This window comes from Homo sapiens, chromosome 1 (assembly GCF_000001405.40).
Source record: "Homo sapiens chromosome 1, GRCh38.p14 Primary Assembly".
Lineage (NCBI taxonomy): Eukaryota > Metazoa > Chordata > Mammalia > Primates > Hominidae > Homo > Homo sapiens.
In genome coordinates, this window is record NC_000001.11 from 67,298,335 (window position 1) to 68,415,358 (window position 1,117,024).

General features: G+C 41.1%; 6 protein-coding genes, 7 long non-coding RNA genes, 1 other non-coding gene and 11 pseudogenes across 51 annotated transcripts, besides 57 other annotated features; 13 read left to right on the forward strand and 12 right to left on the reverse strand.

Moving 5' to 3' along the window:
- Window positions 8,762-8,861: an enhancer, noted in NCBI's record as "active region_1173". NCBI's record gives its function as "activates an Ori minimal core promoter by ATAC-STARR-seq in GM12878 lymphoblastoid cells {active_cell/tissue: GM12878}" and the evidence as "EXISTENCE:reporter gene assay evidence [ECO:0000049][PMID:35858748]".
- Window positions 8,892-8,941: an enhancer, noted in NCBI's record as "active region_1174". NCBI's record gives its function as "activates an Ori minimal core promoter by ATAC-STARR-seq in GM12878 lymphoblastoid cells {active_cell/tissue: GM12878}" and the evidence as "EXISTENCE:reporter gene assay evidence [ECO:0000049][PMID:35858748]".
- Window positions 9,030-100,390, forward strand: IL12RB2 (interleukin 12 receptor subunit beta 2). Of its 20 annotated transcripts, none has more exons than NR_047584.1 (17): window positions 9,030-9,633; window positions 21,999-22,110; window positions 23,268-23,555; window positions 28,401-28,515; window positions 29,866-30,050; window positions 31,253-31,395; window positions 32,326-32,476; window positions 40,290-40,369; window positions 52,536-52,755; window positions 69,491-69,691; window positions 74,102-74,200; window positions 74,291-74,449; window positions 81,652-81,789; window positions 88,245-88,335; window positions 88,781-88,873; window positions 91,695-91,794; window positions 97,213-98,566. NR_047584.1 is itself a non-coding variant. In XM_005270827.3 (17 exons), the coding sequence occupies exons 3-17, from the start codon at window positions 22,035-22,037 to the stop codon at window positions 97,753-97,755; spliced, it is 2,589 nt and encodes an 862-aa protein (XP_005270884.1). In that variant the 5' UTR covers window positions 9,030-9,633; window positions 15,579-15,666; window positions 22,003-22,034; the 3' UTR covers window positions 97,756-100,390. The 20 variants fall into 20 exon arrangements, 18 of the variants coding, with proteins under 18 accessions (XP_005270884.1, XP_011539686.1, XP_005270885.1 ...); XM_005270827.3 differs by lacking the exon at window positions 88,781-88,873 and adding an exon at window positions 15,579-15,666 and having other exon boundaries at window positions 22,003-22,110; window positions 97,213-100,390; NM_001374259.2 differs by lacking the exon at window positions 88,781-88,873 and adding an exon at window positions 15,579-15,666 and having other exon boundaries at window positions 9,539-9,633; window positions 97,213-100,390.
- Window positions 9,402-9,591: a silencer, noted in NCBI's record as "silent region_979". NCBI's record gives its function as "represses an Ori minimal core promoter by ATAC-STARR-seq in GM12878 lymphoblastoid cells {active_cell/tissue: GM12878}" and the evidence as "EXISTENCE:reporter gene assay evidence [ECO:0000049][PMID:35858748]".
- Window positions 19,683-19,732: a silencer, noted in NCBI's record as "silent region_980". NCBI's record gives its function as "represses an Ori minimal core promoter by ATAC-STARR-seq in GM12878 lymphoblastoid cells {active_cell/tissue: GM12878}" and the evidence as "EXISTENCE:reporter gene assay evidence [ECO:0000049][PMID:35858748]".
- Window positions 20,522-21,023: an enhancer, noted in NCBI's record as "NANOG hESC enhancer chr1:67784539-67785040 (GRCh37/hg19 assembly coordinates)". NCBI's record gives its function as "activates a minimal SCP1, AML or CMV promoter by ChIP-STARR-seq in naive H9 embryonic stem cells {active_cell/tissue: H9 hESC(naive)}" and the evidence as "EXISTENCE:reporter gene assay evidence [ECO:0000049][PMID:30033119]".
- Window positions 40,572-40,651: an enhancer, noted in NCBI's record as "active region_1175". NCBI's record gives its function as "activates an Ori minimal core promoter by ATAC-STARR-seq in GM12878 lymphoblastoid cells {active_cell/tissue: GM12878}" and the evidence as "EXISTENCE:reporter gene assay evidence [ECO:0000049][PMID:35858748]".
- Window positions 43,775-43,864: an enhancer, noted in NCBI's record as "active region_1176". NCBI's record gives its function as "activates an Ori minimal core promoter by ATAC-STARR-seq in GM12878 lymphoblastoid cells {active_cell/tissue: GM12878}" and the evidence as "EXISTENCE:reporter gene assay evidence [ECO:0000049][PMID:35858748]".
- Window positions 44,005-44,094: an enhancer, noted in NCBI's record as "active region_1177". NCBI's record gives its function as "activates an Ori minimal core promoter by ATAC-STARR-seq in GM12878 lymphoblastoid cells {active_cell/tissue: GM12878}" and the evidence as "EXISTENCE:reporter gene assay evidence [ECO:0000049][PMID:35858748]".
- On the reverse strand, window positions 109,476-132,068 carry SERBP1 (SERPINE1 mRNA binding protein 1). Of its 4 annotated transcripts, none has more exons than NM_015640.4 (8): window positions 131,654-132,068; window positions 127,801-127,951; window positions 126,749-126,889; window positions 126,554-126,625; window positions 125,866-125,943; window positions 121,675-121,852; window positions 116,832-117,005; window positions 109,476-114,929 (listed from the first exon to the last, which is right to left on the reverse strand). In NM_015640.4, exons 1-8 carry the CDS (start codon window positions 131,964-131,966, stop codon window positions 114,873-114,875), a joined length of 1,164 nt encoding a protein of 387 aa, NP_056455.3. In that variant the 5' UTR covers window positions 131,967-132,068; the 3' UTR covers window positions 109,476-114,872. The 4 variants fall into 4 exon arrangements, with proteins under 4 accessions (NP_056455.3, NP_001018078.1, NP_001018079.1 ...); NM_001018068.2 differs by having other exon boundaries at window positions 125,866-125,988; NM_001018069.2 differs by having other exon boundaries at window positions 126,554-126,643.
- RNU6-387P (RNA, U6 small nuclear 387, pseudogene) lies at window positions 118,880-118,984 on the forward strand (annotated as a pseudogene).
- Window positions 130,605-131,241: an enhancer, noted in NCBI's record as "NANOG-H3K27ac-H3K4me1 hESC enhancer chr1:67894622-67895258 (GRCh37/hg19 assembly coordinates)". NCBI's record gives its function as "activates a minimal SCP1, AML or CMV promoter by ChIP-STARR-seq in naive H9 embryonic stem cells {active_cell/tissue: H9 hESC(naive)}" and the evidence as "EXISTENCE:reporter gene assay evidence [ECO:0000049][PMID:30033119]".
- Window positions 131,877-132,512: an enhancer, noted in NCBI's record as "NANOG-H3K27ac-H3K4me1 hESC enhancer chr1:67895894-67896529 (GRCh37/hg19 assembly coordinates)". NCBI's record gives its function as "activates a minimal SCP1, AML or CMV promoter by ChIP-STARR-seq in naive H9 embryonic stem cells {active_cell/tissue: H9 hESC(naive)}" and the evidence as "EXISTENCE:reporter gene assay evidence [ECO:0000049][PMID:30033119]".
- Window positions 131,950-132,219: an enhancer, noted in NCBI's record as "active region_1178". NCBI's record gives its function as "activates an Ori minimal core promoter by ATAC-STARR-seq in GM12878 lymphoblastoid cells {active_cell/tissue: GM12878}" and the evidence as "EXISTENCE:reporter gene assay evidence [ECO:0000049][PMID:35858748]".
- Window positions 132,430-132,509: an enhancer, noted in NCBI's record as "active region_1179". NCBI's record gives its function as "activates an Ori minimal core promoter by ATAC-STARR-seq in GM12878 lymphoblastoid cells {active_cell/tissue: GM12878}" and the evidence as "EXISTENCE:reporter gene assay evidence [ECO:0000049][PMID:35858748]".
- Window positions 132,540-132,719: an enhancer, noted in NCBI's record as "active region_1180". NCBI's record gives its function as "activates an Ori minimal core promoter by ATAC-STARR-seq in GM12878 lymphoblastoid cells {active_cell/tissue: GM12878}" and the evidence as "EXISTENCE:reporter gene assay evidence [ECO:0000049][PMID:35858748]".
- Window positions 160,277-161,200: an enhancer, noted in NCBI's record as "OCT4-NANOG hESC enhancer chr1:67924294-67925217 (GRCh37/hg19 assembly coordinates)". NCBI's record gives its function as "activates a minimal SCP1, AML or CMV promoter by ChIP-STARR-seq in naive and primed H9 embryonic stem cells {active_cell/tissue: H9 hESC(naive and primed)}" and the evidence as "EXISTENCE:reporter gene assay evidence [ECO:0000049][PMID:30033119]".
- Window positions 162,878-163,378: an enhancer, noted in NCBI's record as "H3K4me1 hESC enhancer chr1:67926895-67927395 (GRCh37/hg19 assembly coordinates)". NCBI's record gives its function as "activates a minimal SCP1, AML or CMV promoter by ChIP-STARR-seq in primed H9 embryonic stem cells {active_cell/tissue: H9 hESC(primed)}" and the evidence as "EXISTENCE:reporter gene assay evidence [ECO:0000049][PMID:30033119]".
- Window positions 175,259-175,459: a silencer, noted in NCBI's record as "peak278 fragment used in MPRA reporter construct". NCBI's record gives its function as "represses an SCP1 promoter by STARR-seq MPRAs in K562 erythroleukemia cells {active_cell/tissue: K562}" and the evidence as "EXISTENCE:reporter gene assay evidence [ECO:0000049][PMID:32103011]".
- Window positions 179,405-179,587: a silencer, noted in NCBI's record as "fragment chr1:67943422-67943604 (GRCh37/hg19 assembly coordinates)". NCBI's record gives its function as "represses an EF-1alpha promoter that drives an FKBP-Casp9 reporter gene in an ReSE screen in HepG2 liver carcinoma cells and phorbol 12-myristate 13-acetate-treated (for megakaryocytic differentiation) K562 erythroleukemia cells {active_cell/tissue: HepG2 | K562(+PMA)}" and the evidence as "EXISTENCE:reporter gene assay evidence [ECO:0000049][PMID:32094911]".
- Window positions 181,120-181,259: a silencer, noted in NCBI's record as "fragment chr1:67945137-67945276 (GRCh37/hg19 assembly coordinates)". NCBI's record gives its function as "represses an EF-1alpha promoter that drives an FKBP-Casp9 reporter gene in an ReSE screen in HepG2 liver carcinoma cells {active_cell/tissue: HepG2}" and the evidence as "EXISTENCE:reporter gene assay evidence [ECO:0000049][PMID:32094911]".
- Window positions 201,952-202,455: an enhancer, noted in NCBI's record as "OCT4-NANOG hESC enhancer chr1:67965969-67966472 (GRCh37/hg19 assembly coordinates)". NCBI's record gives its function as "activates a minimal SCP1, AML or CMV promoter by ChIP-STARR-seq in primed H9 embryonic stem cells {active_cell/tissue: H9 hESC(primed)}" and the evidence as "EXISTENCE:reporter gene assay evidence [ECO:0000049][PMID:30033119]".
- Window positions 216,720-217,361: an enhancer, noted in NCBI's record as "OCT4-NANOG-H3K27ac hESC enhancer chr1:67980737-67981378 (GRCh37/hg19 assembly coordinates)". NCBI's record gives its function as "activates a minimal SCP1, AML or CMV promoter by ChIP-STARR-seq in primed H9 embryonic stem cells {active_cell/tissue: H9 hESC(primed)}" and the evidence as "EXISTENCE:reporter gene assay evidence [ECO:0000049][PMID:30033119]".
- Window positions 217,362-218,001: an enhancer, noted in NCBI's record as "OCT4-NANOG-H3K27ac hESC enhancer chr1:67981379-67982018 (GRCh37/hg19 assembly coordinates)". NCBI's record gives its function as "activates a minimal SCP1, AML or CMV promoter by ChIP-STARR-seq in naive and primed H9 embryonic stem cells {active_cell/tissue: H9 hESC(naive and primed)}" and the evidence as "EXISTENCE:reporter gene assay evidence [ECO:0000049][PMID:30033119]".
- Window positions 224,030-233,996, forward strand: LINC01702 (long intergenic non-protein coding RNA 1702). 7 transcript variants are annotated; one of them, NR_199725.1, is made up of 5 exons: window positions 224,030-224,064; window positions 229,044-229,103; window positions 231,285-231,415; window positions 231,981-232,044; window positions 233,772-233,996. It is a non-coding gene; the product is annotated as a long intergenic non-protein coding RNA 1702 (long non-coding RNA). The 7 variants fall into 7 exon arrangements; NR_199724.1 differs by having other exon boundaries at window positions 231,319-231,415; NR_199723.1 differs by lacking the exon at window positions 231,981-232,044 and having other exon boundaries at window positions 231,319-231,415.
- Window positions 234,892-235,186: a silencer, noted in NCBI's record as "tiled region #10397; HepG2 Repressive DNase matched - State 5:Enh". NCBI's record gives its function as "represses a minimal TATA promoter and a strong SV40 promoter by Sharpr-MPRA in HepG2 cells {active_cell/tissue: HepG2}" and the evidence as "EXISTENCE:reporter gene assay evidence [ECO:0000049][PMID:27701403]".
- Window positions 237,152-237,446: an enhancer, noted in NCBI's record as "tiled region #12925; K562 Activating DNase matched - State 8:EnhW". NCBI's record gives its function as "activates a minimal TATA promoter and a strong SV40 promoter by Sharpr-MPRA in K562 cells {active_cell/tissue: K562}" and the evidence as "EXISTENCE:reporter gene assay evidence [ECO:0000049][PMID:27701403]".
- Window positions 241,001-241,183: a silencer, noted in NCBI's record as "fragment chr1:68005018-68005200 (GRCh37/hg19 assembly coordinates)". NCBI's record gives its function as "represses an EF-1alpha promoter that drives an FKBP-Casp9 reporter gene in an ReSE screen in K562 erythroleukemia cells {active_cell/tissue: K562}" and the evidence as "EXISTENCE:reporter gene assay evidence [ECO:0000049][PMID:32094911]".
- Window positions 242,793-242,899, forward strand: RNU6-1031P (RNA, U6 small nuclear 1031, pseudogene; annotated as a pseudogene).
- LOC105378780 (uncharacterized) lies at window positions 263,714-292,063 on the forward strand. Its single transcript, XR_947474.4, has 4 exons — window positions 263,714-263,825; window positions 276,738-276,865; window positions 281,490-281,553; window positions 291,914-292,063. It is a non-coding gene; the product is annotated as an uncharacterized LOC105378780 (long non-coding RNA).
- Window positions 319,593-319,807: a silencer, noted in NCBI's record as "fragment chr1:68083610-68083824 (GRCh37/hg19 assembly coordinates)". NCBI's record gives its function as "represses an EF-1alpha promoter that drives an FKBP-Casp9 reporter gene in an ReSE screen in phorbol 12-myristate 13-acetate-treated (for megakaryocytic differentiation) K562 erythroleukemia cells {active_cell/tissue: K562(+PMA)}" and the evidence as "EXISTENCE:reporter gene assay evidence [ECO:0000049][PMID:32094911]".
- On the forward strand, window positions 320,752-328,537 carry LOC124904197 (uncharacterized). Its single transcript, XR_007066160.1, has 2 exons — window positions 320,752-321,331; window positions 328,305-328,537. It is a non-coding gene; the product is annotated as an uncharacterized LOC124904197 (long non-coding RNA).
- Window positions 340,915-341,416: an enhancer, noted in NCBI's record as "NANOG hESC enhancer chr1:68104932-68105433 (GRCh37/hg19 assembly coordinates)". NCBI's record gives its function as "activates a minimal SCP1, AML or CMV promoter by ChIP-STARR-seq in naive H9 embryonic stem cells {active_cell/tissue: H9 hESC(naive)}" and the evidence as "EXISTENCE:reporter gene assay evidence [ECO:0000049][PMID:30033119]".
- Window positions 344,379-362,718, reverse strand: HNRNPCP9 (heterogeneous nuclear ribonucleoprotein C pseudogene 9; annotated as a pseudogene).
- RN7SL392P (RNA, 7SL, cytoplasmic 392, pseudogene) lies at window positions 358,497-358,795 on the reverse strand (annotated as a pseudogene).
- Window positions 361,752-362,046: a silencer, noted in NCBI's record as "tiled region #12613; HepG2 Repressive non-DNase unmatched - State 23:Low". NCBI's record gives its function as "represses a minimal TATA promoter and a strong SV40 promoter by Sharpr-MPRA in HepG2 cells {active_cell/tissue: HepG2}" and the evidence as "EXISTENCE:reporter gene assay evidence [ECO:0000049][PMID:27701403]".
- Window positions 384,276-384,768: a transcriptional cis regulatory region, noted in NCBI's record as "candidate enhancer chr1.6815 targeted for multiplex CRISPR interference". NCBI's record gives its function as "positively regulates GADD45A gene expression in K562 cells {active_cell/tissue: K562}" and the evidence as "EXISTENCE:mutant phenotype evidence [ECO:0000015][PMID:30612741]".
- Window positions 386,531-386,710: a silencer, noted in NCBI's record as "silent region_981". NCBI's record gives its function as "represses an Ori minimal core promoter by ATAC-STARR-seq in GM12878 lymphoblastoid cells {active_cell/tissue: GM12878}" and the evidence as "EXISTENCE:reporter gene assay evidence [ECO:0000049][PMID:35858748]".
- Window positions 386,721-386,780: a silencer, noted in NCBI's record as "silent region_982". NCBI's record gives its function as "represses an Ori minimal core promoter by ATAC-STARR-seq in GM12878 lymphoblastoid cells {active_cell/tissue: GM12878}" and the evidence as "EXISTENCE:reporter gene assay evidence [ECO:0000049][PMID:35858748]".
- On the forward strand, window positions 386,867-390,000 carry GADD45A (growth arrest and DNA damage inducible alpha). Of its 3 annotated transcripts, NM_001924.4 has the most exons (4): window positions 386,867-387,204; window positions 387,691-387,792; window positions 388,016-388,253; window positions 389,327-390,000. In NM_001924.4, the coding sequence occupies exons 1-4, from the start codon at window positions 387,161-387,163 to the stop codon at window positions 389,438-389,440; spliced, it is 498 nt and encodes a 165-aa protein (NP_001915.1). In that variant the 5' UTR covers window positions 386,867-387,160; the 3' UTR covers window positions 389,441-390,000. The 3 variants fall into 3 exon arrangements, with proteins under 3 accessions (NP_001915.1, NP_001186671.1, NP_001186670.1); NM_001199742.2 differs by lacking the exon at window positions 388,016-388,253; NM_001199741.2 differs by lacking the exon at window positions 387,691-387,792.
- Window positions 386,971-387,130: a silencer, noted in NCBI's record as "silent region_983". NCBI's record gives its function as "represses an Ori minimal core promoter by ATAC-STARR-seq in GM12878 lymphoblastoid cells {active_cell/tissue: GM12878}" and the evidence as "EXISTENCE:reporter gene assay evidence [ECO:0000049][PMID:35858748]".
- Window positions 387,601-387,730: a silencer, noted in NCBI's record as "silent region_984". NCBI's record gives its function as "represses an Ori minimal core promoter by ATAC-STARR-seq in GM12878 lymphoblastoid cells {active_cell/tissue: GM12878}" and the evidence as "EXISTENCE:reporter gene assay evidence [ECO:0000049][PMID:35858748]".
- Window positions 387,801-387,940: a silencer, noted in NCBI's record as "silent region_985". NCBI's record gives its function as "represses an Ori minimal core promoter by ATAC-STARR-seq in GM12878 lymphoblastoid cells {active_cell/tissue: GM12878}" and the evidence as "EXISTENCE:reporter gene assay evidence [ECO:0000049][PMID:35858748]".
- Window positions 387,801-389,037: a biological region, named in NCBI's record as "P300/CBP strongly-dependent group 1 enhancer GRCh37_chr1:68151855-68153054".
- Window positions 387,838-389,037: an enhancer, noted in NCBI's record as "P300/CBP strongly-dependent group 1 enhancer chr1:68151855-68153054 (GRCh37/hg19 assembly coordinates)". NCBI's record gives its function as "activates an origin of replication core promoter dependent on BRD2, BRD4, P300/CBP, MED14 and CDK7 cofactors, with strong dependence on P300/CBP, by STARR-seq in HCT116 cells {active_cell/tissue: HCT116}" and the evidence as "EXISTENCE:reporter gene assay evidence [ECO:0000049][PMID:35650434]".
- Window positions 388,041-388,090: an enhancer, noted in NCBI's record as "active region_1181". NCBI's record gives its function as "activates an Ori minimal core promoter by ATAC-STARR-seq in GM12878 lymphoblastoid cells {active_cell/tissue: GM12878}" and the evidence as "EXISTENCE:reporter gene assay evidence [ECO:0000049][PMID:35858748]".
- Window positions 388,121-388,560: an enhancer, noted in NCBI's record as "active region_1182". NCBI's record gives its function as "activates an Ori minimal core promoter by ATAC-STARR-seq in GM12878 lymphoblastoid cells {active_cell/tissue: GM12878}" and the evidence as "EXISTENCE:reporter gene assay evidence [ECO:0000049][PMID:35858748]".
- Window positions 388,296-388,797: an enhancer, noted in NCBI's record as "H3K27ac hESC enhancer chr1:68152313-68152814 (GRCh37/hg19 assembly coordinates)". NCBI's record gives its function as "activates a minimal SCP1, AML or CMV promoter by ChIP-STARR-seq in naive H9 embryonic stem cells {active_cell/tissue: H9 hESC(naive)}" and the evidence as "EXISTENCE:reporter gene assay evidence [ECO:0000049][PMID:30033119]".
- Window positions 391,292-391,586: a silencer, noted in NCBI's record as "tiled region #15496; HepG2 Repressive non-DNase unmatched - State 18:Pol2". NCBI's record gives its function as "represses a minimal TATA promoter and a strong SV40 promoter by Sharpr-MPRA in HepG2 cells {active_cell/tissue: HepG2}" and the evidence as "EXISTENCE:reporter gene assay evidence [ECO:0000049][PMID:27701403]".
- On the reverse strand, window positions 403,141-535,133 carry GNG12 (G protein subunit gamma 12). Of its 4 annotated transcripts, none has more exons than XM_047425406.1 (5): window positions 535,010-535,133; window positions 479,124-479,173; window positions 442,442-442,542; window positions 409,260-409,378; window positions 403,141-407,242 (listed from the first exon to the last, which is right to left on the reverse strand). In XM_047425406.1, the coding sequence occupies exons 4-5, from the start codon at window positions 409,350-409,352 to the stop codon at window positions 407,117-407,119; spliced, it is 219 nt and encodes a 72-aa protein (XP_047281362.1). In that variant the 5' UTR covers window positions 409,353-409,378; window positions 442,442-442,542; window positions 479,124-479,173; window positions 535,010-535,133; the 3' UTR covers window positions 403,141-407,116. The 4 variants fall into 4 exon arrangements, with proteins under 4 accessions (XP_047281362.1, XP_047281371.1, NP_061329.3 ...); XM_047425415.1 differs by lacking the exon at window positions 442,442-442,542 and adding an exon at window positions 469,393-469,422; NM_018841.6 differs by lacking the exon at window positions 442,442-442,542.
- Window positions 409,989-410,489: an enhancer, noted in NCBI's record as "H3K4me1 hESC enhancer chr1:68174006-68174506 (GRCh37/hg19 assembly coordinates)". NCBI's record gives its function as "activates a minimal SCP1, AML or CMV promoter by ChIP-STARR-seq in naive H9 embryonic stem cells {active_cell/tissue: H9 hESC(naive)}" and the evidence as "EXISTENCE:reporter gene assay evidence [ECO:0000049][PMID:30033119]".
- Window positions 415,072-415,366: a silencer, noted in NCBI's record as "tiled region #6234; K562 Repressive DNase unmatched - State 5:Enh". NCBI's record gives its function as "represses a minimal TATA promoter and a strong SV40 promoter by Sharpr-MPRA in K562 cells {active_cell/tissue: K562}" and the evidence as "EXISTENCE:reporter gene assay evidence [ECO:0000049][PMID:27701403]".
- Window positions 435,716-435,835: a silencer, noted in NCBI's record as "silent region_986". NCBI's record gives its function as "represses an Ori minimal core promoter by ATAC-STARR-seq in GM12878 lymphoblastoid cells {active_cell/tissue: GM12878}" and the evidence as "EXISTENCE:reporter gene assay evidence [ECO:0000049][PMID:35858748]".
- Window positions 437,812-437,891: an enhancer, noted in NCBI's record as "active region_1183". NCBI's record gives its function as "activates an Ori minimal core promoter by ATAC-STARR-seq in GM12878 lymphoblastoid cells {active_cell/tissue: GM12878}" and the evidence as "EXISTENCE:reporter gene assay evidence [ECO:0000049][PMID:35858748]".
- Window positions 447,577-448,398: an enhancer, noted in NCBI's record as "OCT4-NANOG hESC enhancer chr1:68211594-68212415 (GRCh37/hg19 assembly coordinates)". NCBI's record gives its function as "activates a minimal SCP1, AML or CMV promoter by ChIP-STARR-seq in primed H9 embryonic stem cells {active_cell/tissue: H9 hESC(primed)}" and the evidence as "EXISTENCE:reporter gene assay evidence [ECO:0000049][PMID:30033119]".
- On the forward strand, window positions 456,414-485,135 carry LOC105378781 (uncharacterized). Its single transcript, XR_007066163.1, has 4 exons — window positions 456,414-456,939; window positions 475,833-475,894; window positions 481,245-481,351; window positions 485,061-485,135. It is a non-coding gene; the product is annotated as an uncharacterized LOC105378781 (long non-coding RNA).
- RNU7-80P (RNA, U7 small nuclear 80 pseudogene) lies at window positions 474,266-474,318 on the reverse strand (annotated as a pseudogene).
- Window positions 495,292-495,586: a silencer, noted in NCBI's record as "tiled region #6160; HepG2 Repressive non-DNase unmatched - State 22:ReprW". NCBI's record gives its function as "represses a minimal TATA promoter and a strong SV40 promoter by Sharpr-MPRA in HepG2 cells {active_cell/tissue: HepG2}" and the evidence as "EXISTENCE:reporter gene assay evidence [ECO:0000049][PMID:27701403]".
- Window positions 520,732-521,026: an enhancer, noted in NCBI's record as "tiled region #9183; K562 Activating non-DNase unmatched - State 20:ReprD". NCBI's record gives its function as "activates a minimal TATA promoter and a strong SV40 promoter by Sharpr-MPRA in K562 cells {active_cell/tissue: K562}" and the evidence as "EXISTENCE:reporter gene assay evidence [ECO:0000049][PMID:27701403]".
- Window positions 533,954-904,653, forward strand: GNG12-AS1 (GNG12, DIRAS3 and WLS antisense RNA 1). The gene is made up of 10 exons (NR_040077.1): window positions 533,954-534,102; window positions 736,313-736,429; window positions 773,466-773,539; window positions 800,309-800,502; window positions 801,395-801,458; window positions 802,364-802,440; window positions 819,117-819,398; window positions 822,791-822,907; window positions 839,963-840,116; window positions 903,635-904,653. It is a non-coding gene; the product is annotated as a GNG12, DIRAS3 and WLS antisense RNA 1 (long non-coding RNA).
- On the forward strand, window positions 655,817-680,044 carry LOC124900403 (uncharacterized). 2 transcript variants are annotated; one of them, XR_007066162.1, is made up of 3 exons: window positions 655,817-657,450; window positions 657,727-657,928; window positions 677,047-680,044. It is a non-coding gene; the product is annotated as an uncharacterized LOC124900403 (long non-coding RNA). The 2 variants fall into 2 exon arrangements; XR_007066161.1 differs by having other exon boundaries at window positions 657,822-657,928.
- LOC100133029 (sirtuin 5 pseudogene) lies at window positions 744,969-745,939 on the forward strand (annotated as a pseudogene).
- DIRAS3 (DIRAS family GTPase 3) lies at window positions 747,628-752,293 on the reverse strand. Its single transcript, NM_004675.5, has 2 exons — window positions 752,214-752,293; window positions 747,628-749,028 (listed from the first exon to the last, which is right to left on the reverse strand). The coding sequence occupies exon 2, from the start codon at window positions 748,961-748,963 to the stop codon at window positions 748,274-748,276; it is 690 nt and encodes a 229-aa protein (NP_004666.1). The 5' UTR covers window positions 748,964-749,028; window positions 752,214-752,293; the 3' UTR covers window positions 747,628-748,273.
- Window positions 751,026-751,411, reverse strand: ARL5AP3 (ARL5A pseudogene 3; annotated as a pseudogene).
- WLS (Wnt ligand secretion mediator) lies at window positions 800,125-934,212 on the reverse strand. 4 transcript variants are annotated; one of them, NM_001002292.4, is made up of 12 exons: window positions 933,860-934,189; window positions 895,621-895,887; window positions 860,789-860,913; window positions 856,765-856,926; window positions 855,183-855,319; window positions 851,854-852,022; window positions 850,229-850,326; window positions 849,802-849,865; window positions 847,535-847,678; window positions 846,235-846,318; window positions 839,446-839,599; window positions 800,125-800,419 (listed from the first exon to the last, which is right to left on the reverse strand). In NM_001002292.4, exons 1-12 carry the CDS (start codon window positions 933,963-933,965, stop codon window positions 800,298-800,300), a joined length of 1,632 nt encoding a protein of 543 aa, NP_001002292.3. In that variant the 5' UTR covers window positions 933,966-934,189; the 3' UTR covers window positions 800,125-800,297. The 4 variants fall into 4 exon arrangements, with proteins under 4 accessions (NP_001002292.3, XP_011540493.1, NP_001180263.1 ...); XM_011542191.3 differs by having other exon boundaries at window positions 895,621-895,893; NM_024911.7 differs by lacking the exon at window positions 800,125-800,419 and adding an exon at window positions 827,026-828,001 and having other exon boundaries at window positions 895,621-895,893.
- Window positions 818,332-818,626: a silencer, noted in NCBI's record as "tiled region #5584; HepG2 Repressive non-DNase unmatched - State 4:PromP". NCBI's record gives its function as "represses a minimal TATA promoter and a strong SV40 promoter by Sharpr-MPRA in HepG2 cells {active_cell/tissue: HepG2}" and the evidence as "EXISTENCE:reporter gene assay evidence [ECO:0000049][PMID:27701403]".
- Window positions 849,391-850,590: an enhancer, noted in NCBI's record as "BRD4-independent group 4 enhancer chr1:68613408-68614607 (GRCh37/hg19 assembly coordinates)". NCBI's record gives its function as "activates an origin of replication core promoter dependent on BRD2, P300/CBP, MED14 and CDK7 cofactors, and independent of BRD4, by STARR-seq in HCT116 cells {active_cell/tissue: HCT116}" and the evidence as "EXISTENCE:reporter gene assay evidence [ECO:0000049][PMID:35650434]".
- Window positions 863,223-864,895, reverse strand: CTBP2P8 (CTBP2 pseudogene 8; annotated as a pseudogene).
- Window positions 863,511-864,087: an enhancer, noted in NCBI's record as "H3K4me1 hESC enhancer chr1:68627528-68628104 (GRCh37/hg19 assembly coordinates)". NCBI's record gives its function as "activates a minimal SCP1, AML or CMV promoter by ChIP-STARR-seq in primed H9 embryonic stem cells {active_cell/tissue: H9 hESC(primed)}" and the evidence as "EXISTENCE:reporter gene assay evidence [ECO:0000049][PMID:30033119]".
- Window positions 885,184-885,276, reverse strand: MIR1262 (microRNA 1262). The gene has a single exon (NR_031664.1). It is a non-coding gene; the product is annotated as a microRNA 1262 (primary transcript).
- Window positions 901,310-901,811: an enhancer, noted in NCBI's record as "NANOG hESC enhancer chr1:68665327-68665828 (GRCh37/hg19 assembly coordinates)". NCBI's record gives its function as "activates a minimal SCP1, AML or CMV promoter by ChIP-STARR-seq in naive H9 embryonic stem cells {active_cell/tissue: H9 hESC(naive)}" and the evidence as "EXISTENCE:reporter gene assay evidence [ECO:0000049][PMID:30033119]".
- RPS7P4 (ribosomal protein S7 pseudogene 4) lies at window positions 944,099-944,765 on the reverse strand (annotated as a pseudogene).
- Window positions 978,007-978,634: an enhancer, noted in NCBI's record as "OCT4-NANOG hESC enhancer chr1:68742024-68742651 (GRCh37/hg19 assembly coordinates)". NCBI's record gives its function as "activates a minimal SCP1, AML or CMV promoter by ChIP-STARR-seq in naive and primed H9 embryonic stem cells {active_cell/tissue: H9 hESC(naive and primed)}" and the evidence as "EXISTENCE:reporter gene assay evidence [ECO:0000049][PMID:30033119]".
- Window positions 979,716-980,300: an enhancer, noted in NCBI's record as "NANOG hESC enhancer chr1:68743733-68744317 (GRCh37/hg19 assembly coordinates)". NCBI's record gives its function as "activates a minimal SCP1, AML or CMV promoter by ChIP-STARR-seq in primed H9 embryonic stem cells {active_cell/tissue: H9 hESC(primed)}" and the evidence as "EXISTENCE:reporter gene assay evidence [ECO:0000049][PMID:30033119]".
- Window positions 984,034-984,286, forward strand: COX6B1P7 (cytochrome c oxidase subunit 6B1 pseudogene 7; annotated as a pseudogene).
- Window positions 991,952-992,453: an enhancer, noted in NCBI's record as "H3K4me1 hESC enhancer chr1:68755969-68756470 (GRCh37/hg19 assembly coordinates)". NCBI's record gives its function as "activates a minimal SCP1, AML or CMV promoter by ChIP-STARR-seq in primed H9 embryonic stem cells {active_cell/tissue: H9 hESC(primed)}" and the evidence as "EXISTENCE:reporter gene assay evidence [ECO:0000049][PMID:30033119]".
- Window positions 994,917-1,007,234, forward strand: LOC105378782 (uncharacterized). The gene is made up of 3 exons (XR_947476.3): window positions 994,917-995,129; window positions 1,002,260-1,002,340; window positions 1,005,288-1,007,234. It is a non-coding gene; the product is annotated as an uncharacterized LOC105378782 (long non-coding RNA).
- Window positions 995,264-996,142: an enhancer, noted in NCBI's record as "OCT4-NANOG-H3K27ac-H3K4me1 hESC enhancer chr1:68759281-68760159 (GRCh37/hg19 assembly coordinates)". NCBI's record gives its function as "activates a minimal SCP1, AML or CMV promoter by ChIP-STARR-seq in naive H9 embryonic stem cells {active_cell/tissue: H9 hESC(naive)}" and the evidence as "EXISTENCE:reporter gene assay evidence [ECO:0000049][PMID:30033119]".
- Window positions 996,143-997,021: an enhancer, noted in NCBI's record as "OCT4-NANOG-H3K27ac-H3K4me1 hESC enhancer chr1:68760160-68761038 (GRCh37/hg19 assembly coordinates)". NCBI's record gives its function as "activates a minimal SCP1, AML or CMV promoter by ChIP-STARR-seq in naive H9 embryonic stem cells {active_cell/tissue: H9 hESC(naive)}" and the evidence as "EXISTENCE:reporter gene assay evidence [ECO:0000049][PMID:30033119]".
- Window positions 997,022-997,900: an enhancer, noted in NCBI's record as "H3K4me1 hESC enhancer chr1:68761039-68761917 (GRCh37/hg19 assembly coordinates)". NCBI's record gives its function as "activates a minimal SCP1, AML or CMV promoter by ChIP-STARR-seq in primed H9 embryonic stem cells {active_cell/tissue: H9 hESC(primed)}" and the evidence as "EXISTENCE:reporter gene assay evidence [ECO:0000049][PMID:30033119]".
- ELOCP18 (elongin C pseudogene 18) lies at window positions 1,076,988-1,077,328 on the reverse strand (annotated as a pseudogene).
- Window positions 1,085,726-1,086,925: an enhancer, noted in NCBI's record as "P300/CBP strongly-dependent group 1 enhancer chr1:68849743-68850942 (GRCh37/hg19 assembly coordinates)". NCBI's record gives its function as "activates an origin of replication core promoter dependent on BRD2, BRD4, P300/CBP, MED14 and CDK7 cofactors, with strong dependence on P300/CBP, by STARR-seq in HCT116 cells {active_cell/tissue: HCT116}" and the evidence as "EXISTENCE:reporter gene assay evidence [ECO:0000049][PMID:35650434]".

Sequence of the window (1,117,024 nt, forward strand, 5' to 3'; positions counted from 1 at the left end):
TCCATCTCAAATAAGGAAAGAAAATTCATTGTAGTGATGGTTGCACAACTGTGAAACTATTGCAAAAATGGTCTCGGTATAGTTTTAATGTGTATTTCTATTATTAATAGTGAAGTTGAACATCTTTTCATATATTTATTAGCCTTTCAGGTTTCTCCGCCTATGAATTGTCTATTTTTATCAATTACTTATTTCCTATTCATTTTCTTTTCTTTATCAATGTACAGGAGTTCTTTGTGCATTTTAGCTTCACTGAGATGCTTTACAGATTGGCAAAAATTAGAAAGTTCATGTGGCAGGCAGAAAAAAAATGACCTCCCAAAGAGATCTACATCCTAATCCCCAGAGTCTGTGAATATGTTAGGTTACATGACAAAAGAGAATTAAGGCTGCAGATGGGATTAAGGTTGTTAGTGAGTTGACTTCAAGATTGAGAGGTTATTCAGGTGAGCCCAATGTAGTCACAAGCATTCTTGTACTATGGAAGAAGGAGTGAGAAGAAAGAGTGTTAGAGTAATAGGAGGTGAGAAGGATTTGACTGGCTATTGCTGTGTTTGCAAATGGAAGGAAGCCATCATAAGCCAGAGTGCCAGTAGCTGTAGCAGCTAGGAAAGGCAAGAAAAAGAATTCTCTCCTAGAGGCACCAGAAGAGAATGCAGCCCTGCCAACACGTTGGTTTTTAGCTCAACCATACCCATTTCAAACTTCAGACCTTCAGAACTGTAAAAGTTTGTATTGTTGTAAGCCAGTAAGTTTTTTTGTTTTTTTGTTTGTTTGTTTGTTTTGAGATGGAGTCTCGCTCTGTCACCCAGGCTAGAGTGCAGTGGCGCGATCTTGGCTCACTGCAAGCTCCGCCTCCTGGGTTCACACCATTCTCCTGCCTCAGCCTCCCAAGTAGCTGGGACTACAGGTGCCCACCACCACGCCCAGCTAATTTTTTGTATTTTTAGTAGAGACGGGGTTTCACCATGTTAGCCAGGATGGCCTCGATCTCCTGACCTCGTGATCCGCCCACCTCGGCCTCCCAAAGTGCTGGAATTACAGGCGTGAGCCGCTGCACCCGGCCATAAGCCAGTAAGTTTGTAGTAATTTGTTGCAAAGCAACAGGAAACAAATAAAGTTGGATAAGACAAAATTCTGGAAAGGATGTGGGCAAACATATTTTTATGTGGTACTCATATGAATGCCAACTGGCACAGCCAATTTTGGAGAGCAATGTGGTAGTACTTAGTACAATTGAGTGGGTGCATCTCTTATGACCCAGCACTTCTGTTTCTGGATACACACCTCATAGAAACACCCAGATATGCACACAAGGGACATACATTAGGATGTTCTTTTATCAAGGTATTATTTGTGGTAGCAAGGAATTGGAGGCAACCTAGAAGCCCATCAATATGAGCATGGCCATGTAAATGTGGCTTATGCTGGTGATGGAATGCTATGCAGCAGGCTGAAAGAATGAAGCTACTTGTAGCAACATGGATTGACTATAAAAACATAATGTTGATGGAGAAAAAACTTAAAAGCAGTATTAAATCTATAACATACTACCATTTATTTAAAATTTTAAAGCATATAGCAATGTATTTTATCACAGATCCATATGTATGTAAATAAACACAAGGGATGTGAATTGGGAAGATATTTATAAATAAGAGTGTCAATGGAGTAGAAAGAAGAATAGCATTGAGATGAATGATAAATGAAGGGAAAAGAAAATAAGATAAAACAAAAAATTAAAAGGGGATGTGGATTTAAAAAGACAATTGCGTACTGTGAACTCCGTATACTGACAATTTTACTCAACCCAATTCTGTACATCTAGGGCAGGGCGCGGCAACTTTTCTTTAAAGGGCCAGATAACAAATATCTTAGGCTTTGCAGGTCATGCAACATTCACAATCTCAAGGGTTCAGTAGAAAAAAGCTACTAGATGGGCAAAGAAGCACAAATAATAAGACTCATAACTAGGAGAAAAGTCAGCAATAGAAACAGACCCAGAAACAACAGAGATAACAGAAATAGCAGACAAGGATTTTACAACTATTATAAAAATCTCAAGGATTTAAAGAGAAAAACTAATAATAAGAGAAACTGAAACTATAAAAAATAAATGGAATTTCCAGAGCTGAAAAATACTTTAATATCTTACTTATGTAAAAAACTAATTGGATGGATTTCACAGATTTGACACTGCAGAAGAAAAAGCAATGAACTTGGAGATATAGCAATCAGCAAACTGAAGCAGAGAAAAAAAGGACTGAAAAAAAAGTGAATAGAGCCTCAGTGACCTGTAGCACAGTATCAAACACACCAAAATTGTGTAATTAGAATCTAGCGATGGTAGGCAGAAGAAACAACTGAAGAAATAAATCTGAAAAGTTTTCCAAATTTGGCAAAAACTACAAAACCACAGATCCAAGAAGCTCAATAAATACTAAGCAGAATAAACACAAAGGAAACCACACCAAGGCACATCATAATATAATAGTTGAAAGTCCATTATAAGGAGATCTGAAAGGCATTAAGAGAAAAAAAATTACAGGAATGCAAGATTAGACTTAACACTGACTTCTCAACAGAAACGATGCAAGCCAGAAAACTATGAAATAATATGTTTAATATGCTGGGAGGAGGAGAAGTAAACCTAGAATTTTACATACAGTAAAAAAAATTCTTCAAAAATGAAGGCAAAATAAAACAATTTTTAAGAACACAAAAGCTAAGAAAGTTTGTCAAGAGCAGACCTGTCCTATAGGAAATATTAAAATAAGTTCTTTAGGCTGAAGGGAAATGATACCGGCTGGAAACTTTGATCTATACAAAGGAATAAATAGCACTTGCAATTGTAAATATATGAGGAAATATAGAAAATTTTGGGTTTTATATTTTTTAATTTTTTAAAAGATAACTAAGTAAAGCAAAAATAGTAATAATGTATCATGGGGCTTAAAACATAAATGAAAGTAAAATGTACAATCAAATAGTACAAAAGATATAAGGATAGAAGCATACTGTTGTAAAGTTTTTGTATTATACATAAACTGGCCTACTATTTGAAGGTAGACTGTGATAGATGAATAATAATACATATTTTTAAACTATCAGACATATGAGAAGATGTTTGCAGTCAAAGATACACAGTGTAAGGCAATGAAATATCATTTTTTACATGTTAGATTGATAGATTGATAATTACAGAAGATTTATAGCATTCACTATTAGTGATAATGTGGCATGCTAGTGGAAGTATGAATTACTATAATTTGGATAGTAATGTGGCATAATCCATTAAAGAGAAAAAGCTCATATCCTTTGATTCAACAAGCTACATGTGAGATTATGTTACCCACAAATAAAAGCACCATATATTTGTACAAGTATATGTGTAAGAATATTTTTATTTTGGTGAATATGCTGCATTTTGGGGGAGACAAGGGGGCAGGTGGGAATTAGAAACCTGAAGACCTGTAAATAAGAGAATGGTTGACTAAATCTTAGTACATGCATGGTATGGAATACTTGTAGCTATTGAAAAAAAAAATGAGGCCAGGCACGGTGGCTCATGCCTGTAATCCCAGCACTTTTGGGAGGCCGAGGCTCTACTAAAAATACAAAATACAAAAATTAGCAGGGTGTGGTGGCACATGCCTGTAGTCCCAGCTACTTGAGAGCTGAGGCAGGAGAATCATTTGAACCCAGGAGGCGGAGGCTGCAGTGAGCTGAGATCGTGCCACTGCACTCCAGCCTGGGCAACAGAGTGAGACTCTGTCTAAAAAAAAAAAAAAAAAAAAAAAAAGAGAGAGAGGAAAAAAGAAAAAAAATGAGAGCGCTACTACGTGCATTATGGAATGAAGTTTGTGTCATGTGGTAAAAGGAAAACGAAAGATAGATGGATGGACAGATAGGGAAATAGAATAGCTCAATTTGTTTAAACCTAGAATATATTTTCTGTATGGCTTAAATATAAAAGAAAAACCTAAAACGCTTTTATACGTCTATAAAGGCATGAAGAAAAATGTGGAAAGATTCTCGTAAAACTATTATTTGGGAAGGAGAGACTGGAGGGGAAAGGAAATATTATTAACATTTGATACTACTCTGCAGTGTTTGATTTGTAGAAAAGGATACTTAATTGAGATTCTTCCTGCCTCTTTAGCAGAGGTCCTACAGGCCAAAATAAAAAAACTAATGCATTCACCACTGAAGACAGTGGTACTTTGGACCAGTGACTTCTGGTGTGTCACATGCTTCTCTGTTTCCTAAGCTGAGCATTCATTGTCCCTGTTCCACCATTTTATATCCTTGGAGCGGGGCAGGGCGAGGTGGGAGGTGCAGGTAACCTGGGTTTTTTACTTGTTTGTTTATAGGCTGTGGACCCAGAGGAGGCATATCTCACTAGGTAGCCACCACTGCTCATTTTTCAGAGAGCTTGGATCTCAGCTGGATGCCATGACTGGACAGGACTTTGGGTTGTCTCATTTGGGAAATCAGAGTATTTTCTATGTATGAGAAGCATGGAAAAAAAGGACATTTGAAGCCAGAAGAGTGGAATGTAGAAAAGAATCTTAATGATTATACATCCACATTTCAGAGTACTTCTCATAGGGCTTCTGTTGATGTACTCTACAACAAACCAAAAACAAACAAACAACAACGACAACAAAAATGAGGAACATATGTGTGGTTTTATGTGGGAATGTTTGTGAGAAATTTGCCTTTTATGCAAATCACTCTCCTTTTTATAAGAACTTGCCAAAGTTTTGCACCACCAAAAGTTCTGGCTCTGATGATCAGGTAACCAGCCATGACATGATGGAATCTGTGAATCCTGTAACATATGTTTAGATTTAGCTGCTAAGAATAGCAGAGCCAGTTTGTGAATAAAGTTTATGTTGTGTAGGACCCTGCAGCTATCACAGCTTTAAATTTACCTCATGTCTCACTTTACTCTTTAACCTTTATGTTCATTTAACAAGGCATCCAGCAATCTAAAGACCTCTCAAAAACGCACTGCTGCTCTCCAAGACATGGCAATTTCCATGTGGTTTGTTCATCTTTTTTTTTTTTTTTTTTGGACAGAGTCTTGCTCTGTTGCCCAGGCTGGAGTGCAATGGTGCCATCTTGGCTCACTGCAACCTCTGACTCCCGGGTTCAAGCCATTCTCCTGCCTCAGCCTCCTGAGTAGCTGGGATTACAGGTGAGTGCCACCATGCCTGGCTAAGTTTTGTATGTTCAACAGAGATGGGATTTCTCCATTTTGGCCAGGCTGGTCTTGAACTCCTGACCTCAGGTGATCCACCTGCTTCAGCCTCCCAAAATGCTGAGATTATATGTATGAGCCACTGAGCCTGGCCAGTTTGTTCCTCTATAAACAATGTTTGTGCTTGTTAAATGTCAGTTGTGGAGAAGGTATAAGTCTACATTTTAAGAATTATGGAGATTATTCATAATCTGAGAATCTGGTATTGCACTATTTTAATTTTATATAAACTTTTTCAATACATAACACTACAAATATATTCAGGAGTTATGTTGCTGTCCTATAAGTTTAATACTTTGGAGAGATGAGTAAAACTAACAAAGTAATAACTTTTAGAAATGAAACTTTTACAAAATGAAGCAGTTAAGGTTGAACAGTTAATCTTAGATTCTGAGTTTTCTCATTATAAGTAAAAGTTTAAAATGATGTTAAAACCGTCTTACCAAGTTTAACGAGTGCCAGCATTCATTTGATGCCCTAAATGACTATGTTAGCAACCACCTCCTAGTATTTATCCTGACAAGTGACACTTTAGGAAAAGCACATCTCAGTTATTCATAGAATAGTGTGATTACGTATTTTCAGGGTGTTTGGTATCAGCAATGAACCAAATTAGACATTTAAAGTAATGGAACTATACCAGAAATGGAAACTGAACTAGTATTTCCTAGAAAAGACTTTGTCACTGTCACTGTGGTTATCCACTTAATTGAGCTTTTGATTTACAAGTACATTCATTTACCTAACAGCTACACAGAAGACCATATCATACCCATAGACTTAAAAATGATTACATTAACAATCACAGTTGACATTTTGGGTTGTATATTAGGCTCTTGCTTCATCAGGCATCGTCTACCATCTAGGGTTTATTCTTTAGAAAGCACAGAAGCAAGTTTGTCTTTGTTGTTATTTTTGTTTTCATTGTTATTTTTGTTTTTGTTTTTTTCTCTAACTAGACAGGCAACCACTGACAAAAGCCATGCCTGTATTAGTGAAACTCCCAGATATTAATAGGAGGAGAAGGCAGAAAAAAGAAGTGGGGAAATAGAAAGGCCTCTACAGATGGTGATTTCATACAGAAAGGTTACCGACTTGCTAAGAAAAATTATATTTAATTTTCCAACTAATTTTTAACTGTCGAAAAGTGTGAAGATTGAACAACACCTACAATCCCGTTGAACTGGCCAAAAAGAATGGGATCTCTCCAGAACAAGTCAGTTCAACTCAGTAAATACTTATTGACTACCTGCCCTGTACCACTCAGTGTGCCAGATGCTGAAGATGAGGGATCCTTGCGTGCATAGAGTTTATAATCCAGGGAGCATGCAGGATAAGAGAACCACTGTTATCAATGGCAATCAGTGCAAGTCTTCACTTGATAATGTAAGTCTAAGTTAAACAATATACTGATGGACCTAGAGCATGATAATTTCTCAAATAATACTTATGTAAGAGTTGTCATCTTCTGACTTTTTTTTTCTTGCATCTAGGGAAAAGAAGAGAATAAAGAAGATTATCATTGCTACCTGCATCTTACTGTATTCTCATAATTTGTTGTGCTTGCTTAACAACCAGATTCAAGTTCTTTCCTCAACAGCTCTCATCTGTTCCCTCAAAGAATATGCCTTAGATGCATTTGAGACACCATTTTGTGTCTGACTTCTGCAATTTTGTAAGATGCTGCCATTAGAAGTTAATAGAGCAGTGGTCTTTCAACATTTTAGATGGTATACTCCTTCAGAAAAAAAAAAAAAGCATTTTTGAGAAACATCCCCAACATATGTTTGGTTGTTTTTTTATTTCCTTGAAAAACATATGTATGCCGGGCGCGGTGGCTCACGCCTGTAATCCCAGCACTTTGGGAGGCTGAGGTGGGCAGATCACGAGGTCAGGAGTTTGAGACCAGCCTGGCCAATATGGTGAAACCCCATCTCTACTATAAATACAAAAATTAGCCGGGCATGGTGGCGCGTGCCTGTAGTCCCAGCTACTCAGGAGGCTGAGGCAGGAGAATCACTTGAACCCGGGAGGTGGAGGTTGCAGTGAGCTGAAATTGTGCCACTGTACTCTAGCCGGGGCAACAGAGTGAGACGCTGTTTCAAAAAAAAAAAAACAGAAAAACATATGTATATTTATATGTGTGTATATACACACACACACATATGCACACACAAATATATAAATTAAATTTTTAAATGAGATAGAGTAAAATGCATTTTTGAAATTATTGATTTATTAACAAAACTAAAAGCCTTCCTTCTCACTAAAAAGTGTTGAAAAATCCATGAATTATGCAAGATTGTTATAACATTTGGCTATCATAATCTTATTCTTGATATCAATCAGTTTTTAAAGTAATGAGAAGCTGCTGCATTTTTATATTTTTTAACAAATGGATTTAAAATCCACTGAACTGCTCAATTAAAAGATTGAAACAAAATAGCAAATTGTTTCCGAGTTTTTAAAAGCATTTTCTGTGATGACAATCATAAAATCTTCAGTAAGAAAAACACACAATAATGGGAACACTTCGAAATATTTGTTTTCAAATCGTCTCTTCATAACAACGTATCACTTGGTGTGAAAATTACCTTGAAGAAACAACAAATAAACCTCTGGGGTTTTTTGTTCTTCAAAAAGATCTATTAGATAACATGTACTGAGAGCCATATATCAATACAGAAAAGATCAGCAAATTTAGGATATTTGGGGTTTTTTTGTAAAAATAAAGAAAATAACTCACTTTAAGACAACTTTTAAAATCTTTGTTACAAATGATTTCTACAATTATGTATCATCTCATTACAAAGTAATATTAAGATTCTAGATTCTACGATTTAAAAGATTTTAGTAAAATTATTCATGTAGATAAATTACTAAAGCATGTAAACTACAGTATGTCACAATCCCATAAAGACAATCTACTGTACATTGTTGATTCCAAGATGTACATTTTTCATATTTAACATCTCAAACATTGAGAGCGGTTTTAAGGTAATGCCCAGAAGCGTGGTATGCAGTTGTCCACTTCTGCGGGCTCAGCAAACCTGTACTGGGCTCAGTGGACTAGAAGAAAACTCCAGAGACAACGGGGTGGGGGAGGGGGGGGGACTTAAAAAAAAATTCGATAGATAATATACATATGTTTAAAATCTAAATTTTATTTAGAGATATCTAAATAAAATCTCTAAACTAAATAAAATTTTAGTTTAAAAGATTCTAAATGTTGAGAAAGCATTGTTATTGTTTACCTGGCAGTTCTTTTTATTTCTTACTAGCGCATAAATAATGGTATATCTTATAATTAAGGAAGTCTTAGATTTAAAGAAATCTAAGCTGACGGGTGCAGAGGCTCAGGCCTGTATTCCCTGCACTTTGGGAAGCCAAGGCGGGAGGATTGCTTGAGGCCAGAAGTTTGAGACCAGCCTGGGTAACAGAGTGAGAGTCTGTCTTTACAGGTTTAAATACAGTTTTTTTCTAAGTAATATTGTCATAAATATTATGTCATGAATATTATGCAGAGCTGCCGACCCCTCTGTACTCTGGGCAGTTTTCCCTCTTGCCTGAGAACACCACTTATAACACGGGACCTATACGGGAGTGGTGACACGCCATCTGTTCAAGTTTAACTTTTTTCTCATTTTTTAGACAGCAAATACAAATGGAAGTTCCAGTATGTTCTGCCCGCACTCCAGTGGGCGGTCTTGTGCACAGCCCACTTGGGAGGCCTCGGCGCTCAGGTGTGGTAAGAGCTGGGCGGTGCAGAGCACAGAGAAAGGACATCTGCGAGGAAAGTTCCCTGATGGCTGTCAACAAAGTGCCACGTCTCTATGGCTGTGAACGCTGAGCACACGATTTTATCGCGCCTATCATATCTTGGTGCATAAACGCACCTCACCTCGGTCAACCCTTGCTCCGTCTTATGAGACAGGCTTTATTATCCGCATTTTATATGAGGGGAAACTGACGGTGGAGAGAGAATTATCTTGCTCAAGGCGACACAGCAGAGCCCACAGGTGGCAGAATCCCACCCGAGCCCGCTTCGACCCGCGGGGTGGAAACCACGGGCGCCCGCCCGGCTGCGCTTCCAGAGCTGAACTGAGAAGCGAGTCCTCTCCGCCCTGCGGCCACCGCCCAGCCCCGACCCCCGCCCCGGCCCGATCCTCACTCGCCGCCAGCTCCCCGCGCCCACCCCGGAGTTGGTGGCGCAGAGGCGGGAGGCGGAGGCGGGAGGGCGGGCGCTGGCACCGGGAACGCCCGAGCGCCGGCAGAGAGCGCGGAGAGCGCGACACGTGCGGCCCAGAGCACCGGGGCCACCCGGTCCCCGCAGGCCCGGGACCGCGCCCGCTGGCAGGCGACACGTGGTGAGTGACCAGTGACTCGGGGTCGGGGACAGAGAGAGCCCCAGGATCCCGGACCAGCGGGGTGTCTGCGTGCCCGGGATTCCGTGTCTCGCGTCTCCCGAGGGGGCTTCGGCGACGGCTTCTCTCTTTATATATATATATGTATATATATATTTTTAAAGTCTTCCAATACGATCCGAAATGGCTTCTCTTCATCACAGTCCTAACGCCCTGGGCACAGATGTTCACTTGGAGGTACTGGGTGGTGGTTTGGCTGGATGGAGGGGAGGGAGCGCGCGGACTGAGCCTCCAAGGTACTCTCTGGGCCGGGGCACAGAGTGGTGGGCTCAAACGGAAGGGAGGGGACGGCGACTGGAAAAGGGCAGAGGGCACCCCTGAGGGTCCAGCCTTGGTTCAGGCCCACAGACGTGGCTCCCGTTGCTTGAAAATGTATCAAATGTGAGTAAGATATTGGGGGGGGCCTTCCGTAGTCCCGGATGAGGGTGAACTAACCTTGTCTCAGCAGTCTTTCCTGTGGCCTCTGGACTGACCCCGAGTCCCTGCCTGGCCAGTTACTAGCAAGATGCTCTGGTGCAAGCAAATTGGCCAGCCTCAGTTTTCTCTTCTGTGAAATGCCCCTTCCTTTGTGAACTATGAGGCCCTCCTCATCTCCCTAGGACACACTAAATATCAGTGTCAGCATTGTACGGGATTATGTATCTGTACCATTAGATCCAGGTCTTACAAATAGTAACCTAAAAGCATACAAATAGACCTTGTCTAAGAACAGGGTCCCGGCACGGTGGCTCACGCCTGTAATCCCAGCATTTTGGGAGGCCAAGGTGGGCAGATCACTTGAGGTCAGGAGTTCAAGACCAGCCTGGCCAACATGGTGAAACCCTGTCTCTATTAAAAATACGAAAATTAGCTGGGCATGATGACGCACACCTGTAATCCCAGCTACTCGGGAGACTGAGGCAGGAGAATTGCTTGAACCCGGGAGACAGAGGTTACAGTGAGCCAAGATGGGGCCACTGCACTCCAACCTGGGCAACAGAGCGAGACTCTGTCTTAAAAATAAATACATACATACATATACATATATATATATATACACACACACACATACACATATATATATAAAGAATAAAGCTAAATTAGTCCTTTTTTCCCCATTTTTAAAACTCTAGATAATTGTTATAATCTGCTATGTGTGTGCTCTGTGTAGATGAACATCTTTGTTGAGCACCTACTATGTATTTGGTTTTTGGATATATATTATCTAATTCCTTAAAAACATGGTGAAATTGTTATTAGTATTCCCATTTTACAGATGTGGAAACTTACATGTTTCACACAGTTAGAGAGTTACAGGTTTCTGGCTCAAAACTGTGTTCCTTCTGTTTCCACCTCTCTGGCTCAGAACCTTATAACCACCTCCACTTGAACAAACAAACGTTGGATTCTCATTTTCCATTAATAGGAATGGTACAGTGCCCTATTTCTCTGTCCAACACATAACTAAAAGGACCTTAGTGGCTAAGAGCTAACACTTTCCTTCCCTATTTTAATGTGAAATCCTCAATACATTACACTATCTGTTAGGCACAACAGCCTCCAGAAAAGTTTGCAATATGCTCTTTTCCATATGTCATGCCTCTTGAATGTCATGTTCATTACATAGGCTGATAAATTCCCAAACTTTGACAAACGGAATCTTTTCTGTATTAGAATGAGTTTTAGTGTGAAAAAAAATTCGAAAGCACACATGTAATTTTTAAGGTAGAAGAATCCGCCAAGTACAGTAGGTATTGGGCATCATTTCTCAGTTGTGGACTTATTTTTGTATTGCTGCACCTGCTTTGTTCTCTACCAAATTATTTGTCATCTTTGTAATTACGCTCACAGCACTGCTGTCAACTCCTACAAATAAATTTGTGCAGAATGGCGGGACACGGTGTCTCATACCTGTAATCCCAGCACTTTGGGAGGCCGAGGTGGGGGGATCACCTGAGGTCAGGAGTTTGAGACTAGCCTGACCAACATGGCGAAACCCTGTCTCTACTGAAAACACAAAAATTAGCGGGGCATGGTGGCACACACCATGTGGCATGGTAATCCCAGCTACTCGGGAGGTTGAGACAGGAGAATCGATTGAACCCGGGAGGCAGAGGTTGCAGTGAGCAGAGATCACGCCACTGCACTCCAGCCTGGGCGACAAGAATGAAACTTCATCTCAAAAAAAAAAAAAAAAAAAAAAAAAGCCAAATCCCAAAGGAAGTCTTATACAATTTCCTTTGCCCTTGGAAGTTTCTAGTGTTCTTCGCTAGTGTAACAGTGGTTTGTTTTTGTTTTTGTTTTCCAAATAAGTATTGAACATGTACATTATGGTCAGTGCATTTGCTGGACTTAGACTTAGTGAATATAAAGAAATGTAAGGCCCAGTTCATGACCTACGAAGTCAAAATTGTTTGGGAAAATTTTGAGAATACTTAATATGTCTTAAATGATAGGTGGCATGAAGTTAGGAGGTATGGAATCTAGTTTTAATCAAATCAGTCTTTCAGTGTTAAATCAGATGAATGGGCAAAGAGAGGAGTCAAAAGCAAGGCCATCTAACTTAATTCTCGTAGTGTCACTGAAAAGAAGTAATACTGCCTTTTTTCTTATAATAATAGCAGGTAACATTGATTGAGCTCTTGCTATATACCAGGTACTCTGCTAACAGCTTGTCATTTAACCCTCCCAACAATCCTGTGAGATAGGTGCTGGTTTTTTGTTTGTTTGTTTTTTGTTTTTGAGACGGAGTCTTGCTGTCGCCAGGCTGGAGTGCAGTGGTGCGATCTTGGCTCACTGCAACCTCTGCCTCCCGGGTTCAGGTGATTCTCCTGCCTCAGCCTCCCAAATAGCTGGGATTACAGGCGCACACCAGTATGCCCAGCTAATTTTTGTATTTTTAGTACAGACGGAGTTTCACCATGTTGGTTAGGATGGTCTCGATCTCTTGACCTCGTGATCTGCCCGCCTCAGCCTCCCAAAGTGCTAGGATTACAGGTGTGAGTCACCACGTCCGTCCAGTAGGTGCTGTTTGTATTCCCTTTTTACAGATGAAGGAACTTAGGCTGAGTGGTCAAGTGATTTGTCACAGGCCATATAGCTGGAATTATCCGAGCCAAGACTTAGGTGTCCTGGGCGGATCCACTGCTCTTTTCATTACTACTACAGTTGCTCAGGAGGCTCTTCTGGGAGCTTGGACTGAGGTGATGAGCGTAAACATGGTTCAATGCCTCTTGGAGGTAGTAGCTTTGTGGGTTTAACATGGGAGCCCTGAGGCATGCTGAGAATAAATGAGAGGGGTAAGCCTGTTCCTGCAGAATTTAAACCGATAGAAGAGGGAAAGCAGTTAGACTAACAGAGCATCAAGCTTGGATTTTTATTTCTCAGGTGCTCATGGAGAAGGGAAGCATAGAATGTAATTCGAATCCAATTCTGGATTTATGTGTGGTTTTTCTGGGTTATCTTGGTCAACTTACAGATTTTTCTATCTGTAGAATAGGATACTAATCATTACTTTATGTATTTGACCAAATATTAACAACTAAATTATATGCTTTGCACAGTGATAAACTACTAAGTAAATGCCTACAAAAGATTGTTAAAATTAGAATCTTAATTAACCTCTATTTTGCAATGATATGCAGGAAAAGCAACACATTAAGTAAAATATCAGGAGATACTGAGATGGAGGGTTGTTAGTGTAGAGACTTCAGCTGAATTCTTAATTTATATGAGAAACCTGGGGAAACATTGTGGCATGGTGATCACTACCCTTAGTTTTTTAATTCCCCTCCCAAGTGTGCCTCCAATTATCTTAAGATAATTGTGAAATTCTTAGAAAATTCTCAAAACAATGCAATTATCTTAATATGTTAATGCCTTGTAGTACTTTATGAAAATACTCAGTGGTTGCTTACAAGGTGAAGCAAAACTTGGCCAGGACTTTGCAATACCCAAGATCCAAAGATAAACCTCCTGCCATTGTCCACAAACAGAGACTTCCAGATTGAGGATGTCAAAGAAAAAACCTTTCCAATACACTAAGGAAGAAAAGTTAGTGAAAGAGGTTTAGTTTTCTCAATAAAGGTCAATTGCTATTTTTAAAATAAGGAAAGGAGGCTTTGAAGTATGAAGTTACCTGCCATGGTGACAGAGGCAGAAATGGAGGAACCAAGGATGGTGCCCGGGGCCTCTTTCCAGCACATCATCCTTCCCAATAGAAGACAGCTTATTTTATCGATAGGCCTAGCAGGATACAGAGAGTGAATCAGAGAAGGCTGGAGTTTCCGAAGCTTTATTGAACACTTGCCATGAAAGTTTTAGGCTTATGGGAGCTATTCAAAGAAAGAAAAGAGGTCATGTAGTTTATTTGAAAGTGTCTTGTTTCTCCAAGACTCCATTCGTATCTTGTTTCTTTCTTTCTTTTTACTGTTATATTGGAGAAATGCTTGTTCAATCTATAGGATAAAATAGTTCTCAGTACAGATGATTGAGGGGTTGGGGTGGGATAAATTCATTTCAACTCTGATTTGTTTACGCACAACATTTCAGGAGTCTATTATGTCAAATGGGATGTATCTAAAATGGAAATAAAGACAAACAGAATTGACAGAAACAACATTCCAGAAAAAATAGGAAAAGAAGAGAGAAAAGAATAAAGGAAGTTAAGAAAAAAAAAAAGCCATAAAGAGGGAAAGGAGAAAACACATTGAATTTAAAAAAAAAAAAAAAGGAACAAAAATTCGGAAGTCTCCTGAATTTGAGCAAGAAAAGAAAGTTCCTGTACTTGGGTGAAATTAAAGAGGAACCATAGGACAGCAAATGCTTACCAATGAAATTAGAGAAAATTCCAGGCAGCCTCGTCAGCTGCACAAAAAGGAAAACAAGTGTGTGTGTTAAATTTGGCTCATGTAAACAGTGCTTGGACTATTGAATAGAAAGAAGAAAAAGTAGAAAAGGTTATGCATTTTACTTTCCTTCCCCTTCAAGCCATTTACCATGACATTATGAATGGGGCCGGTTTGATGATGGGGCCTGATAGACGGGCTTTTGCCCATGTAATGGCTTGTTACATTCTTTCACCAAATGGTAGACTTGGAATGAAAAACAGTTCATTTTCATGACCATAACTCAGGAAATTTCATGAAGAAGAGAAGGTTAGCTAATTGGTAACTTGATTTGATTATCCTTTTCCATCACCATAGTGGAATAGCATCAGATACGGTTACATATTGTATGTGCGCTGAGTTTTGTTGTTTCATCCTCTTTTGAGGGAGGTGGGCCTCAGAAGTAATGAGTCAACCTTCTGAAGAGTAAAGCATTAGGCATTATAAATGCTTTACTAGATAGATATCATAAAGATTGTATGTAAGGTGCCTAGCATCGTGCCTGAAACATAGTAAGAGATCAAAAAATTGCAGCATTAGTATTAGTATAGTGTTAAGATTAGCATTATTTTTAGTATTATGCTGCTACTGTTGCTATTGATTACAAGCAGCCTCACATCTAGAAGTGATGTTGGATTAGAAATCAGGAGACTGGCCGGGCACGGTGGCTCATGCCTGTAATCTCAGCACTGTGGGAGGCCGAGGCAGGCAGATCACCTGAGGTCAGTTCAAGACCAGCCTGGCCAACATGGTAAAACCCCATCTCTACTAAAAATACAAAAATTAGCTAGCCAGGTGTGGTGGCGCATGCTTATAGTCCCAGCTGCTCAGGAGGTTGAGGCAAGAGAATCGCTTGAACCCAGGAGGTGGAGGTTGCAGTGATCCAAGATGGTGCCATTGCACTCCAGCCTGGGTGACAGAACGAGACTGCATCAGAGAGAAAGAGAGAGAGAGAGAGACTGAGGTTCTGATCTGGATTTTGCTATTAATGTGAACTTGAGCAAGTCCCCTCTTTTTTTCTAGGTCACGGTGATCCATTTGTAAAGTCGGGAATAAATGACCTCTGAAGTGTTGTCTGTATATTGATCTGCTACCAGTAAAACATATCTCTGTAAGTAGCTTTGCAGGCAGAAGGGAAGAATTTTGTTCTTTGCCTCATTTAGTCACCTGATCATTAACGACATTCATTTATATGACAACCAGCCTTGAGGCACACTTGAAACAATCATTTGGTTGTCTGTGGTAGCCCAGACTGAAATGTCAGCTGTTGGAGGGGAAGGGAGCAGCAGGGCACAGTAGTTACTAGTAACTCGTGTAGCTCCTTCCTCCCCTGACTTTTTAAGTTCTTTGATGGTCTTAGGAATTAAGATTTTTTTTACCTGGCCTAACAAAACATACAACTCTAGTACACTGAAAATCATATGTGATTTAGCAAAGAAATACAAACGAGGGAATCAGCAGGGGAAATAGGAACCAGCCTCAGTGGGGTTCTTACTTTGTGCTAAGTATTCTCATGAATCCATGACACCATGGACTGTTCACAATAACTTTGCCTTAATCGTCACCGTAACTTTGTCGAGCTAGGTATTACTATACCTACTGTAAGGCATGAGGAAATGGTGCTCTCACAGTCAATAGCATATAGCAGAACTGAGATTCATTCACCTTTTTCTTTTCCTTAATACCACTATTTCCCTTGACCTTAATACAGTGCTACAGAAGAAAAATAATTTGGAAGTAGAAAGTTTTTCTGCCAACATGAGATTATCACCTGCGAAAGGAAACTTAAGAGTTTCTTTTTTCCTAGCCTAGCACAATACAATTTTGAAGTAGCTTCATGCTTTGTGCTTCTCTCTAGAGCAATGGGGAAAGAGGCTGGTCAGGGAGTAATTGTTGTCTCTGTCTTCCTACCGGTCGGTGTATTTCTGGCTTGTTCCCGCCCACCCCACCCCCATCCCCGATCTGAGACGTTGTTTTCACCATCTGGAAACTGTCACAACTTGAGTGATGAGTCAATGACATAGCACACTCTTTGATTTTCTGATTCAAGACAGAGTTGTTGTTTTAATATTTACCCTCTAGGCAGGGTATGTGAAGGATGTTTACAGTTACAGTAGGTTTCATTTTATTGGAAGATACCTCATTTACTTGAAGGTCTTTGGGGATTCTGAACTTCTCATAAAAGGAGAAGCTATTTTTACCTGGTAGTCAGAGAAAATGAGCAAGTTTGTGTTTGGATCAATGTACCATTATATAAACTCAAATTTATCTTCCATTTTACCTATTTCATATAAATATGTATGTTTATATAATATACACATATATTTTAACCTATTTAATAATAGGACATAATATATATGAAAACATATTTCATATATATCCATTTTTTTAAATCCTTATAATTATCATATGAGTATTTTACTATTTGGAGAATGTTATAGCTTCATAAATTTTGATCCATGTTGAAAATTTCTACAAAGGGGCGCCATAGATATCTTTTGCAGTTAGGAAGCAGAAACCTACTTAATCCCTATGTAGCCATTCATTCAGTTATCTTCCAGTTCAATCCATAATTTTATCTATGCCAGAATATTCCAAATTTTAATGCAGCAGCTAACATAGCTACTATAGGGGTAGAAAAACTCCGCTCCATCCTCCTAGGGTCTTGGTTGAGTCTGAGGATTAAATTGACATTAGATTAACAGGAAAAAAATAATACAAATTTACTCAACAAATATTATGGGACATGGGAGACATGAAAAAATGAAGACCCAAAGAAGTAGAGTCAGTTACTTAAATATTGGATTGAGCAAAGAATAGTAACCTATAAAAATGTGACTAAATTATGTGGGGATGCCAAAGTCTGTACAAAATTCTCTTGGTCTCAATTTCTCATCCTTGAAGATAAAGATGTTGTTGACTTTCTAGTACAGGGAGTGTCTTTCATATGGGAGTTTCACCTTCTGATTTTAAGAAACAGCAGGGAAGTCAAAGTGATCTTCTTGCCCCTGCTGTTTTTCAAGTGCCTTTAACTCAAATAGTCAATATGTCAGAAGAGTATATTTTAACACCTTTACTAATATAACAAAAAATCCAACCACAATGTAGTAGAATAAGATTTAATGTAAGTAGTTTTAATGTAGTTGCATTAAACTAAACTAGAAGTAAAATAGATGAACATACACACACAATTTAAGTTTTATCCAGGACAGCACATGCCTACTATGTGCCACAAATTGTGGCCTCTGCCCCTGAGGAGCTTGCAAGGTAATGGAGGAGATAGACAGGTATCTAAATAAATTAGTTCTCTTTAATTATGGTACGTGCTAAGATAGGAAGATGCCAGGGTGCTCTGAGGATACTGGCAGGAGGGTTCACTCTGACCTGAAGACATAAGTAAGGCTTCCTGAAATCTGAACACTTCTTTCCATTGCCACTACAACACCTGAGGACCACGTCATCATCATTTTACCTGTGCCTCTGCAGTCATTTCCTAACTGGTCTGCCTGCATCCACCCTAGTCCCCAGAGTAGTGTGTGTGTGTGTGTGTGTGTGTGTGTGTGTTAATGTCACTCGTAGCTCGTTACACCCTCAATTAAAACTCAATTAAAATAAGTAAAATTCCTAATTAAACACCAGTGGTTTCCCATACATTTGAGAGTAAAATCTAGGCTCCCTTTTTTCGCAAACAAGTCCATAGTAAATCTGGCTCCTGATGTCTTCTCTAATTTCATCACATACCATTCTCCCTGCAGTCACTTTCTCCAACAGCCCTGACCTTATTTCTGTACCTCTCCCTTGGCAAGCTCGTTCCTCTGCCTCCAGGCTGTGCATTCACCATTCCTCTGTGAGGAAAAGTGTTCCCACAACTTCAGTTGGCCAGCACCAATTTTAGCCCAAGCTTCGCCTCCTGCAAACGCCTTTGTTGACAAGTTTCTATCCTCCCCAGGGTCCCTCCTCTTTTATGTCCTTCTTTTATTATTACCTGAACTCACCAGTTTGTTGCTTATATTTTTGTTTTTTGCCTGTCTACTCCAGGATGTTGTTTCCATGAGAGCTAAAATCCCTTCTGTCTTGTTCTTTACCGTATCCCAAGGACTTGGCACTTAGCAGCTGCTTAATACATATTTATTGAATGAATAACTGAATGAAAGGTGTCTGAACTGAGTTTAGATGGATGAATAAGACTCACCCAGTCTAAAAATAGTGGGAAAGTAAAGAGAATAGCATGAAGGGAAGACACAGAGGCATGAATAGGCATGGGACGGGCAGGAGTATAAGCAGCTCAGTGTCATTAGATGGTAGTGTCAGCAGAGAGTGGTGGATGTGGCTGGTGATAAAGACAGAAATTAGCTCACAGAGGCCATTGTATTCCATGACCTTGGACTTTTTGGTTTAGAGACAGGGAGACCTGCAGATTTTGGCTTAAATCTGTGCTTCTCAAACATTTTAACAGTGACTCACAAGAAACACATTTTATGTATCTGAACTGAGATCCATCCCCAGCTTTTAGAAGCTGTCACATTCATTGGCTCGTGGCTCCTTCCACCACTTCAGAGCCAGCAGCAGCAGAGCGAGTCCTTGGTACCTCATATCTCTCTGACCCACTCTCCTGCCTTTCTTGTACACTTTTAAGGGCTCCTGTGACTATATTGGGCCCACTTGGTTAATCCAGAATAATCTTCCCATCTCAAGGTCCTTAACTTTAATCACGTCTCCAAAGTGTCTTTGCCATGTAGGGTAACCTGTTCACAGATTCTGGGAATTAGGGCATGGACATCTTTGGTGGGCCATTTTCCTGTCTACCACAGGGATGTTTATAGGGAGTTTTCTAAAGATCATATTCCTTTCCCTCCTTCGCATCTTTCTTTCAATAGACATTTGTTGAGTACTTACTGTTTCCCAGTGTTAAGTGCTGGTATTCAACAGTGAGCAAGGTAGTCAATGTTCCTGCTCTTATGGGGCTTATATTCTAGTATAGAAGACAGATGACAAACAAGTAATTAAGTAAAGGAATAAGGCAGTTACAGATTGTGCCATGAAGACAGTAATAAGGTGATGAGTAAAAAATCAACTGGGGAAGACCACATTGGTCAGGGAGGGCGTCGGAGGGATAGAGACAGTGGTCAGGGAGGGGCTGTCTGGGGAAGTAACACATGAACTGAAATCTAAAGGGTGTAAATATGTCAGCCACACGAAGACGCAAGGGAAGAGGATTCTAGCAGAGGACATGGAAAATGCAAAGTCCTCTAGGCAGCAAAGGGCATTGTTCAAGGAACAGTCTGAAGGCCAGTGTGAATGGAGCAGAGTGAACCAGGCAAAAATGTAAGCGATGATGGCAAGATGGGAAGAAGTGAGGCCATGCAGTGGCTGAGAGATTGTGTGTGGTATGGGCTGTGGATATTTTTCTAACAGCAGTAGGGACCCGTTGAAGGGTTTCCAATAGTGGTGGTGTGCAGGGGGTAACATGATCTGATTTATGTTTTTCAAAGATAGTTGGCTCTGTGAAAATGGCTTAGAAAGGGCAAGGATGGTTTGGAAAGACATGTTGACGGCTAGAATAGACTAGGGGAGAGATGACAGTGGTTTGGACTAGGGTGAGGGGACAGTTGGAATGGAGAGAAGTGCATTGATCTGTAACATATTTTGGAGGTAAAGTTGATGGGACTAGAGATGGTTTAGCTGTAGGAGATGAGAAAAAGGTTAGAATCAAAGATGACTTCTAGGTGTTTTTAGCCACCTGGGGTAAGAATATCATTCGCTGAGATAGAAAAGGCTGAAGGAAGAATGAATTTGGAGAAAGGGTGCCAAGAATTTAAACTGAACACCTTAATATTGAGAATCTGTTAGACATCTAAGAGGTAATGCCAAGGAGACAGATGGATGAGACTGGAGCTCAGGGGGATGTGTGAGTTGATCTACTCTGAAATCTTTAGCTAGCAGATGACATCTAGAGCTAGGGGACCAGGTGAAATCCCCTACAGAGAAAGTAGAAATGGAAAAAAAAAAAATACCTTGAGTGAGCTAAGGTCCTCCAAGAGTTAAAAATCAAGAGGAAAACAAAGAGTAGCCAGCAAAGACTTATGCTAACATTATTTAGGGTTTTCCTGAATGATGGCTAGGCTAGAGGTAGAGGAAACAAAGGGCGCTTTCCTAGAACCCCACAGGGACAGGAGTGCTTTGTCTCTAGCACTTAGTGTGCCTAGCACATGAAAGGCAGCCATCCATATTGAATGAATAAGTGAAATTTTCTGAAGCTCTTCAATATTTTCTGGCATATGTCTAGGTATGGGGTTAAGAGGTAAACTTTTGCTTTGCACTGACTACTTTTTAGTGGCCTGACATCACAGAACTTCCCAGCCTACTTTATGAATTTTTGGCCTATCTTTAATAGAATTTAAAGAATTTGTTACTGACCAGTAGAGCCATTCCTTGGGTTTGAATTTGAAACAGATCAGAAATTGCCAGCTTATGTTTTCTGACCTATTCAAGATAAAATCATTCTGTAAAATAAGTAATTAAAAAACAAATAAGTAAACAAGCTTCTCTACAAAACCCAAACAACCCTTGGAATTCCTTTTTTACTGCCAAAGAGATCAATCTTTTACTAAGTTCCAGATGGGTTATGAGCCATTTTTCGATCTACTGATTCCAGAATCACTTGACTGGATCAGAAACTCTCACTGGTCAAACTACTCTGTATGGTATGATGATGAAGCCTTGTTTAGAAGGAAAAGAAAAAGAAAAGTGTTGTGTGGGACTAAGTCTCAGACAGGTTAAGCAACTTGCACATGGTCTCAAGTATTTAAACCCAGTTCTAAAGGACCCCAAAGCCTATTGCTGTGGTCTGAATGTTTATGTCCCCCTCAAATTTATATGTTAAAATCCTAACTCTCAAGGTGATGATATTAGGAGATGGGGTCTTTGGGAGGTGATTGGGTCATGAAGGTAGAATTTTTACGAATGGAACTAGTGACCTTATAAAAGAGATCCCAGAGAGCTCCGTTGTCCCTTCCACCATGTGAGGTCGCAGCAAGAAGGCCCCATCTATGAACCGTCTATGAAGTGGACCCTCACCAGACCCTGAATCTGCTGACCTCTTGATCTTGAACTTGCCAGTCCCCAGAACTGTGAGAAACAAATTTCTGATGTTTATTACCTACCCAGGTCATGGTATTTTGTTACAGCAGCCCAAATGAACTAAGACATCCAAATTCCTTCTCTAATCCTTTGCTGACCCCAAGAAGTCTCACTGAGATGGGATTTGGAAGGTGGCTAAGATATTCGATTTACTAGTTTTAAAGGTACATGTCATTTTTTAAAATAACAAGATCTCAACAAGGTGGAGAAAAATAAAGCGGCACTTGAAGCTCTTCTGAGCTATTTTGGCTCTGGTATTTTCTGAACATATTTAACATGAATGAATTTGTCTTCTTTTGCAAGGAAGAATACGGAGTTCTATACCAGAGTTGATTGTTGATGGCACATACTTTTAGAGGATGCTCATTGGCATTTATGTTTATAATCACGTGGCTGTTGATTAAAGCAAAAATAGGTAAGATATTTCTGTAAGTTACTCTGTGGAAGAATTTGTGGTTTAAATTCTCAGTTACAGATGAAGTATGTATTTGTGGTAAATGTTCTGGTAGTTGGTCTTTTGTAGTCAATCTCTGTCATTTAAGTGGATAAGTCTGGTTCTGTCTATAACTAATAGTTATTTTATTTAATTTGCACTAATGATTAATATAAGGGTCCAATTATTTTATTTCTTCCTAAGAAAGTGGCTTGGTAACCCAGCTAGGCATCACAAATACATGTTTTACATTTCAGCACATTTTTCTTTTTTTTCTTTTCTTTTTTTTATTATACTTTAAGTTCTGGGATACATGTGCAGAATGTGCAGGTTCGTTACATAGGTATACATTGTGCCATGGTGGTTTGCTGCACCCATCAACCCGTCAACTACATTAGGTATTTCTCCTAATGCTATCCCTCCCCCAGCCCCCACCCCATGACAGGCCCTGGTTCGTGATGCCCACCCCCACCCCCGTGTCCATGTGTTCTCATTGTTCAACTCCCACTTAAGAGTGAGAACATCCGCTGTTTGGTTTTCTGTTCTTGTGTTGGTTTGTTCAGCACGTTTTTCTTCCTGCCTCCCGCCGTCCACAAGTTTGGTTTGTTTTTTTTTTCTGAGACAGGGTCTGGCTCTGTTGCCCAGGCTGGAGTGTAGTAGCACAATGTTTGCAATACTTTTTTAATACTCTTTTAAAACTGTCTTTTTTTTCTTGGTACAAGTATTTAAGTAAAAATTATAAATCATAAATGGTGATGGAAACAAATGTGTTTTTTTCTGGGAAGGCTTTAGTAGTCTGGTAAATAATTTGCATATAAGAGAGGCTGGTTTTTCCCGGAACTGTGTTCCTGAATGTTCTTCCAATCCTGCTTTCTAACCACTTTCCTGGTTATAGTTCTGATTATAGTATTACTGTTATGAGACGGATGCATATTTTCATTCAAATACAGTTAGACTTCAATATGTTTACCTTCTGTTTTCATTGTACATCACCATTATAACCAGAGACATGTAGGTTAATTATATTTGCATGATCTGATGGAGTTAATTTTACCCTGTTTTGGGGAATTACATAAACTCTTCATTTTGAAATGGGTTTATTATCACCAACTAAATATTGCATCTGTATCTTATTGCAGATGCGTGCAAGAGAGGCGATGTGACTGTGAAGCCTTCCCATGTAATTTTACTTGGATCCACTGTCAATATTACATGCTCTTTGAAGCCCAGACAAGGCTGCTTTCACTATTCCAGACGTAACAAGTTAATCCTGTACAAGTTTGACAGAAGAATCAATTTTCACCATGGCCACTCCCTCAATTCTCAAGTCACAGGTCTTCCCCTTGGTACAACCTTGTTTGTCTGCAAACTGGCCTGTATCAATAGTGATGAAATTCAAATATGTGGAGCAGAGATCTTCGTTGGTGGTGAGCATTCCATTTTGAATTTTTAAAACTTGGTGATCTTTTGGTATTTTTGATCTTTTGGTATTTGGTGTTAAACAGAAACCCAAATACAGGTTAATGTTCTTTCTTTTCCCACCACATTGAAGTATTTTATCTTGATACCGACCTGAGAGCTTCAATGTGAGTTCAGAAACTGGAATCTTATTTGGCAAGTCTCTCTCTCTCTCTCTCTCGCCATTAAAACCATTTATCTGTTGTCCTTAACTCCAGTGGCAGAAAAAATGGATCTCTGCAGGTGGGTCTTTATGCTTTTTTGACTTAGGAGAATATGTTTAAAGCTACAGCCTCCTAAAAAGAAAGAAGAGATGTCTTTTTAGACTTATGCAGCCCAGGATGACTACACAGAGTTGAACAGCACCTCTCGTCCTATCTAACTTAATGCCTCCCAAAATAGTTCTTCCATCCATGCTCACCCGGACCACTGGTTCTCATACTTAACAGAAGGTAAAAGAAAACATTGATCATACTTACTATCTTTTCCTCAGTTCTCTAGGAAACTGACTCCAGCAAAAAAAAAAAAAAAAAAAAAAAATCTGCTAACAATTCATGGGAAGGGGGCATGGGGCAGAGGAGTTACACAGCCCCAGGGAGGCAAGAGGGAAGGAGTGAGCCAGGAAAGGGACAAAAGCAAATGCCAGGTGGTAACATCACTGGACTGGCCACAGCTTCAACAGAAAATGCAGCTGGTTGTTTATACACTTAGGGACATTCCCAGAAAGAGCATATAGAAATCTCATGACAAGAGAAAGAAGAACTTAACTATCTCCCACTGGCCAAAGTCCACCTGACGGGGGCTCAGTTTCCCACACTGCTGACTTGCATTGCTGGTCCCTTCAGGCAGCTGCTGGGGGATTAGAACTAAAGTGTCAGAGTTGACATCTGCAGCATGAGCCACAGTGCACAGGATGAACCAGCAGCCAGCAGCACACCTACCTGCAGTTCGCAACCTGTGGCCCATAGCCTTGCAGGTCCAACCAGGCAATCCTATAAGCAAGCATGGGCCCTGAGGGATTCCATGGCACCCTGTGCCTCAGTGGTTCCAAGGAAGCTTTGGCGTGGCAGACAAGAGTCATGAAGAGACTAGGAAGAATTGCTCTAGCAGGCTGGCTGACCAAGCCTCATAGACATCATCTCTGTCATAAAGGCAGTGATATAGAGCTCAATGAGACTCTGTCCAGGAAAGATGGAAACCTCCTCTCTGTGACCTATAAGGATATATATATATAGTTGGTGCCAGGTGATTTTCCTGGAGGGCCACCAGAAGCACGGAGCAGAAGACCAAGCAAATGGCCAAGCAGATCATTGGTAGGAAGGAGGTATAAACTAGGCCAAGTACTCACCTTCCAGCTCAGGGCCTCCTGTTCACACCACTGTGAGTCATATACTCTCAGCATTGACAGCCTGCGGTATAGTAGAAGTAGCATGGGCTTTGAATCTCAACTCTGCCAGTGGCAGTGTACTTTAGACAACTTAAATTATCTGAGCCTCAGTTTCTCCATCTGTATTACGAAGATAATAACATCTACCTCATGAAATGGTCATAGTAATTAGAAGACCTCTTATATGCAAAGTGCTTAATCCCATACAAGGCACATGGGAGGCATTCAGGTGACGGCTTTAGGCTTCTCAACAGCAACCTGGAATGTGGGAGGCAACAAGAGTCCTGACTACAAACTCTTTTCAACTTAGAATTCTATACTCAAAGTATCAGTCAAACGTGAGGGTAGAATAAAGACATTTTAAACTATGCTCAAAATATTTCCTCGCATGCACCCTTTCCCAGGGAACTACTGGAGGCTATGCTCCACCAACCCAAGTAATTAGACAAGAAGGAATAAAACATTAAATCTAAGAAACAAGACAGCCAAAGGAAAAACAGAAGGAACTTAGGAGACATTGAGGATGAGCAGTCCCAGAATGACAGCTGGGTACCAGGCATGGAGACAACCTGTCTTATATTGGAAAATTCACAAGGCTCCAAGAGAGATCCTCAAGCAGATGAAATGGATAGAAGTCCCAATACATTGCAGTATATTGAACAGTGATTCAGATAATTGGCTTGCAAGTTTGAAATTTTATTAACAAGAAAACTAAACAAATGGAAAAACAAGATAATTACTAATTCTAAGAGTAAAAGTTGTACAGAAAATGAAAAGTTAATATAGTATTCTATATGGCTCAGTCACGAGTAGTGTGTGTATATGCAAAAGTATACACTGTGTAAATATATATATAAACATATCTAAATGTATATATGTACATGGGTACGTATATATACACAAGGAAGAGACTTTCGTTTGTTTGTTTGTTTTGAGATGGAATCTCAGGCTGTTGCCCAAGCTGGAGTGCGGTGGCGCAATCTCGTCTCACTTCAACCTCTGCCTCCTGGGCTCAAGCAATTCTTCTGCCTCAGCCTCCCAAGTAGCTGGGATTACAGGCATGCACCACCATGCCCGGCTAATTTTTGTATTTTATTAGAGAGGGGGTTTCACCATATTGGCCAGACTGGTCTCTAATTCCTAATCTCAGTGATCCGCCCCCATCAGCCTCCCAAGTAGCTGGGATTATAGACACGCACCACCATGTCTGGCTAATTTTTGTATTTTTAGTAGAGACAGGGTTTCACCATGTTACCCAGGCTCAAACTCCTGGGCTCAAGCTGTCTGCCTGCCTCGGCCTCCCAAAGTGTTGGAATTACAGGCATGAGCCACTGTGCCTGGCCCAGGACTCTAACTTTTAAGTATGAACTTGTAAGTTAAAACGACTCTCAGACCACCTGTGTGGAGTCTCTGAGAAAAGAGTAAACTATTTTAATAGTCCAGGGAGAAGTGATCAAGTCCTTATCTAGGACAGTGGCAATGGGAACCAAACATGGGAACAGACAGCTTAAACCTGGTGGAAGTAGGATCCACTGAATTTGATGACTAACTGGATGTAGAAAATGAAGAAGAAATGTTGAGAAAGACTCTGATGTTTCCAGTCTATATGTCTTAGAGGAAGCTGATGCCCCAGGCAGCTTCATAAAATGGAACAAGAATAGATGTTGAATCAGAGAGAACTAGCTCAAACTCAGCTCTACCACTTACTAGCTCTGTGACCTTCAACATGTTACCTAACATCTCTGAGCCTCAGCTTCTTCATCCATTATATGAGGTTAATCTGAATGCATCCCTCTTGAGTCATTTATACAGATCAAATGGGGTCATGCACCTAGTGTGCTTAGCACAGAGTGTGGCACATAGTAAGAGCTCAAAGGTTTGTTGTTGGAATTTATTGGCAACATTCCTTTATTCTACTTCCAGCAAGAGCCTCCAGTGGTTTTGTGTTGTTGTTGTTTTTTTCTTTCTTTTTTGAGGCAAAGTCTCACTCTGTCACCCAGGCTGGAGTGCACTGGCACAATCTCAGCTCGTCGCAACCTCTACCTTTTGAGTTCAAGTGATTCTCACGCCTCAGCCTCCTCAGTAGCTGGAATTACAGCATGTGCCACCATACCCAGCTAATTTTTGTATTTTAAGTAAAGAAGAGGTTTCACCATGTTGGCCAAGCTAGTCTCAAACTCCTAACTTCAAGTGATCTGCCCACCTCAGCCTCCCAAATTGTTGGGATTACAGGCGTGAGCCACCGCATCCAGCGAAAAGAGACTTTTTTAAAGGAAAAGTTTATTATTCTATTAAAACTATATGAGCTAGATATCATTATACCCATTTTATAGATTCAACTGAAGCTCTGACTTGTCCAAGGTCACACAGTGGGCATTCCTGTGCCTATGTCTATGGTGGATGCTAAGGACAAAAAAGATATTTATTTAATCAATAACAGATTTTTTCAGTGTAGACAATAGCTAGGACTTCTGTAGTATACTCATTTTATCTAACCTAAAGGAAATATGTATCTACACGTGGGTCTGGGTATTAGGGTAAAATGGGATGACTGAATAGCTGAGTATTTCTCTTACCTCCATTTTGTCCAAAAAATTCCTAGTTTGGGTCCTTTCACCATAAAATAGCTTTATTTAAAAATACACACCTTACAATAGAAGGGACCATGCTTGCTTTGTACATCTTTGTATTTCCACATCTAGCACTGTGCTTGGCTCGTGGGAGGTACTCAATGCCTATGTACACAAAAGAATTAATTTATAAATGTCCATAAAGTGCTCCAAGAGACAATGCAGAAATTAGATTTAGATGGTATAGCCCGGGAGGACATGACTGAGGCAACTGGGTGTAAGTGTCTTGACAGCAAATATCAGGTGAAGAAAGCAAATAAGTCTCTCATTTTTAAAGGTTTCTAATATTTGAATGGGCATCACTCTAAAAGAAATTAATTTATTATTACCAGGGGTAATGGAGCTAGCACTGGATGTTCACCTGTCAGGGAAAATGGTAGAATATGGAGTAAAAGGCTTGGACTTGAGTTACAGCTGAGCTGGAGCCTTGAATCTGCCACTTCATAATTTTATGATCTTGGGCCAGATATTTCACCTCTCTCAGTTTCCTCTCTGAAAAAAAATATAATAATAGTATCTACCTCATGGGGTGCTACGCTGTCTAATTCAGAAAAACTGCACATAGCACTGGGCTAGGCATATAGTATTTGATCCATATTCACTACTATTATTACTGTTTCTAGGAGAAATTTACACCTTAATGGCAAACTGGGACTTGAATGGAATCTAAAATAGCTTCTAGTTTACCTGGGTTTACGGCATGTGGGGGACGTATTGTCATGTTGATGGCAGATAATAACAATTCGGTTGAAATATCACCTGTGTGATATATAAGGTTTTGTCTTTTCTTTTTAAAGTTGCTCCAGAACAGCCTCAAAATTTATCCTGCATACAGAAGGGAGAACAGGGGACTGTGGCCTGCACCTGGGAAAGAGGACGAGACACCCACTTATACACTGAGTATACTCTACAGTGAGTGAGAGGCTGTATTTTTGCAGCTGTTTTGTAGATCTTCTCTTAAATGACATTTAGAAATATCTGTTTTCTTTATTTATTTTTATTTTATTTTATTTATTTATTTATTTATTTATTTATTTATTTTGAGACGGAATCTCACTCTGTCACCAGGCTAGAGTGCAGTGGCGCAATCTCGGCTCACTGCAACCTCTGCTTCCTGGGTTCAAGTGATTCTCCTGCCTCAGCCTCCTGAGTGGCTGGGATTACAGGCACCCACCACCACGCCCAGCTAATTTTTGTATTTTTAGCAGAGACGGGGTTTCACCATGTTGGCCAGGATGGTCTCGATCTCTTGACCTCGTGATCCACCCGCCTCAGCCTCCCAAAGTGCTGGGATTACAGGTGTGAGCCACGGTGCCCGGCCTATCTGTTTTATTTTTACCAGAAAGGAGAAGCAATAGATACTTCTAGACAATTAGATACTTTTTAAAGAGTTTCTATGTTTATAGTTAAAACTGGTTCATTCATCTACAGTATGAGAGACCGAATGTCTTGGGTCTGAGTTCTAACTCAGAGTTCTCTTCAGTGCATCCAAGATCCAAGTTATAGCTGTTCTTTCCCACTCTAGTAGGGTTAAACTGGCTGCATAAGATCGCTTCTCTTTTCTGCAGCTGTAGGCTCTTGGGGTCATGATACATAAATAAACTCTTCCTTGTGGTAGTTTCCCATTCGCTTGGATAAGTTTCTTTTTAAAGCACCATTGGCTGACCTAAGAGTCCATGAGAAGAGAGAGTCTGGGAGATTCTGTTCCTTGAAGTAGATTTCATGATCCCATTAAAGATCCAGCTGATTTGTGCTATTCCTGAGTGAGGAGGAGATGGAGGAAAGGAGGGGTTCTGTAGTACATTTACTTTTTCTAACCTAAAGGAAACATCTATTGACACGCGGGTCTCAGTATTAGGGTAAAATAGCCCAGGATTCTACTCTGGCCACTGCTGTACTAGGAACTGACAATTCTGTGCCACAGATGTCAAGGTGGCCACAGTGCTTAGGATAATGTTTGGAACTGCCCTGGGGAGCCAAGATGACAAGCAGGGTTTGGGGAATTTCAGCAGCGTAGGCTTGGTTACCTATCTACATGAATGTGGAAGAACATCTCAGTTCTACCAAAAAAGGGAGTTGGGTGAAGTATAGTCTTACATGACCATATAGTACAAATATTCCCGGGGTGTATCCCCTAGTCATAAGATTGACCTTTAAAAATTGTCTAGAATTCTAAATATTTAAACATTTTGTTCTTTTCTACTGTAAGTAGAAAGTAGCACATAAAACATGTTGCTACACGTGGTTGTGTTTTGTTTACAGGCTAAGTGGACCAAAAAATTTAACCTGGCAGAAGCAATGTAAAGACATTTATTGTGACTATTTGGACTTTGGAATCAACCTCACCCCTGAATCACCTGAATCCAATTTCACAGCCAAGGTTACTGCTGTCAATAGTCTTGGAAGCTCCTCTTCACTTCCATCCACATTCACATTCTTGGACATAGGTACATTTTATTTCACTGTTTCATTGGTACTTTATAATTATTTTTAAAATCACTCAAATCTTTTTTATATGGTTGTTTCAAGAAAGACAGAGATTGATGGAAATTGGCCAACAGGCATAAGCAAAAGATAGAAGTTACTTTGATGCAAGTAAAAGGGTGCATTATTCTGAGCTATCTAAAGATGGCTATACAAAGTGGGATGTTCAACATTATTCTCTCTATTGAAGAAATTAGCCCCTGGATTCAAATCCCATGAAAGAACCAGCTACTAATGATACCACCTGACTGAGGAGAGGGTCCTGTGAGGTCATTCAAGATGCTCAGTGCAAGCCCTTCTTGGAGGAGGTGTCCTTTCGCCCCCATGGCTACTCCCATTGTTGTGAGATAGGCTACATGTGGGCCTGCTAGGCTAGAGCAGCGAGGTACAAACTATAAATAAAATTTCTCAAGTCACAGATGCATCTTGCTCTGAGAATACTCACCTCCATCCCTGGAGTGAGCCAGTACATTTCTGAGCAAATGTAATCGGTCCAGTTGAATCAGAGGCCAATCTCAAGCATTCCAAGTTCTGACCATCCAGGCAGAACTGGGCTGCCTGAAGTTCCAACCTCACACTATGTGCTTCTCGCCTCTCTTTCCATGGCACTTCTCTGCATACATATTGCTAACGATGAGTCTGATCATTGGCATTTACTATACACTTTTCCACCATATTTCTTCTCAGGCTTCCTCCCATTTCTTTCATAGACCGTTCATCTCTAGGCTACCTTCTCGCCCCCTTGTTCTTTTCCTCTGTCCCTTTGCTATGAATTTTCCTACGAACATTTCTTCTCCTCCTGAGGCAGTCATCACTAGCCGTCTCTGGCTTCTCAGTCATTGGAACTCTTGGGTTTGGCACATTGGTTTTTGAAAAACCACTGGACTAAGTGTAGTTGAAACTTACCACTAATGTTGGTAGTAGTTATTTGGTGAAAATGAGATTTGATTAAGGGGGATTATTTTAAAGATTCAGAAGTGAATCCAGCTTTTAAAAAAGTTCTTTCTTAAAGCCTGGAACTTTTCTCTTGTATATTTTACCAAATTTGATGGTTGTGCATCTCAGAACTGAGTTTTGTCAAACTCTTTATAGCTCATGCCAGTACATAAGACAATTGCTGATCACAGATCCTGAACCACACTTTTTTGTTTGTCCTGGTTACTAGTGAGGCCTCTTCCTCCGTGGGACATTAGAATCAAATTTCAAAAGGCTTCTGTGAGCAGATGTACCCTTTATTGGAGAGATGAGGGACTGGTACTGCTTAATCGACTCAGATATCGGCCCAGTAACAGCAGGCTCTGGAATATGGTAATTATCTTTAGAGTGAAGGAAAAAACACTGAAGCATTCTTAATATTGCTGCGCAGACCTCTGTCTTTTCATACAGCAAAAAATAGAGTTTAAGAATATTTATCCCAAAAGTACACACGAGAGAATTATCAGAAAGTCATGTATGCCTCTGTTGATTAAGAAATATCTTGAATTTTGATCTCTGATTCTGAAATTTTTAAAGCTTTTGTAAACCAATATTAATTTTCTATAGTTTATTTCTAACAGAGGATTCATTTCTCCTTATTATTTACCCTGTCCTGTTATTATTTTTTAGCATTTAAAAAAGATATTGAAAAGAGAAATATTAAGAAATGTCCACAGAGAGTTATATAGAATTTAATATTCCAAAGAAAAGGTCTACAATTTAATATAATATTAGGCATTGCATGTTTTAAAATAAAAGGTATAGGATTATGATTCTTTCCGGGATTGTTGTAAAATTCAATGGCTTATAATAACAAAGGATCAGTCCCACAGATAGCTGATATTCAAGAGAGTATAACTAATTAAAGGGTTTTTTTAAAAAAAAAAAAAGCCAGTGCTATGTTTGTGTTAAAACATTCATCACATCCTAATTGTAATCAAATAAAAAATAATCTCTAGTGTAGAAACTTTGTAGTTTTCAATCTTATTTTTCAGCTGGTTTCAGGATTCCCCTCGAGAACCTACATAGATGGGTTCTTAGTACCCAGAGATTTTGTTTTATTTTTAATGAGATGCTATCATTTCAGATTAATATCATATCTATTCGGTAAGACAGTCACTGATATTTCTTCTCATTTAATGGTAGGTCTGAAAAACAAATAAGATCAAATAGCCTGGGTTTTTTTTTTTTCATTTTATGTTAAAATTCCTTAAATTAGCAATCTAGTATTAATAGGCACTTTAAAAAAATGTCTGTTTCAAGGTTAATGTTACAAAGGCCAAAGGAAGACATGATTTGCTGGATCTGAAACCATTTACAGAATATGAATTTCAGATTTCCTCTAAGCTACATCTTTATAAGGGAAGTTGGAGTGATTGGAGTGAATCATTGAGAGCACAAACACCAGAAGAAGGTATATGTCCAAAATATACATACCTATCGGGGAGCAATAAAGGGGAGAGAGGGGGGAAGATGTAATGATTTCCTTGGAATAGAATCTTTAAACTACTGGTGCTGAATCAAAAAGCATGACTGCATTAGTTAACAAGTTAATTTTTATATTAACTTAAGTGCTGAAACTGTTCAAGGAAATATGTTTGTGTTGCAAGGAAATTTTTAACATTGGGTAAGTTCTACTCCTGTTTGCTATCAGTCATGTTGGTTATAATGCTTGGTTATAACTTATCTCTCTTACTATCTCAGTAACTTATTTCACAGAGCTATAACCAGTAATTAATCTCATTTCTTGTTAAAGCTTCATATGTTTTATATTTTTGATTCTATGAAAAGTAATGTGGCTCAATAAGCCATATGGAAAGCTTGAAAGAAAGTAGGCTCTGGAGACACATATTTCAAAATAAAATTTAGCATCCAGCAATCCTCTCTTGTCCAAATATTATAACACTGTACTTCAAGCCTTTGATATTTACTGCACAAATGAGAACCACCTGGCCACCCATAACTATGAAAAGGATATCAAATGTGTTTTTCAGTCTGATGAATTTTTCTTTTTTAGTAATTATTGGGAAGGGAATGTTATTGAAGTATAAGAAAATATTTTATTGAAGCAAAAATGCCTATGTAAACTTTATGCCAATATTAAATCTTTGGAGACACAAGAAATAGCCATCTGAATATTAGTTTTTAAAAGCACTCATTTAGGCCGGCATGGTCGCTCAGGCCTGTAATCCCAGCACATTGGGAGGCTGAGGTGGGCAGATCACGAGGTCAGGAGTTCGAGACCAGCCTGGCCAGCATGGTGAAATCCCATCTCTACCAAAAAGACAAGAAATTAGCCAAGCATCGTGGTGCGTGCCTGTAATCCCAGCCATTCGGGAGGCTAAGGCAGGAGAATCACTTGAACCCAGGAGGCAAAGGTTGCAATGAGCCAAGATTGTGCCACTGCAATCCAGCCTGGGCAACAGATCGAGACTGCATCTCATAAATAAATAAATAAATAAATAAATGCACTCATTTAGTGATATAGTAGAGAGTCTTTCATAATTTATATAAATTTGACTCAGAGAAAAACTTTTTGGCATATAATCCATTGTTCATTATCTGGAGCTTTTGTAACATTAACGTGCAAAATCTAAATTCTTATTTGTGAAATTTATGGATATGTGTGCATGTAAACTAGCCTCATAATTAAGTTGCATTTATTTTCTGTGAGCTACTAATGGCTTTTGATAACTGATGATCCTTAGCAATCATACATCAATGACATTCAAGGAACGGAAGGGCCTTTAGCAGAATATAATACCTAATATATGATTCATAGAATAATCTTATATTCTTCCTTACTTCTTGTATTAATTGCATTTTTTTTTTTTTTTGAGACAGAGTCTTGCTCTGTCACCCAGGCTGGAGTGCAGTGGCACAATCTCAGCTCAGTGCAACCTCTGCCTCCTGTGTTCCAGTGATTCTCCTGCCTCAGCCTCCCAAGTAGCAGGGATTACATGCATGCGCCACCATGCCCGGCTAATTTTTGTTATTTTCAGTAGAGACAGGTTTCACCATGTTGGCCAGGCTGGTCTCGAACTCTTGACCTCAGGTGATCCACCTGCCTCGGCCTCCCAAAGTGCTGGGATTACAGAATATATTTTAAAAATTGTCTAAAAGTGAATTTATCCAACAAATGATAATTTATTACCACTCATTTTATAATAAAATCTCTTAATGTTGAACCACTTGCCCTCTGGTTGTTACTTTTATAATCCAGAGCTTACTCATAATATCGTTTTATTATATATAGTCAAAGTAATTTTTTTAAAGACTATCTCATGAATTAGATTTTGTTTATATATGTGGTACAGATAAAACTTCTGAAAATGGGCTATATTTTATATCCAAGTTCAAGGTAGTAAGTAGTCTGAAAAATATTTAAGTTATATCACATTAAGCTAAACTATAAACTAGGGAAACTCTGGGCTTGTGAATTCTTGTCATTCTTACTCACATATGATAATGACCTAGTTAGAGATGTGTGAAAAGGTTTTTCTTTTCTTTTTTAAAAAGTGTTTGTCTTTTGAATTAAAATTCCTTCAAGGCAGCACAGTAACTTTCTTATTTCCTATAAAATAAACCACCATCATAACAATGAGTATAGCAACTCATTATGGTTATGAACTCATGGATGATTATGAATTGAACCTAGGAAGCTGGCTTATTCAGTCACTGAAGGTATTCATAAAGAGAGAAACCCATACTCTGAGATACACCACCTTTACCAAGCTCTGTTGGCTTCCTTTCTGTCTCTGAATCTCCCTTTTCTATGTTTGATTTTTCTGTGGGTTGTTGTAGGTCTTTTTTCTCTTACTCTAGGCTGCTTGGTTTTCACCCCTTACCCGCTGTTTCTGTCATCAGTTTCTTTATGAAACACCAACTGATGTAAACGTAAAAGGTGTGAATTTTTTTTAACACGTCTTCCTTTTAACCCTTTCAATGTGTACTCATATGTAACTTGGCATTTAAAAAAAATTAATAGTAAGCTTTTTTTTTTTTTTTTTTAGGTACTCTCTAAAACTGTGAATGACTCTACAACAGAGTCAGCCTTTTTGCAGCCTTTGCTTCTCAAAATTGAGAGAAATGTAACATCTCCGGGTGGATTGGTGTAGTTGTTTATATCATTTGAACAGTGGGTTAGGGCTTCCTTTACTCCATAGGGCCCTTTACTATGTCATTAAATTCAGCTCCTATCACTGAAAAACACTTTTTAAATGACCGAAAAGTAAGGGATAGGAGGAAAGAAACTACTTTGCTGTGTTTAAGAGAACAGTCTTGAAATCAGCATCCATCAAAGGCAGGCCTGATAGTGACACTGGGAAGAGAGCAGCCACATTTTCCTTGTAGTGGGAAAACATTCTTGAATTTGAGCTCAAGGTGTCCAGACATGCCTGAGAACATGCACAGGTATTGAGGGAAGGTGATCTCTCACCACTTAGAACACCCAGGAAGAGATGCCAAAATACTGATTAATCAGCTATTCCTTAGAGCTATGTTACCAATATGTCTCTGTCTGTTAATCCGCCATTTTAAAAAGTCTTATTTGCAGTTTGTGATCTTGCTCAACTCTATTACAGCTAACAAAGGAATCGTTGCATGTTCATTCGTACTTTGGAGGGGCAGAGTGGTAAAGGAGAAACCTTCCCCCATCATGGTGACAGCAAGGGTGAGGGGTGAATAATCCCTAAAGGGGGAGAAAATGAAGAGTTACCAGCTGCAGCCACCTCTTCCCACATTGAGAAGCTAGGAAATTCATGCACTCATTTGTAATTTAAAAATATTGCCAAGATAAGATAGGTGTGAACAATTAAATACTAGAGATTATTTTGGATAGCAAACATTTGATAACAGTCAAGCTTGGTGGATTGGCAAACATTTTCTCTACAGGTCCAGATAGTAATATTTTCAGCTTTGCGGATCATACGATCTGTCGCAACTGCTAAATGTGCTATTGTCACATGCAAGCTGCCATTGACAATACCTAAACAAACAGGCATGGCTGTGTTCCAACAAAACTTTATTTATGTATGCTGAAATTGGAATTTTATGTAATCTTCACATGTCACTAAAAAGGATTCTTCTTTTGTTTGTTTTGAGACGGAGTCTGGCTCTGTCACCCATGCTGGAGTGCAGTGGTGCGATCTCGGCTCACTGCAAGCTCCGCCTCCCGGGTTCACGCCATTCTCCTACCTCAGCCTCCCGAGTAGCTGGGACTACAGGCACCCCGCCACCACGCCCGGCTAATTTTTTGTATTTTTAGTAGAGACAGGGTTTCACCGTGTTAGCCAGGATGGTCTCGATCTCCTGACCTTGGGATCTGTCTGCCTCAGCCTCCCAAAGTTCTGGGATTACAGGCATGAGCCACCGCGCCCGGCCGGATTCTTCTTTTGATTTCTTTTCAACCATTATCAAAACCATTTTCTTACAGGATGTATTAAAACAGGCAGAGGGCCAGATTTGGCCCATGGGCCGTAGTTTGCTGACCCCTAAGCTAGCTATACTCGAAAGCATCATATTTGTGTCTTTTTGCTTGAGGCTTGAGAATGATTCTTTTCTCTTCTAAAGAGATTTATATCAGACACTTTCACTAACAGGAAAGTGTTATGTTTAAGATTCAGTAACAGTCCCTAAACCCTTCTCTCCTTCACTTGTTCTCCTCTAAGCTCAGCACCTATCTTGGAAGGAAGGAATGATAATTCAGAACTCTTTTCAAGAAGTTATATGAAGAAGAGCAGAGATATCAATCTTTTGTTGTTTTTGTTTTTAGGATCTGAGATAATACAGTGTATCTGCAAGGGGATGAAAAGAGTCCAGCAGAGAAGGAGAAATTAATGACACAGGGAAGGTGGGGATAATGACTGGAGAGATGTCTTTGATAAAGCAAGAGGGAGCGGGGTCCAGAACTCTAGCTAAAGAGTTGGACCGTGATGGAAGTAGGGATGATTCATCCACTGGGACATCATTAACAGTGCTGTGTTAGGGAATTGGTTGGGGGAGTTTGAACGTTTTCATGGTGGAAAAAGAAGGGAATTTCCATCTGATTTCTTCCTTTTGCTCGGTGAAGTCTGAGGCAAGGTCATCTCTTTTTCATATTGGTGGCTTCTTCCACTTTAACCCTACAGTTTTTTCCTTTACAGACAAAGTATTTTCATCTGACTTCCATTTCTCATATTTGTATGCTTAGTCATTTGTACCCATTTCTTTTGAAATCACTTGAACATACTGGCCTTTGGCTTTTTTTTTCTCATGTGCCTATAATAGTTTTATCTGTATTTGGCTAGATAACATTGAGGTTAGAACTTTTAGTGACTCTGTGACAGTTGAATGTCAAAGATTCTCCTCCCTATTAGCCCTTGTGTTGCTTTAAGCAGCAGTGATTTTACACCCCTGGTCATGAAATGTTACACTTTTTAGAGACTCATGCAGATTCAACTAATGATTTCTCTCCCATGAAGGTATACATTGCAGGTAGGCACCATTAACATTTCAGTTTACTTGCAATTTACCTTGTGAAAAGAATATAATTCTAGAATTTGATTCTTAGCTCTGTAATAATCTGTTAGGTTGTGGATTTTTAATGAGTCAGTGAGTGTCCCCTTTAGATTTCTTACCAATATGTAATTAACTGAAGACATGTACTGCTGTGGTACAAGTCAACTGGCTTTGACACTGAGCACACCCGGGTTTCCAAACCCTGATTTTACAAATGTCTGGATTATCTAGTTTGTGGAGTAGTCAGGTCTTGGTCAATGTAGTGAACTGTAATGGGAAAAGCAGGGTCTTCGGGGAAAGCAAGACCTGGGTCCAGTCCTCAGCTTTGCCATTTACCAGACCCAGGTCTTTTGTAAATCATTTAACTTTTGCCAGCCTCCTTGTCCTCAGCTGTAAAGCAGATGTAATCATATGCACCCTTGCGTTGTGTGAGGGTTAAACGAGATGATGTATATAGTGTCCGGACACCACCTGACAGTAGGTGGTTAGTGAACGTCATATCCCCTTTCCTTTGTTGCCTGTGCTTTTTTTCTTTTTGCATCTAAGCTAGCAGATAGAAGTCCCAGGTTTGATTCCTGGGCCACTCTTCATATTCCTGGAGAATTAAGAGCATTTTCAAAATGTTTTACATAAGTGTTGCTTACCTCTAAGTCCTCACTGCAAAGGTAAATACTACTGCAAAGGAGAGAAAAGAAAAGAAGTGAATGTTTAGAAAAAAACAAAAAAGAAAGTAGAGCAAGAAAGGCAGGAAAAGGAAGTAATGAAGGAGAGGATAGAACAAAAAGAAGGCCCAACTGATGGGGGATGGAAGTATCGCAGAGAAACCATTAGCTTTCTCAGAGCCAGGCACCTGCACGGTGCAGAGCCAAGGCTATGGGCTCTGGGATAAAACGGATTTGTGTTCAAAGCCTGGCATCTCTGATGATTAGTTCTGGGACCTTAAGCAAGTTCCTTAACCTTTCAGCACTTCAGTTTTCAAATGCGGGAAACAGCAAGAGCTACACTTGCTGAGCACTCACCATGTGTCAGCACGCTCCACTGAAATTCCCACTCCACCCTGTGTGATATGTGGAATTATCACCCTCATCTGACAGATGAGGGAGCTAGCCGAAGGATGTGGTTAGCATTTGTTCAAAGTCACAGAGCTGGGCTTACCCCGCAGACCTGGCTCTGAAGCTCACACTGACTACTGCAGGAGGAGGGGAGATGGAGCTGTGGATGGGCCCACACAGCACCTGCCCTCTACATGTGGGTACTTACGCTCCCTTTCTTTCTCTTTTGCTCTTCTCTTATCTCCTGTTATCCAGGTGGTGGGACTTAATTTTCTAGAAATTTCCATCTGGTTAGATGGAACTTTCTAACCTAGGAAAAAACCCCAGCGCAGCCTCCCCTCAAATACACTCTAAGTTTCACTGTTGAGGAAATTAGCTTGGTGCAGCTGAAGCCTGTTTTCAGGAGTTGTTTCTGCTGGTTCCACTCCTGGCTGTAAATCAAAACAAATCTAAGTGACTTGATGGTAGAGGAAACAAAATGACTTCACTCACTCACGTGAGCATGAACTCATGCACACACACACTCACACTTACACATACAGGAGTTGATTATTTAGTCTCTTTGCAAGTATGTTTGGTTGAAATTAAGTTGGGCCATATTTGACCATTGTCTTACAGATTGGTGGTTATTTATTTAATCAGTTCAGCCTGTGTTTTGGCATTAAATAGATAATATCACATGATTTGTTCATTCATTACTTAACAATTATTAGGAGCCTATTATATTCTAAGTGCTGCGCTGGGTATGTGGCATATTAAATGAGATAGGACTTCCCTTTAAGTACATCATTGTCTAATGATCACACACCAAATAATTGTACTATACCATGATAAGTCTAGGAATGGAGATGAACACAAGGTTTGTCATTTATATTAGTGTATTTTTACAAGACCAAAAAGTGTTTTTCTATATGAGTTGTATCTTCTCTGTTGAGAATTCTTTCTGCATTCTAGTAAAAAAAAAAAAAAAAGAAAAGAAAAGAAAAGAAAAGAACCACATATACTTTATTTTTATTTTTTTGCTCTGTCTTATGGTGCTAAAGCCACATGTACTTTCCTTGGGTTATTTTAATAACACATGTTTTAAGAGTAAGTTAAGGCCGGGTGCAGTGGCTCATGCCTATGTAATCCCGGCACTTTGGGAGGCCAAGGTGGGTGGATCTCTTGAGCTCAGGAGTTCAAGACCAGCCGGGGCAACATGATGAAAGCCTGTCTGTATAAAAAATACAGAAATTAGCCAGGCGTGGTGGTACGCACCTGTAGTCCCAGCTATGTGGGAGGCTGAGGCAGGAGGATTGCTTGAGCCTGGGAGGTGGAGGTTGCAGTGAGCTGAGATCGTGCCACTGCATCACTGCATTCCAGCCGAGGCAACAGAGCAAGATCCTGTCTCAAAAAAAAAAAAAAAAAAAAAAAAAAAAAAAAAAAAAGTAAGTTAAGAAACAAATTCCTCATCATTTTTTTTTAAATTTGTTTTTAAGGTAACCTTGTTTTTCTGACTTTTTGGCCAAAGATATATATGTTCATTGTTAAACAAGAAAAAGAAAAAATACTGGGACACACACAAATAATTGAAGTTATCCTCTAATTCTACTCTTCCAGAATTGTTTACTGAATGACCAGTTAACTTTCAAAGTAGTAAATATATGAAAATATGTCTTTTTTTCTCCTTTGAAACAGAGCCTACTGGGATGTTAGATGTCTGGTACATGAAACGGCACATTGACTACAGTAGACAACAGATTTCTCTTTTCTGGAAGGTGAGTTTTAAGCGTCAACTTAAAACTCAAGGGAATAAAACTGAAGGCAGAAAAAGACCTATTTGCATAGTGGCTTTTATATGAAGCTTCAATGATTTTGCTAGAGCTCATTTTCTCACATTCATGACACACCACAGTGTCATGTGCCTTTGGTGGATAGGGGTGAGAGCTGAGTTCCTTCTTCCACACAGTCACATCGTTTCAATCCCACTTCCTATAAGATCAAGGTCTTTTTCCATCCCTGGCATTTCCACCCTCTGACCCCAACTACTTCATCTCTTCTGACTGTTGTCCCCTTTCTGCCCACCCCCACCTCTCCTACATAAATATGCCCAGCAGTAACCATGTCACTTCACTTATTCACTCTTTGGGAAACAAAAGATGAAAAAGCTGTGGATGTGGATATTTAATAATGTTTGTTAAGTCATTGAAGAGGGAGAAGGAGGAAAGAAAGCTGCTCTACTTTAGGAATAGTAATAGTGGTAGAAAATAATACAAACAGGCCAGGTGCAGTGGCTCACGCCTGTAATCCCAGCACTTTGGGAGGCCAAGGCAGGCGGATCACTTGAGGTCAGGGGTTAGAGACCAGCCTGGCCAGCATGGTGAAACCCCGTCTCTACTGAAAATACAAAAATTAGCCGGGCATGGTGGCATGCGCCTGTAATCCCAGCTACTGGGGAGGCTGAGGCACGAGAATCACTTGAACCCGGGAGGCAGGGGTTGCAGTGAGCCAAGATCATGCCACTGCACTCGAGCTTGGGTGACAGAGTGAGACTACGTTTCAAAAAAAAAAAAAAAAGAAAATCATACAAACAGGAATAGAAAGCAGCCCTTCCTCAGGAATGGTAATAAAACAGTAGTAAATTAGACAACTTTCCAGAAAACAGTGAAGCCTGACATTATCATAGAATGCGAAAGTTTCACAAAGCACTGAAAGCTGGCATTACCATTTTATTTAATCCTCACAAAAATCCCCTGAGGTAAGTACTGGTACGCCCACTTACCAGTGAATGAGAAAACGAATGAATGAGTGAATGAAAAAACGAGTATCAGAGAGAGGAAAGAGAGGAAGTTCTTGCCCAAAGTCACCCAGCTACTGAGCACAGACCTGAGACTGAAACCTTATCCAGAACTGCTGCATCGTGACTCATCTTTGTTGAAGGAAAATGCTGTGCGATTCGAATTGAGCTACTGATTGGCATGCTCATAAGAGGTTTCCTGGTGAACTGCACTCTTTATTTCTCAGGACTCACATCCTCTTCACTACACCTCTTCCAGTTGAGGATAGAAAGTTTTGGAATTATGAATCTGAATGAGCACAAAACCAGAAGAGTAAGAATAACAATTATAAAGTCCTCTGATGGGGTTCACATGATGGGTTTTGATCATTGCACACTTCTTCAGTTTTAAGAAATGAGTGATTTCTTCTTCTTTCTCCTCCCTGTCTCTCTCACACACACATAAAACGTCTGGTATAAGAAGAGACTACTATAAATAGCCTGGTGAATCATGATCAGGCTCTTCACTTTGAAACTAACACTGCAGCTCAAAATTTATTTTAAAATGAATCTACTTTCAATAGCAAGACAATTCTCAAAGCAGGACATTTAGAACAGCCATAATTTGTGAATATTATAGAAGAACCCAGCCTAATTATTTCCTTTTCACGAGCAAGTGACTGGTTAAAACCAAAATTCCTCCTCTCATGTAAAGGTTTCTCCTCCAAAAATGTCCTCAACAGTGATCTGGAAAGATATGCTACGTGTTAATCTATTCCACGCCTCTCAACTCAAGGGTTTCTCTCAGTAGAATGAGGGTAATGATACAGGTATCTGCAAAGCTGACAAGACCATTGTGGGGATCAGCAAATGAGAGGACACAAATGTAAAAATCACAAGGGCCACCAGTGTAAAATTCAGCAGTGCTGCATGATGCGTGTTTATCCTGACAGTGAAAGCTCCATGCCTGCGTGCTTTTCACTGTAACAAACAGAGTTTATAGTGGACATCATCTTGGTTCTCTGAAACCAGCACCAGAGTGAAGTCAAAATAAGTATGTGTTGGCCATGAGTGATGCTTGGTAAATGTGAGTATGTGATTTCTTCTCTGCTGCCCTGATTTTATTTCTATCTTCACAAGGCTTAGGTTCTATAATGAGGTCTTGGAATTTGGAGGGACTTCAAAGCTCTTCTAGTTCAGCCTTCCTTTCATTATAAACATGGCTCCTACTCCTGCCAGGACAGACAGATGTCTCAGTGGGGATATTCTGGGACAGGGAGAATCTCACTTTGTAGTCTGCCCATGCCATGGTTGAACATCTCTTATTGTTTAGAAAATGTTTCCTTTTGTGTAGCCAGAATTGTGGGCCCAAGAAGGATGCTTGGGGTTGGAACTGGCTTAGAAGAAACCAAAAAGGGCAAGGCACAGTGGCTTACGCCAGTAATAATCCCATAATCCCTAATCCCAGCACCTGGGGAGGTCGAGGTGGGCAGATCACTGAAGTCCAGGAGTTTGAGACCATCCTGGCAGACATGGTGAAACCCTGTCTCTACCAAAATACAAAAAAATCAGCTGGGTGTGGTGATGCCCACCTGTAATCTCAGCTACTTGGGAGACTGAAGCAGGAGAATCCCTTGAACCCGGGAGGCAGAGGTTGCAGTGAGCTGAGATCGTGCCATAGTACTCCAGCCTGGGTGACAGAGCAAGACAAAGAAGGAAGGGAAGGAAGGAAGGAAGGAAGGATGGAAGAGAGGGAGGGAAGGAGGGAAGGAAGGAGAAAGAGAAAATAGAGAAAGAGAAAGAAGAAAGAAGGAAAGAAAAAAGAAAGAGAAAGAAAGAAAGAAAGAAAGAAAGAAAGAAAGAAAGAAAGAAAGAAAGAAAGAAAAGAAAGGAAGGAAAGAAAGAGAAAGCAAAAAGGTAAGCACTAGAAGCTTCTATAACTTGATGTCAGATGGTAGTCATCAAAAGCCAACCTCAAAACCTTCAGTGACTCTCTAGTCTAAGAGGCTCCCCAAGGAAAGTTGGATGCAGTCCTATATTGTCACAGGATTAAGTCCTTTTCTGTCAAACCTGGGCTTCTTTAATGGCCCCAAACAGGCCACTCAACTGAGGGTGGGAATGGAAACACTGACCAGAGTTACTGAGCAGTCCTGCTTTGGACCACAGAACCACAGAGTTATAGACCTCTAGAGCCAAAGGGATTTAACTGTCATGTAGTCTCACCCCACAGTTTAAAACATGGAAACTGAGGTTTCAAGAGGTGATTTTCCAGTGAGGGGATTTCAGGTGATTTGAGTCCACTCTTATCCCAGCCTCTAATAGGGATTCCTCATGCCACTCTCAGGCAGGCTTGGGAATTCAAGGGAATGCTGTGGTACAAGGGAGTTATCTAAGTGTCAGGCTAGAAGGAAAACTCTGCAGCCAGATCGCTTTGTGACAGGGCCCAAGTCATACCTCACTGGGGAAAGGGAGCAAGGGCGTGTGTGGTGGGGTTTTTTGTTTTTTGGGTTTTTTTTGTTTTTTTTTGTTTTTGTTTTTTTCCTTTGAGCAACTCTGGGAAACCAAATGCAAGAAACGCCCACCACTGCAAAGAAGGAAATCTCATGCCTTGGCATCAAAGGAAGCACCAAGTAAAACCCCATTTGCCTGTGAATAAAGTGAGAGCACTTTTCTCTTGCATATGGGGAAATGTGAGATGACCTTTCACTTTTGTAGGATGTTTACAATAGAGGAGAACAACTCCGTGCTGATTGGGTGCAGCCCCTGGGGGTTGGGGTGGGAGTATGTGTGTGAGTGTGGGTGTGAATGTATGTGAGTGTAAGGATGTGAGTGTGTGGAAGGCGTGGGAGTGTGGGGATGTGAGTAGGGTGTGAATATGTAGGTATGTGAGTGTGTGTGTATGTATGAATGGGTGCATGTGTCAGTGTGTGAGGATGTGAGGATGTTGGTGAAGGAGACCTTTGCTTTGTTATGGCTTGTCACTCCTTTTCCCATGACTTAGTTTCTCTTGAAAGTACCATTTCCTCAAAAATATCTTGTACTACTTTTTAAAATCACACCTTTTTTTTTTTTTTTTGAGACAGGGTGTCATTCTGTCCCCCAGGCTGAAGTGTGGTGGCACAATCTCAGCTCACTGCAGCCTTCACCTCCTATGCTCAAGTGATCCTCCCACCTCAGCCTCCCAAGTAGCTGAGACTACAGGCATCCATCACCACGCCCAGCTAATTTTTGTTTGTCACAGAGACAGGGTCTCATTCTGTCCCCCAGGCTGAAGTGTGGTGGCACAATCTCAGCTCACTGCAGCCTTCACCTCCTGTGCTCAAGTGATCCTCCCACCTCAGCCTCCCAAGTAGCTGAGACTACAGGCATCCATCACCACGCCCAGCTAATTTTTGTTTGTCACAGAGACAGGGTCTCATTCTGTCCCCCAGGCTGAAGTGTGGTGGCACAATCTCAGCTCACTGCAGCCTTCACCTCCTGTGCTCAAGTGATCCTCCCACCTCAGCCTCCCAAGTAGCTGAGACTACAGGCATCCATCACCACGCCCAGCTAATTTTTGTCACAGAGACAGGGTTTCACCATGTTGCCCAGGCTGGTCACAGACTCCTGGGTTCAAGTGATCTGCCCACCTCAACCTCCCAAAATGCTGGGACTACAGGTGTGAGCTACCACACCTGGCCCATAGCTATTTTTAAGAGGAAAAATACTTTCAATGTTGAAGCCAAAAAGTACAGCCTAATCTATGAAATGAAAGAAAAACACCTGGGTATTGTTAAAACCACAAATGCAATAAAAGTAAAAAATGTTGCTTGATTACGAATAGCCCCAGGGTTGGATTAGGCCCCTTTACAAAAGGGGGCTTTTAGCAATCCTCTCCCTCAAACTTCCTTTCTCTTCTCCTTCTGTACTGTTTTATATTGTATTCTTTCCTTAATTAAGTATCTCAATCCATGATTCCAATATACTTCTTTTCTAGTTAAAACAGCATGTATCTTTTAAGAAGAAAACCACCTTTCATATATATATGAAAAAGATATGAGAACCAGGTAAAGCCACATCAACCGTTCTAGTTTCCTCTCTTAATTTCTTTAGCATCCTCTCATTATCTTGATCATAGCAAATCACAAACTTTTGAAATTTGTTTGAGGCCATGAGTCTGGAAGAGAAATATTCATGTTAAGCTCATTCATTTGCTCAAACAAACATATGAAAGCTCCTCTTTAGTATTAGACACTGTACTGCATAGCTGGGATATGAAAGTGAACAAGACAAATCCAGTCCTCATGTCCTGGAGCTCACAGTCCAGCAAGAGGACAGGAGTAGGAGCAGGATGCTGAGGACATTTGGGTGTTAGGGAGCAGTTCCAGGTTCAGGTGGAAGGATGATGGTTGAGCTCGCCTAGTGGAGCAGGGGAGTGGTGGGCAAGCAGAGAGGGACACCTCTATGGATTTGGCATGGAAAGGATTACTTTAGTGAAGCACTGTTCCACGGAAATATAAGCAAGCCACAAATGGGAGCCACATGCATGATTAAAAATTGTTATGTAGCCAAATTTTAAAATGTAAAAAGAAACAGGTGAAATTAATTTTAATAATTTTTTTTCTTTTTTGAGATAGAGTCTCCCTCTGTGGCCCAGGCTGGAGTGCAGTGGCGTGATCTTGGCTCACTGCAACCTCCGCCTCCTAAGTTCAAGTGATTCTCATGCCTCAGCCTCCCAGGTAGGTCAGATTACAGGTGTGTGCCACCATGCCTGGCTAATTTTTGTATTTTTAGTAGAGACAAGATTTTGCCATGTTGGCCAGACTGGTCTCAAACTCCTGATCTCAAGTGATCCTCCTGCCTCAGCCTCCCAAAGTGCTGGGATTACAGGCATGAGCAACGGCTCTCGGCCTAATAATACATTTTATCTAACCCAGTAGATCCAGAACATTGTCATTTTACCATGTAATCAATTTTTAAAATTATTTGGATATTTTATAACCTTTTTATCCTACCAAGTTTTCAAAAACTGGTGAGTCTACTAAGTGCCAGTATGGGCACATTGGTTAAGACTTCACCCTCCAGACAGTAGCACATCTTGGCTCGGACTAGCCATGTTTCAAGGGCTCCATGACTTCCTACAGCTAGGGGCTCCCTCCCATATTCAACAGCACAGCTTCTGTGTTTTCAGAGCAATACAGAGAGAGTTAAGAAAATTCGGACTGGGCATGGTGGCTCATGCCTGTAATCTAAGCACTTTGGGAGGCCGAGGTGGGAGGATCACCTGAGGTCAGGAGTTCAAGAGCAGCCAAACCCTGTCTCTACTAAAAATACAAAAATGTTAGCCAGGCATGGTGGCATACGGCTGTAATTCCAGCTACTCAAGAGGCTGAGGCAGGAGAATCACTTGAACCCAGGAAGCAGAGTTGCAGTGAGCCGAGATCACGCCACTGCACTCCAGCCTGGACGACAGTGTGAGACTCCATTTCAAAAAGAAAAAAAGAAAGAAAACTCTTAGTTCCAAAAGTGGGGAAAAGATTTAGTGTTTTTTATTTGTTATACGAAGTAATTCATTTTGACAAACAGCTACCCTCAAACCACAGAAGATGGAAAGAACGAGAAGATAGCAAGCCCCGTATACCAATTTACGGCACAGCCTGAGAGAGACTGTTGTGAAAGGAACAGCTTATTCAGTACATTCACTTTGTCTCTTTCTCCTTGTATCTCTCTCTCATATGCAGAATATTCCAACCTATATCACACTGCACTGAAGTGATGAATTCTTTGGCCTCCTCATATGAAAAAGCTTGTTAAAAGTAGAAAGTATTATTTGGGACCTGATTTATATTGATGTAGGACAAAGGTCTATTGTAAATCCCTAGTGAGGATTGGCTGCCAGGACCTTGGGGCATTTATATAATTATAGGAGCTATCCGATCTCAGAATCAATATTTAAATACAAAAGCAGCAGATGGCACAATTTAGATTGTTTCGTTGCAATATTCAACTCTATCTCCCCCTTCCCAATCCTGGCCCATCACAGGCAGGCACAGCATTTCCAAAGATATTTTTGGAAAGAAAGGGCTGCTTTTCCTTGCTTACTAGTCACACATGTTATGCCAGCTGAAAGTAGGGAATTTTGATTGGATAGCAGAATGTGGCCAGTGCAAAAAAATAAGAGAGTAGGTAGCCAAGAATTAACAGAAGATAGAAAGAGGAGATGGAAAGGGCATTTTAAAGTTTTGCTTTCATGAAAGTTTCTCTTATTTTTCTGTTTTTCTAGCTGCCAAACAAGATAGAAATCATTATGCCACGGTCACCACCAAGAGGTTTGACTATCAGTTAAGTCAGTTCAGTATAGCAGAACACTGGGGAGTATCTAGGAAGTGCTAGCATGGTCCAGCAGTTAAGAGTTCACCTCTTGGTAGAGCTGTGCCACCTGGGTTTGAGTTCCAGCTTCACTACTTATTGGCTGGATGTTCTTGGGCAAAGTGCTTAAACTCTCTGTTCCTTATTTTATTCATGAGTAAAGTGCAGATCACATGAAGTTGTGAAGATTAATGAAATCGTTGTGAAAAGTGTTAAGTTATTGTTATGAGGCAAACATTGTGCATGACATTGAAGGTGCTAGTGGGAAAATAGATCCTTAGATAGTTTCAATGGAGTGTTTTCTAAAATGTCCAGGTGAGGGTTGTCTATTTTTTTTTTTTTTTTTTTTTTTTTTTCGACAGGTTCTCACTCTGTCACCCAGGTTGGAGTGCAGTGGTGCGATATTAGCTCACTGCAACCTCTGCCTCCTGGGTTCAAGCAATTCTCCCACCTCAGCCTCTCAAGTAGCTGTGATTACAGGCATGCACCATTATGCCCAGCTAATTTTTGTATTTTTAGTAGAAAGTGGTTTCACCATGTTGGCTGAGCTGGTCTCAAACTCTTGACTTCAAGTGATTTGCCCACCTCAGCCTCCCAAAGTGCTGGGATTACAGGTGTGAGCCACCGCGCACGGCCAAGGGTTGTCTTTTGAATCACTTCATTTGGACTGGGGTTGCAAAAGGCAGTCATGAGTTTTAAAATCAAGATGCTCACAAAAACTTACAAATTACATGTATTTTGTAACCAACTGAATGGCATTGGTGAGACTTCCATATAGAACAGAAGAGTAAGCCAAGAGTCAAGATGACCTAGCTCTTCATAGACTGGTAGAAGAGTCATGTAAGTGTATTAGCAAAACTGACAATCATGATATTTTTATATTACTTTAGAGTAACTGAGAGAAGGGAAGTCACCAAGAGTCTTAACATGTGCCAAGCACTCTTTAAAACAGTTTACCTCCCTTAACTCATTGAATGCTCCAATAAGCCTACACTGTACATGACAGTATCCTTATTTTATAAATAAGGGCACTGAGGCTCAAAAAGGGAAAATAATTTGCCCAAGGTCATACAGCTGCTATGTGGTAGAGCAAGGAAGCAAAGGATCTGCTCTAATAAGAAAAAAATCAAAGTCAGCAGTATTCCAAAGCCAAAATCAAAAGAAATAAAAGCTGTGATTAATAGTGTTCAGATTCCTCCAGCTTTCTAAGGTCTAGATTATAGACCCTCTTCTTTGATACAGGCTAAGCGCTAACAGATTTTTTCTTTATTATTTGCATCAGGGGAAGTTCAGAAGTAGAGCATTACTTTATGAGAAGTTCAGTAAGTTTTTTAAATCTTAAGAAGACATGATTTATCAATTCATGGAGACACCCCTCCTCCAATAGATCTTTAATTAAAAATAAAAACAGATGCATTGCATTCTGAAATGTGTCAGATTTTGTCCTGTCATGGATTACATTTACCACATTTTTAATGCTGAAAGCTTTTTCAGGCAGCAGAACTCTTACAGTAGGTTTACTGAGAGAGCTGTTCACTCTTCAGTTCTCAGACAAAGCCAAGTCAGAAAGGCTTTCCATAATAAATTTAAATCATTTCCCACAGGTCAGAGCAGAAAGAAAATGGAAGGAGAGAGGCAATGGGACTGTGGTTCCTTTATAGCATATTCTTACCAATAGGAGAAGGTGACAATGACAGTAGGAACACTGGCCTGAGACCCATTCTTAGCACTGTCAGAGAAGGAAAAAGAGGTGGCAGGTCTTGGAGACACTCCCAGGGATGCAAGACACATTCTGGATACTGCGCACCGCTCTCACATCCACCAGAGGGCACTCAAAAATCTCACATTACTTTTCTGTGGGGACTATTTGAAACCGTTCCTTAATGTCCCCAAGCTTCAACATCCTCAAAATCAGAATGGAGAGTTACAAGGGCTAAATGGGACATTAGACATAAAACTCCTGGCTCATGGTATAGCCCAATAAATGTTGGTCTTTCCTTTATCATTCACCCAAACCAGCAGCACCAGCATACAAATAGGTTGATCTGGGAAGAGTCGGCGGGCTCCTCCGGTTTGCAGTCCTTCTGAGCTCACAGCTTGTCTCCTGTGACTCAGAACCTGCTAACTCTGGAAAAAAAGGGATTCTCGGTCTCCACCCTCCCCAAACTGATGAACTCATGCTGCCTGTTCGTGCTGCATGTGAGAATGTACCAAACCTCACAATTAGAGAAGTTGCTTTGCAATTTTGGGCTAGAAGGGTGACTGAGGATTTCAACTATGAAACACGGCTGCCCACACCTACCAGTTCATTGTCTCAGGCTTGTCTATATAGGGAGCAGCACGTCATAACAGAGGGAACATTGGCCTAGAAGTCGAGAGCTCTGGGCTCTGCGCCTACCTTCTTCATCTGTCCATTGAATGGCCTTAAGCAAGTCACGTCATGTCCCTGGGCCCCTGTTTTCCCACTTATAAAATGAATCATTGAATTAACTGTTAATCTGTAGATTCACTTCCAGTTTGGTGGTTCCTTGATGATATTCCCTTCCATCAGGACAAGGCATAATCCAGGAGTAATGGACTACATACACCATTTGCAAACTTTATGTTGCCTTAAAAAATTAAAAAAAAAAAAACCCTGAACTGATTATACTGTTTTCAGTTGCTTCAGGAGACTAAGTGGCTAAATATCTGTTTTCCTATTAGCTCATTGAAGTTTTTGTTCCATCGACCCTGTCAGACGAGTTAGGCTTGTTTTTCAATTTGATTAAGGAGACCAATTACCTAAGAAAGGATAATCGTTATTCCAAAAATTGAGTTTGACATCTTATATCAGCCTAACCCATGGGATACCATATTTACTTGTCCACCTACTTCCATCCCACTCCCACCTTTTCATTGATATTTTCAACTCTAAAATATGGGATGCGAAGGGGAAAATGTAAGAGTCTGGGTCCATGCCCTCTGGAAATCTTTATGATCCGTCAGAGCCACACCCCTATTTACTAGACTGCTGTGATCAGCTAGATTTTCACAGCAGTCACTATGCACAGCCATTGGATCCAAGATAACATTTCACCCCTTCCTTTAGCACTTTACTATTATATCAAATGAGATTTCTGGGATGTCTATGAAGGACAGTGGGAGGGAGATAATAAGACTGGTTTGCAATGTTAGCGTTGGACTGAAGCCTCTTGGGTCCCTGGCCAGAAATAAGAGTTTTGTGAGCTCAGTTAACTCTTGGGAAGTACCTTAGGGTTGGAAAACTTGGGGTGTGAGTGGAGGTAACAGTCCTATCTCTGGACTTGCAGAAGAGACACATAGGGAACAACGGAGTGAGAGATAGCTGAGGGGATGGTCTTCCCTTGCCAGTGTCTGCTTTATTGTTTTTCTCCTCTGACAAAGGGCATATTTAATAATAACAGTTTAGAACATCCTACTCTAAAAAGCACTTGCTTATTCTAATCCATACAACAGGCCTATGAGATCGGCTGCGACAGACATTTGAAATGCTGACTTTAGGGAAAGGCAGAATGTCCACACAAAAGGGCCCACAGCAACATGACATCCACCTCGTGCACTGACTATGGTTTAAGATCTAGTTTTGGGCCTTTTGGATCCAGAAGGGTCACCAGAATGGACCTGCATTAATCAAGCTTCCAGAAATGGAGATATAAAAACTAGATGCTCATGGATTAATTTCAGCAAGAAATGCAGCTGTGGGGCCAACCAGAAGGCTTGAGTCAGCAGATAGGAACATTCTCTCCCAGTATGCTAATTGTTTCAGAAGCCAAATTATAATCAGAAGGCCAATTTATTCACTTAAAGTGAAAAATAAAAATTATAAGTGAACCAGATGTTCATGTTAGCCCAGCCTTTCCTGACAGATAATCGACAGAGGAAACCAAATTATTAGAAGAGTGCTTGGTGAGCAGGGAACCCAGGCAAGGGGCATTTGCTGACTACAGTGTGTCTTTCAGCAAACACAGCCGGAGGCCCCCCACCCATGGAAGGGACAGCCTTGCCAAGAAAACTGTAGCACTTGAATCTGGTGAGCAAGCCTTCCTCACCTTGCATGAGGCATGGATGGGCACCGCCAATGCTAGACTTGACAACTCTCCATATTCTATGCTTCTGTTTCCCATGGTCCTTGTCAAAACAGGGTTATAATACAAATAATTAGTTCTCTGCTTACTTTCTGGGATTGCTCCCAAATGATCTCAATTGGAATTTTTGCAGTTCCAAAAGTTGTTAGTTACACGTTTATGAACAGTGTCTTAGTTTCCTAGCACAGATGGCTAATTCAATTCACTAAATGAAGATTTTACTAGTTTAGCTCTTGAAAATCTTCTGTTTGATGTCTTGAGCAGCAGTGCACCTTCTGTAGAAAAGGTTATATGTGTGTGTGTGATTTACAAATTTAGAAATGGAGACTCAGAGGGGCTGAGTGCCTTGCCCTTGGGCTGTGTAAACAGTAGAGCTGGAACTCAAATCCAGATCTTCTGAGTTGAGATTCTATACTTGTTCTATTGGATGTGACCAAGTTGTCTACTATTAGTAAGTTTCATTTTAAAGCAAAAAAGAAAATCAATGCGTTCTTAAGAATTATCTTTTAAAAACGTTAACTGATTTTTTATTTCCTAAATGGCAGGGAGGGGAAGGTGGGTATTGCATAAAAGTGTGTAGCAGGGAACATGAGATGATATGAACAAAAAGGTCACTCAGCTGTAGCTGCCTAGTACATCTGTACCCATGAGGTCCAGGCACAGAGCATCAGTGATCTTGTCTGGGAGTAAATAGTGAATAAATGTGTCTTGTTGCAGAATCTGAGTGTCTCAGAGGCAAGAGGAAAAATTCTCCACTATCAGGTGACCTTGCAGGAGCTGACAGGAGGGAAAGCCATGACACAGAACATCACAGGACACACCTCCTGGACCACAGTCATTCCTAGAACCGGAAATTGGGCTGTGGCTGTGTCTGCAGCAAATTCAAAAGGCAGTTCTCTGCCCACTCGTATTAACATAATGAACCTGTGTGAGGCAGGTAAGTTCTAATTTTTCTTTAACATTGCCTGTGGAAAACTGTGTCTTACTCATCTCTTATCTCCTGCAGGCCCAACCCAGGACCTAAAATGAGTAGCTAGGAGTTCAGGCTTTGGAGTCAACAGCTTTCAGAGGCTTTTTTTTTCTTTTCCAATCAGCCTATGAGTAGCCTTGGACAAGTAAATGAACACCTCTGAGCTTCAATGTCCTCCTCTCTAAAATAGGAATTATATTGCCTGTCTCATAGGTCATTTTGAAACTAAATATTAATACATAGCAGGTATTTAATACATTGTAGTTAAGGAAATACTAGTTACATTAAATTGAACACCAATATCTGACTAGCTTTTATAGAAGCAGGAGAAATACGTGTTATGTTTCAGAAAACATTTTACACCTAAAGTCAAAACGTCTTTTTAAAACCAAAGTCGGGGATGGTGGTGTGTACCTATGGTCCCAGCTACTTAGGAATATGAGATGGGAGGATTGCTTAAGCCCAGGAGTTCCACGCCAGTCTGGGCCTCACAGTGAGACCCCTTTCATCAAAAACAAATAAATAAATAAATACAACCAATAATATTGAAATTCTGACTAATGAAACTATAGTAAAATTTTGTTTTACCATAGCCCTTTATTGCACAAGTTTAGACACGTATCCAATTACCTTTATCAGAAAATTCCCAACTAGATGTAGAGTCTCACATTTTATAGTCATATCCTCTGAAAATTAACTTCTCAGGATAAAAGCTCACAATTAGGCAAGGAAATTGATATTAATCCTATTTCTCAAGATCTGTATTATAAAAGAATTCCATGTCAAGTTCATTGGCCTAACTTCAAAAAATGCCTAATAGAGTAAAACTCTGTAATGAGATCCTTTCTTAAAATTCAGTATAATAATTTTATCTACCAGTGGGTTTAGCAATCTTCATTTTGAAAAAGTCTACCAAAATACTATTATTTAATATACACTGTTAAATCTTGGTTATATATCTTTTCAGTCATATATCTGTACAAAGAAATAAAGTATTAGATAAAATACTTAGAAGAAAATACAGGTAAGTATTAATGTATATATACAAGTAAACAGTATATGTATAGTATATGCATATAACCTTGGGTTGGTGTATGAGTTAGGAATTTCTCTTAGGGTTAGGGTTGTTCTTACCAAAAGCCTGACTATAGGAACTTATTTATCCTCTCAAAAAAAGAGAAGTCCAGAGGTAGACAGCCTAGGGCTGGTGTGACAGCCTCATGATGCCATCAGGGCTCTAGGGTCCTCCTTTCTGTTCCCTCTGCCAAGTTTGGCTTTCATCCTTATGATGGAAATGGTCCAAAATGGCTGCCAAGGCTCTAGCTATTTCCTTCTAGACAGCAGAAAAGGAAAAGAAGGGCTCAGCCCTTACTTTTAAGGAGCTTTACCCCAGGTCTCACAACAACACTTGCATTCATCAGCCCACTGGTCACCTGGTCACACCCAGATGCAAAGGAGGCTCAAAAATATATTAAGGCAGCAATGTTCCCTTGCTAAAAAAAGATGAGGAGAAGGTGTTTGTAGGCAACTGGTAATCTCTCTCTATATTTATCAATATAACTTTTTCAAATATATGAAACTTTGGAATATGAACAAACAACTCAAAAAGAAGTATAAAAGGAGCAACAAAGATATGAAAATGTTTAGCCTAACTAGCAATTAATGAGATACAAATTTTGAGAAAACCTGAGAAACCAAATCAGACTGAGAAAGAGTAAGTAGAATGAACATACCCATGTTGGTGAGGGTGTGGGGAAGATACTCTTGTACACGCTAGTGAGTGTGTAAATTGGTACAACTTACTAGGGAGCAACTTGGCAATATGTAACAAACTTTAAATTAAACTTGTATCTTTTGACCAGGTAATTTTAGCCTTAGAAATGTATACTCAGCATATCATAGGATAAGTGCTTAAAAATGTAAGTACGAAGATGTTTGTTGAAAAATTGTTTGAAACAGTGAAACACCATAAACAACCTAAGTGTATAATAGTAAAGAATGGACTGGTTAAACTCACCATGACCCTCAACTGCTTTAATCCTACACCAACATTAAAGGGATGTTGTAGCTATGTTTTTCATTGACATGGACAGATACACATTATAAGTGAAAAGGTAAGATTTTAAAAGTGTATATGAGGTGATGCCATCTTAAATACATATTTACAACTAGCGCGTGTCTCACACCTCTAATCCCAGCACTTTGGGAGTGCAAGGTGGGAGGATTGCTTGAGCCCAGAAGTTTGAGACCAGCCAGGCCAACATAAGGAAAAAGATACAAAAAAAAATAAAAATAAGATTAGTCAGCTGTGGTGGCTCACGCCTGTGGTTCCACTACTTGGGAGGATGAGGTGGAAGGATTTCTTGAGGCTAGGAGGTTGAGATTGCAGTGAACTGTGATCGCACCACTGCACTCCAGACTGGGTGAAAAAGTGAGACTCTGTCTCAAAAGTAAATAAAAAATAAATAAACATTTACATGAGCACGTATTTTTTGAAGGGTAAAATTTAAAAAATATCTAGCTGAATATAGATCAAAATGTTAACAGAGATCATTTGTACATCTGGAATTACAAGTTATTTTTCTTCCCTTTTGCTTTTTATATTTAAAAATTTGTTCTTCAGTGGCTAAGTACTGTGTATGTAATTTTTAAAGTGAATTCTGTGGTTCTATTCTGCTGTTTTTAAAATGAAATAAATCAGAATAACTTACTTCTTCAAACCTCACTGCAGATGGGTCTTGAGGTTTTAAACCTCATGAATTCTATGGTCCCATTCCAGGTTCCTTAGTTAGATTTGGTGACAACTTCTCAAATGTCACATTCATTATGTTAGAGTTCATTTCTACTTTATTCATTCAACAGTCATTTTTGAGCATACACTATATAAGGCAGTTGGAATCCAGCATAGGTAAAAGATACAGTCGAGGTCCTCAACTTATATTTAGCCAAGGGGGAGGGTCAGACATATGAGCAAGTAAAGTGCAGTACAGTAGAATAAGCATGAGGTAAGAGGTATGCATGGGGGCTCTAGGAACAGAGAAAAGCCAAAGCATGAGCTTGGAGAGGAGGCCAGGAGAGCTGGTGGCATGCGTACCAAGTATAGAGAGACAAAGTGGTGCTAGCCAGGTGAGGGAGAGCAGGTGTGCAGGCGTGAGGGTTTGTTTTAAAGTGAGAGCTGAGCAGGCATAGGACTTGAAAGGAAGAACCAGAGATAAGGAAGAAGTTGAAGACAAAGGAGAGGGAGGAATAATAGAATAAAGTCCCTGGGGAGATGGGAGATGATGAGGAGCCAGTGACCAAAAGAGGGAAGAGGAACACTTCATCCTCTGAGAGTGGACAGAGGACCATTGATCATAGAATGCTAAGAATGAGGTTGATGCAGAGATCACGTCAGGAGGGAAAGAAGGACATGAGGCAATTCTTCAGAGCCGAGCTGTCGTTAAGAGGGTCTTAGAAGTGCTGGAATCTCAAGGGCCTCTTGCCTCTCCTAAGATCACACCTGAGCCATTCAACACAAGTAGTTGTGTGTCCCAGAAGGACCTGGAGAACAAATTGGCGAACTGCATGGTCCTGTCTTTGAGGACTTTGTCTCACACATACCTTGAATGATCTGTAGGGGTAGAACATGACTTTGTGCCTTCTCCTTTTTCAGTATACAGTCATACTATTTACATATGTATCTTTTCTTCAAGAAAAGGATACAATAATGCCCCAACATTATTTAGGCTGATTTATGCTGATTTTGAGAGACCAGAGACAAATTTATTGTAAAAAGCACCTGCCATAGCATTGTATATCAAGAGGCACAAGAATGATTTTGTTAGCTTATGATAAAAGTTACATGCTAGCCAGGCATGGTGGCACATGACTGTTTTCTGAGCTACTTGGGAGGCTGAGGCAGGGGGATTGCTTGAGCCCAGGAGTTGGAGGCTGCCGTGAGCCATGATCGTGCCACTGTACTTCACCCTGGGCAACAGAACAAGACATTATCTAAAAAAAAGAAGGCCAGGGCCAGGCGCCGTGGCTCACGCCTGTAATCCCAGGACTTTGGGAGGCCGAGGCAGGTAGATCACTTGAGGCCAGGAGTTCAAAACCAGCCTGGCCAATACAGTGAAACCCTGTCTCTACCAAAAAATACAAAATTAGCCAGGTGTGGTAGTGTGCGCCTGTAGTCCCAGCTACTCGGGAGGCTGAGGCAGGAGAATCGCTTGAACCCGGGAGGTGAAGATTGCAGTGAGCCAAGATCATGCCACTTGTACTCCAGCCTGGGCAACAGAGTGAGAGACCCTGTCTCAAAAAGAAAAAAAAAAAAAAAAAAAAGGAATGTGTGCTAAACCTACCAGTCAACTAGTAAAATGTATTAAATATTTCAAAGATCCAGCCCTTCTACTCAAGACCTCTTGAAACTACAGGAAGAGTCAGAAGCCAGTATGGTCATAAACACAGGCTCACAGAGATGGCAGAGACTGGGGCCCAAGGAGGTGAAGTAACTGAGCCAAGATCATACATCCAATAGTGGCAGAGCTACATGGAAAACCAGACCACCCTTGGGTGAGCACTTTTTCCAAATGCCTTCTGAACGTTATAACTTCATACAGAAGCTCTCAGTGAAAATGGAGATGGGAAGTTGAATGATTGAGGCTAAAGGAATAATTTTGAAAGGTGACAGGGAGAAGGTGAGTTGTTAGCAGACTTTTGAAGGAAAGAACATGCCCCAGCAAACATCATGAGAGAGGAAATTCTAGGTTGGTTCCTGGCAAGTGTGGTGACTCAGAGACAGAAGAACCCTAGGCAATGCCAAGTTGATTTACTTAGCTAATTCCAGAGAAAGTAGTGGTTAGAAAGGCTCTTTGGCTTTTTTACCTCAATACTTGGCAAAGGATCTCGCAAACCATAGTGTTCAATAAATACTTGCTGAATGAGTAAATTTTATTCTCAAAAAACAAAACAAAATAAAAAGCCCACAGTATAACTGGGACATCAAATACCAAGGCAAGTGAAGACAAGGAACCATTGCTGGGAATTCCAGTTCCTGACAAGATGTCCAGTACACTGTCTACAGGCTCTACCACTAAACCTGGCCCTGAAGCTGCTGCAGAGAGATAAGATATGGATGGCTGAGTTCCCCCTCTGGGGAATAGTGATGAAGCGGGGAGGACCAAGGGAGCTTTCTACTTGTTCTCTTTGTTTTTTCCTCTTGTTATCCTGTTGTGATCGCTGCCCAGGAATCTCTATGATGGGGTAGGAAATTCTGGGGAGCAGTGCAGAGTCACTGTCAAGGCAGCCCTGGAACCTCACTGGGGAGGAGAGCTGGGAGCAAAGAGTGCCTGTGAGCTGGCTGACCCTTCAGCATTTTTTTCCTGCCACCCATCCCATGGGCCTGGCAGTTTCAAACAAGAATAATAGCTCAATTCCCTCACGAAAAGCAGTGCCTACCACAGAGGTACTAGTTTGATTCTGGAGGTACAAGTATGCCTAAGGGGTGCCTGGGGACAAAGAGCTCAGCTTGTATCACTGCAGGGTCTCTGGCCTGGAGCTTTCCAAGCTGAAAAGCCCTCCTCTCTACCCTAAACATACATGGAGGACCATGAGCTATAGCTGTACTTTGACTCCTCTCCCTATAAAAAAAGAAAAGCCAAGGTTGTTGACCAATCAAAGAAAATAAAACATGATCCCAAAAGAAAACATCAAGACAAATGTGAAGACCACAAGCCCTGGGAATGACAGGCAACAAATCAGTATCATAGGAAACAGAACTAATGCAACAGATAGTACAAAAGATTAGAATAAATGTAAAAAGCATCCTTAGAAAGATAAGAGAGAATACCAAAACATGAATCAGAAACAGGTAGTTATGAAGAAAACCCAAACAGAGTCAGCATGGAATGTTTAGGGGATTTTTATGTGATGTTAAACAGATTGCTTATTCACTCTTAAATATAGCATGTTTTAGGCCAAGCATGGTAGCTCATGCCTGTTATTCTGGCACTTTGGGAGGCTGAGACAGGTGGATCACTTGAAGCCAGGAATTTAAGACCAGCCTGGCCAACATGGCAAAACCCTGTCTCTACTAAAAAAATAAATAAATAAAAATAAAAAAGAAAAATTAGCTGGGTGTGATGGCGCACACCTGTAATCCCAGCTACTCAGGAGGCTGAGGCACAGGAATTACTTGAAACTGGGAAGTGGAGGTTGCAGTGAGCCAAGATCATGCCACTTCACTCCAGCTTGGGTGACAGAGTGAGATTCTGTCTCAAAAAGAAAAGAAAAGAAAAGCATGTTTTATTAGAATAACCTCAAAGGGCCATTAAAGAAAATGATTTCAGTATTGTATAGCAACAAATAATAGAAGCTAGCAAAAGTGTTTTTTTTAACCTTTGAAGTTTCTAATATACTTTGTCTATTTAGAAAACAAACACATTTAGTTGTTTCCATCTCTTAAACTTCAGTTGCATTGCATTCTTCAAACATCTTTTCATATTAGGGCTTCATGTGGTTTGAACATTTTGCTAGAATACTATTCTACTTTTGTCTGAGAGTGGTCAATTACATCTATCTTTTCCAGCATACAAACTCCAATATATTTAAGAGAATGCAAGGAAAGTTTAGTTATTGAAACAGCTAACTCAGCCGATGGGATGAATAGCAGAGAGGACTGATCTGAAGATTAAATTAGTGAGAGGAAGACTAGGGGTGAAATTCTTCCATAAGGTGTAAAAAAATGGGTAAGAAATTGAAAGATTAGAAAAATTAAAACACTGAAAGAGCAGAAATAGAAGTTATATCAACCATCTAAAAGGAGTTAGAGTAGAGGAAAAAAATGGAGGGGAGCAAATATTTGAAGACTAGTGATCAAGAATGTTACAGAATGAAAGAAAAACATAAGATTTCAAGTGGAAAGGCCTCAGAGTGCTAAACTCAACATAATTTTTTTTTTCATTTTATTGTAAAGTGTAAGGACCTTAAAGCCAAAGAAAAAAGTATAACAATATTTAGGGAGAAAAAAGCAAATCACCTACTAAAGAAAAAGAATCAAAAGGACACTAGATATGTCAATAACAAAACATATAAAAATACAATAACATAATATCTTCAAATGGAAGAAAGGAAAGAACTTTAAATCTGGAAATGTTTCTCCAGCTAAACTATCATTTAAAAATGAGAGAGAACTGGCTGGGCATGGTGGCTCACGCCTGTAATCCCAGCACTTTGGGAGGTCAAGGCAGGCAGATCACCTGAGGTCAGGAGTTTGAGACCAGCTTGGCCAACCTGGTGAAACCCTGTCTCTACTAAAAATACAAAAATTAGCTGGGGATGGTGTTGTGGGCCTGTAATCCCAGCTACTTTGGAGGCTGAGGCAGGAGAATCGCTTGAAGCCAGGAGACACATGTTGCAGTGAGCCAAGATTGTGCCACTGCACTCCAGCCTGGGCAACAAGAGTGAAACTCCATCTCAAAAAAAAATTAATTAAAATTAAAATTAAAAAAATTAAAATGAGAGAGAACTTAGGTAATAGAGTAAATTCAGAGGAACAAGATGTAAGGATAAAAGAGAGAGAGAGAGAAGATGCAAATAAAACACCAAGCAAAACAAGAGGGAAAGAATATTTCCCCTAGTAAAAGTAAACTTTCAAACCTAGCTGAAATAAACTTATGGTTAAATACTGTAAAAGCTAAAAAATTGGCACAAAAATATTTTTAAATTTTAAATAAATAAGTGTTAAGAATAAAAAACTTAGCCCAGGTGCAGTGGCTCATGCCTATAATCTCAGCACTTTGGGAGGCCAAGGCAGGCAGATCACTTGAAGCCAGGAGTTCGAGACCAGCCTGGCCAACATTGTGAAACCCCGTCTCTACAAAAATACAAAAATTAGCCAGGCATAGTGGTGCACGCCTGTAGTTCCAGCTACTCAAGAGGCTGAGGCACGAAAATGGCTTGAGCCCAGGAGGCAGAGATTGCAGTGAGCCAAGATTGTGCCACTGAACTCCAGCCTAGGTGACAGAGCAGGACTCTGTCTGAAAAAATAAAATAAAATAAAAATAAAAAACTTATTTATATACAACATGCACTCCAAAAAAGCCCCAGCCCCACATTGTTTTACAACTGAACTCTGAATTCAATGTTAGTTCAAGTTGCTATGGAAAATATAAAATAAAGAAAGCTGTCCAATCTATTTTCTAAGACGAATTTAACTTTGGTATTAAAATCAGATAAAGATAGCACAAGAAAAGTTATTGCCTAAATCACTTATGAACCTTGACACATAACCTGATGAATGAGAGATGTAAATTCAACACATGTATTAAAAATTAGTGGAGGCTGGGCACAGTGGCTTACACCTGTAATCCCAGCACTTTGCGGGGCTGAGTCGGGTGGATCACTTGTGGTTAGGAGTTCAAGACCAGCCTGGCCGACATGGTGAAACCCTGTCTCTACTAAATATACAAAAATTAGCTGGGAGTCGTGGCATATGCCCTTAATCTCAGCTACTCCAGAGGCTGGGACAGGAGAATCACTTGAACCTGGGAGGTGGCAGTTGCAGTGAGCCAAGATCATGCCATTGCACTCCAGCCTGGGCAACAGAGCATCTCAAAAAAAAAACAAAAAAACACACAGTGGTGATACTTTCAGTTTCCAGTCTAGCATCTAAGGCACTTTGGAAGTCATCATTCTGTCATAATAACAAGTAAAAACTCAACAAACTGGAAAATCAACACTTCTTCTTTGACCTATGAGAAGTGAGGTTATATGGCAAGCCACTGCCCCGAAAATTGAAGAGATAGACAGGTAAATACAGAGAATCACAAATTACCATAGCAAAAATCCCCAAGCAGAAAACTTCATGGGAACCAGTGCTGAGGTAAGAAAACCTAACTGTAACTCACAAATTGCTGGAGGCTCAGAACGGACAAATCTGAGAGTTAAAATCTCCACTGGGGATCAGTCATAGGAGGTCCTCACAGTTTTGTGAGTTTTATCTTATGGAGCTTGACCAGGGGCTGGGCGCGGTGGCTCACACCTGTAATCCCAACACTTTGGGAGGCTGAGGCAGGTGGATCACTAGAGGTCAGGAGTTTGAAGCCAGCCTGGCCAACATGGTGAAACCCCATCTCTACTAAAAATGCAAATTAGCCAGCGTGGTAGTGCGTGCCTGTGATCCCAGCTGCTTGGGAAGCTGAGGCAGGATAATCACTTGAACCCAGGAGGCAGAGGTTGCAGTGAGCCAAGATGGCGCCACTGCACTCCAGCCCGGGTGACAGAGCAAGACTGTCTCAGAAAGAAAAAAAAAAAAAGGAGATTGACCAGGTTATCACAGTGAATATCAGAAAAATCCCCCATGTTTCTCTCAGTGGGAGGGAAAAAGGAACCGTTATAAAATACATCAGAGTTGGCCAGGTGCAGTGGTTCACGCCTTGTAATTCCAGCACTTTGGGAGGCCAAGGCAGGCAGATCACTTGAGGTCAGGAGTTTGAGACCAGCCTGGCCAACATGGCAAAACCCTGTCTCTACTAAAAATACAAAAATTAGCTAGGCGTAGTGGCACGTGCCTGTAATCCCAGCTACTTGGGAGGCTAAGGCAGGAGAATCACTTGAATCCAGGAGGCAGAGGTTGCAGTGAACCAAGATCACTCTACTGCACTCCAGCCTGGGTGACAGAGGAAAACTCCGTCTCAAAAAAAAAAAAAAATACACCAGAGCATTCTGTTCTTAACAAGGCCTGCCCTCCAAGGAAACTGTTTTAATAGGGCTGAACTATTGGAGTTTTATCAGAACCTAACCAGCCTGGTGGGAGGAACATATCTAATTCCATCCTAGTCTGGCCTTCTATGTGGAGGGAAAGGAAATACCCAACTCCAATCCCCTCTATTCTTCTAGGTGGGAGAAGGAAAATACCCAACTCGAGCCCACTGTAGCCATCCTATCCCACTTAAGAGGGGAAAACTGATAAGCACTGGCAAGTTCCCAGTACAGGAGCACAGCCTCACAAAAAGACTGGGATGTAATCATAGGGTTATAGAATGCTTTCTTTCCCCCGACACCTTTCTACCACATTACTAAAAGCCCATTTACTGCATATGCTTTTACTTAGTAAATCATATCCACCTTTCAACAAAAAATTATAAGGCATTCTAAAAGGCAAAAAACAAACAAACAACAACAAAACAACAGTTAGTTGAGATACAGCAAGCATCAGAACCATACTTGGATATGGCAGGGATGTTGGAATTATCAGACCAGGAATTTAAAACAACTATGTTTAATATGCTAAAGGCTCTAACAGATAAAGTAGAAAACCTGCAAAAACCGATGGACAGGGTAATCAGAGAAATTAGAATTCTAAGAAAGGGTCAAAAAAGAAATGCTAGAGATCAAAAACAGTGTAACAAATGAAGAATGTCTTTGATGGGTGATTCGTAAAATAGACATATCTGGGGGAGGAGTTTTTGAGCTTGAAGATATGTCAATAGAAACCGCTAAAACTGAAAAGCAAAGAGAACAAAGACTGAAAAAACATAACAACATATACAAAATCTGTGGAACAACTACAAAAGATGTAACCTACACATAATGGAAATATGAGAAGGTAAAAAAAAGAAAGGAATAAAAGAAATATTTGAAACAATAATGAATGAGAATTTATCAAATTAATGTCAGACACCAAACCACAGACCCAGGAACCTTAAAGAACACCAAACAGGGTAAATGGCACCCTCCACCCACAAAAAAAACTGTACCTACATACATCATTCAAATGGCAGAAAATCAAAGATAAAGAAAAAACTCTTGAAAGAAGCCACAGGAAAAAGAAAACTTTATAAGACCAAATATAAGAATTACATCTAACTTCTTCAAAGAAACCATGCAGGCCTGGCGCGGTGGCTCACGCGTGTAATCCCAGCACTTTGGGAGGCCGAGGTGGGTGGATCACCTGAGGTCAGGAGTTCAAGACCAGCCTGGCCAACATGGTGAAACCTTGTCTCTACTAAAAATACAAAAATTAGCTGGCCATGGTGGCATGTGCCTATAATCCCAGCTACTCGGGAGGCTGCTGCAGGAGAACTGCTCAAACCTGGGAGGCAGAGGTTGCAGTGAGCCAAAATCACGCCACTGTACTCCAGCCTGGGTAACAAAGTTAGACTCTGTCTCAAAAAAGAAAAAGAGGCCGGGCGCGGTGGCTCACGCCTGTAATCCCAGCACTTTGGGAGGCCGAGGCGGGTGGATCATGAGGTCAGGAGATCGAGACCATCCTGGCTAACAAGGTGAAACCCCGTCTCTACTAAAAATACAAAAAATTAGCCGGGCGCGGTGGCGGGCGCCTGTAGTCCCAGCTACTCGGGAGGCTGAGGCAGGAGAATGGCGTGAACCCGGGAAGCGGAGCTTGCAGTGAGCCGAGATTGCGCCACTGCAGTCCGCAGTCCGGCCTGGGCGACAGAGCGAGACTCCGTCTCAAAAAAAAAAAAAAAAAAAAGAAAAAGAAAAAAAAAGAAACCATGCAAGCAAGGAAAGAGTAGAGTAAAATATTTAAAGTATTGAGAGAAAAAAAGCCCATCAACCTAGCAGTCTATACGCTGTGAAATTATACTTTAAAAGTGAAGGAGAAATAAGGACTTCCCACATAAAGATTGAAGAAATTTGTTGCCAGCAGACCTGCCTAGCAAAAAATGTGAAATGAAGTTTTTCAGAGAGAAGGAAAATGAGATAGGTCAGAAACTTGGAACTATATAGAAAAAGGAAGAACATCAAGGAAAAAATAAGTGAAGGCAAAATACAAACTTTAATTACTCGTTTTTTTTTTTTGTGACGGAGTCTTGCTCTGTCACCATGCTGGAGTGCAGTGGCATGATCTCGGCTCACTGCAACTTCCAACTCCCTGGTTCAAGCGATTCTCCTGCCTCAGCCTCCCAAGTAGCTGGGATTACAGGCACACGCCACCACACCCGGTTAATTTTTGTATTTTTAGTAGAGACGGGGTTTCACTATGTTGGCCAGGATGGTTTTGATCTCCTGATCTCGTGATCTGCCTGCCTCGGACTCCCAAAGTGCTGGGATTACAGGCATGAGCCACTGTGCCTGGCCAATTATTCTTATTTTTTTTTTTTTTTTTTTTTTGAGACAGAGCTTTGCTCTTGTTGCCCAGGCTGAAGTGCAATGGCGTGATCTTGGCTCACCACAACCTCCGCCTCCCAGGTTCAAGCGATTCTCCTGCCTCAGCCTCCCTAGTAGCTGGGATTACAGGCATGTGCCACCATGCCCAGCTAATTTTGTATTTTTAGTAGAGACGGGGTTTCTCCATGTTGGTCAGGCTGGTCTCGAACTCCCAACCTCAGGTGATTCGCCCACCTCAGCCTCCCAAAGTGCTGGGATTACAGGCATGAGCCACTGTGCCCGGCCAATTATTCTTATTCTTAATTGACCTAATAGATAGCAGTTTATTCAAAACAATAATAGTAACAATGTATTTGATTACATATGTTTGTGTATTATAAATGCTTATGCATGCTTATATATAAGTGAAATGAAAGATAGCAATGAATCCTAGCAAGGGATAAGAAGGAGGACTTTGGATTATTTTGCTATTTAAGGTATTTCTGCTACCCATGAAGCAGTATATTGTTATTTGAAAGGGGACTTGAATTAGTTGTAAATGTATATTGCAAATAGTAGAGCAAGAGCAAGCACTAAAAACCATTTTAAAAGAAATATAACTGATATGCTAAAAAGGGCAGAAAATGAAATCATATAAACTGATCAATTAAAACCACAAATGGCAGAAAAAGAATGACAAACAAAATGAGGGATAGATGACAAAGGCAACAAATAGAAAATAGTAACACATGTAGTACATATTACTCCAACTCCATCAAGTTATTTTGAACATCACTGGACTAAAAACAGCAATTACAAAACAAATAGTCAAAGTGGATAAAAAACAAGACCCAACTATAGTTGTCTATAAGAAATCAAATTTAAATATATAGACATATAGGCCAGCACAGTGGCTCACGCCTGTAATCCCAGCACTTTGGAAGGCTGAGGCAGGCGGATCACTTGAGGTCAGGAGTTCAAGACTAGCCTGGCTAACGTAGTGAAACTCTGTCTCTCCTAAAAATACAAAAATTAGCCAGGTGTGGTGGTGCATGCCTGTCATCTCAGCTACTTGGGAGGATGAGGCAGGAGAATCACTTGAACCCAGGGGGTGGAGGCTGCAGTAAGCCAAGATTGCACCACTGCACTCCAGCCTGTGAGACAGAGGGAGACTCTATCTCAAAATAAATAAATAAATTTTAAAATTGACACATATAGAGCAAATGTAAAGAGATAGAGAAAGATATGCCATGTTAACATTAATGAAAAAGAAGCTGGAGTAGCTGTATTAATTTCAGACAGAACAGACTTCAAAGCAGAGAAAGTTATCAGTGGTAACTGGGAGCATTACTTAATGATAAAGGAATCTATTCTCAAAGAAAACATAACAATCTTTAATGTGTATGGACTTAACAACAATCAAAATGCATGAGCCAAAAACCAATAGAACTGCAAAGAGAAATAGATGAATCCACTATCATAGTCAGACTTCAAGACCACTGTGTCAGAAATGGACAGATCCTGCAGACAGGACAAAGACTGCAGACAGAAAATCATTAAAGACATAGTTGAACTCAACAGCATCCTCAATCAACTAAACATAATTGACATCTGTAGCCAACATCATCTAACAACAGCATAATACACATTCTTCTCATGCTCATATGGAACATTCACCAAGATACACCATATTCTGGGTCATAAAATACACCTTAACAAATTTAAAAGAATAGATATCATGCAATGTCCGCTCCCAGACCACAGGGGAAATAAACTAGAAATCAGTAACAGAAAGATAGCTGGAAAATCCCAAAATAGAGATTAAACAACACACTTCTAAATAACACATTGGTCAAAGTCTCAAGAGAAATTTTAAAATATTTTGAACTAATTGAAAATAAAAATAAAACATCAAAATTTATGGAATGCAGCAAAATCAGTGCTTAGAGGAAAATTTATAACATTGAATGAATACATTAGAAAAGAAGAGAGGTCTAAAATCAATAATCTAAACTTTTGCCTTAGGAAACTAAAGGAAAAATGGATCAAATAACCCCAAAGTAAGCAAATAGTAATAATAAGAGAGGAAATCAATGAAATTCAAAACTGGAATAAAGAGATAAATTAATGAAACCAAAAGCTGATTCTTTAAAAAGATCAATAAAATTTATAAAATTTCTAGCCAGGTTAACTAAAAAAAAGAGAGAAAGAGGATGAAAATTACCAATATCATAAATAAAAAGGGGCTATCATCACTGATCCCATGGACATGAAAAGGATAATAATCAAATACTATGAACAACTCTGTGCCCACGAATTTGATAATCTAGATGAAATGGACCAATAGTCAGACATTACAAAGCCTGGTAACATGAACAGTGTTTTCTGGTAAAGTGGCCAAGCCAGACACAGACCCATGATGATATGAAACTTGGTATATTACAGGGATGAGATGCCAAATGTGATGACATTGGGAAAAATTGACTCACCATGTGGAAAAATAGTAAAATGTATTCTCCCCCTGAAAAAAAAACCTTTTGTTGGATTTGAATTTAAAAACCCATTAAATGTGAAAGGTAAAACTAAAAACCAATAGGAGAAAATGTAGTTGAGTATCTTCATGACCCTAGGATAGAAGGGTCATCTTAAGGGGCCATAGGATAGAAGGGTCATAAATAAGATGTAAAGTACACAAGCCATGGATAAATTTACCAACATCAAAGTAGCTATATATGTGTCATTAAGTTATCAGAGAGTTGACAGGCTAGGTAAGATACTGTTGAAAACTGTTATGTTAAGACTAAAATCTACAATATAAAAAGTTGTCTGCAAATCAGAAAGAATGCAGGAAACCCAATGGAAATGAGTGAAGTACATGAATTGGCAGTTCATGGAAGGGGAAAGTCAAATAACTAGTAATATATGAAAAGAAGCTTAGCTTCATAAGAAATCAGAAAAATGGCCGGGTGCAATGGCCCACACCTGTAATCCCAGCACTTTGGGAGCCCGAGGCGGGTGGATCACCTGAGGTCAGGAGTTCGAGACCAGCCTGGCCAACATGGTGAAACCTCGTCTCTACCAAAAATACAAAATTAGTTGGGTGTGGTGGCAGACGCCTGTAGTCCCAGCTACTCGGGAGGCTGAGACAGGAGAACTGCTTGAACCTGGGAGGCAGAGGCCGCAGTGAGCCGAGATGGTGCCACTGCACTCCAGCCTGGGCAAGATAGAGCAAGACTCCATCTCAAAAAAAAAAAAAAAAAAAAAAGAAGAGAAATCAGAAAAATGAAAATAAAACCACAATTAAATACCACTTTATATATACCAGATTGATAAAAATTAGAAAATCAGAAAATACTAAATATTGGTGGAGAAATGAGAGCCTTCATGCTTTTCTTGCTGGAGTGTCAAGTGGCTATTTTAGAGATAAATCTGGCAGTATTTTGTAAAATAATATGTGAATTTGCTCTATAATCAAGCAATTCTATGCATATATATCCAGAAACACAGAAACATTCTTGCACAGGCACACAAGAGAACATGCAAGAGAATATTCATTGCATCCTTGTTTGTGTTTGCAAACACTCCAAAAGAACTTCCTGCTTGTCACTCAAACATTGGACAAGTAAAGGGTTTAGGTAGCAATCTGAAAAAATGAGTCGGATTTACATAATAGCAGCTGGATGTATATGTCCCAGAAACATGTTGAGTGAAAAAAAGAAAAAGCATTAGATTTATCTCCCAATACATTTCATGAAAATTCAACACATACGCACAAAATAACACTAAATTTCAAGGATAGGAATTTGTCTAAACAAATATATGAAAGGTGGATTAGAAAGATGTCTAATATATTCACAAAGATTAGGCACCTTTGAGGCTATAGAAATGGAAAAAGGAATGGGGCTGGGCATGTTGGCTCATGCCTGTAATCCAAGCCCTTTGAGAGGCCGAGGCAGGAGGGTCACTTGAGCCCAGGAGTTTGAGATCAGCCTGGGCAACGTAGCAAGACCTTGTCTCTGTCTAATAAAAAAAAAAATTAGCTATGTGTGGTGACATGCACCCGTGGTCTCAGCTACTCAGGAGGCTAAGGTGGGAGGATCACTTGAATCTGGGAGGTTGAGGCTGCAGTGATCTGTGCTTATGCCACTGCACTCCAGCCTGGGTGACAAAGTAAGATCCTGTCTCAAGGAAAAAAAAAGAAAGAGAGAGAGAAGAAAAAGAAAAAGAAAGAAGGAAGGAAGGAAAGGAACGAGGGAAGGAAGGAAGGAAGGAAGGAAGCAAAGAAGGAAGGAAAGAAGGAAGGAAGGGGGAGGGAGGGAGGAAGGGAGGGAAGGAAGGAAGGGAAGGAAGGAAAAGTAAAGAAAGAGAAAGGAAAAGAAGGGGAAAATAATTGTACACATGACATTTTACGTAATGTTTGAACAAGCTGATGTTGTTAGTTCTCCATGAACTGAGAAATGAAATGAACTTAAATCTGTGACTCCAAAGTCTTTAAAAGTAAACAGATTCTTCCTAAAACTTTTTCGTTGGGATAAGCTGTTTGGCTTTTTTTGTTGTTTAAATCTTTATCCCTCCTCTTTTTTTATTTTGTTTCTCCTCTTTCTGTCCGATAAAGGGTTGCTGGCTCCTCGCCAGGTCTCTGCAAACTCAGAGGGCATGGACAACATTCTGGTGACTTGGCAGCCTCCCAGGAAAGATCCCTCTGCTGTTCAGGAGTACGTGGTGGAATGGAGAGAGCTCCATCCAGGGGGTGACACACAGGTCCCTCTAAACTGGCTACGGAGTCGACCCTACAATGTGTCTGCTCTGATTTCAGGTACCTAATTGTTCACCTTCCTTCTAGAGGGTTACTAAGTTCACATTTGTTTGGGGAAACTGCAGGCAAGAGCCAGAACCCTGCCTTCAATTACAGGTGGCTACATGATGAGAGAGACTGATGACCTAGAGTCCACCCAGCAGCACTTTAGACTACTCCACTGCAGACATAAATGACCAACTGGTTGACTAAAAGCTCTCTTATTTATGGAAAATCCATATCCCTAGCACAATGCCAAAGAAGATGAATGAATAATTGAACCAAACAAGTATGGCTGAGAGCTAAGTTAACTGCCCAGTGTAATAGACACCTTTATTTATCATAGCACACTGCATGATAATACATGAGGCCATCCTTAACCCTGTGGGGAGTTCATTTATTTAATAACTCTTAAAGCAATCATGTTCAGTAAGAGTCGGTATGGCCATTATATAAATGAGGAAACCAGGAAATCCTTCATTCACAATTCTGTTACTTATTAATTGTGTAATACTAAATCCAGAATTATCTATAAGACAATTGGTATTTCTAATCCTCAGTTTCCTAATCTGTCAGTGGTGAGAATCAAGTGAGAGAACGCATCTGAAAATATATTAAAATGATTGGGCAGAACTTAGTTAATGTCATTGTTAAGCATAAATTCAGCACTGAATTGAATCAGTGGTTTAAAGTTCTGGCTCTGCAGCCATACTACCTGGGTTCGAGTCTTGGCTCTGTCTGTGTGATCTAGGGCAAGTTACTTAACCGCTTTGTGCCTCAGTTTCCTCATCTGAAAAATGAGGATAATAATATTACCTACCTCGTTGGGTTATTGTGAAGACTAGCTGAATTACTTCGTGGAAAATGTTTTGAACAATGCCTAATATATTTTAAGGGCTCAGTAATTTAGCTCTCATCATTATTATTGTTACGTGAGACAGAGCTAATATTTTAAGGTTTTCAAGCTCTAAATCCTATAATGTTTCTATAACAATCATTACACCTGTCTAGGAGGAAATACACACCCTGCTTAAGGTGACAAGATTTATACAAATGAAATAAATAGCACACTGCATAATCATACATGAGTCCATCCTTAACTGTGTACCTCTTTTGTAGTCTGACTGCTCAGAGTTCTAGCAGGTTAATTTTTCATCACTACCCTTAAATAGAATGCTGCCTACATAACCTAGTCAGCATCCAGAGGAAGATGACCAAGTTATTAGGAGCCTGGAACTTCTAATCTGGAAACCATTTAGCCTAGAAAGAGAATTCTAGATGGGCATGGGAATGGGACGGCTTGACGGCTGTTGCTGGTTTTGACATTACACATAAAAGAGTATGTTTTCTTTTGTTGCTCTGGAGAGGAAAACTAAAACCCTGTGTGGAAATTATAAAAGAAGTAGCTATCAGCTCAATTTTGAAAAAGAAGTTTCCTGCCTTTGATGTTCTCTAATGGGACAATCGATTACCTCTCAAGGCAGTGTGTTCCCTGTCCCTAGAGTTTTTGCAGTAGAACCAGTTTTCTTTCAGGGCTGTTATGCCCATCAAATCAGGTGAAAGTGAATAGAAAAAGCATTTACCAAACTTTAAGCTGCTAAGAAATTGTAAACATTATTATAAGCTGTATTAGGACTTACCCCTGTGGGATAGTTTGAACTACATGGCAAGAGAGATGTTTTCCATACTTAGTGAAATAAGTGTCTTTATGCACTTTAGAAGTAATATTCATTTGAATAAAATCAATATACTAGGCTGGGCGCGGTGGCTCACGCCTGTAATCCCAACACTTTGGGAGGCGGAGGTCAGGAGTTCAAGACCAGCCTGGCCAACGTGGTGAAACCCCATCCCTACTAAAAATACAAAAATTAGCTGGGCGTGGTGGTGGGCGCCTATAATCCCAGCTACTTGGGAGGCTAAGGCAAGATAATTGCTTGAACCCGGGAAGCGGAGATTGCAGTGAGCCGAGATCATGCCATTGCACTCCAGCCTGGGTGACAGAGTGAGACTCCATCTGAAAAAAAAAAAAAAACAATATACTAATGAATAAAATAACTTTATTAAATTAAAGTTGTTCTCCTGCTTGGAAACACTTGGTTAGCTATTAGCTTATGTTGATGTTACAGTCTGAAAATAAACACTTAAAAATTAAGCAATTCATGGTTATTATTAATTCAAAATGGCCCCCTCTAGTCAGTAAGATCACTCATTGTTATTGATTTTCACCAGCCTTTTCCCAGCATCTGGCTGGGGCAGATTTGGACATTTTGGAGTGGGCCAGAATACAGCCCGGCTCCTGATTTATAGGTTGGTGGAGGCTAGGCTAGAGACCAGTCCTGTCCTGTCCTGTCTGGGTGAAAATGCTTCTGACCGTATAGAGCCACTCCTTTTACAAATACATAACATCATGGTGTCTAGAAAACCTTCCCTGCACCTAGAGTTGTTGGGGGCCCTCTTATGCCTTCTTCTTCCTCGTTACTGGTCATTTAATGTTTGCCTTCTCCCACACTTAACAGGTGAAATTAGCTTTCTGCAGAAAAACCACCTAAGTGATGGTTTATAAACATGGGGGCAGGGACTTTGCTGAAGGGTACTAGGTATGTATGTATGTATGGGAGTGGTGGGAAATGAGTCGGAAATTGCGGCCAGACTCTAGAAAGGAAATAAAAGTCTGAGGAGTATGGGCTTCATACACTGAAGGTTTTGAGATGGGGAGCAGATATTGTTAGAGAGTGTTCATACAAGAATCAGCCAGTAAAACAGGAGTTCTTGAGGCCAGAACTGGGGAAGAAGCTTGCTAGGAGGGCTCTACTCTTGGTGGAAAGGGAAATGTCAACTGAATTACAGAACCACATTGTCTTCTCTCCTCCGCTAAAGGTAAGCCATTCACAAAAATAAACCACAACTTCTAATGCAGCAGTTCCCAAGGCCTCTGCCCTGAACTCACATTTTGAATGGCAAAATACAATGGAACTGTCTGCCTAACGAGCTCATCTGGAACTCCCATGCCTCCATAAGGCGGTGGTTGGTTGGCCCCTTTCACGACTAGGGGCAGAACAGCCAGGCACTGGGGGCTGAAAGCTACTCACTGGCCCCTCCCACATTAAATATGATTTCATATTCCATGTTGCCCTTTGGGCTTCTTGGTGTCAATGCCACCCATGAGGAATCTTTGGATTACCATACTAAGCTGACTGTGTCCTTTTCTCCACTTCGCTTAGTTCATGAACTCAAATTGGAATTTACCCATGGCATGTGTTTTGATCTTGTCATGGTCTCTTCTGACAGCACTGGTTGCACAACTGAGTTTTATGTGCTGTCTATTTGCTGGAATATTTAATGAGCAATGGATTTTCATATAAAACACAAATAATTTAATAAATTTTTCTATGATATAAAATTATTCTTCCTGAAAAAAAAAAAAGTTAAACCCTAATCAACTGTCAGTGTAGGGGACCCTGGCTACCTATCGGCAGGGCATTAATCAATACTGGGTAGGGTTCTTACTTTGACTCCCTGATACTATAGTTACCTAGTAGGACTTATCTCTTTTTCCTTTAAATGTTCATTTGAAATGTAAAAGTATTTCAGGAGAGGTATCTATGAAAGGGGCCTTTTATTCACAAGTAGTAGAAATCTGAGATTCATGGAAATAAGGAATTTTGGTGGGGAAGAAAGACTTGCCAATAAGCTTCATGACTGACAGAAAATTGAAAGTGCGGCGCTTTAAAAGCCAGGAAGGAGCATTAACATTCCCAAGTACCTTTTAAATCTTCCAGGCTGGGAAGCAACTGAAATCTAACTGGAACATACAGGGAGAGGAGATGGGGTAACAAGGGGTCGGATTGCACCCAGAGCACCCTGGTTAGTTATGCCTGAGTGTGTCATCTGCCCTGTCAGATCTTGATAAGCATCGCAGAATTAGAAAAGCTATTCAGGTTCTATGCCTGCAAAATTCCAGCCTCACTTTCCTGTAAACAGCAAATGCTTTATTTGTAGGAATCAAAAGGTTTTTTTTCTTGAAGGCAAGTTGTTTTGTTTGTTTCAAAAGCAGTCTGGGTGCGTGTGTGTGTCTGTGTGTGTGTGTGTGTGTGGTTATATTTAAATCCGTGTTGGAACTCAAATAGCTTTTGTCTCCTTCTTAATCATGGTGATCCTGTTTGTTTATATGGAAAGAAACTCAGGTTGGTTGGTTGGTTGATCTCATCCTTTGAAGTTGGGAGCAGTAACTTCCAGAAGCCAACGTCATGGCAAATCAGATGCTGAGAATTTGTAACATAGGTCATCAGTCCAGACTGTGCTTGAACCATCTTTAAACTAGGAAAAGGCAAGAAACACCTTGAAAGCATTTGTATCAGATAATAAAATGGCTCCCTTTAGTGACTCACCAGTAATGGCACGGCTGTTATGGGAATTCCCTTTTCCTTGCAGAGAACATAAAATCCTACATCTGTTATGAAATCCGTGTGTATGCACTCTCAGGGGATCAAGGAGGATGCAGCTCCATCCTGGGTAACTCTAAGCACAAAGGTGAGTCTTGGGATCTTTTGCCAAATTTTGCTTTAGTTTAATGATTTGGATTTGGAGGGTGACAGAAGCCTCCTGTGCCCTACTTTACAGCACCACTGAGTGGCCCCCACATTAATGCCATCACAGAGGAAAAGGGGAGCATTTTAATTTCATGGAACAGCATTCCAGTCCAGGAGCAAATGGGCTGCCTCCTCCATTATAGGATATACTGGAAGGAACGGGACTCCAACTCCCAGCCTCAGCTCTGTGGTATGTGTGAGAACCAAATGCAGTGAGTGGGGCCTTCTTGTTTGGATGTCAGGAAAACACAAGGAGGTGTGTGTGCACATCTACACACATGTGCTAGCGCAATGCCTGGCATATAGTAAGTACTCCATAAATACTTGTAAAGTTAACTGAATGAAGAATTAGAAAAGACATCTAAACACACAAACAGAAGGTTATTGAATATGTGTTATGTGCCAAGCAAATTGCTAAGGATACAGAAATGAAGTAAATGGACTAGTTCTCAAGGTGCTTACTCATATGAAGAGACAGAATTTCAACAAACAATAAAGTCACTTCAGTACTGTATAGACTTCTTTGTTTTTTTAAGACAGTGCCTCACTCTGTTGCCCAGGCTGAGTGCAGTGGTGCAATCACAGCTCACTGCAGCCTTGACCTCCCTGGGCTCAAGCAATCCTCCTGCCTCAGCCTCCCAAGTAGTGGGAACTACAGGTGCATGCCACCATGTCCAGCTAATTTTTTAATTTTTTTGTAAAGACAGAGTCTCCCTGTGTTGTCCAGGCTAGTCTCCAACTCCTGGGCTCAAGTGATTTGCCTACCTCGGCCTCCCAAAGTGCTGTGATTACAGGCATGGGCCACAGCGCCCCGCCAATCCTGTATAGGCCTTGAGGTTCACAAGAAATGCCTCTGGAGAACTTTTAAATCCCCACATTTGCAATTACTATTATGGCATATTATTTTCTTCTTAAAATGGATAAAATATGATACAGTTTAAGTAACCCTTTATGGCCCAAAATTATTCTATAAGTATAAAACTAAAGCAATTAAAATAAACTCTAGCTAGAGTGTTGTCTCAAATGATGTCATGGATCACTCATTCATGTACAGCTCCAAGTCACTTGCCACACTTGATGTTCCAATCTTTGATTTATTCAGAGTTTTTGTTTTTCTTGACTTGACCTTCTCTTTATTTTGTAAGCAGCTAGCTTTCAGGAACATTTGTCATAAAGAAGGAACATTTGTATTTCTTAATGAGAGTTAGTAGGCCCAAGAACAATGCAACAAAGCCACCCTAAGATGCAGCTGCCAGAGAGCTGCCTGCAGGGGTGATTTTCACCTGGGAAGCTTTATGAGTTGGTCTTCTCTCTTGACTTTAAGAGGTCCGCAGTGTGACTTTAAAAGCTGGTTAATTTTTATTATATAAATAATACTAAAACATGAAGATAGTTCAGAAAGATATAGAAAGAAAATTCGTCTTCCCTTCACACTTAGGCTGTTAACAGTCCCTTGTGTAGTCTTCCAGAAAAAAACAATTGATGCATGTACAAGAATATAGTTGAGATCTTTTTCAACATTCTGATCTACACCTTGCTTTTACCTCTCAATAATACGTGGTAGAGACCTTTCTACATCCATCCATGTGAACTTATGTCATTCTTTTTTATCATCTCTGTAGTATGGCATCATAAGGGCTTATGGTCATTTGTTGAACAAATACACCATTGATAAACAGAACATATCACTGATCAGAACTGCTTCCCCCTGGACTTGACCCAGAGTCAGTCAGTTCTGAAATGCACCCCAAGAGGTAAGGAATCAATTGATCTCTTCTTCAGCCATCTGGAATTCCTCATGTGAAATTTGCCCCCCAAATAACTTTCATTTTGGCAGAGTTTAAATTGAGATACCTGTTTGCAACCACATGGTCTGTTTATTCTTTTTTTTTTTTTTTTTCATACGGAGTCTTGCTCTGTTGCCTAGGCTGGAGTGCAATGGCACGATCTCAGCTTACTGCAACCTCTACCTCCCGGGTTCAAGTGATTCTCCTGCCTCAGCCTCCTGAGTAGCTGGGATTACAGACATGTACCACCATGCCCTGCTAATTTTTGTATTTTTAGTAGAGGAGGGGTTTCACCATGTTGGCCAGGCTGGTCTTGAACGCCTAACCTCAGGTGATCCGTCTGCCTTGGCCTCTCACAGTGCTGAGATTACAGGCGTGAGCCACCCAGCCCAGCCTCTTTTTTTTTTTTTTTTTTTTTTTTTTTTTAACAGTAAGCCATCTACTTTAATAGTCAAAGCCTCTTGAGTCTGTTGATTCTTAAAGCTGCTCTTATGGATGTTGAAGAAAATGCCTTCCTTATTTTGTCACAAATCTGATGACTCTAAAGCCTGCATAAGGGTATTTAAAAATAAGCTAAAAGGGGAGGGAGAGTGCAGATTCACAGTCCTATTTTATACTAGTTTAGGTTAAATTTTCATTTAATTCAGTAAGTATCTGTTGATGGATAAGACCTATTCCCTATCTTCAACAAGCTCACAGTCTATGAGGGAGATAGAAAAGTACACAAAAGGAGGCTGGGCATGGTGGCTCATGCCTGTAATCACAGCACTTTGGGAGGCCGAGGTGGGCAGATCGTTTGAGCCCAATAGGTCAAGACCAGCCTGGGCAACATGGTGAAACCCTGTCTCTACCAAAATTACAAAAAATTAGCCAGGCATAGTGGTGTGTGCCTGCAATCCCAGCTACTCAGGAGGCTGAGGTGTGAGGATCACTGAGCCCAAGAGGCAGAGATTGCAGTAAGCTGAAATCGCACCACTGCACTCCAGCCTGGGCGACAGAGATGGACTCTGTCTCAAAGAGTGAAAAATAAAAAGGAAAAGTACACAAAAGGGATGTAACTGTCATAATCAAGGACTGACAACTACTTATTGCATTTGGCAACCAGAAATCATTGGTGAATTCACAAGGGCACTTTCTAGAGAGTGGTAGGAGGTGGTAGGTTGAGGAGGAGGGAGAAAGGCAAAGCAGGAAGGTGTTCTGCCTTGATGGCCCCCTCTTACTGGTGTTTCAGCACCATTAACCAGGCAGCAGTATTAAGGGCATATGTGGAGCACAGTAAGGGCAAAAAATGAAGGACCTGCCTTGGCAGAGGAGGGTAAGGTGTAGAGCCAGGGAGGAACCCAGGTATCTGGATTGTAATGAGTTATATGGGTGGTTCTGTGCACAGCCACTCCTCTGGAAGCTTGTCCATATTGCCATGTTGCCATGTGTACCAGTAGAGCCACGGCCAGCACATTTTTCTTTTTCTTTTTTTTTTTTTTTTTGAGACAGAGTCTCACTCTGTTGCCCAGGCTGGAGTGCAATGGCGCGATCTCGGCTCACTGCAAGCTCTGCCTCCCGGGTTCACGCCATTCTCCTGCCTCAGCCTCCCGAGTAACTGGGACTACAAGCACCCGCCACCAAGCCTGGCTAATTTTTTGTATTTTTAGTAGACACGGGGTTTCACCATGTTAGCCAGGATGGTCTCAATCTCCTGACCTCGTGATCTGCCCATCTCGGCCTCCCAAAGTGCTGGGATTACAGACGTGAGCCACCGCGCCTGGCTGGCCAGCACATTTTTCTACTGGAGAACACATTATACTTTGCTACTGCCTAGTAGTGTTTGCCAACAGTCTCTAAGCATCTTAAGGGAAGAAGCCATGGCAATTTGCTCACCATTGTCTCCTCATACCTAGAATACAGCCAGACACATGGTAGGTGCTTCATAAAAATAAACAGCTGAATACCACTCTACGCTTTGTGAAATCCAATGTAGATCGTTAAAAACTTGTTTCCAGTAGCAGTGCAGCTGTTTTGTCTAGTACCACTTGACCTTCCTATCTACAGCTTTTCCAACGACTGGCAACTATCACATCTTCCTACACTGGTGCCTTTATCATTGAATCACCCTGAGTGTAAGTTTTCAGACCGCCAAGGATTGAATGGCCTCTTTTATCTCTGCCAGAGATCACAGCCCAGAGGGAGCAGGACCAGTATTTCCTGCTTGACTTCTTGACTTCTTTCTTCTATTCAGCCTATTTTGCCAACCAAACTGCTGACACCATCATCTTCCTCACTGCCTCTTCCCATAGAGCTTCTATTTTTGTTCTCCTAATATGTGTGCGTGTGTGTGTGTGTATGTGTGTTTGGATAAACTTTATTGGCCCAGCAACCCACACAAATCCCTTCCCTTCTGTTCCAATATCTCATTTCACTCCCAGAGTTAAGGATGCCCTCACAGAGTTGGACAGTTGATTCCCTGACACTTGCTGATGTTCTGCTGCAGCAGGAGGAACAGAAGGTCTCTCTAAAATTAATTTTTTAATCCCCTGTGTTAGGAATAGAGAAAGGGCTTTTTGAGCTCAATCATATAGCTTAAGTCTATGCAAGCAATCTCACCAGGCTAGAGTAGACTTGAGAATTTTCCACAAGGACTTTTCTCAACAGGATGTAAACTATAGAAATTCTGTGATAGTCATGGTGAATAAATTATCTGCATGGGCCTCAACCCCTTTGGGTGGAGTAGAGGTAATATTATAGGACTTCATCTTGCTGATTACCCATAGTAAGCAGGGATGGGATAATGGAAGGGGTCTCTTTTCCCCATTAGATAGTGGACTCTTTGAGGCAGATTCTTTGCTTTTGTATTGTCAGTGCCTTGTCCAGTGTAGGCACTCATATTTATGACTGTTGAAATAAATTCAGCATGCAAGACATCTCTGACTTGCCCTGGAGTTTGTGAGCCAGTATATGTTGAGTATATGACGCTGAGTTCTAGTTTTCCCTGTGATCACCAGCATAGATGAAGTCATCTCAATGAGCTAGCAGGTGTGAAAGGAAAATAAACTCTCAAGACCCCAAACTCACTATGCCAAAAGAAAAGATAAGCTTGGGAGCTGAGTCATGCAAAAACTGCCTTTCTTTTGTTACCAAACAGATAGCTGTAACTTCACATGCTTACTTTATTTTATGTCAAACATAGATTTACTGAGTTCCAGAAAAATGCATAATTGACCCTTTACCCCTCCTTTCACATGTAAAATGTAGATTCACTGAATGCTAATCAAAGCCTCACAAGACCACTTTGCCTCATTGCCTATCTTCCCCACCCCCCACCCATTTTTTTCCTTCCCAGTTTCCCCTCTCTTTCCTTTTTAAATATTGAGGTCCTCAGCACAGGTCACAGATCCTATTGTAATTTGTGTTTCTTTTTCAACCTCAACCTCAAAGTTGGCAAAATGAACCTCAAAACCCACTGAAACTCGGCGGGGTGCGGTGGCTCACGCCTGTAATCCCAGCACTTTCGGAGGCTGAGGCAGGCGGATCACCTGAGGTCAGGAGTTCAAGACCAGCCTGGCCAACATGGTGAAACTCCCATCTCTACAAAAATACAAAAATCAACCAGGCATGATGGCAGATGCCTGTAATCCCAACTACTCGGGAGGCCACGGTGGGAGAATTGCTTGAACTCAGGTTGCAGTGAACTGAGATTGTGCCATTGCACTCCAGCCTGGGTGACAGAGTGAGACTCCATCTTAAAAAACAAAACAAACAACAACAACAACAACAAAAACCTATTGAAATTTGTCTATTTTGTTTTTAGTTGACACAGGCTACTTCTGCTAGAGTGCTGGCCTTGACTCTGCCATCCTCCCCAGCTTTTGAAAGGTCACTCCAAAATCCAAACCCAACAGGCCACTGGAGAAGATTGTCTATTCATTAAAGGCTACCTACACTCATGTTTCTTAGATTAAAAAACAGCATCAGTGTATTACTCAAAACACAAAATCTTCCCTACAGAGAAAACTGCAGGGGTGTTGAGAACATAAGGAACTGGTAATCTAGGTTTACAGCTGCCAAATCTAATCTAAGTATCGGTGCTCTAGTTTTTAATGATTTTATGTCAGACTGAATAAGATCCTCATTAAGCTAAGGGCCTAGAGCCTACAAATGGAAAAGTGCAAAATCAAAGTTTAAAAATGTTAAGTGAGGCCAGGTGATGTGGCTCATGCCTGTAATTCCAGCACTTTGGGAGGCTGAGGCGGGCAGATCACCAGGTCAGGAGTTCGAGACCAGCCTGACCAACATGGTGAAACCCCATCTCTATTAAAAATACAAAACTTAGCCAAGCATGGTGGCGTGTGCCTATAATCCCAGTTACTCAGGAGGCTGAGGCTGAAGAATTGCTTGAATTCGGGAGGCGGAGGTTGCAGTGAGCCAAGATCGTATTACTGTACTCTAGCCTGGGTGACAGAGCAAGACTCTTCTCAAAAAAAAAAAAAAAAAAAAAAAAATGTTAAGTGAATGTCTGTTTCATTAATTGTTAAACTTACATAGGCTGGGTGTGGGGGCTCACGCCTATAATCCCAGCACTTTGGGAGGCTGAGGTGGGCAGATCACTTGAGGCCAGGATTTCAAGATTAGCCTGGCCAACATGGTGAAACCCCGTTCTACTAAAAATACAAAAATTAGCCAGGCATGGTGGCACACACCTGTAGTCCCAGCTACTTGGGAGGCTGAGGCAGGAGAATTGATTGAACCTAGGAGGCGGAGGTTACAGTGAGCCAAGATCGTGCCACTGCACTCTAGCCTGGGCGACAGAGCAAGACTCCATCTCAAAAAAAATACAAAATACAAAATTTCATAACTGGCCGGACGCAGTGACTCACACTTGTAATCCAGCATTTTGGGAGGCTAAGGCAGGCAGATTACTTGAGGTCAGGAGTTCGAGACCAGCCTGGCCAACATGGTGAAACCCCATCACTACTAAAAATACAAAAATTAGCTGGGCATGGTGGCACATACCTGTAGTCCCAGCTACTTGGGAAGCTGAGGCAGGAGAATTGCTTGAACCCAGGAGGCGGAGGTTGCAGTGAGCCGAGATCGCATCACTGCTCTCCAGCCTGGGCGACAGAGCAAGAACCTGTCTCAAAAAAAAAAAAAAAAAAAAAAGTTCCATAGCCTTGAAAACAATTTGTAAATTTAACATTTCTCCTCCAGAACTCCCAAATAAGCCTGATAAATACTAGAAATGTTATCATCATTGGAAATAAAGGGAGTTAACTTTAGCTAAATATTTTCAAAAGCAAAATAACAAAAATTTATTCAAAAGATTTTACCACAAAACACAAAAAAGAGAAAAGAAAATTAGAAAATAAAGTAAAAATAAAAGATTTTACTACAAAAAAATAATTTGTTTAATATGCTGTGGAGTGAGATGTCCATAAATGACGATGTCTAGGGCCTATTAAGGTATTAAGTACTGAGGAATTTGGACTATTTTAAAATAGCAAAATGCTTTTTCCTTCCAAATTAAATGAAGCATTAAAGAGTAAGAATGAGTAGAAGCCTACATTAAAAGCCATATCCTTTAATACATGCCTTTCTTCCTTTATCTTCCTTTCAGAAATTCCCTACAGAGTCTCCCAAAATTCACATCCAATAAACAGCCTGCAGCCCCGAGTGACATATGTCCTGTGGATGACAGCTCTGACAGCTGCTGGTGAAAGTTCCCACGGAAATGAGAGGGAATTTTGTCTGCAAGGTGAGAGGCAGTGTTAAGGATGATGAGTCCACCCTGGATTCTTGCACAGGCATGCACTCCTATTACATTTGGTATAGAGATAATCAGATTTTCTTTAATTCACTAAAAACTTTCTTGCTGTCACTTTACACTTGCTGTTTCTCCTAAATAGAATGCTTTACCACTCTACTATCTTCCTGGAGACAATGTCTACTCATGTTTCAAAATTTATCGGAAATCCTTCCTCCTTCAGGAAGCCTTCCCAAATGCTCCTTACATAATGCACTTACATTTAACTCCTACTCAAAACTCTGAATCCTGTAGGCAAGGATTGATATCTGTTTACCTCTGTCTTCAAGGCCTAGCATGGCGGCCAGCACACAGTACTCGCTTACTAAGTATCTGTACACAAATGATGAGAATCACATCAACAATAATAATAGCAGCTATTGCATATGCAACAGTCATTCTGTTAAGCGCTTTGTATACTACATTAATTTGCTGGGGCTGCTGTAACGAAGCACCACAAACTGAGTGGCCTAATCAACAGAAATCTATTGTCTCACAGTTCTAGAGGCTAGAAGTCCAAAATCAAGGTGTCAGCAGGGTTGGTTCTTTCGGAGGGCTATGAGAGAGAATCTATTCCAGGCCTCTCTCCTCTTTTCCAGTAATTTGCAGGCAGTCATTGATATTACTTGGCTTGTAGGTCTCTGCTTTCATCTGGCATTCTCCATGTGTCCAAATTGTCTCCTTCTTATAAGGACACCAGTCATATTGGATTAGGGGCCCACTCTACTCCAGTATAACTTCATCTTAATTATATATGCAATGATCCTAATTTCAAATGAGGTCACATTCTGAGGCTGGGGGTTTAGGACTTCAACATACAAATTTGAGGATCACCCAGTTCAACCTACAACACATACTTTTGCTAATATTTCCTTACCAAAATTACATGGTTATACCTACCCCATCCTACCAGACACTCAATATGAAATGAATTTAAAAATGAAGGATTATCATGCCTTTTTTAAAGTGAGGGGACTAAGGTACAGAAAGATTACCCAAGGTCATGGAAGTGGTAAGTGGCAGAACTACAAATCAAACTCAGATTTGAGTTGCTTAAATTAAATTTGAGTCTGATGAATAAGTGACCCAGCTAGCATGGGCTTCCCTCCACCAGCTAAGTTACACTGTTCTCTCTAGCAATGCTCATTTGCATCTGCTCTAAGCATAAAACAAGCTGTTCTTGCTTTGTGACATGAAGCATCAAGTTGATCATTCAAGAGACTTTGTTGTTCTATGCCAGGAAACTCTCCACTGGGAAATTGACAAGACTTCTTCTTATCTCCCCAGCACTCCCATGAAAGTTAACTTGCAGCTGGGCACGGTAGCTCGTGCCTGTAATCCCAGGACTTTGGGAGGCCGAGGAGGGCGGATCATGAGGTCAGGAGATCGAGACCATCCTGGCTAACACAGTGAAACCCCGTCTCTACTAAAAAAATACAAAAAAATTAGCCGGGCATGGTGGCGGGCGCCTGTAGTCCTGGCTACTCGGGAGGCTGAGGCAGGAGAATGGCATAAACCCAGGAGGCGGAGCTTGCAGTGAGCCGAGATGGCACCACTGCCCTCCAGCCTGGGCGACAGAGTGAGACTATGTTTCAAAAAAAAAAAAAAAAAAAAGAAAGAAAGTTAACTTGCTCGATTAATGTGGATTAAGGACTCAGACAAAAATTAGGTGGGAGCGGTGGTACATGCCTGTAATCCCAGCTACTTGGGAGGCTGAGGCAAGAGAATCACTTGAACCCAGGAGGCAGAGGTTGCAGGGAGCTGAGATCGCACCACTGCACTCCAGCCTGGGTGACAGAGCGAGACTCTGTCTCAAAAATAAAAAAAAATAAAAACAAAAAAGGACTCAGCATCTTGCTACTGGTTTTACTCCAAACTTGTTCCATCTGCCCAGAAAGGAAAGCAGATGCTGAAGAAACGTGAGATTTGGCCAAGTGCCGTGGCTCCCACCTATAATCTCAGCACTTTGGGAGGCCAAGGTGGGAGGATTGATTGAACACAGGAGTTCCACACCTGCCTGGGCAACATAGCAAGACCCCATCTCAATTAAAAAAGAAAGGAAGGCCAGATCCTCCTGATTGTATGGGGTAGAAAAAAGGTTACCTCCATTAACTTCCCTATTCAGCCCTGTTGACACTTCTCATGGGTCCTAACAGGTCTCTGGCCTCTAGCTCCTCCTGCTCACTCTCCCTCCCAGCCTGTTTTTCATTCAATCAGAAGAGGAGTCTTTCTGCAAGACTGCAGATGCTGGCATTACTTCTCTTGTTGTAACTCATCAGTGGTTCCCCAGGGGCCTTCAAGCTAGAACTCAAAACTCCATACTTGCCAGGTACACATGGTCCTGTTTACCCATCTAGTTTGATCCTTTGCCACACACTTCAGCATTCATTATGGAGCAAGACCAGACTTTCTGCAGTCGCCTGAAAGTACTGGCTGTTCCCTCCTTCCATGCCTTTGCATAGTTTTTTTTTTCTGGTCTGGTCTTCCTTTGTTAGCTTATCCATTTAGCTGGCTCCTATTCATCCTCCAACTCTACATTTTTTTTTTTTTTTGAGACAGGGTCTCACTCTATTGTCCAGGCTGGAGTATAGTGGCATGATCATAGCTCACTGCAGCCTCAAAATCCTGGGCCCAAGTGATTCTCATGCCTCAGCCTCACAAGTAGTTGAGACTATAGGCTCCTGCCACCATGCCCAGCTAATCAACTCTAAACTTTTGACATTGTGCCTTTTGCAAAACCTTCCTCTGCTACTTGTGAGCCAGTTTTCCATGCTGTTCTCTGCTACACTGCTGTGGACATTGCATATACCCCTGTTTTCATACATATCCCATGTGAATTAGTCTGTTCTCACGCTGCTATAAGGACATACCTGAGACTGGATAATTTATAAAGGGAAGAGGTTTAATTGATTCACAGTTCCACAGGGCTGGGGAAGCCTAAGGAAACTTATAATCGTGGCAGAAGGGAAAGCAAACATGTCCTTCACAAGGTGCCAGGAGAGAGAAGAATGAGAGCCAAGTGGGGGAAAGGCCCCTTAGAAAACCATCAATTCTTGTGAGAACTCACTCACTATCATGAGAACAGCATGAAGATAACTGCCCCCATGATTGAATTACCTCCCCGCAAGTCCCTCACACCACATGTGGGGATCATGGGAACTACAATTCAAGATAAGATTTGGGTGAGGACACAGCCAAACCATATCATCCCACTCCTGACCCCTCCCAAACCTCATGTCCTCACATTTCAAAACACAATCATGCATTTTGAACAGTCCCCTGAAGTCTTAGGCCATTCCAGTAATAGCCCAAAAGTCCAAGTCCAAAGTCTCATCTGAGACAAAGCAAGTCTTTTCCACCTATGAGCCTATAAAATCAAAAACAAGCTAGTTACTTCCTAGATATAAAGGGGGTACAGGCATTGGGAAAATACACCCCTTCCAAATGGGAGAAATTGGCCAAAACAAAGGAGCTATAGGCCCCATGCAAGTCCAAAATCCAGTAGGGCAATCATTAAATCTTAAAGCTCCAAAATGATCTCCTGCCTAGATCCACTTAAGCCTAGTGTTCCATTATTGGAATGCTAAGCATGTGGGAGTTGTTTATATCCTACTGCTCAAGGTCATTGCCAAGGTCAGATTTTTCACTCATGCAAAAATTCAAAAAATTGCAACCTCAGGCATAAATAGGTTAACTCCATGTCTCACATTAGGTCATGCTGATGCAAGAGGTGGGCTCCCACAGCCTTGGGCAGCTCCACCTCTGTGGCTTTGCAGGGTACAGCCCCCTCCCAACTGCCTTCACAGCTGGCATTGAGTGTCTGCAGCTTTTCCAGGTGCATGGTGCAAGCTGTCAGTGGATCTACCATTCTAGGGTCTGGAGGACAGTGGCCCTCTTTTCACAGTTCCACTAGGCAGTGCCCAGTGGGGACCCTGTGTAGGGGCTTGCACCCCACATTTCTCTTCCACACTGCTCTAGCAGAGGTTCTCCATAAGGGCTCCGCCCCTGCAGCAAACTTCTGCCTGGGCATCCAGGCACTTCCATACATCCTGTGAAATCTAGGCAAAGTTCTCCAAACCTGAACTCTTGACCTCTGCACACCCACAGGCCCAAAACCACATGGAAGCTGCCAAGGCCTGGGGCTTGCACCCTATGAAGCAACGGCCTGAGCTGTATGTTGGTCCCTTTTAGCCACAGCTGGAGTGGCTAGGATGCAGAGCACCAAGTCCCAAGGCTGCATACAGAAGTGGGGGCCCTGGACCCAGCCCTGAAAACCATTTTTCCCTCCTAGGCCTCCAGGCCTGTGATGGGAGGGGCTGTCATGAAGGTTCCTAACATGCTCAGGAGATATTTTCCCCATTGTCTTGGTAATTAACATTTGGCTCCTCATTACCTATGCAAATTTCTGCAGCCAGCTTGACTTTCTCCCCAGAAAATAGGGTTTTCTTTTCTATTGAATCATCAGGCTGCAAATTTTCCAAACTTCTATGTTCTGCTTCCTCTTGAATGTTTTGCTGCTTAGAAATTTCTTCTGCCAGATATCCTAAATCATCTCTCTCAAGTTCAAAGTTCCAAAGATCTCTGGGGCAGGTACAAAATGCCACCAGTCTGTTTGCATAGCAAGAGTAACCTTTACTCCAGTTCCCAACAAGTTCCTTGTCTCCATCTGAGACCACCTCATTCTCAACTTCATTGTCCACATCACTACCAGCATTTTGGTCAAAGTCACTCGACAAGTCTCTAGGAAGTTCCTAACTTTCCCACATCTTCCTATCTTCTCAGCCCTCCAAGTCTCTAGGAAATTCCAAACTTTCCCACATTTTCCTGTCTTCTTCTGAGCCTTCCAAACTGTTCCAACCTCTGCCTTCATCCATTTCCAAAGTTGCTTCCACATTCTCAGGTATCTTTACAGCAGCACCCCACTCTCTATGGTACCAATTTACTTACTATATTAGTCTGTTCTCATGCTGCTATAAGGACATATCTGAGACTGGGTAATTTATAAAGGAAAGAGGTTTAATTGACTCATAATTCAGCATGGCTAGGGAGGGCTCAGGAAACTTACAATCATGGCTGAAGGGAAAGCAAACACATCCTTCTTCACAAGGCAGCAGGAGAGAGAAGAATGAGAGCAAAGCAGGGGTAAAGCCCCTTATGAAACCATCAGATTCTTGTGAGAACTCCCTCATAGCATGAGAAGAGTAGCATGGGGTAACTGCCCCCATGATTCAATTACCTCCCAGTGGGTCCCTCCCACCACATGTGGGGATTATGGGAATTACAATTCAAGATGAGATTTGGGTGGGCACACAGCCAAACCATATCACCATGGCATTATGGCTTATTGTTTACATGTTCACACATCTGTATCCTATACTACATTCATGACTTCTTTAGACAGCAGAGCCATGTCCTATTTATCTTTGTATCCCAGCACCTAACAGAGCCTGTTACCTGGTTACTACTCAGCGAGTGCTGGATGAATTAATGGCCAATTCCAATAAGTAGTAAAATGCTGTAGTTCTTTTCATAGGAAAGAATAGGCACAATTTCAAACATTTCAAACATTTCACAATCACCCTAGCTAGATAAAGGCTTATGCTATACTTTGCTAAAATTAATAGCTACTGTTTCTTGAGGACCTCCTATATTCAGACACACTGCCATGTGCTTTAAATATACCATCTCTGATCTTCATGACAACCAGCAAGGTACATGTCACCATTCGCATTTTATAGATCAAGAAACTGAAGTCCAGGCCGGGCACGGTGGCTCACGCCTGTAATCCCAGCACTTTGGGAGGCCGAGGCAGGCAGATCATGAGGTCAGGAGTTCAAGACCACCCTGGCCAATATGGTGAAACCCTGTCTCTACTAAAAATACAAAAATTAGCCGGGCGTGGTGGCACACGCCTGTAGTCCCAGCTGCTCGGGAGGCTGAGGCAGGAGAATCGCTTGAACCCGGGAGGCGGAGATTGCAGTGAGCTGAGATTGCGCCATTGCACTCCAGCCTGGGAGACACAGTGAGACTCCATCTCAAAAAAAAAAAAAAAAAAAAAAAAGAAGGAAATAAACTGAAGTCCACAGATTACACATCTGCTAGCGGCACAGCCAGGACTAAGACAAGGCTCCCAATTCACAACTGTACTTTGCATTCCGTACCTCCTTTCTTTCTGACCCTGTGAGTCGGAGGAGCCCTGTAGGGCCAGAGCTCCTCTTGGAACCATAGAATTGGTCCCCTTAGGGTCCCATTTCCCGCACTGCATAGACAAAAGTGAATTTACCTTATTCTTGAGCACAGCTGCCCAGGAACTGTGGGTAAGGCCCAGAGGGCGCATACACCAATCAGGATTTTGAAATGTTCATTGGTGATAACTCACTCAGTCACAGGATTTCCTAACTTTTCAGGTAAAGCCAATTGGATGGCGTTTGTGGCACCAAGCATTTGCATTGCTATCATCATGGTGGGCATTTTCTCAACGCATTACTTCCAGCAAAAGTGAGTTGGTTACACCTACCAAGTGGGTAAATGAGGCTTTTAAAAAATGATAATAGCTGTTGCTGCCATGGGTCAGGGAAATGGACACTCTCACACATTCCTGGTGAGAGACTAAACTTATTTAACCACTTTGGGTGACAGTATGTGTCAAATCCTTAAAAATATATCTTTTGATCTAACAATCTCTAACTAGAAATGTATTTTATATATATATATATATATATATATATATATATATATATATATATTCTTTTTTTCCCCCAAAAAAATTTTTTTGAGACAGAGTTTCACTCTTGTCGCCCAGGCTGAAGTGCAATGGTGTGATTTTGGCTCACTGCAACCTCCGCCTCCTGGGTTCAAGCAATTGTCCTGCCTCAGCCTCCTGAGTAGCTGGGATTACAGGTGCCCACCACCATGCCCAGATAATTTTTGTATTTTTTATTAGAGACAGGGTTTCATCATGTTGGCCAGACTGGTCCCGAACTCCTGACCTCAAGTGATCCACCTGCCTCAGCCTCCCAAAGTGCTGGGATTACAGGTATGAGCCACTGCACCAAGCCTATTCTATTATAGATGTCTGCAGATATTTAGTGGAAAATATGTTCACTGTAATAATTTTCAGAAAAGAAAAATATTTGAGACAACCTAAACGCCCAATGATAAGGGATTGGTTAACTAAATCCTGATATATCTTGTACTATAACATATTATGTGTCCATGAAAGATGATGTAGAAATTAAATAGTATGGCAGGCCGGGCACAATGGCTCACACCTGTAATCCCAGCACTTTGGGAGGCTGAGGCGGGCGGATCACCAGGTCAGGAGATGGAGACCATCCTGGCCAACATGTTGAAACCCCATCTCTACTAAAAATACAAAAATTAGCTGGGTGTGGTGGCACGAGCCTGTAGTCCCAGCTGAGACTCAGGAGGCTAAGGCAGGAGAATCACTTGAACCTGGGAGGTGGAGATTGCAGTGAATCGAGATTGCACCACTGCACTCCACCCTGGCAACACAGCAAGACTGTCTCAAAAAAAAAAAAAAAAAGAAAGAAATTAAATGGTATGAACAATATTTACCATGTTCCATTTAAAAGGCAGCCTGCCAAACAATACGTACTTTCATTTCTTAAAAATAGTGCATACACACAGATGCAAATGTAAGATATATCAGTTAGCATTAAATTTGGTTATATATAATATAAAAGTCAAAATAACATGACTGAGGCTGGGCGCCGGGGCTCATGCCTGTAATCTCAGCACTTTGGGAGGCTGAGGCAGGCAGATCACCTCAGGTCAAGAGTTCAAGACCAGCCTGGACAGCATGGTGAAACTCTGTCTCTACTGAAAATACAAAAATTAGTCAGCCATGGTGGTGCACACCTGTAGTCCCGGTATTCAGGAGGCTGAGGCATGAGAATCACCTGAACAGGAGGCAGAGGTTGTAGTAAGTTGAGATTGCGCCACTGCACTCCAGCCTAAAACGGCAATAAGAACAAAAAAAACACTGTGGTCTTTCCTTTGAGGTAGAGCTGCAAGAAAAGAAAACAAAACTGTGGTACTTCAGCCAAGTGCATTGTCGTCCTAGTAAATCTGGGTCCTCTTCCTAAGAAGGAGGGGAAAATGAATATTGGGTGGCAATTACTCTGTGCCCCAAGGATATAAACCACAATATTTTTGTTTTGTTTTGTTTTGAGACAGAGTCTCACTCTGTCGCCCAGGCTGGAGTGCAGTGGCATGATCTTGGCTCACTGCAGCCTCTGCTTCCTGGGTTCAATCGATTCTCCTGCCTCAGCCTCCTGAGTAGCTGGGACTACAGGTGCCCGCCACCACGCCCAGCTACTTTTTGTATTTTTGGTAGAGATGGGGTTTCACCATGTTGGCCAGGCTGGTCTCAAACTCCTGACCTCATGATCCACCCACCTCAGTCTCCCAAAGTGCTGGGATTACAGGCGTGAGCCACCGCACCCAGCCTAAACCACAATATTAATGGTGTTTATATCTGGGGATATAATTGTAGGTGATTTTAGTTTTTCTTGTTTAATTATATTTTTAGAATTTCCTTAGTAAACATGTATTATTTTTCAAAGAAAAGATTTTTAATGAGTTGGTTATTCAATACAAAGTTTTCTTCAAATGCTGTGTAAAGTAAGAGAAGAGGTCTTTTGACCTCTAACTCAAAGTCATTCTACCAGCCATTGAACTTGTCTAACAGGCTGTACATTTATTGAAGATCTAATGTGTGATAGATACTTCAACGTGAAGCTCTCTTTGGGTAGACTTTGAAAAAGTTTAATTCAAAAGGAGTCAACTAGGATCACATGCATCCTCTTCATGGAAATTGTGAAGATCAGTTACAGTGCAGGCTAAACTGCCTTAAAAAAAAAAAGAGGACCCAAAGCACAGTGGCTTAAATAATACTTTATTTATCTTCCATATAACAGCCCTGAGGTAAGGTATCCAGACTGGTGGGCAGCTGTGCTCCATAGTTATTTGTGGACTCAGTTTTCTTCCATCTTTTTGGCATACCATCCCTTAGGTATTGTCCTCATCTGCATGATCTCTATGAGATCACAGACACTTCTGCTCATATTTCTTTGGAGAAAACCTAGTCACATGGCCACATCTCTTACTTCAAAAGGTTAGACAAATTGTAAAGCATACTTTTAAAAAAAAAAAAAAATCAAAGCTTATGAAAGCCAAGTCTTTAAAAATGTTTCATATTGTTCATGAACTTTAAAAAAAATAAGTCACATGCATTTATAAGAAATGTTTTTAGGATTTTTCCTTCTACATCATAAAAGACCTGTATTTCCTCTTATTGCCAAATACAATCACTGTTAATAGATATTTCAGATATTTCCCTATAATACTTTTTTCTTGGCATTTTTAACATGGTTGTGTTCAAGCTATTTATACCATTTTGAATCCCGTCTTTTTTTCAACTGTTCACATAATTTACCTGTCATTACAAACTCTTTGTAAATATTCTAATTAGCTAAATAGTAAGGGTAGGGAACATGTCATCTTCAATGCTTGGCAGGTAGCATTGTGCTGGTCACATATTAGGGGTTCAATCAATATTTGTTGAATGAATGCATAGCTGGCTAGTGATAGATTGCTAAATATTAGGTTGATCAAAAGTTCCATGGTTTATTTAGCAAACCTCAAGTGGCTGTGTTGTAATTTTACAGAAAACTACCGTAGTCTTGGATGATAAATCATCTTTGTCTTTCAGTGTTTATCTTTTATTTGCATACAAAAGCAGCCCTTACACTGAAGTTACTGCACTGAGAACCTGTGCTTCCATGCCACTGTGTGCACACCTAAGGAAATGTCACTGTTTTCTTTATCTATAGGGTGTTTGTTCTCCTAGCAGCCCTCAGACCTCAGTGGTGTAGCAGAGAAATTCCAGATCCAGCAAATAGCACTTGCGCTAAGAAATATCCCATTGCAGAGGTAAGGTACAATTCCTCTGTGGTCAGTCAGTGGAGTTCTAGTGATCACCACATCTAAGTTTTCCATTGTAGTTACGAGGAAGCCTGGGTGCTGAGATCCTATGGTTGAGCTTAAGTTATTCACGCTTGGCTACCACTGAGTCATCATTCTCATTTTAATTCCTGAACTTAAGAGAAACCAGGCACAGGAATCTTCTGAAGTTTATGATCATAAGACTAAAACCCCCTAGCTTTTTATACCTCAGTATGCCTCACTTTCCCCTTCTCACCAAACTGCTCTCCTGTTCTCCTCACCTAACTTATTTCAAAAGAAGAAAGCAAACTTTCCTTTTTTTTTTTTTTTTTTTTGCCATTTGTTGAGTACTAGCCTGAGCATTGAGTCATCCAAAATTCAAGAGAATTGAAGATTTTGATTTTCCTGTCTAAGCATAGAAAAGATAAATAGAACCCATACTATTTTGGTTTGGGCAAGAAGCCAGTACATCATTCCATTGTGCAAAGAAAAGGTTTTAAAGGAGAGGTTGATCAGCTGGCAGATGAGAGAGGGGAGAGTAAAGGAAGTGAAGGGAACTGCTGCAGCCCAGGAAAGAAGGTGAGAAAGCTCACAGTGGGCAAGATGGGCCATCCCTGGTGGAGGGTCTGGAAGTTGAAAGTATCTGAATATGAAGACTACATTTAAGGGGAGAAATAGGAGAGAGAAGTGGCAAGTCAATATTCCTCCCATCACCTGGGGCTTTGACAACTCCAGGCTCCCTTTCCAAGACCTTATAACACTCCTTGCTCAAGATGCTTCTCTCCAACTACCGAGTATGTTCTGTCATCCACACCCTTCCTCAGGCCAGAAGCCAGTGGTCCATAGTCCCAACCTCCACTCAAAAAAAAAGAGTGGATCCCAGCCACAGATTCTTTAGGCATTTAAGTCTCTATAGTTTAGTGCCTTTGAAATCAAGCCCAGAGGCCACCCCTGCCTCTGCCACTTACTATGTGTGTGACTCTTGGGCAACTTGCCCAACTATCTGAGCCCAAGTTTCAGCCTCAATAAAACAGGAGTTGACAGTATCATTCTTACTTACCACTGTGAGGATTAAATAAGATGCCATGTAAAGCACATGGGTCATATAAGACAAAGATCATTCACTTTCTTCCCAAGAAGACCCATAATTTAAGTCTCCTCTGAGGGATTTCATCCCTATTAAGTTACAACAGCAAAAACAGTGATAATAACAGCAGTGTGTGTGTGTGTGTGTGTGTGTGTGTCTATACACACACACACACACAAACTGCTGTTTTATATATATGTATACAAACTGCTGTTATTACTATTTTATATATATAATATACAGGTTATATAATTATATATTTTCTATATTCTGTCATATAATATATAATTATATAATAATATTATACATTCATTATTATAATTTAGATATATTATCTTCTATGTACCAGGCACTTTTGAAAACATTTTCATACGTTAACATTTAACCCATAAACATCTCTATGAGGTCGTATGATTTTTTTTTTTTTGAGACAGAGTCTTGTTCTGTTGCCCAGGCTGGAGTGCAGTGGCGCAATCTCGGCTCACTGCAAGCTTCACCTTCCAGGTTCACGCCGTTCTCCTGCCTCAGCCTCCCTAGTAGCTAGGACTACAGGCGCCCGCCGCCATGCCCGGCTAATTTTTTTTTATTTTTATTTTTAGTAGAGATGAGGTTTCACTGTGTTAGCCAGGATGGTCTCAATCTCCTGACCTCGTGATCCACCCGCCTCGGCCTCCCAAAGTGCTGGGATTATAGGCGTGAGCCACCATGCCCGGCATGAGGTTGTATGATTATCTTCATTTTCCGCATGAGGAAATTGAGGCACAGAGGACTACGTAACTTGCCCAATGTTAGTCAGCGAGTACATGGTGGATCCTGGACTCATATCCAAGCAGGATATGCTGCCTATCATTGCACTACACATTTTAAAGGATCTTTAAACACGGGGTGAGGAGAGAGTTTCTAGCAGTCTACACCTCTGAGCTGAAGAGACTTATTAAAAGTAAGACAGGAGGAAGGTGATAGAAATTGGTATACATATGCCCAAAGTTGTGTAGTATAAGTGTATTCATTGCAGCATTATCAATAGAAGCAAAAACTCGGGCATAATGTAAAGGTGCACCAGGATGCAAATTAAACTTTTTGGGTACATCCATACAATAGGGTATTAGGCAAAAACTAAAAAAATGACATAGATCTATATGTGCCTAAAGATCTACAAGATACTTAAAAGTAAAAAGAGCAATATTTATCACAATTGTCCAAAGTGGGTTTATTTATATAAAAATGAGGGCGATTTTACACACACTCATACATCTGCAGCATGGGCACAGGATATTTCTGGAAGCCCACTATGATACATATGAAATGGATACTGGTGGTTGCCTCCAGGGAGAGGGTTGAGAGTATGAAGGCCACTTAATTTTCATTACATAGTCCCTTTGAACTTTTAGATATCTTTTTTTTTTTTTTTTTTTTTTTTTTGAGACGGAGTCTCGCTTTGTTGCCAGGCTGGAGTGCAGTGGCACTATCTCGGCTCACCGCAAGCTCCGCCTCCTGGGTTCACACCATTCTCCTGCCTCAGTCTCCTGAGTAGCTGGGACTGCAGGGGCACGCTGCCACGCCTGGCTAATTTTTTTGTATTTTTTTAGTAGAGATGGGGTTTCACCATGTTGGCCAGGCTGGTGACCCCAAGTGATCCACCCGCCTCAGCCTCCCAAAGTGTTGGGAGTACAGGCATGAGCCACCACACCTGGCCTAGAATATCTTAAGAAAACTGTGTGCATATAATTTTTTTGCAAAAATAACCAGTGAATTAGAAAATTTTAAAAATTAAGCAGCTTAAATATGGCCTCGAGGATGAAAGCCTTGAGACGGCCTTAGAACCCCATGTGGCTTGACCCTTGAAGAAGGTGGACTGTTTTTAGAAAGGAAACTGCTCTCCAGGTGCTAGGCAGAGGCAGACAACAGAAACACAATAGTGTGTCCTCCCCTCCTAGCAAATGTGCTTTGAGCTATCAGGCCTTCCCTCCCCTACTGTTTCTTAAGATGTGGCTACACCACCATGTGCCCTAAAGCTCTGAAGGAAAAGGCCAAATCATAAAGGGGATTGCTGGAGTGTTATCTAGCTTGTAAAAGCTTAAAATAGTGTCCATGAGGTTCCTGAACTGATAGTGGTTTAAGAGGCCTGCCCCCGAGGACTTGGCAGCCAGAGGGCCCGCTTTGTAAAAGCCGTGAGAGTTGCTCTCCTGACGGCAGAGCAAACACCTCACCTTGTGAAAACGACAAGCCATTTCCGCACAGGGTGTAATCTTTCCCACATCTGTGGTAGCAGCACTTTGGCGGCTCAGCTTCCCAGAGCTGCCAGCTGTGTTCCGAGCCAGACCCACGTGCCAGGGCCAGTTTGGGTAGTGATCAGAAAAGAGCAGTCTCCCCGAAGTGAAACGCAAACACACATCCTCTAGCTTGGCGGGGCCCTTTGTGGAAATCTGTTCTGAGACAGTGCCATTGTTCACTTTCCTGACACTTGCCATGTCCAAGGCAAGGGAGGGGATGTAAGAAGAAGATCCAGACCAAACCCCTCTTGCACAACTTGTCATTGGACAAATGAGAGAACTGAGATCCCAGAGAGGTTGGTTGGTTTTTCCCAGGCTACAGTGTTGGAGTTGGGACTAGTCCCCAGGGTGTGCCTTGTCCCACGGCTATTTTTTGTCATCCTACTCCTCCTGTAAGACATGGTCCCTGTGCACACATGGCTTACAGACATATAAAAAAAGTGACAGCACAAAGTATCACATGCCAAGAACCTAACAGTGGTTTCTTCACTGAACAGGCATCCAGGGAAAGGAACAGTCACCAGGGGCCTCATGGAAGGAGAAGGCACGAAGCAGGGGACAGTGGGAGGCACACACAAGCAGGGTGAAGGCCGGCAGTGGAAGCAAAAGTGTGTGGGGCACTGAGAGAAGGGCATGATTAGTAAGACCGGGACAGTGGTTGAAAGAGCAGCTTCTGAAGAGAAAGACAGAGAGGTGGAGGAAGGGCAGGAACCAATTGCCAGGCCAATGCTGGAATCTTGACTGTGCATGTAAGCCAAGTCAGCAGAGGCTCTGGACCCTCTGCTTGGGAAAGATCAGGCAGCCAGTGTGTAGGATTGTTTCTAGGATGCAAAGAGACCCCAATTAAAGCCCAGTTTTTTAAAAATGTTAATAAAGTGCCAAGGACTTGGACTCAGGAATTGGCAGCAAGTTCGGAAAGGAAAGAGATAGGACATTGAAGAGCTGGTCACCGGCAGAATGCTAAGAGAAAATAAGTGAGAGAATTAATTAAGTAACAAAAGTATAAGCTAATTTTGTCTGTTACAAACAAAATTAGCTAAAGGCAAAAAAAGATGAAAATTTCTTCTAAAAATGTTATTCCAAAGTAGTCTTTCTTAAAAGCAGATCTGACAAGGAATATTACCTTGCCTGAAACCTTTCGGTAGTTCTCTCAAGGCACAAACACCCTTGCATCACTTAAAAGGCCCTGTGTGATGTGACCGCCTCCTATTTCTGAAGCCTCGGGTTACCAGTCATAAGAAATAACTAGCAGGTTCCAAAATACACCAGTCCTCCTTGCCAGCACCTCCCTACCTGGAAAACACCACACATCTCTCAGGACTCAGCTCAGCTCTCGTGTCCCTTCATCACCTGTTTAGTGTGATCCTAAAGGCTTCACTGCCTCCTCCCCAAGACAGAAGCAGTCTCAGCCTTTCCTTTGCATCTCCAGTGCCCTCTGTCCTCAAGGAAAAGCAGGTAGTATAGCTTGGTTCACATTAGAAACGGGGCTGGGCATGGTGGCTCATGCCTGTAATCCCAGCACTTTGGGAGGCCAAGGTGGGTAGATCACTTGAGGTCAGGAGTTCGAGACCAGCCTGGCCAACATGGTGAAACCCTGTCTCTACTAAAAATATAAAAATTAGCCAGGCATGGTGGCACATGCCTATAATCCCAGCCACTCGGGAGGCTGAGGCACGAGAATTGCTTGAACCTGGGAGGCGGAGGTTACAGGGAGCCAAGATCATGCCACTGCACTTGAGCCTGGGTGACAGAAGGCGACTTCGTCTCAAGAAAAAAAAAAAAAAGAAAGAAAGAAACAGGTTGAAGGTTGAGCAGGGCTGTGAATCACTCACTGGCTGGGGGTTGAGAGGAGTCTCTGGCTCCTGCCCCTCTGCCTCCCCAACAATGTTAACTGTTTCTCTTACCTCGCAAACTCCAGTGCCCAACATGTTCCAGCCAGGGCTGAGGAGACAGTGCAGGTTGTGAGGCCTTTGGGAACCCTGGAGAAATAGGTTGTGAAGGTCACTTCTACAGCAGTGTGAGCCTCTTCCTCCTCCTTTCTCTCAGGAGAAGACACAGCTGCCCTTGGACAGGCTCCTGATAGACTGGCCCACGCCTGAAGATCCTGAACCGCTGGTCATCAGTGAAGTCCTTCATCAAGTGACCCCAGTTTTCAGACATCCCCCCTGCTCCAACTGGCCACAAAGGGAAAAAGGAATCCAAGGTCATCAGGCCTCTGAGAAAGACATGATGCACAGTGCCTCAAGCCCACCACCTCCAAGAGCTCTCCAAGCTGAGAGCAGACAACTGGTGGATCTGTACAAGGTGCTGGAGAGCAGGGGCTCCGACCCAAAGCCCGAAAACCCAGCCTGTCCCTGGACGGTGCTCCCAGCAGGTGACCTTCCCACCCATGATGGCTACTTACCCTCCAACATAGATGACCTCCCCTCACATGAGGCACCTCTCGCTGACTCTCTGGAAGAACTGGAGCCTCAGCACATCTCCCTTTCTGTTTTCCCCTCAAGTTCTCTTCACCCACTCACCTTCTCCTGTGGTGATAAGCTGACTCTGGATCAGTTAAAGATGAGGTGTGACTCCCTCATGCTCTGAGTGGTGAGGCTTCAAGCCTTAAAGTCAGTGTGCCCTCAACCAGCACAGCCTGCCCCAATTCCCCCAGCCCCTGCTCCAGCAGCTGTCATCTCTGGGTGCCACCATCGGTCTGGCTGCAGCTAGAGGACAGGCAAGCCAGCTCTGGGGGAGTCTTAGGAACTGGGAGTTGGTCTTCACTCAGATGCCTCATCTTGCCTTTCCCAGGGCCTTAAAATTACATCCTTCACTGTGTGGACCTAGAGACTCCAACTTGAATTCCTAGTAACTTTCTTGGTATGCTGGCCAGAAAGGGAAATGAGGAGGAGAGTAGAAACCACAGCTCTTAGTAGTAATGGCATACAGTCTAGAGGACCATTCATGCAATGACTATTTCTAAAGCACCTGCTACACAGCAGGCTGTACACAGCAGATCAGTACTGTTCAACAGAACTTCCTGAGATGATGGAAATGTTCTACCTCTGCACTCACTGTCCAGTACATTAGACACTAGGCACATTGGCTGTTAATCACTTGGAATGTGTTTAGCTTGACTGAGGAATTAAATTTTGATTGTAAATTTAAATCGCCACACATGGCTAGTGGCTACTGTATTGGAGTGCACAGCTCTAGATGGCTCCTAGATTATTGAGAGCCTTCAAAACAAATCAACCTAGTTCTATAGATGAAGACATAAAAGACACTGGTAAACACCAAGGTAAAAGGGCCCCCAAGGTGGTCATGACTGGTCTCATTTGCAGAAGTCTAAGAATGTACCTTTTTCTGGCCGGGCGTGGTAGCTCATGCCTGTAATCCCAGCACTTTGGGAGGCTGAGGCAGGCGGATCATGAGGTCAGGAGATCGAGACCATTCTGGCTAACATGGTGAAACCCCATCTCTACTAAAAATATTTTTAAAAAAAATTAACTGGGCGTGATGGCGGGCGCCTGTAGTCCCAGCTACTCGGGAGGCTGAGGGAGGAGAATGACATGAACCTGGGAGGTGGGGCTTGCAGTGAGCCACTGCACTCCAGCCTGGGCAACAGAGCAAGACTCTGTCTCAAAAAAGAAAAAAAAAAAAAAGAATGTACCTTTTTCCTAGATTTGCTGGTTTATTGTTTTATTTTGGCTTCATCCTCTTTCAGCAAATCAAGGGCAGCTGGATGGTGAAGACCTATATTGTAAACTCACCATAGTACCATAGTACCTTGGGCAACCCAGCCTCCCACTCTGAATCTCGGGTGTCTTGTAAAGGGCTGGACCAAAGGCTCCCTGACCCCTTGTTTCCTCTCCTTTTTGCTGCAGCAGGCCCTGCCTTCAGGACCAGGGCTGTCTCAGGGTCTAAGACCCCAACCTCTGAGGTTGTCCTCAGAAGTGGTCTGTCCCCTGTTCCCAAAGGCACAGCTTTCATTCCCGGAGAAGATATTGAGCTGGTCCTCTGCCAGCTCAAGTTGAGCCTGGAAGATAACTCTCTTTTCCACAACATGGACTTGGAACATGATCCATGTTTTGCTCTTTAAAGCTGTGGCCCCTGGCTTGCCACCCTCCCTAGCCCATTGCTGCCTCTGTCTCTTCACCATAGGCACTTCTGCCAAACTAGTGGAGAAGTCTTGGTCTAAACTGCTAATAATGCTCTTCCCTAAAGAACAGGATAAAAGATCCAAAATACTTTTTCTTAAATTCCTGTCAAGCCTGGGGTCCACCCCGTACCCCTTCCCACATGAACGCTGGAACTGAGATGGCTTCCCCATCATCGTCTGGATTTTCATTTAACAAAGTACTTGTTGTAAATGTGTACTTCTTGCCTAACGTGAGGAACTAAAAACTTGTCCATGCATACCCCAGTCCTGTAGAAATAACTGTTCTCGGGCTTTAGGTTTTCCAGATTTCCCTCAGAGCTCTAGAAACTGAGCGATGGACAGTTGCTCTGCTTCTTCAGGTTGGAACTCTTGATACATCCTTGTTTCCTGAAATTCCAAACTTAACACCTATAGTTCTCTCAGGCTTTTTTTGAAAAGTTCCTTCGTTTCTATTTCTATTCCACTCTATTTAGCTATTATTGTGCGGCACCCCCAATGGTTCCTTTCCTCTCAGCATCGCTGTAGCTTGCCTGTACCCAGGACATGCCCTTGACTGGCACAAACCGTGACAGACATGCCCTTGACTGGCACAAACCATGACAGACAAGGCCACCTCCTCAGAAGCGGAACAACCTATTATCTTTTGGCAATGGGAGCTAACTTCACTGTTTTCTTACAATACCTGGTTTTTCCTATCTTTGGTTTCCTTTTGATTATCTCTCATCCATCTCAGCCACTATTCTCCTCCCCTCCCTTGTGTCTACAACACCCCATTTTACCAAGTCTCCCATTTAACCTCCCCATCCTTTTCTTTCCCTTAAAGTCTCATATGATACTGCAGTCCTCATTTGTCTTCCCAAAAAAAAAAAAGAATTTTTTTTTTTTTAAGGAATCCTTCCTTGACTCCTAAAGACTCCTAAGGATGCTGAGGCCTCCTCAGCATGATTTCCATATACTTACTTTCTCTGTTGGACTGCAGACAACTTGAAAGCAGGAACTTTGGCAGTGTTTCCCCAGCACCAGCATCATGCCTGGTCCATAGTAGCTACCAATAAAAAAGTAAGCATCATGAACCCAAAAGTATCTGAGAAAGGTCTCAATTAATTTAAAAAGTTTTTATTTTGCTAAGGTTAAGGACACACATGACCCACCCTCAGAAGGTCCGGAGGACATGTGCCCAAAGTGGTTAAGGCACAGCTTGGTTTTATACATTTTAGGGAGATATAAGACATCAATCAACATATGTAAGATGTACATTGGTTGGGTCTGGAAAGGCAGGATAACTCAAAGTGGGGGCTTCCAGGTCATAGGTAAATAAGAGACAAAAGATTGCATTCTTTTGGGGTTTTGATCAGCCTTTTACTAAATACACAATTTACATGTGAGAAGGAGGTAGCTCAGGTGAACAGAGGGATGACTTTGAGTTCTGTGTATCCTTTGTCCCACACTTGTGAAGATCAGCTATGGTGAAATTCAACAGAACTGTTTTAGAGTAAAGATCTTGAAGCCCTCGTAGGCAAATTGTGAGGAAAGTATGCAGTTTTTCGGGGGAGAAGGGGAATAAAATGGGAGGCAGCTTTGCCTGATGCAGTTCCCAGCTTGACTTTTCCCTTTGCCTTAGACTGATTGTCTTTTCGCAGCAGTATCACTTGCCACTGCTTTGTCTTATTCTTTCTATTCCAGAAGCCAGCCCATCTGTGCCCATTTCCTCCTTATTGGAACAATTGTTTGCATTCGTTCATTTTCCTCCCCAAACCCCATTCTCTCCCATTTGTTGACAGCACCATTGTGATGCATGGAGGGGTGTTTCTCATTTTAAAGACGTATTTGAGCATGTCTTTGGCAGCTCACTCTGCCAGATAAGGTGTCCTCTTTCCATGAATGACAGAAGATGGGTAACTCTGTTCTGCCATTGCCCCAAGCGGTTTTCACAATCTGCCCTTCTCCCCTCTGCCCCCCACCACTAGTAAAAACCCCAAACCAAGTTGCTAGGTTCACCAGATCTAGGTGATACTCACCAACATACAGCTAGGCTTTCATTCCTCAGGAAAATTGCAATTTTGTGGTCTTATAATGATATATATTGGTTTCCATCCATGGTTGCGGGCTCCTGATGTCAGAGGTGTTTGAACCAAAGCAACTCCATCTTGAATAGAGGCTGGGTAACATAAGGCTGAGACCTACTGGGCTGCATTCTCAGGAGGTTAGGCATTCTTAGTCACAGGATGAGATAGGTTGGCACAAGATGTCACAAAGACCCTGCTGATAAAAGAGGTTGTGGTAAAGAAGCCAAACAAAACCCACCAAAACCAAGATGGTGACGAAAGTGACCTCTGGTCATCCTCACGCTTATTATATGCTAATTATAATGCATATAATTAGCATATAATATGCATATGTTAACATGCTAACAGACACTCCCTCCATGACAGTTTACAAATGCCAAGGCAACGTCAGAAAGTTACCCTATAGGGTTTAAAAGGGGGAGAAACTCACAGCTCTGGGAATTGCCTACTCCTTTCCTGGAAAACTCATGAATAATTCACCTCTTGTTTAGCATATAATCAAGAAATAACTCAGGCCAGGCATGGTGACTCACGCCTGTAATCCGAGCACTTTGGGAGGCTGAGGTGGGTGGATCACCTGAGGTGTCAGGAGTTCCAGACCAGACTGGCCAACATGGTGAAACCCCATCTGTACTAAAAATACAAAATTAGTCAGGCATAGTGGCATGCGCCTATAATCCCAGCTACTCAGGTGGCTGAGACGAGAATCGCTTTGAACCCGGGAGGTGGAGGTTGCAGTGAGCCGAGATTGCACCATTGCACTCCAGCCTGGGCAACACAGCGAGACTGTCACAAACAAACAAACAAACAAACAACAACAACAACAAAACTGTAAGTATACTCAATTGAGCAGCCCACGCTGTTGCTCTATGGAGTAGCCATTCTTTCATTCCTTTACTTTCTTAATAAACTTACTTTCGCTTTACTCTGTGGATTCACCTCAAATTCTTTCTTGTTCAAGATCCAAGAATCCCCTCTTGGGGTCTGGATGGGGACTCCATTGTTATGGATGTCCCATAACAATAACTCCCGTAGCCCTCCTCAGTCTTTTGCTATGTTGGGTGTGTCAGGCCTCAGGGACCAGCCTCTGACCTTCTCCTATCCTCCTTTCACTCTAACATTCCCCTGCCTTTCCAATTGTGAGTCTTAAGACCCTCCCATGAGAGGGTCCCACCCATACCCTGGGAGAAGGAAGGCTGATGTCATGAAGCTTCCATAAAAACCCAAGAGGGCCAGGCACGGTTGGCTCACACCTGTAATCCCAGCACTTTTGGAGGCCGAGGTGGGTGGATGACTCTAGGCCAGGAGTTCGAGACCAGCCTGGCTAATATGGCAAAAACCCCATTTCCACTAAAAATACAAAAATTAACCAAGCATGGTGGCACATGCCCATAATCTTGACTACTTGGAAGGCTGGGGCATGAGAATCGCTTGAACTAGGGAGGTGGAGGTTGGGGTGAGCCAAGATCATGCCACTGCACTCCAGCCTGGGCGACAGGGCAAGACTGTCTTAAAAGACAACAACAAAAAGCAAAACCCAAGAGGACTGGATTCAGAGAGCGTGAGAGCGTCCAGATGATAGCTGAACATGTGGAGATTCCTAAAAGGTGGCGCATGGGAGCTCCATGCCCCTTCCCCCATTCCTTGCACTACATATCTCTTTATCTGTATCCTTTGGAATAAACCAATCAAAGTTGTGTCTCGGAGTTCTGTGAGCTGCTCCAGTAAATTAATCAAACCCAAAGAAGGGGCTGTGGGAACAACTTGAAGCTGATCGGTCAGAAGTTCCAGGGGGCTGGACTTACAACCGGTGGGAGTGGGACAGTCTTGGGGACTGAGCCCGCAACTTGTGGGATCTGACACTATCTCTGGGTTCCCAATACCCAGAATAGTGTTGGCACTGAATTAGAGGACACCCAGATGACGTCTGCTGCTTGGTGTGGGGAAACACCCCCTGATGTCCACCATCTGGTCACAGAAGTTGCTTCTGTATTTAGTTGTGGTCTGAGAGTAAAGCCCAGCTAATTTTTGTATTTTTTGTAGAGACAGGGTTTTGCAGTGTTGCTCAGGCTGGTCTCAAACTCCTAAACTCAAGTGATTCGCCTGCCTCGGCCTCCTCAAGTGCTGGGACTACAGGTGTGAGCCACCGCACTCAGCCCTTGAGTTCATTCTTAATGAATTCATGGAAATCCTCACCATCAACTGTGAGATCCTCACCATGAGTATCTTTGAAGGACCTCTCTTTCCCTGAAGCCAGAGATTTTATTTTCTGGGTTTCTGCCTACCTTATAGGCAATAGGAAAATTAAACTAGTGTTAGTTTTTTTCTCTTCCTTCTCTTCACATTATCCCAATTTTTCAGCTTCCATTAATAGCTTTTCAGCTTCAGCATTAAGTCACCAATCCCCTGAGACCTGTGAAAGCAATGCCAAACTAGGCACATTCTATTATAGTCAGCTCCCCATGTACGATTCTTGGTTTATCTCCACCAGGTTCTACTCTTTTTAATCTAAATTAAAAATTTTGCATCTAATGCAGTTGTCACCTGTCCCAATAGCACCACTCAAGCCCTCCAAAGGAGGCATGTTTTCCTCTTCCTAACTTGCAGGACTCATGGAAGTTCACATTATCCACCTCTATGAAAGGCTTACAGGTGGACCCTCATGAGTAAAGCACCTCTCAAGAGATCAGAGGGTCTTCTTCCCACCCTAGAAAAAGATAAGCAATTCAATCAATCTGCTGGCTGATGGAAACAAACTGGATCATTACATCACAGCCTGATTAGAATGAATTTCCAAAATAGATTAAAATTAAAGCCTTGCAAAACTCTCTCTCTCTCTCTCTCACACACACACACACACACACACACACACACACACACACACACAAATATTTGCAACAGGTCAGGCATGGTGGCTCATGCCTGTAATCCCAGGACTTTGGGAGGCCGAGGTGGGCAGATCACTTGAGATCAGGAGTTCAAGACCAGCCTGGCCAACATGGAGAAACCCTGTCTCTACTTTAAAAAAAAAAAAAAAAAAATTAGCTGGGCATGATGGTGGGCGCCTGTAATCCCAGCTACTCAGGAGGCTGAGGCATGAGAATTGCTTGAACCTGGGAGGTGGAGGTTGCAGTGAGCTAAGATTGCGCCACTGCACTCCATCCTGGGCAATAGAGTAAGACTCCATCTCAAAAAATAAAAATAAAAATAAAAATCAGGAGTGTAAGTTGGCCCCTTTGTGGAGGGCAGACGGGCAATATTCGATAAAATCTGAATAAGCAACTCCACTCCTACATATAGCCCAAGGAACAGTATAATTATATTAAATTGAATACAGGATTCCTCAACAGCATTTGATTTTATAAAATGGTGAGGGGCAGGGAGTGAGAGGGAAAAGCCTTAAATGCCCTTCAGTAGAGACCTGGTTAAATCATGATATATCTGTACAATGAAACACTGAATTTCAAGGAATCTAAGACTCCAGCAGTTTTAAGACATCTCATTAGTTTATGTTCTAAGTAGAAAAAAATGCCAATAAAACGATAATATGCCATTGATATCTATGATGCACAATTTAACATGTTAATACGCCTGAAATTTGGGATCTTAGAATTGATAAAAAGCATTCTATGCAGTTTTGTTTTGTTTTTAGTATAAGCAAGGCCAGGTGCAGTGGCTCATGCCTATATTCCCAGCTCTTTGGGTGGCCAGGGCCAGAGGATCACTTAAAGCCAGTTCGAGACCAGCCTGGGCAATAACATAGCAAGACCCCATCTCTACCAAGTTTTTTTTTTTTTTTAATTAGCTGGGTATGGTGGCTTATACCTGTAGTCCCAGCTACCTGGGAGGTGGAGGCAGGAGGATCACCTGGGCAAGAGTGAGACCTCTTTTTTTTTTTTTTTTTGAGACGGAGTCTTGCTCTGTCACCCAGGCTGGAGTGCAGTGGCATAATCTTGGCTCACTGCAAACTCCACCTCCCGGGTTCAAGTGATTCTCCTGCCTCAGCCTCCCGAGTAGCAGGGATTACAGATGCCCGCCACCATGCCCGGCTAATTTTTGTATTTTTAGTAGAGATGGGGTTTCACCATGTTGGCCAGGCTGGCCTCGAACTCCTGACCTTGTGATTCACCCGCCTAGGCCTCCCAAACTGCTGGGATTAAAGGAGTGAGCCACCATGCCTGGCAGACCCTGTCTCTTTAAAAAAAAAAAAAAAAAAAATATATATATATATATATATATTTGACATGGAAACGGTCATTTACAAAAGGCTGAATATTTGTAATGACGTCTGGAAAAAATAAGAAAAAGGAAAAAAAGGCTGAATAGAATCATTTCACTTTCATAAATCAATGCAAAAAATTGTAAAGAATACACATTAAAATGCTAACCATGGTTACCTCTAGCCATAGTTTTTAACTAAATTTTTGCGTTCTTTTAATCACACCTACTCACTACTCTTATAATTGGATACTCAATAAAATATTACCAATTTCTTTTCAAAGACCTGGGACAGGGGGTCTAGAAACAGATACTGCTGACTACTTTCTTTGTGGCCCTGTCCCATGTTTCTTTTGCCCTGCCTTCTGTGTTTGGCACTTGCATTGACCCTTAGTGCTTCTGTCAGACCAAGAAAAGGCAAAGCACATGACACAATCAAGTGATGTGGGGATGGGAGTGTTAAGGTAGTATTTGAGGTCATCAGTCTTTGAAATCCAATTTATGTATAGGCCAGGCGTGGTGGCTCATGCCTGTAATCCCAGCACTTTAGGAGGCCGAGGCGGGTGAGTCACTTGAGGTCAGGAGTTCGAGACTAGACTGGCCAACACAGTGAAACCCTGTCTCTATTAAAAATGAAAAAAAAAAAAATTAGCTGGGCGTGGTGGCAGATGCCTGTAATCCCAACTACTCAGGAGTCTGAGGCAGGAGAATCACTTGAACCCAGGAGGCAGAGGTTGCAGTGAGATCGTGCGACTGCACTCCAGCCTGGACAACAGAATGAAACTATCTCAAAATAAATAAAAACATAATAAGCCAATTTTTGCCAATTCCTATTCTAATAGGAATTGTTAATTACAGTCAGTAACACTAACAGTACTTAGTGCATAGAGTTTTTAAGGACTGTAAATCAGTTCTTACCACCACACAGGTGAGGAACAAATACAAAGGTTAAATAATAATGGAATTCACACAACTAATACCTTATACCAGACAGTCTAGTTTCAAAGCGTAACTTTTAAATACTCTCGAATTCCATTCTGTGCAAATGTTGTACAAGTTTACATCAATTGGCATTCTCACTGTAGTTGACTGTAACTGTGATTCTGTACAAATCTTTGAAGTCTCCAAAAAACCTTTGAAATAAACTCAGACCAAAAAAAGTTATTTTTATGAGGCAACCAAAAACTGGTGTTTCCATACTTCTGAAGTTCTAGTTCATTCTTGGCTCTTGAGAAATCAACCTAAAAAAACAGATAAATTTAAAAACAAATTGACACTAGGACAAATCTGGCACTCTTGAATTTGCTAACTTATCTACCCAGCTAATCTAAATCCTATAATACAAGGTACAGGTAGGCCACGAAAACGGAAGCACCACTCCTTGAAAAGAACTATTTGAAGTAAACTGATAAATGGAGTATTTTAAGTCATTAATAAAAACATTCTTTTAAACAGGAACCAGAAAATATGCTCTTCCCTCTTTAATTGAAATATCTAGAATTCCACCCAATTTACTTGACTTTTTCTAAAAATAAAGGCTATTTCTTAAACAAAAAGGAATTAGGGCTGTATTTAACTCAATTTTGTTGCTGAGCTGTTGAAACAAATAAGTGCCTTTCCTTCATTCTGTGATAAGTGGCTCCATACTTTGCTAGTGGTCACTTCTTTTCTTATTTACAAGTGTCAACACTATTCTAAAGTTGGCTCCTCTGAGACTTCAATCACATCACTAAGATACAAACCTCTCATACGCTGCCAAAGGGTCCCTGTAGGTCAATTCAGGCCTCTTTTCAATTCCACAACTTTAAGGAATTCTTCCATCAAGAGACCTTGGCATTGCCTATGCAAGACCGTGACAGGTGAGGTTCAAGATACCTTCCAATTTCAGGCATTTTACCACCTATAAGTAATAGGACCCAAGGAAACACTTCAAGGAAGGGCACAACACCCACTCACCCTCAGGGCATTTTCACTAGTTAGAAAAACTGTAAAAACACTTACAAAATTGGATGAAAATTAGTAACAAAGAGCATTTCCTTCTTTTCACAACACTTGTTTCCAAAGTTTTTTTTTTCCAACTCTCATACTTAAATTGACTGGATTCCTTTGCCTTCCTGTAAACACTTCAGAGTCTCTTTACCGACTCTAATCTGTCTTTGGCAGAGTAGCTGTAGAGATGGCTTAAAAAGAATTACACCCACTTTTAACCTGCTTGTGAGATTAAAATAATTTGCAAGGATAATCAGTAAGTCATTTCATCAGCTACAGCTGCAATCTTCAATTCAAAATTTTTCATCTAAAAATCTGCAGTTATTTTTAAGGTTTAATAACCCTAAGCAGCAAGAGATTGATGATCTTGAAAAAAGGAAACATCCATGCTCTCCTGTAACTGAGAAGTGCTGGTTAAATTCTTTAATCAAGTTTATTGGAAATTTTCTCTTAATAAACTGTCAATTTTCTCCTGAAGAGAACCTCTCACGTTGTTTGTATTTTCACTTAGAAGTACTCAGCATACAAAGCATTTCTTAATTCAACATGACTTCCAGGTCTAGCATTTGACTAAAGATGCAAGAGGTCAGTCCAATTGTTAATACTGGATTGTGTATCAACAAAATCTACTGAATTTCGTTGATATACTGTGACTAAGTGCCACTCCATCTTCAACGTATACTGTTATGAACAAAATACAGAGGTCTGAAGCACACACAATATACCTGCCATGTGTATTGATTTGCCTGTGACTAGTGACCAATGAACATCTGCCTTAAGAAAAGCTTTATCCAATCCAGGCTTCCAATACATTCTTCAGAAGATCCTGATTTAGGTTTTAGCACCTAAGTTAAAGGCTTGGCAAATATGCAAGAAATATACTACAAAGCTTAGAACACAAAATCAAATTAAAACCAAATTATCTGTAGTTGTTAATGAAAAGTTCTTTTTATTAAAAAAAAAAAAGTGGAAGTTTAACTAGAAATTCTGAATTTTGATCAGGTTTAGTGGCTCATGCCTGTAATCCCAGCACTTTGGGAGGCTGAAACGGGTGGATCACCTAAGGCCACGAATTCCAGACCAGTCTGGTCAACATGCCGAAACCCCGCCTCTACCAAAAATACAAAAATTATCTGGGCATGGTAGTGCACACCTGTAGTCCCAGCTACTTGCGAGGCTGAAGGATGAGAACTGCTTGAACCCAGGAGGCAGAGGTTGCAGTGAGCCAAGATCATGCCACTGCAATCTAGCCTGGGCAACAGAGCAAGACCCTGTCTCAAAAAACAAAACAGCCAGGCGTGGTGGCTCATGCCTGTAATCCCAGCAATTTGGGAGGTCAAGGCGGTGGATCATCTGAGGTCAGGAGTTCGAGACCAGCCTAGCCAACATAGTGAATCCCCGTCTCTACTAAAAATACAAAAAATTAGCCGGGCGTGGTGGCGGGCGCCTATAATTCTAGCTACTCAGGAGGTTGAGTCAGGAGAATTACTTGAACCCGGGAGGCAGAGGTTGCAGTAAACCGAGATCGCGCCACTGCACTCCAGCCTGGGCAACAGAGTGAGACTCATCTCAAAAACAAACAAACAAAAAACACGAAATTATGAATTTTCAGGGTAAGTACACAAACCAATTGTCTTATCTCTAAACAAAGATATGTGTTTAGTTCACACCAATCATGAAGGCCTAAACATGTCGTCATGTAATGGGAAAAATACAAAACCCACCCACTTTCAGTCCATTTCTTTCCAAAAGAACCCCAGCTGTCGGAGCACTCTGAAAATGTCTAGAAAATGTCTAAACACATGCTTATCTTAGTACTCTGAGTGCAGCTGCCATATGAAGCAACATTTCTTTGTGGGTTACGTGTAAAACAAAGAATTCAATATACAAAGTTCCCAAAATAAAACAAAAATTTACTTGGACGTTATTCATTGGCTAATAGAACATTTTAGTCCCAATCCAACAAAATTTTAGGCAAATGTCAAGAACCAAGTTAACCAAAACCGCTTTAAACAGAATCTTCATTCTAGGTATATAAAAACTGTTTCTTTAAATTAGAGATCTTTTTGGTCCTAAAATCTAGAACTGAATCAGCTACAACTGCAAACAAGGTGATTAGTGCAAAGTAATACAACTGTCCAAAGATAAGCTACTTCCCACTTTCCCTACTCAGTAATACATAAAAATCCTTAATATTAGCCCTTCACTTTCCATGCTTCCACCCAGTAACACCTAAAGCAACTATTTAAGGATTAAGCCACACAAGGTCAGAGTAATTGAGCACCTAGTATGAACCAATTATCTAAATAGATTTCTAAAAGTCCATAATGAATCAGAACTCAGATACAAAGTTACCACCAGGCATCTTTTATATATACTTTCTTGCATATACAAGTCTCAAGAAGAGTAATGTCATACAAGAGCACTAGGAATTGCCACATACTCCCAAATGGGCAGCAAAAGGAACAAACATTACTGATTTAAAACAGTATATACATACTAACTCAAAAAAATAATTCGGTAAATCATTTTCTAACTTGTGTGGGTAACTTTTTCCCTTCCATTTAGAAGTGAACAATTGGCTACCAGTTTAGTACAGAAGTAATCAACAGCACAAAAGCTAAATTCTGTCCAAATGGGAATTCTAAGCTCAAAAAAAAAAAAAAAAAGATGCAATCTCCAGGAGCCATTAATTTCTGCCCCAGCTCAACCTATGGAATTTACCTATATGAAGTGTTCATAATTCTCATCTCATAGAAAAACCTCTTTGCACAACGCAAAGGACTTACACAAAGGGATCTGAGTCACTAAATGTGAAATACTAATCATGGTATTTTTTAACAGATTATACACCCCTTAACAGCTTTCAAAATATATTTTATGTTGCAGGCTACCTATCTAAAAAATAATAAAACATGTTTTACTAACAAGTTTTATCTTGCCCTTACTTTGATTATATAGAGGTGTAAAGTATGCTTTAAAATTACTTCTAATTTCACAGCTTCCTGTTGGGTAGACCACTTAATTTGTACCTAGAACTAAACTTTTATTTTTCAGACAGTGTGTCACCCAGACTGGAGTACAGTGCTATGATCTTGGCTCACTGCAACCCCCACCTCCCGGGTTCAAGTGATTCTTGGGTGTGGTGGTGTACACCTGTAAAATTAGCTGTCTGTGGTGGTGCACACCTGTAATCCCAGCTACTCAGGAGGCTGAGGCAGAATTGCTTGAACCCGGGAGGTGGAGGCTGCAGTGACCTGAGATCATGCCACTGCACTCCAGCCTGGGTGACAGAGCCAGACTGTTTCAAAGAAACAAACTCTTGTAACCCGAGAGTGACAGTTCCGGGGTCAGCAAACATTTCTGTGAAAGGCGGTATCTTATGCTGGGCTGCCTACATTTTTCTGTGGGTTTTTTTTTTTTTTAATCCTATACAAGCCTAAAAACCATTCTTAACTCAGGGACACGGACACACACACACACACACACACACACACACACACCCCCACACACACCAGGTCACAGGCTGAACTTTGCTGACCCCTGGCTTACATACAGCATCTCATTTAAATGGCGCTCATTTCCAGTGTTCATATTTTCATCTGTGGCCAAAATCATGATGGCTTTAGCAATTTATATTCTAACCATTTCCTAAACTTAAGCTTCTCATGTTTAGATTACAACCTTGTTTTCACTATATTCTTGAAATTACCGACTTCCTCAGCCTGAAAGATTTATTTCAATCACTTCACATAACCTCCAAATTTGAACTTAAAAGTCAAGGAAGATGAAGAGGTAATCCCAGGGCACAGCTTAGGCCAAATAACCCAAATTTCTGGGAAGCTGCCACTTACTATTAACTCAACCTGACAATTATCTTGCAAATGATATTGATAAATCATTTAATTACTATGGTCCAGTTCAAATATGTATCATTTTACTGCCTTGTTACCAGTTATGCCATACAAAGCACAGTAAATAATGAAGTTTCTGGGCTTTTCTTAGTTAACCTGAAGATCTCGCTGGTACATGTTCAGACTTGCTAAAACTTATTTACATATTTGTCTCAGTATAATCCAAAACGTCTGGGTTATAATCTATTTTCTAAGTGTTTACTTTAGAAAGTAAAATTGCATGCACCTGAGATCCCTGGAATTTGCTATACCATTGGACTGGAGGTCCACTAATATACCTGAATAATCTTACCTCTAAGGTCAACATCAGTTAGGTTCTAGTAACTTCCTATTTCTCATTCCTTTGAACCTTTTAACACCTGTTGTTTCCTTCCACATGATGGTACTTTCCTAAAGACATGTTAGGTTGGTACAAAACCAATTGCACCAACCTAGTATTTTCGAAATCCAATACACATTTAGGCTTTGTATGCAACTCCCTGTTCTATTTCAGTGCAACCATCTCTGGCAACTAGAAAAATAACAAAATTAGAATGAATACTTAATATCCTCCTTTTAAATCCATACCAAAAACAAGCCCCAAATATATTTACAACCCTGGAAATGATGTGTACTACTTTTATTTAAAAAAATAAGAGTAAAGGAACTAACTAGATGTATATGGTGCCAATTTTTAAAAGTCTTGCTTAACTCCACAGGTCTCAAAATAGCTAATAAAGAAACCATGTCTCCAATCATTTCAATACAAGCTGTAAAAATGCCTTAAAAATCTCAGGTCTGGCATTACTTCCATTTAAACGCATCAAGATAAAAGTTCACTGAAACATCAGCTGCCACCATTACTTTAGGAATCTTTATCTGTTTAGGGATTTTTCCCCTAGACTATTATAGCCAGTTTGTCAATCAAAAGTAGCATTCAGTATGCTTAACTTTCATTATCAAAAAAGTGATCTGCTAAGAAGTGACAATCAGATTAAATCCAAGAAGTCCTTGGATTTTGTATTTTACAAGAATTCAACTTTCCCAATTAAGTCATTAGTCATTAAGATAAGTACCCTTCCCAAATGTGATTCAACAGCCTGGTTTTTAGCAAATAAAAACCCCATATAAAATTCAATTTAAAAATTATAAACACACAGGGGTGTGCACACAGGTCAGAAACCAGGAAACACATGACAATAAACATGATCCTATTTGATTGTTTTTATGACTTTTAAGAAGTGAGCATGAAAATAAATCTTTATTTTCAGTTATTACCCACCAATAAGAGAAAGTTAGGTTCACAGTTTTAGCTCTTGACACAAAGTGAACTAGGAGGCAAATTTATATCCATCAGATACAACTAATGCACCAACTTTTTAAGTTCAGGCTATCTTGAAAGCTTGCAACATACCAGATATTGCTATGTTGTCTCTCACGACAGCAATGGATGACACTGAGAAGTTGTGTTTTGAGTAGCAGGTGTTTTCTATAGTATGTTGCTGGAAATCAAGAGGTTTATAAAACATGGTACATGTTTGGAAATGAGTTAGATACTTGAAAAGTCTAAACACACTGATTTAGGAGTGCGTATGTTGCTGTCTCAATGAACAATGGGTCAATAGTTCATATGGACTAAATTAATCTCTGGGTAGCACGTATGTGTGTAAATATAAAATTATATTAGACATTAGCACCAGTGCAGAACATGCTCAGCATCATAAGATCCAAAACACCAGCACAAGTTTATCCATCATTAAAAACAATTACCTCCTTCCTAAAATGTCAGAATAGTAGGTAACTGAGATTAATAAATCTTATCCAAAAAGTAACTCTTATAACATAAAAGTTTCTTTTAGAAGTATATGTGAGAACCAATCAGCTAAATAGAAATGTTTAAGATTGAAGATGTCCAATATTTTTAAAACTGGACATTACCATATACAGGTAGAACATTTCTAAAAATGACGTGACAAACAATTCTTAAAAATTTTTTAAAAATTCCTTCACTGTTTATCAATAAATGTGGCAGAATAAAAGACAATCCTAGAAAACTTTTTTAATTCATCATTCTATGTGTGTTTTAATAAGTGGTGATGCTCCCATTATAGGAATCCATTATTTACCTAATTTTCTAATGGAGGAAGAGAGAAGAGATAATTACCACTTTCTGTGGAATACTCAACTTACAACCAAATAATAGCAATCTAGGAAATTTAGAAACAGTAAAGGTTTTTGGTTTATATTTCATGTATAGTGCTGCTGTTCCAACCTTACAAAGTAAAGCTGTCTGCTTCCCAAATTCCAAAAATTAAAATACTCCCCCACCTCACCCTACCAACCAGCGCCCTTTGGTTTTTGTTTTAGAACAAGGAAGGGTTAAATGGTGGCTGATTATGGATGTACCATTTTGATTTTGGGACCTTTCACACACAGAAATCATACCAAATGGCCAGACACTTATTTTACAGAACAGTTTAAATATTACACATTGGCCAAATCAACTTATTCCACCCACCCTGGTGAAGGGGGAGAAAAAACCCATACCTATAAAACTACTTCACTTGACACGATGTGCCTACCAACAATAAGTAGTTTAAACAACTTTCACCAATTAAGATGTCTAGTTTAGATTTTAAAATGGGAAACTCAAGCATTTAAAAAGTAAATATAGCTGAAAATGTAAATCAGTTATAATTTGAACCTAATGAGCCATGCAAGGAGCAAGGGTTAATAAACCAAATGTGCTTTGAATTTGTTCAAGTACTGATATTTCTGTATATAAAGATTTAGCATATATATATAACAGCTATCATGAGAAGTGAAAAAAGATTTTTCCCCAAAAATGAAAATATTAAAACTAAGTTAAAATACATATAGTTAGTATTCCACACAGCATAAAATTTGACAAATCAAAGTTTAACATGTCCCAGTTGACCATGTGTGAATATGCAAAGCAGGTATTAAAACCAGTATGTCCAATATTTAAAACCAGTTTGTAATTGGGGGAACTTCTAAATCCTTAATTAAAAAACACAAATGAAGTGAAAGCTTTAAACTGGTACACACTGTTCACACCTATATTTCAAGTTTGGAAATGCATATTTGCAAGCAGCAATACAAAAGTATTCATGAAGAATGCATAATCTCTGAAAATTATGAAAACATCCCTGCTACCAATACATTTCTAAATACAAAACTGACTACCATATTTGTTACTTCTGTGTAGCGGGAGAAGTTCATTTTTAAAACAGATAAAATTCAGTCTTTAGGTGTGAATGGTATGAATGACAGTCTTTTTTTTTTTAATTTCTTAGTCGTTTGGAATCCTTAAGCATGCAAAAGCTTTGAACAGAAGGGTTCACAAAGGAACCAGGGTTGTCTTATGGCATCCAGTTAAGCCAGAGCTGGGAATGCCTCTGGGTCATCCACATCAGGAGCAGAAGCACTTGACTGAAAAAGAAAAACCAAAATTAACCACAGTTCTCAGTTCTTCAAAATTACATTGTTAGCTAGTGTCTACATTAAGACAGAACTCTAAAAAAATCTTACTGTTGGCCAGGCACAGTGGCTCACACCTGTAATCCCAGCGCTTTGGGAGGCCAAGGTGGGTGGATCACCTGAGGTCAGGAGTTTGAGACCAGCCTGGCCAACATGGTGAAATCCTGTCTGTACTAAAAATATAAACAATTAGCTGGGTGTGGTGGCAGGCACCTGTGATCCCACTACTCAAGAGGCTGAGGCAGGAGAATCGCTTGAACCTGGGAGGCAAGGGTTGCAGTGAGCCGAGACTGTGCCACTGCACTCCAGCCTGGGAAACAGAGTGAGACTCCATCTCAAAAAAAAAAAAAAAAAAATCCTACTGTTAAAATTCTAGGTAAAATGTATCAAGACAAAATTATGGATCACAAAAAAACTACAAGTATTTGCAATGAGCCCTGTCCTAAATTTCTACCAAGGCCTATTTTCATTCCAGAGTAATAATATGGGTTGTTTTCTTTTTCTCTTTTTTTTTGGAGACAGTCTTACTCTGTTGCTCAGGATGGAGTGCAGTAACATAATCTCAGTTCACTGCAACCTCCACCTCCTGGGTTCAGGTGATTCTTGTGCCTCAGCCTCCCAAGTAGCTAGGTTACAGGGATGTGCCACCACACCTGGCTAATGAGACAGGGTTTCACAACGTTGGCCAGGCTGGTCTCAAATTCCCAACCTCAGGTGATCTGTTCACCCAGACCTCCCAAAGTACTGGGATTACAGGCGTGAGGCAGTGCGCCCAGCCCAGTTGTTTTACTTTTTCCAATAAACCATACAAGTAGATTCATAAGCAATTATGTATGTGAATTCGCATTGTTCAGTATTCTTATACTTTTTCCACTTGCTAAATAAGAATGGCACCAATGTGAAAGCATGCTAAGGAACTAATATCTAAGTAGCAATAATCATCAAGGTTGAAAGTCTGAAAAAAGGAATCCAAACTGCTCTTTATAGCCTAAAGTATAAATAACAGAACTAAAAAAGAAAGTATGGGAAAAGCCCATCAACACAACCACCACCTTAAAAAAAAAAGGTTGGTCTTAGAGGGAGGAACAAAGTATCATTACACTGGCAATGGTAAGTTACCCCTGTAATCATCAAAAACAGACTCAATCAAGTAGGTGGGTCCCCAAATTTGTGTGTAAGGTGTTGAGAATTTAGGAGGACATTATGGTTGTTTCCAAGCATCAGATCTGAGTTCAAATCTATCAATTACTTGGGAATTCACCAAAATATTTCTCTAAGAACTTGTTTTGTGCCACATACTGTTCAAGGCATTGGAGAGATTATAGAAAGTAAGCCAAAAATGAATCCCAGCTCTCACAGAAGAGTCTAGTAAAAGAAAAAAGTGTCAACAATCCTAAGTGTCGTAAGAGGAATTATACAAGGAACACAATGGTTATTAAGTGGAGACCTAAAAAGCAGTTAGGAATTATCAAAGTGAACAGACTGGTTTTCAGGTAAGCCTTAGCAAAGGCCAAGAGTTAACCTGATTCACTATACCAGAATTTTCTCATCTGGAAAATGAGAATGTCATCACAGTAACAAGAATTAAATGACATTAAGTACATAAAATGCCTAGCCCAGCACCATGACCGGCACCTAGAAAGAACTCAAAAGGGTGGTAACTTAACACTACTAACAGCACTACACAAAAAGGCATTTAAGTGCTTTAAACATAAATATAACCTAACATGCGGTTTCTTAAAGACACTGCTACTACTTCTACTTATGTTCCCAAAAGTGACATAAGTCTGACCCAGCCAGTGACTTATAAGAGGTCCTTAAATTATGTAAAAGGAAAAGAAAGTCTTAAATTACCTTGTCGGTCCTGCTGCCACGGTTTGGGCGCCCACCACGCCCACGTCCACCTCGTCCTCCCCTGCCGCCACGTCCTGGGCGGCCAAGGTCTCCAAAATTGATCTCCAGCTGAGACGTTATATCATTTGCTGGCTTCCGGAAATGATGGTCCATAACCGAATCTTCAGCATGAGCCTAAAAATATAAGTGAAGATGATTGTGTTATTAGTAGAAAAGTAACATTGCAAAATTTCTAAATAATGAGCTTTCTTCTAAAAAAAACCAAAAATCCAAACTGTACTTTCTGTGAACAAATGTCTCAATGCCTCCACAGGTAACAAGCTAGGGCTCAGCTTTAGTGATCCTGGAGGAAGATTTTCCTGCACTTTTCTCTATCTCAAAATTGCAGGTAATACCAGCAGTCCTCAACTAAAGACATGTATGCTATCACAATCAACCCAAACGGCTGAAGCCCATCCTAGACCTACTGAATCATAATCTTTAGCAGTGAAATCTGGACAAGTACATTTTAAATATGCCCTTCAGATCAGGACTGCCATGTGAATCCTTGATGAAGACCTCTGGAGAGATGACATATAAGGTTACTACTAGCACTAACACTGAAGTTAAAAAGAACACTCAGAAAGAAAAACTCTGTTCTACACTCTTCCAACTACAACTAGGGTAAAGACCTTACTAGATATAAACTTCTCAGAAGCATTTTCTGTTAATACACAACCACTACGTTTTTCTACACAAATTGGAGAGCTACAAATTCAAGTGAAACACTACACACTTTACATAAAGAGGGGAATCTTGTAAAGCTATGCACAAATAAAACCACACCTTAAATGTGTCACAGGAACCTTTTTTTTTTTTTTTTTTTGAGACAGGGTCTCACTCTGTCACCCAGGCTGGAGTGCAGTGGCACGATCTGGGTTCATTGCAACCTCCACCTCCCAGGCTCAAGCGATCCTCCCACCTCAGCCTCCCAAGTAGCTGGGTCTATAGGCACATGCCATGACACCTGGCTAATTTTTTTGTATTTTTTATAGACAGGTTTTCACAGTGTTGCTCAGGCTGGTCTCAAACTCCTAGGCTCAAGCGATCCGCTGGCCTTGGCCTTCCAAAGTGCTGGGACTACAGGCATGAGCCACCATGCCCAGCTAGAAACTTCTTAAAAATGAAGTCATGTTTGTGAAATCCAGATCCTCTTTTCTATTTGCGTTTAAGATACATGACCCAGTCTGGGGGAAAAAAGCAAAAAGCCAGACAATTCTATACTGCTTCATGCCTGATGTCTTCTTGTACGCTTGGGATGGGTTTTAATCTTCTAGTTGAAAACTGTACTTATAGGACTTGAAAGTACAGCTTTCTTTTCCTCTTTTCCTAAATACATCTAAGGAATCTTCTTTTCTAAAGGGATAAAGAACATTTTGTTCTTTCATTAGAACTTGTACTATTACAATTCCATTAGACTCAACTTAAAATATTACAGCTGTTAATAACTAGCCTTTAAAGTACAAATAAATTTTTGTGTTTTTATCCATGTTTTCACCCCTTACATCAACTCATACTAGTATTAAATGTCACTCCTTTGTACCAAACCAACACACTGTAAGGCAATAGAATGTTCTAATACAAATTTTAAAGGAGGCTAGAAACATAAAAACAAATTCACAAAACACCAGCAAATTAGAATCAATTATATATACTAATTGTGTGATTTTTAAATGTTTGCTATTTCAAACCAATGCTTTCAATTTATTGCAAACCACAGATCGAAAATATTCAGAAAAAAATAAAACCAACCAACCATATAACAATAAAAAGTAGGCCAGGTGTGGTGGCTGACACTTGTAATCCCAGCACTCTGGGAGGCATAGGCAGAAGGGCTGCTTGAGTCCAGGAGTTGGCACAGGTGTGTAGTTCCAGCTACTCAGGAGGCTGAGCTAGAAGGATCGCTTGAGCACGGGGAGGTTGAGGCTGCAGTAAGCTGTGACCATGCTACTGCATTCCAGCCTACATGACAGAGCAAGACCTTGTCTCAAAATAAAGTGTATGAGGGAGTGCTCACTTTGGCAGCATATATACTAAAAGTGGAACAATACAAAGATTATTAGCATGATCCCCACAAGGATGACACGCAAAACTGTAAATTGTTCTATATTTTAAATTAAAAAATAGAAACAATAAAAAATAAAGTATAGGGAAAACGTGTTTAGGCTATATGCAGATACTATGCCATTTTATATAATGGACATGAGCATCTGAAAATTTTAATATCTCTGGGTCCTGGAACGAATCCCCTGCAGATACCAAGAAACTGTACTGGGATAAAGTCAGGGCAGGGGGATCCTTTTTTTTTTTCTTTTTTCCTTTTTTTGAAACAGTCTTGCTCTGTCAACTAGGTTGGAATGCAGTGATGCTATCTTGGCTCACTGCAACCTCTGCCTCCTGGGCTCAAGTGATCCTCTCCCGCCTCAGCCTCCCAGGTAACTGAGACCACAGGTGCACGCAACCACATCCAGATAATTTTTATATTTTTTGTAGAAACAGGGTTTTGCCATGTTACCCAGGCTGGTCTCAAACTTTTAACTCAACAATCTGCCCACCTCAGCCTCCCGAAGTGCTGGGATTACAGGTGTAAGCCACTGTGTCCGACCTTTTTTCTAGAGCACTCAGACAATGAGGAGCAGAAAACAGAAACTCTGAGCTCTGTCAATAACACGGTAACACAGTTCTCCATTTGTAAATAGTTTCTTCCTTCCCCTTAACTACCTCACATTTGTCACGAGAATGAAGACATGTGAAAGTTAAAGTGTTGTTTTTTTTTTTTTTTTTTTTTTTTGAGACAGTCTTGCTCTGTTGCCCAGGCTGGAGTGCAGTGGTGTGATCTCAGCTCACTGCAACCTCTGCCTCCTGTGTTAAAGTGATTCTCCTGCCTCAGCCTCCTGAGTAGCTGGGATTACAGGCATGCACCACCACACCAGGCTAATTTTGTATCTTTAGTAGAGACGGGGTTTCTCCATGTTGGTCAGACTGGTCTTGAACTCCCGACCTCAGGTGATCCGCCCGCCTCAGTCTCCCAAAAGTGCTGGGATTACAGGTGTGAGCCACTGCGCCTGGCTGAAACCACGTGTTCTAATGCAGTTTTTTTTCTACAGGACTTAAAAAAGACAATGTCCTCATTTACTACTCATATGAAGTAAATGTTAAAAATCATCTCTAAACCTAAAAAAACTTTTAATCTTTTTAACCTCCATTTTATTTTAAAATGTTTCCAAGTTTGTCTTATAGCCATTTTGCAGTTTAAAAAATTATGCTTATTGGCTGGGCATGGTGGCACACGCCTATAATCCCAGCACTTTGGGAGGCTGAGGCAGGCGGGGATCACTGAGGCCAGGAGTTTGAGACCAGCCTGGCCAACATGATGAAACCTCATCTCTACTAAAAACACAAACATTATCCGGGCATGGTGGCGAGTGTCCGTAATCCCAGCTACTGAGGAGGTTGAGACACAAGAACTGTTTGAATCCGGGAGGTGGAGGTTGCGGTAAGCAGAGATGGTGCCACTGCATTCCAGCCTGGGCGACAGAGCCAGATTCTGTCTCAAAAAAAAAAAATAAAAATAACTAATACCTTATTGAAAGGGTTTGCCCTCACAATATTTTAATTTAACTTTACCTTAGGATGATAAAACTCAGTCTGGATTTCTGGCACAGCCCAATTTATGATATGAATAAATCAAACACAAATGTCAAAAGGTTAAAGGAAGCTGATAGAGAAAATGAATTTAGGAGAAGAAATAATATAGTTAGGGCTTGTATGAGTTTTTAAAGCCAAACAGGAAGCCGCACTGAAACATTCCTCTAAGAACACACCCCAAAGCTTAAACGGAAGCTACCAAATCAAAAGCCATCAATGTGACTTTCTCCAATACAGTTGACCCTTGAACAACGTGGCTTTGAACATTCTGCCTCTGTCAGTCTTGAGACAAGCAAGCCCAATCCCTTTTCTTCCTATCCAAAATAAAGACCTTTGTGATGATCCAGTTCCACTTAATGAACAGTAAATATATTTTCTCAACATTTTCTTTAGCTTACTTTACTGTAAAAACACAGTATATAATACGCAACATACAAAATGTGTTAACTGGTTATGTTATCACTAAGACTTTCAGTCAACAGGTTATTAGTAGTTAAGTTTTGGGAGAGTCAAAGGTTACATGTGCATTGATCTGCGGGGTCAGTGCCCCTAGCATCCTCATGTTGTTCAACAAGTCAACTGTATTTTCACTAGTTTCCATGTTTCTTAAGTAAAACCCACATATACTTTGGTTTTTAAAGTCGTCATTCCTTAGACAAAATGCACATTGCCATTTACTGAGTGTCCTGGCCATTATATATGGTATAGGCAGACAGTTTCAAAAGTTGAATTCTAAATGAAGTCACTTACATTTTAGGTTAAACCATATGAAAATGTCAAGATTTCAACCTAACACCATAATACCACAGCCCTTTAATGATCCCCAGTTTGGCAAGATTTCAAAAATACAACCACAACTTTGAAAAGAACTATCATATTTCTGAACACCAATAACTACAAGATACTCCACTAACAGCTTTTTAGGAAAAAGTAACTCTACCACATAAAACATAATTACAAATTGATCAAAGGACTAAATTTCTTAGAATATGTGATAATACAGTTTATTTTCCTTATAAAGCAAATTATCTGCCCCAAATGATCCTATGTAAAGCTTTAACAGACAAATAACCCATGTGAAATTTTAAAACAAAAATTATAAATACAATTCAAGTCACATCTGAACATTTTCAAACACGACAAAACTTAATTTTACCTCTTCACTCTTTGATTTATGAAGAACAAATCCCTTCTTCCACTGCCCATCAGCACCTTCATTTGGTTTTCGGATATTAAATTCTACTTTTGCCCGGTCCTTATTTTGAATAGCCTTCCACTCATCCAAAGTCATCTCTTTTGGACCCTCCTCTTTTACCTCTTCAACTTCATTCTCCCTGTGAAAAGGTTTTCAAGTTTTATACCTGGTAGAGAGCTGATATTACATAAAAGTATTTTAAATTTATGATTTTAATTGAGAAAATTAACCTTGTAATCTTTTAGAGAAAGATTATTCAAGGATGAGGGTACCCTAGTTTCCTATGTAACTAAGCAACTTGGTAGAGACCAGGAATTCAGTGTTTGCTAATTAGAGACAAGTAAGGAATATGGAATTCATACTTATGAACTCTTAAATGATCATTTATCAGTAATACAATCTAGAACTGGCTTTACGAATACTAAAATACACATTTCTTAAAAACACTACCTTGTTTAAAAACTACCCTCTTATGTAAAATCCTCAGCCTATCTTCTCCTAAACCACATTTTTAATTTCCATAATTCCCACAATATGTAACTCTTAATAACATACAAGAAGGTAATCCTCTAGGATGTCTGTCAGCAACCAGGGTTCAAATTTTGGAATATAAAAGAACTGTTCCTCTATGCTTTGTTTCAGCAACTAGCACTTAGAGCAAATCAAAACAATAGCCGTGTTTCTACAAATCCTAAAATCCTTATACTCCAATTTTCAAACCAACCTGTATATGGAAAGGAGGCCATGGATTCACTACTAATAGAACTATCCACAAACACACACTGGTTTCATTATTTAATACTAAACCATTTATTTCCAAATATAATTCTCAGGTCTTAACTATAGAATATGATCCTTTCCTCTTTTTACAGAAACAAAGCACAGGCCTAAGGATCCATTATTTTAGTATAATCTCAATCTGCAATTGTCACCAAACAAGTCATTTGCTATTTGGGGAGCCCTGCTTCTTTCCAAAGATAGCAGGTGATTCAGTTAGCCTTAGAGCTCAAATATCTCCCTGGATGCTGCCCTTTACTGTTTGACAAATGCTATCTTAAAAGTTCCTCCAGTTACATCTATGCTGCAAAAAAAAAACAAAAAACTTCCTAGAGCAAGTTTATATTGAATTGACAGGATCTTGGGATCTTGGGTACTGAGTCCACCTAGTCATTTTACAGATGAGAAATCTAAGAATATAAAAAAAGTCCTGCTTACCCATATGTTATGACACAGCCAGGAATAGAACTTAGCATACCTTTTATCATATCATGGAGGCATGACACCTACCTTTCAGGAATTACTGCAAGGATTAAATAAAAACCAAACAGAAGCTCTGGAAGCTATATATAAGTTAGTTCATCAAAGTCAGCCAATGTTGTGTTTCTTAAATTTATACTTCCATATGCTATGCCCAGATTCTCCCCTAGTCTGGAATAAGATTACAGACAGTTCTAATGTGATGGATAATTATTTTCTTTAAACCAAACACCCTCAGTTTCGCTCCTGGGCACTGAGCTAAGGATTTGCTACCAATAGCCTATCAATACATTAGTACCTTTTGGTAAACAGTTATAATCTTTGCATATCACTGAGTGATTGAACATGGGCTCTATTAAACAGTTGTGGTTGGACACGGTGGCTCACACCTGTAATCCCAGCATTTTGGGAGGCCAAGGCGGGAGGATCACTTGAGGCCAGGAGTTCAAGACCAGCCTGGCCAACATGGTGTAACCATGTCTCTACTGAAAATACAAAAATTAGCCAGGCATGGTGGAGCATGCCTGTAGTCCCAGTACTCGGGAGGCTGAGGCAGGAGAATCGCTTGAACTTCAGAATGGCCAAAATCGCGCCACTGCACTCTAGCATGGGAGACAGGAGACTGTGTCTCAAAGAAACAAAAAAAAGTTGTGTTGACCACTATGAGAAACTTAACGTTGCATAGGGTTCATTTGTTAAGGCACCAATCACAACTTCATTGTTTATCATGCAAAATTATGATTCCATTATAGTTTTGCATAAATTTTTATTACCAAGTTCAAAACATCACCCAATACCATGTATTTTTATCTACTCCCTCCAATAGTATATCATTTTTCCTTATCCCAACAAATCCACGGAATATGATATTCCCATCATTAACAGTGCTCACCATAAGAGCAAATTCTTTCTGAAGAAAAGAAAAAGTTTAAGGTGCGGCAGCTCACGCCTGTAATCCCAGCACTTTGGGAGGCCAAGGAGGGCAGATCACCTGAGGTCAGAGTTCGAGATCAGCCTGACCAACATGGAGAAACCCATCTCTACTAAAAATACAAAATTAGCCGGGCGTGGTGGCACATGCCTGTAATCCCAGCTACTCAGGAGCTGAGGCAGGAGAATTGCTTGAACCCTGGAGGCAGAGGTTGCAGTGAGCCGAGATCACGCCATTGCACTCCAGCACAGGCAACAAGAGCAAAACTCCATCTCAAAAAAAAAAAAGAAAAAAGAAAAAGTTTAGAAAACATCTGCCCCTCCCACCCCCCAACTAACTTGAATATGCTTCTGGTTAGGAATCACTGTCCTAAATAACCTGTAATCCAAGACTTTAAACCACAATACTGTAACAAATAACTGGCAAAGTAAACATGATTTTAGGTCAGGCGTGGTGGCTCATGCCCGTAATCCCAGCACTTTGGAAGGCCAAGGCGGATGCATCACCTGAGGTCAGGAGTTCGAGACCAGCCTGGCCAACATGGTGAAATCCTGTCTCTACTAAAAATACAAAAAATTAGCTGGGCGTGGTGATGCATGCCTGTAATCCCAGTTACTCGGGAGGGTGAGGCAGGAGAATCGTTTGAACCCAGGGGGCGGAGGTTGCAGTGAGCCAAGATAGCGCCACTGTTACTTCAGCCTGGGCAACAGAGCGAGAATGTCTCCAAACAAAACAAAACAAAACAAAACAAAACAAAACAAAACAAAACACCATGTAATTTTAAAAGCTAGTGAAGGGCTGGGTGTGGTGGCTCACACCTGTAATCCCAGCACTTTGGGAGGCCAAGGAGGGTGGATCACCGAGGTCAGGAGTTCGAGACCAGCCTGGCCAGCTGGTCTAAAAAATATAAAAAATTAGCCAGGCATGGTGGCGGGTGCCTGTAATCCCAGCTACTCCAGAGGCTGAGGCAGGAGAATCGCGTGAACCCGGGAGGCGGAGGTTGCAGTGAGCCGACAGTGCCACTACACTCCAGCCTAAGCAACAAGAGTGAACTCCATCTCACACACACAAAAAAAAAAGTTAGTGAAGGGCTGGGCAAGGTGGCTCACGCCTGTAATCCCAGCACTTTGGGAGGCCAAGGTGGGTGGCTTGCCTGAGCTCAGGAGTTGAAGACCAGCCTGGGCAAAATGGTGAAACCCTGTCTCTACTAAAAATACAAAAATTAGCCGGGCCTGGTGGCAGGCACCTATAGTCCCAGCTACTTAGGAGGCTGACGTGGAAGGATCATTTGAGCCCAGGAGGCGGAGGGTGCAGTGAGCCAAGATCACTCCACTGCACTCCAGCCTCGGCAACAGAATGAAATCTTGTCTCAAAAAAAGAAAAAAAAAAAAAAAGATAGTGAATAACATACTCTGATCTTTGCTCTCTTCATACATTTAAAAACAGGCCAGTAATGCTATGTTCCAAATTCTACATTGGAAATAACTTCAAGATAGAACTAATGTTAAAATGGCCACATTTTCTAGTTTTAACTATCTCAAAGTAAAATTTGTACAGTTGTATGACAATGGTAAAATGACTAATCAAACAGAAATAACCACATTAAAATATTCTATTTTTCAAAGCGTTAGAGTCAAATATATACACATAAACCACTCTTTTAAGGGCTGGGTGCAGTGGCTCATGCCTGTAATCCCAGCACTTTGGGAGGCCAAGGCAGGAGGAACGCTTGAGCCCAGGAATTGGAGACCTGCCTAGGCAATATAGTGAGACCCTGTCTCTATTAAAAAAAGAAAAAAAAAGCATTCTTTCAAATACTCTTTGAGGGATGAGGGTACAGTAAGTCTCCCTTGTCAAAAACAAAAAGCCATCAAGTAACAGCATTAAATCTATGGGTTATCTTATTGGTAAAACTCCAGTGCTTTCAATTCTGGGTCATTACTATTACACGCAATACCACTTACTTATTTTCAGTGTCTGCCACTGGATGATGTTCTTCACCTTCAGGTGTTTCCTCAGTCACATTTGATTGATCCAAGTCACTGTAATTATAAGATATTTGTTTCTGAATGTATTTGGGGGACTCTCTAAGGAAAGAAAGAAAAAGAAAGGCATCTAGGTCCATTTACATGTAGCTGAAAAGTTCTTCATACAAAAATACCATAAGCTCTCACATTCTCTAACTCCTTTCTTACTAAATATACTCCCCAGAAGACGTCGAAAAGTAAACAATATAAACTAGTTAGTTCATATACTTCATACTTAAAAAGTAACAGAACAAGGCAGTTAATTATAAAATGAAGCTTTACTAGCTTATCAAATTTTGTAATGACAACAAAGTCAAAAGCTAGAATAGGAACTATTAAGGACACTAAGATAATCAGAATACCCAAATAACCTTATTGTGGGGTTTCAGGAAAAGCTACAAATACATATGGGGGGGAAAAAATGAGTAACAAATATATCGAAATATTAAAAAACCGGTCATTCAATATACTATAACCCAAACCCATCCCATAAGACATTATCTTGTAATATAGTAACTCTCAGAAGAGAGCATTCATTCTTATCTCAGAGACAAGTAAAATTTGACAGAGGTATGGATTAACCTCTAGTTAGGTATAGAATTTTTAAGAAAATCAGAATACCAACGTTAATTCGTCTTTGACAGTTCCCCAGTTGTGAGATCCGCTACCTCCACGTTTGTCCTCGTGCTTCAGGCCACTGTAATGTGAAAAAGAACTAACAAAACTGAGTTAACATAATACTCTTTAGTTCTAGAAATTCAAAGTTTGTTTATTAAATAGATTAAAATATTAAAGTAAAATAAAAACCAGTAAGACTTACGATCTATCACTTCCACTATGCCTATCAAATTCACGTTTGCCACGAGAATCAAATCCATCTCCTCGGCCCATTCCACGTCCACGGCCCCCTCGACCTCTTCCAAGACCACCACGACCTCGAATAGGTCGGTCAATAATCGGTCTATAATATAAACAAATAAATTATACTTCCATGGTTTCCAGAAGAAATGAGGAAAATTCATCCAAAAGATCAAAAATACAGAACATGTTTACTGGCTCAAAAACCAATAGTTAAATACATACACTTCAGAAAATTCAAAATAGTCTGTTTCTAAACACAAAGGAAACCAGAACAAGACAGCCTCCCAAAACAAGAAAACTATTTTAGCACTCTAAAGCATTACTACCAGTGCATATACTTTTCCACTGCTATTCATTGCACATATAATCCAGTCCATCACTATTTACCAATACACTTAAAAATTAAACACATCTAACTTGCATAAGTAATTTATTTGCTATAAACAATAAACCAACAGTATTTTCCTTCAACTAACAGTATTTTCCTTTTAACTCTGTATCTGGAGAGAGAAAGAAAAAGAAATTGGTTATCAATTCAACAAAGTGTTTCCATTACAAGAGACCTAAGTTTGAACTGTTACCCAAAGATCTAAAGCTTAACAATGCACACATACAGATGTTTCTGTGAAAAATTAATAGAAACAATTAGCCAGACTGCTACCTGGCAATTATGCCCAATTTATAGCTTAACATTAAAATGTGACTCTATAAAGTAACAAAATATGAAGACTTCTTTGGTTTACGCCTGTAATCCCAATATTGCAGGAGGACAGCTTGAGCACAGGAGCTCAAGACCAGCCAATGCAATATATATAGTGAGACCTCAGCTCTACAAAAAAAATTAGCAGTGTGGTGGCGTGACCTTGTAGTCCGAGCTACTCAAGAGGAGACTGAGATGAGAGGATCATTTGAGCCCAGGAAGCAGAGGCTGCAGTGAGCCAAGCTTGTACCACTGCACTCCAGCCTACATGTTAGACCAAGACCCTGGCTCAAAAACAAGAAACAACTTACCTATCAACTGAAAATTCGCCTCCTTCACCCTTTTCTTCAAGTGGCTTTTCGAATCTTCGTTCACGAGGTGGTCGCCTTTCTGGTCTTCTATCAATTATTTTCCCTTCACCCTGAAGTTGTTGATCAGGTCTTCTTCCAACTCGTCTTATTCCTAAAACGATAAGATAACCTGCATAAGCAAATTATTTTTGCAATCCAAAAACTTTAGGCCTGGACTGTCAAAAGCTGCTTCTCTTCCAATCCACTACCATTTCCTGTTGGAAAAAAGCAAACACTGGGCAACTCTAATGTGTAACAAAGTACCTTAGGAAAACTGCCATTTAAAGACAATAAACCTTCCAATCCATACCACCGACTAAATACATAAATAAATAAAATAAAAACAATAAACTTATTTTAAACTTCTATTTAAGTTTGCCAAGTTCTCCCCCTCAAAAGCATTTTCTATAACTGACTTGGAAATCATTTGGGCAACCATTATTCCCGTCACTTTCCAAGATAGTCTCTTAATAAAAACTTTTAAATTTAAAAAATTTTAGGCAAGCAATACATTTTGGCTTTTAAAATACCAAAGAAAATACCAGCAGCCATTCATAAATAACCAAGCAAATCAACACACTCACTAGATATGGCCCCTCACAAAAGTGAGGGCCGCACTATGTTATTCTATCTAATCTGAAAAAAAAATGCAATTAAGACTCATAATTCTATAAAATTACAAATCTGAAAGGAAAATATGGCATTTAGGATTATTAGAGAACATCACTTCAGTTTAAAACAGCCATTTAACCAGAAAAAGTGTCATCTTTTGGTCTTCTTAGCTACAGGCACACAAAAAGGGCCATCTTCCCCTATTAAAGTTTAAAATTTTATAGCATGTAAGTGTATATATGTTTGTACACACTCCCACATCCCTAAGTACTTCCAAGTTAGGAAACAGTTACTTATTATGCATGGAGAGAGTCCTCTAAAAAATTTGCCCTAACAACTATCTTTATTTTCAAAGAATCTTTAAAAACCAAATACACACACGTTAAGACCGCTTTTAAGCAACATGTAAGAAATAAGAAAACTTGTGACACTAAGTGATAGCTGAAGCATTTACTAATTTCCCCCTTTACTACTTTTTTCCTGTAATGTCTGAAACCCCACAAAGGCAACCAATTTAAATTATTGGTGCCCATAAGGATCAACAGATTGATGGTTAAATTAATGACTTTAAGATTGTTGGTATGCTCTAATTCCCAATTTCTGACAAAGTCATAAAGCAGCTGAGGAATTGGTTTTACAAGATTTTAAGCTGCTTCACTTTGGTTCTTTCTAAGAAAGTAGAACACCATCAAGACACACCCAGTTGTTCTGCTGCCTGTTAACTGGAGCCAAACAGTAACTATCAATCTCTTCAATAGAATTTTGAAGTTCATTCCCTGTAAATACTCAAGATAGACTACAAATATTAGACCTTACACCAAGGTATTTAAATAAATGTCATCAGTAATAAAGTGCACTGGGGTGGAGTTATGGAACCAGTCCTTGCAATAATATCCAAGCCAAACACACCCAAGTGAACAATAGTTGGCGTCCCCACCCAATATCAAGTTTACAGAATCTTAAAAACGTATTAAACCTACCTAATGAAAAAGACTGACATTTAAAAATGCAAGCTTCTTTTGATATACTTATCTATAACTTGCAAGCTCACTAACTGCACTAGTTTCAAGGCATTCATTCTTTTTTAGAAAATCCCTGGTCTACACTCTCAATGACATTCTGCTGTCAATTCTCAAGTTCTTCAAATGGGCAAGAGAATGTACAAAATTAATTCATAAAACATAAACATTAAATATCTGTCTAAAGTATGTCAAGTATTATGTCACAATGTGTTATCAAAATCACAGAACACAATCAGGTTAACCTTCCTACTACATGCAGCGACTTTGTTTACAGATTTATTCCCAGTAATCAGGACAGTAGAATCTCAAAACGGGTATTGTCCATTCAACACTTTTCCTGTATTTTACATGCTTGTATTTTATGCAACTTAACAGTAGTGCTCTGAAATACTGACCTAAGGAAAATGCTGATTGCTAACATGGAATAGTTTTCCCATGGAAAGACTCATTGAACGGTGAACCTAAGTCTTGGTTCTAACTTCATGAAATCATTCCCCACATTTGTTAACTTAAAATACTACTTTTCAGGTAAGAGCTTATTTCATAGATGGGCTTCATGATCAAAATAACTCAGGCATTTAAACCATGCTTCATGTTTTGAACATTCAAAATGAGTGAACACATCTACCTGGTACACATTATTCGTCAGATTCAACTTTTTCGTGTACTTTCTTAAGCTTAAGCATAGTTTAAATAATTACACAAGTCAGCGTTACTTAACACACGAATTAAATGATTTATTTAATTGTGCTAGATTGCCATAAAGCTTAACTGGCTGAAGAGATACTTGGCCTAAGTGATATACATGCTTTCTAATACTCCAACTGTATTTTTCCTCAACCTATAATTTTACCACAAGAATTAATTATTTTCTTTTATTCACCACCTAGGACCGAGGTTCTTCATTCCGAGCCTCACAAAAGTCCTCAAAAAAAAAAAAAAAAACCCTCCTAAAACAAATCCTACCACGAGAAAATTGTTTTGATTTTTAAAATTAGTTCACTGTTACAGAATTCAACTAAAGCTAAAGAGAAACAACTCCTTTCAGAGAAGCACGTGGCAGGAAGGGGTAATTTCAACTTTCAACATATAAATGCAGCTTTAAAGATTCAGACCTTAGGTCCAACACCTGCTTGCTATTGATCATGCACGTTCTTATCTCCAAACTGCTTGCTCTTTTTTTTCATCCGCAACAAACTGGTAAAGCGAATGCAAAAATCAAGACAATCCTGTGAAACTCACAGTGCCCTAGAAACAACTATTAACCGCCAGTGAAACTCTGACCATGCTTCACGCACATGTGGTGGAAAAAAAAAACTGCGAACTCTAAAGAGCTCTGCTGCGACTAACGCTGTGACAGCCTCTGCACTCACTTCACCCACGAGGCCCAGACCCCACCACGTGAAAGATTCAGTTTGGGGAGTCGAGAGAGAGGATCGTGACTCGAGGACGTTCCTCGGGATGTCCTGCAATCACCAGTCTTCATTCATAATTCCCGCTCCTGGTTAATCGAGTGTGGCCAAACTCCTCCATTTCCCAACGGCTCAACTCACCCCAGCAAGTTATGAGAAAGTCCTAACAGTTGAGAGGTGGAAGAGAAACAAATAAAGGACATGCGGCACCCCAACCTGCAGCTTACTCCACACGTCTGATGGCCTGGAACGACCCCCTGCTTTTCAGCGGGGATACTCCGCGCCGTCGTGGGACAAGACGGCAGGACAGGAGCCTGAAACAACAGCACCTCAAAGGAGCAGCTCTGCGCAGTAAGCAGCGATGGACCCCCAAGCTCCTCCGTAACTACGGAAAGCTTCGGTGAGGGGCCGGCTTCCCCGCACCTCAGTCCATGCGCTCACCCGCCAAGGAATCCGGCGGGAAGGCAACAGCCTCCCAGGACCTCGAGCGCGCTCGAGGAGCAGCTCATCTCCGACCACGCTCCTCTGCTCACAACCTGAGGCGGGAAGGGGATGGCTCCGAGAACCTCGCCGGCGGTGGCTTGAACTTGGGGCTACCACGCTCCTGGCACCTTCGCAGGACCGGACTTTTGTCGCGTGAAGAAACGTGAGGATATAGGCGGCAAAGTCTCCCGCGGACCCTCGGAGCTCCAGAAACAAGTGGCAGCCGGCAGCCCCCTCGCTCCTTCCCTCCATCCCAGTCTCCCCCACATTCTGCCCCTGCTTTACCTTCTTTCTTAAGCGCCACGGGCGGCTGCGTCTCCTCTTTCTTGTCAACCACGCCAACGCTGGGGGGCAGCGGGTTCTTGCGGTCTTTCTGGGACTCCTTGCGCAGCTGTTTGCCTGCCGCGTTGGAGTTGGTCTGGGCCGCGGCCTGAGCTGCGCTCTTGGCCCCAGGGCCCCCAACGCCGCCCCCGCCGGCTTCTTTTTTCTTGTTCTCTGCTGCCTTCAGCACCTCGAAGGGGTCCGATTCGTCGTCAAATAACTGGTCGAATCGGTTGGTGACCACGCAGCCGAAGCCTTCCTGTAAGTGCCCAGGCATGATGGTGGCTCGGCGGCGCGTTCCTCCACGGATTGCAGCGGGCCGCGCCGAGCCAAGAGCGCCTGCTTCAGCTCTTCCCACAAGATGGCCGGGCCGAGAGAGGGGGGCCGTCTTCTCTTCCGGCGCCAGGCACACATCCGGGAGCGGCCTGCGCCGCAAGGCACTGTGGGGTATGTAGGCCAGAGTCATTTCTCCTGAGGCGACTCTCCGCGTCGGGACTACAATTCCCAGGACGCACCGCGCGACAACTCTTCGCGCGCGCCTGAGAGGCGAGACCCCATGAGGGGAGTGAAGCGTGCGGGCTGAAGGAAGGGAAGCGTGGTGGTGGGCGGAGTCCTGCCACCTGCTCTGGCCACCCTTAAACTCTCTAGGTCTTCAGCTACCTTGAAACCAAAAAACCGTGACGGCGTAACTGACTCGCGAAAGTGCTCTTTGGTTTCACTCACGCCCCCTCGGGCTCAGGGCTAACTTTCCCCACCGCTCCAGGGGGGTCAAGGTGACTCCCAGACCTTACATCTGAGACGCACAAACTTCCGGGGGAGGGGGTGTTGCTGAGGCGCCGCGCCGGCCGCGGGTAGGCTGGACCCTGCCTGTGCCAAGTCCGAGCTGCTCAGTTGCTGGAGTGGCCCTCCGTCAGCCTCCACGGTGAATCGAGGCTCTTCTGTCTAATGTGAGGGGGAATACGTTTCCTCTCGCGGGGACATGAACTAGGGTAGCAGAACTAACCAAAAAGACAAGTGAAACTATCACATGGGAGCGTGGCGCGTCTTTCCCGGGCTTCTCACCGTGTGGCGGCGGGTGTCGTAGGAGTGGTTAACTCCTGACGGTGCAGCGCTAGACGCGGGGCAAGCCTCCAGGAAGCACTGTTTATAGAAACCCTGTTACAATTATTCCAATTAATCGTCCGTTCGTGTCCGGCAAGTCAGGGCTTAGGTGGCTGTGTTGTTAGTCACATGCGCTCAATACATATCATTTGAGAACATTTCGAGTGCATGTGTGCTAGGAGTTGCGGTGAGGGGAGGGAAATATTGAAGTCAACACTTAATAATGACAAAGCATTGATACTAGTTGAGAATATTAAAATTCATTAAAAGAATACAATTTGAATGCGTATTTAAGCACATTTGGTAGCACCGGGTTTAAGTATATCATAATTTTTAAGTCCTTTTCCATTAACACAAAGTAGCAAATGCATCGCTTATTTGGTAGGAGCTATGAATAACCTTGAACTCAACATTTTGTTAGGCAAATAGTTTGCCTCTTTTCACAAATGTTGAAACCACTTCAGAGATGAAATGATTTACCAAATTCACACCTCTGTAAGTGCTAGTGACAGGCATTAGCCCAGTATTCTATCTCCACTAGGAGACTGGACATCAGCTCTTTAATTCAGACTGCCCTGATAGAAAGCAGTCCAATTTTTAAATTTCCGATATAATTTAAACATTGTTGCGTGTCAGGATATGTAACATGGCGGAATGTAATCATCAATTTCCGAGCAGATTTTAAATCAATTCCTTAGCAGGGAAAATAGAAGACACGAGTCATATTACATACATGGGGCAGCAAGCCTCCTGGTTTTCTTGTTTCTCAATCCTCCCCTATTCCTCACTTATTTCCCTGCTGCCTCAGTCCTGCACCCTGCCCACAACGCCCAACCTCAAACACACCCCCTATCTCATCCCCCCTTCCACAGGCTCTGGTTCTGTGGCACCTACCAAGACAAGGAGCTTTTGACCATACTCTTCCCACCTTTTTGAAATAGCTCAAGTGCAATGTAGAAGATCTCCACATTTTGACAGATTTTCTCTCTTCACGGGCTGTTGCGTCTCTGAGACTGCCTGCATCTTTGAGACATCTGTGAAAGCTCCTCTTCTTAACTCTTTCTGGCCACGGCCACAGTAACAATATTCATACTAAAACGTGATGTTTTAGTGTGTGCTTGGTGCACTTTACATACGTGATCTCCTTTAAACCTTACATCAACTCTATAAGAAAGTTATTACTCCATACCTCCCCCCCGCAAAAAAAAAGTTATTGCTCCTGTTTTAAGATTAGGAAAATGAAAACAAAGAGCTTAAGTAAGTTAACTACTCCTGCCACAATCTGGGGGGTGGGGCAGGCCTGTTGTTATTCATTTTTCTCCTCCATTACAGATTTCTGGTTTGCTCAAACAGAGCTTCGTAACCACCAAGCATTATTACAATAAGAATATTTGAAAATAAGCTACACATAGAGGAATTTTCTGGCTATGAATTTATGAGGTTCATTTATGCTCTTCAGAGAATTTACCTATTAAGATTACATAAAAATGTTATGAATAAGCATTTGGAGAAAAGGGGAGAATCTTCTATATTTCCAAAAAGTTTTGAAGCCCATTTTTAAAGTATACAAATAAAGCTCAAGGTGGTCTTTTACATCTCTCAATCGTTATTTTATAACTAGTTATTTTCACTAATGTTTCCTTTATTCTACAAAATTGAAATATTAATTTCTTAATATTAAATATTAAAATGTCTAAAAGTTCTTGCTACTCTCAATAGGAGAACATCAGCCAAATAAACCTCAAGGGAAGAGAAATTTCCTAGACACTATTATTCAAATTAAAGAAATGATTTATGAAAGCAACAAGTGTCAGACGATATCACTAGACATGTGGCCTAAAATGTCATCTCTCTGTAGCAATATTTGAATCACATCTTCTTCTCTGAAAAATACTCATGAAACTTCACAGTCTTATCTACAAGGATTTTCTAGCAATAAATGCTGAAAACCATGATTAAATATCTGATAGAGTTGCCTAATGTTAACAAAATGGAGAAACAATATTGTATCTCCTTCCTTCCTGCCTTCATTTACTTTCAGGATGCTAATACAGTACTCAATTCTCAGCCACATTACAATCTGCTTTCATCCATTTCTTGATAATCTCAACCCCGTTATTGTTGCTATAAATAGTAGCAATGACTAACAATTGCTGTACTACATTTTTTTGTACCCATGTTCAGTTGATTCTCCTGCCTCAGCCTCCAGAGTAGCTGGGATTACAGGCCTGTGCCACCACACCCGGCTAAATTTTTGTATTTAGCTGAAATTTTGTATTTAGACAGGGTTTCACCATGTTGGCCAGGTTGGTCTTGAACACCTGACCTCAAGTGATCCACCCATCTTGGCCTCCCAAAGTGTTGGAATTACAGGCGTGAGCCACTGCACTGGGCCTACTGTACTACAGTTTGAGCATTTATTATGCACTAGACACTGCTAAGTACTAAATACTTTACATGCATTATTTCCTTTAATTTTCAGAATGACATTATGAAGTAAAAGGTATTACTACCTCTATCCCCCTTTTATAGATAGGGAACCTGAGGTTAAGTGCCCCTCCCAAATTCACATTGACTGAAAGAGTCTGGCAGTCTGACCTTACAGCCTGGGCACCCAGTGGTAACACGGAAGAGGAAAAAGTCCTTCATCTTTACATTGCTACCATATGTAGCAAAATCAAACTATTCTAACAGTTTGGGGACAGAGGATATAGGCATCACATCAATGTAAGTAGATTAATTTTTAGCGTATTCAATGTATAATGTATTTTTAAAACAAAACCACTAAAGGTGCTCCTTGTGAAGAAAAGGACAAATCCCCTATGTCTGACAATGGAATGCTAAGTATAATATTGCAAGTCTAGGCTCGTGCTAAAGTTAGAATATCAGAGCTAAAAATAGAAATGTTACACTCCTTTTTCCACCTCAAACTCACTTTGAAAGTTGGGCTTCTTGGTTTTAAACTTCCTTTTTTTTTTCTGTGTTATGCTCTTCAAAAAAAAAAAGGAGAACATAGCTATATAGAGATATAATTCATGTGCTATATAATTCACCCACCTAAAGGATACCAGTTAATGGTTTTTAGTATATTCACAGAGTTGTGCAGCCATCACCACTATCTAATTTTAGAGCATTTTAATCACCCCTGAAAGAAAACTATACCCATTAGCAGTCATTCCTTATTCCTTCTACCCCCAGCCCTAGGCAATCACTAATTTACTTTCTGTCTCATAGATTTGCCTATTCTGGACATTTCATATAAATGGAATCTTACAATGTGTGGTCTTTTGTAACTGGCTTCTTTCATTTATCACAGTGTTTTCAACGTTCATGCGTGTTGTACCATTTATCACTACTTCTTTTTTTTTTGTAACTGAATAATATTCCACTGTATAAATAAACTAAATTTTATTTATCCATTCATCAGTTGATGGAAATTTGGGTTGTTTCCACCTTTTGTCTATTATGGATAATACTGTTAGGATTATTTGTTTGCAGGGTTTGGGTGGACATATGTTTTTGATTCTTTTGGAATGGAATTGCTGGGGTCATATGGTAACTCTATGTTTACATTTTGAGGAACTGCCAAACTATTTTCCAAAAAGGCTGCACAATTTAACAGTCCCACCAACAATTATGTGAGTTCCAAGTTCTCCACGTCCTCACTAATGTTTGTTATTGTCTGTCTTTTTTATTATAACCATTCTACTGGGTGTGAAGTGGTTCTGCTTGTGGTTTTTTATTGCGTTCCCCTAATGGCTAATGATGTTGGGCATCTTTTTACATGTTTATTAGCCATTTTTGTATCTTCTTTGGAGAAGTGTCTATTCAGATCCTTTACCTTTTTAAAAACTGGTGTACCTCTCTTTTTTATCATCACATTGTAAGAGTTCTTCATATATTCTAGATGCAAGTTTCTTATCAGATATAGGACTTGCAGATATTTTTTTTCCCCATTCTGGGGATCGACTTTTCACTTTCTTTTTTTGTTTTTCTCTTTTTAATTCTTTTATTCTTTTGTTTTTCTCCCATAGCCAACATCATAAGACTTTTTACTTTGTTGATAGTATCCTTCGGGGCATAAAAGTTTTTAATTTGATGTGATCTTTATGATAAAATCCAATTTATCTATTTTTTTGGTCACTTGTGCTTCTATTGTCTTTTTTTGTTTTGTTTTTTGTTTGTTTGTTTTTGAGATAGGGTCTCACTCTGTCACCCAGGCTGGAGTGCGCGGGCTGATGAAGGCTCACTGTAGCCTTGAACTCCTGGGATCAAGTGACCCTCCCTCCTCAGTCTCCCGAGTAGCCGGGATGACAGGTGCACGCTAGCACACCGCCTAATTTTTTGTGTGTTTTTTGTAGAGATGGGGTTTCACCATGTTGCCCAGGCTGGTTTCAAACTCCTGAGCTCAAGCGATTCATCCACCTCGCCTCCCAAAGTGTTGGGATTATAGGCATGAGCCACTGCACCCAGCCCTCTATTGTCATATCTAACAAGCTTTTGCCTAATCTAAGGTCACAAAGATTTACTTCTATGTTTTCTTCTAAAAGTTTTATAGATTTTTACACCAGGCGCGGTGGCTCATGCCTGTAATCCCAGCACTTTGGGAGGCTGAGGCAGGTGGATCACTAGGTCAGGAGATCGAGACCATCCTGGCTAACACGGTGAAACCCCATCTCTATTAAATATACAAAAAAAATTAGCCGGGCGTGGTGTCAGGCACCTGTAGTCCCAGCTCCTCGGGAGGCTGAGGCAGGAGAATGGTGTGAACTGGGAGGTGGAGCTTGTGGTGAGCCGAGATGGTGCCACTGCACTCCAGCCTGGGCAACAGAGCGAGATTCCGTCTCAAAAAAAAAAAAAGTTTTATAGATTTTTTTAAAAATAGTTTTAGGCCTTATAGCTAGGCCTTAATCTTTAAAAATTAATTTTATGGGCCAGGTGCGGTGGCTCACGCCTGTAATCCCAGCCTTTAGGATGTCGAGGCAGGCGGATCACGAGGTCAGGAGATCGAGACCATCCTGGCTAACATGGTGAAACCCCGTCTCTACTAAAAATACAAAAAAATTAGCTGGGCGTGGTTGCAGGCACCTGTAGTCCCAGCTACTCGGGAGGCTGAGGCAGGAGAATGGCACGAACCCAGGAAGCGGAGCTTGCAGTGAGCCGAGATGGCGCCACTGCACTCCAGCCTGGACAACAGAGTGAGACTCTGTCTCCAGAAAAAAAAAAAAGAAAAAAATTTTGTGTTCAGTATATTCCCCTTCTTTTTAAGTTAATTTTGAATAGTAAAACCAAAAAGAAAAACTTCAGAAGAAATAGAAGAGATACTGTTATTCATCTTATGCTTCTTTTAAAAATATTTTATTTTAGACATTACAACAGAGCTCCAGTTTTTAAATTTAAATACATCCAATGACATTCTGAATGTGGAAAATATATTTCACACTTACTACTATTTATCCACCTTGATAATAAACATGTAGTTCAATATCTATTTATTGAATATCCGCCAGTGTGTCGAGCACTGTTATGAGCCCTGAGGATTCTGTGGTAAACAAAACAAGCAACCCCTCTGTTTTCATGGAGTTTACGAGCTGGCAGAGAGAAGCAAAGAATAAGGAAGTAAATAAATATAAGTAAACAAGATCATTTTCAGAGTCATAAGTATAGAGAATGTGCTGTGAATAGGGAACAACTTTTTTATATTGTATGGTCAGAAACCCTTAGAGGTGAGTGAGGCCTGAATCATGACAAGGAACTAGCCTTGCGAAGATTTGAAGAAACAGTAAGCAAGAGAGCATGAGGTAGGAAGTTGCTTACAAGTTCCAAGACAAAAAACCAAACCAAACCCAAAGATCTCTGTATGTCCTTAGCCAAATGAACATGAAGTAGGGGAGTGAGCTGGAAAACAGAACCTGTGGTGAATGCAAAAGTAATTAAGTCTGTGTGTGCTTTCGAGTTGCTTCTAGTTTTCCTTTTAAAGAAGGATCCTGGCTGGGCACGGTAGTGCACGCCTGTAATCCCAGCACTTTGAGAGGCTGAGGCAGGTGCATCACCTGAGGTCAGGAGTTTGAGACCACCCCGACTAATGCAGTGAAACCCTGTCTGTACTAAATACAAAAAAGTTAGCCTGGTGGAGGGCCCCTATAATCCCAGCTACTCGGGAGGCTGAGGCAGGAGAATTGCTTGAACCCAGGAAGCAGAGGTTGCAGTTAGCCAAGATCATGCCACTGCACTCCAGCCTGGGCAACAAGAGCGAAACTCAATCTCAATAAATAAATAATAAAGAAGAATCCTTCAACTAACACAGTAATAAAGTTTAAAATTTCATTTCAACCAATGAACTATTCTGTAAGCAAAATTCTCATGTTATTCTGAGAGGCCAGCTCAACCCATTCTTGAAGGTCTAACCTGATACCTTAGGTACTGAGAGGGCAAAGGCATTTCTGTTGTATCCAATGGGAGCTCAAACATTGCTTTTTTCCTTTTTTCATAGAGAAAAAGTCTTGCTGTGTTGCCCAGGCTGGTCTTGAAGTCCTGGGCTTAAGTGATCCTACTGCCTTAGCCTTCTGACTTCAAACATTGCTTTTTTTACTAAGAAAATAGTTTCCTCTCCATACTCTGTTTTTTGGCTTCTGTGAAGTGGATTAGAAGGAATAACAAATAGTGCTGACAGAAGCCTTCTTCATGGTGATGACATTATTTACTAGGAGCTACCACAGAGGTGGGACAAAACATGTCCAGGTGGTGTCCCTAGAACTGAAAAATTGAAAGAGATAATTCTAAGCACAACACTCAGCCATAGTAAGCACCTAATAAATGGTAGCCATTATCTCAGTAGCTTTGACTAATCCCCAGAGATATTGCTCTTGATTGCTGGCTTGAATCTCTTAGGTTTTTACTGCTTCCAGAGGAAACAAATGGTAAGCTTAATAGAGATGGAGCCTCCAGGACTGGCATTCATAGTGAAGATTATCTGTAGAAATTTTGGAGTAAATCGTGTGTGTACACAGAGATCATAGGTCAAACAGAGATACAGGAGTGAGGGTCACGAGGTCCTGCTGTCCAGCACCACCACTAGGAGAATCTCCCTTTATTGCCAACTTTGTAGAGAATGGGTTTGAGTTTATGAAGGATATTCCTTTGTATATTTGAATCTGGGATCTCTGACTTCCTAGAAATTGCATGCAAAATTTGTTCATATTTCCAGAGTAGAATTTACTTTCATCAGATCATGAAAAGGATCTAAGAGCAAATTGACAGAGACAGAAAGTAGATAGGGCTTATCTAGGGCTGTGGAGGGGCCATGGGGAAGAACAGCTAGTGATTGCTAATGGTTTCTTTTAGGGTTGATGAAAATGTTCTAAAATTAGATTGTAGTGATGGTTGCACAACATTGTGAATATATTAAATAGCATTGAATTGTAAAGTTTAAGTGGGTAAATTGTATGATATGTGAATTATATCTCAATAAAGGTTTTTTTTTTAAATAAAAGTGTGTAAGACATTCAAAAGACTAAGAACCACTGCTGTTTAGTATTAACCTCTGACCGTGTTCTGTTTTCTTTTCTTTTTTATTTTTATTTTTATTTTTTTTGAGACGGAATCTCGCTCTTTCCCCCAGGCTGGAGTGCAGTGGCGCGATCTTGGCTCACTGCAACCTCCGCCTCCCAGGTTCAAGTGATTCTCCTGCCTCAGCCTCCCAAGTAGCTGGGATTACAGGCACCCTCCAACACACCCGGCTAATGTTTGTATTTTTAGTAGAGATGGGTTTTGCCATGTTGGCCAGGCGGCTCTTGAACTCCTGGCCTCAAGTGATCCACCCACCTTGGCCTCCCAAAATACTAGGATTAGAGGCATGAGCCACTGTGCCTGGTCCATTTTATATTTTCTAATCCCACAACACTCACAACTATCATGTACTGAGTGTTTACTATGTGCTAGGCACTATACTAGGCACTCTACATGTATTATTAATATATTACGAATCCTAACAAACTATGATGAAGGTTTATTAGCCATACTAATCCTGAAACCAACAAATAGTAGAGACTGGATTTGAATTCAATTGCAAGGAGCTCCAAAAGCTCATGCACTTTCCATTATGCTATCAGTATTTCTCAGACTTTTTCAACAAAGTACCCATAATGGCTAGAAGGATACAACCTGTGAAAGCAGTGTAAGATACTACTGCGCTTCCACTCTGCTCTAATCAGTCATCACATTCTAATAATTCTTCTTCGTCTTATCTCTCAAACTTCTCCATTCCAATGGCCAGCAAACCACTGCAGGCCTTTATTTCTCACCAGGGGTTACTGTAACTGGAGCCCTGACTCCAGCATTCCTCTGGTCTGGATTATCTGATCATATCTTTGCTAGAGGTAAAGCATTCCATGGCTCCCATTACATAAGGATCAAGTCCAAACTCCTCTACAAAGCACCGCAGGCCTTTGACAAGCTGGTGCCATTTTCCTTCCAGCCTCCTCATTCTCTTCCTACCACTGCCCCATGTACCTCAAGCCATACAGGATTACTTGCTCTACCTCTTCCTGCTTCTGCATGTGCCCCATGCACAGGCACATGCTCCGTGCCCTTTACATACATTATAATTCACATTCTGTTCTAGTGATTCATGTTGCAAATTTCTTCTCATCCATCAGGTCTCACCTTGGGCTCCCTTCCTCTGAGATGCCTCCTCCTGATTCCTAAACCTCATGGCCCACACGTGCTCTAACATTACCTACTTCCACCCTACTTGCAGAATTTATCACACTGCGTTGTCATTGTTTGTTCCTCTATTTACCTCTTCTAGTAGTTTGTAAATATTTGTAGTGGGGTATTTTGTTTAGCTGTCATACTCCTAGGGCCTAGTGCTTAGCTCATAAAAATATCTATTGAAGGAATGAATATCCAGTACTTCCTACTGGATTATGAGTCCTTTTGTTTCCTCATGCTTAGTATACTTCTATTTCCTAAATATCTGTTTGATGATACCTCATGCTTATTGAGGATTTACTATGTGCTAGGCAGTGTTTTAAGTGTTTCGTATGGATTAACTCATTTAAAATAATAATACCTATGTGAGGTTAGTGTCATCATTAATCCATGTTACCATGGGATCTGAGGCACAGAAAGGTTAAACAACAAGCTGTATGAACTTGAGCAAGTAATTGGCAAAACCACCATTCAAAGGAAGCAGTCTGGTTCCAGTACCTGCTCTCCTAACATTACGCCCTATTGCCTGTGTGTCTGTAAGTGCTTGTCAAACGAAGAAATGAATAAATAGAATCCTTTCCTACTTTGACAGAAGTAGAAGTTGTGAGACCATTTATGAGAGGAGGAAAGAAGATGTATTAGGAATTGGAATGCACTTCATTTCTCATAGGAGTAATGTCATGGATATTCTTGGCAATGGTTCAAAATGTGAGTTGGCTGATCATTCTCGGAGGTGGCAGAGCCTGGCTTTGATCTGGGGGCTGTATGAACCTGTTTCTATGTGTTGCTATAGAATAAATGCTCTCCCATCAAACCATCACCTTACTTCATAGCCATGGGACCTAGGGCACATTTGTTAGCCTCTATAAGCCTCAGTTTTCTTAACCATTAAATGGGAATATAGTTATTCGGGATCTCTTAGGACTGAGGATTCAATGAGTTAACACATGTACAACACTTAAAACAGGGCAGGGCATGCAGTTAAGTGCTCAAAAAATAAGAAGGAAAAAGTTTTTCCCCTTGGAAAGGGGGACCAGATCCAAATGATCATATCAGTGGTTTATGAATAGCTGCCAGCACCTTTTCCAAATGAGTAGAAGCAAGAAGAGAAAGTATCCAAATTTAAACCACTTCTACTACTTTTCCACAAGTTTGGGAATTTAACATTAGGAAAGACAAGGCCATTGTAAATGTTTGCTAAAAGGAAATGTTGGGGACAACACAAATAAACAATAACTTTAGGGATTCTCCACAGCTCCTGAGAGTGTCTGATCATATATTTATACTTAGAGAACACCTCTCTTTTGAGGAATCTAAGTAACGTTTTAAATTAGACAGAACCTTCCTAGCTCAAGAGCATTCTAAATTCTGTGAACAATTTCAAGAGCCTGTTTTCACCTTTCTCTCAATCATCTTTTTCCCTCCTTTCCCCTCCAGCTACAAACTTTCCCTCACAAACAACTTTTTAAAATGCGCTGGTAAAATCCTTGAGTTCCTTTTTGTTTGAGAAGAAAACGGTTAAGGATGAAAGTAAAAGAAAACAGAGAAATACTCAGTCCCTTGGCTGCCTGCCAGGAAAAATGCCAAATGTCAGAGGCCTTACTGAAAGCTACCCAGACATATGCTGGAGGGACTGGCTCACCACTAGGTAACTCTCCAGGGAAATTTACACCAACAGCCTGAAAATCAGATGGTTTCAGGAACTCTGTCCCAACGAGATCCTACAACCAAAGTTGATGGTAAAATATTAGGGCCTTAAGCGCCTAAATCAGTCACTAAGCAAGAGCCTAGGATTTCAGGTTACGTGCAGAGGATTCAAAAATCTGAAGGCCATATCTCAGGATGGAGAGGCCTGCAGATTTTGGAAAGCCATATCTCAGGATGGAGAAAGCACAGGCCCAGGGGCCAGAGAGACCTCAGTTTGGATCCTGGCCCACTACTTAAACCACCTTGGAAATTTTGTGCGAATGGCTGATTCTCACCAAACTACTATTTCTTCAGCTTTAAAATTAAGAGTAAAACAGTACCCACCTCACAGAGTTGTGGTGAGAATCAAATCAAAAGTTACTAACACATTTAAGTACCCTGCTCAGTATATGTTAGTTACCACTACTAGTTTCACTAACTCTCAACATTTGTAAGTGGAAACCAATGCCTCATCTTATAGCTCCTAGTATGGAGGCTTTTAGACTTTGTTGGTCTGAGTTTATTTTCATTATGTCTATGCTCATAAATCACCCCAGAGAATCTGGGTGTGTTTAATAACTCGACCATGAATTTCCAGGGCAAAAGAAACCTAAAATGAACTGTACTTCCCTTGTACAGTTCTCTTTCCTTCCCTTCACTTGTACTTCCCATGTTTTTTTTGCCCTAGAAATCAAGAATCAAGAACAAGTGGTATACTTATTAATATCATAGCACCTATTATCTTTCAAGCACCTGATACGTTATTCCACTGTTTTTTTTTTTTTTTTGAGACTGAGTTTCGCTCTTGTTGTCCAGGCTGGAGTAAAATGGCACAATCTCGGCTCACTGAAACCTCCACCTCCTGGGTTCAAGGGATTTTCCTGCCTCAGCATCCTGAGTAGCTGGGATTACACGCATGTGCCACCATGCCTGGCTAATTTTTGTGTTTTCAGTAGGGATGGGGTTTCACCACATTGGCCAGGCTGGTCTTGAACTCCTGACCTCAAGTAATCCGTCTGCCTCGGCCTCCCAAAGTGCTGGGATTACAGGCGTGAGACACCGTGTCCAGCCCACTATTCCCACTTAATCATCACAATGGCCCATATGGGAGTATCATTAATCCTACTTTATAAATAAGGAAATGGAGGCTCTCAGAGGCTTACCTACCTAGTAAATGGTAAAACTGAGATTTATCTCTAGGATTGTCAAACTCCAAGCTTTCTTTTGTCTCCCCTATAAGGTCTTAGAGCTGAAATCTTAAAGATTTAGCAGTGTAATCTAGAAAAGCTCAATATTTTTACTGAACATGAACCTGTAACAAGGGCTCAAAAAGTCATTTGTTTCAGTATCCCCTGACACTATGTTGAGATCAGAGTCCTCCTTAAGCACACTTCTCATAGGCACATACTTGTTTTGAGGACCTATCTTTAATCCTACTAGAAATAAGCCAAAAGATAGGGTTCATACACTGAAGCTGCCTTATTCATCCACACATGGTAATGAACGCCTACCAATAGGGTAGGGCTTGCAGGGAAACCTGAAAGAGGCAGAGCACCCAATCAAAGCAATGAGGCACCCCAAATATCCCTGCAGCAGAATGTGTTTTCCAAAGATGAACACAGATATGTCTCAGCCCACATGCTCTTCTGCAATGTGATCTTGCAACTCCCCAATTCAGAGGTGGAGTCTATGGGTATGTGAGGCAATGCATATATTAATTAGCTCAATTTAACCATACCACAATGTGTACCTATTTCAAAACAACATGTTTGTATATGATTAAAACATATAGTTTTTATTTGTCAATTAAATAAAAAAAAAAGAGTCTGGGTGCAGTGGCTCATGCCTGTAATCTCAGCACTTTGGGAGGCCGAGGTGGGTGGATCACCTGAGGTCAGGAGTTCGAGACCAGCTTGGCCAGCATGGTGAAACCCTGTCTCTACTAAAAATACAAAAATTAGCCTTGCATGGTGGAAGGCGCCTATAATCCTAGCTGCTCGGGAGGCTGAGGCAGGACAATCGCCTGAACCCGGGAGGCAGAAGTTGCAGTGAGCTGAGATCACGCCACTACACTCCAGCCTGGGCAACAGAGCAAGACTCCATCTCAAAAAAATAAAAAATAATAAATAAATAAATAAAAGAGGTGAAGTCTAATTCCCTTACCCTTGAATCTATGCTGCTCTTAATCTCTTGCTTGACCGATAGAATGTGTTGCAAGTGATGCTCTGGGTCTCCTGAAGTAGAGTAATAGGAAGTATGTCCATGCTTGGATCTCTTGAGACACTTGCTTTTGAGATACTCTCTTTGAGAAGTTCAGACCAAACAGAGAAGTTAGATGTGGGGACTCCAGGTGACAGCCTTAGTGTAACTCTGCATCAACAGCCAGCATCAAGTGCCAGCCTGTGAGTGAGGCATCTTGGATGTCCAGTCTAGCCAAGCCTTCAGATGACCGCAGCCTCAGCAAGGACTAGCTCCATAACTTGCAGGGACCAGTGCAAAACAAAGATTTGGGGCTCAAAAAAAAAAAAAGAAAAAGAAAAGAAAATTTGGGGCCCCATGTTCAAAAAATAAGATTGAGTGGGAGTGGGTGAGGCTGCTGCAGGCCATGCCCATGTCCCTGCTCCCAGGTAATAATTATTTTTAAACATTTAAATTAAAAACAAAACCAACCAACAACAACGAAATAACTAAAAGTATTAAGGATTCAAGACAGCAACAGCACAGCATTGAACCAAGCATGAGGCCCCTTCTAAGCATGGGGCCCTATGTGACTGCACAGGTTACCTGTCACAAAGCAACCCTGGCTTTAGTAGACATTGACCACAACAAGTCAAAAGACTCTAAGAAGTTCTGGGCTGGGCACGGTGGCTCACGCCTGTAATCCCAGCACTTTGGGAGGCCGAGGCGGGTGGATCACCTGAGGCCAGGAGTTTGAAAGCAACCTGGCCAACATGGTGAAACCCCGTCTCTACTAAAAATACAAAAATTAAGGGCCGGGTGAGGTGGCTCACCCCTGTAATCCCAGCACTTTGGGCCGAGGTGGGCAGATCACAAGGTCAGGAGATTGAGACCATCCTGGCTAACACGGTGAAATCCCGTCTCTACTAAAAATACAAAAAATTAGCTGGGCGTGGTGGCGTGCGCCTGTATTCCTAGCTACTTGGGAGGCTGAGGCAGGAGAATGGCGTGAACCTGGGAGGTGGAGCTTACAGTGAGCCGAGATGGTGCCACTGCACTCCAGCCTGGGCAACAGAGCGAGACTCTGTCTCAAAAAAAAAAAATACAAAAATTAACTGGGCGTGGTGGTGGGCGCCTGTAATCCCAGCTACTGGGGAGGCTGAGGCAGGAGAATGGCGTGAACCTGGGAGGTGGAGGTTGCAGCGAGCCGAGATCGTGCCAATGTACTCCAGCCTGGGCGACAGAGAGAGACTCTGTCTCAAAAAAAAAAAAAAAATTCAAAAATTAGCTGGGCATGGTGGTGGGTGCCTGTAATCCCAGCTACTCAGGAGGCTGAGGCAGGAGAATCGCTTGAACCTGGGAGGCAGAGGTTGCAGCGAGCCGAGATCGTGCCAATGCACTCCAGCCCGGGTGACAGAGCAAGACTCCGTCTCAAAATAAATAAATAAAAGAAAAAATAAAAAGAATTCCCAGTCAACCTGTAGAACCATGAGAGACAATTATAAACTGTTATTTTAATACAATAAGTTTTGGGGTGATTTGTTATGGTGCAATAGATAATCATAACATTGCTACAAGACAGATGCTGGTAGTCCTAATCAGAAAAATGCTAAAAGCAGTGAGTCCATGAAGGGACCCTATGCTCAAATACATACAATGAGGTTGATTTTACACAATGAAACACATAAATCTCAGATCCAGAAGTAAGACCTTCCTGGAATCAGAGAGATTCCCATTTGGGCAGACCCTAGGAGAGGAAGGCAGGCTATATACCTTCCTCAGAAATAGCTAAGGATGAGACATTACCATTAAAAATAAAAGTCAAAGTATGAATAAAGTTGTACTCTGCAATAGATTTTTTGGTGCAATAGAAAGAAGTTAAAAATGTGGGAGTGCGCCAGGTGTGGTGGCTCATGCCTGTAACCCCAGCACTTTGGGATGCCTGAGGTCAGGAGTTCGAGACTAGCCTGGCCAACATGGTGAAACCCTATTTTTACTAAAAATACAAAAATTAGCTAGGCATGGTGGTAGGCGCCTATAATCCCAGTTACTCAGGAGGCTGAGGCAGGAGAATCACTTGAACCCCGGGGGGTGGAGGTTGCACTGAGCCGAGATTGCGCCACTTCACTCCAGCCTGGGTGAAAGTGCGAAACTCTGGCTCAAAAACAAACAAACAAACAAAAACAATTGGGAGTGTGCCAGGGGTGGTGGTTCACGCCTGTAACCCCAGAACTTTGGGAGGTCGAGGCAGGCAGATCACCTGAGGTCAGGAGTTCAAGACCAGGCTGGCCGACATGGGGAAAACCCCATCCCTAATAAAAATACAAAAAAAATTAGCCAGGCTTGGTGGCGCATGCCTGTGGTCCCAGCTACTTGGGAGGCTGAGGAAGGAGAATTGCTTGAACCTGGGAGGCGGGGGTTGCAGTGAGCCGAGATTGTGCCACAGCACTCCAGCCTGCACGACAGAGTAAAACTCCAGCTCAAAAAAAAAAAAAAGAAAAAAAAAAGGGGGAAGTGAACAGCTGTGCATGGTTGAGTGTGCTTATAGCCCCAGCTACTCAAGATGCTGAGGCAGGAGGATGGCTTGAACCCAGAGTTTGAAGCTGTAGTGCACCACGATCACCCCTGTGAATAGCCACTATATTCCAGTCTGGGCAACATAGAGAGACCCCATATCTAAAAAAACAGAAAAAAAAAATGATGGAGTAAACTACTTTGGTTATCTCTCTGAGGCATCAAGGAGACCATCCTGTGCATGCATAAATAGTCTGATTCTCTAAGAGGTGAAGATGTTGGAATCTACAAACTATAGCTTAGTTACTTCAATGTACATCTTGGGCTAGATTCTGGAACAGCATGTTGAGGGAATAGTTTTCGAATTACTAAAAGAGGAAGAATTTATTACTAGGATCCCACATGGATTCATTAGGAACAAATCATGGTAGACAAAGTAGGTATTCAAGAAATACTTGCTCCACAAATTAAACGTATTTTTTTCTTTGATGGAGTCACCGCACATTTCATAAAGAATTAATGGCATTTAGCATAGCATTTCATGAATTCCTTGAGAAAAGGAGAGAGATATAGGTCACAGGATAGTAAAGTTAGGTGATTTGTAATTGATTCAACAGTCAGTTGCCAATGCTTTGTAAGAGTCAGAAGAAGTATACTACCTGGTCTATCCAGCATAATGGACTAGAGTATGGATTTTGATGTCATTGCTTTGCTATTTGCTAGGGGTAAGAACTTGGGCAAGTTACATAACCTCTCTCTACCACAGATCATATAGGGTAGGCATGAAGTAGTTAAATGGAAAACCTGAGGTCAGTTGGCTATGTTCAGCCCCCAGAGAATTAGGGCAGGTGGTTTCTCTGCCAGGGAGACAATTACAGTGAAAGGCAGGAAATAACCAGAGGAAAAGGTTTTTGAGTAAGAGGAGAGTCTTCCGGGCAGCACTTGGCACAGGAGATAGCCTTTTTTTTTCAATAGACTCTGGGCACTGAGGTCCTAACAGCCTGATCTTGAGGGCAGAGAAGAGCCACAGAGCCTTTGGAAGGATTTTCACTGGAGGGAGAATCCTGGCTCCTGATATATGTGGGTCTGATTTATTATTATTATGTCCAGACCCAAAACATAAGAATAATATGAATTCAGCAACAGAAATATGTCATATAGGGGAAGCCCATGCTTGAAGGACCAAACCTGGTACCCTCAGAAAGTGAGAGTTCTGTGCAGTTGGCAGATCAGCATTAAAACAGGAAAGCGAACAATCCAGGGATAGCCAGGAGGCTTGACACAGGACTGTCAGGAGAGCCCTGTGGCCTGGGCTTCCCATCCAAAGCCCTCCCATGTACACTTGTTTTTTTCCTTATGGTACACAATGCTTGCTATCTTTAATTGTGTTTTCTTTCTTTCTTTCTTTCTTTCTTTCTTTCTTTCTTTCTTTCTTTCTTTCTTTCTTTCTTTCTTTCTTTCTTTCTGTTTTTTTTTTTGAGATGGAGTTTCGCTCTTGTTGCCTGGGCTGGAGTGCAATGGCGTGATCTCGGCTCACTGCAACCTCCACCTCCTGGGTTCAAGCGACTCTCCTGCCTCAGCCTCCCAAGTAGCTGGAATTACAGGCATGTGCCACCATGCCCGGCTAATTTTGTATTTTTAGTAGAGATGGGGTTTGGCCATGTTGGTCAGGCTGGTCTCAAATTCCTGACCTCAGGTGATCCACCTGCCTCAGCTTCCCAAAATGTTGGGATTACAGGCATGAGCCTCTGCGCCCAGCCCTTTTGTCTTTTCTCACCTAAAGTGATACAATGGATTCTTCCACTGCAACTAATATTTGCAGAGAACCTCTTATGTGCAAAGATAATGTGTAGGCACCATAGGAGATTTAAGGGTAACATTGTGAAACCATAAACGGTAAACAAAAGGATCATAGTCCATATATTGGGGAGGCAAATATTCTGGAGAAAAAAGCTAACACATCACTTAGTGAGTCTTAAAAATAAAGTACAGATATCTTGAGAATACCTATGGACTTTTTTTTGAGCTGGAGTCTCACTCTGCCACCCAGGCTGGAGTGCTGTGGCAAGATCTCAGCTCACTGCAACCTCTTCCTCCCGGGGTTCAAGCGATTCTCCTGCCTCAGCCTCCTGAGTAGCTGGGATTACAGGCATGCACACCATGCCCAGCTAATTTTTGGATTTTCGGTAGAGATGGGGTTTCGCCATGTTGGTCAGGCTGGTCTCATACTCTTGGTCTCAAATGATCTGCCCACTTTGGCTTCCCAAAGTTCTGGGATTACAGGCATGAACCACTGTGCCCGCCCACTTACGGACTTTCCAAGGGCTCTTAGGCATGGATGACTTTAGGGAATCTAATTCCAGTTTGTGTGCTCCATTTGTATTCTTTGCTAAAATTATTTTAACTAAGAACTCACTGATAAATGAGGTGATAGGGATTCTCAGTCTCCACTTTCCCTTATACAATCCCTTCTCCCACTTTATAAAACACAAACTCTCAGCCATCTGCATGCATCCCATGGCAGTCAAAGGGGGTAATTCTTGGTTTTTTTTGATGTTATTTTCAAATGAGATTATATATTTGTCCTAGTGATATACTTACAGAATTGAAAGAAAATCATGTTCATTATGCAATTTTAAACTTGTGTTTCATTACTGGACCCCACCACTGTAATGTGTTATCAATTAACATTTTCTTTTTCTTTCTCTTTTTTTAAGCCAGAGTCTCACTCTGTCACCCAGGCTGGAGTGCAGTGGTGTGATCTCGGCTCCCTGCAACCTCCACCTCCTGGGTTCAAGCGATTCTCCTGCTTCGGCCTCCTGAGTAGCTGGGAGTACAGGCATGCTCCACCACGCCTGGATAATTTTTGTATTTTCAGTAAAGATGGGGTTTCACCACGTTGCCCAGGCTGGTCTCGAACTCCTGACCTCAACTGATCCATCTGCCTTGGCCTCCCAAAGTGCTGGGATTATAGCCATGAGCCACCGTGCCCGGCCACCAAGATTTTCAAAACCCATACATGGCCTGGGCTTCTCTCAGCCTCTAAGACAAGGTAGGGGAAAGCCAGGCTCAGAATCATGACAGTGAAAATAGATGATTTAGGTCAAGACACCACAGGTGCTACTCCCTGGCTGAGTTTCTCCAGAATCAGATATGTGACATGGGGATGCTGGCCCCAGCCTTATGAGTAACCATTTGTGTATGTTCCTTCTCTATTGACATTAGTTTTCTCCCTTTAAACAGGGGACAATGTTGGACTTACTGCTGTAAGATAGTTTCTATCTTTGACATTTTAAGCAGCTGTTAATACCTGAGGTGAGAGAAAGGTGATCCTCAATTCCTTATCTAAAACCTTTGGAGACAGAGTTTATCAGAATTAAGAATTTTTCAGATTTAGGAAAGTTAATATGTGCATGTAAAGTATATTATGTAACACTCCAATAAAGCAGACTTGTAATCATAATCAAATGTAATTTCTGCAGTGAAATTTAGAATACTCATAGTAAGTGGTGAATAAAGAATATATATAGCCACATGACACGTGAGCTCAGTTCAGGTTTTGCTACTAAATGAATTCAGGTTATGTTAGGTCTTGCCACAGAATGAGTTACAAAACAAAATGAAACAAAAAACCACCAACTTTCAATTTTTAAAACTTTTCAAAGATTTCTGAGTTATGCAGTTAACCCTAGTACCACTCTAAATGTATGCTTTCTATTAAATAACATTTATGAGGCCAGGTGCAGTGGCACATGCCTGTAATCCCAGCACTTTGGGAGGCCAAGGCAGGTGGATCACCTAAGATCAGGAGTTTGATACTAGCCTGGCCAACATGGCGAAACCCAGTCTCTACTAAAAATACAAAAATTAACAGGGCATGATGGCTTGTGCCTGTAATCCCAGGTGCTTGGGAGGCTGAGGCAGGAGAATCGCTTGGACCCAGGAGGCAGAGGTTGCATTGAGCCAAGATAGCACCACTGCACTCCAGCCTGGGTGACAGAGTGAGACTCCATCTCAAGAAAAAACTAAAAAAATAAAAAAAATAAAAAAAATCATGCACATCTACACACAGGTTAAGCATTTCTAATTTGAAAATCCAAAATCTAAAGGGTCCCAAAATCTGAAACTTTTTGAGTGCTGAATTACTAAAGAGGAATTACTAAAGAGGAAGAATTTATCACTAGGATCCCACAGGATTCATTAGGCACATAATGCCATGTGGTAGCTGATACAGTGACACCTTTGCTTTCTGATGGTTCAATATACACAAACTTTGTCTCATACAAAATTATTAAAAATATTGTATGAAATTACCTTCAGGCAATATGTATAAGGTATATATGAAATATAAATAAACTTCAGGCCAGGTGCGGTGGCTCACACCTGTAATCCCAGCACTTTGGGAGGCAGAGGCAGGTGGATCATAAGGTCAGGAGTTCGAGACCAGCCTAGCCAACATGGTGAAACCCAGTCTCTACTAAAAATACAAAAATTCACCAGCCGTGGTAGTGGACGCCTGTAATCCCAGCTACTCCGGAGACTGAGGCAGGAGAATCGCTTGAAACCAGAAGGCGGAGGTTGCAGCGAACCGAGAGCGCCACTGCACTCCAGCCTGGGTGAAAATGCAAAACTCCGTCTCAAAATAAATAAATAAATAAATAAATAAATAAATGTATTTTATGTTTAGACTTGGGTCCCATCTCCCAAATACCTCATTGTGTATATCCAAATATTCCAAAATCTGAAAATACCAGAAATCCAAAACACTTCTTCTGGTCTCAAGCATTTCAGACAAGGGATACTCAACCGTCATATTTCAATTAATATTTATGAAGTGTAAATTGATCTTGTTAGAGTGTGTGCTGTCGTTTGCTTCTTCATTAGTGACCATTTTGTTTCTTTGCTTGTCCTATAAGTCCCAAGGTAAGAGAAGTTTAAGAGAAGTTCTTCAGATATGGAAGAAGAAAGATAACAAGTAATTGCAAAACTAGTTTTCCATATACAAGAATACCACAGTATTTTTAAATACCAAAACATCAGTGTATTTGTTGGTGTATTTTTTTTAAACATGAAATGGAATCATTCATTTTTTGAAATGTATTCAAGGAATTATATGCTGCATTAAAATCTAAAGTTGAACAAAGGTGTATTTTAAAAAATGTTCTGACCACATCCCTTCCCTGTTTAAAAACTCTTCTAAGGTTTGTTAGCTTTGTTTTAAATCTCCATTTCCTAGGTTTCCAGAGAGGTTTGGCAGCTTTTCTTATCTTGATTAAGTATTTGTATTTCTCTCTAAGCCTGTTTCTGTTAGAGGGAGTCCTTTAAGAATGCAGGATGGCGGGGCAGGGTAGAGAGAGTGGGAAGTAGGTGGAGGGTGGACAGAAAGTGAATATGTGTAGTGGTAGAGGGGGTGTGGGTGGGAGGAATTAGGAAAGGAGTTGGGGAAGAAGGTGGAGAATTAGGAGGAAGTGTCAGGTCTAATTCCTGTCCTTCCCGGGGAGCCTAACCACCTTTCCTGTCTTAGGCTGCCTTCTCTCAATACTCCTGCCCTTTTGTTTTCCAGAGTCAGATTCATTTTCTCAGGGCCCAACTCTGCTATAGTCCTAGGATAACTTATTTTAATCAAGACCTTCTTCTCTAAGCATAGGCTCTCTACCTGGAGAGAATAAAGCCTCAGGAATAGAGAATGCCCAGTCCTGGACCCTGCTCTTTTTGTATGTATGAGAGCATCTGAGGACAAGTTGTGGAAGATGGTGGTGACATAGCTCACTCATGTACGGTGATAGTAATCTTGTCATTTTGCTCTGGTGTTGCAATCCTGCAATCTTGACTATCATCATATTTAAGATCTGGCATTTGTCAGCAATATCCTAGCAGAAGAAACAGAATCCCAGTAGGAAAATCCCAGTGGGTTTACCCAATAGGCAAATCCAGTAGTCTCTTTTACTGTCTTCTGTAATCTACACGGGTAAAGAGCATGAGGTTTGAAGTCAGGCTGAGACACCTTGGAATAGACATTTAATCTCTTTGAGACTTTGTTTTCTCATTTATAAAATTTAAAATAGCTGCTGCTAGTAAATCAATGAGTAGTACAGATAAAGAATGTAGCATGCCTAATGCAGTGGAGATGTGTATTAAATAATAAATGTGATTTCCCTCTTTCTCCGTATAGGAACTTGTGGCACCAGCAAACTGATGAAGAGGTTATGGAAGTTAGACAAGAGAGGGGAGACACCTGAGGCAATTGAAATTACAGGTCTTCTTAGCTAAACCTCAAAAGAAAATTGACTGAGATACCTTTTCTAGATGTGAAAGATGTTAGAAGGAGAGAAAAGTGCCACTTACTAGAATCTAATTATTTCCTCCAGTTTATCTGATGCTTTAGACACAACACTTGCCTTTATTTCATTTCTATTGCTTTCATGACTCTTCTGATGGAAACATCCCACAGCAATAAATTATTACCTTTGTGTTCTTCCCTGAAGGAAGTGGGGCATGAGATCAGTGGTTGGTGATCAGGCCATAATCAGAAATGTTCCATTCCCGGCTTTGCCACTTATCGAGTGACCATGGGCACATCTTGAAGCCTCTTTTTGATCATCAATAAATGGTATAATCACACCTAATTCACAGGGCCAATAATTCACTCACAAATATATGTATTTTTTGAGCACCCAGTATATGCCAGGCACTGTGTTATATGATGGGGATAGCCAGTTAACCAAACAAAATTCTACCTGTATAGACCTCGCATTTCAATGGAAGAGACAGAGAATAAGCCAAGAAATGTAAATATGTCAGATGGTGACTATTGCTATGGGGGGAGGGGGGAAGCCAGGAAAAAGGAAAGGAAGTGAGGGGGTAGGTTACTTTTTTATATAGAGTGATCTGAAAAGCCTCCCCTTTGAGTAGAGACTAACGAAAGTGAGAGAGTGAAGAGTGTATCAGGTTGTTATGAGATTTAAATGAGATAACACAGGTGAATTCTTAGCACAGTACCTGGAATGCACTGGGTGCTCTATCAGTGTTAGTTGTTAATATTAACATAGAAAGTATGGCATTACAGATAAGGCTTTAAGTAGGTGAAAATCTTTCTGGTTCCATCTAAGATACTCCTAAGGGACTCTGAATCATTTTGAAAAAGAAGGGTGATGGGTCAGGAGACTTTGTAGGCACATATTTTGTTGCCAGCTATAAAACACCAATTCTATGAACAAGAATACTTCTGTGACAGTGGGATGTTTTAATCCAGTAGAAAATGGAGTGGGAAAAAGATGATCCATAGTAGTCTTTAGGTTCACATTCTCTGTAACAAATATTCCCAACTCTGAAGTTGGCATGTGCATTGAACTATTCCCCATCATCAACAATAATAATGGTGATGATGACATTAATTATGCCATTTATATGTTTGTAAATGCTTTTCTTCCAAAGACCTCAAGTATTTTATGGACATGACCTAATTCTCCCTTACAACTTGCTCAAAGACAGGTCTAGCCTCATTTTCTAAATGAGGAAACTGCGGTGTAAAGAAGCTAAGTAACTCCTTCAAGGTCAAACAATTACCTAAGCAGCTTCAGTCTGGATCCCAGACTTTAATTTTCAGGTCATCTCCTTTTCTGCCTGCCTCTTTGTCTTTCTGGATCTCAGAGATGACAAGAGGGATGCAAGAAAAGACACCCATGATGTCAGATGTCAAAGTGCCCACTCCCTGCTTATCGCATAGTCAGTGATCAGTAAATGCTGGTTTTAAAAAAAAGAAGCTCTTGGGCCAGGCACAGCGGCTCACGCCTGTAATCCCAGCACTTTGGGAGGCCGAGACGGGCAGATCACGAAGTCAGGAGATCGAGACCATTCTGGCTAACACGGTGAAACCCCATCTCTACTAAAAATACAAAAAAATTAGGTGGGCGTGGTGGTGGGCACCTGTAGTCCCAGCTACTCGGGAGGCTGAGGCAGGAGAATGGCATGAACCCAGGAGGCGGAGCTTGCAGTGAGCTGAGATCACACCACTGCACTCCAGCCTGGGCAACAGAGCGAGACTCCATCTCAAAAATAAATTTAAAAAAAATGAAAAAATTAAAAAAAAAAGCTCTTTAAGACGGGCCTTCCTTATTTTTTTAATTAAAAAAAATTGTTTTTTAAGATAGAGACGGGATTTCACCATGTTGCCTAGGCTGGTCTCGAACTCCTAGGCTCAAGTAATCTGCCCACCTCAGCCTCCCAAAGTGCTGGGATTACAGGCATAAGCCACCACGCCTGGCCAAGAAGGGCCTTCTCTACTGCTACAAAAATATTAACTATTTAGCATACCTTTCTGCTCTCTGATAGCCACCTCGTGCCTATGCATCAAGATGCTATAAATAAATACAAACCTTGGTTGGTGAGAGAGGTCTAGTTTGGAAATACACATACACTGAAACCAATTCCTGCATGGAGTTGGGAAACAGAGATATTTGCTTTTTCTCTGTGAAAAGTCAACAGGAGCATAGCAAGGGAACTCATTTTTGCTGATCACCTTCTCTCGGCTAGGCTTTTTTCATAATTTATATGCAGGAAAAGTGATTAACCTTTGCAAATTAGGAAACAAGGTATCCAAAAAGTTAAGTAATTTATCTAATGTCACATAGACAGCAAGTGGCAAAGCTGAGATTCAACCTTACAGCTCTCTGACATTTAAGTTTCAACATCTTCCAAAAGTCCAAATAGCCAATTCATACAGCTTTACTCAAAGTACAGTGTGAGTCGTTTATGATCCATTTCATTTTTTACATAAAATGTTAGCAAGAGGCTGAGCATGGTGGCTCAGTCCTGTAATCCCAGCACTTTGGGAGGCTGAGGCGGGTGGATCACGAGGTCAGGAGCTCAAGACCAGCCTGGTCAAGATGGTGAAACCCCATCTCTACTAAAAATACAAAAATTAGCAGGGCGTGGTGGTGGGTGCCTGTAATCCCAGCTACTCGGGAGGCTGAGGTGGAGGATTGCTTGAACCCAGGAGGTGTTGCAGTGAGCCGAGATCACACCGTTGCACTCCAGCCTGGGCAACAGAGCAAGACTCTGTCTAAAAAAAAAAAAAAAAAAGTTAGCAAGAGAATAAAATAATCAGGTGAAATTTTTGAGTAATTCAATTTTGCTATTTTTAAGCCTTCCTCTTAAAACTTTAACAAATTGGCATATGCAGCTAACATTTGGAATTTGGGAAGCTCCATTTGAATTTTAATTATTTAGTCTTCCCTTTGCTCACCAGCATGGATAACTGATAGCTTTTTAGGTGAACATTTCAGTACATTTCCTTTTCCTATGGAGTTGACAGCCTGGATTTCATAGACAGCCACCTCTGAAGACCTGAGGAAGGTTAGAAATCTGGGCCTCTATGACATCAAGACCTTCTCAAGTGACGTGTTATTGTTAAATACTAAAGACTTTGGAAAGAACTTCACCTGATTCAATCACTTATATCATTCAAACTAGTAAAAAGATGATGCCAGTAGATATGTTATGTGTATTTAATATTGCTACCAAAAGCAAGCGCTAAAAAGCTTATACAAAGAGACATACTCAAAAGCACTATAGATTAATCAAAATGGAATTATCAAAAATGTTCAAGTAGCTCATGGGAAGGTATAAAAAAGAAAACAGAGAAAACAGAAATGACAACAGACAGAACAAACAGAAAACAAAGATAAAATGACAAACTTAAGACCTAACATGTTACTGATTACGTTAAGTGTAAATGATCTACATACACCAATCAAATAACAGAGAGTGGAAAACTGAATTAAAAATCGTGATTCAACTAAGTGTTGTCTATAAACAACTTACTTCAAACCTGGGCAACATAGTGAGACCTCATCTCTACCAAAAAAGAAAAACAACAACAACAGCAACAACAAAACAAATTAGCTGAGCATGTTAGCACAAAACAAAAACAAAACTTACTTCAAATATAATGACAGAGACAGGTTGAAAGTAAAAAGATAGAAAAAATGTTATCATGTAAATATTAATCCAAAGAAAGAGTGGGCCATAATAATATCAGATAAAGTAGACTGCAGCACAAAAAAAGTTATTAAAGAGAGAGGGAGAGAGAGAGAGGGATAATGTATAATGATAAAAGGAACACTATACCAAGAGGATTACATCAAGAAGACATAACAATCCTAAATGTGTGTGCACCAAACAACGGGGCTATAAGATATGTGAAGCAAAAACTGACAAAATTGAGAAGAGAAATAGACAAATTAGCAATTATAATTGGAGACTTCAGTACACCTCTTTCAACAACCAATATAATAAGTAGACAAAAAATTAACAAGGACTCAACAATATCATCTATCAACAGGCTCTAACTGATGTTTATAGACTGTCCCACCCCATAACAACAGAGTAAACAAACTTTTCAATTGTCCATGGATCATATATACAGATAGGCGACATCCTGGGCCATAAGACTTTTTTTTTTTTTTTTTTTTTTTTTTTTGGGCTGGAGTCTCGCTGTCTCCCAGGCTGGAGTGCAATGGTGCGATCTCGGCTCACTGCAAGCTCCACCTCCTGGGTTCACGCCATTCTCCTGCCTCAGTCTCCTGAGTAGCTGGGACTACAGGCACCCGCCACCGTGCCTGGCTAATTTTTTGTATTTTTAGTAGAGACAGGGTTTCACCGTGTTAGCCAGGATGGTCTCGATCTCCCGACCTCGTGATCCGTTGGGCCATAAAACTTTGACAAATTTAAAAGAAATGAAAACATACAAAATGTGTTATCTAATCACAATGAAATATAAGTAGAATAACAAAAAGATAACAGAAACATCTCCAAACACTTGAAAGCAAAACTACATCCATATAAATATTCCTGGGTCAAAAAGGAAGTCTTAAGAGAACTTTTAAAAAATTCATTGAAATAAATGAAAGTGCAACATATCAAACTTTGCAGGATACAACTAAAGCAGTACTTGGAGGTATATCTCTGTCCTCTGAATCCCCCAGCATTTTTCATGTTCCTTTTGCAAAACACTAAACTTTCTATTTTAAAACCATTATTTGTGCATCTTTCTTCTTCCTTAGATTGTGGGTGGAAACAATCTTCCTTATTTTTCTATGCTAGCATCTGGCTCAGTGCTCAGTAAAAGTTATTTGAATAAATGAATTACTGGACAGAACAAGCTACTTAGCTAAATGGAATTGAGGCCAAACCAGTTCCTGCATGGAGTTGGGAAGTGTTTTTAGTGATCTTATGCAAGGTACCTGGGCCGTTACACAATGGGGGCCACTGCACAGGCACAATTCTGAGCAACTGCCTAGTTTGTCTCACAGAAGAGCCTCCCTGGATATATAGCTGCCAAAAGTAGCATTTGCCAATAAACAATGAAAGTAGAGAAAATTCAACATACACAATTCCATATCTCTGTCCAGTTTGGTAAAGATAACTTCTTTAGTTAATTAAATCAGATCTGGCCTCTGGCCTCCTCTTATTCCCCTGCCTCAACTCTCCAACTTTTCCCATGCATCTCTCTTTCCCCTGCTCTATTCATAGAACCATAAAACCTCAATTCAGAAGGACAATAAAGGTCATCTAGTGTGGCTTCCCACTTAAAACCTAAATACCCTATAGTTAACATGGGGTTGAGCTATAAGTTTTTCTCAGAACCAACTCAACTTGGCCAGGTGCAGTAGGTTCATGCCTGTAATCCCAGCACTTTGGGAGGCTGAGGTGGGCCTGGAGGAGTACGAGACCAGTGTGGGCAACATAGTGAGACCCTCTCTCTACAAAAAATAAAAAATTAGCCAGGTATGGTAGTGCACACCTGTAGTCCCAGCTACTCGAGAGGCTGAGAGGCAGGAGGATTGCTTGAGCCCAGGGGGTCAAGGCTGCAGTGAGCCATGATCATACCACTGCACTCCAGCCTGGGGGACAGAACAAGACCCTATCTCAAAGACAAAACCAAAACCTAACAAACAAACAAAGAATGGACTCAAAATCCTCTGAGAAGAGCATTAGTATGAATCAAAATGTAAGACTAAGTTTAGTAACTGAGGAGGTGAACTAAGAGAGAAGCTGTGAATCCCCCAAAACAAGCATTTCTACTAAACACATAAAGGCAAATATATTTTTGGAAACATAGGTATAGTCAAAAGTTGAAAACACGTTTCTAAATGCCAGCATGAGAAAATCTGTCAATAGTCTTACATAAGGCTGATTTTATTCCTAAAGTACAATAAAATCCCTAACTATACACAGTCTTGACAATGTATTTCCAAGATTCTGTAGATGTGTTTACATCTCATTCTTTTCCTTCACAATTGATAATGCAGTCAATTGGCTGATATATCCAATATCCTACGTAGTTATATTTCTCAATGGGAGTAAGTAAATGGCTCTCTTGTTTTTATACACGTGTCTCTCGTGAGTTTGGTAAATTAGTATCTTAGTGTTTTTTGTCTCTTAGTGTACTTGTAATTTAATGTGTGAGCCCACAAAGAGGATAACCCTTCCAAGAAATCTGGTGACTATGTTCAAGTGATGCCACCCTTTGGTAAACTTGCTAGATGGTCAGCCAGTTTGCCTTGCCTAAGTAACATATGACTTTATCCCAGGCCTCTCTATTCAGATGACCACATCCTAACAATAGGTCACACTGCTTATACCTGACTCCTGTTAGAAAGAGAGAACTCAGTATTCATGAGATTACTTTCAGTCTTTGGCTGGTGCCTTTAGAAATGCTAAAACTTGCCATTTCCTTTTTTTCTCGTTGATCCTCATTCTACTCCTTGGAGCTATGGTGAGAAAATTTGAGCTTTAGTAAAGACAATGTTAAAAACCTAAAATGACAAACTAAATGAAGTAAAGAACCATGTAGCAGCAACAATAACATTATCTCTGCGCTTTTATTTTTCTTTTTTGATAATTAAAAAGCAAGGCAAGTACAGATACAGCAATCATCACCCCCATCAAAAACCTCACCAGAGGGACTCAAAGCCTGGGGGAGCCAGGGCTGCGAGTCAGCGGCAATTACCCTCCCACTGTGAAGTCAGCAGGACCCATGGCTGACTTAACCTCACCAGCCTCACTCAAGGTGCATAGCAACCAGCATTATTATAGTCTACTTAATAGTGTGTGCTACCTGCCAGGATTGTACATTAAGAAAAGGAAAGACTAGTGGGACCTGTTTGTCAGGCCCTAAAACTAGAATTTTCCTGGTTATACACACCACAAAATGAGTGTCAGCAACATTAAATAGTGGCAAGAGTGATGGGATCAAAAAGTTTGACTCGTGGTCTGCTGTCATTATTAGATGATGTAGCACCCACGTAGACTGACAAAGTCACATTTCTAACTTAGAAACAGTCTACCTCTTACTTTAGCTTTAAGGTGTACATTTGGCTTAAATTAGAGCTCTGAGCATTTTCTTGAAGCTGATTTTGAATTTATTAAAGAGTGTTTAAACCTTGAGATGGTGATGGGTGACTTCATAGAAAATGTGGACTCCAGAGCTAAAATGTTCCAAGCAGCTGATTGGAGGCGATGATTGAAAACTTTCATCTCCTCCAATAGATGAGTCAGTCACTTCTACGTTTGAACTTTCCCCTTGCGTCTCAGCTTCTAAATCCTGTTGGGATGCTGAAGTGGTCTGAGTTTGAAATATTAAACAGCATATCTGTGAGGCCAGCTGTAGGCTTTTAATCATTTGTAATTGTGACTCCTGGATGATAATAATTGATACAAAATGACCAGCAAGCCTAACAGACTAGATATCTTTCCTAGTTCTATCTTTTGGCATGTGGCCTCTGGGTTATTTCACAAGACACCTTCCCAGTCGCCCAGGCTAAAAGATTGGGGCTAATTTTCTTCACCTTCCTCTTCCCCTAACATCCCATTGGTTCTATTTAGAAACATGTTTGCATTTGCCACCTCCTTTCTATAACCACTGTCAGTGCTCTTTACCTTTCCCATCAGTTCAGGAGCCCCTAAACTAAAAAACACATTGACTATTAGCAGTTGTTACCTCTGGGTGAAAGATTAACAAGCTGTACATTATATAGCTAAAAATGTAAAAGATAGGCCAGCATGGTGGCTCATGCCTATAATCCCAGAACTTTGGGAGGCCAAGGTGGGTGGATCACTTGAGTTCGAGACCTGCCTGGCCAACATGGTGAAACCCAATCTCTACTAAAAATACACAGATTAGCCAGGCATGGTGGCGTGTGTCTGTTATTCCAGCTACTTGGGAGGCTGAGGCATGAGAATTGCTTGAACCCGGGAGGTGGAGGTTTCAGTGAGCCGAGATCGCGCCACTGCACTCCAGCCTGGGCAACAGAGTGAGACACCATCTCAAAACAAACAAACAAACAAACCCCAAAATGTAAAAGACTATATACATTATAGTCTTTGAAACTTTTAACTAGTATAAACATGCTTTGAAAATCAGAAAAAAATTTAATTATAAAAGGACATAGTAGAGCAATGTGTTATTCCAACAGGCCTGTTTGATGTGATAGGACAAGGATGGGATAGGCACATTTGAGAACAAACACATTTCTGTAAGTTTTTCTCATGTCACATAACCCAGAACCAAACTTTAGTTCCTGTAGTGGCTAACGCAGCACAACTGTCTTCTATAAATAGTCAGAAAAACTCAGTCTGGATTCTTATACAATATCATCTGACAGACATGATGGAAAAGGCATGTTACTAGAGGGCTGGGAGAAAGAGGAGTGAAGGAATGAGGAAAAAAGAAAGTCTTAAACCATTCCTAATATGAACTGATTTTTAGATCCTCAGTGTTAGACATGTGTAATAGGAACTGCCTTTATCCGAGACTCGCTGTTGAGACTCACTGGCTTACCATCACTGAGGAGTACCAGCAGCCCTCCCTGATTCACCTCTTTTTGCACGTATCACAGGTGCTATTTATGGAGCTGCCTGGGCAAGCTGCCTGGCCCCAGGGTCCAGCCCCAAGGAGGCCCTGCGTGCTTGGGGACAGGCTCTACTAAGGTTGGACAATTTTCAAAACTAGCCAACAGCTGCTACTGGGTTTTAAGAAAAAATGCCAACAGGGTAACGGGGAGGACAACACAGCAACTCTTGTGAAAAAAAGTTTTCATCTAGCCTCCTCACTTCCTATTGGATCCAGGCTGTAAATGGACCACACCCGCTTCCCATTAGCCCAAAGCCTGCAGGCTCAGGGGACCTGAGCGGGTAGCTTTGGGCTGCGAGTCAGTCTCCTCTTGGCTCAACTTCTCTGCAATTACTGCTTGTGGGGACTCTGGGATTAGGCCACAGCTTGTGTTTGCTTCTGCGGTCAAATGAGTTGCTGAGGCATGGGAGAAGGTACTAGAAGCATTTACCAAACATGCCTTCATTAATGAATACCTGCCTTAGCGAGAGCACCTGGATTGTATTTATAAAGAGCAAGGAACTAAGTAAATAAGACACACTCAACAAATGTCTGTTAAATGACTAGCAGAACACGGTGGTTAAGAGCATAGGCTCTGGAGATGGCCTCACTGGGATTCAAGTCCTGCTTAGCCATATGACCTTGGTAAAGTTGAAGCTTTCTAAGTAAGAACACCTGGTTTCTTGTTCAGACTCTAGTTTAATGACTGAGTGTGCAAGTCGTTGAACTTCTCTAAGTCTCAGTTTTCTCATTCATAAAGTGGGATAATTATACCTGCCTTGTCTAGCTTACAAGGTTGTCAGTGAGATCAAATGAGACAATGTCATAAAAGCCTTTTATAAGTTAGAATATCCTATACAAATGCAAGCTATTATTATGGATAATTCTAGTGACTAGTGAATAATAAACTGGTGGAACCAACAATCCCATTGTCACCAACTAAATCTTACAGAGCAATTTCCCAGTTCCACCCACTCTACCTTCTAGGCACTTCCACCTACTTCCTCCTATGACTTAAATAAATGACAAGAGAAAGAGAGTACCATAATAATTTTTCTAATTAACTTTCTCAATCAGAGTCCCATGAAGATGTGTGCCAAAGACAAGAGGAATGTGTAGCAGAGTGTTTATGTTTCTTTTAGGTCAGCTCTTTATTCCCCCACATATTTTTCACTTTGTTTGTCTCAGTGCTCTGAGACTGAGCTCATCTTCACTTTGTCTTCTGGGCATACATCAGCAGGTGAGGGTTCTGGTCTCTGTTTCGCCACAGTTGGCTATATGAGCATGCATGAGTTACATTCTTTTTACGCCCTCACTTTCTCCCATCTGCAAGACAGGGATTAAAGTAAATTACCCATTGGTCTTTTTCAGTCCTGTGGGTCTATAATTCTTTTAGAAGTGGGTTCCCTAACCCATCAACCCACTCTGAACATCTGAACAACTTTCCTTTTTTTTTTTTTTGGTAGAGACAGGACCTTTCTATACTGCTCAGGCTGATCTCAAACTCCTGGGCTTAAGCTGTTTTCCTATCTTGGCCTCCCAAAGTGCTGAGATTACAAACGTGAGCTACCATGCCTGGCCCAGACAACTTTCTTCAATCTTTTTGGTAGTAGGCCTGTGTAATTTGTGCTGGGGTAAGATTTAGTGCAAAAGAAAAAGTCACAAACACAGTAATAACAGAAGGTGTCTGCTAAGCTAAGCTTCTCTCCAAATCTTCCCATCCCGCACCCCCACTTTTTTTTTTTTTTTTTTGGAGACGGAGTCTCACTGTGTCACCCAGGTGAGAATGCAGTGGCTCATTGCAACCTCCGCCTCCTGGGTTCAAGCGATTCTCCTGCCTCAGACTCCTCAGTAGCTGGGATTACAGGCACACACCACCATGCCCAGCTAATTTTTGTATTTTTAGTAGAGAGGGGGTTTCACCATGTTGGCCAGGCTGGTCTTGAACTCCTGACCTCATGATCCACCCACCTCAGCCTCCCAAAGTGCTGGGATTACAGGCCTGAGCTACTGCGCCCAGCCTCCTCTCCCCTTCTGAAGCTTTCTCTAGAGTGGGTTAAAAAGAGAAAGCCCCTTTTTAAAGAGGTAAACGCCACAGTTGGGAAGTTGGAGTAGATTTGGATTGTGAAACTGGATTAGATCCTTAGCACATTTATATATATATTTTTGCAATTTGGGGCCAGCTAATTAGCTTGAATCTTGGTTTCCTCATCTTTAAAATGGGGCTAACATCTGCCTTATTTACTTTATAGGCTTGTTGTTAGGAGTAAATGAAACATAACGTAAAAGCACTTTGTCGTCTTTATTTGCAATACAACAGAGGTTGATTCTGGCATCTGAGGGCATAACTGGGAACTTAGATCTATGCAGACCAAAAACCAAAAATAGAATCACCATTGCACAGAGCCTAGAATAAAAGCATTACTAGCTGCCTACCCATCCTTCCCTCTCCACAGTAAATTTTTCCCAGGACCTTTGCATTGAGCTACTTGCTGAATATTCTTATTCTCAGATGATTCAGACCTGCTTTCTTTAAAATGCCTCATATGTCTAACACGTAACTACCACTGTATTTAGAAACCTCTGAGCAGAGCCACGGAATCTGGAACTGCTTCCCGCAGCCAAGCTCCATAGGTACACGACACAACTGCCAGCTGCTTTTCATTGCAAATCAGCTTGATCCAATTGCACTGACAGCGACAGGCTGAATGTAGGCCAGCAGCAGGGGTTCATACTGGCTGAATGTAAGCCAGCTCATATACTTGAAGAGGACTAGCTAGGACAAGTCACTTCACCACTTAGCATAATTACCTTTAATGGGTTTAGGGCTGTCTACCTGGAGGAAGTGAACGACTTACGAGATTCTATGAACCTATTTTCCTCTTCCCAGTCCACACTCTCTCACCTGAGTGATCTCATTTTTTCCCAGCCTTTTCTGATGACTTCTACATCTCTATCCTGAATCTAGATGTCTCATCTCTGGTCTAAGCTATCATCTGTCCACCGCTTGTCTTACCTGGATGTCCCACTGTCACCTCTAACTCAACAGGTTCCAGGTGGATGTCCTCATCCACATATCCACAAACCAGCTTCTGCCCTCCTTCTGGTACTTTCTTTCCAGTGATCTCTATCTTAGTGAATGACACTTCATCCACCCAGTCATCTAAACAAAGGGATGGCCCTTGAAATCTCCCTCCTACAGCCCATCTTTCATCAAGCCTTAGCAATTGTACTTCCTCAATATCTCTGGAATTTATCTACTTCTCTCCATCCCCGCTGCCACTAGCTAAATTCAGGGTGTGATTATCTTTTACCTGAATTATTGCAAGAGCCTTCCAACTGGTTTTCTCACTCCTACTCCAGCCCTCCCCCCACCAATCCATGTTCCACAACAGGGATGTTCTGAAGTTTGCAAGTCTGATCAGGCCACGGATTTCCTTGCTCAAATGTTTAAATAGCTTTTCAGTCCTTAGGGAAGAAAACTCAAGCTCCTTGACATGGCCTTCCAGGCCCAGCGTAATGTGCCAAGCTTACTTCTCCAGCCTCACTTTTCATCATTCCCTCCCTTTCATCTATGTTCTGGTCCAGTGGCTCTCATCTCAACCTGGCTGCACATTAAAGTCACCTGGGAAGCTTTTAAAACATACCCAAGGCTGGGCTCTATCCAAGACCAATGAAACCAGAACCTCTGGCCGTGGAGCCCTAACAGGCTGCTTCTGAGTTCCAGCAGAGCAACACCCACTCTCTCATCTTTTATCCTTTGCACACACTCTTGGCTTTGACTGAGATACTTTCCCTTGACCTCGCTTCCCCTCCTGCCACCTGGCTGACTCATTCATCCATCAAGCCTCAACTGGGGCATCACGTTGTGCCCCAAGAAGCCCTCCACCAGCCTGGTGCTCCGGGTCTGGGTTAGTTGCCTCCCACATGTGCTTCCAGAGAGATTGCTCTGCATTTTGCCTACTGGCCGTAGCACCTGTCATCCTATACCATCCTTGCCTGAATGCTCTGCTGGACTTGAAACTATGAGAGCAGGGCTGGGCCTGCCTTGCTTCCCCCTGAACCCCCAGCATCTAGCACAGTGTCTGCACATAGTGTGTGCTCACAGTGTTTATGGAAATCACTAGTTAGTTTTATAGAGTGACCCTGGTTACTCCGGACTTGCCAGTCCTTTGTAGTAGCAAGGTCTCTAGTCATATCCATTTCTGAGTTCCTTTATTCACTCATCTGTACATTCTCTTAACAAAATTTGAGAATCTGGTATATTATAGGTACTAATCATTTCAAAATAAAATTGGACTTTTTCAAGTTAAAAATTCTTCACTATTGGGATCTGAGATATATCTGAGGCGAGGCAAGGAAAGGATCTCACAATTTCAGTTTGCCTTGGTCACAGAACCACAGCCAAAGACCTAGGCAGCTTCCTGTTTGTGTTCGCCTTACTCTTCTTCCTTACAGGGAACCAGGCCAGGAATGACAATCATTTCCAAGGACTGCCTCTCCGGATGCTTGAGACCTTGAACAAGAATGACTAAAAAATTGAAGGGATTATAGTAAGCCCTGAGTTGATGATGAAAACAGGTAAACACTGGCTTCTTGAGCAGCCAATAAGGGAAAACACAGGTGTACATCATCCCAACCCACCCTGCTCGGGGAGCCTCTATCCCCACCAACAGCTTTAGAGGCCCACCTGCAGAAACCAGACAGCCAGAGCCCTGGGACTATAGTGAGGTTAGTGTGTATGATTCCCAGGGAGTGTGGAAATTCCTCAGCTCTTCTCCAACCTGCACAGAACTGGTTTTACGCATCAGAACTCTGTATCATCACCAAGAAGACCTGGTGAGATCCCAGCTTCACCTCATATAAGTGAACCAAGGAGAGTAAAACTAACCAAATGCAAGTGGAAGGGGAGAGGGAGAAGAAAGGGTAGGAGGCAGAGGCAAGAAGAAACCTAAATCATAATAGTGGTAGTAGTAAGATTGGCTAACATTTAGTGAACACTTACACTGTGCCAAGCATTGTGCCTTACATTCAGCCCTTACAAAGAGACCTCAAACTCTGATCACTGCTGTGGATACAACCCTGTGTTCTTAGCCATGATGCCAAAATCTGTGCCGGGAATCAAGTCAAGAGAAGGCTAATGGCTTGGAGATGTGAGGAAAATGGAGCAATTGGATTGTCTGCTTTCATGGAGGTGGGGTAAAGGAGGCTTGGAAAAGATGGGGGTTTTGAAGAACAGAGAAATTCCAAGCTGGAGATGGTTGAATGAGAGCCCCAGATTATGATGATGAAGGCTGGAATATGACTATGCTGTACCTGGATGGCTACGCTGTGCTGTGTAGAAGGAAGATGGGAAGTGATCAAATGTCACTGAAGTAGAAGATGAAGTCATCAAAGATGGTTGGGTTGGTGGGAAGAACAGGAGGATAAAAATTTCATTCTTCTTGGCTGGGAATGGTAGCATACACCTGTAATCCCAGCATTTTGGGAAGCTGAGGCAGGCGGATCACTTGAGGCCAGAAGTTCAAGACCAGCCAGGCCAACATGGGGAAACTCTGTCTCTACAAAAATATAAAAAATTAGCCGGGTGTTGTGGCACACACCTGTAATCCTAGCTACTCAGGAGACTGAGGCAGGAGTATCACTTGAACCCAGAAGGCAGAGGCTGCAGTGAGCCAATATCACACCACTGCCCTCCAGCAGAGTTTCATTCTTCTTGTCAGTTTGAGCTCTGCTGTGTGATAGGCAATACACTAGACTCTGTGGATACAGAGGTGGACAGGACAAATAGGGCCCTGTGAACATAGAGCTTATGTTTTGTAGGAGTGACAATCATCAGCAAACAAGTATGCAAGAAAGATGCCACATAACGTTAAGTGTCGGTAAGTGACAGAGTGGGCACTGCAGATTGGGTGGTTCAGGAAGGCCTCCTTGAGAAGGTGACATTTAAGTGGGATACCAAAGGCAAGAAGAAGTTAGCCATGCAAAAATCAGGGGGAAGAGCATTTCAAACCCAGAAAACAGCGGGTACAAAGGCCCTAAGTGGTAACAAGTCTGGCAGGAAGAAGAACAAGGCCAGGGTAGTTGGAATGTAATGAATAGCCAGGGAGTGGTATGGGATGAGGTCTGAGAGGTGGGCAAGCACTGGATCATTTAAGACCTTATTGTCCACAGTTTGTTGTGTGGATTTTAATCTAGGGACAGTAGGAAGCTGTAAAGAGTTTTCACTGGAGGAGGGATGATCTGGGGTGCGTGTGTGTGTGTGTGTTTATAAAAGTTATCTTAACTATGGAGTGGCAATGGATTAGAGAAGAGAAATAGGGTCCCCAGAAGAAACAAACTGTCTTTCACAAGCCATCGTTGGGTTGAGTTGGGTTTTATTTTCTCAGATCTTGAAGTAGAATGCATTTCCAAGGGTCAATTCCCAAGGTCGAGAGTAATCAGAGGCCGGGTGCAGTGGCTCATGCCTGTAATCCCAGCACTTTGGGAGGCCGAGGCGGGCAGATTGCCTGAGGTCAGGAGTTCGAGACCAGACTGGCCAACACGGCGAAACCCTATCTCTACTAAAAATACAAAAATTAACCAGGCATGTTGGTGGGTGCCTTTAATCCCAGCTACTCAGGAGGCTGAGGCAGGATAATCGCTTGCACCTGGGAGGCAGAGGTTGCAGTGGGCCGAGATCACGCCACTGCACTCTAGCCTGGGCGACAGAGTGAGACTCCACCTCAAAAAAAAAAAAAAAAAAAAAAAAAAAGAGTAATCCAAGGAGTCTGTCTGCTCCCTGTGGCTGTTTTTAGGAAGTCAGAGAGGCACAGACCAAACCTCTTATTATGGAGTGCAGGGTATGTATGTGTTTTTCCTTTCCACTGAAAAACAGACAACAGAAGAAGAAACGTGTTTATTTGAATCTCTCTCTGCAGAGGGTGTGCCACCGGCCACCCCCTCTCCCAAGATACCTGAAGACCCTTGCCTGGTATCTTTATCCTTCCAATAATTTAACAAATTAAGCCGTGCCTAATTTTCTAAGCTGATTTCCTGAGGGCTCTAACTTGGGAGGCCCCTTTCCTGTCATAGGAACCAGCAGACTGACTTGGTTTTCCTTTCTTGCTCTATTGCTAGAGCCATGGAGGTGGGAGTCCCTTTCCTGGCTCCATACCACCCTCTCCCCAGGCTGCCAAATGTCCCTCTGGGCCCTCTATTCCCCCTGCTCCTTGGTGTCCTGACTCATTTTCACCGGATTTCATCTGGACAGCATGTAGGGGTGAGGGAAGGGACAACTGGGTCAGGGCAGCCCACGGAGATGTCTTTGCACCCCAGGCAGCTGCTGCCCTGGCTTCCTAAGCCTGGGGCAGTGGGCAGGCTGTGCCTGATTCCAGCCAGGGTTCCATAAATAAACTGCCATGAAGTTGCCAGCAGAAAATGTGGATGATTCAGAGCAGGAAACCAGTCTTTCCTGACTCTTCCTTCAGTTCTGGTTGCCATGAGACTGCACCAAAGGCCACTGTACAAAAATGGTTCATGTAGAGTGAGGACACACTATGTACCTGGCTCTGCACTCGGATCTGCAGGCCCATCCCATGGGATGCTTCCAATCTTACTACAGAGAAGGGATTTTTGTCTTCATTAGAGGAGGCTCTGTGGGGTTTAGTAACCTACCTGTCTAAAGTAATAGAGATGAGATTCTAACCCTGTCAGTCAGGGCCCAAAGCCCCAAGGGGCTTAACCGTGACTTGGCCTTAAACCTTTCTATCTCCCCTACCATAAGTGCAATCTCAACATAACCTGATGTAGTGTATTTTCAGTATGACCATTACAATGTCTCATCCTAGACTCAACTATCCATGCGAAGATTCTTTCTCAGCGTGGGACCTGGGAACGTGTGGAGGAGGTTCTGTTTAATGACATCGAATCCAAGGTTCTGAATTATTCCCAAACAGCCTTGTTTTCCCAATTAATGAAATTTTAAGTGCCACACATGAAAGTGTGAAAGTTTGGAATTATAGACATAATGTTGTCAGTCCTTAACTGTTCTTTCCAGATTATTTTACATCAAATATGTATTTATTTTTTTATTAGGAAGAAAGAAAGGAAGGGTAAAAGAGGAAAAGTGGAGAATATGAGAATGATGGGATGGGGGAAAACAAAGGAAAATAAATTGTTTAGATTTGTCTCTGGTCATCCATGCTAATAAGCTTCCTGTGCAGAGGATCTCACTGCAGTTACATAGACTGCCTCTAGACTCGAATTCAGATCTGGCTGAAGGACAAAACCCTCATATCTGCAGTGTGGTCAACACGCCTGAACAGAGACGGAGCTCAACAAAGATTGGTGGTTGAATCAAGCGATCCAGGATACATAAGGAGTGCCAATATCTGGCCAGTTTGTATAACACGAGGTTAAGAGTCCCACAGGTTTATTCCCTTCTGAGGTGTGAGATCATTTTTAGTGGGACTCAGATTTTAGAGACTTGAGAAGAAAACTGATGTTATGATTCAGTGCAGTTCCTGAGGAAACACATGTAATTTTTTGGCCATATATTCTCAGCTTTTTGGCTCATTTGGCATATCTCCATGCTAAATTTAAAAGTAAATGTCAAACACGATTATTATATATGTGGAAATTCACCTCCCAGGGACTTATGTTCCTCATCTGGAAAATGAGGGGGTGGACCAGATGCTCCCTAAAGGGCTTTCTAGCATTTCTGTTCTCTGGTTTATGTATTTTGGGCATTGCATTTCACTTTTTGTTTACTACAAACTGAAAAGAGTGAAAAAGGATAATATCCAGCCTCCAATTCCCAATCATGTTACAGACTTACAAATTGGATATCTAAAGGCTTTTATTACCTTGGACCAAATAAAAAGAGTAGATCAGCATTCTGAGAAGATGCCTGGATTGTGGCCTTCAGATAAGTCCTAAGCCCAGGCATTTGTAACAAATGCCCCATCTCACAGAAAAAAGGATTATTCCATGCCTTTTAAGTGTATATAAAAAGGAATGAAGGCCAGGCGTGGTGGCTCACACCTGTAATCCCAGCACTTTGGGAGGCTAAGGCGGGCAGATCACAAAGTCAGGAGTTGGAAACCAGCCTGACCAACATGGTGAAACCCCGTCTCTACTAAAAATACAAAAATTAGCCAGGCATGGTGGCATGCACCTGTAGTCCCAGCTACTCAGGAGATTGAGGCAGGAGAATAGTTTGAACCCGGGGGTCGGAGGTTGCAGTGAGCTGAGATCATGCCATTGCACTCCAGCCTGTACGACAGAGCAAGATTCCATCTCAAAAAAAAAAAAAAAAAAAAAAAAGGAATGGGCCAGGCACGGTGGCTCACGCCTGTAATCCCAGCACTTTGGGAGGCCGAGGTAAGTGGATGACCTGAGGTCAGGAGTTCGAGACCAGCCTGGTCAACATGGTGAAACACCGTCTCTACTAAAAATACAAAAATTAGCCAGGCATGGTGGTGGGCACCTGTAATCCCAGCTACTCAGGAGGCTGAGGGAGGAGAATGCTTGAACCCAGGTCGGGGAGGTTGCAGTGAGCTGAGATCCCACCATTGCACTCCAGCCTGGGTAACAGACGAGACTCCATCTCAAAAAAAAAAAAAAAAGGGGGGGAATGAAAATAAGGTACTAAACCAAGACCAACTATGGCATTCAAGCAGTTCTAACTGTGTTTTCACCCAGAATGTGTGTGTTGTTTTTTGTGTTTTTGTGTGTGTGTGTTTAATTAATTTACTTATTTGAGACAGGATCGTACTCTGTCCCCCAAGCTGGAGAGCAGCAGCATGATCCTAGCTCACTGCAGCCTTGACGTCTGGGAGCTCAGTCTCCCACCTCAGCCTCCCAAGTAGCTGAAACTATAGGTGGATGATACCAGACTTGGCTAATTTTAGAGTATTTTTTGTAGACATGAGGTTTTGCTATGTTGCTCAGGCTGGTCTCAAACTCCTGGGATCAAGGAATTCTACTGCCTCAGCTTCCCAAAGTGCCAGGATTACAGGCGTGAGCCATTGCGCCTGGCCAATTATTATTATTTTTAAAGCAAATAATCTATAAATGACATCTACTTAGGCCTCCTTTATTTTAAAAGTCATTTAACTTTGCAAATAAACTCTCTAATGCTCAAGTATGTATAAGGTGGTATTTAATTGCAGAGTAAGATAGTAGTTGAGAGAAGAAGTCTTAGATATCTGCTTTGCCATGTAACTGGCTATGTAAAGTTGAGCAAGTTGCTTAACTCTCTGACTCTTTTTTTTTTTTTTTTTTTTTTTTTTTAACATAGAGTCTAGCTCTGTCACCAGGCTGGAGTTCAGTGGCGTGATCTCGGCTCACTGCAACCTCTGCCTCCCAGGTTCAAGCGATTCTCCTGCCTCAGCCTCCCAAGTAGCTGGGATTACAGGCATGCGCTGCCATGCCCAGCTAATTTTTGTATTTTTAGTAGAGACAGGGTTTCACTTTGTTGGCCAGGGTGGTTTCTATCTCCTGACCTCGTGATCCGCCCACCTTTGCCTCCTAAAGTGCTGGGATTAGAGGCGTAAGCCACCGCGCCCCGGCCAACAATCTGACTCTTTATCAAAGAAATGAAGATATTAATAGTTCACTCTTTCCTCCCCACCTTCCTCTCTTACTCCTTCCTTTCCTTCAACAAATACTTTTTGGGCAATGTGCAACTGAAGGCTCTGGAAACAAATACAGCAGTGAACAAAGACAGCCAAAGTTCTTTTTCTTTTTTCTTTTTTTTTTTTGTTTTGTTTTTGAGACGGAGTCTCGCTCTGTTGCCCAGGCTGGAGTGCAGTGGCGCCATCTCTAAGTGTAGAGTCCAGGTAGGGAAGACAGCAGGTACAAGGACTCCAAGGTGGGTGGTATGCTTGTAGTGAATGTTTGAGGAAGAGTGAGAAGTCTGAGGTGGCTGGAACATTTTAGCCCATGTAAAGCCTTTAGATTTTACTCTAAAGGAGCTGAGAAGCCACTGGAGGGTTTGAGCAGAAGGGTAATAACATGATCTAGTGTATGTGGAACAGGATCTGCTTTCCAGGTTGTTTTAATATGTGATTCGACAATGTGTTTAAAGACTGACTTCTCAGGTATGTGATGAGATTGGCAAGAGTTTATGAGGCAGGGCGTATGAAGTCCTTGGCCCAGTTCCTGGCAGCAGACTGCACTCAGGAGGTAGCTCTTATGATTAGGCTGTTAGTGAAGCTGATAGACCATCAGTAAAGTTCTTCACTGATGTTAATAGAGCATCTGCCTGGGGGCCAAGGAAATGAGGACAGAAAAACCACCATTTCTTGAGCACTTACTCTGTGCCAGGCTTGTACCTATTTAGTGTAGATACAATATAGATCAAAACAATACACTTTGAGGGAGGGAAAACAATGGCAGCTGACCCCAAAATAGCTCCTCTACTGTACCAATTTTGTCATGGTACCCAGAACTAGTCACAACTTTGGGCTGAGGTCATTATCTAGAATAGTAACATCAGGCCCTATCAACCACTTTTACCTTGAAGTGATTACATGGATCAGATTAACTAGCCACCCCAATGGTTCTGAAGTCTGATAGCCTAGGGTCAAAGTCTGGCTCAACCACTAACTAGCTGTGTGGCTTTGGGTAAGGTATTTAACCTCTCTGTGCTTCAAGTTTTCCACCTGTACCTTAGAGATGAGAGTGGTAACTATCTCTCAGGGTTTATGTGAGCTAAAGCGAGACAATGCATGTAAGTTCTTTATCAGGCATAAATGTTATTTGTAAAGTTGAATTAATTAGTGAGTCAACAATAAGAACTTTGAAGCACAGATCACAGGACTGATAAGTTTCTAAAAGAAAGCAAAAGGCCAAAAATATTATGGTGCACAGAAAAAGTCAGGTGCCAAGTAGAAGCCATAAGTACCTTGGAGAGGAAGGGAAAGCCTTTCTTTTCTTCCTTTCTTTCTTCCTTCCTTCCTTTCTCTCTCTTTCTTTCTTTCTTTCTTTGTTTTTTAGACGGAGTTTCGCTCTTTTGCTCATGCTGGAGTGAAGTGGCATAATCTCAGCTCACTGCAACCTCCGTCCCCCGTGTTCAAGCAATTCTCCTGCCTCAGCCTCCCGAGTAGCTGGGATTATAGGCACCTGCCACCATTCCCGGCTAACTTTTTGTATTTTTAGTAGAGATGGGGTTTCGCCATGTTGGCCAGGCTGGTCTTGAACTCCTGGACTCAAGTGATCCGCCCGCCTCGGCCTCCCAAAGTGCTAGGATTACAGGCGTGAGCCACCGCACCCGGCCGGAAAAGCCTTTAAGTCTAGGGCAAAGGGACAGAGACAGAAAGGATGCTGGAAGGGTTATAAAGACATGTTCAGTCTGCTTCTCAATTTTGCCAGAAATCCATTCTGTCAAAATAGTGTCTTCGTAGTTAGTCACCTGGGTATGGTATAAGGCCTCTGATTCTCTGAAGGAAGATGGACTCCATCTATGCTCTGTAGCTCTACCTTGCTTTAAGACAATCTGATGAAAGGCTAGAATAGAATAACTGATGCTAAGAGGGTCTATAGAACTCATTAGTTCAACCCCCTCATTGAGCAGATGAGGACCTTTCTGCCCCAGAGAGATTAAAAGATTTGCTTATGGTCACACTGACAGTTAATGACACAGCAGGGACCAAACCCAGCCTGCCTTAATTCCTAAACCACTGTAAGTTCCAACCTCCCTTTCTGCCTCTGCCTAAAAGATAAATTAATAGGTAGAGATTTGCTAGTCAAAAAAAGTCACAATAAAAATTTCTTTTATTATTTATTTATTTAGAGACGGAGTCTCGCTCTGTCGTCCAGGCTGGAGTGCAATGGTGCAATCTTGGCTCACTGCAACCTCCGCCTCCCAGGTTCAAGTGATTTTCCTGCCTCAGCCTCCCAAGTAGCTAAGATTACAGGTGACTGCCACCACGCCCAGCTAATTTTTGTATTTTTAGTAGAGGCAGGGTTTCACCATGTTGGCCAGGCTGGTCTCGAACTCCTGGCCTCAAGCTGTCCACCCCCCTCACCCTCCCAAAGGTTTGGGATTACAGGCGTGAGCCACAGTGCCCGGCCCTCTTTTACTTATTTATTTATTTGGTTAGAGATAGGGTCTCACTCTGTTACCCAGGCTAGAGTGCAGTGGTGTGATTGTAGCTCACTGCAGCTTTGAACTCCTGGGCTCAAGCAATCCTCCTGCCTCAGCCTCCCTTGGAGCTGGGACTACAGGTGTGCACCATCACATCTGGCTAATTATTTTATCTTTAGTAGAGACACAGTCTTGCTTTGTTGCCCAGGCTGGTCTATGAACTCCTGGCCTCAAGCCATCCTTCCACCTTGGCCTCCCAAAGGGTTGAGATACAGGTGTATCAACCACTCCTGAATGGTCAGTTGTCCTAGAGCAGAGCTGCCTATTAGAAATATCAAGTGAATGGCCGGGCACTGTGGCTCACACTGGTAATCCCAGCACTTTGGGAAGCCGAGGAGGGTGGATCACTTGAGGTCAGGACTTCGAGACCAGGTTGGCCAACATGGTGAAACCCCGTCTCTACTAAAAATAAAAAAATTAGCTGGGCATGGTGATTCGCACTTGTAGTCCCAGCTACACAGGAGGCTGAAGCAGGAGAATCGCTTGAACCCAGGAGGCGGAGGTTGCAGAGAGGCAAGATGGTGCCTCTGCACTCCAACCTGGATGACGGAGCAAGACTCTGCCTCAAAGGAAAAGAAAAAAAAGAAAAAGAAATATTAAGTGAGCCACATAGCCACATATGTAATTTAAAATTTTACAGTAGACACATTTTAAAATGTAAAAAAAGGTAAAATTAATTTTAATAATATATGTTAACTCAGTATATCCAAAATATCATTCCAATATAAAAAGATTATTGAGATATTTTACATTCTTCTTGCTGTGAAGTCTTCAAAATCTGGTATATATTTTACACTTACAGAACTTGGCAATTTGGGCTGGCCACATTTCAAATGCTCAATAACAACAGGTGGCTAGTGGGTACCACATTGGGCAGCGTAGCCCTAAAGCATTAAGATGCTCTAGGTTTAACTGACTTTATTTTTTATTTTTTTTCTTGAGACAGAGTCTTGCTCTGTCGCCCAGGCTGGAGTGCAGTGGCACAATCTCGGCTCACTGCGACCTCCACCTCCCGGGTTCAAGCAATTCTCCTGCCTCAGCCTCCTGAGTAGCTGGGAATACAGGTGTGTACCACCATGCCTGGCTAATTTTTGTATTTTTTTAAGTAGAGATGGGGTTTCACCATGTTGGCCAGGCTGGTCTTGAACTCCTGACCTCAAATGATCCACCCGCCTCAGCCTCCCAAAGTGCTAAGATTACAGGCATGAGCCACCACACCTGGCCTCTTAATATGGTTTAATTTGGTGTAATAGGTATAAAATAGGTATAATACAGTGTAGTTTTTCTCTTACAGTTTAATTTTTATAAAATTCGACTTAAACTCATATTTCTAAGATCATTTATATTACATAAAATCAGGAACACACATCTGTGATTATATTTTTCATTTAGTCATTTCATCATTCATTCAGCAAAAAGATTTATTAGCCTTTCTTCCTATGTGCCAGGCACTGGGGACATAGAAGTGGGCATGAAAGATAATGTTCTTACTCTTATAGAACTGCAATTCTAGGGGGAGAGACAGACAATAAACAAGTCAACCAATAAAGAAGCAAGAGAAGTTTAGATAGGGAGAAGTGGTGAGAAGATTGGAAAGCCAAGCCATGTAATCAGAATAAACTGGGGAAAGAAGGGCCTCCTATTTTAGTATGAATGGTCCAAAGAGGTGTTATTTGAGCTGAGCCTAAATGAAATACTGCAAGGTGAACAGTGGGAACAGTTGTTTAAAAAAAAATAAACTGAAACATGTTTTGGAAAAAACCCAACTTAAGCCTTTGCAGGTTTTCACAGTGGAGGAACTTTCCATCAGTACGCTGCAGGGTGATGAAGGCTAGGGAGCCAAAAATGAGATGGGTCAGGTAAGGAGTTCAAACAAAGGGGCAAGCAAAACAGATGTGGGGGAGGACAGAATCAGAAAATTCACAGAGTAAGAAACTGGAAAACAAACTAGTGAGGGAAATGTTTGCTAATCAAGTTAGCAAGGACTTAAAAACATACTAAATCCCTTGCAATTACGGCAAAAAGGAAAAAAAGAGCTTTTACATATATTGCCACAGGCATTGTAAATCAATAAAACCCTTTGAGAAAGCAATTTGCTGGCACATGTTAAGCACCTTTAATGTGCTTATTCCCTTTGCTTGACAGTTCCATTTCTAGATTGTTATATACTCATTTATTGGTTTTTCTAGGTTTTATTGATTTATTTGAAAAAATTGGCCAGGTGTGGTGTCTCATGCCTATAATCCCAGCACTTTAGGAGGTCAAGGGAGAAGGATCACTTGAGGCCAGGAGTTTGAGACCAGCCTGGGCAACATAGTGAGACACCATCTCTGCAAAAAGAATTAAAAATTATCCAGATGTGGTGATGTGTGCTTGTAGTCATAGATACTTGGGAGGCTGAGCCAGGAGGATCGCCTGAGCCCAGCAGTTCAAGGTTACAGTGAGCTATGATCACATCACTGCACTCCAGCCTGAGTGACAGAGGGAGATGCTGTCTCTTAAAAAACAGAAAAAAAATAATTATAGATGTAAAGTCTTCATGGAATTTATTATAGCATCCCCAAATTAGAAAGATTACAATATCTTCAAATCAATGGCATATTTTTCAGTCATTAAAAAACACATCCATATTCACATGTGAAAGAATGACATTGAACCCCTTTCTCACACCATACACAAAGATTAACTTGAAATGGATCACAGACCTAAACGTAAGAACTAAAACTATAAACCTCTCAAAAGAAATATAGGAGTCACTGGGGGCAGTGGCTCATGCCTGTAATCCCAGCACTCTGGGAGGCCAAGGCAGGAGCTCAGGAGTTTGAGACCAGTCTGAGCAACATTGCATAAACCCTGTCTTTACGAAATAATGCAAAATGTTAGCTGGGCATAGTGGTGTGTGCCTGTAGTCCCAGCTACTTGGGAGGCTGAGATTAGAGGATTGCTTAAGCCTGGGAGACGGAGGTTGCAGTGAGCTGAGATCACGCCACTGCATTCCAGCTCGGGTGACAGAGTGAGCCCCCATCTCAAAAAAAAAAAAAAGAAATATAAGAGTAAATGTTTGTGACCTTGGGTTAGGCAAAGCCTTTTAGGTATGACACCAAAATCACAAGCAATAAGAGAAAAAAAGTACACAAGCTGTATTTCATCAAAGTTTAAAAGTTTTTGTGCTTCAAAGGACACCACAAAACAACGAAAAGACAGTCTACAGAATGGGAGAAAATATTTGCAAATTGTTTATCTAATAAGGAACTTGTAACCAGATTTTACATATATGTAAAAAATATATATTTTATAAGTAGAGTACACTCTAAAATAATGATCAAAAGTATAGTATAGGCCAGTTGCCATGGCTCACACCTGTAATCCCAGCACTTTGGGAGGTTAGAGGGCAAATCACTTGAGCCAGAGGAATTCAAGACCAGCCTGGTCAACATCGTGAAACTTTGTCTCTACAAAAAATACAAAAAAAAAAATTAGCCCTGTGCCAGGCGTGGTGGCTCACGCCTGTAATCCCAGCACTTTGGGAGGCCGAGGCAGGCGGATCACGAGGTCAGGAGATCAAGACCATCTTGGCTAACATGGTGAAACCCCATGTTACTAAAAATACAAAAAATACAAAAATACAAAAAATTAGCCATGTGTGGTGGCGGGCACCTGTAGTCCCAGCTACTAGGGAGGCTGAAGTAGGAGAATGGTGTGAACCCAGGAGGTGGAGCTTGCAGTGAGCCGAGATCACGCTACTGCACTCCAGCCTGGGTAACAGAGTGAGACTCCATCTCAAAAAAAAAAAAAAAAAAATTAGCCCTGCATGGTGGCACATGCCTGTAGTCCCAGCTACTTGGGAGGCTAAGGCAGGGGGATGGTTGGAGCCCAGGAGGCAGAGGTTGCAGTAAGCTGAGACTGAGCCATTGCACTGCAGCCTGGGTGACAGAGTGAGACTCTGTCTCAAAAAAAAAAAAAGGTATAGTAAATACATAAACCATTAACATAGTCACTTACTATTAGGTATTACATACTGTACAAATTGTATGTGCTATACTTTTATAGAACTGGCAGCACAATAGGTTTGTTTACACCAATATCACCACAAACACCTGAGTAATGTGTTGCAATATGACATTATGACTGCTACAATGGCACTAGATGAATTTTTCAGCTCCATCCAGCTCTGGAATTTTTCAGTTCCCTTAGAATCTTATGGGATCACTGTCATATATGTGGTTTGTTGTTGACTAAGACATCGTTATGTGGGAAGACTGTAATTCCATGGATATGAAATGTCTAGAGTAGGCAGATCTTTGAGATGGAAGATAGATTAGTGGTTGCCTGGGACTGGGGGTAGGGCAGGATGGGAGTGGAGCGTGGCTGCTAATGGGTGTGAGGTTTCTTTGCAGGGTTACAAAAATGTTCTAAAATTGATCGTGGTGATGGTCACACAATTCTGTGTTTCTACTAAAAACCATTACATTATATACTTTAAATGCATGAATTATATGATATGGGAATTATATCTTAATAAAAGTTGTAAGTATGTTTGTGTAAAGTATATACTAATGGGAGAAATGTTCATAAAGTGTATGCATGATTTGGAATTATGTATTGTACAACTACGATTATACTTATTTAGAAAAGAGATGAAAAGCTCTGACATAAACTCCGACAAGAACCCCACCAAAGTGTTAATGAAGGTTGCTTTTGGGTGGTGAACTAGGGTTGATGTTTTTTTCCTTTGTTGAGCAGGTCTTACTTTTATAAATGTTTTTTAATGAAACAAATGAGGAGACCTATTTCCAAAGCAGTCCTTGGGTGTAATCCTCATTAAATATGGCCAAACAGTAAGCAACTGAAGAGAGTTTCAACTGTCATCCTGCAGAAAACAAAGTCTAATTGAGATAAAAAAATGATGTTTTCCACACTGCCTCTTACCCCCTGTTCCTCCACCACTCAGACCCATAAAAGAAAATGATTCAGAAAGTCCTGAGCAAGTAAAACCTGGAAACCACGTGCTTCCATCTGGTAGCCTCACACCGTGGAGGGGAGGGGCAGTCCACTGCCACCGGGACTCCAACAGTGAGAGTGGAGTGAGGGAGGCCTATGTCCCCACTGGAGCCGTGAGTTATAGCCTGGGCCAGATATAAGGAGAAGTTTTATTTTTTTCCTTGACCACACACCATGTACTTATCTCTACTGAGAAAACCAGCTTTTCCTTCTTACCTCCCAAGAGGAGGAGCCAGTGCTGAGCTCAGGTCCCTGGCTGGGGTTACACCTCCCAGCTGGCCTCTGTCCAGGCCAGCCGGTTGTCCATCTCTATCTTAGAGGAACAGCTTTGACAAAGTCCTTGGCCCTGTTTGGAAATCTTCTTCCCCTTGCTCTTCCAAACAAAATTAATTTGAAGCAGTTGGGTTAATCTGTCGTTTTCCCTCCGAGGAGCATGTGTGCATTTGAGGGGCTGGGGGACGGAGATCTTTTAGAGACAGCCCTGAGGCCACTCTCCTGGGGCCCACATCCCTCCTCAATATTGATCATCTGAAGTGCATTCAGAGGTGCACCCAGGATGGAGAGGGGTTTGGAGCCTGCTCTCTGGGGAAATAGTGAAGGATCTGGGGCTGCTTAGCTTGGAGAAAAAAAAAAAAAAAAAAACGCCGGAAGCTCCTGAGAGTTGTCTCAATGAGCTGTTAACATGGAAAGGTTTATTTTGGAATGTCTCAGAGAAAAACTGGAACCACTATGGAGAAGTTGCAAGGAAGAAAGCTGCCTTAACATCAGAATTTTTTTTTTTTAAGACGGTCTCATTCTGTCACCCAGGCTAGAGTGAGGTGGCTCGATCTCAGCTTACTGCAACCTTCGCCTCCTGGGCTCAAGACATCCTCTCACCTCAGCCTCCTGAGTAGTTGGGACTACAGGCACTCACCACCACACCTGGCTAATTTTTTGTAGAGATGGTTTTGCCATGTTGCCAAGGCTGTTCTTGAACTCCTGGGCTCAAGGGATCCTCCCACCTCAGCTTCTCAAAGTGCTGGCGTGAGCCACCGAGCTTGGCCAGCAAGAAATTTTAATAGCTAGAATTTTCTAACATGCAACAGTCTCCATAGTTGAGGAGGTGAGTTCCATCCCAGGAAGGCCATGTAAGAAGCTTGTGGCAGGCATTAGTAACTCGAGAGTACAAAATATTTTTCAACAATTATGTAGCTCTTATTATGTGCCAGGCATTGTTCTAAGTACTTTTTATATACTACCAATTCCTGGAATACTAACACAACCTTCTGAAACAAATATATTATTATCTCCAGTTTACAGATGAGGAAATATAAGACCCAGTTGGGTTTGCTGGCATGTGCCTGTAATCCCACCTACTTGGGAAGCTGAGGTGGGAGGATCTTGAGTCTAGGAGTTTGAGGCCAGCCTGGGCAACATAGCAGGATTCCATCTCTTACAAAAAAAAAAAAAAAAAAAAAAAAAGGCTCAAAGAGGTTCAGTAAGTGGCTCAGGGCCACACTGTGACTCAAACCCAGGTAGTCTGGCTCCAAAATCCATGCTTTTAACTATTGTAGTAAGGTCATATTTATATTAATACACCAAGACATGATTGTAGGCCCCTCCATGTCAAATTATAGGGCTTTATGCTCTGATTTGGATATGGCGTAGTCATTTCCAGGATTCCTCATGGAGTGCTTTTCAATGCCTGTAACGTAGTGTATAGTACGATTTTCTTTCTTGCACTGTGGCTTCTTCCTTCTTAGTGATGTGTCTGCTGTCAGCACTGTTCAAGCAGCCTCACTGCTGCCTCTGCCAACTATACTCATTGTGAGGACCCCAACCTTTGTGCCAAGGGGATTTCCTCGCAATGTGCCCTTGGTTCCTAGGACTCAGGATGCCCATGTGTTGCTGGGTTCCAAGCAGAACTGTGGAGAATGATCCCCCACCAATAACAATGCTTTTGGCCAGAGCCCACCATCTATCTTTCTTTTCTTTCTTTTTTTTTTTTTTTTTTTTTGAGATAGGGTCTCATGCTGTTGCCCAGGCTGGAGTACAGTGACACAATTATGGCTCACTGCAGCCTCAATCTCCTGGGCACAAGTGATCCTTCCACCTCAGCCACTGAAGTAGCTGTGACTACAGGCACGTGCCACCAAGCTCAGCTAATTTTTAAATTTTTTTGTACAGACAGGGTTTTGCCATGTTTCCCAGGCTGGTCTCAAACTCCTGAGCTCAAGTGATCTGTCTTCCTCAACCTCCCAAAATGCTGGGATTACAGGCATGAGCCACTGCACCTGACCTACCATTTTTCAACAACAAGATGTCTGTCTCAACTACTGGTCCTCATCTCCCTGGTTACAGAATTTCAAAGACAGTCTTACTTTGGAGCTGGGTCATATGACAAAGTATCCCCCTCTGTCACCTTGATTTCTCTCTCAACTGTCTCCTGTTACCTGGACAACCAAAATAACTTATAAAACCTCATTTCTCCCATCCACAAAACACAGAGCCTCGATGTGCCAGGCAAAGATACCCTCTGTAAAAATGTTGCCCAGCATCTCCCTAGCCCCTGCCCAGCCACAAAAGACCTGTGATTTTTGTGAGCAGATACAGGAAGACTATTGGTCAGGAATGCTGGGAAACTGGTGCTACATCAGGCTGGAAGCTGGAAAGAATGGTAAAGTTTATTCAGTTCTAAAATGTTAGAACCCTGTGTTCCAAACAGTTTGATAGCAATGGACTTGCTTTAGGAGATGTTGGCTTTAATAGCTTCTATTCGGTTGGTAGGGACCAGTATACTGTGTTTCTAGGTAAAGTTTTGATTTTGTTTTTTTATTTTGTTCTATGTTTTTTTTTTTTTTTTTTTTTGAGACGGAGTCCTGCTCTGTTGCCCAGGCTGGAGTGCAGTGGCGCTATCTCGGCTCACTGCTGCAAGCTCCGCCTCCCGGGTTCACACCATTCTCCTGCCTCAGCCTCCCGAGTAGCTGGGACTACAGGTGCCCACCACCACTCCCGGCTAATTTTTTGTATTTTTAGTAGAGACGGGGTTTCACCGTGTTAGCCAGGATGGTTTCCAACTCCTGACCTCATGATCCACCCGCTTCGGCCTCCCAAAGTGCTGGGATTACAGGCATGAGCCACTGCACCCGGCCTGTTGTGTTGTTTTTTAAGGCAATTTCTGGAGTTTATTTATGGAAGGTAAAGTAACTGGAGAGCAACTAATGGCTCTATCCAATAAGCTATCTCCTTGAGAGAGAATTCCAGAGATGAGTTTACTGTGTTTGTACCCTAGTCTCTGTCGTGCTCTTCAGGAGAGCAAAGGTAATAAGACCTCATTTAATTTTTTGATGTTTCCATATTAATCAGGTGACCTTATTGTCTTTTGTGATTACTGTAAGAGTTTTGGGACATTCAGATTCTCTGGGGTTGTGTGGTCACATTTGAATGAAATAGAAGAGAGATAGGGACAAGAGTGAGGCCCATCTCACTATGGTTATAAAGAAAGGGTGAGATAGCCAGCCTCAAAATGGCCTTCAGTAATCTTTGCCTCCTGGTATCATGTCTTGCATAGTGTCTGGCCCTATTGAATTCGTTTGTCTGTATGACCAGTAAAATATGGCAAAAGTGACAGTGTATGACTAGGCTAGAACACAGCTTCCACTTTGATCTCTTGGGTCATTTGCTCTGGGCGGAGCCAGCCACCATACTGAGAGAGACACTCAAGCAGCTCTGTGGAGAGGCCCGTGTCAGGAGGAACTGAGGCCTCCTGCCAATAGCAAGCACCAATTTGTCAGCTAAGCAAGTAAACCACCTTGAGACTAGATTCTCCAGCCCCAATTGAGCCTTCAGAAGACCCGTTGACTACGACCTCAAAAGAGATCCTCAACTAGAACTGCCCACTCAAGTTCCTTCTACTGTACGAAACTGTGATAGAAACTGTTGATTTAAGCTGTGAAGTGTTGAGATAATTTGTAACACAGCAATTGATAACCAGTGCAAAGAGCAAGTGTGATTATATCAAGAGCTCCTTAGTATGAGCACCCATGTACACCAAATCGTTGGGAAACCAGAAGGGCAGCTCCCTTGTCCTGTTGGCAAAGCAAGACCCACAGGCCAAATATGGCCTTCCACTGACCACACCTGGCCATGCCATTTGTTTATATATTGTGTATGGCTGACTGAGTAGTTGTGACAGAGACTGGAGGGCTCACAAAGCTGAAAATATTTACTTTTCAGCCCTTTACAGAAAAAGCTTGCCAACTCCTGTGCTACAGGAATTTACAGTCTAATGGGGGAAATGTCTCTCTCACACACATGCAGATATACACACTTTCCCCACCCAAGAACCTGAGGGCAGCCATGCAACTTCATCCGCCAGGAGAGTCCTCTCTACCTTCGTCTGGCTAACTTTTCCTCATCCTTCAACTCAGTTCAGCTATCACCTTCTTTAAGCCCACCTAGCTTTCCTCCTTTAAAGCTGGCTTGAATATCACCTCTTTTCCTCCTCATTATCCCTCTACCTAGGCAAATTCTAAGATTAATTTTTTATACCTCTTTTATAACTCTAAACACCTAATAGAGTTTTGTTTAATATCTTTCTTTCCTATTGGCCTTTTCCTATTGGCCTTTAAAGGCAAGTACTGTATATTATTCATTTTACAACCTCAGAGTAATACACCTTTATTATTGATCACCAATACTTATTGAATGTTTATTATCGGCCAGATAATTTGCTGACACTGGGATACACAGGGAAAAAGACTGAGTCCTTGCCCTCAGGTTATTCTAGCATGGAAATGAAAAGCAAACTAGTATTAGCATACAATATGATGGATGCATGTTCAAGCCTCATTATATTTGCTATAACCATATCAACATTTGCAAAAGAAATTGGTTTTCAACAGTTTCATAGCATTGACTATGTGTCAAACAGTACAAATCACTTACATTTATTATAATTTACTTAATCTTTACATATCCCTATGTAAAGGACAATTATTTTCATTCTGTAGAATAATATAGAACCCAGTGAGGTCAAGTAACTTGCCCAGAGTCACAGAGCTAAAAAAAATGTTGAATTAATTTCAGAGCAACTGTTGACTAATTAATTCCAAGCCTCAGAAAGAACATAAGTCCAAGGAGTTGGGATTATATTCTACTTTTCTCTGTGAGCATTAAGTGGGATAGTTTCTGTCAACCTGCAAATGCCTACTCCGGAGGCTTTCTGATGGCTTGGACTGTGCTTGGCATTTTATTTCTAGGGATTGCCTTCTGGGAGACTCTGCTGTTTTAATGATCATGTAAGCCTGGTTTCCTCATTGAATTGTACCATTTGCCACTTTGAAGTCATCCTGAGTTTTCAGTTTTACTTTCCCAGGGCTCTGTGGGGGTGGAGGGTTTTGGAGGAGAACACATTCAAACAGCAAACTTGCTCCCTGCCCCCAACCGTGTTTCAGTATTTTTCTTGGCAAGGTCAATAGAAGCATGGATTGTTTACAGCTGGGATGGTGGGATGAAGCTCTGGTGCCTTCTTTTTGTCCTCTCTTGTTTCCAGCTGTGATCTCAGCTGTGGATTAATTTATTTGAACCAGCCAGGCGCAGTGGCTCAAGCCTGTAATCCCAGCACTTTGGGAGGCTGAGACAGGTGGATCACTTGAGGTCAGGAGTTTGAGACCAGCCTGGCCGACATGGTGAAACCCCATCTCTACTAAAAATACAAAAATTAGCCGGGCATGGTGGCATGTGCCTGTAATTCCAGCTACTTGGGAGGCTGAGGCAGGAGAATTGCTTGAACCCGGGAGTTGAAGGTTGCAGTGAGCCAAGATCACACCACTGCACTCCAGGCTGGGTAACAGAGTGAGACTGTGTCACAAAAACAAACAAAGAAACAAACACAAAAAAAAAAACAAAAAAATGAACCTTGGGTGTTATTCAATGGATTGAGTTAAAGATACTTTGTGTACAGTGGTTACTGATGCTGGTGCTGGCCTGAAAAAAAGCCATTGCTCCCTATAGTATGAATCACCTCATTCCATTCTATTTTCCTTTCTAGGAATGAAGACTTCGGAGCTCCAAAGCTAGTGCATTTTAAAAACCCGTAAGTGGGTGTTTTGAGCCACTCATCTACTCTTCCACTCTTGTGCTTGCTGCAGCCTTCCTCCCAAAAGATGTGAGTGCTTTTGGCAAAGCTGGGGCTGAGAGGTGGGAGAAGTTCCCTGCTGAAGACAGTGATATGTCTCTTGCCTTAGGTCAGCAGTTTCCTTCAAAGGGAAAGGTGTAGGGTGAAGTGTGGAGGTGTAGGTGTTACAGAGGGCGGGAGAGGGAAAGGCCAACATAATCCATTTGTGTTTTTCAACTAATTACCCATGCACTCAACAAACACTGACTGAACCAATTACATGCCACACCTTGGTTACAATCAGGCCCTGGAGTTTACAATAGTGAAGAAGACAGACATGGTTCCTGCCTGCCATGTGGGAGCAGTAGGGAAGACTGAAAAGAAACAGAGACAGTAAATAATTACAAGTATGGTAACTGCTGATAGGAAATAAAGAATTGGCTATTACAGAGAAGACTCAAGAGTGGAGGATGGGACAGGACATTGACTTTGGAATAATCAGAGAGGGCCTCTCTGAGGATGTTAAGGATTGGATTTGAAGGATTGGACTATAAGGGATAGAGAAGCCAAGGGAGAATTCCAAGCAGAGGAAAATGAATTGTGTAAAGCTGAAGTCAGCCCAGGCAAACTGAAATAAACTAACCATGCTCTGGGGGAGTCTCCAGGTCCCCATCTAGACTGCTTTCCCCAGAAAGAATCCTTCTGCCCCAGGCCCGGTGCTTCCTGGTGCTTCCCTTTGTTTGATCCCAACATGCCCCTGGTGAGAGTTTGAGAACTCATTTTGTCGGGATCTGCAATTCATTTTGGGTCTCATCCTTCAGCTGTATCTCTGAGGCAGGCTAGCACGTGTTCATCAAGAAAGGAGGACACGGCTGGGCATGGTGGCTCACGCCTGTTATCCCAGCACTTTTGGAGGCTGAGGTGGGCAGATCACTTGAGGTCAGGAGTTTGAGACCAGCCTAGGCAACATGGTGAAATCCTGTCTCTATTAAAAGTACAAAAATTAGCCAGACATGGTGGCACATGCCTGTAATCCCTGCTGCTGGGGAGGCCGAGCCAGAAGAATTGCTTGAACCTGGGAGGCAGAGATTGCAGTGAGCTGAGATGGCGCCACTGCTCACCAACCTGGGTGACAGAGCAAGACTCTGTCTCAAAAAAGAGAAAGAAAGGAGGACACTTTGGGACTTGGGGACCCTACCCTTTTATTTTAGGACAAGCAGGCCTTGGTAAAGCTTACTGTTACAAATTCTTTAGGTTTTCTGGAGCCAGACTGCTTAGGTTAGAGTCCTAGCTCTGATACTTGGAAGCTATAACTTTGGGCATATTACTTAACTGCTCTGTACCTGAGTTTTTTATCTGTAAAGCAGGCCTTTAAAAAACAATCTACCTCATAGGATTATTGTGAGAATTTAATAAGTCAATGTTAGTTAAGTGCTAGAGCTAAGTACCTATCACATAAACATTCAACAAATGTGTTGCTGTCATTGTCACAGGTAAGCTACTGTACCCCACTCATACCTCAGATGGCAGTGAAGGTGGGGATATACACTCCCTGGGCAGGGTTCTCCCTGAAGTCAGGGTATAGCTTGAATTACATACTTTAATTCAGAAGCCATTTTTATACCAGGCTTGGTTGGACACTTTACTTACATCATTGGCTTTGATCTTCCCAACAAACTTAAGAAGAATTATTGCCCCCATTTTATACACATAGTAACTCAGGTTTAAAGACATCAACTGACTTACCCAACCCCGTGAAGCTACTACTATTCCTAGGCCCATCCCTGAGATCCTGATCCAGTAGGTCAAGGTAAGGTCCACGAATCTGTATTGCAGTTTCTATCCTCCACTCCTTCCTCCTGCTTCCAAGTTCTTTTTCTTTTTCTTTTTTTAAAAATAGAGATGGGGCCAGACACGGTGGCTCATGCCTGTAATCCCAGCACTTTGGGAGGCCGAGGCAGTCAGATTACCTGAGGTCAAGAGTTCAAGACCAGTCTGCCCAACATGGTGAAACCTTGTCTCTACTAAAAATACAAAAATTAGCTGGGCATGGTGGTGGCTGCCTGTAATCCCAGCTACTTGGGAGGCTGAGGCAGGAGAATCACTTGAACCCGGGAGGCAGAGGTGTGCCAAGATCACGCCACTGCACTCCAGCTTGGGCAACAGAGTGAAACTGTGTCTCAAAAACAAACAAACAAACAAACAAAATCGAGATGAGTTCTCACTATGTTGCACGGGCTGATCTCAAACTCCTGTTCTCAAGCAATCCTTCTGCCTCGGCCTCCCAAAGTGCTAAGATTACAGGTGTGAGCTACAGTGCCTGACTCCACTTCTCAACTTTGAAAAGAGTGACCCCTTTACTATACGTTGGATAACTTTGGCCTAGATGATCTCAAAGGCTCTCTCTGTCTGCAAAGTCTGTAAAGATGAGAAAGTCCATATATGCAAAGCGGACAGTTTAGTGAGGAAGGCAGTTAATGTAAACATAAAAACATGTTTTTAATAAGTGAACTAATCCAGTTCACACCACTGGTTCCTTGATACAGTCATTCTCTAACAAGCAAAATGGGGCTGAAAGTATGCTGAACTGATGTAAGGTGTGCTGAGCTTTGACAGGTTCACTGCACCTTCACAGAGTACCTTGGACCTTTCACAAATACGTGTTCTGTTCATCCTCTCATCTTAGAGGTATCCAAGAACAGGACCTCGTCTTCGAGGTACCACCACTAGAGATAGCCTTCCCAGGGGCTGCCAGCTTTAAACTCTACAAAGCCTATGACATCATTTGGAATCAAAGTGGAAAAGTCATGGTAATAGTAGTTGTAATCAAATCAGTTAGGAATCTTTTGGTGACACATGTCAGAAAATCCAACCCAAAAATGACATGACCTAAGCTGGGCACAATGGCTTATGCCTGTAATACCAGCATTTTGGGAGGCTGAGGTGGGTGGATCACTTAACGTTAGGAGTTCGAGACCAGCGTGGGCAACATGGCGAAACCCTGCCTCTACCAAAAATACCAAAAAATACAGCCGGGTGTGGTGGTGTGTGCCTGTAGTCCCAGCTACTCTGGAGGCTGAGGTGGGAGGATCGCTTGAACCTGGAGGCAGAGGTTGCAGTGAGCCGAGATTATGCCACTACACTCCAGCCTGGGTGATGGAGTGAGAGTTTTTCTTAAAAAAGAAAAAAAAAGAGGCTGGCACAGTGCCTTGTGTCTGTAATCCCAGCTACTCGGGAGGCTGAGGCACGAGAATCACTTGAACCCGGAAGGCAGAGGTTGCAGTGAGCTAAGATTGTGCCACTGCACTGCAGCCTGGGTGACAGAGCGAGACTCCATCTCAAAAAAAAAAAAAAAAAAAAAAAAAAAAGAAAAGAAAACAGTGGAGGCTCTTGCTGAACGTAGAGTAAAGGAATGTTGCCAATAAATTTCAACAACAAACCTTTGAGCTCTTACTATGTGCCACACTCTGTGCTAAGCACACTAGGTGCATGACCCCATTTGATCTGTATAAATGACTCAAGAGGGATGCATTCAGATTAACCTCATATAATGGACGAAGAAGCCAAGGCTCAGAGACGTTAGGTAACATGTTCAAGGTCACATAGCTAGTAAGTGGTAGAGCTGCGTTTGAGCTAGTTCTCTCTGATTCAACATCTATTCTTGTTCCATTTTATGAAGCTGCCTGGGGCATCAGCTTCCTCTAAGGCATATAGACTGGAAACATCAGAGTCTTTCTCAACATTTCTTCTTCATTTTCTACATCCAGTTAGTCATCAAATTCAGTGGATCCTACTTCCACCAGGTTTTGTGCTGTCTGTTTCCATGTTTGGTTCCCATTGCCACTGCCCTAGATAAGGACTTGGTCACTTCTTCCTGGACTATTAAAATAGTTTACTCTTTTCTCAGAGACTCCACACAGGTGGTCTGAGAGTCATTTTAACTTACAAGTTCATACTTAAAAGTTAGAGTCCTGGGCGAGGCACAGTGGCTCTTGCCTGTAATTCCGGCACTTTGGGAGGCCGAGGTGGGCAGACAGCTTGAGCCCAGGAGTTTGAGACCAGCCTGGGAAACATGGTGAAACCCCATCTCTACTGAAAATACAAAAATCAGCCAGGTGTGGTGGCACGTGCTTGTAGTCCCAGCTACTTGGGAGGCTGAGGTGAGAAAATCCTTTGAACCAGGGAGTTTGAGGCTGCAGTGAGCTGTGATCGCGCCACTGTACTCCAGCCTGGATGACAGGGCAAGACCCCGTCTCCCAAGAAAAAATAAATAAATTTAAAAAATTAAAATTAAATTAAATTAATTAAAAATAAAAATTTTAAACAAGTTAGCATCTCATGAAAATCTGTATTGTTTGGCTTTCCCTGAAAAATGGAAAAATCTGATAACACTGGACTCATAATCTACATGGCAGCATTGGCTGGAACTGAGCAGCGGCAGCCCACTGATGAGAAGGTATGTGTGGTTCAGTTGACCAGGTACCTATTGCAATTTTGTTCCTTGTCTGCCCTCTGTAGGCATCTGAGTGTGCAAACCTAGTAGTTAGTCTCTCCCCATTTAAACCCATCCTCCTGTAGACCCTGCAGTTATCTTCCTAAACCATGATCTCAGTATTCTGAGTATTTCATACTCAATTTTCAGATCATATTTATTTATTTGTAGAGACAAGATCTTGCTCTGTCCCAGGGTGCTGTGGTGTGATCATAGCTCACTGCAGCCTCAAACCTCTGGGCTTACCCAATCCTCCCATTTCCGTCTCCCAAGTAGCTAGGACTACAGGTGTGTGCCACCATGCCCAGCTAAGTTTTTAATTCTTTGGAGAGACAGGGTCTCATTATGTTGCCCAGACTGGTCTCAAACTCCTGGCCTCCAGCAATCCTCTTGCCTTGGCCTCCCAGAGTGAAAGAATTACAGGTGTGAGCCACCGTGCCCAGCCGCAATTTTCACATTTCATAGTTCCTCATTGACTACAGATTCATTACACACTTGGTCCCAATCTACTTTTCCAGGCCTATCTCCAACTGTGCCCACATGTCCTCTGCTTCAGCCACATCCTTCTAGAATCTGCTCAACACCCCTTCTCCCACAGGGTTTGCTCAAGCCTCATTCTCTGGGCCTCTAATGTGCTTTCTTGGTCCTCTCTGTGCCTCCTCAAATCCACTCTTTGAATGATGCCCACATGACTTTCAATGACCAGTTTGATTCCTACCTCTTCCAAGAAGCCTTGGGTCTTTTCGATTTATTTATTTGTCTATTTTTAAATTTGAGACAAGGTCCCACTCTGTCACCCAGGCTGGAGTGCAGTGGTGCGATCACAGCTCACTGCAACCTCCGCCTCCCGGGTTCGAGTGATCCTCCCACCTCAGCCTCTGGAGTAGCTGGGACGACAGGCACATGCCACCACACCTGGCTATATTTCTTTGTATTTTTGGTAGAGACATGGTTTCGCCATGTTGCCCAGGCTGGTCTCAAACTCCTGAGCTGGGATTACAGGTGTGAGCCACTGCACCCGTCCCATGTTTTGTGAATTTTACCACATCTGGGGAAAAAGAGTGAGCTAACGTCTATCAGGCACACAAAGCAAGGCATGGGGTTGGGGTTTGATAGGAGGTGGGGAGGAGATTTCTGGTAAAGAAAGCAAGGTTGGGAACCAGTGAGGTAGCTCAGAAAGGCTGGTGTTATAAAGTGCTTGAGGTTGCCGGGGGCAAGGCCTGGGCCTCAGAGCAGCCAACTAAGGTTCCAGAGGCAGATGGGAAGCACATAGCCTTAGAAGCCCTTCCCAGTAGCTCAGACTCTGTCCTGCAGGGAATGGGGCACTGGTAACAACTTTCAGGAGGCCTGCAATGTGCTATGAGTGTGCTTTTTCTTCCCCTTTTTCTGTTGAGACAGGGTTTCACTCTGTCACTCACAGGCTGGAGCGCAGTGGCATGATGATGGCTCACTGCAGCATTGACGTCCTGGGCTCAAGTGATCCTCTCACTTCAGCCTCCCGATTAGCTGGGAACACAAGTGTGTGCCACTGTGTCCAACTATTTTTTGTTGTTGTTGGTAGAGATGGAGTCTTGCTATGTTGCCCAGACTGGTCTTGAACTCCTGGGCTCAAGGGATCCTCCCACTTTGGCCTCCCAAAGTGCTGAATCACCACACACGCTCAAGTGTGCTTTTTAAGAAAGATCAAGCCTTCCAGTGTAATTTAATGATAAAAAAAAGAAGGAAAGATCAAGCTTATTCCCTTATGCAGGAGGGTAAAATTAGCAGAAATGTGGAGACAATAAGGAAATTATTTTAACAAGCCAGGTGAGAGTTAGCAAGGAGCTGAGAATGTGACCATCATCACATGCTACAGAGCAGGATATCTATGTCATTTTTGTTTGTTAATTTCATTCATTCATTTAAAAATTCTTTTAATGAATGAAAGCAGGTTTCCATTTTGTGCCAGGCCCATTATTTGCTGGTGCTGAGGACATAGCTGTGGACGACACAGGCATGGCTCTGGTCGTTCTAGAGCAGACAGTGTGGCCAGGAAGGCAGACAATAAACTCATGATGATACAATTGATGAATTACAATTGTGAGAGGTGTTATTAAAGGACAAAGTCAAGGTGCTAGCTCCTGCTGTGACTTGCACACTGCCCTGCAGTCAGACAGCCCTAGGTTCAAAGCCTGGTTTCTCTACCACTCAGGGGAGAGGCCTAGAGCTAGTTTCTCAGGCTCTTCCAGCCTCGGTTGCCTCATCTGAAAAAGTGGGTAGCAACAGCATGCACCCACAGGGTGGCTAAGAAGGATTAAGCTTAGCACTGTAGATGGAACTGTCCACGAGTGCCTCACAGGCAGCAGAAGCTCAAGAGGGGTTAATTGACTCTTCCGCAAGGTGGGCACGATAAATCCTGGTTGGATAGAATCATGTAATTAACCTTGAACCCATCAGTCCCTGGCAATGTGACTGAAGATCTTGAGGCATGCTGATCTGAAGCATATAAAGTAGCCAGTTTCTGCCGGGCGCAGTGGCTCACGCCTGTAATCCCAGCACTTTGAGAGGCTGAGGTGGGCAGATCACTTGAGGTCAGGAGTTTGAGACCAACCAACCTGGCACATGGTGAAATCCTATCTCCGCTAAAAATACAAAAATCAGCCGGGCATGATGACACGTGCCCATAGTCCCAGCTACTAGGGAGGCCAAGGCAGAAGAATCGCTCAAACCCAGGAGTAGGAGGTTACAGTGAGCCGAGATGGTGCCACTGCACTCCAGCCTGGGCAATAGAGTGAGACTCCATCTAAAATAAATAAATAAGTAAGTAAATAAATAAATAAATAAAGTAGCCAGTTGATCTGTGAATAAGCCCTTTAGAAAAGCTCATTTTTGAGAACAGCAGGTCTGCTTCAACATTGTGAAAAGTGCTAGCCTCCCTCTGTTCCACCCTCAACCCCCAAACAAGGCTTCTGCCAGGCATGTAGGAAACAGCCCTGGGTTTTGGTTTCTCCCAACGGTTCATCCCCTAAGGGGGAAGACATTCCCTGGCATATTAAAAAATATCCCTTTTGCAGGGCGTGGTGGCTCACACCTGTAATCCCAGCACTTTGGGAGGCGGAGGTGGGTGGATCGCCTGAGGTTAGGAGTTCGAGACCAGCCTGACCAACATGGTGAAACCCCGTTTCTACTAAAAATACAAAAGTAGTCGGGTGTGTTGGTGCATGCTTGTAATCTCAGCTACTCCGGAAGCTGAGACAGGAGAATCACTTGAACCGGGCAGGCAGAGGTTGCAGTGAGCCAAGATGGTCCATTGCACTCCAGCCTTGGTGACAGAGCAAGACTCTGTCTCAAAAAAAAAAAAAAAAAAAAAAAATTCCTTTTTTGACCTTCAGAGGCCAATGTGTCCATATTCTTTGTAACTCCAGTGGAATTTATATCTGCCAAGGTCTTTCTCTTAGAAGGTTCAGGCCTAGTCATAAACACCCTTAAACACTTCTGTCTTCATCCAACAGGCATAGATTGAATATTTGATTGACATGTGCCAGTCACTGTACTAGGTGCTGGGATTATAATACAGAAAATAATGAGACCCATCCCAGCCTCAAAGGCATCCTAACCTTGTGGGACGTTAGAAACATAAATGAATCAGTGCTATCTTTGTTTTAAGGGCTAGAATCAAAATTGCACAGGCCATAGGGTGAGTGCACAGAGGCAAACCAAGGCACCTTGCCTCGGGGAACATTCCAGGCTGTCAGACCAAGACCAGGCTCTGGTATCTAGCTCTTGATCTGCTGCTTGATGATAATAACTGTTACTTATTGACCACGACTATGCCCAAGTCCGTTATTTATGAATCAGAAGATTTCACATTGAAATTTTGAAAACAATTACAAGATAAGAAAAACAGCTCTAGGTTGGGTGTGGTGGCTCACGCCTGTAATCCCAACACTTTGGGAGGCTGAGGTGTGGATGGCAGGGTGGATGCCTTGAGGCTAGAAGTTCAAAATCAGCCTGGCCAACATAGTGTAACCTTGTCTCTACTAAAAATGCAAAAATCAGCCAGGCGTGGTGGTGCATGCCTGTAATCCCAGCCACTTGGGAGGCTGAGGCACGAGAATTGCTTGAACCAGGAGGTGGAGGTTGCAGTGAGCTGAGATCACGCCACTGCACTCCAGCCTGGGCAACAGAGCGAGACTCCGTCTCAAAAAAACAAAAAACAAAACAAAACAAAACAAAGAATTAAAAAATAAAAATAAAAATACTAGCTATATAAGCTATAAAAGATGACAGGATATTGCACTTTTATAAAAAATTAATGGAAATGCTGGAGGAGCGGGCTCTAGGCTGGGCCCCTACAAATGGCACCAGAACAGCACCCAGATCAGCTAGCCAAAAGGGTATCTCAACTGCTGACTCCAGACTCCTACGAACTTAACCACAATCCAGGATCAGGCAGTCACCATTATCTAACTACTTTACTTAATTTAATCCTCATGATAATTCCATGAGGAGTGTGTTACATGAAGTAGTATACGGACAGCATTTAAAAGAGAGCCTGAATTAATGGTAACTGCTTCATACATGTTGCTTATTACTGTTATTATCTCCATTCTACAGTGGATGCAACTGAAGTCAGGTGATGCAACCTCAAAATCCCATAGAATCCAAGCATATGTTTTTCCCAGGAGGCCCAAAGAGCAGTTTGGGTTCCATTGCTGGCAGAGTGGATAGGTTAAAAAGTGGGACATTCACACAATGGGATACTGTCTGGCAGACAGAAGTAACAGATTAACAACATACAAAGTGCTAATGAGAGTTGGAAGACTTGATCCTTGGCTTCTTCTGAAGAGGGCTTCTCAGCTCCAGCAGATGGATGGCCCGTGGGAATGCAGACTATGACAGATACAGTAGAATGACTTGCTTAGCATCTCTCCCTCCTTCCTCCTGGTGCCTTCCTGAACTGCAGAGGCTAGGAAGGTAAAATCCACCTTTCTCAGCCTCCTTTACTGTTTCTGGGTATGATTAGAACCCATCATCCAGATGTATTTGCGGAAGAGTCAAAGTTAGAGTCGAGTTAAATGGGAATAAAGGTGGAGTCACCCAGGTCACCTGTGTTGCTAGTGTAGGTCTGGCCAATGCAGAACCAGCACTGACAATGGCAGCTGCCTGATCCTGGATTGTGGTTAAGGTGGAAGGAGCCTGGAGTCAGCAGTTGGGATACCAGCTTGGCCAGCCACTCTGGATGTTGTTCTGGTGCCATCCCTAGGGGCCCAGCCTAGAGCCCACTCCTCCAGCCTTTCCACCAATTTTACAAACATGCAATATGTCTGTCATTGTTTATAGCTTAACATAGCTAGAGCTATTTCTCTTATCTTGTAATTTTTTTTCAAAATTTCCATGTGAAATCTTCAGATTTGTAAATATAGACTTGGACAAGGTACTAACCTTTCTGAGCCTTGGCTTCCTCACCTATAAAATGGTTGTATGGGCCAGGTGCAGTGGCTCATGCCTGTAATCCCAGCACTTTGGGAGGCCAAGTTGGGCAGAGCACCTGAGGTCAGGCATTTGAGACAATCCTGGCCAACATGGTGAAACTCCATCTCTACTAAAAATACAAAAATTAGCGAGGTATGGTGGCCTGCACCTGTAGTCCCACCTACTCAGGAGCCTGAGGCAGGAGAATCGCTTAAACTGGGAAGGTGGAGTTGGCAGTGAGCAGAGATTGCACCACAGCACTCCAGACTGTCCCAAAAAAAAAAAAAATAAATAAATCAAAAGGTTGTATGAAATCACTTCCCATAGGCAGTGGAGAAGATTCTGTGGAATATCATTTGCAAGTGCCTGTCATATAGCAACTGCTCAATAATGGAAAACTGTAATATAAAAACCACGGGTTTGGCTGGGCGCGGTGGCTCCCGCCTGTAATCCCAGCACTTTGGGAGGCCGAGGCGGGTGGGTCACCTGAGGTCAGGAGTTCGAGATCAGGCTGACCAACATGGAGAAACCCCATCTCTACTAAAAATACAAAATTAGCTGGGTGTGGTGGCGCGTGCCTGTAATCCCAGCTACTTGGGGAGGCTGAGGCAGGAGAATTGCTTGAACCTGGGAGGCAGAGGTTGCAGTGAGCCGAGATCGCACCATTGTACTCCAGCCTGGGCAGCAAGAGCGAAACTCCGTCTCAAAAAAACAAACAAACAAACAACAACAACAATAAACAACCATGGGTTTTGTAGAAACTGGGTTCAAATTGTAGCAATGCTGCCTGCCAGCTCTGTAATGACTTAAAACTTTCTGAGGCCCTGGGAGATGTAGCTGATAAAATATCAACTACTGAATCATCTTTGGTTTGTGTGTTTGTTTTAGTGAGGGTTAGAGAGCTAACATACAGAAGGATGCCGAGCACAGTGCTTGTCTGACACATGGTAGTCTCTTCTCAAATGTTAATTCTCTTTCTTATCTCCTCTTCTCTCCAATTATTTAATGTGTTTGTTCATGATGAGAATGGTTAGAAAGAAACTAATTAGGTACACAGTTATAAAGGATGTAATTACTCTCCCTAATAAGAGACTGACACTTTTTTTCCCTCTCTCCATAATGCGGGAAATAAAGCTGCACCTGCCATTTCCCTGGGGGTGTCTGGGTGCCCTGGTGACTGTTCCGTTCACACCTATTTCCTGCCACTGACCGTCCTTTCTTCTGCCACTGGAGCCATGACCTTGCTCTGTTTCGCAAGATAGGACTCTTTTTTTTTTTTCTTTGAGACAGAGTCTCACTCTGTCGCCAAGGCTGGAGTGCAGTGGCATAATCTCGGCTCACTGCAATCGCAATCTCCATCTCCCAGGTGCAAGCGATTCTCTTGCCTCAGCCTCCTAAGTAGCTGGGACTACAGGCATGCGCCACCATGCCTGGCTAATTTTTGTATTTTTAGTAGAGATGGGGTTTCACCATGTTGGCCAGGCTGGCCTTGAGCTTCTGACCTCAAGTGATCTGCCCGCCTTGGCCTCCCAAAGTGCTGGGATTACAGGCATAAGCCACCTCGCCTGGCCTAAAGTTAGATTTAATTCATTAATTTCACAAATATGTATTGAGTGTTAACTATGTATGAGCTATTGGACTAGGTTCTGGGAATTTGATGGTATGTAAAACAGTCCTTGCCCATATTGAGCTCATTATCTAATATGAGAGAAATACGTTAAACAAACTAATTTTTTTGTAAGAAGAATTTATTTTTTAACAGCATCTTTTTCCATCCTTTTTAAGAGATAGAAACCGTTCTTCTGTGCTCCTTACAAAGAGTTTTATCTTGGTTCCTAATAAAAGCATATATATTTCATCCACATGGCCTTAATCTTGAGAACAGGAATTTGTCTTCTTCATTTTTTTTTTTTTTTTTTGAGATGGAGTCTCGCTCTGTCGCCCAGGCTGGAGTGCAGTGGCGCCATCTCAGCTCACTGCAAGCTCTGCCTCCCAGGCTCATGCCATTCTCCTGCCTCAGCCTCCCGAGTAGCTGGGACTACAGGGGGCATGCTGCCACGCCCGGCTAATTTTTTTGTATTTTTAGTAGAGACGGGGTTTCACTGTGTTAGCCAGGATGGTCTCGATTTCCTGACCTCACGATCTACCCACTTCGGCCTCCCAAAGTGCTGGGATTACAGGCGTGAACCACCGCGCCCAGGTGTCTTCTTCATTTTTTTACCCATGAATGCATTAAGGTAATGTTTACGTACTTTAGAATCAATTAAAAAATCATCAAGTACTAAACAATCACCCAAAATAAATATCTAGTTATGAAGTATGATGGGTGTTGTGAAGAGGACCCTAAGTCACCTGGTGGTAAATGCCATAATAATGGCTAATAATAATAGTCACAGGCACTTGGCAAGTGATCACTGTGCAGCTGTCATCATGCTTCATGTAGATTATCTCATTTAATCTTCAAAGCAATTGGATGAATATTATCTCCACGTAGGGACATATGTCTGACTGCTAAACTTGTACAGCTCATGGTGGGTGGATTTTGACTTTCATCTTTTGGCATTAATGACTGTGTTAGACTGAATAATGTCCCTCCACTCTGTCCACCACCCAGTTCCACATCCTAATTCCTGGAGCCTCTGATATGTTATAATACATAGCAAATGGACTTTGAAGATGTAATTAAGTTGAGGACCTTGAGATGGGGAGATTACCCTGGATTAGTAAGGTGGGTCCAGTGTAATCACAGGGGTCCTTATAAGAGGAAGGCAGCTGAGTCAGAGAAAGAGGGAGAGGTGAGGATGGAAGGGAAGCAGAGGTTGGAGTGATGCACTTTGCAGATGGAGGAAGGGGCCATATGCTAAGAAATGCAGGAGGACTCTAGAAGCCAGAAGAGACAAGGAAATTGATTCTCCCCTAGAGCTTCCATATGAAATATAGCTCTGCCAACAGCTTGACTGTGGCCCCCAAGAACCATATCCATCTTCTGACCTCCAGAACGATAAGATGAATTTGTGATGTAAAGCCATTAAGTTTGTGGCATTTTGTTACAGTGGGAATAAGAAACTGACAAAGCAACTTTTTTGGGGACCTATCTGGCAACAGCTGGATGAAAAGCACCACATCAGAACACCAGGTTTTGTGTAGGAGGGCAAACCCCGTTTGAGAATCGTGTAAAAGATCTCCAGGCTGGGCGCTGTGGCTCATGCTTGTAATCCCAACACTTTGGGAGGCCGAGGTGGGTGGATCATTTGAGGTCAGGAGTTCGAGAACAGCCTGGCCAACATGGTTAAACCCTGTCTCTACTAAAAATACAAAAATTAGCCAGGTGTGGTGGTGCACACCTGCAATCCTAGCTATGCGGGAGGCTGAGACAGAAGAATCGCTTGCACCTGGGGGGTGGAGGTTGCGGTGAGCCAAGATCATGCCACTGCACTCCAGCCTGGGCAAAAGAGCAAGACTCTGGCAATAAAATAAAATAAAATAAAATAAAATAAAAAATCTCCAGCAAGGGGCATGAGTCTGAAAGCAAAAGGAGAATGGGAGGAGATGGGACAGAAGGTGTTGCGAGTGAAGGGACAAGTGGAACCAAACCCATCAGGCCCATGAGGCCCCCGTATGGGCCTGAGTGTGAATGAAGCCTGGAAGTTTGGGCTACAATCAGATCATGGAGCCTGACCTTCAGGCATGTCAGCCTCATTGACCAGGCACTGAAGAATCATTTGAGGGTTTTGAGGAGGACAGTAACTTAATCATGCAGTATTTTATAAAAATTATAGTATCTTCGCAAATTGAGGTGGTGAGATGACAGGGGCAAGGAAACCAGTTCTGAGGCTTTTTCTGAAGTCTGACCGATGTAATCCAAGTCTGAAGCAGGCTGGTGGCAGTGAGAAGGGAGCGGGGGAGAGTCTCCCTTCTATAAATCACACTAAGATAAAAGTTATTTATTTTTATTTTTATTTTTTTGAGACAGAGTCTTGCTCTGTTGCCTAGGCTGGAGTGCAGTGGTGCGATCTTGGCTTACTGCAACCTCTGCCTCCCAGATTCAAGCAATTCTCCTGCCTCATCCTCCTGGGTAGCTGGGATTACAGGCGCCTGCCACCAAGCCCAGCTAATTTTTGTATTTTTAGTAGAGACAGGGTTTCACCATGTTGGCCAGGCTGGTCTTGAACTCCTGATCTCCAGTGATCCGCCTGCCTCAGCCTCCCAAAGTGCTGGGATTACAGGGGTAAGCCACCATCCCTGGCTGAAAGGTTTTTTGTTGTTGCTGAGAGAGTCTCACTCTGACTCCCAGGCTGAAGTGCAGTGGTATGATCATGGCTCACTGCAGCCTCAATTTCCCAGGCTTAAGGGATCCTCCTGCCAAGGTCTACCAAAGTGCTGGGATTAGAGGTGTGAGGCATCACGCCTAGCCTAGATAGACGTTCTCGTACACAGCAGTTCTTCAAGTATGTCCCGGAGTGGTGTCCTTGAGATACTTTCAGGGAATTCTCAAGATTTAACTATTTTTTACTCTTACTCTCTCAGAGTACATAGTGGAGTTTTTCAGAGGTTACCTGACTTGTGAAATTGATAGGGACTCACTGCAAAAGGAAAATTCAGGTCTTTTCTTTCTTTCTTTTTTTCTTTTTTTTGAGATGGAGTCTCACTCTGTCGCCCAGGCTGGAGTGCTGTGGTGCCATCTCGGCTCACTGCAAGCTCCGCCTCCCGGGTTCAAGCGATTCTCCTGCCTCAGCCTTCTGAGTAGCTGGGATTACAGGCACGTGCCGCCACGCCAATTTTTGTATTTTTAGTAAAGACGGGGTTTCACCATATTGGTCAGGCTGATCTCGAACTCCTGACCTCGTGATCCACCTGCCTTGGCCTCCGAAAGTGCTCGGATTACAGGCGTGAGCCACCGCCCCTGGCTTAGGTCTTTTCTATTAAGACACACATTAAAGGGATTTGTAAAAAATGCATTTTTGGGGGGTTTTGGAAATTTTTTTTTTTGCAAAAATACTATTTATGCTAATATTTAATTATTTATTGTTGCTATTTTTAAATGGGTATATGTTTTAAACATTTCTCATTATTAATTTCTAATATGGTAAATATCTATATAACCCATATAAACAATAGCTCTTTGGGATCCTCAATAATAAGAGTATAAAAGAGTCACGAGACCAAAAAGTGTGATACCTACTGTTGGACATAAGTGCATTCACCTGCTGGATGGCGTAAGGGCTGAAGGCTTTTCCCCATGCCCCGCGAAAAGCAATCAGCCAGCCATCCTCACTCGCCCTGGAGGCCACGTAGCCGTGGCGCGTCCCAGGCTCGAGCTCCCTGGCCTGTGCTCAGAGCGCCCTCTACAGGCCAAGAGTGGATCCCACACCATTCTTGCTTGAATCTACTGCTCTGGCTGAACTTTTAGCCCAGGGGGAGTTTGAAGTTCGCGGCTGCCTGGCGCCTTGGAACAGGCGATAGGCAGCATCTACAAGCTTCATTTTCACAGGTGGGGGCTGCGGAATGGGGAAGCATCGTGCTGCAGTGACGAAACCACTAAACTGACCTGAATCTTGGTCCTGGCTCAGTCCACAACTAGGGTGGGGTCCCCTGACCTCCCTGGGTTTCAATTACTCAGGAGGAAACAACCCACAATGAACTAGCCACAAAGATCCTTCTGGCTCTAGCAGCCTATGATTCTAGGTGCTAATTGTCCCCACGTCTTACCTAGAGAAGGGGCTTAGTTCCCTGGCTACTGCCTTTCAGAGCTATCTTTGCTTTCGAGGTTTGGCTCAATAAGAATCTGACTTCAGGATGGGTCTTTGCAGTTATGGAGCTCATGGATTTTGTTCTTTAGCAAGTGCATTTTAAAACACCTTCTCAACACTTCATCGATTTATAAAGCAAATCATAAGAAGCTGGCATTGGCTCAAGCTCTGGGCCAATATATGCATTTTCTTATTTGAGCCACACCACAACCCTATTACCATTATTCCCACTTTACAGAGAGAAAAACAGAGGTCCAAGGAACTTAAGTAACTTGCCAAGATCCCAGAGCAACTGTATAGCAGAACGGGAATTCAAAACCAAGCAGTCTGGTTCCACACCCACAACACTATACCTAGCCCGGATAATAAGAGTTTGCATTTTTTAAGGTTTGCTGTGTCCCTGGAGATTTACATACATTATCTCATTCAATACAGCAATTCTACAAAGTAGGTATTATTATCTCAGGTGTTTTTTTTGTTTGTTTTTAGACGAAGCCTAGCTCTGTCGCCCAGGTTGGAGTGCAGTGGCTCGAGCTTGGCTCACTGCAACCTCTGCCTCCCGGGTTCAAACGATTTTTCTATCTCAGCCTCCTGAGTAGCTGGGACTACAGGTGCCGGTCACCACGCCCGGCTAATTTTTTGTATTTTTAGTACAGACAGGGTTTCACCATGTTGACCAGGCTGGTCTCGAACTCCTGACCTCGTGATCCAACTGCCTCAGCCTGCTAAAGTGCTGGGATTACAGGCGTGAGCCACCATGCCCAGCCTATTATCTCAGTTTTACAAGGAGGACACTTATTCTCACCCAGCTACTGAGTAGAATACTGATTTGAGATTTGACCTCTGGGACTGCAAAGCCTGTGCTGTTCATTATTATTCAGCACCATCTCTGTGCCAGGAAAAGATGAAGAACACCAACTGGGTCTTCAAGAAGCTTATATTATAATCTCCTTATGAGATAATAATGGTGACTGACATTTACTGAGAACTGTTCTAAGCCTTTACACATATGAACTCATTGAATCCTCACAATAACCCAATGAGATACAGATAATTACTATCCCAGTTTGCAAATGAAGAAATCATGGTACAAGGCAGGTGGGGTGCTAAGTAAATCACCTGAAATCCTACATTTGGTAAATGTTAGAGTTGGGATTCAAACCCAGGAAGCCTGGCTCTAATACTTGAGTTTTTAACCACTACATTATGCAAAGAGCAAATAGTTCCTGCAGAGACACAGAGGTCATTGACCAACTGAAAGAAGCTGTCTTCAACAGCTGAAAGAAGCAAGCCTGGTCTGCAGAAAGATCTCAATGTGGGAAGGAAGGTGTCGACCCCTCAGCCCCATTCCTTTTCAGTCCTGGTGTTCCAGCTGCCTATGAGACTGCTACATTTGAAAATTATTCCTTCTCAGCTGGGCATGGTGGCTCATGCCTATAATCCCAGTTCTTTAGGAGGCTGAGGTGGGTGGGTGGGTGGATTGCTTGTGCCAAGGAATTCAGGCTGGGCAACATGGCAAAACCCTGTCTGTACAAAAAATACAAAAAATTAGCCAAGTGTGGTGGCACGCACCTGTAGTCCCAGCTACTCAGAGTCTGAGGTGGAAGGATCACTTGAGCCCAGGAGGTCAAGGCTGCAGTGAGCCATGGTTGTGCCACTGCATGCTAGCCTGGACAGCAGAGCAAGATGCTCTCTCAAAAAAAGAAAAAAGAAAATTGTGCTTTTTCAAGTCTACATGCTAAAAGTGGAATTCAACACATTTCCCCCAATAGTTCTCTAAATGTCTCTTCCTTTCCAATAATGTCATTGTTCTCTCACACTAACAGGACTCAACTCTGATTGATACTTTGTTGGTGCTGAAAGATTCTGAGATGTTGTCCTGTCCAGCATCAGCAAGAAATGGTGATATGATCAATTCATTAATATTTCTGTCACTGTAATAGAAGGAAATGGCAGCCTTGCCATGAGTCTGCTATTTCTGGAGTGGGCTTTGTCCTAAGAAGTGTTAAGGAACTGGGTTCTGAGAACATGTGCTGACAGGTGCCAATATGAGTGAACAGCCAGTGAGGGCCATAGCTGAGAACATGGCTCTTCTTGCTGAGGCAGGTGCTGAGTCAAACTAGCCAGGCTAAGAGAAAATTCTGGATCAGAGGCATCAGTTTGGGGAACTAAACTAAGCTTACCAAGCTGGGGGAAGATGGCAGGGCCAAAGAGGAAAGACAGAACTCATGATTTCTTGGTCAGAAAGCCACGGCAGAAAAGCCTCAAGTCCGAGATGAGATAAGGCAAGGTCCAACCAGGTGCATTAGCTGGGATTTTTCTTGAGCTGTTGAGCTCTCTTCTCAAGAAATACAAAGCAATGGTGTCCTTTAACTGGGTAAGTTAGGGTTCTGGAATAAGCTCTCATGTGAATGAAATCATCCAGGGATAGTGAGTAGAAGAGAAGAGGTCAGTTGGGACTTAAATTTGCAAGTAGCAGTCCCATGTTGAGTGAGCCTGAACACAATGGGAAACTTGAAATGAGGATGGAGCTGTGACTGTCTTTTGGAGGCCAAGGGTGGGAATGTCATGGGCCATTAAAAGGCCGGGCAACTGAAACGTTGTGCCAGGGATTCTCACTGTCTCCTGTCTCTGCTTCTCTACACTTGTATGCATTGTTCTGTTCTCTCCCTGACAGCTTCCTTCACTTCTTAGCCTAACTTGATAGAATGAGGCTGCCTCTGGCTCCTAGCTTCTCATGCCATAGTTCCACCCAAAGAGCTTAACAAGATGTTGGGTCGTAGTTCCTAATTTTAAGGAGCAAGAATCTGACTGGCCCATCTTTGGTCAGTTGTCCACCCTGGGTCAATCTGCTAAGGCCAGGAAGGCAGTGCCAACATAACCTGTTAAAGGCTCATTCTCGTGGATATGGGAGAAGGAGAAGGATATTCCCAGGAAGAGGGATTAAGAGTTGGCCTGCAGGCCAGGAAAATACCCTAAATGTTATCTATTACAGGATCTAAAGATGGAGAACTGGAAAACACCAACATTCATTGGATGTCAGAGAGCAGAACCATAGAAAAAGACAAAGAATGTTTCTCCAGGGAATCAGGAGGAAAACTAACAGAAAAAATCATGGGTACTAAGAGAAAAAATCACGGGTACTAAGAGAAAAAATCACGGGTACTAAGAGAAAAGAGAGCTTATTTAAAGAAGAGAGGAGACATAAATGGTCAAATGCTATGGAGCAGTCAAAAAGAATGAACAGTATGAGAGACAATTTGATTACAGCAAATTAGTGCAAACTTTTTAGAAAACACATTAAGAAGAAAGTTGATGAGGAAATCAGATTTCTGTAGGTTAAAGAATGAGGTTGGTTGTATTTTTATAGGTAAATATAAAAATGTTAGTTTTAGTTGTGCTGTCAACTTTGGAAAAAGAATTCACCTATGCTATGTTAACCTGGCATTATTCAGAATTTAACATAGGCTTAGAAACAGTAAACTTTTTTCTCTGATCTTTACTGGGGTAATATGCTGTATTAAATATGTAAGATCTTATCTACACAGTTTAGATTACAGAAACTAAGACATAATCTCAAAACAATGTTAAAAAGGGGAGAAAAATAATTCAAAAGGCCAAGAAACATATGAAAATGTGCTTAACCTTACTTGTAACCACAGAAGTGTGACTAAAAACCACAAGGTAACACAACTATATGCCCATCAGATTCACCAAAATTAAAAAGTCTGAAAATTCCAAGAGTAGCAAAATATGAAACAATGGGGACAATTCTCAAAAACTGCCCATGGGGGCGCAGTGACTCACGCTTGTAATCCCAGCACTTTGGGAGGCCGAGGCGGGCAGATCACGAGGTCAGGAAATCGAGACCATCCTGGCTAACACGGTGTAACCCCGTCTCTACTAAAAAAATACAAAAAATTAGCCAGGCATAGTGGCGGGCGCCTGTAGTCCCAGCTCCTTGGGAGGCTGAGGCAGGAGAATGGCGTGAACCCAGGAGGCGGAGCTTGCAGTGAGCCGAGATCGCGCCACTGCACTCCAGCCTGGGCGACAGAGCGAGACTCCGTCTCAAAAACAAACAAACAAAAAACTGCCCGTGGGATAACAAATCAACACAGCCAAAAAGTTGCCAATTCAGGCCAGGCGTGGTGGCTTACTCCTGTAATCCTAGCACTTTGGGAGGATTGCTTGAGCCCAGGAGTTAGAGACAAGCCTTGACAAGATGACGAGACCCTATCTCTACAAAAAATTAGCTGGGCACGGTGGCGCACACATGTGGTCCCAGCTACATGTGTAGCTGGGGGCTGAGATTGGAGAATTCCCTGAGCCCAGGAATTCAAGATGGTGGTGAACTACCACCACGCCATTGCACTCCAGCCTGGGTAACAGACCCCATCCCATCCCCGCTCCCCCCAAAAAAGTTGCCAATTCACCTTACATTTGAGAGGTTTCCATTTGCATAGAACACATGGGGTCATAGCAACCCCCTTCAATTGTGCAAGGACGTGGCCTACTTGGGAAAACTGGGAGTTTTTGGGTAAGTTGGAGATTCACATAGCTTATTACATGGTAGTTTTGCTCTTATGTATATAGCTAGAGAAATTTGTATATATGTGCACAGGATGATTACTTATAATAGACCTGTTATGGATTGAAGGAGTCTGAGTGGTACCTTGATCTTGGACTCCCCAGCCTCCAGAACTGTGAGAAATAAATGTCTGTTGTTGAAGCAATCCAGTCTATGGTATTTTGTTATAGTAGCCTGAACTAAGACAAGACCCAAACTATACACAATCCTATGCCCATCAAAAATAAGATGGAAAAGCAAAACTACTGTGCATTAATAATGGGATACCAGGCTGCAAAGAACATGCAACATGGATACACCTCACAAATGTCCTGTTCAAGGAAAGAGACAAGACACATAAGAATACAACAGCATATTTCCTGTCAAATGAAGTCCAAAAGCAGGCAAAGCTCAATTCTATGTTATAGCATAACTACTGCAGAGAAAGTGAAAAATAAATGAAAAGCATTTAAAAGTCAGTATGGTGGTTACCCAGTTGGCGATGGAGCCTGAGGTAAGAGTGGGGCTCATCAAGGCTCCTTGAGTGCTGGAATGTTCTGTTTCATGGCCTAAGGAGTGGTCATATGAGCCTTTGTTTTATAACCTCTCATTAAGCTATACTTGTATTTTATGCACTCTTCTGTGATATTTTTAAATTAAAGAATAAAAAGGGGGTGAGGGCTAAAGTGGGGATTTACAAGTGAAGATGTTATATTGAGCATTATATTTTATTTTTGCTGTCTTCCAGAACCTAGCTAAAAGCGTCATGTGTGTGTGTTTGTGTGTGTATGTGTGTATTTTCTGTGGACTCATGAAACCAGGAGAGCAAGAGAGGAGAACATAAATGAGTGAGTGGCAAACCTTTCAACAGGCTCAAGGAAACAGAATCCTAAGCTGTCAATGAAAACAGCTGAGAACCAACTTTATTTTCACCACAGAATCTTGAAAAGGCTCAGGAATTTGTGGTAGCTGGAGTCTTCAGAAATAGGGTTAAGCAGCTATTAATATAGGGAGGATTTGTTGACAGCCCCCAGGTTCCTTCCCTCACCCAGGACTGCTGGATGACTTGGATGACTGTTGCTTCCTTCTCCAAACAGAGGATTGGAGGTTTATTTTCCAGAGGAAGCAAAATTCAGGGTTTCCAGATTGGGAGACACCAGGTACAGGTGAAGATGGGAGCTCCCTAACAAGCTCAGGAGAATTGTTCAAATGGAATTGCTGAGGCCCTCACCCCACACAACTCAGTTCCTAGAAAGCCGGCCACCAGGGCTTTACCGCCTACATCTGTCAATAGGAAGAATGTATTCTGGGAAATATGAACAGCCCAAGTTAAAAGGACTAAAGATACTGAAATGAGAAGGTTCCTAGCAAATGACTCAGGCACATCACTTGATAATGAAGCCAGTCACAAAGCCACACCCAGAACTTCCAATTAGCTTTGTATTTTCTTTTCTTTTTTTTTTTTTTTTGAGACGGAGTTTCATTCTGTCACCCAGGTTGGAGTGCAGTGATACGATCTCGGCTCACTGCAACCTCTGCCTCCCAGGTTCAAGTGAGTCTCCTGCCTCAGCCTCCCAAGTAGCTGGGACTGCAGGCGCATGCCACCACACCCGGCTAATTTTTTGTATTTTTAGTAGAGATGGGGTTTCACCATGTTAGCCAGGCTGGTCTTGATCTCCTGACTTCGTGATCCACCCACCTCGGCCTCCCAAAGTGCTGGGATTACAGGCATGAGCCACTGTGCCCAGCCTGGTTTTGTATTTTCTTAATCTTTCAATCTCTCTCTCTCAAAAAGTGTGTACACTCTTTCTTTCTTTAAAAATGCTTTATATGGAAGATTTCAAACATAAACAGAAGTAGAGACTGACTAGCAAAAGAACCCCTCCATGCACTCATTGCCCAGCCTCAATGAGGATCAACCTTTGGCCTACCTGCTGCTTCTACTCTCTCATCTAAAATATAGCCCTTAGGCTGGGTGCAGTGGCTCACACCTGTAATCCCAGCACTTTGGGATCCTGAGGTGGAATGATCACTTGAGGCCAGGAGTTCAAAACCAGCCTGGGCAACATAGTGAGACCCCCCATCGCTATTATAAATAAATAAATAAATACATAAATAAATATTCAGTCCTCACTCCAGGCTACTTTGAACCAAATCCCAGGCCTCATATAATTTTATCTGTAAATATTTCACTATGAATCTCTAAAAGGCAATGACTACTCATTTAAAATATAACCACAATACCAGGATCAACCTAAAAAAGGTCTTAATATCATCAAATATCTAGTGAATATTCATGTTTCCTTGATTTCTCTATAAGCATTTTTTTCCTTATAGTAGTTAACTTGAATTGGGACAAAAGAAGATTTACAACTTGTTTAGTATGCCTTCTGATTATTCTTAAATCTCTAAACTGTCACATTTATTTATTTTTATTTTTATTTATTTATTTATTTTCGAGACAGAGGCTCTTTCTGTCACCCAGGCTGGAGTGCAATGGCACATTCTCAGCTCACTGCAACTTTTGCCTCCCAGGCTCAAGTGATCCTCCTACCTCAGCCTCCTGAATAGATGGAACCGCAGGTGTGTGCTGCTATTCTTGGCTAATTTTTGTATTTTTTGTAGAGATGGGGTTTCTCCATGTTTCCCAGGCTAGTCTCAAACTCCTGAGCTCAAGCGATCCACCCACCTCAGCCTCCCGAAGTGCTAAGACTACAAGCATGAGCCACTGCGCCTGGCCTATTTGTTTTAATTTTTAAATTTTTTCATAGCAGGATTTCAGGCACCTTTACTCATAGATATTTTTGGTCAGGGAGACCTGCCTTTGAAATCGTTCCATTACTTAAAGGAGGCCAACCCCTGCCTCAGTTACGACTCTCCTACAAATGCAGTCAACCATATCATTTCCATTTGCCATGTATGAGGCTTGAAAACATCCTACATGCAGGTTTTGGCTGATCTGGTCACAACCCAGTGTGTGCGGGGGATTTGAGGGTAAATCCTGCAGCACAACCCATTGGCCTCATCAAAGAGGCTCTGTAGATGGGTAACCACAGTGGTGAACTCATTTTATTACAGAAGGATTTTACTCCTTTATGTCTCCCATGTAATTTGCAAACGGGACAAATTATTTCTTAATATTATTATAAATTTGCAATATAAACACCAAGACTGGTGATATGGGAAACTTAAAATTCATGTTTTTTGACTTTTCAAGTTTTTGTTGTATAAAGGCACTTTGTGGTGACAATCACTTGGATCGCCTTCCAGGTCATCAATATTGGCCTCTAGGCTTAGCACTCCTGACACTGCATTTTTGAGTGGCAAAAGTTAAGAGTTATTATCCCTGTCTTCTATAATCAATGATAAATTTGTTACTCTGTAAGAATTTAGATAAGAAACAGTTTAAGTAAAATAGTATTTCTGAAAAACTCAAGTCTACTACAAGTCATTTATCATATTTCTAGCCAAGCAACTGGCATGGACTTAATATGGTCTCTTTTCCTTATCTCTTTCTTTTCCAACCAGTAGCTAAATGGAAAGATGGAGTAATTGAGTTTTAAAATCCTGCCAAATTTTTTTATGGTAACTGATGTGGTTTGGCTGTGTCCCCACCCAAATCTCAACTTGAATTGTATCTCCCAGAATTCCCTTATGTTGTGGGAGGGACCCAGGGGGAGGTAACTGAATCATGGGGGCCGATCTTTCCCATGCTATTCTCGTGATAGTGAGTAAGTCTAATGAGACTTGACGGGTTTATCAGGGGTTTCTGCTTTTGCTTCTTCCTCATTTTTCTCTTGCCACCACCATGTAAGAAGTGCCTTTCGCCTCCCACGATGATTCTAAGGCCTCCCCAGCCATATGGAACTGTAAATCCAATTAAATCTCTTTTTGTTCCCAGTTTCGGGTATGTCTTTATCAGCAGTGTGAAAATGAACTAATACAGTAACCATTGTAGATGAACCATGTAGGGGCCTCCTGAAGTATCAGAATCTCTCTTTTTTTTCTTCATTTTTTGAGACAGGGTTTTGCTCTGTCACTCAGGCTGGAGTGCAGTGGCGTGACTGGCTCACTGCAACTTCTGCCTCCTGGGTTCAAGTGATTCTCCTGCCTCAGCCCCCAAAGTAGCTGGGATTACAGGCATGCACCATCATGCCCAACTAATTTTTGTATTTTTAATGGAGGTGGGGTTTCCCCATGTTGGCCAGGCTGGTCTTGAACTCCTGACCTTAAGTGATCCACCCGCCTTGGCCTCCCAAAGTGCTGGGATTACAGGTGTGAGCCACCGTACCCAACCATGAAGTACTAGAATCTCATGCAAAACTCTAACAAATGCCTCATTACAGTAAGCTATTCTGTTATTTTGTGTACTGTAAAAGTTGTAACACAAGAAAGTGTCAATGGTTGCTTTTCATTGATTTTAGCATATGATCTCAGGGACTTAGACATAAGTCTAAGTTCTATTCTGAGTTTTGGCAACAGCAATGACAGATATTTCTGAATAAACAATTTTTAGGTGTTTTTAGCCATTTGAAAAATATTGCCAACACACTATTTGGGGTTACCGCAACAGTCACTTTGTGCTGAGAATTAAAGAACCCTAAACTTTATAAATATCGTACTTCACCAAGACTAACTATAATCGAAAGATTTACTGTTCTTCTAATAAAAAAATTACACAGCAACTTTTACCAAACAGCAACTACTACAAAATAAATGGCAAGAAAAAAATAGGACTTCACAAAAATACACTAAAAAATTTGACAATTTTATGCAGAAACTGCCAAAGCTTTAGTGTTTATTTATTTATGTTTTTTCTTTTTTCTTTTTTGAGATGGAGTCTTGCTCTGTTGCCCAGGTTGGAGTGCAGTGGCATGATCTTGGCTCACTGCAGCCTCTGTCTCTTGGGTTCAAGTGATTCTCTGCCTCAGCCTCCCGAGTAGCTGGGATTACAGACGTGCACAACCACATCTGGCTAATTTTTGTATTTTTACTAGAGATGGGGTTTCACCATTTTGGCCAGGATGGTCTCGAACTCCTGACCTCAAGTGATCCACCAGCCTTGGCCCTCCAAAGTGCTGGGATTACAGGCATGAACCACTGCGCCTGGCCAGTTTTAGTGTTTAATAATTAATAGCACAACTGCCCAAGGTGGACGGGGGTCAGGGGCACCAAATCCTCATGCATTCAAAAATCTACATATAACTTTTCTTTTTTCTTTTTTTTTCTGAGATGGAGTTTTGCTCTTGTTGCCCAAGCTGAAGTGCAATGGCATGATCTTGGCTCACTGCAACCTCCATCTCCTGGTTTCAAGCGATTCTCCTGCCTCAGCCTCCCGAGTGGCTGGGATTACAGATGCGTGCCACCACGCCCAGCTAATTTTTTGCATTTTTAGTAGAGACAGGGTTTCACCATGTTGGCCAGGCTGGTCTTGATCTCCTTACCTCAGGTGATCTGCCCACTTCAGCCTCCCAAAGTGCTGGGATTACAGGCATGAGCCACCATGCCCAGCCAACTTTTTTTTTTTTGAGATGGAGTCTTACTCTGTCACCTAGGTAGGAGTGCAACGGCACAATCTTGGCTCACAACAACCTCTGCCTCCCAAGTTCAAGTAATTCTTCTGCCTCAGCCTCCCCAGTAGCTGGAATTATAGGCATGCACCACCACACCCGGCTAATTTTTGTATTTTTTTTTAAGTAGAGACAGGGTTTCATTACCCAGGCTGGTCTCGAACTCCTGATCTCAAGTGATTCACCCACCTTGGTCTCCCAAAATGCTGGGATTATCGGTGTGAGCCACCATGCCCTGCCTACATATAACTTTTGAAGCCCCCAAAACTTAACTACTCATGGCCTACTGTTGACAGGAAGCCTTACTGATAATATAAACTGTCAATAAACATGTATGTTGTATGTTATATATATTATGTACTATATTCTTACAAAAAAGTAGCCTGGGGAAAATAAAATGTCATTAAGAAAATCATAAGGAAGAGAAAATATATTTACTGCTCAGTAAGTTTAAGTGTATCATCATAAAGGTCTTCATCCTTGTTGTCTTCACCTTGAGTAGACTGAGGAGGAAGAAAAGAAGGGAATTGTCTTGCTGTCTTGGGGATGGCAGAGGGAAACGAAAATTTGCATATAAGTGAACCCCTGCAGTTCAAATGCCTGTTGTTCAAGAGTTCACTGTATTTCCATTATGGGGCATGTAAGTTACCTTTGTCTTGCTTTTGTGATGTTAGTAATACAGGAGTATGGGAGATTATCAATGATTAATAAACAAACAATTATAATACATTAATAATAAATTAATAAATTAATAAATAATGGCCAGGCGTGGTGGCTCATGCCTGTAATCCCAGTGCTTTGAGAGGCTGAGGTGGGTGGATCACAAGGTCAGGAGTTCAAGACCAGCTGGCTAATATGGTGAAACCCCATCTCTACTAATAATACAAAAAACAAAATTAGCTGGGTGTGGTGGTGGGTGCCTGTAGTCCCAGCTACTCGGGAGGCTGAGGCAAGAGGATCATTTGAACCTGGGAGGCAGAGGTTGCAGTCAGCCGAGATCGTGCCACTGCACTCCAGCCTGGATGACAGAGTGAGACTCTGTCTCAAAAAAAAAAAAAAGAAATTAATAAATAATTTCTCAGTGGAATTTTCCTTTCATAAAAAACAACCCCAAACCATTTCTTCTCTAACAGAAAGCAGCCTGAAAGATATGCAAACTAGGAGCTTTTATTTATTTATTTTATTTTTAAAATTTTTTAAAATTTTTTGAGATGGAGTCTTATTCTGTAGCCAGGCTGGAGTGCAGTGGTGAGATCTTGGCTCACTGCAACCTCCGCCTTCTGGGTTCAAGTGATTCTCCTGCCTCAGCCTCCCAAGTAGCTGGGACTACAGGTGCACAACACTGCGCCCAGCTAATTACGCCCAGCTAATTTTTTTTTTTGAGATGGAGTCTCGCTCTGTTGCCAAGGCGAGTGCAGTGGCACGATCTTGGCTCATTACAACCTCTGCCTCCCGGGTTCAAGTGATTCTCCTGCCTCAGCCTCCTGAGTAGCTGGCATTACAGGTGCCTGCTGCCATGCCTGGCTAATTTTTGTATTTTAGTAGAGACAGGATTTCGCCATGTTGGCCACACTGGTCTTGAACTCCTGACCTCAGGAGATCCTCCTGCCTTGTCCTCCCGTAGTGCTGGGGATTACAGGCATGAGCCACTGCACCAGTCCAGGAGCTTTTTTTTTTTTTTTTTTTGATATAGTTTCTCTCTTGTTGCCCAGGCTGGAGTGCAATGGCGGGATCTCGGCTCACTGCAACCTCAGCTTCATGGGTTCAAGAGATTCTCCTACCTCAGCCTCCCAAGTAGCTGGGATTACAGGCATGCACCACCACACCCAGCTAATTTTGTATTTTTAGTAGAGAAGGTGTTTTACCATGTTGGTCAGGCTAGTCTTCAATTCCAGAACTGAGGTGATCCACCTGCCTCGGCTTCCCAAAGTGCTTGGATTATAGGTGTGAGCTACTGTGCCCGGCCTGGCCAGGAGCTTTTATAAGTAAATGCTGGCAGCTGCACTTGGGAGCCAGGTTACATTCAATATGGCAGTTCCTGCTCTCTTTTCCTTGTCACCATGTGTTCCTGTGTCATGGCAGCCTCTAGGTAAAACCATGTGTGCAGGTATCATGGCAGCCAGGTAGAAGCTGCATTTGCATAATTAAATGTTACAGGAAGGCAGGGACCCTGAACGGAGGGACTGGCTGGAGCTGCGGCAGAGGAAGATAACTTGTGAAGATTTCATGGACATTTATCAGTTCCCAAATAATACTTTTATAATTTCTTATGCCTGTCTTTACTTTAATCTCTTAATCCTGTTATCTTCATAAGCTGAGGATGTACGTCACCTCAGGACCACTGTGATAATTATGTCAACGTACGAATTGATTGTAAAACGTGTGTTTGAACAATATGAAATCAGTGCACCTTGAAAAAGAACAGAATAACAGCAATTTTTAGGGAACAAGGGAAGACAACCGTAAGGTCTGACTGCCTGTGGGGTTGGGCAAAAAGAGCCATATTTTTCTTCTTGCATAGAGTCTATAAACAGGCGTGCAAGTAGGAGAGATATTGCTAAATTATTTTCCTAGCAAGGAATATTAATACCCTGGGAAAGGAATGCATTCCTGGGGGGAGGTCTATAAATGGCCGCTCTGGGAATGTCTGTCTTATGCAGTTGAGATAAGGATTCAGATAGGCCCTGGTCTCCTGCAGTACCCTCAGGCTTGCTAGGGTGAGGAAAAACTGCCCCAGTAAATTTGTGGTCAGACCGGTTCTCTGCTCTCGAACACTGTTTTCTGTTATTTAAGATGTTTATAAAGACAATACATGTACCGCTGAACATAGACCCTTATCAGTAGTTCTGCTTTTGCCCTTTGCCTTGTGATCTTTGTTGGACCCTTATCAGTAGTTCTGCTTTGCCCTTTGTCCTGTTCCCTCAGAAGCATGTGATCTTTGTTAGACCCTTACTAGTAGTTCTGCTTTTTGCCTTTTGAAGCATGTGATCTTTGTACCTACTCCCTGCTCTTACATCCCCTCCCCTTTTGAAACTTTTAATAAAAACTTGCTGGTCTGAGACTCAGGCGGGCATCACAGTTCTACTGATAGGTGATGTCACCCCTGGCAGCCCAGCTGTAAAATTCCTCTCTTTGTACTGTCTCTCTTTATTTCTCAGCCGGCTGACACTTATGGAAAATAGAAAGAACCTACGTTGAAATATTGGGGGTGGGTTCCCCCAATAATAAAAGACCAGGGTCTGAGGGCCAGTCTTCTCCTGGGCTGTGTAAATGTCACTCCTGGTCAAGCCAATCCCCTGGACCCTATGTACATCAGTCACTGCCTCCTCAAGCCTCTGTATACAACTGATTGCATTCTGCCACAACCCAGACGCCCTCTCTTGGGCAACCTGCTTTCTCAGCATGAGGAAGGCTTTGCTCTTTCTCTTCTTTTTTCTCTATTAAATTTTCCTTTCCTAAACCCATTCCTTGTGTGTGTTTGTGTCCTGAGTTCTTTCGGTGTGAGACAAAGAACCAGGGTATATACCCCAGACAATGGAGCCATTTCATTCGTTGCCACTGATAATCATTGAATAGATTTATTAATTCATTAGGCATTGTGAAATAATAGTATTCCAAGTGTAATGAAAATATTTTCATTGATCTTCCTTTACTAGCTGAATCAGTTAAGCAGTCTTTATGTTGCTGCCTCTTTAGCCATTTTCGTTGCCTGAAGCTTTCTCTAATAGAGCCTCAGAAATGGTCCCTGGAAATAATGTTTCTCAAATCCTCGTTTGTTTGCCAAAGTGTGTTTGCTGCCTTAATACTTGAATATCAGCTGAGCTGGATTTAAAATTCTTGGCTCACATTTTGAGTATTCTAAATGTTACTCCATTGATTTCTGGCATGAAACATTGATGTTGAAAGTCTGGTGACATTCTAATTTTCTTTTTCTTTAAAAATACTTTTTTTTTGCCTGTTTGCACAATAATTTTTTTTTCTTTTTCTCTAAAATCCAATAGTTTCAGAATGGAACTATTGTGGGTTGATTTTTCCCAATATATGCAATGTGTCTGTGCAATATGTAGTTTTAAGTTTTTTTAATTTTCATTTTTAATTTGAAAAAAGTTTTTTTGAACTTCAGTTTGTAGTAAAAAAACAGAAAAAGCACCAGACTCCTCTTTTTGAGAGGAAGCTGTTTTTCCTCATGCAATCCTAAGATTGTAAGTGGACAGATTCCTCTCAGACCTAAGACTCTGCTCTCTTTTGTAGGGTGTTATCTGATCTCTTTGGCTTTTGTGAGTACCAGAGATAGCTTGGTACTGTGAGAGCATTTGACCTTGGTGTGTGTGTGATGGCTGAAGGTGTGATGGCTGGTGAGAGCTACAGTGTTAGGGGTAGCTGATAGCAGTTTGCAGTTAACGTTTATTACTACAGGTGGCTACCCGCTTCTTTGGGCTTTTTAAGAAAAGTGTGGTTTGGGCCCTGAAGATTGCATGCTTTCTTGGCCCTGTCCCTTATTGGGCTCCATTCTAAAGCCAGTAATCTAAACAAGCCAATTTGAAGACTACCTATCAAACAAAATCAGTGTTTGAAACTCTTTGTGGAAGAAATTTACATCTTTAAAGGTAATCTCCATTTGTAAGGGCATTTCTGTCTCTGCACTTAAACCACTAGGAACTTTAACTCTGGGAAAGACAATGGCTTAAAGTTTATGTAACAAATCTTGCTTTTGTGTAGATCTAAGTTCTGTGCCTTTGAGGTGTAAATTTTCTACTTTCTTTTGCCTGAGTCCTCTTTTGAAGATGCAAATTTGGAGTTGCCTCTCTAACAATTGTTTAGGGAGTGGAACAGGTATGCAAGATATTACTAGCCTAAAGTGAGGAAGAAACTGAAAACTGGCAAATGAAAAATCTTTTCTTAAAAATTATTTTTATTCACTTTTTCAATTTTTCAAATGGCAGTGAATTCAATTTTATTCACTGTCATTTGAGACAGGATCTCACTCTGTTCCTCATGCTGGAGTGTAGTGGTGCAATCACAGCTCACTGCAGCCTCAACCTCCTGGGCTTAAGTGATCCTCTCGCCTCAGACTGCCAAGTAGCTAGGACTACAGGTGTGTGCCATGCCTGCGAAAAATTATCATATGGTCAAAAATTACCAAGCCCAGCTAATTAAAAAAAGAAAAAACTTTTTGTAGAGACAGATCTCACTATGTTGCCCAGGCTGGGTGAACAATCTTTTTTATTTTTTATTTTTTTTGAGACAGTGTTTCACTCCGTCCCTGGCTAGAATGCAGCGACACAATCTCGCTCATTGCAAACTCTGTCTACTGGGTTCAAGTGATTCTCCTGCCTCAGGCTTTTGAGTACCTGGGATTACAGGTGGGCGTCACCACTCCTGGCTAATTTTTGTATTTTTAGTAGAGACAGGGTTTCACCATGTTGGCCAGGCTGGTCTTGAACTCCTGACCTCGCGATCCTCTGGCCTCGGCCTCCCAAAGTGCTGGGATTACAGGCATGAGCCCCCGCGCCTGGCCGAAAAATCTTATAAATTTATAAGGTCTGCTTCTGTCTGTGTGTCTGTTATGTTTATCCAAGTCATGTGTATGTGATATTTCACTACCAAATTATATGAAAGAGCTCTAATCAATTGGACTAAAGAAAAATTAAGCACTTAATTCAGAAAAATAGATACTAGCTCAAATGCTTTTTAGTTTATGTGATTTTAGTAATCTTTGGTAAATAAAACTAGTTTCAAAATTCTCTTCAGTAATTTAAAACCTTAAAGTCACGTTATGTTAAATAAGTAATTCTGTTTCTCACTAGAAATAGGCTTACTAAGAGTTAGAACAGTAGTTAATATATGTAATTGAAACTGCTAGATACAGGAGAAACTATTCTACATAGAAAGTATATAAAGAAAGGAAGATGTGTTTTTGGTAAATGTTAAAAAACAAGATGTAGGTTTTGCTTAAAGGAAAAGTAATTGTGTCTACTTTAGAGGCTATTTAAAGACTGTTTCAAAATGAAGGAAAAAAATGATGCAGATGAAACTAAATGGAAAGAAAGAGGAAGGACAAAAAAGTGGGGAATGAGGAACCTTTGATTCCTAGCTGGCCATGTAGTCACCCATGGTATGGAGCTGTAGCTGTGCTGCATTCAGCTGCTAAAGATAAAATTTGCCTGTGAAATTTAGAGATGGCTCAAACTTCTGGGAAGTTGGTTCATTAGATGCACAAGGAGATGCAAACCAATAAGCACAAAGCTAAATATTCAATCTCTTGGTTATTTTTATCAGTAATAGCTAAAATGAAAGTTGAAAAGTTTAAACAGGCTTTATGTAAGGTAGCTTTAACCTCTTTACCTAAATGTTTTTTGATAATGAATATTGTATCTGACTAGGGGATGCTTTCCCTACCTACTACTGTGAAACAGAAGGCATGTTCATCTGCCCTTTGAGCAATGTTAATTGGGCACACTAAATGGGAACAAGTAAGACTGTCTGAGCCCACAGAGTGTAGAGTAGAAGCTGGAGTGCTGGTAGGGACAAATTCTCCACTTGACTGCCCTTTGTAGAGCCCATACTGGGGCTCATGGCAAAAGCCTATGAACACCTCCCAGTGATGACTACTGGGATTTTGGACTAGAGAATGTCCACTTGAGGGGCATTTACCACCTTGGTATGGGATGCTAACTGAAGCTACCCGTATGCTAATGGAAATAACAGGGCCCAAAAGAGTTCCATGATAAAATGGAAATGGTTTACATAGTACTGAAACTGCATTGCAAAATTGTAACTGAGACAGTGAAAGAGATTTGGCCTAACCAACTCTGTCTTGCTTCTGACCTCCAAGCTGTCCTTGTTCATTCTTGGGCATAGGCTGATCTAACTTTGGGAGGAACTTAGTTTACAGTTTAAAACAAAGACAGTAACAGCCCTTTCCCAAAACAAACCTTCTTGCCTGGGGAATAGACTGCCTTTGTAGGACTAACAAATTAGCTACACAATTAGAAATTACGGTTTAGGAGTCATGCAGCTGGAGGATACAAGATTTTGACCCTCCCTAAATTGCTCCTAAGATCAGTGCTTGAGATATTTTGCAGCTTCTGCACTTGATGGATCAGCTGGCACCACCCAGATAGATAAACTGGGTCCTCTGATCTTGCGGCCCCTCCCCACCAGGAACTGACTCAATGCAAGAGGACAGCTTCAATTCCCTACAACTTCATTTCCTACTTAACTAATCAGCACTAATGGCTCACTGGCTCCCCACCACCCACCAAGTTGTCCTTAAAAACTCTGCTCCCCAAATGTTCGGGGAGACTAATTTGAGTAATGATAAAACCGCAGTCTCCCACACAGCTGGCTCTGTGTGAATTACTCTTTCTCTATCGCAATTTCCCTGTCTTGAGACATTGGTTCTTTCCAGGCAGCAGCCAAGGCAAACCCATTGGGTGGCTACAGGATCATGCTACCTGAGGAGTACAAGAAGGAAGTACTCACAGGCAGGGAGCTTCTCTTTTTTGTTTTTCCCTAGGACCGACACTGGAACTGTGTGAGAAGCTACTGAACAGCTCTGGGCTGATTGACAAAGAGCTGCTTGGGTTGGGGATAGTAGTTCCAAGGTGAACAAATGAAATCTTGTTTGGATTTCTACTACTCGGATTGAAGAAGGGTCAAAAAAACAAAAAATGTTTTCTTTTGAGCTATTTACAGCTTACGATGATTGAGGTAAAGTATATATTTTTTTGTGAGCAAAATTTACCTTTCTCTAGACTTGAATTCTTCAAAATTTGAAAACTATTTGTGAGTATTCTTATTTTATTGGCAATATAGTTATTTGCATAAGTTTAGTAAGAATCTGTTTCCTTTTGTAACAGGACACAATTGGAGATGCTGGTCATTTTACCAGTGCTTTGACTGTGATGGCTTATCTTCACATATGAACAGACTGAGAAATTGAGTTTGGCTTTATAAAGCCAATAAAAAGTCCCTTGGAAGCCGGGCATGGTGGCTCACACCCAGCACTTTGGGAGGCCGAGGCGGGTGGATCACGTGAGGTCAGGAGTTCAAGACCAGCTCTGCCAACATGGTGAAACTCTGTCTCCACTAAAAACACAAAAATTAGCTGGGCACGGTGGCAGGCACCTGTAATCCCAGCTACTCGGGAGGCTGAGGCAGGAGAAGTGCTTGAACCTGGGGGGTGGAGGTTGCAGTGATGCAGTGAGCCAGGATAACACCACTGCACTCCAGCCTGGGCAAGAGTGAAACTCTGTCTCAAACAAAAACAAACAAAAAGAAACCAAAACCCCTTGGAAAAACTGGCCTTGTAGCTTGGTTTCCTTACAAGGTTTCTGACTGTAGTGAGAAAAGCATATCACTTTCTATCAGGCCCAGGAGCCTTAAGATATTCTGGGACCTTCTCTCTACTCTGTGAAAAGAGATAATTCCCACAAGTGTTTGCCAAAGTCTAATGGCAAGCCCTTGTCTTGGCTTCTGATCGTGACGCTTCTAAAAAGTCAAATCCAAAATTCCTTATAAAAGCTTCACCAAAGCCAACTTAAAAGGAGGCTATATGGCTGATCGCTATTATTGCTACACTTTATGTAAGGAACCAGACCAAGTATAATGACACCAGCATTTATTTTATTTATTTATTTTTTTGGGGATGGAGTTTTGCTCTGTTACCCAGGCTGGAGTGCAGAGGCGCGATTTTGGCTCACTGAAACCTCTGCCTCCTGGGTTCAAGTAATTCTCCTGCCTCAGCCTCCCAAGTAGCTGGGATTACAGGCACATGCCACCACACCCAGCCAATTTTTGTATTTTTAGTAGAGACGGGGTTTCACCATGTTGGCCAGGCTGGTTTCAAACTCCTGACCTCAAGTGATCCACCTGCCTCAGCCTCCTAAAGTGCTGGGATTACAGATGTAAGCCACTGCACCTGGCCCAAAATGTATTTTGCGAATAAATTTGACTTACTATGATTAATTCTTGGTGGAAATGGGGGCACTGGAGAGAGAAAAATTTAGATTCTAGCCCTGACCATTGTTTTGAGTTTTTAAATTATGTGACTACAATTTGGACTAATCCTGAATTATTTCCCAGCTACAAGAAATCTCTAAAAAAGAATCAGGTTCTAATTTTCTTTTTTAAAATTATTTATTTATTTATTTATTTATTTGGAGGTGTGTGTGTGTGTGTGTGTGTGTGTGTGTGTGTGTGTGTGAATTTTCTTCATGAGGCCGGGCATGGTGGCTCATGCCTGTAATCTCAGCACTTTGGGAGGCCGAGGCAGGCGGATCACGAGGTTAGGAGTTCAGGACCAGCCTGGTCAACATAGTGAAACCCTGTCTCTACTAAAAATACAAAAATTAGCCAGGCATGGTGGTGTGTGCCTGTAGTCCCAGCTACTCAGGATGCTGAGGCAGGAGAATCACTTGAACCCAGGAGGCGGAGGTTGCAGTGAGCCGAGATTGTGCCACTGCACTCCAGCCTGGGCAACAGAGGGAGACTCTGTCTCAAAAAAAAAAAATTTTTTTTTCTTCATGATGCTTTTAGTTGGCTCCTTAATGGTATAGGTTTTTCATTTTTGTTGTTCTGGAATAAAAATTCTCACTCTCTCGCTCTCTCTCTCTCTCTTTTTTTTTTTTTTCTGAGACAATCTCACTTTGCTGCCCAGGCTGGAGTGCAGTAGTGTGATCTCTGCTCACTGCAGCCCCTCCCTCCTGGATTCAAGCCATTCTCCTGCTTCAGACTCCCAAATAGCTGGGATTACAGGTGTACACCACCATGCCCGGCTACAAATTCTATTTTTTATTAAATTTTTTATTTTTATTTTTATTGTTCAGAGGCATAGTCTTGCTTAGTTGCACAGGCTGGAGTGCAATGTTGCAATTATAGCTCACTATGGCCTAAAACTGCTGGGCTCAAGTGATCTTCTTGCCCCAGTCTCCCGAGTAGCCAGGACTACAGGGTGTGCACCACCATGCTTGTCTAATTTTATTGTGTTTTAAATTTTTTGTAGAGACATTCTTGGTTTTTAGTCCAGGCTGGTATCAGAACTTCTGGCTTCAAGCAATTCTCCCTTCTTGGCCTCCCCAAGTGCTCGGATTACAGTTGTGAGCCACCATGCCTGGTCTACAAATTCTCTTTTGATTGTAATTCTTGTGTGCATTACATTTCTTTTTGAGACAGAGTCTCGCTTTGTTGCCCAGGCTAGAGTGCAGTGGCATGATCTTGACTCACAGCAACCTCTGGCAAACTCCACCTCCCGGTCTCAAAGGTCCTCCCACCTCAGCTTCCCAAGTAGCTGGGATTACAGGTGTGCCACCACACCCAGCTAATTTTTGAATTTTTAGTAGAGATGGTGCTTTGTTATGTTGCTCAGGTTGATCTCGAACTCCTGACTTCAAGTGATCTGCCCACCTTGGTGAGCCACCACTCCCAGCCTTGTATTTCTACTGTTTGTCACCCAGGCTGGAGTGCAGTGGCACCATCTTGGCTCACTGCAGCCTCCACCTCCCAAGTTCAAGTGATTCTCCTGCCTCAGCCTCCCCAGTAGCTGGGATTCCAGGTGCCCACCACCATGCCTGGCTAATTTTTGTATTTTTAATAGAGATGGGGTTTTACCATGTTGGCCAAGCTGGTCTCAAACTCCTGACCTCAGGTGATCCACCCACCTCTGCCTCCCAAAATGCTAGGATTACAGGCATACGCCACCGCACCTGGCCCAAATTATTAATTGTACGTATTCTCATTGTTCTGCTTCTTCCAAGAAAACTGAAGTCACGGTATTCTGAAGACTAGAGATGATTCAACAGGCTGTGAATCTATTCCATTTGGAATCCTACTGGGCCTGATCTGTTTTCCATTGCCAAGGCACTGCTGTTTAAGCTATACCATATGAAGCACCCTCCCTAAAGGCTCAGGGGCCATAGTGAAAGAGGACACATGGGATTGTAAGAGCCAGATTATGGGGGTGGAGGGTAAAGGCTGAAGCAAGTCCATCTTGGATGCTAACTCACTATGTTAGCTTCTGATTAACCCCAGTTCCAGGAAGGCTGCTGAAATTTCCAGTTTATGTGTTGTTCCTTGTGTAAGAGCATGGACTTACTGCAAATCCTGCCCTTAGGGCAAATTCCTACCTATTCCTGCGGAAGCATGTGTATCATTCCCCTATGGTTTATAACCCCTGAGTCTGGGGGTAATGGCACGGGGACCCACCAGCTTGTCTGCCGCCATCTGGGGTAGGTTTGCATAAACACACCTGCCCACTGCGAAACAGTTCCTCTTCCTTGCTCTCCTCCCACCTTTTACTCTGACCCCTTTTCTTTCTTTCTCTCCTTCCTTCCTTCTTTCCTTCCTTCCTTCCTTCCTTTTTTCTTTCTTTTTTGTTTTTGAGATGGAGTCTCACTCTTGCCCAGGCTGCAGTGCAGAGGCACGATCTCGGCTCACTGCAACCTCCAGCCCCTGGGCTCTAGCAATCCTTCCACCTCAGCCTCCCAAATAGCTAGGACCACTGATGCCAGCAACCATGACCAGCTACATTTTTGTATTTTTGGTAGAGACGGGGTTTCGCCATGTTGCTCAGGCTGATCTTGAACTCCCGAGCTCAAGTGATCCGCCCGTCTCAGCTTCCCAAAGTGCTGAGATTACAGGCATGAGCCACCATGCCCAGCCACCTGAGAGACATCCTCTTTTCTATGGCCTTGTTGTTCCTATCTTGCTCAGTTTGGATTTTATGCCCAGGCTTTTCTCCTCAGGGTGGAGCTTTGTCCTAGAAAGATGGTTTGGTTTGGTTTGTTTGAGAGTTCACAGGGCCCAGACCTCTAGGCCACTCCAGCGTGGCCAGAGGTTTCCCTAGTCTCCATGTGACCACATTTCTTCTCAATGCCAGCTTTGCTGCTGTTCTCCAGTGGCCCACTGAACTTTCCAGTGAGTTCCTTTGGTGATTTGGGGTCATTCAGTTCTTATGGATATCACGAGTCCCTTTACCTTCCGTCTTCTTGATGCCGTGTAGACCATGCAATTATAAGTAGCTTGTTTCCACTCACTCAAATTTTGGAGCTCAAGGAGAATCTGGTTGCTAGGGTTTGTTGTAGTTGCTGGCCATGGGTTTTTGATTTTGCTAACCTAGCTGTTGGGAATGTTTTAGTGGTAGGATGCAAGGAGATTCAAAATGTTCTACCTGATTGCACAACTTGGTAAATTTACTAAAAATTGTTGAATTGTGCACTGAATATGGGTAAATTTAAAAAATATATATGTATATATTTAATAATAAAACAGACATGGGGTCTCACTATATGGCCCAGGCTGGGCTTGAACTCCTGGGCTAAAGCTATCATCCTGCCTCGGCCTCCCAAAGTGCTAGGATGACAGGCATGAACCACCTACTGCACACGGCTGCTTTTCTGTTCTTAAGACCATTATGCCCACTGTTAGAGAAGCACTACACTTGTTGGTGAAGTGGTCACCTGCAGGAACAGCTCCACCAGGCAGCGTCTTTTTGCAGGGCCAGCAAGACTGGTCACCACTGTTTACCCCACTGATCAGTTCTAGAAGCAAGTAGATCCAGAGACACCACTACTGAGTTTCTTCATGGCCAAGACTTCTGCTCTTCTAGCACTGGGTGGATGATAGGAAACCATGCACATTCTTTTTGGTAAAACAGGGAGCCCACATCTGAAGAACAGCAAGTACCAAATAGGGCAAACTGAGTTAGAAAACCTGGACTTAAATTACAGCAAGGTAGATTGTGATCATATCACCAGGGATGTGAAATGCAGGACTGATGGTTAAGCACTGGCAACTAGAGTAAGACAGGTTCGATTTAGAATGCCATCTCCATCATTTCTTAGCTATGTGGTGTTAGGCAAATTTTTTACCCTCTCTGAGCCTCATTTTCCTTGCCTGTTGTTTAGTATTAAGGGTTAAATGAGATAACACATACAAAGGATTTAGTGTAGTAACAGGCATTATCAAGCATTGGTTAAATGCTGGGCTGGGTCTCCAAGACTGTGGGCTCCTCCTTAAAACTCCTTACTGAGAAAGACATTTATCCATTTTTGCAGTTTGACCTCCCCTTGTCTGAGGTCAAGGTGGCAGATTTGCTTCCCGTCTTTCTTAGCTTTATAAGACCTAGGAGAGCCAACACAGAGTTGGTGCAAAATAGAATTTCAGGGAAGTGTCTGCAGGGGGCAGAATTTCAACAGGGAAATAACTATCATTAATGTTTGACACAATCACAGCCATTAGCTATTGTCACTGAAACGATTATCCAGTGGAAGGAAAACAAACAAAAACCCCTGCACCCTGTGATCAAATGTTTCATAGAAACCATTGCTGACTGGGTGGATACAGTAGGTCGTTCTGTGCTGTGGATACACACCTTTTGTCTCCTACCCAGGCAGGGATCCTGGATGGGGTGAGGCTGTCTGAGCTGCAGGCTTGGGAAGCAAACCAGAAAGGGCAGGGAGGCAGCTTGAGGGTTTCTGTGGGCTGGGCGTGTTTTTGCTGTCTCTGCGGGGTTGTTTTGATCTCCCAGGCACAGAACATTTGAGTGCTCTTTGCAAAACCCTTTTTCGGGACTCATTGATGATGAAATGCCACTCCACAGAGGCGATGAGCAAAGGAACACCACTGGACATCTGGATGGGACACATGCTAGGCCCCTCCACCCCAACATGTCCTCAGTGACACTCATCACTTGCCTCCCAAACTGGTTCCTCCTCCAGTTCAGTGAATTATGTCACCATGACTTAGTCACCATGCTGAAAATCTGGGTGTCCTCTCTCTTCCTTCTCCCTCTCTGCCCACTTTCCTCTCTCCCTGTGGCATTCATAGATTCTAGCTGACTAACCCAGAGGCACCCTAGTGCTCACCATGCCTCTCCAACTGAGTGTAGACCATTCCTCCCCACTTGATCATGGCAATGGTCTCTCTAAGTAAATACCTGCCTCTAGCCACAGCCACATGCACCTCACCATTTCCTTGCAGTACTCCCTGGCCATCTTTCTTTATTTTTCTGGAGAAAGGGCCTTGCTCTGTAACTCAGGCTAGAGTGAAGTGGTGTGATCAGAGCTCACTGTAACCTTGAACTCCTGGGCTTAAGCGATCCTCCTGCCCCAGCTTCCTGAGTAGCTAGGATCCCAGGCACACACCACCACTCCTGGCTAATTTTTAAATTTTTTGTAGAGATGAAGTTTTGCTAGGCTGCCCAAGTTCTATCCTTCTAAAACTAGACACACACCCCACTAAAATTTTAGTGACATTATTACCAAAGAAAGGAGAGCACAGATACTAGGAAATATAGCTGTCTTTGTCATGTGCATTATGAGCCAGGCACTGTGCTGAACAATACACATAAATCTCTCAATCATCAAGATTACATGAAAAAGGCATGCAGAACTCTAGGTCAGTGGCATTTCCTTTTCCTTTCCTTCAGTAAGTCTTTTCTCAGCTACAACTTCCTCCTTTAAGGATGCTAGAGATTTTTGCTCAGGGACTGGAGACATTCCCTTATAGAAAACATTATTATGTTCTATTTAATGTATAAGAAAACAGAGGCTCAGAGAGGTTAAGTAAGTTGACTAATGCCACGCAGTAAGGGAAAAAGTCTTAATGTTATCTCGGGTAATCTGACTTCCCAGGCTTCCTGTTTAACCACTTACGCTAAACTAAGGACAAGTAATAAGGTCCTTGCATCTCAGGAACATGGGCCAGTAGGACAGGTGGATCTAAACAAGTACCGTTAATGAGGTATGACAGATATTCTGGAGACCTGAGGGAGAAGTGGGCCAGTTGTTTTCCTTACCTTTTCTCCACACCTCACAGCTTGGCTTTTACATTGTATCAGCATAGTCTTCACAATTTTGAGGTCAAAATGTTTTAAAATATTAGAAGGCCGGGAGTGGTGGCTCATGCCTGTAATCCCAGCACTTTGGGAGGCAGAGGCAGGAGGATCACTTGAGCTTAGGAGTTTGAGACCAGCCTGGCCAACATGGTGAAATCTCATCTTTACAAAAAATACAAAAATTAGCCGGGTATGGTGGTGCACGCCTGTAGTCCTAGCTACTCAGGAGGCTGAGGTGGGAGGATGGCTTGAGCCCCAAGAGAGTGGTTGTAGTGAGCTAAGATCATGCCACTGGACTCCAGCCTAGGGGACAGAGTGAGACCCTGACTTAAAAAAAAAATTAGAAAATACTGTACAATTGGAGAATGGGCCCAGTGGAATGATTGTTCTCCGCCTAGCTCTGCTCCCATGTCCCGCAAATTGCGCCCCCACTCAGTGTAGAGCCTTTTACTCCTGCTATTAGAGTCATGATCCACGAAGCTTCTTCAAAAAGAAGGAAGGAAGGAGAAAGAAAGGAAGGAAGGAAGGAAGGAAGGAAGGAAGGAAGGAAGAAAGAAAGAAAGAAAGAAAGAAAGAAAGAAAGAAAGAAAGAAAGAAAGAAAGAAAAGGAAAGAAGGAAAGAAAGGAAGGAAGGAAGGAAGGAAGAAAAGAAAAAAGAGAAAAGAAAAAGAGGGAGAGAGAGGGGGAGGGAGGGAGAGAAAAGAAGAAAGAATCGTGAGCAGATTCTGATAAGCTCTGATCTTTGATCTTGGGACATTGGTGAGTATGACATCTTTTTTTTTTTTTTTTGAGACGGAGTCTCACTCTGTCGCCCAGGCTGGGGTGCAATGGCGCGATCTCGGCTCACTGCAAGCTCCGCCTCCCGGGTTCGCGCCATTCTCCTGCCTCTGCCTCCTGAGTAGCTGGGACTACAGGCGCCTGCCACCACGCCCGGCTAATTTTTTGTATTTTTTAAGTAGAGACGGGGTTTCACCGTGTTAGCCAGGATGGTCTTGATCTCCTGACCTTGTGATCTGCCCGCCTTGGCCTCCCAAAGTGCTGGGATTACAGGCGTGAGCCACCGCGCCCGGCCAGAGTATGACATCTTTTATGTCAAGGGACAAAACCCTGTTTCTCCCTTTGTGGGGTTACAGCACAAAGTCTGACAGCTCACAAAAATGAACCTTCACAGATCTATCCATCAATTCTTCTCTCTCAGAAAAATGCGGTCGCTACTAAACGGGCCCTGGACTTCATTTCCATGGGGAGCACTGTATGAGTGTGCCCCTGAAACTAGTGTCCTTCTCCCTCCGTCCCTCCTCTCTTCTTTCCTTTCTCTTACTTTCTCTTTTCCTTCCTCCTCAACTGTGTATTAAGATCTTTTTCTGCCAGGTACAGTGCTGGAAGCGGGGATACAGGGACAAATAAGACACAGATCCTGTTCCTAAAGAGGTAATGTTCCCATTATAGAAGGGAAGAACATGGACTTTGGGGCCTGAGTGTGTCAAACAAAATTCCAGCTCCACTACTTGCCAGCCGTGTGATCTTGACAAGTTCTTTAACCTCTCTGGGTCTCAGTTTCCTCATGTGTGAGATAGTCTAACACAGGAATCTGCCTCAGAGTTGTTGTGTGGCTTACAATGAGAGGATTATATATGTTATGCACCTAGAATGGTGCCAGGCACATGAAAATACTACATAGGTATTTATTATTATTTGCATACTGTATAGTACAGTCCTGAAAGCTGCATTCTGATCACTTATATTCTCCCAAGATAAATCACACAGCATGGCACATAGTAACTTCTCAATCCATAAAATCATAATTTGAATGGAAAATTCTGGAATTATTTTAGGTAAGCTGTTATTTTGTTCCTCCTTGCTGAAGTGTGAAGAATACACAAAACTAATCTGTTACGGGAATTTTATGAGTATGACATCTTTTGTGTCGAGACAAAACAATGATAAAAACCTAGTAGTGAAGACAGGCTGAAAGGCTTAACTATTGCCATCTAAGTTGGCCTGGAATGAATTCTCTACCCTGGGACCCAAAAAGTGGTGATAAGTTATGAATTAAACTGGACAAGACAATCCTAGGCCTGCTGACTCTAACCGGGGATTAGCAATGTGCAATAGAGTTCAGCACTCCAACTTTTCTTTCTTTCTTTTTTTTTTTTTTTTGTATTTTTTAGACAGGGTCTCACTCTGTTGCCCAGGCTGGAGTGCAGTGGCACGATCATGGCATACTGCAGCCTTGACCTCCTGGACTCAACCTCCCGAGTAGCTGGGACCACAGGTGGTTGCCACCACGCCTGGCTAATTTATTATTATTATTATTCTCAGAGACAGGGTCTTGCTATGTTGCCCAGGCTGGTCTTGAACTCCTGGGCTCAAGTGATCCTCCTGCCTTGGTGTCCCAAAGTGCTGGGATTACATGCATAAGCCACTGCATCCTGCCAGCACTTCAGCTTTCAGCAAAGGAAAAAGAAAGAACAAATTTTAACCAAGCTTCACCATCCTCACAATACACATCGTGTGTGTGAGAGTGGGGTGGTAGTGTTGGCCAGGGGGTGTGCTGGGAGCATGAATCTGCAGTATCAATTGAGGAAGCCAATATTTTAAGCTATTCTTGGATTGAGTTTTTTTTCCCATTTCTGTTAGAGCATTTATTTATTAATTTTTTGAAGTGAGAGCAAGTTTATTAAGAAAGTAAAAGAATAAAAAGAATGGCTACTCCATAGGCAGAGCAGCCCAGACCATTTCTTTTAAAGGTGTTATTAGGAATAATTATTACTCTCTTGGGGACTTTCTTTTTATAAAGTTAAGTAATCACACGTGTGTTTGAAGTAGGTCAACAAAGAGGAGTTGTCTGGTTTTGCTTTCTAAGCAACTCTGCCTGTATTGTCATCTACATAACTTTTTAATTAAAAGTCTCTTTCAAGTTCACAAATAAGAACTGTCCCCCTGCTGCCTGAAAGCGCTGATTTACACTGACAAATGTCTCAAAAAGGCATGTCACAAATATGGGTAGACAAAAAGATTATTCATGTTCACAGGATTTAAAGCAGGGATGTCTAATCTTTTGGCTTCCTTGGGCCACACTGGCAAAATTGTCTCAGGCCACACGTAAAATACACTAATACTAGCAATAGCTGATGAGCTAAAAAAAAATTGCAAAAAATATCTAATAATGTTTTAAGAAAGTTTACAAATTTGTTTTGGGCTGCACTCAAAGCTGTCCTGGGCTGCACTGATTTAAAGCTTTGATTCAAGTGTTTCTACAAAGACAAGTGGGACTGGAACAGCCAATATTATTTCAAAAGTCATGATATTACTCGGGGCTTGGTAGGGCTCAGGTAACTTATCTGAATCAAAAATTAAAACAGAATGATGCTGTGGGTGAGCCAGGCAGACTTGTGAATGTGACCTTCTTTGGAAAAAGGATCTTTATAGTTGTAATTAACTTGAGGCTCACTCCAAGTCCAGCTGCATCAGTTACTCATTGTGTATCTTGGGCAAGTTTCTTTTCTGAGCCTCAGTTTCTTTGTCTACAAATTGGAGCAAATAATAAAACTCTACAATCTTCAAATCCAAAAGTTTTGGAAACTGATGCTCTATTCTTTTATTTTTTAGTTTTTTGAGATGAAGTCTCGTTCTTGTCCCCCAGGCTGGAGTGCAATGGCATGATCTCAGCTCACTGCAACCTCTGCCTCCCGGGTTCAAGCAATTCTCCTGTCTCAGCCTCCTGAGTAGCTGGATTACAGGTGCGTACCACCACACCTGGCTAATTTTTTGTATTTTAAGTAGAAACGGGGTTTCATCATCTTGGCCAGGCTGGTCTCGAACTCCTGACTTCAGGTGATCCACCCACCTCGGCCTCCCAAAGTGCTGGGATTACAGATGTGAACCACCGCACCTGGCCTGGAAACTGATATTCTATTCTTAACTACTTTGGTGATGAAATCTAATTGACCTGAACTAATTTATTCATAAAACCCTTTCATGTGGCTTTTTATAGTCAGTGTTTATTTTATTTAATGTTAATCTACATGTTTTGCTACACAATTATTAAAGTATTAGTTTAATAATTGGAGTACAACCCCAGACCCTGCTGGGGGTGGCACATACTATGTTATACTTGTAACATTTTTTTTCTTAAAAATGTATACAATTTTGAGTTTCAAAACACACCTGGCCCCAAAGATTTCAGACAACAAACTGTGGACCCATATCTTCCTCATAGGATCATGACAACAGCATGAAACAATGCAAGTAGAATTTCTGGAATACCCTATGTTAATGCCATTTCCCTTCCCCTTTTCCCTGAAGAGTCTTTTCTAAGGCACCAACTACTTCCTTCAAGCAGCAGCCAGAGATCTTTGCTTAATGGCTGGTAAGGTTTTTCTAAACTTTTGGCATCTATATCTGTTGGTCCAACTTGCCTATTAGTCTGTAAACTCCTTCAGGGTAGGGATTGTGTTCCAGTGATTAGCGGCACACAATCTTCCAAAAGTTTAACAAATATTTAAAAAATAGGCTGGGCACGGTGGCTCACGCCTGTAATCCCAGCTCCTTGGGAGGCTGAGGCAGGAGAATTGCTTGAACCCAGGAGGCAGAGGTTGTGGTGAACAGAGATCGCACCATTGCACTTCAGCCTGGGCAACAAGAGTGAAACTCCGTCTCAATAAATAAATAAATAAATGCAGCAATTATTTATTAGATTTCTGGTGGGACTCATAGTCTCCTGATCACATTTTGGGTAGGGATGCACCATGGAAGGGGGATTTACTACAGAAGTACAAGAAAAGTTTTGGAGTCTTGGGGAAGCCAGCAGAAGAGCGCAGCCGTGGGAGGCAATGATAGGGACTCCCTGCATCCAGGTTTGCTTGGCACTCTCCCACTTTAAACCTGTTGTCACAGGACAATCATTGACTCATGTATTAGTCTGTTCTCACGCTGCTAATAAAGACATACCTGAGACTGGGTAAGTTATAAAGAAAAGAGGTGTTTTTGCTTTTGTTTTTGTGTTGAGACAGAGTCTCACTCTGTCGCCCAGGCTGGAGTGCAGTGGTGCAATCTTGACTCACTGCAACCTCCGCCTCCTGAGTTCAAGTGATTCTCATGCCTCAGCCTCTGAGCAGCTGGGATTACAGGTGTGCACCACTATGCCTGGCTAACTTTTGTAATTTTAGTAGAGACAGGGTTTCACCATGTTGGCCAGGCTGGTCTCGAACTCCTGGCCTCAAATGATCCACCCACCTTGGCCTCCCAAAGTGCTGGGATTACAGGTGTGAGCCACTACGCCTGGCCAGAAAGAGGTTTAATTGACTCACAGTTCAGCGTGGCTGGGGAGGCCTCAGGAAACTTACAATCGTGGTGGAAGGGGAAGCAAACAGGTCCTTCTTCACATGACAGCAGCAAGGAGAAGTGCTGAGCAAAAGGGGGAAAAACCCCTTATAAAACCATCAGATCTCATGAGAACTCACTCACTATCATGAGAACAGCAGCATGGGGGTAACCATCCCCATGATTCAATTACCTGCCACTGGTTCCTCCCATGACACATCTGGATTATGGGAACTACAATTCAAGATGAAATTTGGGTGGGGACATAGCCAAACCATATCAACCCCCATTTTTTCTCTTGCATTCTCAAATATATCTTCATTTGGATAAATCATGTGGACACCCTGTACAAGCAGCACCAGGGGGCAGTCTCAGGGTGGAAGGAGTTTTTTTTGTGTGCAGAGTGGAAGGGGAGGGGGGTTCACTAAAAGGAGAGAAGAGGGTGCCTAGAAAGGCAGACTTGAGGGGTGGAGGAGACAGAAGTGAGGCTAGCAAAAACCTAGATCCCCTTAGCAATGATTAAGAGCATAGTCTTTGGAATCAATAGACATGAGGCTACATGCCAGCTGTATAACTTATTGACTGTCTAACATATTGTAGTGGGTTAAATTGTGGCCTCTAAAAAGATACATCCATGTCTTAACTCTAGGAACTTATGAATGTGACTCTTAGAAAAAGAGTCTTTGTAGATGTAATTAACTTAAGGCTCTCGAGAGGAGATCACCCTGGATTATTCTGGTGGGTCCTAAATCCAATGACAAATATCTTTATAAGAGAAACACAGAGGAGAGACCCAGAGAGAAGGAGAAGGCCGCATGAAGATGGAGCAGAGACTGGAGTTATTCAGCCAAGTCAAGGAATGCCTGGAGCACCAGAAGCCGGAAGAGGCAAGGAAGGATCCTCCCTTAGAGCATTTGGAAGAGTGTGGCCCTGCCAACACCTTGACTTCAAACTTCTGGCCTCCATAACTATGAAATAAATTCTTGTTGTTTTAAGCCACCAAGTTTGTGGTAACTTCTTACAGCAACCCTAGGAAATTAACACACAGAGTGTCAGTTACCTAAACATTGTGAGCCTCAGTTACCTTATCTGAAAATGGGGCTAAAACTTAGACCTACCTTTTAGGGCTGCTTTAAGGAGTAATAGAAATTATACATGGGAATTACATGGCACCAAGTTGTTCCTTAATAGAGGGAAACTGTTATGATGGCGGAAGAGCAGTAATGAAATACTGAATTCATCCAGCAGATGGCAGAAGATGGATTTGCAAACAAGAGGACTTCATAAGGTTTGCTGCCCAGCAATGCAGCTCCAGGCCTAAAGTAGCCTTCCTAGCTCACAGACTGATGAGGATTAACCCTCGCCAACTCAAGTGTGCTCTCAGCTCTGTAGAAACTAAACTAATTCTGTTTTCCTTTGACCATTGTACACCACAGAGGCTGGCAATGGAGAATATAAAGAGTGGTGCAACAGAAAATACCTGGGTTCTAGGCTCAGCTCTGTCACCTCATTAGGATTCAGTTTGCCCATCTGTAAAGTAGTGACAAGATGAAATACCAAGTGTAACGTAATTAAAGGGCTGTTGTGATACCAAAATAACATAATGTGTAAAAGTGCTAAAAACAAGATGCCATAAAGCACAGAAGGGGCCCAGGAGAGATTAATTCATGGAGAACTTACTCGTTTTTTTGAGACAGAGTCTCACTGTGTTGCTCAGGCTGCAGTGCAGTGGCGCGATCTCAGCTAACTGCAATGTCTGCCTCCTGGGTTCAAGTGATTCTTGTGCCTCAGCCTCCTGAGTAGCTGAGACTACAGGTGCACGCCACCAAGCCTGGCTAACATTTTTTGTATTTTTAGTAGAGATGGGGATTTCACCATGTTGGCCAGGCTGTTCTCAAACTCCTGTCCTCAAGAGATCCGCCCACCTTGGCCTCCCAAAGTGCTGGGATTACAGGCATGAGCCACTGTGCCTGGCCTAATTAATGGATAACTTCTGCAAGAATCCAGGGTCACGGTTGATTTGTTTATTCATTTATTCACTCAGCAAACATTTCTTTGTGCCAGGCATTGTGCTAGGTCCAGGGAATACTGCTTACGTTGGAGAAGTTCGCATTCTAGTTTGGGTGGACAAACATGTGATAAAGATGTGTACAGGGCATAGTTTTCTCTCAGCAGCTAGGGTAACATTCCAACTCCATGTTTTGGTTTAAGAAACACATTTGATTTTATTTAAAATATTATATATTTTCTCTTTTATTTCTTTTCCCTATTTACAATAAGGCTTACTTGCAAAATTAAGAAATACATTTGAGTGGGTAGTTCCCTTGGTAAAACATTTATATTTCCTTCTTAATTTCTTTGTAAAAGTCTACTCTTAAACACTACTATTTAGAGTTAAGTGAGAAAAGAAAATTGCAGGACAGAATGCACAGAAAGATCTATTTATCTATCTACATAAAAACTGGAAGAATACACTCCCATACTGTTAACAGTGGCTACCTCTAGGGAAAGGGTGAAGTGATATTTGAAAAAATGGGGCTTTTACCTTTTCTTTTCTTTCCTTTTTTTTTTTTAGACAGAGTCTCGCTCTGTCGCCCAGGCTGGAGTACAGTGGTGCGATCTCGGCTCACTGCCAGCTCCACCTCCTGGGTTCACGCCATTCTCCTGCCTCAGCCTCCTGAGTAGCTGGGACTACAGGTGCCCGCCACCACGCCCAGCTAATTTTTTGTATTTTTAGTAGAGACGGGGTTTCACCGTGTTAGCCAGAATGGTCTCGATCTCCTGACTTCGTGATTCACCCGCCTCGGCCTCCCAAAGTGCTAGGATTACAGGTGTGAGCCACCACACCCAGCTTTTTTTTTTTTTTTTTTTTTTGGTTTCTTTTTTGAGACAGAGTTTCGTTCTTGTTGGCTGGGTTGGAGTGCAATGGCGTGATCTTGGCTCACCGCAACCTCCGCCTCCTGAGTTCAAGAGATTCTCCTGCCTCAGCCTCCCGAGTAGCTGGGATTATAGGCATGTGCCACCACACCCAGCTAATTTTGTATTTTTAGTAGAGATGGGGTTTCTCTATGTTGGGCAGGCTGGTCTCAAACTTCTGACCTCAGGTGATCCGCCTGTCTTGGCCTCCCAAAGTGCAGGGATTACAGGCGTGAGCCACTGTGCCTGGCCTTACCTGTTATTTTCTATACTCCTATATCATTTGCATTTTTTAAAAACAAGCACGCACTTCTTTTCCCATTAAAAAAAGAACCGTAATATTTTTTCATGACCCTGTCCCAGAAAACTCTTCTGTACTCACATGGCTAACTCAAACACTGTGGTGTACACTGCTGAGGGAGCTAGTTGTCTCTCTTTTTGAAAGAAAATTAAAAGGAAGAGGAAAGTCCATATTTATTTTCCTTTGTACTCTTGTAGAGGTCATCTAATCGGAAGTGTTCCAAGCTGCTTTAAAGCCCCTCTCCTCTTTAAAGTGGTTTACAAACATTAGCTCAGCACCCTTCAGGGCCTCATAGTGAGGCGGGCTCATATAAGAGGCTAGTGAGTCATAAGGAAGTGGCAGCTGTGGTTGCCATGTCAGTGGTCCTAATAACACCCCTAACATGTGTCTCTGGCTGTACTGTGCTCAAAGGGCTTTCTCCTGCATTATCTGGTGTAACCCTTCTATGACCCTTGGGAAGTCAGGTCAGTACTGCTATTCCTTTATTATATAACAGATGGAGAAATCTATAATATAGGTTCTGGAAAGTGAAATGATAAGCCCAAGATGGGGAGGCCAGTCAGCATGAGGGTTTCACATCACTTATATGTCAATTACTGCACAGCACAAAAGAGAGGATCACTAATGTCAAACCTCGTATAACATAACTTTGACATTGGGGAGGTAGGAGAGGGAGAAGAGCAAACAGTCTTTCTGCCTAATCTGCCCCTTTTTTTCTTTCCTCCCTTCTTTCTTTCTATCCTCCCTCCTTCATTCCCTCTCTGTTTCTACTCCATTGGGAAAAGAAGAGGTGAGGAAGAGGACCCTATTAGAGAAGTAAACAGATCATCACAATTCAGCAGCCAAGTTTTATGCAAATTTAAATTATGCCACAGATTTGAAGCAATGTGCCAAAATATATTAATCAAGTCTCATTTATATGCAAATATTGAAGAAAAGAGAAGCTTCTCACACTGTAAATTAGTCGAGTTTCTCCAGTTCAATACAGGAAGGCTGAGTGACTTGCAGGTGGTGTTCACACTTTTGCCACATGGGGACGCCACCACCGTTGGTAGCCGGACATACTGGCACTCCGTCAGGGTGGAATATGTGAGCATTGCATAACACAAAGTTTCACTCACCCTCATCACTCAGCTTGAAAGGACCATTAACACAGTTTTCTCTCCCATTAAACTAAATTCCTCAAAGGCAAGCTTAGACTTATTCTTTTAAACCCCATCTCCTAGACCAGTGTCTGACATATAGTAACTTACCATTAAGATTTTTTTCTATTAAAAGTATTCTTTTTTTCTTTTCTTTTCTTTTCTTTTTTTTAAGACAGAGTCTTACTGTGTTGCCCAGGCTGGAGTGCAGTGGCGTGATCTCGGCTCCCTGCAACTTCCGCTTCCTGGGCTCAAGCGACTCTTGTGCCTCAGCCTTCCAAAGTGCTGGGATTAGAGGTGTGAGCCACTGTGCCCAGCCTTAAAAAGTATTCTTAACACAAAAAATTTCAAATATATCCCAAAGTACAGACTATAATATAATGAATTCCCTTGTACTCATTATCCAGCTTCAACACCTACCAACTCATGGTCAATCATCTGTCCTCTATATACCCTATTTCTTAGAATCAAATACACAAATGTAAATATTTTGGTGTAAGACACTGTAAAAAAGAAAAGAAAAGGAATGTAATTGCTAGGCCTCTCTCACTGACTTTAAAATACCTGGGTGGGTGGCGGTGGGCAGAGTGGAGAGAAGGAGCATTTTTCTAGAGGTCGCAGCGTTTTGTGGAACAATTTCCTGTAATGGGAAAAATTGAGACGGGTAAGAGGAAGGAATAATGATTATTACATGCCAAGTGTTGTGCATTATTATTTAATTTCACCTTTCTGGGAGATAGAGGTATGACGTACCCATTTTAAAGATGAGGCTCAGAGATGTTGAGTGCTGTATCTTCAGCAAAGCTGGGATTGGAACCCAGCTGTGTGTGGCTTCAAGGTCTGTATTCTCCACCCTCTGATAGGACGAACTTGCAATGCATATCAAACCAAATCCACCCATGGTTTGAGGCTCTCCCTCCCGCCCATGTACCTAAATCCAGCTTCATTCATAGGGCCTTGGGGGACAAGCCCCTGAGGGTTACTCCAGCCCTTTGGAGAAGGGAGGGTTTCCATGCCCAGAGTGTCAAAGGGGAATTCAGTTTCTTATTCAACAGAGCTCATTTCCTCTTGTTGCTTGTCCTAAGAAAATGACTGCCTGGAGTCCCAGAGAATTTGTAAGTAAATTTGTAGGCCAAGAGTGGTGGCTCCCACCTGTAATCTCAACACTTTGGGAGGCTGAGGTAGGAGGATTGCTTTTATCAAGGAGTTTGAGACCAGCCTGAAAAACACAGCAAGACCTGTCTCTACAAAAAAAAAAAAAAAAAAGAAAAAAAAATTAGCTGGGCGTGGTGACACACATCTGTAGTCCCAGCTGCTCGGGAGGCTGAGGCATCAGAATTGCTTGAGCCTGGGAGTTTGAGGCTGCAGTGAGCCATGATCATGCCACTGCACTCATCCTGGGTGACAGAGTGAGACCGTGTCTCTAAATAAATAAATAAATAAATAAATAAATAAATAAATAAATAAATAAAAAGTTGTAAGGGATTAAGCAATAAAACACACATACACTGGTTAGGATAAACCGTTTGTGGGAAAAATCTAAGAGATTGTGTTTAAGTGTGTTCTTGAATAGATTAGACTGGGTTTGATTGAGACTCTAAGGAAATAAACCAAGCCTCAATTACTTTTAGGGGAAGGAGACCCCATTGTAAGAGAAGGAAGCTGACCAGCCATGGCAGCTTGGAAAATGACAAGTCTCAGGGGCAAATGCTGGCAAGGCCTGTCCATTCAGTGTCCAGGCAAGAAGAAAGCTTGGCAAGCAGACCTGAGCAAAGAGGTTTGCCAGGCAAAGCAAACCCTCTAGTGGGTAAGAGCGCTTTGAGCAATTCAGCCGAAAGATAGGTCTTCTATTCAACCTTTGCCACAATTCCTTGCTCGCTCTTCTGGATAATTTGGCTTCTTGGGTATTCGTTTTTCAACAGGGAAAGAACAAAGTGCTCTGGCTTGTGTGAACTTCCAGTACTCTCGAAAGCTGATTTTCTCATTATAAATGAATAAATTGGCGTTCTGGTTATAACTTGGCTTCTCCAGTAATTTGCCTCCAGGGAGAGAATGGACTGATCTCCGTACTAGAGTGTTCTGTCTGCTTGCCAGCTTAACTTCGCTTTGTAAGCGAATAAATGGGCCTCCTGTAGTTATATATCGGCCTCTCAGGGGTGCCTGGTTAATGCCTGGTTTCCTGGGGAAGAAGGACCAGGTGAGAAGTGCCAACAAACAGGTCTCCTGGCCTGCAGGAGAGCAGGCTCCTCAAGTGGAGAAATCATCAAGGCAATGAATGCGGTCTCCTGGGGTCTCTTGGGAGAGAGCTGGTGTCTGAACCACAGTGACACGTGGCCTTAACACGAGGAACTGAACCTTCATGCCCCAAAGGAAGCAAGTTTGGATCCTTTAACCCCTAAGCAGGTTATTCCAGCTCAGTGAGAAGAATCCCTACTTTATTCCCATTGGCATGAGACGAAGAGGTTCTTGGAAGCAAAACTTTGCCATGTCGCTCCTTCCTTTAAAATCCCTTGACAGCCTCTTATTACTTGGAGTATAAAGTCCAAACTCCTTGGCAAGACTTGCCTTTGTGACAGGAAAAATAAAAAAATTATTACTACATGATTTCATCAAATCAAATCCCCTTATAGCTGTAAGGTGTTTTATTATGTGAAGTGCTAATTAATACTGTTGATGAAACTATGATATCCCATTGATCATAAAACACATCCAATTTCAAATAGACTAAAATATGAAAAATATTCAAATCTGAAAGTCACTAAAATATGGTATTTAAAATGAAAGCTGAGAGTTATAATTTTTCCCTTTTAGGGGAGAGATACAATTCACTTTAAAGAAAAATAATTCTGGCTAGGTGTGGTGGCTCACACATGTAATCCCAGCACTTTGGGAGGCTGAGGTGGGCAGATCACTTGAGGTCAGGAGTTTGAGACCAGCCGGGCCAACATGGCAAAACCCCATCACTACTAAAATTACAAAAATTAGCCTGGCGTGGTGGTGGGCACCTGTAATCCCAGCTACTCGAGAGGCTGAGGCAGGCGAATAGCTTGAACCTGGGAGATGGAGGTTTCAGTGAGCCGAGATTGCACCACTGCACTCAAGTCTGGGTGACAGAGCGAGACTCCATCTCAAAAAAAAAAAAAAAAAAAGAATTCTGTTATTTAGGAAAACACGGTGATGGATTTTACATTTTTGAGGAGGTATGGCCTATATGCTTAGGCTTGGATAAGTGAGAACAAGTGAGAGAGACAGAGAGAAAGAGAGAGAGAGCGAGAGAGAGAGGAATTGCTCTATACGGTAAGGAACTAGAGCTTTCCTTGCTGCCAGAACAGTGGGGATGGGGAGATGTGAGGAAGGTCTAGCTTCAGAGTAGTATTCTCTAGAATTACTTGGGAGTTTTCACATGCATGCCCAGCTGGCCCCACTTTCATAGATTCAGACTAAAATGATTTGAGATGAGTACTGGGAATTGTTTTTTTTGGCAGCATCTCGCTCTTGTTGCCCAGGCTGGAGTGCAATAGCATGATATTGGCTCACCACAACCTCCACCTCCCGGGTTCAAGAGATTCTCCTGCCTCAGCCTCCTGACTAGCTAGGATTACAGGCATGTGCCACCATGCCCAGCTAATCTTGTATTTTTAGTAGAGACGGGTTTTCTCCATGTTGGTCAGGCTGGTCTCGAACTCCCGACGCAGGTGATCCACTCGCCTCGGCCTCCCAAAGTGCTGGGATTACAGGCGTGAGCCACTGCGCCTGACCTGGGAATTGGTCTTTTTAAAAGCTTCTAGGAGATTGTAACTGGTGAGACGGAGGAGGTGGAGGGAGGTCACAGGTGCTTAAGAAGATAAAGCTGGCTGGTAAGAACCTTCCTATGGTGGAGGTGGCCTATGCAAGTTGGGGCCGCCACGGTCAGTGTTTAACTGTAAGTGGTTTTCTGTCTGTGCTGTGGCCTTCTTTGGCTCTCTCAAGCCTGCAGTGTGAGCTGGCCATCCCAGCACTCGGACGTTACTGGTGTTTTGGGGAATGGAGGAAGTGAGTTGCTGCCCAGAAAGGAAGATGCAGAGGACAGACTTCAGGGGCCGACTGCAGCAGCAGAGCTGAGAGCAGCGAGGGACAGAGGATCAGGGCCACAGAGCTCAGAGCCGGGAGAGCACCACCTCGCCTTAACCCCAGAACCACACCAAATCTTCAGGGATACTGGGCTTCCCGCTGTTGGTGGCATGGCTGTTTCAGCTTTTCCATTTGAATATTGAATGAAAGGATCATGCCTAAGGGCTTGAGGAACTGGGGACATTCAGAACCAACAGTGGTTTCATCATGTGTTTTATGATCTGGTTCCTGCCCACCTATCCTACCCACTCCACACCTATGGCCTCACCCTCACCTCTATCCTGGGCTGCTTGAAATAGCTATTCACCCTTAAAGACTCAGCCCAAGGTTTACCCGCTCTGAGAAACCTTTTCTTCCCCTCCCCTGTCTTTCACCCCGCTGGATGATTTCCTCCTGCTGCTCCGATGGATCACTGGCAGGCCTCCCAGCATGCCGCCGTTCTGGGTTGAATTGTGTCCCCCCAAAAGATAAGCTGGAATCCTAACCCCTGGTGCCTTATGTGACCTTATCTGGAGATAAGGTCTTTATAAATGTTATCAAGTTAACATGAGGTCATGAGGGTGAGCTCTAATCCCATAGGACTGGTGTCCTTATACAAAGGGAGAAATCTGGGCACAGAGACAGACATGCACAGGGAGCAGGCCATGTGAAGATTAGAGTTGAGGTTTCCACAAGCCAAGGAACTACCAGAAGTAGGGGAGAGGCCTGGAGCAGATCCCTCTCCGGCTCCGCCAGAGGGGAGGAGTAGAGTACACCAAGAGAATAATTAACAGGGGAACCTGGCTAATTCCAGAAAGCTTTTCCAGGAAAGTGATGTTTGAGCTGAGCAGAGACGAATGGCCCTGCTGACACCTTGGTCTTGAACTTCTAGCCCGCAGAATGGTGAGATAGTAAAATTCTGTTTTTCTAAGCCATTCAGTCTGTGGTACTCTGTTATGGCAGGCCTAGCAAATTTATACAGCCTCTGACATGTCAGTGACTTCATGTTTTTAGGTCTGTTACCCCAACTAAGCTATAAACCCCTCAAAAGCAGAGACTGTCTTACTCACTTTTGCACTTCATCTAACACTGCCTAAATGTTTGTTGAATGAATCAGTGATTACAGTTCATCCCCAGTTTCCTGAATCTACTCTCAGAAACAGCACATGGTGGTAGAAAATGCCTGGTGCTTAGTTGGCAGCTGTTACCAGCTCTGCTGCCATCTGTCCATGACTGTCATCAATAACCACAGCAATGACAATGACCCCAGTTTCAGCTAGCATTCAGTGGGCATCAAACTATATGAGAATGCATTTATTCAGTCAGTCACTCGAAAACCATTGAGTGGTGCTTGCTTTGGCAGCACATATACTAAAATTGGAGTGATACAGAGAACATTAGCATGGCCCTTGCACAAGGATGACATGCAAATTCGTGAAGTGTTTTATATTTTTAAGACTTGTGCACAAATACCACAAGCAGCTTTATTTGAAATCGCAAAAACCTGGAAACAACCCAAATGTCTAATAACAGGTTAGTGGATAAACAAGTTGTGGTATACTGGTATATCCGTACAGTGGAATAATTCTTAGCAATGGAAAGGAATGAATTGTCCATATAGGCATCAACGTAGATGAACTCAAAATAATTATAAATGAAATAAGCTAGGTAAAAAATGAGTACATATTATATGATTCCATTTATATAAAATTCTAGAAAATGCAAGCTAATATATAATGACAGGAGCAAATCAATCATACCCTAGAAATGGGGAGAAGCAGAGGAATAGGAGAAAGAGATTACCAAGGGGCATAAGGAAACTCATGGGGGCGGTGGGTATATTCAATATCTTGATTCTGGTGATGGTTTCAAATTGTACACTTTAAATATGTTCAGTTTATTATATATCAATTATCTTCAACAAAGCTATTATAAAATAAAATAAAAAAAAGTCCATTGAGTGACTTGTATGGGTCAGGTTCTGTGCTAAGAACTGAGGATAGAATGCTAACTAAGACCAGCCTGGTCCCAGCCTTCATGGAGTTTATAAACTAACAGGAGAGACGGATCAAGTAGTTGTATAATTACAATGGTGGCAAATACTAAAAGGAGAAGTAGAGTACAACAAGAGAATAATTAATGGGGAACCTGGCTACCCCAGAAAGCTTCTCAGAAAACGTGATGTTTGAGCTGAGCAGAGAGGGATTTGTGGAAATAAGTGAGGCAAAAAGGTAAGTGAGCATGTTCCCAGTAGAGGACACAGCATGTGTGAAACCTGTTCATTCAACAATTATCTACTGAGAACTTATGGCATAGGCAATTGTTCTAGGTCCTGCATACAGCATGGAAAACAGTTAATAAAGATCTCAACTGTTGTGAAGGTCGCTTTCCAGAAGCCAGAGGAGGTGAGCAGGAAGAACAGGGGAAAGAAGAAAGTGTGGCAAGTGTCTTCCAGGATATGAAATTGAAAAGCCCTGACCCACTGAATCTCTCTTTTTTTTTTTTTTTTTTGAGACAGAGTCTTGCTCTGTCCCCGAGGCTGGAGTACAGTGGCGTGATCTCGGCTCACTGCAACCTCCGACTCCCGAGTTCAAGTGATTCTCACTCCTCAGCCTCCCAAGTAGCTTGGATTACAGGTGTGCACCACCACACCTGCCTAAGTTTTGTATTTTTAGAAGAGACGGGTTTTCACCATGTTGGCCAGGCTGGTCTTGAACTCCTGACCTCAAGTGACCCACCTGTCTCAGCCTCACAAAGTGCTGGGATTACAGGCATGAACCACCATGCCTGGCTCCACTCAATCTGTCTTTCATACCTAGAACAGTGCCTGGTATACTGCAAGAGCTTAATAAATTATTTGCTGCAAATGAAGGACAGTCATCGGGTGAGGTGGGGCTGGGGTGTGTGTGGTGATTCTGATACAACTTGAGTTAATTGCCACTGAACTAAAAAAGTGCTTTAGAGTTTAAAGAGTCTTTTAACATTCACAGCACTATTTTTCACTGCTATTAAATGGTGCAGTTGGTCTCAATAATCCTAAGAACTCTTCTGATAATAAAATGTTCTCAGCCTGTGAGTGGTCCAGTTTTAAGGCCAGCTTCACAGCTGTTGGCATTTTTCACCCAAGCCAGATTTTATGGTTCTTAAGTGGCAGGGTTGACTCTGCTGAGGAACCTCGGAAGGAAGAGACTGTGTCCTTCCTGTCCGGTGGTTGCCTCCTTTGCTTAGGTCATCATGACCTCCAGTCTGGGCTATTAAATGAGGAAAGAGCCACAGTCTAACTTCTATTGTTTAGGAAAACATTTTGACAGACTTTTGGTTGATAGAGGCAGATTCCATCTCTCTCTCTCTCTCTTTTTTTTTTTTTTGAGACAGAGTCTTGCTCTGTCACCCAGGCTAGAGTGCAGCGGCATGATCTTGGCTCATTGCAGCCTCAGCCTCCCGAACTCAAGCGATCCTCTCACCTCAGCCTCCTGAGTAGCTGGAACTACAGGTGTGCACCATCATGCCCAGCAAATTTTTGTATTTTTCATAGAGACATGGTCTCACTATGTTGCCCAGGCTAGTCTTGAACTCCTGAGCACAAGTGATCCACCGGCTTTGGCCTCTCAAAGTGTTGGGATTATAAGCATGAGCAACCACACCCCCCGTATTTTTTTAAATTTATTTTTTATTTATCTGTTGCCCAGGCTGGAGGGCAGTGGTGCGATCTTGGCTCACCACAACCTCCGCCCCCCGAGTTCAAGTGATTCTCCTGCCTCAGCCTCCCAAGTAGCTAGGATTACAGGCATGTGCCACCACACCCAGCTAATTTTTATATTTTTACTAGAGATGGGGTTTCACCATGTTGGACAGGCTGGTCTCAAACTCTTGACCTCAGGTGATCCACCCGCCTTGGCCTCCCAAAGTGCTGGGATTACAGGCATGAGCCAACACTCCCAGCCTGTATTTTTTCTTAAAAACAATAATTTTTAGTTCATTGTAGAAAATAATATAAAATAAACGAAGTCAAATGAAAACTGAAAGTCATCCATAATCCCACCAACCAGAAATAACCAGGGTTTATATTTGTGTGGATTTCTTGCAGGCTTTGTTTCTGCAGATATACCTGGTATAGGTATGTATATGTATGTTTATAAAAATGAGATTATATAATATATGTCAATTTGCAATGACTTAAATAAGCTTCAGATTTTATTACAAGCATCTTTCTATGTCAATAGATCTTCATTAACATCACTATTTTAAATTCAGGCCTGGCGTGGTATTACAGCCTCCTGTATTTTCCGTTTCTAATTTCTCCCCACCCTGTGGCCAAATTAGTCCTCCCGAAGCATAACTTGGATCGTGTTACTCTCCTGTTGAAACCCTTTTAAATGTTTTCCACTCCCCATTTTCTATAGATATAGTCCAAATTACTTGACCAGGCTGGGTGCACTGGCTCACTCCTGTAATCTCAGCACTTAGGTAGGCCAAAGTGAGTGGATCACTTGAGCTCAGGAGTTTGAGACCAGTCTGGGAAACATAGCGAAACCCCTTCTCTAAAACAAAATGAAACAAAAAAATAAAAGCAAACAAACAAATTATTTCACCTGAAATTCTAGACCCTCCATGATACGACTCTGCCCCAACCTGCTTTTCCATGTTATCTTCCATTACTTTCCAAGCTGTATCTGATGATCTAGGGAAAGCCTGATGCTTCCCAAGGATCTTGATACCTTTTCCCACCTCTGCTCAAGATGTCCCTTCCATTAGAATGCTGTCTCCTGCTACTCCTCAGCTACAGGAACCCCAGGCCACCTCTCAGGTCTTGCTCAGATGCTACCTTCTTCAGATAGTCTTGTTTCTCTCCAGTAAGTGCACTAGGAACAGAGGTAAGTGCTTTTCTTTTCTTTTTTTTTCTTTTACAGGAAAAAAGATAATTTGCCACATCTTTGTCATTGTTTAAGACATACTTTCTTCTTTGGATGTGTGTGTGCATATACATGCACACACACACACATCACATTACACACATTATGATAAATTGTGCAAAGGAGGAGGCATTATGGGGAAGACTTAGAATTTGGGACTTCACTCCCACTAATGCTTTTCTCATTTACAAAAATTGTTTTTACACATCTACATATCCATATAGATATAAGCTTAGATCTGTATATGTGCATATATATGTATCTATGTGTATAGATACATATATAAAGATTTTAACAATTTATTTTCTATAGGTTGCCACTTTTAAGGTACAAGCTAATCTTCTTACAGCATTTATAGGTTTCAGTTGACCACGCATTTTAATAGGGAGCTTGCAAGGAAAAGATAACTGAGTCATGCCTTGTGTAAACCTATCAACCTCAGTTCAGAATCTGGCTCTCCTTGGTTTTGTGCTATTAGATTGACAAATACCTCTTAATAAATCTCCTGAGATTATGTAATTCAGTTTAGGGACTGTGAGACTCAACAACTGGATGAGATGCTAGATGGTTTGCTGGTTGTGGGCAGCTCATATTGAACCAACTCAATTTCCTGGGTTAGCCCTTCAATGCATGCATTGGCATTCAAAGCCCAGACTCCCTTTAATGTCTGAGAAATTCAATTTCCTCAGCTTTTGAAGTCAACTCTGTGGGTGTACAGCATTTCAAAGCTGCAAAAACAGCAAAGAGGAGGACAGGAGGGACATTTTACCCAAGAGAAGTTCAGAGTTCCAATATTGTTCCTCATGGCTATTGACTGATTTAAGGGTTATCAGGGCATAAACATGCAATTCTCTCTCCCCCTGAGGCTGCCTTGCCAAGTTGCTTGGCTGACCTTCATCCATTGCAGATCCCATAAGCTTCAAGCTCCACATGGAAGAATCACTGCTGGGCATGACGGATCATCTCCATGCTCTCCCTCAGCCTTTGTTCCTGTTGACAATGGTGTCATGAAGAATTTTTCTGGACTCCAGCTCCTGTCAGATTTAATTTTCTCTTTTTACTCTAGTGTCTCCCTGAGTGATCTCATCCACTCTCATGGCTTTTAATGCCACCTATACGGTGACCCCTCCCACATTTATATCTCCACATCAGATCTGTCTTCTGAGCCCAGATCCATGTGTCCAACCACCTACTTGTCATTGCCATCTGGATATTGGCCTGGCATCACAAACTCGACATGTTCAAAAGAAATTCATGGCCTGGCGAAGTGGCTCATGCCTGTAATCCCAGCATTTTGGGAGGCTGAGGTGGGTGGATCACTTTTTGACCAGCCTGGCTAATATGGTGAAACCCCATTTCTACTAAAAAATACAAAAATTAGCCAGGCGTGGTCGTGGTGGGCACCTGTAATCCCAGCTACTCAGGAGGCTGAGGCATGAGAATTGCTTGAACCTAGGAGGTGGAGGTTACAGTGAGCCTGGGCAACAGAGACTCTGTCTCAAAAAAAAAAAAAAATCCAGCCTGAGAGACAGAGCAAGACTCCATCTCAAAAACAAAAACAAAACCAAAACAAAACTGGAATTCACTGCCTTCTAAACTCGTTCCTCCTCTTGGATTTCCTATCCAGAGGATAACACCACCTGCTGCCTCGATACCCAAGGAAGAGACATTGGGAGGTGTCATCCACACCTCCTCTCCCTTTCACCTCCTCTGCACTCCCTCCCACTGCCTCACTGGATAATCATCAAGTTCTGCCAGTTCAATGCCTCCTGAAGAGTTCTCCCTATGCACATTGCTCTGCATTTTCACCACCAGCACCCTAGTCCAAGACCCCGGAGTCTCCTGCCTAGACTACTACATAAGCCTTCTAACTGGATCTTCCGCATCCATTTTTATGGAGGGGGTGGTGGTTAACACCATAGCTGCTCTATTTAGTCTTTGTAACAACCAGTTTAACCGACTGCCAGAGAATGTCATTAGGATATGCTGGTTCTCAGCTCCAAATTTGGAAAGCTAGGTTTACATACCCCATTTGAGCAAGTCTGATGGGTAATTTTGCTAGAATTCCCTACTTGACTTCTCCAAGCCAGAGACAGGTCCTGTAAGAAGTCTTACGAGGAATTATTTTCTCAGTATTCTAAATATTGAGAATTTTTATTTTTAATATTGTCTCAATGGCACAGAGTGAGAATTGACGTAAGTGTCCGGAATTCCATGAGGCCGAGCATGCCAACTAGAGTTTGGTGGGCTTTAGGCATTGGGACATACATGCTGGCCCACATATTCACCCTGCCCTATCCCCAACACTGTGACCTACAAGTATCTCTTTCCAAGGCTGTTTCCATGGCTGCTGCTCCTTCTCCTCCTCCTCTTCCTCTTCCTCCTGCTCCTCCCCCTCTTCTCTTTCTCTTTCTTCTCCTTATAGCTAGATTAAAGTATAATTGCTATACAAAACCCTGCATTTATTTAAAATATATAATTTGATGCACAGGGCATATGTATACATCCATGTCCCTGAGTAGCTGGGACTACAGCGCCCACCACCACGCCCGGCTAATTTTTTGTTTTTTTTTTTTGAGATGGAGTTTCGCTCTTGTTGCCCAGGCTGGAGTGCAATGGCAGGATCTTGACTCACCACAAGCTCCACCTCCCAGGATCAAGCGATTCTCCTGCCTCATCTTCACGGGTAGCTGGGATTAGAGGCATGCGCCACCACACCTGGCTAATTTTGTATTTTTAGTGGAGATGGGGTTTCTCCATATTGGTCAGGTGGGTCTCGAACTCTCAACTTCAGATGATCTGCCCGCCTCGGCCTCCCAAAGTGCTAAAGTGCTAGGATTACAGGCATGAGCCACCACTCTCAGCCATAATTTTTTATTTTCAGTAGAGATGGGGTTTCGCCATATTGGCCAGGCTGGTTTCGAACTCCTGACCCCATGTGATCTGCCTGCCTTGGCCCTACATCCATTCTTGCTGTTCTCTAATCTGTTACATATAGCAGCCAGAGAGGATTTTTTTAAAACCCAAATCTCTATTAGGTCTTCTTGGTGCAGAGCTGAGTTCAATTCCTGGGTATCCTTGTTAACTTTCTGTCTCGTTGATCTGTCTAATGTTGACAGTGGGGTGTTAAAGTCTCCCATTATTATTGTGTGGGAGTCTAAGTCTCCTTGTAGGTCACTCAGGACTTGCTTTATGAATCTGGGTGCTCCTGTATTGGGTGCATATATATTTAGGATAGTTAGCTCTTCTTGTTGAATTGATCCCCTTACCATTATGTAATGGCCATCTTTGTATCTTTTGATCTTTGTTGGTTTAAAGTCTGTTTTATCAGAGACTAGGATTGCAACCCCTGCCTTTTTTTGTTTTACATTTGCTTGGTAGATCTTCCTCCATCCTTTTATTTTGAGCCTATGTGTGTCTCTGCACGTGAGATGGGTTTCCTGAATACAGCACACTGATGGGTCTTGACTCTTTATCCAATTTGCCAGTCTGTGTCTTTTAATTGGAGCATTTAGTCCATTTACATTTAAAGTTAATATTGTTATGTGTGAATTTGATCCTGTCATTATGATGTTAGCTGGTTATTTTGCTCGTTAGTTGATGCAGTTTCTTCCTAGCCTCGATGGTCTTTACAATTTGGCATGATTTTGCAGTGGCTGGTACCTGTTGTTCCTTTCCATGTTTAGTGCTTCCTTCAAGAGCTCTTTTAGGGCAGGCCTGGTGGTGACAAAATCTCTCAGCATTTGCTTGTCTGTAAAGGATTTTATTTCTCCTTCACTTTTGAAGCTTAGTTTGGCTGGATATGAAATTCTGGGTTGAAAATATTTTTCTTTAAGAATGTTGAATATTGGCCCCCACTCTCTTCTGGCTTGTAGAGTTTCTGCTGAGAGATCCGCTGTTAGTCTGATGGGCTTCCCTTTGTGGGTAACCCGACCTTTCTCTCTGGCTGCCCTTAACATTTTTTCCTTCATTTCAACTTTGGTGAATCTGACAATTATGTGTCTTGGAGTTGCTCTTCTCGAGGAGTATCTTTGTGGCGTTCTGTGTATTTCCTGAATCTGAATGTTGGCCTGCCTTGCTAGATTGGGGAAGTTCTCCTGGATAATATCCTGCAGAGTGTTTTTGGTTCCATTCTCCCCGTCACTTTCAGGTACACCAATCAGACGTAGATTTGGTCTTTTCACATAGTCCCATATTTCTTGGAGGCTTTGTTCATTTCTTTTTATTCTTTTTTCTCTAAACTTCCCTTCTTGCTTCATTTCATTCATTTCATCTTCCACAACTGATACCCTTTCCTCCAGTTGATCGCATCGGCTCCTGAGGCTTCTGCATTCTTCACGTAGTTCTCGAGCCTTGGCTTTCAGCTCCATCAGCTCCTTTAAGCACTTCTCTGTATTGGTTATTCTAGTTATACATTTGTCTAAATTTTTTTCAAAGTTTTCAACTTCTTTGCCTTTGGTTTGAATTTCCTTCTGGAGCTCAGAGTAGTTTGTTCATCTGAAGCCTTCTTCTCTCAACTCATCAAAGTCATTCTCCGTCCAGCTTTGTTCCGTTGCTGGTGAGGAACTGTGTTCCTTTGGAGGAGGAGAGGCGCTCTGCTTTTTAGAGTTTCCAGTTTTTCTGCTCTGTTTTTTCCCCCATCTTTGTGGTTTTATCTACTTTTGGTCTTTGATGATGGTGATGTACAGATGGGTTTTTGGTGTGGATGTCCTTTCTGTTTGTTAGTTTTCCTTCTAACAGAGAGGACCCTCAGCTGCAGGTCTGTTGGAGTTTGCTAGAGGTCCACTCCAGACCCTGTTTGCCTGGGTATCAGCAGCAGTGTCTGCAGAACCGTGGATTTTCGTGATCCGCGAATGCTGCTGTCTGATCGTTCCTCTGGAAGTTTTGTCTCAGAGGAGTACCCGGCCGTGTGAGGTGTCAGTCTGCCCCTACTGGGGGGTGCCTCCCAGTTAGGCTGCTCAGGGGTCAGGGGTCAGGGACCCACTTGAGGAGGCAGTCTGCCCGTTCTCAGATCTCCAGCTGCGTGCTGGGAGACCCACTGCTCTCTTCAAAGCTGTCAGACAGGGACATTTAAGTCTGCAGAGGTTACTGCTGTCTTGAACTCTCCACCCCAAATCAACAGAATATACACTTTTTTCAGCACCACACCACACCTATTCCAAAATTGACCACATAGTTGGAAGTAAAGCACTCCTCAGCAAATGTAAAAGATCAGAAATTATAACAAACTGTCTCTCAGACCACAGTGCAATCAAACTAGAACTCAGGATTAAGAAACTCACTCAAAACCGCTCAACTACATGGAAACTGAACAACCTGCTCCTGAATGACTACTGGGTACATAACGAAATGAAGGCAGAAATAAAGATGTTCTTTGAAACCAGCGAGAACAAAGACACAACATACCAGAATCTCTGGGATGCATTCAAAGCAGTGTGTAGAGGGAAATTTATAGCACTAAATGCCCACAAGAGAAAGCAGGAAAGATCCAAAATTGACACCCTAACATCACAATTAAAAGAACTAGAAAAGCAAGAGCAAACACATTCAAAAGCTAGCAGAAGGCAAGAAATAACTAAAATCAGAGCAGAACTGAAGGAAATAGAGACACAAAAAACCCTTCAAAAAATTAATGAATCCAGGAGCTGGTTTTTCAAAAGGATCAACAAAACTGATAGACCGCTAGCAAGACTAATAAAGAAGAAAAGAGAGAAGAGTCAAATAGATGCAATAAAAAATGATAAAGGGGATATAACCACCGATCCCACAGAAATACAAACTACCATCAGAGAATACTACAAACACCTCTCTAGAACTAAAAATACCATTTGACCCAGCCATCCCATTGCTGGGTATATACCCAAAGGACTATAAATCATGCTGCTATAAAGACACATGCACACGTATGTTTATTGCGGCACTATTCACAATAGCAAAGACTTGGAACCAACCCAAATGTCCAACAATGATAGACTGGATTAAGAAAATGTGGCACATATACACCATGGAATACTATGCAGCCATAAAAAATGATGAGTTCATGTCCTTTGTAGGGACATGGATGAAATTGGAAATCATCATTCTCAGTAAACTATCGCAAGAACAAAAAACCAAACACCGCATATTCTCACTCATAGGTGGGAATTGAACAATGAGATCACATGGACACAGGAAGGGGAACATCACACTCTGGGAACTGTTGTGGGGTGGGGGAGGGGGAAGGGATAGCATTAGGAGATATACCTAATGCTAAATGATGAGTTAATGGGTGCAGCACACCAGCATGGCACATGTATACATATGTAACTAACCTGCACATTGTGCACATGTACCCTAAAACTTAAAGTATAATAATAATAAAATTAAATAAATAAATAAATAAAACACAAATCTCATTTTGTCACTCTTCTGCTTAAACACTATCAATGATTTACCATTTCTTTTCTTTCTTTCTTTTGTTTTTTTTTTGAGATGCAGTCTCACTCTGTCACCCAGGCTAGAGTGCAGTGGCGTGATCTCGGCTAACTGCAAACTCCACCTCCCAGGTTCAAGCGATTTTTCTGCCTCAGCCTCCTGAGTAGCTAGGCTTACAGGCACGTGCTGCTGTGCCCAGCTAATTTTTATATTTTTAGTAGAGACAGGGTTTCATCATGTTAGTCAGGCTGGTCTCGAACTCCTGACCTCGTGATCTGCCCGTCTCCACCTCCCAAAGTGCTGGGATTACAGGCGTGAGCCACAGCACTGGGCCTATAATTTCTTTTATTTAAAAAATTCAAATCCTTCGTCATGGCTCATAGAGTCCTGCACAACTTGGGCACATGCTTCTCAGCAGCAGCATCAACTGGTGTCACCTGGCATTACCCTGTGTCACCCGGCATTACCCTGTGTCACCCAGCATCAACCCGCCCCACTTCCTTTGTCCTCTGTGCTCTTGCTGCACAAACCTTCTCCAGTTCCTTAGACTCATGGACAGACAGAGCCTCTCCCTGTTGTCATAGTAGTTGTTTCCTGTTTGTCTGGTTAATTTCTATTCATCTTTTAGAGGTTTCAGCTTAAAAATCCCTTCCATTGGAAAAACTTCTGCAGCCCCTGAGGCCACACCGGCACCGACCACACATAGGCACAGCACCATGCTTGTTTTCTGTTCTCCTGGTCACTGTGGCCATCATTTGATCAATAATTTGCTTGATGCTGGTTTCCTCTACGAGTGTCTAAGCTTCATGATGTTTGGAACAGTATCTTCTTGTTCAATGATGTCTTTCCAGTACCTAGCACGATGCCTGGCATTTAGCAGGTGTTCAGTATGCATTTGTTAAGTGGATAAAACATATTCTAAATCTAGATCTTTCTGATATAATAGAGCAAATGGGAATTTTTGTTGGTGTCATTTGAGTTTTCAGTGACTGTAGCTTTGCTTATTGTTTGCCTGTTGATCAGTTTCCGTTTTTTCATAGAATGCACTATGAGCATTTGCTCTAGCCAGGTAATGCACTAGGTACTGGAAATCAAAGTTGAATAAGATTTTGACTCTGCCCAGAAGGAGTTTACCAACCGGCAGGATAGTTTATATTTTCATGGAAGGACACAGACAATGGGAGGATTGGATATTTCCATGGAAATGAGCTCACTTACACTTGTTTTATTCAATGAGATCATTCATGTAGGAGTAGGTAGGGCATCAGAGAAAGGGTTATAGGCCCTCTTGGCTGAGCCAGTGTGGCTGTGGCCAGGTTCACTGGAGTCAGAGTACAGCCCGGGTTCAGGAGGGCTGAGCTGACTCACCAGGAAAAAGCACAATCAGGAGTCAGGCCAGGTCAGGTGAGCAGGCTGGGCTCACCTGCAGGGCAAGCAGGCACGGAGCACGTGGCTGTGCAGACTCAGTTTGTTAAATACTGGGCTGCCCCCAGTGGTATCTCCCTAGACACCACAAAACCCACTTGCATTAGAAGCCCTCTGTGTGTGGGTTTATGAATTGCCAGCAAGGGCTGAGCCAAGGTCTTCAGGCAAAAGGTTGAGCAAATGGCCCTGTATTCAGGGAGAGCAGAGTTTGAACCTGGTACCACTTGGAGCTATGGGATCGTGAGACAGAGTTATGTCAGCTTTCTGAGGCCCAGTTTCCTCTTTAGCAAAGTGAGACAGGAATATCTGTGGCTCACTGGGGAGATGAAATAATGTACAGTGAGTGCCTCTGTATAGTTGATATTCATTAGCTGTTTCTTTTCTTGTAGGTGTGGGTTCTGCTTTGCAAGAACTTTTATTCCCTTTCTTCACTGCTCTGTCCTGTCACCCATTCCCCTCCCCTATCACATACTTTCTCCAGTCTTGAAGAAACCTCCAGTTGTGGCGTGATGAGTAGGCTCTTCCTGTGCTATGGAGGGGTACCTGGAACCTAGAAGGCACTCAACACATATTTGTGATAAATGGTCAGATGGGTGGAGAAATGAACAAATCCTCCATTTAAAGGCTTCTACTGCCACTATAGTAACCATGTGTAGTGGCGCAATCTCAGCTCACTTGCAGCCTCGACCTCCCAGGCTCAAGTGATCCTCCTGCCTCAGCCTCCTGAGTAGCTGGGACTACAGGTGCACACCACTGCACCTGGCTAATTTTTTCTATTTTTTGTAGAGATGGGGTCTCCCTATGTTGCCCGGGCTGGTTTGAGAAAGCCTTTGAATTTCTAACTTGACTCTGCCATAGACAGCAGACAACCTGTGACCACTAACCCCTTCAAGGATTACTCTGTGGCGAAGTCATGTTGCCCACGTTCATACCCCTTCCTGGGATAACCTGCAGTCAATGAATGATCAATGCCAGAGTACAAATGTCTGGTCATCTTCACCCAACTCCAGGAACTCTAGAAGGTCACTCTAGCTCCTGGACTTCTCCTGGGTTCAGCCTAGGCTGTCTGCTTTTGGCTTGAGTCCTCCCTCTGCATCTTCGGCTCCCTTCCTTTCCTTCTTCAAGTGTTGATCTGTACATCATTCCCTAATAAATATTTTGCACCTTAAAATGTGCCTCAGAGTCCACTTTCTGGGGGATGAACTGGTAACATATTGGCTCACCTAACTAAAAGGGCCAAAGGCTATCAGGCACAGTTGGGTATAAAGCTAAGCTAGAGGCAGGCCATAGTGGCTCACACCTGTAATCTAACCACTTTGAGAGTTCGAAGTGGGAGGATCACTTGAGGGCAGGAGTTTGAGACCAGCCTTGGCAACACAGTGAGACCCCATCTCTACAAAATTAGCTGGGCATGGTAGTGCATGCCTGTAGTCCCAGCTGCTCGGGAGGCTGAGGTGGGAGGATTGCTTGAGTCCAGGAGTTCGAGGCTGCAGTGAGCCATGACTGTAACACTGCACTCCAGTATCCTGGGTGAGATGATCCCTTTCCTCATAGCCTTACCATCTAGTAGAGAAGAGATATCTTATACAAATAAAGGCAGATTCATTATAGTAATTATGATTATATAGGGGACTGATATGGTTTGGCTGTATCCCCATCCAAATCTCAACTTGAATTGTATCTCCCAGAATTCCCACGTGTTGTGGGAGGGACCCAGGGGGAGGTAATTGAATCATGGAGGCTAGTTTTTCCCATGCTATTCTTGTGATAGTTAATAAGTCTCATGAGATCTGATGGGTTTATCAGGTGTTTCCACTTTTGCTTCTTCCTCATTTTCTCTTGCTGCCACTATATAAGAAGTGTCTTTCACCTCCCACCATGATTCTGAGGCCTCCCCAGCCATGTGGAACTGTAAGTCCAATTAAATCTTTTCTTTCTTTTCAGTCTTGGGTACGTCTTTATTAGCAGCGTGAAAACAGACTAATATGGGGATGCTAAGAAAAAGAAAGAATGGGCCGGGCACTGTGGTTCACACCTGCAATCCCAGCAGTTTGGGAGGCTGAGGGGGCGGACCACCTGAGGCCAGAAGTTTGGGACCAGTCTGGACAACATGGCGAAATCCCGTCTCTACGAAAAATACAAAAATTAGCTGGTGTGGTGGGGGACGCCTGTAATTCCAGCTACTCGGGAGGCTGAGGCTGGAGAATCACTTGAACCCAGGAGGCAGAGGTTGCAGTGAGCTGAGATCGTGCCATTGCACTCCAGTCTGGGCAACGAGAGAGAAACTCCATCTAAAAAACAAAAAAGAAAGGATGGGATGGGAGTTTATAGTTCAGGACTTGGCCACAGAGTCTAACGAGGCCTCCCTGAGCAGGGGACCTGTAAGCTGGCTTTATAGAATGAGTAAAAAGGAGCCTGTCTAGTCAGAGGGGACCACATATGGTAGGAAGGAGTTTGATGCGTTGGAGCAACTGAAAGGCCAGGGTGGCTGGAGCCTAATGTAACACAATTTTGATGTAGGAAAGAGCTTTGATTTGTGGGCTCCTTCCTTTCTTTGCCTGAATCTATCACCCTAGATGCTGCTGCCTATTGGATGCTCAGAGCACCTGCTCTCCCGAGTGCGTGTGTGCATTCTCTCTCTCTCTCTCTCTCTCTCTGGCGTTTTCTCTGCTCAGACCTGCTGCTTTCATCACATCCACACTGGCCTCTTTCCTCCTTCAAAACTAGTCTATTCTGTGCCCCTCTGGGTCCCCTTGGATTTCTTTAATGAATCCCAAAAATGAATGGCAATGCATGCACCTTCTGGGATCATCTGGCTCCTAAAGACCTTTGACACAACTACTTGGCTGCAGGTGTGTGGAAGGATTAAGCAGAGAGGAAACAGCAGAGGCTGAGGCCCAGTCAAGTAGAGAAAGGAGAGCCTTTGCTGAAATGCCACGCCAAAGGGGGTGAGGTGCAGGAGCCAGGTCCTGGCATGAGGGAGATGGACCAGCACCAGGGAACAGGTCAAACGAGAGGCCCAATTATTGGCATGCCGGAAGCAGAGGCAGCTGGAAGGCAGAGGCAGCCAGAAGATGGCTGATCTGTTGCCAGAGTGCTTTACAGTCCTGCCCTGTCTCCACTCGGGAGCTGTAGCCCAAGGCGCAGGGTCTGCACGTGTGAGGAATGCAGAGAATGGCAGGCATCGGGGAGGGCCCAGCGTGAGGAGGGAGGGGAGGGTGGCACGCACACAAGAGGAGGAGAGATTTCTGGAGCCAGGAACCACACCTGTCTACATCTTTCAAAGCCTTATCACCTTTGTAATTTAAGCAGTTTCATTTCCACTGAGATTAAAAGTGTGAGCAATTAGGTAAATTGTGCCTAATTTACTACTCCCTAAGGAAGTGTGACAGAATAACCCTGAACGTCATCCCACCCATCAAATATCCTGGCCATAATTGCCTTCTGTATGTCTTTCTTAAGAGTTTTGGAATGTCTGTAAGAGTGTGCATGTGTGTGCATGTGTGTGTGTGTGTAGAGCGATAGAGAGAGGGAGTTTATTTATATATACATATATTTTTACTGCAAATATATTTTTGTGTTTTACCTTGCAAGCATAGTTCAATGATCTTTGCTCCCCGTGCTATTTTAGGCAGGAAAATACCTCCTTCCTACGTGTAGCAGGCGCAAGGGGCGGGACATTTGTTTACTTTGTGCTGGTCCATCCTTCTGCCAGGAGCTCTCTCTGCCTTTCCAGGCTCTCTCACCCCCAGGAACTTGGCAACTCCTATCTATCCTTCAACTTTCAGCCTAAATACCACGTTCTCCAGGAAGCCTTCTGACTTCCTGAGTTCTTCCTTGGGTGCCCACGTTGGCCTCGTGTCTGTAGTTGCCATTCTGTCAAGCACAGCATTTACTGCACTGCTGTAATCACTATTTGCTGTCTCTCTCTTCTGCCACACCTGTGTTTTTGAGATTGACTTGTAACCCATTGATGAGCTGTGAAATCAAATGTCATGACCAGCATTTCTGGTTTTGTATTATTTATTTTGGGATATTTTTGTATGTTGTATTTGAATACTAATAAAATCATGTTTGCTATTTAACTTTATGTTTTTACTTAGTCATATATGAGTGAGTGTTGTCTCATGAAACTTTTGTTTCCGTTGTGTGTATGTGTGTGTGTGTGTGTCTGTGTGTGTGTGCAGTAGTGAAGACACAGGCCCAGATATTTTGAAGGATATGGTGTGAGGCAGTGTTTTTCTTCAAATTTTTGAGCTGTGAACTACAGTAAGAAAAACTTTTTTTTTTTTTTGAGACAGAGTCTCACTCTGTTGCCCAGGCTGGAGTGCAGTGGCATGATCTCGGCTCACTGCAACCTCCACCTCCTGGGTTCAAGCAATTCTCGTGCCTCAGCCTCCCGAGTAGCTGGGATTACAGGCGTGGACTACCAAACCCAGCTAATTTTGTATTTTTAGTAGAGACGGGGTTTCACCATGTTGGCCAGGCTGGTCTTGAACTCCTGACCTCAGATGATTCACCCTCCTCAGCCTCCCAAAGTGCTGGGATTACAGGCGTGAGCCAGTGCACTGGACCGGAAAAAGATTTAATATGGTAGCATATATATAGGCTCATACACATAGTTTCTAAAGCATTTTCATATGTGCTATTTTATTTTGATATGTACAACTCATGTGAAGTAGATATTATTAACTAATTTTAGATATAACGGAGAGTGAGCAATTAAGTGACCTATCAAAGGTCATATAACTCATAAACATTGACACTTAGGGCCTGAATCCAGGGATTTTGATTAGTACTCATTCTCACACACATAGCATTATACACCTGCACCCAGAGAGTCAAAGTGGGATGAGCTCTAATATCTAATCAACATATGTAGAAATCGTGATTTATTATATGCAATATTGTTCAAAACTCTAACTGTGCAACTATGGGATAAAGAGCTATGTAATAGTACCAGAACTTTCAGTGGGAAAGCCACTGAGGGAGTTTAGCAAATAGTATACTTATTATAAGCCAGCTTTTGTGTCTATCAAGAAAAAGCTCATTATTTTGATTTTGGACTCCCTTAATAGAAGTAGAATATCTGGAAGGAGGAAAGTGATTATTTTATACTCTTCTGAGAGCACTGTATTTTATTCTGGACAGCACATGTGCAGACTAATGGGGAAGAATAGGCTGTGTTTAGAGAAAAAATTACCCCGAGAGGCAGGAGGGCTCAGGCCCTGCCATATCGAAATAGACGGAGGAGTGGGGTTGGAGCGAGTACGCTGCAGGTGGGGTAGAATGGAGGTCATCCCATACTTGAAGAGCTGTGCTGTGGAAAACGGCATCAGCTTTGTTTCACATGGCCCCAGTGGAAACAGCAAGGAGAGCAGCTGCTACATGGGAAAACTGTGGTAAACCTCTGTGGTGTTTGCTGCTTCCCTTTCTTCCATCACAGAGCCCATGTGTTGCTCAGGCAGCAGCCCTCCCTTACTCTTGACCCCTGTGGTCTGTCTTGGGGATCTGAAGACTCTGGCCTAAACTAATCAGCACATTTCATCCTCTCTGGACACAGCGCTTAGTCCAAGAATCAACCGGCCACTCAAATTAGCTTAATGGAAAGTACATTTTGAACTTTATAAAATTGCTGGTAAAAAGTTTTCTCCTCCAACTGGATTTGGGACTGCATGGATACTCAGCGTTGCTGGAGATGGCCTGCCTAAGAGTAAAGTCCACACAAAGGAGAGCTGAGCCCAGAGCAGGTGACACTGTGCCCTGACTCTCATCCCGAGCCCCTGGAACCAGCCTGAAAGCCCCTAGATCTTTCAGCTGGGAAGCCCAATATGTTGCAGGTTCATGCCCCGGAAAGGGTGCAGGATATTGATTAGGGAATGCCTTAGGTATCAAGACTTGAGGAAGAACAGAAGATGCAGAGGGAGGACGAAGGCAACTGCAGACCTGAAGACAGCCTCAGCCACACCCAGAGAAGCCCTGGAGCTAGAGCGGCCTTCCAGAGTTATCAGAGTTGGGGGAGATGACCAGGCATTTATACTCCTGTGTTGATCATTCATTGGCTGTGGATTGGCCCTGGAAGGGTGGCTACAATGAAGCAATCCCTGAAGGAGTGGACAGTTAAAGGTCGTCTGCTGGGAGCTCTCTGGCAGCTGATGATAAAAAGCCCTTTACTGGAGGGAGATCTGTGTGGCACATCAAGGGTGCGCTGCAGAATACCTTCTTACTTATTTGTTAATTTATCTTTCGCCAAACACAGTTTCAGTGGGTTTTTGCCACTGACAACTGAAGGAATAGTGACACGCGTGATAAGGAACCATTTTCTAAAATTCAGAGCTGTAACCCCATATATGTAAGGGATTGCCTTGGGAGGTAGTGAGCTCCCCATCATCAGAGGTATCCAAGCAGAGCCTGGCAGACCACTTTGGAAGGGAAATTTTCATGCATTGGGGGGAAACTCGAGCTGGATGACCTTGCAGTCTAAGATCCCATGACTCCAGGTCCAGGAACTCTGGTCACTTCTAGTGGACTGACACATGGACATCACATGGACAGCCGGAGCATCCCAGATCAAGCCCTATTCCTCCCAGCCAACTTCCCTTGACACTAAACTGAGGACAGAGGAGAGGAATGAGTAAGGAGTTTGCTAAGGAAAAAAAGGGTAGATACTTTTTTTTTCTTTATAAGGCATGTGAAAGGAATATTTCAACTGACTCTACCACAGGCAGGGAGTTCTCCCCTGCCACACCCACAAGAGGCAAGTTAGGCTCAGTTAATGGTATCTTGGAACCTCCTCAGTAGAATTTTCCTCCGTTTCTGCCCACGTCTGAGTGTCTTCATATGTCTCCTCTCGAGTCTGGCTTCTCGTGTCACTGTGTCTCTTTGTGAGTCAGCCTTCATCGCTGCTTGTTAGGCTTTTTGTGCTTTGATGCCAAGAGCCTCAGTCTCACACGCCCCTCTGGCCGTCCCTGCCTGGGACACCGAGTTGAATTTCCCCACCCTGCGTCTGGGTCCTCACTCCCGCGCTCCGGGCGTCCAGCTCACGCCTGTCTGGTGGATCTTCTAGTCTCTGCGTTGGCTCTCTCTGACCGTGGGTGGTTTCTCCAGCCACATGATCTCAGCCTCAGCCCAGTGCCTGCCACCTTGGAGCAGGGAGAAGAGTAGGCAGTTTGCACGTAGTGTGAGGAAAGGGCCCTGGATTCGGTGTCTGGAAAACCTAAGTTTGAGCCCCAGCAGGCTCTGCCACTCACATGGATCAGTCACTTGAAATCTCGGAACTTCAATTTCTTCATCTATAAAGTGGGGAGAATACCCATCCCGCCTCCCAAAGTTGTGGTGGAAAGAACCATAGGCTAGGTTACTGTTGGTTGCGATGTGACTCCGAGCCAGGCGTTCTGTTTAGCACTTGTCTGTCCTTCCTGATTCTCCCAACACAACCCTTTCAAGATGGTATTTGCAGCCTAATTTTACAAATGAGGAAATGGAGGCTCAGGGAGGTTAAAAAATTTACTTAAGGTCACACAGCACAGCTAAAATTTGAACCCGGCTCTGCCAACTATGAAACTCCTGCCATTGGCTGGGCGCGGTGGCTCACGACTGTAATCCCAGCACTTTGTGAGGCTGAGATGGGTGGATCACGAGGTCAAGAGATCAAGACAATCCTGGCCAAGATGGTGAAACCCCGTTTCTACTAAAAATACAAAAATTAGCTGGGCGTGGTGGCGGGCGCCTGTAGTCCCAGCTACTCAGGAGGCTGAGGCAGGAGAATCACTTGAACCCGGGAGGTGGAGGTTACAGTGAGCCGAGATTGCGCCACTGCACTCCAGTGCGGCGACAGAGCGAGACTCCGTCTCAAAAACAAACAAAAAAACAAAAACTCTCGCCATGTATGCATTTCACTGTAAGAGGAGGAACACAGGAAGAACATGCTTTATAATGGTGAGAAATCTTTTCTGCACATCAGTATTTATGACTTTTTCTGAGAGTCTGCCCAGGCTGGAGTGCAGTGGCATGATCACCGTTTGCTGCAACCTCGAGCTCCTGGACTCAAGCGATCCTCTCGCCTCAGCCTCTTGAATAGCTGGGACTACAGGCACGCACAAGTACACCTGGATAACTTTTAATTTTTTTTGTAGAGACGGGGGTCTCGCTATGTTGACCAGGTTGGTTTTGAAATCCTGGGCTCAAGCAATCCTCCCATCTCAGCCTTCCAACGTGTTGCAATTACAGGCATGAGCCACTGCACCTGGCCTTGTCACTATTTTTGAATCATCCATGAGTCTCTCTGGGTATCAGAGGCATAAGAACTGTCAGATAGGGATGGTGCTGGCACATTTGTGGGTCAATTGCAGAGAACCCTGTCGAGTTAACAGTCCTTCCCATCTCTAGTTTCTTCAGCCTCAGGAAATACACAGCTAGCAAATGTGAAGAAAATAAGGCTTCCTGTTACTTAAGATGGACTGGAACGCTAGAACCAGGAACTTGATTCTGAGATCAACTTTGAAGTAACAAAACTTGGCTGGGGTCAAAATGACCAGCATTATTGCACCATACAAATAAGCCTGCAGTATCTGCAGCCCTCATCCTGTGGTATGGCCTCTGCAGGCATCCAGGCTGAGGTCCACTTGCAGGGGCAGGAGCTGTGGAACCGCTGCATACTGGCACAGCCCCCCACCTATGAACAGAAGCAGATGCTGGGAGAATGTTTGCTCCCGCTCATCCAAACAATGCATTCAAACCTGGCTGGAAAGATGATAAGAATGCTGCCAGAGACTAACAACTCTGAGCTGCTGCTGATGCTGGAGCCCCCCAAGTTTCTCAGGTCCAAACTGGATGAGCCACGGCGTTCTACAGGCTCATTGTGGCAGGAGAGAAGCTGCCCAGGAGGTGGGTGCAGTTGCTGCTGATATCTCTTAGTCAAGAAAAACTGACTGCAAAGCCAAATAACCCCTTGAGGAATTCACCTCAAGACTTGAAGACTTCATAGCTTATCCTATGAACCTCAGTGTCAAGAACCACAGATGGCAACTATGATAGGCCATTTTGTTTCAAAAGGTCAATTATGAAGCTGTAGACTTTTTCAATTATATGAATATGTTTTCTGGGTTCTGCTACGGCCCAGACAGTGTTAACTTCTTTTTCTATTGTGGATTTTGATGTTTTCCTCCCAAGATATTAGTTTTATTATATGTCCCCAAGCCTTAAGTTTCTCCATAAAGGAAAAAAAATCTCCAGGGAAAAAAAATCAGCCTCTTAGCAGGTACTGGTGGTCATAAAACACCCAGACAACACCAGACGGTGGCGCCAGAGAGGCAGGCAGGTGGCAGGAGGGCTGCACGGAGTTGGAGGCTCCTGAGTCTTCTGTTTCATTTGCTGGCAGCTTCTGTGTGCCTCAGGTGCCAGCGGCCTGGCTACTCTTGTTTCTCACAGTGTGCTGAAGTATCATGGGGTTTGTCCCTAGCAGGTCACCCAGAGTCCAACAGGAAGTGAGAGCAGCTCCTTCCTGCTGCAGTAAGAGATGAACATTCCCTTTGGAGAGACACACTAGGTCACTACAAATGGGCCACTGAAGAACCTGGCACTGGCCGCTATCACTGGCCCCAGCTGCAGTGCTGCTTGCTGTTCACAGGTTTGTCTCTTTCTGTATTATTTATAGCAAACATGGAGGGTTCACACTGGCCTAGGCAGCATCCAAGTGCTTTTACATGTGACAACGCAGAACTTTCTAACATGGCATACCAGGACTGCAGGTGACATATGTGCCTCAATTTTTCATCACCTTACCACTGGCTATGAGTAGATTCATCCATTTATGCCACTATCATTTGTTTTGTGAATTATGTTAATACCTAATGCAAATACTATTTTCTGGTCAAGTGCGGTGCCTCACACCTGTAATCCCAGCATTTTGGGAAGCTGAGGTGGGCAGATTGCCTGAGGCTAGGAGTCTGAGACCAGCCTGGCCACATAGTGAAACTCTGTCTCTACTAAAAATACAAAAAGGTGGGACACGCCTGTAATCCCGGCTGCTCGGGAGGCTGAGGCTCGAAAATCGCTTGAACCTGAGAGGCGGAGGTTGCAGTGAGCTGAGATGGTGCCACTGCCCTTCAGCCTGGGTGACAGAGCAAGACTCTGTCTCAAAAAACAAACAAACAAACAAAAAATACCATGTATTTTCTCTGGATGCCATGGCATGAAAAGTTGGGAAACACTGCCGTGAATGAATCTTCACACAACTTATGGGGTAGTTCTTCCTAATACCTCCTTTTTACATATGAGAAAATAGAGGCTCCGAGGGGTTGCTTGACTGGACCAAGGTCACAGAGCTAATAAGCAGTCGAGCCAGGACTGGAACCCAGATGGCCTATGTCTAGAGTTTCCATGCTCGTGTCCCTAGACCAAAAGCTCTCAACCCTAGCTATATATTAGAATCTGAGGAACTCAAACAAACAAACAAACAAACCCAAAGCCAAGAAATTGTCACAGCCAAGAGAAGCCTAAGGAGACCTGACGACTAAATGTAATGTGGACCCTGAATGGGACCCTGGAAAAGAAGAAAGACATTAAAAGAAAAACAAAGAATTCTAAATAAAACATAGACTTCAGTTAATAAAAATATATCAATATTGATCCATTAAATGTAACAAATGTACCACACTGATGTAAGATGTTAACAATAAGAGAAATGGCGGGGTGGAGTATACAGGAATTATATACTCTGTACTATCTTTGTAATAATTCTGTAAATCTCAAGGTCATCTAAGTAAAAAGTTTATTCTTAAAAAAAAAACAAGCAGAAAAATATCTGAGGGTCCTATCTCATAACAATTAAATCAGAATCACTGGAGTGAGATTCAGGTATCAGCATTTTTTAAAAAGCTCCCCAGGAGATTAAAATGTTCATCCGGGGCCAGGTGTGGTGGCTCATGCATGTAATCCCAGCACTTTGGGAGGCCTAGTCGGGCGGATCACCTGAGATCAGGAGTTCGAGACCAGCCTGGACAAGACGGTGAAACTCCGTCTCTACTGAAAATACAAAAATTGGCCAGGCGTGGTGGTGGGTGCCTGTAATCCCAGATATTCAGGAGGCTGAGGCAGGAGAATCACTGGAACCTGGGAAGAGGAGGTTGCAGTGAGCCGAGATCACACCATTGCACTCCAGCCTAGATGACAAGAGTGAGACTCCATCTCCCCTACCCCACACAAAAAATGTTCATCCAAGATGGAGAACCCCTGCACTGCCTCCCTGACATAGACCCTAAGCACTTTGAGTTCAGGGAGTTTGCTTATTCATTTTCATACCCCAAGCACCTAGCAGAGTGCCTGATACAGGTAAGGCACTCAGTATACATTTGATGAATAAGTGACTGACTCACTGAATGAATGAATGAATGAATATTTCAGCCTCTCATCAATTCAAACCTGACTTAATCAACTCTGAAGAGAAGAGATTACATGAAAACATGTAACGTCAGGCAGCAAGCCTATCGTGTCTATCACTGGGTACTGATTATTGTGTGCTAGCTGCTAGGTGCTGGCCATGGCTAGGAGTAGGTTAGGAGGTGATGCCTGTCCTCAAGGCATATTCTGTAAGGGGAGGTTAGGCCTTGTGGGGCAGGGAGTAAGCAGGCAGGGTGTGGAATCAAATGGTCTAGGTTCAAACCCCTGTTCCTGCATTTAGTAGCTGTGTGGTCCTGGGTGGTTTTCTAACCACACTGGAAACTATGGGAGATATGAAAATAAAGCAGAAACGGACGCTGCCGTGTGAAGTAGAAACCCAAGAGAAGAAATTGGTTAAACGTGGCATATGACGAGTTTTGCTTTCATTGTTTTGCTCTCTACAAGATTTATTTCCTGTCATGAAAACTCCACCCATGCCCTAGTTGGAAATCACCAGTGAAAAGGACGGGAAACTGGGCTGTCCTGACGTGAGCAGCTGGGATCCCACTAGGTCACGAGCTTGGGAAAGGAGGAAGAAGGAGATGTTGTGTCTGGAGTCATGAGGAAGTGGGCTCCTCCTGGACCTGCTGGATTCTGCCAGGGCCAGAGCACCTTTTGGGTGTGGGAGGTCAGCCAGATGATTGTTGCTAATGCTCACGGGCTCACAGGGGGCTGACTCGGCCCCAGCAAGTAAATCACTTTTTTAAGTGCTTTACTTGCTGCAGATCATTTAGTGTCCACAACCTCTGCATGAAGCCATCATTCTCTTTTTATGGCTCCCATTTTATTGGTGCTGACACTGAGGCCTAAAGTTAAAGAACTCATCCAAGGTCACACAGCTAGTAAGTGGCAGGACCAGGATTCAACATAGGTTGTCTGGCTCAGAGTGTGTGCACTTAAACACTACCTAACTCCCCCTTGCAAGTGGGATGCAGCCTGGTTTTGCAGGAAAAGCACCCACTTCAGAATCAGGCAGAGAGGGGGATCTGATCTGGCCTTGCAACCCTGGATATGGCACTTAACCTTCCTGATCTGTAATGTGGAAATCATAAGAGGGCTGTTGTGAGGACTAAATGAGACAATATAGTAGCCATTTTCCTTTTCCTTCCTTCTTAGTCTTTCCTTCCTCCTTTTCCCCCATCCACCTGTTCCCCTGTTGAACTTTCATATTTCACCTTTGTTTCTCAAAGCTAGTGAAGAAAGCGAAGAGCTTCCAGGTCTTGATTTACTCCTCTAATGGTGCAAAAATAAGGGATGAAATATTTTTAATAATTACATGTATATGCATACACTGTGTGTGTGTGTGTGTGTGTGTGTGTGTGTGTGTGAGAGAGAGAGAGAGAGAGAGAGAATTGGCTGAAGGAATCAGGACAGGCTGCACTGGAGGCCAGACTCTTCAGTGAGGCAGAGGGTACCAGCCAACAACATGGCAAAGACCTTATAGAAGGGAGCAGAAGGGGCATGCCAAGAAGTAGTTTGTCAAATTCCCCTGAGAGAGGGCCTGGTAAACTACCACAAGGAAATGAAATAAATGTGGACCGGACCCCCTACCCAGTGATCTCCTGTGATCATCTTGACAACTTACATTATTATGTTCATTTCATAAGGAGGTTAAGTCACTTGCCCTAAGCCACACAGTTAGGGAATGGAGGTAACAGGATATGGCTAGTGCCACACAGTCTTCCATCCTGAATATGTAAAGGTGGGGGGGTGGGGCATGCAATGTGGAAAGAGGGGCCAAGAAACCAGGAAGACTGAGTTTAAATGCTAAATGTCCTTCGTAGCCCACAGTGCTGTTATGAATTTAAATCAGATAATGCATTTTTAAATGCTTTAACAGTAAAGTGCTATGCAAATGGAAGATAATATCAGAACACAGGGAGTACAGTTGTATCTACCTAAGTTTCAGAAGAGCATCTAGTGCAACAGCACAAACCATGGAGGCATACAGGCTCCTTTAAATTAGGGGGTAGTGGAAAGTCCATGAACTTCAGCATCTGACAGGTCTGGGTTCTGGTAGTTGCTTTACTTTACCACTCTCTAAAGCAGTGTTGCCCTGAGCACATCCCTTCCCTGGACCTTAGTTCCCCTTATCCTTAAAATAGAGAAGCTGTACCCAAGGTGCTGTAGGGTCTCATCAGCCCTTACATGGTGAGAATCTGGGACAACAGAGCTGGATTCAGATCCACCTTCAAGTTGGCCTGCAGTGGCCCCAAAGATAGTCAGGCAATCTCAGGAAAGAAAACATTATTTTATTGTAATTTGATTTTAAAACCTTGGTTGTTCCATTTATTGTAAGGGTAGCATATGCAAACTTTCAGAAAACACTAGAAGAATATAATAGTCCTTAAAAAAAACCTTGAGTTTGCAGAAAAATACAAAGATGCATATAAAGTTCATCTAGACCTAGACACTTAACTTGTTGGTGTATGTCACTGTAAATTTTTGATTAGACAAAATCGATTTATAGAAGTCAATATTTAAAATCTTGATACTTTCCTTTTGTATAATCTTCTTTCATTAGTTAAACACAAGGGATACTGTCTACATATAGAAACTGTCTTTTAAAAAATTCTGATTGGATTCAGTTAACTAATCAAAAATGTTGGAAAATTAGTTGAGCATTTTGATGTCACTATCAATTGTCTAATTGTTACTAAATCTGCCAAATAAAAGTGAAAAGCCTATTAGATTATGTAACCAATTATTCTTAAAATTCTTTACTGCCTTTAAAAAAATCAGTCAAACACAAACCTGGTTAATTAAACTTGACTTTGCATCTTTAGCTTTAAGAGATACTGCTGCTAATCGCAACACTTATATTTTGCTTTACAAAAAGCTCACTCTCTATACAATATTCTATTTGTTAAGAAAAATTGACACAGGCAGCACTTTGGGGAGGGAGTGTCTGATGCATCAAACTAGCAGAGCCAAGCTATCATTGACGGTCTGGAGCCTTCTGTCAGGGGCTGGAATTCAACAGCTGTCTTCCCTTCATGCCATAAATGATCCAGGTCATTCAATCAGATTAATCCAGCTGGGGGAGAAGTCATTGGTGAGTAAAACACCGATGTATGTGCAGGCTTGGCTGGGGTTAAGTAATGTGACAAGAGTTGCATGAGGCATTGGATTACTCAAGCTCTCATTCTTAGCCCCACATGTATCAGTCAGGAGTAGCCAGGGTCTGCTGTGATAACAACCCCAATCTCAGTGGTTTAACATAATAAAAATTTATTCCTCACTTTATGCTATCATTGATAGACAGGTGGACTCTGTTCATTCTAGTCACTTAGGAACCCAGACAGATAGAGGCCTCATTTCAACACATGCTTCCAAGAAATGTGGCAAATTCTTAAAGCTTCTGCCTGGAAGTGCTGTGTGCAACTTTTTCTTTTCTCTCTCTCTTTTTTTTTTTTTTTGAGATGGAGTCTCGCTCTGTTGCCCAGGCTGGAGTACAGTGGCATGATCTCGGCTCACTGCAACCTCTGCTTCCCAGGTTCAAGCAATTCTCCTGTCTCAGCCTCCTGAGTAGGTGGGACTACAGGTGCACGCCACCATGCCAGGCTAATTTTTGTATTTTTAGTAGGGACGGAGTTTCATCATGTTGGTCAGGCTGGTCTCGAACTCTTGACCTCAGGTGATCCGCCCGCCTCAGCCTCCCAAAGTGCTGGGATTACAGGTGTGAGCCGCCATGCCCAGCCGCCATATGCAACTTTCACTCACATTTTACTGGCCAAAGCAAGTGATACGACTACACCTAACTCCACTGGGGGTGGGGAAGTAGAATGCTGCCATATGATTGTCATTTTGCCACCAAACCAACTATGTGACCTTGGGCTCTGTCAGCCTCAGCTTTGATATCTATATAATAGGGGTTACCTGGCCTCTATATTCATTCATTTATCATTTATTCATTCAATCAGTGAATACGGTTTTCTGGTTAGGAGCCCAAATTCTGTAGCCAGCTTACCTGGGGTCATTCTCAGCTAAGTCACTTACTACCTGTATAACCTTAGGCAAGTTGTTCAATATCTTCTGGAGCTCAGTTTACTTATCTGTAAAATGGGGATGATAATAGTACCCATCTCATAGAGTTGTTGTGCCGGTATAATGCATATATTATATAAGATACATAGAACAGGCAAAGTTCTTAGAACAGTTCCATGTGGTAAGTGCTGTGCACATGGTAATTTTAATATTCATCAATCCATTTAGCCATTTATTTAATGAATATTTGTTGATAATCTTTCCTGGTTATCTTTGAAGGCTCTTATGAAGACTAAGGAAAAAAAAACAGATGTAAATTCCGTTTGCAAATGATAAGTTGCCCAAAGGGAGGCATAATAAGAGGCAGCATTTTTACAGGACTTGGATTTATTTTTCCTACCATTTATTGAGCACATAGTATGTGTTAGGCTCTGTACTAAATGCTTTTATAACAACCCTGTGAGATAGTTTTATAGATGGGGAAACTGAGACATCAAGAGGTTAGGTCCCACAGATGGTGCATTGTAGGGCCTTGCAGGGTGCAGCCCCAGGATATGGTCAGCCCTGCATGAAAACCTTTGCTCTTTCCCTGGCGCGATGCTGTGGAGAACCATCTGCTCATCATTTGGCCTGTTGGTTTTTCTACTAAATTGAAGCTCCTCAAAGGCAGAAGATGTTCCCCTTAATTCTTGGTGTTATTTTGCTGCCCAGTACCACACCAGTGACACCATAAGGTGGCCATTTACAAAGAGGAGGAGGCCAGACATGTTAGCTCATGCCTGTAATCCCAGCACTTTGGAAGACTGAGGCAGGCAGATTGCTTGAGTCTGGGAGTTCGAGACCAGCCTGGGCAACATAGCGAAACACCATCTCTATAAAAATACAAAAATTACCTGGGTGTGGTGGCGCGTGCCTGTGGTCCCAGCTACTTGGGAGGCTGAGGTGAGAGGATCAGTTGAGCCCAGGAGATGGAGGCTGCAGGGAGCCAAGACGATGCCACTGCACTCCAGCCTGGATAATAGAGTGAGACCCTGTCAGAAAAAAAAAAAAAAGAAGGGGAGAGATTTAAGCCAAATATCAGCCTTGGGTTTAAATCTTGCCTCTCCCCCACCTGGCTGATAACTTTTGGGACGTCGTTTCTCCTCTCGAGCTTTTTGGTTTTTTGATTTTTTTTTTTTTGAAGAGAGTCTCGCTCTGCCACCCAGGCTGGAGTGGATCTCAGCTCACTGCAGCCTCCATCTCCTGGGTTCAAGCAATTCTCCTGCCTTAGCCTCCCGAGTAGCTGTGATTACAGGTGCCTGCTACTCCACCCAGCTAATTTTTGTATTTTTAGTAGAGACGGGGTTTCACCATGTTGGCCAGGCTGGGCTTGAACTTCTGACCTCAAGTGATCCCCCCCTTGGCCTCCCAAAGTGCTGGGATTACAGGCGTGAGCCACTGCACTTGGCATCTCCTCTTGAGGTTTTAATTTCTTCAACTGTTAAATCAGTTCCACAGCCCTTTCTATCCATAAACCCTTCATGATTCCTACTCTTTGAACACTTACAGCTTAAGAGATATTTGTTGATTTGGTAAGAAAGCATGACCGCACTTAAAAGGCTACTTATTATCAATTTTAGGCCATTTAGCTTGTGTCTGACATACTTCAAAGCCAGAGAAGAAAAGATATTATCTGACAGTACACATCTTTCTTCACCTGAGCACACATTTTCCATTTTACCTCTGGCTCTGCAAAAAAAAGGAGAGGGAGTGGGGAGGGGAAGGGGAAACACAGCCAAACTATGGAGCTCATGGGCTCTGGTGCAACATGTCCTGGGGAAACTTCCCAAAACCAAGGCCCTTGTTGGGTAAGAAGGCAGACCCTGCCTGACCTCTGCAGGAAAATTCCCCTTGAGCCAATGTTGCGGGGTCACACACTTCCAGCTTTCCAAGGCAAAACACATATGCTGCAGACACAATGGGCTTGGAGTAAACCAGTCCTTCCTGCAGATACCAGCCTGCAGAAAACACATTTTGGGAGCCTCTGGCCAGAGGAACTCAGTACATGCCACTCAGCCCGGGAGCAGTCAAAGATGCCATGGCAAGTAGACTCACTCAGCTGGGGAGCAGTGAAGATTGGCCACACTCATTGCTACCCCAGAAGCTGCAAGCTCCACTCACAGTTTTTTCCATCCCTCCCTCATATGATAATAGCTACCACTCTCAAGCACCTAGTTGGTGTGTTGACTGTGCTCAGCATTGTGTAGACATTAATTCTTCTAATCTCATAGCTGCTTCCTGAAGTAGGTACTGTTCTCCTCCACATTCTGCAGAGAGGATCCTGGAGCCCAGGAAGGTTGCATGACTGGCTATGGTCACACTGCTAGTAAGTGCAAAGTCAGGATCCTAACCCATGACCTGTATTCCAAATCCATTTCTAAGGTTTGTAATAAATCAGAAGCTGTGGTAGAAGGAGACATTGATGCTTCCAGACCTAGCCTGTCTCTCCCCAGGGACAGTGCTCATTCTGCCTCTCCCATCCACAAGAAGGTTCTGAGGATACTGGGGCTGCCTGGGACTTCCTATCCTGGTTGGACCAAGACCTATGCAGAGCAACTTGGCTTCCGGGGAACTTCAGCAGCCCTGGTCTTCCATGGGCTGAGTCATTGTAGCTTAGCCTAACGTTCTTAGCTGGAACAGTCATAGGAAAGTGTCTGGAAACTCCCCCATGTCTTATCGGCAAAGAATTTATTGAAGACAGTTCAGCCACATTCCTCAGCTTTCCCAAACCTCACCTTGCCCTGGGAGAATGAGAAAGGCCAGAAAGACATAAGGGCGAAAATGAGCCATGGAATTAGGAAGAGCTTTTCATGCCAGTGCAGGGAACTGGCAGCTTCTGCAAACATACCACTGACAACAGCTGGCCTGTGAGGGCCCAAGGACAATCACCCTGGGCCCACGGATGCCTGGGCCCCTAATAATGACCCTGGGCCCAATAACCCTGGGCCAATGACCCTGGGCCCCTGCCGTACGCCATCCTATGCCATCCATCTACCTTGACTAGTGCCAAATGCCTAATGTGTGCAAGGAGCTGAGTTAGGCGCTGATAGAGCCCAGTGGTTGAGTTTCTTAGGCAGATCTGGACTCAAAGTTCACATCTGTGCTTATTGGCTATGTGACCTCAGACAGGTTATTTAATCTCTCTGAGTTTTATTTTCCTATCTGTCATTTATCAAAACTTATGAGTTGTGGTGAGGATTAAATGAGAAATATATATGCTCAGCTTAGTGTGTGACATACCACAAGTTGTCAAGTCATAGAAGCTTTTATTAAGTATCAAACAATCATGTCACACCTTAATGAATTCAAACCTGGTATGGGTTAGGAACTGTGCTTGGCTCTGGAGGGAGGTGGAAAGACAGACACAATCCTTGTCTTCAAGGAGCTCACAGGACAGTGAATTAGCAAATTATTACTAGGAAGGAAATGTATCCAGAGAGATATATAAAGGGTATGAAGAGAACAGAGACTGGAGACCCATGGGAAGGGTAGGTACAATTTCCTGGAGAAGGTGATGTCTGAGCTGGTACCAAAGCAAGGTGGGAATTTGCCAGCTGAAGGAGAAGGGGCTGGGAGGTAAGGGCAGCCAGAGAGGGCAACTGGCACAAAAGCTTATGCATTACTCAATGCATGGTATGAACTAGACAGGGAATGGCTGAGGATGAAAGGACTCCAGGCTTGATGGAGAAGAGCTGGGTTCCAAAGGGCTATCCTTCCCTTTCCAGCTGTTAACCTTTTGTGTGTCTTATTATCCCTTGGAGACTTAATTTCCTTATCAGTAAAATAGAGCCACCACTAGCTACTTAACAGGGTGAGCTCCATTAGAAAATGCTACAGTGTTTGCACAGTGACAGGCATGTTTGTGGCTGAGTCTCTTGCACCCCAAAGCACGGTCCCTGGTGCAGCCAGTAGTTTGGGGTGCTCAAAAAGGTATCACACTAGCTTTCTTAGTGGAGTACTCACTATGGGCCAGGCACTGTGATAAACCATATGAATCTTATCCAGTTAGATAAGCTAAGCATGATCATTACTCCTCTCTAGGCGTGTCCAGAACTGAGGGGGTTCTTAGCAATCAGAAAATTCTGGGCAGACCTGGAGGAGTTGGTCACCCAACAAATGGGCATCGGAATAGGCCCAAGGCCAGAGGCTGAGCTGGAATTTGAACCCAGTCCTGTCAGCACACAGCACCCGAGTTCTTAACCACTGCACTATTACTTAAACCCATAAATGATATTCTTTCAAAACACAGTAATTGCTAAACCGATTCATTCCTAAACAGACCAATTAATCTTCCCTGTCTTTAAACTAATTCCCCTTCCGCACAATGGGCCCAGCATTCCGTCTTGAGCTTATGACACTCATATTTAGAATACTTGAAATATTGTCCGGTGAACAGACTGTAAACAGGAGAGCAGAGGGAAGGAGGGGAAGGGAGGGGGGAATGGGACAAGGCTGCAGCCACCAGCACCTGTCCTACCCGGACCACAGCCGAGCGCAGTCTCAGCCTCTCTGCCCCCATCACCCACTCCTGTCCGGAGCCGGGGGCATCAGTTCCAAATATTTGGCAGGCCCACCCGATAAGCCCCGCAGTTGAGTAGCAGCTGTGAAATGGGAGTTTGGGAGGGCCATGGAGCTGAGCAAGCAGCAGAAGGCATCAGGACCTTTGATTTCTTTTCCAAAGCACATTTTAAATGAGTAGCATGCTGGTACGGGGCTGGCGGCCCACAGTGAGGGATGAACTGACGCCTGCTCGGCGACAGGCAGGCATATGACACAAGGGTAAAGTATTATTTACTTTCTGGGAACAGGTGCTGCCCAGGACTCCCAGTCCTCTCTTGCCTGACTTCTCCCCTATCCACCTGGCCCGGCCCTTCTCAGAGGCTGCTCCTTCCCTCACCCTGCACAGCCCCGGCCCTGGGCACTGCTTCCTTCTCAGCCCTTAGCAACATGTGGCTCACAGGCACCCAGCCCATGCCAGTGGGGGGTTGGGTCCCACCTGGGACATGTGCCTGCTGGAATCAGCTCATTTTACATAAGCTCTTGGCACAGATGCCAGGTGATAACAACTTTTTGGCCCCAGTTAACCTGCAACCACCCTGTCTGTGCCCACACAGACACAACAGAAAGTCATGGAAGAGTGAGAAAGAAAGTTACTGCACGCAAATGTCTTTGCATACTGCCAGATTCATTCTGGAAAAATGTCCTAGATTATGATCCACTATCAGCTTTTGTATTAGAAGGGAAACAACCAACTATGCAGGCAAAATCCACCTACCACCAGCTGGTCTTTCCTCCTCTGATTATGTGTTATTTCCCTAAATCTCTGGTTGGTAAATGTGCAAGAGAAAAGGTTTGGGCTCTTCTGTTGATTCACAAAACAATACAGATGGCAGTTAAGACATTTCTTTGCATAGCTTGATTAGGGACAGACAGAGAAGGGGGAGTGAGCAAAGGGCCTGGAGGTCTTGCTTGGCTCATGAACTGATCACAGGCTGCTTTTACTCCATGCCTCTCTTTCTGAACCCCATGAAACCCCACACCCCTCCTTCTGAACCTCAGAACACATTGGCACCAACTGTGAAGCAGCTCCTCAGCCCAGGGATGTGGAGAGGAAAAAGTGCTCTCAATCTGGCAGTGGAGGGAAAACAAATATACAATTCATGATAGCACATGGTCCTGGGTCATAGGCCATGAGTGAAAGAAGCCACATGCTGTGGGTTTAGAAGAGGACAAGATTGCCTGTGATTGAGGAGCTCAGAAGAATGGCCCCATAGTTGCCTGGTTTAGAGCCTCACTCACTCTCCTTGACCACGGTAAACTGCATCTTCACTAGCATCTTGTTTCTGAGCTTGCCCCACTTCAATGCACCTTGAATTCTTCTGCCAGAGAGGTTTTTCTAACTTGAAGATTGGACATAGTTTCATTCATTCAAAATCTTTCACTGGTTGCCATCACTCCAGGATAAAGAATGGCTCATTATCATCTAGCTCCTACCTCCCTCCCCAGCCTCGTCTTTTTTTTTTTTTTGAGATGGAGTCTCGCTTTGTCACCCAGGCTGGAGTGCAGTGGCACGATCTGGGCTCACTGCAACCTCCGCCTCCTGGGTTCAAGTATTCTTCTGCCTCAGCCTCTTGAGTAGCTGAGATTACAGGCACACACCACCATGCCTGGCTAATTTTTGTATTTTTAGTAGAGATGGGGTTTCACCATATTGGCCAAGCTGGTCTTGAACTCCTGACCTCGTGATCCCCCCACCTTGGCCTCCCGAAGTGCTGGGATTACAGGCATGAGCCACCGCGTATGGCCAGCTTCGTCTCTTAAACTCATCTCTTCCCACCATTTTTACTCCAGTGGTGCTGAACTTGACTTCATTTTCCCTTTCTTAGATTGGATTCATGATGAACTCCTATGCATCTTTCAAAACCCACCTTCCATATGATTGCCTTATAGTATTATGTTGTCTTCTGTGCTCTGTATCTTGTTCTGTTCTTGTTATAATTACTTGGATTATAGTGGTTTATTTTCCTGTTTATGTCTGCCAAAAAACTGGAGCTGCCTAGTGTGAGGGTTGTACATATATCAAGGATGTATCCCTGGCACCTAGCACAGTGCCTGGCACTTCATCATGCTCAACAAATGTTGGTACCCTGTCTTTCCACCAAAGGAAATGTGACATCCTACTGGGGGCTGGACATAACTAATGTCCTCAGTGGCCACCTCTCCCATTCTAGGCCCCTCTCCTGTAGTCCTCATGCCACACACCCCCTTACAAAGCCTGTATTTCCTCCAACCTCAACAACTCACTTCACCCTCCACCCCACCAAAAAAGGCCTGATCTCAGGGGAAGATAATTTAAGCCCTTCTAGTGATTAATTTTATCTGTGTTGTCTCCAGCTTGCAACTCACCCCTCATTATAGAAGCGTTACTAGACTTCTTCATCTGGTGGACCAGAGAAGAGGGCCAAAAAAAGAGACAGGATTTGATCATAGTTAATCTTTTTGTGTCTTTTGTTTATTTGCTCCTTTGTTCTCACAACAACTCTGCAAACAAGGTATTTTTACCTCCATTTTACAGATTAAGACCCTGGGGCTTGGAGACAGCAAGTGACTGTCCCAAGATCACTCAGCTGATAAGTGATGGAGCCAGGATTCCAGCCTAGACTGTCTGACTGCAAGGGGCTTGAACTTTTCACCGTAACGCAGGTGGGAGTCTGTGGAGTTGGGGGTGGGGTGATGTTTCCCAGCTACCCTCCACACAAAAAATGGAAAGTCACTGTCCTGATTATTTATCTACCCTAAATGTCCCGGGGTAAAATCCCATTTCTTCCAAGAGACCCTGCCTTGTTTATCCAGCCCAGACTGATCTTGTTTTCTGATCTCCCATTCATTTCTCAACCACATACTGACCCTCCACTCTGTACCAGTCTTAGGTACACATTGTGATGGGCCCCAGAGATACAAAATCCAGTAGGCCCTGGTCCTTCCCCCAGGTTCCTGTGGTGTACAGGGGAGAGGGAGCTGAGTGACCCGAGCAAGTTTGATGTCCTGCTGGGGGCCTGGGCCTACTCCAAAACACGCACATCTGTCATGTATGTCCCCTCTGTGGCCCTAAATTGGATTTTCAGTACTATGTTTTATTTTCTCATGGATTCCACTGCAACTCACATTTGTTATCAGGAATAGGGATTAAGCCCTACTGGCCTATGCGTGCCTCAGTTCTGTCATCTGTGAAGTGGTATATTGGCCCCAACAGTTCAGTCCTCATTCAGGAGCCCCCACGGTGAACTCTTCCTCTAGCCTCATCACCCAGCGTCACTCTCCTCACAACTCACTCTTGCTGGGTCTGGACTGAAGACTCTGTTCCCACAAACATGTCCCTCTCTCACCCTTCTGCCCCGGGTCTCCACCCACTACGGCCCCATTCATCCTTCTTGGCTCATCAAAGAGTCCACCTCCATCAAGCCTCTCCTGATTTCCCTAACCAGATGTAATCACTGACTCTCAGCCCTTCCTTGCAGACTTCAAGTTTCCAGCAGGCAAGGGCATGTTTCATGGGCAATTTTCCAAAGCATGCAAATACAGCAATTCCTAAACTCTGAGGCATAGTAGAAAGTACAACTGAACTAGGATTGGCTCTGAAATCCTGATTTCTAGCCTCCTCTCTAGTTGATACTTGTGTAACATACAAGGGATTAAAACTTTTGTTTGTTTTCATTGATCACTAAGCAAACACAAAAAAATTAAAGAAAGTTTAAACTATCCATTTCTACCACCAAGTGATAACCACTACTGTTATTTTGGTATAGTGTCTCCTTGTTTATGCATGTAACACAGACGGAAATAAACATACTGTCAATATTGTTTTGTAAACTTTTTCACTTAATATTTAATGGACATTGTCATTGGTAAAACTTGTTTCTATAGAAGAGTTTTCTTTAAAACAATTATTGGCTGGGTGCAGTGGCTCATGCTTATAATCTCGGCACTTTGGGAAGCCAGAGTGGGAGGATCATTTGATCCCAGGAGTTTGAGACCACTCTGGGCAACACAGCAAGACCCTAGTTCTACTAAAATAAAAAATTAGCCAGGCATGGTGGCACTCACCTTTATAGTCCTAGCTAACTGGGAGGCTGAGGTGGGAGAATCGCTTGAGTCCAGGAGGTCGAGGCTGTGGTGAGCTATGATTGCACAATTGCACTCCGGCCTGGGTGACAGAGTGCAAAAAAAAATTATAAAAAATTGTTGAGGTATAATTTACATACAACAAATACACCCATTTTAAGTGTATGGTTTGATGAGTTTTGGCAACTGAGTGCGCTCAGGCAACCACCACCACAATTAAGATTTAGAACACTTCCACCATTCCTGAAAGTTCCTGAAAAACCCTTGAAATCAATTCCTCCCTACACCTAGGCCCAGATAACCACTGATCTCCTTCTATAGCCTGATTTTCATAACTCCATTATATTTCATCCTATGGTACGCCCTTATTTGTTTGGCCGTTTCCCAATTGTTGGACGTAAGAGTGGTATTAATTTGTTTCCTTGTAATAAATTACAGTCCAATGAACAGTCTTTGGTCACATCTCTGACTCTTTCCTTGGGATAAATGTCCAGACCTGGAATTATTAGATTAAAGAGTAGGCATACTTTTAAGGTTGATGATAAATATTTGTGCGAGTCATTTTTAATTCCCCTGAGTCTGTTTCCTCATTTGTAAAATAGGGATTAAAAATTCCAACCTCAAGGAATTGTGAGGATTATATGACGTAGGATACAAGACACTTTGAATAACCAGCAAACCAATGCACAAATACCTGTGGAGCCGACTAGGAGGAAGAGCCTCTCAGGCAGATGGATATGAGTTTAAATCCTGACTCTGCCTCTCTTCTAACAGCCGACCTTGAGTAACCTATGTAGTCTTAGCAAACCTCAATTTTCACATTGTCAAATGCGAATAACGTGTTCCATTCTCGGAGGGTTGTTATGAAGGTAAAGTGCAATACTCCAGGTAAGGAGTTTAGAATAATTCCTAGCTTATAGCTGCTCAATAATTTGCAGTTGTTTGTTTCAGTCAAGGTTCTTGGTTACCGATAAATAGACATTAACTCTGTTTAACTTAAGGAGAATGGGAATTTCTTAGAAGAATAACAGGTAGCTCATGGAATCAACAGGAAGACTGGAGAACCAGGCGTGGAAAATGGGCAGGAACCAAGGTAGACTGGGCAGCTAAGACACAGCCCAGGCCTTGTCCCAGGAATTGTCTGCTTAGGGCCTGGTGCTGGCACTGCTGCCACTGAAGGCTTGCTGCTGAGGCTGCCACCAGACACTCAAGTTGTTTGGCTGGGATCATCCCAGGCCACCCCCATGTCTTCGTATCACTTGCTCCATATTTAAAGCTCCAGATAGAGGCATCCAAATGGTTGAGTCCAGCATGGGGGCCAGGGAATGATTAAAAAGATCATTTCCAGGGAATGGATAAAAAGATGCCTGCTTTCTTCCAACTTCTATAGAGGGAAGAGGGTCCCCGCCTCTTCCCAAAACCCACAAAATGAGAGGATTTCCTAAAATAGGAAATGGGCTCAGATACTAGGTAGCTAAAATGATGAGGGTCCACTACATTATTACTTTTAATATTATGATGATTAAATAAATATTTGGTGAATTGCATTTATTCTGTAAATGTGCTAAGTGCTATAGGGTGAACATTTTAAAGAAACTTTTTGATAAATGCTTTGATAAAAGATATGGCAAGGTTGCACATTTGGATGGTGTCATATTGGGTTTTCTTTCTCTGAGAACAGGCAGGTCTCCACAACCTTCGAACGATTTTAACGTGTGTGTGTGTGTGTGTTTGTGTGTGTGTGTGTGTGTGTGTTGAGGTGGGCATGAAGAGGACAGAGGGAGAAAGTGAAATCTGCGATTTACTGAAAATGTACATTCTTGATCAAACTCACAAATTCCATTGTTTATTTCCTGTTGGTTTGGTTTAGTTTTTCACTGAAACAAGAGAAGTCTACCAAGTAAGATGAGGTAGATAGCCCTGTTGGCCACAGCTAAGGGTAACCTGAGGGCTGGTGGAGAATCAATCGAACGCAGTCAGCAGCTGATTCTTGTTATTTATCTTTCTGTTATTTATTTAAGCTATGATTTATTGAGCACTTAATGGGCATTACTTTATTTAATTCTCACAATTACACTGTGATGGGCGAACTGAAGCTCAGAGGATAAATACTTCTTTCAAGGTCACACATCTAGGGAGTTAAAAAGTTTGGGATTTGAAGCCAGGTCTGCCTGCCTTTGAATTCAGTGCATCTAGCTACAAGTGCAGCAAAGCAAATAGTATGCACATGACTAGGGTTAGCTGGGGACAGGGCCACTGTGTAAACGGACATGTTAGCCTGGTAGATGTCACACTGGGGCAAAAGGTGGGAGGTGACTTCGCTGTGAGGTGAGTTCTCCAACAATCCTTCTGTTCAAGCATCTCAGACAGATTCCCAGCACCCCAAGCCCAAGGAGGTAGACTAGTCATTTACAGAACAGATTTTCAAAAATGTGTTTTTCCTTAAAAACTCCTTTACTATAAAAGGTTAAATGAATTTACACCCAGGTTAAAAAAAATCTGAAGTTTTCTACTTACCTCTGCCTCTCCTCCCTGTCCTTCTGGGCAATTAATGATGTCAGTTTTAATGTATTCTTGTGGAGTTCTTGCCATGCATTCAGAATTGTAAGTAACTATTAGTTAAGGTCACCTTCAGGAGCAGAAAAAACAAAAAGCAAAAGTAAGTATTTGCATATCCTTTTATGAATAACATAATTGTATCATACTATGTGCATTGGTCTACCATTTACTTTGTTCACTTAGCAATACATCTTGAAGATCTTTCCATGATGGCACATGTAGCTTTACCTCATTTTAAGTTTTCCATGGTTGACCATTGGATGAATATACAATATTCGTAGTTGTAAATACATAGTTTACTTAATACTATATATTACTAAAGATGTGGATTATTTCCTCTTTTTTTGCTGTTATAAACAACGATGCAATGATCCGCAAGTGATTTTTCTGCTCCTGAAAACATATTCAAACTGTTTGCATTTATAAATGCAACCTATCTCATTGATTGGTAGGTTGACCTCAAGGATAAGATTGCAGATTTTAACTCAGCTTGGACCCTCCTCTGAGAAGCCATCCCTGATGGGTCCCATTTACTTGAGATCGTCACTTCTTCCTTGTATTCCCTTTGCACTCTGCACACACTTTAATCACTGATCTTATCACTCTGAAGTGTCATTATTTATACACTTGTGTTTTTTTCTGCCAGATTGTGAATTCCATGAAAGCAGGGACTGTGCTTTCTGAGTCTCTAGCCAAGCACCTGCCACATGGTAAGATCAATAAATATTTGTTAAATTTAGCTGATTATATGTGCCTAACACTCCATTGGCCCGCTCACAAGTTTTAAAGGCATGGTTTCCCTCTCTCTGTCTCTCTCTTTCTCTCTCCTATACCAAGTCACACATATAATAAACATACAATGTGTATGCTCCCATAGAGAAACTAAACTATCCTGTAAAATGCTTGAATTTACCAGTGATTAGAAAAGACATGAATGGAGTCTTTTTTTCTGTCTAAAGGAGTTGTTGTTTACTCTCTGTATTAGTTTCCCAGGGCTGCTGTAACCAGGTACCACAAACTGGGTGGCTTAAACAACAGAAACTTATTGTTTCACAGTTCTGGAGCCTGGAAGTCTGAAATCAAGCAGCAAGCTTGATTCCCTCTGATGGCTGTGAGGGAGGGATCTGTGAAGGATGCAGCCTCTCTTGGTGGCTTGTAGAGGGCCTTCTCCCTGTGTCTCTTTCCTCTCTTCCTGTCTGTCCACATTTCCTCTTCTTGTAAGGACACCAGCCATAGTAGATTAGGGTCCATCCTAATGACCTCATTTTAACTTGATTACCTTTGTAAAGATACTTTCTCTAATAACATTCTGAGGTACTGAGGAAATTCAACATAGGAATATTTTGAGGGGGTCACAATTCATCCCAAGAACACTGTCCTTCTGAAAATTGTTTTAAAATCACATCAAGGAACCGCCGATCAGCAGGAGTCTCCTGGGACTATAAAAACGAAAAAGAAATGTCTTTGGGTATGTGACTGACAGTTGGCCAAGGTGGGTGAAACATTTCCTTCCCAGTCAGAAGTTTGAGGGTCACCCTTGCCCCCATCCTGGGCCCAGCATCTGGAGCTCAAGTTCTCTCTGCCCTGGAAAGTAGAAGGTGCTCTACTCACTGCTAATTACACTGCCTGCCATTCCCTGAGGCCTTTAAAATATTTCTCTGATGGTATGGAATCTGAGCTCCTGACTGATAAAAGCTTTGAGTTTCACAAGAGCTTGGTTCTCCAGGTACTTTTTCAGCACAGGCTAATATCTATGTGTCATCTATTCAGCCTCGTTTAGGATGAAGCTCTATCAGGAGGCCTAACTTTGGGTGTAAGGGGGACTTCTGCCCTAGGAGTGGGCATGGGCCCCTCCTCGGAGGTCCTACACTCCGTGGGATTCTCTGATCCAGCTCCAATGCAGATGTAATTGTCTCTCTATTCAACTGTCTCTGCCACTGGCTTATCTCTGTCTTGCTCACTGTGTCCCCTTAACAGCTGACACTGGGACAGATGATCTTTCTGGACTAGTCAGCAAATCCCAACTGCTTATGCCAGAAACCTGCCTCCTGAGACACAGCATGGCTTTGGCAAACTGGGCCAACTGGGGTGGGGGAGGGGAGCCCAGGGTATATAGAAAGGGAGTCGGGGGAAGGGCTGCATATGAGGGAGTGTGATTGGGAGTTTGAGGAGGAGAACCTGGTGGAAATGGACACAAAAGTCTTCCAGAAAGGGTCAGTGGACTCATTCATTCATTCATCGATTCATTCAACAACTATTTTTCAAGCACATGCTATGTGGCAGACACTACACTTGGCACTAGGAATGATGTAGTGAATAAAATGAAATGCCTGCCTTCATGAGCTTACATTTTAGTATGGACAGGAACAAAAATCAAATAAATTAATGTACAAATCCTATGTCTAGCACGACACTATAAGTGTTTTATGATGAAACCCGAAGCAGGGCAAGGGTGTGCTCTTTTAGATAAGTCTAAAGGGAAGGCTCAGAAGAAATATTTTAGCAAAGACCTAAATGAAGTGATGGGGAAGCCATGTGAATACCTGGGGAAGAGCACGCCAGCCCATGGGAAGAGAAGCACAAAGTCTCTGAGACAAGTATGGGCTGGTGTGTCAGAGCCACAGAAGGAATCCAGTGATGGGGAGAAAAAGTCAGCAGCCCATGAGAGCAGCGCACAGAGCTAACTCTCCTAGGGTTCATTGTTTTTGTTTGTTTGTTTGTTTGTTTTGCTGAAATGTATTGAAATCTTACTATGTATCAGGTTTTAAGGACTTTAGATTTATTAGCTCATTTATTTCTTCAAAAAACATTATGAGATAGGTATTATTATCATCCCTATTTTATTTTATTTTTTTAAATTAATTAATTTATTTTTTGAGACGGAGTCTAGCTCTGTCGGCCAGGCTGGAGTGCAGTGGCATGATCTCAGCTCACCCCAACTCCACCTCCCGGGTTCAAGCAATTCTCCTGCCTCAGCCTCCTGAGTAGCTGGGATTACAGGCGTGCATCATCACACCTGGCTAATTTTTTTTTTTTTTTGTATTTTTAGTACAGACAGGGTTTCACCATGTTGCCCAGGCTGGTCTCAAACTCCTGACCTTGTGATCTGCCCACCTCAGCCTCCTAAAGTGCTGGGATTACAGGCGTGAGCCACCACACCCAGCCTATCATCCCTACTTTATAAATGAAGAAATTGAGGCACAGATCGATTACACAGCTTGCCCAAGCATACGGCTAATAAGCGATTGGGCCTAGATGCCCACTCCAGGCACCTCATAACCACTACACTGTCCTTCGATTTGAGCCTTAACCTTGTTAGAGCAGCTATCGCCCCATTGCCCCCTCATCTGTGCTTCCGGGAGGAGCTCTTTTTTCAAGGAGCAGCCAGTATTCATTCATTCACTCAACCAAGGTTTGTTAAGCTCCACTATGTGCACACAACGGTGCTGGGTCCATGGGAGAAAGAAGTGAGGAAGACAGAGGAGTAGTCAGGAAGACAAGTAAAGATCCACAGAGGAGGTAAACGCACGATGTTATGAGGACCGTATCCACGCTCGGGTAGGTCAGGAGTCACAGAAGCCTTTCTAGAGAAAGGTGATCTGCAGCCAGGTCATCCAATGCCCCGGGGGACAGGGCATGAATCAGCCCTTCTCCCACCTCCCCTCTCACTGGGAGAACCTTGTATGCGGCAAACCCCACAGCTGTCTATATGCCCCGCCAGTGCATACCACTTGCCAACGAATCCACTCTTCATTGTCCACAAATCACCAATCACTATTCTCCTTCCTAAAACATGCCTGCTTTCCTCCTATCCTCGCACCCATCCCTACCCACTGCTGGGATTGCAGGTGTTGGAGCAGCTAAGAAGTGGCTCCTCTCTCCAAAGAAGAGTGCTGGAGAGCTGCAGCAGCTTTGAGGGATGTGTGTCAGGCTTTACTCCCTGGCTGAGAGAGGAGTTTGGATGCAGTAGCAACCCCCCTGAAGTCCCAGCGTGAGTGCAGCTGTGGTAGAGTGATGAAGGGTTGCAGAAGGCCCTGCCTACTCATCAAACCAGTCCTAAAAGGGAGAAAAGCAGGCAGGAAGGAACCATGAGGCCTTGGAAGCACAAGAAAGGGAAAACCAACAGCTGGGCTCAGGAGAACCCCCGCAGCCTGGCCAGCCCTGAGGCCTTCTCTGCCAATAATAAATCTAGGGGTGCCGCAGTCCACAAACTCTGGCCCTTACTTTCTTCCTCAGAGGGGAAAAGGAAAGGTGAGGAAGTGGGTAGCTCTTAGAAGACTGTTTTGGTTTCTAAGTAAAAAAGAGTTGTTTTTGATGTCTGCCCAGAGATAGAGCCAGGTCCCAGGGGGCTGGATTTTGTGGTTCCAGTAAAAGGAGCCATGTTGACATGGAATTCTTGGATTGGCCTCATTTCATTAAAAACAAGCAGCCAAACCAAATGGGAAATGGAATTCAGCAGAGAAGCATGTGCTGACTCCCCCTCACCATCCCATCCTGCCCCACAAATTTGCCTTTCAATGCCAATCAGCACATAACTTAGGTTTCCTAACCAATGTTCTAGCATCAGGGATTTTGCTGGCAGGTCCTTGAGCTCACAGGACGTGCAGTTTGCTCCCAATGGGCTGTTTCTTAGCAGGGTCAGCCTGTGCCCATGACCTTGTCACTTCTCAAACTTCCTGTCCTTTAGTAGGGGAAAAAAAGTACAAGGCAAAGAGATGATTGGAACCAGACCAGCTGTCCTAAGAAGGTGTCCCATAATTCGTAGATCTCTGTAGTTTTGGACTTGTACTTCCTGCCTTCTCTGTCCTAGAGTGGGACCTTAGGTGATCACTTTTCATAGCCTGCTTCTATGGTTAAAAGTCAGGCCAGTTTCCTGTGCATCAATCATTGAAGATGGAAGATGGATTTCCAACCAATCAGCTCTGTGAGTTTAGACAACTTGCTTAACCTCTCTGTGTCTTGATTCCCTTGGCTGTCAAATGGAGACAAAATGCCTCTATTAGGTTTCTAAAAGGATTAAATAAGAACATATATGTAAAATGGTGAAGACTTGCTGTCCATACACATAAGCATCCCATAAATTGTAATGGTAATTATTGATTTATTATTAATATCATATTAGTCAACCAATGTATTAGCCAAGCTTCTTTTGATTATAAAGAGCTAAAATAAGAACTAAAATCTAGCTCAAGAGAAAGGTGGTGATGGTAAAGGCAGGGAGGTAGATTATTGTAAGGGTACAAATTAACTCATAGGATAGGGGGCAGGAGATAAAGTTGAGTTTCAGGTGATTTGGAATCAGGAACTGAAAACCTGGCACTAAGACTCTTTATTCTCCATCCTAGAGTGTCTTCTAGACCAGCGCGGTCCAACAGAACCATCTGCAATGATGGAAGTATTCTATATCTGCACAGAGGATCTGAGTTAAAAATTTCTAATAATTTAAGTAAATTAATTTAAATGTAAACACATTAACTTAAATCAATTAATTAAAATTGTTATTTAAATAAAATAGGTACATGAGGCTACTGTATTGTCCATCCCAGTTCCAGACCTTTCTCCTCCCTCCTTCTCTGGCCCCACCCCAGCTTCCTTTGCATCCTCATTGGCACGAAGCCTACCACAATTATGAGCTCTGCCTTTACTGCCTCACTTCTCAGCCCAGGGCCCACCATCAACTCCAGCGCCTCTTGTTTTGGGTTCTAAAACCTAGGATAGTAATTTGACTTCATTCATCTTTTCATGCCAGGCAGCAAATTAAAGGCCACTTTATGTAGGGAACTCTTCAAGGTCAGGGCTTCGCTCCCAGACCATTGGGTCATGGAGTTTTGTCCTGTTTCTCCAAGGGCTGAGTGGGGATTTCCCCCAGGAGGGGCTGAGTGGGGCAGGCAGCTCTGGTGCACTGTACTTTTCATCTCAGGATGGCAGTCATCCAGTGGTTGGCATCGATGGCTTGCTGGTTCAGGAGCTGTACCGCTAAGGATAGGGAGTGTGCCTATGCCTTTCCCGGCTTCTGCAGTGATTCAGGCCCTGTTTGTGACGAAAGCCCAAAGATCCTTTGTTAACTGGTGAACCTTGGAGGAAGCTGACTGAGCACGGACAGCAGGCTGCCCAGGGTGCTCCATGGAGCCACATCTGAGCCTGTGGGTGCTCCTGTGACAGCTCGATGATGACAAACCAAAGAAAACAGCAGGTTTGAAAAAAAAATGTTTTTGTTTTCCTCCAGACTCCTGGAGGCACCAAGATGACATAGCTTAATATTGGTGAGCCAGAACAATGGCAGACTTGGGGACCTCTGTGTCATTGTCAGCTATTGGCTTCACCCTGTTGATTGAGCTTGACAAGCCTTCTCGCTCAAGCAACTGACTAGTGCCGGCAAACAGCTGGTATGTCTAGTCTTTGTTTTTAGGCCTTTTAATTTGTCTGATTCTTTGAATAAATGGAATCAATGGGTTGTTTAACTTATTAATCAAGCATCAAACATTATTAAAGGGACAGCTACATGCCCCAAACTGTGCTTGGCTTTGTGGACAGATATAAAAATAGATCCTTATTGAAAACTGAGTGTAGTAATTCCCACCTCTCATGGTCGTCAGGAAGATGTGAAGACTGATCATAGAGCCAGAGAAGGAGGGAAGTGGGGTTTCTCATCCCTGCTCCCACTCCTGCCTGCTTTCCCACCCCGTATATACTCTTTGCACAGCAGCAGATTGATTGGTTGCATAAGTACTCCATAAGGTCACATTCCTGCTAAAAACCCTCTAATGACTCCCCACTGTACATAGAATAAAATCCATTCAAGATGGATGCAAGACCCCAACCCACCTCCATGATCCCAATTCCTGTAATTCTTTCCCTTACTCACCCCACCATGGCTGCACTGGCCTCTGACCACTCCACTCCTTTGCACCAAGCTCAGGCTTACCCTGGGCCTTTGCACTGACAGGTCTCTCCTCTTGGAATATTCTTTTCCTAGATTTTTTACACGGTTGGCTTTTCTTGCTATTTGTTCACATCCTCAGAGAGTGCTTTCTTGATCATCCAGTTGAAAGTATCTTCCCTGCCACTTTCAATCATACTCACCTTACTTTATTTTCATTGTGGAGCTTACTGTTCACTACCTGACATTCTCTGGGTGGTGGTGGTAGTTGTTTGCTTACTTTCCATATTCCCCAATTAGAATAGCCTCTTCAAAAAAATCATCAAAGCAGGACTTCATCTTGTTTGCCTTATAGCTTTGCAACTCCTAGAGCTGCACAAAGCACAGATAGGTCCTCAGTTATTGTTTCATGAATAAATGATTGACTTAATGAGAAGACTGACTGATGGTTCAGAGCAGCGGTTTTGCAAAGATCTAGGGTTGTATATTGTGTTTAAATGTATGGTCTAGATTTTTGTTTTTGAACAGAATAAAGGATTAGTCCTCTAATATTCCTGAGTGCAGGTTTGGACCTTTCTGGGCCTAAATTTCCTCTGCTATAACATGGTGATTCCCCTATCACCAACTGAATGTGGCTACTCAGAAGTATGCCTGATTCACTTTTGAAAAATGCTTCGGAAAGACCAATTCTGTACTGAGTACAAAGCCAGAGACGGCCTTAGACTCGTGCTCAAATATCCAGTTGCTTCCTGAACTTCAGCATTTGGATGCTTTGCAGGCTCCTCCTACGGAGTGTGTCTGAAACTCAGCTGCACATCTTCCCCACTCCACCCAGACCCATTCCTCCTCCCTCGTTTCCTGTTCCCATGAGTGGCACAGTCACCCTTCCAGGGTAATGGCCAGAAACATAGGCCTGATTCTCAATGCCCATTTCTCTCTCTAACTTCAGGCTGAATTGGTCGATTCCACCTCCTGTCATCTGAATCCATCCAATTCTGTCCTTTTGTCTCCATCCTCCTACTCTTACCATTGTCCAGGCCCCTTTTATTTCTTGCTTAGGTTACCTACACAGCTTCCTTACTAGTAACCTTGCCTGCATTCTTTCTAATTTCCAATCTATTCTCCATACTACAAATAACATTTAATTAAAAATTGAATCACAGCATCTTTTCTTCAGTGGTTCCCCAAGGCCCCTGAGTGAAAGTCAAAACTCCTCAACATGGTTTATGAGGCCTTAACATTGCTTACTTCATCCATCTCACTTCTTGCAACTTCCCTCTTCCACTTCGTCCTTATCTTCTTTAAAAAAAATTTTTTTAAGAGATGGGGTCTCACCCTGTTGCTTAGGCTGGAATGCAGTGGTGGAATCATAGCTCATTGCCGCCTTCAACATCTGGACTCAAAGGATCCTTCAGCCTTAGCCTGCTGAGTAACTGGGACTACAGGTGCACACAACCACACCTGGCTGATTTTCAAGTTTTTTTTTGTAGACAAGGGGTCTCAATATGTTGCCCATGCTGGTCTTGAACGCCTGGCCTCAAACAATCCTCCTTCCTTGTCATTTCAACGTGTTAGGATTACAGGCATGAGCCACCCCACCCGGCCCCATTCTCAATTTTTTTTTTCTTTCCTAAATACTATGTGTCTTTTTTATTGTCAGCACTGTTATTCATGCTGTTCTCTCTGTCCAGAACATTCTTGCCTGTCCCTTTGCCAGATGCCTAACAATTCCTTCATTCTTGCACAGGTGTCAGGATTTCAGTCCCCCGACTCTGACACAAGTTTCCCTTCTCAGCAAACCATAAATAATTGCTGAGACTAGTGGTACTACTACTGCTATTAATAAAATTAAGAGGGGTATTAGACATAAGATAGCCGCCTGGGGTTTAAGCAAAACAGAAGTGTGTTTCTTTCTCATAAAACAGACTGGAGGTTGGGGACTATTTGGGAGGTCATTTCTCCTTTTTTCTCCAGTTTCACCATCCTTTGGGAGTGGCCTTGCCACTACGGTCCCAGATGGCTCACTATCACATCTAACATTCCAGCCATCCATCCCGTATGATGGAATAAACAGAAGTAAAGAGAGCAAGCCCTTTTTCCTTGCTCCTGGAGATAAAGCAATCTATGATTATAACAGAGAAGGGTAACAGGACAACTTGCCAATATTCATAGAGCACTGGCTAAGTGCCTTTTCTAATTCAACCCTCTCAATTACCCTATGGGGGTAGACACTGTTATTATCCCCACTCCCTTTCAAGCAGATGATGTTTTATCAACAAGCCGACTTTGCAGATCTGAGAAATAATATGAAGGGCTGGCCAACCTGGGTAGACCATGTGATAGCAATTCTTTCTCAGAAAGTTTTCATGTGATGTGCACATGACTTTTATGTTTGTTAATAAACACAGCAAGAATTCCAGCACTCCGTGTTCTTTTATAGCTATTATTTCAAATTCGGTGCTATGATCATCTAAATTATATGTGCATGTAGTTAAAGAGCCAAAAAGTTCTACATACTTTGGTTCAAATGTCAGTGATTACTTCCCCGTTCCCCACAGCTTCCCCAAATCTCCGCAGCGCAGTTTCCCATGGTCCAGAGACAACCACCTCCAATATTTTTGCTGATTCATTTTGTTATTCACCTCGTATCATGCTTATATTGCTACTTTGAGATTTCTCAGTTTAGGCATTATCTTTTGGCTTTGCACCATGAAAGATGAGGATTTAGCTCTGCCATCAGCGGCCTGCACCATGTGCAACATACAAATACGCTTTCCCCCTCTTCTATCTAATATAGATGTAACTCGATTTCAGCCAGAGCAGTATTTTTATAGCTGGTCATCTAGTACGCTAGACTTGTTACTTTTCTCACACATTATTTTGCTTGTTTTCTTTGGAATTATTTTCTTATTTTTAAAGTTTGGCTCATGCCTCTAATCCCAGCACTTCGGTGGGGGGACTGCTTGAGTCCAGGAGTTCCAGACTAGCCTGGGCAGCATACGACAACAACAAAAACTAGCCAGACATGGTGGTGCGCACCTGTAGTCCTGGCTATTCAAGAAGTTGAGGTGGGAGGATACCTTGAGCCCAGGAATTCAAGGCTGCGGTGGGCTGTGATCTTGCCACCACACTCCAGCCTGGGCAACAGAACAAGACCCTGTCTCAGAAAAATAAATAAATAAATAAAGTGGCTTCATTTTCTGTGTACTTATCTCTAAGTAAGCCTCAAACCTGTCCACTGTGACAGAAATACTTTCCCAACATTTCCACATATATTTGGTATTCTATCAATTTCAACTTTTTGAGGCAATCTCTCTGGGGGCCTTCTAACTAGCTTGGGTCTAGACAGGTGGCCCCTATGCTGGGTGCTCGGCTGTCACCCCAGGATCTCTGCACCATTGTCTTGGGCCTTCCCTGGGCCTCTCTCCTAGGTTGGAGTGCCTTACTTCTGGGTCCCATGCTTTCTTCTTTCTTGGAATCTTTTCATTTTGGAGCGTAAGAAAGAGGACAAAGGAGGGTTTTGTTTGTTTTGAGCCCATGGCACATGTTTAACCTACGATCTTTAATAGGAATTCTTAGCCTTATGTCAGAGATGAAGCAATTGAAGTTTAGGATTATTAAGCAGTTAGGAAGTTGTCGAGTTGGTCTAGTAGGATATGTCTTGGGTCAGAGCTTCCGTCACACTGTTTTCTTATCTATCTTCTCTGTTGAGCCATGAGCTCTCTTAAGGCAAGGACCAATCCTATCTGTTCCCTTTTGTATCTCTAGTAGCAGGCTGTCCTAGGCGCTCAACTAAGGTTTCTTGAGTGAATGTGTTGGGTCTGATTTTGGAGGACATTGTTTGTTCCATCCTAACGGAATAAAAATCCCAACATTTTGTTTTTAACCTGCCAAGCCCAAATTATCTGTACCTGCTGTAATTATCTCCCACTGCCCCAGGCGCCCCCTCCCCCACAGTTTTGTGCTTGTTGTCATCTTAGAAGACAGATAGACATCTGCCTGCACCTGAAATGGCTCAAAAAATTTCCTTGGGAAGGTCTCGCCTTCATTCTTAAACCACAACATACACTTCCAATGTTTATTTTTGTGAGACACACAATAGTATAATCACAAAATATTTTTTCCCTAAAGAACAACTTACTCAAGTGAAGGCAATGCTATATTTATGACTTTTTTTTTCCTGTTTTTAGGATACCTCATGGAAACTTGACAGAACAAAGGATTTATTTTTTATTAGGTTAAATCTGCTTCTTGGGTACTGTTTGCTTGCTGCCCATTAAGTCTGGACATCTCAATTTGAAAAAAAGGCACTTGGATTAATAAAAACAACCTGAAACAGATCCCTTTAGTGGGGTGACTCTGTATTATGTTAAAACGTAATGTGACAAACACGGCTGCAGCGCCCTCCCAGAACCCAAACCTTCCAAGCTAAAAATAGCCCTTGGTCTTTCCCTGCAACTCAAAAACAGGAACAGCATAACTTGTTTGCCTCATTATGTGTTCTGCCCAGGGATCCAGCCCTCTCACATCCTGGCTCTTGCATACTTTCACAAATTCTAATCTGCCCATTACAAATCCAACAGGCCTCATGGTAGGAAGTGAATTCTGCACAAACACAACTGCCCTAGGTCCTTAAACAATGCACTGTTCACCCAGGGGCTCACAGGAGGGAATAATAACTTTAACCACCACTTAGGGGAGGCATCTCTTAATATTTTTCTGGTTCTATGGGCATGAAGATAGGCACGCTATGTGTTTTAACCTTTTCCATCCTTACCATCTATGAGGGTAAATCTTATTATTATCCCTATTTTATAGATAAAGGAAATGAAGGCTCAGGAGATAAAAGAACTTGCCCACACTCACCCAAGACAGTGTAGGAGTGGTGGCCAAACCCAGCTGGCTTTCACATTAATGAGCATCACAGCAAACTACCTCACCATAATGCCATGGCCAAGTGAGTGGGACCTCCACTCAGAAGTGAAGGGAGATGGGCTGGGCATGGTGGCTCACACCTGTAATCCCAGCACTTTGGAAGGCAGAGGCGGGTGGACCACCTGAAGTCAGGAGTTTGAGATCAGCCTGGTCAACATGGCGAAACCCCATCTCTACTAAAAATACAAAAGTTAGCCAGGCATGGTGGCGCACGCCTGTTGTCTCAGCTACTCGAGAGGCTGAGGCAGGAGAATTGCTTGAACCCGGGAGGCGGAGGTTCAAGCCTCTGCTATCAAGCCTGAGCCGAAATCCCACTATTGCACTCCAGCCTGGTGATGGAGCGACACTCCGTCTCAAAAAAAAAAAAAAAAAAAAAAAAGTAGAGGAAGATGAAGGAATGTCTAACTCTAACTACTATTGGCCCATGAGAATAAAGGCAGAAGCTATAGATGCTCAGAGTTGGGAGGGATTATGTAGATCATCTATCCTTGGGTATCTTTTTTTCTGCAGCAGATCTGACAAGTTCCCACACAATTCCACGGGAAAATCATCGGCTTTGGATTCTTGACCCTCTGTGGAGGGAGAGGGAGGGCAAGTGGAAGTGGAGTGAATCAGTAGAAAGGAAAACAGTGCTGCAGGACAGAGAGGAGACTCTTAGAGAAGTGCTCTCCAGGGGAAGGCAAGATGGGAGAAACGAGCTGGCCTGAGAGGGGAACAGGGATGTGCCCTCTGTAGAAACAGGAGGAAAGGCCCAGCATGTGGGCACAGGCCAGTTAAGTTGGAAGTTTTGTTACTAAGAAGATGAGGTGGTTTCTAGGTGGTTGTTTCTCTTTTTCTCAGTGAACTGCAGGTGAAGGCCATCAGCTGCAAGTGAGGAAAGGAGAGAAGATACAGGAAGTTTGAGAAGACAGAGGGTGTGAAGAGTTTTGGAAGTGGAGATACTGAGAAAGTGTTTGTCCATCAGTGGCTTGAGATTTGTGTCCATATATGTCAAAGGAATCCCATCATCATGATCAGTGGATTCTGCAAAAACATGCAGCTGCTTGGGTGCAAGCATGATAGCTGGAAAGCTGGAGCTTGACATGTGAGGTTGTTGGACAGAGTTTGCAGGGCAGTGGTTGTAAGAAAGAATCATGACTCTAAGCTGGGTTGAGAGTGAGGTGTCTGATGAAAAAGTGGTAGCGCTAATAATAATCAAAGATCTCTATGAGATCTGCATACATATTGCACTGGAGGACCAGCAAAAGTGAGCTGGGAGTAGAGGCTGGTATACTTGAGGTTGCAATTTCAGTGGTGGTGCATTTAGTGTGGCTTGCAATATGGAAGGGCATGACCAAGGAAGAAGATAGCTAGGTGGGTGGGGGAAAAGGGCATCAGTATGAGCTGGCTGAAGAACAAGCAGCTGAGATATTGGATGGATAAGCCAACTGAATTTTGAAGCAACCAAGAATGGTGGCAATTGAAAGAAATGAGACGATGGTAAAGTCATTCATGAAAGGAGTGAGACAGGGTGGGCAGGAGATGGCAGCAACTCAGAGGCGCAAAGTCCGATGACATATACTTCAAAGGAAGAGGGGTTGAAGAAGGGAACGAATGGCTTAGAAGTGGCAATCGGAGGCCAGGCGCACACCTGTCCCATCTCCAGATACATGGGGAGGGTATGAGAAGAAAAAAAAAGCCAACCTGCTGTTAAGTAGCTGCAATGGAAGTTTTAGGACAAATCAGGCACTAGACGGGGTAAGCGGTGAGGGAAACATTCTGAGAAGGGATTAAGAATAGAGAAGAGGAGGCTGCTGAGAGGCTGGACAGTGTGGGGGAGATTGGTTCAGATTACCAGATGTGCAGAGCCACCATGGGGCTAAGGGTTGGGGTGATGCCAGATGACTTGGGATGGGAACTTGACCTTCTGGAGGTGACTGAGGTGAACAGGGAGGTGGGACATGGTGGGATTAGTGCTGATGATCTCATAAGAATCTGGTTTTGTAGCAGGAAGTTTAATGACATCAGTTTATTTCACTTCTCTGATTGCAACCCTTTACTAGCTTCTCATTGCTCTTTGGATCAAGTTCAGACCCTCAGCACTATCAACAAAGTCAAGCATGGTCTGGCCCTTTCTGCCTCCCCAGCCTCACTTCTAAGTCTGCCACAGCATTGAAATGAACCCAATTGCAAGTTTTTGTTGCTCGCTTGGTATTTCAGGCAATACAGCATAGTGGTTAAGCACAGTGATTCTGGTTCCAAACAATCTGGGTTTGAAACCTGGCTTTATCACTTTCTCACTATATGACCTGGGGCAAGGTATCTGATTACTCTGAATCTGAGTTTTTTCATTTGCAAGATGGGGTAAATAATAGGACCTACATTAGAGAGTGGTATACTTGCAAAAGCACTTAGATCTGCCTATCTGTCATGTGGGTTAGTTGTAATAGTCATTCCTTTCACAGGCCATCCTCTTAGCAGGGAATACTCATGCCATTTTTGCAGCCCCCACTCCACTCCTCCCTCTACCCACCTACTCAAGGGTCACCTGAGACATCCCTTCCTGCAGAGTTTTCCTTGGCCTCCTAGAGGGGTCTCAGGCTCCACCACTGCACTCCTGTAGCTGCCTGTTCCCCCATAATACCACTGTGCCCTTGTTGGATGCAACCTTCCAGCTTATTCACCACACTTCTCAGGGCCTACCATTCTTCCCAGCACACAGTAGGTATTCGTAAATACTTGTCAAAATGTTATCAGATCTGCTACAGAAAAGATACCCAAGAATAGACAACCTTCACAATCCCTCTCAACTCAGAGACTCTATAGTTTGTCAAATGATAGAATAAATGGATGACTCCTCCAGAGAGAGAGAGAGACAGTGGGTCCCAGGCTGAGGGGGTGTGGGGCTCTGCAGACATTTGTGGAGCACAAGCAATGTCATCTCAGTCCAGATCGGCCTCAGCACACAGTAGGCCAGCCCTCTATTTACACACAGAGCTTGTTTCCTTAGGGAAACTTCCACAGCTTCTATTGCTCTTTTTTTAAAAAAATGAATGTTAATTTGGGAATAAAAAAATTCTACCCTGAAAAAAATCTGCAAATCATTGGTCTACCACATGCTCTCTGAACTCTCTTCCAGCTCAAAAAGCTGTAGTCAACTCAGCAAACACTCAACCTTTGCATATGAGGACCCTGAGGGATAGAATTTATTCCTTTAGGATTTATTGATTCAGATATTGACAAAAGTTTCTATGAAGTCAGTAGCACAAGCCAAATGAATTTTATTCATCTGTAAGCATACAAAACATGGTGTATGCATATTGCATATGAAAAACATATTTTTTCAGCCCATGGGCAATTCTTGGTGTGCATGTGGACTCAGGGCCTGCCTGCCATACTGAGAACACCAAGGGCAATGTTCCCTGGTTTGGAAACCTGGAACCAGGCCTATCCCTAGTTTCTAAAAACTGAAGCTCTCTGTTTTCCAAGGGGGTTGTATTAGTCTGTTCCCATGCTGCTAATAAAGACATACCTGAGACTGGGTAATTTATAAAGTAAAGAGGTTTAAAGGGCTCACAGTTCCACATGGCTGAGGAGCCCTCACAATCATGGCGGAAGGCAAAGGAGAAGCAAAGACACATCTTACATGGTGGCAGGCAAGAGAGCTTGTGTGGGGAAACTCCCATTGATAAAACCATCAGATCTCACGAGACTTACTATCATGAGAAGAGTATGGGAAAAACCACCCCCATGATTCAATTTTCTCCACCTAGCCCTGCCCTTGACATGTGGGGATTATTACAATTCAAGGTGAGATTTGGGTGGGGACACAGAGCCAAACCATATCAAGGGGGAATAAAGGCCCATGGCTAATTCCAGAGGCCTGACCGTGAGAGAATGATGGCTGCCTCTCAAATTTTGGCTCAGATTGAACAACTCACCCTGACCTCTGACGCTGCAGGGTTGCTGCCCAACACCCTTGCAGTGGCTTGTTTCAACAGACATGGAAGGGACCAGAACCACTGCAGCCTGACTGCAGACAGGCACTGTCTGAGCTAGGATCAGCTTTCTGTTATGGCAGAGGGAGAGCTTGAAGAGAAAGCATAAACTAAGAAGCAGCCTCTGGGGTAAAAAATTTAGCAGTCTCTTACTGACAGGCCTAAACCAATCTGCTGGTTTAACAACTGTCAGCTTCTCTTGATAGATATCAGTAGCCTCCAGTGATCAGAGGTAGATGGGGTGAGGTGGGGCCATCCATCCAGTCCTGTTAACCTTGCTACCTGGAGGTATGTTGTTATGAAGTCAGGTCTTAGACCAAATTCTGCCAATTTTGTATTTATTGGCAAGTTAGGCACAAAACCCACAATCATTTCTTTTAAGTGTGGGAAGAAGGGACTCCCACAGGCACCCTGCATGAAATATTCACTCCAAGAGAGACCAAACGACCAGGTACCCAGGTCAACATTCAAGTCCTGCGGGAAGAGGGAAGCATGGAACTCAGGGGGCTTAGGACCTTGAGGGTACAACTATGATGAATTTTTTTAATGTTCATACCCTGTTTTGCAAAGAAGCTGAGCTGCGAAGTTTTTCTAGCTAAGCTACCTTCAGCACTGCTCTTTCTCCAGCAACGAATACTTATTTTTTACATTCCTGATGCTAATTAATAAACTCCTAGTGTAGATTTTTATATCTGAAAAGCTTCAAGCAGTCTCCTCTAGAGTGTGGATTTCTGAATAGGGTACTTTGAATATCACCTAACTACCTTGAGATTGTATATTAAAGTTACTATACACATTCATATTATACTTTTTTGAAATGCATATTTTTAAACAAATTGTCACACAGGCAAAATGATTAGAAACACAAAGATGAAAGGGACCTGAGAAACTCTCTAGTCCAGCTGGGTTTTTTCATTCTTTTATTCATCCATTCATACAACAGTTTTGGAATACCTATATTACGCCAGGCACTGTTGCAGGTACTGGGATTAGAGTGGTGAACAGGAAATAAATTCCCTGCCATTCTGGAGTTTCTATTCTAGTGGAAAAGGCTGATGATAAATAAAGAAAATATAAATATATTATTTAATGCCTGGTAGTGATAGTTTCTATGAAGAAAAAGCAATGTCAGGGCTAACATAGCTCTGTTGAATAGAAATACAGTCAGGCGTCACTTAACAACAGGGATATGTTCTGAGAAATGTGTTGTTAGGTGATTTCATCATTGGGTGAACATCACTGAATATACTTACACAAACCTATATGGTGTAGCCTATTGTAGACCTAAGCCGTATGCTGTAGCCTACTGCTCCTAGGCTACAAACCTGTACAGCATGTCACTGTACTGAATCCTGTAGGCCATTGGAACACAATGGTAACTATTTGTGTCTGTAAACAAATCTGAAAACAGAAAAGGTACAGTAAAAATACAGTATAAAAGATAAAAAATGGTATACCCGTATAGGGTACTTACCGTGAATGGTGATTGCGGCAACGGAAATTGCTCTGGGTAAGTCAGTGACTGAGTGGTGAGTGAATGTGAAGGCCTAGGACACTACCGTACACTCCTGTAGACTTTACAAACACTGCACACTTAGGCTACACTAAATTTATAAAAGCATATTTTTGTTTCTTTAGTAATGAATTAACCTTAGCTTACTATAACTTTTCTATTTCATAAACTTAAATTTTTAAAAAACTTTATGAGTCTTTTGCAATAACACAGCTTAAAACACGAACACATTGTATGGCTGTTCAAAAGTTTTATTTATTTATTTTTTGCTTTGTGTCATTATTCTATAGGCTTTTTTTTCTATTTTAAACTTTTTTTGGAACTTTTTAAACTTTAATTTTTATTTATTTATTTATTTTTTGAGACGGAGGCTGGCATGTTGCCCAGACTGGAGTGCAGTGGCACAATCTTGGCTCACTGTAACTTCTACCTCCTGGGTTAAGTGAATCTCTTGCCTCAGCCTCTGGAGTAACTGGGATTACAAGCAAGCAACCACCATCATGCTCAGCTAATTTTGTATTTTTCGTAGAGATGAGCTTTCACTATGTTGGCCAGGCTGGTCTTGAACTCCTGACCTCAAGTGATCCACCTGCCTCAGCCTCCCAAAGTGCTGGGATTACAGGCATGAGCCACTGCACCTGGCCTACCTTTTGAACTTTTTAATTAAAAACTGAGACACGAACACATGCATCAGCCTAGATGTACACAGGGTCAGGATCATCAATAATCCCTCTTTTTCACCTCCATATCTTGTCCCGCTGGAAGATCTTCAGGGGCATGGAGCTGTCATCTCCTATGATAACAATGCCTTCTTCTAGAATATTTACTGAAGAACCTGCCTGAGGCTGTTTTACAGTTGATTTTAAAATATATATAAGTAGAAGCAGTACACTCTGAAATAAGAATAGCATAGTGAGTACATAAATCAGTAACAGTCATTATTGTCATTATCAAGTGGGTTATGTATGCTGCAGAATTGTATCTGCTATATCTTTATACATCCGGAAGCACAGTAGGTTTGTTTATCCCAGCATCACCACAAATGTGTGAGTAATGTGTTGCACTACAACTGCAGGGGATCACCAGGGTATATGTGGTGCGTTGTTGACCAAAATGTCATTATGTGGTGCACGACTGTATAATGAAAGCCACTTATGTTAATTTCAAATTTCCTAGCAGCTGTATTTAAAAGAGTACAGAGAAAGAGGTGAAATTAATTTTATTGATGTACTTTATTTAACCTAATACAGCATATCCAAAATATTATCATTTCAACATGTAGTAAATATAAAAATTATTAATGAGATATTTTACATTTTTTTTTTCAAACAAAGTCTTTGAAATCAGTGTGTGCTTTATACTTACAGCACATCTCCATTTGGACTAACCACATTTCGAGTGCTCAGTAGGCACAAGTGGTTAGTGGCTACTATGTTGGATAATAGAGGGCTAGTGAGTGAAAGGACAGTGGTCATATTTTAGATAGGATGATCAAAGACTGTGTCTCAGAGGAAGGTGACATTTGAATGCAGGTCTGAACAAAGTAAAGGAGCAAGCTGTTTGGGTATCTGGAGAAGAGAGACTACAAAGAACAAAGGCTGAGCAGTGTGAATAAATTTGGCATGACAGACAAATAGCAAGGTGTCTATTTGTGGCCTCAACTAGTTATCCCTTTTGCCCTTCTCCTTTCCTTACCTTCTCCTTGGAATGCAGATGCAGAGTCTGGAGGTGCAACAGCCATCTTTCAACCCTGAGGACAAGCAGACGCTCTGGAGTTAGACTGTCCCCATCCAATCCCAGGTCTGCTTTTGCTAGCTATTTCATTGCCTCTCAAACTATCAGTGGCAAAGAAGCGGTTGTTTTCTCCCAATCCACTGCAGACCAATAATTTTGTAAAATAAAATAAAGCAAATTACTTAAAAAGAATGAAGTTTTAAAAAGAAATGAACATATGAAATACAACGCCAACTTAAAAAAAAGTTTATTCAACTTACTTAATAAAATTACTCTATCAAATTGCTACAAATCACTTATACTAAATTTCTGTACTCATTTTTTAGCAGACCACTGACAAGCAGTTATGTCCAAGGTCAAAACTTTCAGGAGCACTGAGTTAGTTATATTACTGTAGGTTAGTTTTTTAATCCATCTAAGCCTCAGCATCCTAATTTGAGCAATGGGAATTAGTATCTCTTTCAGAAGCTTTTTTTTTTGTTATAGATTAAATATACAAACCCCTGTGAAAGCTAGCCCAGCGATGTCATTAAATGTTAGCTATTACTAGTTATCACATGCTTGTCTCCCCAGTTGGCTGCAAGCCCCATAAGGACAAGGACAACTTTATAAACTCAATACTCTGTGGTGCCTGCACAGTAGATATGCAATAAATTATGGTGGAATTATTGAAAAATACTTTGAAATCCTTAGGTAAAGACCTTTGAAAATAACTTCTACAATTTTCATGTATTCATTCATTCATTTCCAATGTAGCATAATGAAAGGATAACAATTTTGGGCAAGCTCTAATTTCAAATCTGGTTTCTTCAACTCACTATTGGGCAAACCACTTTACCTCTTTGAACTTCAGTTTTCACGTCTCAAAAATAAATAATATTCATTCTATTAGGCTGTTGTGAGGACTAAATGAGATAATATATGCAAAATACCAGAGTGTCCTTAAATGGAAGCTATTGTTCCTGCTCTGCAGAGAGGGCCTGTTAGTGCAGATAGCTGTGCTGAGTGCTGACCAGGACAGAGCCTGGCATTTCTGGCTTGGTGAGCATTCCTGAACCTTTTATTGGCAGCACTGGAAGATTCCAGCAGCTGGGAGCAAACTAGCACCAGTGTCCAGCAGAGACATAAATTGGGGCCCCACCCCATCGGGCCCTGTTCAGGCCCTGCCCTTCCTAGAGGTTAGTTTTAAACACTCCCTTTGACTGTGGGTGGTGAGAGGTGTCTGCTTTGAAGTCAGCAGTTGTACCCAAAGTCCTTTCTGCTTAAAAAAAAACACAAAACCCAAACCTATCCCCAACATGGCCTGACACTCTAAATAAAAGTCTGACAGTGCTCACCGCTTCTTTAGGGCCAGAGGTATAGAAACCCTCTCTAAAAATGCAAGGTCCTGAGGGAGAGCCTAAGGTACTCGGGCCACAACCCCTTAATTAATACAGTGTATGTGCCAAACTCTATCTCATTTGAGCCTTACAACACTGCTTGGAGGTAGACTAATGTATGTATCTTTTCATTAGTTTACTTTTTAAAATGTGTTAAAAGGCACACAGCATAAAATTTATCATTTAACCCTTTTCTTTTTTTTTTTTTGGTGAGACAGACTCTCTCTGTCACCCAGGCTGAAGTGCAGTTCCGCCCCTTGGGTTCAAGTGATTCTCAGGCCTCAGCCTTCCAAGTAGCTAGGATTATAGGTACCCACCATTATACCTGGCTAATTTTTCTATTTTTAGTAGAGACAGGTTTCACCATGTTGACCAGGCTGGTCTCAAACTCCTTGAATCAAGTGATCCACCTGCCTTGGCCTCCCAAACTGCTGGGATTACAGGCGTGAGCCACTGTGCCTGGCCCATTTAACCATTTTTTAGTGCATTGTGAACTGTGCATTCACTGTTGTCATCCATCCATCTCCAGAACTCTTTGTAGTTTACAAAACAAACTCTATACCTGTTAAACAACAATTCCCCATTCTCCTCTTCCCCTAGCCCCTGACAACTACCATTCTTCTTTCTGTCTCTATGAATTTGACTGCTCTAGGTACCTCGTATAAGTGGAATCATGCAGTAATTGAGCTTCGACTTATTTCACTTAGCTTAATGTCTTCAGTATTCACCCATGTTGTAGCATGTATCAGAATTTCCTTTTTTTTTTTTTTAAAGCTGAATACTGTTCCATTGTGTGTATATATCACATTTCATGTATCCATTCATTCATTGATACATACCTGGGTTGCTTCCACATTTTGGCTATTGTAAATAATGCTGCTATAAACATGGGTATACAAATATCTCTGAGACCCTGCTTTCAATTCCTTTGGGTATATACCCAGAAGTAGAATTGCTGGATTATACAGTAATTATTTTCATTTCTTCCTTTTTCTATCTTTTTTTTTTTGAGATGAAGTCTCGCTCTGCCACCCAGGCTGCAGTGCAATGGTGCGATCTTGGCTCACTACAACCTCCGCCTCCCAGATTCAAGCAATTCTCCTGCCTCAGCCTCCTAAGTAGCTGGGACTACAGGCGCGCACCACCACTCCCGGCTAATTTTTGTACTTTTAGTAGAGATGGTGTTTCGCCATGCTGGCCTGGCTGGTCTCGAACTCTTGACCTCAGGTGATCGGCCCAGCTCGGTCTCCCAAAGTGCTGGGATTACAGGCGTGAGCCACCACATGGGCCCAGTAATTATTTTCTAAAGTTTTTGAAGAACCACCATACTGTTTTCCATAGTGGCTGCACCATTTGTATTCCCACCAACAGTGCACAGGGGTTCCAATTTCTCTACATCCTTGCTGACACTTGTTATTTCCTGTTTTGTTTTTTGATATAGCCATACTAGTGGATGTGAGGTGATATCTCATGGTGGTTCTGACTTTATGGTTTATTCATTTTTAATCACCATTTTGTATAAGGTAAAACCGAGACTTAGAAATATGAGATAACCTAGCCAAGATCACTAGCTTAATCTGCAGAGAGACCAGCCTGCACTCTACTCTGTTCCTGGGGCAGTTCTAGATCCGAGCTGCTAAAGCCCATGAGCCTAGAATGTGGCCCTTGCTGTACCCAACCAACCTCTCTCCCATGTCTCCTGCCAGCCCACCCTCCACCTATCCCATTCTACAAACATCTGTGGAGGCAGTGGGAAGGAATGGGTGAGCCCGAGGACTCTGGAGCCTGACCATGTGCTCCGAGCAAGCATGGCTCTGGGACTCACACTGACTATAGAATCAAGTCAAGTCAAGTCAAGTCACAAACCTTGCTATGCCTCACATTCCTCATCTGCAAAAAGTGCTTGATAAGAGCACCCACCTCGTAGGGCAGCTGTGAGGAGAGATGAAACATAAGAGAACCCTTATCACAGTCACCTGCAGAGCTTTAGAAAATGCTGCCTGTCATGAGCCCCAGCATAGAAGGTGACACTAGGCCTGGGAGATTCAACCAGGAACCCAGCATAGAGTCAGCATCCCTGTCCTCCTGCAGCTCCCAGCGCAGTGTGGGAGACAGAACTTCACTGAATATTTACAACAATCTGTGCTCAGCGGCAGTGGTGAGAAGTGCTGAGAAGGACTGGTCTTTCTCACAGTCTCCGGGAACAGGACAGGTTCTGCCCCTGTTTTCATTCCTGCCAGCCTTCCATTTACATAACAGGTAGAACAGCAACTCTGGGTCCTACAGCATGGAACTGAAGGGAAAAGGTGAAAAGATTTGCTCTGCTATTTGCATTTTAAAATTCTAAACTCCTTGTTGGCTAATTTGGAGTGTTCTAAACTAATAATCACCTTTAATTATTAAAGTAGAATTAATTGACACTTTCTTTTAGACAAACACAACTGTAAGCAGTTTTTAAAATTATTTTCATTAAAAAAAAATACTTGAGTGGGAAGTCCTAGCCAGAGCAATCAGGCAACAGTAAGAAAGAAAGTGCATCCAAACTGGAAAAGAGGAAGTCAAATTGTCTCTGCCAATGATATGGTCTTATACCTCGAAAACCCTGAAGACTCTTGAAAAAGACTCCTTGATTTGATAAATGCATTAAGTAGGGTCTCAGGTTACAAAATCAATGTACATAAATTGGTAGCACTGCTATACACCAATAACGACCAAGGTGAGAATCAAATCAAGAACTCAATCCCATTTACAATAGCTGCAAAAAACAAACAAAAAAACAACTTTAGGAATATACTTAACCAAGGAAGTGAAAGATCTCTACAAGGAGAATTACAAACCGCTAATGAAAGAAATCATAGATGACACAAACGAATTGAGAAAATCCCATGCTAATGGATTGGAAGAATAAATATCATGAAAATGACCATACTGCCCAAAGTGATCTTCAGATTCAATACAATTCCTAACAAAATACCAACATAATTTTTCACAGAATTAGAAATCATAATCCTAAAATTCATATGGAACCAAAAAGAGCCAAAATAACCAAAGCAACCCTAAGCAAAACAAACAAACAAACAAACAAAAAACAAATCTGGAGGCATCACACTACCAGATTTCAAATTCTACTACAAGGCTATAGTAATCAAAACAGCATGGTACTGGTATAAAAGAAGACACATAGAGAACAGAATAGAGAACCCAGAAATAAAGCCAAATACCTACAGCCAACTGATCTTCAACAAAGCAGACAAAAGCATACCCTGGAAAAAGGAGACTCTATCCAACAAGGGGTGCTGGGAAAATTGGATAGCCACACACAGAAGAAAGAAACTAGATCCCTATCTCTTGCCATATACAAAAATTAACTCAAAGTGGATTAAAGACTTAAATGAAAGACCTGAAACCATAAAAATTCTAGAAGGAGAAAACCTGGGAAAAACCCTTCTGGACATTGGCCTAGGCAAAGAATTTATGACTAAGACCCCAAAAGCAAATGCAATAAAACAAAAAATAAATAAATGGGACTTAATTAAAATAAAAAGCTTCAGCACAGCAAAAGAAATAATCAACAGAGTGAATAGACAACCTACAGAATGGGAGAAAATATTTACAAACTATACATCTGAAAAAGGACTAATATTCAGAATCTCTAAGGAACTCAAATCAGCAAGAAAAAAAATGAAGAATCCCGTTAAAAAGTGGGCAAACAACATGAACAGATATTTTTCAAAAGAAGATATACAAATGGCCAACATCACTAATTATCAGGGAAATGCAAATTAAAATCACCATGAGATACCACTTTACCCCATTTAGAATGGCCATTATCAAAAATTAAAAAAAAAATAGATGGTGAGGATGTGGTGTAAAGAGAATGCTTATACACTGTTGGTGGGAATGTAAATGTATACAATCTCTATGGAAAAAAGTATAGAGATTTTTCAAAGAACTAAAAGTAGATCTACCATTTGTTTCAGCAATCCCATTACTGGGTATCTACCCAAACGAAAAGAAGTCATTGTATAAAAATGACACCTGCACTGGTATGTTTATTACAGCACAATTCACAATTGCAAAGATATAGGATCAATCTAAGTGCCTATAAACCAATGGATAAAGAAAATCTGGTATATCTACCATGGGATACTACTCAGCCATAAAAAGAATGAAATAATGTCTTTTGCAGCGGCTTGGATGGAACCGAAGGCCATTATCCTAACCAAAATAACTCAGGAAGGGAAAACCAAGTACCGCATGTTCTCATTTATAAGTAGGAGCTAAGGCATGGGTATGCAAAGGCATACAGAGCGTTATGATGGACATTGGAGACTCAGAAATGGGGAGGGTGGTGGGGGGGTGAGAGATTTAAAAAAAATCACCTATTTGGTACAATATACACTCTTTAGGTGACAGGTATACTGAAACCAAGACTTCACCACTTTACAATTCCTCCATGTAACCAAAAACCACTTGCACCCCTAAAACTATCGAAATAAAAATAAATAAAAAATTAAAATACTAAAAAAGTGCTCAAGTGATGCCTTTTAAGAGTACAAACAAGGCATTGAGGGGAGGATTTGAGGGTTTATGGAGATTATCGTCTGAATACACATCAGCTCTGTGAGGGCAGAATTGTGTCTGCGTGGCTCAACATTTTACACACAGGGTATATATAATAATATGGGCATAATAAATAATACAATAAATAATTGCTGAATGAAGGGTCTCAGCCAACCAATATTTCTCACACCTATTATATACCAAGCAGTACCATTATTGACTGACATTATAAAAGCATCCACTTATTTGGGTACCGTGTGTTCAGCACAAACAAATCTAAGCCGTACAACTCCATGAGGTAGGAAGTATTATCCCCACAAGCGCTAATAAAGAACTTGAGTTTCGAGGATATTATTAAGTGTTTGGCCTCAGTTCGCATAACCAGCAAGTGGCAGAGTCAGCATTAGAACCTATGTCTCTTTCATGCCATCACCGAACTTGCTGGACTTCTCAACTCTGCTTGCTTCCTTGTGTATCATTAACCCCTATTCATGCAGATCAGCCTGTGCTGAGGAAAAAGGAATGAGCATTGTACCTTTTTCTCCTCTCAATCAGTTTAGAGAGGTGCACACATTTTTTTTTTTCCTCCACTCATAAAGAATCTCAGAATTCTAGGGCTGGAAGAAAATGTGGAAGATTCCTCTCTTGGTGCTGAAGGCTTGAGTGGAATTTGCAGAAGCCCATTCCGGGAGCTCTAACTAGCTCTTTGGTAAGTGCAAGGGGCAGAGTCTGCCCTTGCCTGCCTGTCTGTCTGTCTGCCCGCCTGCCTGCCTGCCTGCGGTCATTGCTGGCCTTGCTAATTAGATCCCCTTTCATCTAAGGAGCTTCAAGATCCTTTCTCCACTTAACTTGTTAATCTTCGCCCCATCCCTCTGATACGGATGACAAGCTTAATTAGTCCTAGACAGAGACAACACAGAGCCAGGAGACAGCAGCAGAGCCAAAAGAAAAACACTGGATAGTTTATTCCTCCTTCTCTCCTGGCTCATTGTTTCTCTTGCTGAAAAACATGTTTTCAGCTTTGTTTTGAATTGGCTTCTGCCCTGTGTTTTGGTAGCCCAATTCTAAAAATCAAGCCTGGTCAATTTGACTCTTAATGCACACATTTGGGCGTGCAAAAATATCGCATTGCTTTCTTTTTAGCTTTAAGATCAGCTCAATCCAACATAAGCCCTCTATCTCTCTGGGCTGATGGGAGATTCGGTCTCAGCTGTCATTGATGCTAACTGCATCTCTAGAAGCAGTATCAGTTCTAGGGCCCATAAGCAGAGAAAAACTTCTTAGTGGTCGCTGCAGGCGTGGATCCCCGCTGGCAGTAGCTAAAATGTGCATCATGTATGCTTTGAGGTCCCAGTGCTCTATTGCATGAGAAGGTGAGTGTAGTCAGCCATGCTAGGTGTGCAATGGCCACTCTATGTGGCACTGCCAGGAAAGGACGCTTCAGTGCCCTGGTGGCCCCTCAGATCACTATCACCTCTGTGCCTCAGAGAATCTGCCTCTGCCACTTAAGTCTCTCTCCCCCACTCCAGGACACACTGCACTGTCTTCTTAATGAATTTTGGCTCTTACAAAAGCCAGGAAGAGAAATTGTCTCTCAGCAGCTTTGGTTCAGCACATGCCCCTGAGGCAGAGGAAACTGGAGGGGCCCAGCAATCCTCTTGAGATGTATGTAGAGAGAGGAGGGCAAAACCCCAGATCTGTCTTTTTTATTCTACGGCAGAGAAAACAGAACAAAACATCCCCTGAATTTTCCTACCATCAAAGCAGTGTCCCCAAAGAGGAAGCAAGTTATATTAATTTGCTACATTTGTCATCACAAAGTGCTACAGACTGGGTGGCTTAAACAACAGAAATTCATTTTCTTGCAGTTCTGGAGGCTGGGGGTCCAAGATCAAGGTGTTGGGAAAATTGGTTTCTCCTGAGGCCTCCTTGCAGATGGCTGCCTTCTTCCTGAGTCCTCGCATGGCCTTTTTCTGTGCATGCGCATCCCTGGTGTCTCTTTCTTAATGTTGTTTTTGACACAGTGTCTCCCTGTGTTGCACAAACTGGAGATCCCCCTGAGCAGCTAGGACTACAGGCATGTGCTGCCACACCTGGCTACTTTTTGTTGTTGTTGTTGATACAGGGTCTCACTATGTTGCCCAGGCTGGTCTTAAACTCCTGGCCTCAAGTGATCTTCCCACCTCAACCTCCCAAAGTGCTGGGATTTCAGGTATGAGCCACCATGCTCAGCCTCTTCCTCTTATAAGAACACCGGTCATACTGGGTTAGATCCCACCCTGAAGGCCTTATTTAACTAAACCATCTCTTTGACGATCTTTCTCCAAATATGGTTACATTCTATGGTCCTGGAGATTGGGATGTCAACATATGAATTTAGGGTAAGGGAGTGGACCCAATTTAACCCATAACACAAGGGTTAACTGTATTTAAAAAAAATCCCAGTCCACTCTCTTTGCCCTCTGTAAACTGCAGCCACCTCCTTTTAGGCTTTGGAGTCTACAGACCAGATTCAAGTTTCTGCTTCAACGTTTCCTAGATGTCTGGCTTTAGGCAAGCTATTTAATATCTTCGGGCTATAGTGTCTCCATCCATAAAATGGTGCTAACAATAGGGTCTATCTTGGAAGGTGTTGAGACAGTATTGCTGAAACACTGAGTACAGTGACTGAAACACAGTAAGTGCTGCATAAGGAAAGCTATCTCCCACCCACTCCAGCCCTGATTAAATCTAACTCTGCCTCGAAGGCTGAGCACAGAGGCCCCTTTTCCTAGGAAGCCCTCCCTGAAGTTTCAAGCTTGGGTTGGGGGCATCAGCTTGCTATTTTCCCAATCATAACACTTAACACACTGGATTGTGAAGGTCAGCTTAATTGTCCCTGTTCCTCATGAAAATATCCATGAGGCAGGTCACCAGTCTCATTTGTCTTCCTCACAGTTGACCGTCAGAGGTGGGCAGGTGGGTTATTACAGAAAAGACAAGAAAGCAGAGCTGGATGGATGTAGGAAAGTGAGAATACTTTAAGGCAGGGTCTCAGCCTATGCACTATTGACATTTGGGCCAGATAATTCTGTTGTAGGAGTTGCCCTGCGCATTGTAGGGGGGTTAGCAGCATCCACGCCTCTACCTACTAGATGCCAGTGGCACCTGCCCCCCAGCTATGACAACCAAAAATATCTCGACACTGCCAAATGTTCCCTTGGGGACAAAATTGTCCACATTGAGAACCACCGGCTCAGAATGACTCTAAGGCTTAAGTCAGTGGTTCTCAAATCAGCGTACATTGGAGTCTCCTGCATTGGAGTCTGAGAAACACAAATTGCTGGGCCTCATCCCCAGAATTTCTGGCTCAGTGTGTCTGGGGTGGGGCCTGAGAACTTGCATTTCTAACGAGTTCCTGGGTGCTGGTTGGGTGCCAGTTGGGAACCACTGTCTTAAAGGCCAACAAGGCTATATTCTCAGTAACATTAAGTGAGTACTTTTTGGTCTCAGGCTAGAGCTGGCACAGTAAAGAGAAATCCTACAGACTTGGGGTCCTGAGGAACACATTTACATGAGACTTCCCTGAGTATGTAGGCATCCAGGAGATGGCAGGGAGGGAGGCAGGCATCAGCCTGGAGTCAGGAAAGGCCCCAGTGGGCAAGGGCAAGGTGATGGGAGGAGCCCTAACCCCTACCCCCACCAGTCATACCCACAGAGAGTCCCAGCGTTCGACAACATTCATTCAATAAAGATTTGCTGAGCACAGCTAGGTGCCAGGTACTCTTCTGGGCACTGGGAACCCATGAAGGACACAGTAGAAAAACATCGCTGCCTTCGTGTAACTTGCTTTCTGATGTGGTGAGACAGGAAATAAGAATGCGAAATAAATCGTGTAACCTGTTAGAAAGCAATATGTTTATGAAAAAAATAAATGAGAGTAGCTGAGACTGGAGGTGGCAGGGTGATTACAATTCTGAATAAGATGGCTAGCAGTGGTGTGCTGGTAAATGCTTAACAACTGGCTCTCTGGGGGAAGAAGCCCTGATTTGTAGAAATGGCCAGTTTCAATGGTGGAAATATCCTTGCCATGGAAGATCAAAGCTATAAATTTTATTTATTTATTTAGAGACAGGGTCTTGCTCTGTTGCATAGGCTGGGGTGCAGTGGTGCAATCATAGCTCACAGCAGCCTTGAACTCCTATGTTCAAGTGATCCTCCCACATCAGCCTCTACCTCGGCTGGGACTCTAAGTACACATCACAATGCCTGGCTTATTTAAAACTATGAATTCAACATCATTAAACGGGAAATTGGGAGTGCACATTAGCACAGTATTGTGTAGTATACCTACCATATGGATGCAATAGATTTAAATAACCTCAAGTATAGGTAATAGTAAAATGTAAAATAATTAGACGGTGATGAGTTTCGAGTATTTGAAAAATCTGGGCTGCTAATACAATTTATTTAGTTATAAATTCACATAATTTAGTTTTCGCTAATGTCTGTGTTTACTAACCAGCTGGCAAATTTCCTGGAAATTTAACCATCAGCTCTTGTGAACTGGGACTAGCCAGCCCTGGCGTACCACTGGTGATTGCGGAAGGCCTTGCTGAGAAAGGGACATCTGAACAGGAAACTGAAAGAGGTGCGGTGAGGGAGTAAGACCCGGGGACATCTGGCGACCAGCACTCGCTTCCTGCCTGGGAAAAGCAGCATCTCAGGCTGGTGTGTCCACACATCCATGCTCTTGTCCCTGCTGTCCCCTGAGCCTGGACAATCTCTGTCCTCCTGATATGCTTAGTGACAGCCTTTAGGGCCAGACTCCCAGATGACTGATAGGGTAGAATTCCTTATTTCTCCCAGGCCTCCTTACTTCCTTTCTGGAAAAACAGGTGGATATGAAGGTGGTATGATTAAATGAATGACCACAAGTAAACAAGCAGTGTTCTTCTGCGATCCCATAACACATTGAGCCCAGTTGTTTTTAGCTCTTTACATTATTATCCTGTTCCTCTGTCCGTATCTGCCTCCCCCAGCACCCCATGTAGCCCTATGTCAGATGCATGAAAACACCTGGCTCATAGCTGACGTTCCATGAGAGCTTAGTTATTGAATGGGTCACTGTGACCTTAACCTGGGCTGGTTTAAGGCATGAGTGGGTTTTAGTGATCGCCCTTCTGTTGGGTGAAGTCCACAGGCTGAGGCCCTTCTGCTGCAGCAGCCTCGTTAGCATGATGGCCCACCCCCTGGCCTGTGCAAGTGAGGCCAAGGAGAGTCTACCCAAGCAGGCCCCAGCCCCAGCTATTCTATTCACAACACCCACCACCTGTTGGGCCATGGCTTGGGGCTTTATTGAGGCTGTGTTACCTAACCCTTGCAGCAACCCAGCAGGTGGGGGTCCTTATCCTCATTTTACCTATGAGGAAAATGAGAGGAAAGAAAAATCACCCAGGTAGTAAGTGACAGGGCTTTCCCTTAGCTGCATAGGTTGGGGGAAGAGCTGGTAGAATATTCTGTAGAATATTAACTGTAATAATACCAGGCAGCATGGGTAGATGCTCATTAGCACTGCAGCCACGCTTGGGAGCCCAGCAGAAGAAATTAGTGATTCCACTTGGGGCAGGTGGCCACTTGGACACCATAGAAACCACAGCCTGAGCTCTGACTTCTGGGTGGAAAAGGTGTGGGGGCTCTGGGCCCTCCCACTGGAAGGTGGGACCTCAGAAGCGAGGATTTTCATGAAGCTGGCTCAGGATCCGTCCCCAAGTGCCTTGGGCCACTATCATTTATTTATTTATTTATGCACCAAAACAAGCTGAGGTAATATTTTTTAAATGTTAACTTATTTCCCCTGGTGTTTTCCTCGTAATGCAATATGCTGGTCTGAGTCCACACTTCAGTGGAGGGGGTGTCAGGAAAGAAGGCACAAATAGTGCCCGCCCCCTCCGTCTTTCTGTTTTGCTTTCTAAAACTTTGCTCAATGGAACAAAGAGGATTAGGGTATCTCCAAAATGTCTGGGGAAAAACCGTAAAGAGAGACAAAAGATTACCCCCATCTAGCTGGGTTTGAGGAGGTAGAGGGCGAAGTTAATGAGGGTAGCTTGGGCCAGTCTAACACGGGGAGTCCCCAGGCACTGCAGGTCCCCCAGAAAGCTTTGGGAACCCCGGGGCAGGAGTGCTCTACCTCTTTCCTGGGAAGAACCCTGGGGGAAAGCAGGAAGACCCCATGAGGGAGTGGCTGCAGACCCAGAGGAGTCCCTTGCTCCAGCCTGGCATGGAGGGAGCAGAAGGATCCTCTGCCCTTGTGAGGCATAGAGATGATAGACGGCCCTGCCAGACCTCAGGGGCTGTTGGGACAGGAACAATGCCTGTGGGCACTGCTGCCTTAGGACCAGCGGGATACTGGGAGTCTCATCAGAAGCCTAGGTGGACCAGTGAACTAAGAACCAGCTCCCGTGCCTCTGCCCCGAGTCCTGGCATGACATGACTCACTGAGATTTAGCCACAATCCCAGGAAAGAGGTGACAGAAACCTCAAATTGATGACATTTCAGTTTCTGTTACCCTGGGAGTATAGTGGCTTCAAGTAAAAATTAGGTCAAGTTACAGAGTCATAAACTACAGAAAATATTTACCAAGCCCCTAAGACTTTAGGCACTGGGGTTGGGGGTGGGGAAAAGCAGTAAACTGGGGACCTGTCAGCGGTCCCTCTGTCTACGTTCCTGAATTAGAAGTTATGCCAGGGCTTGGCTTCTATAGACGGTCGTCTGTACGCACAGTAGTACCACTGATGTGTGTTAGGCACTGACTTTATGCCAGTCCTTGCACCAGGGATAACCTTCATCCTGTTTTAGACAGGTCCTTGGGGCTAAAAGACTAAGCACTTTGTGCAATACCACGTGGCTGTTTGGGTTGAATTGTGTCCCCCAAAAAGATATGAAAGTCCTAAACCTGGTACCCGTGAGTACGACCTAACATGGAAAAGCGGTCTTTGCATATCATAAGATATGTTTGTTAGGGTGGGCCTAATGCAATATGACTGCATTCTTATAAAAGGGGGGAATTTGAAGATAGAGACAGACATGCACTCAGGGAGAATGCCATATGAAGACGAAGGCAGAGATCAGGGTGATGCATCTACAAGCCAAAGATTGCCAGCAAACCACGAGAAGCTCGGAGAGAGGCACGGGACAGATTCTCCCTCATAGCCTCGGAAGGAACGGACCCTGTCGACACTCTGATCTCAGATTTCTGGCCTCCAGAACTGTGAGACAATAAACTTCTGGAGAGCTTAAATAAATTTAAGCCACCAATCTGTGGAACTTTGTTACGGCAGCCTAGGATACTAATATAGTGGGTGACAATCCCACAAAGGGAAAAGATGACTTAAATACTCCTTCTCAACCACTGACACAAGCCAATGGTCCTGTAGGCACAATTACAGCTAACAAATATTTTGGATGTGTTTAAAGCACGGGCTAGTTATGAAGTTGAGGAAGGGATGGTTACCATGACAATAAATTTCTGAATGGCTTAAATAAATTTAAGCCACCAATCTGTGGTACTTTGTTACAGCAGCCGAGGATACTAATACAGTGGGTGACTCCAGAGGCTGTGGCTTAAGCCACGGAGTCGTGAGCCGCACGGCTAACCACTATGCTGCTGTGCAGCTGGATTCTACAGAATAGAATGTCTCTTTTCTCTCTGCTCCATTAACCCTTCTTTAGTTCTTCCCATGTCCTTTGCACTATTTTTAATTGAAATCATCTCCACCCTTTCATCAAAGACCTCACCCAAGTACCCTGTGATTCTTCCTTTCTGGGTCATTGGGAGTTCCAGAAACACCCCTTGTACTCTCGGACCCCAGGAATGTAGCTTATGCTGCTCCCTGCCTGAAATGCTCTCTACCGTCTGCCAATGGCCATCTATTAAATCTGAATCATCCTTCAAGTCAGATTTACTGGCTCCCTCCTCTACCATCAATAGCATTAAAACACCAAAGTCTTTGCACACTCAGAATCGTTGCTGGGAATGGACATAGCTGACTTCTTAAGTGCCTTGGATACTTCTAGAAGGTCCCATAACAGCAGGTGCTTTAAAACTTCCCCTGTAGACTGTATTCTGTAGTCTTTTTTTTTTTTTATTATACTTTAAGTTTTAGGGTACATGTACGCATTGTGCAGGTTAGTTACATATGTATACATGTGCCATGCTGGTGCGCTGCACCCACTAACTCGTCATCTAGCATTAGGTATATCTCCCAATGCTATCCCTCCCCCCTCCCCCCACCCCACCACAGTCCCCAGAGTGTGATATTCCCCTTCCTGTGTCCATGTGATCTCATTGTTCAATTCCCACCTATGAGTGAGAATATGCGGTGTTTGGTTTTTTGTTCTTGCGATAGTTTACTGAGAATGATGATTTCCAATTTCATCCATGTCCCTACAAAGGACATGAACTCATCATTTTTATGTCTGTAGTCTTTAAAGTCTGTAGACTTTAACCTGGAGTTCTTTACCCCTTCTTTCTCTTCTGGTTTCTCAAATTTGCCTGCCCATGAAAAAAATATCTTCAAATGACTCTATACTTGGCATATATCTACCCTATTAACAGATTTTTTTCAGTCCAGACAAGAAACCCTTATTCCACTTCCTTCCTATCTCCTTCCTGTATTTTAACAAGGTTTTGTCATCTCCTTGTGCTAGCCTCAGCAGAGATGATTTGGCTGGATGAGCATTTTATTTTGGCATTTGAAGATGGTGTTGGTGGAGCCTTCCATCCATAGACTGTAAAAAAATACAAACAGCACAAAACCATCCAGTTTTAGGTCCTGGATCCTCTCCAGTTTCAGATTAAGGCAGAAACCCTGCTCCTCCAGGATTGCAGCGTGACCAGTGCCCTGAGAGCAGACGAGTGGGGAGCCAGAATGACAGTGGCCGCCTCTGCACAGTGGAACACTGGCCCTTGACAGCTGTAGGGGTCTGGAGGAGCTGCTGGCCTGGCGCTTTGCAGGGCTTGTGCTGAGAACTCTTCTCCTTTTTTGGAAAACAAATCAAATCCTGCAAGGAAACCTCAGCCTGGACAGATTTTCCTTGAGAACAATCCACTCTGATGTGTGCCTCTCCTTGGTGGCTTTCTGCCACAACCTTTGAAAGTTAAGGCCACTTCATGCTGCTGTAGGCCACTTCTCTGAGGAGCCCCAGAGTCGCTGAATCTTGCAAGTGCTGACTGAAAGAAGCCTCCACTTGCCTAACAAAGGGGAAAGATGACTTAAATACTCCTTCTCATCCACCGACACAACCCAATGGTCCTATAGACACAATTACATCTAACAAGTATTTTGGGTGTGTTTAAAGCATGGGCTAGTTATGAAGGAGAGGAAGGGATGGTGGGAGCTTTCTTATTTGCTTTTAAAATTCTGTATTTGACAGGAATACTCTGTGCTGGCATAACAACGGGACTCTAGCGAACAGTAGCTTTTATAGGATAAAAGTTTAGTTCTGGCCAGGCATGGTGGCTCATGCCTATAATCCCAGAACTTTGGGAGGCCAGGGCGGGCAGATCATTTGAGTTCAAGAGTTCGAGACCAGCCTGGTCAACATGGTGAAACCCTGTCTCTGCTAAAAATTGAAAAAAAATAGCTGGGCTTGGTGGCGTGCGCCTGTAGTCCCAGCTACTTGGGAGACTGAGGCAGGAGAATCGCTTGAACCCAGGAGGCAGAGGTTGCAGTGAGCCGAGATTACACCACTGCACTCCAACCTGGGAGACAGAGTGAGACTCCATCAAAAAAAAAAAAAAAAGAAAGAAAGAAAGAAAGTTTAGTTCTGCTTCATGGACTAGCCCAGAGGTTGTCTGGTAGTCATTAGTCTGATAGGGTGGTCCTGCCACTCTCATTGTATATTTCCCTGCTCAGGGTCTCACTCAAACCTCTGTATTCCAGTTAAAGGAAAGGGGGAAACAAAAGTGTTTGCCCAAGGTTCTCACATCCCATTAGCCCAATACTGGTAGCATAGCCACCTCCAGTTGCAAGGGATATCGGGAAATGTAGTCTCCAGTGGCATGCCTATGTGCCTAGCTAAAAATAAAAAAATTCTATCACTAAAGAACAGATATTAATGGACATGTCCTGGTCTCTGCCACCCTTTCTTTCACTTATTCACCTACTCAAGGAATTACTGAGTGCCAGTCATATTTTTGACACCGTTTTTACTCAGTTGCTTATAATCCAGCAATGTATATGAACACATGCTCAGCTAAAGTCACATTGTGCTGCATTCTCTAATAATTCAAATGCTATGGATCTTCAGGGAAGGAAGGGCTCATTTCTGTCTGGAGAGATTTGTCCATTTGTTTACAGATTTATTGAGCACTGTGGTCAGCAGCCTGAAGATGGCCCCCAGTCATCTCCACCTCCCAGAATTCACATCCTTGTGCAATCTCCTTTCCTTGAATGTGTGCTGGACCTAATGACTCACTTCTAGCAAATAGAATACAACAAAAGTGACAAAATGTCACTTTTGAGATTAGGTTACAAGAGGACTGGGACTTCCACCTCACTCTTTCTCAGACTTCACTCTGGGGAAATCCAGCTGCTGTGTTTTGAGAAATATTATGGAGAAACTTCTGCGGCAAGGAAATAATATCTTCAGTCAACAGTCAGCAAGGATCCTAACGTCTGCCAGCACCATGTGATTGAGCTGGAAAGTCGATTTTCTGAGGACTGCCAACAGCCACCCAAGTGAGCTGGGAAACAGATCCCCCTGCAGTTGACCCTTGAGGTGACTGTAGCCTGACAGACACCTTGATTACAGCTTTGTGAGAGATCTGCACCCTAATCACCCAACTAAGCTGCACCTGTACCTGAATTTCTGACTCAGAGAAACTGTGAGATAATAAATATTGTGATTTTCAAATGCTAAGTTTTGGGGTAATTTGTTATGCAGCAATAGATGACTGATACAAGTACCTACTGTTTTCAGGTAGTATGCGAGGCCATTAAAATGTGAAAAATGAATGATGCTTCATTTTGTCACTGTGTCTTGGGAGAGGGGAAGACAGCAATATATATACAAACATGGTGCTTATGATAGAAGGTGGTCAATCCAGTGATAGAGAGGTGCTGAGTGTGAAATAGGAGCACAAAGGAAGAGCCCCTTATCCAGAGGAGGAAGGGAGATGAGGAGAGACATCCTGGAGAAAACAAATATTTTCAGAGAAAATTGAGGGAGGGGTCATTCTATGGAGAGGGGACAGAGTGACTAATGCCTGGAGGGGAAACGGTACAGAATCTGCTTGGGGATGGAGCACTATCATTTTTGTGTAAAAGAGGTAAAGGAAGATAAGGCTGGAGAAGTAACTAGAAACTAACCTAGTCTCATGCCAGCAATTTATTTCTATTTATTTATTTACTTTGAGATGAGGTCTCACTTTGTCACTCAGGCTGGAGTCCAGTGGTGTGATCTCGGCTCACTGCAGCCTCCGCCTCCTGGCCTCAAGGGATCCTCCCACCTCAGACCCCAAGTAGCTGGGACTACAGGCGCCCACCACCATGCCTGGCTTATTTTTTTTTTTGTCTTTTTTGTACAGATGGGGTTTTGCCATGTTGCACAGGCTGGTCTTGAACTCCTGAGGTCAAGTGATCAGCCCACCTTAGCCCCCCAAAGTGCTAGGATTACAGGCATGGGCCAGCATGCCTGACCCACTAATTTATTTTTAAATATCAGTATTATGAAATCCTGCCTTGAGTGAAAGGAGGTAAAAACAAGAGTTAATGAAGGAACTGGCGTGTTCTCAATAGTCCAACACCTGAATTTTAAGAAACCAGTTTCAATTACCTATAAAACACTGACAAGTGTAATTTGTTTCATTGTTTTGCTCATAAAATTTGAGCCAGGAACAGTTGACATATTTCCATGGAATAATTGTGGTTCCTATTGAGAAACCAGCTTAGACAAGTTGTTTGATGGTTTTACAACTGGGAAATTGACCCTTTCAGCTTCAGGGTCTCATGAGTCAATATTTTGAAAATCTGAGGAGAAGTTTGGGAAGAATTGTATGTTTTGTTGTTGTTGTTGTTGTTGTTTGTTTGTTTGTTTGTTTGTTTGTTTTGAGACAGGGTTTCACTTTGTCACCCAGGCTGCAGTCAATGGCGTGATCTCCGCTCACTGCAGCCTTGACCTCCTGGGCTCAAGCAATCCTACCACCTCAGCCCCTCAAGTAGCTAGGACTACAGGTGAGTACCACCACACCCTGCTAATTTTTTTGTGTGTGTATTTTTTGTAGAGACAGGGTTTTGCCATGTTGCTTAGGCTGGTCTCAAACTCCCGGCCTCAAGTGATCCTCACTGCTCAGCCTGCCAAAGTGCTAGGATTCCAGGCGGGAGCCACTGAGCCTGACCTGGTTGATTGTTTTTTTCCTTCCTTTCTCCCTTTCTCTCTCTTTCTCTCCCTCTCTCCCTCCTTCTTTCCCTCCTTCCTTCCTTTCTTTCTCTCCCTCCTTCCCTTTCTTGCAATTTTTCAGAATATTGAAGGCTCCAATAATATTTCTAGACTCTAAACCTCAGCTTGGCAAGGCATGAAGAGGAAACAAAAGCATTCCTCTCTCCCCTGAGGGAAGGATTAGCTCTAAAGATTTTTAAACTAGCTCTCAGAAGGTTCTCTGGATCATTACTGCTTACAAGTGCATCTAATGACTCAGTAGATAATGAGGTTATTTGAATGAAGATGACTACAATACTATGCTTGTGGGTATGATTGGCCTAGAATAGGAGAAATTTTAAAAATTAACCTTTAAACTTAAAATATTTTACAATATCACTTCAAAATGATTTTCTGTATCTAAAATCCTTATTTATTTATTTATTTATTTACTTACTTACTTACTTACTTACTTATTTATTTTTTGGAACAGGATCTCATTCTGTCACCCAGGCTGGAGTACAGTGGTGCGATCTCAGCTTACTGCAACCTCTGCCTCGTGGGTTCAAGTGATTCTTCTGCCTCAGCCTCCTGAGTAGCTTGGATTACAGGCACGTGCCACCACACCCAGCTGATTTTTGTATTTTTAGTAGAGACAGGGTTTCACCATGTTGGCCAGGCTGGTCTTGAACTCCTGACCTCAAATGATCAGCCCGCCCCAGCCTCCCAAAGTGCTGGGATGGGATTACAGACGTGAGCCACCAGGCCCAGCCTAAAATCCACAATTATTAATATGAAATAAATTCTCAGGCGCCCCCTTGCCTGTGGTGCACACAATTCCTTGAAGCTGGGGTCTGTGCTGCTGCTCATGCTTGTGGGAGCAGGGGTTTTGAGCAGACTCCTAGAAACAAAATATCACCTGCTGTGTTGGGTTTTGCTGGAGGCTGCATACTCCCCTTCCAAATGGAATTGGGCATCCCTCTCATATGATGAAGTTATTTCTTCCTCTGTCCCCCATACATGAGTGTCTTGTGCTGCTATTATCCCCTGCAGGAATGATACTAAAATATTATCAACCAAAAAGGCAAATGCATTGGCCAATCAGAATGGACATAGTGCTTGCTGGAGAAGCATCCTGGGGTCTCTCTTCTACGCCAGTTATTATCCATTTAGTAGGGAGATCTGGGGGCTCCAGAGCAGGAACTAGGTGACAAGGTATTTCTTAGGGGCTCAGGGGCTCCTAGGGGGCTCAGATTTGTACAAGTTGAATAATTTTGTGGTTTTGTTTTTTGTTTTTTGTTTTGAGATAGGGTCTCACTTTGTTGCCCAGGCTGGAGTGCAGTGGTGTGAACATGGTTCACTGCAGCCTTGACCTCGTGGGCTCAAGCAATCCTCCTGCCTTGACCTCTTGAGTAGCTGGGACTATAGGTACGCACCACTCTGTGTAATTTTTGATTTTTTGATATTTTTTTGTAGAGACAGGGTTTTGCCAATACCTGGGTTCAAGCGATCCGCCCACCTCTGCCTCCCGAAGTGCTGGGATTACAGGCGATTAATGTTTTAATGTCTGTCTTCCCCACCAGACCGTAAGCAGCTTGAGGGTATGAGCTCTATTTTAGTAGTCTCTAGTGTCTCTACTACCTAACACAACGTCAACCCCTAATAGGCACTTAGAAAATATTTACTGTGCAAAATCGAAATATGCCTGTTTAAACATTTGGTATTTATTGGGGACTCTGCCTTAAGCTAGATACTGCCCTAGACGATTTAGGGGACGTAAACAGAATTAAGAGTCGGCATTTATCTTTGATGAGTTTTCAGTCTAGTTAGCAGACTCTAGTAGAAACTGTCTTGTTCATCTTGGTTGCCCGGCGCCTGACTCAGTGCTTGGCACAAAGCAAGCACTCAGTAAACATTTGTTGTAAATTCACGTGTCTGGGCTAGAAGGGTTGCTTCAGACTGGTCATTCTTTGTCTACCCCTCCAAATCTGCCAGCCCAGCAAACTCAGCTCCACAGAATTACTCCCAGTGATCCGACAAACTATTACAGTTAGCCAGGAACAAAAGCCACTAGGAAAATAATGCATCACTTTTCATCTGGATGTTTCCAAAGGAACTGAAGTATTAAAGTCACAGTTATCCCAATCAGATCATCTTTTCAAAGGAATTACAGGGTTGTGAGCCAACAGCAACCACATACACCTTTGCAGTAATCAGAACCAGCGTTCTCGATGCTGAAAGCAAAATCAAGTAAACAAGGTTGTGTTGTGGACTTCCTTGACCCAGACTTTCAGGAAGGAGCTGACACACTGCCCAGACTTGCGCTCACCCACATCGCTCAGAAGCCAAACAAACTCGAGAAGCTCGTGTTTTCCCAGCTGTATGATGCACTCACTTCACCAAGTGACTGGCCAGAAAACAAGAAAAAGAAAAAAGAAAAATCCCTCGTTCAGACCAGTCAGGGGAATAATTGCTTCAGCTGGCCTTTACTTTTTATTTTCATGAAGTATCAAGAAATCTAAAAATGGAGGAAGTTAGATCTATGACTTTTAGTCACTGAAAAGGAAAGAAAATATTATTTTTTCTTTTAGAGAGCTGATCGTGTTATTACTCTGCCTTAAAACTGCAGTGGCTTTCTATCTTATAATCTTCAAACCCCTTGGTATCCCTTCCAGGTCTTTCATAACTTGTTTAAAACAATCTTTCTAGCCACATCTGCCTCCTTTCCTCCCACTGAAAGCTGTTCTTGAGCTTTGCCAGGCTCCCATGGTCTTAAATACTGCATGTGCTTTCTTGCATACACGCTTTTTTGTTCATGCTATTCCTTTTGCTTGGAATACCCTTCCTTGCCTTGATCACTAGGAGAACTGCAACTCATCCTTCAAGACCAGTTCAAATGGCACTGTTACTCAACCCAACAGCAGATTTAGCTTCTCCTTCATCTGTCTCCCCTTAGGACTACTTTGTGTGTATCTCTTACTGCACTTGTTCTTTATATCATTCATCCACTCATTCAATAACACTCATTGTCTTTGCACTTTGTACCAGATACTATGTGAGGTGCTGAGGATCCAGGTGTAAAAGTTCCTATCTAGTGGGGCATGCAGGTAAGCAAATTGATTGTTATGAGACAGAATTGTGTTTTTGGTAAAGATAAGCACAGGTTGCTTTGGAAAATCAGAGGAGGGTCACATACCCCAGTCTGATTGGAGGGAGAGAATCCAAAGGGCTTCTTGGAGGAGATGACACCTGAACAGTCTAGAGAACAAGGGGTTTTTGTGTCCATCGTCTCATTCTTGGCAGAGCACTCCTGGAGAAAAGAGTTAATCATAGCTCATATCAAATCAAGTCATTTATTCTATACATGTTCATTGAGCTCTTTGCTAGGAGACAAACACTCCCAGGAGCAGCTTGGGAACTAGGCAGAAGCAGTCAGGAGTGAGAGAAGCGGATAAGAAAAATATGAGAGGAAATCAACGACGAGTCTCAGGTTTCTAGTTTAGGCGAATGGGTGATAGTGGATTAAGGCTGCCATGTGCAGTTGTGCAGGTTGTGGACTCACAGATGCAGAAGGAGGGGCAAGTTTAATGAAGAAGAGCCTTACACTTGATCCCACAGTACCACCACTTAATATATGATGTTGGAATGGACCACAATTGAGATAATTGTTTTGTTTTATTAAAAACAAGCCTTGGCCAGGCGCAGTGGCTCACGCCTGTAATCCCAGAACTTTGGGAGGCCGAGGCAGGTGGATCATTTGAGGTCAGGAGTTTGAGACCAGCTTGGGCAACATGGTGAGACTCCGTCACTACTAAAATACAAAAATTAGCCAGACGTGGTGGTGCTCACCTGTAATCCCAGCTACTTGGGAGGCTGAGGTTGGAGAATTGCTTGAACCTGGGAGGCAGAGGTTGCAGTGAGCTGGGATCATGCCATTGCAATCCAGCCTGGGCGTCAGAGCAAGACTCTGTCTCAAAAAAAAAAAAAAAAAAGAAAGAAAAAAGAAAAAAAGCAAGCAATCTGTTCTTTCTTGAGTGAACTAAAAAATCCACTTTCCTGCTATATTCACTTGGCTCCTTAATTTTCACACTTGAAAAATCTCTACTGTGAATCATTCATGTCTTCTCCACATCCCTCTGCCTTTAGACCATTTTGACACCTCTACCAGAGATTTTAGGATTTCCTGCTTAAATGAAGCTTGAAAACTAGGTATAAAACTGAATACTCAGTTATTAATATTGTTAATAATGGGGTTATTGATATAATAGTATTAAAAACATCCATTATTATTAAGTTCATAACCAAGAATTGTCTTTAGTTTTTAGAATTATTTCAAGCTACAATTTGATCATCTTATAATAGGGGTAAGACCTTTTTTTTTTTTTTGAGATGGGGTCTTGCTCTGTCTCCAAGGCTGGAGTGCAGTGGCATGATCTCTGCTCACTGCAATGTCTGCCTCCCAGACTGCCTCAAGCAATTCTCCTGCCTCAGCCTCCAGCGTAGCTGAGATTACAGGCATGTACCAGCACACCCAGCTAATTTTTATATTTTTAGTAGAGACGGGGTTTCACCGTGTTGGCCAGGCTGGTCTCAAAATCCTGACCTCAAGTGATCTGCCTGCCTGGGCCTCCCCAAGTGCTGAGATTACAGGCATAAGCAACTGGGTCCAGCCCAGTAATGCCATTTTAACCTCAAATTTTATTTTCCTTTTATTCTATTTCTTCTTTTATATAGTGGAAGAAATCTCAGCAGGAATTTTGATCACCAAAGATCCTTTACTAAAGCTAATCCCTTCAAAAGAACTGAAATACATCCTAATGTACCCTAAATAATTTCCTCCTCAAAGTTTGGCTCTTTCTAAAACATCCCTTGGGTTGCCATTTGACTTCCTGTTACATTTAGACAGAAACATAAATCTTGTAATAAATATATTGCTTTAAGATGTATCCAGGCCTCTCAAAATCAGCTCTTTATTATTCTTGATTGCTATTCTTTGCCTTTTCCATCTCTTTCTAGAACTGCAGGGCCCCAACATATGTATCTTAAAAATAGAAAATACGGTCTACAAAAGACAGCTGGGGTGGGAAGTGTAGCGATCATCCCTTTGCCATTGCCTATTTTTTCTCTTCAGCCTCACTGGCAACATATTTAATTTGCTTTTTGTTATGAGCCTTATCCTCTTTTTTTTCTGTATTTTGTTCTTCAAATGTACTTCTCTTTGAAGCTATTTATTATGGACTGTATTTTCTTTTTTTAAAAAATTTTCAACTTTTATTTTAGATCAGGGGTACATGTGCAGGTTTGTTACATGGATATATTACATGATTCTGAGATTTGGGGTGTGATTGATCCCATCACCCAGGTAGTGAGCATAGTACCCAATAGGTAGTTTTTCAACCCTTGACCTTCTCTCTCTCTTCCCCCATAGTAGTTCCCAGTGTCTATTGTTGCCGTCTTTCTGTCCACGAATACCCAGTGTTTAGCTCCCACTTATAAGTGAGAACATGGAGTATTTGGTTTTCTATCCCTGCATTCATTTGCTTAGGATAATGGCCTCTAGCAGCATCTATGTTGCTGCAAAGAATATGATTTCATTGTTTTTTATAGCTGCGTGTATTATCTTCTTATTCACACAGTTAGGTGAAATCTGATTAATAGATTAATAACTTTGAATTCTAAACATCTACTTGTGATTAAGTGAGAGAGGTTTGTCTTTGCATGGTCTGTGTGTAAAGGTTTTCCAGGTACATGTGTAATAAGCAAGGCAGTGTTATAACTAGTCTTTTAAAGAAGAACAAATGATTATTGGTAGAAGCACTATTTCCACAATATCATTCTTGATTACTTGACATTTTTATCTGTTCATGAAAAGAGATCCTGTAAAGCACTTATCTCCAAATCTTTGCCCGTATACCCTTCCATAAAATTTGAAAATGGTATACTTTCATCCATCTTTTAACTTAAATATCTAAAAATTTTATGATACATTGAGATGGTTGCAAAGGAGGTAATTTCTGAACATATTATAAATAGTACCATTTAAAAATAAAGCTCTTATATTACTCTCTTGGCCAGGCGCGGTGGCTCATGCCTGTAATCCTAGCACTTTGGGAGACCAAAGAGGGTGGATCATTTGAGGTCAGGAGTTCAAGACCAGCTTGGCAAATATGGCAAAACCACTAAGAATACAAAAATTAATCAGGCACAGTGGTCTGTGCCTGTAATCCCAGCTACTTGGGAGGCTGAAGCAGGAGAATTGCTTGAACCCAGGAGGCGAAGGTTGCAGTGAACTGAGATCGCACCACTGCACTCCAGCCTGGGTGACAAAGTGAGACTCTGTCTCAAAAAAATTAAAAAAATAAATAAAAATAAAGCTCTTAAACGTTTCTCAAAGAATTCTAAATACCACAGCAATTTGACACCAACTATAGTGATTTGAGATCCATCATCTAGTTAAAATTATATAAACAAGCTCTTTAATATACATTTTCATCATTTTTCTCCATTTCACTTCTACACAGAAGTTCATTCTAAAATAATAATGCTTGAAAACCTTTTATTTATCATTCTACTATACTTTTCTACCTCTACAACAAAACAAAAAAATACATATGTAAATTAAATGCTGCAAGTGTTTTAAATTTTTTCTGAATTTAGTTATGATTAGCACAGAATTAACCAAAACAACAGAGGAATATTATAAATTTTATGCATAATTATTAAACTTAAAAAGTAAGTTTTTATTAGAATCACATTTATTGGTAAGCTGAGTGGCACTTTTTCTCAACTGCTTCTTGCATCCCATGAGTGAATTATTTATTGCTAGAATGAGACAGGGTGTAGTATCCATTCTATTTCTATTTGTTATTTTTACAGATAGAAACATTGAGAAGCTGTGTTCACATAAGTAAGTAGGTAGGAATGGAATTCATAGCATTGACACTCAAGTTTAAACTATTTCATAGATATAAGACGAAGATAACATAGCCATTTACCATAAAGATATTTTAAACGATCTATCAGCTGACAATTCAGTTACGTCCTTCCATTCTGTTGAAAGCAAAGAATTGAACACCACATGACTTGCACATAGATTTATTTCCCAGTCATTAGAAATTAGGAGTGCTAATGCTAGATGATGAGTTAATGGGTGCAGCGCACCAGCATGGCACATATATACATATGAAACTAACCTGCACATTGTGCACATGTACCCTAAAACTTAAAGTATAATAATAATAATAAACTAAACAAACAAAAAAAAGAAATTAGGAGTGCAGTGGCACCAACACAGCTCACTGCAACCTCTGCCTTCCAGGCCCAAGCCATCCTCACACCTCAGCCTCTCAAGTAGCTGGGACTACAGGTGCGCACCACCATGCCCAGTTAATTTTTATATTTTTTTGTGGAGATGGGGTTTCGCCATGTTCCCAGGCTGGTCTTGAACTCCTAGACTCAAGGGATCTGCCTACCTCAGCCTCCCAAAGTGCTGGGATTACAGACATGAGCCACCGTAGCCAGCCTGGGGTTGTTCCTTTGTAGCACAGAGATTTCTCCACCTTGGAGCAGTGCCCCAGGGTAAGTCTGGCCAGCAGTGAGATGTGATTTTCTTCTGTGAGGTGGGAGAATGGACCTAATGAGGGAACAGGAGGGAGAGGAGGACCATAAGGAGGAGTCATCACACATATTTACTTTTGGAAAGTATACTTATCATAGTTGAGGATCTGTAATTGATTCTTTAAAATCCTTTGGAAAGCCCTCAAATAGTATACCAATTCGAAAACTGCTGTTATAAAGATTTCTGCCAAGTATCATCATTTGTTAACTTGACAATAGAGCTTTTTTTTTTTCTCAGAAGACCTATTAATATCTGTAAGAGCCAACATTCTTGGAATACTCCCTGGGAAATGCTACTTTAAAGGTTTGATTAATAAATCTTAATTGGCTCCCCAATTAGATAATAAAATCTACACCTGTGAGCCAGAGGTTGTTGAAGTTGTAGGAGAACATATATAATGATGATGATGACCATATTGATAGCTATTATTGATTATGTTAGTTTCAAATAGCAGAGACCTAACAAACACAGGTGAATACCAGCAATGAGGTACTTGTCTCACACAACAATAAACTCCTGGCCAGGTGGCCCTGGAGTAAAACAGAAGCTCAACAATGTCATCAAGCACCCTAGCTCTTTCTCTCCTGCCACTTCATCAGCCTTAGCCTGTGAACCTTGTGCTTGTTGCCTCATGACATCAAGATGGCTGTTCTACCTCCAGCCTCGCAGTTAAGTTCCAGGCAAGAAGAGAGAGGGGGGCAGACAGAGAGAGGAGCAAGGACTTGCTGCTCAGAAGCTTTGCCTTTTTATTTGGAAAAGTCAAGGACAGGTATTTATGTCTCATTGGTCATAGCTGGGTTTTGTGGCCAACCCCAGCTGCAGGGAAGCTGGGAGTTTGGGTATTTCCTCTTTGACCCTTGCTAGTAGAGAAAAGCAAAGAAGACGGTGTTTGAGAATAGATGTTGAATGAACCAGTTTACAGGATCTGTCACATCCTTCTATTCTGAGCTAGACATTTTACACATATTATGTTTATTATAACAATCCTATGTGATAGGCTTATTATCCCCATTTTTCAGACAAGGAAATGAAAATTCACTGAGGTAAAGTAACCTCACAAGGTACCATAACTGATTTGTGTGAAAAAACTGGGATTGGAACAGTTCTTCTGATACTAAAGTCTGTGCTTTCCATCTCTGACCACCGCATGGGCCATTTTGCTCTACATCCTGATACATTCCATGTCCTTCATAGTGCCAGACCTAGAAAGTTCTGTTGGAGTGCAGAGACTCCCAAAGCCTGTGCCAAGTGCAGAGGAGTGGGGTGGGAATGAGAGAATAGGAAAGGCTTCCTTTGCCCCTCTTCCCCTCTCCCACGTACCTTAATCTTGACAAAAGCGGGTCACGGGAGGGAAGGGCAGGGAAGGAAGCAGCAGCTCTCCACTGGGAACAGGCCACCGGGGCTCCTTTTCTGACTCTGACTCTGGATTTTTAAGTCACCTGGACTCTGCAGGCCTCAGTCTGTCCACCTTGCTCTTCAGAGTGCATTTCCGTGATTTAAGACAGTGGAGAGACTGCAGAATTGTGGTCTAGTGAGAAGTGAGTGTGATCACTCCTGAGGCAGCGTCCCCATGCTCTGGAAGCTGTACCTGAGAATCCACCTGGCACAAGACACCTTTCCTGCCCCTCCCCTCCCCTCAAGCCCACCATGGGCTCAGAGATAATTTCATTTCAGGGGCTCTGGGCTGTTGTGACCTAACAAGTCATGACTGATGAAGCAAGGGAGCTCCAGAAACTCCACGTGAGGGCACAGACCTCCAAAACTTTCCGGAATTCAACTGCTTCTCACCAGTGTTAGTCTGGTCCAAGCCAGCATTGTCTTCCACTTAGATGACTGTAATGGCCTTCTATTGGTTCTCCCTGCAGCCACTTTGCCCTACAGCCTATTTGCCACAGAGCATCCAGGGTGATCACATGAATGCCTCAGACAGGCCGTGATGTCCTCTGCCTCAATCCAACAGCAGCATCCCTTTTCTTTCAAAGTAAAAGCCAAAGTTTTGACAAAGGGCTTCTAAGGCCATACACAATCTGCATGCTGTTCCTCACCTTCCCTGCCCCTCCCCCCGTACCTTTCCAACCTCACTTTCTACCTCTTTCACTCTCTAAGACATCTTCCTGCCTCAGGGCCTTTGCACAGATTATTCTTTCTGTTGAGATCATTCTTCTCTCAGAGATTCAACTGGCTCTCTCATCTCCTTGAAGGCTTTTCTCAAAATGCCACCTTCTCATTGAGGCCACAGCAACTATCCTGATTTAAAAATTCCACCCTCCACTTCTTCCCCCAACACAGCCAATCCTCCTTACCCTCCTCTGCTTTTTCCATGGCACTCATCCCTTTCTAATATGGTATGTAACTGATTTATTTATTTAGCCTATAGACTGCTTCCTGCCATGTGGCAGAAACAATAACACTCACCAAATATTCCATGTGCTTCCTCACATTTGCTAGTTTTTTTGTTGTAGGCGAGGCCATGTGATTAGTCCTGAGAGAAAGCATTGTGAGTCATTTCCAAGCTGCAGTACCTACAAGCCCATGGGAAGTTCTTCGGTTTCTCTTTCCTCTGCCATCACAACTAAGGAACCTCAGATGAAACCTCTTGGGCCCCTGAGTCACTGCATGGAAGACAATTGCCTTGTAGAATCACAATGGATTTTGTGTAAAAGAGAAATAAATAAAGCATTGTTTTGTTAAGCCACTGATACTCTGCACTTATTAATACAGCATAACTTAGACTTCCCTGACAAATATACCCCATTAGAATATAGGGTCCATGAGACCAGGATTGTTGTCTGTTTTGTTCTCTGATATATTTTGAGCACATGGATCAGTGCCTGGCACATAATAATCCCTCAGTAGATTTGTTGAATAAATGAATAGACTTCTGGACACAGGCCAGCATCCCTGACCCAGTCCAGTTTCTAGCTTCCTCTGGTTTGTAACAAATTCCCAGGACCTATGCTTGAAAGCTCCTTATAAGTAGGGAATAAATCGCAGTCATCTTGTATTGTCCCCAGTTTCATAAGGCCTTGTACATTGTTACTATTCAGTAAATATGGACTGTCTGACTGAATGACTGATAGAAATAACTGAGTACTAGCCCAACTCTCTCCTGCGGTCCTCAGGTTGAAAGCTCTCAGCAGGAGAAGGAGGATGGCCAGTTCTAGTTCACGTACTACTACAGTTTCAGCACAGAATATTGCTTCACCAAGAAAACTAAGGCTGTTTTGCCTGATCCCCTTCAGTGCCTCACTCTCTGACCTAAAATCTGCCCTCTCTCTGTCCCTGTGCTCATGCCTTCACTGCCCTCATCCTGTTCAAGGGCAGTCCTTGTGACTAAGCAGGGTGCACTATTCTTTTCAGATTTCTACCTCCCATTCATACCTCAGGCCAATATTTTCTGACCTCTAACACCACAGTTGTACTGAGCTTCCTCTCGGTGATGGCACCCAAGACCTCCTGATTGCCAAACGCAGTGGGATTTTTTTTATGGTGTGATGCACTGGAGACCTTCAGCTAATCTCCTTGTCACCTGCTACTACTTTGGCTCCCATGGCACCATCCTTTCCAGGTTCTGCTTACATCTCCTTGGCCATTCCTGTGCCTCCGTGGGCTTTTTTTCCTCTGCTCAGTCCTTCAGGGTCCTCCAGGATTCCTCCTCAGCTCACTGCTCTGGGCACTTGACACACTTTCCTCATGGTTTCAACAACCTCCTGGATACTGATGATTGCCAAATCTTTGTCTCCAGCCCCAGTCTCTCTCCAGAACTTTAGATGATTTACATATGTGCCACCTGGACAGACCCACCTGGAGGTCCCATGACTTGGGTGTCTCTTATGCACCCTCTCATATCCTCTTGGCCTCATTTCTGAGTCCATTAGTGGCTCTGGCAAGCGGTTCTACCCTGGCTATGACTCAATTTACACAGACAGTAACTTTTTTCAACAATTGGCTTAGACCACGCTTCGTGCCTTGGGGCTTCTCTGATGCCCCTGGATGCCTAGTCATTCTGGTTGCCTGTGGAAATGCCTAACACTTGGGCGTGTGCAACCCAGATTGGGGGTGGGGGTTGGGATAACACTTCATGTGGAATCAGGATTACTGAAGTACAAGAATCAGTGGATAACCGCTTCTCCCTCTTATCTCTCTCAGGTGGACAGTCCTGAAATGCAGCGTAAATGCTTCTTGGAGGCCCCAGGGGTCCAGCATCACTGTCCTGTGGCAGTGACCAATATGATACACATCCATTACTGGCTTTCCATTTTTCCATTTTCCTTTATCCCACCCTCCCTGATCCCTCTCTCCTGTTCTTGGGATCACTTCCCAGATAAATGACCCATGCAAAAACCTTTGTCCCAGGCCTTCCTTTGAGGGAATCAAGGATAAAATATCCTTTAGGCCCCTCTATCTCAATATGTCTAAAGCAGGACTCTTCATCTTGCCCTCAATCCAACTCTTCTTCTTCTACTCTTACCCCAATCAGTCATCAAAGCTAAAAACTGGAGACTCACCTTTTCCCTCTTTTTCATCTTGATTTCAAGTCAATCCTGAATCTGCCCCTCTACTCCTTTCCTCAGACCACCTCACCTAAGCTGCGGCCTCCTCTCAGTTCTCTCTGCCTCTCCTCCAATCCTCTCAAATCCATCCTACACCCAACCGCCAGCGTGAAATATCTCAAGCGCAAATTTTTGCCACGGTGTCCTTTACTTAAGCCCCATCAAAGGTTCTGCTGGTAGGATAAAACCCAAGCACCTTGTTATGACATGGGGCCTCCTGGAACCTGCCCTTTGCCCACCTCTTCAGCATCATGGCTGAACTGCTTATGCTTTCCAGCACCGTTCCCATTGTGCACTCAACAGAGAGGAAGAAAATGCTCATTTTGAAGAGAACTTTTATGTTGTCTGCTGTGGAGCATCCCAACAGCATAGCTTCTATGAAGACAGTGTTGGAAGAGCTATTCTCTAGACTTTTGCATCTACAGGGTCTTTCTGGACTCATAGCTTCACAATACACAGATCACAGGACAGTCAGGATGAGGGCTGGAAAAACTACTGGAGGTAGAGTCAGCACACCTGTGTTCCAGGCCTGCTGTGACACTTGCTAGCTGTGGGACCCTGGGTAAATTTCCTGGTTTCTGTATTCACAAAGTGGGAAAATGCCATCTAATTGCCACAGGGTGTGTGATGAGCACATAAAAGTAATAATGATATTGATGATGATCATGATGGCTAACATTTATTGAGCACTTACCAGCAAGGCAATGGCAATAAAGAAGGTACCCGGTAAGCAGTTCATGGCTCTGCTGCTAACTTAGTAATGTTTTCTCAGTAAGTCATTTCCTGTGTCTTGACTTCAGTCTCACCCTGCAAGCAGTGGAGTTGAACTAGTTCAGGGCTTTTGACTGGGAGGTCACTAATATCCTTGATAAGATAAAGTTCTCAGTTTATGAGCTAGCACACTGAGCTATTGCCTGTCCTAAAGTGGGCTGAGCATCCATCAGTTTTTAGCTCTGACATGCTCATTGGGATGCACACAGTGTGTTGAAGGTAACCTCACCAGCCTCCTTCCCCTGTGTATTGGGGAGAAAAGAAATGACTGTGTCCTGAGCAAGAAAGTTAGAGATGCTGAATCTCTTGCACTTTTTTTTTTTTTTTGCCCAGCACACAGTAACAATGAGGGTAATTCTGCCAAAAAACAACTTTTCTTGGCATGCATTGTGCTGTTCACATCCATGGAATTTATTGTCATATCACTGCCAAGTTGGACAAATTATTATCAGAGCCAAGTCAAATCCAAGGACAGCTTAAGGCCTGCCATCTCTTTGCATGATGTCCAAGCTTCTCTTGTGGCCTCCTCACCCCCTGTGGCTTCTGCACACCTTCCTGAGGGCCTGGTAACAAGGAAGACGGATGCTGGTACTCTGATCCTTCACCACTCAGCTCTAAAATGATGCCTTTGCTATAACTGGAGGGTTTTGTTTCATTTGTTCATTTGTTTCCTCCCATCCTTCAATACGTTATTATTTCCCTGTTTGAAGTGAAAATGTGATGGAGTAAATATATTGACTCTTTTCTCTGTTCTGTTACTACCAAAGTCACACTCCCCATTTTTGACTCATTTCTTTTCATATTTGATTATTTTCTGACTAGTTTCTGATCATATTTACATGATTTTCAATAATCTGCTGCTTCCTACATAATTGAGTGGACAGAATAAAAATCCCAAAGTGGGTGTGAATTGGAAGACAGTTATCCAGCCATGGTGAGGGGAGTGAAAATGCATCCATGCCAAAGAAGACACAAACTGGGCAGAGTGATTGTCCCCTTATTTCTCCGAAAGCCAGGGGTTTGTAGAAGAGCATTCCTGGGTGTGTTTCCTGATGGGGAGAGCTAAGGGCAGAGAATCTAGGATAACACTTGGCCTTCATCCATTCCATGACACGTCACACCTTTGGCATCTATTTGGCTGTTGGTAGGAAGGGGGAAAGGTGAGATGAAGAAAGAGGAGATTTGCCACCTCTGACTTCCCCTCATGACTCCCAGGTCATATTAGCACTAACACTAGTTATATTTTAAAGTGTCTTATTTGTTTATGTCACAAATAATGATTGAGAGCACACTATGTATATGCCAGGCTCTGTACTAGACACTGGAGACACAATGCAAAGCAGCCATACTCCCTGCTCTTTGAGGTATTCACAATGTGGTACATGCAATAAGACAATCAGATGTGGAAAGTGTCCAGTGAGTTCTGTAGAATATGGCCCACTTAGATCTCTTATTTACAGTATTGTGGCTGGTATAATTTAATTATTTGAGTAATTATTTGTTAGTGTTGGTCTTCCATTTTTGACTAAAAATCCCATAAGGACAAGGATTCCATTACCACTGTAAGTCCTAGCATAATGCCTAGCCTATGAGGAAGAGCTCAATAAACATTTATGAAGAAGGAAAGGAGAGGAGAGGAGGGAAGAATGGAGGGAGGGAAGGAGAAGGTGGGATGAGATAGAAAGAAAAGAAAGAGAAATCAGTTGTAGTGGTTCACTCCTGTAATCCCAGTGACTTCGGAGGCTGAGGCAGGAAGATTGCTTGAGCCTCATTGCTTGAGGAGTTTGAGGTTGCAATGAGCCGTGATTGCATCACTGCACTCCAGTTTGAGTGACAGAGTGAGACCCTGTGGAGAAAGAAAGAAAGGCAGGAAGAAAGTAAGAAATAAGGGAAAGAAAGAATGAGAAAGAGGAAGAAAGAGAGAAAGAGAGAGAGAAAAGAAGAAAGAAAGAAAAGAAAGAAAGAGAAAGAAAGAAAGAAAGAAAGAAAGAAAAGAAAGAAAGAAAGAAAGAAAGAAAGAAAGAAAGAAAGAAAGAAAGAAAGAAAGAAAGAAAAGAAAGAAAGAAAGAAAGGAGGGGAGAGAAAGAAAGAAAATGAGAGATAGGAAAGGAGAGGGAAGAAGATGGAAGGGAAGGAGAGGAAAGGAGAAAGGTAGATTAGTGTCCTGGAAGAAGGGTGAAAGGACACTGTGAATAAACTCTGGGCGTGTAGAGGGAAGCTGGGTACTGAGAAGGCAAGGAAATGGATCTAAGTGAGAGGAGGTCAAGGCGGCAGGCACTAGGTGTATAGGAAGTGGATGTTTCATCTGGGAAAATTCCATGGCAGAATAAAGGCAGGTGGCTGTGCAGAGCCTGGGAACTTGTCATAAAGTGCACTCTCTGTCTGGCTGGGAGGGGTCCTGACTGCGGAGAGCCACACCTCTGGCTGCACCTGGGAATCCCTGACCTAGGGCTGATGCTGTGCCAGGTGGGGCAGAGAACTCTGGACTCTGGACTCAAACAGACCTGATTTGCCTCTAGCCTGTGCTGTTAATAACCTAAAGTTTCTCTGAAGAGCTGTTGAGGTGATGAGCTGTGCTGGAAGAACCTGGCCAATGCCTTCTGGTGGAGGCAGGCCTGGGCTCTCTTCATAAAGAAGCATTTTGTTTTAGCTAATTGATCCCTATGGACCATTGTTCTAGTTTACTATTTCTCGTCCTTAGCTATATTCACACTATAATTACACCTTTCTCACCGTTTCTTAGAAGCCTTCTATTTCAAATAGAACTGTGGTCTTACCTATAAAAACCACATTTCCCAAATACAGATTGTGATCGATAGTCACAAGGGCACTTACAGGGAAAACTCTGGAAAAATGAACAGCACTGCCAAAGGGTGTAATATGTGCACAGCCTCATGCTGAGTGCTTGCATTGCAATATTCCATCCAGTCTTTGTAGCAGCCCTGAGGGGCAGGTGCTATTGTTATCCCCAGTTGACAGGGAAGGAAATGAGGCCCAAGCAGGCTCCAGTCACCTCTCCGCAGTCTCTCAACCACATGTGGTGGAAACAGGACCCACAAGCAGGGCTGACTCTCTTGGTCAGGCCTAGACACTCCAGCCCCAAGCCAGGCCAAGGCGATGCAGGCCCCAGTGGCAATGAGCTGCGGTTTTAGAAGAAAAGTCGACAAACGATTTCTACCCTAATCGTTACATCTATTTTTAAAGCTTCTTTCTTTTATTTTGATAAGTGGTTGTCATTTTTCATAGACTATAAGTATGTAAAGTTTTATTTAATTAATTTCGAAAGTGAACTTTTAAAAAAGAAGTGTTCTGTAATGGTTTAGCGGACATATGGATACAGGGATAGTGAAGATGAATACAGGTGATGATCTGGGGAAACTCAGGCCGCCCTCAGGGCTGATTTTGATCTTTGCTATTGGACTCTGTGACACTGTCAGTCTGCCAACCCTCATGGGACATGCCACTGGGGTTTGTTGCATCTTACTGGGCTTTGCCTAATCGGTCTTGCCTGTGTGGGTCTGTCTGGTCTCTCGGGTCATGGCTGTGCCCCATCTTGACAGAATAAATATCAGGAACTAGGTAAAAGGTGATTTGGCAAATATCAGGAAATGAAATATCTTCAGCTGCAATTGGCACAGGACACACAAGGGCTTGCTGGGAAGCGACATGAAAGATGAGGGTCCCCTCTGTCCTCTGCACAAGACCTGGGGCAAGGGCAAGTCAGGAGAGGCATGTACACACAGAGAGAGGATCTCTGGAGGGAAAGGGCTGTTGTATTTACCAGGAGGCTGCAGCCTCAGAGATTTCCTGCTGTCACAGTGAAAGCAACCTGCTTCAGGCCTGTATAACTATCGTTCTGACCTTTACGCTTTCTGTAGGCATGAAGCCTCATACTTTCTAGGTACTCATTAAAATTGTTCTGAATTCACTCCCCTTGCCACTGCACTTGGGAGAGAACATTCTACGTAGAGGACCACAATTAGAGTTGATTAGGCACCCAGCTCTGTTCCTCCACTACCGAAAACTAGATATGCAGCAATCTACTTCCTAATGATTACTGGGAGTTTCTTTTGCATAACGCAGTTCTCCCAGGACCACTCCCTGAGTGAATGGATAATCAGGTCCCAGACCTGCAAGGCTTTAACCAGTTCTTGGACAAAACTATATAAACCTATCATCTCCTAAAGTATCCCTGCTGCTTCTCACTCCCTACCCACCCCATAGCTGACTAGGTGGAAAAACTATTTTTGTGCAGTCCACTCAAAAGCAATAGTCCTCTTATGTTAAAGATTGTTAAGCTGTAAGATTTAACAACATGTCAATAATGCCAAATAACTTGGCTTATTGATATGAAAGTCGTATGTCCCTTGTGTTTGTGTTCAAGGTAAGGAGAAGTTAATAGACTGAGCAAATATTTTTGAGCAGATAATTTCTGCTGCTTTAATAAACAGTATGTTTAAGAATGAGGGCTTTAGAATGACACTAAGTGAGCCAGGCATGGTGGCTCATGCCTGTAATTCCAACACTTTGGGAGGCCAAGGTGGTAGCACTGCTTGAGCCCAGGAGTTCAAGACCAGCCTGGGCAACATAGTGAGAACTCATCTCTAAAAGAAAATATTAGCCTGTGTGGTGGCACACGCCTGTGGTCTCAGCTGCTTGGGAGGCTGAGGAGGGAGGATATCTGGAGTCCAGGAGTTTGAGGCTACAGTGAGCTATGATTGCATCACTGCACTCCAGCCTGAGCAACAGAGCAAGAGCCTGTCTCAAAAAAAGAATCACACTAATTTTAGTTCAAGTTTCTGCTCTGCCAATTAGCTGTGGCAATTTGGGCAAGTTACTTTCCCTCTCTGAATCTGTTTCTTTATCTGGACATGGGAACACTGTCCCTGGGGTCCCATGGAGCAGAGACTCTTTTAGGCTCACTCTGGTAATGAGGTTTTGATGAGGCCTCATGAGGGTTAGGCATCCCATGAAAGCTGAGAGTAGGAACCATTCTGCGGAGCAGGGCATGGGGGCCTTTCAGAGACTGGAACTGGGCCCCAGGGCAGGAATGTGTGGATCTTTACTCTAGTGCTCACCACCCATGTGACTATTAATACCACTCTCCAAGTGTTGGCCTCCCCTTGATCTGCTTCTCTTTCCTTCATGAAGTAGTTTCTCTCCCTCACCCCAGGTATCCTTTCTCTCCCTCATGGCTTTGGCTTACTCACATCCATGACTTAACTCATGACCTCAACGCACTCAGGCTCGCCATGGACTCTCTGGCTTCTCATCTTTCAACTTCAGTTTCTACGGTGAAATAGAGGAAAACAGGTTTCCTCTATTTTCTCAACTTGAACTTTCTAAAAGCAAGAATTAATGTGGATAAAGCGTTTTGTTTTTTGATACCCTATGAACTGCTGGCTTGCCAATGGTTGCTGTTGGGCCCCGGGTGCATCCCTGATGCAGTCAGAGGTGTGTGTGTGTGTGTGCACACTAGTGTGTGTGTGTGTGTGTGTGTGTGTATTTGAGGATAATCATATTGGGCAAATCAAAGCCACTGAGGGCAACCTGTTTGTTGAGTGCAGGTGACTGACATGTGCAGTAGCCAAAAAAAAAAAGTCTCCTAAGGTTGTAGTGAAGATTCAATGAGATAAAACTTGTAGAGGACTTAGCACAGAGCTAGGACACATAGGAAGTGCTAAAAAAAAAAAAGATAGCTGTTACTCATCTTCTTATTATGTAATTGTTGTTATCATTATTCTAATCTACAACAAGTGCAGACTTGGTTCCAGAGGCACAGGGTAATTTGCAGGCTGTTAATAGAAGATGCACTGGGTAATGATTTTCTTCACACAACTAGGTCAACTTCACTAAAGACAGGGAGAGAGACGGGAAATAGAACCTCTCTATGTACACCATCAACGAATTAAAAAAAGTCCTCAGAGCAAACAAACATTAAGAGTTCCTCACAAAGTTTCCCTTTAAAACCACAAATACGATCCTGTGAGCCTACCTAACTCTTTTAAGGACTTCTCCTTTTTCTTAAAGAAAGACACAAATTCTTTATAAGGCCTTACGTATTCTGCACCCTCTCTCCCGCCGTGCGCGCCACAGACACACACACAGACACACACAGACACACAGACACAGACACACACACACACACACACACACACACTTCCCAGCTTCCTTCTGCACCACAAACACCCTGCTTGGGGAGCTGCAGCTACGTTGACCGGCTGGCACTTCTGGGACAGCACACCTTGTTCGTGTTGTACACAGGGCTCCACGCCACGCTGTTTGGCCTAGGACACTCTTCTCCGCACTTCCCCAGCCCTTTCCTTAGTTAACGTCCACTCACCCTTTGTCTCTGTTCAAACAGCAGAGAACCTTTCCCTAGCCCATGGTCTTTTATGATACACACTCAGAGAATCAAATGCATTTTCTTCAGCCCATTATTTTACTGTAATCTGTGTCTGCTTCTCTGACCAGACTGTCAACCTACAGTCCCAAGACCATGCAGGCACTAAATAAATACCTTTTGATTAAATGAATCAATAATGGTTTTGCTACCAAATGCAACTGCCTGTCTCAGAAGCTACAACACTGGAAGGTAAAAACATTCAATATTATGCCATTATTAAAAGTTAAAAACACACATGCAAAGTTTACCAAATTTGACTGTGTTCTATGCTCAAAGGAAATAACAACACATTTTTAAAAACTGTTCTTATACAGGCCACATTCATTAGCCAGAATGCAATAAATTTAGAAATTAACAGGGAGCCAAAAAAAAAAATCTATACTCCTTAACTATAAAAACACACTTCTAAAGACCTCTTGGTTTAAAGAGGAAGTAAACCACTGAGAACTAGACCACAATGAAAGTAACACACATCAAAACTAATGGAATATGGCCAAAGCAATTTCCAGAAAAAAACCTCTAGTCTTACATTTATTTATTAGAAATATAAAAAAGATTGAAAAGCAAAACAAAATAAAGCCAAGTAAATAGTAAGAAATAAATTAATATAGAAGCAGAAATTAATGAAACAGGAAAAACCTCAGCAAAATTGATCAATAAAACCACAGATTTGCCTTGTATTAAGGTAAAAATTATTTGGCTAGAATAGTTAATAAAAAGAGAAAGCAATATTGCCTATTGCTTAACAGGCAATATCAGGCATGAAAAGGGATATGTACAGATATAAAAGATCACTTAAAAGGAGCATTATGCACAATTTTATAACAAGGAATTTGAGACCCAGACGAAAAGGATTTTCTAAGAAAATATAAATAACCAAACTTTGGGAAGAAAACATTAATAAACCATTCAAGAAACTGAACTGTTATTTAAATGTGTACCTCCTTCCAGTCCATGCAAGGGCATCAGGCTCAAAAGGCTTATAGGCAAGTTCTCCTAAAATATAGATGAACAAATAGTATGTTCATGACCTTACATGTATAGAAGGCCTTCTTAAGTCATAAAAACAAAGAAAAAGGTGAACAAATTTGACACATCAAAAGTAAAAACTTATCAATGACAAAGACTTCATTAACAAAAGTTATGGTCTAGGAGAAAATATTTGCATTTGCAGATGTATATGTGTATGTGTATACATACACATACATAATGCAAACACATATAACAGGCAAAAGAATGGTATCCTGGTGTTATTGACTGAATTGTGTTCTCTCTTGAATTCATATGTTGAAGCACAAACCCCCAATGTGATTATATTTAGAGATAGGGCTTTTAAGAGGTAATTAAGGTTAAATGAGATCGTAAGGGTTGGATCCTAATCCAATAGGACTGGTAGCCTTTTTAAAAAAAATTTCGTTTTTTGTAGAAATGGGGTATCCCTATGTTGCCCAGGCTGGTCTCAAACTCCTGGGCTCAAGCAATCCTCCCACTTTGGCCTCTCAAAGTGCTGGGATTACAGGTGTGAGCTACCATGTCCATGCAGCCTGATGGCCTTCTAAGAAGAGGAAGAGACCTTCTCTCTCTCTCTCTCTCTCTCTCTCTCTCCTTCCCTCCCTCCTTGCAAACACTAAGGAAAGGCCCTATGAGAACACAGCAAGAAGGCATTGTCTGCAACCCAAGTAACAAACCCTCACCAGACACTGACCCTTCTGGCATCTTGAATTTGGATTTCTAGCCTCCAGAACTGTGAGAAATTTTTGTTGTCTAGCTACCCAGTCTATAGTATTTTGTTATGGCAGCCCAGGCTAACTAAGACACCTGGATATATCAACCTATAAGAAGAAAAAAAAGAGACAAAAAACAAACAAACCAACCTGATTTAAAAAGTCAAAGATATGAACAGGATATTCACAGGATGTTTATGGTCAATAAACATAAGAAAAAATGCTTAGCAATACTAAAATACCTTTTTAACAACCATCAGATTGACAAACTCTGTAAACAATTTGCTAATCTCCAGAATTAGCAAGCATGAGGAGAGATAGAGTGTAAATTGGTAACAGTGACTTTCGAGGTAAATATGGGACTATCTTAAAATATAAAAATGTGTGTAACCTAAAATCCCACAATTTTATTTCTCTATATATATTCCTGGAAAGCAACAGACACATACAATATGCTCACCAAGGCATTATTTCTGAAAGCAAAAGCTTTGAAAGAATGAGGGGCTGGCACTGGCAGCGTGGTCAGAGAGAGGCTGGACCCAGAGGGGCTGAGAGGTGAGCCATGGAGAATGCCAGTGGGTTACCATATCAGGGTAGGGTTGCCCCAGAGAGAGGGCTCAGCACTGACTGTCTGGGTTAGGATAGCTAGGGAGCCATAGCCAGGCCACAGAGCAGCCATGGCACCCACAAAAGCTAAGCCAAGATTGAATAAGGCAAGGGCAGCACCCCGTTCCCAAACCCAGAGAGGAAATGACTAGTTACCAGCCTTGGACTTCAGGTTCTGATGCCTGTAGAAGAAGCAGCAAGCAGGCAGACAAGGAACATTACCCTGAAAAGCAGAGGAAGGACAGGGCCCAAGGACTCTAGCTCTTCCATCTGTCCAGTAAGCAGCAATAGCCATGCCAGCCCCCTTAGACCCAGGAACCATCACAGGGAGGAAACCAGGAGGAAGAAAGGCTGTCAGAGAGACACAGCATCTTCTCCAAGAGACATGGTACAGCATCTAAAAGGAACTGCTTAAATGATCATGTTAGACTACTCTTTAAATCAGGCTGACTCTTGAGCATATTTTTTTTCCTCCCACTCCCCAGGGGGTGATTTGGTGAGGAAGACCGAATCAGCATAGAAAGATCATTTTTGTTTGAATATCTGAATTATGAGGTGAGTGCATTATGTCATCCTAATAACCTCTGCTTTTTATTTTTCTTTCATGAAAGAAATTTCAAAGTTCAAAGAGAGAAGGCATTAATATTTCTCAAGATGCATAATGTGATTTTATAAAAACAAATTGCAGAAAGCTGTAGGATTTCAAAAGTGGATCCCAAAGATGGTCACGCCCTTTCAGTCCAAGAGCCACACCTCAAGAGGGAAGTGGGGCACAGGCACAAAGGCTGGCAAACCCTGAGGATTCCTGGGAAGCCAGCCTTGGCTTGTACCAGGGAGGGTAGGTATTCTTATATTGATTGCAGTACTCTTTGTGGTGATGATTAGCTGTGTGTTGATCTTCTTGAATAAAGAAAGAGAAGGGAATTTCAAAATGAACTTGAAAAACATCAACCTTGGAATAAAATAGAAATAATAAAATAAGAATAATTTGAATCACAATTAGTGCACATCTTATATGCATTATTACATTTTATCATCACTGTAGCCTTACAAAGATAGCTATTATTATTATCTCCCATTTTACAGATGGGGAAACTGAGGGTTAGAGATGAGTTGTCTGCAAATATGGCCATGAATTCCTCCATCCCAATATGCAAATGCCCTTTCTTCCCACTGAGTGTTGGAGTCTATTTCCCCTCCTGTTGAGCCTTGGCTGGCCTGTGGTGGCTTTCAACAAAAGAATGAATTGGAAGTGATGACATGCTCGTTCTGGCTTACGTCTTAAGAACGCTGGCAACTTCCATTTCCGCTCTCTTTGAAGCCAGTTGCCATGTCAGGAAGTCTGAAAAACCTGTTAAGAGAGAAAGGCCACATGGACAAAGGCCACATGGAGAAAAGGGTCCAATTTTTATGAGAGACTAAGAAGGAAGAGGGGAAGACCCAGCCAGCCCCCGGCAATTTCAGCTACCCAAGACATGAAGTGTCAGATACGTGAGTGAGGCCTTCTTGGTAACTGGAAACCTAGCCAAGCTCAATGATGAACGCAGCCATGTGAGTGACCCCAGCTGACACAATGTGGAATACAAGAATTGACCCAGTACACCCAAAGGATTCTAGTAAATAATAAAATAGCCATTGATCAGGCCACTACGTTTGGAAGTGTTTCATTATGCAGCAAAAAATATCCGAAACAAGAGATTAGAAGCTTGCCTATGGTCATACAACTGGTAAGTGGTAGAGCCAGGCCTTGAGGCCAGGTCTTCCTGACCTCAGTGTCCAGGCTCTTAACAGCTGCATGGCCAAAGACTATAAATCATTAAAGATATGGAAATTATTAGCATAGGTCTACTAAATCATGGAATATGAGAGCTGAGGAAAGAATAAGGATGAGAAGAAGGAACACACTGAGAGTGGAGAAGATGAGCTTCCAGGAGCTTGAAACAAACCTTTTATTCCCATATTTATTGAGCATCTATAATGCTTGAGGCAATTTTGTAGGGGCTCTGAGAGATTCAGAGGTGAATGCCATAGGGTAAATGATCTCAGGAAGATAGCAATCTAATTAGGAAAAACAAAAATGCATAAAAATCATACCATATAAAGTAAAATGGTAGAGCTGCTATAGAACACAGTTTAGCAGTTCCTCAAAAAATGTTTCCCTTTAAAAGGAATGGGAAAAGCTGCAATTACTTTTGTACCAACCTAATATTATATGATCCAGCAATTCTCCTTTGAGCAAAAGAGTTGCTTAAACAAATATCTATACATTCATTTTCAGAGCAGAATTATTCGCAATAGCCAAAAAAGGGGCAAGTAACCCAAAGTCCATGGACAGATGAGTGGATAAACAATATGTGGTATGTGTAGACAATGGAACATTATCGAGTCTTTAAAAGGAAATTTCGGACACATGGGTGAAGCTCGAGAACATTATCCTAAGGGAAATAAGCCAGTCAAAAAGAACAAATCCTGTATGGGTCCACTTATAAAACGTACCTAGAGTAGTCAAATTCATAGAGATAGAAAATAGAATGGTGGTTGCCAGGGGCTAGGAGGAGCGGGGAATGAGGAGTTAGTGCTTAAAGTGTCCAGACTTGCAGTTCAGGCAAATGAAGGTGTTCTGGAGATGGATGGTGGTGATAGTTGTACAACAATGTGAATATACTTAATACCACTTAGCTGTACACTTAAAAATATGTATATTTTACCACAATAAAAAGCAATCGATTTTTAAATTTTTTTTTGAGACAGAGTTTCACTCTTGTTGCCTGGGCTGGAGTGCAGTGGTGCAATCTTGGCTCACTGCAACCTCCACCTCCCAGGTTCAAGTGATTCTCCTACCTCAGCCTCCTGAGTAGCTGGGGTTACAGGTGTCCGCCACCACGCTTGACTAATTTTTTGTATTTTTCGTAGAAATGGGGTTTCACCATGTTGGCCAGGCTGGTCACGAACTCCCGACCTCAGGTGATCCACCTGCCTTGGCCTTTCAAAAAGTGCTGGGATTACAGGTGTCAGCCACCGCACCTGGCCTAGATTTTTAACTATACAGAAAACAAATGCTAGACAAGGCAGAGAGTTGTGAAGAGAAGAAAGCCAGGTAGGGAACAGTAGCGAGGGCTCATCACAGGCTCATCATGGGCCAAGCACTCAACTAGACTTCACACATTTTTCGTTTCATCTAGGCTTCTCAATGACCCAGAAACGTTGATAGTATTACCCCAGGTGATATCAGGAGGTAAGTTTATGGATTTAATTGTCCACAAAATGTGTCATAGACAGTTACAAATTGGTTCAAAAGTTTTAGATAAAGTCAAGTGTGATAAATCCAGAATAAATTATTTAAGGAACTATAGAAATGAGGAGTGGGGGAGGCTAGGTATTTTAAAAATTTAAAAATTAATTCCACAGAGGAAAATAATGGCCCCGCACCAATTTTCTTTTAAAAGTTTGTTATGGCTGGGCGCAGTGGCTCATGCCTGTAATCCCAGCACTTTGGGATGCCAAGGCAGGAGGATTGCTTGAGGCTGGGAGTTCAAGATCAACCTGGGCAACATGGCAAGTCTCCCTCACTAAAATGGTAATAATAATAATAATAATAATAATAATAATAAATAAAATGAATAAAAATTAAAAGTTTGTTTTTTCATATTTCAGAAATAGTGAACAATTAAACATTTTATAACTATAGAATGTAAATAGGAAGATAAAGCCATACATAACCTCATCTCAGAGGTAAATTGCTAATATTTTGGTATATATCCTTCTAGTCTTTTCTCTGCATATGTATACAGATATTTTTTCCAAACTGGAAAACACCTGTAATGTGTATTTTTATATCCTGACTTTTAAATCTTCGCATATAAGGGAACTATTTTCTTACATTACTAAATATTCTTTAAAACATGATTTGTAATGATTTGCCATCATAAGGACAGGCCCAAATTTTACTAAACCACTCTTATTTAGAGAGTTTTCTTTTCTCTCTTAAATAACACTGCAATGACATCAGTATACATACATCTTTAACCATAATCTCTAATTAGTTCCTTAGAAAGTATCCTAGAATCACACCAAGTGTTTTAATGCCACTGCCAGAGACAAAAAATTGGTCCAGAGAGACCTTGTTTTTGAACCAGAATGGTGAGTATACTTCTTATGTAAAGATGCATCTTTGGGTTATGCTCTTAAAAATTATCTGTGCCTCTCTTGGTCTATGATAGTTCAGATAAATAAATATATAACTTATTTATAGGTCAGCTACATAAGTCATTGTTATATAGTATAGACCAATAAATCAGCATGTATTATTTTTCTTGGCATCTCATATTGCCTGACATATAGCAGGTATCCAATACATATTTGGTGAATGAATGTCTATTGAATGAAATCCTGCAAAAATAATGGCACTTTCAGCTTGAACATGAGGACCAAAAATTGGAAATGTGAAATTACAGCGCTTTCACTTCAGTGGATGATTCACAGGCCCAGCTGGTTTCGTGCGTGTTTTATGAAGAGCAGTGTGCAGCGCTGTTCTGTAAGTATTGCAATCTGGGGGAATGGTCTCAGCGGGTTTAGAGCAAATCTTCTGGTGTAGGGTCTAACAAAGCAACTGCTCTCTGAGCCAGGGGAATGCTGGGCTTCTCTGGTGAGCAGCGTGGGTGGCCGCTTGTTCTCGGCTTTCCTCCCATTGTGTTCAGACAGCCTACGTTGCTCTTGTTTGCTCTGTGTCACTAGGGCCCTGGGGATAGCAAGAAATCTGTCCAGAAGTGTAAAACCACCCTTTTTATGAAACGAGAAAGTTGGAACAAGAACATTCAATGCGCTGACTGGCGATCTCAGAAAAGACACCCAGCAATGGCAAAATATAAAACAAAAGGGTCATCTGAGATTTGGCATCCTAAATCACTTACTTCTCTCTATCAAAGGGAGCTCCATTTTCTATAAGCTGCTGCCTTTACACACCCTCAACACAGATGTTTCTCCCTCTCCTCAGAGTTTGTAAAACTCACTCCATGAGGAAAGTTTCTGTCCTGCAGGTGGGTATAAGAGTGTGACCAGGAAGCACAGTATGGGATACAGAAGGCCACAAGGAATGGTGGAAAGGAAGATGACATGGAGAGAAAGGGAACCTGGGACTCAGTCTTGAATCTTTCTGAGTGACCTTGGTCAAGTCACCAAAGCATTCATTCAACAAACATTTGAGTGCTCAGTATATACTCCAGCAACGCTGTCCAAGAGAAATATAACAAAAGCCACACATGTAATTTAGAATTTTCTAATAGCCACCTTGAAACACAGTAAAAATAAGTAGGTAAAATTAATTTAAGTAGTATATTTTCTTTAACCCAGTATATTTGAAGTATTGACATTTCATGATGTAGTCAATATAAGAAATTATTTAAGAGATATATTTACATAGTTTTTACCATACTACATCTTTAAAATGAAGTATATGTTTTATACTTATGACACAACTCATCTCAAACACTACGTTTTCATCGGAAATAGTCAAGCTTTTTTAGGTTTCATACAGCTTACAGCTGAGAAAGGACATTCCCATACATAAATTATTCCAAATATACTTAAAAGTTTTTCAATAATAAAATCAGACTTTACATTAAAATTAAAACACAATGAAAAATTCATTTCCTCCATCTCATTAACCACATTTCAAGTGCTCAGTAGTCATATATAGCTAGTGGTTACTATACTGGATCACTCAGTTCTAGAGCTCATTGAACTCTGCCCTCTAGATTTCAATCCAATGAGGAATTAAGACCAAAAAAAAAATATATCTAGCGACTACAATATAAGAAGCCTTTTTATCTAAAACTTATCTGGATGTATCTAAAGACTTATCTATTCTTGTCTTGAAACTAGAGGTCTGTAGGTTAATTTTTAGCTAGTTTAGTTAGGAGTCATAAAAATGATACCTAACTTAAAACATTTTTCAAACTTAAAATACATAAAGGTATGACAATTCATCAATCTTATGTGACCAAAGGATCTCCGAATAAGAATTTACTGATGGAATTTTGAGTTGCTTTCCTTGCATGTGTCAGATCCATTGTGCAGGAACAATAATTTTCAATAGGGAAAAAATTCCAAGTTGTAAATGAAGGCCAAGGTCAAGGACTGGCTACAGCCAGTGTAGAAGCCACATGGGCATGGTTCATTAATGGTAAATGTGGCAAACACTGTTCACTGCCTACTCATCCACCATCCTCACTTTCTTCTCTGCCAGACAGAACTCTGGTTCTATTCAGTTAGTAAATGGGGATCCCTTGATCTTATCAAAGCTGTGCACAGTCTATGCCAGCCCAGGGAAGAATCACGATTGGCTTAAACCTTTGCCAGTAATTGCCTAGGGGTAGGCATAAGAGTTAGTTCTGGCCAGTGAGATTTCAGGGTAAATCTTTTTTCAAAGACTTTCTCCCTAAATGGAGAGAGTTCACAAGGAGAACATGTTTGGCCCTCGCCCCTTTCTTTATGTTCGAAATGCAGCTCTGTAAGGAGTTGCAGCTGCAATCTTAGGCCCATGGGGACATTAGCCTAAGACTACTTGAGACAGCTCTTCTACAGTTTGTTGTACATAATGAGAACTCAGTAAGTCATCACTAAGCATGAGAATTTGTCTTTTCCTTTACAATTTTATTGACTTACCCAGGTTCCTTTGAGGCCCATCTCTTCCATAAACCCTCTGTGATCCCTCCAGCCTGCAGGGGTACTCCCTCTTGCAGGCCCATAGTACTTACTTAATTGATACTTAATCATATACTATCTTGAAACACTCTTCATTTCTTTATCCTAACTTGACTTTTTATATGTCTAACTATGTTGAAGGCAGACCCCATGTGTTCTTCTTTGTATCTTCCGTCACATCTAGCAACATCCAGGTACTGGGCTGCTGTTCAAAAATATCTATAAAAGAAGTCAGTGAAAGAATAAAAGAGTAAAGACAGACATCCTCACTCTCTTGATCATGGAGTGGTATTTACCTTAAATAGCACTTAAGCCAGTTGCAAATTGATGGTCTAGGTTACTATTATTATATCGCATAGATTCTCAGGTTCTACTTCAATATTTGATCCAATGTTTATCCCTATTTTTAAATTTTGGATTAAAATTACCAATTTTGGATTCATGGTATTCTTACTCACTTTACTGATGCTCTAGTTTTTTCCCCCTATATTTCTTTTACTCAGATTGCAAAGAACTTATTCTAAATCTCTTTCCATTTCTTCCTTGAAAATTCTCCCTTCTTACATTTCTGCCACCTAGGGACAAATGTACTTCAAATATTCCTTGGAACTCTGTTCTACTATCCCCTCCACTTCCCAAATGTGGTAGTCTCTGAAGGCCTGGACAGAGAGGGAAGGCCTGACCACAGTGCCTATAGTTGGTTAGTCAAAATGGAACCAAAGCTAGTGTGTGGCAGCCAAGAATTGCAGCAGCCTAAGTCCCCAGGGCATGCTGACGTACAAACATGGGAAGCCAAGGGCCTACGCCAGTTTCTAGAGGCAAACAGAAGGGATCAAAGGTCAGCAGCTCTGCAGAAGCTGGAGCAAAGTGGAAGCCAACTAGAAATGCAGCGCACCAGCATGGCACATGTATACATATGTAACTAACCTGCACAATGTGCACATGTACCCTAAAACTTAAAGTATAATTAAAAAAAAAAAAAAAAGAAATGCAGCAAAAAACTTTCCAGGCAGTTCCAAGAAGAGCATTGGAAGGGCCTCACTCTCCATTATCAGTCAGAAGCCACATGGCACATGGAAGTGTTTCCCCTGCATGCACAAAGGGAAGAATGAGAGAATGCTTCCTAGTACATCTTCTTTTCCCAGGCTCACATTTTTTATAGTTAACTTAGGCTATTTTATTTATTAAACAAAGTTAATTGCCTCCATATCCTCTGAGGACTGGGCTGCTCCAGAGTCAGCTGGCCCCTTGCCTGGCTGCCTGCACATTTGCAACTGAAGGACACCATCAGTTTGGACATGTCAAGGATGCCAGTAGGATGGTGGTTTCCCTAGGCTGTTTGCCTGCTGGAGAGCCTCTAACATGCCTGCAAGGAGGGGAAAACAGAGAGAGAGAGAAAGGCAATAAAATGTGGAAAAAAACAGATCTATATCTAGTCCTAGAACAGCAGCAATGTCCAGAGGGCAGCCAAAAGCCCAGTGAAGCAAGTAAAAGATAACAGACTGCAAGCAGCAGGCAGCAACTGACAGATTTCTCAGAGCAGGCAGGAGGTAGTCTGAGCAATTATACAGGGATAAAGCTGAGACCCACAGAGGCAATGAAAAGAGATGGAACAATGCCAACAAAGGCTTGAGGGTAAAAGGAGCATCACAGGGAAATAGGAACAAAGCTTCATGTGAGCCATTAGATACCAGATAAAGAAAGTTCCAGATCGATAAGACATATTGGGTCATCTAAGAGGAAGGGAGGATGATGGGAATGGATTTTTCAGGACAAGTGTTTTAAAAACCTTGTTTTATCTAAAAAAAATAAAGATGAGCTCAAAATGAGATCACTGGGGACTGTCACTTCAGCCCACAGCTGCCATAGTATAGGAGGGGGGGCAAGGACTTCTAGAAGTGCAAAGTCACCCCATTGACTCATTGAGGGGACTCCCTGAGGTGTTAGACATCTGTTACTGGTGGCCCTGGATTGGGCTGCTGGCTGCAGTGTAAGGGAACAATGTGGCAGGACAAAGGGAGAATTCTGGTTTCTGAATGCAGCAAGGAAGATCTTAATCTATAAGGAAAGTGGCCAGTCGCTAGGAAGACAGTCCGTCCAGGGATAGAGAGGCTCATGGCAAGGGCAGGCTCAGGGGAGGCAATTTGATTGATTTGATGGAACACTTAATGTTATCTATGTAGGTGACAGTGACTCTCCCTGTTTTTACCAGGAAATTTCTATGAGGGCATGGGTTTGTTTAGGTATGCAATACTCAGCACTCGTTTGGCACTTAGCCTCCCTCTCCTCCCTTAACCTTCTGCCACATCCTCTGGCCCATTTCCAAACCTGGATCATTTCCATGATCCCTTTTTCCCTTATCCTGGGGCCCTGAGCCCTGGCCTGCCACACGTCCACTGTGAGGCCTGGACAGCCTAGAGCCTGCTAATGATTTTTCGTCCATTTCTAAGCCCACTTGCCACAAACTTTTTTAAGTGTCTGCTCTCAAGTGAGCTTCATTTTAATAAAAAGGAGTTCCTTCTATTTCCACCCCCTCTCCTCCAGCACACAAATGCCCCCAGGTCCTTTACTTGTCTTTTAACTTTGATCATCTCTCCTCCCGTTATCTCCCAATTGGATCCCTTTCAGCAAATGCTGTCAATCTTCTCTTTCCCTTTCCCCTGCTCTGGTCAGCAGATAACATCATGTCAGCTTCAGGTATTACATAATCTGACATCCTCTCTTCTTCGTAGTCCTCTGTTTCTCCCCTCTCTTTCTCATGCCTGCCTCCTCCAAGCCTTGCACTGTTTCATAGTCCCCCAAATCCCTCATCATCCCCTTGACTTTCTTCTCCTATACGTAAAAGAGAGGTTTTCCGCTTTAGCTGTGTTTTAGATCACCTGAAGAGCTTCTAAAAAGTATTGAAATCCCTAAACGATTGAAAAGAGGATCTTGAAGAAATATTTGTCCATCTGTGTTTACAGGAGCATTACTCACAATAGCTAAAAGATGGAAGCAACCCCAGTGTCCACAATGAATGGACCAACAAAATGTGGTATGCCCATACAATGAATATTATTCAGCCTTAAAAGGACAGGAAATTCTGACGCATACTACAACATTGATGAATTTGAGGATGTTATTTTAAGGGAAATAAGCTAGTCACAAAAGTACAAATACTGTATGATGCCACTTATGGCAGGTACCTAGAGTAGTGCAGTTCAGAAGCTGAAAGTAGAATGGTGGTTGCCAAGGGTTGTCAAGGAGGGGAGAATGGGGAGTTATTGTTTAATGGGTACAGAGTTTCAGTTTTGCAACATGAAAAATGTTCTGTGGATGGTTGGTGGTGATGTTTGCACAATGTGAGTTTACTTAAAATCTCTACACTTAAAAATAGTTAAAATTAAAAACTAGCCAGGTGTGGTGGCACACGCCTGTGGTCCCAGCTTGGGGAGCTGAGGCAGTATGATTGCTTGAGCCCAGGAGGTTGAGGCTGCAGTGAGCCATGATCATGCCACTGTACTCCAGCCTGGATGACAGAGCCAGACCATCTCAAAAAAGAAAAAAAAAGCTAGAATGGTAAATTTTATGTTATATATATTTTACAATTTTAAGTAAATAAATAACTCTTTTTTTAAAGTATGGATACCTGTTCTCCACTCCAGATCCCCTAAATCATAATCTCCAGAGTGGTGAATGTTTTCTATTCATTCAATTGACAGTGACTCTGTGCCACGCCCTGTGCTGGGGGCTGGGGATACAGACATGAAGCGCACAACATCCCCTTGTTGAAGAGTTCACAGCCTAGGGAAGAGAGCAAGCACTTTGCATACAGTTGGCAAGATGAGTGATGAGAGAGGAGTGTTCAACCTGGGATCAGAGGCTGGTGGGTGGACAGCACCTAAAGATTCCTGGAGGTGGCGTTGTTATCTCCACTTCCTGCAATCCCTCCTGCTTTCCCTTGCTCCTTGCAATCTTGCAATCTGTCTGTTAAAATATTTGACTGGTTTAAATGCTCCACCCCATCCCCATGTATATATTAACCTTTATGTGGGTTTATAATGCATTCCTAATTGCAAAACACTGTGGTGGCATGTTCCATGTGGCAGAGATAATGCTATGGGTTTGCCCACTCTTGTGTTATTTTCCTCTTTCCTGGGCACTCAGGCACAGATTTTTTCTCCACCCTCCCTCTTAGGTTGAGGCCACGTGCCTAGATTTTGGCCAATGACGTGTGAGGAGAAGGGATGCAGGCCACTGCCAAGTCAGACCCTTGTCAAAACCTCCATCCCCTGTTCTCTCCTCCCCTTCTTTGGCATCAATGCAAACTCTTGCTTTATAAGGACAAACCTCGAGGTAGAGAAGGGTCTCATGACCAGAACTGGTCTTGCTGTGAGTGAAAAACAAACTTTTATTAGGTTAAACCACCTGAGAGTTTAGGGTTTTCTGTTGCAGCTGCTGGCTTTAAATACCCTAATAAGTTCTCCATCTCTATTCCTTCATTCAATCATCACTTTATTTATTATTTTTTAAATTTTTAGCCCTGATTGTCTTCCTGGCATATAGCTGTGGGCATTCTCATTACTCTTATTTTCTCTTAGAATCCAACTGGGAATTGTCCTCCTGAAAGGTGCTGGAAGTCTCGGCCACAGGGTTTCTGCTGGTTTTCCCCTTCCTCCATGATGTGCGGCATTCTCCTCCTTTCCTCACTTATGAAACAAAGGCATTTCCCAATAGTTTTACTCTGGGTTTCTCTCCCTCTCTAACACTATTGTGTCGGTTGAAGGAGAATCAGGAGGAGGTAGGGACAGCCTCACACAGCGGGAGGATCCCTTGAAACCAGGAGTTCGAGACCAGTCTGAGCAACATGGTAAGAACTCATCACTAAAATTATGCCAGGCTTGGTGGCACACCTGTAATCCCACCTATAGAAGGAGAGGGGAAAGGAGGACTGGCTAGGAAGAGTGCCAGGTTGCTGTGCACCTCTGAGAAAGAGTGGACCAGGCTGCTGAGCTCCTGAGCAGAGTGCTTGTCAGAAGACTCCCATGTTGAGCAGGAATGGCTTGGCTCTAGTACCTTTGCCATGCTCTGACATTGGCTGGGAGCAGCCTGGGGAGTGTCGCCTCAGTAGGAATGCTGCAGTTGAACCCCAAAGGGGCAGCAGCTACAGGCTGTCAGCTACTACACTCCTCCCATTCTGGTTCTCTCTAAGGAGATCTGGGGGTACTCCCAGGCTGCCACATGTGTCCACTTGCCCTGCTTCTTTGTTGCACTTCTCCTGTGGGAGGCTCATTAGTTCCAGTGTATCTACTAACACTTGATATCCCAGGAGAGTTAAGTGTGAGACTCAGACCATGAGTAAGAGCATACTTTGTATACATGGTTCACTTCAATCTTTGCCTTCTCTGTGAAGCTGTCCTCCCCCCACCCACCCCCATTCCATAACACTTGTGTACCCACTATCATCTCTGCACTTGCCAAATTCTAGGTTTTGAAAAATGTAAACCCTACTTTCCCCAATGGTTTGTGAGCATATTTGTAAAATATGTAAACAAGTAAGGTGTGGTGGCCTGCGCCTGTAGTCCTAACTACTGGGGAGGCTGAGGTGGGGGGATCCCTTGAACTCAGGAGTTCGAGGATGTGGTGAGCAGTGTTTACACCACTGCACTTCAGCCTGGGTGACAGAGCAGACCCTGTCTCAAAAAATAAAAATTAAAATTAAAAAATTAAAAAAAAGGAGGCCAGGCACGTTGGCTCATGCCTGTAATCCCAGCACTTTGGGAAGCGAAGGCAGGGAGATCACTTGAGATCAGGCAGGAGTTTGAGATCAGCCTGGCCAACATGGTGAAACCCTGTCTCTACTAAAAATACAAAAATTTGTGGGGTGTGGTGGCACACGCCTGTAATCCCAGCTACTTGTGAGGCTAAGGCAGGAGAATCACTTGAACCCAGGAGGTGGAAGTTGCAGTGAGCCAAGATCATGCCACTGTGCTCAAGCCTGGGCGACAGAGTAAGACTCTGTCTGGAAAAAAAAAAAAAAAGTAAACATATTTATCTTTGCATCCTTATAGCCTGATACTATGTGAGACATACAGTCGGAGCTCAATTGCATTGTTTGTTGAATAAATTTTAGTATTAGAAATAATTACTGGGCTTACCATGGAAAGTGTGGAAAACTGAATCAGCTGAGAGCAAAGGAGTTGCTTTCAAGTCCTAGCTCCAATGTTTAGAAGCTCCGTGAACTTGGGCGAGTTACTTAACATCTTTGACTCTCATTGTCTTGTCCATGAAAAAAGGAAGTGACCTTAATGAAGTCCCCACTCAGAAGCAGGCATTTCACACATGGTAACTCACTTAATAGGAGTTACCTGCCCATCCCAGTGATAAAGCTATTGTGAGGATCAGCAAAACGTCAGATGGGAAAGCATCAGGCAAATGCTAAAGCTCTGTAAGGATGTAAGATAGGACATTTTTACCACCTCTGCACACACAAATCCCAAATCTTCATTTCTACCCCAGCCTACGTCCCGAGTTCCAGGCTGGAATCCCAGATCAAAGCAAATGCCTTATCAGTAATTACTTCTTGCCACATCAGACCCTAATTCATTCTTTTGGGCCCCGTCTTACGCTATTTCCCTATAAGGCAGACCCTCTGCAGGGTTCGAAAAGGCCTAATTCTGTGAGCAAGACTGCACCTGCCCAGACTGAGCTTTTGCTCACGATTGTCCTCTGTTTGGGGAAACGTCATCTCTCTCTCTGCCTACAGAAATCTTGCTATATTTAAAAGCCAATCTCAGATCCTACCCCTAGCAAAGTGCTGTCTCGTTATTCTCACTCCTACAACAGCCACTAGTAGTACTATTAATATCACTACAATTACTAACATCTAGTTAAAAGACTGCCTGGGTTTGTATTCCTTAATTCTGCCATTTACTAGTTGTCTGACCTTGAGCAAGTCGATTAACGTATTTACATTTTAGTTTCCTCATCTGTAAAATAGGCATAAAAATCCTCCCATCTCACAGGGGTATTATGATGACCAAATGAATTAATACAGATAATATGTACTACAATGGTTTCTATTTGATAGGAGATAAAATGACTGTCTGCACCTCAAATGTAGCACTTAATTAACAAGATATTTCCATGTGACAGGGTTAATTTTATTATGCTTTAACTATGGTTGGGTACTATGCTAGTCATTTTACCTGTATTAACTTATTCATGTCTTACTATGATCCAAGTCCCTACTTTTTTAAAAAAAGAAAACCGGCCAGGTGTGGTGGCTCATGCCTGTAATGCTAGCACTTTGGGAGGCCAAGGCAGGAGAATCACCTGAGCTCGGGCATTTGAGACCAGCCTGGGCAACATAACGAGACCTCATCTCTATTTTTAAAAAAATGAATAAATAAAAATAAAAATAAAAAACAAGAAAACTGAGGCACAGAAAGTAAAGCAATTCACTCAAGGTCATGAATCTAGTTAGTTTCTACAAACTTCAAATTTAACTCCAAATTCTGTACATTGATACTACACCACACTATCTCTTTAATGTGTGTAAGTCTTAACAACCAGATTGCTGGTGGCAGTGCCTGTCTGCACTTCTTGCTACTTGAGCCTGTCTCTCAAGCACCATAATAACTACTTGATAAATACATTTTCATTTATTGATTAGTTCATGCCACATTTATTAAGTATCTCAGTGGCAGGCAGGCAGAAAGGTAAAGCACAAGTTCTATCTAAGTAGGAAATACTATTATGGTATATTATATATTATAGTATGTATACACACACACATATATAACATATGTTATAGTACAGGATATCACAGACAGTGGAAGCACAATAAAATGAGCAATCAATTGATCAATTCAGTACACATCAAATAGCACCATGTACAAATGCCCAAAACAGAAACTACCCAAGAAAACACTGCTTAGCAATAGCCTACCTAGAAACATTAAATTAGCAAGCGAAACTTGCAGGTCTCCTGAAAGAAGGGTGAAGTCCTCCCTTACCCTTCTTGAATTGCAAAATGCTGTAAACAGATCTCCAGCAGTGTTTTTGATGACCAATCCAGGGTAAGGAGACTGCCAGGAAGACAGCTGCCTCCTCTGCTGACTCTTACTCATTACCTACTGACGGAGCACTTCTCCACTCTAGACCACAGCCACAGGAGTAAATAACCCTCAATCAACAGAGGAGTTTAGCTGAAGTGGGCACACTAGGTGGAAGGAAGGGATGTTATATACCTGGCACTAAGCATGCATTCTATGATGAGATCCTCACTGTACTCTCCGGATGGTCATTTCTAACACTTTCCTCAAACCTCCTACTCCTCCCCACTTCCACTGATGGCCTCAGCTGTACTTTATTGAGAAAATGAAAATTTTTAGAAGAAAATTGCTTCATCTTCCCACCACTGAGTTCCTAAGTTTAACTGAATCTGGGTCCATTTTCTCCTTCTTCCCTCTTGTTACTGTGCAGAAAGGGACCCTCCCACCAACAAAGGCTGATCCCTTCACTTGCTCTAGAAGCCATCCTCTCTTCTCCCAGGGACTTTGTTCCTTTTTGGTTCCCTTTTTTCTTCAATCATTATTCTCTCTCTCTCCCTTTCTCTCTCTCTCTCTCTCTCTCTCTCTCTCTGTCTCTCTCCTTGTCTGTCTAGTAAGTCATTCTTATTGGCATATCATGTTCTAGTACCTCCTATATTTAAAAACAAGCAAAAGCCTTAACATCACATTCTTTCTTAGCTGATACCTTGATTTTCTAAGGTTGTCTACATATGTCCATATTTCTTCTCCCCATTTGCTCATTTCTCCCTATTATTTTACATTTTAATTGAACACACAGAAAAACTACATAACCATCACCACTATTCAAGGTTCTTACGGGCATCCCTCAGATTCTGTCTCCCTACATCCCCTCCAAAGGTAACCACTATCCTAAATTTTGTTTTTTTAATCACTCGCTTGATTTTTTTCTTAATCAGATTTGCTATCAGATAACTTACCTGCAGTAAATTCACATAATTTAAAAGTACATGCTGGGCATGGTGGCACATGCCTGTAGTCCCAGCTACTTGGGAGGCTGAGGCAGGAGGATTTCTTGAGCCCAGGAGTTTGAAGTCAGCTGGGGCAACATAGTGAGACCCCATGTCTAAAAAAATACAATGCAATGAATTTTGCTACATATATGCCATCATGTAATCACCACCACAGTAATGATGCAGAACATTTCTTTCATCCCAAAAAGTTTTCTCTTGCTTCTTCGCTCGTCAATTTTTATCCCTACCCTCAGCCACTAGCAAACACTAATTTCTGCAACTAGTGTCTTACCTTTTTTAGGATTTTATATAAATGGAATCATATAGTATGTAGTCTTTTGTGTTTGACCTCCTTCAGTCAGCATAATGCTTTTGAGATTCATCTATGCTATTGTATGTGGTAATAGTTCATTCCTTATGCTGAAGAGTATTACACTATATGGATATACCACAATGTGTTTATCCATTTGCAGTTGAGAGACATTTGGGTTGTTTGCAGTTTTAGTTTATCATGACAAATGCTGCTTTGACTATTCAAGTACAGGTCTTTATGTGAACATATGTTTTCCTGTCTCTTGGATGAATACCCAGGGATGGGATTGCTGGGTTGTTTGGAAAGTGTATGTTTCACTTTATAAGAAACTATCAAGCTTTTTCCAAAGTGGTTGCACCATTTTTTCATCTCCACCAGCAGTGTATGAGAGTTTTGGGTGCTCCTCATCAACATTTGGTATGATCAATTTTCCTTTTTTTTTTTTTAACCTTAGCCATCCTAGTTACTATATAGGGATATCACACTGTGGTTTTAATTTGCATTGTTCTACTAACTAATAATGTCGAATATCTTTTTATGTGTTTGTCATCAATATATTTTCTTTGATAAAGTATCTTTTCATATCTTTTGCTCATTTTTAAAATTAGATTTTTGTCTTCTTAAGTTGTAAGAGTTCTTTATATATTCTAGATACAAGTCTTTTATCAAATATTTGTTTCGCAGTTTTCTCCCAGTCTGTGGTTTGCCTTTCCATTTTCTTAACAATGTCTTTCAAAGAACAAATGTTTTAAAATTTTAAAATATTATTTTTAAACATTTTTAAGTGTTACCAATTTTTTTCTTTTATGACTTTTTGTATCCCATCTTAAAAATCTTTGCCTACTTCAAAGTTATTCCAATAATCTGCTAAATTGTTTTTCCTATAAGTTTAATAGTTTTAGCTTTTATATTTAGGTCTATGACCCATTTCAAGTGAATTTTTGTGTATGGGGTAAGTTAAGGGCCTATTGCTTTAACACTATTTTTTGGAAAAATTATTATTTCCACATTGAAATACCTTGGCACTTATGTCAAAAATCAATTGACCATATATGAGTGGGCCCATTTCTGCGTCTCTACTCTTTTCAGTTAATCTTTATGTGTTTCTTTATGCCAATACCATAACATTTGTAGAGTAAGTCTTGGAGTCATGTAGAGTAAGTTTGTTTTACTTTTTCAAAATTATTTGACTATTTTAGGTCCTTTGTATTTCCATCTGAATAAGCTGGTCAATTTCTACCAAAAAAAAAAATTTCTGCTTGGAGACTCTACTTTCTGTAATGGTGGCATGGAGAAGAGGTAGAGAAGTTTCTTTCCACAGCAAACAATTATAAAGCTGGACAAAATTATTAACAACAACCATTTTGGAGCACTGGTAAATGACCAAAGTCAAGTAACAATTTTAGAAGTTTTACTCATGAAAATTTCACCACACCAAATAAGAAGACTGAGTCTGTGGCCTTCTTTGTTCTGGACACGGCACAGGGGGCATTCCTATGCAAATATCCATGTTGAATAGCAAGAACCTACAGTTTTAATGGCTGGAAGTGGTTGTCTTGGTTTGAGAAGGGTGGCGGAACAGCTAATATGGAAGAATTGTATTAACAGACCTGAGAGAGCCATAGAAAGACTGATATAATAAAATCTCCACATATCTCTGGATAAATGCTAAGCTATGTGTGCATCCCAAAGAGCCCAGTTAAAGTTAAAAGTCTGAAAAGACTTGAAAGTCTGCTGTACCTTTAAATGTGCTCCTCGGCCTGGTGCGGTGGCTCACGCCTATAATCCCAGCACTTTGGGAGGCCGAGGCAGGTGGATCACCTGAGGTCAGGAATTCGAGACCAGCCTGACCAACATGGAGAAACCTTGTCTCTACTAAAAATACAAAATTAGCCGGGCATGATGGTGCATGCCTGTAATCCCAGCTACTCGGGAGGCTAAGGCAGGTGAATTGCTTGAACCCAGGAGGCGGAGGTTGCGGTGAGCCATTGCACTCCAGCCTAGGCAACAAGAGCAAAACTCTCCCAGAGTGTGCAGCCATTGATGTCTCTGATCAGTTTTTAATTTTTTGTTTTCTCCTTGGAGAAGTGATTGAGGGCTCCTTAGGCTTTCCCCTGCACCAGCATAGGTTATTGGTAAGCCAATATGTTGGGTGGAGGCTATGCTCAGACACCTCAAGCCAGTAAGACTTTCACTTTCTGCCATCTGAGTGTATCAGTTGAGGAGCACATTTTTTTTTTTTTTTTTTTTTTTTTTTCAGACAGAGTCTTGCTCTGTCCCCAGGCTGGAGTGCAGTGGCATGATCTCAGCTCACTGCAACCTCCATCTCCTGGGTTCAAGCGGTTTCCCTGCCTCAGCCTCCCTAGTAGCTGGGGCTACAGGTGCACGCCACCACGCCCAGCTAATTTTTTGTATTTTAGTAGAGACGAGGTTTCACCATGTTGGCCAGGATGGTCTTGATCTCCTGACCTCATGAGCCGCCCTCCTCAGCCTCCCAAAGTGCTGGGATTACAGGCGTGAGCCACTGTGCCCGGCCTATCTTTTTATTTTTATTATAGATGGGCTATCACTATGTTGCCCAGGCTGGAGTGCAATGGCTATTTACAGGCACAATCCTGCTATTAATCAGCATCAGATCTTTGACTTGCTCTATTTTCAACTTGGGCTGATTTATCCATCCTGAGATAACCTGGTGGTTCTCTCCTTCCAGGAAGTTACCATATTGATGCCAAGCTTAGTGCAGACACCTGATCAGCGTAGCACACTGCAGCCCCAAATTTCTGGACTTAAACAATCCTCCCACTTCAACCTTCCAAGTAGCTAGGACTACAGGTGCATGCTACCACACCCAGTCTCATACGGTATTTTTAGAGGAATTACTAAAAAATAAAGCAAATAAATATAGCTATCAAGTCAGAAGAGGAATTAAAATAAAAGAATAAATTTTTCATTATTCAGCTCCCACTATAAGTGAGAATATGAGGTGTTTGGTTTTCTGTTGCTGTGTGAATTTGCTGAGGATTATGGCTTCCAGCTCCATCCATGTCCCTGCAAAGGACATGATCTCAATCCTTTTCATGGCTGCATAGTATTCCATGGTATATATGTACTATATTTTCTTTATCCAGTCTATCATTGATGGGCATTTGGGTTGATATCATGTCTTTGTTATTGTGAATAGTGCTACAATGAACATACACGTGCACACAGGTAGGGGAACAACACACACTGAGCCTGTTGGAGGGTGCAGTTGGGGGAGGGAGAGCATTAAGAAAAATAGCTAATGCATGCTGGGCTTAATACTTAGGTGGTGGGTTAATAGGTGCAGCACACCACCATGGCACATGTTTACCTATGTAACAAGCCTGCACGTCCTGCATGTGTACCCTAGAACTTAAAATTAAATAAATAAATTTTTAGCACAAAAAAGAGTAAAGGAGGAACATAGGAGCAACAAGAACAAAAAGACGAGAGGAATAGAAAAACAGCAAAATGGCCTAACTTTTCTAGCACTTGATGGTTATGTTTAGTGTGAATGTCCTAAATATTCTAATCAAAAGTCAGGTATTGTCAGACTGGACAAAAAAGCAAGATTCAGTATTTGGTTTTTACTTGAGATGTGCTTTAAATTCAAAGACACAAATCTCGTCCAGTGAATTTCTTACTTTGGATAATCTCTAGAAGTTCCATTTGGGTCTTTTTCACACTTTCAAATTCTCTTCTCATTATGGCTATATTTTCTTCTACCTTTTGAACATATGGAGTGGCTTTAATATTCTTATGCACTAGTTTCATCATTGATATCATTTTTGCATCAGTTTCTAAGGATTGGTTTTTGTCTATGTTTTGGGATATTATTTTACTGCTTCTTTGCATTCTCATGGTTATTTATTTTTTTCTCAGATACTGGACATTGTCAATTTATGTCGCTGGTGGCTAGATTTTCTTGTATTCTTTTAATAATGTCATACTTTTTTCTGGTATGCAGTTATTTGGATAACAGTTGGATCCTTTCAAGCTTGCTTTTAAGCTTTGTGGTTTTGGGTCCACAGCAGCCTCTAGTAAGGTTTTATGCTGACTATTAAGATGTTTTACTTCTTAGTTTCCTACTGATGCTGCATATATCATGAGACCTGTTCACTCTGACTTGTGGAAGCAAGAACATTTCTCAGTCCTATATGAGATCCAGGAATTCTTCTGCCTACTCCCTTCTGGTAGGTCTTTCCCTGACCTCAGGTTAATTCTCTCTCACTCCCACTTATGCCTAGTGTTCCATTAATGGAACGCTAAGCATGTGGGAGTTATTTATATCCTACTGCTCAATGTCATCGCCAAGGTTTGATTTTTCAAATACAAAAAAAATTGCAACCTCAGGTATAAATGGGTTAAATAGATCATTCTGCAGATCCCCAGATCTCTCCTGTATAGCTCCCTCCTCTACACTACTCTGCTCTGTAAATTGTGGCTGCCTTGTTCTCCCCAAACACCAATCTGCTTTCTTCATTACTACTGGATTTTGTTTGGGGTTCAGTTTTTCAGTGCTACTGCCTGAAAACTCCCTTCAGGGGGTAAGCTGGTGCAATTACAGAGCTCACCTGGTTTGTTTTCCTTCACTCACACACTACAGTCCTGCTCTGCCTATTGTCCAATTTCCAAAAACCATTGTTTCATGTATTTTTCCAGTTATCAAGTTGTTGAGGCAGAAGAGTAAATTTGCTGTCTGTTCTAACATGTTGGCCAGAAGCAGGAGTTTCAGTTCTTTTGTTTTCTAAAAATACTTTTATAATATTTTTAAATTTGGGGTATTTTAAGATTATTTTAAATGCACAGTAAATAATACTGTAAGTTGGGGTTGTTTTTTGGTAATTTTTTCTCCATTCAAAGTACTATTTATTTATTTTTCTACAAGTTTCTCCTTTAATAAGGGCCTGTTTATTTTGTGGGGAAAAGGCCTCAAACATCAGGCTGTTCACAAAAATAACCCACAGTATCAACTTTAGAAAACTATCTTAAGACTATTACACTGATTTTTTTTAGAGGATGCATTTGACATGCCAACTCTCATTCACAAAAATACACTGTTACATTTGCGCTGCACTGCCCCACACAGCATACTTCTGTGGGTATAACCCACATACTTCCAACTCAAAGCTGCCCTCCAGTGCTACTGAACTAAATGAGATTTCCTTTGCAGTTAGGGAAGCAACTACTGAACTCATGTATGAATGAAAAGAACTGTTCTCCTGCATAACAAGAGATTATTTTAGAGACAGTTGATAAAAACCATACATCCTTTTAATCGATAAGTCATAAAGAGCTATCAAAATTAAAAGCAAAAATTACAGGGTAAGACTTAACAAAACTACTAGGAGCCTCAAAGGAAGTGATAATGAGACTAGGCTCAGAGCAATATGAATTAATGAACATGGTAAGGACAAGGATGGGGAGAACAGTGAGCATGTGCTGAAGATACCAGGGGAGAGGATCAGGTGAGGAATTTGATCTTAGACAGCCGCCTAAGTAAAGAAATAATGGGATAGGATTTCTAAACCCCATCATGTGTTTAAGAGTCGTTCTCAGCTGGATGTGGCGGCTCACACCTGTAATTCAGCACTTTGGGAGGCCGAGGTGGGTGGATCACCTGAGGTCAGGAGTTCGAGACCAACCTGGCCAACATGGCAAAACCCCGTCTCTACTAAAAAAAATACAAAAATTAGCTGGGCATGGTGGCACGCGTCTGTAATCCCAGCTACTTGGGAGGCTGAGGCAGGAGAATTGCTTGAACCTGGGAGGCAGAGCTTGCAGTGAGCCGAGATTGCGCCACTGCACTCCAACCTGGGTGACAGAGCAAGACTGTCTCAAAAAAAAAAAAAAAAAGTCATTCCCGCCACTGGCGCTGTCTCTGTCATCCTCCCCTCTCTCAGCCTCTTTTTCATCATCCTTGATTATCTACAGTTGGTCACCCCCACATTCAGTATCGTCGTCATCCAGCAGGTCCTTCTCCTCAGCAGAGTCATCTGCAGCCCCTCAGATTCCATCTTCACATTAGTCTCATCTTACTTCACGGAGCTGCTGCTCGGCCCGTCATCTGTCTTCACATCCTTCAACTCTACTCCTTGTAGGCTCTCCTCCTTTTCAAATTTCTCCAGATTTTCCAGTAGAGAATCCACTTTTTGTTTTATCTGGGTCAATTCCTTCTTATGGCCTGAAGGTCATCTCCTTTCAATTCGGAAGATCCCCACTGCCCACTCTTAGAATTAAAGCCACTTTTGCCCCTTTGTGAGGTGTTTCCTGATACATGCTGGCGTTTTGAGGGTACTACAGCCCAAGCACTAGGAGGAGGAGGAGAAGCATGTGCTGGATCACGGTGCATCCTGTCATAATAATCCCATTGAAAATCACAGACCAAGTCAAAAGAGGAGCCATACATCTCCGCTGCAGATCATCTCACGCCGGCTTTTCCTCAGTTCACTTTCAGCTCTGCAGCCAGATTAGTATCTAAAACTTGGCCGGCAATCATTCTGCCATCCCCTCCTGCCACAGTAGGCTGGATATTTCTCTCATGAACACAGTGAACAGAGGCAAAGCCCTTATGAACAGAGCCACCCACAGTTTTGCCATACTTTGAAAAGATTGCTTCCACATCAGACTTCTTGACCACAAGAGTGTTGAGATTCCCAATGAATACTCTGGGGTTCATGGAGTGAGGATTTGACTTGTTGATAACATTGCTAGCCATTATGTTTGATGGGAAGGTTTCTCACAAAGCCAAAAACAGGAGTGGGAAGGGAGATTCTGTGTCTCCAATCCAGGGTTCCATGTGGAGAAGCCAACTGCTGCTTGAGGTCAACGACGTGGTCACAACCACTCAGTATTCATCTCAAAGTTTACTTAAAAAATTCATCTTCATTGGTCTAACTACAATTCATTCATTTTGCTGCTGTATAATCTTCCATTGTGCAAATACACCAAAACTTACTTATCCTTTCTTTTGTCCATGTTTGGATTATTTTAATTTTGTGCTATCATGAACAAAGATTAGTGCTATTAGGAGTATTTTATATATGTCTCCTAGTAGGCATATTTAAGAATTTATCTAGGTTATATACCATGAGTGAAATTACTGGGTTTTAAGGTAGACAATGTTCATTTTTTAGGATAATGCCCCCCCACCACCCTCCCCCTGCTTTTCATTTTTTAATCTACTAGGCTACTTTTGCTTTCTCAAACTCTTCCTTTACTAGCTCAGGACCTGTGCACAAACCGTTTCCTTTACTTGAAACACTTTTCTCACTTGCCATTTACAAAGCTTGTCTTTTGCATTCTTTAGGTATCAGCCTAATATCATATCCACAGAGAGGCCTTCTCTACTTACCCACCTGAAAGCAGATTGCCTTACTTTATTCTTCATCATAGCACCCAGTTCATTTACAGCCTCTGTCTCTCACCAGGCTATAAGGCTCAGGAGTGTAGGAACAGTGGCTATCTTGTTGAACATTGTTTATCTAGCGTCTAGCTCAATGCCTGGGATGCGGTAGGCATTTAAGAATATGTTTTCTGGATGAGTGAATACATAAGCAAACTAATAAAAGACATTACTATCTTCATTTTACAAATAAGGATATTGAGGTTCAGGAAGGGTTGTATAACATAGCGACATGATACAGATAGTAGCTGAAGAAGCCAGGATTTGAATATAGGGTCTGTTTTTCAAGTCTTTGGATAACATAATTAAAGTAACAGAATTTTCCAATAGTTATAAAGGTGATCTCTCTGTTAGTTTCTGGAACCCCTTCAACATCTTGTGTTCCAGGACTTTGGGGAATTTTTTAAGCAGAAACTAACTAGAATTCATCCTTAGGCTATTGGGCATCTCTTATTGTAGCATGCTAAACATAGGCATTTTATAGACTGTTGCCATATCACAGTAGGGTTTCTATGCAAGATGGAGAAGGGGAATACTTGGATATATTCCACAAATTAAACTCGGACTATTTCACAGACTTATTATCAATCTTATCTTTGCCTTAAACATAAACTAGAATGAGTTATCATGAGTTTCTTGAGTATAGAAACCATGTCCTTACATCTTGGTGTCCCAGATGTCTAGCAGAGTATCTAACTTACAGTTGGGGCTCAAAACCTATCAGATGAGCGAAAAGTAGCAGAAACTGGATTATAAGGGGTGACACCATTTCACCTTAAAGGTAAAATAATGCAAATGAGATTATATGCACATGTATTTTATGTAATATATAAAAATGTATACATAGATATATGAATGAAGTAAAATGAGATAATAGCATATTCTGAAGACTATTTCAGAAATGAGCATTATAAATTATAGAAAAATTAAGTTACACAACAAACCAGCATATCCTGGGCATGAAGAGTATTAAAGTCATGGAATTATTGGTAAAATTCTCCTATAAAGTAGAAATAAATACAACCACCTACTACACACAGACACACACACACACTCACACACACACTCCAAAAAGAATTCCAGCAAATGCAATTGTGGTAGAGACAAGAAAGCACAACTAAAATCTAAGTGATAGTATGTACCATTATGTTAGTTGTTATTATAGAAGGCTATGTGGCATCATGGCTAAAGACAGGGGGATGAGCATCAAACCTCGGTTCAAACCCAGCTCTGTCATTTTGTACTATCAGAACGTGGCAAATTACAACTCTGAGCTTCAGTTTTCTCATCTGTAAAGTAAGGACGATAACACTTACTTCATACTTTATCAGGAAGATCAAGTGAGACAATAGGAATGTTTAAAACGGTCGTAGGCACATGTTAGGTGCTCAGGAAATGAGTGTATTACTATTGTCATCATTTTCATCATCAGTATCATCATCGTATTGGCAATTTGAGCAACACATTCTAATGGTCATCTTGTGGAACTAGAGATCTATCATGTCTGTGACAGTAGAGAAAGTTTTTATTCTATATACTTGCCATTGCCTCCTTTTTCTGCTCAAACAATAGACCATTGTAAAGTACTTGGCCAACTGGATTGATTAACTGGTAACAGTTAATGCCAGATACATTGGAAATATAAATATTAATCCTACTCCAGGGGAGGAATACTAAGTCCTCATGATTATGGAGCATAGAAGCTTTTGATCAACAATTAAAACAAACAAACAAACACAAAGGTTTGAGAGTGGGAGAATTACTCTCTTGCACAGTAGAGGATAGACCTGCAGCTGAATCCTTGAAGCCGGATATCTTTCTGAGCAGCAGTTTCTTGATTTATAAATTGGGAACATACTCACCGGTTAAGGTTTCTGTGAGGACTAAATCAGATAATCTCTGCTAAATTACCTAACAGAGCACCCAGCACAAAGTGTACTAAAAAATAAAAAATAAAAAACGAAACAACAACAACAACAAAAACAGTGGTGTACTCTTTCTTTCCCAAACTTTCTGAGTGTTCTAAAGACTTGGTAAATGGAAGCTAAAAAATCCTTTTTGAGAATAAGAGGCAGCTGGATGAGAGTGGGAGAGTTTTGTTGGAGGACTTAAAAGTCTTCCTGTTTTTACAAAACATGAATTAAGAAAATAATAAATAATGGAGCAGCAAAGGAAGAGGAATTACTGAGTGCTCTCTCTTTGATTTTTCTTTGATTTCCACATCTTGTCTTCCTAACATACCTTCTTCTTAGGGTTGCATTGTAGTCTAGATGCTTTTAGAACAAAATGTTCAGGTAACACCACCATACAAATTAAGAATTGAGTATCAGAAGTAATGATAAAGATATCACACTGGCATACATCTTTAGTGGTTATGCATTTTTGTAAGGACTAATAAGTTCTGTGAAGCTTCATTTCTTCTTTCAACTCACAATTATTAAGAATCAGCTATGTATTAGGAACTGTGCTAGATGTTAGTAATACAGAAAAACACTGTCAGTTCAAGTTGTTTGCATTCCAAATTCTTTCCTCTTACTCCCAACCCCACAAATGTGACTGCAAGAAAGAATATTTACACAAAGATGAAACTCTTTCATCCTGATCTATGACCATTGTTAGCCTTTATAATGACAGGAAGTCAAAGGAGGATGATGCCAGAAAGCTACAAAGACAAAGCAGATAGACCCATAAAGAAGAGGGAAGTAATTAATCGATGCAGTATAAATTTTAATTTTAGTTTCAGTATCTCCAGTGATTCTTTTAATCACTTCTAGGCAGTATCTGAAAAATCTGTTTTTAGTCTTTTTATTTATAAAAATTAAATCAGAAATATTAATTACTTCAGTTTTGGTTTTGGTACATAATAAGAACACAAGGCCGGGCATGGTGGCTCATGCCTGTAATCCCAGCACTTTGGGAGGCAGAGGTGGGTGGATCACTTGTGGTCAGGAGTTCGAGACCAGCCTGGCCAACATAGTGAAACCCCATCTCTACTAAAAATACAAAAAAATTAACCGAGTGTGGTGGTGCACGCCTGTAATCCCAGCTACTCTGGAGGCTGAGGCAGGAGAATTGCTTGAACCCAGGAGGCGAAGGTTGCAGCAGTGAGCCGAGATCACACCTCTGTACTCCAGCCTGGGCAACAGAGTGAGACTTCATCTCAAAAAAAAAAAAAAAAAAGAGAGACCTAAAGTGTTGGTTGACTTCAGTATCTTGAGATACATAATTTTCTTACATGTTACATGTATATAAGGTGTATACTAATCTCATGCATAGATCCCACTGAATTTTCTTACATTAAAAATTCTCTTTGTTCCACCTTTTGTAGTTATTTTAAATTAACTTTCCTCACTGTATTATTTGCATTGTTTCATGCTACCCTAAGTCTCTTCGGAATCAAGGAAAAATAAATAGAAATATATGCCTTTGGCCATTACACTTAATGTGTTGAGGAAACAACCTCACTTTGGGTGTTCTCTCAGAAACACAGATTCTCACAAGATTCTTTATATATATATATAATTATACTTTAAGTTCTAGGGTACATGTGCCATGTTGGTGTGCTGCACCCATTAACTCGGCATTTACATTAGGTATATCTCCTAATGCTATCCCTTCCCCCTCTCCCCACCCCACAACAGGCCCCAGTGTGTGATGTTCCCCTTCCTGTGTCCAAGTGTTCTCACTGTTCAATTCCCACCTATGAGTGAGAGCATGTGGTGTTTGGTTTTCTCTCCTTGTGATAGTTTGCTGAGAATGATGGTTTCCAGCTTCATCTATGTCCCTACAAAGGACATGAACTCATCATTTTTTATGGCTGCATAGTATTCCATGGTGTATATGTGCCACATTTTCTTAATCCAGTCTATCATTGTTGGACCTTTGGGTTGGTTCCAAGTCTTTGCTATTGTGAGTAGTGCCACAATAAACATACATGTGCATGTGTCTTTATAGCAGCATGATTTATATTCCTTTGGGTATATACCCAGTAATGGGATGGCTGGGTCAAATGGTATTTCTAGTTCTAGATCCTTGAGGAATTGCCACACTGTCTTCCACAATGGTTGAACTAGTTTACCCTCCCACCAACAGTGTAAAAGTGTTCCTATTTCTCCACATCCTCTCCAGCACCTGTTATTTCCTGACTTTTTAGTGATCGCCATTCTAACTGGTGTGAGATGATATCTCATTGTGGTTTTGATTTGCATTTCTCTGATGGCCAGCGATGATGAGCATTTGTTCATGTGTCTTTTGGCTGCATAAATGTCTTCTTTTGAGAAGTGTCTGTTCATATCCTTTGCCCACTTTTTGATGGGGTTGTTTGTTTTTTTCTTGTAAATTTGTTTGAGTTCTTTGTAGATTCTGGATATTAGCCCTTTGTCAGATGAATAGATTGCAAAAATTTTCCCCCATTCTGTAGGTTGCCTGTTCATTCTGATGGTAGTTTCTTTTGCTGTGCAGAAGCTCTTTAGTTTAATTAGATCCCATTTGTCAATTTTGGCTTTTGTTGCCATTGCTTTTGGTGTTTTAGTCATGAAGTCCTTGCCCATGCCTATGTCCTGAATGGTATTGCCTAGGTTTTCTTCTAGGGTTTTCACGGTTTTAGGTCCAACATTTAAGTATTTAATCCATCTTGAATTAATTTTTGTATAAAGTGTAAGGAGGGGATCCAGTTTCAGCTTTCTACATATGGCTAGACAGTTTTCCCAGCAAAATTCTCACAAGATTCTTTTACCAGTGACAGTTAAAAGATAATGATGGTGATAACAAATGCCAAATGTATAGGGTTTTAATTTATTTTCTTAATAAGGATAATAAGTCTGGTTATTTATTTGCAGTTGTAACCCACATTTCACAGCACTTTCCACCTAGTTACAAATAAAAGATCTATTAGTAATATTTATGAAATATATTAATATATTTATATCTAGAAAACATTGCAATTCATTTCTTCCAATCATTTTCTCACTATATGTAACCAGCAGGAGGGTAAAAGTTCAAAAAGCCCCCTGGAAGTCTTCCTTTTGGGATCGCTCCAGCGCATAGCATGAAACAATATAGCTACATAAATTATTAACACCACTTTAATCCTCCGATTAAAACTGCAGTGTGAAGCAGACTGTTTTCCTATGTAAGCCACACCATGGGAGCATGTTAAGCACCTTTAGATGTTATTCTAATTCTTCCAGCACTTAGCACAGAGCCACTGAGCACGATAGGCTCCATTATACATAGTTTATTTGCTGGGTTCAGATCATTTGCGTGCTATTTGATACACTAAATCATTAATAGGTAAAGTGGGATTCATAGTCAGTTCAACTCAACAAACATTTGTGGAGCACCTACTATGTAATATGATCATGTCACTCCCATGCTTAAAATCTTTCAGTAATTCCCTATAGCTTTCAGGATAAAATCCAAGCTTCTTAATACAGAATAAGAGGCCCTACTTAATCCATCATAATGGCAGATATATGACATACAGACTCCCACTCCCCTCTTCTGCCCCCACAACAAAGGGAATCAATGTATCCCATCACTATTTCCCGCTGAGACTGGCCATGGCTTCAGAATCCTTCACAACACAATGTTCTAGACAGCCACCACCAATAGACAGGAGTGAAAATCTATTTGCTAGTCCTTTCTGATGATCTAGCATTCTAGAACTTCACCAAACACCATTTGCTCCAGTCACATAGAATGACATGTAGTTCCCTAAACATGCAAGACTTTTCACACTTATGTGCCTTTTGCATATGTTCTCTCTCCCTAGAATAATCTTCCTCCTTTTCCATGTTTAGGTAGCTCCCACTTATCCTGCATAATTCAGATGAAGCTTCAACTTCTCAGTCTGATCCCAATATCTTTCTTCTGTGCTCTTGAAATACTTGGCACTTAGCATTTTTTTTTTACTGGACCATGATTATTAGTGGTTCATCCCTCTCCTTGACTAAAGTTAAATTATTTAAGAGTAAAGGATATGTCTTATTTTACCTTGTATCTCAGGAAGCCATTACAGACCCTAGCATACAGTAGGTATTTAATAAATGTCTAAGAATAAATGTTCTAGTCACTCTACTAGGTTCCAGGAACACCAAAAAGAATAATGCATAAAAACAGGTAACATTTATTATGAGCTCTAAGCATGTTACATGTATTTTCTTATTTAAACCTCACAGCACCTACCCTTCAAGGTAGATTCTGCACTTGGAAGGACTATAATAGATACATGTTTAATATAAAGGGGTGGCACAAAAGAGAGAGTGATTAATGTGGTAGGGGATGGAGGGACAAATGATCAGGGAAGCTTTCACTAAAGAAGTGGTATTTGCTGGGTGCGGTGGCTCAGGCCTGTAATCCCAGCACTTTGGGAGGCTGAGGCGGGCAGATCATGAGGTCAGGAGTTCAAGACCATCCTGGCTAACACGGTGAAACCCCGTCTCCACTAAAAATACAAAAAAATTAGCTGAGCCTGGTGGCGGGTGCCTGTAGTCCCAGCTACTTGGGAGGCTGAGGCAGGAGAATGGCATCAACCCAGGAGGCAGAGCTTGTAGTGAGCCGAGATCATGCCACGGCACTCCAACCTGGGCAACAGAGCGAGACTGTCTCAAAGAAAAAAAAAAGAAGTAGTATTCAAATTAGGTTTGGAAGACAAAGAAAAGCACAGGAAACGGAGTGAAGGGAAAGATAGACTAGGCAGACAGAGGAGTGAAACAACACACATAGGAGTGAACCAAGATGACGTTTGGCCAGCAGGACCCAGTGCAAAATGAAGATGTGGTGAGAGGGAACATATGCAAAGGCATCTAAGTGAGATGGGGTCTCAACGTGTTGACCAGGCTGGTCTCAAAATCCTGGTCTCAAGCAATCCTTCCATCTCAGTGTCCCACAGTGCTGGGATTACAGGCATGAGCCACTGTGCCTGGCCAGCATGAAGACCTGGGTTCTTTCATGCAATAATTAGTTCAAAATAGTTATAGCAGAGCATTAAATGAAATGGAGCCCTTCTGAGCTCAGCACCCTCTCAAACAGCATAGATTGCACACCCATGAAGCCAGACATGCTGGGTACCATAAATGCTTCAGTATTGTTGGAACAAGAAGTACCTGGAGAATAAGTACTTTATGAGACAGGAAATGACACCAGTGACGTCAGCAAAGGCCAGATGATATACTATGCTAAGTAGCCTGGACTTTGTCCCATAGTTAACAAGAAGCCATAGAAGGGATCTCAGCATTGATGCAACCTGATTGCATTAATTTGTAAGAGGATACTTCTGGCAGCCCTATGGAAAGTAGACTGGAGGGTAAGAGAGGAAAACAAGGGGACAGCATGGCAGCAGTGGCCATTATATGGGCCAGAGAGGCTCAAGCTTTGACCTTGGTCTTTTCAGTGGGGATATCCAAGAAAAGCAGTCTGAGAAATAAATAGAAGGTATGGCTTGCCGGCATTGACACTCAAGGTGCACGTGAGGGAAAAGGAATAAATGAAAGGCGCAACCAAGCGTGTGGCATTCAGGAGAAAACTTTACCATTTTGCTTCAGCCTGCCGGACCAATTTAAAGTAGTACTTGATATAATTATTTAGCATCATTTTTGTCAGTGACATTCCCAGCCTAGAGAAGGCTAATGCACAAACAGCAAGGAATGAAGCCGTTGTGCAGATTTCCATTTCTGTAACTTCCATAAGCAAAGAGGCACATGAACAGTCTATTTATTTATTTCTTGTTCTATTTCCAAAGAACAGTGGCTTTTGGGTCACTTGAGTTTTTCCTATGAAATGAAAAGAGATGATCCTTACACACTTCCAGTGGAATTTCTCAATTACCAAGCTATTCCCAGAAGCTTCTTGAATTCTCTTTGGTTTACTTGCACTATTTGAATGTGATCTCCAATATAATAAGGATAAAATTAAATAACACATTAGTTCATTAGTTCTTTGGAAGTTCAAACACCAATACTGGCTTCATTTATACAAAGACATTTATACAAAGACACCTAGATCCTTGGAGGCTGACAATAGTTCACACAACTAAATTACCTGTTCTTAACCCTCTAAAGGTACATTTTTCTGTTCAGTTGTTGAAGGTTCAGTCCATTTGTGGAAAGTGTCCTAATCATGCTAACTTCCCTTTCCCCTCTTTGCTCATAAAACTTAGGGAACTAGAATATCAACATACACAAATTTAAATAGTCAAAGTATTGATCTGCTTATGACTCATAATCCCCTTCATTAAATAACAGTTTTTAAAAATGGGAACATAGTAGATTATTTTTCTGGTTCCAGGGATAACTGACACTTCAAACTTTTCTTTACTGTTCTAATTGTTCCTAAAGAAGACAGCAGTCATCTAACAAAATGCTAACAATGGGGTAGCTTGGTGTAGCTGAAAGATCATGAGCTTTCAAATCAGATGGATGAAGGTTGGTACAGGTGTGGACAAGTTATTGAATTCCTCTCACCTTCAGTTATCCTGGGTGTAAATTGGGATTTTTATCTGCATTGTAAGGTTAACAGAGGACTGAGTGAGCTCAAAGATGTGTAAAATGGTTGTCCCCAAGCAGATCTTCAGTGAAGTCAGGTTCCTGGGTAGCCTGTGTATGTCTTTGGTAAGCAAAATTAAATGATGCTTAATACCTTTATAACTTTTCCCTCAATTATAATTGGTTGGGTTGTCCCCAAGCAGATCTTCAGTGAAGTCAGTTTCCTGGGTAGCCTGTGTATGTCTTTGGTAAGCAAAATTAAATGATGCTTAACACCTTTATAACTTTTCCCTCAATTATAATTGGTTGGTTGGCTTCTGAGGGTGAGTTTCTTCCCTTTGGGTATAAGCAAGTGAGAAGATCCTTCATGATCTCAGCTTCAGAACATGAAGTCCCTAGGCTGAAATCAGCTCTCCCAGGGTCAGATCCTGAGATGGCAACACCAGCTTTGGGAAACTCAGAATCTTCTTACAAACAAGTGGGGAGCTCTTACATTTCCTTCTTTCCACAAAATGCTTTTAGCTCTCATATTTAGTGCTTCAGTAATTTCCTCAGAAGTCTCTCCCACTCTCCCTGACCTCCTCACTTGATCATATCCCCTGCTATAAACTCTCATAGCAACCTGTAATTGTTTCTTTGTAGAACTTACCACAATTACAATTGAGCAATTAAGTCTGAAATTAGTTGTTTCAAGTACATCTCAATGTTAATTCCACTGGAAATCTGTCTTATTCAATACTGTAGACCCAGTACCTGGTGCACTCCCTTGCATATACTAGGTGCTTAACAACTATGTATAACAAAATGAATGAATGGGGGGCTCTTATTAACTAATTTGGATAAACACATATATTATTCATACACATAATGATTTGGGTTACTTTGCTTGATTCACATGTGTAGTCTTCAAACTAAGGATTAGTCTTCAAACTAAGGATTAGTCTTCATATACAAGGACATTTGTGATTGGTAATCAGTGCAGAGACTTATTGAATTGCTTTGATCCCAGTGGGAATGGATTTGTGCAGACCCAGGTACACTCTTCCTTAATAATTATTGTGTCCAGTGGTATACACTTACAATTTGGTGAGACAAATGAAACTGGGCAAGTAAGAGAGGGAACAGAGTTGAGAGAAATGCCTCTCAAATCCAATGAGGTGGTACCATTAAGCTTGTCTATAAAAGCTGAGTATACCTGAGAGTGATTTCCTGAGTCTAGAACTCTCAGCAATGGATCCAATAAGTGTGTGGTGGGGAAAAGCAACTAATCCTGAGAAACTGCCATGTGAAGACACTGAATCCACTGACATTGATGTATCTCCCAATTATAGTTGAAGAAATGGAGGTCGATAAATGTTAAGTAAACTTTTCAAGATCACAGAGCTAGGATTCAGAATAAAGACAACTAACATGTACAGAGTACAAAAAAATACTGGAAAAGGGCAAGGTAGAGAATATAGGGAAATAGAAAGCAATAGGATAGGTCTAACTGGCACAGGCATAAGGGCAGACTCCTTCACCAAGAAATTACAATCATAACAACTGGCTCTGTGACCCATCCTTATGCCCCTAATATCCATTCTATTCCTCTTAAAAGGCAAACATTCCGGGTATGTAAGGGTTTGGGAGGTGGGAAAAAGGCGTCTCCACCTTACAGCCACAATGATCAGTAATCACCTTAGTAGGGATGAGTTATCAGATACCTGAAAAGGATATGAGGGTCAGTGGAATAAAGGGAGGAACATGGGCAAGAGGAAGAAAAGGTAATCAGAACAACAGGTAATGGGCACCAAATAAAAATCCTTTCAAGTCACCATTTTGCCCTGCACCAGCATTGTAAATCATTGCCTTTGCCCCAAGGTATACGATGGATACATTATAGACCCATAGTTTGAACCATGGCCAACAGATGTCTGACCCTCACCATGGTGGATCCATAATCTTGGCCTCTATTGCATAATGATCTGCAAGAAAAAAAATTAAGTGGTTCTACCATTAACCAAGTTGCTTACTCCAGGATCTGAAGTCACTTTTGATACCTCTACTCATTTATCTATCACAGGCAATCATTTGCCAAGGCTCAGTTCTACTTCTGAATATGCTTGCAGGCTCACCACATGCCTTCCTCTTTAATCCCTCACAGTTCCATTCTATCTGTCTCTAAAACACTTTTAATACAGTATCAGTCTTCCACCAAGATACAATTGTAAAGTCCATGAGGTTAGGAACAATGTCTATCATTTTACCATCATATCTCCCTCCTGGGCTTAGCACAATCCATGGCACACAGTAGGAGCTTAACAAATATTTACTGGAAGAGTAAATAAATATTTGTTGACAGAGTAATTGAATAAATAATACCCTTTTAATCAGTCCACAAATATTTAGTGAGTCAGTATCCTCTGCCAGGCAATGTGTAAGACACTTAGAATACAGTGAACAAGATAAACATAGTACTTGACCTTTTAGAGCTTATAGTCTAGTAAACTTTTCACCTTTTCTACTGGAATGAAATAACAGATCTAAGCTCTTTTAAAATCTTACCTGATTATCTGGCTCTTCTCTGAGTTCTTTTGAGCTACATAATTTAACCCTTAAATGCTCCGTGCTAAGCTCTCTATTATTTTTCTCATTTCTTCACCAAAAAGGTAAGATCCTTGAAGGCAGAGAACTGTTTCAATTTTTGTGTGTATGTGTCCTATCTTAATCTACACAGAAGCTTCTTTTAAGAGACTGAAAGAATGGAACTCTCTGAAGTAATGTAAACTTTATATATCTTGATTGGGGATATATCACTAATAGGGTTATGTCCTGATTGGGCTTTATATCTTGATTGGGTAACACAAGAATATACATTTATCAAAACTCATCAGATTGTACATTTATGATCTGTGTGTTTCACTGAAGATAAATATTACTCAATTAAAAATATATTTAAAGTAACACACACTTATTATATAAAACATCACCAAATAAAAGTAGGCAAAATAAGAAAATAAAAATCACCAGTAATCTCATCACTCAAAGAAGAACACTGAGGCTAGGTGCGGAGGCTCTTCCTGTAATCCCAGCACTTTGGGAGGCCAAGGTGGGAGGATTGCTTGAATCCAGGAGTTTGAAACCAGCCTGGGCAACATAGTGAGACCCCATCTCTAAAAAACATAATTAGCTAAGTGTGTGCCTATAGTCTCAGCTACTCAGTAGGAGGATTGCTTGATCCTGGGAGGTCAAGGTTGCAGTATGAGCTCATACACATCATGATTGGGCCACTGCACTCCAGCCTGGGTGACAGAGAAAGACCTTGTCAAAAAAGAAAAGAAAAGAAGAAAAGAAGAAAGGAAGGAAGAAAGGAAGGAAGGAAGGAAGAAAGGAAGGAAGGAAGAAAGAAAGAAAGAAAGAAAGAAACAAAGAAACAAAGAAACAAAGAAACAAAGAAACAAAGAAAGAAAGAAAAAGAAAGAAAGAAAGAAAGGAAGGAAGGAGAGAAGGAAGGAAGGAAGCAAGGAAGGAAGGAAGCAAGGAAGGAAGGATGGACAATAAAGGAACATTGCTTACATTTTGAGGTATATCCATCCACACTTTTTTTTGCACACACATACATACACACTATGGATTCATATAGAGTGTAGTGCCTTCTAATTTCTTTATAAACAGTATACTGAGAACATACATAAAAGGTTCTTTGTAATTACCTCTTGAAGAATTAATTTGCTAAACTGCATAAAAATCAGAATCCTAAATTTGTTTCCAAAACTTTTGGAGTGTACAATATTCCATCATCATTACCATCAACACTTGTTGAATATCAAATGTCATCCCTAAAGAGTTTTCTTGACAAAGAATGATCTTTTGCTAATGTTGCTAAATCTTAACTGCTAGATGATCACTAACAGTAAATTTTTAAGCTGGTACCGGATTTATGATCAGCTTCAACTAACATTCTAGTGTTCTTAGTGACTAAGTACAACAAGTATCACCTCAGAATTTATTCTTCTATTCCCCTCATATTACTAAGCTGTTAGAAGATCCAATTTATGGCATGTTGCTATTATATTCATTGTTTAATTTGGGTAGATTCTAATTTAATACAGGGACCCACATAATTGTATGGCTAGACTGTTGTGATCTACATCCTCATAAAATTTATCACAATATGAGCTCATACACGCAAATCTCACATTTATATCAGCAGTTCAAACCACATCAAACTTAAGACATAATATTTGAAGTCAGCAAAGCCACAGCCCACCTCTAACACTTCCTAAAAAATCCATTGCTAAATCTAGTTCACCAAGAAGATGGCATATGGGTAAATATTCTAGTGAGTCCTTTGCTGGTTTCCTGATGGTGCTACATAGACTCAGACAGAAGGAGAATTACTTGGAACTACCCAGAAAATGAGAAGAGCAAGGACTAGAAGCAAAGATTTGTGAGAAAGGGAAATGTCTTTTGCTTTACACTTTTTGGCAAATGATAAAAGGCAGCTTTAGTGACAGCAGCCAGATGGAGATCAAATGACAACTGTGAGTTCATAATGGTCTCCAGCATCCTGGCAAGCAGAGGGGCAGTAGGGGAAGTGGGAGGGGTCAGCTTTCCTGGTACTACAAGTCAATCTGGTGCACATCAGTGTTATCTGACGTCAGCTAAACCCAGTTCTGAGGCACTACATCGGGACCAGCTGCCACATACTGAAAGCACCCTGGCCTGCCTCTGTGCACTCCCTGAACTCCTCCTGCCCATAACATTTACAGGGTGCTACCAGTTAATTTATGTTCCCCACACCAGGGAGGATCCAGATGTCGAGGCTGCAGTTGCTGATTTGAAAGGAGCTCACAAATACAGGAAGCTCTCAGAGGATAAAAGAAAACATGAGTATTTTACAGTGAACTTGAGAAACTCATTGTTCTGTATTAAAAAACACGCACACGAGAAGTGTTTGAATAACATCAAGCCTGTTCCTTAGCATGCACAGAAACACATGATTCACATTATCAAAACTGCCTAAAAAGGCTGGTTGTGGTGGCTCACATCTCTAATCCTAGCACTTTGGGAGGCTGAAATGGGTGGATTACTTGAGGCCAGGAATTCAAGACCAGCCTGGTCAACATGGTGAAACTGCATCTCTACTAAAAATGCAAAAATTAGCCAGGCATGGTGGCGCAGGCCTGCAGTCTCAGCTACTCTGGAGGCTGAGGCACGAGAATCACTTGAGCCCGGGAGGCAGAGGTTGCAGTGAACCGAGGTTGCAGTGAGCCGAGTTCATGCCACTGCACTCCAGCCTGGGCGACAGAGCAAGACCCTATCTCAAACAAACAAGGAAACAAAAACAAAAACAAAAAACGGCCTAAAGATCTAAAATGCACTGATGGGGGAACCTCGGTTCATCTATAGTTAGAAAGGGAACATGTATATTGGATCTACCTGTGGCTGCCATCAAAATTCAGGGGAATTTTCACAGCAGTAAGGACGGACCAGGAAGTCCAGTCAGTACTTTTGCTGTTAGCAATGATGCCTCAAATGTTAGAGAAAATGGAAATAAATACAATATTTTACTTAGATGAAGGAATTAAGAACAAAGAAAATTAGAAAGGACATTGGAAAATGGGTGCCATCTAATTAATATTCATGGTGTCCTGCTACATGCAGTGTACTCTAAGTGCTGTGTGTATTTTGTCTCATTTGATTTTCATCATAAGTTTAAGAGACAGCGTTTGTCAGAAAAGAGGCAAAAGAGCTTAGATGGCTTGCCCAAGCCTGATTCCAGAGTCTGCATTCTGAACACTACACTCTGATGCCACGTGAACCACAGCTGTTCTAGAGAAGCATAATATGTGGTTAAGAATGTGAGATTTGCAGTCCCACAGATGTGCATTTGCATCTTGCCCTGGCCATTTAGCTAGGGGTCTTTTGAGTTAGTAACTAGTTTAACCTCTCCAGTAGGCTACAGCTTACTTAGCAATAAAATGAAGATAATAGTATCTATCTCATAGATTGTTGTGAGGGCTTAGTGACATCATGTAAATAAAAATTTACCATAGTGCTAAGCATGATAAGCATTTAGCAAATTAGTATTTTTTCTTCTTTTTATATTTTAAAAATTTATTTTAATTTTTTTAGAGATGGAGGTCTCACTGTGTTGCCCAGGCTGGTCTTGGACTCCTGGTTTACATGATGTCATGGTCTCAAGTGATCCTCCCTCCTCAGCCCCCTGAGTAGCTGGGATTATAGTCGCAAGCCACCATCCCAGCACAAATTAATATTCTTACTAATAAATAAAGCCTAGGGGAGGATCACTTGAGCCTGGGAGTTGGAGGCTGCAGTGAACTGAGATTGCGCCACTGCACTCCAGCCTGGGTGACAGAGGGAGACCCTGCCTAAAACAAACAAACAAAAACAAATAAACAAACTAAAATAAGGTCTGGTGGGGGTAGGGGAGGAAGTGTCTTTAAAGGAGCTGGCAGGCCTTGAATCTATTATAGTGTTGAGGACAGCATAACTTCTGAATTTTCTAAACATCTCTGGAAGCCAACTCACTGCTGCACACAGATTTCATGAGAAAATCTTCTAAAGGGATGCACATAGGTTGAAGTTTTGACATGTCTGAGTTTTGGAAATTATGCTAAGTGTCTTTTCATTAAACTTGGAGAAGAATGAAGGGCAATGCTCATATCATAGGTGACAACCTGAGAAAAAGTAAATTGCAGAGCACTGTAAAAACCCAGTGTTTAAGGACTCCTCATAGCTAGAACCAAATAAATTAGGATTTCCCCTGTGGTTAGATTTAAGGCAAATACAGCTTCAGGATCACAGATGGACTTGTTTTGATAGTTTACATAAAAGATATAAATCCAAACTTATAAAATGGAGTAGAGGGTCCAGTTGCTAGGGATAATTAGGGACACGCCAAATTAACCAAACTTAATTCAGATGGTCATTAAACAGTGACCCCACCTGGTTTTCAGTCGTTTTACCATCTGTTGTAGCTCCTTCTTCTCAGATGGGAGAGGTCTCACTAGCTCCCAGGTGTGACCTGTTTATTAAGACACAGTGCCAAATCATACTCCATAGCATTTGGTAACCAGACAATAAATTAAGGTTAATAAGGCAAGTTGTAACATAACTTCAACTGACCTATGGAAACAGATTGAAATGTTTGAAAATTGATATCAAAGCAGAGGAACATGAATGTTTTTTAAATTCTTTAGACACATTATCTGGTGATTGAATTTTTAAGGCCCAGAAAAATAACTTTTTTTGTGGTAAGGTAAGGTATTTGAGGTTTCTCAGTGACTGCGAAAAATATAGAGTAATTATAGAATAATAAAATTATTAAGTAAAAAATGTTAGAGCTGGAAGGGTCTTAGGGAACCAGACATTTCCCATTGTGACCAATATGCATGGCTCAGAGGCTATGGGGTGTATTGCAGGAGGGGAGTGAGGGGGAGCCTAAACTTGCCAATCCCTGCCCTTCACCCCCACTGCTATCCGGCTACTGCAGCCACAACACTTCCACTTTTATCTATCTATATGTGGGGATTATGCCTACTGTGGATTTTGGGGAAAGGGAGTTCTTTTCAAAATTAAAAAGAGTTCACAAATATTTGTCAAATGAGGAAACTGAGGAATGGCGAGGGTAAACAACCTGCTAAAGATTCTATCATTCAAGCCACATTCTTGGAGGGACATCACATTAGATTTATTATTGTTACTATGTCTGCAAAGTAGCCACATAGTTCTTAATTTTACAGCATCATTTCAAAACTTCCATAAATACAGACCAGATATACAATATAAACAAATAAGCTTATAAACTGGCCTTCTTGTATTTGATGGCGATGCTTTCCTAAAATAGGGAGGACGGCTTGCCAAGAGGGAGTCTCCAGCTGAGAAAGCAAAATCTCTGACACATTTCTGCTTAGTGGACAATGATACTAATAAGATTGCCCCCTCCTATATCTTAAGGGAATGAGCTGGAACATATGGCAAAAATCCTTACAGGTCAACAACAGAATGTTAAACACAATCCATCACTTTGCCACAAACTGATATGGTCCACAAAGCACAGAAGTAAAGTGTTCATAATGGATAGCCAGATAGCAGACTATTCACTACATTCTTTGGTTACTGAAAATGAGGCTACTTTGGACCTTTACATACAAAGTCTCATGGGAGCCAGAAAGACTACTGTCACACAAACATGGCTGTGGCCCACATCTAAGACCAGCTATACAGAAATGAGCACTCCAAAAGACCATGTCCCAGACCCTCTTCAAAACATCACAGTCTTACAGAGCTTGATCCTAAATGATCTTGTTTTAATATTTAATATCTTCCAGACTTTGAGACTGACATTTTATTGCCAAAGTACATGAGGACCAAACCAAAATAAAAGAATGCATATTATTCAAAGAACAAAAAAAACTTATAAGCTATTTCAAAGAATAAGTTTTACTGGCAGAAATTTCCAGTTAATCAGGATTAAATGCTTACAAGCACTAAAGCCAGAGAGAGAGGTAGAAGTTCAAATAGTAGTAAAGAATGCTCTTATTCTCTTTTATTTCTTTTTCTTTCATTCTCAGTCTCCTAAATACTACTTTATTTCCTTAATTTCATCTCCAATTGTGTTTCTTGTATGTTGCTTCCGCAACATAACCCATCTTTGCTTTCAAATCTCCCACTTCAAAACTGACCTTCATAAAACCTTTCAGAGTTGTTTTCCTCATCATTATAATCTCTTTGTGCTACATTGAAAGAACAAGACTTGAAGCTTGGCAATTAAGCACCTTTTAATCTATTGGGTATTATATGTGTATACAGTACAGGTCAAAATCCTTAGCTTACAAAATGGGCCAGTTTATAACCCCTGAAAAAATTATAAGAAAAACAGTTGGACGGGGGTGGAGGAACTATGAGAATAATATGAATGCAGATAAGGGTGCACAATCCTCTGTAACTAAAACAATACAAGTAGTTTTCTGATGTCTTGGAGGACTGAAAAAAAAATACAAGCCCCAAAACAGTATTTGATCAAGACACCTTCCTTTCTAATATACAAAAAAGACAACAAATTATATAACTCTTATGTTCTAATTCATCAATTATATATTAAAATCTGTGTACCTTATTCATTCAATAATATCTGATTTAACAAATATTTATTGGTGGATCATGAGGTCAGGAGATCGAGACCATCCTGGCTAACATGGTGAAACCCCATCTCTACTAAAAATACAAAAAAAATTAGCAAGGCATGGTGGCGGGCACCTGTAGTCCCAGCTACTCGGGAGGCTGAGGCAGGAGAATGGCGTGAACCTGGGAGGTGGCGGATCTTGCAGTGAGCCGAGATCACGCCACTGGACTCCAGCTTGGGCGACAGAGTGAGACTCCATCTCAAAAAAAAAAAAAAACCACAAAACAAATATTTATTAAGAGTCCACTCTGTATAAGGCACTGTTCTAGTCACTTAGGGACCAATCAGTGAACAAAACAAAATTCTACCCCATATTTTTGGATAGTGGAGTGGGCAGGAGGAGAATCAGATAACAAACAATATATATAAGTAAAATATATATGTTTGAAGGTGATTGTGACATGATCTTTTAAAAAAACAGGATTTAAGAGATTAGTGGTGCCAGGGAGTAGAGGTATTGCAACTCAACTAGAGTGAGCAGGGTATGGCTCATTAGGAAGGGGGCTGGAAGGCAATGAGCAATGTGGTATCAGGAGAAAAAACATTCCAAGCTTACAGTCAGCACAAAGGCCCTGAGGCAAAAGGAAGTCCAATATGGCTAGAGAGAAATGAGCATGGGGGGAACAGTGTAAGATAAGATTGCTGTAGGGATCAGATTTTTATAACAGCTTTATTGATATAATTCACATTCTGTACACACCCTAAATATTTTATTCAATGGGTTTTACTATATTAACTGATTTGTACAATTGTCACCATTGTCAATATTAGGACATTTTCATCATGGGCACAGATTTTATATGGTATTTTAAGCCATAGTAAGGACTAGGGGTTTTTCTCTGAGTAAAAAGAAAAGCCATTGATAACTTTGGGTTAAGGAATTGACTGGGATCTGACTTACTATTTACAGGATCACTTCGGCTGCTGGAGGTGAAGGGAGGAAAGGCAAAAGCAGAGGGAGACCAGTTGTTACATTTTCCTAGGTGGGAGATGATGCTGGTGGTAGTGGTGATGAGAAATGGTTGAATTATTTTACATTTTGAAATGGAGCCTATAGGATTTACTGATGGACTGGATGTGGTTGTGAGAAAAAGGAATCAAGAATGACACCAAGGTGTGGGGGGCTGAACAGTGGGAAGAATGGAGTTGCCATTGACCTATTGTAGGCACAGATTTGGCCAGACAATCAGGAGAGCAACAATTGTCATTTTAAGTTTAAGATGCTTACTATATATTGATGCAGATATGATGAATAAGCGCTGAGGTTCAGAAGAGATGACTGACCAGGTTTGAAATATATTTGGGAGTCATCAGCATATAAATAATTAAGGCCATGGGACCATATGAGGTCACCAAGAGAGTGAGTACAGAGAAGAGGTATAAGCATGAGCTGTTAAGAAGTTAGGAAGAAGAAAACTTTGCAATGAAGTTGATGGGTGAATAGAATTGTTTCTTTTATTTCAGAGAGAGAAAACTCACAAATTGGCTGGGCGCAGTGGCTCACACCTGTAATCCCAGCACTTTGCGAGGCCAAGGTGGGAGGACTGCTTAAGCCCAGGCGTTTGAGACCAGCCTGGGCAACAAAGCAAGACCCCGTTTCTTTGGAAAATTTTAAAATTAGGCTGGTGTGATGGCATGTGCCTATAGTCCCAGGTACTCAGGAGGCTGAGGTAGGAAGATCGCTTGAGCCTGGGAGTTCAAGACTGCAGTGAGCTATGACAGTGCCACTGCACTCTAGTCTGGATGACAGAGGATGACCCTGTCTCAAAAAAGAAAAAAAAAAAAGCAAACTCACAAATCTGTTCAAGGTGCAAAAACAACCTACCAGTGGCCAATCACCAACTCAGACCACCTACTTCCCTCACCAGTGATTAGGCTACAAAGCAGAGACTCTCAGAACATTCCTCCCATGATAGAAGCCTTCTGATACGCACCGACAGAGAGGTGAGGGGTTAGGGGGTGTTGATCTTGAAGAATGTTCTAGTTAGTCTCTTCATCTGACTTCTCCACTGGCTGGGCCTTGCTTGGCTGGTGAAATGTGAGCAGCTGATGGCAGCACAAGGTGGCCAGCCCAAAGCTCAAATTAACACTATGATTACTACCATGATTCTTAATAGCTGAAGAGAATTTCCACAGGATAAGGATTTATTGAACACACAAAAAAGATGGCATTAAGAATATTATACTAGTTTTTTGTTGTTGTTTTTGTTTTTGTTTTGAGACGGAGTTTCAATCTTGTCACCCAGGCTGGAGTGCAATGGCACCATCTCGGCTCACTGCAACCTCCACCTCCAGATTCAAGTGATTCTCCTGCCTCAGCCTCCCGAGTAGCTAAGATTACAGGTGCCTGCCACCGCGCCTGGCTAATTTTTGTATTTTTAGTAGAGCTGGGGTTTCACCATGTTAGCCAGGCTGGTCTCAAACTCCTTAGCCAGGCTGGTCTCAAGCTCCTGACCTCAGGTGATCCACCCGCCTTGGCCTCCCAAAGTGCTGGGATTACAGGTGTGAGCCACCACACCTGGCCCCAACTAATTTTTGTATTTTTAGTAGAGGTGGGGTTTTACCATGTTGGCCAGGCTGGTTTTGAACTCCTGACCTCAGGTGATCCGACCTCCTCAGCCTCTCAAAGTGCTGGGATTACAGGCGTGAGCTACTGCACCTGACCAGGAACCTTATGATTTTTAACAAGAAAAAATAATACAATACAATTCTAGGTAGGTGGAAAATACATCCATCATAGTTGAACTGATCTTCTCCTTTGATGTGGACAATGATCTAATACTGAAATAACAAGCATTATATTTCTTTCAGATGTTAAAGCATTGATTGTTTTTTGAAAGAAAGAAAGAATAATTCTGCATTATGGAACCAGTAGTAGGAATGTATGTAGGATAAGCATGACTAAAATATCAAAAAGATCTTTAATATGCAAAGCAAGTAGCAGTGCTAAAATAATTGAACAATTCTTGAGTATATATTTCCATATGATTTCTAAATATAATCATTTGGTATCTTTACAAACATTACTACAAGAGCATTCTACTCCTGTGTACTTGGCAGTTGTCAGAGTTACCTGTAGTGGTTTTTAAAATGACATCACATATTGGAGTTATCACACTGATTATAAAGAAATATATATATATATATAATATTGATATAGGAAAATTTCTCTGATTTACCATTGACTATCAATGTCCTCCAGGACTAATAAACAGTTAATGATAAATCAACTATGTCCATTCTAATGTGTAACTACAATCTAACTGTGTAGCTAAATGCAGTTTTTACTTCCAGTCATGAGGCCCAACTTTGAAGATAATCACTGAGAAAACATTCTAGGTATACTCAGCAATCAGGCAAAATGATGTAACGTATCTGAGTCAGAAAGTATGACAAATGAATATTTTTGCATACTGGAAGCCCAAGCTTATCTCAGAGAAAATCCCCAAAATACTTGGGCAAATAACTTTCTGATGAAGTCAAATATAGCATGCAGTATAATTTTTGAGTGGAGGACTAAGCCTATAATAAGAAGTAACCATTTGATATCACATTTTTACTGGATATAGTCGACTTGGGTGGGGCACTTTAGGACTGTGGTTCATTTGAATTGGTGTAAACAATACACCGGTTCTACTGTCCTACAGCCTCCATTCAGATGACTGAAGTCATGGGACTTTCAGCATAGCTAGCTGATGACAGTGCATACTATTTTGTCCCAAAATCCAGTTCAAGCATGGACATACCAATAAGAGCCTAAGCTCTTTAAAGGCAAAGGACCAGGAATTGTACAGTTCTTGGTATAGAAGAAGACAGGCAAAAGTGTTTTTGAACTAACGTTAAATGTGCAATATGTTAGAATTCATGCAATGCACAGGACTGCAGGATTCTGATATCTTATTTAACTCTCAAATTCTATTCAACTCAATAAACCTTGACTGTGCTTCTACTAAATGCAGGTATTGTACTAGGAGCTGAGGACACCAAACTGATGAAGTCCTTGCTGTCAAGAAACTCACATGATTCCCTAATTCTTTGTCAGCTTGCTGTGATCACATTTTCTTCCCAAGAACCTCTAAGAAATGCCTAGTGGATAGAACCTTGGAGTTCCACGGAACATATTAACAATCGCCAAATGATGACTCAGGCTAGATTGTGTAATTCAGGTTTTGTCTGCAAAACTGAAAATGCTTCGGTAACCTACCTAAATTTCAATGTTGAGGAATTCTTTAAGAAAGACATCAAATGTTAAGATTTAAGGCATAGATATGAGATACATAGTCATGCTTAGGTGAATTATGCACTGACCATGACCATTTCTTTACTCAAATGTTGTCCATGGCTGACAACACAGTGAAAAAATGAGTGCAAAATGACAACTCAAATAAATGAACCAGAAAACCTATCACTTTTCTTTTCCACCAAATTAAGATCAAGAGAGCTGGAGAATATTTTGTCTAGAGTGATAAAAACATAAGGGTGCAAAACTTCCAGGTACCTTTGCAGAAATTACTTCTGTGACCTTTGGCTGTACAGCAACCTTAATAATGCAAGCACTGTTTTGAATGCAAGCATGTGGGAGCCATTTTCACCACTTTTGATGACTTCAGTAGGTTTAAGAAATGTTTTTGCTTTTATTGCATAAACCATAAAACAAAGGAAGGGACTTTTGAACTACTCAGTGAGAGTCTATATATTAAAGTTTGTTTTTCAAAAATGTGTAACTACCATTTGCAGTTTTAAAGGTCTGCTTTCCACCTACAAGTTGCCATTATCTCAAAGGTGAAATTTTAGCATATGACTAAAAACTTCCTATAGTTACAGCTTCATGATTCAGCATCTAACATCAATAATTCACAGTGAGATCATAGGAGGCTCTCTGTGGAAGGTAACGACATACATACGTTAGGAAAGGAAGCTTAGGGCATATCGAGAGCATTTTGAATTTAGACTTGTGGGCTGTGTGGGTGTCAGATGGTTGTCTCTCAGCTGGTGGGCGTCCAGAAGGATCCTTGTTTGGGCAAGGCTCTTTGAGAAAGGAGAATCTGGGTTGCCAGGGATTCCCACATGTGGTCACCAGCTCCCCACGCAGACCAGCTCACGATTTCCCAGTTACACCGGGCAGGTGGGAAACCGTTCTGCTTTCTGTGGAAAAGATTCTAACTTGGTTCCCTGCCATCCCTGAATACAAACGGGTTGGTTTTTCTTTTTTCAGCTTCCAACCCTTGCAGCTTTCCAAAAATAAATCAAACCAGCCATCAGGGCACCGAAATAATACTACTGCTAATAAGCAGCTTCGCCTAGACTTAGATAAACAACACTTCTGAGGTAAACTTTGCCCCGGAGGTCTGGAGACACTTTTTTAATGTAACCTGCTTACTAATAATTACTAGACTTCAGTGCATTAACCCTGGAAATAGATTTTAATAGCCACCCCTTAAAACAAAAGACATGAAAAGATAATAAGAAAAAAGTGCCGCAACTATTATAGAAAAACACTTGGCAGCCTGCTTCAGCCCAAGCTGAGGCCACCTCTAGCCTCTGCTAAAGCCCCCCACTCCCAATGGTCCCCGCCAACCGGATAAGAGTGCGCGCGGGACCCGCCTTCCCCTCTCGGCACCGCCCCCGCCCCCGCCCCCTCGGCTCGCCTCCCGCGTGGCTCCTCCCTTTTCCGCTCCTCTCAACCTGACTCCAGGAGCTGGGGTCAAATTGCTGGAGCAGGCTGATTTGCATAGCCCAATGGCCAAGCTGCATGCAAATGAGGCGGAAGGTGGTTGGCTGAGGGTTGGCAGGATAACCCCGGAGAGCGGGGCCCTTTGTCCTCCAGTGGCTGGTAGGCAGTGGCTGGGAGGCAGCGGCCCAATTAGTGTCGTGCGGCCCGTGGCGAGGCGAGGTCCGGGGAGCGAGCGAGCAAGCAAGGCGGGAGGGGTGGCCGGAGCTGCGGCGGCTGGCACAGGAGGAGGAGCCCGGGCGGGCGAGGGGCGGCCGGAGAGCGCCAGGGCCTGAGCTGCCGGAGCGGCGCCTGTGAGTGAGTGCAGAAAGCAGGCGCCCGCGCGCTAGCCGTGGCAGGAGCAGCCCGCACGCCGCGCTCTCTCCCTGGGCGACCTGCAGTTTGCAATATGACTTTGGAGGAATTCTCGGCTGGAGAGCAGAAGACCGAAAGGTGAGTCGGCCTGCGGACTCTTCCGGCCCGAACTTCTCTTACCTACCCCGCGCTCCCCGGTGCAGCCGGGCTGTGGAAGGCTTGCAGGGGAGGAAGCTAAAAAGTTTGCACAGGGCAACTCCCGCCCTTGCTCCCTCGGGACTCTCCGTGGAGCTCCCACGGACTGAAAGAGCGTGCCCCCCAACCCGAACGAGCCCCGCCGGGGCCTTTGCAAAGGGCAGCAGTGGCCGTCGCTGCCCGTGCGGCTCCCGTGGCTGGCAGCCTGTGGCAGGGGCACTCTCGGGACTTCTCACGGGACGCCCGGTCCTTGGGCGTGCAGGGGTCATGGGGGGTGACGGGGCCGCGGGAGCGCCGGGTTTTCGTAGAGCCCAGGTGCGCGGTGGTGCTTGCATTCGAGAGGGAGGGGCGTGGTACCGGACGAGGGGGGCGGCGATGGCCCCGAGGGCACCGGGGCTGACGGGACCCCTCGCCCTTGCCCGCGTGTAGGATGGATAAGGTGGGGGATGCCCTGGAGGAAGTGCTCAGCAAAGCCCTGAGTCAGCGCACGATCACTGTCGGGGTGTACGAAGCGGCCAAGCTGCTCAACGTGTAAGTGGGGCCCTTGCGCGTCCCCCATGGCACCCCTTCCCGCCCCAGCCCGGGAGGTCGCCTTGGCTGGGCGCCCCTCGCCCGGCCGCGCCACTTCCTGTCGCTTTTCTGCCTGTCTCGGAAGGGAGGGGGCGAGCGGGCCGGGCGGCGACCCCCAGGGACCCGGGCAGTGGTTGAGGGCGCCCGCGCTTCTGCGCTCACTGGCCCCGCCCGCTGCCCCCAGCGACCCCGATAACGTGGTGTTGTGCCTGCTGGCGGCGGACGAGGACGACGACAGAGATGTGGCTCTGCAGATCCACTTCACCCTGATCCAGGCGTTTTGCTGCGAGAACGACATCAACATCCTGCGCGTCAGCAACCCGGGCCGGCTGGCGGAGCTCCTGCTCTTGGAGACCGACGCTGGCCCCGCGGCGAGCGAGGGCGCCGAGCAGCCCCCGGACCTGCACTGCGTGCTGGTGACGGTAAGGGACTGGGGGACTGCAGCCTGCAGGGTAGAGCCCCGGAAGGACGGGAGTCAGGGCTGGGTTGCCTGATTGTGGATCTGTGGTAGGTGGGGGTCAGGAGGGTGGCTGCCTTTGTCCGACTAGAGTGTGGCTGGACTTTCAGCCGAGATGTGCTAGTTTCATCACCAGGATTTTCTGTGGTACAGAACATGTCTAAGCATGCTGGGGACTGCCAGCAGCGGAAGAGATCCCTGTGAGTCAGCAGTCAGCCCAGCTACTCCCTACCTACATCTGCACTGCCTCCCGTGACTAATTCCTTTAGCAGGGCAGATTAGATAAAGCCAAATGAATTCCTGGCTCACCCCTCATTAAGGAGTCAGCTTCATTCTCTGCCAGTCAGAGCTAAAAATAGAAATTGTGTAGGAGACAAACCTTGTTAATTCCCTAGAAATACATTAAGAGGATAGAGTGGAATTTTTTTTCTCTGCAATCTTGCATTTTTTTAATGGCTCTTTTTTTTTTTCCTGATAAAAACCTTTGGTAGGTAGGGAAGTTATGTTTTCAGGGGTAAATGTGCTACTTTTGTCTTCTAAATTTTGCTCTTTTTTGACTGGTCTAGTCAAGTGACAGCCCGATTATTTTGCTACTCCTTAAAAGTACTATTCTGTCTCTTGGAGTATGGTTGATGGCAATTCCAGTTAACTGCTGTGCAGCTCTCATCTCATTGTGCACACAGCATGGAAATCTTTCTCAAAACTGTTTCACTCAGGTCAGGGTAACAAGTTTGGTAGAGCAAACCGGTGAATGATACTCTCATGCAAAACTGAACAGATATGCAAACATATGTATGTGGTTCAGCTTGGGTTGCATGGGTTCAGACTTTGCAATGTGTAGTTTAATAGGTAATTACCCTTAACGCTTTTGCAGGGAACCCAACTACCTTGAAGAAACTTTAATTTTTTTGTGCTTCTAATTTGTCTCCATGTCACATAGCCAAAATATAGAATGTTCAAGTGTTTTCTCCTCAAAAGTATAATTACTAGAATATACTGGTTTTTAAAATAAGTTTATTTTTATAAATTTGTTTCCAGAATCCACATTCATCTCAATGGAAGGATCCTGCCTTAAGTCAACTTATTTGTTTTTGCCGGGAAAGTCGCTACATGGATCAATGGGTTCCAGTGATTAATCTCCCTGAACGGTGATGGCATCTGAATGAAAATAACTGAACCAAATTGCACTGAAGTTTTTGAAATACCTTTGTAGTTACTCAAGCAGTTACTCCCTACACTGATGCAAGGATTACAGAAACTGATGCCAAGGGGCTGAGTGAGTTCAACTACATGTTCTGGGGGCCCGGAGATAGATGACTTTGCAGATGGAAAGAGGTGAAAATGAAGAAGGAAGCTGTGTTGAAACAGAAAAATAAGTCAAAAGGAACAAAAATTACAAAGAACCATGCAGGAAGGAAAACTATGTATTAATTTAGAATGGTTGAGTTACATTAAAATAAACCAAATATGTTAAAGTTTAAGTGTGCAGCCATAGTTTGGGTATTTTTGGTTTATATGCCCTCAAGTAAAAGAAAAGCCGAAAGGGTTAATCATATTTGAAAACCATATTTTATTGTATTTTGATGAGATATTAAATTCTCAAAGTTTTATTATAAATTCTACTAAGTTATTTTATGACATGAAAAGTTATTTATGCTATAAATTTTTTGAAACACAATACCTACAATAAACTGGTATGAATAATTGCATCATTTCTTATTGTGTGCTCTTGTTTCTTTTAACTTGTACTTTATTAAACACATTTTACTGACGCTTTGCTGTATACCAGGTCTATAATCAGAAAGCAGGTGATTTAAAGGAGTTGGAGTTGTCAGGAAAAAGGGATGGTTAGAGATTCAGCTTGCAAAATTTGAATAATTAAAGATAAATGATATTAGCGCCGTAATAAGATTATACACAAAATGTTGAGGAGGCAGAGAGGACAGAGTGACTAAAGTTACCTACCAGTTTTTACTGAAGAGAGATCATTTTATGTTGGTCTTAGTGAGTTTTATTTCCCTAGTTACAGAGGGCAAAGGGATATTGCTAGCAGCTGCATTAGTTTGTGCAAAGGTGTGGAGGCCTGAAAGACCACAACCAGGTCAGTAAAAACAGAGTGATTGTGTGTGTGCCTCTGGTGTAGAAAGATAAGGGAGCAGCGGGGCTGAAAAGGAAGGTGGGGATTAGGCCCAGGCTGTGAAGGCATTCTGTGTTACCCTTATGCATTTGGGCTTCCTTCTGTAAACTTCAGGCAGATAGCGGAGCCCCTGAAGGAAGTGGCATGATCAGTGTTCTAGGAAAGTAACACCGGGGTCTGTGAAAGATGATTATTGGGATGAGCAGCTGTAGGTGACAAGGCCAGTTAGGAAGTGACTAAGAATCCAAGGTTGTGCATTTTGCAGAACCATTTTTACAGAGCAAACAGGGAAGTGGCCAGGCAAGGTTTTTTGCTGCCCCTAGTCTCTTCCTAAAGCTTTGTGCTTTCCAGCTGAACATTTCTATGGTTCTGAGGGGTCTGCTTAAATTCTATCAGATGGAATAGATGGCAGAGAAGAAAAGCAAAAGAAAAGTCTTCAGTAGAACAATCATTTTTAGTTAGAACAGTCACTTGATAATTAACTCCAACAATCTTGTAGGCATAGACCAAAGAAAGCAAAAATGCTTATGGAGGCAAGGCCTAGCCTTGCTTTTGTCCACAGGAATTTTCTTATCCTATTTCTCAAACCGTCCCCCTTATGGCTCCCCTGCCATCTGTCTTTCATCCTAGTCATGACTACATACAATCAGAAGAAAGGGTAGGGAAAACCCACTAATAGCAACAAAAAGCTCCAAGTTTCTGCATATATTATGAATACATAGCTCCATGAGCCCTTCACCTTGCAAATGACTCTCTTTTCCCACATCTGCTAGAATTGTGGGGTTTTAGGCCTTGTTTAGGCTTCTTGTATCTTTTCACAAGTGACTTTTTCTACATCTGCTAGAAATGTGGGTTTTTAGGCTTATTTAGGCTTCTTGTATCTTTTTAAAATCCAGTGCCCACTCCAAAACATAACTGGTATTTAATATTTGTTTCTTACATTACCAAAAGATTGAGAGCAGTGAGTTTTAAATAGCAAGGTGTTTTGCCTTCCCATTGAAGTAAGGTTTTTTTCAGCCCTTTTTCACAACGATTTGGTAAGAACCCTCTTGCAGAGATGAATGAATTAAAGTGGAGACACACAGTGGATAAAGCTGGTTTGCTTAGTGGAACGAGCACAGTAGCAGCTAGCCTTGATTAGTCCTTCTTCATCCTGTTTTACTCATGTAAAATGGAGATAAGATTACCTATCTTGCAGACTTGTGGCCTCTCCTACAACTCTGCAACCTCCCTCAAGGCAGGTAATGTCTGGTTCATTATTGTAGCCCAGTAGTGGACACAAGTGCCAGCAAGCAGTAGGTGCTGAATTAATATTTATTGAATAAATGAATGATTAGAAATAATGAATACAAACTACCTGGCACATGATAGGTGCTCAATGGAGTGTGGCTGTTTCTAAAACCCAGGTGATAGCAATAGGAAAACTTAAGGCATCAGAGAGATCTGTGTTATGACATGTACATCTATATAACTATGTTTTTCAAAAAGAATTTTTGATCTTTATTCTAAATTCATAATGCTTAGAGATATGTAATAGTACTTATACATTCTTCAGATTGTTTTGAGGAAAATCTCAACAATTACTGTAATGCCATTTGGTTTCTTCAAAAATTTTAAACTCTTGTTTTTCTTTCCTGATTGAGCATAACATAAAGTTAACACAGCATTGAAAAACCCAATCATGAAACAGTTAATTTTAAACAAATATAAAATTACCTGGATGGCTTCTATCTCTAATTGATGCAAATATTCTTTAGTCGTTGCCTTAAAAACCATTAAATGTACTTATTGCAAGCTACGTTACAACAAGAACAGAAATCCCCTCATCTACCTAAGGTGTATTGAATGTTGAAAAGTGGAAAATACCTAATTTTTCCACTGGCAACTTCACCTCAGTGTCATAAATAGCATTGCTTCCTCCTTTCCACACTTAACCTAGGATCTTGGTAAGTTAAACTTTTATAATGAAAGGACCCATGAAAGTAGCTAATCTCCTATAATACATACCTTAGTTCCCAAATAAAGAAAAAAGGGTCATTTTTTAGGAAAGAATTATTTGTATACTGTCAATTGAAATATTTCCAAAGCATGTTTTGAGATGCCTTACTGGAGCCCTTGTGAAATAATTGCTTAATTTTCATTTATATAGGTAGAATTTTATTCTTTGATATGTGGTAAAAGACTGAAATTTGGGAGATAAGTTCTCTTCAAATGAACAAAACTCAGTGGCATGATTTGACACCAAGTAAGTATCCCTCAAAGAAGTGAATACTTTTTTTCTTTTTAACAATACTTTGGTAAACATAAGAACCTCTGTGAAAAGGTCGTATTCATGAAAACCACCAAGAAATATTAAGTGAGTGCTTACTGTGGACAAGGGACTATGCTGGCTATATTGAAGTCTACCAAAAAAAAAAAAAAAAAAAATCAGACACACACTCTGGCCTCAAGGACTTCGTATCACTACATAAATACAAAACAGAAAATTACCAGCAACGTAAGAAAGGCCCAGAGAACTGTTCTGGAAGTTCAAAGGATAGAAATCTCCAGAAGGCATATAGGAATGGAATGGAGAAAAAGGTTGTAAACTCTTTGTTCATAAGCTAGCATCGTATTTTGCAAACAGCACAAAAATGTGATCGATTGATTGAATATTGAATATAATTTTGCTAGGTGCTATGAAGAATACAAAGATGTAGCCTATTAGAGCATTTCTCCTTAAGTTGACAATCTATAAGGAAATCATTAAGCACATTAAAAAAAAGATAAGCTTGTTCATTTCAATCATGCTGCTTATTGAATGCCTATCATTTTCCTGGCACTATGTTAGGTCCCAAGGCCACAAAGGTGAAAAAGCAGCCACCTTTAAGGATATGTACAATTTAGTAGGGATACCTGATACCTGTAATACTAGGTGACAAGTGATAATGAGGTATATTCAAGACCTAAGTGTTCCTGGGGCCAGGGAATGTTTGCCAGGTTCAGTGAGACCTGAAAGATGAAGAGATCTGCCAGGTGAATGTGAAGGGCATTTACTCCAGGAGGAGGAACTATAGCTCAGGAAGGTACACACTGAAGGCATGTTTGGAGCTAGCTTTTGGGTGACAGCAACACTCATACAAGATTTACTACATCCTGAGCACTGATCTAAGCATTTTATCAACAGGAACTCATTAGCACTCTCAACAACCCTGTGGGAGTAGGTACTATTATTAGCCCCATTTTGAAGGTGAAAATACTGACACACAGAGATCTTAAGTTGCCCAGAATCATACTGTAAGTGGCAAGACCAGGATGCAAACATGTCCTCCAGTGATGGGTGATGGAGTGGGAAAGATGGTAGAAACCAGAGCATGATTTTCTGGCAGGCCAAGCTTCTTTTCTACTAGGTGATAGAAAGCCATTAAAATTAATTGGTAAAACTAAGAGAAGAGACAGATGCTGTCACCACCAAGAGACAGACAATGAAAAGATGATGCTATAGCTTACAAAGTCCTAATGTGGGGGTGGAAACTGGTAGCCAAGAGAAATTTGGATCACACAATATATAACAATTTTTAAAGATCAGTTGTAAACATTTAAAAATGGGAAAATCTCTTAGCAAAATCCAGACTTTTATTGTTTCTTGAAAATGTGCTATACTGGCAACCGTAGGTCCATACTGCGTGGTGGCAATTCGCTGGAGCCAATAGGAGGCCCCTCCCTTTTGGACTTGGATTTCCAGTTTGCCACAGACCTCACCCCTCCCTGTTATAACTCTAGTTTGCTGGACTCATGTAAGCTTCCCTCCCTCATCCTATTAGGCATCTGAGATCCACCCTTCGCCCCCACCCCACCGACTCAGACTGGGGCTTAGAATCTTCCTGTGTAAAATGAAGTGTTTACACTATCAGAATTTCTCAAACTGTTTGGATGAAATAAGGCCCTGAGGTGCTTGTTAAAAATATAACTTTCAAGAGCCATTCCCAGAAGCTTTAGATTAAGTGGGGCTGGAATAAGGCTCAGAATTTATTTTTCCTGATTCAAGCCCCAGAAAAAGAAAAAATTATATATATATGTATATGTTTTTAACAAGTAATTCAGGTAATTCTTATAAGGGAAGTTTGAGAAATAATGAATGCTCTCTCGGAGCTCTCTTTACAAATCTCAGGGATTAGGTAGGGAGAAGCTTCTACATGGTCAGTTTCCAGTTTCCCTTGATGTTAGCCCACCAAAAGGGATGCATATTTCTCTGCAAAAATTGCAGGGATTCCCATGAAGAGGTGTACCAGAACCATTTGCTACCTGGAGACAGATAATTTTCAAGTTAACTCAGGTGATCACTACACAAAAGGTGGGAGAGTCTGCAAACAGAATGGTTCTTACCTCTCCTTGAACCGACAGATCAACACACCTGTTATGTGCTAGACATGGTGCTAGGCACTTTGAAGACGAGGGAGAAGCTGACAAGCATGATTAAAATCTGTTATTGTTATACTATGAGTACTGCTCAGTGTCAGGCACACAGTAGGTGCTGAGAAGTAAGTGGGGCTTCCAGTTTTCATTTTTTCTTTTTTCTTTGTTTGTTTGTTTGTTTGTTTTTTGAGACCGAGTCTCACTGTGTTGCCCAGGCTGGAGTGCAGTGGCACAATTTTGGCTCACTGCAACCTCTGCCTCCCAGGTTCAAGCAATTCTCCTGCCTCAGCCTCCCGAGTAGCTGAGATTACAGGTGCATGCCACCACACCCGGCTAATGTTTTATATTTTGGTAGAGACAGGGTTTCATCATGTTGGCCAGGCTGGTCTTGAACTCCTGACCTGGTGATCCTCCTGCCTCGGCCTCCCAAAGTGCTGGGATTACAGGCGTGAGCCACCGTGGCTGGCCACTTCCATTTTTCTTACAACCACTAGTACTTTCTGCCTTTCATGGATTTTCACATTCATTAATTCATTTGATTCTCTGCTAAAGCAACTGAGGCTCAGAGCAATCAAGAGACACCTCCAAGGTCCCATGACAAGGAAGTGGAAGAATCAGAATTTTACGGTGAATTCAGTCCTCTTGATGCTAGGTCAGTCTCTCAAAGAGGCCAACCAGACAGCAGAGATTAGACTGGGGAAGGATGAAACTAATTGAATCGAATCTTTTACTTATCCAATAAGTGGGGCAGAGCCTTGGGAAATCTAAAGGAGACAAAAAACACTCAAGGGAGAATTCTAAGAATTGTCTTCTTTCATCTTAGAACTGGGAAAGTTCTAAGCATCATTGAAAAGTTGATCTTTGTGTCCCTGCATGCTTTTATGCTAATATCTTTTCTAGAATTGTCTGAGAAAGAATTTATACAGAAAAGCAGCAAACTTTCTTAGTATCATCACTTAACACATGATTATATCACCATATTGTAATCATCTTACCATCATTGAAATAAGCACTCAGCAAGAAATGGGTCATCTGGAGGTCTTCTGATTTGATTTTGCTTCTTTATATAACTGTGAAGGACAGGGCTAGCAAAAGATAAGAACAAGAGTACAGCAGTTAAGACAGTGGCCGCCACTCCAGGCCATTGTCTTAATACCAGCCTGTAATACCAGCACTTTGGGAGGCCTAGCTGGGAGGCTTGTTTGAGGCTAGGAGTTTGAGATCAGCTTGGGCAACATAGCAAGACCCTATTTTTGTAAGAAAGAAAAGAATAACAAAAATGAAGAAAAAAGACATTGGGTTTTAGAGGCAGAAAGACTTGAGCTTGAATCCTGGATCCTAGCTGGAACTTGGGAAAGTTAGTGTAACTCTCGAAGCCTCAGTTATTTCTCCTGTAAAACTGGGGAAATAAACAAGGCTTATATCATCGGGTTATGGTGAAAAGGAAAGGAAACAATGCATAGAAAGAACCTAGCTCAGTTCCTAGAAGCAGTCAATATATGTAAGCTAATAATAATTGCATCTTCCATGAACTGGTGATTTTCTATGCCTGTTTATATTCCATTAATATTTAATTGTTCTGTTTGCAAATTAGTTATATAAGTAAAAAAAAAAAACCACCCAGTAAACTACATAGCCCAACATAACTGAATTCAGCAAGACACCATCCAATTAAATTATGTTAATTTTCACTAATCTAGTTTCCCCTCTCCATTTCCATTAACTTAATTTAGTTCTTTATCTGTCATTTAGGCTATCAGAACAGTTTCTGTTCAAAATCAAGGTTGTGAGAACATAAGTACCGTGTATCAAGTACTGTGCTAGAGCTTGCTCCATAAAGATGATTGTGACACAGTTGCTACATGCAGTTTGCTATAGGAACTATAGGAAGCTGACAGACACACATAATTTTCAAGCCAGAGTGGTGTCACGGCAAGCATGGGTATGCACAATGTGTGTGTGTGTGTCTGTGTGTGTGTGTGTGTGTGTGTGTGTGTGTGTGTGTGTAGGGGGTGGTCAGGAAACCTTCCAGGAGAAGGTGATGCTTGATGTGACTCTTGAAGAGCATTTAGGAGCTCATTGGGGTGAGGGGTGTGGCATGTGTGGGGCTCTGTGGTGTTTGTTAGGGGATTAAGTATTTAAGGAAGGGAGTGGAGAAAGGCAGGCTGAGGAGGTAGACAGAAACAGATCACAGAGGATGTAAATAGGGGGTGGGGTTGGAGGAGAGTGATAAGGGTTTGGAATGGAAAGGAGTTGAAGAACTAATAAAAGAATAGTGAATACCACCCTCCACTCCCTACTCCCCACAGAAATTAGAAACACGACCTCCAGTTTTTCTTCAGTAGTTTATTTTCCTTGTTCATTCTAATTATCTTCATGTCAAGACCATGCTTAAAAATCTCTTACCGGCTGGGCACGGTGGTTCATGCCTGTAATCCCAGCACTTTGGGAGGCCGAGGCGGGCGGATCACGAGGTCAGGAGATCGAGACCATCCCGGCTAACACGGTGAAACCCCGTCTCTACTAAAAATACAAAAAATTAGCCCGGTGTGGTGGCGGGCGCCTGTAGTCCCAGCTACTCGGGAGGCTGAGGCAGGAGAATGGCGTGAACCCGGGAGGCGGAGCTTGCAGTGAGCCGAGATCCCGCTACTGCACTCCAGCCTGGGCGACAGAGTGAGACTCCGTCTCAAAAAAAAAAAAAAAAAATCTCTGAACAACTACCCTTCCCCCCATATAATTCAGTACAAACTCTTGGCCTTTGATTATTTGACCCAACTTTCCTTCCCAGCCTTGTCCACATTCTCATTCCCATACTTCCGTTGCAAAGATCTCTGTTGCTCTAACACTCCAGGCTTCCTTAGATCTTGGGGCTTTTGCATACACTATTTTTCACTGCTGAGAATATCCTTTCCCTATTCTTTACCAACAAACTCCTACTTGTTCTTCAAAGTTCAACTAATATATTATCTCTTCTATGAAATCTTTTCTGACTCATTCAGACAGAACAATTTCTTATGATAGCATTTACCATATTGCATAGCAATTTATCTGTTTATTTCCTACTGCCCCTGCACCTGTTACTCCCACTCCCACTATCCTTGTGTTTTCTGGGTTTATCCTAGGACATACCTACCACAGTGCTAGTAGGAGCTCAACAAATAAATAAATTTCTCTTTGTTCTGTTTCTATAAACCAAACGCACTGTCATTCATATTTAATGTTTGAGTGGGCTATTTTTCTTTTTGTAGTTATGTTTTATGAACTCATAAGGTGCTACTGACACTTTAAGTTTGTTAAAGAACTTTGCTCCTTAATTCTATTAGTGGTAGGCTGTCAATATTCAAAATGCTTTTCTATAATTCATTTTTCCTTAAAATTCTTTATAGACCTGTTGATGAGCCAGTAGCTGAAGTATCAGGAGGTGATTCTTTAAATATCTTTTAAATACCTATAATTATACACAACAAACCCACGTGCCCTCCTCTGGCTCCATACGCTAGACTTTGGTTCTTCTCCTGATTTTCAATTCAAGGAGGAAAATGTACAATGACTTGGGGTGGAGATGGCAAGAGGGTTGATCTCCTCTCAGATTTACAGATTTATATACAATTTAAAGCTAGAGGAAATGTTAAAAATTACCTAGCCTAAATCTTTTTTTTAAAAGTGAATGGGGAAGTAGAATCAGAGATCATAAGTGTCCTAAGGTTGCACAGTAAATGAGTAGTAATCAGTCCAGAACATGCATTTCCTGATTCCAAGATACGTATTCTTTCTCTTACGTCACACTGGCTACCCTGAAAAATGGTTTTCTGAAAGCATATCCAATATACTTTTGGATCTCTCCAGGCTTCTATTTCCTCATATGTAAAGTAGGAATAATAGGAGTAGCTGTTTCCTGGATTTGTTGTGAGAATTAAATGAATTAACAGATGCAGGCCAGGTGCGGTGGCTCATGCCTGTAATCCCAGCACTTTGGGAGACCAAGGCGGGTGGATCACCTGAGGTCAGGAATTCGAGACCAGCCTGGCCAACATGGTGAAACCCTGTCTCTACAAAAAATACAAAAATTAGCTGGGCATGGTGGTGCATGCCTGTAATCCTAGCTACTTGGGGGGCTGAGGGAGAAGAATCTCTTGAACCTAGGATGCGGAGGTTGCAGTGAGCCCAGATCTTACCACTGCACTCCAGGCTGGGCAACAGAGCAAGACTCTGTCTCAAAACAAAAACAAAAACAAAAAACAACCACCACACCCCCACCAAAAAAAAAATAAACAGATGCAAAATGCTAAGAACAGTACCTAGTCATAGTAAATGCCTGAAATATAGCACTGTTTATTCTTAAGGCCCAGGGTATTACACTCATGATTAGTAAAGGACTTACTTGTTTACCTTACCTTTTACTTAATCTAACAATTACCAAAGTTACTGTTTGTTTGTTTTCCCTTATTCAAACCATACTACAAATATTAAGATAGTCCATGGGCTGTACAATCTGCCTGGGTGTATGTTCTTAGGACCCACCCTTTTATGTTGTTGGATCTAGCACAATTTTCTTAACTTCTCTGAGCCTCAGTTTCCTCATCTGTAAGATGGGGTTAAATCACATCTACTTTCCTTTAAAGAGTTGTTTTGAGGCTTCAATGGGAGAACACATGCACAATGCCCAGCCTAGTGTCTGGAGTTCAGTGTTCCTCATTGCCTTGCACAGATGTCTACAAATGTTGACAGATGTTGCATGGCCAGTGTTGAAACGTACATACCTCACCAAGGTCGGATCTAAAATGTTTATTTAGAACAAAGCACTTCTAGTGCATTGGCCATGGGAAAATTTTTCAAGGTTAAAAGTAGAAATGTGAACCTGTCTGCTTTACATGGGTGATTTTTTTTTTTTCTTGAGACAGAGTCTCACTCCGTCGCCAGGCTGGAGTGCAGTGGTGCAATCTCGGCTCACTGCAAGCCCCGCCTCCAGGTTCGCGCCATTCTCCTGCCTCACCCTCCCGAGTAGCTGGGACTACAGGTGCCCGCCACCACGCCCGGCTAATTTTCTGTATTTTTTAATAGAGATGGGGTTTCACCGTGTTAGCCAGGATGGTCTTGATCTGCTGACCTCGTGATCCGCTCACCTCGGCCTCCCAGAGTGCTGGGATTACAGGCATGAGCCACCGTGCCCGGCCTACATGGGTGATTCTTGGAGCTGATTCCCAAAGGGGATGCTTGTCTTTTTACTTGCTTGTATTGTAGGGCTTCATGACAATTTTTTCCATATCCAAGTCAAAGGCGTGCTATTACATACTTATATTTTAAAAAATACAAATTGGCTTACTTTTTATTTAAATCTATTTTAGAAGGAAACTTTCTATCACAACTTGTGCTAGTTCTGGTTTTCCTAATACATATAAAACTACACAATTAGTAAAATGTTAAAAAATTAACATGTGTATTACCTAAATCTCACATGCCAACCTTTACTTAAGGTCGGGGACATTAATGAACAAGTCCGTCAGTGCCTGGCTTAGAGGAGGTAGCACTGCCCACATTTGTTCAGGGAGTGACTGCTTTAGGCTTGCCCTAGTACACAAATTTATGGATCCATAGTGCCCTTGTGATGTCACATAGTTGGCGAATGTCTTCTGTTAGGACCATATTTAAGGTCATTTAGCGGATAATGCCCTCCTATCACTAAGCAGGGTGTATGTGTGGAGGGGTGGGAGGTGGTTGGCTCTAGAGATCACAAGTAGTAACGTGGGGCCGGGGCAGTGACTCACACCTGTAATCCCAGCACTTTGGGAGGCCAAGGTGGGTGGATATCCTGAGGTTAAGGGATTGAGACCAGTCTCACTAACATGGCGAAACCCTGTCTCTACTAAAAATACAAAAAAATTAGCCGGGCGTGGTGGCACATGCCTGTAATCCCAGCTACTTAGGAGGCTGAGGCAGGAGAATTGCTTGAATTTGGGAGGGGGAGGTTGCAGTGAGCCGAGATCACACCACTGCATTCCAGCTTGGGCGACAGAGGGAGACTCGGTCTCAAAAATAAATAAATAAATAAATAAATAAATAAATAAATAAATAAATAAAAATAAAAAGTATCATTGTGCACATAGATGTCTCAGCTGCAAATCTCTTGGACTTACAAACCTGGCATCTTCCATTATGGATGTCAACCATTTCAGTTAAGTGCTTTCATCATTCAATAGATTGTCTAGGAGGATTTAAAGGGTATAGGAATGCTTCATATGTACAATTAATTCTCAGTGATGCCTAAACTTTACTATGAACTTCCATTTCTTTGTGCTAAGTATCACTCTCTCCAGAGTTGTATTTGACAGTGCCAGTGGTCCTCCACAGGCCAATATATTAATTCATTTGCACATTAGCATAAATTTACTTGGACTGCATTTTCCTCCAGGGCAGAAAAAGTTTTTGAAAAAAATGGGCAATTGAGGTGAGGGTTCCTTTGACTAACTGCACGTCGCCCAGGGCTGGCCTAAAGTTAAACGACCTTCATGGATTTAAATGACTCAGATAAAGAGAAAGTAATTAGGGTAACAGAGGGCTCATCTGAAGGCAAAAGTTATTTGCTACTCACAGTGGTAAAGGGGTACAGTAGCAAATATGGTCACGCTCTGAAAACAAGCACAAGGCCCTAGCCATGCCAGGCTGTGCAAAGACAGCTAGAACTGACGGTGGGACCAGGCTCCACAAAGATGGTCAGAGGTTTTTTTTTTTTTTTTTTTTTTTTTTGAGACGGAGTCTCACTCTGTCGCCCAGGCTGGAGTGCAGTGGCGCGATCTCGGCTCACTGCAAGCTCCGCCTCCCGGGTTCATGCCATTCTCCTGCCTCAGCCTCCCGAGTAACTGGGACTACAGGCGCGCCCGCCACCAGGCTGGCTAATTTTTTGTATTTTTAGTAGAGATGGGGTTTCACCGTGTTAGCCAGGATGGTCTTGATCTCCTGACCTCGTGATCCGCCCGTCTTGGCCTCCCAAAGTGCTGGGATTACAGGCATGAGCCACCGCGCCCGGCCATGGTCAGAGTTTTAAGCCAACAGATTATAATCCTGGCATAGGGAATGAGGGACAAATACTCAAAAGACGGTCGCCTAGCCCCAAACAAGGATTATAGAGCCCCAAATAAAAAGGTTTAGAGGGAATATCCATGTGTTTATGTGTAACTGACCCTCGTGCCAGGGAAAAACTGATCATGGCACATATCCAGAAGAGGTGGAAAGCCCCATGACATGCATCTCCACACTGAGTTCCAATCACTACCCGCAGGCCTGGGTTTCTTGTCCATGTTAAGGCTAAGTATACATCTCATCTGCCTCTTCCAGCTTCATTACCTTCCCTTCCCCCATCTTTTAAAAACTCACCCCTACCCAATCCCATCCATCATCCCCAACTCTCCTCCACTGAGAGTTACAAGAACTTTGTAATTTGGTCAGAAGCAGTAAAAAGTGCTTGTTAGTTGTTGCCTCTTTTTCAAAACCGATGTATCTAAATCCTTCAGTCTTTTACTAGAAAGGGCCCAGGGACTGTCTTTTGCCCCTACCTTTTGTAAGTGTGGAGTGCTGGCTCTCAGAAGCAGGGGCCATCTCTGCAGCGTGTCCGGTTCATAGCCTGGGGCTTGTTGGCTGCCTCCCGCCCTTGTTCTTTGATGATTTTGCCCTCCCCTCATCTCTGTGGGAATCCCAGCCCTGGGGGAAGGGGCAGAAGAGGAGGCAGGGCACCTTCAGCAAACACATAGTGAATATGAGTCACCACCATCTAATGACCTTTCCATTTGTTATCAGTTTCCACTACCTCAGCTAGTCTCAGGATGGGAAACAGCCCTCCACAGGTCAGAGTCATTACGTCACTCCTCAGCAGCCTCTCTAGCTCCCCTGTTGGTTTCAGGATAGGCAAGCAGGATAGGAGGGCGGGATCGGGGGTCTTCTGCACACTGGCTTCCAGTCCTCTTTTCTCCTCCTCTCATCTCCTCCCAGGACCTCATTCCAACGCATACTGTTCTTCTCTCACTCAGCCCAAACATCACCACCCTTGGAAGCCTTTTTAGAGGTCTTTGTTGATGTGGAGCTAGTCCCTCTTTCCTCTGGGCTCTCACAGCACTCTGTGTTCACCTGAGTTATAGCACTTGCCACATGATACTACGATGATTAGTTTACATATCTGTCATTCCCATCCTCCTTGCTCAGACTGTGACATGGGCTGGTGTAAGTCTTATTCATTTGGGTGTCATGGGAGCCTGACTCTCAGCAGCTTGCTCTCAGGAGGTGCTCAGAAAATGTTAACTGAGTGAAGGAAGGGAAAGGGGAAGAGAAATGGTCTTTTATTCATTTATTGAGCAAAACACAAGTAGGATGATACAATGAGGCACTGACGCAGTACAGAAAGCAATGGTGCTTTTAATGAAACTTCTTTCAAATCTGTGAACATGCTAGCTGTGAAGTACATGCTTTTATTCTTTCCATAGGACATATTTCCAAATAATGATCACAGTATTATGGTTAATAAGATGCTGGACAGATGCGTAGCCAAAGAATATTACATAACAACAAAATCTCATCAATGATATATCAAATGCAAATTTACTAAGACATCAAGAGAATATCTGTTTGTAGTTACATGGCTAAAAACAAGACATTATTACAGTAACCAAGTCCATAAAACTAGAAAAAAAGCACTGTATAACAAAAAGGCCTTTTAGAAGCTATTAAATGAACAAACATTATAGATAAACCAATTTTATATCTGAAGCAGCTTATAGCACCAACACGTTGGCAGGACCAGCAGAGGGGTGGGGTCTTTGGACCAAGGCATCTGGGAACAGGAAGGGCTCTCAGCCATCATCTACTGCAGCCACTTGTTTTACAAATGGAGAAATAGAGGCCCAGAGAGATGAAGCGCCTTGTCCAAGGTCACACAGCACAGGACAGACTGGGAAATGATCCAGGGCTATGATCCAGGCCACTGACTTCAGGTAAGTGCTCTATTTTAACATACAGATATAAGATTCTATTTGATTTGATGTATTTTTTCCCCATTAACAGGTCTACCATAAAAGAAAGCAATAAAACCCATAATGTACTCTGGTATTGTATTTATTTCACTGAGAAATGACTGGCATGTACTACGATCATTTTGGGGGCCTATATAGATCTTACATCAAAATTCAGAGGAATTAGTCAGATAACACTATTTTAGTTATAAATTGAGAAGGTGGCATTTGAAGAGAATATTTGGCACATCCTCCACTACGTAAGCTACCCTATGCCTCAAAATTACTAAATCATTGGTATAAAGTTTTGGTTTTTTTCCTGATAGTTTAAAGATTAGTAAAGTACAAAAACAGTCTAAATAGAGAAAAAGCAAGTCAGGTCTTTCCTTTAAAAGTTAAGTATGGCACTTTTCATTTTAATAAGGTAAATGATTTTAAAAACCTGACATTTTTTAGAAGAAAAAAAAAAACTAGCTATGAGCCATCACTTGTGAACCATCTGGTATATAAAATATTTCCCTTATTTAAAAAATGTTTCTGTAAAATACTTCGGAGTCATGAAATCATGCCGTGGTCCTGAGGCCTCAACTGGACAGATTTATGATGAACTAATGAAGATATAAGAATGAAAAAAAGAAAGAGATCACTGTTAACAGAAGCAGCATTAAGGACAAAGTATACTGAATATATTGAAACAGCTTCATGGAAATGAAGCCAAGAAGTTGCATGTATATACGTGAGAAAGATTATCATTACAGTGGTAGTTGGAAAAAGTAACAAACACTGGGTATTTGTCTATCATTAACATAAACCAACTGTTGCAGACAGTTAAACTGTGGCTTTGTAAGGAGAATAAAGCCTGATAAAAAAAGTGACTTCTGCATATCATATATATGTATACATATATTTTCTCACATAGACGTCTAGTTATAAGTAAATCAACATTTAGCTACAACTTTTCCTCTCTTGGGTCCAGCATCAAAAGATTTGATATTCATGAACATGCCCTACACCTGGTTAGGAAGTTATGTATTTATACTCATAGCCTTTATTGTATCTGACCAGGGTGAATAAAATGAAATCTCCTGGGACCTCAAGTCCATTTCTTACCACTATAAGCATATTAACAGATATATATCAAAACATACTTGTTTACTGTTAGGTAAAAGAGCATGTTTCAGTACTAAATAATAAACTATGCCTGCTACCAATAACATGCACATAATGGTATAATAAAAGTAATTTTTCATGAAAATATTTTGAAAGAAGCTACATTATAAATATTTAAAGAAACGTTAAAAATCAGAGTGAAAATCAGATTAGTGTTCTGAAACTGAGTAGAAAAATAGACTTATAAAAAAAAGAATGTCTCATTAAGTGAAGCATTAAATGTAAAGTTGTCTTTTTAGTGTAAATTTCAAATCTCACCCTTTGAGAGGTAAAATCTTCCTCTCTCCTAAACAGGTACCTATAATTGATTTGGGAACTGGGCATATCGCAGAACGAAAAAGCAGATGACACAAGGCTAAGGGCAGTGCCGTGATTTTCACATGGCCTTAGAAAAGCGAGGGGCATTCATAAGGCTGAGTAGATAGCAACTTGGAGAAATACTGAATAAATGTGAGCAGTTTGAAAACAGTAATGCATTTGTCCACCCTAAATGAGCTAATACTCAAAGCCCAGACATTAGATTTTAAAAGGGGTTTGCTTTCCAGGACAGATTGTACAAAATTTGGGAAAATCGTTGTAAATAATTACTTCCTGGGGTTGATTCCTTTTTGAGGGGAAGTTTTTAACCTTTCCTTAGTAGTTACTTTTAATGAACTGAAGAAGAATTAAAGCATCAAAGGCCTAGTGTATGATTTGACTCCGAAGTGACCCTCTCTTCTACTTTGATAAAGTCAAGATACCTTATTGGCCATAGGAGATTCCTCCTTTTGGGGCTACCCCCATACCTGGAAATTCCAAGAGTGTGAGGGCTATATTTGGGCCCAGAGGAAAATCAAGGAACCCCATATCCAGCTGCTAAAGCCCTTGGGCCCAAGGAGTGTACCACTGAATCCAAGGCTCTCTTGGGTAGCCTATGTGCCTCTTGGATGGTATGTGAACAAGGTAGGGATGAAACTGCAGATGTCTGAAAAGAGCTTAAGCATCCTGACAGCTTGCATTTTTTTTTTAATTTTTTTTTTCCTCACCGTATTCCACATACCTGTGGCTGGGGAAGGTAATGTTACCTCTGCAAACAGATGCTCTGGTAAGAGAAGAAAGACACAGGGAAGGCAGAGAGAGCAAGACAGAGGGCTCAATCACAAAGCTGGGACAAGGAGAGCAGCTGTTTTTCACACATTCCTGCTCCTCTCTCAGCTGGGCTCATGTTCACTCCGTTTCATTCCAATCATCAGGGTGGAGATTTCAGAGGTGCCTATCCCTAATCCAGTAGAGAACATGAGCCCTGGGAGCACAGCTGCCTGGAGTCCTCCCAAGGGTCTCCTCCCCTTTTCCAGACTCAGCATCATTGAAGCCCTAACGGGTCCTTGTAAATTAATGTTTCATATTATCGAAGGACTGTCAGTTTAGTTTGGTACAGTTTATTGTAGCCTAAGAGGTCCAGCAAGATTTCAAGAGAGGAGAGATGATTGCATTACTTGATTACAATGAATACAATCTTTAGGATACTCTTTACTTTTTGTACAATAACGATATGAAAGGAATTTTTTATTCTACCTATACACAGCTCAAAATAAAGGTATAACTTCTGGAACTGAGAAACTGATGGTATGGAGAGAGGGACGTTTTCATAAGAAAATAGCTTTGATAAGTGTATACACAAAGGCATATATATATACACACAAACACCCCTCTCTCTTATATACTATACAGGCTGGCACACGCCTTATAAAGAATATAATATCAAGGCTTTAGGATTTCAATGAATTTTGGAATTTTAATTTGACAGGTGCTTAGGCCATTTAGGTCCTGACATATCGGAATCCCTTGTATTTCTAAAGTATATAATTATGTTTTTAAAAAGGCCCAGATCAACTTTCCTTAAACAGTAACCCAACATAAAGCCATAGTTACCAAGTGGAAAATAAGATTGTTATTCTGTATTAAATCAGTAAAGGGTATTTTAAGAGAAAGGACAACTTGGAAAATAGAGACTTCAGAGTCCATTATTCCAAGCTGAGAACATTTTAGTTATTAGCAGTGGTTACCAAATAAGCTGAAGGTAAATCTCTTCAAGGAGCTGCTCATAATTTGCGTTGTTGGGAAGAGGCGAGGAGCTGTTTCTCTATTCCACTATAAGATGATGCAAGTTTTTTTATCCTTGAAAGGGTTTTCTGAAGTTGGTATTCCTATCAGCAAAGGGTCACTCCTGGCATGTTCCTCACAGTAGGACATGAGGTCCGCTGATGCCTTCGAAACCTGACATGGAGATAAATCAAACAAACAAGAAAGAAAATATTTTACTTGCACACTTTCAGAGCGTATTTGAATGCTAGGCTATTGAATGGAAGACTGATTTGAACAAGATAATCAGAGTCTCAAAGCATCACTCTCAGATTCTTGTCAGGTATAAAAAGGAAATGGTACCTTTAAAATGGTGCAATTTGGCAGGTAAGGTCTTTCTTAACCAAGCAACTTAACAATGGTCAGACAAACTGGCACCATGTATCCCTTCATGGGAGTGCTGAGGACACACCGCCAGCTAATGAGCTAGCATTCCTGTCCAACATTGAACTGGAGTCCAATCAGCGAACGATCACACCCGAAGTGAGGGTGATTCTGCAAAATAAGTGGCCTGGATTCTTCAAAAATGGACTGTGTGTGAGGTATTCTTATTAGATAATCCTGAACTGCAAATAACTTTCAAGGGTTTAAAGAAGACATTATATATGTTTTGTGTGTATGTGTGTACAGACAGAAGGAGGGAGAGAGACAGTGCAAGCAAGTACATGTGGTCAAATGTTAAAAACTGGTGAATCCTGGTAAACGGTTTATAAATGTTTGTTGTTACAACTCTTCAGCAGGTTTGAAATGTCTCAAAATAAAAAGTTAGGGGCCAGGTGAGAAAAAGCATATGTGAATCAAGGGAAGGTTGTATCTTAAATTCTACCCAGAAAAAAACAGATTGGAATGCAGAACACACTTTAAGAACTGAACGATGGGCTCGGAGCCAAAACTCTGGAGCCAAGTTGTGGAGCTTCAGGATTTACTGTTAGAGATTGGGCTTGCGGAAGTAAAAAGAGAGACGAAACCAGCATGGGAAGAGGCAGTACCTTACTCCCGCATGAATTAAACACGGAAAATATCATGCCCTGTTTCAGAAGTCTGGGAGGGAGATCCTACAGAATAGGATCTCTTTGCCCTAAGCAAAGAGCAATGGGGCAGCTGAGCCCTGTCTAGCACAGCCCAGATAGCCTCATGCTGGGAAGACAGGTGACTATCTCCAGGCCCAGAGGAATGGATCAAGTGATTGCTTCAGTTTCTTTTTTCTTTTCTTTCTTTTTTTTTTTTTTTTGAGATGAAGTTTTGTTCTTGTTGCCCAGGCTGGAGTGCAATGGCGCGATCTTGGTTCACTGCAACCTCTGCCTCCTAGATTCAAGCAATTCTCCTGCCTCAGCCTTCCGAGTAGCTGGGATTATAGGCGTGCGCACGCCACCGTGCCTGGCTAATTTTGTATTTTTAGTAGAGACAGGGGTTTCTCCATGTTGGTCAGGCTGGTCTCGAATTCCCAACCTCAGGTGATCTGCCCGCCTCGGCCTCCCAAAGTGCTGGGATTACAGGCGTGAGCCACCGCGCCTGGCCAACTGCTTCAGTTTCAAGGAAGAACTAGTCATAACATTCCAGGGCACTCACTGCCTAGTTCTCTCTTGGGATTTAGGGGAAAAGACTTCGAAGTCAGGTGATCTAAGAAATGCATTCCAGTTTCTCTATGGGATCTCAACTAAAGCTCGCATTATTACTCTGGGCACAGAAAGTGGTCACTGAGGGCCAAACACATTTAAAAGCTTCATTTCCCTAAAAAGGAAACCTAGACTGCTGACTTCTTACGTGAAGCTGCCTCAGCTGCACTGATAATTCTAGAACACTTAAATTCCAAAGGAATGACTAGGGTGTTTATGAAGTCTACTTGGAACCCCTGTCCCACTTTAGAACACAGGGATCAACGGACTTGACCATGTTCATTCAGGGGAGACAGGTCCTTAGGAAATCCTGTCCAGAGTTTTACAAACAGAGAGGCTAATGCAGACACTTTTGAAGTGAGGCCCATGCTATATAGGAAAATGAAAGTTAGGATTTTGAGACTCTCAGCCTGTTCTGGAAAAATCCTGGAAGCAAGCGGAATGAAATGGTATTATCTTCTCTGACAAGTGGTCCAGCCACAAGGAACAGGGGGAACTGAGCAGAAAGCATATGTTATCCAGTCGGGGCTTCTTACCTTTATTCTTTCAATGGAGGCTTCTAATCTTAACTGCTGCACAGTTCTCCTTGCCTGGGCTATATTGTTGGTGCTTGCTGTTTTGCTGGACATCTTCAATTATTGTTTTTACCTGAAATCTGAGGAGAATTTTTTTTAAAGACAAGTAACAGGCATCTTTAAGTTATTTAAACATTCATAATAATATGTTCTACTTAAAGGGAAATAGATGGATTTTCCTAGTCATCACAGCTTCTTGGAGGCAGTTACTAAAACACCCCTTAGAAATTCGAGTGGTGACCTAGGTATCTAAGTTTGTCATCCATTTGAGCACCTACATAAATCTTTAGTTTGCAGAAACCCAGCACTAGCAGTTTAATCGATGCACCCCAACATATAACACAAAACTAGACTTTTCTAGGATTTCCTAAGAGGAAACAAATACGCAAACACTTGTAGCACTTAGGGGACCTGTGGCAAAAGTGAGCATTTGCTATGGGAGGCATATTACATGTCAGTTTAATATTACTGCTACCTACTTTCACAGAAGGTTTGATTTCATTTCTTTTGGGCTCTTGCCCCCAACTATTAGGCTGATCAAAGACTTGGCAACAGAAAATGAGAAGAGAGCTCCTCTAGAGAACTTTGAATAAAGGGTGCTTATTTTTAGACACTATCATGATGTGGAATCGTTTTGAAAGTGTTAGGCACATAAGGAAGTCTTTATTCATGAAAGAGTGAAAACTTTCAGTGGAGACTCTCCGTGATAGATCCACTGTAAATGTCAGGTGGGATATATGAGTAGCCTACAGTCTGAAATAATTAATAAAACGTTATTATTCCCTCCTTTGACCTCTCCCTGGTCTCATCGTGATGGTCTGGGCACTTGCTAATCCTATTACTCCATCATATGTTCGTGGATTGATTCTCCTCTCTAGCCTGAGCTGTTGGCCTCTAGGCTGCCCTGCTGCCCTCTCTCCTTAGCCACCTGGTGTAAAGCAATGGAAACAGAAACATCCTGGCCCTTGCTTTACAAACTGGTTGTCCAATAGCACATTTCAAGAGGAAGGCAGGCTGGGGGAAAAGTGTTGCCTGGTGCCCTGACCTATATGGCTAAGTTCATTCTCATCAGGGTGGCAACTGAAGGAAAACGCAGGGCTGGCAGGCCTGGTAGCAGTGTGGCAGTTTTATGACTCATGGGAGCAGGTGGACAGTAGGTGTGCCTCCCCGGCGCTATGTGAGGGCTCAGCAAAGTCTTAGGGCTCCGTGGCGCCAGCAGCAAACCCAGGCTGACTCAACCTTTTGGAGAGGCTACAGCTGAATAATGTAATTCTGCCATAAAGGCCGAGACCAGACAAAGCTGCAAAAAAACACTAGCAACCCAGACTCCAGGGCATCCATCACGTGGGCACCACGGTGCTCCACACTGAGTTCTACCAGACTTAGAATATTCCCAAAGGCCGAGTTCTACGACTTGGGTAGGGCTTGTAGCCTCTGTGGTCAGAGGAAGTTTTGGGTCAAATGCACAAATAAAATTGTGCTTTTAACTGTGTGCAAAATTTTGAAATCAGCCTAATAAGCAACCTTCACATTCCAAAGGATTTTTTGGGGGGATTCAATTTACCGTTGCACATCAAGTGTTTTGCATAGGACCAAGGCATTCCATGAACTGCAGCTGCTAGTATTTTTATCCTTGGGGGTCACATACTGCACAGTGAATTGCAGTTCCCTGTTTACCTGTTTGTTCTGCACCTCCCCAACAAGTGGTCAATGAGCCTCAAGGGTTTTGATTGAGCGGGTATGGGTGGGGCTATCGGCACCAGCCCTTTTTAGAGTCCCTGGGCAATTTGTGCCACTAGTGTCAGAGCCCAATGCAAAGACTAGTGACAGCCATCAGAGGATTTCCCTAGGAATAAGGAAGCTCTAGCAGTACAGAAAACTAGGAGGATGAAGCATGTGGCAGGGCAGGGTGGGCTTGCCTTGTGCTAAGCCTTGGACAAGCTCATTTCAACACATTCCCAGAGTAGCTACCTCTTCCTCGGATTCCTCAGTCATCCCTGCCCCACCCAAAAGAGAGGCCTAGGGTCTCTCTGATTCTGCTCACACCGAGTGGCCTGGCCCAATCCCTTTCTGTGCTCCCAGACCAGCACTTACTAACAGAGCCTCTGAAATGCAACTGAGGAAGTAGGCAACCTCACCCTGAACAGTGTGCAGTGCTCTGACTCACAGCAAGTTGCAGATATATATATATATAAATATATATATATTTGTATATATATTTATATATATATAGTTATATATATATTTATATATATAGTTATATATATATTTTTATATAGTTATATATATAGTTATATATATAGTTATATATATATAGTTATATATATAGTTATATATATAGTTATATATATATAGTTATATATATAGTTATATATATAGTTATATATATAGTTATATATATATAGTTATATATATAGTTATATATATATAGTTATATATATAGTTATATATATATAGTTATATATATAGTTATATATATAGTTATATATATAGTTATATATATAGTTATATATATATAGTTATATATATATAGTTATATATATATAGTTATATATATAGTTATATATATATAGTTATATATATAGTTATATATATATAGTTATATATATAGTTATATATATATATAGTTCCCTGCAGCAAGTAAAACTGGGCTCCCCTTCCAACTGGCGCTGGTTCTGAGGCCCCCAGAATGCGAACATGACACCCTTTCTCAGTGACCTGTGGTTTCTATGTTGCACCCTAAGGACTTTCTAAATGTTCCCTTTGCATGAGGATAAGGTCAAGCATTCTCTTCTTCCCAATCTCCAGGGCATAAAGTTTCCAAGGCCTGAGCAAGTTTTCCAGTAACTGCAGAACAGTTCACACATATCAGGACTGGACCAGTAATTGCTCCCACCCGGCATGGCCATTGGCAAGCAGTCTACAGTCAGACTCTATTAATATTTATAAAATGCTCGGGTAGGTCCCTCTAAAGTTGGCGAGACACTCAGCATTTAGTACATGAAGGTCTTTCTTACTTCCTGACTATATTATAGTCAAGACTAAAAACAGCCAGCAATTCATGATTCACACTTGCCAGCTCAGGCTTCTTGCAGCTTTCCCTCATTCTGATATCTGCGTTCAGACCTGCTTCTTCAGAGGGCTTTCTCCAACCTCGTTACTCAGAGGCTCCCTGCTCCCTTCCAATGGGGTATTCCTGCTGGTCCCAGGCTCGACAAAGTCCATGCAACACATTTTTAATTGAGTACTACTGCTACTAAGTACAATATGTTGAGAATAAATGGGTAGGACAGGCACACAGCTCCTGCCCTCACAGAGAAAACGTTAAACAAGCCATTAGACAACCCCTTCTGCTTCAGGCATAGCCTAGCCCCTTCTCCTGCTCTGCTACCCCTCTCAGGCTCCTAACTCAATTTCTCTTCTGAAAGTCCCTTCTCATCTGCTGGTACAAACATGGATAGCCTCACCCAGAATACAAATTAAAGTTTAGGAGATAGGTAATTTTTACACCTTCATAGATTTATTAAACACAAACAACTTTCTATGAATATTGTATAGCAATTGCTTTGGGAAGTCGATTAAATGGGGGTAACTGTGATTGCAGGGGAATGAAAAATGACTTCCCTCTACCTTTCTCAGTTCTATGGCTGGGCTACAAATTAACCTGACATATAAACAGGTTGACAGGAGGAAAACTGTATTTAATTATGTATGTACACACGGGAGTGCCACAAATATGAGACTCAAAGTGGTCAGATGATGAAAGCTCACATAGGATCCTGAGCTACAGAAAAGAATGGGAGTTCAGGGTTTCTCGGGGGGGTGGTGGCAACGAGTTATGGGAGGTAAGGGGAAGAGATAAATGGTGAATAAAGGTGGTTTTCTCATGCACACAGAAATTCTCAGTTAATACAAGTTGTTTCACAGCAGCCCTCGGAAGAAGAGGTGACAGTCTGTCTGGGTGTGGTATCACCTCCAGTCTCCCCTCTTGGGATCCGAGTTAATCTTTCCCAGTTGATAAGATTTCTGGGAGAATATTTGTGACAACTAAGTTCCTTTTGGAGGATCTGTCTTTAGGCCGATAAGGGGAGCTCAGAGAATGCCTCTGCCTACATCTGCTGTTCCCCAAGTGTCCTCAGTTCAAAGTAATCAGCACACCAAAGTGTTATATTTTGGGTGGCATTTCCTGAACTCCTTCATGGTCATTCTTAGAAAAAGCTGTACACTGGGCCACTGGAAAGGAAGATAATTTCTGATCATAACATTCTTCCTATGGAGAAAGCAGATCAAAATTAGACCGTTTCAAGTTAAGGAGCCTCTGGTTTGCTGAGTTGCCACATGGCTGCACAAAGAGGGCCACTGTGTGATCCCTGAGAGGCAGAGGTGTTTACAGGAGCTGGAGTTCTAGCTAAGGACTTCCTTCCGACTTGCAGCTGCTCTGCAGCTCCTCAACAGCTGGGCTGTGCACAACAAGATAGAAAGCCTGGGGAAACAAATATCTCCAAATATCTCTGTGCCTTTGGAGGGTTTTCTTTGGTCTTCCCTCAGTGGTGAGGATGTCTGGCTGTTTTTTCTACTAGGTAGATAAAAAGCTTGCTTTATTCTTACACCAAGAATAGCTTCCAAGGCAAACAATACCTGATATTTGTATGGAACCTGTGAGCACACATGTTGCTTGCATATGCATTATTCCATGAAGCCTCACTATAATCCTGAAAGGTTTCTTATTAGATGAGGCAATCAAAGTTAGAAAATCTTGCTTCAAAAGTTAACCCAGGCTGGGCACGATGGCTCACACCTGCAATCCCAACACTTTGGGAGGCCAAGGTGGGAGGAACACTTGAGTCCAAGAGTTTGAGACCAGCCTGGGAACATAGTAAAAACTAGTCTCTACAAATAATAACAAAAATAATTGCCAGGAGTGGTGGCACATATCTGTAGTCCCAGCTACTCAGGAGGCTGAAGTGGGAGAATCGCTTGAGCCCAGGAGGTTGAGGCTGCAGTGAGCTGTGATCATACCATTGCACCCCAGCCTGGGTAACAGAGCGAGACCCCCATTTAAAAAAAAAAAGTTAACCCAGTTCGTAAGCCTTTTCATTCTAGAAGCCACCCTTCCCACTGCGCCAAGGAAAGGATTAATTCCAATTAGTTTGATTCATAAACACTCAGGGCATCAGTGAATGCTCTACCATGTGGTTCTTTTTTTTTTTTTTCCCCTCTTTTTTTGAGATGGAGTCAGGCACCTGCCACCAAGCCTGGCTAATTTTTGTATTTTTAGTAGAGATAGGGTTTTACCACGTTGACCAGGCTGGTCTCGAACTCCTGACCTCTGGTGATCCGCCTGCCTTGGCCTCCCAAAGTGCTGGGATTACAGGCATGAGCCACCACGCCTGGCCCACTATGTGGTTCTTAATCAGGGGTGACTGACACGCGGTGACCTAAAGTAGGGGGCTTGCTGATTGCCTTGTGTTTGTGTAACACCTCCCTTCTCATGCATGCAAGCTAAACAAGACAGTTTCGGCTCCTAGACAAGGACTGAAGTTAGCATCTGCAGATCTTGAGCCACCAAGTATTCTATCCCACCCAGAAGGGCCAAGGCCTGTGCATGCCTGTGCAGACTGCCAGTCGGATAACACTCTGGCTATCACTTCTGCAGCCTTGCTTTCATTTTTGCATATGGGTAACAGATTTGAATAAACACATGTAGTATTTAGCTATTCAAATACTTCGCATTGGTTTTAATGCTGTGTTTCATCTGAATTCTCAGGTTCCTAGAAATTCCTAGGAACATGATGGTCCATTAGGGAAATATGGGTATTTTCATCTTTGTCAAGAGGGGCCTGAAGCAGGGAGAGCAGGGTGGGGATGGAAAGAGTGTCACAGAGCACACTCTGGGAGGAAGGCACCAGGAAGCCCCAGGGTCTGAATCACAAGCCATTATGGCCTGGCCAGTAATTGAATCACTGGAGTGAAGCCAACTTTCATGAGCAAACACACCCATGTGGCTGTAATAAAAGAGCAGGTTAAAAGAAAAAAAAAAGCCACTGGCTCCCACTTACTCTCTGGTCTTGCCTTCAACTTTCAATGTCTTTCTCTAGCTCTTTATCTGCCTCTTCTTCTGTAAAAGAGGGACTACAATGCAGACCTCATAGGGTTGTCAGGGGAGAAACAGAAGCACCTTCCCTTGCACATACAAATGTTTACTAAATGCCGGCCCCTAGGCTCACTAACAAGATGAAAAACATGTGCTTGGTGGGAAATGAAAAAGATTCCAGAAACAACAGAAGAATTTCAAGGTAATGTGACCAGGTAGCAACAGCTATCTAATGTGGCCTTACTGAGTAGGCAGAGTTAGGTTCTTAAGAATAGTTCCTCTATTTTCATGAGCAGTTCTTATTTATATCAAAGCCTGCAGGCTAAATCCAGGCTGCAGATGTGTTTGGTTGGGCCCCATACAGTGTTAACTCCATTGTGTGTGTGTGTTTTAACTTTAAATTGAATGTCAACGTTTGAAAAATGGAGAGATTTCCTTTTAAAAGGAAGACTTCTGGAAAAATCAGAAAATCCTATAAAACTGGGCTGGATCTGAGCAGCAGCTGCCCCTTCAAGCATTTGCTGGTACACCTGCCAGGCCCTCTATTTGAACTTGTGGCACTGCCTTTACACTATGCCTTGGATATTTAGTTCCAGGGACACATTCAGGGATTCGCCGGGGGCATCTGGGCTCACTCCCGTCCTGCCACTTCCCAGATCTAAGGCCTTGGGAGAGGACTGATAACGTATTTAAGCCTCAGCTTTCTCATTGGAAAAATGGGGATAACAATACTTTCCTATCTCAAAGAACTGTTAAAGAGCATCAGATAAAATAAGTATGTGAGTGTAATAAACACAAAGGATACTTGGTTTCCGAGTGTTTAGTATCTGCATCCTCTTACACACTGTGTGAAGTACACCCAGCACTTTGCATTCCTCAATGGACTGGAGCCAGGCAGCAGTTCTACCCTCCTCCTAGCATGCCTCACTGGACTGCGGGGCTGGAAAGTGGAAAACTACATCTTCCAGTGGGATGGGCTGAATTGTGTCCCCCAAAATTTATATGTTGAAATCCTTACCCCCAGTAATTCAGAACATGACTGTACTCGGAGACAGGGTCTTTAAGGAGGCAATCAATTTAAAATGAGGTCATTAATCCAAAATGATTGGCATCCTTATGAGAACGAGAAATTTGGACATAGATGGGGACAGAGAGAAGACCATGTGAACGCAGAGGGAGAAAACGGCCATCTTTTGTTTGTTTGTTTGTTTTTGAGATGGAGTTTCACTCTTGTTGCCCAGGCTGGAGTGCAGTGGCGCGATCTCGGCTCACTGCAGCCTCCACCTATTTCAAGCGGTTCTCCTGCCTTAGCCTCCCGAGTAGCTGGGATTACAGGCACCCGCCACCACACCTGGCTAATTTTTGTATTTTTAGTAGAGATGGGGTTTCACCATGTTGGCCAGGCTGGTCTTGAACTCCTGACCTCGTGATCCACCCGCCTCACCCTCTCAAAGTGTTGGGATTACAGGCGTGAGCCACTGTGCCTGGCCTCGACCATCTACTAATAAATGCCAAGAGTGAGGCCTCAGAAGCGGCCAACCCTGCCAATGTCTTGATCTCAGACGTCTAGCTTCCAGAAATGTGAGAAAATTCATTTCTGTTGTTTAAGCCCCCTGGTCTGTGGCAGTTTGTTATGGCGTTCCTAGCACACTATCACACTCAGGTTTTCTTGATGTTAGAGCTCCAGATGACACAGTCTCTGTCAATTCAATGCGTTTAGGAGCGATCTGGCAGGTAGAAGTGAGGAGGCCAGTTTCTTGATGCTTGGGTTATTTCTGCTGACAAGCAGGGTGGTGGGCAAGCTGCTCTTAGGGCAAGTGGAGGCATCATAGTGTCCAGTCACTAGCAACACAGGACTGAGAAGCTGCATGGCTGCAGCAGCCTCTTGAGTCTCTACTCCCCACTGGGCACCCGTGGGCAGTTCTGCAGTGGTGTCTTGGAGTTGTTCCCAGGGACTGTATCGTGGGCCTGCTCCTCCAGCCCCTTCCAATGATTGTACAAGCACCTAATTCTCTTTATTGAAGCTCATTCTGCTAACTTTGCCAAGATCACCTTCTGTTTGCTGTGACTGAACCTTGGCTGATTCACAATTGTTAAATCTGTTGCTTTGTAAACTGCAAATAACTTATAAATATTAGCTATTATTTGGATTATTACCATGCCATCATTGCTGGACATCCCAAACTCTAAAACTTGAAGGGAGGAAGGAGTTAAGACATAAAATTCTTTCTCTTTCTCCCCAAAGTTGCAGGTTATGAGGCCAGGGTGCTTGAACCTGCGGTCAGCTGCAAGTGCTGCCCTGGTCTGGCATAGTTATGAGAGCAAAGAGCAAAAGAGAACATGTTGCTGGCTTACAGGCAAGGCAAATGAGAGGGAGAGATGAGGAGGGGCTGCACAGAGAGGTGGGAAATGTGGTTTCGGGTAGGGAAGACAGAGTGTCTAGAGCTTTACAAAGAGAAGTTTACATAGGTTCACAATCAGCAGAATGAGAAAGAATGAGAACACCTCTCTCTGAAAACCTCAACAGAGCTCATTCTGTAAAAACAGCAGGCTTTCAGATTTGGAAATCCTTTTGAGGTCCCTATCTGGTGTCTTTCATTAGTTGATTTTATCTGCCATCCAGGGTACATGTCCCTGAATAATAATAATAAAGATAATAAGTTATAATGATTAATTTTGACAATTACCACCATTTACTGAGTGCTGAGTCTGTGCCAGGTAAGTAAATTCCATGCAGCATTGCATTTAAGTCTGTCAACAACTCTAAGAGATGAATCCTATTATTTCTGTTTGACAGATGAAGCAGAGAGAGGTTAAAAAATTCTTGCCCAAGATCACACAGATTTACATGGCAGAGACTCAGGGCTACCTGGCTCTCAAGATCATGGTCTTACTTACCACCCTTTGTTGCCTGCCTCTGAACAGCAAGAATACAAGGAAGGGGCTGGGAGAAAGGAGAGGCCAAGTATCAGCCAGAAGCACTGAATACAGAAGACATGGCCTCCATTCAGGGGTTGCTGTTATTCAGACAGGTTATCCCCATAGCAAATCAGCAGGAAGCGTGAAGGCAAGTGGCTTTGACAGAAGACCCAAGCGAAGGAGAATCAATTGTTCTTATTTCTAAGAACAACTGCCCCAGATTCTACATAGGAATATTGCTAAAGACACAAGATGATTCTCCTGTGCCCAAGAGAAGTTGGCAAGGATCCATGAGAATGAGCCAATCCTCGGCAATAAATCCAGAGGAGAGTGAGCTGCAGAGCCTGGGCAGCGAGTTCCTCACTTCACTGTGTGTCTAGAACACCTGGGGCACTTGTTTAAGAAAGTCTGATTCAGTAGGGCTGGAGAAGGGCCCACAGATCTGTATTCAAAGGCCTCCTAGATGATTCTGATATAGGTCCTCTGAAGAAATGGCTTATGGTATGATCAGAGTCTCCGCCTCTTGATCCTCCCCATGTTTATTCCTGCCTGGGGATTAAAAAATGTCAATTTAAAAGGACACTACTCGGCCGGGTATGGTGGCTCATGCCTGTAATCCCAGCACTTTGGGAGGCCGAGGCAGGCAGATCACTTGAGGTCAGGAGTTGAGACCAGCCTGCCCAATATGGCCAAACCCTGTCTCTACTAAAAAAAGGAAAAATCAGCCGGGCGTGGTGGTGCATGCCTATAGTCCCAGCTACTGGGGAGGCTGAGGCAGGAGAATCCCTTGAACTCAGGAGGCAGAGGTTGCAGTGACCCAAGATTGCACCATTGCACTCCAGCCTGGGCGACAAAGTGAGACTCTGTCAAAAAAAAAAAAAAAGGACACTACTTTTTTTCTGTGCTTAAGTTTTCAAAGCTCTGAATAAGCAAAAATTCTAACTTCTTTTAATTACCTTAACCTACAGGATTAAGTGTTCTTCAGACTGAAATTTTTCTTACCATTTAACATACTTCTTTGCTACAAAAGCCTGATTTTGTTAACAGCCATTGCTTTCTGAAAAGCATCTCCTCCCTGGCATCAGTGATGCTAGACTCTCCTGTTCTTGCCCTGTCCAGTGATATTCCTTTGGTACAGCTCTCGCTCCTTCTCCTGAGTAGGTATTCTCAGGGGCTGGAACTCTAGCACAGTGAACATGTGCTTTTATAGCCAGATAAATTCAAATCCCGGCTCATCACTTATTACGCTAAGTTGCTGTACTTCTCTGGGCCTCATTCGCTCATTTGTAAAATGGGAAGGAATAACAATAGTACTTACCTTAAAGAGTTGTTACAGGATGAACTGAGAGAGCACATATGAGTTGCTCAGCACGTGCCTGACATGCACTGGTCCTCAGGAAAGGCAGATGATGCTCTCTCCACCCTATGACTTCAGCTATGACCAACCCACTTCACATGCAGCCCTGACCCTTCACCTGAATTCCAATGTGTAAATGACAGCCTGTTTAATTTTAAGCTTGAATGGTCCACAGTTGCTTCAAACACAACACAGGTAAAACCCAATGAAACACCACCGTCTACCCTCAACCTGACCACCACTGTCCTGGTCACAGAGGCCTCCTTTTGCTTCTGCCCTCTTTCTAACTCCTCAGACCATCTTTGTCCTATAAAAATGTGAGCCACGTATGTGATTTAAAATTCTTTAGTAGCCATATTAAAAAAAAAAGTGAAATTAATTTTATTTAGCCCAATATGAAAAAACTGATATGTAATCATTGTAAATATTATTGAAATGTTTTTTGTACTAAACCTATGAGACCTGATAAATATTCTATACTTGCAGCACATCTCAATTTGGACATGATAGTGGCTGCCTTACTAGACAGTGTGACCTGAAACTCTGGACTCTGAAAATCTTAAATTCTCCACTTTGACAACCCACCCCCACCCCCAACCCATTTTAACTTTCCCCATTCTCCTGTCTTCTATTTTACCTGAGTCTTGGCTCTCTGCAGCTCAGGTCAGGGCTACCGCCTGAGCCTTGTAACAGCACTCCTGCCCCTAATCCTTCTTCAATCTGATCTACCCTGACCACTATGCTCAGATATAGTACCCCTTTCAGTTTGGTCCTCTCTGGCTTTCCCAGGAACCCCCAGGAAAAGTCCAAAGGGCTTGGCTTCACACTCAAGATCCTCTCTAATGTTTTTGCCACCATAATAAAAATCCTAATAATAAAGCAGCTAATTTCTACACAGAGCTTACTATATGCCCATCAATGTCAATACATTATCCTACTGAATCCTCAAATGGCCCTGTGAGGTAAGCTCTATTTTCATGCCCATTTTACAAACGAAGAAACTGAGGCACAGAGAGGTTAAATATGTGTCTTGTGTCAAACAGCTAGCAAGCTGCTTGGTTGGGATTTGAGACCAGGCAGGCTGATTCCAGAGGCCCGGTGCAGAACCTCTATTGCTATACTGTCATAGTATCAGGGGAGTGTTACCCCATTTCCTGGCTTCATGGGCTGTGTTTAAAGTCTCACCTGCGAGCCTCCACTCCAATTCTCTGTCTTCTTCTCTTGACCTATTTAAATTCTCCTTTTGTAGGCCCTAGTTCACATCACCTCTTCCAAGGACGGTCTGTCTCCCTAATTAATTTTGTTTATAGTAATTAATTCCCTTCATGAATTCCTGCTACATGCTTACATCTTATGGGTTCAAGGATTCCTGAGGGTGGGTCATGAATGCAAAAGGTGGGCATGGGGAGTTGTGCACTAATGCCCTAAAACTGTATGCAAAATCTGGTGTGTGTGCTTATGTTTTGCTTTTTTTTGTTTTCCGAAGGACAAGATTTATAGCCACCGTCAAGCTTTCAAAAAGGTCTATAACACCATTTATTTCAATGGTTAATTGTATGTTATTTAGTGCCTACTGTGTATAAATATTGTCTTCCCACTGTTGGCTTGGTAATAATATAGCAACTACACTTATTCATTACTATATGCCAGCTACTGTGTCAAGTACTCTGTGCAGATACTAATTCATTTGATATTTTCTGCAACTATAGGAGGTTGGGTTTATCATACCTACTGAGATCAAAAGCTCAGGACAGTTGCATAATTTGCCCAAGATCATACAGCTATTACATGGCAGAAAGAGGATTTCAACCCAGATATCTGACTTTAAAGCCATGCCCTAAGCAGACAGCTGAGTTATCCCATGCCATCTTCTCTCATATTGACTAATGTGGAGAATGAGGCCTCAATTAAAACTGGATTAGATTAAGACATGCGATGTAGCAACCAACACATCAGCCAGCCTGAGTCTCGCACCCTGGGTGTTTGCGTGCCCAGTGTTTGTTTTCTTAGAAACAGGATACACCTTGCTGCTCCTTCCTACAAGTATCCCGTGAAATACTGACTGTTCTGAGCCCACAGATGCTCACTTGCTTGGTGGCCTGCACAGCTCTGAGAAGCCTGGGTGGAGCTTCTGATGTTTCCATGCATTTGATTAGGGCCAGTTGCTGGTGCTCTGAACTTTCACCTCCAGCATGAGATGGCCACTTGTGTGGCACCAAGATTCCAAGGGACCATGCACACTCATCCTGTGCCCCAAATAAGTTTTCAGCTGGTGAAGGCGGGCCCATGGGGAGTAGCCCTCGGATGGGGACCCATGAAGGAGTGGAACTTAGCCCCTTCTGTGCTCTGCTGGACCAGAATCCAGTAACACACAGACATGTGTTTACAGTCAACACTAAGAATGACGTTTACAAACAAGTTTTACTCTCTAACTAGTATAGCAAGACGGCTGACAAAAGATTTGCTGATATCTGCATGGCTGGCTTAGGAGAGCCAGATATCTCATGTGCTTATCCATAAATGAATAGATGAATGGATAAATTCAGCAATTATTTAATATTGAAAACAAAAGCTAACATTTAGAGTGCTTTTTCTGTGCCAGGCACTGTGTTAAGGGCTTTAGATAAAATTATTTTATTTACTCTTCACAACATCCCTGATAAAGGCATTACTATTATTCATTAACTAGTTTTCAAATTCTAAAAGAATATATACATGAGCAAATAATTTAAACAGTCTAAAAGGTTATACGACAAAAACTAGGTCTCCTGGTACTCCTGGCTTTCCCAGGCAACAACTGTTATCAGCTTTTCCTGTTTCCTTCTGACATCCCATGCATATATAGACATGATTATGCTTATATCTGTCTTTAAAAATAGAAATGGGAGCATATTATACACATTGCTCTGAACCTTGTCTTTATTTTGATTAATAATATATTCTTAAGACCATGGTAAAGTTAGTTTTATTAACCCATTTTCCAAGTGAAGCTCTCAGAGATACCTAGTTAATAAGCTCCAGGGCTGACATGAAGCCTGGTGCTCCTAGCCATCACTCCACACTGCAGGCCTCCTGCATCCCTCAGAAAGCTTCTGAGCCTGCAGAGAGGAAGTGGGAATGATCAGGGAAGCAGAAGAAAAAAATTCCTGCCCTAAAAGAACTCACTGCTTTTAGGAGCAAACAATACTATATGAAGTGAGAGAATATTTCCAAACAACTTAAGAATATATCCAGGACACAGGTTCACAGTACTCCAAGGTGCTAAGCATGTGTGAAGGAAGGAGCCCCAGAGTGGAGTGACTCCAGCAAGGAAGTCCGCTACAGCTATGGTTCTAAACGCGTGGTCACACCAGCCAGCAGCATGAGCATCGCCTGGGAGCCCCTTAGAAATGCAAATCCACAAAACTCATCCCAGATCTACTGAATCAGAAACTCTGGGAGTGGGCCTGGCAGTCTGTTTTAACAATCCTTATGAATGATTTTGATGCTCCCTAAAGCTTAAGGACCACCCCACTAGAAGGAGGTAATTTCTAGATAGAGCTTTTCAACAGAAGGATGATCCAGCTATCAAGTAAATTAGCATCAGTCTATTTAAGCCAAGATTGATCCATATTCTTAGCATTATCCTAGGACTAAGCTGAGAATGGGGGATACACAGACAGACCCTACATCTTAAGAAGGTTATTCCTGGCAAGGGACATAATATCAATCTGCCTAAGAAAAGAGGCAGAATATTCCAAATTCCCTGGTTGAGGGCTCTACCTCTTATCTGTGATGAAGTGGTCTGTGGCCCTTTTGATACCTAAACCCAGACAACTTGTAATTCCCTACGTGACCAACTGGGATTCCTTCCCATCAGCATTCCTGCTCTCTGCTCCCCTGGCTGAGCAGGGCTGGAGGTTGTCTGAAATGGAATCCTTTACCCTGGATATTGCCCACAATGTAGCTAATCTACCCCCAGTTCTTGGTGGGCTGACAAAGCAGAAGAACACAGAAAGAACAACAGAGATATTTATGATTCTAGTCTTAAAGCCCTAGCATCTGACCCACATTAAGAAGAGGGCATGCTTTCTAATATTGCTAAGCAAATAGGAGCTCACCCACTTCCTTAGAATGCACTTAAAAAAAAAGAAACCGAAAAGCCCAAACACCTGATGGGAGGGTTGAAAATGAGGCAACTGGCACATGGTGCTGCATCCATTTTAGGAGAAGAGAAATTAAATTCCTAGGGAGCCATTCCTCTGTGTTGAGTTGTGTCAGCTTCTTGAAGGGGCAGGAGAAATGGATTCAGGAGAGAAAAAGGCTGAGAAAGGACAGAGAAGAGTGTGTACAGCTCGCTGACATTTGCAGTCGCCAGCTGGGGCTGGGCTTCACCAACAAACAATGAATGTGGGCGACTGGGCTGGTGGTTAAAGGGCTTACAACTCCAGCACGATGGACTGAGTCCTGCACATAAATAAGGAATGTAAGTGGGTCAGTAAAACATGCCAAAGGCAAGCAGTAGGTGCTTAGAGAAAGGATGGTCAGTGAGGACTTGAGTAGCCAGAAGACAGATGGAGGAGAGAGGTCTTAAATGAGTCAATCCTTGAAGGGTAGGAACTTGACAGGTGGGGGTGGGGAGAATTTCAAAACAGTTACTGAGGGGAGTGGTAGACAGCAGATTAAAGTTAACTTTCTCATGTGGAATGGGAGCCACCAAAGGTTTCTGAGCAGAAAAAGCAGGCATAAGGGAACACTGTGGGGAAAATGATTGAGCAACCTCCTATGCAGGGTGGAACAGAAATGGGAGACAGTGAAAGACAAAGTAGACTATTTCCATACAAGGTTCAGGAGCAGGCAACATGGTCAGGGCTTGGGGTCAGATGAAACTGGGTTCAATTGGGATTCTGCCACTTAATGTTGTATAATATTGAACAAATCACTCTCCCTGAGCCCTCAGATTCTCTATCTGTAAAACAGGATAACAAGAGTGCCTATCTCACAGGACTGTAATGATTAAATAATAAAGAGGCAGCACATAGAAACCACCCAGTGTTCATCTATCTATCAAACATCATTATTATTAGGAGTTAGTGCATGAGATTTCAAACAGATGGAAGCAATTACAATGCAAAAAATTTTTTAAAAGCTGGATGTGAGAGCTGTGAAAATGTAAGAATGAATAAGACTCCATTCTTGGGGCTGAATGGGAGTGACAGCCCAGAAATGGCTGTTGATTTCCAAGGGGTGCATGAAGAAAAGTGCAGAGGATGGCTTTGAGCCTTTCTCACTTGGATGGGGATAGTAGGGCAGTTTCAAAGGAGCAGAGACAGGCTGAGGGAAGCCACCCTGGACAGGGCAACATCCTCACAAAAGGTAGGGAAACAGAGGGAGTGTTAGGGAGGAAGGGTAAGTTAATGCTGTATAAATACGTTTAGTTAAAAACATATTATACCAAGAAAACAGAAGAATGTACTTCAAGATGTAGCTATTGCCAGGTTGTATGAATTTTAGGGGATTTTTAGTGTTGTTTTCTATGTACTCTGGTAGTTGTGAGTTTTTCATTTTTTGGAATTAAGAGTTAATATTTATATACCACTTACACTTGCCAAGCATTGTTCTAAGGGCTTTACAGATATTAACTTAATTTTCAAAACAATGCTATGAGGTTATTCCCATTGTTCTTCCTAGTTTAGAATTAAGGGAACTGAGGGAGGCAGCCACTTAGAACACGGCCAAGGTCAGAAAGAAGGTTAATGGAGGAGTCAGCACTCTAATCCTGGCAGCCTGGCTCCTGATTCTATGCTCTTTAACCACATATGATACTTTTATGATTAAGAAAAGAAAAACACCTAGTAATTGTTATTCACAAAACCAGGGGGAGGAGTTATTAGTCACTTTACGGGGTAAAAGGAAGTAGAGGGCAAGAACAGCTCACAGATGACTGGGAGTTACTGGGGACTGCTGAGTAGTTTCCACAGCTTGAAGGGAATGGAGGTCAAATGATAAGGGGCTGAACACAGAACTATTAATTCAGGGACCAGGCAGTGACTACAGAGGAATATTTAGAAAAATTTGGCAGTGTAGTCAAGACAAGGAATTGTATCGAAACTTTCAGGGGCAGGAGGGTTGTTTCAGAGATGGTTGGCACTGGAGCATTTCCAGAAACAGAGGAGGAGAGTTGAGAAACTAGGGAGAGTGAAGATGTGCAAAGAGGGTAACTGAGAGGGCAGAAGGGGATGAGCTCAGGACTGCGCTCAGAAATTGGTCAAAAGAGGAGCTGATAAACCAGAACTGGAGGATACAGTGGTGGAAAAGCAGGAAGGAATGAACTGCTCATACAATACAGGTGAATCTCTCAGATATTATATTGAACAAAAAAGCCAGTTATAGAAGAGCATGCACTGTCAATTCCATTCGTTCATTCGAGACGAAATCTCACTCTGTCGCCAGGCTGGAGTGCAGTGGCGTGATCTTGGCTCACTGCAACCTCCGCTTCCCAGGTTCAAGTGATTCTCCTGCCTCAGCCTCCTGAGTAGCTGGGACTATGGGCATGTGCTTCCAAGCCCGGCTAATTTTTGTATTTTTAGTAGAGATGGGGTTTCACCATGTTCACCAGGCTGGCCTCGAACTCCTGACCTCAGGAGATCCACACACCTTGGCCTCCCAAAGTGCTGGGATTACAGGTGTCAGCCACCGCGCCTGGCCCAATTCTATTCATATAAAGTTCAGGAACAGGCAAAATGCATCTACAGTGATAGAAACTATAAGAGTACAGAGTGGGTGGGGATATGGATGAAGAAAGACTGGCTATGAGTTAGTTGTTAACTGCTGCAGCCAGGTCACTTCAACAATTAAACTGCATGAGGTTCATTCTACTTTTATATATGTTTGAAAATTAAAAAAATTAAAAGTCTATAGTCCTAAACATGTCATAACATATTATATGATAATTAACATTATCAGTTATTTTTATCATTATTTGTCATGAAAGAATGGAAGACACGTTAATTATTATCTACAATTTCCTTCTTTAGATCATGATCTAACAAGTATGTCCAATGTCCACAGCACAAAGGAAGCAGCTGCCTTTTGAGGGAGCATGGACAGGATTAAAAAAGCCACAATCTGGGCCCTCTGCCCATTTCACACAATGCTCAGGCTCTGGGTCACAGACATCCAATTTTTACTTGCCAGGAAGCATCATTCCTTGGAGGTACGCATGAAAAAGGAAAGGCCCAACACTGTGGTGCAGATACTCCTAACTTTGACATGCCAAAAAATGCAAAATAGGATACTTAATTTTTCTTTCTTCCCTCATCTCACCTTCTCCCATAACACGCTAGCAAGGAAACATGCCCTCACCACCTTTTAAACATGTCTGGATTTGAGGAAACATGTCTGTCAAACATGTCTGTACTTTGAAAAAGGTCAAAGTCTGTGGAATTTCTGGGGTGACCAGCAAGGTGAACATTTTGTGTTGGCCCTCATGGTTAAAGTACTTGTTTTGAGACTCACAGTATCTAAATGTTTATATATTTTCAAAGGGGAAAGGACTGATGATACAAGATGTTCCCAAGTCAACTTCTGACAGTTCTAACTCATTCCCTAAATTGATTAGAATTCTCTCTCTCTAAAAGCAAACTTGATAACAGCTTCTTTTTAAAAGTGTTACTTGAGGGAAAACATGGGACAGAAATCAAAGCAAGCCATTTAAAGTCCAAACCCAATCAGCAACATCAATACAATTTACATAACATGGCACCCATACAGTACGTTTATACTTTAGTTCACTGAGTTTTGTATTTCAGAATGTCTCCAGTTCATCTTAAGGAGTGACATAAAATTTCTCAGAAATATTATTTCAAGTTCATTAAAATTTTTCTTTAAATAGGTACAGAACTTTTAACATATGTGGTTGAGTCAAACAAAACATGACGGAGCATCACTTACAACAAATGAAAAGATGACACCAATTTAAATACTCATGTTACTATAAACAACTTGCTTGTTAAGTTTTACTCACTCAAATTTAAGAATATCACAAAATGAGAGCATGAAGTGGAATGGAGTAGGAGGATTCCTGTCTGTAATCCCCCTAAAAGAACTTCCACGGCTAATTTCAGCCTCAGGTTTCTTGGGCCAGACCTATTTGAAATATTCTGCTTCTTTTGGTATATCAGTAACTGACCAGGCCATGGGTCCCAAGCATTGGCTTTTTAAAACTATAGTCAGCAGACTTTTCACAAATATTGACATCTACTTCACCCATGAGAGTCTTTAAGTTGAATCCTCTATCTGATGGTGGGCACCTCATATTATATTGTGCTTTATATCTTCCATATGCAATACACAAAGAATAAGTATGTGCTGATTTATCATGAGTCACATGGATGGTCTTGGCAGGAAGTGACAGCTTTGTCATTCTTTTTCATAATTCAGGAAACACAGGAACAACATATGCCTTGGGTTGGGCACAGAGTGAGAACTCAATAAACACTTCATCCAGTGAAATGATGACACAGAAATCTGTGGCAGTGCTTTAGTTGAGTGATAAGGGCTTGAACCCAATGTGTGAAAGCCAGAATTTATGAAACAAATGAGATGATGTCACATTACAAAAAGATTCCTCCTAAGACTTTCCCAAATGTATTATCTATTGAATGAAAAGGTTAAGTCAGAGAAACTAATTGTTTAGCTTTTTTCTAGTTAAATATCAATTAGGAACTGTAATGCACATCTCTAAATCAAAATATAACATTTCTGCACAACATCTTGTGTGTTCTGAGTATAACTCTACTTAAGTTCCCAAAGTACATTACTAGTGCATGTGTTCTCATCATTCTTGTACTTGTGAAAGGGAGGGTGATATAGACTTTGGTTTTAGGATACCCACTACCTTTGGTTTCAGGCTACCCACTACCTTTGGTTTCAAAAGCCGCTCCTCTTCTGATGTCTGTTCTTGGTGTATTAAGGACAAATACTGGAAATTATACATGTGACCCTGCAAGCTTTGGAAAGAAAGAAGTGCGCCAAGTGCCTCCATTGCTTAAATCTGCCTGTGCAGGTCAATTACTTAAAGTGGAGGGAAATAGGGCTGCGTCCAAGGGTAATTCATCTTATGAGTGGCACTGGGCATAATATACACTTTAAAGCAAATCCTAACAGGTAATACAACAATATTATGCCTTTTATTTACTTACTTATTTAATTGCAAAGTTAATTAAACTTTTCTAGCACTCAATGGGTCCAGGGATTAAACTCCTGGGAGAGATCACAGGAGACCAGTATTTAGTTGTCTGTGACCAAATAAGAGTTTCAGAAAGTTGAAGCAAATTCTATACAAAGTCTGTTCTTGGAATGTTTTCACAAGTGTGTGAGATTCTTTGAAACACTTTTATGCAAAATGTAAGTCAAAATAAATGACATGTGTTTATATTACATGTAGAAATTATAAGATTGATTTTGGTAGATTGAATAAATACATGCATATAATTCTTATAAACAACCATTACCTGTCAGTGTCAGCATTTACAAATGAGCAGATCCGGCATTCGCATGATCTCTGGATGCATGTGCCTTCATGAGCTGGAGGGCTTTATAACTGAAAACGATTCCCAGCTGAATTCTGGGAAAACATACCTATGTGTCCCATGTAGATGCTGCCACATCTTTGTATGTCCCTTCTGCCTTTACCCAATGTAGAAATCTGGTATTGTATTTCTAATGTGGTAAGCCTGCTATAATAATAATGCCATCAAAAGATAGCAATTTACAAGGCGCTTTCTCATACCATCTATATTAGATAGGGCTAATTAATTACTTAATTTTATTTGCATTTCTACTTGTGGTCTTGCATGAACCTGTTGAATTTAGCATGCAAATTTATGTGATAAGTTTTTTTGCAGTTAATTGGAAAAAACAGAACCTTTTGCCTCATTAAGAATCCTGTTTCTTAGTGCCCTATCAGTTGCTTCTCCTCTTTTTAGTGTATTTTCACTTCTAATAATTCCCTGGACCTTAAACAGAGGAAAATATTGTTTTTCCCCTTTTAAACAGAACCATTTAATGACATTTTCTTAGAAGCAGATCATACCTGCACTTAAGAGGTAGGGCAAAATGAAAGACAGAAATCACAAAGCCACCAGAAGATGGATCCCTAACAGGGCTGCCTTTCAGAATCACCTGGGCAGCTCTTTTCATGCATCCAGGTGCAAGCCTCACCCCGTACCTCCAGAGTCAGAGTATCAGGGTAGGACTTGGCAAAAGTGCACTCTGGAAAAGCTCTGGATGAGTGTGAGCTGCACTCCTAGTTAAGAGCCATGGGACTAGAACACAGCAGAACTGTCAGTCACAATGCATGGTCTCCCTGATTGCTCTGTCTGGTGCCTTGTTCGAGTCACTTCTTTTTCTGGGTCTCAGCTTCCTCGTCCCCAACAAAGGAGAACAACAGAGATATTCTGCACCCCTTGTTTGCTTCTCTCTGGATAGCCCTCCCTTGCTTGCTCTTCAGAACTACTCAAGCCACCAATTTAAGCTTTTGATACTTATATGTTATCATAATGATCAATACGGGGACTGTAAATGTCACTAGGGTGAACCTTAGAGGTGGCACAACAGCTGCATCTAGTGCCTGACAGAAATATGCACACGGGGAAGGGAGACGGGTCAGCAGTTGGCAGCTTCTGAAGCCCCAGGAGACTTCACAATTGGGGACCAGCTTATGGGAGAGAGGCAGGGCAGGACAGCTTTCTTTACCAAGGGAGCTCTAAAGCAGAAACACATTCAGGAGAGAAAATAGTGTTAATGAATGTTTCAAGAAAATAGGCCCCCCCACACAGAAACCCCTCCTTTAGCCAGAATGGTTTGGGGAAGGGTATGACAGCAAGTTTTCTGGTTGAGTTACCATGTGCAAAGGCACCACTGTTGGTAGTTCAAAGAGAAATACACAGAAAACCTGGAACATAAGTGACAGTTAAGAGGTACCTCTGTGAAATTTCATGATTCTAGATAATGCTGAAGAACTCTTTGAACAAGTCCATCTTTTGGCACTGATACTGCTACCCTGGACTGCTCTCATTTCAGATCCTGGCCCTCCCTTGGGCACGTTCTTCACATTTCTGACAGGTGCTGCCCCATGTTCCGGGCTGACATCTTTCCTGCTCTGAGTGCTCTCAACTCAGTTGTCCTTGAAGATTTTGCCCGAGTGCATGTTTTTTCCTCACTTTGTCATCTCTCCTCTCATCCACCTCCAAGGGCTTGCAGAGGACTCTTAGATCTATCTATGGTCCTGGGGACCTGTCTGTGAGACCCCATCCTTTCATCCAGACGGCCTGCCAGGTCCTGGAACTGAAAAAGTCAAAGTGCCCTTCCTCTACACAGGAGGCCAGTTCTTTGGACTCAGCTTCTCTCTCTTTCTGCTAATAAAATAGCTTTTATTACAGTTATCTAGACTCAAAACTTTAGTTCTGTTTCTGAGACCACCACCTTTGCCCACTCGCAACCAGAGGTGATTAGCCCTATTGGTTCTATTTTCTAATCAGCACCTCCCTTCCGAGTCCCCTGCATCAACCTTTCACTCAGGCCCTCCCTTGATATGTGTTGGGAGATGATGGCAATGGCCTTGGTTTTCTTGGTTTCCCTTGTGCTCTATTCTAAGGCTTTTAATCCATCAGACTGTTGGCAAAAGCAAATTAAACAGGTATGAGCCAGCCTGCTCTGTTGGAGGTTGTGTGGGAAAGGGGTGCTCAGAGCACTACTACTAATTGGCTTTCCATTCTCCCTCCCCAGTGGCAGCCTCCAAGGGGGCTCCGTGGATTCCCAGGGCTTCCTGAGATAATTTGAAATTGCTGCTGCAAGCTACCATAGATACCACAGCCAGATGTATCTTCCTAAAATTCAGCTCTAATGATATTATCCTCCTCAAAAATCAACAACTGGTTGGTGGGAATGTAAATTATGGCAGTACTGACTTAGGTATTGCCATTCTAGTCCTAGGTGTATTCCCAACAGAAATGTGTACCTATTTTCACCAAAAGACCAGGTATTGGAATGTTCACAGCAGCACTATTCAAATGGAAACTGCCCAAATGACTAAAATGAGAACACAATGAGTCACTCAATAGAATATTATATAGCAAATGGCAATGAACAACCTTTAAAAACACATAATATGGATGAGTCTCGCAAACATAAAATTGAGTGAAAGAAGCCAAATGTAAAAGAGTGAAAAAGGAGACTGGGTGTGGTGACTTACGCCTGTAATCCCAGAACTTTACAAGGTCAAGGCAGGCAGATTACATGAGGCCAGGAGTCCGAGACCAGCCTCGCCAACATGGCGAAACTCCATCTCTACTAAAAATACAAAAAATTAGCTGGGCATGGTGGTGCACATCTGTAGTTCCAGCTACTCGGGAGGCTGAGGCATGAGAAAACACTTGAACCCAGGAGGAGGCGGAGGTTGCAGTGAGCTGAGATCATGCCATTGCACTCCAGCCTGGTCAACAGAGCAAGACGCCACCCCCCAACCGCCCCCGCACCGACCCCCGCCAAAAAAAGGAGTACATACCATATAAGTCTATTTACATTAGGTACTAAAAACGGGCAAAACTGATCTATGCTGTTAGAAGTTGGGATATTGGTTTCCTTTGAAGGGAAAGGTGGGAAAGGAAATACAAAGCAGCTTCTAAGTGCTGGCTGTGTATTTCACTTATGGTTAAATCATTATGATTTGGGTACTTTTCTGTATAATATTTTACTTCAATAAAAAGCTTAAAACAAACAATTCATCAAATATTCCCAATTAACTGTTGCACTAAATGCAACTTTCACTGGGGCCCAGGAACCCTTTTCAATACGGCTGTAATCTATTGTTTCAGAGTACTTTTTCTCTTTTTACTGTGGGGATTCTTTACCCCTAAGGGGTCCAGATATTCCTATGAAATGTTGTGGTAATATACATTTTCTGGGGAGAGGCATTCATGGTATTCCATAGCATTCATCCAGAACATCTGTCAGCTTTTCAAAGGGGCCCCGCAAACCAAAAAAGTAAAGAGCAATCACTCTCCTTGCTGCTCCTCAAATGGTCACTGGAATTTAACTCTGTGACTTATTCCTATTTTGTTTTTATTTTTTCCCCCCAGAAAGCCCTCCCCTCTCTGACTTCCCCCTCTTGAGATTCTACCCATGCTTCTAGGGCCTGTCAGGTCACCTCTACCACCAAGTTTCTGGATTCCCCAACCAAAAATTACCCCTTCGCTCCCTGTCACAGCTATTTATCAGTGGACTGCTATGATGCTCTGGTAGGCCCTGAGGATGTACAAATACTAATCCCCGCTCTCAAGGAGCTTTCTATCCAGTAGAAGGAAAACAGGTGTAACTTTAAGCACACATAAAATCCACATGTAACTTTAAGCAGAAAGAAGAGAGAGAGATAAGGCCAAGGAGAGTTCAGAGGAGAGTGATTCCTTTTGGCTGGGGGAAACTCCAGCAGGCTTCACGGAGGAGGTGGAACTGCCCTGCAGGATCTGGAGCTAGAAGGAAAGTGCATTCTAAGTGAGGGACAAAGGCAAGTGTTGTGAAAGCCATGAGCATGTGCAGGAAAGGGCAGGCAGTTTGGTTCACCCGAAGCAGAGGCACCATGAAGATCTGGAAGGGTGTAGACTGGAATCAGAAGGTTAGCTTTCAGGCTCTGGATTTTGAATTTTATGCTGGAGGCAACTGAAAGCTACTGAAAAATTTAAAGCGGGGCATGATATGATCAGATATGTGCCTTAGTATTTCAGAGGGATTAAGATGATCTCTTCCTCCTTCGAGGGTGTAAAATGCATTGTTCTGCCTCTGTGGTATTTCACTGCCTTTTGCTTCATAATACGGTTATTTTGTATGCTTATTTTTTTATATTCTCCACCCCAACTTGACTTGGCCTAATGGAAGACAAAAATGGTTTCAGTGCGAGCATGCTGTCTTACATGCGGTGGCATTCAATAGATATTTACTTAATGAATATGCAATGTCCACTTAAAATCATTTATGAATGAATAAGGAAAGAAGGTGGGAAGGTGCAAAAGAAAAAACACACAGGAGTAATATAAATAAGCTGGATGAATTCAGGTATTCCGTTCAGCCTTTAGATTCTATGTCTATGCCTAAGTGTTCACTATTCTGAATGACAGACATCTAGAGGAAAAAAATGCAGTCATAAAGGAGAATGTTTAAAGTTACTTAAGATGCTATATGAAGTGTACGTGAGGAATATTGTCCCACATCCTATGTTCTCAAAAGAACTGACTATCGGGGGACCCCCAGTATAAAGCGACTATTATTATCAAGAGAGGCCTGTTTAATGCTTAGCACCTAGAACATGAAATCAGAAAGTCCAGCCTAACCCTTGGCCTTGTTCCCTGACTTCCCATGGGATCTGGAAGGTGGGGAAAAGAGACAGACCATTCAACCTTTCAGGCCCTTGGGTTTCTTATTTTAAAAGAGGGGACTAAGTACTTTAAATACTGCAAAGAAAGGGGCTCTGCCTCCAAATCAAGAAAGAACAAAACACTCCATTGGGAGGGAAGTCAGTTCAGGAATCGAGTGGCAGGTCCCATAGCTCACTACAGCTAATAATGTTCACACTGCTTGTTTTCTTTGTATAACACTGCCTTTGCTTTTGAAGCTCTTTCATGTCTATTATCACACCTCATCACTTTGTCTGGCTAGCATAAGAGGAAACTGAGGCAAAAGGAGATTTAATGACTTGCCCAAGGTCCCCCAGGACTAGGGAAAGGAGCCGGGTTCCTGACCCTCAGACGAGGCTCTCTCCACTCATCTCAAGGCCTTTGTAGGGGCAGCAAGTTTCCGCAGGGGTGACCAGTGATAGCTACTGCCCTCCTGGCAGTTGTGCTTGGGGTGGGCCCCTCCATTTGGTCCAGGCCTGAGTGATTAAGCGCTTTATCATGGCCAAGGGCAATACATGGGAAGCTGAACCTTGGAGGATCTGAGCAGCTGGTGTGGCTTACCCGAGGGAGGGCGTGGGAAAGGAAAAGCAAAACTTAGCACCACTTGCAACTGCACAGGCTCCCAAGCCACACACTGCACAGCCCAGTTTAGTGTGCATGGTGCAGAGCTGACTGTGACTGGAATCAGCCCATTTTCTGATCTGAGTTTCCTTCCCTCTTACTGCAAAGCCCTCCAGTCAGTTAGGCAACAACATGTATCACAAGCCACCAGTATTTAATCTAGCCCTATTTTTGGAGCTGGTTTGGGGTGTTTGCCTTTTCTTCTTCTTTTTTTAAATGAAAAAAATGTTGAAAATTCAAACTATATGCATGTGTATAGAATACAAAGTTAAAACTCTTGCCTTCAAATTTCACTCTAAAGGGGTAACTATTGTCAATATAGTCTTTTTCTTTCAAACTTCCATATCCTCTTCTGGCCTTTGCAAATATACAATCATATACACGTGCACGTATATGATGTGCATGCATCTTTTAAACAAATGGAATCATATTTGCATATGGTTCTGCAATTGCATTTTTCACTCAATAATAAACATATCACAAGTAACCACCCTTGCCCATACAGAGGGTTAGTGTATTTTTATAATTTTAATTTTTCATTTTGAAATTCTTAAAATTTATAGGAAAAAAACCAAAAAGGGCAACATGAAACAATACCTAAAGTCAATTTTGAAAATTTGTAAATTTCTGCAATTTCTTTCCTTCTCCCCAGTGGACTTCCCCCAAACCTTCCTGGGAGTCATTGCAGGACCAACTTCAGAACACACAGGGGAGGGGAAAGAGAAAAACCCAACCAAATGTTATCTGCCTGTTGCAGGACTTTCCAACAAATAGCCCAGGCAGGCTGTGTACTGAGAGATCAGCCCAGAAGATGAGCCTGCAGAATCGTAAGGCCCCTCATACAGCACCCATTCTCCTTGGAGGATAGTCTCAGGTGAAATGGGGCAGTGGCAAGTTCAGTGAGTGTGCAATGCTTGAAGATAGTTTTGCCTTCTGGAAATCTAGGGCCAACGGTTTGCACAGGCAGCTGCCTTGCTCAAATGCAGGAAACTTGAGTTCCTTTCTCACCAGAATGTTCTTTTTGCAGATTCTGCCGGGGCCACCCACAGTGTGTGGCTAACCCTGATAGCTGTCCTGTGTCCCAGCGGGAGTGTGTGTTATTCCTGACTCAAGGGCAGGGCAGAGACCTACTGCCTAGACCTGAGCCCAGGTCTGGGCTGCTATCTAGTACAAGCAGATGGTGAGAGGCAGAGAGAGCACAGGGCAGCTAGAGAGAGTGCTAGAGGAAAGGAGGGTGAGGGCATGCTTCTTCTTTGATAGGTTTTCTGAAGACTGGGGAAACAGCATTTTGGCTGTGATCTGACCCCACAGTGGTAAATGTTTTGACTCCTTCTGCTACATTTAGAACACTGACTACTTCTGTATGTGCACAACGGTGTTCCAGGTCCTTTAGACGCACTAATTTACCCCTCACAGTCACCCTATGCAAGAGTGCTATATTTTCCCCACTACACAGATGGGGGAAGTGAAGCACAGGAAGCTAAATAACTTACCTAGGGAGTAGCAGATATGGGACTTGAACCTACGTACTCTCTGGCTCCAAAGCCCTTGTATCTAGCCATCACATTATGTTGCCTTCTTTATGATTTGTAGAGATGGGGCCTTGCTCTGTCACCCAGGCTGGAGTACAGTTGCAGGATCGTAGCTTACTGCAGCCTTGAACTCCTGAGCTCCAGCAATCCTCCAGCTTCAGCCTCCTGAGTAGCTAGGACTACAGGCACACTACAGGGTCTGGCTCTAGTTGCTTTCTTAGACTAGTATGGTGTTTCTTAAAATGTATTACAATTTTTATTTATTTATTCTTTTTATTTTCTTTTTTGAGACAGCGTCTCACTCTGTCACCCAGGTTGTAGTGCAATGGCGTGATCTCGGCTCACTGTAACCTCTGCCTCCTGACTTCAAGCAATTCTCCTGCTTCAGCCTCCAGAGTAGCTGGGATTACAGGCATGCATCACCACGCCTGGCTAATTTTGTATTTTTTTTAGTAGAGATGGGGTTCCATCTTGTTGGTCAGGCTGGTCTCAAACTCCTGACCTCAGGTGATCCACCCTCCTTGGCCTTCCAAAATGTTGGGATTACAGGCATGAGCCACCGCGCCTGGCCTCAGATGTATTACAATTTAATAGGTATATATTGAAATGGGTTCCATGCCATGTATTTTGGAAAGCCCTAGTTCACACAATGATAAGCAGACTTCTTTCACGCAAGACTTCTCAGGGTCTTTCCTGCACTAAGATACATTTATGATCTGGCAAGAGGCTTGTGGCTTGCAGCATTTCCCCAAATTATTTGCACATAAAAATATTTTCCGAGGAACATCTCATGAGATCATTGTTCTGCTGATCACACTTTGAGTGAATGCTGGCAAAGGGAGTTATTAGGAACAGGGCTTAAGTTCTGGTTCTTGCCATTTAACTGTGTGACTTTTGGAGTTGCTTAATTGGAGCCTGCGTCCTCATCTGCAAAAATGGGAGTGGCAACAGTCTCTACATCTCATGGAACTATCTGAGGATGAAATGCATATGTAAAGTGCTTAAAATTGTGCCTGCCTCCAAACATTCAATAAATGTGACCTCTTATAATGATTATAAAGAATACCAAATAATTTAAGAAAGGAACTATGAGAATTCAATTAAAAGGGGCAGAGAATCACTGTAAATACTATAATTTCTGAGTGATCTTCACTAACAACAGTGAAGCTCCTGTGAGAAAAACATAAAAAAATTCTTCCATGAAAGAAAATCCTAAACCATCACAGAGTACAATATTATTCTAAAGAAGGAAAAAACAAGGGAAAATATTTTTTTAAAAATAGTTCAGACAGAAAGTATCTTTGGCAAAGAGGATCTTCTGATAACATAACAGATGCAAATGAAAGACAGGGCTGATTTCCTGGGCGCTAAACCAAGTGGAGGAGTTCTCACAAGGGAAAGAGCCAGGTGCTGACCCCCTCTGCACTGGGGAAAGGAGGAAGATACAAACACACTTTCTTGCGGGGGGTAGATTCTCATCACTGAACTGAAAATGGCTTGGCATCAACAGGATGTCTTCCTGTTCCCATCTTATGAAGTGACTCATACATCTGCCATTTCACTTGCAGGAACTGTGGGAGAAGAACTAGGAGTCTGTTCATTAGGAACCCTGGCTCCACAAAGGCACTCCCTCCCAGCCTGACACAACGCCCACCTCTTCTTCCGGTTGTGCCTGCCAAGCGTGAGAGTGTACAACAACCAAAGCAAAACAAAAATCCCAACCCCCGAACCAAGCAGCAGGCAGGGAGAATGTTGCAGTAGAAGGCTACTGCTTCCTGATGCTAACGTGGACGCCAAAGGCACAGCCCACAGTTCCAGAACCCACACCACAGCACCTGAAACAATTTGCTCTCAGTGGGCCAGGGCAGCTCTAAACACTAGACTGCTTCCTGTTGTGCAGCTATGTAAATGAACCCTGTGCTGGGGCCACGGCCCAGCTGCACTGTGTGGCAGGGATGCGTGAGTAATGGAGTCACCAGGGCAGCCTCTCAGTGGAACATACTTGTGCAGCCTGCAGGCTCAGCCTCACGATGCCAACCCCAGGAGCAGTGACCCCCTCACAGGGCACACCTCTGCCAGGAAAACCATCCATGTGGTGGGGACAGACAGTTCCTTGGTAAGAACCGTCTGGATCCAGGAACCTCAGCAGATAGGGACTGAGTTGGGGGATGATTAAAACCTAGGGGAGTGGGCTCCAGACTGAACTCGGAGTGGTTTCCTTGGGTCATTTCTAATCTGCTTCAGTTTCCTCACGTAAGATGAGAGGGACCCACCTCTTAGGACCTCATTTGTGCAAGCACCAAATGTGTGTGCCTGCTAATGTCCACAGCAACACTGGAAAAGAAGTATCTCATTTTGCAGATGTGTAAACTGAGGGTTGGAGGAGTGAGTGAGCATGGCCAACATCATATAGGTACTAAAGTTGTGCAGCCTGAATATAAACCAAGAATTGTGGATATTCAGATGTGTCCACTCCTGAAATTCCACGTAGGCTGCTAAGCTTCCTTAAAATGATGTTTGCAACTAAAACCAAGTCTTAATTTTCTATATAAGTAGTACTCATTAGGTAAATTATCTACTGCAAATTAAAAATCATACTTTCATCAACCCTTCTTGGGCTACTTAGTCTTTTGCATTGCCAAATGGCCTGTGCTTAGGGGATTATAAATGGATTTTGAAACTAGCTAAAGCAAAGTCTAATTATAATTCTCATAATTAATCATTATAAAAATAAATCATTAATATAATTCCATGGCCAAATATAAATGATTTCTGTTCTAAGGCAATACCTCATTTATTGGCCTGAAGAAAGTTGGTTCTGAAAGATAAACAGTCACATGGATGGTAAGAAGAGCTCTGGGCCCAGGGTCAAGAAACCGAGGGTCTATCTAGGTTCAGCTGTTAGTTGGTTAACTGTGTAATTTATGCAAGTTACTCAATCCCCTTCCCTTTCCCTTTCTGCATCAGTAAAACAAAGAGCTTGGACTAGATCAGTGTTTCCTCCTCTTTTCAATATGAAGACTTTCTTTTTTTTTTTTAAATGTATAAGCACTAGCTTTTCCCTGCTCCAAAGATAGCTGTCTTTTTGGAGCCTACTGGTTATGAAAATACATAATAACAAGAAATTAACAAAAATGTTCTCTTTATTAATTGCAACAACATCTTCATATACTTTAACAAGAGTGGTGCCATTACATTTAAGACATTGTTACTCAGTTTATTGTCAATATGTGGCCCCTGTAAACAAGGGCTCACCCTTTGCAATAAACTGTCCACTCCCCTTACCATTCCTTGCCTGCACACTTTGAACCTTTGCATTAAATGGCCTCTAAGATTCTTTTCAGTGTCAAGCTTTATTATAAAAGCTTTTCTTTTCCTTTTTTTTTCTGTCACCCAGGCTGGAGTTCAGTGGCACGATCATGTCTCACTTCAGCCTCAACCTCCCAGGCTCAGATGATCCTCCCACCTCAGCCTCCTGGGTAGCTGGGACAGGTGTGCGCCACCATGTCAGGCTATTTTTTGTTTGTTTTTTGGTAGATATGGGGTTTCGTCATGTTGCCCAGGCTGGTCTTGAACTCCTGGGCCCACCTCAGCCTCTCAAAGTGCTGTGATTACAGGTATGCACCACTGTGCCCAGCCCTATTAGCAAATTATTTCTAAGAAACTACATACCAGATTTCAATTTTTTTTGTTTTGAACAATAAAGCAAATTATCAGTTAGTGATTTCGTTTTGTACTAAATCACAATCACTGTGCAACAATAGCCACAGATTAATTTATTGATTAGATATACATAACTGAATGCTTGTCCTAGGTATATAGAGGTGAATAAATAGACTCAGTCACTGTCCTCACTGAGCTTTGGTCTATATCAAGTCTTTAACAACGATCCTGAGCCCTCCCCTCTGTTTATCTCCAGCTTCAACCTCCCCCTGGAGCTCTGGTCTCTAATCTCTACCTGACCTCTCAACATTCCACTTGGATATCTAAAATGCATCTCAAAGTTTACACGTGTAGGCCAGGCATGGTAGCTCACACCCACAATCCCGGCACTCTGGGAGGCGGGAGGATCACTTGAGACCAGGAGTTTGAGACATGCCTGGGCAACATACACAGAACCTGTCACTACAAAAAATTGAAAAGGTTAGCTGGGCATGATGGCATGTGCCTGTGGTCTTAGCTACTCCTGAAGCTGGGGGCATGAGGATTGCTTGAGCCTAAGAGTTCAAGGTTATAGTGAAGTATGATTGTATCACTGCATTCCATTCTGGGCAACACAGCAACACCTTGGCTTTTAAAACAACAGAAATGGGACTGGGCATGGTGGCTCATGCCTGTAATCCCAGCACTTTGGGAGGCCAAGGTGGGCAAATCACTTGAGGTCAGGAGGTCGAGACCAGCCTGGCCAATATGGTAAAACTCCATCATGACTAAAAATACAAAAATTAGCTGGGCGTGGTGGCAGGCGTCTGTAGTCCCAGCTACTTGGGAGGCTGAGGCAAGAGAATCGCTTGAACCTAGGAGGCGGAGGTTGTGGTGAGCCAAGATTGCACCATTGCACTCTAGGCTGGGCAACAGAGTGAGAATCTGTCAATTAAAACAAACAAAAACAAAAAAACCCCAGCAACAACACACTTAATATGTAGAAATCTCTGGATCCCACCCTGTATGCCTGTCAAAATCCTTCCTCCTGTGGCATTCGCCATCTCTAAAATGGTAATACCATTCACCCAAATGCTCAGGCCCCAAAGATTCTTCCTGTTCTGAAATCCTCTCCCTCAAGGTGATATCCGCAGAGAGTTGATCACAATGACCGGTATGATCTTCACTCAATTTAAGTTTATTGAACGCCTACTATGTGGTAGGTCCCATATAGAGACAGAAGACAGAGGGCAGGCTGACATCACACAACTGATGAAAAGTATTGGGACAGCTACGTTGGAAAATCACAGAATAGGGGCTCTATCTTGTCCTGGGATCAGAGATAGCTTTTTGAAAGTGGTGTTCATGAGCTACATCTTCAAAGGAAGAGCCTGCGTCAAAGCAGTGTACTTGTAAGTTAGAAATGTACTCATGAGTACTCAAAATATCTGACAGATGAACTTCAGGGTTGAGGGAAGAGTTATGTTCTTACTCCTACAAACCAGAGCAGATCAGAGCTGGGCATAAACCAGACATAGTGAGTTCAGATATCTGAAGACCAAATGACCTGCTTAATTTAAACCTAACCCAGCCAGGAAAGCCACTGTGAAACTAGAACTCCACAATGGGCCGGAAAATATTTACAACTCTGTTTTAAAGCTGCTTTTCCATCCTTTTCAAAAATAATCTGAACACAGGGAATTTATCCTAAGGAAATAATCCAAAGTATGTGTATAGAGATATTCACTACAGTATTATTTAACGAAAAATTAAAAATGAACAATAAAAATTCACAAAACACAGGCATGGATAAATTACGGCACGCCAGCTGGATAAATATACCACTGAAGGCATGATTTTTCAAGATTGTATTGCTATATAAAATATGTTTAGGATATTACATTAAGTAAAAAATGTATAGTTTTACCCGTGCTACTCACAGAGTATATAAGATTATATACAAAGTGCATAAAGAATGAGCAGAACATACACAAATGAATTAATTCGCTATACAGGGCTATGAATACTCTTACCACTGTTGTTTGAACTATAAAAACAATTAAAAATAGAACAAGTCTCCTATATTTCTTCCCTGCTGATCTGGGGCAGGGGTCTGTAAATTACAGCCAGTGGGCCAAATCCAGTTGGCTGATGATTTTTGTAAATAAAGTTGTATGAGAACATAGGCATGCTCACTTGTTTATGTATTACCCATGGCTGCTTTTGCCCTTCAATGGCAGAGTTAAGCAGTTGTGATAAAGACTGTGTAGCCCACAAAGCCTAAACTATTTACTATTTGGCCCTTTACAGAACAAGTTTGCCAATCCCTGATCTGGAGTAAGGAAAGATCATGCTTCATTCTAAAATTTACTACATATATAATTGCTACGGTTTAAATGTTTGTGTCTCCCCAAAATTCATATGTTGAAATCCTAACCCCATGGTGACAGTATTAGGAGGTGGTGATTAGATCATGAGGGTGGAGCCTCCATGAGTGGGATTAATGCCCTTATAAAGCAGGTTCAAGGGAGCTAATTGGCCATTCCCACCTTGTGGTACATAGCAAGAAGGCACCGTGTATGAGGAAGCAGGACCTCACCAGACATCGAATCTGCTAGAGCCTTGGTCTTGGATCTCCACTGCTCCAAAACTGTGAGAAATAAATGTTGTTTATAAGCCATCCAATTTATGGTATTTTTGCTGTTACAACCATGAATATGAATGAACAGGGAATCATCTATGTTTTATATTTTTATCCACTAGTTCTTAAAAAAAAACCCAAACTAAAGAATAAAACTATTCCCCAAAACTATTCTTCCCATTTGTTTCTATTTCAGTGTATATATAAAGGTCATGCATTAATCAGACAGCTTATTACCTAATTTGAACCTCAGTTCATTTTTATAAAATACAGACTGGGGACACGTGACAGAGAAATGCTTCTTAAGTTAAAGATTAGTGGCAAGAACTGAAAAGCATTTTTTACAACTTAAGGTTTTGTTTGCTTTTTAAAGCTTCTCTGGCCTTTGGGAGAAATAAACACGTCAGAGTTCCTGGCCATTCTGATTGCACACCTGGACTTCATGGCCACCGCCTTCTTGTGTAAGGTCACTGACATGTGCAGACTACATGGACTTAATTCCTCCAAGCTGTTCCTCCTTGTGCTACAAAAATGCACTGACCCTGGAAGAAAGTTCACCATATTCTATCCAAAGTCCCTCACCAGCTACCAGTGCTATTAACTGCCTGGCATCTGTTTCCTCTGTTTGCCAAGAGGGGAAGGACTGATGGCTATGTTTAGGGTTAACAGCTCATTCTCAGATTCTGGAGGGGCTGGGATCACCCCAAACAGAAACTGATCATCAAAGGTCTTTAATTCCACCATCTTTGAGTCTATAACAATTAAGCTAGCTGTTTGATACTAGAATAAATTATTTAAAAATACTGTATAACTTGAAAAAGCTCTAGAATTGGATCAAGGAAGTAAAGTCTAAGTCAAAAGTCCCAAATTGGCATTTGGAGGACTGAATTTGGCTTGCAGACCTGTTTTATTTGGCCTACAGAGAATTATTATTATTTTTTTCATGGAGCTAACATTCAGAAATTGGGAGTTTTCACATAAAAATCCAGATTTCTGGCTTCTTTACATAAAGCACATTCCCATGTGGCTGCTCAGTTGGAGCTGAGTAGCAGATGCACTTGGATATGGCCTGGCCTCACCTGCTGCATTGCTCTACTTGCCTGGGCCCACAGGTGGCTGAGGCTGTGACCGTGGGGTAAGTCATTTTTTGGAAAGTTGTTTCAATGTTTCAAGCAGGCAGTGGGACCAACACCAAGTTTAGGAATCAAAACCTTTAAAGTGCTGAGACTGAATTTTGGTTCTTCTGCTTTGCTACTTAGAGGGGGCATCAATTAGGGTGAACCGGCAGATTCTCTAGCACCCTTTTAGAAATGATCTAAGTAAATGTTCACAACATTCACAAAAAGACTCATCCACCACAATGTGCATTAATCAATCAATATCAAGAAATGTTTTATTCTCATGACCCAAGTTCTGTTTATTTCCCCTGACCTACTCTAAAACAATCTAATCTTTAATAATTTAATAAATATATGTTGGTATTTTCTAGAGGCAAGTTACTACACTATATACTCACAGAGAATTCAGGAATTCTCTGGCCCTAAGGATCTGGTAATTCACCTGGGAAGAAAACTCCCACATAGACCAAAGAGAAGCTTATAGCTCTAACTCTGTGGCAGGCACTGTGCTCAAAGCATTCGTTCTCACAATTACTCTATGAGATAAGTACGATTATTATCTCAAAAGAAGAATAAATTTGGGGGCCTGAAATGACAGGTAGGGTCCAAAGAAGCTGAAGAAAAGTGGCAAAAAACAGTGTGTATAAAGCGATATAAGCTATCTGAAAAAAGAGAAAGAAATATTTTTATTATAAATAAAGTCACTAAATTTCAGTGGAAGATCACTGGCAAATTATACCACTTGACTGCTTTCTACATCAAATAATGCAATTTTCCATTCTTGGAAACATATAATGATTTCTGGTGGTATATGGGCATACATTTATTTTAATAGAAATAGCTCATGTTTATTTGAAAAAGATAATTACACATCAAACTAGTGGTTTTATGGATGATATTGACACAAGGATAAGTTAAAAAGTGAGTTGATTTAAAATGGATTTAAAGAAAAACACTAAACATCTGATACTAGATGGTATGCAGGTCTGATAAATCCTCTGATGGTGGCATACAAAATACTGGTGTTTAGAATACACTACCTTATTAGAAGAGTAAAGATACAAGCTATCTACTTACTAATCAGGAAGAATAAAGGTTTCTTTTTGACTGCTTAGTAAAAAATTCAGTTACACTGGGTTCACTAAGAATAACATTTCTAGAGTGTTACCATGAAGCCACCTTCCGGGATCTGCAGCCTAGGAGAATAGGAGTAGGGGCAGCTGGGTGAGAATGAAATGCTATCTAGTGTTTTAGGAATTTGAATCTTGAAATCTCAGTGTCAAGATTTAGTATGCACTGAAGCTAGTACCTGAAGCAGAAGCAAGGTTCTTCATGCTACTGTCAGCTGGGTAGGCAAAATAACATAAAAACAACAAATATAACAAAATGCAATACATCTTTGGTAACAATAAAAACTGCATCTAACCTCATAGCATAAATGTCTCCATACAGCAAATGACAGAGAATTTTTATCTGCTGCTAATACCGCCAAATGCAACAGAAGAGTGAAACTCAGAAAAGCCTAGATTAGATAAAGACCGTGACAGGCCAGAATGCCTTTGCATACAGGGATTTTGCAAAGTAAGACCCAGGGAAACAAGACAGTTTGGGTTTACTCACACCTGCCTCCATTTGAATTTGCTTCCTGACTGCCCCCTACCTCCCCTGAAAAAGCCCTATTTATGGCATATATTTTTAAAACTTCAGAAACTCAAAGAGCAATTAATTTAGGCTGCTGTAATGCTTAAGACACTTCTATATTTCTATTCATCAATAAACTGAATTCTTTGTGTTTATAAGCAGGAGGTAAGTTATGAGGCAGACCAGTCATCCAGCTTTTTACAAGGATATTGGTCTTTAAGAGATTGAGAATGTTAGTTGCATGTTAAACAATTTTCTGGAAATATATCACAATAGAGAAAATGGTATTTATTTGTCAGTGAAGTGCTGAAAACGGTTAGTAGAAATAACATAGTAAGCCACTTGGGTGTGTTCCTTTGAGTGAGTTTTTGTGTGTGTGTGCGTGGGGAAGAGAATCCTCAAAGGGCATTGCTTGAGTGATGATGACAGTACGAACAATAAATGTAACAGTATTTACTGGATGCTTCCTATGTACCAGGTACTGGTGCTACACAAGAATTACCTCATTTAATCTTCACACTAACCCTATGAGGGGGTACTTCTATCATTCCCACTTTATGTATGGAGAAACAAAGGCATGAAGAAATCAAGTAAATTACAGCTAGCAAGTCATAGAGCTGGGATGTGATCCTAGGTAGATCAACTCCAAACTTTTGCTCTTAAATGCTGGTTCCCCGGGTGCCTACTAAGCAAGATTGTTCTGGGTTAAACAGCAGAGTTTTTGTACTGCCAACTGCTGTCCGCAACTCCAGAGCCTGAGATGAAATTCTCAGGTGTCCAAGGAAAGGCAGAGGCTACCCCTGGTGTTTCCTCTCCACTGTGCCCTACACTGTGCTCGGGCACTTCTTTAAATAACTGATTTTCAGATATACGAAGAACATTTGTAAGAAGGAGCACCAGTTTATAGTCTGCAGAGAGGGCCCACGTCTTAGTGCAGCGCCATGGAAATGGACAGAGACAAGGCACCGGTTCCAGAATCACACATATGTGACTGCTACTCATGGGGCAGGAGCTAGGAGGACTCAGGTTTTTTTGTGAAAGGCCATGCAGATGCTATTAATATCTCATTTCATCCTCACTAGAACCCTACAAAGTATGTAACATGTCCCATGTTACAGATGGGAAGAGCGAGCTTTGGTCATCTGCACCAAATTATACACTTAGCAAGGGGTAGATCCGGCATTTGAATCTCTACCTCCAAATCTTCTGTCCCTCCCAGCACATCTCCTAAGAGAGAATGTGATCCTATTTAAAACTACAACCAAGAGTAGTGGCTAAGTTCACAGGCTGGAGCCAGAATGTCTGGGTTTGACCAGCTCTGCCACCTACTTGCTATATGACTGAGGGCAAGTCGCTTATTTTCTCTGTACCTCTTTCTATATCTGTAAGATGCGAATAATAATTGCACCTATCCTATTGGATTGTATTGAGGAATGAATGTATTAGTATTTGTAAAGTGTTTAGCACAGTGCTTGGCACATGGTAAATATTTACTTAAGTGTGTGAAATAAATAAAAATGTAAAACTTTCTCTTGTATGGGTACTTATACACAGACGACAAATAAACCAGGGTAATAGATGTGTCATCACAGAAAATTTATATAAATCAACTTTCACAGTTGCCAATGTAGCAAGCCCACCACAAACACTGTTGTGGGACCTGATAGCTTTCCATCTGAATTGTTGATGTGAAGAATACATTTGGAAGAGTCCTGGGCTTTAGTCTCAGATCTGACATGAATTACTGCGTGACTTGGAGAAGGCATTTCACTCTTCTGGGCCCTGCTTCTTCCCAGGTGGAAAGCTGCCCCGGTGACCAGGCAGCATGGCATTGGGAAGGAAAGTGCCCAGAAATGGCATCCAAGCCCCACAGGGTCTGGTTCTCCCACATACGAATTTTATAACTTTGGACAAAACTGCTTTATTTCTTTGCATCTCTATTTCTTCTCTCTAAAATGGAGAAAATGGTGTCCGTCCCCTTATTTCACAGGGTTGGGGGCAAGTAAGAAAGGGAACATTAGAGCCCCTTTGCAAACAGGGCTCTCCACAGGCATCTCCTTTGCTGGGTAACAGGTGGATACTTAGTAAGTATTTGTGGTTTCCAAGTCAGTGTAAAAATCTAAAAAATAAATAAATACATAAATAGATGTTTGTGGAAATGACGTGTAGCACCTATCATTGTCTGATGTAGTTTTCCTTGTTTGTTACTTGTTTCTCCATCCCCCTAGAAGCTAAGGTTTCTGAAAGCAAGGACATCTCTGTCTATATCCCTGCAACTGTTAAAGAGTCAGTACTTAATAAATACTTATTGACCGAATTTGTGGAAAGTATGAATACATGAACCAATGAATAAATGACTCTGAAGTTACATGAGAAGCAAACAAACTTACCTAAAGATATTAATGAAAGTCCAAAGTCCTAAGAAACAAGGTATGCAGGACTAAAGCTCTTGGTGTATTGTATCATCTGACTCCTCTAAATTCTTTTCTTTGGGGAGGTGGTTTGGGTGGAGAAATGGCAGAGTTAAGATACTATAAAGTTGTTAAATTAACATACTCAGCAGGTCCACAGACTTTCTAAAGCTGAATACCAACTGGGATAATTAAAGGCCAGAGCCTTCTTTTTTAATTGACTCTCCAATAAACTACCTGCTGACAAAGGCATAGTTAAGTTGATTCCTGCAAGAATAAAGAAACGTTTCTCTTCCATTCTTAATTTTTTAAAAAGTCCCCACTTTCCCCTCTAGCTCGATGAGCACTTAAATTCACCAGAATTAAAAAGAAAGTTACCAAATACTTTTTTTTTTAAACTAAGCAAGCCTGTAACATCCCTTCTTCTCAGCAATCAACTCATGAAGGCACGGAAGTGGCTTGTGCTGAGGAAGGCATTCGGAGGGAGCTATGGGGGCGGGGGAGGTGGTCACACCAGCTCTTCACCAAGGGATGGAGAAGTGCCCAGGAGCCTCCCTCATTCCTCTCCATCCCTGTGGTCTAAAATAAAATCTACCATCTAAAAAATACTGTTCTAAAAATAGGGAGTTTGGCTTAAATCCACCAGTTGGTGTTTTGATTTTTAAATTATGTGCAAAAAATTACGCTTAAGACCCAGAGAGTATTAGTAAGTAATTCAAGGAGGTTGCCATTTTATTTTGATTCCAAAGTTCTAAAACATTTATTCTCTCAGAGTCTAAGGAAAGGTGAAAAGAGACAACAGAAAGGGGGTAAAATGATGTAGAAGGCTTAAATTCCAGTTTGAAAGTGAAAGGCAGCTAAACATTCCTAAAGCAAATAATATACTTTAAAAGTGTGTGTTTTTTTTTTCTTTTTTGGTGGTGGAGGCCATGCTATAATTCACTCTAAATAAGTAGAAGAAAAACTGGTGAGTTTCAACTTAGTTACTCCTATCTTTCCTGATACCATTTTGGGATCCAACTTTTATGCACACAAAACTGCAAATAATTCCTAACATGCAGTTTTAAAAGCATAAAGAATCTTTTTGTTTGTTTGTTTTTGAGACGGACTCTTGCTCTGTTGCCCAGGCTGGAGTGCAATGGTGCGGTCTCAGCTCACTGCAACCTCTGCTTCCCGGGTTCAAGTGATTGTCCTGCCTCAATCTCCTGAGTAGCTGGGACTACAGGTGTGTGCCACCATGCCCAGCTAATTTTTATATTTTTAGTGGAGATGGGGTTTCACCATATTGGCCAGGCTGATCTCGAACTCCTGACCTCAAGTGATCTGCCCGCCTCAGCCTCTGGAAGTGCTGGGATTACAGGCGTGAGCCACCGCGCCTAGCCCATAAAAAATCTATTGAGTGTTCGATGGCCCAAGACTGTATCATCTTTGGAGTAAGAGTTTTAAAGCCTCCCTCATCAGACACCAATCATAACCAGAATGTATTTTCAGAAAGGTGTGCTATTACAGTATCTTGATTAATGAATATTAATTTTACATGAAATTGGGCTATTTTAAAAAAGCTTTCACTTAATGAGAGTGAGGTGGGCAAGTAGTGTTATAAGAAGCAAATATTAATGCTATCTGCTTCTGGACAGAAAGACTGAAGTACCTAAAAAGTCTGATTTTACATGTGAACTTTAGCAACACAATTTTCAGCTCATCTCTAAAGATTTGAACTTGTGTGTGGGTAGCATCATGTGTGGACCACAAAAGTCACCATCTCTCCTCCTCTTCCCGGAACAAACACCCACAAACTGATGGGGATGCTCTGAAGGTTAAACTGGATCTTCTAATTGTCCAGGAACGTATGCTATGCAAACAATGTTGGCTCCCTGTACCAAGGCAGAGCTATTGTGGGACTTGAGGCTGCTGGCTATGAGGAGAAGGATGGTGGGGCACAGTTCTATTCACTGGGGCAAAGTGGGAACCCAAAAGAGGGTGGCTGAAATGTTTTATTATCCTAATCTTCAGAGGACAAATAATTACAGAACATTCTATATCAGAACAAGAGACTGTTAGTCTGCATGAGGGGGCAGGGAGAGAAAGGCAGAGGGCAGAGATAAAGAACTTTCCTTTTTGTGGGGGCAGGGAAAGGAGAGAACCTAAAGGGTGGACTACAATTCACTTTTCGAAGGAGTTTTCTGTTTGTAATATGCTTCCTTTGAAGAGTGGAAGTTCTGGGCATTTGGAAGTTTGGTTACAGATCAAGAAAGAAATTCCTGGCTTTCCAGAGTTTGGTGGCTACCAATCAAAGGTCAATCAGATACAAAAATCAGAGTAGTCCTGAAACCATACCATAGGCTACTGGGAAGATGTAACATGCTTTATAAAAAAATAACAATAATCTCTTGCATGCATTTTTCTCTTCAGTGAAACACAGGGATATGAGTTCTTTAAAAGAAGTAGCAAGAAGGGCACAAAAAACAGAAATCGTGCTTGGGGGGATAAGAAGAGAGGGTGGAGGAAGAAGTGCAGCGTCTTTTGGGATGGCAGCTGTTTTATTCGCACCCTCTAAGAGTTCCTGAAATAATTAACATGCACTGCCATTCTTGTTTTTCCAGTGGTGATTTCATCTAGTCCCTACAGAAACTGAGAATTAAATGTCATGGTTTTGTGTTTTGGAAAGCAAAACTCTCCCCCAAACAAGGGAGTTCTGAATACTGCTGAGAGCATGTGAGATCTGAAAAGTCTGCAGAGTGCTAATCATTAACATGCTACTTTTGGAGGCAGGACTGCCCCTTTCTTTGCTATCACATTTCCTTCTATTTGATCCTGCCCTGTACTGGTTTACTTTCTGTTTCTCCCACTCATTACCACGCATTCTTCCATAACACATGTGAAGTCCAGAATAGCCTCTCCCTTTCGGTTGGCCAACTCAACACTTCCCTTACAAACTCTCCTTAAAAAAAAAAAAATCATCTCTGACTTATTTTCCAAGGACTTTCCCTCTTCCCACTCCCCTGGAGGGGAGGAGGTGGGGAACAACCAAACCCTCCATTTCTTCCTGAATAATGCAGGAGAATAAAGCAGAAGGTCTACAGACATTACTTATAGTAACCGCAAATAAAAAGGTGTCTAAGAAGAATAGTCTGCTAACTTAGTTTGGAGGGAGACAGATTTGGGTTCGCATCCTGCCTTTGTCATTTGCTCGTAGTGAGACTATGGATAGGTCGCTTAACCTTTCCCTAAACCTCTGTTTTTTTCACCTGCAAAATGGAACTTTACATTAGGGTAAAATTATTATTTTAAGATAACAGTATTAGGAGTTTTAATAATAAAAAAGCCCTTCCAAGGCTGTAAAGGGAATTAAATGAGACAAAGCATATGGAGTGCCTGGAACACAGTAAGCACTCAATAAATGTTTGCTGCTACTGATGATGATGTAAATCTTTTGAGGAGGAATGTCATCCTTTCCCCCACTGCATATATAGTAACACGGATTCAGTGCTTCTCAAAGCTAAAATACAGTACCAGGAGGAAGGGTCTGGGTACAACTGTTTGCTGATTGCTGCCCCCAGGAAGCACGTCTCAGAGGCAGCCTGCACGACAGAGCAAAGGGCTTATTTTAGGAGCCTCCAATCAGGACAGACTGGTTGATCTGGATGCCTCACCTGGCAAGGCAGCCTCAGCCACACGCCCATCTCCACAGGCTATCGGCATTCCCAGTGGGATGCACCACAGCCCCAGACTGAGAATTTTTATCCACAACTTGTTCCCCTCTCCTGATCTCCCTTCTCCCTTTTGGAGACCTCAAGGCTGGAGAGAAATGAAAAGCAACAGCTCTGCCTGACAAATAAGGTAAGGACTCTGCCTCTCAGGTGCTGAGTCACTGGTTAGGAACTGTCCCATCTACAGACTCTCCCAGAAATTTACACAAAAACACAAAGTTGGGCTCCAAACCTTGGGCACTCTCAGAAAGGCTATGATTCACCAGGGTGTGCTTCAGAACTGAAACTCTGGGTACAGAAGGTACCCACTGCCCAGCCTGCCAACAACCTATCTTCCTTTAAACAACAAAAACGGAGCAGAAAGAGGAAAAAAGCCTGAACCTTTCCTAATAAGGTAATACCACATGCCATTTGTAGTTTTGAATTGCTTGGCACGCCAGGATCATATGACATTCACCGCAGCTACTGCTTCATGCTTGTGTGAGGCTCTCCAGGAAAAATGAGAGAGTCTTTGGTGTGCCTCTGGGGGATTACAAACGAACAGGGAACATGTTCTCCCAGTGGAACCTCACATTTTCCTGATTAACCACACTTGCCTCACATCCCTCTTTCACACTGCTGCCTGCAGGCCTCTTGCTTTGTGGGCTCAGGCATTGTAAAAGTTCTCAGGTTGCTTTGTATGCAGGTTTTCTCTCTCCAACGAGGTGCACGCTTTTTGAGGGCAGAAACACTCCTTTATTTCTTTTGTTTCACCCTGCTATGCTCATCACAGCGTAATTCACCCAGCAGTTACTCAATAAATGCTTGATGACAGACTAGTGCTGAGAATTTTACAGATCAGTAGGTGATCATTTTATATCATTAGCCCCTAACTTACAAATCGGCAGGGTTTCAAAAGTTGGTTTCAAAGAAGGTATTTATGTAGCATATTTTCCCATAGAAACAGTGTTATAACTGGGGCTTAGGTTTCCAGGCCCTCTTATTTCTCAGAATATCCTATATCTACTTACATGCAGTCTTATTGAGCTCTCTCATTTGCCTCAGACTCACATTAGACTGCCAGTATATGTGCAGGATAAACTCTAGTTCTTTCAGTTACAGCAATGCTGACTTGCACAAATTTCCTTTCCCACTTATTAGTCGTATTTTCATATTTTATGACACTATATGTAGCAGCAGGTAATAAATTACTCATCATATACTTTAAAAATAACACTAACAGGTAAGGAGTTATTTTTGCTCCTCATTAAAAAAGATGCATGAACTTTTGTTTTTCCTTTTACATTAAAATATTTTTCACCAGTTTTTAACCTCAGTTATTATTTGGGCCACTCCAGACTTTCCCAACCATTTACACACATTCACCCCCTCACCCACCCACCCACGCATCCACTCATAGTCTACCAGGACTGCCCATTTACATGGATACACATACAGACACACACACACACACACACACACACACGTGCATATACACACACGTTTTAAAATGCATTCTGGGCCACTAAAAATATTTATTAGCCATTATAGAAATGAATGACATTAGTTTTCAAAGTAAAAGCTATAGTTGTTCAACAGAGAGGCAGAGTCTGTGAGCCACTTCTCACTACAGCATAGGGAGAATGTTTAATGGCACCTCTGGGAATAATATAGTATCTGAAGAAAAAAGCTTTCAATGGCTCAGGGGGCAGGACAGTCACCTTCAGTTGACTGTCCCACAGTTAGGGTCTCTGTACCCAGTCTCCTCCAGAGCCTCAAGAGTGGCAGCTCTGGGGAAACACTGTCCCCTGTCCAGGGTGGGGTCTTCAAACAGGTCAGGGTTGCTGTGTTTGGGGTCTTGAGTACAAAAGTACATGCACACAAATGTCGACTGGCGTACTGCTTCTGGGATACTTAGGTAACCTGAAAAGCCATACCTCGGCCCTTATTCCCATTCAATAGCATCCTGAAAAGAAATCTAAGTGATTTTCCAGCATGGCTTGTGAGACATCTCTTGTGTCTCTATGGCTGGTGGAAAGAGTTATCATGCAGATGCTCTAGAAGAGTCAAACCCAAACCATAAGCAAACAGAAACCTCTCTCAAGACTAATGTGCTGAACACGGGTACTGAATGAGGTGAGCCTCTCCCCATTTTCTGGAGTCCACAGCTGTCTTTCTAAGCTAAGTCGGCATTTAAGTGGCACAACAGAGATGCCAGGTTAATGGCTGTGAAGGATGACAAATATCAGTATGGTCGTATTACATCTGTCTTTCAGCAAGAGTTATTACCAAGACATAAGAAACTGCAGTCCCTTCCCTGCCCCATAGCACCTCATAGTTACTCAATGTGGCCCATCCTCAATTGATTACGCTGACCCTTTAATGAGAAGTTCTGATAACCATATGCTTGTTAGCAGGCCTTTTCTTTGATCAGCTCTTACAGGAAATCTAACGTATACTCCTTCACTCTCCCACCACTGGGAGAAATATAATTGAATCAATGCAGTAATTAAGTACCCCATATTCATCTTTCCTTGGCGTTTCAGGATGTTGCTCTGGTTCCAGGTCTCACTGGAGAGAAGAGGGCAGCTGTCCAGAAGTAGCAAGTATAAGAGACTGGTCTGAATGTACCAGGATCACAACAGACATTTTGAAAGTTTACTTTGTTTACTTTGTCTCTGAAAAATGCCAAGCATGTAGGAGTTTGGGGTTAACAGGTTGCATGCAGTCAGATCCCAGTACCTTGAGCTGTTATTCTAATTTAAGGAATGCAGACATGTGGCATGGAGGTTGCCTCTTTTCCTCTTGCACTCACGGTAGACATCCCTAATGGATCAGCACTCATGGCAGCTATCACTAATGAGTCATGGTGTTCTTTCCTGTTGGGCCCAGACATGAGCTAGTTAATACTTCTTTTCAACACCTCGCCCCAATCACATAAGTTGGAAACAATGAACTATTTTTGTTCTAATTGATTTCATATACTTTAATTTCTTTCCTTAAAGTAACTGACAGTTGACTAAGGTATCATTACTTTATTTTAGCAACATTCTCTCTATACTTCTTAGCTAATTCCTCCACTAATCTGAGCTACAAATAATATGGGATATCATCCATTGCCAGACACTGTTAGACACTAAGTGCCAATTTATGTCCCTGTGTCCTTACAAAAATCTCAAGGCAGGGAAAGGTGGCTCGAATCTGACCTGTATTATGGCTTCCAGTAACCTTTCCAGGTGACTGCTACGCTGAATTATTGGCCTCCCTTTGCTTCCTACAGTGTCACCACTGCATTCACTTTGTCATACTACAATGGTCTGTCCATGTGCCCTCTTCCCTACTTAGCTCCACAACAGCAGGACCCATGTCTTACTTAACCTTTCAATGCCCAGCACATGGAACACTGCTGAATATAGAGTGGGTGTTTGGTAATTATGTTGAAAGAATTTTTTTTTAAGTTCTTGTTTTCAAATACAAGTTGAGCATCCCAAATCTGAAAATCCAAAATCCTCCAAAATCTGAAACTTTTTGGGCTCTGACATAACACTCAAATGAAATGCTTACTGACGCATTTCAAATTTGGGATGCTCAACTGGTAAGTATATAATGTAAATATTCCAAAACCTGAAAAAAAAAAAACCTGAAATCTGAAACACTTCTGGATCCAAGCATTTCAGATAAGCGATTCTCAATCTGTACTTGCTGAGTTTCAATTCATGCCCTACAGTGAACATCACCCATGACAAGTCCTGCGACTGGAGGAAATTTACTTCATAAAGTAAGGAGTGGTGGGCAGGCCAGCCAGAACTGAAGCGGGGGCCAGGGCAGCCCCGATACCTTCCATGAATCAGCTGTTCGCATGCACCTCCCCTCCAAGCATGAAAAGCATTCACAGCTCAGCTTCTGCCTCCATGCTTCACTGCTGGGTTTGCAATTTGCCTTTCTGTACCTCCCACACTGGACTGTGCTCTGTATCCCTAGCACTTACTAAAGTGTTCGGTCAGTGGTGAATAAAGATCTTTGAAGGGGTCTGTAGTAAAGACAGCACTGGCCTGAGACTGGAAAACGGGGAGCTACTTCTAGAACTGCCCTGATCCCCTTGGGTGGTTTCTGTCTGAGTTGTTTTTGTGGTGTCGGTGAGAGAATGCCTGCCCAGCAGGACAGGTGGCGGGCGTTAAGTGTGGCAGTGTATGTGAGCACTCTGCCAGGGTAAAGGTAGGCGCTCCCTTCTCCTCTTCATGAGGCTGCCCTACACGGGCTGCTGTTGTCATTCCAGCATGCCCTGCCCCTTTGGCCACTCTCCTCTGGGCCACTTTGTGCAGCTCAGTGTAACAACTTTCTGTTCCCGGTCGTGCCCGGAGAGTTGTGAGCTCCCCACCTCTGCGCATGTTATTTCTTTTCCTTCATCTCTCCTCACCTCCAACTCTGTACAGATTTCTGGGCAGCTGGAGGGCAAGCTCTTGGCCTGGCCCACAGGTGCTGTGTGCTATGACTGCCGGTCACCTCTTCAGCTTGGTCCCAACCACGCCTACCTCCCACACACTAAGCCCCGGTCATACCTGAACTCATCATTCCTGTCCCCACCACAAACCTCCGCCTATTGTTGTGGTCTCCAGCTCAGGGAGTGGCACTGTCATCCAGGCAGCTGCCGAAGCCAGACACCCCAGAGTCGTTCTGGACTCCCCACTCCTCCACCACACCCCTTCTTCTGTCTCCAAGTCCTGCTTACGCCACCTCAATATTTCTCAAATTAGTATATTTTTACCCCACTGCCCCACCCTAGTTGGGAGTATAAGCAGCTGGCCCCTGGATCACTGTAGCACAGCCATGGCTGTCTAGCTGGTCTCTCTACCTCCCCTCAATCCACTCTGCACACCCAAAGTGATGTTTCTGTAAAGAAAAGTTGACTGTGACCCTCCCCTTTTAAAGTTCTGTCCACAGTTTAGATATCGCTTCCTGCAGGAAGCAGTGCTGATGCAGGAAGCCACAGCACCTCCGTCTCTCCCATCAGGATACCGAGCACACTTGTTGGTCTTCTGCATTAGAGGCCACTCCGTGAGGACTTCCTTGCTCTCCTCTGAGCAGTGGAAGGTTTTTAATCACTCCTTGTGTAGCAGGCACTCCAGCCTGCTACCTGACAGCCATCTAACTCCCTCCTCTCTGCTGGTAGAACAAGTTCACTCTTTCCTCATGTGATGAAGGTAAATCCAGATTGGTCTAGGCCACATGGATGGCCCCAGACCACTTCTGAGTGTTTAGTGGTGGGCATGTGCCCCAGTTCTGACCAGTGAGACATGAGGGGAGGTTGGCTTGGGAATTTTGAAAGGTCTCTTCATTCATAGAGAGATGCATAAGAAACAGTTCTTTATCTGTCCGCCTTGGCGTTGTTACAAGAGGATGGGATGCCTTTGACCTTTCTGTACCTAGGAGGAGAGCTTGCTGATGCTCTGAGGATAGCAGAGTAGGTGGAAAGAGCTTGATGGTGTTGAGCTGCTGAATTACCAAACTGGAAGCAGACTACATGTGGACTTCTTTTTATATGAGATGGTAAGTTCCCTTTGGTTTAGGCCATTTTGAATTGGGTTTTCTGTTACTTGGAGCTCAAACAGATTACAGATTCTTGGGCACTTTTCACTTCCTATTTTGTCTTAGAGGTACTTATTAGGTACAAATCTTGTTTCTTGTTTTAGACTGTGGTCTTTTTAAGGGCAGCATTTGCATTTTGATAGATCCTTGTATCTCCCAGAGGCTGGTGGCTTGTCCTACTCTTGAGATTGAATGAAGAGCCAGCATCGTCTTCCGGCCTCACACTATAAGGTCTCACAACCTGTAGATGGGCCTTCTTCAGGGGCTTAATTTCTTCATTTATTTTTACAAATGTTCAATGTAGGAAGAAACATGAACAAAATATAAAAGCTCTACAGTCCACTCTAGGAGGCAAACCTATCACATCCATCCTTATATACCTCACTGTACTGAACACATGCTTTGTGCAAAGTGGATACTCAAAATGTTTGCTAAAGGAATAATTTAATTTGCCTCTGATGAGTCAAGAGCACTTAGGACTTTTATAATGTCCTAAGGTCATAACGAACAGTAATTACCGACAAATAGTGCTAAATATATCCTGGTTCTAGGAGATCACTGGTAGTAAGGTTTTGTTTGTTTATATGACAGCCTTGATCCACCAAGATGCTAAAGCCTTAAAATAGAACAAGCAGAACTAGGCTTTGTACAGTGAAGCAAAAAAATAAAAGTTTGAGCAGCAGAGCTGCCCACTGGATGTGTGCTGAATGCCCATCTTACTTGTGCCTGGCCCTGGGGCTCAGCCAGGTAAGACGAACCCATTGTCCTCAAGGGGCTTAGAGTGTGGGAGTGGGAGGAAGAAAAACAGACAACTTCAAAAGAGTGCAGTAAATGTTATAATAGGTAAGGTAGAGGGTGCAATAGAGATTCCAAGGCCAGACCTGGTGCATTGAGAAGGTTTCTCAGAAGAGTATCTGAACACAAAGGGTAAGTTTATCATACAGGAAGGGACCAAAAAAATAATAAATAAAAAGAAGAGTAGCATGATCAGGTCTGTAGTTTATAAAAAGCTAATTCTGACTGTAATATGAGGTAGGAGAGACAAGGCTGAAGTCAGCAAGGCCAGTTGAGGGGCTGCTACAGTAATTCATTGTGGAATACCACAGGTTTCTCAGGCTGGAAACAGGTTAATGACAAATAATGTCAGGCCTGGGTTTTCAAGAGCATGTGGTGCTATGGCTGCTGCTCAAAGGATGATGGCTCTGGACACCAGTTTCCCATCTTCTGGGTTCAGGATGGGGAGTGGGTTTGACTTGGAGGCCACAAGATAGGGTGTGATGGTTTTAACCTGGTGTGAGCATGAGTGCACGTGTGTGTGCATATGTGTGTGATGTGACGCTCCGCCTCCTCATTTACCACATCTCACAGTTAGGTGAGCACAGGAATGGCTCTGGTCCCAGCATGGCCACAGATTCCTCTGTGATCTAGTTCAAGGGGTCATACCTCTTTGACCCCCAGCTTTTTCACAGGTCCTATCAAGAAGCTGGGCCAATCTCTAAAACCAATCAACTGGTCTGCCCGGGTCATCTGCACTGCAAGGTTTATGATTCTCTGTACCAGGGCTTCTCAGCCGGTGTACCCTGCTGAGGTTCAGGTATGCCTCAGCCCCAGGTGGCCTGACAGGGCCTGGACCATCCAGAGCCTCCAGCTGTGGGCATCTTCCTCCATGCTATAGTACGACTTTTCTAAATGTGCCATTTAAGTTGAGTATCCCTTATTCAAAATGCTTGTCACCAGAAATGTTTTAAATTTTTGGATTTTTCTCAGATCTTGGAGTATTTGTATATACATAATGAGATATCTTGGGGATAAGACCCAAGTCTAAACTTGAAATTCATTTATGTTGCATATAGGCCTTATACACAGAGCCTGAAGGTAATTTTATATACTTTAAATATTGTGTATGATACAAAGTTTGTTCACACTGAACCATCACAAAGCAAAGGTGTCAGACAGGGAATTTTCCACTTCTGGTGTCATGTCAGTGCTCAAAAAATTTCTGAATTTTGGAGGATTTCAGATTCCTGGATTAGGAATGATCAGCCTACATGAGGAAACAGGCAGGAAGCACCACTCTAGACAAGAGAAAGAAAAACATTCGCATGAGCCCAGAATCTCCTTTGGCTCATCACTCATGTCTCCTTCCGTCACTCAAGTGTCCACTAGCTCTTTAATGACAAAGCCAACACCAACCTGCTTCCAGCTGCATACTGGAAAGGCAACCAAAGACCGACATGGCTGGAAGATGCCAAGCAGTAGGGCCAAAGGGACTATCACAAATGGGAGCCTTTCCACTAGGGCTTTCCACCTCATGCCCTCCTGCCTTCCGGGGGACCTTGCTCTATACTGACTGTTGCCTTCCCTCCAGAAGCTCCAAACTCCCTCTCCATCTCCTTTGATATGTGTGATTTTGGTCACAGTGGAAAAAAATCTTGTATTTACAGGGAGAAAAATTCAGAAGGAAAAGCACTGCTTTCTTTGAGAAGGCTGAACTAGGGGTCCCCAAGGACACTGGGGAGTGTTGGGAAGTTCTGAGAAAGATTTGAGATGGCTCAGCTCACTTAAAAAGAAAACGCAGCAATGGACAGGGGTTACATAAACGAGTCTCTGTGCTCAGAATCGCAGGTCTGAAAAGGAGGTTTTAGTTTGGCTTTGGGTTTCCTTTTTTGTTTTTTTGAGACAGAGTTTTACTCTTGTCGCCCAGTCTGCAGTGCAGTGGCACGGTCTCGGCTCACTGCAGTGTCTGCCTCCCAGGTTCAAGCAATTCTCCTGCCTCAGCCTCCCGAGGAGCTGGGATTACAGGCACCCACGACCACACCCCTGGCTAATTTTTGTATTTTTAGTAAAGATGGGGTTTCACCATGTTGGCCAGGCTGGTCTCAAACTCCTGACCTCAGTCAATTTGCCTGCCTAGGCTTCCCAAAGTATTGGGATTACAGGTGTGAGCCACTGCGTCCAGCCCTAGCTTTGGGTTTCCTATTGCAGCAACACATTAGAATAAACAAACAACCAAACCCTTGGGACTGAACTAATACACCTGGAGAAGGATTAATGTGGCCTGGGTCCTGCTATCCCTCCTCAGACCTAGTATTTCGCCATGACGATGAAATACTATTGGCTGGTAGCAGCGGCCAGCTCGCTAACCTGGGCAGCAGACCCCTCTCTGCTCTTCACACAGCTTGGCATTGGCCTGGTGTCAGGATTGGGGAGCATGCTGGACAGGGGCTGAGTGGCTGCTATATGCACACTGGAGCACACATTGATAGTACAGCAGAGAGGGCTGGGCTCATCCCTGGTAACCTGTCAGCCCTGGCTTTTAGATGCTTGAAAGATGAGGTTGGATACAACTATAGAACAAACCCACCCAAAAAAGTCCTTGAGAGAAAAACATGAAGCAAATAAAATCAGCTAAGATGCTCCCTGTGGAAGCGTGTCTTAAAAACATTTGCCTTTTCCTGATTGCTCCAATGGAGGAATACCTTATTACCAACAAAAAGTTAGGAGTGATGTATGGGAGCTAAAAAAGTAGACCTCATGGAGGTAGAGACTAGAATGGTGGTTACCAGAGGCTGGGAAGGGAAGGGGGGGATGAAAAGTTGGTTAAGGGGTCCCAAAATACAGTTAGGGAGAAAGAATAAGTTTTAGTATCTGACAGTACAGTAGAAAAATTAGAGTCAACAACAATTTATTGTATATTTCAAAACAGCTAAAAAAATGTGCAATGTTCCCAACACAAACAAAAGATAAATGTCTGAGGTGATGGACAGCCCAATTACCCTGATTTGATCATTATACATTGTATACATGATCAAAATACCACATGTATCCCCCAAATATGCACAACTATTATACAACAATAAAAAATGTTTTAAGAAGTTAGGGGTGAAATCCAGCACATGGAACAGCATATACATCCCACAGTACTAATGGAGGCCAGAGGGCATGTGGCTTTGGGTGGGAGGAGTGTCAAGATCTCTATGGTTCCTGCGTAGGCAGTCTTCTCTGTGTTGGCTAACTATAGTCTGAGAACTATTCACCTCAGTAAACACTGGTCAAGTGCCTAACTGCATCCAAAGTACTGTGGGAGACAATACAGTGTAGCCATTAAGAAAACGAATTCTGGAATCAGGTAGGCCTGGGTTTGTGTTCGGACTCTTTCACCCATTCCCTGTGTGACCTGCGAATATCTGTTGGCTGTAATTATTATAATCTTGGTGCACCTCAATTTCCTCATCTACAAAATGGACATAAGAACTATATGTACCTCAAAGAGTTGCTGTGAGAGTTAAATGAAATCATGCAAGTATGATGTTTTGTATAATACCTTATACATAGTAAGTGTGCAATAAATACTAGTCATTGTTATTCCTAGAAGCTTCCCCAAATTATTTTAAAAAGAAGGCACCTAGATCTAAATGACAGTCCATGTAACAAAGAAAACCCTTACTTGAGCAATTTCAGTGAAGGCCATTTTTCAACAATGCTCACTCACTTCCCTCCACTCTGGGTCCCAGTCATGTATAAAACACTCTGCTTTGTGTTGACTAAGCTCCACAGTGACATTCCAAGGAGTTCTGGTGTCCCTCCAAATATTCTAGGCTGCCCTTTTAACCTGATACTGATACCCTGTCCACTCTACTGTTTAAGGGGCTATTTAAAAATTTGGCTTTGTAAAGCAGGGAGCAAGGCAGAAAGCCTTCAAAGCTTTAGCAGTTGGCGTGGCAAGGAACAGAAAAGCAGCATTTTACAGTATCAAATACCAGAAGTAGCCCTCATAACCACTAACTTTGTAGTGCTCTTCCTTCACTGTGGCGAAGTGCTGAGCATGTTACATGCATTACATTACTGAAACCAAGGCCCTGTGACGTTCCAGTGAGTCCAAGGTGCTAGCTGGTGTGAGTACAGCTGTGGGCTCTAATCTATGCTTTGCTTCAAAGTCCACGCATGCAAATCCTGGGCAACTCCCTGAGTTTCCAAGGCAACTCAGCCAACTCATCCAGAGGTAACTAGCTTCCAATAACTGTATAAGCTCACTCCCATCATTTGGTAGGTTGGTAGGTCAATCAGTTCAATTTATTTTTATTTTTATTTATTTTTTGCTTTCTCTGATATTTGACCAACCACGACACCTAGTGGCCAGTGGAGCACAAACATGGGTTGCCCGAAAAGGCTGATGGACGGGTGATGTGTGTCTTTAGCTTTAAGACACACGTTGCTCATGACCAGGAAAAACCTGATGGATCGTGTTCAAGGCAAAGAAACCAAGGCACAGAGAAATGAAGCGACTTGCCTAAAGTCAAAGCTAATGTAGAACTGTGTGGAAATACTGAACCTTAGTGTTAGAACTCGTATTCTGATTCAGACTTGGCCTAAATTTGATCCTCAGCAAGATACTTTCTTCAGTTATTCAACAAACATTGACTGGGCACCTCCTGAGTAAGGCACTGTGCCAGATGCCGGGGACATGACAGTAAGCAAGGAGGACACGTCTCGATCCTTGCAGTCAAATAGGAGGGGAAGATAAACAGAGAATCCACAATAACAATACCAGCTAATATGTATTAAGGACTCTGCTTCAAGAGTTTCATGTACACCAACTCGCTTCATCCTTGACTTGAAACAATCCTATAATGGGGGTGCGATTATTATTCTTGCTTTGAAAATGTGCAGGAGAACATTTAAGTTGTGGGTAACAAACAGGGCTCCTATGCCTTTCTAGGTCTAAGTTTCTGAAATAAAGTTGTGCTAGATACTGGAAGATTTCTAAGACCTCTTTCCAGATCAGTTTCCCTTCACTTCTAGGATTCTGGGGTAAAGCTGGGATTAGACCTTGGTCGGTTTTCCTGACCAAGAGTCTAGTGTTCCCTCTCTATACACTGTGCTGGTCAATATTTATGAATAACAGCTGGAAGTTATTGAATGCTTACTCTGTGCCACGCCCTGAATTTCTCAGTTCAGGCAATCTTCTTCACAACCTATGAGACAGCTTTAAGATACAAATAATAACTGAGTGAAAAATCATGCTCTAAAATAGTTTAAAAGATTTCCAAGATAAACAGAGAGGCTTCCAACCTCACTCAGCTGTAGCATCCTGAATCTCTGTTCTGTCTGATTTTGTTGAATGGTGGATTTAAACCTTATGTATTGGTGTCCTCAGGCTCTCATGAAGGGAATGGATAATGGGTCCAGGCAAATGGTTCAATGATGAGTTACTGTCTAGGGAAACAGGGGGCATCTTGTTCAATAACAACATTGCTTTGGGGTAATTCTGGGTCCCTAGAAGTATCTACAAAGCCTGCAAGGTCAAGTGCAGGTCGACTTGGCTCTTTGGTTTTATGATTCCAAATAAATAAAACACATTTCCAACAGTTCAGCAGGGTATATCCGAGATCGGCAAACTCTCCAACGAGGTATTCCCGTTAACCCTTAGTCCCTTACCCTCCCTGAGGGTATGTGCACACCATCCGCTTTCTGTCGGGTGAGGGAGGGTGCAGGGAGAGAGGCAGGGGCAATCAGGAAAACTCTCTCAGTGATCCTGCAAATGGGAAATGGGGACATTGAGTTTAATCACGGCTCCACTCCAGGACCAAAGAAAGCAACTCCTGCCACCTGCAGTCAGACCACTCTCTCCCACACCCAGGAAAGCAGACCCAGTGGGACCTAGAGCTTCCCAGGTCTTGTAAGACTCTGGCCTCTTTGTTCAGGGCCTCCAGAATGATACTCCAGTGGGTCTTGGTGAGAACATACATTAGATATGCTGCAATGTTTAGCCTAGAATGCTCTGCTAGCTTTTCCAAATGGCAAGCTCTCACTGAACTTTCTAGGGCTACAGATCAATACCTTCTTTTGCCTGACCACCACCACCGCCCCCAACCCAAGGCTGTCCACAGTAGGAACTGCCACATTTGCCCAGTACCTAACACAAGATTGTAATCACTGACTTGTTTATCTGCCTACCCCATGGACTTGAAACATCTCTAAAAGATGAAGTGGGGTGGCTTAACCATCCTTACGTACTCAGTACCTAGCTAGCACAGCCTCTGGATTGAGGAGGTGCTGATTCCCAAAGAGCTGGAAAGGAAGGCAAGGAACTGTAAGGCTAGAAGAGGCTTAAGAGGTCATCTCATTTATAATCCTGCCCAATACAGGATTTCCCTCAAAATACAAGAAATTATTTTGAGGGAAAATAATACAAAAAGTAAAGAAAAACAAGAGAAAAGTTTAAAAGAGTATGTATTTATGTACATATATACCTTCTACATGCATACATACATATATGGCATCCTTCTACTGGAATGGGGTATGTGGTGGTAAAGACGCAGAGTAAGATTCACTCAGATTTTTGAGCATTAGCGTTTATCTCTTTTTAAAGTTTTTTTCCCTAATTTTTTTCCCCTAATTTTTCACAAAATACATGCAATTTAGTGAAAAATTTGTAAAATATAATTAAAGTGAACAGAAGGTAAAAGTTAACATGCTGTTATATTTCCTTCTAATATTTTCTTGGGAGTTTTTGTTCTTCCTTTTTTAAAAAATCAAAGGAAACCTTGATCAGATTGAGTTTTTAAGGTAGTCTAAATTATACTCTGCTGCACAACTTTATATTTTGCTCCGTTCTAGCAAAAGCATTTCCCTATGTGATTATAAAGTCTTTATAAGCATCATGTTTTAACTTTTATTTTGATATAAGTTCAGACTTAGAGAATAGTCGCAAAGCACCCAGATTTGGGTTCCTCAAATGTAAACATTTTACTATATTTAACACCCTACCCTCCCAGGAGAGAGAGAGAGAGAGAGAGAGAGAGAGAATCAATATGAAGTTTTACTCCTAAATATTTCAGTGTATACTTCCTATGAATAAGAATAAGGAATTCTCATATATAACCACACCAATTAGTCAAATCAGGAAATTAACTCTGATATTTTACTATTATCTGATCTACAACCTTATTCAGATTTTGGTGATTATCCCAATAATGTCCTTTACAGGAAAAGAAAATACAAAATTATACATTATGTTCAACTGTCATGTCTCTTTAGTCTTCTTGACTCTGGCATGCTTCCTGAGTATGTCTTGGTTTTTAATGTTATTAATATTTAAGAGTAAGTGCTGGTTATTTTGTGGAATGTCCCTCAATTTGGGTTTGCACATGTTTTTTCCTGATTCGATGCAGGTTATGCACGTTTGGTAGGGATACCACAGAAATAAATATCCATCACTTTTTTTTTTTTTGGTAAGAGACAGGGTCTCACTCTGTCACCCAAGTTAGAGTGCAGTGGTGCAATCACATAGCTCTACAGCCTCAAACTCCTGGGCTCAAACAACCCTCCTGCCTCAGCCTCCAGGGTAGCTGGGACTACAAATTCCATTTTACACAAGCATGTCCTTATTAGAGAATTTTAGGTTGTTTTTATAATTTTGCTATAATTCCAAATCCACCCCCCTCCCACCCTATGAATTACTGATTGGCTTTCCACCATTAATTTTTATATTAATAATTTATCCATTTAAAAGAATATGTTAAGATTGTTACTATATTAACAACTTTTGTCTAAGAAGCTCTGTCAATTTGCAGTCTAACAAAGGATGGAGTGTGAACTCCATGTCAGGCTAACAAGCCTTGAGCACTGACATGCTAGTATTGCACTGCTGTTTTAGTGGCTTTCACCTTAAATTGTGGTTATAAACGGCATTGCTCCTGTCATGCCTCTGAATATATTCCTTTGTTTGTTTGCTTTCTCATTCGTTCACTCCTTCACATTCACTCAGTAAATACTGAGTGTATATTCTGGGCCAGTAGTTTAGGTGTGAGATCAAGGTCTCAAGTAAAGAAATAAACAAGAAAATATGGATTGTGGTAAGGGATATGAAATACACAGGCTGGTGCAACAATGAGTACCTGGAGGCAGTGCTCCAGGTAGACAGGGAATAGTCTGGTGCGTAGAGAAAGACAAATGAGCCAGTGAGCTGCAGCTGGGGGACCAGGAGAAAGAGGTGGGGCATCTCTTGGCATTTACCATAAAATTCTATCAAAATGTCTCCAAAACATTGCTCTTACTAAAAATACGAACCCTTATTCTGACCTATCCCAAGTACCCACTTCCAAAGCCTACCCTTCTCCTCTGTCTGTCCTAGTCAGCAGAGTCTAAACTTCAGCGTATTATAATTTGTGAATAATAATGAAAGCCTGAAAATGCTCTGAAATTAGAGGGAACTTAGATACCATCCTGATGTTGCTCAGCATTGCAATTACCTGACTTTGAGGGACCATTAATGAATGAGACTGTCTCAACACTAGATTAATGGCCACTTTCAACAGTGGAAAGGGAACAGATGTCCAAGAAGACAGAAAGGTACTAACAGCTGTGTGTATATGCGTGTGTGTATATGTGTGTGTGTTCTCCTTCAATAACCGGGGTGGTGGCTATGGCCACAAGCAAGGAAGATGGGTGTTCATGCAAAAACAATCAATCTGCTTGTGCTTTGGAGTTACTCTGGTCTAGCAGAAACTGCAGCTCCCCAGGGCTCACTATCACCTCTGGACTTTGTCAGAGTGAGTCAAGTAGCAAGAACACAGAGGAATCGTCCAGGAACTAGACCTGGGAAAAATATATCCGTCTTTCTCCAAACAAAGCCTGTTTGGTATTTCAGGCAATTAGTTTCCAAACACTTGGGTCAAAAAGCAACAGATTATATTGTCAAAAAATTATTTCCTTGCATGAGATGAAAAATTAGACAAAATATATAAGAATACATAAAAATTAAAGTAGACAAAATATATAAGAATATTATCAATAGTCATTAGATGCCCCTGTCAAGCACTGAAAAAATAACTTATAATAATCTATAAAATGTATGCACACTCTTTTCTTTTCACATCCTTCTAAGGGAAACAGCCCCCAGTAGGCGATTAAGCTGATGCACGAGTAACGATCTCTTAACAATGCCATGCCATCAAATACTGAAGTACAGTTCAGTGTTTCTAAGAGCAGAGAAAGAAAAAAAACATTAAAATTATTACTAATATAAACACTATGATTGTATATTGCACTTGAGGGATGAAGATCTAGAACAATGAAGATGATAAACATATTTACCTACAGACAAAAGATGGTAGATAAGATTTTTATTATAAAGGCTTTGTTTATAAAGGGAACACATTAGAAGCTAAGTAATTGGGTCAGATTTGGTAATTAAAAGCAGCTGAATAATCAACAAACGCTTAACAAAGGTGTTAGAACAAGATCATATTTTAACAGAAGATGAAATACATAGAAAGGTTTGTATATTTCAACCCTTATTCTTCTGCCTGTTTTGCATTTTTCTTTTAAAAATACACAAAAAGTATAGGAAGCAGTAGTGAAATAACTACTACCTAGTCAACCTGTGACTGAATCTGGCAGTTGTTAGTAGCAGGTGTAAATGAAACGATGCGAATAAACTAGCAGGACTAAATCAAAAAGATTTCAATGTGGGTGACATAGCTAAAGTCTATAATTTAGGATCTCTAATACATATCCAGTTTGTGGTTGAAAATTCCTGCTTTCTAGTGGGCTTTACGTCTGCCACAACCCCAAGGAGTGAAAGGAAACTCAAGACTAACAATGATTTGTTGTAACTAGACGTAGTGGTGAAAATCTGGCCAAAAAAAAGTCCACTATAAATGTAACAGCTGTGAGCCTTAAGCCTGGTGGCATTTAAACCATTTTATTCTTTATAGCTATAAGAGTATTCAACCCTAAGTTTACAATAATATCTCAAGGCAAAAACTCAAACAAAACAAGGCACACACGCACACACACACACACACACACACACACACACACACACACACACCCCTAAACAATGCCCTCATAGACAAGCCCCTTTCAAAGTCCCACCTAATTACAGGCTGACAATCTTTCCAAATTATCAATCAGAACAATAAAAATGCCCTTGAGGGCTCATTTTAAACAATTCTCTGGTCCTCCTCTAGGGGGCGAAGTTGGCTCGCATTTCACCGAAAGGGGAAATTATTTTCAAACCCTGATTTTCGCACAGTGCTAGAAAGATATTCACATACAAAGGGGTCTTTCCGCGCTCCTGCTTCTTCTCAATACATTTCACTTCGGCTGATGAGCAAAGCAGCCCAGCCCTTCGGCACAGTAAGAGGGAGGGAATGTGATTACGGCGGAGCATAAGCAGGGCTTAATCAGCACAACCCTGAAGGCCGGCCAGCTCATTCTCCTCAAACTTGAGATCACAGCTATGGTTTTGCCAAAGATGATACACTTTCAAGAATATATGTTGGTGTTTTTTTTTTTTTTTTCCAGGAGAATTTTCCACTGGGGAAATTCTGAAGCCAGGTGAAGCCTCACACGGGGCTCCCTCCCACCCGGTCTCCTCTGTAGGGCCTCCCTCTGAGAAACCACAAAGCAAGCTGCTGGAGGTCTGAGTGCCTGCCCTCCCTTCCTGCACAAACGGGGCCCTTTCTACCCTGAGGATGGCATCTGGTGGTCAGGAAGATGCCTGGACAGCAGTTCCTCGCTGGGCCTCGCTTCCCCCTCACGGAAAGGGTTAGGTGTCCTCTTAGGGAATGCAGGTCTAGCTACAGAAGGGGCATACACAGGCAATGCCTATTCCCAAGGGAGAATCAAATGTGAGTTTTAGCACCCTAGCAACCATACAAGGCAGAAGGCTCAGAGTGTGTGTGTCCCTGACCCATGGATAGATCGTTTTTGTGGGTTCTAAGCCTTATACAATTTTGGGGGTCCTCTTTAGAAAAATCATACAAAATTAGGAATATCACATTAGCTACAGGGCATTGGAATGGGATGTTGCCAGTGAAAGATCCTGAACCTTAGGGCTCTTTAACTGCTGGGCCATGCAGTTATCTTGTCCAGCCTGCCACCACTGGACTCTCCCCTGCAGTAAAACCCCATGTCACGTGTGCTGGCTCTGGGTCTCTTCTTGGCCTCTTGAACATGGTGCCATCTCTAATGAGACTGACAGGGGTTCAGCACGACAGGGCCTGAGCTCCTCCCGCTTAGGACTGTCCATTGCCTGGAGACAGATACCGAGGTGGAGCTATTGAAAGAAACACTTGCGCTGCCCTGTGAAAGGGAACAAACTCCTCTGCCACGGGTCAGCTCTCCACACCTACCTGACCAAGTCTCAGTAACCAGTTTGGGTCATCTCACTAGTTCAGACTCTGCCTCCTCCTCCTTTTCCACCCATGGGAAGGTTATGCAACCCTCCTTCCAGACCTCCTTGGGCTGCACAAAGGTGCCAACTATACTAGTCTTTACTGAAAGACAGCAAAATAAAGTGACCTCAATTGAGAGCATTTATCTAAACATAGTTTGTTTGCATATTTTCAGTCCTTGTAAAAATAATACACAATTTTCTCCTTATCTGATGGCAATATCACTTACCTAAATCTTAACAATAAAATGAGGCAAGGCCTAAAAAAATAGAAAGTTAAGTTTAGTTGATGTAGCTTGTTTTCACATGTGCTACAGTTTGGAATTTATAAGCAAACCAGATATAAATTTTCTTCTTTTTGAACAAAACAGTAAGAACAACTTCTTACATATAGAAATGTCTTCATAAAATCCATTTATCACAAAAAACAGTGTTCTGCAAATTTGATTTAAAAGCTTTTTTTGGAGATGGGCTCTTGCTACGTTGCGGAGGCTGGACTCGAATTCTTAGGCTCAAGGGAATCCTTGGCTTCAGCCTACCAATGAGCTGGGACTATAGGCACATGCCACTGTGCTTGGTCTTCTGCAAATTCTTATTTGTAAAACGGAATGTGCTGGGAAAATAACAGCCACCATTATTTGCATCCTGTGAACCACACATAGTCTAAACATTTCATATAGACTATTTCACTTAATCACCTCAATAACCCTATGCAGTATTATCCCTATTTTATTGATGCAGAAATTGAGGCTTTAAGAGGTAAGCGACTTGTCCAAGGTTACAAAGGTATTTTGTATAGATTTGAGGCTGGGCAGGTTGAGCCTTATTGTTAGTCCCTGTGCCATGCTGCCTCAGCAGCCAAAAATCACTTTTGATACTATAAAGAACTAGTGAGTTTCACAAGATAGTTATTTTTTAAAAGCAGATCATTGCACATATTTAGATTTTTTCCCAAATTCCTATTTGATTAAAAAAAAACAGGCTGAGGAATGGGGCTAGTTTTTTCCAAGGCTTTAAAGGTTTTTAGAAATCATCATAATAGTTAAATGCAAACAATGTAATAGCTACCATTTATTGAACATGTATTATGTGATGGGCCACTGGCTAAGTTCACTATGTGCAGTGTTTCCTTTAATATAGCTATCTTGTGAGGCAAATGATATGATGCCCATTTAACAGATGAGGAAACTGAGACTCAGAAAGGTTAACCGTAACCATGTTCAAAGTGTCTCAATAGATAAGGAAAGTTTGAACTCTAGTCTATCTGCCCACACTAAGCCACTTCCCTACTATAAAATGTATACATATAAAAAGTATGCTTTAGCTAAGAGCCTGTTAGTTATTTCAAATATATATCTAGATCTTTGAATGGCCAGTGCAAATCACCATATGCTTTTAGGCCAAGAGAATATAGATGAACAGTCCCAGGGGAGTTGAGTTCTGCTATCTGAGCTTCTGTCTCTAATATCACCTCATATGATGGGTCTGGGGGAGGAAAGGAGGGAGCTGTATCTTGCCATCTTTGTAAGCAGCCAGTAAAAATGAGGACATAAATCAGGTCCACATCTGGATATATAATGTTCAGTCTTGCCAAGAGACTAGTACATGATGGAACTACCCAAAATGCATTTAATACATTCTTAGGCCACTGCACCCAGAGAGACTCCAACTTTAGCTGACCCAAGCATCTTCCCAGCATGTGTCACTTGCTCATTTGAGACGCTGGCTTCACCATGGGTTGGGGGGTCTATACTCAGCGAGTGACCTAATTGTTACAGGACCCAACATCACAGTGGTCCAACCACACATGAAAAAGGAGGGCACGTTGGCAGGGAGGCTGAGTTCACAGTGCTGGCGCCAGAGAAGGCAGAGAAATATGCTGACTCCAAATGTCACATGAGCATGAAAGAAAACCTACATAAGTGAGGGTGGGTCTTTGGAGGGAGGTAGGATACATTCTGCAAGGCTTGAATTTGCAGAGTTCATAAACTCTGCATGGAGCCCTGATCAAAATGCTTCCATGAAGCACAGCAAATACGTTCTCAGATCAAGAGAAACTATGTTAGGGTCATGAGCATGAGAAATGGCATGAGCACAGTTTCCAAATACTAGCTTTCTGCTGGAGTTATACAGGTGCACGTTGGTATGCAGGTAGAGGAAACCCACCCAGATACACAGGTCAAAAGTTTCCCTGTGGGCTTAGATAACAGGGTGTCTAAGCTTCGCTTTGGAATCTCTGAGGCCCAGGAAAGAATTCCAATTTTCCCAAACATTTCCCATTTTTCCAATGTCCAATTCTCCCAGACAAGGCACGCACACACACACTCACACTCACACTCACTCTCACTCTCTCTCTCTCCTGAGATCCCATTAGAGAGAAAGAACGTCACAGGAAGCTAGGTTTGGCTCAGAGGGAGCAGCATCTTTCCAACAACTCCAACTTAGCTGAAAATCTGAATGGGATGATATGGGAGGGAAGGAGGGGAGATGGAGGTAGGAAGCTCCTCACCAGATGAAGGACCACTTTTAGAGTGTTAAAAGAAGGGAAGTGTCTCACACTGGGTCTGAGGTTAAGATGCGAAAGTGAAGGTTTCCACCACCTCAAGATGTAACAGATGGGAAATTCCAAAGCAAGGGATCTGATCATTATGCAGAAATTTCTAAGAAGATGGCTCTAAGACCCAGAAGGAGGACACAAACAGGTCAGGACGGTGGAAAGCAATGGAGGATTCTGTGAGTAAGATTCTTTGGTAATGCTCTGATTCCTACGGTTTCCAAGGTGGGTGGAATGGAGAGGGCTCAGCCTTTCTTCTCCAGCCCAGAGAAAAGGGTTTCAAAAGCTGTATGTGGTGAGTTTGATATGCATCTCCCTCAGGAACCAAAATGTGAGAGGGAGCTGACGCTGGCTAAACCAGCAGGGTGGATGCCACATCAGAAAGTGAGTACTGTCCCCTTGCCCCATGGTGGAGGGGAGGGTGAAAGGAATATGAACCCTGGACACCCAGAGTGGCAGCCTGGGTGTCTTTGCAACAGGTTCTCCCCGAGAGGGCTTTGGCATGAGAGTGAGAGGACCCCAAAGAGAGTCCGACTGGAAACCAGAAGATGCTGAGGGATGGCAACAGCAGCAGGAGGAGAGAACCACCCAAATCCCGGGGGGCCCAGAGCAAGGCCCCTCAGAGGAGTCCTGGAGAAGGCCATGGAGGCAGCCAGGAGAGAAAAAAGTCCCCTTTCCCTGTCTGCCAGGCTCAGATAACTTAGCATCAGATGTGACAGTCACAGTCAGGTAACGACTTGCTGCACACTCCCCCTGACCCCACAACCTGGAGAGACCTGAGCAGTGGGCAGCTGGAGGCCACTGGAGGGGGAAGTGGCCCTTGGTGGCTGGATGGAGGGAAGTCCTCCCTTGGAATGAATACTGACTGTTTATAGACCAAAAAGGGCATTTCAAATTTCCAAAATGAACCTGTGTGCATGTGTGTGTGCGTGCTGAGAGAGAGTGAGTGAGAGACAGAGATACAGAGAGAGAGAGAGAGAGGCAGGCTGACTTCAAGTGGCCTTAGAACTTCTCATTACCAGAAAAGTAACCAGAAAAGTCATGGGCCTGATCAAGTTATTATCAGGAAATAGGGTACAACATACCTCCCTGAATAAACTTTAAATGAACAGTGGGAGACAAGAATGAAGCTGAGTCTTAACTATGACTGGTGAGTCACATTGTACAATATATTAGTTACATACAGTTAACCTTTGCTAAGTCCTGACTAAGTGCCAGGCACTGGGCCATGGACTTCACAGACACTACCTCATTCAGTCCCTCTAACAACTCCTTGAGGCGGATATTTGACAGATAAGAAAACTGTGGCTCAGAGAAGTTAGGCAACTTGCCCAGGGTCACGCAGGTAAGTAAGTAAAGTAGTAGGAACCTGTATTCAACCTCAAGCCTGACATCTATCTGTGAGCTCTTGTATTGTCCCGGATGAGTGGTTTTCAGCAAAACTTTTGCGACTGAAGCAGGAAAGGGACTTGGGTCCTATCCATCCTTCCTCCTCGCGAGTCCCTGAGCTAGAAAACCAAAAAGCAGAGTTTGAAAGCCACTGACGAGCATGATCTTATGGGTCCTGTACAACACTCTGATTTTATGATGCTATCATCTGTGGGCGGGAAGGTGGAGAGAGGTGGACCCACCACAGCAGACACAGGCGACAGGAAAAACTCAGAATTTGTATCCAGTGTTCCAGGAGAGGCAGCTGGAAGGAGCTGGTTCCAGCAGGTGGATCTGAGGTTCACAGAATTATAATCATGTGTATAAATATAGAGTTCAGAGAATGCATGTAAAGCACTTAGCACAGAGCCTGGCATTAGGTAAATGGCAACTATGATTGTGGAAAGTTTACATATGTGCCTAAAAACCTCAACATATAATTTAATGCAACATGCTCAGCCACTGATGTCACTGTGTCTGTTCCATAAGGAGCTATGCTTATCATGGACACTACACTTTACTAATTGAGCCAAGACAAGAAAGGAATGTGTAAGATTAAGCTAGCCAAGTCTAAAACAATTAGAGTAAGTCTGAAGCAACGGTTTTTAAGCAAGAGGGGCCCAGGGAAGGGGGTAGGCATGGAGTCCTGTGACATAATGATGGAAAACATAATCCTTTCTCCAACAAAAAAAGTGCATATGTACAATTTTGCAAATAATGACAGAAGTTCACAGATCTGTTGAAGTCTATTCATAGTCTCCAGATTAAGAACTACTCCTGTAGATCCTGGGGATTCAACATGAGGTCCTCAGGCCAAGAGCTGCCCACCAGATCCCAAAGTGGTGCTACCCATCCTTGTCCTCTCCACATGTTCCTTATTGGTAGTCTGGATCATGACACCAAACCTGAAGTAGGTAGTCAATGTAACTGTGCAGAATCTAATTTCCAACCTTTCAAGTTTAATAGACTCCAAATGAAGAATGTCTAAACTAGTGGATTCTGGTACCTAGAAAATTTATCTGCTTGGCATTCTCATTCTTTCCTTCCCTCCTTCTGGTACCAACACCTCTCCTTTTTATTATTTTTTCATTTTTAAAATTTATTACATAATGTGGGGAGTCTTCCAGTGAAAAGAGGAAACCTGCTAGACAAATTCTAAAAGAGCTGTAACACTACCCCTCCTTTTTCCATGGGGAACCCGTTCTGTGTAATTCTGGTGGGATTTACCCTCTCTCATGGGACACATGAACAGGCCTTAGCCAAAGTGATGCTGCTTATTGTCTACTGCATATTTCTGGCCATGCTGATTCAGGCAGGCAATCCAATCTGGGCTGGTCAAGGTCCCTCCTTGGTACTCACTACTGCTAGAAGTATGGCAAAAGAGGCACCCATAGCTGTGAGAATGACAGAAACCCAGTACTGATAGCTACCTCTGCCACCATGGTGAGGGAGAGCATGTCTGAGAATGAAGCTGAGAGAGCTAAGCAAAGTCAAGACAGAGTGAAAGATAATGGCCTGATGATATCTTTGGAACTCCTGAATACAGCTGTGCCTGAAGCCCTTACTAGCATGGCCATCCTAATCATATAAGTCAAGAGACTAGTTTAAATTATATTTCTGTTGCTTGCAACCAAAATACTCCTAATAAACTTGATCCAAAGCAAAACAAAGTCCCAAAGGAAATTCTCCTTCACGGGTAGTTCTTGTGGAATTCTGGGCTCCTCTCTGACAACGATCCTGAATGAATTAAAACTTTTTCTTCCTACGACATTGTTGCAAAAAAGTCTAGGCTTAACATTATTCCCTATCATTCTCGGCACCAATGGTTCATCTTACCAGTGCTGCCAGTCAGCAAATATCTCATTCTCCCCACCCTTGATCCTGCACTCCTGCTCACCTTCCCTATACTATTGGATATTTCCTCTTGTAATAAATATTAAGGTTACTCATTAGAAGAGGAGGGACCCAGAAATGGACAATGGTGGCCTAGTTTATAGTTCGCTACCATCAAATACTTGGAGTCAAGTCTCATGAGCCTCTCAAACTGCCCCCAAAAGGCACTGAATGTTCCAGTATAAGAAATGAACCTAGAACCATGGGGCTCAAAAGAGAAGGAGAGAGACATGGAGCAAGGGAAGAGGATCATGCAGGGTCAATGTAAATTCTGTGTATCAAAAACCACAACACAGACTGAGTCATAGTGTAGAATGACTTGAGAGTTGAGAGAAATAACATTCACAGAGCACTATCAGGAAGTTATTTTTCTTTTAGAACAGGGATGGTAAGTAGATTTCAACTCGCGTGCCCAATCTGGTCCACAACTAAAATGCCAAGGCTCAGCATCAAGACGGTCATGACAATCTGAAGTCCATTACAAGGTGGGGAGGGGAGGAGGGTTGTGAATATATTTATTTGTTATTTCAGCTGAAACAATTACATTTCATCCTTGGACTAAGCAAGACCAACAGAGAAATGCACACCTGAACCTAGAAGGGTTTCTCTTGGACTGCACTCAGCTGTCACATCATTCACCTGCACCGAGGCAGTCGTCATTGTTTTACCTACAGAGATGTTGTCGGCCACTCTGTGTGGCATTATCTTTATGAGTACTCTGAAGACATTTCTCTGAGTCTTGAATCATGATCAACCCTGCTTCTTCTAAGTAACTGGTGTGCTTTTATCTTCCAGCCACCGTAAGTCATCAACGGAGCATGTTTTCCTTCTGGTACTGATTGCTCAGAAGCTCAGAGGTAAGTCTGTGGGAACTGCCAGCAAATGAATAGCCTCTCTCCCATGAACTGGGGACTTATTTTATCTCTGACTTCACCCCACTTTTCCTTCCCCACAGATTTCCTCCCTTACTTATTTTTCTTAATTGCATTATTTTACACCTATGTTTAAAGGCCATCTCAAAAATCTTTGAAGACAGCTACATACATCAGATCAACAGTAATTAACATAAGAGGAAACAAACCAGATGGTGAGTGGAGGAAAGTTTTACAAATGCTGCCATGCAGTGGCAGCCACAGGGTGATGGCCTTGAACCAGGAATAGCCCTGGGCCAACCCATCAAGTCAGCAAATATCTCATTCTCCCCACCCTGGATCCTGTGTTCCTGCTCACCTTCCCTACGCTCCATTCTCCATGGGCAGCCATTCCCCCTGGGCCATTTCTGAGCATCCACACCTACTCTCTCTTTAGTACTACTGGTTGCTCTCCCTCCCTCAACTCTTCCCACCAAATCAAAATGCCTTCCTCCTCTCTCTAGAACCTTGGGCTTGACTGTATGTTGTCAACAGTTGATAATAGCATAGTGTCTTTTCTCTTTCAAGGACAGGTACATTTTAACCAGGCATTTTGAAGAGGAAAAAAAAGCCCATAGAAGTAATTCACTAATGGTGGAATATACTACAAAAGTAGTACAAAAGCAATTGAAAAGGAGATTTTTTCTTGTAAATCTCAAGTAATTCTATGTAAGGTAGCACAGTACGTGGCACACAGTGCTCAATACACAGTAGCTACTCATTATTACTATTGTTGCTGTTATTGTTAATCCCACCACTACCATTTGATCACTCACTGTCTATTCCTTTTACCTCTACCACGCAGGCTACTGCCCTTTTCGGAACACTGGCCGACTGGAGATCCACAATCAATTAATCCATTTTAATCATATTTATGATTTATAATGTATTTTTACACACATTAGCCTTTTTTGATCTTCCTAGCAATTGTCTAGTTAAACATTCTTCTCATTTTATAGATGGGCAAACTGAGGCTCAGGAAGACTGAGTTAGTAAGGTTCCAGAGCCAGGCTCAAACTCAGGTTTTGTATAAATTTCTTGTTCTTCCCATAACAAGTGGTTGCCAACTAGAGTGCAATCACATCAGAATCATCAGAATTTTGAATGTCATGAAGATATTGTAAAAGCAAAAAAATAAAGAATCATTTGGGGTGCTTTAAGGTTCCTGGGGTCTACCCCAGACCTAATGAATATAGATGGCCCAGTGGAAGGGACTGTATGAGTTTGTATTTCAACAGGTGCCTTGTGTGATTCTGATGAGCTGCTGGTGGATGGACAAGTCCAATGCCCATGCTTCTTCTTGGTTGATTAAGTACCTGCTGTACCCTCAGCCCTGTGCTAAGTACTACAAGGCAGGCATATATCGCCTTTAGCTCTCAAAGAGCTAAGTGAATAAGAAGCTGGGAAGTGAGTAGGAGCTAGGAGGTAAGACTAAACAAGTGAAAAAGAGTGAGCCAAAGAAGGCACTGTTTGGCTTTGAAGGAAGTCAGAGCAGGCAAGATCACAGATGGCAGGAATAGAAAGGAAGGCCATGTCATGGAGAAGGGAAAATTCCAGTAGGTCTTGCAAAATGGGAAGGATTTCCAGGTAGAGAAGGGGTAAGTGGAATGAAATATCTTCAAGAGAGATACTGAACAGATTGTCTGGCAAGAATAAAGGGAATAGCAGGACTTGAACAAGAGAGAATGGGGCCAGAAAATGAGTGGAGAAGCTAGAGAAGAGCCTAGGCTGGTGTAGGGGATGGCAGGTAGGGAGGGAGGTGGTTTTTGAGGAGTAACGTCCTGAAAGATAAACTGAAGAATGACTAGTGTAGTGGTGCTGTGTAGAATGGAGGGAGGGCTGGAGGGTAGAAAACCTGGTATTTGCAAGACTGCCTAGGAACTTGTTGAACTGACTGAGATGCCAGACGGCTAGAAGTAAGACTAAGATTTGACAGTGCTGGCAGTCAGAATGGGGTGAAGGAATGGGACTATAAGATGGGAATCTAAGTCCTCTCACACTCCATGCTCTTCTCATTCACCACAGCTGTTTCCATGTGCCCCATAAACACTATAGCAGATTGCCAAAAATGGCTACATTTCTTCCCCTCCCTGTATCCATGCTCCTTGAAATGGGACCCTGTAGCTCCTCTGTCATATATTTCTTGAATCCAGGCTAACCATATAGCTTGCTTTAACAATCAGAATGTACTGGAAACAATGTTGTGTGAATTCTGAGTCTCAGTGTCAAGATGCTTCTGCTCTCTCCTGGAACCCTGCCCAATCACCATATGAACAAACTTGGGGTAACTTGCAGGATGATGAGATACATGGCTTAGTCATCATTATCTCTCCACCTGACAGCCAGTGACCCCCAGAAACAAAGCCTAGCTGACATGGAACTGCAGCTACCTGTAGATACATGAATAGTCCCAGGTGAAAGGAGAAGGATCACGTAGCTGAGCCTAGCCCAAATCACCAACCCACAGAATGGCAAGATAAATAAAGGATTGTTATTTTGAGCCAGTAAATTTTGACTCAAAATGCTGGCAGTAAATTTTGGGGTGGTTTGTTATGCAGCATAATATAACTGATACACACTGCAAATAACTGTATAGCCACAATATTAGGGAGTGATGCTATATGAAGCCCCGGAAGCTTTCTCACTTTTAAAAAGTACATTATTTTCCTAGCTCTTAAGGAAGTTTTCTACCATGGCAGAACTATTACCTCACAATAATCACATTTAGGTGAGATGAGAGATGAGAGAAAAAAAATAGAGCAATAATAAAGAGTAGAGCCCCAGTATGTTTTATGTTGTAGCTGTGAGACAATTTTCATTACAACACACTACAAGAAACTGTCTGAATTCCCTGGCTGAAATAACACTCTGTTGTTTTGGATACTCCCATCAACAGGGGCCTGGAAATAGTTTCATTACCCAAAAAAGTTTTTATTTTAGTAGTATTTGGCATGTAATCATGGATCTTTATCCTGCCCATGGTCTTACAAAGGAACATGGGTTGCTCTGTTTTTTTAAGGCATGGAAACATCATAAATTATAGAGATTAAAGAAAAGTACAAATAAATAGACATCTCATCATAGCACTGGTAGGGAAGCATCTAACTTAGAAGTGTGAATATCATCTCAAAAATAAAGTCAAACAGTCACTTTGTTTAAGAAATGAAGAACTTACCAGTAAGACTTTGTGTGGTCCAATGTTTTCAGGTTTTAAGTGGAATGAATCTGAAATAGAATTAAATAAACATTCCATAAGTAAATCACATTTGGAAAGGGTGTGCTTTCGATCCCAAGTGACTGCCATAACGTTGAGCATTTATTCATGTATTTAAAGATGAAAAAAGCTTTTTCTGGCTCCTGATGGAAGAGGGAACATTTTTTGCCAACACAGTTTAACTTCCTGAATAGAGAGAGCATGCTCTCATCTACTTTGGGGAGTGTTCAAAGTCTGAGGCCAGCGTAACTATAAATGGTAGTGTTTTTTCCAAACCTCTCCAAGTCAGGGGAAGCCTCTCTAGCCGTTGCCCTTGCCTTGGTCTCAATCTCTTTATGCTAGGGCCCAGCCATGGCCCTCTCTAAGACACCACCTAAAATACTGGTGGTCCAACATAACTTGAAGGGCAGAGGAGGAGTGTATAAGACTTTCTAACAGTGGCTTTCTGATCATATACATAAACACAGATTTTTGTCTTAATTGATAATGATGAGCCTAAGGTAGTGTTGTTCAATAGAAATATAACCCAAGCCACATACTATTAAAACATAATATTGAATATATTTAATAATAGATTAACAATATATAATTATGTATATTATATATTAATTATAACTATACATAATTATAATAAAATACATTTAATCATAATGTTAAATGTTCTAGTAGCCACATTTAAAAAGCAAAAAAGAAATTAATTTTAATATTTAATTTAACCTAATTTATCTAGAATATTATTAACACATAATACAGAAATCATTAACAAGATATTTTACTTTTTTTAGACCAAATCTTCAAGATTCAGTACGTCTCAACTTGAGCTAGCCACATTTCAAGTAGTCCATGGCCACACATGGCTAGTGGCTACCATACTAGACAGCACAGGTCTAGGGAACCTATTCTTGGCCTTCAGGTATTGGTAAGGCTTCAAGAAGTCCGACGCATATGAAGATCTTATTCACCTATTTTCCTTCTCTCAGTCATCTATCATTAGTCCCATTTCATGATGTCATTTTAACAGAAATCAGACATAATGACAGCAAATACTTATATATAGCACTTACTATGTGCCAGGAACTGTTCTTGGCATGCCCCCATCTTACCCCAATTAAACGTCACAATAACTTTACGAGGTAAATATATTATTCTCATTTTGTAATGAGGCAACTGAGGCACAGAGGGGTTACATTATTTACACAAGACTGTGAGACGGTGACAGGGATGGGATTCAAATCTAAGTCGTTTGCCTCCAGAGTCCATGCTTTTACCCACCACCCTCTCAATTAAATTTGAACAGCTCAAAATAAGATAATTACTTTCAGTTTTAATTATAACCATCAAATGATCCAAGTCTGCTCTCATGATAACATGGTTAGATAATAGCAGTGATGGCAGATGGAACAGTTATTGGATGCACCAGCAAATTAAATTTAAAACAATTTGGGATCCGAGCACAAAAACCACAGCAGGTGGGGTCGAAAAGGCTGCACCGGGTCTGGAGGTTTGTCTGGATGACCAAAGTGGTGGTGGCTGGGGAGGTTAATGTGAGGTCCATGGAAAATCTTCTTTTGGTGATTTTTCTGAGGGAAGGGCCTAATGCTTTCATCAGATGCTGAAAGATTTCTCAAATGGGTCTTTTAGATAGATATCCCTATATCTGTCTCAGCAGGGGTAGGGAGTTAGAAAGAATCAAGTAAAAGAATTAAGAAAACACATCTTTTTCACTTTATTAATCCACAGGCCGCAAAAGAATCACACTCAGTGAGCAAAATCAGACCCCCACATGTGAGCTTTCTGCCAAATCACAGAGACGGAGGCTGGTCAGTGACACCGTAGGGCTGAGGCCACTCAAAGTGCTGCCACCCAGTCTCCTATGGAGAGCCCTGAACCTGCTGAAAATCCTTCCGTGGCTTCCTCTAGGTTTTAGGATCAAGGCCAAGCTCCTCAGACTACTCTAAAAAGCCCCTGTGGCCTCATGCCTGGACTCTCCCTCAGGCGCCTCACTGACAGGTCCCAAAATGCACACCCCCTTATGCCTTTGTGGATTCTGTTCTTTCTGCCCAACATGTCCTTTCCCTACAGTATCAGTGGGTCTTCACATCTCAGTTCAAAAGTCACCACCTCTGGGAAGCCTGTGTGAACATCCTTGACTGCCTCAGCAACAACTTCTCTGCAGTAGCGCCAATAAGGTAGTATTCATTCAATTCAAATGGCAATTATACACTACTATAGTTATGTGTCCCTGAAGGAGGGGGATGCGTTCTGAGAAATGAATTGTTAGGGGACTTCATCGTGTGAATATCGTAGGGTGTACTTACACAAACCTAGAGGGTACAGCCTACCACACACCTAGGCTACATGGTAGAGCCTATTGTGTCTAGGCTATAAACCTGGACAGCATGTTACTGTTGTGAATACTGTAGGCAACTATAACACAATGCTATTTGTGTATCTAAACATAGAAAAGGTATAGTAAAAACATGGTATTATCATCTTTAAAATAGGTTGTTTTGTTTAAAAAACATTCAGTCAGTACCAATGGTATTATAGTCTTATGGGACCACTGCCACAGATGCAGCCTATAGTTGACTGAAATTTCATTATGCGCATATGACTGTACTATTGGTAATATTAAAAGCTGGTTTTTTATGTGCTAGGCACTGTTCAAGTGCTTTACATGCTCCTTTAATCCCCTTGGTAATCCTATGAGGAAGGTTCTTTTCATTATTCCATTTAGTAGGACAGCAAATTGAGGCACAGAGGTTAAGCCAGTAGTCTAAGGTTACATGGCTTGTAAGTGGCAGAGTCAAATTGTAAACCCAGACAATTTGGTTCTAGACTTCACACTCCATGCCTGCCTCCAACTAGGGTCCACTTCCCTCTGCTCTCATTGCCCTTGCACTTACTTTACTCTGGTGTCTCCTATATTTTAGATTTCCATTTATTGGTTTCTCCCCCAACAGGTTTGCAGAATCCCTGAAGGTTAATAATGTGTCTAGCTCATTTTTGTCTCTCCAGGACCTAGTAAGGTACTTGGTATATCGTAGATACTCAGTAAAGACACACACAGGAAAACACTGGAATAGCATTGAAAGGATAGGAGCCAAGGCTATCAACCCAGGCCTGATAAAAACGCACCAGTATAAAGAATCTTCAAATACACACTTTAACAAAGCAAGTTTTGACTTCATCTTTTAAATCCAGCCAGTTCCAAGGAGATGGTCACTTCCTAGGCCTGTTCAATACCAGAGGGAGAAGAAGCAACTCGGAGCAACTCGGAGCTTGGCAGACTTGCTCACACCTCCAAGTTCATCAGTTTTATTTGACTTTGCATGTAGAACTAAGTAATAACATGCTTAAGCAATAGCATACCCAGTGTCTTGGCTGGCCATTATCAAGGACTGCCAGAAAAGACACATGCTGAAAAATCTCCTTTGGCTGCCTGGACATGGCTTGGATATTTCTACCCTGGAGTTCCAGGATATATTTCTTTCCATTACTATCTAAACTCCCCTCAGATGGCTATGGAATTTGAACTTGTAGAAGAATACTTTCCTCTAACAGTGAGAAAGGCAAAAAGTTTTAAGATCTAGAACATATACAGATCTCTAGGAAGAGAAGGAGCTCTCTCTAGCCTGGTCAGAGATTGTATTAGGATTGTGGCCCAGCCTACCCACTTGCAGATAAATGCAGTCAGCCATAACATCCACCCTTTATACTGCATCTAGAATGTAAAAGAATCCACTAGCTTCCCATGTGCATGGACGGATGTCAGCATCACTTGTTCTTAACAACCAAACCATAAATCTGTATTCTGACTCTTGCCATATCATCTCCTTACATGATAAGAAATAATGACATTAATTTATTTATTATTGAGAGGTATACTGAATGTAAATCATGTGCTAGGGATGGTTGTAGGTGCTGGAGATGCAGTGGTGAATGAAGTATATTACATTCTTGACTTGAGGCCTTTACATTGTAATCGGGGACAGCAAACAAACACGTATACAAATAAGTAAATAAGATCATTTTAAACAATAAGTTCTACAATTTTTTTCATACATGCAAGGAGTGAAGTGACCTAATGAAGAGTTTAACAAGGTCTCTTCAGCAGCTGTAGGGAGGAGTATTGAAGAGGCAATAGTGAACAAATGGTGACCAAGTATGAGGCCATTTGATTGTTCAGGTGAGATATGGTACCTCAGATGGAGAGAAGTAGATGAATTCAGTATAGGTTCTGGAGGTAAAACAATTAAGACTTGCTGATGAAGTGGATACAGGGAGTCAAGCAACTTGGTCAATGATGGTTTCATTTACTCAGGGAGAAAACAGATTGACGGAAGAAAAAAATCAAGAATTCTGATGTGATCTAGTTAACTTTGAGACATCCAAGGGGGGATGTCAAGAAAGCATTAAGAAGTCTAGAACCATACTGTCCAATAATAGGTACATGTGGGTCTTTAAATTTAAATACAATTAAAAACTCACTTCCCCAGTTGTATGAGCCACATTTCAAGTGGCCAAGCAGCCACAGAGGCAGCTACTCTATGCAACAGCACAGGTACTATATGGTTTCACTTGCAAATTCTGATATGATGTTATCTCAAAAGGCAAAACAGATGTAAAAGGGCTTTTGACACACATAAAGGACACTACTGTAGGGATAAAAGGTAAATTCTCCACAAAATTGGGGCATAGTTGAGGGAAATATATCCTATGCTTTAAGTCTATCCTACAAATTTGTCTTTATTAGATGTTTGGAGGGCTACCAACTTTGTAAAGTAATACTATATGTGTCAAAGAATTATAAATTCATTCTTGAGCTCCAAAGGTTAAAAACAGTGGGTTAAAATGCTGGCATTTTGCCCCATTGTACAACGGCTTCTGTCCCAGAGAATGGTACACCCCGAAAGGTTGAACTGGCCTATTTTAACCAAATGGTACCACCCCATTATCTCCACCTTGGGACTGGCTCCTGGCTGGAAGAGCTGGTCTAAGCTGTTCATCAGGAGAAATTCTTTTTACCTGGTTACTGTCCTAATCCACAGAGAGCTTCTGAAGACAAAGTTTTGTTTTTAATTGAGGAACTGGTGGTATATGTACTCAACTAACTTGCAGATAAGTTGGGGGAAAAGTATTCTGATAATGCCAAAGACAGTATAAATTTTAAAAAAATACACATAGATTCCTATTTCATCACACTTTAAGAGAATAAGTGAAAAAGAGTAAACAAGAAATTGAAATGTTACACTCAACATAATTTTTTCCCCATTTTTGTACTGAAAGGACAATGGCAGTTTTAAAAGGATGGCAAGCTTCTTTGGAATTTACCCATATTTCCAGCAGTCTAGTGCTGCTATTTATTTTTGCATGTTACCTTTGATAGAAACATGTGTTTTTATGTTACTATGGCCATAGTTTATATGCTATTAGTAGTAAAGGCTTTGAAATTGGACAGATCTAGGTTTGAATGTCGGATCCTCAACTAATGAGATGCAAGTCCTTGAACAATTTATCTCTAGTCCTCAATTTCCTAAAGTGTAAAATAGGGCTAATATTACCTTTTGTATATACTTGCTGTAAGGATAAAAAAAGAAAATCTTAGCACAGTGCCACTAGGACGAACTCCATGAATTATGGCTACTATTTCTTTCTAAAATTTCATTTCAAATATTTCAGTATTTCTACACATAGACATAAGTGTTTCATGTTGAAAAGCCACAATTTCCTAAATCAATCCCCTAATGCTGGATAGTTAAGTTACTGCCAGTTTTTATTATCACAAACATGATTACAATGGACATCTTCATGGCTTAGCTTTTTCATTCTTTTATCTTATTTCTCTGGCTTCTCTAAATTCCTAACGGTGAAATTACTGGTTTTTGCTTTTAAAAGGGTTTTTATTAGCATACAATAATATCACCAGCAAAATAATGCACAGTTCCTGAGATCTTCATATTTTATACATAAAATAGTATTAAGACTGAAGAGCTTCTGCACAGCAAAAGAAACTACCATCAGAGTGAACAGGCAACCTACAAAATGGGAGAAAATTTTTGCAACCTACTCATCTGACAAAGGGCTAATATCCAGAATCTACAATGAACTCAAACAAATTTACTAGAAAAAAACAACCCCATCAAAAAGTGGGCGAAGGACATGAACAGACACTTCTCAAAAGAAGACATTTATGCAGCCAAAAATCACATGAAAAAATGCTCATCATCACTGGCCGTCAGAGAAATGCAAATCAAAACCACAATGAGATACCATCTCACACCAGTTAGAATGGCGATCATTAAAAAGTCAGGAAACAACAGGTGCTGGAGAGGATGTGGAGAAACAGGAACACTTTTACACTGTTGGTGGGACTGTAAACTAGTTCAACCATTGTGGAAGTCAGTGTGGCGATTCCTCAGGGATCTAGAACTAGAAATACCATTTGACCCAGCCATCCCATTACTGGGTATATACCCAAAGGACTATAAATCATGCTGCTATAAAGACACATGTGCATGTATGTTTACTGCGGCACTATTCACAATAGCAAAGACTTGGAACCAACCCAAATGTCCAACAATGATAGACTGGATTAAGAAAATGTGGCACATATACACCATGGAATACTATGCAGCCATAAAAAATGAAGAGTTCATGTCCTTTGTAGGGACATGGATGAAATTGGAAATCATCATTCTCAGTAAACTATCACAAGAACAAAAAACCAAACACCACATATTCTCACTCATAGGTGGGAATTGAACAATGAGATCACATGGACACAGGAAGGGGAACATCACACTCTGGGGACTGTTGTGGGGTGGGGGGAGGGGGGAGGGATAGCATTGGGAGATATACCTAATGCTAGATGACGAGTTAGTGGGTGCAGCGCACCAGCATGGCACATGTATACATATGTAACTAACCTGCACAATGTGCACATGTACCCTAAAACTTAAATAATAAAAAAATTAAAAAAATAAAAATAAATAATAAAAGCAGTTTGCCAATTTCTATTAAAAAAAAAGACTTTTATTTTGTATTTGTAAGATCATTAGGATCAACATTTTTACATGTTTGTTTATTAATGGTGTGTCACCTCGAAAAACAATTAATTTTATATTTTTTGGTTATTCGTATACTATGATCCTGATGTTTTTCTTGTAAGTTTGAATAAGTTCTTTATAGCGCACAGTAATCAACAGGTAATATATGCATTTGCTACAAATAGATTCCCAAAACTTACGCAATTTTAAGATAAGTATCTTTTCACTTATATAGCATTTCATAAATAATGTGTCACAGCTATATTTTGTATAAACTTACTCAAGAGCTATGATATTGCTTCTTGGCAAAATGTTTGGCTTTTGATTGTGTCTCAAAGTCAATTTATATCCACGCTGATCATCATAGCAACCCTGTGAATGAGCTGGGGAGTATAACAATGTTGCCTGTACGGCAGAGAAAACAGATCCAAACAGGCCAGGTGACTGAGACAGGATCACTGAATCCTGCAGCTGGCCACAACCAGACTCTGAATCCCTCTTTCTCTGAGTCACAGGACCCCTTGTGAAAGGAAGCTTGCAAGGTAAAAGTGAAGAGAAGTATTTTGTGCAAAATGGATTATTATCACAGCACCAATTCTATATTGTTTCCTATAAGAAAGCCTTTACACACAGCATCAGAGAACCATGTTTACTTCACTGGAGGATCTCAAGAAATGTTAGCATTATTTCAGCAAATTTACTATAACAATGGCTCACAAAACGGATCCACCCTCACACAGTTTTTTATACAGGCAAAATAATTTAAATAATTTAAACCTAAATTAAGTTTTACTTGATTATTATTATTATTTTTTACCTGGCAAAAATACCACTTCTTCTCCCAAGTATTCCCTTATTCTTTGGCTCAATGAAACCACTCTTCTCTTAGAATTTCTACAACCTTTTCTACCTCCTACTTTTTATCACAGATATTTGGGAATGTGTTGCACTTCTCTGACTGGGTGGTAAGGTACCAGTGGTCCATATTTTAGTTGTATCTCCTAAATCACCTGGCATCTTTCTCTGCATGGAGGAGCACTCGTTCGATGTTTTACAGAGATATGGGAGAAGAATTTTACATAGTTAAGAGACAACAGTTTTTTAAAAAATGTAATTAAAATAAGAGCATTAAAGTACAGGTTGCACTAACTGTATTCTCTTTGCTACACCATTCCTTACTTTGGCAAGCATACTATCATGAGACACTTCTAATGCATTCTTAGGCTGGAAGTCTGCATTAGCCAAACGATACTAAACTACATTAAACAGAATGTCTAAGAATGTTTCCAACCATGTACAAATCTGTATAAATATGTAACTATATCTGTGATGCTTTTATTTGCAAATTCAGATAAAACTTATTTCTCAAAAATTCTCTGTGTACACAACACAGACACACACACAGCACACAAGTACTAAAGTCTTGGTCAGCATTTGGGAAAAACTCAGATAAAAATATGGGACATCTGTTTCCTAATACTAGGAAAATTCACAGGAAATGATTAATGTTAACTAGGGAGAAAAATAATCTGGATCAAATTATGAAATGAAAACATCCAAAATTCAGAATTTAATACAGTATAGCCTGTGAGCCATGAGATCTTCAAAAGTGGGGATGATTTAACATTTTATTGAAATATGTTACCAGTAGAAATATTTTTATTCCATGTATATACCAATAAACAAAACTGAATACCCCAGCCTATACAATACTTTCAGATTCTGTGTCTCCCCACTGATATTTATGTAACCCTTGGCAGTTGAGGTTAGCTGTTTCGTGTCTATTTCCATAACATGCCCAGTGCCTTGTGGGACAAATTAAGACCTAACACTAAATTGGACGGTGGTCCCCAGATAGAGAGGATGGGGCTCTTTTGAGAAAGATCTAGCATAGCTGTGTCTCCCAAGGAGAACTGGAGGGACAATGACAGACAGCCACAGAGCAAGGCCAAAGAAAACTGTAGAGGAAGAGGGTTTGTAGCTTGTTGGCTCTTCCACCATCCTGCTGCTTGTGAGTGTCTCTGAACCTACTATGTGTTTGGCAATGTGGAAGGTGGTAGAGACAAAACAGAGAACAAAATTTAGTCCCTCTCTGGGCCAGATGCAGTAGCTCACGCCTGTAATACCAGCACTCTGGGAGGCTAAGTGGGTGGATCACTTGAGGTCAGGGGTTCGAGACCAGCCTGGGCAACATAGTGAAACCCCATCTCTACTAAAAATACAAAAACAACAACAAAAAAAACTAGCCAGGCATGATGGCACGTGCCTGTACTCCCAGCTACTTGGGAGGCTGAAGCAGGAGAACTGCTTGAACCTGGGAGGTGGAGGTTGCAGTGAGCAGATATTGAGCCACTGCACTCCAGCCTAGGTAACAGAGACTTATATATATATGTGTGTGTGTGTGTGTGTGTGTGTGTGTGTGTGTGTGTGTGTGTGTGTGTATGTATATATATGTGTATATCTGTGTGTGTGTATATATGTATGTGTATAAGTGTGTGTGTGTGTGTGTGTGTGTGTGTGTGTGTATAGTCCCCCTCCTCAAGGAACCCACAGTAAGTCATATAAACAACTCACGAGGCCACCATAGCTCCAGTGGCACATAATCTAATCGCAGTAAGTACAACTAACTCTGAGAACACAGGGGACACTTATGCCAGTCTGGAATGATCATAGAAGGCTTCCAGGAGGAAGCAGTGTGGAAGCTAAACTGTACAGAATGACCAGGGTTTACCACAAGAGGAAAGGAGGGAGGTACAAGTAAGGTAGAGGGAACAGCTTGTGCCAAGGCCTGAGAGGAAGTGAGTCCCTAAGGATGCAAAGAGCTTGGTGCACTGGGGCAAAGAGTTCTCTAGTGGAGTCCTATTAAACTAACAGGCAATAGTCAAGCAAAGAGTTCTCAAGTGGAGTCCTTATTAACAAATAGGCAATAGTCAGGCAAAACCTAAAGGAGGTAACTGTAGTGAAAACCACAGGACCAACGGAAATGACCCAGAATCTCTAGCATCTTCACATCAGAAAGAGCACTGACAGGGGGGACAGCCAAGGCCCTTTTAGGTAATAGACCTCTAGAGAGAGGGCAAGAAGATAAATTGTACCATGGCTACAACCTCATCAGAGTCAATGCTGGTTTCCAATTCACAGGAAAAACCAATAGCCAGCTACCCAACCCAACAGAAAGGAAGAGTGAGCAGGCCTTATTCACAACCCTAAGAGGACGGCAGAATTATTTCCATTTTACAGGTAAGTTGCTGTTTTTAGAAGACAGTATTTATCAATATTCCTTTCTATTGATTGATCCAGCTTCTGACTAGGAAAAACCAACTCATCTTGCTTTGCCTGGGACTTCCCAGTTTTTGTACTGAAAGTCTCATGTCCCAGGAATCCCCTCAGTGCCATGCAAGCCAAGATGGTTGGTCAGCCTACTCAGAGTTTGTGAGGCACATGAAGTGGGCAATGGGATTTATGACACAGGTTTTTGTATAGGAACTGGTGCAAAGTTACATGTGACTGACCTCCCCAAGCTAACTTGAATCCTTTGAACCACGGAACCTTTTGGAATAGCTTAGTGGCTTCTCAAAGGCTCCTATATAATTTGCCATAATTTACACTGAATAATATTTGCAAAGCAAAAGCCTAGCTGAGGGCTTAGTGATTACTATCTGTGTGCTAACGTCAAATAATTGCATACTTCACAGCAACTAGCCAGAAGAGTGGTCTGAAATTAGTTGTTGTTGTTGTTAACTGAAAGTTAACCAAATATCTTTCAGCTTTAACTTTTTTGATTTGTTTTGTTTTGTTTTGTTTTGAGACAGTGTCTGATTCTGTCACTCAGGCTGGAGTATAGTGGTGCGATCAGGTCACAGTTCCCTGCAGCCCCTACCTCCTGGGCTCACACAATCCTCTTGAGTTTCCCTGGTAGCTGGGACTACAGGGGCACTTCACCACACCCAGCTAGTTTTTGTATTTTTTTTTTTTTAAGGAGATAGTGTCTTGCTACGTTTTCCAGGCTGGTCTTAATCTCCTGGCCTCAAGCCATTCTTCTGCCTTGGCCTCCCGAAGCATAAGGATTTAAGGCATGAACCACTGTGCCTGGCCAGCTTTAACTTTTGACATTGAAAATCTTCCTAAAATAAATTAGTTTACTTACACACGAAGAGTAGTATACACATTTTCATGTATCTTTGTTAACTAGGAATTCTACCATGCCTTACTTATTGCAATGGCTTACATTCTTACTGTTCGACAGATTTAAGAAGGTTTAGAAGACAACAAGAATGCACTATAGTTTCCAATAAATACAGTCACAAAAGGATATTACTTTGTGGCAATATCTGACAGGCAGAGAGTGGCTGACAAATCTTTATAGAATGAATGATGGTGGGACCATACAGAACTACGAAAAAGAAAATGATGAGGACAGTGAATGAGATAAAGGCTATACTTGTGCTTTTGCTACAGTGCTGTTGACTAAAGCAGCGGGAGCTCAGAGCTGAGGCACACAGTTCTTGTCCAATAAAAGGAAGGAAAAGCTCTTCAAGAGCAGTCCTTTCCTTACAAGGGTGGTAATGAATAAAATAGGCGACATGGCCTTCGGTCTGCAGAAGATGCAGAAAGACTTCAATGGTAAGACCAAGGGCCCGCTATTAAGTCCCGATTCAAAAGGCATCCCCCCAGGAAGCTCAGGAAACGTCATCCAGGCTAATGCTCTTTGGTGAGAATCCTGACATAGGAATGGATGAGGACATGTGCCTTAGAATCTTTTTCAGAAAAAAACAATGATTTCTAACACATTTTTGGTTAGCTTTCGATGAAAAGATATTTCTAACATCTAATTGTATTTGAATGGAACTATATTAAAAACACTTTTCATTAGCCTTAGAAAACTAAAAAAAAATTAAGAGTAAAATTTAGCAGTATTTTTTACTGATGATATAACTATGATTCCTCTAAAAGTTCCGGTTTTATTGGAGTAGTCAAGGTAACTGAGATTTTGCTATATGTTGACAATAAACATTTTGCCCATGAGGCTTAGTTCTCTAAAGCTATTACTCTTTTTGCCGACACCTTTGCATCAGACATAGATAGAATCACAGCAGACATATTCAGGTTATGTCTGCTACAGAGTCAGGCGGCACAATCGGGCAGGATGCAGCCAAGGGCACTGCCCTGAGCCTGGATCAGAAAAACAAGAGCCGGAAGGGTTTGTTTCCACTCTGCCAGACCTTTGGTGTAGATGAGCGCACTTCCCCAGGCCTTGGACTCAGAGGAAGAAAATGAGAAGTGCTCCTCAGGTGAGGCTGTGAGCCTCCCTCCAAGACCTGCACATTCACAGATGTGTGAGGTGGGTGTGCTATAAAGTATCCCATGCTAGTTTTGGGGCTTTGACTCCGCAGAATAGTTTAGTCTTAAACTCTAGCTACCAAAATATGGATTAGCAAAGAAATTTTTCTGTCATCGAAAACCAAAGAAGTAAGATATACAGATTCTAAGGACTTGCTCATCTTTTCCTGTATCATCAAGAGATCAACAGCTTATTAAAAAACAAAAACAAAACACTCAAATGTGTTCAACACAGTCCACTCAAAGCCACAACTCAACAGGAAGACAATTCTGAAGAAAACCAGCATATCCAGTACAACCCACCTGTTCTTATACCTACCACCTGCTTCCTGGGTAAAGCCACCTTTGCTGCCTCTATTGTAATATTAGTTTGCACCCCCGCCTCCACCAGGCATCCTTACAGATCTTTCCATTTTACATACATTTTTACATACATTCTGAACTACACAAACAATCTGCTGCCCAGCGTTTAGGGAAATATACAAGCATATAATCATTGTACTAGCCAAAAAAACCCAGAGCCAAGAAAAAAAATCTGTCATCCACTATACCACAGCAGGGAGATTTAAAGGCAGCTCAGGGCATTCAATAACGTTCTATCTGTCAAATCAGCCACTTCTGTGCCTATCCCTTTTCCTCAGATCCCCTGTTGGTGATGTATTTATGTATCTGCATCGACAACTTGATCGTAAGGTCCCCTGACTGCATAGGCCATAGTTTATTCCTTTTTTTTTTTTTTTTTGAGATGGAATCTCGCTCTGTTGCTCAGGCTGGAATGCAGTGGCACTATCTCGGCTCTCTGTAACCTCTGCCTCCCGGGTTCAAGCAATTCTCCTGCCTCAGCCTCCTGAGTAGCTGGGATTACAGGCGTGTGCCGCCACCACCACGTCTGGCTAATTTTTGTATTTTTAGTAGAGACAAGGTTTCACCATGTTTGTCAGGCTGATCTCCAACTCCTGACCTCGTGATCTACCCGCCTTGGCCTCTCAAAGTGCTGGGATTACAGGTGTGAGGCACCATGCCCAGCCCATACTTTATTCCTATATGTATTTGTTTTCCTTCCCACAAGGATTATTTCTTTACTTGAAGCGCCCTAGATTTTTCATAAATGAAAAACACACTCTGGATGTACTTATTTATATCTAATTTTCTAAAACTGAAATGTTCATAGTGGCTCAGGGGAAGGGTAACACAAGAGTTAATTCTGAAATTCAGTTCTATTTATCTTATTTGTCAAAGCCAGCTTTTACTCCTGTGAACATGTATCTCCTAATTCCAGGAACAATTGTGGATATGATGATGTAAATACAGTTTTTCTTAATCTTTTAAAATTCACACTCATTTCTGATAACCTTATGTTCCCTAATCAGATTCTGATATACCCATCCTTAGGTGTCTTAGCAAACTGTGATATGTATTTTCAGTCTCCTTTGCTGAATTCTCTCCTCTTCCTCAAATCTGATGACTCTCAAATCTCTATCTCCAGTCTCAGCTTGCTCTTTGAACGTCAGACTTACTTGTCTGACTGATTTCTTAACATCTCCCCTAGGATGCTTAGTAAGGCATCACAAACAATTGTGCCTTGGCCACAATCATCTCCCACACTGCTCTCCCTTCTTGGGGCTCCCAGGGGACATCAATGGTACCAGTAGGACTCCATCATTCATGCCCTTGTTCAAGTCAAAATCTTCATTCATTTTTGGCTCCTTTCTCACCAACTGCATATCCCATCAATCAGCAAATCCTGTCAGCCCTACCTTCAAAATACCTCCAGAATCCAATCATGCGTTGGCATCTCCTCTGCTCCCATCTGGGCAAACTAGCAGCATCTCTCGCCTGGATGACTTAAAGAGTTCCCTCTGCTGATCTGGGCTTCACACTTGCTTCCCTCCTCAACCCCCCATCTAGTTTCCATCAGTCATTATTCCCTAGCTCAAAACTCTCCAACAGATTCTCAGCATACTTAACACACTTACTCACGTCCACTCCTTGGCCCATCAGCAGCTATGAGAACTGGCCTTGGCTCACTCTATCCAGCCACACTAACCCCTCTTCTCCTTAAATCTGCCAAGCAATGCTCTGTCTTGGGGCCTTGACACAGGTTCTTCCTTCTGCTTAAACTTCTCACAGACACTGCAGGCCTGCACATCTCACTGCCTCACTTCTTTCAGGTCTCTGGGTCAAGCGTTATCTCCTCAGAAAGGCCCTACTCTCTCTTCCCAGACTCTGCTTTGCTTTTCTTCTTGGTACGTACCCCTTCCCCCTTCCTGGCACTCTATTTTCTATCTATTGAATTATTCCCTCTCCTTCACTGGAATGTCAATGCCGTAAGAAAAGGATGTTGTTTGTTTACCGTTGCACTCCCAGTGCCTGAGGCAATGCCTGACACAGGCTAGGCATTCAAGAAAAAATACACATTTTTTGGTTACTGAATGAATGCATATTCTCAACTGGCCAGAAATATTTTATTGAACTTGATTTTTCTGATGTTCGTATTATAAAAATAAACATTTCCTCTTTCCCCAAGTGAATCATAAGATAAGGCATGATTTTTAAACTACGTATGCCTTACCCCCTAGATTCTGGTATCTGCCCATTGGGGTGTTTTGATATATAAAACCTCATGGCTACATTCTGAATTTTTACTAAGCATCTGGCATGTTCTGTAGTCTTTTGCCTCTAACTAAAGCCTCAAGGCTTTATTACCTTTAAAAAATGCTTGCAGAATTAAGCTAATAAAGACATTGTCTGCCTTATTTGTGGTAGTGGCAGTTTTTCTCCCCTCCAGTTGTATCTGAATAAGGCTGGCTCAGATTTCAATGCCAAGTAGTTTGCCACACAACTTTTGTTGTATGGTTCCATGCAGTTTGGGCCTAGCAGCCACAGAAAACACTGTGGAATATTAAGACAACTCCTTGGAAGAGACTAGAAGGGAGTTCAGGCCCCTTCTGCCAGGAGTCTCCAATATATTTGGGTTTTCTGGCTGCCTGGCCAGTATTGGTGCTTTTCAGAAGAGCAGTGTTTCCTTCATGAATGAAACCCATTTATCATGACACACTCAGTGGACAGAGTTAGCTCCCAGGGGACAGTCGTTCTCCCAGCCTCTGACATTTTCCCAGTGTGACAGTGAATACCACCCCACAGAGACCAATGTCACTCTGTGAATTCCACCTTGGACTCTTAGCAAACCTCAGCTTCAGAGAGTTCAGTCAACTGGAAATTGTCTCCTGTGTCTTTTCTCCTTTTCTTGAAGCATAATCTTTCTGGATCTTTTATATATAAGACTTTGGAATCATTGTGTAAAAATAGGATATTCTTAATCCTGACTCATTTGAGAAATAAGTCAGACTCAGCTTAGTTCAAAGATCTGGTCAAATTCTAACATTAGTGATAACATAAATAGAAAACACAGATGGGTATCAGTTCTGCCCTTTTACCTCTTTAATAAATAAAATGCAATAAATCATCTGCAAGTCTTGGTGAACTTTGATTTCCATGTATTTCTTTAAAGCTTAAAAATTTTGATCTTTGTGATGTGAAATCCTATTCAATTGTTTGGGAATTTAACTTGTTAGGTGGTTTGTCCAAAAGAAGAAAACGGTAGATATCAAATACTAAGTATTTGGTCATTCAAGTCAAGCACTTTGATTTTTTTTTTTTTTAAACTACAAATCTGGCCTCCTAGAATGTTGTGCTTGTGCAGTTTAACTCTGGACTTAATTCCACTGCAGTCTGCATCCCTCTCGGGCTGTGCAAGTGGCTTTCTTCCGCTGTTCTCTGAATAATGAACTTGGGAAGAGCCAACATAAACCCCACACTGGTGACATTCTGAATGACCCCCAAATTCCTGCACTCTTTTGCAAAGCTTCACTGCCAGCCCTCCTCCCTGTCCCCTCCTTCCTCAAACACTGTTTCACATGTTTTTCTCTTCACTCACTTTGTTGGGGAAGTATTTTGTTAACAGTTCTTTGACCAGTTTCAGCACACAGTTTCTGGCATTAGTCACTGTTGCAGCTTTTTAGAGGCCCACCACTTGACTCCAGAAAATATTTCTCTTTTGAATTCGTTTACTCTTTTCTTTTGCCATCCAAAACGGAGGAGGGGGGATAAACTCTCATAGAGAGACATAACAGGCACAAAAACCTTTCTCCTCAGCATAAACAGAATCTTAAGGCACCAAATGGGGGCTCGCAAATCCTGAATCCCTTAACCCAGATAATAAAGTCTTACAAGTAAACCATATCCACTAAACTTTAATGTCTGCTTTTGCTTCCCGCTTATTACTTTTGTGAAAATGTGGCCAACCTAAGGTTGTCCATCCACCAGAGAGTCCTCAACATCTCCTTGCTAGCAGAACCTGGGCTTGTTGGAATAGAGACCCTGTGAGCTCAGGAGAGATGGGAGCTGTAGTTTAAGGGTGGGTCTTTGCCCTGCTCACTCCAATGAGGCCTGAGGGGAGATGACAGGAGAATGCTGGGGAAGGATTCTGCTTCCTCACAAAAGCCAGGGGTAGTGTGATCCATGCCTCCTTGATTCCCAACTTTGAAACTGGTCATGAGGCACAGAACTGTGACGGCCACTTGCTGACCACGAGAAAGCATGTCTCAATTTAAAAAACTTAATACAATAAAGACGGTGGATCACAGAGATGAAAAGAGCATAGGTCTTTCATGGCAAACAGCAGAAGCAGCTGCCTCCTCTAAGCTTTATGAAGATGTGGAGAAACAACTCCCTACTTGTTAGGGCCAAATTAGTTCAGCTTTTCTGTTACTTATAGTCTTGATATATATAAGATGACAAAAGAAAGGCTTAAGGCTTCTTAATTTGGTCTCCTCTAACGTAGAATTGAGAAAATTTTTGTTTAGCAAACTTCAAGCTTATAGGGCAAGTATGACTTGCTCCAGCTATATTTATATCATTTAGCACAGAGGCCCTTCGGCTTTCTCAATCCAGAGTGGTCGCTCCATCCATCTATCCAACCAACCAACCATCCAACCATCCACCCACCTACCTGCCAACCCATTTTTTCTTTTTTTCTAACAACAACCAACTGCTGAGGCAGGCATTTCACTAAGCACTGTGGATACAAACAACCCAAAGTACAGAAAATACGATACCCATTTTAGAGATAAGGACACAGGGGTACAGGGTTTCAATGTTTTTCCTAGAACCTAGTCTACAAGTGTAGAGTTAGGATTCAAATCTAGGACGTGTGAATTCAAAGGCCTTGCGCTTTTTACTATCCCATGCAGCTTCAAACAGTAATCTCTTTGTTGGCCTGATTTGGAAACAACAAAAACTGCACTGCTTTTTAATATCCTGCAATTTTGACGGTTCCCAACCCTGCCATCCGCAGTTAGTTACACTGCACCTTTTCTTGACATTTGATGTACCCAGACCAAAGGTCCACTTTCCACCTAGAAGTCTGACGGACACCATGCCTGCAAGATGGCAGCCCACCATGATGATCTCTTTTTCAACCGCACGCACCTTGCCTCTGCAGGCTGCTGTCTGAACTGCGAGTCAGAGACCTTTTCTATCTTGCTTACCTGTGTTGAGTACACTCTGTGGCACTCACTAGGTCGTCCATACATATCTGCTGATTAAATGTATGAGAAAAAATAAGCCAAAGAATAAGATGCTGTCTCAGGAAATCCTGAATGCCAGTTCTCAGGACTCTTAATTTAATGAGTTGGTATCACTTCAAAAACCTTGGCAGAGAGTCCCATTCCAGAAGGTGTTTAATAAGCTGCTGACTAAGCTCTCTGGATACAAGGTTTATAGCAAATATGTTCTCATCTGTGAAACGCTGGAAACAACCCAAATATCCAGTATTTGGATGAAAAGTTGAACCAATGGCCACTTATCAGCACAGGAGTTTCCTTTATTGCCATTACAAGAAAAAGGATGTGGAGTGTGAGGACACAGGAAAAGGGCAACATGAACCAAGGTCAGATGCAAAGGCAGGCAGACCAACAGAGAATAAATACACTAACTCCAGCTATGCAAAAATATGCACATGGAAACTAAATGGTATGAGAATGTGAAGCTGAACTCACAAGAATACTTTCTCCTACGGGTACAATTAAAATTCAGAATTTAATAATTGAAAACTGGCTCTTCTGTTTAATCTCCATACCCTTCTTATGATCGATGTTATTGAATTCTTATGAAATGCAGGCTCACAATTTAACATGTGACCGATTTAGAAAACCATGCCTTCTATGTGCCTATGATGAAAATAAATGCCCTACTGACAAAAGACATCCATTTATTTGGCAGGCTAAACATATCTATTTATTTGGATTCATTTATTTGTCAGGCTAAACATATACTACATTATCCCCAGTGTCTGAATGCTGTGTATGTGAAAAGCCCGACACACATACTCTTTTCACATTGCACATTCAGATAACCCAGTCTTTCCTTTTCAAGGACAACCATTCCCTGCTGAGACTGGCACACTCAGGATGCTTTCTGCTTGAGGCCTGCATTTCCATACCTTTCTTTTAGCTAACTCTGGTTCGTTAAAGAATTCCTGAACTTGAGTGTACCTTTCTCAAATAATAACAACGAGTACGACTATTTTACTACATACTAGGTATGTCTGTAAGCACTTTCCTATGAGCTCATGTCAATCATGTTTTCCAGTATGACCTCAATACAGAGTGTATGACAGATAGTAGGCACTCAATAAATATGTATTTACTAGTTGGGTTATGCTTTAGTTCATGTAACTCTCATGTCCACATTATAAAATAAGTATTATAATTATCAGTGTTTCATAGGTGGGGTGCAGATAGGTAAAGTCAATTACTTAATGGCCAATATTTTGCTAAGGTCAATAGAAATGGGGTAGTGTTGTTTATTTTGTGTTGCTATAAAGTAATACTTGAGGCTGGATAATTTAGATAAAAAAAGAGGTTTATTGGGCTCACAGTTCTGCAGACTGTATAAGAAGCATAGTGCTGGCATCTGCTTCTGGTTAGGGCCTCAGGAGGCTTCCACTCATGGTGAAAGGCAAAGGGGGAACAGGTGTGTCACTTGGTGAGCCAGACAGCAAGAGAGATGTCAGGTTCTTTTAAACAATCAGCTCTTGCGTGAACTAATAAAGTGAGAACTCACTCATTACCATGCGGAGGGCACCAAGTTATTTATGAGGGATCTGCTGCCATGACCCAAACATCTCCCTCTAGGCCCCACCTCCAACATTGGGGATCACATTTTAACATGAGATTTGGAGGGGACAAACATCCAAACTAAATCAGATAGTCAGCTTCCTACCTCAGCTAACCACATTTCAATCCCTGGCTCATTCTCAATGGGATTATACCATCATGAGTTAAAAATTAAGTGATAAAACACAGACAATCATGCTCATCAGAATAAGTTCCAAAATTATTTTTCTACTCATACCTAACTTGTCCTGCCATTAAGATACAGGTTCTTGAAAGGCAGAGACCCCCTGCCCTTTGTATGTCAATGGAAGGTGGAAATACTCTCCCAAAATGCTTCACCAAGTACCACACAAGACCATTCAGAAGCAAGAAGTCCCATGGCTTGTTGAACACTGAGATTCAAAGTCAGGCAGCACAAAACCATAAATTAAATCACCTGTGAAAGCCAAACAACTCAAGTATGAACTACACAAAAATAAAATGTAACCCTCCACACTCACTCCATAGAAGACAACTAGCAGTGTGCAGCTTAGGGAAAACAGTCCCTTGCTGTGATAGTTCTGACTTTTGAAAAATCCCAACTTATTTCACTCAAATGATTCCCAGTTAAACTCTCTACACTTTGCCAGAAGAGGTTCTGACCTAGAAAATAGGATGGGAAATGGAAAAAATAACCATCAGTCCAATTCCAGTCAACCAGGGCACGACATACCCATATCATGGCGGGCACATAGCATTTAACGAGAGAACCATCCCCTCGGAGCCAAGATCTTCCTCAGGTGACTGCACCGGCCAGGCTTATCAATTTCTACTGTAAACAGGGCTGAGGTGACACGCGTCTCCACTGGCACCACTGGATGACCACGGTGGTCTTGAAACCAGCCTCTTTGGCTCAAATGCCCTTTCCTCAGATCCATCCTACTAATTAAACTAGCCCACCCTTGCCCAAACTCCATTTTTGCTCCCATGTTCAAGAACTTATAGGAGGTTCCTTTCACTTTCTGCCTCAGTCTGCCCTCTCCTGTTTGCTTTCCAATGCCCTACACCAAGGGTCCCCAACTCCCAGGCATGGACTGGTCTGTTTGTGGCCTGTTAGGAACTGGGCTGCACAGCATGAGGTGAGCGGCAGGAAGCGAGCAGTACCACCTGAACTCTGCTTCCTGTGGACTCAGCGGCAGCATCAATTTCTTAGGAAGCACGAACCCTATGGTGAACTGTGCATGCGCAGAATCTAGGTTGTACACTCCTTATGAGAATCTAACTTAACTCCTGATGATCTGAGGTGGAACAGTTTCATCCCCAACCCCTCTGTGACCACTGGCCATGGAAAAACCGTCTTCCACGAAACTGGTCCCTGGTGCCAAAAAGGTTGGGGACCACTGCTGTATTGAAATATTTTTAGAGAAATGGAAGAGAAAAAGGTCAGACAGAAATTATGATGTATTTCCATAAAGTTACCCTGTCTTCCTGCCTCCCCATCCCCCTCTGCCACCCCGAGACAGCGAGACAAACCCCTCCCCTTCCTCCTTCTCCTCAGCCTACCCAGTGTGAATATGATGAGGAGGAAGACCTTTATGATGATCCACTTCCACTTAATAAATAGTAAATCTGGCTGGGCACGGTGACCCACGCCTGTAATCCCAGCACTTCGGTTGGCTGAGGTGGGTGGATCACAAGGTCAGGAGATCGAGACCATCCTGGCCAACATAGTGAAAGCCCGTCTCTACTAAAATACAAAAAATTAGCTGGGTGTGGTGGCACAAGCCTGTAGTCCCAGCTACTCGGGAGGCTGAGGCAGAGGAATCGCTTGAACCCGGGAGGTGGAGGTTGCAGTGAGCCGAGATCATGCCACTGCACTCCAGCCTGGCGGCAGAGCAAGGCTGTCTCACAAAAAAAATATAAATAAATAAATAAATAAATAAATAGTCAATATATTTTCTCCTCATGCTTTTCTTAATACGTTTCTCTAGCTTACTTTAGTCTAAGAATGCATTATGTAATATATATAACATACAAAATGTGTGTTAAGTGACTGTATATGTTATTAATAAGGCTTGTCAACAGCAGGCTATTAATAGTAATGTTTTTGAAGAGCCAAAAGTTATACATACATTTTCGATTGCATGGGGGTTGTAACCACTAAACTCTGTGTTGTTCGAGGGTCAACTATAGTTAGGAACATGGCTACCCATTTTTACCAAATAGTCTGAGTCTGCTTCCCTTAGCAGAAACTGGGCCTTTTAAGAAGGGGCTATAAGGCATGGCAGACACGTTTATTTGTCTCTCCAGGGAACTGCTCTTCTTCACATCTTTACTGTACTTAGGATAATAAATCCCCAGGCTTGGCCATAAACAGCAGAGCATTGTATAGTATTCTACAATCATTTCATGTTTATTTGTCCTGACTTTGTATCTAGTTAGGTACTGCCAATGAACCCAGACCACAGTGACGTTCATGGATAAACTTTGCTAGAGGACTTAGTTTTCATGTGTATACCAGCAACTAGAACTGTTTACAGATAGTTCTATTATAGTACTTCTCAAACTTTTTGGTCTCAGGACCCTAAAAAATTGATAATCCCAAAAAGCTTTCAATTACTAGCTTAATCTGATATATACTGTTAGAAATTGAAACTGAGAAATTAAAAAATACTTATTAATCCATTAAAATATAATAGTAATAAATTCATTAGATCTTGGCAAAAACATTTATAAAAACAATGTTTTCCAAAACAGAAGAAATTTTAGTGAAAATTGTTTTACAGTTTTGTAAATCTCTTTAATTTCAATTCTCTTTGCACACCTTTTTAATAGGAGACAGCTGGTTTTTTTTGGTTTCTGCTTCTAAATCCAATTTTTGTGACATGTTTTTGTAGTTTTAGTGTATGAAGAGTCTGGCCTCACACAGATACAGATGAAAAGTCTTTTAAGGTATGTGTGGATATTCTTCTTTGAAACTAAACCAAAACTTGATAAGTAGTGGCTTCTTACAGGCTGGCTGAAATCCTTTCAATGAACTTCCCGTATTCTGCTATATTAAAATTGATTAGTCTCTCTTGCATTGGAACAGAACTTTAACCCATGCAGAGTTTTTAACATCACACATTGTTCACTGAAAAATATTGGTTCACTGAATTATACAGGTTTTCCAAATGTTGACACATTACATTATACAATATTGAAAATGTACTCATTAACGTCATCCCTGATCTCATCAGCAAAGTCGAAATATGGGGAAGTGGTCAAGCTCATGGTGGCAGATACAAGTATTCCAAAATTCCAAGTTTGGCTTGAATTTTTATTATTTTAGCAATAAATATAATCATTTTTCTTGAAGTGACAGACTATTCTTTTTTGAGAAAATGTCTGCCAAATATCCAAGTCTGAATAATCAGAGCTTGTCAGACATTCTTTCAAGCAAAAGCAGTGTCAGGTGAAAAGATGGCAGGTTCAACTTGCAATTGAAATAATCACACAAGCATTTTTCCTTGAGACATACTTTATTACCAGCAGAAGAGCTTTAGTTTCCTTATTATGTCACAGAGAATTTTTTAAATGTGCTCTCAAAATTATGAGACTTAATTTTTACTGCTTCAAGGACATTCTTAAGTGAAAATGGCATTTTGGTTTTTTTGAGTGTGTGATGATAAGGGATATTACTACTGCCTTGTTTAATTAGCAGTTTTATCCACCTCTGTTTTTGTAACATCATTCCAAATGTCAACACAATGAAAACGTCAAATAATATCTTAATATGATTTTAAACTTGACCTTGTGAACTCCTTGAAAGGATCATGGAGACCCCTAGGGTCTATGTACCACACACTGAAAACAGTTTTAAAAAGTATTTAATAAATGTTCTTGAATATCTCAATAAACAAATGTAACTTCATATTATGGAGGGAGGTTCTGGAAAGGTCTAGGAGACCTTTTCGTTTGAGCCACCAAGACTACACTGGATGTTTAAAGGTAAAGGAGGTTAGGAGGAGCACAAGACAAAGCAAAGAGCCAGAAATGGGCAGGAAACTTTCCTAGAGCAGAACAGAGAAGCACAACCTCAGTTGAGTAGCGTCTTCCATACAGCCAGGTGTACTATGTGCAAATTACCTGTCGCTTCCTCAAAACGGTCCCAGAAGATGGGTCTTATCATCCTCACCTATGCATCCCTGCCAAGGAAGGCAGGGATCATGCCCATTTTCTTCACTCATGAATATGTGGAACTCTCACACAGTGGTCAGCACATGGAAAGCACACAATAAATATTCACTGAATGAATATATGAATGAGGCTCAGAGAAATGAATTATCTGTTCAAGGTCACATAGCTAGGAAGTGGTGGCCACAGGATTGAACCCAGGTCTTTGGGCACCAAATCCCATGCGCTTCCCTACATGCTGATTTCTTCAAAGTGATAGAAACTCAGGCCATACAGTGGGAGGCTTGGATGTTGGTGCAGTTAGTCTATGAACCAAGAAGTTTTTATAAAGACGGTAACATGAGTACATTCGTGCTGTCGAAAGATTATACCCAGCGATACCTGGGATGGCTTGGAGTGGAGAACAAAAGGAAGAGGAGAGAGCAATTTGTGTCCTATTTCAGCATTCTCAGTGAAAAAGCCTAATTTGGTGGGGAGTGTCAGACCTCACAGGTTTCCCCAAATTCTCGCTTAACGGTGTGAATTTGGAGAAATTACCTTTCCTGTATGATTATTACGTTCCGTATCTGCAGAATGGGATGATAATAATCTATAATTTCATAGAGTTGCTGTGAGGTTTAAATGAAAAAATGTATACAAGACAACCAGCATCGTTCTTCGCTCAATAAATTTTGCCTATAAAAAAGTGGAAGAAAAGGGAGGAAGGAAGGGAAGGGGGAAGGAAAAAAGAAGGAAGGGGGGTGAGGAAGAAAAAGGAGGGAGGTACAGGGGAGGAAATATGGCTGAGGGAAGGAAATATCTGTGGAATGCCTGGGTGAACCTGGGCAGTGCCAGAGGGAGAGCAAATCTATAAGCCCTGCTTGTGGTTTCTTGACCAGAGAATGAGAAAAAGGCATTAGATCATTTCATGATTTCAAGCCTGGGTGACCAGAGGAATGAACTCATATGAAGGGGCCAAGGAGGCTGGTACTGTAGCTACCAAAGGGCAAAGACCTGGAGGTTCTCTAAAGGGAAGGAATGGATGAAGGAAGAAGGGCACAGGGTGAAAGATCAATATTGTTTGCAGGACATGTGATATTGTAAATTAGGGCAAATGGAAAAATGAGAGAAAACAGGATCTGAGAGACAAAAAGGACGCACCTACTTAAAACCATTTAATTGGTTCCAAACCCTTGTCGGCCAGGCACATATTGGCTCTACAGCCCCATCTCCAGCCAGCCACTCCTGCTGCTCTGCCATGAGATTTCATGCTTTCAGGCTCCAGACTTCTGCATGCTCTGCTCTCACTGCCTCTTTCCCAGAAGCAAAGTTTCTCAAAAAGTGGCACTTGTTATTTTTAAGGTCATATATTAAGATTATGGGAAAACAAAACAAAAAATCATTAGGGAGAGCATCATTTAAGGCCCGGGCTCTCTCACCATCCCGAGGCAGTAGTGTCCCAGGCTACCTCTCTTTGCCCTGCTGCTGCATCCTCTATGCCCCAGCACACACACACTACCCTCTGCCCCTGTCTAGACAGCCTCAGTTCATTCCTTTCTCAGGGCTCCCACTGGACTTTACTCCTGCCCACCACTCCCTGGTTGGTTTCCTGCTATAGCAAAGCTGGGTGTCTCTCTCTCTCCCTACACATGACCCTTGTCCTGGACATCTCTGCACACAGCAGACGCTCAGTCCCTGTTGTATGGTTGATGAAGCCAGGAAAGCAGACATGAAGCTATAACAGAAGCAGCAGCAAGAGGAGCTAAGAGGTGTTAAGAGAGACCAAGAATGATGAAGTCCAGAAAAAGCTAGTGCATTTCGCAAAGAAAACACTGGTGGGGGTCTAACGTGGGCATTCTCCTTGGAGGGACATTGCCCCCACTAGGGAGTAGAAGCTGGTTCTCAGGGGATACAAGTAAAACATTTCTTAGATTACATTGGTCTATGGCCCTCCAAAGCTCAATCCTACATCCCCAAAATTTTATTCCTTGATATTTATCCCATTAGGGAGAAAATTTTAATTTAAAGTTAGTTGGTTGGGCACAGTGGCTCATGCCTATAATCCCAGCACTTTGGAAGCCTGAGACAGGAGGATTGCTTGAGGCTGGGAGTTCAAGACCAGCCTAGACAACATAGTGAGACCTCATCTCTATAAATTAAAAAAAAAATTTTTTTTAAGTTAATTTATCTTAATGTTTCTCCTTATATGGTGACAATGAAAAAAAGGTTGAGAAGCACTGATCTGGAGGAAGGTGATTCGGTAAAAGGAGTGAGAGAACAGCAGCCTGGAAGGACTGACTGCAGAAGCAAATCACGAGGAAACAGTGGTGACAATGACTTTTCTCCCTTTCTTCATGGGTGAGCCTCCTGTGCCATATCTATAATGAGTGTGTACAACATATCAGGCCCTGTGTTAAGTGCTTTGCGAGCATTATTTTACTTTTATCTTCACAACAACCTTACGAAGTTATGTTCCCTTTTTAGAGATGCTTAGAAAATGTAGATAGCATATCCAATGTCCCATAACTAGTCAGTGGTAAATGATGCAAGATGAATACTTAGCACAAGTCTGACACAGGGTAAGGGTTTAATTATCATAACCATGAGCAGAGGAGGCAGGCCTGAACACATCTGTTAGAGGAGGGAATGATGTTTCTGCTACACAGCAAGTGTACCAACAAAACAAAACAAAACAAAACAAGCCCACGTTATTTGAATGAAACAGCAGTGAAGCAAAAAACACGCAACTGGAGAGGAGATGATGGTGGGTAAGGAATCTAGACAACAGGATGGATGGAGTCCAGGCAGAACGGCTGGCTTTGGCAAACAAGAGAGAAAGAAGAGGGATAGGCAGAAGCTGAGAAAGCAGGTTAAAGGTTGTGGTCAAGAGATGAGGGCAGGGCCTCAGTAGAGAGCAGGAGGGAAGAAATCCTGTTCCCACTGGGGCCCTGCAGCTGAGGTCACATGGCATGAATTCCTGGTGGAATTAAGCAACATGATACTATTACTTTCTCCAGTAACCTCTTCAAATAAAAATCAGTTAATTAATATTATGCCTTCTTACTTCCCACTGACCCTAGACTTAGAAAAGGCAACCAAAGTGCTTTAGTGAAATAATTCCCCATCTTTTCTAGTTATGAAGACAACTTCGTGCCATTAGAAACAAAAACCAAAAACTTTCCAAGCACTCAGCTGGAGAAGCTGTACTTTCAGCGTGCACTGAGAAAATGCTAGGTGCACATTAACTCTGTCCAGTTGAGACAACTGATATGACTCCATAGTGTCTTTATCATAAAAATGCATTTGAAAAATAAACATTTAGCCAGTTGGGCAAGCAAGGAGTTTAGTTGTTGTCACTCGCTCCTAACAACTAAAAAGCTGAACAAATGGAAAAACCAACAATTCTTCTTGGATGCAGTAGAGAAGTAAAGTGACAGGGCAAACCACTGCCCCAAAAGTTGGAGAGATAGGCAGGTAGACACAGAAAATCATAGTATACAGGAATAGAAACCTTCAAGCAGAAGCCTGCGTAGGAACCAGCACCAAGATGGAAAAACCTGAGCTGTAACCAACAAATTGCTAGAGACTTCGTGTGGACAAGTCAGGGAGTTAAAAACTTCAGGGGAATCTAGTAATGGGGGAAGGGGAAGCATGTTTGTGAGTTTTACCTCTAGAAGCTCTCTCAGGTCCTCACTGAATGGGGAAGAAAAATCCCCTCATGCTTCCAGCAGGGGGAGGGTGAAAAAAGCATTCTGAAATATACCAGAACATTCTATTCTTCTTAATATGGACTGCCCTCAGAGGAAACTATTTTTCCAGAGCCTAATCTGTTTGGGTTTTATCAGAGCCTAACTTATCTGGGGAAAAGAAATACCCAACTCCAGTACTCTCCTGTTACCCTGTCCCACCTAAGGGAAGAAAAAATACTGGGCAGCACTTGTGAGTTCATAGTCCTGGATGCAAGACTCATCTAAAGCCTCAGATCTAACCACAGAGGTACAGAACACTTCTGTTATCCCACACTTCACCTCCATGTTCCTAAAAGCCTATTTATCACATTTCCTTCATCTGGGACATCATGTCTGCCTTTCATTCAAATTACAAGGCATACTAAAAGACAAAAAACACTGAAGGAACCAAACAAGCATCAGAACCAGAATCAGAAATTGCAGGAATGCTGAATAATCAGACCAGGAATTTTTTAAATTTAAGATTAATAAGCTAAGGGCTTTAATGGAAAAAGTAGGCAACATGCAAGAACAGATGAATAATGTAAGTAGAAATATGGAAATTCTAAGAATTTTAAAAGACAGAAATAAAGAATGCCTTTGATAAGTTCATTAGTAGACTGAACAGGGCTGAGGAAAGAATCTCTAGGCTTGAAGATATGACAACAGAAACTCAAAATATGAAAAGCAAAGAGAAAAAACATGAAAAGAAGCAAAACAGAATAAGGATTATGGCATGTCTACAAAAGGTGTAACATACATGTAACAAGAATGCTAGAAAAATAAGGACAGAAGAAACAGAAGCACTATCTGAGGCAATAATGACTGAAAATTCCCCCAAATTAATGTCAGACACCAAACCACAGAATTCAGAAAGCTCAGAAACACCAATCAGAATAAATACTTAAAAAAAAAAACCTAGGCATAACATATTCCAACCTCAGAAAATCAAAGATAAAAACTTTTGAAAGACAAAAGAAAAAAAAAAAATCTTACCCATCCAGGACCAAGGATAAGTACATTGACTTCTCAGAATTCATGTAAGCAAGAGAGTGGAATGAATCATATAAAGTATTGAGAGAAAAAAAACGAACCTAGAATTACATACCCTGAAAAATTATCCTTCAAAAATAAAAGAGAAATAAAAATGTTCTCAGATTAAAAAAAAACTGAGGGAATCTGGTGCCAGTAGACCTGCCTTGTAAGAAATGTTAAAAGAAGTTCTTCAGAGTGAGGGAAAATGATATAGGTCAGAAACTCAGATCTACATAAAGAAAGAAAGCAAGCATCAGAGAATGCATAAGTGAAGAATGCATAAGTGAATTTTAATTGATTTAACAGATAATACTTTGATTAAAAAATAGCAACAATATATCCAATGATATATGTTTATGTGCATACATACAATTGATCCTGGAACAACACAGGTTTGAACTGAGAAGGTCCACTTCTACTTGGATTTTTTTCAAACAAGGATGAAAAATACAATATTTAATATTTACGGGATGTGAAACCCACATATATGGAGGGCCAACTTTCCATATGTGTGCGTTCCACAGGGCCAACTGTGGGACTTAAGTATGTACAGATTTTGGTTACATGCAGGGCAGAGGGGATGGTCCTGGAACCAATCCCCTGTGTATACCACAGGATGACTGTAAAGGGATAGAGAAAGACATACCATGCTAAAACTAACAGAGAAAACAGGAGTAGCTATAAATTTCAGACAGAGCTGACAAGGAAAGTTACTAGGAATAAAGACAGGCATCACATAATGATAAAGGGGTCAATTCTCCAATACAACATAACAATATTTGTCATGTATGCACCTAAGAACAGAGTATCAAAATAAGCTAGGTAAAAAACTAATAGAACTTAAAAGACAAATAGATCAATCCACCATTATAATTGGAGATTTCAATGCCCTTCTATCAGAAATGGACAGATCTATTAGGCAGACAATCATTAAAGCCAACAGTTGAACTTAATGGCACTACCCATCAATTGGATATAATTGACTTCTATAGACTACTTCATCCAACAACAACAACAGAATATACATTCTTTTCAAGTTCACATGGAACAGTCACTAACAGAGACCACACACTGGGCCATAAAAAAAACCTTAACAAATTTAAAAGGATATAAACCATACAATGTCTGCTTTTAGACAACAATGAAATTAAGCTAGAATTCAATAACAGAAAGATAACTTGAAAATCTCAAAATACCTAGAGATTAAACAACACACTTCTATAAAATACATGAGTCAAGGAAGAAATCTGAAATTTAAAAATATTTTGAACTAAATAAAAATGAAAATACACCTAATCAAAACTTATGGGATGAAGCAAAAGCAGTGCTTAGAGGGAAATTTACAGCATTAAATACATATATCAGAAAAAAAGAAAGATCTAAAACCAGTAATTTAAGCTTCCACCTTAAGAAACTAGAAAAAATAAATTAAATTCAAATTAAGCATGGGCAAAGATTAATATACAAAGAAAAATAAAATAAAAAAATTCAAATTAAAGAAAAAAATCAAAGCAAAAAAAATCAATGAAATTAAACAGAAAAAAAAATTGAGAAAAATCAATGAAACCAAAAGCTGTTTCTCTGACAAGGTCAATAAAATTGATAAGCATCTAGTGAGTCTGAGAAAAAAAGAAAGAAGACAAATTACCAATATTAGATATAAAGGAGGGGACACTACTACAGATCCCATATACATTAAAAGGCTAATAAGGGAATAAATGCACAATCTATGTACACAAATTTGATAACCCAGATGAAATGGACATACTCCTTGAAAGATACAATCTGCCAACATTCACAAAAGAAAACAGATAATCTCAAAAGGCCTATTTATATTAATGAAATTGAATCAATAATTAATAACTGTTCAAAACAGAAAGCACCAAGTTCAGATGGATTCACTTGTGAATTCTTCTAAACACTTAAGGATGAAATTATAACAATTCTCTAGAATCTCTTGCAGAAGACAGAAGCAGACAGAATACATCCTAACTCATTCTATGAGGCTAACACTACCCTAAGACCAAAAGCAGATAAAGACATTACGAGAAAACTTAAGAGTATCTCTCATGAATGAAGATGCAAAAATCCTCAATAAAGTATTAACAAACTGAATCCAACAATGTAAAAAAGAATTACACACTGCTACCAAAGCGGATTTACCTCAGGGTAAGTAAGGCTGGTTCAATATTTGAAAATCAATTAATGGAATCCATCCCATCAACAGGCTAAAAAAGAAAAGTCACATGATCGTATCAACAGATGCAGAAAAAGCACTTGACAAAATCCAACATCTATTCATGATTTTTTTTTAAAAAAACTATGTAAACTAAAAATAGAGGGGAACTTCCTCAACTTGATAAAGAACATCTACAAAATAGCCCATATTTAATAGTGAGTAACTTGGAGCTTTCCTGCTCTATGACTAGGAAAAAGGCCAAGATGTCCCTCTCATCACTGCTTTTCAACTTTTTGCTGCAATTCCCAGGTAATGCAATAGTAAATAAAAGAAATAAAAGACACACAGATAGGGGAAGAGGAAATAAAACTGCCTTTTTCAAAGATGACATGAACATCTATGTAAAAAATCTGAAAAAACTGACAAAAAGATTCCTGGAACTAGTGAGAAATAATAGCAAGGCTGTAAAATACAAGGTTAACACAGAAAAGTCAACTGCTTTCCTATAGACCAGTCATGAACAAGTGGAATTTGAAATTAGAAACACATTACTATTTATATTAGCACTCCCAAAATGAAATGCTTAGGTATCAATCTAACAACATGTATAAGATCTGTATAAGGAAAACTATAAAATGCTGATGAAATATATCTAAGAAGATCTAAATGAAAGAGAGTCCATGTTCACAGACAGGAAAACACAATATTGTCAAGATGTCAGTTCTCCCTAACTTGACCTATAGATTCAGTGCAATCACAATCAAAATCTCAGAAAATTATTTTATGGATATAAACAAACTGAATCTAAAGTATTACGAAGAAGCAAAAGGCCTAGAATAGCCAACTCAATATTGAAGAACAAAGTTGGAGGACTGACACCACTTGATTTCAAGACTTATTATAAAGCTAGAGAAATTAAGGCAGTGTGGTATTAGTAAAGAAACAGACTAACAGGTGAACGAAACAGAACAGATCCTAGAAACAGACCCACATAGTCACCTGGTCTTTGACAAAGAAGCAAAGGTAATACAGTGGAGCAAAAATAGTATTTTCAACAAATAGTGCCAGAACTGGACATCCACATTCCCTGCCCCCACCAAAAAAGAAAGAATCTAGACACAGACCTATAGCCTTCACAAGAATTAAGTCAAAATTGATCACAGAACTAAATGTAAAATACAAAACTAGAAAACTCCTAGAAGAAAACATAGGAGAAAATGTAGATGACCAAGGGTATGGCAATGGCTTTTTACATACAACACCAAAGGCATGAACCACAAAAGAGAGAATAAGCTACACTTCATTAAAATGAAAACCTTCTTCTCTGCCAAAGACAATGTCAAGAGAATGAGAAGCCACAGACTGGGAGAAAATATTTGCAGAAGACACTTCTGATAAAGGACTGTTATCCAAAATATATATAAAGAACTCTTAAAACTCAAGAATAAGAAAATAATTTGATTGAAAAATGATCAAAAGTGACCTGAACATATACCTCACCAAAGAAAACATACAGATGGCAAGTAAGTGTCTGAAAATAGGTTCAATATTACGTCACTGGGGAATTACAAACGAAAACAACGAGATACCACCACACACCTACCAGAATAGCCAAAATCCAAAACACTGATGGCACCAAATGCTGGTGAAGATGTGGAGCAACAGAAACTCTCATTCACTGTGGGAACGCAAAATGGTACATCCACTTTGGAAGACAGTTTGGCAGTTAAAAAAAAAATTAGACATAGTTTTAACCATATAATCCAGTAATCGTACAACTTTATATTTACCAAAATAAACTGAAGACATATGCCCGAAAATTTGCACATGGATGTTTACAGCTTTGTACATAATTGCCAAAACTCGAAAGAAACCAAAATGTCCTTTAGTAAGTCAGTGGGTAAATAAACTTTGATACATCCATACAATAGAATATTACTCAGTGCTAAAAGGAAATGAGCTATCAAGCCATTAAAAGACACAGAGGAAACTTAAATGCGTATTACTAAGTGAAAGAAGCCAATATGAAAAGGCTACATACTATATGATTCTGACTATTTGACATTCCACTATGGAGACAGTGAAAATATCAGTGGTTGTCAAAGGGTTAGGAGGGAGAGAGGAATGAATAGGCAGAGCACACAGGACTTTTAGGACAGCGAAACTATTTTGTATAATACTACACTGGTGAATACATGTCATCATGTATTAGTCAAAATCCATAGAATGTAGAACACCAAGAGTGAATCCTAATGTAAACTATGAACCTTGGCTGATAATGATGTGTCAACTTAGGTTCATTGATTACAATAAATGTACCACTCTGGTGTGGGATGTGGATAGTGGAGGAGGCTATGCATAGGCACAGTGGGTATACAGGAACTCTCTGTACTTTCTGCTCAATTCTGCTGTGAACCTAAAACTGCTATAAAATTTAAAGTTTATTAAAACTAAAAAAAGATTGATTTGTGAGACATTTAGTCTGCCGCAATGTCTGCTTTACATCTGGATTTGCAAACCAATACAATAAATTCTCCCTCCTCCTCCCCACCTTGGACCACAGGTTGGGAATGACAGGTCTACAAGGAAGGTGAGTGGCATTTTGGATATGGAAGGGATCTGGCCTTACCCAGACCTGGTTCTAACTCCAGTTCTGTGATGACCGCAATGATGACTGATGAGTTACTGAAACTCACTATGTCTCAGTTTTATTCTTTGTACATGGGGACGGAAATACTCTAAAAGGTTTTTAGCACCAAATGACACTGAATTTATTACATGTAATACAACAGGTAGTTAGTGTTAACATTTCTGTTTGCTAGAATCAGTGGTTCGACCCCCTGGACCGGCAGCATCAGCATCACCTGGAAACTGGTTAAAAATGCAAATTTTCAAGCTGCAACTCAGGCACATTGAATCCTCTGGTGGTGGGCCCAGCAATCTGTGTTTTAACAGCCCTCCAAGTGATTCTGATGCTCATCAAAATTTGAGAACTGCTGCTCTGAAGTCATAGTTTTCAACTTTCTTTTTTTCTTTATAAGCAGAGGAATCCTTTCTTCAAAAGGGATCTTATTCAGAAAGCTGATCCGTGGAACACATACAGTTGAACTGGTTCTGATTGAACTGGGTAGGGAGAGCTCGATGTGTGCCTTCGAGGTCTCACCTGGTTCCCTGCAGCCATCCCCAAGGGACCTCTGGGGCAGGGAAATGCTCTTTGGCCATTAGAGATACTACAATTTTTGGTGGCACCATTGACAGAATTAAAGGACTAACACAACACTAAGCGATTCAACCATAATTACAAGGCAAACCCTGCTGCGGTAAAATAATACTTCCTGGGGTTTCCAGGGGCATCCACAACTAAGCCACTCTGCACTGGGTCACCCTCCAGTACCACATCACTGGCCTGACTTGGCTATCTTACATGCTTGGGACAAAAATTTTCAGAAGTGACATCTGGCTCTCTTTGCAACATCTCTTTGTTACATCTTTGCAACATCTAGCCTCAACTTGATGTTACACTGCCTGTTGCCCAGAGCAAGCTGTACCCTATTCACATCAGGTCAAAAGACCTACTTACTCTGTGGTGTCAAAAACACATTTTATGTTTCAATCAAAGTTTGGTGGCATACTCCTGAAGAGAGCTGAGGCTCAGCAGTAAGCAGTAGACATGTCAGTTGAGAATCACTGTCTAGGAATTAAGTTTGAAAACTATTGATGTAGAGGCTATAACCAAGGAGACAATCATGGGAGGGTTTTTGCTGTATTTGTTTACGGAAGAACATGCAGTGCCAAGTATTCAAATGAAACTTACATAGGCTGACAATAAGTAAAGGAGCCAAAGAAGGAAAATCAAGATAGACAGTCACAGTTCTCAGGAAAAGGGATGTGCTTTGGGTTTCCAGATAAACAGCTGACTATGGAGTAATGGCTTAGGGAATGCCAAGTTAAGCAAGTTATTATAAAAGCTAGCACCCACTGATCAAATCAGTCATCTTTCATTAGTACCATGTCTCCCAGCTCATATTTCATATGGGCTGTGGGTTATTATTTTCTCTACTCTGGCAATGAGGATCTGCTGCAGCTTATTGGAAAAAAAAATCTGTATCAAAACCAAAAATATTTCCAGATACCATAGATTATTAAAAAATAAAGGTTGCAAATGGAGCTCATCTCATTGATTTTCTACTTTGAGCCTCTCCTAATCTGAGAGAGGGTAGAACGGGTGTTAATTTCAGCTGACAGATAAGGACACTGAGGTATGGGCAGACTATGTGCCCTGCTAAAGGTCACTGATAATCACTAGAGAGCCAGGTCTAAAGTCATAATGCTTCAGAATGGAAGAGGCCTCAATGAGCCATCTACTCCACTCATGTCAATTTTACAGAGGAGCTAACTTTCATCTTGAGAGGTAGGAGGGGAGGAGATAAGACTTAGAGTGATTCTCTTGGTTTGGCACAAAGCAGCTGCACAGGAGCCATTCGAAAAGAAGGCCTCTCACTTGGTGAGAATGAGGTAGGAGATAAGGATAAGGCCTTTCCTCCTCCTAAATGTCTATAAAAGCTGAGCTACCCAAAATGGTAGCTATATATTAACAAGTTTAATTAAAACTAAATAAAGCAAAATTTAACTCCTAAGTTACAGTAGTCATATTTCATATGCTCAAGAGGCACAAGTGGCTGGTGGCTATGACACCAGACAGACTGAACCTGTCCTTCATTGCAGAACGTTTTGCACAGAGATGCTCTTAAGTACACTCTTCATGACAAGGATATAGTTGCTGGAATGGGCAGCTGGAATCAGGAATCCTGGAGCTGCCACCAATTAGCTATGTGAACTTGGCAAATCTCTGGGCATCCATTTCTTCATTTGTAAAAAGAAGTTAGGCTCCATAATGACGATGGCCCCTTTCTGTTGTAACATCCCATAATTCTGTCCCCAAAGCTCCAGATGGCAAGCTCCTGACTCTGGCCACTCTTCTTTCCAAACTGGGCCCTTTATCAAATTAGATCAAGAGAACATGCTCTTGGACTTATTTCCCGTAGAAATGCAGTTGCTGAATACGAATAGCATCCTCTAATTATTTCAAGGGTCATCATAAGAAATAGCCACAAGAAAAATTTCTCTAAATATTTACCAGGAAGAACCACTTAAGATGGTGAAGAACCTATCCCCAAAGCCCCTCTCGTAAGAACCTACACCTACATGATAAATCTGGTGCAGTTTAGGGCCAGAAAAAAAGTATATTTCTCCAGAAGAATTGGTATGCTTCCTTTTAACCACAGAATGAAAACAACATTGTTCATTATGATTTTTAGGCATCAGTTAGGGCCTAAGCATGGGAGGCCCCTGTTCCAAGGAAACTGGAACAATTCTGTCTCCAGCACAGAGCTCCTGTCTTCCTTGACCCCACTGAAAGTACATTTTCAGCAGAGGCCACATTTAACACTTTTTAAAAGTAGAGTTAAAATGTTAAGTTTTTAAAAATTAAATAGTTCACTGATCCCGCTATACCATACTGTAGAATATAAACATGGAATACGATGAGAATAAAAAAAAATGAACCTCAAATCACTGAGCTAAACAGAATTAATTATACTGGAAGAATTTGCAGAAGGCTGAATTGTGGCAACTTTTGCATCTTTTCCTCCCCCATTATCTCTATCACCTCCTCCAATTAAATTAAGTTCCAATTAATTAAAATGGCAAGCATTTATTGAGTATCTAATCTATTCAGTGTCAGGCATAGTTGTAAGTATTCATATATATATGTGTATATATATATGTATATAGTAGTATATACACACATATATATGTAATTAAAACTTATGCCTCACAGTAACCCCAGGAGGAAGATAAGGTAACTTGTTCAAGTTTACATAGGTAGCAAGTGTCAGAGCTGGGATTTAAACCCTGCCAGTCAGGCTCCTGCTCTCTAATACTACATGAGCCCCCTTTTTAATACTGACAATGAACCTTTTCCCACCTTTAAAAGTAAAAATTTAAAACATCATTAGAAAACATTACAGAAACACATAAAGTAAACAAAAAAAAATTGTGCTTGCTTAGCAAACAGCTTTCAGATTTGTCCCTTAGCACTCTTCTACACTGCCAGCCATGAGCCCTTCCTGTTTAGAAATTTTAGAGAATGCCAACTCTTTAATTCTGTCATTTTTCCAACATTCACTCTGAACTTCTTCCGCATTGTTTTCTGGTGAAATAACTAAAAATCCTGCATGTAGTGTAACAGTCAACTAAAGGCATAATAACCATTAGCAAAACTGTTCCTACCTATTAATTCCTTGCTTAACAAGGGTGGGTCACAATAATAAAAAGACAATGAAGCTGGGAACTGACAATTCCAGTCTTTGCAGCTGTCATGAGACAGTTTAAAAATGAATTTACATAAGTGATTGCTGGGCTTTTTATAAACATGGTACCTGCCAGGAAACAGTTCCACTTTCTCTTCCCTGGACTTTCTGTCCTCTTGTAGATTCTGATTCTCGAGCTTTACAATGCTTTATATGCTTTCATGTTTTATATGCTTATCAGGACAATCTTCTGTGGACAGTAAAAGGAAACACGTCTCTTAAAGCTATTAGAAAATTAACACTTGAGTTATGTGTTTCTTTAGTCCTAGGGGTAGTGTACTCAAACAGGCACAGGTTTCAATTCTGGCTCTGCAGCCTTGTACAAGTTACTGAAGCTCTCTTGAGTTGTACTGTCTTCTGTAAAATGAACTAATTATATTGCCCTAATGGAGTTGTAATGCCAGGTCAACAACAGACACACAACAAAGTTACTTCCCATAATCAAAGTTGTAAAAAGTTAGTTTCAAAACCAAGCTGCACTTTTGAGATTCCATTTTTCATTTTTATCCAGTTTGTGGCCATTCCCAAAGGACTCCTTTCAGGTGCTTCTGGAAAGTGTTACCATACAAAAGACTTCTAGTTCTCAAGGGGGAATGGAGAAATACATGTGGATTGGAAATTCAATCCAAACAAAACCTCTCTAAAAATTTTTTAAATGGTATTTGTATCCAGGAAATCAAGGCCACAAATCGTTTCTATGAATGAGAACTTTACAGGTTGCCTTCCCTCACAATTTTTCCTTCACTTATATCCCTGATAAAAATAAGAAATGCTGCTGGATATAAAGCAAAATTAATGTTGACCACTAAAGCCATTTCTAGTCAAAATTCAATAGCCTACATACACCTCTTGAAAAAACAATTTGCTCCCAGGCTCCGTATGATGACGCTGGCCATGAGTAACACTCATGTCCCAGAATCCTCAGATTTAGCTTTCTCAAGAAAACTTTCCATGAAACACGACTTGCCAGGACAAGGCCTTGCGGAGGCTCCTTGTGTACCTGTGGCCCTCATCCCCAGAGTGCTGTGCTGTTACCCTGTGGGTTACTGTGTCGAAATGGAAGCGGTGACGTTCTTCCTTCAGGGACATTCCTTTTGTTTTTACCTAGCAGCATACACCAATAATTTGTAAGTAGGAAGAGTTTTCTGTTCATTTTTTTCTTAATGGACAGATTTAGACAGCCCAAAGGTAGGGCTCGGTATGTGCTGCGGGGAGGGGCTCAGAGGGCCGGCATGAGGGAGGATTTGTGCCCAAAGGCTTCTCACAGACTCCGTAACTAGATGAGGAAATGAGCCAGGATCCACAAGACTCCTCAGCGGCCAAATCCCGAGTTCTCCTTCTGTCAATCATCTGCACTGCAGAGACTTAGAGTACACTCCGGCAGCAAGAAGGCTGCTCTCCCAGTGCTCCTGCCTTGACCATGCCCTGGAGTTACCTGGAAGCTTTATTAGAGACTGTACCCTCTGGGCCCCATGCCAGGGCTGGGTGCGGCCGGGGCTCCATGATTTTCAGTCACTCCTCAGCTGATCCTAACATGCACATAAGTTTATGAACCGCTGCCCTGGTCCCTTCTGCCTTCAGTGAGGCTGCGGAAGCTGCTAGAGCCTATTATCTTGAGACTTTTTTTTCTTTTCTTCTAATGAAAGAAAAAGATAATGTACGAAATCATACATTTTGAGCTTTCCTCAAGTCAAGAAAGTTTAGGTCAGAGTCCTTAGTGTGAGTTTATCCCTTTGCCCCACCCACCCTAATGAAGATTACAGCCGACCGTAGTAACTGGAGCATAGAGCGTGCTCCTGGGCAGAGTGCAAAGGGCACCCTTTCAAAGAAGGTGGAAGGGAAATGTATTGGGAAGTTTATGAAGGGGAGTAAAGAAATTTAAGAAACAGATTCACTGCTCTTTGGATATGCGTGCAAGGGCTTTCACGACTTTCCAAGCCCCTGCCTTCATCTGGACTCCTGTTCCTCCTGGACACACTCACCCTCCAGTCTAGTTACAAATTATTCACTCTTAGGACAGGGCCCTCTGCCTCCAGCTCAAGCCAGCTGGAGACCTCTGCCCTCATCCCCACCCCAGGTTTCCAGGTGGGCCCTGCCACTTACGGTGTGACTCCTAAATACCTGTGGGGCAGCAGTGAGCCAGAGGGGTGGGGAAGAGTATAGATGGGGCTCTCTCCAGGACTGACTCCTGCGTACTCAGCCGTCCTCCCAGGACAGGTAGGGCCCGGTGACAAGACGTCCTGAGCCTGGCCAGCACCCGACAACTCCCAGCTCACTAGATTTAATGAGGCAGCACAAAAGCAGGAGAACAAGAGGTGTGGGGCTCTAACTCCACCTTTGCCCTCTGCTAGCCCATGACCTTGTGCAAGTAACAGAAGCTTTCTAGAAAGTGCCTCAGTGTCCCCATCTGTAAAGTGGAAATTAATGTTTGACTAGACTCCTCAGAAAGCTTTTTGAAAAGTGCAAAGTGCTTTAAGTTATTTTGATACAATACAACTTCTCTAGACATTAATTGAATCTTCTATGCATGGGACACTGCCTATCACTGACAATATAAAGATGAAAAAAAGGCCACTGAATTCAACGGGTACAATATATTCCACAGAGCAAACAGAAATGTGGTAGATAAAGCTACATAATTCAATGTAATAATTAGTATGATGGCTGAATAGCATGCTACTGGGAACCCAGACAGCAGAAAATTTACATATGTCCAGAGATGGGGGAGAGAAGAGGACAAGAAGGTGACATCAGGTAAACACTGATGGTCAGGTACTCATCTGAGCACTTTATGTATACAATCTCAAGTGAGCCTCAAAACAACCTTGTGAAGTAGGTAAGTACTGCTTTCCCCATTTTACAGATAAGGAAAGCAATACCTACCTACCTGGCAAGTTCAGAGAGGCAGTCTCTCAAAGTCACATGGCTAGTGAATGGCAGAGCTGGGCTTTGGCTGTGGGCCCAAAACCTGGATCATAATCTTTCCACACACTGTCTCCACCCTAACTATGACCCCATTCCTGATCTCCCCAGTGCCTTGCCCTGGCTCAGGCATAGCCCGGCACACCCCTCCTCTGTGCTTCCATACTTCTGTATTCACACTGCCATATAACATGCCTATTATTCTGTCATTATTTGTTTTTGTGTCTGTCTTCCTCATTAGCTTACTGGTCCTTAGGGAAGAAAGGGAAGGCAGCAGGTGCTTAGTAAACAGTTGGTGTTTGGTGTCTGGTGTTTAATAAATGTTAATAAATGTTTTCTTTTGTTTCTTTCTTTCTTTTTTTTTTTTTTTTTTTTGCGATGTCTCATTCTGCTGCCCAGGCTGGAGTGCAGTGGTGCAATCATGGCTCACTGCAGCCTCAAACTCCTGGGCCCAGAAAATCCTCCCACCTCAGCCTCCTGAGTAGCTAGGACTACAGGCACATACCACTGCACCCAGCTAATTTTTAAAATTTTTGTAGCGATAGGGTTTCACTAGGTTGCCCAGGCTAGTCTCAAACTCCTGGGCTCAAGCAATCCTCTTACCTCAGCCTCCCAAAGTGCTGGGATTACAGGTGTGAGCCACTGCACCTGGTCAATAAATGTTTTCTCAATGGATGAAGGAAAAAATGAAACTATACTAGGCTTCGACAGACTGGTAGGAATTTACTAGGTGGTTTGAAGGAAACATTTTCAAAAGCAAAGGCAGACCCTTATTCATCCTTATGTCCCCAGAGTCTTGTACTTATTACAGGTACTTAATAAATGTCTAACAAATTCTAGGCAGAGGAAACAGTGTGAGGAAATCCAGAGAGATTTAAGGTTACACAGTGAGTTTGGACAACTTGGCCAATGTGAATCACATAGTGGGTGTGTGGGGACACAGAAGTGCTTCTCAAATTATTCATGGGGAAAGACCAGGGGTTTTTTTTTTTTTTTTTTTTTTTTTTTTACTTCCAATTCAATATGGACCAATTCTTTCATAAAAATTCAGCGAAAAGGAACTGCCAAAAATGGGACAAAATACAAGTCCAGTTCCTAATCAGATTCAACAGATGTAAAATGATGGTCAAATTGCTATAAAAATTACCAAATATGGACTTATCTAGCTGCAGATTGCTAACAAAGAGGTCTGTCTGCTGATCAAGCTTTGCCTGGCACTGAGAAAGGTGGAGGTAGGAGCTATTGTGGAGAGCCACAAGAAAGATGAGCTTGTTCTACAAAGGAAAGAGAGATCAAGAATAATGTTCACTGAGGATTTCTGTGTGGCCGGCATGGTTATGAGTGCTTCACACCTATTAACTCATTTACATTTCATAACTTATCTGTGAGGTAAGTGCTATTATCACACCCGTTTCAGAGATGAGTAAACTGAGACACAGCCGTTAAAAACATTCCCAAGCCAGAGGTGGTAAGAAGCATCACGAGGCCTTGAACCTGGGCAGTGTGAATCTTCATTACTAGACTGCGATGCCTTTGGGGAACTCATAGACAATTTTCTATTGTCTATGAGTTCAGGAAGTGACCCACTGAAATTTATGTTTTCAAGAAATCATGCTGGTGGCAGTGTGCAGGGTAAAGGTCAGTTAGGAAGCCACAACAACAATCCAGGTGAGAGGCATGGGGGTAGGGAGAAGCAGACATGCGGGCGCTTTAGGAGGTGGACCCAGGCTTTAGTTGGGGGCAGGGTGTCCAAGCTAGGGAGAGATGAAGGGGAGGGAGGCGTTCCTGATGACTCAAGGGTTCAGAGCTTAGCAACCTGGGTGGATGGAAATGTCTTACAGAAAACAGGCAGGAAAGCAGGTTTTAAGGGGACGATGATGAGATCAGTTTTCAGCAAATGTCTATCTGAATTTGAAGAGCCTGAGACAATCTACAGTTGTGTCTTAGGAAAATTCTACAGACTGTGATCTTCGTTTACTGAATTCAGGTAGTCACTATTTTTACCCTAGTTCTGCCAAACCACTTTCCTCCTCCTCTTTCCCCTTTGCACTGGTTACACTTAAAATAGTTTAAAAAGCAGCAGTTCCAAAACCCTAAACTTTCCTCCCTTCAAAAATAACACAGTGTGTATGCAAAATGCCACACTCATTACAGCTTATTTCTGAACAAAAAGCAGATTTCCCTGCAAATTCTTATTTGCATTTTCATTAAATTCAGATTCTTTATAATGGCTTATGTGATCTGTTCTCTGTCTACTTCTCCAAACTTATCTCCTACCATGCATTCACTCATTCATTGTTCTTTACACTCCTACCACAGGAGCCTTCTTTTTGTGCTCAAACATGCGAAGCTTATTCCCAGCTCAGTGCCTTTGCACTGGCTGTTCCCTCTACCTGGAATGCTCTTCTCCAGATTTAACCTGGCTGCCTCCTGCTCATTCAGCTCTCAGCTCAAATGTCCCCTCCAAAGAGTGGTCTTTCCTGGTCACCTCCATCCCCAGTCCATCTCTCTGTCTCAGTCCCCTGCTTTGCTACCTTCACAGCACTTACCCCTTTCTGAATTGACCTCGTCATGTGATTTTTACTCAAGGAATTTTGTGTATCTTGTTCACAGTTGTATCCCCCAAGTAGACAATCAATAAACATTTGCTGAATTAAAAAAAAAAAAAAAGATCAGCCAGGCACAGCGGCTCACGCCTGTAATCCCAGCACTTTGGGAGGCCGAGGTGGGCGGATCATCTGAGGTCAGGAGTTCAAGACCAGCCTGACCAATATGGTGAAACTCTGTCTCTACTAAAAATACAAAAATTAGCTGGGTGTGGTGGCATATGCCTATAGTCCCAGTTACTCAGGAGGCTGAGACAGGAGAATTGCTTGAACCCGGATGGCGGAGGTTGCCAAGATTGTGCCATTATACTCCAGCCTGGATGACAGAGTGAGACTCCATCTCAAAAAAAAAAAAAAGATCAACTTGGAGCTTATTAACAACTGAAAAACAGATGAAGAGACAGGGCCTTTGTCCACAAAAAATAGCAAAGAAACATCCAAGTACGAGAGAGACAACACAGGGCAGTGTCTCCTCCCTGTGTCCCTTCCACTCCCAGAAGCCCATTCCTCCAGACCACCTGGCGGATGCCTCACCTGTCACACTTTTCAATGTGGTATTACCAGAGGCTGTTGGACAGCAAAACGGTGCCATGAAAAGAGTACTGATTTCAGAGTCAGACCACTCACTACTGTGCCTATAACCTTCCAAGCACAGTATTCAACCTCTCAGAACCTGCTTCCTCACTTGTAAATGGAGCCAGTATTCCCTAGCTCAGCTACTATAAGGAGTGAGAAAGTGTATGTGAAGTTCCTAGCATATGCTGATACTCAAAGGGTAACTATCATCAGCTTCATCCAGTTTACTGCCGGGACACTATACTCTCTCAATTAGGGTTTAATAAATGCATTTAACTGTAGAAATAAGTTTAATTGATATTAAAGATGATGGATATTACGTGACCACTATGATAATGATGTCAATTATAACAACAGTTAACATCTGAGCACTTACTAGTAACACCCTAAGTACTTTAAATATATCAGTAGCTGTTTTATTCCTAAGCCAAATATGGTGTTTCATCAATTCTAAGAAGCATATTTTGTTCACATTTTAAGATCCCTGATAATTGGAATGATTCTTCATGGTAGGCAGAAAGCTCCAAGGATGTCTGTGTCTTAATCCCTGCAACATGTGAATATATTACATTACATGGCAAAAGGGACTTTGCATTATGCAATTAAGGTTACTGACCTTAATATATGGAGAGTACCCTATAGGTGGGCCCGATCTAATCAAAGGAGCCCTTAAAAACAGAATTTTCTCTGGCTGGAGGCAAAGAGATGCAGCAAAAACAAAAACAAAAAAAAACATCAGAGAGATCCCAAGCACGAGAAGGATTTGTCATAATGTTGCTAGTTCTGATATGGGCTCAAGGGCAAGGACCAGAGGGAGATCTCTAGGAGTCGAGGATGCCTCCCAGCTAAGAGGCAGCAAAGAGCCGGAGGCCCTCATCCTGTAATTGCAGGGAACTGGAGTCTACCCACAACCTAAATGAGCCTAGAAATGAATTCTTCCCAAAGCCTCCCAATAAGAGGCCAACACCTTGATTGTGGCCTTGTAAAACCCAGATGAGAGAAATCAGCCAAGCCCACCCTCACTTTCAATGTACAGAACTGTGAGATAATTCATATTTGTTGTGTTAGGCTGCTAAATTTGTGGTAATTTGTTATAGCGGCCATAGAAAAACTAACACACTCTTACAGCTGATGTGCATTATAATTTAATCAGCAGCTTTTTTTTTTTCTTAGTGGCACATAGAATAGTGGCACATAGAATAATGGCACATAGAATACCGGCACATCTAATCAATGACATCTGAAATCTGTTGAAATACGGTGTTATTATCTCTGTTTTGCAAACGGGAAAACAGGATCTGAGAAGTCAGGTGATTTGCCCAGGAGACTGAAACCGCAAACTCAAGCTCTAAACCAGGGGTGTCCAATCTTTTGGCTTCCCTGGGCCACACTGGAAGGGGAAGAATTGTCTTGGGCCACAAACAAAATACACTAACGATAGCTGATGAGCTGAAAAAAAAAATCGCAAAAAAAATCTCATAATGTTTTAAGCAAGTTTATGAATTTGTATTGGGCCGCATTCAAAGTCGTCCTGGGCCGCATGCGCCCTGCATTATGAGATTATTTTGCAATTTGTCTGTAAGCTCATAAGCTGTCATTAGTATTAGTGTATTTTATGTGTGGCCCAAGACAATTCTTCCACTGTGGCCCAGGAAAGTCAAAAGATTGGACACCCCTGGGCTAGGGTATCTTGTCAAAAGGCCAAGGAATGGCTGACATGACCTCCTTCAGGCCCATGTCTGATACAGGACCACAGAGACCCAGCTAGCTCCAGAAGCAGTCAACCCCTTTTGATTAGGCACCCAAAGGTGCTAGGTACCCCTTCTAGGTACTGGACCAAGATCCTGTCCTTATGAAGCTGACACTGCAGTGAGGTAGGTTAATATAACAATTGATTGAGATAAGTGCTAGAAGGAAAACAAAACATCCAGAGAGCTTTAAACCAACCTTCATAAAAGTCAGAATGTACATATTCAGGAGCTAAAAAGAAACAGAGCACTGGGCCTGGAAGATAAAATTTTTCCTTTGGGATTTTTCATGGGCCACTCATTGCTAGTGTAGGTACTCCCAGAGACAGAGTTTTTTGTTGTGAGTTTAAAAATTATTTTTGTTTTTTTGCTTTTTTTTTGTTTTTTGATGGAGATATAGGCTAACTTTATACTCAAATTCATAAGACTGCCTCTTGTGAATTTCCAAAAACAAAGCCACTGCCATCTTCCCATCAAATCATAATTTCCCTCTCTTTCAATGGCATTTAGTTTTTGAAAGATGAAAATTAATTTTATATTAAAATAGCATCCCAAGAGCTGACTGAAAGAGCACTTCAAAAAGAAAGATGATTCCATGCAACTCCGATCCCACATCCTTTGTAGAGTCCTGAGCTCTGGTTTGACTTCTTACATTGTGCTTTTACTTTCATCTTCTCTTTCACCCTGGAAATACAGTAGACAGAGCTCTGATGGTGAAATTAAAGGGAGAACAGGAGCCCAATTCAGACAGTAAACAACAACAACAAAATACGGCATGTATAACCTTCCTTCAGGAGATACAGTGCAAGTGGAAAATTCTAGGCTTCTTAAAAGGAAGTTTTTAAGTTTTGCAGGAAATGCTATTGAAATGTATATATTCTCAATCTCTCTCTTTTGTTTTTGTTTGAGAGGGAGAAATTCTAGGCTAGAAGATCATCTTCATCATGTTTTTTGGAGAAGCCCCAGTTTAGTAATACCATTAGCTGAAAACTATTTTTAATTCAGACATTAGCAACTGGCATAAAACCCTACTTTCCACTTCTCTTGATTTTGCACTGACAATTTGGCAGCCCACTCTACCCTTAGGCCCAAAAGAGCCATCACATTTGTAAGTCTGTATTTAGGAGATTCTGACAGAGATGTATGCAAGAGGAAAGGTCAACAAATGCCCACAGGAGGATCAACATTCTAGAAAAGATGTAAGAACCGCCCCAAACCGCCATCTCACTCATAATCAAAAATATTTCAATGGCTCTAAATTACCGTTGTGCAGAAACCAGCTTAGCAAAAATAAGAAGAGCTGACACTTTTATGGCCATTGGCTGTACGGAACCGGGACATCCAATACATTCCTGATGGGAGGGCAAAATGGTTCAATCTTTCCGGAGGGGTACTACAGAGCACTGTGATTCAGCAGTCCCACTTCTGGGAATCAATCCTTAAGTACACCTTCACAAAGCAAAATGATTTATTACATCTTTATTCATCACAGCACTGTTTGTAATAGCAAAAGACTGGGAAACAGCCCAAAGGTCCAGCAGTAGAGATTGGTCAAATAAACCATGGTACATCCACATGATGGAAAACTTGTTATTCTGTGTGTGTGTGAGAAAGAGATACTTGCAGAGACAGATGTCTAAAACATACCACTAATTTTAAAAGGTAAGGTAAAGAAGAGTATATACACCACCTTTAATGAGAGAAGGGGGGAGAATTAAAATACCATATATTCTTATTTGCTTGTGTTTACAAGTTGCTACTTGCAGAGAATATGGGAAAGGCATGGATGGGGATAAGATGGGAGCAAGGTTTTTGAATTTGAAAACTTTTGATTTTTGTGAATTTGCTATTTAAAGAAATCCTGGGGCTGGGCACGGTGGATCAGGCCTGTAATCCTAGCACTTTGGGAGGCTGAGGCTGGCAGATTGCTTGAGTCTAGGAGTTCGAGACCAGCCTGGGCAACATGGTAAAACCCCATTTCTACAAAAAACACAAAAGTTTGCCAGGTGTGGTGGCAGGCACCTATAGTCCAAGCTATTCAGGAGGCTGAGGTGGGAGGATCACCTGAGCCAGGGAAGTCGATGCTGCAGTGAGCCATGATTGTGCCACTGCACTCCAGCCAGGATGACAGACTGAGATCCTGTCTCAAAAAAAAAAAAAAAAAAAGGAAGCAAGAAAAGAAAAGAAATCTTGTAGGGAATTCTTGTAAGAAATTGTCAAAAATGTTTACCTTTGTATATGGTTATAATGTTTCTTGAGGATCATATATTATATATTTTCAAAAATATTGAAGTTGTATAAGCAATTTTCCCAGAAGTGTGAAGAACAGGACAAGATTGGCATGGAAGAGATAAAGCTAAGGTGGAGTTCAACAGCTCAGGAGGAGGAGTCGAAGAAACCTGGGTTTAGGCAGGTAGGTTCTCATGTGAAAGTCAGTCAGAGAAATCTCAGTCCAGAATTCAGGAGGTAAGCACAGTGAGTGTGGAGAGGGTAATTTCTGCCCTGTGTTATATTACCTGCTGGATGTGGGTGGCTCTGAGCCCCCGGATATTTATTACAGCCATAGGAAGTCAGAGAACTGTAGGTGAATGGGAGGCAAAGATAGGAACACTAGGATTACCTTCTAGGCAGCCTGCCAGGAGCATTGATTTGCTCTTGGATAAAGCATGCTGCTCATCAAATATTTATGTTAAAAAAGAGGGCAAGGCATGTGCTGGAATATTCTGCTGAATTTGACAGAGATATTCCTTGAAAACTTGAGACTCCTGGAATTTTGTGTAATCAAATCATACTATAAACACAACAGGTGAATTTGCTATTTAAAGAAATTCTGTAAGAAATTCTTAGGAATTGTCATCTTCTGCTCTTTCTGCTTTGGGAATCTGAGTATGTCTGAAGATAGCTGCATTTAACCAGGTTAAATGTGAAAGGCATTCACGTTTCTGCATCTTTTAGTTTTTTTCACAAGGTGTATTGTCTCCAGAAAACAGCAGATGGCCTAGGTCCGAAGTATGAACCAGCACCTTGATCCTCAGGACCACTGCCTTAGCAGTTAGATTCACTAAACATGGCTGATCCTACAGGCTGTGCAAATGCCTCCCAGAAGAGGAGCCAGGAGAAGGAAGTTGATTCTGGCTACAGGCTTTCTAAAGGATCAACTTAAAAAAGCAAGAAAGTAGTACCAGTTGGTACTAAGGGGAACACAGACAAACTCTCTGAGTTTGTGGTACCTTTGATAACAAGACTCCGCACCTTTTAACCTAAACTAGAAGCCTTTTTCCAGAAGCAGCAGCTACTCATAGGTAAGTTCCAAAGGCTCCTGCAACCACTGTTACTTGCATCCTGTCCCCAAGGAAAAAGGCCTACGGCTGGTCAATAAATAACATGAATCCCTCTCCACGTTCCCAGGAGTTACTACTACTCCATTCCCTGCACCAGGCCAACTACACAACGGGTGCTGGTGACCCTGGCAAGTATTAGGCAATACTGAGCATGCTGGTGTTTAAGTAGCAATAAACAATGTCAACAGCACCCAAAGTGCTGGTCTTTACCTACCCCTCAGAAATAATGAATTGAAGAGAAAGAAACTCATCATAGGCAATGTGTACCACTGAATGTTTGTTTCCTAGCATATATAATCAGTATTACTTTTTTACATGTACCTTGCTGACATACCACAGAAAACATGGTTTTATTCCTTCATTCCACTGACATTCATGAAGTTTATATGTTTCCCAATAAAGCCTGACATGATAAACCAAATGGTTAAGTGACAGACTCTGCCAGCTGATGGCATCTAGAGGACTACTGTGGCTACAGGGGCTTTGAGAAGCAGAGCTGCTGGTAGCCATATTGTGCCTTTGTGTGTGTTAAAAAAAGGCATTCCTTCCATGTACACCTAGACTTTTGCAGGCTTGATAGCATCAGAAAGAAGTTCCCTTTTCTCCTAGCAGAGGCAATCCTACTCCAGGATGCATGTGGTTTTGTTTGTTTAGCAGATGTGAGCCTCCCATTTGCCTCCTTGCCCAGGCACTTTTGTGCAGTGAACAACCTGTATAACAGTTCAAGGTATCCCTGTCAAGAAGTCACAATCCATTCCTTCTGCTTCTTGGCCAGACATCCAACCCTCCCATGACAACTTATCTGCACAGCCAATCATGACCTTATATACCCACATGAAGCCCCATGGTCTAATGTGCAGGCCATGGTCTAATAATTCAGAAGATTTCATTAGTCTAGGCACAGCTCAGGCACCTAGTCTAAAGGTTACACCTTTCTAATTTGCCTGAGATTCTGGTTAAACTTGGTATGATGATGTTATCTCAATAAGGTCTTCAATAAGCCTCAATAAAGTCCAAGAGGCTTTTAGATTTTGATTCCTCTTTCCACCCTTAGATTTAGCTCATGTTGGGATTTAATGGATTTCAGTTTGAGTCTTCATTTGAGAAAAAACCTTATGTTTTTCCTCTGCAATAATTTATCCCCCCAAAACAACACAAAATTTGAGGTAACTGCAAGCTTGGGGTCTGAGTCAAAGGGTCCCAGTGGGGAGTTAAGGGTTTAGTGTCCAGTGGTCAAGGACGTCTTGGCTAGTGCCATCTGAAGCTAAATAAAAGCCTGATTATTTCACATCAATGAAGTTAAGATTCTGCCTCCAATGGGCTCATGTGAGTTTGCACAAAGCCATTCTGAATCAAGACAATTCTCTACACACAATGCAAGTGCAGAGATGGCAACTGATTCAGACTTCACTCCAGTGAGCATGTGTGATCACGCAAACTCAAGTTCAACCAGAGCTTATACTTCTCTCTTCGGTCAACTAAAGGGGATCCTATGTCAATTACATGACCTTGCCTGCAAGGGGAGTGGTGGCCTACTGTGTCAGAAAGCATACAGAATACAAAGCCTTCTGACTCTCTGGGCCCAAAGTCACCCACTTATTATACAATCAATGAAACTGAAAATTACAGAAGATTTTAGCAACCAATCTCTTAGAACTTCTAGATACTAACCCTCTGGCAGAACTGAAAGTATTAATTCTTAACAGTCTCCAACACTCCAGTTTTTTTTTTTATTTTTTTAAGATGGCATCTTGCTCTGTTGCCCAGGCTTGAGTACAGTGGCACGATCTCGGCTCACTGCAAGCTCTGCCTCCCAGGTTCACGCCATTTTCCTGCCTCAGCCTTCCAAGTAGCTGGGACTACAGGCGACCGCCACCACGCCCGGCTAATTTTTTGTATTTTTAGTAGAGACGGGGTTTCATCATGTTAGCCAGGATGGTCTCGCTCTCCTGACCTTGTGATCCACCCGCCTCGGCCTCCCAAAGTGCTGGGATTACAGGCGTGAGCGACTGCACCCAGCCAACACTCCAGTTTTTATTATACAGTAATTCTCTGAAATGCAGACCCATTAAAAGAAGACAAAAACCCTCCTTGTCACAGGATGGTAACCAGACACTTCACAACTGAGCACTTTTACGACACCCAATAAAGACTAACATGATAAACCAAACACTTAAGTGACATCAGATATGATTTTCAAGAGAGACTCTCCAATAAATGGAATAATCTAGCTACAAGTTATCTTAAGTCAAGTCACCTCCACCATCTGCCCTGGATCCATGCTACCTGTTAACTACTCTCCTGTCATTCCTAAGGGAGGAAAGTGGGGAGGTCAGGATCTGTGGGTATGTGCTGGTTCTAGAACAGGATTTAGCGAGTCAGTTCCTTCATCTGTACTATCCAGACCCCCTTTGGAAGTCCAGGGATGAAAGAGGTAGGCTTCACAGGGTCACCAAGGACTGGGCCTTTGTGTGCGCTTCAGGCCTGCTGGGTCTCAGCAGCCATTTGGAAGTGTTAACTGCTATGGCTAAAGAGTGGCAAGCCTGATGGAGAGGCACTGATGATTCTCCTCAGGAAGGTCACCTAAAAGGAGTCTCCTCCTCATGTTTCTCTTGATTAGTTTTATAGTTTTTAAGCAAAACTGACTCCATAAAGCCCACTTCACTCTCACCTCTGGCTGGATGCACCTCCATCTCCGTGCAGAGGGCATGAGATGTGGAGTTAAGATGCTTCTGGGTCAAATTCTGTCCTTGCAACTTGAGCAAGGTTCAGACCTTTAAGGAACCTCAGCTTCCTCCTCTGGGCTGTTGTGACAACTGAGCAAGACTGTATACGGGAAGAGTTTAGAAAGGGCTCAGGATATATAATATATACAATTGTGCTGTAATTAGTTTTTATCTATCCAACCTTCCTGTTAAACTAAGTGCACCAATATCTGCCTCATTACTGTCTTCCAGGTGTCTGATATACTGAAGGTGCTGTAAAAACGCAGCTCATCAAGGCAGGCCTGGATCTGGGAAGTCACAACTTCCATAAAGTCAAGGTTGGTGGACTAGGTCTATATGCAGATCCTAAAAACCCACTGGTAGACTTTTCAAATATTCTTCATGAAGATCAAACTACAAGCTTCTGAAAGGCCTTCTCTTTTACCGCTAAACAATTCTCACTGCAAAGGTTTTGACATTTAACCGAAGGACATTCAACTGCCATAAAGTTGGTGCTTTTTCCAAAACAACAATAAAATCCTGCTATTTGTAGTTAACAAGCCAGATTTGTTTTTTAGTAACTATTACGCAAATTTTTTTTAGTATTTGTAGTTAATAAACCAGATTTGTTTAGTAACTATTACACAAATGAATTATATTTTAGTATATATATAGGCGCATTGTGGAAAATAGGGGAAAAGCAGGTTGGGGGTGGGAGAGCACCATAATCCCATCACCAATTTGTCTGTATTTTCTTCTAGGCTTTTCTTATGGTTTAAAAATAATTTTTAAGCTAGCTGTAATTGTAATAACACAATGTAACTGTGCATACTGCTTTTCCCCATTTTAAACTGTAACAGACTTCATGTATTACTGATTTTTTAAAGTCTCTAATAAAAAAGAAAATGGAATTGAGATTTGGAAGAATTAACTTGTTTAACAAATTAATATTGCAAACCATTTCACATTTAAAAGACAAAATGATGATTGTCTAATTCTCTTACTTTTTAAGTACTATTTGGCAGGACTATTTAAATTACTGAGCTTTTTTTAGATTTGGGGGAAATATTAAAATTTTGTATAGCTGTTTTCCTGTTACAAAAATAATGCATGCTCATTATACAACATTTAGAGAAAATTTCAATAATTTAATGTTAACATTTATTGAATGTGGACTATGCACCAGGCACTATTCCAAATGCTATATACATAGATTAGCTCATTTATTCCTCACAACACTTATTGAAGCATAGATTAAGTAACTTGCTCACAGTCTACTCACCTAGAAGTATGAGCCAGAAATCATTATGTTATGTTCTAGGAGTGAAACGAATCAATAATTTACTCAATCAAATGCTTCAGTTGTTTCAGAGCATAATGTCATAGGCAAGAAACAATTAATAATCACACTGTACCCTTTATAGTTATTTAAAATTATTATAAACCACATCTCTGTGTCCCAGTGGAGCAATTAGTAAAATGAGAAATCATCTGTGGCATGAGCTAAGATCCTGGTTCAGCCCAATTCTGTGCACCTGACGTGCATTAGGACAAAAACAAGAAGCTTTAAAGGGTTTGTTTTAAAGATGGAGGCTTTTTTTTTTTTTTTTTTTGAGACAGAGTTTTTGCTCTTGTTGCCCAGGCTGGAGTGCAATGGCACGATCTCGATTCACCGCAACCTCCGCCTCCTGGGTTCAAGTGATTCTCCTGCCTCAGCATCCCGAGTAGCTGGGACTTCAGGCATGCGCCATCACGCCTGGTTTATTTTGTATTTTTAGTAGAGATGGGGTTTCTCCATGTGGGTCAGGCTGGTCTTGAACTCCCGACCTCAGGTGATCCGCCCACCTTGGCCTCCCAAAGTGCTGGGATTATAGGTGTGAGCCACAGCGCCTGGCAAGATGAAGGCATTTAAAAAATTTTTTAGATTTTAGGAAATGAGTCAACAATGTGATGAGTAGATTTCCTGAATTAACTGAACACCCAATCTCATGAAAGTTTACAAATAAAACAACGACTCACAATCAGCCTAACACTTCTTATGGCTTATCTGTTGGCCTTGGACATCAGCACATGCAAAAGTAAATAACCGGATACCCTTGGGTCACATGTTTTCATACTTTGATTAAGAATTACACTTGGTTAAAGATGAATACTTCTGTTCCTGGCTTAATTTCTTACCTAGGGCTAATAAACACAACTATTTGAAATATAAATTCTCTTTAAATGTAAAGGATAATGCAATGTTTCTGACTGTCAAAATTACTATGCAACTGTAACTTTAGCACTAAAAGCATATTAAAACTATTAATCCTTTAATCATAATTATTCATATTGCTGTGGTAGAAACATCACACATACACACACACAAACACACACACACCAGTTACTTTCTGTAGAATTTGAAATTGCTCTATCTAGCATTTCCGGAAGGTTCAAGCTGCCACCCTGCAATTTATCCAGTAGCCTGCTGCTTGAACAAGCTAGATAAATATCTAATAATTTTGACCATGTACTGCGTGTTAAGTCCAGTTTAAGTGTTTTCCAAAGACAAAGTTTTCATATACTTTCTGTAAAGCCCTACAGATAGAGACCATTATTATCCCCATCTTATAAATCAGACTGAAAAAGGTTAAATAGCTAATATTTTCATCTAAGTCTGTCTGACTCCAAAGCCAACACCCCAAATCACTGTTAAACAAGCTTCTCTTCCAAGTTAGGGCTCAGAAAAATTTACTTGCTTTCACAACTTGCCTTCCTAGGTTAAGCTTAAGCTGACATAAAACTCCAAAACAAAGCAAAACACAATAAATCACATAATTCTAATTTTAAAAAAAACTAATTTGATATTGGCTAACCACTTCCTCAAGTTTTCTGACCATGAAGCCCTTTGCTCTCACACTTTAATAAACCACCGATATTCTCTAACAAGTGACAACACAAATCCACAAATCTAATTGTTAGAGAGCTTTCAAGTAAGACTGGAGCTTTCTGGACAGGAAATTTTTATAATTCTATTTTTTTCAGGCTCTTGTGAAACACAGATTCACATTTTCATATATTTCTACACAAATCTAAGTGCTGTGTGCCCTGTTGGGGGTTCGATATCTAGTAAATTACATGAGTTAAATACAGCAAAAATAGGACTGCATTATTTATAAGGTCTAACGACGCAGTAGACTTTTCAGCATTTTTTGGACTTAAACCAGGGCTTTACGGCGCTGGTTAACTATTAGAGAAGGCAAAGGGACTGAACATTTTATCTGAAAGTCCTTTTATCACTTAAGACTCTGTAAAATTTTTGATTACTTTAAAAATTGTGTGTGTGAATAACGTTAGTTTACTAGAAAAGGGGCTTGCTAGTATATATAATTTGGTTAAAAAAACAAAAACAAAACAAAACAGCTCCTTACTTGAATGTGATTGTTTTGGCAATAGTAAAATTCAATCCCGTCGTTCTAGCGCTGCCTGCCTTCCTGGTTCTCCTAGGTGAGGGCCGCCATCCTGCGATAATTTACTTCGAGAGCTGCGAAGCGCTGGCAAGGGTGCAGTCTGGTGACTAGCACTTTTAAAAACAAAGCCAAACTCCGCTTTTAAAATAGAGAAGGCACAGACGCAGACCCTGCCTCTGACGACATCCAAAAGATTCATTATACACAGCCTATTCAGGCGAAGCTACAACCGCCCCAGGAAATATAAACTGTGTCGGCAAAGACAGCAGGGGGGAGAGGAAGTAACTGATGGGAAGGAAGCTAATCATGTGAAGTTTGTCCAACTCCACACGGTCTAATAAATTCCCGTTTGTTTCCGCTGGGAGCAGCCATTAAACGCGCCCTGACACGTGGGCGCAGGAACCTCCCTTCTACCTCTGGTGTTCAGAGATTTCCTTCTCGACCCACTTGTTTGTATACAACCACGCCCGGCAGGATGACCACCAGATGACCGGCCGCAGCAATGCCTCCACTCAGTCCCAGTTGGGCAAAGTTTCACTCCACTGCGGCGACGTGAACAAGAATCACGGCTTCCTTATCGTGAGTTATGAATGATTTAAGCCAAGTTTACAGGACACACAAAGCGAGGGACGAGTGAGTGACGGGAGGTGCTAAGTGACAGCGTTTTAAAGTTAGCTTTAATTGATATGCCCTAATTAAAATGAAAAACAGAATTCACCCTGCCCCACGGGATAACTGTCGGGGCAATAATTAAAAAAAAAAAAATCACCCAAGACTAAGCCTCAACCTCCCCCTTACCACTTGCAAATACAGTCTGCAGAAAAGCAGCCTCGGGTCCCCACTCGGGGGTCCCTCGCGGGGTGCGTCATATGGGCTCTCCCCTCTGCGACCCGCTATTTCCCTGCTAGACCCCCAGCGCCCAGCGGATTCCAAGGCTGCGCTCCCGCCGGCTGGTCCCGGGAGGTAGAAAGTAGGCAGAGGGGCGTGGCGTCCCTGTCGCCCCCACATGCCAGCCCTCCTCCAACGCCTGACACCACCACAAGCCACGGCTGGGAACACTGGGGGCCTCCCAACCCGGCGCGGGGCGCACGGCCGCAGGCTGGCGAGGAGGCAAGCGAGCTCAAGGGGAGACCTTTCCTTCCACCCCCAGCCCTAGCCCCAGCCACAGCCGTGGGGGCGGCTTCCCGCAACCTCGGGCGGCCGCCCGTCGAGGGCGCGCGCGCCGTTTCTGCCTCTGGGTCTCGGTGTCCCTTGGCCCCTTCCTCCCCCTCCCCCCGGTCTCCGGCGCCCAGCGCCCAGACCAGTCCCCGCCCTCCAGCAGGACACTCTTCCCTCCTTCCTTCCTTCCTCCGCTCCCTCCCTCCATCTCGCTTCCCAGCACCCGGGACTCGGAGGCGGCCCCCGAACTCGCTGGCCGACGCCCCGCGCCGCGCCCCGACCCCGCGGGGACCCGACTCACCACCCGCGCCCGCCGCTTGGTACTCACCCGCCTGCCGGTGCGCTGCCCCGCCGTCGCCGCCGGGACTCGGTCTCTAAGGGCTCCTGGAGACGGCTCCGACCTCTCCTCCTCCTCCTCCTCTTGCTCCTCCGGGCGCCGGCTCCGCCTCGCTGGGGTGGGCGGGGCGGCGGCGGCCCCGGGCTCCTTCCTCCGCGCCGGGCCCTGCCTCCCGCCCGGACGCCCTGGCTGTGCTGTCCCGGGCCGGGGAGCCCGCGTTGTGGCCCCGCAGGAGGAGGGGCGAGGCCTGGCCTGTGGAAGCTCGGTGGACGTCTGGTCGTCTTTGGCCATCCCCCTTCCTCTAATTCTCATGGAGGACCTGAAGTTCTAGGACTTGAGGGCCCCCACTCTACGACCCGCCCCCGCGCGGGGCCGCCCTGACTCCTCGCAAGTTTCCTTCGCGTGCGAACGCCTCGCTTGCCCCTGTGCCAGCGGTCCCCAGGGCTGTGAGGATGAGCGCTGCCAAACCCCTACACGAAAGTTTGGTTCTGTTCCAGAAACTATGGAGGAAAACACGCATAGTAACATTTAAAGGGCCCTGGGGCCACGGAGAGAAGTTTCCCAGAAAGTGGAGGTATAACTGCGGATTATAGAATTTGTAGTACATCCACCCACCATGAGCTTCCCGTCCATCTGCCCCGACCCCCTGAAATTTGTTTCCGAATGTCCAGTACCTGGCAGAGTTCTGCCTAATGAATTAATGGGATTTGGTTGGTCTTTTCTGGAAGGGTTCAAGGTCGGGTAAATGGAGGAGCCATTTCCGCTTCCACAGATTTTGTACTATTCCTTTGGCCATTCGACAGACATTACCAAGCACCCGCTGTGTACCAACTGCGATGCTAAAGGTGATGGGAGAGGTACAAAGATGAATCAGACAAGGGGCTTGCCTTCTTGGAGTCCAGAAAGAGTAAAGAAGCTGGATGTTCAGAAAACCACTCAGCGGACTTCTAGAGTATTCCTAGGTAGCCGCTTTCTTGTTTGACAGGGTGGAGAGAAAAGAGGTGAGGCCAAAGTAGGTCACTTAGAACCAGTGTGGGCAGAGTCCACACTTGAAATGGAGTCTGAAAGCATTGGTGAGGGATGTCTGTGTATTGAGTTTCACCAACTGAGGACAAGTGGGCCCTGGGGAATCTGGGAACTAGGGACTGCAGTCAGGGCATTATATTCCCTCTTGCTTTCCTTCTGACCCCTAAGCAAGTTTCAGGTTTAGTGAAATCATTTGCACATGTAGAAGAGGTGTCACAGGTAGAGTAGGTGTATGAATGCATGCCTTGCCCCAGGAGTGTGGTCTTAGCAAGCTGCGGATGGCGGTGGTTTGTGGGATGCAAGCCACAGACTGCCAGAGGGGTCTTTATTTCCTGTTCTGTTCAGCATTAGGAAATGCTTGACTGATTCACAAGTACTAACAGTTCAAATGATACACCTGAAACAGAACAGCTTGACACCACAGGGACTGAGAGGGTGGCATACTGGAGTTTGTATTTTTTGGCCACAGACCACAGAATAGACTCCTCTAAGCTATGCTACTAATTTTCCTTCCTGGGACACTTTATAGTTTAATAAGTGCTTTCATGTACTTACTCTTACTTTTCTCTCATTAGTCTCTTGAAAAAACCTGGAAGCTGGAACACCACATATTGCCACCAGTAACTTAAGCGGCTTGTCGAAGGTTTTTCTAGTTGAGTGCTGTTCAAAGTGTGGTTCATGGAATAGTGACAGTCTGCAAACCGTTACCCATCTACAAAGGGATGAGCATAGAAATTGAAGATGAGCATGTAGAAACTTACAGCAATTTGACAGAGTAATTTTATGTCTGTTAAATCGTTTAAAATGCAGCTTTGTATTTTATGTCTATTTCATTTTTCTTTTATGTGGAAAGGCATCAGCCTGCAACAGATTGAAAATAAAATATCACAGATAGTTTGAGAAGCACTGATCGAGATAGTATTAGGTTAGTACAGAAGTTATTACCGCAATTACTTTTGCATCAACCTAATAGCAAGGCAGGAATGATAAGAGCTAATACTTAACCAGCACTTTCTGCGTAGCAGATGTTGCTTTAAGTGCTTTACATATATTAAACCTTTTAATCCTCCTAACAACCTAAGGACGTAGTCACAGGAAGGTTAGGTCTTACAGAGCAAAACTGGCAGAGCCAGGATTCAAACCTTGGCTGGCTGACCCAATACTTTGTGCTTTTATCGATGCCCTTGATCCAGTGTCCTTTCTACTCTGCTGATGTTTCCCAAACTTAAAGGATTCACATTCCATTTTCATACAACTGTAATTCCTATTTTTTATTTATATTTCTTATTGACTCACTTTTGTTATTTTGTACATATATTACCCTGGCAGTTAGTAACTCCAAGCATGTAATCATGGGTTTGAAAAGCAAGCATCAATCTTCTACTCTAGTTTATATTAAAGTACATGCCTAATTCCAGCACTTGCTGCCAGTGCTTGGCCATACCCCCTCCAGTCCTTTTCCAGTTTCGTGCACACTGGTTCCAGGCGTGCTTTCATTCCCTCCTGCCAGCACCCACATCATATTCTCAGAGTACCAGCTCCAGCTGCAGGATTTGCTTTGCCTGGGCACAGGGCAGCTGGAAATGTGTAGAATTAATGTCCTCCACCTCCATCCCTAGCCTTTAGCCAGTGTGGAGGAATAAATATTTCAGCTCCTTTGCTCATATTTGTGATAACTGGGTGGATCTACATTGTCTACAGAGTTCCCTATGCTGTTGGGCCAAATTCCATGAGCCTGTTTGGTTTCTTATTTTTTTTTTTCTTTCTCTAGCCTTCTTTTAACTTTTTTTTTTCCTTTTTTTTATGTTCTTGCTATAAAATAGTTAATGAACTATTTTCTACCCCCTCACCCAGTGGCATTCAAAACAAATAAATCAGTTTCCTATGAAAGAGTGTCAGTGGAGTGGAGTGAAATTTATGCTTTATGAGATAAGGTCTTTGGGATTAAGTCCTGGCTTTGCCGTTAACAAGCTGTGTAAATTTGAGACAGTCACTTAACTTTGCTGGGTCTCTGCTTGTCTTTAAAATAAAGGGATTGTAAGAGAATGGCTCTAAAGTCCCAATTCTATGGAAATTAGATTTTAGTTTTAAAAAGTGGCTTTCTTGGCCATTTAATCCCTCACGAGACAAGCAAGAGAAGTGGTTTTATAATTCAGGACAGTTGTTTTTTTTTAACGAATTGCAATTCATATGTCAATCTACTGTGAATTTCTATTTAATATTCAATAACAACACTGTAGCTAAAGGATGAGTCAGAAAGAGATGGTGAAGAAATGAAAAAGTGAGGCAAATCAGTCAGTCTCTCGGTGATCAGGTCTCCACAGACTTCAGAACAATTTTTTATTTTATTTTTTTAGAGATGGAGATCTCACTTCAGAACAACATTTTTGGGATATCAGCTTTGCTCCCTGTGGATTTTATTGGTCCTATTGCACATGGCTTCACTCTTTGTCTGGACCTGCCCTGGAAGGCAGGGAGAGCTCCCTCCTTTTGAGTAGGTCACCTGGGAATAAGTGTCTTCCAAACTGGTTTTTCTGCTCAGTCGGAGACTGCCATATTTCCATGTAGAAGTTAGGTCAGGGAGAAGCACCCACAGTCTTGGAAATCCCCAAGTAACCTGTTGAAACGTGTATTGCCATAGGCAGGAGCTATGACCAAAACTGTGGCTACAGATCAGAAGGCAATTTAGCATAGTTCCACACTTACATGGGTGGAAACCTTCAGAGGCCTGGGTGGGAGTGACCCAAAATGGAGGCACCCATGCAAGTTAGTTGATTACTAACTCAATATGAGCTCTCTGGCTTATTACTGCAATAGGCCCTCTAGCTCTAGGGAGTGGAAGTCCCCAGATACTGTTGTCTAGAAATAAAACATATGGGCTCAAGAGTTAATGAATTTCCTGTCATTGGAGGAGTTCAAGCAGTGGTCTCTTAGAAAGTAGAGATTTAGAGGATATCAGCGATGCAACCCAAATGCCCATCACAAGAGATAAGATACCTCCCTCTAAAGCACTCTGAAAAAAAGATATAGATCTAAATATGTTCACATGAAAAGATGCCCTCAATGCATTCTTGAACATAGATAGCAGATTATAAACCATCATGTGGAGACGCTTCCATTCATGTATAAAAAAGCATACATACACACGAATCTCTTCTGTAAGTGTATCTGCAATGATGTTTGTCAAAATAGTAACAGTGACTTTCTCAGGGTGGTGAGATTTCAGGTAACCTACCTTTTTTATACTGCATGAATTTTTTCACAGTGAATGTGTAGCTTTTCTATAAATCATGTCTTTTTGCATATTGTAAATGTATCTTTCTTTCATAATATAAAAAGACAAAAGGCATTGTGCAGACCAGGAGTTGGCAAATTATGGCCAGAGGACCAAAGGACCACATCTTTTGTAAATAAAGTTTAATTGGAACACAACCACACTCATTCATTTCCCTGTTGTCTACGGTTGCTTTTGTTTTTACAAAGGTTAAGAGCTGAATAGCTGTAACAGAGCTTATGGCTTGCAAAGCCTAAAGTGTTTTATCTGCCCCTTTAGGAAAGAAGTGTAGCAACCTCTGGTGTAGACAATTGGACTGGAAAACGTTTTCAGCATGGCAAATTGCAACCTAGATTTTACTTTTTCAGATTTCAATTTATCTGAATTTCTATTAAAAATATGTATAGGCTGTATATTTTAAAGTATATCCCAGTTCTGAGTAGTGATTATAACAGAGCAAAGTGACAGTATTAGTATTTGGGTAGCTAAGGTCTGTATATTCTCCTTCTTCTTCCTCTTCCTTATTCTTTTCCTCCTCCTCTTCCTCTTCCTTCTCATTCTCCTGATAAGATCATCATCTTATTCTACAGTTTGCCCTCAGATGCTGTTCCACTTGAGAAAGTACCAGGAGGAGAACTGAGGTTTCTCTTTCCTGGCTTGGATCTCTCCAAGACAGAATAATTGAGGAAGTCCTTGACAAAATAAATTGTCCTGGCAGAAGAGAGGCAAAGTTCTAAAGAATAGACGTAGACCTGGAGGAGAAAAAACAGGGACGCTGAAGGAGCCCAGCTGAGGAGGAGGGGAGGGTGTCCAGCTCCAGAGGAAAGGCTGGGAATTAGATGGAGTAAATCTCTCTCTTTTCCCCTTCCCTCATCACACCCTTCCCACACGATCCATCTAGCCTCCAGATATACAGAGGAGGTTTGGGGATTTTTCTCCTTCACAGTCAGCAGTATCCAGCATCAAAGCTCCCATTTGCAGAACTCACATGAGCAAGGCTAACTAATGGCAGTCTGAGCAATGCCAGGCCCTTGCTCATTTCCAGAACTCAGCCAGAAAAGCTGGATATTGGCCTTGATATGGAATGTACTCAGATACCAAGTAATTAAATGATTCAGCAGAAACACGCTCTTTGTCAGCCACTCACCTTAGACCTTCCCTGAAGAAAACATAGGCCCCTGCGGTGTCAGAAAGAAAAGCAGCCTGTGATATGATTAGATTATTGGTTCACCTATAGCCTATGCTATTGGGTTTTGACTCCTACACAGGCAACTCTGTGGACCTGTAAGCTAAGTTAAAAAGGGCATGGAAAGTATTTACTCTGGCATGTTGATAACAAACCTGTTAATTTCATCTAGCTTTAGATACTGGTGAGAATGGAAAGTGCCAAGCCTGCAACCTCAGTGACTCCAATTTACACGGTTCCCAAAATAAATAAAATATTTTTTCAGAATATGGGGGAATCTCAGAAAATGTAATAAAAATGCTATTTTCTTTCAGTGTTCCAGTATTACATATTTTAGAGTACTGAAATCCTGGCATTATTGTTGGTATTATTCATTTATCTCAGTATTTTTTGAGAATAAAAATATGAACGATTTCTGTCTTGAGACTACCCAGAGAATTACATACCACATTAAAATTTTAAAGGTAATAGAAGTGCATTAGTTTAAAGAGTGTTCTGACCACATTCCTTGCCTGTTTAAATCCTCCACAGGTGTCTTATTGTTATTTTATTTCCTATTTCCTGGATTACTAGGGAGGTTGAGCACATTTTCTTCTATTTATTAGTCATCTGCAGTCCCAATACCAATTTGGGCATGGATCTACTTGCAGAGGTCTTTGATAGATTGTGCTGGATATTTCTGTATTCCTATAAATATCCTTGAGCTTTATTCTGGAATATAGTTAAGTTATTTGGAAACAGATTTGTCCTTTCAGTTCTGCTTTTAAGATTTGTTTAGCAGGATTGGAGCAGTTACCACTCTAGGTTTTTTGCCTCTATTGAAGCAAAAGGGGATTGTGTGTCTATTCAATGCTCCATAGATCTTGAGATTTTTTTCAACCTGGATGGTGGAAGGAGGGACTCTTCTTGGCCCTGTATGAGCATCAGGTACTGTTCCCTCTAATACCTTGCACATGGTTCTTCTCTCAGCCTTGGGTAGTTACTTCACCTGCAAGAGCCCATCATCACTCACCATACTCATGCTAGTTTCTGGATTTTCTTTCTGTACACTCTCTTCTCTCTGGTTCTCTGTCTTAGGAATTCTAGTTGCCTTAATCTCTTCTTGTCTCCATCACCTTAACTCAAGGAGTCCACCAGATTCTTCCTGAATTCCCCCTCTCTGCTGTGGCCTGGAAACTCCCTCAGGGGAGGGTGCTGGGGGAGTGGTAGGATACACCTCATCTGTTTCCCATCTCTCAGGGATCACTGTCCTCTTGTCACCTGATGCACAGTGTTTTGCAAACTGTGGTTTCATTTATTTTACCTGTTTTTAGGTTGCTACGGGTAGGACGGCAAAACTAGTTCTTTACTCCATCTTGACTAAAAGTAGAAGTTGCCCCTGTCACTCTAAAACATGTGTTATTCTTCTTTTTAACTTAGTGTTATCTAATATTATTGCCTGCCCCCCTCATCATGCTGTAAGCTCCATGAGGGAAAGTACTATGTCTGTTTTGTTTTCTGTTGCCTCCCCAGCACCTATAACATTGCCTGACACATAGTAGTACTCATTAAATATTGAATGACTGCATGAAAGCTAGACCAGGATGGAGATCATGAGAAAACTTGAATGATGAACAGGAAAATTGAACAGATTTTGCTGAGAGTGGAGGCTCCTATTCTGAAACCAGAAGAATGTAGGCCAAGTTCTATTCAATTGCAAAGTGAGGATCTTGAGCACTGCAATGCTGGTGACTTTACTCAAGCTAGTCTGTCTGTAAATCTGCCAAAGCTCTTGGCAGATTAGGTCACATTTTTGGAATCTGCTTGGAATTCAGGAACATGGCGGTCATAATGAATCATGATTTTGACCCTTCCTCTTAATCTGATTGGCTCTAAGCCCTTAACAAATATTAATTATGTCTCACAATGGAATTGCCACCCTGACCTCTTTTCTTAGACTGCTAACACTGGATACTGCAGTGTTCAGCCCTCCTATCCCATAATAACGTGCCTACTCCTCCTTCCCAAAAAAGGAAAGGATAGGGTACTGTTTCTATCAACATCCTTAAATTATTTAGTCAGTATCCTAAAGATGGACTTGACAATTGAACAATTTTCTTAAAAACCTCACTTGGTAATTGCAAAAGCCTGTCTACTGTTTTTTCTGACTCTAGTCTCCAAGACAGTCCTCTGAGGTACAGGAAAAAATTTTAGAAATCACAGCTACATTTAATTTTTGTCTTTTCCTTTTGTTATTATGGTAAGTCAGGTATATAATTTACAAAGACACATATATTAGGACTACATGCTCGAAGTCCTTACCGATGAAGTATACAATAAAAAATGTTTGGACATCACAGATCTCATCTCTGAATTCCCTGTAGTTAAGGCTGGCTTACTCTTCCTGTGAGGCACCTCTAATTGTGCCTCTTTCTTCTGCAAAACAAACAAAACCTCAACACCTCTGAGGCTTAAGTATAAGAAAACTTTTGCAGCAAGCTGAAGTTGAAAAGAAGGGAGTTTTTCTATGTAGATTCAAAATCCAGTCTGCAATTGTTTGTTAGTCCCCACATTTATGTAGCACATTGTAATTGTGTACTGCACTGAATATGGCTACAGGGCTTCCGATTTCAGAAGAACATGAGTCTGCTCTCAGCCAAGATTTGTATATATTTAGTTCTCTGTGAAGCCTCTCAGGTCCACTAAATTATGGACCCAGAACAAGTACGAGGCCATGAATATTTCCTAGGTGCCATGTTAGCAGACTGAATTGCTAAAGAGATTATAGAAATAACAAACTTTAAATATATGAAGTTATTTACCATCAAAGTAGTTTACAGAAGTAGCAATAGAGTAAAAATGAATCTACAATACACTGTGTGGGGTGTGTCTGTGTGTAGGGGTTGGGGCAGGGAACACCAAAGTGCCAGACACATGAATGAAGAAGATATTTTGGAAGAGGAACCTTTGGCCCTGGCCTCCCCATCTGACACCAAGTAGACTAGAAATGAACTGCTCAGTTGAGCCTTTACTGAATTCCTAACACACACACACACATGCACATGCAACACACACTCATGAACAAAGTAAAAAGGTTATTTTACTTCTGTAAGTTTTGGGATAGCAGACCTGAGAGTTGTACACATTATCTGAATACCTGGCTCCAACTCTACCTGCAGCAGGACTACCCCTGGGTTTTTCAGTAAGCCAGTCCATTGCTTTCAGTGTGCTCAGGCTAGCACAAGTGGAGTTTCTGTCCTTTGCATCCAAAAGAATTGGGAATAATGCAATAGCACTCTCTCTTTTAACTCAGGTGCAAAAGCTTCAGCTAATCATTTTTCTCAGTTGGTGACTTATGCTCATTTTTGATCTGTGCAATGGCCATCTCTTATTTGATTGATTGATTGATGGTTTTCTTTTTTTTTTTTTTTTTTCAAGGCTTAGATCTGCTATTTCTCTCCCAAGGATGTTTATGCTGATGGTTTTCATTCATATCCTTTTTATGCTGTTCCTACCCCATTCCTTTCCTGCTCATAGACATTCTAAGTCTAATGTATATCTAATTTTTATATACATCTTTTTATTTGCATGTGTCCTTACAAAACATATAAAATTTATTTTTGTGTTATTTTAATGGTACTGTATACTCTATGTAGGAAGAATACTTATGAATTCTTCAAATTAAATGTCATGGTGGTCTACAATTTTCTTCCTAAGTTATAGATTTCTTCTCTAAGAAATATACATCCTAATAGTGTCTATTTTTCTTGACAATTGTTTTGTCTTCTTGGCATTTTAAAAAAGAACTTTTATTCTCTGAATACCTACTTCTTCAGCCCCACTGATTGATTCCACATATATACTTTATTTTTTAATAGTAAATATTCTGGTTATATGGGTATGGTATCTTCTCATCTCTTTGAAAGTATTAATTATATATTGGACTTTTTTCCTGTTCTTTCTATTGTCTTTATTGTTTCTTTTGCATTTCCTTTCTTCTGTGTGTTTTAAAACCTTCTTTTTATCTGTGTCTTTCATGTTAGCAGCTTTGCTTAAATGTTGACTGATTCTTGGCTGATTCTAATTGGAACCCCTTTGTGTGTCCAGATCTTACGGAGTGGTGACAATAGGTAATAGAGCAGAGATTTGGCTATTTTGTCTTCAGAACTCTATTGGTTTCTACAGATTTCTTCTCTAGGGCTAGTCAGATACCCCCAAAAGGAGATCAGATACCCCACTTGGGGTTAAGGGGAGGATTTAAGCCTGGCTGCCAGCCTTCCAGGAGTCTGGATGTCTCATCATGGTTTTTGCTTGTTTTTAAGGCAGATATTCACTTAATCTTCTTGTTTTCAGTACAGTACTCTGTATTCTACTGTTTGATCATTCACTTATTCATTAAATATGTATTGAGTGTCCCCTTAATACTTTGTGCCAGGAACAGTTCTAGGTGCTTGGGGATACACTAGCAATCAAAACAGATGAAACTCCCTGTCCTCATGGAGCTTACATTCTAATAGGATACATGTCCAGTGTTCTGCCAGGGTTAAGAGAGGGATGAGTGGCTGGCTGCAAAAGGAAGTAGCAGAAATCTGGAGTTCCAAGGGGCCCTCATAAAGACTTTCAACCAGTCTTCCTGCTATGGTTTGGATATTTGATCCTTCCAAACCTCATGTTGAAATTGGATCCTCAATGTTGGAGGTGGGGTCTAATGGGAGGTGTTTGGATCATGGGGGTGGATTCCTCATGAATAGATTAATACCCTCCTTGGGAATGAGTAAGTTCCCTCCCTATTAGTTCCCATGAGACCTGGTTGTTAAAAAGAGCCTGGCACCTCCCCCAACTTCTCTTGCCTCCTCTCTCGTTATGGGGTCTCTGTATTCAGCCTGAGGCCCTCACCAGAAGCAGATCCCCAATCTTGAACCTTCCAGTCATCAGAATTGTGAGCAACTAAACCTTTTTTCTTTATAAATTACCCAGCCCCAGGTATTCCTTTATAGCAACATAAAACAGACTAAGACACCTCCTGTTTTCAGCTTCAGCCTACATTCCTATTTTCAAAAGTGCCTGATGCTTCTAATCTCTGAGCCTTTCTGGGTTTTAGTGGAATAAGCTAGCTTGCTTTTGTTGGCATTCCCCCTAACAGACTGAATTACTAAAGAGACATTTAGTAATTCAGATTACTAAATATTCTAGATATTTGGATTTCAGTTTTCCTTGTTCTGCTAAGCCAGTTGCCTTGCCACTTGGATGTTCATCTACTTTCCATCTCTTGTCTGCTCTGGTCCTCTCTCATTTTCCTCCTTCTATAGACTTATACCTTTTTGTTTTTCATTTAATGTTATTTTAATGGGATTTTTTTTTAAAAGGAGGAATAGAGATAATCCTGTGTTTGGTCAACTGTGTTTAACCATGTGCCAGCAACTTTCTATATAGGCACAAAGTTATTTGCTTGACGGGTAAAAAGCGGGGGCAGCCTGGGTAATGGTAGTATCAGATTCTGATTTCTTATAGTCACATCTTTGTCAAGATGTATTGTCTGAATTTAGGATGAGATCACAGAAAGGTACATAAGCATCAATGTTTCTAGGCCTCCCAGTATTATGGCTCATTTTCTTCCTTTCTCTCTCTCATTGACTTGCTTTCTCTTTGTTCTTAGAACATGTTTTATTTAACTTTCTTCTCCCTCAAATTACATTTTTATTTTCTCTTCTATTACTGACTTTCACGTTATCTCTTATTTTAAATCAATGTAGAGAGAATGTTTTTGACTAAATTTCTAGTCATTGCATGCATGTATTGTGATTTACAGAATAAAAGAGTGTTTTTTAAAGAATTGAAATGATAGGAACACTAGCGGCAAACATTAAACGCTTACTGTGTGCAAGGCACTATCCTAAGAGCTTTATACGCATTGCCTTATGAAATCTCTATTATCACCTTATGAGGTATCATTTCCACTTTATGGATGAGATATCAAGTCTTACTACCTTATTTTATAAAATCTAAGCTAAGAGAGAGTAAAAACTTGCTAAAATTCTTATAGCAAATGAGTGAAATTATAAAAATATTCATGAAATGAACATGTTTTATTTATTATTAGAATTATATGTATTCCTCATTAGGAGTTTGAAGTGGGGTTTGGTACCCCAAACCTTTAAGGCTCCCTGCTGAGGGAGCCACTTATCTAAAGATCAATAGCTAATTACAAGACAAAAAACCAGATGTATTTGATAGAATGGCAGAGATTGTCTTGTTAGCTGTGCTGGAGGGTTGAGTCCGGAAGCCAACATGGAGTTTTCTGCTCCCTTGAGTGGGGACTGGCTGAGTCTAGAATGGTTAGGCCTGCACAGCAGGTTCTAATCCACTGACCTAACCAGCTGTGCAGTAGAGAAAGGCTGGCTTGCCTCACCCACACCACTGCAGACCAGAAAGCTGGGCAGAGAGCACAAGTATTGCTAGGCCTCCCTCAAGGAGACAGCTTGTGTCTAGGTGAGATTCTCATAGGGGAACAGGATGGGGAAATGGGCCCACTGCACATGGGTGCATGTAGTAGGAGAGGACACAGGACACAGACAAGGCAGGCATCAGGAAGTGATCCAGTGTGAGCCAGGTGCCATCCACTGGGATTGGCATCCTCTTGCTTCCTCCTTGGGGATCTGTGAGTTGGTCTCTAGAAGTATGGGCAGAAATGTTCTTTCTCCTAGAAGCTGGGTGGAAGCGTTCTTTTTTCTATGGGTTAAGGTGGAAGTGTGAGAAGAGAAAATAGGTTCCCTTCTTAACATTTCTATTTAGATAAAAATTTAAACATTGCTTATGGCTAGTTCTGTATTCTAAATTCAAAACAACTTTTTTTTTTTTTACTATTGAATTATCTGAATTATTTTTTCTGTTTATTTATATGTTTATTTATTTTTTGAGATGGAATCTTGCTCCGTCACCAGGCTGGAGTGCAGTGGCGTGATCTTGGCTCACTGCGACCTTGGCTAACTGCAACCTCTGCCTCCTGGGTTCAAGCAGTTCCCCTGCCTCAGCCTCCCGAGCAGCTGGAATTACAGGCACGCACCACCACGCCTGGCTAATTTTTTGTATTTTAGTAGAGACAGGGTTTCACCGTGTTTGCCAGGATGGTTTCAATCTCCTGACCTTGTTATCCACCTGCCTCAGCCTCCCAAAGTGCTGGGATTACAGGCGTGAGCCAATGCGCACAGCCTATTTTTTTCTGTTTATAATGCATTCAGATGTTTTTTTCTTCTATTTTATCTTTTAAATCGATGCTGATTGCAACCCACTCAGGGTTACTTGACCCACTAATGAGTCAGGACCCTTAATTTGAAAACACTCATCTAGGAGACTTGTTGACATAATTTTGGAGCAAAAAGCTGTTCTTATTTGTAAAACATATAAGTGGCCCTTTGTTATTACATAGAGCAAGAATTAGGGCCTAGATTAGACAGGACTGGTGGAGACAAGATGCACAGTTTAGTAAAACTGCAAAGGATGATAAAATTTAAAAGATACTCTTCTTGGGTAGAGAGATTATTTTGAAGTTAACTGAGTCTTATTTTCCTGTGAGTGGTATGAAGGTAGTGCCAAAGATGCGATGTTAGGGAAAGACAAAGACTCTGAGGAGAATTGAAGGGAACACTTTGATCTTAATGGAAGCAGGTCCAGTACTGAGGTTCAAATCAGTGACAGCTAAGGAGGCTTTGACTGTTACCAGGGATTGGTCTATGGATACCAGGAGCAGCAATGTCCAACATTGGGTTTTGAGTAGTACTCTTGCAGTGCATCATAATTACCCCAAGATATCCTCAAGTCTTTAGTGAGGCTGGTTAATCACTACAGCCCAGCATCAGGCTAGTGACTAAGGGAAGGAAAGGAAAAGTTGAGTCTGTAGTTGAGATACCAATACAGTGTACCAGTACAAGACAAGACAAGACAGTGCAAGTCAAGACAGTAGCTAATAGCCTATAGCAGCAGTTATGAGATGGTAAGAAGAGACAAGCAAACCTGGATGGGGAAGCTATCTTGAATGCAAGGTGGCAAGTGCTAACAAAAGATGTGTATCTTTATCAGGAAGCCTACGTCTTCTTCAGGAATCCTTTTTTGGAAGGCAGTACTTTTTTAGAAGGGTGGTTGGATTTCTTGCTGTCACAGAGGTTTAGGGACTTGATTTATTTATTTAATTATTTCTAGATTTTAAAGAAATTGACTGTGCCCTAAATCTTGTTTTCCCCACTAGATCCTGCTCTGTGCCCCAGCAGCCTGACCAGCGTGGACTGCACCAATGGGCTCCCTTGTCCTCTAGCTTCTGGCAGGGTTTGGCCAATGGGAGGAAATCAAAGAATAAGAGATTGGGATATTTATTGCCCTAATTTCTTCCCAGCTGGGTGTCAGTGGGTTCACTGCATCTCCCCAGTGAAAGCCATAGCTCCTATCAGATGGCCGTCTCCACACAGCTAAACTCCCCCTCTTCTGGTAACCCTTACCTCTTCAGGCCTAGGGTGGTAATGGTTCCCCTTCTTGCTAGCTTCTAGATACTACGTTATTATTTGCTGGTTTCCCTGAACACTGTCCAATCTTTGTAAGTAGCCACTATTAAACTTTCATCAAATTAATGATCTGTTTCCTGCCAGATAGTACTGAGATTAGACTCAGGAAAGAGAGGTCTCCTCTATCATGGCTCTTTAGCGTGGACCCCATGCCTTACAGAGCCCACTAATCAAGATGAATGAGTGGAGAAACCTTTGGAAATGTCTTAAGGAATGCACAAGGACCTCTTTCACTTGAATCTGATGCTCAGTCCTGGCTTAGTACAACCTGCATTCATAAACATGTGCTTTCATGACTAACACTGCTCACGCTTTAGGGGAAATGTTTTTCCACATCTCTTTCCTGTGTCCTCAATACAAAAGGCCAGTATGTCTGGATGTTGTGAGGGTGTATGGCTCATGCTACTGCCAATGTTGGAGATGGGCACTGTTTTAGCATGTGGAGATTTGAGTGATAGAAGCACTTAGGATGAGAAAAAAGACAGTTTGTCAAATCGTTTCTCTCATTAATATAGTGAACTTCTGTAGGAAGTGCAAATAACTTAAGCTCTTTTGATACAACAAAGAGGGCCAGAAGGTGGGAAATAAACTCCACAAAACTTCAGGAGCCTGCCATTGTAGTGAAATTTCTAGGAACTGGAGTGTGCTGGGGTACCCCTCACAGACAGGACAAGTTGCCACAAATGGCACCTTATACCGCTAAGACAGGGGCACCACGTATGGAAGCCTCTTTGGATTTTTTTTTTTTTTTTTAATGGCGATAAGTTCTCACTATGTTGCCCGGGCTGATCTTGAACTCCTGGCTTCAAGCGATCCTCCCACCTTGGCCTCCCAAAGTGCTGGAATTACAGGCATGAGCCACTCGGCCTTTTTTATTTTATTTTTTTTGTCACCAGCAAAGCATTAAAATATTTTTTAATTGAAATTTTTATTGAGTTAAAAATTTTTTATCTTATAGCACACAATTGTGAGAAATAATATAAAAAGATCTCATGTGCTCTTTTCCTGGTTTTCCCCAGTGGTGACTTTTGCAAAGCTGTAGTATAATATTATGACCAGGACATTGATGCTAATATAGTCAAGATATAAAACATTTACATCATCACAAGTATTCGTAATGTTTCTTTTTATAATCACACTCCCTTCCACCATGTCCTGAAACCCTGGCAATCAGTAATCTGTTCTTCATTTCTAAAATTTTGTCACTTCAAAAGTTGTTATGAAAAAGGAATAATACATTATGTAACCTTTGGGAAACAGGCTTTTTTTTTCACTCTACACAATTCTCTGGAGATTTATCCAAGTTGTTGTGTTTATCAACAGTTGATTCCTTTTTTATTGTTGAGTAGTATTCCATGGGATGGATGCACTAAAGTTTGTTTAACCATTCACTCACTGAATGATATATGGACTATTTCTGTTTTTTGACTGTTATCAACAGAGCTGCCATAAACATCTGTGTACAGGTTTTTGTATGAACGTAAGTCTTAATTTCTCTGGGACAAATGTATCTGAGTACGTTACTGGGTATGGTAGTTGCATGTTGAGTTTAAAAGAAATTGCCAACTGTTTTTCAGCATTGCTGAAACATTTTACATTCCCATCAGTAATTTGTGGATGATATAGTTTCTCTGCATCCTCATCAGCATGTGTTGTTGTCATTATTTTTTATTTTAGCCATTTTGATAGAAGTGTAATAGTATCTCATCATGTTTTAAATTTGCAATTCCCTAACAATGTTGAACATCTTCTTATGTGCATTTTCTATCTGTGTACCTCTGGTGAAATGCCAACAAGGATTTTTAATAAACCATGTGTTAAAAGAATGTAGGGGGTAGTAGTAGTAGTATTCATAATAGTAGTAATATTGTTCATAGCATGATTTCTATCTCTCTACCTTAAAAAAAAAAAAAACCCCTGTATATAACACTCTGTGCTAGGCACCAGGGGTACAAAGGTAAATTGAACAGATGTGGCTGTTTTCCTCATGGAACTTATAATCTTGAAGTGGGTGAGGAGTTAGAAAACTTAGAAAAAATAAACACACAAAAGTATATAAAACAAACACAAAAAGTATGTGCCCTGAAAGAAAAAAACAACCAAACAAAAAAACCAAATGTCATAAAAAAAAGAATAATGGAGACTCAATTTATATTGAGAGTCAAGAATTTTCAAATTTTACCTGAAAAATGGGGAGGTAATATTCAAGTGCAGTGGGAGCAAGAGGAACTCAGCCCAAGAGAGCAGCACGTGTGAAGATCCTGAGGCAGGAAAGAGCTGAGGATGTTGTAGAAACCCAAAGAAGGGTAGTGTAGCTGGAATGTAGAGTAGCAGTGGAGGAGTGAGATGAGGTGAGTTTAGCAGTATGGGTAGGGCCCAGACCAGAAACAGAGAAATTGTATTAGTCCAAGCAAGAGATGGTACCAGGGGATGGACAGAGAAGTGGATAGTTCTGAGGTGTATTTTGGAGATAGAGTTGACAAGACATGATGAGAAGCTGTGCAGGAGAGGAGGGAGAGGAAGATGGAAGTATCAAGAATGACTCCCAGGTTCCTTGATTGAAAAACCTGGTTGATGGAGGTGACTTTAGCAAGATGGTGGAAACAAGAGGAGGACTTGGTTTGTATGGAGAGGTCGGCAGTGGATAACAGTCCTATTTTTAGGTGAACATAAATTCTGAAGCCTGATGCATGTCTACGAAACGAATAAACCCTATTTAATTGCATAGTACAAACAAGAGTCCTACAGCTGAGGCTGAAATAGCTGAGGCTGAAAGAGACAACTCAAGTTCAACATACATCACCCTTCCCTTTGTTTTTAAAATTGCTCATGAATATTTTTTAAAAGTATTGGCTGGGTGTCCACCAGGTGGCAACATTTCTTTAAAAAAAAGCCCAGATTTAGAAGCCATACCTTCTTAGCTACATCAAAGTGGATTCTTGAGGGCCACACAACCAGAGTCTAGTCAAAATCACTGAAAGTGCAGCCCACCCTGCTGAGTTCTTCTCTTAATATGCATAGGTGGAGGCAGTTTTATGAGCAAGATCCTTCTGTGGCCTCTTACAAGAAGGCTCATGTGTGTCAGTGTGTACCTATGTGCATGTACTATCTAGGACTTATATCATATCATGAAAAGCCCTTTAATCCTAAAGGTACTTAGTGCAAGCAACTGAGTAACATTGGAAGCCTTAGATAACCTCTCTGAGCCTCTTTCTTCATCTGTAGAATGTTGTATACGTATTAGTACCAACTTCTTTGGGGTGTGAGTGTGAACTTAGATAATGCATGCCTATAATGTATCTAGCACAGTCCTGGGACAAAGTAAGCACTTAATACATGGTAGCTCTTATTATTATTTCCACAGTGACCCTTATCCCCACTTTCCCTGCTCCAAGACTCTATTCTTTGCCAGCCTTAGTTGTGGGCAGCCTGCCAGGCATGATCTAATCAGTGAAGCACATGAGTCATGAGAGGATGACTGACTCCCTTTCAGGTTCTCTTAGTACTTGGCTCCTGGAAGGTGCTCCTCCTTGATAATCCTTCCTCCCAACTGCATTGACATAGATGGAGTCTTTCTGCTATTGACTGGTCTGATTGGACAGGCAAGCCATGAAGATGGAGAGGGAGGAAGCTCCTGAATGGAATGTGGCTGCCGGAAAATCAGCCCCCTCCTAATACACTGCAATGAATTAAATTACTCTCTATTTAGTAGCTTTTCCTCATCTATTGGAACATGTACAATTGCTATCTGCTATGATCATGTATTCCCAGCCTTTCAGGTGGGATAGGTCCAAGCACTCATTTTGTTTGGAGCTTCACACAGTATGAATATAGCACAGATTTACCTAGGGAAGAAGTTGACTTGATGCTAGTGCCTGTGATTCAGCCACAGGGAATATTTATACAGCAAAGCCAGCCAGCTGTCCCCACTGTATTTATCTTCTTCCCCCTTTCCTACTAGCTCAGGCCACCAGATACTTCACTTTCTTTTATCAAAGTCTAAAATATTTGGGTGCTTTAAAAATAGGTTTTCAGAAATGTTACCAATTAACACTATATATATATATATATATATATATATTTTGTGACAGGGTCTGCTCTGTCACCCAGGCTCAAGTGCAGTGGCACAATCATGGCTCACTGGTGCCTTGACCTCCCTGGGCTGAAGTGATCCTCCCGTCTCAGTCTCTCGAGTAGCTGGGACCACAGGTGCATGCCACCACACCTGGAAAATTTTTTTTTTTTTTTGTAGAGACAAGATCTCCCTGTGTTGCCCAGGCTGGTGTCAAACTCCTGGGCACAAGGATCCTCTTGCCTTGGCCTCCCAATGTGCTGGGATTACAGGCATGAGCCACCGTGTCTGACCTAATTAATACTATTATTATCTAATCACATTGATTTTCAGTGGGGGCTTTCTATTTCATGTGGGGGCTTGCGAGGGGAGGGTAATAAGGGTATGGTGAGAAATGGATAGGAAATGTACCTTTATCGTAGAGGGAAGGAAACAGTTTTTTTGGTCTTTCACCTGTATTGCGAGTAGCAAAACATGTTCATGTTTTCAGTCTATGTGAGAGATTGCTAAGCGAGCAGGGTGTTAAAATGTGGTCATGTGGAAAGCAGGTTGTCATTCTTCCTCACACGTGCACAGCGTAGCTCAGTTTATAAGGCACACTATTTCATTGGCCTTTTATGTAAATTTTATATTGTAGGCAGGGTTGTTTCCTACATTTTTCTTCAACTGATGCTCAGAAATATCAGGCAACTTGGCTCATTCAACAAATTTCTACTGAGAGCATACTATTAATATGTGCAAGGCAGTGTTGTAAGTTGTGAAGGAAATCCCTGCCCTCATGCATTTTCTGTTTTAGTGGGGCGCACACACATAGATAAAATATATAATATACCAGATAGTGATGAGTGGCATGGAGAAAATAAAACGGGAACTGGAAAGGGGATTATGTGTGAGTGTGTGTTTGGAGGTGGTATTGTTGCTAATTTAAATATAGTGGTGAGGGAGTGCCTGATTGAGATGATGGTATTTTGGTAAAGACCTGAAGAAGGTGAGAGAGGAAGCTCTGTGGATAGCTTGATGAAAGAGAATTCTGGGAACAGGCAAGGACAGCTGCAAAAACCTAGAGGAAGAAACATGCTAGAGCAGAGCAAATGAATGAGACAGCCAGGAAATAAGATGGAGAGGTTAGGAGGAAGATTGAGGTCTTCGGGGCCATCATGAGATTTTGAGGAGGGGTACATGATCTGATCTAGATATCTAAGCATCACTCAAGGCATTGTGTTGAAGTTAGAATATAGAGGGCAAGGGTAGAAGCAGGGAGATCAATTAGGAGGCTATGACACTAGTCCGGGAGAGATGAGGATGGCTTGGATCAGCGGGACAGTGGTGGAGGTGTGAGAGGTGATTATATCTCGAGCCAACAGGGATTGCTAGTGGATTAGCTGAGAGAGGTGAGAGAAAGACAGGAGCGAAAGATAACACCAAGGTTTCTGGAAGGATGGAGTTGCTGTTTCCTGAATGAGAAGACTATGGGTCAGGCAGGTTTGGCAGAGGTAAGTGGAGGAAGAGATTTAGACATAAGTTTGAACTTTAAGTTAGACATCTCCATGGAGATGTTGAGACTTCAGTTGGATACACGAGTCTGGGGTTCAGTGTAGGGGTTCTGGCTGGATAAATAAAGTTGGCCATCTTCAGTATGCCGATATTTAAAACCTTGAGATTGGAGGCACTCACCAAGGGAGCAAGTACAGATAAAGTGGGAGTCTGAGGCCTGAGCCCTGGGGCCCTCCAGGACTTAAGGGTGGGGAAATGAAGGCAGGATGCATCAAAGAGAAGGAACAACTGGCGAAGGAGGAGAAACCATGAGGACATGATTTCCCCAGAGCTGCATGAAGAGAGTGTTTCACAGAGAGGGAGTGATCAACTGTGTCAAAAGCTGTTGATGTTTTATGTAAAATGAGGACTGAAAATGAGCAACTGGATTTAGCCAAGTAGCCCCAGTTATTCTATCCCGTAGCAGTCTTTTCTTCATTGACAGTATCTGGATTTTTCCCTCCCTCCCTCCCTCTCTCTTTTCTTCCTTCCCTTCCCTTCCCTTCCCTTCCTTCTCTCTTTCTCTCTTTATCTCTCTTTTTGTTTCTCATTTGCCTCTTTCACTGGATAGTAACAGTAACCCCTATAAGAACGGGGACCATGACTGTTGGGGGTATAGTGGCTGGCACATATTAGGAGTATGTTATGCAATTTATCTCTTTTGGTTTCTGTTTTGACCACATATTGTCCATTTCCCTTTCTCACCTTCCTAATGTTCCAAATCACTTTGGGGAATTTCCTCTCTTCTGTTGTGTGTGGTCTTGATGGGATGGCAAATTCTGTGTTTGCCTCCTACTGTGGAAGCCAAAGCAAGCAGATGCTGCCCCAGACCCCTACACCAGGGGGCAGGCTGCGTCCATCAGAGGCTCCTGAGTTATCCATGGACAAGAGAATGAGTTGAATCCCAGCATCTCTGTCCTCACCAGAGAGCCCTCCTGGTGAGAGCTGTTGCCATGGTTTCCATTTCCCAGGCCTTGGTGCTCCCCTGCTTCCTGCCATCACCAAGCCTGCTGCTCCAGCCCCTGTTTCTCTGAGCTCCCAGTATCCTTCCAGTAAATCCTCTTTCGCTTATGTTAACCAGAGCCAGTTACTATTCCTTTCAACTTAAAAAGTTCCCAACACCTAAGCACTCAATACACAATACTCAATACACATTTGCTGAATGAATGAAAAAGTATGGTTTTCATTTCATGAATGGCGAGTCTGAAGTTCAGAGAGGCTTACCACATGTCTAAGACCACATACCTTCCATCAATTCTTCTATGCTCCCTTTTCACATTCTCAGATCTCTGAAATCAGGATGCTTTTTACAATTGGCAGTGTCTTACAATCAAGTGGAAGTATTTTTCTGTTTTTAGTGGTATATAAAATAATGTATCTTATATTAGCTTAGATTCAATGAAATATGGTAGTCAGTATTGAAGTCAAAATTGAAACATATTTCAAAAGTCTGTACATCTTCGCTTTTCAAGGAGTTTATTATCTAGTTGGAGAAAAAAATAAGTAGGAAAACTCCACAAATCTTTCTCAAATACAGAGTAGGGTTTCATGAACACTGAGTGGAGGCCCTCACTAAAGCTGCAGGGGTACATGACTCTGAAGGGCTGAGTGGAGGAGCCACAGCGTGGGCATTTATGTTGATCTCAGCAAGAAAGATTTGGATGGATGGAAATATGAGAAGAATGGAGAGGAGGGAGGACTAGGTTCTAGACGATGGCAACCCTGCCGACTCTTAAATGCAGGTCTGAGCCACAAGGCTGAGTTTGGTGGAGATGGTTGCTTGGTGTCTCCCCTCTGACTCTTTCCCTTCTCCTTCTCCATGGTAAATTATTCTTCCAATTCTCCCTGTGTTCACCATTATAACTGTTTTCTGCTGCAATCTTTTTCTGGAAAGTTCCCCCCTTCCTACCTCCTGCCCATTCCTCCCAATCAGTTCAGCTCTTGTGTGTGCTGGACAGAAATCCCTCTTGGCAGCCTAGGCAACATAGCAAGACCCCCAACTCTATATATTTTTTTAAATTAGCCAGCATGATAATGCACACCTATAGTCTTATCTACTCTGGAGGCTGAGGTGGGAGGATCACTTGAGCCCAGAAGTTAAAGGCTGCAGTGAGCTATGATGGCACCACTGCATTCTAGCCTGGGTGACGGAGCAAGACCCTGTCTCAAAACAAGCAAACAAATAAAAAAGAAATTACTCTGGGATCCAGAAATAAGGGAAAATGTATTTCAGGGGGAGGAACAGCAATAAGCATGGAGGTGCAATGCATGATGTATGTGAGGAAGAGTGCCTGAATACCATGAAAGGGTAGGCTGGGAAGAGGGGTTTACTCATTCATTCAGGGAATGTTTGAGTATACACCAGGTACTGCTCTAGGCACTGGGGATAGAGTAGTGAAATAAAAATTATGTTTCTACCTTACAAGGCTTACATTCTAATAAGAGGAGATAAGCCATAAGCAAATAAATGTTTAAATACATATGTATATACACCTATGGAAAAAATGTCAGATGGTATAAAAGCAAAGAAGAAAAATGTGAAAAGGGTTAAAGAAGCAAGAGAGTTGGGGTGCGAGCTGCTCATTCAAATAGAAGGGCCAGGAAAGTCTTTTTTGTTAAGATAACATGTCAACAGGGAACTGAAAAAGTGAGTCAGAGTCTTTTGAATCTTCCGGTGGAAAGTGTTCCAGGGCGAGGGCACAGGAGATGCAAGGGTCTGGATGGGGGGTTGTGTTTGGCAGGTTTAAGGAATAGTATGTCTACCGTGGAGTGAGTGGGGACAACAGAGTGGCAAATGCATATGTGGTGGGGAGGTTAGCCAGGCCAGAACAGGTAGGCCTTGTTAGCATTGCAAGGATTTAAATTTTATTCCAAGAGGATGCAAAGCCTGTGGAGAAATTTGAGTGAAAGAAAAGGAATGAGAGATAGATGGGGCCTAATCCTTGTGAAGCTGCAATGCTGTCCCAAATAGTTTGAATCCGATTCTCCTATGTTCCCAGAATTTTCATTTCTGAATCATTTAAATTGAGCAGGAAATCTGTTCTAATGAATAAATATGTTTTGTTTTTTTTTTTTTTGAACACGGAGAGGCCTCCGCTTAGAACAGATGTAATGAAGTCATAGTTTGTTTTGACAGAAAGAGGCTATGGAAGGTTACACTTCCTCCACTCTGCCTTTGGTTGTCAAGGAGATACCCCTGGAAGCCTCTTCTTTTGTAGCTAAATGTCACTGTATAGCACTTAGATTTTTCATGTTCTCCTTTTATTATGTTATTGTAAAGTTCTCTGTGTAATTTTGCTCAGGAGTTAACAATTTCATCACTGATGAGTCTGTTCATTGCAAACTACCTTTTCTGGCATTCTGATTGTCTTTCTCCATCCAGAGGCTGGCTTCCGGGAGGGGCATGCACCTGAAAACTCATCAAACCTGTCTTTAGAAAGGTCCTGAGGGTCAGACAGGCTGAAAAAGGCAGATTAATTCTGAGAAGCTGATGGGAAAATGTGAACTGATGGATCAAACTACAGAAAGATACATGGTGCTGGGTTGCTTTTTGTGGAGAGCATTATTTCAGCTGCTGACCAATCAGGGTGGATGTTGCTATATTCAGTTTACAGAGGGGAAAACTGAGATGCGGTGGTAGGAGACTTACTCATGTAGTTACGGTAGCCCTGGAACAAGCATCTTCTAGTTTTTAGTGTGCTTTCTACAACACTGTGTTTTTTCAAAGATATAAGCTGGAGATGATAGGTTAGTTAATTAATTCATTCAACATGCCTTTTTATTGAGTGCCTTCTGTGGGCTGGGCACTGTTCAAGACACTGGGAATACTGAGGCAAAGAGATGAGCTCCTCATCCTGTTCACACTCCTCCCGTGCCCAAGTAGACATTACTTTTGACTGTCAGCTGGATATAGATGTAGAATTTATTATAGATCAAGGTTGGCCCTTTAGATGAAAATCTGCTATCCCCGGCTTAGGCATACATGGTTCAGAGATCAAAAAAGCTAAATCTGAATCAGTTCTCTCTGAAAGGAAGTTAAGGTTTTTCAATAAGCTCCAGACTAAAAGACCCGGGAAGACCGATATACACGTTAAGTTGGCCATGGATATTGTTGGCCAGGGATCAGCCTCTTTCCAAAGTGTTTCACAACTGATTAAACAATTCTGATGAGTGAAATGTGTTTCTCCCAGGTTTTGAAATCATGTGCTTTAAATTATTACATCTCTATGCTGTTGTGTGCAATTAAGAGTAAACAATGCATCCTGCTATCACCTCTTTTCAGCACAAGGGAGGAAACAGGTTGATTTCTTTGGACTTTGTGGATTGCTTGCCCACAGTAGCAATACTCCCTTCTTTTGATGGGAGATCTTTAGGGTTTCCATCTGCTAGCAATGTGCATTAATAAACATTTTTAACTGAGGAGAGGGTGATGGAGTTTTTATATCTAAATGTCTTTCTGAAAGCTCTGTCGGTAACCACCACATTTAAAGAGAGTTATACTATTTGTATTCCTGTCTGCACATCTTAATTATTCAAGTCTTCCAGGGCTTACCTAAATTAGACAAAGAGGAAATTAGTAAGATGTATTATAATGTTTAGACAGATCAAATGAAAATGTGTCAGATACAAATAGCTCACACTGCATTATCTGATTTTGTCCACAGCCTTTGCTTTTTAGTTAGGAATGTCTGGATATATGTGTTATCAAGAGAAGCTTGTCTCCTCTCTGCTGTGCTGTTTCTTTAGTGGTCCCTTTAGTCATTTAATACAGGGCTATAGGCACTCATTATTCTGGCTTTGGGACATGTCTGACTTTTGTCGATTGCGATTGCGGGAACTTGGGAAACTGATCTGCAGGAAGATGGCAGTTGATTTGCATAAGACCCCCAGGCATTTTGACACAAGGGACCAATATTCCAAACTATTCCCTGAGGTCTGGTTAGGTAAAGCTTCTGAGAAAGGTTGAAGGGCTCCGTTTAAAACCAGGGCAAGGAAGGCCTATGAGGTTCCTAAAATAAAAATCAACCTCAAGGTAGCCATATCTAGGCTGATGATATGGGATCAAAACCTTAAAATGTGTGAGGTAGGGCTGGTTCTGACACAATGCATCATTCATATCACTATCCCTTCTGGACACAGTGAAAAGAATGAAGGGAAGAATTTCTGAGAATGAGAGTATCATCTGAAAGACTTGCAACCTCAGAGTCCAGGTGAAGAGGTGAGCGGGTAGAACTAGTCCCTTACAATGACACCAGGCAAAAGACATGCAGCCCTGGATCCATTGAAGCACTTCTCTTTCAGCTTGGTGTTGAAGGACAGGTCTGAATATTGTTGCCTTGTGTAAGCTCCAGGGAGATGGTTGGACTCGTTAGAGATGAAGATAACCCAAGATGCCACTTTTGCTAATAGGGCATGTGGATATTTAAGTACTTAAGTAAAAAATAAAAGAGATATGGCCATATCTGTGCTCTGAATTCATACAACAGTACCTACTGGTTACGATGTGTGTGCATGTATGTGTATGCATGTGTGTGTGTGTAAGAAAAGGGTTCAGCTGCAATTTTACAACTCATTGGGTACCAGATATCTGCCTCATAGACTCATCACCCCCTAGAATTGTAGCCCCTTAGTGATCGAGATAAGGGCCACCATCCTTCTTCCTCTTAGTGAGCCTTCTCTGATTGCCTTGTTTAAACTTGACATTTACTCTTCCCCTCCCCTGATTGATTTCTCTCCATAGCCCTTATTACCCTCTTTATTGTTCACTGTCTGTTTCTCTACCAGGATCCAAAAGGGATTTTCATCTGTCTCTTTTTCACCGCGGCATTCACAGGTCATATGAAAACACATTGAACAGTTCTATTGCACAGGTGCTACAGATGCAGGCAGTAGCACTGGGGCAGGCTTCCTGAGAGCCCCTGCTGAACCAGGCACGCTGCCTTTGGTTGCTAGATTGTGGGAAGTCCAGAGTTCTGGGGCAAAGGTTGGGGCAGACGTGAAGTAAGGGGTGAGGATGAGGAGTTTCTTAACAACCAGTGATGTTGTACTTGTGAGTCCTGGCTGAATCCCCAGTGCTTAGAATGATACTCCCACATAGTAAGTGCTCAGTAACTATTGGTTGCATGAATTAACTCCCATTTTGTGGATGAGGAGTCTGAGTCACAGAGAAATTAGGTAGTGTGTGCAAAGACACAGCTAGTAGGTGACAGAGCCAAGCATGAGTCCATTCCCTGCACCAGTCTGGCTCCAGAGCCTGCCCTCTGAACCATTAGGCTCTGCGGTTGCAAGACAGTCCAGATGAAAAGAAAGAAAGAAGAGGAAGCTGTTATTCCTGTACCAGACATATCATTCTTATCAAATTCTTAAGGACCTTTAAGGGTTCTTAAAATTTTTCTAGGACAAGGTGGAGGTCTACACAAATGAACTAAAATACCTTTCTGAAAAATTGGAAATGAAATTGATCAAGTCAGGATTTTCACTTGGCTCTTCCTCTCACGTGGGTAGCTACTAGAGAATCCAGCTGTATGACACAGGATCAGGCAACAATGAAAAAATTACTTCTTATAGACAAAACAATAATATATGATACCAAATGTGGCAGGCAGAATAATGGCCTTCCAAAGATGTTCTTGCCCCAGTGACCAGAAGCTATGAATGTGTTACCTTATGTGGGAAAAGGGAATTTGCCAGTGTTATTAAGTTAGAAAATTTGAGATGGGGGATTAACCTGGATTCTCTGGGTGGGTCCAATCTAATTATAATTATAAGGGTCCTCCAAAGTTGCTGGCTCTGAAGATGGAGGAAGGGGCCAGGAGCCATGGAATGTAGGTGACCTCTAGAAGCTGGAAAAAGCCAGGAGATGAATTCTCCCCTAGAGCTTCTAACAAGGAAAGCAGTCCTGCCTACACCTTGGTGCTAGCCCAGAAGACTTGGGCTAGACGTCTCACCTGCAGAACTGTGTTTAAGCTGCTAAGTTTGCGGCAATGTTACAGCCGCAATAGAAAATGAACACACCACACCAAGGAAAGGTAAAGTGAAAAATTCAGTCAAGTTATCAAAGTGTTAAAAGAATTAAAAAAGACCAAACTGTTGTTTTTCATTGAATTCATTCAAAATAATTGTATTCTTATAGTACATGGATATAATTACTTAAATATTTTTAAGTGATATGTTTATTGATATCAAATAAATCTTCCCAGTCTTTTAAAAGAATGTACGATTTTCATAAGTATTATATAAGGAAAATAAAGAGGAACATACTGCTATCTCAGTTAATGAATCTGTATTCCTTTATTAAATCACTCAGAGTGTCATTTATAGGAAGCAGACTTCATATAAGTAGGAGAAGATCATTGCCAGATTTTGAGCTCCCAGAGCTCCTTCACTCTTGTGGCTCCCCCGGCAAATCTAATCAGCCTCCAATGCTGTTATTTCTTTCATCACAATGATCCTTGCATCTGTTCCTTCATTTTCCTGCCACTAATTCAGGCTTCATCACTTTCCACCTGGATAGATAAAACAGGAATCTAACTGACCACTTTGGCTGTTGCTTGTCCCCCTTTGATCTATTCTGCACACACCCTCTAGATTCACCTCTGTCAAAGCCCTTCTCCATCATGCTGCTCTCCTGGGAGAAAACACTCACACCTCTTGTCATTGGGCATAGGAGAGGTTCTTAGCCATCAGTAGGACCTTACTAGTGATGAGGGGGCTGCACATGACTTATGTGCATTCACTAATAATGGTTAAGGTTTGAAGATTATTATTTTTTTTAAAACAAATTGAGGCATATTTATTCATTTATATAATTTCACAAATACTTATTAAATATTTATTTGTGCCTGGCACTATTCTAGGTACTGGGGACACAAGGGCAAATGAGAGAGACAAGAGCACATTCCAGTGTGGGAGAGAGATCATGCTCAATGAAATAAACAGGAAATATCTGGGGAGTGTTAAATGTTATCCAAAAACATCAGACCAGGCAAAGTGATAGAATGATGGGGCAGCTACTTTGGACTGGGTGATCAGAGAGACCTGTGGGAGGAGGTGACATTTGATCTGGTGTCTGTGAAGATCCGGAGGAAGAGCATGCCAGGAAGATAGAAGAACAAATGCAGAGAGTCCCCGGCAGCTGTGATCTTGGCATATTCAAGGAACAGAGAGGAGAGTGTGGCTGGATGGAGGAGGACATAAGCATCCAGGAAAGCAGTTGTTGGATCTTACAGGTCTCAGAAACAGAATACTGCATCTTGATTTCCCTTTTAAGATGGTAGAAAGCTCCTAGAGCTTTAAATCAGGGAATTGACATATACAATGTTTGTCTCTAAAAGCTCACTTTGGTTTTTGCAAGGTGAATGGATTATTGAGGAGGCCAGCTAGGAGGCCATTGCTGTGATCTAGGCAAGTGACTACAGTGGCTTGGGCTATGACAGTGATGGTGGCGAGAAGTGTACAGACAGATCCAGAGCATATTTTAGCTTTATGATCATCAAGACTTGCTGATGGATTAGATATGTAGGATAAGGCAAAGATAGTGACTTCTGGATGTTTGGCTTGACCGCTGGTGATCGTTGATACTATTTATTAAGATGAGAAGACTCAAAATTATCATTATGAACATCTAGTATTATAATGTGCTTTCTTGGCTTGTGAGGCATCCAAGGCAATTTGCCCTTGCATGCAATGGCACAAGACCACTATGCTTTATAAGACTTGTTTCTATTTTTTAATAATTTTACAGTGCTTGCCTTTTTGACAGGATTCCTGCCACTAGAAGTTTCTCATTTCTCCCTAAATCTGTCCTGGGCTAGGAAACCAGATACAAATGCTCATTGAAATTGTATGTAAAATGCCAGTAAACAGGAGCTGAATGAAGAGATGAAAAATTACTTTTGAGTAGAAGATGTGTGTTTTGTTTCGTGGGCTTTATGACAAAGATTGCTCAGAAACCCTTTTTGTTTACTTGCTCTGTGAGAGAGACTACTGAATAAATGACCTCTGCATACATAAGGAGTTATTGTGCCTTTTCTGTGCTTATGAGTTGCCTGTCTGCCTTTCCCAGAGTTCTCTACCAACAGCTGAGCCATCTTGATCTCTATGTCAGCAAGTTTAGCCCAATTGCATCATGCCATACTTGATGCTAGTTAAAACCTGATTATGTGTCCCAGTTTTAGTTGCTGTGTTTCTACCCTGCTATTATCACTTGGTCTCCCACAGGTACCTTGTTTCTGTATCTGTATCTTGGCCTTGTTGTCCTCAGTGGCTGCCTGGATAACCCAGTCTATATAGAATGATAACTCTTATTTTCCTTTTTAATCCTTAATCATGTGGAGACACACATTTTATTCCTGAGCCAAAGCCTGGAAACTCCACTACTATTATCAATACTGCTAGTACTACTAGTAATAGGATTACTAGCTAGCATTGGCTGAGCATTTATGTGCCATGCATTGAGATAAACACACAACACACATGGCCACACTTGATTCAGCTATCCAGTGAGATAGACTTTTTTATGCAACCTTTAAAAATGATGAAACTGAAGCAAAGAGAGGATAGGTACCTTTTCTTAGATCACAAAGCTAGTTAGTGGGTGATGGAGTGAGGATGAGAACCCAGAGCGACTGAAAAGTTTCTTCTCTTCATCATGGTCCTATAACTGCCTGTATAGACTGATACACAAACTTGAGGCCTGTGACTTGCTCAGTGATTTCCCTTTCTATGCCTCCCTGCCTCTAAGTTGATGTCCCTCTGTGGTGGACCCAGATCCATGCCCCTTTACTGTCATACACTCATTTCATTAGCTATGCTACATGGCCAGGAGGCTATGCTAAGGGGACAATTAGTATTTTTAATTTGCTCCAAACTTTATAAATAGTAAGACAGTAGTTAATTGAAGAGTGCACTGGTTAGCCAGCCTCTAAAGTAGGTGTCATTGTTCTTATTTTAGAAATAAGATAACAGAAGAGAGCTTGTAATTTGCTCAAGATCACGTAGTTACTTTAGGATGGGTCCTGGATTTCAACCCATGTCTGGTTGATTTCAGTGTATCCTCTTAATTAATTTCTGGGAACTCTTTCCCAAATGGCTCTAGCTTTGGGGCTAACAGGCTACCTATTTTACATGCAGCATTCTGTTATTTTACTTCCTATAAATAAATGTCTCTCTATGAGTTTTATGGTAATAGAAATTTTTAAATGCATTTTTATGCTCCTGTCCAATCACTTGGAACAGTAAAATTGATAAATTGTTTGTATTCCTCTCATTTTGGAACACAGTTCACCTTTTTCTTATTTTGTAATTGTGCTTTTTTGAATGCTTGTTTTGTCTGATCCATGCCTTGAAATATTTTGTAAATCTGAATATATTACTATCTTAGGAAAAGGGAGATTTTTCTTAATAAAATTGAGTAGTGCAATTTCTATGATAAAATTGCTCAATTATACTGAAAGAAACACAATATATCATAAGTTATGCATCATTGAACAACTTAACCACACAAATGCTCAAAACCCAGAGAAAAAATTGTAAAGGCCAATTTAGTGGAAAACCGGAAAGGATTTAATTTTCCTAAAAGTGTTTTTTGGGAAACTCATTAGTCTCTTTAAATGCTCTGTCGAAAAATGGTTTCTTGGTAATATAATTGAGACATGCTCTATATTTTATCTCCTATGAAGGATTCAGAAAATAAGATTTGCTAATTGAAGGCTCTGAGAAGTCCTACTCCTACAGTAAAGATATCTGATCCCTAATTAATTTTTTGTGTTGGCCATCTGTTGTTATTGCCTGCTCAGTATGTGTTCACTTTTCTGGGAATAGCACCATAATTTTGTCCTGGGAAACTGTGCCTCTTGATTTGACGCAGTGCGAAGTGGGTGTTAATCAGGGGACCTTGCCATGCCCTGGCCAAAGTATAGGCATGTGACCCAAGATGGACCAATCAAATGCTTTCTCTCTGGAATTTATATCTTGAATGGAACAATGCAGTGATTCAATATAGTTGAAATTCATTTATCCTGGTGATGGTGCTCTGCTTCCTGGATCTTTGGAGCTACTCTTCTTCTTGGGCTTTTAACATTCTGGTTTTCCAGCCTTCCTTTGTGTAATTATACAGGCTGCGCACTGCTTAAGGGCACCATGTCTAAAAAGAAAGAAAACATTCATGCTGTAGATCTATATTAACTCCTGTGAGAATGGGGGTTGGGAGGGGCGGTGGATAATGGAGAGTCTGGGATTTCTGGCTGCATCTGGAAGTAGTAGAGGAGAGTTCCTGATGAAGTTAGGCTGCACCAGCATTCAGGAATATACATTCACTTTGGAGACCTACACGCACACTTGTTGATGCCCATGTACTCACAACCTGGTTTTGTTCCTGTGCAACCCCAAGAATTCCATGAGGTTTTTTCTGTCATCCTTCCACTGCTCTTAGATACCCTCAGAAACCTATCTAGACACAGTCCCTTTGCCTAGGGAATAGGACTGGGGGCATGGAGTGTGTCTCTGCCAACAGTGTGTATGTTCCAGTATAGGACATGGACAAGCAGCCAGGAATGTGGGCACGAGTGTGTATAGCAAGACCCCATCTCTACAGAGCACCTGTAGCTCTGCCTGTCAGGGCCCTTGCAGTCTTTCTTTGTATGGCCTGGAAAACCAAGGGTGTGTGTCCAAGCAAGAGGCTTTAGTTTTACTTTCTTATGAGTGGGACACATATATTTGGGTTGCCAATTTTAAAGATACATTCAATTTATGAAATAACAGCCATCATTCTCTTGCCCCTCGTTTTATCCATTAATTTATTTTCCCTCCCCTTCTCTTCATTTGCAGGTAAGGTAGCTACCTGCCTGGTGTCTACTTTTCCCGGGTGGCCTGAATATGGTGCTTGGTTGTGCAATAATATACTAATGGAACCATCTTTCATTTGAGGGAGGAGCATCCTTTTAAATTTGTGCTAGTGGCAGTCTTGTCTCTGAGCTGCCTTGTATCCTTCCAATATGCTTCAGCTAATTAGAGTCAGGTTAGGTTGTACTTTCCCAAAGCTTAGGTAATACATTCCTATCATCTTTTAATACTCCTCAAGTTCCTCAAAACATTTGGAAACCCTGATCCAGTGGAAATAGCACAGGACTAGGGAGGAAGAAACCTAATTTTATTGATGAGAAACCCAAAGCCCTTTAAAGTGAATTTCAGGCAGGGCTTTCAGTAATGCAGAGTGGAGAAGATAACAAATCCTCTTTCCCAAAAACAACTGGAGAAAACTGTCCAAACCAACAATTTTAGTCTTCTGGGAATGGACAGAGGTCAACAACAAACTGGGAAACATTTATTCATGGAACCTTGCTGAACTTTGGGTAAGAACAAAGTTCCTATCTCTGGGTAAGAACAATGGGAGTCTGTGATGTTCTTGCTTGGGGATGCCTCATAACCATAGATCTGTTGTCACAATAGTGTTGCCAGGGTAGATCTGCTTGTGCCAGAAGGCACTGACTTGATTTAGAGTGAAGGGCATCGTCAGTAAAATCAGAAAATTAGAAACACACAAGAAGAGCCTACAGTTTTGCTAGCCTCAGATTGTGGCCAGAAATTCAACAGGAAGACCTTGGGAATTAAATCAGCTCTCCACACATCACTGGTTGACTGAGAGGATATGCATGCACAAGAAGTCCATGTGGGGCCTAATGGAAAGTAAAAGCTGGGGCCAACCTGATGCCCACCTGAAACTTGTATGCACAAAGTTTGACCCACACTCAGGTCCATCAACAATAGCTAGGAGTCTTACTGGCTGAAGGCATTTGAGCATTTTCTGACCAATTACTGACTACTAAGCTATGCAGACACAGGAGCAACTTCTAGAAAACTAGACTAAAAAGTAAAAGTAAGGATTGAAAAATGCTTCCAGTGCTTTGGGAGGCCGAGGCAGTAGGATTGCTTGAGGCCAGGAGTTCCAGACCGACCTGGGCAACATAGCAAGATCCTATCTCTACAAAAATAAAATAAAACAATTATGTGGGCATAATATCATTCATCTGTGGTCCTAGCTATCTGGTAGACTTTTTTTTTTTCTTTAAAGACAGAATTTCATTCTTGTCACCCAGGCTGGAGTGCAATGGCATGATTTTGACTACAACCTCTGCCTCCTGGGTTCAAGCGATTCTCCTGCCTCAGTCTCCTGAGTAGCTGGGATTACAGGCATATGCCACCATGCCTGGCTAATTTTTGTATTTTTTAGTGGAGACAGGGTTTCGCCATGTTGGCCAGGCTGTTCTTGAACTCCTGACCTCAGGTGATCCACCCGCCTCAGGCTCCCAAAGTGCTGGGATTACAGGTGTGAGCCACCGTGCCCGGCCCCCCCAGCTACTTGGGAGGCTAAAATGGGAGGATAGCTTGAGCCCAGGAGTTCAAGGCTGCAGTGAGCTATGATCATGCTACTGCACTCCAGCCTGGATGGCAGAGTGAGACCCTATCTCTGAAAAAAAAAAAAAAAAAAGCTAAGCAGAGACAACTATGACTGCATACTGCAGAGGAGACAGATTCTACAGATTACATATGGGTAAGTTACTAAATAAATAATGAAAACAAAAATCAACAATAAGAGTTTAGAGAAATAAACCAGAAAACAAAGTTACTACAATATATTTTGATAATTTTTGATTAATGTCCAGTTGAAAAAATAATTGTGAGATGTGCAAATACCAGAAAGTGCGGCCCTTACTTAGGAAAAACACAGCCAATATGCATAATCTCTAAGTGAACCCAGATGATAGATTCAGCAGACGAAGACTTCAAAATAGCTATTATAAACATGTCCAAGGAATTAAAGGAAACTACCTGTAAAGGATTTAAGGAAATTGTGATGAAAATGATTCAAAAAATGGGGAATCTCAATAAATACATAAATAGATACTATAAAACTGGAAATCTAGAGTTATAAAACACAATAATGTAAACAAAAAATTTACTAGATGGGATAAATAACGAATTTGGTATCATGGAATAAGGAATCCGGTAACTTGAAGGCAGATAGAAATTATCCCATCTGGAAAACATAGAGAAGAAATATTGAAGAAAAATGTCTCTCAAAGATCTGTGGGGCAACACTAACTGTCAATATGCATGTAATGAAAATCCCAGAGGTCAAGGAGAGAGAAGGAAGGCAGTAAAATTATTTGAAGACATAATGGCTGACAAATTTGCAAATTTGATAATAAAAACATTAATCTGGCCGGCCACAGTGGCTCACGCCTGTAAACCCAGCATTTTGGGAGGCGGAGGTGGAGGCGGGTGGATCGCGAGGTCAGGAGATCGAGACCATACTGGCTAACACGGTGAAATCCTGTCTCTATTAAAAATACAAAAAATTAGCTGGGCGTGGTGGCGGGCGCCTGTAGTCCCAGCTGCTTGGGAGGCTGAGGCAGGAGAATGGCATGAACCTGGGAGGCGGAGATTGCAGTGAGCTGAGATTGTGCCACCGCACTCTAGCCTGGGTAATGGAGCGAGACTCTGTCTCAAAAAAAAAAAAAAAAGTTAATCTAGAGATTCAAGAAATGCAACCATCACCAAGTAGGGTGAATACAAAGACATTTACACTTAGATACATCAAAGAGAAACTGTTGAAAACCCAAGAAAACCTTGAAAACAAGAAAAATGACTTATGTACAGGGAGACAATTATATGGTTAACTAACAGACTTCTCAAAAACAATGGAGTCAGGAGGTCATGGAATACACATTCAAAGCGCTGAAATAAGAAAAAGGTCAACCAAAAATCTATATTCATCAAAACTATCTTGGAGAAATAAAGGTGAAATAAAGACATTCCCAAATAAAGACGGAGAATTTGATGCTAGCAGACCTGCCTTGCAGGAAGTATTAAGGAAGTCCTTCAGGCTAAAAGGTAATGATACCAGACAGTAACTGGAATCCACAGAAAGAAATGAAGGACATTAGAAGTGGCAAATATAAATGACAGTATAAACATATAATTTTTAAATAAAAATTTGCTTAGAAGACATAGATTGTTCAAAGCAATGATTGTGATACTGTATGGCTGGGTTTATAAACTATGTAAGATGCCATATAGATGACAATAATAGCACAAAGGAAGAACACGGAAATAGAGCTATATTGCAGCAAAGTTGGCTATGTTTTAACAGGATTAAGTCACTGTTAACCTGAAATAAATTGTAATAAAATGGATATTGTAATCTCTAGAGCAGCCACTAAGAAAATAACTAAAAATATATAGTTAACAGGTGAGTTGATTTGCATAGGGTCACTACACCAAGCTAGTGCAAGTAAGACACTTTATCTACCTGCCTCAATTTCTCCATATGTCATTTCAGGACATTAATACCAGCCACACATCCTCACTGTTAGGCTCTGTCCTCCCATACTAGATTTTTCTTAAATTTTTGAAGTAAGCACCCAGCATACTGCAGACTGCTTGGTCTCTGGCCAAAGTTTAAAAAATCTGACATGGCTCATCAGTGAACTCTCAGTTCTTTCCTTCTCCAAGCAGGACATGGGCTTGGCTGTGCCTGCTGAAGTTGAAGGGCTCATCAGTGATATCAGGGAAGTTAGGTTTCTCTGGAGACAATGTGAGTATCCTGGGTTTTCCATCCTCTTTCAGAGCAATGAAACCTAGTAGAGACCTTGCATTATACTTCAATCAGCTGATCGTAGCCACTTGAATTTCCTGTGGGTTCTAGTTACTCATGAAATGAATTTTAGTACTATCCCATCTACCCCATACACATACACACTGTCCCCTGTCCCCACAGACTTCACCCTCTACCTCCAAATCTTATTCTCTGTAGTCCAACATATCAAAATCTGTTCCTCAGTGTCTTAGACTTCTCCACTAGCAAGATACTACTTGCGGTTTATTACTCTGTTTAGACTAAGAGTCTGATGCCAGAAGTCAAGGCTTCTGGACTAGCCTACTTCTCACTCATTATTATCTAGAATATAGGCCAGTGTTTCTGAGACTTTAATGTGTATATCAATCACCTGGGAACTTGTTAACTACGGATCCTGATTCAGTAGGTATAGGGAAAAGCCTGAGATTCTGCATTTCTAACATGGTCTTAGGAGATGGGGATGCTCTGCTGGACCATACTTTGTGTAGCTAGTTTCTAGACTAGAGCATAACTATGTTCTAACACCCTTCTTGGAGCTAATATTAACACAGCATTAGTTTGAGGGTACAAAAGATAAGAATGGAAAAGAGGATTCTAAACTATAAAAAGCAAAACATTTAAGTAGGGTTCATTTAACTTCAAAATGTAAAGTTTTAAAAAACTTTAATATTAATTCGTTTTGTTCTGTTGTGTCTGAGTTTTACTATAACCATGTTTACTCCTGTCTCTCTTTCAGCAGAATTAAATATTATACAGATTCATCTTGAAGCCCTTCCAAAGGAGTGTGTTGATTGAGATAACAAAAATAACATATTTATCCATCCAACCATCTGTGCAGCCATCTGTTTAACCATCCATTTCACCATCTCTCCATTCATCTACATTTCTAGGGTCCACTATGTTACAACTATGCTGTGAAGGATGTAGGTGTTAATGAGACAGTTCTTGCCCCCAAGGAATTTCATCTCTTATAGAAATGACACAATTCTTGGAATATATTCTCAAGGACAGTATTAATGTAAGGCCCTAAATGTTGTCAGAGTGCTAGTTAAGTACTTGGCTGTAAACTTGAGTCCATAAGATCATTCAACAATGCAAACAGTACCATCAATAAGGTAAACAAAACAGAATTTTATTTCCTGGATAATGAACTTACTCCTGTCTATTTTAATACAGGGTCAACTTGATTTTTTTTAAAAAAGTTGGAAGTGTAGCTTCTTCACTTTCAGCAAGACATATTCTTTTCTTTAGTGCAGGCAAAAATAAAGAGAATATGCAGAGATGTCTTAAGGAGGTAGGTATTACCAGCGTAGAGGCTGGTGTTGATTTGTTTGGGTCAGGAAGCTCTTTAGAGATGGCAAAAACTCTGAGATGTTTCCAGAGTACAGAGTAGACTCAGAACATTTTAAAGTTCATGTCACTTATTTTCTTCCAGAGAGGTTAAGTCAAATAATCTATTGAAAGCACATTCAGGATTTCTGCTCTCAGTCTCTTCCTCCCAGAAAAATCTGTGTAGTTTAGTAGCGTTTCTAGTAGTATTTTTTTTTTATTTTGTTCCCTTTCTTTGCTTTACATCTGCTATGATTACATTTATTTTATATGAAAACATTCTTTTATTTTGTTTTATTATTATTATACTTTAAATTTTAGGGTACATGTGCACAATGTGCAGGTTAGTTACATATGTATACATGTGCCATGCTGGTGTGCTGCACCCGTTAACTCGTCATTTAGCATTAGGTATATCTCCTAATGCTATCCCTCCCCCCCTCCCCCCACCCGTATTTTTTTTTTTAAGATTAGTCAAGTGCAGTAGTGAGAAGGGGGTCTACTAGTATTTTCATTAAGGCCAATTAATCCTAAAAACTCACACCATAGCAAGGATATGGAATCAACCTAAGTGTGCATCAATGGATAAATAAATAAAATGTGGTATATATACACAATGGAATACTATTTGGCCACAAAAAAGAATGAAATCTTGTCATTTGAAGCAACATGGATGGAACTGGAGACCACTGTGTTAGTGAAATAAACCAGAAACAGAAAGACTAGTATCACATGTTCTCACTCATATGCAGGAGCTAAAAAAGTGGATCTCGTGGAGGTAGAGAGTAGAATGATAGTTAAAAGAGGCTGTAAAGTGTGTGGATATGTGTGGGGGCATAAAGAGAGATTGGTTAATGGGTGAAAACATACAGTTAGCTAGAAGGAATAAGTTCTAATGTTTAATAGCAGAGTAGGGTGACTATAGTTAGCAATAATTCAAAATAGCTGGAAGCAAGGACTTGAAATGTTCCTAACACATAGATATGATAAATACTCAAGATGATGGAGATGCTAAACACTCTGATCATTACACATTCTGTGCATGTAAATAAAATATCACATGTACCTCGTGATATGGTTTGGCTGTGTCCCCACCCAAATCTCATATTGAACTGTAGTTTGTATAATCCCCACATGTCATGAGAGGGACCCAGTGGGAGGTAATTAAATCATGGGGGTGGTTACCTCCATGCTGTTCTCATGATAGTGAGTGAGTTCTTACAAGATCTGATGGTTTTATGAGGGGCTTTTCCTCCACTTCACTCTGCACTTCTCCTTGCTGCCACCATATGAAGAAGTATGTGTTTGCTTCCCCTTCCACCATGATTGTAAGTTTCCTGAGGCCTCCCAAGCCCAACGGAACTGTGAGTCAATTAAACCTCTTTCCTTTATAAATTACCCAGTCTTGGGTATGTCTTTATTAGCAGCATGAGAATGGACTAATATACCCCATAAATATGTACCAATGTGTATTAATAAAAAAATGAAAAGTTAATACACATTTGATGATATTGATCAACACCTTCTGACTTATCAATACTGCTCCCACAGGTCAGCTTCCCCATCACCATTCCTTCCTTTTCCTTCACACACACACACTTTCACCTGTTACAGGCTTGTACAAATTGGAAAGTCTTAGCTCTGCAAGTAACTTCAAAGGGACAGACAAAACTGTAAATAAATATACACTTCATCAAAACACCCATGATGGGGCAGAAGAAGAGACTAACACATACTGGAGGATATTCAATAGTTCTTACCTCTCTGCTCTGCCTGGCCAGCCCCTTCTCATATACCCTGTGACTTCTTTCCATGCTCAACCCCCTTCTCTCAACTCCTTGTTTGTTCCCACCATGGGGAGAGAAGTTAGTTTGAGTGGTCAGAGTTTGGGACTGTAGATTGAGCCATGTGGACTAGTGAGCAAGGTTACTGTACCTTAAAATGCATAGACTTCTTTTTCCCTCCTCCTTCTCACAGTTGGATGAATTAGCAGATTCTAGATGACTCTGTTGTCTTACCTTCTCTTCAACTGCCTATACCAGTTCTTCCTGCCTATCCCAGCCAAAGCAATAAGATGTTCAGATGGACATTTGGGGTCAAAGGGCCCATTGTAACCTTTACCAGGCATTGCATTTGGTGTTAACCTGCGTAAAACTAGTAATAAGTGGTATTTTGATTTTTATTTATTATTCCTTTCATGGACAGCTCCCCCAGGAACTCCAGTGGAAGGGAAGATAAGCAGAACAGGATTTGGGCATTCCTGGGTCTCTGGCCATGAAAATGATTCATATCCTATTCTAACCTTGCTAATGCTGGGGATAGAAAATAGAATAGTGTATCAGTTAGGGTTCAGTGCAGGAAAAAGAGCCACTTTAGGTATTTTATGCAAGATGTGATTTAATGCAGGAAATTAGCTGCTAGTAAAAGTCATTGGAAAGGTGGGAGGAGAAAAATCCTTACTCCAAGAATAACACAGCAACTCCTAACCCCTATGGAAGTTACCATCTCTGAAGCTACCCCTGGAAATTTTGAGTAGAAGTAGAAGAACTCACCACCCCATAGTCAAGACCTGCATTGCACAATCTGAATGACACCTTCAAGGATCAGAAAGCCAGATTAAGAAACTACAATCCCCACTGCCTCTATTGCCACTACTTTCTACACAACGAAGCTGGATAATAGACACTGCAACCTTGCTATAGAAATAGCTCCTGTCTCCAAGATAATGTTGGCCAGAAGAAAACCAGTCTAAAAGGGGCAGGGAAAAGGCCTCTACCTCATTTCTGCCTTCTGTATTTTGCACAAGTGCATCTATTTGGTGGGACAAAATTTGTATCTACACCCTAGGTGCAAAAACATCTGGAAATGCAGCTTTTAAGTTTTCCAGATTCTGCGGTGCGGACAGGCAATCTGAAGGAGAGAAAAAAAGGAAGTAAATGCAGGATAATGTGGATATGTTATTTTATACTTAAAAATATGTGCTTTATTTGTTTCATGCTCAAGAACAACCTAGAAAATAATCAACAGTATAAAGAATGTGATAAATATCAGATGATTTTTGTAAGTAATATAAATCTTCTAAAGCAACCTGAAGTCAAAAAGGAGTACTTACGAGAAGGGCATGGGAATATCTCCTGGAATAATGAGAAAATTTAGAAGGAGACAAGGGCAGCTACCTGGGTTCTTAATGGTCTTCCAATTCTTGTTTCAGGCTGCTGTGAGGTTCTGCCATTCATCTTGTCCTCTTCCTGGGACTGAGTGGATACTTGTGCCATTTTTCAAGATCAAGAATATGGAAAAAATGACTCCTTAGCTCTTCCTATCCCTGAGATTCCTCGACTTTGTAATCTATCAATTACACAATTCTCCAATGTTTAATAATTTTGAGCCTCAAGAAAGACATACATTTTGTAACTTCAAAAATCATGCTTACATAAAGCTCAATGTTTTAAAACCAGCCAAACAAAAAATAATATAGCAGAAGTCTGGGATGGGTGAGGAGGACAGTCAGATGGTCAGCTGAAAATATAATAATTCAGGACCAGAGAGATGGGCCTGGGAGCAGTTGGCACAGATGTGGTTGTTGGGGCCCACTGGGGCTTAAGGGAGTATTAGACCATATTTCTCTTTCTCTCTCTGAGTTAAGGACCAAGACAGAAATAAATACAAATACCAATAGATGGAGATCAATATATCTGTTTCAATAGTAACAAGGCTGGCTTAGATCTGTTGCCACAGTGGGGTTTCCTAAAGCTCTCTTCAGATTTAAAATTACTAAAGTTATTCCTGTTATTCCTCAGACCTACAGTTCAGTGTAGTATATAGAGAAGAGCAGAATTTGTGATTTCCACAGGCAGGCTGGTACAAAAAGAGAGAGGACAGGCCACATGGGAACCATGGACTTTAACATTTCAACCTCTCCCCTATAAGGGACTATGTAAAAATAGGAGTCAGATAAATTACTTCTCCCATGGGAGAAAGGAGGGGTTCATTCAGTAGGGTTCTTTCAATACTATTCTTTCTTGGGAATGGAAGTTCTTTATCCTGAAACATGAAGACAGGAGCATAACATTTCCTCTAATAGAACTGTAATCATTGATGTGAATATCTGGGAAACCAAGAATAGAAGAGGACAAAATAAAGAGTCTGGAGAAGTCTCCAAAATACACTAATACAAAACATTGACAGAACAAATGTGGTCAAAGAAGCAGGTGGAGAACCAGAAAGGAAAACAAAAACAAACAAACAAACAAACAAAAAACAATGTTCAAGAAATGAAGGGAAGAAAGAATTGAAGGAATGGAGGGAGTAGATGGTGGAAAGTGTGAGTTTCTATGGAAAACAGATGGTAAAGGATTAAGAAGCTTATGAGTTTAAAATCTTTAAATTTTAAAAAGAGCTGTATTGATGTATACTTGACATATAATAAACTGCACATGTTAATAGCACAAGTTTTAGCCTTGAGCAGGAGTAGGGACAATTCTTCCTCTGACACAGAAATGGAGGAAATGAGGGCTAGTTCTATAAACAAGTAAGTTGAAAGTCAAAAGGAGCAATATTAGAAGATTTGAGACTTGATGGTTTCTTTCCTAGTGAAAAGGTTGAATCATCAGATTGAAATGAGAAGCATTAAGTGTGGGATTAGAGGGGCTAAGGATATGTGGTAGAGACTTTTTGAGGCTTAACCCAAATACGTTATCTTCTTCATCCCTTGTAAGAGCCTTGATTTTGTTTAGGTTGGCAACAAGCATGGTTAAAAGACTGCATTTCCCAGCTTTTCTTACAACAAAATGTCATGTGATTAAGTTACAGCCAGTGGGATGTCAACAGAAGTGCTGTATGGGACTTGCGAGAAGGCTTCTTAAGTGGAGATAACTCAGCTTTCAGTGTGCCCTACTTGCTCTGTTATTATTTCACCTTCTTGCTGTCTAGAATGTGAAAATGATGACTGGTGCACTGGCAGCCATTTTGGATCATGAGATCATCTTGAGGATAGAAGCCATCTGCTGAGAATGACAGAGCAAAAATATACTAGGTTCTGATGATTTTGTGGTACCTGTATAGCACACTTGGATTGTCAGCCTCTGAATTTCTTTCAACCTGATTGAGAAATAAACTTTTAGCATATCTGGACCACTGTTATTTGGGTTTCAGTGATATGTACTCAAATACAATCCTAGCTGAAATATGACCATGTTAAAGTTATGGTGAGTGGAAAAGGGAACTTACTAGGGTCCAGTGAAGGGATTCATGAGCTGAGGCTTCAGCTGACAAAGTCATGAATCTGCAAGGTATGTGCTTTTCTCTACTCTTGGCAGTCAGGGATCAGAGGCAGAGGCACAGGCTTGCTGGATTCCCGAAGGGTTCAGAGCCATTCAAGCAGATGGAGCAGAGTGATAGTTGAGAGAGGAACTGCAGAAACAGTTGTCAATGGGTTTGAAGAATTTGATCTTGGGATCCAGGTTGGACAGGAAAGAAAGTGAAGCCAGATGAGGAGTGAGGTCCTGAGAATACTGAATCCTTGAAGGTTTGGGGACGGTTTTATGGTCTACAGGTAAAATTTCATGACATTGTGGTGAGGCTGGGAGATTTTGAAGTCTAATATTTTTGTGGTGAAATCAAGGCAACGGTAATGCTGAGGCCTGGGTGTGGCCATGGGAGTCAGGAGATGGCTGCAGTGGAATGGAGATGAAGCTATTGGCATAAAGCAGGGCCAGAAGATGCGGGCCTTGTCTGAATGGAGGATGACTGTTCATAAAAATGACACAGTGGGATATCAATTTGAAATCCGTTAAAGTAACTGACACCAAGAGGAACAACAGCTTCAGCTCTAATCTCAAAGCAGGCAGGTCTCATGGAAAGATTTTGGGAAGAAGTTCAAAATAGACTGATGGGTGATTTAAACAGGGCAGCTAGAGGGCATGGTAAGCGGAAGGCATTAACCACCCCCTCAACAAAAATCCAATGACTGAATCTCCAATTAAGCAAACGGAGCCGAAAGATGTCTAGCCAAACATCCCTAAGGTGGACAGCGACTTTGCGAAAGGCACCAGCAAATTACATTTCACATTTTCTGTTCAGCCATTTTCTGAAACACAAACAATATTTCAATTAGTGTCACAAAGAAAGGTTCATTCCTGTTAAAATAAGTGATTCTTCTATAGCTTTCAGGGATATGATGCTGAAGAAGAAAAGTACAGACCTGGAACAGTAATGCTGTGTGTGTTTTTGGAGAAATCATCATTGGTTTTGTATTGATTTGTGCAAAAGAAAGTGTAATTTAATGAAATACATAATGTTCTCAGCCAGGATAACACATCAGCCTGGAAATGGGGAAAAAATAGCTAGTAGATTAAATTCTACAGATGATGGCTAAATAAGTGAGCTGTGCTTCTAGAGTGGTGGCCATTAACCTTTCCATCATGAGGACACCATGTCTCAGTGTAACATGGGGATAACAGTGAGTTCTATTATCAGACTACCTGACTTTGAATCCCTGCCCTTTTGGATATTAACTAGGGGTCCCTGGGCAAGTTATCTAATCTCTACATGTCTCAGTTTCCTTATCTATAGAAGAAGAATAATAAGTCAGTCACCTTAGTGAATTGTAGAGAGTAAGTGCTCAGCTACACATCACCTATATCTATATATCTATATCTACGTAAACATTTTATAGATTCTAAGATGAGAATAGTTGTATATTAGGATCTCTAGACTGAGAAAATATGTATAATATCTACTTCTGGTTAGATGTAAAAATAGGAACCTTCTATACCCATGGTAACTCCAGGATCAAACAAAGATCATAGGTATGAACGGGACTACCAAAGAGTAAATGTAAGGAAGCCTTGATGAACTGACTTCAACAGAGAAGCGTTCTTCACCGGCAAGCAGGGAGCTACAGGGGTTTCCAGGTGGCGAACTCTGGATCTGGGTATGAGTGGGAAGAAAGAAAGTTGACAAAGATCAAAAGACTTTGCTGGGGAGAAGAGACATCCATCAAGCTACTGGTGATGGTGGGGCAAGTATGACACTGGACTCTGAAAGTGCCCTGAATGATCAGCCGGATGCTTCTCCTCAACCCCTACCTGAATTGCTACTAATACGGCACTGGCAGAACTGAAAACCAGAAGGAATTCATGGATTATTTCCATGGTTCCTGGAACCAGGAGACTGCAGTCATTGAATCCAAGGATGGAACTGAAACCCAGCCACCCTGGCTCAAATGCTAATAAAAGCAAAGAAGTTAGGTAGCTGCTGCTGCAGCTACAGCACAACTAGGGACTGGGCTAACTAAGGTAAGCTCAATCTTAATAAAGCTGAGGCCTATCCCAGTGAAACGTGATGCTGAGTGAATACTGGATGCTCACTTCCTCACCTTAGCTACCAGACATAGGAAAGAGCTTGCACGCACTAGAAAAAAAATCAAATCTTACAATCTCCACTATATTTTTATATACAATAAAAAATAAGACATGTGGAGAAAAAAACCAAAATGGTCAGTAGCAGACCCATAGATGATCCACATGTTAGAACTAGCAGAGAAGAATTTCAAACAACCTTTATGAATATGTTTAATGAACTATAGGAAAAAGAAGGAAAGAATGGGTGAACAGATGAGTAGTCTCAGCAGAAAGTGGACACTGTGAAGAAAGCCAAATGAAAATTCTAGAACTAGAGATACACTCTTTGAGAGAAAAAATAAATCGGATTTGTTTAACAGCAGAATGGGAACTGCAAAAGAAAGGATCGGTGAACTTAAGGAAAGTAAGTAGAAATTATTCAAAATGAATAATGGCCAAAACTTTTTCCAACTTTTATTATGGAAAACATTAATCATCAAATCCACGAATCTCACCCCCTGCAGGATAAATACAGAGAAAGTCATACTTACGTGCACCATAGTCAGATTGTTAAAATATAAGCATAAAGAGAAAATTCCAAATGAATTCAGAGAACATTCCAGGGAACAATAAGAATTATAGCAGACTTATTAAAAATGATGTCTACCAGAATGATGTATTTAAAGCACTACAAATACAATAAAGTAAGGAAAACAGTCAAAAGATTGGAAAAGAAAAAATAAAACTATATTCACAAATGACATGATTGTGTACATAGAATATACAAAGGAATCTACAAAAAGCTCTCACTATTGAATCTATTAAGTGAATTCAGCAAGGTAGCAGAATACAAGGTTAATATATAAAATTAAATGAATCTCACACAATTAGAAATAAAATATGCCATTTGTAATATCAATATATTTATAATAATACTAAATATTAAAAGAAACATGTATAAAACTAAATACTAAATCCTAAATAATACTAAATATTAAAAGAAACGTGTGCAAAACCTGTATAATAGAAACTATAAAACATTACCGAGGGAAATTAAAGAAGACCTAAATAAATGGCAGTAAAATAGTAGATGGGAAATCAAAGAGGGAGATTCTGGGTGAAGGAATTTTCCAATTAGAGTCAGCATCTATCCTAGGGACATTTCAGAAATTCTTCAGGAATTGTGAAGTTTTCAATAGAGTGCTTCAGAGCTGGGGAACACAGACAGGGACCCTCAATGACTCATAAGACCACGAATTCTGTTATACTTCTAGCCTCAGTCCCATATTCTCATTTCAGAGTAAAGACTAGAACTAATGGATTTTGAATTTATAAGCCGTTGAGAGTGGATGATCCATCCATTCATCCAACCAACTATTGAACATGTACTTCCTGTTTCCTTTGGAGTCATTTGAAGAAGGGAGCTGAAAAGAGCTTAGCTTATGTCTACCCCAGCATCATCACTGGCCATGACTTCTAGTAGTGTAAAACTTAAGGTTTCCTGAAGGGCTGTGACCAAAAATTTGTCTCTTCTGCTCTATGTCATTTCTTTTTCTTTTTCTTTTTTTTTTTTTTTTGAGACGGAGTCTCGCTGTTGCCCAGGCTGGAGTGCAGTGGCGCGATCTCGGCTCACTGCAGGCTCCGCCTCCTGGGTTCATGCCATTCTCCTGCCTCAGCCTCCCGAATAGCTGGGACTACAGGCGCCCGCCACCTCGCCCGGCTAATTTTTTGTGTTTTTAGTAGAGACGGATTTTCACCGTGTTAGGCAGGATGGTCTCGATCTCCTGACCTCGTGATCTGCCCGCCTCGGCCTCCCAAAGTCCTGGGATTACAGGCGTGAGCCACCGCGCCCGGCCTCTGTGTCATTTCTGAAAGCTGACACTGTACCATTGAGATTTGACTCTGTTGGGTCAAGGTATTGTTCCCTGCTAGTAAATAAGTTTTCCTATCATGATTAATATACTGATTTTACATTAATAACTAAAGTCTACTTATATAATTTTGCAGTATACTGAGAGCACTGATCTTCACAGGAAAACTCAGCATATTAGGAATACTTGTTTTAATATTTAAATCTATTTAAAACTGAATATTATTTTTGAATAGTTAATGACTTCCTATGGTTCATAATTTGGAAGTTCAAAATGATATATAGTAAAAATTCTCTCTCATTATTATAGACACTGTAGCTTTTCTCAGGGATTAGCAATGTGTTACTGGTTTTTTGTGTTTACCTCCAAACATATTCTATGCATTTAACAGTACGTAGATGTTCCTTTCTTTCTTTTTTTCTTTTTTCCTTCCTTCCTTCCTTCCTTCCTTCCTTCCTTCCTTCCTTCCTTCCTTCCTTCCTTCCTCTCTCTCCCTTTCCCTTTCTCTCTTTCTCTTTCTTTCTTTCTTCTCCCTTCCTTCTTTCTTTCTTCTTTCTTTCCTTCTTCTCTTTCTTTCTTTCTTTCTTGCCTTCCTTCCTTCCTTTCTCCCTTTCTTCCTTCCTTCTCTCTTCTGTCTTTCTCCTTCCTTCCTTCTTTTTCCCTCCCTTCCTTCCTTTTTTTCTTGCTTTCTTCCTTTCTCTATCTTTTTTTTTTTTTTTTTACAAAAATTGAGCATTTTTTCTGTACCCCTTTCTAAAAAAATTAACAATACTTTCTTGGAGATCATTTCACAGTATTACACAAATAACCTCCTCAACTTTACTAAAACAGCTTTCACATGCATTATCTCACTGAAAATGGCTGGACATGGATTAGGCATGATTTCCTCTTTTTTCCCTTGTGTGACAAACTTAACCTGCTGATGCACAGTGAAGAAGTGCCAGAGCTAGGACTAGGACACAGGCCTTCCAATTCCATGTCCATTGTTCATGTCTTATCTGTGATATCAGCCTGTCTGTGAAATTGATGTGAGGATTCAATGCTTTCTCTATAATGAGCCACCTGGATGTTTACATTTAGTGGCACCGTTGCCCTAGCCCAGTGTCTAACTAAATATAATTGCTCTGTAAATGTTTGTTGTGTGGAATAGGATTGGCTAATTCATAACCCTGGGTGATGATTCACTTTTTATCATCAATCTCTCGTGTTTCCTAGGAGATATATCCTTATCATATGTGGTGACAGAAATGCTGGGCACGGATGCAAATACAAAATGTTCTGGTCCCAGCCAAGTGCAAATTGGAAAAATTTAAACAGTCCTCCAGCTAGCACACTGGTGAGTCAGATAGCACCTTTCTGCCCTGCAAGGCCTCCAGTCTGTAAATCTGAGAAGCAGAAATAGCATCTTTAGTCTCCTGATTTTTCCCTCTTGTGATTCCCATATTTATTGGACAGAAAAGCATGAACTGGGTAAACTGTGCTTTGTTTATAAACCCTCATTTTTAGGAATCTGCAAAACGTGCTTGTTTCCTTGGAAAGTGATTATAGAAATTCACGCCCTAGTTGTGAGCTTGTGCAAATATGTGTAGTAAGAGGAGTGACTCTCATGTTTAGTGTGAACATATGCTTCTACATGATTAAAGAAGCCCAAGCAATGATTGTAAGTATCCTATTTCACTCAGTTTTCTGCATGTGATGGGTAAGGGAGCCTTCTCACTCAGATTATACTTGATTAGGTTCCCTACTTGGGCAACTTTTTTTTTCCCTTCAGCAGTTTTTACTGATAATTGAGGGGTACAAGTGCATATTAGAAAACCAAGTGGGGGGCCAGCCCAGTGGCTCACGCTTATAATCCCAGCACTTTGGGAGGCTGAGGAGGGCAGATCACTTGAGGTCAGGGGTTCGAGACCAGCCTGCCCAATATGACAAAACCCTGTCTCTACTAAAAATATAAAAATTAGCTGAGCATGGTGGCACGCACCTGTCATCCAGGCTACTGGGGAGGCTGAGGCATGAGAATCACTTAAACCCGGGAGGTGGAGGTTGCAGTGAGCTGAGATTTGCACCACTGTACTCCAGCCTGGGTGACAGAGTGAGACACTATCTCAAAAAACAAAAAACAAAAAACAGAAAAAAAACAAGTGGGGAAAACTTGAGCACCCTATTTGAGCCATGGGTTACCTAATTTCCAAGCAAGTAATTTTACATTATTAATTTTTAACTTAATTCCAGAGGACACACTTTGAATAATTCATTACTTCAAAATTATTTGAGGCTTGGTTTATGATCCAGTTTACAAACAATTTTGATCATCCTCAAAACAACATTATGAGATATATGTTATTAAAGACCCATTTTAAGCATAAGGAAACTAGCACTAGAGGGGTAAGAAACTTGTTCAAGGTTGAGTTGAAATTTGAATTCAGGCATTCTGGATCTTAAGTCCATCCTCTTGAACACTGTGCCGTAATGCCTCCACCCACGAGAGGGGAAAACGGGCAGATTCTTAAAAAGGCACTGTGTCTAAAATCTTACGAAATCTGCTTTGAATAAAGGCCTTTACTTAGCACAGTTGAAACATAATGAACCCATTTTCAGCGTTGTATAATGGGAGGGAGGTATACACATACATTGGTGCTTGTTCGTATATTGAGAAGGATAGGTCCATGTGGGGTATGTCCACTTGTCCAGGGATCTTCATGTGAAGGAACTTAATTTAAGAAAAGAGGCCATTGAAAGAGGCAGGCTTGGATATGGACAAATGATCCCTATTGGGGGATACTTACAATAGGGCGTATCTTACTTACTCTTCTGTGGGTTCTTGCTTTTGCTCCAGGAATTTTTGCCCAAGACCTGGAAAGGGGAGTGGAAACAAGAATAGAGTTGCCTTGGAGGTAAGGAGTATTTTTCCACCTGGCTTGAAGTGGCCACATTTCAGAAGGATAGAATCATGGAAGACTAGTCAGTGAGCTGGACCTGGGTTACCTCCCAGGAGCTGCAACATAGATCCTAGTGATCCTTGGAGTCACCAGCAGGTGTGTAAGAGATACACCCATTTGGACTTCAGTTGTGTACTCCAGGAGGAGAAGGGTGCCAAGCCAGCAATGGCAGAAAAGCACAGTGATCCAGAGACCTAGGATCTGAGCAGAAGGGAGTATCTGCTTAAGTCCCCTAAAAGTCCTCTAAGCTTGGAAATCACAGGTAGAGCCAGAGAACTACTGCTTGGTTACATGTCCCTACTTCCTCTCTAGGCTGATAAGGCCTGGGAGATATGACATGCATGTTGTTCTTTCTATGGTAAGCAAAGCATCAAACTCTTGCCAAGGAGGAAGGAGAAAAGCAATACAGTGTAAAACACAATTTATGCTTTTCAACACAAATTTGTGGTGTAAGATGTTGTAATCTATTTGTAATATAAGATAACAATATTGTAAACTCACCTAATTCTCAAAATTCATTCTTACTTGCTACTGGGAGTACAATTTATGAGGGTGGTTTATGGTAATGTACTTAATTGTCTTTATATTTTCAGTCTTCAGCTTAAAGATTGTGAGTATTTAACACAATGCTTAGGATCATGGTGTTCTTATGATGGTACCAGAACATTCATTCAGTGTTGTGTAATAGGAGGGAAGTATACACATACAAATTAAGAAATAATCTAGATGCCTTTAAATACCTTACATACAATTCATGTGGAAAGGTTGCAAATCACCACTTGATTCCTTGTATTTTTCTTAAGATTCTTTATAGTTCACAAATTGCCTGATTTGATCTTCAGAACAACCTTAGGTATGGCAGCTCTCAATATTTTCATTTTTCTTATGGAGAAATTGAAATCCAAAGAGGTAAAATGGCATATCCAAGGTCATATAGAGGGGAGTAGAACTGGATCTGAACTCCGTTCTTCTGAATTTAATTCCAAAGTTTTTTCATTTTGCCTCACGTTCCCTGACCATCTATCCATCCATCCATCCATCCATCCATCCATCCATCCATCCATCCATCTTTTCATTATCAATTCATTCAACGAAAATTTTTGAGTGCCTATTATGAGCCAGGCATTGTACTAGGTACTGACTCATAGAAATATGAGTCAGTCATAGATCCTGTTCCCAGGGACTTTTTAATATAATAGGGATATCAGCTATGGGGCTGAGTAATTCTAAATGGAGACAGAAAGTAGTAAGTACTATGAGTGAATCAGAATGCCCCACAGGAATTCTGGTGCCAGAGGGATAACTTAGAACTGGAGACAAATGAGTAAGGGCTGGAACAGGAGGGATTTATGTGGGAGGGGGCCATCTTATAGGGATGCTATGTGTAGAGACAAATCCTTTGAAATTAATAGGCTGGGAGAATGGCCCAAGCTTAACCTGAAATGACTCTTAAGCACAAGTAAAGAAGAAAAGAGAGTGAACATATCTAAGATGGAACAGAAAAGGAAGAGTTTTAGCCAGTGACATGACCTTTTAAAAGAATATGCACAGACTTTAAAGTTCTGAACCAAAGGGAGAGAAACTGAAAAGTGGAGGAAGAGACTTAAAAGTAGGAGGATCCAGAGGCACAGTTTTTCTAGACGCAGTGGGTATTTTCTGCTCAACCTGAATACTTGGAGCATCTTGTGGGTAAGAGCAACATAAAATCTTGATATAGCTGCTTCTACAACAGGTTGAAGAGAATCAAAATCAACACATATACAGCAGAGGTAGAACAGCTAAGAAACTTGGAAACCCCAGCTTTTGGAAGTGGGTCCAACTGTTATGAGTGTTAGGGTAGCAGTTGTGAGCAGAGTGAGTGAGTTTTAGAAACAGATCACCCAGGGATTCTCAGTGTTTAGATGTGGTTTGCATATTTAATGTGAAATATATATCTTATAAAACATTTTCTGTTAAGCTGTATTTTAGTATGATGTTGTGATGGTTGTTTGCTCTGTATGTGTGATTTTTTTTTTTTTTTTTTTGAGACATGGTCTTGCTCTGTCACCCAGGCTGAAGTGCAGTGATGAGATCATAGCTCACTGCAGCCTCAACCTTCTGGGCTCAAGTGATCCTCCCACCTCGGCCTCCTGAGTAGCTGGGACCACAGGCACGTGCCACCACCCCCAGCTGCTTTTTAAATTTTTTGTAGAGACGAGGTCTCACTTTGTTGCTCACACTGGTCCTTCAGCTTCTGGGCTCAAGCAATCCTTCGGCCTCGGCCTCCCAAAGGGTTACAGTCATGAGCTACCATTCCCAGTTGATATTTTTTATTGTGGTAAGAAAAGAAAGTAGGGAATATTTCCATGAGGAATTATCCCATGAAACTAATTGTCTCAAGGAATTAATCTAAAAACTGCCCTGACTTAAGGTAACATGTACCTTATCAAAGGTCCCAAGTCACACCTACTAGTTCAGGAATTAGGTGAGATCAACCCCAAAAGGACCAAATGATAATATTTCCACCCTTCGATTCAACCAGGGGGTTTGTGTACAGAGAGAAAATGTGGCTAAATTTGTGTATTCCTTCCTAGATTATAAAAGCCTACAAAAGGAGGGACCATTTCTTGATCATCTTTGCATTGTCTATGCCTAGCATTGCACCTAGAAGGTAGAGATGTTTGTCTGATCACGTGCATACAGCCTTGTCTGCGAGCATCTCTGATAGTCATGACAGTTCTTCACAGACTACAGAGATGGTGGGCCATTTAAGTGATACAGACATTAAGTGCCACAGGAATTCACAGTAGGGGAAATCACTTCTGGCTCGGGAGGTCCCAAAAGCCTTCTTAGGAAAGGTAGGACTGAATTAGACCTGGTGAGATTTGTACTAGCAAAGGGAGATGGGGAGAATGGTATGTTCCCTCACCCTTCAGTGTCCACAGGGTAGCTGGCACTTCAGAGGGTGCCCACAGAGGAGATGGAGCTGGAGAAAGAGAGCTTTGCAAGCCACAGCTACCTGCCAGAATTGTGGAGTCTGCAACATAATCTCTAAGACCGTGCACCTCCAAATAGAAATGAAAATTTGAGCATGGGGAAAATTTGAGCTGAATTGTTGTCCCTTAAGCCTAAGAAATTGTCTGAAGCAAGAATGTGATGCCCCTTCAGCTCTTTTCTTCTCCTCTTCCACATCCCCATCCCAAAGAAGTGATCTGGCGGGGAAAGAAGAAAGGGAGGAAAAGAGGACCAGATCTCTGGATTAAACCTCTTGAAAGAGTTGGATAGAGAGAAGTCAACTCAGTCAAATTCAGAAAGAGACGAAAGAGGATAAAAGTCCCATCCAGGCCAGAAGCAGTGCTCTGGGTGAAAGACGTTTTCAGTGAGATGGTGTCAGGGAGGAAAAGCTAATAGGGTTTACTTAGAATGTATTGTCTTCTTAGTCCCAAGGCTAAAGTAAAAAAAGACAAAAGAGAGCATGTTAGAGGAAGCAACTAGAGAGAGAGAAAAAAAGTCAGAAGACCTCCAGTAAGGCACTGCACACGTCCTTGAGTCTGTGTCTCTGTGCTTCTTCCACGTTTCCCTGAGCAATGATTCTCCACTGGGGCATTCAGTGGAATTCCCTTCTTTAGGTGGCACCAATTCACCAAGCTCTAAAATAAGCCCTTCTGCCACCCTTTACCATTGCCTCATCAGTGCTGTGGGGAAAAATTATTCTATTAAAATGCATTTTCTTTTTGGTTGTCTGTTAAATTCTTGCAGGGCTAAATGTACATGTATTTTAAAGGAGAAGCTGAATTGTTGTCCCTTAAGCCTAAGAAATTGTCTGAAGCAAGAATGTGATGCCCCTTCAGCTCTTTTCTTCTCCTCTTCCACATCCCCATCCCAAATCCAATAGGGCCTGAGGTTTTCCCTGAAGAAGGGGAAAACAGGTTTTCTTTGAGAAGTGATCTGGCCGTCAGCAAGCACCATTACTAAGCATGATGACCAGTGATTGCTTCTTCCCCACAGTGGCTGTGGTGGCACTCCCCATCTCAGTGACTTGAGAAAGAACAGGGCCTCTGTAATGTTGATACAGAAAAGCCGAAATCAGGGCTCACAGCCTGGTTGAATGGAGGAGGAAGGGACTTAAAAGTAGTGCTATTCATAAGCCAAGGTGGTTGACATGAGGCCTTCCACAGCAGTGACAGAGGAGACGGAAGATGTCATTCTTGAGTAACAGGAAGTTACTGTAACACCAGTTTTTATTACTAAAGATGACAAAAATACTACCAATGACATTTATTTGAGTGCTTACTATGGGACAGGCACTGAATAGTTTATATATATTCATTCATCTAATACAACAACTTTATGAGTAGGCACTATCATTAAGACAATGATGTCCAAAAAAAGGAATTAAATAATGCAGATAAAGCAGTCCACTTTGACCACTATATACCAGCCCCCCGAAGGGTACAGATGTTTCTCTTTTGGCATTCGATGGCTATTTAGATGTTTCCCAGTTTTTCTCCATTATAAGCAGCATGGCATTGACCATACTGGTACCTGCCTTCCTGGGAACTTGCAAGTCATTCTGCAGGATAGAGACAAAGAAGAACAATTGCTAGGTGGGAGGCAATGTGAATTTACAAGTTTTTTTAGATAACTCCAAATTGTCCTCCACAGAAAGGCTTTTTCAATTCATATCCTCACCAACAGTGCACAAGGTATATACCTTTTGCTACTCCTCAGGAAAACCTGCTGTTATTAATCTTCTTACATTTTGTGCTAATCTCCTGTGTGAAAAATGTCTTGTAATTATTTTAGTTTGTTTTTCTCTAATTGCTAGTGAGGCTGTGCATCTTTTCACATCTTTTGACACTGGCTATTTGTCTTTCTTCTGTGAATTACCTACTCATATCTTCTTTTATTTCTATTTGGGGCTATTTGTCTTTGTCTTGTTGATTTATAGGACTTCTTTACATATTCCACATGTTTATGATTTGTTACGTGTGCTGCAGATATTTCCTCCCAGTCTATAATTTCTTTTATTTTTAGTTTATGGAGCCTTCTACCATTTAAAAGCTTGATGTATCCAAATTTATTTTCCTTTCCTTTCTTGCTTCTGCATTTTGTACCTTGATGTATTTTGCTGTATTTTATACTTTCACGGGTTTGCTTTCATGTTTGGCTCTTTAAAACATCTGAAACACATTAAACAGACATAGAACATCCTCTTTTCTTACCCCTAGACACAGAATATAATAAAGAAGATGCTAATTATAGAACTGAATCCCAAAACAAGAGTTAAGTAGAAGTGGCCATCATCCCATCTGGATGTGCTGGGAGGTGCTAGCAGTTTGCTAGAGAGAGTTTCCTAAGGCATGAATCTCCAGTGCTCCAAACCGCTTAGAGAATCAAACTCTTCAAAGGGACTTCTCAAGGTAAACCCTATATGGAGTATTTTCCAGAATACATTAATATTCTGGGATATTAGTAAAGTATTAACAATTATCACATGAGGAAAGGCTTTTGTGGTCATATATGGCTGAGAAAGACTTGGTTAAACAATATTAAATGGGTTTATTTGAAGGCAACTTAATTAATGAACATCTATTTTGGTCAGAGGCTGCAAGTTGTCTTCTGATAGAAGTTTACAGTGTGTTTAAAAACCCAAGGGATCATTTAGTTCAGAGCCAAGTTTCTCAACTTTAACTACATTTTGGAATAGCCAGGGAGCATTAAAAAAAAATGCGGAAATTCAAGTCTGTTAGCTTCAGGGACTGTATTTAATAGGTCTATGGTGTGGTTTGGGTATGGGAATTTTAAAAGTTTCCCTGATGATGCCAATGTGCAACCCAGGTGAAGAACCGCTGATTAGCTTCATGGCTTCATTTAGTAGACAGGGAACACAAGCCAGTTTGGGAAATAGCTGGGACCAGATAGAGATGTTTGGAACCCTAGGCCTGGCCTTTCCCTCTATACTGTGCTGCCTTCCTACAACACTTCGTTAATTTGTAGGTTTCAACCTGGAACACACATTACAGGCATTGGCTTTGGCATATATCAGATGCTACCTTGTATTGCTTGTTGGTTCTAAAGGGTCTCAGTTTTCTTTTCTGTAAAAGGGGCCTAATACCCCCTTTTCCTCGTGTCATCGTTATTCTTTGAATTGAATGAGCGAATGCATATGAAAGTTCTGAAAAATGTACATTATGCACATGGAAATTAGAGTGGGCAGATAAGGTCAGGTGACCCAGTGCCAACACAGTGCTCCATTCATAAATGGGTTTGGGAGATGTTTATTGACAGTAATTGCTTGTGGGAATAAGAAGCAGCTGCTCTTACAGAACAACTTCCTCACAAATACACCTGGAATTCCTCACATCCCAGCAAGCTGTCAACATCACCTCCCTCAGGGAACTCTTGATTAAGGTTACCATATTTTCAGCTCCAGGCATTCAGAAAATAAATTCTACATAATTAAAATGCACATGCATATGCATGAACGTGTATATAATTTTGCATGCTGTGTTGAATAGTCTCCAACTTAATAAAGTAGTACACCCTGTGGTTGTCATCCTGCGGGTGTCTCTTTCCCTGGGCTATCCCCTAATACAGAGGACAATTGTTCAGGGACCAGAGAGACTTAACTAATGGAAGGAGCTGAAAGAAGCTGCAGGCAAAGGAAGAGGCATCCAGGGACTGGAATGGGAGGCCTCTCTCCTGCTGACAGCAAAGCAGCATTGTGGCTTTCCCAGAGCATCGGGCAATGCTTTCCTGAAGAGGCTTTGGAAGCATTTAGGGCTCTGTAGGAATCTGGAAATCCAGCCTGCTCTGTGCTTGGGAGACCACCCCCTCCTTAGCCACAGAAGGAATTCAGAGCAGCCTGAAAGCGGCATAAATGCCTCCACGGACTTTCCCTTCAGTGGTAGGAAGGAAACAATCTCACTAACAACCCAGGCAGTCTGTGTCATTTGTAATTAATTCAAAGTATGTATGTGGTAGGTCCTGGAGACACACAGTGGGTGTTCAGACCCTACCCCTGTACTTGTGGAGAATGCAGTTGTATGGAGGATACTGACAAAAAGTCAATGGAAAAATCAAAGAATGACATTTTGTCATGTTAGGAAGGAAGCAGACGAGGGGCCGGCAAGGGTGGGGTGGGAGGGCATTTGCTTTAGTGATGATGGTCAGAGGGAGACCAATGTGGCTGGAGAGTGAGGAGGAACCTGGCAGAAAAGCAGATGAGACCTGGGCAGAGAGCAGATTATGCCAGTGTGTGTGGGTATGCTGCATCTATTAGACAGCCATGTCCACTTCGTGGGTGATAATCAAGGGCGATATTTAAAATAGTCAACACCTGGCAGGGGTGGACCTGGTTTTGCTTAAACATTTTGGGGAGAGGGCCTTTAAAAAAAGAAATTTTCAAGTGTCTTCTCAATGACTTTTTGTTTTTAAAACAAAACAAAACTGATACGGCCTTATAAACATATGGCTAGGATCTTTGAAAGGTGTTTTGCATATGGAGGCCCTGAAACTTAGGCTTCATCAGATTCACAGTAAATCCACCTTTGAAAATCATTCAGAGCAGATGCCAGCAGTAAGCACTGGTACAGCTGTCCTGAGGCATCCCAGCTAAATGTCAGATGCAGATGCAGAGGTTCTTTCAGGGCTAAGAAGAAAACCTTGAAAAGAGTGGGGAAGGGGTGTTAGGGATATTTGCATGTGAGTGGGGGTAATGATGCCCTCTGAATCTAAGCTGCAAAGTTATAGAAGTTATAATATATATAATAGTAATATATTATAATATATAATAACAATGTATGCAGACAGAGGAAAATAATGGAGGAGTCAGTGGGTTAGAGATCTTATAGAAGTCCTAGAATTGTACTAGTGGGGTGCCAGAGAAAGTGAGCTAAAATGACAATGAAAATGAGTCCTTGGAATCTAGAGGTTAGAAGTGGCCCATTTTCTGGTGATGGCAAAGGGCAGGAAATGACCATGCAGTGGGTGGCTGGAGTAGTGTGGAGGAAATGTCAGTGAAATTGAGGGTTGGAGTGTGGGATGACTCACCCATGTGGAACTTTCAGCTACAAATGATGTCATGAGTTGGGTAGAGAGGAAGACAATGAGAATTTTTTTTAAAATTAAACTTGAGAACTCTTTATTATGTAAGAAACAGCTATAACTCTCATTTTCTTGGTTGCTAGGTGTGCTGTCCAGGATCTGGAAAGAAAAGTGCACACAACATCTAAATTTTTCTCCCAGTGGGAGATTCTACTGCTGGTATTAGAATCACAGGCAGACATTACTGCACTTGTTTGGGCTTGGCTGAATCTCTGATCAGTTACATAGTTATATATGTCTGCATTTTCCCTTTCCTTGCTGGAGGTAAATGCCTTTTGAATGGTCATAGTCTCTATAGAGAAGTGTGTTATTAAAAAGGAAAAAAAACAGCAACAGATATTTTATGATATATAATGGTTTTTGTTTTGCAAAAGCCTTTCACATTTATCTCATTTGATCCTCAGAACAAACCCATAAAACAGTGAGCATTTTCCCATACAAGACAGAAAGAAACAGTCTCAAGTTAAGCAAACCACAGAGCTTACACATGTTATAGAAACCAGAGCTGAGGCTTGAATCCAGGTATTCTGCCTCCCTATCCAGTTCTCTTTCCACCAAAGCATGGCCCCATATCTTTGTGGTAATGTTGCCATCTCAGCTGCTTCTACCAAATTGTTTGTTCCTAATGTTGCAAGCCTGTTGGTCTCAGAGAAAAGGGGCAAATGAGAGAATCCTGGGCCTGAGCCTTCAGACCCATGAGATATTTGCTTCCTCCAGGCTGGAGTTTGCTTGCTAAATGAACTGTGCTGGTTGTAAAGATCATGAAGCCAACTGAAAAAGATTTATAAGCTGTCTAGGTGATCATCCTTAATGGGAATACATAGGAGTGTGGGAAATCTCTAATTTACCACCTTGATTTGTGAGGGTGTGTACACTGGCATGGATACGTGTGTAACCCAGGCAGCCTGCTACACCAGTTTCCAAGCTGGCTTGCTTCAGTGCATTCACACACATAAATCCTGTCATTGGGAATATCCTTCCTGGCATCATTGCATGTCTCATTCAATCTCATGTCCCAGCTTAAATACTCAACTCTTTGGACCACTCTTGATTTTCCTAGATAAATGTAAAGTTTTCCTCCTCTGAACTCTCTGTCACCCTCCTGGGACCTCACTTATGGTACTTTTCATCTTGAATTAGTGGGAGTTGAAAAACAACCAGTCTTTCGTACTCTATTGTAAATGTAATACCTTAAGGCCAGGGAACATGTGTCATTCATATTTGTGTATCTGCCAGAGTTACCTTGCACCCTGATGTAAAGGAGCTTTGTTTGCAGTCTGCAATGAGGGACTGCTCATCGGGCCCCCAGTCTGCACAGCAAATCTTGATTCGAGGCATCCAGAAGAGTTGACTGGGGGTGTCTGGAGCTCATGAGAGAAAGAAGGCTGAATTGTGGTCCTAGAGAGGGAAGGTAAAGTCACGGAGCGAATGAGATCACCCCAGGAAACTGTGAGAACTAGTAAGAAGTGATGCAGCCCGAGGACTGAACCTTAGGCAAACACATAAAGGGAGAAAAGTAAAAGAGGAGCCTCTGGGAAGGAATCACTGGGATTCAGGATAAAGTGAAGTCATAGGAGCCAGGAAGGAATGGTGAACAGTGGAAACATTCAGAGAGATAAAATAAGATGTTTAAAAGTGTCCGTTGGATTGAATGACAGAGAGGACATGATGTTCTTTGCCATGATAGCTTCTGTGAGGTGGTGGCTAAGGTGATCAGATGTCCTCCATTGCTTGGGACTGAGGGGGTTTCCAGGATGTGGGACTTGCAGTGCTAAAACCAAAAAAATTCTGGGCAAACTGTGATAAGTTGGTTACTGTAAGTGAGAAAAATAAAAATCAAACTCCAGGGCTGAAGAGCGAGTGTGAGGGAAGAAGCAGCAACTGAAGTGAAGAGCAGTTTTTGGTTCACAGCAAAATTGAGCAGAAAGTGCAGAGTTCCCATAGACCCCTGACCCTGCACACACACAGCCTCCTGCCACTATCCACATCCCACACCAGAGTGGACATTTGTTCCAATCAGTGAACCTGCACTGACACATCACTATCACCCAAAGTCCATAGTTTACATTAGGGTTCACTCTTGATGTTGTATGCTATATGAGTTTTGACAAAGTACAATGTAGTTTAGAATGTCAGTATGGGAGGAAATTATTAGGTGTAAACAGATTGGAAGGGAAAAGAGACACGGATGCATGAAACTGCATTTGCCTGTATTTTATATAAGGTTGAAAAAGTACCAGTTGTCCACATCAAGGAATAAAGGGCTGATGGAGATTTGGGAGGAAGTTAAACCCTGCCTCAAATTCAACTCCCGTGTAGATCTCTAAGGAAAGCCCTATTCCTTATGCTACCTAGATGAAGCTGAGATGCCAGAAACACATTGTAGCAAAAGAAATAAAATTCTCAAGGATATATGGATTCTGGACTAGGTCTATTACTCATGACTCATTTATTCCCTCAACAATGCCTCTGAAGAGGTCTTGGAAGACATTGTTTAAACAGAACATTAAGATGAAATTTCTGTTTCTGGAAGGATGGTATGGAAAACTAGATGCTCTGTCTGGCTGTCTTACCAAAAACAGTTTAACAGTCTGGATAAAATATTTTTTGAAAAAGTAAGTGCAAGCTGGAGCTAGGATGAAAACAGTGAGAGTTGAGAGTCCTAAACCAAAGTGAATAAAAAGGAACAAAATGTTAATACACGCAACAGTATGGAGTAACTCAACACCATTGTGCTGAGTGAAGGAAGCCAGACAAAAGAGAATACATACTGTGTGACTGCATTTACATAAAATTCCTGAAACTGCAAACGAATCTGTAGTGGTAGGAACTAGGTAAGTGGTTTCATGGGAGTAGGAGTAGTTGGAGGAATTGTTACAAAGGAGCAGGGGGAAGCTTTTGGGGTGATGGAAATGTTCACTCTCTTGATTATAAGGATGGTTTCATGAATGTATATTGCCAAAATTGATCAAATATGTGCAGTTTATGGTACTTCAATTATACAGTAACAAAGATCCTAGTAAAAATACCCAGACTAGCTCAGGCAGAAAAAAAAGTGACGGTAGGAACTCAAATTTGAACATTGCTTTGAGTGTTTTTTACCCTGAGGGCATACACCAAACTCTACTGATCCTAAGCTTCACTCTCACATCCTGTCAGGGCAAGGGGAAAGGAGAAAAAGCCTGAAGTGGAGAGTTTAATAGGAGAGCCCCTGTAGGAAACTGGGACCTCCACATGCTGTACTTTTAATGTAAGGATGACCAAAACATAAGCCAGTCCCTCACTCCCTGCCCGCCCAGCGGATAAGTTTTATGTTTATCTATAATTATTTTATCTTTTTTTTTTTTTGAGACAGAGTGTCACTCTGTCACCCAGGCTGGAGTGCAGTGGCACGATCTCTGCTCAGTTCAACCTCCGCTTCCTGAGTTCAAGCGATTCTCCTGCCTCAGCCTCAGCTGGGATTACAGGCACCTGTTACCATGCCCAGTGATTTTTTTTTTTTTTTTTTAGACAGATGCATTTGCATCATGTTGGCCTGACTAGTCTTGAACTCCTGACCTCAAGTGATTCACCTGCCTCGGCCTCCCAAAGTGCTGGGATTACAGGTGTGAGCCACCGTGGTGGGCCCCTATACTTATTTTATCTTGATAGCAAACACAAGGTTTCTAGATTAGTGATCAGACCAATTATTTACCTACAGCAGTAACATTAATGGTTCTCCATGCTCCACTTACCCCTTTGTGGTGATGTGATGAGGGCAGATATTCCCCTTGCATGTACAAAGGGAGTCAGTCCTTTTGGAGGGAAACCCAGAAATTATGAACCTCAGAGTTTATGAAGGAACTGCTGCCCTTTCCTCTGCAGAGAGGAAAAGAAACCATTGCTCTCTAATGTAAACCAATCCTCTATAGGAAGAGAAGGGGAAGGTCCCTAGGTGTCCACATCCTTTGAAGGTAAATAAATAATAGTTTTTGGGAAAATAAACCTTCAAATCTCTCTGGGGTAATAAACAATCTCGAAATTCTAAGGCTTGTTTACCATTCACTCATACTTGGCCAGGAATTTTTGCTCATGCACAAACAGGAAAATATTCACACTGTTTCTTGACAGAGGATACATGGGAACACTGCCTATCTCGAGCTTAAATACTTACTGGAGAAGTGAAATACTCAGTTGAGCATTAATAAACATAATATGGCCTCATGTAGACTGAATTCATATTATTTGGATTGTAATAATAAATTAAATTAGACACTTAATTGATTATTTAACAGCTGATTAGATATAGCTCAAAACAGACCTGAGAAATAAATCTAAAGAGATCAACCAGTATGCTGCAAAGAGAGACAAAAAGATGGAAAATATGAAAAAGTGGTTAATAGGTATGGGAAACAGAATGAAAAGATCTATCATGAGTCTAAATGGAGTCTCAAAAGGAGAAAAGAGAGAGAATAGTGAAGAGGCAAATTTTTGAAAAGATAATGACTGCAGAATTGATGAAAGACTGTAATCCTCAAATTCAGACAGAACAATGAATTCTGAGCAGGTTAAATTAAAATAAATACATTCCTAGGTACATCATAGTGTATATTAAAAGCAGCAAGAGCGATTACTCTCAAAAGAGCACCTAGATCACTGACCAAGAAGTCATCTGATTTTTTAAAAATTGAGATGTAATTCATAGACCATTAAATTCACTCTTTTTAAGTGTACAATTTAGCTATTTAAGTATCTTCACAAGGGTGGAACCACCACCACTACCTAGTTCCAGAACATTTTCATTACCCCCAAAAGAAACTTGTACCATTTAAGCAATCATTCTGCATTCCACTCCCTTCCCCCAACCCCTGTCAGCCAATTCTCTACTTTCTATTTCTATGGATTTACCTACTTTGGACATTTCATACAAAAAGACTCATATAATGTGGCCTTTCGTGCCTGCTTTCTTTCACTTAGCATAATGTTTTCAAGGTTCATTCATGTTGTAACATGTATCAGTCACTACTTCATTCCTTTTTGTGGCTGAGTAATATAATACTAATATTCTTAAACATTTTCTTTATTCCTTTATCAGTTGATAAACATTTGGGTTATTTCCATTTTTTGGCTATTATTAACTATACTGTTATGAACATTCATATATAAATTTTTATGTGAACATATGTTTTCAATTCTCCTGGAATATACCTAGAAGTGGAATTGCTGGGTCATGTGATAACTCTATGTTTGGTTTCTAATAAAGTGATAAACAGTTTTCCAAAAGTAGCCGCACCATTTTACATTCCCACCAGCAATGTACGAGGATTCTGGTCTCCCCACATGCTTGCCAAGGCTTGTTTTTGTCCATGTTTTTGATGATAGCCATTGTAGTGGATGTGATGTGGTATTTCATTGTAGTCTTGATTTGCATTTCCCTAATGACTAATGATGTTGAGCATCTATTCGTGTGCTTATTGGCCATTTATATGACTTCCTTGGAGAAATGTCCCTTCAAATCCTTTGCCCATTAAAAAAAATTGATTGTCTTTTTATTTTTGACTTATAAGAGTTCTTTGTATATTCTGCATTCTTGATCCTTATTAGATATACGATTTGTAAATATTTTCTCCCATTCTGTGGGTTGTCTTTCACTTTCTTAATAGTGCCCATTTAAAAAAAAATGAACCATTGAACACCAAATTCAAAAAATTTAAAAACTATTATAGTGTTATCCTGATTTGCTGGTTACCTCCTTTTAGCCTTCACTGCGTAAATTTGGCAAACCCAAATGTAAGCTTATCTTGGATGCCTGCCTTTCTCTGCCGTCTCTGACAGTTGCTTACCACTCCCCAGAAATGTATTTCCTGTGGAGTGGACATACCATAATGTTTGTAAATTCTGAGCTACTCATTTTTTCCTCAATATCAGATATTGCCTTGTGGAATACAGAATGACTGCCCCTAGACAACAACAATTTAAGGGTGGTCAGTAAGAGTAAGTAGCAATTCAAAGATATTTGCCTCATGCGTGGGCACATTTGTATGTGAGTGTGTGCATATACGTGCCTTGCAGATCCAGAGCTAATGGGATAGGTTGGTAAAATGATTGATGGTCTTCCCCAGGAGGATGATCAATATTAACGATATATAGATGGTTTTCCTCAGATTTCTCATGCTTTTTTTTTTTCCAATTCACTTTACCGGGCAAGTAGGAGAGACATGGAGTTGATCCTCTCATTTCCCTCCAAACAGGTTGTGGAATTCACCTTGCATACCTCCTGTTTCCTCATACAGCCCCTCCTCATAATCCCTCTGCATCCCCACCCTATGGGTCACTGAGTTGCATTGATTCAGCTAACTCAGTATCTCCCACCTAACCATGTTCTGTTTCCATCCACACCCTCCTAGTTTAAGGCTTCATGGCTGGCAGCCTCCTAACTTACCTCCTTGTTGTAGTCCCTCGAATTCCACTCTGATCTCTGCACCACTGCCCTAGCATCCTTCTAAAAGCCTGTAGCTTGTCATTTATACTCTGCAAACCTAACAAGAGGGACCAGGTCTTCTCGTCTTTAGAAATAAAACATAAATGAGCATGTCACTTTTTTGTTAAAAATCTTCTCTGGCTCCCCTCTACCTTTCGCCTGCCGTCTGAAGAACTCAGCATGGCATCCAAAGCCGCTTCCAGGTGCTGCTATCATCACACTTCCTGCCCGACTGCCCACCATTCTCCTTTCCTCTCACATCCTGTCCTTTCTACACCACGGCTGCCCTGCACCACTCTGCCCCCTATCATTGAGGGCATCTCCATGTCTCTGGTGCAGTTCCAGTGCCAACTGTTCTGTGCAGACTGCCCTGGATGTTTGACCAGTATTATTCCTTCGCTCCCACTGTGCTTTGTCTGTATCTCCCAGACAACAGTTATCGCATGCCTCCTGTCTCCTTCCTGGAAGGCGGGGATTTTGTGAATTCATACATAACCTCTCAGGGCCTGGCTAATCATTGATGGTCAATAAACATTTGTTGAATTGAGCTACATTTTTATGTGCAAGCTTAACTTTAGAAAGAAAAACTTAGGGAGAAAAACCAGGAGAGGAGGTGGGTGTGGGTTTCATAGGATAACAGTCTCTTGATTCCCCAGAATTTCGAGACGTTTCAGATGCCACCAAGCTGAAACTCCTGCCTCATGCGGCCCTTGTTCCTGTCACTCTCTTTCTTCTCTTCTCTCAGTCTCCAGCTTGCCTGCTACTCCTCCTCCACGTGGCCAATGGTTGTGGTATCTGCCTGCTTCCCCTCTGGCTTGTCTGATGGTCCCACGAAGAGGCTGGAAGGCGAACTTTTCTGGGACTGTCTCCATGGGGACTTGGAATGTAATAGACAGTCTTCCTGCTGCAGGCAGGCAGGCAGGCAGGCAGGAGGGGCAGGAGAGGGAGGCAAGGTCTCAGGTCCCTTTCCTCTCTTGCCCTGGAGTGAACTGCATGCCCCATATTCTGGGAGGAGAGAATTCAGAGCAGGTGTTTCCTCCTCTGAAAGGCAAAACATTCCTCTAGCACTTCATCTTTTCTCTGCCATCTCTGACATTTGCTCACCACTCCCCAGAAATGTATTCCCTGTGGAGTAAAATCTAGAGTTCAGCTGAAGGACAGGAAGAAAAACCATAAAACCCTTACATATCAAACTGTCTGACCTGCTGATGTAATTCATTTGCAAGGACACTATAAGATTGTTATACTTAGATAGAGCTTGCGTTTGGCACCGGCTTCGGGGAATTGCTTTCTCTTTTTCTGCACATAGCAAGGATCATCCCTGTCCTTATCCTGGGGTGTGGGACCTACCTTCCTTAACCCCTATTACCTAGTTTCCTGGCCACTTGGGGCTTCCTTCTTATAACTTCTTGTAATGACTGTATTCATACTCACATAACTTTTCTGTATAGCTTTGAAAACAGATCTCCCCATCCATCCTTCCTGCCCCTTCATGCCTTTCCTAAGCTCTCCCCACCAAAACACACAATTTGAGGGCTAGCCCAGTGCATAGCATCTACTTACACAGTCCAGCATGGTATCTACTCGTTCTTGTCAGACCCCTATTGACTTCAGTAGGGATGGCACTGTGTTCAAGAGGCTGAAGAGACCCAGAGCCAGTGAATGAGACATAGGGTTTATTGAAGGAACTTACACACAGGGAGATCTGGTGGCAGTGGGTTAGAGAGGAGAACTGCCACCACTTTTAACAAGTATGCAATTTATATAGCATTTTCACTTAGTATCCTCTCCCTAGCAACCTCCACCTGGTAACCTTCATTCAACCCAAAACAAAGGGCCTTGAGCCCCTGTATGAGCTGCATTCCACAGGATGGGCAGAGGGCATGTGTCGGTAGTGGTGGGGGTTTGGATGTTCCTCATAGATAAGGAATGAATCTCTGGGTTGGTCACTCCCGGATTCCTTATCTTGGAACTCTAAACACATTCTTCTTAGACCATAGGGTCATTCGCAGGGTATGCTTACATTAAGGTATTGCTGTCACTTATGTCTGCCATACACTAGTAATATGTTGCTACTTAAATGTAAATGAAGGAAAATTTTCCTAGCCAGAGCAATCAGACAAAAGAAAGAAATAAAGGGCATCCAAATCAGTAAAGAGGAAATTAAACTGTTGCTGTTGGCTGATGAGATGATCATATACCAAGAAAACCCTAAAGATTCATCCAAAAAGCTCGTAGATCTGATAAATAAATTCAGGAAAGTTTCAGGTTACAAAATAAGTGTACACAAATCAATAACACTGCTATATACCAACAATGACCAAGGTGAGAATCAAACCAAAAACTCAACCCTTTTTACAACAGCTGCAAAATAATAATAATAATAATAATAATAATAATAATAATAATAATAAAATACTTAGGAATATATCTAACCAAGGAGGTGAAAGATCTCTACCATGAAACTACAAAACATTGCTGAAAGTAATCCTAGATGACAAAAACAAATGGAATCACATCTCATGCTCATGGATGGCTAGAATCAATATTGTGAAAATGACCATGCTGCCAAAAACAATCTACAGATTCAATGCAATTCCCACTAAAATACCATCATCATTCTTCACAGAACTAGAAAAAAAAATCCTAAAATTCACATGAAAACAAAAAAGAGCCCACATAGCCAAAGCAAGACTAAACAATCAACAACAACCACAAAACAAATCTAGAGGCATCACATTACCTGACTTCAAACTATACTATAAGGCCATAGTCACCAAAACAGCATGGTACTGGAATAAAAATAGGCACATAGACCAATGGAACAGAATAAGGAACCCAGAAATAAACCCAAACACTTACAGCCAACTGATCTTTGACATAGCAAACAGAAACATTAAGTGGGGAAAGGACTACCTATTCAACAAATGGTGCTGGGATAACTGGCAAGCCACATGTAGAAGAATAAAACTGGATCCTCATCTCTCACCTTATACAAAAATCAACCTGAGATGGATCAAAGACTTAAACTTAAGACCTGAAACCATAAGAATTCTAGAAGATAACATCAAAAAAACCCTTCCAGAAATTGGCTTAGGCAAAGACTTTATGACCAAGAACCCAAAAGCAAATGCAATGAAAACAAAGATAAATAGATGGGACCCAATTAAACTAAAAAGCTTCTGCATAGCAAAAGAGATAATCAGTAAACAGACAACCCACAGAGGGGGAGAAAATATTTGCAAACTATGCATCTGACAAAGGACTAATATCCAGAATCTACAATGAACTCAAACAAATCAGCAAGAAAAAAACAAATAATCCCATCAAAAAGTGGGCTAAGGACATGAACAGACAATTCTCAAAAGAAGATATACAAATGGCCAACAAACATATGAAATGATGCTCAACATCGCTAATTATCAGGGAAATGCAAATCAAAGCCACAATGTGATACCACCTTACTCCTGCAAAAATGGTCATAATCAAAAAATCAAAAAATAACAGATGTTAGTGTGAATGTGGTGAAAAGGAAACACTTTTACACTGTTGGTGGGAATGTAAACTAGTACAACCACTATGGAAAACAGTATGGAGATTTCTTAAAGAACTAAAAATAGAACTACCATTTGATCCAGCAATCCCACTACTGGGTATCTACACAGAGGAAAATAAGTCATATGAAAAACATGCTTGCACATACATATGTATAACAGCACAATTTGCAATTGCAAAAATATGGAACCAGCCTAAATGCCCATCAACCAATGAGTGGACAAAGAAAATGTGAGATATATATATATATATATATATATATATATAAAACTCAGAGATAAAAAGGAATGAAATAATGGCATTTGCAGGAATCTGTATAAAGTTGGAGACCATTATTTTAAGTGAAGTAACTCAGGAGTGGAAAGCCAAACATTTTATGTTCTCACTCATAAGTGGGAGCTAAGTTATGAGGATGCAAAGGCATAAGAATTATACAATGGACTGTAGTGACTCAGAGTAAAGGATGGGAGAGGGGTGAGGGATAAAAGACTACACCCTAGTTACAGTGTACACTGCTTGGGTGACAGGTGCACCAAAATCTCAGAAATTACTACTACAGAACTTGTCCATGTAACCAAAACGCATCTTTTCCCCAAAAACTATTGGAATTTTTTAAAAAGGAAAAAAAATGAAAAAAATTAAAATTAAAAATTTATACTAGTCACATCTTTAGAACTCAGGAGCCACATGTGGCTACTGGCCACATATTCATCATTATGGATTTATAACATTTTCATCATTGCAGAATATTCTGTTTGAATATAGTGTCACTATGAGGAGCATGTTTGTCTTTCTGGGACATGTTCATTGAATTTTATCTGAGAAAAATGATTTTTTTATTGAAGCTTTTATTATTCATATATTGTTTCTTCAGATTATCATTTTCTTTCTTTTTTTTTACATTTTAATTTCCACAGATTATTGGGGAACAGGTGATGTTTGGTTACATGAGTAAGTTCTTTAGCGGTGATTTGTGAGATTTTGGTGCACCCATCACCCAAGCAATATACACTGTAAACAATTTGTAGTATGTTATCCCTTACCCACCCCTTACCATTTCCCCGAGTCCTTAAGGTCCACTGTGTCATTCTTATGCCTTTGCATCTTCATAGCTTACCTCCCACTTATGAGTGAGAACACACTATGTTTGGTTTTCCATTCCTGAGTTACTACTTCACTTAGAATAACAAACTCCAATTTCATCCAGGTTACTGAGAATGCAACTAACTCATTCCTTTTTATGGCTGAGTAGTATTCCATCATATATTATGCACCATGGTTTCTTTATCCACTCGTTGGCTGATGGGCATTTGGGTTGGTTCCACGTTTTTGCAATTGAGAATTGTGCTGCTATAAACGTGTGTGCAAGTATCTTTTTCTTATAATGACTTCTTTTCCTCTGAGTAGATACCCAGTAGTGGGATTGCTGGATCAAATGGTAGTTCTACTTTTAGTTCTTTAAGGAATCTCCACACTGTTTTCCATAGTTTACATTCTCATGAACCATGTGGAATTATTCCCTGTTCACTGCATCCATGCCAACATCTATTAAGTTTTGATTATGGCCATTCTTGGCATGAGTAAGGTGGTATCGCATTGTGGTTTTGATTTGTATTTCCCTGATAATCAGTGATGTTGAGCATTTTTTCATATGTTTGTTGGCCATTTGTATAACTTCTTTTGAGAATTGTCTATTCATGTCCTTAGCCCACTTTTTAATGGTTTTTTTTCTTGGTAATTTGTTTGAGTTCGTTGTAGATTCTGGATATTAGTCTTTTGTCAGATATATAGATTGTAAAAAAATTTTTTTCACTCTGTGGGTTTTCTGTATACTCTGCTGACTATCCCTTTTGCTGTGCAAAAGCTCTTTAGTTTAATTAACTCCCAGTTATTTATCCTTGTTTTTATTGCATTTGCATTTGGGTTCTTGGTCATGAAATCCTTGCCTACACCAAGGTTTACAAGGGTTTTTTCAATGTTATCGTCTAGAATTTTTATTGTTTCAGGACTTTAAGTCCTTGATTCATCTCAAGTTGATTTTTGTATAGGTGAGAGATGAGGATCCAGTTTCATTCTCCTACATCTGGCTTGCCAATTATCCCAGCACCATTTGTTGAATAGGGTTTCCTTTCTCCACTTTATGTTTCTGTTTGCTTTGTTGAAGATCAGTTGGCTGTAAGTGTTTGAGTTTATTTCTGGGTTCTCTATTCTTTTCCACTGGTCTATGTGCCTATTTCTATATCGGTACCATACTGTTTTGATGGCTCTGGCCTTATAGTATAGTTTGAAGTCAGGTAATGTGATACCTCCAGATTTGTTCTTTTTTGCGTAGTCTTGCTTTGGCTATGCGGGCTCTTTTTTGGTTTTATATGAATTTCAGGATTGTTTTTTCCAGTTCTGTAAAGAGTGATGGTGGTATTTTGATGGGAATTGCATTGAATTTTTAGATTGCTTTTGGCAATATGGTCATTTTTACAATATTGATTCCACCCATCCACGAGCATGGGATGTGTTTCCATTTGTTTGTGTTGTCTATGATTTTTTCAGCAGTGTTTTCTAGTTTTTCTTGTAGAGGTATTTCACTTCCTTGGTTAGGTATATTCCTAAGCATTTTATTTTATTTTATTTTGCAGCTGTTGTAAAAGGGGTTGAGTTCTTGACTTGATTCTCAGCTTGGTTGCTGTTGGTGTATAGGAGAGCTACTGATTTGCGTACATTAATTTTGTGTCTGGAAACGTTACTGAATTCTTTTATCAGATCTAGGAGCTTTCTGGAGAAGTCTTTAGGGTTTTCTAAGTAAACCATCATATCATCAGCAAACAGCAACGGTTTAACTTCCTCTTTACCGATTTAGATGCCCTTTATTTCTTTCTCTTGTCTAATTGCTCTGGCTAGGACTTCCAGCACTATGTTGAAGAGAAGTGGGGAGAGTGGGCATTCTTGTCTTGTTCCGGTTCTCAGAGGGAATGCTTTCAACTTTTCCTCATTCAGTATTATGTTGGCTGTGGGTTTGTCATAGATGGCTTTTATTACATTGAGATATGTCCCTTGTATGCCAATTTTGCTAAGAGTTTTAATCATAAAGCAATGCTGGATTTTGTCAAATGCTTTTTCTGCATCTATTGAGATGATCATGTGATTTTTGTTTTTAATCCTTTTTGTGTCGTGTACCACATTTATTGACTTGTGTATGTTAAACCGTTCCTGCATCCCTTGTGTATGACTTGTGTGAAACCCATGATCAAGTGGGTTTCATATTGACTTTTGTATGAAACCCACTTGACCATGGTGGATTATCTTTTAGATCTGTTGTTGGATTTGGTTAGCTAGTATTTTGTTAAGGATTTTTGCATCTATGTTCATCAGGGATATTGGTCTGTAGTTTTTTTTTTTTTTTTAATTATGTCCTTTTCTGGTTTTGGTATTACGGTGACACTGGCTTCATAGAATGATTTAGGGAGGATTCCCTCTTTCTCTATCTTGTGGAATAGTGTCAATAGGATTGGTACCAATTCTTCTGAATATCTGATAGTATTCTGCTGTGAATCTGTCTGGTCCTGGACTTTTTTTTACTGGTAATTTTTTAAATTACCATTTCAATCTTGCTGCTTGTTATTGGTCTGTTCAGGGTATCTAATTCTTCCTGACTTAAGGTAGGAGGGTTGTATCTTTCAGGAATTTATCCATCTCCTCTAGGTTTTCTACTTTATACACGTAAAGGTGTTCATAGTAGCCTTGAATGATCTTTCATATTTCTGTGGTGTCAGTTGTAATATCTCCTGTTTTGTTTCTAATTGAGCTTATTTGGATTTTCTGTCTTCTTTTCTTGGTTAATCTTGCTAATGGTCTACCAATTTTATTTATCTTTTCAAAGAACCAGCTTTTTGTTTCATTTGTCTTTTGTTTTGTATTTTTTTTGTTTCAATTTCATTTAGTTCTGCTCTGATCTTGGTTATTTCCTTTCTTCTGCTGGGTTTGGGTTTGGTTTGTTCTTGTTTCTCTAGTTCCTTGTGGTGTGAGCTTAGGTTGTCTGTTTGTGCTCTTTCAGACTTTTTGATATAGGCATTTAGGGCTGTGAACTTTCCTCTTAGCACTGCCTTTGCTGTATCCCAGAGGTTTTGATAGGTTGTGTCACTATTGTTGTTTAGTTCAAAGAATTTTTAAATTTTCATCTTGATTTCATTTTTGACCCAATGGTCATTCAGGAGCAGGTTATTTAATTTCCATGTATTTGCATGGTTTTGAAGGTTGCTTTTGGGGTTGACTTCCAGTTTTATTCCATTGTGCTCTGAGAGAGTGCCTGATATAATTTCAATTTTCTTAAATTTGTTGAGGCTCGTTTTGTGGCCTATCATATGGTTTATCTTGAAGAAAGTTCCATGCAGTGATGACTAGAATGTATATTCTGTGGTTGTTGGGTAGAATGTTCTGTAAATATCTGTTAAGTCCATTTGTTCCATGGTATAGTTTAAATCCATTGTTTCTTTGTTGACTTTCTGTCTTGATGACCTGTCTAGTGCTGTCAGTGGAGTATTGAATTCCCCCACTATTATCATATTGCTGTCCATTTCATTTCTTAGGTCTATTAGTAATTGTTTTATAAATTTGGAAGCTCCAGTTTTAGGTGCATATATATTTAAAATTGTGATATTTTCCTCTTGGACAAGGCCTTTTATCATTATATAATGTCCCTCTTTGTCTTTTTCAACTGCCGTTGTTTTAAAGTTTGTTTTGTCTGATATAAGAATAGCTACTTCTGTTAGCTTTTGGTGTCCATTTGCATGGAATGTCTTTTTCCACCCCTTTACCTTAAGCTTATGTGAGTCCTTACATGTTAGGGGAGTCTTTTGAACACAGCAGATACTTGGTTGGTGAATTCTTATCCATTCTGCAATTCTGTATCTTTTAAGTGGAGCATTTAGGCCATGTACATTCAACATTAGTATTGAGATGTGAGGTACCATTCCATTCTTCGTGCTATTTGTTGCCTTTATACCTTTTTTTTCAATTATATTTTTGTTTTATAGGTCCTATGAGATGTATGCCTTAAAGAGGTTCTGTTTGATGTGCTTCCAGGATTTATTTCAAATTTTAGAGCTCTTTTAGCAGTTTTTGTAATGCTGGCTTGGTAGTGGCAAATTCTGTCAGCATTTGTTTGTCTGAAAAAGACTGTATGTTTCCTTCATTTACAAAGCTTAGTTTCACTGGATACAAAATTCTTGGCTGATAATTGTTTTGTTTAAGGAGGCTGAAGGTAGGACCCCAATCCCTTCTAGCTTGTAGGGTTTCTGCTGAGAAATCTGCTGCTAATCTGATAGGTTTTCCTTTATAGGTTGCCTGGTGCTTCTGTCTCACAGCTCTTAAGATTCTTTTCTTTGTCTTAACTTTAGATAACCTGATGACAATGTGCCTAGGTGATTGTCTTTTTGCAATGAACTTCCCAGGTGTTCTTTGAGCTTCTTGTATTTGGATGTCTAGGTCTCTAGCAAGGATGGGGAAGTTTTCTTTGATTATTCCCCAAAATATGTTCTCCAAACTTTTAGATTTCTCTTCTTCCTCAGGAATGCTAATTATTCTTAGGTTTGGTCATTTAACATAATCTGAGACTTCTTGGAGGCATTGTTCGTATTTTCTCTCTCTCTTTTCTTTTTTAAATTTTACTTTAAGTTCTGGGATACATGTGCAGAACATGCAGGTTTGTCACATAGGTATACATGTGCCATGGTGGTTTGCTGCACCTATCAACCAATCATCTAGGTTTTAAGCCCCCACATGCATTAGGTATTTGTCCTAATGCTCTCCCTCCCCTTGCCCCCCAACTCCCCAACAGGCCCCTGTGTGTGATGTTCCCCTCCCTGTGTCCATGTGTCTCATTGTTCATCTCCCACTTATGAGTGAGAACATGCAGTGTTTGGTTTTCTGTTCCTGTGTTAGTTTTCTGAGAATGATGGTTTCCTGCTTCATCCATGTCCCTGTAAAGGACATGAACTCATTCTTTTTTATGGCTGCATAGTATTCCATGGTGTATGTGTGCCACATTTTCTTTATCCAATCTACTGTTGATGGGCATTTGGGTTGGTTCCAAGTCTTTGCTATTGTAAATAACGCTGCAATAAACATACATGTGCATGTGTATTTACGGTAGAATGATTTATAATCCTTTGGGTATATATCCAGTAAAGGGATTGCTGGGTCAAATGGTATTTCTGGTTCTAGATCCTTGAGGAATCACCACACTGTCTTCCACAATGGTTGAACTACTTTACACTCCCACCAACAGTGTAAAAGCATTCCTGTTTCTCCACATCCTCACCAGCATCTGTTGTTTCCTAACTTTTTAATGATTGCCATTCTTACTGGCATGAGACGGTATCTCACTGTGGTTTTGATTTGCATTTCTCTAATGACCAGTGATGATGAGCTTTTTTTCATATGTTTGTTGGCCACATAAATGTCTTCTTTTGAGAAGTGTCTGTTCACATCCTTAGCACACTTTTTGAGGCAGTTTTTTTTTTGTAAATTTGTTTAAGCTCCTTGTAGATTCTGGATGTTAGCCCTTTGTCAGATGGATAGATTGCAAACATGTTCTCCTATTCTGTAGGTTGCCTGCTCACTCTGATGATAGTTTCTTTTGCTTTGCAGAAGCTCTTTAGTTTAATTAGATTACATTTGTCAATTTTGGCTTTTGTTGCAATTGCTTTTGGTGTTTTAGTCATGAAGTTTTTGCCATGCCTATGTCCTGAATGGTATTGCCTAGGTTTTCTTCTAGGGTTTTTATGGTTTTAGGTTTTACATTTAAGTCTTTAATCCATCTCGAGTTAATTTTTGTATAAGGTGTAAGGAAGGAGTCCAGTTTCTGTTTTCTGCATATGGCTAGCCAGTTTTCCCAGCTTATTCTTTTTACTTTGTCTTTGTTGGCTTGGGTTAATTCGAAAACTTTGTCTTTGAGCTCTAAAGTTCTTTCTTCTGCTTGTTTGATTCTATTGCTGAGACTTTCCAGGGCATTTTGCATTTCTATAAGTGCATCCATTGTTTCCTGAAGTTTTTATTGTTTTTTAATTATGCTATCTATTTCATTGAAAATTTCTCCCCTCATTTCTTGTATCATTTTTTTTTTTTACTTCCTTAAATTGGGCTTCACCTTTCTCTGGTGCCTCCCTGATTAGCTTAATAACTAAGCTTCTGAATTCTTTTGCAGGTAAATCAGGGATTTCTTCTTGTTTCGAATCCATTGCTGGTGAGCTAGTGTGATTTCTTGGCGGTGTTAAAGAACCTTGTTTTGTTTTGTCATATTACCAGAGTTGTTTTTCTGTTTCCTTCTCATTTGGGTAGGCTCTGTCAGAGGGAAGGTCTAGGGCTCAAGGCTGTTGTTCAGATTCTTTTGTCCCACAGGGCGTTCCTTTGATGTAGTACTCTCTCCCTTTTTCTCAGGATGTGGCTTCCTGAGAGCTGAGCTGTAGTGATTGTTATCTCTTCTGGATCTAGCTACCCAGCAAGTCTACCAGGCTTCGGGCTGGTACTGGGGGTTGTCTGCACAGAGTCTTGTGATGTGAACCATTTGTGGGTTTCTCAGCTGTGGATACCAGCACAGTATTTGGGGTGTCTCCTGCGTCCTGCAGGAGCAATCCGTTTCCTTCAGAGGGTCTGTGGGTTCTGTTAGCTTTCCTGATTTATTCCTGCAGTTGTTCTGGAGCAAAAGTTCATGATGCAAGACTCTATATGCTGCTCTGCCCATCCGAGTGGGAGGGGAAATCTAGTCCTGCCTTCCGTCTGCCATGATTTCCTCCTTCTGAAGCCAGAGTATCATTTTCTAAATTGGGACTTGGTTTCACCAGCATGGGTATACAAATGGAGGCAATTTAAGAGTAGCAATTATATGTACTGCCTAATTTGTACAATGTACCATGCCAGGTACTTTCTATATGCTACTTCTGATTCTCACAACAACCTTATGGGTTAGATTTATTTCTATTTACATATATGGAGACTGAAGCTCCAAGAGGTAAAAAGAACTCAAAACTATACACTAGTCAGAAGCTGGGATTCCAACCCATGTCTGTTGGGCTCCACAGTCTTTTCTACTATATGTCTCAGTGCCCCTCCAGCATGAAAGACCATTTTATGTGAAGACTTACCAAGCTGAAACATTTGGACTTGGAAGATTTAATACGCAATCACTGTTCTCAGAGATCTTTCAGTCTAGCTAGAAAGGCAAACAACTTCATTGCTACTGTCATCACTTTGCAAACATTTCTATAACGCTATAATTTACAAAGGGTGCTCTCATTCTTTTGGTATTTCAGGAAGTATTGTAGAGCTGGACTTAACTGACAGAAATTGAAGTACATGCACCTGGATAATGGAGATACTTACGAAGGAGCAATCATTAACTGTGATTGTGTGGGAGATGCAGAGGAGATGTCTCAGGAATTGAATCTTGATGAATGAGGAGGATTTCTATAGGCAGAAGGGTGCTCTGGGCAGAAACAGCCACATTATGAATGGTAAACACCCATGCTGCAGCCTCATCGCCCTCTAATCCACCCCACTTCCTGCAGTCAGAGTGAGCTTTCTAAAACACAAGACTGTTGCTTCCTGGCTTAAAAGATTTTCGTGGTTCCATTACCCTGGGATATAGTCCCAACTCCCTGCGATGGTTTGGGAGGCTGCACAGTCTGGGTGAAATACTGTTCTCACATTTCCACCTCTTTCTTATTTCCCACCCTACAGTGATTTGTTTCCTTGAATATACCAACCCTTCTCTCACCTTGGGGCTTTTATTCAGACTTTTCTTGACTTGACTATCCTTCCTTTCACTGACCACTTGCTTTTCTTGCTAATGCTTTTTCATTCCTTCAAGATTCAGTTAGTTGCCTCCTCGGTGGTCTGTGGATACACCTTGCTTGCCTCTGTCATAACTGCCATCCACCTCATTGAGACAGCCTCTCCTATGTGACTCCCACATCACCCAGACAGTAAACAACTTGAGGGCAAGGACTGTGTCTTATTCATTACATACAGAGCATTTAGCATATTGTGAATGATCAATAAATATCTGTTGAATGAATAAATGAGAATATTCCCATTTACTAAGGATGCTGACCTGCCCTTAGGGATATATCAAGCCGGGTTTCATGGTGAATGCATAAGAAGGACTGTAGAGAAAGCAGTATATTAAAAATGCATGACTCAGGATATTACTACAAACCAATTTGTGTCTCCCATGTTGCTATACATTTATTTAATAGGACTAATTCTTCCCCTACCACTGGATTAAAAAAAATGTGCAGTCCCATGACTTTTCTAGTAATCCTTAAGTTATACAAACCATCTCAATTTACTAATTAGAAAATCAGCAGTCAAGTCTGAGCTTCCCTGATGACTTGCTAGCCTAGCCCCTCCTGTTTAATTCCCCGCTGTTACTCTCTATGATAAGTATCCATTACTTTTCACCTTGAGTATTGCAGTACCTCTTCACTGGCCTCCAAGTTTGTCTCTCTGATTTTCTAAAGGACAGCTGAAGTTCTTTCTGCAGAAATTTTCAGTGGCTCCCAATCACCTAAAGAGTCAAATCCAAATTCTTAACTTTACATTCAAGATTCTCCATGATCTGACTCCAGCCCTTTCTCCAGTTTTATCCTCATCAACCTTATAAGTCTATGCTGCCATTAAATTTCCCAGTGTTCCCTGAACATGCCTTTGCTCATGCTCTTCTATCAGCCTGGATGCCTGACCCTCTTCTTTGCCTAACAAGACTGACTCCATCCTACGGGCTGTGGCTCAAACACTCTTCTCTGTGAGGCCTTCCCCAGCTCTTCAGTTAGAATTACTAAATCCTTTCTCAGTATTCCCATAGCTGCAGTAGGACTTTTAAAAAGCCCAGTGCTTTCCACCTCAATGAAACACATAATTATTAAATGCCCAATTGTAGGCAATGCATCAGCTGTTGGCTACTGTGATACAGGAGTTTTATGGGGGTTGTTTTAACAGGAATTTAAGATCTGTAGATTAGTGAACCATGAGGGCCTCTAGAAGAAATAGGAAGTAACTCCTCACCTCTTTATTGTGAGGTGGTGAGGGATATATTACAGAAATAAATAAGGATTCTTCCCAGCGTAGTCTCTTTAAAAAAGAAACATGGAAATGGCCAAATGTCTGTCAAAAACGAATGGATAAATTTGTTTTTCTGTAAAGTCATACAATCTACTTTACAGTAATGAAAATGGTTGATGCCACCTACACACATCAATATGGATGAGTCTCAAAAACACATTATTAAACAAAATAAAATTACTCACAGAAGAATACATCAATATGATTTCAGGTGTGATGTAAAGTTCAAAAATAGGCAAAAATATATCCTTTGTATACACATAGAAAGTACAAGTTGAAGAGAAAAAGGGAATGATGAACACAGGGTTCAGGATGGTGACCACCTGTGGGTGGAGAGGGGCAGTCCATGAGGTGGGGCAGAACTGATGAACTACAATGAGACATCATCATCACCCAGAATCTACAGTTTAACTTAGGGGGTCACTCTTGGCATTGACATTCTACGGATTTTGATAAATGTATAATGACATGTATCCACCATTAGAGTATCATACAGAATAGTTTCACTGCCCTAAAAATCCTCTGTGCTCCATTTATTCATTTGACCCTCCCCCTCCTAACCCTGGCAACCACTGGCCTTTTTACTGTATTCATGGTTTTGCCTTTTTCATAATGTCATCTAGTTGGAATCGTACAGGATGTAGCCTTTTCAGACTGGCTTTGTTCACTTAGCAATATGCATTTAGAGTTCCTCCATGTCTTTGCCATCTTTGTAACTATTCTGAATCATCTGAAATGTGTCTTTTATAAGCAGCATTTTTTCCCTTCAGTCTAATGATCTACGTATTTCATTGAAATATTTATTATGTTTACATTTACTGCATTTGCAGATATGTTTAGGTGTACAACTATCATTTTGCCACACCTTTCTACTTATACCCGTTCCATGTTCCTTTCTCCTCTCCTTTCTTGCCTTCTTTTGAGTTATTTGTTTTTATTATTCAGTTCTTTCCTCTTTGTAAATAAGTTTCTTACACATTATTTTACTAATTTTAATGGTTAGTCTAGAGATTGCAACAAGCATTACTGACCTATTAATGTCTAATATAAATTAATATTTTTACCATTTCCTGTACGAAATAAGGACATTATTTTTTATGCTTTATTTTTTTAATATAACAGTCTTAAAACACATAGGCAAATGATTAAAAATTGAAGTACACATATTCTACTGAGGGTAAGCATTCAATACATTGGCTGATAATGGCAATAAATACTAAAGTGTAAACATGAAAACGAGTAACTGCCCATGTAAAGGCAAGTTACCTGCTCACTCACTGTTAATCAAACTCTAGTTTTCTTCAAGTTATGCCCAAATTCTTTCCTAATAGAAAGCAGAAATGTATTAATTCATCGGATATTTACTTATATGCCCGCTGTGTTTTACATTGTTCTTGGCACTGCAGATACCAGTGTTAACGATATGGACATGATACAAACAATGTAAAGTAATTACGATGGTGCCTTGAGTTTCATAAGCACCAACAACAGTTATATTACCCTTATTACTGCTACTACACATACTTAGCCTGAAAGCCTTGAAACTTTGAAGCAGTTTAGCACCAAATTCCCTCAAGACAGCTTTTTCCACCTTTGAAGGTTTATCTCTGTAATAGTATGTTAGTCAGATTAAGTTGTTTAATTCTACAGGATCACAACCCCGAGAGTTTTAGTAGCTTTAAACGAGAATCTTTTTCTTGTTCATATACAGTCTTCTTTGACTCTGAGCTTCTTTTCAGTATGCCTGTCCTCCATATGCAGGCTCAGGACTTCAGGCATTTTGTACTTGTCACACTTTATGTCAAAGCTTGCTCCTACAATCACCACTGCAGAGGAAGTATAGCTGGAGAGTCTTCAATCACATTTTGTTGGCTAAAGCAAGTTATTTGGACCCTTCTAACATCAAGAGGGCTGGATAAGAGCAATTTTCCTATCAGTCTGGAAGGAATCATGCTACAGTTTGAATGTGTTCCCTAAAGTTCATGTTTTGGGAACAGAATCCCCCGTGCAACAGTGCTGGGAAGTAGGGCCTAGTAAGAAGTGATTGAGTCAGAAGGGTCTGCCCTCATGAATGGATTAATGTCATTATCTCATAAATGGGTTAGTTATTGAGAGACCAGGTTTGTTATAAAATAAAGTTCAGCCCCCCCTTGCTTTCTGCCCTGTCTTCCTCTTCCATCTTCGGCCATGGGCTGGCACAGCATGAAGGCTGTCACCAGATGCTGGTGGTGCCATGCTCTTGGACTTCCCAACCTCCAAAACTGTGAGCCCAGTAAACTTCTATTGTTTATAAATTTCCCAGTCTCAGGTATTCTGTCATAGTAACACAAAACAGATTAAGACAAGTGGGTATCAAATACTGATGAACGATGGTGCAGCCATGGGTAATCTAATTAAGGTGCCCATTACAAAGTGCTCTCACATACCACCCCTACCTCCACTTAGGCTCTGAACCACCCTACAAGGAAATTATTGTTTAATTTATCCAGATGAGAGCGTACACCTTGCTCACCCAAAATCATTATTACTATAAGAAGTAGTGAAATAATCAAATCCTATGCTTGACACTAGTAACATTTTATTGCACCTTTCATATCTCACATAAAGGAAGAATCATGAACGTAATTTATGCTCTGCTTTAAAGCTCCCAAACATTAACATAATATGAGTCATACATCTTATACTTAGGAATGTTCATTAAAGAGCAGCCATCTGATTGCTCCACCACACATATTGTACACTTTATTATATAAAGGAACATTATTCGACTGCTTTATCAGTGCTTACACTCCTAATTTCTTCTTGTAAAAGTTTTAAAATGCTGAGAACTGCAACTTGCCTTAATAATTTCCATTGTACTTTCTTTCCTAGTTGAACTAAACACTGGACAACAGCATGGTAGGATGAGTGACAGTCCCCCCTAAAAGTCCATGCCTTAATTCCAGATACCTATGAGTATGTTGCCTTATGTAGCAAAAGAAACTTTGTAGATATGAGCAGTTTAAGGATCTTTAGTTGGGGTGTTTATACTCAATTATGTGAGTGGGCCCAAAGTAATCACAAGGGTCTTTGTAAAAGGGAGAGAAGAGAGTCACAGTCAGAAAAGGGAGGTAGAAGAACAGAGGCAGAGGTTGGAGCAGTGCTCTCTGTAGATGTAGTAAAGGACCATGAGCCAAAGAATGCAGGAGACCTCTAGAAGCTGGAAAAGTCAAGGAAATAGAGTCTCCTCTGGAGCCTCCAGAAAAAACGCATCCCAGCCAACACCTTGATTTTAGCCCCATAAGACTCCACTTCAAACTTCAGACCTCCAGAACTGCTAGATAGTATATATTTATTGTTTTTGCCACCAACTTTGTGATAATTTAATATAGCAACAATAGAAACAAATACTTTAGGTAATCAGAAATGCAGCATCCTGGAGTTATGCCTCATCCTCAGCTCTCCTCAAGAGATTGCTTAGTTCTTCTCCCCATACTGGTCTTCTTCAAATTTCATTATTGATTCCCTTGCATCATTATTAGTCCCTCCTCTCTTTTTTATTACCTATTACAACACAGCTTGGGGATAAAAAGTATTTTTGATTCATGTTAGATATAATTGTAAGATGCTTCCTCTAATCCATTTTAAAGTAGATAGGGTGTAAATTTTACATAAAAGGAAGGAGAAAGAAAGAAAAGAAGTCACATGGGCTTGGGAATCAGAGTGGAGCTTGAATACAAGCACCACTGGGTATTAGCAGTGTGTACTTGGGTGTTATGGGATGAATGTTTGTGTTTCTCCAAAATTCACATGTTGAAGCCCTAATCCCTAATGTAGTGGTATTTGGAGATGTGGCATTTGGGAGGTTATTAGGGTTAGATTAAGTCATGACAGAAGGATCCTCATTATGTCTTTATAAAAAGTGAAGAAGACAGATCTCTCTCTCTACCATGTGAAAACAAAGCAAGGGAGCAGCCATCTGTAAATCAGGAAGAGGGCCCTCAGCAGATACCAAATCTACAGGCATCTTGATCTTGGACTTCCCAGCCTCCAGAGCTGTGAGAAATAAATGTGTGTTGTTTAAGCCACTCATTCTACAGTATTTTGTTATAGCAGTCCAAACTGACTAAGACGTTGAGCAAGTAGCTTAATCTCTCTATTCGTTTTTTAATACATAAACTTGAAAATAATGCTTTTGTTCTCAAAGGGCTGGTGTAAAAATTAGATGATGTATAGAGAAACAGCACTCATATAGAGAAAAGCTTAACATGTTGCTTGGTGTTATATGGTAAATTGTGTCCTCCAACCCTACAATTTATATGTTGAAGTCCTAACTGCTAGCATCTCAGACCATGACTGTATTTGGAGATAAGGTCTTTAAAGAAGTAATTAAGATCTCTGAATTAGGTTGGACCCTAATCCAATATGACTGGTGTCCATATACGAAGGGGAGGTTATGACACAGAAATACAGAGGGAAGATCACGTGAAGACATAGGGAAAAGAAACATCTACAAGCCAAGGAGAGAACCCTCAGAAGAGACCAACCCTGCCAACACCTTGATCTTGGGCTTCTAGCCTCCACAATTGTAAGAAAATAAATTTATGTTTTTTAAACCACCCAGTTGGTACATTGTTATGGCAGCACTAGTAAACCAGTACACCTGGAATCTGCTAGACAAGTACTAAAATAAAATGTAAACTATTAATTTTGATTATTTTGTCAGTAGCCTCCACTTCCACTGCATTACAACCATCTACTTCTGGGCTTGCCACTATTTGAAACCACTTCACCTATGAAATTTTAAAGTAGGAGAATCCCTTTTTCTGATCACAAGATGTAACCCCTCTATCCCTTTTAAACTACTGGTCTTGTAGTCTGTCCTCTTTGAGAGAACTCAATCTCATCACAAGATGGGAGGATCTTGTGGTGTGTCAACAGTGTGTCAGTACTGGCCTGGATTCATCTCATTCCCTCCCCACCTTGGACCTAATGGCAAGGAAATTTTGTATTTTCACCATTCATTCCATTTACTCTCCCATTCTCCTTACCCTACCCCTCATAATTGGTCCCCTGCTCTGGAGATATAATTTGCTTTTTTTGATTCTATTCTCAAATTATTGTGTGAATGGCCAAGAAAATTTTACAGCCTTGTATCTTGGTGCCACATCTGCTTAATGAGTGTAGAGAATGCAACAAATGCTGTTTTAGGCTTGGCTTTCACAACCATCCTATGTGACAATTACTCTCATTTTATAGTTAAGAATAATCTCTACTGCTTAATGAGTACAATAACTCTTCAACATTATCAATAGGTTCTTGGAAACTTCAACTTTAAGCAAAACAACATACAGTAGGTTCTTGAATAATGTTGTTTCTTTCAATGTCTATATAAAGTCGATTACTTGTGCAATTTGGTGCCCTATGTTAGGATCAACATATCTGTGATTCTCTTAATCGTTCCCACCCTTGTTATACAATGGTTATAAGATGGCTGCTGAAGCATCCATGTTCATGTTAATAAGAGAAAACTTTCGCCTAACACTATCTATTTCATGGTCTCACTTCCTTTAGTCTACTATTTTTTTTTTTTTTGAGATGGAATCTTGCTCTGTCACTCAGGCTGGAGTGTAGTGGCACGATCTCAGCTCACTGCAATCTCCACCTCCTGGGTTCAAGTGATTCTCCTGCCTCAGCCTCCCAAGTAGCTGGGATTACAGGTGCGTGCCACTACGCCAGACTAATTTTTATATTTTTAGTAGAGACGTGGTTTCTCCATGATGGCCAGGCTGGTCTCGAACTCCTTACCTCAAGTGATCCACCCACCTTGGCCTCCCGAAGTGCTGGGATTATAGGCGTGAGCCACCGCACCCAGCCCTCCTTAGTCTACTCTTAAATGCTGGGGGTTTCCTCTGGCTCTATCCTTGGTTATTTTCTGTTCTTGCCACACACACACATACACACACTCCATGTATGATCTCATCCCATGGCTTGTATGACCAGCCACACCGTGCTAATGATTAGGCAGTCTCTTTCTCTGGCTTTATCCTCTTCCCTGAGCTCCAGTTCTTAATCTCTGCTTAAATATTCATGGGGCCATTCAGAGGGAACATGATCAAAACAAGATTCTTTCTCTTTCCCTTAAGACACGTGTCCTCCTCTCATACTCTTAATTAATGACATTGTCATCGTCTCATCCTCCTATGCTAGACCCTCCCAAGGTCTCTCTTCAGAAACCTCACTCTGCCTGCCCTTTACTCTCACCAATGTCTAACAAGTCATCAAATCCTGTCAGGTCTCCTTTAGATAGCGAGGTTCTTCTGCCTTCTCCCCACTGCTCTACTTGAGGTCAGGTCCTTATCAGCTTGTCTCTCCCCGGAAGCCTTCTCTCCCCTCCACTTGGGGGAGAGGTGCTCTGCGGGGGCAGTGCCAGCAGAGTGGCCAAGTGTGAAGCTGGAGCCTGAGAGCCCAAGCTCTTATCCTGGTGTGCCACACAACCTTGGGCAAGTTGTTTAACCTCTTGTGCCTGAGTTTTCTCATCTGAGAAATGGGGATAATAATATTACCTGCTTCTTTGGGCTATTATTGTGAAGAATAAATGAATTAATGCATCCAACGTATTTTGAAGAGTGCCTGGCTCAAATGCTGTGTTACCGTGATTGCCATTGAAAACCAGGCATGTTTACAAAGTGCTTAGCCTAGTGCTGAGGTTTTAGTGAGTACTCAGCAAAGGTTAATATTATTATTAATATTTTTATCTGTGCCCTTTCTTCTACCTCTACATTTAAGATCCTTTTTAAATGCTTCCAACTGTATTTTATAATTTATCTCTTAACATCTGTCTCCCTCACTAGACTGTGTACTTCCCCCAGGCAGAACACAGACCAGGTCTTAGCCATTGCTATATGCACAGCATTTAGCACATTTGTTAGATGAATAAGTAGGAATAGCAACCAAGGCTTAGCTCCTGATGGGTGTAGGCACTCTTGATGGTTAATAAGCAAACTCCTTTTAATCTAATTCTGCCTTACTCTCAGGCCTCAAAGCTGATGTTCCTCCTCTGTGTTTTCATGGCACACTGTGCCTAATTTCTTTTATTGTAAAATGATTGCACTTTAAAGTGATTATCTGTAACTTGTTGCCTCCCTTAATAGATTGTCAATTTCTACAGGGCAGGAAGAATGTCTTATTCAGCACTATATGCCCACTGCACAGCACAGTAAGTGACCTGTGATACTCAATTTATATCTGTTGAATAAATGCATGCATGAATTAATTCTTTCAATGCTCTGAGATAGGAATTAATATTATTGTTCTTTTAACACTGGAGGAAATCCAGAATTAATGAGATAAAATACATTCCCCAAAGCACAGGAAGACAGGTTGAAGACATATGAAATATGGATATTGAATTTGTAAGCATATACATGTAGCTGCATGTGACAGAGTCCCAAAGTAACAGTGGCTTAAACAAGGTAGACATTGAGCAGGGCACAGTGGCTCAAGTCTGTAATCCCAACACTTTTGGAGGCCGAGGTGGGAGGATCACTTAAGCCCAGGGGTTCAAGACTGGTCTGGGCAACATGGCGAAGCCCCATCACTACAAAAAATAAAAAATTAGCCAAGCATGGTGGTGCAAGCCTGTAGTCCCAGCTACTTGGGAGGCTGATGTGGGAGGATCGCTTGAGCCTGGGAGGTGGCTGTTGCAGTGAGCTGAGATCACACCACTGCACTCCAGCTTGGGTGACAGACAGAGAGCCTGTCTCAAAAAAACAAAAAACAAATAAACAACAACAACAAAAAACAAATAACAAAAAACAAGGTAGACATTTACCTCTCATGTAAAAGTCTGAGCTGGAATGGCAGCTCTGCTCCACAAAATCAGCAGCGACCCTGCTACCTGCTCTTCTGTGGCTTTGCCATTCCTGTGGTGCTGTCCTGTTTGCATGGTCACCCCATGGCTGCAGTTCAGGCAGTGGGGAAGAAGAATGAGGAAGAGGCAAGCATGCCTCTCTCCTTGCAGAACACAATTTCTGGAACTTAGAAAGTTCACCCTCACTTCTGCACACATGGCCGCACTTAACTATAAGGGTGGCTGGGAACTGTCATCTTTATATTGGACAGTCATGGGCCCAGCTTCAAATTCCATTACTTTGAAGAAGGAGAGAAATAATATTGGTAACAAGTGGTCTCTGCTATGGATATTAATGCTCCCCCTTTTCTAGGTAGAGAGGGGAGGATGGAAAGGAGAGGGAATGATATTATCGTTGTTTTTCTTTTTTAAAATAGCTCAACCCTTTTTCAACATGTCAATCACCATTTAAAAAAGGGGAGGGAAGGTTACTGCTGTAGATTAAAAGAAACTTACGAACTAAACGACCAAATGTAGTCACCGTTTTTAATATCCTGATTTGAATAAAATAACCATAAAGAAGACAATTGGAGAATTTGAAAATAATAGCATTTCAAATGTGATAACCCACTGAATTATATCATACTTTGAATGAGATAGTTTGGCTATTTCTTTTTAGAAATGCATATTTAAGTACGCAGGGACAAAATGACATGATATCTGGGCTTTGCTTTAAAATATTTCAGCAAGGCTGGGCGCTGTGGCTCACGCCTGTAATCCCAGCACTTCGGGAGGCCAAGGCGGGCGGATCATGAGGTCAGGAGATTGAGACCATCATGGCTAACACGTGAAACCCCGTCTGTACTAAAAACAAAACACGAAAAATTAGCCGGGCGTGGTGGCACATGCCTGTAGTCCCAGCTACTCGGGAGGCTGAGGCAGGAGAATCGCTTGAAACCTCCGCAGGTTTCACTGAGCCGAGATCGCGCCACTGCACTCCAGCCTGGCGACAGAGCGAGGCTCCGTTTCAATAAAATAAAATAAAATATTTCAGCAAGAGAAAGGAGTGGGGATAGACAAAACAATGACATGATTATTGAATTACCTTACTTTGAGGTATATTAAAAATATTTCACGGTAAGTTTTTTTTTTTTTCAACTAGCTCGGCCTTGTTAATGGAGAGATTTCAGTCGAAAGATAGAGGTAATAAATCAAGGCTTTTTCTCTAAAGCTCCAGGTCCTTGCCGAGCTCAGGGAATGGAGGTAAGAATCAATATCTGTGTCCTTATGACTAAGCCTCTCACCAACGGCTCCCCTAGGGGCTTGGTTTCTTCTTTTAGATTACAATAGCACTGACATTTTAGAAAAGAAAAATAGCCCCACAAAATACTTAACATGCTGGACTTGTTGCTGGCACACGCCCGGAGAGAATGGAGGAAACGATGGTTGCAGGCTGTGTCTCTCTAGAAGATAGTCTCTCCTTTTTTCCTTAGAATGTGAAAATCCTCTAAAACCCAGAAGAAAAATGATACTATCTGCAAAATTTGACCCACAGCAGGTCATGGCTGCTTTTTCTTCTTAAAGGAATAGCTAAATGTAATCGATGTGTATTTGTTTCTGGGGCTGCTCTGTGCTAGTTCACAATCAGCCAGGGTACAAGGGTAACATTTGCTGCCCCTCCATCTGTTTTCTTGTAGCTAAGACCAGGGCTTGGAAGTTTCAGGGCAGGCACAGCCATGAGAGAAACAATTTCCATGCTGAGCAGATTACCTGTAAGTGCCTCTCAGCCTCAGCAGCAGGGCTGATTTTCTTCCTCCTGATTACAGTGTTTTGGCTTTTAGAGGAAATTAGAACCAGGAAGTACTATATTCTCTGTGAAAATGATAAAAGCAGTTTTTTCTGCCTGTGGCGCTAGAAATATAATATGGCAAAATGCTTATGATGAATGAAATGAATGCGGTTGCTCATGCATAGAAACCCATATGCCCATGTAAAATCAGCGATGTGTATGCATATTAAGACATTACATTTATTTTGACAAACACTTTTTAAAAAAATTTTATTTACCTTTTAAGTTCCGGGGTACTCGTGCAGGTTTGTTACATAGGTGAACTTGTGTCATGGGGGTTTGTTGTACAGATTATTTCATCACACAGGTATTAAGCCTAGTATCCACTAGTTATTTTCCTGATCCTCTCCCTCCTCCTACCCTCTTCCCTCCGTTAGGCTCCAGTGTGTGTTGTTCCCCTCTATGTGTCCATGTGTTCTCATCATTCAGCTCCCACTTATAAGTGAGAACATGCTGGTATTTGGTTTTCTGTTACTGCGTTAGTTTGCTAAGGACAATGGCCTCTAGCTCCATCATGTCCCCGCAAAGGACATGATCTCGTTCTGTTTTATGGCTGCATAATATATTCCATGGTGTATATGTACCACATTTTCTTTATCCAGTCTACCATTAATGGGCATTTAGGTTGATTCCATGTCTTTCCTACTGTGAATAGTGCTGCAGTGAACATACATGTGTGTGTGTCTTTATAATAGAACAATTTATATTCCTTTTGGTATATACCCAATGATGAAATTGCTGGGTTGAATGATATTTCTGCTTCTATGTCTTTGAGGAATCACCACGCTGTCTTCCACAATGGTTGAACTAATTTACATTCTCACCAACAGTGTATAAGCATTCCTTTTTCTCTGCAACCTCACTAGCATCTGTTATGTTTTGACTTTTTAATAATAGCCATTCTGGCTAGTGTGAGATAGTATCGCATTGTAGTTATGATTTGCATTACTCTAATGATCAGTGATGTTGAGTATGCTTATTGGCTGCATAGGTGTCTTCTTTTGAAAAGTGTCTGTTCATATCTTTTGCCCGCTTTTTAATGGGGTTGGACAAACACTTCTTGAATACTAATTTACTCTGAGTGTTGCCTGAAATACTGAGGAAGAAAACCTGATTCTTATTCTCAGGGAGCTGAACATGTGCTCTCAGTTCTTATTCTTCAAAGGTCAGTGCCACAGAATATCAGAAAATTCAAGTTTACCTTTTCCCTGAGGGACACTCTGTGCCTCCCCCATCCAAGTCTTTATTGCCATATATAACATCCCTTACTGGTAAGTGCATTGACAGGCGGTTCTGGCCAAGGTCAAAGAATCATCTGGAAGAAGATTGCCCCAAGTGTCTTTGACAGAAGGCCAGGCCTGACAGCTGCTTCTTGAAGAAAGTGTTTGGTTGATCTAATACATACTATTCCCTTCTCTTTGAGATCCACGTGGCTTACTAGCACTTCCATGTCATTCAGATTTTCTACAATAAAGAAAAACATTCGACCTAGTGTTTCCCAGACTTATTTGACCTCAGAAGCCTTGCCCAAATAACTCTTTTATTTGTGTTTCATGGAACATCCTTTGGGCAATGTCAATCCAGAGGCATCTTGAACCATTGGAATTTTTGGCTCTGGTCTGAATTAAACAGACTAGGAATGTGCCCAAATAGGAACTACTTTTGTCACCTTCTTTGATTTTTGACTTGCTTAAGGCTAAAATCTAAGAGACTGAAAAGCTTATAAGATCTTTTTAATGAGTATCTTGTTATTTAGCTTTATCCAAGTTAAAAATCCATGCTTAACTTACCTAAAGCTCTGTTTCAAAGTGCATTGAATGTTAGAGTTGAGAAACTTAAGGCAGGACCATTCACTGTATTGCATAATTCCTTGCGCAGCCTGTGAGGTGGTTTCCAGGCATGTATTCATAATGTGAACAATGTTCCCTGGCTTTGTGTGACACAGACAACCTGAAGATTTCCTATACATCAGAAGGCTGTGCCCATGAGTGAAAGGAAGCTGATTAATTTACCTTTGAATCGCTATTGTGTAATACAGTGTCTATTGCATAGTAGGAACTTGATAAATGAATGAATAGATTAAGGGATAGTCTAGCTTCAGGTATCATGCTCATTCATTTTTTTCTTCAGGGAAACCAAGAGGTTGATGGGGTTCAGGACACACTGAACCACAGAATATGGTACTTTGGCATATTGAATATTTTAAGCTGAAGGAATTTGAGAAACAGCAGGTGCAGGAAGAACTCTCTGACCTTCCCCTGAAGCAGCCGTAAGAGCCTCATGTGGGAGATGCCCTTTCATGACTTGGAGGAAAGGAGCCTTCTTATCTCTGAAGACAGAGGGATACTGAGAGGAATCTGAATGAACAGGCCCTGCCAAGTTTGCCCCAGTTTACTATACGTAGCTCATACCTTTGTCCTATCACATTCTTCCATGACTGTCCTCTCCATCAAACCTAGAATGTCAATGTTCAGTTTTAAGCTGTTAAAAGAAAATCTTCAGACAAATTTAACAGAGTTTAATTGAGCAACTAGTTAAAACTAGTTTTAAAATTGTTGGTAAAATAGGCCAGGCACAGTGGCTCATGCCCGTAATCCCAGTACTTTGGGAGGCCGAGGTGGGTGGATCAGTTGAGGTCAGGATTTCAAGACCGGCCTGGCCAACATGGTGAAACCCCGTCTCTACTTAAAAAAAAAAAAAAAATACAAAAAATTAGCCAGGCGTGGTGGTGCACACTTGTAATCCCAGCTACTAGGGAGGCCGAGGGAGGAGAATCACTTGAACCTGAGGGTTGCGGTGAGCCGAGATTGCACCACTGCACTCCAACCTGGGTGACAGAATGAGACTCTGTCTCAAAAAAAAAAAAAAAAGGTAACATAAAATAGGATATATGCATGGAGAAACCTTTAGGCCGAACTTAACATATGTAAGGAGGTAGTTTTGAGCTAAACTTGATATAACAATTTCCCCATTGTAGATATTAATGTCACTCTGTCACCATCACAAATGGACTTATATGGTCTCAACTCCCTCTGGGTAATAACAGAACAGTGGGTTTTGTAAGGTGGGAACAAGGAAACAGAACAATAGAAAAAACTAGTTAATATCAGGCTACTTCAGGTTACTTTTTTATAAGAGAGCAGAAAAAAACTTCCTTATTATGTTGAAATCTTCTGTTTTCAGAGAAAACAAAACTAGTCTGTTTTAGGATCTATCTGCTTCCTTAAAATTTCGATTTGATTATATGGCATTTAGCAAGAGTGACTCCATTTTGTTTAGGTCTGCTTTGTTAGGGCCTAATGCATGAACTCAATCCAAAAAAATGGCCTGCCATAATTTTGTTTAACAATTCCCCCCTTTTGGTCAGGTTCTCACCTAGATGTGGGTGTGACAGACTTAGGGCTTTAGCACTACTCTCAGTTACCATCATTTTGAGTTTCCAGTCAACATGTCATTTATAGGTTACAGGGTCCATCCACAAGATCATGTATTTCTTTGAGTTTTTGCTGTTCCAGTCAAAAGAGACTATTTGGTATTCTATGGATGGCTGCATGGATACATTTCAAACTTTTGAGAGAATACAGCATATCAGGGAGACTACCATTATGACTATCAGGAGGATAATAACAATAGTTTGGAGTATGCTCCTTAGCCAGGGTCTCCATGAACCAAACCAACTAAAGTCAAATAGATCAAAGAATGAGCCAGATAAAAAGTTTACTTGTTTTAATCAAGCAGCTTGTTTGTTAATCTCCTATACTTGTTTTAATCAAGCAACTTGTTTGTTAATTTCCTACAACTGAGTCTGCATAATACCTGATATATTACTCCTCCATGTACAACAGAAGTGTTGGCAACTACACAGATATTTCTCTGTTTGGCCAGTAGACAATCTAGAGCAATTTTATTATCTACTACAACTTTAGCAAGAGAATTTAAAGAAATCTGTTGTGCAACCATAGCCTTTGCAGTAGAATCTGCTCTACTGCATATTATGAGGGATAAATTTCTAACCATTGCCTCATTTATATTTATTCCAAGCCACGGCAAAAGGGATCAAAAAATGATGCCCACTCAGAAGGACGAAGGTCTCCTGGAAATGTTCTCTTTAACTTATTATATAGGTTAAGAGGAGTGGACAAATGTTCTGTCTAGCTATGAAACAACAAAAATACCATTCAAATTCCTAGCCCACATTGGTCCTTCATCTACCATCCATCAAGACATAAGGTTGCCCATGTATAAGGTTGACTCTCAAGTCCTCCACAAATAAAAGTGTACCCCATGGGCGTACACAAGGTCCCCTTTTCAGTTCAGTTGCTCATAGGGGCAGAAGAAAGGAAAAATTAAGAGAGGTAAGAGTTTGATGATGGCAGAGAAATCTTGATCTGGGAAAGCTGGCCATATCTAAGATGCCATTGCTTCTGGGGAGAAATGATTTGTTTTACTGTAAGATTTCCAATGTGTTTACAGTTTCAAGAGTCTGGAGGGGTCCTTCTAAGTTGTGAGATTACAGACCCAAGGTTTGAGGTCCTGAAGTTTTGCTGCAGTGTGGGTGGCAAGGGTGGTCATTTTCTTATGTCATTTCCAGATGACCCAATTTCTGGATTCTAGATTGTGAAAGATTTGTCCACGGTCAGTGGATGATGAAAAACTTCCTCTACCGGGTGAAAATACACTTTGGCATAATACATTAAAGCCATGTAGCATTTAGTTGTAACAGAGGTTAGGAGAGTGGGAGATATATGAGGTTCTATTATTAGGAGCAGAGGCCTTCCAGTGACTCTTTCATAAGTGGTCAACTTATCTTTTCCACTGCAGGTAGATCTGGTTGTCATCAATCTGCAATGCCTTTGAACAAGGCAATCCAGTTGATTTAGTTAGCTCTGCCGAATTTTATTGTATCTGTAATACCTCATTTAACTGTTTAACAACTTGTTCAATGAAACAAGTACCTCAATCACTGGAGATTTCTCCCGGAATGCTTCATAAAGAAAACATTTCCTAATAACTTTTTAGCTACTGTTTAGCATTGGCCTTCCTGCATGGGAAAGCTTCTATACAGTTAGAAAACATGCATCAAAAATGGCAATTGAATGAAATTCCTCTATAAATGTTCAAATGGACCATCATGTAGCAGAAAGGTACCTGAAGTTTTGATTGTGTGTCTTCTCAGGATTATGGGTTTGTCAAACCAGACATTGGTCATAAACCATTTTAGCTATTTAAAACAGTCATCACATCAATTTTTAAAAATATAATTTGGATCATTTTATCTCTTTCATGATGAGCCATAGAGTTCAGAACTTTTAATAATGGAAGCTTTAAGAACTCAGGAAGGACCAGGTGGTCATGCAGGCTGTCCCTGAGTCCATACTCAACATTGGATTTCTATCCTCTTAAATACCAATTTTCTTTCTCCAATTCAGGTGCATAGCACTCTTCATTAGATGGGTTATCATAGGTAATTTGACTTGGACCACAAAGTTCATTCAAATTGCATATCAAAACAATTTCAGTACCAGCTAATTTAGCATGAAAATCTGGCAAAGTATTTTCTTGGTGCTCAATTAATTCTTTTCCTGCTTGAGTTAGGAGTTTTACAAACCAATCGTTAGAGTTTGAGGATTCTTACCCAGTTTGAATGATAAAATCCTACAGTTATCAGAAACCTGTAGTCAAGAGTGCTTGTCAGGGTCCTTTGTATATTTTTCATAAAACTCCTTGAAGACACACACTTTAGAATTTTACTTACTTACAAAGAGCTTTCAGAAAATGCATCAGAATTAAGGAATTAACTGTGGAAATAAGACTTAAGACAGTATAGTTAAAAACACAATTGACAAGGAACTTGCTTATTTCTATGGCCAACAATAATTTAACATAATAACCATAATTATGACTGATAACATATACCATGTGTTTTTTGTTTGTTTGTTTGTTTATTTTAGAGAGAGAGAGAGAGAGAGAGAGAGATGCGGTCTTGCTATGTTGCCCAGGTTAGCCTCAAAACTCCTGGCCTCAAATGATCCTGTCACCTTGGCATCCCAAAGTATAATAAAACATTTACATAAATATAACTGAAATGTTAAACATCATTTCTTATTTTATGTTAAACATCATTTCTTATTTTACAATGCTTCCCATATAATTTGACATATTAAATAAGTTGGTTTATTATCTCTTTTGGCTGCTTTTGGGGCCCTTTGGAACACCCTAAAGTTAGTTTAAGGTAAAAAAAGACAATTTTAAAGTTTGAAACATGATTTTGGGAAGCCTATCAAGAATGTCAAGGGTTTAGAACAATCAGAATAGGATTACAGGTCACTAGAGTCACTAGAGTAAAGTAATAGTCATTCATTTAGCCAAAGTTATAATTAAAAGGTTTTTAAGAAGCAAACATTTTTACTCTTTAAGAGGAAACTCAGTTTTCCAATCAAAAGATCTAAGAAAGACAATATGAGAATCTGTCTCTCCTTCTCTCCTTTTTTTATTTTTATTTTTGCAGTTTGCTTAAAAGGTGAACAAAAATCTTTTACTGTCATGTTAATACCACACAAAAATCTTGTTCAAAAGAGAAAACCAAATTTTACTTTTGTATTAGTGTATTATCAATACCAAAGCTAATTTAAATAATACTTTATAAAATTCATTCTATCTTAGTCAACTTTTGACCACACAAGATTTCCATAAACTTTTAATAACCTCTTACAATTTTTTTGTATTCTTTCTTTTCATACCTTTCTATGTTCATTTAGTTTTATCTATATAATTTTTATTCTTTCAATAGGAAGCAACCTTTAAATAACTTCTAAACTAGACAAATTTTTTTCCCAAATGTACATTTTTATGCCTTTATAACTTTCATAATCAAAAACATATCTCGCTTTTCTTATATACCTTGCATATAGAATTATTTCTTTTAGTTTAGTAGTTTTAATTACATGTGTTAATTTGAATTTTAACTCTTAGTAACCCCAGTTTCTAGTGACAAGCTGGGAGGTAATTTTGAACTGTTTAATATGACTATTTGTAGATGAAAATCATTTAATAATTCTTTAGAAAGATGTTTCCCCAATTTTTTCATTATTAATAGATCTAAATATATTTATCTTTTCTATAGCATTTAAAAATAAGATGTCAAAGTACATAAATGTAAACTTACATTTAATAAACAATGTTTCACTATTTTAGGTTACTTAGAAATTACTCAGACATCTTATGATTATCTGTTACTTAATTTAACATGACTTTAAGATAAATTACTGAAAAGAATTTTGAAACTATGACACAGTTACCATCCCTAATATCCTCCCCTGTTGGCCTGCCACATGGCACCTAGGATTGCTGCGAAGGACAGGGCTCATCTGGATCCTAAATTTACACACCACATATAGAGCACCAGACAGAGGACAGAACTGTGTAGAGGATGCCTGGAGGATTTGACTCCTCTCTGCATGGACAGGAGGCATAGCTGTGTCAGGGAGGATGGAACCATATCGGGTTTGGCTCTCCCGTGCCCAGGTGCTGTGGCGACACATATGAACCCAGGCTTCACCACGGCTCTCTAGACCCCAGAATTGAATTAGAGGACACCCGGGATTTTACTGGGACTATCTAGGATCCAGAAGGCATGAATCATTTTTCTGTTTCTGCACTCCCACCCTGCAGCTTTCCAGGAGGCACAGACTAGGTCCATATCTCTCTGTGGCTCTGACACATTGAGCTCCTTTTGTTCTAGGAGCCATAGACCTCTCTGCCCTCCTCTTCTTCCACCCAGCCTGGGCTGTCTCTTTGTGAACCGGAGGAGAGCCTTCTCCCTTCGTATTCTCTAGGACAAATTGGCTATCCTGGGGAGATTTTAGGGTGATTCTGGCTTCAGTCCTGCCAAATTCTTCCCCAGAGGCAACTAGCACATACCTACTGTAATGTCAAGATATAGAGAAGTTATATGTGATAGATTAAGACATCAAAATTGCACCCCAGTTGCACAAGAATTGAGGTATGAGCAAAAAGAGAATGTCCTTTATTTTAAAAAACTTAACACACAACAAAAAAAAGCAGCTGCTGTCTCCTCTCTCACATGGAAGTAAACTCTGCTGGCCCCAGTCACTCTGTGGTGATACTGCCATTGGATGCGTAGCATGAATAACTGGCTCATTCAGCATTTCTTCCCCACCACTTCATTTCTTTATCCTCAAGAGGGTCATTTTCCCTCTTGTTGCTTTTTTTTTTTTTCCTGCCATTCATTGCTTTTGAACCAGTTTGCTTCATCTCAAGCCATCTCATTCTCACATGAACACACACATCTTACCCAGGTTCTTTTCTGCCTCTAACCTAATTATACCACAAAAATTCTTTCTCTGGACTTGTCATGAACTTAAAAGTGGCCCTAATTATAAATGATGGGCATAAGGATGCTCTAATGACATACTTCAAGCTAGGAAAAAGAGAGCCATTAAGTGTGTGGGGAAAATGAAGATATTAGACTAACAGTCATCACTTGCAAAGTCCTCCAAAGTCCTCAGAAGCCTCCTTCAGAATCTTTGGAAAAGTTTCTCTTCTACCTCTTCATCTTTCTCTGATTGCAACTGTCCTTCCTCAAGTAGCATTATACAAGATAAGTAAATCCAAATACCCATACCATTTTATCTCTGGGAAGGACTTTAGAGATATTTTATGCTGAGCAAACTAAGACTCAGAGAAGCAAAGTTATTTGCCAAAGATCACATGGCTAGCCGATGTTAGAGGATTTGTACAAGGCCTCCTTCCTCTGCACTGAGTGCTCATTCTAAAATTTCATGTTTTCTTCTTATACTTGGATGCTTAATTGTTGAGTCTGATTTAATTATACTGGCGGCTAATCGAATGCATCCATTCATTCAGTTAATATTAACTGAGCCTCTACAATGTGCTAGACACTGTTTTAGGCATTGGAGGTTCAGAGGTGAACAGGGTAGACACAGCTCCTGCTCTTGCTGAGCTGACATACTTTTGGGAAAAACACAAAGAAAAACAACTAATCAATGCAGTGTATACCATGAAAATTGACAGATTGATAATGGAAATACTCAATAGTACTTACTGAGGACAAGCCTCTCAAGTAAATGAAATTTACTTGGCAGTATTTTGGCCAGATTTAGGGTTAAGGGATGTTTGTGGGCTACTCTAAGGATAATACAAAAATGTATTCTGAGTTGCAAAGAAGAAACTTAGAAAATGTTGGGACATAGTTTATTTTATAAGGTAAAAATGAAGCTTGTTTCCTGATATATTCCTTATGAGGATTTGACCACAGGCATGACACAGAAAGAAGAGTCAATAATGTAGACGATAACCTGAAATTCACAAGAGAATATACTGTCAACATTCCTTCAGGTGTCTACACACACAGACACAGACTAGCAACATAGCAGAATTCAAAAAGTATTTTCAAAAATCAATACATGGAGAAATTTCCATAAAATTTCAAATATCAATAGGTAAAAGAACCATGAGAGAAATATTTACCCTATCTTTTTACTAAAAAGGCAAGACTGGGCTACACACTGTGGCTCGTGCCTATAATCCCAGCACTTTGGGAAGCCAAGGCAGGAGGATCACTTGAGCCCAGGAGTTTGAGACCAGTCTAGGAAATATAGCAAGACCCCATCACCACACACACACACACACACACACACACACACACACACAAAAAGGCCAGGCGTGGTGGCTCACACCTGTAATCCCAAAACTTTGGGAGGCCATGGCAGGCGGATCACCTGAGGTCGGGAGTTTGAGACCAGCCTGACCAACATGGAGAAACCCCATCCTACTAAAAATACAAAATTAGCCGGGCATGGTGGTTCATGCCTGTAATCCCAGCTACTCGGGAGGCTGAGGCAGGAGAATTGTTTGAACCCGGGAGGTGGAGGTTGCAGTAAGCCGAGATCGTGCCATTGCACTCCAGCCTGGGCAACAAGAGCAAAGCTCCATCTCAAATAAAATAAAATAAAATAAAATAAAATAAAATAAAATAAAATAAAGTAAAGTAAAGTAAAGTAAAGTAAAATAAAATAAAATAAATAAAATAAAATAAATCCAGGTGTGGTGGTATGTGCCTGTAGTTCCAGTTACTCGGAGGCTGAGGTGGGAGGATTGCTTAGCACAGGAGTTCAAGGCTGCTGTGAGCTATGATCATGCCATTGCATTCCATCCTGGAGGACAGAGCAAGATGCTGTCTCAAAAAAAGAAAGGAAGAAAGAAAAGCAAGAAAGGAAGACAGAAAGCAAGCAATCAAGCAAGCAAGAAAGAAAGAGAGAAAGGAAGGGAGGGAGGGAAGGAGGGAGGGAGGAAAGGAGAAAAGGAAGGAAGGAGAAAAAACAATTGTTTACAGTGGACTATTTTCAGTTCATTGCAAGTATAAAGAAATACAATTTATGTTTGTATATTAATTTGTATCCCACAACCTTGCTGAACTTGCTGATTAGTTCTAGTGGTTTTTTAGTGCATTCCTTAGGATTTTCTATGTACAAGATCATGTCATCTGCAAATGGCAATTGTTTTACTTCTTTCTTTCCAATCTGAATGCATTTTCTTTCTTTTTCTATTGTACTGGCACTGCCAGTACAATATTGAATAGAAGAGGTGCAAGCAGGTATCTTTGTTTTATCCCTGATCTTAGAGAGAAAACACGTAGTCTGTCACTGTAAGTATGTTAGTAGGTGTGAGTTTTTTGTAGTTCCTCTTTATCAGGGTGAGAAAATTATCTTCTATACGTACATTGTTGAATGTTCCTATTATAAAGGAATGTTGAATTTTGTCAAGTCCTTTTTCTGTATCTATAGAGATGATCATGTGGTTTTATGTTTTATTCTATTGAGATGATGTATTATATTAATTGATTTTCAAATATTAAACTAACCATGCATTCCTGGGATAAATCATACTTGATCATGTTGTATAATTATTTTTGCATATTGCTAGATTAGGTATGCTTGTATTTTGTTGAGAATATTTTACATCCATATTCATAAACATTGGTCCATAGTTTTCCTCTGATGTCTTTGTCTGATTTTGGTGTCAAGGTAATATTGACCTTACTGAATGACTTGAACGTATTTTTTTTTTTGAAAAGTTGTGAAGAATTGATATTAAGTCTCTGAGCATGTAGTAGACTTCAAGAGTTAAGCAATCTGTACCTGGACTTTTTTTGTGGGTAACTATGATTACTAATTAATCTTTTCACTTGTTGTAGTCTCTTCAGATTGTCTATTTCCTCTAAAGTCAGATTCAATAGTCTATGTTTTCTAGGAATTTGTCAATTTCACCTATGTCATCTAATTTATTGGGATAACATTTTTCAGAGTATTTTATAATCCTTTTTATTTCTGTAATGTTGGCAATAAAGTTATCACATTTATTGCTGATTCTAGTAATTTTAACCTTCACTCACGTTTTCTTGGTCAGTCTAGCTCAAGGTTTTTATATTTTGTTGATCTTTTCAAAGAACCAACTTTTTGTTTTATTTACTTTATTGTTTTTCCATTATCTATTTCATTAATGCTCACTCTTATCCTTATAATTTTCTTTCTTTTGCGTGCTTTGGGTTTAGTGTGCCGTTTTTTCCCCCTGTGTCTTAAGGTGGGAGGATAGGTTATTGATTTGAGATCTTTCTTCTTTCTTGATATGGGCATTTCTAAATATAAGTTTCCCTCTAGGCATGACTTTAGCTGCATCCCATAAATTTTGATATGTTGTGTCTTCATTTTATAAACACTTTATCTCCAAGTGTTTTCCAATTTTGCTTTTGATTTCTTCTTTGACCCATTTATTAATTTCTACATTTTAAATTCTTTTCCCAGATTGCTGTTATTGATTTCTTTTTTCTCTCTTTCTTTCTTTCTTTTTTTTTTTTTTTTGAGATGGAGTTTCACTCTTGTTGCCCAGGCTGGAGTGCAATGGCGCGATCTCGACTCGCTGCAACCTCTGCCTCCCAGGTTCAAGCGATTCTCCTGCATCAGCCTCCTGAGTAGCTGGGATTACAGGAAACTGTCACCTCACCCAGCTAATTTTTGTATTTTTAGTAGAGATGGGGTTTCACCACATTGGCCAGGCTGGTCTTGAACTTCTGACCTCAGGTGATCTGCTCGCCTCAGACTCCTGAAGTGCTGGGATTACAGGTGTGAGCCACCGTGCCCAGCCGCTGTTGTTGATTTCTAATTTCATTCCACTGTAGTCAAAGAATATATTTTCTGTTATATCTATCCCTTTAAATTTATTGAGGTTTTTATGGTCTAGTATATGGTCTATCCTGGAAAATATTCCATGCGTACTGAAGAGAGTGTATATTCTGCTCTCTTTGGAAGTGTTCTATCAGTGTCTGTTAGATGTAGTTCGTTTACAGTGTTGTTTGAGTTTTCTATTTTCTTGTTGATCTCTGTCTAGTTTTTCTGTTCATTATTTAAAGTGGAGTATTGAAATTTTCAACCATTGTTGAAATATCTATTTCTCCCTTTATTTCTGCAATTTTTACTTCACGTATTTTGGTGCTCTGTTACTAGGTGCATATATGTTTATAATTATTTTGTATTTCCGATGGATCCAATCTTTTATCACTGAAAAAGGTCCCTTTTTTTCTCTAATAATATTTTTTAACATCTGTCTTGTCTGATATTAGTATAGTCACTTCAGCTTTATTATGGTTGATGGTTGCATAACGTCCTTTTTCATCCTTTTGCTTTCAACCTATTTGTGTATTTGATTCTAAACTGTTTCCTGTGAACAATAGATAGTTAAAACATTTTTTTAAATCCAGTCTGACAGTCTCTTCCCTTTGAATGGATTGTTTTATCTATTTACATTGATATGATTGGATTTACATCTGCCATTTTACTTTTTTTATGTGTTTTTTTTTGCACTAAATGAATATTTTTTAATGTAGCATTTAAATTTCTTTAATGATTTGTTTTACCCTGAAACCTCCGCCTCCCAGGTTCAAGCGATTCTCGTGCCTCAGCCTCCAGAGTAGCTGGGATTACAGGCGCACAACACCATGCCAAGCTAATTTTTGTGTTTTTAGTGGAGATGGGGTTTTACCATGTTGGCCAGGCTGGTCTCCAACTCCTGACCTTAAGTGATCCTCCCACCTTGGTCTCCCAAAGTGCTGGGATTACAGGCATGAGCCACCACACCCAGCCTGTTTTACTTGTTAAAAGTTATTTCTTAGTGGTTGCTCTAGGACTTAACATATACTATCTTATCAGAATCAGCTTCAGGTTCATACTAACAATTTCAGTGAGATACAGATGTTACTCCTATCTAGCTCTATTCCCCTTTCTCCCTTTTTGTGGCATTATTTTTATACATATTACATCTATAAATGTTTAAACTCAACAATACATTGTAATAATTATTACTTTATATAACTTTATCTTCTAAAGAAGATAAGGAAGGAAAACTATTGAATATTTATAGCTTTTGTTATATTAACCTTCTTATTTATCATTTCTGGTTCTCTTAATTTGTTCTTCTGGATGGAAGTTATCATCTGAAGTAATTTACTTAGCTCAGTGAGCTTAATGGAAACCTTCAGGAAAGTTGTAGAACATAAAATGTATAATATATGAGCACTTAGAAAATAAACTGACATTTGTGGAACATTATAGATTGTACTAGGGGCTTTATACAGTCATGCTGCATAACAACATTTTGGTCAAGGACAGACCATATACACAATGATGATCCCATAAGGTTATAATGAAGCTGAAAAATTTCCTTCACCTAGTGACATTGTAGCTGTTGTAACGTCACAGTTCAATGCCTTACTTACATGTTTGTAGTGATGCTGGTGTAAACAGATCAGATCTACTGTGTTTCCAGTCATATCAAAGTATAGCACATACAATTATGTATAGTACATAGTACTTGATAATGATAATGACTATGTTACTGCTTTATGTATTTTCTATACTATTCTTTTTAATCATTATTTTAGAGTATATTCCTTCTACTTGTATATAAAAAAGTTAACTGTAAAGCAGCATCAGGGTGGTCCTTCCAGAAGAAGGCCTTGTTATCATAGGAGGTGACAGCTCTGTGCATTTTATTCCCCCCTGAAGACCTTACAGTGGGACAAAATGTGGAGGGGGAAGACAGAGATTCTGATGATCCTGACCTTGTGTAGGCCTAGGCTAACATGTGTGTTTGTGTCTTCATTTTTAACAAAAAAGTTCAAAAAGTTAAAAAAAATAAAATTTTTTAAGTAAAAAGCTTATAGAATAAAGATATAAAGAAAGATAATATTTATGTATAGTTGTACAATGTTTGTGTTTTAAAATTAATGTTATTACAAGAGTCAAAAAGTTTAAAAAATTAAAAATTTATAAAGTAAAAAGTTATAGTAGGCTACAGTTAATTATTGAAGAAATAGATTTTAAAAATAAATGTAGTGCAGACTAAGTATACAGTGTTTATAAATTCAGCAGTAGTGTCCAGTGATGTCCTAGGCCTTCACATCCACTCACAGACTCACCCAGAGCAACTTTGAGTCCCGCAAGATCCATTCATGGTAAATGCCCTACACAGTTATATCATCTTTTATCTTTTTTACTGTATTTTTACTGTACCTTTTCTGTTTAGATACACAAATACTTACCATTGTGTTATAACTGCTTACAGTATTCAGTACAGTAATATTCTGTGTAGGTTTATGGCCTAGGAGCAAAAGGCTACACCATATAAGCTAGGTGTGTAGTAGGCTACACCATCTAGGTTTATGTAAGTACACTCTGTGATGTTCACACAATGACAAAATCACCTTATGATGCATTTCTTAGAATTTATCCCTATTGTTAAGTGATGCATGACTGTATATGTTTAGCATGTAATCCTAAAAGTACTTCTAAATGGCTAACTTTAACTTCTGCTAGTTAGCCATTTAAGATATGAGGAAACTAAAGCTTTAAGACTTGATGCAGCTCTTTTCTGATCATCTGTACTATTACACTTTACCAAATATGTTTTAATCTCTCTCACTTCTCTGAACCAGCATGTGCTGATTCTTCCTCCTGGAACTTGCTTTGCTGCTGCAGTCAAACTCTATTGTCCTTCAGAATGGAGCTCAACTGTCACTCCCTGGAGAAGCATTCCTTGATCTTTCAGTCCATGTGGAAAATTGTTAATTGTCTATAATATTTAGGTCAAAAGAAATATGGAAAGTAAAACTGCATTCAGAGTAGCTGCTCGACAAATATTTGTGGAACCAATGGCACATATCGTATATTTAAAGTGTTGGCTCAACTGTGTAGTTGTTAAGACTCTCTGGGTTGGAAGTGATTGAAATGCAACTCAAAATTGCTTAAGCAAAAAAGGAGAGATTATTGGATCTTAAGCTCAAAAGGTCAGGGGTGGCTGGCTTCATATGGCCACATTTTGGTTCTCAAATGATGTATAGTTAGTTAAACCTACCTGGAGGCAGATTTCAGCTCAATGTAATGATGAATTATTTTTAACCATTAGAGAGTCTTACCAATGAGAAGTATGTGGTTATAATAGCAAGAGTTTTATTTTTGTTTTAGTTTGAAGTACCCCCGAAGCTAACCCTGAGCTGAGGATTTGGGAGCCAATACAGTAGTCTCTTCCATCCAAGGGTTCACTTTCCACAGCTTCAGTTACCAGGATAACTGTGGTCCATAAATATTGAGGAGAAAATTTCAGAAATAAACAATCCCAAATTTTAAATCTCATACTGTCTTGTAATGTGAGTAAGCCCTCAGTCCAGCATATCCACACTGTATACACTACCTCCCCTTAGTCACTTAGGAATCAGCTTGGTTATCAGATAGACTTTCTCAGTATCACAGTGTTTCTATTCAAGTCACCCTTTTTTACTTACTAATGTCCCCAAAGCACAAGAGTTGTGATGATGGCATATTGTTATAATTGTCTTATTAGAAGTAATTGTTGTTAATCTCTTATTGTGCCTAATTATAGATATGTCTGTATAGGAAAAAATACAGTATATATAGGGTTTGGTACTATTTGCAGTTTCAGGCATCCACTGGGGGTCTCATAACATATCTCCATAAGGGAGGACTACTGTAGTTTAGGAGGTAAAGAGGGATCATGGGGAGAAGCATGAAGAAGAGTGACAGAGAAGCAACACAGCCAAGAAAGGGCACTTTACAAGCCAGCCATCAGTGTGGATGACTGGTGCTTAGTCCCAGTGGAGAACCTCTGGGAACAGTGTAAGCCATACAGCTCAAGGCCATCCCACTCAAGGGTCGAGGGAGCAGGGTCTTTACATACTAGCCCTGATAGTTAGTTGCCAAGGGCTGCTCCCAGGGAGCATTTGTTCCCTGGCATTTCAGGCCTACCTTCTTGGTGGGAAGGCAGGCTGCGGCAGGAGGAGAAAAGCAAGGAAATGCAGATGGTGGTGGTTGGGAGTTGGGTTGGAGTGCACTGAAATGGTAGGGGTGAGGAGATCTGCTTGAGGGGAGGCTCTGACAGCACCTACTGTACATTTGTTGAGCACTTTATGATGTGCCAGGTGCTTGGCACACATTATCCTGTTTGTTTCTCAGTGCAACCCAATCAAGTAAATATTATTTTACTCATCTTATACATGTAGAAACCAAGGCCCCCAGAAGATAGGTAACTTATGGTACAGCTAAAATGAGGCAAGGTTCAAGGTCAAACCCAAGTTTGCCTCATTCTATATTACATGATTATTCTATAATGTCATTGTTGTAGTCAGGGTTCTCCAGAGAGACACACTGATGGTATATATACAGAGATAATATGAAAAGGAATCTGTTAGGGGAATTGACTCATCTGATTACAGAAGCTGAGAAATCCCATGATAGACTGTCTGCGAACTGGAAAACCAGAAGAGCTGGTACAGGGGTTCAGTCCAGACTGAAGACCTCAACCAGGGAAGTTGAGGGTGTAACTCTTAATGAGAGGTTGAAGAGCCTGGGGTGGGGGGGTGGGAGGGTGTGGTGGGGTGGTGTGAATCCTTGAGTCCAAAGGCCAGACAACCTGAAGTTGTGATGCCCAAGGGCAGGAAAAAAAAGGGCATCCTTTCTCTGAGAGAGAGAGAATTCACCCTTCTTCTGCTTTCTTGTTCTGTCTGGGCCCCCATATGATTGGATGGTGCCTGTCCACATTGAGGTTGGCTCTTTCCCATTCAGTCCACTGACTCACAAGCCGATCTCTGGAAACACCCTCGGAGACACACCTGGAGCTGTCCAATCATTCTAGTCAAAAGCAAAACCACCTGGGCTTCCCTTTCAGCAGAAGAGGGAAGGGCTCATTGCCTACTGAAACACTGAGAATAATGAACACCTCACCAGGTATCTGTGTATCCCCTAATCCATTCAGGTTGACACCACAAATCAACCATCAGTGCCACCGTTGCTGCCTCTTAAGCTGCTAATACTAAGCTGAGAGTACATAACAAACCAGCAGGAGTGTTCTAGAGGGTTTGGGGTTTGGGGATATGAATTCAACCCCCCCACCCACCAACCACCAACATTAAGCAGCCACAAAGGAGTGGCATGAAGGCAGAATGTGGGCAGAAACTGGGGAGACAAACTTCGTCCTTTGCTGAAGTGCCAGAGAGGGTGGCAGAAAGAAGTGTGACCTTGTTTGTGAGCTGATTATAGGTGTCAGATCCTGGGGTCTGGGTCCAGCCCATGCTGAAGTTCGAGGGAGTGGGTGGATGGGCAGAAAGAACACTTGAGGGGCCGTAGGCAGATGAAATGTAGTTTTATTCAGCAACTTTCTCATCAACAGTTTTCTCACTAGCAGCTTACTTTGACATTGTTTGCCCTGTCTCGGCTGCTTGAGCCGGCCGCCCCCACACACAGCTGCGTGGCTGGCTCACCCCTGCCTTCAGGATCACCAGCTTAACTCTTTCTCTCTCTGGGCATGAGCAAGCTGAGCTGTGTCCTGGCTCCTTCCTGTCCTTCTGCAAGGCGGAAAGCTTTGGCTCTCTCTCTTTCTCTGGGCGTCAGTGCACCCGTCATGTTAAGCCATGTTGAGCAGAGCCAAGCCCCAAAAGCCCCATGCACAGTGTCAGCAGGACAGTTATACCTTTTACAGACAATAGTGATGTAGGGCCAAGGGATGGCCTTCCCATGTTATGGCTACATGGCTGTGGTAACAAGTGGAGTTATATGCCTGCACTCTAAACTCGGTAAGTCATACAGGATATCAACATCCTACCGTGGCCTATCCTTGACCAAAGCACCGCCATGCTCCTTATAAAAGGTATATCTGTCTGCTTTAGGGCTGTTGGATGCCAGGTCCCAGAGGAACTTTTTTCTGAGACTGTGCTTATGGAGCCCAAGAAGGACAAGGAGGAAAGTCTGGGCTTTAGCAAGACAGGAGTGAAGGAGCAATCCCCATGGAGAAGGGCTAGGTCCCGGAGGCGGCTTAGAGAATGGGGTGGAACATCATGCCTGCCTAGCTTATGAAGGCCCCAAATGAGAAGGGATAGCTATTGTCAAGGGACTAAGTTTCTAGGTTTCCCTGGACACACATTCTTGACAACAGTTTGTTGGGCATAAAGAAGACCAGCTTCAGACAGACCTACGCTTCCATCTGAGCTTGGTTGTTTACAGCTGCACTAGGTTGAAAGCATCTGCCTTGGAACCTGCGGATGTGACCTTATTTGGAAATAGGGTCCCTACAGGTGCATCAAATTAAGATGAGGTCACACAGGACTAGGGTGTGCCCTGATCCAATGACCGGTGTCCTTAGAAATGAGGGAAATTTGGACACAGAGATGGTGCTGGGGTTGGGGGGTGACCATGTGAAGACAGAGGCAGAGGTTGGAGTTATGCCACTATAACCAAGATATACCCAGGATTGCTGGCAACTGTGGACAGTTAGAAGGGACAAGGAAGGATTCTTCCCTGGATGTTTCTGAGAGGTTGGCCCTGCTGACACCTTGATTTTAAACTTGTAGCCTCCAGAACTGTGAGAATAAATTTGAATTGTTTTCAGTAGCCCAGTTTGTGGTATACTGTTTTTCTTTTTTTCTTAATTGAAACAAATATACTATGTGATGAAAATTTCTCTGAGCCTCAGTTTCTTCCTTTACAAACTGGAGATAAAAGCGGACACATGTAATAGGGTTCTCTAAGGCCCCTGGTTCAATAAATGTGAGTTCCCTTCAAGGAGATGCAGAGGGAAGGGGTGCCTCACAGTGAGCCTGCCCATGACCCTGTGCTACTCTCAGGGCTGTGTGAACAGCCAGCAGCTCCTGAGAAAATTAGCTGTGGTCTGCTGATGTGAACATTTTTCTCTTTTCACTGCTGTGGCTCCCTTCTGGCTCTTTCTTTCCAGAGAAAGCTGTCTGGGGTCCCAAATTGCTCCTGGAAGCCAGGCCGGTTTTAGCTGATGCTAAATGGATTGCTGCCCATAGGAGAGCTGCTGTCTGATGTCAGAGACGGCTGGGCACTAATTAAGGGGTTACTGTGTTTACAGGAAGAGGGGGAAATAAATGTGAAGACTGCAGTGCTTCACTGCTGTTTTAATAGGGCAGAGGCCAACTATGACACCTTTTATCTGAGAGGGTGGCAGTTCGGGCTGCTCACAGCCACTCAGGTCCCTCAAGTGTCTGCGGCAAGCAAGGCCTGAGGCCCAAGAGGGGTGGTCTCTCTCACTTTCTCTGTTCCCTCAGCTCCTCATCTTTTCCCCATTTTACTTTGTTATAGGAGGAGGAAACAAGAAGTGAGGGAACGTCTGGCTGGTTAAATAGATACACTTAGAAAGAAGCCACGTTTCCAGTCTTTAGCCTGGCTGCTCCTGATCCCCTGCAATACTGCTGTTGATATTTGGAACTGATAAATCAGTTTTTCTAAACAGGTCCTACGAGACTGCTTGGATTTTGGAGGGACAGGAAATTAAAGAGCCTTGGGGGTGAGGCAGGGTGGGCTATCAGCCTGCTCTCCCACACTGTCCCCTTGCCAGACAGCAGCTATGATAGGAGAAAGCAAATGGAGGGACAGAGGAGAAAGCTTGAGCAGATATTTGGCCAAATATCATCGCCAAAGATCCAGGCCGGCCCCATCCAGGACTGACAACTGTGACACAGGAACTGATTGGCCAGAGTTTCTAGTTTAAAGCTGGCTGCAAATCAGAATCTCATTTCTTTCTGCCAGACTCTCAGCCAGGAGCTTAATTAGCTAGAAGGGTCAAAAGGACTGAACTTCCACACTGTAATCCTGACCTATAGTTCCTAACTCTGGAAGCCTTTTGGGGTACTCCAGCCCTGGATATCTAACAAAGAGCTTCAGGTTCAAAGGGACATGGGACAAGGAGGACTGGGAGGCATGCTGGGGGTGTGGGAGGTGCCACCCCCAGGGAAAAGCAGCTGCCAGCAGGACACAGTCCTTGCAAAGGGCTCTGACTAGGAAAGCAACCTGGTGGCTTGTTTACATTCAACTGAAATCAGACTAAAAAATTAATTGCAGCAAGGTTCCCAAAAATGTTTCTACTTTTTTCCATGAAGGAGGACTGAAAGCTCAGCAAGAATTAAAATGGTATCTCTTATAGCTACCACTTATTAAGTGCTCTTCACAGCTGCAAGTCTGCATACACTTTGTATATTCCTTACAAGAATCCTGCAATGTATGTGTGATTATTCCTACTGGATAGATGAGGAAACTGAGCTCAAAGATGGTAATTAAGGTGGTCAAGAGCACACAATAAGTACGTGGAAGAGCCTGGAATCAAATTTAATCTTTTTCTATGACCCCTATGCTTTCTGCTCTCTCAGTGTTCTAGTTATCTATTGCTGCATAATAAGCCACCCCCAAAGTCGGTGGAGTCAGTCAGCAACCATTTTATTATGTTCATGCTTCTGTGGGGAAGGATTTAGGCAGTGCACTCATCTCTGCTTCACAATGACTGGGGCCTTAGCTGGGGTGGCCCCAAGAACTAGGAGAGCTAGCTCAACTAGGGCCGTCTGTCAAGGGCTTCAGTTATACTTTCTGCTGAGTTCCTCCATTTTTCCTCACATTGCATCTGCTGATGTCCAAAGTGGTACCCTCACATATCAGGTGCTTGGATTTAAATGGCTGGAACAGCATCTCTTTCTCTGTCTACCAAGCCTCTCCACATGGCTAGCTTGGGCTTCCACATATCAGGAGGGTCTTAGGATAGTCAGACTTTTTACATGGTGACTGGCTTTCCCCAGACCAACCAAAAGAGACAGAAATTAGAAGCTTCCAGTTTCTTAACTACTGACACCAGCAACAGGCACAGTATCACTTTTGCTGTATCACATTGAACAAATGAGCCACAGAGCCTGTCAGAGTGATAGCTTGTCAGACTCACGGCCACAGAGCCTGTCAGATTCCCTTAGATGCGCTGTGAACATCACCTCTGCTCTTTACCAGGCACCCTGCAATGAAGGAGCTTTTCACTCAAATTACGGTGTTTTGCCGATAATGATAATGATTCAATTTTGTCTCAATTTTTAGATTTACAAATAGCTTCCAGCTATTTCTCTGATATGAGCTTCACAATAGGTCTTTAAGACAAGCAGAACAGATTGTACTACCCTCACTTTAAGGAAACCAAGCTTTCAAACAGCAAAAAGGCCCACCAGGTTATATGGAGGGTAAACTCCCAGCCCACCTGACTCCATGAAGCTCGGCTAGCTGCGGTTAAGAGCTCTCTCTGCCGTACCCCTGCTCTGTTAATGTGCTCTAATTTGCTGTATATTATTATTCTGCAGCTCTTAAGAAAACTCATTTCCAGAGGGCTTTCAAATTAATAGCTCTGTTAATAAAACATAGGGCTAGAAATAACTTTATTTCACTGATTTTAATGATGAAGAAAGACGTGTTTTACTTCTACTGAAGTTAAACATCTATTTTTTTAGTTGAAGTAAAATTCACATGACATAAAATTAACCACGTTAAAGTGTGCATTTCCGTGGCATTTAGTACATTCAGAGTGTTGTGCAACCATCCTCTCCATCTAGTTCCAAAACATTCTCATCATCCCAAAGGCCCAGTGTTTTACAAAACAAAATTTATATAATATTCACCTTCTACTTAGAACAAAATGCTTTGTAGATAATTATTAATGTTTGGTTCTATTAAAATAAAATAAGCTCAGTCTTTGGACTCAGGCTAACTTAGATTTAAATCACAGCTCTTCAGTTTTCTAACCATGTGACTTTCAGCAAGGTATTTAGCTAAGCCTGGTTTCTCATTCCTCATACGAAGAAATAATGATGTCTACTTAGATGGGAAATTGTGGGGACCAGTGAGATAATGGACTTCAAGCACCTCTTACAGTGCCTAGTTCTTAGTGTTTGCTTAAGTGAAGGTAGGTGTTATTCATAGTATTAATGACCAGAAATGTGTTATAGGACCTTTGGAAAACCATCATAGCCCTCTGGGCCTCAGATCCCCAAGTGGAAACTGAAAGTATGGCCCTAAACAACTTCTAAGCTCTGATATTTAAGATGATGAAATATCTTGCAGGTTTATTCTCCATTCCAATGTTTAAAAAGCCTCCTGCCAATTTCCTGTTTTCCCCACCCCTGACACACACACACACACACACACACACACACCACATACACACAAAAAATCCTATTTCCATCCTCATTCTGATGACTTTATTTTTAACAGCTTTATTGAAGTATACTTGACAACAAAAAACTGCATGTATTTTACATATTTGACATATGTATAAACCTATAAAAGCATCACCATAATTTTGATAATGAGGATCTTGCTATCCCTGCAGGTTTCTTGTGACCCCTTTGTAATAGTCTCTCCCATCTCTCCCCACTCCTCAGTTAATAGATTGTTGTGATGTGCTCATATTTGTCATTTTTGTTGTCCAACATTTGCAGAGACATGGGTTCCATAGGGCAGGACTATGTATATTTTGCTTATTGTTGTATCCCTAGCAACTGTACAATACAAGAAAACAGAGGTTGCTCAACAAATATTTGTTAAATAAATGAATAACCCCTCTGTTCCTTTACTTTTGATGCAGTGATACTTTAGCTTTTTTCTCTGTCTGCTGTGGTGATCAATGCCTAGACAGGAGGGAGCTCTAGGGGCTGGCATGGTTGGGAAAGTTTCACAAAGGGAGAAAATTGCTTTGAGGCTCTGATGATGAAAAGGGTTTGTTGAGGAAGGCAAAGCTAATGGCTTAAGCACAGGCCAGGAAGGAATCTGGGAAAGATGCAAAAGTAAGGATTGGATCAGAGGTAATATAGTGACTGACATAGCTGACAAGTGGCAAGGATTAGACCCCTGGAAGTGAGGGAAACTGAAGCCTTTCTGAAATAGGAAAACAAAAATAAAAACAAAGCAAGAGCTGCTGGTACCTTGGCTGGGAGTCATAAGATATTAGAATTGGCATGGAGATTCAAGATTAGACAAATACCCTTATAATGCAAATGGAAAAGATGAAGTCCAGAGAAGTGAAATGAATTTCTCCAGGTCCCATAGTAGACTAGTGGGAGAATCAGGAAGAATCCAGTTTCTTATTGCCCACTGGGCTTCATTCATTCATCTTTTAATGCTTATTTATTTAATTAATTGATTGAGCTCTGACAATATGCAAGTACTATGCTAGGCACTGGGATTACAGAGATCAAACATCGTTTCTGGGCTGGGCATGGTAGCTCATGCCTGGAATCCCAGCACTTTGGGAGGCCGAGGCAGGCGGATCACTTGAGGTCAGAAGTTCGAGACCTGACTAGCCAACATGGTAAAGCTCCAGCTCTACTAAAAATACAAAAGTTAGCCAGGCTTGGCGGCGCACACCTGTAATCCCAGCTACTTGGGAGGCTGAGGCAGGAGAATTGCTTGAACTTGGGAGGCGGAGGTTGCAGTGAGCCGAGATCATGCCACTGCACTCCAGCCTGGGCCACAGAGTGAGACTCCATCTCAAAAACAACAACAACAACAAAACTATATATAGTTCCTTTGAATGAGCTCATGATGTAGTGAAAAAAGGGTTAATTATACACTGTTTAAAATACAATGCGATTGATAATCATAGGTAGAGCCCAATGTTTTCGTGAGGAACCATGGATTCACCAAGAAGGTCTTCTCAGGGAGGGATGTCTGAACTGTGTTGCAGGGTGAATAGGAAGGAACAACAAGTAGTAGAGAGAGAACATTTAGAGCATTAGAAAGAGCACATGCCAAGAAACCCAAAATACATTGGAGAACTTCCACTGATTCAAGATGATAGCAGGCCGCCGGGTGTGGTGTCTCAAGCCTGTAATATCAGCACTTTAGGCGGGCAGATCATCTGAGGTCAGGAGTTTGCGATCAGCCTGGCCAACCTGGTGAAACCCTGTCTCTGCTAAAATACAAAAAAAAAATAGCTTGGTGTGGTGGCGGGCACCTGTAATCCCAACTACTCAGGAGGCTGAGGCAGGAGAATCGCTGGAACCCAGCAGGTGGAGGCTGCAGTCAGCCGAGATTGCCTCATTGCACTCCAGCCTGGAGGTTGCAGTGGGCCGAGATCCCGCCACTGCACTCCAGCCTGGGTGACAGAGTGAGACTCTGTCTCAAAAAAAAAAAAAAAAAAAAAAAAAGATGATGATGGAGGGGAGGCTGAGTACAGTCTAGCCATGAAGGGCCCTATACATTAAGGAGTTTGACCTTTTCTCTTAAAGCCATGGAAAATCTTTGAAGGATTTTGCTTGAGGGCTATGATGGGATTTGCCTTTAAGGAAGTTTGCTGGTTCAGGAGCATGAGGAAGAGTGGAGGCAGTCATGCTGGAAGTTGGGGGAGAGAGGTGGTGGAATCATACCTCCATGGAATGATCTTTCTGAAATGCACATCTGACCAGTCACTTCCCTGTTTAAATTTTCCAGCAGCTCCCTGTTCTCTATAAAAGCCAGTCCAATCTGGGGCTTGACCCACAAGCCATTTCATAATCCTAGCCTCACTGACTTTTCTAGAATTTTCTACTGCTTCTTACCCATGGCCTCCTTCCCTATGCCCCCTTATCCTAAGACCCAGCTCTACTGCTATTTACTGTTCTACTAAAGTACCAAGACTTTTTAGTCTTCCATGCCTTTGCACTTGCTCTTCCCTCTTTCTAGAATGATCACATCTGTCTTTTCTGCTGGCAGAACCTTCTTATTGCCTTCTCCAAGGCTCCATTCAAGTGTCTTCTCCCCTGAGAAGCCCCTTCTGACTGCGTTAGGAAGATTTCACCACTGTTTAGGTAATGTTCCCATTTAATCTAGTTTCTGTCTTAGTAAAAAGCATTTGCAATGCTATAGTGTAATTGTGTACATGTCAACTTATTAGATTGGAAGCTTCTTGAGGTCAAGGATATTTTCATCTCTGGAATCCCCAAGCTTCCTGGGCTTTACCCCCAGGCCAGTGAATGGGTCTCTGGGGTGCCTAGGCATCTGAATTTTTAACAAGTGCCCCTCAAATGATTGAAGGAAGGGACCAGGACCTGATGGGTATTATAGGAGGACACCCATATAAGATCCTGACTCTCCCCGCCCCATCTGAATTCTGTCCCACCAAAATTCATACATTGAAGTGTCAACCTCTGAGTACCCCAGCATTTGACTATATTTGGATAGGACCTTTCAAGAGGTGATTAAGTTGAAATGAAATCTTTAGGGTGGGCTCCAATTCAACCTGACAGGTGTTCTTATAATAAGAGAAAATGTGGACACATACAAAGAGACACCAGGGTTGCACCCATAAATGAAAGACCATATGAGGACACAGTGAGAAGGCAGCCATGTGAAGGCCGGGGAGAAAGGCCACAGAAGGAACCAACCCTGCCAACAATTTGATCTTGGATTTTCCAGCCTCCAGAACTATAGGAAAAGAAATTGCAGTTGTTTAAGGTACCCAGTCTGTGGTACTTTATCATAGCAGCCCTGGCGAACTAATACACCATTGCAGCTCTGTCCCACAGGCTGGAATGCTTGGGATTTGCTCTGTATCTGCTCAAGACAGTCATTTTCTGATACACAGTGGGAGTTATTAGTTTCCTCAAGATGTGTTGCTTATAAGGGAATTCGTTTTGAGAGACATATCTAGGACTGCTGGGCTGCAGAGAGAGTGAGGGTACTTTAGCCATTCAGTCATGCATTTTCTCCTCCTCCCCAGCTACACTCAGAGGATATAAAAAAACCATCTGGCAGATGAGGGCCCTGGCGGTTACCATGGTGAGGCAGAGCAGAGCCGGGGAGACTGGGGTATGTATCGCTGTCCCTGACACTTGAGCCCAGTGAAATGTCAGCCTGGCTTGCGTTCATTTTGGATAATATTTTTATCTGACTTTTTTTCCCCCAGCTAAGTTATTTAAAAGACTTGTGTAGGTCCAGTTCTGATCACTGGATGTTTTCACCTACAGAAAAAGCTCTTTGAGAATAAGGACTAAATGCCTTCCTATTTTATTCCCTCTTTCTGGCGTCTTGTCTACCCCTCCCGCTATCCCCCACATTCCCTGCAGAATTAAACCAGTGTCTATTACTGAGTTGATATTCAAGAAGTATTTGATAGGTTGAGTTGAATTAATTAACCTTTGGAGAAACTCTTGTTTTCATGTTTGCTTCTGATTTTTAAAGCCACTGACAATTACCTTCACTGGGAGTGTCTAGTTAATTCAAGTGGCAAGTTCCAGTATGTGATATATAGCTGCCATCAGGGTTGAGACCTGTGAGCAAGGTGCAGGGGTGCCAGGAATTTAGTACAAGACAAAACCTGAGTGTCAGGGCTCTATACTCAGTTGGACTTGGGTTTGAATTCTGGGTCTGTTGTCAACTCCTTATGTGACATGGGGACAGAGACTTCATTTCCCTGGCCTCCTTCATTGTCTTCAAAATGGGGATCCTAATCATACCTGCTTCCTGGGGTGCCTGTGAGGCTTAATAGAGATAGTGTGACTAAAGCTTTGTATCTGGCATCAATGAGTGGTCCATAAACTATAGCCATTATTGTAATACTATTAAAAGTTTTTATTTCAGTTCTGCCCTTAATTCTGTGAATTTTGGTACTTGTTTCCCAATCTCTAACATTTCTGGAAATGTTCTGTCTCAGTAAGGTAATGTCTGGGGGCAGGTGTGGACAGCCACAGACCTCTACCTCCTCTCAGGCCATCCATAGGTTCTCTTCGATAATCATAGGGTGTCTGAGGCTTCTAGTGGCAGAAATGTCTGGGGAGGGCGATTGGCTGAGCATGGAGAGGTTTCCGAGGGTAGGAACCTGACAGCCAGGAGAGGACCAACTCAGACCAGCTTGGCCCAGACTCAGGAGGCTGCAGCCGCCAGCAGGGCTGTGTAGGGAGGGTGGCCTCATTGGCATGCAGTACCCAGGCTCTAGGAAGTATGAGCCCGTCAGGGGGTAGCGAACAGCAACGGGTGTTGTGGAAACAGCTGGCTTTGCCCCACTGTGATTCTAGTCCACTTTTTCTTTCCTTCCTTTTATTCTAAATCTTAAAGAGAACTACCATATGATCCAACAGTTTCACTACTGGGTAAATAACCAAAGGAAATGAAACTAGCATATTGAAGAGATATCTGCCTCCTCATGTCTCTTGCAGCACTATTCACAATAGCCAAGATATGAAATCAACTGAAATGTCCATCAACAGCAATCCTTATCCTGTTTTCTCCCCTTATGTTTATTTCCAAAAGAGCAAAGGCTTGACTGCAGCTTCGTGTAATTGCTTCTAAATCATAATGGATCTATTTTCCTTTTTGCCAAGATTGAACCATGGTAAATTTGTAATGATTTACTTACAAATAGAGCCACAGGATTGATTATAATTCAAGCTCTTTCATTCTTTAGCTATGTGGCCTTAAGCAAGTTACTAATTTTTGCATTGTCTGTGAGCCTTGATTTTTTCCTGCCAAACCTCATTCCTCCAGTCTTTTGCATCTCCAAAAAAGGTGCCACCATCAATCTATTTGCTCAAGTAAGAAGCCTAGGTACCATTTTGAATTCCTTTCTTCCTTACTCCAACTACCATCCAATTCACTAGCGATTCTTACTGATTCCACCACTGAAATACAGGATATCTCAAAACCATGTAGTTCTCCCGCCTCCACCATCACCTGGAAGAGGCCACCAGCATCTCTTGCCTTAACTTTAACACCCTCCTCACCAGTTGCTTGCTACTGTCTTTGTCCTTCCTCCACTTATAATATGTCTATCTCAATGCCAGCCAGAGTGATCTTGTTAGAATGTAAATTAGACTATGGACTGCCTCTGCTTACAATCCTTCAACCTTTCCACTGCATTCAGAAAAAAATCCAAACTCCTTGTCACGGTCTATGTATCTCTGCTGACCTTTGCAGCTTCTTTCTTGTCCATTCCCTTCTTTGCTTTCTACATTCCTGGCATGTGAGTTGTCTCACATTTTCCCAGATGTTTCTAGTTTCTATTGCCTCAGAGTCCTTACACACTCCAATTCCTCTGCCTGCATCAGTGGACCATCCACTTTTCACATTCAAGGGTCTTTCTTATACTTCAGGGCTCTGCTTAAAATTTACCTCCCAGAAAGACCTTTCTCCATTTCCCCCATGCAATCCAGAGTAGGGCCCCTTCTCCTCCCCCGGCTTTTCTCTATATTTGTGACCAGTTAGTTTCCCTTAGAGCACCTATCCCCATTTGTCATCGTTCTCTGTTGTTTTTTTGTTTGTGCTTTCCAGTGGAATATGACCCTAATGAACTACAGACCCTGCTGAGTGCCTACTGGAATGACTGCAAATACATAGGAGGTGTCCAGTAAAAGAAAAGAAAAGGAAAGGAAAGAAAAGAAAAGCCTCTTAGCTTCCTTTCCTTAACCTAACAGATTTAAACCTTCCCTGCCTTCCTTTGGTTGAGCTTCACCACATACCTTTAGACTTGCTTTAAGGAATACATTCCTGCTAAAGAGATTCATTGAATTTCTACCATGTGTCAAGCATGGTGCTAATAAATGTGATAAATCTGGAAGGAGAAGGCATTCTGGTATAGCAGAGAGAGGAGCTTGGCTTAGGAGTCTGAAAGACCCGGATACTGCCAGCTCCTCTCAACCAGCACACCACTGGTAAAATGTTACTTTTCTTGGCCTCATCCCCTCAAAAACAAAATCCAAATCTTAGATGTCCTGCTTACAGGTCCCCACAGGAACATTCCCATACCCTAACATTTATCATAGTAAGTAATAATCTGCTTACCCTTCTTTATTTTCTACTAAACTCTCGAGGATTATTCATCTTGCTCACTATCTCCCTCACCCCCTTTTACACATGCTGTATTGGAAGGCTTAAAATTTCTGGAGCTGCCTTGAAATCTTTGAGCCTCACAGAGTCCTGGAGGCCTAACTTTGTGTCCCCCTCCTCTTGTCAGATGTGCCCCTTGCCCTGCACCCAGTAGGGAAGATTCTTCTATCAGCCAGCTCAGTTGCATTAACCTGGCCCTCAACCTAAAATAACAGGTTTCACCTCCCTACCAGCCCATGGAATTATTCAAACAACAAAGTACACCCTCCCACAGGAATCAGGGGCCACCTCACCCCCTTGTCACAACACAGCCTGCCTCCCAAAGCCCTGTTTGTTCATTCTGTTGAGTATAACCCCTGTGTGGTCCTGCAGGGTATGCAGTGCCTTCTACCCCAGGCTGTCAGTATATGTGACTAATGAACTGCTGTCAATCGCATGGGTCCAACGTCAGGTGTTGTGTGCTTGGCTATTCTCAGAGTCTTAGGGCAACACTCCCTCTTTCACCAGCGGGGCAAAGAGGAGGCAACAAAACACTCATATCCTCACATGCCTGCACTAACATACACACAACAAGAAGTATGATAGTGATGTAGGCAAAAAATAGTAACCCCCATAGGTTTGCAGATGAAACAGACTCCTGTTACAAAAGGCAGCTTAACAAGAGAAAAACAACTAGAAGCTTATTAACATTCATATGTCACATATATGTGAGAGATACCCAGAGAATGAGTAGTTCTTGAAGAAGTGGCTTTGAATTCCAGCTTAAGTAGCATTTTCAAAAAACAGTACATTTTTAGAGAAGTGACAAGACAAAGGAAAAGGGCTTTGAATCTCTACAGCTGGCAATGTGCGGAAAGGTAAACAAATGGCAGATAAAGGCTGGTTTGTAAAGCTTGTTAATATAAATCCCTCCGGTATCATTTCCAGGTGGTGAAGGTCTAAAGCTGTCTTCAGTGGTTAACCTGTGTTCACCCTGGTGGAGAGGGGACAAGGTATCTTTTGCCTTTGTAAATCTATGTTTTGCTTTTAAGCAAGTGGAGGGAGGGCAGAGAGCTCTATCATCCTGGAGGAAGCATCTGACAGACTCCTGCCTTGGGATGACACACTCTTAGCCACAGCTTTCAAAGCCCTCCTGAGTCCTCGACAGACACTGCAAATTGATCATGGTACTCTTTCCTGCTGCACCTGGACTTTGCCCCAGAATCATTCTCCACTTGCTGAATGTAGTCATAAGAGATAAAGCCTATTTCTCACTCGGCCCCAAACTTCCCGTGATCAGTGTCCTGTGATGAAGGAAACTCTGCGGCTTATAACTACATTTGTAGCGCTCAGCTCTGCATCCCACTCCCAGTACCGGGGCTCAGATCATCCAAGCTTCTTACTGGAGAAGAATCTCACTCTAGGAAATTTTTAATGTTTTCAATGTCATTGGTCATACATCTCAATTTTTCCGTACCTTAATGGCTTCTTTCACAGACTCTCAGCAATGCCATACCATCTTTCTGTTCCTCTGCTGGTTCTAAACTGGGTTAGACTCACATGGAAACAAGCAAATATAATTGTAAATTCATAATTATGTGATGTGGTAGAGAGAACTCAAGGTTTACAGTCAAGGTAGACTTCCCTGCCTCATCCTTGTTGAGCTGTGTGACTGCAGGCAAATCATTTGTACATCTCTATATCTTGGTTTTCTCATTTGCCAAGTGAGGACAATAATAATATCTGTCCTCCCAATATCATGTATCATTACATATGTAACATTAATATAACATATAATGTTACAAAGTAGCATAAATGAATAACATTTAAAAAGTTAAACCTCCAAGGTGTTTAAAAGCAGCATACGGGTATTTCTTGCCACTGCAAGAAAAAATCTGCCACTTTTCTCCAGGGTGGCTGAATAAATAGGGCAGCTTTTCCAGAGAGGCAGCCATAGTAGACATTCCATTATGCTACTGCATATTCAACTAGAGTATAAAATGTGAGCCCTCAGCCTGGAGGTGTTAATGAGTTGCCACTTAGAAGGACCAGGGAAGCAAATTAAGTGCATATGCATAAAGCAGTCAGAACTGCCAGCCCTCCATGCTGTCTGGAAACTGAGCTGCTCAGGCCCTCATCCTCTGTTCATCTCATCCCCTGATTTAGCAGCTGTAGTTGGTGGACCAGGTTCATGTGAATAAGACCATTGGCTTTTCTGCCTCCACTTCCCAGAACCATCTCACTCCAGACCCTGTCTAAACTAGTGAAGTTGAACACATCCAGTACTTGGGCTCATCATCAGAGAGATGGAGGTGGGTTGGTCACCAAGAGGTAGGATGCCCACTTCATTGTTGCTGAAAAACATGCTTTAAAAGCTTCCTAAGATTAATGATAGTTACTTTTCTCTTTTAAGTTATTTTTTCCTATATGGTTTCTGTTTTCTACAAATTCCCTGTTTCACTGTTGATTAGTTTTGGTCTGCATCATTTAGGTAGAGTCTTTCTTCAAGTATCTGCCAATCTTGGGCTGTCAGCATGTATTTAAGAGAAGGATATTAAAAAGCCAACCAGAGACTTGAAAGAGCATGAGTGGGGCTGGGGGCTTCATGGCAGAAGGGTCACAATCAGCAACATCAGTATCTCTGTGTCTTTTCTCTTTGACTGGTTAGGTTACTCAAAGAAGGCTGTTCTTTGAGTCTCCCATCCCCAGCTCCATATCTAGCCTGGAGACTGCCAGCCTTCTGAGGACCTGGTGGAGAAGGGAATAAGGAGTCCTTAGAATTCAATATGTAGATTTTCATCAAACCTTACTGTTTCCAGTACATTATCCCTGCCCTACACCCAGAATGGGGGCTAGATGGCCACCAATCCAGAGTCCATTTGGTTCACTGTCTCCAGAGAGTCAGTTTCTGTATTCTGTTTCAAGGAAAGGGGCACTTGTCAGCTTTGAGAAGCAATAGAGGTTATCCAGGAGTCTAAGTGCACTGTAAATAGATTTCCAACCGATCTTGTGGTTTTCAGCCCCCACTTCTGTCCCATCTCCTCACACTTTCACAGATCCCTGATGCTGCCAATTATGGAGTCCTGGATCTCTAAGGTCCCTATCAGCTTGCTTTTGGCCTCCCTCACTGCTGGCTGAGGATTCAATGTTCTGAGGTTGCTGAGTCAGTTGCCCTTTATCCTTTTGTCTTCCAGCTTCAAAGATTTTTTTTTTTTTGCTTTTTTTTCCCTCTCATGTTCTCAAAGGTTTATACCTTTAAAAGAAAATCCCTTTCAAAATATTTTTAATGGGACTGAAGGATCAGAAGAAAGACACATGTGTTCAATCTACCATCATTAACCAAAAGAGAGAAAATACCAACACAAAAAAAAGACATAGAGCACATGTGACGTGTGTATCTTGGCAAGATGCTGCTGCCAGGGATTCAGAGCCAAAAGGAGAGCCCAGGTTTCTTATATCACCTGTTTTCCTTAATGCAATCCCACAAAGTAGTACTATTTTCCATATTTATTAAGAAGGAACAAGTAATAATAAGAATTAGTATTATTGACTCTCTAGTATGACCAGCTGTATGTCTTTTAGGGCTTCCCTACAAAATACCACTGACTGAGTGGGCCTTAACAACAGAAATTTATTTTCTCACAGTTTTGGAGGTTCAAAGTCCAAGATCAAGGTGTTGACAAGCTTGGTTTCTCTTGAGGCCTCTCTCTTTGGCTTGCAGACGGCCATCTTCTACTGTGTCTTCATATGATCTTTTCTTGGTGCACAAGTATTTCTGGTGGTTCTCCTTCTGATAAGGACAGCAGTCATACTGGATTGGGGTCTCACCCATGTGATCTAATTTAACCTTAATTACTCCCTTAAAGACCTTAACTCCAAGTACAGTCAAATTCTGAGGTATAGGGGGTTAAAGACTCTAACATATGAATTTTGGGCAACACACAATTCAGTCCAGAACTAATCTGGTCATTTTATTTCCATTTCTTCATTTATTTCTCACAATCAGCCGAGGGTTAAGTATTATTATTATTATTATTGTTATTATTATATATGAGGAAACTTCTGTTTAGAGAACTTAACTAACTCTTAGACTGCACAGCTAGAAAGAGATTATGTATTTTGTTTTCTATTGCTGCTGCAACAAATTATCACAGTCTTAGTGGCTTAAAATTACACAAGTGTATTATCTTACAGTTATGTAGTTCAGAAGTCTGAAATGGGTCTTACTGGGCTAAAGTCAAGGGGCCAGAAGGCCGCATTCCTCTCTGAAGGCCCTCAGGAACAATCTGTCTCCTTGCCCTTTCCAGCTTCTAGAGATTGCTCGTGTTTCTTGACTCAAGGTTCCTTCCTCCATCTTCAAAGCCAATGCCAGCAGGTCAAATTCATCTCACATTGCATCACTCTGACCTTTTCTGCTTCTCTTTGTGATTATAATAATATATTGCTAATATGTTATTTATAACTATTAATAATATATGATATAATATTGTAATTTAAGGACCTTTGTGATTATAATAGGCACACCAGTGTAATGCAAGGTAACTCCCTATCTTAAGGTCAGCTGGTTAGCTACCTTAATCCTCTTTTGTCATATAACAGAATCATCTTATGTTGGTATTAAATTGTATGTTTCTTTTTCTTTCTTTCTTTCTTTCTTTCTTTCTTTCTCTTTCTTTTTTTTTTTTTTTTTTTTTTTTTTGAGTTGGCGTCTCGCTCTGTCACCAGGCTGGAGTGCAGTGGCACAATCTCGGCTCGCTGCAACCTCTGCCTCCTGGGTCCAAGTGATTCTCCTGGCTCAGCCTCCTGAGTAGCTGGGACTACAGGTGCCTGCCACCATGCCCAGCTAATTTTTGTATTTTTAGTAGAGATGGGATTTCATCATGTTGGCCAGGATGGCCTCTATCTCTTGACCTTGTGATCCACCCCTCTCAGCTTCCCAAAGTGTTGGGATTACAGGCGTGAGCCACCGTGCCTGGCCCAAATTGTGTGTTTCTTAACGTAAACATTGGGAGGGAGTTTGTCCTAATGGAAAGAGGACCAATATCAGAGTTGGGGTATCTGTGCTCTACTTTTGATCTTTTTCAAGACATATTATTTTATATATATTCTGTATCTTTTTGGATTGTGTACTATCTTCCTATAGCAATGGTCCTCAACTGTGGTGATTTTGTCTCCTAGAGGACAATTAGCAATGTTTGCAGAGATTTTTTATTATTACAACTGGGGGAGAAGGAAGGTGCTACTGGTATCTTGTTTGTAGAGGCCAAGGATGTTGTTCAACACACTAAGATGCATGGATACCCTCCCAACCCCAAAGAATTATCTGACTCCAAATGCCAGTAGTGAGGTTGAGAAACACTGCCCAATTATGGTGTGGAAAATTGATGTTAGAGTTGCAAGCGAAAAAGCCAGAAGATGAGTTAGGAGAAAATGGCCACGGTCTAGGGGAGAGATGATGGTGCTTTAGACTAACATAGAGGCAATGGAAATAGAAAAGTAGTGAGATCTTACATCAATTTTGGAGATAAAAGTGATCTGATATTGAGAGGAATTATGTGTGGGAAGTGAGGATGGTGTCAAGGATGACTGCCGAGTTGCTATAATGACCTTCTACGTAAATGGAGATAGAGTTACTGAAATGGAGACTTCCAGAGGAATAATAGATAATACTTAAAATGGATCTTATTTTATGTAAATTCTGGTCTAAGTATACTAACCCATTTAATCCTTATAACAACCCAGCAAGATAAGTGCTATTAACATCCCCTTTTTATAAATGAGAATAAAGAGGCACAGACAGGTCAAGTAACTTGCTCAGGATCACCAGCCAGTAGTAAGTGGGTTTTGAATGCATAAAGTCAAATTCCAGAGTCTATATTCTTAACCACTACATGAATCCACCTTTTGGAAGAACAGATCTAGAGAGAAAGATCACATCTCTTTCCATGACTTCATATCCTTCAATCCTAAGATCAGAGTGCATGGTCAATCACTTTAATATTTTCCTGTGTATTTTAACATTTTCCTTGTGAATATTCCCATTGTATTCACAAGGAAACCCTCCCTCCCCCCAACTTGAACCAGTAATTTTCCTGCTCTCATACCAAGGTGCTGAACATTGCTGGAGAAGTCCACAGAGCTTTGGCCACTGTTATAATTATGAAGTCATGAGCACACCTGTCCATGGAACTCTCCATAGCAGATCATTCTTCTATTTCTCAAGAGCATGTTCTGTCACACTTTCCACACTGCCTTCCCCAAATTCACTCTGCTCAAGTCCCCCACTCCATCCTCGTGCCTCCACACAGTCTGTAGATAATGCTGTACTTTATTTCATCACGAAAATACAAGCACTGAGTTGATACTGCTTCATCCTCTGAACACTCCCTACCTATAAACCAATCTATATTCCCATCCATAGCTTCTTTCATTCCCAAATTAGTGAAAAAGGTATCTTTCTTCCCAAGTAAGGTAAATCCGTCCCTCATCTTGTGCTCAGGATTCCTTCTCATTCGGCCTCCCCATGGATCATTCTAACACTGTCTCAACTCTTCAATTTCTCTGACTTGTTCTACACCTGCCCAGCACTTAAAGGTACTCAATGCTGTGTTACACAATCACAAAGTGCTGTTCTTATCACAGCTCTTGCTTAGTTGACATCAAATGTGAGAGAATAATATTCAGTCACTAGGGTAAACCTGAACCACAAACATTTCAGCTCTTTGGCTACAAGGCAATTTTAAATTTTAACCTATGTCTGTAAGAGCATTTATACCATGAGTAAAAGTTGCTGCTTTCTTTTCCAGTTCCAGAGCAATCATTCAAGTCAAAACTTTTAGAAGATAATATACAATCATATTTCTTTCCCAGGAAATAATTTTTACAATCACAAGGAGGAACAAGCCAGAGGCACTCTTGCCCTTAACATAGGTCTACTCTGATGTTGTATTTTCCCCATCCCCCAGTATCTGGCCAAATGAATACATGCAGGAGATGAAATATGGAGAAAGAACAAAAGGACTAATTCCACTTGTGAGAGATGAAGGAACAGGAGCACTCTCATGTTTCTTAGGTAATGTACATTCTTTCCTTCATTTACTCAGTCATTGAAAAAGGGTTGTTGAATTCCTAACATGAGTCAGGCACTAAGGAAAGCAAATGCTAAACCTGCCCTTCAAAACTAGTGGGGGCCCAATACCTTTATAAATCATCATAACACAGCTCCACAATCCCTTGGCCACATTTCCAAAATCCAAGGGACTCTGAAAATGGAAAGTTGATTCAGAAGTTTACAACTCTTGTTTGACAGTAAATCTGGCCAGACTGATTTGAAACCTTTTATAGACTTCATACAAGCCGGGTATTCAGACATATCCCTCAAAAATAGTAATATGTTAAATTTATAGCATGCTGCCCCAGAACCAATAGGGCTGCTATGAATATTAAAATTCTGAATTTGGAAATGCTTCTGGCTGCAAGATTTTCTGTGTAGGGAGAGTACATGCCTGTGTAGAGGGACTGTGATGAGGAAGAAACATTTATTGGGTATAAATATCATGCAAATTGCTTTATATACATTATTTCACTTAGACCTCAAGACAGCCCAGTGAATTAGGCCTTGTGGTCCCATTGTACAGATCAGTAAACTGGACCCCCATTAGCTTAAATAACTTGCATAAAGAAGGGGCATAGTGAGGAGTAAAACTTATATTTGTTGCTATATGCATGCTGATATATAAATCAAATCATTTAGGTGTGACAGAGAAAATTTGGATCTGAGCAGGGTTACTCACTAACTCATATTATGTCATAAAAGACATGAAAAAGATCTGCAGAGCCATATAGACTCATGTTTTTAAAAGAGTCAGAGAGGGGCACTCAGAGGATGCGGGCATGCATACTGTTTTAGGGCTTTAGGGAACGTATCAAGAGGAGGTGGAATTTGAGCTGATTCTTAAGCAGTAGGCAATCATTTTGCATGTAAGCTGATAAGCATGTTTAGTCTTCCCTGCTTGATGGAAAACAGACTCCTGGAATGGGTTTCTGGCATCTGTTCTTATGGGAGCTTCCCCAGCGGATTCTTCCTTATTTCACTCTGTGAGTGGAGACTGAGCTGGGGCTCATGGTTATGCATGGGCTGTTTCCTCTGGGGTTAGGAGTGGGCCTCTGGATTTGGGTCCTGCATACTGTGCCCAGGTGCACAGGTTTTTGAAGCTCGGCACCCAGGCTACCAGCCAAAAGAAGCGCTCTGGGGATCTCATAAAATGGATTTCATTTGAGTAGAAAGCTTATTTTTGTCCTGAGTGGTTGTACATCAAACTCCTTTCACATGTCTTGGAACAATGAAAAAGGTTTGGCTTGGCCTTTCAGGGCTTGTAAGAGCCTAGTTTCCTCTGGGATTTACAGAACACTGGTCTTGTCCTCTCTGGGTGGTATAGGAAAAATGCTTCCATCACAAGTTTCTCTGGTGGCACATCCATTTTTCACCTGGGAGGAACCTACAAATTGAAATGTTTGGCTCATAATGTGGAATAGCAGAATGTTGTTAGCGCTTCTGTGGTGGGGTTGGTTGAAAGGATATTGTCTTCATGCTAGGCTCTGAGGTGTTAAATGAGAAAACGGAACAAACAGGAAAACCAGGACCTGGTCAGACTCAGCCTATAATCACTGCTGAGAACTGGAAAAGGAATTTTCAGCAGGACAGTCCTACTCTGGGGCATTCCCTCCAGGCTGGACAGGCTGAGAGTCAGAAATGCTGGGCTATTCTAGAGGTACCACTAATGGGCCTGCAACCATTTTATCCTTCTCTCTGTCCAATGAGGGAGAAGAACTAGATAATCTTTCAGGTTCCCTCTCGTTTCATAATTCCTGTGTCTGTGATTCCAAGTTTTTAATTTCACATGGAAAATATTTGTTGTAAAACCAAGACAGTATGTGATTGTTTAAGTGGGAGCCAAAGAGAGGAAACTGGGGAGAGGGTTGTGTCAGAGGATCACCAAGTGTAATGAGTGCAACAGGAGAATCAGACAGTAAGGAGTCAATGTGCACTGCAACCCCTGCTCAGAGCTAACCACACTCTGAGGAGCAGCTCTGATCTCTAATAATTTTTTTTTTTTTTGAGACAGGGTCTCACTCTGTCACCCAGGCTGGAGTGCAGTGGCATGATCGTGGCTCACTGCAGCCTTGACCTTCTGGGCTCAATAAATTCTCCCACTTCAGCCACCTGAGTAGCTAGGACAATAGGCCCCTCCAACCACGTCTGGCTTTTTTTTTTTCTTTTAGTAGAGACTGGGTTTCCCTGTGTTGCCCAGGCTTGTCTTGAACTCCTGGGCTCAAGTGATCCTCCCAGCTTGGCCTCCCAAAGTGCTGGTGTTACAGGTATGAGCCACCACACCTGGCCCCTAGTGAATTTAATAACCTACCCTGTGCCTGCTCCATCTGTCAGGCCAGGGCAGAGTCAGCAGTCAGTTTTGGCTGCCAGCCTAGGATAATGATTACCTAGCCAATTGGAGATTGGCCTTTCATGTGCACCTGTAATGGAAAAATTACAGAGCTGTCTAGTTTCAGAGCTGACATCTAGTGGAGCCTTGTTCCATCCCACTCTAAGTCTGTTTCTTTCAAGCGATACATGTTGGTTAATAACAACAGCTGAAAGCCAATGTGGTGTCTTTGTGGATCAGCATTTTATCGTTTTGGGCCCAAGGCTTTGCAAATATACCGTGCTCTTTCACAATTGGGGATAGGAGGGGATATCAAGTTGTAAAGGGACCCTAAAAGCATGAGGGTATATACTATTGCATTTAAAATTTCATTTAAAAATTATTAAACTATGCAAATAACACCATGCTCATTTAACTGCAGGGCTTCAGTAATGTTGCATCTGATCATAGAAGTAGCCAATATTTAAAAAGTTTCTAAAATGCATCTACTTATTCCCCAAAGATATATGAGTCACCTCCATGTGTTAGGGCAGTGCTAGAAGCTGGGATTACCCAGGTGAGCTGGATTAGTTCTCTGCCCTCAAGGGGCTTATAGCATCAAGGGGAGACAGATGTCTAACAAAATAATTATAATGCAGTATAATGCAAGGTGGTGGGTCCTGTGACAGCAGTAAGGACAAAGTGCTTTGGAAGCACAACAGAGAAACAACAGATGGATTAACTGAAAAGTGTGTGTGTGTGTGTGTGTGTGTGTGTGTGCTTGTGTATAACAAGGGAGCGTTCCCTTGGTGGAGATAAGGATGCCACTAAGGGTTAAAACAATTACACGTTTAATTGATGGCAAGCACGGGAATGAAATTCTATAATTTCAGGTGCAGTGGCAGAATTGCTAAGCCACAGAATACATATTGTGATGGTAAGTACAGAAGAGAGGTTCATTCATTGGGCGGATGGTTATTCTCACCTCCTATGTCACAGATGCTGTGAGAAGGCTGTGCTTTAGCAGTGGCAAACAGGAAGACATAGTCCCTGCCCTTGGATTTTACATTTTGGTTCAGGAGATAGTCCAGAAATAAGTAAACAGATAAACAGATAAAAGTTGTCAATTATAGTCAAGAAAGTAAGCAGAGAGTGTGGATGTAAACCGTGGTCAAGTTTCCTATGAAGGAAATTTCAAAAGAGCCGCAGCAGGATTGTGGGGGAGGCCCATGGGATAGGGTGCCAGCTCCTGGGGTGAAGTTTAAGCTGAGCTGGGAAGAGTAGGAGGGGCTCACCATGAGAAAAGTGGTCAGCAGAACGTCTGGCAGAAAGAACAGCATCAGTGAGGGCTCTATGCATGAAAGATGTTTTTGGAGGACTGGGGGAGACTAACGAATGAGGCAATGAATGAGGTAGTGAGAGAGGAGGAGAGTGGTATAAGGAGGCTTCGGGAGGAGCTCTGTGCATCCTACTCTCCACTCCCCTCCTGATCCTGCTGCTCCTCAGCCATCCTTCTTCCTACGACTTCCCACACATTGACAACAAAATACAGGGTCCAGCTAGGGCCCATGGGCCTCTCCCAACCTTGTTTCCTGCCACTCTTGTCCTTGCTCCCTGCCCTTCTGGACACTCTGTCCCTCTTGCTTTTACTCAAACTCCCTAAGCAGGTTCCCATACCAGAAATTGGGCACCTGCTCTTCCCTCTGCTGGGGATGCTCTGCTCCTGGTCATTACCAAGATGTACTCTCTCTATTCACTTACATCTTTCCTCAAATGTCAGCTCACTAGAAAGGCCTCACTTGACCACCCATCCCGACACTAGAGTAGATACACCCCATCACCTGACACTCTGTCTCCTTGTCCCGCTTTGTTTTTTTGTAATACTTCATGCTCACTCCCAGGCATTTTAAGATACCTTTTCTTGTTTATCTGTTCATGTTGCCGTGTCTTCCACTGGCATATACACTTCATGAAGTGTACATGTCAGGTCAGGGCTGGCTTCATGGGTGTGTGATCTGTGCAGTTGACCAGGGCCCCATGCTCTGAAGGACCTGTGCTTGGATTCATCCTCTGCTATTGCTGTCTTGAGATTCTTAATAATTTTGTCTTTTAACTTGTGTGTAGTAAGTGAAGCCCAATGTAGCAATGGAGTGTGCACAGAGAGCATGAGCAGAGGCAGTGCACTAGAGAATGGCACACATATGCAGTGTGGTCGAGCAGCAATGCCTATATGCATGGGCAGCCTGGCCAACTGATATGCCTGCACACACCATGAGGCAGCTGCTGTGCTGTGGAGCCCTGAGACAGTGTCCAGGCTTGGATTGGCAGTGGTGATGCAAGGCCAGCAGCAGAAGCAGCAATAGGCATGGCTGTAGAAGTGAGAGTGGCTCTGCATGGAGGAAACTTCCTGAACCCCTGATGGGAGGTTGGCTTGCCTATCCATCCATCCCTGGAGCCTGCTTCCAAGGTTTTACGAATTCTTGGCCAAAGTGCTGGGACAGAAATTGCTGGTGCTCAGCCAGTAAACTTTGTGGGCAAATAATAACAAGATAAAAGTCCATAAATTGACATTGCAAGAAAGCATATCAGGGAGATATAATTCTTCAGAGTCTGAAATCCTTGATTTTGAAAACTACTATAACATTGCTTTACTATTCACTAGCTTAGAAATAGAAACTAAAGTGGAAGATTATTGCATTCAACAGAAAACACTGTTTTCACGTGAATCTTCAGACGAACCCATTATCAATAAGGAAGACAATTTTAAAATGATTTTTTTCTTATAATTGAAGATACAGTGATAGAATGTATAAGCATGCATTTTGAATTATATACAAATCATGGAGCCACTTTCCGTTTCTTATACAACCTCCATAAGTTAAAAAGCCAGAAGAAACATTTAAATACGATTATGTAAATTAGCATTTAAAATTAAATGTATAGACTTACATGAAACTCATTTGTATGAAGAGTTAAACCTTTTTAAAAAATTGTTCCATAAGAATCATCAGCTCTAGAGAAAATAAAATTTATATTTAAAAACAATTTGTCTGTAATTTATCTCCATGGTGTCACCACCTATAAAATCCTTTTAACAGCTCCAGGAATAGCTGCATTAGCAGAAAGATCCTTCTCAAAATTAAAAAAAATACTAAAAATTATTTGCAATCTTGTATTTATCAAGAATGATTTATGTCTCTTTAATTATATGTATTGAAATGAAGTGGCTAAAAGTATAAAACTTGATGACCTAATAAATTAATTTGTAAAAAAGTGAGCTAAACAAAAATTTTATGATTGATCAAGATGTTACATTAATATTATTTATCGTATAAAGTTACAAAACCAGAAATATTATTGCTTTCAACATGTAAGTTTATATTGTTACTCACTACTACACTTATTATATTTTATAAATAATGAAATATTTTTAAAGTGGTTCAAGAGACTAAGTAAAGGAGTATTTACAGAATGAGCAGAGTTAACCAACAAGGAACGTTAAAGGAGCATAGATTAGCAGCAGTAGGGAGATTTTACCACAATTGGTACTGTAGAAGCAAGAAGAGAGACGTGTTACAGATCCCATGGAGAGCTTGGGCCACAGAGGAGGGTTTACCTGATAGGATCTTGTGGTCTAGAGGGATGCAGCCATGACCAGAATCCATGGCCCAAACCCCTGGGAGTAAGGGGAAGAAATACCCTGATATCTCTCACCTCTCATCTTCCAATCTCCTGTTGTACTTTCTATTGGCTGAATGCCACCAAAAGCTGGAAGGCAAGGGAGGCTGGGTGGTAAAAGTCTACAATGGACAGCCTCCTGGAGTATAGAACAGGGTAGAGGACGACAGAGAAAAGATCGCTCTGTGTGTGTGTGTGTGTGTGTGTGTGTGTGTGTCTGTGTCTGTGTGCGTGTTGCAAACTGAGAACAAGGACTTTTGTCTGTTAAATCCACTGCTATATCCCTAGCACTTAGAAAAGTGCCTGACACATGGTAAGTGTTCAAAAAAATACCTGTCAAATGAATGGAAGATAACCTCACATGTGATTTAGCAGTGCTAGAGGCTTCCTGTAGATCATCATTCCTTTCTTCCTCATCCCTCTTGTGAATGCTTGCTCATGAATGCATCTTGTTCCACTGGGAAGGATCTGCAGGAGGAACCTCTGAGGCCTCAGATGTCAGGTGCTTATCCATCCACAGCTGCCTTGCAGGGACAGAAGCCCAGATGGCTTGGCTGTCCTCTTTATAAAAACTTCTGTGGCTCAGGCAGTGCTCTCGTGGTAGACCCAGCCCTCCTATCTTAGCCACAGCTGATGGCCAGATCAATATGTGACACAAAGTCACAAAAAGTCTTCTGTCTCTGAAGGGGGCCTGGCAGGATGTATGCTCAATAGGAGCACTCTCTTTTGAGAGCTGGTAAATTGGTAAAATCCTTCTTTTGAAGAAGCATACCTGTTGGGTGAGCAATGAGGAAGTGGATCTTTTCCTGCTCTTTCATGCCTTGCGCTAAGGACTGGAAATGGGCAGAGAAAGGCACTAACATTTGTGAGAACCTACTATGCGCCAGACATTTTGTAATTGTGAGAAACTACACCTAACATGTTGTATCCATGATGTGACAAGTGTGTAAAGACAGAAAACCAGTAGACTAAGCATGGCTAAGTGAAAGGATAAAAAAGATTTCATTGATGTTATTGTTCTGCCTCTGTGCCAGTGCTAGCAATCACCAATCTCAATTTATTGTCACATGAAGAAAATACTTACCTGTATTTTTGTTATACATAAATGCTTGTTCCCTGGTGCCACAAATAACTAGCACTTAAACATAAATTTAATTCTTTCAGCAAGGCAATCTTTATTTCTGCAGAAAGGGTGCTCTCACCATTATTTCATCTGTGATGAGCACCCTTTCTGCAGGAAATAAAGATTGTCTTGCTGAGAGAATTAAATTTATGTTCAAGTGCTATTTCTTTGCAGCACCAGGGAACAAGCATTTACATATAACAATTTGTTTCTGCTGATGTTATTTGGGTATTGTGTTAATAGCAGCATTCCTAATGGCTATGCTAGTCGCCGTTTCAAGATATAACTCTTCTCTTTCCTCCTCATTCTCTTCTGCTTTTATCTGCCATTGGCAACCATGAGCATTGCTTTGTTTCACTGGGAGCTCTTTCTTCTGATGAATTTGTAGGAGTCTCATGAAATTTTATTTTCATACCTAGTATGGGGTTTGAGGACACAGCTATTAAGTGTTTACAGATACATTATTACTTCTTATTACTTTATTTTATTGCTCTATTTGGCTGTATTGGAATAATCTTTGTGTCATACTCGTGTTATAATTTTTAGAGTGGTAATTTAGTTTTAGCTGTGTGTGTGTGTGCGTGTGTGTAACTCCTGGAACTGTAGATTTATGAGGGACAATACAGTGGGAAATGTGCAGCCTAAATCTTAACAACAGGGCATGTTGGGATGGGAACATAAAGCACACAAATAATCAGTACAACACTTTTAAACAGGAGTTTTGTGAAAGTGAAGTTGTTTTAAATTACCCTTTAGAAACAGGAGATAAAGTGAGGGAGTAGAAAGGCAATAAAGGCTGAAGGATGAGGAAACTGTCTCCTAATGAAATTAGCTGAACTTTTAGCCTTTGTCTCCAATTGCCAAAGATGGTTAGCTATTACACTGAGCCATGTGAAATTGCTGACAGTCAACGTTTTTTGACCTATTTTATCCAAGATAATTATAGCCTTAATTAGCAACAACCCAAGCTTCAAAAAAGAGGAATAATTTCTTACTATTACTATTATGTTTTTATTATATAAGAGACACATGTTTTCTGAAGAAAAAAGAAATGCAGATAAGTGATGATATGGTTTGGATCTGTGTCTCCTCCCAAATCTCATGTTGAATTGTCATCCCCAATGTTGCCGGAGGGGCCTGGTAGGAGGAGAATGAATTATGGGGTGGACTTCCCCCTTGCTATTTCTGTGATAGAGTGAGTTCTCATGAGATCTGATTCTTTAAAAGTATGTAGCACCTCCACCTTCTCTCTCTTCCTCCTGTTCTGGCCATGTAAGATGTGCCTGTTTCCCCTTCTGCCATGACTGTGAGTTTCCTGAGGCCTCCCAAGCCATGCTTCCTGTACAGCCTGGGGAGCCCTGAGCCGATTAAACCTTTTTTCTTTATAAATTACCCAGTTTCAGGCATTCCTTTATAGCACTGCAAGAATGGACTAATATAAGTGAAAACAAAAAATGGTCACATATGCATATATAATATTGTATTTAAATATGCTCTTTTTGCTGCTTTTTTAGCATTTCATCTTTCTGTTTATACTGCCCATCTGTTCTCACATGCTATCTACTTTATCCATTAGAGCACTTTCCATATTAATCACAGTTATTTTAAAGATTTGCTGTAAAGCAACTGTTGTTAATAGGCCTTTAGTCATGTGGTGTTAAGCTGTCTGGGAGGGGAAGCATTCTTGGGCCCTATAATTAGGTCTCAGCCCTTTAGTGAGCTTGTGCCTTGGCCTGTGGACTTCACAGTACTTCATCAGTTTCCCCCCACCTCCTTGCACCCACTTAGGTGGGACAGAAGAGCTACAAAGGGCTGGAGTTGGTTAGACTCTGGAAAAAAACTCAATAGTTTAGGCTTGGTAAAATATTTTCTCTTGAGGTTAGGCCTTGCTAAGAACAGAATGCTCTGGTGTATTTAAAAATGGTTCCTTTTCCCCTTCTCCCTGCCAGACATGAAGCTCTAGGGAGTTTTTCTCTGATATTCACTGTGAGAACCTGGTTGAGCTTCTGGAGGTAAAGTTCACAAAAGTGTGGAGCTCCTCTATGAATGAGTCCCCCTGGAGTTTTTAACTCATGGATTTGCCCACAGGGATCCTGCAGTAATTCATCAATTACACTTCAGGTTTTCTTACCTCCTCACTGGTTTCCATGGAGATTTCTATTCAGGAGTTTCTGCTCTGGTAAATTGTGATTCTCGATTCTCTGAATATGTGTGTCTGTCTCTTCAGTTTTGGGGACAGGGGTATGTCTGTGACCCCACTTCTCTGACAGATCTAAGAACAGTTGTTGATTTTTCATTTTGTTTGGGTTTTTACTTGTTAGGAGAGAGTGATGACTGCCAATCTCCTGATCAGAAATGAGAAGTTTACATGTTATTTGATAACTTGATTTTTTAAAATTTACAATATATTGTGAATATATTTGATACCAGTTAACTATATTTTTTAAAGTTTGATACGTATTTCATTGTGTGGATATACCATAATTGATTAAAGAACTAGCAAAACTTAATGGTTAAAAGCACAGTTGCTGGAGTAAGACTACCTGAATTCAAATTCACCTCTTCCACTTATTAGCTGGATGATTGTGGGCAAATTAGTTGACCTCCTTATGCCTCAGTTTCCTAGCCAACAAAATAGAGATAATACTAGTACCTGTGTCATGGAGTTTTTGGGAGGATTAGATGAGTTAGTAAATATGTAAAGTCTGTACAATAGTGCCTGGTACATAGTGCCTCTATGAATGTGTTAGACATTAAGTCATCTTCTGCTGTTGGGTGTTTCTGTTGTTTCCAGTTTTTTACTATGATAAATAATCCTGCAATGTCTCTACTTAGATCACAATCTTTGTTCACATTCTTAACTGTATTCTTAGCATATATGTCTATTAGGACACCATTTTGACAAGTGACAGAAAATCCAACTCAAAAGTGGCTCAAGCAAAATAAATAAGTAAATAAATAGTGCTATGGTCTGAGTATTCAGACCAATTTCCCCTTCAAAATTCATATGCTGAAATCTTAATCCCAGTGGTGATGGTATTGGGAGGTGGAGCCTTTTGGTGGGTGATTAGGTCATAATGGTAAAACCTGTATGAATGAGATTAGTGCCCTTACAACAGAGACCTCAGAGAGTTGCCTTGCCCCTTCCACCCTGTGAGGACACTGCAAGAAGTCTCCATCTATGAACCAGAAAGTGGGCACTCGCCGGATACCAAATCTGCCAGAGTCTTGATCTTGGGCTTCCTAGCCTCCAGAACTCTCAGAAATAATTTTTTTAAATTTATTTATAAGTTACCCAGTTCATGGTATTTTGTTTTAGCAGGCCAAACTGACAAATACAGATAGATACTTTAAAAGTAAATAAAAGTATTGGCTCACTTAAGTGCAAAGTCCAGGACTGGTGCTGTTTGATCCAGGTACTGAAACATTTCTTGCAGGACTCAGTGCCTTTTTATTTCTCAGCCTTACCCTTTTTCATACTGGATTTATCCTCAGGCTTTACATGGTAGCAAAATGGCTCCAAGCCAAGTCCTCCTGGATTTGATTCTAGCTAAAAGAAGGGACAGTTTCTCTTTCTTAGAACTGGATGAAAGTCCTGGGCCATACTGGGTCATGAGCCCATCCTTGAATCAACTACTATGGCTGGAGGAGTGGAAAGTACTGAATGGCTTAGCCCTGGAGCTGGAGAGGTATCAGTCCAACGCAAATCATGGGAAATAGTCATATAGAAAGGATGGCTTCATAATCTGAAATACTAACAAAACAAAACAAAAAAAGAAAGGAGAAAGGACACTGCGTAGCCAGAAAATAAAAGAAATATTAATTTCTTAGACGAGGTATTTCTGGGTGAGGAGGATTCTGGATTAAGACTTTTGATACATTTTGCCAACTTTTTTTACTCCAAAAAGTTTGTACCAATCTGCTTTCTCATTAGCAGTATAAAACGAGCCATTTTCTGGGATTGTAGCCAACAAAATATTTCTTGTATTGTTTTTCTCAATCGTATTTCTTGATATGGTAGGCCAGAAGAAAGTATTTAATTTCAATTTGTAGTTCCTTGTAAATTGAATTGCATATTGGTTTGATATATTTGTATGTGTTTATTGGCCATGTGCATTTATTCTTTTGTAAATTATGGCATTTCATTGATTCTAAGACACCATTGGTTATAAAACAGACCATTATTTTGTGTACCACCAAGAAATTTTAAAGAAACAAACCCTCTGCGACTAAAGTATTACAGAAATACTTCTTTTTTTATTTAATTTAGAAGAGGTTTGCTGATTTTAGAGATGTTAAAATATAGAACATATGCATCCTTGAATCAATGAAATATGGTACTTATTGGGCTGGGGGCAGTGGCACAACCCTGTAATTCCAGCACTTTGGGAAGCCAAGGCAGGTGGATCACTTGAGCCCAGGAATTTGAGACTGGCCTGGTCAACATGGAGAAACCCAGTCTCTACTAAAAATACAAACATTAGCCGGGCATGGTGGCACACAACTGTAGTCGCAGCTACTCAGGAGGCTGAGGTGGGAGGCTCGCTTGAGCCCAGGAGGCTGAGGTTGCAGTGAGCTGAGATCGCACCATTGCACTCCAGCCTGGGCAACAGTGAGATCCTGCCTCAAAAAAAAAAAAAAGATACCTATTAATGATCTCTTTTTTATTATTATTACACATTTATCTTTTACTTATTGAATTTGTTAGTGATTTATTATAGATATTTTTCCATGTTTATAGTTCCACTTATAATTTTAATTATGGCATTTTAAAAAACATACTGATGTTTATATTTTTAGGAAGTAAAATTATTAATATTTTCATTTATTGTTTCAACCTTTGATGTAATATTTATGAAGGTATTTTCCATTCTTAGACTATTCAAAGATTTACATAAATTTACTTCGAGCATTTCTACTATTTTTTTTTACTTTGTATTTAATCCACCTAGAATTTATTTCTTTTTATGAAAAGAAAAAGTTTCAAAATTTTGTTTTTTCAAATGGTTACCTGCTCATACACCATTTATTAATTAGGCATCCTTTCTCCACTGATTTGAAAGATTACCTTTATTGTGTGCTCAATATTTCTATAAAAATGGGTCTATTTATTTATTTAATTTTTAGTTTTTGTGGGTGCATAGTGCATGTATATATTTGTAGGGTACATGAGATATTTTGATACAGGCATACAATGTATAATAATCACATCAGGATAAATGGGGTATCCATCACCTCAAGCATTCATCCTTTCTTTGTGTTACAAACAATCCATTTATACTCTTTTGGTTACTTTTTAATGTACAATAAATTGTCATTGGCTGTAGTCACCCTGTTGTACTATCAAATACTATATTTTATTCATTTCTATCTAACTATATTTTTATACCCATTAACCATCCCCACTTCCCCCACCCTTTTCAGCCTCTAGTAACCATCATTCTACCCTCTAACTCCATGAGTTCAATTTTTATTAATTAATTAATTTTTGTTAATTTTTAGCTTCCACAAATAAGTGAGAACACGAGAAGTTTATCTTTGTGTGCCTGGCTTATTTCACTTAACATAATGTCCTCCAGTTCCATCCATATTGTTGCAAGTGACATGTTCTCATTCTTTTTTATGGCTGAACAGTATTCCATTGTATATATATGTACCACATTTTAAAAAATCTATTCATCTGTTGATGGACACTTAGATTGCTTCCAAATCTTGGCTATTGTCAACAATGCTGCAACAAACATGAGAGTGCAGATATCTATTTGATATACTGATTTACTTTCTTTTGGGTATATACCCAGCAATAGGATTGCTGGATCATATGGTAGCTCTATTTTTAGTTTTTTGAGGAACCGCAGACTGTTCTCCATAGTGGGTATGCTAATTTACATTCCCACCAACAGTGTATGAGAGAGTCCTTGTATTAGTCTGTTTTCATGCTGCTGATAAAGACATACCCAAGACTGGGCAATTTATAAAAGAAAGAGATTTAATGGACTTACAGTTTCACATGGCTGGGGAGGCCTCACAATCATGGCGGGAAGCAAGAAGGAGTAAGTCATGTCTTACATGAATGGCAGCAGGCAAAGAGAGAGCTTGTGAAGGGAAACTTCTTTTGAAACCATCAGATCTCATGAGTCTTATTCACCATCACGAGAACAGCATGAGAAAGACCTGCCCCCATGATTCCATTACCTCCCTCTGGGTTCTTCCCATGACACATGGGAATTGTGAGAGTTACAATTCAAGATGAGATTTGGGTGGGGACACAGCCAAACCATGTCAGTCCTTTTTTCTCCACATCCTTACCAACATTCATTATTGCCTGTCTTTTGGATATAAGTCATTTTAACTGGGATGAGGTAATATTTCATTGTAGTTTTGATTTGCAGTCCTCTGATGATCAATGAGGGTTCAGCACCCTTTCATATACCTGTTTACCATTTGTATGTCTTCTTTTGAGAAAGAAGACTTGTATGTCTATTCAAGTCTTTTGCCCACTTTTTGATGGGATTATTAGATTTTTTCCCATAGAGTTGTTTGAGCTCCTTGTGTATTCTGGTTATTAATCCTTTGTCAGATGAGTAGTTTGTAGATATTTTCTCCCATTCTATGGGCTGTTTCCTCACTTTGTTGATCGTTTGCTGTGCAGAAGCTTTTTAATTTGATGTGATGTTCCTTCTATATCCAGTTTTTTTAGAGTTTTTATCATGAAGTGATTTTGAATTTTATCAAATGTGTTTTCAGCATCAGTTGAAATGATCATAGGGTTTTTGTCTTTTATCCAGTTGATGGGATGTGTCACACTGATTCATTTGCGGATGTTGAATCATCATAGCATTAAATCCCATTTGGTTATGATGAATCACCTTTTTAATGTGTGGTCGAATGCAGTTTGCTAGTATTTTGGTGAGAATTTCTGCATCAGTGTTCATCAGGGATATTGCCCTGTAGTTTTCCTTTTTTGGTTTGTCTTTGGTTTTGGTTTCAGGTTAACACTGGCCTCATAGAATGAGTTTGGGAGTGTTCCCTCCTCTTCTACTGTATTTTTTGGAATAGTTTGAGTAGGATTGGTACTAGTTCTTCTTTCAAAGTTTGGTAAAATTCATCAGTGAAGTCATCAGGTCCCAGGCTTTTCTTTGCTGGGAGACTTTTTATTATGTCTTCAATTTTATTACTTGTTATTAGTCTGTTCAGGTTTTGGATTTCTTCGTGGTTCAATGTTGATAGGTGCATATGTCTAGGGATTTTTCTATTTCTTCTAGGTTTTCCAATTTGTTGACATATAATTGATCATAGTAATCTTTAATGATACTTTGAATTTCTGTGGTATCAGTTTTAATGTCTCCTTTTCCATCTCCAGTTTTATTTATTTGAGTCTGCTCTCTTTTTTTCTTAGTCTGGCTAAAGGTGTGTCTATTTTGTTTATATTTTCAAAAAACCAACTTTTTGTTTTGTTGATTTTTTTTAGTTTTTTTTTTTTCATTTCAGTTTCATTTATTTCTGCTCTGACTTGTATTATTTCTTTTCTCCTACTAATTTTGGGATTGATTTGCTCTTGCTTTTCTAATTATTTAAGATGCATCATTAGATTGTTTATTTGAAGTTAATTTACTTTTTTGATGTAGGTGCTTATTGCTGTAAACTTTCCTCTTGGTACTGCTTTCACTGTATCCCATAGGTTTTGGTACATTTTGTTTCCAGAAATTTTTCAATTTCTTTCTTAATTTCTTCATTGACTCACTGGTCATTCAGGAGCATATTGTTTAAATTCCATGTATTTGTATAGTTTCCAAAATTCCTCTTGTTATTGATTTCTGGTTTTATTCCATTGTGATGAGAGAAGATGCTTAATATTATTTAATTTTTTTCAATATTTTAAGACTTGTTTTGTGATCTAACATACAGTCTATCCTTGAGAATGATTCATGGGCTGAGAGAAAGAATGTGTATTCTGGAGCCATTGGTTGAAATATTCTGTAAATATCTATTAGGTCCATTTGGTCTATAGTGCAAATTAAGTCTGATATTTCTTGACTTTCTGTCTGGATGATCAGTCCAATGCTGAAAGTGGAGTGTTGAAGTCTCCAACTATTATTGTATTGGCGTCTGTCTTTCTCTTTAGATCTAATAATATTTGCTTTATATATTTGGGTGCTCCAGTGTTAGGTGCATATATATTTAAAAGTATTATATCTTTTTGCTGAATTGACCCCTTGATCATTATGTAATAACCTTCTTTGTCTCTTTTTATAGTTTTTGTCTTGAAATCTATTTTGTCTAGTATAAGTATAGCTACTCTTGCTCCTTTTTGGTTTCCATTGGCATGGAAGATCTTTTTTCATCCCTTTATGCTAAGTCTGTGTGTGTCTTTATAGGTGAAACGTGTTTCTTGTAGGCAGCACATCTTTAGGTCTTATTTGTTATCCTTTCAGCCACTCTGTCTTTTGACTGGAGGGTTTAATTTATTTACATTCAATGTTATTATTGAAAAGTAAGGACTTATTCCTACCATTTTGTTATTTGTTTGCTGGTTGTTTTATGGTCTTCTCTTCCTTCTCTCCTTCCTTCCTATCCTCCTATTAGTGAAAGTGATTTTCTCTGTTGGTATGTTATAATTTCTTGCTTTTTATTTTTTATGTATCTCTTGTATGTTTTTTCATTTGCAGTTATCATGAGACTTGCAAATAATATAATCTACTATTTTAACTGATGACAACTTAATACTGATTGTATAAACAAACAAGCAAGCAAAAAGGAAACAAATAAAAACTCTACTCTTTAACTTCTTCCCCCTGCTTTTTGCTTTTTGTTGTATCTTATTATACCGTCTATGTCTTGAAAAGCTGTCAAAGTTATTATTTTTGTTAGGTTCATCTTTTAGTCTTTCTGCTCAAGATAAGAGTAGTTTACACACACCAAAATTACAGTGTTATAATATTCTGTGTTTTTTTTCTGTGTACTTACTATTACCAATGAGTTTTTTTACCTTCAGATGACCTCTTGTTGCTCATTAACATATTTTTCTTTTAGACCAAAGAACTTTCTTTAGCATTTCTTGTAGGACAGGTCTGATGTTGATGAAGTCCCTCAGCTTTGGCTTATCTGAGAAAGGCTTTATTTCTCCTCCATGTTTGAAAGATATTTTCTTTGGATATACTATTCTAGGAAAATGGAAATGTTTTTTCGTTTGGCACTTTAAATATGTCATGTCACTCTCTCCTGACTTGTAAGTTTCCACTGAGAAGTATGCTACCAGAGGTATTGAAACTCCTTTGGGAGTTTTATTATTAAATACCTTGAGGTGGTCTTCTTTGGGTAAAATATGCTTGGTGTTCTGTAACCTTCTTGTATTTGGATATTGATATCTTCCTCTAGGTTTTGGAAGTTCTATTATTATCCCTTTGAATAAACTTTCTATCCCTATTTGTCTCTTAAAGGCAAATAACTCTTAGATTCACCCTTCTGAGGCTATTTTCTAGATCTCTATGTGTGTGCTTCATGCTTTTTTTTTATTTTTAAATTTTGTTTCCTCTGACTGTGTATTTTCAAATAGCCTGTCTTCAAGCTCACTAATTCTTTCCTCTGCTTGATCAATTCTGCTTTTAAAGGACTCTGGTGCATTATTCTGTATGTCTATTACATTTCTCAACTCCAGAATTTCTGCTTGATTCTTTTAAATTACTTCAATCTCTTTGTTAAATTTATCTGCTAGGATTCTGAATTCCTTCTCTGTGTTATCCTAACTTTCATTGAGCTCCCTCAAAACAGCAACTTTGAATTCTCTAAGAGGTCACATATCTTTGTCTCAAACAGATCTACTTACAATATAATGACATACCTCTATATTCTTACACCAGCACCACATTGTTCAAATTCTTACAGACTTACAATGTATTCTAATACCACATTTCATTGATTCTAAGGTTTTAAAAAACATTTTAAGATCTCTGATATCAGAATGTCTCTTACAATAGAAAAAAAAGAATTATATCACAACTTAACTGTGAGCATTTAACATTTTTAATAGTATGTAAAAAATGGTTTCTCTTATAGTCAATAACACTTTCAATTGAATAAGTTATGGGGTATAAAATGTTTATCTACCTGCTTAATCATCCTTTTTAGTATTTTGGCTCTTATCTGTTTACTCTTCCATGTTAATATTAGAATCACTTTGTCAAAATATTTTGTAATTTATTGAGAATTGTGATAAATTTATTAATTTTAAAAAGTATAATCTTCAAAATATTAAATATTTTCAAATTCTTCTTTAACTACCGTCAATAAGGTTTTATGGATTTTTTAAAAATCTAGCTTTTACATATTTTTAGACTTTTTTTTGAGACAGGGCCTCAGTACATACCCCAGGCTGAAGAGCAGTGGTATGATCACAGCTCACTGTAGCCTCAACCTCCAGGGCTCAAGTGATCCTCCTACCTCAGCAACCCAAGTAGCTGGGACTAGAGGCACGCACCACCACACCTGGCTAATTTTTTGTATTTTTTAGTAGAGATGGGGTTTCACCATGTTTCCCAGGCTGATCTTGAACTCCTGAGCTCAAGTGATCTGCCCACTGCAGCCTCCCAAAGTGCTGGCATTACAGGTGTGAGCCACTGTGCCCAGCCTTTTAGATTTTTAAAATATCAACTTTAGTTTGTAATATGGTTTGGCTCTGTGTCCCCACCGAAATCTCATCTCTAATTGTAATTCCCACGTGTCAGGGAAGGGACTTGGTGGGAGGTGCCTGGATTATGGAGGCAGTTTCCTCCATGCTGTTCTCATGATACTGAGTGAGTTCTTACAAGATCTGATGGTTTAAAAGTGTTTAATAGTTCCCCCTGGATCTCTCTCTCTCCTGGTGCTTTGTGAAGAAGGTGCTTGCTTCCCCTTTGCCTTCCACCTTAATTGTAAGTTTCCTGAGGCCTCCCCAGCCATGTGGAACTGTGAGTCAATTAAATCTCCTTTCTTTATAAATTATCCAGTCTCAGGTAGTTCTTTATAGCAGTGTGAAAATGAACTATACAGTTTGTGCATATGCATCACTATGAATGGGATCTCTTTTGTATTATATCTTCTAAATTGTTATTCATCCTGCATGGAAAAGCTGCTGATTTTTGTTTGTTTGGGCATATGGAATTTATCCTGAGAACTTAGATATCAGAAAAGAAATCAGGAAAAAGTAAGAAGTTTATTATAATCAACTCTCTTTCCCCCAAAATGATTAGGTGACAGAAAAAGGCATTAAGAAAGGAAATTAAAATAATATACAAATGCTTTATTTTAGCCATAAGTTTGGATCATCTTTGTCAAGCAACATTTTGTTGGAACTATATGTGACTTTATTAAGTATGTGTCTTGGTCACTTCAGGCTGCTATAACAAAATAACTTACACATCACAAAATGATATCTATTACAATTCTGAGGCTAGAAGTCCCAAGTCAAGGCACCAGCACATTTGGTGTCTAGTGAGGGCCTACTTTCTGGTTCGTAGAGGGCACTTTCCTGCTGTGCCCTCACATGCTGGAATTCTGGGGCCTCTTTTATAAGGGCACTAATCCCATTCATGAAGGTTTCCGCCTCCATGATCTAATCACCTGCCAAAGGCCCTACTACTTAATACCATCACATTGGTGATTAGGTTTCAACATATGGATTTTGGGAGGATACAAATATTCAGGCCATAGCAATGGAGCACAGAAATAACTATGCTGGGAAATTTCACATTGCTCCTGAAGGTCTCAGTGCCTTTTTGGGGTCCAGAGACTTGGGCTCTGGGTCTGGCTCAGATCAGGTGAGATCCTACAGGAGACACTCATATTTTTAGAGCTATACTTCCTCATCTGTAAAATGATGACTTTGGGCCAAATTATTCTAAGATTTTTCTGCCCTAACATTCTGGGGACTATTAATGAGTAATAAAATTGACTGATGAAGTTTATCCCCTTTTTGTCATTACCTATCCTCAGCCAGCAAAAAGAAACATTAGAAGACAAGGACCAAGTGAAGGAGCCAGAGAAACAAGGTGCCCATATAATATATAATATCAACATTCAACCCTCGAGTACCTGAATGTTGTATCGCACTGCTGGACAAAGCACCAGAGCAGGCATTGTCCTCTGGTACCAGGAACCATCCAGTTTATTACCAGCCTTTTGTTGGTAGCTCTTTTGCCCCAGATAATGTCCTATTTGATTTTGTCTTGACTAAGCACCTGCCTGTACCTACTGCCTTGTAAGAAACAAAATCTGAAAGAAGGAAAAAGAAACATGGTAGGAGCATAATAGCTGGCTGTTTATTCACTGAAGGAGCATTTATAGATCTTCTTTCTATTTAGGACCCAGAATGCACCAAATACCACGAGTGGGACTTTTGTAGGGACCAGGTATAATCTTTCCTCTCAACAATGGGTTACAGATATATAAACAAACATTCATGCAAAGGATTATTTTAGGTGCTATGATAGAAATCTTAATTAGATATTGTGGGGATAGAAAAGAAAGAGTTTAATTTTGCAAGGATGACCAAGAAAGGCATAGAGTTGCTAAGCCTGGTTCCATTTTGAAAGGCAGAGGTGGAGAAGGATATGTCCATATAGGGAATGGCAAGAGCAGAGGGGCAGGGGCATGACCCAGCCTGGAGAGGCTGCAGGTCTAAATATAGGCTACAGGGATGGGCACAGGAAAAATACTAAAGGTATGTTTAAACCGTGTTTAAAACATTGCGGAATTTACCTCTTAGTGAAGCTATGGCAGGCTTTTAAGCAATGGGGTTCAGTGGGCAAATTTACATTCTAAAGAGATCATTCTATCGTATGAAACCTGCATGATTTGAGAAGGTTTCAATGCACTGACAAGGAGTCTAGTGAAGAGAGAGCTGCAGTAGTCCAGGTGAGAACAAAGTCCACATTGACATGAAAAAGTGGAGAAAGTGGCATGTCTATGTGATGATGGATTAGTTTTCTATCATGGCATAACAAAACATCACAAACTTGGTGACTTAAAACGGCACCCATTTGTTAGCTCACAATTCTGTAGTTCAGAAGACTGGGCCTGCTGTGGGTATGTTCTCTGGACAGTGTCTCACAAAGTTGAAACCAAAGCGTCAGCTAGAGCTATAGCTCTCATCTGGGGCCAGAGGTCCACTTCCAACCTCATTCAGGCTGTTGGCAGAATTTATTTTCTTGCAGTTGTAGGACTGCAGTCACAATTTTCCTAGTAGCTGTCCCACGGTAGCCACTCTAAGCTGCTAGAAGCTGTCCCTCTCCATCTAGAGTTCTCGACATGGATCTTCATTTTCTTTTAGAGCTATACTTCATAGCTCTTCATTTTCTTCATGTTGGCTGGATTGCATCTCTCTGATTTCCCTTTCTGTGACCAGCCTGAATAAACTCTCTTCTTTTAAAGGACTTGGATGTTTAGATTACCCAGATAACCTCTTTCCTTAAAGTTATCTATATGATATTACCTAACCTAATATCAGGAGTAAAATTATTCATATTCACAGTCCCAGGGATTATGCATGGTGTGTACATGGCAGGAAATCTTAGGAAGGGTCCTCTTAGAATTCTGCCCCCCACAAATGGTACAAAACAACAATAACAAGAGTAAAAAGTAGACTAGATAGACACTGTTTCCAATTGCATGAAGGAAGAAGAAAGAGGAAAAGACTCAGTGATTTTTTTTGGCTGGGTGGTATAATTACCAGGGTAAGGAGGATGAAAGGACAAAGGGGCTGGGATTCTACTTTGGGCTTGGTGAGGTTGACGTGTCTGTGAGCTATGCAGTTAGTCCAGGAGACAGTAGGATTAGGAATACAGGAAAATAGTTGGGAAAGAAATACAAGATTTTTAGTTAGTAGCAGATAGATGCTAGGAACACCATGGGACTGGATAAAATGGGTTTTATTTTAATTGTGTAAACTTCTCTGCATTCCTAAACTATATGTTCCTTGATGGCAGATCTATGTGTTTCCATTTCTGTATGTTGGGTGCCTTCCATATAGTATGTGCTCAGGAATGTTATGGATGGATGAATTGTTGAGATTATGCAGGTAAAACATTCTAAGTAAAAAGTTAAGGGCTGAGAACAGAACCCTGGGCAATGTCAGCATTTATGGAATGAGCAAAGGATGAAGAGTCCATGAAGGGGGAAAAGTCAGGTGGAAAATCAGAAGAGAGCAGTGCCTGCAAAAGACAGGAGGAGAGTCTCAAGAGGAAAAGCTACCATGAAAACAATACTGAACATTTTACTGAACAATTACTCTCTGCCAAGTAACGTGTGTGAAGTTTACTTAATCCTCAAAATAATCCCATGGTGTAGGAACTCTTTTTATACAGAAGAGGAAGCTGGGGCCCAGAGACGTAAAATTTTTCCTGGATCACACTACTGGTCAACAAGAGAGATGAACTCTAAGTCCTGGACACATGACCCCAGAGCCGAAGCTCTTAAACACTAAATTACACAGGTGTTCTACCCCTTCTCCCTTCTTGCTGAAGAGAAAAAACTCCTAACCAGGACAAACAGAAAACCCAGTGGAAGAAATAGCATTTGGCCCTTGATAGATGGGCTGTACTTTAGCAACGGAGCTGGAGGAAGCCCAGGTAGGTTTGCCAGATTTAGCAAATAAAAATACAGGACACACAGTTAAATCTGAATTTCAGATTAAGATTTTTTCTTAGTATAAATATGTCCCCATTATATAGCATGCTCCAATCAGGCTAGAATTTTTACTCTCCCTTTTTACTTCTACGCTTCATAGCTCATGCTCTTCATCTCTACGGCACACTGTACCCTTTCTTTTTGCCAGTCTTAATGTTACCCATCCTCGAAGCCCCATCCATATTAACTGTCATTTGCCCAGCATTCCTACCTAAAAAATACATTCATATGGATGACCTCATTTGATTTACAAAGCACTCTTGCAAGTAAACATGGTATGCATTATTAACCCCTTGTGCAGATGAGAAAACAAGCTTGGGATGCAACATTTTTTTTTCTTTTTTTTTTGAGATGGAGTCTTGCTCTGTTGCCAGGCTGGAGTGCAGTGGTGCGACCTCACCTCACTGCAACCTCTGCCTCCTGGGTTCCAGGGATTCTCCTGCCTCAGCCTCCCGAGTAGCTGGGACTAGAGGCACGTGCCACCACACCCAGCTAATTTTTTTTTTTTTTTTTTTTAGTATTTTTAGTAGAGATGGGGTTTCACCATGTTGGCCAGATGGTCTTGATCTCTTGACCTCGTGATCTGCCCACCTCGGCCTCCCAAAGTGCTGGGATTACAGGCGTGAGCCACTGCTCCTGGCTGGGATGCAACTTTCACAGATCATTCATTCATGTAACTGGGACCCCAGGGTCTTATGACAGCAACTTTCATTCTTTTTCCACGAATTCACACTGAAACTAATGTCAGCCTTCCACTTTGATTCTCAGTGCTCAGGTACCTCTCCTTTTTCTTGACCTCTCAGTTTGGCTCTTGATTTAAAGTTTACTCTTGTTGTTCAAGTCTTACATTTCCAAGAACACTTATGTTCTCTCAAGACAGGAATCCGCCTTGTACAACTTTGGCCCCTGCCCTTCATACATATCCAGTTGAAACTGATTAATTTTCTCCAAATCCTGTTAAATGATCTTGAAAATCACTCAGGTCTGAGCAATCCTCCAAGTGTTCCGAGTTCTTGGCAGAGTGTGTCACCAGTACTTGTGACTAAAACTGGTATTTTTTTTTTAATTTCATAGAATGTAAAAAATTGTGGTCAAATATTCTTCCCTAATATCCCCAGCTTAGTGATTTCTTCTGGATAGACATTCCCATCCACCACAGAAATGTCCAAAACAAATAGCCAAGGAATAGGCAAGTTTATCTAATAGTAATTTATTCTTCCATTCTTCATTCAACGGCACTTAATAACACCTGCAATATGCTAGCTATTGTGTTAGTCAGTGGAGATCAAAGATGAGAGAGATGCGGTCCTCCTTTTCTAGGAATTCACAGTCTGTTGGAGGTGACTCAACTTTATACAAATACCAGAGGACAAAGCACAATAGATAAATGACGTGAAAATTCAGATGTGGGAGGTAGTTATCTCCAGCTTGGAAAAGGAAAGGATAACCTCAGCTTTTAACCTTGATTCTCCTCTAAAATTCATACAGCCAGTCCTGATATACTAATCATGTGGATTTTAGCCTCAGAATAATTACTGTGATTATCTCAAGAATTTTAAAAAGGACTAAATGCTAATGTGAAAAAAAATGAAAACTCAACATGAGACATTAGAGGAAATTGTTAAGTACAGTGGGGAAGGTTGAGAATTCCCACCCCCTCTCATCTTTGGCTCCTCTGCTCCAGTGAGAAATGGCATACCTCATTCTCTGCTTTGTATTCATTATTCTTTTACTTATAACCATCTTACAGAATGAATCTCTTTCTCCGTCTCTCCTTCTCCCTCTCTTCCTCCCCCTTTATGTGATAGACGTATCTGTCTTTCATATCTTATTTATCCTAGTATACTTCAGAAATTGCCTTTCTTGATTTGTTTCTTGCAATTTCCTGTTTTGTATCATTCATTCATTATTCATGCCAGCCAGTGTTTGTAATTGTGATTTGGTAATTGTTATTCAATGAATGAGTATCAGCTTGAATAACTCAGCTACAAAATCATAATACTTTATATCATTATTTCACTTTCTAGTTTCTTAAATATTTTTGTGTGTCTACTTTTTTTTTTAATCTCAAAGACTTTATGACATTAGTCATCTTTATATTACGTAGACCACAGGAGAGAAACTTGGACCTATCTACATTTGATTTGGGGCCAGCACCCTCTAAGTCTAATCTCCTGCCTGTGTCCATTGCCTCCTGCACAACAGTTAATAAGGTGCACTCACCACCACTCCTGCCACAAGCACAGGCATGCTGTTGTTGCTTCTATTAAGCTTCAAGACAATAAGCTGCCCTCTGGCTGGTGGGACTATAGCTCCATAAAATGATACACTTGCTATACTCTGTTCTGCACCTTTTCCCAGAGAACCATTTCTCTGCTCCTCACCTTGGGAGTAATACATCTTTCTTTGCTTTTACCAAAGAACGGCTGTTGTAATATAGCTTGAGACCAGGGATTTAACCTGCTAGGAAATTCAACATTTATTTAAGGATTATATTTAGCGGAAAGATGAAAAAGGGCCCTACTCAACCGGTATATGAAAAGATGCTCAGTGTCACTGATCACTAGGGAAAGGCAAATTAATATCAGAAGGAGATATAACCTTATGTCTGTTAGGATGGCCATTATTAAAAAGATGGAAGATAACAAGTGTTAGTAAGGATGTGGAGAGAAGGGAACCCTTGTACACCATTGGTGAGAATGTAAATTGGTACAGCCAGTGTGGAAAACAGTATGGAGTTTTGATAAAAATTGAAAACAGAGCTCCCATATGAACCAGCAATCCCACTTCTGGCTATATATTCATGAAAATAAACTCAGTATGTAAAATAGATATTTGCACTCCCGTGCTTATTGAATAATTATTTATAATAGTCAAGATATGAAAAGAATCTAAGTGTCTGTTGACAGATGAATGGATAGAGAAATTGTGGGAGTGTGCATACACACACACACTGGAATATTACTCAGCCTCAAAAAAGAAGGCAATCCTGCAATTTGTGACAACATTGATGAAGCTGGAAGATTTTGTGCTAAGTGAAATAAGCCAGACACAGGAAGAAAAATTCTGTGTAATCTCACTTATATGTGGAATCTTAAAAAGTCAACTTCATAGCAGCAGAGCAGAGAATGGGAGGCAGGTGGGGGTGGGGAGCAGGAAGATGTTGGTATAAAGTTTCAGTTATCTTACGTAGGGTTAATAAGTTCTAGTCATCTAATGTATAGCCTGGTGACTATAGTTAATAATACTGTGTTATCTACTTGAAATGTGCTAAAAGAACAGATTTTAAGTGGTCTCACCACACCAAAAATAGTGAATTATCTGAGGGGATGGATATATTAATTATCTTAACTGAAGTAATCATGAGGTATAAGCATATCAAATCCAATTATATTTCATAAAGCTGATTTTTTTAAAGGGGGAACTATTGATTATTAAATGTTTTCCATACAGGTTCAGCACTCAACATAACCTATCCTGATAATAGACAAATGGCCAGTGTCTCCGCATTAGCAATCTATCGAGATCTCTGACCTAGCTCCTCAAACAGCCAGCCCAAACCTCTCATGCTGGGTGGGCAGCCTTAGCTGCTGACCTTCTCTTCCCTCCAGTGGGTGTTGGTAGCGTGAAAGATGGCCCATCTAATTGCCACTGTCCCTAATGTGCATGTCCTCAGTAGTCAAACTAGGTTAGAGGAAAGTTGCAAATAATTACAGAAAACAGACATTGCTCTATTTGGTCCTATTGTGATCTATCATTATAGCAAATTCCCTGAAGGAACAGAGGTCCTTGCCAGCCCCAAACAGTCCCCTTTAGACTCACACATCCTCCAGCTATTCTTACAAGTATCTCCTCCCATAGATTGAGCCTCCTTATTGCATTTGATAAGCCAGGCCACCAGGCTGTAAACAGATGAGAACTACTGGCTGCACAGGAACCTGTGACCCAGATGCCACCATATACCAAATTCAAACACAGTGTTGCCCCAGTAAAATTTGTAATATCACAATGATTACAAAAATAAAAACAAAGGTCTTACAAATAATATCCCCATCAAGACCCCATTCCAAATGTTTGGCACTGAAGGCTCAGGGGTTTAGGATTCTCTAATGATTTGATTTTGGGAAAGTCCACCAGTGGCAAGCTCTACTCCAACAGGTCATTTTATTGCTCCTTGCTTCTAATGCTATTCTATTTCCTTGTATTGCGAGGGCTTCTCCAGCTCCATGCCAACAACTGCTACAACCCAAGGCCCTCCTCCTATAGGCCCCAGCAAACCCCACATCTATACCAAATGCCTTCTCTGACCTCCACCAATGGAAGCCCCTTGCCTTTTGCCTTCCTTAGCGACCTGAAAGTCATTGGATACCCTGGCCATCTCTTGTGGACACATGCTCATATATTTCATTGGTGATATATTAGTCTCCACATAATTCTCAATTTTTAACAGTCCTCATTGATGCTGGATCCTAGGTCAGTTTTGTGCTCAGCAAAACTTCAAAATTTAAAAAGGGGAAACAACAACTAGGGGTGTCACTGGACATTGAGTCCAAGGAACTCAAACACCTTGGGAATATATTGCTGCTCAGGCCTCACACATTATAGTTAAAATCTCTCATGTCTCAGCTTATGGCAAGGCCCCCACAGAAGAGGCAGTCTTTAATGAAATAGATGACCAACTTGCTCAAATTTTTCAAATAAATTCAGATATTACCCTATGCTCTTGTCCTTGGCTGGATGGGCTTATGAGATCTCTGGTTATCATAGCCCTGGGACCCAAGTAACTTTGGGTCAAGCATCATGACACTGCCATGCTACTGGCTCTAGCCCAAACCCAAGTCCCCTAATGTTATCTCTATTCCCTGTCCCACCACTGGTTTCATACCAAGGGAAATGGGGATTGCCAATGGGGATCCATACCAAGAGATGGGCATTCCTTCTCTCATTGGCAAGATGATTTTATTGAACTGTTGCCCCAGTCTGCTGGCAAAAATTACTCTTCCTCAATGATGGCTGATATTTATGTATGCATATTCTTGTCTTATCCTTTCCAGCATTCTACTGCCAACACCACAATTACAGGTGTCACCAAAACTTAGATAGCTCTCTTTGTGCCCCCAGATATCACTGACTCTGAACAGGGTACACATGTTGCTGCTCATTCATTTCAGGTGTGGGCTTTACTTACAACACGGCATCATTTGGAACTTTCATTTGTCCTATTGTCCACAGGCATGTGGCCTAATAGACAGACATAATGGCTTACTCAAGGAAATTCTCTTAAAATTACCAAATGGATAATGGTCTCCCAAATTGACCTCTCTTTTGCCCACTGCCTTAGTTAATCTGCAATTTCAAGCTTTAGAGCCTATGACATCCCACCAACATGTAACAAGAGCTCTTCTTCTCCCCCTTAAAACCACAAAAGAGTATGCTTCTCACCTATGAGTCCGTAATATTTAAGCAAAATTCCTCTTCTCAATTATACCTCTGATTCTGCTACCCCTTTTCAATCCTGGCACAATCCACACTAGATTGTCTTCTGGATCAGCAGTGAATATTATGGAACTCACCAAAAATTGAGAGGACTTGTTCCCCAAACATGTAATACTGTGTCCCTGAAAACTCTCTGCCAAAGCTTGTTGTCCTTCCCTAATATGATAGTTTTGAAGGTTTGCTAGCTGTAAGTCCCTCTTTGCTAGGAATGAAAATCTTGGTGCCTTGTCCCATACCTACAATTGTGTGGATCTTCCGGTAAGAAAAATAAGATTTTAAATTAGTTTCCAATGCCAACATTTCTAAATAGGATGCATCTCTGGCTCCATTCCATTATATTTATTTTGAATGGGTGACTACTGCAAGACCCAGGATCATAATGACCATGACTACCATCATAATAAATAGGCATTCCCCAGCATGCCAGCCTATGCCAAAAGCCCAAAAATATCACCATGGAATATTTTTGTTTATCTTGGCCTGGCTGTGCTTCATTTGGCTCAAGCCTGGGTCTGGGATTCTGTGACTCTAACTCAATGTCAAATACCATAGGCTTCTTTCTGCCGATGCTGTCATCCCTACTTGTGTGGGGCAGTCACTCAATCCACAGCTTCCCTGTAAAAGGTACTCCTTAACTTCTTAAGGGGCAAAGGGATACTCATCTTCAGGCAAATTTGTAATAATTTATCAAATGTATATCTTTGCCTCAAGATCTTGGGGCTAGTCAAGGGTTCATATCAGAAACCCTTTGCCCCAGCCACACTAGGGCCCTTAAGGGTACCATCCACAGGTCACTTGTAGTCAACAGCACAGACAATGGCCATCGTCTCAGGAATAATGACCTCAGACCAGCAGACCAAAGTGTCCCAAATGATAATTTCAGTGTGACTTATAGTCCTAACCTTGACACTGGTAACTCGAGTGATGACACAATTCCATGGTGAACACTGCCAAGTCAAGATTCTGCTCCCTGACCCCTTCTTTTCTCCCAAACCTAACCATGGTTCTTCCATACTCTTGCCTCATGACTTACCCTTGGCCCCAAGTTTGAATCTATGCAACGTGCTTACTCTCTGCTCCCAACCTAACTGATGACAATGTCACCATAGTTATTGTGATTGCTTAATTACAGGTGTCATCCACTCTGCTTATGGAGTCTCTGTGACTCCATTCCTCTCCTATACAATTTCTCTCCATTCCCCTTTCCTACAAGAAGCTAATGCTTATTGGCAGGACCTTACCTGCTTAGACTATACCGAAGCCTGAGGAATGACTCTATACAGGGGTCTGTCTTTGCCTATTACCTAACCTGCTGCATCAAGGAACTCCCATTTAATTATTTAGATTTGTGCTTGACTCACTCTTTTCTCTTTTCATAGGGTTTTCTCCTGGTATGAGCTATCACCCTGCAAATTAGCTGATCTATACCCACTGGTCTTACCATTTTATTTCTCCCCTTAATATCTAAAACCTGAATCAGGATTCCCATCTCCACTATCCCTACTCTTACAGCCACATCAGCTCTGATTCCCCCTCATCCAACTATCCATCCTTCACTCTCCACTACTTCGCTGTCACCATCTCCACTCCCTACTTTCCTGAACCTGATGGACAATATCTATGTAACAGTAACAGGGTATGTCACCCGAGAGCTAAACTTCCAGCAACACTGGGCTTGCTACCAAGGGCCCCAGCCTGGACCACAACTTATTCAACTAATTTCTGTCCCTTTGGAGATCTATGATACTTGTACTAAATACTTGTCATCTTCTCCATCCCCTGTACTTCCCCCAGCACTCCCTTGACCTTCCTAGGTGCTTCCTCATTAATCTTCACTTCAAGGACCCCTTGCCCTCCTCAACTTCCCCTACCAACCAATATATCCAGCTGTGTCTCCCCTACTCCACCCCCACTTTGAAATAAGTTGGCTATCACACATCTGCATCGGTATAAATTTGCTCACCAGAAATCCCCCCTTTTAAGACCTTTGGGCCACTCATTCTCCTGGGACGATACTCCTGCTCACCAGGCACTCATACTCTGCTCCTATACCCCACTTTCTTCTAACCTATGTAGCCTGGCCTGTGTCCTAGGGCCACATAGTAGCCAGGTCACCCTGCATCCAACTAGAGAATTCACATTTCTCATACAGCCTTCCCTCAAGAGGGAAGGGTGTTTTTTTAACCTATTATGTTGGGCCTCATCACAATCTTTAGTATAACAGGCATAAATTTAGGCATTTTTAATTCTCTAAAACAGGCTCAACTCAGAGGAGCCACACAGACAGTGTCACACTCCCAGAAGACCACATATGTCAAGAAGCCCAAGCTTTAGATGCTGTGAATAAGGGACAAAGCTCTGTGGTTGCCATGGTAGCTGAGAACAGCTTAGCATTAGACTATCTACTAGCATCTCAAAGTGGAGTTTGTACCTTGATGGAAACCTCCTCCTGCATGTGGGTCAATAACACAGGAACAGTCTTCAGAAGAGTTCAACAAATAAAACAACAAAGCAAAATAGTCAATCTTATTACTCCAAGAGACTCCGTGGATTCCACTGATTTTTCTGGATGTCTCCTTCTGCCTGGGGCAATTGACTCCCCACTATCTTTCAGAAAGCTTATAATAATAATTGCTATTTTAATAATAATTATGATAATAACTATTATTTTGAGTTAGCTTTGCAAATTTTTTCTGTCAAGTACAAGTTTGTTTACGGGAATCCTTGGAGTTTGCCGTGCTAACCCAAATATCATGGATGAATTGTGAAGACAATAAGTAAGAAATAGGAAAAAAGCTTGGAACCCCAACTGACATTTGATTTAGTGCCAGTGAAGACTGTCTCATCTCCCACCTGTGTCTGATGACTCCTGTACAATGAGATGTGTATTCTTTCACTGTGCCCTGTATGTTCAGGCGCAGTCTTACTGCCTCTTTTAAACTTCCTGATGGGAGCTGTCCTCCACCAGCAGGACTTCCCCTTTACAAAAGACTCATGTAGTCACTACCCTCTCTCTTCTGGACCCTCTCCAGGAGACCCCTCCCCTTCACTCCTTTCCTTTGGACTTCCCCATCTATGTGAGCAATCAGACTTCCTTCGATTACACGAAAGGACTGCTCTTAAGAGTTTTCACATCCAAAGCTAACCTTGGGAGGGGGCTTCCTCATGTTATGATGGAGTTGTCCTTATGTATATTATTACAGTTGTTTTGCTGAACTTTGAAGCCATTCTGGACGACTAGACCCTGCCTGACAGCTAACTCTAATATAATCACTGCTCTTAGAAACAAAATTGTTTATGATAAACTTAAGCCTACAAATTTTTAGTGTGTGGTGGAATATGTTGCAGAAGATTTCTCTAACTGGGAATGACTTTTTTTTTTTTTTTTTTTTTTGAGACAGAGTCTTACTCTGTCACCCAGGCTGGAGTGCAGTGGTCCTATCTTGGCTCACTACAACCTCCACCTCATGGGTTCAAGCGATTCTCCTGCCTCAGCCTCCCAAGTAACTGGGACTACAGGTGTGTGCCACCACGCCTGGCTGATTTTTGTATTTTTAGTAGAGATGGGGCTTCGCCATGTTGGCCAGTCTGGTCTCGAACTCCTGAACCCAGGTGATCTGTCTGCTTTGGCCTCCCAAAGTTCTGGGATTACAGGCGTGAGTCACCCCGCCCAGCCTGGGAATGACATCTTATATCTGTGGCAGAAATAACAAAAGAAGCTTCTAAACTACCTTAACGTGGGGTGGGGTGGGTGGGGACGAGCCTTGTATTCGCCCTGAAGCCCTGATGTGCTTGTGTTAGGGGATGGCCTTCCAGGAAGTCATTCTTACTCCTGCTCATTGTGGCCAAATTCTTGTGATCAATTTGTGTAACCGTCTATCTCATGGGAGAAAATACTTCAGCTTTCTTACTCCCTGCTAAATGGTTTTGTGAGTAATCAAGTATATAATAAAACCACAGTCATCAGAAAACTCAGGTCATGACGACATTCTGGAAGATAGGGGTTGCCAGCAGAGCAGAAGAACCATATTGCTCAATCTTCGCTATTTGCAAATTTTTCTAAAACGCATTCATCTGCTTTCCTGCAAAGAAAAGGTCAGAATGCTGAACATGATTGATAGTCTCTTTATACTCTCCTGGTACAAAGTAAACCATAGTACTTGTTTCTGTTTTAGCTGTGATGTTACAGAATCCTAGGATGGCAAAGTAGTATAGATAGGGTCCAGCCTATGCCAAGAAATAGTAAAATAATAATGAATTCTCCTGTCCTGAGCATGTACATTTGCCAGGCAATTTGCATGCATTATCTCTTAAATCCTTAAAGTAGGCCTGTGAAGTAGCTACCGTAACCAAATAGTCTAGATTGCAAATGCATTTGAAAATCTCTTTTCCTTTTTCTTTTTTCCCTAGTCTCAAGACATAACCTTGAAGCTTACTGCAGAAACATTTTTCCTCCTCCTTAGCCTTAAAATATAGCCTTGATGTGTACTTTCTTTGAAACACCAAGTCCCTCCCTTTCTCGCCATACACTCCCTTACACCATGCACATTTATTAATAATTGTATGCTTGTGTCTAATTATGTGCTTATTTAGAACTTCTAAGGGGGCCAATCTTGAGACAGACCACGCATAGAGACCCAGCTGCAAGATTCCAGAGATTCTCTCAAGGAAGTTAGTCAATAACGTGGCCATTGTTGAGATGATGCCAGCCCTCACTCCAGATGCCAGACCGTGGCTCCAGATAGCCATGGAACAAGACACACAGACCTTGTACTCAGCACCCATCTCGCATAATTTCCATTGCCAGTTCCCCCTTTTAAGCCCCTCTTCCCAGCCTAAGGTTTGAAGTGATTACTTTTAATAGGAATCCAGCCACTTCCTCATGACTAGTTTTGGTTAATAAAGTCACTTTCTTTTTTTGTTGTTGTTGTTTTAACTTTTGTTTTAAGTTCAGGGGTACAAGTACAGGTTTGTTACATAGGTAAACTTGTGTCATGGGGGCTTGTTGTACAGATTATTTTGTCACCCAGGTATTAAGCCTATACCCATTAGTCATTTTTTCTGATCCTCTCCCTCCTCCCACACTCTACCCTCTGACAGGCCCCAGTGTCTGTTGTTCTCTATGTGTTCTCATCATTCAGCTCCCACTTTTACATGAGGACGTGTGGTATTTGGTTTTCTGTTCCTTCATTAATTTACTAAGGATAATGGCCTCCAGCTCTATCTATGACCTTGCAAAGGACATAATCTCATTCCTTTTTATGGCTTCGTGGTATTCCATGGTGTATATGTACCACATTTTCTTTATCCAATCTGTCATTGATGAGCATTCGGGTTGATTCCATGTCTTTGCTATTGTGAATAGTACTGTAATTAATATATGTGTGCATGTGTCTTTATAATAGAATGATTTATATTCCTTCCGGTATAGACCCGGTAATGGTATTGCTAGGTCAAATGGTATTTCTGTTTCTGGGTCTTTGAGGAATCACCACATTGTCTTTCCACAATGGTTGGACCAATTTACACTCCCACCAATAGTGTATAAGCATTCCTTTTTCTCCACAACCTTGCCAGCGTCTGTTATTTTTTTGACTTTTTAATAATAGCTATTCTGACTGGTGTTAGATGGTCTGGCATTGTGGTTTTGATTTGCATTTCTCTAATGATCTGTGATGTTGAGTTTTTTTTTCATATGATTGTTGGCCACAGGTGTTTCTACCATACCTTGCTCTTGCTATTGGACTCTGCAAGCAGTGAGCAGTTGGACCTGCATTTGGTTACATTACTAATGCCATTCCTATTTTACAGAAGAGAAAAGTGAGATAAATTTCAATGTCATTTAGTTGGCACAAGACTTAGCTGGTTTTAAAGCCCCTGTCACTCTCTGAATCCAAAATTATTGCCAGTGTCTCTCCTTCCTTTGATGACAGTGATAGGCCAAATGATGACCCTCCAAAGATGTCTACCTCCTAATTTCCAGAACCTGTGACTATGTTACCGTACAAGTCAAAAGAGACATTACAGATGCGATTAATGTATGGATGTTGTGATGGGGAGATTATTTTCAGGATCATCTGAGTGGGCCTAATACTTATAAGAGGGAGACAAGAGGTTCTGGGTCAGAGAAGGAAATGTGACAATGGAAGCAGAGGCTGGGCTGATAAAGCTATGAGCCAAAGATTGCTCTCTAGAGGCTGGAAAAGTCAAAGAGTGGATGCTCCCCTAGAACTTCCAGAGGAATGCTGTCTTGCTGGCATCTGAATTTTAGCCCTGTAAGACTCATTTCAAACTTCTGTCCTCCAGAACTGTAAAATAATAAACTTTTATTGCTTTAAGCCCTTAGGTTTCTGGTAATTTGTTACAGCACCGTAGGAAATTAATACAATGTCCTATTACACTTTAAATGGACTCTCTGATGATACCACTTTTTATCTTGCATTATATACTTTTTATAATTATATAAATTTTAAATTTTTAAGCTCTTTTTTTCTCTATATCTAGCAATTTTTTAGTGCCTATGTTATAATAGGCACTATACAAGGCACTTTACAAATAAAGGCTTATTTAATTTTTCTAACAACCTGTGGTAGAGATAGCTAGTTTTCCACATGAAATGTGTACTTCCCTTCCATAGTAAGGAGTGGTTTCTAGAAATTGGCCGCCCAACCTGAACAATATTTCTTGTAAGTATCCCTATAAGTTTATCTAGGCGTGGCCATGTGATTAGTTTTTGCCAGTGAAATTTGAGCAGAGCTGATGTGGTTAGACAGCATATATGCCTCCCCACCCTACCTTTCCCTTTCCACAGCAACTTAGGGAACTATGTGTTAATAATGGCAGGACCATAAAGTGGTCCATTTTCACCACTGTAATCTTTTACGAGCAAGGAATAAACTTCTTTTGTGTAATCTTGTGATACTTGGGGATTTATCTGTCGCAGCAGCTACTGGTAACCATACTCCAACTCTGTGAAGTATAACCTCATGAAGTATGAAGGATTCACCTCATGTTTAATGATAGTGAAACTAGGGCTCAGAACAATGAAGTAGCTTGACCAAGGTCACAAATTTAAAAGAGGCAGAGGCAGGGATGCTTAAACAGTGAAACTAGGGTTCAGAACTATGAAATAGCTTGACCAAGGTCACAAATTTAAAAGTGACAGAGGCAGAATTCTGACTCCAAAGACCATTGTATTTGCACGATGTTACATAGCATTTTATTGTTCAATAGTCTGTTGAAAATATCCATTTAAAAAACAATAAAGTCTCTGAATCATAGATATTAGACCTAAAAGGCACTTTACAGATTATCTTCCCTAAAATCTCCTACAGTACTTCAAAGATGAGAAAAAGGAAGCCTAAAAATGGCAAGTGGCTGGCCCATGTGATGAGACACAGCCAGGACTGGAACTGAAGCCTCCTTTTCATTACCTAAATTGCTCCTTTAGATGAGCTTGTATAGGAGTCAACTCTTTTTCATAAATGGTTTTCAAATATTTGATATAAGATCATTCATGGCCATAAAGACAGAGTTTTCTTTTTAGAATGAAAAATGGAAAAAAAATAGTTATCTTTAGGAATAAAACCCTCTGAGGCTATTGCATATAATAATTTATCTATATATTTTACAGATGTAGATATGCCATATAATAATTACATTTTATATATATATACACAAAAAATACAGTTTTTTTGGTTTGTTTGTTTGTTTGTTTGAGACAGAGTCTCATTCTGTCACCCAGGCTGGAGTGTAGTGGCCTGATCTTGGCTCACTGCAACCTCCACCTCCCAGATTCAAGCGATTCTCCTGCCTCAGCCTTCCAAGCAGCTGGGACTATAGGCGCATACCACCAGGCCTGGCTAATTTTTTTGTATTTTTAGTAGAGATGGGGTTTCACCGTGTTAGCCAGGATGGTCTCAATCTGACCTTGTGATCCATCCACCTTGGCCTCCCAAAGTGCTGGGATTACAGGCGTGAGCCATCACGCCCGGCCAGTATAGTTCTATTCTTAATCTCTTGTTCTATTGAGATGGAAATATCTTCATGTTATAAAAATAAAAGTGGCAGAGCACTGAACAGATGGAGAGTTAAATGAATGAACTGAGGATTCCACATCTTGGCTGCCTGAAAATATGTTCTACTACAGTAAACATATTTTTAGCAAACAAATAATGGCAACCCATGTGTTGATCTCTCACCAGTATTCTCTAGCTTGGCTCATTTATTCCCTGAGGATAGCTGAACTTCTTTGCAAGAAACAGATATTTCCCACACTTTTCAAGCCTCGAAGCGAATTCGAGAATGCCAGAGAACTGAGTAAAACTGTAAAACTACACTTAGGATTTTGCACTGGGTGAAATGTCTCTAGTGAAATCAGGACATTTGTATAGAATGGACCATTCTGATTTCTGCTACTGTCTTAATTCATTAATTTAACATGGAAATTCTAATATGTGTGTAATTTTCTCAGAAAACCCATTATTTAATAATGACAACTCTGAGCAAACGAGGTGTGAAATTTTAAATATACAATGTGCCATGTGTTACTGGTAGACCCACTGCCTTTGTGATTCTCCATGTTAAATTTTGATTTCAATGCAGCATCTTAGCATCAAGAAATACCAACCCTGGGATAGAACTAGAGGGCATATAACAAAGAGTATGCCCAACTTCTATTATCTGAGAATTGTCTTCAAGCTCTACCTGCATACTAATGTTATTCATTTGTTAACAGTTTTTCTGTAAATGACTTTTAAGTTGAGTCATTCTTAAAAATTAACGACTTTCTTGAGGTATAATCTATGTACCATACAATTCATTCATTTTAAATATAAACTCAGTGATTTTTATTGAATTTGCTGAGTTATTCAACTATAACTGCATTCAAATTTTAGAACATTTTCATTATCTCTGAAAAATTCCTTGTGCCCATTTTCACTGCTGGTTCCCATTGTGGGCCCCAAACAAACAATAATCTACTATCTGTCCATATGTATTTGCCTTTTCAGGATATTTCATAAAAATGGAATCATATAGTATGTGGTCTTCTGTGCCTCACTTCTTACATTCCCTCAGAGATGTCCATTAGTCTGTCCAACCAAAAACTGGGGTCAGGTGAATCCTGAGACTTTTGCGGGAGCCTGTGGCAACCCACAGGTGAGGTCGCCCTGCATGTTCCTTGATTACAGTCAGATCACAGCTCTACACCAGGTCCATGGAGAAAGAAAGAACTGATTTTGATCCTTCTCCATGTTCACCTATGAAAACCTCATTACAATGACTTTAACTTCTTTTACAAAGTCAAATTTGACCATATTCTCAGAACTCAACCAGGGTCATGGCCTTTGCAGTGGAGTCAATCCAAAGGCCTCACTAAACCATATACAGTCATCCCTCAGTACACATGGGGGATTGGTTCCAGGACCACCTGCATTTACCAAAATCCATGGATACTCAAGTCCCTTATGTAAACTGGCATGGTATTTGCATATAACTTATACACATCTGCCCACCTCTAGATTACTAGATTACTTCTAGATTATCTGTAATACCTTTGTATTATAATATTAATAATAATAATTAATATTATACAATAATTTATATACATATACATTTATATACATATTAAATTATTATAATAGTATATAATAATTATATACATAATATATAATTATATACATAATATATAATTATTTATATACATAGGAATTATAATACCTATGTATATAAATGCTATGTAAATAGTTGTTATATAAGTGAATATTGATGAATATATTGACGAACATAGATGCAAATATCTTCAACAACATTCTAGCAAACCAAATTCAACATCACATTAAAAGGATCATATACCATGATCAAGTGAGATTTATCTTTGAGAGAAAAGGATAATTTAACATTTGTAAACCAATAGATATGAATACACCACATTAACAGAATGATCATCTCAACAGATACAGAAAAAAATTTTGACAAAATTCAACATCCTTTCATGATAAAAAGTCATATCAAATTAGGTATGGAAGAAATATACTTCGACATAATAAGGGCCATATGCGACGAAGCCACAGTCAACATCACTCTCAATGGTGACAACTGAAATCTTTCCCTCTTAGATCAGAAACAAGACAAGGGTGCCTGTTCTTGTCACTTCTATTTAACATACTACTGGAAGTCTTAGCCTGAGCAATTAGACAAGAAAAAGAAATAAAAGGCATTCAAATTGGAAAGAAAGAAGTTAAATTGTCTGTTTACAGATGATATAATCTTATGTAAAGAAAACCCTAAAGACTCCACCATAAACTTTTAGAACTAATACATTCAATAAAGGTGCAGGACACAAAATCAACATATGAAAATTAGTGTGTTTCTGTACACTAAGAACAAATTAGTTGAAAATGAAATTAAGATATCAATCCCAATTACAATAACATCAAAAAGAATAATATGTTTATGAATAAATTTAACAAAAGAGGTAAAAAATCTGTATACTAAAAACTGTAAGATATTGAAGAAATAAACTATAGAAGTCACAAATAAATGGAAAGATATTTCATGTTCATGAATCAGAAGAATTTATGTTGTTAAAATGTCCAGACTACCCAAAGTGATCTACAGATGCAATGCAATTATTATCAAGATTACAATAGCATTTTTCACAGAAATGGAATAATAAATCCTAAAATTTGTGTGGAACCACAAAAGACCTTAAATAGCTAGTGCAACCTTGAGAAAAAAGAACAAAGTGGGAGGTATCACACTCCCTGATTTCAAAATATATTACAAAGCTGTAGTAATCAAAACAGTATGGTAATGACTTAGACCAATGGAACAGATTAGAGAGCCCCAAAATAAACTCATGTATATATGGTCAACCAATCTTTGACAGGTGAACCAATAATACACAATGAGGAAAGGAAAATCTCTTCAATAAGTGGTGTTGAGAAAACTAGATATCCACCTTCAAAGGAATGAAATTGGACCCCTTTTACAAGGCTGTTTTTATTTAAAAGAAAAGAAGAAATTGGACCCTTGCCTTTCACCATATACAAAAATTAACTCAAAATGGATTAAAGGCTTAATCCATTAATCTTAAAATCTGAAACCATAAACTCCCAGAAGAAAATATAGGGAAAAACTTTCTTTACATTGGTCTTGGCAGTGATTTTTGGATATGACACCAGCAGCACAGACAACAAAAGAAAATTAAACAAGCTGGATTATATTAAACTAAAAAGCTTTTGCACAGCAAAGGAAACAATCAACAAAATGAAAAGGCAATATATTAGAATGGGAAAAAATATTTGCGAATCATATATCTTATAAGGGACTAATATCCAAAATGTAGAAGGAGCTCAAACAACTCAATAGCAAAAACAACCAAAAAACTTAATTAAGAAATGCGCAAAGCATCTAAATAGACATTTTTCCAAAGAAGACCTACCGATGACCAAGTATATGAAAAAGTGCTCAATATCACTAATCATCAGAGAAATGAAAATCAAAACCACAATGAGATATCACTTCACACCTGTTATGATGGGTTTTATCAAAAAGATAAAAAGGCCAGGCATGGTGGCTCACAACTGTAATCCCAGCATTCTGGAAGGTGGATCACCTGAGGTCAGGAGTTCAAGACCAGCCTGGCCCACATGGTGAAACCATGTGTCTACCAAAAAAATATATATATAAAAAATTTAGCTGGGCATGGTGGCACACGTCTGTAATCTCAGCTACTTGGGAGGCTGAGGTAGGCAGAGGTTGCCGTGAGCCGAGATCGCACCACTGCACTCCAGCCCGGGTGACAGAGCAAGACTCTGTCTCCAAAAAAAAAAAAAGATTAAAAAGTAACAAGTGTTAGTGTATGAAGAAAAGGGAACCCTTATACACTCTTCATGGCACAATCATTGGTACAATCATTGTGGAAAACAGTATGGAGGTTTCTTTTTTAAAAAATAGAACTACCATGTGATCCAGCAATCCCACTTTTGAGTACATACCCAAAGGAAGTGAAATCAGTATCTCAAAAAGATATCTGCACCCTCATGTTCATTTCAGCATTGATTAATGCTATTGTGATTACAATAGCGAAGATTTTGAAACAACCTAAATGACTATCAGCAGATAGATTTTAAAAATGTGATTACACAGGCACATGCACAAACACATACACACTAGAATATTATTCAGCCATAAAAAAGTAAGGAAATTCTGTCATTTGGGACAACATGGATGAACCTGGAGGACGTTATGCTAAGTGACAAAGCCAGATGCAGAAAGACAAATACTATATGATTTTACTTATATGTAGAATCCAAAAAAAGTCAAACTCATAGAAACAGAGAGTAGCACAGTGGTTAACAGGGGTTTGGGGGTGGGGAAAATGGGGAGATGTTGGTCAAAAGGTAAAAAGTTTTAAGCTGTAAGATGAGCAAGTTTTGGGAATCTAATATACAGCATGGATGGTGATGGATGTTTTAATTAATTTGGTTGTGGTAATCATTGCACAATGTATCCATGTATCGAATAATCACATTGTACACCTTGAATATATACAATTTTGTCAATTAATATATTTAAATAAATAAACAATAAATAAATAAAATGTGACTACCAGAAAGTTAGAAAAAAAAAAAGAAGAAGGGCCAAGGAAAACTGTCAATTCTGTCTGTGTCTGGGCTGGGCCAGGATCACTGTATGGAGTCAAAGTAAGCTGCAGGGGCCACTTCTGGGGAAAACTCTTTTATCAGTTTTTTTCAAGTTTCAGCTTTGCACCCATACTTCCATCAGAACTGAAAAATTTTGATTTCCTGGAGGCCACCCTAAGAGTCATGAGAATAACAAGGTCACATGGCCTAGTCTGCACTGGTTATGATTGGGACTACAATGCAGCTATCTGATCACTATAGGTATCTGATCAAACCTCTGATGAAATTTCCTCTTTGATTAAGGAAAACATTCTTGGCAAATGTTTTCTTCTGGTTCTTCTGGGCTACAAGAATTTCACCTCTAGCTGCACAATGCCAAGCATCCCCAGTTGTACCTCTAAGCCTGGCTCCAGTTCTGAAAACCAATAAAACAGAGCTGCAGTCTTATTACTAATTGTGAGCTTTGGTATCCATGTGGTGTGAGACTGCTTTGAATATTCTTTTGTTTTCTATTTGTTTTTAACAATAAACACTCTGGGCCCCATGAGACACTCAGCTAAGCACATTAAAAAGGTCAAAAGGACTTTGAAGAGTCAGGAGGTAGAAATAGTATGTTTTTGAGCTTCATCCATGTTGTAGCATGTACCAGTATTTCATTAAGTTTTATTGCTCAGCAATGTTCTGTTGTATGTATGTGCCACAATTTAATTATCCTTTCACCAACTGACATTGTAATTACTCATTCACCATTTGGTGGGTATTAGAATTGTTTCCCCTTTTGATTATTATGAATAAAGCTGCTATGAACATCCATGTCTAAGTCTGTGTGATAAATATATGTCACATTTCTCTTGAATATATACCTGGAAATACAATCACTGGATCATATGTTTTAAGTTTATGTTTAATTAAAAAAAAATTCCAAACATTTTCAGTGTACTTGCACTATTTTAAATTCCCCCTAACAATGTCTGAATAATTCAGTTTCTCTACATCCTCGCAGCATTTGCTGATATTATTGTTTTTTATTTTAGCCATTTTTAGGGGTGCAGTAATATTTCATTGTAGCTTTAATTTGTGTTTCTCCAATGACTAATGATGCTGAACATCTTTTCACATGATTATCAGCCATCCGTACATCTTCTTTAATAAGTGTCTGTTTAGGTATTTGCCCAATTCCTAAGTAGACTTTTTAAAGTACTGAGTTTTGAGAGTTCTTTATATATTCTAGATAGAAATACTTGTCAAGTGATTTACAAGTATTTTCTTCAAGCCCATAATTTGTCTTTTATCCTTTTAGTAGGGTAGTTCGTAGAGCAAGAATTTTTAATTTTGATTATCGCTGATAAAAACACACTAATTTTTCCTTTAATAGATCAGGCACTTAGTATCAGATCTGAAGACTCTTCACTCATTTCTAGGTCCCAAAGATTTTCCCCTATGTTTCTTTCTAAAAGGTTTATAGTTTTGCATTTCTCATTTAAATCCATGATATATTTTGTGTTAATCTTTGTATAAGGTGTGGAGTTTAGGTTGGGGTTTTTTGTTGTTGTTGTTGTTGTTGTTGTTGTTTGCCAATACATGCCTACATTAGTCAGCTTGGGCTGCCATAATAAAATATTGTGCAGTGGGTGGTTTAAACAACAAAAATTTATTTTCTAGCAGTTCTGGAGGCTGAAAGTTTGAGATCAGGGTGCCAGCATGGTCAGGTTCTGGTGAGAGCTCGCTTCCTTGGCTTGCAGATGGCCTTCTCACTGTGTCATTACATGCTGAGGAGTAAGAGGTAGGAGAGAGGGCGCAGGGAGGGAGACAGCTCTCCCTTTTCTTATAAGGCCATTAATCTTATTGGATTAGGATTCCACCCTTATAATCACATTTAACCTTAATTACCTCCCAAAAGCCTATCTCAAAATACAGTCACATTGTGAGTTACAGCTTCAACATATAGATACGGGGAAAATAAAATTCAGACCATAGCAATGTCCATTGTTCACTCCTGCTCCACGTAGAAAAGGCTATCCCTCTTACATTGAATTGCTTTCAAATCTTTGTTAAAAATCAGTTGAGCATATTTGTATGGGTCTATTTCTGAATTCTCTATGCTGTTTCATTGATCTATGTGCCTTTCTGCCAGGACTACATATTGATTACTGCAGCTATATGTTAAGCTTTAACATGGAGAAGACTGATTCTTCATAATTTTCTTTATCAAAATAATTTTGGGCCGGGCAAGGCGGCTCACGCCTCTAATCCCAGCACTTTGGGAGGCCTAGGCAGGCAGATCACCTGAGGTCAGGAGTTCAAGACCAGCCTGACCAACATGGTGAAAACCCCGTCTCTACTAAGAATACAAAATTAGCCAGGCGTGGTGGTGCATGCCTGTAATCCCAGCTACTTGGGCGGAAGAGGCAGGAGAATTGCCTGAACCCGGGAGGTGGAGGTTGCAGTGAGCCGAGATCGCACCATTGCACTCCAGCCTGGGGAACAAGAGTGAAACTCCATCTCAATAATAATAATATATTATTATTATTATATAATTGTATGTATATTTTTATATATTATATATTATAATAGTAGAATAATACTATTTTATTATTATTATTATTTTGGGCGTTCTAGGGCCTTTTTATTTTTATGTAAATTTTAAAATAAGCTTGTGTCTACAACACCATGTTGGGGTTTTTATAAGGATTGCATTAAATCTATAGATCAATTTGCAGAGAATTGACAGCTTTATCTTGTTCAGTTTTCCAGTCCATGAACACGGTTAAGCATCTCTTAGGCTTCTAAGCAAGCCTAAGGCCTTGCTTTGATTTCTTTCATCAGCATTTTGTGATTTTGAGCATATAGCTCCTATACATGTTTTGTTAGATTTATACTTAAGTATTTAATTTTCTTTGGAGCAATTATAAATAGTATGCTTTTGATTTCAGTTCCATGTTGGCATATAGAAATGTAATTTATTTTCTTGTTAATCCTGTGACCTTGCTCAATTCACTTATTAGTTCCAGGAAGGGGTTTTTTTGGTGGATTTCTTGGGATTTTTGATTTAGGAAATTATGTCATATTTAGACAGAGAAAGTTTAATTCCTTCCTTTTCAATCTGATTGCCATTTTTTTCTTGTCTATTGTGCTGCCTGGAACTTCTAGTACCACATTGTATGAGAATAGTGATACTGAATATCCTTGCCTTGTTCTACATCATAGAGGGAAAGTATTCAGTTTTTTTACTGTTAAATATGATGTTAGCTGATACTGATTTGATTATATAATCTGTCTTCATTAGCCTATTAATATGGTGAATTACATCTATTGATTTTAAATATTGAACCAGCCTTGCACAAGTGGAATAAATCCCACTTAGTTGTGATGTATTATTCTTATTACATATTGCTGGACCTGATTTTCTAGGTTTTTTTTGAGACAGTCTCGCTCTGTCACCCAGGCTGGAGTGCAGTGGCACAATCTTGGCTCACTGCAACCTCTGCTTCCTGGGTTCAAGCGATTCTTGTGCTTCAGCCTACCAAGTAGCTGGGACTACAGGTGCCTGCCACCATGGCTGGCTAACTTTTGGATATTTTTAGTAAAGACGGGTTTTCGCCATGTTGGCCAGGCTGGTCTCGAACCCCTGACCTCAAGTGATCTGCCTGCCTCGGCCTCCCAAAGTGTTGGGATTACAGGCATGAGCCACTGTGCCCAGCCCTGATTTGCTAAATTTTTAATGAGGTTTTTGCATATAAGTTAATAAGAATTATTGGTTCATAGTTTTTTTTTTTTGTACCGTATTTGCCTGATTTCATCTCAGGGTAGTACCAAACTCATAAAATGACCATGGGAGTGCTTCCTCCTCTTTTATTTTCTGTAACAAATTGTATAAAATTGTATTAACTCTTTAAATGTTTGATAGAACTATCCAGTAAAACCATATGGTCCTGAAAATTTTCTTTATGGAAGCTTTTTAATTACAAATACATTTCTTTAGTCGTATAGGGCTAGTCAGGTTATCCTCTCTATCTTGGTATGTTTTGTAATTTTTGGGATTTTGAAGATTTGGTCCATTTCTTCTAAGTTGTCATATTTATGATGAAAAATTATTCATAATATTTTCTTATGTTTTTTAATGGCTGCAGGGTCTGTAGTCATAGCCCCTATTTCATTCCTGATATTGATGATTCATGGTTTTTTGATCATTTTATCTTTTTCAGTCTTGCTAAAAGTTTTTCAGTTTTGTTGATTATTTTCAAAGAACCAGTTTTTTGTTTCATTTATTTTTTCCTTTGTTTTCCTGTTTACAATTTCATTTATTGCTTCTCTTCATGATTTTCTTCCTTTTGATCTTCTTTGGGTTTATTTTGCTCTTCTTTTCTAGTGTCTTGAGATAGGATGATATGGCTTGAATATGTGTTCCTGCCAATGCCAAATCTCATGTTGAAGGGTAATCTCCAATGTTAGGGGTGGGGCCTATGGGAGGTGATTGGATAATGGGGGTGGATTTCTCATGAATGGTTTATTAGCACTATCTCCTTGGTGCTGTCCTCATAATAGTGAGTGTGTTCTCACAAGATTTGGTCATTTAAAAGTGTGTAGCTCCCTCTCTCCCTCTCTTTCTTGCTCATGCTTTTACCACATGATATGCCTGCTCCACCTTTTCCTTCTGCCATGATTATAAGCTTCCTGAGGCATCCCCAGAAGCAGACACCGCTATGCTTCTCATACAGCCTGCAGAACCGTAAGCCAATTAAACTACGTTTTTTTTAAATAAATTACCCAGTCTCAGATACTTCTTTACAGTAGTGCTAGAATGACCTAGGTATTGAGTTGAGATCTTTCCACTTTACTATTATAAATACTTAGTGCTATAAATTTTCCTCTCAGCACTGCTTTGACTGCATCCCCCAAATTTTCATGTCTTATTATTTTCATTCAGTTCTACTTTTTAATTTCCTTTTAGATTTCCTCTTTGAAACATGAAGTAGTTGTTTAATTTTCATAGATTTGAATAATTGGCTGTTGTCTTTCTGTAAGTGATTTCTAGTTTGATTTTACTATGATCAGAGAAGTATATCCCTTCTTATTTCCCTCCATCTCTCCTCACCCTCCCATACTCCTTCCTTTATTCCAGGTTACAGGCTTCTCCAATGCCTGGAAAAAACCAAGAAACTTACCTCAAGAAATATCTACCTTTTTTTTTTTTTAGATGGAGTCTCACTCTGTTGCCAGGCTGAAGTGCAGTGGCGCAACCTCAGCTCACTGCAACCTCCACCTCCTGGGTTCAAGCGATTCTTCTGCCTCAGCCTCCTGAGTAGCTTTGACTAGAGTCATGTGTCACCACGCCCAGCTAATTTTTTGTAGATTTAGTAGAGATGGGGTTTCACCATGTTGGCCAGGCTGGTCTTGAACTCCTGACTTCAGGACTACCGGCGCTTGCCACCATGCCTAGCTAATTTTTTGTATTTTTAGTAGAGATGGGGTTTCACATGTTAGCCAGGATAGTCTCCATCTCTCGACCTCGTGATCGGCCCGCCTAGGCCTCCCAAAGTGCTGGGATTACAGGCATGAGCCACAGCGCCCAGCCCAGTCTACCTTCTTTTTTACACCTTTCAGAGACCTTTCATGATTGCCTGCTGAATTATTTTAAGGGTAGTTAATTGTATTTAAAGAGGAGGAACAGGGAAAAGTGTGTTTATGCCATCTTTACAATTGATTTTTATATATTGATTTTCTCCCTCTCCTGGGACTTTTACTATCTATATTTGTATGCATGAGGACTTTCTTATGTCTCTGAGGCTCTATCCTTTCTCCTCCTCCTTCTCCTCCTTCTTTTCTCTTTTTTTTTTTTTTTTTGCTCTTGAGATTGGATAATTTCTACTGATTTATCTTCAAGTTTGCTGATTTTTTTATAAGCACAAATCTGCTGTTAAACCTTCTTTCATAAATTTTTTATTTCAGTTATTGTACTTTTCAACTGTAGAATTTTCATTTTGTGTTTTTAAAATAATTTTTATTTATTGACATTCTCTATTTGATGAGTCAGTATTGTCATACTTTTAAGTCTTTAAAGATGGTTTCCTGTAGTTCTGTGTAAATATTTATATGTACTGCTTTCTTGGCTAAGTCCAAAATCTGGACCCTCAGAGATGGAATCTTTTTTCTGCTTTTTTTCCTATTGATGGAACACGCTTTTCTATTTCTTTTTTTTTTTTTTTGTGGATAACTTGATATTTTGAAAATATATTGTAACAATTCTGAATTCTGATTCCCCCAGGGTATCTGTTGTTGTTGTTGTTTTTATGAAGAAAGAGGTTTAATTGACTCACAGTTCCACAAGCTGTACAGAAGCATGGCTGGGAGGCCTTAGGAAACTTACAATCATGGTGGCAGGTGAACGAGAAGCAAGCACGTCTTACCGTGGCAGAGCAGGAGAGAGCGTGCAAAGGGGGAAGTGCCATACACTTTTAAACCATGAGATCTCATGAGAACTCACTCACTATCACAAGAATAGCAAAGGGGAAATCTGCACCCATGATTTAATCACCTCCCACCAAACCTCTTCTCTGACATGTGAGGATCACAGTTTGAGTTGAGATTTGGGTGGGGACACAGGGCCAAGCTTTATCAACCACCACTGCAGTTGGCAGTGTTCAGCAGATAACAAGACACCTGAGAGGTGGAGGCATGAGAGGCATCTTGTCTCCTCTAGCTCCTCATGCCTTACACAACAGGAGAGCCCAGTCTGTTTCATATTAAGGAAGAAAACATGGGAAAAGCTACTAAACAAATGATTAAAAACTGAAATCAAGACAGCTGCCATTACAAGCCATTTGAAAGCCCCCAGAGTTGTTAAATCTCAGGCTGGGAAAGGAGTTCTGTTCACCGTCACTTCACTCATTGCCTCACTAAATTTTCTGGTTTTTTTTTTTTTTTTATACTTTAAGTTCTAGGGTACACGTGCAAAACGTGTGCAGGTTTGTTACATAGGTATACATGTGCCCCATTGGTTTGCTGCACCCATTAACTTGTCATTTACATTAGGTATTTCTCCTAATGCTATCCCTTCCCCGTACCCCCCCAATGACAGGACCCAGGGTGTGATGTTCCCCACCCTGTGTCCAAGTGTTCTCATTGTTCAATTCCCACCTATGAGTGAGAACATGCGGTGTTTGGTTTTCCGTCCTTGTGATAGTTTGCTCAGAGTAATGGTTTCCAGCTACATCCATGTCCCTGCAAAGGACATGAACTCATCCTTTTTTATGGCTGCATAGTATTCCATGGTGTATATGTGCCACATTGTCTTAATCCAGTCTGTCATTGATGGACATTTGGGTTGGTTCCAAGTCTTTGCTATTGTAAATAGTGCTGCAATAAACATACTTATGCATGTGTCTTTATAGTAGCATGATTTGTAATCCTTTGAGTATATACCCAGTAATGGAATCACTGGGTCAAATGGTATTTCTAGTTTTAGATCCTTGAGGAATCACCACACTGTCTTCCACAATGGTTGAACTAGTTTACACTCCCACCAACAGTGTAAAAGCATTCCTATTTCTCCACATCCTCTCCAGCATGTGTGTCCTGACGTTTTAATGATCGCCATTCTAACTCATGTGAGATGGTATCTCATTGTGGTTTTGATTTGCATTTCGCTGATTGCCAGTGATGATGAGCACTTTTGTTGGCTGCATAAATGTCTTCTTTTGAGAAGTGTCTGTTCATATCCTTTGCCCCCTTTTTGATGGGGTTGTTTTTTTCTTGTAAATTTGTTTAAGTTCTTTGTAGATTCTGGATATTAGCCCTTTGTCAGATGGGTAGATTGCAAAAATTTTCTCCCTATTATGTAGGTTGCCTGTTCGCTCTGATGGTAGTTTCTTTTGCTGTACAGAGGCTCTTTAGTTTAATTAGATCCCATTTGTCTATTTTGGCTTTTGTTGCCATTGCTTTTAGTGTTTTAGTCATGAAGTCCTTACCTATGCCTATGTCCTGAATGGTATTGCCTAGGTTTTCTTCTAGGGTTTTTGTGGTTTTAGGTTTAACATTTAAGTCTTCAATCCATCTTGAATTAATTTTTGTATAAGATGTAAGGAAGGGATCCAGTTTCAGCTTTCTACATATGGCTACCCAGTTTTCCCTGTTAGCCATATGTAGGGATTTATTAAATAGGGAATCCTTTCCCGAAGTCTTGTTTTTGTCAGATTTGTCAAAGATCAGATGTTTGTAGATGTGTGGTGTTATTTCTGAGGCCTCTGTTCTGTTCCATTGGTCTATATCTCTGTTTTGGTACCACTACCAGGCTGTTTTGGTTGCTGTAGCCTTGTAGTATAGTTTGAAGTCAGGTAGGGTGATGCCTCCAGCTTTGTTCTTTTTGCTTAGGATTGTCTTGGCAATGCAGGCTCTTTTTTGATTCCATATGAACTTTAACAGTTTTTTCCAATTCTGTGAAGAAAGTCATTGGTAGCTTGATGGGGAATGGCACTGAATCCATAAATTACCTTGGGTGGTATAGCCATTTTCATGATTTTGATTCTTCCTATCCATGAGCATGGAATGTTCTTCCATTTGTATGTGTCCTCTTTTATTTCATTGAGCAGTGGTTTGTAGTTCTCCTTGAAGAGGCCCTTCACATCCCTTGTAAGTTGGATTCCTAGGTATTGTATTCTCTTTGTAGCAATTGTGAATGGGAGTTCACTCATGATTTGGCCCTCTGTTTGTCTGTTTTTGGTGTATAGGAATGCTTGTGATTTTTGCAACATTGATTTTGTATCCTGAGACTTTGCTGAAGTTGCTTATCAGCTTAAGGAGATTTTGGGCAAACAGGGACAATTTGACTTCCTCTTTTCCTAATTGAATACCCTTTATTTCTTTCTCTTGCCTGATTGCCCTGGCCAGAACTTCCAACACTGTGTTGAATAGGAGTTGTGAGAGAAGGCATCCCTGTCTTGTGCCAGTTTTCAAAGGGAATGCTTCTAGTTTTTGCCCATTCAGTATGATATTGGCTGTGGATTTGTCATAAATAGCGCTTATTATTTTGAGATACGTTTCATCAATACCTAGTTTATTGAGAGTTTTTAGCATGAAAGACTGTTGAATTTTGTCAAAGGCCTTTTCTGCATCTATTGAGATAATAATGTGGTTTTTGTTTTTGGTTCTGTTTATATGATTATGTTTATTGATTTGCTTATGTTGAACCAGCCTTGCATCCTAGGGATGAAGCCAACTTGATCATGGTGGATAAGCTTTTTGATGTGCTGCTGGATGTGGTTTGCCAGTATTTTATTGAGGATTTTCGCATCAATGTTTATCAGGGATATTGGTCTAAAATTCTCTTTTTTTGTTGTGTCTCTGACAGGCTTTGGTATCGAGATGATGCTGGCCTCATAAAATAAGTTAGGGAGGATTCCCTCTTTTTCTACTGATTGGAATAGTTTCAGAAGTAATGGTGTCAACTCCTCTGTGTACCTCTAGTAGAATTTTGCTGTTAATCCGTCTGGTCCTGGACTTTTTTTGGCTGGTAGGCTATTAATTATTGCCTCAATTTTGGAACCTATTATTTGTCTATTCAGAGATTCAGCTTCTTCCTGATTTAGTCTTGGGTGGGTGTATATGTCCAGGAATTTATGCATTTCTTCCAGATTTTCTAGTTTACTTGCATAGAGGTGGTTATAGTATTTTCTGAGGGTAGTTTGTATTTCTGCGGGATTGGTGGTGATATCCCCTTTATCATTTTTTATTGCGTCTATTTGATTCTTCTCTCTCTTCTTCTTTATTAGTCTTGCTAGCGGTCTATCGATTTTGTTGATCTTTTCAAAAAACCAGCTCCTGGATTCATGGATTTTTTGAAGAGTTTTTTGTGTCTCTATCTCCTTCAGTTCTGCTCTGATCTTAGTTATTTCTTGCCTTCTCCTAGCTTTTGAATTTGTTTTCTCTTGCTTCTCTAGTTCTTTTAATTGTGATGTTAAGGTGTTGATTTTTTATCTTTCCTACTTTCTCTTGTGGGCATTTAGTGCTATAAATTTCCCTCTACACACTGCTTTAAATGTGTCCCAGAGATTCTGGTACGTTGTGTGTTTGTTCTCGTTAGTTTCAAAGAACATCTTTATTTCTGCCTTCATTTCATTATTTACCCAGTAGTCATTCAGGAGCAGGTTGTTCAGTTTCCATGTAGTTGTGCAGTTTTCAGTGAGTTTCTTAATCCTGAGTTCTAATTTGATTGCACTGTGGTCTGAGAGACAGTTTGTTGTGATTTCTGTTCTTTCACATTTGCTGAGGAGTGCTTGACTTCCAACTATGTGGTCAATTTTGGAATAATTGTGATGTGGTGTTGAGAAGAATGTATATTCTGTTAATTTAGAGTGGAGAGTTCTGAAGATGTCTATTAGGTCCGCATGGTGCAGAGCTGAGTTCAACTCCTGGATATCCTTGTTAACGTTCTGTCTTGTTGATCTGTCTAATATTGACAGTGGGGTGTTAAAGTCTCCCATTATTATTGCGTGGGAGTCTAAGTCTCTTTGTTGGTTTCTAAGGACTTACTTTGTGAATCTGGGTGCTCCTGTATTGGGTGCATATATATTTAGGATAGTTAGCTCTTCTTGGTGAATTGATCCCTTTACCATTATGTAATGGCCTTCTTTTTCTCTTTTGATTTTTGTTAGTTTAAAGTCTGTTTTATCAGAGACTAGGATTTCAAGCCCTGCTTTTTTTTGCTTTCCATTTGCTTGGTAGATCTTCCTCCATCCCTTTATTTTGAGCCAATGTGTGTCTCTGCACATGAGAAGGGTCTCCTGAATACAGCACACGGATGGGTCTTGACTCTTTATCCAATTTGCCAGTCTGTGTCTTTTAATTGGGGCATTTAGCCCATTTACATTTAAGGTTAATATTGTTATGTGTGAATTTGATCCTGTCATTATGATGTTAGCTGGTTATTTTGCTCATTAGTTGATGCAGTTTCTTCATAGCATTGATGGTCTTTACAATTTGGCATGTTTTTGCAGTGGCTGGTACCAGTTGTTCCTTTCCATGTTTAGTGCTTCCTTTAGGAGCTCTTGTAAGGCAGGCCTGCTGGTGACAAAATCTCTCAGCATTTGCTTGTCTGTAAAGGATTTTATTTCTCCTTCACTTAGGAAGCTTAGTTTGGCTGGATATGAAATTCTGGAATGAAAATTCTTTTCTTTAAGAATGTTGAATATTGGCCCCCACTCTCTTCTGGCTTGTAGAGTTTCTGCCCAGAGATCTGCTGTTAGTCTGATGGGCTTCCCTTTGTGAGTAACCCGACCTTTCTCTCTGGCTGCCCTTAACATTTTTTTCCTTGATTTCAACTTGGTGAATCTGACAATTAATTGTCTTGGGGTTGCTCTTCTCGAAGAGTATCTTTGTGGTGTTCTCTGTATTTCCTGAATTTGAATGTTGGCCTGCTTTGCTAGGTTCAGAAAGTTCTCCTGAATAATATCCTGAAGAGTGTTTTCCAACTTGGTTCCATTCTCCCCGTCACTTTCAGGTACACCAATCAAGCATAGATTTGGTCTTTTCACATAGTCCCATATTTCTTGGAGCCTTTGTTCATTTCTGTTTACTCTTTTTTTCTCTAAACTTCTCTTCTCACTTTATTTCATTAATTTGATCTTCAATCACTGATACCCTTTCTTCCACTTGATCGAATTGGCTATTGAAGCTTGTGCATGTGTCATGTAGTTCTTGTGTCATGGTTTTCAGCTCCATCAGATCATTTAAGGTCTTCTCTGCACTGTTTATTCTAGTTAGCCATTCATCTAATCTTTTTTCAAGGTTTTTAGCTTCCTTGCGATGGGTTCGAACATCCTCCTTTAGCTCAGAGAAGTTTGTTATTGCCGACCTTCTGAAGCCTACTTCTGTCAGCTCATCAAAGTCATTCTCCGTCCAGCTTTGTTCCATTGCTGGTGGGGAGCTGCGATCCTTTGGAGGAGAAGAGGTGCTCTGGTTTTTAGAATTTTTCAGCTTTTCTGCTCTGGTTTCTCCCCACCTTTGTTGTTTTATCTGCCTTTGGTGTTTGATGTTGGTGATCTACAGATGGGGTTTTGGTGTGGATGTCCTTTTTATTGATGTTGATGCTATTCCTTTCTGTTTACTAGTTTTCTTTCTAACAGTCAGGTCCTTTAGCTGCAGGTCTGTTGGAGTTTGCTGGAGGTCCACTCCAGACCCTGTTTGCCTGGGTATCACCAGCGGAGGCTGCGGAACAGCAAATATTGCTGCCTGATCCTTCCTCTGGAAGCTTCATCCCAGAGGGGTACCTGCCTGTATGAGGTGTCAGTCAGCCCCTACTGGGAGGTGTCTACCAGTTAGGCTACAAGGGGGCCAGGGACCCACTTGAGGAGGCAGTCTGACCATTCTCTGAGCTCAAACACCATGCTGGGGGAACTACTGCTCTCTTCAGAGCTGTCAGACAGGTATTTTTAAGTCTGCAGAAGTTTGTGCTCCCTTTTGTTCAGGTATGCCCTGCCCCCAGAGGTAGAGTCTACAGAGGCAGTAGGCCTTGCGGAGCTGCAGTGGGCTCTGCCCAGTTCAAGCTTCCCCAGCCGCTTTGTTTACCTATTCAAGCCTCAGCAATGGTGGTTGCCCCTCCCGCTGCCAGGCTGCTGGCCAATCTTAGACTGCTGCACTAGCAGTGAGCAAGGCTCCATGGGTGTGGGACCTGCCAATTCAGGCACCAGATATAATCTTCAGGTGTGCCATTTGCTAAGACCATTGGAAAAGTGCAGTATTTGGGTGGAAGTGTCCTGTTTTTCTAGGTACCATCTGTCACAACTTCCCTTGGCTAGGAAAGGGAAATCCCTTGACCCCTTGTGCTTCCCACGTGAGGCGACACCCCACCCTGCTTCGGCTCACCCTCCATGGGCTGCACCCACTGTCCAACCTGTCCCAATGAGATAAGCCAGGCACCTCAGTTGGAAATGCAGAAATCACCCATCTTCTGCGTTGATCATGCTGGGAGCTGCGGACTGGAGCTGTTCCCATTTGGCCATCTTGTAATGGAATCCATTTGTTGTTGTTTTTGTTTGTTTCTTTATTTTTTGAATTAATTCTTTTTTTTTTTCTTTTTGGAAGTGTTGTTTTGCTCTTGTTACCCACTCTGGAGTGCAGTGGCATGATTTCGGCTCACTGCAACCTCTGCCTCCCAGGTTCAAGCAATTCCTGCCTCAGCTTTCCGAGTAGCTGGAATTACAGGTGTACACCACCGCGCACAGCTAATTTTTGTACTTTTAGTAGAGACGGGGTTTCATCGTGTTGGCCAGGCTGGTCTTGAACTCCTGACCTCAGGTGATCCACCTGCCTCAGCCTCCCAAAGTGCTGGGATTAGAGGCGTAAGCCACTGTGCCCAGACATTTTTTGAATGAATTCTCTGGAGTCTGTTTCTCTCATAGTATAGTCTCTGCTGGCTGCTCAGCTGCTCTCTAAAAAATTGTTTAAAAAATTTTACATCTGGCTTTCATGGGTTCACTGCTGAGTTGGCATAGCTCAGTGGCCAGCCAATAATTCATCAGAAGTTTTGCTTAAACACCTTTGCCAGGGTCAAAAAGGCCTCTACCCTTTGAATCTCATCTTATGAGTTATGATGAGTGTATAAATCAGTGTTCAATCACAGAAACAGAACCAGTAAGATATATCTATCTATCTCAATAAATATATTAAGAGATTTAATGCAAGCGATTGGCTTAAGTTATTGTAGGGGCAGGCTAGACAAGCCAAAACCTGAAGGACAGGCTATGAGAAGAGAAGCCTGGAAATCTAGGGAATAAGCTAAAGCTTCTGTACATAGAAAGAGTTTCTTCTTCATCAGGGAAGCCCCAGTTCTGTTCTTACAGCCTTTCAACTGATTGAATCAGGCCCACTCAGAAGAGCTGGGATAATCTCCCTGATTCAAAGTCAACTGATTATGGACTTTAATCATATGTATAAAATACCTTCCACAGCAACACCTAGATTTGTGTTTAATTGAATAACTGGGGAGTATAGGCTAGTCAAATAGGTAAAATAGAATCACAGAGAGCCATTGAATGGTTTAAGCAAGGTAGTAATATGATCATGCTTGCTTTAGATAAATACACCCTCTGGTGGCTAGGTAGAGGAAGAAGGAGCTGGAGGTTCTTGTAATAGACAAATTAAAGAGATATTAATTGCCTGAATTAGCACTATAACACTGAGTTTGAAGAGGAGGGTTGAATTACCATAAATATTTTGAAAGTAAATATTTATAAATGTATTTATATATAATTGTAGGTTCAGTTACACAGACAGTGTAGGGTTGGTATATAGAGTAAGAGTAATACTCTGTCTCACATTTTACATTACATCCGTCTACCGATCATCTATTAACCTCTTGGAGTTGCCATTTTCTTATCTGTACCTTTTTCCCTCAATAAATACGTTTTTTTCCAAGTTCTGACAATAAGCCCCATGCTGAAAGCCCTGGTTATCTGAATTGCCTTCCATTTATCCTTGTATTTCCTGCACAAAACAAAGACCACAGGAAGTGAGTTAGAATACTCTGGAAGATGAGCATATCTCATTTCCTTAGGAGTATATTGCAAAAACCTGTCTACCGAAAAGTAACACTTATGGACTGACTAAATGCATGCCCAAGCTTAGAGAAGCTGCAAGAACAGGAGTAAGCAATCCAAGAGGCCCAGGTGGCCTAGAATGCATCAATTTGTATTTATCAGTAGGAGCTCTGCTCCTGGATGAATGCAGGAGTTGAAGCTGACTCTGCTTCCCTGCCCGTGCTTCTAGAGCCTTTTGTGGGCTCCTGTGTTAGCAGTGCCAATGCCCCAGAGAAATCAATCACAAGACCTGAATTTGAGTCCTCCTGTTTCTTTATGTGGTCCTGGGAGGTGGCAACTCTAAACTTTGGGACAAAGGACAATCTCCAACTACCGCTGACCTTGGACTGCTAAGTTTCAAGGGCAAGATACATAGAAAATGAACCTGAACAAATGGTTTCTTTTCATTATCAGCTGTGATTTGAACCTAATTTCTCTGTAGAGCTCTTAGTCCCAATGAGCAGAACTGGGAAAATGTTAAGGACTCTCTTTGCACTTTTAGCTTAAGGTCTAGGCTAGGAAATGCCTCAGAAGACAAATGAAGCCTCCCTTCCCCTGATCCCCTATGTTGTGGTACCCTTGTGGTGTCTACTTGACCTTCCCAGGACATGGATACCCCTTCCTTAGCCTCATGAGAGAAGAGATATTTCCAAAGCCAAATGTAGAAGACAAAAAAGGGAAAGCTGAAGATCTAACATTCAGATTCCAGGGTTGTTTTTTTTTTAAATCATTTTCCTTATCACACTGAAATCTCTGCTCCAACCCTGAGCCTCTATCCTCCTTGGTCTTGATCCAAATCAGTACTTTAGTGCTCCACAGAGACGGAGTCGGGGCGATGGAGGGGGTAGTCTTGGCCTCTCTCTAGAGGCTGCCTTTCCCCCAAACCCTCTCTAACTGTAACTAAATCTGTTTGCTTGTATTAGTGGAGAAATTGAGTTTCAGAAATCATTATGCAGTTCATGTGGGTGCTAACATTTAGGTAAGCTGCCTGACAGCAGAGCTATAACAAATCATTGCTTATTGCTATGCTGCTCTGTAGAGTCCTGAGAGAAAGAGTCTATAGGCTGCTGTGTGTCCTTGGGGCAGCCAGAGCCACAGCTTTTGCCTTTCAGTGGCTTTGTGCAGGTTGCTGTCAATTTTTTTAGAGGGACCCCTCTGTTCACCACCAAACCCAGCCCAACCCCCTTCTGTGAAGTCTTCACCGCCCCCATTGCTGCTCCCCCAGCAAAAGTATAATGAATCACCTCCCTCCTCTGCCATTGCTCTAATAGCACTCTTTTATTATTGTGCTTCAAGCATGATTGTTTTCATTCTTTACTGAGCTACTGTCTGCTTAACACTAGATAGGTTATTTAAGCCTTAAAAGAGATTCTCTCTGCCCTCACAAAAGTCCACAGTCTTTAGCATGACTCATCTGCCAGCCTCATCTTGTACCATGCCTCCCTCACTCTCTGTTAACTTAACTTCAGGCAATGGGGAGCCAGGGAATGTTTCAAAGCAGAGGAGAAACCCAATCATGTTTGTGCTTTTTCCAGATGACTCTGGTGGTAATGGAGGATGCAATAGTTGGGAGGAAGACCGGAGTCTAAGTTACTGTAAAGTGGTTCTTATCATGTGAAAGATGATGAGGTTGGATCCAGCACGGGGGCAGTCAGAATAGAGAATACATATACTTTGATTCTAATATGTTTAGTATTTTTCATGTAAAAAATGCCACTTAGATCTCTTAATCAGCAAAACAGGAAAGGAATTGCTGTGTATGGATGAAATGAGATAGGGGATGAACAGCACCTGGCATGAAGCCTGGCGCATAGTCGGTGCTCAGGAACTGCTTCTTGTCTGCTCCCTTCCACCTGCAGCAGGCACAGCTCTGGGCTCTCATCCTTCTTCTGGAGGAGAGAAGAAGGGAGAAAAGCGATGTGGCAGCAAACCAGGGCAGCGACCTCATCAGTTACAGGTGAAAAAGATGGACCTAAATTGTTCGAGCAAATGAATGAATGGCCTTACTGCTCTTGCAGACCAGTGGTATATCTATTCATCCAAGATTCAGATTTTAACTAGGAACAGCAGGAGGATAAGTTTCTACAGTAAAGACAGTTGTTAGAATTCACAGAGCAGAGAAGCTCTTTAAGAGACAAGATTCCTGATAGTCTTTTCACGAGGAAGAAGAATATTGATTACAAGAGAAGGTTCTATGTGTGTTAGGCCCTATGCCCTCTCCTGCCTCAGGAGAGGAGAGGATGCCCTGTGAGCATCAGTTCCATTTGGTGATCTTTTTCATTTCTCCCTGTTTCCTTCATTCATGGCTGCTTCAAGCCAGGACAAGGCAAAATAAAGAAATTCTGACCTTCAGCAACTTCTTTATGCTCTCAGAATCTGCTTTTTCAATCTGTAGTTTAGAAATAATCATATTTGCCCCACAAAGTTTTTGTTAGAATTGAGGCAGAGGAAAAGAAGCTCTGCAACATTATATATCCACCTTAAATCCATGCATTGGCTACAGAGGTTCCTCCAAAAACACTGAACAGGTTGCTTAACTTAAAATATAATTTTATATATATATATAAAATATATATATAAAAGGAAATTGCTAAATCAAAATGAAAAAAAAAAAAGAAAAGGGCTTCTCACTGCCCTTAAAAAAGTCAGCAGTCGACAGCATAACTCATCTGCCAGCCTCATCTTTTACCATGCCTCCCTGGCTGTCTGTGCTTTGGCTGTATTGGCCTTTGTCATTTGTGAGAGATGCCATGCTCTTGCCAGCCTAGGCCTTTGCACATACTGTACCCATGCCTGGCACATTCTTGCCTCTTCTCTCCACCTGACCATCTCTTATCCCTCTTTTAGAATTGATATGGTTTGGCTTTGTGTCCCCACCCAAATCTCATCTCAAATTGTAATCGCCGGTGTTGAGAGAGAGACCTAGTGGGAGGTGGTTGGATCATGGCGGCAGTTTCCCCCATGCTGTTATTGTGATAGTGAGTGGGTGAGTTCTCATGAGATCCGTTGGTTTTACAAGGGGCTCTTCCCCCTTCACTCTCTTTTGACTGCTGCATGTAAGATATGCCTGCTTCCCCTTCTGCCATGATTGTAAGTTTCCTGAGGCCTCCCCAGCCATGCAGAACCGTGAGTCAGTTAAACCTCCTTTCTTTATAAATTACCCAGTCTCTGGCAGTTCTCTATAGCAGTGTGAAAATGGGCTAATACAAGGATCCAGGTTAAATTCACTTCAGTCATTTAAATCACAAATATTTATTGAGTGCCTACTATGTGCCAGGCACTTTTCTAGACAATGGGGAAAGTAGCAAATAGGAAGGCAAAGTCCTATGAATCTCGTATTCTAGCACTGGGGAGACAGAGGGAAAACAAGCAGGCAATGAAGGAACAAGATAATGCTTTAACGGTGGTATTGAGAGGCAATACAAGGGTAATCAGATGGGTCAGGCCAGGCTCTCTGGAGGGTGGTGGTTGGGTGGGAGAGGGTGGTATACATTAGATTAGATCACTTCTTAGTGATATGAGCTGTGAGCTGAAAGATTAAAAAAGGATACTCCCAAGAGAGGTAGCAGCAAATACAATGGCCTGAGGCAGAGATGAGCTTTGTACAGTCAAAGGGAAAAAAGGTCATGGTTCCTAGAACACTGTGATGGAGTTAGAGAAGCATAAGATAAATCAAAGAGGTGGGTGGAGCAGAACATCTAGGGCCTTCTAGGCCATGGGTCAGGGCTCAGATATTAAGTCTAAATGGAAGCTATTGGAGCATTTTAATTTACACTTACATTTAAAAAATATTACCCTGGATGCTAAATGGAGAATGCCTGGTAGAAATGACAGGGAGAAATCACAGGGTGGCAGGGAGAGGGAGAGGGAGTTAGGAGGAGTGGCAAAAACTTTTGGATGATCTGTACAGGATGCAATGTGGAGATATTGGTGACTCAGATGATACTACCCTTGAGGGGTTAATATCAATATCTTCATCTGGTAGATAAGGGAATTGAAGAGAAGTGGGGTACACTTTGGAATTAAATCCTATAGATCTTGTTCATGGATTGGGTGGTAAAGGTGAAGAAAGGAGATGAGACAATAGGAAGAGCAAGGAAGGAAAACACGCTGGGGAGAAATGAAGATTTTGGCATCTGCTATATTAAATTACTTTCTTATGGAAGACTTCCCTGATCCCCAGTCCTGGTTAGAGCTTTACATTGGTTGCTCCCAGAGCAATGTGTAGCTCTCCTTTGTAACACTCCAAACATTTTATCATTTGTCATTATTTGTTCCTTCACTAGACCTGATGGGAGGAACCCACCTTTCTTGTTTAATGCTATCTCTCCAGTGCTTTGCACAGTACCTGGCATGTAATTATAATATAATATAACAAAACATATTATTATAATAATCTGACATCTAATATAATAATATTAATAACAAACAACACTTAAAGAGTAGTTTCTCTGTGTCAGGTCCTATTCTGAGTGCTTTACAGGTGATTTTCACAGCAGTCCCCTGAAATGGGTACTGTTATGTTTGACAGATATGCAAACTGAGGCACAGAGAGAGTAAGTAAACTTGACCAAGGTCACACAGCTAGCAAATGCCAATAAGTGAATATTTTACAAACGATACATTGTTTATAGTTCACACCACCACAGTGAGGTATGTTTTTGTGTTCCTATTTTAGGTTTGAGCAAAGTGAGACATAAATCTGTTTGAGGTGTTGATACTGGGAAGTAGGGTTGGCAGGATTTGAACTGTCCAGAGACAGGCTCACTCAGTTTGTGAATGTTGAGAGCGTTCACTGTGGGGCCAAGCTGACTCAGTCTGAAATGTGTCCCTGCCACTTACTAGCTAGGCATGTGAGACTTTGGCTGAATTAAATGCTTTGTACTTCAGTTTCTTCATCTGTAAATTGACACTATTAACAGTGCTTGTCTTCAGGAGGACTGGATGTAATATTTGAAGAGCCCTTAGAATACATGTAGACTTTATGGAAAGGACCTACAGTTTGCCTATAGATAAAGCCAAGGAAGGAAGGTCCACTGCTCCCCAAGTCTTCTCCACGGGTCATTCATCCTGGATTAAGATGTTAGAACTAAACAATCATTGTGGTTACGGTTGACACTCATCTAATTCACTGCCTCCGTTCATTATATAGATAAATAAGCTGGGGCGTGCTGCGAGGGTAAGTGAATGAGATGGGACAAAATCCTGGGGAGCCTCCCGGAAAAACATGATACCTTCTGTATGTTCGAGGTTTCATAAAGATGAGTTATATAATCTCCAGAGCTAGAAAATCAGGCAGGCCCTTTTTGTGATTGAAAGAAAAACCTTCCTAATCATTTCTAAGACAAGCTCTCAATTTTCTTTGATTTGGGAATCAAAGAGAACAGGGAATATTATGCTCTTCACTGATGTTCTATTTTTTTTCCTTCTGCCAATCAAAAAGGAGGCCTAGGCAGCGTTGATTTTTTTTTTCTTTTACTCTTTCTTCCAGACCTCTGGTGGAGGTGTTAATAAAAAGTGAATCAGTCAAATCCCAGCTTATCAGGAGGAGACAGAAAAGGGATAAAAATTCAGGGTAGTCAAGCGCCACATAATAGGGATTACCTATTTTGAAGCTAATTTGACAATAAGGTGTCTGAAAAGCCAGTCTTCCCATTTCTTTAAAGTGCTTTGTCTGAGTTGTATGCCTTTCTGTCAGGCAGTGAACTAACTCAATGACGTCAGACTTCGTTTCTACTTCCAAAACATAAGTGGTAACTTACCCAGTCCCTGGTCCACTGAGCAAATCTGGCTTCAAAAAGAAACTGTCCTGATCTGACACAATCCAAGTCAAAATATTTGAAACCCTATTTGAAACTGTGGTCTGGCATAATCCACATGATTCAGGGCTAGGTTCTCATAAACTGACTCAAAAAACATGCAATCTTCTGGTAGAACTTTTGCCCAGGGCTGGTAAACATGCAAATTATTGCAGTCTTTTCAGAAAGTAATTTGGAAAAACAGATCAAGAAGGTTTAAAAGGCTCATATCTTTTAACCCAGGCTTGAGAAAATATTCAGAGACAGGACTGAGTTTTATACACAGGTTCTTCCTTGAAGCACTATTTGCAACTACAAAAACAAAACAGGAATCAAAGAAAATATCCAATAATTAACAAATTGCTTACATCATATTTCAATCATTCCAATATGTGTTTTCTTAAAAGAAATGTTTAGTGGCATGTGGAAAACATTCCCAACATGCACAAAGAGAGAGAAAACCCAGGGTTACAAATTACAAATAATATGATTTTAATTTTTTAAATCAATCCCATCCATCCATCCATCCATCCATCCATCCATCCATCCATCCATTTGTCCATTCTTTATCTCTTTATCTATCTAGGGGATATAGGCCTAGAAAAATAACTGAAAATAAATAAATATGTTAACAGTAATTATCCCAGTATATTGGCCTCTTTAGTATTTTTCATCTTTGCACTTTTCCATATTTTCCAAATTTCCTGTGGTGACCATGTCCTACTTTATAATAAGGAAAAGAATGATAAAGACTATCATTTACAGAAACAAGACAGCCCTTATCTCTTCTTTGAACTGCAAAAACACCTAACAACATATTCTCCTTCTCCTTCAATTTGTGTGCTACACGAGCTGCCATATTGATTTTTCTGAACCATTCTTTTTATTATAACATCCTTTCCCTTAAAGATTCTCTGGCTCCTCACTGCTTATATAAATAATTGTTAAACTACTTAACCTGGCTTTCCCGGCCTTCAGAAATCTGGTCCTGTTATACCATCTGTGGATTTTTATTAGTATTTTTTCTCCTTAAATCTCCATTCAACAGATATTTATGAAGCACCAGCTCTGTGCTAGGCTGGCTTTTCTCCTCACCTCCCAAATTCTCCACAAGTGGCCTCTTCCCTGGCCCAGCCTCATGTGCTCCCACCTGTAAGTCTCTGTTCCTTGGCATGCTCCTTATTGCACCCATTGCAAAAGATGCAATGTGTGTGCACCATCCTCTCAGAGACTTCTGTTTATCCACCCAACTTGGGCACATGCTCTAGGGACTTAGGCAAGTGCCTTAATCCCTCATTGCCTTCATCTTCCCATTTGTATAATGGAAACTACAGTGGCAATATGTAATCTATTCATTTGTTGTGAAGATCCAAAGAGCTGATATATGTAAAATGCTTAGGACAGTGTCTGGCACAATGTAAAAGCTCAAGAAACATTTCTTATTTGTCTTGTAACTTCCTTCAAGGTAGGATCCTAGTCTCATTCCAATTTACAACTCCCATGGAACCTAACCACCTTGCTCTGTCTCTAGTTGGATACTGAAGAAATTCTTGTTGAGTAATGTATGAATGAATGGCAGCTGCTATAGACTGAAGGTTTATGTCTCTCCCCACTATTCATATATTAACACCGAATCCCCAATGTGATGGCATTTAGAGTGGAGACTTTGGGAGGTGATTGGGTCCTGAGGGTATAATCCCTCATAATAGGATCAGTGTTCTGTAGGAAACAGCCCAGAGAGCTCCCTAACCCCTTCTACTGTGTGAGGATGCAGCAAAATGGCCATCTATGAACCAGGAAGCAGGCCCTCACCAGACACTGAATCTGTCAGAGTCTTGATCATGGACTTCCCAGCCTCCAGAACTATGAGAAGTAAATTTCTGTTGTTTATAAGCCACCCTGTCTATGGTATTGTTATAGAAGCCTGGATGGACTAAGACAAAATTTATATGAGCTTTTACTGACCATGTATATCCCTTCTCCTTTTGGACACTCTGTCCCTGACTATAAACCGTACCCATATCATTCATCACTTGTGTGGTCAATGTTGGTGCTATTCATTGTGATTATGGTCAAACCCTCTGCTGTAGCTGTACAACTTGGCATCAGATTTCTTCTGTTCCTGAAGCATTGTGGTGGTAGATGCTTAATAATCTTGCTCACAGATTTCTATACTGTTCCCATTTTTCCATAGCAAGTTGCAGAATAGCTACCTTATGTTTTCCAACCTTAATTTTCTTGGCCACAAGCCTGAAGGAAATTACATTAAGTCTTTCACTTTAAGCCCATGCATTGCATTATCCCAGATGAATGCACTAATTCATTTGAAAATTAGAGAAAAATAGACAAATGATGGTATAAAAAAAAAAGTAACTGATTTATTTAGGGACCACTATTTGCCAGGTTCTGCAATAATCCCTTTCATACAGTTATCCTGTTAAAAATGTGAAACACATTTAGAAGCTGTGTGACCACAGTCAAATCAAGTTGTTCCCTCTAAGCTTTGGCTTGAGCTTTCCCAGGCTGTACTATTGCCTGCCCAAATGCCGCTTCTGTTTTCTGCCCCATCTGTCAACAGTCTTCTAGAAAATTCTATTTACAAATAAAAAGTAGAGTTAATTATTTCCTATTTCAAACCTATTCTTCCTTCTATGTCCCTGCCATCCATTCAGCTGCCCAAGTCAGAAACTTAGGAGTCACCCACCCACCTTTCCTACCCCCACATGACTGCCCTGACTACAATTCAGGCCACTTTCATGTCTCATCTGCTTTAGGGCAACAACCTCCTAATTGGTCCCCCTTTCATAACCCCTTCTTGGCTGATCTAATCTACTTTTCTCATTGTAGCCATGATCTTTGCAAAATAAAAAAGTGGCCCTGTCACTCTCTGGCTTTTAAGCCCTCAACAGCTCTTCATGAACTCCATAAGATATCATCTAGCCCCTGCTTCTCTCTCAAGTTTTATCTTTTCAACCCATCAGTTTTTCGGTTATATACTTTGAATTTTATGTGCTACATGAGAGGTTCTCAAAGTGTGGTTGTAGGACCAATGGGGTTTCCGTGCCCTGTCAAGGAGTCTTAGGTCGAAACTATTTTCATAATAATACTAACATATCATTTGCTTTATTCACTTTCATTTTCTCATGAGTTTATGGTGGAATTTTCCAAAAGCTACATGATGTGTGCTATTGTAACAGATGGAATGCAAAAGTAGATATGAGAACCCAGCTAACTGTCTTTGATTAAGCCAGACATTACAGAGATTTGCAAAGATGTAAATCTATACCAGCTTCTCACTATTTTTTTTTGAAAAATATACTTGTTTTTTATAAAAGATATTTTTGTTAGCACATAATGCATAATGGGTTTATTATTATTTTAAATTAATAAATATACAGATTTAAAAATGTTTACAGTTTCAACATTTAATATGGTAAATACCAAGAAATATATCCCACATGAACAAAATATTTTGAGGGTGCTTAATAATTTTTAATATTACAAAGGGGTCCCAAGACTAGAAAGTTTCAGAACCACTACTCTAGCAGTGGAACCATTCAGAGCACCCCAGAATATGTTCTGTCACTTTCTCTCCCAGCCCACTCAGTGCTTCTCCATCACCATAATGGTTTCTCTCTGCTTCTTCTCTGTCTGCTGAATTCTCCTGCACAAGAGTCACCACTTAGTGAAAGCATTCCTTTGAGCTTTACAAGAGTAGCTACAAGGCTGACTTTTGCTGAAGGCCTCTTGTATGCTAAGCAAATAATTGCTTTACCTGCATTTTCTCCTCCTTTTTTTTTTTTTTTTTTTTTTTTTTTTTTTTTTTTTTGAGACAGGGTCTCACTCTGCCTCCTGGACTGGAGTGCAGTGGCACAATCTTGGCTCACCACAACCTCTGCCTCCCAGGCTCAAGCAATTCTCCTGCCTCAGCCTCCTGAGTAGCTGGGATTACAGACACGTGCCACCATGACCGGCTAATTTTTGTATTTTTAGTAGAGACGGGGTTTCACCATGTTGGCCAGGCTGGTCTTGTACTCCTGACCTCAAATGATCCACCCACCTTGGCTTCCCAAAGTGTTGAGATTACAGGTGTAAAACATCATGCCTGGCCCACTTTTTTTGTTTTGTTTTGTTTTGTTTTTTTGAGATGGAGTCTTCCTCTGTCCCCTAGGCTGGAGTGCAGTGGTGCGATCTCGGCTCACTGCAACCTCTATCTCCCGGTTTCAAGCAATTCTCCTGCCTTAGCCTCCCAAGTAGCTGGGATTACAGGCACGTGCCACCACACCTGGCTAACTTTTTTGTATTTTTAGTGGAGATGAGTTTTTGCCATGTTGGCCAGGCTGGTCTTGAACTCCTGACCTCAGGTGTTCCGCCCACCTCAGCCTCCCAAAGTGCTGGGATTACAGGCATGAGCCACCGCACCTGGCCTTCTCCTTTAAGTTAGGCTGAGGCAAGGCCAGGGAGGGTCAGGGAGGAGGAAAGATAACATCAGTTCTAGTCTAGACCTAAGAAAACTTAGGCTCAGAGAGGTTTAGAAGCTGCTCAGGTCACAGAGCTAGTGAGTGGCACAGTTGATTTGAATTCATCCTCTTCCCACTCAGTGGTTCTTATAGTTCTATGTGCTATGGTGTGCTGGTGAATAATAAACAACTGGCTCTCCAATAGGACAAAGCCCTCATTAGTAGTGTTTGGCAATTTCCATGGTGTAAATGCTCCTGCAGTGGCCAGTTTCAGGCCGCCAACATGACATCATTGAACAGAGAGATCAAAAGGGGTGTGCAGTCGTCCACATCATAGAGCATTTTCACCACACACATAAAAATGATGAAAAACTCAAGAGCACAGGTAATAGTTAAGTGTGGTAAAGTAATTGGGAATTACAGTGATGAATTCTGAGTATTTTGAATTTGAGCATATTTGTTTTAAATATAATTTCTGTAATTATAAGTTGATCTAATCTACTTGTTTATAATTGTTAATAATTGCGTGTTTAGCAACCAACTTGCATAATTCCCAAATATGTAACAATTGACTCTTGGACCTCAGAATTAACTTTCAACCTTTGGACATCACAGATGTTTGAGCCCTCTTCCAAACCTACTGAAGCCACCTCTCCATGCTGGTGTCCAGGCAGCTGTGTTTTTACCAAGCCCTCCAATCTCATCTCATCATGCACACAGAGAGTCATTTGTTCATTCTTCCCTCATTCACCAAGTCAGCACACATTGACTAAAGGCCTACATTATGTCAGATACTGTTTCAAGGTGCCTACCTCATGGTCCACATTCCTACCAGACGGTATCCTCATTTAGAGCAGGGATGGAGCCTATCTCCCAGAGCTTGGTGCAGAGTCTAATGCATCATACAAACTTAATAAATGTTTTTGCTGGAACAAAATAATAACAAGAAGCCAGGTTTTGCCTGGCTCAGCTCCAATCAGCCCAAATCTCTGGGATTGGAGAGCATAAGCATCAAATGTGGGTTGGCATGAGATAGGTTTGGGTTTGAGTCTGATTCTTGGACAAGTAAGTTAGTCTACTACTTTTCCATTTCCTCTGCTGTAAAAATACTAATACCCACTTTAGAGGGCGGTTGTAGGAATTACACACAATCATGTTTTTATCGCATCCTTAGCAAAGTGTCCTGGTCACATTATCTGAAGAGCATCCTTGGCCACTCTTGGTTCCTTCATCCTGTGTTATTTTTCTTCATTATGCTTATCATTGTTTGATGTTATAGTATGTATGTATGCATGTCTGATATTTAGGTATTTTATTATTGTGCCTCCTCCCCATACTACCCACCCACTAGAATGGTGTTCTATTAAGGGAAAGACCCAGTTTGTTACATTCATCTCTGTATCCTCAGCACCTAGAAAAGTCCCCAATACCCAGTAGGCTTCCAGTAGATATTTGACAGATAGATGAATGGATGGACAGAGAGCCTAGTATTTGTTGGTTATTAGTAAAAACATTATGTTTTTTAAAAATACCTCCCTCTGAGGCTACAGTGAGCCGAGTTCATGCCACTGCACTTCAGCCTGTGCGACAGAGTGAGACTCCATCTCAAAAAATAATTAATTATTTAATTAATTAAATAAAAATAAATAAATAAATAAATAAATTAAAAAAATTACCTCCCTCTGGATTAGGGACCCTGTTGTGTGTCTCACTTGTACTCCAGGATCTAGAATCTGCTTCCTTCTTGTACATGTGGCACATGCCATGGCCTCCTCCAGCTCCTGGCCTGTCCTCATCCTTGTAGTTCTAAGTCTTATAGTGACATCATCTTTTCTCCTATTGTGTTCCGGTATTGTAAGAAGGTTACTTGTGAACTTTTCTTCCTGACTCTGCCAGGAAATTGTTTGGTCTTTTACTGGTACCTGATGCCCCTGGAAGCTTTTCTGCTTCAGACCTGATGAAGTCAACCACAAAGTGACAAGTTTCCCTGCAACATGAGGGTCATTGCATTTCTAAGCATATGTTGAGTTCTTATTTTTGATATGCACAGAAAAGTCAGTTGATTATTCTAACTTAAAAATAAAATTCTACCTTCATATTGGCTTGCCTTTTCTCTCCTTTGGGACAGGTTGGGAACTTGGGAAGCATAATATAGGTCTATGCTCTTGGCTTATGGTGGTTCAGAGATCAGGGCTTTTGGAATTGGGCAAATCTAGGCTTGAATCCCAATTTTGCTCCTTCCTAGCTCTGTGCCCTGGGAAGATAGTTAACCTTTCTGAGTCTCAATTTCCTCTATAAAATGTGGCTTCCTTCCTTAACATGTACTTATTCAGCCCCTAGTGAGTTCATACATTGTTCTAGACGTTAGGGATACACCAGTGCGCAAGCATCACACATGACCTCATGCCCATGAGTTGTCTTCTCTATCTGGTTGGTAAACTATTAAACAAACAATGCTGCAAAGGAGAAGGACAGGGTTTGATGGGAACTTACAATGGAGATATAACCCAGTCTGGACAATCAGAGAAGGTCTAACCGAGGCAGTGTTAACCTGAGTAGCAAAGAACAGATGTAGCTGAGTGGGCTGTAAGGAAGGAGGAACGAAGGTTGAGTCTTTAGAGAGCTATGGTTTAGAACTAGAGGTGAAGGCTCTGTATTCAAAACTGGTTTGGCGAGACAAACGGAATACAACTTGGAATATAACTCCTCATATACCATCATTTAAACCCCTACTTGCCTGCTATGGACCTTGAGTTTAAAATTCTATCATTTTAAAGATGAAAAAACTGCAATCCACAGAAGTTTCCACAGGCCACCAGCTAGTTAAGCATGGCAGAGCTGATATTAAAGTTAGCACCTTAAAGTATATCCATACCATCAGGGCGGGGGGCATTTTCACTCTGGTGGGCATTTTCAGGCAACAATTCCAAATACGTGAAGAACTGCCTTGTCCTCAAATAGCCCAGCTTCACAGCATGGCTCATTTCACATTTAAATTGCACTGGGAACAAATACATTTCACAATGTTCAGCTTCAGGTTGCGAAGAATAACATGCTAATAGAGAGTTGCAGGTACCAGTCATTTTCCTCCAAATCAGTCTCTTTTGGTCCCACTCTGGATTAATGACCACCTTTGCAAAGAGGCCACATGAGCTTTCAAAGAGAAAGGAGTAAACAGGAGGACATGCATTAACATGGCAGGCTAGTCACCTCCCACACCTGAATGTAGAGCTTTTAGAAATGGAATTGTTAAGATGTGCTTCTTTTACAAATATCAGATAAACATAATCTCTGAGGGTACAGAGGTAGTGGGTGTTGGGTAGAATGATACTTTAGCCATGGAGTGAATATCTAGGGCAAGTAAAAAGTGAAGGAGACATCTAATTCATGTAATGGGTGGAGGATTTACTAAGTGTCAGGCACTATAAACAATGATTTCATAGGTGTTTTATTTCATTTGCACAACTCACTAGGTCACACACCAAGAAAGAGGAGACATGAGATTAAACCCACGTTTTCTAACTCTGGGCTCATTTTGGTGACGTCAGGTGATTTGGGTGAGAATCCCAGTTCCAGCGATCTCAGCATGACTGGTACCTGCAACTCTCTATTATAAGTAATCTTGGGTTACTTATTTAACTGTTCTGAGCTTCATCTATTTCTCATCTGGTAAATGCCACATGCAGATGTACAATACATTTACAGTTTGTTTGTTTTAATTAGACCATGTGGTTCCTCACTGGGATTACTTTAATATTAAATAAAATTAATAAATAATAATATAATAATAATATTCAATAAAACTAATATTAAATAATATTAAATAAAATTGAAAAGCACATCGTGAATGAAGAGACCACAAAGAAAAGACTACATGGGATATTTGGGGGACAGCTAATTTTCCAGGCTGGTTGGGGAAAGGGTATATGGAGTGACATGCTCAGAGGGAACTATAAAGGAAGTCTTGAGGCAGGACATGGGGGACTCCAGTGCTGTTTTGAGTTTGGGAAATCTTCTCTAGCCCATGGCCATTCACTCAGAGGATAGAACAGATGGCGTTTATGAACCTACCCACATACACCCACAACATGTCAAATGGTTAAATTTATTGACTCACCATTTGCAAAATTGTGTTCATCTCCACACTAGGTTTCTTTCCACCACTTCCCAGTTTCAAATGGATGGCAGCTTTGGGATTCAGTATCAGTACCCTGATACTGACTCTATATCAGTGCAATGGAAATACTTTCAGTTTTCATTCATTTTCAACCTTACCAATGCTCTGGAATCACTAAATCTGACTTTTTTTTTTCCTAAGCTCTGGGCCTGTGAGCCCAGGTTTATAGATGTAGCTTATAGATATGCTATTCAAATTCATTTGTATGCAAACATATCTCAGTGGATTTTGTTATACTTCTGTTCATCTTGAAATTCATGAAATTCCTCAGACATCTGACAATGCATAGAATTTTAAATATATGCTATCATTTTTCTAAGACACTTGATTTTTGATCCTGTCTAATGTATTTAATCAAACTCAAATTAGAAATTGGTTCCAACAGGCAGTCTTATAGATCAGCACTGATCAGTAGGAACATAAAGTGAGTCATAAAGATGAGCCATGTATATAATTTTAAATTTCCTGATGGCCATATTAAAAAAAGTGAAAAGAAACATGAAAGTAATTTTAAAAACATATTTCGTTTAACCCACAGTACTCAAAATATTATCATTCAACATGTAATAAATATACAAAATGATGAGATATTCTACATTTATTCTTTTCATACTAAGTCCAGACTGTATTTTATACATACAACACATTTCACTTTAGCCACATTTCAAGTGTACAATAGTCACATAAGGCTAAGAGCTGTAGATTCCAGTTCCTTAGAACAGTTAGTTCCTTCAAAGAACTGGAAGAGTGATTTATATCCCCCTTCCTCTTGCTCCCATCCAAGCAGTAATATTGCAAAATTTCTCTCTCATCTATGGATTTTTGGGGGTTAGACCTAAGAGATTATCTTGTCCTAAACTTTTGTATTATGGTCAATGAAGCTGAGATGCATGGAGAGAAAGAGTCTTGGCCAATTCAGCCATATCTCCTCTTGTGTTGGTGCAGTCTCCACTCCATGAAGCATGTCCATAGTGATTAAAAAGATGAGATAGTCTGAACTGAGAATTGTAATAAGGAATGGCTTCTTCGGTTAATAGAGTTTACAGAAGTATATAATGTAGATTTGGGAGGTGTCTTGTGACAGAAACCGCTAACTGTATCCACATATATTCTCTTCTTCCATGGTAACAAAACCCTTAGCTTGGCAGGGCACATATCTTCTTTATCCTAAGAAGATAAAGGATATATGTGCCAACCTCTCTGAAGATATGTGCCCACTTCCCTGAAACCTGAGGAGAAGGGCATGAACTAAATTCTGACAGTGGGACATTAAGGGAAGTGATGAGTACAACTAAAGGAAATGTATATAAAGGGAAAGAACAATGCTCTTCCATTCTCCCCCTTCTTACTGACTGGAATATGTGAGTGATATTACAGCTTCAGCAACCTTCTTGAATCATGAAAAGAAGAGAAGCAAAGTGGGTGGAGAAAGAAGATAGGAAGAGTCTGATCCTTGACACTTTGGAGCACCACACGAGTCCTAGACTGACTAGCTACAGACTTTTTGCCTATGAGGAAGAAATAAACTTCTATTTCACCTAAGCCACTGTCATTTTAGATTTTTCCGTTACTCATAGCTTAACCTATATAGCCTTCACCCTCAAAGTTTTCCTTGGTTGCACCACATACCCCTCTGTCCTACTACCATAGGTTGGGTTTGCTGCCCTTCCTCTGCATTCATAGCCTGCTGTATTACCGTCAAAATAACTTACCACACTGTATTGTAATTATTTATGCATGTCTCTCATTTTATTCATTGCATGTGTACTGTGTATTTATTGATCACTTGTGGCAAATTATCCACAAAATCTCTACACACTTGGAAATGAAACAAAATACTTCTAAATAATCTATGAGTTGAAAAGGAAGTGTCAAAGGATGTTTAAAACATACATAGAACATAATAAAATTGAAAATATAATATATATCAAAATATGTAAGATGCACCTATAACATTGCTGAGAGAAAATTTTATAGCACCAAATGCTTACATTAAAATAAAAGTCTCAAATCAAAAATTTATATTTTTACCTCGATAAATTAGAAAAAGAATAATAGAAACTGAAAGCAAGTTTAAGGAAGGAAATAATAATGAGCAGAAATCGAAGAAATTGAAAATAAGAACATAATTAAACCAATAGGTAGTTCTTCAAAAAATTCAATAAAATATATAAACCTATAATAATGACAAAGATAAAAAGAAAAAATACACAAATCATCAATATTAAAAATAAAAAATGGCTTATCACTACAGACCCTATAGTGATTAAAAGGATAGTAAAGGAATAATATACACAGTTTATGCTTAAATTCAACAACTTAGAAGAAACATACAAATTTCTCAAAAGACACATACTGCCAAAAATCATCTAAGATGAAACATATGAATGGTCCTAAACCATTAAATACATTGAATTCATAATTTAAAATTTCCCTCAAAATAAATCTGCAGGCCTAAATGATTTCCCCAGAGAATACTACCAAATATTTAAAGAAGATTTAACACAATTTTACACAGTCTACTCCAAAAAATGGAAAAAGAGGAAACACTTCCTAAGTCATTTTACATAAGGCCAGTATTATCCTGATGCCACGACCAGACAAAAAGAGTACCAAAAAAACCTCAAAAAACTCTGACGCAGTATCTCCAGTGTATCTCATGAACTTAGACATAAATCTTCAACAAAATATTAGGAAATGGAATCCAGTAATATATGAAGAGAATTATACTCTGTTAACAAGTAGGATTTATTCCAGCTATACATGGTTGGTTCAACACTTAAAAATCAATAATGTAATTCACTGCATTAACAGGCTAAGGAAGGACAACATGATTATATCAATTGAAGCAGAAAAAGCACTTTATAAAGTCTGACATTCAGCAAATTAGTAATGAAGGAGAACTACCTCAACATGATAAAGGGCATCTACAAAAACACTGCAGCTAACATCACACATAATGGTTAAAGATTGAATGCTTTCCACCTAAGATCAGGGCTAAGACAAGAATGTCTACTGTCACCATTCCTAGTCATCATAATTCTGGAATTTTTACCTACCAAAATAAAGCCAAAAAATAAGTCACAATAATTAGGAAAGAAATTAAACTGCTACTATTTCTACATAATATGACTCTCTATGTAGAAAATTCCAAAAAACATCCTAACACTAATAACTAAGTATATTAGTCCATGCTCATGCTGCTATAAAGAACTTCCCAAGACTGGGTAACATAAAGGAAAGAGGTTTAATTGACTCACAGTTTTGCATGGCTGGGAAGGCCTCAGGAAACTTACAATCATAGTGGAAGGGGAAGCAAACACATCCTTTTTCATATGATGGCAGGAGAGGGAAGTGCCTAGCAAAGGGGGAAAAGCCCCTTATAAAATAATCAGATCTCGTGAGACCTCACTCACTATTACAAGAACAGCATGGGGATAACTGCCCCCATGATTCAATTACCTCTCACCAGGTCCCTCCCACAACATGTGGAGATTATGGGAACTACAATTCAAGATGAGATTGGGTGGGGACATAGCCAAACCACATCACTGAGTTTAGCAACCGCCGCAGGATGTAACATCAACACACAAGAATCAATTGTATTTCTATATACTAACAACAAAAATCTGGAAGCCAAAATTTAAAACACAGTACTATTTACAATTGCTCTAAAGAAAATGAAATAATTATAAACACAATAAAAGACATGCAGGATTTGTATACTGAGTTACAAAATGCTTATGAAAGAAATTATAGATGACCTAAATAAGTGACACGACATATTATGCTCATGGATCGGAACACTTAATGTAGTAAAGATGTCAGTTCTCTCAGAAATGAGCTATAGATTTAATGTAATTCCCATCAAAATCCCAGCAAGATTTTTTGGAAATATAGATGAACTGCTCTAAAATTTATATGGACAAACACAAAACCTAGAATAGTTCAAACAATCTTGAAAAAAGAAGAAATTTTGTGTTAGTTTCCTGTGACTGATATAATAAGTTAACCCAAACTTGGTGACTTAAAACAATGCACATTTATTATCTTACAGTTCTGGAGGCCAGAAATCCAAATTCTGTTTCACTGGACTAAAGTCCAGGTGTGACAGCAATGGTTACTTCTGGAGGCCCCAGGAGATAATCTTTTTCATGCTTCTTCCAGCTTCTAGATGCTGCTGGCCTCATTGGCTCATGGGTGCATTACTCCAATTCCACTTTCATAGTCATACTGCCTTCTCCTCTTCTGTAGTAAAATCTTCCTTTGCCTCCCTTGTATACGGACATATATAATTCATTTACGACCCACACAGATAATAAAGAATAATTGTCCCATCTCTCAAGATCCTTAATCCCCTCTGCAAAGTCCCTTCTCCTATATAGTTGATGCTTGAACAATGTGAGGACTAGTGATGCTGGCACCTTGCGCAATAGAAAATCTGCATATAACATTTTTTAAATTATTTCAGTAGTTTTTGGGTGTTTGGTTACATAGATAAGTTCTTTAGTGATGATTTCTGAGATTTTGGTGCAGCCATCACTCAAGCAGTGTACATTGTACTTGTACACCTTTATCCCTCACCCCCCTTCCACACTTTCCTCTGCGTTCCCAAAGTCCACTGTATTATTCTTATGCCTTTGCATCCTCATAGCTTAGCTCCCACTTATGAGTGAGAACATACAAGGTTTGATTTTCCATTCCTGAATTACTTCACTTAGAATAATGGTCTTCAATTTCATCCAGATTGCTGCAAATGCCATTATTTCATTCCTTTTTATGGATGAGTAGTATTTCATGGTATATATGTACCACATTTTCTTTATCCACTTGTTGACTGATGGGCATTTGGGCTGGTTCCATATTTTTGCAATTGTGAATTGTGCTGCTACAAACATGCGTATGCAAGTATCTTTTTTGTGTAATGATTTATTTTCCTCTGAGTGGATACCCAGTAGTGGGATTGGTGGTTCAAATGGTAGATCTACTTTTAGTCTTTAAGGAATCTTCACACTGTTTTTCCCAGTGGTTGTACTAGTTTACATTCCCACCAGCAGCATTAAAGTGTTCCCTTTTCACCACATCTACGCCAACATCTATTATTTTATTATTTTTTATATTATAGTCATTCTTGCAGAGTAAGGAGGTATTGCATTGTGGTTTTAATTTGCATTTCCCTGATTATCAGTGATGTTGAGCATTTTTTCATAAGTTTGTTGGCCATTTGTATATCTTCTTTTGAAGATATGTCTATTCATATCCTTAGCCCACTTTTTGATAAGATTGTTTGTTTTTTTCTTGCTGGTTTGTTTGAGTTTCTTGTAGATTCTGCATATTAGTCCTTTGTCAGGAGCACAGTTTGTGAAGATTTTCCCCCACTCTGTGGGTTGTCTGTTTGCTCTGCTGATTATTTCCGTTTTTTGCAGAAGCTTTTTAGTTTAATTAAGTCTCATCTATTTATCTTTGTTTTGATGCATTTGCTTTTGGGTTCTTGGTCAGGAAATATATGCATATAGCCAATGTCTAGAAAGGTTTTTCCAATGTTATCTTCTATAATTAATTTTTATGGTTTCAGGTCTTAGATTTAAGTCTTTGATCTGTCTTGAGTTGATTTTTGTATAAGGTGAGAGATAAGGATCAAGTTTCATTCTTCTATGTGTGGTTTACCAAGGAGCTGAGCACTATTTGTTGAATAAGATGTCCTTTCCCCATTTTATGTTTTTATTTGCTTTGTTGAAGATCAGTTGGCTGGAAGTATTTGGCTTGATTTCTTGGTTCTGTATACTGTTCCATTGGTCTATGTGCTTGTTTTTATACCAGTACCATGCTATTTTGGTGACTATGGCCTTATAGTATAGTTTGAAGTAAGGCAGTGTGATGCCTCCAGATTTGTTCTTTTTGCTTAGTCTTGCTTTGGGTATGTGGTATCTTTTTTGGTTCCAAATGATTTTTAGGATTGTTTTTTCTAGTTCTATGAAGAATGACGGTGGTATTTTGATGGGAATTGCCTTGAATCTGTAGATTGCTTTTGGCAGTATGGTCATTTTCACAATAGTTATTCTACCCATCCATGAGCATGGGATGTGATTCCATTTGTTTATGTCACCTATAATTTCTTTCAGCAGTGTTTTGTAGTTTTCCTTGTAGAGGCCTTTCAGGGATTCAGGGATGGAACATATAAAGTCAATAAATATGATACACCACACAAACAGAACTAAAAACAAAAATCACATGATTATTTCAATAGACACAGAAAAAGCACATTTGACAAAATCCAGCATCCCTTTATGACTAAAACCCTCAGCAAAATTGGCATAGAAGGAACATACCTTAAGGTAATAAAAGTCATCTATGACAAACCCACAGCCAACATTATACTAAATGTGGAAAAGTTGAAAGCATTCTCCCTGAGAACTGGAACAAGACAAGGATGACCACTCTCACTACTTCTATTCAACATAGTATTGGAAGTCCTAGCCAGAGCAATCAGACAAGAGAAAGAAATAAAAGGCATCCAAATCAGTAAAGAGGAAGTCAAACTGTTGCTGTTTGCTGATGATATGATCATATATCTAGAAAACACTAAAGATTCATCCAAAAACCTCCTAAAACTGATAATGAATTCAGCAAAATTTTAGGATACAAAATTAATGTACACAAATCAGTAGCACTGCAATACACCAATAGCAACCAAGCTGAGAATTAAATCAAGAACTCAACTTCTTTTATGATAGCTGCAAAAACAAATAAACAAATGAAAATACTTAGGAATACACCTGCATGTAACTTTTGACTCCCCCAAAACTTAACTACTAATAGCCTACTCTTGATGGAGGCCTTACTGATAACATGAATAGTTGATTAACACATATTTTGTACATTTTTATATATTTTATTCTTACAATAAACTAGAAAAAAGAAAATGTCATTAAGAAAATTATTTAAAAGAGAAAATATATTTACTATTAATTAAGTGGAAGTGGATCAACACAAAGGTTTTCATCCTAATTATCTTCATGCTAAGCAGGCTGAGGAGGAAGAAGAAAAGGAGCATTTGGACTTGCTGTCTCAGGGGAAGAAAAGGAGAAGTTGCACTTGCTGTCTCAGGGGTGTCAGAGGTGGAAAAACAAGAGGAGGTGGAAGGGGAGGCAAGGGGCAGGAGAGGCAGGCACAGTCAGTGTAACTTTGTAGAAATACAACATAATTTCTGCCTGACTTTTTTGCTTTTTTATTTCTCTGGTAACTTTGCAGAAATACAACATAATTTCTTCCTGACTTTTTTGCTTTTTCATTTCTCTAGAAATGCTTCTATAATACCAATCCTTCTTTCACCATTTGCTTTAGTTTTAATGCCCATTAGAAGGATCTACATCACCAAAAAAAGTATCAAAAGAGGTCTTGAATAATCAGAACTGTTGTGGAAGATTGTTTAATGTCAATTTGTTTTCTGGCACTGCTTCTTCTACATCTTCTTCCTCATAATCTGGCACCAGTTCAGAAGCACTCATCAAGTCATCATCTGTTAATCCCTCTAGTGTAGTGTCTATTAGATCTTGAATTTCACCAAGATCCGTATCTTGAAATTCTTCGTCCTCTACCTTTTTAACCGTATCCACAATCTGTTTCAGATTCCGTTCACTGGCTCTGTTGTAAATCCTGTGAAGTCATGCACAACATCTGGACACAGTTTTCTCCAACAGGAATTTATCACTTTGGATTTGATGACATTCATGGCTTTTTCTGTAACAATGATGGCATGTTTAATGGTGTAATCTTTCCAGAGTTTCATGATGTTCTCTCTATTGGGGTTTTCCTCCATAGAGTTGACAGTCCTTTCCATAGCGTACCATGTATAATCAGCCTTAAAGGTCCTCATGACCCATCTTTTGAAGAATGAGTTAGGGGTGTTGTGTTTGGGAGGCAAGGAGACCATTTCACAACTTTCAGTGTTGAACTCATGGGGTTCTGGTGGCCAAGGGCATTGTCCAGTATTAAAATAACTTTAAAAGGCAGTTTTTAACTGGTAAGGGACTTGTTGATTTCAAGGACAAAGCATCAATGGAACCAATACAGAAAAAGGGCCTTTGTTGTCCAGGCCTTCTTGCTGTACAACAATAAAAAAACTGGCAACTGGTGTTTATCTTTTACTTTCAAGGCTTGGAGGTTAGCAGCTTTATAGAGAAGAACAGTCATTATCATAAACGCAACTGCATTTCCACAAAGCAGTAGGGTTAGCTCATCCCTTCCTGCCAAAAATCCTGGTGTTCACTTCTTTTCCTTACTAATAAATATCCTCTGCAGCATTTTTTTCCTCCAGAATAGAACACTTCTGTCTACACTGAAAAGTTGTTCAGGCAAATTTCCTTTCTCTTCTTTTAATGGCATCTAGAAACTTGTCTGCTGCCTCTTGGTCAGCAGGAGTTTCTTCTCCTGTAACCTTAACATTTTTAGAGCCAAATCTCTTTCTAAAATTATCAAATTGTTCTTTGCTGGCATGAAATTCTCCAACTTTAGATCCTTCATCTTCTTTTTCCTTAAAGTTTTCATATAATGACTTTACTATTTCTCGAATCACATTAGAGTCTATAAGTATGCCTTTCTTATAGCAATCCTGCACCCACATAAAAATTGGATTTTCAATATGAGAAAGATGTTTTACAGAAAGTACAGGTTTTCACACTTGAAGCAATAGCTTCACAAGTGTACTTTTCTTTGTTTACAACAGATTTATTTATGCTGGATTTATTTATCTTGAAATGGCAGATTGAGGTCTCAGTTGCAGCCCTCAAGCTATGGTACATATCTAACAATTCAACTTTTTTTTTTGTAATGTCAAGACTTTTCCCTGCTTCTTAGGAGTTCTTCCAGCATCACTAGTGACACTTCATATAGTTCCCATGGTGTTATTTATGGTATTGCACCAAACATGATAAAAAATACATGAGAACCACAAGAGATCACTTTTTACTGTGATAGGCAATTTACTGGAAAGACACAAACTGCTCACATGGAGATGCTTAGCATCATCAGCACTTTAAGTGGATGGGTGCAACACTTGAACTCACAACAATAGCAACAGGAAGTGGCCACAAAATTATTAAAGTAATATGTACTATAGTTAATTTCATGCTGTTACGATTGAATACTGTTGTATTAGTCCATTTTCATGCCGCTGATAAAGACATACTGGAGACTGGGGGAAAAAAAGAAGTTTAATTGGACTTACTGTCCCACATGGCTGGGGAGGCCTCAGAATCATGGTGGGAGGCAAAAAGCACTTCTTACATGGTGGCGGTAAGAGAAAATGAGGAAGATGCAAAAGTGGAATCCCCTGATAAAACCATCAGATCTTGTGAGACTTATTCACTACCAAGAGAACAGTATGGGAGAAACCGCCACCATGATTCAAATTCTCTCTCACCAGGTACCTGCCACAACACATGGGAATTATGGGAGTACAATTTAAGATGAGATATGGATGAGAACACAGAGCCAAACCATATCAACTCTATCTTCATGTTTGTTTACATTTCTCTCAACTGTAAGTTGTCTGTTTGTATAGATTTTGATAAATTTTAACTTTTTATAATAAATTTGTGTATATTTTATTATAGCAAATAATCAAATAGACTAGCATTTATATGTTTTATGCATTTAGTACATGCCTGTTTCTTAATTTTTTTTGATATTTCTAGGCTGTGTGGTTCATCTTCAATTTTTTTCAAGTTTTCAGAAACCCCCCTAATTTTTTCAATATGTTTATCTTGAAAAATCCACCTATAAGTGGACCCAGACTGTTCAAACTAATGTTATGTAAGGGCCAACTGTATAAGGAACATTCACAGGTTTCAGGTATTAGGACCTGGATAGTTTTAGGGCCATTATTCAGCCTCCCAAAAAAGTGGCAGAAATAACTCTACCTAATATTAAGGCTTACTATATAAGCTAAATAATCAAGACAATGTCAAATTGGTGGAGAGATAGACACATAGATCAATGGTACAGAACAGAGAACTCAGAAATAGACACACACAATTATGTTCAATTAACTGTGCAAAAGCATGCACTAGGTGCAAAAGCAGTTCACTGTAGGGAAGATAGTTGATATGTGTATTAGTCTGTTTTCATACTGCTATAAAAAAAAGCAGCCGAAGACTGGGTAATTTACAAAAGAAAAAGGTTTAATTGACTCACAGTTCAGCATGGCTGGGGAGGCCTCAGAAAACTTACAATCATGGCAGAAGGTGAACGGGAAGCAAGGCACCTTCTTCATAAAGCAGTAGGAAGGAGAAGTGCCGAGTGAATGGGGAGGAGGCCCTTATAAAACCGTCAGATCTCATGAGAACTCACTCACTGTCATGGGAACAGCATGGGGGAAACCACCCCCATGATTCAATTACCTCTACCTGGGCTCCCCCTTGACACATGGAGATTATGAGGATTTACATTTCAAGATGAGATTCAAATCGCATCTTGAATTGTCATTCCCAGTGCTTGGGGAGGGACCTAGTAGGAGGTGATTGGATCATGGGGGCAGATTTCCCCCTTGCTGTTCTCATAACAGGGAGTGAGTTCTCACGAGATCTGATGGTTTAAAAGTGTGTGGCACTTCCCCCTTTATTCTCTCTCTGTCTCCTGTCACCATGTGAAGATGTGCCTGCTTTCCCTTTGCCTTCTGCCTTGATTGTAAGTTTCCCAAGGCCACACCAGCCATGCATCCTGTACAGTCTGCAGAACTGTGAGTTAATTAAACCTCTTTTCTTTATAAACTACCCAGTCTCAGGTAGTTCTTTATTGCTATGTGAGAATGGACTAATACAATAGTCTTTTAAATAAATGGTTTGGGAACAATTAAACATCCACAGGCAAAAAAAAACTTAAAAAAAAAAAACTCAAAAAAAAAAACTCAACCTAAACCTCACACCTTATATAAAATTAACTTAACATGGATCATCCACTTAAATATAAAGCATAAACTATAAATCTTAACAAGAAATAGGAGAAAATCTTCAAAATCTAAGTGAAAAGTTCTTAGACTTGACACCAAAAGCCTAATCCTTAAAGAAAAATTTGATAAGTTGGACTTCATCAAATTTAAAACTTCTGTGAAAGACCCTGTTAAAGAATGAAAACAGAAACAGAACCTACAAACTAGAAGACATTTGAACATCAGGTATCTGAAAAAGGAATAAAATATAGAGTGTTTAATGAATTCTAAAAACTCAGAAATAAAAAACAAGCAATCCAATTAGAAAATGGGCAAAACCCCTAAATAAGCATTTTATTAAAGAGGATATATACAGATGATAAATAAGCATGTGAAAAGATGTTCATCTTTATTAGCCATTAGGGAAACAAAAATTGAAACACAATAAGACATAACTACACAATTATCAAAATAGCTAAAATTTAAAAAAAATAATTACAACACCAAATGCTGGTCATCACAATGCAAAGAAATTAGATCACCTACACATTGCTTGTGGGAAAGTAAAATGATTTAGCTATTCTGGAAAACATTTGGCAGTTTGTTATAAAACTAAACATGCAACCACCATATGACCCAGCAACTGTTCTCTTGGGCACTTATTCCAGAGAAATGAATATTATTTTCTCACAAAAATCTGCATGTGGACACTTATAGCAGTATTATTTGTAGTAGCCAAAACTGAAAACAATCCAGATGTCCTTCAATGGATGAATGATTAAACAAACGACAGCACATCCACATCATTCAGCAATAATGAGGAATGAACTATTGATACACACAACTTGAGGGAATCTCAAGGGAATTATGCTGAGTAAAAAAAAAACCAATCCCACAAGCTTACATACGTCATGATTCCATTTATATAACCTTCTTGATATGACAAAATTATAGATATACTAGAACTGATTAATAGTTGCCAGTGTTTAGGGCTCAAAGTGCAGGGGGAGGGATAAGAGTGTGATTACAAAAGAGTAGCACAAGAAATCCTTCTGTATCTTAACTGTGGTGGTAATTACATAAATTGCGACATATGATAAATTGCATAGAACTAAATACATGCACATACACATACAAGCACAAGGATATATAAAACTGGTGATAATCTGAATAAGATTGATAGGTTGTATTCATGTCAGTTTCTGGGTTGTGATATTGTACTACAGTTATTCAAGATGTTACCATAAAAAATTTGGAAATAACTCTGGAGATAATGTTTTAATAAGAGGCATAAGCACACCTTAACTATAAAATGTTTGATCTTCAGAAAACATTCTGAAATGTAATAGAAATTTAACAAATGTGGAAAGGGGAGAACATGCTGTGAAGTTATTATCAACTCCTGTGCAAAAATGTTAGGGCTCTGGCCAAAATCTCAACTCAGAATTGCCAACTTTCATAAAGTCTGCAAGTAGAAACTTGTCACATCCATAAATGTAAATAACACTTCTTTCTTTCACCTAACCTGATTTAAAATTATTTACTTGCACTTTTCTTATACTTTACAAAGTATTTTCACATGCAAATTCTATTCCATTTTCCTAGTCACTTGATGTGGCAGACAGAGAAGAACTTTTTATCCTCCATTATAAAGATGAGGAAATTGAGTCTGAGAGAAATGATTTGTTCTGACTTGAAGCTAAAAAATTGTAAAGTTAGGAGTAAAATATGAAATGTGAATCTTTTGACTCCTGATTGATGATGCTACTTGAAGGCGAGGAATAAGTCTTATAATTCTTAGAGGGTTAGTCTGATGTAGGGGCAAAAACAACACTGGATTATTAGTCAAAAGACATTGTTTTAAGCTTCAGCATTGAGCCAGGTCCAAGCTAAAGTTCAATGTAAGTTAGAGGCATGTGGTGAGAGAGGTGCTACCAAGTTCCATTAAGGAAAGCAAGGAAGGCTTTCAACAGATTTGGCATTTGTTGAGTCCTGAAGAATGCCTTGAATTTTAATATATGACTTTATTAAGAGAAGGAAAAATCCAGGCAGAGTGTAGTAAAAATAGGGGATGGGGGCAGTGAGCAGCAGTATGGGGAAAAGAAAGTGTAATGAATCCAGTGCCCCTCCATTACCCACCTCCACCTTGACAGCAGCTGTATTCCCCTGTAAATTGCTCCTCTCTCTTTCTTCTCTCTTTCTGGGACTCTGGTAATATGAATGTTGGCGCTTGTGACACTGTTAATTTTCTTTGTTCTACTTTCTCTCTCTTGCTCAGATTGGGTAAATTATATTCATCTGTCCTCAAGTTCACTGATGGTATTTTCTCTGTCATCTCCACTCTACTATTAAGTCCATCTAGCAAGATTTTTATTTTGGTTATTGTACTTTTCAGTGTTATAGTTTCCATTTGATTCTTTTTATAACTTCTACTTCTTTGTTAAGATTTTCTCTTTTTTTATTTGTTAAAGAGAATTCATAATTGCTGCTTTAAAATTATCTTCAGATAATTCCAACACCTTGGAATTCATCTTGGTGTTGCCTGTTCATTTCTTTTCTCATTTAAGCTGTGATTTTTATTTACTTATTTATTTAGTTAGTTTTGGTTCTTAGTTTGATAAGTGATTTCCTGTGGTATTCTAGACATTTGGAAGACTCTAGATCCTATGTAATCTTTTTTACCAGGCATTATCTCCACTGATATGTAGTTTGAGGGCCGAGTGGGTGTGTATTTTCAATGGAAGTGGTGTGCTCACACTGCCTCTTTGCAGAAGGGTGGACTGAAAGTTGAACTTCCTTCTCAGTCCTATAGAACTCTTCTCAGAAAATGTGGGTGCAAACTCGTACTGCCTTATTGGGGTATTAGCTCAGCTCCTTAGTGAGCCATAGTGATGAGATGAGAGAGGGAGGGAAGTATTAACTAGCTCCAGCTTGCATAGCCTCATTCATTTTCACTGACGCCACTGACACAAACCTGTAAAGGGATTCAGAGCATGAACGACCTAATCAGCTCATTTCAGATATAAGGCTAAAAAATTGTAAAGTTAGGAATAAATTATGAAATGTGACTCTTCTGACTCCTGATTGATGATGCTACTTGAAGGTGAGGACTAAGTCTTACAACTCTTAGAGGGTTAGTCTGGTGTAGGGGCAAAAACAACACTGGATTATTAGTCAAAAGACATTGTTTTTTAAGGCTCAGCACTGAGCCAGGTCCAAGCTACCATACTACCACTTACCACCACACTACCCTACCAGCAAGGAAGGGATAGAAGGAATCTGAAATAGAGGATTAGCTCTGTTGTGGTGCAGAAAATGATTTCCCAAAATATGGCAGTTGAGTATGTTGAGTGCTTTTAAGAATTGCGAGGACTCAAAAATAAACCCTAGAATCAAGGTCTCTCTAACTTGTCTCATTTCTCCCTCCCTTCAAATGCAAGATGGGCCCCTGTCTCCTCCCTGCTCTATGACAAAGGGTATATAAGCTTCTGTGCCCCATTGGGGGGTTGGAGTAACCACTCTGATATGGTTTGGCTGTGTCCCCACCCAAATCTCATCTTGAATTATAGCTCCCATAATTCCCATGTGTTGTGGGAGGGACCTAGTGGGAGATAATTGAATCATGGGGTGGTTTTCCCCATACTGTTCTCATAGTAGTGAATAAGTCTCATGATGTCTGATGGTTTTATAAGGGGTTTCCCTTTTCACTTTGCTCTCATTCTCTCTTGCCTGCCACCAAGAAAGACGTGCCTTTTGCCTTCCACCATGATTGTGAGGACTCCCCGGCCACATGGAACTAGGAGTCTATAGAGCCTCTTTTTTCTTTATAAATTACCCAGTCTCAGGTATATCTTTATCATCAGCATGAAAACAAACTAATAAACACTCTGTGATTCTCTCCCATGCACATTAATAAATATGTATGCATTTCTGGCTATTAGTCTGCCATTTGTCAACTGATTTTCAGGAAACTTTTAGAGGATAAGGTGAAAGTTTTTCCTTGGCCCTGCAAAAGTTGTCAGGGCCAAAATGGTGTCACCAAAGTTAAGAGAACTCTGGCAAATAAGAGCTAGGGAAGGCCATGAAGAGAGGGTTCTCATGCTTGTATGCTTGATAATAACAACCGAAAAAAATCTCTACAAAAAACACAACCTGGCACAAAGGCCATCACAATCACACAAAAAAATACTTCTGCAGGACATATGACCAGCACTGTCTGTCCAACCTCAGGCTGGTGTCATACTTGTCATTGATCTTTGTAGCCAAGGATAATTATTTCAAGAACAATTGTGTAATGCTCCTCATTTCTTTTTTCTTTAGAAACCTTTGTCTTCCTTTAATTCAAATATACAAATAATTTACTATTGCATGTATATTCCCTTTGCAATACTCTATTCCCAAATAAACATAATTTTCTTTTAGAAAGCCTCTCACTGTCATTTAGGTTGACAGCCTCTATAGTTTCCTATTCTGTCCTGCTGGTAACAGTACCAGAAGAGGAAATCAAATCATTAGCATCTGCGTCTTCAGGGAAGAGTACAGTGTGGTGGAAGACAATCTTCCTCTTGGTGGAGGAAGAATAGAAGAGGTTTTGCCATTGGTGTTTAACTGGAGTAGCACAGATATTGCCAAAAAGACTTTCTCTTGTTAATTTGTCCTTTCTTGGCTAGGGGAAACATGCTTTTGTCAGCCCTGTGTGTGTGTGTGTGTGTGTGTGCGCACACGCATGCACATGCTCATGCACGTGTACACCTATTGGTGGTTCTAGCCTGGGGGTTTCTGCAGTGTCCTATTCAGGATACACGGACACAATAAGGATACCCAGAGAATTCACTATCATAGCATTCCTTACATGCTGAGGTTCCTAAATCGCCCACATTTTCCCACCTTTAAGTATTTTCCTTTGCTTATCTGTTATGCTATTTCCAGGGTTATTTTAGTTGTAAGACAGTATATGAGAGAAATGAGGCTTCTCTCTCTTGGCTGGGACCAGAAATCTCTGCTGAGTATGAACAAGACTTTCTAATCCTCATATTATTATTTTTTTGCTGTGATGGACTACATGCTTTTCTTTGAAACACATTTCTCTCTCAGTATTTACTACTGTACATTGTGAGTTTCCTCCTATCTTTTGGTCACTTCAAAGTGCCCTTCACTGTTTCCTCTTTGTCTGTAGCTCAGTGCTTCTGTTCTCCAAGATTCTGCCCTAAACACTTTCATCTTACCTCCTCTTCTCTTCCTCCACAGCCTCACCATCACCATATGTTGAAAACTGACAAATCATGGTCTCAAGTCTCTAATCCCAGTCCAGTTTGCACTGGAAACCTTCATCTGGTTGTCTCATAAACACCTTGCAACTTTGTTATCTAGAATGTAATTTATTGTCCACATGTGCATGTGCAAACAGATTTTCTCCCAAATTGACCCTTCTTTGTGCATTTCTGGACTTGGTCAATGACCCCATGACCCACCCAGGAATCCCACTCAGAAATATGGCAGTCACCTTGTTTCTCCCTTTATTCTAAACTCCAACACATCACCAAACTTTGGCCATTCTCCCTGCTAAATAATTCTCAAGTCCATCCCCTTGTCTCTGTTCCCTCTGGCAATGGCTAAAGCATTTGTTCAAAATCTCATTCCTGGATGATTCTAATAGTTTTCTAATTGGTCTACCTGTCTTTCTCCATTCCCACAGAGGCTCTAGAATGATCTTTTCAAAATGCAAGTATAATCAAGTCTGCCTAAATCCCTTCCTAATTCCTCATTAGCTCTAAAGAATGAATTCTAACTCTAATTTCTCCAGCTCGTCTTCCACAATTTCCTCCATCCATGTCTGGAATCATGCTGTGATCTCTCAGACCCTACATTTTGTCTGTGATTTTGTTCACTGTCCTGTCTGCCTGAAGTATGAAATATCTTCCTCTCCTTCCCTCACCTGCACCCACCCTACCTAAACCAACCCTACTAGACCTACAAGATTCCAGTCACGTAATCTCTTCAGGGAAAATATTTCCCACTCCTCATTAAAGGTGCTTATCTTCCCTGTTTCTAAAACACCCTATGCATGTTAAATTGTTGACTTGCTTCTTTGCCTCCCATCTGGGATTCGGGAGAAACTCTGAGGAAGGTTCATTTTCCATCCTGGCATAATATGAATAGAGAACAGAAAGGTGAGCTCCTCCGCCCTTTGACTAGTCATCTTGGAGAAGAAGTGTACTACAGGCGGGGAGCGGTGGCTCACGCCTGTAATCCCAGCACTTCGGGAGGCCGAGGTGGGCGGATCACGAGGTCAAGAGATTGAGACCATCCTGGCTAATACGGTGAAACCCCTTCTCTACTAAAAATACAAAAAATTAGCAGGGCGTGGTGGCGGCACCTGTAGTCCCAGCTACTCGGGATGCTGAGGCAGGAGAATGGTGTGAACCCGGGAGGCGGAGCTTGCAGTGAGCCGAGATCGCACCACTGCACTCCAGCATGGGCGACAAAGCCAGACTCCATCTCAAAAAAAAAAAAAAAAAAGAAATGTACTACAGTGGTCAAGAGCCCTGACCTGGAGCAGAACAGTTGGGTTCAAATCCTGGCTCTGCTACTTACCGGTTTTGTGACATTTATCAGTGTCCCCCCATCTGTAACACAGGCATAACAGTAACTTTTTTATTGGATAGTTGTGAGGATTAAAGTAAGAGCATGTCAACGTGTAGAAAGATTATATACGTTCTACAGTTCAGAAACATTGGCGTGTAGATTATAAATATTTGCTATGTTAAAATATTTTTATTTGGGGGCAGGACTTTGAGCTGCTCCACCCCACCCCCACCTCCTGCTGCCCACGCAAGAATCAGAACCACTGCTGGGCAGAGTGGCTCATGCCTGGAATCCCAGCACTTGGGAGGCTGAGGCAGGGAGATTGCGTGAGCCCAGGAGTTCCAGACCAGCCTGGGCAACATGCAGAAACCCCATCTCTACAAAAAATACAAAAAGTATCCAGGAATGGTGGCTGTAATCCCAGCTACTTGGGAGGCTGAGGTGGAAGGATTGCTTGAGCCTGGGAGGTGGAGGCTGCAGTGAGCCAAGACTGTGCCACTGCACTTCAGCCTGGGCAACAAGGTGAGACCCTGTCTCTGAATGAATGAATGAATGAATGAATGAATGAATCAGAACTGTAAGAAAACCTGCTAACCTCTCCACATTGTCCCGAGTCCATTAATTTCCCAGCTGTTTGTGGCCTGAAGCCTCCAGCCACCACAGAAACCAAGATTTTCCAGACAATGGTTCCTCTCAGTTCAAGTATGGCAGATTTTCGGAAGTTTTTTGCAAAAGCAAAGCACGTGGTCGTCATTTCAGGGGCTGATGTTATTGCGGTAAGTGGGGTTCCACCCTTCAGACAAGCCGGAGGTCATGGGGAAAATGTCAGTCCAGGCCCTGGCAGCTCCTCTGTCCTCTGCCCACGCTTTTCTGGGTGTGGGAGCTCCCCACTGCGGGTGAGAGGTCAGGCCGAGCAGGAGCCCAGTCCGCACCTCGCCACCATCGAATGTGATGCCCTGCTGGGCGGACAGGGCCGCCAGGGCATGATCATGACAGAATATCCATGGGCGGCACCCAAGGCTGGCGCCAAGAACCTTCTGGAAATCCACTGTAGCTTATTTAAACTCCATGTACCTCTTGTGGAGTCGTGTCTGAGAATTATGAGAGTCGGTTGGTCCACCTTTATCAGGAGAAGGTGCCCCAGGACCTGGAACTCAAGATGCCAGAATCCCAGTTGGGAAACTTGCCGGGTGTGAGAGGCAGAGAGCAGGGGCTTGCCGCAACCTCACGCCCTGTGGTTTGGCAAAAACTTGGATCCCGCCTTTCTGGAGGAGGTTGACAGACAGCTCACCCTTGTGACTATGTCTAGTGGCACATACTCCCCCTGTGGTGTACCCCGCAGCTGTGTTTGCCCACCAGATGTCTGCCAAGGGAGTGCCAGTGACCGAATTTAACATGGAGACCACCTCAGCCATGAGAAGATTCAGGTTTCATTTCCAGGGACCCTGTGGTAGGATGCTTCCTGAACCCCTTGCTGGTCATGAAAATGAAACTGTTTCTTAAGCATCCTGGGAAGAAAGAAATTATAGTATATCTAAGTATGTCTAGGTGGCGAGCTGATATTGGATGATCCAAAAATATTCTGATTCCCTGGCTGAAATCCAACCTGTTGATAAGTGTTTAGGGCTCAGAAGTAGCAAGAGCAAAGGTATTTAGAAGTCAGAGAACTGTAAAGTTAATGCATGTTATTTGATTTGAACTGAAACATAAGAGACCTTTGATGTGTTTAGTTGGTTATTGGGAGGGAAAAACGTTGTAATTAGATTGTCTTTAAAAATGTAATTATTCTGATTATATTTTTCCTATTTGGGCAAAGATAGAAGTAGAGGGGTAAAATCCTGTCATTTAGCACAAGTTTTAATGGAAAATAAAATCATTCTCAACTACCTACTTATATAAAGGTGTTACCCCAGGAACAAAAATTCTTTTTTAAACTATTACTTGTAACATTAAAAACATGTTCTTCCTTTTCTCAAGGTTAGTATTTGCCACTTGAATTTAATAATCCGTTTGCTCACCTATTAGGAGCAACAATAAATGCAATACATTTTGAAGGAGAATTACCCTGGAGAATAACCAAGGTAGAGTAGTTTCTTTTAGAAGTAGATTTACTACATTAGGTACTTCAGCAAAGAATTGGTTTTTAGGAACAGAATTCATAAGAAGCTATATGGTAGAACCATTTGGGTATTTTCCAAGTGGTTGAGAATAATTGCTATGAAAATGAATAGGGAAATTTTAAAATAATTATTTAAAAACGAGCCACTGAATAGATCTTCTAAGCTTGAAAATGTCTATAGTACCATGAAATCATGTTTACGGCCGGGCGCAGTGGCTCATGCCTGTAATCCCAGCACTTTGGGAGGCCGAGGCAGGCGGATCACGAGGTCAGGAGATCGAGACCATCCTGGCTAACACGGTGAAATCCCGTCTCTACTAAAAATAGAAAAAATTAGCCGGGAGTGGTGGCGGGCGCCTGTAGTCCCAGCTACTCGGAGGCTGAGGCAGGAGAATGGCGTGAACCCGGGAGGCGGAGCTTGTAGTGAGCCGAGACAGCGCCACTGCAGTCCAGCCTGGGCGAAAGAGACTCCGTCTCAAAAAAAAAAAAAAAAAATCATGTTTACGATTCCTTCTCAACAATGTGCTTCTCGTCTAGAAACACATACATTGTTCAATAGATATTTGTTCAATAATATTTTGTGGGGAAAAAAATCACTAGATTAAGAGCCTCCCCTGAACCTCTCCCAATTTAAAAAAAAAAAAAAAAACTCTCAAAAGCAAGGATATGTATACTTTATTCCCTCGCTCAAAAAATTATGTTCAAATATAATCTCTTTAAAAACTCCCTTATGGGGGAGTCTCTCAAATATCATTCCTCCCCTTGTCTTTCATTCTGCTCCCTATTGCCTATATCCAGTATTTCAGAATATAGGAAGAGGCAGAAGGCAGAGGCTTGCTTTTCACCCGCTTCCTCTGAGACAGCAACACTGTGACCATCTTCCTCAAAGATGCCTGGAGTTCTTCGGGATGTCAGTTCAGGAAAGACACAAAACAGCTCTGTATTGCAGAGACCTCCCTAAAACACCCCCCTCCCATATTGGATAATTTCAACATGGCAAGGACATCCATGTGTGAAGTTCTTATTGGAAACTTTTAACAGATATGGTTTAAATTTTAATACAATGGGCAATGTTTTGTTTTCTGGTGAGACAAATTCTTACAGCTGATTGCATGCAGGAAAAGCTTTATTAAGTCAATAAGCTGTTACACTTTTACAAACTGCTATGCAGAATACTCAAACATTTTTAAATGACATGAGAAACTACTAACATCTTTAGTGAGAGTCACTTTCACAATTTTCTCTGCTCCCACACCCCTAATGATCAACATATTCATTTTTTTATTTAGTATATGTCACGCAGCAATTTATCAAAAGCTTTTGTTGTGAAAACACTTTTCTTAAATACACAATTAAAAGATATGATTAAGCACTTACAGGATGTGAAATATTTAAAGGTAATACACAATAATCGGGTTACCAAAAGGACGCCTTCCAATTTTTCTTTCTATTCATTTTGATGTTTTGTTCTTTTCAAAACATTTTCTCTCATTACATTCATTACTAAAGGCCTTACTTTAAATACATCATGCTACATTTTGTTCTCCTCTTCAAATGCCAATGTTTTAACAATTTGAATTCTCTGGCCTGGGAAAAAGAAAAGTTATCCACTTACAAGGTATACGTATTGACAACATGGATGTTACAGTCCAAACAACAGCACAAAATCAACCATGTACATGTAACATAGTGAAATGAGTCCACGTTTTCTACACGCTACAGGATAGGAAGAGCTGGCTCTTAAGGCCCAGGGCTCACATGATTATGCACTTGTCAAGCAGCTTCTCAGTGGTGTTGGGCATCTGGGATTTCTTCTCGGGCTCCTGGAGGCCGGTGGTGGGCTTTTTCTTGTAATTCAGCAGCATGTGGAACAGCTCCTGCACATTCACATCGGTCTTGGCTGAAATCTCCATGAAGGCGCAATTCCACTCCATCGCACAGGTGGCACCATCATTCAGGGCCACCTCCCGGTGGGTGTCATCACTTTTATTGCCCACCAGCACGATGGGGAACTTATGCAGGTTGTTACCTTTGATCTTGCAGATCAGCTCATAGAAGGCCTTCAGCTCTTCCAGGGTTTCCTTCTTGGTGACTGAGTAGACCAGGACGAAGGCGTGGCCCCGGGCTATAACGTGGCGCTGCAGAGCGCGGTTGCCGTCGCCACTCTTGCTGTCGGTGATGTGCAGGGAAAGCACACCGTGGCTGCAGCCCAGCAACTGGCAGTAGGTATTTTCAATGGTCGGCAGGTACTCATGACGGAAGTTGCCGCTCGCCCACTTGTGCAGCAGCGTACTTTTCCCCACACCAGCGGTGCCGACTACCACGACGCGGTAATCTCTGATCTTCCTGTGGGGCTTGAAGGCGCGGAGGATAAGCAGGGCGGGCAGAAGCCGCAACCGCTTCAGCAGCTTCTGTTCCTTGGAGCCAAAGCTGGCGTTACCCATCGTTGGGATTCGGAGGGGAGATACGTGCACAAGTTCTCCCACACTTAGCTGGCAGCAGGAGACCCCTAGGAAGAAAGTGAGACGGTGAGAGATGGTAGTGGTAACCTACAATGTTGTCAGATCATGTCAGCCTGGCCAGCTGCTCCACTAGGACTCTGAAGAGAGTCCACCCTGTGACGTAAAGGGGTGCACACAGCGAGAAGAAAATTCCCAGGCACACAGTTCAGCCTGCTAGACCGAGGGACCAGCAGGTGATATATATTAAACAGACATGGTGGTTTGCTTTTTACCATCTAGAAAGTGCAGCAATACTACCTTTTGTTTTCTTTCCTTAAACTGTTTTATTAAATTCTCACTACACCCCTACAAGAAACACTCTCATTTCCTCGCTTGTAAAATTAAGATTTTAATTGAAGAGGACTGAACAGTCAAAGAGAAACAGGTGAGGGAATTTTCCCCACTCTATGGGGCTGAATGCCAAGGTGACATTTAGAGTGACACCGCCGCCCTGGTTAAAGCTACAGAGTCATCAGTACAGGAGAAAGGAGGGGGTTTTTGGTATCAGTGGTGTGGGATGTAGAGAGGGGAGGTACCTGCAGTCAGTGCAGCCCCAGAAGAGGCATGGGGAGCACCTTTGCTCTGAGCATGCTGTCACCATGTGCCACCAAGAGCTGAGGGAGGGGTCTTAGTTCATGAATCCTTAGTCACAATGACAGTGGAGTAAAAAAAAAAAAAAAAAAAAAAAAAAAAAAATATATATATATATATATATATATATATATATATGAACCTTTCTCTTCAGGATCTAATCTCTGATTAGAAAAGATTGTAAATATTGAATGAGTTTTTCTACAGAACAGTGGTTTTTCTTTTGCCATGGCTACTACCTTTAACAAAGTACTTTTAATTCAGCCTTATGGAAATAGAGAAAATTTCAGGATTTGAACAGTCAATGAACTTTTTGAGTTCAGGAATAAACATAGTAGATTAGGTTTGTAAGAAACTTTTCTCACAGGTATATCCTAAATACCAGACAGCTGCCCAGGGGGACTGCTTCAGAAGCATCCTAGGTCAGATGGAAAAAGTTCTAGGCACCATGCAGACAGACCACATAGCTGGCCTCTGGACAGAGGTAGGAATAGTACAAGGCAATGTCATTCCTGTGGCACTAGGTATAGAAATTTATACATGTTTCTAGGTGATGATGGTCCTTAAAATGCACTTCTCTTCAGGTACAGCTATGATTGTGTCATGTACAATACCAGAAAGAGAAGAGAGGCTTTTTGTGAATAGCACACTCCCTATATAAACTAGCCTGTCTTGCTGGCTGCGTAGTTGAACACATACTCTCCCAGTACTGGGGAAAAGGACCCTTTTTAGAATGTGCAAGTCCCATGAGAGAGTAATATGTCCATATTAGAGTTTTGGTGGTGGTTTTTTTTTTTTTGTTTTTTTTTTTTGAGTCAGGGTCTTGCTCTGTCCCTCAGGTTGGAGTGCAGTCATGCGATCATGACTCACTGCAGCCTCAACCTCCTGGGATCAATCAATCCTCTCACCTCAGCCTCCCGAGTAGCTGGGACTACAGGCATGTGACACCATGCCCAGCTAATTTTCTTATTTTTTGTAGGGACAGGGTTTTGCTATGTTGTCCAGGCTGGTCTTGAACTCCTGTGTTCAAGTGATCCTCCTGCATCAGCCTCCCAAAGTGTTGGGATTACAGGTGTGACACAACATACCCACCCCATATTAGAGTTTTCATTTGAAAAAAAAAAATGTTGTTGCTGGTTGTTATATCTTCAGACTTAACTTGCTTCTAATTCTAGTCTGGCTTCTTTAAGATAGTGTGATTCTAAGAGTGTTCTAAACTTAAGTGGCAAAATTTAAGTAGATGATTTTATATTCTTGATTAAAGGGGGCCAGGGAGGTTAATACAGTAAATATTTGAAATTGATATAAAATAAATACATACATATATCTAAACCATTCATTTTTGCAGCTTTCAGGTAAAATCTAGCACTTTATTCCAGTCTATGAGATGTGGTTAGTTGATATCATCTAATATTAAGTAATGACATCAGCTATCCAAATCCTGGGCACAATTCCTTTAGCAATGATGACCTTTAATAGAATTTAGCTTAAAAAACTAGGAGATTTCTGCTACAGTGATGCAATCTTTCACATCTTATTTATTAACAAAAATCAACAATCCAGCTTTCCTTAGGTCTTCACGCACTAAGAGTTCTCTAGTCACAGAAATCCTAGCCTTGTCTGCACTCTCCACAACTATTATAAACTCCATGTTAGTATCAAGAGTTCCAGTAAAGACCAAATATCTCTTGGCCACCAACATCCCACATTAGGAAATGTGCATTACTAATTATTCTGTTTTACATTACTTCCTGCTCTAGGGGATGTATGTACAAATTCATTCATAGAAAATTGGTAAAGCAGCCGGGCGCATTGGCTCATGCCTGTAATTCCAGCACTTTGGGAAGTCAAGGTGGGAGGATCGCTTAAGCACAGGAGTTCAAGACTAGCCTGGGTAACATAGGGAGACCGCCGTCTCTATCAAAAAGAAAATAAAAGAAAAAAAATTGGTAAAGGACACACGTGATAACTGAAGTTTCCAGATGTGAAGAGAATTCTCATTCTCAGGCAGTGGACCCCCCCCCCCACTCCCCTCCACACTCCTTCCACCTTCCCAGGCCACCTGGCCTCAGGCTGAGGGGGAGGTGAAAGTTTCCAGGAACCAGAGGGCGTCCAAACCCAGCGGCCGTGCGGAGCTCAAGGTCCCGCCGCTGCTGTTGCGGCACCAGCCTGGCTCATGGACATCACCACGCACCTGCAAGGTCAGGTTTCTCTCTGGTGGCTGTGGCGGCTGCTACCCTCCTCGCCCATTTCAATCTTACTTTCACACTACATGACTCCACTATTACTTCCTGAACACTAGCTACCTACGCAGCTGTAATAGTGGACACTGTGTCAACCTTTAAGCTCGCACACTTATCAAACCTCGTTCTTCTATATTAAAAAGTGCTAGCTTCCCAACGGGACTATCCAAAGTGCAGTTGCAGGACCTGCCAGGAGCCCGCAGGGCTGCGGGTGGTTCTTGCGTAATCGCGCCAAGAAAGACCTGGTTCCAGTTTCAGGGACAACTCGCCCATAAACTTCTACTGCGCAACAGCATCTGCTGCTTTGTCTGACACTTGTTGTTTTCAAGTACCCCTAAAAAAGCGAAAGAAAGACTTACCTTTCTCGGAGGCACGAACCAAGCAGCCTAGAAGACAAATGCGCTGCTCGGAGAGACTGCCGCGGCAACCAACTGGACACCCCAAGAGCTCACTCCTCCGCGGTTTTATATTCCGACTTGCGCACAGGAGCGGGGTGCGGGGGCGCAGGGAGTGTGGGTAACAGGCATAGATTCCGCTTGCGCAATACGTGGTAAGAAACCAGCTGTGAGGGGCTGGCCCAACGCAGAGCGGCGCGAGGTCCGCTTGGCATCTACAACAATCGAGGGGCTAGTCCAGAAGTTCAAGGCGGGGTTACAGGTTGGGGAGGAACTGTTAAACTGTGGACTTTTTCTCACCTGTTGGAATAAGCTTCAGGCAAAACTTTGCCAACAAAAACCGGTCCAACTGATTTTAGACGAAAGTCCAAAAGCAGTTTAATGCAGGACAGATAATCTTTTCCACAAATGATACTGAAAAGACAGGACATCTATAGATTCCCCCCCGCCAAAAATAACCCTTACATAAAAATTAAGTGGCTAGATATAACTGTGACGAGTAAAATTACAAAACGGTTTTAAAAAACAACAAACTATTGTCTAAGGCTAGGCAAAAGGTTCTTAAATTGACATTAGTGGCAAGACCGGTAAAAAGAAATGTTGATGAATTAGACTCCATAAATTTAAAACTTTTGCTTTGTGAAAGACCCTGTAACGATACTGAAAAGGTTTACCTAGGAGAAAATATTTACAAGCCATATATCTGGCATACAACCAGTATCTAGAATATGTAAATAACTCAAAAATCAATTATTTTTAAAAATCCAATTAGAAAATAGTCAGAAGACATAAACAGACACTTCACTGAAGATATGCAGATGGCAAATAACCATATGAAAACCTTTAATGTCATTAGCCATTAGAGAAATGGGAATACGAGGCTTTCGTTGTTCTTCGCCTCCCACTAGGGCGGGTTGAGGGTCTGGCTCCAGTAGCCCCGGGTGCCTCTCACTCCTTGGGCGCAATGCTACTATCCTGGCAGAACCCTCGCCGAACCCTCGCAGGACGCCCCATCGGGTCCGCCAGCGGCTAGGAAGCCCGATTGTGTCGTTCCTTTTTCCCTCTGCGCCTCCCACCGCCAGTCCCTTTTCCAAATGCGCCTGCGTCTGCCCTCCACATCTCCGAGCTCCGTCTGGCTTCTTTCTCCCTTGCCTGTGAGCGCCTGGCGGCGGATGCATTGAAAGCTGCGCACCACCGCCTACCGAGCGTTTTGGGGAGTGTGTGGAAGTTGTTGGCAGCAGGTTTTGACAGCAGTACCCTATGGGCCTAGTCGTTGACGGTAGCACCTGGTTTTGTGTGCCCCAGCCAGCTGAGGCCAGGGTGTGTGGTGTGGGCCACTGGTACTGCTCTTCTGCCACTATAATCCCTCCCCCTACCAGGTACCTGGTGCGTAGAAGTCTAAAGACCTGTGAGGTCTAGCCTGGCGCCTGTAATCCTAGAGAATAAGGAGGTTGAGGCCAGGAGTTAGAGACCAGCCTGGGCAACATGGGGAGAACTTGTCTCTACTTTAAAAAAATTTAGCCCAGTGTGGTGGTGGCCGCCTGTAGTCCCAGCTATTTGGGAGGCTGATGTGGGAGGATCACTTGAGCCTCCCACATCAAGGAGATCGAGGCTGCAGTGAGCCGTGATCACAGCCACTGTACTCCAATCTGAGCAACAAAGTGAGAACCTGTCTCAAAACAAATTCCAACCTGATTCTGGTATAGCATCACATGACAGGTAGCAGCCCTAAGGGCGATCAAAGTATTTTACCCCAAAATATATTTCTGACATATTTTGGAATGGTCCTGTGCAAAGCTATCTTTTGCGAGGGAAATTTGTGTTCTGTGGACAATCTCCTTCCCTTTCCAGGTCTTTCTCTGATCCGGGAGAGATTTAACTAAGAGTCTGACACCGTTTAAGGTCATTTACCTTTTGAGGTACATATGCCATCTATTCTTTCTGAAGCATATTACAGGCTTCACATATGTAACAAGAACCCTGGCTTCCACAACCTCCCTCCTGCCACCACTGGCCAAACCCCTCCTCCTCCAAAATGTACCGGCTTTCCAGGTCAAACCAATGTATACCTTACATATATTGACTGATGTTTTTGCCTGTATCTTCTGTCTTCCTAAAATGTATAAAAGAAAACTATAGTCCAAACACCTTGGACACATGTTCTCAGGACCTCCTGATGCTGTGTCACAGGCCGTGGTCACTCATATTTGGCTCAGAATAAACCTCTAAATATTTTACAGAGTTTGGCTTTTTTCACTGGGTTTCCCCACTCATTTTATTGGCATTAGCTCATACTCTTTCTGTCCAATCATATTTCTACATTGCTGTCTATATTTTATTAATCCTAAGTTAAAAATAGACAATTTCCTCTATATGCTTGGGTCATCATTCTGCAGGCTCCCATGTATACATATTAAATACATTTGTATGCTTTTTCTCCAATTAATCTGCCTTTTGCAGGTTGATTTTTCAGTGAGCCTTCACTGAAGTTTCCCTTTGGTCCCTGCACTGGTAATTAACTCAAACTGTTTTACCAAAATTTGATTCATAGCCTTTATCTCATTTTACCAGAAAAATAATTTGGATCCAACTGTTCTCTATAAACCAGCAAGTTTATATGTTTTACTATCTCACAACTAAAATTCTAAAATAAAAGCTAGAAGACCTTTATGTGTATATTTGTTTAAATATATTTACACATATGTACATGTATTATGTTGTATGTTATGTCTACATAATAAAATTCAGTGTGGTAGGCCAAAAATCCCTTAAGAAATGTTAATCTGATTGGTTTAAATAGATGGGCACTCACACAAAAACATAGTAATTAACCTAATTTTTTTAGTTCATGTAACTTAATCTTTAAAAAAGTAATTGGTTTTAAAATTGTTGATAAAATAAAATTAAAAACGTCTTTCTAATTGTCAATATATATTTTTGCCTGTGTTTACTGGTGTGGGGGCTATGGCTCTCAGCCCCCCAAAGATTTGCTGGAAAATCACTGACATGGGCCACATTGATTAGTAAGAGAAAAGACATACAAATGTATTTAATGTGTATACACAGGAGCTTTCAGAATAAAGACCCAACTTCTCAATGAGTTATAGAAGTTTATACACTAGTCTTGAAATTACAGAAAGAATGGGGGGCTTGGATTCTGGTAAAACAGATTATGGGAGGAGAAGAGGAATTTATTGAGGGGCAATGAATGATTGGTGAGAGAATGATTGGATTGAGCAACAGATATTAACTTGTAAATAGTTTTCTTTGGAATTTAAATAATCCTTGGAGGCAGTCATTGTACTTCTATAAAGGTCTGCTTGGGTGTGGTTACATTTTGGTCTTCTTTTCTTTAACAGATGAGATAACAGGAGGAGGAGAACCAACAATTGCTCTCCTTGGTGGGTCTGGTTGTTAGGCAGATAAAGGAACTTCAGCTTCTTTGGGAAGGATGGTGGGGTTGGAGGAAAAGTCAGAGAGACCTTGAGGCTTCTTTAGTTTAGCGTGTCAAATACCATGTTTTGGCATATCAGTTTCTGAGCACCAGCACTGGTCAGTTTTATATTTGCCTGTGCTATTAAGGTCATGAAGCTATAAACCAGGCCTAAAGCAAAGTGATATATATTTATGCAATTCTTTGATAAATAAGATTAATTTAATATTATTTAACAAAAACAGCTGTGGCTGGGTAGTGACTCCCACCTGCAATGCTAAAACTTGGAGAGGCCAAGGTGGGAGGATCACTTGAGCCCAGGAGTTTGAGATCAGCCTGGGTAACATAACAAGACCCAATCTCCATAAAAAAATTTAAAAATTAGCCAGGCATGTGCCTGTGATCCCAGCTACTCTTAAGGCTGAGGAGGGGGGATCCCTTGAGCCCAGAGTTCAAGGCTAGAGTGAGCTATGATCACACCACTGCACTCTAGCCTGGGCAACAGAGTGAGCCTTTGCCTGTAAGGAAAAAAACAAAAGTTGTATTTTCTGAGTTATCTACAGATACCCATGTATTTAACTTTATGGCTCTTATGTGGGTAAACACCTCATGTTAACAGGCTATATAATTATTTAATTTAAAAAAACTTGAAATAATGACCAGCTCCATCTAATATCTCAATTTTTGTAAGAAATATAGGTATAATTGTTAAAAAATAAATTAACTGTAAATGAAATAAATGTTTATAAATGAACTCATGTAATTTAAAGTCTTAAAATTTTATGTTAAATCATATATACAAAATAAATGTCTGTATCATAGTCAGATAAGATAAAATGATTGGTTATCCCACATTTTTAAAAAAAGAAAAATTATAGGACTAAGAGGTAGGGGTTAGGAAAATAAAAGGTCTAAAGTTGAAGAGGACTAATAAAGGATGAGCTAATAAAAGAAGTTTTATGTGTTATTGACTTGGCTGGAATTAAAAACAAATTGTTTGTGTGTTTTTCTAAAAATTAAACGTTCTCAGGTAGGGGACCAGGGGACAGGCACTGATACAGAACCAGAGTCTGGTTCCTTATATTTAAAACAACAAGATTTCTTGAAGTATTATCTGATTTTAATAAAATTTTAAGGGGTTTTGATTTTTAAATTTATACTCTGTTTTTAAACAGGTATCTTCTCCTTGACATCTATTTAATTTTCCTAGTTTTGGGTTAAAAATGTTGTCTTCTTGATTTAAAGTGGTAATTTCATTCCTTGAGGTACAGTTGTTTTTTTTTTTTTATTTCTCAAATTCATATTGCAGAAGTTCATCTTTTACAGTTTCTTGCTGTACATGATTTGCAGGTCAATATGTCATTTCCTTCATTTTTTTCTCCCCTGGAGAAGGCCTGAGATGATCATTCTCCTCTTTGGCTTTTTTTGGTTCTAACATTGCTGTTTTGGCCTGACATTAGAATATTTATCTTGAAGGCGTAGAAAAGCAGCGTTTTTCTCCAGTATAACTTAATTTTGTGCTCTTGGCTTTTCTTGATATGTCTGAATTTTTCCATATAACCAGAAAAGTTACTGTGGTAAGTAACAGCATGCTGTTACTAAGAACCATGTAGTTCCCTGCTCAAGGTACTAGTTTTCTTGTTTATATTCCTCTATAATATAGTGTATACTTATAACCTTGGACATATTCTTCCTGTGTTTCATGACATTCAAGTTCCCTTTTCATCAGGTTCAACTTCCACGTTATCTGAATGAGCTTCCCATAATGAAAAACAATCACACCGAAGAGGGCTTTCTTTACGTTTTTGGTAGCGAGTCTAAGAAACAAAGATTTTATGTTTTAGCAAACTAACTTTCTATGTTACCTTTATTAGGCTTTTGATTACTTAAAAAAAAATGAGTTTTAAAAGGGTTAAGGTTTCTAAATCCATGTGACTTTCTTATTGCTTTTGAAGTCTTTTGATTATGACACTGGTTAAATGAATAACTGTTATTTCACAGCAACCTGTGATTCTGTTTTGAACCTTTTAACATCTTTGACAAATGTCTCCCAGGTCAAATCCTATTTTAAGACTTTTTGACCTAAAATTAACTTTGAGATTTTTTCAGTTAGGCTCCTGGAAAACCTTAAAAGACATATTTCTCATTTTGTAGAGATGACTAGGCTTATTTGGTGAATTGTATAAAAACATCGTCAAATAAGTGATACTAGATTTTCTTTTAGTTACATTTATGTACATGTTGACATGAATGTTTCAAAAATTATATAAATTCATAGAAATCGAGTATGTTTTCAGTCATAATTCTAACATAATCTTTTGTTCAAATTATACTCATCGTCCCTGTTGTAGAGCTGGACATTCTCTGCTGTAATTCAACCCAGTCATAAAATTTTACCCAATGGCTACAACAGGACTCAAGACTCAACCAGTTTCCTACATGGTCTTTTGATTTCTTTAGTTGGTTACCTTCAACAGTAGGTTCATGGTTTAGCACCAGTATTTAGACCAGACTGATTATATTAGTGGGTTTTTTTGTGTGTGTGTGTGTTATGATTTTTAAACTTTTTTCTTATTACTTGACTAGTCTTTGTAAAGCCAGCTCTCCCAACAAGATAATGTTAGCCCAGCAAGATGATTGACTAGACATAGCCAGGTAGAATAGCTTCTACCAAGGGACAGAGACAGCTGGTATACTCCTAACAGATTTTCAGAGGGAAGGCTGCCCCTACCACTTCCCTCCAAAAATGATGTAGGGAAGACACAGAAGCTGGGCTGAAGTGGGGAGAAACCTGGGAACACTCTATGGGGCTACCGTGCACCCGGACTCTTTCCTTGACCCCAGTGGCTCTGAGGGCATGGGTGAGTTGAACTTGCAAGGAGCAACACATTCTTGCCATAGGCCTCTGGAACCCCACCAGGAGGAGACCCCTCAACCACCATGGACACTTGAATTGGCAGGAAGGGCTACTTAGAGAACTGGTAGGGGCAGCAAGCCAGCTGATGTGGAGCACAGAGGGTTTGGAGCAGGAACATCTGTAGTGGAGCATGGCCAGGGACACCCATCCCCCTTGGATCAACTTACTTCCATAGGAGACTTTAGCCCCAGGGGAACTGTTAGTCCTGAACTCTGTAGGGCAATCTTGCCCATCAGTTGGGGCTGGTCCAACCTGAGCACCCCTTGCTCTGCTGGCCTCCCCCAAGGCCCTAGCCTAGCCACACCTGCTTGCAGGGCAATCTCAGGCACGTGGGGGCCCACATCATAGTTTCTGTGCTGGCGGACTGTGCCTGACTGGAAAGCTCTAGCTGGGTGGCCCTCACAGCCCACATACTCCCTCCCCACATTGCAGCTTCCCTGAGACCCACAGCAATTCCCAACATTGCTTCGCTGGTGCATATCTTTGCAGACAGGTTTTGCTTTCCTTGCCCTGCCATCTCACCAGTATGTGTGCACCTTACCCTGCCACTGCAGCGCGAGAGTGCAGTCTGACCCTCTCTCACTGCTGACCATCATTGCAGATGGAGCCTTGATGAGCACAGAGCGAATTCTGCCCCGACGGTGCCCTGCCCTTGCACTAACACTGCTGTGGGAGTGAAACTAGGTGCAGAAAACAACAGATCTCTCCCTGGCCTGAGCAATTACTCATGCTTGTGAGGCACAGAGAAAGCTCACAGACCTGCACCTGCCAGCATCCAGCTCCCAAGCCAACACCACAACCAGTGCAGCCATGCACACCCTCACCAGCAGGGGCCCCTGCTCCCCCTAGCTGCATTGCCTCCACCACTATGGTGAATACCCTCAGGGAGGCAGGCACCCTAGTACCCTGCCGCAGTTGCCACTACCACTGCTGCTGGTACCTGTGAATGAGAATGGATCCCACTATAACTGCACTACAAATGCTTTGGCTGACACTGTGGGCAGCAAGCCACCCAGGTGCCAAGGCAAGAGACCAAGGGCACGAGCTGTTCCAGTATAATAAAATATATAAAATAAGAATAGTTATACTAGATATAGATCTTAGATACGATTTTATATGAATATCATTAATCATTAGTTTGTAGTAATTACTCTTTATTCCAATATTATAATAATCCTCACTCTACAATCATAACCTAGGAAAAACCAGGCCATACAGAGATAGGAGCTGAGGAGACATAGTGAGAAGTGACCAGAAGACAAGAGTGTGAGCCTTCTGTTATGCCCAGACAGGGCCACCAGAGGGCTCCTTGGTCTAGCGGTAACGCCAGCGTCTGGGATGACGCCCGTTACCAAGTGGACCGTGGTCTAGTGGTAGCATTAGTGTCAAGGAAAAACACCTGCTACTTAGCAGACAAGGAAAGGAAGTCTCCCTTTCCCTGGGGGAGTTTAGAGAAGACTCTACTCCTCCACCTCTTGTGGAGGGCCTGACATTAGTCAGGCCCACCTGCAGTTTTCTGGAGGCCTAACCATCTCCCTGTGATGCTGTGCTTCAGTGGTCATGCTCCTAGTCTGCCTTCATGTTCCATCCTGTACACCTGGCTCTGCCTTTTAGATAGCAGTAGCAAATTAGTGAAAGTACTAAAAGTCTCTAATAAGCAGAAATAATGGTGTAAGCTGTCTCTCTCTTTCTCCTCTCTCTCTCTGCCTTGGCTGCCAGGCAGGGAAGGGCCCCCGTCCAGTGGACACGTGACCCATGTGGCCTTACCTATCACTGGAGATGGTTCACACTCCTTATCCTGCCCCTTTGTCTTGTATCCAATAATTATCAGCGCAGCCTGGCATTCTGGGCACTACCGGTCTCTGCATCTTGGTGGTAGTGGTCCCCCGGGCCTAGTTGTCTTTTCTTTTATCTCTTTGTCTTTTGTCTTTATTTGTACGCTCTCTCATCTCTGCACATGGGGAGAAACCCACCGACTCTGTGGGGCTGGACTCTATAGACACCACGCACTGGAATGTAGTGACCAGTGGTCTCGGAGTCTGGGAGCACCTTGACCACCACCACCCCCTCAATCCCACTGCAGTGGGTTTCTAACTTTGAGGAGCCAGAAAACGAAGTTGGAGCCCAACACAAGTCCCCCAGAGTTAGAACACATAGTACAGGAATTGGAATCTGAGCCTCGGCTCTGTAAAATCTTCCAGAAATGAAACCAGTCAGCTGAATATACCTTATACTATGAGCAAACCCTCAAGGACATCAAATAGAATAAAAGAAAAAAAAACATTCAAAGGTCAGCAACCTCAAGGATTGAAAGAACATAAGCCCACAAGGATGAGAAAGAACCAGCATAAGAACCCTGACAATTCAAAAAGCCAGAGTGCTTTCTTTCCTCCAAATTACCTCATCACCTCTCAAGCAAGGGTTCAGAACCAGAAGAGATGGTTGATATGACACAAATAGAATTCAGAACATGGATAGGAATGAAGATCACTGAGCTACAGGAATATGTTGAAACTCAGTCCAAGGAAGCTAAAAATGATGATAAAACAATGCAGAAGCTGACAGACAAAATAGCCAGTATAAAAAAGAACATAACCAACCTGATAGTGCTGAAAAACATACCACAAGTCATAATGCAATGACAACTATTAATAGCAGAACAGACCAAACAGTGGGAAAAAAATCTCAGAACTCAAAGACTGGTTTTCTGAAACAAGAGAGTCAGACATGAGCAGAAAAAAAGAATGAAGAGGAAGGAACAAAACCTCCAAGAAATATGGGATTATGTAGAGATCAAATCTACAACACATTGGTGTCCCTGAAAGAGAGGGGGAGAATGAAACCAACTTGGAAAACATATATCAGGATATCATCCAGAGAACTTCCCCAACCTAGCTAGAGAGGCCAACATTCAAATTCAGAGAACCCCCAGTAAGATACTTCACAAAAGGATCATCCCCAAGACAAATATTCATGAGATTCTCCAAGGACAAAATAAAAGAAAATGTTAAAGGCAGTTAGACAGAAAGTTCAGGTCAACTACAAAGGGAAGCCTACCAGATTAACAGTGGACCTCTCAGCTGAAACCCTATAAGCCAGAAGAGATTGGGGGCCAGTATTAAACATTCTTGAAGGAAAGAAATTCCAACCCAGAATTTCATATCCAGAAACTAAGCTTCATAAGTGAAGGAAAAATAAGATCCTTTCAGACAAGCAAATGCTGAGGGAATTTGTTACCACCAGGCCTGCCTTACAAGAACTCCTAAAGGAAGTACTAAATATGGAAAGGAAAGGCTGTTACCAGCCACAACAAAACACACTGAAGTACACAGACCAGTGACACTGTAAAGGAACCACAAACAAATCTGCAAAATAACCAGCTAATATCATGATGACAGGAGCAAATCCACATGTATCAATAGTAACCTTGAATGTAAATGTGTTAGATGCCCCAGTTAAAAGGCACAGTGTGGCAAGCTAGATAAAGAACCAAGACTTATTTGCATGCTGTCTTCAAGAGACCCATCTCACATGCAATTGCAGACATAGGCTCAAAATAGAGAGATGAAGAAAAATCTACCAAGCAAATGGAAAACAGAAAAAAAGCAGGGATTACAATTATACTTTCAGACAAACAGACTTTAAACCAACAAAAATTTTAAAAAGACAAAGAAGGGCATTAATGGTAAAGGGTTCAATTCAACAAGAAGACCTGACTATCCTACATATAGGAGGAGGACCCAGATTCATAAAACAAGTTCTCAACTTTAAAGATATTTACACTCCCATACAATAATAGTTTTGGAGAATTTAACACCTCATTGACAATATTAGATCATTGAGACAGAAAATTAACTAAGATATTCAGGACCTGAACTCAGCACTGGATCAAATGAACCTGCTGACATTGACAGAACTCTCCACACAACAACAATAGAATATACATTTTTCTCATCGCCACATGGCAAATACTCTAAAATCAATCACATAATCCAAAGTAAAACACTCCTCAGCAAATGCAAAATAACTGAAATCATAACAAACAATCTGTTGGACCACAGTGTAATCAAATTAGAAATTAAGACTAAGAAATTCACTCAAAACCATAGAATCATGGAAATTTAATAACCTGCTCCTGAATGACTTTTGGGTAAATAATGGAATTAAGGCAGAAACCAATAAATTCTTTGAAACTAATGAGAACAAAGACATAACATACCAGAATCTCTGGAACACAGCTAAGGCAGTGTTGAGAGGGAAATGTATAGCACTAAATGCCCACATCAAAAAGTTAGAAAGCTCTCAAGTTAACAACCTAACATCACAATTAAAGAACTTGAGAACCAAGTGAAAACTAACCTCAAAGCTAGCAGAAGACAAGGAATAACCAAAAATTAGAGCCAAACTGAAGGAGATTGAGACACAAAAAACCATTCAAAAGATCACCAAATCCAGGAGCTGATTTTTTTTTTTGAAAAAAATACTAAAATAGACCACTAGCTAGAATAATAAATAAGAAAAGAGAGAAGATCCAGATAAACACAATCAGAAATGACAAGGAGGATATTACCACTAACTGTACAGAAATACAAATAATCATCGGAGAATATTATGAGCAACCTTATGCAAATAAACTAGAAAATCTAGAAGAAATGGATGAATTCCTGGATGCATACACCCTCCCAAGACTGAACCAGTAAGAAATTGAATCCCTGAACAGACCAATAACAAGCTCTGAAGTTGAGTCAGTAATAAATAGCCCACCAACCAAGAAAAAGCCCAGGACCAGATGGAATCACAGCTAAATTCTGCCAGATGCACAAAGAAGAGCTGGTATCATTCCTGCTGAAACTATTCCAAAAAATTGAGGAAGAGAAACTGCTCTCTAACTCATTGTATGAGGCCAGCATTATCCTGATACCAAAACCTGGCAGAGACATAACCAAAAAGAAAAATAATAATAAAAATAAATTTAAAAAAACACTTCATGCCTATATCCTTGATGAATATAGATGAAAAAATCTTCTACTAAGTAATGGCAAACAGAATACAGTAGCACATCAAAAAGCTTATTCACCATGATCAAGTAGGCTTTATCCCTGGAAAATCAATAAATATGATTCACCACATAAACAGAACCGAAACCAAAAACTACATGACCATCTCAATAGATTCAGAAAAGAGTTTCAGTAAGATTCAACTCCCTTTCATGTTAAAACCCTCAACAAACTAGGCATTGAAGGAACATACCTCAAAATAATAAGGACCATCTCCAAAATCCCACAGCCAACATCTTACTGAAGGGGCAAAAGCTGTAAGCATTCCCCTTGAAATGAGGAACAAGACAAGGATGCCCTTTCTTACCATTCTTATTCAACATAGTACTGGAAATACCAGTGGGAACAATCACGCAAGAGAAAGAAATAAAAGGCATCCAAATAGGAAGAGAGGAAGTCAAACTATCCCTGTTTGTAGACAATGTAATCCTATATCCAGACAATCTTATAGTGTTGGCCCAAAAGCTTCTTAATCTGATAAACAACCTCAGCAAAGTCTCAGGATACAAAAATCAATGTGCAAAAATTACTAGCATTCCTATGCAGCAACAACAGTCAAGCTGAGAGCCAAATCAGGAATGTGATCCCATTCACAATTGCCATAAAATAAAATGAAATAAAATAAAATAAAATAAAATAAAAACCTAGAAATGCAACTAACCAGATATGTGAAAGATCTCTGCAATGAAAACTACAAAACACTGCTGAAAGGAATCAGAAATAACACAAACAAATGGAAAAACATTCCATACTTATGGATAGACTCAATATTGTTAAAATGGTCATACTGCCCAAAGCAATTTATAGATTCAATGCTACTTCTATTAAACTACCAATGACATTTTTCACAGAACTAGAAAAAAATTATTTTAAAATTCATATAGAACCCAAAAAGATCTCAAATAGCCAACACAATCCTAAGGAAAAGAACAAAGCTGGAGGCATTACACTACCCAACTTCAAACTATACTATAGTTGGGCAAAAGTATACTATAGGGCTACAGTAAACAAAACAGCATGGTACTGGTACAAACACATACACATAGAACAATGAAACAGAATAGAGAGCCCAGAAATAAGGCTGCATATCTACAACTATCTGATGTTCAACAAGCTGACAAAAACAAGCAATGGGGAAAGAACTCCCTATTTAATAAATGGTGCTTGGATCACTGGCTAGCCATATGCAGAAGATTAAAACTAGAATCTTTCCTTATACCATATGCAAAAATCAACTCAAGATGGATTAAAGACAATTTTAAAATCTAAAACTATAAAAATCCTGGAAGACAACATAGGCAATACCATTCTGGACATAGGGATGGGCAAAGATTTCATGATGAAGATGCCAAAAGCAACTCCAACAAAACCAAAATTGACCAATGGGACCAAATTAAACAAAAGAGCTTCTGCACAGCAAAAGAAACTATCAACAGAGTGAACAGACAACCTACAAAATGGGAAAACATTTTTTGCAAACTATGCATCTGACAAAGGTCTAATATCCAGCTTCTAGAAAGAACTTAAATATATAAGAGAAAAACAAACAACCCCACTAAAAAGTGGGCAAAGGACATGAATAGACACTTTTCAAAGAAGATATACTTGTGGCCAATAAGCATATGAAAAAAAGCTCATCACTGATCATTAGAGAAATGCAAATCAAAACCACAATGAGATACCATCTTACACCAGTTAGAATGGCTATTATTAAAAAGTCAAAACATAACAGATGCTGGCAAGGTTGTGGAGAAAAAGGAACGTTTATACACTGTTGGTGGGAGTGTAAATTAGTTCAACCATTGTGGAAAACAAGATAGTATGGTGCTTCCTCAAAGACCTAAAGGCAGAACTACCATTTGGCTCAGCAATCTCATTACTGGGTATATGCCCAAAGGAATATAATTGTTCTCTCATAAAGACATATATGTACATGTATGTTCACTGCAGCACTATTCACAATAGCACAGACATGGAATCTATCTAAATGCCAATCAACGGTATACTGGATAAAATGTAGCACACATATACCATATAATACTATGCAGCCATAAAACAGAATGAGATTATGTCCTTTGCAGGAACATGGATGGAGATGGAGGCCATTATCCTTCACAAACTAATGCAGGAACAGAAAACCAAATACAACATGATCTCACTTATAAGTGGAAGCTAAATGATGAGAACACATGGACATTTAGAGAACAACACACACCAGGGCCTATTGGAGGGTAGAGGATGGAGGAGGGAGAGGATCAGGAAAAGTAACTAATGGATATTAGGCTTAATACCTCAGTGATGAAATAATCTGTACAACAAATTCCCATGACACAAGTTTACCTATATACAAACCTGCACATGTACCCCTGAACTTAAAATAAAAGTTAAATTTAAAAATATTTTTAGAAGATAATGTTAGCCCAACACTTCAAGGTGATTGCTGTTGTCCATGGTATTGATAAGAGGAAACTTGATACTTCCCAGAGAAAATTACCCTGAGAAAATTTTTCCTTCTGGACTTTTTGTTATTCAAATGTGGCCCAAGCCCCTGACATAGACCCTCATGCCTTCTTTCCGACATGGGACAGAGACAACCAGGACAGGCTTACCCCAGCACTGAGGAACAATTAAGCCAAATTCAAGATGATTGATCAGTGATGCTTTCAGAGAAAGATCTTGATCAAAAGAAGAAAATGGGAAGTTGATCATACCAGTTGGGTCAATTTTGTCATCCTCAACTAAATCATATTCAAGGGATCGAAGGGGAAAATCACTCAGAACATATAACATTGCTCCAAGAATATAATTTTCTGAAATCTTGGCTTATGAAACTGCCAGTTGTAGCCTGAAGCCAGTTTTATCTAATAGCTACTGAAACATCTTGCTGAGATGCTAGACTAGGTTTATCCACAACCATCACTCACCAATCAGTACTTGCCAGCTCCCTAAAAAATGTTACTAGTGCCAATGAACTTTCTTTCAAAACAATATAAAACATTTCTCCTTCTTGTGGAAACTCCAACCTTTTTTTGCCTCCACACAAAAAAGACTGAAGATCAACCAGTCTGTATGCATGTCCCAAATTGTAATTCTTACTTCCCTAATAAAACATTTTGAATTTAGAAATTTGTCTCTATATTTTATTTGACTTCAACATATTCATATTATGGGATGCTACTCAGGAATAAAAAAGAATTATTGATATATGAAACTACTTAGATGAATCACAAAAAATTATGCTGAGTGAAAAAAGCCAATCCTGAAATATACCGTATGATTCTATCTTTGTAGCAATCTTGAAATGACAAAATTATAGAAATCGTGTATTATTAGTAGTTGCCAAGGGTTAAGGATGAGGGAGGAGGCATGGGATGAAGGTGGATATGTTTGTAAAATAGCAATATGAGAAATTATTGTGTTGAGAGAACTGTTCTGTATCTTGAATGTGGTTGTAGAGATACAAACCTACACGCATGGTAAAATTCCATAGAATTAAGTACATACACAAATGAATACAAGTAAAACTATCTGAATAAGATCAGTGGGCTGTATCGATGTTAATATTCTGGTTGTAACATTGACTGTAATTTTGCAAGATATTACCATCAGGGAAACTGAGTCAAAGTTACCAGAGAGCTCTCTGTATTATTTCCTACAATTGCATGTGAATCTTCAATTATCTAAAAATTTTTTAAAAAGGTAAATTTTAGAAAGCACTTGCAAAAAAAATAAAAGCAGCCCAACTCTGATGGCTGTCCATTGCCTACAGAATTAAAGTTCAAACTCTTTAGCTTCATACTCCTTGTTCCCTGCAAACCAACTTTAAATTCCCTTTCGAATCTTACCTTCCAAAAGCCTTGTGCACAAACTGGCTATTCTTGGGAGGTCCTTGTGGCAGCTTGACCACTCAGCTTATGCATTCCTGCTGCCCTGCTCCCTTCCCCACCCCCATCTTCATCTCCTCATCCACTTACCCCAATCCTACTCTCCTTCAAGCCTTGCCTCTAAATGGCACCTCCAGCTGGAAGGAATTTCTCCCTTCTTGGAGTTCCCACAGCACTATTCCACCTTGTATTGCAGTTATGTGTGTATTGTTTCATGTTCTCCACAAAGCTATGAGCTTTTCTTGGACAAGACTGAAATTCATTTATCTCTGATCCCCTCATGCTAGTAAGTGCCAGCATGTGTCACTCAGAGGCAGCCAAGATAGTGGGGAACATACATTCCACCCAGAGGGGTGGAGATCTCTGAAGGAAAGCCAGCTTTGGATCTAGCCTGACTTCCTCTTCAGGCCTGGTTCCACCACTTCTTTACAGTTTGGCCTTTGACTCTATCCTAAGTTTCCGCAATTGATAATAGCAGTGTGTGAAAAAAACACCTTCCTCAATACCTAGCACATAGTAGACACTCAGAAAGTGCAGCTGGAGTTTGGGGACTTGGTTTCCAGTTCCTGTTTGGTCACGTACTAATTATATAGGCTTAAGCAAACAACTTGTTTTCCTTTTATATTCAGTTTCTCTGCCTGTAGAATGGGCACAAAATATTTATGTCTGAAGTAAGATTGAGTTATGTGTGTAAAACTACTTTAGAAATGTTAGAGAACAATATTCAAGGAGAGTACTGATTGTGGAGTATGAATGAGCTAACAGTCACTTGAGTGTTGACCACAAGCCAGGCACTGCTCTAACAATTTTACATGTGTTCACTATTTAAATCTTACTATGATTGTGTGAGGTGGAGACCACTGCTATCCCTATTTTATAAATGATGAGACTGGGTATAGAAAGGTTAACTAAGTGGCAGAGGCCAGGAGGGCTAGCTAGCTCCAGGTGTAGAGCATTTTACACCATGCTGCCTTTCTATTAGGTGTTGTTGAAAGGGCGTTGTTGGACCTTCATAATTATAATTTTGGAAATCTGTTTCTTTTCATTTCCTACAAGGTTCTCCTTACAAACACCTTTGCTTAAGCTCTGTAGAAAACTAACAGCAGTTGTATTTCACACCCTTCACAACGAGTTAAGTATCTTCTTTACAATTTTTGACTTCCTGGATCAGGGTTACCTAAGAATCCCTTCCCTAATCCCATTCAAGTGTTTTCTACTCCCTCCAAGTCTGTTCCCAACCTGTCTGCTTTTGCCTAGCACCCAGCTGCTTCAAATAGCTCCTCATTGGTAGAGATATTATCTCCCACTTCTTAGAGAAAGGAAGCCACCAGGCAAAACTCACCAGCTCCTGGACCATGCACATTCTTGGGCATTTTCTCTTTCCTTAATCCATGGCTACTAGCTTCATCTGAGCCGTGGATTGTTTTTCAATATGTAGTCCTAGTATCACCTGTATTGGAATCACCGGGGATGCTTGCTAAACCACCCAGCTCCAGTCTACAGAATCAGAATCTGGAGGTGGGGCCTGAAGCTGGGTGGGAGGGGTGTCTAGATTTTAATAAGGCCCCTCAGGTGACTCTGATACAGAGGCAAGTTTGAGGCAGCTCCTTCAGAACTTTGCTTAATCAATCGTGTCTTTTCTAACCTACCAGTCTCTCTCACTGTCAATTAGATTCTTTCTCCTGGCCTGTAAATATACTCAGGTCTCGACTATTCTAATAAGAAAAAATGTTACATCATGGGGTTGTGGTGATGAATAGTGTTAATATACATAAAGCCAACAGCACCTAGTACATACAATACATATGTTGGCTATCTTTTTTTCTTAAATTTTTTTTGTAGTTAACTAAAGCCCATAGTTTATTTGGATTTCCTCAGTTTTTACCTAATGTTTTTTCTGTTTTGCAATCTCATCCTATGACATGTAATTGTCATGTCTCCTTAGGCTTCTCTTGGCTATGACAGTTTCTCAGACTTTCCTTGTTTTTGTTTATCTTGACAGCTTTGAGGAGTTGTAGTTAGGTACTTTCTAAGATACCCCTCTATTGAACTTTGTCTGATTTTTTAAAAAATCATAATTAGACCAGGATTATGGGTCTTTGGGAGGAAGATCTCAGAGGTAAAGTATAGTTTTCATTACATCACATCCAGGGTACATGTACATACTATTGACATGATTTATAACTGTTGATGTTGATGTTGATCACCTGGCTGACGTGTTCGTCACATTTCTCCATTGTAAAGTTATGCTTTTCCTGCTTTGCATACTCTTTGGAAGGAAGTCAGTACGTGCAGGCCACTTGAGGGGAGATTTATGCTTACCTCTTTGAGGGCAAAGTAGCTACATAATTTTTAAAAATTATTTGGAATTCTTCTGTGTGGAAGATTTCTCTCTAACCCATTTATTAATCATTTATTTATATCAGTATAGATTTAAGGATACATATTTTGTGCTTGGGGTTATAACCCAATGCTACTTTATTAGATTGTAATGATTTGTTCAAATTGTTTCAGCTTTGGCCATTGGGAGTTCTTTCAGCTGGTTCTTATGCTCCTTTGACCTTCTCATTAATAGACTGCAGGTTTTTTGTGTGTTTCAGCAATTCTTGGCATTATAAGATGCTCCAGACTCATCTTGTATATTTTCTACCCCATTGCTAGAATTAACCGTTTCTCAAGTGGAATGGTATTTTTTTTTTTAAAAAAATCTATTATGCTGGTTTGTACTGGGAAGTCATTGTTCTCAGACTCCCTCAACTGAGAGGGCAAAGAAATATATGTGTGTACACTTGTCCTTGTCTATACGAATATCTATAAATATTTCTATCTATATCTATTTGCATCTATATTAAGTTAAATATGAGTTCTTACTGATGTCTTTGACTATACCCATTACTATATGCATCATTCTAGCCATCCTCTTGCAGATCTAGAAATTTCCATTCCAACAGTGAGACATCTGGCTCCCATCTTCTGCCATGTTTACTTAGTCATCCAATCCCAGTATATATGTATAGTGGGCTCAGAATTGTTAACTTTTCTTAACTTCATTTCCCTGGGAAATGTCTTTATCAACTAGTACAATGTTTATGTATAGTTCCTTGACTGTTGTCTTACATACTCCATTTATTTCCAGAATGACTTCGGTTGGTGTTTTCCAACCCCTTCGGTGGAGTTATAACAGAGTCTCTGGTTACAGTCTGCATTCTTTCCTAGAGGAATGTAGTGATTGTCACAATCTTAAGTAACACATCCATTGCCACCCATGATGTACATTAGATCTTCAGAATATAGTGAGTCTTGAAATCTAGTCAGTCCTCCAACATTGTTCTTCAGTACAGTAAGTTATTCTGGTTTCTTTGCCCTTCCACATGACTTTTAAAATCAGTTTGTTACTATCCACTAAATAGCTTACTCAGATTTTGATAGGGATCATGCTGTACCTGTAAATCAAGTAGGGAAAAATTGACAACAATATTAAGTCTTCTAATCCATGAACATGGAATATCTCTCCACTTGTTTAGATCTTCTTTGACTTCTGTCATCAGAGTTTTGTAGTTCTCTGCATACAGAACCTGTACATATTTTGTTAGATTTATGCCTAAGAATTTCAAGTACATCTAAGTATTTTGATGCTAATATAAATGGCACGGTGTTATATATTTCAAATTCCAATGGTTCATTCTTGGTATAAAGAAAAGCAATAGGGTTTTGCATATTAACCTTGTATTCTGCAGTCTTACTATTGTCACTTATTAGTTTTAGAAAGGTTTTTGTGGGTTTTTAAAATTTATTCTATGGGACTCTCTACACAGACATTCATATCATGTATGTCACATATAAACAAAAGCAGTTTAATTTCTTCCTTCCCAGTGTGTACACTCCTTGTTTCTTTTTCTTTGCACTAACTGGGACTTCTAGTACAATATTAATCAGGAGCAGTGAGCAGGGACATTGTGCTTTGTACTCAATTTTAGGGGGAAAACATTCAGATTTTTTTTTTTTTTTTTGGTGAGACAGAGTCTCGCTCTGTCACCAGGCTGGAGTGTAGTGGTGCAATCTCTCTGCTCACTGCAACCTCTGCCTCCCAGGTTCAACTGATTCTCCTCCCTCAGCCTCCTGAGTAGCTGGGACTACAGGCACCTACCACCACGACTGGCTAATTTTTGTATTTTTAGTAGAGATGTGGTTTCACTATGTTGGCCAGGATGGTCTTGATTTCTTGACCTCGTGATTCACCCACCTTGGCCTCCTAAAGTGCTGGGATTACAGGCGTGAGCCACCGCAGCTGGTCAACATTCAGATTCTTATCCATAAGTACATCAGGTGTGAGTTTTTGTAGATGTTCTTTATCAAGTTGAAGTTGTTTTTTCTTTCTAGTTTGCTGACAGTTTTTATCATTAGTTACCATGAATTATGGATTTTGTCAAATGCTTTTGCTGAATCAGTGGTGATATGGTTAGGCTTTGTGTTCCCACCTAGATCTCATCTTGAATTATAATCCCCATAATCCCCACATGTCAAGGGAGAGACCAGGTGGAGGCAATTTTATCATGGGGGGTGGCTTCTCCCATCCTGTTCTCATAATAGTGAGTGAGTTCTCACGAGATCCGATGGTTTTATAAAGGGCTCTTCCCCCTTCTCTCAACACTTCTCCTTCTTGCTGCCTTGTAAAGACGGTGCCTTGCTTCGCCTTTCCCTTCCACCATGATTGTAAGTTTCCTGAGGCCTCCCCAGCCATGCAGAACTGTTAGTCAATTAAGCCTCCTTCCTTTACAAATTACTTAGTCTTGAGCAGTTCTTTACAGCAGTGTGAAAATGGACTAATACAAGTGTTTAGAAGAATATTTTTCTTCTTTAACCTGTTGATGTGATATATTGACTTAAAAAAAATTAACCCAGCCTTACATAACTGTGATAAATGCTATTTGTGACATATAATTCTTTTTACACGTTGTTGCATTCAAATTGCTATTATTTTGTTGAAGATTTATAATCACAGGTGGTCTGAAGTTTTCCTTTCTTGTAATGTCTTTATCTGGTTTTGTTATTAAAGTAATGCTTTCCTGATAAAATGAATTAGGATATTTTCTCTGTGCTTCTATTTTCTGGAAGAAATAATAGAAAATTGGTATTATTTCTTTCAGTATTTAGTAGAATTCATCAGTGAAACCATCTGGAGTTGTTGGTTTCTTTAATAGAAGATTGTTCATTATTGATTTAATTTCTTTAATAGAGACACATTCATATTATTCTTGTATGAGTTTTTGTAGTTCTTGTCTTTCAAGGAATTTATCTATGAAACATAAAATTTGTGGGCATGCAGCTGTTTACTGTAAGGCTTTGTTAACCTTTTAATGTTCATTGGAGCAGTAGTTATAACCCCTATTTCATTTCTGATACTGTCAACTTGTGTTTTCTCTCTTTTTTTCTTGGTTAGCCAGGCTAGACGCTTATCAATTATATTGATCTTTTCAAAGAGCAAGTGCCTGGTTTTGTTAATTTTCCTTATTGTTTTACATTTTTAAATTTTATTGATTTTTATTGTAATTTTTATTATTTAATTCTGTTTGCTTAAGGCTTAAATTTCTCTTTTTTTCCCAAGTTTCTTAAGGTAGAACTTTAAATGATTGATTTTTAGAGTTTTTCTTTTTTCCAAGATGGCAATTCAATGCTATAAATTTCCCTGTAATCACTGCTTTCATTGCACCCAACATAGTTTGATAACTTTTATTTTTATTTTGTTTTATATATTTTTAATTTTTCTTAAGACTTATTCTTTCATCCATGTGTTATTTAGAAAAGCATTGTTACATCTCCAAATATTTGGGAATATTCTATCATTTTGTTATTGATTTCCAGCTCAATTACATTGACACTTGAAAATATAATTTGTATGATTTCTTATCTTTTAAATTTGTCCAGGTATGTTTTGTGACCCAGAATGTGATCCTGGTAAACATTCCATTTGAGAAGAATGTGTATTCTGCTGTTGTTGGGTGAGATACTTTTTATATGTTAATTAAATTGCTAATTGGTTAATGATGTTGTTCACTTCAGCTGTATTCTTACTGATTTTCTACCTCCTGGAGATATCAATTACTGGGAGAGTTTTTTTTATTTAAGTCTTCAACCATAATAACAGATTTGTCTACTTCTCTTTTCGGTTCTATTAGTATTTGCCTCATGTCTTTTGGTGCTTTGCTATCAGGTGCATGCACGTTAATGATTATTATGTATCTTGGAAAATTAGCCCTTTTATCATTATGAAATGCCCCTGATAATTTATCCCTGATGATTTTCCTTGTTCTGAAATCTGATTTATTTGAAATTAACAAATCTACTCCAACTTTCTCTTGCTTAGTATTATTATGGTAGACATTTCTCTATCACTTTACTTTTAACCTATTTGTGCTTTTATATTTTAAATGGGTTTTTTTTGTAAACAATATATAGTTAGGTCTCCTTTATCTATTCTGACAGTCTCTGTCTTTTAATTTACATATTCAAACCATTCACATTTTAATATGATTATGGATATAGTTGGTTTAATAACTACCATGTTTGTAACTGTTTTCTATTAATTGTACTTTTTATTTTTTATTTTTTCCCTCTTTTTCTGCCTTCTCTAGTTGTAGAACATTTTATGTCATTTTATATTTCTTCTCTCTTAGTACAACAGTTACCACAATTTAAAAAAATTTTAATAGCTGCTCTAGAATTTGCAATGTATAACTTTATGTTCACCTTTAAATAAGACTATGCCACTTTACATTCAATTCAAGTACCTTATAACATAGTATTTCCAGTTCATTCCTGCCATCCTTTATAGTATTGGTGTTATTCATTTCATTCATTCATATGCTATAACTGCTTGATATATTGTTAATATAATTACATTGAACAGTTATCTATTAGATCAATCAAGAATAAGAAAAGATTTTATTTTACCTTCATTCCATCTCTAGCATTCTTCCTTTCTTCATTTCTTTTTTCCTTTTTTTCATTTCTTTTATTTGTTTATTTTTTTAATTTTTATTTTACGTTTGGGGTGCATGTGAAGGTTTGTTACACAGGTAAACTTGTGTCTTGGGGGTTTGTTGTACAGATTATTTCATCACCCAGCTATTAAGCCCAGTACCCAACAGTTATCTTTTCTGTTCCTCTCCCTCCTCCCACCATCCACCATCAAGTAGAGCCCAGTGTATGTTGTTTCCTTCTTTCTCAAGTTCTTATAATTTAGCTCCCACTTATAATTGAGAACATACAATAGTTGGTTTTCTGTTCCTGCATTAGTTTGCTAAGGATAATGGCCTCCAGCTCCATTCATGTTCCCACAAAAGACATGATCTCATTCTTTTTTATGGCTGCATAGTATTACACGGTGTAGAGGTACCACATTTGCTTTATACAACCTGTCATCGATGGGCATTTAGGTTGATTCCATGTCTTTGTTATTGTGAATAGCGCTACAATGAACATTCACGTGCATGTGTCTTTATGGTAAAATGATTTCTATTCCTCTGGGTATATACCAATAATGGGATTATTGGGTTAAATGGTAATTCTGCTTTTTGCTCTTTGAAGAATTGCCATACTGCTTTTCATAATGGTTTAACTAACTTACATTTCCACCAACAGTGTATAAGTCTTCCCTTTTCTCTGCCACCTCAGCAGCATCAGTTTTTAAAATTTTTTTTTTAATAGCCATTCTGACTGGTGTGAGATGGTATTTCATGGTGGTTTTGATTTGCGTTTCTAATGATCAGTTACATTGAGCTTTTTTTCATGTGCTTGTTGGGTGCGTATATGTCTTCTTTTGAGAAGTATCTATTCATGTTCTTTGCCCACTTTTTAAAGAGGTTGTTTTTCTCCTCTAAAATTAAGTTCCTTGTAGATGCTGGATATTAGACCTTTGTCAGATGCATAGTTTACAAATGTTTTCTCCTATTCTGTAGGTTGTCTCTAGTCTGGTTGGTAGTTTCTTTTGCTGTGCAGAAGCTCTTAAATTTAATTAGATCCCACTGGTCAATTTTTGCTTTTGTTGCAATTGCTTTTGGTATCTTTGTTATAAAATATTTGCCCTTTTTTATGTCCAGGATGGTAGTGCCTAGGTTGTCTTCTAGGGTTTTTATAGCTTTGTGTTTTTTTCATTTATTTTTAATATTTTAAAAGTTTATTACTGTTCAGGGGTACATGTGTAGGTTTGTTATACAAGTAAATCACATGTTTCAAGGGTTTGGTGTATGTTTTGTTTTGTTTTTTCACCCAGGTAATAAGCATAATACCTGATAGTCTTTCAATCCTCACCCTCCTTCCACCCTCCACCCTCCAGTAGGCCCCAGCGTCTGTAGTTCCCTTCTTTGTATCCATATGTACTAAATGTTAAGCTCCCATTTATAAGCGAGAACATGTGGTATTTTGTTTTCTGTTCCTGTGTTAGTTCACTTAGGATAATGACCCCCAGCTCCATCCATGTTGCCACAAAGGACATGTCATTCTTTTTGTGACTGCATAGTATTCCATAGTGTATACATACCACATTTTCTTTATCCAGTCTACATTAATGAGCATTTAGGTTGATTCTATGTCTTTGCTACTATGAATAGTGTGCTACAATGAACATATGCATGCATGCATCTTTATGGTAGAATGATTTATATTCCTTTGGGTATATACACAATAATGGGATTGCTGAGTCAAATGGTAATTCTGCTTTGAATTATTTGAGAAATTGCAAAACTGCTTTCCATAGTGGCTGAACTAATTTGCATTTTCACTAGCAGTTTGTAAGCACTCCCCTTTCTCTGCAACCTTACCAGCATCTGTTGTTTTGACTTTTTAATAATAGCCATTCTGACTGGTATGAGATGATATCTCATTGTGGTTTTGATTTGCATGTCTCTAACAATTAGTGATGTTGAACATTTTTTCATATGATTTTTGGCCATGTGTACATCTCTTTTGAGAAGTGTCTGTTCATGCCCTTTGTCCATTTTTTAATGAGGTTACTTTTTGTTTGTAAATCTTTTTAAGTTCCTTATAGACTGTGGATATTAGACCTTTGTTGAATGCATAGTTTGCAAATATTTTCTCCCATTCAGTAAGTTGTCTGTTGACTCTGTTGACAGTTTCTTTTGCTGTACAGAAGTTCTTTAGTCTAATTAGGTCACATTTGTCAATTTTTTTTTATTGCAATTGCTTTGGGCATCTTCATCATGAAATCTTTGCCAGGGCATACGTCCAAATTGGTATTTCCTAAGGATTTTATTAGTTTTTACAGTTTTAGGTTTTAATTTTTTACAGTTTTAGGTTTTACACTGAAGTATTTAATCCATCTTGAGTTGATTTTTGTATGTGGTATAAGGAAGGGGTATAGTTTCAATCTTCTCCATGTAGCTAGCTAGTTATCCCAGGGCCAATGGGGACTCCCTTCTCCATTGCTTGTTTTTATGACGTTTGTCAAAGTTCAGATGGTTGTAGGTGTTTGGCTTTATTTCTGGGCTCTCTATTCTGTTCTAGTGGTCTACATGTCTGTTTTTGTATCAGTACCATGCTGTTTTGGTTACTGTAGCCCTGTAGTATAGTTTGAAGTCAGGTAATGTAATGCCTCCAGATTTGTTCTTTTTGCTTAGTCTTTCTTTGGCTATGTGGGCTCTTTTTTGGTTTCATATGAATTTTAGGATTGTTTTTTCTAGTCCTGTGATGAATGATGGTGGTATTTTGATGGGAATTGCATTGAATTTGTAGAATGGCAGTATGATCATTTTCACAATATTGATTCTACCCATCCATGAGCATGAGATGTGTTTCCAATTGTTTGTGTTGCCTGTGATTTCTTTCAGCAGTGTTGTGTTTTCCTTGTAGAGGTCTTTCAACTCCTTAAGTATATTCCTAAGTATTTTATTAATTTTTTAATTTTTTGCAGCTATTGTAAAAATGGTTGAGTTCTTGATTTTATTCTCAGCTTGGTCACAGTTGGTGCATAGCCGGGCTACTGATTTGTGTACATTAATTTTGTAACCTGAAACTTTTGCTGAATTAATTTACCAGTTCTAAGAGCTTTTTGGATGAGTCTTTAGGGTTTTCTAGATATACACTCGTGTCATTAGCAAAAGCAATAGTTTGACTTCCTCTTTACCAATTTGGATGCCCTTTGTTTCTTTCTCTTGTCTGATCGTTCTGGCTAGGACTTCCAGTACTATGTTGAATAGAAGTGGTAAGAGTGGACATCCTTGTCTTGTTCTGTTTCTCAGAGGGAATGCTTCCAACTTTTTCCCATTCAGTATAATGTTGGCCGTGGGTTTGTCATAGATGGCTTTTATTACCTTAAGGTATGTCCCTTCTATGCTGACTTTGCTGAGAGTTTTAATCATAAAGGGATGCTGGATTTTGTCAAATGTTTTTTCTGCATCTGTTAAGATAATCAAGTGATTTTTTTGTTTTTAATTCTATTTATGTGGTGTATCACAGTTATTGACTTGCATATGTTAAACTCTCACTGGTGTGAAACCCACTCGATCATGGTGGATTATCTTTTTTATATGCTGTTGTATTTGGTTAGCTAGTGTTTTGTTGATGATTTTTTGCATCTATGTTCATCAGGGATATTGGTCTGTAGTTTTCTCTCTCTCTTTTTTTTTTTAAGTTATGTCCTTTTCTGGGTTTGTTATTAGGGTGATTCTGGCTTCATAGAATGATTTATGGAGGATTTCCTCTTTCTCTATCTTTCGGAATAGCGTCAATGGGATTGGTACCAATTTTTCTTTGAACGTCTGACAGAATTCAGCTGTAAATCTGTCTGGCCCTGGACTATTTTTCCTTGGTTACTTTTTAATTACCATTTCAATCTTGCTGCTTGTTGTTGGTCTTTTCAGAGTTTCTAATTCTTCCTGGTTTAATCTAGAAAGGTTGTACATTTCCAAGAATTTATTCATCTTCTCTAGGTTTTCTAGTTTATTCAAATAGAGGTGTTCATAGCAGCCTTGAATGATCTTTTGAGTTTCTGTGTTATTGGTTGTAATAGCTCCTGTTTTATTTCTAATTGAGCTTATTTGTGTCTTCTCTCTTCTTTTCCTGGTTAATCTCAAAAATGGTTTATCGATTTTATTTATCCTTTTAAAAAACCAGCTTTTTCTTTCATTTATCTTTTTGTATTTTTTTGTTTGAATTTCATTTAGTTATGTTCTGAACTTGTTTATTTCTTTTCTACTGGGCTTGTGGTTTGGTTTGTGACCTTAGATTTTCTATTTGTGCTCTTTCAGACTTTGATGTAAGCATTTAATGCTATGAACTTTCCTCTTAGCACCACCTTTGCTGTATCTCAGAGGTTTTGATAGGTTATGCCACTATTATTGTTCAATTAAAAGAATTTTTAAATTTTCCATCTTGATTGTTGACTATTATTGACCCAATGATCATTCAGGAGCAAGTTTTTAATTTCCATATATTTGCATGGTTTTGAGGATTCCTTTTGGATTTGATTTCCAATTTTATTCCACTGTGGTCTGAGAGAGTACTTGATATAATTTCAGTTTTCTTAAATTTATTGAGACTTGTTTTGTGGCCTATCATATGGGAGTGTGTTTCTCAGGCCAATGGAGTTATGTTTCCAGGGGGGATTATGGCTGCCTTTTCTGTGTGATGCAGGTCGCCAGGGAAGTGGGGGAAAGCTGGCAGTTAAAGGCCTCACCCAGCTCCCATGGAGCCCAAAAGGCCGATCTCACTCCCACTGTGCCCGCCCGATGGCACCAAGTTTATTTCCAAGTAGTGGGTGAGCAGGGCTGAGAACTTGCCCCATGTTCCCAGACTCCCAGTTGAGAAAGCAAACAGGGTTTTTAGGTTTTGTGCCTCCCTGCCTCCAGCAGCTTCTGTGCTGTGTCTGCACTCCTGATTCACCCCCTCCCCTGAGTTCTGTCTGGGAAACTTTGCGTCCAGTTGAAATTGTTACAACATTCAACTGGAAGTTTCCTTCTCCCTGTGGTCTTTTCCCAGTTCCTCTGGCAGCCCTCCCTAAAGATCCCTCTGAGACAAAGTCAGAAATGGCTTCCCTAGGGACCAAGAGAGCCCACAGGCTCTTCCTGCTGCTGCTGCTTCTACTCCTGTATTTTGCTCAGCTCTCTAAGTTTGTCTCAGCTCCAGGTAAGGTCAAATCCTTCTCCTATGATCTGGACCTTCAGGTTCCCCAGTGAAGGTGTGTGTTTGGGGGAGGATGGTTCCTCTTTCACACTTGGGACACTCGCAGTTTTTTGGCTGTCTCCCAGGGCCAGCAGGAGCAATCCACTTCCTTCAAAGGGTCTGTGAATTCTCTTAGCTTTCCTGGTATGTTCTGTAGTAGTTCTTGGAACAAAAGTTCATGATATGAGTCTCTACATGCTGCTACATCCACACGAGTGGGAGCTACAATTTAGTCCTGCCTTCTATCTGCCATTTTTCTCCTCCTGCCTGGCTTCTAGTGCAGAGCATGAGTGGAATTACCTGCACTGCCATCAGGGCATTTCCCAGGACAGTAGGAGACTGCACTCTCTGACTTAGTCCACACAAAAGTGGGACCACTCTGCCAAAAGCTCTAGCAGATGTTGCCTTCCTGGGTACCAGTGGCAGAAGTGGGTGCGGTCACACACCCTGACATCCAGGTACTACCCAGATCAACAGGAGACTGCACCATCCAGCTGAGTTCAGACAGAAGTGGGACCGCTGAGTCAGAAGCATTGCCCACCTGGCTGCCCACTTCAGACTGAAGTGGGACCACTGGGCCAGAAGTCGTCAGCCTGTTCTGGCAAGGTGTGGATGGAGCAATCTTACTGTTCCCAGGCACCATATTTGTAGCCTTTACTGGGGCTATGGTATCAGTGCTTGTCTGCTCTGGGGCCCAAGGCTTGTAGAGGCCCCCTGGACTCAAGCATTGACCCACAAAACATCTAGGTGGCTCTCTGCCTCAGTCTAGAAGCATGGTTGGGGGATGCAGTGGGGGAAGGGGGATTCTCCCATTCCCAGCCTTGCCCGGGTCCCTGTGGAGAGTGTGAATCCCCTAGAGGGCTCCCATTCACTCACCCTTTCCCATGTTAAAGAGGGTCTCCTGGCTCCCTGCTGAGTCCAGACAGGCTGGCACCCAGCTTCACTCCTCTCTGCTCTCTGTATCCCTGGTTGCCTTGCTGGATCTCAACGTGGTTTCTCAGATGATTGGCCTGCAGGATCGGTGTTCACAAGCCCATCCGTTTTTCTTCATGAGAGCAGCATACACGAGCTGCCTTTAGTCCACCATATTGGCCCCCTCCACCAAGTATCCTTTCTTTATTTAAATCTGAGTTCTGAGCTATATCATTTTTCTTCTCCTTGAAAAATTTCTTTTAACATTCCTGCAGGGCAGGTGTGATAATGATACATTTCCATTGTGTGTCTGAGAAACTATTTTTCTCCTTCACTTTTAAAGAATAATTTTGCTGTATATAAAATTCTAAGGATGGTGAGTGTCTTTCTTTCAATGCTTTAAAAATTGCACTGAATTATTTTTTTTTTTGGTCTTGTTTCTGGCAAGATGTCTGATGTAATTCTTATTTTGTTCTTCTGTAGGTAAGATTTTTTCCCCTTCCATCTTCGTTTAAGATTTTCTCTTTGTCTTTGGGTTTCTGTAGTTTGAATATGATATACCTGGGTTTTAATTTTTTGGTATTAATATTTATCCTCTTTGGCTTTCCGTGAGCTTCCTGGATCTGTGGTTTGGTATCTGTGATTAATTTTTGAAAACTCTCATCCATTGTTATTTCAAGTATTTCTTTTCCTATATTTGCTCTCTTCTATTTCTAGAATTCAAATTAAATATATCCTCTTCTATTTCTAGAATTCAAATTAAATACATCCTCTTCTATTTCTAGAATTCCAATTAAATATATCCTCTTCTATTTCTAGAATTCCAATTAAATATATACTTTTTTTTTGTAATTGTCTCACAATTCTTGAACATTCTGTTCTTTTTATTATCATTATTCTTTTATTTTGTCTTTGCATTTCAGTTTGTGACATTGCTACTGATGTATCTTCAAGCTCACTAATTCTTGTCTCAGCTGTGTCCAGTCTCCTGGTGAGCCTATAAAAAGCATTCTTTAGTTCTATTACAGTAAGTCCTCACTTAACATCATTGATAGGTTCTTGAACACTGCAACTTTAAGTGACATACTGTGTAAGGAAACCAATTTTCCCGTAGGCTAATTGATATAAACAAGAGTAAGTTCCTACAGCATAGAGTACCTTGTTTTGCTTAAAGCTGCAATGTCTGAGAACCTATGGATAGCATAAAGTAAGAACTTAACTATATGGTGTTTTTCATTTCCAGCATTTCTTGATTCTTAGAGTTTCTGCCTCTCTACTTACATTACCTATCTGTTCTTGCATGCTATTTTTTTGAATAGGGCCCTTCATATTAAACCATTGATTTTAAATTCCCTGTCTGATAATTCCAAAATCTGCATCATATCTGAATCTGATTCAGATTTTTGCTTTGTTTCTTTATATTATGAGGTGGTTTTTCTTTTTACCTTTTTGTGTGATTTATCTATTTTTGTTTATAGATATATTGAGTAATTATATATAATTATATTGAGTATTATATATAATGTATGTAATTATATTCAGTATTATGAAGCCAGATATATTGAGTAATTATAACTCAGATAATCAGGCCTCTAGTATGGAGATTCACTGTTCATCTGGTTACAGGTTGGGCTGTGTTTAATGTTTCCTATAGCTATAGGTGCCCAAGGCTTTAGTTTCCTCTAGAATCCTTGTTTTATTTTTCTACTCCATTTTCTTTGGGTTTCCCTAAGAAATCCTTCTAAAATAGTGTGGTAGTTCTTTCAGTTATAATCTACTTTTATTAATTTGTACCTCTGTTGATGTACCGATAAGGTATAGTAGAGGAAACGGTTCTACAATCTCATGTTTAAATCTGTTTTTTTTTTAGTGTGCCTGAGTCTCTAAGCTTCAGAAGTGTTTCTTTGCCTTTATTTTTATTTTTTGTTCATCTAGGTGAAACAGGAATGCTACAGAGGTCTAGAGTTGGCTCAGTGCTTTCACCCCAGGTAGATACAACTTTGGTAAAGTTGTTTCTCTATCCTGGGCCACAAACATATTCTCCTACTTTTTTCAGTTTAACTTTAGTTTCACCTTTCACAATAAAGTCTTTAACTTAACTTTGTATGTAAAATTAATATTTACGTACAATTCCAAGCCCCCTACATGATCCAATCACCTCCTACCAGGGCCCCATCTCCACCATTGGGAATTACATTTCAACATGAGATTTGGGTGGGGACATAGCACCAAACCCTATCAGACATTAACCTTGGTCATGCAGCTGAGGTAATGTTTGTCAGGTTTCTTCACTATATAATCATTCTCATCATGTATTGAGCTAGGTTTATATTTCTTATGTAGTGAAGCAGGTTTCTCAGTGCTATCTACCAATTAGTTAGATGTGTATTTGTAATGGAAAAAAAGTATTGAGAGATTTCTCCCAATGTTGGGGGATGGAGTTTGGGGTAGGGCTGGAGGAATGAGAAAAAGCTTCACAGAGACCATGCTGTGCCATCTGAAGTGAACTTTGAAGGGAGGAGAGGACAATGGGGAAAGGCATTTCAGGCAGAATGATGCCAACAGAGCTAAGAGCCAATAAAGCATCTATGAGTGAAATAGTAGTTGAATTGGAATCCACCCTGGAAATCATCTGTGGCCTAATTACCTCATTTCCTAGGTGAGTACTATAATTTGCCCAAGGTTACACAGCTAGAAATTTGTAGAGCTGGGATTCAAACTCAGGAGAGTGACTTCAGCACTTATTTTCCCAACACAGAAGGAGGTTAAGACCTACTCAGGGTGGCCCAGCCAATCAGATGCATAGCCAGGACAAAGCCATCAGTTCCTGTCTCCCAGTTCCTCTACTTTCACAAGTATACACCTTGAAACATAATGCTCAGAAATCCTATGGGAATTTTAGTGATGGAGTTAACATAGTCCTCTGGGGTTAAGGGAAATAAGGTTCTGTAGGAATCAGAAATCAAATATTCTCAGGAGGCAGAGAGGATTTATAGAGTAGCACTAATTACAGTTTTGAATATGCTGCCAGCATAGTCTTCTTAATTAAATGAGCCAGAATACTTCTTTGGAAACTTTCCTAGATGATCAGGTCTGTGTAAGTGAATACTTATGCCTTATACTCAAAGGAATGCACCAACCACCTAAAGCCAGCTCTCCCCTTGAAGAAGAGAGTGGTGGGAGGAGAGTAGGACTAGCAGAGAAGGGCCTTTCCAGGAGTGATATCATTATAGCAATTAGAAGTAGATTAGATGTTCACACAACAGTACAAATGGATGTGAAAAACATAGTGTTTACTGAAAAACAGTAAGAAAAAGAGATGAGGTATATGGCACTTCATCATTTATGTAAATTAAAGAGGTATGCCCACAAAACAATATTATACATTTTGCAGGAACACATTCATACAACATACATACTAAGCACATTAGAGCAGTTGTCCACAGGAGGCAGGGAAAGAACATGACTAAGCAGGATATGCATATATCTTTATATACATCGATTGTGTTTGTGTGTCTGTGTTACGATCCTGAGCAATGACAAGGACAGCAGCATTAAATGACTTTTTAGAAGCCCTCATACTTCTTGGCACTATTCAGATTTCCTCATTTTCTTTTTTTCTAGCGTCCTTTTTCTGTCTCAGGATCCTAATCATGTTACCACATTACACTTGGTGATCATGTCTCCTTAGCTGCTTCTTGGTTCTGACAGTTTCTCAGATTTTCCCTGTTTCTAATGATCTTAACAGTTTTGAGGACTACTAGTCAGGTATTTTGTAGAAATTGGTATTGGAATTTGTCTGGTGTTTTTCTCATGATTAAACTGACATAATACATTTTTGGAGGAAGACCACAGATGTACATAATCATTCTCATCATATCATATCAAGAGTACATATGATCAATGAGACTTATCACTTTCATGTTGTATTACTCTGTTCTTACACTGCTATAACGAAATACCTAAAACTGGGTAACTTACATAGAAAAGAGGTTTTAATAGGCTCACAGTTCTGTGGACTGTACAAGCTTCTGCTTCTGGGGAGACCTTGGGAAAGTTGCAATCATGGTGGAAGGCAAAGGGGAAGCAAGTACATATTCACATGGCTGGCAGGAGAGGGAGAATGAAAAAGGAGGTGCTACACACTTTTCAAACAACCAGGTCTCCTGAGAACTCTATTATAAGACAGCATTAGGGGGATGGTGTTAAACCATTAGAAACCACCCAAATGTTCCAATTACCTCCCACCAGGCCTCACCTCCAACATTGGGAATTACAGTACAACATGAGATTTGCGTGGGGACACAGAGCCAAACTATATCAGATATTAACCTTGATCACCTGGCTGAGGTAATGTTTATCAGGTTTCTTCACTATAAAGTTACTCTTCTTTTTCTCTTTCCATATCATACTTACAGATTACTTACTTTAAAACTTTAAGGCTAATTAATAGGATTACAATAGCCAATGTTTACAATGAAGTGTTTTAAATTATTAATAACAAAAAGGTTTTTAGACAAGATGGACAAGATGCTTCCTTTTTCCTGCACTAACAGTGGGAGAGATGTTTTCTTCTGACTCATAAAGCTTGTACAGAGAATCTGATTTCTTAAAGTCTTGAGTTGACATTTACAAGGATGTTGATCTTGTTTTCCTTCATAATTTGGAGATGTAAATATTTCAAACTTTCCTATTGGTTCTGCTATTTGTAAATATACAGCTGTCCTTGGACACATAAGGTGAGAATAATTATAGCATATCACAGTAACAATGTAAGAATCAAGGGGACTGATAAGCAAGGGACTGAGAATGTTGGAGGAAAGGACCTTGTTAACGTGGCAACTCAAGGACAGCTTCATGAAAGTCTTAACATACAAGTGTTATTTGAACAAGTAGAGGAGGCCAACAGTACACCACATGCACTAAGGCAGGAAAGGAAAGAACATGACGTATAGGCAAAGTCTGCCATGTGAGAGCATAGGGTGTGTAGAACTTATGCAACAGGCTAAAGAGTTTGCACTTCATTCTGTAATCCTGAGTGTGGAGGACAATGGCATTTTTGGGCAAGGAGAGTAATATGATCAGATCTGAGCTTTAGAAAAATAACTGGCAACTATCTAAATGAAATTTGAAGGATAAGAGCCTGGAGAGAAACATAGAAGTTATTATTAAAAACTATGAAAGAATATATACAAAAGAGGGGATATTGAAAATAGGAGTAAAAATATGTAGAGAGATTATGGAGGCAGAATAGACAGGCCTTGGGGCCAATTTCATAGCTAACAGTGGCAGAGACTGGCAAGATCCTTACCAAACCTGTATCTTCCTCTTCCTGGGCACACAGCTGGACTACATTTCCCAGCCTCTCTGGCATTAGGCACAGCTATGACTGACTCTCCAGCCAAAATGAACATTATGGGTGAAAGTCATGTATGCCACTTTCAGACCTATCCTTCTACCATAAGACTGGAATGGAGAGAACTTTCAAGACCACTCTGAGAGTCATGCATAGAATATAATAGAACTATGGGGTAGAAGGAGCTGTAGCTCCCAAATTACTTCCTGGAGAATTACTCAGCCTGCAATAGACTTTGAGACAACTGAGAAATAAACTATTTCCCTACTGAGCCTTTATATGCTTGGACTTTTCTGTAATCACAGCATACTGTGGACTACCCTAACCAAATTAAACATTGATACTTTGAAGTGGGTGCTCCTACAACAGAAAACTAAAGCATGTGACCTGGGCTGGTGAGGAGACAAATTATTAGAGACTGGAATGGCTGAGGAGCCCTGTTTTGCTATGCCAAACTATTTGACAAAATGGTTGCCTGCCTAAAGTTCTAGAAAAGTGATTGTAAGTCAGAAAGATAGTGTGTGTTGGCCACTATGGCTGCTTTGAGTAAGATATTACAAGACAAAGGTGTGCTTGGGCAAAAATTGTGTGTGGCAAGCACAGGTGAAAGGAAACAGAGAATATCTAATGTTGGGCTTTGAATAGAAGAGGAAAAAACTGCTTCTAGATCCTGAATAAAAAGAAAAAAGATACAGGAAGCCAGAAAAGTCCATTAGACTCACTTGGTAGTACAGATGAGATGAAGGGTGTTGATGTCTCATGAGCCTGCTAGCTTCAAGTTAGTAAGAGAGGCATGGCGGGTAGTTAGACAGAGAAAGAAAACATATTTGAAGGGTGCATCAGAAAAGAAGTGCTGTTAATGACACAGGAAACAGATTAGCAACAAATGAAACAAAAACCTACTACTGTTTGAGGCAATTTTACTACCAAAGAAACCATAAGCCGGGTCTAGAAAAGTCTGTATTATGGAGAGTTGCTTTTTAAAGAAAATCTCAGGAAGAAAGTGAGTGTACTTGGGTCTACTCTAACACCCATGTTGGAGATGAACAAATATGAAAATGAACAGGGAAGAGCTTCCCAAAGAACAAGACTAGGGGCCTCCCAGAACAGTGAGTGAGAAAGATCATCCCATAGAGCAGATCACAGCCTAACTAAGGACTTCCTCGTTTAGGGTAGAGAGCCTTTACAATGTCTGCCTAGTGGGATTTCTGAATTGCCAAGGTCCAGTGACCACAGTGTGCCTCACATTCTTCCTCTGTTTTCTAATGGGCGTTCATTATGATTATCTTATTCTTCCTCTGTAATCATGTGCATGGTGAGTGGCCCTGGGGGTAATGGGGAATAACTTTCCTTTTTCATTAATAGGTCACCAAACTCGAGAAGCAAAATCAGCACCTGATGGCAATTGCTGCCCATCACTCAGAGATCCTGGACTTGAGGCTGAATGCTGTGATGGGATAGGATTTGAGGGAAGGGCACAAGTGTGTTCTTTGTGTGAGAAGCAGAGTGAAATTGCTTTTTGACAACCAGTAGGGCAGTCTGTGTGAAAAAGTGACTAAGGGCTCACCAAGCCTGATTCCTCTTCTTTCTAGGCACACATGAAGACTGCATTTCCCAGCCTTCCTTAGAGTTATCTGAGGCCATGTGACTGAGTTATGGCCAATGGAATGTGAGTTATGGCCAATGGAATGTGAATGGGTCTGTTTGTTACCACAGCAGAATCTAGCCTACCTAGACTAACACACTAGCATTTATAGATACAAGTATTTGCTACGTGCTCCATGTATATTAGCTCATTTAACCAACAAAACCAACCCAATGAGATAGGTGCAAGTATAATATAATCTCCATTTTACACTGAGGACACTGAAACTGAGAGAAGCCCCAAATCATACAAATAATAAGATATAGACCATTGTACTTGGGAGGGTCCTCTCTAACACCCACTTTGGAGATGGACAAATACGAAAATGAACAGTGAAGAACTTCCCAAAGATCAAGACTAGGGGCCTCCTAGAACAGTGAGTTATAGAGATCATCCCATAGAGCAGAATCACGGACTAACTAAGGAAGTTATCTTATTTATCTAAGAGCACAAGAGATAGAAACTCTTCACCACAATGCTCTATCACTTCTTGAGGCCAAAGATAATTTCTATGTTACTTGGAAACTAGAACAACAGCAGAGATAATAATATAATCCTAGAATATTGGGAAGGTCCCTGGCAATCTTGGTGAGGAAAGCACATGCAGTATTGGAGACATGAGCTAGTGTGCAAGGGACTGGGGTGTTCACAGGTGGACATCCACAAGCTGCATGCATTGGTGGCTCCAGAATTTCTGTGTCAGTGGCTAAAGGGCCGTCATTGAGTTGGCATGAGGCTTGAAATGCATATGCATAGTACTTTCCATTAGTTACAGAAAATGCCAATATTCTTTACTTGAAAATGGGACAAGGAAAGCAACAGAGTTTGAGGGCCTAAATCCCACTTATGCCAGCCCTGAGTACTTCCTATATGCTTGTGGTCAAGCCCAGCCTCATCTCTCCCAGCTTCTCTTCACACACTGGAAGCCTCACCCAATCCAAACCCTGCCACCCTACCCTTTCTCACTTCTGTGAGCAGCTAGGTGGCCGAGTGGTGAGCGTGTCCTAAATATTCATCCAGAGCCGAGTTTGAATTCTGGCTCTGCAATTTATTGTCACTAGTATAACCTCGGGCATGTCTATAATAATACCTACCTATGAGGATTGTCATGAGGTTTCAATGAAATCATGTATATGATGTGTTTAACATAGTGCCTGGCCCATAATACGCACTTAAAGTAAAAAAAAAAAAACTTTTGATGTGTGAAATTCCAGTATTTTCAGCTTCAAACAACATCTCCTAGATAGCTGCTCACACCCATAAGTGGGAGACAGATTCTCTGCAGACCATGTATTCTGATTTAGGGTGTTGAAAAGAGAGTCAATACATAGCAATTGGAGTCCACAGGAAAGAGGACTCATCGGGGCCTGGGATGGTCAGCAAAGCCGTCTGGAGGAAACTGCACTTGGATGCAGTTTGAAGGTGGAGTTGATTCATCCAGGAAGAAGTGAGTGGGCGAGGCATGGACAAATGCTTAAAAGCAGGAAGCACACGGTATTTCATGGTGGTGATTTTTATTTTGCTAATATAGGCTCTACCCAGGGTATCAATGAGAGCTATGTTAAAAAGGTAGCTTAGGGAAAGATTATAAGGGTCTTGAAATTTCTCCCTCCCTTCTTTTGTTTCTTTTCTTTTCTTTTTTTAATTACACTTTTAAGTTCTAGGGTATATGTGCACAACGTGCAGGTTTGTTACATATGTATACATGTGCCATGTTGGTTTGCTGCACCCATTAACTCATCATTTACGTTAGGTATTTCTCCTAATGCTATCCCTCCCCCATCCCCCCACCCCATGACAGGCCCCGGCGGGTGATGTTCCCCACCCTGTGTACAAGTGTTCTCATTGTTCAGTTCCCACCTATGAGTGAGAACATGCAGTGTTTGGTTTTCTGTCCTTGTGATAGTTTGCTGAGAATGATTTCCACCTTCATCCATATACCTACAAAGGACATTAACTCATCCTTATTTATGACTGCATAGTATTCCATGGTGTATATGTGCCACACTTTCTTAATCCAGTCTATCATTGTTGGACATTTGGGTTGGTTCCAAGTCTTTGCTATTGTGAATAGTGCTGCAATAAACATGCGTGTGCATGTGTCTTTATAGTAGCATGATTTATAATCCTTTGGGTGTATACCCAGTAATGGGATCACTGGGTCAAATGGTATTTCTAGTTCTAGATCCTTAAGGAATTGCTACACTGTCTTCCACAATGGTTGAACTAGTTTACACTTCAACAAACAGTGTAAAAGTGTTCCTATTTCTCCACATCCTCTGCAGCATCTGTTGTTTCCTGACTTTTTAATGATGGCCATTCTAACTGGTGTGAGATGGTATCTCATTGTGGTTTTGATTTGCATTTCTCTGATGACCAGTGATGATGAGCATTTTTTCATGTGTCTTTTGGCTGCATAAATGTCTTTTTTTGAAAAGTGTCTGTTCATATCCTTTGCCCACTTTTTGATGGGGTTGTTTGATTTTTTTCTTTTAAATTTGTTTAAGTTCTTTGTAGATTCTAGATATTAGCCCTTTGTCAGATGGGTAGATTGCAAAAATTTTCTCCCATTCTGTAGGTTGCCTGTTCACTCTGATGGTAGTTTCTTTTGCTGTACAGAAACTCTTTAGTTTAATTAGATCCCATTTATCTATTTTAGCTTTTGTTGCCATTGCTTTTAGTGTTTAGTCATGGAGTCCTTGCCCATGCCTATGTCCTGAATGGTAATGCCTAGGTTTTCTTCTAGGGTTTTTATGGTTTTAGGTCTAACATTTAAGTCTTTAATCCATCTTGAATTAAGTTTCGTATAAGGTGTAAGAAAGGGATCCAGTTTCAGCTTTCTACATATGCCTAGCCAGTTTTCCCAGCACCATTGATTAAATAGGGAATCCTTTCCCCATGTCTTGTTTTTGTCAGGTTTGTCAAAGATTAGTTGGTTATAGATGGGTGGTGTTATTTCTGAGACCTCTGTTCTGTTCCGTTGGTGTATATCTCTGTTTTGGTACCTGTACCATGCTGTTTTGGTTACTGTAGACTTGTATAGTTTGAAGTCAGGTAGCATGAAGCCTCCAGCTTTGTTCTTTTTGCTTAGGATTGTCTTGGCAATGCAGGCTCTTTTTTGGTTCCATATGAACTTTAAAGTAGTTTTTTCCAATTTTGTGAAGAAAGTCATTGGTAGCTTGATGGGGATGGCATTGAATCTATAAATTACCTTGGGCATTATGGCCATTTTCATGATATTGATTCTTCCTATTCATGAGCATGGAATGTTCTTCCATTTGTTTGTGTCCTCTTATTTCGTTGAGCAGTGGTTTGTAGCTCTCCTTGAAGAGATCCTTAATATCCCTTGTAAGTTGGATTCCTAAGTATTGTATTCTCTTTGTAGCAAGTGTGAATGGGAGTTCACTCATGATTTGGCTGTTTGTCTGTTATTGGTGTGTAGGAATGCTTGTGATTTTTGCACATTGATTTTGTATCCTGAGACTTTGCTGAAGTTGCTTATCAGCTTAAGGAGATTTTGGGCTGAGACAATGGGGTTTTCTAAATATACAATCATGTCATCTGCAAACAGGGACAATTTGACTTCCTCTTTTCCTAATTGAATACCTTTTATTTCTTTCTCTTGCCTGATTGCCCTGGCCAGAACTTCCAACACTATGTTGAAGTTCCCTGTCTTGTGCCAGTTTTCAAAAGGAATGCTTCCAGTTTTTGCCCATTCAGTATGATATTGGCTGTGGGTTTGTCATAAATACCTATTATTTTGAGATACGTTCCATCAATACCTAGTTTATTGAGAGTTTTTAACATGAAGCGCTGTTGAATTTTGTCAAAGGCCTTTTCTGCATCTATTGAGATAATCATGTGGTTTTTGTCTTTGGTCCTATTTATGTGATGGATTATGTTTATTGATTTACGTATGTTGAACCAGCCTTGCATCCCAGGGATGAAGCCAACTTCATCTTGGTGGATAAGATTTTTGATGTGCTGCTGGATTCGGTTTGCCAGTATTTTATTGAGGATTTTCGCATCGATGTTCATCAAGGATATTGGTCTAAAATTCTCTTCTTTTTGTTGTGTCTCTGCCAGGCTTTGGTATCAGGATGATGCTGGCCTCATAAAATGAGTTAGGGAGGATTCCCTCTTTTTCTATTGATTGGAAAAATTTCAGAAGGAATGGTACCAGCTTCTCTTTCTACCTCTGTTAGAACTCAGCTGTGAATCTGTCTGGTCCTGGAGTTTTTTTGGTTGGTAGCCTATTAGTTATTGCCTCAATTTCAGAGTCTGTTATTTGTCTATTCAGGGATTCAACTTCTTCCTGGTTTAGTCTAGGGAGGATGTATGTGTCCAGGAATTTATGCAATTCTTCTAGATTTTCTAGTTTATTTGCATAGAGGTGGTTATAGTATTCTCTGATGGTAGTTTGTATTTCTGTGGGATCAGTGGTGATATTCCCTTCATCATTTGTTTATTGCATCTATTTGATTCTTCTCTTTTCTTCTTTATTACTCTTGCTAGCAGTCTATCAATTTTGTTGATCTTTTCAAAAAACCAACTCCTGGATTCATTGATTTTTTTTTTTTTTTTGAAGGGTTTTTTGTGTCTCTATTTCCTTCAGTTCTGCTCTGATCTTAGTTATTTCTTGCCTTCTGCTTGCTTTTGAATTTGTTTTCTCTTGCTTCTCTAGTTCTTTTAATTGTGATGTTAAGGTGTCAATTTTTGATCTTTCCTGCTTTCTCTTGTGGGCATTTAGTGCTATAAATTTCCCTCTACACACTGCTTTAAATGTGTCCCAGAGATTCTGGTACGTTGTGTGTTTATTCTCATTAGTTTCAAAGAACATCTTTACTTCTGCCTTCATCTCGTTATTTACCCAGTAGTCATTCAGGAGCAGGTTGTTCCATTTCCATGTAGTTGTGCAGTTTTGAGTGAGTTTCTTAATCCTGAGTTCTAATTTGATTGCACTATAATCTGAGAGACAGTTTGTTATAATTTCTATTATTTTACATTTGCTGAGGAGTGCTTTACTTCCAAATATGTGGTCAATTTTGGAATAAGTGCGATGTAGTGCTGAGAAGAATGTATATTCTGTTGATTTGTGGTGGAGAGTTCTGTAGATGTCTATTAGGTCTGCTTGGTGCAGAGCTGAGTTCAAGTCCTGGATATCCTTGTTAACGTTCTGTCTCATTGATCTGTCTAATATTGACAGTGGGGTGTTAAGTCTCCCATTATTATTGTGTGGGAGTCTAAGTCTCTTTGTAGGTCTCTGAGGACTTGCTTTATGAATCTGGGTGCTCCTGTATTGGGTGCATATATATTTAGGGTAGTTAGCTCTTCTTGTTGAATTGATCCCTTTACCATTATGTAATGGCCTTGTCTCTTTTGATCTTTGTTTGTTTGAAGTTTGTTTTATCAGAGACTAGGATTACAACCCCTGCTTTTTCTTTTTCTTCTTCTTTTTTTTTTTTTTTTTTTGGCTTTCCGTTCGCTTGGTAGATCTTCCTTCATCCCTTTGAGTCTATGTGTGTCTCTGTACGTGAGATGGGTCTCCTGAATACAGCACACTGATGGGTTTTGACTCTATCCAAGTTGCCAGTCTGTGTCTTTTAACTGGGGCATTTAGCCCATTTACATTTAAGGTTAATATTGTTATGTGTGAATTTGATCCTGTCATTATGATGTTAGCTGGTTATTTTGCCCGTTAGTTGATGCAGTTTCTTCCTAGCATCAATGGTCTTTACAATTTGCATGTTTTTGCAGTGGCTGGTACCAGTTGTTCCTTTCCATGTTTAGTGCTTCCTTCAGGAGCTCTTGTAAGGCAGTCCTGGTGGTGACAAAATCTCTCAGCATTTGCTTGTCTGTAAAGGATTTTATTTCTCCTTCACTTATGAAGCTTAGTTTGGCTGGATATGAAATTCTGGTTTGAAAAATCTTTTCTTTAAGAATGTTGAATATTGGCCCCCACTCTCTTTTGGCTTATAGAGTTTCTGCTGAGAGATCTGCTGTTAGTCTGACTGGGCTTCCCTTTGTGGGTAACCCAACCTTTCTCTCTGGCTGCCCTTAACATTTTTTCCTTCATTTTAACCTTGGTGAATCTGACAATTATGTGTCCTGGAGTTTCTCTTCTCGAGGAGTATCTTTGTGGTGTTCTCTGCATTTCCTAAACTTGAATGTTGGCCTGCCTTGTTAGGTTGGGGAAGTTCTCCTGGATAATATCCTGAAGAGTGTTTTCCAACTTGTTTCCATTCTCCCCGTCACTTTCAGGTACACCAATCAAACGTAGATTTGGTCTTTTCACATAGTCCCATATGCCTGGGAGGCTTTGTTCGTTTCTTTTTACTGTTTTTTTCTCTTAACTTCTCCTCTTGCTTCATTTCATTAATTTGATCTTCAATCACTGATACCCTTTCTTCCACTTGATCAAATCGGCTACTGAAGCTTGTGCATGCATCATGTAGTTCTGGTGCCATGGTCTTCTGCTCCATCAGGTCATTTAAGGTCTTCACTACTCTGTTAATTCTAGTTAGCCATTCATCTGATCTTTTTTCAAGGTTTTTAGCTTCCTTGCGATGGGTTTGACATCCTCCTTTAGCTCGGAGAAGTTTGTTATTACCGACCTTCTGAAGCCTACTTCTGTCAACTCGTCAAAGTCATTCTCCATCCTGCTTTGTTCCATTGCTGGTGGGGAGCTGCGATCCTTTGGAGGAGAACAGGCACTCTGGTTTTTAGAATTTTCAGCTTTTCTGCTCTGGTTTCTCTCCCTCTTTGTGGTTTTATCTACCTTTGGTGTTTGATGTTGGTGATCTACAGATGGGGTTTTGGTGTGGATGTTCTTTTTGTTGATGTTGATGCTATTCCTTTCTGTTTGTTAGTTTTCCTTCTAACAGGTCCCTCAGCTGCAGGTCCGATGGAGTTTGCTGGAGGTCCACTTCAGACCCTGTTTGCCTGGGTATCACCAGCGGAGGCTGCAGAATAGCAAATATTGCTGCCTGATACTTCCTCTGGAAGCTTCATCTCAGAGGGGCACCTTGCTATATGAGGTGTCAGTCGTCCCCTACTGGGAGGTGTCTCCCAGTTAGGCTACACAGGGGTCAGGGACCCACTTGAGGAGGCAGTCTGTCTGTTCTCAGAGATCAAACACTGTGCTGGGAGAACCTCTGCTCTCTTCAGAGCTGTCAGACAGGGACGTTTAAGTCTGCAGAGGTTTCTGCTGCCTTTGGTCAGCTATGCTCTGCCCCCAGAGATAGAGTCTACAGAGGCAGGCAGGCCTTGATGAGCTGTGGTGGGCTCCACCCAGTTTGAGTTTCCAGGCTGCTTCGTTTACCTACTCTAGCCTCAGCAATGGCTGACGCCTCTCCCCCAGCCAGGCTGCTGCCTTGCAGTTTGATCTCAGGCTGCTGCGCTAGCAGTGAGGAAGGCTCAGTGGGCATGGGACCCACTGAGTCAGGCGCAGGATATAATCTCCTTGTGTTCTGTTTGCTAAGACCATGGAAAAGTGCAGTATTTGGGTGGCAGTGAGCTGATTTTTCCTGGTACACTCTGTCACAGCTTCCCTTGGCTAGGAAAGGGAAATCCGCCAACCCCTTGCACTTCCCGGGTAAGGCGATGCCCTGCCCTGCTTCGGCTCACCTTCCGTGAGCTGCACCCACTGTCCAACCAGTCTCAGTGAGATGAACCAGATACTTCAGTTGGAAATGCAGAAATCACCCATCTTCTGTGTCGATCGTTGTGGGAGCTGCACACCCTCTTTCCTTTCTTTTATAACAACAGCAGCAATGGCAATGACAACACTCCCCTCCCCCCACCAGAAAAATGGCCCAGTTATTAAACTGTGCTCTCAGATTAAAAATTAAAACCCAAATCTGAGTACCCACATGTAGGTGAGGGGGCCTTTGGCCACACAGAAGAGTTTTAACAACTGTGTTCCTTTTATGATAAGGTGTCCAAGGACTGCATTCACCTAGGATGAATCACAGCAATTTGCAGCTCTGTATTGTTGGAGACACTTCAATTCTGCTATTAGCCAGCCAGAGCTCAAATGGTTCTGCCTTCATCTGGTCCAGGATTAAGAAAAAAGTGTCTCTGGGACTGGAAGGGGGTGTAGGTGGCTTTGTGAACTGTAGGTGAGAACAGAGTGTGATTGAATGCCAGTGAAGCCTAAAGTCTTAAGTCCAGTTAGGGGTCCTCTAAGGAGTTTTGTCTTCATTGAGCTACCTTCTTCAAACTTTTCAGGGTATATTCTGCATGTAGATTTTCTTCAATGAGTAAAACCTTATTCATTTACTACTAGTTATAAACCATAGATGATTTCTTCCTATTGTTTCATCAATGTTGCTTATAAATTGTCACATCAACTGTTACATTAGTTTAATAGTGTAAAAAAATTCTGTGAGCCTAGTCTGATTAAGGTATTGCTGAATTTTTTAAAATATTGAAATATAGTACACATAATGTATACATCATTAACACATAGCTCCATATAATACATCACCATCATGCATAGGACATTATCATCATCCCAAAAGCCAAGCTCAGGTTCCTTCCCCAAAACTACTCCCAATTTATTTACTATACAGTCTTCTAAAACTATGGTTTAGTTTCGCTTGCCTTTTTTTTTTTTTTTTTTTTTTTGAGATGGAGTCTCCCTCTGTTGCCCAGGCTGGAATGCAGTGGTGTGATATCAGCTCACTGCAAACTCTGCCTCCCGGGTTCAAGCAGTTCTCCTGCCTCAGCCTCCCAAGTAGCTGTGACTACAGGCGTGTGCCACCATGCCTGGCTAATTTTTGTATTTTTAGTAGAGAAGAGATTTTACCATGTTGGCCAGGCTGGTCTTGAACTCCTGATGTCAAGTGATCTGCCCACCTGTTTCCCAAAGTGTTGGGATTACAGGCGTGAGCCACTGTGCCTGGCCAGTTTTGCTTGTTTTTGACCTTACGTAAGTGGGATCATTTATATATCATCACACAGTATATATTCTTTCTTGCTGAATTTCTGTGCTCAAAATAATGTTTGTAAATTTGTTCACATTGTATAGTTTTATTCATCGTAATTGCTGGTGGTATTTCATTAAATGAGGACACCACAATTTATACTATGAATGGACATTTGAGCTGCTTCCATTCAGGGGCCATTACAAATAAGGCTGTTATCAATACTCTTATAAATATCTTTTTGTCCACATGTGCTTGCACTTCTGTTGGTATAGGCCTAGGAATGGAATTGCTGGGTCACAGGGTAGGTGTTTATTTCAATTTGTATTTTCTTGATTACTAATGAGGTTGAGCACCTTTCATAGATATATTAGCTATTTGGTATCCTCTTTTTTATACAGGAAGCATCTTGAATTGTCTGTATTTTTATGTTTGTATAAGTTTTTCATGTGTTTTGGACATAAGTTGCTCACATTTACATGTGTTGCAAATATCTTCTACTCTTTGGCTTACTTTCCCTCTCTTTTAATAATGTCATTTGATGAACAAAAGCTCTTAATTTAATGTAATGTATCCAATTTATTCATATTTTCCTGTATTGTTAGTGATCTTTGTGTCATTTAATAAATTTTTTTCTCTAGCCTCACATCATGAAGATATTTTCTTATTTTATCTAATAGAAGCTCTATTATTTTACCCTTTACATTTAGAGCTACCATGCACTGAGAATTGATTTTTATGTGTGGTATGACATAATGATCAAGTTTCTCTTTTTCTCCCCAGACAGTTACTCAATAGACTGAGCACTATTTACTGAATGACCCTTTCTCTGCTGCTCTACAGTGCTAGCTTGCAAGATCGAATGTCCAAGTATGGGTGGATCTGTTTGAAAACTCTTTCCTGTAGTCTATTTGTCTATCCTTACATCAATATCACACTGTCTTAATTACTGTAGTTTAATTACCTATAAGTCTTGATATCTGATGGAGTAAGTCCTTAGGCTTTATGCTATTTACAGTCCTTTGTATTTCTGTATATATTTTAGAAGCTGCTCAGAATTTTTTATTAAAAAACACTGCTGTGATTTTAATGGGGATTGCATATAATGGAGTTTGTTTCATAAAGCTTTCTTCATTCTACCAAGATGGGATATTTCTCTGTGTATGTAGGTCTTCAGTAATTTATCTCAATATATGTTATTTTCTGTGCAGAGATCTTGTACATATTTGTTAGATTTATTCAAAAGTATTTGGTAGTTTTGTTGCCACTATGAAATGATATCTGCTTTAAATTTTTATTTTCTAATTTTTAATGCTGGTATTAATTTCATATCTTGACCTTGCATCTGGCAACCTTGCAAAGCTCACTTATTTATGATACTTTAATTGTAATTATTATGGATTTTCTTTGCATATGTAAATAACATTTGCAAACGATCATAGTTTTTCTATTCCTTATACCCTTGGTTTAATTTCTGTTATTGTTGTAATTACTAGGATTTCCATTAGAATACTGTGAAGAAGTGGTGATTCTGGGCATACTTGGCTTATTCCTAGTCTCAGAGAGAAAGCATTCAACATTTCACCATTTATTATGATGCTGGCTTTTTATATGGCCCTGATGAAATTAAAGAAATTATCTTCCTTTCCTAGTTCTTAGTCTTTTTTCATGAATAGGTGTTGAATTTAATTAAATATTTTTTAACCTATTGAGATGTCAGCGATTTTTATCTTTCATGGTGTTAATTCAGTGAATTACCCTGCCTGGCTTTTCCAATGTTAAACTAGAAATTGCATTTCTAGAAATTATCCAACTTGGTTTTGATCAATTGCACTTTTTATGTATTGCTGTATTGAGTTTGCTAATATTCCTTTTAGAATATTTGCATCTATGTTTGTAAGTAATATTGGACTGTAATTTTGTTGGTATCAAGTTGATGGTGTCAAAATTATAGAACTTTATAAAACAAATAGGAAAATTTCTCCTTTTTCCCTATTCTCTGGAATAGTCTGTGTAATTGTCCTATTTCTCGTATGTTTGGTAAAATTTACCAGTGAAGCCCAACTTTTCTTTGTGGGAACAAAATTGAATATAAAATTTAAAAAATATTCATAGAGATTATTCATATACTCTATTTCTTCTTGTATCAATTTTAGTAAGTTTTTTTAAGAAATTTGTCCATAACATGTAAAAATTCAAGTTTATTGGCATAAAATTGTTCATGTTATCCTCTTATTAACTTTGTAGCATCTGTGTGGAAACTTTGTCGTCTGTGATGATATCCCCCTTTTTATTTATTTATTTATTTATTTATTTATTTATTTATTTATTTATTGAGACAGGGTCTCACTCTGTTGCCCAGGCTGGAGTGTAGTGGTGCAACCAGAGCTCACAGCAACCTCAACCTCTCAGGCTCAAGCAATCCTCCCACCTCAGCCTCCTGAGTAGTTGGGACTACAAGTGTGCGCCACCATGCCTGGATATTTATTTTATTTTATTTTTTGTAGAAATGAGATCTCATTATGTTGTCTCAAACTCCTGAGTTCAAGTGATCCTGCTGTTTTGGCCTCCCAAAGTGTTGGGATTACTGGTGTGAACCACTGTGCCCCGACACTTTTTATTTTTGATAATGGGTAATTTGCTCTTGCTGTCTTGCTGACTTGCTCCTGCTCTTGCTTTTGATCTCTTTTCTTTTTCTTGATCAGTCTTGCCAGTTTATCAATCTTATTGTACTTTTTAATGAACAAACTTTTGGCCTACTGGTTCTCTTTATTGTCATCTGTATTATATTTCATTAATTTTTTTCTGTTTTAATTTTTTACCTCCTTCTCCTGTCTTTTTTATTTAATTTGCCTTTCCTCTTCTAAAATCTTGGGTGGTATACTTAAACCATTGATTTCAACTGTCTTTTATTACATGCATTTCAGTCTTACATGCATTTCTTTTATTACATGCATATTCTAAGTATAGTTTAGCTATATCCCAGAAGTTTTGATATTATCAATGTTTACATTCAATTAGTTTCAACTATTTTAAAATATTAATTGTGAGGGGTTTTTGAAATTTGCAAATAGTTTTAAAACTTCCAAGCATATGGGTATTTTACAGTTACCTTTGTAAAAATTAATTTTAGCTTATTTCCACTATGGTCCAAATTTATTGGAGATTTTCTTTCTGATCTCGGTCCTGCAATTCAGCACTGCCTTAGTACTTCTCAAATGACTGTATGAAGCTGGGAATCATACAGCTGAAGAAGGCCATTACATGTGCTGGGAACATGCACCTTTGAAGGCTTAGCTAGTGGTTCTCAACCTATCAGATGCAACACTACCATTTTAAATACATATATTTGCAATATTACTTTTTCTATCCTGAAAAAAACTTACAGGTAATCTAAATTTTTAGAAAAACAATACAGTATCCTGTTACATGGAGGATAAATAAATAAAAAGTAATTTGTAACAAAATAATGTTTTTCAACCTGGAAATGTTCAGGCATGACTACACTAGAGACAATGATAAAGTTGGCAGATGTTTTCTTCTACATACATTGAGTTAATATGGATGTAAGAGAAGTAAGACAATACTCAAAGAATATTTATTGTTGACGCTTTTTTCCTTATATTTAACATTTTGAGATAAAGGCTAAATGAGTGTATTTGTGTGCGTATACAAGTACAATCAATGTGACTGTGACAACTGCAAATGCAAAGCTGATAAACATGTGTTGCCTTGTTGACTCAAATACCAGAAGCTGCGTTGTCATTGATGAAGGAATATTTCGAAGCGCTGAACAATTCTTGATAAAGTTCCGAAACAAACAAAGCACAATCTTCCCTCGATTTACATGGGAGTTGCATTCCTGGAAAATTCAGTATATTTTAAAACCATGCAAAATATCCTTTTAAAAAAATATGTAACATGGAGTTTAGGACCAAGGCTCAGGTAACTATAAAAATTTTTACCTACATAAATTTCTAGTGGAGTGTTTGAAATTTGTTTAGGACTGTGTCCTTCATTGTGGGACATTTGCAGATTTCTCCCTTGCCCACTAAATCTCAATAGCACCTCCTCCCTCAATTATTGTGACAATCAGTTCCTCCACATTCAACAAATTTTCCAACACCTCCCGAGCAGCACTGCCATCCTTGTTGAGAACGTGTATCTAGTTCATCTTAAGATAGAACTGCCCCCCTCATCCCCACTTTCTCTCCCAAATCCTGTGAAAGCCCAGCACAGGCACTGGGGGATACAGCAAGCCACTTAGGAGGATTCCCAGCTTGTGTCATTGAATCATCTTTAAATTTATTTTTATTTTTTTTTATATGTCTTATCATCTTCCAAAAAGGATGTTTTGGTGAACTGCAAAGAGATATACTCAGAGACAGGAAAAAGATCTGGTAGGGTGAAGAATGAAAGAAAAACAGGCAGGCAGAATAAAGCTGAAAGCTGAGCCTAGTATCTAAAACGCACACTCCCAGGGCTTGTATACTCAATAAAGTTGAGAAGTAACTGGGTTGTCAATTTAAAGAGGAATACTTGATCAGACACACAATTCTATGTTGATAAGATTAAAAACAAGCTCTAGTCATCCTTCCGTACCTGTAGGAGATTGGCTGTAGGACCTTTGTGGATGCCAAACTCTGCAGATACTCAAGTCCCTTATGTAAAATGGCATAAGGGACCATTTGCATGCAACCTATGCCCCTCCTCCCATATACTTTAAATAATCTTTAGATTACCTATAATACCTAATACAATATAAAGGCTATGGAAATAGTTGTTATACTATATTTTTTCATTTGTGTCATTTTTATTGTTATTTTTAATTTTTTAGAATATTTCCAATCCATGGTTGGGTGCGGAACCTGCGGATACAGAGGACTGACTATAATATCAAGGTAAGGACATGGATTCTGGACCCAGACTGCATACATTCAACTTGGCTTCACTTTTACAAACTGTAGGACCTTGAGCAAATCACCACATGCTTCTGTCTTGTTACCTATAACAGGATAATATCACTACCTACAATACCACACAAGTCTATTGTGAGGATTAGATAAATTGGTGCACATAAAGTTCTTAGGAGAGTATACAGTAGTTACTTGTAAGCACTATATAAACATTTGCCAAATAAGCAGAAAAAGTTCTCAGAGAAAACAGTTTTTACCAGCAGTTTTTCTCACTAATAGATGTGGAATTGAATTACCTAGATTGAAAACTCAGAGGAAACTTGACATTCATCAATTCTAATCTGTTTGTGTTACAGTGCAGGAAACTGCAGCCAGACACTGAAAGTCTAGGGGCCAAGCTCACATATTAGTTGAGGATCCACAAGTTAGTTGAGGATCCTGGTCCCCTGGTTCTTTTCTGCTGCTCTTGCCAATATCTCGGCCTGGAGCTGGCCTGTGGAGGGGTGCAGAGAAGCAGCCTATTGTCTCTCCTTCCCAGAGTGTCCACAGGTTCCAAAATTCTACCTTCTCCCAACTGTTCTATAACACCCCAAACTCTCATTTCTTCCTAAAGGACAGAGAGCAAAGAATAAATCAGGTGTGAATGACCCCTAAACTCAAACCCTCAAGGAATATGCAAACACATAGTAGAGTTCCTTTAAATATAGTAAATCTTCAACTTTGAGGAAGAGGGCGAATGGGTAGGTGGGAGGCAAAGGTTTTAAATTTAGAAATTAAAATTGAATTGTCTAAACTGGCAAAAGTCTCACCACTTTCCAGTTGTGAGACTGCACACAAAGTTACTTGAGAGTCTCCAAGCCTCATTTTTCTCTTCTGTAATGTCAAAACAGAGATCATAAGGCTGTCGGAATGGACTCTTTGTGGCAATAAGATACCATATTATAAACAGGACCCAAGGTCATGCCAGGTAAGAATGAAGTCACACACCCTTCCTCTTAAGGAATAAACTATATTGTAACTGCCTCAAGGTTTTTTCTTTCACTCTAGCAGTTAAACAAGCACTGATAAGTCTCCAGCCCACCATGAACATGGGACACATGCAACATGCATGTTTGCTTTACTATGTATGCGAGCATCCCCCACTTCCTAAATATTTATTGCCCCCTGTAACCTGCTGAATATGTAAACATAAACGTGGCCAAACCGTTCAGCATAAATTCCTGCTTTACCCCTCTCTCCCTTGAAGTGCCTGCTTTTGGTGTCTGCTGGAGGCTATGCTTCCCAGCCTATCAGGATGGCCACCTGCAGGCTGTAACCTTTTGTTAGAAGTAAAGCTCTCCTCTCCAAGTTTCTGAACCTTGTGATTCTTCAGTTAACAGTAACATGGGGATGATAATAATCAACACCTCATGGGTTGTTGTGAAGAAGAAATGAAATAATACAAAGCACCTAGCACCATGCCTGGCAGAGAGGGGCCAATAAATGTTCATCATATTTGCTATTATTATTATTATTATTATAGGCATCAGCAACCTATCAGAAGAGAAATAGTTTTCCTTTGCTCTTTGAAGAAAGGAGGCCGCCCCAGAAAGGCTTTATTCGTGTCCTCTTACTCCATGAACTTAGTTACCTTGTAGAGGGGAACGGGAATGTCTGGAAAGAAAGAACCTGAAGCTCAGTCCCGATAGGATCACATGAAGCGTCACAAAGACAGAAGGGTTGCAGGGCTGAATCCAATTCAACCACTCACTCTAGTGTGTTCCTGAGAGTGCTGTCTTCTCTCTCTGACCCTTAAACAAATATGTCTACGTTCACTGTCCAGAATATAATATAAGACAGGGCTTGGTATTATTAAGATGCTGCTTACTAAATGAGGAACTCTGAGATATTGCACAAGAAATCTAGAAACTTCATGAATTGGGGGTGAGTCTCCCAATGGTGAAAGTTCAGGAAGACTGGCTGCAAGGGGCTTTGCAAAATACACGCTTATAAACACACTTTCTCTTCCTTTAACAAGGAAAATGATAAAACTTCATAGTTACAGCGAGAAATACTGGGAAACAAAAAATACGCTCTTAAAATTTCAATAACTTCATATATTCATTCTACTTAGCTGTTACGGGAGAGAAATCAAATATCTTACTGTTGATTTTCATTTTCCAAGGGACTTTGAACTATGTGTGTAGGTGGCAGTAAATACCTTCGTTATAGCTGCTGGGAGCTGCAGACTCTGCACACACAGGTGAAGGTGGTTAGACTTGTGTTTCCTGGGAAGCAAGGGCAAGTAAGGAGTGTCTACCATGGGCCAGCTATATGCCTTTGGTATTCCATTCAACACCCTCCTCCCTGTGTTAGAGGAAACATTTCTCCTCCTGCATTCTTCCCAGCCTGTAACAGGACTTTCTGTCCTCTGGGGGATTGGGAAGTTATTTCCTGCCCCTTCCTCTTTTTACTTCTTCCCAAGGGAAAGAATGACTTCTCTTCTTAGGGAGGTTGGAGAAGGGTCCTAAACAGCGGGCTCTCTTGTTTAGGCTGACTGTGAGACAATTTTTTCATTGCTTCTGCTTTCCTATGGGGAGAACCGTTGAATCGTAGCCTGGGATCTGGAGGTTGATGTCTCTCTTCTTGCTCTCCAGAATTCATTGATTTGAGGCATGCATCTGACCTCCATGTTTCTGCACCACAGACTCAATTCTCCTCATGTGCAGGTCCAGACCCAGCTGGGGTTGTATCATTTTGAAGGTCATCTGATTGCAGGTCCACTTTAAGGGCTCCTACTCAACAACCAATAAAGGTCCTATATTCATCTGTATTTGCTGAAATATGACTATTTCTCAATTGGTTCAGAATCAGAGAAGCTCTACTACCCAGAAGAGTTGGAACGGGCCTTGAAATGTAACCCAAGCATCTTATTATACAGGTAAAAAGCCAAAAATCATATGCCCCTCTTGCCAGCTGACCTTCCCAGACCCCACCCAGGTCTGGCCACATAATAATGTGCATTGCCCAAGGTGGCTTGATTGCCTGGTCTGGCAGCTGGAGGAGTGGGCCCTGCACCTGACCTCACTGTGTCTTGGCTTTGTCCAAGTAGACCCCTTGCCTTCGATTGTTTTGTGCCTAATGTTTTCACTCATTTAGAAACACCTGCATCTTTCTTCCCCTGGCAGTGCTCTGAACCCTTTTTTTTGCCGGGGGCACTGTCACCAGTGTCTTGAGATATGTTCCTGTTCTGTATCTGACCCCAGTGGACCGGAACCTGCACGTAGGTCTGCTGCCTCCCTGCCTAGCGCTCTTTCTGCTCCCACCAGGGTGCATACCTCTGTGAATTACATGGCTGGACTTCTCTTAACATCAGACTCTATTAACTAGAACAATAGTTTTATCTCATCCTGTGATTCAAAGACGGTTGCTAGGGAAACCAGTGGGGATATGTTTAATCTGTAAATCCTGTAATTGCCCTAAAGTAGCAACAATTCATGTGCTTGCTTCAAAAGGATTTGGACTGAACTGACTGGGAAGCAGGTGAGTGAAGAAGAACAATCACAGGTTGGCTCCCCTTGTGATCTGTTCACATTCCTCATAAGGTGTTTTTTCCTGCTGCTTTGCCAAAAAGCTAAAGGGATTAAAGAGGGAGCACTGCGGTGCCCTTCTAATGGACCAGGAAAGCTAGAAAGACAAAATTATGCAGTTCTTCTCTTCTTATGGATTCAAGTGGTCAGAGCTGAGTGATTGGAGGCTGTACTGGTGGTGATGGAGAGAGATAAGAGGATAAATACTCCATTTTATTTTAAAATGGATTCAGAATCCTATAATTGTAGTTTGTAGGGGGATACTAACTCCAAATGAGGAGAAGCAAGGTATTTGGGAAGTCTTATCAGAAGAGGCCAGGGTGGTCTAAGCATAGGAGCACAGAGTCGGGTTTGGAGGCGTGCCCAGCATCATCCCCGCCAAGCCTTTCCTTAATCCACAGCAGTATTCAGTGGGTCACCCACATGCTGCTTGGGCACTGCCAAAAATGGAGAACTTGCTCCTTCCCAGAGCAGCTCATTTTGTGTTTAAACAGCCCTGATTGTTAGAAGATCTGCCTTAAATTGAACTGAAACATGGGGTGCTGGGGGCAGGGGACAATTTTCCTCCTTGACTTGGCTGTCTGGCGGAGCTCACAGAGGTTTCTTCATAAGACATGCCCTACCTCTGTCACAGGGCCCACACCCAGCAAGCCACACTGGCTCAAGGGCCCAGAACTATCCAGACCGTTGAAGAGTCCCACCTTGAGGCACAGGACAGAAGCAGTAGGGAGAAAACTAAACATTCCTTGATGTAGTGTTTGATTAAGAATAAAATGCACAGCTTCTGTCTCTCGGGGCCCTGCAATGTTTGTGATTTAAAAAAAAAAGCAAAATCTAAGTGCAGACCCTGTTTCCCAGGAGAAAAGTCACACGAAACTCTTCTTTATACAAAATGGTTCTGAGAATCATCACTACCATTATCGGTGGAGATGACTCAGTATTCTAGACTTAGCTAGTTATGCAAAGTCCAGGGAGGTCATTGTGCTCTCTTTTGGAAACATAATAGTTCCATTAATGCAGCTGAATATCACATTTGCTCTGAGCAGCTGCATCCCACTGCTGACTCATGTTGAGCTCTACAATCAGTGAAAACTTGGAGGGTATTTCTCCTTTGTAGGTGCAATATCATATGATCCCTCCTAAGCCCAGCTCTATTGGGACTATGGGTGTCCAGGGTCCCTCCTAGCTCCTTGCCTGCTTTTGCTGTCAAGTTTGTGAGTTCACCTTCTGTATTTTAAAATTCAGGATTGCAGCCTGGTGCGATGGCTTGCACCTATAATCCCAGCACTTTGGGATGCTGAGGCAGAAGGATCTCTTGAGCCCAGGAGTTTGATCAAGACCAGCCAGGGAAACATAGGGAGACCTCATCTCTACTAAAAATAATTTTTAAAAAAGTAGCCAGGTGTGGTGGTGCATGCCTGTAGCCCCAGCTACTCAGGAAGCTGAGGTGGGAGGATGGCTTGAACCTGGGAGGCCAAGGATGCAGGTAGCCATGATCGTGCCTCTGCACTACAACCTGGGCAAAAAAGCAAGACACCTGTCTCAGTAAAATAAAATTTAGGATTGCAGGGATTGCACCCTCCTGTCTCTGGTTCTTTGTTACCTATCCTGATCTGTGAAGTCTTAGGCAGTCACTGCCTGTGCATAGTTGATGTATCTATGTGGTCCCATTCTCTTCAGCTCTAATTTATCCAGACCAGCATGTTTAATAAGGTTAGATGTCTGATCTACCCTTTATTAATGTCTATTCTCTTTTCCAATTCATTGACAGAAAAGTTGGAGGAAAGCCAGGAGCCAGGGAGTTTTGCTTTCTTTGATCTGTTGAAGCAGCATAAGTAGTTTACCTAAGAGTATACTGCCCTTGTGAGAGGTAACAATGCAAGATTTTGGAAAAAGACATCTAACCTGAGTGCTTATACTTTGCATAACCCTTTTGCATTGTTTAGTACTACTGGTTTTTATGCTACTTAATTGTTTTAAAACAGGGATTTATAAAAATAGACACAATTTGCTAAATTCTCATTCAGTTCAGTCACTCTTAATGGAAAGTCTAGTTTTATATGCCACAAAGCCATAACCAAGGTGCCACCTCATTGTAGAAAAAGAATCCAGAAAGAAAGAAATGGTTTTGAGTAGCAACTTTGAAAATTCCAAACTATGAAACAAAGGCAGAAATCACTGTTACAAGGTCCTTGGCTTTCCAGGAAGTCCAAAACCCAAATGAAAAAGGCATCTTGATTTTCTCTCTGAACTCTGCTCAAGGTTTACTAAGAAACTACCTACCACGTATAAATGGGAAACACACAAAAGATGTATTTCTTGGAAGGTGAGGGGTGTTAGTGATTTTGGCCTCACATTAAGGGAGCCAGAACCTGCCTGAACTGCTAGAAATAAGGGGTGGAAAGACAGGACTGGGTTCTGGGGCTGCATCCAGGGAAAACATGTCAGTACCGTACACCTAACACCAGATGAGTGGACAGAGACATGTCAGGAGAAAAGAGGAAAAAGGAATGCCCCGGGCTCCAAAAAGAAAAGGATATGGGATTGGTGTAAGGGTCTGAGGGATGAGAGAAAAGAAAAGATGGTGATACATAATCACTTCTCTTTTTTCCTTCAGAATGATGACCTAAAACTAAACATTGGTCACTGCAATCAAAGTGTTAATATGAAAAATCAAGTACCTCGCTCTGAAATTTCAGAATTTCTTGGTGGGGAGTTAGGACTAGGAAGAATCACAGCCAAAAACAACTAACAGTAACTCCCATAGCAATGCTCTATATTTAAGATGTAGATACATCCATAATATATATACTCTGGAGTGGTTTATTAAAAGGCACTTCGAGCCATTCATAAAGAAATAAATGATAGTGCAAGGCAGCCGGACTCAATGGCCAGGAGGGGAGTTAGCAGTGAGTGCTCTTGAGGAGATGCCGAGGCTGGGTGGGCAGAGGGTACTTCGAGGGGGGCCTAAGGGAGCCCTCAGTGGGCCTGGGTGATGATGTCCTCAGAATTTCCCAGTGTGTGTGACCTCTGCAGCTTGAGTGTTCCTAAGGGAAGTTTGGAGGATAAAGACAGCATCTCTGGGACACCAGACCAGTGTCCTTCAGGTCTGGGAGCCCCACAGAGCAACAGCTGGGAAAGTATACGGTTATTGGAGGCAAAACAATCAAAATTCCATTCCAGAAACGTGTCCCTTGCAAACCTAGGTACCTGCTGCTCACTGTTCAATGGTGGCAGACATTTCAGTGTAGGCAGCTCAGTGCTTCTCATGCATAGACAGACTGCTTCCCACTTCCCCACCCAAGGGGCACCTGGAAACGCGTGTGCATGTGTTTGTCACTGTGTGTGTGTGTGTGTGTGTGTGTGTGTGTGTGTATGTGTGGGTAGGTGGGTGGGTGAGTATAGAGGCTACTGGTATGCAGTGTCCAGGACAAGAGATGCTTAATGTCCTGCAACACGAGATCAGTTCCTCAGAGCAAATATGGACCCCATTATAAAACAATGTGCTTTGGACACTGTCAAGAGGAAATTCCCTTAAAAGAACTAAATGTATACCTTACTGAAACCAACTAAGTCGGTATGCATTTGAACGTGTATATTCCAATGTTTTCTGCTTTTAAATTTAAAAGCTCTTAAAGTTAGAAAATACAGATTAGCATAAAGAAAATGATCAAAATAATCCTCATTCCTACTATTTAAGTAATTAATATGTTGGTATCGATTAATGTGTCTTTCCATTTATTTATGAAAATAAGACAAAATTATGCATACTATATTTTTAGTCAGCTCTTTTTAATTACTATATTGTGAATCTTCATTGACTTAAATAGATCCTTTTGTATATAATTTTTAGTTGCTGCCTCATACTGTATTTTATGTCTGTACCATTGTTGAACTATCCTCCATTGTTGAATAGCTAGATTTTTTTTTTTTGCTATTAACACAATGTGGCAATTTATCTTTGAACGGTTTTTTATTGTCAGAGAGCAAAAGGATGTTTAACAGCTGGAAGGTAGGAGGATAGATAGAGTGACAAGAGTTTAGGTTCTGCAATGAGAAGACATTGCTTCAAGTCCCAACTCTGCCACTTACTAGCCATGTGACCTTAAGCCATTCAGCTCAACCTCTTTGCCTCAGTATCCTCATCTGCAATATGAGAATAACAATACTTACCTGGCAGGATAGCACAGGAGATTAACTGAAGAAATACATGTGAAAGTACCTTTCAACTGTACCTCACTCTGAGAGAGAAGGGGGAAAAAAACATGATCTTCCATTTACTGTGAATCTCTCATATGCCAGGCACTTTCCTGCGTTTTACGTGCTTTATTGCATTTGATCCTCATGGCAAACCTGTAAGGCAGGGGCTATTTTTTTATTACCCACATGTTACACAGAAGGGAAATGAGACATGTGGATAATCTACCCCATCATGGGCACAACGGTAGAAGCGGCAGCACAGAGATTCAGACCCGGGTCTGCGGGACACACCCCAGGCTCTGAGGTGGATACAATGCAGAAGAGAAGCACACTCCCCAGTGTGGCAGGAGGCCAGTTCTAGAGCCTTCCAGACCCAGCTCCCCGGGAGATGAATCACCAGCTAGGGACAATCCCGAGGCCAAAAAGCTCATGATAGCCTGCTCACAGTCTTGAATCAATAGGTCTTTTATTAGTCTTTAAAATGGGGACCACAATCTTTATATGTATACAATATTCGTGCATTCCAGAGCTCTTTCCCATCCATTCTCTCACTGTTCTGACAATAGCTCTGTGCTGTGGGTGGGGCAGGAATCGGCTTGTGAAGCATCATCCTATATGTTAGGACAGGGAAGACTGGAACTCTGGATGCCTGGTCCCAAATCATTTGAAATTTGAATAATCCCAGCTTATTGGAAAAGGAATCCTGTCTTTTCTACTTGGTATCTGTGTAGCTTTGGGTAACTCATTTCATTTCTCAGATTTTCAGTTTCTTCATCTCTTAAAAGAGACCAAAAGCAGGAATAATGTTTATGTCAAGGATTGTCCTAAAATCCAAATGAAGTCATGGAGGATATTAAAAATGCCTACCACTGTGTCCCTCCCACCTCTAAGGCAGTGTACCCACTCCAGCCACCCAGCCCATAGTGTGCTATGGTCTACACCAGATGCCCCCTTCCCACTCCACTGTGGGTGATTGGACTGAGGTGGGCAATGAGCTCAAAGAGTAGTTCACTGGCCTTAAAGGAATTCATCAAATACTGAACTGAATCACCTTGATTCTTTTGAGATTTTTTTTCACTGATAATTGAATTTTTAATTCTACTTAGTTTTAATTAATTTTAATTTAATAGCCACATGGAGCTAATGGTGACCATAATGTACAGCTCAAGGCTATAAGTTTATTATCTGGGGAAAGTAAAACAGAAGTCAAAGAACATTAAAAAATTGAGAGCTTTTCTTATGGGGAAAATTGGCACACTAAAGATACCACGGACCCAGAGAAAGGCCAAAAAATATATATATGAGGGAAAGAAATGGTAATGCCTGGAGGGGCCCGTGTTAGTAGAATTCAATATGAAAGTATTAAAGAGCACTTCTGGTACTATAAGGAATGAAATATTATGAAATGCTTAGTGCTATAAAATAAAGACAACCTGACAAAGTATACTTTTAATTTTATTCCTGGGCTTGCAAGAAGTTATGTACCACTTATGCACTACCACCTTCACCCCCAACAAAGACCTGAACACACAGCAATAAGTGCTAAGCATAGGTGAAAGGCAGGGTTGCCCTGCTGGCAAATGCTGATGTTAAAACTGCAATCAAAAGCCAGCTAACAAGATAGAGAGATTAAGCCTAGGGTCCCAGCAGTGGGCTAAAGTTTCTATAGGTGGGTAACCCTCTGGCTCTCAACAAAAACAAATCTCTCTGGAGAAAAGCTTCCTCAATTTGGGTCCTTAGATTTCCGTGGATTAAGCAACAATATATGAGCACTCAATAAAATATGATCAATGAAATATAATCAAACACACAAGAAAGCAAACCACTATAAGCAAGAGGTAGAAGAGATGAGGTATGCCAGACTTCTACTTCTAAGAACTTTAAATGTTGGAATGAGAATATTTGAAATGTATAATAATTACAAAATTCATTCAAAAAATATGAAGTCACAGAAATAGGCATGCAATGCTAGACTATAAAAAGTGAAATGGTAGATTTGAAAAAGACTTAAACATAACTTTTAGAAATGAAAAATGTTATTAAAACAGCAGAGGAAAGAATTAGTGAAGTGGAAAATAGAGTTGAAGAAATTAAACAGAATATAGCACAGGAAAAAAAGATTATAAATAAGAAAGAAGGATCAATAATCATTATAGGTTCCAAGTAAAGATAATATATTGAACACATACAGCTCATTTTACTACCTTCTCCAAACTTATTAAAACTACAGCAAAGGGATTTTAAACAATCATATAAACCCACAAGAATGGGCAAAATATGAGATGAGATACCAGCAACAAACTTCTGGAAAATGGAATATAAATGAAGAATTGATAACAATGTTACCAGAGCTAAGAAAACCAAATCCTAAACTGATGGTGGGGAAATCATTGAATCAACTGAATTTGCACTGGAACACAACACAAAAAGTAAAAAAAAAAAAAAAAAAAAAAAAAAAATACAGTAAGAGGCATAAATTAGTAGGAATTAAAGATAAAATAGAAGAACTACCAAATCAAAAATTCTTTAAAAAGACTATTAGATTAATCTTTAGTAAGATTGAGAAAAGTGAAGGTATAAATATGTATGAACAAAGGAATATATCTACAGATAGGCAAAATTAAATTTTAAAAAGATTTTTAAAAAATTTAATTTAAAATTAAGTTGAAAAAATATTTTAAGTGCCAAAAGAGATAGCAAGAATAATCTACACTACTTTATGTCTATACATTGGAAACAATTTAAAATGCCCAGAAAAATATAACTTGTGAAACCAATTGAAGAAATGGAAAACCTAAATAGCCTTATAATCATTAAATAAATTAAAATGGTAGTCTAAAATTTTTCTGCAAAGAAAATAAAAGTCTCAATAATTTCAGTGACATATTATTATTGCATTAAATAAAAAACCAAATGTCCAAGAAGAGCCAAGACATTCTGAGGACAAACAGGATGAAGGAATGTGCTTTTCTAGATTGCAAGCCTTATTAAAAAGCTAAAGTAATTAAAACAGTATGGTTTTGAGGTAAGGATAATCAAATTAGCCAGTGGAACAGACTAAGAAGCCCCCAAAAATCTCTGTCTCTCTCTCTCTCTCTCTCTCTCTCTCTCTCTCCATATATATATGTGTGTGTATGTGTATGTATATATATGTTTGTATATATATGTGTGTATATATATATATATTTGCTCGATAAAGGATATTGTGTTGTAGATCATGAGTGGCTTATTCAATAAATGGTGCTGAGAGCATTAGTTATCCATATAGGAAAAAAATTAAAGAGGCTCCTTATTCTCTTACATACAAAAATTAATTTTTGATGGAACAGAATCTTAAATATGGAAGGCAAAGTCTTAAAACTTTTTGAAGAAATTTAGAATATTTTTATAATCTTGAAATTTATTTAAAGAATTTTTTTGAAAGACACAAGTACCCATTAAAAAAGAAAACATTGGTAAATCAACTACACAAATCATCAAAGATACCATAAATGAAAACATAAGGAATTCATATCTAGATTAATCTTGACCGTGGTCTTAAGACTTCCAGCCTCCTGAATAGTAGGAAGTAAATGTCTGTTGTTTAAGCCACTCCATCTATAGTATTTTTGTTATAGTAGCCTGAGCTAAGACAGCTTTATATAAGCCTTTGGGGACCATAGATGAACTACATCACTTGGTTCTAGCATGTTCTGTGGTTTCAATGCAGAAACCTAGAGAATAACTAAGGCTGGGAGAAAGAAGGACCACACTGGTGGGAGAAGCTGGTGACAAGTGGTAAGGAGTGGGCAACCTGGGTACTAATTCTTGTTTTTTCTTCCCCAGCCTTGTGGTCTTGGCCAAATCACCGGGCCTGCTGTCTTTTCTGTAGAGAGAAGGGCTGCTCGGTTCTCATTTGGATTCAACCTTTCCAATGCAGCATTTAAACACGGAGGAGGGATTTTTTTGGTTGTCACAAGGACTGGGGGACCCTGCTGGCTAAATATCCTCCAATGTGTGAGACAGTTGCACCCTAAATGCCAGTGTGCCCCTATTGAGAAACATCCTCTCTATAACAGTCCTTTGAACGAGCCCTTTACATCTCTCTACACATACATGATGTTTGCTGGTGGGTCGGGAAACATTTGGATACTTTATGAAGCATGCAGGTCTCCACCCAAACCCACAGGTCAGATGGCTGCTGTCCAAACTTTAGGATCTTTAGGGCTGCAGATGAGATGCTCTGTTCTGGTGTATGTCCTGCTTGGGGGGCTGCCCCTCCTTGCCAGAAGAAGATTTAGTTGAATTCAATTGAAGTGTACTATTACCAACCATTTGCTCCCTTGTTCTGACAGCCAGCAGGAGCAGAAAACTGGCTTGCTCTGGTACTAACTGCATTCTCAGAACCGTGCATGCAGTGCTTTATCGTTCTGTTCAAAGCTAAGCAGTGCCCTCCTTGGGACACTCTGGGAATGTACAGTATTCATTGCTCTAAGAAAATGCCTTGGCCACAAGGAGAAAACATTCGCTGGCTGTGGCTTGAGCCAACTGGGTCAGCGCCAGCCTGTGCAGATGTCTTTGTGGACAGAGAAGAAGTCCCTCTGGGAGAAGGCAGCCCATGCTAGGGTGCATAGATTGATGAGAGGAGTGACAACTGTATTTCTGTCCTTACTTGCTCTCCTGGCCAGGTGCTCTTATGCAGTGCACTAGCTGTACAACAGTACCTACTGGCTGGACCCTCTCATTCTCTACCAATTCAGCAGTCTCCTCTTGGCTTCATTCAGGAGGCTGTCTCCCCATGGTTGCCTGAACCCAAAAGCAAAATGTGTGGGTCCCACCTACTTCTCACGCTCTAGTTCTAAAGAATGGGCCCAGGTGTCCAGCCTCCACGGCCTGACATTCAATGCTGTGTACACTCCGGTTCCAAGTTGCTTTTCTACTCACTGCACCCCAGACTCTCTGCTAAACAGGCTACTTTAGTCATTGCCACCCAAATAATGCTTGTGAAGTTGCATCTCCACACTCTCATACTCTTCCCTTACCCTCACCTTTTATCCAACTCTTTCAAGGCTCGGCTCATTTTCAGTCTTCTGGGAAGCCCTCTCAATTGCCCCCAATCAGGAGTTACTGAAAAGTGTCCTTGTACCTCCCATTGGTCACCGACTGCACGGTTCATGTATTGGGAACCTTGATTGTTAAGAAGATTTTAAGTTCCTTGAAGGTGGAAACCTAATGAGAAGACTTGCCCTTCAGGCTCCTCTACTTAAGAATCATTCCAAGCAATTACCATGGAAACAAATATCTTCTCTTCCTGGCCTCTTGGACCAAAACAAACAGACAAACTGTTAAAGAGCAAGGAATTTGGCTCCCTGCCTAGGTTGGCAGTGAGAGCGTCAGAACAAGGTTGAGGCCAAATCCATGAACCTCATTTAGTTAGCTGCCCACGAACTTGGCTTGGAACGCCTTGGCCCCATCTTAAAGAAAGCCCTTCATTCTGGGGACGCTGGTCAGCCTGAGGCCCATGCTCCTTAGTCCCACCACAGGAAGCCTTCTCTCTCCATCTGTCACTCTGAGACCATATTGGCTGAAGCTCTGGGCTTACTCATATCCTGAGTCATCCAACCTCGCATGTCCGTAAAAATATCCGTATCCTTATAGGTGGAGGCCTTATAGATAGGTTGTTGAGTCAGATTTATGAGTTTGAGAAAGAGATGCTTTGGATGCAAAGGACCTTTGGTGAGTTTGCAGAAGCCCTGGACTCAAATCTACCACCACTCAGAACAGTGAATGCCAGAAAATTCCTGGAAAAGGGCATCTCTTTGCTGAATGACCCTAGTAATCTACTCATTCCCCAGGTAATTACTGAGCCACTCTGTGTTCCAGGCACAGTTCTAGTTTCTGGAAATATACCTGAGAACAAAACAGACAGAAATTCTGCCCTTATGAGCCTCCACTTCAGCTCCTGGCCAAGTCTGTTTTTCATATGATCCAAGCACTTTGGCAGGTGTTAGGGCTGTAAAAGGGATGGCATGGGACCCCCTTGGGTAGGGGACGTGGCAGACACATCTCTTAGAAATATTGCCGCAAGCCTCACTGTTCAAGTCTGGTGTGTGGAGCAGCTGCATCAGCACCTCCAGGGAGCATGTTAGAAATGCATCGTCTCAGGCCCTTCCCAAGCCCTTCTGAGTAAGAAACTGCACTTTACAATATGCTCCCAGGTGAACTGTCCGCAGGGAAAGGCTTGAAAAGCCTTGCTACAGGACAGCAAATCCCACAAGCTGTCCTACAGTGAAAGGGAGCAGAACGATAATGTGCATTTGAGAAAGAGTACATCCCATGCCTCAGATTTAGAAAGGTGGCGTGTTCAAGACTGAGATCTCCTCAGAAAGAAACATGCTTAAAAATCCAATGCTACTCAACTGTATTTGATGGCTCAACAACAAATCACCGACTGTAATCACTCAACAGAACCAGCATCCTGTGAAACACACCTTGAGAAACCAGTAGTGGACCTTCTGGCATTCCCGGATTCAACTTTCTTGGCTTCAATGACTGCAGATGGAGTGAGCCCATGGGGTGATAACTGGCAGTTTTGCTGAGGAACAAATCTGAATCATGCCTACTGCCAGGCTGAGGCTCTGGGCCAAGGTCTCAGCTTGGGATAGGGTGAGGATCAGAAGGCTGGAAAGATAGAGGGACTCGGAGACTGCCAGCTACTGGTTAACTTGTGGCATAAGGAGGATATATACAGAAAACACTGGATTCTATAGCTGAAATATGTCATTTGGAGAAATTTAGGAGCCAATATAAGCATTCCTTATTTGTCATTTCATGGGCTATATATATTCCACAGGTGTCAAGAATCTATAATGATGATGATGATGGCAAAGACAATGATAGATACCTTTTTAAAACTTACTATATGCCAAGCACTGTCCTAATTCATATGTTCCCAACAGCAATGCTAAGTGGTATAATCCTCATTTCTGCAGATGAAGAAATTGAGGCACAGAGCTGGCTCCTCGTTTTAATCCGTTTCATGCTAAATGTGACTTCTGAGACCTAGGTGACAGGCATCTGACTGGTGCAGACTAAACTGGCCAGATGATGGAGTGACCACTGGTCCCCTTTATCCCTCGAGCCAGCCCCTGAAGGCTGAGAGACTTGCTCAGAGCCCCGTCCCAGAAGTGGGCAAGATTCATATTTGTGCCTTAGCAAAACTGCCAGTTATCATACTATGGGCTTATTCCTTCTGGAATAGGGTAAAGCAAGAACAGAGAACCCCCTCTGGGGGTGCCACTTAGGTGTGAAGCAGCCCTAATTGGGCAGGTATAGGCTGGAGTGACCTCAGTGGTAGGCCTGGGAGGGGACACCTGGTTTGCTCTGGGGCAGTCGTAGAAGGCTCAGCACAGTGCTGGACTGCAGGTAGGACTAAGCTTGGATTATAAGGCCTGGGATCTTCTCATAATGCTGGTCTGCAGCCACTGTGTGGCCTGTGACAGGCCTTTCCCTGGGTCTCAGTCTTTGAAAATAATGATACACCCCCCACCACACCCGGTCATGGGTTGCACCTTGGGTTTCAACTCAATGACTGCTTTTCAGGAGGTCCCTCTGGGGCTCCTTAGGGTTATGGCTGCTCCAGGCTGGCAAATCCAGATCATGCAAGAGGTGGCTTAACCCTCTCCCTCTCAGGGACACGAAGAAGATCTGTTGCTTCCAGATTGCACCAACACACATGCCTAGAACCCCAGTAATGAAGCTGGAACCTCTGCTGTGTGGTCAGACAAACCCAAGGATAAATTGCCCCTGCTTCTTGGGATGACACTAGGAATTCGCCATTCTTCACGAGGCAGTCCCTGGGGCCTAGAGCCAATTCATTCAGTTTAACATTCCCTCCCTTTGAGACAAAGTATAGGGTGGTGATAATGAAGTCAGTCGGGCACAGCCTTGAGTGCTGGCTGTGTGACACAGGGCAAGTCACTCAACCTCTCTGAGCTCCAGCATGCTCATTGGTAATTGGTATAAATGAAAGTACCTATATCATGGGACTACTGTGAGGTGCCAGCACATTATCAGTGCTTTGTAAAGAGCCGCTATTACTCTTGTTGTTGCTTGGACATTTGTTATGAGGGGGGAATACTTTTTAAAATTTGCTTTTTAAAAACATCAACAAATTTCTGAAGGCATTTTCAAATGAGACTTTAAAATATGTTTTTCTCTTCTTATAAAGTTAAAATTTTTGTATGAGGTTAGGCATAATTTTTTTTTGTTTTAAATTAACAAATAGCAATCAAGGGCTTCTAAGCAATTCCAAGGACCCCCTTGCTGCTCTATTCCACTAGTCTTCCACCCTCTCCCTCCTGGCAGCAGTCGTTGGCATTTTTGTATGTCTCACCCTGGAGGCTGGCAAGCTCTGCACCTCCTGGTCGGGAGCTTCCAGCTCTCCCCTGCAGCTGTCCTGAATTCCTCTTGCTGTAGGTTGTCCCTTTGTCCCAGAGCACTCACCCTAACAGGGAAGTCCCTCATTTCTTCATTAACTTCCAGGTTGCTCCCTCCCCATTAATGCTGAGCTGGAGAAGCAGGGTTCACAGGACCTTACAATAGGGACCAGGAGCAGCAGCTCGGAGATTCAGGCCGCCTTTGGCTTCCTTGACCCTCCTGTACCCAGGGCCAGCATCAGGGAGGGAGGAAGAGGACAGGGACAACAATCAGCAGGGCCCGTGTAAGCATACACTTCTTATGGATGACTCCTCTGACAACCACACGGGGTAAGGCCAGGCTCACGGTCACACAGTGGCTGAGCCAGAAGATCAGTGTTTTTGCTTTTCCATCTAATAATGGCTCCGTCTATACAAAATTTTGGGCAGGAAGGGCAATGCATCTATCAGAACTCATTGGTGACAGGCGCAGCAGGAGCTAAATTGGCTGAGTTGAACCAGGCTGTTACTTCCTAGCTGTGTGACCTTAGGGAAATCACCCAAGCTCTCTGTGCCAACAATTGTGCCTACCTCATAGGATTCATTTAAGGATTAAAGAAGTTGATAAATATCAAGTGATTAAAATCCTACCTGGCACATCCATAGCAGGGATTCTACATGCTAGATATTTTAATTGTTGTTAAGCCTCATGAAGGCAGGAGTCTTTGTCTATGTTGGTTATTGGTCTGTGTTAGAACAGTGCCTGGTACTTAATAGGGGCTCTATAAACAGTTGTTGGGTGAATGAATCTATTTCTTTCAAGATAAAAACTCTTTTGCAATGCAGCCATTGTTTATCTTGGCCAGCAGAGGGCAGCAAATAGCTGTGGACTGATTAATTGTGGACAAGGGTGGTTTTAATTTTGAAGGCTAACAGAACTGTCCCTCCTGAGCCAGTTAGGGAAATAAAAGGTTGCCATGAACCTGTACGACTGGCCCCGACCCCTCCCACTCACCTTTGTGCAGGTTAGAATGATTGTCAGGCATTCAACTCACAAAAAATCTTGGTTCCATTTCTTCTCAACTTACTTTCAATTTCCTTCCTCCCTCCCTCCCTCTATCCCTGCTTTTCCTCCTTTCTCCGTTTTCTCTAATCATATTTCCCCCTGCCCCCACACTCACTCCTCTGCATCAAGCTAGTATACTGTACACACTCCCAAACTTTATCTGTACAATTGCAGCTTGTACTGCAAACCATGACATCTAGAGTGGATCCTTATACAGTATTCTTCCCAACCAATGAATGCTGCTAAACCTAGTATAATTTTTTAAACAACATGTAATTTGATAACTAGACCCAGAGAGGTACTATAGCTTGGCCAAGAACACACAGCAATTAGGGGTAACGTTAGAGCCCTAGCCAAGGCCTTCTGCTGTCCATTATACAGCCTCATCACACATGTTCTCTTTTGCCAACAGGAGGCTCGTGTGGTCCCTGTTTGTCATCCAGTCAATACGGCCATCAGCTTCTGGCCCCAGACACCTTTCCTCTGCACTGTGGCACAGAGGAGCAGACTGCTTTGGAGGGCAGCTTCCTGGGAGCTCCAGGGACCCTGGCCAGGCGGCCACTGCCACTGACTTCCTCGGCTCACTGAGCCCGTGCCTGCAGCTCTCGTGTTTCCTCTGTGCTGCAGTGGACGCTTATCTTCCCCCGATGGCACATTTCTTTGTCACAGACAGGACCCTCACTGGCAGTCGGAGGTGAGTTCCCGGGGAGCTTCTGGGTCTTGTTGGTGCCTTCTGGCACCACTTGTGGATGGGATGGCTCTGACACCCAAGCCTCACCACTGCTCCGGGGGTAACCCAATGACATGATCTCCCCAGCTTGCTAGATCCTGTCCTTCCCAATTATGATCCAAAAAATCATGCTAGGATAACTGTCTGGAAAAAATATTTAATTGGTCTTCCAGCTGGGAAACAAATTCTATATGAATTGATGAGAAAAAAAAAACAGAATTTTTAAAACTAGAAAAAATGTGGGTGACCTATTATCTTAGGGGATATTTCTTTAAGCATGAAAGCAAAACTAGAAACTATAAAAGAAAAAATGTACAGGTTGACTACATAGAAAAAAGCTCTATATCCTGGTAAACATCCAAATCAAAATAAAAGCTAGTGACAAATGGAGAAAAGTTGAGCTACCCGTGTAACAGACAAAAGATAAATATACTAAATCAGACTCTCAAGAAAATGGATAAAGAATCTGAACTGACAACCTAAAAATATCAAGTCATAGGAACATGAAACATGCTCAGTGTTACTGGTAATGAAGTAAATGCAAAATTCAATTTCTGCATCTTGAAGTTGCAAATTTCAAAACTACGTAGTGTCAGTGAGGATGCGGGCCACAGCCTCTCTCATTCTGCTGTTGGCACAGTTCTGGAGGGCTCTGTATGCTTACAGGTGTCCATGATAAATGCTTTTCTGTGTAGCCTTCATCGCTATCACCTTACTATCTATTGCCTCCTCCCTCCCGCCTTCCTTTACCACACCAATATACTTCACAATGATAGGGATATTGTTTACTGATCTGCCCCAAATGCTTACAATAGCACCTGGCCCGGCTGGTTGTGGTGGCTCACGCCTGTAATCCCAACACTTTGGGAAGCCAAGACGGGCAAATCACAAGGTCAGGAGTTCGAGACCAGCCTGGCCAACATGGTGAAACCCCATCTCTACTAAAAATACAAAAAATTAGCTGGGCGTGGTGGCAGATGCCTGTAATCCCAGGCTACTCAGGAGGCTAAGGCAGGAGAATCACTTTGAACCCAGGAGGTGGAGATTGTAGTGAGCCGAGATCACGCCACTGCATTCCAGCCTGGGTGACGAGCAAGACTCTGTCTCAAAAAAAAAAAAAAAAAAAAAAAAAAAGCACCTGGCCCAATATTAGATGTTCAACATATGCTTATTGAATGAATAATTGATCTTTAACCCAGTAGTTCTTAGGAATTGATACTAAGGCAACAATCAGTGATGTACAAAAAAGATTTATATCCAAGGATGCTCATTTCAACATATATTGTAATAGTCAAACTTTGCAAACCACTGAAATGTCCAGTAAAAATTATGAACCATCCTTTTTAGAGACTATAATAGTAAAGTCATGAAAATCATGTTATAGAAGACAACACAATAACATAGAAAGATTTCCTAGATATATTTTGAAAAGGGCAGGTTATATAACTGTCCAGAAATTTATTTTCTATGTATAATACAATCTTAATGTATATAAATCTACACATATATGCATGGAAAAACTTGTGTAAGAACATACTGACATTTTAACAGTATTTATCTTTGGATAGAGTAATTGTAAAATGTTTACATGTTTTTCTTTACTCTTTCATGTATTTTTGCAGAGTTTCTGTGATAGGACCATTTTGTTTTTGAGACTGGATTAAAAACAATGTAGCAGAGGCCATGGGTGCCTCACCCATATTCCTCAAGCTGGCCCTAGTTCCAAGTAGCTAAGAGCCTGGCGGTGGCCCTCTACCTACAAAGGATGGGAGTGGAGTGGCTCTCTCTCACAGCTTCCTCAGCCCCAGGGGACAACTCTGCAGCATGTTCCTCACAGCTTGACAGAGGCCCTGGCCGTGCACCTTGGTGGCTGTTCTTTGCATTCCCTTCTTCTCAGCCTTGCTTCTCCATGCCACCTCAGTGCTTCCTGGAATCACCTTTCAAGCCAGCTACTTGCACACAAATCCTTGTCCCAGAGTCTGCTTTTAGGAGGAGCCCAGGCTAAAAGGCACAAACGCTGTTTTAAAAATCCTGCCCACTCCGTGTAAAGAACATCAGCCAAGCATGGTGCTATAGAAATAACTCCTATCTTGGCTGTTCCTGTGTGTAGTTCACTTTCAATCTCTCAGCATCCCTGAGTTGAAGAGAGATCTTGCTTAACTGGGAGGGAAGGCCAAGGGGTTTCTGGATACAGGAGCCACCTTGGGGATCTTAGAGCCTCAGAAGAGGCAAGGATGTACGTTATAAGAAGGGGCTGTCCAGATGATAAATGAAATTAATAAACCACCCCTGTGATGCCAGCACATGGCTCACAGCAGATCTGCATCAGGCGCCTACCATTGCCCTAGGATGCCATTAACACCTACTCTTCCTTATGAGGCTTAGAATCAGGGCTGCTGAGGACTTCAGAAATCATCTCATTCAGGTGGGGTGAAGGGGGTGGGTAGCTTCCCTGAGGGTCCCACAGCAAGAGTTAGAGACACAGCCAGGACCAGAACTTACTGAAAAGCAATAATCCAAGGTCTGACTTGGGTTCTGAGGATTTGCTCAGTTATAGATGTCATTCTCGATTTGGCCTGAAGAGGGCAGACACTTGCCATTCATGGAGGTGAAGAGCTTGTTTTTAAGGCTGGACTAACATCTCCCAATAAGGTCATTTGGTTCTAGTGAGAGTTGCAGCTCACAACATTCTTGACTCTTCTGCTGCAAATATGCTACTGGAAAGACACTGAAGTTCACAGACTGAAGTTCCTTTAGTTCCAACTCTGGCACTGTAATAGGTGACCTTGCACAGGTCACTTCACCTCTCTGAGTCTCACTTCTTGTGAAGTAAGATCTCTACTCCGTGACTGAGAAGGTGGTATTGGGGAGTGATATGTAACTTACAAAGTTGCATATTACAACACACATCACTGCTGTTAAGTTCTGTGTGTGTGTGTGTGTGTGTGTGCGCGCGCGCACATGTGCACACTCGTGATGGAGAGAGCTTGATAAAGGAGAGAGGCCTAGGCCAAAGGAGCTTTTTCTGGCCTCAGGTGAATATATATTTGTAAATTCTCTAGCAATTGGAACCAATTCACTTTGTACTTGGAAAAGACTTAACTGCTTTTACTTTATATTTCGAACTGTACTTTTTTAAAAGCTAAAGATGTCCCTTAACCTAACTGGTGTATGGGAAAAAATATACATAACAGGGATATATGTAAAGTTCTACCATTAAGTCAAAAATATTGCTGAATACAGAGAAGGTATTGGTAATACAAATTTTTAAAACTAAGTATTTAGTGGTTGCTTGGTCATGAGAAGCAAAAAAGTAAGAAGTGAGTATTTTTAAAAATCCTGTACCATTTTCCTAGGACATCAAGCCCTAGTACAGGAAGGGACATTTTCACACTAATCTGTGCCAGCTGGAGCAGTCCTGCCATCTGAACATCATATTTTGGAACCCTGAGAAGCTAGGATGCAGTTAACAGGTAAGTAGTAATGGGAGAACTTTCTAGAAACCATGTCTGGAGGAGGGGTTCAGGAGCTGAGATGCTGAGCCTGGGGTAGGGAAGACTTGAGTGGGGCAGGCCCTACAAAAAGGGGTTCCATCAATCCAAATAAGGAAAAGTCACAAAGGAAAGGTCTGGTCTCAATAGTGAAGGGCATTGTTCCCTGAGAGATCAGTGTGTTGTCACAGGAGACAGGAAGCTCTGAACACTTCAAGACATGCTTAGAAGGCCCCCCGATGTCAGCAGAAAAGGGGCTGCTAATGTCATCTCAGAAACCAAGTTATCCCCATGCAACAAAATCAATCACGTATCAAAACATGATGGAGAGACAGCCTGCAGAAGTCAGATGGTTCCCGGAGCACTACAGGATAAAAAGGACCTTGAAATACAGAAGACAAAGTACAGGCTCATGAATGTCTGGACACACCAGCAAATTGAGCCTGACCAACTGCACTGACATCCTGATGAGTCAGCTTGAATCAAGAAGATGGGTCCCAAATAACTCAGGGTCACGCAGCAGAGAGAGATGGGGATTAGTCAAGTGTGTTCACTCTCTCACCGACTCTTCCTGATTGAATTCCCACACTATGCTAGGCACTTTTTAGGGAGCTGTGTATATTTTCTTTGGAGGCACAGGGTTAGGCCATTATCTCTTCCAAGGACAGCAGTTTCTCTGTGAATTTATTCCTTGTCCACCAAAAACCTTCTATTTCCTCTTTTAGCCTCCATGGTTACCTGAAAATAGGAAGGAAGGAAGTCTACGATGATGGAGCCATAAGATATATGCATTCTTTACTGTAAAAGATCACACAGAAATTCTAGTTTATAGATTCCCCAATGTTACCATTCAGCCTTTGGAAGCCTGATTCAATTTGAAAGAGTAGATAAAATATAGTTTCTAGAACTGACAAGGTGAGGATGAGACCCAAGACCAGGGTGTGGCCACTACCATGTGAACACTGGGAGGTCCTCCAACCTCCCCTGACATTTCTCTTGAACTTCTCAAAGTTACCTGCTTGGACCCCAGGGGTATGAGTTCCAAGGGCCCGATCAGCTATGAGATTATAGGCTGAACTCAGGCATCAGAATTGTTAGAGCTTTATCTCAGTTCTGAGAAATGGTTAAAACCACCCTTGGGCAGTCACACGTGGAATCACTTATTTCATTACTATGGACATTTTCTTGTAGGAACAATACATAGTGAAAATCCACTGGGATAACCAACATAAAACTGATTTTGTTTTCAGTTTGATATAGCAATTGCATTTTATTTGTTTGTTGTAAGTATTGGTAAACTTTCTTATTTTTTAAAAACAGACATCTGTAAAATTATATACTTTTTTCCTATAATATCCTTTAAAGCTGCTTGAAAAATGTTTATTATGACAATGTATAAAACTGGTATACATGGCCAATAATAAATTTTTTCTCTAGGTTGATGGTCCTTACTAAAAGCATTTTCTCACCTCTTGAGTTTCCACTTCTCTTTCCACTGATTGAAATGGGTTGCATCCAACCTGCATTCTTGAAATGGAGACTTCTTTAGTGAAACTCCAACACCCACTACACATCGGTGGAGAAGGCAGAACAGCCAGGGGACATACTGCAACCCCTCTCCTCTGGACCTCAAGTTTCTCCTCCACTGTCTATTTGTTATTTCTCTCCTGTCTCAGGATGAAAGTGTCTTTTCACTCCTTCGATGCTAACTCATCAACTTGTACTCTTGGTCCCAAAACTCTGATTTGGCTTGTGGCTTACATTAGCTCCTCAACATCTTTCCTTCATGGCTGGATCTCACCCTTCAGGTTTACAAACTTAGTTCACTTCCCTGCGGACTAAAAAACACAAGTCTCCATTTTACTCTGGCTCTTCTCGGAGCAACCATTTTACCTCCTTCCTTCCCACCACAATTGCCCACTGACTCTGCTACACTTCTCTGTCTACCTTCTGCCCTTGCCACTTAAGAAGGTTACACACATCCAAACCACCAAATCCAAGAGACTTGGATCCTTAAATGCTGCTGAACCTCTGAGGACATCTAACGTTGTTTCTTTCGTCTTTTTTCCTTATGAATCTGGTTCTTTCTTTGAAACCCCACATTTCTCTGATTTATCCACCTTATCTTCTTCCCCTTTCCTATAGAATATGGCCATGTCTGGCTCACCACTCTTGGTGGTCATCTGCTTGATGTTTTACTGCTCTGCCCAGTTGTCCTTCTTCCTCTCAATGGTGGTGGCTGCCCAATCTGCTGGACCCCTCAGTTCTAATTGTTAGCTCATTTCCTCAAAGAGATGGCTTTTAAAACCTAGCCCAGGCAAACCCAAACTCATCATCTTGCCCACTGTGCTAGATCTTTTCTGATTGTTTGCCCAATTCAAAATGGATTCTCCATTCTTTGGAGATGGACACCGATCTATAAGGTAGGCCCCAAGCAGCCATTTGACCTGACTTCCTGGTCACAGGTGACTGGCACAGGGACAGCCACCTGCCTAAGACTCCTGTTTTTAAGTGAGAGAAACAAGAACTGGATAAAGACTCAGTAGTGAATGGTACTGCTCTGAGAGAAAGGTGCATGGATTCCTGGTGCTAGGGGCCCTTAGAGCTGCCCCACTTCCCATCTTCCTGGTTAATTCAACTCTTCCATGGATCTCTCATATATGCTAGGAAAGTTCTAGTACAGTCTGTCTCTTAGCTAAGCTTGCTAGAGTTGGCTCCTACTTAGAAAACTTTAAGTAGTGAATCCACTGACATTTGTCATCCAAGAATCTCTCTCTCTGTCCGAAACCCCACCCATTCCCTTCCCCAGCGAGGGCTTGAAATTTGACTCTGATCGATCTTTCTGTGCAACCCACATCCAGAACATTCAAACCTTGTGCATTTTATCTCCAAAATAATCCTCTCCTCCAAGTCCTCTGCTACTGTCCTGGTTCCAGTCTCTGTGATCTCTTTTCTGGGCTTGTCCAGCCTCTCCAGGCTCCAGTGATCATTCTGATCGTATCACTTTTCTGCCTAATATCTGAGGCTAAGTCTTGTAACTCTTACCACAGCATTAAAAACCCTTCTCCATCTGGCTCACAGGTGCACAGGGCTCATCATCTGCTATTTCCATTCCTATGTGCCAGCCAGGCCTGATCGCCGACCTTATCCAAACATTGTCCATGCTTTGCATCTTTCTTCTATGATTTTTGTACTGCTGATCCCTTTGCCCGTTGGCTCTGGTAAAATCTTTCTCCTTTAAGGTCTATCTAAAGTCCTTTTCCTAACCCAGGGGATAGAGAAACGTTCCCTCTATCTTCTGGGACAGGAGTTCCCTGCTGGACTGGGAGGCACGGCTCCCTTTGATTCCTGGCACTGCAGTGGTTGATTGGTAAGTGGATATTGAGTGCACAGGATCGTACACCATCCCAATGTCCACCAGGTTAGGAAAAGGCCTAGAGAGAATAGCCAAAGTCAAAGCATTTTCTACTGTCACTGCTTACCACGCTTTAAGCCAAAGTCAGGAAAAGGCAGGCTAGGGGTGCTGAGTGGTGAATTACATGGACTGTGCCCCAGACCTCCAGACCTCAGTGTCTGAAAAACAAGTTACTCATGAAACTGGTTTTAGACTCCAGGAAAAACACATTTATGTGGCTTGCTGTTCATAAAACACTTCCATATATATGAACTGATTGAAATTTTCACTGTGACCCCAGTAAGCAGTTAAAGTTTATCGATATAAGTGAGGAAATAGCCAGGTCAGATGTAAATCACAGACCTTCAACAGGAAACAGTGTTCCTTCTCTCGGCTATCTCCAGTGCAAGTGTTAAAATACAACGAAAAAGGCTATTGGGGAAAGTCTGAATAGGGCAGAGGACGGCTCTGCTTCTAAAGCACGTGATGTTCTCCCCACCTTTGTTGTCACGCATATGAGCATCCCTTGCCAGCCTAGGGAGGCTAACCACACAGGACAGAAAATGTCACTCTTTCTCCAGGAATAGGTATTATCCCCAAACACTTTGATTTGATGATAAAGTATATCAGTTTTTCAGAAACCTATTTCCCCCATCAACTCCCCACCTCTAGGTTCAACCTGGAAAATAATCTGCACGCATGTGTATGAGTTTTAGCAGGAGGGGATATGCATGTACACATATGCATATACATACAGGTTTATTTAAATGATTGGATCTACACTTTTGGAGGCTATTTGAAGTATCTTATCAAAATAAAACGCATTTTAAGCAAGAAGTTAAAAAAGCTTTTCAGACCCGAAGGCCATTTAATACAGTAAATCTTACTTGGGTAGTTTAGCAAACATTTTTTAAAACCCACATCCAACAGATTGGTTAGTATTAGATACACAGATTTGGTTTCAAAGCTGAAATACCCCTGGTGGAATAAATCTTCTCATGAAATTCAGTTATATTATGCCACAAAACAGGGACACTTATCTATTGACAACTTAAATATTAACTCAGTGGGCTACCTGGTGATATAAATAGGAAAAAAACAGTGGTCATGGATTAGGAGTGAGAAGACTATGACACCAGCCTACCTTGGACTGGGACCGCAAAGGATGTTAAAATCTATCCTAGAATTTAAAACAGGAAAAATGTCAAATATTCCACTCCCCATTCGGCCCAAACCATCCCCCAAGGAATACACCCCCACCCCACCCCCACATGAGGTTTACTAACCAGCTGCTACAGATGTTACTATGTCACTAATTAACAATGATCACAGAAAATGTGTCATACCAGAGTTTTTGTTATCATACACAATGCATTAGTGGCTGCAGGAATCTTCCTCCAAAAGCTACCGTCAGAAGGCAAACTGACAAATGTCCATGCCGCTGGTCCAAGAAACCACAGCTAAGAGCCATGAGGCATTCATTTGTACATTGAGCTCTCTCTGGCATGCTCCCCACTCTAGTTAGAGGGGCTGGGGTATGGAGAGACCGTCCCAGCCGGGCGCTGCAGCCTCCTACTCCTGGGCCTCCTTGCGGGTCAACTTGTAGATCTCAGTGGGTCCGTCCACATGGGTGATAGTGGTGGTGAGCTGGAGTTCTTCCCCACTATGGACACCCAGATCGCCTGAAACAGGGTTTTCGGTGTTAGATGCATTCAAGGAGGAAGGAGAAGCAAGCTGGGGTTCATCTCATGGACAACTGCCCTGATGCTAGCCCTCTTTGACATTCTGAGCACACAGAGACACCTAGGGCACACAACATTCAGAACAAGGACTAACTCCAAACCTGTTCACTTGGACTTTGCAGAACTTTTTAAAATACCATTTTTGGCTCCTAGATGACAGTCATTAAGATACGTGAGTCAGCTCACTGCTGATATTATTCATAGTAATCATTAACATTTAATGAGCATTTACTTTGTGCCTGACGCTATTCTAATCACTTTGTAAGTGATCTTCTTTAATCCTCGCAGAAGCCCTCTGAAGTAGGCAGTATGAACGTGCCAGCCTTACAGATGAGGAAGCTGGGAGGTAGGCAAGGTAATTGTCCTGGGTGGAGGAGCAGGCCCACAAGAGAGCTGGCAAAGGAACATCTGATGCCAAGACCAATGTGATGGGCTAAACCAGCATAACACCCCTCCCAACGGATGGGTCAGTCAGGCACCAACACATTTGCTATGAATAATTTACAAAATAGGAGCCAGGTGCAGTGGCTCAGGCCTGCAATCTCAGCTACTCGAGAAGCAGGGGTAGGAGGACTGCTTGTGGCCAGGAGTTTAAGATCAGCCTTGGCAACAGAGCGAGACCCTGACTCTAAAAAAAAAATTTGTTTTAATTACCTGCGTGCAGTAACTCACACTTGTAACCTCAGCTACTCAGGAGGCTGAGGCAGGAGGATCACTGGAGCACAGGAATTCTAGGCTGCAGTGAGCTATGATTGCACCACTCACTCCAGCCTGGGTGACAGAGTAAGACTTTGACTCTAAAAAAATAAAAAAATAAACTACAAAGCATCTATGTCACGTGAAAGCAAATAAGACCTGCTTATATCTATCCATAGATTGGGGAAGGAGCCATGTCTAACACATCTAGGAACAATGAGGGGCTTTATTCTCCAGGAAAAAAGAAGTGCCAGAAACGTGCTGTGCATTTCCTTCTGCCCTCAGGATTGTCCTAAGTGTTCTGAACTCATTATCAGTGGACAGTGTTCTGCTAAAATGGAATAATTTGAACTTTTCTAAATTAGTAGGAGAAAAAAATTTTCTCTAAGTTAAACCTCGAAAACTCTGCTACCTGCCATAAGACAAGTGAATGTATAAACAACAAAGGGAAAATGGAAAACGCAACCACGCTCAGTCTGACTGTGTGTGGGGGTGCACGTGTGCACACATGTTTGTGGAGAGGGGTGCTGGGGAATAGAAAGTTAAACTTGTGTCAGTGATTTTTATATTGTGCACATATCATATGATAAGTTTTCTGGAACTGAAGTTTTTCTAATTTAAAGCATAGAATTAAGTAACTAAATGCTGTTTTCCATTGAAATGCCATACCATAACTTAGAAGCAGCCTTGGCCCTACCCTTAGGACTAGTAATCTTATCACTAATTTAAGAACTGCTAGGCATCAATGAATCTGGTGGCCTTAGAACCCCAGATGTCACTCCCACCCACTGGCCCAGCAGGCTGCTTGGCTGGTTCCCTTCACGTGTGCCACGCAGTATTAGTTTCTCATCGTAGACCCATTTCTCTGTGGCTGCACAGCAAAATCAGTCCTATTATTAAATGCCACCCTGTAAGCTCTCTACCCAGGAGATTCCCTGGCCTCAGAAGCAGACTCATTGGCTGCTGCAGAGGACTGCTGAAGACATTTGGGGCTGTTTTGGCAAGGGTCTAATCCACAGGACTATGGGTAGAGAAGGCATTAAAGGGGCATCAGTCCAGCCTCCAGCACATCCACATTCATCTGCCCTCAAGCCAGAGCATAGATGCCAAGTAAGGCTGGTGAGAGGCTTTAGCTGGGCTACTTTGGGCCAAGCTGAACCACCACTTGTACAGTGAGCAACTACTCCCAGGCCAATAACTTGTATTCTCACTGCTGCAACATCTAGTCCACACCTCAGTCAAGCACAAGCAGTCTAAGCTTCACATTTCTCAGTCAAAGCTATTTCTGGATTTGCATATCTGGGCTAGCCATCAGAACTTCAAAGCCAGTTTCATGATCTGCATGTCTGTGTGAGTCATCAAAATTTCAAAGAGTCCTGACCACCCCAGTGGACCCATTAGCACTCATAACCGTTTACCTAAGGAATCCCTTTCCCTGAGGACTTCTTAGAAATAGATGCTAGAGAGTAATTCTACTCAGGCTTTGAACCAAAGATGTTAATTCTTTAAACTTAAAATATGACTCCAATTAGCAGATCTTAGAATATGCATATGATCCTACAGATCACTTGAAAAAACAGCCAAAATTGCCTTGGCTTCTTTATTTAAATGGATACCTATGTCATAATGCTTAACACGTGCCTGACACAGTTCTAAATACTGTACAAATATTAATGCACTTAATTCTCATAGCAGTCCTCAGAGGCACTATTATCATCACTCCCATTCTGCCGATGAAGAAACTGAGGCACAGAGAGGCTAAGTAACTTGCCCAAGGCCCAAGCTGCTAAATAGTGTGTGGGATTCAAATAAATAGGTGCCAGGATGCAGGCTCTCAACTTTTGGGTTCTGCTGCCTCTTCTTAAATATTCAAGTTTCCAGCAGCCAGTGAGACTGCCAGTGAGGTATGAAGTCCACACACACAGCATTACAGCTAAAAATATCCGCATACAGCCGGGTGCGGTGGCTCACATCTGTAATCCCGGCACTTTGGGAGGCTGACGGCGGCGGATCACTTGAGGTCAGGAGTTTGAACCAGCCTGGTCAACATGGCAAAACCCTGTCTCTACTAAAATTAAAAAAATTAACCGGGTGTGGTGGCGCATGCCTGTAAGTCCCAGCTACTCAGTAGGCTCAGGCAGAAGAATGGTTTGAACCCGGAAGGCGGAGGTTGCATTAAGTCAAGATCGTGCCCTTGCACTCCAGCCTGGGTGAGAGAGTGTCTCAAAAACTAAACAAAACAAAAAACTACACATAAAATAATTTGAATAAATTGTTTAGCATATTTACTTTGCTTTTGTATCTGATAAATTTATAGCATATAAATCAGTGCACTGACAGGAGAGCTGTTATAAATTTATGAGTATTGGCCATATGCACTGTTAGGGGTTTAGCATGCCCTGTATTTCCTTGTACGATGTGAAGCTACTGTGGCATAATTAATTTCTCTACTGTGCTGGATGAGGACCCAGATAATGGGACTCCATGCACCAAAATCTATGTTTCACATGTGATTTTATTGTACCTTGAAGGCCAACTGTTCCCCCTTGGGGAATGGGTGTGTGAACGTGGCAGTAACATAGCACGAGTGGAGATCCCTCCACTTGCCTCCTAATTCCATCACCTCCTACTTCTGCCAAGGTCTTGCTCCATCTGTTAGTTTCCCCCTCTCTTGGCTCCTGCTGTTCAGTGCACAAACATGCTCAAAAGTCTCTTCCCATCTCAGACAAGAAAAAACCCTTCTGAAAATGTGATATGTGTCTTGGGGTGAAAAAGAGTGAGAAAGAAAAAAGAAAAGAATGCTTTAGTTTGCAGTAAATTTCTCTCCCTGGTTATGATGTCAAATTCATCACAGCTCATTAACAATTAGATGACGGTCTATTTCTTCCTAACCTTGTGAAATGAGACCAATCTCTGGCACAGATTTCATCCCAAAGGACTACGGCAATGCATCCATATGTGTGGAGTCACATCCACAGGTGTGTAAGCGGCTGCTTGGTTGTAACTGCCTGGAATGCCTAATGAGGATGAAGAAAGCCATATGCACTGGAGACAGCTTCTTAGGACCGGCAGCATTTTAATGACAATTGTTTGTGTATCTGTGCCCACTTCAATAAAAATGACAACAGCTACTCTCATTCTGAGGATGTATTACAGATTCCGGGAGAGATCGGAGGTACCACTAGAGGTCTTCTAATATTAATAAGGCCTACGTACTTCCATCCTCACCACTACCAATGCAAATTAACACCCCACTGCCCAAGTGTGAAAGCCAGGGAGCTCCCATACCATGAGTTCATATTTGTTCTCAAGGTCATACACAATGTGTGCCGGAGCCAAGATTCCAAACCATCTGTGTCTACCTCCAAAGCTTATGTTCTTTCCAGAACATTCATGACCTATCCTTTTTTGTAGAATTTTCCCTAGGCCCACACCAACCTCTCTCCTATTCACCTTCAAAGCTAAGTTCAAATGATAACTTTTTGTAACGAAGTCTCTGGTTCACAGCAGAATGAGAAAAACAGAAAAGTGTAGTATTTTAAAGCCAAATTATTTTCATGCAAAGAACTGCTTAAGAATATGTCTGCCTTACATTTTTGGTGTTAATATGATTGTTATGTTAAAGAACAAAATAGTGTCGCTGGTGCAGTGGCTTACATCTGTAATCCCAGCACTTTGGGAGACAGAGGCAGGAGGACCACTTGAGCCCAGGAGCTGGAGACCAGCCTGGGCAACATAGAAAGATCTTAACCAAAAGAAAAAATAATAATAAAATGGTGAATGGTAGGTTTCTTCTTCTTTTTTTTTTTTTTTTTTTTTTTAGATGGAGTCTTGCTCTGTCACCCAGGCTGGAGTGGAGTGGAGCGATCTCAGCACTGCAACCTCCGCCTCCAGGGTTCAAAGAGATTCTCCTGCCTCAGTTTCCTGAGCAGCTGGGACTACAGGCGCATGCCACCATGCCCAGCTAATTTTGTGTGTGTGTGTGTGTGTGTGTGTTTTTAAGTAGAGACAGGGTTTCACCGCATTAGCCAGGATGGTCTCGATCTCCTGACCTTGTGATCCACCTGCCTTGGACTCCCAAAGTGCTGGGATTACAGGCGTGAGCCACCGCACCTGGCCTTTTTTTTTTTTCCAAAGAAAGTAAATACCCAGGACAGTATGTGGTATATAGTAAGTGCTCAAAACACCCATGAAAGATTTGCCTGGTGCAGGCAAGGGCAGTTCCTCTGTACTCTGCATGGCTGGGTCTAGCCTAGCATATCGGCACTGGTGTTCTTCCCCACTGGCATTTAGGAAAACACCCTCAGTTAGAAAACAAGTGTGCCTTGGGATAGCTCAGCTTTGAGGATCCCTTCTGGGAGATGGGGCAGAGTGGCTTTGGTGGACAGGGTTAAGAGCCCTGGGTCCAGTTGTCTCTCGGTGCCTGTCAACCCCAGAGGTCATTTATTCCAGGCTTGGAGCGAGCCATTGCCCATGGACCTCCAAAGCACCTCCTGACACTTACTGCCAGGCAGTAACTGCAAGTGGGAGAAGAACACAATAGAACTTATTAGTTTGGGGGTAAAATCTTGGTGTTACAGGCTGAATTGTATCTCCCCCAAACTCTCAAATTCATATATTGAAGTTCTAACCCCTAGAACCTCAGAATGTGACTGTGTTTAGAGATAGGGCCTTCTTAAAGAAGTAATTAAGTTAACAATGAGGTCAATTGGGGATGGGCCCTACTCCAACAGACTGGTGTCCTTTGAAAGAAAAGGAGATTAGAATATAGATATACACAAAGGGAAGACCACGTGAAGACACAGGGAGAAAGTATCCATCTACAAGCCAGACAGAGAGGTCTCGGAAGAAACCCACGTTGGTGATACCTTAATATCAGACTGTGAGAAAACAAGCTTCTGTTGTTTAGGACACCCTGTCTGTAGTATTCGTATAGCAACTCTAGCAAACATTTAGGAAGCCGAAGGTTCTTCCCAAGAAGGTAACTGAGATGTCCCTATCATGGTGGGGTGACAAGAATTCTAAGACTCAGAAAAAATGATTTTAATTGACTGGGCCAGGAAAGGTCAGGTCACTGGCACAGCAATAGCCCTGGGAGAGGCAGGGGGCAGAAGACACCTGATTACAAACAGCTGAGCAAGGGGTGCCAGGCTGGTGACGGTCCATCAGTTGGTTCCCACCTTCACTGGGGAATGGGAAAACGCTTTTAAGACCTGCTTTAGGGTCTGGGTCCAGCCCGTGTGACAAGACCAATCCCATCAGTGCTCACAGACATCAAGAAGCTCAGCTGGCCATGGGCAGATCATCTAATGTACAATCAGGGAGATGGCGTCAATAAAAGGGGGCAACCAATGTCAGGGCCTCAGGACTTAATCCAACGCTTTACCGAGGCAACAAAGCCAAAGCCATCTTTCCTATGAAACAAGGGGCAGGAGACCTCAGAAACCTCCAGGAGTAAAACTGACATCACACTGTAGCTAGCTGCCAAGACGCGGAACCAGTGTTGCCGCTTTTGCTCCCCGCAGAGTGGGTGCATTAGACAGAAAATGCTTAGCGTGAACAGAAATAGGAGGGAATGGTGGCAGTGAGGGCATCTTGTGTTCCCTCTGCCACAGTCATCTAGTTGGGAATTCTGTGTCTCACTTCTTTTTTTAAAACATTCTGACAAGAATTTTATAATCAAAAGAACACAAAAATCAAAGCTATTATCAAGAATTGTCTGACTTCATAAGCAGCTCCAACTTCTTATTCCCACCTGAATTGTGGTTGAGTGGGTTTGCACAGTTTTTCATGTGTGCAGGGCTTTGCTGCTGGAGCCCCGGGAGGTGGTATTTTTGCTCTGAGAAGAGGATTCACTTTAGCCTGCTGCAATTCATATCTGCCTGGGAAGACATCCAGAATGATTCACAAATTGGTTATGGCAACAGGTAAAAAGAACAACTGTCATGAAAAGGCAGCAGCAGCAACAGCAACAGCAGCAGCAGCAGCAGCAGGGCAGAAAATATAAGTGTTCCTTGAAGGAAAGGTAACTAAAATATCTTTGCTAAATTTAAAAATCTATATGTGCACGTGTGTGTGTGTACACTCAGACACATATGCATAAAATGATTACACATATAATTCTATGTACATAAAAATAAAATGATTAATGTGAATGAGTTTGCACATTCACTGCCGCTATGGTCCACCAGCCAATAGGAAGGAACCCAGGGGAAGTCCACGAAAGCCTGTGGCTATAAAGAATGTGGCGCCACACTCCCGCAGCACCTATCTGCTGGTGAGAACACTCCAGTGTGGAGTTGTCCTGCCACCTTTCAAGAGGTAGATGAGGAAATCTTGTCCCCCAGACCAGGCTAAAGACCCCTTGAGAGCAAGGACTATGTCTCTGTCACTCCTTCGAGCTTCACTTCACTCCATCTCATTCAAGATGGCACAAGGCTAAGTACTAAGGAACTAAGGTATGAGGTATGAGCTAAGTACTGAGGTGCTCCGTGGTTCATTTGTAAAGGGTCACTTTCTGATCCATACTATGAAAGAGAAACAGAAATATATGAGAAAATGCTCTTTGGAAAGTGACCTTGTCTTGAACCTGTGGCCCACTTTGTTCTTCTCTGTCCATTCTATGACCAAAAGAGAGAAGAAAAAGTCTATCGTGAAATGCTCAATGATTCCATTTCCTTCCTACCCACTTCTACTTCCTCCTGACACTTGGCATGTCCCTCCAACTCACATACCAAACAACCTCCATCAAAGATTCTTTCCCTTTTCTTATTGCCTTTGGCATCAGAAACTGCTTGTCTGTGCTCCGTCCAGGATCCATCTAACAAAGGCTGAAGCCCCACACACCTGGGATTCACTCTCTGTAGCAAGATATCTGAATTCCTAGCTCTGAAGCTTCAAAGCAAAGGAGAGAAAGAAATAGGGAGGGAAAGGCCAAAGCCAACTTAAAGACTTCCCATGAGAATGGAAAAGGAGCATGGGAATGCTGGAGGTGGAGAGAGAATGCCATCCAGAGACTCAGAGAATGTAAAGACACATGTATCCTTCCTTGCAAGAGTTCTTCTTTGAGGTTTCCACATAATATTCCAAACTAGGTCTTTCCAAGGAACTTCGAAATCTTGGCAAATGCTCCGTAATTCCTAGGATACATCGTGTGATCTGGTGGCAGATGAAGAGATGAAAAGTGAAACAAAATAGAGAAGAAAAATAAGCAGAATGCCCAACATGGAAGAGACCCCTTCCAAATGCACAAGGTCACAGCACCATGCAGGAAAGGGAAGGGCCCACAAGCTGCCAGGGGTTCCCGGGGGTGCTGGGAAATCACAGATCATGTTACCAAAGGAGAACTGCTAAATCTTATGACTTTTGTGTTTAGGATCAGCATATGGTCCCCAAATAGTTTGCCCACTAAATTGCCTGAAGAATGTTTTTTCACAGAGGGTCTACTTGGCATTTCACAGGCAGGACATTTCTTTATGACATGAGCCTTGTTTTGCCTATTGAACAACATTTAGTAGCACCCCTAGAATCTGGACACTAAATGCCAAAGGCATGTCCCAGTTATAGTCACAAACCAAAACAACTGTGAACATTTAAAAACACCCACTTAGCAGAGGATTCAGGGGATATGACCTCTTGTTGAGAATTATTTGCAAGTTTTCCATGAAATTACAGATCAAGCTGTCTTTGATGAAAAACTCTGTTGAGGAAGAGTGAAGTGCTTTTCTCAATTGCAACATTTCAAGCCTAGGAGACTGGCTACTGTGTAGGGTGGGAAGTCCTGATGGGAGCTGCCTAATATATGGCTCAAATCTCAAGAATCTGTCCAACATGGTGGTCTGTAGTCATCCTGCCTCTGCAGGGTTGGCCACAGCTCTGGGCTCCCACTTGCTGAACAGTGTTAAAGTTGGACACGTTCTCACCAGTGTTTGGAAATCCCTTACCTATGACAGATATCACTCTCTGGGCTGCCACTTAGTGGCAAGAAGTGTTCTTCTGCCCCTTCCCTGCTAATAGGAAGAAAGACAACCATGGACTTTCTTTTCTTTTCTTTTCTTTTCTTTTGAGACAGGGCCTCCTCTATCTATCACCCAGGTTAGAGTACAGTGGTACAATCATGGCTTACTGCAGCCTCAAACTCCTTGGGCTCAAGGGATCCTTCTGCCTCAGCCTCCTGAATATCTGGGACTACAGGTGCACACCACCATGCCTGGCTTTTTTTTTTTTTTTTTTTTTTTTTGTAGAGATGGGGTTTCACTATGTTGCCTAGGCTGGTCTCAAACTTCTGGGCTCAAGCAATCCTCCAGCCTTGGCCTCCCAAAGTGCTAGGACTATAGGTGTGAGCCATTGCACCCAGGCTAACCACAGAAATTCGTAGTTCAAAAGGACTTTTAGGAGATCACTTACATTTGGGAGCAGTGGTGCACAGAGGGTTAAGTGTTTTGCCAACAGTCACACAGTAAAAACAACCAAAAGAATTTATGTACATAAAGTGCTGTAGCACACAGTCAGTACTTGATAATTATTTCCCACCGGTATTATCATTCCATCATCCAGGAAGTCCAGCCATTGCTTTAAGTGGTATTTCTCTGGAAGGTAGAAACTCTACCTACTCACATCAAGGACAAGGCCACATGGTTTCCTTCAGTGTCCCCCACAGGATGACCATGGAATGAAATCAAGATTCTTGTCCACAAGCCCAGCAGTGCTTGCTGCTCGTGTTGTGGAAGCCCACTGCTTGACAGGCTGAATGCTCCCATTTTCCACATGTACAGTAAAAACACCGAGTGGTGTTTTTACTAGAAATGGAAAGGAAGAAGGCTGCCTAGCTCACAAGCCTTCTAGCAAAACAGTCAGTCAAACCAAAGTTGGGCAGGGGGTAGGTAAGTAAATATTCTGTATTCTCACCTCAGACCAGAGATGGGCTTGAAACTGATTGTAACATGTCTACTCCAAAGAGGTCAAGGGGTGAGGGAAACTCATGTCCAGCATGCTCTCGCATGGACATGGCAAATACAGGATGAAGACAGACAGTGGCTGAGACCACTCCACGTCCCTTGACCCCCAGCACAGATGCCTTCCTCTCCTGCTCCACTTCATCTCATCTCTCAAGTAACTACCCCCCTCCCTTCTCCCCACAAGATCACTGAAGGCTAATCTAGAACTCTTACTTCTAAGCATTAATTCACTCAATATTTTAAAAGTATCCTAAAGAACTGGTCCTTGCCCTGAAGGAGTCGATGATCCAGCAGGAGCATAAAGGCACAGATGACTCATCTTCCACCTCTACACAATAAATGTCATGTGGAAAGTAGACTCATGATCCCCTAGGCATATTCCTTAGGACAACAGTTTCAAGAGATACACTGCCTAAAGAAAGGGTGCCAGGGCCAAATGATCTAATAATTCTGGAAAATGCTGTTACCACCCCCCGCTTTGTAAAGACTGACAGTACAAATTAATGTACTAAAGGCATTAACATGTATTGCAGTGAAAAGCCTTATTAGTGCTGATCAACTCAATCATTCTCAAGCATGTTTGACTACCTAAATTTATCAACATTTCATGGAGACAATATTCCATTGAATGTCATTTGCTGGATTCTAATTGGGGTGATTGGGAATAGGTGTTAAAGAAGATGCTGCATTTTGACTGGGCCCAAAAGATGAGTAGAGTTTCATTAGTCCCAGATGGAGGCAGAATGTGCAATCCACTCATGCAACACACACTCACTGAGTACTTCCTAAAGGTGAGGCCAACCCTTGGCTCTGGGGGGCTGCTACCCTGGTTTCCACTGCAAGGCAGAGTGAAAGGCACTAGAGCACTGATTTGAGAAAGGGCTTCCTATGTTTGGGGAATAGCAAATGCATGGCTAGAGTAAAGCAGGTGTAAAAAGAGACAGAATGAGGAATAAGGCTGAACCAAACAGAAAAAGCATCTATTAGATCAGTTGTTTATCAGGCCACCTGTTACCTGTTAACAGCACTGGCCTAGACAGTGTTAATCATTTCTGTCTGCTGTGGCTAGTGAAGAAACCCTGAGCAAGATCTTCCCTTCTCTAGGCCTCAGTTTCTTTATCTATAAAATGACTGGATTCTCTAAGGCTACTTGCAGCATCCATGTCTCAGTGTTCTGTGATTATAAGATATAAAAAGGCAGCAGCACATACCAGCACTAAAGGACAGGAAGAACTGGGGACAGGAGAATAGCTATTGGTTTAGACATACATCGAAAAATCACCTTGAAGAAAAATGAGCAGAAGAAAAATGAAGCCTATTCCATCTTCAGCTCTCAGGGCCCAGACTCCCTCCACCTGATATCTTAGGATTCTGCTTCTCAAATGGGAAGAATAAACATGGCATAGTTTCCAACAGTCAATTGTGCTCAAAAATGTAAAGAAGAAAATTTGACTCTTGTTCTAAAATCAAGACATATTTTAGACTTAGCATGCAATATTCTCAATGTATTTTAGAGATTTAAAAATGAGGACTTAAAGAAAGATCTGGCTTGTGTGGGCTTTTTGTCTTATGGGTGAGTCCCCTGGGTGCTCATTCACCGTCTCCCAGTGTGAGGAGTATACTTGGAGGGAAAGTTTCACTGGGCATCTCAGAGCTTTAGCCATTTAAATCTTGTAAAGACAGAAGCCTATTTATCCTGACTTAAGCTGTTCTAAAGAGACAGAAACTCACCATTGGACTGGTCTTCTCCATAGTTTTTATGGGATGGTGCATACAAGAACATCAGAGCAAAGACATACAGATTCCACATCCCATAGATGCCTGTGAAAAAGGCACTGTTCACTTGGACTGTGACGCCGCCCCATTTCCAATGGCCTTCCGTTACCTGCGGAGAAAGGATGGTGATATTCAATTGAAACAGAGAAGAAACAGAAGAAACATAACACCAATAAAGGAACCAACCAACATGAAAACCAAGTCTCTTCTACATGTGGGAAACATGAAGGGCCATGTAAGACTCCATCTTTTAATCTGAATCATTTCGGTGTAAATTAAGGTCAACTGAAGGTTCTCTAGCTTTCTGTCAGGCACAGTCAGTGGTCCTTACCTTGCCCACAGATTAGTATCACCTGGGGAGTGTCTCTTCCTAAAAACAGCAATTCATTGCTATCCCTAAGTTAAACAAACTGTGTTTGAGCCCATCACTTATTCACAATTATAATTCCTCCTCTGCTGTCTGTCTTCCCAGCTAGATGTCAATTCCCTGCAGGCAGAGACCAGTTCTCTGCTGCCATGTCTTTAAGGCCTGATGCACCATAGATTAATTCAAATCCAGTGTCTACCACTCACTCGGCTTAATGTAAGACAAGATGAAGACTCCAGACTTCAGAACTTCAGTGTCCGTAAGTGTAACATAAAAGCTTGCAGGTTATCGAAGAGAATTAAGTAAAAATATTTCTAGAACCTGCCTGGCAGGTACTCAGTAAATATTAGTTATTTCTATAACATCCCTTGAAGTAAGCCACTCATGAAAATAATTATGAAGCTTTCATATGCTTCAAAATTCTGCAAGAGATGTTTTGAAGCTGCTTTTGTCTGTGTTAATGATTTGGTAATTGTCTTAAGGGCTGCCTAAAGATATATGGATTACACTAAGAACTGTCAACAGAGCTGCTGAGCTAAGTGACTAATTTGTGCCAGCTCTGAGACAAATGAAATGATTTTGACCACTTCTGCTTACTACGGGACACTTAAAATGGAAATAGAAGAAAGTATTGGGTAAATATTCCTTTGACAGCTGAATGAGGCTGCGTTGTATAAACTTTCTCTAGGAATCACTTTTAAATTGTAAGATGGCAGGCTAGATTGAAATGTTAAGAACTTTAACAAGCAGGTGGATTTCATTGCCTGTTTATGATACAGTGGGTCTGTGTTCATTATCTTCTGTATAATCCATAACCCACTTGGGGCCCTAGGCCAAATTAAGGTCTAAGTATAGGTATTTTTTTCTGAAAGACCAGGAGTGTCAGTTAACCACATTAGCCAATTATAGACTTAGCAGTTTTAGTTTGGCCTTGGTGATACATAATTCTTCACTTTTTGTGACTCATAAACAAACCACTATTATGAACTCTTATTTATTTTGGAAAATAATGCATTTTATATAAAATGCCCAGAAGTGTTTTCTGGCAAAGATGGATTTCATAACCATTACTAATTTTAGGACAATGTACCAGCATTCAAGCTACTTAGGACTTCTTAGAAATGTCTCCAAATGTCGCTCTTCTTTAAGTGCAGAATATACTAACTTTATAAAAACTATATTACTTAGAGCATCTTATGATGATTTTTATTGCATATAATGGAAAGGAAAAGAAAGCATTAAGATAGTTTCCAGAAATACAGGTACCTGCTGTCATAACACAGAGAACTCTTCTGTATGTGATTAAGGAGGGGAGGCTAGGCTGTCACGCATCCTAGCTGCAAGAGAGAATATGGCAATATGGCAGCTCTTCTACTCTGTTAAGGCAGTGGACCCTTCAGCTCAGGGAAGGGCCAGTAAGAGACCCTATTCCTGCGACAGAAGCTGGAAATACTCAATATTGACAATTTTAGTGACATTGATTCTTGCTAGGATTGACATGACTGACCCATCTAAGGAAACACCAACCTATGTGCCTTGCACACAGTGGTGCTCGATAGACATATGTTGAATGAACAGAGGTAAAGTACAGGTATGTGTAGGGACTCCAGGACAAATACATGGAGGTAGAAAGTGGAGATGGAAAGAACCACTCTTAAAAGTACTTGATTGAAAAGTAAAGACAAAGTATTGCAGTCCACAAGTCATAATAATTGAATTTAAAAGTGAGAGGAGATGCCAATGTGTGACAAGTGTTATTCATTTAAAACATTGCTTTCCGTTATACTTATTTAAAATAAGTGGTTAACACAAATATTAGCAAAGCTAAGATTCTTTTGTATTCATAACAAGGATAAGCATATTTATTCAATGCTAATGATGTGCCAGATACAATACTAAATCCTTTTACATGAAACACATTATTTAGTCTTATTAATGACGCTGTGAGGTAGGTAGGTAATATTTCCATTCAACACATGGGTAAACTGTGGCACAGAAAGATGGAGTATCTTGCCCAAGATTGCTCAGCCAGAAAGCCATGGCTCTGACTCCAAAAGAAGGTATTCTTAACCATTATACAACACAAGGGTAGGAATGCTATCTTAAACAGGGGTTGATCTCTGAAGGTAGCACATGCTCTGAAGGTAGCACATGAGGCAACGACTATGTAAGGTCAAATTTCCTTTTGAAATTCACTTCATTGCCCATAATGTACATTACAAATACAACATACATGCACACATTTGTCTATTCAAATCTGTATAGTATGCACTATATATCCTGGACATAGTAACATATGGTATAAACTGGATATATAAACAAAATAAAAACTTACAGTAGAACCACTGGAATGAGATGCCCATAGTATGAGAGGCACACACCAAGCCTGACAGGAAATATCAGACTCATGCTCCCGTCTCGTACTTGCTCTGGGACACATGCACATTGTTTAGAGTGGAGTTGCAGAATTACACACCCTACTGAATGTGCAATCTGTAAATGTGGTGTTTCCTGCTGTGGGCAAAGAGTTGAACTGCAGAAATAAACGGTATAGATAGTGTAACTCTGCTCTTTGGTGGCTGGCTTGTTTTTCCCTCTCCTCTCCCAATTATTCATGCCTAAGACATCCTCAGCTCTGAGCACATTCCCACCAATATGTACCACAATGAGCAGCCTCAACAGAGCAGGCCTTGTAAATCCAAAATCTTACTAATGCCAAGGCGGAGGTAACAGTCTCCCCCCTTTTAACTTTGAGAGAAAAATCAGGTAGCCCCAGCCCCCCTCCGCCAAACCCTCCCCCCTCCTCAAAATCCCCAAATCTCACCCTCTGCATAAGTCTTATTTCTAAAAGTCCCTGTTTTTCCTGATTTTACATTTGAACAATTTACTTTTGTGTGAAACCACCCAATTATACCCCTGGAGCCAAGTGAAGGTCAAATCTCTTTACACCCAGTAGTCTTGACAACCAACATTCCACTTAACAACAAGATTTCCAAATCCCAGACACAGGCTCTCTTACCGGAAACATTTCCTCTGTAAGTAACAGAATGAAGTGATCACACACACACAAAAGAGCTGGGGACAGGCTCTCTGGGAGTTTGCTGCATGTGGCTTGACCTGAATGTCAGGCACCTGGGGGTCCCCTTAATGAAGGTCGGTGACCTTCTCCCCTGCACTGCACTTCTGTTCCCTACTGCCGCCACCTCTAAATGGAACGCCTCTTTCTTTTCCAGAGGGAAGGGGCTGAAATACCAGACTGCGATGTACCATCTCTTGGTTGCTATGACTGAGGCCATTAAAATGGCAGGCATTAAAAGACTGCACCTCAGTACCCAGCTACAAAGCCTCAAGGTCACTGCATTCCACAGCTTCCCGTCGCCTTTCATTCCTGGCCTCAGAGCTTCAATATCCTGGCGAGATCCCCTCGCATTATATTTCATGAGGCTTAAATGCAAGCTCTCCCACAGCAAGCCCGAGAGTATAATGGGGGTTTTAATACATTCCTTTTACCTAAGGCTGGGATCCATTTCAAAAAGTTACCCAATAGGTTTCCTTTCAGGTGAGCTCATTGCTCTGACATTCCAAAATGACATTAAAAAATAAATCCTCTGATGACTATATTAATACAGTACCTGGGACACTGAGAGTTATGCCGGAAAACGTCTTAGATGTCTATAAATAAATCTTAGAAAAAAAACCCAGCAGGAGGAATGTGAGGAGCTAATGGAATTCAAAAGGCCTCATTGCTACCCCCTTAGAGTTGAAATCCACTCCGGGCCGACTGTCGCAGCAGATATAAAAAGCCAGCCACAGGCTGAAGCTGTATTAGAAAATACTGAGGCAATAGAATATTAATCTTTTTCTCCAAAGAAAAGCCACGGACTATGCTCCTTGGAAGATGGCTTCCTTTGCTATAAGAAGTACACTAATTAAACATGTACAAGGTTAAATCCTGGCAACATGCAGCTGCTTCAGGGATCAGTCCTTCTTGACTTCAGGTGGGAGGCATTCCCCGCAGAGGCAAGATATACATGAGGCAGTGTGGGGAGAATGACGTCAGCCTCCCAAACTGGCACAAGGACCTGTGTGTGGCCTTAGGATCAAAAGCGTCCTTCTTTCTGCTTTCCTAAAAACATATCTTGAAATTGCCTTTTATGCCTCAACCCATCTTCCTTGAGATGCCGTTTCTCCAAGGAAGTGCTCTGTGCCCTCTCAGCCTTGCAGGTCTGGCTGTGTCAAGTGCCACTGTGCACTACTGAGGGACTGGAGGAACTGAAAAGCATTTTGGTCATAGGAGGGAATAGCCACGGGAGAAGTCAGGCCTCAGACACTCTTGTTTGAATATGGATGTTTGAGCCTTAGCTGGTAGAATAAAACACTCTTTCAGAGTTTGAAATAGTTTTACTGCAAATGGAGTGGAAAGCGAAGTTTCCAAGGTTTTATAAACAACCTGATATAAACACAGCAGTGTTGTAGGTCAAAGCAGATGTGGTGAACAGAACTTACAAAGACATATATGTGTATCAGTTTATTTTTTCCACGTTCATTTCAACCTCAGCAGAGCTAGCAACACTAACACTCCCCAGTGGCAGAGCCAACAACAGGGCTCTAGAGGCTCCAAACTTGGGGTCCTCTTGGGTGTCCTTGGATAGAATTCAAGGGGTCCATAAACTAGAATAGAAAAAATTATATATTTTCACTAGTCTCTAGCTGAAAGATAATGTTTACTTCAATTATGGATGTAGAAAAATCCCTATAGTGTTAGTACTACTGTGATTTTCTCAATAGAAATCATGATATTTTCACATCAATTACAGTTGTAGATATAAATCTGTAATATACCTGTAGCATCTGTTTCACTGTAAATATATATTACATATAATATATAGAGATGATTCCCCTTGAAATTCGAAGTATTTTATTTTACTTATTTGAAACCATTCTAAGAGGAGACTCGTAGCCTTCTTCAGGTTGCTAAAGGGGTCCATATACAAAAATGGTTAGGAGTCCCTGTACTAGGGAAACTTCCCAGCAGAATGGAGCAAGTCGTGTCCTAAGACACTATCTACACTACTGAAATCCTCCATTTTGGCTAAATGACAAAGCACTGGCAAAAGAGTCAGAAGGACTGCGTTCTGATCTCTAACTTATTGCATGTCCTTTGGCAAGAAAGACATTCAAGCTTCTTGCTATTCATAAGAACACAGCTACTCATGCTTACAATGTGCCAGGTGCTCTGCTAACTACATTTGGTTGCCACAATGATGGTTCAGTCAACAACAGACCACATGTATGACAGTGGTCCTGTAAGATTATAATATCATATTTTTACTGTATTTTTCTATGTTTAGATATGTTTGAAATACACAAATACTTACCATTGTGTTACAATTGCCTACAGTAGTCAGTAGAGGAACATGCTGTACAGGTTTGTAGCCTAGGAGCAATAGGTTACACCATATGGCCTAGGTATGTAGTAAGCTATACCATCTAGGTTTGTGTAAGTACACTCTATGATGTTCCCTTAATGAGGAACTCACATAATGATGCGTTTCTCAGAATGCATCCCTCTTTGTAAATATTACTTCCTGTAGTCATTACAGCAACCTTCTGTGGTTCTATTGTAATATTTATTTTGCAGATAAGAAAATTAAACCTTAGAACTGTTAAGTAATCCATCCACAGTCCTATCCAGCTAGGAAGCAACATAAATGAAAACTTTCTCCAAAGCTATTAGATATCATAGTCTAGCAAGCTAGGATAACAATTCCTGCCCTACTTACCTCGTAGGATTTTTGTGATGCTCAAATGAATAATAGATACATTAGATTTAAACAGTACTTCCCACCCTTCAAAACAAGTTATGAATATTTTAAAATGATTGTTATTGAGATTTTCAAGTATAGCAAAATGTTGAGTTTTGGAAATAACCAGTGAAAAGACAAGATGCTATCAAAGAGACTTTTGAATTACATTTCATATTTAAGTGGCAATATAATTATTACAAGGAATAGCTGATGGACTGTATAAGGATCTATGTTAATGCTAGATAAAAATGGAATCAAATTTATGCTTGTTAGTGTTGTGCTACACGGCTTGATAAGTTTTTCTCATAAGTAAATAAAATATGTGCCCTTCAATCTGGCTGTAGGCTTTTAATTTATTTGGAAACTTTTATCTCCTACAAGGTTTTACGGAAAGAGAAAATTTAGTCCATTTGGCCAGGTGATATCAAGACCCAGAAAAATATGGCTTGACCAGCTGTCCAGAATTATGGCCTCTCTCCTCCTTTCCTCAGTGGCTCTATTGAATTTCTGTGCAGGGTAGAGGGATCTCTGCAGAGACATTCTCACCTTGACATCTCAGGGTCCACTTACCTGACTAACGATGAAGAAGATGACAGTCATGGCAGCGCAGGCCAAGGTGATAAGCATGAGGAACTTGAACCTAAAAATTAGCCCCTATTAGAAAAGAAAGAGTAGTTTAATACTCCATCAGCTACCAATCCTTTTCTCACTATGTAAATCTATAAAAAGCTTAATTTTAAAGAAATCTGTAAAACCAAATCCCTAAGAATGACAGTAAAATAGTTTCCCATAGTAATATTTCTTCTGCAGAGGTGAGTGTGGCTGAAAATTTCTTGGGCCAAGTATTTCCTATGTTCTTATCACTCATAAAGCAGCGATACGAGAGCCTGGGAAATTATATTCACAACACGTCGTGAGGCTGCTAATTTCCCTGCTAAGCTGGTTATGCTTCTCTGCAAGGGTTCAAAGTTACCAAATCCAAGTTTTCTGTGGTTGTAATAAAATTCTGCTCCAGTGAACAAAAAGAAATGTGCATATTAATCAACATGAAGTGGATTTGGTTGAATTTTCTCATGTCACTCCAGCTCTGGAGACAGGCAAGCCTTAGAAAGTGCCTGTGGTTTCCTAAGAGCAGGATTTAAGAGAACCTGTGTTTCAGAGAGGGAGGCCTATTATTCAGGGGCTCTTCTGTGCAGATCTACTGCATATAAAAACTCTGAGGTTCTGTAGTTTCTGCTTCTCTTTTCATACAGGAATTAGGCTTGTTTCTCCAAGGACAGCCACTTAGGCATGAACCCAGGGGATCCCTGATAAATCAAGGATGTGTTGCTTGCATTGGGGATTTGAGGATGTTAAGTGTTTCTCTTGAATGAGGAACATAATCTATAAACAGAGATTACTGAACTCTGTCTGAGCATCTGCTGGATATTTTAGGGGAATGTGGCCTGTTAAGAGTCTGGAAATCAGATCACGTGGGCTAAACCCTGTTTAATTACAGGACAGGGTTGATTCTGGGACAGAACTTTGACTAAAGCCTCATCCCAACAAAATCCCAATTATGCCATAGTCCAATCTCCCAGCTAGTATGTAACCTACATTCCATCACCAAGCTGAAGAACCGGCTGAACAAGTTTATTCATTACTGAAAATGGAAACACATTTGTACCACAGAAAACACCAAGATTTAGGCCAGCTAGATGCTTCTCAGAGTAAGATTTGGCCTCTAATTTTGCCCAGAGATCCTACATGAGAATCTCTCAATTTGTATTTCAAAGTAAAGGCTTTCTATCTCCAGGGTGTGTGTGTTTACACATCAAGTGGAAAGATCAAGCAAGCACCAGTTCCAGAACGAGCCAAGAAATCTGCCCACCTCATAGTGTAGCCGCCGGACTTTGCTCATAGCTGGCAGGCTGGACTGCTTCCCACTGATGTTCCGAAACACCTGAAATACCATGAAGCATAGAAACAGGAAGTAGAGGCAGAGGCAGATTCCAGCCACGATGATGAAGGCCATCTGGTCGTGTCCAGTAAAGGAAACAACGGGCTAGCCAAGGCCAAGTTGAGCCGGGTCCAGGCCCTTCTCCCCAGGTCTGTTGGCAATACTTGTTTTGTCTCCAAATATGTAGAAAATTTTCAAGGGGATAAAATATTAAAACCTGATATTCTAATGCCAATGATAGGTTTCTTGACACATTAGTACCACAGAGGGAGGTGTTCAATATTGCTTTCTAAACCAAGTAAGAAAAGAAATGGTGTCTTGCTTGTTAGAAATGAAGAATCTAGGCCCTACCCTAGACCTAATGAATCAGAATCTACCTTTTAACCAGGTCCCCAGGAGATCCGTATACACAATAAATTTGAGAAGCACTAATAAACCATATATTCGTCACTATGGATCAGATGAAAAACCACAGTAAAATCACCAGAAGGGTTCAAATGTAGATCCCCAGGTCCCTCCCTAGATATATGGAATCAGATATTCCAGGGCTAGGACATCAAGTATGACTATGTTTGGGAACCACTGGGCTAGTCCTTGGAGTTTTATAAGAATGCGATTGAGATACTCTGGCATAATTGAAGAGGAGATACGTGGGGGCTCAGTGCAGGGGACCTGGGCATGGGCTTGAAAGTCTTAAAGTGAAACCAGGGATGAAGGACTATTTGCAATCTTCTGTCACCACAGAAAATCTTGTCCAACAGAATGGGGATTCAAGGACACATGGCACAGGTGGGAGTCTGGGTTGCTGCCAGTATACTTGAGACCCACTAGGGAGACTGACCTGCCAATTAGAGCCAGTCTGAGAACCACCAAGTCTTAGGATAGCGTGAGCTGCCTTGGAAGGCAGATGACCTGATTCCAACCCCTTTCTGCTACAACTTTGCCCAAATTGCCTTTTTTTTTTTGAGACAGAGTTTTGCTTTTGTTGCCCGGGCTGAAGTGCGATGGCACAATCTTGGCTCACCACAACCTCCTCCTCCCAGGTTCAAGCGATTCTCCTGCCTCAGCCTCCCGAGTAGCTGGGATTACAGGGATAAGCCACCACACCTGGCCCAAATTGTCTATTTTTAAAAGCATTTAATAAGTATGAACTTGGCGTGCATATTTCATTAAATAATATAATATCTAATGCAGTTTCTCCTTCTTTCCTATAATGAACATCATCCTGGAATGAAGGGAATATAGTTATTTTCTGCAGGACTTGAAATTTTACTCACTCCATCCTATCTACAAAATTAAAAAAGTTGAACTAGATTTAACATTAGAAACATTCTTCTTGTTGTGCAGCTAACATTTGGTGGGGGCATAACAGAGGAAGGGTAGAGCTTCTCTCTCATCTTTGAGGAAATGATACTACTGATTTAGTTTGCTCACAATGTTCTTGTGACACTGAGAAACCAATATAAACATCATGGCAAGACAAAGGATATTCCCTAGCACGTGGCAAGATATGAGCCATCAAGGAAGAATACAACCCAAGCCTTTCTCTCCACTCCAGAGCAGAGTCTTTTTCTCCCAAGATCATTTCACATACTATTCCGGAAGATAAAATATTTAAATCCAGCATCCTAAAAGGGATAAGCTAAGACTGTCACTTCTGCTTCATGAAGATGACTTAGAGTTTATGCCAACCAACCAGAAGCCTTGGCGACTTCTCTGGAACTAATCACCTTAGCCTTATCTCCACTTGGTCTCAGGAATAAATAGCAGCAGTGTGATTTGCCAGCACACCAAGGTCACTTAAGAAGTCTCACACATAGGTGGTTTCAGAAACAGGCTCTTCCACAGGGGCCCAGAGATGAACCTCCATGGCTCCAGGGAAAAGCTAGTCATGCTTCAGTCTGCAGGAAACAGTGTATAACAGATAATTCAGACAGGCTGCAGTAAGCCTAGCAACTCGGATCCCTCTGCTGTGAGGATAGGCTGTGACCTTCTCATTTTGCCTGCTCTCACCCAGGCTTGAAAGCAAGCAGTAATTCTTCTTATTATTAGCCTTAATTGTGCTGTTATGATTGGCCTGAGAATCAAAGCCCTGGCTGAGTACATATGGGGAGCATCAGCAGAGCCTTAGAAAATGATCTTGGGGACTGGGTGGCCAGGGGAAGAAATAAAACCCTGAGCCCATCAAGGAAGGATACGGCCAGCTCTGTTCCAATGTCTGTAGTCCAGATACTGTAGAAGGGATTCGTGAGTTGTACCCCTCTACAAAGAAAATGAGATGGAAAGGCAAGACACAATTAATACAAAGGCAACGGGAACTTTCCTTTTCACATATTCTTAGCTTTTCAGCTGCAGGGGTGAGGGCTGTATTTAGGCTAAAAAACATTACAGAAATCCTAAAGAGAAATGAAGCTTGTAGAATACATCGGCCCAAATATTTTTCAACTGTAAAGAGCTGTGCCTTTGATTTGATCCCAGACCTTGTCTGAGGATGTGACCACGTCCAGTGCTTCCAAACCAAAGGTTCCCGACCACCATTCTCCTTTTCAAACACTCCTCCTAAAATGACAGGAGTGGGCGTGGTGATGCACAGTTTGGCTCAGTGTCCCACAAACACTTGCTCACCTCTCACACATGTCAAATATGAAGAGGCAGAAGGAGCCAACGGCAATGGGTCCGACTTGCTTCCAATACCCTGCGATGTGGTTCCGCTCGTGCTGATCCTGAGGAAAACCAAATTGAGAAGGGAGATAGAGGGGAGAGGAAGACCAAGCAATTCTATGGGGGAGTCAGCATTCGAAGGACACTTGCCGACCACCTATTGTGTATCAAGCACTATGCTAGATTCTAGGTATGAGAACAAAGAAGATGAAAATCTCTTCTTCAGGAGCTCATCTCTGTGGGGGAGTCTGGCACATACGTAGAACATGACAAAGCCCAGCCATAAGGGCTCTGAGAGTAATAAGAACAGGATGCCATGGGAACACAAAGAAAGGCCTCGGCTCCCAGGCAGGGGACATTTTGTGGTCCACAAAATAACTCATTCTGAATTAAATTTCTACGTGACTTGTAACTTGTGTTTATAAAAGTGACTGATCCTCAGAAGACAAAGTAAAGACATTAAAGCATTTAAATATGTAAAGTGTGTCTATTATGGTGAGGAAAATAGGCATATTTTCTCCCCATCCTTATTAAAACCAGGAATGAGTCCCCTTGATAAACAAAGACACCAAGAGAAAGAAAAGGAAGGAATGTAGAATGAGAAAAAAGGGAAAGCAAAGATGATCTTAGCCTCCAGGTGGGGCCCCAGGTGGGTCAGTCCACACCAGCTCCCTGCGGACAATCCTTGGCTGGCTTCCTGGTGCTGGACCAAGTTCCATCCACTCCCCCGCCCTGCTGCTGAGGCCTCATTCTCAGCGCATCTCTGCTGGAGGACACCTCATGGAGAAAGACCCCTTAATGTAGACAGTTTAGCAGTAGGAAGAAGTCTCTCTCTCTGCTCTCACACTGCTCTCCTGGAAGGGCAGCAGGACTTGAGAGGTCTGGTTTTCATGATTGAGCCATAATGGAATTTAAAAACAGTCCACTCTGCTGTGAAGCCCATGTGCCTGACGTGAAGACCAAGTTCCAGCTGGCATATCATCTTAGCCACAATGTGATGATGACACCATTCTTATTTTTAACCATGGTACCTTCAATCCCTCTTGAAATATGATTTGGTGTCTGTGCAAACTGAGGAGACCGGGAAGGTCTGTATTTCAGAGTAATAGGGGTTACTAGGCCACCTGGACACATTGCCAGCTGGAAAGAGCCAGGCCCACATTCTCTGATGGTTAACCTGTATTCCTGGGGACAGGACAAGCAGGGCAGAAGCCAGCAGACAAGAAACTCAAGCTCAAGGGCAAGAAATAATACTAATCATTAGAATGTGTGTGTTTATCTTAAGTTACTCACATTCTGTCATTTAATTCTCATGAAAACCCCATGCAGTAGGTCTTTACATCCCATTTTATAGATGAGGGACCCGAGATTCAGAGTGATAATGTCATTTGCCTAAAGCCACTCAGCTGGTCAGCAGGTGGTGAAGCAGGAATGTGAACCAGAGGGTCTGCCTCCAGAGTTCCCACTTGTAACTACTAGTTTATTCTGTCTCACCCACTGCTGACTAGAGGCAAAGGGGGGCAGGTGTCAGCTTGGCAGCCTGCACAGAGCAGCTGGTACAGACGTCTGTCCCTCCCGGCGGCTCTTACCATCATGTGCTCGCCACAGAAGATGATCCAGAAGGACAGAAGCATCGCATAGAAGATGCCCTGTCGGATGTCACCAAACAGCAGCATCCAGGTCCAGTCAAACCCGATGGAAAACCATTCCACTGGGATATTGATAAAGGTCATGGAAATCCCAAGGGCAAAGATGACTCTGATGGTGAGAAAATATCAGGACAGCCACTTTATTCATCTGGAAGGCAGATTTTCAAACAATTCCCCGAATTCAGTTTTGAGACATGAGATGTTACTTATTGGGTCTGAAGCCATATGATCAATTTCTTCTGCACAGAGATGCAAAACGTCCTATGTAGTTGGCACTGCTGCAGAATGAGGGAGTGCTATACCAACCTTTCTATGGAAGTGAACCTGACCTCCTTAATGCCTCACACTTTACTTTGGTACCACTGCAGATGGCAGTCTTCCTATAATGTTTGTGTCCCCTTGCCTTCTCACCCAGGCCTCAGTGAGTACAATTGTCCTCTTTCACCTATTCAGGTTATCATTCATCTGATCATTAAGAACACTCATTATTATTGTGATATCCTCAGCAACTATGAATTATATAAGCATATTTGTTTCAATAATACATGACTCCAAACACATTTGAAATGTAAATTCTCTTGACTGCTTGTTTAGCTTTTATTTTACTCTTCCCCTGTCACACTAAGAACTGCCAATTCTCTACTAAAATATAATTCTTAAGTCACTGATTTATTCATACTTTTTTCCATCCCCTTGAAACACATATGTTAATTAAGCACAGATCATGTACCAGGTATTGTGTTAGCACTATGGAATCCTAAATGAACAGGACCTGTTTTTTCACTCACGGGAGATACAGTTAGTAGAGGAGCCAGATAAAGAGACAACTGAATAGATTAGGATCAGGAACATCATAGAGTTTTAAAGCATAGAGGGCTGCTACCAGGACTTCTGACTTTGACACAGACAGGAATGGAGCTGACTTGTGAGTCAAAGTGAGGGAAGTGGAAAGGGTGTTTGGAGGAGAGGGCAGAGCCTGGATGGAGGCATAGAGGCCTGGAAGAACCTGCTGCATTTGGGGATCTGCATGTGGCACATCAGGAAATGACAGGACATGAGACCAGAGAAACAAAGAGGGCTGTGCTCATGAAGAAACTTGCATACCCCACTGGAGAACTGAAATTTATCTTGAAGAGACTTTTTATTGGAATCCAATAAAAAGTTTAAACAATGGAGTGACATGATTCATTCAAAAAATATTTATTAAACTCCTACTATGTGTCAGTCACTATTCTAAGATGCTGGGAATATAACTGTGAACAAGAAAAGCAAGGATTGTGCTCTTGTGATGCTTGCATAGAGATGGAATGAGAGAGGGAGTACAAGAAAAAGATAATAAATGAAGAATGAGCATCATGAAAAAAAAAGCTAGGCAAGAGAGTGGAGAGCAATGGGGATGTGATTTTACGTAAGGTGGACAGACGAAGAGATCAGCAGGTGTGAAGGCCCTGGGGTGTGGGTTTGAGCACAATAAAGGGGGCTGGTGGGTGGTGGAGAGGACAAGTGACAAGATCAGAGGTGGAAGGCACCCAATCATCAAGGGGCTTATAGGTCAGGGCAAAGGAGATGAAAAGCCAGTGGAGAGCTTTGAGCAGAGGGGTGACAGGATCTGATTAACACTTGAAAGGGGGCACTCCTGGCTATCCTGTGAATAGGCTGCAGGGAGGCACGTGATGGAAGCAAGGAAAGGGGTTGCGAGGCTGTTCCCACTGATCCAGGTGAGAAGCGATGGTTGGTTAGTTAGATTAGGGTGGCAGCAGTGGAATTGGTGAGATTTCCTGGTGAGGTTGATGAGAAGTGTGAAAAACAGAGACATACAGGATGACTCACTGCTACATTTCCAGTCTGAACAACTGAAAGGATGGAGTTGCCTTTTACTGAAATGGGGATCCTGGGAGGGAATAGGTTGGAAATGGGACACAATCAAGTGTTGTTCTTGGTACATGTGACATTTTCAATGCAAATGAAGACATTAAGTAAAGAGCTGGAATATTTGGGTCCAGAGTTGGGAGAGGCTGAGGCTAAAGATACAGATTAAGAGTCATCAGAGAATAGATGATTTTTCAGACCACAAAGGTAGGTGAAATCAACCCCCCTAGGGAAAGCACAGCTAATAAAGAGAAGAGGTCCAAAGCAGGTGCCCCAGTCCCAAAGTCTAAGAGTCTGGAAAGATGGAAGGAGACAGGAATGGAATCTAAATGCTGGTCAGCAAAGAAGAATGACCAACAGAAGGGTAGAGGAGACTCTGGGAAGAAAAACTGATCAATTATGTCAGATGCTGGGATGAATAAAAAAAAAGTGAGGAACAAAAAATGACCTTTGGATTTGGACTATGAAGGTTGTTGGTGATCCCGTGAAAAGCAGTTTTAGTAGAGTGGTGGAGATGAATCCAGACTGGAAAGGACTCAAGAGAGAACAGAGGAGAAGACATATGCACAAGGTTTTTGAGAAGCATTGCTGTAAAGAGGAGCAGAAAAAGGGTATGTGGCTTCAGGGGGAAGTGGGAAATGGGAGAATTTTGTCTAAGAATGGGAGATGGCAGGACATGTTTGTATATTAATAGAATCCAGCAGAAAGGGAGAAGTCAATGATGTGGAGAGAAAGTAGGTACATCTACAGGAGCACTGTCTTTCTGTAAGTGAGAGGAGCTGGGCTTAGGGGAGTTTCTTCACTACAACACAGACAAGTATCTGATTCTGACCACGGAATATCCCGAAGAGCAAAGACAGGTTAAAGAACCAGAAAGGTCAGCTGGGTGTGGTGGCTCACACCTGTAATCCCAGCACTTTGGGAAGCTGAAGCGGGCAAATCACTTGAGCTCAGGATTTCGAGATCAGCCTGGGCAACATAGGGAAACCCTGTCTCTACAAAAAATACAAAAAACTAGCTGGGAAGCATACACCTGTGGTTCTAGCTACCGGGAGGCTGAGGTGGGATGACCACTGGAGCCTGGAAAGTCAAGGCTGCAGCAAGCTGAGATCCCAGCACTGCACTCCAGCCTGGACAACAGAGTGAGACCTTGTCTCCAAAAAATAAATTAATTAATTAAAAAGAGCCAGAAAGGTGAGAGAGGTAGAACCCCGAGGATTTACTTAATAACAACTTGCATAGGAAAACTGCAGGAGAAAAAGGAGTCCAGGATGACTCCTGGTCAAATCACTGGCCTAAGTCACACACTGGCTGCTTGAACTGGACACCAGCAAAAGCAAGAGCTTGGCAGATCATGAGAAGCCAGTATTCCTGAAGAGCGCTCCAAAACCAGCTCTTACTTTTCCAGAAGCACTGGGGGTCGGGACATCATGGTGATCCTCCTCCAATACCACACCATAATGATGAAGATGCTGGGCGTAAGGAAGGTCTTCATGGCAAACCACACCTTGGTGAAGCCTCCATTTTGGTGGATCCCCTAGGCAGAGACCAGTGATAATTTTGAAGGTGAATATTATCTTAGCATTTCCTTCTACTAGCAAATGCTTTTGTGGGAGAGGTAAGTGGAGACCTCGTCTGCGAATGTTCACGATCAAGAGCTTTCACATTCATAGCAGGTACTGCCCTCATACACCCTTGGACTCTCCTCAGAGATAATAGAAATACATATTAAAAGAGCCCTGTGCTATGGACCTGAGACCAGAGAAATAAAGAGGGCATCCCATTCACAATAACGGCTTTCATGTTCTGGGGTCTGAAAGAAGAACATGGGGCTTTGGGGCAGGGTCACTATTTCCAAGAGACTTCGAATTATCTTACCTTGGACTCATCCCACTGATATTAAAATGCTAATACCTAAAGATACACTTTAGAGGTACGGATTAATAGGGCAGGTATGGATTAATAGGGCATACAGGGTGTATGATATCTACCCAGCTACCACCCCCACAGTGTACCCCCCAAAAAAGCCACATTTGAGGTAGAACCAGAAATTTCAGGTAAAAAGCAGAGATATCCTCTATCTCTTAACACCTCTCTTGGCCGTTTAATCCTCATTCTACCCTCACATCTTACTAATCTGGTCTACTAAGGCTACAAGAGCTTTTTCCCTATGCTAAGATTACGATTAAGTACATGATCAATTTTTTTTGTAAGCTTTTCATTAGAAAGTTGCAGATATCCTAGATGGTCAATATGTTGAGATTGGTAAGTGTTAAGGTAAATCTATTCTATAAAATGCTAATCAATATTGGAAAGTATATTTATATTACATTCACCAATTTATATTACATATACCATTAAATAAAGAAAGCAAGGAAAACAGTCAGTTCAATATGATCCTACTTTTTGTAAGGGAATTACTACGTATAAAAAAAAGCCTGGAAGGAGATATATCAAAACCTGAACAGTGATTATTTCTCTAAATAGTAGGACATTACAGGTAATTATTATGCTTTTCTGTGTCTCTACACAATTCTTGTGGGACTTTGTTGAGATTGAAAAGAAATGGCCTCCTTGCAGCAAGTTCTAACTTTTCCCCAATTAAACAAATATGATGGAAAGAACCTAAACCACCCCTATTCCTTTTAACATTTGTGCTTGCAAGGTGAAACACATAAAAAAGAAAATTTACTTTTATCTCAGTGTTATTCATTATGCAATCATGACTATTTCATGATCTTATCATCATTGTAATGATCTTAAGTGATCTTAAGCCCATTTAAAATCTTAAGTGGGCACAATAATTGCATTGTTTCCCATTTCTGTAATCTCTCACACAAATTAGTTCACTTTATGATCTCAGCCATCATGAGTATGTTATTATTCCCATTTCTCAGATGAGACAGGTGAGGCATAGAGGTGCCAAGAGTGAGATGGAGTTCCCCTCCAATACACATGTCAAGATCAATTACATTCACTTACCACCAACCGGATATCCTTTATCTCCCCAATTCCCACATTGATTTTCTTCTTCTCATTCACAGGCAGCCGGATGTTTAAAAGGTAAAACTTATGGGCCACAGACCCAATTTCCATGAAAGGAAGGACATCACATTCATAGTAACGGCCCTCATGCTCTGGAGTCTGGAAAAAGAGCAGAGGGTTTGAGGCAGGGTCACTATTTCCAATAGACTGGCTCTGAATTCTGTTACCCTGGATCCATAACATCAATTGTAAGCAGCTAATGCTTAAAGGTACACTTTAGACGTACAGAGTAACAATGCATACTGGAGGCATGGCGTCTACCCAGCTATCCCAACCTAAAACAAACATCAACAACAACAACAACAAAAAACAGCTGTATTCAAGGTAGAACCAGAAATTTTAGGTAGAAAGCAGAGATACCTTCCTTCTATCTCCTAACACCTTTCTAGGCTGTTTAATCTTCATTAGAACCTCGCATCTTACGAATCTTGTCTGCCAGGGCTACAAGAGTTTTTATCTGCAGTGTGTTGTCAGGGTCCTCTAAGGCTCTGTGGAACAGTCAGCTTCTTAAACGTTCAGGTGGAAGCTCTTGCTGAATCATTACACTCTTTAATGACGGCTAATTATTCTCCTGATTTTGGCCTGAGGGAGAAGCTAGAAGAAGCTGAAAATATCTTCTTTTTATTCACTTGCCAGGAAAAAAAAAGACACAAGGAGCCGTTGGTATTTAGGGAAGGTCGAAACAGAAGAAAGAAAGATAATAAGATTAGTGGCCAGAGATACCCACTAAGAATTTTCTGCCTCCGGTGCTTCCTAACAGTCCAAGATGGCAGAAGGGAATAGAAGTTTTAATGAAATAAGAATTTAGCCCAGTGTCTAGGAAAGCCTCTTGGACTTCGTGCCAAACAATTTAAGAGATACTGCCCAGAGCACGGTGGTGGGAAATTGGACAGTAGGGAGACACCTTTTTTTTGAAAACTAAATTCTGCTCCACCTCACCAGGACTCCCGGCTGTGTACCTGCTGAGGGGTGGGGGCCAGGGGTAAAGATGAGCATAAAGAGGCATGAGCTTCAGCAGGCCGGGACTTTTCCCTGATATAGAAGATGAGAGTCTACCATCAATGTTGGGTTTCTATGTCAGCTTCAATGTTTCCTTGGCACCTCCTGATCAAGTGATAGGGGAGATCTAATTTGTCGTTCCTAAGCCTGAATTTGCAAGACCTCCATAATTTGTCATAAATCTTCAGAGCAAAGATCCACTGAAGAAGTGAGAAGAAAGAAGATAACAAAGAGTCCATAGTCTAAGAGTATGTAGGAAGGGGCTAGGAAGGGGCTCTGCCCCTTCTGAGATCTTGGCTGGTGGGGAGGGTTCCTTACTGAACAGTCAGAGCTTAGAATGCAGTAAACAGACCTTTGTACAGAGACAGAGACACACACGGCAAGGTAGAGGTGGGGAGGTGCTTCTACCTCCTCTTGCCCACCACGGCACACATAACCAATCAGTCGTCAACAGTTTTTATCCCTAAGGTGTGAGCAGCTCTTGTCAGACACACCAGTTGATTAGAGTTGGCATGTGAGATTTTTAAAAATTCTTCTGTAGAAAGAATGCTGCTTTTTCAAACCTCAGCTGCAGGTCAGATGATTCTTCCTATATAGATCATCTTTCTCTCCCCTCCACTCCTTTCTCTCTTATACTTTCAAATCAGGGAGGATGGGGGCTCTGCAGGTACTACTAAAAGTTCACTGCAGGCTCTAATTCTCCCTCAGATTAAGCTGCAGTGAGGAGGCTGATTATCCTCTGTGGTAACAGCAAGAGGGTATTTTCTGATTTGTTTCCAGTTAGGGCCTTATTTTATTGATGGAAATTGAGAACTTGAGGGCGGAAGGGAACAAAACCTACTTAGTCTAATTCCATCTGGTGTGTGTCTCGCCCAGGGTCCCAAAAGTAGTAGCAGAATTGGGAGAAGGACATGGGCCCTGCCCAAAGGCAGGCATTGTGCTGTGATAAAGACTCCTGAACTCCAGGCCAGGAGGCTGATTCTAGTCCTGACCATGTTCCTTGCTGGGTACCTTGGGTCACCCTGCCTCATTTGGCCTCAGTTTCCTCCTAAGTGAGAAAGTTAAGTAAGATGATCTCCAGGGTCACTTCTAATCCCCCACGATGGGTCTCTGGGTGCCCCACACTTCCCTGTCACTACTGAGTGAGTAACATGGACACCCTTGACACAAATTTACCTAAGTTCAAATTAAAAGAGACACATTGGCATCTGGGACACTGGCTCAACCTTCCTGTCTCAGAGACAAGTTCGTTGTATCCTGTTAGAGACTTTTCTTCATGCACTAAAGTCCTGCCTCTGCCAGTATTTAGGGCATTTAAGAAGATTCCTCTCTCTCCTTCCTTTGCCCCACCCCCAGTTCTCCCCCAACTCCAGCATGAGACTAGCTCATTAGGACAAATTACAGCAGGTGGCAACTTGACTTTTTTTTTTTTAACTTCACAATCCACCAGGGACTCAAAAGCTTTAAAGCAATTTCTCATTTAATCTTGAGACTCAAGACTAAATTTCACTGCAATCAAAAAGCAGAGACTTGATGATTCATTTCCTTCGCACTTTTCAAGATTTAATATCTTTCTTGCAAGGGATCAACACATCCTAAAGATAATTAAGCATTAAGAAGCAGTTGCAGGCAAACACCCTTCCCCCTCGCTACTCAGTGCCCTCCATGTGTATAAATGAGAAATGACTTTTCCCTTTTCTATGGATAAAATTCTGTATCCGAAAGCCATCTAGCTTAGATGTTCAACCAGTATTTCAAAGATGCAGTCAACTTGCAGAGATAGCTAGAAAGGTTTTTAATTTTCTTGGTTGCATGCAAAGATCTGAAAATGTTAGCTGTTCCTCTCTCCTGCTTCCTCTAGTTTGTCTATCATTCATTTCTACCTACAAATGGCTTTCTCTGGAGGACAGCCCTATATTTAGCACTCAGCAGAGGGTCTAGGGCAGTGGCTCTCAAACTTCATAGAGTTTAATAAACTGAAGGCCTGTTAAAACACAGATTCCTTGCTCCTACACCCTGAGACATTGACTTAATAGGTTCTGGGTGTGCCCTGGGAATCTGCCTTTCCTAAAACCTCTCAGGTGATGCTGCCACTGTTGGTTCTCAGAACACATTTTCTGTAGCTTTGTTCTAGGAAACCTGCGGGAGGGAGACTCCCCTAGTGTTTCAAAAAACACTGCAATGGGTACTTAGGTTTACCCATGGAGGGCCTTAGTTTATATGTTTTCTCCTAGTGGCCCATCTGGTTAATATCCGCTTTGACTCTCAAATATGTCCCAGACAAGATGTTAAATTAGAAGGTCATCCTGCCTACGTCATTGTATCATCTAGTCCAGGGGTGTCCAATCTTTTGGCTTCTCTGGGCCAAACCGGAAGGAGGAGAATTGTCTTGAGCCACACATAAAATACACTAATAATAGCTGATGAGCTAAAAAAAAAAAAAATCACAAAAAGAAATTATAATGTTTTAAGAAAGTAATGAATTTACATTGGGCCACATTCAAAGCCGTCCTGGGCTGCATGCGGCCCGCAGGCAGAGTTGGACAAGCTTGATCTAGCCCTTAAACAGACTCCCAAGGTAGGTACTCTTATCTCATCTTGCAGAAGAAAAACTGAAGCTCAGACAGATTATGTAAGCTTACCTGAGGTCACACCGTCAGTGATAAAACCACCTAATCTTTCTCCTCTTTAGGAAAAAAATGGCTAAAGCTGGGGCAAGGTACTCAGAGGCTTCAACCTCATGTTTTTACTATTTTGCAGGAAATCTTAACAGTAATAGGCAAAAGCAAAGTTAGGAAAGGCCCGTGGCAGGAGAGAAGAGGAAATAAAATGCTCCGCAGAGCAGGTATTACCAAAGCTGTCCTCATGCGAAGAAGGGACACACCTATGAAAAGTAAGCAAATCTTTCCACATACCTGAGAACCAAATAAAAACTGTCAGCTTAGACAGCAAGGGGTCATACCTTGGGAGATGTGAAGGTGCATTTGAGTTTCCGTGGTACTCTTTCATGGGCCATTTCAGTCCACTCAGCAAACGCGTCATCACGGTAAGCCAGGGAAACGTCCATGGAGACTTCTGCATTTTCTCCTGCAAGAGAAAGGATGCACGTTTCAGAAATGACTTTTGGAAAGATATTTTAGAAACAGCTCAAAAAATTCTTATAGGCTTTGACTTGGAAACCAACGAGACAAAAGGGAAATATTAATTTCTATCAAACTCCAAACCTGAAGACTTAGAAGTCATAGGATGAAAGTCTAAGCCAAATGCTGGGTCCCCTCTCATGTCCACTCTGCCAGAGTCAAGAGCCTCCATTTAAACTCTTCCAGAGACAGGGGCCTCACTCTCTCTGAGGGAGCACAAATGGTCAGACCTCATCCTCCCATAACTTGTACCATGGGTCCTAGGTCTGCCTGTAGAAGCCACGTGGAAGGTGATGTCCTTCCTTCTTCCATAAAAAGTGCCTTATGTTCTTGAAAACCATACCACATCTGCCTGCATTCTCTTTCCTCTCTGATAAACATGACCAAGTTTTTCAACCACCTCTCAGACACGTCCCTCTGGGGCTCTTCTCTGGTCACACTCTGTCTGAAAACATCCTTCTCAAACTTATTCCCGAAAGTTCTCAAATATAGGATTTGCTACTTTTCCAAAAGTCAAAATCCCTTCATATTGTGGATGAAGTTAATGTAAAAGGCAAAGTGTTTTTCCAAAATTAAAGACTTATACACAGATAGGAATAATACATAATTGCACAAATGAATGTTCACACATACTTCCATATGTGTGGACTGGACCACGAATGAGTTAAACTCACCACAGAACTCATTAAGGAGATGAGATTAATAAAACATTGCACCTATTAATTTTGTCTGTTTTATACTATGATGAGCAAGTTCAAGAGCAGAGAAGTCTTTTTTTTTTTTTTTTTTTTTTGAGTATAAAGGTTTAATTCTATTTAAAAAGAAAGTCCATTAAATCAACTTCAAGTTCTTAACTCATGGGACTATTTTGGAACACTTCTTTGTAAATATCATTTTGTTAGGTTATTGGCAAAACAGTTTCAAGGTTCACTTCCCTCCCTTGAACCAGGTCCAGGTCATTTTGCTTTGGGGTAAATTAAAATCAGAATTCTAAAAGTTGAGCAACTTTGTTTTTTTTTAATTGACTTAGCTCTAACCCACCATTACAACTTAAGGACGGCATGACTTGATAATGATGGACTTGTGTGAGGTTTTGAGTTTTCAATTAAACTTTGTATCACATGAGGTAATTGTCAGCATTCTTGAGTCTGGTTATGGAATAGGCAGATAGAACCCTGTAGTAACAAGAGTTGGAAATTGGCTAATTGACAACGCACTTGCCTTAAACATCTCAAGTAGAGAACTTTTACATTAGTGAGATGTACTTGAATTTCAGAACTCAACAAATTTTAATTACTTTTTACTGAAAACTGCAGTGAATGCTAAATGTCTACGTTTACAATAAACAAATACAGTAACAGTAACTCACACTGAAACAAAACATACTTCTGATAGCCATTATTTTTCTGCTTGGGACAATTTTAAAGTTTTTCTTTTGTCACAAAAACAGGAATGTATCCAAACAAAGGCTCAAAAGAGGCCATCTTTTCAAACAAAAAGGCAATGATTCACAAAAGACTGTGAATAGAACATGTAACTAGTTGATACAAATCTAATAGGATTTGTTAAAATCAGTCACATCTAATACATCTGAAGTGCTCTTGTATAAAATATCACGTGAAGAAAAGAAGACTTTATCAATGTCTAAAAAAGTGGGTTTGTTCATAGACAATCTGACAAGTTACCATAAAAAGTGTTTCCTGAGACATAAGGAAATGCAACATTATTCTTCTTGAACCGTTTTAGCTCAACTTTCCACTCAATAAAACAGCAGAGGATCTGAAACTGAGAAAATGTATTTGAGTACAAACAGCTTGTGAAAGTTAATACTTTTTTTTTGCATCAGAGGGTTTTTACTGAACTTACAACCAACTTGCCCACTCAGTATGCAGTTCAGATGTGAGAGATGCTTCTCTGTACAGGAGCCTGTACTGTCTTCAATCCTATGCGAGCAAGTGTCTACCACAGGCAAACAGTTTTCTCCCCATTTTGTAGTAATGTAATTTTCCTATTAGCAAAAGGAGGTCACCAGCCCCTGTAGACTTAAGGGACTCAAGTCACAGGATGGGGATATCCTCTTAATATTTTTTATTTTGTTGTTTGAACTCTTGATGCAACATTGTAGAGCAGGGTGTTCAGGACCTGCTGTGCCCAAGGGACTGATAAAGGAAAAAGCTCTATTTATTCTTTGTGATTTGATGCACAGATGAAAAACTTAACACACAATAACAGAAGTTGGTCGTTAATAAATCACATCCTAGTCTTTCAGCGCTTCCGTAAGCAGACGACATCTTCAGTTTTCTAGCTCTTGTAGTTTTAACACTGCAGCATCAATGATGCATAAGTCCAGAATCAGTTACAAAGACCATCATATTCTTTTTCTCTTAGTTCATCATTTTTCACTATCTCTTGGTCCCAAATGTATCTGAATGATTACCTTCCGGCATTCTCTGCTATTGCTCGTTGGAGTGCTCTCGATTGTCCCCGTGTTTTGTGGGCTGGTTGGGAGAGGGCGCCTGGGAAGGATGTGCCACTGTTGGGAGGTTGTGAGTCACTGGGATGCCTCCAGGGATGATCCCTTCCACGGCTGCAGGAAGTCCTCCTGGAGCCACGCCCACGATGCCTGGCGGATATCTGTATGTGGCACCATTGAGCTCAGGATGAATTGCTTGCTGGTCTATTACTGACCAAGGCGCTGATGTGACAGAGAATTCCTTGTTCACACAGTTTCTTAAGCTTTCTGGGATGTGACCTGTGATGGCTCGGCGGATCTCAGTGGCAGCTGCCTCCCTCATCTCCAGTGACGCCTGCTTGCTGTACCAGGCAGTGTGAGGAGTGCAGATAAGATTCGGTGCATCTTTCAACGGACCCTGAGCAAAGCTAAAGGGCTCCGACTCACGCACATAGAGGGCTGCCCCTCGTATCCTGCCCTCCTTGAGAGCTTGTGCTAAGGCTTTCTCGTCCACCAGGCCACCACGGGGTGCGTTCACAAGGAATGCTCCCTGCCTCATCTGCTTTATGGTAAAGTCATTGATGAGGTGGTGGTTATGTTCGTTGAGATTGCAGTGCAAGGAGACGCAGTCGCTCTGATACAGCAAATCCTACAGAGTGTAGACCCTCTGCACGCCCAGGGATCGCTCGATCCCATCCTGCAAGTAGGGGTCATAAAATATGACGCTGAATCCAAAGGCCTTGGCTCGAACTGCAACCGCCTACCCCCTGCGATCAAAGCCGATGAGGCCCAGCATTTCCCCACGGATGCTGGCCGATCCCGAGGCCAACTCGCGGTTCTGCTCCATGCTCTGAACCCGTGTGCCTTACCGCAGTGCTTGGTACAGCCATGTGTTCCTCTGGTACAGATTGAGGATGTGGCAGATGGTAGAGTCCGGTGTCTCTTCCACGGCTGCAGACGGGATATTGCACACAGCAATTCCGAGCTCGCTGGCAGCCTTGATGTCCACGTTATCGTAGCCACTGCCTATCTGCACGATCACTCTCGGGGCCTTAAACTTTTCTAGGTCCTCCCTGGTGAGGATGATGGTGTGGTACATCATGGTACCCATGGCTTCGTTAGAACCTTCTCGTGGATTTCCTGCGTGGACTGCGCGTCACAGAAGGCCACAGTGGCCAGGTCTTTCAGGATGGGCATCTCCACAGTGCAGTCGCGGCCGTCCAGCAGCGCCACCAGGGGGCAGGAGTGCAGGGGGCCGTTCATGATCTGGGGGCGGATACCTTCACAAATTCTGTCCAATTGCTGTCTCTTGACTTTGTGCTTATCCACAAGGGCCATACTTTATGGAACTTTGCAACTCTCAGATCAAAAGGCAAAGCAGTCCTCTAAGAACTTAGGGGAACTCGCAGGAGTCTCCGTGCATGACGCCACTATGAACCCACTATAAATCTGTACACACTATAAATCTGTACACTATAAATCTATAGTTCACACGATGGGCTGTCCGTCTTTTTAAGGGAATACAGCTTCATTGGTTCAAAACCATTTAAGGTGATGAAACCCTCGTCCCGGACGGTCAGCGTCCACGGCAAAAGGCGCCCACTCTGGAGGCCGCGGTGGCGGTGGCTCCCGCCCCTCCCACCCCACCCTGCGGCGGTGGCGGTGGCGGTGGCTGCAGCTGTGCAGCCTCCCCTCAGCGCAGCATGGCTCCCTTTTCGGTCCCTCGCTCCTCCGGGCCGCTCCCGAGCCACCTTAAAATGACGCTCGCACACAGGGACACACAACACAAAAACTTAATCTCTCCAGCTCCCCACCACTCCCCCTCCCTCCCTCCGCTACCCCGCTCTCCCCACCCTACCCCTCCAGAGAAGTCTTAATGAGGAAAAAAAAAAAAAAAGCACAAATCACATTTCCAAAATGACTGGAGATCCTGCCACCACTAGGGTTATGAAAATGGGCACAATTTTAGGCTCTGGCTATTCAGCCTTGAAGAAGTCTCAGTATCCAGGCACCTGAGTTTGCTCCATACCCACCTCCTCCAGGGCTGCGACAAGGATTAAAAGTCAAGTTAGTGAAAGCACTGCATGCTGCCTCATATGCAGTAGGTGCTTAATAAATGTTTACTAAACCTGAACACATACAAATCACAAGGGAAACAGATAGGAATAACTGCCCTCTGAAAAGCAGGGCTTTTCTACGGTGGCTTAAAGCTGACATGGCAGCATGGCAGATCCCTGGTTCTCAGAAGAAATCTCGGAAAAGGAAGAGATGATCCATGGAAGAAGGAATTTGAGGCCATTCTGATATAGAGGAAACCCTCGATGAACATCAGTACCCACTATTCTATTATTCCTATTTTTATCCTCAGTTAAACATAGTGAATTAGCCACTGTGTTTTCCTCCTGAAATTCCACAAAATAAAGACAAAGACAGTAAAAAGAAAAGCAAAAGATATTAAATCACAAGGGGAAAAAACTAACTGTAGACACATGAGCAGACAAGAGATTTCATTTTTTTTTTTTTAAGACAGAGTTTTGCTCTTGTTACCCAGGCTGGAGTGCAATGGCATGATCTCGGCTCACTGCAACCTCTGCCTCCCGGGTTCAAGCAATTCTCCTGCCTCAGCCTCCTGAGTAGCTGGGATTACAGGCGTGCACCACCATGCCTGGCTAATTTTGTATTTTTAGCAGAGTCAGGGTTTATCCATGGTGGTCAGGCTGGTCTTGAACTCCTGACCTCAGGTGATCCGCCTGCCTCAGCTTCCCAAAGTGTTGGGATCACAGGCGTGAACCACTGTGCCTGGCCTCAAAATTTTTTTAAAACATAAAAAATACATGAAGTAGGGTTTCCTGGCAGCCACAGCCTACACTCCTATAGAGGGGATATTCTAGAAAAGTGAGCCAACATATCTGCAGGAACCTGAAGCCACTCAGAATTTGAAAGTACCAGGGGTTGCAGAAGGCAGAACAAAGCATGGCACTGACAATGGGGTGACTGGGTCAAAGTCTGCACACAAAACTGCTGGACCTCAGTTCTCCCACATCTTCCCATCTGTGCAAGATCCAAGGAGAGACTCTGGACTTGAGGACACCAGGGGAATATGTAGACCCAGGGCTGGAGGTGGAGAAGAGCAAGAGTCTGTAGAAGAAACTGTGCCACTCCCAGCTTGGCAGAAACAATGTTCAGAGTTGGTATCTCCCCTTGGTCAGGGACCAAGCTGGCTACAACTTCTCCCCACTTAGTAGCCTCAGTGGTCAACAGAAAGAATCAGTCAGAGCTCCCATGGAGTCAAATCTTAGGCAATAAAGTACATCCTACTTATAACGCTGGGAGTAGGAATTGGGACTTTAAACTGTGTTGAAAAGGGTGCTTGGAGAAACACAAGAGTATAAATATGAAAAGCTGTAAAAAATGTCATCAGCTCACACACAGGTTACAAATTACTCACAGGTTGTTCTCCTTGGAGCCATAGGGTTCAGAGCAACACTAGCCTTAGACACAGGCAAGAGGGGCCTTTGAAGTTTGGGCCCCACACTTTTAAAGGGTCCCACACTTTTAAAGGGTCCCACTCTGTCAACTGTTCCCTTCTTTATAGGACAAGAAGACTCCCAAGTGAAGGGGATATATATACCCAGAGCCTACAGACCCCCTCACTTCTAGACCACGCTCCGAGATGTCAGACTCCAGAACATTCTGCCTAGACAGCTCTGAACTCTTATCTTACTTCCAAGGTCTGTGTGGCCTCTTTCCAGGTCTGGCTTCCCAAGAAGAACTAGACAACCACCTGTATACTCTTGGATGTTCGGTGGGGGTGGGAGTGAAAAGGCTGCTATTTGTTGGAAGATATGAACAGAGCTTGAGCTCGGAGGTTAGGGTGTCCATGTAGAAGCACGCAAGGCCCCTCTCTTTATGGGATGGAGCCAGCGGTGGGGAGAAAAGGGGTGTAGGGGCCCACACTTCCTGACCAGTCACATTTTGGCACAGAATTCCAAGTCGTCCATGAGTCCTCAATTCGAACCTGGCCATCCTGTTCATTATGCAAGTAACTCATCATCAGAGGATGCAACGTACTTGGCTTAACAGTTTGCTGGCCTGATTTATCACTTCTAAATATTTAGACACATGATAGGCATGCCTTCATTCATACTGTTTCCCCAAGCCAGACAAATGTTTGTAGTGGGCCTGGTTCAGAGCAGGTGCCTCACAGAGACAAGGCTAGATAGGATTGCTTCCTTGCCTGGTCCCAGCTTCAAAAGTTATTCTAATCTGTTGAGGATCCTCAAAGGAAAAACTATTTTAAAATATGCGGTTTAAAATGAAAATTGTGCACAGTATTTTAATGTACAATTACTCCATGTTAAGCTCCTGTGGTTTCTGTGCTTTAAATTACCTCATTTAATGTTCCCAACAATTCCATGAAGTGGACAGAATATTTTATTTTAATTAATGAGTAAAGTGATGCCCTCAGATCTTAAGGAACTTGTATAAAGTCATTGAAATTGCCTTAAAATAAAATCACTTTTTTGGTATTGCTTAAAGAAAACTGGCTAACTTGTGATAGAAGAAGCCCCTCAAAGCAGTCACACAATATGAATATGCTAAGTCTTTAATAATAGCAACAGCTCTCCTTCATCAGAGGCTAACATGCACCAGCCTTCTTCAGGCCTCACATCCATCCTGGGAGGAAGACGTTATATAAATTGCCCAAGAACATATGGCTAGTAAACAGCAGAGCTCAAGTCTGGATCACGTAAGGGCCCCACTGCACTCTACTACCTTTGCTGGTGAAAACAAACAAACACAGTAGAATTCAAAAGAAGCTAACAGCTGAATCAAGCATACTTGGTCAAAGAGCCACTCAACACAAACTAAATACCTTTCCAGCTTTCTACAGGAGAGAAACAGGCAATGTTCCTGGGAGGCTGCAAGTATGGCTCATAAGAATGTCTGGAATTATCTAATCTAAGCTTTCTAAAGCCATCTATTGTTGGCTGTTAAAATTATAGCATGTTCTGCCGTCTCTTCACGTTACCATCTCCTTACTTCCCGTGCAATCTGAAGCAGAGGTGTTATTCCTGTTTATGAGGTGAAGACGCCATAACTCAGAAAGCCCTACCCTAGAAATACCAGACTCAGGACCCTAGAGCTTCATAGCCAATAGTCTCATAGCATCCTGCCATCTTTTATGATGTACATAAAAAAATAGAAATCACAGGGAGAATGGCCTGTTCAAGTGACCTTTACTAGACTGTGATATCACTCCTCACCCCCAGACAGATAGCACACATGAGGTAGCACAGGTCAATCTTAGCAGACCTGGTTCCTTACCTGTTAGGATAAGACTTAACGCCTAGAATTTCATGATTATTACACTAGTTACTGCATGAAAAATGCTCAAGACAGAGCAGAAAGCATGAAGGGTAAGGTATTGTTGTTGACATTTTATTAGGGAAGTGAAACTCTTATCCTTAATTCAAAATAATTACCAGGTTTCAGGAACATGGAGCTTCCCACTATGAATCCCTAATCCAAACCTAGATCACAAAACCCAGAAACGGGAAAGCACTGGACAGAGGAATACAGTAAAACTGCGAAGCTGGTTACCTGAATTGTTTTCTCTTCTGCCTCCAGTGGACTTGGAAATAAAGTTCAGCATTAATGATGATGTTGCATTTAATAAAACACTGGTTTCATGACTCCTGGGATACTGTGTGGGCAATACTTCCCCTCCACCCTCCAGAGATAATGAAGGCGAGGAATCCAATTTGAACTCCCTGGGAGAATGGCAGGAAGGCTAAGCTACATTTGGCACTATATTAGAACTTTCCCTATAAAACAAGGACACTGGTTATATCAGTTTCATGGGGGTACAGTTGTAAGGTATCAGCATAGGGCATTTATAGATTTGAAATCCATGGTTTTCCATACCTATACTATACCAGCAGCTTTGGTATAGAAGCCCATAGGTCCTATGGGCTAGCCAAGCTTCACATTTCTCAAATAGCTTTGGAGACATATTTTAGTTGGGTGGAGAATTCATTCAGAGGAGGAAGGGAAGTGTGGAAAGGCACTGTCGTTCGTTACACTTACTATTTCCATCCTGTTATGGGGGCAGTTTCCCCTATGCTCCAGGGTTCCATAGGAGCAGACCTAGACTGCAAAGTGTGGTTACAGACAGAAAGATCCATGCCTTTCCATGTTGGGAAGCATCAACTAATTGTATCCTTAGGAAGTCTGTCTCTATACCAGTTATACTGCCCTGCCCTGCTTGAGAAAAGCAAAGCCAATCAGTTTTTCTGCAGGCAAGTGGAAAGTCAGAGAGGAGGGCAAGTACCTTCTATAAGCCAGAAATGGTGGGAGGGGGGTGCTAGAAATCGCTAGGAAAGAGGTCTAGTGTCCCCAAGAAATCTAGGGCAGCTGCTTAATGTAAGAATGGTCCCTGGGGTGGGAATGTGGGGAGAAGGAAAAGCAATGAAAAGGCCACTAGAGCCTTAATTGAGGAAGACATCAGAATGCTTGTCACCTAAGCTCTACACCTTCTATATTTGAAACAGGTATTTCCCAGCCAGGATAGTACAAAGTGTATAAATTGGGCACCAAATGGATGTGATTTTGAATTCTCCTTTTATGACTTCCCACCTGAACAACCTTGAATAAGTCTCAGTTTCCACCTTTGCAGTATGGAAACAGTGGGAACTACTCCCTAAGTCTGTTAACCAATACCAGTTCCTTCTCCATCTAGTCCCAGGGTGGCTGGGTTATATTGTTGACCTATTAACTGGAATAAAAGGGGAAAAAGGAGAGGACAAGATATATTAGAGGAAATCAGGAATGATTTTATGGTTGTCAAAAGCTTTTAGGTTCCTAGAGACACTTTGACTTTCCTGGGCCTTTGCCCTGGGAAAAAAATTAAAGAGGTTTCAATGCTCGTGTGCATTCCCACATTACATAGGGGAGCTGCCAGTCACCAGAGTTTGTTTGGGTAACCTCAGAAAGAGGCCACAGAGACAAATCTCCTCCCAGCCTCTGGCAGACATATAATCTGGAGTTATTTATGCCAGCATTCCTTCCCCAATAAAAAACTCTCTGACCTGGCTTGAATTTTTCTTGACGCTTTCAATTAAGGAAATAACAAAACCAACCCTGTCTTATACATGGTTAGGTCTGGCAAAAATGGACTCAGCTAATTACAAATTTGGCCCTGGCGGTTTTCTTAAGATGCCCTACAGGCCTGGGTGTGAGTGGTTATAAAAATGAATGAGTACAATTATTTTGCAAACCAGCCTAACAGTTTAGTTCACATTGCTTCTCGTCTTTCCTCATCAAATCAAGCATTTGAATTGCAGAGAATTATCTTCCACATGTAAGAAAACATATTTCTAAGCATTGCAAAACTGGTTCCTTGCTGTATTCTGATGCATTATCATCTGGTTGAAGTCACATATCTGTCTATGGAACATGACAAGGACAAGGGAGAACGGTGCTCACATTAGGTTCTCTTCAAAGTGACATGCAGTTAGAAAACATCCACTTACCCCTATTGTAGCCAAGGCTACTAGTACTTAAATGCTATACCACTGAAAAAGTAAGTGGAGACATCAATTTTTTTAAATAAATGAATCTGAAGTACCACCGAATATAGAAAAAAACCATATCTATTGTTCACCAGGTTGGAGAGTAGCTCTTTCCTCATCTAACTCAACACGTTCACCCTGAAGGATTTCATCTGCTCCTGGGATGCAAGTCACCCTCTCCAGTCCAGATTTCCCTCTTGATATTTGAATTTGCATGCTCACTTTTCACCAGTCTCTCCTCTTTCATGGTTTAGAAATGCAAACCACCAAATTTGGTCAACTCTACTAGGTGTCTTTCAGATTTAGCCTCCTCTCCTCACTGATATGCCGCTTGTTCAGGCCACCATTATCTCCAGCCTCCATGACTAAAACACCTGCCCTGTTCCTGTCTAATTTTCACACTTCCTGCTACAGAAATGATTTCTAAAACACTTTCAATGCCTTTATATTGTCTTCAGTGTGATATTAAGACTCCTTAAATGGCATAATTGGCTAAGGTGTTATGTAGCAGCCTAGGTTCTAGTTCTATGAACGTTCACTACCCCTTCTACCTAGGTTGGCCACTTCAAATACAGCCCCTCTCCTCTCCAGCCTTGGAAGATGAGTAAGAGCTCAGCTTTGGAGACAGACAGGCTGGGACCACAGCCCACCTTAGCTACTTGGTGCCTATGCAATGTTGGGAGTCACTAAATGTCTCTATCTGTAAGATGAGGATAATGGTAATGGTAATGCCCTTCTCCTATCACTGTGAGGAGTAAATGAGATAATGGGTGCCAAGCACTCAGCACAGGCCTGGCATATAGTAAGCACTCAGTCAATGCTGGCTACTATTTCTTTTTTTTTTTTTTTTTTTTTTGAGATGGAGTTTCGCTCTTCTTGCCCAGGCTGGAGTGCAATGGCACGATCTCCGCTCACTGCAACCTTCGCCTCCTGGGTTCAAGCGATTCTCCTGCCTCAGCCTCCTGAGTAACTGGGATTACATGCATGGGCCACCATGCCTGGCTAATTTTTTTGTATTTTTAGTAGAGACGGGGTTTCTCCATGTTGGTCAGGCTGGTCTTGAACTCCCAACCTCAGGTGATCCACCCGCCTCGGACTCCCAAAGTGTTGGGATTACAGGTGTGAGCCACCGCGCTCGGCCGCTGGCTGCTATTTCAAGGCTAGTACTCAAGGTTATCTACACCTGCTGTACTCAGGGTCCCCATAATCACACCAAATTTTATGAAGAGATGCCTCCTTTGAGAGGGTAAATTACAAAAGGCTTCTTTATCTGGGCTGCAGACAGTGCTTGGCATCCCCGCTCGTGCCAGACTCCTACTCATCTTCTGGAATTCCCCCCAGATTTACTCTTGCCTTCTTTTACTCACCCAAACTCAATATGGCACCCCCCCCTTGCTCCCACAGTACCTTGTTCACCCAGCAATATGACACTTATGACACTTATTCTCCATGTTGCTTCTCCTGACTACTTATCCCCATCTCTCTCCCTACCCATCTCCTATTTAGGCTGGGTTCCTAAAAGCCAGGGACTGACTCAGTCTTGTTCACAGTTATATCACTCATGTCTTTGCACAATAGATATTCATTGAATATTTACCAAATTAATGATTATCATCCTTCTTTCTCCAAATAACTCTTACAAACCTAAATTTCCTGTCACTCTACCATCAAACAAGTGGTTTGCTCTATATTTTGGTGACATTCATACTTTCTTTCTCCATCACCTGCCTTTTTACTTCTACTCCCCCCAAACCCCTGCACACACACCCCTGAAATCCCTGTGCTAGATGGACCATCCAACTCTATTTTTGTTTCCACCAAATATTTTTGAGCACCTACTGGTGTCCTCGCACAAGATTGGATGTAAAGCCTAAAACCATAAAAACCCTAGAAGACAACCTAGGCAATACCATTCAGGACATAGGCATGGGCAAAGACTTCATGACTAAAACACCAAAAGCAATGGCAACAAAAGCCAAAATTGACAAATGGGATCTAATTAAACTAAACAGCTTCTGCACAGCAAAAGAAACTATCATCAGAGTAAATAGGCAACTACAGAATGGGAGAAAATTTTTGCAGTCTATCCATCTGGCAAAGGGCTAATATCCAGAATCTACAAGGAATTTAAATTTACAAGAAAAAAAAACAAAAAACCCCATCAAAAAGTGGGTGAAGGATATGAACAGCCACTTCGCAAAAGAAGATTCTAATGCAGCCAACAAACGTGAAAAAAAGCTCATCATCACTGGTCATCAGAGAAATGCAAATCAAAACCACAATGAGATACCATCTCATGCCAGTTAGAATGGCGATCATTGAAAAGTCAGGAGACAACAGATGCTGGAGAGGATGTGGAGAAATAGGAACACTTTTACACTGTTGGTAAGAGTGTAAATTAGTTCAACCATTGTGGAAGACAGTGTGGCGATTCCTCAAGGATCTAGAACCAGAAATACCATTTGAACTAGTAATCCCATTACTGGGTATATACCCAAAGGATTATAAATCATTCTACTATAAAGACACATGCACACGTATGTTTATTGTGGCACTATTCACAATAGCAAAGACTTGGAACCAACTCAAATGCCCAGCAATGATAGACTGGATAAAGAAAATGTGCCACATATACACCATGGAATACTATGCAGCCATAACAAAGGATGAGTTCATGTCCTTTGTAGGGACATGGATGAAGCTGGAAACCATCATTCTCAGCAAACTAACACAGGAACAGAAAACCAAACACCACATGTTCTCACTCATAAGTGGGAGTTGAACAATGAGAACACATGGACACAGGGAGGGGAACATCACACCTGGGCCTGTTGAGGGGTGGGGGGATGGGGGAGGGATAGTATTAGGAGAAATACCTAATGTAGATGACGGGTTGATGGGTACAGCAAACCACCATGGCACATGTATACCTATGTAACAAACCTGCACATTCTGCACATGTATCCCAGAACTTAAAGTATAATTAAAAAAAAAAAATACTCAGAGAAGTTCCAAATGCTGTATATAAATAAATACAAATCTTATATAGAAATAGGATTTGGAACTATATACATGTATATAAACATAAAAATGTATGTTTATATATGTCTATAAAGAGTGAAACAATTAAACTTCTTCTATAAAAAAAAGAGTAGGGATAAAAAGGCATATAAGGCAAAGTCATTGCCCTCAAATTGTTTACAGTAAAGTGGTGAAGGCAGGTATATAAATAAGTATAATTCCATGTAGTTTGTACTGCATTAGAAGTATATATGAAGTATACAGTCAGCACAAAAAGATCAAGAGTTCTGAGTAGAAGGTCAAGAATTGTAGCACAGAAGACACAATCTTCTGGCTCACCCTACTGAGAAGAGGTGATATTTACCAATGAATTGCAGAATAGGAGTTCACTAGGCAGCGAGATAGGAAAAGGCATTACAGGCAGAGGAAGCCCCATGTATAAAAAGTCACATAAGCACAAAATAGCAGGGAAAGCAACTAATTCAATATGGCAGGGAATGTGAGAGGGACTGGAGGGAACAGGGAAGGCTAGAGAACAGGAAGGGTCTAATGACAAAGGGAAGAAGCTTGCCCTGAGTGCTGCAGCATTTTGCTTAGAGGATGTTAAAGCAAAGGAGGAGATTCTGGCAGCTGTGCGGAAGACGGACTGGGATGGGGGGCCAGGTAGACAAAGAGACATCCTAAGGAAACTGAGGCCCACTGCTAACACAGTTCTCAGTGTGCTTAAGACGATTTAACCTTGTGGAAAATACTGCCAGGAGGATATTTTCTAAGGAATTTGTTTACCAAAGAATCTGAACCCAATGATGAACCAATCTTTCGCTAACAAAGCTAGAGAACTCAGAACCATCTAAGTTAGCAAGTGTTAAAACACTGGAAAGCAAATGTGGCAACAGCACTTTCCTATTTGACCATAATCAACATCAATGTGGAAAGAAAACAAACCTGAAAGCAAGTGAGGAAAACACACAGTGGGTTTCTTTGCTTTCTCTCCAGGACACTGTCAGTACACAGAGCATTTAGAATAGCTGATTTGATCGTTGTGAAAATCTACCTGCGTGCCCCTCTCTCTCTCTCTCTCTCTCTGAATGCAATTAGAGAAGACAGCTTCATTCACACTGTGTCTAAAAATAGATGATGGCAGAGTTCACAGACTGACAGCTGCATTGTCATACAGTAACCAGGAAAGGAAAGGGATGGCTAATTTAACTTAACAACTTCCAAAACAAACAGTGCAGAGGGAGTCCAGGATAAAGAAAAAACACACAGGTCAGTTCTTCAAAGAGCTGGCAGAGGGATGGGGTCGCTCCATGGCAGTTTATTAGTCCTCCCAAAATCCTGACGAAACCAGCTAAGTATTTTGCCCAGATCTACCCAGAGTCCTTCAGACAAGAGCTCTGGCAGATGAACCGCTACAGAGATTCAGGCAATATTAGGCAGCAGGGCCAGGACTTTCCCTGCTGACTTCTTCATACATCCCCTGGACACAAGTAAGCTAAGAAGAGTCATGACGTTTTTCTAGGCAAGATAAATAAATGAGTTTTTTCCCCCTTTGCCATATCTAAATTATACTCTGCCTAGCCTGGGGCATTTAAAAAAAAGTTATCCAGGAAATAAACATGCATCATTAAGGGGCAGAAACCAGGTGTCTAAAAGAAGCAAACCATTTCTTTCCCTCCCTTCAGTCCTAAAATGTTTTCTGTTTTCCTCCTCAGTCTGCCTTGCCCAGGGAAGGGATTACGGTTGGGCTTCAAAAGAAACAAGGGAATAATGCCTGTGGACGGGTAGCAGATTCTCTCTGCAGCTCTCCCGCAGCTCCATGTTGGCTCTCAGCGCTGCTGCCAGCCAGCTAAATGTCAGATCACGGCACCCCAACATTCCCTCACTGCATACCTCCATCGCCCTGGTGACTAAGCTGTTTCAACAGCTGTGTTATTGCTGGAGTCAGGCCAGTGTTATTCACACGAAGTATTTGTTTCATACGGCTTATGTGGGGAATTATTGCACTCAGCTTTGGGGTTCTATTTAAAGATAAGGTCCTTCCCTTGATCAATCAGCCAGGACATTCCTCGAGTTGGGCTCCAGGAGACAGTGGGACAATATTCTACTGCCACCCGGGGTTCCAGATAATGGACAGATTCATAATACTATAAAGAAGGTGGATGAAGCATATGTGTGTGTGAGAGAATGGGAAGCATAATGGAAAACCATGACCCTTGGTGGAGCTGCGGAAGAACTCTGCTGCTCCTCCCTCAATAAAAGCCACCCACAACACAAGAGTGTTAAGCTGGACTCCCTTTCTGCTCTTCTTCTCCAGCCATCACCCTCAGCCTTTCCCTTAAAATCATTGCTCTTTCCTTTCGGGTCACGCTAGCACTGTTGCGTTGGTCTCTACATGCATCACTCCACACACCTGCCCCGAATGCCATCTCCTCCCTCAGCCCTTGGCTTCTCCTATCTCATCAAATGGTTTATGACCATTGATGTTCCTATCATGTAGGAAGCAAGTTGGGCCTGTTGGCCTGGTGACCTCCTCCACTACTCCACATCCTCTTCTGAGTGTGAGTAAGATAAGGGCTGTGTTACTAACTGCTGAGTTAATCAACCCAAACTCCCTTATATGGAGGGACAACTGGGAAAAGGAAAAGGCATTACATCCATGAGCTTTATGTCCTGTAGGTGGGACTAATTTCTATTTCTAGCTCATTCTAGGCTGAATCTCCATCAAAGAGGCCTACTGGCCTGTTCTCCCTCCAAAGTTGTTCTCACCAAGAGCAATCGGGCACCATTTTCTGATGCTGAAAAGATCTCAGAAATATGTTTTCTTATAAATGAAGTATTTTTAAAAGAAATAAAACAATGATTCCTAAGAGCTCACATTTTTTACTGCCTACTATGTGTAGACATTTTCACCCATGCAGATGCCAGCCAGATGGAAACCATCACAGGCAATTTCAAAGTGAGGAAACTGAGGCCCATGGCCATGCTACCAATGTGAGAGGGAGGCAAAATGAGAACCCAGGTTTGCCTGACTCAGCAGCTCAAGTACTTTCCCCTTATGTCTCTCAGTCATGGGGTAGGAAAGTTAGGACACCCGCTTCTTGCTCTAAAAAGGCCACTATTTAGCCAAACAATTTGAGTAAGTCACTTTACATAATGTATTATTTCATGAAATACTACAGTTGGATCATAGGCTTACTAAGATCCTTTCTAGTTCTAATATTTCATGAATGTAGAAATCTAAAACACCTCCAGCTGTTGACTGCCTTCTATACTTAAGGCACTGAGGCCAAAACAAAGAGCTATAAAACCATGCCTGTCCTCAGGGCACTTATAATGGAGTTTGAGTGACAAAGGATAACAAGTTGAGTTTGACTAATGGAAGAGTTAAACAATTAACAAATACAAAAATACCAGAGAACCAGACTACAGGGCAGTGCTTGAGAAATAACACCGCATACCAGCATGACTATACAAGGAGAAAAGTAGATTTCAACAATGGTAACACCCCTAACCCGGAAAATACATTTGTGCTGCCAGCAGAAAGAAAAGAAGAGACAGAAAACGCTTGCAGGAAAAGCCAGCTACTAGAAGGGATCCCGTCTGTTTCACAGGAAAGCTTTGTTTCTGACAAGTTTCGTAAAGGAAAAAGTAGGCTAGAACAAGCTTTTTTATTTCCAACCCACCTTTTCTTCGTTCCCATGAATGAGGAGGGGATACAAATGAGAGCAGGCAGCCAGGGACAAAAATAATATGGCTGGTGGTTCCTGACCTCTTGGATTCCTGCCAACAGAGAAGCCTGAGAGGCAACATTTAATTGTGGAAAAACCAGCCTGGCTCTCCTCTTATCTTTTTCCTCTGTGACTTAAACCCACAATTACTGGCAACCCCTAGATTCCGAGTCACCCAGCTGGTGGTGGCAGCAATGGCTGTGTCTGTAGCTGAAAAGCAAAAGGGAGTCAGATTTTACCTGCCTCCGAAGCCAGCCCTGGGAGCACAGCCCTAACCCAGCTTGATGACTTCTCCCATTAAAAGGTTCACAGATGCCCTCCCGTTGGGAAAACCACCAAGTGAGAAGTCCAGATGGGAAAAAAAGAAACACGATTTTCAGCTGCTGTATAATTCAAAGGACAAGCTACGAGTCTCAAATCCTGAATTCCACATTTTATTTCAGCACTAGAGATGTGATGTTCAATTCCTTTTCTTAAGAAACAAACTCCAAATTTCTTAGCTGGTCATCAAGGCAACTCACCTACCAGGCCCTCTGTCTTTCAGCAGCTCATCTTTTTTCTCTAATATGGACACTTTTCTACAGCCCAACAAATGGGCTTACCGTCCTTTGCACATATGTTATTTCAGAGCATTTCATGATAGAAAAATATGGTCTTAGTCCTCACTTTCTCACCTAGAAATCACTTTGAAGAAGTCACTTAACTTCCATAATTTCATACTTGTTTAAATTTAAAACTTTTTCTCCAGTAACAGCCTCACAGAGGACAGTAGAGATTTAACCTTGAACATCTAGCATTGAGCCTGCAGAGGAGATGCATAATCAACGTTTCCTTCTCTATACCTAATGCCTTTGCTGAGTTACCTTCATCCAAAAGAATGTTCCCATTGCTAACTCTTGTCCTGATCTTTTCTTACCACTCTTCCACTCCAAGAGGTTGTCTCCCATACACCTCTGCTCCCATCTTAATATTCTTCCATTTCAAAATATTTTAATTTACATGCTGCTATGTTTATAGTCAAATATAATTAAATCATGCCTGTGGGCACATTCTCCTAAGGATGCTAAGAATTTTCCACATCTTCTATTTTAGGACTTTATCCAATTGCTTCAGTGCTGATCAGCATGCATTTTGGTACTCATGGGGCATACCCTCATCGGGATTCATAAACCTCTGAATTCCATGGGTGAGCTTCAGGGCTTCCATTGAAATATGAATACTAAATGTGCAAATGGGGTCTATGCATATTTGTCTCCCAAGGTTAAAGTCCTTGACCTGAAGTTAATAACCACTGTCCGGAAGTAATGAAAGGCCTGTGGCTAACATCCATGGACGGGGTCCTTTTTCTGAACACTCAGCCCTGCCACCTATGTTTCTGGGCTTCTATGCTCTCTCTGGAACACAATTCCTCCTTTCTATTCAAGTCCGAGAATAATAACTACTCACTCTTATTTATTTATTTAGAGACAGAATCTCAACCAGGCAGGAGGGCAGTGGCGCAACCTTCTGGGCCCAAGCAGTCCTCCTACCTCAGCCTCCCAAGCAGCTGGGACTACAGGGGCACACCACCACATCCTGATAATTTTTGTATTTTTTGTAGAGACAGGGTTTCACCATGTTGCTCAGGCTGGTCTCGAACTCCTGGGATCAAGAGATCTGCCCTCCTGGGCCTCCCAAAGTGCTGGGATTACAGGTGTGAGCCACTGCGCCCAGCCAACTATTCACTTATATTGAGCATTTACTATATGTATCCAGCACTTACTATGTAAAAGCCTCACATACACTATTCTAGTTTAATCCTTACAACAACCCTATAAAGGTAGTACTACTATTCTATTTTATAAGTGAGGAAAATGAAGTACAAGGAAGTTTCAAAAACTTCCTTGCCAAGGGTCTCATAATTTATAAGCAGCAGGCCAAACATTCATAATTTATGATTCAGCCCAAACACTCTGGCTTGAAAGTACTTAACCCAGTGCTGGAGTTGTCTCTCCAAGCTCTTTCACTTTCCAGAAAAAAATAAGACTGCCCTTGGACTGTTTCTTTGCCTTCACATTGTAAGTGATCACAGATTCCAACGCCTTTAAAACTCCACCTTTGACTCAATCAAAACATTTCCTTTTCCGTGAGTTAATCATTTCCCCTTCTATGTTTATGGACTCCTTTGGGTACTTAATGCACTGAACACACTGGTGTAATTTTTTAATTCTCTCTCCATGAATTAGACTGTGAGCTCCTAATTATTTTGAGTACACATGGAATATTTACTGTGCCTGGAATTGTGCTAAGGATATAACAATGAACAACACAGTGTCCCTGCCTTTAAATAATTCACTCTTAGGCCAGGAGTGGTGGCTTACGCCTGTAATCCCAGCACTTTGGGACTTTGGGAAGCCGAGGTGGGCAGATCACAAGGTCAGGAGTTTGAGACCAGCCTGACTAACATTGTGAAACCCCGTCTATACTAAAAATACAAAATTAGCTGGGCATGGTGGCACACGCCTGTAATCCCAGCTACTCAGGAGGCTGAGACGGGAGAATCACTTGAACCCAGGAGGGGGAGGTTGCGGTGAGCCAAGATCACGCCACTGCACTCCAGCCTAAGCAACAGATCGAGACTACATTTCAAAAAAAAAAAAAAGAAAAGAAAAGAGAAAACTAAACAAAAGAGGGTTATGATGGTTTCTGAAATTGTATTATGAAGAATAAGGACTTATCTTTATTTCTTAAATCCTGAGCAAAATGCTAGCATGTAGTACAAGTCCCAATAATGCCTATCGAATGAATGAATGAAATTGGGAAAGGGTTTTCAGATACTGAACTGCTAAACTGAAAGATCTACCATCCCATCATGAAACTCTTTGAGGTTATTTATACACTGACTCACCTAAAAACTGCTTCCTGTGTTGGTGTCTATGATACATTTTTTAATGTCAGACTAAAAATACACTTCCAGTACACCAACCCTGTCTGCCTACCTAAGGAGTAGAAATGAACACAAGGTCGCATGTAACAAAAGAAAAGAAAATTCACTCATTTCAACACTAAGCTCACCCTCTAACAAGAGCATCTGTCTTGACTGAGCACTATCTTCTAGAATGGTTTTCACTTGAGGGTCTCTGAAGTCATCTATTTACAAAACCAAAGGATACCAATGAGATTTTTTATAAAGTCAGAGAATCTTAAGTGAGTCATGGACTCTCAACTTCAGAGAGTTAGAGTAGATGGGACCTTAGGGGTCGTCTAGTATAATTTCCCACTCAGAACAGGAAGCACTCCATAGCCCTGTCAATAGACTCATGGTGGGATCAAGGCACTGGAGTCCTAACATCATGTACACTCATAGCCTCTCGACTTCCCAGCTGGGAGACTGGCAAATCATGTAAACTCTGTCATCCTCAGTGTCCTCACTCTGCCAGATATAATTGTTCCGATGATCAGATGAAATAAACGTTGTCTTAATTAGCGAACATTTGTTTGCAAGTAACAGGACTTCACCCCCACTAACTTAACCAGAAATCAGCTGGAGGGATACAGGAGTGCTTTAGGAAAATCAAGGGCAGAAAATGCTGAGAAGCTGGAGGGTCTGAAACCAGGAATAGAAAGCTGTCAGGAGGAAAGTCAACTCTTATAGTCTATTGTAATTACACTAATAGTCTTCATCTCCATTTCCTCTTTGCATCTGGTCTTCCCACTCTGCCAGTCAACAATCACGGCTTCTCTGTGCACGTGTAGAATGATGACTGCCCAGGTGGCTCTCATGGCTTTTCAGTTTAAGTGCTAATAAAGGTAGATCTCGAATTACTGAAACACAATTTCTTATAAGAGAGAATTTGATTGCTTCCCCTTTGGCCAAGGGACCACTGCTAGTCTGATCAGTTATGGCTTGGGGACTGATCATATGGCCAGTTGCCCATTCAGTAGAGGTGGTGGAACATGCTGAGGGAGGGGGAAGTTAAGGCCAAGTTCAGGCCAAGCAAATGACTGACAACAAAGACAAGCAACAGCATCTCTAGTGCGATGGTACTTTGCAAAGAAAGCACTGCCCCATGCCAGCTATCACTGTGGCCATCCTTATGATCCTCACCAACCATCTTCTGCTTGACCACTACCAGTAACAGGCTGCTCACTACTGGTAGAGGCAACCTTTTCATCAGCAAACAACTTCAGCTATTAGAACTCTTTTCCATGTGACAGCAACTTAAGATACTAAACTGAAATATTTGTAATCTTCTCCCAAGCCTTAACTTTAATGAAGGCATAATCTTGCTTGTTAGGTCAAGCCTGGGCTTTTCTTTCTAGTCAAAATATGAATAATGGGCAAAGCAAGATGTTGAGGAAAAGCTGAGTGTTGGGAGGGAAACTGAGGCAGGGCTTGCATAATGTCTTTGGGAATGTGTCTAGACTTGCTGGTTCCTTACTTCTAGCCCTCATAGGCTCCTAGGCTCCTATTCCCATTATCTCAAGTAGCAGAACATGTTCCATATAAATGCTAAACCATCACAGCTGTAGATCATGTGCCTGCTCTTTTGACCTCCACATTTTCACCACCTGTTTCTTTGTTGGATTACCAATAAATAGCATGGGCTCCCAGAGCTCAGGGCCTTCACAGCCTCTGTACACTAGTGATGGCCCCCTGGTGTCCCAACTTTCTCTCTCAAACTGTCTTTTTCTCAATCCTTTGACTCTGCTGGACTTTGTCACCCCCACAACCTGGTGTTGGGTCTGATCACCCCAACACAAGAGAGATAGATTCACTATGCAATTATTTTAGCAAACAACCTGGACCAGAACAAAGCCAGAACCTCTTCTTCCTATAAAGAATTACTACTATCTCTCTACTAACACCATTACTAATGACTCACTAAAGCAAAAGAGGATCTGGAACTGTTTCTAGCATCAGTGTGTAGACAATAGGTAGGGTTGGGGAAAATGGTTTTTTCCAATGTAGAGTCCCTAGCACTTTTGCAAGCAGAATTCTGCCTTGCTCTCATTTAACTTCCTTTTGCTTAGAAAAATATAATCCAGAAAATAATCTTAACTTCATTTTTTTAAGTTAACCAAGATAAAGTTGTGAATTCCCCATAAAAGAACCTCATAATAGCTATGTTATGACCAGCTGGCATTTAAATACTGAAAGACCCAAAGTTAGAAGAGGAGGTGAAAACAAAAAAATACCTTCTATACATTGGGGGCACCATTAAGGGATGTGCTGCTTCTGGCTTCTCTGCTCTTCACATTAGTCAATGATGTCACCAGGTTTTTATTTTAGTAATCAGGATATACTTGTATGGATGCAAAGAGAATATCCTCATTTATATTCTAAACTCAGAGCAGGAAATGAGACACGTGGGTGATCTGCAGCTGTGGCACTATAAACAGGGCCAGCCTACCACCTAGTCTAGATTCTAGACTGCACTTCATTCCCTGAAATACTGATTGGGAGATTTTAAAAAATTGAAAATATATCATTTTAGAAAGACCAGTGCATCTTCTGTGCAAGGATCTTAGAGTCCGCTGTTTGGTAGAAGGCTGACTCACCTGTATGGGGTGGTGCACGTGTTGTTAGGTACCATCTACCTATCTACACCACTGATGTACAACGAGGAGATCCTGCCCTGGCTCCAGCCAGCTGTGCCACCGTGGGCGAGTACCACAGAGTTCAAGCTTTCTCCAGCTGCTAAATTAAAGGATTAGTGCTTTAACTTGGGTCAACCACCCATTTGCAAACCTGACAAGAACCACAAACACTCTTACTTCAAAAATGCATATAAGCAAATACCACTGAAATTTTATGTAGAGTATCAAGGGGTTCTCTTAGCCCTTACACTCCAGTCTAAACTGCTTGGTTGATGATTGTTAGACCAGCAGCCCTCTAGTATTCCTTTCAGCACTCCAAGCTAAAATAAAACAGCTGATGTTTAGTAACAATTTCTGCAAATTATTCAACACCATAGAAGAGTGTTTTGTTAAGACTAGAGACTAATCTAACACAATCTACTCAACAATGTTAAATTGACCAGTAACCAATAGATGACTAGAAGAAAGTGTATGTAACTAGATATACCAAACTATAGATACTAATTTTAAAATCTTGGAAAGGTTTTGGAGGAGCCCTACTGTTTCTGAATTGGAATTTTTCATTTGCAAATACTTAACAAAACCCACCAAGCCAGATAGAGCTCTATAGCGATGCCTATGGAGGAGCCTTATAATGATGTTGTCCAAGTAATGTGCTTAACAATAATCACACTCAAAGCCAAAGGTTCCCATGCTCCTGCCAATATAACATGCTCACAACGGTCAATTCCAAAGGAAGAGCTGTCAAGAAGTGCCTGAAGATTTCCTCAAAGGGAGAGATAATTCATGAGCAAACAAACATCATGTCCCTAATCTTCTCTATCCTGGGGTAAACAAAATATAGTTTTCTCCCATGATTTCAGTTGCTTTCTATACCAAGTCAGTAAGTAAAACTGATTCATACTGGTAACTTCCAGGTTCCAGCCTTGGTTTGAAGGGGCACACAATTCAATAAGAGTAAAGAAGACTGGCCATGTAAGCCCATCTTGAATACTGACAACTTCCGTACCATTTACCTAACACTACAAACCCTACTCCATTTAAGTCTCTGAGATCTTTTTGATGTATTTTGAGCTTTTCAACTTGCCTTTTTTGGTGGGAGAGGAGGGAGGAGGAGAACAAAGGGAGAATTTGAAGTTTTTATTTCTGCTTGCATTGACTCAAATTGTGGTAAAGAAACTTAAAAGGTAACTTTAAAATTCTAGTGACACTAGCCAACAATGAAAACTATCTAATTAGAATGTTAGAGGTTTTTTTTGTTTGAGACAGAGTTGCTCTGTTGCCCAGGCTGGAGTGCAGTGGTGCGATCTCGGCTTGCTGCAACCTCCACCTCCCAGGTTCAAGTGATTCTCCTGCCTCAGCCTCCCAAGTAGCTGGGATTACAGGCACACGCCACCATGCTGGGCTAATTTTTGTATAGACAGGGTTTCACCATATTGGTCAGGCTGGTCTTGAACTCCTGACCTCAGGTGATCCACCCACCTCAGCCTCCCAATGTGCTGGGATTACAGGTGTGAACCACTGTGCCCAGCCAAAATGTTAGATAGTTTTAACACAGGCTATAACATAGTCATAAATTAAAGAAGACATGGTCGTAAATGAAAGAAGACCTCTTTTTGGTGGGAGTAGTAGTAGGGGTGGGAGAGTAGAGTTATACATTTCTTCTTAGCAGTTGCTTCAACATATTTTATTAATAAGGACTATCTGCTGAAGCACAGAAATACAATTATGTGAATATCATACTACCAATGGCCTGTTCCATCATAGCAGGGATAGTTCTTATAGTGTATAAAATCCTCTGCCCCATTCAGCTCTCTTTATGGAGCTTTCCTCAGAAGCATCAGAAAACACAGAATTAAATATCACAATTCTTGTTGAAGGCCAAAAATTAGTTCCCAGAAGGATTCTTTGACTTTCATCCTTCTACAAATTCACCCATCACCATTGTAGATAATGTGAGGGGTGAATTTGTAGAAGGATGAAATTCAGAGAATTGTTTATGATCAATAGATTGTTCCCTTTATTCCAGTTGTCTTCCCTTGATGTCCACTTAACATTCCATAATAAATGGACAAATGGAAAAGCACAATTACTCTGCCAAAAGTCAGTCAACATTCTCCCAGGACACTCAGCCATCTAACTTGAAAACTGACTGGTAATAATATCATTCTAATTACTTTAACTAGAAATTTGTTATACAGAAATGCTTTCAGTGTGGGGAAAGAAAAATCACTTGCCACTTATAGAAAGAATTCTGCTTCATGTGACCATTTGCAATAATGAAACAAGTAAGACAACACTGGGTTCCAGTGTACAGCACAAGGATCAAGGCGAAACATAATGCTTTCATTACGTAAGAATAGGACTGACATTATTCTGGCTTTCCCCTACCCTTCATCATTTACCAATATTTTTTCAGTCTCAGGAATTTTTCAACCCCTGAAACTCCTAGATTTACTACTCAAGACACAGCTATCCATCTTGAGGCTTTCTGCCAATGGCTCTAGTGCTTCTATTTCAACAGCTTATAGATTTGAAAGCTGGAAAGAGAGATATGTAAACAAATTCTCTAACTTTGATCTATGCACCCAGGTTTCTCAAAAGAAGCCCTTGGAGAGTCTGGGGTATACTAAGTGTATGACTTGCAGTTGTAATCATTAGAGTGACAACCCATTTCCAGTGGGTACCGTTTTAGCCAACCCAAACCTTTCTTTTCCTAATGCATAGAGTGACTTTTTAAAAAATGGTATATTTGGGAAAGTATTTTAGAATGGCATGTTAACAAAACAAAAACACTCTAGAATATATTTTCAAATAACAGAACTTGGCCTTACCAAGAGGTCTAATACCATCAGGTAAATAATCATTTTTATCAGTGATTCATAATACATCCAGACTCTAAATGTTAAGGCTGACTTTTTTCTGACACTCTTCTCTGCCTATTCATACTCCATTTCCTAACTCCTTTAGAGTAAAAATTGAAATCCCATATCCCTAACAACTAGACAGAAGCATCATGTTTACATCCTGACAAATTCATTAATTCTGTACCTCTGAAATATTTAGCAAAAAGCCAGCACTGACTCAATCATAGATTTCCACAGACAGGTCTGTTCATATTTGTAATTGGTATTCACTGAAAGGTCAATGACTCCTGTTCCCAAGTATCTATGAGTCTCTAGATTTTCTTAATTGGCCTCTTTTCCTCAGCTCTTACAGACTATTGTTTTAAAACTACCACCATTTAGAAGTTGAACTCCGAGTGAGGGGAAAAACAAACAAACAAGCAAACAAAAAAAACACTTTTTGATTCCCACTCCACTCATAATCAACATAACACAGACTACTTCTGACCCAGGTGTGATGGAAGGAGCGGGGCACAGAGTCGGGGGAGGTTTCTCCACACACCAAGCAAGCAATCAATCACTTCCACAGCAGACATCAGCTGGGTGTCCAAAAATTCAATTTTGACACCACTTACCTGGAAATAGCATCAAGTCTCATAGGTTGAAAGCTCAGTCCCATAAGACTGCTCCCCACTTCAGATGCCCATCGAAAAAACAGGTTGTGGCCTGTTATAAATACGCGTTCCCATGACCCTCCTCCTTAGGATTGATTGATTTGCTACAGAGGCTCACAGAACTCAGGGAAACACTTAACTTATGCACGTTATAAAGGATATGACAAAGGATACACATGAACAACCAGATAAAAGATTGATAGGGTAAGGCATGTGGTATGGCAGGGATCCCTGACCCTCTGGCAGCAGACAGGTACCAGTCAGTGGCCTGTTAGGAACTGAGCCATATAGTAGGGGGTAAGAGGTGGGTGAGCAAGTATTATAGCCTGAGTTCTGCCTCCTGTCAGATCAGCTGGCATTATATTCTCATAGGAGTGGGAACCCTATTGTGAAGTATTCATGCAAGGGATCTAGGCTGCATGCTCCTTATGAGAATCTAATGCCTGATGATCTGAAGCGGAACCATTTCATACCCAAACCATCCCCCATCCCCTCATCTGTGGAAAAAGTGTCTTCCATGAAACCGGTCCCTGGTGCCCAAAAAGTTGAGGATGGCTATGATAAGGCACAGAGCATCCCTGTCCTCTCTAGGGTGCCATGCTCCGGGAACCTCTGCAAGTTCAGCTGTCTGGAAGCTCCCAGAACCCAGTCCTTTTGAGTTTTTATGGAGGCTTCATTACCTAGGCATGACTGATTACATTATTGGCCATAAGCGAGTGACTCAATCTTTAGGCCTCTTCCCTCCTGGCTGTTGGTGGGTGGGGCTGAAATTAGTTCCCCACCCTTCTAATCATGCCTTGGTCTTTCAGGTGACCATTCTGAAGCTATCTGGGAGTCCCCAGCCATCAGTTGACTCATTAGCATGCAAAGAGGCATTCCTATCACTCAGGAGATTCCAAGAATTTTAGAAGCTGTGTATCAGGAAATTTATTACTATAAAGTACCTTATAATGCCATCATTTTTCTCCCAAAGGCACTGGCTTGATTAAATTCAGAAATTAAAACAATGGCCAGCTTCTATAGTGTAAGTCAATGCTTTTCTAGTTTTCTGAGGGTTTGGAAACTCAAATCCTAGCTAAAACCTGTATCACTTTTAAATTGAAAAATTTAAAGGGAATAAACATTTAACCCCAAGTGACTAGAAGTCATTTAAAATATGTAGTACTTAGATTATTTTATCTACTCAAAGACTCTTCAAAAGTAGATGAAAACACTAACCAGATATATATTATAAACCCAAGCTTTAATTTCAGAGCCCAAACATGAAATCTCTTCTCATTGTTTGAAATCTGAAACTCATTTCAAAGACTGCCACGAAAAGTTAAAAAAAAAAAAATGGATTGGTCTTGACTTTTCCTTACATATGAAGTAATATTGTTACAGGTGAATCTCTGATAAGCAGGAAGCCATCATGTGTAATAGGATCTTGTTTGCCACACTCCCAAACTCTTCTCTGAAGTCCTGTTCATTGCTGTCAGAAAGGAATCCAAAGTAATGATAAACAATATAAAAAGTAGAGAGTCTCATGCATTCTTAATACCAAAATCAGAGAGAAATCTAGACCTGATGTGCCTGTTATACTAAAACATGTGTGTATATGTATATTGCTGAATATATATAACATAATATATATAATCTGTATAATCAATGCCTTGCTCAGTGTCCATAAGCAAAGGTAGAGAGGATAAATTTAAGGAAATGAATATTCCCACAAACACAACATGTAACTTCTCATATAATAGTTAGCAGCTGGCCAGGCATGGTAGCTCACGCCTGTAATCCCCGCATTTTGGGAGGCCGAGGCGGGCGGATCACAAGGTCAGGAGATCGAGACCATCCTGGCTAACACGGTGAAACCTCATCTCTACTAAAAATACAAAAAAATTAGCCGGGCGTGGTGGCAGGCGCCTGTAGTCCCAGCTGCTAGGGGAGGCTGAGGCAGGAGAATGGCATGAACCCGGGATCGTGCCACTGCACTCCAGCCTGGGGGACAGAGCAAGACTCCATCTCCAAAAAAAAAAAAAAAAAAAAAATTAGCAGCCAAAATGTGTTGCTGCTACTCATGAAAAGTATTTTTTGGTGTGGTTTTCTTGATAGCTCTATTAAGAAAGTTATTTTATACATTTATCAAATGAATAATTAGTGGTCCATCTTGTTAACTTTTTAGTATGCCCCCTATTAAGTGCTAGTTCTCATGTTATAAGAAAATTAAGGATTATTTTTAAGTCAGAAAGCTTGAGTACAGTATTTTTGTAGATGAAGATAAAATATTTTAAAGCATGAAGATGTACATGAGAAAAAAATAAGACATTAATATTTATATATAGAAATGTTTTAAAGCTTTGCCAACATGGGCATTTTTGTTGTTTAGGATTAGTATTTGCTGGGAAGTAATTCATCTGTGAAATTATTTAACATGTAGAATTATTTCTTAGTTTCTGGTTTGGGAGAAATGCTCAAGAGTTGAGCTTAAAATCATTTTATTCACACTGCTAAAGCTGAAAAATGTAAACAGGGAGCTTTCAATACATTTCAAATGAGTTTGGAGAATTCTAAAATATTCAATCCATTTATAATGAATACAAAACATCATTAGAAACTGGCAAAAAAAAAAGTAGCTAAAAGTATTCGAGTTATTTCACATTACTGGGAAAGTTTCTTTTAAAAAGTTCAGTTATAAATAACATTCACTAAACATATTTATCCTTTTTTCAATTTTGGTGGTATAATTTTAGAAATTTATCGTTGACTTTTAAAATTTCACCTAAACTTACCTGAGGCTCTGCATTATGTTACTCAATGATTCTGATGCCAAGTTTTGAAATCAAATTATAGGCCAGTCACCTTCAGTGATGTAAAAGGTAGAACCACAAGATAATCCAGCACTTTCCTCACAACCTGAAAACGGAACCTGTGGCAAGTACCTGCCCAAGTGTCAGACTATGCTCTAAACAACTGCCTGTCATGTAACAGGCTGCTCGAAAGCAGCAACATACTACTCCTATAGTCAATTCTTAACTTCTTAACCACAATTTCATCAGTGTAAAAAATATAGGAGCAGTGGGGACCAGACTTACATATACTGAAATGTTAAACAACAGAACTCTTATTTTGAAGTGTGGGAGGGGAGGAAGCACCTCAATCAGTTGCTTTATGTTCCTTTTAGTGGCAGAAGAATGATACAATCCAGTATTTTCATCCACAGCTCCCTAAACACAAAGCTGTGGATTTCATAAATGTAAATATACTGCGTAATCTGCCCACTGGGAGTTCATAGTTTAGTAAGGACTCAGAGAAGACAATTTCACTGTGCAGAACACAAGGCTGATAAAGTAAACATCACAAGGCCAGTAATGAAGAATGCGTAAGGAAAGACAGATTATATCCAGGAAGGAATGAGGACGGGAGATAATATAGAAAATACCTAGGAAGGCTCCAGGGGAATGTAAAATTTGGGATGTTGTGAAGAATGAGTAGGTTTATCTGGGAGGAGCCCTTCATTTGTGAGAAGAGGAATCACAAGAGAGGAAGAGGCAGGCAGGATCAATATCAGCGAAGACGCAAAGGGAGAAACTCTCTGGATGTGTTTACAGGGCAGGAAACTACTCCTTTTGAGGATGCAGAGAATGGTTACTGGCCAGCAGTGAGGAAGGAGGCTAGAAAGAAGCCTTGAGCCAGGAAGCGAGAGGACTCTGAACACCGAGTCTTATTTGTTAGTCACTGAAGATGTTTTGAGCAAGGAAATGATAAATTAAAGCTAAAAGAGTCTCCTCCTTATCAGAGGTTTCACCTTCAGTGGTTTCAGTTAGCAGAGGTCAATCACAGTGTAAAAATATTAGATGAAAAATTCCAGAAATAATTCTTAAGTTATAAATTGTGCACTGTTCTGAGTAGCATCATGAAATCTTGTGCTGTCCCCTGATAAGAATCACCCCTCTGTCCAGCATCTCCCTGCTCCTGCCTGTTAGTCACTTAGCAGCCATCTAGGTTACTAGATCAACTGCTATGTATTACAGTACTTGTGTGCAAGTCATCCTTATTTTCTCTCATTGCCCCAAGGTGCAAGAGTAGGGATGCTGGCATTTCAGATGTGCTAAAGAGATAAGTCAAGTGCTTCCTTTAAGAAGATGAAAGTTCTCAACTTAAAAGAAAAAAAAATCTTATGCTGAGGTTGCTAAGATCTACAATAAGAATGAATCTTCTGTCCTTAAAATTGTGAACAGTATATTTTTTCTTTCATTATTAATTATTGTTGTTATCTTTTACTGCACCTAATTTATAATTTAAACTTTATTCTAAGTATGTATATATGTATAGGAAGACACATCATGTATGTATATAGGGTTCAGTACCGTGATTTTAGGCACTGGGTGGTCTTAGAACATATCCCCTGTGGATAAGGAAGACTTACCTCTACCACGTGCTTCTTTTATAAAGACTAATCTCACTAACCAAGGTGTAGAAGTAAGAATTGGAAAAATGGCTGAATTTCAGCAATAAGGATAAATATAATTGGATAATTGTAATAGCTACTTTTAATTTTTAACTGTTTTAATAGTACTTACTATGTCCAGGCTGGGTGCAGTGGCTCACACCTGTAATCCCAGCACTTTGGGAGGCCGAGGTGGGTGGATCACCTAAGGTCAGGAGTTCGAGACCAGTCTGGCCAACATGGCGAAACCCCGTCTCTACTAAAAATACAAAAATTTAGTCCCAGCTACTCAGGAGGCTGAGGCAGGAGAATCTCTTGAACCCAGGAGGCAGAGATTGCCGTGAACCAAGATCATGCCACCGTACTCCAGCCTGGGTGACAGAGCGAGACTCCGTCTCAAAAAAAATAAATAAAAAATAAGTACTTACTATGTCCTAAAAGTTTTACATAAACTAATTTATTCCTTAGAGTGAGTTGGTTAATTAGGCATTATTATCCATATTTTACAAGGGAGGAAACTGGCTAAGAGCGGTTCTGTAACTTCCCCAATACTGCAGAGCTTTTAAAAAGTGGCACAAGGATTTAAACCCATTGCTGTAGGACTCCTAAGTCCATGCTCTTAAAAAACTTTCTATCTTACCCCCTAATCTAGATATAAATCAGGGATCACATTTCAAATGAAACTGTGACTCCATTGAAAAGTATGCCAGCAGGTAGTCAGCCTCTAAGATGGTCCTTAATGATCCCCATCTCCTGGCATTCATGCTCTTCTGTAATCACCTCCCTTGAGTGTGGGTTGAACTTACTAGTTCACTTCTAACCAACAGAATACAGCAGAAGTGATGGAATGTCGTTTGCAAGATTCAGCGGTTTCCCTCTCCAGCACTGCTCAGGCTCTCTCTTGGCTCACTATCCCTGGGGGAAGCCCGCTGCCATGTTGCGAGGCAGTCTTATGGAGAGACCCATGTGGGAGGGATGGAAGCCTGCCAACAACCATGTGAGAGAGCTTGGAAGCAGATCCCCCTTCCCCGGTGGAGCCCTCATGCCTGATGAGACTGCAGACCAGGCCAACAGCTTAATTGCAACCTTGAGAGAGTTTGAGCCAGAGACTCCCAAACTAGATTCTTGACCCACAGAAATGAGGAGCTAAGAAATGTTTATAGGTGGCCAGGCACGGTGGCTCACGCCTGTAATCCCAGCACTTTGGGAGGCCGAAGTGAGTGGATCACCTGAGGTCGGGAGTTCTAGACCATCCTGGCCAACATGGAGAAACCCCGTCTCTACTAAAAATACAAAAATTAGCCAGGCGTGGTGGCACATGCCTATAATCCCAGCTACTCGGGAGGCTGAGGCAGGAGAATCTCTTGATCACGGGAGGTGGAGGTTGTGGTGAGCCAAGATCGTACCATTGCACTCCAGCCTGGGCAACAAGGGTGAAACTCAGACTCAAAAAAAAAAAAAAAAAATGTTTATAGTTGAAAGCTCCTAACTTTTAGGGTAATTTGTTACCCAGCATTATTAATACAGTCAGTAGACAGTAATTATTTATTATTACAGGGTAAATCTTTTTCTTTATACTTGGAGCTAGAAGTAGGGATCTGTCTAGGAGAGATTATACCTGAAATAACCACAACCAGCCCAAATAACAGAATACCACGTCCTTTACCTTTCCACCCAAACATACATAAATCAGGTAATCTACCTATCTCATCCTCCCATGGCTCTTCTTGTTGTCCTTATTCTCCTTTGCTTGAATGCATTCTTAGGAATAGAAATGCTAAAACCCAAACCTGCAGGTTTCAAAAAAAAATTTTTAGACATACAGTTTTGAATCTCATAGCAAACTCTTTCCTTCCCAAGGCTCCTCACATTACATTGTGTATTCTTATTATAGCACATAACATGTTTTTTCTTATTTGTAGGTTTAAGTGTCTGTTTTCCAGGCACCCTCTTCCCTAACCCGTTACAAGAATCATGTCTCGTGTGATCTTATATCCCCAGTACTGAGTGTTCGTATGGCTGGGACTTAATAAAGTTTAAATGAACTCATGAATAAATGTGTTGCACAACCAATGAGTGAGTGAGTGAACAAGTGAGTCAATAAGCAAGAGTTTAGGGACATGGGAACCACCACTTAAAAGCTTGAGGCTGTTGTGCAAATTTGGACCTTCATATAAGCCATTTCCTTCTATATAGAATGCTCTTTCTTTTGCTCATCCTCACCTCCTCACCAGGCTTTTCTCTCTTTAACATTCACCTCAAAGAGCTGTCTGATTGCCTCTCTACAACTCTCCCCGCCAACACACACCCACACACCCTACCAGGGAAGTCTTCCTTTTCTCTGCTGTGAAGCCTTTTCTTTAAGTTTCCATATCCTCCTGGGCATAACTTGGTCACAGCACCCAGCATACCACACTGTAATGATTAGTTATTTGCCTGTCATTTCCACTTAGCCGTAAGTTCCTTAAAGGACAGCATATTCAGCTAACAGCAGAATGCCTAGCAGTGGTAGGCACTCAAAAACAGTTTAAAATAATGGGCAAGAGAATGAATGAATGAGAAAAAGAAAACTGTATCTAGAAAATTATCTCAGCACAATCTATTTATTTCAGGTAAGCTATCAGTCAGGTATACATAGTGCTCCAACTCCTAAACAGAGTAAAAATAATTGTACATCAAGATTATTACAGATACATGAAAATCATATTTAGAAATAGTACTTCAGATCAGGCATGGTGGCTCACAGCTGTAAACCAAAAATTTGGGGAGGCTAAAGTGGGAAGATTGCTTGAGCTCAGGAGAGACCCCCATAAAATTTTAAAATTTAAGGCCAGGTGCAGTGGCTCATGCCAGCTACTCAAGAGGCTGAGGTGGGAAGATCGCTTGAGCCTGGGAGGTTGAGGCTGCAGTGAGCTGTGATGACACCACTGCACTCCAGCCCAGGCAAAAGAGAAAGAACCTGTCACACACACAAAAAAAAAAGAATAAAAAATTACAAAATTAGCGTGCCTGTAGTCCTAGCTATTCATGAGGCTGAGGTGGGAGGATAGCTTGAACCCAGGAGTTCGAGGATGCAGTGAGCTATGATTATGCTACTGAACTCCAGCCTGGGCCAGCATTCGAGATCAGCCTGGGGAACATAGGAGACTCTGTCTCTTAAAAAAAAAAAAAAAAAAACAGAAGAAGAAAGAAATAGTTTTCAGGCCAGGCACAGTGGCTCACACCTGTAATCCCAGCACTTTGGGAGGCCAAGGTGGGTGGATCACCTGAGATCAGGAGTTCAAGAGCAGCCTGGCCAACATGGTAAAACCCCATCTCCACTAAAAATACAAAAAAAAAAAAAAAAAATTTTGCTGGGCGTGGTGGTGGGTGCCTGTAATCCCAGCTACGTGGGAGGCTGAGGCAGGAGAATCACTTGAACGCGGGAGGCGGAGATTGCAGTAAGCCGAGATTGAGCCACTGCACTCCAGCCTGGGCAACAAGAGCGAAACTCTGTTTCAAAAAAAAAAGAAAAGAAAAGAAAAGAAAAAGAAATAATGTTTCAATCTATGGACAGGCCCTAGACAGAGCTGCCTTTAACACATCTTTTTCCCTTTCCCTCACATCCTTGATCCCATCTCAGTCAAAAAGGAAAAAACAAAAAGTTTTCTTACTTCTCAGCCTAAGATTCCTGATACTGTCCCCAGATGCCATACATGTATTGGCCTCCCAGAAATCACCCAGTGATTTTCTCCCCATGAAAAGTTTATATGTCTCATGCCCTCAGAGTTTTTAACTGCAAATAAGCTAAAAAAAAAAAAAAAAAAAAAAAAAAAAAAAAAAAAAAAAAAAACGAAAAAAAAACCTGGTTTGGTGGGGAAATGGGTGCTCATGGGTTGGCATTTCCATTTTGGTAGGCATCTTTTTCTAAGGCCATAGCTTTACTCAAAGCCCAGTGGAAAAAGACATTTAAAAAAAAATAAAAACCTTTCAGGAACCCTCAAGTCACTCCATTGGGGTGAACTCCCCTGTGACACTAGAGAGGTGGTGAAGCTTGGTGGTTAGGGCAGTTTTCTGAGTCAGAAATCTCAGCTTTTCCACTCTCTAGTCTTCAGATCATGAGTAACCTCACTGGTGCCCAAGTGTTCCATCTGTAAAATGAAATAATAAGACTACCTCAAGGAACCTGGTGGGAAGATTAAATGGGTTAATACAGGTAAAGTACACAGAAAGTGCCTGGGAAGTAGTCAATAATTGTTTGCTATTACTATTACCATTTTTACTTTTATTAGAATTGGCTCAAAAAGAACCCAAAGAGGGCAATGCTCAAAGGGAAGAAAGGGATGAGAGGAGAGTACACTTAACTGATTTGGTTGTTTAGCTTGAAGGCAATGTCCAGCTGCAGGATAAACAGCATGAATTGGAACCAAGGACTCATCTCCATGTGGGGGAGGGGAATGTGAACAGAAAACACGATGTCATTGGCTTCAATTTCCCTTGGAATTGCCTCTTCAATGTCTCGGATCTTGTCACAATGATTGGGTCCCCAAGGCACGAACCATTTTGTCTTGTGATGGTTCTTACGGGCATCCACACATTTCACCGACATGTAGGACACTGCCGTTGTGGGCCCTGGAGCTGAAAAGAGAAAGTTTGTCTGTTTTAGAAAAGCCATCTATTGAAACTACTGTTTCTGGTTAATATTCTTTCCACTGCTGTGTTCCCTCCAGCTTTTGTATCGCCTTCTACAAGTGGGGCTCAGCAATACTTAGGGATCTTCCAAATCTGGGTGAGGATCTTTCACTGACCTCCAGAGGTGTCATAACAGTATCTCTGAGAACCTTCCCATTATGTTTTCAATTGCTGTGAAAGAATACATTTGTAACCAGTCTAGTTATACTTCCCCACTTCAAAACAATGTCACAAAAAATCAACTGTGCTACAGTTCCCACCTGATTGAGGTCTTGGAGAGCTCTGGTGCTTCATAGAGAACAGTATCTAAAGTCAGAAGACCTTAGTCTTCAAACCTGGATTCGAAGCCTGGTTAAAAACCTACTGTCAGTGAATCTTGGGTAAGTCAGTTAAATCTGTAATAGCTTCAGGACCCTCATCTGAGAAACGGAAGAGTTTCTAAGATTCCTTTTGGCTCTAAAATTGTACAACATTGCTTTTGCTTAAGATAAAGAACTAGGGGACACCAGTTAGCTTGGTACCTAGCAGAGAATGGGAACTCAAACACTGACTGATACTTCAAAAGTGTACTAAAATATAAACGATGCACTTCAAGACAGCAAAGCAACTTTGAAATGTGTAACTTTAAAAACACTATTTTGTGATTATATAATGGTTATATGATTATAATATTAATAACTTGGAAAATACAGAAATTTTAAGTTCAAAACAACATTTACCCAAAATCCCACTAGAGGGAAGTAACCACTGTTGGAAAATGTCAAAATGCCATCTGTCTTTTCTATGACTGTGTAATTAGATAAAAAGTTTACACATGAATTAAATTGTGTAACTTTAAAATATACGCAAATATTAACACATATTTATAAAATAGTTATATCATGCATAGTTTTGTAGTCTTTTCTTTTTATTCACTTAGAAAAGCAGAGTATTGTGTGATAACACCAGCTCTGGAGGCGACCTGTCTGGTGTCAAATCCTGGCTCTCTCATTTTTAGTTGTGTCACCACAAATCCACACTAGGAAAGTTTTGGGCAAATTACTAAGCCTATCTCTGTATCGGTTTTATCATCTCTTAGATGGCAATAATAATAGTACTGATCTTTCCAAGTCACTGCATATTTTAAACAAGTTAACATATGAAAGCACTCAGAGTAGTGCTTGGGCACACACAAAGTATAAAATATTAGCCATTATATCATATTTTCTTTATAATTAAAATCTTTCAGTTAGTAGTTGCAAAATAGTCAATCACACAATACACCAAAATCAACTTCTCCTTCATCAGTTTGTAAAGGCTATCTATAAGAATAATCCTTTGCCTAATATGTTTTGTTGGAAATTTCTCCTAAACTTTCCATCTGCTATCTAAATTTGTTTATGCACATTTAAATAGAGAAGTTCCAGATCTTATATGGAATCCCTCTTTTATGTTTTTCCCCCCATGCTTTTGTGTTTAGAGAAACTGACCTTCTTCATCTCAAAATTCAATAGTCATCTATATTGACTTCTATTTATTTTTTGCAATTTCATTTTTTCTAATATTTAAACAGTTGATCCATCTGAAAATTGCTATAAGAGATGCAGTGAGGTTCTAGTTTTATTTCTTAAATATTTAAATTATAGTTGATTGAACAGACCCTCCCTTTTGTTGATTTATCATATCACTGTTAATCTTTATGTATGTAAGCATGTTTCTGAACATCTGTTCTTTTCCATGCATTAAACTGTCAATTCACGGGTCAGCACAACATTGCTTTGAATTTTATAAATTTATTATTTTTATCAATATCTGCTAGAGTAACTCTCTTCCCCAATCCATTTCAAATTTACATCTTTTTGCTAGGATATTGAAGATTAAATTAAATTTATAAATAATAAATATATAATAATAAATTAATGTGGACAGAATTAGCATCCTTCCCCAGCGTTTAGTTTTCCCATCCAAGAACAGTACTTGTTTCTCCATTGTCTACAATCTGTTTTTAAATTTCTTGGAAAACTTTCATTGTTTTCTTTATGTGGGTCCTACTAGTATATTTTAAAATAGATACATCTATAAACCTTTGAAAGTTAGTAGTTAAAAGAAAGTGTCATCAATTATGGTTTATGTGTGTGGTTTAAATATGTGTATTTCTGTGCATCTGATACTTGGTATATTATGTTTGCAGAAATTCTCTCTTATTTAATAGAGATCAGATAGCAATGGAGAAACATGAAAAGCAAAAAGAAAGTTATATAACGGGAAAAATGTGTATTATTAATATTCTGCCCTACTTCTAATGTTCGAATCCACATTATTTTTCTATTCTATTAAACATCTATTTTAATGATACATTTTTAGTAAAATGTTATGTTTGTAAGAAGTTAGGACAATGCCTATTAATACTTACCAGAAAACTCAACACTACTAAGCTCTAGCTGAACATCCTTCATGTAGAAGGCTGAACACTGCAATACAAGTTGCCACTAACCCCTGCTACAGACGTTTTTCTTTAAAACTCAAAACTGTATCACGAAGACCTCACATCTAATCCATCTAAAATCAGACATCTGACTTATTCTTAGAAATATGAGTCAATCAAACTTTGGTTATCCTGACTCAGCTAAATAGCCCACTGACATTAGAAAAGCCAAATGGCACATTTAACTGAACCCTTTTTAATGTGGTTGGAGAAATAAACAGTGAGACAAAAGTCATGAATTCTATTTTCGGCTAACATACTCAAACTGACTATTTGCTGCAGAAAATAGTTACTACATTTTAAAACTTCTATTCTTCCAAAATGAACCTAACCTTTTTTTCTTTATTTTTTACCTTCTTGAAAAACAAGTCTCTCACTTCTCAGGCCAAAACGAAAAATAACTAGCTGAGTTCCTCAGCTAAGCTCCAAAACCACATTCCAAACTTAATAACAGAGAAGCTGAACACTTTATGGTCACAAAGTCCGCATTTTTAATGAATGCAGTGAACGCCTGCCTTTTTAGGGGCCTGCATTATTTTCATCCTCTCATTAGTCTAGTGTTTCTTCTATAAAGAAAAAAAATCCCAGAAATACTAATATTTTCATAAATATCATGGCAGTGAACTTGGAGAAGCCTCAAGTGCATCTCAAGCTATACTGTGAGAATCACAATTTTTTTCACTTGAATAAATTAGTCCTTGAGTCTCAAAAATGCTTTCCATAACTTCAAAACCTGAAGATAATTCAACATTTTCCGTTTTTCTAATAGTGTTCAAAAGAGAAAACACAAGTATTGCTTGAGAAAGTAAACAGACATCCTGATATTCAAACATGGACAGTTAATGTTCCCCCAATAATATATTTACAGCTCAGTGCAATGTCCTACTCCAGCTAAAAGTGAATTCCCAAGTGTTTCTTTATATAGACAGCATTATCACGTAAACCAAAAGCAAAGCTTACAGCTGGTAGCTGGTCACCTACCATAGAATGTGTTTTCATTAGCTATAGTCAAAATTTTAGCTACATGGGTCACAAATTGTGTCTAGAATCAAAAAAAGTTTGATCTGTCTGTAAATTTTTTTAAAGTGTGTGGGATTAAGAGAAAAGAGCTAAATGGAGGAAGTTTAAATCATCTTCAACCTTTGAACAAGCCACAATAACAGGTATTTGTAATGAAGGCCTTACTTAGTCACTTGCGTGGTTCTAGGGATTAATAGAGTTTGTGTATTCAAGAGGGGGCTGGATAGATTCAGGTCAACAAACTGAGTCATGTTTGCTCAGGTGAAAGCTAAAAATAACCACTCCCCAGTATTCCTAGGAGAGTAATGCAATATTACCCAGCTGCCTCAGCACACATTATAAATGTCTCCTCCACCCACCCATAGTATAAGGTTTAACTGAAAACAAGTAGGCCAAAAACTACTTCTACACCAGACCAATTCAATGACAGAATAATTTGGCCAAAACTAAATATGCCTAGTCACTGTAAACTGGTTAACTCATGGTTGGTTAAGATAGCCTTGGGAATATGCACAGAAGTTATAAAACCATGAGCTATTCATTGAAAATGCAGTCCATTATGAATTCAGTTCTTTTTACTTTATCAAACATGACCATTTTATTTTGTCTGTATTTCAATACAGTATTTTTGGCCTCCACTTTTCCACTACAGCACATGAATTGTGAAATGTGATTCTATATAACATTTAATGTTAAAGTGATATGAAATCAATAAGACTTCTAACAAATTCAAGGTGTGAAGAAATGTACAAACACAACCTGAAGTCTCTATGAAAATTCAGTGGTCCCTCAGTTACACACATTACTATGGCTCACAGTATATTGTCCAAATTTGTCTTGAGTATCTACCATGCACTAGACACTGCCGGTTCTGGAGTAAACCTGATAGGCACCAACCATATGGAACGTACAAATAACGGAGGAAGCAGACAATAAATAAACAATTTCAGGAAAAAATAATTTTGATGAATGTTATATGTAACCTGACATTCCCTGAGAAAGGGCAACAGTCAGATATTTGGGAGGTGGGAGAAATGAATACACCAGAATGACAGAAAAATCCAGTCATCGTTACAACATAACCTTGAATAAAAATGTAAGTGAACAATGACTAAACCTGTAGTACTTCTTTTGGAAGAATATTCATTGACTCCAGTCAGCTTCCTGTTATTTCACTTCAAATGGCTATCCAGTTTACAAATTACTATCTAGCCAACCGCTAGCATTTATCATGCTTAAAATTGAGTCAACATTAAATCATTAGCCCCTATTCCTTCCAGAACCTGTAATTTAAGAGTTAGAGAGAGACAAGACTTGGTTGCCTCTTAGAAAAGTTAAAATAAAACTAAAACAACAGGCTGACATGACACATTGTCTCCATTTAAGCCAACATAGACTATTTATTTCTTTGCTTTATTATGAGTAATGAACATTTCTTTAGCAATCACCTAGGAGCATTACTATTATGCAGGTACCGTACTAACTAAAGACAGAGACGAATGGCCTCCCAGACCCCCATTTGCTCACAGGCTAGTGTGGGAGGCTGAGAAGTTCACAAAGAATTACACCCTGATTGGAAATTTCTTTGACAGAGGTTTGCACAGGATGCTCCAGTTGTAAAAAGAGCTGAGGGTAGCTTTCGGCAGGGCTTAGCCTTGGAAGAGAGCAGGTAATAGCCAAGGGAGAATGGGGGATGGCCAAGGAGGGAAGGTGCTGAGGTAGAGATAGAACATGTGCTGGGTCATAGAATATCTAAAACAATCATATTTTCTGCAGATATCTGTGCTTGAATATTAAAAATTAAAAAGAGATCATTTAACGGTGAAAACTGTAGTACTACTCTTATCTCTGTGTCCACCCTTGCCTTTTCTAATCAGTGGTATAATTCTACTAGAGTGCCTTGGCCTCTGCTCCCAATCATCCCTGCTGTACTCTATAGAGCACCATAAAGAAGGAATAATAAACAGAGCCACACATAACAAAGAACTTTTATTTGGCAGGAATGTTTCCTTTTATGACACCTATCTCTGCCCTGTAAGTAGCCACAAGGCCAGACCAGAGATCTGCTGGAAGGAGGCGGAGTGAGAGGGTAGTCAGGTGGGAATGAAGAAGCTCCCCGTCCTATTCCCACAAATGGCCCCAAAGAGCCTTTGAAGTCTCAGTCATCAGGTAATAATAGCCTTCCTCTAAATTAGAGGAAGAATGTCTGCCTTGCAACAAAGATGATATTTAAAGAATAATCTGCTTTGGGGTACAAGGGGAAGGAATGCAGAGAATAGACCAGTTGAAAAGGTAATTCCTGTTTATAAGAATTAATAATCAGAACAGCACCATTTTAAAAAGTAATGACTTAAAGTAAAAATGGTCAAAGATTTCAGAAATGTTTTAGAGAATTTTATGTTTACAATAGAATTTATCTAACAAAAATGATAGGAACAATACACATTGATTTAAAAACATACAAAAAGTTGGTAGCAGATACTTTCTCCTACTGACTTGAGACATTGATTTAACACCTGAAAACTAATCTCAGTTAAAAAGCTGCCAGCACCATCTCTCCACCTGTAAAAATGTGAATATTTATTTATATTTTATAATTTCATTTTATTTATTCTCTATCTTGTTCCATAAAACATTTTGGGGTACTAGAACTGGTTATTAGCCTTTATTTTTTAAAAATAATTGGGACTGATTTCAACGGATAGAATTAATGTTGGGGCGGGGGTGGGCAGAGACTACAAATTACTTGGTCTATGTCTATATCTTCAAAAGTTTGGGGAGCTTATATTCTCCAGCTATTGCTTTTTTTTTTTTTTTCCAGCTATTGCTTTTGAAACAACAGCTGGGAAATATAAGCTCCTCAAACTTTTGAAGCAATAGCTGAAGAATGAATATAAGCTCCCAAAACTTTTACCTGATCTATGAAGTTGAATGGCTCAATATCCATTTTACTTTGAAATGTAGAGAAAACCTCCATTGCACTATGAATGGTATTTATAAGAACTAAAAGGCATATGCCCAAGTTGGTTCTAAGCTCTGCCTATCTAAATATCTCTGCTTGCCTTATGAGAACTTATATAAAACATATTGAGCACTTAAACCCTTGGGCAATTGCAGAGTGTGCTTTGGATTTTTTGAGTATCAAGGTGGGGAGGGTCGAAAAGAGGGAGAAAGGGAACACAGGTGTCAGAAAAGACTAGATGAATTCCTGTTATGTAACTACTTTTTCAAATGCCCCCAAAGTACTTATTTAACCTAAGAAAATCTTTAGCTAAGTTTAGAAATTAGCTTTAAATATGCTCAATTGATTTTCCTTAGACATTCCACATGCCTTTCGCCAGCTCAAAAGCCTTAATTCTGGTTAAAAGGAAACATGTGAAATATACTGCACAACTTCAGTGGCCAGATCATATTAACTGGCTGAGCTGTGAGGTCTTATGAGCCAAACCTGCTTACCATTCACTGAAAGTCAGTTCCTAAAAAGATTTCTTAATATCTGCCATACCACTTATCTAAGTTTTGGGTGGCTAATTAGAATGAGCTCTTCAAAAAGTTCAGCTAAAGAAAGTGCAAATATTTGCATTAAATTGACTTAGTACTTAAATGATTCAGTGTGTTAATTCTTTTACTGAAATTGCTCTGAAGTTATAGTAGACACTTATGCTTTCTCCACCACCTACTTTGAAGAGAAGATTCTCCTATATTTCAACCATACCCATTAAATCTTACTAGCTTACTAAATGAAGTATTATTTCACAATTCAATCTCAATTACTGGAGAGCTGAAAGTGTGTCTACAGAGACTAGACCAGAAGTGATTTTTACAATTATCAAAGCTATGCCCTTGTGCATGAAATGGGGTACGCTAAGTGAAATGAAATTCATTCTTGCCAGCCACTTTCAGTCAGTTAGTTATGCTAACATCTGTTCTAGGAAAGCTAATTTTTTTTAATACAGCAGAACATTCCTTTACACTGAACCACTACCACCAAAACACAAACATACATACTACATAGCAGAGTTGAATGCAAAATAATTTGTACCGTACACACAAAAGTCAAGCACTTATTTAAAAATAGTTCTTTACAATATAAACTTATGAAATTATGGACATTTTGACAGCAATTTTCCAAAAATTGTAGCAAACACTTGTAAATACATTCCGACTCAAAAATATTGAAAATATCATATGTTTACATTTTAGGCAGATGAGGATTTTAAATGCTTCGCCTACAACCTCAATTGTTGTGGAGCCAAAGATGCAACAGCTTTGAAGAATAGAAGAATTACTCTATATTTGTCAGGATCTACGTGGCAAACAAGCGCCACTTGGCTTACATTACTTGCCTGGCTTGGATCCCATGGAATGGAGGAGCATTGGAACCAAGAGGAAAAAAATTAAAGTGCTTTGGGACAGCGAGCCAAACTCTTACATAGTATTTGAAATGGTGTGGCAAACATGAAATTATTTTAGGCTCAAGATTGGTGCTAGTTTTTTACCCTCTTTTTGAAAAAATAGTAAAATGCACATAAAGGGCCCTGCCAGAGGTTTAGCTCATAAAATCTGCCAATCATTGGATGTGCTAATTGGTGTAGCAATCCAGTGGTGGCCTGGATTAGGACTCAAAAACTGACCCTTACCACCCTTGGTGTCCTGCAGCAAAGACAGCCTAAATCGAAAAGACTGATGGAAGTATATCAAATTACGAATTTCTCTATCCCTGAAAAATGCCTGCAATTTCTGTTTCTCCATCACTCCAGAAATACTCAAAACAGCAAAAATTAAATACATATGAAGTGAACACAAAAGACCTCCACAGAAAAATCAGTGGCTCATCTGTTGACGCTATTGCTCATTGCTCGGCTGGCCAGTCATCTGGGCTAAGTTTTGACTTTGGGCCAGTGCTTCAAAATCAGCAACCTTTCAGCCAAAAGACTGTGGAATGCAGCCAAGACCACCTGTGGAAAGTGAATTATAGCATCTTTAATTTACTACCTTGGGCTATGATGTCAGAAACCCAGCATGGAGGGCGCACCAGTTCTTGTGTGGGAAATCTCTCAGAGCCCCCATGGAGGCCCCCAAAGTGGCTCTGGCAAAGCTGTAGGGGTGGAGGTAACAAAAAAGGGGACACCTGGCTCTCCTTCTTAAATCAGCTCACCATGGGCACACATTTATATTGGAATTTTAGGGTCAGAAAATACCAAAATTAAATCTTCTAGAAGAAACACAGTCAGTGGCTTTGCTCTAAAGTGCCTATTACACTCTACAAGTTTCCAACATTTGTTATTTAAAATAATCAGACATTTATTATTCATAAATTACATATATTCTTTTATCAATATTATTGTTAATAATAAACATGAACAACTAGTAAGTGAATTGCAAAGAACTTTCACATACATAGATTATCGAATCCACCTAGTTAACAAGTAACATAATTAGCACCATTGCATATTCAGAAGATCAGTGGTTTTTGTCTCATCAGTAAATAGAGTTAGGACTGGAACCCAGGTCTGATTTCATATCTAATGCTCCTTTCCAATACAACTATCTGTTTATTTATTAACGGTTACTATTTATTAGCACTCTCAGATTACCTGAGATAGTTGCAGAGCTGAGGGATGAATGAAGACGACTGTGGCCATAAGTAGCTTGCTGAAGCTCCACAGGCAAGGCACTACCAGCACTGGGCTGGGTGTCACTCAAAGGGAGCCAGCAAGATAGCTTTTCTGGGAGACTTACAGTCAGGGACAGAGTACCTCTAAGACTTCCATAAAGAAATGATGGAGTAATAGGCTCATGAAAATGCACTAAACTCCCTTGAATCTGATACCCTCCCAGTTTTTACCGGGTCTTGGTTATGACTTCATATTGCAGGTAGGCAGTGTTTAGGATGTTAGCCTAGAGAAGATCTGACTCAGGAACACAGCGCTGCCATGGAAGTCTATGACAGCACTTGCAGGCATAGTGAGAGACAGGAATTCAAGTTAGAGAAAATCTGACTCCAGAGCAACCTATGGAAGAATTACTTATAATTCAGGTAGGCAAACAATGGCACAGTTTGACTCAGGAAAGGGTGGGTTCCTCAACCATGGAAACATTTGGGAAGTAAATGGATAGATAAGAGCAAGAGCCTGAACTAAATATAAGTTCCTCTCAGTCACACCAAAATAAGTCTCCTATCCATGCATATGGTATGTCAGGGAATGGAGAAATTAAGGTCCAACAAAGAGCTGCATATAGTTTATTGATTTGTTTTCTATTTTCTGACCAGTTCCAGATAAACAGATAAAAGCAATTAAAGTACAGGGCATTCTGAATGGTCAAAAATTTAGTATTGTACATTGTAAGTTAAGGCTAAGGGCAAGTAAGACCTGTTAATGTCTTTATCTGGAATTTCACAAATGCCAAGAATAATCATATTTCCTTCCTTGATTGATTATTCAAAGAAAACACAGGCCCTTATAATTTGCAAATTTCCTAGAATTGAGGGTAGAGGTACATTTTAAGGGTAACTTGCAGTTTTAACATTCACATTCTTAGGAATTATTATTATTATTAATTTTTTTTTTTAGACGGAGTCTCGCTCTGTCGTCCAGGCTGGAGTGCAGTGGCGCGGTCTCGGCTCACTGCAAGCTCCGCCTCCCGGGTTCACGCCATTGTCCTGCCTCAGCCTCCAGAGTAGCTGGGACCACAGGCGCCCGGCTAATTTTTTGTATTTTTAGTAGAGACGGGGCTTCACCGTATTAGCCAGGATGGTCTCCATCTCCTGACCTGGTGATCCGCCCGCCTGGGCCTCCCAAAGTGCTGGGATTACAGGCTTGAGCCACCGCGCCCGGCCGGAAATATTTTTTTAAAAAACATTGAAATCACAAAATTAAATAGTCTATGCAATTATTTAGTATTTTAAATTTCATCAGTTTTAGGTTCTAGCTCAAGGGCCGTCTCTCCTTCATTCAATTTGTTAAATGCCTATAGTGTGCCAGCTGGAGGCCTCCTCTGATTTTCCTTCAGTTGACAAAAGATCCTTACTTCCTTTGGTGCCAGTATCACCTGGTCTATGTCTTTATTATAGCATTCTACTTTATTTGCAGGCATCACTTCTGAACCCTACAAAATTATAAGCTCCTAAGGGGAAGGACTACATCTTATTCTGCCTTGTGCCACTAAGCACAGAAACTTAAACATGCAAGTCCTCCAGACCTGAACTGAACTATTTATTATATGGCTTTTGTGTCATAATAAACATATTAATGTAAGTTATGCTCAATGTAACTAACAAAATTTTATCAAATGCCTACTAAGCATCATTTTTTAAATGCCATAGTGGATTAATCCTTGTCCCGCCTGTATCAAAGTACACTTAGACTGGCACTCAGTGACAGTTTGGGAAGAAGCCAGAGCTGCCTTCCGTGAGGTCAGTCTCCCAAGGTCACACATGTGCTCATCAGAGACTCACTTCCTACAAATACTTATGACGGTTCTTCCAGATCCGTGTCAAGCAATATATTAAATGAAATACTGAATTTTGAAGATCAAAATGAACTTTTCCTAAACTATAACCCAATCCACACAAGTAATTTACACATCAAAAGAAATTAGATAGTAGGCAAACAAAACAATGGTAATTTTTTTAAAAAAAACTGCTCCCAAAGGGTTTGTGGCCAACATTAATATTGCAGGAACATGTTTAGATAACTGCTGTTCAGCATAGTTCCTGGAAACAGGTTCTCAAAGCCAGGACTTACAGTTATTTACCTTCTTCCAGCACTGCCCTGAGGGTTTTAAGGCCTAAATGAATAGAAAGCAAATGGGGGACAAAATGAAATAAAATGTTCACATCTCAGCCTTTAGTGTATATAACTAATGTTTGAAGATTTTATGACAAAATGTGTCTTCTTAAGAACACATGTAGGGAAGATTTTGGCCATTTCTTTAACACCCTTTAAACAGTACCTACCAGAGAAAAAGCAAACACTCCCTTCTAAAAGCATCAATATTCTACTTCTGAGATCAAAACTACAAAACAGGCTCAGACAGAAACCTGGGCAAAGGAACCTTCTGCTGCACGTATGTACTATTTCCCAGAGATGTAAATGATTTTTTTCTCTCTGCCCCAGTGAATCACATATGAAAGTTCTCAAAGAATTAGTAAAGAAAAATGGTGAAAATCTTCTTGGTGTTGAAGGAACAGTGGAGTGTAGCTGGTATCAGAAGTTCTGAAGTGACTCAGAGATTCAGAAGGGTGACAGGCAGGGGCAGTTTTTACTAGAGGAAAGAGCGATGTAGGATGAACAATTTACTGTCCCTGTTGATTCACATAGGATGTAAGTACAAGAGAAGTCAAGGATGTCCCCAAATTTCTTGCATAGGCAGCAGATGAGTGATGTCATTCACTAAGACAGGAATCAAAGAAAAATGAATGACATGTCATATCACACGTAGAATTTGTAGAAGCTGGAGATGTATAGCTTGTTTAAAAGGGGGGTTTAGTATGGAGGGTTGAAGATAAAAGGTCAAATATGTGAATGACTAAATGTGGAGGAGGAATTAGATTTACCCTGAGTGGTTCCAATCTTGCAAGTTCTCAGGAAGGAAATCTGAGATCAATAAAATCAAACTGGCCCACAGTTCACCACACCAGTTGAAGAAAATGAGCTGCCGGCACCTGTGTGAGTGGAGGTGCTCCTCAGTTAACACTTGGTGAGTGCAAAGAATGCAGAGGGCATTTGAGCACCGGGTAGGGATGGAAAGGTGACTTTTAGGGTCTTTGTTATCATTATTATTCTATGGGCATTCTTCATATATAATATTTAGAGCTTCGATTCTGGGCCACAAGTTGATCTGCTATTCCTGAACTACTACAAATTTGAGCATAAGAATCTTGGCAGAATAAATTATCCCAGGACTCATGATTGCTGGGTTCTAGCAATGGATATGCATTAATCAGGCAAATTATTCAATCAATCTTGGGCCTTAGTTTTCTCAACTGTAAAAGGCAGTATTTAAACTGTTAAGCACTTTTAACTCAGCAATTGTAGGATTCTAAAAAGAATGTATGTACTTCTACGTTATGATGAAAGTCACTCTTTTAAGTTTAAAGAAAAAGTTCCTACAAATTAGGGTCAATTTATATTCCAAGAGTTCTGGCTGTCCCTATCAGGCCCCTCCTCCCCCTCCTTGTCCTTATATTTTCACATCTGTTAGAAGAACAGATCTTAATGGTCCTATTCTCGTTCTGTTACTGTTTGGGATCTGAATGTATTCTGAGTGTTTTCTGTCTTCCAACAGCTGGAGAGATCAAAGAACTGTTCCTAAAAGCAAGGACAAGCTACAGCCAACTGCATATGTAAACTTTCATACTGATGTATTTAGCACAGTGAATTATACCCCCATAATTTATAATATGAGAAGGTAGGTCTAATCCAATAATAATAAAGACCTTTAGGAGAAAACAACAAAAAACACCATTCCAGCTTCCAGCCAGTGGTCTGAATACTCACAGCCTAATACAACACAAAGACATTCCAATACAATGAAATAATTTGGATCATGTCCAGCCTCTATTTTTTAGGATGATAGAAATAAGCTCAAGAGAGCTAAGTCTATTTATTATTCAGAAGAAATGAAAGTCATAGCATACACTTCTAAGCCAAGAGATCATTGACAAAATTTGCTAATGAAATCAATTCATAACTTTCTTTCAGATTTTCATTTAAACGGCTGGGTTCCTAATATATTTCAAAATTTACACTGATTACCCTCTACAAAAAGTATGTCATAAGAGAAAACAATGATTACAGAGTAGCAAGGGACTTACTTTCACAGGAACGGTGCTTTATGTTGCTGAAGGCAATTACAAAAAGAGAGTAAGAAAAATTAAAAGCAAGAGCTAGAGCTCAGAAAAACTTGGGTTCAAATCCCAACTCTGTTACTCACTAGCAATTTAGTGGGGCAGCTTACCTAGCCTTGTAGAATGCCAGTTTCCCTTTTGTAAAAGTGTACTAAAAGGTACTCGCCTCCTAAATTTATTTTGAGGATAAAATGATTAATATAAAAACCCTATTACAGTACCATGAAAATAGTGAAGCCTTAATGAATGTTAGCTGATAATAATAGTGCTGTCAACACATGAGAAGAATTAGAATCTGGTGGGAGATGAAGACCTACTCCATGTTCTCTGTTCTGTCTTCTTGCCCTGAGGGGTGTGTTCATCAATATTTAAGGAACTAGAAGGTGTGCATCTTGGATGTTAAAAACAGGGGCTCCCCTCACCTATCAGTGAACAGCCCCAATACCAGAGATGATTCTATACAAATTTTAACTGGAACATCTAAGATAACCCTGAGAAATATCCCAGGCATATCTTAAGCAGCCTGTTATTTGAGGGAACACAGAATTAACCCTTGGTTTTATCCTTAGAAAAATGGGATGATAACATCTTTTTTCACAATTATCTTCACAAATTATTATAAAATAGTTATGGCAGAGCAAAAACTATTGACATGGGTATTTGCTACCCTTTCCCCTCCTCTCTTCAGATAAAGAGAATGCTGGTTTTGCCTCTTCTGTCACAACCCCCTCACCTGCCCCCCGATGAGGATTCAACTATTGCTAGATGGATTCTTTGAGTTTTCATGATGCACAATCAAAAGACAGGGGATAGGTAGAAGATATGGGCTTGAGCTCGGCAGGGAGAGGGGGGCGGTTTACCAGCGGGAGTGTTGGGGAGATTTTGGAAGAGACGTTAGAAACATCAAAGTAGATGGGAAAGAAAATAGGGATTGCTAGAAGTACTGCTACAGATTATATATCCCCTTTACCATGCTTTGACAGTTAAAGAACAGAAGTTGTTAGGTCACTTTAAATTCACCTTTGGTTGACTGCCTGTTTCTTTGACAGAATCCCTACTTGGAGACTGGACCAAAGAGGCTATGTCTTCCATAGAGGCAACATGAGAAAGTAAGAGAGGTGCAAACACATCATGCAAACGTTAGGCAGAATTTATTGTGTTCATACATGACATGGGGAACATTGAAAGGATTGATGTCTTAGAAAGGCGTGTTAGGAGTGTGGGTCTAGAATGCATAAGGTTAGAGATATGCCTGCACTGGGCCATCATCTTATTTTAATATTTGGTCCAAATTCTGGGCTTCTCACAATCAGAGAGCTATACCTACCAATTTCCTCTTATTATTCTTGGCTGCCCGGTCCCCATCCCTCTACTCAGAGATTTCTCAAGCTTTGCACTAATGGCATTTTGGGTTGAATAACTGTTGTGGGGGTTTGGCTTGTGCACTGGAGGATATTTAGCAACATCCTTGGCTTCTACCCACTAGCTGCCAGTAGCATCTTCATCCCCACTGCTGGCAAGTTCAGGGGGGGTGTGGGTGGGGGAAGTCTTCTCCAAACATTGCCAAATATTCCCTGGGGAGCAAAACTGCTTCTGGTGGAGAACCTCTGCTTTACCCCAATCATCCAGGCTTACAAGAAAAATTCATACTCCATCAAGCCATTCTACAACACTTCATTTTCAGAGTTTCCAACTACAGAGATTCCAAGTTCTCAGCAATTCATAACCATTACAGTTTGCCTCATGTTACACTGACTGCATCAGGCTGTCATTTAGAAATTATAATAATGGCTACCACTTGTTGGATATTTTTTATGTGCTAGGCATTGTGCTAGGGACTTAACAGGGTGATTTTCATTCTTATACAGAAGTAAGTGTGGCCGGGCACGTTGGCTCGTGCCTGTAATCCCAGCACTTTGGGAGGCCGAGGTGGGCGGAACACCTGATGTCGGGAGTTTGAGACCAGCCTGACCAACATGGAGAAAACCCGTCTCTACTAAAAATACAAAAAATTAGCTGGGTGTGGTGGCGCATGCCTGTAATCCCAGCTACTCAGGAGGCTGAGGCAGGAGAAATCACTTGAACCTGGGAAGCGGAGGTTGCGGTGAGCCAAGATTGCACAATTGCGCTCCAGCCTGGGCAACAAAAATGAAACTCCGTTTCAAAAAAAAAAAAGAAGTGGTAGATATTATTATCTCCATTCAGAGATGAGTAAAATGAGGCCCTGAAAAATTAAAATAACTCATCCAAGGTCACAGCCAATAAGTGGCTGAACTGGGGTTTGAACCTAATCTGTCCCAGGTCCATAGTCTCTCCTTGTCTCAGGCCACACTGTTTCTCCTGATGAGAAAAACTAATGCAGGGATACACAAGAAATACATTTACCCAAAGTTACATGAGTTCAAATGGCAATTCCACTGTATGGACTATTGTAGAGGTTGTTGATCTCAGCACTATGTGGACTCAGCAGTATGGATGTCTTTGTTCTAGGGACATCAACAAGCTGATTTTTGAATTATGAATTTTCTGCAGAAAATAGGAAAATGGTGCTCTCCTTTAAGTAGAAACAACAAACAGTAGCTGGTTGCCATGGTAGCAGAGGTAAACTTAACCTTGACTGGGAAGGCAATCACCAGAAAGGGACAGCAAGTATGGTCAGGAGTCTAAACCAGACCAGGGGTATTTTAACTGGAGAAGAGAAAGTCAAAGGAGAGAAATGATAGTCATCTTTAGTTATTTGAAAGGCTACTGTGTAACTGAAGTGAAGCATACATTCAAGATTATTCTAAATGGAAAATCCAGCATTCATGAGTGGAAATTACAATGCAGTCATGGAAGCCAGTTTTCCACTGAATGATAAGAAAGAACATTTAACCATCGTAATGTTCCAACTGGATTGAAAAACTAAACAAGCTGTCTAGAGAGCAATAGGTCGCTAAAATAGAAAGATCCTAACAGGAAGGTCATCTCTCTTGGGAGACCCAGTGTGGGTGAGACTGGGCTAAACAAATTCTCAGGCCCCCTCCCCAAGCAAAATCTCTGTTTCTCCAGAGAATTAGTAAATTGGGGTTCCCTGTTGAAAACAGACAAATGGAAGGTCCACTGGGCGGAAAGCCCCAGCCGCTCATCACTACAAGAGGAGAGGTAAACTACAATCTCACCTGGGAAGAAAATGTTGTTTAGGTGACACAAACCAAGGGGAGGAGAAACCTTGTGGAGGATTTTTCCCCTCTGTTCTGAATAGATGATCAAGGGGTAAGGCAGTAAGGGCAAAACCAAAAACAAAACAAACAGAAAAAAACCCACCAAGAATCAAGCAGCTTTCTGCTGTCTTCCAACCCTCAGACACTCTGATGCCTCTTTCTTGGAATGTACCGCCACCTCCCACTGCTTTGGCCTAAAGACTGCATTTAATTTTAAAAAGAAAATAGGCAACCATCCAGCTAGGGGACAGTTAGAGTAACAGTTGATTAGTCCTTTTCTAAACACTGTCTTTTGTTTCATTGCTCTTTATTTGCTGTACACCAACAATTCATTAAAAACATCTCACCACTAGATTTAGTGAATGGAGAGGACAGGTCTAAACCCAAACATTCCTCTTGGAAAACCGACTACATTGTAAATTTGCAGACCTGTCCAGGAAAGTAAAACTGTTACAAAGTCAACCTCTACTGAGGCACACAGCCTCCTTTGTAAAAGAAAAAAAAAAAAAAGAGGTGCTAAAAAAATGACAGGTTTTTCTTAAAAAACAACAGGTTTTTCTTAAAAAACAACAAAATCTTATTCATCTTTCCATATTCAGCATGAAGAACACCTAAGAGAATTTTCCCTATCGCCTCATCTCCAGGGCACTCAAAGCATTTACAATCTCATTATTTTATACAACACCCATTAAGTGGGCACCAAAGATTATTACCCTTCTTTGATTTCTAAGAAAGCAACTACAGAAAGTTTAAACAAGTTGCCCAAGGTCGTTCAGTAAATTGAGATGCTTGGATTTTCCATTCAGTGATTGTTCTAGGGACATAGTGCAAAGTGACTGAATCCTCTAAACTCACCAAAACCCCTAAGTCTTACAGATCTCTTCCCCATTTCTCACCACTCATGAGATTTTCATCATCTAATCACAAATCTGCCACCATGTGGATCTTGGACATGGGTATCCTACCAGGCCAGTGCCATGTCTGCAAGAAGCCTGGTGCTACACCTGACAGCTTTCAAATCACCATCAAATGATTCCTTTATCTAGTGAAGTTGATTCTGCCTGGCTGCATCTGGGAAATTTTTAACCCCTCGATTAGCCATTGCACAGTTGGCTTAACTTGGATGAGACAGAGGACAAAATAGTGGTGGTTTAAAAAAATACCTCCCCCATTCTGATTACAAAGGAGGCATGATTAACGAAGTACCCTTTGTATCCGAGCTCCATTCTAAGAGAAAGAGAAAGAGCTTTCCTTCCCCCTTTTTTGATCGCTGAGTCTTTTCCTACTTGTCTCATCACCCACACAATCTGTTCACAGCCCAAACAGACAATCCAGCCAGTCTGTGGAGAGTTCCTAAAACATTTATGTTGTGAAAGCAGACAGGATGAACAGGACCTCATCTCGACAAAGGATGATGGGACATTCAGCAAAAGAGTTCACGAAGGGAAATACAGATGGAGTCCCAGAGCTGAATGAATTTGCCCACAATGTCTAACACAATGCCAGCCCTTATGGGTACTTGTAAACCTTCTGGTCAATTCACAGCCACCTCCAGGTTTTATCCCCCAAATTCCATTACTTTTAGAACAAAGGGTTTTAAAAGAAAATACAATTAACAAGTTAAGGAGGTCCAAATCAGTGCTTTAAGGATCCTTCAATTTCTCTAGACCTTTAAACATAAAAATAGCAAGTTAGATGAAGATTTTAGTTCCAACACTACCAGATCGGGAGTTGACATAATGCACATAAAATACTTAATACATTGCCTGGTACATACTAAGTACTCAAATAATATTACCTAATATTTTCATCTTACACTGCTCTATTTTATTAATGATGTTTTTATATATGTCATTGCCTGTCTACTCAGCTAAATAGTTCCACCTTATCTGTTTTTGGTATAATCCAAAAGATAAATGCCTTCATATAATTATCTTATTTAAGCTTTCAGATCTATAGTAGGTTACAGATGAGACAGTAAAAGCAAGACTAGGTCTCATAGCTGGCAAGTGGTAGATTCCCATACTGAGATCTCAACTCACTAATTTAACATCCAGTGCTTTATTTCAATAACACCACAGATGAACAGATTATCATCTCTCGTGCCTCTTTGTATTCTTCAGAATTTAGCTAAGCGCTAAGATATACCTTAATGATCATCTAAAATAAATTTCTAATGATAGGTAACCTAACATGTCTGAAGATTTATTTTAGTGCCTTTAATAAGGAAGAAAAGAAATGGGTGGAAAAGCCCAACCATACTTGGCTTTGAGGAAAGACATGCCTCTGTTTTTATTTGCCAAGGGAAAGCATTACCAGGTCCATTTAGAAAGACAAGAGGAAGTAAAGCCGGGCGTGGTGGCTCATGTCTGTAATCCCAGCACTTTGGGAGGCCGAGGCAGGTGGATCACCTGAGGTCAGAAGTTCAAGACCAGCCTGGTCAACATGGTGAAACCCCGTCTCTACTAAATATACAAAAATTAGCCAGGCATGGTGGTAGGCGCCTGTAATCCCAGCTACTCAGGAGGCTGAGGCAGGAGAATCACTTGAACCCGGGACGCAGAGGTTGCAGTGAGCTGAGATTGCGCCATTGCTCTCCAGACTGGGCAACAAGAGCGAAACTTCATTCCAAAAAAAAAAAAAAAAAAAAGGAAAGACGAGGAAGCATGAGGGATTCAATGATATACCAAAGAGATAAATGGGGCTAGAGCCAGAACTCTTGATACTCTGCTCATGGCTTTCTGTATTAAGTTCATTATTAATTTGGCACCTTGAGTGAGATGAATCTTGCCTTGGATTATGCACATCAAGTTGTATTTCAGATGGCTGTCCCATACTTTAAAGGCCCATACCAAACCCCCATGTATCAAAAAAAAAAATTATCTGATCTAAAAAATGCCTAGATCCCTTAGCCCTTAACAACAAACTGTCTTATTTTATGGATCTTGTCTTCCCAAATTTAAGTTGCTGGAGGGCAAAATCCATGTGTTTACTCCTTCTGTAGCCCATGGCTAACCTAGTTCAGAACTTGTAGCAACGTGTGCTGCTCATTGCTTCCTCGGCCTCACAGCCTTCTAGATGTCCCAAAGAAACCTCGAGTCATCATAACATCTACTGAATTTCCCAACCATCCCCAGCACTACTGCTCGGCTTGGGCAGTCATTAAAGCTTCTCTTCTGCCTTCAGGATCTTCATTTCAGCTGCTGGGACATCCTGTTGCCATCCATTTCACACAGACATCCAGCCCAGCAGGAACCCGTGTTGCAATGAGCTTTGCTTCAAAGCCAGCAGCCTGGCCAAGTTCCAGGAATTGTCACTAATGATCTTCACCAGCAACTTGGTGCTCAACAGTGATCTCTGAACACACACACACACACACACACACACACCCCATTTCCAATACTGCTCTAGTTAGAGGAGCTGCCTAACAGAGGTTGGTTCCATAACTTATTTTATTCTTTAATTGTTACAGAGGACTTATTTCATCAAAATAAGCTAACTGTCCAAATACACTCTGCAATGCAGCAGTGGCCTCCACCAACTTACTCCTTTTTTTTTTTTGAGATGGAGTCTCGCACTGTCACCCAGGCTGGAGTGCAGTGTTGTGATCTTGGCTCACTGCAACCTCTGCCTCCCAGTTTCAAGTGATTCTCCTGCCTCAGCCTCCCAAGTAGCTGGGACTACAGGCAGGTGAAACCACATTCGGCTAATTTTTGTATTTTTTAATAGAGATGGGGTTTCACCATGTTAGCCAGGCTAGTCTCAAACTCCTGACCTCAGGCCTCCCAAAGTGCTGGGACCACAGGTGTGAGCCACCACATCTGGTTCCACCAACTTATTTTTAAACTGAAGAAGGCATAACAAGTGTATCAGTTTCTTTTGGTTGTAAGAGACAGGAAAGCCTGCTCAAAGATACTTAAGCAAAAACTAAATTAGTAAGATGATACTGAAAAATATCTAGAGATAAAGCAGTCTTCTAGTGGTTGTTTTGAGAAATCAGATTATGTCAACAGATCTCACTTCTCTACAGTCATTGAATTCCACCCTGTATTTTATTAGCTTCATTCTCAGGCTTCATTGGAAAGACTCCAACAATTCCAGGCTTATATTCTGTGAGTTGAAATTCAGTAAGAAAAAGAGAGGACATCTCTTCCTGGTAGCCTCCACACAAGTCTCAGAATTCACTCTAATTAGACTAACTTGAGGCATAAATCCACCGTGGCTAGTGCTTGGCTTGGTCACATGTCCATCACTGGAATCAGAAGTGAAGATTCTCTTAAGGCACATGGACTGAGAGTGGGGAAAAAAATGCTCCACAAAGGAGATTCAGGCAGATCCTGCTGCCAAAACAAATAGGCGAAACACTAGGCAGCCAAAAAACACCAATCATCCTCTCCAATAAATCTTCCTTCTTTTCCTAATCTCCAAGAAGTTGTATTACTGGGATGATCCAACTTTGAAAATAGTATATTAAAAGAAAGGAACAACCACGCAAGTCATATAAAAATATATGTAGCCAGTAGGCACATGAAAAGAGGTTTACCATTACTATCAATCAACGAAATGTAAATTAAAAGAATAAGATATTATCAGCACATTGGGAAACATTTTTTAAACAAAAGTAATCACCAGTACTGGCTAACATGCAAAGAGATAGACATTCCCAGATTTGGCTAATGGGTGATATGATGATTATCACTGACCATCAAAATCCTTAAAAATGTGCATTTCATTTTACCTAAGATAAATTCACAAAAGTGAATTTACTAAGGAAATAATAAAGGATGTACATAAGAATTTAAATACAAAGAAGATTTCTCCAGTATTGTTTATAATAGCCTTAAACTGGAATTATTCTAAATGTCCAACAATAGATTGAGCAATTTAATTTTATCCATACTATGGGTTATCATACTGACACTAAAAATAACCTTTCAATGCATGTTTATTAGCATGGCTTAAATAAGTAGAAAGGCACTATACAAAAGAATTAATAAAGTGGGCAACAATAGCATCATTCACTAACTAAACCCAGTAAATTAGTTTCACCCTCATCTCCTAGGCACTCCCTGGTTCCTTCTTTAAGATTTACCCTGGGGTTCTAAAGACCCAGATTCCACCCGGGGAAAGAGAAAAACTCTGGACACCCTCAGCAGGCTAAAATGTGTTGAATAAATATGTAAAGAGAGAATCAACAACTGTTCATGGGAATGGCTTGCTACACAGAGGAGGGTGAAGAAGATGGACCACAACTGTCATTTACTTGTCCTGGAAGAGAGCTCAAAAAGAAATGTTTGGCCAATACACAGTGATTTCTATCACAAGTAGTTCATATTTTTTAAAACTACTCTTTTTTCTTGTTCTTCAACTTGTCATAATGTAGCAATTAATATTCAAATCCCGAGTTATTCCTTCCACAAACATAGCTACTGCCTTGCCAAATAAACCATACCACAAACAGTTACTCCCCATCTCAGTTTTCATAAGTTTAAAATGTAAATATCCCTGATGGACTGGCCTATCTTAGAGTGTTGTTGGGAAGATCAAATAAGATGATTTCTACTAAAGTACCTTCAAGAAGGATAAAAGCACTATACAAATGTGAGGTATCAGGTGTATCAGTGCATTACGCAGATTTCACAAACACACAACAGAGCATGGGAGAGTTCATGGCAAGCCTCTGGCTCCTCCATTACCCTCATGTCCTTTTCCCTGCAGTCATTTCAGAAAACCAGATGTTTGTTTGCAAAGTTTCTCTGCAGCAAAAGGGCAGGCCCTCTCTACATTCAAATTGGCTGAAGCTGTGTTTCTAGCTGTTGAAACTTAGACAATAATGGGGGAGATGCCAAAATTAATCCAAAAAGCAGACAGGCACACTTTACAGACTGGAGCCCTGAGATGGAAAAAGGCAGCAGCATGAACAAGTAGAGGGTTAATGGTTTTCATATTATTTAATTCAAGCCGCAACAATGACAGATTCTAAAGATATAAACTTCTGAGAGTGAGCATTCTTTCAGAATTAGTATACAGGGGTCCTATTAGCAATATTTTATATACTCCAAATATCTTCCCAAAGGAAATCACTGCTGAAAAAGACAAAGTTCTTTGTTGGTAGGGCTGTGCGTTTATACCATGGACTTAAATACTTTTCTTCTACAGTCTCCTCATTTTAAAAAATGGCAAAAAATTTCAATAAAACATGGATGGAGCAATAAGAAGTACACTGAAGTTCTTAAATGCCCTTCTTTTTAAATCCCCACCCCAATTACGTCCCTCCCTTGAGGATATTTACAGTCCTCTATGACACATGCTCTGTACCTTCTTGGTTCAAGGAAAACACACCTACAGCATTTCAAATTAACTACTGACCCTTACTCTCACACTATAAACAAACCCTTTTCACAATCTCAATTGCATTGTGTCCACATTGATTAAAGCTTGAAGCCTGGTGACCTCATGTGGTGTTAACTTCTCCCATGCACCAACAGCATTCCGCCTTTCTACTCAATTACCCCCTTTGGTGCCAGAGGATCGCTACCCAATGAACACATACAATGGACTTCTGCTTCATTACACTAACCAACAGCAGGATAGAAATAAGCAGAAGAGGAATAAACAAGCTAATTTATCATGAGGACAGAGCAAGCTTTCACCAGTCTCGCCATGGAAAACTTCAGTGGTTAACGGGAACATCAATAGTCTGGGGGTGATGTTTATGATCTTACAGATTATGGACAAAGCCATAACAGAACCCCAAACTGACTGAAGAATTCTGCAGATTGGCAGGTGTGAACACACGCACACAAAACCCATGCCTTAAAACTCCGGGGTCCTACATAAAACCTACTCAGTAATTATTTTGGGAAGCATAACCCTGGGCTTTGGATAACGTGGGCTGACACTCTGGTAATTTGCTCCAACTGTTCAGCTTAACTGTGGGGCCCCTCTTATTTATCTTTGACAAGGTGGTCAGGAGGAACCCAGCCCCTTTGTGAGAGGGGTCTGGTTCCCCCACCGCCCCCTGCTTCATTAGGCATGGCAAGGACACAGCGGTTGATTAAATTAACAACTTTGGAGGGCTTCAGTCCCAGTTCCCAGACATTAGCACCATCATCCAGAACAAATTAAAAGTCTCACAGCAATTAAGCAGATTTTGAAAATGAATTTCCCATGGTTCAATGGCTCAACCACAATCTTGAGTTAAGTATCAGAGAAGAGTATTGAAGGAAGAGAAGAGGAACTGACTGCTGAAATTCCAAAGTAAACATACAACTGGTAGAAGCAGCATACACAATAAACTTCTGAGCCTCTGCTAAGTAGGCTTATACATTTCTTTTATAGAAAATTGGAAATATTCAGTCACATAAGGGGAAAGAATAAAACATTAACATAGAATGGTTGTATCAAAATGGTGGATTTTTTTTTCTTTTTTCTTTGTTTTTAATTACTTTAACATCATTTTATTCTTGTTCAAAAATATAAATAGATATTGAGAGGGGACAAAAATACCTACTTCCAGTCACAGGCTTTTAAATTCAAACAAGAAATCGTACATCCAAGTCTGGAACTGGAATCATCTATATTTCTCTGAACCAGTACAACTAGGTTCACAGCAGGCAAAGACCTTTTATGCCAGCCTCCAAAGAACCCTGGGTGGGTGATTTACCTCTAAGAACTCATTTCTGGATCAAAAGAATAAGATTAATGATAAAATCATACCTATCACATTCTAGGTGTGTACTCTTTGCCAGGCACTGCCGTTTTGAGGCCTTGTCATACTTGCTTCCTTCCCTTTCAGTTTACATATGCTCCTTTAATCCCTGTTCCCGCCTCGCACCTCTGCCTGGCTCTACTTGCAAGTCACAGGCCTCCGTTCCTCTTTGCCTGCAGGCAGACATTTGGCACAGCTTGTGTGCAGGAACCTGGAGGAATCCTGAAGGAATGTGCGAATGAATTCATTCCCACTCACCAGATCTATAAGCTGAAGACAGTGGAATGCAGAGGTAGTTACTTGAATGAACTATATTTTCCTGTCAAGGGCATTTATAAAAGCTGACATCATAAATACATTATTGGTCTCTAAGTACAACTGTAAATAAATCTACAAAATTCTTAGAAGGATAACTTTCAAAGATTTGTTTTTCATCTTTAAAAGTTTATAGAAAATTAAGCAAACTATGTGGCTCTTCTAAAAGAAGCCCCTTCAAAATAGCCCTCACGGAACAGAAGAAACACATTTACTTCTTAAAGACAGTAAATCTCAAAATTTGCATTACAGTTCAACAGTTCCATTTGGATATTCAAAATTTGGAAATATATATACTTCTGTGTGTTCCCTTCTTCCCACTAAACTTTAATCAACTAGTATAGACAACCAGCCACAGTCAATTATCTGGCTTTATGGCCAAGTAGGGACCAAAATATATAACCCAGACATAATAACAATCAGCATAACAGTAGGCATAGGTAATGAAACTCTCCGCTAGTGGTCAGAAAGCTCAGTTCAAACCTTATTTCTCACTATGTCTTCCTTGGACCTTAGTTTCCACAATATAATGGAAAAACGTCCCTTTCCAACTCCAAAATTGTACCATTTTAGAAATGTAAGCATGTATATTATGAAGGTAACACAATCTTTTATGTTCAAGTGAATAATAAAAACCCTCCTCCCATTTAAATAATAATAGCCTGGAATATAATGTTATAAAACTTAGGGAGGACCTCAAAGCCTTAAAGTAGAAGCATTTTAGTTACCTCCACAATAGGTCCAAAATGCAAGGCATTCATCTATTCACCTCTTCAACAGATATTATTGGGTACCTACATTGCATTGATCTGTAGTAACAGCCATAAAGGTGAGTATATTAGACCATCATTATTCTCATACAGCTTACAGTTTGACAGAGGTTATATTTTAATCATTATTTTTTGTTTAAAATTTCTTATAAACTATAATTCTAGCTAATGTTTCAGAAGTAATTAATATTTTATTTTTAAAAATCATTTTTCCTCAAAGTTTGACTTTAAGAAGTCTTTGTCATTCACGTTATTATCTAGAAGCAAAAAAATTTCCCAGTGGATGATGACTCCAATTTTATAATGTAAAACAGAAGTACAACTGGGATTCACTTCGCAGCAAGCAAAGAGGGAATAAATCTCTTCCACATAATGAGTGATATCCATTTAAAAAAGTCATGCTACCTGGGCTTATCTATGCTCTAAAGAGCCATGAATACTGGCCCAGAATTTTAAAAGACAAACATTTAGATTCAAATTAAATGTTGGTTAAAAAGAGGAAAAACAACCCAAGTTAATTACTCTAATTTACCGAATATATGAATGACCTGCTTATTGGACTATTGGCTAGCATAGATCTTGCCTAATAGGAAGGCTATCAAGCAGGGTGGCTGGGTTTCTAATTTTATCCAATCAATTAAGAGGCAGAAATAACCTGCCCATTGACCTTACGAGACACAAGTTGACTCCAGAATAAACAAACAAACAGACTTGAAAAGTTAATTATGGGCAACCTCTCCTTCAGAGAAATGGCTCACATATATTAATTGATCTAACACCTATGTGCAGGCTCCCAAGAAGATGGAACTCGTTCTCTCATTTAAATCCCACAACCCCCGTGACTCAGAGATTTTTGGTTCAGGAAACTGAGGCTCACAGAATTTAAATGGTTAGTCTAGGTTACAAAGCAAGTTTGATAACAAAGAGATAAATCAGATCACTGCCATTTATCAACCATAAAACCACATTCCATCAGTTATTATAGAAATCCATCACTTTGAATGGAGAGATCAAGTTTCTCAAGGATTAAGCTTCTCATTTAACATGAACTATCAAATGGAAAACCTCGAGCCAACACTTATTTTTATAGCGTGACTATTTCTCAAGAATCCTGTAAGAAGCCCACATCAAGAGGCAACTTTCAAAATTACTAAAATTTCAAAAATTTCAAAATTACAAAAGTAACAGTTCTGTCAAGTGGGAAGAGTTAATGCCTTTCCTTTACAGAGCTGCTTTATGTAACTAGCCGAAGTTTTAACATAGAAATATTACTGTTTCATATATACATTAATCTTGACTTTGTTAAAATCCCAAACATACTGCTCATCGATCTCCTAAACTTTCTCTTTTTCAAGAAGTAGGTGGGGGAGGGAAGGAAGGTATTGGAGGAATTCTTCTGATATCTGTAAAAACAGAAACAAATGCTAATTAAAAGATGACCTTAGTGCCCTTTCAGTTTAAAAATCTTGAGCATTTACAAATTATCTTTTTTTTCTCTTTCATCAACTATTACCCAGAAATACCACATTCTCATAGAGCAAAGCTCTGTCCTGTTTGGGCATGTTCAAAGAATAGTGCCAGGGATTTAATACTGGCATGCTCATGGACCTGCAAATTCTGAAATTCAGGGGGAGGCATGAATAAAAAGATAGCTGAGGTCCCACAGTTGCCTGTCACAGCCAAGCCCCACCCCACCCACATCCTCATATGATCCTCAAGAAGCAAAACCTTTCTGAGATATTCTATAAGTGACAGCAAGGCCCAATGTGCAGTCTTTTCAAAGCCTCAGTAAAAATCTTATCTATGACTTCACTTAGCCCAGACACACAGGAGCTAAAAGGTAAAAGCCTGGTTCACACAAGCCAGAACTAGCTCAACAGAACCGAAAAAAGAAAGGAATGTCTTTTCTATATCTTTTCCATGTCTGAGGCATTCTGCTCTGGGGCAAATTACAACCTAAATAAGAACAGATAAAATATATGGGAACTGAGTAAAAGAAATAGAACCTCAAAAAGGGCTGCTCTGCCTGGAAAGAAGGCTGGAATTCATAAAACATGGAACGTAACTTTTTTAGTGATCACCTGAAGGCAAGCTTGTTAAACAGAGACTTAAAAGTCAAGATTTATTTCAGCTAAATTAGATGGTGCAGAAAAACATAGTGCTTCGTGACTCTGCTCAGTTTCAACAAAATGAAAAGACAGAGGAGGAAGAATTTACAGTATAATACTTGCACCACTCAAATCACAAAAATACACTTGTTAGTCACAAAGGAGGGGCCCATAACATTGTAAGCCTTATTTTGGCAATGTGAATTTTCTGCTTGCAATTACCTTCAAAGTGAAGAAATGGCAGAGACGAAGAATGAGGAATTTTGTTGCTGCTTTTGTATGTAAATTCGACCAAAATATATAGTGCTATGTGACTTTACCCCAAGCTCACTAGAACTTCGGAATTATGCCTGCCACAAACATCCTCCGAAAGCACAAGAATTAGTCATAGATTTTTTTAGTCAAGGAAGCCTCAGACTGATAAAGTCTTAAAACTAGACGCAAGGACTGTGCTTTGGATTGGATAAGTAATGACTATACTGCGTGGTTTTGGTGTGTGTTTTTTAGAGTTTTAAATTTACATTTCCCCAAGCAGGAGGAAGGGAATGTACCACACCCTCAGCAAGCAAGGAAGGAATTTAGTTGATTTTTTTTAAATTCTGTAGTGTTCCTTAAAATCCACATAGCATAGCATAACATTCTATATAATTCTGTTGTTCCATAAGGGATTGGCTAAGTATATTAAGGATACAAAGGGAAGGGGGAGATGACAAAGTTATTGCTATTTTATTTTCAAGTGACAGAAAAATCAATCGAGCTATAAGAAGCACCAGTTGGGAATGTTCTGCACATTAACTCTTTAATAGCCTTAGACAGAAATCAGATGATCTTCACACTGAAACTCTGAAGGACATATATCTTTGGGGCACTGAGTAGCATTAGAAACTGCGTCCAAGCCATGGCTCCACCTCTAATTGCATGAACTGAATGGCTTCCCTTTCCTGGGACTCGAATTCCTTCTAAATTAAGGTAGAACAAGATAGTCTTGAAGGCCCTTTCATCCTTACGATTTAATACTGACAAGCTCTTCAGCTTCTATTCAGGACAAACACCACCAAAGTGTATGGATACAATGGATTCAAGTAGCCACACTCATGGACAGTGACAAAATCCCACAGCTTTAGGGTGGAATCAAGTATCATATTGGCCTAGAATGTATTGATGCTGCCAAGGTGTGGGGTGGGGGTGGGGGTGGGGGTGGGGGGCAGGGGTGAGGTACCACTGATGTGTGAAATGACTTGCCTAATATCCCAGAGACCCCTGAATCCCAGGCATTCTTATTCTGAATAGAGACTTTTAATCAATTTCTTGTCTCATCCTATGTCCTCATGTTACCATACTTCTACAAGTCTGTGCTGCCAGTGAGGGTTGGCAAATCATCCCAACTCAGAAGGACAGACTTACAAAATGGCATAATCAAGCTTCACTAACACTGTATATAAAGTAAAAGTAATAGATTGAGTAAAAGCATGAGAGATTCTCTTGGGAGTAAAATGTGCATGCTTTAGGAGAAGATTTGGACTTGTGTTCTTATTTGTTAGTTTTCTGCAATAACATTAATATTTATCATTTGGGGGAGGTTCATAATGAAATACTTGGTTATAGCACAGGAACTAATGTTAGAAAGCAGGATGACCTCCTTAAACTTTCAAACCCAAACCAAGTAAGGTTTTGGGTCATTCCCATTCCTTCTGCCTCAACAGATCTACAAATCTGTAGGTGTTGGGCAAAGTGGTGGTGACTCAAAGAAGGAAAAGAATGGATAATAAACAGTGTCGTGTGTAAGTTTCCCCAGATCTAAGAACAGAGAGGGACAAAGAAATGTAGGAGAGATGGATTTGGGATTAATCAAATGGTTTCAGTGCAAAGTCCTCTGGAAATCACATCTCTGATAGGCCTGGCTCAATGAGACACTCCAACAAGTGTCAAGTCCTCAAGATAGTAGATTCCAGTGATATTTTATGCTTGTAGCAATCCCCATGAGGAAGGAGGGCTCTGTTTCACATCGCAGTTGAGAGAGGGAGTCAATGAGATTTTATGACTTTTTTGGGATCATTGAGGCCACAGGTTGTCTGCAGAGTCCTAGCCAAGTTTCTCTCCACTAAATGACGCTGCTTTGAGACCAGAAGCTCTCTCTTTTGGAGGGGGTCAGCCAGGACCAAGGCAGCAGTTAACTGGCCTCCAACCAACTTTCATGAGGCTGGCCTTATTAAACTAGGTCTGAAGAAAAACTGAGTCAACCATTTACAGACTTATTATCTTCTTTCTAAAGGAAAATCATAATGCCTTGCCAAAACAAATGTAATAACTTGGCCTTTTCTTTCAATTACCTCTGCTTTCTTGGAAATGTGTATCTGTGGATAAAACCTCTGAGTTAACCCAGGGAATTAACCAGATGTTTAAGAAGACCCTGTGATTCCTGTGGGCCAGCAAAGAAAGAATACCCCTTGGCCACATTATGAGAATGGAGTACTAAGGAGAAAGGGGGAGCAGAAAATTAAACTTGAAGGCCCAGGATTTAAATAGGCATAGCAGATAGAAATGTTAGCTCAGTTTTGGGGGATTGGGTGACACTGGAAGCAGGTTTTGGAAATCCAGGCACAAGCTGTGTCCTTGAAAAGACAGTCTCATATATTTCCAGAGCCCTTCATTTCATTTTCTTCAGTCTATATTCTACCCCCATCTTCCTATTCCACATCCTCATTACACTCCCATTTCTTCAACAGCTACCTTCAGGACCTACGATGTATGCTAAATCCAGGGAACATTCAGAGGGCCCACTATCTCGACAAATTTCCTATTACAACTCTAAGCCATCTTTTGCTGTATGCAATAATTTCCTTTGGGGAGTGTTGGCATGTAATTTCTGAGGTTCAGCCCTCCCTAGCATGGCCCAGAAACACTGCCAATATTTACAATGGCTGGTGTAGGCAGTTCTTATGTCTCAGGAGTTGGGGATCCCTTGTTAAGGAAGTAATAGGCCAATGATCAGTAACCATGCAGTGATATGAGTGCATGGTTTGGGGAAGGGGTGGAAGCAAAACGAAAAGGTGGGGGGGATTGAGCTTTCATCTTCTGCTCTATCTGTGTAGAATCAGTTTCACCACACTCATCCCTTTGTTTCCCATAGAAATGGAAAGGACAATGGGAGGAAGGTAGCATTAAGCTTAAGAATATGGCTTAGGATTCAATCAAGGACTGTGGGCTTGAGTCTTAGCCCTCTCATTTACTATCTCTGCACTCTTATTTACTATCTCTGCAACCTCAAAAAAGGTTCTTAAATGAGCCTCAGATTCATGTGAAAATTGAAGAAAGTAAAGTATTTACTTCTTTGGGTTGATGTGATCATTAAGTGAATCTTTACATGTGAAACGCTTTCCATAGTCCCCCAGTCTTCCAATATGATTACTGCTTTTGCTCCCCTACAAGATTTAGTCAGGGATAGAATGTGGGGGGTGGGGGGAAGAGGTGGTAGTAAGAGGCTATAGAAATTTAGTATTTTTATATTATAAATTATACATCATTATTTTCTTTAATTTAGCAATCCTTTTAGATTCATCATTTTATGAGAAGAAAACTTAGAAAACACTAAAGTTTGAGATCATTAAGTTTGAGAATTGGCATGTCTCAAGCTCCTCCTCTCCTTCCCACATCCCCATACGGGCACTTTCTCTAGAACTGTGCAGAGCTGGCACATTTATTAGGCCACCATCACAACCCTTCAGAGAAAAAGTAAGACCTAAATGAAATAGTCGTGATCATTTCGTGTCTTGATGCTCCCTGTGTCTCATTACCTCTCAGGGTCTCTATCAAAATCAAGGGCTGCAAATCTTTCAATAGAGAAATCTATTAGCATATTTTCCAAAGAACAAAATGTACCTATTCCTGCTGTCAGGGCTGCTGTTTGTAGGAGTCTCTGGTTTAAAAGGCCCTCGTTATTATGCATGGGTGTGCATACAAACAAAACTTCTCCGCATGGGAAAAGAATTTTCAGCTTTCAGTAAGAGGCTCTTTTCTCAATTCCTCCACCATCACTACCAACCTACACCCTCTAAAAACCTCTCCAACCTCCACTGATTCTTTCTTTCCTCTCCTTTGAAAAAGTCCGGACTTACTGTATAACTACATATATGTTAAAATCACCAACTAGAGAAAATAAAATTGAGTAATATTCTTGCAAGTAGCAGAATCTCAAACATTTGATGGTTAACTTGGCTGCTTTAGTCAATTGGATGATTCATACAATTATGGGGACTGGTTAGAACTTGAATGGAATTGGTTGGACTGGCACAGGCAAACTTCTCAAGACATGTCCTCCCCTCAGCCTTGGCAAGGCACTTTTTGGGTCTGTACAGCTGGACTCCATTTCATTTATCATCACATTTAATATTTTCTTCCTTTTGATGTTACCTGATTATAAAAATGAGAAATCAGTTTTAGTGCTATTCTCATGTTTCCCTGCATTCAGATTTTTATTCAGGCCTAAAAGTCAAGGTTTTGGGGAAAGTGGGAGGATCACCTAAAGTTGATAATCTAGGCTCTGATGTCCGATTGACTGGAGTTCAATCCCAGCTTTGACCACGAGTAGCTAGGTAATCTTGTGCAGTTTTACTAGATCTTTCTGCACCTCAGTTCCCTTACATGTAAAAGGGGTACAAAAATACCAATTTGCCAAGGTTTTGTACAGATGAAATTAGACAGGCTTTGGCACATATTGCACATTCAATACATGTTAAACATTTTATCATTTTATTAATATATCTATTTCAAGATGAAATATTAATATAATTAGTTGATGGTATAATTAGTAGGGGTTCTAATTTCATACATTCTCGAATTCCCAATAAATAAGTGAAAATTATCTTGATGCTAGAAAACTACATCCTAGGAAATCTTTTGTTGTAAACTTAGATGACGAGGGGCTCTTTTCTACCCACAGCTCCCCTAGTTTACTCAAGCTCCATGTCTCCTCTTTACCAACCCCGTGTCGGCATGTAGCCCCATCCTGAGCACACAGTACACCCTAATAGATATTTTGCAAATCAGGCAAGTAGCACACAGGAGTTTTAAGGACCTTTATATAATTTCAACAAATTCAAAATTCTAAATCTCCATAGAAACACCTTTATGAGGAATATAAGGTAAGAAATATTTCTGCAGTTTATATGGATTTAAACATTTTAAGGTCAAATCATTGTAAAATGTCATGTAGGAAGGGAAGGCCTGAAGTCTCAATCTGGGTTTCAGGCAGGGAACCTGAAAACCTCACAAAGCCACACATAACACTATTAGCTCAAGGAAATGTTTCTCACTGTAACAGGAAAAGGGAAAGTTCGAATAGAAGTCTAGACAGGTTGTACTGAAAGAACAATCAGATGAAAGAGCAATTCAAGCCGGGCATCTTGTGCCTGTAATCCCAGCACTTTGGGAGGCCGAGGCAGGTGGATCTCCTGAGGCCAGGAGTTTGAGACCAGCCCGGCCAACCCGGTGAAACCCCGCCTGGCCAACCTGGTGAAACCCCGTCTCTACTAAAAATACAACAATTAGCTGGGCGTGGTAGCAGGTGCCTGTAATCCCAGCTATCGGGAGGCTGAGGCAGGAGAATCACTTGAACCCGGGAGGCGGAGGTTGCAGTGAGCCATTGCACTTCAGCCTGGCTGACAGAACGAGACTCCGTCACAAAAAAAAAAAAAAAAAAAAGAGCAATTAGAGATTGTTAGCATGAGCATGATTACACTGCAAGAACCAAATAGTTAAGTTTTTTTTAAGTCAAATATTGTAATTTCAATTACTCTTTTAAAAAAGAGTAATTGAAAACTCTTTTTAAGAGTTTACAAAAGAGTAAATTAAAAACATGCTCTTTTAAAAAAGATTAATTTATAAGGTTGCACAGTACTCCTACAAACCACATTAGATACTTCTAGTAGTTAACAAAGAGGAAAACAATGACATTTTACAAAATAAAAAGCAGAATTGAATACAGAAAAATATGACTTAACATCAACCAAAAACCAATTGATTAATCTTGTCAAGATTCTTGTCAAGATTCTCACCAGACACCCAAATACTGAAGGATTACAACTATTGCATCATTAAGATATATTAAAAGAAATGCAACAAGCTTAAAATCTAATAAATTGGAGAGTAAACACATATACTCTGCATAACTGTAATTTAATTTCTTAAAATTCTGCAACTTCCAAATAAACAACAGCAGCAGAAACAAAAGCTCACATAAATGGGTCACAGTAAAGACCAGTTGCCTCCACTTAAACAATACTAGCACAATCGTGTGGGCTACATCCTTGAAAGAAGTAGATAATCCATGCACAATTTGAGAAAATTGATTACATATGTGTGTATGTTATATCTTATACAGTATACATTACATCCTCAACATTAAAAATTTAAAAAGGCCACTCACATAAGTTACCTTTTGGAAGAAACAATGATCTTTTCTAAAGAAATAATAATTGGTGATTTGTTGATACTTACAGTTTATGTTTGGAATAGTCTCATTTATGGGTATGCTGAAAACAATGCAACAATTTTCTATTAATCCAGTTCTGATCTTCATACTCTTAGCAGTTTTAGAAGAGCTGAGAACAGTGACCTGCTTTTTCAACCATTATATTTCTGAGACATGACTAATTTGAAGCTGAGCAAATTGCACATAATGGGATTCAAGTTCATGATTTTTAGTCTGCACTCTCTTTTCAGGGTACATGGTCTCCTTCCCTCCCTGCTTCTACCACCACCCCCAAAGCTGCCTTTTCAGGAGCTAAATTCACCCAACATGAAATCAAAAGAGAATTATTTTTAAGTTTTCTGCAGGCTTATTTTTAAGGAGGATAAAGTTATATTTTTAAAAATATTTATCTTTTCCTTCAGGTACTACCGCATTTTTAAATAATTTCTAAATATTTAGAATGTATTTAGATGTATTTAGAATAGTAGATGTATCAGATGTATGGTTTCATAGTGGCTCAAAGTTTTTAAAAAAGCATTATATAAATCAGTGAATTTATAAATACCCTAAGTTCTACTATGTAAGATGTTGCTTTCAGAGCCTTTTTGCAAAATCCCATTAAAGGTTTAGCTTACAGACACTGGTGCCAAAAAAAAAAAAAAAAAAAAAAAAAAAAGCAAGCAAAAAAATGTGTTTTTTTTTGTTTTTTTTTTTTTTTGGTAAGAAGGATGTTGAAATAGGAGAATATTTAAGCTGGCTAAACCAAAGCCAATTCCTGGAGGCTAGTTGCTTTTATAGTGAATGTTTAAATTTTCTCCATCAAATCTAGAAGGCTACAACGAAACAACAGCCTAAATGTCATGTACAATTCTCTAAGTACTGAAAGAGTTACACAATTTTAGAACCGAAAGGGACCTTAAACTCCTTCCTCTACCAATGAGGAGCCTGAAGCCTGCTAGTTAACTCACTTGCCTGGTCACTCTGGGGTTCACGGATTGTTATTGTTTGGTGGGGTGGTTGTTTTTGTGCTGTATATTTGTGTGTGTGGTGTATGCAGTACTCACACCCTTACAAACAAGAGCTTTGCCATTTATATTCTCCCCTTCCTAAGTTGCTCTTCCTAAGTTTACTTTCATCAGCAAAAAGAGTGATCAAAAAGAAAAATATATTCTGGCCAGTTCAAAGGGGACATTTCTTTTTCTCACTTGGCCTACTGCAGATATATTAGAGAGACACTTCACACCCAGGACAACTGACTTTTTAAGTGGCAATAACAATGAGCAGCGGAGGAGTTCTCTTCTCACTCGAGAGAGCAGAGGAGGTTTCTGAACTTTACCTTGACTTCCAGCCTACAAACTGTTCCTTCAACTACTGTCTCCGCTTGCCCACTTTGTTGCTATTCTTTCCTTAGTTTCCTTTGTTTTCCAGCTTAGGGAAGTTTGGTGGGAAAATTTTTCACTTACATTTTGTTGATATTTATTTCCCATATTTGGGTCCTACCCAAATTTTAGATTTAAGAGCAAAAAAAAATTACTGTTTAAGTGAAAGAGGAAAGGCTAAGTCACTGTTCAACATGGGCTAGATCTGATCTGAATTGGAGACACAGCCTTTGCAATTGAGGAAGGAGAGGTAAGCAGTAAACTTATACAGTTTCCTCCAAGAAGTGTTATACATAGATATTTTTCAAGGAAATTGGAATAAAGCAGTTTATTAATTGAGGGGAAGCTAGTTACAGTTAGCACCTGCCGCGGACTTTTTGAGGTTGTCGTCATTAACCAAATTCTTCGGGAAAAACAATCTTTGGCACCACTTACTCCAGACAAACCCTGTTTGGAACAGACAAGTGTTCTGACCCTATAGTCGCTCCAATGTCCACCAGCCACTCACGAGTGCCCTTAGGGCTTCTCCTTGGTGGTAGCATCCCAGAAATCCTACTAGTTTCAGAAGTGCCCTAGGAAGCCTACTTCTTGGATAATGGGCTCTGTCTGCAAAGCTAGGAGATCAGCCTAGAAAAAGAAACACACCAACAAACACCAGGAAACTATGTGTAATGGTTTGCTGCTTGTGCAAAAACCTCAAAGAGGATGAAGGTCAGACAGGGATAATAGGCCAATTTAATTCTGAAAGCACAAGGTGCAAGAAATTTTAATTATGGTCTGCCACTGAAATCACACAAGATCCAATGGCATCTAACTGCAACTGCTCATCAAGGGAGACAAGAGGTGTAATTGTAACCGCTGCATAATCACTGTGAGGGCACAGGGAAGGCTGCCTTCAGCTCCCAGCAGAGAAGGTATTAAGAGCCTCGAAAAATCCAATACGGGGAAACGAGATTGCATGTAGCCAAACAGAAGCTCCTAACACAAAAGCCAACCCGTGTGTGTGTGTGCGCGCGTGTGTGTGTGTGTGTGTGTGTGTGTTGAGGGTGAGGGTTCCAGAAAGAAAATGTGAAGCTGTTTGGCCCACACTGGGGATAAGAGATTGTTTGAAAACTCTGAACCCTTTTCTGTTTTGTGGATAAATGCACACAGAGAAAAGAGCACTGTCTCCTTTAGGTATTTCTCTCCTTGATGAAGCTTCACCCACTCTCCTTTGTTTAAGACAATTGGCTTGGATGTTACCGTGATTTACAGTACCAAACTCCCTTTAATTTGTTCCCATCAAACCCAAGTCTGGAGACAAAACGCCAAGCACACGACTGGAGGTGCCCAAGCCTGTGCAGCTCTGGCAGCGACGCCGCCGGCGCCCCCGGGCGTTTTCCCCGCACCCCACATCGCGTGGGCGCCCGTAAAGGCACGCGCGGAGAAAGCCCCTCCGTGGACTCCCCACTCCGCAAAGTTTAACAAAGCCGTGAAGTAAGGAAACCGAACCTCCCGTCCGCGCCCGCTGCAAAGTTGGCATTGAAGTTTGTGCCGGGATGTCCCAAATCTTGAGGGGGCGGGGGGCGCGAGTGTGCAGAGAGGCGGGAGGATGGATGCAGATGGGGAGACAGTGAGGGGAAGGGAGTTTTTCCGAGTGGACGGTCCGTGAGGCGGTTTTCTTCACCCGGAAGCCTGTTTGACTCAGAGAGGTCCGGGAGGTGCACGCCAGGGGAGGTCTCCCGGGGCGGGCGCTGTCGCCGAGGAGGCCGGCGAGCTGTCACCTGCGGGGGGCTGTGGTGGGAGCTGAGGGCGCTCTCCTAAGCGCCAAAAGAGGACGGGGACATTCACAGTCACCGGCTCTCGGGGCTCTAAGTAGTGGGGGAAGGGATATTCACGAGTGGGCAGGAGGCCAAAAGCAACACCTTTCGGATACGCTTTTCCCCTCCGACCTCTCCAACTTCCCGCGGCGCTGGTCAAGGACTCCCTCCCACCCCACCCCATCCCACCCAACCTCCCGGCCGACAATTCGGACCTGTCCACGGCAGAGCGTGGGGTGGAGTGCGGCGGGAAAGCAGAGGGCGCGAAGGTCGGGACCCCAAATTGCAAACCCTCAGCCCCTAGCAAAGACGACCAAATGCATTTACAACCGTGCAAGTATCTCAGCCTTGTAACAGAGCTCCGGGTTTGCGCCGGGCACAGTTCCCCGACTCTTCTGTTGTTCCTAATAAAGTCGATTACGTTGCCCTCCCGGAGCTGATTGGAAGGGAACCGAGAGGAAAAGGGGGGGAACGCGGGAAAAAGCGGGGGGGGGGGGGGGCGAGCAATCAACTTTGTAACCCAGCGCTTCCTCGCGCGATCCGTCGCCATGCTTAAGATTCCCACCCCCGCCGCCCCCCTCTTGCCTTTCAAGTGGATACTGAAACTAGGCCAAAACTTTTTCCCCTCCTTTTCTCTTAGCCACTAGACTGGATTGTGCCCCACGGAGCCCCATGGAGCTCTGCTTTCTTAAGCACAATAGCCGGACTAATTAGATCATAGAAGCAAGGCAGTGATACTGTAACAAGTAGCCCAAGAGGCAAAGAGGGAAGGGGCCCGAAAAGACAGAAAGGGGGAAAAGTTTGCAGCTCTCCGCACTTACCAATCAAGCCTCCCACCAGAAAGGCGATGATTTGGAACACGAGCAGAATCCCACCAACAATGCACAGCTTCTTGGTGCTCATGTTTTCTATAATTGCCCCAGCCATTTTTGCGCCCCCCCTTTTTCTTTTCTCCTTGAAATAAATGTTTTAGGGTGAGCTTTTTGCTCCCTCCTCTCACACACTCCCTCCTTCCTCGCCTCCTTTCTGGGCGCTGCAAAACTTCAGAGGTGCTGGAGCGCGGCGAGGATGGGACCGGGACGGAAGGCGCCCGCACGGATTCCCCCGGCGCAGCCGGCTCGGGTTCCCCCAATGCCCGGAGCTGTGATTGTGGCCGCTCCGCCGCCTGTGGACGCTTAAAGGAGCAGGGAAGCGGATCACATGACGCCGCCTCCCTCCCTTTCTTCCTCCCTCCCTCTCGCGCTTCCTCCCTCCCTCCCTCCCTCTCTTCCTCTACCCCTTGCCCACCAGTTCGGGGCTCAGAGCTCTGGCGGGTGCTGGCGCCTGGCTCCCGAGTCTGGCCTGCAACCTGTCTCTCCAAGGTCTGATGCCATTTAGGGGTTGCTGTTGATGTTAAGCGGGTTCCCCCTGCCCAGCTTCTCACAGGTTTCCTTTTCTGGTTTCCGAAGTGCGAGATTTAAATCACCGGTGGACCGCCTTGCAGACCTTTAACTTACGCGTTGACTTTAGGAAATGGTCCCCACCCCACCCCCAACTGCTAGAACTCTCTTTAGGAAAGAGGAGGAGAATTTTTTTTAAAAGGACCCAATAGATGCCTAAGTCAAAACACAGAGATGCGGAATAAAGTCTCAGCTCGACTTCTTTCTACCAGATTCCCAGCCTCGGTTATTGGGCACATACCCAGCTAAATTCCCCACGGCGCCCCTTGAGGAAACTTGCTCTCCAGCCAAATCAGACCACTGTTCGTTACTCCAGCACATGTGCTTCCACAGCCTTAACCCTGGTTATTGCCTTAAAGAGAACATGTTCTACTCCATCAATGTTAAACCTGATCCAAAACCAACTAGTGTTAAAAAATCTTTCTAATTTTCCACACCACCTCCATGCAGTATCTCTGGGAACTGAGCCCCTACAATCCTGTATTTACATTTTTACCTCCTATTGTAAGGATTTGTGTACACGTTTGTCTCCACCACTGAGCTGTAAACTCCTGGGGAATAGGGACCAAGTTTTTTTTGTTCTTTGTACCCCCCATGGTGCCTAACAAAATGCTAGCTCTAGTAGGTGCCCCATAATCTTTTGTGGAATGAATAAGTGAATGTGAAAGCAAGCCCACAGTTTGTATTTCAAAGGTCTAAAGAGATCTTAGTTGGTTTAGAGGGTACCTATATTAAGTTACAATGTTTGTTGTCTCTTTGTGAGAAATCATATATTTATATTTATACTTAACTTCCATAAAAAGAGGGGCGGGGCTCCCGATAGAGATTTCCTGCTCTATCAAGCCTAAATTTCTGGGCCTGGTTTTTCCATGTTTCATAAACTGGCCGCTTGGCCAGTACAACTCACCTTACTCAATAGACCCTTGGTTTGGTAAATACCCCACCCTGCTCCCCAAACGTGCAGTTTCTACCACCACCACCCACACATCTTGTTTCTTGTCCCTCCCATCCTTACACACCCTCTTCATGCCAAGAGACTATTTTTCCCAGTCCTCTCTCCTCCTCTACTCTGTTCCTGAATTTTCATTGCCCTTATAAAAGATGTCATGCAGGTTACACTTAATAGAAGCATTCATTTCTAATCTCCAAATAGAACAGAGACTTGTCAAGGACAAGCACCAAACTTTATGCATACAAAACTCCATCTCTTCAACATCTAATAGTTCTTAACAGTTCTGAGGATATACACATCATTATGTGTCACATAAGGATGTTTCAGTCAACAACAGACCGTGTGTGTGACAGTAGTCCTATAAGGTTATAATACCATATTCTTACAACACCTTTTCTATAGATATGTTTAGATACACAGAGTGCTTACTATTGCATTACAGTTGTCTACAGTGTTCAGTACAGTAACATGCCAGACAGGTTTGTAGTCTAGGAGCAATCAGCTACACGGTGTAGCCTAGGTCTGTAGTAGGCTATGCTACCTAGGTTTATGTAAGTGCCCTCTATGACATTTGCACAATGACAAATCACCTAACAACACATTCTCAGAAGGTATTCCCATCATTAAGCAATGCATGACTGTGGTTGCTGTTTATCTATTCTCTCATTCAACTCTTTATCCAAGTCACTTATTGAGCCTTTAACATGTTCCAGGCTTTCTTTCTTAAGCACTCAAGGATACCAAGATGTCAAAGTACTTGCACCTGCCCCAGAGGAACCCCCCCCCAGTCCAAATGTTATTCACTGAATAGTAATTAATTACCTCTACTTTGGCAAACACCAGGTACTATCAGAAAGGATGAAGTAGACAGAATTGTTGTCCTTCCAATGTCCTTCAGTTCAAAGTACTCAGATACCTTGGGGTATCATGTTCTGAGCCCAGCACTCCTAAGGGCCCATTTATCTTTCCTAAAAGTCATTTGTTTTCTCATAAATACACTTCTTCTCCTATTAAGATAGAATATAAGCTCCAAATTCTATTAACAACTGCCTCCTTGAGTGGTTATGAATGCCCACATACATTTGATATATGTGAACAAAAATTTGTCTTTTGCCTTGCTAATCTGTCTTTTGTCAGTTTAGTCCACAGACCCCCAAGCACTATGCATAAGAGGGTAGAGAAAAAATGGTGGGTTTTTTGTTTATTTATTTGTTTGTTTGTTTTTGAGACAGAGTCTCATTCTGTCGCCCAGTCTGCAGTGCAGTGACACGATCTTGGCTCACTGCAACCTCTGCCTCCTGAGCTCAAGCAATTCTCCTGCCTCAGCCTCCTGTGTAGCTGGGATTACAGGTGCCCACCACCACATCTAGCTAATTTTTGTATTTTTAGTAGAAATGGGGTTTCGCCATGTTGGCTAGGCTGGTCTTGAACTCCTGACCTCAGGTGATCCACCCACCTCTGCTCCCAAAGTGCTGGGATTACAGGTGTGAGCTACCACGCCTGGCCCCCGTCCACTTCAAATATAAACTGGATCCATAAAAAATGTCTGGAGTGGTAGAAGTGATTTATTCAGATTAGTGAACTCCTTGACTTAGTTTTTAATGAGCTGCTACAATACACCCCACCCCCTCTGCTCTGAAATGCATCTCTGCAGAGTAACTAGCCTAACTCCTTAGGTTTCAGTTTTCTCATCTGTAAATGAGTTGCTGGTTCTCCACCAAGATGATCCCCTGCTTTAAAAGAGCACTTATTAAATAGTTATTTTAATTAAAAAGGGATATTTCTAATTGCTAATCAGTACTTCTGTCATGAGATTACCAATAATGCCCAACTTGGTGGGATGTAGACACCTGTAGTATTCATCACCATGGGCTGCTTTAAAAAAATTGAATTTCTATCACATCTTTTTAAACATTAAAAGTGACTGTGAATCTTTATTTCCCAAGCGGACAACACAGGTGAATAGAAAAGAACATGACAGTTAGAGTCAGCTGGATCTGGTTTGGAACCCAGATCCCATCTGCCCCTTGTTTCATGTGATTATAGGCCATTATGCAGTTACTTACCACCTCTGAGGCTTCACAGACCAACTCTGAGGCTTCTGTAAAACCTTCACTCTTTACAGAAGAGTTTTCCCTTCCGTAAAATGGGAATAATAGTACTATTTCATGGTATTCTTGTAAGATATGAATATTTATTATTATATTTAGGAAACTAAGGGAAATCAATAATTTTGTGTTTAAAAACTAGTAAAACTAGTAAAACTGATGACTGATTATTGCTCAGCTCTAAAATTTTTATCATATTGTGATTACTGTTTGAAGCATATGTTAGGAGAAGTCTAGGTGGTTAACTTTACTTGACAAGTGTGTTAATAAGGACAACATCTAGAATTGAACTTTGACAATACTCAGTGGTTTTTAACATAGAAACATCTGTTCTAAAAACTTCCAGCTGCCAAGGAAATGTTTGTTTTGAGTCATTGTCATTAGGTAGATTATCCCAGAGACTGAAATGATCCAAGGGCAAATCCAACTCTGTCAATAAAAACTGATCATTTCAACTCCATTCCACTAGACTTTATATTAGGTATTCTGATTTATTCATCATTTTATTCAAAGTGTTTGGGATATGCCGGGCATGGTGGCTCACGCCTGTAATCCCAGCACTTTGGGAGGCTGAGGTGGGCGGATTACCTGAGGTCAGGAGTTCGAGACCAGCCTGACCAACATGGAGAAACCCTGTCTCTACTAAAAATACAAATTAGCCGGGCGTGGTGAGGCATGCCTGTAATCGGGAGGCTGAGGCGGGAGAATCACTTGAACCTGGGAGGCGGAGGTTGCAGTGAGCTGAGATCACGCCATTGCACTCCAGCCTGGGCAACAATGGCAAAATTCCATCTCAAAAAAAAAAAAAGTGTTTGGGATATGGAAGGTCATAGTGATGTTCCATGCGTATGTATTGAATAGATGAATGAATGCATGAATTCATGAATGAATGAATGGATAAATGGATATCTAACTGAAGGTAGATATAACTCCTCCCTCACCCCCAGTTCCTATATATAATTGACTGACTATATTCCTACCTGGCACCTATACACTAGACTGCATTTTGCACATGTATCTATATATGTGATGTGTTGTTACCCTAACTGGCTTGCAAATTCCTTCAACACAAGGAGAGTGTGATCTGAGCCTTTGTGTGCCTCACAGTCCCAGCACAGCACCTTGCACAGAGGAGGGCTTAGATTCTGAAGTTGAGAAAGCCTCCTTTGGAAGCCAAGAGCAGCACATTATTATTGGCATTGCAGTAAATGTAATGTAGAGTTCTAAAAAGATTGAATACATCTCCTGAAACATCTAATTTACTTCCCAGAGGAAACTAACAAGAGGAATAATCCCACTCTGAGTCTTCTCATTCTCATAAATAGCTTTTATCCATAAATGGCATCCCTATGGCTCCATGGTTGTTGGTATTTTCTGGTAATTGGTACCTGTGAATGTGAGCGAGCACTGTGGGTTCACACTCTATTATTCAGTGTCACTTTTCACCACACACACACACACACATACACACACACATATAGACACACACACACACAACTTCTTTTAAAATGCTCTTTTTCCCCCAAACAAAACCACCCCTCCCTTCTTTTTCTGCGGACCCCATTGTCTTATTTTGTATGGAGATACAAGACCTTTCTTAATGCCTCCTTTTACACAATAACTGTGGGTAGGAACTATTCAGAAAACCAATACTTCAACCTGATCTTCAATTGCTTAATAAATACCCCATGTCCCACTCCCGTTTTGCATCTCCACCTCCTCTGTAGATCTTCATTTCACCTTTTCTTTTACATTCCACAGACATTTCAGTCATTAGGCTTATTCAGTCACAGCTTTATGTCTTGCTAGCTGTGTAAATAAATGTGGGGAAATTACTTTTCTCATTTCTTGCAAAGAATAAATAATACCAGTCTTATGGGTTGTGATCATTAAACAAAATAAAAAATGCCTAGCACAGTGCCTGACACAAAGTGAATACTCAACAAATATGGCATGTTATAGGGGAGGAGGATTCTGTTCCCAGAGAGCAAAACAAAACAAAACAAAACAAACCATAAAACCCCTAATTATAGTCTCTCTTATAAAATTGCCTCTTTGAACCCAGGCAACCTGGAAGGGCAGGTAAGAAACTTTACAGGTTTCCAGAGGCCTCTAGTGGGAGGCAATCAACAGTTTGAAGTAGCCAGCCAGCCCCCTGTTTCTCAGGCTTGAAAGAAGCTGCAGCAGAGAGCTGGGAAGCCTCCAGTGTTTAAGCCTTTGAGATCACCTGTGCTGGGTTCCTCCACCAGAGGTGGGGAAAAGGGCTTTTTCTTTTTGCCAGTTTTCATGGTATAAGCCAAATAGGGGCTGAGCTGACTGCTCCTTCATGTCATGATGGCTCTTCTTCCCCGTCTCCCCATGAACTTTCTCATGCTGACAAGTTCCTCGATATCTGCTTCTCTCCGCGCAGAGTGGCAATAGGTGGAAAACCCGGGAAGGCCCAGAAACACCTGCCCCGGACAGTGATTCCTGTGATATGCAGACAACACCCAGTACCGTGGCAGACTTGGCACACAAATTTTTGTAATGAATAATGATGAATGAGCCGGGCGCGGTGGCTCACGCCTGTAATCCTAGCACTTTGGGAGGCCGAGGCGGGCGGATCACGAGGTCAGGAGATCGAGACCATCTTGGCTAACACGGTGAAACCCTGTCTCTACTAAATATACAAAAAATTAGCCGTGCTTGGTGGCAGGCGCCTGTAGTCCCAGCTACTCGGGAGGCTGAGGCAGGAGAATGGTGTGAATCCGGGAGGCGGAGCTTGCAGTTAGCTGAGATCGTGCCACTGCACTCCAGCCTGGGAGACAGAGCAAGACTCCGTCTAAAAAAAAAAAAAAAAAAGATGAATGAATAAGTTCCAGTCCCTGGCTATGCAGGGGTTTGGGGAAACCTCCCATAGACGGCCAATGTCAGGAAGAGAAGCTGAGGCTTAACCTCAGCATTAACCTAGATGTGTTAAGAATAGACGCTGACTCAAGCCAAAGCCCAATCTTTATCCCCATTGCAGATTAGCTCAAAATCATCACTAAGTAGCTCAGCATGAAGGACAATGTACCATAAAAACAGCTTAGGATGCCTATATGTAACATGGAAAAGCAAAGGTTGCATGAGGATAATATATATGAAAATCAAGGACCTCTCCTACTTTGCATTAGTGAAAAGAAACTGGAATGGCTGGGAGTGAGGGAGGACATCATTCCTCAAACATCAAATACAGTGGCAGTTAATAGCTCCTATGAATAATGCCAATAATTATAGCAATAACAAGAATGAGAACTTATGTTGACTACTTTCTATGTACCAAGCACTCTTCTAAATGCTTTCCCTATGTTATCTCCATTAATCCATACAACAATCCTGTAAGATAGGTACTATTGTAATCATTTTAAAAAGAGGAAAGCTGTTTCAGAGAAGTTAAGGAATATTCCCTTGGCCACATTGCTAGCAAATTGGGAAGCTGAGATTTTTTTTTTTTTTTTTTTGAGATGGAGTCTCACTCTGTCGCCCAGGCTGGAGGGCAGTCGTGCGATGTTGGCTCACTGCAAGCTCCACCTCCCGGGTTCATGCCATTCTCCTGCCTCAGCCTCCCGAGTAGCTGGGACTACAGGTGCCCGCCACCACGCCTGGCTAATTTTTTGTATTTTTAGTAGAAACGGGGTTTCACCGTGTTAGCCAGGACGGTCTCGATCTCCTGACCTCGTGATCCACCCGCCTCGGCCTCCCAAAGTGCTAGGATTACAGGCGTGAGCCACCGCGCCCAGTGACAGGCATTGTTTTAATGTTTTCTGCCTGCTCCTCTGTTCATGTGTTCAACTCTGTTCTCTTCCTCAGTACCTAACTCCCACTCAGAGCAAACTCCCTCCCATTAAGCCTTAAATTTTTATAATCTGTCTTTGCTGGTATTTGCTGCTAAGGGCTTTTCCAATTTGAAGATCAATTTTCAAGTCAAATGACTCATGAGAGTAATTGTTAACCATAATGCTAGAGTGTTTTGAGGACATTCTTAATATACATTAGCAAAAGACATGTAATACATAAAATTGATTTTGTCTTAGGTAATCTGCAAATTGAGTCTTATAATATTTCTGTTTGTTTAATTTGTTGTTATGATATGAATCCCCAGTGAAGACCCTCTTCGCCCGAGTTTGAGTTGTTTTGTGAATACTATTCATCTTAAGACAACAATGTATGAGGGCAAACATTTTCCTATTTCTGTTATATGTTGCTGTAGTTTGGCTCATCTGACCCCTCCAAATCTCACATGGAAATCTGATCCCCAAGGTTGGAGGTGAGGCCTAATGGGAGGTGTTAGGATCATAGAGGTGGATTCTTCATGAGTAGATTAATGCCCTTCCTGGGAGTGGGTGGTGAGTGAGTTCTCACTCTGTTAGTTCCCAGGAGAGCTGGGTGTTACTTCCTCGCTCACCACATGATCTCTGTAGATGCCAGCTCTCCTTTGCCTTCCCCCGTAAGTGGAAACAGTCTGGGGCTGCCACTAGATGCCCAATCTTCCAGCCAGTAGAATTATGAGCCAAATAAACGTTTTTTCTTTATAAATTACCCAGTCTACCTACAGAATGGGAGGAAATTTTTGCAAACTATGTATCTCACAAAGGTCGACTATTCAGCATCTATAAGGAACTTAAACAAATTTACAAGAAAAAAAACCTCGTTAAAAAAAGTGGGCAAAGGACATGAACAGACAATTTTCAAAAGGAGACATATATGCGGCCAACAAACATATGAAAGGAAGCTCAACATCACTGATCATTAGAGAAATGAAAACTACAATGAGATACCATCTCACACCAGTCAGAATGGCTATTATTAAAAACCAAAAAGCCCGGGTGCAGTGGCTCATGCCTGTAATCCCAGCACTTTGGGAGGCCGAGGCGGGTGGATCATGAGGTCAGGAGTTCGAGACCAGCCTGGCCAAGATGGGGAAACCCCGTCTCTACTAAAAAATACAAAAATTAGCCAGGTGTGGTGGCAGGCACCTGTAATCCCAGCTACTCAGGAGGCTGAGGCAGGAGAATTGCTTGAACCCGGGAGGTGGGGTTGTGGTGAGCCAAGATCATGCCACTGCACTATAGCCTGGGTGACAGAGCAAGACTCCATCTCAAAGCCAACAACAACAACAAAAAAAACACAGATGCTGGCGAGGTTGCAGAGTAAAAGGAGTGTTTATACACTGTTGGTGGGAATGTAAATTAGTTCAACCATCGTGGAAGACAGTGTGGTGATTCCTCAAAGATCTAAAGACAGAATTTCCATTTGACTCAGTAATCCCATTACTGGGTATATGCCCAAAAGAATATAATCATTCTATCATAAAGACACATGCACATGTATGTTCATTGCAGCACTATTCACAATAGCAAAGACATGGAAACAACCCAAATGCCCATCAGTGGTGGACTAGATAAACTGTGGTGCATATATACCATGGAATACTATGCAGCCATAACAAAGAACAAGATCATATCCTTTGCAGGAACATGGATGGAGTTGGTGGCCATTATCATTTGCAAACTAATGCAGGAACAGAAAGCCAAATAAATACTGCATGTTCTTACTTACAAGTGGGAGCTAAATGATGAGAACACATGGACACATAGAGAGGAACAACACATACTGGGGCCTATCAGAGGTGGAGGGTGGGTGGAGGGAGAGGATCAGGAAAAGTAACTAACGGGTACTGGGCTTAATACCTGGGTGATGAAATAATCTGTACAACAAAGCCCCATGACATGAGTTTACCTGTGTAACAAACCTGCACAGGTACCCCCTGAACTTAAAATAAAAGTTAAATTAAAAAGAGTAACACTAAATATAAATAAACAAAAATAAATTACCCAGTCTCATTTACTCCTTTACAGCCAAATGAATGGCCTTGAACATATGTCCTATCTGATACCTGAAGCATGAATGATTTGATGAAGCTTTCTTTCATTTATTCCATAAATATTTATTATGTGTTGACCATATGCCAGGTATCTGGCAAGTGCTGGGACACAAATGCAAAAATGACAGATATCTTTTACTCTCACAAAGTTTATAATCTCATGTAGATGAAAGGGTATTGGTGATACAATGACTCTATTAGCTGAGAGGGCAAGTCTTAAAGAATGACTGCTGTGCCGGGCATGTTGGCTCACATCTGTAATCCCAGCACTTTGGGAGGCTGAGGCAGGTGGATCACTTGAGATTGGGAGTTTGAGACCAGCCTGACCAACATGGAGAAACCCCATCTTTACGAAAAATACAAAATTAGCCGGGCATGGTGGCGCATGCCTGTAATTCCAGCTACTCAGGAGGCTGAGGCAGGAGAACGACTTGAACCCGGGAGGCAGAGGTTGCGGTGAGCCAAGATGGCGCCATTGCACTCCAGCCCAAGAAACAAGAGCAAAACTCCATCTCATAAAAAAAAAAAAAAAAAAAAAAAGAATGACTGCTGTAAGAGGTGTAGAAGAGACCTCAGACTGGAGAAAGCAAAAGGACAAGGATTGCTCTCCTTAGCGTTTTAGTGTGTGTGTGTGTGTGTGTGTGTGTGTGTGTTTTTACTATGAATATATATATTTTTATTTAGTCATTTTTGTTTACTATTGAAACTCTGGGAATTCACAATTAACATCCTTGCCCATGAGCTTCTTATAGACACCAGAAAAAGTTTCAACCTTGTGTTCCACATTGTTCTGTTGTGCTTTGTCCAAATGAACCTTTATGAGCCGGCTGCCATCTAGTTTGACGCGGATTTTCTTGCCCACAATTTCACTTGGGAAGACCAAGTCCTCAAGGATGGCATCGTGCACAGCTGTCACAGTGCTGCTCCTGGGACGCTTTTGCTTATTTTTTGTACAGCTTTTTCGAGTTGGCTTAGGCAGAATTCTCCTCTGAGCGATAAAGACGACATGCTTCCCACTGAACTTTTTCTCCAATTCACTTACTAGCCGGATTTGGATTTTCTGGAAAGATTTCAGTTGAGTAACGGGAACAAGTATTATGATAGCTTTCCGACCACCACCAACTTCAATTTCCTTGGCTGCCGTAATATTCAGCTCTCTGAGCTGAGCCTTGAGTTCTGAGTTCATCTCCAGCTCCAGAAGAGCCTGGGAGATGCCGGACTCGAACTCCTCCGGCTTCTCGCCGTTGGGTTTCACGATCTTGGCGCTCGAACTGAACATGGCCTTCTCCTGGGAGAACTCGCCGAGCGCCGGCTTATGAAGAGCTGCTCTCCTTAGCTTGATGCACAAGGTCCTCCATGCTTGGCTCCATTTGACCCTCACAGAGACAGCATGGTTCAGAGCATGGGCTCCAGAGCCAGATCACCTGGCTTTGCCACTTACTAGCTGTGTGCATGGGCCAGTTAGGTTAAATGTTTTGTACCTCAGTTTTCTCATCTGTAAATGAGATTGTAATGAATATTAAGAGGGTTTATTTGTATAAAGTGTTTAAAACAGTGCCTGACACATAGTAAGTTTAATATAAGTAAGTAGTCACTAAAAAAGGAGAGAAAAAAGTGAGTTTTTTCCTCTTCTGCCAATCCCGCAAGGGTACCTTGGTTTCTGTCCACTTTTGAAATTATTTTATTATTATTTGTATTTTACTTTAAGTTCTGGGGTGCATGTGCAGAACAGCGTTCTGTCCACTTTAAACATTTTAATAACCCACCCCAAGCACCACATGTTGTTTGACATATATCCATTAGTTATTATTAATGTCCATTATAAATTTATTGGACATCTCCTATATGCCAGGTGCTGTTACTCAATTATGAGAGGCAGTATGAGAAGCAAGGATTTAGGATCAAACAGATGTTGGTGGAATTCTGCCTTAACCATCATCTAGCTCTGAGACTTCAGGAAAGTAACTTAACCTCTCAGAGCCTCAGCTAAGTCACCTGTGAAATGGAGATGATGTTATCTTCACAAAATCTGTGATGAGGATCAAATATATTCAATATATAAAGAGTTGGCCGGGCGTGGTGGCTCACACCTGTAATCCCAGCACTTTGGGAGGCCAAGGCGGGTGGATCACCTGAGGTCAGGAATTTGAGATCAGCCTGGCCAACATGGTGAAACCCCATCTCTACTAAAAATAAAAATTTGCCAGGTGTGGTGGTGCACACCTGTAGTCCCAGCTACTCAGGAGGCTGAGGCAGGAGAATTGCTTGAACCCGGAAGGTGGAGGTTGCAGTGAGCGGGGATCATGACAATGCATTCCAGACTGGGCGACAGAGCGAGACTTTGTCTCGATAATAGATAGATGATATAGATAGATGATAGATAGATAGATAGATAGATAGATAGATAGATAGATAGATAGAAAAAATAAAAAGCTTAGCAAAATGCCAGGCATTTGATAAGCACTCAATAACAAGGAGAAACTAGAGGAGGTGGAGGAGGAAAAGGATAATCTTGGAGGTGGATACTGTTATTTAGTTAGAAAAGTGAGGTTCAATGCCCTCAACCCCTGCCCTCTCATCCTGCCTTGGTCAGAGACTCTTTCTCCTCTGCGCCACATTCCCGTCAACTCCAGTTTCCTCTAATCGCTATCAACAATGTTTTCATTGAACCTTGCTCTTAGTAAGCTGTCTGTTGGAAAAATATTAAGACTCCTGGATTGCTTGTTGAAACTCTGTCTTTCAAATATTTCACATACTTTGAGATTCTTTTGATCCTTCTACCCCATAACCTGACACAGTGTCTCCCTTGGTGAACCCTTGTACAACTAACATTCTATGTCTATTATGTCCCTTCACACATATTGCCCCAGATTATAGTTATTTGGGCACTTGTCATATCTACTTCAGTGTATTATATATTTTTTAAGGTCAAAGGACTGTGTTTTACTCAGAAGTCTTTTTATTTAATTCTAGTAGAATCCCAGTGGCTCTTCCAGGTCTTGGCTTCTAAGCTTTCATGCTTCTTCATCTTTTTCTCTCAATAGACGTTCTATTTTATGGGACAAGGAGAGGTGGGGGCCATTAAGTATAAACATTCTCAGCCTCCAAACTGATAAGTATCTTCTCTGCCTTGTCTCCAAGGAAGCAATGAACCACTTCTTGGACAAAGTTCTCAGACCCATTTTAGAGAGTTGGTCAGTACAGCTTAATGGTGAAGATCATATTCTCTGCAACCAGACTGCCTGAGTTTGAACTTCTGGCTCTGCAATTTACAGTACCGGCTATGTAACCTTGAGCAAGTTACTAAGCCTGTCTGTACCTTGATTTCCTCCTGTGACAAATGAAGACAATAGCAATTGTCCCTGCCTCCAGGATGATAGCAAGGATTAAATGAGTCAGTGAGTGAAAACTACTCACTACAGAGCGTGCTTAGCACATGGCACGAATGTAGTAATGGTTAGTTGTTATTATTAATTACCTCCCGTCACCTTCTATGATATCTTTAGAGATCTTTTTTCAAACCTTTCCTCAATCTTACTCTGGAGTGTTCCTCATCCTAAAAAAAGATCTTTCCCTTAACTCTACGGCTCCTTAACCCTTTGCCTTCTTGGGCTTCTTTCCTCTACCGTAAGACTTCTAGGGGCCAGGCATGGTGGCTCACGCCTGTAATCCAGCACTTTCGGAAGCCGAGGCGGGTGGTTCACCTGAGGTCGGGAGTTCAAGACCAGCCTGGCCAACATGGTGAAACCCTGTCTTTACTAAAAATACAAAAAATTAGCTGGGTATGGTGGCGGGTGCCTGTAATCCCAGCTACTAGGGAGGCTGAGGCAGGAGAATCACTTGAACCCGGGAGGTGGAGGTTGCAGTGAGCCAAGATTGTGCCATTGCACTCCAGCCTGGGCAACAAGAGTGAAACTCTGTCTCAAAACGAAACAAAACAAAACAAAATAAAACAAAGACTTCTAGGAACAATAGTTCCTATTTGCTGGCTTTATAATCTCACTTCCCATTCCCTCTCTGGCCATCTGCAGAAAATCTAGATTCCACAGCCAGCATTCTACTGACTGCTCTGATGAATCTCATGGAGTGACCTTGGTGCTTATCCTACTAGAGGTCTCTGAAATGTAACCTTCCTCCCTCCAGAAAAGTCTCTCCTCACCTCCTCAGCTTCAGTAACTTTTTTCTCTCAGTTCCCCTTCTACTTCTCTTAACATCTCCTTCTCTCTCTTTTGCTGGCTCCATTTTCTCTACCAACTCCCTGAGAGTTAATACTGTATTTTGGAGTATTCTCTCCTTTACCTCTTCTTTTCATAGGGTCTGTGGGCAAATCTTTATCTATAGCCCTGACCCCTTGTCTGAACTTTAAACTCATATAACCAACTGCTTCCTAGACTTCTCTGCCTAGATAAACCACATGCACCTCCAAATCAACCAGACACCTTCCCTATCTCAGAGTTTTCCTGACTCTCCAACTAGCCACCCGACTTACATATCTCAAGGTCATCCTAGATTCATTACCTACACATGCAGTTATCTTGACCAGACCGTACCTCCCTTATTCATAGTGAGCTGGCATCTCTTCTCCATCCTCACTGATCTGCAAGTCTAGACCCCTATAATATCTCCAGTTTAGACTATTGAAGACCTTCACTATCAGGCCTCCAATCTCTGGTTTCTTATGATAGATAATATAGTTTGCAAACTGTTTTCAGAGTGTGGTCATTACAAAACACTGATCTGTTTTTCTCTGTTCTGAATAGAGGCTGGCAGTATCGTCTGATTGCCTATAAATAAAGCCTATCTTTTTAAGCTCGTATCTAGCAAAATCTCACAGAGTACTCTAAGATCTAGTTACTTTAGATTATCTTTTTTTCCCCGATTCATCAATGTGGGACCTCGTACTTTGTGGTGTGTAACTCACAGCCAAGCTCAGATCTTTCCCCTTGTAACATAATCGTTGGGACAGATCAGTTCATTCCTAAAGTGGTACCACCAAGCTGTGATCCCATGGTATTCCTCCTCTTGTATTACCTGTTTTAAACTGCTGGCCATCCAGAGGCCCAAGATGAAAACCCAGAAATCATCCTAGACTTTTAAGTTAATGTAGTCAACAGGTAATGAACATATTATTTGTCAGGTGTCATAAATAATATGGCATAATAATAAGACCAAACACATACATGCTAAGTGATGGGCACTTTTGAAGTGAGATAAACAGACAAGTAGACAGAAGAAATATATTAATATATAACACTTAGAAGCAAAATAGGAATAGTATGCATCTCAAATACTTGTGAGGATTAAATGTTCTAAATAAACTCATATATATCACTTAGAACATTTTATCTTCACCACAACCATTTGAGATCCATACTATTATTATTCTATTTTACATACTGGAGAAACGTTGGCTCAGAGAGGATTAGTAACTTACTCAAGATCACATAACTAATAAACACTGGAGCTAGGCTTTGAATCCAATCAGTGTGGTATCAAAGTCCATGCACTTAACAGTTACTCTCTTCTGTCTTTGATTCTAATAACAGTAACGGTAATATTCCTTTAGTTTTTCTATGTACCAGGCACTGCTCTGAATATATTACGTGTTTTACTTCATTTAATCTTCCCAATACTTGCTGTGAGGTAGGCAATACTTTTCTCCTTGATTATCTTTGCAAATGAACTTTGCTTAAATAAACCCAAATAAAAATTCAAACGTTTTCTCAGAGAAACCTGGAAGTGAATATTCACTACAAAAGAGTATGTATGTACTCTTCTAAGAAACTTGTTTCAGAATTCCTTGAAATTCTAGATTCCTCAGACTATTTAATACAAATTTGAAGGCATGTTTTCAGTATGAGAGTGAAAGTGTCTCTATTGAATAATATACCATTTACCCATTCAGCAAATGTTTATTGAGCACCTAATATGTGCAAGACACTAGATACATCAGAGAATGTTTCCACCCTGAAGGACATAAAAGTCTAGAAAAGGGGTTAAAAAGCAAGAAGCACAATAATGGGACAGGTAGAATTGCATAGAGGTTAAGAGAACAGATGCTAGAGCCACACAGACTTTGTCCAAAGCCTGGCTTTGCTGTTTACTTCACGTGTGACTTTAGGAAATGCATTTAAACAATTTATGCCTCTTTTTTTCATAGTATGAACATTATATGATTGCTGTTAGGATTTCAAGTCTATATATATAATATATATGTTATATATAATATATATACATATGAAGAACTTAGATCAGTGCCTGGGACGTGGTAACATTAAGGGGCAGCTATGGTTAGCAGTACTAGAAGTCATCCTCATATTTCCACATGAGGCAACATTGGTATTGAAAGTAGGAACAAGGAAAGAGTGGCTTATTTTATATTACAGGAGAGGAAAGAGTTCAGATAAATCTTTAGAGTTCTAGATAAGTTTTGAAATATGAGTAGGTGTTCTCCAGATAGACAAAAAGGAAAAATCTAAACAAGCAAGGGGCAAAATCAGGGAGCAGTAACTCCTAAAGACCATACGTCTAGCTGAAGAGTTAGCACACACCTTTGTGTCTCCAGCATATTGCTTTGGAGATCTACAGTGATGTGAGATAGGAACACAACGAGGGTGGAGAGATGATGTTCTCATTAAGATTAAGCCATGTTTATTACTGAACTGGGAAGAATGATGCCTTCTATATTTGTATAGCACCAATTTTAAGATGCTATCTTAGTAATATTTACAACCTTGGAGATCTGGCTATTTATAATTATCACCATTTTCCGTGAGGGAATCCAGAAGTAGAAGCATCCAAAGTTGTTCAAACAATTATCAGTAGATCTAGAAAGCAGACCCTAATTTATAGCTCACTGAAGTGCTCAAAATAACAAGATTATACTAATTCTACACTCTCCCACCATTTCTCTTCTTATCTTTAGAAAAATACAGCAAAATGCAACAGCTGAAAAAGCTAAGGTAGAGTTAAAATACAATCAGAAATAGTAATGGGCCATGCAGAAAATGATGAATAAACTATGAGACAGGTTTGTGGTGAAGAGTAGAATGGATGTGTTAGGAGTAATTTGAGCTGTTTGCTAGAAGAAAACAATTAATTGGTTGCTATATAACTTACATACAGTAAAGTACACAAATCATAGGAGCACACATTGATGAATTTTTACATATGAATACCGTATTAGTTTGCTAGGGCTGTGTATTAGTCTGTTCTCACATGGCTATAAAGAAATACTTGAAGGCCCAGGAGTGGTGGCTCATACCTGTAATCCCAGAACTTTGGGAGGCCAAGGCGGGTAGATCATTTGAGATCAGGAGTTCAAGACCAGCCTGGCCAACATGGTGCGACCCTGTGTCTACTAAAAATACAAAAATTAGCCAGGTGGTAGTGGTGCGTAATCCCAGCTACTTGGGAGGCTGAGGCAGAGAGCATGGGAGTCGGAGGTTACGGTGAGATCAGCCTGGCCAACATGGTGAAACCTCATCTCTACTAAAAATACAAAAATTAGCCAGGTGTGGTGGTGCATGCCTGTGGTCCCAGCTACTCAGGAGGCTGAGGCAGGAGAATTGCTTGAACCCAGAAGGTGGAGGTTGCAGTGAGCGGGGATCATGCCAATGCATTCCAGCCTGGGCCACAGAGCGAGACAGAGTGAGATCACGCCACTGCACTCTAGTCTGAGCAACAGAGTGAGACCCTGTCTCAAAATAAAACAAAACACCAAAAACAAAAAAAGAAATACTTGAAATGAGTAATTTATAAAGGAAAGAGGTTTAATTGGCTCACAGTTCCACAGGCTGTACAAGAAGCATAACTGGGAAGGCCTCAGGAAACTTACAATCATAGCGGAAGGCAAAGGGGAAGCAGGCATGTCCTACATGTCTGGAGCAGGAAGAAGCGAGCAAAGGGGGAAACAACCAGATCTTGTGAGAACTCACTCACTATCATGAGAACAGCAAGGGGGAAATCTTCCCCATGATACAATCACCTCCCACCAGGCCCCTTCTCCAACACTGGGGATTACAATTTGACATGAGATTTGGGAGAGGACACAGATCCAAACTATACCAGGCCACAATAACAAAACATCACAGACTGGGAGACTTAAACAATGCAAATTTATTTTCTCACAGTTCTGGAGGCTGGAGGTCCAAGAACAAGGTGTCAGCGGGGTTGGCACCTTGGATTCCTGAGGCCTCTCTCCTCAGCCTGCAGATGACCACCCTCTTGCTGTCTCTTCACAGGGTCTTTCCTTTGGGTGTGTGCTGTACCCCTGATGTCTTCTCCCTGCTCCTTTTTTTTGAGATGGGCTCTTGCAATGTTACCCAGGTTTCATGGACTCCAGCGATCCTCCTGCTCCAGGTTCTGAAATAGCTGGGTTTACAGGTACATGCAACTGTGCCTGGCTTCCTCTTCTTCTTATAAGGGTGCCAGTCATATTGGACTATGGCCGTATTCTAAAGGCCTCTTTTAACTTAATCACCTCTTTAAAGACCTTGTATTCAAACATGGTCACATTCTTTAGTACTGGGAGTTGGGATTTCAACATATAAATTGGGGGAGGGGCACAATTCAGCCCAGAACAAATAAATATATTAGATATGGAACCACCCAGATCAAGATACAAAACATTTCTACCATCTCGAAGGGCTTTTCTGTGCTCACTCCTAGTTGATTATTCCTTCTTAATCCTAAAGTTGTGTGAACTTTTTTCACATTTCTCACCATCGATCTGTTTTTCTTCTTTTTGAGCTTCATAATATGTATTTGTATTCTTTCATAACTAGCATTTGCTGCCTAACATGATGTCTGTGATACTTATCTTTGTTATTGCATGTAGCAGTATTTTGCTTATTTCATTTCGTTGTGTAAATATTATCACAGTTTATATGACATTTGAGTTTCTTCCAGTTTTTGCTATTATGAATAAAGCTACTGTAAGCATTGTTGTATTTGTCTTTTGGTTGACATGACTATTCCATTGTGTTAAATATCTATGCAAAAGAAGAATTGCTGGGCTACAGAAATATGGGTGTATTTAATGTTACTGTACTGTAATAATTTTCCAAAGTAGATATGCCAACATACATTTACACTAGCAAATCAAGTTCCAATTGTTCCACATCTTCATCAACACTTAGCAGTGTCAGTCTTTTTAATTTTAGCCATTCTGGTGGGGATATATGGGTATATGATTAGAGTTTCAATATGTATTCTGTGATGACTATGCTGTTGCCTTTTGTTCATTGAGATATCCTCTTTTGTAAAATGTCTGTCCAAGTCTTTTTTCTATTTTTTAAATTGATCACCATTTTTGTCTTTACTTATTTGTAGAAGTTCTTTATATATTCTGGACGCAGATACTTTTTCAAGATTTGTATTGAAAATATCATCTCTTGGTCTGTGATCTGTCTTTTCCGTTTTTGTTTTTTTTTTTAATGGTGTTTTTCAGGAACAGGCATCAAGATTGCAAGTTTATTGAGCTTACAATCAATAAACATGTGATTTCTTCCATTTGATTTAAAAGGGTCTTTTAGAAATTTTTCTTGGCCATATTTTATCTTTTCTTTTTTGAGACAAGGTCTCACTCTGTCACCCAGGCTGGAGTGAAGTGGCACAATCATAGCTCTCTGCAGTCACAATCTCCTGGGCTCAGGTGATTACCTTGCCTAAGCCTACCCTGTAGCTAGGAATTCAGGTATGAGCCACCACTCCCAGCTAACTTAAAAAATATATATATATTATTTTTTTTGAGGTGGGGTCTGGCTGTGTTGCCCAGGCTGGTCTCGAAATTCTGACCTCAAGTGATACTCCTGCCTCAGCCTCCCAAAGTGCTGGAATTACAGTCATGAGATGCTGCACCCAGCCTATATTTTATTATTTTTAAGGAAGAGATATTGTACTACTTTTATTACTTTTATACCCAAACACAGAAAATTCCAGTGCTATTATAAAAAGTATTAAATTTTTTTTATTTTCTAGTTGTGTAGTACATATAAATAAAATTGATTTTCTATATCAACCTTCTATCCACTGACCTTACAAAATAAATGTATTCTTATAATTTGTTTGTAGATTTTTTCAATTTTTTTACATAAACAATCATGTCATATATGAACAATAATAATTTTACTTCTGTTTCCAAACTTTATAGCTTTCATTTTGTTTGCTTGCTTTATTGTATTGGTGAATTTCTCTAGTACAATCTAGAATTGAAATCACCATTATTATTTGATATTTATTTTGGAGATGCTAGCCATTGCAACTGAAGAAGAGAATAAAAAGAGAAACAAGAAGGAAACAAACTTAGAATTATGTGTGATTGATACAATTATAAATCTAAAAATTCAAATAAAAATAATTCAAGCAATAATAAAGCTAATCACAATAATTAAAAGTCAATTACTTGGCTGGATGTGGTGCCTCATGCCTGTAATCCCAGCACTTTGGGAGACTGAGGCAGGTGGATCATGTGAGGTCAGGAGTTTGAGACCAGCCAGGCCAACATGGTGAAACCCCACCTCTACTAAAACTACAAAAAATTAGCCGGGCGTGGTGGTGCGCACCTGTAGTCCTGGTTACTTGGGGGACTGAGACAGGAGAATTGCTTGAACCTGGGAGGTGGAGGTTGCAGTGAGCCAAGATTGCGCCACTGCACTCCAGCCTGGGCGACTGAGTGAGACTCCATCTCAAAAAAAAAAAAAAAAAAAAAGTCCAGTACTTTACTTTAGAATAATGATTATCTGCTAGAAAGTAGAATGGAGAAGAATATCTCATTCACAATAACTATTCTAGGAATGAATCTAATAAGAAAGCATGAAAATTTAAAATTTCACTGAGTCAAAATTTTTAAAAATGAGTTAAATGAAAAGACATCTTTTGTTTGGATAGATGAATCTATCTATCTATCTATCTATCTATCTATCTATCTATCTATCATCTATCTATCTATCTATCTATCTATCTATCTATATCTATCATCTATCTATCTATATCTGTCTATCTACCTACCTACCTATCTATTTTTTAGTGGGATTAAGTGGTTTATTCAAAGTTATCTGATTAGTAACATTTTTCTAAAGTTTATGTTCCTATGTTACTTCTCTGCATACAATTTTTTTTTTTACTTTAAGTTCTGGGGTACACGTGCAAAATGTGCAGTTTTGTTACATAGGTATACACGTGCTATGGTGGTTTGCTGCACCTATCAACCCGTCATCTACGTTAGGCATTTCTTCTAATGCTATCCCTCCCCTAGCCCCCCACCCCCCAACAGGCCCAGATGTCTGGATGTGTGGTGTTCCCTTCCCTTGTGTCCATGTGTTCTCCTTGTTCAACTCCCACTTATGAGTGAGAACATGCGGTGTTTGATTTTCTGTTCTTGTGATAATTTGCTGAGAATGATGGTTTCCATCTGATGAATCAATATTTTGAAAGAGTTATTTTTGAATTAATCTAAACTATAAAGCAATTCCTATCAAAAATATAAACAAAGTTTTTTGAAGATTTTTGAAATTTGAATGAAATGATGCTAAAATTTATATGACAAAATAAACACGTAGGAAAATATTTGAAAAGAGAAGAATCATGAGGTGGGTTGAGTACATCAGATAAAGTGTTGCTTTAAAGTATCTGAACTTTCTTTCTGACCACAAATAAACAAAAAAGATCAATGAGATAGATGAACAAATCCATAAATAATCTGGAGTAATTATCTGAGTTTAATAATAAAATGATAAAAGTCACATTTTTAATAAATGAGAAAAATATAAATTATTAAATAAATAATGTTGGTAATACTGATTGAACATTTGAAAAACATAAACCTGGATTTTACCCTTCCTTCTTCTCTATTAAGATGTGAATAAAAGAAATCCCAAAATAATAAGCAAGAACATGAATAATACTAATCCAAACATAAACTTGGTATAGGAAATGCCTTTCTAAACTTATTTCAAAGTCCTCAAGCCAAAAGAAAAAGATTAATATCTACATTTTAATCTTAACATTTTCAATTTCTATCAATTTTAACACTCTGCCGTGAAAAAAGGTCAAATAGAAGACAAGCACATATTGGGAAAAAATATTTGCAACAAATACGACAAGGCACCTTAATATAAAAAAAATTCTTCCAAATAAGTAAATAAAAGGTAAGGCTGAGCATGGTGGCTCAAACCTGTAATCCCAGCACTTTGAGAGGCTGAGGCTGGAGCATTCCTTGAGGCCAGGAGTTTGAAACCAGCCTGGTCAACATAGCCAGACCCTATGGCCTCTACAAAAGAAAAATTCAAAAATTAACTGGGAGTGGTGGCATGTACCTGTAGTCTGAGGTACTGGGGAGGCTGAAGCAGGAGGACCGTTTGAGCTTCGAAGTCTGAAGCTACAGTGAGCCATGATTGCACCATTGCACTCTATCTGGGTGGCAGAGTGAAACCCTGTCTCCAAAACAAAAACAGAAACAAAGATATATAACCCAATAGAAAAAAAGTGGGCAAAGGAGTTTATGGAAAAAATATGAGTGCGCAATTCACACCTGAAAAGATACTTAACCATATAATATTTTAAAATACATAAACTGAAGAACAAAGTGTATTTTTTTATCCAATTAAGAATATTAAAAGGTTATGTAAGCCCAAAGCTGAAGGGAACTATGCAGGTCTATATATTGTTGATAGAATAAATTATTACAAACCTTTTGTAGGAAATTTATCAACATCTATCCAAATTATTGCTGAGCATACTCTTTGACCCCCAAATTGAAATTTATCTTACCCATATGCCTGCAAAAGTGTTCAAAGATATGTCTACAGGAATTTCATCATTTTGCTGTAGCATTGCTTTGCTTTTTAAGATAGTGTTATGGGCTGAGCAGTCTTTTCCTAAAATTTGTATGTGAAAACCCTCACTCTCCGCACCTGAAAATGTGACTGTATGTGGAAATAAAGCTTTTAAAGAGGTTGTTAAATTAAGATGAGACTGTTAGTGTGGGTCCTTATCCAATCCAACTGGTGTCCTTGTAAAGAAGAGGAGATTAAGACACTGGAGGCACACCAAGGATGTGAGCAAACAGAGAAAATCAATGTGAGGGCTTAGAAATAAGGCAGCCAACTGCAAGCCAAGGAGAGAGGTCTCAGAAGAAACTCAACCTGCTGACATCTTGACCTTGGACTATTAGCCTCCAGAACTGTGAGAAAATAAATTTCTGCTGTTTAAGCCACCCAGACTGAGGTATTTTGTTATGGCAGCCTGAGCAAATTAATATAAACACTGAAAGTGAAATATTCTCAATGGCTATAAATGGAAGAAAATGTTACCAGAGGTTACGTCCGTGGTTACAGAGAAGGAAAAGATAGAAGGTAGGGAAATTTGATGTTTTAATTTATGCTTTCTTATTTTGTTTATTTTAAAATTTTGAACCTTATTGCTGCTGTAATAAAATAAACCAGCTAATTTTAAAAAGTGATAGAGAATTTGCGTCAACTTATAAAGTCCCAGAAATATGCCCAGAAATCTCCTTTGAGACCTACAAAGCTTCTATTGATTTATTTATCTTTGATTTGTCATTTTTTATGATGTAGGTTTAAAAATAAATTATTTATTTAAACTCTTTTGTTTGGTTCAGTTGCTGGTGATTCAGCAATTTTCTATTGTTCTTCTTTCATAATCTTTGGGTTTATTTCATCTTCCTTCCAAAACTTAAGAAACCATGATTTCGTCACTCAAGGATCACATTGGGACATCGGAAAAGTCCTCCAGGTGAAGTTGAGTTATTTATTTCTGAAGAAGACATCAACCAACCTACTGTAATATGAAACAAGTAATAACCATTCGGTTGTAATAGCTCTCTATTTTAATTACACTTTAGGCCAGAAGAGTTAGGGAAAAATATATAGTAGACAGCACTGTTATTGGGCAATGTTCCACTTTAAACACAAATCCACAGCCGTACTTCAAATCTTCTTAGATACATGATTCTCAGATAGTTAAGGGAATAGAAAAATAGTGGAGTCACTAATTACTTGGCCTTAGATGTTAGTATAACTCTAATGCCAACTCTTCCCCCCTTTATTTTAGGAGACTATTGTTGAAGTCAAAGTAACTATCTCATTTTGTTTAAAAATGTGAAAGTGTGAGTTATGTAATAAAGAGACAATGGGAAGTTTGATTAACACAGCTGCAAACTGTTAAGATATTCTTTAAGAAGAGAACACTTATGGAGTAGGAGTGGATGAGATGCAAGAACTGAATGACAGAAAATGTCCTTAAGCCTTGGCATCCTCACACCTTTTCATGCTTGGCTTGCATTGGGTCTACAGGCTTCACTGATGTTATAATCCAATTGAATAAGCATTTCTCTTATGGGTTTCCTATGGATCCGGAGCTTCTGTTAGGTTCTGTGAGGGTAACAAAAGAAGTGTATGACATATATGCCTTGAAGGACATTAGGAGACATGTAGCAACAGTAGCTTTTGGCGGCCTTAAGCAGAGGGAACGCCATCCTTACTGAAGCCCTTGGTCTCAGGAGTAGGAATTACAGAGTAAAAGGACAAGAGAGGAAGGATCACAAGGGCTTGATGGAGATTTTCATCTCAAATATAAAATCCAAAAGGTTCTGAAAACCAAACTATCTTGGGGTTATTTATAATTTGTATTTATCCCACTGAATGCAGAGATATTCATATGTTTTACTGAAGAAATGTTAGTATATTAATTTGAGTATTTTATAGCAACACTTCACCTACCTTCTCCCTCATGGGAAGAAATATATTTCCCTAACGTTGTAAGGGAGGAAACCACCTCTCATATTGTCTTATGCCCAATTTCTGCCTCCAAAGAAAGAAAAAGTAAAAACTAAAGGCAGAAATGAAATCTGCAAGCAGACAGCCTGGTGCCACACCCTGGGCCTGGTAGTTATAAATTGACCCCTGACCTAATTGGTTACGTTATCTATAGATTACAGACATTGTACAGAAAAGCACTGTGAAAATCCCTATCCTGTTTTGTTCCAATCTAATTACCGGTGCATGCAGCCCCCAGTCACATACCCCCTGCTTGCTCAATCAATCATGACCCTCTCACGCACACCCCCTTAGAGTTGTGAGCCCTTAAAAGGGACAGGAATTGCTCGCTTGGGGAGCTCAGCTCTTGAGACAGGAGTCTTGCTGATGCCCCTGGCCGAATAAACCCCTTCTTTCTTTAACTCGGTGTCTGAGGAGTTTTGCCTGCGGCTGGTCCTGCTACAGCTGGACTTAGTCATATGACTGGCTTTGGCCAATGGAATGTGAGGGGAGCTGATGAGAGCAGAGGCATTAAATGTGCTGATGAGATTTGAGTTTTTTGGGTCTTTGGCCTTCCCATTATTCACCATGAGAAGGCCTGCCCCAGGGAATCAGTGATCCTGAAAGAATGAGAAGAAATACAGAACAGCATCCCCACAGAGCTATGAAATAAGAAAAACATGGTTGCTTTTGTAAGCCATCGAGTTTTGGAGTGTTTTGTTATGATGAATTATTGAGGTAATAGCTAGCTGATACAATGCTTTAGATTTTAAAATGCTACCTCAGACTCTGCTGGGGATGTTACATAATATACAGTATGTACACCACATCTCCTTTGTAAACATGCTGTCTAAAATTTTTGGTACTTTTTATTGAGGTATCGTAGTTATACATATCTTGGGGTACATGTGATATTTTGATACACATATGTAATGTGTAATTATCAATCAGGGCAAACGGGGTGTCCACCACCTCAAATATTTATCTTCTCTTTTTATTTGAAACATTACAATTCTTCCCATCTACCTATTTTGAAATATACAATACTGATTATTAACTATAATTTCCCTACTGTATATCAAATACCATAACCTATTCCTTCTACCTAACAGTATTTTGGTGCTTATTAACCAACTTCTCTTCATCTCCACTGGTTTCCTTACAGGCCCTTGGTCAGCACCATTCTACTCTCAACCTCCTTGAAATCCATTATTTTAGCTCCTGTATATGAGTGAGAATATGTGATATTTGTGTGTATGTGCCTGGCTTATTTCATTTAACATGATGACCTCCAGCCATGTTGTTGCAAATAGGACTCTTCTTTTTTATGGCTAATATTCCATTGTGTATATGTAACATTTTCTATATCCACTCATTCAATAATGGACACTTAGGTTGATTCCATATCTTGGCTATTGTGAATAGTGCTGAAATACACATGGGAATGCAGATATCTGTGCAATATACTGGTTTCCTTTCTTTTGGATATATACCTCGCCTTGGGATTGCTGGACAATATGATAGTTTTATTCTTAATTCTTTGACAAACCTTCATACCATTTTCCATAATGGCTGTGCTACTTTACATTCCCAACAATAGTGTACAGCTGTTCTCTTTTGTGGAATCCTCATAAAGATTTGTTATTTTTTGTCTTTTTAATAATAGCCATTTTAACTGGGATGATATTATATCTCATTGTGTTTTTGATTTGCATTTTCTCTGATGATTAGTGATGTTGAGCATTTTTTCATATACCCATTGGTAATTTGTATGCTTTCTTTTGAGAAAAGTCTATTTAGGTCTTTTGAAATGTCTATTTAGGTCACTTTTAAATTGGATTATTTGATTATTTGTTTTTTTGCTATTGAGTTGTTTGAGTCCCTTATATATTCTTGTTAATTCCTTGTTGGATGGGTAGTATGCAAGTATTTTCTCCCATTCTGTAGGTTTCTCCTCACTTTGTCAATTGTTTCCTTTGCTGTGCAGAGCATTTTGGCTTGATGTAATCCCATTTGTCTATTTTTGCTTTTGTTACCTATGCTTTTGAGGTCTTACCCAAAATATCTTTGTACAGATCAATGTTCTATATTGTTTCCCCAATGTTTTCTTCTAGTACTTTTGTAGTTTCAGGTCTTACATTTATGTTTTTAGTCTATTTTGTGTTGATTTTTGTATATGGTAGAAGATGGGAATCTAATTTTATTCTTCTGTATATGGATGTCTAGTTCTCTGCACACCATTTATTAAAGAGACTATCTTTTCCTGAATGTATGTCCTTGGTGCCTTTGTTGAAAATGAGTTAACTGTAAGTGTGGATTTATTTCTGGATTCTCTATTCTGTTATATTGGTCTATGTGTCTGTTTTAATGCCAATTCTATGCTGCTTTGGTTACTATAGCTTTATAGCACAATTAGAAATTAGATAGTGCGACGCCTCCAACTTTGTTTATTTTGCTCAGGATTGCTTTAGCTATTGGGGATCTTTTGTTATTTCCATATGAATTTTAGGATTGTTTTTCTATATCTGTGAAGAATTGTTGCTGGTATTTTGATAGGGATGGCACTGAATCTGTAGATTGCTTTGGGCAGTATGGATATTTTATTTTATTTTATTTTATTTATTTTTTTGAGACAGAGTCTCGCTCTGTCGCCCAGGCTGGAGTGCAGTGGCACAATCTCTGCTCACTGCAACCTCCACCTCCCAGGTTCAAGCAATTCTCCTGCCTCAGCCTCCCAAGTAGCTGGGATTTCAGGCACCCACCACCACACCCAGCTAATTTTGTGTATTTTTAGTAGAGACAGGGTTTCGCCATGTTGGCCAGGCTGGTCTCGAACTCCTGACCTCAGGTGATCCACCCGCCTCGGCCTCCCAAAGTGCTGGGATTACAGGCGTAAGCCACCATGCCAGGCCTGGATATTTTAATAATATTACACCTTCTAATCCATGAACATGCGGTATCTTTCCATTTTTCTGTGTGGTCTCTTCCATTTCTTTCATCGGTGTTTTATAGTTTTTCTATTAAAGATATTTTACTTCTTTGGTTAAATTTATTCCTATGGGGTTTTGTTGTAGTATTGTAAATAAGATTACTTTCTTGATTTTTTTTCAGATTGATTACTGTTAATGTATAGAAATGCTGCTTATTTTTGTATATTGATTTTGTATCTTGCAACTGTACTAAATTTATCTGTTCTAACAGCTTTTTGATGGAGTATTTATATTTTTTTCCAAATAAAAGTTTATATCATCTGCAAACAAGGATAATTTGACTTCTTCCTTTCCAATAAAAAGCCTTTATTTTTCCATAAAAAGCCTTTAATTATGTTGAGGTATGCTTTCTAATTTAAAAAGTAATACCAATTTTAGTTGTAAGTGTGAGAATCAAAAATTTTTTTGAAGTAAAAAGAAAGCAATCAATTACAATGTCACATTAAAAATATAAGTGAATATTTCAGTGCGTTATGGAAAAATATCAATAGAATAATGTGGCAGATTGGAGTAAACTTTATTCTTTATTCATTAAGTTATGCCTAAGCTTTGACAAGATAGTGGCTTAAAAATTATTGTTTTGATTCAATTATGATAGAAATGACTGAACTTTATGAATTTCTTTTCTTCATACTTTGGCTTCTATATGTCTATATGTCTGATGTCTATATGCACATAGGATAGGGAAGTAATTTCTGAATTTACTGGTTTCCCCATGCTGTCTTTTCTTCGTGTTGCTTAATGGAAAAAAAATTATCAGAGTCCAGGAAATGGGTAGTGTTTCTAATGTCTGGTTGAAAAAGCTGAGAAATCAGCTCCAGGTAGGGTGGCTTATGCCTGCAATCCTAACACTTTGGGAGGCTGAGGCAGACAGATCCCTTGAACTCAGGAGTTTGAGACCAGCTTGGGCAATATGGCGAAACCCCGTCTCTACAGAACATACAAAGATTAACCAGGCATGGTTACACTTGCCTGTAGTCCCAGCTACTCAGGAGGCTGAGGTGGGGGGATTGTATGAGCTGGGGAGGTGGAGGTTGCAGCAAGCTGTGATTGCACCAATGCACTCCAGCCTGGGTGACAGAGCAAGACCCTATCTCTGAAAAAAATAAAAAAAGAAATGAAAAGAAAAAGCTGAGAAATCTTAGTTGTATTAGTCACTACCTTAAATGTTTCAAAAACCAAAACAGGAAACTAATATACCAATTCACAAATTATTTCTTCAAACACTTTTGAGTCAAGTGTATAATCAAAAGACACTATATATTAGCCCGGCTAATTTTTTTGTATTTTCAGTAGAGACAGGGCTTCACTGTGTTAGCCAGGATGGTCTCGATCTCCTAACCTGGTGATCCTCCTGCCTCGGCCTTCCAAAGTGCTGGGATTACAGGCATGAGCCACTGCACCCTTGCACCCTTTTTTTTTTTTTTTTTTTTGAGACAAAGTCTTGCTCTGTCGCCCAGGCTGGAGTGCAGTGGTGCAGTCTCGGCTCATTGCAACCTCTGCCTCCTGGGTTCAAGCGATTCTCCTGCCTCAGCCTCCTGTGTAGCTGGGACTACAGGTGTGCACCACCACGCCTGGCTGTTTTTTGTATTTTCAGTTGAGACGAGGTTTCACCATGTTGGCCAGGATGGTCTCAAACTCCTGACCTCAAGCAATCCACCTGCCTCAGCCTCCCAAAGTGCTGGGATTACAGGTGTGAGCCACCGTGCCTGATCTTTTCTTTTTTTTTCTTTTGAGATGGCATTTCACTCTTGTTGCCCAGGATGGAGTGCAATGGCACAATCTCTGCTCACTGCAACCTCCGCCTCCTGGGTTCAAGCGATTTTCTTGCCCCAGCCTCCCTAGTAGCTGGGATTACAGGCGCCCGCCACCATGCTTGGCTAATTTGTTGTATTTTCAGTAGAGACGGGGTTTCGCCATGTTGGCCAGGCTGGTCTTGAACTCCTGACCTCAGGTTTCCACCCACTTCAGCCTCCCAAAGTGCAGGGATTACAGACCTGAGCCACCGCGCCCAGCCTCCGTGCCCCATCTTTAACATTTTCTAGCTAGTAACCTTGACTGAGGAAGCCAGTCTTTTGGGGAGAAGTAAGTTGGTATCACTGAGGATATTACCACCTTGGGTGTGGGGGTTGGTTTCTGGAGGTGGGGAAAGAATTGATGCCAAATAGACAGTACTGTTGTTGGCAACATTACAAGTACAGACAGTCCCTGACTTACATGGTTCCACTTACAATTTTTTGACTTTACAATGGCATGAAAGCAATACGCATACAGTGGAAACCCTATTTCAAATACCCATTCAGCAATTTGGTTTTTTCACTTTCAGTACAGTATATAATAAATTACATGAGATATTGAACACTTTATTATAAAAAGGCTTTGTGTTAGATAATTTTGCCCAACTATAGGCTAATGTAAGTGTTCTGAGCACGTTTAAGGTAGGTTAGGCTAAGCTATGATGTATGATGGGTTGGATGTCTTAAATGCATTTTTGACTTAAAACATTTTTCATTTACAATGGGTTTATTGATATTGCATAGGTGTGCTTCACCTCTTCTGCAACGCGGTTCTTATTCTCTGTTGCTGGCCTCAGTTGCCCCCAAAGTTTCCTAACCATAGGATCACTCCAACTTTCAGTGACTAGGAATGGTTCTGCTGATCGACTTTTCTTTTCCCTTAGTCCTACAAATAAATATTGCTAGGTACCTGATCACTTTGGAAATAGACAAAAGAACCTTAAAAACCCCTCATAAGAAGATTTGCAAGAATAAACACAAATTATGAACAGTGGTCACTTCTGGGGAGAGGAAAATTTTCACTTTTTACCATTTTTGAAGTATTTGAATTTTAATGATTGCATATTAGTTTTCAATAAAAAACACAATGAGGCCCAGGTGCGGTGGCTAACACCTGTAATCCCAGCACTTTGGGAGGCCGAGGCAGGCGGATCATGAGGTCAAGAGATAGAGACAATCCTGGCTAACACGGTGAAACCCCGTCTCTACTAAAAATACAAAAAACTAGCCGGGCGTGGTGGCGGGCGTCTGTAGTCCCAGCTACTCGGGAGGCTGAGGCAGGAGAACAGTGTGAACCCGGGAGGCGGAGCTTGTAGTGAGCCAAGATCGCGCCACTGCACTCCAGCCTGGGCGACACAGCGAGACTCTGTCTCAAAAAAAAAAAAAAAAAAAAAAGGCACAACGAAATACTTCAGAATCTATAAAAGCTCTATATCTATACAATGAAAAAAGTTAGTATTCCTGCCTTTTGACATTTCTTCGACAATAACTCTTACTGATATCTTCTACCATTATTTTCCTTTTTATAAATTTATATGAAAAGCAGTTGGAAAGACATCACAGAGTGGTAGAAATAACCTATCATTTGCAGTCAACTGACATGGATTTGTGTCCTGGTTCCCATGATTACTTGCTATGTGACCTTAGGTAAATCGTTTAACCTTTGTGAGCCTTACTTTCCTATGATATAAGGTTACTAAATAATGCCAACAGGTTCCCCCTAGTCATTCATTGATAGATTAAGTTATTATTTCTATTATATGGCATGATTGCTAGTAATCTCCTAGTATCCATTCTTTTTTTGTCCTTTACTATGATATGCTAGACCCTACTAGAACTCCTGGCTACCAAAGATATTCCTCAGCCTTTCTTGTAGTTAATGGGATATGAGCAGAAGAAGCAAAAAGCATGTCTCGCCCTTGAACCCTTCCCCCTTTCTGCTTGGTGAAATGTTGACTGAGGAGACGGGTTGGGAATCTACCTTCAACCATGTAGTAGAGGACAACACCACCCAGAATGCAGACATAGAAGGAATCACAGAGAAATGGTGCCACTAAAAAGTATAAAAGAGTAGACATCGTTGAACTGGAGAATTAAAGAAAGACTAATTAAAACATCATAGTTGAGGAAAATAGAATAAGCCTGGTTTCCCCTTCAATTCCAAATTCCAACTTTTAATGGGCTTTTAACTTTATGAAGCTGTCTTACTATCCCATATTGTTAGACTGTCATATGAGAGAGATATACACTTCTATCTTATTTATACTACTTTTCATAAGTTGGGCTTTTGTTTAGCAGTAAAAGCTGGAATTTGGAATTGCAAGGGGAAACCAGGCTTATTCTCTTTTCCTCAACTATGATGTTTTAATTAGTCTTTCTTTAATTCTCCAGTTCAACGATGTCCACTCTTTTATACTTTTTAGTGGCACTATTTCTCTGTGATTTAAACAAACAAGGGATGTCCTAGTAGGAAACCATAATACATTCTCAGCATATTCTAATTATGACTGATAGTCAGCTTGTTCCTATGGTTGTTTGTAAGTATACAATGTCCCGAGTTTGTTTTACTAGAGAAATGTCCCTGAGTTCTATGTCCATGCTACAGTCATATATCACTAGCAGCTTTAATGACATGCTATAGTCAGAGTAAATGATCCTCAAGTATTTTTTTTCTATAAAAAGTTAACAACATCTTCAGTGAGTCAACCCATCCTTGTTCCCTGGCCATTACTGATTGAAGAAGACAAACTTGATGTGAGGGAGGCCAAGTACCTTGAGAAGACTTGGCAAAATCTCTGCCCAACAGAGGCACACAGAGAGGAGGAGACAGTGGAGGCTTTATCCTGAATTATGTTGAATTTTAACCCTGTCCTACATCCTATTCTTTAAAGTACAGGATTAGGGTCAAAAATAACTGACACCACGGCTGGGCACGGTAGCTCACGCCTGTAATCCCAGCACTATGGGAGGCCAAGGCGGGCAGATCACCTGAGGTCAGGAGTTTGGGACTGGCCTGATCAATATGGTGAAACCTCGTCTCTACTAAAAATACAAAAATTAGCCAGGCATGGTGGCAGGTGCCTGTAGTCCCAGCTACTTGGGAGGCTGAGACAGGAGAATTGCTTGAACCCAAGAGGTGGAGGTTGCAGTGAGCCAATATAGTGCCACTGCACTCCAGCCTGGGTGATGGAGCGAGACTCTGTCTCAAAACAAACAAACAAGCCAAAAAACTGATGGTACAGCTCTCCAGTCATAACCTCACCTTATTTTCATTACCTAAATTATTTGTAACAAACTCTCATTACCAAGGTAATCTGCTATTGACTATTCATTTGCAATCTTTTTGGGGTATTTTTTGGTTTTTTTTTTTTTTGAGACAGGGTCTTGCTTAGTTGCCCAGACTAGAGCATAGTGGTGTGATCACAGCTCACTGTAGCATCGACCTCCTGGGCTCCAGTGATCCTCCCACCTCAGCTTCTCGAGTGGCTGGGACCACAGGCATGCACCACCATATTCGACTAATTTTTTTACTTTTTGGAATGACAAGGTCTCACTGTGTTGCCCAGGCTGGTCTTGAACTCCTAGGCTCAAGCAATCCTCCCACCTCACTTAAGGAATGTTAAGAAATGAAAAGTGCTGAGATTACAGGGGTGGGCCTCCACACGTGGCTATTCATTGCAATCTTAAAGAAACTTACTCACAAATACATTAATGTCTGCTACTTCTACCTAATAATTGAGGAAAAAAGATGAAAAGAAAATACGATAGGTACAACCTAGACTTGGAGTTATACATCCTGGGCTACCCAGGACAGTCATAGGTTACACAACTGGATTTATATGCTGGATTTATACCCAGCATAATTGTTAATAATGCCCCTTTCAGGCTCAGAAGTGTTTCAGACGGTCACTCTAATGAGATTAGATGCAAAAGAGATCTTGTGTAAGGCAGAGGATACTTACATGTTGAATTGATGTGGGTATGACAGAAAAAGTTATGAAATTTTCTTTGCTGGAAGCTTCTAAAATTTATTATGCAACTGAATATTCTAAGAAAATGTGTCATATCCAAGGGGCTGAACAATAAATTTTGTTTCTGATGCTGTTAGAAGCAGGTAAGTTTTGAAATGTGTTCTGGGTAAACTGTTGGCCATAGGGATATATAAATTCATGTTATATATTAACACATCCAGAAGCTCCTAATTCATGCTTGGATTATTTTAGTATTTGACCTAATGTCTTTAATGAAATCTTAGCTATGTTCTTGATTTTTGTTTATATTTGTTTTTTCTAACCATAAGCACATGTCAGAGTCCACTCAGTGTCACTAAAATAGTCTCAGAGTCATTTGCTGCTACCTCTCCTATCATCAGCAACTCTTACGAACAAGTCACAGAGGATGTGCAAGCAAAGCATGCCAGAGATTGAAAATTAAAAATGGAATGCTATCAATGATCCTTGACTTCTGATCCAATAGCTTTTTGCCAAAGCTGTTTTCATAGGTTTCAGTGCAATATCTGGCCCATACATCTACTTCTTGGTGTTACATTTCATTTCTATTGCTTAATTATATAAGCTCCTGGCTCCTTATTTTTCATGGTGCGAACTGCTGACTGTTTCCCAATATATCAGTTTTCTCCTTGTGTATGGTAATGTCAATTCCCTTCTAGATGGTAATATGGCTGCCCAGCTAGAGACTAAAGACATTCGTCAGTCCCTTTGAAGCCAAGTGTGGCCATCTTACTAAGTCCTTGACTATTGAATATGAAAAGAAGATGTGTATATTATTTCTACATAGTTTACTTAGTGACAACTTCTTGCCCTAGACTTGTTTTCTAACCCCTTACTGAAAACTGGAGAACAGATATGCCAGTCACCCAGCCTTGACCATTAAGATGATGACAATGCCCTGACACCTTGCTACTTAGAGTGTGCGCCTTGGACTAACAGCATTAACATCACCCGGAAGCTTTTTAGAAATACAGAATCTCAGGCCCCATTCCAGGCCTGCTAATGAGAATCTGCATTTTAGCATGATCCACCAGTGATTTAAATTCATGTTAACATTTGAGAAATACTGCCTTAATAGGGTATAATGGAACAACAAAATGGAAGGAATCTAGGTCTATTAATTATTTTGTTGAGCAGAGCTATCTACTAGCCTGGTCTGCCCACCTATAGACTGTTATGGGAAAGCACAGTGAAATTCTATCTTACTAAATCATTGAATTTTGGGGTCTCTTTTTGATCTCTATTCTAATTTATATAGTTTTTATTCCTTGTAATAAGAAACCTACTTTTTAAAGCTCTGCTAGAGTCTTGTGGAGAAAGAGATGAGAAAGAATGTTATTTCCTTTTGGACTATTCTGGAGTAGTCCCTCCACCCTTTAGAGAAGTACCTAAATTTAACTCAGGCTATGTTGATTTATCTAGGACTGGGTGAGTGGGGAGTGCTCTTACCCCATCCTCCTGAGCATTACTCTCCATATTCCAACCATCATTTTTGGTCTCCTTGAGGATGCTGACTTAAGAAACTCAGTATAAATATTAAATGAACTGAATACAAAATGTCTCCGGAGATGGTTTCATCATTTTTTTTTTCCAGAAGACCCAAATTTGAGCTGGCAGCATTAATCAAATAGACCACATTTATTATAAAGTACATTAGAGCATGCACGCTCTCCTTTTAATGTATAGACTCTCACCCACTATTTAACAACCATTTTCTCCTTACTTCTTCCTTTCCATTCCTAGTTTGGTAAATGTGTCCTCTGGACTTGCAATTCCCATACTTCAAACCAACAAACATTTACTAAATGCCTCTTAAGGCATTGTGCTAGGCATTAGGTTAGACGCTAGATATACAGTAGTGATTAAGAAAAAACAGATCTGAGGCCAGTCATGGTGGTTCACTCCTGTAATCCCAGCACTTTGGGAGGCTGAGGCAGGCGGATCACCTGAGGTCAGGAGTTCGAGACCAGCCTGGCCAACATAGTGAAACCCATCTCTACTAAAAATACAAAAATTAGCTGGGTGTGGTGACGCATGCCTGTAATCCCAGCTACTTGGGGGGCTGAAGCACAGGAATTGCTTGAACCCGGGAGGTGGAGGTTGCAGTGAACCGAGACTGCACCACTGCACTCCAGCCTGGGCATGATCTTGGCTCACTGCAACACTGCAACCAAAAAAAAAAAAAAAAAACGAGAAAAAACAGATCTGGCCTCTGGCCTCACGCATAGCTTACAGTCTAACTGGGCAGAAGATCAATGAACAAGTAATTACACAGCTGAAGAATTTTAAGAAATGAAAAGTACTTAAAAATTTTGTAGTAACATTTATTGACTGAATAAATGGAGAAAAATAAATTGAGAATTAAGCAGCTTTCCTCCAAGCCTCCAGGGCAACAAGGAACACTCCCTTATTTTCCCTTTCCTGCCTTCCTTCCTCATTGCTTTGGGTTCACATTGGTTCTTGTGCCTGTGAAAGAGGAGTTAGATAATTAATCAGCTAAAAATAAGGATTCACAGTTAATGCACTTGGAAAGGGATCGAAAAGGAACTTGGCAAGATAAAAATACAGTCTTGCACTGCATAATGTCATTTTGGTCAATGACAGACTGCCTATAGGATGGTGGTTCCATAAAATTAAAATGGAGCTAAAAAATTCCTATTCGCCTAGTGACATTGTAGGCATCATAACATTGGAGCAAAACACATTACTCACACGTGTGTGGTGATGCTGGTTGCAAACAAACCTATTGTGCTGCCAGTTGTAGAGCACATATGATTATGTGCAGCACATACAATGATGTGCGGTATATAATACTTTGATAATAATAATAAACTTACTGGTTTACGTATTTACTGTACTATATTTTTATCATTATATTAGAGTGTACTCCTTCTATTTATAAAAATAAAAAGTTAACTGAAAGATGGTCTTAGGCAGGCCTTTAGGAGGTACTCCAAAAGAAGGCACTATTATCACAGATGAGAGCTCCAGGTGTATTATTGACCCTGAAGACCTTTTAGTGGGACAGGATGCAGTGGTGGAAGATAGTGATATTGATGATCCTGCCCCTATGTAGGCCTAGGTAATGTGTGTTTTTGTGCTTAGTTTTTAACTAAAATGTAAAAAAGTTAAAAAAAAATGATAAAAGTAGAAAAAAAGCTTACAGAATAAAGATAAAAAAATAAAATATTTGTGAACAGCTGCAAAATGTATGTTTTAAGATATGTTATTACAGAAGAGTCACAATGTTAAAAAAATTGAATTTATAAAGTAGATAAGTTACAGTGAGCCAAGGTTAATTTATTATTAATGAAAGAAAAATATTTTAAAACAAATTTAGTGTAGTCTAAGTGTAGCGTTTGTAAAGTATACAATAGTGTACAGAAATGTCCTAGACTTTCACATTTATTCACTACTCACTCACCAACTTACCCACGGCAACTTCCAGTCCTGCAAGTTTCATTCATAATAAATGCCTTATATAGGTGTGTTATATGATATTTTATTTTTACTGTATTTTCCTATTTTACAGTTTTCCTATGTTTAGATACACAAACATTTACCATTGTGTTACAATTGCCTGCAGTATTCAATATACTAACATGCTGTACAGGTTCATAACCTAGGAGCAATAGACTATACCTTATACCTGAGGTGTTAGCAGGCTATACCATCTAGTTCTGTGTAAGTTCCCTCTATGATGTTTGAATAACAGCAAAATTGCCCAAGGATGCATTTCTCAGACGGTATCCCCATCATTAAGCAATACATGACTGTAGTTACATTTTGGTGAAAAGCTTGTGGCTTACTTTCTTTTCCTTGATATTAACGTATTTGTTGTACAATATATTAAAATTGGGAATACAAAAGGTGTGTTTGTGTGTGTGTTAATCTTTTTAATCACTTTCTATGGGAAGCGAGATTGCATTTCATGTGCACGTGCCAATCTCTCACTGTTGCTCACTGGGAATGACTAATATCATTTTTCTTCCTTCTGGCCTAATGCAAACAAGCCACTGTGACATCCAATTTCTGATTTTTGGTCAATAGAAGGCTCAGATTTCTATTTTTGTATTGCCAAACAATTTGCAGCTTTAAATATTATTTTTGTTTAGTATTCACACATGATAATTTTTTTGGAGGTATCAGTCAAAGGCCAAAGCCTTTTCCACACAATACCACTGACCTTCCTTCAAAATCCATGGATGCAAAAGGACAGATAGTGGAGTGATAATTGGTGAAATAAAGAGGGAGTTGCTCCAGACAGGAGACGAAAGTTGCTGCTATTGAGACCAAGAAATGAAACCAAACTGTTTATCTATTACTGTATAAAAAGCTAACCCAAAAGGTAGTGGTTTAAAACAGCCATATTTTTGCCCATAATTCTCCAATTTGGGCAGAGCATGGTGGTGGCAGCTTATCCCTGCTGTGTGGTGCTGGACAGGGTGACTCACCTGGGCTGGAGAGTCTATGGTGACTTCACTCACACGTCTGGGGCTCCAATGGGGGTGGCTGGAATGTGAGGTATGGCTGGGCTTGTTTCTCTTTATACAGCCTCTCTGTGCATCATGGTCAATGAACTCTTTATCAAACAGCATCCTATTAAATCATTTGATTCTCACATTAATCTCTAAGGTTGTATCTTAAGAACTGAAAAAGAAACGGAGCCCTTTTACTTAGTCTTGTTTTCCCACTCAACCTGTATTTTTCTTGGAACTTATATGTATTTACATATTTCTGTATGCAATTTATTTACTTTAGTTTATTGTAGGTATTCTTATAAACTGTCCTAATTCTGCAGTACAGATACAAAGATAAATATGTGGTTTGTTACATAAATATGTTACTATTTATCTATCTTAAATCAGGCTCAGGGAGGTTTAGTGACTTGATCAAGGTTACATGCCTAACGCATGACAGAGCCTAACTTGGTACTCAGCTTTTCTGAACCTGTGAGAGCTAAATAATAAAATCCTAATCATATTATCTATTTTAGATTTTCTTAAACTCCTAGGTTATAGAAGGATCACATAATTATTAAACAGAGAAAAAAATTGAATATAGCAAATAATTTTTTTTTTTTTGAGACAGAGTCTTGCTCTGTCACCCAGGCTGGAGTGCAGTGGCACTATCTCGGCTCACTGCAACCTCCACCTCCCAGGTTCAAGCATTTCTCCTGCCTCAGCCTCCTGAGTAGCTGGGATTACAGGCACCTGTCACCACACTCGGCTAATTTTTTGTACTTTTAGTAGAGATGGAGTTTCACTATGTTAGCCAGGCTGGTCTTGAACTCCTGACCTCATGATCTGCCTGACTCAGCCTCCCAAAGTGTTGGGTTTACAGGCGTGAGCCACCACACCCGGCAGCAAATAGTTACATACCTTTTTAATTAGGTATAGTCACCATGTTGTACAATAGAGCTGTTGAACTTATTTTAACTAATTTGAACTTACCTAACTGAAATTTTGCGTCTTTTGATCAACATTTTCCTAAGCCCCCTACACTCTCTAGCCCCTGGTAACCACCATTCTACTCTCTACTTCTCTGAGTCCAACTTCTTTAGATTCCACATGTGAGATCATGTGGTATGTATCTTTCTGTGCCTGGCTTATTTCACTTAACATAATGTCTTTCAGGCTCATTCATGTTGTCACAAATGACACAATTTCCTTCCTTTTAAAGACCAAATAGTATTCCATTGTGTACATATACCACATTTTCTTTATTCATTCATTCATTGCTGGACACTTGGGTTGATTCCATATCTTGGCTGTTGTGAATAGTGCTTCAATGAATGTGGAAGTGCAGCTGTCTCTTCTATTGCACATACTGATTTCATTTCCTTCAGATATATACCCAGTAGTGAGATTGCTGAATCATATCATGGGTTCTATTTTCAATTTTTTGAGGAACCTCCATATTTTTTTTTCATAATGGATGTTCTAATTTACATTTCCACAAACAGTGTATAAGGGTTGCCTTTTTTCCACATCCTTGCCAACATGTTATCTTTCATCTTTGCAATAATAGCCATTCTGATAGCTGCGAGGTGATATCTCTCACTATGGTCTTAATTTGCATTTCTCTGTTGATTAGTGATCCTGAACATCTTTTTCATATACCTGTTGGCCACTTATGTGTCTTATTTTGAGAAATACCTATTCAAACCATCTACCCATTTTTGTATTAGATTGTTTTCTTACTATTGAGTTGTTTGAGTTTCTTATATATTTTGAATATTAACCTCTCATCAGATGTATAACAGATAATTTTACAAAGTAATATCTTATTTAAACTTCAGTTTACTTGAATTCCATTCAGTAAATACTTATTCAGCGATTACTCCATGCCAGGTGCTGATCTGTGTGCTTAGAACACATCTCTGAACAAAACAGATATTCCTGCCCTTGCAGAACTTACTTCCTAAAAGTGACATTTAGTAAACAAAACAACCAAATCATTTTACTGTGGGAAGAAGAATTTGCTAATGTTGTTGTGCAGAGATTGAGCAGGAACTTATAGTGATGATTTCATGGTATTATGAAATGATTTCATGGTTTTTTTGTTTGTTTGTTTGTTTGTTTGTTTTTTGAGACGGAGTCTCGCTCTGTCTCCCAGGCTGGAGTGCAGTGGTGCGATCTCGGCTCACTGCAAGATCGGACTCCCGGGTTCACGCCATTCTCCTGCCTCAGCCTCCCGAGTAGCTGGGACTACAGGCGCCCGCCACCACGCCCGGCTAGTTTTTTGTATTTTTTTAGTAGAGATGGGGTTTCACCATATTGGCCAGGCTGGTCTCGAACTCCTGACCTTGTGATCCGCTCGCCTCAGCCTCCCAAAGAGCTGGGATTAGAGGCGTGAGCCACTGCGCCCTGCCGGTATTAGTTTTTAAAAATATTTTTGTTAAAGAAAAATTCAACTCTGCCAATCTCTACTTAATTGAGAAATCTGTGTGAGCTTTACCCTTGGCTATGTCTCTTTAAACCCTTGAACTTCTCTGTCAATGATTTTTATGCAGATTCACAATTAAAATTCTAAAGTGTTCTTCATGTCCCCACCACTACTCCTCTCCTCTTAGGCTGACCCTGAAAAGACAGACTTCCAATGCTTCATGCATGGCCCTTAATTTTATTCTTACTCTTCACAGTTGAACACAAATATCAGCTTAAGTCCAATAATAATCTATTTGAGATGTAGATCTGCCATTTAGGGGATATCTTTTATTATGTCACAATCACTTTTTTGTTATGGCTTTTCACATATTAGAAGGGCAAATGCGATTAGCTATTCAAATAATAGAACAAGCAAAAATTGCTGCATAAAGATAATGATGCCATCCGAATTGAACCTAGGAATCCTGGCCGAAGGCACCACTAGTTGAGAGTTCAAATTCATGCTCATTGGGTGATGTGTGGAAGCTGATATTAATTTAGTACTTTGAGTGTCAATGTGCAATGTATAAGATTTCACACATTAAAAAAATACAAATTTGAAGCAGGGCACAGTGGCTCACGCCTGTAATCCTAGCACTTTGGGAGGCCGAGGCAGGCGAATCACGAGGTCAGGAGTTCTAGACCAGCCTGACCAACATGGTGAAACCCCGTCTCTACTAAAATTACAAAACTTAGTTGGATGTGGTGGTGGGTGCCTGCAATCCCAGCTACTCAGGAGGCTGAGGCAGGAGAATCATTTGAACTCAGGAGGCAGAGGTTGCAGTGAATCGATATTGTGCCACTGCACTCCAGCCTGGGCAATAGAGCGAGACTCCATCTCAAAAAAAAAAAAAAAAAAAAAAGATAAAAATTTCGAAATTTGAGAACCATCTTTATGAGAACAGCTCCTGATCCTGAAGTTCTTACAATTCAGCTCTGAAGGCCAGATAGATATTTTAAAATGTCAGGAAACAATAAGGCCACAAGGGGAAAAAACAAAGAAATGATACAAAATGATACAAGGACCAAACCGATGAATGGAGTAGGAAACAGGATATTTTGATGCAGATGATATAGTAGGTGCTTGATAACATTACCTCATTTAATCTTCATGACGATACAGTTTTACTAATTAGAATTTTGAATAACATGCAAGGGCCATTAAGGAAATTTCTTATGGACATATAGTTAGAAAGAAAAAAAACCAGTTTGCCTACCTTTAAAGCTCAAATGATGAACATTTAAATTGATTAACAATTCAAATTGCACTGAATTCAATTGAATTGAACATTTTCCAGGTCTTTCCAGTTTTTTCATAAGGCTTTGAAGATACCATGAAGGAATGTACCTGGAATTAGAACCACCAGATTTTGAACCCTGACTGTGCTACTTCCTACTGGTAACACTTTGCATCAGTCAGTTTCACATCTTCAAAATAGAAAGGACGATACCTACCACATATGCAGCCTATGGGTACATACTAGACATCTCTGTGAATGGGGTCAACAAAGTGCTTGGTTCACGGAATGCCCTGAGTAAAAACATGCAAGGTGAACAAGGCCCGATCGTTATTCCTTCTCTGTTTGAGGCTGGAAACAATGGAAAATCAACAGTCATCCCAGTCTGGTTCTTACAGGTTCAAGAAGAAGAGGAATAGTTATCCTAGTCTGGTTCACAGGCTCAAGAGATGCTTGAAACAGCTTTCTAAATGAGGTTTGGGAGTTCTTGTGGATTGCAATTACCCATCTTACTGCTGGACCTCATTAGCACATGTAATTGGAAACTGGCTCTGTATAATAAGGACAACAGGAGTCTCCAGCTCTGAGGCAATTACTGTGGTGTTACTCACTCTCCATCCCCTCATGAACACCCCAGCAGTTGCTCCTGAGACACAACCTCGGAAGCCAGGGAGAAAGAACCGAAATTCTCCCATTACTGTATTTCCTGTGGGAGTCTATGTGGGAGATTTTTGTTTCACACCATGTATTTGTGACATATGGATAAACAATGGCAACATAAAAGATCTTACAGAAATCTTCAATATTGGTTTCCTCAGAACACACATTCTTAATGGGGGACAATGTTGCCGCCACGGAGGTGAAAGTTGGTTATTAGGAAGGTTAAAAAAAATCTTAAATATAAAAATGTTTTGTGGCCCCTCATCATACGTAAACAGATATAAGGCATATATGTGGTATTAAAATTTCGTGGGGAGGGAATGATCAGAAAAGATCTAAAAAGTCTACTTAATAGGCAGAGAGTAGGGATAAAAGCGGGGAAAAAGGTTGAGATAACATGGCCTTAGAAAGAGTGTGAAGTTCTCCAGATCAGTTTTTGGCTCCAGAAAAGAGGCAGAAGATAGCTATTCTTGCTGCTCCATTCTCTGTTACAGATGGTTCTGGTTCATTATGACAATGATTAAAGGGGAGAGTTCTGAAGACAGGCTGCTTGTTTTGAAGCCCAGTTCAGTCAGATAGATCTGTATCATCTTGAGCTGGTTAATTAATGTCTCAATGCCTCATTTTTTTTCATCTGCAAAATGACTAGTGTAATATTGAACACTTCATGTTGTTGTGAGGGATGTAGGACTAAGTGTACATTTTCAAAAAGATAGGAGCAGAAGACATTCTGCCTTTGTGAAAGAGCTCTGGTTCCCTTTAATCCACATTCTCTAGGTGATCAAATCCTTGCAACATAGTTAAAAAAAAAAAACAAAAAACTTTGGGCAGGGTGCGGGGGCTCATGATTGTAATCTCAGCACTTTGGGAGGCCCAGGTGGTAGGATCACTTGAGGTCAGGAGTTTGAGCCTGGCCAACATGGTGAAACCCCGATTCTACTAAAGAAATACAAAGATTAGCTGGGCATGGTGGTGCACATCTGTATTTCCAGCTACTCAGGAGGCTGAGGCAGAAGAATCACTTGAACCTGGGAGGTGGAGGCTACAGTGAGCCAAGATCGCACCAATGCACTCCAGCCTGGGCGACAGAGTGAGATTCCATCTTAAACAACAACAACAACAATGACAAAAAAAAAAAAAATTGACAATTTTCAGAAATAGAAATATAGAGTAGCTAGAAATAGAATATATGGTTGGGGCGGCAGCTCACTCCTGTAATTCCAGCATCTGGGGACGCTAAGGTGATCCCAGCCTCAAGGAATCCCTTGAGTCCAGGGGTTCGAGGTTATAGTGAGATATAATCACACCACTGCACTCTAGTTGGTGACAGAGCAAGACCCTGTCTCTTATGAACAACAACAAAAAATACAGAATATAGAAAAGAACAGACGTAGTATATATTTCCATAACATGAAGGGTTCATTCATGTTAGTATTTTGTCATATGTATGCTCTATCTTTATTGTATAAAATTTAAAATTATGCAAGTTATATATATATATATTTACACACACACACACACACACACACACACTCCCTTTGTTCCTTCTATACTCCCAGTCCTACCATAATGAAGCACAGTTTTTGAAAGTGCCGACTGACTGCCTGGTATGATTTACTGAGTGATGTTCTTTCTGAACGGGTAGACTGAGGGACCAGCCATCTCCAGATTCATAACTCTCTACCCAAACAAGGTAAATGTTTCATTCAGATGAAGGCCAAACTGACATTTTCTCCATTAATTGGAACAACATTTCTTATGCACCTATTATATGCCAGACATTTTTGAACTGGGAGCAAAACTGTAGCTCCAGGCCTAGACATTAGTTTTTCAAAATGAAAATCCAGGTAGCTGGAGTGAGTTAAGTCAGTCTTCATACTTGAGGTGACGTTCCAGATATGTCTCACAAATGCTAATGGATAACTCACTTCTATTAAAAACAAATCCTAAAAGCGAGGTGTGATGACATGCACCTGTAGTTCCAGCTACTCAGGAGGCTGATGTGGGAGGATCACTTGAGCCCAGGAGTTCCATGTCAGCTTGGATGACATAACAAAAGCCTGTTTCTAATAAAATAAAATAAACCCCAAATCTCATGGTGGCATTGGAATTATTTGCAGACAACTCAGTCCTTTTGGCTTTCAAAGTAGGTCTCAGCAAAGGAAGACGCAAGCTACTGGTTTAGGATTAAACCTGGGGAATCAGACTGGTCTGGACACTTGGTTTGCCAAGAGGCCTGGTAGTGGAGAATTCTGTGACTGGCAAATGCCTAGGAGGCAAAGGAGTGAAAGTCTTGAGTTCTGAGAGAGACAACCTTTGGGTTCCTTAGGCACTAGGCAGTGGCCCAAGGCACTGGGATCTTATGTAAATGGCAGAGCGCCCCAGGAGCTTCAGGTATGCTTATCTGCTCATCTAATGGAGCCAAGGAGACAATCTGTTTAGATAACAGGTTGCAAGAGATAATGGACTCTGCTGGGAATGGCATGTTCCCTCCTGGGGGGTAACCCTTAGATCTTGGAATTTGGCTGAGAGAAGGAGGCAATGCATGGTGCTCCTGCAGAGGTCTGAAAAACAGCTGTGGAGTGCCTCACATGGTTTTCATCATGGCCTGAAAGTGTTCTCTCTCTCCATTGCCCGCCCCACCCCCCAACCCATTTACTCTAAAAGTAAAAATAAATATGTTAAATATTTTGGAACCACCCACTAAATAGTAATTATAGATGGTAGTAACTAATTACACTATTATCTATCACTTTTTAAGTGCTTCTGGATGGCCAGACCCAGTGTCAGGCTGCTCTCATGACCCTGAGAATCCAGAGGAGGGGTCTCCATGTGACACATAAGACTTGCACAGGTAGAGAACTTCATTCTTTCATTCACTTGCCCACTATTCGGGAAATGTTTATTGAGCCTTTTCTATATTCTAAGAAACTGTGCTGGTGCCTCAAAGAGTTCATAATTTCCCACAACAAACAAGGGGAAGTGATATAACTAAAAGTTACTTTGATTTTATTTTATTGAAATTGGTGGAGAAGGATGGCCTCTATACCAGAGAGGAAATGCTGCGGCACTGGGTTTTTAGCACAAGTCAAAAGAAAAAAATCTCCTTAAACAAACTCTGGGGTGGAAGGAGGTGGGATGGGGAATATATGGAGCTAAATGTATTTTTGGAACCTGCAAAGAAGAAAAAAAACAAAACCAAAAAGCCCAACTTAGTACTTCTTTTTCCAGGGTTCTTTCCTTGGTCTGTTTCCTAGCATCTTGTGCTAGCCTCTATCTTAGAACAGTATTTGTAAAATACTTACTTGTCTGTTTCCAACAAACTGCAAACAGATTATAGTCAGACTCCTTGCAGGTAGAGGATATTTTATTTAACTTTTTTTCTCTAGTACCTGAAGCATTTTAAAAAGCTCTTTTAATTTGAATGAAATGAAAAGATGACTGACTGAATGAATAAATGGATGGATGAATAGATGGTTGGAAATCTCTTTTAATTTAAATAAAATGAACGGATGACTGACTGAATGAATACATGAGTGGAAGCATGGATAGATGGATGGATGAATGGATGGATGGATGGATGGATGGATGTATGGATGGATGGATAGATGGATGGATTTCTCTTAGGTGATTCTCCTGTACACATAAGCAGAGACATACAGATTCACACGGAGAACAAAATCACACAGATTTATATATATTCCCAGAGAAACACACATATAAAGACATTGTTCTCATTACCAAAGCCCTCCTTTCTCTTGGCCTAGCCATCTTATGTGGCCACTTCACCCATCCCCATTCATCTTCTAAGCTCAATTCTATCAGCTAAGCCCCCTCCACCACCACCACCACCACCATTCTAACCTCCCTCTCTCAGCTGACACAGGTAACAGTGAGCTGACAAGTTGATCTAACAGTATGCCTAGAACACCAGGGGAGCTTCCAGAAGTCCTGGCTTTTTGGCTCTCTACGGCTCTGGAAGGGATTTGTCCCACCTATGTTGTTCTTATTTGGGGCAATTTTAACCTGGGCAGGAGAAAGGGAGGCAGGCTCCTGGAAGTGATATTCAGATAGGATGAAGATGTGAAGACCACTGAGTTTCCTCAAAGTACAGACCCCTGTTAGGTGTGAAGGAAGCAGAGAGGAACTAACTTTATGGAGTGTCTTTGATGTCCCAAACATTCTGCTAGATGTTTAAGTGAGATGGCTCATCTAATCACCATGAAAATGAAAGTTTCCACAGAGGTGCTATTATTCTCATTTTGCAAATGAGGAAGCTGAGGCTGAGAATGAAAAGGGACTTGGCCAAAGCTAATAGCTAAGAAGTGACTGCCACCGGCTTAGGAACTATTCAGATTCCTGATGCTGAGGCCAACAGACATATTTCATTTCTTCCTTCCAGGCCATATTCTTTCACTGAATATTTACCAAGTGTCTATTAGATATACAAAGTACTGGAAGCCCAAACGTGGGATAGAACCAGTCTTTGTCTTTAAAACATGTATATTAGGCTAGGCACGGTGGCTCACGCCTGTAATCTTAGCACTTTGAGAGGCCAAAGAGGGAAGATCATTTGAGGTCAGGAGTTCAAGACCAGCCTGGCCAACGTGGTGAAACCCTGTCTCTACTAAAAATACAAAAATTAGCCAGGCATGGTGGTGGGTGCCGGTAATCCCAGCTACTCAGAGGCTGAGGCAGGAGAATTGCTTGAGCTCAGGAGGCAGAGGTTGCAGTGAGCCAAGATTTTACCACTGCACTCCAGCCTGAGCGACAGAATGAGACTCTGTCTCAAAAAAAAAAAAAAAGAAAGAAAAAAGTAGGCCGGGAGCGGTGGCTCACATCTGTAATCCCAGCACTTTGGGAGGCCGAGGTGGGTGGATCACAAGGTCAGGAGATCGAGACCATCCTGGCCAACATGGTGAAACTCCATCTCTACTAAAAATACAAAAAATTAGTTGGGCATGGTGGCGTGTGCTTGTAATCCCAGCTACTCGGGAGACTGAGGCGGGAGAATCGCTTGAACCAGGGAGTCGGAGGTTGCAGCTAGCCAAGATCATGCCACGGCATTCCAGCCTGGCAACAGAACAAGACTTTGTTTAAATATATATATATATATATATATATATATATATATATATGAATATGACAGAGGAAACAAATGGTACATTATTGTAAGATATATGAGAGAAATGCTCTAAAAGAGATATCAGCAAATTTCTTAGAAGGTTGGAAGAAGGACAGAACACTTCCTATTGAAGGAAAAATGCAGCATTGAGCTGGGTCTTGAAGGGTGAGTCTTATTTTCCCAGAAGGAGATGATGCTGTTGGAGAGAAAAAAGCTTTTTCTCTACCCTCTTATGGTTAGTGCTTGAGGGTCTGCATATTAAACTGACAAAAGACAGATTAGCAAGGCAAAAGACAGATTTTTGTTCACATATATCAAATGTATGTTGGCATTCATAACCACTCAAGGAGGCAGTTGTTAATAGAATTTGGAGCGTGTATACTATCTTAACAGGAGAAGAAGGGTACTTACAGGAAAACAAATGTTTTTTAGGAAAGATAAATGGGCCCTTAGGAGTGTTGGGGCTCAGAATCTGATACCCCAAAGTATGGCACCTTGGCATGCTGAGTACTTTGAACTGAAGGACATTGGAAGGACCTCAGAAACAGGGTTTCTCTGACCTCTTCCTACCCTCCTATCTCCTGTCTCTTTTTCTTCGCCTAAGTAAATGAGTCATAGAAACCAGAACTCCTCTTCCCCAAGGTGGGTCATAGAAACCAGAACTCCTCTTCCTCCAAGCATGCCATAAAACCTAGGAAGTCCACTCTTCTCCTTCTGTCTTGAAGAATCTCATTCCAGAGGAGTCCAGCCTCATACCCAGGAGGAAGGAATGTTACATAGGGAGGCCGAGAAGAATCTGAACAGAAAGGCAGGCCTGGCTGGGTTTCTCCTGTCAGTCTGTTAGCATTAGATCATACCTTTTTGTCTAATCACATTTCTATATGGCTGTCAGTTCTTCATCAAACCTAAGCATAAAAACAGACAATTTTCCCTGGGTCTTTGGCTCTTTATTTCTCAAGGCTCCCATGTCACATAAAACTTTGGTTAAATACATTTGTCATGCTTTTCTCTTGTTCTCTTGCCTTTTGTTATAGGAGTGTTGGCCATGATCCTTATGATGGGTAAGAAAAGTTATTACACCTTTCCTCTTCTACAGGAGGGTAGATGGGAGACACCATAGTTTTGTGACAATGTCTGTTTGTTTGGGTAGGAAGCTGATAAGAGAGTCAGTCTTCCCTCGTTGCTACCAAAGAGGGGATTTACAATGACAGTTTTGTTATCTTGACTTCTAATAGGAGGCTGTGCTCTTAGGCAGATAATGAAGGAAAAAAAGCACATTCTCAAATGTTTTTAACTCAAAACAACTTTTATGCTACAATAAAATATTTTAGACCCCCTTAATACAGAGAAAGGCAAAAATGTCTGAATACTTATTACTAATAAGTAATACTTAATACTTTGTGAACATTATGCCAGGAATATCTCTTACCTTATATGAAGCAGGATGTTTTGACAGGGCTCTTTTGACTCCCTGGCATTTAGAAATCCAAAAAAGCAACCATTACGTTTATAGCTCCTTCTTTGTCCAGTCATTATCATCGTCATCATTATCATCATTGTAGGGAAAGAAAGAGGGTGATCTCTTTCCTCCACATCATAAGCTGTCACCCTTATAATGAAAGGTTAACAAGAGAAAAGCATAATAAAATTATTTAATCCTGGCCAGGCGCGGTGGCCCAGCACTTTGGGAGGCCGAGGCGGGTGGATCACCTGAGGTCAGAAGTTCAAGACCAGCCTGGCTAACACGGTGAAACCCCATCTCTACTAAAAATACAAAAAATTAGCCGGGCATGGTGGCACAGTGCATGTAGTTCCAGCTACTCAAGAGGCTGAGGCAGGAGAATCACTTGAACCTGGGAGGCAGAGGTTGCAGTGAACCGAGATCACGCCACTGTACTCCAGCCTGGTGACAGAGTGAGACTTTGTCTCAATAATAATAATAATAATAATAAATAAAATAAAATAATTTAATTCTAATTTTACATGACACAGGAGACTTCAGAATGAAGACCAAAAGAGAAAAGGAAAGCTGTTCATTTTTAATGCTTAGGTTATAAGAAGTGGGAACAGCTGGCTGGGCACGGTGGCTCACGCCTGTAATCCCAGCACTTTGGGAGGCTGAGGCAGGCAGATCACAAGGTAAGGAGATCGAGACCACAGAGAAACCCTGTCTCGACTAAAAATACAAAAAAAAAAAAAAAAATTAGCCAGGTGTGGTGGCGGGTACCTGTAGACACAGCTACTTGGGAGGCTGAGGCAGGAGAATGGCATGAACCTGGGAGGTGGAGCTTGCAGTAAGCTGAGATCGTGCCATTGCACTCCAGCCTGGGCGACAGAACGAGACCCTCCATCTCGGAAAAAAAAAAAAAAAAAAGAAGGGGGAACAGCTGTGTAGAAATGTGATTGGACAAAACATGTATGAACTAATGGCAATAGACTGAGTGGGGAAACCCAGCAAGGGCTATCGATTCAGGTTCTTCTTAGCCTTTCTGTGCAGCATTCATTCCTTCTGCATACAGGGCAGAATTCTTTCCGGCTGGGAGTCTTATGACCTACAATCTAACAAGAAGGGCTGGAGAGATTTTTTATGGCTAGTTCTTACCCAGAAAGGTGGGGAAAGGTTAGAGTAATATTTTTAGGTATTAAGGCTGGCTTTGAGGAAATGGGGTTTTTGTGTCTATGACCCGCCTTGGGGAAGAGGAATCTAGTTTCTATGGCTTACCTTGGGGAGAATGACAGAAGAGACACAGGAGGACAGGAGAAGGTCAGAGATGAACCTTCCTTCTGAGGCCTTTATTTTGGGGTATGATTTCTGAGCCCTAGTGACATCATCATCATCATTATCATCATCATCATCACCATCATCATTATCTCCTACTCACTCTTCCTTGAGCCTGAGGTCAGAGGTAAACTGTTTGAAGAATTGATATGAAGGTCAGCACTGGGGTGGCAAATGATAATTGACATATTAGTTGATTTTTATATTAAAAATCTAAAAGTTGATCTTTTTTGGAGGGTCACATGGAACTGCGAGTTGTGTCAGGGGAGTCTTTAGGAGTTAACACCATGGCGGAAGACACGGAGGCCAAATCAAGAACTACAGGACTGCCCCTTGTGGCAGCAACTTCCCCAGCCAGAACTAGACCAGAAACTACTGGTAGACCTACCTGGAATTCCACTGCTGCCAGAAGGCAATGACTGCTAAAGGGGGTTATGTCTTTGTGTGTGAATGGTACATGTGGACAAGACTCTCTGCCCTATATTATGGGTCTTAGCCTGGGACAAGTACCAGGCAGAAGGCATGTTTCCTGGGAAGATCTGAGCTTGCTCCACCCCACCTCTCTTCTGTCCTTTGTTCTTCTCCCAGGATGGTAAAGAGGGACCTGGGTACATAGTGATCCCTATCCTGGGACCCTGAATCATGACTTAACTAGCAATAACAACTCATTGGAAGCTGTGTGTGATGGCATGCACCTGCAGTCCCAGCTACTTGGGAGGCTGAGGCAGGAGGATGGCTTGAGCCCAGGAATTTGAGTCTGTAATGCACAATGATTATGCCTGTAAACAGCCACTGCCCTCCAGCCTGGGCAACATAGAGAGACCCTGTTTCTAAAACAAACAAACAACAACAACCAACAACAAAAATACTCATTGAAAATGTGTAAAAAAATATCCAAAAGTTTAGGCTTTTTTTTTTTAAGGTCATAGAATAGGAGTAAATGCTAAACGTCTCTGGCATTACAAATACTCATATACCTACCTTATAGGCCATGAGGAAATGTCTTTTTGTCTTCTAGAGGTTCTGACCTCAATGCAACATGTCCAGTAAGAATGACAGGGTCACTTGAAATAAAATTCTTAGAGGAATGAATCTCAGGTCTATAACCTGAATAGCTTTATTTAAAAAAAATACAAATAGGTGATTGGATATAAGAATGAATTTCTGAATTCTTACTTCCAGAAGCTGCGATCTTGGCCTGCAAATCTCAAGCTACAAAGTAGAATGATGAACTTTCTGAGAAGAAACACAGGTGTAGATTTAACTCTTGGAAAATGAGGGCAGAAACACATCAAAAGGGGACCCCTGGAGTGAGAAGCATTAAAGATGAATTCTTTCTAGAACTATAACAGCCTGGAATTTTGACACATTCTGCAACTGACACTCAGTGAGCCCTCACGGTATGGAAATAATACTTAAAAATTTTTTAATGTCTTAGACTTATTTGAGGAAAAGAAGGAAGGTGTAATTATTACAATAAAAGTTTTTTAAAGATTTAATAAACTCTAAATAACTTAGCCTAGTCAAAGTTCTGAAAATTATTGCTTCAAAAATTATAACCATGATAAATATGATTTTTGATAATATTTTTATGACTTCTGAGAAGTTCATAGGGATTTCATTTGAAACAATAATATCCACCACTTAGTATGTTCACTGATGACTTGTAAATTGGCAAGTCTAAAAAAAAGGCTAGTGTTTGAAAATAGGTTTTGCAAATTAATCTTTTTCCCAACATGAATTTGTAATGCAAGTCCTTTCTTGAAGTAGTGCAAAATGAAGAAAACAGATATTTTAAAAGAAAATGAAAATGTAAATGAAATACAATTATGCAGTAGGACCAATCACTGCTAGTCTCTAGGATGTATTTGTGGAAATTTGAAGAAAGCCCTTTTTCTTTAGGATGTATCTAGGATGTAACTAGTGACAGGGTTCAGGACATGACATCCTAAAATATAGCACCTTGGCATTTGAGAAAACAGCAGAAACAGGAAGCCCACCCTCACCTTTCTCTGGCCTTTCTCCCCTGAAGAAGGTTCTCTCTGTCTTTATTTCTTCTTCCCTGAACACCCTCATGTGATAGGTGTCCACTCCTATACTCCCAGAGAGAAAGAATGTCATCAGGGGACACCAAGAAGAAACTGAACAAACAGGCCTTGCTATGTTCCTCCCAGTTTATTACCATTAGATCATACCCTTTTGTCCTCCAGTCATACTTTGGTGTAATTGTCCACAAAAATACACAAATTCCTGCATTTCTTTGAGTTTTCATTTACAAAGGCTTCTGTGTCACATAAAACTTATACTAAATACATTTATATGCCTTTCTCTTATTACTCTGTCTTTGTTACAGGGGTCTTAGCCATGAACCTTGGGTTGGGTGAGAAAAAGATGTCACATTTTCTGCCCTACAATAGCAAGGCCACAGAGAACACAGCTTGACAAGAGGTGCATGGGCTGGGTTTTAGCCCTTAACCACTTTCTACTGGACGCTCTTGTGTATGATACAACCTGCCCAAGATTATTGTATGTCTGCCCTGCAGAATGACATGAAAATGTGTTGCCATTTGTGTTAATACACACACTCTCTCTCTCTCTCATGTGGCAGAGAATACACAAGGAATTGGCAACGCTGGGAGCCTCTGGGGAGGAGAACTGGATGAGGAGGGTGGGAAAGAGACATTTCCTTGCATAACCTTTGCATTGGTGCTTTTTGAATTGTGTAATTATTATACATACATATTACTTATTTAAAATAAAATAAAATAAGCCAGGTGTGGTGGCACATGCCTGTGGTTCCAGCTACTCAGAAAGCTGAGGTGGGAGGATCCCTTGAGCTCAGAGTTCGAGGCTGCAGTGAGCCAAGATTGTGCCATTGCACTCCAGCCTGGGTCACAAAGTGAACCTCTGTATCAATAAATAAATAAATAAATAAATAAATAAATAAATAAATAATGTAAAGGAGCTTTTGTTTAGAAGTAGAGAATAAAGCAAACACACACATGAATCTTAAGAAGCGCAGTGTGCTGTAAGGAGTAACAATAGTACTTTAACTACAGGGCCTGAATCACATTCAGTGACCAGACATTGGAGGCCTGAGGAGATATTTCAAGTGGGGAGAGAATGGGGAGTGAAGGGCCAGAGGTCAGCAAGGGGACTCTGAGAACTCAGTAGGCCTGTTTGGCTGCATTGTGGGTCTGTGCGGGGCGGGATGGTAGATAAAGTTGGTAGGAGTCTGGAACCACAATGTGGAAGGCCTAAGTTTCTAGGCTGAGGTGTATAAAGTTTGCATAGTAGATAAAAAAACAAAAGACTTTTAGCTGGAGATGGCATCCGATCTCTTCTCTAACAAATTTAGGTATTATAGGCCTTCTTGGAAAAAAAAGAAGTTTTTACAAATAAAAAGTTTTTATTACATTAGCAAACACTAGCAATATTATTTCTGAGATTTATTCTTTTTTTTTTTTTTTTTTTTTTTTTGAGACAGAGTCTGGCTCTGTCGCCCAGGCTGGAGTGCAGTGGCGCGATCTCGGCTCACTGCAAGCTCCGCCTCCTGGGTTCACGCCATTCTCCTGCCTCAGCCACCCGAGTAGCTGGGACTACAGGCGCGTGCCACCACGCCCGGCTAATTTTTTTGTATTTTCAGTAGAGACGGGGTCTCACCGTGTTAGCCAGGATGGTCTCGATCTCCTGACCTCGTTATCCGCCTGCCTCAGCCTCCCAAAGTGCTGGGATTACAGGCCTGAGCCACCGCGCCTGGCCGAGATTTATTCTTTTTTTTTTTTTTTTTTTTTTGAGACGTAGTCTCGCTCTGTTGCCCAGGCTGGAGTGCAGTAGCGCTGTCTCAGCTCACTGCAAGCTCTGCCTCCTGGGTTTTCATGCCATTATCCTGCCTCAGCCTCTCAAGTAGCTGGGACTACAGGTGCCCGCCACCACACCCAGCTAATTTTTTGTATTTTTAGTAGAGATGGGGTTTCACTGTGTTAGCCAGGATGGTCTCCAACTCCTGACCTCGTGATCCACCTTGGCCTCCCAAAGTGCTGAGATTACAGGCATGAGCCACTGCGCCTGATTTATTCTTTTAAAATAATAAAACTTTTTTCTCAATGTTTTTACACTAAGTAGAAACCGGAGTAATCAATTAAATTTTTAATGTTGACTTTGAAATGCAGTAGAAACAAGAAAGGTTTTATTTTTATTTATTTATATTTTTAGAGACAGGGACTTCCTCTGTCACCCAGGCTAGAGTGTAGTGGCTGGCTCATTGCTCACTGCAGCCTCAGATTCCCAGGGCTCAAGCAGTTCTCCAGCCTCAGCCTCCCAAGGAGCTAGGACTGTAAGTGTGCACTATCTTGCCCAGCTAACTTTATTTTTATATTTTGTAGAGATAAGATCTCACTATGTTGCCCAGGCTGGTCTTGCGCTCCCGGCCTCAAGCAAGCCTCCTGTCTTGGTCTCCTAAAGTGCTGGGATTACAGATGTGAGCCACCACACTCAGCCCCAAAAAGTTTTATTCCCAACTCTGACAAGCAAGAAAACTCCAATAAAACAAAATAAATAAGATCAAGAAAGAGGAACCTAATAATGACAAAAAATGTTGAAACCAGAAAATATGATTCTTTACAAGTCAGGATTTGAGTGATTATTATGGAAATAAAAATAGACTTCCAAATCTGAGATTATGAATTTCTGTATAGTAGGAGTTTCTTTCTTCTCTTTAAACCTTTAAATGTATTAATTTAAAATTTTGTGTGCATAAATGCTTTTTATAGATTATCTTCAGTAAATGAACTGTGTGTATCATATACAGATCTGGAGGAATAGAAAGTGTATTTAAATTAAAATGAGAAGCTTAAATTGGATAGATGTGAATGAAATGCTTCATAGAAAGTATCCATAGAAACCACTTAAAATAAAGAGAAATGTTAATTCTCTTTGTAAATTGAACTCCCAGAATCAGAATGAGCTTGAGACATTTAATGTAGGTGGGATACTCTTTGGCCTTATCTATATGAAACACACTAATTGACAATTATATTTTTTGGCCATGGTCTCAGCTGATAGTCACAACCAATTTGTAGCCATAGAGTTGATGGGATTCAGCTAGTAAAATTGCTAAGCTATATTGGCCCAACTTGTTGATTTAATCAGGTGTGTGATCAGCAATTCATGACTGTAGTGTCCCAACCTTTCGGCAGTTTCTTGACAACACAAAAAATTAAATTTTAGCTACATGTGATAGTGATTATAAAGTAATTAGTGGACACCACTAAAAATCATTTGTAAAAGAAAAAATTTTCCTTTGCAAACTTCCAACAAAAGTTTCTATTTTCCATGTTCCTTTCCAGGCCCCAACACAAACAGAGATGTTTTACATTTGCTGCGGTCAGAGTGTTCAGAATCCAACATTCTGCTTCTGTTGATATAAATATAATGTTAACATTTTCTGGTTGCTACATTTTCTTTTCTTTTTTTTTTTTTTGAGATGGAGTCTTGCTCTGTCACCCAGGCTAGAGTGCAGTGCTGCGATCTCGGCTCACTGCCAGCTCCGCCTCCTGGGTTCACACCATTCTCCTGCCTCAGCCTCCTGAGTAGCTGGGACTACAGGCACCTACCAGCACGCCCGGCTAATTTTTTGTATTTTCAGTAGAGACAGGGTTTCACCATGTTAGCCAGGATGGTCTCGATCTCCTGACCTCGTGATCCACCTGCCTCAGCCTCCCAAAGTGCTGGGATTACAGGCGTGAGCCACTATGCCCAGCCCATTTTCTCTTAATTTCTTAATTTTTCTTTGTAATGATCACAGATGATATAACTAAGTTGATCATTTTAGAAATAGTAACTATTCATTATTACTAAATGTAATAATCCATTAATTGCTAACTGTGTAGTTTTCCTACTCTTCCCATTATGGTAGTTCTCTTTCATATTCTAGCAGATATACTTTAGATCTGCCATTTATAATGGCCTCAGACACGCTCCAATATTTTGGAGTTGGGACATAATCTTTTTTTTTTGAGACAGTTTCTCACTCTGTTGCCCAGACTGGAGTGCAGTGGTGCAATTATGGCTCACTGCAACTTCAGTCTCCCAGTCTAAGGTGATCCTCCCATCTCAGCCTCCCCAGGAGTAGCTGGGACTACAGGTACACACCACCATGCCCAGCTAATTTTTGTATTTTTTGTACAGACTGGGTTTCATCATGTTGCCCAGGCTAGTCTCAAACTCCTAGGCCCAAGCAATCTGCCCACCTCAGCCTCCCAAAATGCTGAGATTACAGGCCTGAGACACCATGCCTGGCCAGGACATCTTTATACTCTTTTTTTTTTTTTTAAGATGGAATTTCACTCTTGTTGCCCAGGCTGGAGGGCAATGGCACCATCTCAGCTCACTGTAACCTCTGCCTCCCGGGTTCAAGCGATTCTCCTGCCTCAGCCTCCTGAGTAGCTGGGATTACAGGTTCCCGCCACAACGCCTGGCTAATTCTTGTATTTTTAGTAGAGATGGAGTTTCACCATGTTGGCCAGGCTGGTCTCGAACTCCTGACCTCAGGTGATCTGCCCACCTCAGCCTCCCACAGTGCTGGGATTATAGGCATGAGCCACCGCGCCCAGCCCGACATCTTTATACTCTTTAAGAGTTACTGAGGTCGGGCGCGGTGGCTCACCCCTGTAAACCCAGCACTTTGGGAGGCTGAGGTGGACGGATCATGAGGTCAGGAGATGGAGACCATCCTGGCTAATATGGTGAAACCCCATCTCTACTAAAAATACAAAAAAAAAAAAAAAATTAGCCGGGCGTGGTGGCAGGCGCCTGTAGTCCCAGCTACTCGGGAGGCTGAGGTGGGAGAATGGTTTGAACCCAGGAGGCAGAGCTTGCAGTGAGCTGAGATCACGCCACTGCACTCCAGTCTGGGCAACACAGCAAGACTCCGTCTCAAAAAAAAAAAAAAAAAAAAAAAGAGTTACTGAGAATCCAGCCAATGTGGTGGCTTATGCCTGTAATTCTAGCACTTTGGGAGGTTGAACTGATCCTTTGGGAGGATTGCTTGAGGCCAGGAGTTCGAGGCCAGCTTGGGAACACATCAAGACCTTGATCTCTACAAAAAAAAAAAACAAAAAACTTTAAAAAATTAGCCAGGCATGGTGGTATGTACCTGTAGTCCTAGCTACTTGGGAGGATTGAGGCTGGAAGATTGGTTGAACCCAGAAGTTCAAGGCTTCAGTAAGCTATGATTGCACCACTATTCTCTAGCCTGGGACAGAGTGAGATCATGTCTCTAAAGAAAAAAAAAGAATTATTGAGGATCCAAAGAACCTTTGTTTATGAGGATTAAATCTACTGATATTTCCCATATTTGAAATTAAACTGAGACATTTTGAAAATATTTATTTTAGAAAACAATAATAAATTCACTATATGTTAACATAAAAAACTTTTTTTTGAGACAGAGTTTTGCTCTTGTTGCCCAGGCTGGAGTGCAATGGCACGACCTCGGCTCACTGCAGTGAGGCAACCTCTGCCTCCTGAGCTCAAGCAATTCTCCTGCCTCGGCCTCTCGAGTAGCTGGGATTACAGGCACCTGCCATCATGCCCAGCTAATTTTTTTGTACTTTTAGTAGAGACAGGGTTTCACCATGTTGTCCAGGCTGGTCTTGAACTCTTGACTTCAGGTGATCCACCCGCCTCGGCCTCCCAAAGTGCTGGGATTACAGGCGTGAGCCACTGCACCCAGCCAATAACTTTATTTTTATGAAAAATAACTATAGTTCCCAAATAAAAAAATGTAGTGAGAATCGTGGCATTGTTTAACATTTTGTGAAGCTCTGTAATGTCTGTCTCAATTGAAGACAGGTGGATTCTCACATCTATTTCTGCATTCCATCTGTAGTATCTCACTTTAGGTAGTTTCTGGAAAATTAGAATTAAAAAGACTGGAACATCTTAGTATTATCATGAAAATAATTTTGACCTGAGAGAGAATTGGGAATCTTCAGGGGCTTCAACCATGTTTTGTAAACCTGATGGTGCACACCATGGTATATATGGACAATTATCACATGGCTATAGGGCTATATGGTGTGGTTTGCAGTCCTGGAGGACACCAGCTCAGGGAAGAGTCTTCATATTTTTTTCTGTTCAAATAAATTGATAGCAGTGATAGTTTATTGTCAAGTTCTTATTTTACTTTCTCTGCAGGTGAGAAAATACTCATTGAGTCCTAGTGAATTCAGTTTCAAATTTAATAGTCATTAACATTAGCTTTTCTAATTAGAATCAAAGGATTTTAGAGCTGGAAATGCTGAAAGAGAATCCTACAATATGATTTGGTCACATATGAGATGGGACCACTGGTAGCATGCAAAAGAAAGTTAGGTGAGATAACTTGAGGTAGTACACAGACAAGATGTTAAATAAAATATTGAGTAATGAAAAAGTTGTTTCCTTTTAGATCCTCTTTCCACCTGGTTATACTGAGTGAAAAGTTTCAGTTTTTTTTTTTTTTTTTTTGAGATGGACTCTCACTTTGTTGCCCAGGCTGGAGTGCAGTGGCACTATCTCGGCTCACTGCAACCTCCGCCTCCCGGTTCAAGCGATTCTCCTGCCTCAGCTTCCCGAGTAGCTGGGACTACAGGCACCTGCCACCAGGCCTGACTAAATTTTTTGTATTTTTAGTAGAGACTGGGTTTCACCGTGTTAGCCAGGATGGTCTTGATCTCCTGACCTCATGATCCAACCTCGTGATCCGCCCGCCTCGGCCTCCCAAAATGCTGGGATTACAGGCGTGAGCCACCGCGCCCAGCCTCAGTTTGTTTTTTGGTATGTCTTCAATATACCCTAACTACCTTGCAGAGCCTTTAACCAACTTGCGTATTTTCCAGTTTAACATAAGGTTAGCCTAAGGCTCAGAGCCTTAGGTAGATAAGAGTATCTAGCTAGAATTTAATGGCTTTGTTTTTTCTTTATCTTTATTTTTTTATTACCATCCTTTTAGAGCAAGTCATTTTGGGTTTTAATTTAATAAGGTTTAATTTTAAAATATTTTATTTGCTTTTAAAAAGTACAGTGATTTAAAGAAAATAGTTATGAAATAATAGTATGAATGGTATGACGATATGGCAAAAGTAATAAAATGAAGGACTGAGGTTTGGGGAAAAAATGACTTAATTCTATCCCTAATTTAGAGGTAGAAAAATCAAGGCATAGAGAAATTTGATTTGCTGCAGATAGTCGTAGTCAGACTTAGACTCTGGTCTTACTCTCAATTCAAAAGTCTCTCTACTACAGCCTAACGAGTGCTAAAGTGTAACACTGAATGTCTTAACATTAGGGCCTGCCTCTGAAGCCAGACAGATCCAGGTTTAAGCTCCAGCATCATTCCAGCCTAGCTGTATAATCATGGACAAATTGCTTAACTTCTATCATCCTTGGTTTCTTCCTTTATGAAATTGACACACCTATTTCACCTACTTAATATTTCATGAATATTAAATGAGATAATATTTAAATAGTTAAAATGGCTGCTGACCCTCAATAGACAGACCTATTTTTATTAGCTGAAGTTACTTTCACTGAACTGCAGAGCATTTGGAGCAAAAGGATCTTCCTTCCTAGCCAAGGCTTGGCTCCAGTGTGTGTGAACTGCATCTGCCACTTGGATCCTTACTTAATTAAAGGCTGGAAACCATTGCATTTCCCTGGAGGAGTCTAACTCGTCTCTGGTTGCAGGGAAGGGAGGTAAAAAGTGTTAACTGGGAAACTTATGCAGCCAAGGGTTAAAATAGCTGAAGAAGAATTCTGGCCTCTGATGTCTGTGATGCAAAGCCAAGTGTGTTTGCCTTTGTGAGCCCAGGAATGCTTTTGGTGAGTCTTGTTTGTTGTGGAAACTGACTTGATCAAAGTGGGGAGAATTAAAATGATCCATCAGAATAATAGTCAAGGCTGTATATGAAGTCCCCAGACAGAGCCTTGAACCTGAAGGCTCCCACTGAGGACAGACAAGTCAGCTGACAGCAACTGGGAAGAAAAGAGTCTCTTCAGGCAGACGGTGCAGCTGGGAGATAAAGACTCTGGGTAGATAAGAGTTCAGATTTGGTGAGGTGCAGTGGTGACACAGAATGCTGACCTCATGTTTTTTTAGGATTCTTGCAACACCAAGATTGTGGCTTTTAGCTGTCAGTTTTTGAGAGTGAAGTTACTAAGTGAAGTAGGCACTTTTTGTAGTAAAGCATTTGGGAGTGGAGAAACTGTGCTAATTGCACTGGAGATCCTGTGCTAATTGTTACCAGAGTGTTTTAAGGCACAATGTCACACTTCTCCCCATATTAATTTACAAATATTGAAACATTCTCATTATGATTAGGCAGTATTAAGGGATCCTAAGTGGCTGGTGCTATTTTAGATTGTTTACTCAGTTTGTTCCTCCCAGATGAGGATTGGTAAAACTGATATTTTATCAAGTATGAAATGACCTTGGAGCCTCCTGGTTGCTAAGTTAGAATGCATAACCAAGGCAGCCCAGGAATCTAAAGCAGAAGGGTTGGAGATGCAAAAAATGTCTGGTCTTGCTCATATATTTTAGCGATGGGAAAACTGAGGCCTGGAGGGAGGAGGCAACTTGCTCAATATTATAGTCAAATCACCTGCCTTTTGGCCTGTTGCCATGACAAAGAAGCTACAGAAAATGGAGCAGTGGTCTAGAATGCTGCCCACATGAGACAATGTCACCTTCTGGGCATTTGCAACTTGAAATATTGCAGGCGTATCACTCTGTTTTTAGTTTTTGACAATAATAATAATCCTGCGTTTTGTTTGCTTTTTGCTTTTGTGTGTTTTGGTTTATCTTTTTATCTCGACTCCTCCCAGGATACCCTTCACCAAGACTCTCCTATGCAGGTAGATCCAGAGTGAAGCCTTTAGAAAGATCAGTAATTCACCCAATACTGTTTCCAATAAGAGAATTTCATAATCATTTCTCATGTTGAGTGCTTTACAAATCACAAAGCTCTTTAAAATCTATTCTCCCACTAATCCCTGCACAGCCTTAGAGGGAGGCAGAGCATTCATTTCATGGATGCAGTAGGTAAGACAGCCAGCGGCTCACTTTGGGTCACACCACCCCAGAGCCACTGAGCCGCCCCACCTGGGGCTCCAGTTCCTGGGGACAGTCAGAGTGCAGCACCTCTCACAGCAAGCAGAGCGAGGCCAAGACATGTGGAGAAGCCTGCCAATCCCTCAGGATACATTCTCTGAGCACTCGACTTGGTGGGAGTTTCAGGAAATTCTGCAACAAGGCAGAGGGAGGAGGCTGGGAGAAGTTGAGAGAAATGCTCAGACAGTATGGGGGAGGAGGAGGCAATCTGGAAATCTTGCACTGAAAAAGGTAAGAATTCGGGAAAGGTTTAGACATGCAGGATGCAGACTTAAGAGGTGAAATCCCCGGGAAAATTCGTTTCTTTTCTAGGGGCTCCCAGCAACGGCTTCCATGAGGAAAACGTTTGACATACTGCATTAAAACACACACACACACACACACACACACACACACACACACAAACTGCCTTCCTAGAGCACCTCTCCCTCTGAACGGGGAGGTTTGGGTTCACTTTGCTTTGCAGGCCCTGGGCCCCACTTAGCTCAGAGATGAGGGAGAGCCCTGCAGCCTTATCCTTCCTGCCGAGACGCAGGGGAAAGTCGGCCTCTGCATCAAAGCAATGAGAGAGCAATGCGCTATTTTTGTCTGTCTCTCTCCTCTCAGCCAAAGCTCTGGCTGATTTCCTGCCCAGGCACTAACGGGTCTCACCCTCCCTTCAGGTCTCTCCCTTCCCAGGGTTCACTAAAATGGGGAATCCAGGAAAAGGAAGCTGGGCTCTCCGGGTTTCTGTTTGTCTTTGGAAACCACTTACGGAGTCGGAATTGGGGCCCGCAAATGTGGACCCTTCAGGAATGACTCCCCCGCTCCAGTCGAGTTACCAAATGAGGCCAATTCATTCTTTGGAATGTAGCAGCCTGGGCAATGATGATTGATACTGACAGCAAAGCTTTCATGTAGCAATATCCCCGGCCACTGACTGTGAGGAGAAAAGAAAGAACTCTCTGGAATTCACAACATTCCCCCTCCAATTAATCCCCAGCCGCCCCGCTGTGTGTGAATGGGTTATGCTAGGGATTCGTAGCTCTGATGCGGGGGATTTGCTGATTCCTTGAAGCCCCCTGAGGAGAGGTGATATGGAGAGCAAATAATCAGCATGCAGCGCTGGAGGGATGGAAAGAATTGGCTCGGCTGGGCCTGGCTTTACTATTTGTACACTTTTAGGGACCTCCGAAACTGGGTTTGCAGACAAAAACCTGTGGTTGAGGGGCCCTCAATCCCCGACCTATTGAGAGCCAGGATTGCGGCCGTATCTCCAACTAGCTTAAGATACGAGCCTTGCCTCAGAAAGAGGGGGCCAGACCGACTGTCCAAGATGAAGAGGTGACTGAGTCCCAATTCTCACCCAAGTGCAGGCAGGAACGGCCTTCCCGGCCACCTCTACCTCGCCGCAGTCACAGGCTTACCCTAACCAATCAAGACTAGAGTTTGCATTACAGTGTATGCATTGGAGTGAATTGCATTTTTCAATGTAAGTCCTGCCTCTCAAAATGCTGTTTATTCCCCCCGACCCTGCCAGCTCCAGATCCACCTCTGTGAAGCCTTCTCTGCTGGTGAGAATAAACTTTGGGTTCTCTGTGTTTTCAAAGCATCTGTGACGGTCAAACTCTTGTTCTGGTTTGTTGGGTGTGAATCTGCCTCACACTGTGAAACTGGAAAGGTTCCCTTGACCCCCTCACATGGTGTGCCACGGGGGTGTGGCTCGCTTCTCCAGTGCCCTGCTGCTCAAACCTCCAGGGAGGCATAGAGGCAGGCAGGCATACAGGGCTCCGACTCCAAGGCAGTGTCTAGGGGAGAATGTTTACGGCTCCTCAAGCCCCAGTGTGCATGTGTTACAGGGTGCTCTTTTAGTTTGTCTATAGGCGGCTTGTGTTAAACCAGCTCAAATAGACCCTCTACCTTGTCGCAGGGACAGAGGGCTTTCTGTATCCCGGGTTCTTGCTTTGGTGTACCAGAAGAAGCAGATCACACGTGGGGTTGGAGGATGGGTGCAAAGTTTTTTTTGTTTGTTTTTGTTTGTGTTTTTGTTTTGAGATAGAGTCTCGCTCTGTCGCCCAGGGTGGAGTGCAGTGGCGCTATCTTGGCTCACTGCAACCTCCACCTCCTGGGTTCAAGCAGTTCTCTGCCTCAGCCTCCCGAGTAGCTGGGATTACAAGCGCCCACCACCACGCCCAGCTAATTTTTGTATTTTTAGTAGAGACGGGGTTTCACCATCTTGGCCAGGCTGGTCTTGAACTCCTGACCTCGTGATCCACTCGCCTCGGCCTCCCAAAGTGCTGGAATTACAGGCGTGAGCCACCGCGCCTGGCTGCAAAGTTTTATTGAATGGAAGTAGCTCTTCAGTGATGTGGAAGCCAGGATGGAGATGGTTTTCCCCTGGAGTTGGCCTGCTCAGCAGCCCCCGCTCTCCTCTGACTGCCCCGCCCAAACTCTGCCTCATCCCGCCAGTCTATGGCCTGCCCACGTCCTGGCATCTGTCGGTGTGATCTTCCGCCGGCGTGCTCGCCTCGACGTCCGCTCAAAGTCCAGTTGCTGGTCTTCTTCCGCTGATGTGTTCCACTCGTAGTCCAGCAGCTAATGTCTTTACCTTTCCAGGGTCTCAGGTTTCTATAGGCCCAGGATGGGGGTATGGCAGGTTAGGGGGGGTCTTTGAAAACGCAACATTTGCGTGCGTGTGAAGGCAGAAGTGCCTGTCCTCACCTGGGTCCGTAGGGGTAGACCCCTAGCCAGGGACCACGCCCTTCTCTCAGGCACTTCCCTTATCCCTTCTGCATCATTTAAAGGAACTAGCTCTTCCCTTCCGGGCACTCCTGTATCAATAGCGCCGTGGACAGTGCCTGGTTAAAAACGAACAACTAATGTATATTGAGCACTTACTATGTGGCAGGCATTGAACTTTTATATTCATTACCACAATCTTCACAGCAATCTCTGGAATAGGTACTATTATCAGCTTTATTTGTTCAGAGAGGAAAGAGGCGTAGGAACCATCGTAGGGTCACCAAGTGGAAGCAGTAACTTGTAGGTAGGGAGAGTCAGATTCGAACAAGGCTCTCTCATCACAATCTCTGGTTCCCACAACCTTTGCCTTCCTGTAGGCTTCTCATTACTCCTCACTGGGAATGTCTGCCGCAGTGCTTCCTACTGCCAAGCGTGCACACCCTCAATTCCCCTCCCCTGCTCAATGCAGCCTGGGAGTCTGGAGACCCCCCAAAAGGTCACTCTCCTGCTTAAAACCCTTTTAAGGTTCTTCCCCATAGCACTTAGAAGAAAATTCAACCTCCTTAGCTTAGCATACAAGCCCCTTTATGATCAGACACCTGGAAATAAATAAAGATCGAGACGATAATCCTAATAACCTTTGGGAGAACTTTGGTGAACAGGCTGTGTAGCCCCTGGGCCTGGCTCCCTGAGGGCAGTTTCCATTCAAACTCTTCTCCCATCTGGCCACTCCTGACAGTTGCCACTACTTACTTGCTTTCTTGGGTTTCTCTTCCTTCATTCAGGAAAAAGGTGTTAGAAGTAGATTTTACTTCTGGTTCCACTATAGCTGAAAGGAGTTCAAGATGAATACTTGATTTTTAAAGTTTTTTTTTTTTTTTTTTTTTTTTTGCCTATTGTTGCCAGGAACCACAGGGCACTAGGCAAATACTATGAGAATGTTCTTAACTATTAAATGCTCAGTGTCAACCAATCTGCATTTTCATACATTGCACTCCAAGAAATTAACTTTTGCACACTAAATTTGAGCATTCATCAATCAGCTGACAAATGAAACATCAGGCTCTCCCACGGGGCACTGCCTGCCAGCCACTGTGCAGTTTTAGCAGCAGCAGCAGCAGCAGCTTTGTTTTCTCAGCAGCATTAGTACAATTAGTTAAGCATTTCATTATGGGGTGTCCCTATTTTATAAAAACACATGTACAAGCAATTTCACTTTTCATTCAACAGTCCATCAATTAATATTTATCGACTCACTTTTATATGTGGACAGGGGATCTGTGGTGGACAGTCAAGGTCCTTGGTAATGTCACAAGGTCTTGTGGCTATGCCCGGATGGCTGAGAAAGACAATGGACAAACAAATAAATATGGTCAGCATCATCAGAAAATCAAACTGGTTGAAATGATAGAGGAGTGAGTGGGCCTGCTTTAGAACAGTCAGAGGAAGGGCTTTCTAAGCAGTGACTTGACCTGTACAAGAAGGATCCATCCAATGGAAATAATTGGAAGTATAGCATTCCAAACAAAAGGCAAGGGCCTGAGGTGGGGAGAAGCCTGGTTTCTTTGGAGACAGTAAGAAGGCTGGTGGGACTCAAGGATTTGAGTGAGCAGGAGATGGAGTGGGAGATTAGGTGGGAGATATGAGCAAATAGATCATTAGGGTCCTGTAGGGCAATGGCTTTCAACTCTTTTAATGTGGCCCCAGAGTAAGAAATGTATTTTCCATCACAGTCCAGCACACACACGTATCTGAGAGAAAAACTTCATGAAATAACACTTTTTTTTTTTTTAGATGGGTCTCACTCTGTCACCCAGACTGGAGTGTAGTGGCCCAATAACAGCTCACTGCAGCCTCAGCCTCTGGGGCTGATCCTCCCACCTCAGCCCCCTTCCCCTGCCAGTGGCTGGGACTACAGGCCCACACCACTACACCTGGCTCATTTTGTATTTTTTGTAGACACTGGGTTTCAACATTTTGCCCAGGCTGGTTCGAACTCCTATGCTCAAGCCATCTGCCTCAGCCTCCCAAAGTGCTGGGATTACATGCGTGAGCCACCATGCCTGGCCCTTATAAAATAATACTTATCTTTATGACACATGGTAACTTTGATATTTCTGTCTTATTTTATTTTAAAATGCTGATCTTTACCTAGTACATTGGTTTCACAATCTAGTAAATGGTTTGGTTTGAAAAACTCTGTCCTAGACCATAGTGAGGGGCTTGGATTCTATTCTTGGTGTAATTGGAAACCCTTGGAAAGTTGTAAGCAGGGGAGTAACATGGTCTGATTTACATTTTAATTTTTTTTTTTGGCAAGGTCTTGGTCTGTCACCCAGGCTGGAGTGCGGTGGCACAACCACAGCTCACACTATCCTCAGCCTTCTGAGTAGCTGGGACTACAGGTGGTGCCTGCCACCATGCCTAGCTAATTTTTTACTTTTTGTAGAGATAGGGTTTTGCCATGTTTCCCAGACTGATCTCAAACTTCTGGGCTCCAGAGATTCTCCCGCTTTGGCCTCCCAAAGTGCTGGGATTACAGGCATGAGCTGCTGCACCCGGCCTACATTTTTAAAAATTTGCTTTGACTGCTGTCTGGAGAGCAGACTGTATGGGGGTGGGCAAGAGCAGCAGGGAGACCAGTTAGGAAGCTGCTGATTTTCATCCAGGGAGAAATGATGGTGGTTTGGACTAGAGCAGTAGCAGAGGAGACTGAGAGAAGCGGAGGAATACTATGAATTTGAGAGATAAAGCCAACATTGGATATGGGGTGAAAGAAGAGCGAAGAGGCAAGGATGACTCCAAGGGCTTTTTGTTTGTTTTAAGCAATGTGTGGTGTAGTCATTTGCTGAGATGCAAAACTGAGGATGATCAAATTTAGGGGAATAGGAACATTGTTTTGGGCATTTTAAGTTTGGGATACCTATACCTACTATATATACACTCAATCATCTGAGTGTACATCATGGAGATGTCAGGTACTTACCCAGCAAGGGAGTTTTGGTGAAAGATCGGGATTGACGGTAAAGCTATAAGAGGCAGTACAGCATAGAAATTATTTAAAGACATAGGGCTGGCCAGGCACAGTGGCTCATGCCTGTAATCCCAGCACTTTGGGAGGCCAAGGCGGTTGGACCACTTGAGGTCAGGAGTTCGAGACCATTCTGGCCAACACGGTGAAACCCCATCTCTACTAAAAATACAAAAATTAGCCAGGCATGGTGGCAGGCGCCTGTAGTACCAGCCACTCGGGAGGCTGAGGCAGGAGAATCACTTGAACCTCAGAGGCAGAGGTTGCAGTGACCCAGATCACGCCATTGCACTCCAGCCTGAGCAATAAGAGTGAAATTCCGTCTGGAAAAAAAAAAAAAAAAAAAAAAGGCATGGGACTAAGGGAATGTGCCTAGAGAGAATGTATAGTTACAGAAGAGCGGTAGGCTTGGGACTACTTTCTGGACCATATTAATAGACCTGTCAGAAGAGAGGTACTTCCATTCTGGAAGTGATGTTTTCTGTAACAAAATGGAAATTGAAAAACCATTAGATATACTGAAAGTCACAAGCAGTCATCTGTTAGGTTTAAGGGGGAGAGCTGGGTGTTCAATTACCAAAGAAAAACTAAATTTAAGAACATAAGTGAAGCTGGGTGAAGCTAGTTGAAGTCGTGTGTGCCTGTTGTTCCAGGTACTCAGGAGGATTGCTTGAGCTCAGGAGTTGGGGTCCAGCATGGACGACACAGTGAGACCCTTATATCTAAAAGAAAAAGAACATAAGAGCAAAATGCTGGCAGTCCAGCGTCTCTATTTATGGCTTTTTTTGAGATGGAGTTTCACTCTTGTCACCCAGGCTGGAGTGCAGTGGCGCGATCTCAGCTCACTGCCACCTCCACTTCCTGGGTTCAAGAGATTCTCCTGCCTCAGCCTCCCGAGTAGCTGGGAATACAGGTGCCCGCCATCATGCCCGGCTAATTTTTTGTATTTTAGTAGAGACAGGGTTTTGCCATGTTGGGCAGGCTGGTCTTGAACTCCTGACTTCAGGTGATCCACCTGCCTCGGCCTCCCAAAGTTCTGGGATTACAGGCGTGAGGCACTGCGCCTAACCCAGTCCAGCATCTCTAAACTATAATCAAGAATTTTACAACATTTTTAGCTTTCTGGAGATAGAGCACCACTCACATGGTTTGCATGAGCTTGTGTTGAACTTTCACTTCAGTGTCATCTTAGGAATTCCTTACAAAAATGAGGGTCTAGTAGTTATCCTGTGTTTCTATTTAAAGCCATGCTTGGCTGGGCTTGCTGGCTCATGCCTGTAATCCCAGCACTTTGGGAGGCCAAGGCAGGTAGATCGCAAGGTCAAGAGATCAAGATCATCCTGGCCAACATGGTGAAACCCTGTCTCTACTAAAAATACAAAAATTAGCTGGGCATGGTGGCATGCACCTGTAGTCCCAGCTACTTGGGAGGCTGAGGCAGGAGAATCGCTTGCACCTGGGAAGCAGAGGTTGCAGTGAACCAAGATGGAGCACTGCACTTCAGCTTGGCAATAGAGCAAGACTCCGTCTCAAAAAAAAAAAAAAAAAAAAGCCATGCTCTTATTCCCTCACACCTATGTTAGCTGTTCTAACTAACTTTTTTCCTAAGGTTGGAACATATCTCTCTTCCACCTTCCTTCGTAAGGAGCCTCCACCATTGGTCTGCTATTTCTCCCCAACTTTCAGTCAGGTATGTGTTCAGAATGCCTTATTTGTGTAAACCATTCCAAGAAACAGAAAATTCTTGACTGTCACCTTTTTCCTTCATTCTTTTCTTTCTTGCTTGCTGCCCTTCTTCCCTTCCTCCTTCCCTTCTTTCCTCCATTCCTTCCTTCCTTCCTTTTTTCATTTCCTCAAGGGCAGTGTTTTTCAAATGTTAAATGAAATCTTCAGTTAAAGTCCCAAACCAGATAAACAAAGGAATAAATGGTACCCTTTTCCCCTTTTGTAGGGACCCTAGAAGGGTCTTCATGGAATCCTTGGGCTCCACAAATCACAGTGTAAGGACTAATGGTGAAGTAGATTCATTTCCTTTTTAAGGAGACTTTAGGCAAGAACAGTCTCTAATCTCTATGAGCCAGATGTTTACCCAGAGAAGGTAAATTAAGATTATTCTCTGTGACAGCATCACTGCTAGGATTTCACCCTGGAGGAATAGTGGAGACCCAGAAAGCTTACTTACATTGCCTCTTTAAAGAGAATCATACTTCATCAGTTGATCAGCAAATATTATGCAGTGTACCTAATAATTGAAATAATTTAATAAAAATACATGGATGTGATTTTTTTTTTAAAAAGGAAAATATAATGGAGTTTAAATAATGCTCACTTTGGAATAAGAAAACTTGGGGTCAGTCTCAGTTCTGTCTCTTACCAGCTGAAAGCCTGGCATAAGAGTAAGTAGTGTGACTTCTCTGAGCCTCAGATTCTTTATCTATTAGTTAGACATAAAACAATCCTCATAGGTTTATGGTGAAGACTAAATAGGCATAACATGCAGAGCACCTAGTACTTGGCAGTATTGGTCATGCTGTAGGCTCTTAACATAAGACAAATGGTTATTATGATTACACATTTGCCTACTTTTGGAGACAAAGATGAAAGCCTGGGTCGGATATGGCCTCCAGCCCTGCAAATGCTGATGAGAGGTCTAGCTGTTATTGAAATGGAGCATGACGAGTCTTTAAAGGCTAAGTGAAATGGATTTTGTAATGTTTGGTCATAGTTTGGATAGCTTCTCAGAAATTCAAGTCTCTTATATACCTAAGGAAATATAAAAGCCAAAAAAATTTTGGCACCTGGCCTAACAGCCTAGATTCTTTTGGGTCAATATCACTTGTCCTCATTGTTCTTATTTAATAGAGGTTAGGTCATGACCACAGCTCTTTTCTACATTACTTCATCAGTGGGACTCCTCCCTGAGTTTGCAAAGCACAAAACACAAAGGATAAACATAACCAAGCACCATATTCATGCTAAAGGGTCTGCATAATTGAAATTGAAATTCACCCTCTGCATTCTTTTGTTCACTCAATTAATGTTTACTGAGCTTTGGGTACTGGAAATATACATACACAGATGCTGTATCGTGACGGTGGTGAGACCTACAGATCTCTGCCCTCATGAGGGGTCTGACAATAGATAAATATATTAGATAATTACAAGTTATGATTGTGTGATAAAGAAAGTAGGCATGATGCTGTGATAAAGGCTAACAGGGGAACATGTTTAAGGAAGGCTTCTCATAAGAGAAGATGTTCAAGATGAGACCAAAGAGCCAGCCAAGTGAAGGGTCAATCAATGGAGGAGCTCTCCAAGAAGAGTCATGGCAAGAGTTCTGAGATGGGGAAGAGCAGGGAAAGTCTGCAGTACTTCTGGAAAGCCCGTATGACTAGAGTATAATGAAGGAAAGAAGGAAAGACAAAGGCAGGAGCCCATTCAGTGGGCCTTTGGAACCATGACAAGGTTTTCAAACATTTTCTAAGCCCATGGGAAGCTATTAAGGGCTTTAAAGTAGGGGAGTGACACAAGCTGATTCACATTTTCAAAAAAATCACTGTGGAGAAGACTGGTGGGAGAGGACTGAGAGTGGGTACAGTGGGGCAGCTATGAGGAGCCACAGATGAAAGTGAATGGTGACTTGGAACTGAGAGGACTAGAGAGATGCAGGATATATTTTGGAAGCAGAGCCAATAGGACTTGCTGGTAAGTTACAGGAAGTGAGAGAAGGGAGAGAATTCTGGTTTCTGGCTTTAGTAACTGTACCAGTGGTTATCATTGTCAGGGAAAGAAAGACTGTGATATGATCAGTTTAGGAACGGAATGAGGGGGAATCAATCGTTCCACTTTGGAAATGTTAAGTTTGCAACGTCCGTGAGACAGCTGAACAGATATGCCAAGAAGCCATTTGGATATAGAAGAAAGTCCAGAACTCAGAGAAGTGGGCTAAGCTGGAGGCAGAAGTTTGAGAGTCTTCAGAAAATAGTTTGTATTTGAATCCAAGGGGATGGATAAAATCATATGGGGAAAGAAGAAAAAGGGTGCAGGACTCACCCCTGGGGACTCCAAAATTAAGATGATTGTAGAGAAAAAGGAACTAGCACAGGAAACCAAAAAGCCATGGCTGTGAGGTAGGAGAGGGAAAATGATGACTACAGGGGAAAAATATATATATTATAGGAATGAAGGAGAAATCAGCTGTGCCAAAGGCTGCTGATAATTCATTTGTAACCCCCAAACCTCTTTATATGAGAGTCAACAACATCCATGGGCGAGGTTGATTTTGGCCACATCTCCTAGTGTCACATCTATAAATATCTGATGGATAATTTATTAACATTTCTGAGTGTTAGTTTTCTCATTTGAAAAATAGGGACAATGCATGCACTTCCTAGGCTTTTGTAAACATTCAATAAGAAAATTTATATAAACTATTCCCAGAATACTAGGCATATAATGCTCAATAAATGGCAGCCATTATTATGAAAAAGCATTATGTTTGGAAACCAGAGTGCCCACATTCTAGTGAACATCTTATAATTAACAGTAATTTCCTTGGGTAAACAGTTGTTTGAATTTTAATTTTCCCATCAGGAAAATGGGGACAATAATTTCTGTCTTGCCATCTTTTCTCGTAGGGCTGTCTGATGGATTAAATAGTGTCGTGAATGTGAAAGAGCTCTATACGCCATTCAGTGCAAAGAAGATATGAAGAATTTCTTTTCTTTCCTTTTTTTTTTTTTTTGAGACAATATCTCGCTCTGTCACCCAGGCTGGAGTGTGGTGGCCTGATCACAGCTCATTGCAACCTCTGCCTCCTGGACTCAAGTGATCCTCCCACCTCAGCCTCCTGAGTAGCTGGGACTATGGTTGTGCACCACCACACTCGGCTAATTTTTATATGTTTAGTAGAGACTGGGTTTCTCCATGTTGACCGGGCTGGTCTCAAACTCCTGGGCTCAAGAGATCTGCCTGCCTTGGCCTCCCAAAATACTGGGATTACAGGCATGAGCCACCTCTCCTTGCTCCATATGAAGAATTTCTAATTGTCCAATAGAATTTTTATTTGTCTAGCTTTCAAATCAGTTGAATATGTATACTTCAGGAGATCAGTGAATAGGTTTGAGGGAGGCAATAGCAATACTCTGAGAAATAAAGCTTTTTACATGGTCCAAACTTACCAGGTTTAGGGTACAGCTCTGCAGCACTGTTTCCCTTATGTTCTTTTGGAGGGTTCCACAAGAGTCAAGATACTAACGCGAGGAGAAGCAACTGGTTCCTAGGACATGAGCTATCTTCCTAGGGTACTTAATGCATTGTAGATGCTCAAGACTTAGCCTTTGATGGATTGAAAATATGTGGCCAGCATGATCCAGAGGAAACGGGGTGTTTCTCTGCCTAGTTGTGACTGTGTCTCCTCAGCTCTTCTTGACTCCTCTGGAAGAGGCAGGTAGAACGGGAAAAGGGAAGTAGGAAAAATGAAAAGAGGAGGGAAATAGAATGATACCTGGGGGTGGAAGGAGAGAAATTCTTAGAATTGGGAAGAGGAAACACTGTCATTACATTAAGTTTGCTGGCATGAAGGATGCTGGAGTGAAGGGATGCTGAAGTGCTCCTGGACCCATCACAAAATGTTTGCAGATGAAGAAGCTAAAGTTAGAGAGGGGAAATGACGAATTCAGGGTTACTTATAAAGGCTGATACTTTAGCAATCATTGGTGGTTTTCTATGGTATTTTAAGCAACAACAAAAAAAAAACCTTGATGTTATTCTTAACATGTCTTCCTCTGTCTCTAATGCCCAAATTAAATCCATAAGCAAATTCTGTTGAGCCTATTTGAAAATATATCCCGAACCCAGCTATTCCTCTTTTCCTCCACCATTATCTTCATCCTAGTCAAGTCACCCTCTCCTCTCCCCTGAATTAGGAAATGATCTTGAGCTTTTCCCATGTCCTGGGTATGGTCTCTTCACACAGCAGCCAAAATGATCCTTTAAACACTTAAGATCATGTTACCTCTCTGCCCAACATACCCACTGACTTCCCACCTCACTCAGAGTAAAATTCAAAGAGCTGTCTGCCACCTATGAAGCCCTGGATAAACCTGCCTCCCACTGCATCTCTCCTTTCGCTATATCCTGATATTCCTTTGACAAATGCAGCACGCTCCTACCTCAGGGCCTTTGTAGTTGGTGCTTCCCTCTGCCCGAAACATTCTTCCCTCAGATATTTGCATGGCTCAATTCTCACTCAGACTTCAGGTCTGCTCAAGGGTCAGCTTATCAGACCACTTTCTTGATTGTCTTCTGTAAATTAGCACACACATTCCACACTCCTGTCCTCTACTCCACTTCTTTTTCCTTCTGGCATTTGTCCCCGTTGTACATATTTAGTATTATCTGTCTCCATTCACTAGAATATAAATTCTATGAGGGCAGAGATTTGCCTGTTTTCTTTTCTATCCATTATTTCTCCTATCTGGCATATATTAGGCCCTGAAAAACGTTTGTTCAATCAGTGAATAAATGAACTGAAGCCCAATGTCTCAGAGCAAAGGAATAAAGCACTGGGAATTCCAAAAAGATGTGGAGTTAATTCTTAATTCTGTTATTTGCCGGCTGTCTTTTAGCCACATTATCAGCCTCCATTTCTCCAGCCTGTTACATGGAGATAATACCCAACTACATTTCTTATTAAAGGAAGCGTGGAATTTAACTGCAATCAGGGCAAGATGATTAACATTTATTGAGCACTGTCTTTGGGTTGGACCCTTTACATAATATCATTCTCAAAAATCCTCTTGTAAGACAGGTGTCAAATTCCCCACTTAACAAAGACTAGTCTGAAATTCAGAGTTAAATTAACAAAACAGTAAGTGTTGGAGTTAGGATTTTCTTTTCTTTCTTTCTTTTTTTTTTTTTTTTTTTTGAGATGGAGTCTTGCTCTGTTGCCCAGGCTGGAGTCCAGTGGCGGGATCTCAGCTCACTACAAGCTCCGCCTCCCGTGTTCACGCCATTCTCCTGCCTCAGCCTCCAGAGTAGCTGGGACTACAGGCACCCACCACTACGCCCGGCTAATTTTTTGTATTTTTTAGTAGAGACGGGGTTTCACCGTGTTAGCCAGGATGGTCTCGATCTCCTGACCTCATGATCTGCCTGCCTCCGCCTCCCAAAGTGCTGGGATTACAGGCATGAGCCACTGTGCCCGGCCGGAGTTAGGATTTTCATCCAGTGCTCTGTGGCCCTTAAATTCATGTCCAACCTTGGAGAGCTAAGCACGCAGGAAAACAAAAAAAAAGAAAAAATGACTTTCTTTTTACCATGGGATGCTTTCAACTGTTATTTGAACTGTTATTTTCAGGTCAGCATCAAGAGCCAAATGTGAAAGTCAATGCCACATATTGAGTTGCTGTCATTGTATGGGAGAATAAATAATATCTTTTCCTTACCCATTGCAAGGGTCATAGTTGAGGCACTTATAATAAAAGACAGATTAACAAGAGAAAAGCACACAAATGTATTTAATGTAAGTTTTATGAGACAGTGAAATCTTCAGAAATGAAGACCCCAAAGAAACAGGGAAATCTGTGTATTTTTATGCTTAGGTTTGATGAAAAGTGGCCAGTGGTGCAGAAGTATGATTGGAGAGAGGGATTATGATCTAATAATGGTAATAAACTGGGAGGAATTTAGCAAGGTCTATTTGTTCAGATTCTTCTTGGCTTCTCTGTGTCTGAGGATTAGGATGTTCCTTTTTCCTGGGCATAGGGTGGGCACCTCTGGAATGAAGTCTTGTTTTGTTTTGTTTTGTTTTGTTTGTTTGTTTGTTTTTGAGAGGGAGTCTTGCTCTGTTGTCCAGGCTGGCGTGCAGTGGTGCGATCTCGGCTCACTGCAACCTCTGCCTCCCGGGTTCAAGTGATTCTTCTGCCTCACCCTCCTGAGTAGCTGGGATTACAGGCACATGCCACCATGCCCGGCTAATTTTTTTGTATTTTTAGTAGAGATGGGGTTTCACCATGTTGGTCAGGCTGGTCTTGAACTCCTAACCTCGTGATCTGCCCATCTGGGCCTCCTAAAGTGCTGGGATTACAGGCGTAAACCACTGTGCTGGCCGGAATGAAGGTTTTATGACCTACTTCAGAAGAATGTCAGCTAGGTTTTATGGCCTGCTTCAGGGGAGAAAGGGTGAGGGGAAGTTGAGAATGACCTTCCTGCTTCTGCTGTTTTCTCTAATGCTAAGGTGCCATATGTCCTGAACCTCATCATCATCAAATATTGATAAAAGGACCACAGTGTGACAGAAGAGACTTTAGCAGGTGAAACTTGTGTCTCCTTATGGTTAAAGCAAAGCAAAGGAAACTGTAGCAAACACTCCTGAAAGAGCTGTAGCAAACCTGCAGGGTCCGCACAGCTTCCTAGGTCTCTGCCTAATCAGGAGTCATGACTAGTTTCAAGAACAGCCTGTGGGATTTGGCGGCTACTTTCACAGCTCTTCAGCTGATGTGAGGTCTGCCATTTACGACTTTGCAGGCTTCCTTTATGTGTGGCAAAATGGAGGGAGAGGTGCCAAGTCACAGCAAAATCCTGGCTTTCTTATTTCAAAGCACCACCCCCCTTCCAGTCCTTTCTATTGCATGTTGTGGTGCCACCCATGGCTTAGGGAATTTCATTTTTAGCTCTCTGTGTTCCAAATACATTCTCAGTGAGTGATGTCTTCTATCTTTCAGGGTTTCTGAGCCAGTTGTGTCCAGGTGAGTCACCTGCCCCAAAGGAATGCCAGATTCTGTTAGAAAGCCCCATGAAAGTGGATCTACATCTTATTAATCTTACTTTCGTCTTAGTTGTACTGGTGAAGAAAAGTGCTTTTGTAAGAAAAGTGCTTTAACAAGCAGGGTTTCCCATTTTTTTCTCAGCTTAGGTAAGGCGGTAATTCTGATAAAGTAAATTGGTTTCCTAAACCAGTGTTATCACACTTTTCATAGTTATGGTATTTTTAGTGGTATAAATTGAAGGAATTAAAAGATTCATGTAACATCAGTAAATAAGTCAGCAGTCATTACTGATCAGTCTGAGGGGCAGAAAACAATCTTGTCTCACATTTTAATTTTCTTTTCAGTTCTCTCTTGGTCTCTCAGCAACACTGTTGCTGTTTGATAGAAATATTGACTACCCTAACTACTCTGTCTTATATACACAGAAGAGAGTGTTCTCAAGTGTTCCAGTAAATGCTTCTTTCTTTGGCACCTGTTTGATCTTGATACAATCCTTTCTGGTTCACAGCAAGTTTTGCTCTGCCCTACAGCCTGTCACACCACCCACTGCTTATCTGGCAGGCATTGCTGAATAGAATGTCTTTAGTGCTAGCCAAAAAGTATTGGGTATATTGATCACAAATTAATAACACATCCACTTTTTTTTGGGATACATATACGTGCTGTGTTACACTCTTTGTGAACCATCGGTCTGGACAAATGCAGTCCAAGATTGTTTTGATTTTCTCTATTCCATCTTGTTTTCCTCTTTTACCTATAACTGTATTTAATGTGTGCTTTTGCCAAGATAATATGTGTGTGTGATTTTTTTCTTTCTTTCAGGGTACCAGCCTTCCTTTCCTTTGGGTCAAATGAGATCACAAAACAATAATAGCTGAGCACAGCTCTGGTTCTTGGTAAAGGAATCCAGTTTAGAGAAATTGCATTAGTCAAAAACAATATGAGTTTGACCCCTATCCACTTAGTGATTGGGTGGTGTTAATCTGAACTCCTGTTCTTTCCTTTCCTCTAAATTAGAGATCATAATGATACCTGTCTATGAAGATTAGATGCAATAATACATGGAATATGTGTAGCACAGGCCACAGTGCTTAGTATAATTTCCTTTTTTTAAATGGCTCTCTCCTTTTCTGGATACCACTGTGTATCTGCTGGCACTGCTGCTAAATGCCTTGGGTCAGGCCTACAGAATGGATGAATTGGAATTGACAGCCAACCAGCAAGCAAGAGTTACTGGCTGACTTTCTGAAGTGTCAGAAAGATCCATATTAACTCTGTTCTTCATAAGAGGTTTAAACATAGCCCTCTTCTTATACACCTGCATTCAATTTTTTTTACAAGAAAATCTCAGTAATCCCATTTTCTCATGGCATGAGTTTTCCTAATCCTGTACAGCATGATTGAAGAATCAAGCTGGCCATGCTTGGAATCAAATGAGACTATTACCTGATCTCATGAGACTTTCTTCTGAGCCCATAAAAGCAACTGCTTCTCAAGACAGTTCTTTCAGGGGAGGAAGGGAGGAGAATTTATCCACTAGCTCCCATTTCTCATTGGTCAAATATTTGCTTTCTAGTACATTAGTTCTTCTACACATCTGGGTTGTACCTATGTGGGACCTAGCAAGCCTCATGTCATTTCATCCCTCAGCATTGACTGGGCAAAAAGCAAGAAGTGCCTAGTGTGGGCATGTGAAAATATTGTTCGGCCTACATGAAATTAGTCAGAGATCAACCAATGTTTGTCAGTGCAGTGACTACTGGTGTTGGAACAAGCATGGCAATGACAGAAGTAGATGCAGCCAAGATATTGAAATAAGCCATAGGCTGTACATGATACATTCCACCCCTTGCACTATTCACATCAATTCATGTGCTCTCATTATATCCAGCTGCCATAATAAACATTGTGTGTGCGTGTGTGTGTGTGTGTGTGTGAACAGCATGCTGTCACTTTTTTTCCCAAAAGGAGAGGTTCACTCAACCAAAGAGTCCTCTTCAAGGTGGTGACTAGCTATAATCTCTGAAAAGACTTAAATAAAGGGTTGAGTGAAGCTATAATTCCTGTTGCTACAACTGATCCCAAGGCTGTAATAGGTATCTATCACCTCCTTTCTTCACCATCTATTCTGAATCCCCTCATCTTCAGTTGTTCATCTGCTGGGATGACATGGAGCTTCATCTCTGAGGGTTTCTATTCATAGTTGCCTTGCCCTTGTCAGGCTCTGGTTGTTACAATTGAGCATCTTCTATGCATAATACTACCAAGAGAAGGCCAGGCATGGTGGCTCACCCCTGTAATTCCAGCATTTTGGGAGGCTGAGGCCGGTGGGTCATCTGAAATCAGGAGTTCAGGACCGGCCTGACCAACATGGGTAAAACTCCGTCTCCACTAAAAATACAAAATTAGCCAGGCATGGAGATGCATGCCTGTAATCCCAGCTACTCAGGAGGCTGAGGCAGGAGATTTGCTTGAACCTGGGAGGCAGAGGTGGCAGTGAGCCAAAGATCGTGCCATTGCACTCCAGCCTGGGCAACAAAAGCGAAACTCCATCTCAAAAACCAACCAACCAACCAACAAACCAACCAACCAACCAAACAAACAAACAAACTACTACCCAGAGATACCTCAGTGAATTCCTGGGTTCCTGACATGTTCCTTTTTATCCCTGTTGTATAGTAGCAATTCTGGATTATTTCTCATGATAATCAGGATCAGTGATTCCTGAGGAGACACTCACACCTTTGTTATGTGTTAGTTCCTGGTATAAGGAACTTCAAGTAAAAAGGTATGTAGGTTATAGCTTTAAGTTCATTAGGTACCTTTCTGTGTCATCTGACAGAGCATTCTGCCATCCATCTGATCCCTCTAGAACTGTAATCTCTAACCTTGTACAACCTATGATTAGAAAGTACAAGTTCTGTGAGTTTCGGAAATAAGAAAACCCAATTCTATTTGACTCTGTGGTTCCCAGATCCATGAATTCTTGCTATTTAGGATAAAGCAACACCATATAATTTGCTTTTTGTCAGCAGATAGTCTACAACTTAGGGGAAAGAGAACTCTTGAGCTGGTGCCTTTGCTGAAGCTTTAACAGGACTTTCCACTGTTCTACTAGACAGAGTATCTTGATGATGGTGTGCATAGGAAGACCAGTGGGTCCTTTAGTCATGCATCCAGGTAGCCTTTCCTTTGGCATAAATTGGGATTTTGTTCTGGGGAAGTGCTGAATGGAATACAATACACATAGATCAGATAGTCTGTAAGCCAGTAGATGGTGGTGCTGAGGGAGGTACAAGGGAAGGCAAACTAACACCATAAGGAGATTTCTATTTCAGTGAGACCAAGTCACAGTCCCTTTCATGTTGGAAGTGGCTCATTGTAGTAAACCTACTGCTATACTTGAGTTTGCCTCAAGGGATAGTGCCATCTTGATGGCTCAGAATTAGTCTCTTCTACTAGGAGACTGGACATTCACCATGACAGTAGCTGTATTAGTCTTTGTGAGAGGAAGTCAATGCTGTCCGGCCAATTCAATGTCTTAGTTTCTGCCACATGACCCATTTCATTGGCTGTGGTTGCTAAAGGGGGCAATCCATAGAAAGATTCATTCTGTCCCTTTAATTGTTGACCACCTCCTCTGCATGGACTATTCTCTAATGAGTATTTATGTGAGACACAAGGACATAAATACTTTGGGCTCAGTCCTATAAATTCATTTATATAACTCTTCCTAGAATTCCTTGTTCTTGATCTTTTGTCATTCCTTCCAGGCCCCTCAACAATGAGCCAAGTCACTGACCGCTTACCAGGAGTCTATGTAGGTCTGTACCTGAAGCCACATCTCATTCCATTATAATCAAATGACCAAGTGTTCTGCTAGCAGCTCTGCCCAATGGGAGAATTTCCCTTCACCACTGTCCTCTAGAAGTACCCCAATGGGATTATAATAACAATTGTCCATGTTTAGTCGGCACCAACGTATTATGCCACCCATTTTGAACCAAGCCCAAGTCCTTTCCTCCTCTGACAATTGGTTATGGAAAGCCCTCCATAAATTAGAGGTTTGGATTTTAGAAGAGGCATTAGTTTGATAATGTGAATCTGAGCTACCTGTTTATGAAATGTACTTGTACCTTCTTGAACTATTTGGACCTGATCCTAATGTAGCATTTCCATGGAATAATAAGTTGCCTTGCACCTACTCCAACCATGACACAGTGGATCAAATAAGATTCAGCATATGATGGGCAGCTTTGGATACATAGTCATTGATATTAATACCCAGTCCCTCTTAGGGTCCAGTAGAATGACAGGCATTGCTTTTCTTTTTTCTTTTCTTTTCCTTTCTTTTCTTTTCCTTTTCCTTCCTTCCTTCCTTCCTTCCTTCCTTCCTTCCTTCCTTCCTTCCTTCCTTCCTTCCTTTCTTTCTTTTCTCTCTCTCTCTCTCTCTCTTTCTCTCTCTTTCTTTCTTTCTTTTTGTTTTGAGACGGAATTTCACTCTTGCTGCCCAGGCTGGAGTGCAATGGCGCAATCTCGCCTCACTGAAACCTCTGCCTCCTGGGTTCAAGCAATTCTCCTGCCTCAGCCTACCAAGTAGCTGGGATTACAGGAAGGTGCCACCACACCTGGTTAATTTTGTATTTTTAGTGGAGATGGGGTTTCTCCATGTTGGTCGAGCTGGTTTCGAACTCCCGGCCTCACGTGATCCACCCACCTCAGTCTCCCGAAGTGCTGGGATTACAGGTGTGAGCCACTGTGCCCAGCCTAGGCATTGCTTTTCAAACAGAAAAGTGCCCTCTGCTACAAAAGCCATGCCCTTAGTCTCAAGCTCTAGGAGACACTGTAACAATTCTTCTACTGGGGCTTACCTGGTTCTCCACCCAGCATTCTCATCTGCTACTGTTCCCTTTAGTATATAGCCTGAGTAGGAGGACAAGTGGGTAACAGTCTCAACTTGTTGCAACCCCTCTTCTTACTCTGGGTTCCATGTAAAACCACAGCCTTCTGGGTCACCTGATAAACAGATTGGAGAAGTGCTCCTAAGAGCAGTCTATGCTCCCTCCAAAACTCAAAGAAGCCAACTTAGTGATTGGAGGTGCAACTTTTTCTTAGTGGTAGGAGGTGCAACAACTCATTCTTATCTTAGAGATATGCCATCCAATAAAATAGCCAGTAGCCCCATGTGGCTATTTAAATGAATTTATAAAAATATATATATTTGGCTGGGTGCGGTGGCTCACACCTGTAATCCTAGCACTTTGGTAGTCGGAGGCAGGCGGATCACCTGAGGTCAGGAGTTCGAGATCAGCCTTGCCAATATGGTGAAACCCCATCTCTACTAAAAATACAAAAATTACCCAGGCGTAGTAATGCGTGCCTGTAATCCTAGCTACTCAGGAGGCTGAGGCAGGAGAATCGCTGGAACCTGAGAGGCAGAGGCTGCAGTGAGCCAAGATAGCACCACTGCACTCCAGCCTGGGTGACAGAGCGAGACTCTGTCTTGAATATATATATATATTCATAAAAAAATATATATATAACATATATATTCAACTCCACAGTTTCACTAACCAAATTTCAAGTGTTCAATAGCTACATGTAGCTAGTGGCTACTCTGTTGTACAGCACAGACATAAAAACATTTCTATCATGGCAGAAAGTTCTATTGGACAGCACTACCTTCGAAACTCTATCATCATATGGCAGGTTAAGATGCAAACCCAGGTCTATCTGATGCTAAAGCCCATGCTTTTTCTACTTTAGCAAGTCACAGCCAGACTGGGTCTAAGCAAATGCTTTTCTGTTGTGTCCAAGAGCAAAATGAGCTCTCCAATCAGATTTTTGTGCAATTAAGTTTTGGTTCATGCAGTGTGGCTGCAAATTCTCTTTCATTTCGATAAATAAAAGAGGCATTTTATCTAAAGGCCAAGTCTGTAATAGTGACTCTCCATATCTGACTTCTCTTTCTTGGCTTCAGAGGACTCAGAAAGCAGTTTCCTTTTTAAAGAAAGTTTTTATATAGCTCAGAAATATTATGCATTTCCAAAGAAATAGAGCAGACTAGCATTCTGTGGCAGACAGCAGAATCTCTGTGAATGCTGTGGTTCTGCATTTCCATCTGTACTCCATAAAAGGCGAGGATCATTGTCCCCACAGAATGCAGCTGAATGGCAGCTGGAGCATGAATGGACAGGAAAAAACACTCTCCTCCCTCTAATAACACCACTTATGGCAGACAGGCGAGGTTCTCTTCTGAATGTGGTAAAGAGATACCGTTATGATAAGAGTAATTATTATACATTAGTTAAAATCCCATTTAGGGAGCGTTATATTGCAGCTTTTTTAAAAGAGGTTTGCTAACCCTCCAAGTTTGAGGGAGAGATTAATTAGTGTCAGTAAAGGATCTCCAAGATAAAAACAAATTAAGCCTCCTCATTTAGCCTTGCTTGGGTGTCCTTGAGTTGCTGCTTCCTTTGTGACAGGGACAGTGTTTGGTCTGATCTATTCTGCTTGGAGAGAAGGGAAGGGAACTCAAATTTGCTAGGGCTTCTGATGTGCCAGACACCATGATACGTACTTTAGAAGAAGGAGGCACCTTTGAACTAGGATTTCCCATTGTTCCCACTCAGCCCACTGCAGAACATTTGCTAAATTGAGGCATTTATGCCCTAAGACTATCTTTGTGACACAGATTGAGTCATGTTTTGGGTGGCCCCTCCCAAGCCACTCTGGATTATTTACTTGCATTTCATTCAAACGGGCAAAAGAAAAATAGAAGGTTAAAAAAACATAGTTCAGTTGTTTGTTTCTTTTAAACACTCCCATGAATACTAAAAATATTTGCTTCAGGACTGCTGGCTTTGGGGATATTTTGAAAATATGGCAACAGGTCGAATTCCTACCAGAAATAAATATTGTTAGCTTTTATCCTTTGTTCAGTCTCACTGGCTACAAGATTTTATCATTTCTCCCATCAAGTATTTTGAATTTTTAGCCTAGGTTTTCTGAGACAGACTTCATCTTATGTACTGCACTATTGTCAGTTAAAGCAAATCATTACATGCGAACTTAAATGCATTTCGATCTTGTTATCTTTGTGAAATTTATTACATTAAGTAAACTTACAAATTATTAAAAAAAAATCTTACACCATGAGTCTAATTTTAGTTTCAGGAAATAGTTGTGCCTATCACCCAAATCATTACCTGTTCCATTTATTTCAATTGATTTTGCTAGTTGTGTAAATGTAGACCAATTATTTACACTGAGACTTCACTTTTTTTCTTCACTAAAAAGAAGAATAATAGTTACTTCATAGGATTCCAATGAGGATCAAATGGGATGATGCACTTAGTGACTTCACCTTCATGTCAAGATAGTGTAATAGGTGCCAGATTTACTCCGCTGGCTGAAACAACCAAAAATTGCCTAAAATGTATGAAATAATTTTTTAAAGACACTTAGGCAACAAACAACAAAGGACAATTATTCCTGAGAGCTAAGAGACAAATGAGGTAAGCCCTGTAATTGTCCCAGCTTACTGTGTTTAAGGAGTTTCTAAGTAGTGGAGCAGGGAAGTGGAACCTAGGCAAATAAAATTCAGAACAAAGAATATTACCAGGAATAATGAATGCCATTTCATAAAATAAAGGGTTCATTCCATCAAGACGGCATAACAATCTTTTTTTTTTTTTTTGAGATGGAGTCCCACTCTGTCACCCAGGTTGGAGTGCAATGGCATGGTCTCGGCTCACTGTAACCTCCGCCTCCCGGGTTCAAGCGATTCCCCTGCCTCTGCCTCCCGAGTAGCTGGGATTACACGTTCGTGCCACCACACCCAGAAAATTTTTGTATTTTTAGTAGAGATGGGGTTTCATTATGTTGGCCAGGTTGGTCTCGAACTCCTGAGCTTGTGATCCACCTGCCTCGGCCTTCCAAAGTGCTGGGATTACAGGCATGAGCCATCACACCTGGCCTGGACATAACAATCTTAAACACATATGCACCTAATAACAGAGCTGCAAAATACGTGAAGCTGGCTAGGTGTGGTGGCTCATGCCTGTAATCCCAGCACTTTGGGAGACCCAAGTTGGTGGATCACTTGAGGTCAGGAGTTTGAGACTAGCCTGGCCAACATGGTGACCCCATCTCTACCAAAAAATACAAAAATTATCTGGGTGTGGTTATGTGTGCCTGTACTCCCAGCTACTTGGGAGGCTGAGGTGGGAGAATTGCTTGAACCCAGGAGGTGGAGGTTGCAGTGAGCCAAGATCGTGCCACTGCCCTCCAGCTTGGGTGACAGAGTGAGACTCTGTCTACACACACACACACACACACACACACACACACACACACACACACACAGTGAAGCTGCCAGGTATGATGGTTCATGCCTGTAAGTCTAGCACTTTGGGAGGTCAAAGTGAGAGGATAGCTTGAGGCCAGCTGGACAACATAGTGAGATCTCATTTCTACAAAAAATTTTAAAAAATAGCTGGGCATGGGCCAGGCGCGGTGGTTCAGGCCTGTAATCCCAACACTTTGGGAGGCCGAGGCGGGTGGATCATGAGGTCAGGAGATGGAGATCATCCTGGCTAACACAGCGAAACCCTGTCTGTACTAAAAATACAAAAACAAAAAAATAGGCAGGCATGGTGGCGGGTGCCTGTAGTCCCAGCTACTCGGGAGGCTGAGGCAGGAGAATAGTGTGCACCTGGGAGGCAGAGGTTGCAGTGAGCCGAGATCGCACCATTACACTCCAGCCTGGGTGACAGAGCGAGACTCCGTCTAAAATAAATAAATAAATAAAAATAAATAAAAAATAACTGGACATGATGGCGTGCACCTGTAGTCTCAAGTACTTGGGAAAGTGAGGGGGAAGAATTGCTTGAGCCCAGGAGGTCAAGGCTGCAGTGAGCCATGAATATGCCACTATACTCCAGTCTGGGTGACAGAGTGAGACCATGTCTCTTAAAAAAAAAAAAAAAGGGCTGGGCACGGTGGCTCACATCTGTAATCCCAGCACTTTGGGAGGCTGAGGCAGGTTGATCACGAGGTCAGGAGTTCAAGACCAGCCTGGCCAAGATGGTGAAACCCCGTCTCTACTAAATATACAAAAATTAGCTGGGCGTGGTGGTGGGCGCCTATAATCCTAGCTACTTGGGAGGTTGAGGCAGAGGATTGGAATTGCTCGAACCCGGGAGGCAGAGGTTGCAGTGAGCCGAGGTCGCACCAGTGCACTCCAGCCTGGGTGACAGAGCAAGACTCCATCTCAAAAAAAAAAAAAAAAAAAAGAAAGAAAAGAAAAGGGAAGAAATGAATTAGAAAATTCAAAATGATTTAAAAGTAATGTTATAAAGGATAGCAAATGAAAAAATGAATGAAGAACAGCTAAGCTGCATTTATTAGAGAGGAAATTTGGATAATAGAGTATTAGGGAAACCGAGGAAGAACTTGGGTAGGAAGAGGAGAAAGTGAAGTGCTGTAGAGAGGTGCTGGAAGTGCAGCAAGTGCATTGGCAAAACTAGGGTGACCTGTGTATAATGACAGACAGAATAGGGTATTAGAAAGTAGTGTCACAAGATTCACAGGGCTGCATGCTGCAAGATGCCCATCACAAATGTGGCACTTCGCAGACTAACCATTTTGTGAGATTGCCTTCCTTCAAGATCGAATTAGATGCTCATTTTAACCCAATTTCACCTGGATAAAACTCTAAAAGGTCGGAATAGGCTAGTGCCTCAAATTCAGTATTTTAACGTAATAAACGTCTTTTTCTCTCTCATGGCAATCCAGTAAAGGCCTGCAGAAGGATTCTGCTCCATGTGGTCATTCGGGAGCCCAGGCTCCTTTTGTCTTGTGTCTCTGCTCTTCTCTCCATTTTTCAAATTCTGTCCACTTAGCTAGTGGGTAGGAAAGGAGAACCAGGACTGCATGAAGGACATTTTTAACATTTCAGGCATAGATGTGGCACATGCCATGTAGGTTCATATTCCATTGGCTGAAATTCAGACACATGGTCTCAACTAATTGCAAGATGTGCTCCAGCCATGTGCCCAGAAGAAAAGCAGAACACTGGTATTTGTAAACACCAATAATCTCTACAACAGATGTCCTTGTCCTGTGTGTTGATGCTTTGCGAACCAGACTCCTTTGTTGAACACTGAGCCTAACTCCAATTTATTTTCTAAGTGAATTTAATTGTTTTTATTACAGTAAATGCTCATGGAAAGAATTTAAACTGGAGTCAAACATGAATATTTTCTAACATTATTGAATGGAAATAAAGCATCATACAAAGATATAAACAAAGTTTTCAAATTTCAATATGTTAGGGGAGGACAAAAGAATCTTACAAATCATTTAATTCAGTCTTCTAATTTTGCAGTTAACTAAACTGGACCAACAGCCCACATCTACGTAGATAATTAGTAAGAGAGCCAGGGTTTAAACCTAACTGGTGTCATGTCAGGCTTTAAACTACAAACAAGAATTTAACACATCAAGACAAAAAGTCTTCATGTTATACTTTTAAAAGGCACAGAACAATTAAACAGTTTAGAAATCTAATATGTCTTTAAATTACACGGATGCATTAAGGAACCTCATTTTTAAAAATTATTATTATTATTTTTGGAGGCAGAGTCTCGCTCTGTCACCCAGGCTGGAGTGCAGTGGCACTATCTTGGCTCACTGAAACCTCCACCTCCTGGGTTCAAGCGATTCTCCTGCTTCAGCCTCCTGAGTAGCTGGGATTATAGGTGCCTGCCACCATACCCAACTAATTTTTGTATATTTAGTAGAGACAGGGTTTCACCATGTTGGCCAGGCTGGTCTCAAACTCCTGATCTCAAGTGATCCACCTGCCTCGGCCTCCCAAAGTGCTGGGATTACAGGTGTGAGCCACCATGCCCAGCCAATCTCTTTTTTTTTTTTTGAGACAGAGTTTCACTCTTGTTGCCCAGGCTGGAGTGCAATGACGTGATCTCGGCTCACTGCCACCGCTGCCTCCTGGGTTCAAGTGATTCTCCTGCCTCAGCCTGCCTAGTAGCTGGGATTACAGGCATGCACCACCACACACACCCAGCTAATTTTGTATTTTTAGTAGAGACGGGGTTTCACCATGTTGGTCAAGCTGGTCTCGAACTCCCGACCTCAGGTGATCCACCCGCCTCGGCCTCCCAAAATGCTGGGATTACAGGTGTGAGCCACCATGCCCAGCTGCCAATCTCATTTATTTTTAACAGACATTTGCATTTTTAGTTGATGAGATGATAACAAGCGTCTACCAGAGAAGTGCCTGCTGTCCATGGGTTAATGAATTGGATTATTACAGCAGTGGAGGTGGGTCTCTTTCTTTAGGAAATAGTTGATCAATTTTCTTTGGCTTTCATAATCTTAAATTTAGATCAAGTCAGAGAAATGACAATATATAGCCTTTTGCTTTTAGGATAACAGTATTTTTCAATACACATAGACTTGTTTTGCAATAAATATTCTTTTTTTCTGATCTAAGTGCCACCATTTATCTCCTGTTCTTCTTTATATTTTGTATACACAAAGCCTAAATTGGGTTTGATAGTAGGAATTAAGGAGTTCCATATGAATGGATTTTCCAGACAAAGGAAGCTTACCTACATTATTGAAATTTAACAATTTTAGAAGGAAATCTTTCTAGGCTGTATCACCTACTTATCCATCACCTTTAAAAGAGTCTTGATATCTTCCCTTTAATAGAGAGCTGAGAACAGAGATTTGAAGCCAGACCGCTTTTGTTTAAGACCTGGTTCTGACTCTTACCAGCTGTGTGACCTCAGGCACGTTACTGTCTTGGTTTCCTCATTTGTAAAATAAGAATATTAGTATATTCTTCTTAAAGTAGTTGTGAAGATTGAAAGATAATATATATAAGGCACTTAAGACAGTGTCTGGTATATAATAATTACTAAGTATATATTAGCTCAAGGAGTCACAGTCTACAATGTGAGAGGGGGGTTGGCAGAAGTAAGATATTAATTAATGGAATATACAAGTGCATTTACCAACTTGTGATAAGTGATAGAAAAGGAAAGTACTAAGTGCTATTAGAGTGTTAACAGGGGAACCAGATTTAGCCTGGCATTGTGTTATAGAATTCTTTACATTTTAGTTTTTCCTACTGATGTGTGAATTTTTTGAAAGCAAGAAGCATGTCTTAATCTTCCTTATGTAACTGTCAGTAAGCACAGTCTCTGGCGCATAGCAGGGGCTCGAGACTACTTTGGAAGGAGAGATTAAAGGAAAGAAAGAAAAAATTCTACAGGCATCACCCGGAGAATATAAAGATATTCCAGGCAAGTATTCTGCAGGGGGTAGAGAATTATGCTCCTTGGTGACCCTGCCACCTGCAGAGGTGCAGTACCTCCCGCACAGGGGTCAGCATCCCAGTGATTCCTGGCATCTGCAGCTTAATGAGGATGTATCCATTTATGCATTAAGGTTCATTTCCCTTGTTCAAAGCAGTCCCTCAGGTCTTCCCGGAGGACTGGTTTGCTTATTTTATACAGGATTCTTAGAATACTGCTGACATGTTTGATAATCAGAGAGTCTTGGGAAGGGGGTTGCTTATCTTGGGGAAAGTCAGCGAGCTATGTTTGAAGGCAGGTTTTCTTCCTCTCTTGAGAGAGTTGAGCAGTTTGAAAATAGGCTGCCTTCAGCCTTGCTTGGAATCTGGAGTGAAAGAGAAATACAGGGATGCAGCACTGAAGGAGCCCTGCTGTTCTCCTGGCCTGAGGGCTGAATTGATTCCACAGGTAACCTAGCATGAGCCTTCCACTTCATATGGGAGAAAAGGGAGGAGCAGATGGCCAGGTGCCTTGCCCCAGGTCACACAGTGGCAAAGCCTGAAGCCCTCAGACTTGCACGCTCCCAGCTGACACCCTATACAACACATGGGGAATGGGAAATTGGAATCGACTTTAAAAAAAAAAATCTATGAATCAAAAGCCGGGTTTGTTGGGGCATACCTGTAGTCCTAGCTACTCAGGAGGCTGAGCTGGAGGATCACTTGAGCCCAGGAGTTCAAAGCTAGCCTGGGCAATATAATGAGACCCTATCTCTAAAATAATAATAATAATAATAAAATCTATGAATAAGTTAGGAAAGACAAGGAAGAGACTGACTTGTGCGAACCTCCAATTTTAAATTGTGTTAGCTTAGAAGAAAGACTATTTTTTAAAAATGTAATCAAAATAGTTGATGAGAACAACAGTAATACCAGAAAACACTTATATGTTATTTGTTATTTGCTTGGCATCATTCTGAGAGTTTTATATGTATAAATTCATTTAACTTCCATAACACTTCCTGGCCTAGATTTTATTAATTTTACACGTGAGGAAAACTGAGACATGGGAGCTTAAGCAACTTGCCCAAGGTCACACATTTAGTCGGTTGGAGAGTTAGAATGAAGATTTAGTTAAATATTTGCAGGAGCTGCGGAGTGTGCTGGCTAGCTGTCTTGCTGCTGCCACGGCTCTGCCCTCTGGCGGCTCACCCTGGCCCATGGATGAGGATGTCTGGCTAAGCCCAGGGCTTAATGGCCCTCTCCTGCTTTACAGAAGAACCCTGGAGTCGGGGCTCCTTGACATAAAACTGGTTTGTGTCCATAGGTTTATGACATTACTTTTTTATGTTGTCAGTGGGGCAGTGTCCTGGTAATTGCTGTCATTGTTCTATATTTGTCCCTGTATAGTCACTGGCTGAGAGCTTTCTTAAACTGAAACTCTAGAGCACTGAAGGATTTTAGATTTTTCTAGATACAAAATAGAATTTCAGGGGCATAGTGAATTTTGGGATCTGTCTTCAGCTTTCTTTATATCAGTGGAAATCCACCCCAGATATTAGAAATAAGGACCAGAAAAAAATTAATTAACTGTGATGGAGGAATCTAGTCATTGGACCAATTTGCTTTAAGAAACAAAAGAATTATGAAAAACTCAGAAATTTTTTTTTTTTTTTTTTTAGACAGGGTCTTTGTCACCTGGGCTGGAATGCAGTGGTGCAATCATGGCTGACTGAAGCCTCTACCTCCCCTGGCTCAGAGGATCCTCTCACCTCAGCCTCCTGAGTAGCTGGGACCACAGGCACGCACTACCACACCCAGCTAATTTTTAAGAAATATTTTTGCTGGGCATGGTGGCTCATGCCTGCAATCCCAGCACTTTGGGAGGCCGAGGTGGGCGGATCACCTGAGGTCGGGAGTTTGAGACCAGCCTGACCAACATGGAGAAACCTCATCTCTGCTAAAAATACAAAATCAGCCAGGCATGGTGGCACATGCTGAGGCTGGAGGCTGAGGCAGGAGAACCACTTGAACCTGGGAGGTGGAGGTTGCAGTGAGCCAAGATCGCGCCATTGCACTCCAGCCTGGGCAATAAGAGCGAAACTCTGTCTCAAAACAAAAAACAAACAACAACAACAAAAAAAAGCCAACATATTTTCGTAGAGATTACAGGCATGATCCACCACAACTGACTCAGAATTGTTTACAAGCCCTCAAGTTTGGAAAATCATCTGCAGATGTTAAGATATGTCCAGATAAGAAAACATCCAAATTGAACTGAGAGCACAAGGAACTACCCTGGACAGAATAAAAGTGAAAACTAGGTGAAAAAAAAATTAAAGAAAGGCAAGGGCATTACTGAATACTTACTATGTGCTAATCTTTGCCAAGGTACACTTCTCTGTCCCTTTAATGTGGTCCCATTCTCACTCGTTTCCCATTCTCAGATCTCACCTCAAAGCTTTGCTAAGAGAAGCAGTTAGGATCAACAAGAGAGTCTTGTTTCATTTCAGGAGCTCCACTAAGAAGGCTCCTGGAGTCGAACTTGTCCCAGGCTCAGAGGAAAGGGACGGTCAGACTCTATCCTTAACTAGGACCCAGGGGAGAAGACAGAAAAGAAAAAGAAAGTATGGAGGAAACAGAGAAGGTAAATTCTGTGTGGACTCAAAGGCAGCCTGTTGAGAACAGCAGCTGAACTGTTTTTAGCATCCTCTGGATTCCAAATGTGTCTGTGACCCAGCTACAAGAAAACTGGGCTCTTCCTGGTAATGGTTGATATCTGTATGCCCTTCCAGATCTCCGCTGCATAAAGGCAAAACTCCATCTAGTCCAACTGTCAGGATAGCCCTCTGTGCTAATTACACAAATAAGCAGGCTGAGATCTAGATAGCTTACCAAAACTCAAACAGCTAGTATAAGGCAGAATGAGGCCTAAAACCCAGGTCTGGTGTTTTGAAACCAAAACACTTTTCATTACTTCAGGTGCTGGTTAAATATCCAGCCCAGCACACAAATGCCCTCGTGAGTTAGGATACTTGTGTGTGTGTCTGAGTTCTCCATCCCTTTTCTGCCCCTCAGTTCCTCCTCCCAGGGGCACAGAGCCCTGATGTTGCCCTGGAGAAGGCCTTGCAACATCTGGAAGTCCAGGGAGAGTGAAGTGACTGCTGTGCCAGGTTGAGTCAGTGGAGGAACGCAGGCGTGTCAGCGGGTTCCCAGGGGCGCTTTTCATCACCGAGGCACTCAGTAACAGGCTATCAATACCATTCCGAAATAGAAAGCATCAAACGGCCCAGGCTGTGGCTTTGAGTCGCCACCGAGGTGGCCAGCACAGGAAGCATTAGCACGTCTTGCTTTTCTAGGAATAAAAGAACCGCAACTGTGTCCTTGAGTGTGTTAAACAATGTTAACTAGAGGGAAGGGTCAGGAGAGAGGTATGTGTGGTGGTTTATGGGCAGGAGATGAGAGAAACCACATGGCTCATTTGCCCGGCACTAATGGATCTGAAGCCAGGAGCCGGAGGCCAAGGGCACTGCTGTCTTGAAATGAGAAGAACTGAGAACAAGGGAAGTCCATTAGTGTCATGTTTGTGTTTCTCCTCCTCTGAAGCTGGATTCCAAGCTCACAGGGAGAAACGACCAACAGTTTTCATCCTCAAGAGCTTTTTCCCGTTAGTGTCAAATTATGCCAGTATGGAAAAGGCAAAAAAACAGCAGTATAAATGGAGGCATTTGGAAGCGTACTAGGAAGCCTCTCTCCTCTGCCCAGGGCAAAGCTCAGATGCCTTAGGAAGATGATTAAGTTGATATTTGGGGCAGGGGTTGCTCCTTCGCCCTTGACACGTGGATTTTCAGCAAGAGATCACCTTACTTACACAGGGTCTGAATCAAGTCCTGCTAACTAAAAAGTCAACCAAAGGCATCCAATTCACAATGTGACCTATTAATCAAGATCATCATGTACCTTAGCTCTGAGCCATCACTAATTTCACCAAAACAAAATTGTTTTGATCTATAGAAATAAAAAATAACATCTTTAAAATAATAACATCTAATATGTACAAGCACTTACTTTGGGCCAGGCATTAAGTGCTTTACAAGTTCTAACCCATTTAACTCTTACAGTGATGCAAAGAGGTAGAAAATTGTTGTATCCCCACTTTCAAACAAGAACACAGAGACACAGTGGAGTATTTCATCATCTATTGCCACTTAACAAACTACTGCAATACTTCGTGACCTAAAACAACAATTTATTGCCATTATCTCATGTTTCTGGGGGAGCAGGAATTTGACGGGCAGTGCTACTCTGCTCCATGGGGTCTAGGACTACAGCTGGGATGATTTGAATAGTGAGGGGCTGGCCAGGCATCTCTGTCTGCATGGTGACTTCACAGGGCTAGCTTGAGTTTTTTCCTAGCATAGTGGCCTCGGGGTAGTTGGACTTCCAACATGGTGCCCCAGGGCAAGTTGTCCAAGAGGTCTGAGTGGAAGCTATAAGGCTTCTTATCAAATAGCCTAGGAACCCACAGGAGGTGACTTCTGCCACAGGCCAGTCATTAAGACTAGCCAACATTCAGGGGAAAGGGAATTAGATTCTACCTCTAAATATGAAGAAAATCAACAAATTTAGAAGTATTTTCAGTCTGCTACAGTAAGTAATCAAGTCATATAACTAGTAAGCTGAAAAATAGCATTTTAACCTAGACACTCTTTTGTAATTTTTAGAATTTATGTATTTATTTTAATTTTTGATTTTGTAAGTACATAGTAGCTGTATATACTTATGACGTACATGTGATGTTTTGATACAGGCATGCAATGCATAATAATCACATCATGGAGAATGAATGGGTTATCCATTCCCTCAAGCACTTATCCTTTGTATTATGAACAATCCAATTATACTGTTTTAGTTATTTTTAAATGTACAATTAAGTTATTATTGACTACAGTCACCCCATTGTGCTATCAAATAGTAGGTCTTATTCATTCTTTCTATTTTTTTGTACCCATTAACCATCCCCACCTCTCCTCTTCCCCTTCCCCCCCAGTTTATTTTATTTTAGATTCAAGAGGTACATGTGCAGGTTTATTACAAGGGTATGTTGCATGATGCTGAGGTTTGGGCTTCTATTGATCCTGTCACCCAGATAGTGAACATACTACCCAATAGGTAGTTTTTCAACCCTTGGACTCCCCCTTCCCTTTTTTGCCATTCCCAGTGTCTATTATTCTCATCTTTATGTTCATGTGTATCCAATGTTTAGCTCCCACTTATTAGTGAGAACACGTGGTATTTGGTTTTCTGTTTATGTGTTTATTCACTTAGGAAAACAGCCTCCAACTGCATCCTTGTTGCTGCATACAACATGAGTTCATTATTTTTATGACTGCATAGTATTCTATTAACCCAGACACTCTTAACCACTACATCTGGAAGTTGAATTTATATATCATTGACACAAATTCAGTGGATGATGGATATTCTGGCATTCATTTGTAATTCAATTGTTTGGAAAATTTACACTTTCTTCTAGAGGTGTAATGTTTCTTTTCCTCTTTCCTTAAGTATTTGTTAAACACCAACTTTGTGCCAGGCACTGTCCTAGGTGTTAGGGATAAAAAGCAAACAAACTACTGTCCCTGATTTTCAATGTTGTTATGGTTTGGCTGTGTCCCCATCCAAATCTCATCTTGAATTGTAGCTTCCATAATTCCTATGTGTTGGGGGAGGGACCTGGTGGGAGATAATTGAATCATGGGGGCGGTTTCCTCTATACTGTTCTCATGGTAGTGAATAAGTCTCAAGAGATCTGATGGTTTTACAAGGAGAAACCCCTTTCACTTGGTTCTCATTCTCTCTCTTGCCTGCTGCCATGTAAGAACGTGCCTTTCATCTTCTGCCATGATTGAGGCCTCCCCAATAACGTGGAATTGTGAGTCCATTAAACCTATTTTTCTTTATAAATTACCCAGTGTCAGGTATGTCTTTATCAGCAATGTGAAAACAGAGTAATGCAAATGTCCTGTAGTCTAATGAGGGGAACAAACATGTACTTAATTATTGTTCAATGTAATTAATACTGCATGATAGGAACTAATATGAAGATTGAGGAGAAAACATCTAATTATAGTTTAGGGGCTAGGGAGGCTTTCCAAAGGAAACAAGGTTTGAATTATATCTTAGAAGATTAAGAGAGTTTGCCAGGTGTTATGGACTGAGATTTTATGTCCCACCAAAACTCTTAGGTTGAAGCCCCAGTCACCAATGCAGCAGAATTTACAGATGGGGCCTTTAAGGAAGTTATTAAGGCTAAATGAGATCTTAAAGGTGGGTCCTTGATGTGATACAATTAGTGTCTTTAAAAGAAGAGATACCAGAGAGCTCACACTTTCTCTGCCGTGTAAGGACACAGTGGGAAGACAGCCTTCTGAAAGCCAGGAGGAGAGCCCTCCCAGACACCGAATTGGCCAGAACCTTGATCCTGGACTTCTTGCCTCCAGATCTGTGGAAAATAAATTTGTGTTTAAGCCACTCACTTTATGATATTTTGTTATGTCAGCTCCAGCTGACTAAGACACCAAATAAAAAGGGAAGGAAGAGTATTCCAAAGAGAAGCAATAGCTTATGTAAGTGAAATGAGACTTAACAGAACAAGGTATAAGTAGGGAACCAGCAGTAGTTCACCAGGGCTGAAGCACAGGGTATTTGTGGGGGAGCAGTGGTAAATAGACCAGAAAGATGCCAAAATCTAGATGCTTGGATCTCCTAGAATTGCTGAGTTAACCAGTCCTGGGGTTGCCTGACTTCTGCATTTCTCCTTATGTGAGATAAGTTTTCGTATTGTTTGAACCATCTTGGCATAGTTTTCTGTCCTTTGTATTCTAAGGTACTTGAATCATTTATGACAAATTTTAGCTGCATGTTATGAAAGTTTCAGAATAATTATGGTTTAAGTAATATAGACTTTTAATTATTTCTTAATAAAAAATTACCAGATTTTGGCAGTCCAGGCCAGGCATACACTTCATGATGGCAAAGCGTAGGATCCCTTTATCAAGTTGCTATACCATTCTCAAGAGATAGCTTCAGGATCATGTTACAGAGTACAGCTATCATGTCTTCACTCTTACCAGGAAGATGGAAGGGGACAAGGGATGCCTCACACATCTTCTTTACAGACATAGAAACCACACACACACACACACGTATGCACACACACACACACACACACACACACACACATATCACTTCCACTTTATGCCATTGGGTCATATGCCATTGGAGCATGTCTGTTGCAGCTTGAAAAGTTGTCTTTTCTTTGGATATCTATGCTTCCAGGTAAAAAAGTCTGTGGGTTTTTACTAAAGAAGAAGAGGTGTAGGGATATTGAGGGATACTTACTAGTCTCTACCACGTGGAGAATCTCCCTAAGTCATCTAGATGATGGTATAGTTGCATGGGCGACAGTGAGGAAAGAGTGGAGATTCCCAGACAGGATTTTGTAAAGTACTGTGAGGATAATTCTGGTGTAACTGGAATTTTGCCATAGTGTCTGCCTTGCACTCAGTTTCCTGCTGGAACAATATGTTCTTTCTCAATGTTCCTCAAACCACTTCCCTGGAGTTTTATAAAAGCCTTTCAACCTTGTCGAGAAGAGAGAGAAACATAAAATAGAGAGAATATTTTGGTCAATATATTCTTGTTAATGCATAGTATTTAATGGTCTATAATGTGCTTCTGTATCATATAACCCACATGGATATAAAAAGGGAGCCATATTAAAGAATCATTCTGGTTTTGACTATTGCAGCCACTAGAATCTCGATGGCAATACTCAGGTGCAGTGTGCCATTTTCAAATATTTACAATAGATCTGAAAGGGCTTCCTAACTCAGGGATGAAGGAGATGGTTCAACAACTGAGTCTATATTGGAGATCAAGAACCTATACACTTTAACAAAGCAGTGTCAGATCATTTATAAGCAAAAACATTGTGTGCTTATCAATGGAGTGTAGACTATCACTTTCTCCTCTCCTTCTCACTAAGGAACTGGTGAACATCCTTAGATGACGAATAGTTTTCTGAGGTTTCCGTAACAAAGTACCATAAGTTGTGTGGCTTAAACAACAGAATTTAGGCTAGAGGTCCAAGATCAAAGTGTCAGTAGGGTGGGTTCCTTCTGAGGGCCGTGATGGAGAATCTTTTCCTCATCTATCTCCTCACTACTGGTGGTTTGCTGCTGATATTTGACTTATAAATAGCTTTCTCATCATGTCTTCATATCATCTTCCTTCTAGGCGTGTCTGCCTCTGTGTCCAAATCTCCCCTTTTTATAAGGACACCAGTCATATTGTATTAGGGCCCTCCTTTATGACATTTTAAGAAAATGGATTACCTCTGCAAATACCTTATTTGCAAATAAAGTCACATTCTGAGGTACTGGGGGTTAGCCATCCAATATATCTATTTTTGGGGTGATACAAGTCAACTCATGGCAGATGAGTATTACTGAAGAGAGAGCTTTGCTTTTGGTTCAGTTTAGATTTGTCTTCTTCTGAGTTCTGTGGAATTTCCTCTGATGTCCTACATTCCTCCCAAGTGATGCTGTGCATATTTGTTAGGGCGCTGCTATCATCAGAATGTTTATTTCCTCCCCCAAATTCATATGCTGAAATCCTAACCCCCAAGGTGATAGTATTAGGAAGTGGGGGCCTTAGGGAGGCAATTAGGCCATGAGGGACAGAGCTCTCATGAGTCAGATTAGTGTCCTGATAAAAGAAGACCCCAAAGAGCTAGCTCACCCCTTCCACCACATAAGAACAGCAAGTGGGTGCTATTTATAAGGAAGCAGACAATCACCAGTACAGAATCTGCTGGCACCTTGGTATGGTTTGGCTGTGTCCCCACCCAAATCTCACCTTGAATTGTAATCCCCATAATCTCTATGTGTTAATGGTGGGACCAGGTGGAGGTAATTGGATCATGGGGCATTTTCCCCCATGCTGTTCTCATGATAGTGAGTGAGTCTTACAAGATCTGATGGTTTTATAAGCATCTGGCATTTCCCCTGCTTGCACTCACTCCCTCCTGCTGCCCCCTGAAGAAGGTGCCTGCTTCTCCTTTGCCTTCTGCCATGATTGTAAGTTTCCTGAGGCCTCTCCAGGAATGTGGAACTGTGAGTCAATTAAATCTCTTTCCTTTATAAATTACCCAGTCTCCAGTATTTCTCCATATCAGTATGAGAACAGACTAATACATACCTTGACCTTGGACTTCCTAGTCTCATTTCTGTTATTTAAAAGCCACACAGATTATGGTATTTTGTTATAGTATCTCAAACAGGCTTTGAGAGGTGCTTACTAGTAATTTCTTATGTTATTTCTCAGAATTCACATTAAGTATTCAAATTGTATCAATATTGCTGAGGAGACTGGATCCCCCCCAAACTCCTTGCAAAATGCTAACCACTTGCTTTGCTTTTTACTATGGGAATGGCTGCAGGGTGTTTCATCTTTGATTCCCTCATTTCCTCTCAACACTCTGGATGCCGATACTGTATTTGGCCTCCTCTACTCCCCCCTCTTCCCCACAATACTTGCTTTCTTTTTCTCTCTGCCAGCTGCATTGAAAAAAAAATCCTTTTAGTAAAAATAGTTATTTTCTGAATGGAATCTAATCTCTTCCTCCCACTAAGCAGTGGCATCTTCTGTGTAACACCATTAAACATGCCCTCTGAGAGCTCAGGGGCAGTTTCCCTTTATCAATACAATGTTCTTATCTGCTTTTATCTTATTTTTGAATAGTTAGTGATGTTTCCTGACATTTACAACATCCCTCTGCCACCTACAGCCCCCTAATCAAGAGAATTGTGCTGATGGGGCCACGGTGGGCAGAGGATAGTCCATCCTTGGCTTGTCTGGAGGTATCTTGTGCAGAGGATGGTTTCATTGAGGACATGATGTCTTTATCATTCAGGGTGATTCACTTCAGGATTCTGTCTAAATTATTCAGTGAGTACTAAGCAGACAGGTGGAGAGAAACAGAGATGCAATGAGAAAGAGTTCAACAGATCTGTCTAGTCTTCAGGGGAGACTTGGGCTCTGATATCTTCTTGTTCCTGCTTCAGTCTAAATCCTGAGAATCAACTTTCCTCTCCCCAACACTTTTTAACTGGTTCTCACAACCAAAAACACCCTAACTTATTTCTAACCATTTCTTTCCTTTTCTTTCTTTCTTTCTTTCTTTCTTTCTTTCTTTCTTTCTTTCTTTCTTTCTTTCTTTCTTTCTTTCTTTCTTTCTTTCTTTCTTTTTCTTTCTTTCTCTTTCATAATTTGCTCATCCCAACAATCTCCTGAGGCTCAGAGACCTTTAAAAGATATTCCACATTAAATGGTGGAGCTGAGACTGAAACGTGATTCTTCTGATAACAAATGTCATATGCTTGACTGTAACGTGTTATAAAGCTATTAGTGAAAATATGCTGAGAAACAAAGCACAAGGATGGTATTATCTGCTAAAGAGCTGTAGTGGTGCTGGGCAAGGAATATTTCACAGAGGTTTCATTCATCTTTCTAATTTCATTGGATCTTCAAAGCAAACCTGTGGGATAGAGACATGAGAAACACCTTTATCTTCAGTTTTATTTGTTATTTATTTAGGAGACAGGGTCTCACTTCATTCATCCAGGCCTGGAGTGCAGTGATGTGATCTCAGCTCACTGCAGCCTCAACATCTCAGGCTCAAGTGATCCTCCTACCTCAGATCCCTGAATAGCTAGGAGTATATCTGCAGTTTTCAATGCAGAAACTGTACTTCTAGGCTTGGCCAAGGCCATAGAACCAGGAAATGCTTATGACAGTGATTAGATTATATATTTTTAAAGACCCTGACCCATGGGTGACATATATTTTACTTCAATAAATGTTTTTAGGCAGGAAGACAGAAGAGAGTGAATGAAAGATGGAAAGGAGGAAGGAAGAGAAAGGAAGAAGGAAGAATGTCTTTTCACAACCTCAAGCCATCGCCAACACTCAGTGATCAATGATTCAGTGCTGGTCACTACTCCTTCAACCAAGGGTTCCACCCACTCCATGCTCAGCAGTCCCCAAGCTTATTTCTTAGAAGTTTTGTGTTTGGGATACCTAGAGCTTGATTATTCTGGTACTCAGTGAGTCATCCTCTCCTCCATCTGTTTATATAACAAGTCTAACCACAGCCATTGTTGCTGATTATATGGTGGAAATGACCTAACAATGTTTTATTTAATGATCTCCAACCATTTCCATCTGGTCTGTGGGTGGCTGCACAGTCATTATTCATCAGTGGAACTTTGCAAACACAAACACATATGTATGTATGTAATAAAACCTCAATAATTTACACTAATTGGAGGGAAGGCCTATTTGAGTTAACAAAAAGTAAGAAACACTGTTTTATTACTTTCAAGCCCATGATGTAATTAACCACTTAATGAGCATGTGGCTTGGTGGAAAGCACTGGAATAGGAGTCTTCTGAGCTGGACCTTGATAAGGAGAGAAATGAGATAAATGTGGATATGCAGCCTGGGTCACACAAGATGCAACACCGGAGCATGGTGACCACATCTCAGGGTCTGACTTATAGGTCCAGAAATGTAAAATTCTTGATATTGCAAGAAGTAATCTACTCTGTGAGGTTAAAAGGCATGTCCAAGTGCACGCAACAAATAAATGAATCATGTGAAACAAAATTATATGTGACTGAAACAAAATTTAATGCTAATTTGTTAGCTTTATCTGAAGTCATTTTTCATGTGGACAAATATATATGTTAGCTAACTAGTACATTATCATCTTTCATTTAGGAAAGTTCTCAGCATAAATCGATTTTGATCAAGTAGGTTGCATTCTGTCGCAAGTTACAACAACTACAATTCAAAATAGGTGACACAAATGGGGGTTTCTAGAAAAGGAAATTCGGAGTGAGACCTGGAGTTGGATTGATTAGACATTTAACAACATTATCAAAGTCTGATTTTGTTTGTATGTTTGTTGTATATGCGTTGTGTGTGCAAGTGTGCACACAGAAGTGCCTCGTCTCTGCCTTCTGCAGTGTCTTGTTTCCTTTAAGGCTGGTTTCTTTTATGGTGGCAAAACGGCTGCATTGCTTTACATCTGTGTACCACATGGCCCAGAATGGAGTGAGACTCAGAGAGAGGGAGGGAGAAAGGGCAAGAAGGGGAGGAAAGGAGAGGAGATTGGGGGAAAAAGGAACTGGGGATGGTCCTAACATACATTACTCTTAGAAAAGTGCATGGGAAGCAGCATAGAATCAGAGGAAAAAATTTCCTGGATGAAAATAGTCACTGTTATCCAGCTCATGGCATCACCTCTCTTGGACGGGGATGGAGGCAACATGGCCAATTCATGTTCTTTCATTGCCTATTTCTAGTCCCAATGCAAGCTAAGCCTCCTTTTCCATTACCATCTTAGGAAGATTACAAGGAATTCATTAGACCACAGCTCTTCCCTCCACCATAAATTGTATTCTAGTTACACCTTCCTGAAAATGTATCTCAATTATTTTTACTAGACTTGGAAAGATCCATGTTTATTGGCTCTTAGGTGATAGATCTTTTCCCATTTTGTATAGATCCCTACTGGTTTCCTTCTCAGAGAGAGATTCCTAGTCAACAAGTTCTGGGGGACATTAAGTTAACTTAGTAAGTCTTTTCTGTATGGAAGCCACTGAAATAAACTTAAGGTAACACACATACATTATTTCATCGAATCTACAGAAGGCATTATTCTCATTTAGAAAGGTTTAAGGATCCAGCCCAAATTCCCACAGCTTCTGAAAGGTAGATCCATGGCTTCCCACATGTATTACAGTCTTCTGAGAAGTAAAGTACAGACATTAGTTCCAGCTCTGCCATTATCCATGTGTGTGGTCCTGCTTTCTTCATCTGTAAAATGACGGGGGTGGATTAGATGATTTTTGAGATTGTGTCTGATTCTAAGATGCTATGCATTTATGTTTGCATGCATGGATGCTTTGCATTTATGTAACATCTTACTTAGTCTGCTTTTCCTGAGTAGATAAACTCAGGTATAGTTAGTAATGTGTAATAGGCAAATAAATGTGGCAGAGACTGGAAAACTCTTTATTTCTTTTAGCTGTTTAAATATTGCTCTTGAAAATATCTTGAAAAGCCCAAAAGAGAGACTCCAACTCCACCGTGGTGAAATGTGGGAGCCACAAATCAGAGACTGACTTACCTTGGGGATATCCAGAATCTTTTCCCATTAAAAATAGTGTCCTTGTCTTCTCTGAGGCCTCTTATGGCTTTGATGGATCAACAAAGAGCTTCTTCATGCATCTGAATAGTGACTGAGCTGAACTTTTATCACATGGGTTTATCTTTTTAAAAATGAGACGTGAATATTCTCAACAGGGAAGAAAATTAAGCAAATTCACCCAGGTATGGTTAAAGTTACACTTGTGTAGTAATGGCTGTTCTTTTTTTTTCCTTGTACCCTCTACTTTGATTATCAGAGACAATGCAGGGCAGTGGCTACTGAGCCTTGATCCCTACTGTGTGGTGTAAGAAGGAGAAAGTTTAAACATATCCAGGCAATTAAAAAAAATAATATGGACTTTTTTGTTTTATTTTTTCAAGACTTGGCCTCACTCTGTTGCCCAGGCTGGAGTGCAGTGGCATAATCTCAGCTCACTGCAGCCTCAACCTCCTGGGCTCAAGTGATCCTCCTGCCTCAGCCTCCTGAGTAGCTGGGACTATAAGGGCACACCACCAAGCCTCACCAATTTCTTTTCTTTTCTGTATATTTTGTAGAGATGGGGTTTTGCCATGTTGCCCAGGCTGATCTCAACCTCCTGGGCTCAAGCAATCTGTCCACCTTGGCCTCCAAAAAGGCTGGGATTATAGGCCTGAGCCACTGTACCCGGCCTAGGACTTTATTTTTTTAGAGCAGTTTTAGGTTCACAGCAAAATTGAGAGAAAGGAAGATTTCTCATATATGCCTGCCCCCGTGTGTGCATATCTTCCCCCATCATCAACATCCCCCACCAGAGGAGTACATTCCTTTCCGTTGAGGAACCTGCTTTAGCACATCATTGTTACCAAAAGTCCATGTCACCCAGGTAGTGAGCGTAGTACCCAATAGGTAGTTTTTCAGCCCCTGCCCCCAACTTTTTCTTTCCTATCTAGTAGTCCCCAATGTCTCTTGTTCCCATCTTTATGTCCATGTGTACCCAATGTTCGGCCCCCACTTACAAGTGAGAACATGTGGTATTTGGTTTTCTGTTCCTGTGTTAATTTACTTAGGATAATGCCTTCCAGCTGCATCTATATTGCTGCAAAGGACATGATTTTTTTTAATGGCTGTGTAGTATTCCATGGTGCATATGTATAACATTTTCTTTCTTTTCGTTTTTTTTTTGACAGGTTCTCACTCTGTCACTCAGGTTGGAGTTCAGTGGCATGATCAGAGATCACTTTAACCTCAAACTCCTGGGCTCAAGCAATCCTCCTGCCTGAACCTCCCAAATAGCTACAGGCATGCACCACCACACCTAGCTAATTTTTAAATTTTTTGTGAGGATGGGGTTCTCACTATGTTGCCCAGTTTGAGCCCAGGTCTTGGATTCTGGGCTCAAGCAATCCTCTCACCTCAGCTTCCCAAAGTGCTGGGATTACAGGTGTGAGCCACCATGTCAGGCTGACCACATTTTCTTTATCCAGTCCACTGTTGATGGGCATCTAGGTTGATTCCATGTCTTTGCTATTGTGGATAGTGCTGCAATGAACGTACAAATGCATGTGTCTTTTTTTCTAGAATAATTTATCTTCCTTTGGGTATATACCCAGTAATGGGATTGCTGGGTCAAATGGTAATTCTGTTTTAAGTTCTTTGAGAAATCTCTAGACTGCTATCTACAGTGGCTGAACTAATTTACATTCCCACTAACAACGTGTAAGTGTTCTCTTTTCTTCACAGCCTTACCAGCATCTGTTATTTTTGGTCTTTTTAATAGCCATTCTGACTGGTGTAAGTTGATATCTCATAGCAGTTTTGATTTGCATGTCTCTGATGATTAGTGATGTTGAGCATTTTTTCATATGTTTGTTGGCTGCTTTTATGTCTTCTTTTGAGAAGTGTCTCTTCATGTCCTTTGCCCACTCTTCAATGTGCTTATTCGTTTTTTGCTTATTGAGTTGTTTATGTTCCTTATAGATTCCGGATATTAAAACTGTGTCAGATGCATGGGTTATGAATATTTTCTCCCATTCTATATATTGTCTAATTACCCTGTTGATAGTTTTTCTTGATATGCAGAAACTCTTTAGTTTAATTAGGTCCTACTTGTCAATTTTTGTTTTTGTTGTAATTGCTTTTAAGGACTTAGCCATAGATTTTTTGCCAAAGCCGATGTCGAGAAGGGCAACTCGTATTCTTTCTTCCAGGGTTATTATAGTTTGAGGTCTTGCATTTAAATCTTTAATCCATCTTGAGTTAATTTTTGCATATGGTAAAAGATAGGGGTCCAGTTTCCTCCTTCTGCATATGGCTAGCCAGCTAACCCAGCACCATTTATTGAATAGGGAATCCTTTTGTCTTTTTTTTTTTTTTTTTTTTTTGAGATGGAGTCTCGCTCTTTTGCCCAGGCTGGAGTGCAGTGGCACGATCTCAGCTCACTGCAACCTGCACCTCCTGGATTCAAGCAATTCTCCTGCCTCAGCCTCCTGAGTAGCTGGGATTAAAAGCATACGCCACCATGCCTGGCAAAATTTTGTATTTTGTTTTTAGTAGAGATGGGGTTTCACCATGTTGGCCAGGCTGGTCTTGAACTCCTGACCTTGTGATCCACCCACTTCAGACTCCCAAAGTGCTGGGATTACAGGAGTGAGCCACTGTACCCGGCCGGGAGTCCTTTTCTCATTGTTGGTTTTTGTCAGCTTTGTTGATGGTCAGATGGCTGTAGATGTGAGGCTTAATTTTGGGCTCTCTATTCTGTTCCATTGGTCTATATATCTGCTCTTGTACCAGTACCATGCTATTTTGGTTACTGTAACCTTATAGTAGTTTGAAGTCAGGTAATGTGATACCTCTGGCTTTGTTCTTTTTGCTTCAAAGTTATTTGGTTATTTGTGCTCTTTTTTGATTCCATATCAATTTAAATTTTTTTTCTAAATCTGAAAAAAAAGATGTTGGTAGTTTCGTAAGGATAGCATTGAATCTGTAGATTGCTTTAAGCAGTATAGCTATTTTAACAATATTGATTCTTTCAATCCATGGGCATGGACTGTTTTTCCATTTATTTGTCATCTGTAATTTCTTTCAGCAATGTTTTGTAGCTCTCCTTATAGAGATCTTTTACCTCCTTGGTTAGATGTATTCCTAAATATTTTATTTTTGTGTGTGGCTATTGTAAATGGAATTGTGTTCTTGATTTGGCTCTCAGCTTGAATACTACTGGTGTATAGAAATGTTGCTGATTTGTATTCATTGATTTTGTATCCTGAAACTTTACTGAAGTTATTTATCAGTTCTAGGAGCCTTTTGACAGAGTTTCTTGGGTATTGTAGGTATAGAATCATATCAACAGAAAACAGAGATAATTTGACGTCTTCATTTTTTATTTGAATGCCTTTTACTTTTTTTCTCTTGCCTGATTGCTCTCGTTCAGACTTCCAGTACTATGTTGAATAGGAGTGGTGAAAGTGGGCATCCTTGACTTTTTCCTGTTCTTATGGGAAATGCTTCCAGCTTTTGCTTATCAGGGAAATTTTTAAAATGCTACTTACATTTGTGGGCCAATTGGCTTAATTAAGAAAATGTGAGTTTCAAGTCAAGGCTAAGTGAAAAAAAAAAAAAGAAAGAAAAAGAAAATAGTGCTTAATTTGCCTTCTCTCTCACTCTCTCAGGCTTTTCTGCCTGCCACAAAACTAGTTTAGTAGTGCAATGAGCACCAAACCTGGAGTTAGTCCAGAGTTAAAACCTCAAGTTCTGCCACTTCCTAGTCATGTGACCTTTCAGCTCAGACATTATACTGTTGTTGCTTGTTTTCCATCACCATAAGTTTGATATCGGTCTTTTTCCTGCTTCTTTTCTTTCTTTCTTTCTTTCTTTTTTTTTTTTTTTTTTTTTTGAGACGGAGTCTTCCTCTGTCGCCAGGCTGGAGTGCAGTGGTGCAATCTCTCCTCACTGCAATCTCCGCCTCTCGGGTTCCAGCGATTCTCCTGCCTCAACCTCCTGAGTAGCTGGGATTACAGAAGCCCGCCACCATGCCCAGCTAATTTTTGTATTTTTAGTAGAGACGGGGTTTCACCAAGTTGGCCAGGATGGTCTCGATCTCTTGACCTCGTGATCCACCTGCCTAGGCCTCCCAAAGTGCTGGGATTACAGGCATGAGCCACTGCGCCCGGCCCTGCTTCTTTTCATGCCTACAAACTTTTGATTGAATAGCAGACATTGTTAATGTTATGTTTTGGGGTGTAGATTTTTTCCAATCCTTCAAATACTTATTAGGCTTTATTTTGGGATGTAACTAAGTTACTTGGAAACAAATTGATCCTTTTGACTTGCTTTTAATCTTTGTTAGGAAAGACCAGATCAGTTTTTAGTATAGGATTAATTTAGCCTGATTGCTAAAGTGATAACTTTTGAGTACTCTATTTTGTACCCCATATCTTAGGAGGTCTTTTACTCTTGCTAGTAGAAACAGAATATTCCCTGACCCTCACTGAGTTCTGGAGATTGCTTTTTTCTGATGGTTCTCTCCTGGCTCGGTAGTGTCTCTACACATGTGTGCTGATTAGTGTAGACTAAAGATGCAAGGGGTCCCTCTGCATCTCTTTGTAGCTTTCCTTCTGTGTAGTTGTCTCCTTTACAGTACTCTGCCCAGAAATTTTAGCTGCCTGGCCTCCCAGTGCTCCAAACATTGTGTCCTTAAATTGCTAGGCTCTGTTTGTTTCCTCCCTCCTTTGATATAGCCTGGAAACATCCCCAGACAATGAGCTAGGGCATTGTAGGACTCATCTTTTTGTTTCCCTTCTCTTAAGGATCACTGTCCTGCTTTGCCTGTTTCTCAATGTCTGAAAACCAATGTTTCATATGTTTTATATAGAGTTTTAGTTTTTTAAGGTGGGAGGGTAAATCCAGTCCCTGTTAGTCTATTGTGGCAAGAAGTAGTTCACATCCCTATTTTAGGAACCGCAGCCCCACTTCTCACCAGCTGTGTGGGCCTAGGCAAGTTACATAACCTCCAGACACTCAGTTCCTTCAGCAGTAAAGTGTAAAATTATAGTAATACCTATGTATAGTAGGGTCATTAGAATTAAGTAAAATAATCTATATGATGTACTTAAGTCTGTTGCTTGGCACACAGCAAGAAGTTATAAAATTCTAGCAATGATGATGATATTGATGCTTAGAAAACATGTTTATGGTGAACTCAAAGCCACAAGTTTCTCAATGCCATAAGTTTCATATCTATAAAATGTCCAGGGCTGGCTGGGCATGGTGGCTCACGCCTGTAATCCCAGCACTTTGGGAGGCTGAGGCGGGTGGATCACCTGAGGGTGGGAGTTTGAGACCAGCCTGACCAACATGGAGAAACCCTGTCTCTACTAAAAATACAAAAAATTAGCCGGGCATGGTGGCACATGCCTGTAATCCCAGCTACTCGGGAGACTGAGGAAGGAGAATCACTAGATCCCAGGAGACGGAGGTTGTGGTGAGCCGGGATTGCGCCATTGCACTTCAGCCTGGGCAACAAGAGTGAAACTCCGTCTCAAAAAAAAAAAAAAAAAAAAAAAAAAAGTGTCCAGGACTAGATGTGGAGCTGTGCACCTATTATCCTAGTGCTTTGGGAGGCTGAAGCAGGAGGATTACTTGAGCCCAGGAGGTTGAGGCTACAGTGAGCCATGATCACACCACTGCACTCCAGCCTGGGTGACAGAGTGAGACCCTGTCTAAAAAAAAAAAAAAAAACAGCAACCCGGGCACAGTGGCTCGTGCCTGTAATCCCAGCACTTTGGGAGGCCGAGGCAGGCAGATCACCATGGGTCAGGAGTTTGAGATTAGCGTAGCTAACATGGTGAAACCCCATCTCTACTAAATATACAAAATTAGCTGGGTGTGGTGGCAGGCTCCTGTAACCCCAATTACTCGGGAGGCTGAGGCAGGAGAATCACTTGAACCTGGGAGGCAGAGGTTGCAGTGAGCTGGGATCACGCCATTGCACTCCAGCCTGGGCAACAGAGAGCGACTCAGTCTCAAAAAAAAAATAAAAAAGGAATATTTTTCATTTTATAAAAGGAGAATTTAATTCCCAGTGATAGTTCCCACATGGAGTAAATTTAACCTGGTGAAAATCTCATGAGACTGTCCTTATTTTCCCCTTTCTCTGCCGATTAGTTACCACTTGGCACACAGACTGATGTTTAGGAATCACCACTCCATGTGCTCCTTTTAGCTGCTGGTCCATCTCCTCCTGGAGTTCCTGCCACTCCAGTGTCTGGCTCAGGGTTTGCCATACTCCTTAGTTTGAATCCTCCTGTTATACCCTCTCAGGGGCCTCTACTGCTATGCTGGCAATACTCATTGCAACAGTAACAATTGCTCAATGCCTGTTTTACTCACTACTGGGTGAGGAGTAACTTGATCACTGTCACATGCAGAGTAGCTTCCAGCTACCTTTAAGTATTTATCAAACCAAATTTCATTTGACTTCTGGGCTGACTTTCCTTTGGAAGTGTTTTCTTATTAAATGCTAGCTGGGTCAGGTGACTGTGTCCTTCTTAGCCTATCATATCCTTTCTCCCTCCTCTGAATTCAGAGACCAGAAGGCTTTTCAAATTGTTTCCTGACGCATTCCCATGGCAAAGGAAAATGACACAGGACTCCTGGAGGTCCAGGAATATCGATCTACGCTGCCCACCACATACAGGAAATTTATTTGAAGTCTCATGATTTAGCTGATAATTGGTATGATTGTTTTATTCTGCTCCACAAATTATCCACTTAGAAAAACCTCTCTTTTAGTTACTCACCATAGAGTAAAATGAAGGGTCTAAATGTCCTGCTTGCATATGTTGACTTCTAATTCTCCTTGCCACCAGTGCTCTATGCCACACAGACTTAAGTTTGAGAAAATCTGTGTTCTGCTTCTTTGGCCTTATGACCCTTGAGAGAGAAGATAAACCAGACCTGGAAAGTTTTGTTGCAAAGATAAAGATGGGTGGCCAGGTGCAAATAAGTATGATACTCAAGACTGGCTGGGTCCCTCTTCTAGCCTAGAGGCTTGCTAATCAAAGTGTGACCTGAAGATCACCTGGGAGACTGTTAGGCATGCAGAATCTAATGCCCATCCCAACTTGCTCTATCAGAATCTGCATTTTAATAAGACCTGGAGGATATTAAGAAGCACATTAAAGTTTGAGAAGCACTTAGAGAAATAGATCTTTACAAAATAGAAGCTTTTAAAAAAGTAACAACAATATGAAAGGGTGCTCAACATCACTAATCATTAGGGAAATGCAAGTCAACACATCAGGGAAATGCAACAACTACAATGATCAGTTATACTTCACACCCATTAGGATGGCTATTAGAAACAAAACAACGAAAAATAACAAGTGTTGACAAGGATGTGAGGAAATTGGAAGCTTTGCGAGCATGGCTTGTAGAAATGTAAAATGGCAGAGCCACTGTGGAAAACAGTACAGTTCCTCAAAAAATTAAACGCAGAATTATGATATAATCAAGCAATTCCACTTCTGGGTATGGACCCAAAAGAACTGAAAGCAGAGATTCAAACAGATGTTTGCATTCCTATGTCACAATAGATAAAAAACAGAAACAATAAAAATATTCACAGATGGATGAATGGATAAACAAAATGTGGTATATACACACGGACTATTATTCAGCCTTAGAAAGGAATGAACTGATACATGCCACGACATGGATGAACATTAAAGACATCCATGTCTTTAATGGATGGGGCAGCGGGGGAGAATAGGGATTTATGATTTAATGCGTAAAGAGTATCTGTTTGTGATAAGAAGGTTCCAGACATGAATGGTGATGATGGTTGCACAAGGGGATGAATGTACTTAATGCCATTGAGATATACACTTAAAAATGTTTTAAATGGCCAGTTTTATGTTATGTATCATTTACCACAAGAAAAAGTAATAACAGTCATAAAGGTTTATTTTAGAAAATTTGGAAACTACGGGGGGCATAATGAAGAAAATGTTAATCACTTCAATGTTAATCTCTAGAAATAAAAACTTTAAGAGTTTAATATATATTTATCTTGTCCTTTTTCTGTGTGTGTACAAGTTTCTAATGACTATGGAATATGTAGGTTTGTATTTTTGTAATCAAGGATGGGAATTAGCATCATGATTGAGCACTCTATGTGCCTCTTTCACTAACTCGATTTCTTTTCACCCTCAGAAAACATTGTGAAATAAATTTCATAGCTGCATTTTCCTAAAGAAAAATCTTAGAAAACATGATCAGGTTTGTAGGGGAGAAGAAATCTTTTCTTGCACCTCCAGAGTTTATAGCTGAGGTATCTATAATAAAAGGTTAATCAGTGAAAAGCATACGAATTTATGTAATACAAGTTTTATGTGACACAGGAACTTTCAGAAATGAAAACCCAAAGACACAAGGAAACAGATTTTTATACTAAGTTTGATGAAGAAATGGACAGTTGTGGTGAAGTATCGGACAAAGGGGGTATGATGTAATGGTAACAAACTGGGGAAACTTAACAAGGTCTGTTTGTTCAGATTATTCTCTATCTCTTCAGAGGTAGAGTAGTTCCTTTTCTCTGGACATTAGGAGGATACCCCTGGAATGAGGATCTTATCACCTGCTTTGGGGAAAGGTGAGGAGAAAATGAGAGACTTTCCTGCTTCTGCTGTTTTCTCAGATACCAAGCTGCTATACCTTGGGGTAATGTGTCCTGAACCCATCAGAATCATATAAATGGCAAGGATGGGATTTAAAGCACATCAGCCGGGTGCGGTGGTTCACGCCTGTAATCCCAGCACTTTGGGAGGCCGAGGCGGACAGATCACGAGGTCGGGAGATCGAGACCATCCTGGCCAACATGGTGAAACCCCGTCTCTACTAAAAATACAAAAATTAACTGGGCGTGGTGGCACACGCCTGTAATCCCAGCTACTCAGGAAGCTGAGGCAGGAGAATCGCTTGAACCAGGGAGTCGGGGGTTGCAGTGAGCAGAGATCACGCCACTGAACTCCAGCCTGGTGACAGAGCGACTTTGTCAAAAAAACAAAACAAAAACAAAAACAAAAACACAAAAGCACATCTGTGTTCAAAAACACCATATTCTTCCCAGGATCCTACACTGCCTGTAGCATTGGGAGACACAGTTCAGAAACCCAGCTCACACTCATTTTACAAAGCAATAAATTGAGGATCAGAGAAATTAATGTGATTGCCACATATTAAAAGCCTGTATCCCACATTTCCATTAGTATCTGATGAGGCATGAGGTGTTGTTTCTGAGGCAGCATCAGATCCTCCAGAGGGTGGCTTGGTGTTGACCTGGGTCACCTGAAGGTCTCTACTGGAGCATGGTAGATGGGCTGGAGTCAGCTGTCCCCTGGAATCGTAGTTTATTCTCTGGGCTTGAGGCAAATCAAAGAGTCTCCTTGGCACAATAGTGCTGGGGACTTGGCTGCTGCCAGGTGGAATGTTCTGTTTGTTTTGGTCCAGAATCAGCCTGAGGGCGAATCCTTCCTGGAAAAGATGAAGGTGCAGATGGGGAGTGGCCAAGCACACCATGTGGCAATCCTGCCAGCTAGTGGCCACATACGGAATGGGCCTAAACCCACCCAAGATGCGACAGGCCGGGGACTTAAATACTCAGGTTGGCTTGGAGTCAGAGGGCACAAGCTTCCTCACCTAGCTCTAGGCAGGAACGGGGCGGGGAGACCTGGAGAGATGAAATGATGTGTTCAAGGTATTGACAAAATCAGGATTAGAATCTGGTCTGTTACATCGCAACTCTTTTTAGTCATTTATTAAGAATGTTAAGGAACAATCACAAATAGGCTATCATGAGCAAAGTTATTTCTATTTCTCACAGTAATTCTCCAGTGAAGATACTTTTTTTTTTTTGAGACGGAGTCTGGCTCTGTCGCCCAGGCTGGAGTGCAGTGGCGCGATCTCGGCTCACTGCAAGCTCCGCCTCCCGGGTTCACACCATTCTCCTGCCTCAGCCACCCGAGTAGCAGGGACTACAGGCACCCGCCACCAAGCCCGGCTAAATTTTTTGTATTGTTTTAGTAGAGACGGGGTTTCACTGCGTTAGCCAGGATGGTCTCGATCTCCTGACCTCGTGATCCGCCCGCCTCGACTTCCCAAAGTGCTGGGATTACAGGCGTGAGCCGCCGTGCCCGGCCGAAGATACTTTCTTATGACTACTTTAGATTACTTTTTCCAGGTTGCATGCCTCTTTGGTAATGATATTGGGATCTACCAACAATAAGTAGGGTTCCCTCAAGCCGAAGTATCAAGTTCTCAGAATATACTGGTAGATATAAAAGATTTTAATCCCTGTCAAATGTTTTCCAAACACTATATAGACAATATATGTTTTTTGATAAATACACAATGAAATACAAGATCGTTTCGACCATAGCTAAAATTAACTTAAGTTAAAAAATTAAGGCCAGGCTCAGTGGCTCATACCTGTAATCCCAGTACTTCGGGAGGCTGAGGTGGGCGGATCACCTGAGGTCAGGAGTTCGAGACCGGCCTGGCCAACATTGTGATACCCTGTCTCTACTAAAAATACGAAAATTAGCCGGGCGTGGTGGCAGGCACCTGTAATCCCAGCTACAAGGGAGGCTGAGACAGAAGAATCGCTTGAACCCGGGAAGTAGAGGTTGCAGGGAGTGAGCTGAGATCATGCTACTGCACTCCAGCCTGGCTGACAGAGCGAGACTCCATCTAAAAAAAAAAAAAAAGTTAAAAGCCAACATGGAAGAAGTGGCATCGACAGACATTGAAGGACTGTTAGGATTTCAAAAGGTTAGTGATCTTATAATAAAAGGCACCCAGGAAGAGTTAACTGCATGAGGAAAAGTGTGAGAGCGATTGGGGAAACGGAATAATCCATTTTGACCAGATATTGTAATACTGGGAGCAAGGCAAAGAGAGTAAGACCTCTAGAAAGCCTACTGCATTTAGCAATAAGGAATGACTGGTAGTCTAAAAAGACCTGATTCAAATGAGTGACGAGTAATGTTCCCAGGAGTACTTCCTCATTCCATGGGATGTTAACAGGTATTTGGCAGAAAAATGATTCCATGATTAAATATGCTGGGGAAATATTTAATTAAATTAACGCAGTCTATTATTGTACTTCTCTGGACTTTCAGTTTGCAGATATGCATTGCATTGTGGAAAACAATTCTGAACAGCTGTTGATGTTTTAGGGAACCAGTGTTTTATAAATGGAATTTTGAAAATATTCCACTAAATATTTTGCCCTTACTTAGTTTTTACGTTTTCCTGATGAAAGAGATCTGAATATACTTAAAGGTAGAAAAGAAGGATTCAGAAAAAAGAGTGTGACGATTCAGAAGAAAGGAAATACAGTAATTCTTATAAGGATCAAATCTTATTATGTAAAGGGTTGTTTTTCTAAAAGATAAAATATATGGGAATATGCTTATTAGGAATTTTCTAAAAGCTGCATTTAGAGTATGTTACGTTCCATGTAAGGCAGAAGGGAAAATGAAATATACATATATTTGCCTATATTTACATGAAGAAACAGAATGTATAAATCATAAAACAATAAACCTGGTTATCTACAAGGGATTGTTGGGGGTGGAGATGAATGAGGTAGAGGGAATATAGAAGGATGTGACACTTTTGTGTCTACTTTTTTTGTATTGTTTTGACTTTTGAAAGCACTTAATTTAATTAATTTATTTTAAAATATTTATTTATTTATTTATTTTTGAGACAGAGTCTCACTCTGTTGCCCAGGCTGGAGTTCAGTGGCGCCATCCTGGCTCACTGCAACTTTGGCCTCCTGGGTTTAAGCAATTCTCCTGACTCAGCCTCCTGAGTAGCTGGGATTACAGGCACCCACAACCACACCTGGCTAATTTTTTTATTTTTAGTAGAGACGGGGTTTCACCATGTTGGCCAGGTTGGTCTTGAACTTCCTGACCTCAAGTGATCCACCCACCTTGGCCTCCCAAAGTGCTGGGATTACAGGCGTGAATCACCACACCCGGCCCTGTTTCTAATATTGCAGGAAAAGTTATAAGTATTTCAAAATGAATCAGCTTGAAAAACAAAAATCCTAATTCTTTAAAACAAACAACACTGTTTATTCAGCCAATTATAATATGTCGTTGATTTGGCAAAGGTAAACAAAATTAATTTAGAAAAAAAGAAGAAATCTAATTTCTAAGATGACTAGCAAGTCTGAAGCAATCTATTTTCAACTAGGAAATACAAAAGAAACCTACAACTAGTTGTCTTGTTAAATGAGAAGTGATAATTAATGTTTAGAGTCAAAGCACAAACATCCTCCAACTGCTGTTTTCATGGCATGATATCTTTGGCAAGGCTTTTGCTTCCCTCTTAATTGTGCATTATATATTTGGAGCATTTCTTATTGTATTAAACACCTTTTGGGTGCTTCTCACCTATCTTTGAGGTCTTTGGCCTCTTGTTCCAGCCCCAGCTGTGGAGCAACCTGCTGTGCATGAAGTGGGATCAGTTCCACCGGAGAACAACCTGACATCTCTTTGCCTTATGTCCTCTCTGCATATGTTTCACCTTCTGTTCTGTAGAGACTGAGGTGTGAGACCTCAAGGACATGCTTAGTGTCAATATATGTGCAACTTAATCATATGAGAGGAATTTATATCTTCCTGGGTGAAGACTGAGCCAGTCTGGATGGACTGTTCTATGAAGCAGTTTTTTACATGGCCTGTTGGTGAAAGGCACTGTAAGATCAAGGAATCAGTAGTTTTTAATACCAAGAGATGACCAGCTCAGTAATATGTATTCTTGTATCAGCTCTTACATTTCCCCTGCCTCACTCTCCTTTTCCCTCACTCTTGCTTCCTGGGATTGCATCCTATAATAAAGTAGTAGCACGTAAACTTTGTCTCAGGCACTGCTTTCTGGAGAATCCAGATTAAGACAGTTGTTCAATGATTGTTGAAAGGTATGGGAAAATCAAAGATACTTGTTTTGTGTTTTTATTTTGAGGCTTAGCACCCCCTAGTGGAATTTATTTTTCACTTTCATTCATACCGAGAGCCCCCAAAAGGTTTCTTGTGTACCATTAAGTCTTCTCAGGCAGAAATAGGTCTGGCTAAAACACCAGGAGATAAAGAAGGCTGCATATAGATGCCAGAGTCATTACATATCTCTATTAATACCTGGAGGAGTCCGTAACACAATGAAAAAACTAAGACTAACTCAATCCACATCATGTAATGTGAATGAAATATAAGTAAAAAAAAAAAATCAATTCTGATTGTTTTATAGCAATTCATCTGTTGGACTTTCCAGAGAACCTTCATGAGAAAACAGATTTTCTTGAATGTGTCTGATGTTGCTTTTGCCCCATGCAGTCTGTGTTTTTGTGTCAAGCAGGTTGTTACTGGTAGCCCATAGTCTTGACCTCTGCCAGTGCTCGGAGCTCATTTCAAGTACCCCATCTTTATCAATGAGGATTTCATCTTCTTAAATGTCCACCACATTGAGCCTGTTGTTAATCTCAGAAATTGTGTTCAGCTGTAAGAGATAATTTTATGTTGTTTTTGCTGCCCAATATCCATTTATCCTTTTTGTGGCAATGGTAGCTGATTCTTTGTTGGGATATGTAATCCTCCTCCACTTTCATCCATAAACTTTTTTTTTTCTTTTTCTTTTTTTTTTTTTTTTTTTTTTTTTTTTTTTTTTTTTAGACAGGGTCTCGCTCTGTCACCCAGGCTGGAGTGCAATGGTGTGGTCTCGGCTCACTGCAACCTCCTGCTCTCGGGCTCAAGCACTTCTCCTGCCTCAGCCTCCCGAGTAACTGGGATTACAGGTGCCTGCCACTGCGCCCGGCTAATTTTTGTATATATATATTTTTAGTAGAGACGGGATTTCACCATGTTGGCCAGGCTGGTCTCGAACTCCTGACCTCGTGATCCGCCTGCCTTAACCTCCCAAAGTGCTGGGATTACAGGTGTGAGCCACTGCGCCCAGCCCTCATCCATAAACTTCTTTTTGAAAATGCCTTAAGTTCAGGGTCCGGGGTATAATTAGCATATTTCATCACCACAGTGAATAGTTCAGGATTGAGCATATACCCAAATTGAGACTATAAATGCTGAGGATATTTGGTTTTGCATTTTTTTGTTTGACATTTTGAGAAGAGACTTTCCTCTTTCACTGAACTAGTTCTTGTGATGATGTGAGCCTGCTGCCACCGGAAGCCACCTTGCAAAGTCTGAGAATGCAACCAACATAGAGGAAGTAGAACTGAGAAGTGAAGCCAGCTGGACTTCCTGGGCCAAGTGGGGACTTGGAGAACTTTTAAAAAAATTATTATTATTATACTTTAAGTTCTAGAGTACATGTGCACAATGTGCAGATTTGTTACATATGTATACATGTGCCATGTTGGTGTGCTGCACCTATTAACTCGTCATTTACATTAGGTATATCTCCTAATGCTATCCCTTCCCCCTCCCCCCACCCCACAACAGGCCCCGGTGTGTGATGTTCCCCACCCTGTGTCCAAGTGTTCTCATTGTTCAATTCCCACCTATGAGTGAGAACATGCGGTGTTTAGTTTTGTCCTTGTGATAGTTTGCTCAGAATGATGATTTCCAGCTACATCCATGTCCCTACAAAGGACATGAACTCATCCTTTTTTATGGCTGCATAGTATTCCATGGTGTATATGTGCTACATTTTGTTAATCCAGTGTATCATTGATGGACATTTGGGTTGGTAACTTGGAGAACATTCCTGTCTTACAAGAGGATTGTAAAACGCACCAATCAGCACTCTGTAGCTAGAATTGTAAAATGCACCAATCAGCACTCTGTAGCTCGCAAGGGGATTGTAAAATGCATCAATCAGCGCTCTGTAAAAACATACCAAACAGTGTTCTGTAGCTAGCAAGAGGATTGTAAAATGCACCAATCCGTGCTCTGTAGCTAGCAAGAGGATTGTAAAATGCAACAATCAGCACTCTGTAAAATGCACCAATCAACACTCTGTAAAATGCACCGATCAGCAAGATCCTAAAAGTAGCCAAATGCAGGGAGTATTGAAAAAAGGGCACTCTGATAGGACAGAAATGGAACATGGGCGGGGCCAATAAGGGAATAAAAGCTGGTCACCCCAGCCAGCAGCAACAACCTGTTCGGGTCCCCTTCCATGCTGTAGAAGCTTTGTTCTTTCGCTCTTCACAATAAATCTTGCTGCTGCTCACTCTTTGGGTCTGTGTCATCTTTAAGAGCTGTAACACTCACCGTGAAGGTCCGCAACTTCATTCTTGAAGTCAGTGAGACCATGAACCCACCAACAGGAACCAACTCTGGACACAGAACTAAGGAATGGCTCCTGGAGGCATCATTTTATTCCAGAATGAGGCCACTGCTGAAGTCAGCCCTTTTTGTATATTTTACAATTACATTAGCCAATAACTTCCCTTCTTTGTTTAAGCTAGATTGAGTTGGGCTTTTTAATCACTTTCAACTAAAAGATTCCTAACTGGTAAACTGTTCAATTCTGAACTTATAGCCTTGTTCCAACTTGATTCTCTCTTGGTATTTATTATTTTAGTGATTGCAATTATCATCCATCCAGTTGTGCCAACTAGAAATTTAGGAGTTATCTTGACACCTTAATTTTTCAGTTTCCATATCTAATTCACCACTGAATTTTGGATATTTTGTCATTTAATCATATTTTGAAATGATCTAATTTTTATTCCATATCCACACTCTAGTTCAAGATAGCCACATCTCTCACTTGAACTGCTACTACTACTAAAATAATATTACACCTAACCTTCTCTGAGCTCCTCATCCATTCTCCCATCTGTTTTCCATTCTTCATCCAGAGGGATTTTTTTCAAAGTACAAATCTGACCATATAATGTCCCTTTATTCCAGTCCTCCTATTAAAACCCCAAAGTTACTCTTAGAATAATGAAAACTCCTAAGAAAGTTTGACTCTCACCCATCTCCTTCATCTCAGTGACACTAAAGTCTACACTCTAAAGTCACTGAGGGCCACTGCATAAGTTGATTCTTCTGCCCGGAATGATCTTTCTTCCCCTTTTCAGATCTCAACTTTGGGCCATTTTTTTGATTAAACCTCGTCTGGCCTCCATGATTAAGTCAAATAACAGTATTCCAGAATTCATATCACTGTGTGCTTGGTTTGGGATCTATCACAAACTAGGGGTGATATCTGTTTCTTGACTACATTTTTATTCTTTTAACATGAATGAGATAGTTAAGACAGAAACCAGTCAAAAGAATTCACAAAGCATTTTTTCAACTACGAAAAGCAATGTCCAAATGATAATTTATCTGCATTGCTGTCTGTCTGAAAGAGGTCTTGATTCCCAGAGTGGGTGTTGATGGGACAAACGTGGTTGAATGGTAGGAATGCGAAAGAGGCAGGAGGACGTGAATGTGAAAATCGATTGACGTAGAACAGATGAACCAGGCATTCTATTATTTTCTATAACTTGCTGAATGGGAATAGGTTGTGACTGATCTTATTATTAACCCTGGCTTGGAGAAAAATCCTTATAATTTCACTCTAATGTCAAAGTTTGAAGCCTATACAGCCATCCCAGGATAAACTGAACAGATCCTGTGGCAGCTATTGGTGTATGCTGCTGTTATTTTCCTTGAAGTGGGAACACTCTGCAAAGAGAAGAGTCAGTTGACAGCCTCTAGATGCTGCAGGTTTGGGGTCCATTGAAGTGAGCGTGATGAGGCTATATGGTCTCTGGGCTGCTCTCAGACAGTAACTGAGCATGGCAGGGGTACTAGAGCTTAGCCATTCTTGTCCAAAATGGGATTCCTCTAATGGGATAACTTTGCTCTGGGGTGCCTTGTTGACCTGGTCAAGACTCTCAGATCTGCATCACAGTCTGGAGCTTTGCCTTACCACTTTTCTTCCCTTCCTCTTTCTTTTCATAGGTCGCAGATGAGCATCATGGTCTGAAGCCCCTTCCCTCCTACTCCTGTTCCTTTTCCTTTATTATTCATAGTCATTTACCCCAATTCATCATTTGCAGATCTAATTCTGCCTTGGTATCTGCTTCCAGGAGGATCTGAACTGACACACACATTCACTTGGGAGCTACTTATGGAAGAAAAGGATGTGGAATGTTTTCCTCTCTCCTTTCACTGTATCTGGAGGGAGGAAAGTAGATTTGGTGTTAGGGAAGCAGGTTTCTTTTGGCTACCTGTATGTTGGTGATGGCTAGTTTGCTGCACATTCCAAAGCTGATCATCACCATCCATCAATTTCATCAATATCTCCTGATGTGGGGGACCTATAGATTTGGATGGTGATGAACATGGCCCTGAGCCACTGTCTAGGCATCTGCGGTTTCTGTGAAGTTTTACGATGCATCTTCCATCTGAAGCCATCTTACTTACAACTCCCATGCATGTGCCTCTGATGCATGCGGTCGATTTGGCACAAGCCTTCCCTTCCATCCCTACCCATCTTTTGATGTCCCTATTGTGATCCAATTGTTTATACCTCTCAGGAGACATGGTGTGTATGTGGCGAGAGTAGCTTTGCGGCTAAGCCTTGCCCTCTTCTGCCAATACCCATCCCTTCCTTCCAAAATGCTTTTCCCTAAGTTTTGTTAGGAAACCCTGAGACTAAGCAGACCAGAAGCTGGTAAGCAAGATGCCAGTCTCCTGTTCCTGTGGTGCCACTGTACCACTGTAGTATGGCTGTCTAATGGATTCCCCCAAACCAGGAGTCAGGGTTCATGCAACATGCTCTTCACATCCAGGAACTTGAATCTGACCCCAAAAGATCTCTTCCTGTTCTTTAGCTCATCTTAATTTTACCTTTCTCCTAGCAAGAGAATGGAGGTAGGGAAGACGAACTGTTCTTAGTTTACTCTGATTTTTTCCTTTGGTCCCACTCTGGCAAGTTCTTCATTGAACTTGATCTAGGACATTTTGGAGTAGGGGGGTAGTGAGGAAAGCAAATTAACATTTTCAGTGGCTGTCACTGGTCAAACACATACCTTGCAAATCTGTCTAGTTGCCCACCTTGTTAAGTTACAAGGCTTTAGTAAGATAACATATGTAGAGTGTTTAGAAGAGTGCCTGGACACAGTAAACAATCAGTAATATTAGCTATTATTTTACATTGATGAAAAATTTAGCCAAAGCCAGAAACAAATTTTATTATGTAAAAATCTTATATATTTCCTAATTCTCCCAGCAAAAGTGAGAATTTATCAAGTACTTATTCTGTTCAAAATGGCAAAAGAAAGTAATATATTGTATTTATAATTTTTAAAATGATGGGATTCTAACTTACTGGAGAATCCACAGGCACAGAATTAAAAGGGAAGGGTCCTTTGGTAAACTTCCTTCAACGCCATCTGCTTTCTAATGCTATGCTTTCTTCTTGAATTTCTCCTCAGTCTGTGCTTTGGGGCATCTCTAGTTCAGGAGTAAATGACTTTCACTATGTGAAAATAATGACATTTTCATCCCACGTAGTGCCCCTGGACAGAGTCATTTCACTCTGTCTGTATGATCTGCATCACCATGTGGATGTTGTATGAATTGGGCGGCTGTGGCTTCACTGGGTCAGATTTCCCAGACCTTTACACTATCACTATGTTCGAATACTATAGCACATTTTCTCTCAATTATTATAACAGTGTGTTTTAAAATGAGTGATTATTAAAATATTATTTTAGAACAGTTCCTGTTCTCGAATGCTGCCAGCATTTGTACTCCTAGGTAATCTTTTACAGCAGGGGTTAGCAAACTGCAGCCTACCACCTATTTTCGTAAGTAAAGTTTTGTTGGGACATAGCTATGATTATTTATTTTTTCTTTGTCTGTGGCTGCTTTTGCACTATAATGGCAGAGTTCAGTAGTTGCAATACAGATCATAGGGCCTATAAGTCTAAAACCTTTACTATCTGATCCTTTATGGAAAAGGCTTGCTGACTTCTGTTCTGTAGCGTGATTATTTCTGCAGAGGAATGTCCACACCCAGAAGATACAGGGTGGGGTTCTCTGACTTTTTTTAGAGGCAGATATTTGGCCACTTCTGAAGAGGAGGGAAGGGGATTTATTAGTTTTCTAGCTTACTCCAGCTGGGTTATATCAGCAGGGAGAAAGAACAAAAATCGGTGCTGTTGAACACAAGTGACTTACTGTTCCCTGTCCATGGCCCTGTTTCAAGTTCATCCTTAGGCTTGTGGCCTTTAGGACTCAGCTCCCTTTTTTTGGAGTTATATTAATATGGCACTATCAGTTTGAAAGGGAAGGAGAGAAGGATGGTCAGATTTTCCCTTTCATCAATATTTTGCCTAAAGTTGGCAGCCTTTCCTCTCAGCTTTGGGACTCAAAGATTATCCATGCTCTTTTAATATTAATATTCTGCCTAGCAGGGGGCAGCTTTTGAAGTGTACCTACATTTTGCAGTTGATATAGTTCATGTTTCCTTCAGATTTTTTTTTAAACCAATTGATTGAGAATGGCAGACTTTCTCACTGTCTCCTTCATGTGTCTTAACCTCTATTTCATATTTTCCTTTTGTCTATCTGGCAGTGCTTTGCTAATTCTTTTTTTTTAAATCTCCATTTTCCAGTTCACTAAATCTCTCCACTGCTGAGTCTAATTTCCTGTTTTTTAATTGTGATTTTTTCAATTTCTAGAATCTCTATTTGGCTCAGTTTTATATCTAGCTGGCGGATTCTAATAGTCTATTATGCTAGTGTCTTATTTTTCACTACTCTTCAATTTAAAAAAATATACTAGACATACACATCTATTATTTTGGGTCTGATTATTCCCAAATCTAGTCTCTGCAGTCATATTCTGATGTTTGTTCTGACTGCCAACTCTCACTTATTGTAGTTTGTTTCCTTCTCTGATAATTTATTTTATTGTGGTCTTGGAACTTTGTCTCTGAGAATTCTTTAAGCCCGTGCTTGAAGTGACTTTCTCTAGAGTATATTTGATATTTTAAGCCCCATTTCTTGGAATACTGCCAAGTAGGAATCAGTCAAATTACATTTGAGTTGGGGTTTTCAATTAAAAGGGCAGTTTGGATTTTGACCCTCACATTATGAGAATGTAGGTTTGTGTGAAGAATTTTCAGGGGAGCCATTTATTTTTATTTTTTATTTATGTTTTCTTTTTTCACACAAAGCTGAGAAACGAGTGTCTCTATGCCTGTGTCTATAGAGAGAGGTTGTTTCCAGTTTACCATTGGGGCTATGACCCTTTTGTGGTCCTGACACTGAGCTGACTTCCCACTCTGCATTGATTTTGGCCTTTGTCTCCTGTTTGTTGTCAGTGGCCCCTTAATAACCCAAATTTCAGGCCACCAGGGACCAAGAATCAGCAAGTACCTTCAAGGAAAAGATTGGCTTTGGTACTAACTTATATTTGTGTATCCTTGGACTCCCCTGAATAATTATATCCCTTCCCAACAGCTCAGTCATACATAAAACATTTTGTTACTTTAAAAAACTTTTCATAAGCATTTTTTGGTGTGTTAAACCAGAAGGGGTTTCACTTAATGTTTATATAGGCATATCAAGAAAGAAAAAAAGGAATTTAAAAAAAGAAAAAAAAATCACTGTTTCTTCCAGTTTTAACGAAGAAAAAAAAAGACATATGTAGTCATATTATCAGAAATGTCCCTTCATCTAAAAACTCATTTTGTCTACTCTTCTGTATATGTCTCTCACCCTTCTTTCTCCACAACATCTCTTGCATCTTTTCTTTATTCCTTTTTTCCATTCTCATTCTTATTCAAGTCCTCTACACCTTAGACGTGTACTATTGCAAGGGCCTCCAGTGCAAATCCTTCTCTTCCCTGTGGCCCATCTTCTAGTTCTTCCTGTACCTGATAGCCACATCTAGCTTCCTGTAAATTTACTTAGACAAATGAAATGCAAACAGTCAGCAATGGCATATTTGTATTGGTATTTTAGAAAATGTCTAAAAGAAAAATGATCAGCAATACAGGGAAGAGAAATTGTATCATTAGAGAAAATAAGTAAATGAATATATATTTTTATATGTCATATATATTTTACACATATGACAATGAGATACATATATCAGACATATATATTTATATGTCATATATATGCTATATATATATATATATATATATATATATATATATATATAACAATTAGATAAGTACTGTTCCAAAGCAGGTCCATGATGCTGTGTCTGGAATCAGAGAGAAAGGAGAGATCAAAGCTGCTTAGATAGAGAGTGAGATTCTGCATGGCTTTACAGAGAAGTTGGTCCCTTAGTCTTGAAGTAGCAGTTATGCAGTTGGAAATAGGTCAAGAAAAGGTATTCGTGGAGTAGAAACACTGTACAAAGACACCATTTCTTATAGTTTGTTTGGAGACAAGAAAGTACTGGAGTAAGGCTACATCTCAGAATTTAGAATGGTAGAAGATGTACTTGCAATTTGGATATCTGTCCCGCAGCAATTTATAAAAATAGCACCTTGACAATGCTTTTCTGTATTTTAACATACTTCCCCAACCCAACAGACTGAACGAGAGTCTTAAGACATTGGAAGTTGCTTTGTTATATTAATCACCTAATCTAAGGTTTAAATCTTCTCCACTACATCTTTCCTAATAGTTTTTGAGTCTCTTCTTGAATACTTTGACCGGCTGATAGCATGGGGCAACTGTTAAGACCAGGATCCAGATTGCCTAGGTTCAAATTCCAGCTTTCCCTAGGTGCGGTGGCACACCCTGTAGTTCCAGCTACTTGAGAGGCTGAGGTGAGAGGATCACTTGAGGTCAGGAGTTCAAGGCCATAGTGTGCTATGATCACGCCGGTGAAGAGCCACTGTACTCCAGCTTAGGCAACATAGCGAGACCCCATCATCTTTATAAGTAAATGGGAAAAAAAAATCTCAGCTCTGCCTGCTATGGTAGACCATGCCAGACCTGCTGCATTGAAGCTTCAAATAGGCATACTAGCTAAGCAAGAACCAAAATATGAAAATAATTAGATTAGGTAGCAATGGCTCACCCAGAAATTATGAATCTGGAGCCTTGATATTAGGGTATAAATGATGTGGTTCCCTCCCAGCCTAAAAAGAAATAAAAGATAAGTCCAGTGTTGAAAATTCTCCCACCTAGAAGATAAGCATATCATGTGAGCTGCTCAAACTAATCCACTTTAGGTATATTTCCTTGAGAAGAAAAGTTGTCACTAGAGAAACTTCTTTCCATCTTGTTCTCATGCATATTTTTTTCATTGTTTACTAGTTGAAACAATTGTAAGACAAGAGGGAACCTTCGAGTTATTAGCCTTACCAGTCTGAACCTTGATCAGGCTTTAAATAGCTTAATCACTTACATTTGTAAAATACGATTGGTTTGAGGATTAAATAAGATGATTACAAAGCCTTAGACAATGGCCAGTTCATAGAAAGTCTGAACTAAGGTTGGTATTATTATTTACTGTCTCATATAGTGACTCATTCCATTTGTGCCACTTCTTTCTTATGCAGAATAAGATGATCACACCCACTACAACCTCTACTTTTTGGTTTTGGTTCTTACGTTTTGTAGAATAGGCAAAATGTCTTCTTCATGGATATTCTTCTCTTTTCATGTTTCCTTTTTATCATTCAATTTACCTCTCCAAAATTATTTTCCTTTATCTTTCCATCTTGGTTTGTGGCTTTCTGTCTTTCCATTTGATTAGACTAAAAGTCGTAGAGTCAGAATTTCTTACTTTTTCTCACATCCCAAATTCTATCTATCTATCTATCTATCTAAGCCACTGTAACATCTCTCTTAGCTTATTGCAATAGCCTCCTAATTGGTCTCCCTATTCATGTTCTTACCCCCATTTAGTTCACACTTAACACAGCAATCAAAACAATCTGGTGAAATAAAAATTTCATTCAATCTTTCACTCCTTTGTTGAACCCATCAAATGACTTTCCATCTCAGAGTAAATGACAAATTTCTTTTAATAGGGGTTGTGAGGCTGGATGCTGTGGCTCATGCCTGTAATCCCAGCACTTGGGAGGCCGAGGCGGGTGGATCACTTGAGGTTAGGGGTTCGAGACCAGCCTGGCCAACACGGTGAAACCCCATCTCTACTAAAAATACAAAAATTAGCCACCCATGGTGGCACACACCTATAATCCCAGCTACTTGGGAGGCTGAGGCGTGAGAATAGCTTGTACCTGGGAGGTCGAGGTTGCAGTGAACTGAAGTGGCACCACTGTACCCTAGCCTGGGCAAAAGAGTGAAACTGTGTCTGAAAAAAAAAAAAGGGAGTTGTGAAGCCCTGTATGATGGTTTGAACTCTTAATATTTCTGATTTTATCTTCTACTCCTCTTTTCCTTGCTCACTTTTATACACACTGATCTCCTCACTATTCCTGGAAGGCATCAGGCAAGCTCCTAATTTGTGTCCTTGCACTTGGTATTATGTCTTTTGTTTTGTTTGCTTACTCACTATCTTCCTTCAGGTCTTTGTTTAAATGCTACCTTCTACTTGAGTCTTTTTTTTTCATATACTTTTAATAAACTTTCTCATTCATTTTTAAAATTCAAATTACTATATAATATACTCTATATTTTACTAGTAATTCTTGACTATTTTCTGTCTCCTTTCACAGAACATAAGCTCCATGAGGGCAGAGATTTTGCCTGATTATATTACTGTTACATTTGCAGAGATTAAAATGGGGCCTGTCTCATAGTAGGCATTCAATGAATATTTGTTGACGTAATGAAGAGATTCTACGAAGCATACAACCTACTTTCATTGTTCTCGGATGACTTCTGATGAATTATATGTCACTCTTGGATAATTATTATTCAAACTGAATATTGTATTCTTGTTTGGTTTTGAAAAACACAGCAAAGATAGGGAACATTATCTTCATTGTTTTAGACACATTTCTTCTTTTATATAAGTTTGGCAATTAAGACTAAGGATCTTAATTGACTTATTAAGATTCTTAATATACTTAGATTTTTTTTTTAAATTTAAAATTCCAGGCTGTTCTTGAAGTCATGGCCTCAAGCAATTCTCCCACCTCTGCCTCCCAAAGCGCTAGGATTACAGGCATAAGCCATTACACTTGGCCCAATAGAGACCTTTAAATGAGACTATTAATACCACTCATCCCACTGCAAATATATATATCTGTTTGTCTTACATTTCTCAAACTTGTTCCTTAACCAGTTAAGGAAACTCAGAAAGGGTAAATGAATTGCCCAAGGTTGCATGATTAGTAAACAGCAGGTGTGAATCTTGAGACTGGTCCAAGGTCCCACTACTGCATAATACTTTTAGCATTCTTATATTTTCTATAACACCAAGCACAGTGTTTTGCAAGTCCTCAGTAAACACATGTTTATTGTTGATTAATGTTCCTTGCCTTGAGCTTCCTGTAACGTAAGGCTCTCATTTAGACTTGTAATCCTCAACTGGGGGGCAACTTTGCCTCCAGAGAACATTTGCCAATGTTTGAAAATATTTTTGATTGTCAGGAATGGGAAATGCTACTGGCATCTAGTGGGCAGAAGTCAGGGATACTGCTAAATATCCTACAATGCACAGGATTGCCCTTCCACAACAAAGAATTATCTGGCCCAAATGTGCTGAAACTGAGAAACCCCGATTTAGATCTTAGCTTATTGATTTGCAAGCAGTATAGAGAAAGTCTAAAAGTGAACCAAAGCAAGCTGATTATTTCTTCTCTCTGGTTTTCTTGTTAATGGACCCAGCTTTTAAGTAAAATAAAAGAGCACTTGAGCTATAAAAACAGATACACAAATAAAACCCTGTCAGCCTGGCTCCTTTTGGTACCTGAGGTCCTTGTGCTTGTACTGAGAGGTGAGAGCCAAGTAAAAGCCATACTCCTCAGCCAGGATAAAGCAACTTGTACTCATTACATATTCATGTTTGCAATGGCATTCTTCACTTAAAAGATTCAGGGCACATCATTAATTAAAGCAATGAATTCCTGAGAAACAACACTAATTAAACCTCAAAATCAAAACAGCATAAAAAGGCAGACCTCATTTTTCTATTCCTTCTGAGCAGCTGGGACAAATCATACAGCTTTATCATGCCAAGTGGGGAAAGGTAGAATTTATCAAGAAGGCAGACCAGCCACCTTCACTTAGGCTTTCTTCCTCTTTCTTGCTGCTGGTTCTAAAAATGAACCATGGCAGGGCTGCCAAAAAGCAAATCGCTGGTTGGTAGTGGCAATGTCCTCATTTGCATGGCATGTGCTTTATCTTTCATAAACAAGCAGCTAAATTCTGGAACAGCAGGAGGATTCGAGCTTAAGGGGTCAGAGATCCACTCTGTTAAGCTAGACAACCGTGGCCTGCTGTTTTACTCCATATTTGATGCGTGGGCAACCTCATAGCTTAACTCCCTTATATTTACTGATTACTTCCATATCTCTATTTTTCATTCCAAGAACTATGCTAAATGCTTTGCATGCCTGATCTTTTAAAAAATCCTTCAACAACCCTGTGCACTATTATTCACATTTCCTAGATTACAAAATTAAGGTTTAGAGAAGTAATTTGTTCAAAATCACATGTGTAGTAAATACAAAAGCTAAGACTCAAACCCAAGTCCTTTATCCCCCTTTTAATTCTCAATTCTATTGTTTGGTTCAGGTTCCCATCATTTCTTATCTGGATTATTGTCCAGCTTTCTAACTAGACTCCTAAATTGTGCTTCTAGAGGGCTTGTCCCAGGTCTTTCCTACTATTGCATAATACTTTTAGCATTTTTGTTTCCTCTAACATCAAGCACTGTTTTGCAAGTCTTCAATAAACATGTTTAATGTTGATTAATGTGTCTTGCCTTGACCTTCCGGCAAACTAAGGCTTTTATTTAGATTCGTGGCTCTCAAGTGGGGGTGACTTTCCCTCCAGGGAACATTTTCAAATGTTTGGAAACATTTTTGATGGTCAGCAATAGGAAGTGCTGCTGGCATCTAGTGGGTAGAAGCCAGGGATACTGCTAAACATCCTACAATGCACAGAACAGCCCTCCCACAACTCCATCTTCCACTCTGCAACCAGCATAACGTTTCTAAAATGCAAACCTAAATCCTACTTAGTCTAACTAAATGACTTATGGTTCCTTGAATTCATCAGAGTCCACTTCCTCACACATGTTGTTTTCTTAATTGACATTTGTTTATCCTTAGAAATTCAGTTGAAAGGTTAGCAATATTGAATAGAAAGGTGGCCATAGTTTGCTTAAAATATAGACTGCATTACTTGCATTCACATCTGCTAAAGAGAAAGTAAATTTTTGAGTAATCTTAACATGTTTGTGAAACGATTTCATATCTATAATACTGGAATACTCTCTACTTTTGTCAATTATGTTATTTAAATGGATTTCATTAGGCTTGACCATATTACCATGACCATCTTACCATGGAACTATGATGAAGCTCTCCATTTTTTCCTTTCCCTAGTCTCTAAAACATCAACATTTTCATTTTTTAGTGTTTTAAAGGCATCTCAAATCATATTTCATTCATCTGCTTTTCCCTGAAGATTAAACACATATTCAGAGTGGAGATATTTGTGAGTGTACCAATGAGTCTCTATCTCTGTTTTCCCATTTGTTGTTCTAAGTCCACTGACAATTTGACCTATTTGGTTCAATCCTTCAGGAGGTTCTATATTCAGAGAAGTTTAGTCCTTCTGAATCTCCCTGTTTTATTTGCCCATCTTGAAGGATATAGATGAAACTAGAGGTTATACCCCGTGGCAACTCGTTAAAATCCCTGGCTATCACCATAGTGTCCAATACTTTTTTCCTTAATTTATGTCATTTCATCCCTATCCTCTCTCTCTCACATTCTCTTCTCTCAACACTGCTTCTTGCTCCTTCTCTTCTTGTCCACCCCTGTGCCCTGTCAGCTGATGGCTCTCTTTGCTCTCCTTTAGATAATCACCCAGGCAGCTTTTGTTCTTTCTACACCTCCTACCTTCTAGGGACTTCATTACATGAAATCAAAGTATTACTCAGGCCATGTTGCAAGGGCCAGGAAAGAAAAGGGACAAAGCAGACAAAGCAGGCAAAGCAAAGGGATTATATTTTAATAGTTCAGTCCCATCACAATTACACTTCTTCATAGGGTAGGGGTCAGGCTTCTCCTTGTAATTGTGATTTTGGTCATTATAAGGAAAATTATGAGGATGCTTAGAGATCAGGTAGTTCACCTCTTTAACTAAATAGATGTCCAAATAGGTGTGACTTGCCCATGGTCACACCATGGGTCAATGCCACGGTTAAGCTGGACCTTCTGACCAGAAGTCAGGATATCTTCTAGTACTCTACACTGTTTAAATGCATCAGTGTAGTGCCTCCTGCAATATATATATGAAGTAAAGGTGGAGGTAAAAAACAAAGATATGGTTTAATGATTTAAATTAAAGTAGGGAATCCTTCTCCCCACCACATTATGACAAAAGGACCAGATGTAGTAGTAAATAAGATTGGTCTCCAGGTCTGCTTATGCGATATAGTTATAACGTTTGGTCATGAATTACCTGGGAGTCTAAAATAGTATTCTATTTTAAAGATACAATAAGTCTTTAAAATGAAGATGTGTCTTTTTAGTTTTTACTGGCTGTGCTTTGATAGTAATAAAAGTAGTAACAATAATACTGATAGCTACCATTACTGATTGCACTATGTTTGCCAGGCCTCCCATTAAACACTTTATTCTCTTATTCAATCTAATTTTCAAAAGAACTATAAAATATGAGTTTATGTAGCTACTTTACAGACTAGGGAACTGAGGTTCAGCAATGAGCAATGAGATAATTTATTGTTACTCAGTAAGTAGCAGTCAAAATTCAAACCCAAGTTTGCCTATCTTCAAGAGGCTATGCTTTCACTCTCATACAAAGCAGAAGGTAACAGTGCCTACCTCATTCTGCCTTGTCATATATATAAGTATACCTCAAAGATATTGGGAGTTTGATTTCAGACCACTGCAATAAAGTAAATATCATAATAAAACTCATCTATAAGAAGCAACTCCTCATCCATTCAAGTTTTATCATAAGATTGCAGCAATTCCGTCACATCATCAAGTTCCACTTCTAATTCTAGTTCTCTTGCTACTTCTGCAATATCATCAGTGACTTCCTCCATGAAGTGTTAAACCCCTCAAAGTCATCAGCGAGGGTTGGAATCAACTTCTTCCAAACTCCTGTTAATCTTGCTATTTTAACCTCCCTTGAATCATGAGTGTTCTTAATGGCATCTAGAATACTGAACTCTTTCCAGAGGCTTTTGATTTACTTTGCCTAGACCCATCAAATGAATCACTGTCAATGATGGCTCTAGCCTTAAGAAATGTGTTTCTGAAATAATAAGACTTGAAACTCAAAATTACTCCTTGATCTCCTCGTTGCACAATAGATGTTGTGTTAGCAGGCATGAAAACAACATTCATCTCTTTGTACATCTGCCTTAGAGCTCTTAGGTGATTAGGTACATTGCCAATGAGCACTAATATTTTGAAAGGAATCTTTTTTTTCAGGAGCAATAGGTTTCACCAGTAGACTTAAAATATTCAGTAAACCATGCTGTAAACAGATATGCAATCGTCCAGGCTTTGTTGTTCCATTTGTAGAGCACAGGCAGAATAGGCTGAGCATAATTCTTAAGGGCCTTAGAGTTTTTTGAATGGTCAATGACCATTGGCTTCAACTTAAAATCCCCAGCTGCATTAGTCCCTAACAAGAGAGTCAGCCAGGCTGTCCTTCAAAGCTCCGAAGACAGGCTTTGACTTCTTTCTAGCTATGAAAGTCCTAAGTAGCATCTTCTTCCAATAGGAGGCTGTTTTATCTATATTGAAAATCTGTTGTTGAGTGTAGCTACCTTCATCAATGATCTTAGCCAGATCTTCTGGATAACTTGCTACAGCTTCTACATCAGCACTTGCTGCTTCACCTTGCACTTTTATGTTATAGAGATGGCTTCTTTCCTTAAACGTCACGAAGCAACCTCTGCTAGTTGTGCATCTTGCGCAGCTTCCTAACCTCTCTCAGCCTTCATAAAATTGAAGAAAGCTAGGATCTTGCTCTGGATTAGGCTTGGCTTAAAGGAATGTTGTGTCTGGTTTGATCTTCTATCCAGATCACTCAAACTTTCTTCATTATCAGCAATAAGACTACTTTGCTTTCTTATCACTTGTGATTTCACTGAGTAGCACTTCTAATTTTACTTTTAATTTTTCTTCAAGAGCTTTTCCTTTGCTTTCCCAATTGGCTGTTTGTCAGAAGAGGTCTAGCTTTTGGCCTGTCTCAGCTTTCTACGTGCCTCCCTCACTAAGTTTAATCATTTTTAGTTTTGAGTTAAACTAAGAGATGTGTGACTTTCCCTTTCGCTTGACACTTAGAGACCATTGTAGGGTTATTAATTGGCCTAACTTTAATATTGTTGTGTTTCAGGAAACAGGGAGGCCTAGAGAAAGGAAGAGAGTCAGAGAACCACCAGTTAGTGGGGTAGTCAGAATATACACAACGTTGATTAAGTTTGCTGTCTTAAATGGGTGTGATTTGTGGTGCCCCAAAACAATTACAATAATAACATCAAAGATTACTGATCTCAGGTCACCATAATGGATACAATAATAAGAAAGTTTGAAAGATTGTGAAAATTACCAAAATGTGACACAGAGATACAAGGTAAGCACATGCTATTGGAAAAAATGGCACCAATAAACTTGCTTGGTGCAGGGTTGCCACAAACCTTCAATTTGTAAAAAGTTTAATTGCTGCAAAGGACAATAAAGGGAAGCACAATAAAACTATACAGGTATATCTGTATAGTTTATCCTTCCATTCAAGGAACTTTTATTGCTATGCACTGGGACAGGTGATAAACACAAAGTAATGGGAAAAACACATAAGCAAATGCATAATTGTAGTTTAGTGTAAGAAACTGTTTTCACAGAGGGGGACATCAAAACCAGCCTGGGTGGGGATGGTCAGGGAATGCTTGCAGGACATGCAGGCCTTTGAGTTGCATGTTTAAGGAGGAGTAGATGTCCATTAGGGAGATAGCATGTGTGAACATGGAACATAATGAACTCAAGAAACCATGAATAATTGTTTGGAATGAGTAATGGACTGGAAACAGGAGGTCATGTGGGACATGTCAGAGGAAGCTGGAGAGTCAGTCTCATCTTAGATCCTGCATGGCTATTTGAACCATGTTGAGTGGCTTAGAATTTATCCTAAGTGGAATGAGGAGCCACCATGGATTTTTATTAGAGAAATGACATAGTCAGATATGGTTTAGGGAGTGTGCCTATGGGTGGGGGTGGTAGAGGATAGAAAGGCAGGATGGGGCATTGAGAAGGGACATGGGAGACTACAGGCAGGGACCCCGGTGGGGATGCTGCTGTAATCCAGGTAAAGAAAGAAGAGAGCTGAAACTGAGGCCCCTGAAAGGGAAAAGAGAAAATAGGAGGAGAGAAATGGGTTTATAAGATTTGAAGCAGGTTCCCTTGCCTGCCATATTGTTTGCTCCATTGACATTTGGCTCAGCCCCTTGCTCAGGGAGATATTATAGCATGTGCAGTCTACTGAAAATGAAAAAAAAAGCCCAAACATGAAATGAATCACATACAACTATGAGCAAGAAAGAATAAAACAAGGGATCTGAGTAAGGCCAAGAAGGAAGAGACAGTCTTATCTTTTTCTTTTTACCTTAAGCCTTGTGTCCCTTTCTTCTCTAATCTCTCACTCTTCCTTCTCACCTACTCCTTTCTCTGCCTCTGTGACTTTAACAGTTCATCATGACTAAAGGTCTCAGGAAGACAGGGTAGGGAGCTAAACCTGAAACCATGTTGAAATTACAGTGCTGCTCAACTTTAGGATGTGATCATTGCTAAGCTGGGCCTTTAGCAAAAGAATGGCTTCTTGACACACTGCATGCAGGGGAAGGGTGGGCTCAGAGAAGTTCAGTGTTTGTTTCCACAATATTCCTTGAAAAAGTCTTAAAACTGCTTTAGAATATTAAGAAGAAAAAAAAACCCACCATTTTTTTTTTCTCCTATTATTTTCTTACAACACAGAACACTTCATTGACCAATGTGTAGGAGTTTTGACCCACACACTAATCAAGAAATCAGTTCTGCAGTGGACACCAGTGGGGTGTCCTCTCAATTCAATTTGGAAATGACCTACCTGAAAGTAGAATCAGATCCCACACATCGAGTAGTCAGTCCCATGACTGCCCCCTACTTCAGATGCGAGTTGCCCATTCAGGCCTTTGGAATTTCTGACTGGCCAGCTATAAATTGGGATTTCTACAACCTCTCTACCTTTGGGTTTGATTAATTTGCTAAAGCTGCTCACAGAACTCAGGGAAGCCCTTTAGTTTTGTTTATGCATTTATTATAAAGGATACATGAAAGGATACAAATGAACAGCCAAAGAAAGAAGGTTTGGAAATGTCCCAAGCCCAGGAGCCTCTGTCCCTGTGGAGGTGGAGGGTGCCACCCTTCCAGCAGGTTAATGTATTCTTGTTCACCAATTTGGAAGCTCCCTGAACTCAGCTCTTCTGGTACTTTATGGAGGCTTCATTATGTAGACATGATTGATTAAATTGTTGGCCACTGGTGATCAACTTAAACTTCAGCCTCTCTCCTTCTCTGGATGTGAGATGGGGTGTGGGGCTGTGAGTCTCAACCCTCTAAGCACACAGTAAGTCCCCTTGGCAACCAACCCTTCATCCTGTAGTTATCTAGGGATTTTCCAAAAATCACCTCATTAACATAGTCTCAGGTGTGGTTGAAAGGGGCTTGTTATAAATAACAGAAATGCTGGTTTCACCTTCATCACTCTGGAGCTACTCTGAAGCTGTTTCTGGGAACTGAAGACAAAAGGCCAAATAGTTTAACAAAAAATATCCTTATCATTCTAGTTACTTAGGAAATTATAAAGGCTATAGGAGCTGTGAGCTAGAAACCATGGACACAGCCAAAAATAAATATTTTATAATATCACAAATACTGTCTATGTTTTTCCATTGATATGTCACTATTTGTTTGAACTCAGGCCTGTTAACTTGCTGTGATGCTAATGGCCTTTTGTTTATAATAGACCTAAAAGATTTTCAAATTATGCAACCCCCATTGCCAAAAGCTTTCGGGTGGCCTTTTAAGCAAAATGAAGAAAAATTGCATATAGGTTCACATTCATTTTCCAATGTAAATTGCCATTTTATTAAAAATGGAGTTTATAGCAGGGAAATCATAATTTAAATTAATGAATCCTCAAATGATACTTGTTATTGCCAATTATTTTTTAATATAATATAAAATTTCTGGGTTCATAAATAGCATTCTTTTTTTATTCAGGAAAAGCCATGCTCAGCAATGTGTTATTCATGACTTAATTATTCTATAGATGCTTCATTCATATGCATGCAGATATATCTGGCAGCACTGCATTTTAATGAAGATGCTGAAAGGCAGCAGGCTATAATTTCTGACAGAGGATTCTGTCATGACTGAACAATAGGAGCTCCTGAAGAGGACTAGGAAATAACACAGCCCAGAAAGAAAATTAAAAACCCATTTAAATATTTTAATTATAATCTTCATTAGGGACATTTTGAAATCCTTGTGCACATCAGAGCTTCCATAGTTTAGAAGCTATTTTTGCTGGAAGAGAATAATTTTTAGGAAGGGGGAAATATTTTCAAGATCTCATGAGTTGAGACACAGCCGCTCCCTAGGGGAGCACAGGACCTGGTTTCTGTGCCCATTCCCTGCCCCTCTTTAGGCTGACTTCTCTTTATTGAAGTCATAATGGGGTTAAAATGACCAATCTGTTCAACCTTGCAAGAGACAAGGAAAGGAGGAAGGGAAAGAGAGCCTTTCACATTTGTGTGTGTGTGTGTGTGCATGAGTGTGTCACATACACACAGAGTGTGAGGTTTAGGATTTTAGCACTGGTTGGCTGCACCTCAAGCTTTCATCCTTGGACCCTCCAGAAAGCTCAGGTTAATGAGAAACAATAAAGACCTGTTTCAACGATAGGGATTGACGCAATTTTATTATGGTTTCTCTTTCTCATCTTCTCAGAGAGGGAGAGATGTCAGAAAAATGATAGAATTGTCAAAAGCTTGTGCAATCAGCTAAATAAAAAAACAGGTAATAATTCCACTTTTTCCGTTACAGAATACAAGCAAAAAGAAACCTACCGCTACATTCAAGTATTTTAGGGTAGGTATGAATATGCAAGTGATGGGGCATCCAGGGCAGTGGGAGGCGTGGCACTTTCTGGAAGGGTGAGGAGAAAGAGGAGCAGCTGTCCAGGCACTGCCCTGGGTTTCCTCCTACTCTGTTGAAGCTGCTCTTGTTATGCTTGCCTGTGTGCCTTGCATCTCCACATCCACTGCACACTTTGCTGTCTTCTTACTCCACCTCTCAGCCACGTTGAACACAGATGGCAACCTCCTCTTTCTTCAAACATGCTGCTCTTGTGACGCTTGTGATGCCATAGACTACTGCTTCTCAGCATTCTTGTGTTTTCCTCCCGTTCTATTTCTTTTTAAAATGTTGACCATTGATAAGTAGAATTTAATTTTTGTGTAGTGTGTAAATTTTTAATCCTTTAGCGTATTGTATACATCTTTAATTAAGAAATTCTTCCTTGGGCCGAGCAAGGTGGCTTACACCTGTAATCCCAGCACTTCAGGAGTCTAAAGACAGCAGATCACTTGAGGTCAGGAGTTCAAGACCAGCCTGCCCAACATGGCGAAACCCCATCTCTACTAAAAATACAAAAATTAGCCGGGTGTAGTGGCTCACACCTGCAGTCCCAGCTACTCAGGAGGCTGAGGCAGGAGAATTGCTTGAACCCAGGAGGTGGAGGTTGAAGTGAACCAAGATCGTGCCACTGCATTCAGCCAGGGCCACAGAGTGAGACTCTGAAAAAAAGAAAAAGAAAAAAGAAAAGAAAGAAAGAAAGAAAGAAAAATTCTTCCTTACTTTAAGCTCATGAAGTTCTTCTAAAATTTCTTGCAAGCATTTAAAGTTTCTAGTTCATTGTCATGTTTTGAGGTAGAGATCTGAAAGTCATGTTGAAACTTAATCCCCAGCATGGCAGTATTAAGAGATGGTGCCTTTAAGAGGTGATTGGGGGCCGGCGTGGTGGCTCATACCTGTAATCCCAGCACTTTAGCAGGAGGAACCAGGCAGATCGCTTGAGCCCAGGAGTTTGAGACCAGCCTTGGCAACATGGTGAAACTCCATCTCTACAAAAAATTAAAAATTAGCCAGGCACGGTGGTCGCACCTTCGTAGTCCCAGCAACTTGGAGGCTGAGGTGGGACGATCACTTGAGCTTGGGAGGTTGAAGCTGCAGTGATTGTGCCACAGCACTCCAGCCTGAGTGCTGTGGATGAAAGAGTGAGACCCTGTCTCAAAAAACAAAATAAATAAAAACAAGTACAAAAACAAACAAAAAACTAAAAAAGAAGTGATTGGGTCAGGTGGGTTCTGGTTTAATCCGTTCATGGATTAATTAATGGATTAATGGGTTAATGGATTAATAAGTTATCGTGAGGGTAGAACTGGTGGCTTTAAAAGAAGAGGAGAGACCTGATCTAACACGCTCAGACCCTCTTGCCATGTGATGCCCTTCCCTGTATCACCTCTGGACTCTGCAGAGAATTACCACCAGCAAAAAAACCCTCACAAGATACAGGTCCTTGTCATTGGGCTTCTCAGCCTCCATAATCCTAAGAAATAAATTCCTTTTCTTTGGGAATTACCCACTTTCAGGAATTCTGTTATAAGCAACAGAAAACAGACTAAGACAAAATCTGAGCTTTTCATTCTATATATATAACTATCTGTCCCAGAATTACTCATTGGATAGTCCTTCCTTTCACAAATGGTTTGCAAAGCCAACTGTGTCATATATCAAATATCTAGTATACATAAGTATAGGTCTCTGTGTTAGTCTTCTTAATTACTGAATAAAACAGTATCACAAATTTAGGAGTTTAGAACAATAGCTACTTGTTACCTCACAGTCCTATAGACAAGAAGTCCAGGCAGGCTTACCTGGATTCTGAGTGTTTAACAAGGCCAAAATAAAGGTGTTGGCCTGGCTGGGCTCTTATCTGGGGGCTCTAGGGAATAATCTGCTTTCGAGCTCCTTCAGGTTGTTGACAGAATCCACTTCCTTGAAGCTATAGAACTGAGGTCTCTGTTTCCTTGTCTGCTGTGAGCTGGAGCCACTCTACGCAGCTCAAAGCCACACACATTTCTTGGCATATGGACTCTTGCATCTCCAAAGCCAGCAAGGGCAAGTGAAATGCCCTCATACTTCGAATGTCCAACTTCTGCTTCTTCTGCCAGCCAGAAAAAAAAAATGATCTGCACTTGAAGGGCTCAGGTAATTAAGATTACCCAGATAATCTTTATTTTTCCATAAAATGTAACAGTCATGGAAAGGATCTTTTCATGTTCCATCCCCACTCAAATAGGAAGGTATTACAGAAGAGCCAGGGTCATTGGGGGTCATTCCTAGAATTTCACGTGCTACAATCTGTCTATGGGCTTTCTAACCTGTACCATTATCCCTGTGCCAATATCCACCCTGTTTAAGCAAGTTGTATCAAAAATTCCACTGATATTTGAATTGTAATTGCCTTGGATCTAAGGTTCTATCTTTTTGATATTGAATCTTTTTACTAAAACTTTGGAATGCCTCCCAATTCATAATTTTGTCCATATGTCTTACATATCTTTTCCTTTTTCATACATCATAATGAAAAGTTACAATGAACTCTGGCCCAAAGCAAAAATTTTGACTTTAGGTGGGACTTCTAGAGTGAGTGAGAAGATGGGAAAATCCTGTCCCCCAAAGGCAAATATAAAACCAGAAAAAACTGTCAGAAACAACCACTTTGGGATTTTGGAAATTGATGAAAGGCATCCATCTCATTGAGAAGCATGTATTGAAGAAAAACTGAGCGTCAGTAAGAATGGTGGGAATCTGTGGCACTCTGTCCTGGGGTTCCTGCCATTCCCCACCCCAGTTCTGCTGTTCAGTAATTTTACCAGGGCAGAACAAGCTATGAGGACAGGTGGCCTCCTTACTACAGGAGGCAGATTGACTTTGGAGTGGAGCGTAGATTTGACTCAGGGCCTTTGGCAAAAATGATGGTGGAAAAATCCTGGAATAATACCAAACAATTTAAGAAGGGCAACATTGCAGCTAACCTGAGGTTACGATGTTGCTCAGGAAACCAAGAAACTGACAGACCAGCCAGAAAATTAAAAGGGAAATCCAGAGATGGAGATAGTGACAGTGGCCTTCACAAGTGTTCACTTCTCCGTGGCAGCTTGGAAGGCTGTATGCATGCTCAAGGACATGTGTACACATAGGATGGATCAGATAGGGCCTGGCTGTCTACCTGTCCTTTATGAATGTGAAGACTTGAGTATGCAGAAAGTATAAACCAGGGCAGACTTGCAAGTTGTCTGAACTTTGATTACATTCCTTTTTTATTTTGTTATTTTTGAGCTAGGGTCTTGCCCTGTTACACAGGCTGGAGTGCAGTGGCACCAACACGGCTCAGGGTCCCCACTACCTCCTGGGCTCAGGCTATCCTCCCACCTCTGCCTCCTGAGTAGCTGTAACTACAAGTACACATCACCATGCCTGGCTAATTTTCAATTTTATTTTTTGTAGAGACAAGGAATCACTGCTGGCAGTGGTGGCTCAAGCCTGTAATCCCAGCATTTAGGGAAGCAGAGGTGGGAGGATAGCTTGAGCCCAGGAGTTTGAGACCTGCCTGGGTGACAGCAAGACCCCATTCTCAAATATAGAAAAATAAATAAATAAATAAATAAATAAATAAATAAATAAATAAAAGAGATAGGGTCTCACTATGTTGCCCAGGGTGGTCTTAAACTGCTAGTCTCAAGTGATCCTCTTGCTTTGGCCTCCTAAAGTGCTGGGATTACAGGGTGTGAGCCACCATGCCCAGCCTTGATTACATTCCTTAAACACACAGATCTGTTGGCAAAGAGCAGAAGGCTTACTGGCTCAATACGTTTATGTGCAACCTCTGATCAATTTTTGGCTGATCATTAAGCTATGCTAATCCAGGAGTGACTCATGGGAAGCCAGATTTAAAAATTAAACAAAAATAAATTTTAAAAAGGAACCTGAACAGAAACAACAGGAGCTGCACACTGTTGTGAGATAGATTCTACAGAATTTATCCAGGCAAGTCATTCAGCAAATCAAAAAAGTAGCAACAGCAACTAACCCTGGAGAGGAGATGAATCCAGAGTTACTACAATATATTATCTAAAATGTCCAGTTAAAGAAATGACATGCAAAAAACCAGGAAAGTGTGACCACACACAGAAAGAAAAACAATGGAAACTGTTTCTGATGGGACAGATGTTAGATATGGTGGAGCAAAGACTTCAAAATAACTAGTATAGATATGTTTAAATAAATAAAGAAAACAATATTTAAGAACTAAAGGAAAGCATAACAATAATAAATAATCAAGTAGGGAATACAAATCAAGAGATGAAGATTATTTTTAAAATGGAATAGAAATTCTGAAGTTGAAAAGTACAGTAATTAAAATAAGAAATTCATTACAGGGTTTCAATAGCAGAGTTCAGCTGGCAGAATAAAACAAATGAGTGAAATCAATGATGGATCAAGAATTATAAGGAATTACAGAAAAAACAATGAAGAAAAAAGAAGAGTCTCAGAGATTGAGGAACATCATCAAGTGACCCAGTGTCAGTGTCCCAGAAGTAGAGAAAAGAAAAAAAAGTGAAGAAAATATATTTAAGAAATAATGGCTGAAAAGAACTAAAATATATATAGTAAAAGGCATCTGTATCAGTCTGCTCAGGTGACCATAATAAAATACCATAGACTAGGTGGTCTAAACAATAGATATTTATTTCTCACAGTTCTGGAGGCTGGGAATTATAAGATTAACGTGTTGGCTGACTTGGTTTCTGGCAAGGGCCCTCCTCCTGGTCGATAGACAGCAACTTATGGACAGGGTCCTTACATGCCAGTGAGAAAGCTCTGGTCTCTCTTCCTCTTTTTATAAGAACACTAATCCCATCATGGGGGTTCCACCCTCATGATCTAATCTAAACCTAATTACCTTTCAAAGGTCCCACCTCCACATGCTATCACATCCAGGGCTAGGGTTTCAATATATGAATTTTGGGGGGAGACAAACATTCAGTCCATAACAGTGTCCAACAAATGAATATAAATGGTGCAGTAGAAAATATTTACATAGTACAACAAAGGCAGTGAAAGAGAAACATAGAAACAAAAAATGCATGATATATATAGACACAAATAGCAAAATAGCAGAAATCAATACAAATAAGATTTCAACAAATAAGACGAAAGTAAAATCATGGAAAAAATATATATTAGGATGGCCAAAATCTGAAAAGCTGACAATACCAATTGCTGGTGAGAATGCAACAGAAATTCTCATTCATTGCTAGTGGGAATGCCAAATGGTACAAACACTTTGGCAGTTTCTTGCAAAACTAAGGATACCATAGAATCCAGCAGTAGTGCACCTGGGTATTTACCGAACTGATTTGAAAACTGCTGTTCATACAAAACACCACACATAAATATTTACAATTATTTTATTTATAATCACCAAAACTGGGAGTAATCAAGACGAAGAAGCCTGTGACTAGCCAGCCACTGCACTCCAGCCTGGACAACATAGCAAGACCCTTGTCTAAAACAAAACAAAACCCTTAAACAAACTACAGCTGGCAAACAAATATCCTGGTTAATGATTAAAAAAAATACACATCTCCATGACTAAATGGACTAATATAAATATTTCATAGAAAAGACATCAAATTCCAGATAAAACTTGAGTGTATTCAATCTAAATAAGTGAAATAAGTTTATTTCCTTACTTCTCATTTGGATTATTTGCTTCTCAAAGACAGAATTGTTCCTTGCAAGAAACAAATTTATACATACAATAGTTCTTTATTTAATTATTGTTTTATTGATTTCAAAGATTTAGCCAACATTGATGAGGACGAAATGCTATAGTTTATTGAGGCTAAATCAGTGTAGCCCAGGTTGGAAGTGCAGTCTCAGATGTCTTCTAATTGGAAATGTTGCAAGTTATATTATTGTTCAAAAATACTTACTCCCTTTCTTTAACTTCATGGGAAGAATGTTCTTCCCCCTACTGGTTGATCTTGGGCTTGGCCTTCTGTGACTTCCTTTGACCTCAGGCCGAATGTGCTTGCATTCTATACCCTCGCATTAGTATAATGCAGCATAGCCTATGGTTAAACAGGCTTTCAGGCAGGCTTCTGTGCTAGCAGTTTTCACCTATATTACCGTGAACCATAGAAATGGCGGATATGGCCAGATGCGGTGGCTCATGCCTGTAATCCCAGCACTTTGGAAGGCCAAGGCGGGCAGATCACGAGGTCAGGAGTTCGAGACCAGCCTGGCCAATATGGTGAAACCCTGTCTCTACTAAAAATACAAAAACTAGCCAGGCGTGGTGGCGCGCTCCTGTAGTCCCAGCTACTTGGGCGGCTGAGGCAGAAGAATCGCTTAAACTCGGGAGGCGGAGGTTGCAGTGAGCTGAGATTGCGCCACTGCATTCCAGTCTGGGCGACAGAGTGAGACTCCGTCTCAAGAAAAAAAAAAAAAAAAAAAAAAGAAATTGTGGGATATTTGACTTTTTACTCTCCAAAACCCCTGCATTTTTATATGATTCATTCAATCCTCATCTTACCTTGCTGCCGCCCCAGCCCAAGGCCCTGAGCAGAGGGGAGCGATGGCACCAGCAGCAGCCACACGCTCGCGCCTACTGCTAGCATCCTTGCAGCGCAACCCCCGCCCGCACCGCCTGCGGGAAGCTGGGGGTCTTGGAGCCTCGGTCTCCAGCCTTCTCCTGACTTTGGCTCCGTGCCACCCGCCAGGCTCACCCCCAACCACTACTCCTCCCACCCACCATTCCCAGTCCCTCCTCCCTGCCGGTTTCTCCTGGACATCCCTGGCCTGCTCCAGCAGCGCCGCCAGCTTCAACCTCACGCCCTTAGTTTTCACTTCTTATTTAATAGCAGAAGCACCGAACAAAATTCCCGAATAAAATTCCTCATTGGCCTCTGACACTAGACTACAAACATCAGGTGACTCAATATTGTGGGGGGAATTGGGCCAACTTGGCTTAAATTAATCCAAGCTTTGCTATAATATGACCTAAATCCCTTCATTTATAAAATGTAGATAAGGAAGAATTGGTATTGAATAAACATCTGGCACATCATTCTCGATATTACTACTGTATTACTATTCTAATAAAAATTATAAATTGTCACTTATTCAACAAAGATTTATCCAACCTCTCTTTTGTGCCTGAGTTTAAATTTCTCTTTCTGGAAAAGGAGACCCCTGGAATTCAGGGAATATGGAAGGTTACACCTACAGGTCTGTGATTGGCATATTGGAAGGGCCCACGAGACTTTGCCAATTGTAGAGTCTACCTCACCAGGGGTTAAGACGACTTGATTAGAATACATTTCTATACAGTTATGGCATCTGTGCTATTTCTAGCTTCCCCCTCTTTTTATCATTTCTATTACAGGTTCTAACATGCAACTTTAAAAATGGTCTCTCAAGCTCATGGCCTTCAAGCTTGGAATTAGGTTGGTAGGGCAGTATGTGTCTCTGCTTGCTAGCAGTAAAAAATGTTTGAATGGGAGATCTTTCCATGGAAAGGGTTTTTATAACTCCGTTACAAAGAGCAGCCTAACAATGCAGGGGAATGTCAAGTTTTTTCAAATGTTTTACAAGGATGTTGGGGAAGCGGATGGTCTCTCCAACTCTGTCTCCATGTTCTATGTATTGACTTGCAAAGAGAGCACACTGTGTTATTTTTAGTCAAGATAAGCAATGAAAAAATGCATTGGTGCATACCTTGCCTTCCATATTTTTGAACTTAAATTCATTTCATACTGCCTTCTCTTTGAACAAAGAATTTACCAAGATAACCAGTATGTCGCGAGTCTTCCTGCAGTGCACCTCTTTCACAACCTTGGCTCCCATTTCTCCTGGCACACAGACTTTTTTCTCGAAGCATACTTGTTCCACTTGTGATTCTTCCCTGGCAAACAGTCCTGCCTTAAATTCAACCTATCTCTTGGATATCTTTGTGGAATTCTTGCTGTCTTATACCTGATTGGATTGAACAGGTTAGTGTTTGATAGTTTATTTGTTTTAGCATATCAAATTTTTTTAAGGGGACAGAGTTAAAAATTGGCCTCCCTTAGTACCATCAAGATGAATCCACTCTTCCTCCATTTTATTGCATAAAAATGTAATGTAATACTATTATAGACCCTTGTGTGTATGAGTGCTTCCTCCATCTCTTGAGGGTAGAGACCCGGTCTAGTTCCCCTCCTTATCCTCAGCAGCTAGCCCTGGGCCTGACACCTAGGAGGCACTTGGTAAATGTCTTTTGAATAAATGAATGAATAGTGATCAGTAAATTAATGGAAAGCTTTTAACCAAGGGATGTGCACGGAGGCTCAGCATGACTGTGTTTACTATCTGTAGGGCTAGCGGAGGTAGAGGATAAAAAGCTGGAGATAATTGGGCAGCCTTTGGGAACTGATGGTGCTACATAGGGAAGATCTCTTGGAAGGGAAGGAAGATAGTGAAAGATGGTTAAACGGGGAAAGAGGTTAAAGGGGAAGGGGAATAGAAAGGGTGAGTGCAAAAAGAAACACCACCTGTCAGACTGGGCTCTTTTCCTTTCCCTCTCCTCAGCTCCCACAGACTTCCTTCGGGCCCCTTTTTTTCAAAATGTAATTTATTTTATTTAACAATCTAGGAAGTTCACAGCCACCAGCAGTTCTAGTGCAATTTCAGGTGTGATTGGGAATTCGGGAATCTCAGTGGAGCTGTTAGTGTAGCGAACCTTGTAAGTAAAATACATGCATACTTTTGATAGCACATACGAAGGTATCTCTCTAAAATTGACCTCATTGGTTTCATTCTCGGCAAATTGACCAGGGCTGTTCAACATGGCTTTTATCATGCCTGATATTAATGCATGTTCTCTTTTTACAATAAATTCATGGCCATCAGATGGTATCAATTTGACATACATGGCATCTCAGGGCCTTCACAGCCACCATAGGTTTTCTCCTCTCCATTCATTTTGTTCTTATAAAATGCTACTTTGCTTCCCCTGGAACTTTAGTAGTTTCCTGGAGCTCTGCTTCTGCCTCAGTCAGAGTCTCACTCATCAGCCCTGCAGCCACTGCAGCCTGGTCCCCACGCACCCCCATAGCCCCTGTTCCAGGGCCATTGCCCCTCTTTGGGTCCCTTTTGTAGTTCTTCTCCACTTGCTCCAATTCTGATCAGAAGAGTTGCTGTGCAGGATCAAGAATTGTAAGCAGGTGGAAAACAGCAACTGAATATAAAGTTTAGGAATTCACTAAGCCAAGAAGTTTGAAGATAGGTTGAAATACCAGGCTGTGGTATAATGTTTCACTCTTGAAGAGGTGGGCCTTCCAAGTGACTACTCGTATTTCCCCTATGAAATGTGATGTTCTCCATGGAAACAGCCCATGAACAGCCCAGTGTTCCATTTTTCCAAGGTCTGCCAGCATTGCTGCTGGGCTGACTTGGAGGGTTGGCTGGGTTAGACTAAGGTTAAGCCAAGATCTTTTCAAAGTAATTGGCATTTGGAAGTAACTACTGTACATTGCCAAAAGAAGAGATGATGATGACAAAGAGCTGTGACCTTAAAGGAATGTGACCAGGCTTTGACTGATTCTTTCTTGTCAAAATAGCCAAAAGAATGTCTGATCAAGGGTCATGTTGAAAGGAAAATTTCAATTTGCCTCATTCTTTTTTTTTAAACATAGGTTTTTTTAGGACGCAGGGAATAAACATTGTTTGGAATACAGGTTTTCTTCTTGTTTAATTATCAAAATATTTTTAGGATATCTGAAATGCCCTCTGAAATCTGACAGTTAATATTTAAAGTATAATTTTGACTCACTTAAATAAGAAACTTGTCTGCTGGGCAAAATGAGAAATTTTGAGCTCTTCACTTGGGTTCAGGGTGGTGCCATCTGTATCTCTGTACCCAAGTGCTCTGTGTATAGTGGGAGCTCAGTAAACATTTGGTGCCTGAGTGAAAAAGTTGAAATTCAATAGCATTATACAATCCTGATCTGCTGTTTCAGCTGGAAGCAGCTAGTTAGTTATGCAGCTCATTGGCCCTCAGCATTTTGACTTCTTTTGCTGTAGAAGCAGATAGAGTAAGAAGCTAGGCATACCTTTATATCACCTATTTTCAAACCTCATCATTAACAATAAATTTATTTTATTAGAAATGTGTGTGCTTGTAGAAAAAGCTTGCAGTGTAACAAAACTAGCTTTCTAAAAATGAATGATTCTATCTTTTGTAATCAGTACTTCATGCAGTTGTAGTCACTGCAAATGGGCAAGCAGATAGCTCCAAGATTCTGTAAAGCCACTATGATTTGAACTATACTCATAATAATATAGTTCTGCATTTTTCCTCATTGCAGTTATATGATTTTAAAAATTATACAACATAAAAATGCAGAAAGAAATGAAAACGCATAGTTGCCACTATTAGTATATTCCTAGGGTATTTTTGGTGTAAGAATGTGTGATAATCATAATTCTAAGCTAGCCCTCCATGATCTCTACCCTCTAGTTATTCCTGTGATTATGTTGTTACTTGGCAAAAAGAATTTTACAGAGGTAATCAAGTTACTGATCAGTTGACCCTACGATAAGGAGATTATCTGGGTAAGCCTAATCTAATCACATGAATTCTTTAAAAGCAGAGAGGTTTCTTTGGCTAGTTGGAGAAGCAGAAGAAGTCAGAGATTCAAATCATGAGAAGCACTCAAAATGCCATTGCTTGCTGGAAGATGGGAGGAGCCGTAAGTTAAGAAATGTGAGTGACCTCTAGGAGAGGAGAGTGACCCCTAGCCAATAGTCAGCAAGCAAATGGAAATCTCAGTCCTACAAACAAAAAGAACTGTATTCTGCCCAACAGCCTGACTGAACTTGGAAGCAAATCCTATACAGTACCTCCAGCTTGGCCAACATCTGGATTTCAGCCTTTGTGACTGACCCTAAGCAGAGGACCCAGTTAACATGTGCCAAACTCCTGACCCATGAAAAATGTAAGATAATAAATATGTATTGTTTACAGCTGCTAAGCTTATGACAGTTACACAGCAATAGAGACTAATGCAGATTTTGATACTGAAAGTTGATACTGCTGTAATTAATACCTAAAAGGTGGAAATGGTTTTGGGATTAGGCAGTAGCTGGAGGCTAGAAGAATTTTGAGGAACATGATAGAGAAAGGCTAAATTGTCTCAAACAGACTGTTAGTAGAAATATGGATATTAAAGATACAACTGGTGAGAGCTTAGAAGGAGGTGAAGAGCATTATAGAGCAAACCTAAATTTCCTTGGAGAAAGCCTAAATCATCATGAACAGACTTTAATTAGAAATCTGGGCTTTTAGAATACTGTTGGGGAAGACTCAGAACGAAGTGAGAATCATGTTATTGGAACTGGAGGAAGGAGAATCCTTGCTATGTGGTGATAGAAAGTTTAGAAAAATTGTGTCCTGCAGTTATGTGGAAAGCAGAATTTGTAAATGACAAACTTAGATATATAGCTGAGGAGATTTGCAAGCAAAGTGTTAAAGGTGCTGGCTTATTTCTGTCTTACTACTTATACTAAAATGTGAGGAAAAAAAAATAACTGGAGGGAAAAACTGGTAAACATAAAGGGATTAGGACTGGAGAATTTTGAGACTGCTCAACCTTTCCAGGTGGCAAGAAATGCTAAGAGTCAGAAATGGCTTCCAAAAGTATGGCATAGAGAAAAGAAAGACTGTGCAACTGTCCAGCTTTCACTGAAGCCTCAGGAAGACTAAAAGGTTAAAGTGTTCAGTCATAGAAAAGGCTCTTCTAAGATATTAAGGTTGTGACTCACCGATCCCATCAGTGAAACTAGAGGGCCTCTCAGAAGCTTAGGAGTGTTGTCCCTCAGTCATCTCAGCAGAAACCAAAGACAGAGCAGGGATCATCTCAAAAATGTTTGTGCTCATGGCTTTTGTCTAATGGAGTGAAACTCTGAAAAATTTAGGCAAGGACCATTCAGTGAGTTGAATAGTTTCTTCCTGTAATTCATATCTTCCTTGGACCTATGAATGTGAACTTGTTTAAAAATAGGGTTTTTGCACATGTAATCATGTTAAGGTGAGATCATACTGGATTAGAGTGGGCCTTAATCTAATTAGTGGTGTCCTTATAAGAAGAGGGAAATTTGGACGCATACATGCAGCATGCAGAGAGGAAAACAACATGTGAAGACAGGCAGAGATTAGAGTGATGCACCTACAAGTCAAGAATTGTTTGCAGTTACTAAAAGCTAGAAGAGACAAGGAAGGACTCTCCTCTAGAGCCATCAGAGAGAGCATGGCTCTGCTGATACCTTGATTTAAGTTTTGTAGCTTCCAAAACTATGAGAGAATAAATTTTACTTTTCACAGGCCATCTAGTTTGTGTAACTTGTTACAGGAGCCCTAGGAAACTAGTAAGGATTATAATGTTTTTGAGAACATTACATCAACAGAAATGCTACTAGAGTGGACTGAAAGAACTGAGGAAGTACAAAATGAAAGAAAACTATTGGGGCTCTCCCATATGCCAATTTTATTGTCAGGAAGCAAGCTAATAAAACCACTTGGCTGAAAACATTTTCCTTTCTTGATAATGGAAGGATGACTCAGAGGGCAGAATCAAGAACCCAGAAGGCTGAACCAAGAACCCAGGGTGCAGATTTGAAAACCATAGCAGGTTATTCCAAGGCCTGGAATAATAAACCTAATTAAAGAACCCCAGCTGGAGTTTCTGTGGGTGTATTTCAAAGTTGCTTTGGATTTGTGTCTCCTTTTTGCCTTCCATCTCTCTCCCTTTTTTATTGATTAATATATTTTATTAAAAAATGTATTTCTAGAGCTTATAAATGGGTAAATTTCAACATAGTATCAATGCAGACTAACAATATTTTAATATTTCTTTTTACTCAACAGTCACCTTTATGTTTTGCTTTCCATCAACAAATGCATTGGATTACAGCAACAGTAATCTTACCTTTAAGTTCAATGCCTGAGTTTCTTGACCACTTTATTTCCATTCGGAGTTTAGTAATTACTTAACTTCACATTTCTCTGTCACCAGTGATAATCAAATGGTCTACCTAACTAGCCAAAATCATAAAACTATTATAAGCCATGTCAATGGAATTTATAATGTTTATATGAAACAACTATACTGACACACATGTGCATTGGGGCCTATTCGAAATATGTCAAAAATAACAAGCTTTAAAGAATGAGGTCTTCAGGCAAAGAGGGAAAAGGGTCTTCATCATAAAAAATTATTAGGAAGATTTAGATAAGAAATCAGCCTACAATTTTAACTAAATAAAGGAGGAAAGGGGAGTACATAATCACAGTTTATGACAGTTGAAGAAAAGTCAGTTGCCATTCTATCACAAACTGGCTCACTATCTCAAGAGCTTAGAATCAGGCTCTTCAGGCATTTATGAAAACAACAGAATATTATAATGCTACTTAATCTGACAGCAAATAATAGAAGAAAAATTGGTGGCACCACACCTTCTCAACAACCTTGAAAACAGGAACTAAAATGAATAATTAAGAAACAGTATTCAAAGATCACTGCAAGCTGGGCACAGTGGCTCACACCTGTAATCCCAGCACTTTGGCAGGCCAAGCTGGGTGGATTGCTTGAGTGCAGGAGTTCAAGACCAGGTTGGGCAACATGGTAAAACCCTGTGTATTGGTCTGTTCTCACACTTCTATAAAGACACTCCCTGAGACTGGGTAATTTATAAACAAAGGAGGTTTAATTGACTCACAGTTCTGCATGGCTGGAGAGGCCTCAGGAAACTTACAATCAAAGCAGAAGGGGAAAGAGGCACCTTCTTCACAAGGTAGCAGGAGACAGAAGTGTGTGTAAAGGGGAAAGAGCCCCTTATAAAACCATCATATCTTGTGAGAACTCACTATCACAAGAACAGCATGGGGGAATCCACTCCCATGATCCACTCACCTCCCACCAGGCCTCTCCCTCAACACCTGGGGATTACAATTCAAGATGAGATTTGAGTGGGGACACAAAGCCTAACCACATCACCCTGCCTCTACAAAAAATATAAAGAATTACTGGGCTTGGGCTGAGTACAGTGGCTTATGCCTGTAATCCCAGTACTTTGGGAGGCCGAGGCAGGCGGATCACTTGATGTCAGGAGTTCGTGACCAGCCTGGCCAACATGGTGAAACCTTGTCTCCACTAAAAATACAAAAAAAATTAGCTGGGTGTGGTGGTGCATGCCTGTAATCTCAGCTACTTGGGAGGCTGAGGCAGAAGAATCACTTGAAACTGGAAGGCAGAGGTTGCAGTGAGCCAAGATCGTGCCACTGCACTCCAGCCTGGGCAAAAGAGCAAAACTCCATCTCAAAAAAAAAAAAAAGAATTACTGGGCTTGGTGGCGTGCACGCGCCTGTAGTCTCAGCTACTTAGAGAGCTGAGGTGGGAGGATAACCTAAGTCCAGGAGGTCAAGGCTGCAGTGAGCCATGATAGCACCACTGCACTCCAGCTGGGGTGACAGAGTGACACCCTGTCTCAAAAATAAACAAGTAAAATAAAACTAAAACAACGAGCACTGTATTATCTAATGCAATTTATAAAATAAGCAAAGTTCAGCAATCTTCAATGGAAAAGGTCATAGTATTTGAAAATTAAGAATGTTTTGATGCTGATTTTTATCAAAATGGTACTTCAAGCCATTAATTGGAACAAATTCCAAACTCACAGTTACTTGCATCACCTCACTTTAGAATCAAATCATGAGTCCATTTCAGCTAATAATTTATTTTGATTTTTAGCTTCATGGTCCACTTCAATGGAAAGAGATTTTGTAGCAGTGACTTTGCTTCTCAGACTTTCAGTGAGTCTCATTTTCTTCCTCACAGGCACTATACTCACTGTTAGCATAGCCATAGTTCCCATAGTTGGGAACTCCTGGGTACTCCTATACCCAGACCTGCCCGCCTCATCCTGCCAGAGAAAAGAAGGAAAAGGCAGGCATGTGGGGAGAAGTGGTGAGTGGGTAGGAAATAGGTAGGGGTGACCCAGAGCACATCTTCAGTATCAGTGCCCAGCGGAATACCAATTTCTTCCTAAAAGTGCCATGACATCAGTGAAATATAAATATTATGCCTTTTTCGAATTGCAATGTGTATAACTATTATCCTATGTTTGCCCCACTATTGTATGTTTGGAGTACTGGAAGATCATAACATGTCTCTTTAGTTTTACAGGTCCACAGATAGAGAGGAATTGTGCCTGGGGACTGTTATTATGGGTTACCCTAGAGCCCCATCCTCTCCTGATTTCTACATGATTTACGTGATGGGATTGGGGGCATATGAGCCATTGAGATTTAGATGAGAATTTTTGATTTTGAGTTGATACTCTAATGGGAATTTGGGGAAGACAGTATTCTAAATAGCCCCTTAATCTCTGCCCTCTATTGTCACCCCCTTATTATGTTATGTTACATGAAAAAGTGATTTTACAGATGCTATTAAGGTGACTAATCAGTTGACCTTAAAATAAGATGTCAACCACGTGGGCCTATCCTAATTACATAGAGCCCTTAAAACAAGAGAGTTTTCTCTGGCTTACTGGGGAAGCAAAAGTCAGAGATTCAAAGCCTGAGAGAAATTCAATGTGTCACTGATGGCTTGAAGAAGGAGGAACCTACAAACTGATGAATTTGAGTGACCTCTAGGAGCTGAGATTGATTCCTGGGCAACAGTTGCTAGCAGAGAATGGAGACTTTAGTCCTACAACCACAAGAACTGAATTCTGCCAACAACCTGAATGAGCTCAGGAGAATATTCCTCCCCAGAGTCTCCTGATGAGAACATAGCTCAGCTGACATCTTGATTTTATTCAACCTTTGAGATCCTGAACAGAGGGCCCAGCTACAATATGCTGGATACCTGACCCATGGAAACTATAGCTAATAATCTGTATTATTTACTGTTGTAAGTTTGGGGTAATTTGTTATGCAACAATAGAAAACTAGTGTGTGTGTCTATGTAACACTATGTGTATAATTCTATGCATTTATATTCTTTAAATAGAAGAGATGACATTTTTACAAAATCATATAAAATCGGTCTAGCCAGAGGTTTATAGAACAATCTTGTGAGTCAGTAATAAAATGAAATTTATAGTACAGATAGAATTCCAATTTTTAAAAAGCCCTTAATAAAGAGGGATAGCTCTAGGTTCAAGCTTCTTATTGCTTTATCCTTCTGGGAGAATCTGTGAGAAGGATACCTCATTAGTATATACTGTCAAAGGGTTGAAATCTCAATAAAACAAACAGTTCAACAAGTAATCATTTAGCACCTTATAAGTGCCACTGGACACTAAGGTTAGCACTGGGGGTTGGGTGATTTTTTTTTGTAATTCAGGACTATGAGAAATAAATTTATGTTGTTTATGAGTTGGTATAAGCTTATAAGAGCAAAGGATATTATAAGAGCAAAGGATGCATTCTTAGCATTGGATGCTCATATACCTCATCCAAGGGAGATGAGGTGAGTGTGGCTTCTTGACTTTCTCCTGTTCTTTACAGAACACTGCCCCAGCTGGTGGAGATGGCATTTTGCCTGTCCAGGTTGAGGTCCTTTCAGGTTGCAGGTTGCAGGAGGCCATAAGCAGGAGCTTACCAAGTCTCTTAATACCTCAAATTATGTCACTCCCAACCGCTCGTATAATTACTTTATAAGGCTGCAAAAACTGCCTTTAGTTAAGCTCCATTTCCTTGGTCTAACTAGTGTAGATTTCAGGTACAATTTCTTACTATGCCAGTGGTGCCACCCTTACCACATTGGTCTAGGTTTTAGAATAATGACTAAGCATTTCATATGAGTAGTTATATTAGAATGATGAGGAGTGTAAAATTGTTCAAGATGTAGCAAAGCTTAACATGAAGGCTGGGCTACGGTCCTCAAAACCTAGTTCATAGAGTAGTCCTGGGAATTAAATGATGTAAGGCATTAATTAAATGATATAAGTGCTTAATTCAATGCCTGGCATAAACGAACAACTCAATAAATGTTAGTTGCTATTGTTGTTAATTGCTATGACTTACTTGTTAGTGCCCTTATGGTAACAACTATTATTGCAAAATAATTACAGAAAAGAAGGGCTGATATTGGGAGAAAGAGGAGAGGATCTGGAAGTCCTGAAGAGGCTGAAGAAATAATAGACTGGGAGTAACTGAATGAGAATGTTGGAAGAAAGGTTGCAGTTAGTGAATGGAGTGTTTGAATTTAATATTTAGGAGATAGAATAATTCCAAGTAATGATAGAAGTATAGCAAACTGGGATGGACGTGGAGTATGTGTGATGTGAAATGGGAGATAGGAGAAGAAGGTCATTAACACTAAGGAAGCCAAAGGAGTCTGGAGAATCAGGTAGGGTATCCGTGTGGCTTTGGAACACTCTCAGGATGACAGCACAACTTAGACTACAGGAGGCAATGGAAAACACTAATGTCTTTAATAAAAGAAGGAAGTACCTGAATCCTTGTTGGTAGGATTTCCAAGACTGAGAGTGTCTCTGGATCCTGTCGTTTTAGCAGAACTACTCTGTGCACTATTTATACCCTTGTTGGAGTTCTCTCTACCTTCTAACTTCAGGAAGTGATTTTATTGTGCCAGTTCCCAGAAAGCTGATGGGGCAGTGTATTCATGCCCAAGCTGGCTGTTTGGAATACATCTAATGTACCCATTCTTCCAGCCCAGGCAAACTGCCCTTAAGAGCTACTTGATCCAACATCACGAAATCTGTTCTCATTCTAATTTAGAATGCAGGAACTTGTGTGGTGACTCATATGTTTGAAAAGCTCAAATTAAGTAGTGGTGATCTCAACCATGATTCACTGATGAGAACTGGAAAGTGATTCATCTCCTTTATGTGCTTGTCCTTGGGAGTCTCCAGGCTTAAAGGTCTTCCAGAAACACACTGCACTCAAGGAAAGACACTGGGCCCTCCTGTGGTGGTATTTTAGCAATTACACAGAGGCATTCACTACATTTTTTTACTAGGTCATTTCCTTTAGTTCATTTTATTCCCATCTACAGTCCACAAGATGCTCTTGTGCTGTAATGATTCACTGCCGATAAATGAAAAGTCAATGATACTTTTAGGTCAAAGGTGGGTGTACATTTAGTAAACCATTGGTGCAGATTCACAATTATCTAATATGTAGGGATAACTGTATTTTTCTTAGTATGTACTTGTTATCAAGGAGTAACTTTTTTCTTACCACAGTAACAGGGTTTGAATGTATTTTATATGATACTGTCAGAGGCGTTTAAACCAGAGCAACTCCATCTTGCATAGGCGCTGGGTAAAATAAGACTGAGACCTACTGGGCTGCATTCCCAGGAAGTTAAGTCACTCTTAGTCACAGGATGAGATAGGAGGTTGGCACAAGATATAGGACACAAAGACCTTGCTGATAAAACATTATGTGGTCAAGAAGCCTGCCAAAACCCACCAAAACCAAGATGGTGATGAAAGTGACCTCTGCTCTCCTCACTGCTCATTATATGCCAATTATAATGCATTAGCATGTTAACAGTTACTCCCACCAGTGCAGTGACAGCAGTTTACAAATGCCATGACAATGTCAAGAAGTTACCCTGTATGGCTTCAAAATGGGAGAATCCCTCAGTTCTGGGAATGGCCCACCCCTTTCCTGGAAAACTCATGAATAATCAACCTCTTGTTTAGCATATAATCAAGAAATAACTATAAGTATCTCCTTAGTCCAGCAGCCCAAGCTGCTGCTCTGCCTATAGGGTAGCCATTCTTTATTGCTTTACTTTCTTAAAACTTGCTTTCACTTTCCTCTATGAGCTCACCCCAAATTCTTTCTTGTGCAAGATCCAAGAACCCTGTCTTGGGGTCTGGATCAGGACCCCTTTCTGGTAACAATACCAAGAGGGAATACTAATTAAAAAACTAGTTTAAAGTTAAGATAACTTACACTAAAATAAACCAAAGATTCTTGTATACTGGTAATAGCACTGTGTGGAATTACAAATCCATACCCAAACAATCTACCTGACAAAGTAAGATCATATAATTTAACCAGATTAAGTATTTTTGCATCTACTATGCTGAGCAACCAGAACTAGGTAGGCACTATTGCTATGAATTTTCCTAGTATTTGTTTAAAAAAATTCACTATAGACCTGGTAAACAATCAATTACAATCCCATCTGATATAGTTGTGACCCTGTCCTCAGTTTGTAATGCTTCTAGCTAACATTTACAGTGAACCCATTTTGTGATAGGAACTGATCTAAGTACTGTCAGGCCTCTGAGCCCAAGTCAAACCATCGCATCCCCTGTGACTTGCATGTATACGCCCAGATGGCCTGAAGTAACTGAAGAATCACAAAAGAAGTGAAAAGGCCCTGCCCCGCCTTAACTGATGACATTCCACCATTGTGATTTGTTCCTGCCCCACCTTAACTGAGTGATTAACCCTGTGAATTTCCTTCTCCTGGCTCAGAAGCTCCCCCACTGAGCACCTTGTGACCCCCGCCCCTGCCCACCAGAGAACAACCCCCTTTGACTGTAATTTTCCATTACCTTCCCAAATCCTATATAAGACGGCCCCACCCTTATCTCCCTTCGCTGACTCTCTTTTCGGACTCAGCCCACCTGCACCCAGGTGAAATAAACAGCTTTATTGCTCACACAAAGCCTGTTTGGTGGTCTCTTCACACAGAGGCGCATGAAATTTGGTGCCGTGACTCGGATCAGGGGACCTCCCTTGGGAGATCAATCCCCCATCCTCCTGCTCTTTGCTCTATGAGAAAGATCCACCTACGACCTCAGGTCCTCAGACCAACCAGCCCAAGAAACATCTCACCAATTTCAAATCTGGTAAGCGGCCTCTTTTTACTCTCTTCTCCAACCTCCCTCACTATCCCTCAACTTCTTTCTCCTTTCAATCTTGGCACCACACTTCAATCTCTCCCTTCTCTTAATTTCAATTCCTTTCATTTTCCGGTAGAGACAAAGGAGACATGTTTTATCCGTGGACCCAAAACTCCGGCGCCGGTCACGGACTGGGAAAGCAGCCTTCCTTTGGTGTTTAATCATTGCAGGGATGTCTCTCTGATTATTCACCCACGTTTCAAAGGTATCAGACCACGCAGGGACGCCTGCCTTGGTCCTTCACCCTTAGCGGCAAGTCCCACTTTTCTGGGGAAGGGGCAAGTACCCCAACCCCTTTTCTCCTTGTCTCTACCCCTTCTCTGCTTTTCTGGGGAAGGGGCAAGTACCCCAACCCCTTCTCTCCTTGTCTCTACCCCTTCTCTGCTTTTCTGGGGAAGGGGCAAGTACTCCAACCCCTTCTCTCCTTGTCTCTACCCCTTCTCTGCTTTTCTGGGGAAGGGGCAAGTACCCCAACCCCTTCTCTCCTTGTCTCTACCCCTTCTCTGCTTTTCTGGGAGAGGGGCAAGTACCCCTCAAACCCTTCTCCTTCACCCTTAGTGGCAAGTCCCGCTTTCCTGGGGCAGGGTCAAGTACCCCTCAACCCCTTCTCCTTCACCTTTAGCGGCAAGTCCCGCTTTTCTGGGGGAGGAGCAAGTACCCCTCAACCCCTTCTCCTTCACCCTTAGTGACAAGTCCTGCTTTTCTAGGGGGCAAGAACCCCCAATACCTTATTTCCACACCCCAACCTCTTATCTCTGTGCCCCTATCCCTTATTTCCGTGCCCCAAACCCCCTTCCCGCTTTTCAGGAGGGTAAGAACCCCTGAACCCCTTCCCTCCATGTCTCTACGCTCTCTTTTCTCTGGGTTTGCCTCCTTCACTATGGGCAACCTTCCACCCTCCATTTCTCCTTCTTCTCCCTTAGCCTGTGTTCTCAAAAACTTAAAACCTCTTCAACTCACACCTGACCTAAAACCTAAATGCTTATTTTCTTCTGCAATGCCGCTTGACCCCAATACAAACTCGACAGTAGTTCCAAATAGCCAGAAAATGGCACTTTGAATTTTTCCATCCTGCAAGATCTAAATAATTCTTGTCGTAAAATAGGCAAATGGTCTGAGGTGCCTGACGTCCAGGCATTCTTTTACACATCAGTCCCTTCCTAGTCTCTGTGCCCAGTGCAACTCGTCCCAAATCTTCCTTCTTTCCCTCCCACCTGTCCCCTCAGTACCAACCCCAAGCGTCGCTTAGTCTTTCTAATCTTCCATTTCTACAGACCCATCTGACCTCTCCCTTCCTCCCAAGGCTGCTCCTCTCCGGGCCGAGCTAGGTCCCAATTCTTCCTCAGCCTCTGCTTCTCCACCCTATAATCTTTTTATCACCTCCCCTCCTCACACCTGGTCCGGCTTACAGTTTCGTTCCGTGACTAGCCCTCCCCGACCTGCCCAGCAACTTACTCTTAAAAAGGTGGCTGGAGCCAAAGGCATAGTCAAGGTTAATGCTCCTTTTTCTTTATCCCAAATCAGAAGCATTTAGGCTCTTTTTCATCAAATATAAAAATCCAGCCCAGTTCATGGCTCGTTTGGCAGCAACCCTGAGATGCTTTACAGCCCTAGACCCTAAAAGGTCTAAAGGCCGTCTTATTCTCAATATACATTTTATTACCCAATCTGCTCCCGACATTAAATAAAACTCCGAAAATTGGAATCTGGCCCTCAATCCCCACAACAGGACTTAATTAACCTCATCTTCAAGGTGTACAATAACAGAAAAAAGTTGCAATTCCTTGCCTCCACTCTGAGACAAACCCCAGCCACATCTCCAGCACACAAGAACTTCCAAATGCCTGAACCACAGCAGCCAGGCTTTCCTCCAGAACCTCCTCCCCCAGGAGCTTGCTACATGTGCCGGAAATCTGGCCACTGGGCCAAGGAATGCCCGCAGCCCAGGATTCCTCCTAAGCCGCGTCCCATCTGTGTGGGACCCCACTGAAAATCGGACTGTTCATCTCACCTGGCAGCCACTCCCAGAGCCCCTGGACCTCTGGCCCAAGGCTCTCTGACTGACTCCTTCCCAGATCTTCTTGGCTTAGCGGCTGAAGACTGACACTACCCGATCGCCTCGGAAGCCCCCTGGACCATCACGGATGCCGAGCTTCCGGTAACTCTCAGAGTGGAAGGTAAGCCCGTCCCCTTCTTAATCAATATGGAGGCTACCCACTCCACATTACCTTCTTTTCAAGGGCCTGTTTCCCTTGCCTCCATAACTGTTGTGGGTATTGACGGCCAGGCTTCTAAACCTCTTAAAACTCCCCAACCCTCGTGCCAACTTAGACAATACTCTTTTAAGCACTCCTTTTAGTTATCCCCACCTGCCCAGTTCCCTTATTAGGCTGAGACACTTTAACTAAATTATCTGCTTCCCTGACTATTCCTGCACTACAGCTGTATCTCATTGCCGCCCTTCTTCCCAATCCAAAGCCTCCTTTGCGTCCTCCTCTTGTATCCCCCACCTTAACCCACAAGTATAAGATACCTCTACTCCCTCCTTGGCGACCGATCATGCACCCCTTACCATCTCATTAAAACCTAATCACCCTTACCCCACTCAACGCCAATATCCCATCCCGCAGCACGCTTTAAAAAGATTAAATCCTGTTATCACTCACCTGCTACAGCATGGCCTTTTAAGGCCTATAAAATCTCCTTACAATTCCCCCATTTTACCTGTCCTAAAACCAGACAAGCCTTACAAGTTAGTTCAGGATCTTCACCTTATCAACCAAATTGTTTTGCCTATCCACCCTGTGGTGCCAAAACCATATACTCTCCTATCCTCAATACCTGCCTCTACAACCCATTATTCTGTTCTAGATCTCAAACATGCTTTCTTTACTATTCCTTTGCATCCTTAATCCCAGCCACTCTTTGCTTTCACTTGGACTGACCCTGACACCCATCAAGCTCAGCAAATTACCTAGGCTGTACTGCCGCAAAGCTTCACAGGCAGCCCCCATTACTTCAATCAAGCCCAAATTTCTTCCTCATTTGTTACCTATCTCGGCATAATTCTCATAAAAACACACGTGCTCTCCCTGCCAATCGTGACCGACTGATCTCTCAAACCCCAGAACCTTCTACAAAACAACAACTCCTTTCCTTCCTAGGCATGGTTAGTGCGGTCAGAATTCTTACACAAGAGCCAGGACTGCACCCTGTAGGCTTTCTGTCCAAACAACTTGACCTTACTGTTTTAGCCTAGCCCTCATGTCTGCGTGCAGCGGCTGCCACTGCTTTAATACTGTTAGAGGCCCTAAAAATCACAAACTATGCTCAACTCACTCTCTACATTTCTCATAACTTCCAAAATCTATTTTCTTCCTCATACCTGATGCATATACTTTCTTCTCCCCGGCTCCTTCAGCTGTACTCACTCTTTAGGTCTCACAATTACCATTGTTCCTGGCCCGGACTTCAATCTGGCCTCTCACATTATTCCTGATATCACACCTGACCCCCATGACTGTATCTCTCTGATCCACCTGATATTCACCCCATTTCCCCATATTTCCTTCTTTCCTGTTCCTCACCCTGATCACGCTTGATTTATTGATGGCAGTTCCACCAGGCCTAATCGCCACACACCAGCAAAGTCAGGCTATGCTATAGTACAAGCCACTAGCCCGCCTCTCAGAACCTCTCATTTCCTTTCCATCCTGGAAATCTATCCTCAAGGAAATAACTTCTCAGTGTTCCATCTGCTATTCTACTACTCCTCAGGGATTATTCAGGCCCCCTCCCTTCCCTACACATCAAGCTCGAGGATTTGCCCCCACCCAGGACTGGCAAATTAGCTTTACTCAACATGCCCGAGTCAGGAAACTAAAATACCTCTTAGTCTAAATAGACACTTTCAACTGAATAAGTAAAGACCTTTCCTACAGGGTCTGAGAAGGCCACCGCAGTCATTTCTTCCCATCTGTCAGACATAATTCCTCAGTTTAGCCTTCCCACCTCTATACAGTCTGATAACAGACCAGCCTTTATTAGTCAAATCAGCCAAGCAGTTTTTCAGGCTCTTAGTATTCAGTGAAACCTTTATATCCCTTACAGTCCTCCATCTTCAAGAAAAGTAGAACGGACTAAAGGTCTTTTAAAAACACACCTCACCAAGCTCAACCACCAACTTAAAAAGGACTGGACAATGCTTTTATCACTTTCGCTTCTCAGAATTCAGGCCTGTCCTCAGAATGTTACACAAGGTACAGTCCATTTAAGCTCCTGTATAGACGCTCCTTTTTATTAGGCCCCAGTCTCATTCGACACCAGACCAACTTAGACTGTGCCCCCAAAATCTTGTCATCCCTACTATCTTTTGTCTAGTCATACTCCTATTCACCATTCTCAACTACTCATACACACCCTGCTCTTGTTTACACTGCCGGTTTACACTGTTTCTCCAAGCCATCACAGCTGATGTCTCTTGGTGCTATCCCCAAACTGCCACTCTAAGCTCTTAAAGTAAATAAATAATCTTTGCTGGCAGGACTATGCTGAATCTCCTTAGGCACTCTCTAATCAGATGTCCTAGGTCCTCCCAATTCTTAGACCTTTTATACCTGTTTTTCTCCTTCTGTTATTCCATTTAGTTTCTTAGTTCATCCAAAACGGTATCCAGGCCATCACCAATCATTCTATACGACAAATGTTTCTTCTAACAACCCCACAATATCACCCCTTACCACAAGACCTCCCTTCAGCTTAATCTCTCCCACTCTAGGTTCCCACGCCGCCCCTAATCCCGCTTGAAGCAGCCCTGAGAAACATCGCCCATTCTCTCTCCATACCACCCCCCAAAATTTTCGCCGCCCCAACACTTCAACACTATTTTGTTTTATTTTTCTTATTAATATAAGAAGGCAGGAATGTCAGGCCTCTGAGCCCAAGCCAAGCCATCGCATCCCCTGTGACTTGCATGTATACGCTCAGATGGCCTGAAGTAACTGAAGAATCACAAAAGAAGTGAAAAGGCCCTGCCCCGCCTTAACTGATGACATTCCACCATTGTGATTTGTTCCTGCCCCACCTTAACTGAGTGATTAACCCTGTGAATTTCCTTCTCCTGGCTCAGAAGCTCCCCCACTGAGCACCTTGTGACCCCCGCCCCTGCCCACCAGAGAACAACCCCCTTTGACTAATTTTCCATTACCTTCCCAAATCCTATAAGATGGCCCCACCCTTATCTCCCTTCGCTGACTCTCTTTTCGGACTCAGCCCACCTGCACCCAGGTGAAATAAATAGCTTTATTGCTCACACAAAGCCTGTTTGGTGGTCTCTTCACACGGACGCGCATGAAAAGTACTAAACATGAATTAATTCATTTTATCTTTACGACAACCCTAGGAAGTAAACAGTTACTATCCTTATTCCTGTTTTTATATACAAGGAAACTGAAGCATATGTTACCTGGGCATCCTTGTTCTTAGAGCTTCCAAGATGGTGGCAAGCCTCTTGTTCTCTGACCTGGGGTTCTTGGCCTCACGGATTTCAAGGAATGGAATCTTGGACCATGCGGTGAGTGTTATACCTCTATTCAGCTCGATTAGGACGAACTCGGGGCACTTAGCCCTCGCAGGAACAATGGCGAGCCTCTAGCCCGATTGGGAGCGGCAGTGGGCGCTGCCTCACTGGGTCAGAAGTGCAGCAGACACCCTGCCGGATCTAGAGGGGTGAAGTCAGCCGCGGGTCTGCGACAGCGGCAAACAGCAGTGGTGGACAGCGAGCAAAAGCTCAGCTCGAGCAGTAATAAATATGGACCAGAAGAATGCAGTTGCAAGATTTAATAGAGTGAAAAACAGAGCTCCCATAAAGTGGGAGGGGACCCAAAGGGGGATGCCGCTCCCTGCTCCAATGCTGGTGTTTATATCCCGATCATTGTCCCTCCCCCTGTGCTCTCAGGCGATATATGATTTCACTATTTCTTTACCTCCTGCTTTAGCCTAACTTGTATTTTAGTGAGCCCTCTTTACTACCTGATTGGTTGGGTGTGAGCTGAGTTACAAGCCCCATTTAAAGGTGGGCGTGGTCACCTTCCATAGCTAGGCTTAGGAATTGTTAGTCGGCCTAGGAAATCCAGCTAGTCCTATCTCTCACATAGAAACTTTTTTCTAGTACATAAAAATGAAATTAATTTATTTCCATAATCATGAGGTACATACAATGTTGTGATATGTACTTCTTTATTTTTTTTAAATTTTATTTTTATTTCAATAGTTTTTTGGGTACAGGTGGTTTTGATTACATGGATAAGTTCTTTAGTGGTGATTTCTGAGATTTTAGTGCACCCGTCACCTGAGCTATGTACACTCCACCCAATGTGTAGTCTTTTATCCCTCACTCCCCTCCCAACCTTCCCCCACCAAATCCTCAAAGTCTGTTATATCATTCTTACACCTTTGCATCCTCATAGCTTAGTTCCCACTTACAAGTGAGAACATATGATATTTGGTTTTCCATTCCTGAGTCACTTCGCTTAGAATAATGGTCTCCAGCTCCATTCAAGTTGCTGTAAAAGACATTATTTCATTTCTTTTTATCTTTTTTTTTTTTTTTGAGTTGGAGTCTTGCTCTGTCACCCAGGCTGGAGTGCAGTGGCATGATCTCAGCTCACTGCAACCTCCGCCTCCTGGGTTCAAATGATTCTTCTGCCTCAGCCTCCCGAGTAGCTGGGACAACAGGCGCACACCACAATGCCCAGCTAATTTTGGTATTTTTAGTAGAGACAGGGTTTCACTATATTGGCCAGGCTGGTCTTGAACTCCTGACTTTCTGATATGCCCACCTCGGCCTCTCAAAGTGCTGGGATTACAGGCGTGAGCCACCACGCTCGGCCATGTTTCATTTCTTTTTATGGCTGAGTAGTATTTCATAATGCATATATACCACATTTTCTTTATCTGCTCTTTGGTTGATGAGCACTTAGGTTGGTTCCATATCTTTGCAATTGTGAATTGTGCTTCTATAAACATGCATTGAAGCAAAGAGAATTTAAGTGAATGGCACAAAGTAACCCAACAAAGTTTGGGGAGCCAGAGTTCAGACCCAGGTAGACCAGCTCAAGAGTTCATGTTCTTTGTCATCCTCCTGTGAGCTCTCTGTAAGTCTCTTTCTTGCCCATCACCACATCCCTAGTACTGGGTATCAGTCTGGCCACTTGGCTTTCTGGTTTGCCCCAATGTGGTCTATTCTTGATGCAGCTACCAAAGTAATGTTTTAAAACCATTATACCAAGTTACTATCCTTGTCAAAACCCCCAGTAACTGCCAATCTCACTTAGAATAAAATCCGGACTCCTGTGAAGCACAGCATAAACTGGCCACTGCCTATGCAGCAACCTCATCTTTACCGTTTCCTGCCTTGCTCACTCCCTTCCAGCGCCGTTATTCTTCCTGATGCCCCTAGTACACAACAACTCCTTCCTGCTCCAAGAGTAGGAAAATTACTGTTCTCTCTGCCAGTGAGATTCCTCTTCTGGTATTACCTTTGCTTCATTGCTGAATCTTCTCCAATATCATCTTCTAAAAAGAGCCTTTTAAAATCACCTTTTCTATTATGCCCTACTCATTTCCAGTCCCTGAATTGCCCATTCCCCACTTCATAGCACTTATTGCTATCTGAAATTACACTAAATGTCACCTTCATGATGGTAGGCAATTTATTGCCTTTGTCACTGTTATGTCTAGAGAACAAGCAGCTGGCTCATAGTAGGCACTCAACAAATATTTGTTCAATGAATGAATTTATAAATGAATGCCTATCTAATAACAGATATACATTTTTTTGAACGAATAAGTCAATGCCTTTTGTCTTGAAGATGAAACACAGATAATTTTAATACAATGTGAAAAAGTGTATGGGTGTGTAGAAGAGGGGTTCTTAGAGTTTCTGGAGAGAATGATTCTGAGCTCGGTTTTGACAAAAGAGGAGCTACTGAGGCTAAAAGTGGATGAAAAGGGCCTTCTAATTAAAAGAAACAAGACAGGACTCAGAGGTGTGAAACAAATATTATGCATGGTGAATTACAATGAGTTGGGGGTATTCTGTAGCCCTAAAGTACAAGGTATAAAGAGACAGAAAATGATCCTGGAATATAGACAGAGGATACTTCATCTCTCATGAGCAATGAAATGAAAATATTAAAAAGCTCTTATCAAACACAATTATCTTGCACTTATAAGTTAATGGAATCTATCAATTTAAAAATTATCATTTGTTCTTATTCATCTTTTTTTAACCCAGATATTAAGAGTGATTGCTAGCATCCAGATAAAGAAAGGTAAAGGACATCTTTAGACACAAGGACAACAATCACAAGTTGTTAGTGCATGTATTAGTCTGTTATCATGCTGCTGCTAAAGACATACTTGAGACTGGGAAGAAAAAGAGGCTTAATTGGACTTACAGTTCCACCTGGCTGGGGAGGCCTCAGAATCATGATGGGAGCTGAAAGGCACTTCTTACAGGGCAGCAGCAAGAGAAAATGAGATGGTTGCAAAAGTGGAAACCCCTGATAAAACCATCAGATCTCGTGAGACTTATTCACTACCACGACAACAGTATGGGGGAAACCACCCCCATAATTCAAATTATCTCCCACTGGGTCCCTCCCACAACACATGGGAATTATGGGAGCTACAATTCAAGATAAGATTTGGCTGGAGACACAGAGCCAAATCATATCATCCCACCCCTGGCCCCTCCAAATCTCATGTCTTCCCCTTTCAAAACTAATCATGCCTACCCAACATTCCCCCAAAGTCTTAACTCATTTCCACAGTCCAAAGTCTCATCTGAGACAAGGCAAGTCCCTTCTGCCTATGAGCTAGTTACTTCCTAGATACAATGGGGGTACAGGTATTGAGTAAATACAGCCATTCTAAAGGGGAGAAATTGGCCAAAACATAGGGGTTACAGGGCCTATGCAAGTCCGAAATCCAGTGGGGCAGTCAAATTTTAAATCTCCAAAATGATCTCCTTTGACTCCAGGTCTCACATCCAGGTTATGCTGATGCAAGAAGTGGGTTCCCATGGTCTTGGGCAGCTCCACTCCTGTGACTTTGTAGGGTACAGCCCCCCACCTGGCTGTTTCCATGAGCTGGCATTGAGTGTCTGTGGCTTTTCCAGATGCATGGTGCAAGCTGTTGGTGGATCTACCATTCTGGGGTCTGGAGGATAGTGGCCCTCTTCTCACAGCTCCACTAAGCGGTACCTCAGTAGAGACTCTGTGTGGGGGCTCTGACCCACAGTTCCCTTCCGCACTGCCTTAGCAAAGGTTCTCCATGAGGGCCCCGCCCCTGCAGCAAATTTCTGCCTGGGCATCCAGGTGTTTCCATACATCTTCTGAAATCTAGGCAGAGGTTCCCAAACCTCAATTCTTGACTTTTGTGCACATGCAGGCTCAACATTACATGGAAGCCACCAAGGCTTGGGGCTTCCACCCTCTGAAGCAACAGCCCAAGCTGTACCTTGGTCCCTTTAAGTCATGGCTAGAGTGGCTGGGAGGCAGAACACCAAGTCCCTGGACTGCACACAGCATCGGCACACAAGGTCTGGCCCATGAAACTATTTTCTCCTAGGCTTCCAGGCCTGTGATGGAAGGGGCTGCCATGAAGATCTCTGACATGCCGTGGAGACATTTTCCACATTTTCCTGTGGAGTAACATTCAGCTCCTTGTTACTTATGCAAACTTCTGCAGCTGGCTTGAATTTCCCCACCGAAAATGGGTTTTTCTTTTCTATTGCATAGCCAGGCTGCGAATTTTCTGATCTTTTATGCTCTGCTTCCCTTGTAAAACTGAATGCCTTTAATAGCACCCAAGTTACCTTTTGATTGCTTTGCTGCTTAGAAATTTCTTCCACCAGATACCCTAAATCATGTCTCTCAAATTCAAAGTACCACAAATCTCTAGGGCAGGGACAAAATGCCACCAGTCTCTTTGCTAAAACATAATGTGAGTCATCTTTGCTCCGGTTCCCAACAAGTTCCTCATCTCATCTGAGACCACCTCAGCCTGGAATTTACTGTTCTTATTGCTATCAGCATTTTGGGCAAAGCCATTCAACAAGTCTCTAGGAAGTTCCAAACTTTCCCACATTTTCCTGTCTTCTTCTGAGCTCTCCAAACTGTTCTAACATCTGCCTGTTACCCAGTTCCAAAGTCACTTCCACATTTTTGGATATTTTTCAGCAGCGCCCCACTCTACTGGTACTAATTTACTGTATTAATCCATTTTCATGCTGCTGATAAAGACATGCCCGAGACTGGGAAGAAAAAGAGGTTTAATTGGACTTACAGTTCCACATGGCTGGGGAGGCCTCAGAATCATGGTGGGAGGAGAAAGACACTTCTTACATGGTGGTAGCAAAAGAAAATGCGAAGGAAACAAAAGCAGAAACCTCCAATAAAACTATCAGAACTCATGAGACTTATTCACTACCATGAGGACAGTATGGGGGAAACTGCCCCCATGATTCAAATTATCTCCCACCAGGTCCCTCCCACAACAGGTGGGAGTTATGAGAGTACAATATAAGATGAGATTTGGATGGGGACACAGAGCCAAACCATATCACTGCATAAGTGACTCAGGTTACTTCCAGATGGTGAGGACTTTCTGAAGCTGTCGCCCTTACAGGCCATGACTTTTCTCTAGCACTGTCCAGATTGCAGGTGTCTTTCCTGATGCGATATGGGGCTATCCCTTACCCCAATTCTTATTTCACGGAGAAAAGAAAAGCAATTTTTTTTTTTTTTGAGACAGAGTCTCACTCTGTCACCAGGCTAAAGTGCAGTGGCATGATCTCGGCTCACTGCAACCTCTGCCTCTGGGGTTCAAGCGATTCTCCTGCCTCAGCCTCCCGAGTAGCTGGGACTACAGGCACACGACCACACCCAGCTAATTTTTGTATTTTTAGTAGAGACAGGGTTTCACCATGTTGGCCAGGATGGTCTCGATCTCTTGACCTTGTAATCCACCAGCCTCGGCCTCCCAAAGTGCTGGAATTACAGGTGTGATCTGCTGCGCCCGGCCGAAAAGCAATTTTTAATTTTCTTGTTTGTTGTTGATTTCTCTACCAGAATATAAACTTCTTAAGAGCATCTTTGATAATCTTTACTCCTGGCAGGAGTTCCCGATCTTTGGTCTCTGAAACACTGATGATATTCTCTGTCAGCTGTGCTGATTCCTAGCTATGACACCAATTGATGTCTTTCTTTTTTTTTCTTTAAGGATGTCACTAAGCTCATATGTGGTAACTAATAATAATGCAGTAATATTTTACCTACTCATAATTCTGCAATCAGGTTATTTCAGCTCAACAAATATTTTCTGAGTACATGATTTGTGATAGGCATTGTCCTGGAGCCTGGATATAATGGTGGATAAAGTAGTCATATTTAGGACCCCGATGGAATTTATATTCTGGCAGGGAAGACATATTAAATAACTAATTGTAAATATGCCAAGTGGTTCAGCTAAATCAGCCATGGGAGCATGTACTAGGGTGTTTACATTGGTTTAGGAGTCAGGGATATTCTAGCTAAAGAAGTGATACTTCAGCTCTAACTTGAAGTTTGAATAGGAATTAGCTAGGTTGAGGGCAAGGTATAGGAGTGGGGATGAGCTTTCCAGGTAGATGGAAATAGAGCTGGACAGGCCTGTAGGCACAAAAGTGAACATATGTTTGACAAACTGAGAGTAGTTCAATGTAACTGGATCAGAGGGTGCAAGGGGAAATGTGGGACAATAAGACTGGAAGGTCAAAAAGTGGCAAGATTGTGAACCATGCAATGAATTTGAGACATTATCCTGTGGATGGATAGAAATAACTAGAGAGTTCTAAGCGGAAAGATGACAATCAGATTTCTTTTGTGAAATATTATTCTATAATCATCTCTTTAGAAACTCAATAATTAAAAACCAGCAATAAATAGCAAATGCTTCTAAGCAGTCTAAATTTATTATATCTATGATAAAGCCACATCCCCAAATTTATGCATTTATTTTACTCATAAAAGAATTCCCATGTGTGTAATTTAGTTTACATTTTATTTATGCACTTTCAAAAGCTTTGTTATCTCCTTTACATAGTTTTTTTTGGGGGCTGTCATTTCACTTTCACTTTTTTTGTTTTTGTTTATTTTTTGTTTTTATTTTGTCGGTGGTAAAAGATAAATATACTTAACAAATGAATGTATTTTAACTGAACCTTGAAAGATCATAGAAAAGGCAAAGCATAAAGAGAAAGCCGACTGGTCAGTATTAGCTACTTAAGAAGACATTTAGTGTACTTTAGAAATATTTTCATAAAATATTAACAAATCTTTAAAGGTTTGTTATTATGACAACCAATTACATCTGCAGGAATTTGGGACAAACCTAGTCCCACAATATGGGAGCTTTTCCTTTATCTGTCATCAAGGAAGAATGAAGACTGTTTCACAGTTTTCCTATTTCAAAGGCTAGTCCCTTTATTACACTAATATTGGTAATTTAATATTTTCCCCAAAAAAATCACACTTAAAATTAGTTGTATACATGCTTACTTTGATAATCAGGTTTTTCGATGCTTAACCAAAGGACATGAAGGGTAATAAGGCAGATACAAGTTTGGTAGCTATTTAAATAACACTTTTTACCCAAACTTTAAATATCTCTTACAGTTGTGCTTTCCTAATTCTGTTGTTTGGTTTTACAAGTTTATTGCAGCAGAGACTATCTGCCCTGTGTCTTTTCTAATTTATTTCCTTTTAGTATGTAGACGGTGGAAAACAAGGGTACCAAACTTTGATACAAGGTTTGTGTAAAAAAAAAAGTCAGGATTTCAGTGCATGGACTTTGAAGGCAGATTGCCTTGATTTGAGTTTTAGCTCCTTTTTTATATCAGCTGTGTGAATGAGGCACTTTACTCCCTCAGACAGGATTTTTTCCTATTTTGAGTTACTAGGTCTGGATTTTAATCCTGGATCTACCTTTGAGTAACTATTTGGCCCTGGGAAACTTTTTAAACCTGTCTTCCTATATTAAGAATGATTATAATAAATAAACATAAATAGAACTACTACCGCTATTACTTCTACCACTGCTAGTCCTACTAGTTGTTACTAGTCATGGTAGTGGTGACAGTAATATTACCACCACCACCGCTAGTAACAAAAACAACGGCATCTGTCTTTTTTCTACTTAACAGTTATTACAATAGAAAATATGTTAATATATAACCTAAATCAGAAAGCACTGTGCAATTATGAGAAGTTATTATTACATCTTTAAATTTTCTACTAAATTCTTTTTTTTTTTTTTTTTTTTTTTGATATGGAGTCTCGCTCTGTCGCCCAGGCTGGAATGCAGTGGTGCGATCTCTGCTCACTGCAAGCTCTGCCTCCCAGGTTCACGCCATTCTCCTGTCTCAGCCTCCCAAGTAGCTGGGACCACAGGCGCCTGCCAGCATGCCCGGCTAATTTTTTTTGTATTTTTAGTAGAGCCGGGGTTTCACCATGTTAGGGAGGATGGTCTCGAACTCCTGACCCTGTGATCCGCCCGCCTCGGCCTCCCAAAGTGCTGCGATTACAGGCGTGAGCCACCGCACCCGGCCCCCTAAATTCTTAACAGTTAAAATTTTCACAGATTTATTGAATATTTGGAGAATTAAGAAAAACATTCGTATAGTACACCATTCATATCATTCTAAAAATATATTCACATAGTTCATCTCATTTTATTCTGTTTAAAAATCAGTGCTATTGATAGGAAAGATACTATTATCTATTTTGGAGACTGTCGTATATGCAGAAAGTGGCAGCTCTCTAAAAAGGTATAAAAAGTCTTCTATCTGGTAGGACATTTCCTCTCTGGATCTGCACTGTATATCCCTAAGGGCAAAAATAGTGTTCGAACTGTTTTCATGAATTTGCATCATTAAAGATAACTACCTAGTTTCTCATAATGTTTCCCTAAACAAAACATGTGGGTTCTTTCCAGTGTTTTGGTTTTATAAGCAATGCTTCGATATACATATTTCTTGCATAAATAGGGTGAATATTTTTGTGGAATAGATTCCCAGAAGTGGAAGTGTTGGGTTAAGGTATATGTGTATTTAAAGTTTTATTAGAAACAGTTCACAAAAAGAGATATTCAAATGGCAATAAACATATGAAAAAGTACTTGATATCGTTACTCATTTGGAAAATGCAAATAAAAGTCACAAGGAGATAGTACCCAGAATGGCTAACATTAAAAAGACTGGCAAAACTAAATATTGAGAAGGATATAGGATGTAGAGCAACTGGAACTCTCATACATTGCTTGTGAAAATGTAAATTGATAAAACACTTTGGCAAATTGTAAGTAATTATTGAAGCTAAAGATATTCCAGCTCCATGACTTAGCCATCCCAAGAGCAATGAACATCTCTGCCACCAAAAGACATGTGCAAAAATGCTCACAAGGAAAAAAAATAAAAGCAGAAAATATTGAAATGAAAACAAGTATTCAATAAAAAACAACAGAATCAAAAATTGTCTCTTTGAAAAGATTAATAAAATTGATAACTCTCAGGTGAAAATTAATAAGACAAAAAGTGAGAAGTTACAAAAAGTGAGAAGGAATGAAAATGGAGACATTAAAAAGACCATAAAAATATATTGTGAACAAATTTTTGTCAACAAATTTAAAAATTTAAATATAATAGACAAATTTCTAGGAAAATAAAATCTTGCCAAAAGTGACAGAAGAAAAAATACAAAATCAGAGAAATGTTATAACTTCTAAAGAAACTTAATGTATAATTAAACATTTTCCATATAGAAAACTTTAAGTGCAGCCAGCATTACCAATGAGTTTTTTAAAATACAGTCATGCATCACTTAATATTGAGGATAGATTCTGAGAAATGTATTGGGTGATTTTATCATGGTGTGAATGTCATAGAGTGTACTTACACAAACCTGGATGGTATAGCCTACTATACATGTAGGCTGTAGTCTACAAACCTGTATAGCAAGTTTCTGTAGTGACCTACTGTAGGCGATTGTCACACAATGGCAAGTATTTGTGTATGTAAACATATGTATACATAGAAAAGGGACAGTAAAATACGATATAATCTTATGAGGCCACCATCGTGTATGCTGACTGAAACGTTGTTATGCAGCACATGACTATATATAAAGGAAAAAGTAATGCATCTTACATGAGCTTTTCTAGAAAATAGAAAAATAGAGAGTGCTTCCTAGTTTTTTTGTGAGATCTACATAACCTTGATAATGAAATCTGACAGGAGCTTCAAAAAAAAAGGGGGGGAATCTCAGGTCAATCTTTTTTTCACATACCTAGATAACAAATCTTATATAAAATATTGGCACACCAAATCCAGGAATTTTCTAAAAAGAATAATAGAACAAAATCAACCTGGTTTATTTCTAGTAATGCAAATTTGGTCTTTCAGTGGAAAATTAATGGAATTCATCACATCAACAGACTCTAGAAAACTCATATCTCCTTAGACACAAAAATCATTTGATAACAATCAATATCCATTCATAATAAAAACTGTTAGAAAATCTGAAATAGAAAAGAACATCCCTAGTTCAGTAAAAAGTATTAACGAAGAGAAAAAACAAGCAAACAAAACCTGCTGAAAGCCATTCATCTGAGGTTATGAACAAATCAAGTATGCTCACTGTCATCACTTCAGCCTTATACTGGTGGTCCAAGCCAGTGTAATAATGTTATAAAAAATAGGAATGGAAAATGAAGAAATAAGTTACTATTTTAAGGATTTCAAAGCAGCTTATTAAGTTACCTGAACTACAAAAAAGTAATTAAAATTAAATGTACATAAAAAACAAGATAGCAGAGTTAGAGTAGAGACATAAAATAGAATCAGGGATGAGACTGTAAAAGATAGGTACCACAACATCTTACAGGTGTCCAATCAGTGGGACACAAATCTGATTCTAACCTTTCTAATAGCTATCAGCAAAATGAATTCCAATCAATTTTACAAATCATATGAGATTAAAATGTTCCAGTTGCCTAAGAGAAATATAACCCTTTCTAATGCCAAGGTCAGGTAAGATTATTTCTTGATAGAAAATATAGACAAAATGTGCACTGGGCTTGTGAGAACATAATTATTTTCTATCATCTGGGCTTAAATTTTTATCTATAATTTTATATTTTGAATGGAAAATTTTCATGTTTATACCCTAATTTGTTTCCATTTAGAGTCAGTGGTGGTGTTGACTATCTTGCATATTCTGGAAAAAAAGCTTACAACCAGGTTAGAAATATTTTTCTCATAATAAATTATAGATTTCTACCTGAAGAGCCTGTGAAATATGATGACCCTTTATACAGCCTAGAAGAGCTAAATGAACTGGCCCCTCAAGGATTTGAGTCTCTTCTAGATGTTAAAGGGGTAAACAAAAAAAATCCATTTGCTTCTAAATGGATTGCCTGGACAAATAACTAATCATTCCTACTAAAAATTTTGGTACACTTATGCAAAATATTTACCTAAATTATAAAATGTGACAACAAAAATTAAAGCTTAGTGATAAAGAATACTTATCTCTTTTATAAAGATGTGATATAAATAAATTTTAAACATGATTGATCAACTAGAGACTAATGAGTTATATTCTAAGTGTGATGCTTTTTCAGGCTGATGCCAATTTAATGGGGCTTGATGACTCCTGTTGAAATCTGATTTTTTTCCCTTCAAACTCTGTTAGTATGTTTTAAATACCCGAGCAAAGGAAAATGCTAGAAATGTCTGAGAATGTGTGAGTGCCCAATCCCAGGATCCTATGGAATTAGGAAAAGTATATTTCAATGAAGGAAGTTTTCAAAAAAGTGTCAAGAGTGAGCTCTTATAAAACAGAGTAACAGTGGTAGTCACAAAATAGCCTTTGGAATTTGATGATCCTGATTTTGAGTTCCCTTTTGATCACTTCTAAAAATGTGATTTTGAGTAAGTTATTTACTGTGTATGTCTCGGTTTCTTTATCTAAAATGAGTACATTCATAACATCTTTTTTCATAATATTATTATACAAATTTAGCCAGATATTCATGTAAATTGTCTGGCTCATGTTAAAAAATGATAGCTATTATTATCGGCTGTTACGCAGGTGCCAAAACTTGTAGCAGAAATTGCTATTATTTGACAACACCAAAAAGAAAAGGGTCTGGCCATTATTTTAATGCTTTACCAGGATTTGTATTCCTTGGAATGACTGACACATACATATTTGTTGAGTAAACAAATAAATTAATGTCTGGATATAATCAGTTTTTAAACCGTTTGTTCATTCGGTCACTCATTTATTCAGCAAATAATCATTGAGTACCTCCTATGTGCCAGATGAACTTACATGGAAGTGGAAGAGACAGATATTAATTAAATAAACTCAAATGCAAATTTAAAACTCTAACTGATAAGTTTCTGCAAAGTGCATCATGAGGACATTTTAATCAGTTGAGTCGGCATGCATATGTCGCATGCCTTTTGTAGATTTTGAGCCAGTTGACAGATGGGAAGTTGAGTCCAAGAGTTCAAAGCAGAATGTGAAACAATGCTTGTAAAGGGTTTGGCTCATCTGGAGGGGTTTATTTTGCATGAACACATCTTTCTTGTAAAGCTAAGCTACAAGAGCCTCTCTACCAAGGCGAATCTTTTCACTTATAACTTAGATCTGCTCTCTAGCCTTCACTTCTGACAATAACATGAGAGAACTAAGCACCTTTATGGGTGAAGTAAAACTTCAAGTTAAATTCCATCAGAGAGAATGATATGATGTGAGTATTTGTTCCATTCCCAGGGACAGAGAGGGTTCTGCAGTGGGAAACTTGTTTCAGCACTGAAACCTTCCACAGCTCAAAGTAAAAATGAATGCTATTCCAGTTGTTTTAACATACTTTCACTTTGCTTATGTCAGGCAAATTCATTTTCTCCAGGGAAAGCTCATGTTTTAGTGCTTGAGTTAAAATCTTTCAAGATAATTAAGAGGCAAATTATCCTGTATCATGTATCATCATCACAGATAGTTAATGAATATCCACTGGTTGTGTTTAAATGTGCTGGGCACAGTCATGAATTTTTAATTTCTGGAGAGATGTGAGAACAACTGGCTTAATAAATTCAGTATTATTGTCTATATGTTTCATTATTTTCATTATTTTAGAATGACACCAAAAGCCTGTTGGACCAAGAATGAATGGTGTTCCTTGACCAGGTGTTCTAGGAAATAATTTAAACAGATGTAATTATAGTAAACTACAAACAAACCTTCCAATAACTATGTGAATTGTTCCAACTAAGCTGAAATGGTAATAAAATACCCTATTTTGAGCTTTCACTATGTGCCAGGACCTATTCTAATTGCTTGACATATATTACTTTATTTGATCATCAGAATAATTCTATGAAATAGGTACTGTAATCACCCTTGTTTTATGGGTGAGACTAAGTCACAGAATAGTTAAGAAACTTGCCAAGTCATTAACTGTGAATGGTGAAGCTAAATTTTAAACCTCAACAATCTGGTTTCAGAAACTGTGCTCTTAACCAGTATGATGTACTAGTAATAGTAGTAGTGATAGTAGTAGTAGTAGCAGCGGCAGCAGCAGCAGCAGCAATACGGGAATGAGTAAAAGGAAGGAGAGAGGAAGAGGAGAGGAAAGGAGAAGCAGGAAGAGAAGGAGAATAATTCGGAAGAGATTAGAAGTAGGATTAGTAGTAGAGTGATAGCAGCAGCTTAATACTGAGGAGCAGCAGAGCTGGTGGTGAACAGTGGAAACTCTGGAACCAGATAGCCTTGGTCCAAATCCTAACTATAATCCTAATAAGAAGTGAGATTTTGGGCAAGTCACATAACCTCTTTGTACCTCAGCTTTCTTATCAGTAAAATAGGGATTGGGAAGGATGAAATGCTATAACACATGTGAATACTTAAACTGAACCCTGGCAGATAGTAAGTGTTCAATATATGTTAGCTGTCAATATTGATATTATTGCTATCTGTTCTGTACCCTTAAAATGAATAGCACAGACATGAATGAGAAATCCTTTTCTTTTTACTTCACTCATCTTTAACATCCCCATCACATAATCCTTGCTTAGCTTAGTGTCTTTCTTTTTCTCTGCATCCTAGGATGCATTTTTCAGGAAAATCTTTTTTGCTGGCTCCTGGAGATATATCTTACCTGTTTATACATATTATAAACTTCTCCAGAGCAGAGGCAGCAACACCTTAGAAATATTGAGCTCAGTAGGTGATGAGACAATCCAGGTGACCAGAATAAGGAAACTAAGGCATGCACCTGGGGCTGTGGCCAAGCCCATCCTGGAGGTCTGTGGGGGGTGTCTTCTCAGATAGAGCAGGCTGGCCATCCACATGGGCACTTACGAGAGTCAGGGGCAAGGCCCAAGCAAAGAGAGCAGCTTTAGCGCTGGGCCTTTATCCTTGAGAAGGAAGAGTGTGGGTGGGGAAGGAACATCTTGGTGACAGCAGTAATACGCTTGTTGAGACTGGCTTTCCTTGTTTATGAAAATACAAATTAAAACTTCTAGCTGGGCTCTGGGGCTCATGCTTATAATCCCAGCACTGTGGGAGGCTGGGTGGGAGGATCACTTGAGCCCAGGAGTTTGAGACCAGCCTGGGTAACACAGGGAGACCCCATCTCTACAAAAAATGGAAAAAACAAATTAGTCGGACATGTTAGCGCTCATCTGTGGTCCCAGCTCCTCAGGAGGCTGAGGCGGAGGATTGCTTCAGCCAGGAGGTTGAGACTGCAGTGAGCTATGATTGTACCACTGCACTCCAGCCTGAGTGACAGGGGCAAGATTTTGTTTCAAACAAACAAACAAACAAACAAACAATCAATCAAACAAAAAACTTCAGTTCCTCAGTCACACTAGCCACATTTAAAGTGCACAGTAACCATGTGGCTCTCATTTATGGCACTAGACAGCACAAAATAGAACGTTTCCATCATCACCGAAAGTTCTACTGGTCTAGACAGTACTTGGTACACAGTGGTTGTTCAATAAATACTAGCTGAGTGAAATACTTGAAAGAACAAAGAATACTTGCCTTGCATACTTCATAGCATTTTTTTTGAGAATCAAAAGCTCTTTTCAAATGGTGAATGGCCTGAACATGTTGAAGAGCTTTTATTTCCCTTATGGCTTCCAAAGAGTTACATGGGGGACCTTGTGTTCTATGGATGCACAGTGAATTTTTAATGCTGGTCATATGCTGAGGATGGTGTTTCCTCGTGGCTTCTGTTCTTGCAGATACACAGACCTTCCCTTTTGATTGCAGGAAACAGGGGGAACTTAACATAACTTATGACCCCGTTTGTTTCTCCTCCTTTTCCCAAGAAGCCCGCTCTGATTTTTTGATTCTCCATTCCCAAACCCCACTGGGACTCCTCCTAAGGCATTTTGTGAAGTGAGTCTGTATTAAGAGAACAATGTGAATTGTGTGTGTGTGTGTGTGTGTGTGTGTGTGTGTGTGTGTGTGTGTTGGAGAACAGAGCTGGTAGTCAAGGGATTTGTAATCCACTGGCAATGGTTTCCCGAGCAACCTGTGTAGATGACAAAACGCTGCTTTCAATAATAGAAGTGAAAGTGACCTTACCTTTTCTTTGGCATTGGCCTCTAATTTGTTTCTTTAGTTTTTGATTTTTAAACATTACTGATAATTGGTTCATTTATTATCGTCATAACTGTTACATTATTTGAATTAGTGTCTTGCATTTGAATCCTTCCTCTCAATTTACCAAAGATGTTTATATATGTCATCTTACATCTTTTACAACAATCTTGGAAGGCTGATAGGGCAGAGATAATTATCCCGACTATGTGTACAAGCTTCCAATCAGAGCATTTGTGTAGGTGGCTCACATCAGACTGCATAGCTTGTGAAGTGCAAAATAGGGCTAGAACCCAGGATTTGTATTATTCCTTTTCACTCTGCTGAGATCTATCAAATTTACTTTGAAGGGGGATGCAATCATTGATAGGTAGTAACAGATGTAGACATTAATATGAGCCTTCTTCAGCTTTTTCTACACCTCCAACTGGGCTGTGGTTTTGCCTTTTAAAATTTTTGCTTGATTTAGAGGCAGTGAACAACGGTAAAAAAGGATGGGCCGGACGCAGTGTCTCACGCCTGTAATCCCAGCACTTTGGGAGGCTGAGGCGGGCAGATCATCTGAGGTCGGGAGTTTGAGACTAGCCTGAGCAACATGGAGAAACCCCATCTCTACTAAAAATACAAAATTAGTCGGGCGTGGTGGCACATGCCTGTAATCCCAGCTACTCACGAAGGCTGAGACAGGAGAATAGCTTGAAACCAGGAGGCGGAGGTTGCGGTGAGCCAAGATCGCGCCATTGCACTCTAGCCTGGGCAACAAGAGTGAAACTCGGTCTCAAAAAAAAAAAAAAAAAAAGGATGGAATTTGAATTTACATAGTGTTTTGTCTCTTGTCCACTACTGACAACTTGAGGATATTTGAGCAAGTTACTTACATTTTCTGAACTTTAGTTTACTCTTTAAAAAAAAGAGCTAAAAAGCAAACAAGCAAATCAGGAATACTACCTACCTTACCAATGTATATTGTGACAATCAATTATATTTTGAAATCTAGCTAACTATAAAACAGTAATTGTTTTACCCTCTTAGAGCTAAACAGTGAATGACATATTTCAGGGAGTATTTAGGCAATCACATGCTCTGGAAAGATCTTACAGAGTGAACATTTAGAGTGAGTAAAATTCCACTAAAATTAATAAGTATTTATTAAACATCTACCATGTGCCTGAAAATGGGTTATGCAAGGCTCCTTCGAACACAGCCCCTGTACCCCTGTTCTTCGATGTTTTGAGTACAGTCTATCAATTAGTGATAAAATACACCTTATTGAGAACCCAAGAATCTGGCAGCATGTCAAGAATTATATAAAGAAGGATAAGTTGTCAAGAATTATATAAAGAAAGATAAGTTTTTTCTAGAGAAGGAAATAAGGTATTTGCCATTATTATTCCCATTTTATAAAATGCTATTACCATATTAAATGAACTATTCTAAAGTTCACAAAAATAGTAAGTGGAGGAACGTGGATTCTCATCCAGGTCCCCATTTGACTCTAAGGTCCTTTCTCCTGCTTGAGAGAAAATTTGATAAGATCCCGAAACAACAACCACCACCATGAAATACCATCACCACAATCAACACTTTATTCAGCTTCACTTAGTGCTAGATACTGTGCTTAACATTTTATGAGCTTTCTTTCCTTTCATCCTCACAGTAACGTTGAGAAGTAGGTACTCTCATCAATCCCTTTCTTCCAGTGGGGCACTAGAATTAGCTCAGGAATGGAAGAGCCAGGATTCAAACTCAAGTCCATCTCCAAATGCTGTCTACCACTTGCAGGCAGAAAAACTGCCCTGGTCTTCCCACCACTGTCTGTATGTGGAGAAACAGCTCCCTCACATTCTAGTTCACTAAGACTTTGTGTGAATAATGACTTTTCTCATTTACATTTGAGTCTTATTACTTTAGATAACCGATAAAAGCTATTTGTAGCAACTACCCAGGAGATTTAAATGATGCAGCTGATGAAAGCATTCAAAACAAAGCCAGTATTTTTATACATGATAAAAATCCATATCACCAGCAAATGAAGCAATGCTTATTTCCAAACCATGCTTCAATTATGTATATATGTTCTTTATTTATAGAAATGAGAATTTTCAATGATTTATAGCACAGGACAGATTCTACTAAGAAATGTTATCTGCATTTTTTTCTGTTAAAAATAAACTATTTGGTAATCATTCCAACCATAATGAAAGAGAGAATAGGCTGAACTTGGCCAGATACTATACAAATAATTTGACTCATGTGTTTAAAGATCAACAATGGTTTCTCATATCCTAGCAGACCAAACCAAAAACCCTCACCCAGGCGTCTCTGAATTAGTCCAAACATAGTCATACTTTTCTCTGTCACGAACCCCATTTATCCTTCTCAGTATTAAGAGGCTCATACCATGCCCAAGTTGAATTTGTCTGTATTCCTTTGTTTGGTGTGCTTGTCCTTATTCCTCAAAAACTCTGTATTCCCTGTTCTTCAAAAGCTGTTCAAAATGATGCTACTCTATAATGCCTTGTCCAAGAGCTTCAGACCCTACTGACTTCTTCTTTCTCTGGACAACTGTGCCATTTACATTCAAGTACAATTATTTTGGCACTAGATAGACATGGGTTTGAATCCCCATTCTGCTACTTACTAGCAGACATATTTGCAGACATATTTGTCTGCAAAATAGGAATGATCCCACTGATCTTGTGGTGTTTATCAAGGCTTAAATAAGAAAATATAGTTAAATGCAATGTAAAGTGCTAATGTTATGGTGAATTGATTTTAAAATGAAGGTAGTATTTTGCAGACTTGTTTGTGGAGTGTATGACATTATGACATGGACTGTGTCTGCTCAGTTAACATCTGAATGGCTCTGAATCTAGCGTTAGTTCAAATTACCTGTTTCAACCATAGGACCAGATGCGTGCAGAGATTCTAAAGCTATGTGATCCATATGGAAGTCACTAGCCATATGTGCATAGTAATTTAAATTTCTATAAGTTAAAAATTAAAATAAATATTCAGTTCCTCAGTTACACTAGCCACATTTCAAGTGATCAGTAGCTACACTGGCTGGTGTGTATCATATAGGACAGTGCAAATATAGAACACTTACATCATTGCAAGACGTTCTATAGGACAGTTGTGCCTTAGAGAATAATTTCTTACCTTAGCAGTCTCAAAGCTTGCTTTTCATAACATGGACAATGGCTTCGCCTTTTTAACATGAAGTAAAATATGTAGATGATATAATCTAACTGTGCATATAATTTTAAAAGACAAGATAATATTCTATTACAGTGTGAGGGAGAAAAAAATGAAAACCAAATTTTACTGAAATAATATGAATTTTAATAGTAAATACAGGGGCACAACTTCATTAGAATACAGAATGAAGGCCAGGCACAGTGGCTCATGCCTGTAATCCCAGCACTTTGGGAGGCTGAGGAGGGTGGATCACCTGAGATCAGGAGTTGGCGACCAGCCTGATCAACATGGTGTAACCCTGTGTCTACTAAAAATACAAAAATTAGCTTGGTGTGGTGGCAGGTGCCTATAATCTCAGCTACTTGGGAGTCAGAGGAAGGAGAATCGCTTGAACCCGGGAGGCAGAGGTTGCAGTTAGCTGAGATTATGCCATTGCACTACAGCCTGGGCAACAAGAATGAAACTTCATCTCAAAAAATAAAAATAATAATAAAAAAAGCAAAAACAGAATACGGAATGAATACTCAGATACCTGCACCTTCATGGGAAATCACCGTGACTATAACAGCTGAAAATATAGATTAATCTAGTTCTGCTGTATTGGCAGCTCAGTTGTTTTGCCATCAGTAGCACGATCATATGAAATGGTAATAAACCAAAATTTCAAACCAATGAAGAATAATCTTAAAATACTTTTTTTATTTTATAAAATTGAGTTATACTCTAGGCTTTAAAAATTGTGAACAGATTTTTTCATCTACCTGTGTCTGGCAGGATATTTGAAGCCTTGAAGAATACAGGGTTATTCTTTGTGTAAATTGTCCCCTGAATTGCAGGAAAACTGGCAAAATTCTTTTTTTCTAGTTATTTTGGAATACATATTACAATATTTTTAACCATAGTCATCCTCCTAAGCAATGGAACAATGGAACATCAGAACTTACTCCTCCTATCTGCAATTTTGTACCTTTTGACCAGTCTCTCCCCAACTCTCCCTCTCCACTACCCACCCCAGCTTCTAGTAATCACTACCGTACTCTGTACTTCCAGAAGATCAGCTTTTTAAAATTCTGCAAATGAGTGAGATCATGCAGTATTTTTCTTTCTGTGCGTGGCTTATTTCACTTAACATAATGTCCTCCAGGTTCATTATGTTGTTGCAAATGATAGAATTTCATTCTTTTTATGGCTGAATCATAATCCATTGTATATATATGTATACATATATACACATATATATATATATATCACATTTTCCTTATCCATTCATCCACTGATGGACGCTTAGGTTGAGTCGATATCTAGACTATTGTGAATAGTGCTGCAAAAAACTTGGGAGTACAGATACCTCTTTGACATCCTGATTTTCTTTCCTTTGGATACATATGCCCAGTGGTGGGATTGCTGGATCATATGGCAGCTGTATTTTTAATTTTTTGAAGAGCCTCAATACTGTTTTCCATAGTGGCTGTACTAATATCTTATTGTGGTTTTGATTTACATTTCTCTAATGATTAGTGATGTTGAGTATTTTTTTCATATGCCTATTGGCGATTCGTGTGTCTTCTTTTGAGGAATGTCTGTTCAGATCTTTTGCCCATTTTAAATTGGATTATTTATTTATTTTTTGCTATTGAGTTGTTTGAGTTCCTTATATATTTCGGATATTAACTACTTGTCAAATGCATAGTTTGCAAAAATTTTCTCCCATTCTGCATGTTGTCTCTTCACTCTTTTGATTCTTTCCTTTTTAATAATAATAATCTCATTTGTCTATTTCCCTCTGATTCTGACCCTTTTGCCTCCCTTATAAAGACTCTGGGATTACATTGGGTGCATCCAGATAATCCACAATAATCTCCCCATTTAAAAATTCTTACTTGAATAACATCTGCAAAATCCCTTTTGCTGTATAATGTACCATATTTACAAGGGTTTAAGCAGTTAGGATGTGAACACCTTTGGGGAGCCACTAGTTTGTCTATCACACAGAGGAATAATTTAAAGATAATGCAGCTATTTCTTCTATATTTCTTTTGGCTTTGGTCATATGTTTCTTTGAATTTTATATGTGAAATCATTATTTAGCTTTTGTAATTGATGTGAAATATTTCATTTTTAATTTTAAATGAATAGTATTCACTTTATTTGAAAGACAAAACTAAAAAATACATAGTTACACAGTGAAAAATATCCTTTCTATTCAATTTCTATCTGCCTTACCCCCACTTAATAATGGTAGTTTCTAGTCTATCCTTCCAGTTTCTTTAACCATAAACACACACATATAAATACATTCCTCATTGTTTTTTTTTTAACTCAAAACGTCTCTCTCTCCCTCCCTTTCTTCCTCTCTCTACATATATATGTTCTTCTGCAACTTATTTTTTCATTTAATATTGCATATTTTTTATAGCTACATAGTATTCCAATGTGTAGATGCACCACAATTTATTCAACCAGTTCCACGTTGATGAATATTTATGCTATTTTCAATATTTTGTTATTACAAATAGTATTGCAATGTCTATCTGTGTATGTGTCATTTTACATATATGCAGATATATCTGTAGGATAAATTTCTGGAAGTGGAGATGACCAGTCAATAGGTAAACGCATTTACAATTTTGATACTGTATTTCATTAAATCTAAGCTGACATTTATTTCCAGAAGCATAATTATTTTATGTTCCATTAATAAACAAACTGTCAATTATAACTGCACAATGTTATTGATTGTAAGATGCATCTTGATTTCACATGGTAAACAGTGAAAAGTGTCTGACAAAGTCCTTTTTAAAAAGATAAGGTGCAATAGTTATTGCTAAATTGCTCTCCATGGGGCTTCTGTTGATTTGTATTCTCATTTGTACTGTCTGGGAGTTTCTGCTTCCCCGCAGTATTGACAATAGGATGTGTATATCAAACTTGGATTTTCCTACCAATCTTATATGTGAGAAATGGTGTTTTTAAATGCTTTTAATTTTCATTTCACTTAGTATGGATGAGGTTGAGCATTTAAAAATATCTGAGGACCATTTATATATTATTAACTGTAAATTGTCTATTCATATTCCTTGCCTGTTATTCTGTTGAATTGTTGGTCATTTGCTAATTAAGTCCCAGGAGCATTTATATTTTATCTCTTTAAGATCTCTGATATGAGTTACAAATATTTTCCTGTGATTTTCTTAATGGTGATTTTTTTAGACATGCAGAGCACTTTTTAAGAGCCAAACTTTTGTATTTTTTTCTTTTATGAGTTACAGTTAGAAATGCCTTCCCCACTGCAAGTCATAAAGGACTTCCTATTTTTTCTTTAACTACTTTAATGGGTTTTTTTTACACAATAAATAATTGATACATCCGAAATTTATCCTGGTGGACATGACGTGATATAAAACCAGCTTTTTTTTCTGAGAAATGATATCTATTTGCTATGATATTGTTTTTGAAGTTCAAATTTTCTCTACTGAATTAAGATTTTTTAAGAGTGCTGTATATATTTATGCTAATTCTGCAGTTTTATTCTGCTGCATTGGATTATCTACTGAGTCATGTGCCAGTAGCACACTGTTTAATTATTGAAGCCTATACTTGTTTTAATATCTGGAACAGCAAGTCCTCCCTAATTGCTCTGCTTTTTCAAAGTTTTCCTGGCATACTCATTTGTTTATTTTTTCATTTGAACTTTGGAATCAATTTGTCTGATTAAAAAAATGTTCAGCATATTAATTTGAAGGGTGTTAAACATTTAAAGTGATTTAGGGATAATAAACATATTGATGGGTCTTCCTGCCACAGAGCTTGGTATGTATATTTTTTTCTTTAATGGTATGTATTTGTGTAATATTTGTCTAAATCTACTTGTCCTTCAGTAGTGTTTTATTAATTTACATTTTAATGATATAATTGAAGATTCACATTCAGTGTAAGAAATAATACAGAGAAGCCAGGCAAGGTGGCTCACGCCTGTAATCCCAGCACTTTGGGAGGCCAAGACGGCGGATCACCTGAAGTCAGGAGTTTGAGACCAGCCTGACCAATATGGTGAAACCCCATCTCTACTAAAAAAAAAATATATATATATATATATATATACACACACACACACACACACACATACACATATGTGTGTATATATATATATACACACATACACATATGTATATATATACACACGTGTATATATATGTGTGTGTATATGTATATATGTATATATGTGTGTGTGTATATATATGTGTGTGTATATATATATGTGTGTGTGTGTATATATATATATAAAATTAGCCAGGCTGGTGGCCAGCGCCTGTAATCCCAGCTACTCAGGAGGCTGAGGCAGGGAGAATCACTTGAACCCGGGCGGTGGAGGTTGCAGTGAGCCGAGATCCATTGCATTCTAGCCTGGGCAGCAGAGTGAGGAGACACCATCTTAAATAACAACAACGGCAAAAATACAGAGAGATAGATGTAAATGTTGTGTAGTTTCCCCCAATGCTAACATTTTGTAAATCTGTAACATTTCTATAGTATACCTGCACAACCAGGATATTCACATTGATATAATCTGCTTATTTTATTCAGATTTATCCAAATTTACTTGCACTCGTGTGTGTGTAATTACATATGGTTTTATCGTATGTGTAGGTTTGTGTATCCATTACTACATCACTACAGTTAAGATAATAGCAGTCATGTTTTAAAGTAGTTTTCATATAAATTTCACACGTTTCTTAAGTTTGCTCCTAAGCATTTCATCTTTGTTCTTATTATAAAGGACTTTTTTCTCTACTACATT

Bases quoted from the DNA above. Each gene is read 5' to 3' on its own strand.
- GADD45A (NM_001924.4), top strand. From the start codon at position 387,161: ATGACTTTGGAGGAATTCTCGGCTGGAGAGCAGAAGACCGAAAG. The intron at 387,205-387,690 runs GTGAGTCGGCCT...GCCCGCGTGTAG, and splicing joins GGAGAGCAGAAGACCGAAAG to GATGGATAAGGTGGGGGATG. The intron at 388,254-389,326 runs GTAAGGGACTGG...ATTTGTTTCCAG, and splicing joins TGCACTGCGTGCTGGTGACG to AATCCACATTCATCTCAATG.
- GNG12 (NM_018841.6), bottom strand. From the start codon at position 409,352: ATGTCCAGCAAAACAGCAAGCACCAACAATATAGCCCAGGCAAGGAGA. The intron at 407,243-409,259 runs GTAAGAAGCCCC...TCTCCATGTCAG, and splicing joins CCTCCATTGAAAGAATAAAG to GTTTCGAAGGCATCAGCGGA.
- DIRAS3 (NM_004675.5), bottom strand. From the start codon at position 748,963: ATGGGTAACGCCAGCTTTGGCTCCAAGGAACAGAAGCTGCTGAAGCGG.
- IL12RB2 (XM_005270827.3), top strand. From the start codon at position 22,035: ATGGCACATACTTTTAGAGGATGCTCATTGGCATTTATGTTTATAATC. The intron at 69,692-74,101 runs GTACCTAATTGT...TTTTCCTTGCAG, and splicing joins TGTGTCTGCTCTGATTTCAG to AGAACATAAAATCCTACATC. The intron at 88,336-91,694 runs GTGAGTTGGTTA...CTTTATCTATAG, and splicing joins ACGCATTACTTCCAGCAAAA to GGTGTTTGTTCTCCTAGCAG.
- WLS (XM_011542191.3), bottom strand. From the start codon at position 933,965: ATGGCTGGGGCAATTATAGAAAACATGAGCACCAAGAAGCTGTGCATT. The intron at 895,894-933,859 runs GTAAGTGCGGAG...TTCTCTTTTCAG, and splicing joins TCTGGTGGGAGGCTTGATTG to CTCCAGGGCCCACAACGGCA. The intron at 852,023-855,182 runs GTAAGAGCTGGT...TCTCACCATCAG, and splicing joins CCCCCAGTGCTTCTGGAAAA to AGTCATCTTTGCCCTTGGGA.
- SERBP1 (NM_001018067.2), bottom strand. From the start codon at position 131,966: ATGCCTGGGCACTTACAGGAAGGCTTCGGCTGCGTGGTCACCAACCGA. The intron at 127,952-131,653 runs GTAAAGCAGGGG...TTATCGTTTTAG, and splicing joins CGTGGCGCTTAAGAAAGAAG to GAATAAGACGAGTTGGAAGA. The intron at 114,930-116,831 runs GTAATTTAAGAC...TTTCTTTTTCAG, and splicing joins GTGGCAGCAGGACCGACAAG to TCAAGTGCTTCTGCTCCTGA.